General features: G+C 45.7%; 1 protein-coding gene and 1 pseudogene across 1 annotated transcript; one reads left to right on the top strand and one right to left on the bottom strand.

Annotated features, from left to right (window-relative positions):
- The first annotated feature begins 250,287 nt into the window (after positions 1-250,287).
- IL15 (interleukin 15) lies at positions 250,288-725,284 on the top strand. Its single transcript, XM_078676859.1, has 7 exons — positions 250,288-250,673; positions 376,379-376,523; positions 594,461-594,570; positions 616,183-616,279; positions 623,195-623,239; positions 649,087-649,221; positions 724,607-725,284. The coding sequence occupies exons 2-7, from the start codon at positions 376,488-376,490 to the stop codon at positions 724,736-724,738; spliced, it is 555 nt and encodes a 184-aa protein (XP_078532985.1). The 5' UTR covers positions 250,288-250,673; positions 376,379-376,487; the 3' UTR covers positions 724,739-725,284.
- Positions 725,285-1,136,036: 410,752 nt separating this feature from the next.
- Positions 1,136,037-1,136,380, bottom strand: LOC144820347 (RNA-binding protein 14 pseudogene; annotated as a pseudogene).
- Positions 1,136,381-1,153,433: the final 17,053 nt, after the last annotated feature.

Genomic DNA, 1,153,433 nt, shown 5'->3' with positions numbered 1-1,153,433 from the left:
GACAAGTATCTGCTCTCTGGTGCTATATTTTGACAAAAGAATCCATTAGAGATGTCTAATGTTAGTCTTTGGACAATTATTTTTTAGACAACGAGGGTTCCGTATCCTCTGCGATATCCCTGTGGGAGGCCTTTAAGACAGTGATTCGTGGGCAGGCCCTTTCCCTTATTGCTGAATCCAAAAAGGCGAGGAATCGGGAGGTGGTAGACCTTGAGAGGGAGATTGCGGAGATAGAGGCTGACCTAGAATCGGATGTTACATCTGCTAAACTCCACGCCCTGGGTCTGAAACAACTTGCTTATAAGTCTTTGGTCACAGATGCGGCTAAACTGATGTTTCGGGAGCAACAGGGTCGTTTGTATGATGTGGGGGACAAAGCGGGTAAATTACTGGCATGGTTGGACAAGAAGGAGAGGGAGAATCGTGTGGTGCCTGTGATTCAGACTTCGAATGGTGTGGGAGTGACGGACCCGGTTGGAATAGTTGAATGTTTTGCGGATTATTTTCGTGTGGTTTATACCCCTGTGTCTGACCGGGATGTTGATGACTCTCGCCTTTTGTTGCGTGATATAGCTCTGCCCAGTGTTTCTGATTTAGACCGAGTCTCTTTGGAGTCCCCTTTTACTACGGACGAGATAGCGACGGCCATTCGCTCACTCCGTTCGGGCAAAGCTTTGGGCCCGAATGGATTGCCAATTGAATTGTACAAGTTACGTCCTGACAGGGTGGCGCCCTATCTTCGTACCATGTTTTTGGAATCCCGCGAACGGGGTATTCTCCCATATGATCAGCGTCTGGCTACGATAGTTGTTATTCCCAAAGAAGGCAAACCTCGGGACCTTTGTTCGTCTTACAGGCCCATTTCCCTGTTGAATGTTGAACCCAAGGTCCTGGCTAAGCTCCTGGCTAATGTCAAAAGCAGAAGCGTCCCAGTTAAACTATGGACATCCGATAGTATATCCAGGTACAGTATTACTACTATGGGTATATAACTATAAACAGCATGCTTGTTACATAGGCGGGAAAGACAAAGAAATAACAGGACATAGGGGACAAATGATCATCGGTGTGTATTCAACTGCAAAAAATATCTGGGGCATATCACAATACAGAATATTAGGGCTATAAACACATTTAGGGCAAATAGTGACACATGTTTGGCAAAACTCTCGTTTCAAAGAATTATTTATTCACAAAAACAATTTACACAATCAATTGCAATATATGTACACAATTAAAAAACAAAATTAAAAAACCATGATCAATTCGGGCAATGTTTTCTCATATTAAAAGTTTTTGACTTTTATACAACATAATTAAAAAGCGAAAAGAATCACAAAAGTCGACGCGGCGTTTCGGTTTTTTCTTTGAACACCTTCTTCAGGACTGATTCTAGACAGTTAAGAAACACAGAATTACCATCATTTGTCACATTGCTACATCATAATCCAACACTGTCACCGATTTAGATATTGCCCTTAAGCATCTAGTCTTAGTTGCATTAGCTTTTTTTTCCCCCGTTTACCCAGACATGTTAGCCCATCATTTTTTACATTTCAACACTGTTCTTTACATGTCTTATTCATATTCCCATTAGGGTCATCAACATATACTCGTTTGTTATACATTACATAAACCTGCAACTTTGTTTGCCTTTCCCTTGGAATATAATATTCCACTGCTGTTAATTTCCTTATGGAAACATCCTCTAAGATAAGCCTACCTTGTTCCAGAAAGGTAAAAATGGCTCTGCTGGAGGGTACTGACTATCCCAGGGGGAAGAGAACACCAACTGCCTTATTCAATTAACAGGTGTGATGCATCTAAACACAAAAGACATTTATTTTTAGTCAGCTTTCCTTATATATGTTTGCTGACGTTGTTACTGGTTGTTATTAATTCCCAGATAAACTTTGTCATCGTTCCCTACCTCTTTGATTTGGGTATTGGACCAATGTTCATTATAAAACCATCTGTATTGATAGGCGGGCTTCAGGCCGTGTGTCTGGACCTAGGAACATAAGTTTTACCCTTAGAACTTATAATTATGTAAATTCTCCTCCATCTGTTATTCAAGATGTTAGAGCAATTAACCATATACCTGTTGGTCTGTTCTATTCTTGTTGGGTATTGCTGCCAGGAGGAGCCACCGTAGTGATTATCAATGAGGCGGTTCTTTACCTGTAAAATTTAAATGACCACTCTTACACTTGTTCGGTATTTAATTGTACACTTTGATCCACTTCACTCACATCATGTCCCTTACCAGATAAATATGGATTCAAACATCGCTGTTATCTTGATCCTCTTCAGTATGATCAAAGAAACGCGTGTCACATGTCACTTGACTTGAGAATGATCACGTGACTATGTAGTTCTCTGTGAATATATAGTTCAAGTATTAATGATAAGATCATCTTCTTGTATTTTAATTTTTTAATATACTAACTGCTGTGGATTTTCCTTACGTTATTAACTTTCTGTATCTCAGATATACTCTATTTACTTTACTCAACCACCCTTGAGGACTCAGTGCGTTATATTAATGTTTACTGTTTTTGTGCCCATATCAATCTATACACTAAGCAAAGGGTCCCCTCTTCAGGACATATTCCCTAAATTTCGTTACTATTGTTACTCTCCTTATTACCTTTTTAGTTAAAGTCGGCCTCCCTGCTCCTATATCCTGGCAGCCCGTCACCTTCGTCACCTCCGGTCGATTTCCGAAAGTGAAATGAATGAATACCGCCTGCTTCCCTGAATTTAAATGTAAGCCGTGTTCTAATTGGGCGCGCTTTTCGCTTGCCCTGATAGGCCGAAAAGTCAGTTGTTTTGGATACTGTTGTTAGAGCTCCCGCGTCATTGTAGTTTATTCGTTCTTACCCTCCCATTGGTTAAGGGCATTTCCATCGTTAGTGCGTTATTGCTCAAGTGTAAGAGTGGTCATTTAAATTTTACAGGTAAAGAACCGCCTCATTGATAATCACTACGGTGGCTCCTCCTGGCAGCAATACCCAACAAGAATAGAACAGACCAACAGGTATATGGTTAATTGCTCTAACATCTTGAATAACAGATGGAGGAGAATTTACATAATTATAAGTTCTAAGGGTAAAACTTATGTTCCTAGGTCCAGACACACGGCCTGAAGCCCGCCTATCAATACAGATGGTTTTATAATGAACATTGGTCCAATACCCAAATCAAAGAGGTAGGGAACGATGACAAAGTATATCTGGGAATTAATAACAACCAGTAACAACGTCAGCAAACATATATAAGGAAAGCTGACTAAAAATAAATGTCTTTTGTGTTTAGATGCATCACACCTGTTAATTGAATAAGGCAGTTGGTGTTCTCTTCCCCCTGGGATAGTCAGTACCCTCCAGCAGAGCCATTTTTACCTTTCTGGAACAAGGTAGGCTTATCTTAGAGGATGTTTCCATAAGGAAATTAACAGCAGTGGAATATTATATTCCAAGGGAAAGGCAAACAAAGTTGCAGGTTTATGTAATGTATAACAAACGAGTATATGTTGATGACCCTAATGGGAATATGAATAAGACATGTAAAGAACAGTGTTGAAATGTAAAAAATGATGGGCTAACATGTCTGGGTAAACGGGGGAAAAAAAAGCTAATGCAACTAAGACTAGATGCTTAAGGGCAATATCTAAATCGGTGACAGTGTTGGATTATGATGTAGCAATGTGACAAATGATGGTAATTCTGTGTTTCTTAACTGTCTAGAATCAGTCCTGAAGAAGGTGTTCAAAGAAAAAACCGAAACGCCGCGTCGACTTTTGTGATTCTTTTCGCTTTTTAATTATGTTGTATAAAAGTCAAAAACTTTTAATATGAGAAAACATTGCCCGAATTGATCATGGTTTTTTAATTTTGTTTTTTAATTGTGTACATATATTGCAATTGATTGTGTAAATTGTTTTTGTGAATAAATAATTCTTTGAAACGAGAGTTTTGCCAAACATGTGTCACTATTTGCCCTAAATGTGTTTATAGCCCTAATATTCTGTATTGTGATATGCCCCAGATATTTTTTGCAGTTGAATACACACCGATGATCATTTGTCCCCTATGTCCTGTTATTTCTTTGCCTTTCCCGCCTATGTAACAAGCATGCTGTTTATAGTTATATACCCATAGTAGTAATACTGTACCTGGATATACTATCGGATGTCCATAGTTTAACTGGGACGCTTCTGCTTTTGACATTAATCTCTTCCCCCCAGTCCCTTATAAGCCTGTGTGGGGTCCTCCTTCTTTTTTAGATAAGCTCCTGGCTACCCGCCTCTTGACGGTCATTAGTGGCTTGGTTCATCCGGATCAGTCCGGATTTATCCCGCATCGCAATACGGCTCTTAACCTACGTCGTCTCCACAGAGCTGTTGCGAGGGCGGGGCTTCTGACGGAGCCGGCCATTTTGGCTTCGCTAGACGCCTCGATGGCCTTTGACACGGTAGAGTGGCCCTATCTTTGGGCAGCTCTTGAGAAATTTGGTTTTGGACCTGAGTTTATTGGTTGGGTGAAGTTGTTATACACCGAACCCTTGGCACAGGTAGTGGTAAACGATCGGGTTTCTGTCCCCTTCTGTCTTGGTAGGGGGACCCGTCAGGGGTGCCCCCTGTCTCCGTTGCTTTTCGCGCTTGCTCTGGAACCGTTGGCTGCGTGGCTTCGATGGGAACCTTCGCTCAAAGGGATCCGTTGGTCACCGGATTTTGAAGACCGCGTCTCGCTTTACGCGGATGACATTCTTCTGTATCTTACTTCCCCGCGTAAATCTTTAAATGTCTTATTTGACGTTCTTACTTCGTTTGGTGCTAACTCGGGTCTGGTTATTAATTGGGCTAAGTCCTGTGTGTATGTTCTCTCGGGTGTTTTGCCCCCATTACCGGACAGGTTTCCTATCCAGATTGTCCAATCTGGCTTCAAGTATTTGGGGATCTTTATTACGCTGGACTCCTCACTCCGGTTCGAGCGTAACCTCCTCCCCCCGCTTCTTCGACTGCGACTGGATGTGGCCCGTTGGCGTAAGCTACCCCTGTCTCCTCTGGGCAGGGCGGCCCTTTTTAAAATGATGTCTTTGCCGCGATTCCTATACGCGCTTCAAAATTCTTATGACGACATTCCCGCTACCTATTTCCGGGAGATCGAGAGTCTTCAGAGGCAACTGATCTGGGACGGGCGTCCACGTATTGCCCTTGCGAAACTTACCATCCCTTGGTACGACGGGGGCATGGCGCTCCCCGATATCAAGAGATATTATTGGGCTGCCCAGCTGTCTGCCATTAATCACGCAATGTATTCCCCGGGTCGAGATCCGGCCTTTGAGATGGATAAACTCCAGCTGCCGGGAGGGGATTTTAATAGAGCGCTTTATTCCAGATCGGCCGGGCGCCATCTTGTGGGCCCGTCCAGGATCGCAGTCAATGTGTGGCGCGCCGCGAATGTGAGTTTGGGATGGGAGAATCGACTGACAATGGCGACTCCGCTTTATGCTTCTGAACGTTTGGGCTGTCTCTGGTCTACTAAGGGCTTTGACCGCTGGGATATGATTGGGATATGTAAAGTGGGTGATGTCTGTGTGAAGGGTAGAGTGAAGTCTTTCCAGGCCCTTCAGGCAGAATATGACTTGAGTGATAGAGAGTTTTATCGGTATTTGCAGGTCCGGCATGCCCTGGCCTCAGTTCTGACTCCTGATGTGGCCCTGCCCGAGTCCTCCCCCCTTGAGGATCGTATACTGGATGGACACCTGCCCGATAGCACTATCTCCCTTATTTACAAGAAACTGATTAATAATCGCGCTGACTTATTGGTCCGACTTAGGGAGGTTTGGGTCGGTGACGGATTGGACTTGGATGACGAGGATTGGCAGTCGGCACTCTCTTCTCCGAAAGAGGTCGCCATCCCCGCCCGTCTTCGTTTGGTTCAACTTAAGATCCTCCACCGGGTGTATGTAACTGGTCCGCGTCTGGTTGTGATGGGTTTTTCCCCAGATGGCTTATGCAAGCGTGGTTGTGGGATGAGTGCTACATTTCTGCATATTCTTTGGGAGTGCCCGGTGGTAGCAGCCTACTGGATTGATGTGCTTGCGGTGATGACTGTTGTAACTGGTATTACCCTGCGGCCTGAGGCCCGACGATGCCTGTTGAATGTATGGGAACCCACCGACTATTCTGTGGCCCAGACCAGATGGGCGACCTTGGGATACATGGTCGCGAAGCGGGACATTGCGCAACTCTGGGGCGCATCCAGACCTCCCGAGGTCTCGGTGTGGGAGGATAACATGGACTGGTCCATGTTCCGAGAGAAGACCGTCTATGTGGCTAGGGGCAGACCCAGGGCATGGACGAAGATTTGGGGTCAGTGGAATGCGTATCGTGGAGATATTTGTACCCCTCCCTTGGTTGACACTCCTGATGTTACCCTATCTCCCTAGACTGACGTTCCCGAAAATTTTTCATGTTATTTTAGGATTTTCCTGCCCTCCCCGCTGACACCCCCCCCCGGCCTTGCCGTGTCCCATTGATTTGCTTTTGTCTTCCTGATTAGTGGCTTTCCCCTCCGCCTTCTGGGCTGACCTGATTAATGTGCATTCGCCTTGTTTAGAGTTTGTTGTTCTTATGATTATTACAGAAAATTGTCATGTCCTGTCCTATGCTTTGAGCAATAATTGGTATATGCTTTGTGCCTGGCCACGGTAGTGATCGTTTGCTTCTATGTTGTGCGTTGCTGTTAGCGGCCAGCCCGTGTGGTTGTGGGCCCATCTCTGTAATTCTTATTTTATTGCTCAATAAAAGTCTTTAACCAAAAAAAAAAAAAGAGATGTCTAATGTTGTTTTATATTTTTTGCACACTATGTTATTCATTAGTGCAGCACTATGCGAGTTTTGCACTGCAAAACGTTTTGCAACATGAGTTAAGGTGTCTGTAATCCAAAACTAGACGATATGAATTGTCTGGTTTGGAGACAGGAAACAAAGGGCTGTTCATTTGTGAGGTGCAAGTTTCAATCACCCCCTGGTATTCTAGTTGATCTAGAATTTCTTTTACCTGTTTTTTAGCTTCTTGCTTGATCGGATAATGCCTTTGTGCAGTAGGTTGTGATTTTAACTGGATTTTGTGTGGAGGAGATTCCTCATCCCATCCCACATGATTTTTATATAAAGCAGGAGCTTGATCTACTGCCCATTTTCTTGCAAGTGTATATTTTTTATGAATTGGAATATGATTTGAGAAGGCAGGCATAATTATTTCTTCGCCATGTGGGCACTCCCTGACAAACTCTGGTGGCCAATCTTTTTCAGCTAGAAGGATGTCATAGCCCTTGGAGAGATTATCCCAAAAAAGGCCCCTTATTTTTCTAGTCTTATCCCCTTCTATAAGTAAAGTTATTTCATATATTTTGTGAGGTTTGCTAACTCTGGTGTCTGCAGTTTCCACTTGAATGTATTCATTCGTGTCCACTGTCTCCAGATGATTCATAAGGACTTTGCGTGCTATGCTCACTTCTGCTGCGCTGTCTAGCATTGTCTGAGCCCACTCTCCGTTTTTCAGCTGTGTCCTCAGTATTCTCGGCATTGTTGAATACTTTAATACTGGCTACCTTCTTCTTTGGAAACTGTAATTTTTTATTTGGATGAGCAGGTTCCTTGTCTTTGGACTTGACGTGCCCTTCCCTGGGTTCCGATCGTCCTCTTCTTTCCGATTTCTGCGAGGAAGTCTGAAAAGATTGAGAGGGACGTGTATCAAAATCTTGATATCTATCAGGTTTCTTTATGTTATCCCTATTTCTAAGGTTGTATCTTTTTACAGAGGGCTCCCTTTGGGGAGACTTGGGTCCTTGGTCCGGAGATCTTTCTCTCCGCCGAGGAGACCTTCCTCTGGACTGGAATCTTTTTTCTTTTGGATTGGATTGTTTGTTTCCATCCCAGTTCTTCTTTTGACTGTTTAGATTATTTTTAATAAATAATTTTTCAGGACTTTCAATTAGTTGGGGCTTCACTGGTATTCCACCCAAACTATCTCTACCTAGTTCTTCATAGGATTTTTCTATAATTCTGGCAATTTCAGCTGGTTGGTCTGCTATATCTGTCTCTTTTAACCTCTGGCGGATCGCCACATTCGCGGCTTCTCCTTTTATGTTGGCTAGTAATATTGCCGAGACCTGCTTGAAGTCTTTTAGTAATTTCATACCGAGAGTTAAAGCGGGTTCTGGACCGTATTCGTCTTGAATTTGTTTTAGCACATCTGGTATTACTGACATGGATGGAACTCCATGTGTTTTTGTGTAAATGGAAGCAAAGACTGTACCCCAAGTGTCACAGTCCTCCACGTGTGGTGCGATTCCCATTGGAAGACAGATAGTCAGAATCCTGTGTTTTTGTGCTAACCAGAATGGTATTTGTTCCCGTTTAGCTGGTACTTTACCTAGGCAGGACTGTATGTTCTGTGGTGTAATTTTATTTGTGTTCCCCTGATGAGGGGTCAGCTGTGGAATTTGAATTGCTGGTTGGATTGTTGAAGTCCGCATTACATATTGGACTAATTGTCTATCTATTTTGATTAATTGTTTTAGTTGTACTAAAAGTTCTGGTGCAGGCATTTCTTCAATGTCTGGATGTGGTGTGTATCCGGCTAGGACCGGCCACGTTGCTCCTGGTCTACCTAGTGGTCCGAGCCTGGTGATGTGTTTGTTGTGTTTTAGGGCGCCATTAAACAAGAGCAGGTGCTCTTGAAATTTTAGTGGTACTTCCACGTCCTCGAAAGGAGTGTACTCATTAGGAGGTTCCTCTATTTTATAATAGTGGAAGTCCTTTGTTACAGCATTTGCTGCTGGAAAGTTTATCCATGAATAGAATACCTCTGTCTGCCGATATTCGTGTGCCTCTATTACGAATATGACTGTACCACCTCTTGGTGTCAGTCCATTTTCTATAAGTTTTAACGTTATAGATCTTCTTATGTTGACCGGGATGAGTTTTATATCCGGGTCATTTTCCTGCAGAGTATTATCAGCTTCTATTAGTTCAGCTGCTAATCTAACTCTCTCTCTTTCATCATCACTTTCTGACATTTTACTGTCAGGAAGGTTATTCTGTTTGTTTGCAGATCAGGTTTCTTATGGAAACAAAGATTAGATGCACAATATTTTGGAACAGTGTATCCTTCAACGTTGATTGAACCAAGAACCATACATAGGAGTTCCCTCCTGCGAGGTTTGGCGGATTTTACCTCTCACCCACTCCAGACGTCTTTGGAGTATTATGGGAAAAAAGGGTCTGAGTGAAAGAGCACGACTGAGTTACTCTAAAGTCTTGCGTTAGTTTTATCGCCTTTCCAAACGTTGGGCGCCATGTAGTGTAGTTCCTATTATCCCAATAGGCTCTGCGCATTGGAATAATACCTCCAATAGTATAGACCTAGACCAGACGTTAACTAGGTCTTCTACTGTCGATATTAGACTTAAAGTTTTGGGTTTGCCAGCTAGCTCAGAGTTCACTAGAAACTTTCTCGAATAGGCAAGGAGGAGTTGAACCTCCCTGGATAGACAAGAAGGGATTTAGTTTCTGACAACCATAGAACATGACAACTTTGCTCTCCCCTAATCAAGAGTGTATCTCTAGAGTCGTGTGAAAACAAAAGACAACTTATTTTACTCAGTCAGTACGTGCATTCTTAGTTTCACCAGTTTGTAGAGAAAAGGAAGAGACGGGCGTGTTCAATAAAAGATGTTGTTTATTGATCAGTCTCTTTTCTCGTACAAGAGAAATGGATCGATATTATCGCAATACTTATGGTTAAGTAAAGTGCATACAATAAAAGCAGAATTATGAAATAATACTGTAAAAGCATTGATATGGTTTCTAAGCCATATGCTATTTAAAATGGATAAAATATATACATACACATATACATTCGACTAATCGTACTCAACTGGTGCTTCTAACCACGCCTACCCCAGTGTACCTGACCTAAGCCTAATACGTGGGCTGGAGTAGAAAGTAGCAGTTTGAGTTAAGTTTGTTTTGCCAAGTGACTGACTCAAGAATTCTCTGCAAGGGGTTATTCAGTTCTGTACCTGAGATCTAGGATGGTTGAGGGATGGTATCTCTCGTCTGTGGTCTCGATATTCCAAGCTGCCTGCAAGGGCTGCTCGGAAGCGCCGGAGCTGGATTTCTCGGCAGGAGAAAGGCAGCGTCTCGTTCTCAGCGCGTCAGGAAGGCGGGGCAGCGCCAGTGGGCTTCGCTCTCTGCTGGGCTTCGGCAAGTCTCGCTGCTCCGATCTCGTCACCACCGCGTGTGTTTGCTTAAGGCAATGTCGGTAATATTTATACCTGTAAGGTGCCGAGATTGACGTAAGGATGGACATAGATACGTCAATAAGGATGTCATACGAGCTGGTCGTTAGCACATTCTTTTACTGAAGTTCTTTGAGAAATCAAAACAATGGCCGCAGGGATTTTCCCAGGTTGTCATAGGTTTGATTTGTTTTGAGAACTCCGTATGCCTTATCAGGGGCTGGAGGAATATTGCTTGCCTAATTAGATGGCATGCGTTATGACCTAATCAGATAACGCGCTCCTGTGCCGTGGTCTGGCATAATCAGATAACGGTTTCTGCATCATGGGATGGCTGCTAGTTAATTTGTTAACCAGAATAGGGTCAGGAATAGGGGGATCGATACAGAACCTATAGGAATACATCACAGTAGGGATTAGAGACTGGTCAATGTGTAATGACAAGGGCGTGTGTGTGTATGGCGCATTCAGGGAAGGCGGATGGGGACAGGCATGCGTAGCGTGTTGTCAACAGTGAGGGCCTAGGTTCAAGGCCCACCAAAGACGCTGCAGGGGGGAGGGAGAGGAGGCCCAGGGGACGGAGAAAGAATGCAGGGGGGGAGGCACTAGCACCTATACAATGCCGTTCTGTAGGCACACCTGATGGTAGGCCGTTAGGGTACTATCCCAGTCAAGAGCTATGGGATACATGCGGAGCCCCGCTATCTCCTCTCTATGGAGCGCTGTGCTTTCCGCCCTTGCCCAATTGTCAAACGAATTACGCCATTGGATCGGTTGGGGGGGTATATTATTCTTCCAGCGCTTGGTGACGAGTCTCTTTGCAGTGATCAACCCCAGGTCCCAGAATCTCTCACGAACTTTTGTCTGTTTCGTTCTTCTGAACAGCCCCAGCAGGCATGCCTCCCATGTAAGCGGCAGGGTTCCTCCCGTCGCCTTCGTCAAGGTGTCCGCCACTGTAGCCCAGTAGAAGTGCAGCGAGGGGCATGTCCAGAGTGCATGTAAGAGTGGTGCATCTACAAGTCCACATCTGGGGCACGCTGACGCCGTTAGCCCAAAGTATCTATTGAGCTTGTCTGGGGATAGATAGGCACGGTGCACAATGTAATATTGTATAATTTTAAATCGGGCATTGCGTGGTATGTGCAACGTCCCGGCAAGTATCTGTGTCCATTCCTTGTCTGTCCAGTCCCGGCCTCTGTCAGTGGTCCATTTGTCTCGCAGCCGCTGCGACGAGAATTGTGTGTGTGTCTGTAGTGCCTGGGCAAGCCAATGTATCACGTGAGAGCTGTTCCCCATCACGTGTAGATATTGAATCAGGAGATGGGTCGGAGGCTCCTCCGTTAGTGCACCCCAGGCACGCGTCAGCGTGTGGTGGAGTGTCGCATGCGTTAAAAATCGACCAGCCGGTAGTCCCGTGCTATCCGCTAGTGCCGCAAAAGGTAGCAGGGTGCCTTCTTCGAACAGGTCTCCCAGACTTTCTAAGTCAGCTTCTGTCCAGCTGCTCAACGCGTGTTCTGTTAGCGCCCCCCTCCCCAAGGTGTTCCCAGGAGCGGCAAGTTAGGGGCGTATGGCTTGGTAGTTCTTGTGAGTTTCAGACTCCTCGCATAGCATTTCCTCGCTACAGCAAGGAGTAGTTGATCGGGGCAGCGGGCCTTAGATGGGGGTGGAATAGCGCGTGAATGTGCGTAGTAGTCAGTACCTCATCTGACGTGGCCGTATCTCCTAAGTTTTTACCACTGAGCCAATAAGTGACCCATTGCAGCTGTGCCGCTATATAATAAAGTTTGTGGTTCGGGACCAACAACCCCCCACACTCCGTTGCAGCATAGAGAGTCTTCAGCGCAACTCTGGGGCGCCCCTTCTTCCAGATCAAACGCCTGGTGAGGGTTTCCAGCTCTCGGAAGACGCGAGCAGGGACATATATTGGCAGGTTTGCGTAAAAGTATAACAGTCAAGGGAGGGCGACCATTTTTGCCAGTATAATGCGACTGGGGACATTCAACGGAAGAGAATTCCAAAAGGTCACTTGGGCTGTAAGCGACGATATCTCTCTCGTGAGATTACCGTCCAGAAGGTCAGCAACGTCACGATAGACACGTATACCAAGATATCTGAATGTGGACGTGTACCAAAGGAGCCATTCACCAGCCACCAGAATGTCACATTCCGGGGTGTCTACAGAAAAAGAGTACACCCCTGACTTCGCCCAGTTGACGCGAAGGCCAGACACATCACCGAAAGTAGTAAAAATGTCTGTGAGTGCACTTGGAAAATGGGTCAGGTCTCTGACGTAAATCAGCAAATCGTCAGCATATAATGACACTGAGTGTACCCCGTCAGCCAGGGGGATACCCCACTCCGCGCCAGATGCACGCAACTCCGCAGCCAACGGCTCCATCATTAGTGCAAAGATCAGGGGAGAGAGGGGGCAACCTTGTCTGGTCCCACTGCGAACGCGGATCGGGTCAGAGAAAAGTCTGCCCGGGCGGACACGCGCGACAGGGTCGGAGTAAAGTAGTTCCACCATTCGCAGGTAGGCTGGACCCAACTCGAACTTCCCCAGTACCTGCATGAGGTAGGGCCATTCCACTGAGTCGAACGCCTTTTCTAGATCCAGTATTACACAACCCGATCACGGGCACTGGGACACCTCCAGGCTCTGTACACGGAACAGCCGCCTGATGTTATATGATGTGCTGCGGGTGGGGACAAAACCGTTTTGGTCGGTGTGTACCAGTGTGGGGACGAGAGGTGCTAGTCTCCGAGCCAATACAGACGCTAGGATCTTGTAGTCCGTGTTAAGGAGAGCAAGCGGTCTGTAGGAACCCATATTAAGCTTGTCCCTTCCAGGCTTTAATAGGGATATCACATTTGCCTCATTAAGTGTGGGTGGGTGGATGGCATCCTCTAACACCGCCCTGTACGTCCGCAGAAGTTCGGGGACAAGAATGGTGGAATAGGCCTTGTAAAACTCCGCGGGCAAACCGTCAGGGCCCGGGGTTTTACCGTTAGAGAGCGAGAAGATGACAGTTCGGAGTTCCTCCGCCGCAAGCGGCGCACCTAGTTCATCTCGCTGCGCATTGGTGGCCGTCGGCAGCAGCAGGTCCGATAAGTACCTGGAGATGTCATCGCTAGTCACCCGCAATCGGGAGAGGTACAGCGCCGCATAGTGGCTCGTAAAAGCTTCATGTATGGCTCTCTGCGTATATACCACAGTGCCTTGGGTAGTCCGAATCAACATGACCGGTAGTGCCTGAGTGTCTCGCCTTATCAGCCAAGTCAGGAGCTTGCCAGGCTTATCCCCAGCATGCTGCGTGCGCGCTGAGTGCGCGACATAATTCAAGTTCTTCAACCTGTCCAGAAGGCGTGCGTGTTGTTCGCGGGCTGTCACCAATGGCGTGTCGTCGCCCTCCGCTGCCTCTCGCTCCGCCTCTAGCATGGCAGTCTCCACTGCTGTCAAATCTCTGTCCACCTGACCCCTCATTCCCGCCTGCGTGCCCAGACAACAACCCCGTATGACCACTTTAAAAGCGTCCCACTCAACATGCGGTGTGGACGAAGTATCAGTGTTATCTTCAAAGTATTGAAGAATATGGGTTGAGAGTGTCTCCCTAAATGGGGCGTCCAGTAAGATATCCGGCTGGAGGCGCCATGTGGGGACTGGGGGATGTGGGCGTTCCCAGGCAAAGTCAATTGTGTGCGGGTTGTGATCCGAGTGAGTGCGTCCCATGACATGGGGTAGCAGGTCGCCAGTTAACATGAACCTATCAAGTCGGACATGGAGTGCGTGTGCGCCTGAATAATACGAGTAAACCCTCGCAGTAGGATTGCGACTGCGCCAGACATCGTGGAGGTCCCACTGTGCCGCCCAGTCCACGAACAAACGCGATGCTCCAATTATCGGGGCATTTGCCGGTGTGGGGAGTGAGCGGTCCAGCCGGACATCTATCACACAGTTGTAGTCACCACCAAGTAAGAGTGGGACACCTGGCCACGGTGCTAGCGCAGTCGAGAGTCGTGTGAGAAAACTGCCTAGCTCTGTGTTAGGGGCATACACAGAGGCCATGACCATCTCTTGTCCATCTAGTCTGCCCTGTAAAATGACATATCTACCCTTGGTGTCCAGTGTGCAGTGAGTGAGAGCAAAGGGGACCCCATGGCGTATCCATATCAAGGATCCGCGCGCAAATGCAGAGAAGTCCGTGGCATACAGCTGTCCCCTCCATCTGCGCTTCAGCGTGTGTGTCTCTTGTAGTGTTAGGTGTGTCTCCTGTAGGAGCGCCACTTGTACCCGGTGTCGCTTGAGATATGAGTATACCTGGTATCTGCGCGAGGGGGTGTGCATGCCTCGCACGTTCCAGGTGCAAAATTTAACAGAAGACATTGCAGTTCCGTGTCCCATCCCCCCTCTCCCACCACCCACCCCCAGCATCCCACCCAGCAACACAACAGTTCAGTTTGTCGTATCATGTCCACCTCAATGTCCGCACAGGCCCAGCACCCCACAAATACACATCAACAGGAAGGGGAAAAAATACCAGTCTCGTTAACTTGGGAAACATAAGCAAAATACCAAAAGGACAGCAGCAGAACATGTCGCCGTCCAAACGCTCTAATGAGCACTGACAAACCGTAAGTTCAAGGGGGGGTGTACTGAGGTTGTAGCTTCAAGTGTACATGCGATTAGGGTGAGGGTGTGGGCTACCCCCCCATAGGCAGTTATCGTCACATTGCCCATCCATAGTGGTAGCCTTCTAATGCATGGGGTAGGCATTCCAGGCGGGCTAAGAGCCCAATAGGCGGCAGTAGCATCAGGCGGGGGCACATATGGTCACTCACCTCCAGGGGGGTACGTCCTCCCCCTCTATAAAGTCCCGGATTTCCCCATCACCAGTATCAGCCATGGGAGAGAACAGGCGCCAGAGGTAGCTCAGATATTCACTACAAACAGGACCAAAACCTTGTTCTCGCCACGCTGCAGCGCACCCGATGGTGCGTCAGCATCCAAAAGGCTCTACAAAATATCAGCTGTAAATGCGAATGCTTATCGCAACTATAGGTCTCGTAGATGGGAGTGTTGTCAGTGAAGCAGATCCGCAGTTTGAGGCATGACGTCTGGAAGATCTCCTGATATCTGGGAGTCTGGTAACCCGTAGAGATATTCATCATCGCTCGCCTGTCGATCAGGGCTTGTTTCTAGGGCAGGATCCCCCATCGGCGGTCCGCTGATCTCCACCACCATGCGGAGAGCCTCCTGTTGTTCAGTCTGCTGGTGCTCAGGTGTCGGGCCCATGTCCGACTCCGCATGTGTGGAACTCACCGTCGATGACCTCCTGCGGCGATGTCGTCTAGCACCTCTGTCGCGCCGTGGCTTTGGGGGCACCAGTCCAGGACCGGTGTCCACACCCGAGTCAAGCCAAGCCTCCGGGGTGTTGAAAAAGTGCGTCTTGTCCTGGGCCACGACTCGTAGGCGAGCAGGAAACAGCAAGGAGTATTTAAGAGCCAAATGGCGAAGGCGTTGCTTAACTGCCAAAGAGGAGTGCCGTTGGCGCTGTACCTGGATCGTATAGTCTGGGAAGAACATAATCTTCGTGTTGTCAACCCTGACTTCGGCCAACTTCCGAACTTCACGCAGGATAACGTCACGGTCCCGATAGTTCAGCACTCGGATCAACATCGGCTGCGGATTCGAGCCTTCAGGGGGGGGCCAGGCCGGTACACGGTGGGCTCGTTCCACTACAAAGTGCTGTGAGAGTGTGCCCTCCGGTAGAAGGCCCCTGAGCCACCGTTCCACGTGCTCTGGTGCTTCCCTAGGCTCCCATCGCTCTGGCAGACCCACTATGCGAATCTTATTCCTTCGGGCCCGGCCTTCTGCATCCTCCGCACGGTCTTCCAGGAACTCCACTCTGTTGAGAAGGTCCTGGACATGTCTGTCCAGCTGGGTGACCTTAGGAGTCATCTCGGTCACCGTGGATTCCAAGGCAGTTGTTCGTTCCGAGAGTTTTTTGTGATCAGCACGAAGGTGGGTCAGATCTATAGCCACGCCATCAATTTTAGTCTCTAATGAGGTACGGGTTAATTGCATCGACTCCTCCAGCCTCTCCATGGCTGCCAGCATTGTGTCCAGTTTGGAGGCCATTTGTTCCTGGTCAGCCTGCTTTGACATTTTGCCTTTCACCTGCTCGCCGCTGGCCACATCTCTCGTCTTGGGCCCCGTAGACATGGGAAGCTTCGCAGGGTGTAGACAGGCGTATGCTCATGAGGTCCCTTTAGCGGAGTCCACAAAGGAGTAGCCCTGCGTGAGGGTAACGCTGCGCAGTTGCAGCAAAAATGATACACTCGCACCCCGCAGGTGCAACGGGGATCAGGTCAGTGCGGAGGAGAAATGTGCCAGCAATCAGTACAATCTTGCGATCCTCAGTGTCCACCTCTCACACAACGCCTCTGGAGCGCGCCAGGTTCACGTGTCAGGGTCCATCTACATCAGCGTCGCGTAGTAGAGTAGAGTATAGACGGGCGATCGTCGCTGCAAGGATAAGGTAGTACCCGGTTCCGTCTCCGCCACTCCAGCAGACGTGCGCACTGGGTACAGCGCCTACGAGACAGCCAAGACTCGACAGCAGGGCAACTCCTCGTTCCGCACCAGGGTTCGGGATCGCGAGTCGAATTGCTAGTCTCCCCCAAAGAGCAGCAGCGTCAGGGTCATATGCACCACAGGGTCAAATGGCGTCTAGTTGCTCCACCCCTCTGGCTCTGCCGTCAACCACAGCTTCAACCCGTGTGGGAGTCCCAGTCTGTGCCTCCACTCAGCTTCACCAAGGGGGAAGGGGGCCAGGCGCACCGCGCTGTCCCCGGTGCCAGCAGCAAACGGCTCCCAGGTCCTGGCTCGGCGTGGTGAGCAGCAGCCGCCCGCCTCCGTGTGTCGCATCTAGTGGTATCTCGGGCATGGCGTCTCACGCTCGTCGACCACCCCCTTGCCGTGGCTCCTGCAAGTCTTGGCCAGGAGTAGCTTCCGTCGGGAGCCGGCAATAGTCCCCGACAAGGGGGCGGGGGGGCTCATGCCACAGTACCGGTGCACAGATCCGGGCAGTTAGGCAGTCCCGGTCCCCGACGGGCAAGGAAGACGTCCCGCAGGGCCCCGCGCAGCGAGCCCCAGGCCCAACATAGCCGCCGGAGATCCACGTATAACTCCCCACGCGATTGATAGCTGGGGGAGGGATCACTTCACGTCTCTGGCATGGGCGCTGGATCTAGCGGACGTCCGCCCGGAGCTCCGCAAACACTGCCCTGCGTCGCAAGGCCCAGATAGCCAGCCGGATCCCCGACCTCTAGTACTTCTCCTCGCCGGCCGGAAGCATCCGTAGGCGGGGCAGGCAGTGTCTCTCGCCGCTGGGGCAGTTCAACAGGAGCTAGGGTCCCCAAACTTCGGCAGTCAGCAGAGGGGTGCTTCAAGTGTACTCGCCGTCGCTTGGAGGACAGTACGGGCAAGTTTGACAGAGAAATAGCCTGTGGTAGGGGAGCCTCTTGTGGAGCTCTACCCAGGCACTTCCACCACCATTGCGTGCTCAGCCACGCCCCCCCCCCTGCCTTTCCATCATAACGCATTCTTAAAGTGGTCCTTGTCATTGCAAAAGTGCAAAGGATAAAAAAATACACAATATAGCTATTTTGAGAACAGCTGACTAAGGATGCTATGGTTTGCTACCAAATAAAGTTGGTGATATGTTAGGTCAAATATGCAAGCCACCATTGACTGTAATGTTTATTAGAAAGAGATACTTTCTCCAGCATGCCAGTGCAACCCATGCCGGTGACAGGAAGTGTGGGTGGGCATATTTATGATATCGTTTTATAGTGGCTGAAACTATAATGATAATGTGGTCATAACAGAAAGAAGCATATTCGTACAATGAATTTCCTTAACATCATTTTAGATTTAAAAAAATGATGTAACCATTTGTTAATAAAGCTATTTTCTCAAAACCCTGTAATGCCCTGGGTTGCATAGATGAGGCTGTCTTACTTGTTAGTTATCTTGGGAAGGCTTTTGGACGCCTGATTACTTTGATGACCCTTTAAGGGGCAGGACTAATTATTTGAGTGCATGCATCAGACTGGCCCTGGTTTGAGGTTGCACTTTTGTTGTTTCTATTTTTTATGTTCTCTGTAACAATGTAGGTATGACTGGGTATCCCAGTGCACCTTTAGGCCATAGTTTACTATGTTTTAAAAGTTAATAGATTTGGGGGTATATTCACAAGAACGTGTGATAGCCATCGCCAAATTAACTTAATGCAACTCTTCACATCGTAGTCTATCGCGACAAAATAACACCGTGTTAACGTTGTATTCCAAACCCGGTGGCACCATGCGATAGTAGCAGGATAACATGCCAAATGACCGCTCAAAAAATTAACGCAACCCCAAAAAAATGCGAAGTGCGAAAAAAGATGCGATGCCCCAAATCGCAATACAAAAATCAGCGACAGGTCTGCAATTCCCACACGTCATGCGGGAAAATGCACTATAAAAGCAACAAAAAAAAAACACCAAAACCACAGTAAACTGCGTAGCACCATGGATGTAAATGTAAATGTTTTTGGATTTGTAAAGCGCTTATCACCCAGGGGTCTCTAAGCGCTGTACGAATACCGCTGATGGATGCACCCGAGTGCAGAGGACAACCCGAAACCCCACAAGCCCCACGGAGGACCAGCCAGAAACCCTGTGTTCGGGGAAGGGAAAGGAGAAGAGGAAGAGGAAGGCGGGGTTCAGTCCGCAGGAAGACTGGATCATTGTCACGGAGGTGAAAGAACACTACCAACAACTGTTCGTCACCTCCACTGCAGTCGGAGTGTCGAGGAGGTCAATGGAGGAGGTCAAGAGGTGCTGCCAAAGCCAAACCAAACAGAAACTCGCCGCCAACAGGAAGGCAGCAAAGACTACTGGAGATGGTAGGCCTGCGCCACAGGAGGAGCTGGATGAGCTGAGGAAATGGTGGCCACCCTCATCAGGGTGGAGAGATTGCAAGGATTTGGGGGCTGAACACAGCTCGATATGACCTGACCCAACAGCAACAGGGTGAGTTACCACCAGGGACTGAGTGGTTTGAGGGAGATGGGCACAATGGCACACATGCACAATCATGTGTAGCACACTGCACACGCACAATGATAATGGAACATGTCCCTGATACCTTTGGCACACTGCAGCACACATAGAAACACCAAGTAGGCACCCTTCCACAATGTGCACAAATGGGTCCCCGCCATATCACCAATGCCACAACCTACCCATGCACATGTGAAGAATCCAGAAAAGCAGCGGCTCTGTGAGCCACTCTGACAATGCAAGTGACACTGCATGACCGATAGCATGGCTGCAGTCAAAATACATGAGATGGTGCACGAGCCTACATTAAGGTGGCCCAGTGTGGATCACATCCGTAAAGGAGCTTGTCACACACTAACACATCTACGTGCACCCACAACCCATGACGTCAATAACACATCTCCAGACAAACAATGCACAAGAGCACAAAATCTGTCCAAGAGCACAAATGACACAAGTTGCAAACATCCCAGCACCCGAAAAGCACACAAGTCAAAGGCACACCGCCTCAAAGGGATTAGGGGCCGCTAAATCAGAGCTGCAGTGGCGACTCTCCCACAATGCAACAGACACATAGCAATCACAGCACATCAACATTGACATCAATGTGGTACAAAGTGCAACACTTACACCACAGGACAGAGGACACAACTGGTGCCGCTTATGCGTAGAAACTGGTCAATGACATCTGGCATTGCATGACTGTTGCATTCTGTGTATATTCATGTCACTGTTTCTTTAATCACTTTAAGCACATGCTCACTTCTCTTCTGCATGCACTTTGTTATTTTTCATTATATATTCCATGTTCCAATTGGGACAACTGTTATGTGCTCCAGTTTGGCTGCAGTTATGCCTGGGGTCTGCAGCTGGAGAGATGTACTGCTGTGCTATGTTGCAATAAACCAACTCAGAAAGAAACATGTTTTTATGGAATCTAATAATGACACTGTGAGATGATAATGTATGAGTACAACCACACATCCGTCATGTAGTCGAAATGTCCACTGTCTCCCATCAAATAGCCAGCTCCACCAAAACAGTCACAATGTACATTGTCATGCAGTCTGTATGTAAACATCTACAAAGCGTCAACATAAATAGACTGTTAACCTGCATCTCCCCTCTACATTGCAGAGGGACAATCAACACCTCCTGCAGAGCAGACCACACATCTCTTCAGTGATGATGAAGAGGTCACCCTGCACATTTGCTTAGACACCTTCCAACGGCTAATGGACAGCCTTCGCACCCCACCGCCAGCAGCAGGGCAGCCCAGCTGCATCGAGGTGACCCCACCCTCTACACAGACCACACAGCAGGAAGCATACACCACCACGGCTGTTTCCCAGGACCCCCATGACCAACACATGGAATTCCAATGCTGTGTGTTGGGTTGCCGGGAGGAGATGGCTGATCAGCTGCGGGTGGGGTTCGACCTCGTGACAGCCAAACTCGATGCCATACGTGGGTGCCTGAGTCACATCAGGGACCACTTACAGTCCCTAATGGACACCCACTGTCCGCACCATGCTCTCCGACAATCCTTGGCTGGGACCATTACTCAGATACAAGAACTGTCTAGTCAGACAGGCTCCAGCAATGACAGGACAGAGTTGGCACAGATGTGCAGGACAATGGAGACCATGGAGCAGATGCAGGCTGGAAATATGGCTGCCACTGCTGAAAACCAGTACAAAAGGGGGTGGTGATGGACGGAGCATCTGAATCAATCAAACACTCACACCCAGTCAAAAGATCTGCGTTTAATCCATCACCGTTCTTTAGCCCACTCTGCCACCCCAGTTCAGACATGGCTATATGCAAATCAGTCTGACCCTGTGCCTCATGGGAACAGTCCAGCCCGAACTGCCAAGCCATGTCTTCTCTGGACCGGAAGCAAGCTTCCGAGGACCGTTTTCTGGCATTCCAGCCGTCTTCAGCCCGGCTTGCTTGAATCCAGTGGCAAAGTGAGCAAGGGACTCACTTCTGAGCATACCCTGCCACACTTATGGCGGCCAAAAGCGGTACAAAAGGGGGTGGTGATGGACGGAGCATCTGAATCAATCAAACACTCACACCCAGTCAAAAGATCTGCGTTTAATCCATCACCGTTCTTTAGCCCACTCTGCCACCCCAGTTCAGACATGGCTATATGCAAATCAGTCTGACCTTCAGTTATCCGCCAATTACACTGGCTATCAATTAGACAAAATTTAAGGCTCTATGTATAACATACAAAGCAATCAACAACATTGGACCAGAATTTTTGAAAAAAGCACTTTGTCTATATACGCCCTCCAGAACTCTTCGCTCATCCTCAGCCTGACCATTCCACGCACAAAGAAATCATCTTGGGGTGACAGAGCATTTATAGTCGCGACCACCAGACTGTGGAATACCCTTCCTCTTCATATCAAGTCCAGCCCATCCCTCATGAAATTCAGAAATCAGTAAAAACATTGCTGTTTAACCAGTGAGTACGCTTTTCAATCTTACGTTCCTCTGTCTTACAGCGCCGAGACACCTCCGGGTAGTTGTGCGCTATAAAAGTTTCATCAATAAATAAATACAAGGTCACATGTTGTAATACATTGCCATGTGTGTACTCTCCCCCCAGCAGTATGTCCGAATTGGGAACGTTGCGAAATGACGATGTGCCGCTCCACCCATGGGACTGCATCACCTTGCACAGGTGTGTGTATACACGCGTAGTTCCACGCACATGCATTCTGAGTCCAGGCGAAGGCAGGCATGTTCACTGTTGCGGTGGGATATGTGACTATTCCCCAAGATGCAACAAGGCGTGGGGACCTGTGCTGTGGGTGACAATCAGATGCGGCTGCAGGAACGTAGTTACCCGTCCATGAATGCGAGCACAGCTTTTTGGGCAATCTTCTCCAAGAGTACGTCATTATCGAATTCAAGGAACACGAGGGAGAGCAAATCCATTAACTGGTTCGGGCAGCTGTGCTCAGTCCACGCTGTTTCACCAATTCACAACACAGATCAATAGGGGAGCGCCTTGATGTGGTCACTGCACAGGAGGAGTTGTGCAATCTCCCATGCACAACTACCAGCACATACGTCAAAGAACAAGGCATCCAATGCACGGGTATCCTGGTGACACTCCTGTTCGTTGGCCAACAGGGGGTGCACAGACAAGTCATTATCCAATTCAGCAACTGTTGCGTTGGATAGGCAGACATCCATGGGCCACTCTAAAGTGCATGATCGATAGTGGAACCAGGGCTGGATGCAGGTGACGTAAACAAGACGGAAACTCAGACGGAAACTGATTGGCAGCACTGCCATTGGCAGGGATCCCAACAGATGCAGCATTCGTGCACGGTACAGTTCCACGTGACAGGGGTTGTGCATGTGCCCATGGATGGCCTGCCATTGCGTTTGTCGGTCTCGTAGCACAGGCAATCCTCAGACTGGCGGCAGTTCGGTGGACGATATGCCAGAGCTCTGGGCAATGAGTCGTATGCGTGTGCAACGTTTGGACGTATCGGTTGTTTTTTTACCAATGTGTCAAGGGCATCCCTTGCAGGTATGGCTCGAGCAGGGCCAAGTGTGTGTAGGGTGTGGACATGTTGGTCTTTCATTAGTGCAGTTTGTGGTGTGGGAATCGTCAGAGTCTGGTATGATATCTGACGCAGGGGGTGTCAGCCGCACAGCCGCATTTAAGACCAAGGTCGGAGGTTCGGTTGTCCTTCCGCCTTGTGTATTGAGACAAAGGAGCTTTCATACCTAATTTTAGTCTGACTACTGCTTGCATTTCTTAAACATGATGTGGCCTTTGCGCTGACATTGATGCCAGGCCTGAGATTTGGGGTGCACCAATCGTGAAACACACGCAGCAGTTGGCATATATGAATGAGCCAAAGGCCCGATTGGCCTTGCGCTCCTTGGTCAGTCTCTCTCTCTCTTTCTTACTCTCTCTCTCTCTCTTTCTCTCTCGCTCTGTCCTTTGATGAGTGCCTGACACACCTTCTTATCTTGGATTTTGTCTTGCAGGCTGTGACTTACAGATTGTCCAGGGATGCCCCGCCATGACTCTTCTAAATAGTTGTTTGGAGACAAATTTGATTGTGATATTTTGTTTGGACTTTCAATGTTGAATGAATGATTCTGATTTTCTGTACTCACATGAATGTTAATTGCAGTAAATGTCGACATTAGGCGAATGCTTTTGTTCATGATTTTGTGACGTTGATGTTCAATATCTTGTTCCAGGGGAGGTGGGGGGTGCGTGGAGTAGGGCCCGGGGGTGGCGGGTTGGGGGGTGGTCCTGCGTGTGGTGGTGGTGGGTGTTGTGGCCCTCTTGGGTGTGCTCGCTGCATGATCAGTGCCTCCTTGGCTTCTGTTTTTCTTCAGGTGTGGCTCTGGGCTGGGCTCCCTTTTCTGGTGCAGTTTGTAGTCCGACTTCACACCAGGTCAGAGCAGGTGTTAAATTCCTGCTGCTAATGCGCCTTATCGCCTGTTTTGTGATCTTATCGCAGATCTGGCTGGTAGTTGAGAAGGTTGTGACGTGGTGTTGTCGCTGCTTTTTGCGCGGGAACGCCTACTCTGCATTTCATTAGCGATAGTTGCCTGGGTCATCTGTGGCTTGTTTTCTGAGGCTGCTATCGCAGGTAAACTGGTGATATGGGCTGTTAGCACCAGCTTGTGATGGGGCGACACATTTATTGCGACATTGGCTGCGATAAAGTGCTGATAACACGGCGATAGATCATGAGAATATGCCCCTTGAATGTATAATGAAAAATATGTTGTAAAATGCATGGCTTTTGACATTAAAAAAAAAGTTATTGTGGGGAGAACCCCCAATCCTCATTGCAGGAGTCAGGCTGTCTCGCTATGCACCACAGGAGGTCTGGTCTGACAAATTTGCTTAAGCGAAAGAACAGCGGAAACAGTAAGAACTGAATGAGTGCCTTAAGTTAAAACCTGTCCCATGATTACACCGAATTGCTGCTCTCGCTCTTCGATACCTGGCAGAAGCTCGTGCTATACCAAAGAACCAGCAGAATACCCCTCCTAAGTGGGTGGTTCCCTCTAAGATAAGGGCGCAAGCAGAAAAAGATCTTGGAGGGGCAACCTGAAGTGAATGAGGACCACAAGAAAAAAATGCCAGGTCTGCTTTGGGTTCGCAGTCCTACCCTGGCCTGAGCGCTCCTGACGGGTTGAGTCAGCGTGAGTGCCCAATCCGTGTACTTTGCAGGCTTCCCCCATGAAGGTTCGTTATAGCGCTGGCATTAGCAGCAAAAAGAGAATTGCTGCAAATGTTTGCCTGCAAAATGAGGGAAAAGTTTGCCTGTTATCCAAATCCGCAGTGTGGGTTGCGCATTGTAGCCGTCGGCGGGAAAGTTATGCGGGCGGGAAATGGAGTTTGTAAGGTGGAAAGAGACGAGGAAGCCTTTTGTTGTCAGATTCGGGCATGTCTCAGAAGTTGTAGAAATTAATGTAGTTATAACAGCTGGCCACTAGGTAGAGCCTTAGTCTAAATTAACAGAAAGCAGTGCAGAGGAGAAAAAAACAAGCATCTGCAATGCAATAGGTCTAGCATTTACGCGAGCTTCACTTACTGGCATTCTCAATGACATTGGCATTCTAAATGACAATGCCTTTTAATTATGTTTTGAAAAACGAAAACAAACATAAAAGGCATTGTTATTTGCAATGTCATAGCTCAAACTCGCGTAAATGCGAGACGTGTTGCATTGCATATGCCAGTAAACCGAAGAATATCGGAGTTGTATTGGTAACACTGGATCTATGAAATAAAAACAGATGGGAAATATTTAAGGGTAAAACTAAAAAGAGTTTTTACTGATCACTTCAACCTGTGAATGTCTGTCTACAGATCTGTGAGGACCATTGTGGGAAACCCTCCTGATTCCTGAAGGGGTGAACTCACAAATGGGCAGGCCACCAGCTTGTGCATATATTACACTTCTGAAAATCCAGCACTGTCGGCTGGTAACTGTTATTCAATCAACTCACAGAATAAAGAGCTTTGCAAGATGCGGGAACAGGACCCACAGCGGCAAAAGCGCAATCTTTCTCCTGGTGTACTTTTAATGTTTATTCAAAACCCCTCCCGTCACGAGGTTAAGAAAAAAGCAAGGGCTGGGTTTTTATCATTATAATCGCTACACTCTGCATACAAGAGCCCCGACCTCTGGTGCCTTGCCACCTGAAAGAGCACTGACTGTCAAGCAATCGGGAGTAATTCATTCCACAGCAGCCTAGGTATGACATGTCCTTCTGGTGGAAGTCAGACAGACCGGGCGACACATCCAAGCTCACTGCCGCTCCCTAGATAGGGTTCCGACAGCTTATGTAAGCCCCCTCCAGAGCGCTACTTTGTTCTTCATTTGACAGGGGACCCTGAGAAAAAAATACCATTAACTTCCAAAATCCAGGCCAGGGCTGCATTAGTAGGTGGCACCTGACTGCAGCCTACTTTCTCACTTTGAAAATGCAGCACTCTTATTTCCTTAGCAACTTAGCTGTGTTATGGATCTGCCACTCAAATCTGCATAGACCAGATGCAGCTGATCCTCTTACCACCATTTTAAACCAAGTATCTGAGGCCTGTCAAATCTGGCTTAATGCTCTCCAAGTCCCAATAAAAACACAGAAATCATAACAGCTGAAACCCAATGCTTTGGGGTGCCAATGCGTCCAGCTATGCTTGTTCCCATGGAGTCCCTGTGATCAGTGTGCAGCGCTCGGGTGCCAGTATACGCAGCATGGCTGGGATTGTAACAAAGCTTTGTGTGGCTTGCTTACCGCCATGCTGACTGGCGGTGGGACGTTGGAGCTGCTGCTACGCTCTGGTCTGCCTCCCTCAATATGCCCTGCTCGGCTCCAGCTCTGTCACGGACCGGCCTCTCGGGCGCCAGGGGCAGTGCACTGCTAGCCTGCAGGAAGGGGCCCGTCCCAGGAGCAGGCGGCTACAAGCGCAGGTGGCGCTTCCTCCAAGGCACTGATTCCAGTTCCTGCGTTAGGGAGAGCCAGAGTGTCGGTAACGGTGCTGGCTGGTGCTCCCAGCTTCTTTAGGGGAGGTGCGGAGCGTGGACAGGAAGACGGAGCCGCAGCTAGTGAGGGTCGGGGTTGGCGTCTTCTGCCTGGGGGGTCTGCAACAGTGCCCAGCTTACAACAAGCATTTGCAATGCAGTAGGACTCGCATTTACGAGAGACCTATTGCATTGCACATGACTGCAGGCGGGCGAGAAGGCACAAACAACGAGAAGGCATGGACTGCAGGAGGGGGGAGGCACGGGAAGAAAGTTGTGCTCACAATTAAAAAAACATACTGTTCAACACTCAAAGTAAAGGGGCCAATAGCCATGGAAGGATACAAATGACGACATGGCCATCATGAGGAGGGACTAACAAGCCTAAAACCAATCGAAAGGCAGCATTTAAGACACAAGCAAATGAAAAAGATGGGCGAAGAGTGGGTGGAGCTTCCACTCCATACTGAATACTGCATGCCTCGCAAAGCAAGAAGCGCATGCGCGCTGCCGCTATAGGCTCGACCTAATGAAGATGAGTTCAATGGAAAGCGCAGATACCTTTTTTTTTTCTTCTTTGTTTTATAAACATTTTTATTGAGAAAAGAAAAGAAAAAATATAAGGCAGCAATATGGCAGCATACAAGTACACAGCAAATACATACAGTTTTCAGTACATTTGACACAAGGGCGACACAGTAGAGACCTTTTCATTCCGTCAGACCAATACGTTCCGGCATATACTGTGTATAGATCGTACATAGCACAACAAACTCGCCAAACCAACACGCACACCCCCCAACACCCGGCATGCAAGTGACTACCTTATACAGTACTGAGAGGGGGCATACTATCCGCCTCGGAGACATCCAGCAGTCTATCCCTTTCACATTCTGTTCCACCCCCCATTTGTAGTCCCATTTCTTTGGGCAGCCCCTATGTTTGAAGACATCTTTTTCAGCAAGCATTACCCTGTCCATGTCAGCTGCCCAATCGCGTAGGGTCCGAACCGTCCCCACACCTCACTTCTGGGCAATGTTACGCTTTGCATTGGCCCATTCAAGCGAAGCCCATGTTTGCTCTATTTGCTTTAAGTCAGTAGCTTCCCAGATATTTAGGAGGCATAACTGGTGGGGAGGCCTTAAGGCATTTACAACCTGCCCTCTCCATGTGTTGCGTGACTCTGCTCCAGTACTGTTGCACTATCGAGCAGTCCCAGAGAACATGAAAGAAGGTCCCCGGTTGGGGAGATTGCTGTCTTGACCAAAATCCCAGCGTCTAGATATACACGGTGCAGGATCTTCAGTTGGAGCAAGCCGCAATCTCATTGGGATAGCCACTTCCTTGGGAGAGGCTAAAGCACCGCGCAGTCCTCATCTTCTAAGTCTCCCAAATCTGCCTCCCAAAGTTGTCACAGATGCCTTAAGGGGTCTGGGCGATGGTAATGAGCTTTTTGCATGCGAGAGATATGGACTTTTTGTGCATAGGCTCGACTATCAGTTGGTCCTCCAGTGGAGAGGCCTCAGGGAGAGGGGCGTCTTTGGGCAAAGCTGCTTTGATTGCATGACTGATTAGCAGGCATTTTTCTGTAAATCTGCAAATGTGGCTATTCTCCCCCCATCCACACGTCCCCCACTGTCGAGATACCTATCATATCCCACTTGTCAAAACTAGGGCATTTACTAAACTGCCCCAACAGGTCTGGTTCCCAAAGCGGTGTGGCCTTTGTGAGCTTGTTATGCCATTGCCATTTTCTATTCACACCCTGCCAAACCTCCACTGTGCGTGCCGTATGCCCCGTGAGGGGGATCTTGCGAGGATTTGTGTAGCGTGCTCTAGCGTAGACCCCCTCCGACCCAGAAGCCAACGATCAGTGCGAAAATTCGGGTCGTCATATTCCACATGTACCCATTTATTGATAGTAACCAGCTCAGAAGCCTGATAATAAAGCCTCATGTCGGGTAAAGCAATACCCCATCATACCACCCCATCGTCAACTTTATCATAGCTAATCTTGGGGCCCGTCCGTGCCACAGCAACCCTTGTACAACACCCTCGTTACCGACAAAATAGTTGTCAGGGACCTTCTTAGGGGTGTTTTGCAACACATAGAGGGCAGCGTGCCCCAGCAGAGTAAGGGGAAGCGATCGCCAATATTTAGCATCGGACCGAAGGCGAGTCAGGGGGGCAAGCAGGTTGGACTCTTAGAACAAATTTGGGTCCGGAGTAATACAGATACCAAGATACTTGAAGCCCTTAGCTGCCACTGGTATGTCATATCCACAGGGGCAGCACGGCCGTGCACCCACAACACATAAAGCTGGGATTTAGTCCAAATGATAGTATAGCCTGAATGAGAGCCAAAGATATGAAATATGTGGAGAACCCGGCAGAGAGACCGTGATGGCGAGGCCAAATATAAGAGGATATAATCTGCGTACAGGGAGATGCGGTCTTCGTGGTCCTCACAGTCCACTTCAGCCCCCTAATCTATGGGTCAGCCCTGATCCAGACCGCCAATGGTTCCAACACAAGGGCAAACAGCAAGGGTGACAGAGGGCACCCTTGCCTAGTACCCCTCCCCAGTGGGAATTGCCTCGAGACGTGGTTGTTGACTGTCACATGTGCAGTTGAGTGGGCATAGAGTAATTGGATCCACTTTATGAAGTTTGGGCCAAAACCCATCCTAGCTAAGACTGCGAAGATAAACTCCCACTCAATAGTGTCAAATGCCATGGAGGCATCTAACGATAGTAAAGCTACATCCTCCCAGGGGCGTGGCCAAGCAACATGGCCGACAGGACGTGAGCTCCACCAGCTCCGTCCCAAATACCCGCTAATCCTGCTCAATTATCCTGCCTGAGCTGTCCAAGCCCGTCGATTCCACGCCGGAACCCCCCCGGACTTGATTGTGACCCCTGGGCTCGAGGGGAAGATCGGGGCTCTGCCGTGAGCGGAGGCGACAGCGCTGCCGGCGTCTGTGGCGCCGCCCTAGACTACGCGAGACCGCGGTCTGGGCCTGTGATGGAAGTTCGGCTGCGGGCGATCCGCCCAAAAGAGACGCGCGAGAGGGCCTGAGCCGGACGACTGGTACGTGGACCCCTGGGCCTGCACTGCGTCATTGGGGTGTCTCCACAGCTGGTGATCGGCGCCCGCAGGGTCCCGGAGGTGCCCGCTAGCCGGATCGTGGAGATTGCAGTGGCCCGCAGCGGAGATCCGGGTAAGAATTAATCCTCCCGGTGGGCGGCGGACTGACCCCGGAGCGCTGGGGGTCCTGCACGGCCCGTTGGCAGCTGTGAGTACTCGGGCCCTGACCCCTCCTGGAGCCACATACTGAACGCAGCGTCTCCTACCCTGCTGGGCCACCCGGCCTCCTCTCTCCCTTAGTCGTGATACGTGGGACCTGCAGCCTTGCTCTCCCCCGTGCCCGCACTGAACTTTGGCTTACTCCCCCCGCTGGGTGACACCGACTGGGGACGTGAGACGGGGCGCCTTGAAAGTAGCGTCGTTATTGAGGTCCGGCCAGCGCCCGTCCGCCATCTTCACCTGCATATTCGGCCGACTCCTGAGTGGTGCTCTCGATCTTCGCAAGTGAGGGGATCCCTGATACAATCTGTGCTGCGGCTAAGGGCTTGTCTGCGGAGCTGTCCCTGAGGCCCTGATGACCAGACTATTGCCAACTGAAGGTGGGGGTCTCCGTGGAGTGGCGTAAATGAGGGTCGGCTGACACTTCCTTGCATTATTAACGGGTGCCGGACTTTAGCCACTGCCGGGCTTTCACCGTTACATAGAGCTGGGGGATCCACTGCCACTATACCAGCCTCGCTGTGGGGTCGACTGACTCGCCCTGGGCGCTCCCCATGAACTGTGGTGCACCTTATCCTTACTTTGTCACTGCCTGCTCCTGATCTCGACCTCTACACACTTGGCTTGTTAGACCATCGGGGCCCTTTGGCAGGCGCTAACTGCGTGCATTATCTGCCTCACAAGATGGCGGCTCGAGGCGGTCGATCTTCGAAGGGCTCCCAAACTAATACTATTACGCAGTATACCACCCGCGCCTGCCGTCGCAGAGGATCACGCGTCAGACGGGGCCTAAAGACGGCAGCGAGAGCCCGGCGGAGCCATCCAGGGCCGAACTCTTGAAGGCTATTCAGGGCTCCCACTCTGCTCTGGAGTGACAGATAGAGACTGTTTCCATAGATGTGAATCTCCTCAGAACCGATCTTCGCAAAGTGGCGGACAAAGTCTCGGATGCGGAGGGCAATATTACGCAGTTGCAGGGTGAGGTGGCCTCCCTACAAAAAACAGTTGCACAACTCACGTCTACTACCCGCGCATTGGAGAGACGGGCCGAAGACGCGGAAGGGAGAGCCCGCCGGAGCAACATTCGGGTCCTGGGGGTGCCGGAACGATTGGAGGTGGGGAACCCTGAACGCTTCCTTGAAAATTGGATCCGCACACGCTTGTGCCCATCTGGATTGTCCAATGTGTTCATTGTGGAGCGGGCGCATAGAGCCCTTGTGCCCCCTCCGCACCAGGGGGACGCTCCTAGAGCCCTCATCGCGAAGATACTAAACTATAAGGACCGTGACTGTATTTTGAGGGCTGCGAGGGAGTCGGAGTCCCTTCTGATTGAAAATAGCCGTGTGTCGATATATCCTGATTATACCCAACAAGTGCAGGAGCAGAGGAAATCCTATGTGGGAGTCAAACAAAAACTCTGTGAGATGAAACTTCAATATATGCTTCTATACCCGGCCAAACTCAAGGTACTCTCACAGGGCCGTGCGCACTTCTTTGAGTCACCAGCGGAGGTGTGGGAGTGGCTCGAGATCAGAGATGATGACCTCCCCCCGGGGGAGCGAGGTGGCCCGCGTGACACTTGGGGGACCAGACCACAAAAGAAACACCGAAGTAGGAGACGGCGCCGTTCTGGATCTCGGGGATCTCCTGCACCTCGACCTACAGTGGGGGCGGATGGAGCTATCCATATGGAAACATCACCGGCGAGAGCGGAACCGACTTCGACTGCAGCCCCTGCCCCTGGTGACATCCTGGTGCCGGACACTTTACAGGAAACTTCTATGGATACGGACTCTACAGCCCCGGTGGACCCAGTGACGGCCCTCACTGAGCCACGGTTGGAGTGAACTATTGACTGGTGTTGATTGGCCCTGTTTCTGTGGATAATCCTAATGTGGGGGCACTCATATTGTCGCACTGCTGGGTTTCCCTGGCTCGTTACTGCCACTGTGGTTTTTGGATAATGGATCATAACTGAACACTTGCGCCCTTGTGGCCTAGGGTGCAGGGGAGGAGGGTGGGGCTAACTTTCGTCCTGTGTGACTTCTTGCCGGTACTGCTAACGAGGGGGTGAAGACATGCCCAGGTACTGTCCTGACATTGCTGGGTCTTTTCGGGGAGCTGGGAGGTAGGGTGGGTGGGGTTGTTTTGTTGTGTGTGAGTGAGTGTTGAATGAGTTGTATGGGGTGGCTGTGTACGTCCTGGCACTGGCAGGGGAAGGGCGGGGTGGCGTTTCTTGTTGTTGCTATCCTCTTGCTCGTGGGTGGGGGGGGAACCAGTTTTTGCAAAAGCTCAATGTTTCGGAGCTGTTGGGTGGGTGGATTGAAATTTATGGAGAAAGTACTTCTAGCATCATGTGCACATTGAAACCGATTTGTGGACAGCTTACTGACAAAGCTGCCCCAACAGATTCTACTACGGTGGGGGCCAGAAGGCGACAGGTCATGTTGTATCTATGCTATAGCCTGATTAAGCGTTATCATAGGTCATGGGTTTTAAATTTTTAACGTGGAATGTACGTGGCTTGGGTACTTGCACCAAGAGACACAGAGTCCTCACCTTCCTTAAACGACATGGGGTCTCGATCGCTTGTCTGCAAGAGACCCATCTAGATGATGACGGCGCACAACGGCTGTCCAGGAAGTGGAGGGGCCAGATTTTTAATTCCTCCTTCTCTACATATGCTAGGGGGGTCCTTATCTGGGTAGCCCCAGGGATTCCTTGCGCGGTTCAATATATTGAAGCAGATGTAGACGGAAGGTACCTGTTGGTGCGACTTAGGTTGGATGACAAGGAGCTCTTGCTCCTTAATACTTATGCCCCAAACACTGATGAGCCGGCTTTCTTTTCACGAGTCCAGGATCTTGTGGCTTCGGGTTTGGATGCACCCCTCCTTTGGTTTGGGGACTTCAATTGCGTATTGCACCCTGACTTGGATCGTCATCCACCCCGGTCAGGCACTAAGCCCCGTATGACGGCCCGTCTGCGTGACGTGATGCATAATCTTGGAGCTATAGACGTGTGGCGTTCCTGTCACCCTGCTCAGAAGATTTACACATGTTACACCCCGACGCATGGTACCTACAGCAGATTAGACCGCGTTCTTGCGGCTAACCTTACTTCGTCCCTGACCTTGACGGTTACTCATCAAGCCCGATACCTATCAGACCATACCCCAGTGACATGCGTGGCGCAGTGGCCTGATCGAGCGGCACGTCCGCACCCGTGGAGAATGCCCGCTGACCTCCTCCTGGACCCAGTGGGCAGAGACCGCGTAGCGGAGTCGATGTCGGAATATTTGGAACTCAATGGGGGGGGAGATGATATACCCTACTCTACTAAATGGGACGCCTTGAAGGCAGTTGTGCGTGGCGTCTGTATGGGCCTCACATATGGGGTCCGCAAACAGTTGTTGTCTGACTTACAGAAAGCAGAGGCTGCGCTTCAACGCGCCCAATCTTGCTCTGATCCGGACGCAACAGATCAGCGAACGGAGTCTGCTGCCCTGGTCTCGATTCATGACATACTTACCCAACTTGACAAGTTTACGCTGGGCCAGTATAGACAACGCCTCCACCGCGAAGGGGATAAATCTGGCCGCTTATTGGCCTGGATTCTTCGCCGTGAGTTCGCACCTGAGAAAATAGTTGCCTTACGCGACTCAGGTGGAACTGTGGTCCACTCTGAATCCGATATTCTCAAGGTTCTCCGGTGCCATCTGCAAACCGTATATAAGGCTGACCCGTCCATTATGGAGGATGCTTATCACTCGTACCTTGAAGGCCTAGGCCTCCAGACTCTGTCGGAAGTGGCAATGAAAGAATTGGATACGCAACTCACACTAGGTGAGATTAATGCAGCGATAACCGCCCTCCCCCGTGCGAAGACCCCCGGTGGAGACGGTTACCCAGCCAAATTCTATCATTCCTTCGGGCACGTTTTGGCTCCCCTTCTGTTACAGGTTTACAATGAGGCTCTGCGTACTGGCGCCCTCCCGCCCTCCCGCCCTCCATGAACCAAGGAGAGGTGTGCATGATTTTAAAGCCAGGAGGTGACGGTATCGATCCCGCGGCGTACCGCCCTATAACCCTGATTAATACGGATGACAAAATCCTCACTAAGATCTTGGCCACTCGCCTTGCCCCACACATGAATCGACTGATCCATTCCGACCAGTGCGGATTTATCCCGGGTCGTAATACGGCGATGAATTTGCGCCGCCTGAATCATGTCCTCCATGAAGTTCAAGGTAGAGAGGGTCCTCAAGTCTTAGTCTCAGTTGATTTGGCTAAAGCCTTTGACACAGTGCACTGGGGATATTTAATGCAGGTGCTAAAGAAAATGGGGTTCAGGCCTGGATTTTGCAATTGGATCGGGGTGCTCTACGGGGCGCCCGAGCCAGGGTGCAATTGGGTTCAGCCCGCTCGGAAGAGTGGACATTGGAGAGAGGCACCCGCCAGGGTTGTCCCCTGTCCCCTCTCCTGTTTGCCCTTGCAATTGAGCCCCTAGCAGTCGCCGCTCGCATGGAGCTACAACAGTGGGGGATAGTGGTGGGTGCAACTACCAACATAGTCTCCCGTTACGCAGATGATGCGCTTTTCTATCTGACCTCCCCCTCTGAGGCCCTCCCCATCCTATTACGACTCCTGGACCGCTTTGGTGCAGCCTCTGGGTTGCGTGTTAATCTCACCAAGTCTCTGGTTTTCCCGCTGGCGGGCTGTGCTCCAGACTCAGACACAGATATGCCCTATTCGGGTTTCCGTTGTGAGCGATTGGCATTCAGATACCTTGGCATCCAGGTAGCTACATCTGATGAGACTCTACTGACCTATAATGTCGACAAAGTACTCACAGCCCTCCACAAATCCGTTACCTTTTGGAACACGCTTCCCCTTTCCCTAATGGGGCGATTGGCGATTGCCAAAATGGTGATGCTCCCTAGGATCCTCTATACCTTGCAGAACACCCTATGTCCGTTGCCACCCCGAGTATTTCGGACCTTGAACTCGTTCCTCACCTCCCTACTTTGGGCGGGTGGTCGTAGCAGAGTAGCTTTACGCACGGTGACGCGGAGTTGGGATGAAGGTGGCCTTGAGGCCCCGAGATTTGACCTGTACTATTACGCAGCACAGCTTCTCCCAGCAGCTAGGTGGTTCGCTGACGCTGAGAATTGGGAACTGGCGCTGCTGGCTGGTGCGACCGATGAAAAGACCCTACAGGAGGCCCTGATGCTGGGTCGCGGCGCCGATCGCGCTCTACCGTATGTGGTGCGCCACACAGCCGAAATCTGGCAGCGGTTCATCGAAAGAGTGTTGAAACGTGCGCCGTTTCATAGGGAGCTCCCGCTTTGGATCTTGGCCCGATACTTCGATTGGAGGAGAATATGTCCTACAGGGAGTGGCGCTCTGGCGGATGCGAGACTCTTGCGGACGTCTACCTGAACGATTCCTTCGTGTCCTTTGAACGCGCCTTGGAGTCCTTTGACCTAAACGAAGGACAGTACCTCCACTACGGAGCCCTCCAAGACGTGGCCAGAGCTACGTGGCCCCAATACCCGGAGGCACCTCCGCCTACCAACGCCCTAGATATCATTTTATCCTGTGGGAGAGGCAGGCGCTTGATCTCCCTTCTCTACTCGGCCATGCGCCGGGACTCGGCCCCCCCGTTGGCACCGTCTTGGGCGGCGTGGGAGGCGGATTTGGGAGTGGAACTGGAGCCGGACCAACGGAGACGGATCGGGCTTTTGACCCGTAAAGTCTCCTGCAACGCACGTTTTAAACTTATTCATTTCAATTTTGTCCACCGAACTTATATGACGCCTGTCTCCCTGCATCGCATATCGGCGGACAGACGGCATAATTGCCCTAGATGTGGGGCGTGGAGGGCGGGCTTCCTTCACTTAGCGTGGGACTGCCCCCTGGTTCAAGACTTTTGGCGGAAAGTGGTGGCCCATGTTGCTCGGGCCACGCGGATTACACTTCTTTTAGAGACACTTCACTGTCTCCTAGCGTTGGTGGCGAAGCCCAGAAAGAAAAAGCTATCTTATAAATTCCTACAACTCCTGCTGGTCCTGGCGCGGAGACGTGTAGTTATTACGTGGATGGGTCAAAGGGCGCTGGAGTTTTCCCTATGGCTGAAAGATGCGAGAGAATGGGCCTTGGCGGAGGAGACTCACATGCAGCGCACTCGCAGAGATAGGAAGCTACAGGATGATTTGCTGGCTTGGAGGGTGCTGTGTATGGAGGGGCTAGAGGAGGATGATTCAGAAGCCACAAGCGCGGAGTTGTTCTCCCCTGCTGATTCGGAATCTGATTGTACTGGGGGGGGGAGTGACTGTGAGATATTCGGGTCCGGTGTAGAGGCCCTGCGTAGCCACACTGCTATTCCTTGATATATATGTCTAGACATAACTGTGACTCCCATAAGCTTATGCAGTACTATACTACCTGTGCCTCACTTGACCCTCACATGAATGTCCTACTATATTCGGATCTGTGCTACTGATGCCATTTATGGGGTAATTGTTTGTTGTTCAACTGTTTTTTGAAATGTGAATGCAACATGATAAAACTAGCGAATACAGTGATAAGTTCATATCTTTCGCGCACAAAGACAAATTGCATGTTCTGCTCCTACGCCGCCCAGCCCCCGGGATTGTTGACTGGCTTTGGCTGTGTATGTTTCCTGACACATCATGTTACTATTTTTTACATGTGAGCGGTCCTAATGATTATGTCCTTTGTGCCTCTTTTATGTTTTTGCAATAAAAACATATTTAAAAAAAAAAAAAAAGCTACATCCTGCCTGATCTTATCACATCTACTCAGGACCCCGTGGAGTCACCACAATTTCAAAGCTGTATTTTTCCCTGGCATAAACCCTAGATTGGTCAGGGTGCACAAGCTCAGTAATGCAGGGGATACGCCTGTTTGCCAATAACTTAGCTAAAATTTGCACCTCAATTGTCAAGAGTGAGATTGGACGATATGCCCTACAGTCATCTAATGGTTTGCCCTGCTTGTGGATGACCACATGGAGGCAGTTCGAACATCAGCTGGTAATGCCCCTTCATCTAGACTTTCAGTGTACATTTGGAGCAAGTAGGGGGAAAGTTTGGAAGGCAGTGGCTTCAAGAATTTGATAGGGACCTTTACCCGAGCGGACATCTTGTATTGCTTTCTGAATCTCTGCCCCTCCAGAGAATCACGGTCCTGTGGGGACAGACATGCAACTTTAATGGTCGAAAGTAGGTCCCCAGCCGCGTACGACTGGGACGTCGCAGAGGGCGTGTACACCGATGAGAAGTAAGAAGCAAACGTATCAGTGATCTGTTGGAGATTGGTAATTATATCCCCATTTGTCCCGCGCAGTGAGTGAACCCATCTTGACGATTGCTCTTTTTTCACTAGCCAAGCAAGGAGTTTACCCGTCCGTTCCCCATGTTCATAAATCTTATGGCGCGATGAAATATACCGCTCTTTGGCTGCTTCCATCAGGAGCTGGGTGTAGTCGAGAAGCACCATTGCGAGCAAGTGCTGCAGCACGGGATCAGGGGGAAAGTGCCAGAGCTTTTTCCCGGGATCGGCCATCCTCTTCGAGCTCTACGATTCTCCTGGTAAGCTCTCTCTTATGGCCAACCATCAAAGATAAGGCTCTGCCTTTCATAAAAGCGCCGGGCTGAGGTAACCGACCTCACGTTTTCTTGAAAATAGTACTCAGCTTCTTTGATTAGTGCCTCCTTAATGTGGGGCACTTTGAGCCCCATGGGTTTATAGGAAGGGAGGCACATCTTTTGAGCAAGCCAAACGAAAGCGTCGTAAGAATAGGTGAATGGTCAGAAATCCCACGCGCAAGGCACCTGGAGTCAGTAAACATTCAAAAGTTTTGAGCATGGGTGAACATGTTGTCAATGCGTGATTGACTGCTATGGGTGCCAGAATGAAATGTAAACTGCACAGTGGTCGGTATTAGTCACCGCCAGACATCAACAAAGCTGACGGCAGACAGGAACTCTGCCAGTGGAGACCCCCTTGGGGGGGTCCCTGCAGGCTGGAAGGCGATCAATGACGCCATCTACAGCCAGGTTAAAATCCCCCCCAGCACCAGCAGCCCCAGGGGTAGGTCAAGCAGAAGCGACCCAAGGTTTTGCAACAGAGGACGCTGCATCCCAGGTGGGGCATACATGGAAACAAAATTAACGGCCCATCCCTCCCATGTGCCGGAGAGCACCACATACCGACCCTGCTTATCCGACCAGACTCTGTTTATGAGGTAAGGACATCCCATGCGCAAAAGTACCCCATCCCTCGAGAGCCAGATGTAAACCCCGATTGGGCTGCCAGACGGTATCCCCATCTATTCAGTGCACTGCATGAGTTACCAATTAAGTGTGTCTCTTGAAGAAGAACAATGTCCGACGCTTGTCGTTTCAAGTATTGAAGGACCACTCCCTGCTTAATTTTATCTCCTAAACCATTGATGTTCCATGTGAGGAACATAAGTGCTAAGTGTGTCCATGGATTGTTCCGTATGTTCAGAAACGTTGCAGGTGGTCTAGTGTTTGCAGCCCTGTGGGCACCCAGTGCTCTCCATGGTGTCACATTAAGAGCCTGATTGTGGACATACAGTACTGTGGGTACCGAATATTTCTGCAATAAATAACAAGACCCCCCAACAAGAGGGGAGATAAGAAAGAGCAGCATAAACACACAAAAGTCAAAACAAAATAAACATACCCCCCTGATTCCCCAAAATCAACCCCCACACTGCCTCCCTGAATAGCGGGCATAAACCCACCCGCCACCCCAAACTTACAGTGTGCCTGTTGCCCACCCTCAACAGAATTAGGGATGTGATCCAACCCCACTCCCTGGAGCATCAACTTGTGAGAGCATGTGCACTCCCAGCATACAACCTCCTGGGTTGCAATTTGAATATGAGAAACTGTAATCAAAGGATAACACAAGAAACAACAATGTCAACACCACTGAGACAAACCATAGTGGCAAGCTGGACATTTGGAGTATGCAGTCTATTAGAGAACTAGTGGAGGGCTGTCAATGCCAGGTCAGTCTGCTCTCCTCAGGTTACTGTTTGAAAGGTTAAGTTGGCCACTGTACAGCTCGCGACATCCTCAACCGCCAATCCTTTTCGAGGGACCAAGGGCAGAAAGTTGTGTAGTCCGATGACAAATATGATTAGTTCACCCCCCTCAGAGGCTGGCAAAAATGCAGAAGTGAACAATGAGAGGCTCATACAGCCTTGGAAAGCCAGAACGTGGTGGAGTGTCAACAAGGCACAGTGTGTTCGTCGAGACTTGGCCCAGCGGACCCCAGCGATTAAAGGCAAATCAAACCAATGTCATACTACCAGACATTACCCAGTTGAGCTCTGCATTGCCAAAGCATCACCCGGCGGCGACCCTGTCCGCGGGCTTGACCTGTTGCCGTTGAATCTATCTCCAGCAGGCCTGGGATGGTGTTTTTCAACTGTTCTCCAGCCCTCGAGCCAGTCCCAGGCATCTTCAGGTCTAGTAAAGAACCACACCTTCCCCTCAGATTCCACACGCATCTTGGCAGGGAAGAGCATGGCATATTTGATGTTTTGGAACCGCAGTGCACGTTTCACATCCAGGAAGCTGTAACGTTGTTTCTGGACCCGTAGGGTGAAGTCTGGAAAAATAGTGACCTTGCTGTTGTCTATGGTCAGCGGCGGAGCCGTACGTGCCATTTGCAGGATGACATCCCTGTCACAAAAATTGAAGACTCTTGCCAAAAGCGGTCGAGGCGGGGCTCCAGGCCTGGCTCTTCCCCCGGCACCAGATGTGCATGTTAGATGGCAAAGTGTTGAGATAGTCCCTTCGGCTGCAGACGTTTGAGGATCAGATCCTCGACAAAGAGATCTGCTGCAGGCCCTTTTGCCCATTTCGGCACTCCCAAAATGTGGATGTTGTTGCATTGCATATGGCCTTCGTAGTCGTCCACTTGCAAAGCCACGGCTCCTTGGGTAGTCTGGAGGTCGGCTACCTGGAGTTTGAGGAGGTCACTGTCTGTTGACAGGTCCTTGGTCGCAATTTCCAACTCACGCACCCGTTCCGCCATCTTCTTCATGTCAGCTCTAATCAATGAGACCTCTGAGGCGACGGAGTCTATGCAGTCAGGGAGGTGCGCACCGACATGATAGCAGCAAGGGCGTCCTGTAACGTGGGGTCTGGTTGCTTCCCACTGGATCCGGGCTCGTGTTGCTTCTCATCTTGGCCCTTCTACCATGCATACTTCTCGAGCTTGGCCTGAAGTATCCCACGTCCCCTTGCCATAATGGCGTAGTAGGGTGTGGCAAGTCAAAGACGGGGTCTGGGGCTATACCAGTTACTCACCGCCGCCTGCTTATCAGACCAGATCACAATGGCCTGTCGGGTTCCGCCGGTCAATCCCAGACACAAGTGGGCTTTAGTTCCAAAGAGTACCACACTGGCAAGGAAGGGGCGGGCAGAGAGTGTGAGTGTCTCGCTAGGGGCTACACCAGCTGGGCAGGTCCCCAACTCCACGTCTGCACTGTACTGTCCAACAAGTGAAGGGCCCAGTGTAGGATCAGGACAGTCTTATTCACAGTCACGCACCAGGAGGTGGTGTGCCCGCAGCCCAAGCAGCTAGCATCCTGAGGTCGGTCAGGACCCGCCGTAATCACCACGCCCGCCTTCAGCAATGCCCTGTGGCGCGGGCTCTGTCTGAGGCTTCAACACTGGATGGGGAACTGCGTACCACGATTTGCCCCACACCACAGCAATTTTCATTCAAAAGTACTGGAGTCCCCAGCAATATCAGCAAAGTCTACACAGGGCCCCAAGGCATCCTCTGCGCTGACCCTGAATAAGGAAGCGTCCCCAGTCCCCTCCACAGCCACAGCGCACAAAGTCTCAGTAACAGGGCCCAAGGAAGGCCTAAAGAGCAGGGCCAATGGCCACCGTGTGGATTGCCCAGGTCTTATGGGGAGGTGCACCAGAAGTCTATGCGGCCGCACAGGAGGCGCGAGGCCCCGTTTCTAGTTAGGTTGGCCGATGGGGGCCTCCGGGGGCTCGTAGAGAGCAGCAGCAATGAGGCCGGATGTAGCGGGGTAGGCTGGGGGCAGCGCACTCACCAGTGGGCTCATAGGCAGCGACATTTGCCATCCTGGACCCCAGGCCTCCAGCCGGGCCTCGGATCTTCGCCGCAGCCACTGTGTCAGGTAACGGCACACAGCCGATTTGGCGCTTGGCAAGCCCAGCACCAATGAGCCCCGCAGCAACCTTCCTAGCCCCCGCGGCCACCCAGGCGCCGCCGATCAGCACAATCTTCAGCCTGACTTTGGAGAGGAGCCTCTGGGTCAAATACGCTCCGCAGCAGGCGATTATAGCTTGGGCACGTCTAGATAAAACTGATTAATCGGGAATGGCACGACGGAGCGAAGCTACCATGCAGCCATTTTCCCAGTGCAGTTGGTCACGCCCCCCCGCAGATACCTTTTTAATGTTCAAGGGTAGCAGGTGCCTGTTTCAAAACTGACAAAAACTGACAGACTATGTTTATACTGGCACTAATATGGGGGAACAAAAAGATAATAGAAGTTAGTGTTATGGATATAAAGCAAAGGCAAACAAACTATAATATGAGCCAGTAATTTCAAGAAAAACACCAACTATCTATAACATAACAGAGTTGACTATTTGCCTATGGCAGACAAACAGAACAGGGCTCCTCAGTTACCAGTGAATTATGCAAAGGCCCAGAGAGAGAGACAATTTCGGCCGATGGGTGTGGGGAAACAATGATTTAGCAGCAGGGGGTTCTAGAGGAGCTAAAGCGGATCCAGTAATGGCGGAGGTGCGGCACCCCACTGAGTCAGTCAGCGGAGAATAAAATGAGAATAATACAATATTATCATTAATTTTTTCAGCTGACTAAGTGAGCCAGTGAGTCTTGGCAGGGCTGGGCCATGGCAGGGAGGAGAAGTGGTAGGTGCACTGTAAAATATGCATGTCAGTTTTGGCAGGCCATTTTAGACTTCCCAAACTGACATGCCTACTTAGGTTTCTCCAATCCAGCTGAGTTGCACAGCCAGGTTGGAGCAACAGCACACATTCCCAGGCACTGGATGAGCAGCAAACCAGGCCACTCAGACCAATCCTGGAGCTGCTCTCATTCTATTGAGAGCAGCTCCGGGATTGGGTGGGGAGCCTGTGCTGGTGTCCCAGGGACTGCTGAGACACCATCAGTAAGTAGCAGCAGAGAAGAGGAGCTCCGAGGCGGCTGCCAAAGTCTACGGCATAACAGGTACTTAAAAAAAAATATATATATATATATATTTCCTTAATCCCCCTCCCACCAATTGAGTTTTGCCACAGCCGCCAGTGAGCAGTTCAGAGTGCTCGCAGTGGTGCAAGACCAAGATCCTTGAGTGACTGGGAAGGCAGAAGGGCTAGAAGCATGGCGGAGCATTTCAAAGAGATGGAGTAATTACCGATTGAGTCATTTACAGGTCATGAGCTCAAGTCTGAAGAGGGAAAGTTTTTTTTTTGTGTGGCCTTTTTGACACTAATGAATCAGATACCATGTAAAGAGAAGTTATCATTGTCGAATGCTGAATGGAAAGAATTTGATTTAGGGGTAGGGGGTGGTGAGCAACCAGGTACGAGTGGGGTAGGCGATTTTTTAAGAGATGAGGAACTGATATTGAACTATGAAGAAGAGAGTGATGATTTGAAAGAAGGAGAGTTGCGTGAATGTGGAAGTGGTGGAAAGAAAGAGTTAACGTTGGGTATGTTTTGAATGGAGAGAAGTTTATTTCAAACAAAAAGAAGTGCCGGTGCTTTGCAGATTTCAGGAGTAGACTCAGAAAACAATTTCCAAGAGCAGAAGGCAGAGAAGAAAGGAAGATCGGGGAGAAGAGATGAATGCTACAAGGGAGGACGAAATTTGCTACAAGTTAAGAACAAATGGGCTATGGGGCCATGGAATGAAGGAATTAAAAATGTAAATGAATAGGTGCAGGGGATAGGATGGTTGAGATTTTTACAGCAGGACATCATAAAAATACAAAGGCCAAAAACTTAAACGAAAAACATTTGAGTGCAATTTTTTTTTAAGAAACAGTATGTGATAAGGAGGTTACATTTTGGGAAGTTGAAGGTAAACAAACAGATGGAAAAGATAAAATAAATGATAAATATGGAAAGGTAGATCATAAAAAGAAATTGTCATACAGTGGTCTAACAATGCCATTAGCTTCACAGAAGACCAAAGAGAAAGTTTGGAAAGGTTTGGGAACAGTTCGGTCTGAACTGCCAATCCATGTCTTCCCTGAACCAGTATTACCCCGAAACCGGTCCCAGGATGCTTTTTTCCCGTCCAGGGACGACATTGCTTGGCAGGTCGGTCTGGACTGTTCCCATGAGGCAGGGTCAAGATTGATTTGCATATAGCTGTGTATGAACTGGGGTGGCCAAGTGAGCTATAGAATGATGATGGATTCGTCCCAGATCTGTGACTGGGGGCGATGTTTGAGAAGTATCAGTGCTCCATCCATCATCCCCTTTGGTTTTGTTTTGTTCGCCCTAATTTGGAAGGGTATGCCCAGACGTGGGTCCCTTGCTCACTCTGCCACTGCATTCAAGCTAGTCTGGCTGATCACGGGTGTTACCCTAAAACCAGTGCCAAGATGCTTGTTTACGGTCCAGGGAAGACATGGCTTGGCGGTTTTGTCTGGACTGTTCCCATGAAGCACAGGGTCAAGACTGATTTGCACATAGTTGTGTCTGAACTGGGATGGTGAAGTGAGCTAAAGAATGATGATGGATTCAACCCAGATCTGTGACTTGGGGTGAGTGTCTGAAAAGTTTCAGCGCTCCGTCCATTATCTCCTTGTGCATCATCTACTTGTGTTTGCTAAGCATGCAGGCAGAACTGTAGTAGTATTCAAATATACGAAGTCAAAATTAGATTTTGGACGTTTCGCATGGTTTTAGTACAATGAAGAAATTAGAGCTTGCCGTAGTGTTAATCCATCAAGGCCATGGGACGAGGTGGATTTGTAATTTTGGTTGCAATGGATGGCAACTATGCTCAGTACGCCAGTCACACATGCAGTTAGTGTTCTACCAATATTTTATAGGCCATTTCTTGGCCGTCCTGCTCTGCATAGGTGGGTCATTTTCAAAGACGGGGTCCAGGTCGGTCATCAGGCGCATGTTGGAGATATCACAGAGATTACTGTGTGAGGCAAATGTGTAGGTATAAACATGAATGTTCGAAATGTGGTGCTGGGCACTCATACAGTGCTTTCGGATGGCATCAAGAGAAGAACAAGGGAGAGGGAATAAAGAAAGAATTAACCAAACACAGCCTTTGCTAAAGGGTTCCTACACCAGTTAACTGTGACAAATAGAAGTCATGGTTGATACACTACCCTGATAGGGAAGCTGCCAAACAGTTGAGGTAGGGGTTTTGAAGAAGGTTTTCCGTTTGGTTACAATTGCCTTAGGTCCCAGAGTTGGGCAGACAATTTGAAGTCAGTACATAAGTTCCATTCAATAGGGATTTTGAAATATGCAAAAGAAGTGAAGGAAGGATTGTAGGACTATAGTTTCAGTGACTTTTACAGGATTTAACAATTTCACAGTTGGGTGTTAGTCCCAAAAAAGCAGAAGGGGAATAGAGATTATTACATCATTTATTATGACCCGAAATATGTTCTTTTATTGATTGCGTAGCGCAATATGATTCATGTGCAAAATACATCTGTCTGGATAATGCCATAAAACTGGTAAGGACAGCAGGTTTAGGTACTGACTTGGCAAAATGTGATAGCAGGTCTGCTTTTCGCAATATGCCCATGCATCCAGAAGAGCTTTCTTTGCTGGGTATGCAATTTGAAGGTGCAATCTATGTTGATAGCACATTCCATTGGTAATACCCTATCTCTTGCTTATAATTAAAACATTTTGCACATTTCTACATGGACAATATCAGAAAAGACAGGACATACATTGGTTACACACTATTTGGATGTTTTTTTTGTTCATTGGAGAGAACAACCCAGGTGAATGTTTTAAGGTGTTGAAAGAATTTAAAGAGATAACACAAAAATTAGGGATCCCGTTTGCCCCAGATAAAACTGAAGTCCTTGTGAGAGATTTAGGCATTTAATTAAACTTTGTGAATATGACAGTGAGATAACTGGAAAACAAAGTGCAGGAAATAAAACATTTTTGGGTGATTTAGTGGTTGCAAGACGCTTAGAGCTTAGAAAGATTCCGAAGCTGCTAGGGTACCTACATTTTGCATGTAGGGCAGTGAAAGCAGGTAGGACATTTTGCAGTCAATTAGGTTTTTCCACGTCTGGTGCATTTTTACCACACTATAAGATAAAAAAGACAATGCATTTGCAGACCGATTTATTTATATGGAGACATATTCTCCATATTTCAGTGGAGTATCAATGTACTTTCAGGAGAAGGACACTGTAAGAAGTTCAAATATATTCTGATGCTTCGGGTGCTAATGGTTTGAGCTATCCTGGGGTGGTCGTTGGTGTGCAGAACAATGGCTGGACTTGTGGTTAAAATAGGGGAGGAGCATTGCTTTTCTCAATTTGTTTCCCCTGTTAGCAGCACTTAAAATATGGAGATTGGAATTGGCTAACGGAAAGGTGATGATCAGTACAGACAACATGACAGTGGGGCAACTGCCAAACAATCAAACGGCAAAAGATTTGAGGGTACTCTGCTTGCTCAGAAGGTTTATTTTGAAGTGTTTACAGCTGAATATTGTTTTAAGAGCAAGACATGTGCCAGAAGTAAGCAATAAAGTTGTCAAATCTTTATCTTATTCACAGTGAAAAAGGGTTTAAAAGCTGTCAGCAGGAGCAGAAGAGGTGAAGACATTGTTGCCACAGAATATTTGGGGACCAGGGGAATACGAATAGTGGAATTAGTAGAACAATCAATTTCTTTTTCCACTAAAGAGTTAGACACAAGCATGGCCAGAATGTTTGCATTATTGTAAAGTGTCTGGTACTGAGGAGGTTGGATATAGACCAGGAAGTCAAATATATGAGGTTTTATATTGAGTTAAGTCAACAGAGGCCTAAACAATCAATCATGGGGCTATGATCCAGCAGAAGAGGTTTTAGTGAGGAGAGTTTTACAGGACTGAGAAGCGGAAAAGGTGCAAGCTCTAGGAGAAGAGAGCCTTTAACGTTTTCAAAATTACCTAGCTGTTGTTACAATACATTTTAAGTGAGTATATTTTACTATATATGTTAAGTATGTTCTGTGGAGTTTTTAGGGCGTCGAAGTTATTAGTCTAAAAAGAACTTGTCATGGCCCCAAAAGAGAAGATGTGCATGAGTGTACCGAGAGTTTGCGTATTTGGTAAAAAAAGGTTAACGACTGATAAGGTGGGTAGGGGTATGTGTGTGTGTGTGTGTGTGTGTGTGTGTGTGTGTGAAAAAAATGAAAATGGTGAATGTTGCCCATGTATAGCATGGAGCTCATTGCTATGATGGTCTGATGTATGCTTTGATGAGGTTTTCTATCATGAAAATCGGAGAAGGATGACTCATCTAATTTGTTAGCAGATTTGGGACACATTTCGAAGAAATTAGGTGTTGAACCACAAAGTTATTAAACAAACTCTTTTAGAGTTGGAGCAGCATCAGAAGCAGCTCGCTTAGGTATGCCAGACATAGATATAAAGTACATAGGTAGATGCAAATAAAAAATATGAATTTATATATATTGTGATACCTTGATATTGAAACATTTTACTTCTTTTTTAATGTTGTTTGGATTGTGTTGAATGCCCGATGGCAGTTAAGCTAGTTACTTGGACTGTTGGACACTCATTAATTTGTTGGACAGCAAAATATGCAGAAGAACAGATATATAGACTATCTTTGGGACTGCCTACTTACAAACATGAGATTTAGTGGTGGGGAAAAGGTGGGATGCAATGGAACAAATCAGTACCTATGTTAGTTCTTGTTCGAGGAACTCATTTTCCGGGTCTATTAATCCCTCCCATGCTCATGACAAGCTCAGCTCGTCATGAGCCACGGTGGTCGTGTGCTCATGACGAATTGAGCACATCATGACCGTTGCGCCATGCCCACGCGGGGATAATTCCCCTGCTGTGCTGGGTGTTGCATTGGAACGGGCGTTGTCATGAGCTCGTCATGAGCACCGGGGCGCTGCACGCGCCCCCTCTCCCCCCAGCACAGCGGGGGAATTAGCCCCGCAGTTAAGGGGTTAATGAAAGATTTGGGAGAAAATTACCTGGTTCACGTTTCTGGATTAACTTTGGTAAAAATGATGAAAGATGATTTCATGTTACAGAAGAAAAGATGGGCGGGGACCTGTCTGGCTTGGGCAGAAGTTTTGCCTAGGAGACATTGGAAAGGAGTAGAAAATCATTCAGCTGTGGATAAAGCAATGAAGAAACTCAACAGGGCTACAAGGATTTTCTCCAAGAAAACAAGGGTTTTCCCCATGAAAGCAAACATTGAAGTATTAAAACACGGTCACACTGAAGAAGAAGAGGTACATTTACCCAGAGGAGATGGGGTTTATTTTTCAAAGGTTTACTATTTATTGGAATTAAGAGAGTTATTGGCAACATTGTTGGATCAAAAGCCATGGTGTGGGAGTATTGATAAAGAATAACTATCTAGGTTTTTCGGGGTGGGGCATAAAAACACCTGCAGGTTTTGCTGGATGGCAGTAGTTGAGGGGCTGATGAGTCAGGTGCGGGGGTATTCACACATGGCGCTGTGAGGAGACAGAGAGGAGGGAAATGGGCATGTTTGGAGCAGGTGAAGGGCAAGTGGCTCGGAGATCTTTGAAGGGTGTCAGAGAGAGATTAGGAATGTAAGGGAAGAGCGGTGAATGACAAGAATGAAAGTGGTTCCAGAGAAGGTTGATTTGTTTGGGAAATGTTTACATTGTGTAAATGTAAGGGAGGGGGATTTCAGGAAAGATATTGTATTAGAGAGGGTACATTGGTTCATGTGTTACGTTATGAAATACAAAATACTATCCTGTCCTAATAAAGTGGTCTTTTATGCTAAGGTAAATTTGAGTATATAGTTTGTTTATATTGCACAATGAGGGAACCCGGGGAGAGCAAAGTGAAACTGGTCTCCCCACAAGGTGCTTCGTGCTATAAGAACAGGTACATGAAACACAGGGACAGGAGAATGGGAGCAGCCTAGTGGTGGGCGGGGCTTAGGGGTAAGCTACATAAGTCTTGAGGACATGGTGGGGTAACAGCTGAGTAAGACACACAATTGGCGTTGAGGATATATTGCTAGGCCCACCTACCCCACCATATTATTTGAGTTTTTCTTAATAAATGTTTAATACAGTTGCTAAGACTTTTAAGTAAGAAGTGGTTTCGTTTGATTATCAGTACTGAATAAGTTTGCTTCAATTGTTGCCACAGTAGGATGGGTTTAGTATAGATTGGAATACTGTGGCAGTATTTGGGGGGCTGGTGAGTCAGGTGCAGGTATATCCACCCCTTGGGGCGGGAGTGTCATCATAGAAATGTGTGGGACTTTGGGGCAGGCAAAGGGCAAGTGGCTCGGAGATGTTTGTGGATTGTTATAGAGAGAGACTGGGGAATGCAAGGAAAGAGCAATGAATGACAAGTAAGGAGGTTTCATGGAAAGCTGACTTGTTTGGGAAATGTTTAAATTGGGTAACTTAAATTCATGTATATTGGGCCTCATTATGATGTCAGTGGAACCGCCACCGACAGGCTGCGGGTGATGGTGCTACCGACATCCAGGCCTTCGGTCCGACTGCTGCATAGCGATGCGGACGGGCAGACTGCAACGATCTGGGGGAGAGACCGCTGCCTCCGACAGGCTCAAAGAGTCCATCGGGCGGAGGTTGGACACTAATCCCTACAATGGAGGCAGTGCCTGCACAGGCACCGCCGTAGAGATTAGTTTGTCCATTGCCCACAGCATTTTCATGGCGGTCCCGCTGCCATAAAAAAAAGGCTGTAGGAAAGGGACTTTGGGGGCCCCAGGCAGAGCCACTGTCCCCCCTGTGCCCCCTCACACATCCATGCACCATGTCGCAAGCACCACATGATGTCTGGCACACGGTGCATGGATGTCTGAAAGGCCCCTTTTTCTCCACTGCGGCTTGAGCTGCAGCCTTTTTCTGGGCCACAGCAGAAGCTGCAGTAGAAAAAGGCATTTTATGACCGCCTACACAGCGGTCGTATCATAATGGGGCAGGCGGGACCGCCGACTTCTTGCCGGGTGAGGCCACTGACGTCTTGTCGGGCGGTCATCTGTCCACAATGATGGCAGTTCAACGCTTGTCTGACTGCCATCTTAATGAGGCCCTATGTTATGGAATACAACATACTATCCCATCTTAATAAAATGGATTTTTATGCAAAATTAAACTTCAGTGTGTTGGTTTGTATATATTGCATGATAAGATTCTCTTCAACATGTTTTCTTTTGCCTCTCTGGTCGGTTTTCATATTGACATACAACTGGATATTAACGAGAGAAGAGAAAGACTTTCTTGTCATAACATTTCTAAACAGACATCCTGAATTACTTATGTTCACTCAACATTAGATAGAAAAACATATTGGAAAGCTGTAAACTGAGCTCTAAAGAAAAATGATCTATCTAGATTCTAGATTCACGTCTCCCCATTGACTTTAGTATTTGCATTTATTTGCATGTTATAGCTCTTGTAAAAATGTGGGATTCCTTGTGTCTACTTACTGCAAAGCCAGCAAAATAAAATAAATCAATTGCTACTTAAATAGACCAGAGTAAATTACATCTGCTTACCCAATCTGCGAGGTAAATTTTATCACTGTGGTCTTTTGAAGTTTTAATGACTTTTAATTATGTCGCCATAAAAAGGAAACGTAAACCTAATGAGGCATGAAGTTTATGCATGTGCAGTGGTAATCTCTCAAGCAGCTCTTGGCAGTCTGTCGGAATCTAAATAACGTTCGCAGTTCAAGTAAATGTTAGCACTACTAAGCAGAATAAGAGGTGGTGAAAAAAAAACAAATCTGTATATTAGAAATTTTTTGAAAAAGTCAAATGTTCTATTCATCAGACTATAATTTTCAATGCCACAAAACATCTCAAAATCCCACCTGGCATCATCAAACAAAGCAACTATCCAGAATGCTAATTGTTATCGATTGTTAATGATGCAGGACTGGGTAAAAAGAACTGAGGTGTTTCTTCTTCACTTTAAGGAGCATGCATTTGTATTACAGTTCTGGGACCGTATCATAAGGGCTTTTCAGGCGTAGTGCAGAGCAGGCCGCCTGTTTTATGCACCTGCAGGGATTTAATTAAATTCATTTAATCTGATAATTCTCCTAGTTAGAGGTCTACTTTTTAAGATAGTGCATCTTAAATAAAAAGAGACAAACCCAGACGGGGGCGTTTTCCCTTGGTGGGGCCTACGGCAGTGGGTGTTCAGATGTGGCATGAGGCTACTTGTTCCCTTAATTGGGAGGGGAAGATAACTATGGCCACGCCACTATGGAATGCCGAATGCTTGGGTGGCCTATGGAAGACCAAAGGCTTTGACAAATGGGACCTTATTGGGATCTCCCGAGTTGGTGACATGTGGGGTAAGGATGGGATCCTCACGTTTGAGACTCTGCAGGAGCGGTGTCAATTGCAGGGGAGTGAGCGGTTTCGCTATTTGCAGATCAGGCACGCGTTGCTAGCCAGTATTCCCCGGGAGGTGACCCCCCCGGAGGCCTTGCCATTAGAGGATTGGGTGCTAGATGGTCATCTTCCGACGAAAACCATCTCCCTGGTTTATGAAAAACTTGTTAATCATATGGGGGACCCTCTCGTGGCTCTCAGAGATCAATGGGCTGCTGATTGGCTGATCCTTGATGATGAGGATTGGAGGGAGGCAGTGGCTTCGCCTAGAGTCATTGCTATCCAGATGAGACTCAGGTTGGTGCAATTGAAGATCCTCCTCCGCTGCTATGTCACTGGCCCGCGATTGGTGCACATGGGTTTGGCTGCCAATGGTGAGTGCAGAAGGGGATGTGGTGAGGCTGGGATGTTCCTGCATGTGTTGTGGGACTGTACCCTTATCCGGGGGTATTGGTCCGCTGTTCATGGTAAAATGCGTGAGGTGTGGGGAGTTGGCTTTGAGTTGGAGGCACGGCGTTGTCTCTTGAATGTTTGGGAACCAACTGATCCCACGTCTCACGGAAAGGTGTGGGCCACGATCGCATGTTGCTCAATTATGGGGGGCGACTCAGCCGCCTACTATCGGGAAATGGATGGAAGACCTGGACTGGTGTATGTTTAGAGAGCATGCTGTGTATGTAGCCAGGGGGAGGCCGAGGAAGTGGTGTAAAATTTGGGGGGCCTGGAATGTATATAGAGGGGATATTTGTGCTCCCCCTGCCGTGCTAGATGACTCTCCTATGTTGGAGGATCCCTGAACCCGTAGGTCATTATTTGTATTGTATTTCTTGTGAATAAGAGGATGTGACATCATTTATTATTTTGCTTGTCCGTGACCCAGGTATTTTATTGTTTGTATTTATGATTTATTTTGGTGTGCTTTAATAAAAAGAATAAAAATAAATAAAAAAAAGAGACAAACCTTGCTCACTGTTTCCCATCCACATGAATATTTTTGTTGTTATTTAATATGTATCGCATTTTGTTCAAAGTTATGTGCTGAATTATTATTTATTTTTTTTACACTAAAGTTTAAATTATTATTTTTAGATTAACCCCTTCCACGCTGATCACGAGCTGGGCTCGTCATGAGGTAGCCTCCTGGCACGCTGATGACGAGCCCAGCTCGTCACGTAACATGCGCTTTAAAAATCTCAGCGTACGAGCGGAATTCCGCCCGCACGCATGCGGTTAAGTGTACCAGTAAATGATAGAGGATGTGTTGTAGTACCCCTGAGTGGCCGTGTGTGGCACTTTACTTACTCCAAGGCTGAGCTAGATTATATTTACTATTATTTTGTCACGTTTAGCGTTGTAGTAACTTTAAAAGTGTAGGTCTAAAATTACAACGACTTTGTGTCAGGATTGCATTACTTTTTTGATGCAAACTGATGCCAAGTCTTGTAGTTGGATTTACAATCCAATGCAAATTGTGAATCCCTATCTAAAAAGAATTTTCGAGGCAGGCGAAACAAGGAGAAATGTTTTTATGCACAGGGAGGGAGCAAAACAGCACCGCATCTTAGTAGATATGATGTTTTTCTGCTCTCTTACTATCAAGCAGTGCAGCAACTTTACTTGCTGTGCTGCCTTTTGTGATTTGTATGTAAACCTGGGCTGAACTTAGTAAATAGCAATAGGCACACTCTTTTGTGGGTGGGTGTTTGTAGTAGTTTTCATTATTTATATTAATAATTTGCACAAATCATTGATTACATTCACCAATGATGTTTTCAGAGTAAATGGCAAAATACTTCCTGTGTTATTATATGCAGATGATGCAGTTTTAATGGGCCGCACACCTAATGCACTACGCACTTTAGTACAGGGATTTGTTGATTTTATGGCCAGCTTAGATTTATGCACTAATTTTAAGACACCCTTTACAATCTCTTGTGGACCGAGAAAACACTCATTAAACTTCATATCAGTGGGCGACCAAAAATTAAAATGCACTAGCACTTTTCCGTATCTTGGGTTGGTCTTTGCTGCGAACGGCACCTGATTTGAACACGTGGTGTTTTGTAAGAATAGTTCTCAAAGGCCACCACTTCTATTCTTTGCCTCCCTTGTCCCAAAAGAACAGGGGCTATTTTAGCAAATTAAAAATGTTTTTTAATCCAATGTATACCCACAGCTACCTACGGTGTAGAGGTTTGGGGCATCGGTAAAAGCCATAGCATTCAGCAAGAGGAAAATAGATTCTGTTGGAAACTACTGGGTGCAAAGATCTCCACCTCTCAGTTTATTTGCCAATTGAAATTAAGTCACGTTGAGGCCTTCACAAGGGCCCGCCTTTATTTATTCTGGCTCGCCACATGGAAAAATCCAGCAGCGTCCCTCACAAGAGAGATAATAGGTGACTGCATTAGTTGTGAAAAAGGGATGGATATTCCGCCGCTCGCCGGGGTGAATCAGAGCCTAAGTAGTGTTCATTATGGCAGGCTCTTTTCAAGTCCTAACACAACTGAGACTGTACCTAAAAAAGCTCTTAGGTAGGCTCTTTTCATGTCTTAACACAACTGAATATATTTTGCTAAGTAAACTGCAAAGTAACCCAACTTCAAATGAAGAAAAAATAATGAATACATAATAGTGTGCATTTCATCATGTATTACATCAAAACCCTAGATTGATAACTCTTATCATTAGAATTACATAACTTAAAAAATATTGTTGTGGACAAAAACAATGTTATTTTGTAAAAAATGCTTATGTGCCTTATGCTTTAGCCTAAAAGTCACTTATATCAATCTTTTTGTGTCCCCACAGCTAACCTTTCACAAGAAGTTGTCCAGTATCACAAAGAACCTCTGGTTGGAAAATGTGTTCTCAGATACATATATTCCTTTAAGTGCGCACAATGCGCACCCCTTTGTTTATGTCCGATTTTGATTTTCCTTTTTCTTTTATCTTTTCACAGGTAGCTGGCCAAGGAAACCTCCAGGACCATGAGAAGGGCAGCCACATCACAGAATCTAGGGACGCGACGGCAATGAGCATGGAGGTCGCCCGACACGATGAGGATGCCTCAAAAAGACCAGAATCCAGTCGATGCACCAGAACAGAAGAAACTGGTACTTCCTGTGGTGTAGTGTGTAGCTTCATAGGCTACGCATTCCACCCCTCGCCGGCATACAGAGAGTCTAACAGTACACCCCTCCCAATAGCACCCCCTGGCAGTTTGGGTTTGTCAGGGTATCTGAGATGGAACTGATGCAGTAAACAGGGAGCATGTATATGGCCTGCAGGTTCCCAGGTGCGGTCTTATCCTTTCCAATGTATCAGGTAGTATAGTCCACTTCGCATTCTTTTTGAATCAAGAAGGTTGTATGTCAATACAACGCGGTGTTTACACCGCACTACCATTACAACGCTGGTTTTACAACGCAAGTCGTTACCACAACTTGCGCTGTAGGGTGCTGGATTTCGGAATAGTAAGATTTACTATTCCAACACCAGCCTACGTACAGTAGGGAAGGTGTTGGAATAGTAAATCTACTATTCCTTAGCCTAAAGCGCCCTCCAGCGCAAGTCGTGGTAACAACTTGCGTTGTAAAACCAGCGTTGTAATGGATGGTAGTGCGGTATAAACACCGCGTCGTAATGAGCATGGAGGTCGCCCGACACGATGAGGATGCCTCAAAAAGACCAGAATCCAGTCGATGCACCAGAACAGAAGAAACTGGTACTTCCTGTGGTGTAGTGTGTAGCTTCATAGGCTACGCATTCCACCCCTCGCCGGCATACAGAGAGTCTAACAGTACACCCCTCCCAATAGCACCCCCTGGCAGTTTGGGTTTGTCAGGGTATCTGAGATGGAACTGATGCAGTAAACAGGGAGCATGTATATGGCCTGCAGGTTCCCAGGTGCGGTCTTATCCTTTCCAATGTATCAGGTAGTATAGTCCACTTCGCATTCTTTTTGAATCAAGAAGGTTGTATGTCAATACAACGCGGTGTTTACACCGCACTACCATTACAACGCTGGTTTTACAACGCAAGTCGTTACCACAACTTGCGCTGTAGGGTGCTGGATTTCGGAATAGTAAGATTTACTATTCCAACACCAGCCTACGTACAGTAGGGAAGGTGTTGGAATAGTAAATCTACTATTCCTTAGCCTAGAGCGCCCTCCAGCGCAAGTCGTGGTAACAACGTGCGTTGTAAAACCAGCGTTGTAATGGATGGTAGTGCGGTGTAAACACCGCGTCGTGATGGATGTTCCCCTTCCAGGGGTAACAGGTTTCAGCAAAGAGATGTTAAATACTGGATGTATCCGCATATTAAGGGGTTAGTCTAGTTTCATTGCCACATCTTTGATTTCTATGTTCACGAGTCATGGTGGTCTGGACGGTGTCGTCGAACATAGTCCTCTTTCCGCTATGATTACTGTTTTCCGAACCGAGAGTTCTGATGTGTGAACCACGATACATAAGACTCTGAAATTGTTGAAGACCTTTTGAAAGATTTACTTGAATTTAATCAGTGAGAAACAAAGGTTGTGGGGCTCTGGTAGGACTCTGCTGCTCAAGAATTATATCGTTAACAGCACAAGACTTTTTTGGCCCTGAAGAAGCCCCTGTTTAGGGCAAAGCGAGTTGGTTGAGTCTGTTTGTTACATTCTAAAGGTTGAAAGAACAATAATAAAAAGAACATTCAAGCAAGATCAGACTTCTCATAAACTTCTTGAAAGAACATTGTTTACCCCAGCTCAATTATGATTGTGTTTAGTTCAGTAGTCTCCTAAACAGTCTAACCATAAAGCAAGTCTCTGTGCATTTTAGCATTAAGTATCTCTAATCTCGCCCGCTTCTAGGATGAGATGGCGTTCTTGTAGGTGTGGCCCTTGGTCTGGGTAGGCTGCAGAAGGATGGGGCAACCAGAGCCCCAGCCATGAGTCCTTTCGTGAATGTAGGTAATGGGAGTCAGTGGGGGCTCATTGCAGGCATCCGACCTGCTTCTGGGTCACTGGGCAGCAGATAGGCCACTACTTACACGGGGTTCATAACAGCCCACTGGCAGTCACAGGATGCACTTCGTAAATACTGAAGTGTTGAACGTCATGTGCATGGCTTAGCCTTGACGGTGAAGTCCACCACAGACACAGGTCTTGACTTCTGTGGCGACGTCAGCCACAGGAACAGCTCTGAGTTTCGATGGCTACATTCACCATGGACACAGCTCTTGATTTAATCAAAGAGGTCAACCATGATGTTTCCTATTGCAAGGTTGGCTGCCTGCCCATTATTCCCTCTTGGAACCACACTTCTGGAGAGACTGCACCCCTCCTTCCAAATTACAGATCACTTTCTGCAGTCTTCTTTCCCCTAGCAGACCCTCCACACTAGGTTCTGTCAGTCACACCTCTTGTGACTTGAAAGGCTTTTTAGCTCTCTCAGCGGGCAGGCTGGCTTTCAGGCGCTTTATGTCAGGGGTTCAGATCTTCCGGAAAATACAGACTCCAGGTGATGTACCCTCTCCTCTGGGAAGCTGGCTCTCACACAGATACTAATTATGTTTGTTGTACAGCATTTCTCAAAGTATGCAGTGGAATACTCCAAAAATAGAAAACCGGGATGTAAGATAGTCGCAATCAAGCACTCAGAGCATGGCAACATGACTGCACACCCGCAGAAAATATTCCCAGTCCAACAGCATGTGCAGACAATATTATGTTTTTCATGAATTAACATGGCTTATCTTACAGTCTTGTCTCTACATATATGTTGACTTGACTCCTGTAAGTATGCTATTTTGTGAATACTAAACAAGTTCCTATTTGTGTCCAAATGTATACTCATTGGTTTAAATATACATTATTTCCGGCCTGTCAGTACACAGTCCACACATGTAGGAATGTTTAAATAGTGAGTAGCTTGGATGTTTTGTTTTCTTTTATTTACAAGACCAATGAGTTGGTAGCAAGGAAAGCTTAACAATCCTTGTGAGCAAGTGGCTGCCTTGCTCAAGGAAGACCTGCCCTATGTCCTGGAAAGCTTACCTACAGGTTGTAGGGCTGAGAGTAGCCACAAACCCTTAATATGGGGCAGAAGATTTGGATACAGAGAGCTGTTGAGGGGCCTTCAACCCTGATGAGAGCCTTCAAGATCACCAACAACATCCCCACTAGAAGATTTTAGAGGTAAAAGGTTACAACAGCCATAATACCTGATGTGGTAGTACCTTAGAACATCTTGATTCCTTAGCAGTACATCTGACGGCCTCCTCACCTCTTGCCCTTACTGTTTGGAGGGCAAACCTGCATTAATTTCCACCCACCATATTCAGTCTTCTTGCATCTCTTCCCCCAGCTCAACCACAATTCCAGAAGCTAAGTACAGTTCACCGGATAACAAAACACAAAAACATCTACCATCCCTTCATTCCATTCATCAATCCTTCATCAATGTTGCAAATGCCTGTGGGCCAGCAGAGTCACCTGCAGACTCATGCCCCCATGACTAGCTCTGCCATCAATCCACTCAGAACAGCCAACGACTCATTGAATATAGGTATTTTCCCAAAGGATCTCTAAATGCCTTATAGAAAATCCTCCTAAACCAAACAGGCTTTGAGCCAAGAGATCCTTCTAACTGCTGGCTGAGAGACTGTTTGTAGTTGAATAGAACAATTGAAAGATCTGTCTCAAAACATATACCTACATTCAATGAAAATCACTTGCATTTTGATTGCCTAAACTGATTCTAGTATGGCTGAGGCACAGAAGCAGCAGTGACTTACACATGGCATGATTTTAAAACTACAGTGGACTAAAAATAGAGAACCGGCACACCTAGCACACCTATCACTTGCACTCTCCCTTGCCTTTGATACACCATCCCAAGCTTCTACAGAAACTTGACTACATCAGAGTGCAGGGCTGAATACTGAAGCAGAGTGCGTCTTTTCTATCAGTCAGATCATCATCTCACTCACCCTTCATGCCAACTCCATTTAATTCACAACTAATGTGCCAAACATCTTTACATTGTTGTACCCAATCTGCTCCTTCAATCTCAAGTGTTTCTGTTAAAGCAGATAATAAACAAATCATACTTAACTATGAAAACTAATTTGTTGGATTATGTCGTCATGCAGATGCTAAAGTTATCATATTGTGGAAAATCAATAAGAATTATTTTTTTTTTTTAAAACGATGAAAACTGATCGGCGTTTGACTTACACTCAATCGCAAAAATAATCAGACAAATAATGCATGATATCTAACCACTGCAAAATAAACATGTCACAGATTGAAATATCCATCTGCAGTAAATGGACCAAACACCATCTATCAACAATATGGCCTCAGCAAGTGGGCCTCCTCCGAAACAACTGAGCCCAGATAAGGAATCTAATGTTAATGTTAATGTTAGTGGGTATTTATTGAGCGCACTTACACCGGGTGGCTTCATGGCGCTGACCAGAGAGCAGAAGAACTGAAGGCGAACTGAGCAGACCACAGCTGTCAATTATCCCAGATTGTAGGCTAGCCGAAACAGCCATGTCTTGAGGAGCCTCCTGAACTGCATGATGTCAGTACAGGATCGAATCTCCAAAGGAAACGAGTTCCATAGTTTGGGTGCCAGGACCGCAAAACGGCGGACCCCCTGGCGCACCCGTTTGAACTTAGGTACAGAGAGCAGACAAAGGTGGGTTGAACGAAGAGTCCGGTTTGGCACATATCTAGGTAACAGGTTAGTAATGAAAGCAGGGCTTTTGGCATGCAGGGCCTTAAACACAGTGCAGCCTGTTTTGAAAACGCATCGCTGGAAGATGGGAAGCCAATGGAGTTTCTGAAGCGCTGGGCTAATTGGTTGCCATCTGGGTTGGCGCATGAGCAACCTAGCTGCCTGGTTTTGAACCAACTGTAATCGCTTAAATAAGTACTTTGGCATCCCTAAGTATACGGAGTTCGCATAGTCCAAATGTGATATGACCGTAGCCATTAAGATCCGGACCAGAGCGTCCTGAATGAAAAACCGATGGATTTTCCTGATCTTCCTCATCTGAAAGAAGCATTTTGATATCACACTGCCCACCTGGGTTTTTAATGTTAGATCCTTTTCCAGGGAGACCCCCAGCATTTTTGCTGAGCTGGAAGGAGAAGGAGATGGACCGATCTCCATAGGCCAGTAGCGAGGACCCCAAAATTTGCCACTGTCCCCGGTCAAGACCAGCTCTGTCTTGCCCGGGTTAAGTTTCAGATGGTTACAATCCATCCACTGCTGTATAAACAGCAGTGTTTCATGGAACTCCGCCACTGAGCGATCGGACCCATCCATCTCGAGGACAAACTGCGGATCATCTGCATAATTAAAAACTGTCATGTTTCTCAACTTCAGAGATCGAATCAGAGGAGAAATATAGATGTTAAATAAGTGCGGTGACAGTGCTGAGCCCTGAGGAACCCCACATGTGATTATGTGCGGGGAGGCAAGGTGGGGTCCTTGACGGACTGCCTGAGACCTGTTATTTAGAAAAGACGACAGCCAACTGGCAGCCGCCCCCTGGACAACTGCCAGTTCGACACGGTCGACCAATATTTCATGGTCAACCATGTCGAACACCGCTAAAAGATCCAACAATACCAATGCCCGTGGGGAGTCCCTATCCACATGTTCTCTAAGAGTATCCATTACTGCCACTATAACTGCTTCTGTCGAATGGGCCGGCCGGAAGCCCGCCTGGTGGGGGTCAAGATAACCCGACTCCTCCAAAAAATCAGACAGGCAGTTTGCTACATGAGTTTCCAATAGCTTTGCCACAAAAGGCAACAAAGAGATCGGGCGGTAATTGGATAGCAGTTTAGGATCTGCCCCAAGTTTCTTCAATAGGGGAACAACTATGGCCTTCTTAAAGGCCGGGGGGACTTTCCCCACGGTAAGAGACTCATTCATTAGGGTCAGTATAGGACCAGGAAAAGCCAGAAAACAGTCTTTAAGAATATACGGCGGACAGACGTCAGAAGGAGCCCCAGACTTGACCTTCACTAAGAGCTTATGGAAGGTTTCTAAGTCAATATTAGGGAATTGGCTTATCACATGAGTGTTTTTAAAATGATCATCAGCGCTAGGTGCAACGAGACATTTAGGGATATTATTTTTAATAGTAATGATTTTGTCAATGAAGTAATCATTGAGAGAGTTGCATAATTCCTGTGATGGTACCGCCTTCAACAATATCCTCTCTGGATTAGACAATTCATTAACAATATTAAAGATCTCTTTTGAGTTATTGTTTGAGTTGATGATGCGGTTAGAAAAGTGTGCCGCTTTAGCTGCCAGAATATTTTTCTTGTATTCTTTCCTAGCCTTCACATAGGTCAGTCTTTATTCCTGGCCATACTTTGCGCGCCACTGCCTCTCCAGATCTTTAAGTTCAATCGAGAACCATCTGGTTGCATCAGTGCGTCGGGTGGTTTTTAATCTGGTCAGAGGGGCATGTTTATCACTGGCATTCATGAGCCAGTTTGAGATATTAATATCCAGCGTCTCTATATCTGGCCTAACCTGGGGAAGTGTGTCGGCCAACGAGCTAAGGAAATCACCTTTATTTATAGAGTTCCATCTTCTGGCAAAGCCACCCTCCATGGAGTTAGATTTCTCAACTGAAGGGAGCCGTAGGGTAAATTTCAATAGATGGTGATCAGACCAAGTGCAAGGAGAAACAATAGGACTGGAAATCTCCGCCCCATTTGTCCAGACATGATCTAAAATATGTCCCTTTTGATGGGTAGGGGACAGCACTTTCTGGGTGAAGTTCAGATTCATAAGCATGTCCGTCATTTCAGCTGAGTGCGGACCCCCCTCAGGGTCTCGATACCAGTAGTTGAAATCACCCAAAAGCAATACCCTGGAGTGATCAGTCGCCAGTTTAGCTATCTGTTCGCTAAGTTCCAGCAGAAAGGAAGGAGTATTATTGGGAGGCCCATAGATTAATACACAGACTAGGGATTCAAGTTTTATCACCAGGTTGTCAGTATCTTTAAGGGCAAGGCTAGGCAAGGAGCTAAACGTGTAGTCACTACGAATAATAGCTGCTACACCTCCCCCTGCCTTATTGGCAGAGTGGTCTGCGTGTATAATGTAATAGTTATTGGGAATGGCTGCCAGCATGTCCGGACTGGAGTCCTCCGTGAGCCATGTCTCAGTCAACAGTAGTAGACTAGGGCTGTCTGAGAGTAATACGGAGAAAATGTCCAACTGATGCTTGACAATCGAGCGAGTGTTCAAATAGTATACTATCGGGTCTGGGCTAGTTCCTGGCCTGTCATGAATAGATAGAGTACCAGTAGGGCCTATGCCATCAGACAGTTCCGGGAAAATAGTCCTGTTTATGAGGATGTCATTTTTAGACAACAGATCCAATGTATACTTGGTTGGGGTCAGATCGGTAGTGTGCAAATTTTGTAGAAATGCTGCGGAGTAGGTGATAATCCGGGCATTCTGACTGGCTCCTGGTTCCGTCCGGGCGCGGACGGGCGCAAACGGGCTTACCTTTGGCGCGCACGCTGCGCTCCCGTCTACCATGTTGCATTTTAAGCCCAAAGTCTCCCTTCTAACACCGCCCACAGGGCGGGAAGAGTAGCTCACCAAGGAGTCTATTGGGGGATAGCAGGGTCTAGCGCGCTCGCGCCACGTCCCCGATTAAGTAGGGCGGCGTGCTGGCGTGAGGGCAAGGAAAACAACTAGACCGCACCGTCTCCCAAGATGGCGGTGCCGGTCAAAGATGTATTGAGGGTCAGGGTTCGATTCCCTCTCCCGCTACGATAACGCCCACCCAAAACAAATTCCCACACAGTCAACACAAAGATCTAATCATCAATGTACTAATATTCAATTCTAGAGCAGTTTCAGTTTAATATCAGTTTCAGTTTAAATCAGTTTCTCAATTTTAAAATTCGGTACTATACAAGTTAATCTGCAATGTTTGACTAGAGCAGCGAGCAGAGTGCCTGTCGGTAGCTCTCTGGGTCTAGTGCGATTGCGCCACGTCCCCGATTAAGTAGGGCAGCGTGCTGGCGTGAGGGCAAGGAAATCTACTAGACCGCACCGTCTCCCAAGATGGCGGTGCCGGTCAAAGGAAAACGGGCTGCATTTAAAAAAACGGCTTTATTTAAAAGCAGTTCCAGACATGGAGGTCTGCCAGCCATTCCCAATGGGGTCACAAATTGCGACAGCCTCATTAATATGCATGAGGCATGCAATTTGCCACCCCATTGGGAATCGCAAACAGTGTCTAGGACACGGTTGTGCATCCCAATTAGCAAGTCGCAAATGCGATGCAATTTAAGACTCGCTAATTGGCGGGTCGTACAACTGGCCCCAAGTGACTGAGGACCTCTGGGAAATAAAACCTCTCTGACCAATATCTACATCTGCAGGGCACCAGGGGCCAGATGTATGACTGTTTTTTGCAGTCGCAAACAGGAAATCGGCCCGTTTGCAACCACAAAAAAGTGTGTTGCTATGTACAAATGCTATTTTGCGAATCGGTGACTCGCAGAATAGTGTTTGTGACTTGCTATTAGAAAAGGGTGTGCCAAGGGCGTCCCTTCCTAATAGCGAGTCAGAACGATGTGTACCATTATTTTACAATCGCATTTGCGGTCACAAAACACTTGCAGTTTACCACCTACGTCAAGCCACTCGCAAACTGGAAGGGATCTCCAAGGGGCACCTTCACCTTTGTGAATGGATGCGAAAATACTTTTTAAGAGCAGGCTGTGGTCCCATGGGCCACTGCCTACTCTTGAAAAATGAAACGGAAACATTTTTAAGGAAAACAGGATGCATTTTTTAAAAAAAACCTGCTTTATTGAAAAAGCAGTCACAGACAACGTGGTCTGCTGACCCCAGCAGGCCACCATCCCTGCGAGTGCTGGCCATTCCCAATGGGTCACAAATTCCTACCTCCTTCATGAATATTGATGAGGAAAATCATTTGTGGCCCCTTTAGGAATTGCAAAGTGTCTGAGACTCTGTTTTGCGAGTCACAAATTGCGAGCAGCAAAATTTCGCAATTTGCGACTCGCAAAATGGAATGGTTGTACATCTGGCCCTAGATGTATCTATTGAGGTAGAAGTTTCATACACATTTGTTAAAATCTTCCAGTCATGCTTAACCAACACTAAATCATCCATCCATGTTCAGTTAATATGAAACGTACATATCAAATGAAGAGATGCACTAGAGACCAATACTCAAAACACCTCTTCACAGTAAACACAAACTAGAGACTGCAATAAAAATGTGTGTACAGTAAACTACGTTGCCTAATAAGCTACCAGACCATACAATACAACAGAATTCAGAGTTCAGCCCTTTTCAGAAGTAATCCAGGCCAGCTCTGAGCCCAGCCGAGAGCAGAGATCAATAGCCTGTCCAGGTTCTTTTAAAAACAAGTCGACCTGACTGCACAGACCACATCCAGGACCCTGCCTAGGCTAGAACCTAGCACAGTGCAGCCCGTCTCAGCGCTGCACTTGCCCAGTCCATGGCTACCTCAGTCCAGCCCGGCTGATATCTGAGCTCACAGGCCAGCATTAATTTGAGATAAATGCATGTTTATCAAAAACCTGTTAAATGTGAGATTTCAAATTCTCTTCTTTTAGTGGTATGGCACACATTAGTTAAACAATTGTGCCACTGTCTATGAGTTGAATTGATGAAAACTTCAAATGGGGGTTCTTATTTTAATTTTACTGTGTTGTGCAACCCTCTTAAATAACAAAGGTGAAACCTCTTCTGCATTTCTTTTCTTGGAATTGTAGGAACAGTAGTGTGCCAATCTGTCATAGCCCTAGTGCAAGGAAGGAAATGGACCCCTTGTTAAAATCTAGATCATGGCGTAAACATTATCGGCGCCATCTTGTCTCTTTTCAGATCCATACGTGCACGTAAGCAGCAGCCATTTTGAATGCCATGATCTCCCTGCCCACTGTCGATAGCCAGCGCGTCTCCCCCACCTTCACCCTCTCGCCTCTTAAGCATCCCTCGTGCCCGGACAGCCCCCGATCTCTCCTGCCTGGGCCATAAACGCACCTCCAGCGCGACCCTGCCTCCGAGCCACATCCCGTGCCGAAACCCCCACACTCTTTCATTTCATCCATAAAACGGGCCCTTTGATAACCTCTTCCTCCTTGCCCGATTGTCCGGCCCGACCCCAGGCCATCACTTAGCCCAACAGATGCGGTTTATTGCCCCTACAGTAGGACCTCGCCTCACATCAAAGGAGCGGGGATCAATCAATGCCCTCACACCCCTAGATCCGATCGATCGCCCGCATTCCTGTTCCCAGCGGAATGTCCAGCTGCGCGATAGCCATCATGCTGAGATTGGGGTGGGGACTCCTACTGTAGATATGTGTGGGAACGGGCCTGAACCGGGGATTCCAAAGACGCCTTTTCCGTACTTCAAAGCATTTCCAAGAATGTGTTGCATGTAATAAAGTGATAAACCAGTGTATAAGAGGCCAGGCCTCAGAGATGTCGGGAGAGCACCTCGAGAAGATACCCTGTTGTCTGATTTGACGTGTTCTGTTCCGTGCGGAAATAAACTCCTGTTTCCTGCCTTCCAGTCTCCAGCGCCTGCCTCTTTATTTGGTAATCGTGAGTTGGGTGAGAAGCGGCTAACGCCGGGCAAACCTAGAAAAGGGGTATAACGACCTGATCTGCCTGAACCCTTTTTCATCAATTGGCGTCCCAAACATGGGGCCCATCAGCGACACGTGGATCCAGTGGGAGAGGTCCCGACGACGGAGTGAACGACTGCAACGATCGGGAAGTGCACCTGCCCGATAGACCCTCGTCTGGCAGCCGATCATCCGAACTTCACTGGTTCTGAGCAGACCTCTCTCGAGTGATCTACGGTCCTGACTGGGAACCATCAGGAGTGCCACAGCAATTACGGAGAATAGAGGACGATCGGGCGCTGGAAGCGGAAGACGAGAAACTGTCCATACGGTCCGGGTAAGGTCGTGTAACACGACAAACTGGAAATATTTGATTGTTTGATTGGAAAATACTAGTATTACTCTCCGAATTGTTGGTTCTCTTGGAGATTCTCTGTCTGCAAACTGAGAAGAATAAAAGTATTCTCTCTTCCTTTGCAGGTAGTGAAGGGTAGGTAACGCAGGCCTTTGCCCCCGTTGTAATCCGTCGTGCCTATCTTTCTCCCCCACTGATTGATTGTTTGCCCGAACATTGTTTGTTCGAGGATTGTTTTCTCGAGAATTCTCTGTCTACAAACGGGGAAGGATAAAAGTATTCTGTCCTCCTTTGCAGACAGTGAAGAATAGGTATGCAGGCTTTTGCCCCCGTTGTAACCCGTCGTGCCTATTTCTTTCTCGCCACTGATTGTTTGATTGAACGGACATTGATTGTTCGATATTGGTTCTCTCTTTGGGTATTCCCTAAATTGCGAATACTGCAGAATAGAAATATTCTGTCCAGTCTTCACAAAGTAGTGAAGGATAGGTAGTGCAGACTTTTGTCCCCGTTGTAACCCGTCATGCCTATCTTCTCCCCATTGGTCAGTAGTTGGTTCAGCCCGGACCGCTTATTAGAGGTGGATCATCCGGCTCCTCTGGAGGGCACCCCTATTAAGGATATGTTTTTAAAATATGGACTAGTCGCCATAGCTTATAGTAAGTTATGGAATAAATATACTAAAAAGGATCAGGGAAGTCAGTGGCCACTGATAGGATCCTTCGATGACACAAAAATAAGCGTGCTGGAAACAGCCCTTTGTAACAATAAAACTACGCCCACTATGCTTGATAGTTTCGGCATGTGGCGCAAAGAAGCAGAGCAACGAAAGAAAAGAGAAGAAGCGAGAATAGGAAAAGAGTTACGAAAGGCAGCCCACCAGGCCGCTAAGAAACTAGAAGAAGAGATAAAAGAAAGGGAGGAAGCCAGACAAAAACAGGAATCTGAGTCGACAGGCCAGTGTCCTGTTAGGACCCCCTCTACGATCTACCCTGAGCTGACCTCCAAACAACGGGCGAACGATGAGCTGCTGCTAGGTCCCCCGATCATCTAAATGCCCCCTCCATATGCCCCCTCCCAACCCCTAGTACAGCGCTTGCCAGCTCCGAGTGCAAATGAGAATAACCTTGCCACAGCCCTCACGGCCTCCGCTCCGGCCGCATTAGTAACGACATCAGATGAACCCAAGACTAGCAAACAACCACCGAGTAGACTGAATAGATTGAGCAAAGATGAGCGAGAGGGAATTGACAAGATAACAAAGGCACTGGTAGAACGAAAGGAGAGCGAAGAATACACGATGGATATGCACAATTCGCATGCCGGTAGCCACAGACGGCATTTCATTTCACGGTTTAGTTACCACACCCTAAACGCATATGAGGATAGGTATCAGAATCGGGGTCCTGCTAAACTGACAGCGTTATATAGAAAAGTCGATATTGGAGACGAGGCCGAGCGTGACGCGGCGGACCTCTTCATGCAAACGCTTGAGGTTTTCCGCCACCTCACGGAACAGAAACCAGAAGTTAAGATTACAGTTCCCGAGACGACTGGGTCCTCAGCAGAAGTAGGCAACACTATGATGCCTATCAGAGAAGCCGCCCCCTACTGGGTTCCCCCACAAGGTCAGGGAACGAACGACGATATCAACCATGCAGATGCAAAAGGGAGGGTTGTGTACAATTGGGTTTATCAACCATGGGATCGGCAAGATATTTTAACTTTTAGGCAAACCCTGCCCGATTTAAGAAAGAACCCGACAGCATTTTATACCGAACTAGGTACAGCCTTGGGCTCAACCATAATGACTCTGGCAGACATTGATTTGTTTTTCGGGTTATGCCTGCCGGCTGATGTGTGGAAGCAAATCCGAAAAGCCGACCACACAGATCTGTTCGGACATACCTGGAATCAACTCAGTGAACTAGATAGGCAGCGAGAGCCCGGAAAGAAACCTGTAAAAGACATACTGGAACTCCCAGACAAAATAGTTCAGAAGCTAAAGACATTGATCCCAGAGAAGAAGGTAGACTGGTCGGTAGTCACGGCTTGCCGTCAGAAACCCCAGGAAGACATATCAGAATACTTCTCCCGATTTGAGACGGTGTTCTCCGACTACAGTGGCCAAGACATGACCACTGCAACCGGGCAACACCTATTCGTGCTAAACTACGTAAAAGGGCTATCGCAAGAAGTCTCCCAAATGTTACAGACGAGCGAGAGTACTTGGGGGGCCTCCAAACCTGCAGCTATCCTTCAGATGGCTCAGTACTACGAACACCAAAAGAACGAGAACGATAGGGCGACTGAGAAAAAGAAGAAGGACTTGAAAGAACGAGTGATGATTGCTCAATTACAAGGAGTAACGACAGGGAGGGAACGGTATAGAGGAAACTACCAGTCAAATGCCCCTAGGAATATACCCCCTAGAGACCGCACCCCCGGCGCTCCACGAACAGACCTCGATGAGAACCAATGTGCGTTTTGCAAAGGATTTGGCCATTGGAAGTCCCAATGTCCGGTTCTTCAGGAAATGATTAAAAATAAAGAGACGAGAGACATGACGAATGGCCCCAGGTCTAAAGGGCAGGGACAAGGGCACACCCACGACACCAGCAATGACAGACCTGGCAAACCAAACACGTTTGACCGTCCCCGACAGAATCAGTGCCAACAGTCTGACTGCGACAATGCCCGCGACTTTGCATAGGACTGCCAAGGGCAAGGAAGGGATCCAGTCGAGCTCTATGTTGACCAGCAAGGTCCTTACATCACCGCTAAGGTCCTAGGTACGAAGTCTCCATTTCTGGTAGACACTGGCGCGACACGTAGTGCGTTATCTAAACGACTGATTCCAAGGGCACCCTTGTCTGGCTCACACATAACATCAATAGGCTTTGATGGAACGACCTCCACTAACTCTTTATCCGCACCGGTTTCCTTCGACTTGGACAGTAACCCCACTGACACGACGTTTCTGCTTTCCTCCAATACCCCGATTACACAAAGCCCTTCTCTCTCTACACTCACGAAAGGGAGGGGTGCGCTTTGTCTGTCCTGACTCAAACCATTGGCCCCAAGCAACGACCATGTGCCTATTTCTCTGCCACCCTTGACCCCGTAGCAAGAGCCTTGCCTGCCTGCCTTCGAGCCGTAGCTGCCGCTGCTGTCTCTATCCGACAAAGCGAGGGGATTGTACTCTCGAATTCCCTCACGGTATTAGTGCCCCATGCTGTTGACACCCTCCTAAACCAGACTAAGACGCAACACCTGACCAGCGCACGACTGACCGGGTACGAACTAACCCTGCTTGCACCCCACATTACGCTGAAAAGATGCACCACACTGAACCCAGCCACCTTGTTGCCCCTGCCCGAAAACGACCCGAATGTCCCCCCTGTACATGACTGTGTGACCCTCACAGACGAACAGACTAGGAGTAGAGTTGACCTCCGGGACACCGCCTTCACAGGCCCTGACGGAGAGCTATGGGTAGACGGTTCTTGCATAAAACTCCCCGACGGCACCACCTCAGCTGCCTATGCAGATACCACAGCCCAAACCGTAGTTGAAACTGCCCGCATCGCGCAGCGATCCGCACAAGCGGCAGAACTGATTGCCCTCACACGAGCATGTATTATAGCGACAGGGACTACTGCAAACATTTACACGGACAGCCAGTACGCCTTCGGAGTGGTTCATCATTTTGGACTCTTATGGAGGGAAAGGGGATTCTTGACGTCCCACGGCACGCCCATCCTCCACGGAGACTTAGTCTCCGCCTTGATTGAAGCCGTTCTCCTTCCCAAACGATTAGCGGTAATCAAATGTCAGGCACACAAGAAGGTGACGGACTTAGTCGGACAGGGAAACGCGCTGGCCGACATCACTGCCCGAACCACAGCTGAGAATAGGACAACGACACACATGTATGTGACCAGGTCGCAAGCAGAAAGATGGACTGACGCAAGGGAAACGATTAGGGACATCCAGATGGCCAGCTCACCACACGAATTGACTGAATGGGCACGGGTGGGATTGAAAGACGATGAAGGCTGCTGGCGGACAAAGGACACTAACAAATGGTTGCTACCCAACTCATACCTGATCCCCATACTGACCATGGCTCACTCCCCTGCGCACATAGGATCTGCCCCCATGATCAAACTCATCTCCAAGGTCTGGCACAACGACAAAATCCCCGACTCAGCCAGACGCCTGGTCCAGCAATGCCTTATCTGTTTGCAACACAACCCTGGGAAAGGAACTGTGGTACCCCGGGGAGGGTTTGGGGTCCCCGACCATCCCTTTGAGATCCTCCAGATGGACTACATCCAACTAGAAAGATGCCAAAACCTGAAGTACGCATGAGTCATTGTGTGTGCCTTCAGCAAATGGGTAGAAGCCTATCCAACCCGTGATAACACTGCCATGACCACTGCCAAGGTACTACTGAAAGATTTTTTCCCTCGCTACGGCCTTTGTCGAATTCTATGGAGCGACAACGGCCCCACTTCATAGCTGAAGTTATCCAACTAATCTTGAAAGGGCTGGGGGTAAAACAGAGGTTCCACGCCGTCTTTCACCCCCAATCTGCTGGCTTAGTTGAGCGACACAACGCCACACTGAAACTAAAACTGTCAAAGATAGTGGCCACCACAGGACTTAAATGGCCAGATGCCCTCCCACTGGCATTGCTATCGATGCACTCCACTCCCACTAAGCACCATTTGACCCCCTACGAAGTTGTATTTGGGCGACCCATGAATCTCTGGACTGCCCCTAAACCGACTTCCATTCACGACGTCCCAGACGTCCTACTGTCCGATTACTTGTGCAAATTGACTAAAACATTGTCTGTCATTCATCAGCAGGTGCAGAAGGCCATCCCCGATGCTTCCAGGGGTCCGGGTCACGATATCCAACCGGGAGATTATGTGCTGATCCGGAATTTCCAACGGACGAAGAGTCTGGAACCCCGGTGGACGGGCCCCTGGCAAGTACTAATCACCACCCGAACGGCTCTTCGAGTGGAGGGGAAGCGACACTGGCTGCATGCCCACCACTGTAAGAAGGTCTCCTCGACCCTGACCACAACAGAAAACGTCAGCACCCAAGAAGAACTGCTGGACAAAGACCGACCATCATTGAACTGTTATCCTGAGATCGAGGCACTCGAACTTGCAAAAATCTCTGACCCCACTGTGCCATCCAGGGAAGGGTATTTCCTGCGTCGAAAGGAGGGAGCTTCGGCTAAGTAGAACCGTAGACTAAGTTGAATCTCAGAACGGTAGCCTAAACACAACCAAGGGTTACCCGAAGAGAAGCTAAACGAAGTCAGCGGTTCTGCCCACTACCGAGCATCTTGAAGATGATGGAAGAGCTAGATAAGAAGACGACGGAAGCAATAGGAAATACCCGTTATCGAAACCCAAAGACTGACAGTATACACAAATCGAAGACAATTGCTCTTTTCATTGTTCTCCTCTTTTGCCTCCTCCTCATGACTTCCTTCTGGATCATGGAGGAGAGCGCACCCGCTCATCAGATATTGTTGACCACTGCACAGCCAACCACTATGAAAGAACATCACCTGCTCTGCCTTTCGCCTCAGCTCCGAGAAAGGCGTAAGGAGTTCTGGAACAATTCCTTTGTGCAACTGTTGCACCAACACAACCTTGCCACCAACGCCACAAACTGCTGGATCTGCGGGTTGCTCCCGCATGCCACTGGACACTCCATCCCTTTCATCCCTTCCCCTTTCTCAGTTCACGGTTCTTGCCTTGCCTGGTTGACCCTCTTGCAAGAGAGCTACAAGGACAACGCCACTTCTGGTCAAACAGTGTCACACTTCTACCACGGGTTCTGGCTGAACAAAACCAGAAGGACGTCTGCTCCCTTTTGTCCTTTTGTCCTTTGACCTCTGGCTCCTCCTTCCAGATGGACATCCCTGCCAAGGAGCGAGTCGAAATGCAGGTGTTCCATAAGCCAGCCAGACCCACCTTCTCCTACTTACGGAAACGAACTGCTGCCACTCTGACGGTGGCTCTGTCTGTTATCAATGTCACTGGCCTCGTGTGCCTCGAAGGCTTGGGAACACAGCCGGTGGGTCACAGTTCCTGCCACATCACCAGAACATTGGACACCATCGATCCCCCCTCCTTTGTTGCTTCTCCGAATATGTACTTTGTTTGTGGCACCAAAGCCTACACTTGGCTTCCAAAAAGTTGGGGGGGTACCTGCTACGTCGCCTTCATTCTCCCTCCAACGTACGTGGCCCCAGCCAACCATCAGCGGCAGAAGCGCGCAAGAGACATTGAACAAGCCGACTCCACTGGAGCACAGTTCCTGGATGCAGTGAAGGGACTTGTTCCTCTGTGGGGCCCAATGGCAAACAGCCGCTCCATCCGACACCTGACCCAGGCAGTAGACACGACCATGAACATCACGGCTGGCATCCTCACTAACAATACGGCCGAGCTTCAGGCAGTCCGCCTGGTGGCTCTTCAGAACCGCCTTGTTCTAGATGTAGTTCTAGCTGACCGAGGAGGAGCATGCCGCATCATTGGATCCAGCTGTTGCACCTACGTGCCAGATAACTCGCCCTCAGTCTACAAAGCAATCGAACACCTCCACAGACTTTCCTCAGAGGTTCACCAGGAACAGGAAGGATGGTCACTTGGAAGCTGGTTTTGGGGCACTTTGAAGGACTGGGGATGGAGGTTATTCACATTTATATTGATACCGGTCGTGATACTATGTGGGTGTTGCCTAGGTATTCAATGTTTGCCACCTCTGTGTTCGCTCATTGTTAACTGCATGTGCCCTAAGACTTCGGACTTCAAAACTGAACACATGAAAGCATTGTATGACCTCGAAATAAGAAATATAATGGGGATTGACGTAAATTAACAAGCTGGCTAGATATGTTGAAAAGGGAGGACTGTTAAAATCTAGATCGTGGCGTAAACATTATCGGCGCCATCTTGTCTCTTTTCAGATCCATACGTGCACGTAAGCAGCAGCCATTTTGAATGCCATGATCTCCCTGCCCACTGTCGATAGCCAGCGCGTCTCCCCCCCCTTCACCTTCTCGCCTCTTAAGCATCCCTCGTGCTCGGACAGCCCCCGATCTCTCCTGCCTGGGCCATAAACGCACCTCCAGCGCGACCCTGCCTCCAAGCCACATCCCGTGCCGAAACCCCCACACTCTTTCATCTCATCCATAAAACGGGCCCTTTGATAACCTCTTCCTCCTTGCCCGATTGTCCGGCCCGACCCCAGGCCATCACTTAGCCCAACAGATGCGGTTTATTGCCCCTACAGTAGGACCTCGCCTCACATCAAAGGAGCGGGGATCAATCAATGCCCTCACACCCCTAGATCCGATCGATCGCCCGCATTCCTGTTCCCAGCGGAATGTCCAGCTGCGCGATAGCCATCATGCTGAGATTGGGGTGGGGACTCCCACTGTAGATATGTGTGGGAACGGGCCTGAACCGGGTATTCCAAAGACGCCTTTTCCGTACTTCAAAGCATTTCCAAGAATGTGTTGCATGTAATAAAGTGATAAACCAGTGTATAAGAGGCCAGGCCTCAGAGATGTCGGGAGAGCACCTCGAGAAGATACCCTGTTGTCTGATTTGACGTGTTCTGTTCCGTGCGGAAATAAACTCCTGTTTCCTGCCTTCTAGTCTCCAGCGCCTGCCTCTTTATTTGGTAATCGTGAGTTGGGTGAGAAGCGGCTAACGCCGGGCAAACCTAGAAAAGGGGTATAACGACCTGATCTGCCTGAACCCTTTTTCATCACCCTGGCTGCTGTTTGAATTATAAAATACATATAAAAAAATGGCAGTAATCAGGATTCAGTGGGTCCCTCCGGCTTCTCAATCAATCAATCAATCAAAGCATTTATATAGCGCACTACTCACCCGGAGGGTCTCAAGGAGCTGGGGGGCTGAGGGTACGCTACTGCTCGAACAGCCAGGTCTTGAGCTGCTTCCTGAAGGCGAGGTGGTCCTGGGTCAGGCGGAGGTGGGTCGGAAGGGAGTTCCAAGTCTTGGCGGCTAGGTAGGAGAAGGACCTTCCTCCTGTGGTGGCTCTTCGGATGCGGGGGACGGCGGCGAGGGCGTGGCTGGTCGATCGAAGTTGGCGTTTGGGAGCGTAGAAGTTGAGGCGGCTGTTGAGGTATCCTGGGCCTTGGTTGTGTAGGGCTTTGTGTGTGTGGGTGAGGAGCCGGAAGGTGATTCTTTTGTTGACCGGGAGCCAGTGCAGGTCTCTCAGGTGTCCGGAGATGTGGCTGCGGCGGGGGATGTCCAGGATGAGTCGTGCTGAGGTGTTCTGGATCCGCTGGAGTTTCTTCTGGAGTTTGGCGGTGGTTCCGGCGTAGAGGGAGTTGCCGTAGTCCAGACGGCTGGTGACGAGGGCCTGGGTGACCGTCTTTCTGGTCTCGGTGGGGATCCATCGGAAGATCTTACGTAGCATGCGCAGGATGTTGAAGCACGACGAGGAGACGGCGTTGACCTGTCTGGTCATGGACAGGGAGGAGTCCAGGATGAAGCCCAGGTTGCGTGCGTGATCTGTGGGTTTGGGTGCGCTGCCCAGGGCGGGGGGCCACCAGGAGTCGTCCCAGGCGGAGGGTGATGATCCCAGGATGAGGACTTCCGTCTTGTCCGAGTTCAGTTTCAGGCGGCTGTTCGACATCCATTTGGCTACGTCTGTCATCCCTTCGTGCAGGTTGGCTCTGGCTGTGGCGGGGTCGTTGGTGAGGGAGAGGATCAGCTGGGTGTCGTCGGCATAGGAGATGATGTTGAGGTTGTGCTGGCGTGCGATGGCTGCGAGGGGGCTCATGTAGATGTTGAAGAGTGTTGGGCTGAGCGAGGAGCCTTGAGGAACGCCGCAGATGACTTCGGTGGCCTCCGATCTGAACGGGGGGAGGCGGACTCTCTGTGTCCTTCCGGCGAGGAAGGAGGTGATCCACTCCAGTGCCTTCTCCTGGATTCCGACGTTGCTGAGGCGCTGTACTAGGGTACGGTGGCAGACAGTGTCGAAGGCCGCGGAGAGGTCCAGGAGGATGAGGGCCGCTGTTTCTCCGTTGTCGAGCAGGGCTCGGATGTCATCGGTAGCTGCGATCAGGGCGGTCTCGGTGCTGTGGTTGGCCCGGAAGCCAGACTGCGAGAGGTCGAGGGAACCGTTCGTCTCGAGGAAGACGGCCAGTTGCTTGTTGACGGTCTTCTCGATGACTTTTGCCAGAAACGGGAGCAGCGAGATGGGGCGGTAGTTCTTGAGGTCGGTGGGGTCGGCTGATGGTTTCTTAAGTAGAGCGCTGAGTTCGGCGTGCTTCCAGCTCTCCGGGAAGGTCGCGGTGTCGAAGGAGGTGTTGATGATGTCCCGCAGGTGGGGTGCGATGACGGCGTCGGCTTTGTTGAAGACGTGGTGAGGGCAGGGGTCTGTCGGAGATCCAGAGTGGATGGAGTTCATCGTGTGGACGGTGTCTTCGGTGCTGATCGGGGTCCAGGCGCGGAGGGTGGTGGTGGGGGGCGGTGGTTCGGTCGTGGCGTGCGTCGGTTGAGTGCTGAAGCTGTTGTGTATGTCCGCAATCTTGTTGTGGAAGTAGGAGGCGAGGGAGTTGCAGAGGTCTTGCGAAGGGGTGATGTCGTTGTTTCCGGCGTTGGGGTTGGAGAGCTCTTTCACGATGTTGAAGAGTTCCTTGCTGTTGTGTGCGTTGTTGTCCAGTCGTTCCTTGAATGCAGTTTTCTTGGTCGCGTGGATCAGTTGGTGGTGTTTTCGGGTGGCGAGCTTGAGGGCTGTCATGTTGTCTGGTGTTGGGTTTCTGCGCCAGGTTTTCTCGAGTGCTCTGCAGTTCTTCTTGGAGCTCTTGAGTTCGTCGTTAAACCATGGGGCTTTCTTGCTGCCGGGTCTGCTGGGCGGGGTCTTCAGAGGGGGGAGTTCGTCTGCGCAGTCGCTGATCCATTTCGTGAGGTTGGTGGCCGCTTGGCTGGGGTTCGTTGTGCTGGTGGGAGGGTTCTTGCTCAGGGAAGTAGAGAGCTGGTCTGCAGTGATCTTGTTCCAGCTTCTGCGGGGGACCTGTATCTGGTGATGGTGGAGCGTGGTCCTTCTGAAGCTGAAGTGGACGCAGCTGTGGTCCGTCCAGTGGAGTCCCGTGGCATGGCTGAAGGCGATGTCCTTGCTGGAAGAGAAGACCGGGTCGAGCGTGTGTCCGGCGTAGTGGGTGGGGGTGTTGACCAGCTGCTTGAGTCCGAGGTTGGCGAGGTTGTCCAGCAGGGTGGTGGTGTTGCGGTCATTGTTGTTCTCCAGGTGGAAGTTGAGGTCCCCGAGGAGGATGTAGTCAGCGGAGAGGAGGGCGTGCGGGCTGATGAAGTCGGCGATGTCTTCGCTGAATTGTGTGCGTGGTCCTGGGGGTCTGTAGATGAGGGTGCCTCTGAGGGTGGTCTTGGGGTTGATGTGGATCTGGAAGTGCAGGTGTTCAGCGGGTGCGAGGGTGTCGTCAGTGTTGGTCGTGATGCGGATGGTGTTCCTGTGGATGATGGCGATGCCTCCTCCTGTCTGGTTGACGCGGTCCCTCCGGATGATCTTGTAGCCGTCCGGGATGGCGATGGCGATGTCGGGCGCTGAGGAGGCGTTCATCCAGGTTTCCGTGAGGAAGGCGACGTCTGGGGCTGTGGTGTCGAGCAGGTTCCAGAGCTCGACGGCGTGTCTGTGGACGGAGCGGGTGTTGAGCAGGATGCACTTCAGGTGGGTGGTGCTGGAGTTCGGCTTGGTGGGTGCTGGTGTAGCGTGGGTCCGGTTGCAGGTGAACTTGCAGGAGTGGCAACTGAAGGGTCCGTGGGTGCGTCTCGGTGTGGCTCGGTAGCAGCCCGGGGTTCGGCCGGTGTTGAGAGCGATGAGTTCGGTGGCGTCGTAGGTCCGTCGGGTCGGCTTCCGTCGGTGGGGGCCAGGGGTCCTGGCACTGGGCGCGGTCCAGGCGCGGACGGGCGCAGACGGGCTTACCTTTGGCGCACCTTCGGCGCTCAGTCGGTGCTCCCGCTGCGCGCGTCCGCTGCGCGGTCGCTGAGGGGGCGTCATAAGTAGGAGCCGGGAGGGAGGGTCAGCCGGGAGGCGGGAGGACCAATGGGAGAGGGGGGAGGCAGAGCTACGGGTCAGCGGCGGCGGGAAAGCGGCGGGAAGCACGGGGCAGCGGGGCCGGTGAGGAGCGGGGGCAGAGGCGGCAGGCTGCGGGCAGAAGGCGAACCTGAGGCAAATGCGGAGGGCAGCGGCGTAGAGGAGGTGAGCGGAGGTCTTCAGCAATCAGGGAGCGGCCAGGCAGCAGGAAAGTCAGCAGGCAGGCAGGCGAGCGGCAGAGCAGCGTGGAGGGAGCGACCGCCTGCGAGGGCACAGGGGCCCAGTGCCACTGCACCTGCTGCACCAAGAGAAGCCACGCCTCTGTGTAGAAACCAGAGTTCTCACTGTGGAGACAGCTGTGCGTCCTGCTGTCAGATTCAACTTTCTAGCACAACCTGTGTTTCCCCTGTAGATTTTTCATCTGTTAGGCTAGAGCAGAGCCATATGTCTGGCTGTCTTCCCAGAGCATAGCACCAGGCTTGCCTGAACTGGAGGTGCAGACTAGGTAGAAAGCGGCAACTGTTTCCATATACGATCCATTTAGTCTTCCATGTAGGGACCAGCACTTGCTGACATCTGATTTGCGGTGTGTCAGGAGGGATGAGCCAACATATAACCTGACTGAGAACTGTAGGATTTATATATCACTTCATACCCCATTGTGGCCCACAGGCATGTACTATCAGACAAGCAGCACACAACACTGTGGGAGGAGTGTATGGCTGGAAAGTGTTGTATTTGTTGTCAACCTTTGTTGGAAGCATTATTTTGGTGGTGTGAGTCACCAGAGAGGTGCTTTTATCTTGTCTTGGGATGTAGCGCCTAGCAGAGTTGTGGAGGAAGACCTTTGAGGCATAGGCAACCAAATTGTAATTGTAGTTAGCTGGCATTTATAATATACTTTTCAGGTGTTACGTTATGCTTATGATTTTCATTGTAATTTGTAATTCATTCCTATATTGAATTCAGGAGTTGGGACGACCACCCAAAAGGCTTTTGCATGTGGAAAGGAATACAGATGAACGAAAGAAAAGAGTGTAAAAGGGAGGCAGAGCTCTAGTTCGATGGAAGGTGCTATAGTCAGCCATAGGATGTTGTGGAACGCCTACGACTGGTTGAGCAAGTAGGTGCTCAGGACGTTCAATGATGGACGGTATTGGAGTCCTCCAGACCAGTGGCAGACGCAACTAAATGGGGGTGGTGGGCGGGGCGGGGTGGGGAGGGTATTGGGTAGGTAAATGAAAGAAAATAAATTAAAAAAAAACACTTACCTGCAAGCCGGCTGCCACCTCTCGGTCCTCATCAGCTCTTCAGTTGACTCCTGGAGCAGGAACCAGTAAGCATACAGGCTCCCAGACTCCTCTAGCCAATCATGAAGCTGTGTTACAGCAGCGCTGTGATTGGTCTGAACGCCATGGTTTGGCGCTCAGACATTGACTGGGAGGCCGTTCATGTTCTCCACCTCGGCTGTGCAATACAGCCGGTGAAGAACATGCAAAGTTCACATGACTGTTTGGAAGGCCCAAGATGACTGGCCAAACAGTCATGTGCACTTAAGAGTGTTCCCACTACTTCTCCCCCTGCTCCTGTGACAGCCAGCCCCGCCCGCCCCTAACTAGCTGATCCACGACAGAACAATGAAATGATAATACCGTTGCGTTATCATTTCATTTTTAATTTTTCAACTGCTCATAGAGCAGTGGGGCAATGCTCATCCACCTTAACGAGGAGCCACCCTGTTGAAATGATGAATCAATAATTAATTAAAAATAAGTTTATTGGCAGCAGAATGGCTCACATCTGCTTAGGTTGGTCTTCGGTAACAACTGACCAACCAGGTGGAATGCAGGCAATAACAATTATTGGAATGTGGAATACCAAATGAAAGAATACAAAGCACATGCTGGTAAATATGCAAATTGAGATTAAAGAAACAGAGTATTTGGAAAATATGTCAATGACAACAGAATAAGTATGAGATGTAACACATCTCCCTTAACCAAAAATAAAACAATGTAAATAGGTTAATAATATTTGTATACTGAAAATGAAGAAAACAGGAAGACTAAAATGGGTTATGTGGCTACACAAAAATCATGAAACTTTTTAGGAACAATTCTTTCACGATTGTTATTTTTAACTCTTGAGGGTACTGTCTCATCAAATTGTCCCAAAGTGCCACAACATAGATTATAATCATTGCTCTGAGCAACCTGAAATTGAGAAAAAATACTTGACAGGACATTTTTCTATTCTCCTAATGTTCCAGACTTTTCCATCTTGAGTAATAACACTATTTCTAAAAACGTTCTTAATTTGTATTGCTTTACCAAATTTAGTATGTCCCTTATTGATAAAACCAGGTTTCAAAAACCTAATCTAGTCACCAATTTTAAAATCATGCATTTTCGTTTTCTATTTGTTATCATACCATAACTTACTTTTATGTTGTTTGACTTCTACTCTTCGAGAAGTATCATCTACATTCTCTTTTTGATTTACCACATCCTTGCATTTTTCTCTGAACCACCAAGGACACACCTCAGATGCAGGATCCCTCCCTCCTAATAACTTAAAAGGACTAATTTCAGTGGTAGTGTGTGGAGTGATCCAAACCCCAGAGCATTCAACCAATTACCACCTTGTTTGAGAGAATCAGAAACAAAATCTTTAAGAACTCTGTTGAATCTCTCAACGTGCCCGTTTTCATGTGGTTCACAAAGGGATGTAAATTTATGCTTAATGCCACAATTTCTGAGAAAACCATCCATCTCAGAGGATGTGAGTTGCACACCATTATCAGATATTAAAGTAGAAGGGCAACCTTCACGTGAAAATATCCCTTTAAAAAAACAGATAACGGCACTGGCGGTAGTCTTAGGAACAAATTCCCTTCCGGACATTTTGAATGATAGTCAATCATGACTAATGCAAAACGGGAATTCTCAGGTAAATTATTGAATGGCCCTGATATGTCAAATCCCCTTTTTGCCAAGGTTCTTTGGCCATGTGACACTTTTAAGAGGTGGGCTATGTAACGTCAACACTTTTTCACTCGAAACACACACATCGCATTCTCTGACAAAACCAGGCAATAAATTTGTCCATACCTGGCCACCAGAAAAAAATTCTGATTAACCTTTTCATTGCAGAAATACCAGTGTGAGTCTTATGGGCTAACTTCAATATTGCTTCTTGCACACCTTTTGGAGGAATAGATTTTCCAGATTTCAGAATGAGGTTACCTTCCATTACTAACTGATCTCACACATTATAAAAAGGTATCAAATCTGAGCTTACTTGATTTTTATTCAGCCATCCTTCAAACACAAATGTCTTGACGTCATTCCTTCGGTCATCACTTCGTTCACTCTCAACCCAGAATTCCTCTGTAATTCCTTGGTACTGTAAATGAACCACGTCCTTTTTTTATTTTTTTAAATTTATAATTCACAGCAGCAAGGGTAGTACAAAAACATGATATACATTTTTACTCCGAGAAATACATTCATAACAAAAATCAATTTAAATAGATAAATAAATCCATTGATGAGTCAATCTTCAAAATAATCCCTAAATACACCCCATATACTTAAACCAATCTTGCGTTTCTTTGCCCCGTTAACAGCAAACAGACCCCATTCTACTTTACAGAAATTGTACATTTTCGCACGCCACAGTTCAAACACAGGTTGGTCTTTCTGAAGCCATTCAGTGGCAATACATAAACGTGCAACCGTCATTGAAAAAAAGATAAGTTGTCTGTGAACATAAAGTGGATTATCCCTGTTACTCTCGGGCCCCATCCCAATTACCATCATTGCTGGTGTAATAGTCAGCCTTACTTTCATAACCAAAGACAAAAAAATTTCTATATCAGTTATAAATCTCAACAATTTATCACATTTAAAAAAAATATGTACACTATCCGCATTATCCTCTCGGCAGCGGAAACACTTGCCATCGAATTTAGGCCCCCATTTAGCCATGCGTGCGGGAGTTTAGTATAAATCAAAAAGGGACTTGAAAAATTGGGCCCTCAGATTTGCTGACATAAGTACTTCCCTAGAAACTGCAATAAGTTTCTCAACATTAATATCTGACTCTCCCAAGTCCCTTGACCATTTTAAATTATACTTCAAACTGTCCACACGATCAGCCATTAATACCTGATATATTTCTCCAATTCTAAGTTGTCGCCTGACTTTTTCTATAAGGGGATGGGGTTTCCAATTAAAGTTAATCCGATGTAAAAAATCCCATATCTGCAAGTATTAAAAAAATTGTATTCTGAGGATACCATGCTGTGAGACCAAATCATCAAAAGATTTACACACCCCGTCAGTAGAATAAAAATCACCTAGAATTCTAATACCTTTTTTCCTCCACGCTGAAGCAATGTTATCCTGAAATACACCTGGTAAAATCTTCACTGCTTGCAAAGGTGTATAATAGGACATTTTTCTCAATTTTATCAACATCCGCATTCGTTTCCACACTTTATGGGCACTAATCAGAACCTTAAATCGCGTTCGCTTGAAATAGCTGCGTATGCAAAAACAGAAAATTGATAATCGTGAACCAAAAAGGGAGGAATATGAACATTTTGCAATAATCGTTCTAAAAAAGAATTTATATACAGGGCAAATAATAGGGGAGAGCAAGGGCAACCATGCCGAGTGCCTCGGGTAATAGGCACCACTTCTGATAATAAACCCATTGCGGATATCTTGGCGCTGGGAGCATCATACAATGCCTGTATAGCTCTTATAAATTTCCATCCAAAGCCATTTCGATCCATTAGTTGCCATATATATCCCCACTCCACCCGATCGAACGCTTTTTCTGCGTCCAGCAGTATCAGTGCTAATTCCCTTTTTTCAGTATTAGCAATATCAAACAATGTAACTACTTTATTAATATGTTCAGTGGTTCCACGCTGAGGAATAAAACCATGCTGATTTAAAGACACCAAAGAGGAAATAACGGAGGAAAGTCGATTGGCCAAAATTTTAGAATACATTTTATTATCGCAATTTAATAAAGAGATTGGGCGATAGGATCCAACCAATTCCGGAGGTTTACCCTTTTTACAAAAGACCGCAATTGTGGCTTCTGACCACGATTTAGGTGGTTGCCCAGACTGTGCTACCTGAAAAACCTTCAGCATCTCATCTTTAATCGGAGGAAAAAACAGCCTGTACACCTCCACCGGTATCCTATCCGGTCCTGCCGCTTTTCCTGCCGCTAAACTTTTTACAGCCCTTTCTAGTTCTGTCATGGAGATCGGGGAATCAAGCTGCTCTGCCGAAAGGGGATCTAATTGTGCCACTTCCTCAAATCCCGATACACTAACACCCCCATCCAAATCTCCCTGATGAGTATACAGAGTAGAATAAAACTCCTGAAAAATAGAAAGTATCTGTTGCGGGTCCGAATGTAACACCCCATTCTGATCTTTCATTGCTTGAATAACTCTAGCAGATCCCTTCATTCGGAGTCGCAGCGCCAGTGCTCGACCAATAGTCTCGCCAAATTCATGAAGTTGTTGTTTCGAGGTAAGATATTTCCTGGCATTCTCTTCACTCCAAAAACCCAAAACCCTTGCCCGACATTTAGCCACTGTATTTAATAGCTCTAAGATATCCTGCGTGCCTGCCATGATTCCTGTGGTTAGAACACTTTCCGCCACTCTAAGCGCCTCATAATATCCAACCAACTCAAACTTTTGTTTTTTCTGTAGATATAGGCTAAAACTTAGCACTTCCCCTCGAAAACAAGCCTTAAAAGAATCCCAAATAATATTAATAGGTGCTGACAACCTATTTTGTAAAAACAAATCCTTAATCCAAAAGCCCATGTGTTCCTTAAATTTATAATTTAAGCAAAGTTACCTATCAAATGTGAAAGAATTATAGGGCCTCCTGGCCCTAGTGGCTGCTAATTCTAAAACTACAGGGGCATGGTCGGAAAAAATCCTTGGAAATACCTGAATAGATGAGCCATTTACCAAAGAGGAAGATGCAAAAAAATAGTCCAACCTGACTAATTTTTTATGTGGGTGTGAGTAAAAAGTGAACCCCAAATCATGTCCTTTTATTTTACCCCACACATCCAGCAGACCATGATCCCGGGTTAAATCAAAAAGTGCTTTGAAAACATTAGGTTTCCGTCCAACATATTTCTGAGGACCCTCTAATAATGGCTGATTCGTCAAATTAATATTGATGTCCCCACAAATTATCAAAGGAGATGGCCATACGGCTAATTCTGTGTTTAAATCATACAAAATCCCAGGATCATCCAAATTAGACCCATAAACAGTGCAGAGCGTAAAACAATAACCCTCCACCCCACACTCAACAATGGCCCACCTGCCGAACTTATCCGCCAGCCTTCGCCCACAATTCATAGAACCACTAGTAGCTAAAATAGCTACCTCCCAAGTCGTACCAAGCTGACCCGAAGCAGACAGTAATACAAACACCAAATCTTTCAGTATCACTCTATTAGGCCAGGGTATGTGTGTCTCCTGTATACAAAGTAGGTCGGGCCGAATTTGACGAACTTCTGCTGCCACTTTTTGTCGCGTTGCCCAATTATTAAGACCCGATACATTTAACGTACATATTTTTATTCCTTTACCCAATATTGTTGAAGTCACATGTCAATCCTCTCTCGACAAACATTGCTTACATACGGCAAAAACAAAAAGAAAAACCAAAAAAACTACCATCTAACACCTGTCTTTTATAACCTCTTGGGTATACATTTTGCAAATTGTACCGTTTCTTGCTGCTGTGAACAATGTTCCCCCTTTTTATACCCCACCTAAGTGTAACCCACCCCCCTTGATCCCTTGACCCCTCCACCCTTAGAGTCCCTCCCTCCACCCTGTCCCCCCTCATTAAAGAGGCTTTAGGACTTATGGTCCTGTAGATGCGAGCTCACCCGCAGCCCCCTGCCTTTGCCCGCGGGTCATAATACAATCCTTACAACAAATAAGCAAAGCAGAGAGAAAAAAGAAAAGAGCTAACAGTAGAAAAGCTTTTAGCCCTATAATCTGCAAACACAGAATTCACTACTAACTAAATAGCTGTACTAAATAGAACCCAGAAATTCTTTAGCTGACCCAATAGTTGTAAAGAAACGTGTACGTTCTTTATATATTACTTTCATCTTAGCAGGAAACATTAAGAATGCCTGGGCCCCCTTAGATTGAAATTCTGGAATCATCTGCCGATACTGCCAGTGTAACTCTACTGATTGTTTACACAGATCAGGGCGTACAAAAAATTCAAAGTCGCCTCCACTTCTTTTCTTATCCGGCCGAGCTTTCATAAATACTTCCTCCCGGGCAAGAAAACTGTTAAATGACACTAAAATAGCCCTAGGTTTCTGGTCTCGCTGGTCAGATCTGATGGAGAATGGGAATCGGTGCACCAGCTCAACCTCCCTGTCCCAATCCCACTTTGTCACCTCCTGTAACGCTTTCTTAAGCAAATCATTAATAAACCCTTGAGGATCTGACCCCTCCTTCCCTTCTGGAATCTGTAAAACCCTCAAATTGTTTCTGCGAGACCGATTTTCAATGTCCGTTAGCTTCCAATTAATGTCTTCCTTGGTAGCTAGATGCGTATCAATAGCAGTCTTATGTTGAGCTATTTCATCCTCTAGACTGGATATGCGTGCCTCTGCTTCATTGACTCTTGATAAGAATTCAGCATGCGATTTTACCAAACGCCTGACCGAGTTCCGTAGTTTCCGACAGGAGTTCTGAGCCCTTTGACTCTCTTCTCGAGTCTCTTCCCGGTGTTGCATGATTGATTAATAAATCAAAGCCAGTGAAATTTCTTCCACCTCTGTCCCTGGATCAGCCAATCGATCGCCCTCCCTCGAAAAAATTTCGGAGGCCCCCTCCTTTCCATTCGCATTCAGGTACAATTTCCTCACTGTTTGGGCATCATTCTCTAGCTGATCTTCCAAATCCAAACTACTACGCATACTTCCATTCCCCATACTTATACATATGTTGCATACTGTAAAGCAAGGTCCTCAGAAGAGGACATTGACTGTTCTGAAAGGGAGTAGAAGTCCGCTGAGTGTGTCTGGTGTTCCTGACCACCTTGATTGTCCACCCTTAACCTGAGATCAAAACTCAACCCCTCAGCAGTTTTATCTATTTCAGAGGGTCCCGGGGTGGTATGTGCAACAACTAACACCTTAACGCTTCCAATACCAGTATCGTAATTTGCCATTTCCTCCAGCATTACTACTGTCTGAACGTTAGCCGGAGAGTTAGCCATCACATTTCCCTGAGCCCCCTCAGCGTTTTCACCAGGCTCACCCGCCACATCAGCCAGGGCCCCAGGGATTATCTCTGATCCCAAGTTTTTACTCCTGCGTTGCTGTCTATCATTTTCTTTATTCTTGGCTGCCAAAAATAGCTCCGGAATTTTTTTCGCCGTAACTAATGCTGCTTTAGCACGGGTCGCGGATGCAACGGGGCCAAGGTCCGCTGCCTTATCCACCTGCAGTGTTCCTCTCACCTGAGCGGACCCGGCTACACCTTCCACGCAGTCTGCCGCTTCCACGGCTTCTCCCTCCTGTACTCGGTTCCTTCCGCGGTTGCTTTTCGGCGGCATCTCTCTTCGCTGTTTTCGCTGCATGCAGCCCGCGGAAGAGCCGTTGAACGCTACACAGGTGAGCTGATCCTCCAGCAACGCCCACCAAACTCGGCTACTCCTCCGTAGCCACCACGATCTCGGCGCCGAAAACAGCCGCAGCATCCGATCCAGTAATCTGCTGCAAGAGTAACCACTTTCCAAAAAGGATCCGACAAGTCAGCGGTAGGTTTAGCACTCAAAAGCCGGAATACATCTCCGGCTTCTTATCTCCTTTACTCCCCGCTCGAATGTGCCCAGCAGGGTCCAGCAGGAGCGGCTTGCTCACGCGTCTATCGTGGACGCCATCTTGCCTTGAACTTCATTTGTCGGAACCACGTCATGTGCGAATAACTGTTAAAAAGTTTAGAGATTTCAGAATTAGGTTACCTTCCATTACTAACTGATCTGACACATTATAAAAAAGTATCAAATCTGAGCTTACTTGATTTTTATTCAGCCATCCTTCAAACAGAAATTTCTTGATGTCATTCCTTCTGTCATCACTTCGTTCATTCTCAACCCAGAATTCCTCTGTAATTCCTTGGTACTGTAAAGGAACCATGTCATTAATACTCACCACAAAATCTACTTCTTTAACCAAATAATCTTCATTGTGGTTGCATGGTAAACGTGATAAAAAATCTGCAGTTACGTTTTTCTTCCCTGGCACATATTCTGTTCTAAAACTGTACTCGTGAAGTCTCGACACAAGTCTAGAGATTCTGGCTGTAGAATTCCACCCTCTTACTGTGGACAATATATTCACCAAAGGTTTGTGGTCCTTTCTGAGTATACATTTGCTACCCCACACACACGCAAGGAGTTATCTTTCTATTACTACGTACTTACGTTCTGTATCATTGAGAGTCCTCGAAGCAAAAGCAACATTCCACTCATTCATGCCTTCCCTTTGAGATAACACACTTCCAAGACCATACAAACTAGCATCAACTGTAATAATGCACTCTTTATTCATTCTAAATCGTTTCAAAGTGGAAGAATTGACAACATCTTTTTTTATGCTTCCAATAGCCATCTGCCGTTCTTCTTTCCACTCAAAAGCAACTTTTTGTCTTAACAGTTTTCTTAATGCCTCTATTTTTGTAGCAAATTTTTCAATACATTTGCTATAATATTCACACATGTCTCCGAATGATAAAAGTTGTTCTTCAGTACCTGGAACGGGAGCATTGATTATAGCATCGACATTTGACTTCTTCGGAATTACACCATCTCCAGATAGAGTGTGACCTAAATATTCCACAGAATGTTTAAATAACTTGCACTTATGAGCCTTGAGAGTAAGCCCATGACTAACTAATATTTTACAAACTTTATTCAAATGTATTACATGTTCCTCCTCATCTTTTGAAAATATCAAAATGTCATCTTGAAAACATATTACGTAGTCATCAATATCTCTAAACATTTGAAACATCCCCCTTTGGAATACTGACGCCAACCCGAAGGGCATCCTAGTATACTGAAAAAGGCCTTGTGGAGTAATGAATGCTGTGTAGTTTTTTTAATTCCTCTGTAAGTTCTATCTGGTGATACGCAGATCTAAGGTCTAAAGTAGAGAAAATGTTGGCACCTTCAAGCATGGAAACTACTTCATTTATATTGGGTAGTGGGAGACAATCTATTACAATGTTGGAATTCAGTGCCCTTAAATCCACACATACCCTAAGCTTTTGATCTGGTTTGCGTACTAAAACAATGGGCGAAACCCACTCAGATGACTCAATTGGTTCAATAATGCTTTCACATGTTAATTCCTTTAACATAGCTCCTAATTCTTCTCTTATGTTAATGGGTACTCCTCTCAATCTTTGTTTAACAGGTAGTGCATTATCCTTCAGGATAATCTTATGTGTAAAGTTTCTTAACTTACTCAACTTATCACAAAACACATTGTTGTATGCATTGATATGTTTAGTTTCTCTATCCACTCCATTACTATTTAAGTTAGTGACAGCAATATTCTCCATGGGTTCCTCACCTAATGATACAGGATCTTTAGACCATGGATTAAGCATAATTCTTAATTTTCACTGGTCACGCCATCCTAGCACATTCACACCTCTCACTGCAATATATAGTTTAATCTGTGTACATCTTCCTCTGAAACACAAAGGTACTTGTAAAAAACCTTCAATTGCAATTCTCGAACCATCAAAACTTTCAGCACGAATATCTGATGGCTGTAAAATATTAAAATGACACACATTACTTAGCTTCTCTTTGAAATATTGTATAGTAACTATTGTCCAAGGTGATCCTGAATCCACCATAATTCTATATCAACTTCCATGGCATTGAAAATACATTCAGGAGATTTTAAGTCAAAATCAGGTTCTTCGTTTAAATAGGCACAACAAAACCTTTGTTTTGTTCTGAAATCTCTTTAACTCTTGTGACTTTGTTAGCCTCCGAAGTATTAGAAATGTTCCGTGCCTGATTTGGACTCCGCTTAGTATCCCTGCACACACTTCCAAAATGACCAATTCTACCACAGTTTTCGTATTCCTTATTAATTGCAGGACAACCTGGAAAAGATGCAATGTGAAATTTGCTTCCACACCTGGAGCATGTACCGGAATTACTGAATGTGTCCCTCCTGTTGTGCGAATAACTGTTAAAAAGTTTAGAGATTTCAGAATTAGGTTACCTTCCATTACTAACTGATCTGACACATTATAAAAAGGTATCAAATCTAAGCTTACTTGATTTTTATTCAGCCATCATTCAAACAGAAATTTCTTGACGTCATTCCTTCTGTCATCACTTCGTTCATTGTCAACTCAGAATTCCTCTGTAATTCCTTGGTACTGTAAAGGAACCATGTCATTAATACTCACCACAAAATCTACTTCTTTAACCAAATTATCTTCATTGTGGTTGCATGGTAAACGTGATAAAAAATCTGCAGTTACGTTTTTCTTCCCTGGTACATATTATGTTCTATAACTGTACTCTTGAAGTCTCGTCACAAGTCTAGAGATTCTGGCTGTAGAATTCCACCCTTCTCCTGTGGACAATATATTCACCAAAGGTTTGTGGTCCTTTCTGAGTATAAATTTGCTACACCACACACATGCAAGGAGTTCTCTTTCTATTACTATGTACTTACGTTCTGTATCATTGAGAGTCCTCGAAGCAAAAGCAACATTCCACTCATTCATTCCTTCCCTTTGAGATAACACACTTCCAAGACCATACAAACTAGCATCAACTGTAATAATGCACTCTTTTTTCATTCTAAATCGTTTCAAAGTGGGAGAATTGACAACATCTTTTTTTATGCTTTCAAAAGCCATCTGCCGTTCTTCTTTACACTCAAAAGCAACTTTTTGTCTTAACAGTTTTCTTAATGGCTCTATTTTTGTAGCAAATGTTTCAATAAATTTGCTATAATATTCACACATGCCTCCGAATGATAAAAGTTGTTCTTTAGTACCTGGCACGGGAGCATTGAGTAAAAATATCTTGTCCTTCTGAGCCTAGACAATGCAGTAAAATACTCTTTTTTCTCTCTGCGCTCATACGCTCACCGTCTATTGCTTTCATATAAGTAATACATTCTTCCTTCCACTTCGACCAAGGAATGGGTGGCTCCCCTTTATTTTGAAGAACTTAGCAGGAGGTTCAAATTGCATTGTATGTATGTTAGCTAAGTACTAACATTTTTTTAATAATTAGCTTCTTTCTTCTTTGGATTAAATTACATATAATATTAACAACCAATGATGTAGGTGAACTTCACTAAATGACTTTCTTCATTACTTGTAAATATTAAGGAAACACACTTTAAGAAAACAAAAAAATGTATGAAATAAAACTCACTGCGACCTCGATGTGTATTTATACTTAAATGCTTTTCAATTTGTTCTTAACATCAGACGCACCGCTAATTGCTCTTGAAAATCTTTCTGATTGCTTATTACAACGCAGTGATTCGTTGGTATGGCAACCGCAAAATGGCTGTCACGTACGTTGCACGCACAGGCAGCGTGTTGACGATAGACGCTTGACGCTTTCCTGAGTGCGTGTTCTATGATGAAGTAAAGCAGAGCAGAATGCCGCGTTACCTAAATTTCGATGACGGTGATGATGCTTAGATTCAGGTAGGGCGCCGATCTGTTAAATTTTATTATTATACAAAATCCAGCTGGCAAATATCACGGATCTCGAAATAACTCTGAATTTCAGGATTCCTTCACACTTACAAACTCACAAACATGCCTCATTTGAACAATAAACATACCAAATCCATTCAGTTCAATTTCCAATAAAAATATGAATTGCCAAATCCGACGTAGATTCAAGGAACACTCTGTTCCCATGCTGCAAAGTAGACAGGAGTGAATCCAGGGTCTTTACCTCGTCGCCATTATTGAAATAATGAATCAATAATTAATTAAAAATAAGTTTATTGGCAGCAGCACGGCTCACATCTGCTCAGGTTGGTCTTCAGTAACAACTGACCAACCAGGTGGAATGCAGGCAATAACAATCATTGGAATGTGGAATACCAAATGAAAAAATACAAAGCACATGCTGGTAAATATGCAAATTGAGATTAAAGAAACAAAGTATATGGAAAACATGTCAATGACAACAGAATAAGTATGAGATGTAACACACCCCTGCTCCAGACTTCCAGCTGTATGCAGCAGATCTATTCAGACAATTGTTGCATATATATTTTTGGGTTAATCCATTGGTTATGCATTAGTTCCTGTTCAGCTATGCCATTGTTATCCAGTTCGCCTTGGTTATGGTCAGCCATGAGAGAATTCTAGCATGCTAATGCAGTATTTTTGCTGCTCTAGGACAGTGTTCTACAACAATCAGACTGGCCTGAATGCAGTGTTCCTGGGACTTTGGCCAATTTCAGGCACAGTTTTCATTCAGCTTAGCGTCTATTATCAGGGAAAGGCTTGCAAGACAAGGCTCTGATCATATTATTCCCAAAGGAAAGAGAACCACCAGTGTGATCTGTCCAGAAGTGTCTTAGCCTGGGAGGGCTGCACAGAAGGAAGAGGGCTGGACCTGCAACGAATTCTATGTCTCGAAGGGACAGTACCAGCCTGGATCAATAAGCTGAATGTCTGTCTTCTTGTGGACCTACTGATTCTGAACCACGTTGACATCCAAGAATGAGGAGAGGAAATGCTGACAAATCAGCACTACCCCACAACCTCTCCGGGACTTTCCTACTATCGGTTTTAATCAGGATCTGATCTTTTAATACCTATTCATAATTAATGAGCTCAAAATCAAAAGTTGAAGCAAGTGACCATAACTTTGAAACATATACTTCAATAGGTTTATTGAAGTTTTCTTTCCTGGATAAGATTTAAATATCTCCGTAACCACATCGGCTTCTTTTTTCTATTTCTTATGTACATTTGTTTTGAAGCGTATTGATAAATGTTCAAGTCACCAGCACTAAGTAAGATCGGACGATTTTTGTACTCCTTTAACCCAAAGCCATCTAAACAGTGCCTTTTTAGAGACGACTTTCTTTCAGGTCCACAACAATTACCACCTTCCAAAACCTCTACATAAGAAAGAAACACTGATTCCCAAGTTTCCCAATACATGGAAGTCTCCCCAGGTGCTGGCAGAAACACAGGGGGTGGTACAATGCTCGACATAATAATGCTCAGTGATGTGCACACCCAAGTGGTTATTAATTACTTTTACTCTGCGCATTCAAGGCGATGCACACACCTAAGTAGAAACGTAACAGTGAAAGTGCATTTTTATTATATTCGAATTTGTTATTTTGCCTAGTAACTGCATATACTACTATTACAATCTTTGGAATGTTTTGCCATTATATACTAATTAATCCTTATTAAGTCGAGTATTGTACCACCTCCTATGTTTCTGCCAGCACCTGGCCACACCTCTTTGTAGAAATGTGTTCTCACTGTGCTGACAGCTGTGCGTCCCACTCTCAAATTCAACTTTCTAGTTTTCCTTGTAGATTTTTCATCTGTTAGCCTAGGGCAGAGCTATATGTTTGGCTGTATTTCCAGAGCATAGCACAGGGCTGGAGGCGAAGACGGCGGCTACTGTTTCCATTCACAATCCATTTAGTCGTCCATGTAGGGACCAGCACTTACTGACTTCTGATTTCTAGTGTGCCAGCAGTTGTGACCCAACATGTAGCCTGACTGAGAACTGTAGGATTTATATATCACTTCATACCCCATTGTGGCCCGCAGAAGTGTAGTATCAGATAGGCAGTACACAACCCTGTGGCTGGAAAGTGTTGTGTTTGTTGTCAACCTATGTTGGAAGCATTATATTGGCGTTGTGAGTCACCAGAGAAGTGCTTTTATCTTGTCTTGGGACACGTTGTGGAGGAAGGAGTTTCAGGCATAGACAACCAAATTGTAATTGTAGCTAGCTGGCATTTATAATTTACTTTGCCGTGTAATTTGTAATGCATTCCTATGTTGGATGCAGGAGTTGTGATGACCCCCCCAAAAGGCTTGTACACGTGGAAAGGAGTACAGATGGACAAAAGAAAAGAGGGTAAAAGGGAGGCAGAGCTCTACCTGGATGGTGGGTGCTCTAGTCATCTTTTGTGATGTTGTGGAATGCCTAAGACTGGTTGAGCAAGAAGATGCTCAGGACGTCCAATGATGGAATTTATTAAAGTCCTCCAGACCAGTGGTGGCTGCAACTAAATGGGATGGCGGGACGGGAGGGTGGGGGGGTAAATGAAAGAAAATAAATTAAAAAAACACTTACCTGCAGGCAGGCTACCACCATCGCCTCTCGATCCTCTTCGACTCTTCAGTCGATTCCAGGAGCAGAAAACAGGAACCAGGAAGCACACAGGCTCCCAGACTCCCTTTGCCAATCACAACGCTGCATTACAGCACCATTGTGATTGGCTCGAGTGCCGTGCTTTGGCGCTCAGAGAGGGACTGGAAGGCTGTGCATGTTCGCCACCAGGCTGTGGAGAACATGCAAAGTGCACATGACTGTTTGTCTGGCGGAAGACGGCTGGCCAAACAGTCATGTGCACTTAAGAGGGTGCCCACCACTCCTCTCCCTGCTCCTGTGATAGCCAGTCTCGCCCCTCCCTGCCCCTAACCAGCTGAGCTATGTCAGAAAAATAAAATGATAATAACATTGTGTTATCCTTTTTCAACTGCTCGCAGAGACTTGTAGCTGAATACAGCAGATCACTTCAGCTAATTGTTGCATATCTATTTTTGTGTTAATGCATTGGTTATGCATTGTACCACCCCCTGTGTTTCTGCCAACACCTGGTGAGCCTCCCATGGATTGGGAAACTTGGGAAGCAGTGTTTTTTGCTCATGTAAAATTTTTGGAAAGTGTGGGGGGGGGGGGGCGGAGCTTGCCTCAGCCCAAGATGGCTGATTATGACGAGAGCTCCGTCCGCCCATGGAACAATCCTGCCGTTATCTGGCATCAAAACTGACACTGCGGCCCTGAAACCTAGATGCCCTGGCCCCGCAGACTCATACAAACACTTTGAGCCATTTTGGGCAGTCTGAGATGCAGCGAGGCGGCTGGCGGTGGAGGCAAGAACATAGGCCTGCCGCTGCGGATCGGAAGTCGCCTTGTGATGCAGCTACGGGACCGAGAGCAGAGCGAGGCCAACGTGGTCAATTGCGGACTACACGGTGAACATTGAAAAGTGGAGGCCATTACTTGAACAGCCGTTTGGATTGCCTGCACTTCGGAGGCCCCAGAGCGCTGTGGGAGACAAAGACGAACTGCTACAGTGCGGCTGAAAAGATATTGGTTAGAGGCTCTCCTGTGCTGTGCTTGAGGGCTTGGAGTGCGGAACTGCCTGGCCGGAGGAGGTGAGCATTTAGTCTCCGGATGAGCCCTGTCACATTAGGGTACTGTGCGCTGGATCAGCCGGGGTTGCGCAACAAGACATTGAGTCCTCCTCCCTCCCCCAATCTCTGTGCTAGATCGGAGCACTGCGGTTTTACAGTGTGACATTGTGGTTGGCCTGACAAGACCAGATTGCAGCTTGCCTGAAACGCGCTGTCCCAGGTGGGCACCCTGGACACTGCAGCGCAGGTCCGTGGTTAAGGAGGGTGTTGGTGCTTGCTGGTCTGGTGGCGGGGCTCCTGAGGCCATAACTGCTTACAGTCCCACCCCAATGACTGGATTCTGGTCTGCGCTGTCCCCGCGGCTCAACTTGTGAGGCTAATGAAATGCCGGTGTGATCTTCGCGCCGAGGACTCTAGCATCATGGAGGCTACCTGTCGCTCTTTCCTGTTGTCTGGCGATTGTCGTGCTTCATGTGCAGCCAGAGTTATTCCGGTGTGCTATGTTCGGAGCGCATACATTGCTGCAGCAGATCTTCGCAACGGCCCTGACTGAAAAGCTACAACGACCCTCTTTAGGTTGCATGGGGCGCCATTGACCAGCTGTCCTGGCAGTCTGACGCTGTTGCGACTTACCACGTTTACTCATCACCCTCACTTCCACTTCGAGCAGAAAAAATCCAGGCTCCATGAGCAGTCCTTGAAGGAGGGCTGGAACACTCAAGTTGAGAAGCCAGATCCCGTCGAAGGCGATATCTGTATTATTTTGGCTGCAATGCAAAAAAGCCTGACTTCTATAGATAGTAAAATTGATTCTCTGTCGTATCAAATGGACTGTATGACGGAGCGCATGGTCAAACAAGTCGAGAGGATGGACATGCCGGAGCACAGAGTCACAGAAGTTGAAGAAGCACAAACGGAGATACATTCCAAGCATAAGCAGATGGGGAAAGTACTACTCACACTACAGGATGAGGCGGAGGACCTTGAAGCGCGGTCCCGCAGAACTATCATACGTATTACGGGCCTTCCAGAGTCCACAAGAATTAAAAATATGGAACTGTTTGTTGAAGAACTACTGATGACAGTGCTGGGCCGAGATACGTTTTCAACATTGTTTGAGGTGGAGTGAGCGCACCGCTCCCCCGGCGCAGTGCCTAGGCCTATCATCGCCAAATTATTAAATTACAGGGACAGAGATGCAGCATTGAGGGCTGCCCGGGAGAAACAAATATTGCACTACTAGGGATCGTCCAACTCACTCTACCCAGACTTCACGGCTCGAGTACAAGAGGCGCGCAGACAGTTCGCTCCCTTAAAGAAGCAACTGAGAGAGCGAAACCTAGACTACGCCATGCTGTACCCCGCTCGCATTCGGGTGAACAGACAGGGCAAATCCCGAATTTTCATGGACCCTAAAACTCTCCAAAAAGCTTTGAAGGAATGGGCTAAGGACAAGTCACCAGGTATAGTGTCACCTGCCCGCGAGGGAGCGACTGGAGGCAGTCTTGATGACCAGGACTGACAACAGGGATGACCTACACAGCAGATAAGATTTTTATGATTGTAATGAAGGGGTAATTGCAGTTCTCTGTGGTATGTTGAGATGGGGCAGGCCAATATTAATTTTATGGTTAAGGACACTGTGCAGAAGGATTCATGTGCTCAGCCCTCTAAGGGGCTAACATTATTGCCCTCTTATATGCCACAGTTATTTTTTAAATGATTTGTTGTACTTTTAATGTCAGATTGATGCACACTATATGCAGGATGGTGGACGGAGGGAGAGTTTAGCTATTGTGTGATAATACGCAATGGGCTTAAGCAACATCTGCCCATGAGTGTATCCCACAACTTTCACGCAGCTTACAAGGCAAAAGAGTAAGAAGGAGCAGCCCTAACGCACAGACATAGGTTGCTGCTCGACGATTCACCAATGCACATGGCTCAGATACTAGCCCGAAAGCTTCATGTTCTAACCTGGAACGACGGAGGCCTGAATGACTTCAGGAAACTGAGAAAGGTCTTGTCATAACTTAACAGGCACGCTGTCGACATTGTGCTATTGAAGGAATCGCACTTGCCCCTCAATAGCAGATGCTTAATTGCAGAGAGCTTCAAGGAAATGCACATGTGGTGGAGTTCACATCTCACGCCCGGGGTGTGATCACCTGGGCTAATCCAAAAGCGGGTTTTAAATTGGTTCCGCTAGACTCGGACTTGGACGGGAGATACGTCATCTCTAGATGCAGTGGGATGGGGCTTGGCCTCATTTTAGTTAACATATATGGTCCGAACTACGATAACCCTAAGTTTTTCACACAGCTACTTGAGAAGATGAGCAGATATGGGGGGCTCACCAACTCTGGGGAGGAGACTTCAACTGCATCTTACACCCACATCTGGCTAGATCGGGATACCCGGACAGGCGCCACACGGCTGCAGCACGCGCTACAACAGATGCGGCGACGCAGCTTGATCTCTGTGATGTCTGGAGAACTCGGTCTCCGGTTAGAGGAGGGTTCACTCACTATTCTGCTTATCACGACTTACACACTGGAATAGACTATTGGTTAGCCTCCAGAGACTTATACACCTAAATCTGTAATTGTGTGGTGCTCCCTCGAACCTTTTAGGACCACTTGCCGACATTGTTGGTCCTGGAATGCCCACACTTTTAAATCCCTCCCTTTACATGGCGCTTTCCTCCATATTAATTACTGGACACTGTCTTTAAGTCAGGATTATATGACGCAATTGAAACCTTTTTTGAGAGCAACATTGGGTCAGTGGACACTTTTTCTGTAGTGTGGGAAGCTTTTAAGGTTTACATTAGGGGTATTGCCATGGCTAAGCTCTCAGGTGTCCTTAGGGTGCTGCGTAAGCAGCTTTCAGACTTGGAGAGTAACCTAAAGTCCCAGAAGCGTGAGTTCCTCAATGGTACTACAGACCAGGCGTTGGAGGAGTTTAAAGCACTGCTGAAAGGATATCATGAGACGGCAGATGCAGAACTCAAGCATTTAGGTAAATATGCGACAGACCACAATTATGGCGATGGTGAACGGCAGAGAATGGTGCTGGCCTCATTGCTGCGTAAACGTAGGGAGAAAGATGAGGTGATAATGGTCAATGACGACAAGGGGGACCCCCTGACAGAACAGACTACAATAGCTAATAGATTTAAACATTTCTACTCAACACTTTACGCTTCTAGAGTGGGAAGTCTAGACACCAAAATGTTGGAATATTTGGCACATATCAAGCTTCCCTGGTTAACAAATGCTCATCGTGAATACTTTATGCGCCCTCTGGAAGCAGAGGAAATAACCGCTGCTTTGTTGGGCATGAAATCTGGCAGCGCTCCAGGGGTAGACTGACTTACAGTCTCCTTTTATGAGGAGTTCAAAGATTTACTTATTCCACACTTAAGCACACTATTCGAGGAAATGGGAGCCAGTGGCCTGATGCCCCCTTCGATGAGGGAAGCTCTCATCGTGGCGATACTAAAGGCTGATAAGTCACCGACCGAGTGTGCCTCGTATCGCCCTTTGTCTCTCCTGAATGTCAATACCAAGTTCTACGCCAAGATTTTGGCGACTCGGCTAGCCCCTTATGTGCCGATCCTGGTGGTGCCGGAGCAGGCCGAGTTTGTCCCAAGCAGAAATCTGACTTATAACTTGAGGACAGTATTTGGCTCAATTCAACACATGAGACAAGACATGCGGGCGGTCGCTGTATTCTTTGATATGGAAAAAGCGTTTGACTCGGTCAAATGGTCATTCATGTACCATGTATTGACGAGATTGGGGTTGGGAGGCATATTCTTGCAAATGGTGGGTGTATTATATAACAGTCCGTCAGCTAGGATAAATATTGGAAATTTGGTCACCGACAGGCTTCATATTACTAGAGGTACGCGACAAGGGTGCCCACTTTCCCCGATGCTATATGCGCTGGTCGCAGTGCCTTTGGCCTGTGCGATGTAGGAGTTCCACAAATACAGGGGACTCAGTTTCCTGGGATATCAGCTGGTCAATTTATTTGATAGCACAAAGTATCTGTTTGCATTTTTTATTTCATTCCACAAGCATTTACTACCAGTTCCATTCGGGGATACCAAATATAATGGCCCATACGGGCTATCATATTTGGAATTCCCTATGTTGCTAGGGTTATACCATGCCAGGATCCAATTTTATTGGTCTTGTTTGGACTGGGTGAACACAGTATTTTCCTGTAAAAGAGTAGCCTTCCTTATGTTTTCCAACATCCCTTACAATGGGGATACCAAATATTAAAGCTCATGTACTGCTGTAATACCTCGCGTCCCCTACTTTTTAAGGGCTTCCTTTTAGCCATTGACCAATTGAAGCTGTATTTTATATGATTGCAGAGTACAATATCTTTTCATATTTGTTATATCATTTCACAAGCTTTCACATCTGGTTCCTTTGGGGGATACCAAATATAGTGGCATCCCTTATGTTTCTAGGGTTAGAACTGACAGGATACGATTTGAGATGGTCTTATGTTGGTTGGGTGAACACAGTTTTTTTCTGCCAAATACTGCAACCCTTTCTTGTGTTTTACAACAGCTTTTACTATGAGGATACCAAATATTATGGCTCATGCATTGCTGTAATATCTTGTTTTCACTATTTAAATGGGTTACCATTCAGCCATTGACCAATTGAAGTGGCCTTATATTTAAGTTTCGGAGAAAGTGGTAAACACGCAACTTACTGTGCATATTGGGAAATACAATCTTCTGCATCCCACTCAGTCTGGTTTTCGGGCCCTCCACTCGACGGAATCAGCCATGTTACTCGCCACTAAATCCATTAGGAAATATCTGGATGCTGGACAGACGGCGCCTTAATCCTGCTGGATTTAAGTGCCGCCTTTTACACTGTTGCCCACCATACATTGTTGCAGTGTCTGAGGAAAGGAGGTGTGTCTGGCAGTGCATTGAGCTGGATGAAATCCTTCCTGTCTGAGCGCAGTTTTCAGGTGAGGCAGGGCTCCTACAAATCCAACGTCATCAAGCTGAAACAGGGGGTGCCACAGGGGCCGACCCTGTTCAATCTCTATGTCACGCCTCTAGCGGAGATTGCAGACAAATTTGGAATTAGGGTTGTGTCCTATGCTGATGACACTCAACTTGTGGTCTCACTGACACAGGCACAGGATACGGCAGCCTCCAATTTCGTGGCATGCATGATCTTGCATCATGGATGGCTAATAACTGCCTGAAATTGAATGGCAATAAGACAGGGGTTCCGCCTTTGTTTGATTTCCGGTAGCAGAGAGGGGTGCTCGCACCAGCAGCATAAACCTGCACTTCAGCCGCCCCTCCCCTCCCCCCAGCCCCTCTCAGAGACCCACCTCCTTCTTCATCGAGGACAACTCACTGCACAAGCCCAAGCTCCTGCGCGAGCCAGCACCCTTTCGGAGGGCCTTTCATGCCCCGGTTGCCGCTCCTGGACTATAGCTACCCGCTGATGCCCAGCGCCAGCTTGCTGGCACCTCACCCGCACCACCCACTGCAAATACCAGAGCACCACCACACCTAATTACTCACCGCCTCCTGCAAGTGACCATGGATGAGTGTTAATAGTAACTTGTGTTTTTAATGTAGTGTCTCGAGTGGCACTTCTGTTATTTCTATCCGCTGTAAACAAAAAGTGTTACTATTACAAACTTTTATGGCAATCTTTCTGAAGGAAGGAAAGCTGAGTTGTCCACGTTCAAATTCAAACTCCTGCAGACCAGTGGAGGATTAAACCTACTGAAACCTATTGAATGGATGAATGGACTTTAGCAAACGCACAGAAGAAGGAACCATTCAAAGAAAGATGGTTGACTGAGAGAGAGCTAGACTGCGAGGTTCATGCACTCAGGGTATTGCAAGAGCCAGGACCAGAATGCGACGGGCCGCCATTATGGCGGTCGCCCTAGCCCCGGGATCCACAAAGAGGGAGGGGGGGAACACGTCATCAGTGACGCTGCCCTCGCCCCCCCTCCAGCAGCCAATCAGCGCCGCGCACCACACCAGCGAACCGGAAGCACTTCAATGCTTCCGGTTCAAGATACCTCCCCGGAAGTACCCCTTGCTCCCCAGCCCTTAAAGGGGGGAGCATGCGAGGGAGACATCCTCTTGGTTTCGCGGCTGCCTCCCCCTTTGCATCCACGGGCGCAGGCCGGCTGGCCCACACCCCGTCCCTTTAATCGTTTGTTTTTGTTTTTCAGGCATAGGACCGGCATCGGGAGAGCAGCGACGCGACGCAAGGTGAATCTGAGCAGAGCATCGCGGGACAAAGGAGCAGCGGCGCCTTCTGTCGACTCCGGCCGCTGGACGGGAATAGTACCAGGAGACGTGGGTAATGGGAGCGCAAAGGCAAAGGAGCAGGCGCCCGGGTTTGTTCCTCCTGGAGGCGGGGGTGAAAGGGGGCTTTTTCCGGCACCGCTCTCATCAGCGCGAGGGAGGAATCGGGAAACACGTGTGGTGTGTCTTTCCCCTCAGCCCCTTATACCTCCTGAGGCGGGTAATTAGTCATTAGGTAGAGCGCTCGCATAGTAGCGTTATCAAGGCCAGCATTCTCCAGGAGCCATTTGTTTAACAGTTTGGGCCTGGGGGTGTTTGGATATAGCGTAGCCCTGAGCTAATTTTCCACTGGGTACAGCCCTACAACGCCCCTCCCCCTTTTTTTTGGCGCCAATTACGAATAGGGGTCTGATTTGGGACCTCATTGGCGGGGCATCTGTTTTCCACCCCAATTACGATTAGGGGTCTGATTTGGGACCTCATTGGCGGGGCATCTGTTTTCCACCCCCTGTTTTGAGAGGGACAAAGGTTTGAGGTGGGGGAGCTACACCTAGGGGAGCTCAGTGGACAGCTTTAGCAGGCGCAGCGCGGCGAAAATCGCAATTCTTCAATTTTCTTCACAGTACCAGCTCGCATCTCAGGAAGACGTCACACGGTGGTGGGGTGACAGTCGGTTGGCGAGCACTGGAGTAAGGAGAGGCGGCATCAGCTAACCAGCAGTACATCGCTTCTGGGAGCCATAGAGGGCTTGAGCGGGCGGCTCGCCTGAGCTTACTGGGTTAGCCAGTAGGACTTGGCTCTGGTTGCGTGACTGCACAGGTTGGCTGGTGTTGCTACAACGCACGGTAAGAAGGGACACGGTCTCCTGGTGGGGAACTATCACGTGGTATAGGTTCCCGCGGGCGGTCACACGTAGGAAGGGCGTGCTATCGCCATGGCCCCTAAGGCACGGCGGCCTGAGAAGCGTTCTCACACGGAGGTCATGCTGAAAGCATTGGTTCAGCAAGTACAAGCCATGGGTCAGACACTTAATAGACTGCAGGACAAGGTGGAAGGCCCGGAAGCAGTAGTGGGGGGAAGGCCTAGGCGGCCTATTGTGCCCCCAAGAAATTACTCCCGGCCCTCCACCAAAGCGGAAGAGGGCCAACCAAGGTGGTAAAAGGAGAGGGGAGGGCTCACGGGATCCCGTTAGTCCGGTGGCAGCGCCAGAGCTTGAGCTCCCTGGGGGAGAGGGGGGTACGGGGCCGCACGAGGTACAGTTGGCCGCGCCAGGGCCCCATAATAATGTGGTAGGAGCAGTCATAGAAGTACCTGGGCAGTCCGATATGACAGCCAGTTTAGCGGCGGTTCTGCCATGGCTGGATTCAATAGGAAACTGGTCACATGCCGCAGGGGCGTCAGCTGGTGGGAGTGACGCAATGGAGCGAGCAAAAAAGTTGCTCTCGGAACTCGTAGTTGCCAAGGCAAAGGAGGGACCGGCATTACCGGCAGGGAGCCCACAGTAGGTGCTTGCTGGCCCAATCCCTAATGAGGCAACCGTGGGGTCGCGGTAACAGGTGTCAGGCACCAGTAGCAACAGTTTGCCAGGAACAAGCAACTGTGGGAAGGAGACGGAGCCACCGAAGAAGGCTAATGTAGCAGCACCAGCAGGTATAAAGCATTTCACGCCTCTGGGAGTAGGGGAAATGCGCTCTGAGAGAGAGCGTTTGGGTCGGCATCTGTCTAAAGAGATGAAGGAAAAGATATGGAGGGGGGAATACGTGAACATGTTTTTCCTTTTAATTGATGAAGCAGACAGGGAAGAGACTAGGAAAAATAAGGAATGGACTCATCCTAGAGAATGGTCTACCATTCTACTGAAGTACAGGGTGGAGGAGAACTTGGCAAATTGGATACAGAGTTTCTCCACATACATGTCTGTAATGCTCGAACGATTCCCGGAAGTAGGGTCAGAAATGGCAATCTACCAGAACAGGATCACCCTCGCTCATGCAGACAAGGGAGGTGACGGGTGGAAAAACTATGATAAAGCATTTAGGCGGGCGAAGGCTGAGGACTCTTCCCTGAGGTGGGATCAGACCGACATGTTCCTCCCCCTGAAATACTTGGTGGTGGCTTCACAGGATACCGTGCGGGTACCGGTCCCAGACACGGGCCGCTTCCCGCCCTTTAAGGCAAGCCCCGCTGGGAACGCGGGGGTAGTACAGCCAGATCAGGGGGCGGTGGCAAAAAAGGGGTCTGCTTCGATTTTAACAAGCGTACCTGTTCCAGGGCCGCAGGCACGTGTAAATTCAGGCACGCCTGTGGATATTGTGGTAACACCTCCACCCCGAGTCCAAGTGCAACAAGAAAGCTAGAGAGAAAGGGGGCAAAAAACAAGAATAATCAACTTTGATTAGGAAAGGCCAGATCCCCAGTGAACATTGGCGCTATGATACCTTGGTTGGAACGGTACACCTGCACTGTTTCGGCAAGGGTCATCAGGGAGGGTTTTGTGGGGGGTTTCAGGATACCTGCACAGGGGCACAGCGGGGTGATATATTGTAAGAACCAAGTGTCTGTTAGATCCAACATGGGTGTAGCAAGGGCAAGAATTCTCAAGGAGTTGAACCTAGGAAGGGTGGCTGGACCATTTGAGGACGTCCCGATGGCGGGTTTTGTATGCTCACCCCTAGGGGTGGTACCTCAAAAGGCGCCGGGCGAATTCAGATTAATCCCCAACTTATCCACACCTATGGGCAGCTCTGTGAATGATACCATTGCAGATGCACTATGTAGTGTCAAGTACACGTCTTTTGATCAGGCAGTGGCCATGCTGAGAACCTTAGGCCAGGGGGCCCTGCTTGCGAAGTCTGACATTGAATCCGCTTTTCGCCTGCTACCTGTTCACCCCGCTGATTGTCACCTTCAAGGATTTCAGTTTGAAGGCAAGTACTATGTGGACAAGTGCATGCCAATGGGATGCTCAGTGTCCTGCGCCTATTTTGAAAAATTCAGTTCCTTCTTAGAATGATCATTCAGGGACAAGTCTGGGCATCAATGGGTCCTCCATTACTTGGATGATTTTCTTTTCCTGGGGGCCCCAGGCTCTGGGGAATGCAGGGCAGCCCTGCAGCAATTTTGCGATCTCATGCAGGAGTTTGGCGTCCCATTGGCACCTGATAAAACGGTGGGCCCAACAACCCTCATTGAATTTCTAGGGATCGAGTTAGACTCTGTTCAGGGGGTGTCCTGGCTGCCACGTGACAAGGTTAGGGAGTTTGGGCGCGCCTTGGAATGCTGCATTGGCAGAGAAAAGGTTACACTACACCAATTGCAGCAAGTGGTGGGCCAACTAAATTTTGCTTTGCGCATCATTCCTATGGCGTGTCCTTTCTCTCGCACTATTGCTCACGCCATGTCTGGTCTCAAGGAAAAGCACCACCACACTAGGTTAACCAAGGAGGTCAGGCAGGACATGCAGATATGGAAGTCTTTCCTGCAGGATTTTAATGGCAAAGTGGTGTGGCCTAGCCCGCCCATGTCCAGCCCCGAATTAGGTCTAATGACCGACGCGGCAGGCAGCGAGGGGTTTGGAGCCATTCTAGGGCACGATTGGGTAGCAGAACATTGGCCGGCATGGTGGAAACGTTCAGGGCTCACCAGCAACATCACTTTCCTAGAACTCTTCCCGATCCTGGTAACTTTGGTTATTTGGGCAGATGCATTGAGAGACCAGTCAGTCATATTTTGGTCTGACAACATGAGAGTGGTGGAATGCATAAACAGTCAATCGGCCAAATGTGGCATGTTGCTACGCCTACTGAAAGAAATAGTGTTGCAGTGCATGAGGTTAAATGTTCACTTCCGAGCAAAACATGTTCCAGGGGTTTTGAACCACGCAGCTGACGCATTGTCTCATTTTAAAATGCAGGCTTTCAGGGCACACATCTCAGAGGTAGCGCCCCACCCGACACCTTTCCCAGAACGACTCTGGCAACTTGGTGCCCCAGAGTACCGCACCTCGTGGCTGCAGGCCTAGCGCCTAGGACAAGGAGTGCATATGAAGGGGCGTTTGGTGAATTTTGTCTTTTCCAAGGGGGATCAGTGGGGCGGCAAATGGCTAGATCATGACTCAGTGGTAGCGTATCTTGCTTTCATGTGGGAACAGGGTCGCACAGTAGCAGCCGCAAGGAGACACATTGCAGCAATTTCTTATTTTGCGAAGTTGCACGGAAAAGGTGACCCCACGAAACACTTTGTGGTACAGCAGGTCTTGAAAGGGTGGCAACGCCTGCGAAGGGCGGAGCCCGATGTAAGGAGGCCGGTGGGCCTAGAAATACTCGGAAAGTTGGTAGTGGCTTTGCCACAGGTCTGTACTTCACTTAGCGAGGCCGTCCTTTTTCAGGCAGCATTCTGCTTAGCATTTTACGGAGCTTTCAGGGTAGGTGAGCCAGTCGCAAGGAATAAGCGCGATTGGCTGGGAGGGATCCAAGCAGGGCACGTAAAATTGGGCGAAGACTCGGTGATGATTTCCATACCAAAATCTAAAACTGATCAGGGGAGCACGGCATGCTGCCCGGTCACCAGGTTAGAGGCATTCATGGCCCAAAGGGCTCCAATTTTAGAGGGACCACTGTTCATACACAAGGATAAGACACCCCTCACAGTGTTCCAGTTTAGGAGAGTGATGATTAAGGCACTTGAGTAGGCAGGTTTGGATCCAGCCAGTTTTGGGACCCACTCTTTCAGGATAGGAGCGGCCTCAGAGGCGGCAGCAAAAGGCCTGGGACAGGAACGTGCTAAGAAGATTGGTAGGTGGACTTCCAATTGCTATAAAAGATATGTGCGGCTGCACTTACTGTAGGATCAAGGTAGCAATTTTCATTTAGGCACACCGGCCCATACCCTATTCTTGTGACTCAAGAAGTGGGGAAGTTGGAGCTAGCCTGCAACGGAGATGGCCGCCTAGGCCATCGGCTCCTCCGCCGCATTACACATCCTGGTAAATATCCTGATTTGCCAATGCCAAATTGCCTGCAACGGTAAATCGTGCCGGAACATTGGGGGCACATGAGAAACGATCTGCGTCTTGAACCGATGGCTGGAAGTGCTCCTGAGGGCCTGGACACGCTCCGGACCGGGACCGATTGCTACGCCGCTCCCCGGGCTTGGAGAAGACGACAAGCCTGCGCTGGTGAACCCCACGGCTGCCATCGCCTGAGGGTGCTTGAATGTTGAAATACCTGACCCGGAGCCGCGAAGAGATCGAGCGGCGCCCTTGGAGAGTCAGTCGGGGAGGAGTATCGTCGGCATCGGCCATGTACTTTGGGGTTTGCCATCTGTCCTTCATCTAGTGAACTGTATTTCGGCGACTTCTATATATGTTTTGACACTCTGGGGAGTGAGTCCGACTTATCAGGAGGGGACAGCACGCTCGATCGAAGGGGACAAGGCTGAGACTATTGCTTTGGGTTTACTGTAGGGGTTTAATCGGTGACGGGATTTGCTTCATTGGTTGCTGGAGACTGGGCGGGGCTTACGGTTTCCTCCAGTATGAACTCCTCTTGTATCTGGCATGATGGCGTTTACCTATGGGGATTTTGTTGGGGTGGGGGAGGGGAGGCTTGGATTGCGTGCGTTATTGTCCCCCTCCATTCCTACTTTTAGGGTCGGGGTTTAATCACCTCTTACATTCCTTCTTCTCTCTATATTTTGGGTTTTAGTCATTTAGGGCGACAGGCACGCTGCTAGGGGGGTTAGGCCGTAGTCACCTGCAGGGGTGCTGGGTGGGGGGTTGGGGGTGGGGATTTTTTTGTTTTGCCTTCCTTTGTTTCTATGGCCTTTTTCTCTTTTGTTCTCTTCTTCTTTTCTTTCGCTTCCTATTTCTCGGGTCAGTATGGTGGGTTCATTTTTGTGTTTATTACTGATCCTTCTTTACTTGTGCCAATATCTTTATGGGACTATTTGTATCAATGGGCGGGCGCTTAACCTGTGCGAACTGTGATTGAATGCTTTCTTATCCTGAATCTTGTGTCCTGGCGTCACTGTTTTCATTACGGCCGTTCTAATTGCGATTATTTTTCTATTTGGCCCGCCCTTCCTATGACGTTGTCTTATTGTATGGCACCTGATCCTTCATTTCTCATATTATAAAATGGAGCCTTTTGAATATTGTCTTCTAGTTGGTACGCTCGATGGTGCGTTCTCAATCGAATCTATGGTGCCTATGCTTTACGGGCTGCTGAATCGTACTACGCTCAACTTACTGTGGTGGAACCTAATTAGCGGCCGGCCCTGGTGGTTGTGCGCCCATACTTGTACTTGTTGGAAGTGTTAATAAAGGCTTTTAAAAAATAAAAAAAAATAAAAAAAAGAAGTGGGGAAGTTTGTTTTGCACTGGATGTTGCATTGTGTATTTGCATGACATGCCAGCGTGGCGTTGCACTGACCCCCCCTTTTTCTCTCTTCTATGTTACTTGCAGTTTCTTCATCCTGTGACTCAGGAGAGAAACATGTGTCTTTACAATCGGTGGCCGTTCTCGGCGAAGCAATTAAAGAGGTGACGCGAGTTTACTCTTCGCACCAGAAGAACCAAGAAATTTGGGTGATAGGACATTCATATTATAGCCATCTGAAGTCTTTCTTTACAGGATCCATCAAAAATAAGGTGTCAAGACTAGGGTAAAAAATGTCATTTTTTGGGCAGGGGGGTTTGTGCGTGGGAGAATTCAGAGAACTGGTGAACCATGCTTTATGCGCAAGCTCGGGACCACCTGCTATCTGGATCCTGCACTTGGGGGGCAATGATTTGGCAAAAATAGGTACGAGGCAATTGACTGAAGAGTTTCTCAAGGAAGTGGGGTGGCTGGCGAAGCAGTGTCCTCAGTCCATAATAGCGTGGTCCCCTATGATACCGAGGTTTCATTGGAGGGGGGGCCAATCAGTCAGGGCGTTGAATCACGCGGTAAAGCGGCTCAACAACAAATTCGACAAATTGTTTAGGACCCCTAGGTTAAGAACGATAACGCACAGGTACATCAGGGGAGAACAGTTTTTTCTCCAGGACGGGGTGCACCTTTCACATAAAGGGAATCATGCATTTATGGATGACATCATAGCCTGGCTCAGGGATTTGAGACAGAGTTCAGGACCTTCCTAGTTGCAGGAGAGGGCCAGATAGTCGGTCAACTATGCTGGCCTGTGGCGGTAAGGTCACTAGTTTGGAAAGGTCTATAGCTAGTAAATAGTTAAATAAACATAACTTGGGACATACATGTATATTTTATAACCCACTACATACAAACTTTTCACCAACTCCATAAATCAGTTTTGTAATTTTATTATTTAAATTCACATTTTTTTTTTTATACATTGTCTATATTTTTTTGAGGTATAAATATATGTTTTGGGATGCAAAATGTTTTGGATACTTTTTGTGATAATATATACAGTTTAGTTCATAAAAAACATATAACACACATATAAATGAGCATAAGACAAGAAAAGTGATGGAGGCAAAGCGGTAGATGACACACTACGCGCGTTTCGGCCTGGCAGCCTTCATCAGGTGACCCGTCTTTTTGCAATAGATAGCTCAAGATGTGAGTAATTGGCTTAAAAACATATATTTCGTCAGAGCTTCATAACCCAATAGATTATATTGAATAATTCATTAGATGAATTTTTATACAGAAACGTTATAGAGAATAGGCGTCCTTAAAATTTTGATGACGATTAATACACTTTACTCCTAGAGCAGTGATACGAACGGCACAAGATTTGTAGGTCGAGCCTATAGGGTCAACAGCAGATCTGGGTTTAGATACATTTTGTCCTAACCGGGGGCCAGATGGATACTGTAGTGTGGAGATGCATCTGATGTTTGGTCAGACTGGCGGGATATGGCCCTCACGGTGTTGGGTGCTCTGAAAGCCTGCATCAACACTAGTTAGCATAGTCTGCGGTCTTAGCGGTCAGCACCATGTAACACCGGGGGTAGTGACAGCCGGTAAGTAGGCTGTCAGGGTATGGGGGCCGGGGGAGTCATCTTCCCAGTGGGCCTGGGGCCACCCCCGTATGCGCATGCACAGCAGTCTGCGGCCCCCTTTTATGGAGTTCAAGGACCGGGCGTAGGGGGGGCCCGGGGGAAAAAGATCCGTCCGATAAGCTGGACCCTCTGCGCAACCTTGCTCCAGGAGTAGTAGTGGCGGTACCCTTGGGACTGAAGGAGGGAGGGGAGAGAAGCTTGCCAGATGTTGACTTTGCCGTCAGGCTCAAAGGGACACGCAGAAAGTCATATCGTCCATTGTTAGATTTATGGTAGGAGTGCCTTCTGTATTACCATGTGTTAAGGTCAGCTCTTTCAACAACATGTGTCTATCAATGTAAACTGTACTTTCTGCGTTAAAACTTTTTCTGTAACAAAATGGTTTTGAAATATTGTTTTGTACTGTTAATAAATACGGCCGGGGGGGTCACTCCCCCCTAATCCAAATAACTTACAAACTCTTAGTCTGGTTGTCCAATCCCTGGGGCAAAGAGGGAAGACCGCGGCGGGACTAACCTTGCGCCAGGGGTTTTAACATCTTGAGAGGGGCCAAAGGGAGTACCCGACCATATTGCAAGAGCAAGGACCAGAATGGGACGGGCCGCCATTATGGCGGTCGCCCTAGCCCCGGGATCCACAAAGAGGGAGGGGGGGAACACGTCATCAGTGACGCTGCCCTCGCCCCCCCCATCAAGCAGCCAATCAGCGCCGCGCACCACACCAGCGAACCAGAAGCACTTCAATGCTTCCGGTTCAAGATACCTCCCTGGAAGTACCTCCTGGCTCCCCAGCCCTTAAAGGGGGGAGCCTGCGAGGGAGACAGCCTTTTGGTTTCGCGGCTGCCTCCCCCTTTGCAGCCACGCGCGCGGGCTGGCTGGGCCACACCCCGTCCCTTTAATCGTTTGCCCACCCACCATCCCCTAAAAGCAGGATTTCTGGGTAGTTGTTTTTCTATCCATATTGTATATAGTTCTTTTGATGACCTGAAAATTGTTTTATTCCACTGGTTGTGATATTGGAGTTGTAATAATGTAAATAAAGTGGATATGTAATTTGCATGTTTAGCTATTGTCGTATTTAGGTGTCCTTGGTCAGGCGGTAAGGTCAACACTGGTAAGCATAGTCTGCGGTCTTAGCGGTCAGCACCATGTAACTCCGGGGGTAGTGACTGCCGGTAAGTAGGCTGTCGGGGAATGGGGGCCGGGGGAGTCATCTTCCCAATGGGCCTGGGGCCACCCCCGTACGCGCATGCGCAGCAGTCTGCGGCCCCTTTTATGGAGTTCAAGGACCGGGCGTAGGGGGGAAAAAGATCCGTCCGATAAGCTGGACCCCCTGCACAACCTTGCACCAGGAGTAATAGTGGCAGTACCCTTGGGACTGAAGGAGGGAGGGGAGAGAAGCTTGCCATACGTTGACTTTGCCATCAGGCTCAAAGGGACACACAGAAAGTCATATCGTCCATTGTTAGATTTATGGTAGGAGTGCCTTCTGTATTAGCATGTGTTAAGGTTAGCTCTTTCAACAACATGTGTCTATCAATGTAAACTGTACTTTCTGCGTTAAAAAAAATTCTGTAACAAAATGGTCTTGAAATATTGTTTTGTACTGTTAATAAATACGGGCGGGGGGTTCACTCCCCCCTAATCCAAATAATTTACAAACTCTTAGTCTGGTTGCCCAATCCCTGGGGCAAAGACGGAAGACCGGGGCAGGACTAACCTTGCGCCAGGGGTTTTAAAGTCTTGAGAGGGGCCATAGGGAGTACCCGACCATATAGGAATACACAAACGAATCACTGGGCAGACAAACAAGTAAAAGCATGGTACTCGCTGTATGGCTGCATGTTAGCTAGGTGAGTGAATGTGTGCATTATAGATGAATGTATGATTGATGAATGAATAGCAGAAGGCACAAATTTGCCTCTTGCTACTGTCAATTTTACGCACATAAGGGAAGCAAGGCTAGGAAGTAGTGATCTTCTCAGGATCACACCATATAATCAAACGGAGAAGTTGGGATTTGAACCAAGGTCTTCTTTTTTCGCAACCACATTAACGATTAAAAAACGTACATTTATTAGTGTATTCGGAATACAAATGCACAGTTATTGTGTGTGTGCGTGTTTGCGTGTTTGTTTACCAATTTAAACACACTTTTACTATTGTAAAAATAAATCTACAGTAGTGCTGATGAGAAAGGGGAATGCAGTGCTGTCCGTTCAGTTTAATTGCTACCTATATGACGTTCAAGACCCCAGTCGCAGCTTCATTACACTTTCGGTAAATTTAAAAATAAAAAAGTGAATAAAAACAAAAAATGACGTCAACTAAAATAACAATTTCAATACGCTAATCATATAACATACCATAATTTTTAATTTGTGCAAATATCTCCAGCATCTGTTGCATTTCTCTTCCAAAAGAGAGAAAACAGGTCAAGTACAGCACAAAACGATCTTTACTCACATTTTAAATTCCTCTAAAAATGAACAGGATGTATTGAATTTCACACGCCGTCGGCGCAACATGTATGGAGAAGCCAAGAGGGTATATATTGGGGCCGAAGGATGACACCTGAGTTTGCCAATCTGATTGGTATTAAGGGTTGGGATTTTATGTAAAACGATTTCACGAAAACGTTGAGGATGATCAAATATGACTGAGTTTGGGTACTAATGAGTGAGTCCTCTACATAGAAGGTGACATTGTGTGACCCTGAGCAACATCGCTGTAAAACCTGCTGCCTGCCGCCTGCTGGCTAATGCCACTGCACATCGTAAACCAACACCCTACAGGACACAGTTTACAACAAGCATTTGCAATGCAATAGGTCTCTCATTAGGAAAGTTTGAGCTATTGGTATTGTAAATGACAATTTTTTTATTTATGTTTTGTTTTTGAAAATAGCGAAATTAATAGCTTTGTCATTTACAATGCCAATAGTTATAACTTTCGCAAATGTGACACCTATAGCATTTGTAATGCAATATGTGTTGTATTTACATGACTTACATGTATTGATATTACAAATAACAATGGCTTTTAATTTTTTTTCCAATAATTAATACTTAAATAAATGTTATTGTAATTTATAATGGCAATAGCTTAAAGTTTTGTAAATAACTTTTGTGAAGATTATGTTCAGTGTATTTTTTTGTGAGGAAAATCCAAGAACAGAAGTGAAATATTAACATCTTTTTGTTACATTTGTAATAAAGCTTGAAACATTGAGAGAACATATTTGAACCAGGTGTTGTTGAATGGTTGCACAGATTGATGCTGTGGTGGCACTGAGTGATGTTGTGGTGCCCCTGAGTGATGCTGCGGTGGTGCGAAGTGATGCTGTATGCTATGCTATGTTTTGTTTTGCTATCCTATGTTTTGTTTTGTTATGCTATGCTATGTTTTGCTACCCTATGCTTTGATTTGTTATGTTATGCTATGCTGTGTTTTGTTTTGCTATGCTATGTTTTGTTATGCTATGTTTTGCTATGCTATGCTTTGTTATGCTATGTTTTGTTATGCTATGCTATGTTTTGTTGTGTTTGATATGCTATGTTTTGCTATGCTATTTTATGTTTTGTTTTGCTATGCTATGTTTTTTTGTGATTTGTTATGCTATGCTTTGTTATGTTTTGCTATGTTTTATTATGCTATGTGTTGTGTTTTGTTATGCTATGTTTTGTTATGTTATGCTATGTTTTGTTATGCTACGCTATGTTTTGTTTTGCTATCCTATGCTTTGTTTTGTTATGCTATGCTATGTTTAGTTTTGCTATCCTATGATTTATTCTGTTATGCTATGCTATGTTTTGTTGTGTTTTGTTATGCTATGCTATGTTTTGTTGTGTTTTGCTATGCTATGCTATGCTTTGTTATGCTATGCTATGTTTTGTTATGCTATGCTATGTTTTGTTGTGTTTTATTATGCTATGCTTTGTTTTGCTATGCTATGTTGTGTTATGCTATGTTTTGTTATGCTGTGCAATGCTTTGCTATGCTATGTTTTGTTGTGCTATGCTAAGCTTTGTTTTGTTAGGCTATGTTGTGTTTTGTTATGCTATGCTATGTTTTGTTATGCTATGCTATATTTTGCTATGCTTTGCAATGCTATGTATTGTTATGTATGCTATGTTTTGTTGTGCTTTGTTATGCTATGCTATGTTTTGTTATGCTATGCTTTGTTTTATGTTATGTTATGCTATGTTTTGTTATGTTATTCTTTGTTCTGCTATTTTTTGTTGTGTTTTGTTATGCTATGCTATGTTTTGTTCTACTATGCTGTGTTTTGTTTTGCTATGCTTTATGTCATGCTATGCTTTGTTTTGTTATGCTATGTTTTGTTATGCTATGCCATGCTTTGTTGTGTTTTGCTATGCTATGTTTTGTTATGCTATGTTTTGTTTTGCTATCCTATGCTTTGTTTTGTTATGCCAATCTATGTTTTGTTATGCTATGCTGGTGAGGGTGTGTGAGTGTGTGTGAGGGTGCTGAGGGTGAGTGACGGTGAGGGGGTGTGAGGGTGAGGGGGTGTGAGGGTGATGGTGTGCGAGCTTGTACAATCACTCAAGTATTCTTTTGCGTGGAATAGACGACGCTATTCTCACAGAATATTCAGTCATTGATAAAGTAAATTTCACTCTACCCTTCTAACAGGTAATAATGAACTAGTTTCCCTCTGAATGCACATTAAGTGACAATTCAAAGTTTGACTCGAACGTAATTACAAAATCATTTACGCACTTTCAAATGGAGAGTTTCCCTAACCATACATACATGACTCTTGGTAGGACTTTAACCAACCATAGAAATCTGTATTCGCCAGTAAAAATAAACGACGTTACCTTACCCTTCACTCAAGCTTAGATAAATTCTATTACTCTTTTCGCAGTGAGTTTTAAAACAGGCTCCAAGTCCCTATACTCAAAAGCTACGATTTCATAGACAATCCTCACTATACATTCTACCTGGCACACCTAAAATCCCTAAACTTGTGCTGTACGTCCACACTAGTGATATATGACAATACCACTATTTGGAAACAGAACAAATGCACTGTGCAACTTCACTTGTCACACTACTCTTATGCCGGCACAACTAGGAATTTTCACACTGCTGGAAAAAACCTTTCGACAACATATAACAACTTGACAAACTTAACATGTTTTAGTCATAGATCCTATGTAACTACCATGTAGCATGTCCGTTACCATAGTAACCGTAACTCTGCTACCAAAGAATTGATCCAGTGCCCCTATAGAAAATATGTCTCACCAACGCTACCCAACTCCACAATACTCACCATTAATCATATATCACTCACAAGGCCCATAAACTAACGAGACAAATTTTGAGCAACTGAATCATGTGACCTAATTAATCAAAACCTATTCACAAACTATTTACGCATACAACTGCAGTATAACGTTTCTTATCATGGTTTTGAGCAAATATAAATTAATTAAGTCACTAAGGTAAATGGATCAACTGATGGTAACAAGACCATGAATAAACAAGACCAGCTTGTCGTTTCAGAATCTTATTTATTAACTTTATTTTCAAGGAATGAGCATCATTTTTATTAATTCATTATTTTATTAGCAAAATAGCAGCATTTAATTGAGGAAAGGCATATTAGACTGTCAATTCAAAGCAAATCAATCTGTAAGATTTTATTAAAAATTAATAGTTTTCATCCCATAAGTTCTATTTACCCTATCTAAACTCGCTTCACCTAAAGAAATAGTCATAAAGCCTGTTATCCTTACGTGCGCCAACAAGTCCTTCAGCACGACACGCCCTTCAAGAATCGGAAAGCGAGAAGCGCCCTCCTGCCCATGGGGGCAATTTTTATACCTTTTTCCCTAACTAATCTCACTAAAAAGTATTCTTTTCTCCTGCAATCTAGTGTTCCAATTGGCTGACAGACGTCAGTCCATATGAGATCATCACTTGTTTCAATCCAAAGTTGAGCCTTTCTAAAACACCATTGTCCTTTCAGTCATGCGACTCTGGCTTCCTCGGAAATGCAACAATTTATTGAATAACAGTTCGTTGCTTCCTTAGCTTGGCTGATTTGCCGCATCCTGTCCTTGGAATTTGTCACTTTCAGAGCACGTCTTGCACTGTTCATTTAATTTATTTTTCAAATGCATTTCTCTGTGCTCGGCTCTTCACGACAGGATTCCAAATACCCATTTTCACAGGCCTCAGGCCTTAGGCCTCTCTCATGGAGAACTAATATTCAAACAAACACAAGATATTAATTAATTAGAGAATTGAGATTCATTCTGTTACCCACCCCCTTTCCTAATTATTAACCCATTAATTAATGTTACCTAGCCAAAGCACATTTAGCAGCATTTCATATTTACTTTCTTCTCAAAGGCCACAGGATTCCTCATCGAGCTTGTGCCACATAAAGACGAAAATACATAACATAAGCACACACAAATAAGCACATGCCATTAGTTAAACAGCCGCATTTAATACTGACAAAGACAATAGACAAGGTTAGTTTATTATTTTTCACGTACTTGTAGTTGCAACATAGAGCACATATGTTAATCCCTTGTGTCGTGTATGCATTTTAATCTAGGTTGATTAGTACATTTCACTTCATGCTGATTAATACGATTATTATATTATGGAAGTTTAACTTTGCGAGTCAAAACAAAACTTTATTCTGAAGCTCGCTCCATCAGAGCCAATGGAGGCTTTTCATCAGGGGCCGGACACAATGCCATTTAGGTTGGTGGAAGATCAGTCTGGCAGCCTGATTCTGGACTAGCTGGAGGCGTCTAAGTTGGTAAGCTGGGATACCTACATAGAGAGAGTTGGAATAGTCCAGTTGGGAGATGACCAAGGCCAAGATCACTAAGATCAGAGCTTCCCGGGACAGAAATCTGCTGATCTTCTTAATTCTGCATAGTTGAAAAAACCCAGCAGAAACCACCAAACTGATCTGGGCTTTCATTGATAGATCATTGCTTACCACTATGCCCAAATTCTTGGCTGTACTGGGTCAGCGACATCACTTATGCCATCTCAAATGACATCACTGATGACATCATCCATGTGATAGTTTGATGCATCTCCTCACACCCTAATATAACTATTGATACACCCACTCTAAATTACAGACTGCCATTCTCAAAACCATAGACACTCCAACACCAATAACTACATACCCACTCACTGATTCTTAGGTCTACACACACTCACCTGTACAGTCACTCATACTTATGGTCACTCAGTACAGGACTACTCATGCACCTATATAGACACTCACACATCGCCACTCATCCATAGAGGTACTCACACACCTAGTCAGTCACACAAATAATTAATCACACTCCATTTACTCACCTATACAGTTATACACACACCAGCTCACTTACTCATACAAATACTAGCACATTCTTAAGCTCTCATACAATCATTGATACAAGCAAACACTCATCCATACAGCCACTCTCACAATCACACACTCTCACTTATAGCCATTTATATACTCTAACACACATATATACTGCCTTTCACATTTGTAGTTACTCACACATGTACCACTGAGATAAACATTCACTAACTAACACACCCATACACACACTCACCCACCCATACAGTCCATCACAGATGCACTCTTGAAACCATGCACCCAGTGAATCACCCACTCACACATCTATGCACAGAGTCACACACACCCCACCCACACAAACACTCAGGCACCCATACAGATACTCAGACAACCAATCAATAACTCATAAAGACACTCATGTAGCTATTTACAAACCCATGCAGCCACTTACACACCAACAGACAGACGGATACAGACATTCACACAGTTTAGTCACTAACCATGCATTCAGTAAGATATGTTTAATCACTCACTTACAGTCAGTCACGCACCTACTAAATCATCCATTCAGACACTTATACACTCACTCATTCTTCAATACGCCTTTCCCTATATATAATAAACATATTTAAACTTTACAGAAACACACAGATGTCATTGCGATGAGCATTTGTGTATGTGACCAGGATTTTACAGGTCTGTGTCCCAAATAATGCTTTACAGCATTCAGGCCGTCTTTATGTTTGATCCTGGTATATAATGTGGTTACATCAATGGTTGCTAACAAGAAATCCTTTTCACATGGTAGGTCACATGGTAGGTCACACACCCGCTTTAAAAAATCCCACGTGTCCGGAATATATGACGTAGAGACTTAACCAGTGGACAGAGGAATGAATCTACGAACTTCGATGTATTTTCAAGGGCGCTACCCATAGCAGAAATTATCGGGTGCCCTGGTGAAAACATTAGTTCTTCATCCGTAATTAAACATTGAGTATGCCATGAGTGTAACTGTGCATTGTACAGGCGGTGACTAGTAAACATAGCATTTTCAGCAACCCTTACATTATTCAAGCGATTATTTAGTTGCTTATAGGCTTCACTGAGATACTGTTGCTTACCCCATAAAATAATGTTCCCGCCCTTATCTGCATTGCGCACAATACAATCTGCATTTGTTGAAAGTTTATTTACTAGTGCAGTGTAATCTTTCTGTTTCTGCAACATTTTTTTATATTTTTCACTCATTTTTTTGCACAAACTTTTCAATTCATTAGTTACCAACTCATTCTAAATGTCCACAGAGTCTTTACTTGACATTGGTGTAAATTTTGAAGCAGGTCTAAACCTAGTTGGAGCATTGCTTGCGATGTTTAAGGCTTGTGTTTCAGCTAATTCTGTAGCTTGGTCCTATAGTACTTTGCATGTCTCTTTCTCTGTTGGAGATATTCACTTCTGGGTCTTCTTCAAGTTGCCTCAGGTCCAGCATCAAATCCATATAGTTTACCACCAAGCCCGCTGTGTGGACATCACTCATGCTGTTATCACTAGTAGATGGCCTTTGTCCTTTTCTCAAATTCACTACAAAGTGTTTCTTTAACTTTAAAGTTCGAACAAATTTGAAGACATCTATTCTTGTTTTCACATAGTCAAAGTCCTCTTCCGGACAATAAGATAAGCCCAGTTTCAGGATGTCCTTTTCTTTTCAAGTTAATGCAATGTTTGTCAAGTTTACAATTGAAGCATCGGTCCCCATATTTATTTCTTGGTCTGCTTATTCTTGATTCTCCCTTTGGCGTCCGTGCTGTTTTGCACCTTTGCGCCTCTGTTGCCTCTGCCTCTTCCTCTTTGCGCTGTTTACAAAGGTCCTGGGATGGAGATTGAACCTCCTCTCTTGTTCTAAAAAAACGAATTCTTCAAGTACCGTAGGTGCCGGTCCTACTGTTGACCCACTGGGACCCTCATCCCCATCAGTTTCGGGCTCTGAATTTGTGATACTACTCAATTCTGACTGTGAATCTGCTGTTGGTTTTCCACTCATGTTCAATCTTTGTCGACAAATAGTTTCAATTCTTTTTGCAAAAGTATAGATCTGTCCTCGATCATAGTCAATTTTGTCGTGCAGGAACTTCTGTGCTTTCCTCTCTTTAATTGACTCTTCAAGTTTTCCTAATTGTTCCTTCATTTCTAGTTTGAACTTGGTTATTGCCTCTTGATCAGCTTCTTTCTCTAATATGCCAAGGATTTGGCCAATCTCTTCAAGTATCTTCACACAGTCAATGTCAGTGTATTTGGTTAATATTGGAAGCATTCTTTGTGAGGATTCTTGATTATTCTCCATCCATTCGCAAAGCATATTATGATTAGGGTCCTCATACATTGGAGCCACTAAAATCCTAAGGCCTCTGCGAATACGCTTGACCTCTAAGTAATCTGATCGTTTAAATGTCTCCAATCTTTTCAAACGCGCTGTCAAATCTGGCTTTGCTGCATTCAAGATTGCCCCAACACTTTTTTTCGTGCTCACCTTGGTGTCATTAAAGATTAACAATGCCGCCTCTTTCCTTTCTCTAACTTCATCAGCTGACATGACGTAGAATACATCTCCTTAGTGGGTATGTACCATTAGTCTTGAGCCGCCGGTGTAAATAATTGTAGAAATGAAGCTCCCCACTGGCTTTCGTTCTTCCCGCAACCACATTCCACAATCCATGCTTACCTCGGTGTTACTGGCGTCTTCCGCAGGTCCTCGGAGACTCCAGATTGCAACTTGCACTTCAGGCTCGCTGTGGATGATATTTTCAGACGTGTTGCTGCTTGCCTTCTTTGGCGGTGGAAAGTTTAAGTTGGGAGATTAAGTCCCCTTGAATCCTGAGGGTCCCTGGGGGCCAACTAGCCCACTAGGTACATCCAGTAAGCACCACAGAGTTGCGTTGCAGAGAGGTGTAAAAAGGGGCGTGGTCTTGGACCACCTCTCTGCAACACAGCTCTGTGGCGCTTACTGGAGGTACTTGGTGGGCTAGTTAGCCCCCAGGGACCCTCAGGATTCAAGGGGAATTAATCCCTTAACTTAAAACCCGCCATGGGGCACGTTTGCACACTTGTCACATCAGGCCCGATTCCCCCTCCCTGCATCACTGTGCAGACGCGAGTTAGGGGATTAAGTCCCCTTGATCCTGAGGATCCCTGGGGTCCAACAAGCCCACAAGGTACCTCCAGTAAGCGCCAAGGAGAGTGGGGGCACTGCTGATGACCCTGGGTTCCCCTGATGTTACGGTGTTGACGGTAGGGGGCACAGATGACCTGCCCCCCACCAGCCTTATACTCTTCGGGTCAGAGACGCGCTTGCTGAGCACAAGATGGCGGAGTGCTCCTCGGCAGCGCTAGCTGTTGGTCCCTATTTGTTCAGAGGCTCGCTCTAGTTCTCAACTCTCCATGATGTGCTGATCGTCAACCATGATGCCCTCGCGGTACTGTGCCTGTGCACGTAAACAGCAGTCATTCTACTGCCCTCCGTCCTCCCTTGGTCCTCCCTTGGTGCTGTGGCTACATCCCCTCCCCAGACCCTACTTAATGGAACCCTGCTTTCCAGGTTTTTTGGGTCTCGACTTGGTGCCTCTTGACTTTTTGTGATGGTTTCCTTTGATGCCCACGACCGTGAACAAGCGACTGTGGGTTGTGAAACGCGTTGGTTGTACCTTGAAATGCTGGAGTATCGACAAAGGAAATAAAGGATTGGGGAAGGAAACCTTTTTGTGAGTGCGGACTTATTTCCCTTGAAAATGGGAGTTGTGCAATATATGTAAGCGGGGCTCTGCTTAGAAGTCCAAGCACCGGTGATAAAGAGCGCCATTGGACTGTGAAATCGAGCCAAGCTGTGGATATATATATATATATATATATATGTGCCAGAAAGGTTTCCCCGCACGGTGTTATCGCAGGAACCACAAAAGACTCGCACTCCAGGGTCCGTGTTTAGGAAATTGTTTATTGGCGACGCGTTTCGACCAAACGGTCTTCTTCGTTTTATATATATATATAAAAATTCACTGAAAAAACCATAGGTTATAGACCATATATAGTTAGGAATTAGCATTTAAAAAACCTTATTTTACTCACACAAAACCATTGAAATTCCATATATAGTTAGTTGTACTAACTATATATCGCGCACCCGCAATCCACTGCTGATGATGTCACATATTACATCATTCATGACATGGTCAGTGACATCACTGATGACATCACTGATGACATCTCAAATGACATCACTGATGACATCACTGATGACATCTCAAATGACATCACTGATGACATCACTGATGACATCTCAAATGACATCACTGATGACATCACTGATGACTACATCCAGTGACTGTATAATTCTGTAAAGTTAAAATATGTCTTACATATTGAAGAATGAGTGGATGTATAAGTGTCTTGATGAAGGATTTAGTAGGGGCATGACTGACTGTATGAGTGACTGATTAAATGTGTCTCACTGAGTGCATGGGTTAGTGACTAAACTGTCTTAATTTGTGCATCATTATGTCTGTTGTTCTGTAAACTGCTGCATGTGTTGATCAGTAGCTATATGATTAACTGTATGGGTTATTGATTGGTTGCCCAAGCATTTGTATGGGAGACTGAGTGTGTGTGTGGGTGGCTGGGAGGTGTATGACTCTCTGCATAGATGTGTGAGCAGTTGATTGACTAGATGTATGGGTTCAAAAGTGCATGTGGAAACAGCTGTATGGGCAGTTGACTGTGTACATGAGTGTATTGGTGAGTGAATGGATATCTCAGTGCTACATGTCAAAGTAAGTACATATGTAAAATACAGTACATGTGAGAGTTGACATATATAAATAACTGCATAAGAGCCAGTGAATGTGTGAGTGGCTGTATGGATCATTGTGAACTTGTATCCAGGATTGTATAAGTGAGTAAATATGTTTTAGTATATGTTTGAATAAGTAAGGTGTGTATAACTGTATAGTTGAGGAAATGGAGGTGTGATTGATTCTTTGCATGACTGACTAAGTGTCTGAGTAACTCCATGGATGAGTGACAGTCTATGAGTGTCTGTTTACACTGAGTGTATCTAAGGTTATATTAGAGTCTGAAGAGGTTCATCGTATTATCACATGAATGATGTCATCAGTGATGTGATCAGTAATGTCAAATGAGATGTCATCAGTGATGTCATCAGTGATGTCATTTGAGATGTCATCAGTGATGTCATCAGTGATGTCATTTGAGATGTCATCAGTGATGTCATCAGTGATGTCATTTGAGATGTCATCAGTGATGTCACTGACCATGTCATGAATGATGTAATATGTGACATCATCAGCAGTGGATTGCGGGTGCGTGATATATAGTTAGTACAACTAACTATATATGGAATTTCAATGGTTTTGTGTGAGTAAAATAAGGTTTTTTAAATGCTAATTCCTAACTATATATGGTCTATAACCTATGGTTTTTTCAGTGAATTTTCAAGGTTTTGTAAATGCTAATTCCTAACTATATATGGTCTATAACCTATGGTTTTTTCAGTGAATGTCATTGGTTTTTTAAAAGCTAATATCTGTAGCTGTAAAATGTATTCTTCTTTAAATCCAAAAATATATTTTATATGTTTATTAATAATTATTTTTTTTAATACTTTTTTTTTGTTCGCTCCCGGTTCGCGAACCGGGAAGCTTCCCGTTAGCTCATCTTGATGCCGCGACCCAGTCCGCGAACCGGTAAACGTTCCGTTAGCGCAACTGCCGCGTTAGAAATCAACATCGTGACGCGTCGCGGAAGCGCGACGTATCACGTTGTCGCGTAATGCGTCTTATGACGCGCCGCGTTAGCGCACCCGGAAGTGCTCCGGTACGCGAACAGAGACGCGAAGCGCAGCTCCCCGGAAGCGATCCGCGGCGCGTCGCGAAAGCGCGACGTATTGCGTTGCCGCGTAATGCGTCTTATGACGCGCCGCGTTAGCGCACCCGGAAGCGCTCCGGAGCGCGAACCGAGGCGCGAAGCGCAGCGACCCGGAAGCGATCCGGGGCGCGTAACTTAAGCGTAAGAGGTCATGTGACTTGTTAATAAAACTTTTCATTGGTTCATTTCACTTTTGGTTTCATAATGATGTAAGGCTAGGTCAGGTGACCTAAAAATAACACTTTTCATTGGTTTAGAACTATTGTTTTTCCCAAATGATGAAAACCCCTCCTTCTTTCCTCACTCTGACTTTCATCTTTGTGAGAGGAAGACCATTTTTGATAGTTGAGCAATGGCTTCATCAGTTGCTTCAGCTGGTGCACCCCCACCACCACCTCCACCTCCTCATGGGAAGAGAGGACCACCTCCCCAGTTCATCAGCAACACAGAGGAGGAAGAGGATGAACTAGAGGAAGAGGAGACAGAAGGACCACAGTTCTTACAAGAGGTGCCCCGGGTTTCCCGTCGGAAAGCCAGCTTTATTTGGCAGTTTTTTTCACTCCCTCGAGGGCAAAAGAAAGTAAATGCTAGGTATGTCACCTGCCTCATTTGTAAAGACCGGTTATCTAGAGGCACTGATAAAAAGTATAGCTACGGTAACTATACAATGCATCGTCACATGAACAGGTGGCATCCATTGAACTACAGCCAGGCGGAGATACGTGACATGCAAGATAACCCAACAACAACTCCTGTGGCCAGGTCAACATCACTGATATCGTTGACAGGAGCAGAGGCACGGGAAACCGTGCCAAACATTCAGGAGAACTTTGCTCATATGAAATTTACTTGTATGTATTGCGGTGCATTGCTGTCATGTGGTAACATGAGCATTACGTTAATCAACCTAGCTTATGTAAATCACAATTGCCCTAACCGCCCCAGACAGTAATTTTTTTTTTTGCTCCTGTTGAGCCCTTTTCAATGCCTGTTTTTTGTTGTTTCCCCTCCATTAAAAACAAAAAAAAACATAAAACTGTTCAAAAAATACAAAAAAAAATAAAATTAAAAAAAATATAAAACAACAAAAACATTTAAAAAAAAGTTCTTTCAGAACTACCTCCCCTTTCAAAAAAAAATTGCTAGAATGTTTAGCACTCTGGCAAGCTCTATTTCTTTTAGTTCGCTTCCCGGTTCGCGAACCGGGAGCGAACCCAAAAAATTAAAAAAAAAAAAAAAAAGAAGAGTAAGTATAAGGGAAGTAAACAGAGAGTAACATACACTTTTTTATATTCCTACTTCCACTCTGATACTATACACTGCCCAAAGATAAATTCACTGATAAAAACTGCCTATCTAAAATTAATCCCAACAGTGCCCTATCTCTACTAATATATTTTTTTTTTATCCAAATTTCAGGCAACATGGAAGGCGAACACAAAGTTTCATTTCAAATTGTCCTGCAAGAGAGCAGCCAAGAAATAATTGATCCAAATTATATAGAATTTATGGATGAAACTTGGGACCAAGAACTACTGCAATGTGTGCAAGCAGTAGATGACCTCCTTCAAAATGAGGACATTTTACACCCTCAGAGATTACAAACTATGTTCAATGAAAATAATGACATTTCAGACAGTGAAATGTTAGAATGTTTATTAAATTTTGAAACACAATCACAATAATAAATAATTGCTTAAAAATAAAGAATTAAAAAATTAATCAACAAAACCAACAATCAATTAACATACAGTATTTGAAAAGTCTATCATTCTTTTTTCCTTATAGTACGCTCCCCAGAACGCTTCCCGGTTCGCGAACCGGGCGCTCCCCACGCAAAAAAAAAATATATTTTTTTTTTTTGCCCTGCGGGCCCTTTTAAAGCCTCCACATCAAACCTAGGGGGTCAGGGAGGATCTACTATGCCCCCTTATGGTCATTTCCCCCTTTGTTTTGGCCTCCTCTTGTCTCTCGATCCTACCGAGAGACAAGATGGCGGCCGCTCCGGACTGTTTAGAATGTTGACAGACACCGGAGAGCCAATCAGCTTCGCTTCGCGAAGTTCCATTACGCGTAAAGTACGCGAACCGGAGCGCTGCCCAGAGCGCGCTTACAGATATATATCTTTTTTTGAACGTTAATTTCTCAAAATCCACTGGAGCACATATATTGAGACCTAGCAAAGGCACATCGGGCTAACAGTCCCTACAATTTTGCCAAGTTTCGTGCAAATCCATTCAGCCGTTCGGGCTAAAAGTGAGGCCAACCGCCCTATGGAAATTAACATTGGAAAAACACGTTTTGGGACCCCCCTTTTTTCTCGGCCCCCCCTTGACGAACCCCCCCAAAATTTTCAGGGGCTGCTCAGAAACAAAATGTTCCATTTTCCTGAAAATTTCAGCCAATTCCGTCCACAAACGCCAAAGTTATTAGACATAGAATTTTCAAAAATCCCATAGGGAAAAAATCCTAACTATATATACCTACTGGCGACCGCCAGTAGGTAAAATATATATATATATATATATATATATATATATATATATATATATATATATATATATATACATATATATATATATATATTTTGCCTGTTGAGGAGAAAGCCACACCACAGGTAAGGTCTTTGCCACACTGTTGTTTATTGAAGGATGCTGCGAGGGTTTCAGCTGTAACACCACAGAAGTAAATGTCCAGAACCTGACGCGTTTTGTGTCGTAACACTTTCTCAAAGGCGTGGACTTGCAGATTCAACAGCATGGCGATTTTGGCACTATTTTAAATCTTTTCACCCGCCCTTGGTGGGCGTTACCACCCCCGTCGCTCTCTGGTCTTTGTAGTGCCATTATACTCCAGTGAGATGACATGCCGTTGTGCAACATAAAAAGTTATTAAAACCCCAGTGGGTTGCGGCGTCAGCCTCAAGTCCCCGCTGCACATCTTACCCTTCAACAAAGGGCACCTCCTCCCAAGGCAGCGGCGTAGGATGACGTTGCTGCAAGAATGCTGACAGCATCGGAGCCTTCTCCGCGGCTCAGGCGGGGCCGCATACATCCAAAACATCGTTTTGTCTGTTGAGGAGAAAGCCACACCACAGGTAAGTTCTTTGCCACACTGTTGTTTATTGAAGGATGCTGCGAGGGTTACAGCTGTAACACCACAGAAGTAAATGTCCAGAACCTGACGCGTTTCGTGTCGTAACACTTTCTCAAAGGCGTGGACTTGCAGATTCAACAGCATGGCGATTTCGGCACTATTTTAAATCTTTTCACCCGCCCTTGGTGGGCGTTACCACCCCCGTGGCTCTCTGGTCTTTGTAGTGCCATTATACTCCAGTGAGATGACATGCCGTTGTGCAATATAAAAAGTTATTAAAACCCCAGTGGGTTGCGGCGTCAGCCTCAAGTCCCCGCTGCACATCTTACCCTTCAACAAAGGGCACCTGCTCCCAAGGCAGCGGCGTGGGATGACATCGCTGCAGGAATGCTGACAGCATCGGAGCCTTCTCCACAGCTCAGGCGGGGCCGCATACATCCAAAACATCGTTTTGCCTGTTGAGGAGAAAGCCACACCACAGGTAAGCTCTTTGCCACACTGTTGTTTATTGAAGGATGCTGCGAGGGTTTCAGCTGTAACACCACAGAAGTAAATGTCCAGAACCTGACGCGTTTTGTGTCGTAACACTTTCTCAAAGGCGTGGACTTGCAGATTCAACAGCATGGCGATTTCGGCACTATTTTAAATCTTTTAACCCGCCCTTGGTGGGCGTTACCACCCCCGTGGCTCTCTGGTCTTTGTAGTGCCATTATACTCCAGTGAGATGACATGCCGTTGTGCAATATAAAAAGTTATTAATACCCCAGTGGGTTGCGGCGTCAGCCTGAAGTCCCCGCTGCACATCTTACCCTTCAACAAAGGGCACCTGCTCCCAATATGAACTATATTAGATGACGCTCAAACTGCTCTGCCGCTCACGCTCGAGTCCAATGCCCCTGAGGAAGTGGTACTACGAAACGTGTTGGGTGGACGATTCATGTCTGTGGACTGAGCTATTCTACATGCTGCTTGTCTCTTCAATAAACGAAGTTGGCAAAAAACATACCCGGTGGTGTGGTGTCTTCCACAGCAGGCAAATGTTTTGATTGGATATATGCGGCTCGCCTGGGCCGCGGAGGACGCCTCGATGCAGTTTACAGCATTCCAGCTGATCAGTCAACCGGCTGATGGGCGTTTGGCACTGGTGCCATTTACAAAGAGACAGAGCTGTGGCATGGATGGTAACTTTTGGCCACAAATCCACTGTGATATTATGTAAATTTATTTTCGAGGGAGCAGCAGGCAACTCACTTGAGTAAGACAGCGGAACTATGAGTACCAGCAGGCCACTTTCTGAGGGCCACGCCCACTGAGGCGGGGTATTTGAACTATATTAGATGACGCTCAAACTGCTCTGCTGCTCACGCTCGAGTCCAATGCCCCATAGAAAGTTGTACTACGAAACGCGTTGGGTGGACAATTCATGTCTGTGGACTGAGCTATTCTACGCGCTGCTTGTCTCTTCAATAAACGAAGTTGGCGAAAAACATACCCGGTGGTGTGGTGTCTTCCACAGCAGGCAACTGTTTTGATTGGATATATGCGGCTCGCCTGGGCCGCGGAGGACGCCTCAATGCTGTTTACAGCATTCCAGCTGATCAGTCAACTGGCTGATGGGCGTTTGGCACTGGTGCCGTTTACAAGGAGACAGAGCTGTGGCATGGACGGTAACTTTTGGCCACAAATCCACTGTGATATTATGTAAATTTATTTTCGAGTGAGCAACAGGCAACTCACTTGAGTAAGACAGCGGAACTACGAGTACCAGCAGGCCACTTTCGGAGGGCCACGCCCACTGAGGCGGGGTATTTGAACTATATTAGATGACGCTCAAACTGCTCTGCTGCTCACGCTCGAGTCCAATGCCCCTGAGGAAGTTGTACTACGAAACACGTTGGGTGGACGATTCATGTCTGTGGACTGAGCTATTCTACATGCTGCTTGTCTCTTCAATAAACAAAGTTGGCGAAAAACATACCCGGTGGTGTAGGTGGTGTCTTCCACAGCAGGCAACTGTTTTGATTGTGTATATATATATATATATATATATATATATATATATATATATATATATATATATATATATATATATATATATATATATATATATATATATATATATATATATATAGATATATATATTCATTTATTTATATATTACCTACTGGCGGTTCCCAGTAGGTAGTTATAGTTAGGGCCTTGTTTCTATTCAAAAAGTGTTTCCTCTTTTGCCAATATCTTTGGCGCCATTTGACGAATCTTTTCAAAATTTTAAAAATGTATGTCCTGCTCACTTCAGCTGATGTGTTTAAAGTTTCGGGGTGATATGTCAAGCAGGGGCCGAGAAAAAAGGGGGTTACAGAACACTTATTCTCCATGTTAATTTCCATATGAAACTTTAAACATGGCTACAGCCTGAAATGCTGAACGGAATTACACCAAATTTGGCAAAAACCTAGCTCTTGGTTCAGAAAGCACTCTTTTTGTGGTGTAAATCTGTTCAGTAGTTGCTGAGAAATGTAAACATTTCTCAGATATACAAATATGGCCGCAAAGGATCTGCGAACCCTCCCGATCTCGAGCCTCTGATTTGAATGGCTGCCAACAGTTCCAACCAGGAAGTGTTGGCAGCCATCTTGTGACTCGGTTGAACCGAGTCACAAGAAAAAAGGTTCAAAAACATTAAAAATAAAGAGAAGGGAGCAGGGTAGAAACCTCCTGACTCCCTAGGCCTGCTTAGGGGTCCCTATGGGCCCAAAAACAAATGTTTGTAAAAAAACGTTCTGGCGGGATTCGCGTTGGATCCACGAATCCTGACGAATTTCTTTTTTTAAATGAAGTGCGGGCTCCCACGCTTCATTTCCTTTAAGCCACTGGGTGGGCAAGGTCCCAGGAGCAATTACAAATAATGATGTGGGGGCCCACGTGGTCCCCTGCAGCCAGGGGACTGCCACCTCCCTGGGGTGATATTTATTAAAAGTGCGGGGCTATGCAGGCCCCCCAGACCCATGGACCCACACCTCCCTGGGGCTTTATTTGCAAAAAAGAAAGCGTGGGGCGCTCATGCCCCTCCACGTAGCCCCAGGGACCGCCACCTCCCGTGGCTATATTCATGAAATGCAGGGGAGCCACACAGGTCCCCACACAGCTCCGGGGACCACAACCTCCCTGGGGCTATAGTCATTAAATACAGGGGCCACGTGGCCCCGCGTACTGCCACATCCTCAGGGCACAAATGAATTAAATGCGGGGATCTGTTGTGGACCCCCGGCCCCGGGGACCACCACCTCCCCGTGGCTACAAAGAATATGGGAGGGGGACTTGTGGCCCCCCTCCAGGAGCCCTCCATGGCCTTGGGGACCGCCACCCCAGGGTTGGCTCCAGCAATGCCCCGAGGTGCCCACCCCTGGGACATTGCAGCTTGCTATGGCATGGCGGGAGCCCTGCTCCCACTACGCCATAGCAAACACTGCTTTGCTTCATGAAAGCAAGAGCAGAAAAGATGCTCTTGCTTTCATGAAGTGAAGCAGATTTGCTTACCTGCGCTTACCTCCAATAAGTCCCATACAGCTGGATTGCTAAGAGGTATTTGGAGGCCATGCCCCCTTTGACCACCACTCTCCAAACGTGCCTCCTGATACACTACTAGTTGTGGGATGAAGACCACTTTACACCAGTAGGACCTTGGTGTCCAAGAAGCCCTCCTGGTACCTCCTATAAGTCCTACCCATCTGAATTCCTGAAATCTGGTTGGATTCCCACAACCCTTTCTCCACCACTCTGCAAACATGACTGCTGGTTAAAAAAACTTAGAAATTCACTGAAAAAAAGCACAAGTTTCAGGGACGTTACAGTTAGAAATTAGCATTTAAAAAGCCTTAAAAATTCACAGAAAAAAACCAAAGGTTAGAGGGACGTTATAGTTAGTCTGACATTTCACTCGTATACAACTAGAGAAATTCAGCAGTTATAGTTAGTTGAGCTAACTATAAATAGCGGCTGCACAATGCACTGCTGATGACGTCACATATTACATCACTCATGACAAGGTTAGTGACATCACTGATCATATCACTGATGACATCTCAATTGACATCACTGAGTGTTTCTAAAAAGATTAAGAATGTTGTATATATGTAAATATATATATACTGACATATCTACGTCAAGGTGTATTGAAGAATGAGTGGGTGCATGAGTGTCTGTATGGATGAATTAGTGGGTGCGTGACTGACTGTATAAGTGACTGATTAAAAGTGAATGTATGGGTGAGTGACTAATCTGTGTGAATGTGTGTATCAGTTTGTCAGTTGGTGTGTAAGTGGCTGCATGGGTTGGTGAGTAGGTACATCAGTGTCTCTATGGGTTATTGATTAGTTGTCTGAGGACCTGTATGGATTCCTGAGTGTCTGTGTGGGTGGGTGAGGGTGTGTGTGCCTCCCTGCATGGATGTATGAGTGGGTGACTCCCTGAGTGTATGGGTTCATGAGTGCATCTGTGAGGGACTATATGGGTGAGCGAGTGTGCACATGGCTGTGTCGGTGAGTACATGGATATCTCAGTGGTATATGGGTGAGTAACTGCATATGTGATGTGCAGTATATGTGAGTGTTGTAGTATATAAGTCACTGTATGTGTGAGTGAGTGATTATGAAAGTGGCTGTATGGATGAGTGTGTGCTTGTGTCAGTGATTGTATAAGAGAGTAAGTATGTGTTAGTGAGGTTCCGTAGTTTTCGACTCCGCTTCATATCTAGCCGCCATTTTGTGCTTAGCCGCCATTTTGTGTTGCCTCACTCAGGCAGCATGGTGAACGCGGTGTTTTTGCCTTTTCAGCTGCTACGTGTCTCTCCTGTTAAAGAGTAACCCTTGTCCTTGATTACCAAACCGATGTCAGGGCCTGGCCGAGTTTGTTAAATCCGTGTCTAGACTGATTAATCCTTGTCTAACTCCACTGTTTGGGTCCCACCATTCTTCTTGACTTCATTCTATTTGACTGGCCTTCGCTATTCTCTTTGTGTATTCACTTGTTACATAAACTATCCTTTGAAGCATTCAAACATGTTCTACCACCTGCAAATTGAATTACGGGCACTAGTGTTGATTAACTTGAGGGGAGGAGAGCACACGGGGTCTGAAAGGAGGGTGTGTTTTGACATTTAATAGCTTGTTTTCGAACTATTCCTATTTGTTGGTTTTATATGTTTTGGGAGTGGGCATTGTAAACATACTACCTATAAAAGATTGTGAGCCACGGAGTTAAGTGGCAGTCTCCTGAGAATCTACCTTCTGTAACTTCTAGGACAACTGTGCTTGGCTGCAGCTAATAAATCTGATTTTCTACGCCCAACAGAGTGTCTCGTGTCTCTGTCTGACAAGGCAGGTGAACCCGGAGATACTAGGCGTGCCCTGCGCCGCTGGGTCCATAAGGCCCAGTTCTCCTATTGGCGGCCCAACGTGTGGGCAACTTCAGTGGTAGCGGTTTAGCCCGAGGGTCGTGAGGAGCTTTGCAAGAAAATTCTGGAGGATTCGCGAGCCACGTGAGCGACCCCTGTATGTCGAAGTGGACCGAATTTAGACACTTTTCTACAATGGAATGCGCCTACGCAGAGGTATGTTTTTAATGTTATGTGTAACACTCTTATCAAAGAGTGGGGAGATACGGATATAGATTTACCTCCTCAGGGTTTGTTCGAAATACAGGATCAATTCGATAAAGGACTTATTGTGGGTCCTGATGTAGAGCATGTTGTTCAAAAGCTTGTTGCTTTCCGGTCTTCCTTTTTCTCTCAAGCTTCTCTTGAACCTGATCCTGCGGTTCGTCGTAAAACGACACAATATCCTATGCGAGAGGTTCCTCCAATATGGAGAGATGAAGTTCCTCAATCTAGCAGATATTAGCTACTGCTCAGTATTATGAGAATAGGGACAAGGAGGAAAAAGAAAAGGTGGAGAAAAAGACTAAGGAATTGAAAACGAAGATTCTTTTGCAACAGGCTTATCCCCCTCGTTCTGGTCAGTCCGAATTGCAGCAGCCTCCACAATTTCAGAGACTGTTGCAGAAACCTACGCCTTTTTTTCCGCGACCTCCGTTGGGTCCTAATCAATGCGCCTATTGTAAAGAGGAAGGTCATTTTAAGATTAATTGTCCGGTTTTGTTACAACGTACTGGTGGACAATCTGTGCCACGAGGTCGTGGTGGTTTTCAGTCAACATCTAGGGGTAGAGGGCGAAGTGCGTTGCCTCAAGGACAGCGTTCTTAACCCACGCAGAACACTATGAATTATTTTGATCAGAGAACTCTCAGTCCGCGCAATATTATAACGACGATTATTGTGCAGAGAGTGAAAGTCCCGACTTTCACACTAGTTAGGACAGCCATAGACAAAGCAAGGGAGTCGTATCAGTTCCAGGGGATCAGAATGGACCTTATGTTGATGTTGTAGCATTAGGTGTTACGGAACCATTTCTTTTGGATACTGGTGCAATGAGAAGTTCTATCATACATTCCAAACTCCCTGGGGCACCTTTGTCTGGCTTAACAAATGTTTCCGTAGGATTCTCTGGCGCCCCAGTTAGTAACCCTGTTTCTTGTCCTTTGCCTATTTCAATTGGCCCGTATGATTTAGAAGCTCCGCTTCTTTTGACGACCGGTTGCGGAGAGAATTTGTTGGGTTTGGACCTATTAAAACGTTTGCATGCCACATTGTATTGTTCCCCCTCTGGTGTACATCTTACTTTGGGTGATAAATTGATTTCTCCGATGTATGTATCTAAAGACCAATTGCCACTCAAATTGCTTTCACTCCGTGCTACACTTTGGGCTACGGGTCCGAATGATGTTGGTTTGCTTCAAATTCTGCCTTATGTGATTACTGTTAAGCCTGATGTTAAGTTGCCACGCATTCCTCAATACAAGATCTCTAATGATGGTGAAATAGCTTTATTGGCTATTGTTTACGACTTGGTTCAGAAGGGTGTGGTTGAAGAGACTAGGGGAAATGTTTGCAATAGCCCTGTTTTGCCTGTTCTTAAACGTACTGATCCTTCTCAGCCACCTGTGTATCGTTTTGTGATTGATCTCCGAGAGGTCAACAAAATTGTTGTCCCTCAGTTTCCTGTTGTTCCAGACATTACTGCTCTGCTCACTATGATTCCTGCTTCAGCAGTCTGGTTTTCGGTTATTGATCTCAAGAATGCTTTCTTTAGCATTCCTATTGCTGAGGAGAGTAGGGATCTTTTTGGCTTCTCTCTCGGAGGCCGAAGCTTCCGATTTAAACGTGCACCTCAAGGTTATTGTGAGAGTCCCTCCATCTATAGTCAGGCTTTGAAATCCCAGCTTGACACTTTTTCTTTGCCTCCAGGTCCTACTCTTATCCAATATGTGGATGATTTGTTAGTGGCTGCCGATTCAGAGGATGTCTGTAAAGCTTCAACTGTGTTACTTCTGCAACATTTGTCTGATTTACACCATAAGGTGTCACCTTCTAAGTTACAATATTGTCGCCAAGAGGTTACCTACTTAGGCCATCTCTTGTCGAAGGAGGGAAGGCGATTGACCCTAGAGCGCATCCATGCAATTGCACGAATGTCTGTGCCATCCACACAAAGAGAGGTGCGCGCTTTCTTAGGCATCACCTCTTATTGTAGACAATGGATCCCGAATTTTCTCTATTGGCCAAACCTTTGTTGGCACTTACTCTGAAAGATACACCCCAACCTCTTCCTTGTACTGATGAGTGTCAGAAGAGTTTTTCTGATTTACGTACTGCCTTGTGTTCCGCTCCTGTGTTGGGTACTCCAGATTACAGTAAGCCTTTCACACTCTATGTTTATGAAAGAGAGGGTTGTGCATTATCAGTCTTGACACAACAATTTGGAGACAAGCAGAGGCCATGTGCCTATTTTTCGGCTACATTGGATCCAGTAGCCAAGGCATTACCTAGTTGTCTCAGAGCGACAGCAGCAGCGGCGATCTCTATTCGTCAATCTGCTGGACTGGTATTAGATCATACTCTTAATGTTATGGTGCCACATGCAGTGGATACCCTTTTGAACAGGACAAAGACACAACATTTAATGAGTGCCCAGTTGTCAGGATATGAGTTGACGCTTTCACCTAGTCATATACACATCAAGAGATGTAATGTTTTGAATCCAGCAACATTGTTACCTGTTTTAGACGAGAAAAATGTACAAGACCAGCATGATTGTTTTCTTCGCACAGAAGAAGAAACTAAAGGCCGAATTGATTTAAAAGACACACCACTTGGGAATCGGGATGGAATTTTGTGGGTAGATGGGTCTTGTTTTAAGCTTCCTAATGGCGAGACAACAGCAGCTTATGCTGTTACAACTTTGCATACAGTAGTAGAAACTGCACGCATTTCACAGAATTCAGCGCAAGCTGCAGAATTAATTGCATTGACGAGAGCATGTGTGTTGGCGAAAGGAAAGAGAGTGACCGTTTACACAGATAGCCAATATGCTTTTGGCGTTGCTCATAGTTTCGGCCGTTTGTGGAAGGAAAGAAGATTCTTTAACTCCCACGGCACTAAAATACAGCATGGTCAGTTGGTAACTGACCTTCTTGAATCACTTGCTTTGCCTGCTCAAGTAGCGATTGTGAAGTGCAGTGCGCATAAAAAGATCACTGATGATGTGGGTCGAGGAAATGCATTTGCGGATGAAGTTGTGAGGGAAACAGCGAAAGATATTGAAAGTCACATGTATGTTGCGGGCCCCACAAGATGGGTCGCAGAAGGAGGTATGTGTGAAGACACAGTAGAAAGCGTGAGAATGATTCAGAAGGAAGCAACGGAGAAAGAATTGAGTAAGTGGAGAGAGAGTACGGGAATGTTGGACACGATGAGATGTTGGACGGAATTGTCAGAGCATCAGCGATGGTTGTTACCAGATGCGTATGTACTACCTGTAGTTACTATGGCACATGGACCATCCCATATTAATGCAAGGGGTATATGTAAGCTTTTGGCTCCAGTATGGCAGAATTAGGGTATTCCTAAATGTGCAGAGAATATGGTGAAGCATTGTATTGTCTGTTTGATGCACAATCCAGGAAAGGGAACACCAACTCCGGCAGGTCATTTTGCTCCCCCTACATATCCTTTTGAGGTACTGCAAATAGATTTCATTCACATGGAACGTTTCAACAACCTTAAGTATGTCCTGGTGGTGGTTTGCGCCTTTTCCAGATGGATAGAGGCCTACCCCCTAAAGGACAATACTGCTTTGTCCACTGCCAAAGTTCTTTTGAAGGAGTTTTTCCCGAGGTTTGATTTGCCGCGCATTGTCTGGAGTGACAATGGGAGTGAATTCGTAGGTCAAATCATGCAGAAGGTGTGTGTGGGTCTTGGTATTAGGCAGAAATTCCATGCGGCATACCATCCTCAGTCAGCGGGTTTGGTAGAATGTTACAACGGCACCCTCAAGCTTAAATTGGCAAAGATACAGGCCAGCACAGGCCATTCGTGGCCTGATGCCTTGCCTTTGGCCCTTCTTTCAACAAGAACAACAGTCCACTCTCGTTTGGGGCTTAGCCCATATGAGATTGTTTTTGGACGACCAGCCAATGTTTGGGGAGTCCCCCGCCCCAAGAAATATTCGGATGTTCCGTATCCATTGTTGGTTGATTATTTGCATGACCTCACCACTAAATTACGTGTTATTCATCAACAGGTCCAAAGTGCTTTGCCGTAGGCCTCCTCAGATCCAGGACACTCCATCCAACCTGGGGATTGGGTGTGTCTGAAGAACTTCCAGAGGAAAAAGAACCTGGAACCTCGTTGGGGGCCGCCGAGACAAGTCTTGCTGACTACTCATACAGCAGTGAAGGTCGTTGGGAAGAAAAATTGAATCCACGGCGTGCACTGTAAAAGGGTACCATTACCTTTACCTTATGACCAGTGGGTCCGAGAAGCTTTTGGTGATAGTGAGTGCGAGAAAGTACCCAGATTTGTACCGTTCAGTAGTGCACGCCTGGACTGGACAAGTTGTGAAAGAGAGGACGACGACGTTTTGCAGGAAGCTGTACCATCTCACTTGCGACTGAACACATCAGACCCAGAGACTTTGTTCAGGGACCAAACGATACCTGGCAAGACACGGTACAACCTGAGATCAAGGTTGACCAAGGACAATTAATTTTTGACCCAGAGACTTTGTTCAGGGACCAAACGATACCTGGCAAGACACGGTACAACCTGAGATCAAGGTTGACCAAGGACAATTAATTTTTGCGTTTTTGTGATTTTGCCTTTTAATAAAAGACATTCCTTTTCCATTATCCATCAAGTTACAGGGTCACGGTAGGAATCTTAGGCTGTGACCTGAATAGTGACTAGGTCAACAGGACTTGCAGTGTCATAGGACGGCTAACAATCACAGCCAAGTGATTAAGGAAGATTATCGTGAGCAACACCTTTAAAATAATGGATAACAAAATGGAAGGTGGTGATATTAACATGATGAAAAGAAACAATTATAAAAAGTTACTGTTTAGTCGTTGTGGCGTAGCATTATGTATTCTGGTATGTTTATGTAGTCTATTAGCATGTGTAGGATGGATTGTACACATTATGCAGCCAACACCTGCTCCTTCTTCTATCTATCTCTTTGATTTCCTCTACTACTATTTCTCCGCACAAATTCTATGCACTCCCAGACCATGAGGAGATGAGGAGAACGGAGTATCTTAACAATTCATTTATTCAGTTGTTACATCAACATCAATTGGTAGTCAATACTACTGACTGTTGGGCCTGTGGACTCATGCCCCATAATACAGAGAGAGAGATGCCGTATTTAGTTCTCCCATTTTCGTATGAATGTTCTGCTTGGACTTATCTGGCTATGTTTTCTAATGCATACCAGAATTAACTCCGATATCCTCCTGGTGGGTCCTACAGTGGTGGAGTGGATTTTAGTCACAGTCCTTTGATAAAGAGAATAGTGACTATGGCGAAAATTGCAGACATTAGTAAGATTCCTATGGATGAGAAACGAGCATATGATGGTTGGAATGTGACTCGTTATATCACTAGCCTCAATGACAAGTTTAAACAGAAGAGATCTTTACCGATTTGGACTATACCTCATAAAGGTAATTTGTGTTTACAAATAAATGGTCAGAACACGAAGAACAAACAGGAAAAGAGCAATTGCTCCCATACATACGTGTATACACCCTTGGTTTCCTCACCGTTAGTACCATCTCAAGGTACATATTTTATCTGCCACGATAGAGCTTATACATGGCTTCCCACATATTTCTCGGGAACATGTTATATAGCTTTCCTTCTTCCTCCGACATATACTGCTCCTGCAGATCATCACAGAAAGAGATATGGTAGAGGGGTTATTGATGCTGAAGACACAGCTGGACAAGAGGGAGGAGATTTTTTGAAAGGGTTCCTCCCCTTTTTGGGTCCAATGGTTAATAGCAGAAACATCAGACGTCTAGTCCGTGTGGTCGATGCTACTATAAACGTAACTTATGGAGCATTGAATAATTTGACAGCTGAGCTTCAGGCGGATCGTCTTATGACTTTACAAAACCGAATGGTTTTAGATATTGACCTAGCAGATAGAGGAGGAGTCTGTACATGAATTAGGTCTAGTTGCTGTGTTTACGTTCCCGATAATGCCCCTACAGTATACCAAGCCATTTCTAAACTACATGTCATTTCTGAGTCTATTCATCAGGATACTGGAGATAGGTCTGTGATGGGATGGTTTTGGGGACTACTGTCCACATGGAGATGGAAAGTGTTAACTTTCCTTGGAGCGATTCTAGCGATCATCTTTTCTTGTTGCCTCTGTTTACAGTGTGGCCCAGCCATCTGTGGACTTTGTGCCACTGTATGCATTCCGAAGCCAGTGTCACAAAAAACAGAGAATATTAGAATGATGTTACAGCAACAACTCAATGACCTCATGACCATTGACATCGACTCAGACTAACATGAGTCTTTTGTGCTTTGCCTAAGTATGGCAAAAGGAGGGTCTGAGGTTCCGTAGTTTTCGACTGTGCTTCATATCTAGCCGCCATTTTGTGCTTAGCCACCATTTTGTGTTGCCTCACTCAGGCAGCATGGCAAACGCGTTGTTTTTGCCTTTTCAGCTGCTACGTGTCTCTCCTGTTAAAGAGTAACCCTTGTCCTTGATTACCAAACCGATGTCAGGGCCTGGCCGAGTTTGTTAAATCCGTGTCTAGACTGATTAATCCTTGTCTAACTCCACTGTTTGGGCCCCACCATTCTTCTTGACTTCATTCTATTTGACTGGCCTTCGCTATTCTCTTCGTGTATTCTCTTGTTACATAAACTATCCTTTGAAGCATTCAAACATGTTCTACCACCTGCAAATTGAATTACGGGCACTAGTGTTGATTAACTTGAGGGGAGGAGAGCACACGGGGTCTGAAAGGAGGGTGTGTTTTGACATTTAATAGCTTGTTTTCGAACTATTCCTATTCGTTGGTTTTATATGTTTTGGGAGTGGGCATTGTAAACATACGAGATTGTGAGCCACGAAGTTAAGTGGCAGTCTCCTGAGAATCTACCTTCTGTAACTTCTAGGACAACTGTGCTTGGCTGCAGCTAATAAATCTGATTTTCTACGCCCAACAGAGTGTCTCGTGTCTCTGTCTGACAAGGCAGGTGAACCCGGAGATACTAGGCGTGCCCTGCGCCGCTGGGTCCATAAGGCCCAGTTCTCCATTAGTATCTGTATAAATAAGTATGGTGGTGTGTATAACTGTGTAGCGGAGAAGATGGGATTGTCATTGATTCTCTGCATGATTTAATTGCTGTGTGAGTAACTATGGGTGAGTGGTGGTGTGTGAGTGTCTGTATGGGTGTAGGAGTACATATGATAGTGGCAGTATTGATGAGTGACTGCATGTCTGAGTGACTGTAAGGATGAGGGAGTGGATGTGTGTGTAGACCTAGGAATCAGTGAGTGGATATGTAGTAACTGGTATTGATGTGTCTATGGTTTCGAGAATGGCAGTCTGTATTTTAGGTGTATCAAAGGTTATATTAGGATGTTAGGGGGTGTATCCGATTATCATGTGGATGATGTCATCAGTGATGTCATTAGTGATGTCACTGACCATGTCATGAGTGATGTGACGTCATCAGCAGTGCATTACGGGGGTGCGAGTTATTGTTAGCTCAACTAACTATAACAGCCGAATTTCTCTGGTTTTGTACAAGTAAAATGTCCAACTAACTATAACGTCCCTGAAACCTGTGTTTTTTTAAGTGATTTTCTATGGTCTTTTTAAATGCAAATTTCTAATGATAACATCCCCGAAACCTATGTTTTTTTCAGTAAATTTGTAGTTTTTAAACGATAATTTCTAACTATAACATCCCTAAAACCTTGTTTTTTAAAGTAAATTTCAAAGGTTTTTAAAAAAAGAAAATGTCTAAATATAACGTCCCTGAAACCTGTGGTTTTTTAAGTGAATTTCTAAGGTTTTTTAGTATTAAATATTTTTATTGAGCATGTCAACACAGTATAGGTACAGTACAGCTGTAAGGGGTTGCCAAGAAGACTGACGATTGCCCGGAGTCCAATGTAGCGAAAGGGCCATACTTACAAGTTCAAGGTTATACACAGCAAGCCACCTACAACCCAGCTCGGGCCGGCCGCGTTTAAAACATAGCAATGCTAGATCACGACCGGCTGTCAGTACTGGCTCCTTCATGGGAGTGGGTCTAGAATTCGAAACAATGTCATGTGACCTGCCGTCATCCCAGTTGCTGACCCACACTTTCTTGTCCCTAGAGTGTTTCGTAGTCTGCTAAAGGTGCAACGTCCCTCTGTCTTCTGGCACGCTCCGTGAACAGAAACCCCATCTCCCATCAACAAACCCAACCCCCCCCACACCCAACAAACCACTTCCCCCCCCCTACCCCTTCTATCCAACTCTCCCCCTCCTCCCTATTCCCTCCCCGTAAGATCCATGGTCGCGCTTGCCTACATATCCCGGCTGTCCCCCTCAACCTAGCGGGTGGGCCCACCTTCTTTCCTCACTTGCTCAGTTTCTGTCAACCTCAGCAGTCTAAGATACCTCGGGCAGGTCACCTCTATGAACTCAGATGACAGGAGGGCCAGGAAAGGTTCCCATAGCTCTGCATACCTGGCCCCTTTACCCGCTTTGTACAGGGAGAGCCTTTCCATGCCCAGGACTATCCACAGGCGGTGGAGCCATCCCTGATGCGTGGGAGGTTGCGGAGATCGCCAGTGCGCCAGGATGTTCTGTATCGCTGACCCCAGCGCGATGGCTATCAAGCGTCCCCTCCGTGATCTTAGTGGATAGGTCAATGCGTTGGGCAGCCCTAGAATGACATACGAAGGGAAGCGTGGAATTTCCGTGTCAAAATGGGTGTCCACCTCGTTTAAGACCTGGCGCCAATATTCCTGCAGAAATCTGCACTCCCAAAGTATATGTGTTAGTGTGCCCAGTTGCCCGCAACCCCGCCAATACCAGGGATCCTTGCTACTGTCCATTTCATACAGGCGCTCCGGGGTATAGTACCAATAGGTCGCCACCTTCGTGAGAGTGTCTGTGAGCCCCATATGGTAAGCTGAGTGTCGCGCTCTATAGTATATTCCCTCCCATTCCTTATGTGTGAGGGCTCTCCCCAACTCCCGCTCCCAACGGACCCTGCTCGCGCTATAGGTGTGTCTATGTTTGTGCATAAGCATTTTATAGAGATCCGAGATTAGCTGCTTGTCAGTTGTGCGCGTGATCAGTCAGCGTTCGAAGTCCGTCAGGCGCCTGTCCGCTACCGGTCGTATTGTGGTGTTAAGAGCCCAGTGTCTGACCTGGAAGTATCGGCGCCTCTCGGATTCCGGGAGGCCGAACTGACGGAACAATGGAAAGGGGACTGCCCCCTCAGGTCCATACATATGGCAAAGAGCGCGACAGCCAGCCGGTTTCCAGCGTTCGAAAGCTTTCCCGTCCATCCCCGGTTGGAAATCGGGGTTGTCAAGAATGGGGGTGAGCGGCGACGGCATGGTGGTAAGGCCAAGCGGAACCCCCACACGGTCCCAGATCTCTAGCGGAACTCGCGTGATAAATGACGCGTAGAGGTTGGGAGGCCTATGTGTCCGGCGCATAAAGGGAATCTCTTGCAGGCTCCGCCCAGCGACTGCCTGGTCCTGGAAGAACCAATGTTTCCCAGATTCCCACCGGACCCATTCTGCCATAAAGCGCAACTGCGTCGCTTGGAAGTATGTGGCTAGGTCTGGGATCCCAATTTTTCCGTGTTCCAGGGCAAGCATCGCGATCTGCGACTTCAGGCGAGGCTTCCTCCCGTTCCATATGAATTGTGAGAGCTCTGACTGCATCAATTTAATCCAGCCTTTGGGCGGCGTAAGGGGTATAGTGCGAAAGATATAGAGTATTTGAGGGAGAATCGTCATCTTGACTGCCGCCACTCTGCCGAGCCATGACAGTGGGTAGTATTTCCACTGTCCTAGCTCGTGTCTGATTTTCTGCCTCAGTCGGGAGTAGTTAATATACACTGTGGTCTGTAGAGAGGGGGCAAGGTGTATTCCGAGGTACGGGACTGCCTCCGATGCCCACTGCAGGGGAAACGTGTCCTGCAAGTCGGCGCGTGTGTCCGGTTCTAGGGACAAGTCTAAGGCCACCGACTTTGTCATATTAACTTTAAAGCCCGATACGCGGCCGAACCTGGTAACTTCGGCCAAGCAGGCAGGGAGAGAACCCTGGGGGTCGGAAAGGGACAACAGGACGTCATCGGCATATAAGCTTATGGTGTGAACATCACCTCCAAACTTTATCCCCTTGACCTCCGGATCCATGCGGATTAACTGCACCAGCGGTTCCATATAGAGGGCAAAGAGTAGGGGAGATAGCGGGCACCCCTGCCTGGTGCCCCTTTCGATCATGAACCGCGGCGACGAGTAACCATTAACCCGGAGCGCAGCAGAAGGAAATTTATAGCAGTTTCTTACTCTGGTTCGGAACGTGGGTCCCACGCCCGCCTTCACTAGCACTCTCTCCAGGTAGGGCCAATGCACTCTATCGAATGCCTTTTCGGCATCGATGGCCAGCATCATATATTCACCGTGAGTGCGGGAAGCTTTCTCTAGGAGATGGAGGGCCCTTTTGGTGTTATCGGAGGTCTGTCGCTCCGGAATGAATCCAGACTGGTCTGGATCAATCAGTCCTCCCATGCATGGGCCCAGTCTGGAGGCGAGGATCCCAGTATAGAGTTAAGGTCTACGTTCAAGAGTGAAATGGGCCGATATGCGCCACAGTCTGTGTGATCTTTGCCCGGCTTGGGTATGACCGTGATGGAGGCCTCTAGTAGGTCTCCGGGGATCGCCCCCTCCTCCGCGAACGAGGTAAAGAGTCTGGCAAGCAGCGGGGCCAGCTGAGCACAGAAGGTTTTATAGAACCATGCTGGAAATCCATCCGGACCAGGCGCTTTGCCCAATTTGAGTCGGGAGATAGCCGAAATAACCTCTTCTGGGCGGATGTCCTTCTCCAGTCCGTCAGTTTGGTCTTGTGTCAGGACCGGCAGTGGGATCGACGCCAAGAAATCCATTTCCGCCTCCGAGTCAGGCGGGGCAGCCCCATATAGTTCGGCGTAATAGTCACTGAAGGCTCCAGCTATTGCCCGATCCCCAGTGACAGGTAGGCCATCCTTCCCCCTTAGTTCCCGAACCTCCCGCTTCTGCGTGATTGCGCGCAACTTGTGCGCCAGGAGACGCCCGCACCTGTCCCCCCCAGTGTAATATGCGTGTTTGAGTCTTAACACTGCATATTCCGCCCTGTCCATATCTAATGCTGCTAATTGCTGACGAGCCTCTTTCAATTGACGCCATATTCTCGGGGCCCCCGTTCTCCTGTGAATTTGCTCTAATTCCCTAGTCTTCTGGGTGAGCTCCTCTCTCTTGACCTGACGCTCAGCATTCTCCGCCGCCGAGACCGAGATAAATTCTTCCCTTAAGACCGCTTTTAGCGCTGCCCACTGTGTAGCTAGTGTGGTGTCATTATTACTGTTATGGGACAGGTAGTCCTTTAGCGCCCCCTGAATCCTGGTGACTGCTGCTTTTCGATGTAGCAGTGATTTCCGTAGCCGCCATACCCTACCGGAGCGCGGTGCTACCGGCCCGGATAGAGTGACAGCGACCGGCGCGTGGTCGGAGAGGGACGCCATGCCAATTTCGGCACTGGTGATAAGCGTCTGCGCAGCTGTAGAGACAAGCTGGTAATCTAGGCGCGCATATGTTTTATGTGCAGCTGAAAAATATGTGTAGTCTTTCTCCCCGGGGTGGAGCTCGCGCCAGGAATCTACTAACCCCAGTCCCCGCAGTCTGCCCAGGCCCGCTTCTGATAGCGCTCCCACTTGGCTAGTACGCTGGCAGGACCGATCCAGCAAATTGTCGAAGACTAAGTTCAGGTCCCCTCCCAGCAAGAAGTGGCGATCTATCGTGTCAGTAGCTTCATTGAGCGCTTTATGCAGAAACTTTTCTTGACCCTCATTAGGCCCATAGATCGAGCCAATCGTGTAGTTCAGATCCCCTATTGCGAACCTGTAGACCAACAGTCGACCCTTGATTTCAGCAATTTTACCCAGCACCTTGCCCTTGAACTTGCGCGCCACCAGAATTGCCACCCCGCCTTTTTATCCGGTCATGAAGAAAAGAATTGAAGGGGGAATTTACTAGACTGGATACTATGGCAATCCCTGGTAAGGAGGTGTGTCTCTTGTAAGAGGCAGATGTCTGCCTGGGACTGTTCTAGAAGTAGTAGGACCGCTTTGCGCTTCACTGGATTGTTCAGTCCCCTCACGTTCAAAGCGGGGACAACTACGTCACTCGGCACCATCCATGGGAGTGAAACCACCAAATTGCAATGAAGTCGGGCCCAATCTGTCCCACCCGGGGCCCCCAGAGCTCCCTCTCCCCTCCAGTAGCCAACCCTCCGTGATGACGCCAGCACCGCTCCTCTCCCTGACCATGGATCCATACCCCACCCCAATACCCTTCCCCCACCCAACCCCTGCCACTGCAAACCTGCCCGATGACCCCCCCCCCTCAACTGTAGAAAAAAGGAAATAAACATGTCCATTGTCCACACTTGACAGTTCAGCGTGGAGAACAAATTGGGGAAATGTGTCCGGATCCATTACTCCCCCCCCCCGCCGCCGACCATTGTCCTCTCTCCTCGTCCGCATCCAGGAACTCCCAGGGCATCGAGGTCAGTTGTCATCCGTTGTCTGTTGCTGACCACCGATCTCTGACCCTCCTTGATCTCTCCCGGGGGTGGACATCTCGGCTTACGCCTCCTCCGTTGCTGCCGCCATTGACCAGTGGCCTCGGTCCCCGAGACCCCCCCGGCGTGCGGGCCGTCCTCCTCTTTTGGCTCCTCAATGCCCACGAGATGGCACGCGTCCCTGAGGGACCGCAGCGGGCACACCTTGTTGTCCCACTTGAACACCAGGCGGAAAGGATGGCCCCCTCAGTACGGGATATTGGGGCGTCTCAACTCAGCGGTGATCGGTTGGAAGGACCTACGCTTTTCCAGTGTGATGGCCGCCAAGTCCTGATACAGGGCCGGAGAGTGGCCATTGAAGGAAATGGTTCCCATCTGTCGGGCTTTGCTCAGGATCTCCTCCTTGGTGCGGAAGTCCTGGATGCAGACCAGGCTGTCTGCCGGCATTGCCGCGGCGGCCCTGGGTGGGCCTGTCCGATGTGCTCTATCTATGCGCAGGGCCGAGTCTGCTGGCCTGCCCAGGATATGGTTGAATAGGCCCTGTGTGAAACGGAAAAGGTCCTCTGTATCGGGAGAATGTTTCACCCCCCGGATCCTGATGTTATGTCGCCGAGAGCGGTTTTCTAAATCCTCAACATTGGATTGCAGGTCCACTTGCTGATCGTGTATGCGTATGATCTCCTGTTGCAGAGCTTCGATCTCAACATCCCGGCTATCACTTTTAGTCTCTAGATCCCCCACTCTTTCCCCTATAGCGTCCGTGTCCCGACGAAGCTCTCTAATCTCCTTCTTTAGCTCCGTTTTAAGGGCTCGGATGTCCTCTCGCAGTCCACTAAAAAGAGACTCCAAGAAAGTCTTAGTAATTGGCTCCTCCGTGCTTGGCGTCCCGGCGTTGGGGGTGCTGGCATCCATTTTGCTGGTTTCCGTCTTCTGTCCAGACACGTGGGGTTCTGCTCGTTTCCCCGCCGTGGTAGGGGTGAACAGCTCTTTTATGGAACTGTCCTTGCGCACTCTCGCCGTGGACATGACCCCCGGCCCCGCTGCAGGCAGTGAACGGCCTGGCGCGGCAAGGCGGCGCCAGTCCTCAACTACTTGTGGGCTTCGGCTCTTCCGGCTGAGCCTGGTACTCGCAGCGCAGTAAGCCCCTCCGGGGAGCCCACTGGCGTAGGCCCTATCTTTTCCGGGGGTTGCTGAACGTGGCTCCAGCCACCCCACCTGGCCTTCGCTCCTCTATCTAGCCCCTTACTTTCGGTTCCTGGGTGTAGCTCTGGCCTTCAGACCGCCCTCTGGCCCCTGGGGTTGTAGGGGTGCATCACCGCTGGCCGTAGTGTAAATCCGCCACTTCGATGGTCAAGTGCGTTACCTTTCGGTGACCAGACAGGGTCGGTCTCTCTCTAAACCCTGCAAGGATTCCGCAGCTCAAGATGGCGGCCGCTAGTACGCCGCACTGTGGCCACCAGCGGCCGAACCTCCGTCTCCTGAAGCCCGTGGCAGGCCTGGTTGCGTCCCCAGTTGTTCACTCTGCGATGTCCGCTTCCCTGTGTCCCCACGAAGTGGGGCCGTGTCGTGCTGCCGCGCCGCACTGGCTCTGTGGGGTGCTCGACCGTGCAGCGCCCTGCGGGCAACCCCCTGCTCCTCACCTCAGCCCACCTTCGACTGGGCACCGAGTCCGGGCGCCGGGCGGGCAGTCTCCTGTTCGTGCTGCCACTCCCCTAGCCTCCCAAGCCGCATCCACCTTCCTCGAGGTCGTCGGTGGCAGATCCGCAGCAGCCCCGGATAGGCAGACCCCGGGGGCCTCGCGTGGAGTCACGCGGGCCGGACCTGCCACCAGAGCACCGACCCTCACGTAGCCGCGACCTGGCCGGGACGCGCCAGGCTCAGATGCACTCTGCCGTTCGCCTCGGTCTAGCCCCTCCTTCGCCGGACGTCTCTGGGCCGCACTAGGCCGCGTCAGGCTGGGCCGATCTCGGCGTCTCTCGGCCGCCGCCGCAGTCCGCACGGGTCCCCACTAACACCAGGCACTCCAGGGCAGCAAACGCACCCCGATTGCGTCCAAACGCGGGCGGGGAGGTGTTGTGAAAGTCGCTTTAATAGCGGCCGGCGGCGGGAGCTCCGAAAAGCACGTCCGCTCACACCGCCATCTTGGCCATGCCCCTCTCTAAGGTTTTTTAAATGCTAATCTCTAACTAGAACTTCCTTGAAACCTCTGTTTTTTCTGTGAATTTCTAAGGTTTTTTAAATGCGAATTTCTAACTATGCCTACATAGGTGGGACATGTGCAGAAAGAGGAAGAAAGGAGCAAAAAGAAGCAAGAGAAGTGCAGAAAGAGGGAAGAGAGGTGCAGAAAGAGGAAGAAAGGTGCAGAAATAAGCAAAATAAATGCAGAAAGAGGCAACAGAAGTCAAGATAGAGGATGAAATGTGGAAAAAGAAGCAAAATATGTGCAGAAAGAACCAAAAGTTGCAGAAAGAGGCATCCTTTGACTGTACCTTACAACAGACTCATACAAAGTACCATAATCACTAAACCTGCTTCAAAGATGACTTAAACCTCACTTTTTTCTTGAAGGTTCACTATTAATCAACAGCTCAGAATGTTAGGCCTACCAAATATGAAACAGCAATCTTAAGCATATCACTGACCAAGTTTGTGAAGGTAGGCATGCGTGTCTATGCTTTTACCTAATGACACGTTAAATGAAAATAAACATACAAACACTTGAATACCTGTGTTTCAAACAGCATAATGTAAATTTGTGTAAAAAAGGTATATGCATTTCTTTCTGCTCACAATACAGGACGCATGGGTATTCAATAGTATATTTGAGGGACTCTATAACATGTATATTCATAAGACATGTCTGCCTGTGCAACCGAATGACATAGCAGAACTAACATGATTTGACCACCTATAAGATAAACTACCCGCTTTTTAAGCTACCATCTTCAGATGCATAACACACGTGAGAATACTTGTGCAAGTAGACATATACATCAGTCACGAGAGCATGCAGATCTTTAAACTTGACAGCTTGCACTTCCCATTTGAATATAGAATCCGGCGAGAGAAGTAAAGAAAGGAGCAAGAGAGGTGCAGAAAGAGGTAAGAAGGGTGCAGAGAGAAAGAACAGGGGTACAGAAAGAAGCAACAGTGGTACAGAAAGAAGCAAGAGTGGTGCAGAAAGAAGCAAGAGAAGTATAGAAACAAGCAACAGAGGTACAGAAAGAGGCAAGAGGGGTGCAGAAAGAGGCAAGAGAAGTGCAGAAAGATGCAACAGAGGTGCCGAAAGCAACGAAAGATGTACAGAAAGAAGGAAGAGAGGTGCAGAAAGAGGCAAGAGAGTTACAGAAACAGGCAAGAGACGGGCAGAAAAAGGGAACAGGGGTGCAGACAGAGGCAAGAGAACTGTAGAAAGAGGGAATAGGGGTGCAGAAAGAGGTAAGAGAGGTACAGAAAGAAGCAAGAGTAGTGCAGAAAGAAGCAACAGAGGTGCAGAAATAGGCAAGAGGGGTACAGAAAGAATAGAGAGAAGTGCCGAAAGAAACAAGAGGTGCAATAAGATGCCCGAGGGGTGCAGAAAGAGGCAAGAGGGGTGCAGAAAGAGATAAGAGATGTGCAGAAAAAGGATGCAGAAAGAAGCAAGAGAAGTGCGGAAAGAGGCCAGTGAGGTGCAGAAGGAGGCAAGAGAACTGCAGAAAGAGGCAAGAGAGTTGCAGAAACAGCCAAAGGGGTGCAAAAAGAGGGAACAGGTATGCAGACAGAGGCAAGAGGGATGCAGAAAGAAGCAAGAGATGTATAGAAAGAAGCAACAGAGGTGGTGAAAGAGGCACGGGGGTGCAGAAAGAGGCAAGAGAGGTACAGAAACAGGCAAGAAAGGTGCAGAAAGAGGGAACAGGGGTGTAGAAAGGGGTCAGAGGGATACAAAAATTTGCAAGAGAGGTGCAGAAAGAAGCAAGAGCAGTGCAGAAAGAAGCAAGAGAAGTGCAGAAAGAAGCAAGAGAGGTGGAGAAATAGGGAAGAGGGTGCAGAAGGAGGTAAGAGGGATGGAGAACTTTACAAGAGCAGTGCAGAAAGAACCAACAGATGGGCAAAAGGGGGCAAGAGAACTGCACAACGAGGCAAGAGAGTTGCAGAAACAGACAAAGGCAGTGCAGAAAGAGGGAACAGGGGTACAGACAAAGACAAGAGAATTGTAGAAAGAGGGAAGACGGGTGCAGAAAGAGGCAAGAGACGTGCAGAAAGAAGCAACAGAGGTGAAGAAAGTGTCAAGAGGGATACACAAAGAGGAGAGAGAAGTGTAGAAAGAAACAAAAGAGGTGCAGAAAGTGGCAAGAGAGTTGCAGAAAGAGGCAGGAGCAGTGCATAAAGAACAAAGAGATGTTCAGAAAAAGGGAAGAAGGGTACAGAAAGAAGTTAGAGGCATGTAGAAAGAGGCAAGTGGGGTGCAGCAGGATGCAAGAGAACTGCAGAAAGAGGCAAGAGAGTTGCAGAAACATGCAAAAGGGGTGCAGCAAGAGGAAACAGGTCTACAGACAGAGGCAAGAGTGGTGCAGAAAGAGGGAAGAGGGGTACATAAAGAGGCAAGAGAGATACAGAAATTTGCAATAGAGGTGCAAAAAGAAGCAAGAGGAGTGCAGCAAGAACCACCGGAGGTGCAGAAAGAGGCATGAAAAGTGCAGAAAGAAGCTAGAGAGGTGCAGAAAGAGGCATGAGAACTGCAGAAAAAGGCAAGAGGGGTACAGAAATAGGCAGGAGAGGTACACAAAGAGGCAAAGGGGATACAGAAAGAAGCAAAAGGGATACAGAAAGAAGCAAGAGGAGTACAGAAAGAAGAAACAAAGGTGCTGAAAGAGGCAAGAGGGGTACAGAAAGCGGCAAGAGAAGTGCAGAAAGAAGCAACAGAGGTGCCAAAAGAGGCAGGAGAGGTGCAGAAACAAGCAAGAAAGGTGCAAAAAGAGGTTAGAGGGATACATAAATTTGCAAGTGAGGTACAGAAAGAAGCAAGAACAGAGCAGAAAGAAGCAAGAGAGGTGGAGAAATAGGGAATACTGGTGCAGAAAGAGGCAAGAGGGATGCAGAAATTTGCAAAAAATGGTGCAGAAAGAAGCACGAGCAGTGCAGAAAGAACAAACAGGTGCAGAAAGAGGTAGGAGAGGTGCGCAAAGAGGCAAAAGGTATACAGAAAGAGGCAAGAGGGGTATGGAAAGAATGAAGAGAAGTGCAGAAAGATGCAACAGAGGTGCTCAAAAAGGAGCAAAGTACAGAAAGAGGGAACAGGAGTGCAAAAAGAGGAAAGAGAGGTGCAGAAAGAAGAAAGAGGGGTGCAGAAAGAGGCAAGAGAGGCGCAGAAACAGGCAAGAAAGGTGCAGAAAGAGGGACCAGGGGTACAGAAAGAGGTAAGAGGGATGCAGAAATTTGCACAAAAGGTGCAGAAAGAAGCAAGAGCAGTGCAGAAAGAACCAACAGAGGTGCAGAAAGAGGTAGGAGAGGTGCACAAAGAGGCAAAAGGGGTACAGAAAGAGGCAAGAGGGGTATGGAAGGAATGAAGATAAGTTCAGAAAGAAGCAACGGAGGTGCTCAAAGAGGTGCAAAGAGTGCAGAAAGAGGCAAGAGAAGTGCAGAAACAGGCACGAAATGTACAGAAATAGGGAACAGGAGTGCAGGAAGAGGCAAGAGAGGTGCAAAAAGAGGCAAGAGAGGTGCAGAAACAGGCAAGAAAGGTGCAGAAAGAGGGACCAGGGGTACAGAAAGAGGTAAGAGGGATGCAGAAAGAGGGAAGAGAGGTGCAGAAAGAAGCAAGTGAGGTGCAGACAGAGGAAAGAGGGGTGCAGAAAGAAGCAAGTGAGGTGCAGAAAAAGGCAGCAAAGGTGCAGAAAGACGCAAGAGAGGTGCAGGAACAAGCAAGAGAAGTACAGAAATGGGCAAGATAATTGCTGAAAGAAGCAACAGAGGTATAGAAAGAAGCAAGAAAAGGTGCAGAAAGAGGCAAGTGAGGTACAGAAAGTGGCAAGAGAGGTGCAGAAAATAGCAAGAGAACTGCAGAAAGGAAAGAGGGAAGAGGGGTGCAAAAAAAGAGAAGGGTACAGAAAGAAGCAAAAGAGGTTCAGAAATAAGGAAGATGGGTACAGAAAGAGACTACATGGGTGCAGAAAAAAGTAAGAGAGGTGCAGAAAGAGGCAAAAGATGTTTAGAATGAAGCAACAGAGGTACAGAAGGAGACAAAAGAACTGCAGAAAGAGGCAAGAAAATTGCAAAAAAGGCAAAAGATATGCAGAAAGAGGGAACAGGGGTGCAAAAAGAGACAAGACGGGTGCAGAAATTAGCATGAGAGGTGCAGAAAGAAGCAAGAGCAGTTCAGAAAGAAGCAAGGGAAGTCCAGAAAGAAGCAAGAGAGGTGGAGTGAAGAACTGCAATCTTCATTCTCAGGGGGTCTCACTAATGCAAAGAACTTGGCACAGAAGCTGAAATATGAAAAGACATCTGTATTAAACTTAATTAAGTGAGACTACGTCACACAGAAGCCTTTAGCAACTGAATGAGGCAGTCTAAAGAGTACAAAACACAGAGGCCGTTTATATGCTTAGGATTACAAACTCAGCATAAAAGAAAGGGGCAGTCCTAGCTTCTGCAAGCATGCAAAATACCTAATATGGACATACAAGATCTGCAAAATATTAGCCAATAGGAAAATATTCAGAACAAAGCGTCATGTAACCAGAACGTCCCCCTTACGTCGTGTTTCTGCCCAACCCACAAGTAAATAAACTACAGCACCTATAGGTCAATCAGTAATGGCAGAACATGTCTGTATGCAGTTAGGCCAGCTGGTGTCTGAGATTGATTTCTGAGATTGATTTCAAAGCAAGGACAGAGGGGGGTTTTCAACACGTTGCAGTCCAAAGGGCAGAGACACTTCATGAATAGAGCAGCCTGTGTAAAGGCAACACAAATTGACGACAAATGTAAGATGGAGTCAAAATTAAAGAACCTCAGACCCTCCTTTTGCCATTACACAGGCAAATCCTAATTCATTGCTAGGTGAGCATTCTACTCATTTTATACAAACAGGTATATATAAACTATCAACAGGAATACAAAGAGAACAAAGCATTTAACATTCAGATAGCAAAAGAAAGTAATGACCACTATTACAAACAGGTTTATCATATTTTTTTCACAACCCTAGGCAAAAGCAAATCCTAAAATTATTTTGCAAATATTTTCAGGGCTCCTAGTTATTTCAGTGACTATTGACAATGCCAGTAAAACAATAAGAATCAGTCTCCAAACACCCATTCTATGCAATCGCACGGTAAATACCCAGAGTCCGTCGAAGCCTCTCTGGCAGGCTTCTATTGTCCATCTTCTGTTGTTTTCTTCCGCATGGGCCTCTTCATTCAGGCCTTTCCTGAAAATGGTGCTACTCGGTATCCGTTGGAGTGCCTTCCTGGCAAACACTCACAGCTCACTTAAAAGTCTCAATGTCTCAATGCAGTGCACCAATATTTCCTGTACTGCAGGCACTACAGATATTGTGCTCTTCATTTAGTCATGGGCACAGATCATCTCATGCAGACCCAAGTACTATTAATCAGGAAAGAGCAACAGACTGTCACTCTCAGCAACACTTTCAGGCTCCGACACTCTCTATTCAGTGTCAGAGGATGCTCGGGCTGCTCTTTCATTTAATCATAGGTACCACAATGTAGTGCCTGTTGCCAATCCTGGATCCTCCGGTGCACTGCACTTCCGTTGGAGCAAAGAAAAGGGGTGTGTAGCCAAAACTCAGGCCAAGGGGCTCAAGAGACTGCACACTGTCAGAGGTTACCAGCACATGACAGGTGGAAAACTGAAGCCTCAATTCTTTCGCTCTTTTGTACTGAAACTCTGGTTCTGTGGCAAAACCAGCTCCTCCTTCTTTTCTGATGTTCAACGCCTTCTGATGAAGCAAGCACAATACGTTGGAGATACCACTGATGGCACGCTGGCGATCGCTGTCTGGGTGCTGGGACTTTTCATCTGTTAGCTGTCACTGAAGGATTGTGGGTGAGTTCCGCAGGTTATTATGACTTAATACCGCAGAACCTAGTGATGTAGAAAATGTGACACAGTTGTTAGTTTCCTTCAATTAAGTACAAAAACAGTTCATTGTATAACAAGGGGATTACAATCAGGTGGCCTGCAATCTTTAAAAGAGTGGGCATACACCATGGGACTATTGTGATCTAAAATACACTGTCATTCTCAAAGGCAATACAAAGACAAAGGCAGTAGGCAAAACAGTGCCTCTAGCCTCTTTAATTGGGTTTCCATGTGAGAGCATATCCTCTATCATCTAAGGGTAGATAGCGACATGGGAATTCTATCTGAATGGATGTCCTCACACATAGTGGCATTATATAATGAGGCAAACCCATTTTTCCCTCAATGATTACGTCTAGGTGTTCCTAAATTCCTTATTTAGAACACCTCAAAAGAGAAATCACATGATACAGATTATCAGGGACATGTAGATACCTCCCTTTAATAATTGTGCATCAGGTGGACTATGCAATACAAAAGCTAATGATCAAAATGTGGAAACAAAAGACAAGAACTAGAGAGTCCTGGTATTTCCATGATTTGGAACACATCTAATCCACCAAAAATTAAAGCAGCAGAAAAAAAGGAACTAAAAACCAAATTAGAATAGGCATTGAATTTGTCATATTCAAAAAAACGTAAGGTGTCTCCTATTGAGGTGGAAAACGTATCTTACTATAGTATTGAGTCAGTTAACCAGTCCATCACTACCCTGACAGTCAGACTGGAAAACATCAGAGTAGGCCTAAAGAAAATTCTTGAAAACCAGTCTGGTCATACAAAAGGAAATTATACATAATATGGGTTTCTCTGGCACATTACTGCAATCTGGAAGTGTGAACCTGAACAATACAAAAATAATAATAGGGCTAACTGGTGAAAGGAATATGGAAAAGAGAAATGGAACTAGGACACAGCTAAAATCCCAATAGCTAGGCACGACGCGACATCGGTCAGGGGAGAATTAATAAAAGAAAAATCTATAGAAAGAACAAGGAATTACTTGGGTGAACAAAAATCAAAAATAGTTCACAAATGTTAACTCTACCACTGGCCGCTAAACCATATACGGTAATCTCAGCTAATGTTCCAGTTCCTTCTTCAGGGAAAAATGAAGCCTTGTTTCCTTTATTGTACAAAGCCATACACTACGTAGGAAGCAGAACAAAACTGACTAATGTAATATAGAAATTAGGTCACCATGTACAAGAGTCACAAATCTATAATTTTCATCCTTAGGTCCAATCAAGGATACATAAATGTAGGGCTGTCTGTTCCTTAAGGGAAGAGGACAGTATCGTGACTAACAGCAGATGACACACTTTGATCCTGTATATCTCTTTTATTTTACCTCAATACTAGATCGCCAAATTTGACATACACTGGTGAAGTGTTGTCTGTAAATCATATCTGTGAAATTTAGTATCAGCGCAAATTCATCCAACTGTTGTGCAGCGATATACATCGTCATGTAGAACCCTTCACAACACAGGTGAACTTGTAATAGTATCTAAAGCAGCAACATAAAACAAAAACATACATAAAATAAAAAAAACACACACATATGCCAAGCCATCAGATATACGCGCTGTATATCAAGCACAAAAAGCATAGACAAAGTACAATAGCATATGTAAATAAGCAGTAACACACAACACCATTGCATGCACTTTATGCACTGTGAACCTGCAGCCCAAAACAGAATATTCAGGCCTGCTTAATTTGTCAGGCTTAAAATCCTCACCCTCCTTTTGACAGCAGATCACCAGTTATTGGAGATTTGGCTGTCAAATACAACTTACTGTGTCTCTTCTGACACACAGGACCAGCAGGAACAATTCATAAAAGGATAAAATGCAAAATCATGAAAAAATGCACTAACATTTCTTTTCAAAGAAGTCATAATAAAAAAAAACCATCTTTTTTTTCAACATACTGCTGACACTGCACATAACACACAAAATATCAACTGTAAAAACCATCTTTTGAAAACATGCTAAACCTTTTTGACTTTCCAAAAACTTTTTCACAGACACTCTGCGTGTCCCGTGCGCCAACACCCTTTGAGGCCCTGTTTTTCCAAGCAATCATTTCGCCATCTCTTTACACTTACTCCTAACTCCCACCTTACTGACCTTAACCCCTTCAGTGCTGCGCGAATTTCGCTGCAGTGCTGAAGAGTTTAAAAGCGTATTGGCTCATGACGGAAATGTTCCGTCATCAGCACCGGAGCACCGACGCTGATGACGGAACCGTTCCGTCATGAGCATGGAAGGTGTTAAGGTCAAAATCTGCCTTGCGGGCTCCTCAGCCCTCTCCCTAAGGCTGAAAAAGACAAAAAAAAACTTGCCAACTCTTTCTAACCTGCAATAACCAACCCTATTTAAAAACACATGATATATATATTACTCCTGTTAGGGGCTAACATTTATTTCTATACTTAGATTATTAAAACAGTTACTGTGACTAATTCACAGAACATAATAACACACATACCAGTTTTTAGAACAAATGCTTGTTTGCAATGGTACTCATTTCATCAACCTTAAATGGATGAAGGTCTCAGTTCGGTCCAACCAAAGTTAAAACCTTCCACCCTGATATTAAACTCAAACCTCTGCACCGGGCACATTGGCTCACTGAGCCATTTAAAAACAAACCCAAATGAGAACAACCTGCAAATTTCTATTATACCTAAATGTATGCATTTACTGAAGCCTAAAGCACTTTAAAGCTATTGTAAATGGCAAAAAATTCCCAAATTTTACCCAAATTCGACTTTGATATTTGGGGCACTTAAAAATAAAGATCCTACAATTGCATTACTTAGTAATCATTCTCAGAATGTTCTTTACAAATTGCAGAGATTGGACATTAGACATATCTCATGTAAATCCTGAGAAAAATGAGTTTTTCACGCCTGCGCCAACTGAAATTCTATATGCTAATGTCCTCAGTATGCAGTATAACATAACTTAAATTAAATTATAATGATAGGAGGTCACAGTATAAGTATTAAGCTTCATGAATAGTAAAAAACGAATTTTGTAGCACTTATTTTTATAACCCAATCATTTTTGATAATTCCACATATTAAGGCTCTGTAATTCCTCGAATCTGACTTCATTTTTTTTTTTAACTCTGTGACACGTAGGCCTGCAAAGATAGCCTGACGAACAAAGTGGCCTGGCCTCCCCAGGTCATGTACACATTAACCAGATTAAACTGTAAGAAACTGACCTCTTCACCCGAAACTGACCTCGCAAAACCAATTTCCCTGATTGATCTTTATCTGAGATTGCCAATCAATGTTCAAGACATCGTTAACTTTTTAGTTTGCTTGTACTTGCCTTCTCTTGTTTGAGCATCTGTTACTGTTTCTTTCTTTTTAAATGTTTCTTCATTACATGGGTTAATTATTATTTAGCCAAACCATTTGTAAATACTAGTTTTAAGTCATATTTACAAGAAACGCTTCTCAATTGTGTTCCAAAAGACTGCAAAAACAGACTGCTACATATCCAAGAAGCCAAAACACACTCAATTCACTAGCTTTGGCTGGCAGAACACCAAAAATCGCTCTGCATATCTTCATTCATACAATTGCACAGAACAAAGGATCCTTGTATGTATTATGTCCATATTTTAATTCCCTTGGGATACAGAACCACCAAGGAAGAAATATGTTCATATACCTAAACCTATTTAGGTATTCCTTCTAGGAGAGCCGGCTAATTAATTTCACATCACACTATGGTACTTCCAAATAAATCAACACATTCCTCTATGGGAGCTTTGATACAGGCATGCCAAAAATATTGCAAAATATACAATATTATATTCAAAGTAGTGCTTAATGTACTTTTCGTACGTGCACCGTTCACCAAAACCAAATAGAGAAAAATCTCCTCATTACCTGTCTACACAAATTGCAATTTGCATATCAAATCCATACAAATAAAAAGTTGGCCAACACAAATTCCAACGTTCCAAAGCTACCGTAAGCGTTACTAAACTACCTTAATCTTACCAATCAAAAGGTTGTCGAAATTCTAACTGCCAAGTTCTAAATGACCTAACAGTCCTTTTTTAGAATACTCACGCCAAAAAAAGATTCTCAGTCAGGAGTGACATCATGTGGAGGATCAAAATCAGGAAGATCAGAAATATACTGGGCTGCAGAGACGGAGAATCTCCAAAATCCTTGTGCACAGAGTAGTAGAGTCCCATCTTGTCCTCCTTAGTAGATTTCAGTCTCCTGACAAGATCACTCCTTCAAAAAGTCACTTCTCTGATGAAGCCCACGTTGGCCGCGCCATTTGAAGAACTGTAATCTTCATCCTCAGGGGTCTCACTAATGCAAAGAACTTGGCACAGAAGCTGAAATATGAAAAGACATCTTTATTAAACTTAATTAAGTGAGACTACGTCACACAGAAGCCTTTAGCAACTGAATGAGGCAGTCTAAAGAGTACAAAACACAGAGGCCTTTTATATGCTTAGGATTACAAACTCAGCATAAAAGAAAGGGGCAGTCCTAGCTTCTGCAAGCATGCAAAATACCTAATCTGGACATACAAGATCTGTAAAATATTAGCCAATAGGAAAATATTCAGAACATAGCGTCATGTAACCAGAACGTCCCCCTTACGTCGTGTTTCTGCCCAACCCACAAGTAAATAAACTACAGCACCTATAGGTCAATCAGTAATGGCAGAACATGTCTGTATGCAGTTAGGCCAGCTGGTGTCTGAGATTGATTTCAAAGCAAGGACAGAGGGGGGTTTTCAACACGTTGCAGTCCAAAGGGCAGAGACACTTCATGAATAGAGCAGCCTGTGTCAAGGCAACACAAATTGACGACAAATGTAAGATGGAGTCAAAATTAAAGAACCTCAGGAAAAATAGGGAAGAGGGGTGCAGAAAGAGGCAAAAGGGATGCAGAAAGAGGCAAGAGAGTTGCAGAAACATGCAAAAGGGGCGCTGCAAGAGGGAACAGGTCTGTAGACAGAGGCAAGAGTGGTGCAGAAAGAGGGAAGAGGGGTACAGAAAGAGGTAAGAAGGATACAGAAATTTGCAACAGAGGTGCAGAAAGAAGCAAGAGGAGTGCAGCAAGAACCACCTGAGATGCAGAAAGAAGCAAGAGGAGTACAGAAAGAAGCATGAAAAGTGCAGAAAGAAGCTAAAGAGGTGCAGAAAGAGGCATGAGAACTACAGAAAAAGGCAAGAGAGGTACAGAAATAGGCAGGAGAGGTATACAAAGAGGCAGGAGAGGTACACAAAGAGGCAAAAGGGATACAGAAAGAGGCAAAAGGGATACAGAAAGAAGCAAGAGGAGTACAGAAAGAAGAAACAAAGGTGCTGAAAGAGGCAAGAGGGGTACAGAAAGCGACAAGAGAAGTACAGAAAGAAGCAACAGAGGTACCAAAAGAGGCAAGAGAGGTGCAGGAACAAGCAAGGAAGGTGCAGAAAGAGGTAAGAGGGATACATAAATTTGCAAGTGAGGTGCAGAAAGAAGCAAGAGCAGAGCAGAAAGAAGCAAGAGAGGTGGAGAAATAGGGAATACTGGTGCAGAAAGAGGCAAGAGGGATGCAGAAATTTGCAAACAACGGTGCAGAAAGAAGCACGAGCAGTGCAGAAACAACCAACAGAGGTACAGAATGAGGTAGGAGAGGTGCGCAAAGAGGCAAAAGGGGTACAGAAAGAGGCAAGAGTGGTATGGAAAGAATGAAGAGAAGTGCAGAAAGAAGCAATAGAGGTGCTCAAAGAGGTGCAAAGTGTGCAGAAAGAGGCAAGAGAAGTGGAGAAAGAAGCAACAGAGGTGAAGAAAGAGGCAAGAGAAGTGCAGAAACAGGCTGGAAAGGTACAGAAAGAGGGAACAGGAGTGCAGGAAGAGGCAAGAGAGGTGCAAAAGAGGCAAGAGAGGTGCAGAAAGAAGAAAGAGGGGTGCAGAAAGAGGCAAGAGAGGTGCAGAAACAGGCAAGAAAGGTGCAGAAAGAGGGACCAGGGGTACAGAAAGAGGTAAGAGGGATGCAGAAATTTGCAAAAAAGGTGCAGAAAGAAGCAAGAGCAGTGCAGAAAGAACCAACAGAGATGCGGGGAGAGGTGCACAAAGAGGCAAAAGGGGTACAGAAAGAGGCAAGAGGGGTGTGGAAAGAATGAAGAGAAGTGCAGAAAGAAGCAACACAGGTTCTCAAAGAGGTGCAAAGCGTGCAGAAAGAGGCAAAAGAAGTGGAGAAAGAAGCAACAGAGGTGAAGAAGGAGGTATGGGAAGTGCAGAAACAGGCAGGAAAGGTACAGAAATAGGGAACAGGAGTGCAGAAAGAGGCAAGAGAGGTACAGAAAGAGGAAAGAGGGGTGCAGAAAGAGGGAAGAGAGTTGCAGAAAGAAGCAAGTGAGGTGCAGAAAGAAGCAAGTGAGGTACAGAAAGAGGCAGCAAATGTGCAGAAAGACGCAAGAGAGGTGCAGAAACAAGCAAGAGAAGTGCAGAAATGGGCAAGATAATTGCTGAAAGAAGCAACAGAGGTATAGAAAGAAGCAAGAAAAAGTGCAGAAAGAGGCAAGTGAGGTACAGAAAGTGGCAAGAGAGGGGCAGAAAATAGCAAGAGAACTGCAGAAAGGGAAGAGGGGTGCAAAAAAAGGAGGAAGGGTACAGAAAGAAGCAAAAGAGGTTCAGAAATAAGGAAGATGAGTGCAGAAAGAGAGTACATGGGTGCAGAAAAAAGCAAGAGAGGTGCAGAAAGAGGCAAAAGAAGTTTAGAAAGAAGCAACAGAGGTGCAGAAGGAGACAAAAGAACTGCAGAAAGAGGCAAGAAAATTGCAAAAGGGCAAAAGATATGCAGAAAGAGGGAACAGGGGTGCAGACAAAGGTAAGAGAGGTACAGGAAGTGGGAAGAGGGGTGCAAAAAGAGACAAGACGGGTGCAGAAAGAAGCAACCGAGATGCAGAAAGAGGAAGAAGGGTAGAGAAAGAGGCAATAGGGGTGAAGAAAGAAGCAAGCGAGGTGCAGAAAAAGGGAAGAAGGGTGCAGAAAGAGGCAGGAGGGGTGCAGAAAGAGGGAAGAGGGGTGCAGAAAGAGGGAAGAGGGGTGCAGAAAGAAAGAGGGAAGAGGGGTACAGAAAGAGGCACGAGGGGGGCAGAGATAAGCAAGAGAGGTGCAGAAAAAAACAAAAGAGGCAAGAGGGGTATAGAAAGAGGGAAGAAGGGTCAGAAAGGCTAGAGTTGCACAGAGAGGGAAGAGGAGTACAGAAAGAAGCAAGAGAGGTGCAGAAAGAAGCAAAAGAAGTACAGAAAGAAGCAACAGAGGTTCAGAAAGAGGCAAGAGGGGTGCAGAAAGGGTCAAGAGCACTGCATAAAGAGGCAAGAGAGGTACAGAGGCAGGCAGGCGGGTGGAGAAAGAGGGAAGATGGTTGCAGAAAGAGACAAGAGAGGTGCAGAAAAAAGGAAGAAGGGTATAGAAAAAGGGAAGAAGGGTGCAGAAAGAAGCAAGAGGGGTTCAAAAATAAGCAAGTGAGGTACAGAAAGAGTCAACAGAGGTGCAGAAAGAGGCAAGAGAGGTGCAGAAAGTAGAAGAGATGTGCGGCAAGAGAAGTGCAGAAAAGTAAGAGAGGCGCAGAAAGAAGCAAGAGTGCTTTGCACACCATTAGTACCAATTTAACACCCACATTTAGCAATAAGTAACAGGTGACCATTCCAGGTTTGCAAAGGGCCTTCCACCATGCTGCTACACTTGTCCCTGCATTTTTTGTAACATTTGAGCAGTTTTCTCTAGAAACAAGTTTTTTTTGTTCAAATCTGCAGATTATGCAGCAGATCATGGATTATGTGGCCAATGCGGAAATGTATAATTGTGCGAAAATCAGTGCGCCAAACAGTCGCATAATTCCAGTGGCCCTGCTCATACCTCTGACTATGTCCAGAAGTGGTCCTCAGCGGTTCCTTCTTTTTTTTGTCTCATTGAGTTTATAGTTTAGCTTCTATGGAAACGAGGAAGACTAAACCTGAGGTTACCACTCCACACCTACATACCACAAAATTACTCTCCATTACACATAATCCCACTCTATATAATTCCTATACACTAAATACCACATACTTTCTATTCAACATAATTTCACTGCACAACATACCACATAATTCCACTACACACAACGTACATCCACTCCACCCTAAAAACATTAGTAAAAGCTTTTTACCATTTACAAAGGCAATTGCTCTAACTTTCGCAAATGTAAAACCTATTACATTGCAAATGCTTTTTTAACTAGTAGTCGCGTTTGCAGAGTGGTGGAGAAAGGGTGCTAGGCCTCCGAAGACCTCTTAGCAATCCCACTGTGTGGCAGTTACTGGAGGGAACATCTTTGGGGGCCATCTACCCCTCCTGCTACCTCCAGTAATTCCCACACACAGCAGGAATGCTAAATTCACATAGCAGGCCAAGCCCCCTTTGCCCACCACTCTCCAAATACGCCCCCTGGCAAACTCCTGGATGGGGATGAAAGTGCCCTTCGCTGCTGGGTATCCTTAGAAGCCTACCTGATACCTCCATTAAGCAATAGCTAGTGGGATTACTGAAAGGTGGCCACAGGCCATGCCCCCTTTCTCCACCACTCTGCAAATGCGCCTCCTGGCACGCTCTTGGTTGGCGATGAAGTTCCCTTGCCTCCTGTGGGTCACTAGGGGCCAACTAGTCCACCAGGTACCTCCAGTAAGCCCCACACAGCTGGATTGCTGAGAGTGGTCCGAGGCCACGCTCCATTTTTACACCACTCTGCAAACGCGCCCCCTGGTGCTCTGCTGCTCGGTGGATGAAGTCCACTTTAGTCCTCAGGACACAAGAGGACCTCTTTCCCCACCAGCAATGTGCCAAGAGGTGCTTTTTCAGAGTGGTGTAAAAAAGGATGTGGCCTCAGACCACCTCTCATCAATCCCACTGTGTGCGGCTTACTGGAGGTACCTGGTGGGCTAGTTTGCCCTGAGGGACCCTCAGGATTCAAGGGGACTTAATCCACCAGCCCAGAACGCGCTAGGAGGCGCATTTGAGGAGTGATGCAGGGAGAGGGCGGGCCGCTGGCGAGATGCTGGCTTCTCCTTTCCTTTTATTTCTTTTTTAGAAGGGGGGCTTTGTGGCAGGTAATTTCAACGATCCCAAAAAGAAGTCCAATGTCCTGAAGTGCTTTATTCTTCCAATAATCTTGGTGTTGAAAATGTTTACTCAAAGGCTTCTTCACAGGACGTGGTTTAGTGGGATGAAGGGCATGGAATCCACGTATAAGAACAGGAGCATGTACATGTTCAGCTGGTTCCCATGATCTATCTTCAGGTGAATAACCTGTTAAATACTGTAATTTGCCTTTGTATTACGTGAATCAAGAATACGTTTCACTTCGTATTCGATTTCTCCTTCTACTAAGATGGGGGGTGGGTATCTCGGGTTCAGAAGAAGGAGTATATCTTTTGAGCAAATTAAGTGTGGAACACAGGATGAATACGTAATTCTTCTGGCAATTCAAATTTTAGAGTAACAGGAGTGACAACCTTAGTAATTGTGTAAGGACCTATATATCAAGGTTGTAGTTTTCTGGGACCTTCTAATCTTAAATTCTTGGTGGACAATCAAACTTGATCTCCTACTTTATACTCTGGAGCAGGATTATGATGTTTGTCTGCTTGTTGCTTCATGGCTTCTTTTGCTAGTGATAACTCATGTTTTGTCTTTTTCCAATTATCTAGAAGAACAGTATGATGGGTGTTTCCTGCAGGGATATCCACTAATGGAGTTGGTAATGGGAAGGCTAAGAATCGAGGGTGATGAGTCTGTAAAATAAAAAAGGGAGAAAAACCAGTAGACGATTGTGTGGTATTATTGTAGGAGAATTCTGCCAATGGAAGGGCATGAACCCAATCAGAGGTACAAGTGGCAAGCAGGCATCACAAATACTGTTCAAGGGTTTGATTGGTTCTTTCAGTTTGAGCATCTGTTTGCGGGTGATAGGCAGTGGAGAGTCTATGGTCTATTCCGAATGTGGCACAAATTCCTTGCCAAAACAAGGATACAAATTGAGCCCCTCTATCAGTTATTATAACAGAGGGGAGGCAATGTAACCGAACTATCTGTTCAAGAAACACGTGTCAATTCTTTAAAGGAGGATAATTTTTTCAAAGGAAGCCATCTCAGTGAACATATCGACCACTACTAGAACTGTATTATAACCTCGTAACTGAGGGAGATCAGTAATGAAGTCCATGCTGATGGAATGCCACGGTCCGTTCGGAAACCTCCGTGGGTCATAATATACCTGCAGGGGCTGAATGGGATGCCTTTTGTCTACCGCAAAAAGAACAGGATTTAACATAAGCCAGTATATCTTTAGTCATCCCCTCCCACCAGAACCAGCGTTGGCACGTTTGGACTGTTTTCTCACCACCTGGATGTCCAGCTAGAGAAGTGTTGTGACACCATTTAATAATTTGCTGCTGCAAGTCAACAGTAGGTATTTACAGTCTTCCGTCATGGTAGTACAGTTCTTCTAGAATTTTATTTGTAGGGTTTTCCAACCAGTTAGATGAGGAGATGGAAGAATAAGCTTGTAACAATTGATCAAGAAATGGTAGAGATAGATTCTCCGACTGATCTCCTACCCCAAATATCTTATGACATGGTACGAGGGGAGGAAATGTGTTTCTATGGATTTTCTTCTCTTGTCCTATTCTAGATAATGCATCTGCTTTCCCTTGTTGAGGGCCTGGTCGATAAGTAATAATAAAATGGAAAACATCCTTTACAATGCAACCATTACATCGCACTACATTGCAACATCATTTACAACGCATATCACTAAAACGCAGGCATTACAATGCATGACACTACATTGCATGACACTACATCGCATGTCACTACAACGCAGGCATTACAACGCCTACCATTACAACGCATTCCATTACAATGCATAGTACCCCTACACTATCCAAAACTTACCCTACTGTTGCACCCCCTGGAGTTAGAATAGTAATTTTTACCCCTATACTATCCAATACTTACCTTACATGCAATGTAATGGTATGTGTTGTAATGTTATGAGTTGTAAAGGTATAATGCGATGTAATGGAATGCATTCTAAAGGTAATTTCTAAAAATGAGATGTAGTGTCATGCGATGTAATGGAGTGCGTTGTAAAGGATGTTATGATGTAAAAACTGCATTGTAAAGGCATGCGTTGTAAATGTATGCGTTGTAACGTCATACATTGTAATAAAATCATATTCGCTAAAGAACAGAACTCCTCTCATTTATCGAGGTGTTAAAGCTCTGGCGGATTTAAAGAACTGTAGATTGTTATGATCCATATAAATACTGACAGTGTGAGGGGATCCCAGTAAGTAATGTCTCCATTCTTGGAAGGCCATCTTTATGGCTAATAACTCCCGTTCTCCAATGGTATAATTTTGTTCGGCCAGAAGGAGTGTTTTGGAAAAGTAAGCTACTGGATGCAAACAACCAGTCATCTGATCTCTTTGTGACAAAACACCTCCTACAGCGAATTGAGAGGCATCTGCTTCTACGTAATAAGGCTGGGTATTATCTGCGTGTCTAAGAATAGGAGAGGTAGTAAATCTTTTCTTCATTTGAACAAAGGCCTTTTCTGCTTCATGAGACCATTTAAAGGCAATGCCCTTGCGGAGTAATCGAGTAATAGGTGAAATAAGGTCAGAAAAATGATCAATAAACCTTCTGTAAAAGTTTGCAAATCGTATAAAGGTTTGCACTTGCTTAACCGAGGTGGGGCTGGGTCAATTAATGAAAGCTTCTATTTTCCTTGGGTCCATGTGAATTCCATCGGGAGAGATAACAAAGCCTAGAAATTCTACTATAGTAATGTGAAACTTACTCTTGTCTAATTAGCAAACAAATGGTTTTCTTTGAGTCGTTGCAAGATCTTCTTCACATGTTTCATATGTTCTTCATTCTGAGAGTAGATCAAGATGTCATCTATATAGACGATCACAAAGAGGTCCAGGTATTCTCGTAAGATCTCGTTGATGAAGGATTAAAAGGCTGCAGGGGCATTACAGAGACCGAATGGCATGACGCAGTATTCGTATAGTCCGAATTTAGTTCGAAAAGCAGTCTTCCATTCGTCTCCTTCTCTGATTCTTATCAAATAATAGGCCCCTCTGAGATCTAGTTTGGTAAAAAGTTTGGCTTCACGTATCTGATCTAACAGGACTAAAATAAGTGTCAGGGGGTATTTGTTCTTTATAGTGACTTTATTCAATGCGCGGTAGTCCAGACAGGCACGCAGACCTCCTTCTTCTTAGGAATGAAGAAAATGGGTGACAATACAGGAGAAGTGGAATGTCGAATGAACCCTTTTTCCAACATATCGGTTATATACTTTTGCAGATATTCCGTCAAGGCATAAATTCTGCTTGTCAGTAACTCGGCCCCTGGAATCAGATCGATTCGAAAATCATAACTCCTATGTGAGGAAGAGCAGTAGCACTGATTTCATCAAAGACTTCTTTGTAGTCTTCGTAGATAGAAGGGATTTTAAGTGTTTCTCCAGCTGTATCAAGGGCACAGCACAAAGGATGTTCTATCCGTCTGGCTTCTTTATAACAGTGTAACAAACAATAGGAGGATTTCAGAGTAACTGTTCGAGTGGTTCAGTCTATGTGAGGATTGTGAATTTGCAACCACGGAACTCCTAAAATAGCTCCAAAAGTGGGCGTACCTATTAAGTCAAAACAGAGAGTTTCTGAATGACCATTACTGCAAACCAAGGTTAAGTCAGGAGTATGATAAGTTATGAGACCAGAAGACAATTCACTCCCATCTACTGCTCTCACTGGTTCTGGTCGAGATTTGGGTAAAAAAGGAATACCTAATGTGTTGCCAAATGAATATCAAGAAAATTGCCAGTAGCACCTGAATCTAAGAGAATGGAGATAGATTTTCTTCGCTGGTTTGATATAATTAGCGTAACAGACAGGGTGAAATGTTTTGCTACAGGACCTACTATCTGGGCTACATGTTGAGAGACCTCACTAAACCAACAACTTAACCCCTACCGCTTTTTCTCGCTGTGCGCTGAAAAAAAAAATGGCTTGTTTATGACAAAGCCAGCTCGTCATCCGCGTAGCGCAGGTAACGCCCATGACGAGCTGGCTTTGTCATTAGCACTGAAGGGGTTAAAGAACCGGTCTCATGTTTCTCCAAGTTGTTTAGTTTTCAGATGGAGATACAGAATTTTGATTTACAGCTATTGCCTTAGAGAAGGAACGAGGCTTAATCGGACAATCTCTCGCATAATGTCCTCCCTTTCCACAATACAAACATAAATTGTTCTTTCTGCGTTTGTCTTTTTCTTCCAAGGTCAAAGGACCCTTCAACCCACCTATCTGCATAGGTTCACTAGTGTCTTTGTTTTCTCTAGTCTCCTTTTTATCACCTCGAGTTAACACAAAACGAGACACAGTGTTTCGGAATTTTTCACCTTTTCCTTCATTTAATCAATGATCAAGCTTAACCACCAAATCAATAAATGCATGACATACTTCGGGAGGATCAACTATTTGAGAGAGAAGGTCTTTTAAATCATCAGTCAGTCTATGGTAAAATAAGGAAGTTCTCTTTTCTTCTGGCCTTTGAGTCTCGACAACAAGTCTGTTGAATTTGGTGAGGTAAGTAAGCAAATCTTTAGAGCCCTGTTTCAGGTTCAGTAATTCATTATCACTGGCTCGAACAAATGTGTGTTTTGCAAACAGACTTTGCATTTTTTCTCAGAATTGTTGGAAGTCATACAAGAGAGGATCAGTGTTTTCTAGTAAAGGAATGGCCCATTTACTTGCATTTCCACTTAAATAAGAAATTACAAAAGCCACCTTGGTGGCATCGTTAGGTAAAGATGTTACTTTACACATAAAATGTAGAAGACATTGATTTATGAACACATTGTATTTGGAGCTATCTCCATTGAATCTTTCGGGCATGGCCAGAGGGACAGGGTTGGGTGTATGAACTGTTACGTGTAAAGGTGGAAGATTTTCAGTAGTTGGGGTGGCATGACTCATAACGGAAGAAGGGACTGTGAAGTGGGCGGGTTGAATGTAAGTTTTCTTATTCTTTTGAGTTATTCCTGTTAGACTACTGTTCAGAGAAGTCTGAAGTTTAGCTTGGGCTAATTCTGTATGGAGACGCTTATTCTCTACTCTTAATCTCCCTACATCACTCTGTAGGTCAACTACAGCTGCTGCAGGTTCCTCCAAAGAAGGCCTTTGGAGAGTGGGGTTTATGGGAGAACATGCTCATTCGGGGTTCATCTTTGTTCGGGTGGAAAATAATTCATGGGCTCGGCTTTCTGTTGCAGGATTTACTGACCTGAAACGGTGCCCAATCCACAGGAACGAAGAGAATCTCCCCACACTCCCAAAGACAGCCTCCAATATGGTAGGGAATAATTCTCATACAAGAAGGCTAACCTAAGGAGTTTTGGGGAATCAGTCCAAATCAAACAGCCACTTCTAATTCCCCCTGAAGACTCAAGGATGTTGGGCCTAAGAAAGAAGACAAAAATAATTTTCATGAATTTCGTTCCCTTCTTGTCATGGAAGACTTTAAATACAATGGTATGCCTGTACTGCTGAGATGAAAACTCCCCTTACCAGCTGGAGTCTCCAGAATACCAAGAGAATAACTGCGATTACAAGAGGCGAAGCAGGAATGGCCTCTATGTCTACACAGTCATATGCAAACTGAAGAAAGTGGTAGGTAATTTCAACGATCCCAAAAAGTAGTCTAATGTCCTGGAGTGCTTTATTCTTCCAATAATCTTGGTGTGGAAAATGTTTACTCCATTGAGGGACTCAGTGTGCAGATTTGTAGGAGCGGTAAAAAAAAAACAAAAATACCCTACAGAGGACGCACGCCCCAAAAAGGGAAAATAGAAACAAAGAAAACTTGCCAAAAAATAAAGACGCGACCACGTGTTCACTATAAACGCGGATGCCAGAATCTTTGGGCAAAAGATGTGGCTAAAAATGCTAAATAAGGCCGTGAGTGCCATAATAATAAACGCAGTTGCAATCCAATCCTGAACGCAACCTCAGAACTGAAAATGCGGCCGCAAATTAACATCAAACGCGTCCGCAAGTGCTGAGACAATAACGAGGTCACGTACAAAACTTAAATGGGACCATGAGTACTGAAATCAAGGCGGGGCCGCGAATAAAGATGAAACGTGGCCGCAAACGAAGATCAAGGACGCGGTCGCATGTTAGCTAAAACATGACCGCGTATTTCAAAAATCAAATTTCTTACACAGAATTGCCCCATCCTTCCCTTCTCCCTTTGTGACGTCCTGATGAAGACCCCGTGAAAGGACTTCAATTGGCCTACTGATAGGGGTCGAAACGTCGACTTGTTTCTCTTTTGTTGAAATTCCGGCACACCCCCGATTTATCTAATATTTAGATGTGACCGTTGAATTCTTCTCCCTTGAACAATTTTTGAATTTTGCCTTGTATTTTGGCTTTTGTATTATATTTGTGTTGACCTATGTCTGCAATTTGGTATTACATTGGTTACCTTCTTTGATACTGTGTCACTTGTTCTCAATCTAACACTTCCCTGAGCACCAATTCCCTCCCTTTCCTCCCCCTTGGGGCCTTACTATTTATGAATTGATGTGATAAAATTTGTCAATCGGCAATCACAGAGCATTGGTTAATAAATCAAATTACCAATCGCAAACCAGTTTTTGAATTTGTTTTTATAAAATTCCAGTGTATGTTGCTTACAATACACCTTCCTCTCTTACGGGGACCCCCTTATATATGTACCGCGGCCGCGTGTATGACTCTGACACGGGTGCAAATTTTGCTTATAATTTAGAGATGTAGGTAGAGCTACCAAGGTAGCGGTAGAAGGAACAAATTAAAGAAATACCGCCAAAGGGACGTGGAATCCAGAGACCGAAAATCAGGAAGTCCACGACACAGGAAGGGGGCGTGGTAAGGGTCCAAAGGCGAAATTCCTATGGAAATTAACATAGGGAAACCACGTTTTGGGACCCTCTTTTTTTCTCGGTCCCTGCTTGACCATTCACCCCGAAACTTTTAAGACCGGAGCTGACCTGAACTACCATTAGTTTTTAAAGTTTTGCGAATATTCGTCAAACGGCGCCAAAGATATTGGGAAAAGAAAAAACGCTTTTGAATAGAAACAAGATCTTAACTATAACTACTTACTGATGACCGTCACCTGAAGGTAATATATTTATATATATATATATATATATATATATATATATATATATATATATATATATATATATATATATATATATATATATATATATATATATAGATCTACACACATATATACACACACACAGTCACACCACACACATATATATCATCTACAGTCAAGGGTGGATGTATATTTATTTATTATGAAACATAGGCTTATGAAACTCTTTGAAGAACGTAAAAGGAAGGTCTCACTCCCAGAGCCAAGGCTCCTAACAACCCAGAGGATAGGAGTAATTTACTGATTGAGGAGTATGTGGTCTTCGAGCAGTTGAGAAATTGGATGAAACATATCACATTATGGGCACACTTCATTGATGATCTGTTTTGCAATCTGGAAAAGGGATAAGGCATCAGAACAGGAGTGTGTTACAGTCACCAATAGCAATAATCTGAATTTGGAATTTACTAGTAAAATCACTGACACCCATAGTGAATTCCCTGATGTAGCACATCAAGGATGGAAACATCCAGACTGACATTTACAGAAAGCCCATTTCAGGCAACATTCCTCTACTTGCATCCTGTGAACTTGAAAAATAGTATACTGTATGCAGAATACCTAGGATCATGGGGAATTTGCAATTCTGATGAGAGTTTCAAAAGCACAAGTGCAGAAATTACTTCAAGGTTCATACATAGAATGTATAGTAAGAAGGTACTATACACAGCATTTTAAAGTACATCCACACTCAAACACAAGGAAGTGCTTTTCAAAAGCACTCTGAAAGTAAAAGAACTGTGAGATTCATAACAACCTATAGTACAGATAATTTCTCTGTCAGAAAATTGTTGTAGAAACATTGGCACTTATTACCAGGTGACAATATAATTGCCGATCTAATTCCCACTAAACCTTTAATCCCCTAGAGAAAACCTAAGTCTTTTAAAACCTAATTCTTTTAGGTAAATGACAGCGGAAGTGCTAATACTGGGTGGCTGAAACTGAGAGCAGGATTTTTTAGGTGTGATAAGTCTAAAGCTTGAAGGTATGGCAAAAATAGTTCGTCGTTATTGAACCCCTTTGGACAGGACATCAAATTTGTAAGATATTTATCTTGCAAAACTGAATTTGTGGTGTATATGCTTAAGTGTGGCTGTAACAGTCTTTATAGACAGTACTGTCCTATAAGCTCATAAAAGAGTACCCCAACACCTGAGGGCTAAAAAGAATAAGGATAATACATAACCAGTTGCAAGACATTTCGGGAATGCGCATCAGGGGACCCTGACCAGTTACAGTATTGTGTAATTGAAAATGTTCCTAAGAACTCCGGAGGAGGGAATAGAGAAAAGGTCCTTTGCAGGTTAGAAGCTGAATACATTTTAAGATTGGATTCACTTGAAACAGAAGGATTGAATGTGGACAGTGAATTATAAGTCTTTATCTAAATGCTTTCTCTCTTTAAGACTCCAGGGCTGTGATCTGTTTTTATCGCTAATCAATTGTTTTATATTTTGTGATTTCAGGACCTTTGAAGCAATTTACCCACATGGTACAAGCCTGATCTGAAGAGTGTAGGGCAGGAAGGATTGGAACCCGATTGAATAATGAATTATTGTTTGTATGCTTTGGCCAATAATTATGCATGTATTTATTTTTTGCTCACTTGGGTGTGATTGTACAGCATGCAGGGACAAGTTGGAGGGCATTGGCGTAATTATTTACTTGAAAAGGATATATTTGATCACTGCCTGTGCTTTATTTCTGTAATATTGTGGCAGACGCATTGTGGTTGATCCTGTAATAACTATAGAGAGTGCAGGAGTGTAATCCTGATTATGTGTTAAATATCCTGCATTTCGATGCTGAAATACAACCTTGGTTGATAGATCCAATAAGTGCCTCAAATGAGTGGGAAATATAGATAAGATGGCCGCTCGCTATGTTAGAACCTGTAGAGAGATGTCTCAATGGTCCTATATTTATCTTGACGTTTTTGGATGTAAATATCACTGTTTGATGCAAGCCTGTATACCATGACCAAGGTCCAGCCTGGACCGAAACACATTGGAGCTCAGCTAATTAAATCTTCACTGAAGCACACTTGCTGGGAGTGCAGGCTCTTTCTTTATGAAGAGAAATCTGGGATTAGTGTCAAAAAGAGCACACTGGGTGTAGCGCTCCTGCCGAGCACCATCAGTGGGTAGGCGCACGCATCACCTTCTAAACTGTTGTCGCCATATATCCCTTCCACTACTAGTGTGGGTGTTCTGCCGTGGGTGCGGTTCACCGCTCACTATATCAGGACACTTTGGAACACCGAAGAGAGATGGGCACTCAAGGCCAGCGATATATCCAAATTTCATTAGCATCACGTAAGGCAGCACCAACGGTTTGAGACACCAGTATGTACAAAAGGGAAGTGCAAAGACAGCTGGACCAACCTGAGTATTATAAGGTCATTCCTTTTGAGGTATATAAGAAATCTATGGGTGATTTTCATGCCTGTCTGTCTGAGTGGTGCAATAAGGGTATCCTAGATTTCAATGAGTACTTATTTCTTAGGAAGGTGGTTATCTCGGTGATGGACGACCTCAGGGAGGGGCTGGATACCAACACGCCCCAGGCCCTGGTCCTTCTAGATCTTTCCGCCGCTTTTGACACGGTTGATCACTCCACTCTTCTCACCCGTGTCAGGGCGGCGGGCATCGAGGGCCCAGCTTTGGCCTGGATCAGCTCCTTTCTGAGAGACCGCTCCCAGGCGGTTCACCTGGTCGATTTCACTGCCCCCCCTCACCTAGTTCGGTGTGGTGTTCCCCAGGGTTCCTCCCTTTCCCCGTTATTATTTAATCTATATATCCATCCCCTTATTTCTGCACTCCAAAATATGGAGGTCACCGTATACAATTACGCTGACAACCTCCAGCTCATCTTTCACCTGTCACACTCCCCTACCAGTATACTCACCTTCCAGTCGGTCATGCTGTTCATCAGCGATTGAATGAACGGTAACCATTTGAAATTAAATCCAGACAAGACGGAACTTGTGGTTACTGGCAGCACCCCTAATCCCTGGTCTCCTAGTTTTTGGCCCCCCTCCCTGGGTACTTCCCCCACCCCTTCTCTTACTGTAAAAACTTTAGGGATCTCACTCAATAACCACCTCACCCCTCACACCCAGATAAATTCTGTTGTTTCCTCCTGTTTCTTTGCCCTTCGCACTATACGCAAAATTTCCCGGTTTTTCTCTGTCCCGGCCCTTAAACTCATTCTGATGGCTATGGTTCTGTCTCGGCTGGATTACGGGAACATTGTCTACAATGGAGCTCCCGCTTATGCATTCCATCGTCTCCAGCTAGTCCAGAATAAGGCCGCCCGCCTGATTCATGGTTTACCCAGATTCCATCATGTTACTCCCCTTCTCCAATCCCTTCACTGGCTCCCCATTAAAGAGCGGGCCCTCTTTAAACTGGGGTGCACTACCTTTCAGGCCTTGGCGGGGACTGCCCCTGATTTCATATCCTCCACCATCAGTGCCTATTGCCCCAACAGAGAACTTCGCTCCTCTACCAAACTTTTGCTCTCTGTTCCCCGATTCAAGAAAAAGAAAGCCGGGGGCATGAAATTCAGGGTCCTCGCACCCACCCTTTGGAACTCTCTCCCTTTCCATATCAGATCCATCCCTTCCTATCCTGATTTCCGTAGAGCACTTAAGACTTTTCTTTTTTCCCGTGCTTTCCCATCCTAGCACCTTGCTCCCTCTTTTTACTCACCCCTGGGTAAGCGTCCTCCTAGCGCCATGAAACCGCATGGTATAAGCGCGCTTTACAAATTGCTGTAAATTCAAATTCAAATTCAAGGATCCTAAAACACATTTTGGCATATTAGCAACAACTTGTGAAAATTATCGCAAACCACGCTTAGCGCGTTTTTTTTATCGCCTGGATTTTATAGCGGAGATAACGCAGTATTACCAATGTTTATCTCCACAGCAATAAAAAATCCAGCGATAGCAGCGAATCCCATCTATAACGTGAGATTTCCAGCGATAAAAATCCTATCGCTAAGGAAAATCTCGCTAATAGGCAGGTGGGGACTTAGCCGTAGAATCCCCCTCCCATTGACTATTATGCCTAAGTCAGGTTTTTACCAGGTGTAAAATCCTGGTGCTAATCGCGTCGCGTCTATTGCTAATAGGCGATAGCTGTGTTAGCGGTCGCTACCAGTTTGGGTACGCCCACTTTGCATGTCATTAGCGATAAATATCGCTGACATGCAAATACGGCCCCAAACCGGTCGCTATCGCCTGGAAGCTGTCGCTAACTGCTGTTAGCGACAGCTTGTTAATTGGGCGATAAACAAATCGCCGCTTTATTGGCAAAAAAGTGCTGCGAAAGCGGCGATAATTCCCTTGCTAACATGCCCCATTGTTTTTATCTCCTACCTAAGGTGCATGCAAGTATGTCTGACCCACCTGGGAGACCAATTGTTTCCTCTAATGAGGGATTTTGTAGAACACTGCTGTCTCCATTTATTTCTTTGTTTCCTTCTGTGTCTTCATTGCCCTCCTATTGTAGGGAAAGCAGTGATCTTCTATTCAAAGTACAAAACATTGAATGGGTTGACACCAATATAATGATCATGATGGATGTGACATCACTATATATGAGCATTGATCATGATTTTGGTTTAAAAGTATGCAAGCACTATTTGAAAACGTGAGCCATTTGCTTTTATGAACATAATAAAATATTACTTGAGATGATTAGATATGGCCTTAAGGAAAACATGTTTGACAGTGTATATATATATATATATATATATATATATATATATATATATCAGACACACACGTTCACGTTTTCCAAGAACGGAGTCCAGGCCAGCATTAGTGTTCAAAACCGGATTTATTCCAAAGCTTTCACTCGACGCGTTTCGGGAATAGCCTTCCCTTTCTCACGAGTACAAGAGTTTGTTTGCATCCGTTTTTTAAATAAATCACGTGACTGTGTTGGAACAAAATTATAATAAACATAGTTAACAGACTACCAGATCATCTTATGTCTGGAGCTACGTTGTACATTCCTCTTCCCAGAATGTGCGGCAGTGCTATTGTAAAAGCTCAAAATTATATTTTACACATTTGTTATTTTCTCATGCAAATTCTGCGTCAAAGCGGGCAATTTAACGTTCTATCCGAGGCATTTGCTATTCTTTATGCTAAACTGCTACATATGCAAGCCCCGTTCTCTCTCTGCGGCAAACTGGACAACATCCTTATTTTGGACTCATGACAGCTCGTATTTACATTGTTCATTAAATTGCTGTAGGCAATAACGTTTTAAATGATGGCGCCAGCAAACAGCATGCAAATTCAAGGCATCGTGCACACTGGCTTGTCAACTTTACATTGTTTGTCAAAATGCGGCAGGCAATAAAGTTTTAAATGATGATACCACATTAACAAAATAAAATAAAATAAAACATGGCAAATCCATACATCGTTCAAGGTACTTTCACGGGGCTCGAACTCACCACCTTAGGGTTCGCGCCTTAGATCAAACTGTTAGATCCATCCCGCAACATGAACTTAAGCCGCTTATTTTCTGCTTAGTGGCCTTACCGGACCAAATTCACACATTCTTTTGGCGCAGCCACTTTAGCTCCATCACGCCCCAGTGGGCACAAATACTATATTTGCCAAGTCTCCGCATTATTGGATATGTCACTTTAACCTGAAGAGTCGATCAATTCCAATTGGACATTACCCTTTCATTGAATATCGCCCCAGTGGGCTACATGAATAGTGTCCGTATCATTGACCATGCCACACCATACAAGTTATGCTAGTGAACACAGTCTCATGTGCCAATTCTCTCGTGTTTGACTGCCAGTTGATACATACTGCCATGCACGTTCTGATAGTGTTGTACTTTCATACTCTCCCACATTCACTGGTACCTGTGATAAATGATAAAATAAAAGTGATTTAGTGACCTTAAATTTTTGTGCCTACATTTCATTCGTTCACTATTTAAAACAAGGTTGGAGAACAGCCAAACAGATAAAAATACATCTTTGTACACAACACATATTTATCCAAGGTGCACTCCTAGGGCTTCATCACAGTTGTGCCCTTGAGGCTGAAGAGTATGGTATTTGATTATAAATCTTGACTCCAAGCGTCTAAGCTCCTGAAGTCTATTCCCGCCTCTTTCTCTAATGGGCACTTGGTCTAGTACCACATAAGAGAGGAGACTGTTGTTGCTTTTGTGGTGAGACGCAAAGTGTCTTGCCATCGGGTACTGTTTATCCTGATTTTTTATAGCTCTAAGATGCTGTAGGATTCTTTCTTTTGCCGGTTTGATAGTACTCCCCACATAGAATTTGTCGCATGGACATTTAAGGGCATATACCACAAACTCTGTGTGGCAGTTCAGATGTTTGGTGATTCTGAACGGGGGACACGATTGTGATAGTTTCACCTCTTTAGTATTGTGACTAAATTTGCATGCCTTGCACCTGCCACAGACGTAAAATCCTTGGATTGGATTTGCTCTCTTTTTGGTGGCTATCAAAGTTTGGCACACTTTGTCTTTCAGGCATGGGGGTTTTCTGTAGGTGATTTGGGGGTGATCTCTAAGGCTTGGTAGGATATCTTTATCAGTTTTGAGGGCATTCCAATGTTTATTGATTGCCTCTCTAACTTCTTTGGTTTGGCAGTGATAATCAGTGATGAATCTTACTCCTTCCTTTTCACTCTCTGTTTCACTTGCTGTGGGTTGGGTTTTGTCTTTATCCACTACTTTCCTTACTGCCTCTGCGATACATTTTTTGCTGTATCCCCTTGCTTTAAACCTGTTACACATGATGTCCCTTTCTTTCTCATAATCTTTTTGCTTAGTACAGTTCCTTCTGGCTCTTAATAATTCCCCATAGGGGATTGAGTTAATCAGGTTGCGGGGGTGACAGCTACGTGCGTGGAGGAGACTATTTCCAGCAGTCTCCTTCCTGTACAGAACTGTCACTAGACTTGAATCTTCAATAGTGATTTTCAGGTCTAGGAAATCCACTGATTTCATGTCAATATGACTCGTAAATGATAGATTAAAATCATTGACGTTCAAGATGGCCACAAAATCTTCAGCCTCCTCCCTAGTGCCTTCCCAGATTACAAAAATGTCATCTATGTACCGGAGCCAGGTACGGACTCCGGTACGATATTGGTCTAACTTCCTGACAATGAGTTCCTCCCACCATCCTAGGTAGATTCCAGCAAAGCTTGGAGCAAAGCAAGTGCCCATCGATGTGCCAAGCAGTTGGTGGTAGATGGCGCCGTTGAACAGGAAGTAATTCTGGGTAAGGCACATAAAGATCATGTCAAGCAGCATTTCAGTGTGCAGCGTATATGAGATTGATCTCGTTCTCAAAAAGTATTTACAGGCTTTGACCCCCATCTCGTGGGGAATATTAGTGTACAAACTGTTGACGTCCATTGTCATAAGGAGACAGCCTGGGCCAACCATGGTATTAGAAATCTTTTTCAGGAAATCTCCTGAGTCTCTCAGATATGATGGGAGACCTTGTACGATCGGCTGTAGAAAGTGGTCTACATATCTTGACGTGTTTTCAAGATTACTGTTTCTTGAAGACACTATCGGCCTACCTGGTGGGTTGATGGGGTCTTTGTGCAGCTTTGGGAGTAAGTACAAAGCTGGCAATTTCGGGAATTTACAGTTTAAAAAATTGAATTCCTCTGTTTCTAACAATTTGAGATTCCTCCATTCACACAGTTTATCACGATATGCCTGATTTTTGCTCTCATATACCTTTCTGTTACTCTTCTCATATTTTGTAGTGTCACTGAGCTGTTTCAGACCTTCCTGTATATACATTTCTTTAGACATTACAACAATGTTTCCCCCTTTGTCCGATTTTTTTATCACAATAGTATGGTCATTACTTAAATCATCAATAGCCTGTCTTTGTTCTGAATTCAGATTATTTTTTCCATGATTACTGGCATTCGCTAGTTTTTTAAATTCTGTGATAACTCCCTTTTCAAACACATCAATCGCTTCATTATTAATCATTGGTAAAAAAATGGATTTTGGTTTAAATCCACTTTTGCTACTTAGATCCAGCCTAATGTTATCATTGATAAGGTTGATAGAGGAGTTTCCCAATGTGTCTATGTTTCCCTCCAATTCATGCATTACTTGTAATATGTCCGCATCTCCGATTTGTAATGTACTTGGATTCTCAGAGTTTGTACCTGGATCGCTATTCATTCTGGTGGCGAACCATTTCCTCAGTCTGAGTTTCCTAGTAAATTGGAAGAGATCAATGCGGCTCTGTGTGTAGTTAAAGTTAGAGGTAGGGCAGAAAGATAATCCAAAGGATAATACCTCTTTTTCGGTGGTGGTCAGATTCCTGCTGGAGAGGTTGATTATAGTTTTGGTGTCCTTCATTGTAGCTTTTTCTGGCCCCTTGTTCTCTTTCCCACAGGGCTTGATGTGCTTGCATCCGAAAGGGTAATGTCCAATTGGAATTGATCGACTCTTCAGGTTAAAGTGACATATCCAATAATGCGGAGACTTGGCAAATATAGTATTTGTGCCCACTGGGGCGTGATGGAGCTAAAGTGGCTGCGCCAAAAGAATGTGTGAATTTGGTCCGGTAAGGCCACTAAGCAGAAAATAAGCGGCTTAAGTTCATGTTGCGGGATGGATCTAACAGTTTGATCTAAGGCGCGAACCCTAAGGTGGTGAGTTCGAGCCCCGTGAAAGTACCTTGAACGATGTATGGATTTGCCATGTTTTATTTTATTTTATTTTGTTAATGTGGTATCATCATTTAAAACTTTATTGCCTGCCGCATTTTGACAAACAATGTAAAGTTGACAAGCCAGTGTGCACGATGCCTTGAATTTGCATGCTGTTTGCTGGCGCCATCATTTAAAACGTTATTGCCTACAGCAATTTAATGAACAATGTAAATACGAGCTGTCATGAGTCCAAAATAAGGATGTTGTCCAGTTTGCCGCAGAGAGAGAACGGGGCTTGCATATGTAGCAGTTTAGCATAAAGAATAGCAAATGCCTCGGATAGAACGTTAAATTGCCCGCTTTGACGCAGAATTTGCATGAGAAAATAACAAATGTGTAAAATATCATTTTGAGCTTTTACAATAGCACTGCCGCACATTCTGGGAAGAGGAATGTACAACGTAGCTCCAGACATAAGATGATCTGGTAGTCTGTTAACTATGTTTATTATAATTTTGTTCCAACACAGTCACGTGATTTATTTAAAAAACGGATGCAAACAAACTCTTGTACTCGTGAGAAAGGGAAGGCTATTCCCGAAACGCGTCGAGTGAAAGCTTTGGAATAAATCCGGTTTTGAACACTAATGCTGGCCTGGACTCCGTTCTTGGAAAACGTGAACGTGTGTGTCTGGTTTGTAGGGAGTGGCGATCCCGTCCATGGCCCGCCGCTGACAGAGGCCACCTCAGCTTAATGCCAAAACTTTTCCTTGGATATATATATATATATATATATATATCTCATGATCATGAAATCCATCCTATCTACTAGTCACAATAGACGTTATTTCCTTATATACGTCCATCGAACATTCAGTGGGCCTTAATGCATGTGCCTTCTTTTTGAAGCAAAGAAACATCACAGAACTAGAACACTCTGCCATGCTTCTCAATATGATTCAGATGTGCCTTAGTAATAATATCTTCTTTTTCAATCATGACATTTTTCACAAACTCTGTGGCTGTGCAATGGGCATGTTCTTCTCTCCCAACTATGCCAACTTAACTATGGGTTGGTGGGAGAAGGAGGTGGCATGGAGTCCGGAATATGGCGATGTTTTGGATAAAATCACACTATGGACTAGATACATAGATGATTTGTTTTTAATCTGGGATGGAAGTAAGGAGGAATTCATCCAATACTTTGACTCACTGAACCAGAATGAAATCAGATTATCCTTCACATATAACATCAATCGCCACCTAATTGATTTCCTAGACATTTGTATTTACATCGATCAAGGACAAATACAAACTACACTCTTTAGGAAAAAAACAGCCACTAACAGCATCCTCCATGCTGACAGCTTTCATCCGCATACACTAATTAGAAGCCTCCCCTATGGGGAGTTTATTAGGATGAAGGGTAACTGTTCACAAGAAGAGAATGCCAGGAAAGAAATCGAAAAGAGCACTAACAGGCTAAGGAAAAGAGGATATCGAGAAAGAGACCTACAAATCTGCAGAAACAAAGTAGAGAAGAAAATTCAAACAGAAATTTTGATTCAAAAACCGAAATCACCAGCTATATCTGAACAGGACAAAAGTCAACAAAAACCTAGGCTGATCATTTCGTATAGTAAAGAAAGTCACAAAATACGTCAAAGTTTCCAAAAGTATTGGCCATTACTAATTCAAGATCAAGACATGAAAAAATTAGTAGGTGCATCTCCACTCGTTACTTTCAGAAAAGCAACTTCAATCAAAGACATACTTGTTCAAAGCGACTTTGCCCAGAAAACAACAACATCAAACTGGCTGGAGAAACAACAAAAAGGATTCGTAAAATGTCACACCTGTAAAGCTTGCAAAATTGATGTGAACAAAAAAAGTCTTAGAGATCCAGAAGGACGTCTCATAGAAATCAACAAAAGAATCACGTGCTCTACCAAATTTGCCGTATATGCCATTCAATGCAATTGTAGTATATTATACATAGGAAGCACTACCTGCATGATAAAACAAGCATTTGCAATGCAATAGGTCTCGCATTAGGAAAGTTTGAGCTATTGGTATTGTAAATGACAATTTTTTTATTTATGTATTGGTTTTGAAAATAGCAAAATTAATAGTTTTGTCATTTACAATGCCAATAGTTTTAACTTTCGCAAATGTGACACCTATAGCATTTGAAATGTAATATGTATTGTATTTACGTGACTAAGATGTATTGATATTACAAATAACAATGGCTTTTATTTTTTTTAAATAATTAATATTTACAAGTTATTGTAATTTATAATGGCAATAGCTTAAACTTTTGTAAATAACTTTTGTGAAGATTATGTTCAGTGTATTTTATTGTGCCAAAAATACAAGAACAGAAGTGCAATATAAACATCTTTTTGTGACATTTGTAATAAAGCTTGAAACATTGAGAGAACATATTTGAACCAGTTGTTGGGGCGACGCCGGTGAGTGGGAGAGAACGAATAACAGGACTCACTCATCACCGGAGGCAGATGAAGGCAAACGCATTGAGAGAGTGGAGGGCGGAGAAGAAATGAGGGAGGAAGCGTAGGTTAAGAAATAACAGAAGAGGCGCAGAGACAGAAGGTAGAAAGGAGCGAGAGGCAGTGGATGGGAAGGGGAGGGATGCCAGGGAGCTGTTTTGAGTCCGGGGTTTTTAGGGAAAAAAACATCGCTCCCCACAAGAGACTGCAGTGTGAGCTCTGATTCTGAGCTGAATGTACCACCTTCACACCATCTGCGACACAGAGGTGCACAAGGGGACTAGTGCAGCCTTGTGAAATAATAATAAACAGAGTTACTACGTCATCCCATCGCTCCCTATAAGAGACTGCAGTGCTAGCTCTGATTCTGAGCTGAATGTACCACCTTCACACCAGCCGCGACACAGAGGTGCACAAGCTATTCCGTAAGAAAGCAAAAGGCTAATCACTGCGGTAATAAGGAGAGAAGGTGGTGCGAGTTATTCACATCAGCTGTTTGCAATGAAACAACACAACACAAAGGCAGCACTGGGAACTATTTACTAGACCCTGGGATATTCCGACATGAAAGGAAGCCTCTGGAAGATGGTAGGCAATGCGCTCACTAATGAAGGAGACTAAAGAGGTAACTCGCACTTATTTTATCTACAATGCGATGTATTTCTAAGTGCTCGGCAGGACAGTTCGGTGTAATTTTTTGCCGTACACGTGGTGCCATGTCTGTAAACACGCTTTGACCTTCCGGCTTGCCTAGAGATCGCATCTCAACACAGCTTAGAGTAGAACCTTAGATAGGACGGTTAAATAAGGAGAGAAATACTATTAACGGGGACGGATACCTGTGGCTGGCAAAGTCTCTACGTGCAATACATTTGTTTACCCAGCATGTGCGAATAGCACTTCAGTAGTCTTGATGCCTCGTGACCGCCATTGCAGACGGACCCGGAAGCTCTTGGCCGGCCGGCCAATCCGCTCACGGCCGACCGGAAGTCCCGCCTCCCCAGGTCCGCGAGCTGCCGGCGCATGGAGCGCCCTGCCGTCCGGTGTAGCCCGGGTCCCCAGGAGGGGGCCGGGGAGAAGGAGGAGTGTGGCGCCTGTTGCGGGGCTCCTCTGACCTGAGGGAGCCCCGATTTAGATGGAGACGCGCCGTGAGGAGCCCCGCCGGAAGAGCGCAGTTGGTGAGTGGGGCCCAGGGCTGATGTAAAGTGCGTGCGTGCCTGTTTGTATGCGTGGGGGGGGGAGTGTGTGCGCGAGGGAACGTGTGTGCACATGCGTGACTGTGTGTGATTGAGAGAGAATGCGAGGTAGGGGATAGTGTGCCTGTATGTGTGCCTGTATGGGTGCTGTATGCCTGCGTGTGCATGCGCGCGCCTGTGTGTGTGTGTGTGTGCGTGCGTGCATGCAGAGAGGTGGGGGCTGCCTGTGTGTGAGCAAGGGCTTTGCGCATGCGCAGCGGCTTTGCGCATGCGCAGCTACCAGACGCTCGCTCCCGAGGTCAAATCCGACACTGAAAACGCTCGTAACACTTTGGTGTCCACTCTCCTGTAAACGGATCACATTAGTTGTCGAGCTGACAGCATTCATGCTTCGCATGAATGCTAACGTCAGCTCGACCTAAAAACGTCTTAGAACACATCAGAGCAGTGAAAAATCGAGACTTATCCTATGCAACGGCCAAACACCTTTTAACATGCCAAGGTAATGACTGGTGTAACATGAGCTACTTTGCAATAGACATGGTGGAATCACATGAGAGAATGGGTGATCAAAAAAAGAGACTGCGACAGTTGGAATCTAAGTACATTATACGGTTACGAACAAAAAGCCCTAGAGGCATGAACTTTGATGAAGAACTATATGCTCACTTAGAATAACACGTCACTCCCAATCTTTTAAAAACTGTAAAACGAAAAACTGCACAAGGTGAACTTAGATAAAAACATCAAAATGGATAAGGACTGTTTGGATTGGGTACTATACCAGAACTGCCCCATTTGATCAGCTAACTGACAAATAAAAATTTGTGTACTATACTCAAAATGTATTAAAATGTTCAGTTGCATTAGAAAAATAACTCTGGCTTTTTTAATTTATCCATTGCCAAAAAGCAACAATTGCTTTGATAAACTGTGAAATTGTTTTTGAGAATGACATCATTCTAAAACTTTGAAAAATTTAAATTTGTCTGACTAAGGTGAACTGTTATAATGAAGTACATGTCCCAGAATTCATGGGCATGTTAAAAACAGGAAACTGTATAAAATTGTGCAGGAAAGTAGTGCCACCTACCGTGAGCAAGGCCGTAAGGCTGAAACGCGTTGGTGTGTCAGACTGGACACTAATTAAACCTTGAAAATTCAAGTTGCTGAGTGCGGCGTCTTTTGTGAAAAAATTAACCTTGGCCTCTGGTCTGGCCCAACGCCGGCACCCGCTGTTGTGCGATCCTGCCTGTTGACCACATTGCAGCAAAAAAAAAAAATATATATATATATATATACAGAGAGAGAGGAAAAATCTGCACTGCAATGGGCACCTGTATCTCTCTCAGCTTAGCGAACCTCGTGATGGGCTGGTGGGAGGAGCAGGTGGCCTGGGTGGAAAACTATGAGGAATTCACTTGACATATCCTAATATGGACTAGATATATTGACTAATTATTCATTTTGTGGGATGGGCCCTAGGAGAAGACACAAAGATTTGTGCAGATGCTAGATGGGAATCCCTTCAATCTCAGATTTACCACCAGAATGAGCCAGAATGCAATAGAGTAAGGATATTAAACTTTGGGTAGATGGAGGTAAATTGCATTCCAAATTGGTTCACAAGGAAACAGCTGGCAATAGCATGCCCCTGTAATTTTGCAGTACCTACCAAAGACAATACGTTATGAGATTGGCTGATGACTGCCTTTACAAGAGTTCAAAGAAGCCATGTTATTTTTAAGGCCACTTTCCTTGTGGTCTGGGTTAGGGGCTTAGATATAGGTATGAATTAGGTTTTATAATTTTTCCCTACCCAGTTAAAGTGGTATAGGTCAGAAAAAATGATATACATATTTATTAAAATGTCACTGAATATCACGCTACTACCAAAGAGCAACCACTGTGTTTACATTTTAAAAAGAAAATCCTATATTTATGTAAAACAACAAAAAACTGTAATAGACTATATTTTCCAAATATGGTGTGCTACAGTGCTTTTTTTTTTGTAGATTGTCACCTTTGAGGGTGCAAGAAGGAAGGAGCCAATACTTGGGCGACAGTTCTACTGTTTATTTAACGTTTAAACATAGGGTTGCAGGTGTACAAAATCAGGCAAAGTCCAGGATCCTAGGGCTTCAGGTGTAGTATCCCCTGGGTGGATGTAGCCGGACTCCAGCGTATGTAGAAAAAAAAGAGAACAACGGGCTTTAGTAGACTGTCCTATTGTCTAAGACTAAAGTCAGGGTAGGGAGTGAGGGAACAGGTAATCACCACCGCTCAAGCAAGGACATCAAAATAGAGCGACCCGTGAGTGTGTGCACATGAAGTCTTTAGTGCCCAAACAGCGCCTCGCTGCCTACCCGGTCCCTCCCCTCTTAAACTGAAACAGTGCACGCAAACGCCCACGCACCTGGAGAAGCCACGCGTCCTCCTTCGCGTGGCTGGGCGGAACACGGAACCGTTGGCCTCCTGGCTTCCTTGCTTCCGCTACGCCTTCCGTCGGGCTCCCGTCTCCGGTGTCACTCAGCAGGGGCACCTCCGCGTCTTCTTCGGGTCCGGGCAAACACGGTCCTTCTGTGTCCTGGTCGGCTTGTTTCTCCTCGTCGGCTTGTTTCTCCTGGCGTTGCACGTCGGATTCCCACGACGTGATTCTCCGCGGCTCACAAGCGCTGGCGTCTTCCGGATCCACCTCCTTAAGTCGCGAGGCCGGCCCTGATAGGCCAACAAAGTCAGGTGGTCCGGGGAACTGCAAGGCCAGGCTGTCCTTAAAGGGCCCGTAGCTGCCGGTCTGTGGGGAAGACGAAGAGTCGGTTAGCTCAGCCTGTGCCGAGCAGGGGACCCCCTGACACATCCCTCCCCCAGGCTTTTCCCGTTCGGGGGAAAGAGGGTAACGAGACAAATAGTCAGCATTGGTCTGTTCAGAACCCTTCCTATGGCAGACATCGAACTCATAAGGCTGGAGGGACAAGAACCAACGAAGGATACGATCGTTACGCCCTTTATTCCTTTGGAGCCACTGTAAAGGTGCATGGTCCGTGAAGAGGGTAAAGCGTCGGCCATCCAAGTAATATCGGAACTTCTCTATGCTCCACTTCACCGCCAAGCACTCTTTCTCTATCGTGGGATAAGCCACCTCCCTAGGAAAAAGCTTTCTACTCAAGTATAGGATGGGTCTTTCCCTTCCCTCAGTGTCGTGTTGCGAGAGCACAGCCCCCAACCCAACCCCTGATGCGTCTGTTTGTAAAAAGAAAGGTTTCTCAAAATCAGGAGTAATGAGTACAGGGGAAGAAGATAGGGCATCTTTTAGGGCTTGAAAAGCGTCCTGTGCATGAGGAGAGGGGTGTTTGAACTGAGAAGAAGTGGCTGTTTTCTTTAGGAGATCTGTCAATGGAGCAGAGACAGAGGCAAAGTGTGGAATAAAGCGCCTGTAATATCCCACCAAACCCAAAAAGGCCCTGAGATCTCTACGGTTTGTAGGGAAGTTTTGACCCTGAATGGCTTTAACTTTCTCTTGTTGTGGGTACAGTTGACCGTTACCAAGAACATAACCCAGATATTTGACCCGTGTAAAGGCGAATCGTGATTTTCTGGAGTTTATGTGTAGACCCGCTTTTTCCAAGGCCTCTAGAATCAACCCTAGATGTCGTAAATGGGTTTGCCAATCTGGACTGTGAATGACAATATCGTCCAGGTAGGCCGCGGAAAACTGTCGGTAAGGGGCTAGTACTGTGTCCATGAGACGTTGGAAGGTAGCAGGGGCCCCATGGAGGCCAAATGGTAGGACAGTGAAATTAAACAGGCCGTCTGGTGTTATGAAGGCCGTTTTTTCCTGATCTTGTGGGGACAGGGGCACCTGCCAATATCCTTTGGTGAGGTCAATAGTTGTTATGAATCGAGCCTCACCAAGGCGCTCTACCATTTCGTCTACTCTGGGTAGTGGATAACCGTCTTGTTTTGACACCTTGTTGACTGCTCGAAAGTCAATACAGAATCTCTTGCTGCCATCGGGCTTCGGCACCAGGACCACTGGAGAAGACCAGTTGCTTGTGGAAGGAACAATGATTCCCGCCTCCAACATTTTCTGTACTTCCTCCTTTATTACAGCCCGTCTGGCTTCGGGGATTCTATAGGGTTTTTGTTTAATAGTCACCCCTGGAAGGGTCGGGATATGGTGTTCCACTAGTGGAGTACGCCCAGGTTGATCAGAGAATATGGACTGATGTGCTTCTAACAGGTCTCTCAATTCCTTCTTTTGGGGATCAAGAAGCTCGGGACTTACAACCGCCTGGTCGATGGTATGAGCAGAGGACGTGGCAAGGGATACCGAGGCAGGGGATTTGGGCGGGGGACCCAACCACTTTTTAAGTAGGTTGATATGGTAGATTTGCGTTCGGGAAGGAGACAGTCGCAGGCCATAGGTGGTCCTTCCTATCTTCTTCACTACCTGAAAAGGTCCCTGCCATTCCTTGCGAAGTTTATGGGTAGAAGTGGGCAGAAGAACAAGAGCCCAGTCACCTAGGTTTAGCTCTCTCCACTTCTTGCCCTTGTCATAAAAGGTCTTTTGCTTCCCTTGTGCTTTCTCCAATGTTTCATAGGACAGGGTCCTCAATTTATGCAACCTGGACTTCAACTGCTGTGAGTAGTCCAAGAGCTCTTCAGCGTCCTTGGACCCGGTCCTCTCCCAGCTGTCTTTGGTTATCTCTAACAGAGTACGGGGCTTCCGTCCGAACAGTAGCTCAAAGGGGGAAGTCCCGAGACTGCTTTGGTACTGACTTCGTAGCACATATAAGGCCAACGGAAGTAGCTGATCCCACTGTTTCCCGTCGCCCGACAATAGTTTTTTTAGGGTGGTCTTTATCAACCCGTTATAGCGTTCGACCAGACCATCGGTCTGTGGGTGATAAACAGAAGTGCGAAGGTGTTTTATGTTCAACAAACCACATACTTGTTTCATAAGACGAGAGACGAATGGCGTCCCTTGGTCTGTGATTATGTCTTTGGGAAATCCCATTCGGGTGAACAACTCAACCAGTTTCTGGGATATGGCGCCGGTCGTAGCCGCCCTCAAGGGAAAAGCCTCGGGATAACGCGTTGCGTAGTCAACTACCACCATTACGTATTGGTACCCCCGGTGTGATTTAGGCAAAGGACCCACTATGTCTACTCCTATTCTTTCAAATGGAGTCCCTATGATTGGAAGAGGGACAAGAGGAACTTTAGGAGGAATGTAGGGGTTCCTTTTTTGGCATATTTGGCACTCCTGACAGTACTTCTTTACTTGAGCGTACACCCCAGGCCAATAGAAGTGCTCTGTGATCGAATTGGTGGTCTTTTCTGCACCAGAATGACCAGCGAGAAGGTGTGCGTGTGCGTAAAACATCACTTGTTCCCTGAACGTTGTTGGCACTATTAACTGGAGAGTGGCCTGGTCCTGTCCTATTCTATACAGGAGTCCGTTTTGTTCAACAAAACAGGGATACGGGAGCTGTTGTACCCCTTTGTTCTTCTGTGCATTCTGCCAAGCGGTTGTTAGAGACGCGTCGTTCAGTTGGGCCGCCCTAAAGTTGGAATCAGTGGCCCAGGGTTCTTCTATCAACAGACCCTCCCGGATCCCATGATGACCCTGCTTGTCTAGGACTTCAGCCATGAGAGTGGAGAACCATTCATTATCAGTCCCAATGATCAGTGGCTCGGGCAGTTCAGGGAGCACCCCTAACTCGCACTGTACTTGGGTTCCCTTTTCTGTTTTTAGAGTGACCTGGGCTAAAGGGTAGGTACGAATATCCCCATGCACACATTTGATGCGGACTGTACGGTCCAAAAGTAGAGAAGAAGGGGACAGAGTGCTTTGTTTAACAACGGAATGGCGGCACCCAGAGTCCAGTAAAGCTCGGGTTTTCTTATCGTCAACTAGGACACTTACATAAAAAGCTGCTCCTGTCTCCTGGGCATACATTATAGCACGCGGCAAGTATCCCACCTCCATGGGCTCTTCATCTTTTTCTTTCTTTTTGCGGCAGAACCTCGCTATATGACCCCATTCGCCGCATTCATAACACTGGGGACTGGTCATGACAGGGGGCTCAAGCTTTGGAGGCCTTGGCTTAAATGACGGCGGTTCGCTTTGAGGCTTGAAGGGTTTCTTGTCAGGCTTCAGGTTGATTTTGGAAACGAGGGGTTTCTCGGGTTCTCTAAAAGTAGGCCGAGTTTGAGCTCGGGCATATGAGTTGGCCATTTCGATGGCATGATCTAATGTCAACCCTGCATGTTGACGGAGCCACCGCTGTGTTCCAAAGGGCAGGGCCTCCAGAAACTGTTCTAGGTATATTTTGTTCATGACATTGTCCATGTTCCCCTCTTGTGGCTTTAACCACCTATCCGCTGCGTCTTTCAATTTGTAGAATAGAGTCTTAGGAGCGTCCGTCGGGGTTCCCCTTTCTTGCCTAAAGCGTATTCTGTGTGTCTCGTCATCAACCCCCAGCCTATCCAGGACTATCTGTTTCACATGTCCGTAGGTGGCTGTCCCATCTGTATTGGCCAATTGATAGGCTGCCTGGGCCTCCCCCGTCAGGAGAGGTGCGAGATAAAAGGGCCATCTCTCCCCTGGCCATGCGCTTGCTCTAGCCGCCCTTTCAAAATTGAGGAAAAAAGACACAGGGTCGTCTCCCGCGACGTACTTCTGTAAGGGTACTACTGCTCCAGGAGGGGCTGCTACTCTGCCTTGCCCCAGAACGGCCAACAATTGCGTTTGCCCTTCAGCTAGCTTTGTTAAGTGTTCGGACTGCTGTTGGATAGCGGCAGTGAAGGAGGCTCTGTCACTTTCAGCCTGCTCGTTTGTCTGTCCAATCGCCCATTCGAGTTTGGCATGCCCTTCGCTCATCTGAGTTAACATGGTCTCCATCTTCTATCAGACGGATGCTCCTATCTGGCTCGCCACTTGTCACCTTTGAGGGTGCAAGAAGGAAGGAGCCAATACTTGGGCGACAGTTCTACTGTTTATTTAACGTTTAAACATAGGGTTGCAGGTGTACAAAATCAGGCAAAGTCCAGGATCCTAGGGCTTCAGGTGTAGTATCCCCTGGGTGGATGTAGCCGGACTCCAGCGTATGTAGAAAAAAAAGAGAACAACGGGCTTTAGTAGACTGTCCTATTGTCTAAGACTAAAGTCAGGGTAGGGAGTGAGGGAACAGGTAACCACCACCGCTCAAGCAAGGACATCAAAATAGAGCGACCCGTGAGTGTGTGCACATGAAGTCTTTAGTGCCCAAACAGCGCCTCGCTGCCTACCCGGTCCCTCCCCTCTTAAACTGAAACAGTGCACGCAAACGCCCACGCACCTGGAGAAGCCACGCGTCCTCCTTCGCGTGGTTGGGCGGAACACGGAACCGTTGGCCTCCTGGCTTCCTTGCTTCCGCTACACCTTCCGTCGGGCTCCCGTCTCCGGTGTCACTCAGCAGGGGCACCTCCGCGTCTTCTTCGGGTCCGGGCAAACACGGTCCTTCTGTGTCCTGGTCGGCTTGTTTCTCCTCGTCGGCTTGTTTCTCCTGGCGTTGCACGTCGGATTCCCACGACGTGATTCTCCGCGGCTCACAAGCGCTGGCGTCTTCCGGATCCACCTCCTTAAGTCGCGAGGCCGGCCCTGATAGGCCAACAAAGTCAGGTGGTCCGGGGAACTGCAAGGCCAGGCTGTCCTTAAAGGGCCCGTAGCTGCCGGTCTGTGGGGAAGACGAAGAGTCGGTTAGCTCAGCCTGTGCCGAGCAGGGGACTCCCTGACATAGATATATAACTTTTTATATAAAAGTGTATGTAATACTGCGTAAATAATGAGAAATTACATTTTAATTTACAGAAATTACAAAAAAATATTAATTTATTTTCAAAAACTGTATTCACTAGGTATTTGTGTGGTTCTCTGTCAACTTTTATAAAAATATATAGAAAATATGAATCAATTTGCCTACCTAGAAACACTTTAATAAATTGGTAATAGGTAGGAATAAATAATAATAGGGAACAATACCAATAAAACTTACTACTTACCTATAATTAAGACCCTCCCCCAGAACACAGGTAAAGTGCAGATTTCTGCCTTTTAAATTTGTAAAAGAAGCCATTAGACAATTATATACTGCCTTTTCATCAACATGTTCCATGTTTTACAGCAAAGGTACTGTGGCATACAGTGCCAAAACATATAAATAAGGGGCAGATGGATTACTGTATTGCGCTACCCTTATGTCACGCATAGGCCTGTATGGGCAACACAAGACATAAGTCACATTTACAAAGCTCAAGGCCACCATGCTAGGTGCTGTATTACTTGCTAAATCTGGAGAAATGCAGAGCAACGCAAATCACTGTCTTGCATTAATCTTCACACAATATTGTACATTCCTGACAAATTTAATCTACATCCCTACACCACTCCACTCTACAGCACTCCACTGCATGCCACTCTAGTCTACGACACTCCAGTGTACGTCACTCCACTGTATGCTACTCCACTCAATGCCACTCCACTGCAAACACCTCTAATCTATGCTATTTAACTGTGTGCCACTCCACCCTATGCTATTCCAGTGTACGTTGTTCCATTCTATACCGTTCCACCCTGTGCCACTTCACTGTATAACATTCCACTCTACGCCACTACACTCCAGTATACGCTACTCCACTCTACGTTACTCCACTGTCCACCACTCCACTGTACTTCCCTCAATGCAATACACCTGTACGCTACTCCACTCTAAACACCACTCCATTCTACTCCACTCCACTCTTTTCCTCTCCACTCCATGCTTTTCAACTCTACGCAACTGTTTGCCACTACACTGTATGCGATTCCACTCTACTCCACCCCACTCTTCTCCAATCCAACCTATGCTATTATGCTGTATGCAACAACACTCTGCGCCGTTCCACTCTGTGCTATTATTTTTAACAGTTATTTTTAACAATTATTTTCATTAATATTCTTTTTAACAAGATTTTTTGAAGACTGGTCATGGTGCGAAAAGGAGTTTTATTTTTAATCTCGCACCTAGCCAATCTAGCTATACGGCTATTGATTTGACTCACCATTCTGTTAATAAATGGTGGTAAGTATATACATTAAGTATTGGTCTATAGATAAGACCAATTTCATATTAAGTTTAACCTTTCGGCATCCCATGAATCATAATTATGCCCTATTTCCATGGGGTATTTATTGATATTTTACATGCTTGTGAGTCATAGTAACTGCTACTGACATGATGGCTATCATATTAGGCCCATGTCCTCTGCTTTCATCTTATTATTTATTTTTATTCTCCTTTTGCATTAGATCAATTTGATGCATTATTGTCTAAAATGCTCTCTGATCTCACACTTATATGAAATGGTGTGTGATCTCATACTTATGTTCAACCACCTTCAGAATAGTCTACCTTGTTGGTGAGCTACAATAAGTGTAGTTCACATGATGACCGCAATGCTCTTTCCCTTATTTTGTGGGAAGATTACTTTGTCCGCGGTTAGTCACATAATGTAAAATGTGAGTCCAGCCACTCACCTGAAATCCAGGTCCAACCACAGGGGCGATGGCTGTTCCTCAACCCCCCCCATAACACCTCTCAGCACTGCTGAGAAACAAGGGAGCCCTGGCAGGTGTCCAAAGAGGGAAGGGGATTTGGGATGAGAGACAAAGAAGAAAGAGAGACTGCTACGCTTCACCGCCTGGGCCAGCCAGGAACCGGAATCCGGTACGGCAAAGCAATCTTGGCTAAACCTAAAAATATATAAAGTGCATCTTACTTATACAGACCCTAACTCATATTGTAATGCAAATATCTTGTACTAAATTGTCCTAATTCCCTTTCTTTATGTTGGGACATGATCAATATTCATAAAAGATGTTCTCTCAATAAGCACAATGACGTTAAAACCAGATTCTATGAAATACAAAACATTTATATGTATTAGACCTTGTATTCTTTATCCTGATTTACACTCAGTATACTGTACACGCCGTATATCTCACCTGATTATGTGCTTGTAGTAATGCATAAACTATACGCCGGCATAAACTATGCGCCGGGATATGTCCTCAGAAGATTCAGGTCAAATTACTATGAAAAGCCTGTCAGCTATGCAAAAGTTAAATTGTAGTCGCTTTTAAAATGCAGCCAGAAAACACTGATGCCAAAAATCCAAAATTATTGTCAACTAGTAAAGAGTTAACATTGCAGTCACACACACTGCTGATGTGAAATGTCAAGATTTATACCTCAAAATGAAGGGTTAACACTCCAAATATTCCAAATGAACGGTTAACACTCTAAATATTCCAACTGAAGGGTTAACACTCTAAATACACAAGCACGCACAAGCAGACTAAGTGATAACCAGTTTTTGAACACTTAGCTCTTGCATATGATGTCCTTGAATCCTTGGAATGTCCTTGTTGTCTTGAGCCGGCTCGAAGACACGGAGGAAATCCTTGCAGACAGCTCCAGTTACTGAAGATGAGGCTCTGGTGAGTTACTTTCTGGTGAGTTCCTTTCAGGCAGTGATGACAGAAGGCCATGAGGAATTCCCTTGTCGAGCCAGGAAGCAAAAAGCCAAGCAATGCTTGACAGAAGGGTGTGGCTATTTATAGCTAATTCCTGGGCGGGCCTGGGTGTAACACAACGTGTGCAATAATGACTCATTACCACGTGTTTACACCCAGAAGCTGCAGTTGCCTAGAGACATAGTGGAGAAGTGTGGCTTACTGGTTAGAGGAGGCAGACCTAGAAGCAGAGGTCAGCCCGGGACCAGGGTTCAATTCCCGGCTCGGCGGGGTCTTGAGTCCTAAAATGTCCATGGACTCGACAATTCTCGCTCCGGTGCCTACTCGATTCACGGGTTCACACTCTGCGACTCTGGGCAATAGCTTGCTTAATCTCCACAACGGCCCCTCGCGGCAGGATGCCTGGCTTTCACCTTGCGGATACCCTGCCGGGGTTATCTCACAGGGGAATACCAGGACGGGTTCCCTAAGCAAGCGCTTAGAAACCGCTTGGTGATTTGCGCTATATAAATTCCTGTACATTTACATTTACATTTACATGTACATAATTGCAATGTCAACAGGCTTAGAAAAACGTGTGCATTTAAATGCCATGACTCACGTTTTCAGACCCCTGGTTCTCCATAAGCATTGGCAAGTTCAAAGTTGTAACCAATGTAATAACAAGCATTGGCACATACAATAAACAAGGCCAGAAACAAGCACAGGCAAAATCAATAAACAAGCATAGGCAAAATCATCACAAAATAAAACATAATAAAATAAGATGCAGTTCTATAAACAAACAGTGACATGACTAATTCGACCACCATATGGATGTTGACAGATAACACAGGGTATACAGTTCCTTGTGAGACGGGGATTCCTGACACCTAATAGTAGGTCTCCAAGCCGTGATCTGTTTTTTTACATTTTTGAATTAAATTCAATTACAGTGTCTGTCTTTTATAAATCATTTGATACAAAATTGCCTCTCCAGTTTCAGGCTTAATTATTTTGCCCATAAGCTTCGGTACACACCACTAAGATGACCGCCACAATATGCTCAACTATTCTTTTGGCTGACTATCCTGCCTGTCAGCCATAGCAATTAATACCACCAAGATGGCCGGTACGATATTCCTTTGATCGGCTGCAATTAGGAATACATTTCGATAGAGGTGCAGTCGCCTCACGCCACTTTCTGCTGCCTCTTCCAGTATAAATTAATCCTGTGAGCAGGCGGGAATATTTAACTACATATGCACACACAACAGGCAGCGATACGGACAGTCTCTTTTTTTGGGAGCGGTAAGAAGTTCTAGTTGTTTGGTGATTTTACCAATGTTTGTGCATAGAACTCTTTATGCCAATAATTATTGGAAGAACAGCAAAACACACAAGACGATGGACGGAATGTTGCACAATGGCAAAACATTCACCCCCAGTCACAGATCTGGGTTTAATCCATCCATCGTTATTTTGCTCACCAAGCCACCCCAGTTCAGACATGGCCATGTGGCCATATGCAAATCAGTCTTGCCCCTGTACCTCATGGGAACAGTCCAGCCCGAACTGCCATATAATTATTGGGAGGCCGGACTGTAGTATTCTTGTTTGCAGATATTTCCCTTTTAATACAAGTTCCAATGTTGTACATATTTCCCTTTTAAATAGAATGTCTCTTCATAGCTGCTCATGCACATTGTGTTATGGATTCCATTTAGAATTGTTATGGTCTGAAATGGATTGGGGTGGAGAAAAAGGACTGGTAACTTGGAGAGTGGATGTACTGTGCTGCAGTTCAATAAACCTTGGATTTTACTTGGAATTATCTTGGATTTTCAACTTCTTTATTACAAAATTGGCGACGAAGGTGTCTAGTACCTACTACTACAGCAGCACAGGTGTGGTACACCTGATTTTGAAAGGATTTTGGATTTTTACCTGATCTTAACCTATTTTGGATTTTATAAACTTTTGAAGATTGGAGCTTGGTTCATTCCTACATAGAAGACGTTGCTATCGACTATCCTACTTAAGGACTGAAGGATTTAAAACTTTATTTTACTTGGAATACTATTTACACCTGCTCTCACTGGTGTACAATATTCTATTGGTAACGCTTTTCATCTTGGAGACTGCACGGTTGAGGACGCTGTGTTTACCGAAAACTACGAAATTTATGGGTGTTTGCGCGAAAGTTTCACAATTTTAAACGAAATAAGCAAATGTTTACCTTTGAATGTGGTTTCAACGGGCAGCACGCGAAGGACTGAGTCTTCCCGTGCAACAAATCTCCATGCGCCGTGTTGGAGCGTGCAGTTACCATGGTTTCCAAGTACGAGGCTGACGATGCTACACGCATGGAGCGTCACATCGCGTAACGTGAAGGCGGCCATATTTGTTTACATCGGCACCGAGTTTCAACAACTAATGCGCCTCGGTGACTCGGGTGTGCTTGTGAAATAAGGGTACTGTTTCACATTTTGGAATATATTGATCAAATAAGCCACGCCGCACGACGAACTTCACAACTATCTGTTTGACAACATTTTCACATCGTGTGCATTATTGCTGGAAATTTCGAGCTAGTGCTAGACTTTTGCACTATAATCTACAACTGCTGTGTAGGACATAACAGCGCTGATGTACACAGCTGGTGTACTCAAGGATTGAATTTGTGTTTATTTACTTTGCATTTTATTTTCTTTCAATGGTAATAATATCATATTGCTTCATTTTGTTCACTATTTAATTTGTACTATTATCATTTTCACCATTCAATTTGACCCTCCTTCGAAATTTTTACAATGTAAGGGTGATCCTCCCATCCCCTGGAACAGATGGAAGGAGGAGTTTTTAACTTATTTAAAGGCTATTGATGGGGAAAGGATGGGAAATGAAAGAAAAAAGAATATTTTTCTTCATTGTTTAGGATCCGAAGGGCAAGCTATTTTTAGAAATTTACCACCTGTTCCTGGTGACTCTGATGTATTTGATGAAGCAATGCTTCGTGTAGAAACACGTTTCAAACCCACAACCAGTATTGCTCTGAATCGTTACAAGTTTTATACGAGGGCACAGAAAGAAAATGAATCTTTTGATGATTTTTTAACGGGTTTGAGAGCTTTGATGGTTTCATGTAATTTTGGTGCAATGACAGACGAAATGATCAGAGATCAGATAATTGTCAATGTTAAATGTAAGAAAACACAGGAACAATTGTGGATATTAGGTAATCCCACTTTATTAGAAAGCATTTCCACTGCCAAGGCTTTTGACCAATCTAACAAATGGATGAAAACTATTGAAGAAACGAGCACTAGGGGTAGCAAGAATGATAAACTAAGTGAAGAAGTATGTGCTATGAACAATGTTACAAAAGGTTTTCAAAACTATAGGAATATATCACGTAACCACATTGTATGTTTTAGATGTGGGAGTTACAATCATGTAGCTTCCTTCAAGTTTTGTCCTGCCTTGGGAAAAGAGTGCAACAAATGTGGTAGAGTTGGTCATTTTTCCAAGTCCTGTAGGGAAGACAAAAAGAAAATTGGGGACAAAAGTAATTATTTTAAAAAAGGGGAAGTCTCTTGTGTGAGAGATGACACTGATTTGGGATCAAATTTGTCAAGATGTGAGCATGCCGTGTCTGATGAATCCCTTAAAGAAAGAGGAATGATTGTATCATTAGTGAGTTTAGGGTTGCTTGAAGAGGATGTGTTGGACTCTCCTAAGTGTGTGGTTAAATTTATGGGTGTTGAACTAGAGCTAATGGCTGATTCTGGGTCTCCTTGGACCATCATAACGGAAGAATACTTTCATGAAATGTATGAATCTAAGATTGCTAAGAGTGATTTGTGCCCTCCTGATGTAATGGCAAAAGGTTTCAATGGTTCAAACATTGATTTCATTGGTTATATTGCTTCCACCATATATTTTAAGGATCAATCTGCGTACATCAAATTATATGTTGTAGTAAAGGGTGTGAATGTTCTGGGTTGGCGCGATCAATTCAAACTTAACATTACGTTGAATCCACGCAGCAAAGATCCAGTCATGGTGTTAAAGGATAGAGATGAGTTAAATAAAAGAGTTATGTTTGTAGAAGAGAGTAATGCTTGGAAGTTACTTTTGTGTGAGTTTCCTGGAGTTTTTTCAGACAAGTTAGGTAAGCTAAGCGGGTTCACTCATGTCATCAAGCTCAAACAACGAGCTGAACCAGTTGTGCAAAAGCTTAGACCTGTACCACTCAATGTTAGAGAAGAGTTAAGTGATACTCTAAAAGATATGTTAAAAAATGATGTCATAGAGGAGATAGAATCGTCAGAATGGGTTTCGCCAGTAGTTTTGGCACGCAAACCTGATAAATCTCTGAGACTTTGCATAGATTTGAGAGCACTTAATGCTAATATAGTGGTAGATTGTCATCCTCTGCCGAATATCAATGAAGTAGTGAGCATGATTGGTGAGGCTGTAGTTTTTTCTACCTTAGATTTGAGATCTGCGTATCATCAGGTAGTGTTAGCAGAGGAATCACGTCATCTCACAGCATTTATTACACCTCAGGGATTATATCAATTCAAACGGATGCCATTTGGTTTGGCATCGGCAGCCTCAGTTTTTCAGAGATCGATGTATCATATTTTTAAAGACATGAGTGACTATGTGAAGTGTTTTCAGGATGACATTTTAGTATTTTCTAAGAGTGATGAAGTACATATGGAACACCTGAGTAATGTGTGTAAAATGTTAAGTAAGTTTGGTCTTACCATTAAGAGTAAAAAGTGCAAGTTATTTCAAAAGAAGATAGAATATTTAGGGCATACTATTTCTGGGAATGGTGTTGCTCCTAAGAAATCGTTAGTTGATGCAATCCTGAAAGCTCCTGCACCCGATTGCAAAGATATATTGTTATCATTTTTAGGACTCTGTGAATATTACAGTAAGTTTATAGTTGGTTTCGCAATTAAAGTGGAGCCGTTAAGAGAACTAACCAGGAAAAATGTTGAATTTTTGTGGGGAACTAAACAACAAAACGCTTTCGACAGTATTAAACTTGACATGGTGTCAGCTCCTACACTTAGACCGTTTTGTTTGAACAAACTTTGTGTTTTGACAGTGGATGCTAGCCTTTATGGCCTGGGTTGCGTGCTTTCGCAACGTTCGGGTAAGGAGGACTGGAATGTTGCATTCGCGTCTAGATCTCTAAATAACACTGAAAAACGATATGCTGTAATCGAAAAGGAATTATTAGGATGTCTCTGGGCTGTTGAACATTTCCGGAATTATATTTGTGGTGCAAGATTTTTGATACGTACTGATCATAAGCCTTTGGTGGGTATTCTTTCACCCGATGGAGGTTTAAGTGCGACTGAGTTTTGACATAGAATATGTGCCTGGGAAACTCAATGTGACTGCAGATTGTTTGTCAAGATTACCATATCCCAGTGTCAGAGATGATGAAGATACTGAAGTCGTAACTAGCATTTCAGAATTATTGTCTGAGAAATTCAGTATCATTTCAGAAGATTTATGGATGAAAAGCATGAGTGAGGATGATGTCTTGTGCAAAGTGAGAGATTATGTGAGTGTGGGTTGGCCTTCTAAGGAATTAATTCCAGCTGAAGTTATACCATTTTACAATGTTGCTGATGAGTTGGCCATAGAGGGAAATCTACTATTCAGAGCTGGAAAATGTATTCCACCTTTTGCGGTAAGAGATGTTATTTTGCAAATGAGTCATGAATGTCACATGGGCATGTCGTCCATGAAAAGATTAATTAGGTCAAATTTCTGGTGGCCAGGAGTGGATAGGTTTGTAGATAAATTTGTTAGAGAGTGTCCTGAGTGCATTGAAAGTGATAAGACGTGCAAATGTGATCCGGCACCTTTGACTCCTGTGAAGTGGCCAGATCATCCATGGCAGAAATTAGGGATCGATATTGCTGGTCCATTCAATTTTTTACCACAGGAGTGTAGATTCGCTATAGTTGCTGTGGATTATCACTCCAAATGGCCTGAGGTCAAACTGGTACCTCATCCTAACACTGAAAGTGTTATTTTATTTTTGAGAGAGATATTTTCAAGAGAAGGATTCCCAGAAAGCATTGTATCAGATAATGGAGTACAGTTCAAATCTTCAGAGATGTTGGAGTTTTTGAGTACTTATGGTATAAAGCATTGCACCACTGCTCTGTATGAACCACAAGGAAATGGGCTAGTGGAGAGATATAACAGGGTTCTCAAACAAGATATCCTATGGGCTCGGAAGTTTGGGGGAATGTGGAAGGAGAAATTGAGAGAAAAGTTATGGCTGTACCGAATAACGCCTCATGCCACTACAGAAGTTTCTCCTTTCCGCCTTCTAAAGGGTAGAGATCCTGTATCTAACCTATGTCCTTGGTGGTTTAAGAAAAGTGCTGGTTATCGCATGGTTGATGTGAATGTCAAGGATGTAGCTGAGAAAGTGGAACTCAAACAGTGCAAATACAAAAGTGATTATGATACTAGGATGAAAGTCAAACAACCTGCTTTTATGGTAGGTGATGTGGTTAGGATTCGTAAACCTGGTTATATTACCAAAGGTGAGACAAAGTTTGGCAAACCTATGAAGGTTGTGAAAGTTTATCACAATAGCGTTGTCACACAAGATGGCAAAAGATGGAATGTTAGAAGAGTATCCAAATGTGTGTCTTAAATTTTCTATTATAACCAGTAGTTTCTTTTATGTGTAAGGATTTTTTTTTTTTTTATGTTTACGTAGTCACTTAATTTTCTTTAGGGGGAAAACGTGTAGTATTCTTGTTTGCAGATATTTCCCTTTTAATACAAGTTCCAATGTTGTACATATTTCCCTTTTAAATAGAATGTCTCTTCATAGCTGCTCATGCACATTGTGTTATGGATTCCATTTAGAATTGTTATGGTCTGAAATGGATTGGGGTGGAGAAAAAGGACTGGTAACTTGGAGAGTGGATGTACTGTGCTGCAGTTCAATAAACCTTGGATTTTACTTGGAATTATCTTGGATTTTCAACTTCTTTATTACACGGACATTATAATATATGTCCGTTTATATATTAAACATTGCCTCCGTATATCAATGGCCCAATAATCTTCTTCAGATTATGAAGTCCTCTGATTATACCTGTATTTTTGCTCCAAGCTCAGCAATAGGGCTCCTTCGTTTATTGAGAATATCTTGTTAGGAGGCTGGGTATTCAAATAGATGTCTGAAATAGGGTATACATCACATTTTGCCTTCTTGTTCTTGTTATAGGGTTCATCAATAACTCAAACCATTATCCAATCAATAGAGACAATTGAACACGCCCAAGAGTTCTATCTTCATAAAAAGTACAAGTGTGTTTTTATACCGATTTTAAGATGAGATTAATAATTACTGGGTGCACACTATTTCCATGAGAATGATTATTTCTAAACTCCTAGCATCTTCATCACCCACAGGTTTTCTAAGGCTGATGCGCCTTCGTCACTTGCCTTACGAATACACCCAATTGTTTTAATCAGCAAATAAATAAATAAATTGCTTCGCTAAACGAATTTAAGGTGAGATTAATATTTAACTCATTTAATTGCCTTCATGAAGAGGCATTATTTTATTTTACACTATAGGAATTTTTTCTACCTACAGGTTTCCTAAGGTCGATGAGCTTTTGTCATCCTGGGCACAACAGTAATTGATTTTAATTAACACTCACGACCTTTTGAAGATCAGTCTGAGTATGTAGTGTTTATGTACCTGTACAGCTTTCGACTTATAGTCCTACTAAGCATAGTGTAACCATGTACATATTCCTTGTAGAATCTCTATCTGTGATTCCCATTGTTGGAGAGAGGTATGGGGATACTCTGATTTGTGTAACACCATTCTACATGTTAGGTGACGCATCACCTGCCCTAAATCCACCCAATACGATAGGTATGTTGTTCTCTATATTTTATATGGTCTCAGTTGAATAGTATTGTCTCTATACCCACCTTATGAGTATTTAGCTGTAGGCTACTTTTGTATAACCGGCAAAACCTGGATTGTGAGGATCTTTGTGTATGATTTTTAAATTGTTCTTATGTTTCATATAATAAACAGTAGGTTGCTCTAAGATGTATTTTTGTATTATGTAATAGATATTAAAACAATTATTTTTTTCTCATAGTGATGTCTAGATAATGTGCAATACTTGTCCTGAAGAAGGTGACAAATAATTTACTTTTCACTGAAACGCTGCGTCGACAGTTGTTTTACAGTTTTTATGAGTTTTTAATATTCTGCAAATACATTTTTATTATTATATGAATGATACATACAATGATTGTGGTACTTATGTATATGTAATAATGCTTACATGATTTGTTAATCTTTGCATTTGCACTTTATCACATTTGAAATAATGTGCATGTTTTTCAATAAAGCACAATACATTTTAATATATGGTTTATATTTAGTTTTGTTTTAATATTGTTTTTGACTTTATTTATTATTACTCTCTTATAATTAAGCAACCCTGATGTTTTTTCCTCATTTGTATATTTAACTATAATTTTTTGTGAAGTTTTGGATATATCATATCACAAAAGTTTTCTATTAAGTTTGCCGAGGTATTATATGCAATAGTGTTGTTTTTCTATCTATGGAAAGGGAATTTCTGTCTTTGTTCTTCAGGTACCCGCCCATTTTCTAAGTACTAGGGTAACTCCCTTATGCTTTTGTGATTTTCCACCCTACTCCACTACACTGCAAGGCACTCCAGTGTATGCCATTCCACTGTACGCAACTCCAGTTTAGGCAACTCCCCTATATGCCACTGCACTGGCACTTGACTGTATGGTACTGCACTCTATACTGTTCAACTCTACGCTATTCCATTGTATGCCACACCACTCTACGCTATTAAAAGAGGACAACTGCTACTTTACAATGGTACCGTTGTATACAACATGCTAAAAAAAAATCTTTAAGGAGTCTTATAGCTTCGGAATGTTTCCTTACTACTATAAATGCTAGATCATTTATAACTAATATTTTAACTGCACTTCAGCACTTTTATTTGACTTGATTAGATATCCAGAGTATGAGCTATATTCATCGAATGTGAAGATGCATAATGATATGTAAGCTGAATGTAGTTTGGGAGGACAGAATATGCACCTTATGTCATAAAGGTGTACATGCCATTAAACATGCTATATTTGTTTGTCCTGCTTTAAAGATTTATCAACAGATATTATTAACACCACTTTTTAAAAAAATTGCATTTTAACAGCAACAGCTGCAATGGAGATGATAAATCACCCAGTTAACGAATTAATGTGTTGTAAAACATTTTTTAGTTCTTTTTAGAAGTTGTCATAATAGATGCAATTTTGTACATTGTAGAGCTTATTGAAAGATCTAAATCTATAATAAAATCTCGAACCTGTATGTCACTCCACTGTACGCGACTCCAGTCTACACCCCTCCACTGTACGCTATTCCACTAAATGCCACTCCACTGTACGCTATTCCACTATATGCTATTGCACTCTACCACACTCCACTGTATGCCACTCCACTCTATACTCTTCCACTCTACACGACTCCACTGTATATTGCGCTATTCCACTGTATGCCACTCCACTCTATGCTACTTCACTCTATGCTATTGCACTGAATGCCCCTCCACTGTACGCTACGCCACTCTATGCTATTCCAGCGTACACAACTCCATTGTATGCCGCTCTACTGTACACTACTCCACTCTACACCAATCTACTCTATGCTATTCCACTGTATGTAACGACACACTATGCCGCTTCACTCTATGCTATTTCACTCTGCCCCACTCTACGCCACTCCAGTGTAAGCCACTACACTGCATGCCACTTCCCTCTACACTATTCCACTTTACAGCACAGCACTGTATGCCACTTCACTCTATGCTGTTCCACTGTATGGCACTCCACTGCATGCTTTTCCACTGTACCCCACTCCACTGTGTACTATTTCACTCTACCTCATTCCAATGTACGCCAATCTAGTCAAGGACACTCCACTGTATGCTACTCTTCTCTAGTCCACCATATGCCATTCCACTAAACCCTCTCCACTCTATGCTATTCAACTGTATGCCACTCCACTGAATGCCGCTCCACTAAACAGCACTATATGCCACTAAATTCTACAACACTCTGTCACTCCACTGTACCACCCTCTACTATGCTCTAGTCGACTTTACCTCAGGCCACTGTACAACACTGTACTCCATTATACAACAGTTTCCCACACGACATGGCATACCACTCCAATGTATGACAATCCACTCTATAACACTGTACTCCATTTTATGCTAAGCCACTACACTGTACTCCACAGCACTGTACTATACGAGACACTGCTCCACTATGACACTTTGGACCACTCTAAGCAACACCACTCCACTCGACTGTAAGACAGTTTAGCCCACTGTACGAAACTCCAATGTATGCCATTTCACAAACTCTACTCTACTCTATAAAACTGAACTTTATAACACTTTACTACATTCTATGCCACTGTACAACAATGTACTACACTCTATGCCCTACACTATTCCATTGTACAACACTTTCCTGAACTCTATGCTAATCTTTGACACTCCACTCGACGACACTCTAGTCAATGATATTCCACTCTACAACATTCAAATGTACTGTATGACACTCCACTCTATGATACCCCACTCCACTCTATAACACTTTACTCCACTATACGCAAAACCACTCCACTCTACTTTATTCCACTCAGAACACTAGGACTATTCACAAAGGTAAACTTACACTTTTGTGTAGGCTTATGATTGTTTACTCTTAACAAATTAATTTTATGAGTAGCATCTTTACGAGTGTGGAGGCTCAGACATATTAAAGACAAAACTGTCCTATCTTTTTATGTGCTGAGACTCCGCAGTCGTTAAGATACCACCAGCAAAATACTTTTGTGAATAGAATACAATTGTAAACTTACACAACAGTGTAAGTTTACCTTTTTGAATCAGGCTCTATCATATTATACTGTATGACACTGTCTTTCACTATACTGTACAACACTGTATTCACATAACAGTTAAATGACACTCAGCACAACGATTTTAATGTCATTTTTATTAAAAAATGGAAGTCATTTTGATTTATTGAAAAAAACAAAGGTTAAAGCTAAGCTATAGTTAGGAAAGCTTTATTTATTCTTTCTATTCAAACCCAACTTAAATTATAGCAATTTGAGAAATTCTAAAGGTATAGTTAGAACTTAAATATATAATTTACGCACCACTAGTTATAACATTCATTTTTAATCTACACACCACCTTCAATTTATTACAAATTGCACACCTCCGTACAGTCTAGTCACCTCCTTCACCACACTAAATTAACAATAACTCGCCACTCTACTATGCACTGGTAGCTCTGAAATCATGTTATTTCATGTGTCATAAGTGTTGTTATGAATGCCTTAATTTCAGCTGCTATAAATCATGTAATATACAAGGAAATAAAATTAATAAAAAAGGGGCAATTATACATAATATAGTGTGGCGAGTGAGGTGACAAGAATGTTTAAGGAGGTGCCCTGTATTGTCTTTGTGAGGCAAGGGCAGCGCAAAGGCTTAGTAAATCTTCCCCTTAGGTTCTACATGTATACCTTACAGTTTGCATGCAGCTCCTTGATGCAGGTTGATGACGCATTAAGCTATATCACAAAGACTGTAGCTTGGGTCCAGTAACAGAAGAATCTGTAAAAAAAAATGTAAAGTTGTATGTTACACAATGTGCTTTGCAGAATGCTATGCTATTTTATGATGAGTCCAGCCTACAACTAGACTGCACACACATCTCTCCAGTAAGTGGCTGCAAATTATCTTACCAATATGATACACTGAAACTTGCTGTTTACACAAAGATCTCTACAGCAGGTGCTTTAACCCCAAAGGTGTTTTGGAAAGTGAAGCTTATATGTCCCCATTTAGGTGGGATACATAGCCATTAAATTTGTAATCTTGCAATTTCATTATTGAAGGTTTTTTTTTCAAATGCATAAGTTGACTGTCAGAGCGGACTCCTCATGACTCTGCCCCTCATTCATTCTTAGATGCCACAACTCATACATGCCAAGGTTTTAAAACAGGAAAGTGGGAGATGTTCGGGAAAACAAATGGGAAAATGTATGTTGCCCACTGTTTTACATTAAAGCAGATGCAATTTCAGGCTGGAGACAGCTAAAATAATCAATTTTTGGCTTCCAAAATGGGGAGTCGCCCACCTGTATCAGGTCTATTGGCATGTAAGCACAACTTGACCATCAGTTTTGGGGATCCTGAACTTTGTTTACATTTCCAGCGCTGTTTAAAAGGGAAAACTAAAAATTCCACAATACAAGATCTGTATTACTACACAGAGCCCTCAGCACGTGTCACTGTACAAAGGAAGTGAGCAATGCTTCTGTCCTTGTTGTCCCCATAGAGTGCTGTTGCACCCATGGAGTGCTTTAAAGAAGCCATGAGAATATTTCAATAATAAAAAGCCAAATGTTGTTATTTTTTTGTTTTCCTCTGGCATACATGGAAACAGATCCGATTCAGGTGGGAGACTCATGATTTTAGAAGCTCAAAATGGCTTTAATGTAGCGGTCTTCTGGCTCTGCTACAATAGAAATCATTGAGAAAAATGCATTCTCAAGATTTTGTTTTCAAAATCTTCCACTTTTCTGTTGTAAAATCTTGGAATGCTTGCCATTTTTTTTCCATTCTCTTTTTACTTCCACACCATTTCCTCTTGGTATTATCTTCGCTTTGCATATTTCCTTCCAATCACTGGCACTGTTATCTCCCTTGTTTGCCTTCCCTTTGGGTTCATGTCTTTCTATTTCATGAAAAGATCATTTTATATTAAGATCTTGTTATATTTCCCTCATTCCACCTTAATTTAACATTTTATTATCTATACGTTTTAATCTCCCATGAGATTGTCATTGCCTGTGATCATTGCTGATGCAAAGTAAACAAATCAGGCCAATTCAGCGCTTTGCACAGACCTTACCCCCTCCTATACCATGGGTATAATGGTTATGTCCTCAGCTGTGGTGCTGCTGTGCCGAGGACGTAACCATTATGTCCAGCACCCACCCATGGGGAAAGCACTGGCACTCCCCTGTGGGCCACCCACCTACTTGCCCTCACTGGGGGTGGCAGCGGAAGCGCTTCCCACTCCTGCCCCCCTCCGCCGATCTGATGACTGATGATGGCTCAGCACGTCAATGTCATCCCAGCAGGCCGAGGATGCGCTGGATGTCATTGCTTCCAGCACGTTGGAGGAAAGGTACGTTTTCCCACCCTGGAGTTATCGGGGACAGTCAAGAGGCACGGGACGGTAGGAAAGAGCATTTACTTCCCTCCCTTGTCCCTTTACAGTGGATTCCTGCTGCACAATCGCGGATGGTGCCACGACCGTGCAGCAGAAATGTACCCATTAGGCCACCAGGGATGTTTTTCGGTATTGGGAGTGGCCCCTTGGGCAAGGGCCGCTTCCTTTAACAATTTGGCAAAGTTTGGCAGTTTCTGCCCCTTGGGGCAGGTCAGCCATATTTTAAGTTAGAGCAGAAACCCACTAGACACCAGGGTTTTAATTTATTGATATGTTGGGGAGCAGCCCCTTGGGGACGGATAGCTCCCCATTGTGGGGAAACTAAGTTGACTGTTTCTTGACCCCACTCCACCCCTGAGTGCACATCAGCCTTATTTTTAGGATCATCTGTCCCAAAGGGAGGCAGAGAGCTACCAGACGCCAGCAAGAGTTTGTGTGTGTCTGTGAAGAGGAGTTTGGCTGACAGTCTGTGTGTTCTGGTGTTTGGTTGGTGGTGTGTTTACTCTCCCACAACTTTCCCACACAGAAATGTGAGGAAAATGTGATTTTTTAGTTTAGCTAAATCTGAGGTTTGCCTGGAATTTTGCATATTAAAACTTTGGGGGATCCACACAAGCCATACCTCCATGGACTCCTCTGGGTGTCTAGTTTTCAGAAATATCTGGGTTTTGCAAGTTTCCCTACATGGCGGCTGAACCTGGGAGCAGGCTACCCACTTGCAAAACCAGGACGCTTTGTGATAGCTAATTTTTATGTTTCCACAATATGTTTTGAGCCGATTCTTGTTGAAGGCACTAGGCCTACTCACACAAGTCAGGTACCATTTTTATCTGGAGACTTGGGGGAATGCTGGGTGGATAGGAGTTTGTGGCTCCTCCCAAATCACAGAACTTTCCTTCACAGAAATGTGAGGATACTTAGTTTTTTAGACTAATGTTGAGGTTTACAAGGGGTTCTGGGTAACAGAACCTGGTGAGAGTCACCCCATCATGTATTTCCCTGGGTGTCTAGCTTTCACAAATGTAGAGGCTTGCTACAGTTAGGCACGCTGAGCTAGGGCCCAAAATCCACAGTTAGGCACGTTGCATACAAAAGTTCAGTTTTCAGTGGAAAAATGAGATGTGTCCACATTACATTTTGGGCCAGTTCCTGTCCCGGGAATTAGTCCTACCAACACAAGTGAGGTAATATTTTTATCAGGAGACTTGTAGGAATGCCGGGTGGGTGGAAGTTTATAGCTCCCTGCATGTTCCACAACTTTCCATCATAGAAACTTGAGGAAAATGAGTTTCGTTTTTTTACAAAGTTTGAGGTTTGAAATTGTTTCTGTGTAACAGACTCTGGTGAGAGCCACACAAGTCACCCCATCTTGGATTCTCCCTGGAGTCTCGTTCTCAAAAATGTTCAAGTGTGCTAGGTTTCCCTAGTTGTCGGCTGAGATATGGCCCAAAATCTACAGTTAGGCACACTGCAAAAAAAGGGTTCATTTCCAGTGTAAAAATGTGATGTGTCCAAGTTACATTTTGGGCCGTTTCCTGTTGCAGGCACCAAGCCTACCCACACAAGTGAGGTACCATTTTTATTTTGAATATGGCAGGTATACAGGGTGGGGGGGGAAGTTTGTGGCTCCCCACAGATTCCAGAACATTCCATCACAGAAATGTGAGGGAAATGTTTTCTTTTTTAAGTCTGAGGTTTGCAAGAGATTCTGAGTAACAGACCCTGGTGAGAGTCTCACAAGTCAGTCCATCTTGGATTCCCCTGGGTGTTTAGTTTTCAAAAATGTATATGTTTGCTAAGTTTCGTTAGGTGCTGGCTGAGCTAGGGCCCAAATTCCAGAGTGAGGCACATTGCAAAAAGGGTCCATTTTCTGTGGAAAAATGTGTTCATGTTGCATTTTGGCTGTTTCCTTAGGCCTACCCACACAAGTGAGGTACCATTTTTATCGGGAGACTTAGGGGAAAACAGGATAGCAGAACAAGTGTTAATATTATTTGTCTTTCTATACATTTCTGCCTTCCCAATGTAAGACGGTGTGTAAAAAAGAATTAATTTTGAAAAATGGCCTTTAATGCACATGCTAGTATGGGTACCCACAAGTACACAGATACAATAACCACTGTTTCTAAACTCCATATCGTGTTCCCATTTCAGAAATATATCGGTTTCCTTGATACCTATTTTTCACTTTTTATATTTTACCAAATAAATTGCCGGCCACCCACTACAAAATGAAAAACCATTGCAAGGTGCAGCTCGGTTATTGGCTCTGTGTACCTCTGGTTCTTGGTGAACCTACAAACCCTATATATCCCTGCAATCAGAAAGGTCCAGTGGATGTAACATGATTTAGTTGGTACAATACAGACTGTATAAGTGAGTGATTAAATGTGTCTTAGTGAATGTATCGGTGAGTGACAAATCTGTGTGAATGTATGCATCAGTCTGTCAGTTGGTGTGTAAGTGAGTGTCTATATGGGTTATTGATTAGTTGTCTGAGTACCTGTATGGGTGCATGAGTGTCTGTGTGGGTGGGTAAGGGTGTGTGTGACTTCCTGCATGGATGTATGAGTGGGTGAATCCCTGGGTGTATGGGTTTATGAGTGAGTCTGTGAGGGACTATATGGGTGAGTGAGTGCGCGTATGGCTGTGTTGGTGAGTCAATGGATATCTCAGTAGTATATGGGTGAGTAACTGCATATGTGAAATGCAGTATATGTGAGTGTTGCAGTATATAAGTGACTGTATGTATGTTTATGTTTATGTTTAAGGATTTCTAGAGCGCATGGCTGCCCGTGAGCGTCCCAGCGCTGATGATGAGAACAGGCATGGACACATGAGGAGAATTAAGGGAACAGCCAAGTTTTTAGGAGTTTACGGAAGGAGGCTAGATTGGGTTCAGCACGTATTTCCAAAGGGAGTGAATTCCACAGTTTGGAAGCATTATAAGAAAAAAGGCGGCCTCCAGCTCGAGCTCTTTTAATCCTCGGTGTCAGGGCCAGGTGGAGGTGAGTGAGTGATTGCGAGAGTGGCTGTATGGGTGAGGGTGTTCTTGTGTCAGCGACTGTATAGGAGAGTAAGTATTTGTAAGTATCTGTATGAGAAGTGAGTGTGTTTCTGTATGGGTGAGTAAGTGGCTGTTTGATTGAGTGTTTGGGTGAGTGAGTAGGTGTGTGAGTAGCTCTATGAGTGACTGATGGTGTATGAGTGGCTGTATGAGTGGATATATCAGCAGCTTTATTGGTGAGTGACTGGCTGTATGAGTGCCTGTATGGGTGATTTAGTAGATGTGTATGTAGACCTATGAATCAGTGAGTGGGTATGTACATACTGGTATTGGTGTGTCAATGGATTCAAGAATGGTAGTATGAAATATGGAGTGGGTGTATGAAAGGTTATATTGGGGTGTGAGTAGGTGCATCAGTGATTATGGGGATGATGTCATCAGTGATGTAATTTGAGATGTCATCAGTGATGTCACTGACTATGTCATGAGTGATGTAATATATGACGTCATCAGCAGTGCATTGCAGGAGCGCAAGTTATAGTTAGCTCAGCTAACTATAACGGCTGAATTTCTCTGCTTTTGTACGAGTGAAATGTCAGACTACCTATAATGTCCCTCTAACCTTTGGTTTTTGCTGTGAATATATATATATTAATATTACCTACTTATAACCTAGGTATAGTTAGGACCAAAAGCATTTTTTGTTTTGGCAGTAACTTTGGTGCCACTTGACAAATCTTCACGAAACTATTTTAAAACTTCCTCTTTTTGGTTCAGCTGCTGTGTTGAAAGTGTTGGGGTGATCCGTCAGGCGGAGGCTAAGAAAACAGGGGGGTCCCAAAACGCGTTTTTCGCCATGTTATGTCTATGGGGATTTTTCATTTTTTGAACATGACTACAGCCCAACAACTTCTGAACGGAATTACACCAAATTTGGCAGAAAGCTAGATGTATGTCCAGAAAATAGTTTCAGAGATATTTAAGTTTAACCCTTTGCATGCTCGTGACGGAACCATTCCATCACGAGCCACGGTGGGGCTGTGCTGGTGAAGGAATGGTTCCGTCACGGCCCAGCCACCGCGCCTGCGCGGCGCGTTCTATTGAGCGGGCGGGGCCATGATGGAACCATTCCGTCACAAGCACAGCGCCACCGTGGCTCGTGGCGGAGTGGTTCTGTCACGAGCATGTTGGCGCTGCGCGGCCCCCCCTCCCCCCTAGCGTCGCGGCGGAATTACCGCCGCGGCCAAGGGGTTAAAAATACTAATCTCTGGGAGCCCTAAATCATACTGAAATTTGATTGACTGCCAAAACTTCAACCGGGAAGTGTTGGCAGCCATCTTGGGACTCGGCTTGAAGCAGAGTCCCATAAAAAATTTAAAAAACAAAAAAGAAAAGGGGGCAGGTAGAAATACCCTGACCCCCTAGGACACTTTGGGGGAGGGGGGAGTCCCACAGAGACCCTGCAGGGCCCAAAAAAAAGCATTTAGTTACCCTTTGTTTCTAATCACTCCCCGGGGGGGGGGGCAGCTCCCGGGACATTGTAATAAAGGAGGGGGCACAAGACCCCTCTCCTGGGGGTCATTGATGCCCCAGGGACACCACATGCCCGGGTCTTTGTGAACAAAAATGCCTTCCTGGAGCTTATTTATTTAACATTGGTGGGGCCTATTGGATCTCCCCCAGCCCCGGTGTCCGCCACCTCCCCGGGGCTTAAGTTTAAAGAATGCGGGGGCCACGCGGACCCTCCTTAAGCCCCGAGGACCGCCACCTCCCCGGGGCTTTACTAAAATGTAATGTAATGCAGGAGGCCACAACACCCCCGGGGACGACCAACTCCCCAGGGCAAAATTGAAGATGGGAGGGGGGCCCTCCAGGAGCCCTAGATGGCCCTGGGGACTGCCACCCCTCAGGGTTGGCAACTTCTATGTTATGGTGTGCCCACCCAAGGGACATACCTGTTTGCTATGGCTTGGCGGTTGCTTTACCGCTCCCACCAAGCCCCATCAAACTGTGCCCTATATATAAGTACACAACGGCACATTGTACCCACGCATGGTTAATTCCAGCTAGTTTTCATGCATGCTTCACTTTTCCCGCTTGCATGATGTTGTATTTTGATAGCAGGTTCTGCCACACAAAACCTATAGGAACGCAGCTGCTTAAGACATGCATGATAGTTATCTATGGTGTGAATATATCTGCTGGATTTCACTGTTTTCTTTTCAGATACTTTTCTCGTCGGATCTGTAAGTAACCTGATCCACCACACTCACAGCGCACTTTAGGGTGTGCGCTGATAAATACACCTCAGTGGCCTCCTAATTTTTTGGGCCACCTACACCTCCCATGGTCCTGAAGAAAGCCTCACGACTATCGTAGAAGGCTGAAACTAATTGACCTACACTTTTTCTAGGGATATTGAGGCACATTTATACCTCACACATATCCCGCCTATGTTTTTACTCATGCCTTAGGACCCTTCCATTAAAACTTTTACAAGGGTATTTCCTATAGGCATTTTTAGCATTTAATCTCACTTCACATAGCACCTCACTTCACACAAAAAACCTGCTCTGCTGTAAACAGGCGTCGAAGCACAGCTAGGTTGCATTCGGCAATCCAGCTGGACCCCGATGATGAAGGATGCCACCTACTAGGTAGGTGGGTGAGGGGTTTCATAAGACAACAACCTGTTGTCAGCGTTCCTCGATTAGGTGACAGGTGAACAACCCTGATCTTCACCTGCTAAAGGACTTGTCCATGTTGTTTTCTATATATTACTGGGGAAAGGGACAAGTACTAAGGTCAGTTCCTCGCTCTCTTGTTGTTACATTGTTTGCATTATTCAGCATTCCGTTTATCATCTTTTCTTTATGTGTGTGTGTGTATATATATATATATATATATATGTGTGTATATATATATATATATATATATATATATATATACTGATTAAACAAAAGATTAATGGGACATTATAGTTAGGTGGAAATGTCAGTTAAAACATACCATTTTAAACAAACAAAACAAATAAAATTCACCAGTTATAGTAACTATAACTCATGCCCTAAGGTAACTATATCTTGTGCCCCCGCAATGCCCAGTTTTGTCGTAAAGTATGTTGTTTTCAGATGTAATCAATAATGTCATAGAATATGTCATGAGAGATGTAACTGGCAGTGAAAGTGACTTTAGGGCACGAGTTTTAGTTACTTTAGATAACTATTACTGGTTAATACCACAGTTTTTTAGTTTAAAACATTATGTTTTAACTGATAGTTTTAACCAACTATAATGTCCCAGGAGGGCATACCATTTCTCTAACTCAGTGTTATAGTTCCGCTGAGTTAAGCTTCTTTTGTACACATTGCTCTCTCTAGATTTCTGGAAACAGAAGCAATCTTACGGAAATCGATAAAAAAATGGCTGTTCCATTAGTACTACTAATCTTCCTCTAATTTCTGTCTGGTATGATCAAGGCCTCCTGAACCATGATGAATACGTATTTTAAAAAATTGATCAACTGGTGATACCTGTTTTTATCTAATCCCAAAAATACATAAGGACATAGGAAATCCCCCAGGGCGCACCTCAAAATATGTAGATTCATTTTTGTGTAAATTGGTTGTCACTTCCCTCATATATCCAAGATTCATTAGATTTTCTGAGGAGAATTTATGATCTTCCTTGGGAAGATGTTTACCTCTTGATTACAATTGATGTGTCCACATTACACACAAGTATTAGGCACACGGATGGGCTTAAAGCAATTAAGCATTTGTTATGAGCAAGACCTATACGATTTTGGGCCCATACAAAAAAGATTTTAAGGATGGTGGAAGTGTGTCTAACGAGCAATTTCTTCCTATTCAATGAAACCCTTTACCATCAGATCTGCAGTACTGCTATGAGTACCTGCTTCGCCCCAGCTATGCGAATTTGCATAAGGGCTGGTGGGAGGAGCAGGTGATCCGGACACAGCATCAGGTAGAATGGGAAGAACATATTCTGCATTGGAGTCGCTATATCGACAACCTATTCCTGGTATGGAAGGGCTCAGAGGAGCAAGCAAAAACCTTTATCAGTAAGATCCAATAAAATGAACTCAATCTAAGTTTCACCAGTGAGATAAGTAAGCATAGCGTTAACTTTCTTGACCTCACAGTGTACATCCAAGAAGGTAGGATAGCTAAGAAATTGTACAGGAAACCGACAGCTGGTAAATCGTTGCTTCACACAACCAGTTTCCATCCCACTAATTTAAAAAGAAGCATAATATTTGGGGAATGTATTTGAACTAAACGGAATTGCAGTGAGGTGGAGGAAACTAAGAGTGAATTCACCCGTCTCAAAAATAGATTCCAAAGTAGAGGGTACCCAAACAAATGGATAAATGAGGCAATGAGAAGAAGAAAAGAGAGGAAATTCTTTTTGCTAAAATAGAAAACACGCGAAAGAAAAGATCAGAAGCCTTAGGCAATCAGTGTCGTCTAATAACAGGACAGATTAAGAGGCATTCTAAACAAACATTGGCACGTAATCAGGATCGATCCTATACTGGATAAAGTAGTGCCACAGAGGCCGCAAATGACTTTTAGGCGTGCGAAATAGTTTACACAAATTTTGGCAAGAAACACCCCGAGTAAACAGCAACCTAAGGAAACCTGGTTAAGTAAAAAACAGGGGTTTCTGAAATGTCCTAAATGCAAGGATGCATCTCTGGCATCTCTGGCGGGGATCGCAGCGATCCCCGCCAGAGATGCCTCGTCCTGCGATTCTGCAACCGGCACAACTCGAGCCGTGATCTGGATGGTCTAATTGACTCAAAAGCGGGATAATCTGAAATACACGCTATCATTGGTCCAAATCAATCCACTTCTTTCGACCTGTACTACCTCCCCGCCTAAGGATCTGTCTTGCATGAAAGGCAATTGTTTATAATTCCAAGACAAACATGATTTCTATATTTGTCCTGAAGATGATGCCATTTATCTTGTTTTTCGGCATCGAAACGTCATCGACACAATAGGATCATATTTACTGAATATGCTTGTGAATACTATGTACAATGGTCACTCAAACTACAATCAAATCTGTTCACTGATTATAAGTATACAGACCCAAACTACTAGGGTCCACAGTTTTTTGTAATATACAATATATTTATGGGCCAGATGTATTACTGTATGGCGCTACCCATACGTCATGCATAGTCTTGTATAGGCAACACAAGACTTAAGTCACATTTACAAAACACAAGGCCACCATGCTAAGTACTGTGTTGCTTGCTAAATCTGGAGAAACGCAGAGCAACGCAAATCACTGTCTTGCGTTAATCTTCATACAATATTGTACATTCCTGACAAATTTAATCTACATCCCTACACCACTCCACAGCACTCCACTGTATGCCACTCCAGTCTATGACACTCCACCGTACGTCACTACACTGTACGGTACTTCACTCAATGTCACTCCACTCCGCACCACTAATCTATGCTATTTAACTGTGTGCCACTCCACCCTATGCTATTCCAACGTACACTGCTCCATTCTATACTGTCCCACCCTTTGGCACTTTGCTGTACAACACTCCACTCTGAGCCACTACCCTCCAGTGAAGGCTACTCCACTCTACGTTACTCCACTGTCCACCACTCCTCTCTACTTCCCTCAACGCAATACACCTGTACGCTACTCCACTCCATTCTACACCACTCCACTCTATTCCTCTACACTCTACGCTTCTCCACTGTAAGCAACTACTGCAAGCAACTACACTGTATGCGATTCCAATCTACTCTGCCCCACTCCTCCCTATGCTATTATGCTGTATGCAACAACACTCTGCGCCATTCCACTCTGTGCTATTCCACTTTACCCCACTACACTGTATGTCACTCCAGTGTATGCCATTCCACTGAACGCAACTCCAGTTTAGGCAACTCCACTATACGCCATTGCACTGGCACTTGAGTGCATGGCACTACACTCTATGCTGCTCCACTCTGCGCTATTCCATTGTTTGCCACACCACTTTACGCAATTAAAAGAGGACTAGCTGCTATTTTACAATTGTACCATTGTATACTACATGCTAAAGACAAATCTTTAAAGAAGTCTTATCGCCTTGGAATGTTCCTTCCTACTATAAAGGCTTGATCGTGTTTAACTAATATTTTAACTGCACTTCAGCACTTTTCTTTGACTATATTAAATATTCAGAGTATGAGTTATATTCATAGGGTGCGAAGATGCATAATGCTATGTAGGCTAAATGCAGTTTTGGGAGGACGAGGACAGAATATGCACTGTATGTCATAATGATGTACAGACCATTGAACATGCTATATTTGTTTGTCCCGCTTTAAATGTTTATCAACAGATATTTTTAAAAATTGGCGTTTTAACAACAACAATGGAGATGATAAATCGCCCAGTGAATGAATTATGTGTTGTAACATTTTTAAATTTTTTAGTTCTTTTTCAAAGTTATATTAATAGATGTAATTGTGTATATTGTAGAGCTCATTGAAAGCTCTAAATCTATAATACCTTGAACCTTTATGTCACTTCACTGTACACTACCCTACACACCTCCACTGTACGCTATATCACTAAATGCCACTCCACTGTACGCTATTCCACTATTTGCTATTGCACTTTACCACACTCTACTGTATGCCACTCCACTCTATGCTATTCCACTCTACACGACTACACTGTACATTACGCTATTGCACTGTATGACACTCCACTGTATGCTACTTCACTCTAAGCTATTCCACTGTACGCTACTCAACTTTATGCAATTCTAGTGTACACAAATCCATTGTATGCCGCTTCACTGTACACTACTCCACTTTACACCAATATCCTCTAAGCTATTCCAATGTATGCAACACATTGTGCCGTTTCATTCTATGCTATTTCACTATACCCTACTCTAGTGTATGCCACCACACTGCATGCCACTCCACTCTACATTATTCCACTTCACAGCATGGCACTCTATGCCACTCCACTCTGTTCCACTGTATAGCACTCCACTGCACACTAGTCCACTGTACCCCACTCCATTGTGTGCTATTTTACTGTACCTCACTTCAACGTACACCAATCCAGTCTAGTACACTCCATTGTATGTTACTCTACTCTATTGCACTATATGCCATTCCACTTAACTCACTCCACTCTATGCTATTCCACTGTATGCCACTCCACTGACAGCCGCTCCACTGACAGCCGCTCCACTCAACAGCACTATATGCCACTAAATTCTACAAATACTCTATGTCACTCCGCTATACCACACTCTACCATGCTCTAGTCTACTCTATCTCACGCCACTGTACAACACTGTACTCTATTATATGACAGTTTCCCACACTATAGAACATGGCATACCACTCCACTGAATGACAATCCAATCTTTAACACTTTACTCCACTCTATGCTAAGCCACTCCACTGTACTCCACAGCACTGTACTATACGAGACGCTGCTCTACTATACGACACTTTAGACCACTCTAAGCTACACCACTCCACTCGACTGTAAGACAGTTTAGCCCACTGCACCAAACTCCAATGTATGCCACTTCACAAAACTCTACTCTATAAAACTGCACTTTATAGCACTCTACAACGCTCTATGCCACTGTACAACACCGTAGTACACTTTATGCCCTACACTATTCCATTGTACAACACTCTACTGAACTCTATGCTAATCTTTGACACTGTAGTCGACAATATTCCACTGTACAACACTCAAATGTACTGTATGACACTCCACTCTAAGATACCCCACTCCAATCTACAACACTTTACTCCAGCATACGCAAAGCCACTCCACTCTACTCTATTCCACTCAAATCTCTAGGACTAATTCACAAAGGTAAACTCACACTTTTGTGTAGGCTTACGATTGTTTACTCATAACAAATTAATTTTATGAATAGCATCTTTACAAGTGTGGAGGCTCAGAACATATTAGACAAAATTGTCCTTTCTTTTTATACGCTGAGACTCTGCAGTCAAAAAGATACTACTATCAAAATACCTTTGTGAGTAGAATACAATCGTAGACTTACACAATAGTGTAAGTTTACCTTTGTGAATCAGGCCCTATCATATTATACTGTACGACACGGTCTTTCACTATACCGTACGACATTGTATTTAACAACACTCAGTTAAATGACACACAACAGTACGATTTAAATTACATTTTTTATTAAATAATAGAAATCATTTTTATTTAATGAAAAAAATAAAGGTTAAAGCTAAGCTATAGATAGATCAACTTTATTTATTCTTCCTATTCAAACCCAACTTAAAATATAGCAATTTGAGAAATTCTAAAGGTATAGTTATAACTTTAATATATAATTTATGCACCACTAGTTATAACTTGCATTTTTAATCTACACACCACATTCAATTTATTACAAATTGCACACCTCCGTACAGTCATCTCATTTGACATACTAAATTACCGATAACTCGCCACTCTACTATGCACTGTGTGCTCTGAAATCATGTCATTTCAGATGTCATAAGTGTTGTTATGAATGCTATAATTTCAGCTGCTATAAAACATGTAATATAAAAGGGGAAAACATTAATGGAAAAGGGGCAATTATACTTAATATAGTGTGGTGAGTGAGGTGCCCTGTATTGTCTTGGGGATGCAAGGGCAGCAAAAAGGCTTAGTAATTCTTCCCCTTAGGTTCTAAACGTACACCTTATAGTTTGCATGCAGCTCCTTGATGCAGGTTCATGAATCATTAAGCTATATCACACAGACTGTAGCTTGTGTCCTGCAAGTAACAGAAGAATCTCGGCAACAAAGCAAAAAGCATTTGAACTGTTTGCATCAAATACAAATCTGTAATGCAAAAATGTAAAATTTGTATGTTATACAATGTGCTTGCAGAATGCTATGCTATTTTATGATGAGTTCAGCCTACGACTACACTGCACACACATCTCTCCAGTAAGTGGCTGCAAATTATCTTGCCACTAGCAGCCCGTCCCGACGTTGTCCGGGTATGAAATAGAATGTGTGTAATGTGTGTATTCAGATACGGTCATTCGCGTGTTCCCCCGCTTGAGGCCCAGCTGCAGCCCTGGTTGATGTTAGCAAGCCCGTGTCCCCCCGCTTGAGGCCCAGCTGTAGCCCTGGTTCATGTTAGCAGGCGCATGTAATTAGTGTAGTGATCCGCATCCTGAGCCTGGCTACAGCCCTGGCTGATGTTAGCAGGCGCGTGTAATTTGGTTTAATGTGATAGTTCAGTAACAGCGCGCATGAAAGGCTGCAGTAATTGTCCCCGCAGACACGCTCAGTTGCGTGTGCCCCCGCTTGAGGGCCAGCGGCGACCGTCTAACAATTAGAATTGTGTGAGTCTTGAATGATTGTTTCCCACTGTTCTTATTTTTTTATGACCCACACCGACGCTCTTCGGCGCCGAGTGCTTTTTAGACTCACCCAGGCCAAGCCACACACTGCGTTCGGCCCTTTCAGATGCACCCAGGCCAAGGCACACACTGCATTCGGCACCCCCAGTATGTGTGAGACAACGGGCAGTCCCCCAAGGGAGTCTTGCGAATGGTTACTTACCACGCTTCGAGGTGAACGCCTTTGTGACGCCCCCAGCACACGACCACAGCAGACGATCTGATTAATGTACGACCCAGATGGCATGAAGTGCGGAACGTAGCACACGCCCCCAGTGTTTGTCACGACCCCAGCATGCCCCTTGATGCGGCGCAATTGCGTAATTGGTGCTTCACATGGCATTAAGGGCAGACACACGCCCACAGCGCGGACTCACGCCCACAGCGTTTGTCACGGCCCCAGCGTGTCACGCCCCCAGCGTGTCACGCCCCCAGCGTGTCACGCCCCCAGCGTGCCCCTTGATGCGGCGCAATTACGACTCACATGGCATGAAGGGCGGAATGTACCATACGCCCCCAGCGTTTGTCACGCCCCCAGCACACACCCACAGCAGAACGCAGACACGCCCACAATGGACTACTTTGATGGCACTGTTCTTTTAACGTATACAAATTAGGGGGAGGTAGTGATCCAATGGGATCAGTGAGGGCGTAATTACCACTCAAGATGAGTGGAAGGTCCAGCCGCAGTCCGTGCCCTCCGCAAGTATTAATCAAAAGAAGATGGACAAGGCTGTTCCTGGAGGAAAGAAGGTTGTGTGGTGTGCTGGTCACGGGGAAGAGGAGGCATGGTGGTTAGCGTGTGTAAGCCTACCACTGGGTATCCATTGTGTTGGATATGGTTGCCTCACACACCCTTGCAGGTGTCATGCTTCATCATAGGCAGTGCTCCTCGTTGGGTAGGCGGTGCAATCCCCAACGGGCACACCTCATAGAGGGGCTCTTTGGCGGAGATCTTTTAAATCCAACTGCCTATGGGTGAAGTGTGGGTATGGGGCCAGGTGGTTTGTAGACTGAATTGTGAATTAAAATGTAGCGAAGGGTACCTGAGACTACTTTATTCGGGTGGTCCCTCGTTACAATTAAAAGTGAAGCTAGTCTGGGCTTGCTGGAATTTAATGTTTCCTTGCTCTAGACTAGACTAGGAAGTGTAAAAATCGGTCGACATGTTTCTCGCTGTGGTACATTGACTCGCGATTCATCAGGACCTATGTGGTATAGTCTACAAACAATAGTTATAGTGCCTATATCAAACTTATGTGCTCGTTACCAATTACGGGAAAGTTGTACCTCTGTAGCACTGTTCCTTGCCTAAAAGTCAGGATTTATCTGCCACATCAATGCCCGGCGGGCCGTACTGCCCGATCCCGGCGGAGTGAGGGGTAGGACACTGGCCTACAACACAGGAGACTAGAGCCCTAAATACAGAGGCATCATCCCTGATGTACGACCCGCCAGGCATTGATGTGGCAGATAAATCCTGACTCTATGTGCTAAGTAATACCCCACCAAACCATACAAACACTCATACTGATACTAAGAAAAACATCTAATAACCCATATACATACACATGTAGCTACTCACCAACCCATGGAGCCACTTATACACAAAGTGAAACACTAATACATATATTTAAATATTTAAACATTACTCTCTAATATATGTATTCACTAAGATACACTTAATAAACCAATTAACCTATCAATTTAAAAAAAAAAACACATCCATGTAAACACTTATTTAAACATTTATTCTTCCATCAACTTTTACATATACATATATAAAACATATTTATTTTTCAGAAAGACACACAGTCACTGGATGGTGTCATGAGTGATGTCATGAGTGATGTCACTGACCATGTCATGAGTGATGTAATATGTGACGTCATCAGCAGTGCATTGCACGCGCAAGTTATAGTGAGTCCAACTAACTATAACGAGGGAATTTCAATGGTTTTATGCGAGTAAAATTTCCAGCTAACTATAACTGGTGTGAAACCTATGTTTTTTTTCAGTGAATTTTATAGGTTTTTTTAAATGCTAATTCCTAACTATAACTGGTGTGAAACCTATGGTTTTTTCAGTGAATATATATATATATATATATATATATATATATATGTATATATATATATATATATATATATATATATATATATATTCAATGAAAAAACCATAGGTTATAGACCATATATAGTTAGGAATTAGCATTTACAAAACCTTGAAAATTCACTGAAAAAACCATAGGTTATACACCATATATAGTTAGGAATTAGCATTTAAAAAACCTTATTTTACTCACACAAAACCATTGAAATTCCATATATAGTTAGTTGCACTAACTATATATCGCGCACCCGCAATCCACTGCTGATCATGTCACATATTACATCATTCATGACATGGTCAGTGACATCACTGATGACATCTCAAATGACATCACTGATGAGATCACTGATGACATCATCCAGTGACTGTGTGTTTCTGTAAAGTTTAAATATGTTTTACATATTGAAGAATGAGTAGATGTATAAGTGTCTGGACGAAGGATTTAGTAGGTGCATGACTGAATGTATGAGTGAGTGATTAAATGTGTCTGACTGAGTGCATGGGTTAGTGACTAAACTATCTTAATTTGTGCATCATTATGTCTGTTGTTCTGTAAACTGCTGCATGTGTTGATCAGTAGCTATATGATTAACTATATGGGTTATTGATTGATTCTCCAAGTATTTGTATAGGAGACTGAGTGTGTGTGTGGCTGGCTGGGAGGTGTGTGACTCTGTGCAGATCAATGTGTACTTGTATCAATGATTGTATAAGAAAGTAAGTATGTGTTAGTATATGTTTGAAAATGTAAGGTGCTCTATGTTTAACTGTATAGACAAGAAAATGGAAGTGTGATTGATTCTTTACAGGACTGACTAGGTGTGTGAGTAACTCCATGGATGAGTGGCAGAGTGTAAGTGTCTGTATAGGTGTATGAGTGCATATGATAGTGTTGTAAAGATGAGTGATTGTATGTATGAATGATTGTATGGGTGAATGAGTGAATGTGTGTGTAGACGTAGGAATCAGTGAGTACGTATGTAGTAACTAGTATTGGTGTGTCAATGGTTTCAAAAATTATACTCTGTATTTAACACTGGGTGAAACAGAGGTTATATTAAAACGTGAGGAGATGCATTGTATTGTCACATGAATGATATCATCAGTGATGTGGTCATTGATGTCAAATGAGATGTCATCAGTGATCTCATCAGTGATGTCATTTGAGATGTCATCAGTGATGTCACTGACCATGTCATGAATGATGTAATATGTGACATGATCAGCAGTGGATTGCGGGTGCGCGATATATAGTTAGTGCAACTAACTATATATGGAATTTCAATGGTTTTGTGTGAGTAAAATAAGGTTTTTTAAATGCTAATTCCTAACTATATATGGTGTATAACCTATGGTTTTTTCAGTGAATTTTCAAGGTTTTGTAAATGCTAATTCCTAACTATATATGGTCTATAACCTATGGTTTTTTCAGTGAATTTCAATGGTTTTTTAATAGCAAATATCATAAGCTGTCGAATGTCAAGTACGTGGTAAGTAAAAACATTTTCGTGTTTATGCACACTGATCTGCTTTGAATGCTGCCCCCCACCCCTCATTTCTATTAGGAGTACTCTCTCTTTGCAGATAGTGAAGGGTAGTTAACGCAGCCCTTTGCCCCCTTTGTAATCCGTCGTGCCTGCTTCTCTCTCCATTTGATTGATTGTTCTCTTTGGTTCATTCTCTATTTACAAACAAGCACAGAGTCACAATACTCTGTTTAGTCTTTGCAGATAGCGAAAAATCGTGTAAAAAAACAAAAGGAATCGAGCAAAATCAGTAGGCCACTAATGGGATCTCTTTTTGACCTCGCTAAAATAGAAACATTAGGAACAACCTGTTGAAAATAGCAATGCGTATGTACATAAGCGGCGTTCATTTGTGTTCACAGTACCCCTTGTTGATTGTTTGAATCGAGCATTGAATTGTTCGAAGTTAATTCTCTTAAGGATCTTCTCTGCCTGCAAACGAGGAAGAATAGGAATATTCTCTCTCCCTTTGCAGATAGTGAAGGGTAGGTAACGCAAGCCTTTAACACGTCGTACCTATTTCATTCCTCATTGATTGATTGATTGTCCTAACATTGACTGTTTGGGAATTAGTTCTTTTTGGAGGTATTCCCTGTTTGCAAATAAACGTAGGAAAATCTTTGCAAGTAGTGAAGGGGTACGTAATGCGGACCTTTCTCCCCCGTTGTAATCTGTCATGCCTATCTACTCCCCACTGATTGATGCACCTGTTTCACCCGGACCATTTACTAGAGATACGTCATCTGGCCCGACCAGAGAGCACCCCTAGTGAAAAGGACATATGCAATAATAACGAAGTGATCACTGTATCCTGTTAACAGAAACTTTAGCATGAAACAACCTGGAAAGAAAAGAATAGGAAAACGAAAATCAGTAGGCCACTGATGAACATGAACTTTTATTAAACAACGAACAAAGAAACGACAACATAACGTAATGATAAAACCTATTAATGTCCTAGAAACAAGAAAACGTTAAAATATGCCAGTGGTGAGAGACCAGAAAAACAGTAAGAGAAACCAAATCACCCCTCGCTGTCCCACCGCCTGCCACGCCAAAAAAATCGATAGACTACGGAAAATGCAAGTCAGTAGAACATCCGCCCCCACTCTGGAAACTTCCAAGGTGGGGCAGGGTTCCGACTACGCCCAGCCGGGAGCAGCCCATATAAGGCAGGTCCTGCTGCCACGCCTCGGCCAGGAGATCCTAACGTAGGGTGTAGCCGGAGGAGAGGCCGAGGCCAGCGGGACCCGGCCAGGGGATTGCCTTTACAACGCTGAACAGTTGCAGGGGGGGGGAATGTCTCCTCGACCCTCCCCTCTCTCTCCCAGTCCGGCCGCGGTGGCCCTTGAGAGTTGCAGGTAGTCCCGCCACATGCTCTTCCGGTCCGGCCACCAACGGTCGGGGGGCCGAGGCCGACGGGATCCGGCTGCAGCCGATAAACCAAGAAACCCGTTCATGGGGCCAGAGCCAGGGGCGTCCGGCCGACATCTACCGGAAGCCCGGCCCGAAGACGGACGGGACACTTCTTCTTTCTTGAATAATGGCTGCGACAACACTGGGGGGGGGATGTCTTGCACATGCCTCCGACCCCCCCCCCCCTCGTCCTCATCGCCTGGTCCGGCCATAACAAATCTCAAGCGAGACGCCGTGGGGTGCACTGGGAGGGAGAGACGGTGCGAACAGGCCTCTCCCGCCTCCCCAGGTGGAGGCTTCCCAGCTGCACCCTCAGCGCTCCAGGCGCCCGGAAAAGGGTTCTTCCACTGTGGCCATGCTGCAACGTCTCGCCCGGCAGGGTGGAGCCCGTCCGCTCATGTGACCCCGCGATCGCCGGTAGCTGCCGAACTCTCAAAATGGCGGTCGACCTGGCAAGAGCGGGCCCAGCATAAAGAAATGGCCCGGTCACTGGTTGACTCCACCACCGTAGTCCTCCACGACCTTGAAGATTCTAGAGGAGCCGCGGGAGTCTCCGACCCCCGATGGGGAATGACTGCCATGATCGCCCGTGGAGTGACGAAACTGTATCCGCGGGACGTCGGCGCTCCCATGCTGGCGCCAGCCTCACTTTGAATTACTAGAATCCTGCAGACCTCACTTCCGGTGAAAGCACAGTGTGACCCGGTAGGAAAAATTATTGCACCCCCTCCCCTTTTTGACTGATAGTTCAAACCACCGATCCTTTCCTTTGCCCTTTTAACGGAACTTTGGACTGCCTCCCCCTCTTTTACATTTTCTAGAGAAAACAAAACATTAACCACTACATTAGCATAGCAGTTGACACCAGAACTGTTTTCAAATTGAAAACCAACAACATCTTCAACAGAATCCTTTTTGTTTCTGCTGTGACCCTGCTACAGCACAGGCATTGTCCCCAGCAGTAATTCTGCAATGCCGGTAAGAATAGCTGTGGTGCCTACTGGACTCACTCACCCACGCGGCGCCCCACGCCGTTATTTGCTGGGCGGCAACTTACTAGACATCACCTTCGTGCCATCTAGATTTCAGCGCGTTCTGCTGCCTTGGAACTATTCGCACAACAGACCGCTACTGACAAGAATATTTCATTATTGGTGCTGTCAATTTCAATAAATCTATTGGATAATTCAAAAGAAATTGCCACGGTCTCTTCGTTGTTTAAATGTTTTTACTGTTTTTGTTTTGTTGTATATATTTATATGTTATTAAAGTTTTATATTCCTACTACTTTGTTGGAGTGCTATATATTTTTAATGTGACACATAATTGTAAAAACTTTGATGTACAAAGAGTCATTCCTGGAATCTTCCGCTTCAGGCTCGGTCCCCTCCCCAATCACAATACAGGATGGTTTTCAGATAGTAGGAACACGTGTGGTGTGACGGATCTCATCGGGTGTGGGCCTTGATCTACTATAACTCCTTTGAAGAGGGGTGATTCTTTACAGCTGGGGCCATAAACTACATCTGCAGGGCTAGCTGATAGCCTGGACAATCGGACACAGAGGAAGAGGAGTGTCAGAGGGTGCGGTAGTGAATAGAGCGAAAGGGAGGTGTCGGGCGGGCACAAAGTGTGATTCTCAGGGAAGAGCAGCGCAGATGGGGGGAGGTTTATTGCCCATGCATAAGACAGAGAGCGGTGGTGACCAGTGCCTGGGGAAGATGCTTGCGTGGGTGAGGAGCCATGCTACGAATCGACAGCGTGCAGAGAGTGGGTCTGGTCAAGACATCTAAAATGGCTGCCGTGCACGACAAAAGTGTGGCATTTCAAAAAAGGCAAGATGGCGCAGACAATGTTTTTCAACACTTCCTCATTTCCTTCGAATCGAACGTTAACAGACGTTGGGGCATATTACCAAAGTTAAGCGATATTTATCGCTAACGATGCTTACCAACGAATTTTTTACCACTAAGCATCGTCAGAAATTATCGAAGATAAACCTTGCTATTATCAAGGTTTATCGCAAATGCGATAATAAACGGCCGCAATGCATGAATATCGCTAAAAACTCAGCGATATTCATGCATTACCGAGCTAATGCTCTTAGCCATGTTATCCACCTCCCATTGGATAACATGGCTAAGAACTGCTCAGGGCAGGTGTTACTTTTTGGAGATATTCGCGCTTAGCGCGAATATCTCCAAAAGTTGGTAATAGGAGATAGATATCTTGCATGTTGTAATGCAAGTTATTGTGGTATATGGAACTCATACCATAATCTCTCAGGAAAGCAGAAACTGATCCTTTTGGGACCGCCTAAAAAGGCCTAGGGGGTGAGGAGTACTCTACTTTGCCCCCTTTTCACGTTCCGAACTATTTTATTTTACTCTCTTCTGTAATTACACAAAATAGCAGCGATAAGATGCATCGGAGACACACAGTGAGAGAAAGGAGGCCGGAGATGAAGAAGAGATGTCAAATACACATTGGAGATAATATAGTGGCAGAAGGGAAGTAAATATGAGTAAACTTACCATGTAACATAAAAATGTTGCACTCTATACTATAAGTCTCATTTTATACTACAATCACTTCGCTACAACCTCATGAATTAAAAATAAAAATGAATAATGTCTCAAACAATTTTTGATTTCTAAATATAAATTTATTCTTCAGAATTTTCTAAATTTGAAAGAACTAGTAACATGTCCTCATCAGCAATGTCCTCATGAAAAGTCTCCAATGATGATTCTTGTAACTCTATGGTCTCCAAACACTCGATAAATTCGCCATCAAGAGATTGAGCAAAAAAATCATTCAAGTCATCTCCTCCTTGTGACAATATTTCATTATTGGTGCTGTCAATTTCAATCAATGTAGTGGAATCATTCAAGTCATCTCCTCGTGACAATATTTCATTATTGGTGCTCTCAATTTCAATCAATGTAGTGGAATCATTCAAGTCATCTCCTCCTTGTGACAATATTTCATTATTGGTGCTGTCCATTTCAATCAATCTAATGGAATCATACAAGTCATCTCCTCCTTGTGACAATATTTCATTATTGGTGCTCTCAATTTCAATCAATGTAGTGGAATCATTCAAGTCATCTCCTTGTGACAATATTTCATTCTTGGTGCTGTCCATTTCAATCAATCTAATGGAATCATACAAGTCATGTCCTCCTTGTGACAATATTTCATCATTGGTGCTCTCAATTTCAATCAATGTAGTGGACAATTCAAAAGAAATTGCCACGGTCTCTTCATTGTGAGCCATTTTATTTTGAAATTGCTTGCTGTAAATTGCAGAAAAAAATAATCACTTTCATTTATCGTTTTTAGTAATACATAATATAAAACTAACTTTATCAAGTATTTAGTATAACAGAAGGACTGCAAATAAATAACAGAAAACATTTTTCAAATTATCTTCAAGTGTACAACATAGTTCCCCTTACAAATTAACAACTCACCTTTTTAAAAGTAGGAGAAGTGTTAGTACTGTGTAAATCAAACACCAGAAATTCACCACCAAAAATTCCTCACAAATGTACCTCAGACAGTAGTATCACAAAATGGCTGTGGTTTCCTCTCATTTGAAATATATACATAACCAATTAACTTTCATCACACACAAATACAAAACCAAAGTAACATTTTAATTGGTTCTAAATTTCAACACTTTCAAATGTGTTTTCCCCATGCAATTTTCCATAGGACATTTACATACGTCTACAGCCTGAATGGCTGAACGGAATTACACCAAACTTGGCAAAATGGTACATCAAACCTAAGAGGTCAGGAAGGATCTACTATGCCCCCTTATGGTCATTTCCCCCTTCGCTTTGGCCTCCTCTTGTCTCTCAATCCTACCGAGAGACAAGATGGCGGCCGCTACGGACTGTTTGGAATGTTGACAGACGCCGGAGAACCAATCAGCTTCGCAAAGCTCCGTAACGCGGAAAGTACGCGAAGCGGAGCGCTGTTACAGATATATATCTTTTTTTGAACGTTAATTTCTCAAAATCCACTGGAGCACATATATTGAGACCTAGCAAAGGCACATCGGGCTACCAGTCCCTAATATTTTGCCAAGTTTCGTGCAAATCCATTCAGCCGTTCGATTATTATTATTATTATTTTTTTTGCCCCGCGGGGCCCTTTTAAAACCTCCACATCAAACGTAGGGGGTCAGCGAGGATCTACTATTCCCCCTTATGGTCATTTGCCCCTTCGCTTTGGCCTCCTCTTGTCTCTCGATCCTACCGAGAGACAAGATGGCGGCCGCTACGGACTGTTTGGAATGTTGACAGACGCCGGAGAACCAATCAGCTTCGCTTCACAAAGCTCCGTTGCGCGAAAAGTACGCGTCCTGGAGCGCTGCCCGGTCCGCTGTTACAGATATATATCTTTTTTTAAACGTTAATTTCTCAAAATCCACTGGAGCACATATATTGAGACCTACAAAAGGCACATCGGGCTACCAGTCCCTACAATTTTGCCAAGTTTCGTGCAAATCCATTCAGCCGTTCGGGCTAAAAGTGAGGCCAACCGCCCTATGGAAAACTCAATGTTAAAAACACGTTTTGGGACCCCCCTTTTTTCTCAGCCCCCCTTGACGAACCCCCCCCAAATTTTCAAGGGTTGCTCAGAAACAAAATGTGCCATTTTCCTGAAAATTTCAGCCAATTCCGTCCACAAACGCCAAAGTTATTAGACATAGAATTTTCAAAAAACCCATAGAGAAAAAATCCTAACTATATATACCTACTGGCGACCGCCAGTAGGTAATATATATATATATATATATATATATCCAAAGCTAAGTTGCCCCCAATTCAGAGAAGCCACTTCAGGTAGGTTCAAATTCCGTGTTTATTTGAAGAAAGCTACAAAACGCTGTGCAGAAATGTCTCCAAAATTATCAAAGCCTGACGCGTTTCATGCGCATAGAGCATTTCTTCAGAGGCAATCTTGGTCAGCTACTTGCAGCATAGATCGTTTTTTTCACTTCTGACCTCGTGTCTTAAGGGCGTGGGCGCGCCCCCCAGGCATTCTGGTAAAAGTAGTTCATTGACTTTTCAAACTCGAGTGAGTTGCTCCTTGTAGCGAAATGGATCCAAATAATAAACCACAGTGGGCTGGGGACGACTTCAAACACCAGCGGTCTGTAAAATGATGCTTTCTCCATCACGACCTTCCTGCCCTTTGCTGTGCTGCATCGCCTGACGCTGCACGGGTTCATGGGGTCATGGTTGGGCTTCTCTACGACCGGGACCGGCCGTTAGTACATCCAAAGCTAAGTTGCCCCCAATTCAGAGAAGCCACTTCAGGTAGGTTCAAATTCCGTGTTTATTTGAAGAAAGCTACAAAACGCTGTGCAGAAATGTCTCCAAAATTATCAAAGCCTGACGCGTTTCATGCGCATAGCGCATTTCTTCAGAGGCAATCTTGGTCAGCTACTTGCAGCATAGATATATATATATATCCCTCGATTCCTTTTCGCCAGTATTTGCAGCGCTCTCTCGCCGGTCCGTAAATCCCCGCGGCAGAACCACGCCGCATTTAAATCCACAACCAATTCCCCCAGCTGGGAGAAAAACGGGACCGTTTGTCTTCACTTATGTGCTTTTCTATTTAATCCTCACAGCATGGAGTTTCTCAAGTAGGCAGGCACAAATCTACGCGTTTCGGTATAGCATATCCCTTGTTCACGATCAATTTGACTCAGGCTCTCAGTCTCAATATAGTGAGTCACATTATTACATCATTTCCTGTTTGATGTTATTTTGGCCCTCGGCCTTCTGGATGATGTAGTGTTTTGCAATTTTTTTTAATACATTTTTTTATACGTCTGCATAGCCTATGTCCTTCTGCTGCAACTGCCTTTTCCAACGCTGTATTGGGTGTTGTGATTGGTGCTGTGGTTACTGAGATTACCCGCCTCAAAGGTTTGGGCTCTCTCTTTATAATATTAAGTATGGATTATGATACACTGAAACTTGCTGTTTACACAAAGATCTGTGCAGCAGGTGCTTTAACCCAATAGGTGTTTTGGAAAGTGAAGCCTATATGTCCCAATTCAGGTGGGATACAAATCCATCAATTTTGTTATCTTGCAATTTCATTGTGGAAGGTTATTTTTTTTAATGCATAAGTTGACTGTCAGAGCTAACTTCTTCTCATGCCTCTGCTCCTCCTTCATTCTTAGATGCCACAACTCATAGATCATACATGTCAACATTTTAGAACAGGAAAGTGGGAGATTTTCGGGAAATCAAATGGGAGAATGTATTTTGCCCACTGATTTACATTAAAGCAGATGCAATTTCAGGCAGGAGACGCCAAAATAAAGACGTTTTTGGTTTCCAAAATGGGAAATCACCCGCCTGAATCGGGTTAATTGGCATGGTAGCACAACTTGACCATCAGTTTAGGGGATCCAGAACTTTGTTTACATTTCAAGCACTGTTTAAAAGGGAAAACTGCAAGTTCCACAATTCAGCACGTGTCACTATACAAAGGAAGTGTGCAATGCTTCTGTCCTTGTTGTCCCCATGGAATGCTGTTGCACCCATGGAGTGCTTTTAAAGAAGCCATGAGAATATTTCAGTAATGAAAAGACAAATGTATTTGTTTTCCTCTGGCATACATGCAAACAGATCTGATTCAGGTGGGAGACTCACGATTTTAAAAGTTCAAAAAGGCTTTATTATAGCGGTCTTCCGGCTCTGCTACAATATAAATCATTGAGAAAATGCATTCTCAAGATTTTGTTTTCAAAATCTTCCACTTTCCTGTTGGAATGCATGCCCTTTTCCATTTTTTTTTCATTCTCTTTTTATTTCTTCACCATTTTCTCTTACATATTTCCATCCAATCACTGGCACTGTTGCCTCTCTTTGTTTGCCTTCCCTTCGGGTTCATGTCTTTCTATTTCATGAAAAGATAATTTTGTATTACGGTCGTTATCCCTCATTTTCTGTTCATTTAACATTTTACTATCTATATGTTTTGATCTCCCATGAGGTTGTCAATGCCTGTGATCATTGCTGATGCAAGGTAAACAAATCAGGTCAGTTCAGTGCTTTCCAGAGACCTTACCCCCTTCTATGCCATGGGCATAATGGTTATGTCCTTCTTTGCGGTGCTGCTGTGCCCAGGACGTAACCACTGCCACCCACCTACATGCTCTCACTGGGGGTGGCAGTGGATGCGCTTCCACTGCTACCCTCACCCCCCCCCCCCCCCCCCCCCCGATCTGATGACTGCACAGCACATCCATGCCATCACAGCAGCCCGGGGAGGCTCTGGAAGTCATTGCTTCCAGCACGTAGGAGGACAGGTACGTTTTTCCTCCTGGGGGATCGGGGACAGCCAAGAGGCACTGGATGGAAGGAAGGAGCAGTTCCTTCCCTCTGGTGTCCCTTTACAGTGCATTCCTGCTACACGATCGCGGGTGGGGCCACGATTGCGCAGCAGGAATGCACCCACTCGGCCACCAGGGATTTTTCTGGGTATTGGGAGCGGCCCCTTGGGCAAGGGCAGCTTCCTTTTACAATTTTGCAAAGTTTGGCCATTTGGGTTAGTCCGATCTGCCCCCCCCATGGGGAAAGAAACCCACTAAACACCAGGTATATGCATTTTGGCATGTGGGGGAGCAGTTCCTTAGGCAAGGGCACTCTCCCCTTTTTTGGGGTGCAGTATATTTTTAGACCGATCTGCCCCCCTAAGGGAGCAGAAACCCACAAGACACCAGGGATTTAATTTATTGATATGTTGGGGAGCAGCCCCTTGAGCAAGGGTCGTTCCCCATTATAGGAGCAATAATTTGGCTGTTTCTGACCCCACCGGGGTGCACATCAGCCTTGCTTTTAGGATCATCTGCGCCGAAGAGATGCAGAGAGCTGCCAGACGCCAGGGAGATTTTGTGTGTGTGTGTAAAGTGGAGTTTGGCTGATGGACTGCATGTTCTGGTGTTTGGCTGGTGGTGTGAGTGGACTATCGCTTGGCTGGCGATGCATGTGGACTGGCGTATGACTGGCAGTGCGTGTGGACTGGCGCTTGACTGGTGGTGTATGTAGACTGCCACTTGGCTGGTGGTGTGTATAGCCTGGCAATTGGCTGGCGGTGTGTGTAGGCTGGCGCTTGCTTGGCAGGCAATGTTTGTAGACTGGCACTTGGCTGGCGGTGTGCATGGACAGGGGGTGTGTTCGTGACTGGCAGTCAGTATGTGTACAAACTTGCTTGAGGTGTGTTAGTTGGTTTTCTGATGTTTGGGTACATGGTGGTGAGATAGGTTTGTTAGTCCTGTTGGCGAATGAGAGTGATGGGCCCTTGAATGGCGGTGTTTGTAAATGTAAGTGTTGTATTGTGTTGGGCCCGCAGCTGACAGTGTGAATGGTTTTCTGTGTTTGACGCATGAAAGGCGTGTGAATGGACTGTAAAGTGGTTGCTGCCTTTACGTTGCTTTACAGCTCACAATCAGTGGTTCTTTGATCTAATGTTGAAATTATTAACAATTACTTTTGTGGATTGTATTTCGTGAAGTCATTAGTGAATAACGTTTTTCTTTTTAATGGAACATTTACTTACCCTTGTGCCAAATCCAACCACAATGCCTTGAATTGACTAGTGGATGGGTGTGCAGTAATGTTTTGGAGTTTTTTTGTGCTTTTACCATCAGTGCATACTTATTTTGTAGTGAGCACCTTTTGCCATCACATCTTTTTAGAAATTGGTCACCAAGAGAATAATATTTGATATGTTTGTATGAATTCCACAAGGTTTACTTATCCAGAAGCCCTTGTAAATTTGATTAATTGACAAAAGCATTGTTTCCTCATTTTTCTGTGGGGCAAAGTTGTGGGTACATGGTGGTGAGATAGGTTTGTTAGTCCTGTTGGCGAATGAGAATGATGGGCCCTTGAATGGCGCTGTTTGTAAATGTAAGTGTTGTATTGTGTTGGGCCCGCAGCTGACAGTGTGAATGGTTTTGTGTGTTTGACGCATGAAAGGCGTGTGAATGGACTGTAAAGTGGTTGCTGCCTTTACGTTGCTTTACAGCTCACAATCAGTGGTTCTTTGATCTAATGTTGAAATTATTAACAATTACTTTTGTGGATTGTATTTCGTGAAGTCATTAGTGAATAACTTTTTATTTTTTAATGGAACATTTACTTACCCTTGTGCCAAATCCAACCAGAATGCCTTGAATTGACTAGTGGATGAGTGTGCGGTAATGTTTTGGAGTTTTTTTGTGCTTTTACCATCAGTGCATACTTATTTTGTAGTGAGCACCTTTTGCAATCATATCTTTTTAGAAATTGGTCACCAAGAGAATAATATTTGATATGTTTGTATGAATTCCACAAGGTTTACTTATCCAGAAGCCCTTGTAAATTTGATTAATTGACAAAAACATTGTTTCCTCATTTTTCTGTGGGGAAAAGTTGTGGGATCACTGAGCTGTCACAAATTTCCTACCACTCAGCGTCCCTCAGGTCTCCCGATAAAAATACTACCTCATTTGTGTGGATGGGCCAAATGCCCACGACAGGGAAGGGCCCAACACATATTGTTGAGGCATCAAACTTATCAATTACAAAGCAACTTGGTTTTGCAAGGGGGTCACCTGCGTTTTCGGTCCCAGGCTCGGCGGTCATCTAGGGAAATCTATCAAACCCAGACATTTCTGAAAACTAGACATACGGGGGAGTCCAGAGAGGTGTGGCTTGCATGGATCCCCAACGTTTTCTTACCCAAAATTCCCTACTAACCTAAAATTTACCTAAACAAAAAATCACGTTTTCCTCACATTGGTGTGTGGGAAAGTTGTGGGATCACTGGCTGGCACAAATTTCCTACCACCCAGCATTCCCCCAGGTCTCCCAATACAAATGCCACCTCACTTGTGGGGGTGGGCCAAGTACCCGCAACAGGAAAGGGCCAAAAACGTATTGTGGGAGAATCAAAATTATGGATCACATAACGACCTGGTTTTGCAAGGGGGTCACCTGTGTTTTTGGTCCCTGGGTCAGCGTGGATCCCCCAATGTTTTCTTACCCAGAATTCTCTGCAAAGCAGTTAGTCCAAAAACTGATTAAAAACCTCTCCTCTTGGACCTGCTTTGGTCCCCCTCTCAATCTCTACTATCTTTGCCCCTTCCCTGTCGCAGGCACTTGACACCCACACAAGTGAAGTATCATTTTACTCAGGTGACCGAGGGGAACGCTAGGTGGTAGAAAATTTGTGCCGACATGGTGATCCCATGCAGAAATGTGAGGGCAATGTGATAGTTTTAGCTACAATTGAGGTTTGACTGGAATTCTGGGTAAGAAAACTTTGGGGGATCCATGTAAAACATAGCTCCCTAGACTCCTCCGGAAGTCTAGTTTTTAGGAATATCTGGGTTTTGAAAGTTTCCCTCTATGGCCGTTGAGCCTGGAATCAAAAACTCAAGTTACCCCCTTGCAAAACCAGGTGATAGCTAATTTTTAGGCCTACCATACAAGTGAGGTACCATTTTTATTTGGAGACTTGGGGGAGTTCTGGGTGGGTAGAAGTTTGTGGCTCCTCGCAGATTCCAGAATTTTCCATCTGAGAAATGTGAGGAAAATTTGTTTTTTAGACAAATGTTGAGGTTTACAAGGGATTCTGGGTAACAGAACCTGGTGAGAGTCACACAAGTCACCCCATCCTGGATTCTCCTGGGTGTCTAGCTTTCGCAAATGTATAGATTTGCTAGTTTATGCTAGGTGCCGCCTGAGCTAGGGCCCAAAATCCACAGTTAGGCACGCTGCTGAAAAAGGGTCAGTTTTCTGGTGAAAAATTAGATGTATCCACATTACATTTTGGGCCGGATCCTGTCGCGGGTACTAGGCCTACCCACACAAGTGAGGTACCATTTTTATTGGGTGACTTGTAGGAGTGCTGGGTGGGTGGAAGTTTGTGGCTCCCCACAGGTTTCAGAACTTTCCATCACAGAAATTTGAGGAAATTTAGTTTTTGTTTTTAAGTTTTACGTTTGCAAGAGATTCTGAGTAACAGACCCTGGTGAGAGTCACACAAGTCACTCCATCTTGGATTCCCCTGGGTGTCTAGTTTTTAAAAATGCACGTTTGCTAGGTTCGCTAGGTGCCGGCTGACCTTGGGCCACAAAGTCCATCGCAAAAAAGGGTCAATTTTCAGTGGAAAATGTATTTTGCCTGTTTCCTTAGGCCTACCCACATAAGTGAGGTACTCTTTTTATCGGGAAACTTAAGGGAAAACAGCATAGCAGAACAAGTGTTATTACCATTTGTCTTTCAATGCATTTCTGCCTTAACAAATGTAACACAGTGTGTAAAAAAGATCTAATTTAGAAAAAAGCCATTTAATTTACATGCTAGTATGGGTACCCACAAATTCAGAGATGCACAAATAACCACTGCTTCTGAACTCTATATCTTGTTCCCATTTCAGAAATACATAGTTTTCCTTGATACCTATTTTTCACTCCTTATACCATACCAAATGAATTGCTGGCCACCCAGTACAAAATGAGAAACCATTGCAAGGTGCAGCTTGGTTATTGCCTCTGGTTCCCTAGGTTCTTGGTGAATCTACAAGCCATATATATCCCTGCATGTAGAAGGGTCCAGTGGACGTAACAGTATATTGATTTTAAAAATCTGCAATAGTTAGAAGACGTTAAAGGTGAAAATGTAGGCACAAATAGTTGTTTTTTTCAACTCATTGTCAATATTTTTGTATTTCAACTGTTACTTTCTATAGTAAAACCTTGAAGAATCTAGACAAATGACCTCTTGCTGACTTCAGAATTGTGTTTACTTTTCAGAAATGTATAGCTTTCTAGCATCCATTATTGGTTTTATACCATTTTCTACCACTAACTGGATATAGGTTGAAAATACACAAAACAAAAAAAATAATCTGAAAAATAGGCTATGCCCCAGTAAAATTCCAAACCTGTGTAGAAAATGTTGGTTTTCTGACAAATGGCTGCCTGTTCCTGAAAGCTGGGAAGAGGGTGATTTTAGCACCAGAAACCCTTTATTGATACTATTTGCAGGGAAAAAGAGAGACGCTTTCTTCTGCAGCACTTTTTTTCCATTTTTCCCCAAGAAGCCAAACTTAGCTGTATTTTGGCTAATTTCCTCAGGAAGTTGGGAAAAAGAACGTACATGTTGCGTGGATACCTTATGTCGACAAAAGGTTATGGGGCCTCGTGTGAACTACCCTAAATATCCCCCCAAAAAACTGGGAGGTGGGAGGTTGGGGAAGGCCTGGCAGCAAAGAGGTTAACTGAGGGGCTCTATATATAGGTGACCAGATGTCCTGGATTTGCCCGGACAGTCCCATTTTTTTAACTCCTTCTGTGCCGAGGACGCAATGGTTACGTCCCCGGCAACGGTGGAGCTGTGCTGTGGATGTAACCATTACGTCCTGGGACTGGACCGCAGGGGAAGCCCTGGCGCTCCCCCCCCCCAAGGGCCACCCCCCTACATGCCCCCACTGGGGATGGCAGCGGAAGCTTTTCTGCTGCCTCCCCCAACCCCTCCCTCGGCATTCGGGTGGCGTTGGCATGCTCACGGCGCGCCAACCTCACCATAGACTGCTGGGGATGCACTGGAAGCCAAATGCTTCCAGCGCGTCCAGAGAGAGGGTGAGGCCCGCGATCGTGGAGCAGGAATCCATCCACTGGACCACCAGGGATGCTTTTTCTGTTTTGTTGGGGGAGCGCCCCTTAGGCAAGGGTCGCTCACCTGGGGGCATTTGCAACTGTGTTTTGGCCCCCACTGGGGGCTGATTCAGCCGATCAGCCTCCCTGGTGGGGGGGCGAAACCCACTAGGAATCAGGGAATTTTAATATGAGCATTTTGGGAGCAACCCCTTGGGTAAGGGTTTTTGTTGTCCCTATTTTGGCCCCGTCGGAGGCTGATTCAGCTGTTTTTAGGCTGATCAGCCCCCCGGGGCCAAAACCCACTAGACACCAGGGATTTTGTATTTGAACATGTTGGGAGCAATCCCTGGGGCAAGGGTCGCTCCCATGGGGGGATTTTTTTTGTCTGTGTTTTTGCCTCCTCTGGGGCTGATTTGGCTGTTATGGTTTTTAGGCAGATCAGCCCCCCTAAGGCGAAACCCACTAGGCACCAGGGATTTTATTTTTGAGCATTTTGGGAGCGACCTGTTGGGCAAGGGCCGCTCCCATGGAGGTGATTATTTTATCCTCTGTGTTTTGCCCCCCCCCGTGCTAGATCAGCCATTTTTCCTACTGTTATAGCCCCTGGGAGAGTCAAAACCAAGTAGAAGCCAGGGATTCATTTTTTTAATAATTACGGAGGGCGATCCCTTGGGCAAGGATTGCTCCCCTTTTGAGGATGAATATTTAGGCCATTTCTAACCCCTTGGGAGCAGATTGGCTTTATATTTTTAGGTCCATGGGCAGAAGCCTCTAGGCCACCAGGGATTTTTTTATGTATGCATATAGAAATGTTTTGGGGAGTGGCCCCTTGGGCAAGGGTCACCCCCTTTGGGGATGAATGTTTTGGCCATTTCTGCCCCCCCTTGGGTGAAGATCGGCCGTATATTTTTAGGCCCATCTGCCCCAAAGGGGGGCTGAAGCTGCTAGACCAGCAGGGATTTTATTGTTCATGGCGCAAAATGTTTTGGGGAGTGGCTCCTTGGGCAAGGGTCGCTCCCCTTTTGGGGTGAATCTTCTGGCTGTTTATGCACTCGTAGACTTTGTATTTGTAAGCCCATGGGCCCTCAGGTAACGTTTGTGTGTTAAAAGTAGTTCTGCTGATGGTCTGCGTGTACAATGTGTATTGTGTTGCTTTGTGTGCAACTTTCTTTTGTTTTCTTTTTTAGTGGGATATTGTTGCTTGCTGTGTCTGTGCAGAGTAGGTGCTGGTTAGTCTAGTTGCCTCTGGCAAGTGGGTGGTATTGTTTTACAGTATATAGGTCTTTGTGTGCTTTGTATTGATTGACTTTACCTTGCAACAGCTATATGCCTGTAGTTTTTATTTTATAAATCCACACTTTGTTTATTACTTTTTTTACACAGCGTTGGGTACTGTTGACTTATTTTCCAAGTTACTTGTATAACTAAGGATTATGGCTAACCCCAGGATGACCGCTCAGCAGGATGTTGGGATGCTTTTTAAGTCTTCTTGTGACCCTGATTATGAGACTGACTCTGTATCTGAGGCAGAGGAGAAAGGCCAGGATTCTGGCAGTGAATTTTCTGTCAGAGAGGAATCATCTGATGGTGAAGCTACTCTCAGTGTGGATTAAACTACTCTTAGTGCGGCTGAAGTGCCTATTTTAGAAGAGGACACTGATCTGCCAATAAAGCAGCAAGAGGTATCTGGATTGCAGCCTGGGGCTGCCAGGCTTCCCATTGGAAGTGCTGGACTCTGGGTTGACCTAAACATGGTGCTGCCAGTGCTGCCTGTCTTTAGTAGTGTTGCAGGGTGTAGAGTGAACTGTGAAAAAATATTGCTGATACATTTTTCAGTTGTTTATGGACAATGTATTTTTGGCTGAGATTGTTGAGCAGACTAATTTGTATGCTGAACAGTATTTGAGGGACAACAGTGCTAGACGTAGGCCCCAATCTAGAGCTAATCGGTGAATTCCCACAAATCTGGAGGAGCTGAAGAAGTTCTTGTGTTTAACTTTTTTGATGGGCCGGATTAAGAAGCCATCGCTGTCTTCATATCTGTCTACTAATCCCTTGATGGAAACAACTATATTTCCTGCAACCATGAGTCATAATCAGTATTTGCTTCTTCTTCAGGTGTTGCCTTTTGTTGATAATGCTTTTATGTTGCCCGAAGATCACCCTGATTGTGACTGTCTTTTTAAGGTTTGCCCTGTCCTTGATCACTTTGTTGATCGATTTCCAGAGATTTATAGGCCCGGGAAAGAAATAGCTGTGGATGAGTCTTTGATCCTGTTCAAGAGCAGATTGTTTTTTAGGCAGTACATTCCTAGCAAGAGGGCACGTTATGGAATTAAGATGTATATGCTGTTTGAGAGTAGTACTGGATTTGTCTATAATTTCAGAGCCTACACTGGTAGGGATTCCAGTATTGACCCCTGGTTGTCTGTCCACTTTCGGAGTTACAGGGAGAATTGTGTGGGAACTGAGGAGAGAACTTATTAACAAAGGTCACCCTTTATATGTAGATAACTTTTACACTGGTGTGCCATTGTTCAAGGAATTGTTCAAATTAGACACTGTTGCTTGTGGCACATTCCACTCTAACCATAAAGGTTACCCAAAAGAGCTGGTTTGTAAAAAACTTGTGAAGGGACAGGCCAGTGTTGTGCGTAGTGATGAGCTTCTAGCTCGGAAATTTTCTGACAGGAGAGATGTCTATATGTTGACTAACATCCATGATGAAAGTACTTTACCTGTGACTGTTTGGGGGCAGGTTGCTGAAGTGCGCAAACCTGTGTGCATTTTAGACTACAATAAGCACATGGTTGGTGTGGATCGAGTAGATCAGATGTTGGAACCTTACACTTCTGTTCGTAAGGCTTACATTTGGTGTAAAAATGTGACGATCCATTTAGCAAGCTACAATGCATTTGTTGTATTTAAAGATTGCTCTCCAGAGTTAAAGATGAATTTTGTTTCAGTTTCAGCAGTCTTTGATAGGCAGCCTTGTTTTAGTGGAACAGGCAGGAGTTCCTAGATAAGTAGTGGTGGAGAATGTGACTAGGTTGAAAGATCGCCACTTTCCTGATCACCTTCCTCCAACGAGCCAAAAAAGTCTATCCCACTAAAAAATGTAGAGTCTGTGCACGAAGAGGTGTGCGGAAGGAGAGTCGTATGCACTGCCTCTATTGTCCTTCTAATCATGGCCTGGGTGTGCCCACATGTTTTAAATTGTACACACACACACACACACACACACACACACACACACACACAGAGTTTTTGGTTGCAATCGTGAGCAATAAGGTAACCCGACTGATCTGTATCGTTTTATATTTTTTGTTCAGATTTCATGGTTGGCATAAGTGTGATGTATTTAGTTAGTGGTATTGTGCTTGTAGTTATAGTTATGTATCTATTGCCAATTGGTTTGTGTTTTTTTGTTGCATAAAATATGTGATGGCGGTGTCTGTGGACTGGCGCTTGGCTGGTGGTGTGTGTGGACTGGCACGTGGATGGCGGTGTGTGTGCCTGGCGGTGTGCGTTGACTGGTGGTGTGTTTGGACTGACGCTTGACTGGCGGTGTGCATGGACTGGCGCTTGGTTGGCGGGGAGTGTGAACTGGTCCTTGGCTGCAGTGTGCGTGGACTGGCGCTTGGCTGGGGGTGTTAGTAGACTGGAGCTTGGTTGGTGGTGTGCGTGGACTGGCGCTCAGCTCCTGGTGTGTGTGAACTGGCGCTTGGCTTGGGGTGTGCGTGGACTGGCTCTTGGCTGGTGGTGTGTGAGTAGTCAGTTGCTACTGGTCACTACAACACTGCTAGACAACAGTACACACACTCCATCAGCCGGTGTGGTTGCTGTGTCAGGCATGTGGGCATTTGAAAGTGAAGGGCCCTTGAATGGCGCAGCCTGTTGATGCAAGTGTTGTAATGTCCTAGGCCCGCGGCTGGCAGTGTGAATGGTCTGGTATGTGTCACAAGTTAAATTTGTGTGAATGGCCTGTAAAGAGGTTGGTGCCTTGTCGTGGCTTTACAGCTCACGACATTGTCTGTTGATGTGAGAGTTGTAATGTGCTGGGCCTGCGGCTGGCAGTGTGAATTGTCTTGTATGCATCAGGTATGAAAGGTGTGTGAATGGCCTGTAAAGAGGTACGTGGCTTGCCGTGGCTTTACAGCTCATGAGCTGTGAGTCATTGGATAAGGTTTTTAACCTTTTAACTATTGACAATACATTTCCTTTTTGTGAAATCTCTTGTTAATAACATTTTATATACTGAATCATCACTCACCCTCGTGTCAAATCCAACCAGTATGTGTGTCTACTTAATGAAAGTTGGTTGTGAAGTAATACTTGCATTTTCTGGCTCTCTCTGCCAGGGTGTACATTTTCTCTAGGGAAAATCTCAACACAAATTATGAGAAAAGAGGAAATATAAATAGGTACCACTCCACTCCTGGAATACAACAAAAATAACCTGGTTTGACAAAACACTTTTAGTAACTTGTATTAAGCGGGTATTCTATACTCCTAGGTATGGCTATGTTAAATTGTCCAATGGGACAAATCTACAAATTCTCGATATTTTCATAAAGTAGAAACCCAGGGGAGTACAGGGTGGTGTCCCTTTCGTGGATTCCAACAAGTTTTCTTACCCAAAATGCCCAGCACACCTCTAAATGTGACTACAGTCACACATTTCCTTGCATTACTGTGCCATATTCTTCCAGAATAAGAAAGAATCCCCAAATTCCCTACCGCCCAGCATTCCCCCAGGTCTCCTGATAAAAATGGCACCTCACTTGTGTGGGTGGGCCAAGTGTCCGCCACACACACACTTGTGTGGGTAGGCCTAGTGCCCGCGAAAGGAAACATCCCAAAACAAAACGTGGACCCATCACATTTTTCCAGTGAATACTGACCCTTTTTTTGCAATGCACCTAGCTGTGGATTTTGAACGCTAGTCCAGTCGGCACCTAGGGAAACCAAGCAAACCTAAACATTTTTGAAAACTAGACAACCAGGGGAATCCAGGAATGGGTCGCCTGTGTGTCTCTCACCAGGTTCTGTTACACAGAATCCCTTGCAAACCTGTAACTTTGTAAAGAAAAAAAAATCATCTTGCTCACATTTCTGTGATGAAAAGATCTGGAATCTGCAGGAAGCCACAAACTTCCACCCACCTGTTATGTTGTGCAGTCTAGTAGTTGGGATGGGCGGAGCGAGAGGGGCCAAGGGAAGAGGAGGAGGAAGGACAGGAAAGGGGCAGATAGAGTAGGGACAGTAATAAAGCTCTTGAATAGTTATCCACGTGTCTGTCTTTATTACATACTAGACACGACAACTGGCGACGAGGGTGTGATGGGCATGACCACTGCCCACAGAATACCACGAGAGTGCCCTGTCCCATGCAGCGTCGAGAAAAGGAGAACGCTGCCGTGTGGAGCTGCCGCCTGAAGAGAAGAGGCCAGCAGCAGGTGACCCTGTCCCTCCAGCGACTGCGAGGGAGCCAAGAGGGGGCCGCAGCAACGAGCGCTGAAACGCTCGAGAAGAGGAAACCGTTCGCGCCGAAACGCGATGCCCGCCGGATGCGTGCAACCTGGTGTGTGCTGAAAGAACAGAAGTCGGGAGCCCACTCCGACTCTGCCTAGCACCCCAAAGAGGAAGAAAATTGCCCCGAGCGGAGGACGCTGCCCCGAGAAGGTCCGTTGGTAAGCGCCGTCGAGCGCGTTGGAATCGGAGCTCAAGTGGCCTCCGACATCGGAAACCTCATGCCCGATGCGTGAGATTCGGCACGTTGTCGCCGAGTGAACGCGGGACCTGGCGAAGCAAACTGGGAGCCCACCCCAGTCCTTCAGAAGTGCCCTGAAAGCTGGGGAGCGTCTGGAGAAGCCTGTGACTCCTGCGGGAGCGTGAGAAGAAAAGCGCCGATTCTGCCGGCATTGGGTCTCACTCCCGATGCGTGAAGAACGGCACGCGGCGGACGAAGAAAATCGGAACTTGTCATGTGGCCTACCTTAAGAGTGGAAAGTGGCCTAGAAGTGGTAGCGGTACTGCAAAAGTCCTGGTGTTGAAGAAGAGATCCTCGGTGAGTGCCCTGTGAGACTGAGTGAGCTGAAGAATGCATGGAACTCAAACCTCGTGGTGAATGAGAGTTCCAGTGGGGCGGCCATCTTTGAGTCAGGCAACTGGGAAGGACATCCCTGTACAATTTTGAAGCGGCCATTTTGAAGTCAGGCATACAGCAATATCAAGAAGCATTGCCAAAGTCAAATAAACAAGCATTGACAGAAACAATTAAACAAGCATTGGTGATAACATGCAAACAAGCATTGGCAAGAACAGATAAGCATTGGCGAAGAATAAACAAGCATTGACAAGAACAAATCGACAAGCATTGGCGGTAGCCAGCAAACAAGCATTAGTAATAACATATAAACAAGCATTGGCGAGAATAAGTAGACAAGCATTGATAAGATCAAATCAACAAGCAGTGGTGAAGATAAGCAAACAAGCATTGACAAGAGTAAACAAATAAGCATTGACAAGACCAAGTAAACAAGCACTGGAGAGAAGAAGCAAACAAACATAGGCAAATGCAAGCAACAGATAAAAGGTGATGGTGAGCACATACCGAAGAGCGCAAAAGGGAGAAGAGCTGCTGGGCAGAATCGCAGAAGATTCAGAAGAGGGCCGGACTGCAAAAGACAGTCCCAGAAACAAGCACAACATACACTAGACTTCTCGCATCAATGAAGTGACTGGAGGACTTGCACTAGTGTAAAAGAAACGCCAGAACGAACAAAGATGTCAAATGGGCCCAGCATCACCGCAGAAGAGTCGTCAACCACCTGCAACTAGCATGCGACTTTAAAGAGAGTCAGCTAAGAAGACGAGAAGCAAAGTGAACAGCCCAGTGCCCCGCGAGTATAATAGATCAGAATCTTCCTCTCATGGCGGGGGAGAAGTAGCACAACGGTTGACCCCCTGCATTGAAGTACCACCCCCAGCGGTGCAGACTGATGCTTGGAGCCTGAGTCTCAAACGGAACCGATGGCTGGAAGCATTGGGTGACTTCCTGGAAGCCAATGGTGAGCAAAGAGAGAGAAAAGGTCTGATACTACTCCTCCATCTGGTGGGTCCTGAGGGCCGATGCCCAATCAGTACATTTTCCAAAGAAGACACAGAAATCTATGAAAGACTCCAAGAGAAGCTATGTGCCCATCTCAACACACAGGCAGATGTGGATCATGATCGCATCGCTTTCAACACAGCACGGCAGCCACCAGGCGAACTATTGCCAAATTTCATCATTCGGTTGCAAAATCTGGTACAACGCTGCCATTACAACACCTTTACAAATGAGGACGCCGTTCGACTCCGGATAATCGAAGGCTGCGCAAACCCCGACACAAAGCGCAAGATCCTGCGAGGGCATTGGTCGCTAGAGGAAATCATCAGGAAGGCTGAAATTGGAATGCACGTCAAAGCAAGAGACAGATCAAAGGATGTGCATCTGAAGGCAAAAAGTCAAGATACCTGGATAGATAAAACTCAGAAAACGAACAAAACGAAAAGGAGAGAAGGGGAAGGCAGACCAGTGAAAAGACAACGGGAGAAACAAAGTGACAAAGAAAGTGACAAGGAGTACTCCGAGTCAATCATTCAAAGGACAACCCCAAGGAGTTATTCACCCTCAAGGTGTCATTCAAAGTCTGACACACACTACTCTGACGAGGAGGGAGTACACTACTCTGACGAGGAGGGAGTGTCAAGTGGGAGAGATCGCACCCCTGGACAAGATGGCAACCTGCACAACGAGTGGGTAAGGAAGACAAACTATAGAAGAAGAGATCGCAATGGTCAACACTGGAAATTGGCGCAGGAACACTATTCGCCAAGTTGTGAAGATGAGTCCGAAGGAACATCCAGCAGGAGAACACATCACACCCGTATCATAGGTGTCCGAGCACAAAACACGTGGGAAGAAGAAACAGAACGCATAAGACGTACTGATCCTCTCCAACAACGAACAGGAAAAGACCAACGCATCAATGGCACCGCGACAACGAAGAAACTGAGAAGAGGTCGTTGACATCATGCAAGAAGGGCAAAGACGAAAAACCTCGAGATCAAACACAAGGAACAAGCACGTGGTTATCGAACAACCTCTCAAATGAAACAACACAGAAGACAAGTCGACAAAGGCACCCGGAGAAGCGTCTCAAAGACAACCATGAGTTAAAGAGCCACTTGTCACGGCCTACTCATATCAGAAATCCCTTACTCGAAACACTCTCAAAGGAACGTTCTAAAAGGAATGTGGTAAAGGAGTCCTCTGATTCAGAGAGCGCGTCTGTCCGATCCTGGAAGTCGACAAAAGACTTCTCTGACTCAGAAAGCATGTCAGTCCAATCCTGTGAGTCGGCTGAGTCATGGTCTCGACAATGGCCATGGTGTCAAGCACCCGAACATACCATAGAACCAAAGGACACTCTACCCATCAAGCGCACCCTATCCCACACCAATGTGCCTGAAGACTCGATCACCTCACAAGATAACCTGGCATGGTGGTCGCAGGTAACTCATGACATAAAGAATGTGCCATCACCCCTGATGGGGTCCGCGAGGTTGACTCAAAGGACATGCCGAAGAAAAACAAACATAAGAGACACTACACGTCGAAGGAGAGAGGAATATGCACCTACTCAGATAGCTAAAAGGTTCATCAGCCCTAGACGCGAAGGGGAGTGGGTGAGACAACCAGAAGCTACAAAGGACTCCCCGGACCAGATGAGGATGACCCGTTCAGATATTACCTTGCCGTCTGGCGCACATGACTTTGTACAAGAGGACCGTGGTGCCTTCGACTGGACCAGACAAAGAGACACAAAATCACACATGGGTGCTCGGAAGAGAACCAGAACGACATCTGCTCATGAAGGAGAGCGAGTGTTCATCGAACAAGAGCCCGACATCTCACGAGGGGCAATTAGGACCGCCCCAGAAGATGAAGATGAGTGGACAACCCGGACGTACATTGGAATTTGCCATGAATTGGTGGACAAGAAGGTCACACGAGACATTGTACAGTTTCAAAGATGCACTCGTGTTTTCAAGGAGACTCTTGTCAAGGCAGGGGAAAGTCACGCCACGGAAATGGATAGGTGTCCCTATAGCTTAAATGGGATAACTGTGGACCCGTGTGGCTGACGGTGTACTCACACTATGGAAGAGGCTCAACAAGACAAAGGTGCAACCGTATACTGAGAGGCTTGATTATACAGCGGCCGGGCACAAATCGGAAGTTCAAGCAGAGGGTGATCCTGACGACGGAGTTGTGGTCCATAGACCGCGACAAAACATTCAGTGACCCATTTGACTGATAGAGTATTGATGATCAAGTTGGTTTGTTTGTTTGTTAACAAAGGGGGAGATGTTATGTTGTGCAGTCTAGTAGTTGGGATGGGCGGAGCGAGAGGGGCCAAGGGAAGAGGAGGAGGAAGGACAGGAAAGGGGCAGATAGAGTAGGGACAGGGACCTGATAAGACATGAGTAATAAAGCTCTTGAATAGTTATCCACGTGTCTGTCTTTATTACATGGCAGTTAAGTAGATAAGAATCTACTTAACTGCCTTTTCACATATTATGTTAGCCAACATAATACAGTAGTGAGCACCCTTTATTACTATATAGTGTAGCAGTTTAAAATTTGGATTATTTTAGTGTGCACCCCTTTCAACTCTTTAATTTGTCTTTATTACATACAAGACACGACACCACCCGGCATTCCCCAAAATCGTCTGATAAAAATGGCACCTCACGTGTGTGGGTAGGCGTAGTGCCCATGAAAGGGAACGGCCTAAAACGCAACGTGGACACTTCACATTTTTCCACCGGAAACAGACCCTTTTTTTGCAATGTGCCTAGCTTTGGATTTTGGGCGCTAGCTCAGCCAGCACCTGGGGAAACCTATCAAACCTATACATTTTTTAAAAACAGACACCCAGGGGAATCCAAGGTGGGTGACTTGTATGGCTCTCACCAGCTTTGTTACCCTAATCCTTTGCAAACCTCAAACTTTGTAAAAACAAAAAACACATTCTCCAAACATTTCTGTGATGGAAAGCTCTGGAATCTGTGGGAGGACACAAACTTCCACCCAACCAGCGTTCCCCCAGTCCCCCAATAAAAATGGTACCTCACTTCTGTGGGTAGGCCTAGTGCCAACAGCAGGAAATGGCCCAAAACATATTGTAGAGGCATCAAAAATTATCATTCACAAAATGACCTGGTTTTGCAAGGGGGTCGCCTGTGTTTTTGGCCCCAGGCTCGGCAACCAACACATTTTATAATTAATTTCTGAATTAATATTTTGCCCCTGTTTTTATGAAATTGTGATTATTGTGTTTTATTTTTTCCTGTGTAATTTTTTATTGCATTTTTTGTGTATTAGATTTTGGGCTTAATTAAAACTGTCTTATACTCTATATGAATGCCTTGTGGCGTCCTATGTATTTTACTTTATTAAAATAAACTGTCTGTTCTACGGAAGTAGGTTTTTTGCGTCCAATCACTATTATGTGGGCAAGTTATGTTCTCTGACCGCCTGGGTTGATATTTACACATCAACCTACCAAACCCAGACATATCTGAAAACTAGACACCTGCAGGAGTCTAAGGACGTGTGGCTTGCATGCATTTCTCAATGTTTTCCTACCCAGAATCTCCAGCAAACCTCAAATTTGACTAAAGAAAATCACATTTTTCTCTAATATTTGTGTGGGAGAGTTGTGAAATCACTAGGTCAGCACAAATGTCCTACTACCCAGCGTTCCCCCAAGTCTCCCGATAAAAATGGTACCTCAATTGTGTGGGTAGGCATAGTGCCTGCGACAGGAAATGTCCCAAAACGTATTGTAGCGTCATCAAAAATGATCAATCACAAAACAACCTGATTTTGCTAGGGTTCACCTGCGCTTTTGGCCCTGAGCTCGGCAGCCATGTAAGGAAACCTACCAAACCCAGACATTTCTGAAACCTAGACACCCGCCAGAGTCCAAGGATGTGTGGCTTCCGGGGATTCCCCAACGTTTTCCTTCCCAGAATACCCAGCAAATCTCAAATTTGGCTAACAAAAATCACATTTATCTCACATTTGTGTGTGGGAAAGTTGTGGAATCACCAAGCCAGCACAAACGTACTACCATCCAGCATTCCCCGATGACTCCCGATAAAAGTGGTACCTCACTTGTGTGGGTAGGCCTAGTGCCCATGACAGGAAATGGCCCAAAACTTATTGAGGGGGCATCAATAATGGTCTGGTTTTGCTAGGGGGTCACCTGTGTTTTTGGCCCTGGGCTCGGCGGCCATGTAGGGTAACCTACCAAACCCAGATATTTCTGAAAACTAGACACCCGGGGGAGTCCAAGGATGTGTGGGTTGCGTGGATCCCCCAACCTTTTCTTACCCTGAATCCCCTGTAAACCACAAATTTTGCTGCAAAATCTCATTTTTCTCACATTTCTGAAGGAATTACTGTGCTGGCACACATTTCCTACCACCTAGCATTTCTCTTGTTCTCTTGAGTAAAATGATACCTCACTTATGTGGGTGGACTAAGGGCCTGTGACTGGGAAGGGCCAAAAACATATGGATTAAGGGTATAGCACAGCAAATTCTAAGTGCTACATTTCTATAAAAATAAGTTTTTAGCCGATTCTGCATTGGACAGCCACAGCTCGGCACACTGCAAAAAATGTGTCCACATCGCGTTTTGGGCCTTTTCCTGTCGTGAGCACTAAGCCTACCCACACAAGTGAGGTACCATTTTTATCATGAGACTTTGGGGAATGCCGTGTGGGTGGAAGTTGGTGGCTCCCCGCAGATTCCAGAACTTTCCATCACCGAAATGTGAGGAAATGTGTTTTTTGACAAAGTTTGATGTTTGCAAGGGATTCTGGGTAACAGACCCTGGTTAGAGCCACACAAGTGACCCCATCCTGGATTCTCCTGGGTGTCTAGTTTAAAAAAATGTATAGGTTTACTAGGCTTCCCTGGGTGCTGTCTGAACTAGGGTTCACAATCCACAGCTAGGCACATTGCAAAAAAAGGGATCATTTCCTGTTGGGGGCACTAGGCCTACCCACACAAGTGTGGTACCATTTTTAACAGGAGACCTTGTGAATGCTGGGTGGGTGGAAGTTTGTGGCTGCCCAGATTCCAGAACTTTCTATCACTGAAATGTGAGGAAAAGGTGTTTTTTTTTACAGTGTTTGAAGGTTGCAAGGGATTTTTAGTAACAGAACCTGGGTGTCTAGTTTTCAAAAATGTATAGGTTTGCTACGTTTCCCTAGGGTCCGGCTGAGCTAGGGTCCAAAATCCACAGATAGGCACATAGCAAAATAAGGGTCAGTTTTACAATGGAAAAGTGTGATTTGTCCATGTTGCGTGTTGGGCCGTTTCCTGTTGCAGGCACTAGGCCTACCCACACAAGTGAGGTAGCATGTTTAATCAGAAGACTTAAGGGAACACAAAATAGTAGAACAAGTGTTATTACCAATTGACTTTCTTTGCCTTTCTACCTTCCAATGTAAAACAATTTGTACAGAAATAAGTCATTTTAAAAAATTTCCTCAAATTCACATGCTTTTCTGGGTACCCACTATTTTGGAGATGTGCAAATTACCACTGCTTCTAAACTCTATATTTTATTCCCATTTCAGAAATATATAGGTTTCCTTGGTACCTATTTTTCACACTTTATACTTCACCAAATGAATTGCTATATACCCGGTACACAATGAAAAACCATTGCAAGACGCAGCTCAGTTATTGGCTCTGTGTTCCTATGGTACTTCGTGAACCTACAAGTCCTATATATCCCCACAACCAGAAGGGTCCAACGGATGTAACTGTATATTTCTTTAAGAAATGTGTCATACTTAAAAGAAGTTACACGTGAAAACGTTGGCAGAAATGGCAGTTTTTTTTAACTCAATTTCAATATTTTTTATTTTCAACTGTTAGTTTCCATTAAAAACAAGCATTTACAATGCAATGGTTTCGCCTTTGGAAAAGTTCGAGCTATTGGCATTGCTCATGAAATTTTTTTTTTTTACTTATAAATAAATGGCATTGTTATTTACATTGCCAACGGCTGACATTACAGGTGCAGGCACACCCGTCCAATGGCAGAAGTACTGAGGCTGCCATGAATCTAGAGTTCTGTACTGCCATTTACCAACCTGTGTTGGTAAATGAGCCAGATGGAGACCAGTTTCGAGGCCCCCTTAAACTGAAGGTGCTCAGACCCCTTGAGTCCCGGCCCAATAATTGACGCTACTAGAAATGTCCCTTTTCTAAAAATCTTTCACTCCAAAATCCTGGTGCTTTCCACTTCTCGGGACATGGGATGCGGATACCTTTCCTTAAGACACTCACATTCTCTTAAAATACAGTAAATATTTCCCCTGGCCTCCTGGTAGGGCTAAGAGGTGGTGTGTGCGCATTGCAAGGATACTAGGGTGAACTTCCATTTGCAAGCATTTCCTGCTGTATGAAAATTCTTGTAATTAAAATAACTTTTCATCGACACCTTGCTCATCTCCCCGTGGAGGGAATGGCTGTTCCACAGCACAGTGTTGTGTTTCGGAAATACGTGCTTGCATATCTCACCAGCTGAGAGAAGAGCCTTACCTAGAGTGCGGCGGACAGGATAATCCACCAAAACAAGACTGTATTCCATCCACGTACTGCAAGTGCCATACAGCGTAATGCCCTTGTAATGTGGCGTGCCCGACGTTTGTGATGGAGTATCCCGTCCGCCAAGATCTTAATAAGGCCCTGAGTCTAAATGCAAACCTATGAGCTTCTTAAGTAAAATAACAGCGTTGCCAATGTCTCCGCCGCTGCTCTCAGCCATTCAGGGTCAATGCCACCCAGCCTTCTGTGGTTGACCCTACACAATGCCTATCACGTAATCACCACCTATGCTGCTTCAGTTAGGTGATCGGAGGTCAATGTAACCAGGGCTGTAAATGTCTCTGCTGCCCCTCTCACCAGCGCAGGATCAATGCCACCCAACCTCCCCTGCTCCACCCTACATAATGCCTACCAAGCCATACCATGACCTTTATGCGGCATTCTTAGGACCTAGGATGTCAATGTAACCAGGGCTGTGAATGTCTCCGCTGCCCCTCTCACCAGCACAGGATCAATGCCACCCAACCTCCCCTGCTCCACCCTACATAATGCCTACCAAGCCATACCATGACCTTTATGCGGCATTCTTAGGACCTAGGATGTCAATGTAACCAGGGCTGTGAATGTCTCCGCTGCCCCTCTCACCAGCGCAGGATCAATGCCACCCAACCTCCCCTGCTCCACCCTACATAATGCCTACCAAGCCATACCATGACCTTTATGCGGCATTCTTAGGACCTAGGATGTCAATGTAACTAGGGCTGTGAATGTCTCCGCCGCTACTCTCACTAGTACAGGATCAATGCCACCCAACCTCCTGCACTCCACCCTAAGGACACACCGTGCATGTAGGGTGGAACACTGCTACCACCAAAACACGGTGTAAGCCGCTCACATTAGCTCAGGAGCAGATTCACTGAAATTATGAAGCACGGAAGCACCGAATCATGCAGCACTATCAACTACATTATTTGGCACAAAGGGCAAATTATGCAATACAGTGCAGCACATTCTATGGCGATATTATTTCACTATTTTGTCATTGTGGGTAAATATTTCATCTTATTTCCACCAGGAACACCTAAATACAAAAAGTATCTATTAAAATTGACAATCTAAAATGTGCAGAGGGTCTGCCATTGTGCTGCACCGCGTTTCGATCTTTCTTTAGTGAATGTTTAGCCGTTTCAGCTCGAAACTATTTTTGTTTAAATCTGCAAATTATGAGGAGATGGTGGTAACTGCGGAAAATCTATAATCATGCAGAAAACGCAGCAGCTGCAAAAATCGCATAATTCCAGCGACCCCGGTCATAGGGTGTCACTATAACCAAGATGCACCGGACCTCGAGCCTTTCCTCTAGCAAGCGCCTCAAAGCAACCGCGCTCCGTAGTGAGCGCTACACAAATCGACAAACATAAGGATATTTGCCCAGGTTGGCGTTGCCCTTCCTGGTGGAAGAAACCCTTCTTTAAGACTATACTTTTCTCCAAAACCTTGAAGTTGGCCTTCTGTCGCCTGGCCCCATTAATCAATAGCTGAGACGAACGGTGGCCCACGGGGGACATTCCCCGTCTAAATAAGTAATATTCTGATTGGAACCGCCTCTAAAGGCCGGGCCCTTCCGAATACCACAACTCCCCTTCTGAGCACCGAGGCCTTGAGCAGTCTGGTGAACGCTGGTCTTAGCGCCAGCCTGACCCTAGGCTGCTTCTTAGCGCTTGGAATAGAGCTGCCTGTCACAACAGAGTGATCATGAACCCAGGCAATCTCTGCCTTACACACACCCGTGTTCATCATATACGCATTCTCACGCGCACGCACTCTTCCACTTACCCACCCAAGCACGCCAACATACTTTCATTGATGTAAACACTCGTGCACCCATGCGCTCTCACTCACATCCACAGTCACGCACTCGCACTCACTCATGCATCCAGACACTCACTCGTTCAGAGCAGGGCACTCACTCAAATGCGGACATGATTGTACACTCAAACTCTAGGGCTGACAGACACTGGCACAAGCTACCTCGCGGGCTTCTACTCACAAACTTTACACTTTCGACTCACTTCGGCAATGATAGATAGCGCCACAAAATAAACCCTGAGTCTGTTCTGCCGCTGCTTTCTCTGCAAGCCCTTGTGTGCGCTGAACAGGGCGGCACCTTTGCTGCCTATGAATACCAGCCGTAAATAAAAAACACCCAAACTGGGAGAGCCCTTCAAAAATAACTCCTGTGAACTCTGTGCCTATACACCCCTCATGACAATCCGCCTCGAGGCGCTACAGTTTGCAGGTCTATGCATGTCTACACACTCAACCATTCAACTCCGGGAAAGGGGAAAAAGAAGAACCTCTTCCCCCGCCACCCAAAACCGGCACCCAAGACCCAGCGCGAGGCCACTCACCACCAGATGGGGTACCCGGCCAGCACCCGGGTGCCGCCCACCGTGCACGAGACCAGTATGCCCAGCAGGTACAGGATATCCATCAGTCCTGGAGGGGGGGGTCCCGGGCGGGGGACAGGGATTCAGGGAGCCCGGTGGAGGAACATCCAGGGAGGAGAAAAAACACCAGCGGCACCCCTCAACGAGCAATTAAAAAACGCGGTCTTCCTGGCGCCACAACCTCTGGCAGAACAAGGAAAGGCACGGAAGCGGGGGAGGGGGCGGGAAAGACACGGAAGCGGGGGAGGGGGCGGGAAAGACACGGAAGCGGGAGGGGGGGGCGGGAAAGACACGGACAGCGGGAGGGGGGGGCGAACAAAGACACGGACAGCGGGAGGGGGACGGACAGCGGGATTCAACCATGCGGGACCAAGACGATCATAGTGAGGGAAAATAGCCATGAAAAGAAAAAAAAAAGTCCACGCCCACAGTGCCCACGTCTTCATGACGTTGCAGAGAGGGAAAGAATCGTCGGGAACGCCCACCAATCGCCTCGGGAAATGACCGACAGTTCTCTCTTCCAATGGCTAGCCTCCATTTATGGAGCTAGCCAATGGAAGAGAGAGGCTGAACTGAAGTGTACAGTGTAACTCAACAGATTTTGACCTGCGCCGAAAAGCTGCGCGGCGCAGCTTTTCGCCAGGTCGAAACCTAAAAACCTTGAAAGATCTTTACAAATGACCCCTAGATGAATTCTAATTTTGTCTACTTTTCAGAAATGTATAGCTTATTGGTATCCATTATTGGTTTCACAACCATTTCTACCACTAACTGGAAGGCAGTTGAAAGCACAAAAAATAGGCTATGTCCCAGTAAAATGACAAAACTGTGTAGAACATTTTGGTTTTCTTACAAAAGTTTTGCTATTCCTGAAAGCTGGGAAGATGGTGATTTTAGCACCACAAACACTTTGTTGATACCATTTGCACGGAAAAAAACACACTGTTTTCTGAAGCATGTTTCCCATTTTTGCCCAAAAATACAAAATGTAGCTGTATTTTTCCTAATTTCTCTGTGCCCTCCAGGGGAATCCTCAAACCCTGGGTACCTTTAGAATCATCAGGCTGTTGGAAGAAAAGGACACAAATTTGGCATGGATACCTTATGTGTACACAAAGTTATGGGGGCCTAATCGGGGGGGTGTGGGGGGGGGAATGCCTGACAGCGAAGGGATTAACCCCTTCGGCGCTGATGACGAGCTCAGCTCGTCATCAGTTGCGCCGCTCGCACGCTGACGAGCTGAGCTCGTCATCTAACGCGGCTTTTTGAAAAAAGCCGCATAGCGCGAAAATCGCCGCAGCGCGCATGCGGTTAAGGACTGTTCTGGTGTCCTGACACTTTTTGATAAAACAAAGTCCAGGTTTTGGGAGAGGGTCAGGTGAGCGCCCACATTAATCATATGGCGCAGGCTCACGTTTCCTCCCACTCTCAGGAACAGAAGTTAGCTGTTTATAGAGCTTCACAAAACTAAAGTTTAGTTCTTTAAAAAGCTGCCTACTGTGCTGCCTCGCCTCATTCATGCAGCACATTAGGATTTAATGAGAGGTAACTAGATGTCACATCACCCCAAGCCAGTATCATTAGCAGCCTACTCCTGGGTCTCATCACGAGGGAAGGAAAATATATATATATATATATATATATATATATATATATATATATATATATATATATATATAACATTTTTTAGCGTAGTCCTTCTTGGATCATAATGCGTCCCTGGCCGAAAAACATTCCCATTTCTATGGCTATGTCCCGGTTTTTCATTCTTTAAATCTGGGCACCCTATCTATATAAATTTGATACAATTTGTTTACTAAGCTGGCCAAAAGGGCAGAGCTTAGAAGACCGCCGAAGGGCAGAGCTTAGAAGACCGCCGAAGGGCAGGACATACACGATCCCAAGTGGATAGATACCACACAACACTGGCACCTCACGTGTTGCTGGCAACCCCTAAAGTGACACGCCCCTCCCGCGCCTGACAAACGAGAAGCACTCCTGACAGTGACAGGGCAGCGGGTGGCTCGCACTGCGCTGCTCTCGTGAAGAATAGCGCCCTGTACCAGAGTCCGTGTCTGCCCGGGACAGACTCCAACGGCTGACGACTGACTACGCCACGCTCTACCTCCGAGAGCCGCGAACAGCCATTTCCGGTTCTGCAGCAACAGCAGCAGCGACGTTTTCAGTTTTTCTTGGGCGATGGGCGTGCCCTCTTTTTTCGGGGCCTGGTCAGTTATTCCAACCAATAGAAGGGTTCCTTGAAACTTCAACCAACAAATGACCTCTTTAAGACTACTCGCACGCTTGTCAATCCGTCCCAAACCTGCAATTGGTTGCCTCACTGGAATGGTATCTCTTTTTGTGCTGCTTATGCTTTGAAGCAAAGGAGAGGTAGTCGGATATTTGAAGTCTTTTGCCCGGGGTGGAAGGTAAGACTCATGTTTGGAATTCTCATATTTCTGACTCAGGGTTTTTTGCATGTAATTGCCTAAGAGGGATAGCGTGACAAAGTAAGTTATCTGTAAGTGCTGAATATGGGGAGCGGGTTACTTATTCACGAGAAGCCGAGTCAGCGCCCCTACGAACTGCCGTTCCACATTCAGTATTTAAAAAATCTCTGCTCTCGAAGAGTTTGAGATAAGGGAGAAAAGCCATAGTAATGGTGTGCTTGCTGGTTTTCTGTACGATAGTTCAGACGAGACCGCTATTTATGGGTACTGCAGCGGGGCTGGCGTAGCAGCCTCCGAAGTCAGTTTGTAGCCGGCAAATCTCATGCTATAATATGGTGAAGATATCTTAACCGGTTAAATACTGTGGATAAACTCTGCTCAGAGGTCAAGATCATAATGACCCAGAGCGTTAACTTATAAAGTGTTTTATGCAGAGCATCGTGTGTGATGTGCAAGGAAATCTGTGTAAGACGGCTCAGTGGGTTTGTGTGTTGCGTGAATGACACATTAATATGCTAGTAACATAGCATCGTGTGTTATGTTGCCGCGGAAATCGTCTGCGTGGTATATGTAAAGCATGCATTTCAAACCTTGCATGTTTAGCTCAATCGTTTGTTCTTCTTTGGTCAAAACACGGGTTCTATTGATTTGGATAAAAGTAAACATACTTTATTATTATGTTCTAAAAACAGCTGTATTGTGCGCTACATAAATAGTAATAATTAGCGTAATTACATACGTTGCTCTAATTTCTCACTTTTCGTATCTATTTACCTCTAGCCTAATTGCTAAATTACACACCAGGTGCTAGGTTTGAGTGCCAAACTCTGTTTGAAACTTACTCCCAACGAACATTTAATAAAGATGCACTTCAGACCAAGAGAATTTCTTGACTGGTGAGGCTTTTAGATATGGGTGCTGGCAAGAAAACTATTCTTTAATCCCTCCTCACTCCTGAGGATTGCTGAATGCGCGTTGCATGATTCCTGGTGTCTGAACACTGCACCGGATATAGTGGTTACGGGTCTCAGACTGTCGAGAACCTGGTTCACCCTTATGAATAGTTGCTGTACGAGTATCCGCATGTGCATACTAAAGAATATTGGCCCTTCTAATGTACTAAACAATCAGTGGCCTATATGGACGTTGAACCTTATAGATTGACCCTTTTAGGGTGTAAGAAAAGGATGGTACACTTTATGCCAGCTCTAGTTATTTGCTCTTCCATATTAAAATCAAAAGTGAGGTATCAGCTTCTCATTGAATGCTTATTAAAAACTAGAATTTTGTCATTATCATGAAGAAAAATTAATGCAAATTTGATGGTCAACGTTTGCTCAAACGTACCTCAAGAACGGCTGTGCGAAGACAACTAGGCCATGGGGCTCTGCTATGTACTCTGACCTGACCTGCTCTGTGTAGTGAGCAGCATGTCAGTTCGCTTCAAATTGCTGCACCGACTCAGCAGACCCCTTTCCCCTCTTTCTTTTAGTGCCTAGGTTTGAGTGCAGCAGGAGCAGGACCCCTAGCTTGAAATGCGTAACATGCCACTCCATGTCAAGACACTGGCATGCCATAACTGGTGTAATTATGTAAATGGCCACTTTCCACAAACATACTGCGACATTTTTGTGCAGTGTTGGTCATGACTGACCTGAGGGCGCCTGTTTGAAGAGGTTGCAGGGACCGTTCCTTCCTGTGTTTGTTCTGTGGCCTAACCCAATTTTGCCCTTCTGTGTTACTGCTGTTGGTATTCTGCTGTCTCACTGATCGCAACCACCGACCGGTGTGATTCCCCATTGCAGGTGTTAATCACTTTTTGTAATGTCTGTCTGTGGACTGTGTTGGTGGTTGTTTTTCTCAGCATGTCTACCCTTCTTACTCGAGCATTGACTTTTGATGTGACTTCTGATGGCGGATTGGTTATGCGGTTCCACCTTTAGTAATCTCTGGAGGCTTGACACTGGTGCTTATTGACCTAGTGATTTGTTGGCCCTGCGTACATTGCGTATGCCTTATGTTCATACTGGACTTTGATTCCTGCTTCTTATGGCATCGTGACATTTTTGGTGTTTCTTGCCTTTCGGGATTGACTATTATTTTGGTCTTGAAGCCTTACTCAACCGTATGTACAGCTGCTGCGATGTCGGCTGTCTGGTGCAACTTAGATGAGGTTCACTCTTAAGCTGGTCATTGCCTCTTTTGATTTCTTTTAATATCTTTACTGATCATGTAACTGATCTTAAGTCATTGGTAAGTTGCTCAATCCATTCCCAATCGAGAATAGTTTGCAGATTGTCCCCAAAAATGTTCTTTCTGAATTGAGATCCCAGCTCTTTGTAGTCGTTTTTTTCTAGTTAATCAATGTTTTAATTTCTGCACACCACTCTAAAATACTACGTGGATTATTTTCCTTCCACCATTTGGCAACCAGTTTTCTGACTTCTAATGGTGCAAAGTAGATTGTTTTCTCTTGCTCTCCATTTTGTTTTATAATTGGAGGACGAACAAGTGATAGCAGTTTTCTATTCTGTCACTAATTTCTGGTCCATCAAAGAAGTTAAATTTTTTTGTACAACTACATGTACTCCTTTATTAAATTCCTCAAAGAATTGTTTCCAGTATCCTACATTATTTCAAGTAGGGCATTACGGATCCTCTCCTGGGATTCATTCTTTTATTTTAACATAGGAATGGGTGAGTTGTTTTTCTATTAACGTTACCCCTACAGCGCTAGCCATTTCACTAAATAGTTGTTCCTCCTCAATCCGTATTTTATAAATTGAGGATATTTGCTCCTTGTTACATAGTTCCTTCAACCCTTTTTTTTTTTTTTTTTGGACAAGCGAAAGCGTATTCCTGTTTATTGACTCTCAGTTGTCAATGTTTAAGGGACGTACCATTAGCAAGTAAATTAACCTGTTATTGTAGCCAGGTCTGGTTCTAGAGGGTGGGCCCGGCCTTCCCTAGACCATTCTGAACTGAAAAAAGAGCATTTTTCATCGTAATGTTTCACAGGAACGTGAAGCCCCGTGGGCTCTGTCTTATTGTTAATTTAATTATTAACACAATTGACATGTGCTAGTTTCCGGCCCGTGGACTGGTGTGAAATCAACAGGGATAGTAGCTGTTATGATACGTAAATGAACAGCACAGACACCCTGAACACTTTCACTCACTCACACTAAAGAGGCTGCAGGCTTCCATCACAAGGTACCTGTGGTGTTCTAGGGCAAGGGGCCTAGTGGTACATAGACACTGGCACACAGCAGGTTCAGTTAGTGGCCAGTTGCTTACTGAAACCACGCCCAGGTCCCTGGGCCCTTTATTAGCCTCTCTGCGTGCTGGCCGAGCGTGTGCTGGGCCAGCCCGTTACACTGACGTTGTCAGGGTCTCCAGAGACCACCCCCTCACACTAGTTGTGAGGTGGGCTGGTCCACCAGAGACAACATTACATTCTTCATTTACCCAAAGAACAACAAACCCCAAACTGGGAAAACATTTGAAACTACAAAACAGTAAGCAGAAGTCTCTGATAGACGGGACACTCATTGAACAGTCTTACTTGGTTTGATGGGGTTCTTCTGCTTCCAGCTGACAGGTTGGGCAGCAGGCCACATAGTCCTTGTACTTCTGGGACGGCTGAGGATGGGGCCGCAGGCAGTACCGACTCTGGCTACTTCTGGCTGAAGGGGTCGGAGGCACCGCTACTGAACGCTCAGCCTCTGGCGCTGACTGGCCGCTTTGGTGTTCTTGGTCTTGAGATCTCTCTGAAGCAGGGATCATTCGGCCGTCGTCTCCACCAGCAGCCGAGTGGCAGCTGCTGTCTCTCCCTGGCTCAGGCGGGTTGTCCGGCTCCGGGGTGCTAGGGTCATCAGGTAAGGGGAATTCTTCGAACTCGTCAGCTGGTATTCTTTTGAAGAATGATACATTCCTGGTTACCCTTTCGTTCCCTCGGGTGGCCGTTATCATAGTGCCCTTGACTTCCGTCATAGTCCATGGATCTACTTCAAACGGCATCATAAACTTTCCACCCGGGTGGCGGTCTCGCACAAGTACTCGGTCACCGATTGCGATGGGACTACCTTCAGCACGTCTCCTCCGGGATGCGCCTTGGTTGGTCTTTGTTCGCCGTGCCAGCGACTGGTTCGGAGGGTTTGACAACTCTGCCCACAGGAGATGGTGTGGGATGCTGTTGGTCGCTGTTCTGCCAAAAGAGCGGCGGCTCGGGAGATTCCGGTGGTGATGTGCGGTGTGAGGCAATATTCCTGAAGGAAATGGTACAGGGCTTGTTCCAGGATGTGTCCGTCAGCGAGGGCTATTTGGATTGTTTTGTTTAGTGTCCGCATCAGCCTCTCTACATCTCCGTTCGCCTGGGGCCACCTGGGGGTCACCCGGCGATGCTTGATCCGGTGGGACGAAAGGTAATCAGAGAGTTCAGTGCTGGGGAAGGGTGGGCCGTTGTCCGTTCGGAGTTCTCCAATCAAACTGTGGGTTACCATGATTTTTTCCAGTTTGGGAATAACGTCCCCCGCTGCTGTGGAGGGGAGAATCTCAACTTCAGGGTACCGTGAGAAGTCATCCACAACTACCAACATGTACTTCCCTCCAGGGAGGCTGCCGAAGTCCACACTGGCTCTTTCCCATGGGGAGTTGGGGCCCGCTTCTGTGATCACTGTTGCTGGGAAGGCTGGTCGCCAGACACACCGGGCAGTGCTGGCTGATGGACTCGACCTATTGGTCTAGGCCCGGGAACCAGACCTTGCTTCAGAGGCGGTTTTTCGATTTCACGATCCCTTGGTGCGCTCCATGTGCGAGTAGGGCGGCTTGGTGAGTTAGGCGCTCCGGTAGGACAAGGCGGGGACCTCTCAGGAGGCAGCCGTCAGTGGAAACGGACAGTTCATTGCGCACCTGGTACACGGCTTTCAAAGTGGCCTGTGTTTCTGTGGTGCGAAATGGCGTCGGGCTTTGGAGTTGCTTCCAGTCACCTGAGGAGAGTGCTCGGATGGCGATCTGGAGGCAGTCGTCGTCCTTTGTGGCCAGTATCACTTCTTCCAGCGAGATAAGAAGGGGCCTGGACCGTTCAACGATCATCCGTACGTACTCCTCAGTTGCTGTGGCTTCAGACGCTTCTGGCTCCGTGGCTGGTCGGGCGTGTCTAGACAGGAAGTCGGCTGGGTTGCGGGTACCTGGTCCGTACTCCACTGTGAACTGGAACTCCTGAAGTTGTAAGACCCACTTCTCTATCCTTGGAGGGGGCGTGACGAAGATCCTTGGAAGAGTGGAATGAGGGGTTTGTGGTCGGTGATGACCACAAATGGATGGCCAAACAAATAGATGTGGAAGTGGCGACAGTCCCAAAGGATTGCGATGGCCTCCTCGATTTGAGAGTAGTGTTGCTCCATGGGTGTGAGGGTCCTGCTAGCATAGGCGACAGGGGCCCACTCTCCACAGGTCTGCTGCTGGGCCAGGACTGCTCCTAGACCCGTTGGACTGGCATCCACCACTAGCTGGGACTCGTGTCTGGGATCGAAGTAAGCCAGGGTCGTGTCGGCCGAGAGAGCGGCTTTGGTTCTCTGGAAGGCCTCTTCTTGTTCTGCTCCCCACACCCAGGGGCTGGTGGCTTTGGTGAGGTCTCGCAGGGGGCCGGTCAGATCCGACAGATTCTGGATAAAACGTCCGCAATATGTAACCATGCCCAGGAAACTGCAGACTCCGGACACTGATGTTGGGGCGGGAGCATCCTGGATGTCCTTCACTTTGTCCGGGTCTGGGCCAATGCCTTTATCGGAGAAGCGGTACCGAAAGAAACTGATGTCCCTCCTCAGGAACTCGCACTTGTCACGGTGGAGGGTGAGTCCAGTGTCCTGAAGTCGGGCGAACACGGCATGGAGGCTTTGAATGTGCTCTTCTAGAGTTGGTGCATGCACAAGAATGTCGTCACTGACGTTTAGGACACCGTCCAGCCCTTGGAGGACATTCTTGACTATGTTTTGGAACACCTCGGCGGGACTGGAGATTCCAAAATTGAGGCGGGTGTATCGCCAGAGCCTTGCATGGGTGGAGAACATCGTGATGGGACGAGAGTCTGGATGAAGCGGGATTTGATGGTATCCTGAGCAGAGGTCCATTTTTGAAAACCACTTCGAGCCTGACAACTCTCCAATGATATCGTCCACCGTTGGGGTCAGGTGGCGTTCGCGCTTGATGGCGAGGTTGGGGATTCTCATGTCCACACAAATGCAGACGGCATCGGGCTGCTTCGACTTCTTTGCGACGACGATGGGTGACACGTAGGGGGTAGGGCCGTGCACCCGCTTGATGATTCCAGCTCTTTCCAGGAGACGCAGCTCTGCCTCTACTTTGGGGTGGAGGTGGAAGGCAATCCTCCGGTGGCAGAGGGCAACTAGGGCGACTGACCTGTCGATGAGCAGGCAAATAGCAGGGCCTCTCAAACATCTGATACCTTCGAAGAGATTCCCAAAACCTTGTAACAGATTATCCAGGTCATTGGCATGTACGGTGAATGCAAAGTGGATCAAGTTGAGGTCCTGCGCAGTCTTGCAACCTAGCAGGAATCCGGAACCTTCCTGGGAGACATACACCTTGGCGTGCCGTTGGGCGGCTTGGTGAGAGAGATCAGCTTGGAATAATCCGCACAGCCTGAGTGGACGCTTGGTGCCGTAGACTTGTACTCTGGTGGGACGAAGCGCCGGGGGATTTGGCAGCTCCCGATAGACAGTGGCTGCCATGAGGTTGATGGTGGCTCCCGTGTCGATGAGTGTTGCGACCGCATGGTCCTGTATCTTGACGCTACACATAGGCGTGGCGGGCTGGGCTGCTGAAAGGGTGTGCAGCATCCTGACTACGCGAACAGTGGCTGCATCGGCGTCATCGTCATCCATGTCACTGCTGGCTGGGCTTCCGGGGGTCGGTTCGATCGTGCACACTCTTCGAGGTGGGCAGCTCTGACTCCTTCTTGGTGTGGATCGACATACTTTAGAGAAGTGATTCACTTTCCCACAGGCGCTGCAAGTCTTGCCTTGCGCAGGGCAGGCTCCGTCATGAGGTGATGGGCTTCCGCACCATCCGCACGGGCAGCTACGCGAACTCTGTGCGGGCGTGTTGACCTTCGTCCGGGTGGCTCGGGGCCGCGACTCCTGGGTGTCGGTGCGAAGGGTGCACACCGGCTCTTCCTTGATAGCAGCAGATGGTTTGGGGTCCATGTGCGCTGCCCTGGCCTTTGACAGCTTTTTGGAGCGGGCAAGCGTCAGAATGTCTCTCATCGGCATGTTGTTTTCCTGTAGGACTCGTTCGCGTAGCTTTGTCGACGCGCAGCCCTGGATAAACTGGGCACGGACCTCGTCCGGAAGGGTGCAGCTGCTCGCTAGCTCTTTCAACTTGGTATAGAATACGTCCACAGACTCCTCCGGGAGTTGGCAGGCCTGGTGGAGCAGGGACCGCTCATAATCGGGGCTGACAAACGGCTCGAAGTAGGCCGTGATGGTGGCGCGCATCGAGGCATAGTTTCTGGGTGGGCCGGCCTCCCTGACCCGTTCGGAAATTTTGTGGATGTCTGCCCGCCCAGGTGGAGCAGCATGGACCGTCGCCGTGGAGCTGCGATCTCGGCAGCCTCAAAGAAGTTCTCTAAGCGCTCTACCCATTTTTTCCAGCGTGCAGCTTGAGAGGGCGGGGGCCCTGTGATGCTGAAGGGCTCAAGCGTGGGCACCGTAGACATGGCGGCATGGGCAGATGAGCTGTTGGACTGTGCAACCAGCATGGAGAAGATGGCCTACAGCATGTACAGTGGCTGGGCCTAATGCTGACTGGGCGTGTTGCGGTGGCAAACTCGAGTCGCAGTAGGCCGGTAAGGGCTAGGCGCAATCGTGGGGTGTGTTCACACCACCCTGAGAGAGTGTCACGTAGGCCCAAAACTTCAATATAGCGATGCAGGCATTGGCTGTGCTGCAGAATGCCCGGAGAAAATGGGCGCACAGTGCACCACGTGGCAACAGTAGCTCAGCCGACACAAGAGGCGCTGTGGCCTAGGCAGGGGCTTGAGGTGTTTTCGTGGAGCATTAGTTGTGCAGGCGGAGGCACAAGGGAGCTCCGTGACGGTGTGCGCAGCACAGCGCACTCCCTGTTGTGGGCCGCAGGCAAGGTGTAGGGCCGAGGCGTCGTCGGGGCTGCTGGTGGGAGGCCGTCTTCACATGTCGTGTAGGCAGCTACTGGCCGCACTCGGCTGAGGGCCGCACCGGGGTCAGCGGAGGAGTACCCCGCGGCGTCACTGACGGCGCCGCAACGAAACTCCGCCGTGGTGGCAGGCAAAGGCGGGTCTCGCCGTGGGGCCGCGTGCGTGCGGGCGGGCACTCTGAATGCAAGGTAGGTCGGTCAGGAGGCGCGGCAGGGGCGCTCCAGCTGGGAGGGTGCCGGTAGCAGACACTTAATGAGGCAGCGAGGTTCGGCGGGGTGAAGAGACCACATCATCGCCAATGTGGTGTTCTAGGGCAAGGGGCCTAGGCCCTTTATTAGCCTCTCTACGTGCAGGCCGAGCGTGCCCTGAGCCAGCCCATTACACTGACGTTGTCAGGGTCTCCAGAGACCACCCCCTCACAGTAGTTGTGAGGTGGGCTGGTCCACCAGAGACAACATTACAGTACCTAGGAGTTGCAAAAAGTGATTAAACAGAAACGCTTTGCAAAGGATTTCCTTTTCCCAAAAAAGTTAGTGAAAATGTGTTTATAATTAGCATATAGATTTACTCAGGGCTTGTTTTATTTTCTTCCTGCTGAGAGGCCATTGCTAAATTGCAGCATTGCATAGAAAATAAATTAATGGAAAAAGTTAAAAAAATAAATGTTTTATCTTTTAATTGGCTCCTGACTTTCTATCTTCAAGGGACCTGAATCATTTATGATATCTCTGACCGCCTTTTAGCCTTGAGAAAGTCTGAGTACCAACGTTGTACAGACGAAACACGTGTTGGCTGCATCTCACGCTTGAATTTGAACAACGAATAAAGAAAACTACACGCACAAATACTCTGATTTGGTCATCTTGTTCTGATTAAATTATAAATGTGTTTATGTCATTGATTATGTCCTGTACCTTTATAACATAGGTTGACTTCTTGATTAAATAATCTTGAGACTGATAAGACCCTATACAGTTGTTATTGGGCTGTGCTTCGCTGACCTTATTTTGATATTTGTTTCGGCAGATCACTTCGATCTGCTCTTGCCATTCTTTGGTAGTGAGTGGCATTGGTCTCTAGAGCACCCCTGCTGTATTTACAGCAATCTTGACTTAAATGTGCCCTGATTACATGGTTACCTTACATTTGTTCATGTTTTGATGTGTGGTTATTCTCTTATAGGAACCACTACTACCAGATGGCTTTTATTTACTGCCATATAATTTGACCCTTCCCTGCTGCATAGTTCCAGTGGCCCTGCCAATAGGTAACCAGTAGGACACTTTTTTAATTCTCAGCAGCAGGGTCATCTCAGGATTTCATACTAATGATATGGGCGACTCGTGGTCGACTGATGGGAACACTTGTGGCAAAGCATGAGGTAGCAAATACCACATAAAAAACAAATGGGTATATATTTATTTTAAGATAAAAAAAAGCTTTCAACATATCTTAAAGTTCAAGCTGCTACAGGCTACAGCACATAAGGAAAAGAGAACTTACGGAACAAATTCTAACCAATACTGAAACATAGTTGAGGTGCTTTTTAAAAAGATACACATTATAACACTATAATAATACACCAGTTATTCCTAAACAATACAGCAATTTGTATTGTTTAATATTAATTAACTTTTTGAATTAATTATTTTTTATAGCACTGTTATCTTTTTTAAGCATCTTATCTGATGTATTTCAGGATATTTGTGATATGTTTTATGGTTCATAGTGTGCACCCATTACACCCTTAACTCATGTTGAAATCTTTGCATTTAAATGAGTGGCTAAACACAGCTATGTAGTGCAAGTATAGTGTTGTCTAGTCGGAGCATATCTGCTTTTATTGTTTGTTTAGTATAGGGCACAGGAATATTGTTTTCCTGAATTAATAAGGCTTCTTTGATCAGTTTATTTGGTACACACTGAGCACAATTTACACAATTGTATGCCAAATACAATTTACAAAGCACACAAACAATTAAATATTAAGGGGATGATAGTATTGCTAGAAGTGTCACCACTAGAGCTAAGGCTACCAAAGGCTGGAACGGGCAAAAAGCAATATCTCAGCCAAAAATACTTGGAGAGCCTGTCTCAAAGCCAAATGGAAAAAAGACAGGCCAGATAGAAAATAGGTTAGGGGAGGAAACATTTACCTACCCCCCCAGAGAGATATCAGGGAGATCTGATTTCCCTGGGTCCAAATTAATATTTTCCAGAGTGCACTACACAAGGGTTCAGCTGTGCAAATTTGGGTGTAATAATAGTGAAATGTGTCCATGAAGCTGTGGCTGAGAGCGTACTTTTATCCACACACTGAGTAATTGCTTGATTATAGAGAAGTAATGCGAGCTTGTTGATAAGGAGCTTGGGTTCCACAAGCAAATAGAGATGGAGCACAATGATGGGATAGCCCATCACCACCAGACATTGAGGAATGGACCCCACAATATGGACTGGTGTATGGCAGTGGACAGAGTGGTATATAAAATCAAGGGAGATATGGAAATGGAAAGAACATAATGCACTTTACTAAATAAGAAGAGCAAGTCAGGCGAAGTGGGTAGTTATGCACCATGGTACTGTCAGCTACATGCTAAGTCATTACGAGAACTCAAAAATGTTCCTTGGGGTGAATATTTTATGGCTGAAACTGCTCACAACTGTACATGTGGATTATTGTGCCATTTTGCATGTGTTATTTCTGTATTTGATCATTACTGCAATATGTACATTTTTCAGGGACTCCACCTTTTCCTTTTGTAATGCAATGAAAAGTTCACCAATTGTTTGCATGAAAATAAAAATGAAGAACTCAAATGTATTTTTAAAAATTGTATTCATCCTATAAACTATGAAATCCTTGATTAAGGTTCACCTACCTTTTGTTCATGTAACCAAATGTACATCCCTGGATGGTAGTCAAGATTTGGTAAACTTTATTAAACAAATAGCCCAAATTAGATTTTATACATGGGATACATATCATGTAACTGTGTAATATGGTCCAACATTGCAATTGAGTTGTTCTGGTGATATCCTAAACCATAAGGCCAAAGAGTGAGTGATTTGAAAATGTCATTAGACCCATAGGATGGCAATACATGACCATATTACACCTGGTACTGTTATTTATTGTTTATATCGCGGATTTAGTTTTGTATAGTTAGATTGAAAAGGCTGTATACTTCTAAGTGCAGATAACAATGGCACTGAGGGGAATTAGAATGGTTAGGTCTTGTTTACATTTTATTTGAATAAATGGTTAGTAAAAACCAACAGCAACATCAATGGTGATGTTCAGTAGATTTAAGTGATCCTTTGGTTGCAGCGTTTACCACATATTTATGAATTTATTGCATTTGTCACAATTTACAAAATTTGCAGAGTTTGCCAAAAATGTTGTTTCTCGGATGGATAAAAATAATACTAGACAAAGTGCCACATAACTAGCATTTTTGCTACATAATTGTATGTATATAATTTGGTCCTCCATACCACTTAGTCTTAGTCCGCCTGACAGTGTTAAAGCTCTGCCGAGTATTTTGGGGAAAGCCATGATGTTGGTCAAATCTAAATTGTACGGGAAACTATGAAATATTTTCCATATTTCCCATTTCCTTGTGAATTATGGGTTTTTATACTATTGCATTTTGTGCAATAAAAGCACCAATACATGATATTGCTACATATAAAAAAACAGAGTTATGATTTTGGGCGTATTGTATTTTTAAACTTCAATGCTTTTAAAAAAAAAAAAAGCTGCCAAAGTTTTAAAAAAAACATATAAAGCTGTAAAGCGGGCCCTGAGTAGCAGCAGAAAGGTTTCTGTCGCAGCACATAAGGAGCATGCTTCAGCCTAAACGTTCTATATCTATATTTTAAACCTCTGGCAAGCAAAGTCCCTTCCCTTTCCCAAAGCCAGAAACGCATCCGAGAAAGTGAAGTCTGTAGCTCTTTGGGCAGTTGTTATTGTCTTAAAAATATCAAAAGAGGACAGATGCCAAAACCTAAAATATCAAATCTCTGAAATACTTACCCGAACCAATACAACTTCATAGCCCACCTATACTTCTTTATGGCCCACCCAGAGAAAAACTCCTAGAGCCGGGCCTGCTTATAGCTGCGAAAAGGTTCATTTTTCCGTCCCCCGTTACATCTCCTATATGAAATTTTCCGCTTAATTGAACAATTGTATTGCCTTCTTTTACATCACAAGTAATATTATGGTTTTCCAATATGGTAGTGAGCTCATGTGAAGGCGAGACTTTCAATATGTTGGAGCTAAACCTATATAATTATGTTAAATTTTAAATGATTTTTTTTGTTTTAAATCTAGGGAGGCTGTATTTAAATAGAAACTTGTTTAAATATGTTGGTCTGATCATAATATGTTACTTTGTGTATTTGTAAATCGGAATTCAAGAGAGGAGGAGGCTCTGATGTGGAGTGGGTGGGCCCTTCAACTCTTTAGGACCAATGTAGGAGAATGACCATCCTCCCGGTATGGTTCTGTGTTTGCGAGTAGGAGTCCTGTGGAGCAGAGGTTCTCCGTGGTTGGTGGAAGGAGATGCAACTGTTCAGGGCAGTGGACACCTTTGTTGCGAATGTGTATGTGAAGAGTTTAAATGTGCGTTTGTGTATTGGGAGCCAGAGGTCCTCCCTGAGTTGTGGTGTGATGTGAGTTCAGTGTGGCAGGTTGAGCATGATCCCTGCTGCCGAATTATGGAGGGTTTGTTGCCTTCTGGTGAGTTGCTTAGTGATCCCTGCATAGAGTGTGTACCCATAGTCCATGTCGCTGGTGACTTGGGTGTGAGAGACTGTTTTTCTAGTGTTGCTTAGGTTTCTCCTCAGCATCTTCAGGGTGTGGAAGCAGGCTGCTGTGATGGCATTGACTTTTGCTGTCATGGGTGGTTTGCAGTTGATGATTCCGTGCTACCTGGCGTGAGTGCTGGGTGTGTGTCCGAGTTCAGCTGTCCACCAGTTGGAGTCCAATGGTGAGGTGATAACGAAGATCACTACTTCTGTTTTGTCGCTATTGTACTTGAGACAGTTGACTTTTATCCCATTAGTGACTTTGTTCAGAACTTGTTTCTTGTGTTGAGGGTCTGTCCTGATCTTACGTCTGCAGCCAGTTTATCTTTTTCATAAGCAGTAAACTTTTGTTTGTATTTCTTATATTTCAATGTATTGGTAGTATAGATACCAGGGTATCAAACTGCTTTATGTATCAGGATTATTTTATGTGGGGATGTTGGTTTGGCACCGTTTTAGCCATATTGAAGTAAATTTGCATTGGTTGCTAAATGTTATACCCAAACACCTGCGAGAATTGTTGGATAATAGGTCACTGCATAGCTTTCATATACATTATTTGATTAGATGCTTGAGTCTCTGTTTTATTTATCTATCACAATATGTAAATATTATCATAATGATCGTATCTGTAAGTGTTTCACTATTGAAATATTGATGTAAAGGTAAAATATAAAAAATAGTTATAAAAATACACAAATTAGCTTCAAGTACAGCAACACTTGAAAAAAGTCAGTTTTTACAGTACAACGTTAAATCTTGATATATTATCTTCCTTATACATGTATACCCTTTCTATATAGTTATGCATCTATATGTTTATTGCTCTACTCCTACTGTAGAAGAAGATTAAGAAAAGACCTTTGACTCTCTCCAAAGCACTAATCTGTCTCACCCTGTATCTCTCTCAATACATCCTCTCCCTCCACTCTCTAACTCAACCCAAACCTCATCTTACTACTATGATGTCCCAAATAACACTTTCTAGACTCTTCCCTCTTCTATCCCAACCACTCTCCTGTTCAATCCAACTAACAGACTTACATGTCCACAGCTGCAATTAACTGATATTTCCCTATACTTATCCACCACTAATTCTTTTTTGGGTTCCGGAGTAACCTGCTACTCACTGAAAAGTGCTTTGAAGTCTCATATGTGGTAATAAGCGCTATATAAACACAATTACAATGTCACATTCCAAGCCCTGCTGTTTGTTATCTGTGTTGCTGAATGAATATTTTTTAACAGGAATGTACCCTGCATGGTAAATGGGCAGGTGCCCCTGCACTGTGTGCCTGACCGCTTAGGGAAAGGGTATCTTCACTTTTTTGTTTGACCCTGGCACCATGCTGATCTAGCATGTGTGCATGCTATCGTCGATAGTGCAAGGTCCAGAACTTGTTCTGTGATCTGGATGGATGTACAAAGTGGGCCCTCTTAGTAGGCATAGGACAACTTTCCGTGCTCGGGGTAACTCACATAAAACTGTTGTGGTACAATGCCGAGTTTTGCGAATCACTAGTGTATCCATACCCTTTTCACTGTGTCAAGAAGAGTGCGGTCTACTGACCCATCCCATGTTAAGATTAACTGTTTTGTGAACCCCCAGATCTCTTCACTGATGTTCCATGTGCATGTTGAGTGAGTATATGTTCAGTGAGTTTGTAACACATATATGCTAGTAAGACTCTGTGTCTGGGTAGAACTCTGTATGTGGTGAGTGTTTGAGTACTGGGAACATTGAGAACCATTTTGGGTTGCCCCCGGTTTACTGTGGTAAAAGCTGGAGGATTATTCAGCTTCCCCAGACCGTGGAAGTGCATCAACTGCATTCCTATGAATAGGGTGGCGACCTAAGTGATTAAGGATGGAGGTAGGGGTACCCTTAGAAATTCACTGAGGTTGTTATTAGCAGGGGTCTGCTCATTAGTTTGTCCCGAGCACTGCATCTATTGGAAGCTAGGGTTGAGACTGCAGATTTTGTGTTCAAGGAGAGATAGTTAATAGGCAGGGCATGTCCGTTTGTCTTTCCCTGGCTTCAGGAGGATTTATGAGAGCTAGTTGCAGTGATCTCACACTTCTCATTGTGCCTCTGTTTTGGATACTTCTGTTTGGAACCACCATCATTGCTTCCTGCTGCGAGGGCCTTCAACATGCACAAAGGCTGTATCTGAGGAATAGCCATAAAGTGACAGTTGAAGCGGAACCATTTCAAACTGGTCATGAAACCTTTGACAGTGGATCCACATCCCTGTCTGCAAATTGTGTGTAAAAGTGGGATCTCAGCCACCCCACTATGTTCCAGTTCAAAGTTCTTCATGAGCAATGAAGGGAGTGCTCTGCAGCATACTCCTAGTACAGCTGCGAGACCACAGCTGGTGTCTGCATGACATCCAGTCTCCCAGAGGTGAGGAAACATCACCTGAAGTCTTCACTTTCTGATGGAGGAGCTACAAGCCTGCCTAAAGACAAGAAGCCTGCTTTCTGGCAGAGGAAAGGAGTGTGCCTGCCTCTAAAGCAGGAGAGAGTGCCCATGAAGAGAAACCCAGTGCAATCCTGATGTTAGGAGCAACCAGACAAAGCGAGCGAGTACAGAAATGCAAAAGCTGTGAACTGTGTCAAGACTTGATTTTGTGAAGAAGGTGTGTGTTATTGGCGTCCTGCTGTGTGCAGGAGATCCTTGTACTGCTGTCCATCCTCACCCAGCCTAAGGACACTGCTACTGCTTAAGACTAGTGTTACTGTGTGAGCCACCAAGCATATCTCTCCCAATTGTCAAGTTCCAGGTGCGACGACCCCCCCCACACACACACTGTCCAAGAGCCGCAGTCACTGGCTTCTGCACTGCCAGAAATACATCTACAGAATATAGGTAACCATGAGGCCTAAACTGTGAGTGAAGCTAGATTCTAAAGAAGCTGAACGAATTCTGTTATACGAACTTAAGACTTTTACCAAGTAAACTCGAATTGGTGAGAGCAAACTGAACTGTTGAGCGCATCAAAGCTTGAGAGCATGGTGCATGAACTGCACTTCTACCTTGTTCAGTGTAACACCCCAGAGATTGTGGACACAAGAAAGTCGTTTAGTGGAGGACAGGGTACAGATACCAAAAGGGTGTAGTGCCTCGTGGAAGAGCACAAACAGAATTACAACCCCACAATTTCCTTGAGAAGCCTACCAATGCTTGCTCTCACTGCCCTGACAGTCCAGTGTGGAAAAAGTGTACTCGGCTCAGTTTACAGAGCCATAGACTCCTCCCTCACCATGAACCTCACCACGAACTGACAGATCAACGCCGTATCTTCCACGTGCTTCAATACCCTCCGCATTCTGTGCAAGACCTTCAAATGGATCCCCCCGAATCCACAAAGACCGTCACCCACACACTCCTAACCAGCAGACTGGACTACGGGAATGCCCTCTATGCCGGAATCAACAAATGTCTATTCCGCAAACTCCAGACCATCCAGAACGCCGCAGCCAGACTCATCCGCGGCAGCCCACGACAAGACCACATCACCCAGCACCTATGAGACCTCCGTTGGCTCCCCGTCAAACAGTGAGTGACTTTCAAGCTGCTCACTCACGCCTACAAATCCCTTCACAATACCGGACACCAAAACCTCAACGAAAGAATCTCCTTCTACGCACCAAAGACAAACCTCCACTCCGCCGACCTTGCCCTGGCCGAAATCCCTCGCATCCGCAGAGCCAGAACGGGAGGAAGAGCCTTCTCCTACATCTCGAACAAGACCTGGAACAAACTCCCCCTCCGCATCAGACGAACCACCACACTGCAAGCATTCAGGAAGAGCCTCAAGACCTGGCTCTTCAGATGAGAATGAGCTGCTCGAAGCCCCCCCCACACTCTCCCCCTCCACCCCCCCATCGCCTTGAGACCCTCACGGGTGAGTAGTGCGCTTCACAAATCCCTGATTGATTGATAGGAAGATAGACTACAGGACACAAGTGGCACAGGATCTTAACCACCATGGTTGGTGCCCAGAATCCATGACTTCTCTCTGGCCCCAATACCCCAGGCAGGGTCTGACCGAGTGTGACTGGGCACTGCAGCCGTCCTGATAAAGAGAGGCAGGCCTGATGATCACGCTGTATCATAAGAGAAGGGCGGAAGCAAATGTGAGCATAAGTGCCATTTTAATTCTAATACATATGCTCAACTGACACTTTCACACAATTGAACTTGTATAGCATATGAAGAAAGTGTTTGGACCTTGGGAGAGCGGTTCAAAAACTGATGCTACAGTGGCAAATCCATGACATCTGGTTATTCTAATATAGGGAGAAATGACAGTTTCTAAAATCACGATATCGAGGGCATGTAAGTATAGTTGTGTGGGGCCTGGTCCCCATCAGTAAATAATGAATGGGGCCTTTTAAATGAGACTTGATGGACATGAGTGGAAATTTAATTAATTTTCCTCTGTAAACTGTTCCGAAGAGAAAGAGACTGGGGACATGGCTGCCCTAGAAGACAAAAATAAATTTCACTCTTAAATCTCCAGGCTCTGCTCACTATTGCCAGGCAGTCCCTACTTATGAAAGAACTTGTGTTGTGCAAAATTAATGTAATTCGCTTTTGCATAATTACTTGAAATTTCTGCAGAACTTTATATAACGTTGCGCAAAATGAAGAACTGGCATTTGCGCTGTATGTTGTGTTACTCGTGCCCACTTTGGCTGTAAGGATGCATTTTACCCTAAATAAAAAGTGCAAAAAAGGCCCAAAGTTCTAATATCTGCAAATAGCATAAGTGAATGTCTGTGTTTGCATGTGCTAACACATTAATCCGAGATCTATTGTTTTTGCCAATGCTTGTTAGGGCTTGTCCCCAGGGACAGCTCTTGGCAATGGACGTGAGGGGTGTGGCTATACCGTCCTGAGAGGAGGGACAAAAAGAAAATTAAAAGCTCGGAGCAGTTGAAAAAATGACTACTTGCTACTCGGAGGGCAAACAAGTTTGTGCTTTACATCTCATCTATCACCCGCCTGGCGACAACCTCATATTCACCCAACAACTCATGGACACGATCACCTCCAATGCCGGTCGGCAGATCACCCAAATCTACCTGGGTGACTTCAACCTCCACTGGAATGATCAGAAAGACACAGAGGTGAACAGTCTCAAAACTCTCCTTAATGCGCTTGACCTCACCCAAATAGTTGATAGACCAACACACGACAAAGGCGCAATACTCGATCTCATCATCGCCAAGGAGGACTCCACCAAACTGGAGGCGATCGAACCTTGTGACTGGTCAGATCACCACATTATCACCTTCTCTATTAACGAAAAAGTTAAACCTAACCCGGTTCAGCCCACCAAATCCAAAATCTGGAAAAGGGACATGAAGAGTCTTAACCCCACTACGCTCCCTCCCCACCTCGACAATCTCATCCTCCCCCCTCCAGGTGTCTCGGATGCCCAAGCACTGACCGACCACTACCTTGACTCTATGAAACTGATAGTCAATGAAGTCGCTCCACTGCAACTGAAGAGAGTCTCCAACAAAAGTTCTAACCCCTGGTACGATGGCAGACTCAATGACGACAAGCGCACTATGCGAATGGCAGAGCGTACCTGGAGATCTGACCCCTCATCACTGCATCTAAAGACGCTTAAAAAAAAGAGAAATGGCTATTTCAGGAAAATAAAGCGCACAAAGTCTGACTTCTTTAGCCGTCTACTGGACCAAGCAAAAAACAGGCCAAGGAAACTGTTCGAACTAATCAAGACTCAAACAAAGGCACAACCCTTACAATCAAACAAAGCAACAAGCGACACCCCACACTGTGAAGCCTTCTCTGCTTTCTTTAAGCAAAAGACCGACAACATAAGAAATGACCTCGTCATGGACTTAAGCCGATTCCCCAATCACACCAGAATGTCCAACATTCAACCTAAAAACAATGCATCATGGCTGCACTTCGACAGCTACACGGAAGAAGATATATACAAACTACTCTGCACCCTGAAGCCCTCTAATCACCTCACAGACCCTCTACCTGCTAATGCGTTAAAAGACTTCACCCCCTTGCTCCTCCCTCTTTGGACCAAAATCATCAACAGCTCCCTTCAACAAGGTCTCATCCCAGACTCCCTCAAGGTGGGGCAAGTCACGCCTATACTCAAGAAACCCACAGCCGATCCGTCTGACCTGAACAACTACCGGCCCATCACCAATATCCCCACCCTGGCCAAACTGCTGGAGAAATGTGTCCAAATCCAACTAACAAAACACATTGACCAATTTGACCTTCTCAACACTCACCAATCAGGCTTCCGAGCGAAACATAGCACGGAAACAGCTATGACACACATAATTGATGACGCCCTCCAAATCCTTGACCGCAATGATTCCTGTCTCCTCATCCTTCTTGACCTATCGTCAGCTTTTGACACGGTCAAACATGAGAACTTACTGGAGCTGCTAAGCACTAGAATGGGTCTCTCGGGAACTGTTCTCAAATGGTTTGCTTCTTTCCTTCATAACCGGTCGCAGAAGTTCAAGATCGACAATGTGCTATCTAAACCAGTGCCTGCAGACCTAGGTGTCCCACAAGGATCCTGCCTCTCCCCCACACTGTTCAACCTCATCATGGAACCACTCGCCACCTTGCTGCAAGCATCCAATGTTCAATTCCATATGTACGCTGATGACACACAACTCTACCTAAAGCTACAATCCCCGGAAGATATCAAACTACTGAATTCCACACTTAGCAACACTCAATCCTGGCTGGCCGTTAATCACCTCAAACTAAATGCGCTGAAAACTGAGTTCCTACTCATCTCACCCCCGGCGAAAACTTCCACCACCCAAACGTGGCTCAATAACCTAACAGCACTCAATGTCCAACCTACTATCGTGGACTCAGCAAAATCCCTAGGCATCACAGTTGACGCCAAGCTCAACATGCAACAGCACATTAGCATAGCCACAAAAGGGGCTAATTTCCATATCAACACACTGAGGAAACTCAAACCCTTCCTCCCTGCCAAAGACTTCCAAACTGCTGTACAAGCTTTAGTCATCCCTCGCATAGACTACGGAATTGTTGCACTCAGCGGACTCCCGCTATCCACAACAGCACCCCTAAGAGCCTCCCTGAACGCTGCTGCGAGACTCATTACTGGCTCGAGAAAACATTCGCATATTTCCCCAGACCTAAAATCTCTAAAATGGCTGCCTTTTGAAGCCAGAATTCAACTAAAAATTGCAATAATGACACACTCGGCGGTGCACCACAAAGCACCCAACTACCTCGCGCAAAAGTTGTCTATATCAGGAGGGTCGAGATCCAATCGTAGTACAAAAAACCTACTTTTGAAGCCTAGTAGATTCCGGAAAGAAAAAACATACAAGCGCTCCTTCTCAGGAATGGCACCCAGGATCTGGAATGCGCTCCCTCCGGAAACGAGGCTTATCTCCTCCACGGCACTCTTCAAGAAAGAGGTGAAGAGAATCCTTCTGGCCAAGATCTCCTGAACACTACAGAGACTGGAACTGAGTCTCCGCATCGCGCTGTATCTCTGATCACCCTGCCCTTTGGCACTATCCTACTACCTAGAGGGCCACTACTACGCTACTCTCGTCCTATCGACCAATATATGCTACTCTTTGTTGGATTTATATGACTTGGTTACCTGACTGTATTTTGATAGGTTTTGATATGTTTCTGTACATTATTGTTATCTATGTTACTCTATGTTTATTGACCACTATATTGCTCCCATTATTTTGTTCATTCCTGTTGCCCTTGCCCCTGTCTCTGTGAAGCGCTCTGATATCTGTAAGGATCTTGTTCGCGCTATATAAAACTTTGAATAAATAAATAAATAAATAAATAATGTGCTGAGTTAACATTATTTTACTTGGACGAACTGTGATGAATTTTGCAGGTGCTGTTGCGCATGTGGCAGTCGGGTGAGATCTTTCTCGACCTGCAGGCACAAGCTACAGCAGTGACCTAATAAAAGAGGGTATGCTGCATTATAATACCTTTGAAACCGTTGCTTTTCGGGCAATTCTGCAGTGATACTGTGGCGTGATATCCGAACTCCATTAATTTTAATAGCCGGAGGTCGGGCAGGCAGAGGACCATGAAGCAGTGGCTGGCAACAATTCATCATCACAATAGTTGGCAACTTGTACGAGGTGTGCAGCTGGCTGCTCTCCTTTTTTTCCGGCTAAGCTACCTGCAGTAACACATGTTTTACTGTATGTGGTTTCACTTTGAAAATGTTAAGAAGCTGTGTCTAAGCCCAAGATCACCACTTGAGAGAACGCCTCTCTTATTTTTTTTTAATTGAGTTTTCATAAGTATTACAATACAATAATAAACGTTACCAGCATGTAAATTATTGTATATTGAGTGTTACAGTGTGTAGCTTAACACATTGTGCATCAATACATCCAAATCATATAACCATGTTGTTAAAGCATTTCACAGTTGCGGTCTATACATCAGTTGTTAGCAAATCAGGGTGTTCATTCAAATAGACAGTGAGAGCTTCCCAGAAGTTAGGCTTTGATGAGGTGGGTAGTTCCTCTGCATACATTAAAAAGTTATCTTTACAGGCTACAAAGTCCCTTACCCATTGTTTCAGAGCAGGTGATTTTTTACTGCCCCAATGCATTGCCACTGTGCGCTTCGCCAGTAGCAGTGCTATGGCTGCAAATCTTTTCTTTACAGATTTTAATGGTAACACATTACTTAACAGGCACTACTGCGGCGTACAAGTTAGTTCATAGTTCAAAATATTTCTCAACAGATCCACCACCTATGTCCCGAATGTTTGTACCTGTGCACACCCCCAGGCAAGATGAGCAAAGTCAGCCTGGTCCCACCTACAACGTTTGCAATTCGCATTTTCTCGTAAACCGTATTTGTACAATTTTAAAGGGGTGTGTTAGGCTTGATGTCGATACTTGTAATGGATAAGTGTTAAATTCCTGTTAGGAGTGTGTAGCTCTGTTAGCGCACAACATGCTTGCAAGTCATCTTCACTAAGTGGTTATCTAGCAGTACGTTCCATTTTTGACGAGCTTTTGCCGTGCCATCCCCAATCTCCGATTGTATACCCTTGTAAAGTTTACCCACCATATGATGAATATTTGGACTGGTTATGGGTAATTGTAGCGAGTCAAGTGCAGGTGGTTCAGTGGGGAATGAAGGGTACAATTTCTTTTATTGCTTCCCGTAATCTATGGTAGGTGAATTTAAATAACATGAATTGGTTATTGACATACGTCAGATCTTCAGGGGTAATGAATGTTCCATTGATATAGAGGTCACCCATCAGGGTAATGCCCACTTGTTCCAGTAGCTCCATGCTGCCTCTGTCTTGAGTGGCTGATAAAGAGGGATGTTGTGCTAAGTGCATATTTGGGGCATAGAGTGGAAGTTTGTTTGCCATTTCGCCAAGTTTTAGACACGCGTTAGAGGTGGTGCTTGGTCAAGTGTGATCTGTCATGTGTCAGGACACTGGTTAGGCTAATAGGGTTAGCATCGCCATCTTCCACTGCTGTGTGTTGCATATACCGAATTGGGTGATACCAATAGTGGGTCTATTGCGCTTGAGCACATCATAGTATAAAAATCAGGTACCGCAAATCCACCTGATGTATACAGTAAAGTTGGTGTGTGTAAGCTTTTCCTCACTTGTTTGCCTGCCCATATTAATTTTGTAAGTAGTGTCCACAATCTGTTGAATATTGGGGTGTGGGGGTTATCGGAATGTTTGTAAACCGATATAGTAATTTGGGGAGGATTACTATTTTCATCAGGGATAATCGGTCCGCTAATGAGAGAGGGAGCGTGACCCATCTGTTTATCTGTGTTTAGATTCAATCTACAACAGTACCATAGTTTGTTCTCAGCACTATTTCTGGGTCGCGATGAATCCAGATGCCCAAATATTTAATGGGGTCTGCCTGTCACACTAGCGGAAAATCCAGCTGATGTGGGTGGGTAGCTTCTGTTAGTGGCAGTTTGGCAGATTTATCCCAATTGATCTGCTGACCAGAGTGTCTACTGAATTTAATGTATTCTCTAAGGATAGGCGCCAGATTTGTGTTTGGGTCCCGAACATAAAGCACCATATCGTCCACGTACATTGAGATACCAATAGGGCGAAGACTGAATCTCAATGCAGTGTGCGCGTGGCATTGTCGTATTTTACAGGCCAAGAGTTCTATTGCAATGGAAAATAATACCGGTGACAGCGGGCAGCCCTGCCTTGTGTCTCTCTTGATATTAAGTACTTCCGAGACATGACCATTCACCTTTACACGCGCAGTCGGTTTAGTATATAACAATTTGTCCAATTCAGTAGCATAGGTGGTAAACCCATCCTGTGTAGAATTGTAAACAGATACGTCCACTCAATCGAAACAAAAGCCTTCACTGCATCCAGCAGGACAGCCGCTGCCTCCATCTCTGGATTCAGTTGGTGCAGAAGTGCAAATATGGTGCGTAAATTATGTCATGTCGAGCGATTGGGTATAAAACCAGATTGATCCGGTAGGATCATAACCTGCATTAAGGACTGTAATCTGGTGGCAATAATCCTGGCCAGTATTTTAGTGTCCGTGTTTATTAGGGAGAGTGGTCTGTATGATTCCCCTCGATCTGGATGTATATCCGGTTTTAATAAGGCCACAATTAACGCCCCTCGTAGTGTCAGGGGAAGAGTCTGATTGTTATAGGCTTTGTCGTACATCTCCACAATATGGGGGATGAGCAGTTCTGCGGAGGCTTTATAAAATTCCCCTGTAAAGCCATCTGGCCCTGGGGTTTTGCCGTTGGGGAGGATTTAATGGCAGCTTGTACTTCCTCTAGCGTGATGGGTTGTACCCATAATTCACGCTGACAGTCAGTGAGCCAAACTAGTGCTATGTCCTCCAAGTAGTTGAGAATTTCTTGTGTATGTGCTGTGTCTCGGGCGGCATTTAACCTACCGTATGTTTCTATGAAAGTGTCCAGTGTACCTTTGTTGTCGTAGTGCGTTGTGCCTGCCTGATCCTGCATTTTCAGTACAATGAGTTGTTTGTGCTCCACACATATTTTTTGTGCTAAATGGCGACCAGGTCTACCCCCTTCACCTATTCTACGGGCAGTATGCCGGCGGGAGATGTATTTCATTTCGTCATCTGCAAGCTTATTATAGTGCGTCACTTCATCTCTGATTACACCGAGCAATGCTGCATTATGGGTAGTTTCGTATTCCGTTTCTAGTTGTTTTATATGGGCTTAACCCTTATTTAACTGTGTGCATATATCTCGCAGAATACCAGCGGTTGTGCTTAAACAAATACCTCTCCAGGTCACCTTAAAGGCTTCCAATATACTGCCGGAACTATCTACTGAGTTATTGTTTAGAGTGAAGAAGTGTTTTATAGCGTTATGTATGGTTTCTTTGTAGAGAGGATCTAAAAGAGAGGTTGCGTTGAATCGCCATATGAACAGAGGAGGGGGTATATGTTGGGACTCTGAGCGACAGAACAACTGGCTTGTGGTCCGATAGTGTTTTCGGTAGATGCTGTATGTCTTGTGTCTGTGCAGGCCTACTCGGTGAGCAGCCAGTAATCAAGCCGGGCCCAGCTATTCTGCACAGTGGATGTATGGGTACTTTCTAATGACTGGGGATTGCGCATGCGCCAGATGTCTTGTGTATGAAATTCTGACATACAATTTAAGATGGTGGTGACAGCACGGTGATGCTGCTCGGTGGTGGATTGTGATCTATCACAGGTGTCGTCAAGGGCAACATTCAGGTCCCCTCCCCATATCAGTTCCATAGCTGGAAGCGTCCTTAGCGTGTTCCATAAGTTAGTGAAAAAGACAGGGTCATCGACATTTGGACAATAAGTGTTGATGATTCCTACTCTTGAGCCACGTAGGATGCTCGTGACTATGACATATCTCTCATTATCATCTGTTAGCGTTCACTCCTGTATAAAGTGTGTCCCTTTGCGCATTAATACTATTACTCCTCTGGCATATGAGGAGTATGTGGAAGCAGCTTCCAACTCCGCCTATTTTTTCCCCAATGCATTAGCATGGTGTTTAACAAGATGAGTTTCTTGCAGCAGAGCTATATTTATGTGATGCCTGTCTAAATAAGCAAATACCTGTCTAATCTTGCGGGGTTGTTCAGGCCTCGTACATTCCACGTGATTCATCTCAGTGGTTCTGGGTTATTGGTCCTGTGCATTGGGGGGGGGGGGTACATTCGGGCATAGATGTAATTTTTATGGATATTCGGGGTACTCTCATAGAACATCGCCATCATGGTCATGGAATGGAATAGGAGTCTTGTGCATGGCTGGTAAAAAAGAACATAAACCCCAACTATCCCCCCCCCCCACACACTTTAGCATCCCAATTATGCCAAAGACATTTCCCAAACTTTAACAAAAACGATAACGGAGTTTCAGTGGGGATTACCCGATAGAGGGCGACTAGGTGCTTGGTGGTCCAGCCGTATACAGATGGGGCCGGAGCGACAAAGATGCATAATTGGTGTACTGCTTTAAAAAAAAGGATACAAAAATATTATGCATTATTAATATATATCTGACATCTTTTAAATGATATGACGAGCCAGAGATGGCGGTCTAATGACCGGTTCAATCAGAATTTAAGTAGGTATATTCATGCCATGCCCATAATATTGCAACAGTCCGGACATGGTAAAAAGTACAGCTGTAGTCTTTATGAGGAACGTGTCTTCTTATCTCATTGCATTGTACAATTTGGTCATCAATCATGGATGTCCAGCAAGGGTGCTAACCATTCACCAAGAGGTGTTCTTGTGTATCATTACTCTGAATCCAGTTGTGTGGCATGTCCTTTATCTCTTGCAGTTTGTTGTCGGAGGTGCTTGATAAATTCCTGTGCTGCTTGAGGTGTTGGCATGACACGGGTTTTGCCTGCATGAGTTACGCGGAGCCTGGCGGGGTAGAGCATAGCGTAGGGGATGCCCATGTCTCTCAGCTTTTTCTACACCGGGCCAAACTCCTTGCGCGCCAGCGGGACAGATAGTGTAAAGTCAGGGTAGAATGCCACTTCGCAGCTGTTGTACATCGGTGGTTGTTTCTCCCGTGCTCGTCTGAGTGCCGTGCCACGGTCCCTGTAATTTAAAATTCGAGCCACTATCGGTCGTAATGGGGCGCCTGGTGGTGGTTTTGGTGCCAGAGATCTATGGGCCCCTTCTACAATAAACATCGGTGAGAACTGTTCCGCCCCGAACATGTACTTCAACATTTTCTCCATGTACTCTTCGAGCTTACCAGTGTTTGTGCTCTCTGGCACGTCTGCGACACGCAAGTTGTTGCGGCAGGATTTGGATTCTAAGTCCTCGTTCTTCGCTTTTATGATCTCTAGTAGCTTTGCCATGTCGTCGCATTTAGTTGTGGTTGCTTGCGATTCATCCTCGACCTCTGATATTCCCTGTTCAGATTCCTCCAGCCGTTCTCCCCTGCTTATCAAGTCGAGCGGAGACATGGTCCATTCGTATTGTGAGTGTGTCTATTTTGCCATCCATTGCCTGCAGACTCTGCTGTATGGCATGGAGGGCTGCTTCCATTCTTGCATCTGGGTCTGGGCCGTCTCCGGATCCACGTCTGCTGCTGTGCCTGGGAGTCTGGGGGTGTGTCGAGGCTCAAATGGTAACTTAGCTTGTTGTTTGAGGTTTTCCCATTCTCAGGCAGGTAATTCATAGCTGTAAGTGCTGGCCTTTCAGAGCAGTAGGTCTTGGTTTTCTATTCTGATCGCCTGCACAAAAGTCGAGTTCGTGAAGGGTTGGCGCTGGTAAGAACAGGGGTGAGCAGCGGCTGCCTGCACCAGCTCAAGACTGCATATGGACTAGTGATCTCGTCTGGAGCAGTTTGTTGTATATAGCCACAATGGTTTTCCACACGTTTTTTTGTTTTTTCCCTAGCGCTTTTCTAGTGACTGTCTATGTTTAATGTGGCGCAGCAAGAATATATGGTGGCATGGCACGTGAGCTTTGATATCCGGGAGTCGTGCGCAGTGGCGTGGTTGAAGGCCCAGTCACAGTCTCTAGCAAGTCACGGGTGTGACAACAGAAGTTTCTGATATGTTTTTATATATACTGCTCCTACCTCCACCTCAGCAGCACAGCGCATCTCTCTTACTGATGTTCCCCGCAACTCTGCAAAGGTGCGCTTTCTTTAACAGCAGCCGCCGGCTCCCATAGACACCACGCACCTCCTTGGATCTCCGTGTATGCACAGGCACCCCGCAACTGCTCACGTCTGACGTTGGAGATTGTCGCGTCGCAGCATAGAGGAAAGTACCTGCAGGGAGCCGTACCGTGCAGATCCAGGGAACGCGGGATCGGAGGGGTCACCGCGACGATCGATGTGCAGGTAAGGGTGTGGAGTATCAGCAGGCATCAGACAGCTATTCCTCCGCCGGCCGCCATCTTAGTCACCATTTCATGGCAGTTCCTCAGACTCGCTGGTCCTGTGCAATCAGTTTTTCCAACGCGCTCGTCATTCACAGCGTTCCATACCGTGATTACTGGCTGTAGTCGTGCAGGGTTAATTTCATTCCAAGCGATGCTTATTGCCGATCCGTATCAATGCCAGCCGCCATTTTCTCAGTATGCCGCGCCGTGGAATGACATATCGGGCGTTCTCGTGAGTGAGGCAACATTAGTTGGATATAATTACATCGATGTGCTCCGCATGATTTTCGAATGCCGAATCTTCCACTTTGGCTCGGTTGTGATCGGTATATTCGCCGATTTTTCACTAAATTGCCACTCCGGCCAACAGAGCAGCGATAGTAAGCGGCCATTTTGTAGCAGGCCCTCTAGCGCCACCCCTGAATGCCTCTCTTATTTCATTTGTTGCAGCATAGGCCCAGGATAGCCATATTCTTTGCTCCTCATTCAGTGTCTCCAGGATCCCATCTACCTGTAATAAACTTTTCTGTACACAGACTTTGAAGGTTGCAAGTTATTTCTTTGTAACGCGATCAGTGTTTGGTTTCTGCAACAGTTTTTTCTGTATTTCAGTGCTATTGACGGAAGCTCAGAGCTAATTTCTGAAACTGGACAAACATAGTCACACTTTAAAGTTAATAACTTAAGATATTGCCCTCACGTTTGGATGTAGATAGGAAAATGCTAACCAACAAAGATGAAGACCGATTTAAAGTTTGCACTTGTGAATAAAGTGAATGTTTTTTCCTCTTCATTCTAGCTCTGATAAATAGTTCTGGCACAGGTATTGCAGTTACATCAAGGTCCACCAATTTTGTCGGGAGTATAGAAAAAAATGTCTTCTTATTTTATGGATTATAGAGCGAACCCCCTAACAATATTTATTTCTTGCAAGCACTTGAAAAGAAGGCAGTTTGTTAGTCTAATACTGCTAGGTTGTAGAGTATACGTGCAGGAAGCGGGATTTACGATCGTGGTTTTTCTTTGTTTGACCAAATCATATTTGACCCTGGGCAAAGCTCTTTGACATCCTATGCACCGATTCCCTTACCCCCAAAAATGTTTGATTAATCCTAAAGTGGTTCAGGTCACAGCGCACCTCACGTCCCGAGCCCTAAAACCCTTCCTCATCTGATCTCTGGTTCCCAGGGCTTGCCTATTTCGATTTTACCTTTGGTACACACATCACCTTGCTATAATGCACTGCTTCATATTATCATTAAATTAGAATGCAGAATAGATAAAAATGTAACCTCACTTGTTCTAGGTGTCCAGTGCAGAGTCAACCTAAAAACGTATATATAAAAGAAATATAGCGCTTAGAGCTCGCTGTACTATCCCCTTAATCTATATGCTTTTGGACCTTCACAGTCGCAGGCCCTTGCCCAACCACACAAGTGAGGTATCATTTTACTTGGGAGACCGAGGGGCACGCTGGGTGGAGGAAATTGGTGCCGGCATGGTGATCCCAGGCAGAAATATGAGAAAAAAGTGATTCTTTGTTTATTTTTATTTATATTTTTTAGCAAAATTTTAGGTTTACAGTGAATTCTGGGTAAGAAGACGTTGGGGGTTCCATGCAAGCCACACCTCCTTGGACTTCTCCATGTGTCTAGTTTTCAGAAATGTCTGGGTTTGGTAGGTTTCCTTAGATGGGCACCGATTCCTTGACCAAAAACACAGGTCCCCCCTTGCAAAACCAGGTTGTTTTGTGATCATTTTGATGCCTCTATGACACGTTTTGGGCCCCTCCCTGACGCGTGTACTTGGCCTACCCACAAGAGTGAGTTACCATTTTTATTGAGATTTTTTGGGGAATGCTGGGTGGATGGAAGTTTGTGGCTCCATGCAGATTCCAGAACTTTCCCCTACAGAAATGTGAGGAAAATGTGTTTTTTGTTGTTTTTTTTTGTTTTTGTTTAAGACCGATTTTGAGGTTTGGAAGGGATTCTGGGTAACAGAACCTGGTGAGAGCCACCCAAGTCACCTAATCCTGGATTTCCCTGGTTGTCTAGTTTTTAAAAACGTACTGGTTTGCTAGATTTTCCCTAGGTGCCAGCTGAGCTGGGGCCAAAATCCACAGCTAGGCACATTGCAAAAAAAGAGTATGTTTTCAGTGGAAAAATGTGATGTGCCTATGTTGCTTTTTGGGCAGTTTCCTGTTTCGGGCACCCATTCAAGTGAGGTAGCATTTTTATCAGGAGACCTGGAGGAATGCTGAGTGGTAGGAAATATGTGCCGGCCCAGTGATCCCACAACTGTCCCAGACAGAAATGTGAGGACATCTCAAATGATTTATTTATTTTAGGTAAATTTGAGGTTTGCCGGGGATTCTGGGAAAGAACATTTTGGGGGGGTCCATGCAAGCCACATCTCCCTTGACTCCCATGGGTGTCTAGTTTTCAGAAATGTCTGGGTTTGGTAGCTTGCCCTAGATGGCCGCTGAGCTCAGGACCAAAAACGCAGGTGACTCCCTTGCAAAACTAGGTCGTTTTGTGATAGATAATTTTGATGTCTTCACAACACGTTTTGGGCACTAGGTCCACCCACACAAATTAGGTAGAATTCTTATATGGATACCTGGGGAAATACTGAGTGGTAGGAAATTTGTGGTTTAATTGTGATTCTTGATGAACATGGCACAGTAATGCAAAGAAAATGTGAGACTTTAGTCACATTTTGAGGTTTAGAGGGCATTGTGGGTAAGAAACCTTGTTGTGATCCCCAAGAGGCACACCACCCTGAACTCCTCTAGGCTTTTAGTTTACAAAAATATCTAGAATTGCAGATTTTTCTTAGATTTAATGTATGCCTTGGCAGAGAAAGACAGAAAAGACCAATGTTACTGCCCATCCATCTATTCCTCAATTACACACACATACTGGTTGGATTCGGCTCGAAGTTTAGTGAATGGTTCAAAATGTATATTTTATTACCAAGAGATTTCACAAAAATGAAATGCACTATTAATAACTGAAAGTTCCATAAACTGAACCAACGATTCACAGCATATGAGCTGTAAAGCCGCTTCAGGGCACCTTCCGCTTTACAGGCCATTCACACACCATCGATATGTGACACACAAGACCATTCACACCACCAACCGCAGGCCCAGTACATTACAACACTCACATCAACTGACAATGTAGAGACAATGTACACCCTGGCAGAGAAAGACAGAAAAGACAAATATTACTTAACAACCATCTATTCCTCAAGTACACACACATATTGGTTGGATTTAGTACATGGGTGAGCTAAAGGTTCAAAATGTATATGTTACTGCCCATCTATCTATTCCTCAATTACACACACATACTGGTTGGATTCGGCTCGAAGTTTAGTGAATGGTTCAAAATGTATATTTTATTAACAAGAGATTTCACAAAAATGAAATACATTGTTAATAACTGATAGTTCCAAAAACTGAACCAATGACTCGCAACTCGTCACTGTAAAGCTGCAACAAGGCACCAACCTCTTAACAGGCCATTCACACACCTTTCATATGTGATACTCACATGACCATTCACACCTCCAGCAGTGGGCCCAGCACATTACAACACTCACATTAACAGAACGCGTCATTCAAGGACCCATCACTTTAATACGTCCACATGACTGACACAGCAATCACACTGTCTGGCGGCTAACCGAGTGAGTGCACTGGCGTTTTGCTAGCAGTGTGTGTAGGGACCATCAGCAAGTCACTACTCCCACTACGTCAGCCAAATGTCAGCTCACACACACTGCCAGCCAAGCGCCAGTCCACGCACGCAGGCCGCTAGCCAAACACCAGTCCACGCACGCCTTAGCCAAACGCCATTCCACGCACACCCCTAGCCAAACACCATTTCACGCACACTGCTAGCAAAACGCCAGTCCATGCACGCCACCAGCCAAACGCCAGTCCTCGCAAGCTGCCTGCCAAACCCCAGACCATGCACACTGCCAGTCAAACTCTAGTCCACGCACACTGCCATCACATTTTTGTTCAACATAAACCTATTGGAAGTAGATTCCAAAAGTATAACTACAAACACAACAGCTCTAACTAAATACATCACACAAATGCCAACCAAGAAATCTGAACAAAAAATAAAAAACTATACGGACCAGTTAGTTTGCTTTTATGCTCACGGTCGCAACCAAAAACTCTTTGGCGTGTGGTACAATTTAAAATTCGTGGGCACACACAGCCCAGGATTGGAAGGGCTGTTGGGGCAGTACATATGACTCTCTTTCTACACACCTCTTCGGGCAAAGACTCAAAATTTCTTAGCAGGAAAGTCTTTTTTGGACATGGGAGGAATGTGATAAGGAAAGTGGCTATTTTTCAATTTAGCCACATCCTCCAACTTTGCAACTCTAGAAACTCTTACCTGTTCCACTACAACAAGGTTTCCTATCACAGACTGCTGAAACTGAACAAATGGCATCTTTGACTCTGGAGAACAATCCTAGCATACAACAAAAGCATTGAAGGTTTCTATATGGAATAAATGGACCGCCGATTTCTTATACCAAACATAAGCCTTACGAACAGCAGTATAAGGTTCCAACTTCTGATCTACTCTATCTACACCACCCATGTGCTTATTGTAGTCTAAAATTCCTGCAACCTGACTGCAAACAGTCACAGGTTAAGTACTTTTATCATGGGTGGTAGTTAGCATGTAGACATCTATCATGTCAGAAAGTTTCACAGCTAGAAGTTCATTGCTACGCAAGGCACTGCCCCTCCTTATGTTTTTTACAAACAAGATATTTCGGGTAACCTTTACAGTTAGACCGGATTGTGCCTCAAGCAAGTGTCCAGTTTGAACAATTCCCTGAACAATTGCACACAAATGTAGAAGTTATCTATGTATAAATGGTGACCTTTGATAAAAAGTCTTCTACCAAGTTTCCACAGAATTTTCTCACTAACTCTGAAAGTGGACGAACAACCGGTGGCGGGGAGGTGGGGCTGGAGGAGTCCAATACTGGAATCCCTACTGGTGTACAACCTGAAATTATAGACATATCCAGTACTACTCTCGGACAGCATATACATTTTAATTCCATAATGGGCCCTCTTGCTAGGAATGTACTGCCTAAAAACCAACAGGACCAGAGACTCTTCCACAGCTATTTCTTTCCCTGGAACATAGATCTCTGTAAATCTGTTTACAAAGTGATCAAGGACAGGCAGAATCTTAAAAAGATGGTCACAATCACAGTGATTTTGTGGCAAAGCAAATTAATTATCGACAAAATGCAGCATCCAAAGAAGAAGCAAATACTGATTACGACTCATGGTTGCTGTAAATATAGCCATTGCCATCAAGGGACTAGTCGACCAATATGAAGAATGTGACTGCTTCCTTATCAAGCCCATCAAAAAAGTTAAATCCAAGAGCAACTTAAACTCATCCAGATTTGTGGGAATCTACCAGCTAACTGTAGAGTGGGGCTTAAGTCTGGCAGTGTTGTCCCTCTAATTCTGCTCGGCATGCAAATTAGTCTGCTCAATAATCTCATCCAAAAATACATTGTCCATAATCAACTGTAAAAAAAGTTTTCATTATTCATTCTACACCCTGCAACACCATTAAAGGCAGGAAACACCGGCTGCACCATGTTTGAGGCAACCCAGAGTCCAGCCCTTCCAGTGGGAAGTCTTTCGACCCTCTGCTGCAATCCAGAGGCCTCTTGCTGCACTATTGGCACATCGGTGTCTTCCTCTAAAAGCGGCATTTCATCCACACTGAGAGTGGCTTCTTCCTCAGATGATTGCTCTCGGACAGAAAATTCACTGCCAAAATCCTGGCCTTCCTCCTCTGCTTTAGGTGCAGAGTCAGTCTCATAATCATGGTCAGAGGAAGACTCGAAAAGCATCATACCAACAACCTGCTGAGCAGTCATCCTGCGGCTAGCCATAATCCTTACTAAAATAAGTAACTTAACAAACAAGTCAACATTACCGAACACTGTGTAAAATCTATATAAATAAAAATGTAAATGTTAGTTTGTTCAAAATCGCAAATCTCCGAAAGTTCTTCACCGATTGCTTTGAAATTTTCACACAACGTTGGATTCAAAAACACGCGTGTTTTTTATATACACAACGTTCGATTTGAATACGCACGTCGAATACGTGCATGATTTTAATTGAAATCCAGAACAGACAGACAAAAATGTAAATGTTCGTTTGTTCGAAATCTTAAATCTCCGAAAGTTACGTAGAATTCGAATATGCGCGTGTTTTTAAATACACAATGTTGGATTCGAAATGCCTCGCAGAAGATCAAACTTAGGTCGTCGAACTCGAGGAGCGAAAGCAGTGCGACGACAATTTGCAAATCAAACTAAGGAAGAACTGGCATCAACTAACGAGCGAAATAGACAAAGAATGGCTAAAATACGTGCCGAGGAAGCAGCAGAGCGATATGCAGCCAGACATGAGGATGCACGGCTGCGAACACAGCGATTTCTTTCTTTTCCATTTAACCTGACTGAGCCACGGCAACGCGTGGCGGGGTACAGCTATCAGGATGGCAGACCGGGAAGTGGGTGGAGGGAGGTGGGAGGAGTTGGTTCACTTTGCAACATTAAGAAAGGACACATAGAGATGCTGCGCAACAACCACAAGGGATGCATAGAGACTATAGTCTACATATATTAGGATGGACAGTTGGTGTCAGGATGGCAGACCTGGAAGTGGATGCATAAAGACAATAGTCCTTATATATTAGGAGGGACAGTTGGTGTCAAGATGGCCGACCGGGAAGTGGGTGGAGGGAGGGGGGAGGAGTTGGTTCATTTTGCAACATTAAGAAAGGACGCATAGAGATGCTGCGCAACAACTACAAGGGACGCATAGAGACAATAGTCACAAAAACATTGTATACCCACAAGCAATGACAAATTAAACATATTAGAAACGTGCGCTTACTCTTTTCTTTCTCTTCCATTTAACCAGACTGAGCCACAGCAACGCGTGGCCGGGTACAGCTAGTAAGTAGTAAACAAAGTGTGGTTTGATCAAACAAAAAATAAAACTACTGGCAAATCGCAATTGCGAGGTAAAGTCAATGAAGTCAAAGCACACAAAGACCTATACAGTGTAAATACCACTCAGTTGCCATAGACCGCTAGACTCACCAACACCTAGCACAGACAAACACCAACGATATTCTACTAGAAAGGATAAACAAACAAAAGAATTCACACCAGACAACACAATACTCATTGTGCACAAATACAAAGAGAATTTCACACACAATAAAACAGAAACCAAATATTCGATTACATCATTTACAAAGAATGCATGAATACAGGACAATGATACTCATTTGCAGTAAACCGTACAAAAAATATGTTCTTACCAAACATATGCAACTACTCAAACTGCAGATCAAACAGTGATGAAACCGCAAGCACGAGACTCAAAAGCACAACAAAAGCTTTGCACTAGAATAAAAAGGATAAAAAGACATTATGATCGCAAATGATGGCAAGAAATAAAATAGTTAACATTATGAAGTCTGCCCATGCCAGCCAAGCGCCAGTCAACACACAGCCAGGCAAAAGCCACATCAAGCAGACCATCAGCCAAACTACTAAATGGCCCAAAACATTCACCCCCAAAACCCTTACCCAAGGGGCCGCTCCCAAAAACATGATCCACCATATACAATAAAATACCTTGTGGTCTAGTGGCTTTCTGCCACCTGCATGGGTAGATGGGCCTAAAAATATGGCCGATTTGCCCCCAAGGTCTTCGGCTAGTCTCCTTCCATGTAAGTCACGTTAAACCTCTTAGTACAGCCCTGCTTCTCTCACGATCATCAACAATAGGTATTCTGAGTGCTGCTTGTTTGGTGATGGCAGCTTTAGTTTTCGTTCTTTTCTGACTTCATTGAAAAAGAGGCCTCATTAAAGCTGGTTCTTGTTAAGGAAGGCAACAGCTCCTCTGCACTTTATTTACTCTCACCATGGGTGTACAATTTTACTTTATATTAGCCGCCAAACTACTGCATGATGTAGAATTTTAGAGGGGGTTGCGTCTGATTATTTGACAGAGCGCCTACACAGTGATACATTTATAGCCACGGAGATCTACGTTGCACTAATATGCTGCATCACTAAATACTTATAAGGTCCCAAAGGTGAGACCAATTGCATTGCAAATGCTTGTTTTACTTGTCTGAGAGCAGTTCACACAAGGGTGCGCTCTGGTTTTCACTCCTCTAAGCTTTTGTGTAAACAGTGCCGTAATTCTTATCTTCTCTCATTTGCTGTTCATGAGAAGATCAGTATCAAATGTCACACGTGGTTTCCCCAAGGGCTCATATTTATTTTTCTTTATCTACGTCTGCTCGGGTCCTCTTCCTCGTGCCCACACACCCTAGTGATTTGTTTCCTCTGTCTCTGCATTTGTGGAAAGGCGAGTCCAGGCTCCCGGATTTGCATACACATCAAGCAGCTATGAATAAGTTACAATTGTTATTTCAAACAGCATTTTGAGTGACACTCTAGTCTAGGGTCTGATTTGCTGCTTTTAAACACATTAGATTTGGTCACAAAAGCATAACCATTGAACTGCAGGTATCGTAGTCTGATTACAGCTTGCTATTAAAAATGCTAAATAAAGCACAGTGCTTCTGTTTACGGAAGGCAAACTCTGGCCACCATGTGACAGTCTGATGTGACTGTGCCCCGGGCTGGCCAGACGGCACAGCAATTGAATCTCAAATAAGAAACACCCTGATAAATATAGCATGTTCAGCTGAACTTTGCACCATCCCAGTGCGAGAACCTTCTGAGTTTCCTGCCTGAATGTCATCCGAAGAGCACATGTTTTGCTCACTTCATGATTTATTTTAGTTTCCGTGAAACCTGTGGAAACTATTAATTAATATTGCACCTTTTACCTCAGCGTCACTTTGGAGAATATATTTAATAATAAAATGCAGGCTATAATTTCTTTAACAATTGCATTGGTGCTCAATCGATTTGTGCATTTATATTCCAATGTGCACTGCTTACTAAAGGAAGCACATTTAATGTATGTTCTGGGCAGAGAGGCACGTTGGATGTATGTTCTGGGCAGATCAGCTTATTGTTGGCTCTTATGTATTTGTGTAGTTATACATTTACTTCATTGTGTGCCAAAGAAACCTTATTATTGAGTGACAGTTTATTAACCATTTTAATACTTAAACTGTCAATAGTGGTTTCGTGAGATTCTTGTGTTCTGTTATCTTTTCCATTTCTGTACTCCTGGCAATTGCTTTGAATCCGACAAGTACATCTTTACAGTACACTCATTTAGACTGAGTAGCTTCTGAAAACCCAGTGCTAAACATCAATTTGAAAGTATCTGAACTTAAATCACGTTTGGCCTATTTACGTTATTTTCATTGCCCCTGACACTGTATGTCATGTGCTGTTAAACTGTGGGGCTTATGTGAGGTAGTTCAGTGGGTTAGTGCACTTGATGCAAAAGTCATTATGCAACCTGTAGGCCACAGGCAGGAATTACTTAGATAGAATGGCAGATGCTCTCAACTGGGAATATACTGAAACCGCCATCTGCATTACAGCACCATTTTACTCCTTTACCCTGTAGTAAACTGCCAATGCTAAACAAAATATATTTACACACTCTCAATGTGTGTAGGATTTCAAGTCGTCTGACCTTTTGAAGCGCCTGTTGTGTTTTCACTGTAGAGTCAATCAGTGGCCATTAATCAAGTGTTCTTTAGTTCCCCTAAGATGCCTCCCGCAGACATCCCTGCATGCCTCTCACATCAAATGGAGTAGGCAACAGCACACCACATAATTAAACTCCACTATATACCATTCCACAATACCATTCCACATATTTACACTCCATGACACACCATCCCAATCCATATAATTCCGATACACTCAATACCACATAATTACTATGGACATAATTACGATCCACATAATTCCAAGGCACACCATGCCACATAATTCCACTACACAAATTCACACCGTACAAATCCATGTCATACAATGCCACAGCTAACCATTCCAATTCAAACCACATAATTCCACTGCACACCACATACATCCACTCCACACCACAACCTATAGTTAAAAAACATTTATATTTACAACACCAATAGCTCTAACTCTTGTTTTACTTTCTTTTGTAAAGCACATGCTTTTGCCTTACGGCATCTGTGTCAATTACAAATCATGCATGAAATCCCGTTTGGGGGTCACTTTGTAGGTCTTATCCGTTAGTTTTTCTAAATATGTTTTGTTATTTGGAAAAACGTTAACCCTTTCGGGGCTCATGACTGCTCCATGCCGTCATGAGTCATAGGCGACGTGTGCTCATGACGGCGTGGAGCCGTCATGCCGCTCTGCCCACGCTGCACTAATTCCCCGCCTGTGCGGGCGAAGAGGTGAGTGAGCGGGGTCATGACTGCTCCACGCCGTCATGAGCATACGCCGCCCACGACTCATGACAGCGTGGAGCCGTCATAAGTACCGGAGCGCTACGCCCACCCCTAGCCCCCCCCCGTGCCGTGGCGGAATTCGCGGCGCAGGGAAGGGCTTAAAAGGTTTAAGTAAACATAGCACACAAAAACGACATTTAAAAATGTATAGCTACTATTGATATGTGGTAGGGGGGTTGGTGCATTTTAAAACTTTATTTACTATAACTTTTTAACATGCTCCACAGCAGCCATGCTACCCTACAAAATAGCTTAAAGACATTGGCAAAGCAAATAGTTCTGGCTAAAAACTTATACGGTCCCAAAGGTGAGACCTTTTGGCTATGCCTATGCTTGTTAACTGTTGGATGTTCGATCTTTGGTCCTGCGATAATGTACCTTGAGCTGACAAAAGCAAACATGAATAAAGCATGTCTCCAAAATGAGACATTTATCTCGGAGATCTGAACCAGGGCGGTACATTAAACGGCAGAGGAGCCCTGAAGCAGAAGCTTGTCATAAACGCAACCCCTCTGACGGGTATGAAATGTCTGTATTTGTTACACATTAAATATTTGCTACATGACATTGCCTTGGGGGAAATGGGTGGCACTGTAGTACTGCTCGCTCACCCTTCTTGTTTGTCCATTTATTTCAAGGGAAGAAGGAAACATTCACTCTCAGTATATGCAGCTCTGCAACCTTTCTCTTTTCACCTAATTGTGGACACTTGCATGCATCGAAGAACAATATCTGAGATATAAAATTTCACTTGCATTTCCAAAAACATTTGTATCCAAATTTTACGGGCTAAATCATTTATTCAACTCTCAGCTTTTATAAGTAGGGGTATAAATGTTCTCATGTGCTGTCACACATCCAAAATGTGAAACATGCCGTCAATGTGCCACCTGGACAGGTGCCCTTCAGGTTCCGGTCTTTTATAATTTCAAATGATTTTATTAGTTATTTTCAATAGAAAAACACAAAAGAACAGCATACGGCATGTGGTGTACAGAAATATTAAATTGACGTGATACAACAGTTGGGAAGAAAATGAACCGCTTCAGCTGTATGAAGAACAGGAAATATTATCACAAACAATATACAAGAAGCAAGGAATACAATTTACTAGATGATACAAATTACTGTACACTAACGAATAATCTTCATAAAGTCTATAAAATAAAGAGGAGAGGAAAATGAGAGATGGGAGATAAAAAGAAATTAATAAGAACGAAGGGCCATATGTAGGAAGCCAAATAGCGATCGCAAACGCTGAAATCCACAGAATTTCAGCGTTTGTGATCGCAATTTGGGCAGTGTGCTATGTAACAGACAAAAACCCACTCGCAAAATAAGGAATCGCAAAATGTGCGATTCCCTATTTTGCAAATGCATTTAAGGAATCCCAAACTGCGATTGCTTAAATGCAATGTAGGAAGAGGGTTTGGCAACCCTAGTAGAACATATGCGGGGAGTCTAGGGATCTCCGTGTCAAGGTGTTTGTCCACGTCGTCTAAAATGTGTGTCCAAAAGGCCTGGAGATGTTCACAGTCCCACAGCAGGTGAACCAGCATGCCCTCTCTCCACATCTCCGCCACGAAGTCAGGGGTCTGTGTAGTGTCGGCTTGGTGGAGTCTCTCTGGGGTGTAGTACGAGTGATAGACTAATTTGGTGAGTGTTTCAGTGAGACCTACATGTGTTGCTGTATGGTGCACCCTATAGCATGCACCCACCAATTCCTCGGAATTGAGATTACGTCCAAGATCTCGTTGCCAACGTGCACGCCCCGCATGGTAGGTGTGAGTGTATCTGGACTGTAGCATCTTGTAGAGATCTGAGATCAGTTTCTTGTCTGAGGACCGCATTATAAGCCACCTTTCATAAGGCGAAAGAAGCCTTGTAGCCTGTGGACGCATGCCAGGGTGCATAGCCCAGTGTCGTACCTGGAGATAGCGCATGCGTGCCGACTCTGGAGGACCGTAACTGGCCCGGAGCTGCGAAAAGGGAATGAGGTCACCTTTGGCAAATAAGAGACCTAACACGCGGCATCCGGCCTCTCGCCCCGATTGGAAGGATGGTGAGTTTGTTCCGGGGTTAAAGTCTGGGTTATCCAATAACGACGTGAGCGGAGAAGGGAAGATCGTGAGTTCGATGCGCATGTTCGTCCGATCCCAGACCATGAGGAGTGTGCGTGTCACCTGTGCAGCATATAAATTGGGGGGGCGGTGAGCTTTCATTTTCAAGAGAAAGGGAATCTTCATGAGAGTTGTACCAGCGACGGTGCGGTCCTGGAAGAGCCAATGTTGTTCAGATTCGGCCCGGCTCCATTCGACCAAATATCGTAGCGGTGTGGCCTTGTAATAGAGCGCTAGATCCGGGATACTGAGTCCCCCTTCATGGGGTGGGAGAAAGCCCACTGCTTATTTTAATCGTGGTTTACGGCCCTGCCAGATGAAAAGGGAGAGGCCCGATTGCACCTTCTGAAACCAGCCAGTTGGGGGTGATAAGGGAAGTGTCTGAAATAGATAAAGTATTTTGGGAAGGATTGTAGTCTTTACTGCTGCGACACGCCCCAGCCATGAGATCTGGTGGTGTTTCCACCACCGAAGCTCAGTGCGGATGTTAGTGTAGAGAAGTGAGAAGTTAGCTATTCTCATGTCATGTAGGGTCAGGGCCAGATAGATACCCAGATATGGGACGGTATCGTCAGACCACTGCAGGGGATAGCGGGCCTGCAAGTCAGCTTTCTCCTGGGGTTGCAGGGAAAGATTCATCGCTATAGATTTAGTCAGATTAACCTTGAGCCCAGAGTCTCCGGCGAAGGCGTCTAGTTCCTCTAGAAGGCACCCAGTGCTCTCTCAGGGTTCGCTAAGGTGACAAGCACATCGTCTGCATAAAAGCTTATGGTATGGTTGTCCCTGCCAAAGCGAATGCCTGTGATCTGAGTGTGATGTCTGACCCTCTGCGCCATGGGCTCTTTACAGAGAGCGAAGAGTAGAGATGACAGTGGGCATCCCTGCCTCGTTCCCCTATGAACAGGGAATGGAGTGGAGGTGTGCCCATTAATTCTTACAGTCGCCCTGGGAAAAATGTAGCAATTGAAATATGTGCCTGCATTTCAACCCCCACCTGCATCCCCCCCCCTCCCCGAGGCCGATAGGGGTCAGTACCTGCTCGAGATATGGCCAATGGACTCGATCGAAGGCCTTCTCTGCATCGATCGTGAGAAGCATTTACTTCCCCAGTATGCGGGAGGGTTTTTCTATGAGGTGAGTGACCTGTGTCGTGTTGTCACTTGTCTGCCGTTGCTGTATGAACCCAGCTTGGTCACGGTCCACAAGCCCCTGCATATAGGGGGCGCGGTGGCTTGCCAAAAAGGTGTAAAGCTTCAGGTCTATGTTCAAAAGTGAAATAGGCTGATATGATCCGCATTCTGACTAGTCTTTCCCCGGCTTAGGGATGACGACTATCGCTGCTTCCAACATGGAGGGAGGGATGGCCCCAGGCGCTGCAAAAGAATTAAGGAGCCGGGTGAGCAAAGGGGCAAGTATCACGCAAATTTGTTTATAAAAGGCTGCGGTGTAGCCATCAGGGCCGGGTGATTTGCCCAGTTTTAAGCGGGCGATGGCTGAGATGTCGGCCTCCTTCAGAGACTGATCATCGTAAAGTTGGGCGTAAAACTTGTGGAAGGTTTCAACAATAGCTGCATCCTCTGAGCATGCTGTTCCTGTACTGTCTGTGATTTCCTGGATACTCTTGCGTAAACGAACCTCGCGAAGCTTGTGCGCAAGCAGGCGGACGCATTTATCCCCACCAGTGTAGGAGTGCCGTAACTGCATTGCAGCATATTCTGCTTTATCCCGGTCGTCAGCTGTGCCCAATCGGCTGTTAGCTGTCGCCATATACGGGGAAGCTCCAGTTCGCTGGAGCATCTGCTCCAGTTCCCGCACCTTCTGTGTCAGCTCCTCCCTTTTTGCTTTACCGACGCGTTATCCGTGGAAGAGATAGCGATGACCTCACCCCTGATGACCGCTTTAAGGGTCTCCCATTGCGTGGAGGGAGCGGTGTCTGGGTTGTCATTGTGCGAGAGGTAATCCTCTATTGCACGTTGTATCTGGGTGACCGTGGTTGGTCTGTGCAAGAGGGTGTCACGAAAGCGCCAGTGCCTGGCCGGGCGCCGGATCTGTGGGAGAGCCAGTGTGACTTCCACTGGATTGTAATCAGACAGGGTTGTCCCTAGTATGGCGGCTGAGAGCGTGGCCTCGCGAAGGGCTTTAGAACCGAGAAAATAATCTAGCCTCGCATAGGTTTTGTGGGCATTGGAGTAGTTAGAGAATGCCCATGAGTGAGGGTGTTGGTGTCTCCAGAGGTCTGGGAGGTCTAGGTCGTGTAGTCTCAAGAGCCCTGTGGGTGAAAGGGCACCCACCTGGCTCCTGTGGTGTGCCAACCTGTCAAGGTCATTGTCAAATACTATGTTGAGGTCCCCCCTAGTAGTATATGGCATTTGCAGTGGCAGCTGTAAGAGCTTTGTGCAAAAATCATTCCTGACCGTCATTGGGGGCGTAAACCGAGCCCACAACCACATAGTAAAGTGGTAGGTGAGAAGTCTACCTTCAATCTCAACCCCTTTCTGTACCGCCTTCCCCTCGAAATCCCTGGAAACGAGAATGGCTACCACAGCCATCTTAGAAGGTGTGGAAGAAAAGAATTGGGTTGGGAAAGCATGGGACCGAAGCCGGTGGCAGCCCTTGGAAAGGAGGTGGGTCTCTTGGAGGAGACCGATGTCTGCCTGTGTACTCTCTAGATAGGAGAGAAGTGCCCTGCCTTTGATGGGGTTGTTGAGTCCTCTAACATTGAAAGTGAGAACCTTAATCGAAAGTGGCGACATCTAATGTCTAAAGATGGGATGACGCTAGGCAGAAGCAGCAGAACTACCAGGACTCCGTGACGCTAGCGCGAAAATGAAGGCATCATGGCGCCCTCTGGACCGGGTAACCCCCAGAAACAAAGAACAGCAAAGAGAGATAGATAAAGAGAAGAGTGGAGTAAAGACCCGCAAAAACTGGAAGAGAAAAAATAAGGCACAACTGGCGCCAAAAGGCAAAAATTATGGGTTTATGAGTTCTATCATTAGTCCGTCATCCTAAGATGAACAGAGAAAAAGTCTTTGGGTTGTATGGTGGTCAATGGGAGCTTCTCCCCACCTCTTCCCCCCCCCGTCCGAGCATCTATGGAAGAATGCATCATGGTAGCCGGAGTTAGTTATGTGGTCGTCGTGTTGGCAAAGGCTCCTGGTAACGTTGCAATGGTGGCCTGTTACTCCTTCTTGACCACCAGCGGATGCGGTCATCAGATGCGGCGCCGGTGACGCTGCTGTCTCCACTTCGGGTGGCTGTCCTTAGAATCTTGGTCCGAGCGCTCTCCCTCGTCATTGTCCTCTGGGAGAGGGATCCCCAGAAGTTTACTCTCTTCAGACAGGGAGCGGAGTTGGAACAACTTCCCATCATGCCGGAATACGAGGCGGAACAGATGCCCCCAGGAGTAGGAGGTGTTTTGTTGGCGCAGGGCCTCCGTGATGGGCCGGAAGGTTCGATGTTTTTGGAGCGTGATGGAGGCAAGGTCCTGATAGAGGGTCAGCGACTGGTTGCTGAAACTAAGCGGTTGTAGCGCGCAGGCTTTACGGAGGATGTCTTCCTTGGTGCGAAAGTCTTGAACGCAATCCAGTATGTCTGCTGGGGGAGCTGTCGGTGCCCTGGGGGGGGCCGACTCTGTGCGCCCTGTCCAACTTAAGATCAAAGTCTGGTGGGTTGCCCAAGACATAATTGAAGAGTTCTCGAACTTAACCAAAGATGTCGCCCGCCTCTTCGTCAGCCCTCACTCCACTAATTCGAATGTTGTGTCGGTGGGAGCAGTTCTCGAGGTCCTCCAGGTGAGATTGAAAGTCTACTTGCTGCTCACATATTTTCAGGACCTCCTGTTGCATGGCCACTAATTCCGTGTCCCGGGTGTCGCTTTTAGTCTCTAGGGACGCCACTCTTTCCCCTATGTCTACATCTTTGCGAATGTCTTTGAGTTCCGCTGTGAGATTGCGCTTCACCGTGTGGAGGTTATCCCCCAGGGTTTCAAACAAGGATTCCAGAAAAGCCCGAGTCACAGGTGCCTCTGTAGTGTTGGCCATCTGTGCCACAGCCCCCTCCCGACCCGGGTCCGCCGGCCCCACACTCTGCGCCCTGTCAAAAAGGTCCTTGAGCGAGTTCTCTTTCGTGGCTTGTTTACCCTTCCTGCCTCGGGTGGATGTAATGCTTCACTGTCCCCGCTGTGCCCTCCCCTGTGGGTCAGGTCCCGCGAGATGCCACTGCCAACCAGCGTCCTTCTAGTGTAATAAACTGCGGTCTGTGTTGTCTGGGCCTCATGTAGGCATGCTCACTCTGCCGCACGTGGTAAGTAACAATGTGGAGTGTCTACTGGTGGTTTGTGGAGCCCCCTCCGGTGGAATGATCTGCCTCTGCCTTATGGATCCTCAGGAAACACAGGTGCAATGTGCGTAAGGGCAGGGTGCGGAGGGGGGACAAGGTCAGCAATGCGTCCTGCTGGCAAATCCACTGGGTACAAAGGTGAGGGGGACGGGGCAGTTAAGACCCCGTGCACAACAGCAGCCCTCAGAGGCAAGGTTTCCCTCATTGTGTGAGGCCAAGGGCGGTAGGCCTGGCAAGGGGGTCGGCGGTATGCCGCCTCCGAACCCCAGTCTTCCCTCTGGTCAAGGTAGTCCAACCGCCAAGAACAATTCAGAAGCGCCCTAAGGGGCCGGGCCGATCAAGCCTGAGAAGCCCCCGGGGTCGGATCATCAGGTTGGCCTGCCGTGTGACGTAAGGCGGCCCAGTTACCCCTGTAGGTCCTGGGTAACGAGGTTGGGGTAAATGGCAGGACTCACCGCCACAGGCCTCTGGTGTGCTTAGCTGCGGTGGGGGCCGAGATGCCCCTTGGTAACTTGTACCGCCCGTGGCCGGCCTCCAGCGCCCTCCAGGCTCACCACACTCTCCAGCCGCCCCCAGGTGGGCCTCCGTCCTCGTCCCCAAGGCGGCGGCCGCTTCAGGAGGTGGGATACAGCGCTGCCTTCCGCCTTGGATCACAGGTCCTGTAGGTCGCAGCAGGGAAGGGCGGTGCGATGGGGCCCACCGCCGCAGGGCCCTGGTCGCTACCTAGCGCTAGGAACCGGAGGCCGAGATGCCCCCCGATGGCCACTTCGCCTGCGACCGGCCTCAGGCTTGTTCTGGTGATGCCACCCCCACCGGCCGTGCTCCGGCGGGCCGCAACCCCCGCGTTGGCAAATGGCATCCGCGGTAATGAAGCGAGGCACGGCAGGCCCCACGGCCTTGGATCTCCCTGCAGCTGCTGCGTGGCAGAGCCGAGGCACCCCAGATGGGCCGCCAACCTCAGGTGCACTCCGGGCTCACCGCTGTCCCGGGCAGCGGTCGCTGGAACTGCTGCGTCCGCACATAAAATGGCGGTTGCCGCACCTCCGGCCGCTCATCGCCGTTGCACGCCATGCCCAGGCGGGTAGAAGGGATCTCGAGGACTGGCTATGGCACCAAGGAAGCTGCGGCATTTCGTGGTTGGGCACCGGTAATTCAAGCCCTGTGACCGTGACAGCGCTGCTGACGGCAGCGATCCGGGACTCGGTCACTGGGCCGATCTCCGCCAGAAGTCAGGTGAAGCACCACCGAGGCCCCGGGAGCTTCCGAAGTCGTATCGCTGGGTGTCGCAAGGCGCTCTTCACTTCAGGTCAGTGCCTTTTGGTGAGTCCCGGGACTGGAGCTAGTGCTAAGAATTGGCAGGCGGGGGGGTTCCGGGATGGGATGTGCTGAGTAATGATGACATGCTTGTTCTTTGGTTATGCACTGAAAAATCTAATACAAATATTTTAAAAAAAAGAAAAAAAGAATTGGCGGGCGGCGGAGAGGAGACCAAGCACGTCTTAGCTCTCCGCCATCTTGGCCACGCCCTCCTGCTTTTGTGTTTTTAAAAATAGATTTTGATCTAATTAGATTTGTGTGGCTAGAGGTGAGCAGGGCAAGAGGGTTAAGGTTATCGAGGATAGATTTTTTGACGTCTAGCCATACTGGTGTATAGTTGATGGGAGGCGAGATCCAGTGGGAGCCCTGTTTTGCCAGGAAGGCTGTTTGGTATGTTTTAAAGTCTGCTAAATTAACTCCACCTCGGGATTTGTGCAGCCTTAGTTTTTTAAGTCCAATTCTAGCTTTCTTGCCTTGCCATAAAAATATGGTTAAGTGGATATCAAATTTATGGTGGAAATCTTCTGTTAAGATGAGAGGGAGCATGATGATTAGATAGTTCATTAGGGGCGTGATCATCATCTTTATTGTTTCAATTATTCCCCACCAACTGGTACATTCTGGAGACAAAGTATCTAGAGGTTTCTTAATTTTTTCCAGCGTGGTATTTTCATTGTGGTGTAGTGTGTCGATTTATAGTGCTACCCAATTCTATACCTAAGTATTTTACATAACCCAGCTGCCATGCAAAACCTGAGTTTCCTAGAATCTCTCTGGTACAATGAACATTTAGAGGTTTTACCTCCGATTTGTCTCTATTTAGTGTGTACCCCTAGTGTATAGACTACTTCCCATCGGCATCAAAGCATTAATTGTTACTATCAGAATATCATCTGCATAAGCGGCTAATTTAACTTGAGTATTATTAATACCTACTCCTTTAATGTCTGTATTTTGTTTGATATCTTGTATTAAGGGCTCTAGCGCTAGTAGGAAAAGGGATGGTGAAATTGGGAAGCCTTGTCTTGTGCCTTGTCGGATAGTGAGAGACTCCGAAAGGGAACCGTTAATTGCAGTACGTGCAGTAGTAGGCTTTGAGTAGAGGGCCATGACCATATTTATCTAGGGTTCACCCTAGTCAAATGAATGCATGCAGCGTTTTAAGAAGAACTATGAAACTCTGTTGAACGCCTTTTCTGCATCAAGATTGACTGCTATAGAAGGGTCTGATTTAAAAGCTGCATTCTCTAGAACATGGCATAGCAGGCGGGTGTTGTCATTCGACATGCGGTTTATAAGAAAGCCTACTTGTGAGTTACTTATCAAATGTGGGACAACTGCATTCAGTCTTGTGGCTAAGATTTTTGCGTATATTTTACAATTGACATTGATGGGAGATATTGGTCTGTAATTCTTTGGTAATAGGGGATCCTTCCCCTCCTTAGGGATAACTATAATCTCATTTGTCAGCTTCTTATTTGTGTCCAAGCTTGTCAGTCTTGTCTTTGCACCTTCCATTGAACACTGCCTATTTGCAATCTCTTTGATTAGTTGCCATCTCCGCTCCTACTGCTTGCTTTTCAAGCACTACTTTTTTCTTTTGTGCTACGCACTCTGTGTGATTGCATGTGAGTGCGAGCCATCACCTTTGTGTACATCTCCCCCTATACTCCGTGTTGCATCTGTGACTGGTCTTCTCCCTGCATCCCTCCTCTTACCCGTGTGCTTCTTCTCATTGCTTCCTCCACTTGTGCCCGCCATGTTTCTTTTCACCAAGCCCCATGTTGCTCCTCTTGCACTCCCCTGTGTTGCCTTCATGTACCCTCCAGTTCTCCCCTGTTGTTTCCAAGTCCCCTTCCCGTGTTGCTTCTGCGTGCCATCTCTCATGTGTTGCCCCTCACTCCCCCACTGTTGCTTCTGTTCCCCCGTCAGCTGTATGAAAAAAACACTTTTGCATGTGTTTGTTTCTTTTTAGTTACACATCCAATATGGATTGGTAACTGTTAGACTTGGCATCTTTTGACTTGTTTCTCCTGAGTTTTTGTTTTCTACCCTCCCGGTTTTGACTCTGTTTTTACTGGTGTAGTGTTTCTGCACACTTTTCTCACTGCTAATCAGTGGTAAAGTGCAAGTGCTCCTGTTGTAAATTGTGTTATGGATTGGTGTTTCCAGGATTGGGTATTTTGTTTACTTGTTAGTCCCTCGTAAAGTGCACTGAGTGTGCCAGGGCCTGCAAATCAAATGCTACTAGTGGGCCTGCAACACTGATTGTGCCACCTGCATGAGTATCCCTAAAAAGGTAACTCAGACCTGCCATTGCAGAGTCTGCGCGCAGTTTGTAACTGCCATTTCGACTTGGCAAGTGCACCCACTTGCCAGGGCCTAAACCTTCCCTTTGCTACATGTCAATCACCACTAAGGTAAGCCCAAGGTACCCCTGTGGGCAGGGTGCAGTTTATGTGAAAGGTAGGACATGCCCTGGTGTGTGTGTGGCATGTCTTGATAGTGAATTACACCCAATTTAGTTTTTCACTGTTGCAAGGCTGCCTGTTCCCCATAGGACAGAATGGGAAGTTTGTTTATAACCTCTTATAAACATAACTGGCCCTAGGAACTAGGTGGGAAAATAAAGTTTAGTATGCCTGAACTCAGAATCTAAAGATGCATATTTTAGTGAAGGTGATATTTACATTCTGTATTTGAAAATACCACTTTTAGAAAGTAGGTATTTTCTGGCTCAGTCATCCTGTGTGTCTCTTCTGGAATGTGGATTGCCTTTCTGGGTTTTTAATGACAGATGTCTGGGGAGCAGGAATGGCTCCAGATAGTCTAGGTAGGATCAGGAAAGGGCTGATTAGACATGGACTGCAATGGGGGAAGGGGGAGGAGATTTCCTTGCACCTCAAAGGGCCTGTTCTGCCTCTGACAATGCCGTCTCCACCTCCTGCCAGGAAATCACACCAGAGAAGGCCGAACTGGTTCTGGCTGGGCACAGACACTCTCTCTTCCTAAAAGATCAAAGGATTTTGGGATATAAACATTGGGGCCCAGACCCCTGAACTTTAGCACTCTTTTGGAACAAGAAGACTGCCAAGAAGAAGAGCTGGAGAAGCTCTGAGAAGGGACTACTCCTTTGCTCTGTGCTTTGCTGTGTTGGCCTGCAGTGGCTGCTTCTGTCTTGGACAGTGAGAGGACTGGACTGAACTTTCTGCAATCTACTTTTGTAAGTTTCTCCAAGGGCTTGAGGTAAGGTAGAGCTTGCCCCCTGTTCAAGAAGTCTCAGGAACAGCATATACTTCAAGCTCTTCTGCCCTCAGCACTGGGGACTGTGTGTTTTGTGCAGCAACAGAAGAAAAGAAACCGACAACATCTACGACGCCGCTGCCGACTCTGTGTCCTGTAGGCATCGCAGAGGGCACAGCCACAGTGCTTCACCGTGACCCTGGTCTCCCCAATGCCGCCGCCACCGAGCCGTTAACACCACGACCTGTGGGCACCGCACTCCGCACCGCCTCGCTTCACGACACCGCCCCGACTCTCGAGGCCGAAATAGACTCCCCTGCTTGCACCGTGGTTCGAGGGCACTGCTCGTAAAGTTACACAACGCATCACCCTCATCCCGCACAGCAGCCTTGGCCTACTGACTCCGGCGCCATCGACTCCAGTTGGTCAGCCGACAACAACGCTTCAGCAATGACAACGCTGTTGCTTGCACGTGACTTGCCAGCACCGTGACCAGCACCGCCTTCATCTCACACCGCGACCCATGTCTCACCAATGACACCATCTGATGCCGCCGCCGAGCCGCTGCTCTTCGCACTGCGGTACAAAAGGGGGTGGTGATGGACGGAGCATCTGAACCAATCAAACACTCACACCCAGTCAAAAGATCTGGGTTTGATCCATCACCGTTCTTTAGCCCACTCTGCCACCCCAGTTCAGACATGGCTATATGCAAATCAGTCTGACCCTGTGCCTCATGGGAACAGTCCAGCGCGAACTGCCAAGCCATGCCTTCCCTGGACCGGAAACAAGCTTCCGAGGACCGGTTTCTGGCATTACAGCCGTCTTCAGCCCGGTCCAGGGAAGGCATGGCTCGGCAGTTTGGGCTGGACTGTTCCCATGAGGCACAGGGTCAGACTGATTTGCATATAGCCATGTCTGAACTGGGGTGGCAGAGTGGGCTAAAGAACGGTGATGGATCAAACCCAGATCTTTTGACTGGGTGTGAGTGTTTGATTGGTTCAGATGCTCCGTCCATCACCACCCCCTTTTGTACCGCTCTTCGCACTGCAGCACACGACGCCTGGCCGACGCCAGCGCTCTTGACTCCACTAGAGAGGAGATCGACCTGCAACACGTGTGACTTCGAGGACCCCAACGACTCCTGCACTGACCTCCGGAACCGACGCCTACGGACGCCCTATTTTCGGAATCTCAAAGAGAGGTCATCAACGCCCTGCATTTCTAAAAGGTATTGTTTGCGGGTCTTCCCGACACCGTTGCTGGCCCGCGACGCCGCGGTCAGTCAGAACTGTTTGCATTTGTTTGCTCATGACGCCGTGATAACCCCGGACGGAGCTATCGACATCAAGGAACTATTGTTAAAGCATATTTTGAGAAGTGAAGATTTTGAAGTACTGTTTTGGTCTTGTCTTAAGTATATACAAAATATTGGATATTTTGCTAAACTGGTGTGGTGTCCTTCTGTGGTGCTTACACTGTATTACTGTTGATTATGGGCAAATGCTTTACACACTGTCTTTAAGATAAGCCTGACTGCTCGTGCCAAGCTACCAAGGGGGTGAGCAGGGGTTATTTTAGGAGTGTAACTCCCTTATCCTGACTAGGAAGAAGGGTCCCTACTTGGACAAAGGTGCAAACCCTTGCCAACTAGAGCCCCCCCATTTCTAACAGTAACTAAAAAGAAAAAAAGAGAATGCGTCATTTTTTAGAAGTGTGCATGGAAGGTGTCTGTGCCTACAAAATGACAGGGACGGCTTCATCAAAGGCTGTTTTCTTCATTTTATTTTTAAACTTAGCCAGACTTCGCAGATTTGGGTATGCATTGCAGCTTGGCTTAAAACCATTGGCAAACACAGTAGGTCGCAAAGGCAAGACGCATTGGTTTTGTCATTGCTAGTTTCTGCCTCCTGATAATAGATCTTAAGCAGTTTCGGCCAGAGGACAAGCAAGGCTGGCCTTTGTTAAGATTTCTGACTGATTATAGTAGTATTTGAAAGCCATGTTTTCTGAATGTGGGTAACTTATTTCTAGAGAATAGCCTGAATGTACAGAGCAACCTTGGAACTTGAGGAAGCTGTAATTTTATTTCCATCCAGTTCTGGCGAACCGTTCATCCCCTAATAAAGCATTCAGTGTGGTGAGCTTACTTGGGACACATCAGTGAATAGATGGATCTCTTGCCATTCTTGAATTTTTTATTTATTTGAAATTTTATAAAACGCAGTCTAGACCCAAAGAGAGGGTATTGTCGCTCTTTCCTTAAGAACAGTTACAGATACGTAAGCATAGGTATATAAGTACTATTACTTTACCTACACCTACAATTTCTAAATGTGTACCTGTAGTATGTGCCGCTAACCTGATGTCAAAGCTTTCTTTACAAGAGAAACATACTCGTAATAGCCATTCTGGAATTTTAAATGGACATGCACTTCTAATGGGAGAGTACTCGTACTCTCCGTTTAAAAAGCACTTGCTAAAGGAATATGCTCATGGACATAGGCTGAAAAGAAAATAGAAATTACTTTGCAAGCCTCTAACTCAACATTCATTGTGATAGGTTATTGTTGGAAAAGGCCCTCTCTGCATGGTCACCCCCCACCCCACATTTTGCTTTACTCCTCCCCTTTTTGCTGAATCTGTTTTTGTTGGCTTTTGGACTCCGTGCACTTTACCACTGTTAACCAATGCTTGTGCTCTCTCCTCAAAACATGTAGCACTGGCTTATAACCAATTGGCATATTTATTTTACGTGTAAGTCCCTAGTAAAGTGGCACTACATGTGCCTTTAAATGAAATGTTACGAGTGGGTCTGCAGTACTGATTGTGCCATCCACTTAAGTAGCCCGTTATGCATGTCCCAGACCTTCCTCTGCAGAGTCTGTGTGTGCAGTGTTAAACTGTTATGTCGACCTGGCAAGTTAAACCTGTTGCCAGACCTAAACCTTCCTTTTTAACACAGATAAGGCATCCCTAAGGTAGGCCCTAGAGAGCCCAAGGGCAGAATGCAGTGTATTTAAACGTTTGTACATGTAAGTTTAAGTTTTACATGTCCTGGTAGTAAAAAACTCTTCAATTCTTTTTTTACTCCTGCAAGGCCTATATCTCCCATAGCATAGCATTCGGATTACCTTATTACATTGTATAAGAAAAATTTCCAAATGGGAAGATAACATTTATTCAAGTTTGGTGTCTATGGAGTCACAATTTAAAATCACAACTTCTGGTGAAGTCAGATTTTAAATTGCAATTCTGAAAATGCCACTTTTAGGAGGTTGAGCAAAAGTTGGACCCATAAACTGTCAGCAAAGCTAGGCCACTCTATGAATTTAAATACACAGATGCCAGTACTGACCTTATTAGAACACCAACATACTTTACAACTTTACAATTTGTGATCACACAACTGAAATATTGTGCTCACCATTTATTTTTCTGCATTATTTGTGCATGAACCTTTCATGTGATTTAAAAAAAAACAACAATCATAAACAGTAGAAAACAAACTGAGCTGACATCACATCAGAACTTTTTTGACTTATAATAGCCCACCTATCATAAAATATCACATCACATTAACATTTTGCATTGAAACTTAAAAATGAGACATTGTAAATCCACATAATCCAACACATATCTGTACTAGTTCTGCAATTAAACGCCCAAGGGGGACCTATCACACAATATTATTGAAATTCCCTGTCTGTTGGACAGTGGCCAGAGGTACAAGCTCACTACAAATTCAAAAAGCAATCCACAGGGATATAAACTAAACAATCTTTGAATCAATACTGTCTTTACCAAAGCCCTCCCTGGTTCCTAGAGCTGTTGACATGTTTGGAACCCAAAAACAATTTAATGGGTTCTCATCAGGACACAGGGCAACTGCACACTACATAAAAACAATGGGAACTGATGCATTCTCTGCTGGGGGGGCAGAATTGACTCATCACTGCTGTTGCAGGAACAGAACCGGCGTATCACCCTCTGAACCAACGCTACGCCTTTGGCATTTCAGAACAGATGCATCACCGCTACTTTGTGGAGAAAATAGACATATCGCTTCTATTGCATGGAGAAAATAGCCACATCCCCTCTGCAGCGGGATCAACACAGACACATTGCTTTGGCTGCACCCTGCATCTTCGCCGACCCAACCAGGATTCAGGTATTTTCGTTCAGGGGTCCTCACTGGGTCCCTGTAGCTGGCACGTGCTCCATCGCCGTTGGCCTGAACGTTTGACGTCCTAGTCCGATGTGACCAGGTATCCAAAGTAAGCACTTATTGCTTATAAGCACTGTTTTACACTTTATTCTTTAAAAACTCATATCTCAAGTTCTACGTATGTGATATTATTTTAGTCTTGTTTTATTTATAAAATTTAGAGATTTTTGCAGCCTGGTGAGGAATCTTTTTGTGTGCTGTTTTCAAAGTTTTTACTGTTTGAAGTGTTGTACAAATACTTCACATTGCCGCTTAAGCCTGAATGCTTGTGCCAAGCTACCAGAGGGTGAACACAGGTTAATCAGGTTAATTTAGGGTGTGTTTGTGACTTACCCGGACTAGGATTGTGGTTACTACTTGACCAGGGTGTGCACCCTAGTCAACCAGGAACCCAATTTCTAGCCGCTATCATCATTACATGAAGTGCTAGGTATATTTCTTTTGGTGTGCCGTTTTTATTACCACGGTTTACAGATTACCACAGGGGCAGATTGTGTCACTCCAACCTGTAACAGTAATGCTTCGAATTTGAAGCCATGATTTAAATAGGCCATTGATTAGCTCACTTTTTAGTGATTTACTGAACACGCGTGCCTGTGTTTGGTTTTTAAAATACATATTGTCCATGCAGGGCAGGAGGAGTCCCATTATCTACAAAGGGAAATCAAAAAGCAGCAGCTCCACATTCTGTCAGAGTATATTGCCAGAAATGCCAACACGATTTATTTCAGATTGTGAAGTTTTAGTTGTGTATGGCACCAATGGAAGGCGAGATGTCGAAATTGCTACATAATTTGAATGGAACACATCAGCAAAATTAAAATAAAATACCCATAGAAACACCTGTGTTTCTTCTCGTCTCCCAGATGGAGTAGTTTTACAATCATTCAGGCATGTGCGGGTGTTTGTACACGTCTCTAAAATTACACATGCACTTGATAATACTTTCTTTTTAAAGTTGACATGAACATTATACAGCACAGGCAAAGTTCAGTCTGCAGGGTGAATACAAAGAACCATTTCTCAGAGATAAAGGTGCAGAACAGGACTGCAGCCAGAAGCCAACTCTAATCATTGTTTTTCAAATTAAATTTTTTTTATGTATCGTTTTCAACCAGTGAGTGACCTTACTCGTTATCCAAGTTTTGCTTCTTTGAGCCTTTCTCTCCGAAGCCACCATATTTCATCCAGGACGCTGCAAGTTCGTGTAGCGGTACTTCCTCTGAATTTGCTGATAGGAGGAAGATGATTGCGGGTCTGGTTTTCTGTATCTAACAGGTTTTTGGAAGCTACCATACGGTTATATTGCAGGCAGCATGACATGCTATGCATAAAAGTACAAAGTGGATTAAATATTCCAAGTGTTATGTGCAGCAGGCACCAGTTGATGAGTTGGTCTGACTCCTTGTGTCCAGATATTCTTGGAGAGCTAGTTTTGCTCCCTGCCATGAAGCTGTCTTTTCTGAGAAAGCTTGATGATCAGGGATAGATGTTTTTCACTCATGTGGGCTCTGCTTCAGTAGGCCTTTGACTTGTTTTTTTTGGTAAAAGGGCTGGCATTATTTTGGTTAACTTAAACAAAATGGAATCCACTCTGGTAGTGATAGTGGTCCCTACAATGGTGGGGAGCACACAGTGTTGTTTTGAATACCCCTCACACACCAACAGGCCCCTTGGTGTCATGCTTCATCATTGGGGTCTTCGCACCCCTCTACGGGATGCGGCGTGCTACGACTCACGACTGCGTAGGAGCACTTGAAGTGTACTATGTGTTGGTGTGTGGAGGGTAATTGAATGTGAGTGGTGAGGTGGTGAAATGTGATAGTTAAAAGATAGCTGGCTCGTAGGATGAAAAATAAAATGTATTAAGCCCTCGGCTGGTATCGTTAAAAGGGGTGCAGAGTGAGGTTGCTACTGTGTATTAGGGTACATCAACTTCAGAAAGTGCGTCAACATGTTTCGGAGTGTAAAAACTCCTTCTTCAGGACGAGGATATGCACAGCTCTCCTCACCTTACTCACATGTGGTGTAGGTGTGAAAGTGAACTCTACAAAAAAAAAATTTTAATTTAAAATTGACTATAGGTGTAATGTTCCTAATAGTGTTTCCAATTCGTGGTCTGTTGCGCCCAATTGGCGTGAATAGAACAGGACCTGTAAAGAGAAAAAGCAGAATAAATCATACCGTCACAATAGGACGTAGCTTTTAACCAGGGAAAAATGACCTGTTCAAGACAAAAGTGGGTAGTATAGGACCAATTGTGGTCTAAAACCCTGAAAAGAAAAAGTACAAGGACACACAAGTAGACAAAGACACACACATTTAAATGAATGAACCATATTTCTCTCCTTAGTGGTTGGATTTCAGGAGGAAAAATGGTTTTCACAATGCTTACTTATAAGCTAAGGCTAGATGGCCTCATGAGCCTTTGCGTGGTATTGGGGGTTGTCTTCCAGCTCAATGCGGCAACCTAAAGGATATCAGAAGGCTCAATTCAGGTTTGTGTTGGTTCTACTCACGAGTAATGTAGACATCATTCCCTTGATCAATAAGCACCAAACTCACGGTTTCTGCAAGACCCGGTAGGCTGCCTTCACCTCAACGCGGCTCCGACGTAATGCCGTGTGGTTGAGACTGGCCCCCTTATATGCTAAGAGTTATCGGTTCAATTGCTGCTTAATTCGAAACGGATCATGCCCAAAGAAGGAGTGTGACCTTCGATTGCTTTGCCGGTTCTGCATGGATATCATGGGCGTTCCCCTTCCTGTGCGCATGTGCGGCGGAGTAGCGATATCTATGTAGACACTAGCCTCAATGTTTAGCGCATGCGTGATGGTGCGCGATGTGACTTCGCATGTGCAAAGGCGAGACACCCACGATTCTTGCACACAGTGAGAGAAACGGAGAGTGTATATTAGAATCGACGGACAGATGCTAAGTCCGGAGATAATCGATTACTCAACCCTGATGTAAAGTGTATAAAAGGCCTGACAAAAGACTCTAAACCGCCTCAAAAGTACCCTCCAAGGAATATCACACAGAGTATGGGCTGCTTCAGTTTATATTGCGATGGGAGTTGCAGTGTGGCAAGCCCTTACATATGTCGGTGTTATTTTAAAGGGAGATATAATCAAGACTGTGAGGGTACCACTTGTTTATGGGTTTGGAAAGCGATGGATGTAATCATGAGGGTGACATACTAATTAAGTCAGGGTGAGGTAGTGCCCAGCATAGGGGTTCTTGGTTGGGATCAAGACTTGTGAGCCCTTACGGTAGTCAGGAGGGGTTTTTTGGCCTGTAGGTCATCGCAACTGGCCCCATGGGATGGAGTCATTCGCGCCGAGCCTGGCGGTATTGTACGTGCACCACTTGGAATCCACCAAGATCCTCCATCCCAGCAATCCGTTTAGGGGCAAAATCCGCACCTGGCGACGTTACATAGACGACGTCTTTGTCATCTGGGAAGATGACGGCCAATCAATCACGGATTTCATGACATGGCTTAACACACAGAACGCCTTCCTTAAATTTACCCATTCCATCTCCAGCGAGTCGATGGTGTTCCTGGACTTAAACATCTATCATGAGTCAGGTTTCTTAAAGACAGAAACTCACTTTAAACCAACGGCAAGGAACTGTCTGCTCTGGTTTGACAGTTTCCACCCTCGTCACTTAAGAGAGAACCTGCCATACGGACAGTTCCTTCGTCTACGCCGCAATTGCAGCGACATAGCAAGGTAGAAGTCCCAAGCCCAAGACCTAAGCAGACAACTTAAACAAAGAAAATACCCAGACAGGGTGATAAACAATGCAATGAAAAGGGCACGTAACAATAACCGAGAGGCGCTCCTTGAAGATAGAGCACCAAAAGGCAACACAGTGAACAGACCTGTATGTGTGACAACGTACAGCTCACTCTCCAACCAGGTTTCAAAACTGGTGAACAGACCGTGGCGCATACTAACGAGTGGTACACTAGAATTGGAGAAACCTCTTTTTGCCCACAGGAGAGGAAGGAATCTCAAAGACATCCTCGTACATACGAGACCACAAACCCCAGTTAACCAACAACCACGGTTACAAGGGTTGCATGGACACCACCCATGCGGAAACTGCAGCAGTTGCCACCTAACGAAGAAAAGTCAGACCCTAACTTTTAGGAACGGCATGAGGTGGGAACAACGAGTGTTCACTAACTGCAACAGCAAGAACGTTGTCTACCTCATTACGTGCCCATGCAACATGGAGTACGTGGGCATGACCACCCGAGCAGTGAAGATCAGAATAAATGAGCATAAGAGCAACGTGAGGTGCAGGAAATCAACCACAAAAATGGCAGCACATTTTCTGGAGGCGCAACATTGTGTCAACGAACTACACTGGACTGTCATCGAACAGCTACCCACAGACGTGGGCCTGTTCGAGAAGGAGCAGAGGTGGGTCTTCCGTCTGGGCACGGATACCACTGGACTCAATGACTCCATCCCATGGGGCCAGTTGCGATGACCTACAGGCCAAAAAAACCCTCCTTCTGACTACCGTAAGGGCTCACGAGTCTTGATCCCAACCAAGAACCCCTATGCTGGGCACCACCTCACCCTGACTTAATTAGTATGTCACCCTCATGATTACATCGCTTTCCAAACCCATAAACAAGTGGTACCCTCACAGTCTTGAGCCGCAGCGTGTGGGGAACTTTGGCAGATCAGACTACGAGGGAGATAGCGGACCCTCTGACCCACTTTTGAACATCGTCAAGGTCGTGGGAGGATATCGGGGAGAGCACCGTGACCCTGGGCTTGTTGAAGTCCCGCCGGAGCACCGAGGCGGACTCCAAGTCCCAGGATCCTTCACCTGCCACCACCTGGCCTGGAAGCAAGCCGCGCCCCTACCTCCCAGCAAGCCTTATCTGACCTCGCCGCTCCCGCTTCGCGGGAGCCGCAGCGTGTGGGGAACTTTGGCGGAGCAGACTACGAGGGAGATAGCGGACCCTCTGACTCACTTTTGAACATCGTCAAGGTCGTGGGAGGATAGCTGGGAGAGCACCGTGACCCTGGGCTTGTTGAAGTCCCGCCGGAACACTGAGGTGGACTCCAAGTCCCAGGATCCTTCACCTGCCACCACCTGGCCTGGGAGCAAGCCGCGCCCACACTTCCCAGCATATATAACAGTTCTAATCTCACCGCGACGCGGGAGCGTCCCGGGAGAAGCCCGGGACAAGGGCGGGCCCTCTGTGGCCCTCAGAGGCCTGAGGAGACTGGACTGGGCCAGAGACCCTGGTCTTTCCAAACAGACCCTATATTTTATTACATCACGTGAGACTTTGTTTTTATTTCAACATTTGTGCATAAGTTGCATTATTATCTAAATACGTATTGTACAGACTATATTACAGGATGTCTAAATCTAAAATTGACAAACCAGCTAATGGCCACAGCAGCATAGAAAATTACATGGTAAAAAAGGTTTGCCAGATTAATAGTGAACGTCTGGCTTCTCTAGGGAAGGGATGTCCATCCTTGGTTCTGGCTGAGCCGACTCTGTTAATGGTGGACGCTGAGGGGGAGACAAGCACCAATGGTATAGTTAGAGAAGATCTGATCACACCGATTGCGGTTAGGGCTGAGGTCCACATAGATCACCATGATACATCAAGTGAGGAACGGGAGGTTGTTCCACTTGCCTCAAGGCCGGTGCGTATCTGTAGAAAAGTTCATACAAAAAAGGGGGGAAACAGAACAAAAAAAGAACCGATACAGAACCCCCAACAAATAATGCCCCACTGACTAACCCCTTTGTATTTACTGGAAATAAGGAAGGTAGTCCAAACTTAAATATTGATCAATTTGCCACACTTATAAAAAATCTAGAGGCTAAATTAGAGGCTAAGTTAGAGGAGGCGATCAGACCACTAACCGCTAAGATAGATACCCTGACCACGGAGGTGTCTAGGCTTGGTGGCCTGGTATCTTCTTACCAGGGTGCAGTCATCGATACAAGGGCTAATCCTGTGGAAGGAAGGCAGGTAGTGATGGAGCCTGATAAAACACAGCTGAAAACCGGTAATACTGCAGTAGTACCTATCTCTGCAAGTAGGGCATCAATAACTGTAATTACACCGACCACCCCAGTAATAGGTGTTCCGCAGACGCAGCCCAACCCAGTCCCAAGGCATGGAGTAGATACTAGGTCCTATAGGAGTAACCGCTATTTGAATTTACCACCTGACTGTGCACCGTTTGTGGTGGTCCTGACTAATGTTCCACCGTGCGGTACCCACACTGCCTCACCCTATGGTGAATCGCACGCCTCACTTAAAAACAAAACAGTGTCATGGCTTAACAAAAACTGTGGCTTCCCAATTACGTATCTGGACCAGATAATGGCAGTAAGGAGGGTGAACTGGGTGGGTCCGTCGAAGAAAATAGGAAGTGGAGACTGCATAGTCGTGAACTTTAAACATCCCCAACATGTGGCCACTGTTCTCTTAAGAGCATCTTCTCTGATATATAATGAGAGCAGTATATGTGTGCGCCCGTTAGGGTACTTCTATGCACATCTCTGCAATAACTCCCCACAACAAAGGTTAACTAGATCTGAGGTAGAAACTCAGACCCCGGTTATGGAAGCCCGCTTCTTACATAATACTGTTAACCCGAGCGGACCTGGAAATGTTTTCAATACACAGAATAAAACTAATTTCATGGGTCATCTTCAGCACGGGTTTAATGTTAATACACAGAATAGGTACGATCTTTTATCTGGCCTGGATATGTGTGATTGACATGAGGCGCCTGTGGGTCAGGGCATCATAATTCCAGACGGACAAGTACACATTATGAACTCACAGGATAAAATTTGTGGTAGTAACATTGTCTCGTGGAACATTGCGGGCTGGCTGCAAAAATGGCAGACACAAATTGGGTCAATTACATTAAGCAATTTAAGGTTATCTGCCTACAAGAGACATGGCTGGTTGAGTGCGATCTATTTTTAGAAGGGTATAAGGCCTTTTATGTACCAGCTACACCATCAATTAGAGGCAGACCAAAGGGAGGCCTGGTGATTTTTGTTTCTATTCTGGTCACATTTAAAATTCGCAGAATTGATGCACACCATTCTGATATGATGGGCTTAGCTCTAACCGGAGAAAACTGTTGCGTCGGTTTGGTGAATTTTTATAATGCTACTAATGCTATCTCAGCACCTAATCTTATATCTGTTTTGTATGCTTTTATTACTTCCTCTATGAAGGATCTAAGTCATAACCTTATGATCATGGGTGAGCTTAATGTGCACCCGTGTGGAGATCCACTGAAGAAATGCCTAGCAGAATTACGTTGTGAGCGCATGGATGGTTTACATCTGGAACATACAGTGGATGGGGAACTTTGTAATGCTTTATTGGACAATCTGGACCTCTCACTGGCCATGACACTTAGGGATCCTTTAAAATGTTTTGAAACTCCTACTTTTAAGGGGCACGGGAGGGGTACCTTCATTGATCATATGTTATTATCACTGACAATGCTGCCTTTTCTTGATTCGTTTGATATTGTTCAAAGCGAATTCAGTGACCATAATCCTTTAACTATTCGGTTGAAGGGACCTTGGACTACCAAGGAAAAACAGATATGTAGTTCAGGGAGGTTGGGCACAACAGATGGGAGGCGGCGACTTAAATGGTCAATGGTTACCCCAGATCTACTGTATAAAAATATTGTAGACACATGTACCGAGGATATTGTGAACTGCACTCGGGAGGGGGCAGAGCCACGGCGAGTACTTACTGCCTATCAAAATCTATCGGAGAAGGTGTCAGATCTGATGTCGCTTCCAGTAAAGAGGAATATGGAGAAATGTGGTCCAAGGTGGTTTAACCATGATTGTTCCAAAGCTGCCCGTAACCTTAGGTTAGCTCTGGCAGCTACCCGAGAGATCAGGAGAATGTCAAACTGCGCCGCAAAGAATATAAGTCTGTTCTTAAACCCATAAGGAGTTTTTAAGAGAAGAGGCATGGAGGGAGATACTCGACCCCTCCACCTTAAAATGTAGCTCCAGATTCTGGGCAATAGTTAAAAAAACATTCCTGGTTGAAGAACCGGGTGATGGTCTGGATTGCTGCATAACCAAGGAGGAGTGGAAATTGCACTTTAAACAATTGTATTTTTCTGTGGCCCCTGAAGAAGTTGAGTTACTCCCTGGTGTTAGGGAGGGCACTATTAGGTTTGATACCAGTGAGGTCATGGAGGCCATAGAAGGACTTACTGCTAGAAAAGCCCCAGGTCCTGATGGGATCCCTCCAGACTTGTATAAGTCTGACCCGAGTTTTTGGGCGCCCATCCTGGCTGCAGTCTTTAATGCAGCTGCTAAAGTGGGCTGTCCCATGTCTTGGGGACTTTCAACGATTGTCCCCGTGTTTAAGAAAGGAGACAAGGGTAGTCCCCATTGTTATCGGCCAATTTCATTAATTTACTCTATGGTTAAAATTATGGGGAGAATCCTGCTGCAGAGAATAACATGCTGGGCGACCGAGAATAACATCATGTCGATCTCCCAGTATGGTTTCTGCGGCGGGCGCTCCACCATAACCCAGTGCCTCAATCTCTTCCTTGTACTGAGTAAATACACTGTTGTGCAGAAGGGAATAGTCCACCTCGCCTTCATGGACTTGTCATCAGCCTTCGACTGTGTTAACAGGGGAAGGCTGTGGCAGTCCATGAGGGAGAAGGGTGTGGACACAGGGATAGTCGATTTTTTGGTGGATGTGCACAGTAATACCAGTGCTAACGTCAGGTATTCTGCAAAAGGGGATACCACTGGCAACTTTGATATTAAGAAGGGAGTGCGTCGGGGTTGCATTCTTGCTCCATTCCTTTTTAATTTTTATATTTATGAGTTAGATGCTGTTTTACAGAAGGCAGACTGTCCTAGAGTTGGCAGGCGGGGCATTCCAGTTCTTTTATACGCAGATGATGCGGTTTTAATCTCTAGAACGGAGAAAGGACTCCAGGCGCTTTTAAATGCTTTTAACATTTTTATGACTGACAGAAATTTACTGGTCAACAATTCTAAATCATACATTATGCATGTTGGCCGCCAACCTAAAAAGAATTTTGTTTTTAAATTAGATGATGTTTCTATCCCCGTCACGCAAACATTCTCATATCTTGGTGTCCTATTTGACACCAAGCTTAGCTGGGGTCCTCATCTGGCTAAAAAAAAAAAAGGGGAACTGACGAGGGTTAATGCCTCTATTTTTAACTTTGTAACGAAATTGGGGAAGAAGCCAATTAACGCAATGACTAAACTCTATAATGCTAAATCGGTTGCAACAGCTGCATATGGCAGCGAACTATGGGGTTATGTAACCGGAGAACAGTTACAGGTTGCTGAAAACAATTTCCTAAAACGTCTTCTCTGTGTCCCCGCCAGTACATCTAATTTGGTGGTACATGAAGAATTGGGGACTCAGTATTTATGTGATATCTTTGCTCTAAGGCCTCTGACTTGCTGGGTAAAACTGTGGATAAACCAAGATATACCTCTTACCCATTTGATTGTAAGAGATGTTGTGTCTCAGGATAACTCAATGTGCATCCCCTGGTTAAAATACTTGAAAACTGGTTTTTCCAGGCTGGGTCGCTTGAATTTGTTTGAAAACCCAAGCGAGATTGTAAAGGGGGATGTAGCTGCAATCAAACATGCATTTTATAAGGATAGGTTGGCCCAAAGAGAAAGTGAGGAGCTTATGAAACCAAGTATTAGGAAATATGTTATGCTAAAAACCTGTGACAGTATGGAGCCATATTTAATGGGTACTTTTACTTCTCATGAAAATTTTTTGTTGTCAAGGTTTAGATTTAATATTTTCCATCATCTTTTAATCAGACCAAAGTCAGATATTTTTAACAAGGCTGCAGCACCCTGTGGCTGCGACGGGAAGTCTCCACAGGATATGCTGCATTTTATGTTTTTATGTAGGTTTTATGAATACCCTCGCAGACGTTATCTTGTTGCCCTCCTAAGAAAACTTAATTTTAACAATATTAGACCAGCATTCATATATTTACAGCTTTTGTACAGTGACAGTGTTCTCCAGGTAATAGAATTTTTAAAACTAACAGTTAAATTGAGAAATTGCTTATACAATTGATACTGTATTTTCTAATGACCGTTCAGCTTACCCACTGAAAGATACTTTTGTGGTATCGTAGCCGGCACTATTTGCACTTTACTATCTACCAGGTTTACTTATGTGGAATTTGGATACGTGTAATATGATTTTTTAATGTGACTATGAATTATTGTAATACTTTGAGTAATGTTTTAATTGTATTGGATATATGTGTACTTTTATGATGTGAAATGTAACCGAAATAAAGTCTCAACTGAACTGTCTACTTGTGTGTCCTTGTCCTTTTTCTTTTCAGGGTTTTAGACCACAATTGGTCCTATACTACCCACTTTTGTCTTGAACAGGTAATTTTTCCCTGGTTAAAAGCTACGTCCTATTGTGACGGTATGATTTATTCAGCTTTTTCTCTTTACAGGTCTTGTTCTATTCACGCCAATTGGGCGCAACAGACCACTATTTGGAAACACTATTAGGAACATTACACCTATAGTCAATTTTAATTTTATTTATTTTTTTGTAGAGTTCACTTTCACACCTACACCACATGTGAGTAAGGTGAGGAGAGCTGTGCATATCCTCGTCCTGAAGAAGGAGTTTTTACACTCCGAAACATGTCGACGCACTTTCTGAGGTTGATGTACCTTAATACACAGTAGCAACCTCACTCTGCACCCCTTTTAACGATACCAGCCGAGGGCTTAATACATTTTATTTTTCATCCTACGAGCCAGCTATCTTTTAACTATCACATTTCACCACCTCACCACTCACATTCAATTACCCTCCACACACCAACACATAGTACACTTCAAGTGCTCCTACGCAGTCGTGAGTCGTAGCACGCCGCATCCCGTAGAGGGGTGCGAAGACCCCAATGATGAAGCATGACACCAAGGGGCCTGTTGGTGTGTGAGGGGTATTCAAAACAACACTGTGTGCTCCCCACCATTGTAGGGACCACTATCACTACCAGAGTAGATTCCATTTTGTTTATGTAATCTGTCAGGGGAGATCGAATCCACTTTCCCTCTCCCTCCCTTCTTTGTTATACATTATTATTTTGGTTAATTCAGATGGGACTTGCTCATGTGAAGAATGATTGGGCTTTCTGAGTTCATGGCAACTTTCCAAGCTCTGTCTATCAAATGTTTTGATGGACTAAACTGCCTCTTTTCGTAGAGCATGGTGCATGTGCTAAATCTATTTCTAGTGCAGCTGATGTTTGATTGAGGAAGGCCAATTGTGTTTTTTTTTATAGCCATCTCAAGCCATCCTATTGCTGATGGATCCAGTGTTGATCTACAGATTTTGATGCCACAGCTCGAAATGCCTTATATTTTGGCTTGGGTCGGTCAATGTTTCCTGGTTTCTTGGTTCGATATTGTAATACATTCTTGCAAATGTTATGATGCCTTTGGCCACTCCCTGTGGCTTTGCTAGAGTGTTATCTAAGTGGTTTCTTCGAAAGAGCTTGTTGGCAGTGGCGGCTGGTGGATTTTGAAAGTGGTGCGGCAAAACATAGTGTACCGAGCCTGAACTGCAAAAGGAGGGTGCGAGGGGGGGCTCAGGGGGTTCCTCCCCACAAGAACATTTTGAAAAAGATGGATTCAAATGGTGGGCTTTACACCACATATTTACTGCAAATCGTTGAAAAAAAGGGGGCTCCAAATATAGCATTTTGAAGCTAAAGAAGATGGTAAACAGTGAAACGCTTGTTTGAAGAGCACTGTTTTCAAGTGTTTCCTAAACCGAATAAAATTTCCTACGTTGCGTAAGTGATCTTGAGAGAGAGTTCCATAGGACAGGAACTTGTTCCGAGAAGCTACAGCCTCTTTTACTTTTCTTTACTAATCTGATTAGGGATGTATTTCTTGACTCTCCTGTCCACAAAGCAAGGAGCCATGCCATTCAGGACCTTAATGCGGATACAGCAGGCCTTTAACTGGATCCTGTGTCTGGCTGGTCGCCAATGCAGGAACATCAATAAGGCAGTGACATCTGTGATCAGTGAGTTTACATATCAGACATACACTTATACACAGAGTCAATAAGTCCTGATTTACATGCGAAAGCTCCGTTTTACAGCTTCTTAAGCTTCACACTAGTTATAGTTTCCTGCGAGAAATTTCGAGGTTGCAAGAAGAATTGTTTGGCAATTCTCAAATCTATAAAATAATCACTAGACACCATGTAGCACAACAAGACAGAACATAACACCCAGCAAAGAATACGAACACATCACAGCTCCATACAATATCACAACTCCAGGCACACCACTGCATTGCATCATAGCTCACTGCAACCCATCACAACATCAGAGCTCAAGGCAACATGTAACATCATAAGACACATCACACCACCACAGAGCAGGATGTACTGTTTCCGGCTCCATTCTGTTTTTATAAGAATCACAATCATAGTAAGTACTGTACAACAAAACTCACTAGTAAATCAGCAAGTCAAGGTAACGCAAAGCAAAACTCAGAATCAATAGTAACATCAAAACATTATTATTCGTCATTTTTTATTGCACTAAAGTATATATCTGGAACGCTTCCACACTTCTAAAAACGTAGCGAAACAGCTTGTCACACACAAAAGCCCTTCACACAAAGGTTGACTGGTCACCCTTCAGCTGATTATTGCTCCATTTGTGTGTAATGTGGTCAAACCTCTGCCCAGTGTTAACGTGTACAAAAAATGACAACAGTATGAAGTAATACTATCAGACAATGTGCCACATTAAGCCACATAATTTGTCTTTTCTTAATACATAGTTTAGTTAACCCAGCCGTATTATTTAGCCCTTCCTTGTCGCATAATTCCAGTGCCCTTGAATATAGCCGAGCAAGGTGGGAATACCATCCTCTACCTCCCAAAAAGCCCTTGCTAATTGTGTGCAGTTCTCAGTTGTTACCTCCTAGTCCTTTCTTATGCATTGCAAAGCACTGTTGAAGGAAATTGTACACACGTTAATACAATTCATGTTCAATTTTCCTTCAAAGTTTTATCCTGGATCGGTTCGCAGAGAAAGCAGACGACAGGCTGTTCAAACAGAAATCACCAGCTGAGACAGCAGCATTTGACATTGTCTGTGCTGAGCACTGGCAGGCTGCCGATGCTCAGCACAGACGATGCTAAATGCATCAGTGCACCCCAATTATGGCTGTTCTTTTCTCTCCAACTGGAGGAAGGGGTGCAATCTCCTTGCTACGCTACTGGACCCGTTGAGGCGAAAGAGTGCTGCCCACGACCACACGTGTAGTCCATTTAATAGGTCAAGATTGAAACATGTCTTCGCCCCCACCACAGAAAACTACTTGTAAATTTTGTGTCCTACCAAACGAAAACTGAAGTCAACACTGCTTATTTCTACAACAATCCAGTAAACACAGCAATATCTGTGTACATATATTTAAGAACTCTGTGCCAAGTGTCTAAGAAGCTAGTAGCTAATAGACCCAGATGCCACCGAGACAACCTTATCACTCTGTAATTCCAAGGACTCACTAGGAGTACATAGAAGTGCTCAGAGCAAGTAGGACTTTAGAAACATTGTATCCTCTTTGATGTGGATTTCAAATAATACTGCAAACGCATGTTGATGGTGTAGTTTCCTTTGCTCAAGGTTAGTAATATTTATATCATTTTTGCAGCTGCAACTAAGGATTTTGCATTAATCTGAGTGACTATGTGAGTAGGAAGACTCAATGTGCTTAACATTCACCGCTAACAAATGTGGTGGTCTGGGGACAAGAGATTGAATCCCAGCAAGGCAAAATCGGCGTTTCATCCTTCCGAGATCGGTGCATGAGTATCACAGATTGGATACTAGTACCATCTTTTATGTACAGCGCTTAGAAAGGGCAGAAGTGAGGTATGAAGCACTAAATAAAACAAGCTATTGTTATAATTATACCAATAATTCCTGCAGTCCAAATTCATTGAAAGAGATGCATGTCTCAGTGACTGCTGCTTCCGAGCTCACATCAGTAGTGCATTTGTTGGTGTAAACATTGCCTTAATGTGATGCAGCGTGTTCCAGAATTAAACTCATTGCTTTTTTTCCCACAAGTCCCAATTTTGAAGGCAGTGGGGAGGGCAGGCAAGTTCTACCTCGGCCGTGGCTGGTCTTCTCACGCAGACTAACCCATCAGTGACATTAGCCTATCTGGAAAGCGCAGAATGCCTCATCCCGCCAGTTCACCTGTGTTTGGTTACCGCTAAATAGTCTGTGTTCGCCATGTAGATGCATTTGCCCCCGAACATTAATGATCCTGTGCATAGAAAGTTGTAAACCCCCCACTCCCCGTGTGCAGAGAGTTGTGAAAAAAAAGATATATATCTTGCTATGCTCCGTTCCCGAAAGTCTGAATAAGCGTTGCAGCCAGCAAAGGCAATTGAACAAATGCCGGCGCTGTAAAAAATAAGAATGGAACCCCTCCGGAGGGACCCAAAGTCTTTCTGAAATGCCTTTTCCAATGAAAGAGCGGCAGGTAAATCAAGGAGGTGAAGTCTGGTGAAACGGTACCCTGGAGCTCCTTAGCTCATATTGCAAAAGGGAACGGCTACACTTTGCGAGCGAGGGAGCTGTCTATTAACTGATTTTATTTTCGGTATTCTCTATGACATGGCTGGATCCAGTAGCGCCTTCTCAATACACGGGGGGAGGGATAGGGGGTAAAAAAAGAAAAAAACATATCTGACTGGGTCCCGCGCTGCCTCTGCTCCTGGGCTGGGTGACGGCACCCTCGCCTCTGCTCCTGGACAGGAACAGGTATGCTCCCTTCCTCCTGCAATGGCAGTGTTGTGATTAGTGGGGAGTCCCGGATGGCGCCCGGCCGGGTACCAGTAGCAACGCCATTTTCTCTATGTAGGCTGCATGTGCCAGAATGGAGCGCATGTACATGTTGTAGTGTGTGATGTCCAAGTCTGAGAAAGCCCAAATAGAACTCCCTGGGCGGAAAAAATTAGTGGACTCCATAGACATGAGATCCCGGAATTGTGCCACGCTGCAGCTGATATGGAATGTAGCAAAGTATAGATTTCCTAGTATGTTTGAGGTGCATGCTAGGTTCCATGAGAACAGACTCTATGTTTTTCCATGTGATTCTATTAATCTATGAGGTTGCCACGGGGGTGCTATTCAGGAAGGTACATTTTTTTACAATTTGCATGGTTGATGGGGCCAAGAGACCATTATTCTCTAGTCATCCTATATAGGTCGGCAAGATCATCTAATTTTTCTGGCCATTGCTCTGTTGGTGATGGTCCAAGCTAAATCTGCAGTGATTCATCATTCACCTGTTTAACTCCCAGTCTAACACTTGTTCCTTGCGGATCTTAGTTCCCGCAAGATTCTGCCTTTTCTCTGTCGTGTAGTTCCTATAAAACCTATATAGGATCTGCACATTTAGACAACACACACTGTAGTGTTGGTGTCAGACTAATTCTATACAAAAAGAGGAGAGAGGGACCCAAAAATCCCACAGGGTTAGGGTACCAAGAGACAGTTGTCTAAAAGAAGATTCCCCAGGGAAACCAGTATAACACACCAATATAATACACCACTCTACCAGTCACACTCAGCAACCAACAGGATATCTGTAGCACACTCTCAGGTTTATTCTATCCTCGTAGTGAACCAGAAAAGCAAATCAAAAGGAAACAGTAATATTAAAAAAGAATAAGCAGACCGTTTATTAAAAATATGACAACTGTATAGTTAAAAATTCATAGTGCAATATGAATAACAAGTTAAAAACATTTCATAGAAACACAATAATCGTAACAGTGGGACAGAAATGCAGCAAGACACAATGTATATCAAATCAGGAAAACAGCACGGTACTAAGACCTATAGATAAATGATTTTTGATCCTGAGAAGCTCTAGGTAGAAACCATTTTAAACTAGATAATCAAAAATGCATCCGTGGAGTATTCCCAGATAAAAAGCATTGACGCGTTTCGGCGGGTCCCAAATAGATTACTGCCCGCCTTCTTCAGGATAACAACTTAATCTTCCCACATTGTATTATATCATCTATTAAGAAAACATATAAAACATCATACATGTTAGAATACAAATTAATAAGATTTGATTTGCTGGCTCACAGAATAAACCGACCATACATACTGCCCTACTGGCTAAACTATCATACATCATTCTTGTAAAGTTATTCTTATATTGTTCAAACACTCAATGACCGAATAACTCTGGTCAGAAAGATCAGTCTATTAAATAGTACCAGGGTCTATATATAGCACCAAAGATAGGGTTTCTGATAATACCTTATGCCTTTCTGGAGTGTTCTCTTACAAGTGCATATAAAGAGGAAGCAAGTTCCAGAATATGTGGTAACGAGCCGTCCTTCGCAGTTAAAACTAAACAGGAAATTAAACAAGGGTAATGATCAATCTCCCACAAATCAATACCATTAAAAATGGGGAATGTACTATAACCCCTCATGAAATACCTACAAGGTAGATACAGGCTAGCGGTATATCCACTTCTTCAACTTCTTGGTAGTTCAAATAATTAGAGAACTACAGGACAATCTAGAAAGAATCAATATCAATAGTATGCTAAATGCCTGAAAACAAGTGACTGCCTATTTTCTATTAAATTAGACTAGAGCACAACCAAATTGCCACATACCTTCTATACCAGGCACAATGAACCTATCATTTGGACTTCTCTCGTTCTGCTGGACAAAATGTATAGGTTTGACCCGGGGGCACCGAGAGATATCCGTGCCTCTCTAAAAAGATAGACAAGAAAAAAGGGAATATAAATGGATTCACTCTTAGGTAGATAAATCCTAAGAGAGAAAGAGAGAGACGCGACGTGCAGCAGAACAGATGAAGCTAAGCTGCACGTCCCGGCTCGTCACTGCTGCTAAGCGAAGGCTTACCTCCAAACGGGAGTCCCAGGATAAAAACGAAGGGGTTCTGACGCGGGGTAGTGTTCCTCCGAGGGCGTCTAAATCAGTCAATAAACACAGCCCGTTTATATATCCCACAACTCCCGCGCCGAACACTTTAAAGTTGTAACAGCTGGGGAGAAAGGGTCACGTAATGTTTATATATGAAAACGGGTGCCATCTTTGAATGTCCACCACATAATATTACACCCTCCCTACTACGATATACAAACTCGAAACGTAGCTCTCAAGAATGTATGCACCAAAAAAAATATAAAATATAAATTAAATACCTAAAGGTAACTAAGCGCTATCCTCTCATGGATCATTGAGAAAAACTAGCTATTTTGCGGCAAACTTTTTGCCGGTCGCCATATTGTAATGGGCATAATACTAGCGGAATACAAAGTACTCCAAAGGTCCACCAAGAGATCGACATTATACAGTTAGAAGAATTATTTCGGGTCAGTCAGATTGTAATCAATTGTTTTTATAAAACAATAAAATTGCATAAGAAAGATTAGAAAAAATTATTATAAATATTATTGTCCAGGACTAAGCGGTTGGATAGATGTGTAAACACACCAGCTCATAGTCGAATTGACCGAACCAGCCAGATGATGGTATTACCATCATACGGACACGCACAGTCTATTTAGAGAACTAGGCGCTCCCACTCATCTCTTGAGTTTAAACCTTTGCGCATAGTGTCCAAAACAAGATGAACCACTGTTCTCGAGCTTTGCGTTTGGCATCCCAATTACCACCACGTCTGCTCAGGGTCACTTTTTCTAAAATAAACCAACGCAGATCATTTTCGTTATGTTGTTTTTCAATAAAGTGTGAAACCATAGGCACATTTTCTTTCCTGGTCTTAATAGCCGATCTGTGTTCCTGGACTCTGACTCTTAATTCTCTACTAGTTTCGCCAACGTAGCCAAGGCCACAGGGGCAGAGCAACAGGTAGATCACATTTTTACTTCTGCAGTTATTGAGAGTCTTGGATTTTAAAATGGTGGAATTGAATTCTAATTCTTTACCAGGGAGGCAGAGACAGCAGATACTGCATGAGCCACACTTCACATTACCTATGGCTCTAGCATTGTCTAGAGTTCTTTGACTTTCAAGTAGATTCTCCCGGTAGGTTTGAACAAACTCATTCTTAAGATTTTTGTTCCGTTTAAAAGCAACCAAACGGCTTCTCCAATTTCAATTCTTCATCAAAGTTTAAAATGTGCCTGTTCTTTTTGACACTATTTTTAATTTCGTTACTTAAATTAGGGTATTTACTGACAAAAACCAATTTCTTTGATTTTTCAACTTCTCTGCCACTGCTCTTTTTTTTCGAACTGGAGTATCTTTATGCAGGAAGCTCAGCGTCTCGTGTCAGTGTGTCTGCAGGGAAATTCTGATCTCCTCTGTTTGTCTCCGCAAGATGTGATGTTTATATACCCAAAGGTTTCCCGGGGGTTCTACCTTGCTGTGCCACTTGCCGGACTTAGGATGACGTCTGGAATGAACTTTATATATAGTTATTATACAGGAGATGGTTGTTCTGTGAGTTTCCAAGAATCCTCATGCATAATGTATGAGGTTTTTACCAGGGAAAATCCAGTGTTCTGTGTGCAGGGTCTTACCTAGGTAAAATGTCCGTCCCCAAGAACCGTTATGTGTGTAGGGGAGAGTATTGGTGAAAGGTTACGATGTTACTTGAGCCTATATTTGGGTACCTATATGGAATATAACACTACCACGACTTGATTTCAGTGGTCTCCTTAATCATTGTAACAGGCTTGCCCTGAGGAGAGTGCATGGTGCTGATTATGAGTTTGATGTCGCAATTGTTTGGTTTAGCCTTCTCTTATTCGCGTACATGGGGAGCAACAGCACTGTTAGTTGGTTGATTTATAGATCATGGGTGTCAGGACCTGTGGGTCACTTCCCAGTGTGCTGTTGCCAATTATTGTTTTTCTGCATGGTGTAACTAGGTTGGCTTTGGTAGAACCAAGGTCGCTTTGCTACGGGGTACCACTGTTGAAGTTATTAACAGAAGGCTTGTATGTGGTTGGGCGCTCTTCATACAACTAGTTAAAGAACCTGAGGCTGTGCCCACCAGGATAGAATACTGTCATTCTCTCTTTAGCTCACTCGGCCACCCCAGTTCAGACATGGTCATATGCAAATCAGTCTGACCCTGTGCCTCATGGATGATGGATTAAACCCCGATCCGTTGACTGGGGGTGAGTGCTTGCAATGTTCAACACTCCGTCCATCATCCCCTTTGGTTTTGCTTTGTTCGCCCTAAGTTGGGAGGGTATGCCCAGACGTGGGTCCCTTGCTCACTTTGCCACTGGATTCAAGCTAGCCTGGCTGATGACGGCTGATTAGCCAGAAACCGGTCCCAGGATGCTTGTTTCCGGTCCAGGTAAGACATGGCTTGACAGTTCGGGCTGGACTGTTCCCATGAGGCACATGGTCAGACTGCTTTGCATATGGCCGTGTCTGAACTGGGGTGGCGGAGTGAGCTAAAGAATGATGATGATTGAAACCCAGATCAGTTGACTGGGGTGAGTGCTTGCAATGTTCAACACTCCGTCCATCATCCCCTTTGGTTTTGCTTTGTTCACCCTAAGTTGGCAGGGTATGCCCAGGCGTGGGTCCCTTGCTCACTTTGCTACTGGATTCAAGCTAGCCTGGGTGATGACGGCTGATTAGCCAGAAACCGGTCCCAGGATGCTTGTTTCCGGTCCAGGGAAGACATGGCTTGGCAGTTCGAGCTGGACTGTTACCATGAGGCACGGGGTCAGACTGATTTGCATGTGGTAATGTCTGAACTGGGGTGACGGAGTGAGCTAAAGAATGATGATGATTGAAACCCATATCAGTTGACTGGGGGGAGTGCTTGCAATGTTCAACACTCCGTCCATCATCCCCTTTGGTTTTATTTGGTAATACTTAACACAGGATTATTTATCCTTACAGGGCCAATCGGGCCACTGTTTGAACCATTACATCACAGCTGGTGAAAACAGCCAGTAATTACTGATAACAATGCACTTAGCACGCAGCACGAGGCATGACCATCATAACAGGACTCAGCATAGCATTTTAGGCAAAACATCAGCAGGGCACCTTAGTACCTACTAGTAGCGTGCACACATAAATGCATCATGCCCACCTTAGGTATGCCACCATTTCTGCAAAGGTAACCGTCTTTTCCCTGTGTAGGTTCTTGAGCCTCTTGCCCTTCTACCACAGGAAATGTGGTATTGTGGAACGTGGGGCCTTGTCTGGGCTCGCCCGCAAAGTTCACAGGAACAATCACCACAAAAGAATAGCTCCCAACAGTGTACCAAAATCGGCAGCTGCCCATGTAGGAGACCTCGTCCGGCCTCGGGTTATGGCTCTGAGTGGGGCCGTAATCTTGATCCCACCCAGGATTTGAGGCGGCCTGTGATGCCCCCAAAAGGCAGCGCAATGCCCTCTTCAATGGTCTGGCTTGCAACGGTGGGCCTGATCGGAAACTCCACCTGGGGGATTCTCCAGTCTGCCCACTCCAACTGACCTGGTGGCTGCTGCGCCCCTCTGGGCTTGTCTGCCCTCCTCGGCTCTCCTCCAGGCACCGGGAGGCGGGCAGTCATGAAGTGAAGCCCGCAAGGCTCCGCCTCCTTGTCGGCCCTGCCCACAAGCGATGTCGGACCCTTTCGGGGCTTCTCCCACTGCTCCAACAACATACGGGGCTCTCCTCTTCCTTGGGAAGTCTTGCCCACCGACAGGCACCGTCTCGCCTGACTTCCTTGCTGAGGTGGCCAAAAGCCAGAGAGCGTCCGTCTCTCCTGCTGGCGCCACGCCCCAGGGCAGGCTCATCCCGCCTGACTTCCACCTGCTGCCTCATGTTTCGTTGCGACCTCCTGCTGCCCGGTCCACTCAGCAGAGTCCCGGCTGCACACACCACAGGAAAAGAGTGGCCGGACACCAGGGAGAGGGGGAGCACTTCTCCTGGTTTAGCTCCACTCTCTTGTTCAATAGCCACAGGCAAAAAGGCTGCACATTAATAAAAACAACAGCGCTTCACATGTGCCTCCGCCCACAGGTAATAGAACTGACGGGGGAGTACCCTTGAGCACTCCACACACTTCTTTTTAAATAACCAGGAAGGGGGACAGTCAAGTCCTTCTGGTGCTCCACACAGGAGCAACCTACTACAGGTCAATTCACCCCTCACATCAGTGCAGAGCCTGGGCACAGGCAGGCCAGCACGTGGGGAACCCCAGGAGACAGAAGCTGGGTCCCACGGCAGTTCCTAATTGTCCAGCTGTCCTTCAGCTCCAAGCAGGTACCAAGCAGCCTTTTCATGGGGTCACAGCCCCAATATTTATACCAGTACTGTTCTTTGTTCTGCCCTGACACAGGGCTTGGGGACCCAGTTCAAACCAGTTCTGGGGGGCACTCCAACATTTGTTTACCGTGTATAACAGTCCCCATTGACAGAGTAGGTCCTGGCTCCTGACACACCACAGGGAGGCGGAGCCAGCATTGTAGAAAGCAGACACAGACCTAATCAGGGTCAGGGACTACTCCTCCCACTACTCCAAATGCAGATCTGCCTATTCAGCATAGCGCTGACTTATCTAGCCCCTGTGGAGCCACTGCACCCCACCAGCACAAAGATGCATAGCACGCAGAAATGCCAACTTCTAAAAGTGGCATTTCTAAAAAAGTGATAATAAATCTGCGCACTCCATTACCCAGCATTTTTTACCACTATTCCAAACATACCAAACTTGACCACGCTGCTCCTCTCTTATCAGGAATTACCACTGAAACAATTATCAGGAAATCCCCAATGCATTCCTACGAGAGGGCAGCCTCACAGCAGTGAGAAACCAAAATGGCTGTTTGTCACTACCAGGACATGCCACACAATTAAGATACATGTCCTACCTTTTACCTACAAGGCACCCTGCCCATCGGGCTAGGTAGGGCCTACCTTACGGGTGACTGATATGTAGTGAGAGGGGGGTCACAGACGTGGCACCCACTTTGTGCCACGTCCCAGCGGCAGTAAACAGCACACGCAGGCCCTGCAAGAGCAGAGGCCTGAGACAGGTTTGAAAGGCTATTTTGGTTGGTGGCGCAAGCAGCGCTGCAAGCCCACCAGTAGCATTTAATTTACTGGCCCTGGGTATCTGAGATAACACTCTACAAGGGACTGACAAGTAAATTAAATACGCCAAACAGGTGTGGACCAGTCTTACCATTTTTACCGCAAAGAGCTCACACACTTTACACTGGACAGCAGGCTAAAATGCCCAGACTCCTAAAAACACCAATACCAGGTCAGAAAAAATACCAGGAGGAAGGCAAAAAGTTCAGGGATGAACCTGCAAAAAGGGACAAGTCCAACCATTCCACTTCCAGGATATTAGTGGTAGAGCACATATTAGTGGTAGAGCACATATTCAATCACACTGCACTCATAGTTCCTTGCTTGACAGCAATTTGTAGTTGTATTGACTTTTTGCTCTTGCTCAGTTTGTTCGCACAATCTTACACTCCCATCACCTTTCTTGCTTCCCCTCCTTCTTGGTTTCCCTTTAAGGTTAGACATTGCCCTCGTCCCTTCTGGGCTATTGCCTTACTGTGTATATGTTGTTTCTGTACCAGCTTGCTGCTGTTCTCCAAAGAGTACCTTGCTGTTTGGTGTTCTGGAAGTGAACAATGGTATCCTTATCGATGTCTGGTCTCATCACTGTATCTCCCACCCTAGGTCAGAACAAGATACTCAGCACAATAGTGGGGAATATCTCCATTAGTGAGACCTTACATTGTATTCCCTACTCATTGACGTATTTGCATGTGTCATATCTATCTAGAACTCACTTTACTTCCTACCAGAGAGTCGATTTGTGCAACGGTAGACCTCCGTCCAAAACGCATATTCCAGATGGCACTGTACTGCAGCAAGCATTCCTGCGTTTTTTTTCTTCCCTTTTTTCCCTATTAGTTTAAAGGGCCTGACCGCAATATATTGTTGAAGGCCATTGTCTGCCTACCAGGCTCTACATCCAGGGGAAAGTCCCTTTGGCATGTTTACTGGGTACAGGGCATAGCCTTGGCATAGGGTGTGGTCAAAGACCACCCATATGCCCAACACTAATCTGGGCATTCTGAAATGCCCTGGATGCAGTTTAGAGAATCCCTGGGCATGTCGAATGGGTAAAGGGCATGGCTTAAAAGCCATGTTCTGTGCCATGTTCCTCTTGGGCATGGCCACAGGCCATGCTCTGCATTTGCTGCAGGCATATGGGTACGGGCGCTGAGTGTGTTCAGAAGACAGGCCTGTGCCCAGTGTCTGCTGGGCATGGCTGCAGTACAAAGGGTCCTTGGGCCTATTGGCAGAGTAAAGTGCATGGCCAAAGGCTACATTCTGTGCTCTAGAGGTCTTGCTGATGTAGTTCTGACCAACGGTCATGGTCATAGACCACCTCTTATACCCAGTGCCACCACCTCTTATACCCAGTGCCTGCCGCCCAGGGCTCAGGCTGTGCTCACTGGGTGCTTTGTCCATGTGTCCTGGGCCCAGGGTGTGGTAAGGTTTCCTATGAAGGTCTATCGAAATGGGGAATTGAGTAGAAGTCATGACAAGAGGTGATGCTGTATTACCAGTGCTGGTTGGACATGGCTGCAGCGTGGACCCAGCGGGTACTGTGGGCTAGGGTACTCGGCAAGGGGCATGCCTTATAGATGTGATTGGCAGGCAGTACCTGCAGGGGTACTGGACACAGGGCATATTGAAATATTACACCTTGTGCCCAGTCCCTGATGGGCATGGATTGTGCAGTGAGAGCAGCAGTGCTGTGTGCAAAATGTGGTGAAATAGCATGCTGTTTGCCCTCACTCAGCCAGGTTGCAAGCAATGCCCCGCGGGAACTTTGAGCAGAATGCTCATGCTTATTGGAAAAGGCTACATGAGCTCCAGTAACAGCAAATAGATGGCCTCTCAGATAGTAATTGGTGATGGTTAGCTATTCCGTTCCGTAATGTCACAAACTCTTCAAACTATGCCTTATTCTACAGAGAGGTCCCTCGTAAACCCAAATGGTGTTGCCCTACATACATTACTTGATACTATACTCCTTTACTCACAGGATTTATATGAAAAATAAAACTGTGGTAACAACACAGATACATGTGCCAGCTGTTCTTAGGTCTCGCCTACGCAGCGCGCATGCGCTGCATAGGCCAAAGACCTTTAGCAATCGCGTCGGCTTTTCAGCCAAAAACGTGCACACATTCCATTGCCTTCAATGGCAACGCGTGCACGTTTGGTGATTCCCTTGCGGGATTGAGCTTTGACAAATGGTTCCTGCTCGTTCCCGCAAGGGAAACCGGCGCAGGCCCCCTCCTCGCTCCCTGCTGTCACGTGAGGTACACGCTTGTTTTGTTTATTTTGAGCTGTTTCCATTTGAAATTAAATAATATATATATGATGTAAAAGAGTCTAACGTGCACCGGTAGGATTCTGCTGTATATTTGGCAGATGTTAATGGATGAAAAACTATAAATGGTTATTTTAAGTTAATTTTTCTTTTGCTGCGTTTGTGGTAGTCCGTATTTCCCCACGTTGGCTTTTGTTTAGAGATGGGTCCAGGAGCTATGAGGCTTGGTTACTGAGCTCTTCGTGTATTGGTGCTCCGGGTCGTGCCATAGGACAGCGCGAGCTGCCACGTGTATGTAGGACAGTATTGCATTAGTATTACGTAACCTTGCTCTGATAAGTGGACAGCGATGCGGGAAGTCGCCAAACGGATTATGCCGCGGCGCTATGAAGCCTGTGCAGGCTCTGCACAGAATGTGGGCACGTGCAGCAAAAAAATTAGCAGTTTTTCAAGACACCACGTGAGTTGCCTGTTAGTGTTTTCTAGGAATGCTCTCCTTTTTTAAACAGCCGAAACACCGTGACCCGACCTTCCCTCCTCCTTCGCCACAACCCTCTCCTTCGTCCGACACCCAAGCACCTCGCAAAAAGCGATGAACAGATCAGTTCGGTGCTAATATAACCTGGGAGCAGTGTTCTTCTGCCTGGCGACCTTTACAGGTGACTATCATTCTGTATTACTTTCACTGTTGGCCTCGTCAAGAGATTGCTTTTCTTGGTTATGTAGCAGCATTTTAGTAAGAAAGCCTTCCCATCCCATGTAGTTTGTTGAACAAAGTAAGTACTTACAAAAACATTGCTTATGGCAGTCTAAGACTTTTCTAATGTTGGGAATTAAAAAGATACATTCTTGCGAAGTGATGGATTTGTAAATCCTAAACATTATGTATTCGTGTTTTGTACGTTAGGGTGGAAATTAGATGGAGAACTGTAGATCCCGCTTGCTAGTCTCACAGAGGGTTTGTGGCCCAGTATGTGAAATACAACCCGATCTGGGTAGGATGGAGTAGCGGTGAGACCGGTATGAGGCACTGTCTTACTCACTAGCTTATTAGAATCTATCCGGACTGCCAATAGAATAGTTCTAAGACTTATCACAGACAATAAGAGACTGGACACATCGCACCTGCCGTCTGCACTATAAGAGAAAATAGACATTTGTGGTAGCACATAGAAGTCTTATAAATAGTTAATGCAAAATAACCAGAAGGCCACAAATGTAGTCAAAGGTTAAAACACATCGCACCATGGGCAGTTGTAAGTTGTAACACTTCATGCTAAAATCCATACATGTCTCGGCTGAGTTTATACATTTTTTAGGTTTTGCCCATTCACTGTCTCATTCAAGACACTGTTTTCGAACAGTGGGCTTAGAGACCGTCCATTGCTTACCATTGTTTGGTTTTTATTGTCACTCTCATTTGCTTGCATTTTGATACCTTCCGAAATGCGTTTCTCCACCTTGTCAGGGGTCGTAAGTGCAATATAAGTACAATTACAAATATTGCTTGTGTGTTTTTCTTTCCCCAGGAGCATAAGGCATTACTTGTGTACTGCCATCGTTAATTTTTTTAGGCATTACTTTTTCCTTTGTGTTTAAGCACTGTACGAGAGTGCACCTTTTTTTAGCAGTCTCCCTCATGTACTTCTCCTCCTTCTGTGTTCTTCCTGCCCAGCTACACTCCTCTGTCTGTGTTGCCCCAATCTTTTGTCTGTTGCCCCTCCCACCCACCCTCTGTTGTCTGTTGCCCCTCCCACCCACCCTCTGTTGTCTGTTGCCACTCCCACCCACCCTCTGTTGTCTGTTGCCACTGCCAGCTACCCTCCCTCTGTTGCCCCTCCCACCCGCCCTCCCTCTGTTGTCTGTTGCCCCTCCCACCCGCCCTCCCTCTGTTGTCTGTTGCCCCTCCCACCCGCCCTCCCTCTGTTGTCTGTTGCCCCTCCCACCCGCCCTCCCTCTGTTGTCTGTTGCCCCTCCCACACACGCTCCCTCTGTTGTCTGTTGCCCCTCCCACACACGCTCCCTCTGTTGTCTGTTGCCCCTCCCACCCACAATCCCTCTGTTGTCTGTTGCCCCTCCCACCCACCCTCCCTCTGTCTGTTGCCCCTCCCACCCACCCTCCCTCTGTCTGTTGCCCCTCCCAGCCACACTGCCTCTGTCTGTTGCCCCTCCCACCCACCCTCTGTTGTCTGTTGCCACTCCCACCCACCCTCTGTTGTCTGTTGCCACTCCCACCCACCCTCTGTTGTCTGTTGCCACTGCCAGCTACCCTCCCTCTGTTGCCCCTCCCACCCCCCTCCCTCTGTCTGTTGCCCCTCCCACACACGCTCCCTCTGTTGTCTGTTGCCCCTCCCACCCACAATCCCTCTGTTGTCTGTTGCCCCTCCCACCCACCCTCCCTCTGTCTGTTGCCCCTCCCACCCACCCTCCCTCTGTCTGTTGCCCCTCCCACCCACCCTCCCTCTGTCTGTTGCCCCTCCCACCCACCCTCCCTCTGTCTGTTGCCCCTCCCACCCACCCTCCCTCTGTCTGTTGCCCCTCCCAGCCACACTGCCTCTGTCTGTTGCCCCTCCCAGTCACACTCCCTCTTGTCTGTTGCCCCTCCCACCCTCCCTCTTGTCTCTTGCCCCCCACCCACCCTCCGGTCTGTTGCCCCTTCCACCCACCCTCTGTCTGTTGCCCCTCCCTCTGTCTGTTGCCCCTCCCTCTGTATGTTGCCCCTCCCATCTGCTCCCTCCCTCTTTTGTCTGTGTTGCCCCTCCCACCAACACTTCCTTTGTTGTCCCTCCACCCGCCCTCCCTCTGTCTGTTGCCCCTCCCACCCACCCTCCCTCTGTTGCCCCTCCCACCCACCCTCCCTCTGTTGCCCCTCCCACCCACCCTCCCTCTGTTGCCCCTCCCTCTGTTGCCCCTCCCACCCACCCTCCCTCTGTCTGTTGCCCCTCCCACCCACCCTCCCCCTGTCTGTTGCCCCTCCCACCCACCCTCCCCCTGTCTGTTGCCCCTCCCACCCACCCTCCCCCTGTCTGTTGCCCCTCTCATCTGCTCCCTCCCTCTTTTGTCTCTGTTGCACCTCCACCCGCCCTCCCTCTGTTGCCTGTTTCCCCTCCTACCCACCCCCTCTGTCTGTTGCCCCTCCCACTCACCCTCCCCCTGTCTGTTGAACCTTCTGTCTGTTGCCCTTCCCTCTGCCTGTTGAACCTTCTGTCTGTTGCCCTTCCCTCTGCCTGTTGCCCCTCCTGTCTGCTCTTCATTGCCCGTGTTGCCCCAATGTTGTCCGTGTTGCCCCATCCACCCTCCCTTCATTGTCCATGTTGCCCCATCCACCCACCCGTCCCTCCCTCCAATGTCCGTGTTGTCCCACCCACCCTCCCTGCCTCTGTTGTGGCCTCCCACCCTCCCTCCTTTGTTGTCCTCCCACCCATGTTGTCCCTCCCACACTCCCTTGTCCATGTTGCCTCACCCACTCTATCTCGTCTGTATTGCCTCATCACCTTCTCTCGTCCCTTGTTGCCTCACCCACTCCCCCCTCCGTTGTCCTGTTGCCCCTAATTCACTGTCTGTGTTGCTACTGCCACCCTCCCTCCGTTGTATGTGTTGCCCCTGTCACCCTCCCTCCCTCTGTTGTCCGTGTTGCCCCTGGCACCTCCCTCCGTTGTCCGTGTTGCCCCTGCCACCCATCCCTCCCTACTATGTCCATGTTGCCCCTGCCACCCATCAATCCCTACGTTGTCCGTGTTGCCCCTCCCTACCATCCCACCCTCCCACTGTTGTCCTTGTTGTCCCTCCCTCCCACTCGCCCTTCTCCGTTGCCCCTACCATTCCGGTAGCTGCATCATAGCACTGTTTTTTTTTACTGTGAGACAGACTGCTGTACAACTTGGCTAAAATCTTGACAAAGCTAATACCTCACTTAGGCAAGACCTATTGGCTTTGAAATGCTTGTTCCTAATTGTCACTGTTGTTCATCTTTCTCTTCCTTTTCGCGTTTTTCTCTCTCTTGCAGTGAGTAAAGGACTGATGAGAAAAAATGCTCGCCTGCCATAAGGCAAGACCTATTGGCTATGCCAATATTTGTTAGATATGGGGATGGCTGCACTTTGGCAGACAACCAGAAGGTGGTCTTGTCATGACATACAGGTTAAAGCATACAGGTCCATTAACAGCTTGTGGATGTCCAAACAAACATTACGTTGTGATGACAAGCCATCATGACCCTATATACCTTGGTATTTCAAAAATGTTGTAATATTTATTCACCAAATGTTTCCTTGTATGTGCAGATGGTGTTTGCATGTTCCTTCTAAATGTCATAATATTTCACAAAAGCTTTGGCTGTCAGCCATTTGGCTTGGTTAATGGTAGCTTTGCTTTATGTCTTCGTAACTTTCTTAGGGAAGCTGCTGGGGCTCTTTTCAATAAAAAAAACAATTGGCTAAAAGCAAACATTTTTAGCCTCAAAAAGCACATATTGCCATAGTGTGTGGATGTGCTTCTTATGAAAGGGCAGAATACTGTCACTCACAAAGGAAGTCAGCTAGTTGCTGAAGTGTGCTTACCCATTGCCTCATGCTTCATGTTGTAGTGGGTGGATGAGAAGTGTGAATGACACACTAACAGACCAATGGATGAAGAGGGCTAGCCAAAATCCCATGTAAATAAGTATATAATTTATATAATTGTATTCAAATCAAAAGACCCTGGTAATGGTAGACGCATCAACAATGGGCATCTTAATTGAAAATATGTAATCATACTCATCTAGTTTTATTGATAATATCAATTATTTTTTTCATGTTACGGGAACTGCAGTCACCTACAAGTCATTACTGTGAGGACATGTTGGTTCTTTGTAGAATGTCACCCTTCCCCTACGTAATTTAACTCGGAGGGCATCTGTTTTTAGCTCGCAGTGGAAATGTCACCGTGCATCCTTATGCCTTCATTGCGAGAACATTTTCTGACTTCCACTGGAACTTCAGCCTTTCACCACTATCTTATGCCCTATGTGACAGCACATTCGTGATAACATATGCGATGTCTCCTGTGATATTCTCAAGGATGTAATTGTAGTGATAAATGTTGAGTGACTCGCTGCATGAGGGAGTAGGATGGATGCATAACATTAGTTAATAACAATAATTGGGGATTGTATTTGTTTGTTTTCTTATATCATAACCATTACATCCTTCGACTGTAGATTTTCTTTTATTTTTTATAACATGATTGTTTCAAATCAGAATAGTCAAACAAAACCCAAAACTTTTTATGTGACCACATCGCAAAGCACTGATGTTCCTTAACATATATGCATGAATGTTCTTTTTTGTGTGTGCAGATGTCACTGAGAAATGTCATATTTATTGTTCGGACTATATACGTATAATTGCCCCACTTAAAATGTGCCTTCTCTAGAAAGAAGATATTTAGAAAAAATATCTAGTACGGTAGGCGTTATCACATGGGTTAAAATACAATAACACATCAGAGTAGTACTTTCAGTATTTGAATGATTGTGTAAGGTAACTGATGTATGAAGAGATGTTCAAATGAAGATCATTATCTTTGTATCCTTGGCATACTGCTATGAAAATTTTACTACTTTGGCATGGGCGTCCTTTTTTTTTTTTTTTTTTTTTACAACAGTAATCTATCATACGTGTCCTCTTGTACAGGGCATTGATGGATTCAATATTGCATATTTTCTATCCACAGTGGTGTGCAACAGCTGCCACACATGGCAGGTTAATTTGTGTGTGCTTTGGCGTAATAAAATTATGGATATTACTGTGGAATGTATGTCTTGAAACTGGACAGATGGTTGTGCACAATAGCAGCGTAACTCCTTTTTGCTAAATTATTTAATGCCACAAGCACGGGAAGCATGTCGCCTTAATATAACCTAATGCTTGAATTCGTGTCCATTGCCAGGACCATTCTTAACAACTTCAGCACTATTTTGGTATACTATTTGAACATACACACCCCAAATAAAGCCTTCAGAACCCTGGTACACTTAAGACCTTGCTGACAGAAAATGATCCATTCGCAAAGCAGAAATAACAAAGACCTCCTGATCCTGAAATACCTCCGCTCAATACACAGACAGCTCATCTCATCAGCCAAAGCAACGTTGTATACTTACATTAGCAATAACACCACCAACAGAAGCAGAACACTTTTCTGTACAATCGAGCACTGCATCAAGCCCCTGCAGGACCCACTTAGTACTCTTTGAAAAGTGTAATGTAATGATTCTCTTAATTTAAAAAAATACAGAAGCTCCAACAGCACATCGACAACACCAAGTCTGCGTCACTTTGTATTCCTACCTCTTTCCGTAGAATCCTGCAACGCTCAGCCTTCAAATCTCTATTTCTCCCTGGCTGATGTTGCCGACATACTAGACTCCCTGAAGCCACTTCTAAAGGCCATGTGTTACTGTCATCCTTTTTCAAACTCCTCTAGGAATACTCTCCCACTCCTACTCACCATTGTCAATGCCTCCCTCACTTAAGGTATCTTCCTAAAAGTCCTCAAGACAGACCACATCATCCCACTCCTAAAGAAACCTAAACTAAACTCAGATGACCCCTCCCACTATTGGCCCATTGCTCACCTACCATTCATCAGAACGAGCATTGAAAAAGCAGCCCACGTTCAACTCCAACATCACATAGGTGCTAACAATCTCCTGCATGACTACCAGTTTGTCTATGCATTATGCTGTAGCACGAATACTGCTACCTTACACATTGTAGACAATGCCCTCTCTACCACAGATGATGACACCTGCCTCATGGTATTGCTGGACCTCTCAGCTGCCTCAACCATAGTTGATCATATGACCTTCAAATGCACTTAAGAGTCTCAAATGGGAATCACTGGCAGTATCCTTCACTGGTTCTCCTTCTAACTTCCCAACCAAAATCAGTTTGTTACTTGGATATCTCCAAATCCCAAAAATCCGTATCACCTGCGGTGTTGCTGAAGGTTCCACTCTCTTGTCTTCTTCAGCCTCTCCATCGAGTTGCTTGATGCTATACATACTTTTATCATCATCAAGATTCACCAATAATCTGATGATAGATAGCTTTACTTGAAATTCTCCTCTGATTCAGACATCCAGGCCTCAAACACTCTTGCACGTAATCCCGATCTCGATGTTCTGCGCCTATCTGAAGCTCAATTCAACAACAACAGAATTCCGGTTATTTTCCAAGAACAACAAACCGTACAAACTTGGCTCAACGACATGGTCTTTGATGACCTTAAACCCCAACTTGACGCTGGCAAAAAACAAAGAGAAACAGAAAGAAAATGTGAAACCATTGTTCCAGACAGCCACTTCAGAACTGCTGTTCAAGACCTCATACTTTTGCATCTGGATGATGGTAATGTCCTGCTCCATGGTCCCTCAGACTCCTGTAACCCCCTAAGGGCATCCTACACGCCACAGCACGTCTCACAGCACGTCTCATCCAGCACCTGAAGAAATATGATCAGCACACCCCCATCCTGGTAGAACTTCATTGGCTTCCCTTGCAGGCCGCACCATTTTCAGAACCAGCTGCACCATTTACGAAGTTATCATCACCAGTACCTTGCTTATCTTGCTGACAAATTAACAATCTATGGTGGTTCTCTTCAAAGCCAAAGTCAGGACACAGTCATACTGCAGACTAAGAAGTGGAAAAAGGAAAAAACAAGGCAGCAGGCCTTTTCCATCTAAGCATCCAGGATCTTGAACAACATCCCTGTATCCATCATCACAGCCTCAGTGCTGCTCCAATATAGAATACATTGGAAGTTTTGCCTCTTTAAAAAAACATTGCAGTTTCCACGCTGGAAAACCATGAACAAAGCTACGATGAAGAAATTAAACAGCTTCAACAGGAGATGCTCCATTTCAGGGACCACCACCTAGATCTTCAAGCCCACACTGAGGATTTAGAGAACAGGTCCTGGCGCAACAACATACGCATCCGAGCGGTTGCCACTGGGGCGGAGGGAAAGGACATCACCACATTTGTGACAGATTTGTTCAGGTCCATCATAGAGGCTCCTCTAAATACAGTGGTCAAGATAGTTTGCGCCCACAGAGTGGGTCCCAGAAGATTCCAGGCGGGTCCACCATCGGATATCTTGACCTACATCCACGATTTCACCCTGAAGGAGCAAATTCTGCGGCATGCCAGAGAGAAGCACCCCATCCGTTTCAGGGACACTCTCCGATCCTGTAACAGGACCTGGTGGGTCCACATTGCAAAAACGCAGGGCCCTCCGACCTGTCACCTCTTGCCTCATGAGGGCATCCCTGTATAATTGTTTTTCACTTGGAAGGGAAAATGCATCAGCTTTGTTCCGTGGACGAGGTGAGCCCCCTCCTTGAGCTGAAGGACCCCCTGCTTGGACGTCCCAGAGGAAGCGATCTGGCCGTGAGAGTGAGGAGCCCTCCGCCATGGCGGAGGCGGCCCTCCACGAGTGGTCGCCGCCTTTACCCAGAGACCATTGCTAGAGAGTGACAGGTGGTCCTTGTTTCCCTTGCCGGTGACCCAGCTGGGACAGCAACATCATGATGCAAACACCTTCACCCCACCTAGTCCTTACTGCATTTTCCCTATGTTGTACCAGCAAGCAGTCCGGGCGGGGAGCAGGGTCACCAATACCCTCCTCTTTACTTAATATCCTATGGAGCTTTACATCCTTGACAGTGTCTCCTTCTCTAAGGACATATTGTTAAATTTAATGGGGCCACCTGGCTTCTTTGGTGTTTAAGTTAGACCTGGTGACCGATCATGCACAATCTTCCAATCCCTACTCTTTCGTGTCTGACCTACTCACTCTTGCGTACAGATGCGGCGGGGCGTGGAGAGCCATCTCCGGGCCCTACCAAACGTATTGCCACTTCAAACACCTCCATGACAGATACATTACAGATTGTCTACCTCAACGTTAAAGTCCCTTACCATTCGCTGAAACAGAGCTCAATCCTCACCTTTCTAGAAAATTTGGGAGCCCACATATGCTTGCTGCAGGAGACTCCTCCATAAATATCAACACAGACTCCTCTCCAAGGCCTTTCCGCAACAATTTTTTCTCTTCCCTCCCATCCAAGATGGCTGGAGTAGCGATACTAATCTCCCAGACATTTAAGGGAAAAGTGGGTCTTAAGCAGGCTGAGATCAAGGCTAGACTCTTAGCATACTCCCTAACCTTGGGACCCTGCAGCATTACAGTTGGTATCATATACTCCCCAATTGAAGGGCAGGAACCCTTTCTCCACAAAGTGGTAACAGAAATTATGGGCACAAAAGATAAAGGGCTACTGCTGGGGGGAGATCTTAACCTCGTGTTCAATAATGAACTAGACAGATCAATGCAGCGACACGGATAGACTGGGGCTGTTTTCCTAGCGGGCCTGAATTGGTGAACGACAGGGGCTTGACGGACCAATGGAGACTGTCCCATCCTCAATCCCATGACTTTACTTTCTACTCACTCGCTCACAAGACCTATGCCAGGCTAGACTACTTTTTGGGCAATTCGTAAGTCAGTCTTTGTCCAATCTACAGAAATTGAGCCCCGCTCCCTATCAGACCATTCCGCACTGACGGTGACTCTCACAATCCCCACAACCAGCTCACACTCCAAAACCTGGCGCCTCAGAGACGCGTTGCTTCAGCGCCCAGAAGTGGTTGCGCATATCACTAAGACAATCGAGGACTACCTGATTTTCAACGACACTCTCCATCCTGTGGGATGCCTTGAAAGCGGTAGTTAGAGGGGAGTTTATAGTGATAGCAGCCGCAGATAATAAGCTCCGCCGCGATAAGAGGGAGACACTGTCTTGTTAAGTCTTAGAACTTGAATGCATACATAAGAGAACGGGAGCCCCCAGGGTCTGGAGACAACTGGAGGCCACCCATGCCCAGTTGTCCGGCCTTGATATTGATAGATCAGAGCATGCAGCACTTTAACTTATACATTGCTTTTACATGGGGGGTGACCGTACAGGCCGACTTTTAGCCAACAGAGTCAGCATTTGGCAACAAGAATCAGTAGTCCAGAGAATCAAAGATGGCGAGAGCCAGGAATGGGCTACTGATGCGCGCATTCTAGACACCTTCCGGGATTACTATCAGACCCTCTACTCGGCACAGGTCCTCCCCCAAGACGCAGCTCCAACGTTTTTAAAAGAGGCCAACATCTCCTCCCTGACACCTGACCAGGCCTCTGAACTGGACTGATCAGTTTACATTGAGAAAGTAATTTCCATTATCTCTCATCAAAAGCTATCTGAGTCACTGGGCCTGGACGGGTTTCCGGCTTCTTTCTCTAAGGTTTTCTGTCAAAGCATAGCATCACTCCTCACCAGACTTTTTAATGCAATTGGTGACACGGTCTCTCTTCCCCTCTCTTTGCTTCAGGCGGTGATAGTGGTAATTCCTAAACCGGGAAAGGATTAAACTCAGCGCTCTTCCTACCGCCCCATTTCCCCCTTAAACACGGACCTAAAACCTTTTAAGGGCATCCTTGCTGCCAGGCTGAATCCGGGACTTGTGGACCTAGATCAGGTGGGTTTTGTGCCACAACAGCAATGCAGTTATAACACCAGACGTGTTGTGCAGCTAATCGATAAATCCCAGAGGTATACACAAGAGAGGGTGCTCTTATTGATCAATGCCGAGAAGGCATTCGATAGAGTCCACTGGCCATTCCTTGCTGCAACTCTGGCTCATTTCAGTATAGGATATTGTTTTCAAAAATTGATCCTTGGCTATACCCAGCCCACAGCAGTGGTCCGGGTCAATGGATGTTCTTCCAGCCCATTTGGCATCAGCAAGGGAATGAAGCAGGGGTGCCTACTGTCGCCCCTGCTGTTCGCCCTCTACATGGAACCTATATCCCACAAAGCCCTCACCAATCCACAGATAAAGATTATCCATATCGGTGGGGAAAGGCATCTTATAAGCTTTTAAGCGGACTATGGGACCTTATAAGTATTTAGTTATGCAACAGTTGCATAACTAAGTACATATAAGGTCCCAAAAGCGAGACCTATTGGCTATGCCATTGATTGTCTTATTTAATTTAATTTATAAATATATTTATTCAGAAGTCAGCAGGTCCGGGGTTGGAGTTGGGGGGGCTGTTTGTTGACACCATAAAATTACACGACCCTGCCCGCAGGGTCGTACCTATCAATGTACCATTGCTTGTTGTCTTATCCATTATTGTTCTGTTGATGGTCAATCAATAAAGAGATATAAACCATAAAAACATTGCATCACATTGCATTAACCATCCACTCCCCAGATACCTCTCCCTCATTGGCTTTTTAAAAAAAACATTTTTTATTACATCTTTGTTGCAAATAAACATAACAGGTTGTAGCTTAATCATCTGACATAACAAGGTAGAGACTTTTGTCCAAACAAAATAAGTTGCACAGTTAAGACCATTTGTCAAAGATTCTGCAAGTGACCACATAGTCAATAAAGCGATGACAATTCCTACGGCTCATAGCACCCAACATTGGGAAATCGCTCATGATCAACTTCCCTGTCCAGCCCGCGACCCAGTCCTCCCCTCTAGCTGCCTCTGTTTCCCAGTTAATGAACTTTCTCTGTCACCTACGAGCAGGCAGGGTTCTCAATTCCGGCCTCAGCTGTATTGGGATGCTCTAGAAGGGACAGTTTCAAGGGATCCCATATGTCCCTTGGACGAGATGTGGGTGGCATCAACTTAGAGTATATATATTCATTTGTTTTTGACAGAATGAGGTCGTTTAAACAATCTTTAAATTTGGGTGCTCTCCCCCTCCCCCACCTGCAGACGACCCTGCGCTTTGCCAGCAGGAGCACTAAGGAAGCGTATTTTGTGAACTGGGCATCTAGGTCCTTGTGCATCCCAACAATCTGACAAGTGATGTGTCTGGTATGTGCAATCCGTCATCTGGTCAAGTGCTTCTAGTCCCTCGGCCCAGTATCCACAGGCTGCTACTGGCTGATAATTGTCCAGTCTATTGGCAGCAGAACGTCCACTGGTCTTCACTTAAGGGGAAGCCCAATTCTTCCTCCCAGCGCGCTCGCACTGCAGGGGTTTCGTGTGTGCTGTCTGTTTGGGTGGTGCGATATAACATGGAAACGATGAGTGGGGGTGGGCTTTTGGAGCAGGGCGTGTAGAGTGGCCATGATGGATGGTTCATTTGGGAATTCTGGGGTGAGGGCTTATGTCCTGCCGAAGTCTGACATACATAGAGAGTTCCATGGAGGTTGGTGAAATGTCCCCGAAGAAATCCTCTTGGGTGCGAAAACTCCTATTCTTATACAAGTCCCCCCAGGTCAGTGCTGCGAATTTCCAAAAGCATCTGTCGACAGCCTCCCTCCTGTGTAACGAGGGGATCCATTCTCCCTTGAAGAGGCAGAAGAGGGGAGTACATTAGATCTAGTGTGAGGCAGTGAGCTAAATCACGCCAAGCTCTGTTTGTGCAGTCGACCGTGGTCGGATCCTTACATTTGGGGGCGACCGGTGAGCTCAAATAGGCCTAGGAGGGGTCTGGCGCCATATGTCCATTCTCGACTGCCAGGTGAGGCATGTATGGCGGTGGGTTCATCCAATATGCAACATAGTGAGCTTGGGCACAGCAGAAATAAAGTTCCATAACCGGAATTTTAAACCATCTAGCGATTAAATGATGGAGTCATTGCTTCCCATTGTAATCCAGATTGTCGCCCCCCCCAGGTAAGTCAGATGAGCTGAGATTTGAGTGTTTACTGGGAGCGTACGGGATGTGGATGAAAAGATACAATAACTCGGGGAGGATTACCATTTTTATCAGTGATTCTCTCCCTGCCATCGACATGGCATAGCGATCCATCTGGTGATCTTGTCCGTAAGCTTGTCCAGCACCCGCCCATAGTTAGCCCTCATTAATTCTTCTCTATCTCTTGTCACCACAATACCTAGGTATGTGACTGCACTATTGCACCAGGCCAAGGGATAGTCCGGGGCGAACTTGGTGGCCACAGCAGTGAGAGGAAACATCTGGAATTTGCTCTAATTTATGTTGATTCCTGAATACCTACTGAATTGTATGAATTCACGTAATATCGGGTTCAGGCTCTCCTCAGGGTCCTGAAGGTACAGGGTGAGGTTGTCAACGTATAATGAAATTAAAATGTGTCGCTCCGGGTAAATGATAGCATGTTCTCGATGATACTAATGTAGTTTGGCTCCCAACGGCTCCATGGTGAGCACGAAGAGGAGCGGCGACAGGGGGCACCCTGCCTCGTTTCCCTGGCAATGCTGAAATCAGAAGAGCATGCCCCGAGGAGCGGCGACAGGGGGCACCCTGCCTCGTTTCCCTGGCAATGCTGAAATCAGAAGAGCATGCCCCATTGATTAATATTTTAGCCTGCAGTTCAGTATAGAGTAACAGGATCCAAGGCAAAAAGGGTATGAGGAAACCTATCTGTCTAAGAACACAAGCCAAGTAGTCCCATTCTAAAGAGTAGAAGGCCTTTGTGGCATCTAAAAAGACTGCCACCGCATTCGCCTCTGGATCAATGTCCTCTAGGACAACAAACCGGGTCAGAAGGTTGTGCGATGTTGCTCTGCCATGCACAAAACCCGATTGATCTGGCAGTACCAGGGCACTCATGAGAGGACTAAAGCGATTCGCCTCTATTTTTTCTAGGACTTTATCGTCGCAATTAATGAGAGATAGAGGTCTGTATGAGCCACAGCGATCTCCTGCTTTCCCGGGTTTGAGGAGGGATATGATGAGTGCCTCGCGTATTGTGTGGGGAAGGACGACCGCTTCCCTTGCTTCTTTGTAAACGTGTCTGAGAATTGGGATGAATGTGGTACTAAATGCTTTGTAAAATTCAGCTGTGAGCCCGTCAGGGCCTGGGGCTCGTCGAGACCGTAATTGCATGATTGTGTCTCGAATTTCGTAATCTTCAAAGTCTGCCAGGAGAAACTCCCTTTGGGCATCTCCCAGCCACCCCAGTGCTGTATCTTCGAAGTACGGTTCAAATTCTACCGGCTGTGTCTTGTGTGATGTGTAAAGTGCACTGTACAATTTATGAAATGTGGCCAATATGTCCGGGGTGTTCCTGTGGAGCTGCCCGTCCCCATTTGTTATCTCAAGGATAGTAGTAGAGAACCTTGGCGGGCGGGTCGGTTCTGTTAGCGCCTTCCCTGGTCTCTCATCCTCTCCGTATTGCCGGGCTTGGTGATATTTCCCCCTGAATTTACATTCCCTTTCTGCTGTCTCCTGGTCAGTCAGTCAGTCAAAGATCTTTATTTCGATTAATTAAAATCATAAAAGAAGAAACGGTACATACATCCACCAATTATTAAAATGGTTAAAAAAATAAATAAGATTAGTTTGTTACTGTTCATACATACACTATTTACAATACAAAAGTCAAACATTGAATGTATCATAGGGCAATTGCTCAAAATTCCATTTATCCAATACCGAGAAAGATTCAAAGGTACCATATTTCCAATTTAAAGTGCATCATTGGGTCTCAAAATTAAAACCATAAGCCCCCTGTTGGTCCTACTATGCAGTTACGTACAAATAAGTCTTTTATTCTTTACCCGGGCCGCAGCCACCAGAAAGCTGGCTACGCTGAAAATAACATGCACACTACTCAGCATTTGCAGATGTAAAAGCGGGGGCCTGACTTGTACAAATCCAGCTTCTCGTAATATGGGGTTTAAGAATTCTTTGCGCGCCTCTGAGGAATGCTCGCAGAACATTACAAGATGAAGTGTGTCTTGTGTAGAGAACCTATCACAGGAGCATGGTACGGCATCTTCCGGTTTCCCCCAATTGGGAAATATACCCAAAGTAAGATGAAATAAATTGAACCGAAATCTAACCAACAAAAAGTGGTGGAACGGCTTAGTAACAATCTTTAGATACGGTTCAATAAATGGGGAAGTTAGTAAACCATAATTGCTTCTCACACTTGGTTTTCTTAGCTCCTGCTCCTCCCTTTCCGCCTCCAACAAGTTCCGATAGTTATATTTAATCCAGCCTAAATACTCTTTCTTTATGCCCTCCGGGGATGTATATATTTCCTGTTGTCCCAGTCTGGCGCACGCCGCTCTAACGGAGGAGTGTGGCTCACTGATTGGAGGAGTGTGGCTCACTGATTAGAGCGGCAGACCCTGATGCAGAGGTCTGGCCCGGAACCAGGGTTCAATTCCTGACGCGGCAGGGTCCTGAGCCCAAAATGTCCACGGACTCGATAATTCTCGCCTCGGTGCCTATTCTAATCATGGGGTCCCACGCTGTAACTCTGGGCAATAGTTGCTTAATCTCCACTACGGCGGCCCACCCGCTGCGGGATGCCTGGCTTTCACCATGGGGATACCCAGTAGGGGTTATCTCACAGGGAAAAGCCAGGACGGGTTCCCAAGGCAAGCGCCTTGATGCCTTCGGGTGATACGTGCGCTATATAAGTCGCAATACATTACATTACATTACGTCAGCCATCGGATTCTATCTGCCTTCTCGAGGGCTACACAATCTTTTAGGATCAGGCGATTAAGGGTAATCTCCGCATTTAGCCACGTTTTCGCCCAGGAAATCAGTGGGGCCATGTTTAGGTTGTCTGAGATATATCCCAAGCCTAGTTCAGTATGTAGGGAAAATGTCTGGGTCGACTGGGGTACTGACAAGAGAGTTCTAAGAAACCTATTTTCTACCACTTGTATTTTACTCAGAGGTGCGTAACTCCATATGGCTGCCCCATAAGAGGCAATAGCTAAACACTTGGATTTGTATATCTTGAGCATAGCCTCCACGGGCCTTGCTCCCAACCTCTTAGAGAAGCTTAAAAGGGCTGTTGTAGATCTTGCAACAACAATGCTCTTCAGCTTCTGCTGGGGTCCCAGTTGCCCTTCTCATCAAAGAGGACTCCCAAGTAGGTGAAGACCTGAACCCTCGTTAATTCCGCACCCATGCAAGTAAAGGTTTTAACCTTGCTATTCTTCCTTCGGGCCCCGGCCACCATTACATGTGATTTTTTAATATTGACTTTTAGGTCAAGGGTCTCCATGAAGCTGCCGAAGTGGTCCAACAGCCTCTGTAGGCCCAGTCCTGTGCGAGCAAGTAATACAGCGTCATCCGCGTACAGGAGGACCGGGATCCCCGATCCCCCTATTCGCGGAGTATCTAGGGTAGCCACGCCGAGGGATTTTTCGAGGGCGTTAATATAAATCGTAAAAAGGAGAGGGGCCAGTATGCACCCTTGTCTGACCCCCCTCCTAGAGCTAAATTGACCTGTACACCGGCCATCCTGCGTAACCCTAACAGAGGCAGAGAGGTCCTGGTGAAGGTCACTAAGAAAATTAACCAGGGATGCATCTATACCTATTTCCCCTAGGATTCGCCATAATTTTGAGCGATTAACCAAATCGAACGCCGATGATAAGTCCATGAACCCCAAGTATAAATGACCTTCCTTTGCAATTGTATATTTGCTTATAAGGAGGTGCAAATTTAAACATTGGTCCATGGTGCTCCTGTGTTCTCTAAAACCATACTGGAGGTTAGAGAGCACCCCCCTGCCCGACAGCCAATATCCCAGTTTCTGTAGGATGACTCTGCCCAAGATTTTTAAAGCAGAGTCTAACAGGGAGATTGGCCTATAGCAGGCAGGGTCCCCTCTATTCCCCTTTTTAAAAATAGGGACTATGACCGAGGTGGCCCATGAAGGTGGGAAACCTGCTAAGGAAGAGGCATTAAACACATTGGTCAGGATCTTTGCCCAGAAATTTGGATACAGAATATATAGGTCAGCAGGTTCCCCATCGGAGCCTGGAGCCTTATGTTTGGACGTGTCTCTAATAGCCCTTTCTACCTTGGCTAACTCGAATTTGACAGGATGAGTAAACCGAGCAGTAGCAGTGCTAACTGTCGGTGACTCCCTTTGCTCCTTATCATACATGTTCTTAAAATGTTGGAGCCAGCTGTCATCCGGAATTACACAATCCGTATCTAAGTTCTCCTTTTCCGAGAAGAACGGCTGGTTTATGGTAGACCAGAACTTCCTACTGTCCCTAGCACATCAATGGATTGAAGATTGTCCCACGCCTCCTCTTTAATTTTGCGTTTGCGCATGCTGATGGCAAATTTATACTCCTTACGGAGGGAAGCGACTAAGTCTCTATCCCTCTGCCTTTCTCGCCCGAAGTCTAGGTCGAGGTCCCGGTCCCGGTCGAGGTCGGCTTCGAAGTCGACTTCGGGACATGCTTCCAGATCATCTAAGAAAAAGCATAAGAGGAGGAAGCATAGTTCAAGGCACCATTCCGGTAAGAAGTCGGATTCGAAAACGAAGTCGTCTTCCAGAAGGCATCGTAAGAACATGGTATCTCCCTCTCCAGTTCAGAATCCTGTAGGTGAGGCCTCGCCTTTGGAGTCACGGGAGCATTCACCGACTCCGGTGTCGAATCCGTCTCCGGATCCGTCTCAGTCTTCGGGACATGAGGAAGAAGAAGAAGTTCCTGTTGCTCAGGGTTCGACGACTCCGGTTTACCAACCCTAGGAACAAGAGGAGTCGATTCCGGTGCAGCCTCCTCAGGAGCAGCTGGTGGGTTTGTAACCTCCTTTTCCGGGTCCAGGACAGGACCCTTCGCATTTATGGTGTTTATGCGAGAGCCTTGTACCCCTCTGGAGGCCCGGCTGGTCCCATGGGTCCGTTGGCATACAATTTGGGAGTTCCCCAAGCCTATGCTCCGGCACCATTCTTGCCGTTTATGCCAGCTCCGGCTCCACCTTGGCATCTCTCGGGGCTGCCGAAGTCATAGACGCCGTTTACGGCTTCACCGGCTCCGGAACAACCTCGAGATCCAACTCGAAGTGCGACGCCGGCTCCAGCTCCATGTTCGACGCCGGCTCCAGCTCCATGTTCGACGCCGGCTCCAGCTCCACGTTCGACGCAGGCTCCAGCTCCACGTTCGACGCCGGCTCCAGCTCCACGTTCGACGCCGGCTCCAGCTCCACGTTCGACGCCGGCTCCAGCTCCACGTTCGACGCCGGCTCCAGCTCCACATTCGACGCCGGCTCCAGCTCCGCATTCGACGCCGGCTCCAGCTCCTTCGGAGTCGATACCGGATCCGATGACGTCGATTCGAATAGAGTGGTCGAGGCATAAAGCGCAGCTTCTCTTGGAGGAGAAGAGTTATGGTGAAGCTGAAATTGAAGAAGGTGAGCTTCAAGATCAGGAGGATTATTTTGACGATCTACGAGATGCAAGTGGTCTAGAACTGTCTCCTGATTGGGAGTTGGCCACGGTGTCTGATGCTCCTTCTAAAGATGTGCCTCCCTACCATGTGGTAATTAAAAAGGCTGCAGATCTGTTGAATTTGACTTTGCCATCTATTGAGTATAAGTCGAACATTCTGACTGAAGTCCTCCATTCACCTTCATCTGTGGTTGAGCCTATACTTCCTTTTACTGAGGCTCTAACGGATCCCATCTTTGGAGGTATGGAATAGACCACTTACGGCTCCTGCAGTTTCTAAGGCCGTTGCAAGGCGTTATAGATTGGCTCCTGGCGACCCTGAATTTTTGTCTACTCATCCCTCACCAGAGAGTTTGGTTCTACAAGCTGCCTGCTCTAAAAGATCTGCAGGTGCTTTTCCCCAGGTACCTGGTGATAAGGATTCCAAAAAGCAGGACCAAAATGCAAAAAAAGTGTTTTCGACAGGCAGTATGGCCCGAACATCTACAAATGCCACTTGTTTGCTGGGTCGATATATCCATGCTTTGATGGATACTGTTAAACAGCTGTCTCCTAAACTTCCTAAGGAGGACAGAAAGAATTTTGATGAAGTGGTTTCTGACACGCAGGCTGCTGCTCGACAGGTCATACAGAGTGGTATGGACACAGCGGATTCGGTGGCTAGAGTCATGGGGTCTTCGATTGCCACCAGAAGAGCTGCCTGGCTGACGACTTCCGAGTTCTCTGCGGATGTTCAGGCTGCTTAATGGATTTTCCCTTTGATGGCTTAGGCCTTTTCGGTAAAAAAGCTGATGCTGCATTGGAGAGGTTTAAGGACAGCAGGGCTACAGCCAGATCTTTAGGTTTGCAAACTAGAGGATCTGTGGGCAAAAGATATAGGGGCTTTGGAAGATCTTCTTTTCGTCCCTACAAGCAATCACAGCAGCAACAACAAAATCCGTTGTATAAATCTTACAGGGGAAAACAAAGAGGTCGTCCTCGAGGACGTCCGGTCTCCTCCTCCTCTTCCTCTTCCTCTACCCACCCACCTCCTACTACAGCAAAGCAGCCCTAGATCCGCCATTCCGGATCATGCGGGTCCTGTAGGGGGTCGGCTTACCTATTTTCTACAGGATTGGGAATCGGTCACGTCGGACCTTTGGGTTCTCAATCTCGTGGAGAATGGGTATGTACTTCCCTTTCGGGAATTACCTCCGAATTACCCTCCTTGCCAAGGTTTTTGGTCGGAGGACCACCTGCTACTTCTGCAGGAGGAAGTCCTGGCATTGTTGAGAAAGGGTACGATAGAGGTGGTTCTGGAGCAAGAAAGAGGTCAGGGATGCTAATCCCGGTATTTCCTGATCCCCAAGAAGGATGGCAGACTTCATCCAATCCTGGATCTCAGGATCTTGAACCTTTACCTGAAGCAGGAGAAGTTCAAGATGCTCACCCTTGCGCAGGTTCTTCAAGCGCTGCTGGAAGAAGACTGGATGGTGTCGATCGACTTGCAGGATGCATATTTTCACATCCCAATCCTGAAGTCGCACAGGAAGTATCTCCGTTTTACGGTGGGATCGCAGAATTACCAGTTTGTGATCCTTTCGTTTGGTCTTACTACTGCGCATCGAGTCTTTACCAAGGTGATGGCTGTGGTGGCGGCACATCTCAGAATATCAGGGATTCCGGTATTCCCTTATCTGGACGATTGGCTAATCAAGGCGGAATCTCCAGAGAAAGTGCTCCATCATCTACAAGTCACAACTCAGTTGTTGTACAGGTTGGGTTTTTCGATAAATGTACTCAAATCTCACCTGGTGCCCTCCCAGCGCAACCTGTTCATTGGTGCGGTACTAGATACAACTGTATATCGGGCATTCCCTCCTCCACAATGGATTCGCGACATACAGGAAATGATTCCTTTATTTCACAATGGAGCGTTCGTTCCAGTCTTAAAGGTCCTTCGTCTGCTCGGTCTGATGGCTTCCTGCATTCTGCTGGTCAACCATGCAAGCTAGCATATGAGGGCACTCCAGTGGTGCCTCCGCACACAGTGGTATCAACACAACGGAGATCTCAAGGGTTCGATCAGGGTCTCCAGAGAAACTGCAGCAGATCTGTCTTGGTGGAGCGTGGTGTTAGGTTCCCGCTCAGCCCACACACTGCAGGAACGATGCATGTACCAACCACTTCCCCGATCACCAGCCACTCACAAGATGTAATTAATGAGTATACTGATGACCCAGAAAAGGGGGTGGATTCTGGGGAGACACCAAGTCTACCACCCCTATAGAGCAAAGAACGAACTGCTCCTTCCTCCACGCTTCTGCACCTATGTAAACACAAAAAATATATACCTCACAATACATACCCTACCTGAAAACCCAACATCAGTGACCATATCCTGTTTTCACAATCCTAATTGCTTACCAGTCAGAAGCACAGGTTTTGTATCGTGGAGACAGCAAACGACCTATTCACCTCCAAGATTTCTTCTTTTGGATCACAAATGATTGGGTAAAAAAAAAATAACACAAGGTGTCTCCCTGCACGTTCTGGTTATCGGGGAAAAACACTCCACAGAGACTGAAAAAACCCCCTTCACGCTTCGGTCTATGCGTGAATACCGGAACGGGATTCCTATACTGGGAAGGAAAGTGAATGCAACCGGGATTGTTTAGCCCTCGCGGAATGACCTAAAACGTCATTTCCGCATCAAAATAACATGGAGCGGTGCTTCAAAGGGCCGCGCACAAGTGAAGGAAAGCGCTGACAATCACCGCGTACTCCTCCAAAAATGAAAGGAATCAAGTGCCGATCAGGGAGGAGAACATAAAACCCCAAAAAAGCCCCCAGGATACCTATGTACGTAAAAAGAACCACGCACCAAGAAAGAACAGGACCAAAAAACGGGAAAAAGAAATCTAACTTGCTAAACTCACTACCCAGGGAAACAAAAATAAATGAGGGGGATTAACAAGGACAGGCTAAGGGACAGGCTAAAAAGGCTCAAAAAGGAAGGGGAAAAAAAGGGAGGGATAAGAATTCTCACGAGCCCGTGAGAATCAGCAATGCAAGTCCAGGACCACAGAAGCCAGCAAACAGGAACCCACAGGTGAGCAATAAGAAGCCCCGACAGCAAGGTAGGACTGACCTATATCCTACACTGGTAGATCATGTGACAACAGGTCATGGTCACTGAAAGAGGACTGCGCCCGATTCCTAACACGTGGAGGGCAATCTGTCTCAAGGAAAGCCCTTCCAACTACCTCCATCGGTGGCCACGTTGATAACGGATGCATCCACTCTAGGGTGGGATGCTCATCTGGGGGATGTGGAGATCAAGGGTCTTTGGTCTCCAGAGGAAAGGTTGCTTCACATCAACCTTGTAGAGTTGCGGGCGATACGTCTAGTGCTCAAGGCCTTCCTCCCTTCCCTTCGCGGTCGGTCGGTTCAGGTCCGACGAACATTTTGCCTATTAGCGCGACAGGCTTCAAACAAGATGCAACCTCACAGCCTACCCCCCACTACCTACTAAAGGATTCAAAAAAAGGATCGAATACAGAACACTGAGACATGCCACCTACTCAAGGATATTAAAGCGCTCACCTACAGGACTTCAATAACTAGCATTCCTGGGGACTTGACTTTGTTAACCACACCCACTAAGGGTGCACACGATTCAAATAAATTGCATTTGTTTCACGTAGGTGAGCTTAGGTGTGCCTCTGTGTTGTCCATGAGGAAGGGGCGTTCCTAGCCCCGAAACGCGTCGGACTCTGTTTAAATGCTGGAGAGAGGTGATGAAGCTGCTCGGGTGCTAATGAAAAGCCGGATGGCAGTCTGTCGCGGTGTGCCCTCCTAAAAGCGCTGGAGCGCATTGCTTAAACATATATATTTATATATATATATATATATCCACTCGATCCTCTCGCTCGACGAAGGGACGACAAGCCACACCACCCAGGTACATCTTCTTTATTGGGCACAAAAACAGACGCGTTTCGAGCTCACATATATATGTTTGCTCCAAGATCGCACCGAGTCCTTGCACTCACGGGCGGGTGCTTTCCAGCGGATGGTGCCCTCCGCAAATATACTCGCTCCAAATTTCCACGGTGTGCCACCGCAAAAAAAAAAGCGAAGTGGCTGAATCTCCCAGAGACGAACTTTGGAGATAACCGGTGAAGGGGATACACGGAAAGATGTACTGTGACGTGGATCGTGACGATACGGCCTTGGAAGTTTTCAAGAAAAAGATACCATCAACCGAGGGAGGTTTACCCCGAGAAGGCAAGGAGAAACCTACTACCCTGACAAGTCAGTTTGTGGCTCTGGAGCGACTCTATGAGCGCGAAATTTGTAAGTGGTGGGAAGGGACATCGCTGCAAAATTATGTGGAGGTGGAGAGGGTCCCATGGGGCCTTAGAATATACACAGTTCCCGCTTACGAGAACCCTGACCCGCTGCTCCTTGAGAAATGGTCGGAACACACTGCGCATTCATGCAAAGGGATGCTGCTAATACTTATAGAGTTTGCCTGGAGCGATCATAAAAAAGTACGCGAAATGATAGAGAAATTGGAGACCGAAATAAGCCTGGACACTGATGCAGTAAGACAAGATACTTTAAGAGAAGGGATGAGGAAACGTTTGAAAATCTATGAAGGAAAAATCCGCACTCGCAAACAAGAGATGTTTGAGCGGGATGAACGCGATTATGCATCGGGGGGGTACTGACAGTCGCAAAAAAGTATGACACACCAAGAAGAGCATTGCACAATAGAGAAACACCACAAGCAGCTGAAGAACTGGCAACAAGCGAGTGGGATGCAAATATATCCGAGCAATCAGATGAGGAGACCCGACCAGGGAGCAGTGGAGGGAAGAAAGGAGGGGTTTTTCAGGACGAGTTTCAAATAATCCGACAATCATGGCAACACAATGCAAGGGGGAAACCCCCGGAGCAAAGAAACACAGGAAAATCAGGAGAGGGGGGTATGGGAACAGAAGGAGCAAGTTCCCCTATGTTAACCAGAAGCAAGAAGAAGTTCAACAGGCGACGGTGAGCGGAGATGCCTCCGATAACCTGACAATCATCAATTTGACCCCACGTGTGCTTACTAAAACTGAGGAGGATGTGCTACAGTTGGGATTGACCTTTTGCCCCAAGAAAAAACTAGAGTATACGCAAACACGTATCGATCTTTTTAAATTTGCCTGGAAATTAAAGTTGCATAAATTCTTCAAGTTACGCCATAAGAAAACGGATGGGCGGAATAGGAGAAAGATTCCTCATGACACAGAAATTTTAACAGAACGGGACATCTCAGCGATACAGGTACTTGAGGAATTGCAAGGGGAATCAACGATAGAGGTGATTCCGGCCGAATATGCAGGTGTAGAACAAAGGAGTGCTCCCACGAACTTCAGGCCAGTATCCACTTTTGTTGCTCAAATGCCAAATGACATTGTTGATACTTTTGTGGAAAGGGTCACCAAGGATCTGATGCAAATGCGTGACTGTGATGTTAGAGAAAAGAGTGATTGCAACTTTACAAGTGAACAGTATAAGGCAATTGAAGATCTGATGAACGATCCTCTATTAATTTTGAAACCCTCGGATAAAGGGGGAAACAATGTATTGCAGACGGTGGAGGCATACAATAAAGAAGCATTTAGACAATTGAATAACAGCAAGTCCTATGCTAAAGTGAAGAGAGACGTGTATGTTAAGAGTATTGGGGATTGTCACGACATGCTAAAGAAATGGAATGGAAAAGGAATGTTCGAGACGGAAGAATATTTATTCTTGAGGAAGTTGAATCCGATCACCCCTTGTTTTTACCATCTACCCAAGGTACACAAAAATGCCCTCAACCCGTCAGGCAGACCACTAGTTTCATCTATAGGGAGCTTGGTAGAGCACATTTCGATTTACATTGACCACTTTCTATCTGAATTTGTGGTCAAATTAAGATCATATACTAAAGACACAAAGGACTTCTTGGGGAAACTCGAGAAGGTAACAGGGAGCGAAGGGCACTTGATGATAGCCATGGATATCACAAGCCTGTATACTAGTATAGCACATTCTCAAGGTCTGGAGGCGACACAATACTATTTGAGTAACAGAGAGGCTAAGTACATAGAACATAACAACATGCTGTTGGAATTTTTAAGATTTTGTTTACACAACAACATCTTTATTTTTGAGGATCAGCACTTTCAGCAAATGTCAGGGACTGCGATGGGAACCTGCTTCTCCCCCAGCTACGCAAATTTATTCGTGGGCTGGTGGGAGGAGCAGGTGGCCTGGGCAGCAGACAAGGGGCATTGGACCGAGAAGATAGTCACCTGGCATAGATATATTGATGACCTCTTCATTATTTGGAGAGGTCCGAGGGCTAGTGCTGAGGAGTATGTAAAAGAACTCAATAATAACACATATAATCTGGAATTCACGGTTGAGATAAGTGCTAGGTCGGTGAATTTCTTAGATTTGGAGGTGATAGTTGTTGAAAACAAAATATGTCCTAAATTGTACCGCAAACCCACTGCGGGTAATTCAATCTTACATGCCCGCAGTGGGCATCCTCCTAGTCTGATAAATCGCATCCCGTACAGAGAATTACTCCGTATAAAGAGAAACAACACACGGGATGCAGACTTTGAGAAGTATGCGGGAGAATGTGTGAGCAAATTCCATAAACGGGGGTACAGTATACAGACTTTGGAGGGGGCTAAGACTAGAGTGGATCATCTCAAAAGGGAGAAACTACTTGAAATCCGCACTGGGGAGAGTGGAAAGAAAGATGAGAAGGCAGGTTTTCGGATGATTACCACCTTCTTGAAAGATGCCACGAGATTCGGACAGATATTTAGGAAGCATTGGGGCCTGCTACAGATGGACCCTGTCATTGGAATGGATATTCCAAGAAGATCCCTATTAACGTTCCGTAAAGCCAGGTCACTTAGAGATAGCCTCACGTGCAGTTTCAAGAGAAAGGAGACGAAAGCATTGGCCAAATATGTTATGGGTTTTCATCCCTGCAAAAAGTGTAAAGCCTGTATGGAAAGTAAGAAAGTGGTAACATATAAGTACCAGGAATAGAGAAACCCAAGATGATAAAGAAATTCCTAACTTGCACCACTCCCTATACGGTGTACTGTTTACAGTGCCCGTGTGGGTTGAATTATGTCGGGAGCACCATACACCAGGCCAAGATTAGAGTATTAGAACATGCCAGGGCCATAACTAATGGCGATGTAACATACCCAGTGGCGCGGCATTTTAAGGCTTTGCATAATGGAAACAGGGACCTGTTAACATATTTTTGTTTGGATCATGTACCACTGAACCCTAGGGGGGGGGACAGATTGATGACCCTTAGAAGGTTAGAATCAAGGTACATAATTGACCTCCAGACGAAGACACCAGGGGGTCTGAACGCACATGAGGAATTGGCCGTACACTTGGGTGACTAGATAGCTGAGAGGAAGAATTTTGAAACTGTAAGGAAACTTGACTGATTTGAATGGAGAAATAGTAGTTGATTGATATGTAGGACACTGAATATATGGACATTATTTGCTCATTCAGGAGCAGAAGTACATGGCGGGAATGTTTTCGACATGGTGTAGGCCCCTCTAGGGGCTAGATGATGTTGTATACTTTTGAGCTCATCTGCGGGCAATATTTGCGGGCAATATAGTTGCGCGAGTTTGGCAAAATGTGCACAATATAACAAAATGTGTCCTGAACGTAAATAATGAATTCACGAATAATCAGCATGTCATAATGGTTATGTATGTCGATCTGCAATGCCGCCATGCATTATGTAAATGATTGATTGACTGTTTAAAGATGGCGACCATAAATTTGGTTTAAAAAAACGGCAGTTTCGGCACCGCCATGTTACCAACGACGAAGGCGAATGCCGAAACGCGTCTGGACACCGTGAGCTCACAAATAAAACTCTAGAGCTCGCCACCCTGAGTGCTTGTCTTTTTTGCGGTGGCACACCGTGGAAATTTGGAGCGTGTGTGTGTGTGTGTGTATATATATATATATATATATATATATATATATTCACTGAAAAAACCATAGGTTATAGACCATATATAGTTAGGAATTAGCATTTACAAAACCTTGAAAATTCACAGAAAAAACCATAGGTTATAGACCATATATAGTTAGGAATTCGCATTTAAAAAACCTTATTTTACTCACACAAAACCATTGAAATTCCATATATAGTTAGTTGCACTAACTATATATCGCGCACCCGCAATCCACTGCTGATCATGTCACATATTACATCATTCATGACATGGTCAGTGACATCACTGATGACATCACTGATGACATCTCAAATGACATCACTGATAACATCATCTAGTGTCTGTGTGTTTTTGTAAAGTTTAAATATGTTTTACATATTGAAGAATGAGTGGATGTATAAGTGTCTGGATGAAGGATTTAGTAGGTGCGTGACTGACTGTATGAGTGAGTGATTAAATGTGTCTCACTGAATGCATGGGTTAGTGACTAAACTGTCTTAATTTGTGCATCATTATGTCTGTTGTTCTGTAAACTGCTGCATGTGTTGATCATTAGCTATACGAGAGGCTATATGTGTTATTTTATTGGTTGCCCAAGTATTTCTATGGGAGATTGAGTTTGTGTAGGGGTGGCTGGAAGGTGTGTGACTCTATGCATAGATGTGTGAGCAGTTTATTCACTAGGTGTATGAGTTCAAGAGTGCATGTGGAAACAGCTACATGGGCAGTTGACTGTGTGCATGAGTGTATTGATGAGTGAATGGATATCTCAATGCTACATGTCATAGTAAGTACATATGTAAAACACAGTACATGTGAGAGTTGGCATATATAAATAACTGTGCATGAGAGCCACTGAATGAGTGAGTAGTTGTATCGATCATTGTGAACTTGTATCAGGGATTGTATAAGAGAGTAAATATGTGTTAGTATATGTTTCAATAAGTAAGGTGTGTTTAACTGTATAGTTGAAGAAATGGAGGTGAGATTGTTTCTTTGCATGACTGACTGGGTGTGTGAGTAACTCCATGGATGAGTGGCAGTGTGTGAGTGTCTGTATACACTGAGTGTATCTAAGGTTATATTAGAGTCTGAAGAGGTTTATCGTATTAGCACAAGAATGATGTCAAATGAGATGTCATCAGTGATGTCATCAGTGATGTCATTTGAGATGTCATCAGTGATGTCATCAGTGATGTCACTGACCATGTCATGAATGATGTAATATGTGACATGATCAGCAGTGGATTGCGGGTGCGCGATATATAGTTAGTGCAACTAACTATATATGGAATTTCAATGGTTTTGTGTGAGTAAAATAAGGTTTTTTAAATGCTAATTCCTAACTATATATGGTCTATAACCTATGGTTTTTTCAGTGAATTTTCAAGGTTTTGTAAATGCTAATTCCTAACTATATATGGTCTATAACCTATGGTTTTTTCAGTGAATTTCAATGGTTTTTTAATAGCAAATATCATAAGCTGTCGAATGTCAAGTACGTGGTAAGTGAAAACATTTTCGTGTTTATGCACACTGATCTGCTTTGAATGGTGCCCCCCCCCTCATTTCTATTAGGAGTACTCTCTCTTTGCAGATAGTGAAAGGTAGTTAACGCAGGCCTTTGCCCCCATTGTAATCCGTCGTGCCTGCTTCTCTCTCCATTTGATTGATTGTTATCCAAGTATTTACTGTTTTAGAATTAGTTCTCTTTGGTTCATTCTCTATTTACAAACAAACACAGAGTCGCAATACTCTGTTTAGTCTTTGCAGATAACGAAAAATCGTGTAAAAAAAAAGAAAAGGAATCGAGCAAAATCAGTAGGCCACTAATGGGATCTCTTTTTGACCTCGCTAAAATAGAAACATTAGGAACAACCCCTCATGACAAATACAAAACTAGTGAGATGAACTGAACTCCACACAATGATGGCTGCAAAACAGCTCGGCTCCGCCACCCACCCCGCCCAAAATAACGATAAAGAACGGCTGCCATGATTGGTTGCGGAATGACCACGACGGAGCTACGAAATGGTGCTGCTCTCATGCTAACCCCAGCTTCAGTCTGAAACATCCAGAAACACTGTAGACTACCAATTCGATCAGTTCCGGTAGCGCCCCAATGTAACCCGGTAGAGAAGAACTAGCCCTCCCCTCTTTGACTGATGGTTCTTGTTGCCTGTCCCTTCTGTTGTCATTTAACAGAACTATTTAGCCTGCTGAAAGGGGTTGTGTTCCGACCGCTGGTTGGTGGAGACATTTTGACTATATTCTGTACCTGCGTTGTCGCGTAATGCGTCATATGACGCGCCGCGTTAGCGCATCCGGAAGTCATCCGGGGCGCGCAGCGCGTAGCGTAAGCATAACAAGTCATGTGACTTGTTAATAAAACTTTTCATTGGTTCATTTTACTTTTCTTATTGTAATGATGAAAGGCTTGGTCATATGACCTAAAAATTACGCTTTTCATTACTTCCGAACATTATTTTTTCTTAAATATATGTTATAATGTTCCAGGCTAATGTACTTTCCCGGAAATTTTACAACTGTCCTGCAAGTAAAATATATTCTTTTTTCGAGAAAAAGAGCGTTTCTTCGTCCCATGACGGAGCCGTTGAGCAAAAGAGGGTCGACCTGCTGTCTTAGTCGCCGATACGCCTGAATATGAGATTCTTATCGATCACTTTATGTTGCAGGAATAGAAAACACAACAGCCCTTGACCATTTATCTTTACTGCGTTCCTTCGTATTATACCTTTTACCCTTCATGTAATTGGTCTGCTTTATTTCGCTTGCCTTTTAATGATTCTAAAACAGTCACTATTATTAAAAACTTTACCAATGTATATACTACTACCATGTTTTCTTTTAAAAACCTTTATTGTGAAAATTTCATTATACAAATACGAGCCTATAACCACGTGGGCCTGCCACAGAGCAAACTGTAATCGTATATGATGAATAGACATTTACACTGTAGAGGAACGTAACGGGCGGGCCATTAGGTTGCAAGAACTAAGGTGTCTAACAGTTACGGAATCGGTGGACGTACATTTTATAATTAAAATACGACAGGGCCAGTTACAATAAAATTATCTAGATATACATTTGCGGGCAAGTACCATGGGTGACGTTAATTCGAACTTTCAACAGTACAGTAATCAATAACACATCAGAACTTAATATCAATAGGGATGTCGAAATATTCAATCAATTCTCGTCCCCGCCCGCCATGTGCTTCAAAACTGCATACGTATCTCGTGATTTCAAGGTTCTGCAACCAGTACACAACAAGGAGTTACGAGTCCCATTTATTCCGGCGCCATTTTGGGCGAGGACGGGCAGGTCCAGGATATAGTCAAAATGTCTCTACCAACCATCGACTATGATGATGTTCATATGCTGTATTTATTAGAGTAACACTCATCTGTCCACATGAAATTAATTTGCCACAATCTAAACATGTCATTTTAATCTTTCCAAAGTTCTTCTAAATATTTGGGACCGTTTCCCTTGCCTCTGAAGCTCTCAGTGCCACTTCTTTGATGAATGTACTAGCAGGTCAGGGGTTCTCCTCCAAATCTCTCTTTTATGCAGCACTATAATTAATTGGTGCCACCTCTCCATATGACGATGCATGGTATAGTTACCACAACTATATTTTTTTTCGGTTCCTCTGGAGAGTTCATCGTGGCAGATGAAGCGTGTAACGTACCGGGCATTTACCTTTTTTTGCATGTACAGGAAAGGAAAAAAAAATCGAGCGTCCGAGTTCTAAGGTGTCCCAGGGCCATTTTAGTGGACCAGGCCCAAATCCAAAGAACAGGCCGCCATTTTGAGAGTCCTCTTGCAGCCGCCTGTCGCTGTAGCATCAAGAGCAGCCGAAACTCAGCTGAATGGCAACTGAAACGGTAAAGGGGCGCCCCACTACAGCAGACGAGCCTCCACCTAGGAAGGCCCATTCACGCCGGCTCCCCCCCCCCTTCGGGCACCCCACGCCGTTATTCGGAGCAGTATTGTAGGATGGCCACACCAGTGCGGCAACTTGCTAGACATCACCTCGGTGGTAACCGAATCTCAACGCCTTGTGGTGTCTCCTATTCAGAAAACATTGTTATGCTGCCTTCGACCTATTCGCCGCAAGTGCGCACACAACTCAACTGCATAGCTTGCTAGACACCACCTCGGTGCCATCCGGATCTTGGAATGTCAGCACCTTTTGGTGTCTTCTCTTCAGAAAATATTGTTGCGCTGCCTTTGGCCCCATTCGCACATCGGTCCGCTACTGACGCCATCTCACAGGCTAATGGGGCGCCCCACGCCGAGTTTCAGCATTGTAGAATAACCACACCAGTACAGCAACTTGCTAGACATCACCTCGGTGCCATCCGGATCTCGGCGCCCCACTGCAGATGAAGTGCCTCTCAACTATGAAACCACCACGGTGACATCCGGATCTTGGCGCGTTGTGCTGCCTTCGGCCTATTCGCACATCGGTCCGCTACTGACGCCATCTCACAGGCTAATGGGGCGACCCACGCCGAGTTTCAGCATTGTAGGATGACCACACCAGTACAGCAACTTGCTAGACATCACCTCGGTGCCATCCGGATCTCGGCGCCCCACTGCAGATGAAGTGCCTCTCAACTATGAAACCACCACGGTGACATCCGGATCTTGGCGCGTTGTGCTGCCTTCGGCCTATTCGCACATCGGTCCGCTACTGACGCCATCTCACAGGCTAATGGGGCGACCCACGCCGAGTTTCAGCATTGTAGGATGACCACACCAGTACAGCAACTTGCTAGACATCACCTCAGTGCCATCCGAATCTTGGCATCTCAACGCCTAGTGGTATCTTCCATACAAAAAATATTGTTACGCTGCCTTTGGCCCCATTCGCACATCAGTCCGCAACTTAGACATCACCTCGGTGCCATCCGGATCTTGGCATCTCAGCGCCTTGTGGTGTCAGTCAGAAAATATTGTTGCGCTGCCTTTGGCCCCATTCGCACATCGGTCCGCTACTGACGCCATCTCACAGGCCAACGGGGCGCCCCACGCCGACTTTCAACATTGTAGGATGGCCACAGAAGTGCGACAACTTACTAGACACCACCTCGGTGCCATCCGGATCTTGGCGCGTTGTATTGCCTTCGGCCTATTCGCACATCGGTCCGCTACTGACGCCGCCTCACGTGCCAACGTATTTTCTCCGCATTTTATACCCTATGCCGCATAACAGGTCATGTGACTTGTTTATAAAACTTTTCATTGGTTCATTTTACTTTTGGTTTCCTAATGATGGAAGGCTTGATCATATGACCTAAAAACAACACTTTTCATTGGATGAAAACTTTTTTTTTCCCCCAAACGATGAAAGCCCCACCTTGTTTCTGGATGTTTCAGACTAAACTGGCGTCAGCATGAGAGCACCACCATCTCGTAGCTCCGTCGTGGTCATTCCGCGAGCAATCATGGCAGCCGCTCCCCACCAGAAGCCTGCAGGAGTCGGGGCCCCCAAAACTTTTGATGAATTCTCAAGGCGGAGGGGACGCTTTCGAGAATGGGGTCCAAGACCTAGCAGACAAGCGTCCGATTTCCAAGGTGTCCCAGGGCCATTTCAGTGGACCACGCCCAAAAAGGAAAGAGCCTGCCGCCATTTTGAGAGTCCTGTGGCAGCCGCCTATCGCTGCACCGCAAGAGTGGGCGCAACTCAGCTGAATGGCGGATTTTGACACAGTGGACCAAAAGCGGACGGAATGGCAACTGAAACGGTAAAGGGGCGCCCCACTAAAACAGATGAGACTCCACCTGGAGAGGCCCGTTCACGCCGCCTCCCCCGGGGCGCCCCACGCCGTTATTCGGAGCAGCATTGTAGGATACCAAAACCAGTGCGGCAACTTACTGGACATCACCTTGGTGCCATCGTTCTGCTGCCTTGGAACTATTCGCACAACAGTTTGCTACTGATGACCCACCCCCCGCGACGCCCCACGCCGTTATTTGCTGGGTGGCAACTTACTAGACATCACTTTCGTGTCATCTAGATTTCGGCGCGTTCTGCTGCCTTGGAACTATTCGCACAACAGTTTGCTACTGATGACCCACCCCCCGCGACGCCCCACGCCGGAAATCTGGACGTTGTGCTGCGTTGGGACTATTCGCACAGCCGACCGCTACTTCGTTGTTTTTCCCTAAAAATGTTTATATGTTATTACTATTTTTGTTTTCTTGTATATATTTATAAATTATTAAAGTTTTATAATCTTACTACTTTGTCGGAGTGCTATATATTTTTAATGTAAAAAACAACAAGTGATGGACTGAATGTGGATCAATGTCACACACTCCCCCAGTCAAAAGATCTGGGCCCAAATCCATCGTTTTTTTGCACTCCACACCACCCTGGGTCAGATAATGGCTTTATGCAAATCAGCTCTGACCCTGTTGCCCCATGGGAACAGTCCAGTCCGAACTACAACAGCCATATCTTTCCCAGACCGGAATCAAGCATCCGAGGACCGGACCGGTTTCGAGGTAACACCTCTCTTCAGCCCGGCTAGCTTGACTCCAAGTGGTGTGGAGTGCCTGGGACCCACGTCTGGGCATCCCCAGCGCACTTAGGGCGGCAATTGCAAAAAACAACAAGTGATGGACTGAATGTGGATCAATGTCACACACTCCCCCAGTCAAAAGATCTGGGCCCAAATCCATCGTTTTTTTGCACTCCACACCACCCTGGGTCAGATAATGGCTTTATGCAAATCAGCTCTGACCCTGTTGCCCCATGGGAACAGTCCAGTCCGAACTACAACAGCCATATCTTTCCCAGACCGGAATCAAGCATCCGAGGACCGGACCGGTTTCGAGGTAACACCTCTCTTCAGCCCGGCTAGCTTGACTCCAAGTGGTGTGGAGTGCCTGGGACCCACGTCTGGGCATCCCCAGCGCACTTAGGGCGGCAATTGCAAAAAACAACAAGTGATGGACTGAATGTGGATCAATGTCACACACTCCCCCAGTCAAAAGATGCTAAGGATCGACAGCGTGCACAGAGTGGGTCTGGTCAAGGCATCTAAAATGGCTGCCGTGCACGACAAAAGTGTGGCATTTGAAAAAAGACAAGATGGCGCACACAATGTTTTTCAACAATTCCTGATTTCCTTCGAATCGAACGTTAACAGACGTTGGGGCATATTACCAAAGTTAAGCGATATTTATCCCTAACGATGCATTGCAAAGATTTTTTTACCATCAGAAATTATCGCAGATAAACCTTGCTATTATCAAGGTTTATCGCAAATACGATAAAAAACGACCGCAATGCATTAATATCGCTGAAAACTCAGCGATATTCATGCATTACCGAGCTAATGCTCTTAGCCATGTTATCCACCTCCCATTGGATAACATGGCTAAGAACTGCTCAGGGCAGCTGTTACTTTTTGGAGATATTCGCGCTTATCTCGAATATTTCCAAAAGTTGATAATAGGAGATAGCGATGTTAGCGACTGTTTCCAGTCGCTAACATCTTGGCATGCCCACTTTGCATGTCATTAGTGATAAATATCACTCACATGCAAAGTGGGACCCAAGATGGTCGCTATCTCCTACTAGCCGTCGCTAACTGGTGTTAGCAACAGCTAGGTAATACAGATATAATTTTATCTCCGCGAAGCGGAGCGCTGTTACAGATATATATCTTGTTTTTGAACGTTAATTTCTCAAAATGCACTGAAGCACATATATTGAGACATAGCAAAGGCACATCGGGCTACCAGTCCCTAGGAGATAGCGATGTTAGCGACTGTTTCCAGTCGCTAACATCTTGGCATGCCCACTTTGCATGTCATTAGTGATAAATATCACTCACATGCAAAGTGGGACCCAAGATGGTCGCTATCTCCTACTAGCCGTCGCTAACTGGTGTTAGCAACAGCTAGGTAATACAGATATAATTTTATCTCCGCGAAGCGGAGCGCTGTTACAGATATATATCTTGTTTTTGAACGTTAATTTCTCAAAATGCACTGAAGCACATATATTGAGACATAGCAAAGGCACATCGGGCTACCAGTCCCTAATATTTTACCAAGTTTCGTGCAAATCCATTCAGCCGTTCGATTATTATTATTATTTTTTTTTTTTGCCCCGCGGGGCCCTTTTAAAACCTCCACATCAAACCTAGGGGGTCAGCGAGGATCTACTATGCCCCCTTATGGTCATTTGCCCCTTCGCTTTGGCCTCCTCTTGTCTCTCGATCCTACCGAGAGACAAGATGGCGGCCGCTACGTACTGTTTGGAATGTTTACAGACACCGGAGAGCCAATCAGCTTCGCTTCGCAAAGCTCCGTAACGCGAAAAGTACGCGAAGCGGTGCGCTGTTACAGATATATATCTTTTTTTGAACGTTAATTTCTCAAAATCCACTGAAGCACATATATTGAGACCTAGCAAAGGCACATCGGGCTACCAGTCCCTACAATTTGTCCAAGTTTCGTGCAAATCCATTCAGCCGTTCGATTATTATTATTATTTTTTTTTTTTGCCCCGCGGGGCCCTTTTAAAACCTCCACATCAAACCTAGGGGGTCAGCGACGATCTACTATTCCCCCTTATGGTCATTTGCCCCTTCGCTTTGGCCTCCTCTTGTCTCTCGATCCTACCGAGAGACCAGATGGCGGCCGCTACGGACTGTTTGGAATGTTGACAGACGCCAGAGAACCAATCAGCTTCGCTTCACAAAGCTCCGTTGCGCGAAAAGTACGCGTCCTGGGCCGCTGCCCGGTCCGCTGTTACAGATATATATCTTTTTTTGAACGTTAATTTCTCAAAATCCACTGAAGCCCATATATTGAGACCTAGCAAAGGCACATCGGGCTACCAGTCCCTACAATTTTGCCAAGTTTCGTGCAAATCCATTCAGCCGTTCGGGCTAAAAGTGAGGCCAACCGCCCTATGGAAATTAACATGGGAAAAACGCGTTTTGGGACCCCCCTTTTTTCTCGGCCCCCCCTTGACGAACCCCCCCAAAATTTTCAGGGGCTGCTCAGAAACAAAATGTGCCATTTTCCTGAAAATTTCAGCCAATTCCGTCCACAAACGCCAAAGTTATTAGACATAGAATTTTCAAAAATCCCATAGAGAAAAAATCCTAACTATATATACCTACTGGCGACCGCCAGTAGGTAATATCTATCTATATCCACACAGGTTTCAACGCACAATGCAGCAGACTCATATATATATATATATATATATATATATATATATATATATATATATATATATATATATATATATATATATAATATATATATATATATATATATATATATATTATATATATATATATATATATATATATATATATATATATATATATATATATATATAATATATATATATATATATATATATATATATATATATAATATATATATATATATATATATATATATATATATATATATATATATATATATATATATATATATATATATATATATATATATATATATATATATATATATATATATATATATATATATATATATATATATATATATATATATATATATATATATATATATATATATATATATATATATATATATATATATATATATATATATATATATATATATATATATATATATATATATATATATATATATATATATATATATATATATATATATACATATATATATATATATACATATATATACATATATATATATACATACACACAATGCCCAGGAGCTTTAGAGGACAAACAGCCTGTATTCGCCTCGCTGTTGTTTGCTTCCTCGATTTCTTCCCTCATTATTTAGAACCTTTTCCGACGAGTTTCGAGGCTGGAACGCCCCGTAATCATGGAGTGATTTGCTCAGAATAATCAGATGCAGCGACCGCATACGATCGGGAAACGTCCTGACGTGCTTACGCTACGCACCTGCGGGCGCGCCCCGGAGCACGACTACGGGCGCGCCCCGGAGCACGACTACGGGCGCGCCCCGGGGCGCGTAGCATAAGCGCATCGGGTCATGTGACCTGAAAATAACACTTTCTATTGGTGCAGAACAGTTTTGGTTTCCAAATGAGTATAGCCTGGGTCTTGTGACCTGAAAATAACACTTTCTACTGGTGCAGAACAGTTTTGGTTTCCAAATGAGAAAAGCCTGGGTCTTGTGACCTGAAAATAACACTTCTGATTGGTTCAGCACAGTTTTTTTTCCCAAATGATAAAAACCCCCACCTTTCTTCCTTACTCTGACTTTGTCCTTTGACTGAGGAAGACCTGTTTCATCTACAGAGACAATTCTTTTGTACTTGGAAATGGCTACTGTAGCAGCAACAGCTGGGGCATCTGCACCACCACCACCACCACAACCACCAAGAGGACCACCACAACAATACATTGCTGGTGGAGAAGAGGAGGAGGAGGAAGAGGAAGAGGAGGAGGGGAGCAGATGGCTGCCGGAAGAAATTACCCCATACAAGCCAAAAGAACACATTGTATGGGAGTTTTTTCTTTTCCAGAGGGCAAGAAAAAAGTTAATGCGGCCAAGGTAACATGTCGAATCTGTGGTGCAGAACTCTCAAGGGGCAATCCAGATAAAAAATATTCATTTGGGAATCATACCATGATTCGGCATATGACCCGCAAGCATCCTGCTAACTATTCTCGTGCAGAGATCAGGGAACTGGCCAGTCACCTCCCCCAGTGTTCAAGAACCAGCTCAAAAAGAAAGCAACCCAGTCAATCGGACCCAGAAACAACGGAGACGATGCCTTGCATTCAGCAACAATTTGGTACTTTTAGAATCACTTGTACTGAATGTGGCAAGCTCATCGCCTATGGTGAAAAGAGCGTAAAGCTGATCGTCCTTGCTGGTCAGAATCACATTTGCCCCAAAAAAAAGAAGTAATTTTTTTTGTTTTTTGCTCCAGTTGAGCCATTTTCAATTCCCTTTCTCTTTGTTTCTTCCCATAAAAAATACAAAAAAATATAAAACTGTTTTGAAAAGCCAAAAAAAGTACAAAATGTTAAAAAAACATTAAAAAAATATAAAACAACAAAAAGAATACAAAAAAAAGTTATTTTCAGAACTACCGTTCATTTATAAAATTAAACCTATATTTTTAAAGGATCTCTGTCAATTTTTTGTCCTTAGGGTACGCGTACCGGGGCGCGCCCCCCAAAAAAATAGAATTTTTTTTTAATGAAGCAGTTAGCATGAGGGAAGGACACAAAGAGAGTTATGTTAAGAGAAAAAGAGCTACAAGATGACCACAGAGGGATTGTTTATTACATAGTAAAAAATAGAGAAGGTGTAATTGGATGAAAGTGAGAAAAGTAAAATGACTAAAGGAGCGAAAGAAAGGAAGAGAGAGGAAGAACACTAAAGTAGAGATAGTGTGAGACTGTGATTGGCTGTTAAAAGAAAAAGAAAGGACAGTAAAAAATGGAGAATGAAGGGTAGTGGCGGAACCACGATGAATGAAGAACGATGAGGGAAAGTGAGAAAAGACCAGGTAGTATAAGTAAAGAGGGGTGAAAGAGGGAGAAAAATTGAATTAGGATAACACATGGGGAATGACAAAGAGAGAGAGGACAAAGAGAGTAAAAGAAACAGTACCTGAATGGGCTTGAGTAAAACAGCAATAAAAGATAAGTAATGCAGTGTGTGTGACTTATAGGGAGTCAGTGGGTGTAGGTCGGAGTGTGGGTGTGTAAGGTGTGTCTGTGGGTGTGGTTGTGTGGAGTGTTTCGGTGTGGGTGGAGGTGAGGGTGTGTGAAATATGTGTGAGAAGTGTATGAGTGTGGGGTGTATATGTGTTCGATGTATGTGTGTGTATGGAATGTGTTTGTGTTTTTGAGGAGTGTGTGTGGGAGTTTTTTTGTGTGTATGAGGTGTGTGTGTGGTGTGTATGTTACAGGTGTGTGTATGTGTTGGGAGGGGGATGAGGTGTATGTGTAGGAGTAAGGTAAATAATTAAGAAAGAGTGAGTGAAGAAGCAAAGGAAGGGAACAGAGGGTAAGTGAAGTAAAGAATAGGGATCGAAAGAAGTTGAATATGAGAGGGTAAATAGGGAAAGGGGAGTAAACATGTAGAATAAGAATACGTGAGAGAAGCAGAGTAAAGACACAGGAGTGAGGTAGATTGAAAAAATATTAGTGACCTTAAAGCAAAGGGCGATGACAAACTACATTTTTTTAGTCATACTTACCATATAATAAATGTAACTTTAATTAATTTTTTTTACTACAGTTTGTATCTGTGAAAGAGAGAGGAAAAAAGTGTTTAGTTTTGTGTGGGTGTGCGAGGTGTGTCTGGGGTGTGTGTGGGTGTGGGGGGTGTATGTATGTGTGGGATGTGTGGATGTGTCTGTGAAGTGTGTGTGTGTGTGGGGGGGAGATGTGTGTGTGGGATGTGTGGGGTGTGTGTGAGGTATCTGTGTGTTGTGTGTGTGTGTGTTGGGGGTGAGGTGTGTGTGTGAGTGTGGGTGTGTGGGATGTGGGTGTGTGGGTGTGGATGTGTAAGGTGTGGGGGTGTGGGGTGTTTGGGTGTGGGTGGAGGTATGCGTGTGTGAGGTGTGTGTGGGGAGTGTGTGGGTGTGGGTTGTGTGCGTGTGGGTGTGTGTGGGACGTACTTGTAGGTACCTAAAAGTTTTCCCCATGTGTGGGGGGGAGGTGTGTGTGTGGGGGATGTGCGGGGTGTGTCTGTGAGGTGTGTATGTGTGTGTGTGTGTGTGTGTGTGTCTGGGAGGGATGAGGTGTATAGGTGTGTGGGGTATGTGGGTGTGGGTGGGGATGTGGGTGTGTAAGGTGTGGGTGTGGGTGTGTGGGGTGTTGAGGTGTACGTGGGAGTGTGGGAGTGTGAGGTGTGCCTGGGGTGTGTGTGGGTGTGGGGGGTATGTGTGTAGGATGTGTATGTATGTGTGGGATGTGTGGATGTGTCTGTGAGGTGTGTGTGTGTGTGGGGGGGGAGGTGTGTGTGTGGGATGTGTGGGGTGTGTCTGTGAGGTATCTGTGTGTGCGTGTGTGTGTGTGTGTTGGGGGGGTGAGGTGTGTGTGTGGGTGTGTGGGATGTGGGTGTGTGGGTGTGGATGTGTAAGGTGTCGGTGTGGGGGTGTGGGGTGTTTGGGTGTGTGTGGAGGTGTTTGAGGTGTGTGTGGGGAGTGTGTGGGTGTGGGGTTGTGTGCGTGTGGGTGTTTTGTGGGACGTACTTGTAGGTACCTAAAAGTTTTCCCCATGTGTGGGGGGGGGGAGGTGTGTGTGGGGGATGTGCGGGGTGTGTCTGTGAGGTGTGTGTGTGTGTGTCTGGGGGGATGAGGTGTATAGGTGTGTGGGGTATGTGGGTGTGGGTGGGGATGTGGGTGTGTAAGGTGGGTGTGTGGGTGTGGGTTTGTGGGGTGTTTGGGTGTAGGTGGGAGTGTGGGTGTGTGAGGTGTGTCTGGGGTGTGTGTGGGTGTGGGGGGTATGTGTGTAGGATGTGTATGTATGTGTGGGATGTGTGGATGTGTCTGTGAAGTGTGTGTGTGTGGGGGGGGGAGATGTGTGTGTGGGATGGGTGGGGTGTGTCTGTGAGGTATCTGTGTGTGCGTGTGTGTGTGCGTGTTGGGGGGTGAGGTGTGTGTGTGGGTGTGTGGGATGTGGGTGTGTGGATGTGTAAGGTGTCGGTGTGGGGGTGTGGGGTGTTTGGGTGTGGGTGGAGGTGTGCGTGTGTGAGGTGTGTGTGGGGAGTGTGGGGAGTGTGGGGTTGTGTGCGTATGGGTGTGTGTGGGACGTACTTGTAGGTACCTAAAACAGCCACAGACCCAAAAGGGGAGAGGGGTTGGCCTAACGGCTAAGGCGCTCGACCTCGGACCTGGGGATCTGGGTTCGAGTCCCGGTAACGACGCCAAAAACCCCCTGTGATTCTGGGCAAATCACTTAATCTCCCCGTGCCTAAAATGACAGTGTGTCCTCATGTAACGTAACTGGTGCTATGTAAAGCGCTCTGATAACTGATTCGGGTCGGTTCTAGTTCGCGCTATATAAAACTCTGCAAAAAAAAAAAAAAAAGCTCTTTTCAGAGCTACCCTACCTGTAATCACTCCAAATGATTCTTTTATTATTTATTATTATAAATATATAATTTTTTTCACTATTTTTCCCCATGGTAGGCTCCCCGGTACCCTCTCCGGTGCGCGTACCGGTACGCTCCCCCCGCGAAAATCGGAAAAAAAAAAAAAAAATTGTCCCACGGGACCCTGTTATGGCCCCCACATCAAACCTAGGGGGTCAGGGGGGGTGTACCCTGCCCCCTTTTGGTCATTTCCCCCTTTTGTTTTTAGCCACCTCTTGTGTCTCGGTCCTACCGAGACACAAGATGGCGGCCGCTCCGGACTGTTTCGAATGTTTACAGACACCCGAGAGCCAATCAGCTTCCCGTGCGCAAGTCGCGTGGCGCGCCCGGAGCGCTCCCCGGTGTGCGTACCGGGGCGCTGCCATAGATATATAAAAAATTTTGAAGCTAATTTACTCAAAATCCTCTGCAGCACATATCTTGAGACATAGCAAAGGCACATCGGGCTACCAGTCCCTACAATTTTGCCAAGTTTGGTGAAAATCCATTCAGCCGTTCGAGCTAAAAGTGCGACCGACCGCCCTATGGAAATTAACATGGGGAAAACACGTTTTGGGACCCCCCTTTTATCTTGGCCCCCACTTGACGAATCCCCCCCAAACTTTCACAGAAGGAGCGGAGCGCCGCGAGGCAAAGTTGCTGAAAAATTCAGGCCGATTCCTCAACCGGCGCCAAAGTTATTCCAAATAGAATGTTGCGATTTCCCTATGGAAATCAATCCTAACTATAACTACCTACTGGCGACCGCCAGTAGGTAATATATATATATATATATATATATATATATATATATATATATATATATATATATGTATATATATGTTGTGTTTTCATGCATTGTCTACACACTATGTGTGTAATTTTGGATATTATGTACTGTGTACACTGTATATGTATATTTCTACTGTCATTGGTCCGTCCGGGTGCCTCGAAGGCAAGGAAAAAGGGGCGTAACTGATGTCATCACGCCGACGTAGGCCTAATAAGGAGTCAGTGACATCAGTCGGAGTCGCACACAATGCCATTCTCCTATTGCGTCGTCCACGCTGGCGTGCTACAAAAGAATTTTCCGAACGTTGCTGACGCAGGGGGATATTCACAAGGTGAGGAATCCACAGGCAGATACTGTATCCACCAGAAAAAGCTTTACCTAAGGTAAGTAACTTGTTTGTTTTAGCGCACAGTGCCCAGTTTCCCCTCCTCTTGTAGCTCTAAAGAACACAGTCACCTTCTCAAGGGACACTGGAGTCTTTGCTGTTGACAGATCCTCGTCCCTGATTCAACGCCCCCGCCCCCCTAAGAAGCGTGCCTTCTGCTGTCAGCGCTCTACCTGTGCCGTGAGAAGCATTCGGTTTCTAATAAAACAAGCATTAAAAATGCAATAGGTCTCGCCTTTAATTAAGTTAAAGCCATTTGCTTTGCTAATGGTATTGTATAGCAAAGCAAATGGCTTTAACTTAATTGAAGGCAAGACCTATTGCATTTTTAATGCTTGTTGAGTATGGATTTAAGGAAGTCATTAACGTGTTGGGGAGTTAGTGAAAAAAGGCTGTTTGCCTTGGTATATGATTCTTAGACGTGCTAGAAACATCACGGCATAGGTGATATTTGCCTGCTAGAGCTTCCGGGACCGCCATGGTGAAGTCTGGATAGATGGCTATTTTGGCGCCTTTGAATGATAACTGCTGTTTTTTAGTTCGAGCCTAGCACAGCGCGCATGTGCTGCTCTGCGAAGCTTCTTGTAACTGCTCAGTGTGGGTCTGACTCCCCCCACGCATTGGGTTAGCTTTTACGTGTGTCTTTTAATAATGAAAGCATACAAATGGCTAAATGTGGGTGCATGTCCCACCTCTTTTGTAATGTTCACTCCAACTACGTTTTGCCTGCGGGAGGGAGCAGCGACGCGCAGGGTGGCAGCTGCATTCCTCGTGAAATGATCACTTTTAATTCAGATTGTTTTGCCTGCGGGAGTGAGCAGCGGCGCAGCGGCGCAGCTGCATTCCACGTGGAACAATCACTTATAATTCATACTTTCAATGCTGCAATGTAATCTGATGTACTAAGGTAAAATGCGTTCATGTGTTAAATAAATACACAGTTTTGAGACTTTGACATTTTGCTTGATGCTTTATGTGATGCTTGTCACATAATGTACATGCCAAACATGTTCACGACTATCAGAGCCAGGCCCCCAGCTTGTCTCTCCCTGTTCATTTGTTTTCTGGCCCACCTCTAAGTTATCCTGAAACTTTGGAAAGTGTTCTATGAACATAAATCGTTTGTGAGGAATGGTGCTTGCTTTAAAACCGCGCTGCTTGCGACAGAGCAAGGCTGAACCGATCTCATGACCGGGGCTTCCCCGGTCGCCTCAAGGCCCGGGAGAAGCTCTTCACTCCCACTGAATGAAAAATTCTGTGCATAAGAAAAGCAGTGATTTTAGAAACTCTACTCCCAAAGAAGAGGATGTATAGTGATTCGTTTTCAGTTCCCTTAAAAGCCCCTGCTGTCGGAATCTACCCGCATCCAGGAAGTCTCCTGGTCACCAGTTAACCAGTGCAGGTGCAGCAGCACACTCTGTGTAAACTCAGTTCACTATCATAAATCAGCGTAAAGCAGCTTAGGGAGTGAATGTGCCTGCTGCAGAGCATTCTCTATAAAGTGAACCCTCAGATTTCTATTCAGTGCACACGTGAGTTTGTTAGAGGTCTTGTAGCTCTCACGGCGGTCGTGATATATTGGAGCCTTGTCTTATGCAGCAGGTACAATAATCTGTAAAGAAAACTTCTGAATACCTGTAGGAATGAACTCAACTTTATTATAAATTTGGTACAATGGTTTGGTTTGGGTAGGTCACTTATTAATGTCACTAAAGACTTCGGTGTGATTGTGTGCTGGAAACACACCTGACATCACATATAGTACAGCAAGCATTTGCAATGCAATAGGTCTCTCATTTACTCGAGTTTAAGCTATTGGCATTGTAAATTACAATGCCTTTTATTTAGGTTTTAAAAACAAAAAACAATAGGCATTGTCATTTACAATGCCAATAGCTTAAACTCGCGTAAATGCGAGACCTATTGCATTGCCAATGCTTGTCTCTCGCTAATCGTAGAGCTGTATCCCGGTCTCAGTAGTTTAATATCATAATGATTATGGGCCTCGGGGGAACTCTCGGTGGAGGTCGGTTGGCCAGGGAACGGTGTGCTCTTTCCACTATTAGAATTGCAGAAAACGTTTCTCTGCCGTAGAGTGTGGTAAGTAGGCACTCAACATATTCTTCTATGTTGCCTGTATTTGTGGATTTTGGCACACCAAGAATTCTAAGGTTGTTTTTGCGTGACCTGGATTTTAAATCCTGGTTTTTTGCTGCAATCACTTTCAAAACATTTTCCGTGTTTATTAATTGCTCCTTACGCCTAGTGTAGGTATCCTCCAGGTCCGAGATGCGCTGTTCCACTTCCTTAAGGCGCTCGTCATGCTGATCTAGCTTGTGTGTGATATTATCCATTCGTGTGCACATAGTGTCCATTTTGGCCTTTATGGAGGTTAGGCTGGAGTTAATGATGAGGAGGAGTTATCTCAGGTCTTCTGACGAGGTGTGTGCGCATGTGTTAGATGCGTCCGCCATGTCGCCTTCCGAGTCCGCTTGTGTTCTGATGAATTTGCAAGCTTCGAATGGCAGTTTAGTTTGTTTCCCGTCAGCTTTCCCCATGTTATTTGTGTTCTGTTGAGTTACCCAGCTGTCCGTTCTGGAACTCGTTGAGAGGGCTGGGTGCTGGAAGTTCGAGTGTGTGTCTGCTTTATTTCTAGGGCAGTGGCACGGATTTCTCTGCACAGCATACACGCTTCTATTTTATGCCTAGTGTCTTGCTATCAGTGTTATTGGCTTCCAGGCTCTTGTTGCCCGGTACAGGAGTCCTTGGTCTAATGTCTGGAGCTTGTGTCGGCCTTTTGGCACTGTGTGAGGGAAGTGACGGTTTCTGATTCTGTCCGCGGTAGTCGAGGAGCAGATCCGCAAGATGGTATTCTGGCTGTCGTGCCACGTCTATATCTTTCCTTGACTTTCCTGAAGGGATCTTAGAGACAGGCCTGTGTATGTTGGGGGTAAGCTGTTGGGGCACTTTGGGTTGGGGCAGTAGCTCCCCCACAAAGCACGCTCACTTTGCGTTCTGTCCTGGGGCTCAAAATGGAGGCCTCAAGCCGGGGGGATTATGCGTTAATGCTTATGCAATAGTAGAGCCTGTAACAGCTGGCTAGTCATCCTGGAAGCCACGTGAAGTTTGCTGCCTGTTTGGCGGACTTTTCATGTACCACTGCAGCTGAAAGCGGGTGAGCAGGGTCGATTGCGGCGTTTCTCACTCTGCGCTCACTGTGTCACGCACGCCCAATATGTTAGTGTCAAGTTCACCGCATAGAAGGATCATGGGCCTCGAGCAGAAGCCAGGAACAGGGTGGGGGGAGGGGGGAGAGAGTCACTTTCGCGCACCCCCGTAGTCCACAACCATCAACTTCCAACATGGGTAGCAATGAAGTGCGCCAAGGTAGCGAGGGAAGACGATTATGATCGGATACCGGTGTTGAAACCTTACGTGAAAAAAGTCAAGATTAATTAATCCCCTGATGAAGAGCGTAATGCTTGAAATGCATTGGGAATAAATACAATCACGCTAAAAATTATAATGAAACATGAATTATAGGAATTGAAAAACTCGCTACAGAATGACGTTTGGAAATGAAAATAAAATTTACAAACAAGCATTTAAACGTATGGAGTAAACATTGAATGAAAGTGAAAGGAGTGCAAGGAAGGAGTGGGTCCTGTGCATGCAGAGCACACACGTTATATTTGAGCAATGAAGTGCACCCATATCCCACAGGGCCAATGTAGTTTGCTGGTTATAGAAGGTGGGGGGGGGGGAGAGACAGTGAACCTGCCCGTGCCTCCCAAGTTTGTCTGTCCTCCCGAAGTGGCCACCTCTTAACCGCTCGTTTGGCGCTTTTCGACATAAACAGCAGGCAGGGGCAAGGGCTGGCAACTTCGGCAGTAGCTCAGCCATGCCCCGGCCCAACTATCTTGTTCACAGCCTGGTCGCTGGCGGGGACACCTCAGCGTCTCTTCTCTTGCGATCCTCACCCACCACAGTTGACTGTGGAGCGGGGGGCCTCTCCGTCTATGTCTGCTCGCCATCCTGTATTGGGCCTCTCAGGCCGCAAGTCTCTCGGGTACCTTCACAGTGGGAACGGTCGCTAGGTGGTGGGCGCGTCTGCCATCTTGAGAGGCCACCGGAGCCCAGCACGCAGGGGCTTTCTGCGCTGAGTGGGCCGCTTCTGCGGGTTTCACCGGAGTCCAGTAGTGTTGGCATCCTTCCGATGCCTTTTTATTTAGTTTCTTCAGCTGGTCAACGACATATGGGTAGGATATTATTGTTTGTGGTTCCTGAGCAGCAAGAGCCTCACACAAGTGCGGCCATCTTGCTTGTGCTCCCTCTAGCGCCCCACCTCCTCCCTCATTGGTTTTATGTTGGTCTTTAACCCTTTCTTGTTCTCCAGTGCTTTTTGGCTAGGTTCTCACTGTGACATACTGTATGCATACATATGTAAAATAGTGACTACCCACTTGCATATAGGTAGGGTATTTGGTCATAAAGCATTTTTTTTTAAACAATAAAATCCCACTAGAGGTGATTTCTCCATTTTAGTGGTAACTGAAAAACACTGAATCTTGCTGTGCTTGTACTCCTTTGATGCGGTCTGGTGACAAAGCAGTATAAGTACAGCATCAAACACCAAGTACAATTCTGTTTCCTAAGATAATACAAGCCATTGTGAGTAATTACCTCTCTATAAGGACTCTTTGTTTCCCTCAAAGGCACACCCACCCACTATTGCCTTTATTCTGTTTTCATCTGCCATTCCCTGCATAAGATTAGCAATATGCAAGGTGTTAGAGAAAATATGTTGTCTCACCTTTAACCCTTTTTTCGCATTGTCCACATTGCCTTGCCTAAAGGACATCAGTAGCCCCCACTGCAGCATTACATTCTCTTGCACACCTTTGATTCGCTTCAGAAATGGGCAGGAGCTCCCTCTGGCACGAAGTGTAAAGCAGTATCAGCACTTTCTATTTCAGAACGGCATATTTCCCAAGTTCTATGGGTCTGTTTTACAATTAACATGCTCCACGCTGATCCCTGGAGTTAACATAACCTGTAGATGTCATGTCTGCCTTAGCAGCACCGCCCTGTTTCACCCTCTCCTCTCTTTTCGGTTTGTGCAGCAAAACCAATCTTTCCCCTAACATCAAATACATGGCTGATTTCCTAAAAATACATCCCAAGGCACACAAACTGAGGATGGAAATTGATGCCTAGGAACAAAAGTGGGCAATGAGTGGCATCTTTCGCAAAACAAAAAAAATATTGTTTAGTTTCGTAGATTCTTTCCTTTTATCTATTCACTTTTACAGATTTATTGTATTTATTTATTTGCAAAGTTTTATATAGCGCTGGCTAGGCCCGGAGGTATCAGAGGTTTACATTAGGATCAGTGAGTCACAGGTTACATAATTACAAAGACAAGTATAGACATAGGATAAAAAAAAACCACGAGATTACACAATAATGTGAGTTATTAGCACGTACACACGTCTAATAAGGGAGTGAAAAGGTAGAGGGGGAATGGTAAACAGAGGCAAGGAAAGCAGGTAGGAAGCACAACGGGGAGGCAAGGAAAACAATGTCTGCTGTCCGTCTGGGTAGGTTCTGGCCAAGGGGTGAACCAGAGTCAAACTCCTCTATAGCTGCATAGGACAGCTCCACCGGGCATCAGCCAAGGTTGCTCGGGCTCCGCAGTAAGTACAGACAGTTATGGTTCCCGCTCAGGGGGCATCGTCAAAGTTCCATCAAGAGCACAGGTCACGGTGTTGCTGGGAAACGCCGTCCGCCTCATCCTCCAGCTCACCCCCCGGTCAAGAGTGGTGAGAGGAGAGTTGGAAGGGACAGTTCCAAAGTCCGCAGATCTTCCCCATTACTTGCAGCAGTGGTGAGTGTTGGGCATTTTAGCAGGATCCCAATGGTAGGGGGACCCTGGGTGCTTCAGGGTCAAATAGTGATGCCGCTTCCCGGAAAAAGGTAGGCCACCGTTAAAGCCTCCTTGCCTCCACCAGTAACCAGGGTCTCAGAGATCGTTGGCGACGGCAAAGGAAAAGTTCCCTGGAGGTGAATGGTAAGGGGTCATCTCGCTCAGAGGGGTGTCTTACATGCAGAGGGACGGTGAGCAGCTGCTGCAAATGTTTGATGTACCTCCCAGTCACGGACTCCGTCACCGATGAAGGCCCAGTCTCGGGCGGCGTCGCAGGTCGGGCTTAGCTAAAATGTGCTTAGTGTGTACTTTGAATTCATTTTTTCTAAATTTTTCAAAAGCGCTTCTCTCATTTCTTTGTGTTCTGTTCGTATGTACTGATCTATTTTTCATTTTTATAGGCAAGATTTGCTACCTTAAATCTTTAATGGTGGGAGCGGAAATTCATATGTTCCAGAATTGCTTCATGGACACTGCAGGGTTCAAGACATGATGAAATAATCTCGGAGCATGAAGTATCCTGTTTTTTCAGACAAGCCAAAACCGGTCAGTTGTAAAAGTGTATATTCCACATGTGTTTATTAGCTGTAGCCCTAAGGAATTAATGATGAATGTAGAGTACACCCCAAACAGAATGGGTGCAGTTTTATTTTTCTCTTTGCTCGTTCTATATTTCTTCATAAAGGTATTTTAACATTTACTCTGAGCTCGACTACTTCAAATTTGCAAAAATATTTTAAGTTGAGGTCACTCTGGGTTCTGTAGTAAGTAATGTACATGCTATTTTTTCTTTCTTCTGTCCTTTTGCCAGTTTTATATTTGATGTAAATTGCTGTCTAAGTGAGAATTCAATTTGGTTTTGTTTTTCAAAAACTGAATGTGCTGGAGAATCTCAATCCACATAATGTCGCACAAAGCCGTCCTTCTTGGTTAACCTTGTTTTGCTCAATTCTCAAGCTCTTCATTTCTGACTATTTGTTTTCTTGTTAGCACAGATAAGCATCTCTGCCAAGTACAGGCATTTTCTTCTTTGCTTTGGACCATTTAAAGAAATCATTTTAAAAATTGAATGGAAAACAAAAAAAACTGTGTGACTTTCCATCTCCGAGACGCACAAATGATTAACAAAGTTTAATTATTATAACAACCACTTGGTACTTTTCCAAGAGCACAAAATAAAAGAATGCACAATGTCAGGATGTACATGGAAAGTCCCCCAGACAATGTTGTACTAAGTCAGGTGGATTTAAAAACATGTCTGCACTCATGTTCAAATTATATAACCCTTACCTCAGCACCATGCACACTCCAGCTGACAGGTGTGATCCGTTCACGGACAGAGGTGCTTGTGCAAAAAAGGTGTCTGCAGCGTCTAGTGTCCCAGTCTTTTCGCCATTTAGATGTGCCATTTGGCCAAGTAGAGTAGTAATATTTACTGTGAAGTATTGCTAAAAACCTTTCCATTGACAGTCCCAGCATTGATTTCAGATAAAAACGATTTAAAACCATATAAGAGATGTTAGTCTCATTTCAGTTCAAAGTACGCGATTGTCTGGATTGCTAATGCTTGAAGTTCTGTTTAAAAAAGCTGTCCAAGAACATAGAAAGGCTTTTAAGTTTGTGACTGGCATGCTGGGAACCGTGATCCGATCTGGGACAAAAGTGCTTGTGCAGAGAGATGTCAATGGCCTCTAGTGTCCCGGTCTACTTGCCATTTAGATGTGGCCTTTGGCCAAGTGGAGTAGTAATGTTTTACTGTACAGACTTGCTAAAACCTTTCCATATACAGTTCCAGTGTTGATTTCTAATATAAACTCACTAGAACAACACAAGAGTTCGTTGACTCGTTTCAGTGCACAGTGCAAGATTGGGTTTGTCTGGAGTGCTCATGCTTAAACTTTTTGTTTTAAGAAGCAGTATAAGAGCATGTAAAGGCCTTTAAATTCATGACTGGCATGCATGCTCCAGCTGGGAAACGTGACCCGATCCCGGACAAATTTGCTTGTGCAAAAATGTGTCAGCAGCATCCATCATAAACAAGTAGAATGTTCATGAACAAGTATAACTATCCAATGCACAAGGCTGTCTTCCTCTTTAAACTGTGAACAAACAGGATGAAAGGAATCCATCTCTGGTGCCAAGGAAATGAAAACCAAGGTGTTGTATATTCAGATCCTAGGTGAAATTGTCTGACATAAGATAAAGATTAAATAATAGGACGAAAAAACAGTGCGTGATAAGCATGTTATAAACGTACACATTAGGCAAGCTTAACAAAACTCAAAGAAAACGTTTTATCCCTTCTCTCCTCGTATTTGGGTGACGAGGGTGGGATAATGTTAGCCTCCGTATGTCTTTAATGAAATCAAGATTCTCTCTGCATTATAATTGGAGAATCGTCATTTCATTACAAGACAAGAGGCTACCATTATGCATGCTCAAAACTGCTAAGAGCTATACTGCTAATCTGCTCAATTGGTCTTAAGTAAAATTTGGCAAAGGTGTTTGCGTGAGACCAATCAACTGTTCTAAGAATCTCTGAAAGAGATCCACCGACCAGAAAACCTTACTAGACATCGCCCCCTAGAAGAGTGAGCCCCAAATCTAGATAGGTCTATACCAGCTTCACTCATTATGGTACGTATCCATCTAGATAAAGTTGCTGAGAAGACTGGTTTATGGGGTTTAACATCAGATAAAAGCAGTTCATTAACTCCATTATCCCTAAATTGTGCAATGTTGTCATCATAAACTTCCATGCATCTTACCACACACATAGTCTTGGTTCTCTTCCAAATGTCTAAATGTTTATTTTAAAGGTTTTATATAGCGCTAGCTAGACTCGGAGGTATCAGAGCGCTTTACATAAGTATCAGATCATGGTTGCAGGTTACATCGTTACAAAGGTTACACAGTTATAAGAGCATGGCAACATAGTTACATGTAAGGTCGAGATAAACAATAACCACATAAACGTAAGGGAGAAAGCTGGCAAGGGGAGAGAATCAGGGGAGGGGGTTAGGAGTAGGGGTAGTAGACAGAGAATGAAGGAGGGAAAGAGGCGGGGAGGGTGAGAGTCACAGCATGGAAAGAGGAGGGGAAAGGCGAAGGGGACACAAACCGGTAGACGAGTCAAAGCTCCGTCCAAAGTCCAGTAAGCTGTGATCCTAGGGGAAGTGGTATAATTTCCCCGTCTCTGTTGCGAGAGGCTCCCTTTCCGCAGAGGACTCTCTCAGAGGAGTTTCTGAGACTCCAAAGCCTATATACTGGATACTTCCCCAAAAAGGGGAGAGTGAGTGCTTTGGCAAGGGGTGCCATACCATACCTCAGCTGTGAGTGGTTCCCTTGGCACTGTGGACTCTCTCAGCTGGTTCGCTGAGACTCCAGAGTATGAATATTGGATTTTTCCCCAACAAGGGGAGAAGGAGTGCTTAGTCAAAGGACAACAAAGGACGGAGGGCAAGGCGGTATAGCAGGCAAGGGGAGAGATTCAGGGGAGAGGGGATAGGAGCAAGGGAACTAGACAAAGAGAGAAAGAGTACTAAATGGGAACAAACAGCATCAGTTTAGGGAACAGACTGTTTTCTCTCTGTGGCCATGAGTTTGCCCCTTTTAAAGGTAAAAACCTAGCACAGGCCATTCCAGAAGCTTTGCCATCCAGGACAAGAAGTACACAGTTTGTAATTCTTCTATTTCTAGTGGTGGTAGAAGAAGCCCAAAATGAGGTGTAAGCCACCGGGAAATTCAAAATGGGTGCCAGTCCAAAGTCAATATTTAAAAGATCATAAAAATGGAGACCCTGCAAAGGCAATTAAGGACATACCACAGTGTCAAGATCAGCCATAAAAGACTTCTGTCTATCGTCTCCAGCACCCGAAATCCTTTGTTGTCCTTTGGAATGGCCCTCAATACGTGTCTGCCCCTCTGTAGTACAGATGTGTGATAGTGCTGAGGGAGCCTTGTTACCTGTGCAGCTCTGATGGATGAGAAGGCGCAAAGGGAGTTCTTACAATGCCAGAGGTTCGGTCGCACTCTAAACAGTTCCCCAATGCACAGCTCTCTCACCGTTAACAGCATTCGGCCGCTGCTGATGCGGCCAGGTGTCACGGCCGCCCAGAGATCACTTAACGACCACGGCTGCCTCCGCCTGGCTAGTGCTCATCAGGCCGCCCTCGGAACAGCCGCAGCTCTCCACGCACTGTGCAGCAGGATCAGGCTCCTCCACCATACCTGATACCAGCTTCTCACTTGCGACGTGGCGTAAGGGGAACTATCAAAGAGCCGCCCAGCCGCAAAACCTGAGTGTCACTCTTGCAGCCTGCGCCCAGCCGTCCCCCACCCTCAGAGATGGCTCGAGCTGATCACGGCACTCTTCCGGCTCCTTCGGCCGCCATCTTGCATTACGGGGCTCAGAGCTCATGGAGGATGTTTACGACCCCATTTGGTTCCTGTTCATCGAGATCTGAGGTTCGCAGGCATCCCCAGGTATTCCGGTTGCGTTATGTTCATTGCTTGGGGGTATTGAGCATTATTTTAAAAGCCGTTCTGTGCATTGATGTGCGAGGACGGGGCGAAGCTGCAGTTCTAGGCAGCCATTTTGCCTCTGGCAAGGTGTACGCCTTCATTAGAATAAAATCTGTTAGATAGCTCAAGAACCTTAATATCTGAAACTAGTTTGAAACAAACTAGAGAAAGTAAAGTTGCCAATTTAAACAAAATCTGTTTAAAAGATAAGAATGAGTTATCTTGTCAAGAAACAAAAAGTTTGAACTTTCTGTGCAAAGTTGATAAACCTCTCGGGGTACTGTCCCAGCTTTAGTTTAAAATAAAAACACCTAAAATACATCAGTACAAAGATGGCTGTCTTGTTACAGTGCAAAGTTCAAGATTGGATTAGTCTGGGGTGCTTGCGCGTGAACTTTTGATTGTAGACTCCGTTCTGTCCTGGTGGAGAGGGATTGATAAGGAGGGAGATTAAAGTGTGATGTGTCGCCCTAAAGAAACAAGAAGTTATTGGATGGTGAGATTGGTTTGATCTGGAGGCAGGGTGTCTCACTCCCTTTCTTTAATGAGGCAAAGTTTCAATGTGGGGAATTTTGTTCAATTCCAACCCAGAGTACCGAAGAAATTATTAGCTGGTTTGATCTGAAGGCAAATCTGTACCACCGGTAGTTTTGTTTGACCCGGCCGGATGCCTTCTTTAGGGCTCTTTCAACACCCTGGAGGTATTTTACTGTTCAGGAGATTGATAGAGGCTCAACTAAATTAAGACAGGCAAATATTGCTTAACTGCACGAGTGCACCACCTGTCTGTTTTCACAGAGGACACAGGCAACGTTGACGGAGGTTTAGGGTGGACTTGCAAAGGCATATGATGTGAATTGCACCCTCTTTTGGGTGTCTGCAAGCCACCTTCCCTGTGCCCTCAACCAGGGGGTGGCATGTGAATTTGAAGGCAGGATCCCAAATCTGCATTTCAAGTATTGGCCTTTTATCTTACTGTTGAAAACTTCTCCCAGATATTGCGGTGGTTTCAAGGCTGTGTAGCTCTTTAATACCATCCAGGCGTGTGAGCGTTTCTCTAGGTTTGCCCTATCCCCTAAGGAGGTAAACCTCGTTTACACTGCATGCAACACAAAGCATGCCATTACAACGCGTTCATTACAACGACTGCATTGTAACGACTGAATTGTAACAACACATGCCATTACAGGGCAAGTGGGAACAGCGACTTGCTCTAGGGGTCAGAAGGTGTTGGATTTAAAATCCAACACCTTCCCTACTGTTGAACAGACTGGAGTTGGAATTGTACTATTCCAACATCCAGCGCCCTCCCTAGAGAAAGCCGTTGTTCCGACTTGTGTTGTAATGGCATGCGTTGTTACAATGCCATTGCAATAGCATGCATTGCAATGGCAATGCAGTCGTTGTAATGACCGCGTTGTAATGGCATTCGTTAAAAAAATATGCAATGTAACGTGGCATATTTCCTAAGGATTATCGTATTTTGGCCCTTTTGTTGACAGCTCTTTTAAACGTTTCCTAACTCCCTGCGACAGACCATAGTTCATCTAGACCAAAAAGATCGATTGTCGCAAGGAGATCATCTCTGGCAGGTGAGTGAGATCTATTGATTATTAACAACCATGCGTTGTCATTTATATAGTTCTCTGCAGATTAGTCTAGCCGATAGAGGCAAACACTGCTCTCCTGACAAATGAGTGTTTAATTAATCCAAACTCCAGCCTTATCTGGCAAGGGGATGTGTAGCTGGGTAATTGGAAAGTTTGCCTATAAATTCTTACAATGATGGTATCCAGGGTTTTTGCATCTCTGCCCCGTAAGCAGGGGCGTAGTGTGCTCAGTAAGATTGGGGGGATGGGAGTGCCAGATTTTCCAACAATAACGTTAGCATTTCATGTTAAAATCCATTATAGGACAAGCAGGGCACATTTGGTGGGGGGGGGGGTTAAAGGGGCAGTGGAAAGGGAGACGAACACGGATTCGTATGGGTATTGAGTGAGAGAAAACACAATATTTTGTACAGTAGGCAACATCTGTGAAGTCGTTTAAAACAGAGAGAGTGTGTAAGCTTTTCTGTGTGTGTAGGTAAAGATTATTTGTGAATTTCGACAGGCACCGCACCTCACCTCACCTGACTGAAAGCAGCTGTACCCAACTATTTTCCAGAAAATACATTTTTTAAGGAGGTATGACATCCCAAACGCCCTCGAAGCTACGCCTCTGCCCATAAGGCCTCACTTCTGCAAACCAGGGTGGGCACCACCTTTGCCCTGGCAGTTTATAAAATGGGTCTATATGACTGGCTGTTTAGGTTTCTGAATAGGACCCTTAGCCCTGCTGCCAGGTCGATCCCTTTTCTTTTGATTTCTTCCTTCTCAGGGTTTGAATGTTCCATTGCTGTCGAATAATAGGCATTTATATTCACTTGTTTTGTCAATCTTGATGGAGTCCAGAAACCAGCTAGCCTTTACGTTCATTCTTCTGCAGCAGTTCATGATTTTTGTCTTCATAGTGTTTATTGTGCAGCCTTTCATGGTGGAGTATGCTTGGGTGGCATTTAGAAGGCGCTTCAGTCCGACCTTTGTCTGACTGATCAGCACCAGGTTGTCAGCGTAGAGGAGATTTGAGAGTAGAATGGAGTTCGGAGCATGGCAGTTAATGGAGGTCAAAATTGGGGGAAGGTCTACCAGAAATAGATTGAAAAGTCTAGGGGCATGACACACCCTTTTTTTTAAGTCTGCAAGATGTTTCAATGGCCCTGGATAGGTTGGCACAGCTTCCTAGCTTGATTCTGACCCAAGTATTAGAGTATAGATTTCCAATGGATGTTAGGATAATCAGGGGTATAAGCCAACTTCTTAATTTCCCAATAGCCTGTTTCGGTTTACACAATCAAAAGCTGCTTTATAGTCGATGTAGCAGAAGTTTGGTAGCTTTTGAGGAGTCAAAAAGTAATGACAGTTTCATGATGTTTGCCTGAGCCCCAGTTGTGTGTGAACTCAGTCTGGTTGATCGGGTTTGTGGTGGCCCATTCAGGAAGGTGCTCCAGTAAAATGCCTGCATAATAATTTACCTTATTGTCAATGAGGGCTCGGAGTCTTTTATTCTCTGCTTTTGATTTGTTGCCGCCTTTGAAAATAGGCGATTTAAAGGAGCCTTTCCGAGATGCTGGTATAATTGCTCCTGTTAGAGGGTGATTGAATAGAGGGGCATGAGCTCAGCCCATTTTGTCGAGTCGGTCTTGTAAATGTCCTGGAGGATTCCGTTTGGACCTGGGGCTCCGCTGGTTCTGTCCTTGGTTATCTGCCAATATATGGCATTTGCCCATGGGCATCAGGGTGCAATCTGAGTTCAGAGGCACAACATCTGGCTTTCTGGCAGCGGATCTCAAGCAGTGAGCTCACTTGAGTGACTAGGGAGAGGCAGGTATGAATGAGGTACCACTGGCGCCCCTAGAAAATAGAAGGTATTCACTTTTCTGTGGCCTGCAAGGGGATCAGAGCTCAATCACTTCAGGACACACTACGTGCACTTTTCGGCATGGTCAGTTGAAGTGCCCCTGCTCCTGCTCGAGAGTAGTGGGTTAAATCCGTTGCACATTGTGACAACGAGGAGTGTATTTAAAACAAGACCTCAGCTACAGACCACCAATTGGGTGGGAAGTGAGTTGCAATAACATGTTGGAGCTCAGTAGAGCAATTAAGGTGAGGCACCACTTTAGGGTATCGGAGGAGCAATTCGCCCAAAGGCGACACATGAGTGGGTAAGACTTTTAAGCCTGAGAAGTATACCAGGCAGAATAAAGCATGTAATGATGCTTGAGAGAATTTGCAAGTACCTACTACAGGAGTGATCAGCGAGATTAACTATTTGCCCCCATTCCACGCCTAGACTAGACCGTAGTGGATCTGGAAGATTAGCATTCCACTTTGTGGCAGCCTTCTAGGAGGATCAAGGTAGGCTGCATAGATCAATGCTGGAGCCTCCGGAATCCACCTCCTCATTCCGGGCCAGCAACAGATAGGAGATGGCAGGCAACAAGCACATTATGGTACCCAGGAGGGCTTAAAACATGTTTTAGAGAGGTTCAGGGTGGGATTAAATAGAACACTATCCAAAATCCTGGTATTGCTCAGATTTGAGCTCAACAAAGTCTATGAACCAAAGGCTAGAAACAGCAGAAACCAGCTAAGCTCAAACGCACACGCTAAGCAACTTCTTCTACCCAGTTGCACACATGGAAGTATTGGTGAAACTCTTTTGGGAAAAATGTATACAGTCTGAAAAAATAACAATTATAACATCAGTATTTGCCTGCCATTCTGAACTGTTTTGTAGGAATCTTGCAAGAGGAGCTGGACTTTCAAGTGGGCATTATGAGAGTCCACATGGTGGGACAAGGATCATAAGACACATTCAGAAGTCCACATGATGTTATTGTGAAAATGGCAGTCCACAGATTAAAAGAAATAATTTTGCTTCGTGCCAAACCAAGAACATTCTTCTTGTAGTGTGATAGTTAGGTTCTCCTCCTTCAAGAACTTTTCAATCTATTCCGATGAATAATTCCATTGGGTCTAGATTTCACTAAGAAAAAACAGTTCCAACTCTTGAAGAAGTGATACACATAATTCACCCCAAAAAATGCCCTATGTGAATGGCACTGAGCAATTAGCTGTAGAGTGTAGGTTCAATATGGAAGTGGGATCATGTGCAAGACCTCTGAAGACCGAGTGATACTGGGCATCCAGGAAGGGAACCCCAGAGACGCTGGTTGAATGTTTATTGTTTGGTATCGCATTATTTAAGATTTTAGTAGAAGTTCAAGGGAGTGAGGTTACTCAGATAATGAGGCAGCATGGAAAGGGAAATGTAAATGACAGGTTATATAGTTTACTTTATCTCCCCTTTAATTTCCATTTCCATACTTTGCACAGAGTGAGTAGGGTACTCTGTCATATCTTTGTCAATTAAAGGGAATTAGCTTCATTAGTTCTTGTTGTAAGATGTTGAGCCAGTCCCAGCTCAGGGTACTCTTTGGCTGTGATCTTAATTCTTTCCTCATTTGTGCTGTTTGGTTTGTGGGCGGGGAAGGATGTCCTGTCATGTTACTTAGTAATGGAAATGAGATTAAAGATCAGGCAGGGAGAGACTCTCTACCTGGCATGAGTTACTTTCCAGCTCCTTCGAGTGTGGAGCCATGTAAGCTTACTTGACCAAAGTATAATTTTTCTTCATCTGTTACATAAAGATCACTTTTGAATGAGTCAAAATGTAATCCAATTAACTATTGGCTCTTTAGGCACTAGGAGGCTGATTTGGAGTTTGTTGTATAGAATACTCCATTGCAAGTGCGACAGAGTTACTGATCTACCAAACTGAGGGTCTGTCAGCTCTATTTATGGTTGTGAGGACCACCAGCTTTCCATCGTCTGAAGCCCCACTAGTTATTTAGATGGAAAGCTACCTAATTTGGCCTCACAGCGGAAGGTCATTTTACTGCAAACCCTAATTAGGGTGGACCGTGTGATGTCCTTTTTTCCTGTCTGCCACCACCGGAATAAAACTCCTTAGGTCTGGGGTTCATTTATTTTTTTTGTTTTTAATAACAAACTCTCACTTTGGAATTTCTTTTAGCAAAACATAAAAAATCAAAATTTAAGTGGACAGTAGTTCAAACCAAAAGCAGTCGCCCACCAAACCTTTTGTATCTTGATGGGAACTGTCATGGTGGTGGTTCCTATTAAGGTACAGACATCAGCACTAGGGCGAGAGTGGCCTCTAAGATTAGTGAACGTATGTCCTTCTATTCCCTGACGGACAGAGTACCGCCTGGCAAACTGTTGATCAGGCTCCAAGACATCAGGCACGGCAATACTTTGTAAACAATATACAGGGACAAGGTGAAAGTGATACACGGTCCATGGGGCATTTCTTAAAATTCCTACTACCCCTCTTTAGCAGTACGTTATCAATGTCTATGCCCCCAACAATTCCCAGGAGACATTCTTAGTACTGAGTGTGCTTGTAGAAGAGGAGCTTATCTTGGGTGGGGATCTTAATTTGGCATGGGATGTCTTCATTGATGTATTGGTAGAAAGGAGCATGAGCGTGGGAACTATGACAAATAGGCTCAAAAGGAAGTTTGGAGAATTGGGTCTGAAAGCAATTATTGCGTGTGGAGGTGAGTAACTACTCCGTTTAGCCTCATGTCCATAACACCTACTCCTGTATAGATATCATATTCTTTCATGACACGGGGACTATTCCTCAAGGTGCACAAGGCTGATATTATGGATATCTGCCTCTGACTATGCTCATGTCTTTGTTGAGTGAGGACATGTAAAAATACTACATCCATATTTACCTGGAGAATGCAAGATGAATTGTTTAGACACACAGTCCACAGACATAAAATAGCAGCTACAATAAATGCGTAATTTAAGGTCAATTTATGTTCAGACCTCACACCGGTAACAAACTAAGATGCATTTAAGATCTTGATGTATAGATTTTGTATGGCAATGATGGCCAGGGTGGCACAAGAGAAGATGCTGTGAGAACCTAGACTGATTGGAGAAATAGGGGTACTTAAGGAGCTAGAGAGAGCTGACAAACCGAATAGAACCTTCTCAATTCTGCTGAACCTCCTCCGAACCAACAGTCTTCATTGACTTCTATGCAATTAGTGCAAAACAGCAGACTAGGTGGGCAAACCTCTAGCAAGAAGTTTGAGGGCACAAAGAGCCAAGGCGGACATTGCACGCATTAAGAGACCAGGTACAACCTCGTCAAGCTGGGAGGGAAGCAAACAGTAGGTATTCTATTACTTTTTTCAGCAGCTTTATGCAAAAGATAGGACAGAACAGATACTCTCCAAGTTAGTTCACCTTAAAGGAACATTGGGTATGTTTCCCCTTAATAGAAAATGGGGTACAGCATACTTTGCCAAATGTGATATTGGCTTGCCACATGCCTTCTTTCATTTGACACTACATGGAGTAAATAGAAAACCAATTGAAGTGGCTGAGATATACAAAACAGTAAAAGGATCTGAATAAGAAGTAGAAGCTTCATGGCTTCTCGATCTCTGTTCTCAAGATATTTTTCACAAAGCTGCTGAAACATTTAACCTGACTTTTCAATACTTTTATATAAGAGACAGGGCCACGCCCTTTAGGAATATTTGTGAAGATACTAGAGAATTTGATGCCCTTTCTGGACAAATTGGACCAAGTGGGTTTTGTAAAGAATAGGCAGGGGCATGATAATATCAGAAGAATGTAACTCATAATAAGGAAAGCCAACAGGAATAAAATCCTGATGGTCCTACTCACTTTAGATGCTGAAAAACTGATTTAATTGGCCATTATTAAAGCGGAATTGGTGTAAATAGACATGGGTTCCATAATGATAGTAGATTTTAGCGGGATATAAATCACCCAGAGTCCAAATCAGAGTAAGCAAATAGCATGCATACCTACACACTACAAAGCAGTATAAGCCAAGATTTTCTTTTGTCTTCTTTGCTTTTTGTGTTACCAGTGGATCCCTTAGAAACCAGGATTTGAAAAGGCCCAGATATTAAGTGGATGTTTCTTGGGCAGGAGGAATATAAAATGTGCCTATTTGTTGTTTTTTTACTTTTTTTAAATTGTGTTTATTGATTTTTAGGTCTCGTGACCTATCAATGCGCATGCGCATTGAGAGAAGCGAGACTATAGGGCTTTAAACAAAGTTTAACTAACTGTGGCGATTTGGTGCTGTGCCCGTGCGCTTTTAGGTCAATGCGCAAGCGCATTGACCTAAAATGCGCGTGCACATCACCAAATCGCCGTCTGTTCCCTCAGCCGCACTCCTCCCACACCTTTGAAGTGAAGCTTAGCTTCACTTCAAAGGCCCCGGCTGCTTCACACCCTCGTGCCGCTCTCCCCGCTCCGCCCCCTCCCCTGCCCGCCGTGTGCATTTCTCCTCCCCCCCTCCCCACAGCAATGCCCTCCGTCTTGTTTCCTTTCTTGTTTGTCGCCCTGCCCTTCATCTGACTGTATTTGTTGTCCCTTTGCAACTGTTCACTTCTTTTGGTTTCCTTTAGCCCCCACCTCGGTACAGCTTCGATTCCATCTATGATCTGCTTGTTTGTCATCTTTCACAGGCACGGCCATGCCCTGCGCATAGCGCCGTTCAAATGCACCCGTGCACTCTGACCAACAGCGCTATCTTGGCTCTCCTTCTGTTCTATGTCTCAGAACCGATAGTTCACTCATGAATGATCTTGTCACCGGTCAGATACCTGAGGTTCTCCTCATCTCTGAGACCGGGATTAGTGCGATGCGACCCCTGTTCCAAATTAGAAGAAATCACACATAATACCAACGTCGTCTCCTGGAACCATCTGAATAAAAAGTGCCATCAAATATCAGATGCATCAAATCACCACTGCTATCCTTGAAGTGCGGAGACAAAGTGCATGAAATATTGCTGTAATCATATCTGAATGTAAAGATCGGGATCTAAAAACCGGGACAAAATGAACAAATATGTTCCAGAGTATAGTCTCAGCTCAGATCTGACACTCCCGTGCACCAGCGATCAAAGGGTGCAGGCGTAGCTATTTCATCCAGACTGCAAAAACTGCCACTCCATTCCTGAGGCCTGATCTGGCCCCATGCTTTGTGATAGACAGGCGCAAAGAAGCAACAACATCTTCCTCTGTACTCTCTATTCTATCTCTCACTCTGTCTCTCTCTCTTCTACCTCTATCTCACGCAAATTCGTTGTCCCTTTGTCTCTCTCTGTCCCTCATTGCGTCTCTCCTCTCTCCTTTCTATTTTACTTTCATTCTTTCTCTCTCTTTCTCTATCTCTCTCACTCTTCCTCTCTCTCCCACTCTCTCTCTTTCTCTCTCACTCTCTCTTCCTCGCTCTCTCCCTCCCACCCTCTCTCTTTCTCTCTCTCTCACTCTCTCCCCTTCTCCCACTCTCTCTCTCCCACTCTCTCTCTTTCTCTCTCTCTCACTCTCTCTTCCTCGATCTCTCCTTCCCACCCTCTCTTTCTCTCTCTCTCCCACTCTCTCATTTTCTCTCCCTTCCAACCTCTCTTTCTTTCTCTCTGACCCACTCTCCCTCTCTTTCTCCCACTCTGTCTTTCTCTTTCTCCCACTCTCTCTCTCTTTCTCCCTCCCACTGTCTCTCTTTCTCCCACTCTCTCTCTCTTTCTCTCACTCTCTCTTTCTCCCACTCTCTCTTTCTCTCTCTCTCCCTCTCTTTCTCTCCCTGTCTCCCAAACTCTCTCTTTCTTTCTCTCCCACTCTCCCTCTCTCACTCTCTTTCTCCCACTCTGTCTTTCTCTCTCTCTCTCTCCCACTCTCTCCCACTCTCTCTCTCTTTTTCTCTTTCCCACTCTCCCACTGGCTCTCTCTCACACTCTCTCTCTTTCTCCCACTCTCTCTCTCTCCGACTCTCTCTCTTTCTTTCTTTCCCACTCTCTCTTTCTCTCTCCCCCACTCCCTCTCTTTCTCTCTCTCTCTCTCTCTCTCTCTCTCTCTCTCTCCTTGCTGCTTGTTTTCCACAATCAGAGCACTCTCCTCGCTGCTTCCCCTGTATCATCTTAAATTTACACAGATGCCTCCTTTTCTGCATAATTCTATATTGTTATTGAAACTAGTGCGTAATTTATATTTGAAAAAAAAGTAAGTGTCAGGGCCCTTCTTTGGATGCCACTGCAGCCTGCACTGCCAATAAAAGTACCAGTACAACTACAACACATTGCAATGTTACAAGTGTAACAATTCAAACTATTCCAGGACTCCCAATACGAATGGCATGGAATAGTCTCAATTGCCATTTTCAATGTATTTTTAATTATTAAATACTGTTGTTGCTCTCATCTTATAATTAAACAGACAGCGCCACCATGTGTGAACTGTCATTAGCGCCGACACTGAGAATAAAGTGCCCGTACTGAGCCCTGGAAACCACCGGTTCAAATTAATTGCTGCGTTCCCGGTATTCATTCCAAACAATCTCTATTATACATGCACACCACACCAACCACCACCCTTCTTTCCCACATATGAATTATTTATGTACGGCCTCAGAAAGGAATCATTTAAATTTCAAACCTGTAAAGTTCAATTCACAGTTTCTGTATTTTGTGGTCGCCTTTACATAGTTCATTACACAGTGAGTTATAGCCCTCAGTTCACGACAGGCGACACTGTTTCAAGCTGTTTTCAAGCTTTCAAGCCTTATTACAAATCACAAAAAAGATGTTAATGTTTCACTTCTGTTCTTGGATTTTCGTCACAATAAAAAACACTGAATATAATCTTCACAAAAGTTATTTACAAAAGTTTAAGCTATTGCCATTACAAATTAAATACAGTATTTAACAATTTAACAAAAAAAATAAAAGCCATTGTTATTTGTAATATTAATACATCCAAGTCACGTAAATAAAAAACATGTTGCATTACAAATGCTATAGGTGTCACATTTGCGAAAGTTATAACTATTGGCATTGTAAATGACAGAGCTATTAATTTAGCTATTTTAACAAATACATAAATAAAAAAAAATGTCATTTATAAGACCAATAGCTCAAACTTTCCTAATGCGAGACCTATTGCATTTCCAATGCTCGTTTTGTTCAGGCATTAATATACCATAATCACACATGTATGTCAACACTTCACAGTATTATTACAGCTTGCAACAGTATAATGATCATGAAGAACAGTATCACATATCAAATAGGTGTGCTGCTCCATTGCGTCCTGTACTGTTTCAGAGGGAAAAGGAGATCAAATCTAACAACATGATGTAACAATCATAACCAATAATAATTTGCTACCCACTTGGGCCAACCAGACACATCAGTTGTCACTCATTTGTCAAATTGGGCGGAACCTTATGTGAGAGGACAGTCTCGGATAACAGCTACTGTGGAGCCAATTATTGGGTCGAACTTGGCGGGGAGGGTATTGGTTCTGGGCTTGAACCATCAGGGTGGTCAGCGTCCCGGCTTCTAAGCCAGGTCGTGAAAGGCTCCCATATGCCTCTTGGGCAGGATGCAGGGGGCATGAGGTCCCAGAATGCCGCATGCTGCTCCTGATAATAAACAACATCTTTTACCCAGTTAGTTGCTTGGGAAGCCCTGGGGCACCCCATCGATGGCCAGCCTACGCTTTGCAAGTAGCAGCATTATGGCCACCAAATGGTGCTTCTCGGGCGGAAGGTCCCCGACATATTCCAGCACTGCCACTATGGGAGTACACTCCAGCAACACTCCCGTGACAGTTTGTAGAGTCTCAAAGATCTCGTTCCAATAGTCCACTATGGGAGGACAACTCCATGCCACATGCAGAAAAGTTGCTGCTCCACGTTTACACTTTCAGCAGAGCGAATCAGGATGCAACCCCAGTTTGTGTAGTTGCATGGGAGTGTGATACATCCTATGTAGGAATTTGAAGTGAATGAGTCTGAGTTTAAATTAGGGGATAAGTATCTCAGCTGTGAGCGGCTGAATGACCATTGCTCATCTGTAGGTAGGTCTTCCAGATCGGCTCTCCAGTGTATAAGCGCCCTGTAAATTTTTGTTTGCGTGTGATTATATAATCTGGTGATTAGTGTGCGCGGTGGCAGTTTAGCTAGTAAGTATTCTAGCGGCTGCATTACAGCTGGGGGAGCTGGGAAGGTTGAGTGCATTTTCTTGCAAGCAGCACAGCGTTGTAAGTACAAAAACAAAGTCAAAAACAGTATCTGGGCATCCTCTTGTGACTGTGGCTGCTCCAAAAAGGTATTCTGCGATTATAAGTCTCCCAGGGTGGAAATGCCCATAGATCAGGAACCCCTGTCATGAAGAAAGGGAAAGTGTGGGTGGTGTACGATTAAGGTTGAGGGCGCATAAAGCAATAGAGTTCCAACACGCTTCCGTAAGCCCTCACAAGCCCAGTGCAATCTCCACAGTGTTTATTTCAGTTACAGATCTACGGAATGGTTGATAAATGGCAGCGTGTAGAGGAATGGGATCAGCAACATCCGCTTCGATGGCCACGTGCGGTGAAATGGAATGTGATATATCCAAAAACGGATAAATTGGGCCTGCGCACAAAGCACGTATAGTTCTAAATCTGGTACTCCCATTCCACCCAGGGATAACGGGCGCATTACCAGCTCCCTGCTCACGCAGGGTTGTCTGCCAGCCACACCAAGGCTATTATAGCAGATCTTAGGGATTTAAAAAAGACTTTAGTTAAAGGTATCGGTATGTTTACGAAAAGGTATACAAAATGTAGGGAGAACTATCATTTTAGTGATGGCTATTTTACAGCCACTGAGAGAGGTAGAGCAGTACAACATTTTGACTTACGATGCAGCCAATCTAGCAATCTGCCGAAGTTCATTTGCCATATTTCCTGCGGGTTTCTGCTCAGCCACACCCCAAGGTATTTAACAGTACTATCAGCCCATTTAAGCGGAAATTCCAAGTCTTTCTCCACATGGGCTGTGGTAGTAGTGAAACGGTTGAGGTCCTGATGACATACTCGATTGCCATACAGACTGACGATAGACCGGAAAATGGACGCAATGCAGTAGATATGGGCATCGCAAATCTGGACACTTTAATGGAAGGGTTTGAGTCAAGACTGGATGATTTATTGGAGATCTTTGTTAAAAAACTTGAATTATTATGGGAGAAAATGCCGAAATCAAATTTAATGGCAGACAACATAAATGGGGGTGGGGGCGGGGGAAATAACACTAACCTAGCCCTGATCAATCAAATTGATTGCAATAAAGTATTACAACCATCAAGTATTGCTGACCCCATGGTAACACCTCTAATTGTACCATGTGTAACTTGTGGGAACAAAGGGGTATGCCCTATAACAAATGATGATCCTATCAATAGAGGCAATAGGACGACATTAGGATCGGATGGCACAAGCAATCTGAAAGTGGGCGGAGCCCAAAATAGGCCGCCCCAGCAGGGTTTAGTATCAGCTGTCTGTATTAGGGATATGACGGCAGGCGCTTGTAATTTAGGTACAAATCCCAACCCCGATGTCTTACATTTACCACCTACCTCTGGCACCTATGTGCTCGTCTTAACTGGTGTTCCTACACTTGGGGTAGGCCAGAGAGAGACATGGTCTGATCTCCGAAACAAATCAGCAGATTGGCTCCGTAAACACAAGAACTGCGATCCGCGCATGATGGAGGAAATAATCATGGTTAGTGGGGTGGGTTGGCCCATCAAACAAGTGTATAGATGGTGATTGTATCGTCTTAAACTTTAGCAGACCCCAACAGATTCGACGCTTATTATCCATCAGAGAACAGTCATTTGTCCCTTCAACTAATATTAGCGCACTCCCCCTGGGCTATTTTTATAAACCACCCGCAATCCCAATAAGGAGCTTAGAACCAGTTGTGCCACATACAAATAGCCATCACGTCCTCTCTAGCCTGGGCACACAGGACTGACCATTAGTCATGACACCCAACACAAAAGCCTCTGACAGGCCAATGCCAAGCATACCATCTAGCTCTAATAGTACCCTAGAGAGGATAACTACATCTAGAGGCGGCTATGGAGCTACCTTGAGTATCATAAGCTGGAATGTGGCAGGTTTACGCTCCAGACTTGATAATCAAGAATGGCTAAACATGATAAGGGAGCATGACATTGTCATGTTCCAGGAAACCTGGGCCACAGAAGATCTGTACATCGACGGGTTCCATTGTTTTAGCGTGATAGCCCAAATACCTAGGATGGGCAGACCATCAGGAGGTCTATTTATAGGGATTAATGTGGCTGCTGGGGGGAGTGTTAAGGAAATTCCAACTCGTAGCCCAGACTTCCAGGTAGTGATTTTTGAAAGCCTGATTCACTTTCTTTTGTTAAATTTTTATAATAATGATTTTCATTCAGTTCCAAATGAGAGTTTTATTAGGCTTTTTGACTTCATTTCAAACCTGGATACACAGTCTAACAAGGGGGACCCCATAGGTATTCTTTTGGGGGGTGATTTTAATGCCAAAATTCCCGGTAAAGGACCTGAAGGAGGGCTGGTTCACCATGGGCAATCTGCACGTAGAGGCGTTGAACTTGGTCGGTTTACAAGATCGCATAATCTTGCCAATGTCATGGATCTGGTGGCAGGGTCAACCATAAATAATTACCCAACTTTCAGGGGCTGTAGCTGTAGCTCCACAATAGACTTTATTTTCATATGTCCCTTGATTGAAAAACAGTTCGGGACAGCTTAAGTTATTCCTTCAGATTTCGGAGACCATAACCCCATTAAAATACTGATGAATACTGCCCCCAAGCCGGCATTCCAGACTGAATGCGGGGCCACAATCCTGACGTTGTCAACTGACAATTTAAGATTACTCTGGAAGGGGGTTGACAGTTCTAAAGTATTTAGGGAACTGGCTAAGGAAAAAATGCATCTCATTGATTCTTGCCTCTCATTGCAATCTTCACACGCAATGATAATTCAGGATTTTACTAAATTGTGCTATGCAATCAAAACCCTTCTTTCCAGACCCGTATCCCAAAAGGTAATCACCCCCAGATGGTTTAACCATGAATGCACGCTAGCAAATAGGAATTTACGCAGGGTACTCTCAGCCAACCCAAGGTGTATAACAGAAGTCAAACTGGCCAGAAAGAAGTACAATGAGGTGATTGCAGGCAGAAAGAATGATCTCTTGACAGAACGCTGGGAAAAACTATCCGAGGCTGCCAATCTAAACAAGCATTTACAATGCAACGGTTTCGCCTTTGGAAAAGTTAGAGCTATTAGCAATGTAAATGACAATGCCATTTATTTATCTGTTTTCAAAACCAACACATAAATACAAATTTTGTCATTTACAATGCCAATAGCTCAAACTTTTCCAAAGGCGAAACCTTTGCATTGCGCTCCGTCTGTGGCATTATTTATGGCAGGGGTCGGGTACAAGCTACAAAGTGCAGGGCAACAATTCCTCCTCATTTTCAAAATCTACTGGATTACATGCACACATCTGGGATAAAGTGTCATTCAGAGTCACACATATACTAAAATGTCACACACTAGTGCTCTCCAATTAAATGTATGGTCAGAGTAGTGAGAAGTTCAGGTACTTTTCCTCTACCCCCCCCCCCCAAAAAGGAAGTACTCAGTAGCGGACAGTACCTGTCCATTTAGAGCACTGATTATAGTGCTACGGACGTGTAGCCTGCGACCGGAAGCACTATGAATATGCATTGTTTTAAAGTATAGGATAGGCTGGAACAAAACATGCAGAAATGTATTGTTCATTATTATTAGGCAAGCGTTGAGCTTCTATTTTAGGGGTCTGTGTCATGTCAGTTAGTGCCCTTCCATTTCTGGTGCTTTGCAGCAGTTTTAATATCTTCATAAGAGTTTTTATTGGCTCAAATTGGTATCATTTCTGATATGCACATGTTTTACTCGTCTTCATTCCTTGATTTTTGCTCGCGAGAAAGTTTCACTCATAGTCGTTGAATGTCACTGGTAATTACACTGAAATTATGAAAACGTCACACATAAGCAATCAAACTTTGGCAGCTATGCTTAAAATCGTGTGATGTAGTGACTGCAGCAGTGTAGTTTTAAACCCTGAAATATCCTACATGTTCTTGGTAACAAAATTTCGGCAAATATATCACACTCTTAATAGCCACCTAGCAATCCTTCGTCTATTTAAAAATACTGTATTTCGAACAATTTAAAGAAAAAAATGGGATGCCGTGTCTCCTGACCGTATTATAACTGTGGGACCTACTGCGCAGCTAAATGAAAAGAGCGACAATACAATTGTCTAAGCCTTGTGTCACGACAGGAATAGTCGCAGTCTATTGGGCTCGAAGCCCTAACCTTGCAAGATGGTCGCCGTCTTGGCAAAGTGTACCAGTCCCTTTTTTATGTCTCAACGAGAGGCTATTTACTACGTTTCTGCAAACTCAAAACACGGAAGACAGCACACGGTCTAAGAAGAGTAAATAGGAAAAGGCGTTTCCTCTGGGTGAGGGTACGCAACATGCGGTCCCACCACACACAAAGTGTTTACGGATCTTATGCACTAACCCAACAGCATCACTTTGTTACTTACTGTGTGCTTCTGGAGTTGAAATGCTGGAACGCGAAGGCGCCAAACACGAACCCGGAGACCACGGCGCCGGTGGTCTCCCCTTCCGTCATCTTTCAGCGGCTATGGAAGACCTGGGTGCTCTGCCTGTTCATCCTGCTACGGTTTCCCAAATGCAGCTATCTTTCGGGGTCCCCCGTCCGGCTGTGGAAGAGGTGCGCTGGCACTCGCACCAATCCTGCTAGGGGCGGGGGGCAGGTCAGAGCAGCAGGGCGGCGCCTGACAGACAAATGGCAGCAGAAGCGCTCACGAGGACGCTTGCAATACGGAAGGCTACCAAATTGCCCATTCTCTGGGAGTGCTCTAAATGACATTAAATACCGAGGGGCGGGAGAGGACACGGACGGCGGGAGGGGGCGGGAGAGGACACGGACGGCGGGAGGGGGCGGGAGGGGGCGGGAGAGGACACGGACGGCGGGAGGGGGCGGGAGTGGACACGGACGGCGGGAGGGGGCGGGAGAGGACACGGACGGCGGGAAGCGTGCACAGGACAGCGAGGGGGGGCGGAAAGGCACACGGAGGGGGCGGGAATGGACAGACTTTCAGTGAAAGGGGAGGGAACGGGGAAAAACGTAACTCCGCCCTGGGAAAAAGTCTCGGGAACGCCCCCGAATCTGGTCCGGCCTTGACGGACAGATCCGGCACTCAATGGCTAGCCTCCATTTATGGAGCTAGCCAATGAGAGCCGGGGGACGTTCCCGAAGTGCTTATTGTCAACATAGGATTTCACCTGCGCTGAAACCCAAAAAGGGTAACATTTTTTTTGCAGCAGTAAGGGACCTTCGATCCATGGGTCAGACATCTACCCCGATTAGCTGCAACATCTCTAGTGATGCATGGGTCAAACATTTTTCAGAAATTTATGCCACACCATTTTCAGGTGTGGAGACCAATGTCCTAGGCAGTCCTGTACCCATAGAAATAAATATTTCAGAAGTCGTAGAAGCCATTAATCAGAGCCTAGGTAACAAAGCGCCGGGGCCAGACAGGCTTCCTATTGATTTAATCAAGTGAAATCCGGATTTATGGGCCCCTTTGCTATTAAATGTTTTTAACAGTCTAACTGCGGCAAATTTACCAGGTACTTGGGCCTGGAGTATAATGGTCCCGATTTTTAAGAAAGGAGATAGGTCCCTTCCATGTAACTACAGACCCATTTCCCTAATAGACAACACCCTCAAAATATTACGACGAGTCCTGTATAACAAAATGTTGGCATGGACAGAAGCAAACGCTATTTTAGACCCATGTCAGTTGGGCTTCCGGGGCAAGGTTGGAACAATCAAACAATGTTTCAACCTAAATTCAATTGTTGGGAAATATACCATTGCACGTAGGTCTCCAATTTACATGGCATTCATGGATCTGTCCACAGCTTTTGACCTAGTGAATAGGGCGAAGCTGTGGACAATCCTTCTGGCAGGAGGACTGGATGAGCCATTGGTATACTTTTTAGCGTACCTACATAGAGATCTTCAGGCACAAGTAAGGCTTGGCATGGGAGGTGAGGTTTCGGGGACAATTAGTGTAGGTAGGGGGGTCAGACAAAGGTTGTGTCCTGGCCCCCCTACTCTTCATTATTTATATCAATGGGCTGAATAGCTCCTTGAAAACAGTCACTCAGGATATCCCCTACAGAAATGGTAAGCCCATCCCTGTGCTCCTATACGCAGATGATGCCGTCCTTATAGGCCGCACCCCAAACTCCCTATGTCTTCTGGTCCAAAATTTTAATAAACACATGAATGAGTTGGACTTGCGGGTAAATTTTAAGAAATCTTTTTTAATGTGCAGTGGACCAGGGAAGCGTGATATAGGCACTATTACAATAGACAGCGAAAAATTGACCTGTATTAGATCATTTGTCTATTTGGGGCAGGCCTTTGCTGCAAACGGCTCCTGGAGTGAGCATTTAGCTCACTGCAGGAGCAAGTTCTCAAAGGCCAACAATTCGATCTTGAGCCTGCCCCGTCCTAAGACCACTGGGGCTCTCCTAGCAGTCCAGAAAATCTACAAACTTCAGTGCACTCCGGTGGCCACATATGGTGCCGAGATTTGGGGTATAGTTAAACCTGTAGGTCTCCAACAGGAAGAAAACAGGTTCTGTAGGAGACTGCTGAGCACCCCAATCTCGACCCCTCAATATATATGTCATAAGGAGCTCAACATTAATTTTATATCGGATTTTATAAGTGCCCGACCTGCACTTTTTTGGATATCAGTGTGGAAGAATCAAGCGGCATCTCTGACACGGCAGATTATTATCGATTGCCTAAAATGCGATAAAGGGCTGGAAATCCCATGGCTAAGAGGCGTGCTTGAAAGTTTGCGTACTGTTAATAAAGAGAATCTTTTCCTAGATCCCACTTTAGCAGAAACAGTCCCAAAAAAGGAACTGCGGGATGCTTTATATTCCCTTTATAATAGAGAAAGGGATATCGTAGAATCGGGGACAACACTTGTGCGCAACTATATGTTAATTGAACAGCATTGCCACCTGCTTCACATGTATTTAACTTTAGCTATGAGCCGCTGGCAGAGGAGCCTATTGTTCAGATTAAGAGCAAGCACAAGCAGATTTGCACTTTGCTTTCCATTTGGCCATCACCCAAATTTTAACCAAAACCCATGCTCTTGTGATGAGAGGAGTGACCAACTATTACACACTTTTTATTCTTTTGCAAGTATTTTCTTAAACACTGTAAGCAGTTTCTCCATCCATATTTTAAAAGGAGAAGACCGACTACTTTGGATGTGGCCTATCAGGGTATATTAGCTTTAGATGATGTTGAATTGATTTTCTGCAATAGCACTTTTCTTAAAACCACGATCAAAACACGCAGGTCTATGATGGATCCCATACCACTTGTGATATAATTTGGGGAAGGTTTTAATGTTTTTATGTAAAAATGATGGCTCTTGTTCCTTGCACCTTGCGCTTTAGGTATATGAATTTTTATATTTGTTGGATTGTCTGTGATGTTTTAATGATCTGTGCTTTTATGGGTACTATGGTATCCGAATAAAGTCAAACTGAAACTGAAACTGGGCTGCAGTAAAGGATAGGATAGAGGATTTAGACCAGTTGATCTGTGTGCCAGATATTCCCCCAAATCAAAGAACCTCCCTCAACACAGGATTAAGAGTATCCTCGGGCTTGCGGATATATAAAGTTATATCGGCTGCATACATTGATATTATAAGACTCCTGTCTAACCCCTGATTATTGTGATGCTGGCGAATCCTGGCTGCTAAGGGCTTAATTGCCACTGCAAACAGCAGTGGCGAGAGCGGGCACCCTTGTCTTGTTCCACAGGTATAGCGAATGGATGCCCTAACTCGGGCTGCGGGTCTAGTGTAAAGCAGACCAATCAATTTGATGAAATTGAGGCTAAATCCCAGTCTAGGTAGGAAAGTGGATAAAAACTGCTACTCCAAGGATTCAAACGCCTTAGTCGCATCAAGAAGCACCGCAACCGCGGGCAGTTGGGGGTCTATTTGGTGCACCGTAGTGATGAAGGTGCGCAAATTGTGATCCGTCGACCTACCCGGAATAAACCCTGACTGGTCTGGCCTGGCAATGAGTGGTAACAGTGGTTGTAATCTATTAGCTATTAGCTTGGCCAGGATTTTTGCATCCACATTGATTAACGACAGGGGTCTATAAGAATCACACAAATTTGGTGCTTTGTTTGGTTTTAAAAGAGTGATGATTGTAGCCTCACGCATGGTCTGTGGAGGGATCCCCATCTCCAATGACTCCTTATATACATCCAGCAGCCGAGGCGCCAGTTCCTCCACATATGTTTTATAGAATGTGGTGGTCAGACCATCTAGACCCGGCGCCTTTTCCCCGGGTAAACTTTTAATGACTTGTGTAATGTCTTCTATTGAAAAAGGTTAACCCAAATAAGCTCAATGGGCGTCGCTGAGCCAAAGCAGTTCAATGGATTCTAAGTATTCATCTAGGTCAGGGTGGGGTGCGCTCTGAGTTGCGGTATAAAGTGCAGTATAGTATTTAGTAAGATGTGCGTGTGTAGCCTCTTGGCCTCTGATCGGAGAAGCGTCTTCATCTAATAACTCGGCTATAAAGGGTGGAGAGGTGTGCTGTCAAAGTGTATTAGCAAGAGTTTTTCCAGGTCTATCACCCACCCCATAGCTGCGTGCTCTGGAGTTACTCCCTAAAAAGCGGGTCTCCCTCTCAGCTTCTTCCTCAAATTCAGAGATTTTCCCCCTCATTGTGGCTAAATGTCTAGGCTCCCCGGACTGAAAAAATTGTAATTCCGCTGATTGAATTTCCTGTTCAATCAAGTGTAGCACCCCTGATTGTTTGGAGAAACAAACGCCTCAGATCACTACCTTGAATGCCTCCCACAACGTCTAGGAGGAGTCCACTGAACCCTCGTTAGTAGAGAAATATTGCGTGAGTTCAGTTCTAATTTCTTCTCGGAATGCATCATCTAGGAGCGCATGTGGCGGCAGGCGCCAACTGAATGGGTGCGGCAGTGTTTGTGGTATCTTCCAGCGCAGAACCACCGGGGCGTGGTCTGATGGCGTACGTATGAGGTGTAGCGTGTCTGTGGTCCATGACCCAATATCACAGGTGACTAACCAGTAGTCGATCCTGGACCATGCATTATGATGCGAGGTGATACACGTACCCTCCTTTGTGTTTTGATGCCTGTTACGCCAAATATCAGTAAGATCATGTTCAAGAATGCTATTGTTTAGCCATAATGCTGCCCTAAAGTGTGGATTGCGGGCTGTACCCACTCTGTCCCTGTCATTGTTAAGAGTGACATTGAAATCCCCACCCCAAATGATCGTGTCGCCACCCAATGCCGCAATTTTTGCCCATACCGTAAGAAAGAACTGTGGGTTGTCTATATTGGGGCCATATATTGCCCCTAAAATAACCTTGGTTATCATAAGGGTGCCCTTTAGAATAATAGTTACAACAAGGGGTGGTGATGGACAGAGTCTCTGAATTAAGCAGAATACTCTCACCCAGTCAAGAGATCAGGGCTAGATCCAACACCGTTTTTTAGCTCATTGCACCATCCCAGTTTCAGAACCTGGCTGTATGTAAATTAGTCTGTCCCTGGCCCAGTGCATCATGGGAACAGGGCAGACCAGACTACAAAAGCCAATTCTTACACTGGGAAGGAAACAAGCTTCCGGGGACCGGTTTCTGGCATTTCAGCCGTCTTCGGCCCGGCTTGCTTGAATCCTGATGGTGCAATGAGCAAGGGACTCACATCTGAGTATACCCTTCCACGCTTAGGGTGGACAAAAATATTTACAACAAGGGGTGGTGATGGACAGAGTCTCTGAATTAAGCAGAATACTCTCACCCAGTCAAGAGATCAGGGCTAGATCCAACACCGTTTTTTAGCTCATTGCACCATCCCAGTTTCAGAACCTGGCTGTATGCAAATTAGTCTGTCCCTGGCCCAGTGCATCATGGGAACAAGGCAGACCAGACTACAAAAGCCAATTCTTACACTGGGAAGGAAACAAGCTTCCGGGGACCGGTTTCTGGCATTTCAGCCGTCTTCGGCCCGGCTTGCTTGAATCCTGATGGTGCAATGAGCAAGGGACTCACATCTGAGTATACCCTTCCACGCTTAGGGTGGACAAAATTATTTACAACAAGGGGTGGTGATGGACAGAGTCTCTGAATTAAGCAGAATACTCTCACCCAGTCAAGAGATCAGGGCTAGATCCAACACCGTTTTTTAGCTCATTGCACCATCCCAGTTTCAGAACCTGGCTGTATGCAAATTAGTCTGTCCCTGGCCCAGTGCATCATGGGAACAGGGCAGACCAGACTACAAAAGCCAATTCTTACACTGGGAAGGAAACAAGCTTCCGGGGACCGGTTTCTGGCATTTCAGCCGTCTTCGGCCCGGCTTGCTTGAATCCTGATGGTGCAATGAGCAAGGGACTCACATCTGAGTATACCCTTCCACGCTTAGGGTGGACAAAAATATTTACAACAAGGGGTGGTGATGGACAGAGTCTCTGAATTAAGCAGAATACTCTCACCCAGTCAAGAGATCAGGGCTAGATCCAATACCGTTTTTTAGCTCATTGCACCATCCCAGTTTCAGAACCTGGCTGTATGCAAATTAGTCTGTCCCTGGCCCAGTGCATCATGGGAACAGGGCAGACCAGACTACAAAAGCCAATTCTTACACTGGGAAGGAAACAAGCTTCCGGGGACCGGTTTCTGGCATTTCAGCCGTCTTCGGCCCTGCTTGCTTGAATCCTGATGGTTCAATGAGCAAGGGACTCACATCTGAGTATACCCTTCCACGCTTAGGGTGGACAAAAATATTTACAACAAGGGGTGGTGATGGACAGAGTCTCTGAATTAAGCAGAATACTCTCACCCAGTCAAGAGATCAGGGCTAGATCCAACACCGTTTTTTAGCTCATTGCACCATCCCAGTTTCAGAACCTGGCTGTATGCAAATTAGTCTGTCCCTGGCCCAGTGCATCATGGGAACAGGGCAGACGAGACTACAAAAGCCAATTCTTACACTGGGAAGGAAACAAGCTTCCGGGGACCGGTTTCTGGCATTTCAGCCGTCTTCTGTTCATCACCACCCCCTTTTCTGAATCATTTTGTCCACCATAAGCGTGGAAGGGTATACTCAGACATGAGTCCCTTGCTCACTGACTCCATGAGGATTCAAGCAAGCCGGGCCGACGACGCCTGAAATGGCAGAAACCGGTCCCCGGAAGCTTGTCTCCTTTCTGGTGAAGAATTGGCTTGGTAGTTTGGTCTGCCCTGTTCCCATGATGCACTGGGCCAGGGACAGACTAATGTGCATATAGCCAGGTTCTGAGCTGGGATGGGGCAGTGAGCTAAATAACGGTGATGGATCAAGCCCTGATCTTTGGACTGGGTAAGAGTGGTCTGCTTAATTCAGACACTCTGTTCATCACCACCCCCTTTTCTGAATCACTTTAGAATAATAGAACGTCCCTCAGGGTCAGCCTGAACATGTGTGGTAGCCCAGCCAAGGCCCCATCTGATCAAGATCGAAACACCTCTGGAATAGTTGGAATATGGGGCAGAGTGTATTTCCCTCCAGTATCTATTCTTTAATTTAGAGTCCGATTCCTTTTTCAAATGTGTTTACTGTACAAAGCATACGTCTAAACGGTGTCTGCTCAAATAAGTATGTACCAATCCTAGCTTTTCTAAAATCGTTAGGCCCGCAGACATTCCAGGTAAGAAATTTAGTCTGTCATTTCTTAAAGAGCGAAGCATACAGTGGACGCGCATAAACAGGGGCACGCAATAGAACATCATATATTAAAAAAACAGAAATATTGTTGTGCGCAATCTTAAGTGTGAGTAACAAGAGAAAGTGATCTTTAGAAAGAACCGTAACAAATTGTCATTTAAGCATATACTGTGAAGCTAATGACCTTTCGCATGAATATACTGTGCCTCCCCTGTACCCACCCCCACTTACAGCAACCTCCCAATCAGGCTATGACGTATTTAGACCCTTCCCCCCCATAGTACCCATTGAACAAAACAAAAGCACATGGGAGAATTCCTAGTGGGGCTAGGGACGCCAGCGATAACCTACCAAAAGACATGGTGACCAGGCTTTTATATATATATATATATATATATATATATATATATATATATATCTCCTACTGGCAGTCGCCAGTAGGTAGTTATAGTTGGGACCTAGTTTCCATAGGAAATCCGCAACATTCTATTGAGAATAACTTTGGCGCCGGTGGACGAATCTTTGCGAATTTCTCAAAAAAGATGGCCTGCTCCGCTCCGCTCCTTCCCTGAAAGTTTGGGGGGGATTCGTCAAGTGGGGGCTGAGATAAAAGGGGGGGTCCCAAAACTTGTTTTCCCCATGTTATTTTCCATAGGACGTTTAGACACGGCTACAGCTCGAACGGCTGAATGGATTTATAAGAAATTTGGTAGAAAGGTAGAGTCCGGCTCGCAAATTACGCTTTTCTTTGAATGGTGTAAATCTGTTCAGTAGTTGCTGAGAAAATTAACTTTGAAAAAGTATATATTGGGCTACATTGGGCTATATATATGTTAGAGCCCAAATGTAGCCCAATGTAGCCCAAAGATTGCCACCAGAGTAAAAAAAAAACAAATGTAGCCCAAATATCAGCCAGATGTAGCCCAACTATAGCCCAATGACAGAATGTCCCAGAGTGTTCTAAAGAACAACTAGAGCGCTAACAGTCTTACTTATGACAAAAGTATGGCACACCTGAAGTCATCTTGATTGGAATAAAGTGTTAACACTTAAAACATTTAATTTGCAAAGGAACAAAATGAGGGGGTTCATTTTGCCATAGAAATTATGATTAGTGCTGAAGGAAGAAAAATTAGGGCACATTTCTCAAATCCTCTTATATTTCATTAAAAAAAATCTGATATGCAGTCTCCCAAGATGGCCACCAGAGACAAAAGAGCCCAAATGGAGCCGAAATATCTGCCAGATGTAGCCCAACTATAGCCCAATGACAGAATGTCCCAGAGTGTTCTAAAGAACAACTAGAACGCTAACAGTCTTACTTATGACAAAAGTATGGCACACCTGAAGTCATCTTGATTGGAATAAAGTGGTAACACTTAATACATTTAATTTGAAAAGGAACAAAATGAGGGGTTTCATTTTGCCATAGAAATTATATATATATATATATATATATATATATATATATATATATATATATATATATATATATATATATATATATATATATATATATTCACTGAAAAAACCATAGGTTTTAAACACGTTATAGTTAGGAAGTAGCATTTAAAAAAACCTATGAAATTCACTGAAAAAACCATAGGTTTTACACACGTTCACGTTATAGTTAGGAGAAGGCATTTACAAAACCTATGAAATTCACTGAAAAAACCATAGGTTTGACACCAGTTATAGTTAGCTGGAAATTTTACTCGCATAAAACCAATAAAATTCCCACGTTATAGTTAGTTGGACTCACTATAACTTGCGCGTGCAATGCAGTGCTGATGACGTCACATATTACATCACTCATGACATGGTCAGTGACATCAGTCATGACATCACTGATGACACCATCCTTGTGACAGAGTGACAGACCTCTTTTCACTGTAATGTAACCCTTGAAACACATATTCAAAAATAGAAACTAAAATTTTCAAAAAAATGGAGATACCCATACCAGTTACAACAACCAATTCAATAATTCCACCATCTATATACACATCCACTCATTGATTAACAGTTCTATATAGTCACTCCTACATATACTCACTTATGATATGTAGTGATACACCTATACATCCTGTTACACGCTGACAGTCATCCAAAAGATACTCTCACACATATTCACACATGCAAATAAACTATTGAACATCCATTTATTTGCATATACAGCTATACACACACAACCACCTTACTTCTATGGAAACTTACACATACTTACTCTCTTAAACAATCACTTATAGAAACACATACTTATCTAAACAGGAACTCTTACAATCTCTTTCTCTCACATATACTCACTTATATACATCAATATTCACATATATTAGATTAAAACATATGTAGTTACTGATAAAGACACTAGTGAGACAGTCATTCACTCACTAACACATACATTTACACACTCTTCCACCCATACAGTCCTGCACATATGCTGTCTTCAAAACACATACAAAGAGAGAGTCAGTCATTCATGCATCTATGTGTTAAGTAATACCCCCACCAAACCATACAAACACTCATACTGATACTAACAAAACCATCTAATAACCCATATACATACACATGTAGCTACTCACCAACCCATGCAACCACTTATACACAAAGTGAAACACTAATACATATATTTAAATATTTAAACATTACTCTCTAATATATGTATTCACTAAGATACACTTAATAAACCAGTTAACCAATCGATTTTTTTAAAAAAAACATCCAAGTAATCACCTATTTAAACATTTATTCTTCCATCAACTTTTACATATACATATATAACACATATTTTTTTTTTTTTAAAGACACACATTCACTGGATAGTGTCATCAGTGATGTCATGACTGATGTCACTGACCATGTCATGAGTGATTTAATATGTGACGTCATCCGCATTGCATTGCACGCGCAAGTTATAGTGAGTCCAACTAACTATAACGTGGGAATTTCATTGGTTTTATGCGAGTAAAATTTCCAGCTAACAATAACTGGTGTCAAACCTTTGGTTTTTTCAGTGAATATATATATATATTGTGCAATCTGTCAAGTGGAAACTTAAGAACAACTTATTATAGTCAAGAGCCACATTGCTAGTCCTCCAGTGAAAGAGGCAGCTAATAGCACATAGTGATTAACACAAGCATAAACAGACCTGTGTACCAAAGTGTGAATCCTCGCAACTAGTGAATTAGTCATTATCACTGAGATTTTGCACTGAATTGGCCTGTTGTAAAGCAAGTGAGGGCCACTTCCTTGCACCAATGTGTTTAGCATACTTAAGGGCTGATTTAGCGTCTGTGAAAAACTGTGCCTGTCCATCATACGTGATTTTAGGCTTAGCAGGATACAACATTACAAATGGAATGGAAGCATTTTGCAGGATACGTTTTGCTGGCATGAACTCCCTCCACGCTGCCTGGACAGCGGGTGTGTAGTCGGAAAAGAAGGAAAGAGTGTTGCCTTGGTGGGACACAGAACTCTTATCCCTAGCTGCTCTTGCAATGGCTTCTCTGTCGCTATAGTTCAAGAGGCATGCAATTATCATACGTGGCACTGCACCCGGCGGGGGTCAAGGGCCCAGCGAGCGATGTGCCCTCTCAACGATCATGACCTGCGAGAGAGCTGGACCAAATAGATCATGTAACAGGACCTCGATGTAGGGTTTCATTTTCGGGATAGCAGTCGATTCCGGCAGCCCAATAATCCGCAGGTTGTTGCGCCAAGAGCGCGCTTCCAAGTCTTACATTTTCACTCTTATTACAGCCAGTACCTTTTCCATATTAAGGATTTGCGCTCTTGATTCAGTATGAGAGTCTTGGGTATCTGATAACCTACTCTCTAAGGTGTCTAATTGAACTTCATGAGCGTCGACACGTTTCTTGACTGTATCCAGGCTTGAAGCAAGAGCGTCTATCTTATTGTCCACTGTTTTAATACTGGAGCGCATATCCAGCAGGATCGAGCACATCTCTTCCTCTTGCTGTTGCACACGCTCTTTGGAGCCTTGAGCAGCATCCATCTTCTGACTAGCATTGTTTGTTCTGGTGAGGCGTTTGTTTTAAAAGGGCAGCTTTGCCTGCTTAGGGTCTGTCTTACCCATGGTAAGGGCTGCCATGCGCCTATTCAGTAGTATTAGAAAGCGCAAAGGCAGCGGGGCAGATATGGTGGTGCGGCGTTCCTGCAGTATGTAACTACCACCTTAATGAGGCTCAGGACGCAGTCTCTGTGTACTAGCTCTCAGATCTCTTAGTTCAAGGTGAACCCCAGGTGCGCAGTGCGTTTAATTATTTCTCGCTCAGCCCAGCGTGGGAGAAAATCAGCAAGCACGTGGGCAGAGTACAATAGTTGGTGGCACACGCCTGCCACACTAAATCGTGCTCAAAGTGAGAGCCAACAGCGGTTCCTAGGTCAGTTCCTTAAAGCTACCACAGCGTGGCGTCGGCCCCGCCCCGCCCCGACAAAGCACTGGTGTCCTTCAACTCAGGCCTCAGCCACCCCTTCACCAGACTTCAACACCGTAATTTCATCACGGGCCTCCAGCGTGTGCTTGGCAAAGTAGGCCCCTCTCCGATGGCTTAGGGGTGTAGAGCCCCCCTGGAACACAGGTCTGTGTGTGGGGACCGGCGCCCAGCCCAGGACCACCAGAGCAAACACCGAGCGAGAGACATCCCGAACCTCCGTGCCTCGTGGACCGACGTAGGGGCAAGACTAGGCAGCACAGGGCCCACTCAGCTCGCGTCCCCAACCAGCACCCGGGCCCCTCCGTGAGAGAGCACTCATGGGAATCACCATGGCGCGCCCCCCCGCACCTCCCACCGCAACTCCGCCCTAGCGGGAGAGAGAATACAAATGGCACAAAGTTTAGAGGGCGGAGCACGCCCAGGCCTGCGCCGTCCCAAACCCCAGTTCGCACCCACCACGCTGTGTCGCTGTGTCTCACCTCTCCCCCCCCCCCCCCCCCCCCCGACTGGTCAGCGCCCGCTTTTTTCACCGATCAGCCCAGAGGTCCGATGCTCGGCGATGTTCAGTGAACCAACCGGCTCTTCAATGCCAGGCCCAAAGTGCGGTTTGAAGCCCCTGAGGCCCGAATATATTGTGGCAAACTCACAAATTCTCTGGGGGTGCGTATCACTGATGCAGGAGCGAAGCGCCAGGTATGTCTTCACCTCAGCCACGGTACAAAGCACTGGGAGCACCCGGGGTCACAGGAGCTCACTGGATTTCCCCATTTCACAGCTTCGCAAGGCCGCCATGTTTCTTTCAGTAGCGGCCACAGCCAATCTGGTCTTGTTGCACAGTGCCTTCACGGTAGTTAGCCAGCAAAGTCAACTCAGTGGACACCGGACCGCTTCATTGTGGGTTGTCTTTGTTTTTGAAGTGGCAGTGGTCGCAAAAGGATGGGAAAAATGTGCAGATGATTGAGCCTGGTCTGCGAAGCCCCTTCATCAGGCGGCCATTCCCCGGCTCGACGTAACCACGCCCTTAATGTGCCTATTTGCAGATTAAATTCTGCTCTCTTCGGGAATCCCTAAACGTCCATAAGAGTGAGAATGGAGGAAATAGATCCCTTTTGTAATATGTTTTGCTTTAAGATGAACAAAAAAGAGATAAAGGTAGCTGCTCTACCCCCCCACTCTGTGTTGGCTTGGCTGGGGCCAGAGGAGATCATGGACCACTTGCCTGGGGGAATCGCAACTCCCAGGATACAGAGCGCTTGCTAACGCGCTCAAAAATGAGACGCTGAGACGCCGGCCCGTAGTGATTGTAGCCATTTTACCTCCTCACTCTGTGTTGGTTTGGCTGGGGCCAGAGGAGATCACGGACCACGCACCTGGTGGAAGCACAACTCCCAGCATACCGAGCGCTCCCTAATGCGCCTAGAGCTGAGACGCCGGCCCGCGGCGCGGGTTGTGTTAGGGGACGCGCCCAGGCCAAGGGAAGGCCGGAGGAGGCTGGGCTGGGCTGGGCCCCCTCTCTAACATCTGGACTTAGGATGAGCTGATGGTACTGCTTATTTATTATTTATACTTGATTCTCTGGGGAGAACGCTACCTCTAGTTACAATGAGCAAACGGAAAGGCTGCAGTGAATGCCCAGGGGGTGGAGTTGCTGGTACTCTTGACACTTTTTTAATGAGGGCAGAGATTGTCCTAACCTATGAGATTGAGTTAACGGAGCGAAGGCTCTCTCTGGATTCCTTGATTGCTCAGGAGCATTACTCTCTTGGTACCCATACTACATACTAGGGATGTTATCCTCCTAATCTCCCCCAAAAGACATCTGCTCCTCACTGGCCCCTGTCTTGCGCTTGTTCTCCCCTCCCAACACCTCAACCAGTCGCAATATAGTGACGCAGGGCAGGCTGCGACATCCCGACTTGATAATAGCAACAGCGAACCCCCAGTCAAAAGAAGAAGGGGTGGCAGTGTGCAAAAACAAAAGCCCCTGAAAGGAACTCGGTCTGATAAAGTGACAGGGAAAGGCGAACTCGAACCGGGGCCAAACTTTACATTAAGGACCATCGACGCTGTCATGGAGTCCATACAGGCGAACGTCGAGGACTTTCTGAAGAGAATTGAGACTTTGGTGACCGTGCATTTGAACCCTCTTCTGCACAAATTACCTCAAATTAAAGAGAGACTGACATGATTTAGGCCACTTGCACACCTAATCACACCCCTCCAAATTGTACACGGCTCAACGGGGTAGTAAGGTCGCCAGTTCAGTCAGAGGTGGGGACTGGCTTAACAACAACTAATAGTGTGGGAGGCCATACACTTCAGCTATCTCAACAGAATCATAATCTGGGTATACCTGATTCTAGCGTTCCCCCACACAGGCAAAACCCTTCTGCACATCAAAGTGATTATCCAGTAAGTTTAAGGGGACACTCAAATATCCCTCATTTACCTATCACTAACATCACAACTAGGTCAACAAATAACCCCCATCAAGTATTAACGGGGCGGTGGAAATGATGATATCTCAAGGCAACAAACTAACATATCGAGGCAGGCACCTCCTGCATACCACTCTCTCCACCTTCTAGCGGCAGCGTCACCTCTTGTGATAGTCCTGAGTAACGTTCCGATCCTGAGGGAGGGCCAGGTTGAAACAACTACTCAACTAATGGATAACACCCTCCACTGGCTGAATCATCATACAGTTGGCACGGGCAAGGGGGGCCCGAATAGCCAACCAAATTATCATGGCCAGAAGGATAGGGTGGCTGGGTTCGTCCTCGAAAATAATGAAGGGTGACTGTGGTAATAAGTTTGAACAGCTCCTTTGTACCAAGATCCCTTCTAGATCATATACGCAGAGTTCCATCAATTGGGACACATCACAGCACTACACCTAGAGTATTTTCATAGGTCCCTTACATCGTTGGTCCTGGAACCGTCACTTCGCACAAGGGAAATTCTACTGAGGCCTAATGATTTGGACAATCAGGGATTGCATCCCGAGAATAGGTTAGCTCCACTTTCAGGGTTGGAGCTCTGCGATTAATTATCCACTCGACCGCAGGAAGGGTGTGACACTGCGTCCACTACTGTCCGTGAAGTTGACACTGAAGCCTCTACCACCTATAGTGAGGACAAGAAGGGGCGATCCGACGTATTTAAAATAGCATCATGGAATGTGGCAGGCGTCTCAAACAAACTGGGTAACGGTCACTGGCTCAAACTATGGCGGGAACAAGATGTTTCCTGCCTATAGGAGACATGGGCCACAGAAGATATCTACCTAAATGGCTACCGTTCCTACCAGACAAGAGCAACTCCGTCACCTTCCGGAAGGGCTAAGGAGGGCCTACTAACTCTGATTCCCAACACATTGGCTATGAAATTCAAGATGTTTGAAGGGAAAAGCGCCTATTTTCACCTCCTCATTTTAGAGATGGTCAATCAAGGCTTTTGGCTTTTAAAAAACTATGATAACAATAATTTTGGGCCAAATATGCACTCAGTTTAGGAGGATGTGAATAGAGCAATCGATGAGGCTACTAATACCACTAAGATAAAGGATGCTTTAAATATTATTTGGATGGGAGATTTTAACATCCACCCTTGTAAGCATAATCAAGAGCAGTTTGGAGGACTTGACTATGGAAATAGCCTTAATAAGACTCTTTCGTCCAGGAATATGGTAAAGGTTAACAAACTGTACACTTCCTCGGATGTTCTTTCAATAACGTTCCGTCAAGATAACCAGGAATCGACTAAAGATTTTATATTGATCTCAAACCCCATAAATGGTAGACGTAATTATGTAGACGTCCAATTTACAGGGCTTAGTGACCATGCTATTTTATTTTGGGAGATACTTTTGATTTCCAGGGATGTGACAATTCAGCAGAAAATATGACAGCCACGATTAGCCAGGAGAAATGGATACCAACTTAAGTGAACTCAACTTGATAAATTGAAATTGGTCCCCGAAATAATTAGGAATGCCTATGATCATATCAGCAACTGTTTGGACCTAGAAAATGCCCCCCTATCCCTGGTATCGTCCTTCACAGAACTCCTAGAATACATAAGGAGGGCACTCAATTGAAATAACACAGAGAAACAAACGAAGGGTAAGGGCTGGTTTGATTCCCCCTGTTAAAAAAAGAGAAAGGTTCTCATCATAGCTTCGGGCAAAAAAACAAGAAATGCAGCAGAAATTGCCGTACTCCACAGGGAATACAAATTGGCAAGAAAGAACAGGGAGATGGTGCTGAGGGATGAGACCTGGGCCAACCTAGAGCAGGCATCAGCACTGGGTAACAGTAAGGAGTTCTGGACGATAATAAATGGACCCTACTTTGAGACACAAAGGGATTCCACACTAGACACTAATGTAGGAGAGGAGGACTGGGTGGCACATTTTACAAGTATTTTCTCCCCTACTACCTACCCTGTATCATACACAGTTATTGCATGTGCCACCATCCAGGACCACCTTTCATTTTCGCCCATTGAAGTAAGGGCTGGTTTAGAGGCTGGCAGCACTGGGAAAGATCCGGGCGCTTTTTCCAAGAGAACGAGGATTTGTGGGTCCCTTTATTGACCTATATTTTTAATAAATTTGCTATAGTCTGCCCGCACCCCTTGGAAAACCAGGTAATAGTCCTGAAAGGGTACAATAGATCAGTGCCTGAATCTTTCACTGAATATGGATAAATATACCAGAGGCAGGGGTGGGAAAATCTATCTCTCATTTATGGATTTATCCACAGCCTTCGACTGCGTGTCCCACACTAGGCTCTGGCATATAATGGAAGAGATGGGGATTGATCAGGTTATAATTGACGTTATCTGCCAACTGTATTCTGATGCCTCCTCGTGCGTCCAGTATGGGAAAAACGGGGAGTGTACCCTTACCTTTAAGATCTTAAGGGGGGTTAGGCAAGGCTGCGTCCTTGCACCGTTCCTCTTTTCCATTTATACGAACGTGTAGGAAAAGAGCTTGAGGGTGCAACCTTGGATGTTCCCATGTCCAACAATCACCATCAGCTACAAATTTCAGCTTATGCCAATGGTGCTGTCCTGATTGCCAGAACGGGGAAGGGGCTTCAATGCCTCATATCAGCTTACACGGCTTTCATGTACTCACTGGACCTAAAAGTCAATCTGTCGAAATCCTTTGTAATTGTCGCAGGGGCAGGGAAACGTGATAAAATACCATACTTCCACATGGATTCATGTAAAATCGAGGTGGTTGATTCGTCTCCCTACTTAGGTGTTCTTTTTATTAAAAATCAATCATGGTCAAAGCTGGTCCAAGGAAGAGCAATGGGTATGCAGAGGAGTCTAATTGTGTTAAAATTATTCTCCAATAGGCTGGGAGCAAAACCTTCAGACCCCATCAAAAAGATCTATCATGCTAATACTAAGTCTGTAGCATCTTATGGGGCAGGCGTATGGGGTCAATTGATTCACTCCAGATTATAGAGAATACATTTTTTAAGTCTTTAACCTCTCTTACGCAATCCTACTCTATGTCCTTCATATAAAATTGGGTCTACCTTACATTAAAGATTCTATTAAATTAACCCTACTCCTGCTGTGGCTTTCTATTTGGCTAGGGATACTGTGCCCCTTACACAAAATAATATAGGAGACATCTTAAATCGGAAAACTACAGCAGGATTTGGTGGCTAAAGTATGTTGAGCTGGATCTGACCGCCATTGGATGGAAAGATCTTTTTAATGACCCAACTACCAGCAGGAAGACATCTAGACTGAAGGTGGTCGACACATTCATGGCTCAGGCCCAATACCTTAAAGGGAAAGAAATAATCATAGTCAGTCGCTCATCATGTATGAATTAACCCCAGCTCTGCATGAGGGAGGGTATTTTTATCTAGTTGACATTCCCACACCACATCATAAATTCATTTTACTGAGATTTCACTTGAACCTGATACCGTTAATGTTAGGATATCCAGGGAAAATATTTAAGCACTCCAAACTGTCCTTTAGTCCCTGTGATACTCCATCCCTTCAAAATGACCTTCATGTGTTATTTTTTTGTGGAATTTATCGACAGGAAAGACAGAAATGTATTGACCCTATCCTAAAGCGATATAATTTTAAACTCTGTCGAGTGGCACTTTATTTTTTTAAATCCCCTCCAAACGTTTTTGTGTGTTTTCTCAGTTGCATCATTTTTATGGGCTTGCATGAAAAAAAGGAAACAAGCGGGCCCACAATTATCCTTATTTTTTTAATATTGACAAATGTTATCATTTTAATACTTAATGTCTTAACCTGACCTTAAGTGGATAAAAGCGTACATGCAGATTAAATGAAATGCATGATGAAATTGATTGGGTACTTGTTTTTAACCATCAGGATTTGTGTTTTATATAATTGTATGTTTTTAATGTAATTTTACCTTATGTTTTTTATGATCTTACCTGGAAATATCAAATAAAGAAAGAATTGATTGATTGATTGAAGAGCTATTACAGTTTGCAGCCAACTGACTGTGTCCGCCATCTTAAGTCCACCATACCTCTTTGATGAGCAAGAAAGCTCATCAAGTGCCTGGGCTTTAAGGTAAATCGCAACCTACAGGACTGGTTTCTGACAAACTGACCAGACCTTTAGAAGCAAATACACAAGGAGCCGATGAAATAGAAATCCCTGTACATGTCTTGGCTAGGCCGTATCAATGTTATCAAAATGAGCATATATTGCTTCGGTTGCTCTCTCTTTGAAGACGGACAGAAACTACCTCCTATATTTTGAACTTCTGTAACTACGCTCCTGCAACTGATGTAAATGTGTAACTATGTTCCGAAACAATGTTCTTCCTCCTGTAAAGTGCTCTGATACCTCCGGGTCTAGCCAACGCTATATAAAACTTTTCAAATAAATAAATAAGAGCTAAAAAAACATGCAAGGCAAACTGATGCATTTCGTTTGGATGGGAGGCAGGACGGGTGGAGGGCGTGGGATATTTATGTTTCTTACAGAAGTTTATTCTTGCATTTGTGGGTGTTATAATAATTTGAAAACTTGGATAAAGATAAATGTTGATAAAAAAAATTAAAGTGTAGAGAGGAAGAATCAAAGAAAGATGGGGACAGTAGGACAGTAGGATAGGAAAGGAAAGAACGAAGTGAGATTGAGAAGGGAGGAATACAAATGAATCTCGCGCATTCTTCAGCTATCGTTATGTCGGTGCACAAACACAAATGCGGGTTTTTGACGCAGAACAAGAAAGTACAAATTTAAATAAGCACTTTGAAAACACGACTTTGTGTTGTAAACAAAAATGACATTCTCGCTTCTTTTGAATGCACAACAACCCGGTACAGTAAAGACAGCTATTGTGCATGCTAGCCCCGGCAGTGGGCAAACCTTCCTCACTTACCTAAAACCGTTTTACGCAGACATCAGCAGTGCAGTCTTTTTTCTCGCTCTATTTTTCGTTCTCCATCGCCTCACAGCTTGAGTCGAAGCTTCCCTGATGCACGGGCTTTAGCAGTGCAAGCATCCATCATCTGTAAAAATAGAAGTACTACATGAGCATCAGCAATGTAGGCTTCCATTGTACACACACAACAGGTTTTTGTGTGCTTTTAAAACGCTTTTATCATCGACCGTACATGTTGTTCTTAAATATATAGCCATATATAGGAATATATTTGGGACTTTGTGAATAATACCAATAGATAGAGCACACGTTGTATGAGTGCACTTATCACCCGGTGGACATTGACTCTTATCAACCTCAAAAGTTGAAAGACTAAGGCAGCCCTGTCTGATGCAAAGTGTGATCCTGAAGTCACTCAAATGTTGTAATGTTTGCTGCCCTTCTCAGCGCAGCTCTGACTACCTGAGATGTGAGACTCAAAAGAGATAAGGATTATAGCCATAACCTGTTTCTCATAACGCGTTTCTTTTTCAGTTTATCCATCACTTACAAGATTACAGTACATAGGGTTAACACCTGAAAATGACACACAGGTTTACGGGCCTGCACATTCTCCTGAGACAAGTGAGGTTTGTCTCCAAATACTTGTGTATTATTTCTAGGGGTGGGCGGAATTAGAGTAGTCGCGCTACGCAAAGCTCTGCGAAAAGGTAAAATATCTCCTCGAGCACGCGCAGAGTTCCGCGAACACGCGGAATTGCTTGTTCTGCCCGGTCGCAATGCTTTTTTCCTGTTCACGAATGCTGTTTGCGTGCTCGGGGAGAAATATCTCACGAACACGCATTTTAAAAGCGCAAACAAGAAAAAAATTCCACGAAGCTGCGGATTACGGACTTTTTGGCAATTTCGCTTTCTCCACAGAACGCAAAAATACCCAAATTCTGCAAGCGGAACGGAATTTACCGCCCAGGCTTAATTATTTCCAAGAACTCCGCTCTAGCTGTTACAGAATCCTGGATTAGAGGGAGAGTGTAGTGTTACAGACTTTGTTGCATCTGCCTATCTCATGCTGATCAGTGTGTCATTCAGATGTAAGTATTCATGGATGCTTCCAGTGGTGGCTGGCATCTACAGGAGCGGGCGTGCACGCTTCAAATAATAAGAGATTAAAAATAAGAATAAACGTACCTGAACTCGCCGACGTCCTCGATCTGGACTTCTTCCACACAGGAACCGGATGCAGCAACCCCCTTTGCTAATCCTAGGGCTGCTCTCACCAGCATCAGAGCAGCCCTAGACGGTGGGAGCGGCCTCACTCAGTTCTCCACTGCACTGAAGAGGCTTTGGCTTGCTCAGACCTAGTTCTCTTAAGACAGCTGTGTTAGAGCTGTTTGAAGTGCGCATGTGTTGCTGGACGTTGTAAGCCGGCCGGCCAAACAAACATGCGCACTTTAAACCGTGCTATACAAGCCCACCCTCCTCCCTGCTGCGTGACATGCTCCTGTCACTCAGCGGCGGCACGCCACCGTCCTGACGATCGGCTTGGGACAGGGGATGAAAAACAAAATGTTAATTAATTACTATTTTATTTTTCACCTCTGGAGATTTTTAAGTGGGGCGACACTTTTCTGCACAAACGGAGCCACCACCCCTGGCTGCTTCCTCAGGGCCGAGGCTGTACCATATCACATCCATATTGTACTGAACTTAGCTTGTTACATTGGCTGCTGTAAACACTGGCAGGGTATTCATACTTCTTACATTCAGGTTTGCTCACTGACACTTCAACTAGCATGTTGGAGGGGCTGAGTGGGATAGTTTAGCTAGAAGCGAGGTAACTTCAGACCTCTACACAGACAAGGGCTTGTAAAACATTTTCTTCCAATAAATCTTTTCAGTTCAGTCTTGAGCAAATGTTATGTGTTTCTTTTGAACTGCATTCAGCAGTCCCCTTGGCAAAGAGCCAGCAATTATCGAGAGCCCTACAGCTAATGAAAAAAAAAACAGGTAAGCCTATCTCCAGTCAAACCCATGACACGTTTCCACAGTGAATCAGAGGTCACCACAGTTTCACACGCTAACTAAATATTCTTTTACTTACCTCGGGTGCCTTTCTGTGATGAAAATGGAGAAGGGTCTCTAAAGTGGGTGCACCCTTAAAGGCACTGTAACTAGGGTGGTGGCCCCGTTCCTGTGATTTAGGACCCTATGCTTGATAGACGAATACATTGAACCATGCCTTAAAGAACAAATAACTGAAATCATCAGTATGCAGTATGAATTTAACAGCATTTATAGTATTCAGGGTCTGGGATATTGGCTATGAAATTTATATAAAGTTATGAAAAGTTTAGTTTGGGCAGTACATTATTTACATTTACTTCTTGGTGTGTTGGAAGCAGAGCAACCTTTGTGGGTCATTAGCCAAAGGACGGTGTGCTAGACGTGTTTACAAGCAAGGACAGGGACACTCATTGGGCTGATTACCGAAGAAAAACAAAAAAAGGATGTATTCACTTTTGTGCATAACCAGCCATGTTTTTGGGCGTGGCTTGGAGCGTCAAGATGGCCGTAGCACTCTGAGTGCTCCGGACCCCTCCTACATCCGCACCATGATCCGCCAACATCAGCAGCCATCTGACCCTGCAATCTACAATTAATGCTTTGCCATAACCTGCGCCATCTGTCTGCGGCGATTGCCGCTGCAAATTGTCCGCTGTGCCAGTCTGCCGCCTAACTTCCCGCCTCGCCACACCTAAAATGGTGTCCTCCGTTCCCTGGACCTTGGAGCCCTAATCTGTGGCCAGCGGTGGATCCGGCTCGCCCACGACCAAGGGCGCCTACCGGGTGACCTGCTGATCGGAGAATTCACCTGGCAGCGGTGAGGGCGAAGCTGTGAGGTCCAGAGCTGCTCCCGCCTTCCGGCGGTCCAGGGCAAGACATCTGGCCATGCGGCCCGGTCTGAGGCCTCCTTTACTCGGCTGCATCTCGCGTCTCTGAATTTGCCGTGGGACCCCTGCACCAATGCAACTGGAACCGACGGCCAGACAGAGATAACGTTTGGGGGATCGGCCGTTAGTTCGGGTGGTGAGGTGAATCCACTGGCTACGGATCCCCCCCTCCGACCACAACCCTCCTGTGACCAGGTGATGCTCCGGCGCTTGGACGTGCACGCTGCACCTGTGCGGGGTGGTGGTCGCCGAAGCTGCTCCTGGAACCGGCTGCCGCACACCCAGTAATCCAGGGGGTGACTGAACGGCACCCTTCTGGGCCCTGGTGAGTGCAGAGGGAGGCGGCCCGAGGACGATGGCAGCTGTCCTGAGTGGGACCCCCGGCCTGCAATAATTCCGAGGCTGATGTGCAGCAGGCTGTGGTGTAGGGTTTCGGCTACACCGATCGGGCAGCGGGGGTTCGGGAGGGGAGTCCTTCACCATTCTCTCACGCCCACCCCACCCCCTCCACCCTTTTATTGGAAAGGTCGTGCTCGGGCGCCCTGGCACCGGACCATCTCCACCTTAGCGGTACACCTTGTCATCTGCGACAAGCTGGGTGACACCTGGAGCTCGAGCCCGCTTCCCTGGCCCTCCCTGGGGGGTGTCCTGAGGACTGGACCCCAGGCCTGAATTCACGGGGCACCGGTACTGAAGAATGGCGCTGCTGCCTTAGTGATTCTGCCTTCTGATCCTCTTTATTAGTCTTGCTGCTACGCATGGCCTCCCAATGCCCTGGCGACCTCCTGAACTCCTGCAGAGGCTGCATTTGAATATACAAAGCACGTTGGTCCAGCGCCTACTCCTAGATCGGACCCCCGGGATCCCACTGGCGGCCGCGTGTTGCAGTCCCCAAGAGGTCTTTCGTGCCGGCTGGGGCCTGTCCTATCACTACTAAGCCCCATGGGGGTGCACTGCCCAGTGTTCTGTGTAAAGGGGCTCGGTGGTAAGCGTTGTGGTGGACTCCAGGTGGGGGCCTGGCCCTACCTCCTAAGGCCTGCACAACCACCGCTCACAACTATGAAATAAATGCGCATCTACGACGGGCGCTGCCCTGCCAGAGCCATCACCCATAACCAGCCATCGTGGACTACTATCCATACTCCCTGAGACGTTGTTTTCTTTTCAGAGGCGCCCATTCACCATCCTGCACGAGAGCGACCCTCAATACTTCGTTTCTCCATCAAGGCCTCCTGGCTATCCCACCACTCAGCCGGTGTTGACCCAGCCAGACGACCCCCTGCTTCCTCTACATCGTGGCCCAGTAAGGGCCTGATGCTGGCCCACAACCTCACGACTTTGGGACACTGAGATCCTGTTCCCCTCGGGCCCTGGAAAGCCCCAACCACGCTATAAGACATCAGAACTGACCGCCCTGGTGATCTTTGACTATGGACCCAGGGGACTAATGGCTCTGACCTAACAAGCCCTTCCTTCATCAAACATGGGGAGAGACCGTGCCCAAAATCCTCCGCCACCCACACACAAACTGAAATGGACCAATTCACCACAGTGGACCAAACCCCCCCAGTTGGGGTGGTGGGCATCCTATCCCTTCCGAGTAATGACCTGGCTGCCATCCTCCAAGCCATGGACGCATCCCGGACATCAGTGGAGGAGAAGATCGGGGAAGTCCGGGTGGACATTTCCCTCATCAGGCAAGACCTGCGTAATGCCTCAGCCTGTATCTCAGAGGTCGAGTCCCGCCTCTCCACAGTGGAGGACGTCATCCATCAGCTACAAGAACAAGTGGCCCACCTTCAATCCCACACTACAGACGACACAAGAGAGCCGAAAACGCTGAAAACCACTCGTGTCGTAACAACTTACGCTGAATGGGCTTTCAGGAAGGCAGTGAACAGGGTCAGATGGCCTTGGATATTGTTCTGGATGCCTAAAGACACTCTCTCCATGGTTCGTGATCGAGTGAGTTCACCGTTCACTTGCCCTCAAGCCACCACCTGGGGCCCCTCTTTGCCCTATAATTGCCTGGGTTTTCAATTTCAAAGATCGAGATGCAATCCTATGTGAAACTCGTACTCTGGGCCCACTGAAGTTCCAGAATTATACCATCATGGTGTTCCCAGACTATACAAGGGAAGTGCAGACTCAACGGCGCTCCAACACAGAGGTCAAGCAGAAACTGAGAAATCTTGGCCTCCAGTACAGACTCTTCTTCCCTGCCCGCCTCCGGGTCATCTACAATGGCAAGACGCAATTCTTCGACTCCCCTCAGGCTGCTTGGACATGGCTGTCCGAGGATCTCCCCCTGGGGCCTCGACCAATCCCCTCGCCTACCCTTTCGGGTCCGCAGGCCTCGCGCCCTTTGTCCCTTAAATAACGCAGGAGACGCACATGATCTCGCAGAAGACGTAAGAGTCATGCAAATGTGCCCAGATCGTTGAGCCCGACTGACCTTGGGCCTGGCACCGGGTCCTCCCCCTCCGGTTCTCACCCCAGGCAAAGGAATAGATCAGCTGACGACTCCTCCAGAGAGCGCACTCCCTGGGGTGTCCTAGACTGGGCGGCCACAGACTCCGACCTCTCCCGCAGTCCAGTAATCTGAACGTTCCCCATAGGGGCGACAAAGCCGACGAGGAAAATCATCACCATCTTGAGATACAGGACTATTTATCCTGCAATGTCGTACTGTAGAATTTGACACTGCTAATGCTGCATTTGCATCCAACATAAGCGGAGGGGTCCACCACGCATCTCCTGTACTAAGCATTATTGTTTAGCTGGTTTCTATCATGTTGTAGGGCGACAGATGCTTCAGTTCCGGAAGTGTAGGGCGGGGGAGGGTTAAGGACCATTGTTCTATGTTTCATTTTAGGTTTTACATCATATTTTCCATCCTAAACAGCTTAATGCACTTTCACGTGACCGCATCGCAAACACATGGCGACCTTGCACAATGGACACAGCTTGAAGTGTCATACTCATTTCTCACCCCAGACGCGCCCCTGGGCCCGATCCGGGGTGCCCTCTGTATCTCTCACCCTACATGACACACACATTCCAGGAACACAACTCTCACCGGGTCATGTCCTGGAACGTAAACGGCCTGCTTGATCGCATCAACCGTACGGCAGTCCTGAAGTATGCCCAGCTACACTCTCTTGATGTTCTCCTGCTCCAGGAGACCCACCTCACGGGATCCCACTGTGCCCTTCTGGCGCGCTATGGTTTCGTCAGAATGTGGCACTCTGGCTTTAACAGGGGCTCCCGAGGAGTAGCCATTCTAATCAGAAAGACCTTCCCATTTGTCCTCTCCTATGTTACTGAAGACCCGCAGGGGCGTTAGGTGGTTCTCCCTGGGACGCTGGGCAGGAGTGTCCTTCATCTCTTATCTATCTAGGTCCCTCTCATGACACTTGCCTCAGCACTACAACATCTCACTAACAATGTCTCCAACTTACCTGAAGGCCAAATGATCCTAGGTGGAGATTTCAATGCAGTTTTGCAACCCACTCTTGACTCTACAGGTACCACATCCCCTACCAGGTTGATCCATGCCAAGAAATTGTTGGACTGGGTTACCACCTTGGGTCTCTGTGATGTATGGAGGATCTGGAACCCTCGCATCCCCCAATACTCACACCTCAGCGGCGCACCATTCACACGCCCGTGTTGACATGATTCTTATGCCGGCCCCAGACTGCCAACACGTGGACCAGTGCCTGCATCCTTCCCGAGGAATCATAGACCACTCAGCAGTGCTCATGCACCTAGGCCGCACCCCTGATGGCCTACGCCCTATATGGTGTTTGAACTCCTAGTTCCTTCAAAATAAAGAATTTTGCAAGGCCGTGGGAGAGGAACTTAGACAATATTTCCACACCAGGTATCCTATGGGAGGCTGGTTAGGCTACCATCCAGAAGCCACCTTCTGGCGCAGCAGCAAACTCGAGATGGTCATCTCGCACTCCTCGAAGCACAAGCGCTTGGGCTGGAGACTGACCTGACCGGATCCCCGAGTGGGATCTCCGAATGGCGACTGGCAGCCGTGCGGGAGGAGATTAAACAAACCGCACTGGAGTCGGCTAAACTGTTTGGCGCTCATCTGTTGCCCGTGTATATGGGTGAGGGGACAAAAACTGGATACTCCTCCATAGGCTGGCCTCCTACCATTTGGCATCTCGGATAATTTCCGAGATGCGAGACCCCTCAGGAACCGTTTGCCGTACCTCTCCGGAGATTGCACATGTTTTTGCTGGTTTTTACTCTCATTTACACTCGGTGCGCCAGCTGTACGATACTCTAGCAGACTTCCTTATTCCCTTGCAGCTCCACATTCCTGGGTCTAGGGGCTCAGTGAACTAATGCATCCACTGCAGGGGCCTGTGTTCGACCTCATGATCACAGGTTCAAATCCCGGCGGGTCCACTCAGCCTTTCATCCATCTGAGGTCGATAAAATGAGTACCATTGAGTTTGGTAACAATAAACGTCTGTTATTCAGTGCCAAGAGACCTATGGGTGAATGTGTGCTTTACAAATACACCGCTTATGTTACGTTATGTTTGTTAGTACCTGCCTCTCGCAATTGGAAGCCGCTAGCTTGGACCACCCCTTCCCCCCCAGAGGAGATAGGGGCGGCAATCTCCCTACTGGCGTCTCGGAAAACTCCAGGTCCCAATGGATTCCCCCAAGAGTATTATGCGTCCTACCGCGACAAATTGGTCCCTCACCTCGCGGCCTTGTTCCGCCACGTGGCGGAGGTTGGGGCTTTCCCCCCAGAGACATGCATAGCCACCATTGTGGTCATACCTAAACCCAGTCACCCTTGTCAACCTGCGTGGATTATCAACCAATCTCCCTGATCAACACTGAAATCTATGCCAGGGTTTTGGCTCAACGCCTGCGCCCACTCCTCACCACACTGATCCACCCGGACCAATATGGCTTCATGCCTGCTTGTGCTACCAGACACTGCCTACGATGCCTCCATTTTACACTCGCTAACCGTCAGGCGCTCACCCCCACCTGACGCTCCTTCTTGTAGATTTCGAGAAGGCCTTCGATACGGTGGACATGCAGTACCTTGATGAAGTACTTACAAAGATGTTAATGGGTCAGCAATTCCGATGTTTTATTCCAAGTCCTCTACTCCAACCCTCAAGCCAGAGTACTGGTCAATGGTTCTCTCTCTGAGGTGTTTCCAATCCGAAGGGGCACGAGGCAGGGTGTCCCCTCTTCCCACTCCTTTTTGCTCTGGTGATGGAGACCCTGGCGTGCCTCAACCCTTGTGCCTCTCCATCCCTCCAGGGAATGTTTTGACTGACAGTCTGATATACTTATTAGACAACAGTAGTTTAAGTAGCTCAGCATATGGGTTGCCCTACTCCCTGAATTGGAATGGGCGCTGAATGTCACCCCACTTGTTAAGAGGACCAGGAAAGACCAGGAAAGATCTGTCACTGGCAAGCCCTACCACTCAATCCACTCGGAAAAGTGGCACTATTTAAAATGATAAGTCTCCCCCTGTTCCTATATATCATTCAAAACACTCCCTTCTACTACCCCCGTAGCTGGTTCAGAGAGATTGACTCAGTGATCATACGATTCTTTTGGGGCATGGGACGACCACGCATGTCCCTCGATCGCTGCCGTATTCGTCCTTCGACAGAGAAATGGGCATGACTGATATGTACCTATATTATCTGGCGACTAGGCTGCTTGTCCTCCATAATTAGTACACTGGGGGATAGTCTGACCTGACTTATTAAACCGAACTGCGAGCATGGATTTTCCTCTAATCCAAGCCCTCTTGTATGGCTCCCCTGTCCCCCAGATGCTCTTGGCGGTGACCCGAACGGTCTTCCTGGCCTGGTGTTCGGCCCTGCGTCATACATGCTGGGATGCTAAATTGACTCAACAAACGCTGCTCTGGCAGGGTTAATGGCTCGGCAAGGTGGCGGCATTGCGAGGGTTTACACATTGGGACCTCATTGAATCTCCCAGCTGAGTGATGTGCGGGCAGAGGATCATATACGATCTTTTCAAGACTTACAGAGTCGCTTCTCCCTACACACCTTACAATTCTACAGATACCTGCAAATTCGACATGCCCTCAGTTCAAATATCCCTGTGGGTACCACGCTTCCTGAGTTCAGCCCACCAGAAGCACAGGTCACGATGGGGAATCTTGGGAAGGGAGGCATATCATGGCTATATCGCACTCTCACGAACAACAGCCCCACATCACTAGACCCACTTAGAGCTCGTTGGGAGGGTTGGCTGGGTCTCCTTGAGGACGAGGACTGTCGGGACGCTCTGATGGCCCCCAAACTGATCACTACCTCAGCTAGACTCTGTCTTATCCAGACCTATTACCTCCACACCGCATATCTTACTCCAGACCGGCTGCACAAAGCAGGACTGTGGGCCTCGCCCGAATGCACGAGATGCAGGCACCACCCAGCATACTTCTTGCATATGGTCTGGTCTTGCCCCCGCCTCGCCAGGTATTGGATAAAATAGAAACGGAGCTTACACACATTTTGGGTTGGCATGTACCCCATGAGCCCATGCGTCTTCTCCTGGGCATTACTGATGGTCTAGATGGAACCCGCGCAGACAAATTATTCCTGGGAACTGCCATCGATGTGGCCAAACGAGATATCCCTATGGCCTGGGCGTGGCCTCCGCATCCACCCATCCCCGCAGCTCGGGAGAAACCCTTATTTGAGGCCGGGGGCTGTCCAGCCAAGTACCAAAGGGTGTGGAGCAAATGGGTGGACCAGATGGGTTAATGGGGCCGATAAGAGGGATGCTTGTTCTTGTCACATTGTTCCGCGTGCTAAATGCTTGTCCAATGTGCTCACTGTACCATTTCATATTATATATGATTACTATGTATGTGGCGAAGAACGCTCCACGGCCAAGCAGGCCATCCTCTAGGTGTCTCCCCAGGAGGGACTAAACCAGGATATTCAACCAGGTCACTGTCTCAGCCAGCAGAGCAAGTCTAAGTTCTGTATATATATAGAGTTGATTCCCCAAGAGCTTGCAGGCCCGACAAGCATGTGAAGGACTTAACCGTCCCTTCCTTAAGTCAAATTTCTTAGGTTGGAAATGCCAGTTCGCTTGCAATGAGTGAAACACTGCAGCTTCCTAACGTAGTGTAACATGCCGCCCTTCCAGAGTGGTGTAGCCTTGGTAAATTTCCACTTCCATTCCACATGTGCCCTAGCCCTGTCCCATGCCACCTGTACTGCTTACCCCGGGTCCAAAAGGCCAGACCTGCCAACACCATTGTGAAAACAGTGCCTCCACGAAGGCTCCACCATGGAGCATCTGTCAAGATGTACAGCAGGGACGTCCCTTAGGGCATACACCCAGTCACCCAGTCAGTGATTACCTGGAGCTGAGAGATCCAGTAGTATGTCTGGAGAGGAGGGAGGGCTATCCCGTTGTTGTATGATGAGTGGTAGAGCATTCCCAGTGCTATCCTAGGGGCCTCACCGTCCCACAGTAGTTATCCGACCTCCTTGTCCAACCGGGCAAAGAATGATTCAGGTATCGGAAAAGGCGTATTCTGCATGACATAGAGAAATTTTGGGAGGGTAATCATTTGAAGGATGTCTGCCTTTCCAAGGATCGCCGGTAGTTTCAAGAATCTAGCCACATCCCCCTGCAGAGTCTCTATTTGAAGTTCCAAGTTCTGTTCCAGGAAGCTCTCGGAGTCCAGCATAATATATATGCCCAGATACTGAAAGCCCTTTGTTGCCACCTTTACGTCAGGGTCAGTGATCTTCTGGTCCCATCTACTAATTTTGTAGAATATCAATTTGCCTCAATTCACCCTGTAGCCGGATTAGTCCTCAATGGCCTCCAACATCTCAAGCAGGGGGCCCTCAGTTGCTGTGGGGTCCATAATGTAAATCAGAACATCATCCGCATACAAGGAGATCTTCTCCTTCTGAAACTTTTCCAGACCACCCCCATCTCCCGGATGACCGCCATATTTCAATAAACAATAAGGGTGAATACTCTTCCTCCACTTTCCGGGATGCCCCCCATCACCATCTCCTTGCCTAGGTACATCTCTCCTGCATTCAACCTACCAGTGTGCTGCAGCATGCCCACCTGAAACCAAAACAATTGAAAAAGAAAGGGATACTCAGGATACAGCTTTTTTAAAGTGTAAAACAACGGAGTATTTGACATATACATGAACCTGTGTTATATAGTTGCTTTCAAAGAGTACCTCATCCTTTCACAGGTTTGAGCTTAATAACATTTTTAAAGGGTGAAACAACAGATAATGTGTGTGTGAGTGCACTGTATCCCTAGAAAATCTATGACCGTGGCACTCCCAAATTATGTGGCTCAGGGATGGTGTTAATCTCAAAGTTATGAGGCAATCTGTCCCTAAAGATAGGATTCCAACAGCATTTTAAATACAGACAAATACGGAAAGACGGAGACAAATACGGAAAGACGGACTAAAAAAGGGAATTCAAGATCAGAAAAACCATGAAGGTTTATTAAAGCATTTAAGTGCAAAACAGAATCAACATAAATGCAGATGCAGCAATATTCATAAAGCCAACTGCCATGAATGCTCTCAGTACAGGAGCTATACCGATATGCAAAAATTATGAAAAATAGCCTCAAATGTGCAGCAAATCAATAGAAAATCATGCAACATCCCTAGGGCTCATGAAAGAGTACCAAATGAGTTCTGGCTCACCCCCAAATCCAGGGCATTTATGTAGCCATTTTCTGCATAGGCAATTGTAGAAACTGCAAAGTCAGCTTGGTATGATCATTAGTCTAACAAAAGCATAATTTCTTATTTAAAAATGTTACATAACCTTACTATCTTGGCACTAACCCACTACATGATTATTGATTCTGCCCCGTCCGACCTCAGACAGAAACATAGAGAATGGTGTGGCACCCATCTTCGTTAAAATTGCATCGAGCCCAAACTGAAACCTAGTTGATCTAAGCCATGAAAAACACATTTAAACATTTCATAATCATTTCATTTCCATTTCAACAGCTTTTTGTTGATGTTTACTTGCGAATTTAAATGCAGGGCAACTAATAATTATTGCCCAATTTAAGTAGGATTCATGAAACCTTTATCAATGTTTCTCCTCTGTCGATTACATGATCATTAAACCCAAACTATTCAGAATACAGTATGCATCACTGTATGTCTTATGCATCTAGATTCTTCCAGCATTTCAAGTTGATCACGTACTTGTGCTCTGGCATCTTCCAACTGCATTCCTTTCCTTTTTTCTGAAATATTGCCTTCTTGTACCCACAATTTAACCCCATCTTTGAAATTATTAGTTCAGAGAATTTGAGCAAAAGAAATAGGACGATTGCACAAATGAACACAATAATTGTAGTAAAACCTGCAGCATGCCCTCTTCCAAACGGTCAAACCACTCATAAACCTTTCTAAACTCCTTTTGAGGTCACTAAACAAGGAACCAAGATATTCCCACCGACCATATTCTTTAAAAGCTTTGACTTCATGAGAAGTATTAGTGATATTATTAACATATGCATTAATAAGCTTACTGTTGTATATGTTGAAGGGTCAGCCCTCTCTTACCATCAAAACCCTTTCAATTCCTCCCTACTTTGCATGAAGGATATCTAAAGCAAGGCAGTTTTGCACAATAGCTTACATTGCAATTAACTTAATATTGATCTGGGTTAATGCTCCAACTTTATTAGAATCCAGACAACATACAAGTGAAGATAACCTTCTAATTTTCCCATCATTCATAGCCACACCAATAGATTGAATCATAGCACCTAACACATCGAACACAATTTGTCCAAATTCACGTCACTGTCTTCAAACGATCAGCATCATTCATCTAATTTATATGATAAGCCTGGGGTAATACCAATGCAAGGTATCCGCTCCACCCAGTTACAGGTTATGTCAAAATAAGTGGTCTTACCACATACATAATAAATCTCTCTATATATCAGCTCTTCATCAATGAAAAACTCATAATTAAGAACATAACTCTTTTCACACTCACTCGCTCCAACAAATTCTATTTGTCCAGTTCTTTGTGACTTTTGACACACTGTACACAATACTACCTTCTCTTCATTAATTTCAAACATATCTTTCCAGTCTGTCAAAATTCTCACTCTCCTTTCATTATATTCTCTAGTAAACTCGTGCTTCTTTTCACACAAACTCCCATATATGCTTATTTTTAGTCTAGTTAGTATTTAGATTAGGTTGTGGAATCCTTTTAAAATATTTAGAATAAGTTCTGTAATTCCCAGAGTCTTTGGATACAGGAAATTCTCCAGCGAATCTATGAAATCTGAAAGATACTGGGACAAAAACTATTGATTTATTAAATATACTAATAAAACATTACAAGATAAAATATAAATCAAAGTCAGAAGGAAGAAAAGTACAAACACAACAATTCCCTATAAACATAATCTTAACATACTTATTTAATAAATTAGCATCTTTATAATCTTCATGACTACTAACTAATATGTTGTGTCGTGTTTGTATTATGTGTTCTACCTTTTTATGTATTATAGTTGGCCCAACTTGTGAAGGAGAAACCTGTCTAGTCTGAAAAATTAAACATACCATTAGACCAGAGATACTCAAAGTACGGCTGGGGGCCACCTGCGGCCCTCTTGACCTTCAAATGTGGCCCCAGGTTAGGAGCAGCACTGGGCTGCTGTTTATTTCAGAGGGCACCTACATTCAGAAAGATGTTAAGTAAATGTGGAAGCTTTTATTTAAAAGCTAACTGAAGTAAACAAAAATAATTTAATAAAGTATCCTGCAACCTTTAACCACCCATAAAGCCTCACTCCCATTCTGCGACCATCAATGCGGCCCTCGGGCTCACCACAGACCATACTTTTTGACCCCCTCGGAAAATGTTTGTGAGTATCTATGCATTAGACCAATTAGAATTATTAATGTCACTGTCAGTGAAAACATACTAAAACTTTACAGCATCTGCTGTATTCTATCTTCTACGGAGGCAAAAACACATTTTTTTAAATTCAGGAATCAGAAATCAAGATTCAGTCTTCTTTATTTCAGTTCCTATAGCATCAGGATTTTTTTTACTTGGATAAGTACAAAACAAAAATCAATGATTTCTTGCAAAGGTTAAAATCTCAATTTCCATACTCATCAGGATTTAGCAAAAATGAAGATGGTGTTTCTTCTTCTTGTTTGTCTTCAAAGGTAAATTGTCAACAGTTTTAGATTGTAGATTTCCACAACTGACTCTTCTTCGTCAGATACCGACGCTATATAGGTCCACTCAGGTGGTGCATACTTTTTATTTGGGTCGCTTTATCTTGTTGGTTTTAGCTACAGGTGGTTCACAATCACTACTCATTTTTTTCTCCCACTCTGCATCGATGTAGCAAGCTTCAGCTTAACAATGTGAATCTGTGGTTGTTATCACCACTCCTTCATTTGTATTCTTCTCTCTTTGTGTGAGTGGCATGGATCCAATGAGGGAATCCTGTACATTTCACTGCAGTGTTAGTTACAAGCACAACTTGATGAGGCCCATTCCATCTTGGCTTCAAACCACTTTTGCAAATGTGTTTATGATTAGCAACAATTCTCCTGGTTGCAGTCATGGCAGTGGAATTCTTTTGTTAATGGTGTTGCCAAATTCACCTAATGAGACAGATTTTACCCCATCAGCTAGACCTTTACAGTAACCCAATATCAGTTATTAGTTTTTTAGTTATTGATACAAGAGCTACTGAGAGAACATATATGATCCAAATAGACCTTCCCATGAGGATTATTTCATGATGAAAGAGACAAGCCATTTTGTTTGGGGTACTTGTGCTTCTCATGAGCAAGAGGAAGAGGATCCAGCCATTTTGAGTTTGACAAAGCATGTATCCTGGTATGTTTGGCTTTAATAGTACCAATCATCTTCTCAACGCCACTTCACACTTCTGGTTGATAACTACAGTGGAATTTTTGCCCTATCTGCAATAAAGTACTACCAAATTTAGAACCTCATATTTTAAAAAGGGCTCCTTCACTGTTTCAATAGAAGTAGGCATGCCAAATCGTGATATTAGCTCCCTCAGCAAGAATATTGGCCACAGTCTTGCTGTCACTTCTCCTAGTCGGATATGCCACCATCTATCTAGAAAATAAGCTAACAGTCATGAGAACATATCTGAGCCCATTAGTAGTAGGCATCTCTATGAAGCCTGCTTGCAGTGTACTAAAGGGTCCTTCAGATTTGCCTGTGTGACTTAGGGTAATTATTGTATGCTAACCCAGCTTAATTCTCTAACAAGTGACAATTAATGTAACATCTTCTGCTTCACTTATGAACTTTGAGATATGCCAATATTTTTTGAATAACTTAACTGTACTGCCTCTGCCCACATGCGTCTGCCATGCATTGAGTCTGGTAAGAAATACTGAAGAGCTGAAGAGGCCCTTTTTGTTATTGTGATTTTTCTTACTAACTGCTTTTTCCCAACCTTTTTTTTCATCCTCTGGTAATTCTTCCTGCAGTTCTCTGAATTCACTCAATGTTGCCTGTACTAGATTCCACAGAAAACAATTCACATTATCTGTGCCATCAATTTTCAATTCAATTTAAAATTTTCTGTTTCTTATTCTTGTTCTCGCTTATTCGAAGTTACATTGTCAAGAGCTTAGTACTTTGCAACTTGATCTGCATAATTTTTACCCATGGCAATCATGCCATCTCCAGAAGGCCGGCTACATATTTTACAAGTGAAATTTCTCTAGGTTGTTGTATTGCTTCAAGCAAGTCTTTAATGAACCATTATGGATTGGAGTACAAGAGGATGCCAGGAAGCCCTTTTGTGACCACAACTGTCAAAATCATGTACTTCTCCAAATCCTTATTGACTATCTGTGTAAATCTTCACACTCAATTCATTGGCTAGACAACAAGATTTTGTTAGGGCAATTAGCTCTGCTACATGTGCTGAAATTACATCAGACAAGTACAAGGCTTCAACAATTTAAGAAATAGAACACACTGCATATGCTGTTGTTGAAACAAGCTTTATTTCGATACTTTGCACATATCTTAAAAAGCATTACAAACAAGCAAATATAAAAAAGATGAGTACATATAAAAACAATTCATTTTCATAATTTACATCATTTACATGCAGCCGCTATGGGCAGTAAAACAGAATATGCAACTTGCTAATTATGTACTATTTTTAGCATAAGAGACCTGATTCGCCAGGCCCATGCCAAGAATTTAGCTAAACAGAAAGCAAACAAGGGGCGGGGGTCAGATCTTAGGATGCGAACAGCCTCAAGGTGAGATCTAGTTCCAAGACTCCTACACAAGGGCTTTAGCCAGGAGCGACGCGGGGCAATGTAGGCTGGACACTCAAAGAGAAGGTGGGGCACAGATTCTGTCCTGCTGGTACAAAACGGACAAAATAAGGATGAATGCAATGATGACCTCCAGCTGGCAATCAGTTTACCCACTGGCAATAGACCCAACCTAAATTTGATGTAAAGTGCCCTGTCCCATGGTTTGCTAATCTGGTCCAGGTATGATTCATAGTAAGGGACGTCCTTCAGCAAAAGAAATTCAACAGTAGTTCTGCAAAGGAGGGGATTACAATTCCTGGCATTCGTCACCCATGACCAATACAATGACTTGAGTGACTGTTTGGGCGGAGCTGATCTGTTATCCCATGCATCCTTGAGGCCTAGTGCAATGAGAAGACGCTTGATTTCTTTAAGCCAGCGGATTTTGGACCAACCTGGTGTCAAGAGCAGTTCTTTTAGCCCATCAGCATAACTAGATAGTTCGGGTACCCTCCAGATGCGTGCCCAAAGAAGAAGTGGACGCAACCTTGCCTGATCACCTATTGGGCGAGTACCTGCGTCAAGTAGAATTGGAGGGGCAGGAGTACTGTGCGGCAGTCCCATGAGGTCTCTGTGGAATTTATTTTCCACTCTGGTTAAAATGTCAGTGTTCTGAAAACCCCATAGTTCTGATACGTAAAGGGCTGCACTCACCCCCCTTGCCCTGTAGATGTCCAAAACAGGACCAATAGGTTTGAGGATAGAGGCCCGTTGTTCTTTTAAAAGTACCCCTACCACCTTCCTGTGGGCCAACGATGCCTTTTGTTGGTGGGGTTGCCAGCTCATTGAGTCGCTGAGACGAATGCCCAAATAGTCAAACTCCTTTACTCTTTCAAGTGAAACGGAGTCCAGTAATGGTGGAGTGACAGATTTCTTCCGGGAATTCGTTACCAGGAACTTGGTTTTACTAACATTTATAGAAAGACCCCTCGCGTCGCAAAAGTCTTTAAAGCCGGTGAGTAGGCGTTGCAGACCTGCAGGTGTTTTTGAGATCAGGAGGGTGTCGTCTGCGAAGAGGAGAGTAGGAATTTTCCTCCCAGCCAGGGTAGGTGCATCAGCTGGATGTTTAAGAAGATGCTCCACCACTCCATTAACATATAAAGAGAATAGAGTGGGGGCAAGCACACAGCCCTGGCGGACTCCCCTATTCACAGGGATGCGAGGTGTTTTTTGGCCCTTGTCTCCCCACCTGATCGGAGCAAAGTTGTCCTCGTGTAGTTGGATAAGCATATGTAATAGGTACTGGGGAATGCCCATCGTGCCCAGTACACGCCACAGTTGGTCTCGTGGAACTAATTCAAATGGCATTTGATTGCCCCCTCAACTTCCTTGGTGGTAAAAAGGTCAGCCTTAGTGTGAACTATGCTGTTGGGGTGGGGGCAAGGGCCGGGCGGTTGAATCGTGTGATTAGGCGAAGAACCCCCAGTTGAGGAGTAGAGCTGGGAGAAATGAGCAAACCACACCTCCCCAGTAATATTGCAAGTCAGGAGGGAGGCAACGGGTTTGGTCTTTAATCTCACCAGATCCCAAAAGCCCTTTGAGTCTTTCCTGGAACTTGCCTATTTTAAGTTGGTCCAAAATTGCGTTTCGTGCTCGACCCTGGCCGTAGATAGTGTCTTCCGGTATCTTTTCCAGGCTAATTTTATGGTATTAGCATCCTTAGATTTCACTGCTCTGATGAGGTCGCATTTTGCAGAGCGACAGGCAGGGGTGAACCAGGAGTCACCACTTTTGTGAATGCTTTTTCCCCTTCCGTCTCCCATCCACTGGAGCGATGATGAACAGATCTCCCAAAGCTTTGGTTGTTTCAGTAAAAAGTTGCAAAACGTCCGCATTACCAGGGCACCTGGCGTTAAGCCCTGCTTTGGCTTTGGACATTAGAGAGTTTGCTATTGCCAATTTCCCTTCATCCGTAGCAACTTTGCTCCATTTGAGCCTCCTACCACAGTTCGAAGGGCAAACTTCATGGGTTGACTTCCATAAGTGGGGGGGGGGAAATTGTCTTCAGGCCCCTCCAAGGGGAAGACAGTGATAATGCTAGGAGATTGTGGTCACTATCAGCCGTTGTTAAAACTTCCATGTCGAGCAGATAGGCCCAAAGCTTAAGGTTCAGGAGAATGTAATCGATCCGAGAGGTATGGCCAGCCCTATTGAAGGTGTCGGCCCCATTGGGATCAGATTTAGATCTGCCATTGGTTGCCCTTAAGCCAAATTCCATGCAAAGGGCATTAAGATCTATGGCCCCCTGTGTCCATTTTTTAATAGGATCGAGTGTTAGTAATGGGATACCTCTCCTAGTGTCTTCCTCCCAAGTGTCTAAAATGTCCTCGCTAGCAAGAGGCTCGAAAGAACAATTAAAATCCCCAGCAAGAAGGACAAGAGAGTTAGCGTGACAGGTTCCGAGTTCTTCTTCTAGGCCTGATTGTGACAACATGGATACGCCACCCCTTGCCCCCCTAAGGTAGATGTTAAATATTTCCACATTTTTCCCCCCCAGACCTCGAACTAGTAATCTCTGCAGGTCAGGGGAGTTTGTGGGAAGGTGTCTGATGGAAAGGCCCAAAGAGATTCTGACCCAAATTAGAAGGCCGCCTGAGGGGCGACCTTTGGAACCAGAGGATTGGAGAGCTGGGACGAAGTATGTGGTATAACCCACCTTATGCCGGGGTTCAACACACCAGGTTTCTTGCAGTAAGCAAATCCCGAAGGATTCAACAAGGAGATTCCAGTCGGGGATGGTAAGATTACGTGCAAGGCCTGCTACGTTCCAACTCAGGATCCGAAGCACAGTGCCCGGAACAATGTTCCCATTAGCCTTCGTTCCTGGGGATGTACAGGGTGCTAATAAATTAGGCTCAGGGTACCTGTCTGGAGGTAACAGGATAACATCCCCTGTGGGGTTATCCACTATAGGGTGTGCCCCCACCCTAACAATGGGTTTAGCTTGGGTGGGAGGTGATACAATAGAAGCTGGTACGGAAGCTACCCTGTCGCTACCAATTTGGGATAGCGCAGGTGGAGGTGACCGTGGTGGTGAATCGGACAAGGTCGGGATTGTAAATCGCTGAGCTACCTCATAAGTGGCATTACACGTCCGCCCAGCATCTGCTGCGACATATAAGTTGTGGTGTTCAGAAGGGTGACTAATAGAGGGGTGAAAGGATGTGGTGCTGGATAGTGACCCAGCAAGCTTTCTCAGTTCGTTCGAAATTGAGCTACACCGCGCTAGACTTCTCTCAGGAATTGCTAAAGCCAAAGTTACTGGTGACGTTTTGTTCTTAACATCATGGACTATACAGGAGGGCAGGGAGAGTCAATCAACCTCTTCTAAACAACCGAATCTATTTAAGGTTGTTACTCCCTGCCACCTCCTATTGGAATAATGCCGGCCCCCACTCTCCCCTCTATGGGCCGGATAACGGGGAATTGACCACTCGCCCACATGGTTTTGGACAGGACGGGGAGGGTAAAAGAAGGTTAAAGGTCTAGCAACAATGGAAGAGTTATCCTCTCCAGAGTTCCAAGAACAAATATATTCTGCCGTCTGAGGTTCCTCAAAGGAGACTACAATGCAGTCACCTTGGGTAGATTTGCGTGTGGGTCCTACCCAGGGGACTCTACGCACCATTAGGACTTTGCTTCTCAGGTGCCTTGGAGTCTGCCTATTAGTATTTAACCAGTAAATAACCTTGTTTTTGAGGGACCAATAGTTTTCTTGGATAGAACTCCCCAGTACAGGCACACACGTTAGTACTACCACGAAGGGCCTTGCCTCAGGGGGTAGGTCTATATACCCCCGCGAAAATTTTCGGCGTTCCGTGGTCCCTGTTTGGTAGAGTGATTGTAATTAGTGGCATTAGCCCTTTGGACAACAGCCTCTTTAATAGGTTTAGAAGGCTGTTGCAGAGGCTGTGGAGGTGGCTTAGCAGGGGGATTGATGAGTTTGGGATCAAAGCCTTTGGTGCGTGGTTTAGGTAGTGGCTTAGGTATTGGCTGGCTGGGGGGTGGTACAACTGGCATAATGGTGGTTGTATCTTCCTGGACTGTGGAAGGCCCGTTGTTCTTTTGAAAAGTAAGGCTTGCTAGATTTAAAATACTTTTTTCCATCTCGAAGAGGTGGTTTTCGATTCGGGAAAGTCTAAGGTCTAGCGGGGTAAGAAGCTTTTTTAGTGAGTTCCAAACTAATTCTAGGAACTCGCCATCGCTACCCCCAGGTGCACTTGGATCCCCCCCAGTATTCGCCTGTGAGGTGGCAGTAACAATTGAACACAGGCTAGGGCAATTCCCAGGGACATTTGGGGGGTCCAAGTCTAAGGCAACAAGACTTGAAGCTGTTCCCTGAACAGATAAATTGACAATGGATGGGCAGTGTATCCTAGCAATTTTTGCCTTCTTCCCCAAGAAAGCAGACCTTGTGGTACGTTTCCTTTTTTGGATTGGGCCTTTTTGGTGGAGACCCTGTAGGGAAACATACTCCTCTGTGGTGGTAGGAGTTGTCAAATTGGGGGTTGTATCTGTGTCAATATCTACACTCCTGTCCCTAGCATACAGGAGGGAAGTATCCCTATTTTGTAGATGAGAGGAACTGGATAACAGGGAGAGCCTTGGAGATAGGGGAGGGGTTTGGTGAACCTCAACCTGGGTTGTAATTAGTCGGGTATTAGGTAAGTGTTCAGGGCTCTTAACTGTTGCTATATGACCTAAGGAAGATTTCTTAGATAATGCAAAGGCTTCGGACAGTCTTCTAGCAGCTTCTAGGTCCAGGGATACACGTTTTTGCATTTTCGTAATTTCGTGATCAATGGCCACGTTTGTTCTAGTAATAAAGTCATCCAAGGTTCCATTGACCATCTTCCTACCCTTAGCGGTTTTACTACGGGTAGCCCGTGTGGACATGGTGGTAAATTAGTACTTTGTGTGACTTGCTCAACAGAGGGAGGATGTGGATGGAGAATGCACTATCTGGGGCGATACAGAACCAAGGGTTTAGGGTCCAGTCCAGTCTCTCCGGTCCTCAAACGGCCCGCTCTTAGCCCGGTCTTCGCCCCGAGCTGCGTCCCGCGCTGCGGGAGGATGAGTCCTTGATGTAGTGGGCGTTATGGGCGGTGGGCGGACCAACAGGGAGAGCGGACCGGAAGCTGACACTCGGTCACGCAGGCACTCCTGGGTAATGGAGTCCCTGCTACGCTCGCAGCCCCGCTTCAGCCCTCAGCCCGGTTGCCACACTCCTCGGCTCCCCGCAAGGTCCAGTGACCGGCCCCACTCACAGCCAGCGAAGCGGCACCCGCGAAGCGGCACCCGCGAAGCGGGTGCGGCGAGGTCCGTGGACAGGTCCGGGAAACAGCACAGAAAGTCGCTGAAAGCCTCCAGGTAACGGCTCCTGCCAATAGTATACAAAGGCGCCCCACAGTGACAGGGCAGACACGAGTTTTAAAGGCCTCCTGGTGGGCGGTGGGCGGACCAACAGGGAGAGCGGACCGGAAGCTGAAACTCGGTCACGCAGGGACTCCTGGGTAATGGAGTCCCTGCTACGCTCGCAGCCCCGCTTCAGCCCTCAGCCCGTTTGCCACACTCCTCAGCTCCCCGCAAGGTCCAGTGACCGGCCCCACTCACAGCCAGCGAAGCGGCACCCGCGGAGCGGCGAGGTCCGTGGACAGGTCCGGGAAACAGCACAGAAAGTCGCTGAAAGCCTCCAGGTAATGGCTCCTGCCAATAGTATGCAATATGCAGCTTTCAGTGCTCCTTGATTGTTCTTTAGTCCAGAACCATCCACAAATAAAGTCAGATCAGCCATTTCAAGAGGAACATTTTTGATATCTTGGATTGGCACATAACTCTGTTACATTAATACAATCACAGTCGGGATCTTCAGCACCTTATTCATCATTTGCAGTCAGTAGCAATGTCACATGATTCAAGGTGTTAAACCTTTTGATTGAAATATTTTTAGCGGCCAGTTATTGTTTGATCATACATTGCAGGCCTTAAGATACCTACTTGCCCACCTGCTATGGTGAGTCAGACTTTATCAAGGGGAGCTATTTTTGGGGCATACCTGCTTGTTCTGGCGAGCTGACAAAGATCAGGTGTTCTGGTCACTCGGGAACTGAATTAGGAGTAAAGATACCTTTAAATATGGTTTTCATCTTGTCACGTTTGCTCTGGTTCAGAGACAGAGATCAAATGTCCGCTTATGTCATAGTAAAATTTGCTTCTTATTTTATCCTGGAGGTTGGTCTTTACTTTTCTTTATCGGACTGCAAATTTAGAGGATTTTGTAAATTGAACATCCCTTTCACCGAATATCCTATTTTGATTTGTATGGGTCACAAACGCCCATTGGCGAGTTGTAAACACTTTCTCACTAGACAAATCGCTTTTGTACAGCACAACAGGGGTTTTCTGCGGTTGCAAACCCTGTATTTATGCAAGGCACAGACTTTGAACCACAACATACATTAGCATTTTCAGCACTACGCTTTCCACACCTTCTTGAAACATCAAGAGTCAATCCTGAGAAGCGTACACAAGCTCCAGGATCAGAGTATCATGAAGTTGAGTTGTAATATTGGCCTGTGGAGTACAAGCTACCACTCTGGTATCCGCGACTATCAAGCAGTGAGTTCGGTGATCCACCCCACACAGCATTCTCATCAGTTTGGCCCAGTCTCGTGCATCTGGCAAGGCGCTGTCCAGAGTGATTTGTATGATATTACAGCAGACTGTGTTCCGAACACCAACAAAATTGTGTCTTTGACGTTATTTTGTCAGGGTCATGTTATGATACTGCTGATTCTGATTTCGCCCGCTGATGCCATGGAGCGCGAGAACTTTCATCTTGGCTCGTAACACTCTGACAGCCCTTGAAAATGCATTGAAATCTGAATCCATAATTTGCTGTGATACAAAGGTTAGTAGTTCAGCTGCCAGCTCAAACAAACACCGGTGGCGAAATAGGGCAGCCCTGCTTGCTGACCTTAGATATGGAAACAACAGTGAATACCATCTTGTTTGTTCAAACCCGTTAAAATAAAAACACATCTCAACTCTGAGGGTAGAAATTGATGTTCAGGAACCAATGTGGGCTATGTTCGGCATCTTTGGCAAAAAACAGAAACAAATGATTGCTCGTTTAGTGTGGTACGTTCTTTCCTTCTGTCTAGTCACATATGCAAATACACCTAGAATTAACTTGTGTGCTATGTACTGATTTTCTAAATTGATCATGAACGATTCTCCTCCCTTTTCGTCATATTCAGTTCATATGCACTGATCTATTCATTTTTATAGATAAGATTTGCTACCTTAAACCTTTAATGGTGGAAGCAGACATTTATAAATGCCAAATTTGCTTCATGGACAGTGCAGGGTTCAAATCGTGATGAAATAAACTCTGAACAGGAAGTGTCCTCATTCTTCTGACCAACCAAAACAGGTCAGATGGAAAGGTTTATATTCTAAGTGTGTTTTTAGATGTAGCCTAAGGAATTAAAAATGAATGTAAAGTACAACCCATGCAGAAGTCTGAGTGGGTGCAGTTTGTCTGTTCCACTGTGCCCGTTCTGTACTTCCACATAAAGCTATTTTAAGGTTGGTTGTAAGTGTTTCTCATAAAAATGCAGTTTAAAGAATGTGGCTCTGACAAAATATTTTCATCGAGCCAATTTTGTAATTGTTCGATGGAAATTGGTCCCAATTTAAATGCGGCCATCGGTTGTAATTCCACATACAGCTATTTTAACTCTTTACTCTGAGTCGAGTTAAACTACTGCAAATGTGCACAAATATTTACATTGTAGGCATTGTTGGTACAGAAGTAAGAAATGTGCGTGATTTTTCTCTTTAATCTGTCCCTTTGTCAATGTTAAATGTAATGTAACTTTCTGTCTAACTAAGAATTCAATCATTTATTGGGAAAAACGGAATGTGCTGGTGAATCTCAATATACATAATCTCGAACGAAGCCACCCTTCTAGGTTCAACTTGTTTTATTCCATTCTCAAGCTCTTCATTTCTGATTTATTTTTAGTTTTTGTTAGTTTAGATAAGCACCCCTATCGTGTACTGTTAGCCAACAGGCATTTCCTTTTTGTCTTCTAAAGTATAAAAGAAATCATTTTTCGGCCCATTGACCCCATTCAACATGGAAATTCCTCCCTGCTTGTCTGAGTTGTGGGAGCGTATACTGGTGTTTGTGGACATACAATGAATGTCGTGTAGTTATATATGGTGGTGTGAAACGGCTGTATTATTATTTCCCAATTTATAAATTGTAGTGGCTATGTTGGCATATTATGGTGTGCTTTTTTGAAGCATGATTTTGATTGTATTATCTTATGATGGTGGGTGTGTTCGCATATGATGTCATTGAAGATATGTATCGTGTAGTGTATGCTGGTGGTGGTAGGTAAGGTTGGTTGTATGTGTTTTTCAGAAAAATGCAGCTTAAAGAATGTGGTAATGACAAAATCTTTTCATCAAACCAATATTTACCTTTTTTTAAATGTAACCCCTTAAATGCAGCCATTGGCCAATGGCAGTCTACCGCACTCCCCCCCCCCCCCCCCCCCCCCACTGCATATGCCGGCCATTGGCTCACCTTGGGGAGGGTTAGAAAGACCCCTCCGTTTCCCATGCACCAGAGGGTTTCTATTTTTATGTGAAGCAGCCCGGACTGCACTGGAAGAGCATCCTGAGCAGCCTGAGTGTTTCTTCAGATTTGTAATGACGATCTGTGAACAGTTCTCTTTAAAGTGATAGTAAAACAAGCCCCCCCTGGGGGCTGATAATAGGCTTGTCCCAATTTGGAATGTTGCCCCAAACTTGACCCAGTGGGTAGAAAAACTACCTGAGAACAGTGGTGCGGCTGTTGAACTCTGGCACTGGCCACACCCCACCTCACACGGTACAAAGTGGTGGCCCCCACCGGGCAGACAGGAGGTGTGCCAGCTGTTTGCCCTTGGGGTAGCAGAAAGCCCACTGTATGACAGGAATATATTTTTTTTGGATAAAATAATGGGGTGGGTCTTGCCATTCTAACATCAGGCCCCACCCTCCCCCCTAAAATCTCAACAGTCTTTCTGCTCCCCTGCAGACTAAAGCATCCCATCCCAGTGGCAAGGACATTTGATTCTTTTGGGTTTTGTTTATACACTTTGGCCAGGAGAGTATGGTTAACTACCAATATTGTCCCTCTTGCAATAGAGAAGGACTACACTTTTTGGCCTTGGGTAGGCTGCCATCTGGAAAAACCTACCAGACCCAGAGAGTTTCTGAAAACTCGACATCCAGGGGAGTCCAACGTGGTGTGCATGCATCCTACTCCATTTTCTTACCCCCAATATCCTGCAAACCTCAAATGTTGACTGAAAACACACATTGTCCTCGCATTTCTGTGTGAAAACGTCTGGAATCTGCAGTACAGCCACATATTTCCAACCACACCGCATCCCCCAAGTCTACCAATAAAAATGGTACCTTACTTGTGTTGGTGGGCCAGGAGACCTTAACACAAAAAGCCCTAAAGTGCCATGTGTAGAGAGCAGCAATAGGGGTAGCTGCTGAATTTGGTGCCGTGCTCAGCCACCACCCAAGGAAACTTACCAACTACAGACATTTTTGAAAACTCGAAAGCCAGGGGATTCCAGGGTGGCTTGCCTTGCATGAATCCCATGAGGTGTTCTAACCCACAGTGCCCTGCAAACCTCCAACTTAGCCTGAAATCACATATTTCCCTTACATTTCTGTGATGAAAAGTTCCGGATTCCACAGGAATTCCTACCAATTAGCATTGCCCTACTTGTGCCGATAAAAACGCGGTGCTATTTGTGTTGTTAAACTTAGTGCCCGCAACATGAACAGATCAAACCGAGGTCAATGGAAGTCCCCTTGCAAGGGCTCTTTTTGACCCTGGTGCAAGATTACTGTGTTTCACTAGGTGCCAGAGGATCTATGGCCCAAAATCCAGAGATACCCACCTTACAAAAAAAGGGTCAGTTTTGAGTGGAAAAATGTTATGTCTCCAAATTGAATTTTGGACTGTTTCTTGATGCGGGCACAAAGCCTGCCCACAAAAGTGAGAGACCGTTTTTATCGGGAGACTTGGGAGAATGATTGTTTGTGGCCCTCGCCAGATTCCAGAACTTTCCATAACATGAATGTGAGGAAAATGTGTTTTTAGTTGTCAAAGTTTAAGGTTTGCAAGGCATTCTGGGTAAACAAAACCTAGTGAGTGCCACGCAAGTCACCTCACCCTTGATTCCCCTAAGTGTCTAGTTTAAAACAATGTTCAGGTCTGCTAGGTTCCCTAAGTGCCGGCTGAGCTAGGGCCCAAAATCCACAGCTACCCACCTTGCAAAAAAAGGGTCCATTTTGAGTGGAAAAATGTGATGGTTCCATGTTGCTTTTTTGCCCGTTTCCCGTTGAGGTCACTATGCCTACCCACACAAGTGAGGTGCCATTTTTATTGGAAGACATGTAGGAGCATAGAATAGTAAATATACTATGAAGAAAACCTCTCAACTGACCTATCTTATTTCACAGATTGGTATAACTAAAAAAACGTTTTTCTTCAAGGACTGTGTTGTATGAAAACATTTTATAAAAAATAATATAAAAATGTTTTTTGAAAAGATTTATATACCAAGAGAAACAAATGATAAATAAAATGCAATTCAAATGAAAATTATTGATTCTTGTATACTGTGATATGGTTGTGCGCTGTCCTTGAAGAAAAACGTTTTTTGAGTTATACCAATCTGTGAAATAAGATAGGTCAGTTGAGAGGTTTTCTTCATAGTATATTTTCCAGTTCTCCCCCGCCTCTAGACCTAAAAGAAATACTTTGGGGGTACCTTTAGCGCCTTATGTAGGAGCATAGAATAGTAGAACATTTGTTATTACCAATTGGATTTTCCTGCATTTGTGACTTCCAAGTGTAAGCCAGAGTGTAAGAAATAAGACTTTTTCAAATATGCCCTCAAATGTATATGCTAGTACCGGTACCCACAAATTCAGAGATGTACAAATAACCGCTGCTCGTAAACTCAATATCTGTTGCCCATTTGAGAACTACATAGGTTTCCAGAATACTCATTTTTCACTCTACATATTTCACCATATGAATTGGTCTATACTCTGTACACACAAAACAAAATTGTACGTTACAGCTCAGTTAATGCCTCTGGGTACCTTGAGTTCTTGGAGAACTTACAAACCCTGAATATCCCCTCAACCAGAAGGGTCAAGCAGACGTAATGGTATATTGCTGGTATATTGCTATTGTAAATCGGCCATTGTGAGAAAATGTTACAGATGAAAGCGTTGTCACAAGTGGGCGGTTTATCCTACTCATTTTCAATATTTGTTTTTTTCAACAGTTGGTTTGTTTGGGAAAACCGTGAGGGATCTACACACATGACCTCTTACTGAATATAGAATTTTGTCTATTTTCCAGAAATCTATACCTTTCCTGGATCACCAATGTGTTTCACACTGTTTTCCACCACAAACTGGAAGTAGACTTTGAAAAATGCCAAAACTGTGGTAAAAAAGTTTTTTTAATTCAGCGTTGCATGTTCCTGAAAGCTGGGAAGATCCGGAACACTTATTTCCTATTTTTCCCCAGAAAATCTAAATGTTATATACATTTTGTCTTCTTTCTCTGTCTTCTCTAGGGGACACCCTGGGTGCCTGTGGAATCCCCAGGATGTTGGGGAAAAAAAGGACACACAATTGGTGTGGATTCCTTACATGGAAAAAACGTTATGCAGCCCAAAGCGCAAACTACCCCACATAGCCCAAAAAAATGGCTCTATACTGGAGGGAAAAGGCCCAACAGTTAAGGGGTTCACAATAATTGATTTCACCATGGTGACAAAACCAACTTGCTGAAAGCCTTTCTTGACATCAAATTTCTTTCTTTGGGTTGTTTCCCCCCTCGTTAAAACGTTTTTTGGGCTCTTATAAGGGGTGATTGCCCCATTAACTCCCTTTTCATTTCTTTCCAGTTTTTAAGGCCTTTCCTACTGCCCTCCATGACCCTTGTGATATTCCCATTCAGCTTCATGAAGTATATATAGAGTATGGAGTGTATGTGGTTTGTGTGTCAGATGACGTGGAGTGTGTGCATCTATCATGAGTTCTGGCCTTGTTTACTAGTTTGCGTGAATATAGTGTCAAGAGTGTCTTAATTTAATAGTTTTTACAAACGTCTATATCACATGTAGTTTGTGTGTATGTTGGATGTGTTGATTGGAACGTGTTTATCCAGTGTTGTGGATTGTGTCTATCTATCGTGTGTTAGATGTGTGTATAGTTTATAGTGTGCATCGGTGCCATCAAGTGCGTGTGAATGAAACTAGAGGGTCAGGTTTGTGTATCACTTGTAGTGTGTAAGTGTTGAGTATTTTGGCATTTAGAGTGAATGTACCAGGCATATCTATTGAGTATGTTGGCCACCTGTCTTAAGTATAGACTGTGTGTTGTTCCAAAGCTCAGGCTGAATTCACAAATTTCTCAAGTTTCAGCACTCATATGTGCAAACTTTTGCAACCTCATGGGAGGGGCACCAGCCAACTTAAAGGCATTTCTTGGAGCATGGCAACATACATTTCTTTGAAATGGAGCTGCCTCAATAACGCTTGTCTTTACATCAGCCAGATAAGACTCTGGACCTTTAAAGTAGCCGTATTATGATAATCCTGACCAAGAGGAATCCAAACCCTCTCACTGACAGTGTAGAACTAATACATACAGTGAATCAATTTGACACTTTAGAATTATTTGGCTGTTGATGGTGCGGCTACAGGAGCTCCGAGACAAACGTTTACTTTTGAGTTTCAATAGATGGGCACCTTCTCCAATGATTGCAGCGCACTGTAGTTGTTTGCTCAGATTAGCACTTGGTTTTCAGGTATCAAAGATGGTGTTGCTCCCCATGAGTGGCAAGGACCCATTTTTGGAGGTGCTCTGTTTATTATTATTATTATTATTATTATTAAGATTTTATATAGCGCACAGCTACCCTGAGGCATCCCGGCGCTTTGAACAGTGCGTCAACAGTAAAACCATGAGAAAGTTGGGTCAACTCACGCAGGGAACAGATGTGTTTTCAGGCCCTTTCGAAAGCGCAAGATGCAGGTCTCAGCACGAAGTTTTAGAGGCAGAGAGTTCCAAAGCGTTGCTGTGTGCACAGAAAAACGTCTCCTGCCCGTGCGCGATCTTTTTACTCTCGGGACCTGGAGCAAGCATTTCTGATCGGACCTCAGCGCTCTATTCGCTTTGTAAGGCACTGCCAAATTTTTCAGGATAGATGGTCCGTTGCCCTGAAGAATTTTGTGGGCAATGCAGAGTGCCTTGAATTTCACTCTCTCCCGCACCGGTAACCAGTGCAGAGCCTTAAGGGCGGGTCTAGCGAATTCTGTTCTAGGGATGCCCATGAGTAGTCTAGCCGCCGCGTTTTGCACCTGCTGAAGTTTGTTAAAAGTAGATTCAGGGGCTCCCAGAAAAAGACCATTACTATAGTCAAGGCGAGATGTTATCAAACCCTGAATCAACAGCTTCCTCGATGGAAGAGGAAGGAGCGGGAAGATTTTACGAGCGGCCCGCAGCAGGGCAAAACACACTCCCGCAGTTTTTTTGGCGTGAGTTCTGAAAGAGAGATCTTGCTCCAGCCAGACTCCCAGGCTCTTAATCTCCTCTTTCATGGTGGGGAGATCACCCATACAGCTTGGCCAGCATGTTAAGTCACTCCTTATCAGCTAGCAGAGTGTTTCCAATATAGCTGCTCTCACCATCTGACTGATGTAAGTAAAGGGCCAGTGGTGGTATTAGCCTACAGGAGCTTGGAGACGCTGAGCAACATGCAGTTTTGGTGAGCACAGCTGAACCGGAGGTGAGGGAAGACATCCTCAGTGTTGGGCCTCATGGAGGAAGGCTTCCATGTTTGGTGTGATGTCACCTGACCCACCACATTCCTTGAGAGGGAACGATCATGTTGCTACTATTTAGCGCAGGCGCCAAATAGCATTTAAAAAGTGAATAGCCTAGATGTAATGGTAGCCACAGTAGAACATCGTTTGGAGACTATAACGGCAATGGGTACAGACATGTATACTCTAACCCAAAGATTCTTGACTTGTATCGCAGAACAAAGGAGAGGTCTGTGGATTTAATGCCTGATTTCTTCTTAAAAGCTTAGAGAATGCACAAAGAGCTCCTAATGTTCATGTATTGTGGTGAGCTGGAGGTGAAGAAGCTGTTGAATCATTCTTGAAGGGCACTTTCGACAAATCTCACAGATATGTAGTACGCAATGCGCCTCATATGAAGGGGTCACGTGGTTACTAGAAACATTATCAACATCTTTAAGTTAGCATGAGCCCAGTAGCCATGATGCTCCTTTTGCGCACAACACTGCATGTCTTTATTTTGCACAACCCTGTTTATGCCTTTCACATGAGAATTCTTTGCAGTGCTCGTTCTCTGCCTGTTCCTGGAGTTTAGTCTGAACATAGTGAGCAAGGTCGATAAACACTGACTCTTTGTTATTCTGTTCTGGTCAGGTCCTAGCACTTAGACAAAACATACCAATGCAGCTGTTTCTGCTGGAGGATCGTACTTGATATTATGCGGATGCATGTTTAGGTAACATACACTTAGAGAGGAACCTTTTCATGGAGAAGAGCAACACGCACCTGTGATGTACAAATACGATCTATGTTCTAAGGTATGGGGTCTGCTGACAAAGCCCAGAGATCTTCTATTATATAGTAATACTTCTGCTTACCAAGGGGAGGGTGGTTAGGCTTTATAGTACTTTATCCACTGTCTTTATAAAATGATATCTCCCTTTATGATATATGGCCTTGCTGCAATGCTATCTGTATTGATATTATGCATTTTGCTGTTGTTGGATGGTATACTTCATGTTAGAGCATGTTGGTTAAATTAAATATTTTAAACTATTTTCGTGTTTGTCAGATCTTATTGTGGACAAGTACGAGAATGTAAGCCAAAAGGTGTGTCTTGTTACTGCGTTTCCTGAGAGATCCGGGACTGTTGTGTTTTAGGGTATCCAATCGTTGTTTTCTCCATTTGTGAGTAGGAGAGCGAGTGAGACACTATAGCTAGTCGGTCTTGGGCTCGTAGGCACTAAGGCGGTAGGAAGGTTTAGCGTCTATACACTGAGGTCCCATAATCCTGCGCATAGTTCTGTGTATGTGCAGAATCCCTGCAACAAAGGGAGAATGATAGAATGATGCATCTTGACCAGACACTGCTTTTCTTCTGGATGTGTAGCCTGCGACAATTCTTAGTTACAGAAGTTGCACAAGGACATTATTAACTGTGGAGCACACACACCACCGTCCTGTGTGCTGCTCAGCTGAAAGTGTTTTTTTCAAAATCATGCTCATCAGTCTGATGGAGACAGCCTCTCCTTTCCTGCAATGCCTGAAATTGAAGAATACTTCTGAATAGCTCCAATTCTGTTTTTTAGCTCTCGCCTACGCATGCACTGCATAGGAGACCTTTAGCCGTCGTGCAGCTCTTTTTCAAAGCACATACTCGTGCTTGTGGCGGCATAAGCCTTGCGGGAGTGCGCAGCAGCGCGCCACAAGCACGAGTATGTGCTTTGAAAAGGGGCAGACTGCCCAATAACTTTCGTGGCCACGCTTGTGTTTCAGTGCACCACTCGCATGCTAATTAACTTTTGCGGCCTCGGGGCCGCACTTGTGTTTCAGGGCTTGTTCTGTTTTTTAGCATTTAACTTTTTGTTCTTCCAGTAATTACTATGAGTGTGTGGGTAGGGTTGTAGTGTGGCTTCATTTTGGTCCTGTTTGTTTCATGCGTTTGCCTGCAGCACTTTATCGTTGTTTGTTTTTCGCAATTTTTAATTGTGGTTCTGTTTGCAGCATGTATTGTGTGTGCGTTTTTTATTAGTTCTGGTCGGGGTTTTTGTTTTTGCCTGCTTCCCTCCTCATTCTTTGCTTTACTGATTTTTTTTTTTTAATGTAACGGTAGTGTGAATTTATGGAAATAAGGAGGGGAGAGTTATACACTCACGCGTTATCATTTATGACAATAACACGGCCCAGTCAGCAGTTCTCTTCAGAAAGAGCATTAACCTTCATGTTTCTAAACACACCATGAACCTTTGCTCTGTAATTACATGTTATTATTTTTTACTTTCACTATTGGAACTATGAAGGTAGGTGGCAGACCTGCTCGTCCCTGATCTGTGCTTTAATTGTTGCACACTGACTTTCACAGCAGGCGCCCCACCCCCTGGGCCACCACAGTGCACCTACTTTTCACAAAGCATTTTTAGTTTCATGCTCTTCAGTTCCTGTTTCACACTTACCTGCGCAGCAGCTGCTTAATCTACCAAGCTGCCATAGCACACACAGTCTGTGTAAATCATCTATTGGTTGGTGGGTTTAATGCAGCTCAAGGGAGAGGTTTGGGGGCACTACGTAATAATGTTGTTTACCACGGCTGCTATAATAAAATTGATGTGTAAACACAATAATTGAAATATTTGTGTTTATTACTGTTTTTGTTTTATTGGTAACAGCGGACTGAATTGAAAGCAAGTGCGTTGGGCGCCACAATAAATGAGACAATAAAACTATTATAGTTTACATAAATGCTGCTTGCATCCCGAGCACTGCACACCATAAACATGCAAAGAGGCTATTTCTAAAATGCTTCTCCTGTCCTTTTAAAGGTGTGTCATAGCCAGTCTGCATATTTGCAGTGTGTCCTGTGATAGATTTTTCTTTCTTTAGTTTAGACGATGCCAAAATACCTTCTCCTTTAACCGTATGTATACAAGATATGCTGCTACATTTAAGGGCCATAATATCTTAAGGGTTCAATTTCAACGCATACGGCAATATTAACCCTTAGCTTGGATGGGGCGGTTGTATTAGAATAGTCAATAGTGAAACAGAGGGTCTTTTCAATTTAAAGATTTTGATTTTAGAAGCGATATTTACACTCCAGGCATGCAATACTCCACTAGGCAGATACATGGCTCTTAGTATTAACAAGGAATGGCATAGCCAAAAGGTCTCGCCCTTGGGACCTTATAAGTGTTTAGCCATGCAACAGTTTCATTTATCATTTATTTTATTTATGATTACGGAACTCTTACGAGGTCCACATAAAAGATACACAAGGTATACATTCAAACACATCCCAAATAAAATACATAGGAGAAGTACAAAATATGATATAGCAAACATCAGATGAGCAAAATTACACGAAATCTCTAATGATACCACCTTAATACAAGTTCAAAAAACATTAAAAAAAATTATATAATTTAAAACAAAACACTTCATTAGGGGGATTAATCATAGCAAAAATGAAATCGGAGGCAGATAAGATATTCAATTGCAGGCAGATAGATCTTAACCATTTACGCCTAAATGACATTAGGGCCGGGCAAACAAACACTACATGCAGTAAATCTTGAGTTTTTACGTGGCATAAGTCACAAGCCGCGGAAGAGCCATACCATCTGGATAGAAGCGATTTCAAGGGTAGTAAATCCTGTCTTACTAAAAATATAAGACGCTTCACACCATGAGGTATATTCCATTGAACATAGGGTTGAGCTTTCCTCATCAGACAAGAGTCAATAGCTGGATTAGTGCCCTTTTTCAAAATTCGAAGCTCTCTATCCAGTCTAAACCCTAGTTCCCACGAAGTATATTTCAATAGGGTTTTTAACTGATATGGCGATAAAGAGAATAGGGTAGCTTCATCCAATTGTAATTGACTCACCGCATATCTAAAAAAATTTATAAGTAAAGAATGGTCATTGAGGTGACCCAGCAACTCATTTTGTATTAAATGTCTTATCGTGCCTGGCTCACTCTTTGCTAAGCAAAATACCCAGCGCACTATCCCCGCTAAACCTTGAACCCAGCTACTTCGTAAGCCGAATTCCTGTCTAAGAGCAGCTGTAGAGCTAGCTGTATTGACAGATAAAAGGCTACGCAAAATTTTCCCTTCCGTGGAGTTTAAAAAACTCCAACTTTTTATGTCCGTTAACTCTATACCATAGAGTAAAGAGGCCGGGATTTTAGCTCGATATACATCTAGTAATATCGAGAGATGTCTTTTGCCTGTGGCCTTATAAAGGGATATCAAACTCTTGCCCTGCACAATAGCTTTCCGGATATTATTGGCTATATGGGCTTTTTCACATAAATTGCTCATGACAATTTTACCTAGAAAGGTATAGGACTTCACAACTTCCAATTTTTGACCCCCCACTGTCCATGAAAAATTCACAAATTTAGGTCTCTTCCTACCAGACATACACATCACTTTACTCTTAGTGATGTTTATCAGTAGATGATGTTTTTCAGCAAACTTATGTAAGGCTTGCAAACGATTATTCAGCCCATTAGGCGTTAGGTCAAGTACTAAAATGTCATCGGCATACATCAGACACACAATTGGGGAGCCCCCTAGGGATGGGGCAATACCTGTACTATTAGAGAGAACCTTAGGTAAGTCCGCTATATAAAGGGAAAATAACAGAGGAGCCAATAGGCAACCCTGCTTTAACCCATTCGCTGTGGGAATAATTCTGGATAGTCCTCTTTCCCCACCCATCAACACTCTGCACCAAGTGTCAGAGTGCAGGGCGTGAACTAATTTAATAAGAAAAGGAGGCATCCCTAAATCACATAGCTTTCCCCACAGTAGTGTTCTATCCACTTTGTCAAAAGCCATGGAGAAGTCGATGAATGCTCCATAAACTCGACCTCCACGGATTTTAACATATTTCACCGATATAACCTGGAGTGCAGTCAAATTATCCAGGGTACCATGCTTTTGTCTGAAGCCTGTTTGTTTAAAGGGCAAAATTAAAGCCCTTGCCACCCAATCGTTAATAAGTTTAACCGCATGCGTGCTTGGGGAATTCAGCTGGCACGCTGAGAATTTGTAAATCCCATTATTCATGACGAGCTGGGCTCGTCATGAGCGGCGAGGAGGCTACCTCATGACGAGCCCAGCTCGTCATGAGCGTCGAAGGGGTTAAGGAGACATTTTGAAAAGACCTTGCCTATGGCATCTAGTAAGGCAATTTGTCTGTAATTTTGAGGAAGAGCTCTGTTCCCTTTTTTAAATAACGGAATCAAAATACTCCCCTTCCAAGATAAAGGGACAGAGCCGCTAGAAAAGCAGTACCGAAACACTGGAAAAAGAATTTTGCTCCATAATTTACTCTGCTGTTTTAAAACAGAGATGGGAACCTCATCCGGCCCCATCGCGCCAGAAGAGCGCATACCTTTAATGGCTAATTCAATGTCTTTTTCAGACGGGGGGTCAAATGGAATAGAGGATACAATATAAGGGGTAATGTTCCGTTGCAAGTCATTACTGCTATATAAAAGCTCAATATAGTGGACCCAGATCTGCTCGTCTAAAGCAATTGGCGTGGAACAAGATCTAGTGCCACAACCTTTGCCTATCAGGCACCAGAATAATCTGGCTTGGCCCTTAAAGGATGACTCCCGGAGTTTAATCCATAAGGAGTCCGCCTTATCTCTTTTCAATCTAGCCTTCAACCTTGATCTCCTTCTTTTTAACAAAGTTAGTAAATGATGCCTTTCCTGATTAAAAGATAAATATTGTCCCCTTATTAATTTATTTATTTCAGTATTTAATTTCCGAAGAGATTCAGGAAATACTCTTAAATTTTTACTGGTAGGGATTTTCCTTGCTATTGTGGTTACCAAATTTAGGAAATCTACAAAACTTAGGAACTCCCTCCCCTCCCATTGGGACAGATTCTCACTGGTAGATGTTAAGATTCTCAACAACCCACCACAAGCCCGGGAGTTCCAATAGCATCTCCCGGAATTGGCACTAAAATTCACCGAATCGGAGTCTAGGTGCCAGGGGTCAGCCAGAGGAGGCCTAAGAGCAGCTGTAATAATCAAAATCTTATGGTCACTTAAATCAGAGTCAACGACCGAGACATCCTTCATAAAAGAGAAGAAGGGACAGTCTGACACTACATAATCGATTATTAACAGTTAATGTTGTTGCAGTAAGGATATTGTGCTGCATAACTAAATATTTATAAGGTCCCACAGGCGAGACCTGTTGGCTATGCCAATGCTTGTTTTCTATTGGGTTCTCATCTTCTTTTACTGTGTAAATGACAAAGGGGTAGTATTGCTTGTTGTAGTCCCACCCTGGGTACTGTCAGCCTGGAGAGGGTGTCTACCTTTACATATCTGGGGGTAACACTGCAGGAAGATTTATCATGGGACCGCCAGATAGTGCGATCAAGGGTCAAACTGTCCCAGTTGTCGGGCGCAATCCTGAAGGTGGCTAATACTTCCTCCTTCAAGCCCATAAGCCCGGCCATTGAAACTTATAGGACCCAGGCTAAGGCGGCGGCCATGTATGGCAGCGAGTTATGGGGGTACAAAGCTGGAAAGGCCCTACCAATAGTCGAAAACAGTTTTTTAAGACGTTTATTAGCTCTTCCACGAGCTACGCCACTACAGCCATTGAGAATGGACATGGGTCTCCCCCCTATTGCAGAGGAGCTTGTGTCAAAGCCAGTGAAGTTCTGGCACAGGCTCTGGTCCACAAATGAACTTCATCACTATAGGGAGGATCTTACCCATGTCATGAGCTTGAATTGCAATGGCAAAATCCCTTGGCTTGCCTTTGTAAAAAATGAACTGCTTGCTATGAATCTCCGTGACCTATGGGAGGACCCTGCGCGAGGTTGCCAGGGAATCTCGCGCAGAGCCCTGATCCAAATCTACAAAGACAGGTCCCTTGCACATATGATGGATGCTCAAAACAGTGGCACCCTAACTGCGCGATTCCTGGAATCCAAAAATTCATATGTTTTTGAACCTTTTATGGATCTTATTTTCCCCATCCTGGCGAGGAAATTGTTTGTTCAATGGAGGCTTGGCACACTTCCAACTAACTCATTTACCTATAAGTGGACCAATGGGGGTGACAAAACATGTCCCTGCTGTAACATCCATGAGGAAGATGACCTCCACATCTTGTTTGTGTACCCTGCATATCAAAGGCCCAGAAAATATGGCTGATCAGGAAGAAAAAAGCCCTCTGAACCTTTTTTAATGTCATTATAATTTCTTCCTCGCTGGATGAGAAAGAATTTTATACAATGTACAATGTATTTAAAATGTATTTTAATGTATGTAATGTCTTGCACTGCATCTTTTATGGTCTATATGGCCGAAATAAAGAATTTTTGGATTTTTTGGATTGGATTGGCTTGTTGTAGTGGTCTTTGATTGTTGCTTAATTGAGCTGCTCCTGTCTTCACCATTTTTGCTTGAAGCAGATACTTATTAGCAATACTTTATGCAAATGACAATTCTCTGACGCTTGACAATGCATGATTTACGGCCATTTCAGAAATTCATTGGTTCTTCTGAGCAAATAGTTATATTTATATGGGAGTTAACCTTAAAACTATGAGATATAGAAGGGTAATACAAAATAATGGGGACGTTTTTCACCAAGGGGTTTTCAGTGACATCAGCTACATAACGAGATTTGTGTTCTCATTGTGTATTGGATGTCTCTCAAAGTCCCTTGGTGAAAAACATCCCCGTAATAAATTTCTGGCCATTTATAATTTTTTGCCATAAACTGCCCTCAAAATTATCTACCACTGCTTTCGACTGCTACACAGGGCAGCAGATGGGTGCCATAGATAAAATAGCTCTCTGTCCCAAATAATAATCAAAAAATACCTGGCTGCCTACCTACCACTCTATTCGCCCTCCCTCCCTTTCACCCTCTTTACCTACCCTCTCCCCCCACATTAGTGCTGTGTACAGCACTGACATTCTCTCTGAAATAACTTTATAACATTTTTCCGCTAAAGGTATCCAGGCTAAATTTGACTCCTTTCTTCGCACATGCTGGGGTTTTAGCAGTACCCATGATTTGCGTATTCCCCTGGAGGAAATCAAGGAAATAGGCAAAATGTTGCAACATGTATTTGTTGTTTTTATTGGGTTTTTTTGGGGTGAGGGGGGATGAGAAAAAGAGCTGTGGAAGGAAATGTATGTTTAACAAAAGGTTTACAGTGCCACTATGACAGTCTTCCGAGTTTTCAGGAAGATGCTGAGTTATAAAAACAATACAATTTTTTCACCACTGTTTTTGAATTTTTTAAGTGGTAGCTGTGGTTTCTACCTACTTGCAGTTTGTGGTGAGATGAGTTATGGAACCATGGGTGACTCTGGTAAGCTATAATTTCTGAAAAGTAGACAAAGTTCGGAATTCAGCAGTCATTTGTGTAAATCACTCATGATTGTATGACGGAAAGTAGTGCTTGAAATAACAAAATAATGAAAATAAGAAATAGATAACAAGGTTTTCATCTATAATGTTTTGCGCCGACACCTGATTAATAAAAGTAATATACCATACGTCTGGCAGATCCTTCTGTGCGCAGGGATCTATAGTGTTTGTTGGTTGTCCAGAAACACACACTGCACAGAGCCAACAATTGACCTACACCTTATATTGTTTTTCATGGTATACTGACAATGCATCAGTTCATATGGTAAAATCTAACAAATGAAAAATAGGTACGAAAGAAGCAGGACGAAAAAAATTATAAACATTTTACCTGACCTGCAGGTCTAGTAACTTGAATAATCTACTCGACCAAACTGTAATGTACTTGACCCGTGAACTGCTCTCCGATTGTGTGATCCTACGCAAATATTTTGTCTTATGTAGCCGCCTTTTTCTTCATGATCACATAAGAGAGCACCTTCAAATATGAAAGTTCACTATTTCTGCTGTACAAAATACTATTTATTTACTAGATCAAACGTTTGCTCCATGTATAATAAGAATCAAGACCACATACAGGGTGCACATGATCCCGGGGCTTGCCTATTAGTTCACTAATAGCATTGTCATCTGGGCAGGAGCAGGAATATTTCCCAGTTAATGTTTAAAAACTCACTTTTCATAAATATATTACTAAAGCATGATGTGGTAGTGCACTAGCACTTACAGATAGCACATTTTCCATTGAATTGGCCCCAAAACATTCCCACTTACACGTAGTTTTACTGATAAAACTATATAGTGCATAAACAATTTTTGGAAATTGAGTTTCAGCAAAAATATTTAAAATTTGCACATCCCCAAGTAAAGTGTTCTGAATTGTTTCGATCCTATAAGAATCTTTTTTTCACCACAGAATTGCAAAAATATCTCTTCATAACTTGTGAAATATGTTTGAAATGTTTGAAGAGAACTTATTAGCTATTTCAGTGTTGTGTTAGAAAAAAAATCCTGAAATCCTGCAGCCTTTCATTCTACATGCTTTGCACAGCATGATTGTCACCCAGTTCACTTTACAAAATGCTCTAATTTCAGTCACAGAAAGAAAAGTAAATATAGGAAAACAAACTGACTTTTGACCTCTGTCTCTGAAAGCTGAGCAAATGTGACAAGATTTAAAGCCATCTTTATTGCTCACCCACTCTTTGTGAGGAAGTTGAACACCTCTTGTCAGCTGCCAGAAGGGGTGAGCAGGCTCTATAAAGAACGTGTCCTGATTAAATCTAGTTTGCCATAGTGAGTGGGCGAGCAGATTTTTCATACCCTGAAACCTATACATTTTTTTAAATGTGCTCAAGATAATTGGATTAGGAATGGTACTTACTTTATGCATCTCTGAATTTGGGATCACCCATACTATCATGATTCAGAGGAAATTGTGCAAAATGTGTTTTACTTGCACACTGACATCCATTTGGAAACCAGAAAATTAGAGGAATTCAGTTGATAATAAAAACTGTTCTACAATTCTGTTTTTCAACATTTTTCTGGATAAAAACTGTATCTCGCTTATGTGGCTGGGCCTATCACCCGCACCTTGTTTACCTCTAGATTGCACCTTCCAAATTAAATTACTCTGTTAGTGTGGGTAGCTGTGGTATTTGAGCCCAGACTTGTCTCCACACAGGGAAACCTACCAACCCCAGAAATGTCTGAAAACTAGACACCCAGGGAAGTCCAAGGTGTTTTGCCTTCTGTGGATCCCTTTGCCTTTGCTGGACCAGAATGCCCTTTAAACCTAAAAAGTAGGTTAAAATCAAACATTTTCCTCACATTTCTGTGAGGGGAAACTTCTGGAATCTGCAAAATCCTTGCACCGCGGTGTTCCACACTTCTCTTGCTTAAACATTATTCCACTTAATTTGATTAGCTGGGCTTATCACCCATGACTGGAATGGCCACAAAACGCAACAAGGAACTTTTCAAAATTGGGTTGATGTTTGACTGGGGCCTTAGCCCTGGTCAAGCAGCAACCACAATCATTGTCCGGGTAAGGCATAAGCAAAACCCAAATTAACCTGTGCTCAACACCCTGGTAGCTTGGCACAGATCAGTCAGGCTTATCTTAGAGGCAATGTATAAAGTATTTGTGCAACACTTCAAATAGTAAATAAGTGAAAACACCACACACAACGAGCTCGCACAAGGGTAGGAAAATAAAGCTTACTATAATAAATAAAACAAGGCCAAAATGACAAAAATCCAATCGGTAGAATCAGAGTTATGAATCTTTAAAGAATAAACTGTAATATAGGGCCTAAAATCATAACGTGCTAATCGCAGCTATCTGGTCACGCTGTACTGTGTCAAAGTCAAAAGTTCTGGTTGACCACGATGAAGTGCGGGTCGGATACAGTCCCATATTAGTCATGCTGAAGTTTTACCTTGTGCCATGAGTCCCATTTGCATTGGAGAGAGTCGCCGGAAGCAAGGAGAGCATTGTGGGCTGTGGTCAGCATGGCATGAAGAATAGGCTGGGTGTCACGGGCAGGCTGGAGCTTCGTGTTGGCAATGCTCCGTGGGCTGTCAATGCTGCTGTGCGAAGACACAGGCTTGCGCTAATTTTCAGAGCAGGTGGCACGGTTCCGGTAAAAACGAGCCTGTTCGTGGCCGCGAAGAGCCCAAAAGCTTTATTTCAAGAGCTTTAGAGCCACACCAAGGGCACAGGACATGAGAGGCACCACTTGGGGGTCAGAAACTCGCTGAAGACTGGACAAGGAGCTGTTTGGTAGCAAATATATCCCTGAGGCTCAGATCAAGACGCCAGCGGTTGTTTCCGGCCCAAGGAAAATCTGGCTTGGCAGTTTGGGCTGGACTGTTCCCATGAGGGACAGGGTCAAGATTGATTTGCATATGGCTGGGTCTGAATTGGGGTGGTGAAGTGAGCTAAAGACCGATGATGGATTTAACCCAGATCTGTGACTGGGGGTGAGTGTCTGAAAAGTTTCAGTGCTCCGTCCATCTTCTCCTTGTGTTTGCACAGTTGGTACAGTCTCCTGGTTGCTATCTGACCCAGAGCACTAATGATGCAGCCATTCAACATGGCAAATGAGAGGAAATCTAGATGGTCCACGGTGTTAATAGGAATACAATAAAGATTTTATTAAGGACACAGAGGCCTGTAATCTGAATCAGAATTTTATAGCATGGCACGGAGGCCAATATTATACATGTTCAAATCTCACCCATTACTCTCTGTACAGAATTTTCCACAGGTTTAAAGTATAGGGTTTTAAATTTAGAATCACTTGACCAATCAGCTGCTCTCATGATGCTATTCGAACTGCGTCCTGACAGACAAGGCCTTGTGGAATGTGCCCCAAATACACTCACATCAATGGCTGCCAAATGCATAATATTTTCAACCCACCTTGCTAAAGTAGGTGCAGACACTGCCTTGCAAAGTTTCCTAAAAGAAATTAACAACTGAGAACCTCCCTGCTTTCCCAATCCCACAGTCCTTCTTTCATACACCCTACTACTAGCCTTAGGTGGATTCTCGAAATGAACACACTTAATATTACTTTTTGCTATTGCATCTTGTCCTACCAAAATCTCATTCATCAACTCCAGATCCATTGAAATTGCTGATTTGCTCACATTTCCTGAACTGTAAACAACTCTGTCAAATAATTCACAAATTCAACATCTGCCGAAACAGGTCCCAGAGTCCTTGGAAGACACCAACTACTCCATCTTCTCCATACTGTCTTGTACGCCTTTGTAGTCCCTGGAGCCTAGGAATTCTAAATAAGCTTTGTAGCCTCCTCTGATAATCTAGGTACTAGCCACACTCTTCTAAAATTATCCAACCTATCAACACCAACTGTCCCTCTTCTACTAACTCTTGGCCCTCTCCTTGGGCACCCACCAGTAACTGTGGAAAACATGGAAACAGGACTAGATCATCGATCAACAGGTTTATCACATCCAGAAACCACACTTGTGATTGCTAAAACAGAGTGATCAACACAAGCCCGCTTTCTCCCTCCAGATCTTCATAATAACCCTCTGAATCAACTAGAATGGAGGAAACAGATGCACATCCCTTTTCTCCAATCCTGTCCAGAAGCATCTACTGCTTTCGCTTTTGAGCCCGGTCTCCAGCTGTAGTAGCTCTGCAGCTGCACATTCAACCTGTCTGCAAACAGATTCACCTCAGACTCAAAAACACTTCCCTGTTTAACCTCCAATTGCTTGCATCCCCCACATTTTGTGAACTCCAATCTGCCTCTACTTCTGTCTAAACAGAAGCTCCAGAATTCCTTTGCCGTTTCTGGTAACGCCCCGAATAAGGGTTCCCCATCTCATTGACATAATGAACTGCTGCAAATGACCCTGCTAACAGTTCCAGACAATTGATCTGCATCTCCCCCTCCGTGACTGACCAACGTCCACCCCGTTGTCTTGAACCCGCATCTGGCCTCTGACTAGATTACAACCTTTGGGACTTCCCTAAAAATTGCCCTTCCATTCCATGCTTCAATGTTTAACAACCACTAGTTCACTTCCTGCATTGCCTCCTGATTCATCCTTCTGTTTTGAGAATACTTAACTCCCATGCACAAATGATAAACCTTCCTCCTCTGTAATGCTCTGTAATGCAGGGGAGCCGGAACAATTGCCTGAATAGAGGCCGATAGTAACCCCAACAACCTCGCTATTTGACGCAAAGAAATCCATTCCTCTTGCTTCACTCTTTTCAACTCCTTGCGAATTTTCCTCACCTTCTCCATATGTAACTTCAACACACCCTTCAAGGTCTGTATTAAAACCCTAAAAAATTAATCTCCTGCGCCTATATCAAATAAGAATTTTCACTGTTCACTACAATTCCTAAATCTTCCAATACGCCACAGCCAACTCTGTCTGCTCCAAAGCCAACCATGCCATCACTGATCTCATGACCTTTGTAAAACATGATGGTGCTATCGTTAGCCTGAATGGTAGACTCTTGAACCTCCATCTCACACCATAACTGAAGGCATTCTATGTGTCGTTATGCATCTTTTAAATCCAGCCTTGTTATCCAATCTTCTGTCCTTAACAAATCTCTCAAAATGTGTATCCCTTCCTTCTTGAAGTGATTGTAACACACCCAATCATTCAGCTCTTTCAGATTGATCATGGGTCTCACCCCTTTGTGCTTTTTTTGACCAGGAAAATACTGCTCACAAAACAAGTTGGGCTCTTGTTCGCTCTCTCTCTTCTTTCCTTAAAAGTGCCTCCACTTCCTAAGTCACTAATTCCTTCTGCTCCTCTGAAAAATGTAATAACCTTGGACAAACTTCCTGGACTGGCTCTCATATAAAATCTATATGCTAGCCCTGTACTGTCCTCAACACCCACTGGTCCTGCGTAATTTCTGTCCATCCTGGAACAAAGTGAGCCAGTCAGCTGCCCAGATGTATTTGGGTACATATAAGGTTCTTTCCTGAAATCACTTGTTCCACCTCTTGCCGTTCTGCCATTCTGCATTCCTTGTGACATTTGCCTCTGTCTCTGTGGATAAAATCCACCCTGCTCCACTCAGTACCCATAAACATAGGGTCTGAGTCCTCATGTGAAGGAGCCACAAATGATACCCTGTCCCCAGCAGGGGAATCTACCCCCTCGTCTTGCCAGCCCCACCAAAAACCTTACACATGTCCTTCTGGACCTTTAGGAACAAATTAAACATGCCCACATATCTGCCCATGTCTTTGAAAAATTCAGCTCCAAACAGCATCCTATTACTCTCTATGCAAAATTCTTTCCTCGCCATTTCCTCCAACTTGGGGTCTATTTTCAGTAAAATGCTCTTTTTTTTTTTTTTTTTTAAGACCATTTATTAAGCGCCTGGTTACACCTATGACGGTGTGTCCCCGCGCTGAAAAACTACTGCTCCCAGATGAAGCTAAAACCAAGATGCACTAAATCCCAGAAGTGTCAGGGTACATTACTTGGGAAAGAGGTGAGTTTTTAGGTTTTGTCTGAATTACGCCTCTCCATACACAATGTGGCATTCTTATTGCCTAAAAGGCAATTTGCCTTTTACACCCACTGGCATAACTCTGCCACATCAAGCCCAGTGTTGCTTGTGTGCAGTTCCTCACACATGTCAAAAACCTTTGTTAGGGGTGATTGGACGTCTAATAGCCTACCCTCAATCCTTTATCTAACTCCTTTCTCCGATCTCTTCCCGTTTTATTGAGGAAACTCAATATTTTGGGGCCCAACTCGAGTGTGTACACCACTTTGGATTGCAAGGTAGGTCTCGGATACTTCGAATGTAGGCGAGTCTGAACCTCCTTTGGTATCTCTCTGAATCCAGTATGATATATACTGAGCCACATGCTCAGCTGGTGTCCACTGTAGCGAAAGTTAATGTTGTATTAAAAGAGGATCGAACATCTCCTCACGCAAAGGATCTACAAAATTCCCATTTCCATCTTAGTCTTTCTTCCACATCCCCACTTGTGGAAAATTCATTGCAAGCCACCACGTAGTGACTTTTTCCTTTTGCCCTTACAGCATCTCCTTTTGCCTTTATAGCCCCTCCTGCATCTGGTGCCTTACGCCCAGACCCTCTAATTTGTGTTAACACCTCTACGTGTTTCCTCTTACATCCTGTATCCCTCAACATTAGATCTACTGGTTACTGCCTCATTCTCCTCTGTAGACCAGAATTTTTCCTTCTCAATACTTTTCTGGACATGCTTTCCTTTAAAATGCCTTTCTACACAGCTATCCATCTTTTTTGGGCCTCAAAGAGCTCACGCATATTCTGGAAAAAGCTGAGGAGAAAGTTAGATAAGGGGGGCTTGCTCTTCCAGATCTATGGGTCTACGCACACATTTTCCATTTTAAGAACTTTTGGATATTACTAAACAAACCAGATGATTCTGCATTAGGTATTATGTTTGGGGCATTACTTAGTGATCTGGGTGATGAGCAGGAGCAGTTCCTTTTTAAGTATGGAGATCCAACATTTTTCAAAAAAGTAAGATAAACAATTTTGTTGCAGGCCGTTAAGAACTGGGTCTACATACGAAAAAAATTGGGAATACCATATTACTCAGATTACTCCCCAATTTGGGGTTCCCCAGGCACTCCAGCATGTTTAGATGATCAACTCAGCCTACCACTGAAGCATGCGGGTATCTCTCGTTGGGGAGATTTAAAAACAGGTGTGGATTTGATTACTTGGGAAACCTTGACATTATGCAATTGTGGGCAATTAACCAGATTCAAATACCATCAACTGTCTGCTTAGTGGGCCGGACAACAGTGGGAGGATCAGACGGATGATGCCTGGTTAATTCAAGCTATGAAAATCGGGAGTAATAACAAAGAGGTGGCTTTGTGGTATCGAACCCTGATTGAAGCAAATGATGATATAAATCAGGATATTCAAAAGCTTTGGAGTAACGATGTAGAAAATACTGATTTGAGTGATGCTTGGTTGAGCTCCTTTACACTGCTTCGTGAGATTGTTAAACCCGCATATCTTAAGCGTAATCATCTCTTTACTCTTTATCGGGTTTATTGGTCTCTGGCGAAACAGACAACATTTTCTGGAAATCAGTTTGTCTGTTCGAGATGTCGAGATCCTTCAGCGAATGACTGTCATATGTTTTTAACTTGCCCTTCAATAAGTACATTTTGGATTGATCTATGTGAATTTTTGACGGAGGTAATAGGAATCCAGATAGAAGTGACTCCTGTGGATTAGACCAGGATAGTACTTTTGTTTCAAACAAAACTGCGGCAAGATTAATTTTTTATGTTCTTTTATTGGGAAGACGAGAGATCTGTAAAGCCTGGAAATCGGCTGGTCCACCCCTTTTTTCTGAGTGTAAAAACAGTGTCATATATATATATATATATATATATATATATATATATATATATATATAAGCCAACAGACATGGCATGCGATTCTTGAAGCTCGGGAAAGTATGGGTTGATTGGTGCCAGAAGAATGGGGTCCAATGATTAAGCCAATAAATAGCTGTCGGTCCTGGTCCTCTTTCTTTGGCATCTTTTGTATGTCATGCGTAAGAGGGGTTGGAGTGGAAACGGCTTGATTTCTTATGTGGAAAGACTCTATTTCCCATCCGGTCCCAGTAAGGTAAAGTGAGTATTGCCAACAAGTTAATTGGCAGAAAGAGAACCAAAAAAAAACCAGCTATCCATCTTTATAGCCTTTTTTCTGCTAATTCCCCAAACATTCTTTCCATGTATTCCATTACCTTTCCTTCCATAACATTGTCCCCTAACTGCTCCATACTTATGTTCCTAATCAATAGTTCTTCCTTATTTTAAATAATGTCCTCCGCAATATCCCTGCATTTGTCTAAAGTGCACTGACCTTTCTTTCCTCAGAGTAATGAGCACCTTAATCGGCGATCGTAATCTCCCAAAATATGGCCGCTAAACCCGCTATGCAAAACCTGGCTTTCTTCCCAATCTTTTAAAATGGCTGCTGCATATGGTGGCCCCTTTGTGACACACTTCTCCCCTGCGCATGCTGCAGCAGCTTCTGCAGTGTTTTGCCAAGATTCCTGTCTTGATATGCCTCCCATCCCCATGCTCGCTGCAGACCATGCGTCACCCCCCTCACGCTACCACCGGTTATTTTCTTTGAATTTCAAACGTCCGAACCGGGCATATGCTTGCTTTGCGTAAAAGAGAAAATACGCCTGAAACTCTACTCCCGACCCGTGCAACACTCCTAAGTACCCAGCAGCTGTTACTTTACAAATATTTCTCCTTTTTGCAGCTGTGCCATTCCTAATGACTATTAGCAATTTATTTATTTATTTATTTAATGTGATTTTATATAGCGCGAACATTACCCGAAGGTGTTAGAGCGCTTTACATAAGAACCAGTTGCGATACATAGGATTTAGGATTACATGAGTTACAAAAAAGATACAAACAGAAAAAATTGCAAATGTACAAGTTGTAAAGTCAGACAAGGATAGATACAAACAGAAAAATTGCAAATGTACAAGTTGTAAAGTCACTCAAGGAAGAGATACAAATGGATAAACTCTGAGAATCACATAGGAATGGTAGTGAGTACAAAGGTCTACTACATATACTAGTGGTTAGAGTTATCTCTATATATATGCAACAATTCCTAGGCAATTATGATAAAAACAAAGGAAACTAGTATGTGGAAGGGGAGGACATTCAAAGCAAAAACTATTAAAGTCATATAATTTTTAATGAACAACCACAATTTATACAAATATTATTTAAATATAACATATTCATTACAATATAAAATACACATAAATGTCTAAACTAAAATATAACAAAAATAGACAATAATCAATAGGAAATAATAAAAGTGGCAAGATAATGTTCCGACGCGCGTTTCGGCGTGTACAACAACGCCTTCTTCAGGAGCCACACAAATTTCTGTAACATATAACAAAAAGAATTTTTTTTTTTTTAAATAATGAAGCGTTAAACTACTATACACAATAGTACAATTACATTATAAAAATGTCCTCCACGGTAAAATTACTAGACCCTAATAATGCAATTAATAAGATAAAATAATGAAATTCAACGAAAAGAACAACAGATAAAACATCAGCAAACATAATATTACAATACATAACGACTTTAGACAGTCTGTCATATAGCAACACAAAGGATTGGCATATAATTTCTATAGATGGCATTTCATTACACCTATGCGTAAGGAATCATATTCAAGGGCAGAAAACATAATATTACAATACATAAAAAGTCATAGTCTGTCAGGTAGTGACACAAGGTTTAGCATAAGGTTCCTATAGGTGACAGTTTATTACACCTATGCATAAAGATACATATATAAGGACTCAATATAATGCAGGTCTTCTACAAATTATTCCATAAACCATACATTCAGCATTGCAAATAAGAACTGACTTACTTAGGAAAAAGTGAAGAAATACATCTGTCTAGGGTCTCTTACGGGATATGTAAAAGGACCTATGCGTTATGCAAGTCACTAAAGGAAGAGATACAAATGGATAAACTCTAAGAATCACATAGGAATGGTAGTGAGTACAAAGGTCTACTACATATACTAGTGGTTAGTCATCTCTATATACATATATATACACACATAGATTTGCTCAGGATTACATTTTACCAGCGGTTAGGCTTGGACAAGTATATATCACATATTTACAGAGTGAAAAGAGAAATAAAAAAAAATAAAAAAAGAAAAAGGAAAAAAGGGGTAGATAGCGGTGTGTGGGGGAGAAGAGTTGGAGGCTGAGATTGGTGAGAGGAGGGAGGGGGACCTGAGGGGTAGAAAGAGATAAGGCAGTCCAGCATAAATGAAATGTCTGAGACTCCCTTGATGAACACCACCCTTTGACTGATTACACTTGGGCGATTCGGGCTGCAGCCTGGGCTTCCCAAAACAGCGTTTCAATCAGCGAGGGTTCGGATTGGAGGCAGACCTTGGGACAGGCGTCATCAGTGACGTCAGGTCACATGCTGTAAACAGATATAGTGCGCATGGTTCAGTTTTATACAAACACGCTCGCTGCTGACTTCAGCAATCTACACATCCTCTTTAAAATTTCAGACCGCAAAATAGGCGCTTCCCTTTCTCAACTCTCCTCGCAGCTCCTCAAGTATCCTGAGCCTTCAAATGTGAACAGACCCACACTGCTCAGTTCCTTTCTGCTGTTGACACATTCTGGAATCCCATTCTCAAAGTAAATCATGTACTCCTACTATTACATTAAAATCCATACATCACTTGTAAAATAAACCAACTTCGACACTCCCAGACACTGCATAAGTATTTTAAGATGTACTTCTCTGTGTATGAGCAGGAACAAAAGAAGGAAGATGGCTGCGAGTTCTTTGATTAGATGCATGTTCTAAGTGTTCTAATGTTTGAAGATGTTCTATTCTAATTCTATGTACCTGCTGTATATGAGGCAATAAAGGAGACAATGCATAATATTGACCTCCATGCCTTGATATAAAATTAGAATTTCTTTGGGCATAGTTTTGACGTATGGGTTGGCAAAAAGGAGGTAAGCTACCCTTCTGCCTCCCCATGAGGAGACCTACATACATTGGTAGTTGGTGTGCTTTGCTATACTGTTGTGAGTTTATTTCACAGTTTAAATGCATCGGTGTGAGGAACCCGACTAGATCTCCTTCTTTAGTGGAAGTGGCTATATTTGTGTGAATAAGCAAGCCATATCAAAGATTACACGTTTTATGCTCCCTGACTCTCTGGTGCTTTTTTCACTTTGATGCATGATTTTAACATGAAATCTTTTAATCCTGAAAATCCGATTCAGCACATTTTAAAAACGAATGAAGAGCAGCTAACAATTAGATGAAGCTTCATGATACAGTGGATTACTTATTGTTATAAGAGCTTAGTTTTCAATGTTTGTTAAATGTGCCAGGTTAACTGATCTGTACAGTAAGCCCCAAATAGTTGACAGGATTCTAAAAGTTTGTTTGACACTGGGTGAAGATAACTTTAGGACCTTTGTTGCCAGCTAGGTACTAGTTTACTAATTTATAACATTGACTAGTTTAAAAAGGTATCCTAATTCCCTTTTTTTGCCATTGCACATGCTAATTCTGGTCATGAGCATCCCCCTGCTCCCAGTTTATGATTTGTCAATCCGTGGATTCCTCCTTCACGTTGAAGCTTTTTAGCCATTGGTAAGCCAATTAAAACAAGCACCTGCAACACCAATAGGTTTTAGCTTTGCCAATATTTTTTGCCATTTTGTATAGCAGTGCGGCTGTTGTGCTGAAGGTAATAAAAAAAATGTGCTCTAGTTCTAGCTGCGTCATACCTCTTTTTAAAATTCCTGTTAAGAATGAAGGCAGGGCATGAGGCAAGACTGAGGGAGGGCGTGTGTGGGAGAGCAACATGGTCGAACAGTAAATTTAACCCCCTTCGCCGCAGCGGTGAGCGCGGCATCGCTGTGCTCGTGACGGAACCACGCCACCATGAGTCACTGGCGACCTATGCTCATGACGGTGTGGTTCCATCACGGCCTCGCTCGCTCATTAATCCACAAGCACAGGCAGGGAATAATGCCGCATGGGCGGAGCGGCAGCCGCATGACTGCGTGGTTCCGTCATAGGCACAGAATGGGTTAAATAAAAACTCTATGACGTGGCAAGTGCTGGCCTTGTCATACTGTTTGTTGTGGGTTTTGTTTTTTGTTTAATTGCTGGCAGGTAGGGAGGGCGAAGCAGGAGGCAATATAAACTGCAGGATGGCAGGGCAACACTGAAAGAAAGTAAATAGAAAAAAGTGCTAGGGATAGAGGGGAAGGCGGGAGGCAACACAGAGAAAGGGAGGGTGTGCCGGAGGGGCTGGGAGCATCATACGAAAACAAACACATGCACTCACACGGAGTGCTTCAACAAAAATAAAAAGTATCAAGCAGTAGGAGGGCACAAGTGCTCCAAGGGCGGGTCAAACAAAGCAAGAGGATGTGAAGGTTAACAAACCGGAAACAAGCGAATAAGCTCAGCAAGCCAACCTATGGTAAGCAATGGACGGGCTCCATGCCCAGTATAAGCTAACAAAAGGTCTCTCATTTGACCCTGCATGTCCTGTTTCAAGTAAGATCTAAAAAGGAGTAAGTAATAACCACCAATTTAAGACACCTATTCCCTTCTAGCCAGTCTTTTGTTTAGTTTGCTCTTGTTTGCAGTACATTCTCATCAATTGTCCTCAGATAACTGCTCCATAAACGTAATATTTTAAATTCTGCTAACCATATGTGCTTGCCTCTAAGGTTTCTATGCAATCCTTTGGTAAGGGAATAACTACAATTATAAGTTAGTGAGAATTTGGGCCACATTTTTACCAATGTAATGCTAACAAATTTATAATTTGTCAATATATGGGCCAGATCACATTAGTAAAGCAATTGGCCCTCGAATCCCTTAGTGAGTACTAGGCTCTTTTTGTGTATTTTTCCTCCGCCAAAACCCCTGTTGTGTTGGTTACACCCATGCCAGTTATATTATGAAACTGAAGCTTGCATTGTGACTGGAAGCAGCAGTGAAGGACAAGCTAAATATATAGAGAACGAGCAGAATGTTAGTGAAAAGAAAGGTAAGATAATGTAAGATGCTTCTAATGCATAAAGAAATGGAATCACAGAGCGATAAGACAAGCTAAAATGAAAAGAAGAAGAGAGCTCATAAGCTTGTTGTGCGAACAAGCAGATGACCCACTAATAAACAGAAGGAATGTGTAGCCAGCTATTACTGGAATTTTGCAGTGAAGAATGAAGATTTCTGAGAATAAAAATCCTGATGGAGCAAATCCAAAACTTCAAGAGTCTGGAACCCATTTGATGGCAAACAAGGGAGAAGCGGCTGAGAAATAGGATCTTGAAACTCTTACAGAAAGAACATGCTGTCCCACTGAAGGTTCAGCAAGTCTAATGGAGTAATCCAGTCTTGAAGGGGCAAAGGCCAATGTGGAAGTAATTAGTTTAATCAATCAGAGTGGTTTACCATATGATAAATAGTGTGTAGGTGGAGCCTACACCTCTATATGGCAAGGTGGAAAAAAGCGAGATAATTGTTCTAGGAGTTTTCACTGAAGCAGCAAGGGTTAGCCATGAATCAATGGATGGGCACTAAAGTGCCACAGAAAAACATCTTTGTCTTGGTGGGATTCAATTTAAAGATATTATGCAGTATCTAACATTGAGTGACCTTTGGAAATACAGCAAATGTATCTATTCCCGATGGGTCTTCGTGGTTGGAGTAATGTCTTCCCAGTTTTAAGCATTTGGCTATAAAAGGAAATGATTTTGACCCTACGACTTGCACCAGCACTTTCAGCCTAAACCGGGACCTAGACTACGAAACCCAGCATCCATAGCGCACAGAGGTGCCAATGTAGTTTCCTTCGTGCCAGCCGTGGGTCCCGTGCTCTCCATGCCACTAGAGTCAAGCTATCTTGGCTGATTAGGACTCAAAGCCCGAAACCTGTCCTAGGATCCTTGTTTCCAGTCCAGGGAAGACCTGGCCTGGTAGTTCGGGCTGGACTGGTCCGATTGGGCGCAGGGCCAAGACAGATTTGCATATGGCTGGGTCCAAACTTGAATGGCATGGTGAGCAAAAAAAACATGGATTCAGGACCAGATCTCTCTACTGGTGTGAATGTATGACATTGTTCTGCATTCTGTCCATCAATTGTTCTTTTTGCATTTTTCACCCCGAGTGGGACGGGTATACCCAGACGTGGGTCCTGTGCTCTCCATGCCTCTGGAGTCGAGCTATCCTGGCTAATGAGGGCTCAAAGCCTGAAACCGGTCCTAGGATGCTTGTTACCATTCCAGGGAGGACCTGGCCTGGCAGTTCTGGCTGGACTGTTTCCATTGGGCGCAGGGTCAAGACTTATTTGCATTTGGCTAGGGTCAAACTGGAATGGCCTGTGAGCAAAAAACAATGGATTTAGGCCCAGACCTCTGTACTGGGGTGATGTATGACATTGTTCTGCATTCTGTCCATCAATTGTTCTTTTTGCAGCCGGGGCATAAAGGCAGCCTCGGGCTCCCGCAGTGCGTGAGCCCCTACGACTTGCACCAGCACTTTCTGCCTAAACCGGGGCTACTAAACCCTGCATCCCTAGCTCCTGGAGGCGCCAACGTAGTTTCCTTTGCGCCAACCAGCGCATAAAGGTGGCCACAAGCTCCCACAGCGCGGGAGCCCCTACGACTTGCACCAGCACTTTCTGCCTAAACCGGGACCGGGACATCGGTCATTGGGACCCTCCCTGGAGGTACTGTCACATTTTTTATACATCTCTATACATCATGAGCAAGTGCAAGGGCCATATGGATCCTACGCGGGGTGGGGTAATGGGAACACTCGATGCTTTTATAATCCGGGCTGAAACTGTCCTTACGCAAGAGATTGAGCTAACGGAGCAGAGGCTCTCTTTGGACCCTATACCCGCCCCGAAGCGCTCTTCACTTGGCACGACTTCGGAGAGTAACGTCCTCCTAACAACCCCCCAAGGCAGTGGCATCTGTGGCGCCAGAGACAAATTAATCCTCTCCCCACCTTCTAGCAACTAGGCCACATAGTTACCGTCCTCTTAAACCCCCTTTTATCAAAACTAAGTTATATTGAGGACAGACTCTCTCGTATTGAGGATACACTTAAAAACAACCCTTTCAGGTGCACTCACTTAAGAATAGGAGTGGATACAGCACCTCAGCATGGGGAGGAATGTTTTGAGGCCCAATATATATCAATGAACCAACAGTCTCAAAAATCTTTTACCCTAATACCTCCACCATAATGCCTGAGCTCCCAAGACCGGCTACTTGCTCGCAAGGACGGGAGTAGTCATCACAACAAAGTGAGCAGACAGATAACATGAGGGATAATACGAGGGAGCCTATAAGCATGTCCCATCCACACCCTAATATTAGCACAAGTAGATCTGGGGCATACTCTCGGGCAGTAACCAGGGGGGGCTGGATGTAACTGTGAGTTTGAACAACAGAATATTTCCAAACAGAATGCGCAAATTGTAACTCACAAGTCCCTGCACCTCCCTCCGGCAGCAGCCCCTCTCGTTATAGTGTTGGGTAATGTCTCCATTTTGAGGGAGGGGCAGGTCGAATTAACTCTACTACTGATGGATACAGCCCTTCACTGGCTATCCCAGCACACTAGTGGTATATCTAGAAGGGAGGGTCCTCTTGCAAGTCAAATTATAATGGTGAGAAGGGCAGAATGGCAGGAGCCCTCGCCCAAATCTCTGGAGGGGGATTGTGTGATCATACATTTTAATAATTGTTCAGGGTCAAACTCCATACTGCCTCATTTGCAGGTAGTCCCTCTAAAAGGCACTCAGATTACATCTCTCCCACTACATTACTTCTATAGGCCACCGCTAGGGCCGGCCCCAGAATTTAGGGTGTACCTAAGGGGTTTCAGATCGAGACCTGGTATCGTACGTGAGGTAGGGCTACCCTGCCTCGCCCCACTTTCTGATTTGGAGCAATGTGACTGACTACATCACCAGCCTATAATGGGGCAGTTCACTTTGGGAGGCCAAACATCAATTTCCCCCTTATGAATTATTAACAGTGAGGTGGGGAAGGAAAATGCATATTAACTCAAGATAGCATCCTGGAACGTGGCAGGTATTACAAGTAAACTGGCCGATGAACATTGGAAAAATATCTGGCAGGGTCAGGTCATCACCTGCTTACATGAGACATGGGCCACGGATCCGATTTATATAAATGGATACCGTTAATTTCAGACTACAGCATCCCCATCAGGGTCAAACAGGGTAAATGGGGGTCTTTTAACCTTGATCCCCAATATAGCTCCAATACACATAAAGAAGTTTGTAGGAGAAAGCCCATATTTACATCTTCTTATTCTCGAGTTCCCTAGCCCAAGTACCTGGTTGTTAATAAATTACTATAACAACAATTTTGGGAGTAACATGCACCTAGTTGTCGATCAGGTAAATAAGGCAATTGACCAGGCCTCAAAGTTAAGAAAGAAGAATGAGCCTCTAAACATTATTTGGATTGGGGACTTCAACATAGGCCCTTGTAAATTTACTCACGATCGAGTCTGTGGTCTGAAGGACACAAGGGGTAACCCGGCCTATCATTTTTCCCATAGTACTTATGGAATGAGTTTGAACCAGACCCTCTTTCTGAGAAATATGGCAATAATCAGTGAGGTCCCTATTCTGTCAGATTCCTCCAAAAATACTTTAAGACGAGAAACACAGGAATCAATAGTTGATTGTATATTGATCTTTATTCTCCTTAGCGATAGCTGTAGATATCTAGATGCGCAATTTATGACCTACAGCGATCATGCGATTTTAACTTGTGGGATCCTCCTTATCTTTAAGGAAGTAATTAGCCAACAGGAAATACACCTTCCATTACTGTCCAGGCGTAATGGTTACAAACTACGATGGGCAGAGATAGTTAAGCTCACTCTTATCCCTGAATTGATAAGAATCACTTATGATAACATCGTATGTTGTCTGGGCCTAGGTAATTCCCCCGAAGCCTTGGTATCATCCTTTACGGAATTCTTAGGACAAATAAAGGTGGTTCTTACACGGAAAGATAAAGCTGTAAAGGCTAAGGGATGGTTTGACTCACCCTGGTCGAAATCACGAAAGGCTCTCGTGTCAGTGTTGAGAACAAATCCCAGAAACCACTCTGCAATTACTTCACTCAGAAGAGAATATAAATGCGCAAGAAGGAAAAGGGAGAGGACCATGAGGGAGGAGGCCTGGTCCAAACAGGCTTCAATCATGGGCAGTAGCAAAGATTTTTGGGAGGTAATTAATGCCCCTTATTTTAAAACTCAATTGGATCCTGCTTTGGATACTAATGTCAGAGAGGATGACTGGGTGGCACATTTTAGAAATATCTTTTCTTCCAGTGAGACCTCTGTCCAATCACCAAAATCCTTAGTTGACTCTACTCATGTTAAATTAACATTTACGTTGGAGGAAGTAAGGAGTGGGTTGTAGGTGTGGAGTATTGGGACGGCCCCAGGTCCCTGCGGGGTCCCGATAGATCTTTTTCAGGTGAACAAAGATTTATGGGTCCCCCTGTTAACCAACGCTTTTAATAACATAGCAATAACGGGCCCGCCACCCCTCATGGACAACCAGCGTGATCGTCCCGTATCATAAAAAGGGAGAAAAGGATAACCCTAAAAATTACAGACCAATCTCCCTTATCAACACATCAGCGAAACTCATGGGACACCTCCTTCTTGCAAGATTGGAGACATGGGCTCAGGCCAGAGAAATTTTAATCCAAAGCCAATATGGGTTTCGGAGAGGAATTGGGACAGTATACCAGTGCCTGAACCTTTCTTTAATTATGGACAAATACACCAGGGCGAAGAGTGGGAACATTTATCTTGCTTTCATGGATTTATCTTCGGCATTTGACTGTGCTACTCACTCTAAACTCTGATCTATAACTGAAGGTATGGGGATCGATCGGGCCATAATCAATTTTATCCGCCATTTGTATTTGAACGCTTCGGCATGCGTTCGTTATGGGAAAAATGGTGAATGTATCCGCCATTTCAAGATCTCGAGAGGGGTAAGGCAAGGCTGCGTCATCTCCCCTTTTCTTTTCTCTATTTATACTAATGAGGTAGAGACGGCCCTTGGAATGTAACCTTGGACGCCCCTGTTTCAGGCTCTATGCGGTTTCCGATTCTCGCTTATGCGGATAAGGAATTTTTTGACAATAAACAAGCATGGGCACAGTTGGTCAAAGGAAGGGCAATGGGTATGGAGAGGAGTTTAGGGGCAATAAAATCCTTCTCAAAAAAGTTTGGGGCAAAACCATTAATTCCGATCAAAAAAATCAAGAATGCTAAGGCGGCAGCCACCTACGGGTCAGTGGTATGGGGAATGGCACCTAGTGAGCCATTACAAACTATCGAAAATAGATTTTTGAAATCAGGGGTTTCCCTCCCGGAATCATTTTTGAATGATATAACCCACATGGAACAAGGCCTGTCGTACATCACTGATTTTATTAGATCAGCCCCCCTCCAGCTCTGGCTCTCAATTTGGCGCAGGGATACAGTGACCCTAACCCAAAACATAATTAGAGACATCTTAAAGATGGAGAACCATGGCAGGATCAGGTGGCTGGAATATGTGAAAAAGGAGCTGACCACTTTGGGCTTGGCGGAGCTTTTTGAAAACCCTATACTACTTGTAAGAAGATGTCCAAACAGAAGCTAGCCGATACTTTTATGCGCCGGGCTCAATATGTCCGCAGGGAAAGAAATTACGGTAAGCAGGCAACCCACACCTATGAATTAACGTCATCGTTGTTAGAGGGAGGATACTCTTACCTAGAAGAAATTCCCATCGCCCAGCATAAATTTGTCCTTTTGAGGTTTCGTATGAGTTTAGTACCTTTAATGCTAGGGTTCCCAGAGAGGACCTTGAAACACTCTGAACTGCCCCTGTGATTTAAAATCCCCTCAAAATGATCTTCACACATTATTTTTGTATGACTTTTACCAGAGGGAAAGAAATCAATTTATTGTACCTATTTTAAAACCGTATCATTTTAATCAGTGTCGGGTCGCTTTATACTTTTTTAAATATTTGCCTGATCCACTTGTGTGTTTTTCATTGCGTCATTTCTGTGGCCATGTAGGAACAAAATAAGACAAATACAATTGTAAAAAGGATATGGATGATTTTATTCTATCTTTTTATTGATATGGTTCCTGTTAAGTATAATTTTACTGTAGACTAGAAAGGGGTGTAAATGTATACGCATTCGCGATGTAAAGGATTTTTTCTTTTTACATCTTGTGAATGTCTAAATAATACTACTGTTTGTATCTCTGTGTATTTTTGCTATGTACTTTTATGATCTTAAGTCTAAATATCGAATAAAGTTTTAGAATTGAGAATCGCAATTTTGACCAGAAGAACATTGATGGTGAAAATGTGGAAAGGCAGAGACACCTGAGATACACCACAGGACAGATATAAGGGATAAGAGAATTAAGGGATTGGAAAAAAAGAGAGGACTGACACGAGGATAGAACTGAATCCTTTAGGCCTACTTCTTTAAAGCAAACAAAGTGTCACACATAAATTGAGCCAGACTAGGGCAATGATGCCACCCTTAACAAGCTCCATGTTTGTCACTAGTCACTCCTGGAATATTTTATTAGCTTTTTTTTCCTTTTTAAACTTCTGTTTATTGTTTTCAGGTTACGTAACAATACTACAGTTCCTCATCTCAATACAATATCATTTGGTTCTATTGATACAATGCGTACATCACATATATCCATCCTTACATGCCAAACGTATTCAATCATCATAGTGGGTACAGCCTATTTATGCAAATGGTGGTCCATCAGAACATAGCTGTCACAGATCACTATACACATTACTATAGTCACGTGAGCGCAACACGTTGTTTCATCTACATCAACCCAAAAATATCCCATATCATGGCCATATTCACTGCCCTTTGCACCTCCGTGTGTCCGCCTCTCCACAGACTGCAAACTTTCATTCTACTGCAGTCTTTGCAGTCCTACTGTCAGTTCCATCCTCTATATGTTATATTACGCCGTGGTCAGTCTGTCCTCTCTTGTGAGAGACGAAGTAGCATGTTGATGGGGCCCATATATCATTGGGTCTGGATGACGCGGGTAACAGTTCCGCATAGGTAGCAAGTTGGTCCTGGCACTTTATCAAGTCCTCCAGCCTTGACTTGAACTTTGGCGCCCGTCCCCTATCTGCAGGCCACCCTTATTTTAGCCATTAGAAGCGATATAGCGACAAATTTACGATGTTCCGCTCTGAGGGGTTTAACAAACCCCAGTATAGCCAACAAGGGATCCAGCCTCGCAGGGGTATCTATCATTAACTGCAGTGCACCAAAGTCCTTTATGTTCGGGCAATCCCAGGCCAAGTGAAGAAAATCAGCTCCCTCACTTTGGCATCTGTCGCATCTATCAGTTGCCCTATGCTTATATCTGTACATCTTAGCCGGAGTATAGTATAGCCTGTGCAAAAACTTATAGTGAATGATCCGGAGCCTGCTACTTGCTGAGATTCGCTCCGTCTGTAAACAGCAGAACTCCCATTGGTCATCCGTCAGGGCTGTCCCTAGCTACTCCTCCCCCCCCATTCGCCTACGGTACTGTGTGTCTATAAACTCCTTCTATGTGTGCAATGATGTATAAATCTGGGATACTAGTATCTTGGGTGTGTTCTTGCCCAGCATGAGCTGAAGGGTGGCTAACACTTGCGGCTCCTCCGGGAATTCCTGTGTTAATGACTGTACACCTTGCCGTAATTTGATGTACAAGAAAATATCAAGAGGCGTTTTCTTCGTCTCTGGGAACATATGCTCGATAGAACAAAATTTCTGCTCATGGTGCATATCCCCCCATGTAATGATGTTTGTCTTGCGCTTAAAGGCATGAAATATTTCCTCCTGTAGCCGAGGCATGCTAGGGTGATAAGTCAGGGGAAGTATCGGCGAATATAACATGGGCACCCCTAGCGTGCGGCCCAGGCGCTGCCATGTTGTGATCGTGCACATAGGCAAGTTTGGCTGTCTCTCACCGGCACCTACTGTTAGGAATAATGCTCCGTCCAGAGGCACAGGGTTCGCCAGCCAATGTTCTGCCGCTACTTGTGGCATATATCTCGGCTGTTTGATCCAGTACCATGCAAAATGGGCCTGCGCTGCAGCGAAATAGAGCTCAAAGTCCTGTATGCCAAACCCTCCCTTTGAGTAGGGCCGCGTCATCACTTCCCACTGCAATCTCGGCTGCTAACACCCCCCCCAGACTAGCTGTAGTAGCTCTGTCCTACGTGTTTTAAAAAAATGCGTTCCCGGGTAGTAGGGTATATTAAAAAAAAAAAGGTACAATAACTGTGGAAGTATCATCATTTTTATCAAAGACGCACGGCCAGCCATGGACAAAGAAAGGTAAGGCTACCCATCTCGAAATGCTCTCCGCCACTCGAGTCATAGTTGTCTCACAGTTCAGTCGCAAAAGTTCTCCCCTGTCCTTTGTAACTACAATTCTCAGGTATTTTAAGTCTTCCGCGCACCACTCTAGGGGATAGTCCATCGCAAATCTTTCCGTGGCATCAGTGAGTGGGAACATGTTAGATTTCATTCAATTGATATGGACCCCAGAGAGTCTCCCGAAGGCTATGAATTCACGCAGTATCGGGTTCAGGTTATTTCGTGGATCACGGACGTATAGGGTAATGTTGTCCGCATAGAGGGACACAAGTATTTGATGCTGATTGCATTGTAGGGCCTTATCACGATGGCATTGGCGTAATTTCGCTGCCAGCAATAGCAAATAGTAGAGGGGACAGCGGGCATCCCTGCCTTGTCCCCCTCGTTATGTCGAACGTTCGAGATACGTGGCCATTAACAAGAACCCTTGCTACCGGCATGGTATACATTAGTTTAATCCATGATAAAAACAGAGGTGGAAACCCCATCCTTCTCATAACTGCAAAAATATAGCTCCACTCCACAGAGTCAAATGCCTTAGTGGCATCTAAAAAAATCGCCGCAATAGGAAGATCCAGGGAAATAGTATTTATAATGGCAAAGAGTGTTCTTAAATTGTGGAAAGTGGATCTCCCTGGCACAAAACCCAACTGGTCCTGCAGGATCAGGTTTTCCATCAGCAGGCTCAACCTCGTTGCAATGAGTTTAGCCAGGATTTTCGCATCACAATTAAGGAGCGATAACGGCCTATAGGAGTCGCAAAGTTCTGGGGTCTTACCCGGCTTCAACAAGGACAGTGTGAGGGCTTCCCACATAGTGGGAGGGAACTGACCCACTTCCAGTGCATCCTCGTATACTTCCCTAAACACGGGAGCCATAATATCAATGTACGTTTTATAGAATTCTATCAGAATCCCATCCGTACCCGTGGTTTGCCGGATTGCATACTCATTATGGCGTCTCACCTCGTCCAGTTCAAATGGTGCACATAAAAACGCTCTCTGCCCATCGCTAAGCCATCCCAACGCCACGTCTCCCAGAAAGCTATCTAAATCAATATCACCCAGCCCTGTAGTAGGATAGAGTGTGCTGTAATGCTCTAGAAATGTATTGAGTATAGTTGCCGTATCCGGATAGTTCTCCCCAGTCGAATCTCTCACCTCTGTGATGTACAATGAGCAGTTCGGGCATTCCACTTTCTGTGCTAACATCTTCCCAGGTCTATCCCCCTCACCATAGTTCCTGGCTGTCCAGTATTTTCCTTTAAATCTCGCTTCCCTTTGTGCCTCTTCCATGTATAGAGTGAGTTTTTCTCGAAAGATAGCTTGCGTGGATCCCGCAGGGTGTTCAGCTATCGCATTTTCCAGCCTTTTGAGGTCCCTCTCCAACGCTCGCAGTTTAGCCTGTATATCTTTAAGCACTCCAGCTCCCTTCGCTATAAAGTACCCCCTCATCGTTACTTTAAATGCCTCCCAAACTATTTCCACACTTTAAGCCGAATCTTTATTTCTCTGGAAGAAATCACTGATCTCCTCCTGCAATTCATCCTGGAAGACTGTGTCAAGCAGAGCAGATGCATACAGTTTCCAGGGCCTGCGCGGTATGTTAAAGTCGGTGGAGGAGAGTGCCATCAGCACCGGTGCATGATCGGAATATGTCCTAGCAAGGTGCCTGGTGTCAGCTATCACCGGGCCCAATCCCCTAGTCACAAAGAAATAATCCAACCTAGCCCAAGAATGTGCCTGCGCAGTGAAATGAGTGCCCTCACGTGTATGTGGGTGTTTATGCCTCCAAGCGTCCGTCAGCTGATAGGTCATGATAACCTCCTTGATTACAGTCTGAGCTTTTGTATAATGACGCGGCGCAGGGTGGGACCTATCTATGTTGGGACAGTATGTAACATTGAAATACCCTCCCCAAATTACGTGTGTAGAATCCAATTAAAAAATCTTCCCCAAAAGCGTATCAAAGAACCCAGGTACATCCGTATTTGGCCCATAGCTACAGGCCAGGGTAACTGATTGAGACCCTATCCTCCCTCAAGCTATGCAGTACCTGCCTTCCGAGTCCCACGAGGCTCCTGCCGGTTGAAACGGAGCCTGTGTCTTAACCAATTTCGCAGTTCCTCAGGCATAAGTGGAATAAGAAGAAAAAATTCTATTCCCAGCCCACTTACTATCAAACCGGATTGGAGTGTTTCGTGGACAGTGCGTCTCCTGTAACATTGTAATATATACTTTATGCCTATCTAAATACGATAGCATTTGCCTCTTCTTTCTAGGATCACCCAGGCCTCGCACGTTCCATGATATGATATTCAACGTGCCTACAGCTGCCTCAGCCATATTCTCCTAGTATTTGCTCTGCATGTAGCGGCGATCCGAGGCCACGTTTCTGTAGTGGTGCCCTACTCTCCTTCGCACTTGCCATGTTATGTTGATGCCGCATGTAATACTTCAACAGAACCCAGGTATATTCATTAATATACATCGTACTTGCAACCCAGCTCAAACATCTAACAGCCCAGCCTACTTCCACCCTGCCCACCTCCCACTGAAGCAAGAATATTTTGTTAGTTGTGGATGAAAGGTGATAGCTATCGCATCTTTGTATTTTATAAGTATTGTAGGCTTTAGAGAAGATTGTAATGTGTTATTAGCTGGGGAGCCATTACGTTCAGTAACACCTAATGCATGTAGAGAACCAGAGTATTTCGTCTTAGAAAGCAGTCTTTGGAACGAGGAGTGCCCATTGAAAATGAATAAAGTGAAAGGTGTGGTGAGCAGTCCCACTGGTGTCCCTGGCACCTATTGTGAACTCCACTCTTCCAGTTTGTGAACTTAGTCTAACTGAGACACCTTATTGAGACCATAATTGTTTGTCAATACATATCTACTATGTACCCTGTTTATCGCTATTGACATCTCCTCTTGCGTGTGGGTATGTCTGAATGGTTTGTGCAGAAGATGACCCTATAGCTAACCCTTCAAAACTTTCCCTGTCTGACAATCCTTACCAGTGCTATCCCTGGAACAGCAGATAGGACTCCCGTGGCCAGATCCTGATGCAGCTACAGATGTACTGCATAATCTGCGGACTCAGTCTCTGGGTGTTGGCAGCTATACATTGGTGCCAGTCTGACATGATTGGAGAAGCGGTGTGCTGACTCCCAGGTCAGTAGGAAGCTAGGCATCGTCAGTCTCAAGAATGTAGCTAGAGCCCTGCAGGGCTTCCTGAACGGGACAACTGTGGCTGGGGAAGCTGCACCTCCCGTGGACTTATGTCATAAGACAGATGGTCACAATTTGTGGGAATCTTTAGAAGACCCCATTTCATGAGACCTTGAAACATGAGTCCTGCAGCTGTTTAAAAACATAAGTCGAGACATGTCTGTGACACACTGTGGCGGGAAAATGTCACACGTTGGGAGAATAGGAGTATATTCATTCCTTTCCATGAGGCACAGGAAGCCTGTAATGTCCACCCAGGACATTTTGCAATATGCCAAGTAGCTACAACAGCCAGAGAAACCTGGAGAAGATTATCCAAATGCTCTTGATTCTACAGAAACTTTTGAGTCAATATTACAGTTGGACCCGGTTCGCCCTTTGGTATCTTGTACCTGCAGATACCTTAAAACAGACAATAAATTGAGAGCCAGACAACCCTGGGAGAATATCGGAGAACAGAAAACAGACTGAGGCTGGAATTGTGTCATGTGCTGAGGTAAAATGAGTTTCCTGCAATGCTAGATTTAAACTTTTATTTCTTGAACTGCATGTATCTTTCGCTGCTGAAATTGAAAACGAATTACCAAGAGATGTCCTAAGCCTGCCCCAGATGCGGATTCCCAGAAGCCTCCTATATATACATCTTGCATGGCACTGTGACGCAGTGTAAAAGTCCTGGGTAGTGGTGGTAGGAAAATCAGAGGGTAGGGAGAAAACGATTGAGAGAGCTCCGCTAAGCAGTGTCCACTGGGGGTTATTCCAAACACAAGGAAAGGCAACACCAAATGTAACGTTGCATCGTGTAGTTACTGGTTGGCCTCTCTCCGGAGGCCATGGAGAGAGTGTTTGGAATAGAGTGGGCACTGGAGGAAGAATCAGATATGAGGACGACTAGAAGAGACGAAAGATCGTGGAGGACCCTGCGGTGTGGGGGAATATGCAACAGACGCTGGCAGGCAATCATGAAACAGAGACACAAGAACGAGTAAAATCCCTGGTGCCTGAAGACGAGGATTAGATGAGTCAAAGCCTTTGGTCCAGACCAGATGTAAGCAATATTGTATTGTATTGTAATTGCATTTATATAACGCTTACTACCCCTGACGAGGCGTCAAAGCGCTATTTCGGCGAGTAGCATGCTACTCCGGGACCCATAGAGGATTAGTGTTAAATCAGTATAGTGAAACATGCAGGTACATTTTAAGTGGTGGATATGTTAGTCAGTTATTTGGATTTGGAATGATAGCAGAAGGACAGAGGTGGAAAAAAGGTGTGTATTTATATAGCGCTTGTTACCCCTGATGGGGTGTTGAAGTACGCTACTCCGGAAGCCCATAAAGGATTATTGGTGAATTAATATGGTGTAATATGAAAGTAATTTCAGTGGTGGATATTAGTCAGTTATTTGGAGTGAGAAGGATAGCGGAGGGATAAAAGGGGAAGAAAGGTTTGCATTCATATAGCACTTGTTACCCCTGATGTGTGTTGAAGCGCTTTTCTGGCAGTCCAGAACCCATAAAGGATTAGTGTTGAAAATTAGTATACTGAAATATGAAGTAATTTGATTAGTGGATATGTTATTCAGTCATTTGGGTAGAGAAGGGTAGGTGGCGGGATAGAAGAGGGAAAGAGGTTTGTATTTATATAGCGCTTGCTATCTCTGATGGGGTTTTGAAGCGCAAGTAGCATGCTACTCTTGAACCCATAAGGATTAGTGTTGAATTAGTATGGTGAAACATGAAAGTAATTTTTGTGGTGGATATGTTATGATATGTTATGTTTATTAAGCGCACGGCTAATCCCAGGAGTGTCCCGGCGCTCAAGACCAAGACCCGCAACATAGAACCCAAAGTGCTCCAGTTTAAGGCTGCTGTTGGAATAACCAAGTTTTTAATTTCTGTCGGAAAGTGAGGATATCCTGGGATTTCCTCAGCGCATGAGGCAGGTCATTCCAGAGGCGAGAAGCCCTCACTTGGAAGGATCTGCCACCCCTCCAAGACAGCTGGATACGTTGGGTGATGATCAGTGACTGGGCCGATGACCTCCGAGTTTGACACAGAGTATAGTGTTGCAGCCTATCCCAAAGGTAGGGGGCACCAATTTTAGGAAAGGCCTTAAAAACCAGCACCAATGATTTAAAGGTGATCCGTTTCCTAATAGGTAGCCAGTGCAGGGAGGTTAGAAGAGGTGAGGAATGGGTTCTCGACCCGGCCAGGAAATATAGGTCGGGCCGCCACATTTTGGGTCACCTGGAGGTGGCCAAGTACAGATTCAGGAAGGCCTAGATAGAGAGGATTTGCATTATCCAATCTCGACACAACCAGGGCTTGGACTATTGTCTTCCAGTGGGGGACCGGAAGAAGAGGCAGAAAGTTCCTTATCATCCTCAGCATCCCAAACAAGTCCCGGACACTGATTGAATTTGGGCCTTCATTGAGAGAGAGTCATCAAATTTGACGCCCAAATTCTTTACGGTCTGGATGGCTGCCGTGGGAGGGGACATGTCTTGCGGCCACCAATGATGTCAGAGATCACTGGACCGAGAGCCAAAGAACATTATCTCTGACTTCTCAGGGTTGCACTTCAATTGGCTTATCCTCAGCCAATGGAAAACCTCAGATAAACATGTGTTTATTTCCAAACTGTTGAATTCAGAGCTCTTCCCACAGGTGAACAGCAATTGTGTCTCATCGGCGTATGACACTATCTTAGCCCCACAGTTCTCTGCGAGACGCGCTAAAGGCGCCATATAAACATTGTACAAATTGGGGCTAAGAATTGAGCTCTGAGGGACCCCCACATTCATTGGGGAAATGGGTGCCAAGAAAGGTGGGCACCAGATAGATTGCTGGCGGTTATTCAGAAAGGAATCAAACCATCTCAACACCGTGCCTCCGATCCTGCTCTCTTGGAGCCTTCGTAAAAGTCCGCTATGGGGCACGGTATTGAAGGTCGCGGAGATGTTAGTCAGTTATTTGGATTGAGAAGGGTTGGGGAGGGATGGAAAAGGCTTGCATTTATATAGCGCTTGTAACCCTGATGGGGTGTTGAGACGCTTTATTGGCGAGTAGCACGGTACTCTGGAACCCATAAAGGATTAGTGGTGAATTAGTATAGTTGAATATGGAATTTGAGAAGTGAACATGTGAGTCTGTTATTTTGATTAAAAAGAATAGTGGAGGGATAAAAGAGTAAAGGAGTTTTAAAAAAAAATATATATTTAAGGTCTTAGCAGTAGTAGGAGGCTTTTGGATGAGTAAAAAGGAGTTTTGGAGGAGGGTAGACAGAGGAAAGAGTTTAGAAAGGTTTGTTGGGATCAAAATTATTTAAGGGGGTCACACTTACCAATAACCCATATATTGTTAAATGACAAATAGTAAATCAGTCGGCAATGGAGAAGATTCAATCGTTTATTCAAAAAGCAACCCTGACAGGGGAGCCCCAGTCTACACGACCTCAAGGGTGCGCAGAGGAGACTGCCAGCATATTCAAAGTACAGAGCATATATACGTTTCACACATTTGAGATGACACCTTAGAAGGAAAAAAACACAGTTTGTCAGTGGCCCAAGAGGAATACCCATATAAGGCACAATTGATTGTCAGTATCCTGAGCCTAAACTATTCCGGGGATAGGTCAGCCGGGTACCTCCTAGTGTATCTCAAGCCAGGGAGAACAGGAACAGGCTTTGTGAGAATGGGCGCATCCCGCAAGGAAGGCAGGTGCGACCTTAAGTTTTCCCTGAGCTACCAGTTAGCAGACACTGTACGCAGTTTGGCTGACGTCTAGGTTTCGGGTAAAAGGCATGATCACGTGCTTTCAAGGAAACAGCCTTGGTGCACGGAGAAACGAAACAAGATGGTTTCAGCCGTGCCAAGGATTGCTAATACATAGAGTGTGAATTCTAGGTGGCTAAATGAATACATTTTGTGCTAATTAGTTGATTATAGGTTTACAGATTGATATTGGGCATATTAGGCCAATAATACGTGATTATATAAAATTCGATCCCTACAGACGGCCCTTTTGGCCTAATATGGCCAATACGCATACTCTTATTCTACAAAAATCCCCTCATCTATTTGCATGAGGTCGGACACCTCCTTTTGGATCATCTGAGTCTCTACCTTATTCTGTCGGGAAAACTGCAACGCAGACGTGATCCTGTCGGCACAAAAAGAACAGCAGGCAGGGCCACATTGGAGACACAAACAGCAAGTAAATATCACTCCAAAGGCCCCTGTCAATACCAAAAATATCTTCCAACCCCAAGTAGCTAAAAGACCCCAAAACCAACTACTAAGGGACCAGGTACCATTTTCCACTTGAGCCACGCTAGCTAATCGATGTAGTTTCTGTATAGCCAGGTGAATAGTAGGGGCTGAATCTGGAATAAACACACAGCAAGAGCTGCCAATCACGCAACAGGCTCCTCCCCTATCTGCCAAGATGACGTCAAGAACCATCCGGTTCTGGAGCGAAACAAGCCTTGTCGCCGCAAGCTCAACTGTAATATTAGTTAAGATTCCAGTAGTAGTCTGAACCACATTTTCAACTATTCTGGACAAGCGTCTTATACTGCGACTCTTGAATATGGGTCCCCAGAAGGGAGTAAGTCCTTTTGCGAAGTCCTCAAACTGTTGTAAGGAAGTATCTGTTTGGTCAGTGCCCTCAAGATCATAGCTCCTAATATTCCGGCTCACTATTACTTCCTTTGTCACCAATTGATGAGTTCTATGGTAATCGGGAGGGGCAATGTATACAGGGTGATAGAGGAATGATAGATAAGAACTTCCTGCCCATCCCCTAGGAAGCCATGTGTAGGCATTATCACCGCATATGAAATAGACATCTGGCGGGGTAATCATAGGGGGGGTACTGTATACTTGTAGAGTGTAAGTGTGATTACATCTACTCCTGCCTACCTTAACATGGCATCTGCCCTGTATACAGAAGGGAGAGGTAGTATTAATGATGGGGATTGGTAACGCTTTGTCATTAGTAACGTTTCTATCCTTGAAATGCTGAAAATACATTGTATCTTTGAAAAGTTCAAAATCCTGCATTTCCTCCATTAACCACGTAATATTCTTATAATCAGTATATAGATTCATACAGGCATTAGGATCCAGTGAACCCTCCCCTTCATTACCAGTTGCATCGAATCCCTGATGTGTCTCTATGTATTTCAAAATGGCTTCATAATCTTTTTTAGTATACATCTTTGGTTCAGCTACGTAATGTGAGTACATCAAAGATAATAATTGAAACCATGCTTCGCAACTGGCTAAATAAGACATTGGCAGGGAAATAAACAGTTCATGCTGGTGCATAACCAAAGGGAGCAGTCCGCATACCCAACAATTCATCTTATTTGTAGTAGAATGGGTCTGATGCAACATCTCTATAAAAGCATTTTTCATATAAGTCTCTCTATGTCTAGCCTTATGAGGGGGCAAAGAATAAAAGAGGTGTTTTTCCGGGGCAACAGTAGTACTTAATAATTTCTGTACTGGATGCTGAAATTCTAGATATACAAATACACTCATCATAATAATGGTAATAGCAATAATAAACACAATGAATGCCACCTTCACTCTGGTGGACCATCCAGAAAACAAATGCATATTATCCATATATCGCCGAGGGGCTAGTGGTCTCTCATCCTCCATTACGAATCGAGCAAAGGGAAACATACTCTCTAAAAGTCCAGATATAACTCGGTCCCTTTCTATAAGTCCAAAACTATCTGTATCCACAAAGCACGCACACCACCAGAGGGGTTCTTCTCCCTGTGCCCGTTCCAAGTCTCACAGGCAGACGCTTGTTGTCTATCTTCATGAAAAAAAACAGCAAACAATTTTTATTCTGTAGAACGACCGCAGCCCCCAACTCAGTCTTTCTTGCTGAACAGAGCTATGTAGCACAGTGTTCAGTCCAGTGTCTCGTTCAGTACCCCAGCAACTCTATCCGGTGTGTCTAAACTCAAGTCTTTCCCTATCTCCTACCATGAGGATCTGGGGTACCGCGCTGTTTTCGGGGCCGCAGGTCGTATTTGGAGTGACCAGGTCGCTCTTGATCAGAGAACAATTCCGTGGCACGGGCATCACATACATCCGAACTCTGTGATGCACCCTCAACACTGGTCTCTGTTGTTTGGATCACCACTTTGTCAACTGAGGGCACAGTTCCATTTGGCTGCCCTCTTTCCTGAGCTTCCGAAAAAGGCACAAAGCTCCGGGGCGATTCTCCTTCTTGGCTTGGAATTCCTTCGCGATTTTTCAAATCATAGGGCAAAGGTAGAGGGAGCCTCTTCAGATGTGCCACATGAATCCAGTGTTTCCGCCCGTGCACCTTCACAGCCGACCTGGTAACAAGAATGATCTGGTAAGGCTCAGACCATCTCGGCTCCAAACTTGATTTCCTTTGAAAGTTTTTTACCAGAACCCACTGGCCGGGTTCCAGCCGATATCCAGGACCCTCTGGTAGCGGCTGCAATGTCTCAGATACCTGTTGATAAATAGAACGCAGATCTTTAGTTAAAGCATACAGGTAGTCTGTCATTAGAGGATAATCAATGTCTCTAAAGGACCTAGGTCTAGGGACTCCCCACACGTTCGCGGGTCGCCCAAAAATAACCTCATATGGAGATAACCCGGTTCTGGTGTGTGGAGTTGTTCTTAAAGATAATAATGCCAAAGGGAGTGCATCAGGCCATTTTATTCCTGTGCTAGCACAAATCCTAGCCATTTTTAATTTCAAAATTCCATTGTATTTCTCCACTAATCCTGCAGACTGGGGGTGTCTTGCTGCATGAAATTTCTGCCGAATCTGCAGGCCATCACATACACTCTGTACTAGTGCAATGTTGAAATGTGTTCCATTGTCTGACCAGATAATTCGAGGCAAGCAAAATCTAGGGAAATATTCTTTAATTAAGGCTTTAGCAGTTGCTACCGCAGTGGCTTCTTTAGTGGGGTAGGCTTCAACCCATTTACTGAAGGCACAAACCACCACTAACACATATTTTAAGGTATTCACTCTCTCCATCTGAATGTAATCAATCTGAATAACTTCGAATGGCAAAGATAGTGGGGCAAAATTGCCACTTAAGGCAGGCTCTCTACCTCCTGAGTTATAGCGTAAACACACCGGGCAATATTTGACCACATGTACAGCTGTTTTGGAAATATTTGGGTTGTTCCAAACAGGATCCAAAACAGCACAAATACCCTTTGCTCCTATGTGTGCTGGGCCATGGGCCATAGTCACTACAGCATATACCAGGGCATTAGGGAGTAACCAACGCTGTCTCTCTGTTCGATCTGTCCAACATTCGTCCTTGTCTAGTTTCCCTATTTCATTCTCCCACTTCTGAACCTCATCTATTGTGGCCTCCTTCTGCAATTCTTTTACACTCTCTATGGTATTATCAAATACCGATGTTTCCGCCACCCACCGAGCTGAGGCACTAGGGAACATGGGAGTCATTTTAGTCTGGGCCGTTTCCTTCGCTACTGAGTCAGCATAGGCATTTCCCTTTCCTATAGAATCAACTATTTTCTGAGGAGTGCTACATTTGATGATGGCCACTTTATCTGGTAACGTCAAAGCTGACAACAAACGATCAATTAAAGGACCATGTTGAATCTTTTGGCCATGCGTAGTAAAGAAACCCCGCTCCCTCCACAGTCTCCCAAAACTATGGGCAACGCCAAAGGCGTACTGACTATCCGTGTAAATGTTTACTCTCAATCCTTGGCTAATTTCGCATGCTCGTAACAAGGCTATCAATTTCAGCTGCATGGGCCGAATGGTGTGAAATTCTAGCAGTTTCCACCACCGTTTTCAAAGTCGTAATTGCATACGCAGCTGTGGCAGTTCCATCAGGTAATTTAAAACAGGAACCATCAACATACAATTCTCCTTGGGGGTCTGGTAAAGGAATGTCTGCAAGATCTACACAGCCATTTGTCTCTTCCTCGGTTCTAAATATACAATCATGGATATCATCCTCTTTATCATTAGAAGGGAGGGGTAAAAGTGCTGCCGGATTCAGGGTGGCACCTCTCTTAATCGTAATATGGGGTGCAAATATTGTCCGCTCATATCCTGTCAAACGAGCACTTGTAAGGTGCTGGGTTTTAGTTTTATTTAGCAGGACATCCACAGCATGCGGCACCAGTACTGTGAGATCTGTATTCAAAACGATACCTTCTGATTGTCGGATGGCCACTGCTACCGCCGCCGTGGCCCTCAGACAACTGGGAAGGGCTTGTGCAACCATGTCTAGTACTGATGAAAAGAAAGCATAGGGTCTCTGTTTTCCACCAAAATCCTGTGTTAACACTGAAAGGGAACAACCGTCCACCTCGTGCACATAAAGTGAAAAAGGCTTCCGGTAATCCGGGGTACCCAAGACAGGTGCAGAACGTAAAGCAGATTTCAAAGAGTCAAAGGCTTCTTGGCATTCAACCGTCCAGGGTAGGGGTTCATGCACATCTTTGGTAGTCAAATACAACAAGGGTTTAGAGAGGAGTGAATAGTTAGGAATCCATTGGCGACAGTAAGAGGTTATGCCAAGAAAAGCACGAACGTCACGTTGAGTACGAGGTACAGACATGTTAGTAATTACAGATATTCGTTCTGGAGTTAGTCGTCTCCCCGCTTTCGACAGTAAGTGGCCAAGATAAGTCACTTCCTGTCGACAATATTGAAATTTGGAGAGGGAGACTTTATTTCCTTTATCAGCCAAATGATGTAACAATCTTACAGTTGCTTCCTTGCAGCCTTCCTCTGTATCGGAGGCCACCAAAATATCATCTACATATTGGATGATTGAATTACCAGCCGGCAAAATTAATTCATCTAGGACTGCTTTCAAAGCCTGGCTATATATGCTAGGGCTTTCTGTATAGCCTTGGGGTGCGCGCGTAAATCTAAAACTTCGGCCTCCTAATGAGAATCCGAAGATATGTCTGCTCTCAGGGTGTATTGGGATGCTAAAGAAAGCATTCTTCAAATCAACAACAGAAAAATATTGTGCAGTAGGGGGAATCATCGTAAGAATTGCCGTGATGTCTGGTACCACTGGGTATTGTGGGACCACTATTTTGTTAACCGCTCTAAGGTCAATCACAAAACGATATGCGGATTTATAGCCTGGGGCACCATCGATTGTGTTTTTTTTTTTGTTGCAAAATCGGCAAAATTGGGCTGTTACAGATATTCGCAGCTGTTTCTTCCACTACTCCTTTATCAATGAGGTCACGAATAATATGGAGCAAGGCTTGTTCACCTTCTGGTGAAATTTTATACTGTGGAATGCGGGGCATCTGTGCGTTCGGTTTTATGGTGATTGACACAGGGTCTATTTTTAACAGACCAACATCGGTGTCCCCTGTCGCCCACAAAGTCGAAGGAATGGTAGCAAATTCAGGAGGCAAACGCTCGTTCTTAGCAAAATACTGAGCCATCTCAACGGGTGGTTTCTGCATCGTAAGATACCCACCATCGGGAGAACAGTAAATACTTGCATGTAATTTCTTCAAGACATCCAAACCTAGCAAATTTTCTCCACAATTCGAAGTGAGGAGAAAAGGGGCATACATGGAAATGGGGCCAATCGTAAAAGGCAGAGGTTTTGAAACGGGGCTGACTACCGGTATTCCAGAGAATTCGACTGATACATTAGTTTGGCCAGACAGAGCTGCCCCTGGGACCAGTGCCTGGGCGACTGAGCTACTCATCGCCCCAGTATCCACCAAAAACTTATCTGATGTTCCCACTAGTTCTCCTTTTACATAAGGTCCCTCTTGGTCTACTGGTACTGTAATACGGCCCCCGCTCTGTCCTTGGCTGTCTCATGCATACTCTTGGTCTTCGTATATGTCATTCTGATAGCTTTCATTATAATACTGTCTGGTCTGAGGATCATCAAAGTGATTCTTACGAGGACCCTCGTGCTGCGATTCCTCTAATCTCATACTATTTCGATCTATGTTTCCTCGACCTCTTCCTCGACCTCTACTGGGTCCATTTCGTCCTTGTAGCAAAGGGCAGTCTACTCTCCAATGGCCTTCCTCTTTACAATAGGAACATTGATTAATCCCAATATTCGGTGGGCCCCCTCTTCCTCTTCCTGACATTTGACCTCTCTGAAAGGAACCTCGTACTCCTCGTCCTGAATTATTCCTTCTACTGACCTGCTGCAATAGCACCCTAGTTTTTAAATCCTTGGTCTTTTTCTCTGATTTCTCCTTACTCTCATTTTCTCGATGTTCATAATAATGGGCCATGCTAAGAATAACAGAGGGTGCAGCCGTAGTCCAGGTGCTTTCTGCCGATTGAAGACGAGTCATAAACTCAGGAAGCAAGTTTGTGACAAATCTGTTTACAAATAATCGAATTCCACCTTCCGTAGAAAGGTCCTGACCACTAAAATCTATAAACACCTTCTCAAACCTGGTAAAGAAATCAGACACACTTTCGTCCTTTTTCTGTTTACATGCTGTCAATTTATCCCAATCTACCTTCCTCTGAGGGAGTAGAGTCTGCATATAGGTAATGATCTTTTCTGGTACTGCTAATATTTCATCCCGGGGGTTTCTCACCCGGCTTTCGTTTCTTATCCCAATCTTTTAATTGATTCCAAGTACCTCCCAACTCAGGAATATGATCCGTATCATGTATCTGTCTCCAGATATCCACCGGGATCAGGAGACCAAAAAATAGCTCGATATCAGCTATAGTCATAATAGCCGAATTAGCGGCTTCTGTCAATTCCTTATAATAGGCTGTAGGATTTTTACGAGGGTCAGGGAGCTGGGCTTTTAACGTAAGAACCTCACTTTGTTTCCAAGGAGTATAAACCCATTGTTCCTGAAGTCTGGCGTCCTCCCGTGCTCTAGTAACAGTGCCCGCATTATCCCTAAGTTCAGGTAATTCTGGAAAGAAAAGGGGGTGTACTTCTCTCATGGGGTGTTGCGTTCCCCATTCAGCACTTTTCCGGTGCATTCTTTCCCTATAATGCAAAAGGGTGTTTACATTCTGATACACTTCTTCAATTTGAAGATTAAATTTATGAGCGTGATCCCTGATATCACGCAGTATCTGAGGAGGTAATCCTTCCTCAAAACATTGTTCCCATAATGCGATCAATCGGATTGCCATACTCTTGAGGGCCAATTGTTGTGCAACGGGTTCGTAATCCTTCATAGTACTCCAAATATCTTCCAAAGTATAAATAGGACTCCGCATCCACTGGGATGCCTGAATTATAATAGCTCTCCGTTCCTCCTGTCCAAACAGCGACCGCGTGAAAGCTCGCTGATCACTCAAGTCAGACATCGGTCGTTTGGGCGTGGTACCCGGACCACCTATATTCCGAAGGTCTAAAGTGGTCTGAGTCGGAGGGGAAAGAAATACAGGGTGCAAGGGAGAGGGGACAGCCGCGTCCGGCCGAAGGGATAATAAGAGTGAGGTATTTTGTCGAAGAGAAGGAGGGGAAAGAGGAGCATCGGATCCCGATCTGCCAACAGGAGCCGTAGCAATTATTCCCGACGGTGGTCGGGCGGCTGCAACAGCACCCGCTTGATCGACTCGTACCACAGGCACGGCCGGATACAGGCCTTGTGGGGCATAAGGGGGAGGTGATCGAGTTTCTAACAATTCTTCTAATTCATCTCCTGTCTCTGGTCTAGCCACATAGCTTTTATCAGTTTCCAACCGAAACTGCCTATCTATTCGTTCGATATTCTTTTCCACCTTTTCCTTATCATACGCTATGGCTTTCTGGGTGACCGTTTGACCAGACTTCATCTTTCCCAACTTCTCTTCCCTGATTCGTCGTCTTTTTGCCTCCTTCAACCATAAGTTCAAGGAATCAAACATAGACTGACGACTCTTTTTCATAAACAATTTATTCTGTATATAATTAATCTTTTTCTCATCAAAAGACCCCTTGAGAGGCCATTGTAAATCTGAATTATCCCTAGTGTATTTGTTCCACAGAGTGTTAAACAAAATTGGCTGTAAACCATGTTTGGTATACATATCAAAACTGGGGCTGCCTTCGGGAGGGGCAGGCTGTCTTTCTTCGAGACGCATACTTCTCCAACAGCAGCACCCAAAACACATTTTACTAAAACACGGCATTGTACTTAATTTACTCGCTCCTTTACATATACTCACCAAACACTCACACCCACAGTTGAACGCGTCTTTCTGTAACACTCACTCTCACTCATACAATAGTCACCATAAAGTGCTGTAAAACAGTGCAAGGCAATTATTTCTCGAAGTGATTAATCAAAGAGGACTAGCTTAAGTTGACCAAAGTGTTGCAGTACTCTAATTAGTTCTGTCACGGGCACCTTGTTGGTGTATTCATGTAGCCCTCACCCACCAACCTAGTTGGTGGCATGCTTCATCATCTGGCCAACCCAGTGACACCTAGTATGTCCCGGGTGTGCTACGACGCCTGATTACAGCGGAGCTGGTATATTGCTGAGAGTGCAGTGAGTGAGGTTGAGTGAGTTGTGATTTAAAACGGCTTGGTGGTGGTCCCAGTACCCGAGGGTAAATTACATTTTAATAACTGGGCCGTCACCAGCGGTTAAAAGTAAGGCTACAGGACGCGTAAGGGTGGCGAGTTACTGCCCCCTGCGTCCTTCAGATGGTCGACATGTTTCAGCCAGTGCCTTAGAGTATTCTGGCTTTCCTCAGGACCGTTTTTTAAAAGGTGTGGTGAAATAAAACAGACTTAGTGTTGTGGTACAGACTATGTGATACACTCACTAAGGCGTTTTTCTATATGTGAGAGGGGGATTCCCTTCTCATGCATACGCTTTGGGTTATTAGCCAAGGCTTCCTGGAGGGAAGCGGTAAGGGGATGACCAGTCTTTCTGGTCAGTGCCTGCCTTGTACCTGTTGTCCCGCCGTCGTTTCTCGAAACCTATTCAAATGCAAATGACGTCTTCAAATACGAACAGAGCCCGTCGACTCCTGTTCGGGGAATCGATTCAAAAGAACTCCAGACCAACAAAATTTCACCAAAAGGAACAGTCATCAGACTGTTCTGAGAGCCTCTGATAGGCGAACCACGAACTCTCTCACAGGCCATCCCATGGTCCTGTTCTGGTTGGGCCGGGCATCTAGACACGTCTCCAGACCCCTTGGCTTACCCAGTTTCTCCCAGGGCTTTCCCGGAGAGAATTCGGCCGAGCAAGCAACACCGTACTCTGCTAAGGCATCAGAAGTGATCTCAATTATTCACCGAACAATTCCGTGGGGCCTCTACTCGTGCAGCCCCTTTGCCGCAACGATAGATCCCCAGATTCCCTCGTGGTCCGGCTTCACCGGCCACCTTCAAACAAAATCAGTCAACTGTTTATTCAAAAAGAAACACTTCCTCCAAGTGATTCTTATCCAATTCAATTTCAAATATCACTCACCTGGTGCACTCAGGTCGATTGCGAATTCTCCACTGCCGACTCCTAAACAGACCGACGCGGTCCGTTTTACTCTCGGGTTAGACCCGTAGGACTCCGGCGTAGGGTCTTCAGCAGCTGGGAGGGATACTGGGCTCGAGAGTGGAGCGGCTTGTTTTCATACCACAAACGGGTGTTTCAAATCAGGATCCTCTTTCTGTCCACCCACTCGGCCAGAACTCCTCCCTGTCCCACTACTCCTGCTTACAGGAGGGGACGACCCTATCGCGGAGTCCCGGCGGAGTCGCCAACTGTTGGGATCAAAATTATTTAAGGGGGTCACACTTACCAATAACCCATATATCGTTAAAGGACAAATAGTAAATCAGTCGGCAATGGAGAAGATTGAATCGTTTATTCAAAAAGCAACCCTGACAGGGGAGCCCCAGTCTACACGACCTCGAGGGTGCGCAGAGGAGACTGCCAGCATATTCAAAGTACAGAGCATATATACGTTTCACACATTTGAGATGAGACCTTAGAAGGAAAAAAACACAGTATGTCAGTGGCCCAAGAGGAATACCCATATAAGGCACAATTGATTGTCAGTATCCTGAGCCTAAACTATTCCGGGGGTAGGTCAGCCGGGTGCCTCCTAGTCTATCTCAAGCCGGGGAGGACAGGAACAGGCTTTGTGAGAATGGGCGCATCCCGCAAGGAAGGCAGGTGCGACCTTGAGTTTTCCCTGAGCTACCAGTTAGCAGACACTGTACGCAGTTTGGCTGACGTCTAGGTTTCGGGTAAAAGGCATGATCACGTGCTTTCAAGGAAACAGCCTTGGTGCACGGAGAAACGAAACAAGATGGTTTCAGCCGTGCCAAGGATTGCCAATACATAGAGGGTGAATTCTAGGTGGCTAAATGAATACATTTTGTGCTAATTAGTTGATTATAAAAGTAAAGTAAAGTCCACATTTGTAAAGCGCACAATCACCCGTAAGGGTCTCTAGGCGCTGGGGGGCCGTCGGGAAGATTAAGCGAGCTATTGCCCAGAGTCGCATGGTGCTGGGCTGACCTGCCGCCGGAGCCGGGGATCGAACCGTGGTCCCCAGATTCCAGCGTCAGTCGCCCTGGCCGCGGCGCCACACCTCTTCCACCTTATAGGTTTACAGATAGATATTGGGCATATTAGGCCAATAATACGTGATTATATAAAATTCGATCCCTACAGGTTTGTTTTAGGGGATCGGTATAATAAAAGAGGTGTCAGATGATGCAAGGAGGGGTAGAGTAGGAGAGGGTCTAGAAAGGGTTATTTTGGGGATCATAGTAGTGGTATGGGGTTTGGGATAAATGAGAGAGTGGATGTAGAGGATATATTGATAGATGTAAAGGATGAGAGATAGGGTAGTGCATTAGAAAGAAGTTTGAGCTGAGTCAGAAGGTTGGGCTAGAAGATGTATTGAGAGAAGTATAGGCTGAGAAATAGGGTAGTGCATTGGAAATGCTAAATTAGAAGAAAGTGATAAATATATAGATCCATAAGTACATCGAAAGTATATAGATACATAAAAGAGGTAAGTATATGTAGATTAAAGACATTGATAGAGGCACAGGATGAGAAATAGGGTAGTGCTTTGGATATGCTTTTTCAGGAGAAAAGTAACAGACACACAGATCCAAGTACATGGAAGGTACATAGATGCGCAATGGAAGCAAGTACATGTAGACCAAAGATGATTTTTATTTATTTATTTATGAATAAAAACCCGTTTTTCTATTCTCAACAACATAATTATTCTACATGTCCATACAAAGCAATACACAAAGATAGGAACATATCTATAGTGAAAACAAATGCTTATATACAGAGGGATATGCTGTAAATTTCTGTTTGTGTATGGTGCTTTTGTGGGGAAGAGCCAATTCTTGAGTAGTTTTCTGAAGATAAGGTGGTTGTCGGTGGACCTTATGTTGGGGGTAAAGAGTTCCATAGTTTGGCAGTTTGAACAGAGAAGGATGTGCCACCCATGTTTTTTTCTTGTATCTTGGGATTCTGAGGTGAGATGCTTCCTTAGAGCAGAGGTTCCTCTGTTGAATGTGTTTGGTTATTTTATTCCTGATGAAGAGCGGTCCCATTCCATGTATTGCTTTGTGGGTGATACAAAGCAGCTTGAACGTGAATCTCCTGGAAACCGGTAACCAATGCAGGGTTTTCAAGGCAGGGGAGATGTGATCTTGTGGTTTGATATGTAAGAGTAGCCTTGCAGCTGAGTTCTGAATCCGGTGTCGTCTTTTCATGGCCGTTAAAGGTGATCTGTGGTAGAGGCTATTGGCGTAATCCAGTTTGGACAGAACAAGAGAGATGGTAGCTTGGACCTTGTGTGGAAATACCAAAAGAGGAAAAATTTGTCGCAGCGTTTTTATAGTGACAAAGCTTGATCTTGCTAGTTTGTCCACTTTGGAATTCGACAGCCTGGAGTCCATGGTCATTCCGAGTTTTCTTACTTCCTTCAATACTTTAGGCGGTGATCCCAGTTTATTAGGCCATGCAGCTAGCGGCTTGTAATGTTTCCAATCGCCACACGTGAGTATTTCTGCTTTAGGAGCATTCAATTTGAGATGGCTCCAAGTCATCCACTGATCCATGACCCTGAGACAGCTGAAAATTGGTGATTTTCCAATGTCTTTGGGGCATTCCAGTTGAAGGAGTATTTGTGTGTCAATTCGCATAGTTATAGCATGTGAGGTGAAATTTATTGATCAGTACTGGTAATGACCTCATGTGGATGTTGAAAAGCATGGGCGAGATGATAGAACCTTGAGGGACCCCTGCTTTTGTGGAGTACGGTTTGGACGAGAAAAGTGGGGTATGGATGACATTAGTTCTGTTTCGAAGGTAGGACGCGATCCAGTCTAGATCAGTTCCCTCTATGCCGGCTTCATAGAGTCTTTGTTTCAGAGTGTCATGGTCCACCATGTCAAAGGCAGCTGAGAGGTCCAAGAGCAGTAGCGCAGCAACCCCGTTGCAGTCAACTGAACTCTTCAGGTCATCCCAGATGGCAAGGAGGGCAGATTCAGTGCCTCTTCCGGGACGGAATCCTGTTTGGAAGTCTGAAACTATGTCATTCTCTTCAATGAATTGTGACATCTGGACGAACCCTGCTCTTTCTATCAGTTTGCCCAGGAAAGGACCATTTATAATGGGTCTGTAGTTGTCAGGGTTCAGCAGGTCCAAGTTTGTTTTCTTCAGTAAAGGGCGTATGTGTGATTTTTTTAGTTCTTCTGGAAATATTCCGGTAGTGAAGGAATCGTTGATGATTCTTCTTACTGGAGTGGCAGCAGAGGTTGTTTAAGGGATTGTCTTGAAAGTTTGTGGCGGACAGGGGTCAGAATGGCTGCCGGCAGGCCCGCTTGCTTTGACCAGGCCCATAAATTCATTGTGTGAGATGTGTTGGAATGAACGGAGAGGCTTGGTTAGAGTATTCTTGGATTGTTTTGTACAAGAGTTAGTGCTGGTGTTTTGTTTCTGTTTTAAGTACGAGTCCAACGTGTCTGCTTTGTCTGTGTAATGATTTGTCAGTTTGTCTGTGAAATCTTGAGTAACAGGATGCGTTCCTTCAATGCAATTTGGTTTGCAAAATTCCTTGAATATTTTATAGAATTCTTTATTTGCACATTTAGCGTTTTGAATTCTGTCTGAATAGTACCTTTTCTTAGCTTTTTTGATAGCCGACTTGTATAATCTGTTAATTTTATGTAGGTGAAGTTTGTCTTGTTTGGTGTTTGTTTTGAGCCAGGTACTTTACAGCTTTCTAATTTGTTGTTTTATGTCTTTTATCTCTATGTTTCTCCAAGGCGTTTTTTTTCTTTTGTTCTGTTGTGTGGTTTTGAGTGGTATCCGGATGTAAAACGCTTCCTGTAGCCACTCATATAGATTTTGAACAGAATTTATTGTTTCCAGATTTGTACTTGATGTTAATTGTGTTCCAAATTGAGTTTGTTTCACGGCCGATAGGTGGATGGATGTAAGGTAGTTTTAGGTGCGTCGCTTAGTGTTGTTTTATGTTGGAACGCAAGCAAGTGATGGTCTGACCATGTGACTGGAGTTGTAGTTTGAAGTAACTAGTTCAGTATTAGCAAAAATGACATCTAGGATATGTCCAGTGGTGTGTGTCGGTTTGTGGACAATCTGATGCAGGTTCAGTGCTTCGAGCCCAGTGATAATTGTTTTTGGATGGGTCACATTGGGTTTGTCAAACCAAATGACACCCAGAACGCATAGGTTGGAGTGTATTGTTATCAGGTTTGAAACTGTGTATAGAAGAGCGTCTGGGGAATGTCACCATGCTAGGTGGAGGTCTGTAAAGGAGCAGGAAGTTACAGGATGAAGACAGTGTAGGATTGCATCTTGTTAGAAGAGCCTCACAATTCTTTATGGAGATGTCATCAATTTTAGTGATATGTATTGTTTGCCTGAATACAACAGCTTGACCACCTCCTTTTTTGGCTATACAATTTTGGGTGATTTTTTGATAGCCTAGAGGAATGACTTCATGCAGGGCTGGAGCCACATTCTCTCCTAACCATGATTCGGTTATGAATAGTATGTCTGGTTTTGCATTTGTGAGAAGGTCGTAGATGTGATGTTTATGTTTAGAGAGTGGCCTTTGGTGATAGTGAGACTTTGGTTTGTAGAAGAGTGATCAGTCTTGTGTGGGTTTGTAGCAGGTGTGTTTTTAGTGCCAGCTTTAGCTGTATTAGGATAGCAATCATGTAGCTGTTCTGTATCATGTTCCTCATCCAGCATGCTAAGAAGGCATTTTGATGAGTCTGCGTGTGTATGTGGCAGAGATGGTGTTTGAGAGTGAGTTGGAGTGCTGTGTTGTTTTCATGGTGTAACATTGTTGTGAAGTAGACATGGGGAGGCGAAGTTGGGAGGTGTGGCATGTTGCTTATATTGTTTGCGAGTGTTTAAGGCGGAAGGTGTATGAGTCAGGGGTGTTGGTGCAGCATGTGGGTCATGTAGTAAGGTTCTAAATTGTCCAATGGATGAGAGGCTGTTAGAAGAGAGTTGCTGTGTTGCTGTATCTGTTTTAGGTGTGGTGGAAGAGAGAAAGTTTGGCATTGGAGTTTGTTCCTTTGTGTGGTTTGTAAGGTGGGTGTATGTTTGTATTTTGTGATGGTAAGTATTATGAGGTGTTGCGCTTTGAAGATCTTGTTGTGCTGGTTTGTGTGATATGTTTTCTTTTTGAGGACTAGTGAAAACGGGTGCTGATGTATATGTTTCATGCAATGGATCTGGTTGTATAGTATTGTTTGCGAGAGGAGGTTGTACGGTTGAGGGGGTGGTGATGTGTTTATGAGTAGAGTGTATGTATGTGTAGGAGGGAATGAAGTAGAGTTAAGAGTGTCTTAGACTGGTTTGTTGCAAGAGTTAAAAAGTGTGGCAGTGTGTGTGTTGTGCGTTGGTGTTATTATGGTAGAAGGGAGAGGAGGGTGTTTGTTGGACAAATGATGGAAGGATGATTATATGGCCCTGCATGCAAGCCCGTATACGTAGAAATTGGTAGAGGTTCCTCTGACGCATGCAGGGAAGCACCAACAAACAACTGTGGTTAAGTGGTGTCGAACTGTGAGGTTTGTATTCTTGTTATATTAAAATGATTAAAAAAAATATGTTAAAACAATAATAATTGTGCCATAATCTACATGAGAGATCTGGAACTGGAGGCGAGAGGTTGTAAATTGTTAATTATTCAGAGTGCCATAATCTAACCAAGAGCTCTAAAAAGGATATATGTCACTGCATGTTTGGGATTCAGTGCAGATATGATCAAAAGAGCTCTTCAGAGGCACCAGGTTAAAGAGAGGAACGAAAGTTTTGGGACCTAGCCTGGAGTCGGTGGAGGGTGAGAATGCAGTAGAGAGAAGAGGAAATGGCTCAAAATTGCATGTTTACCACATTTTAAGATAAATGGATCAGCAGATGGTACTCTGACAGTATTCTATTGGCTAAATTCCCTCCTTCATTTCCAGGCACTGTAAGTGGCACAGAGCAAGAGCTAGTGTTCATAGCGGGTTCCTGGCTGGGCCGCAACTGACGCCACTATGGCCTGTGCAGGAGGAGGAGGAGGAGGGGGGGGTGGTGGTGAGTTCAGCCTTCTGTAGGCCCAGGGCCGGCTTTATCGTCAGTGGTGCCTCCCCAATAACCACCTCCGCCTCGGATTCCCTCAATGCCACCATTTTTGGAACAATAGGATAATCAAACACAGGGGAAAAATCATTACACTCTAATTCAGTGTTTCGCAAACTGGGGTCCGCGGACCCACACATTCCCAGGGGGCCCGTAGGAACCAGTTTTAAAAGCAAAGAAACGTTTCTTGTATAATAAGCAGCTTTCAAGCAACAATAAACGTGTCAAGATAATGCCAGTGATTGATGTACCTGCTGGAGAGGGATGAGAGTTTTGTTCAGTGGTAGCATTGACTTAACTAATGTACCACAGAGGGTTAATGTACCTACTTCAAGTATATGGTAATGCATTCGACCCCCTTCCCCTTTGCAAATGCATGTAAAATTATGTTTTAAGAGCAGGCAGTGGTCCCAGGGACCACTGCCTGCCCTTAAAAAATGAAAACTAAAACGTTTCATTTTCTATTTTTTTTAAGTGCATGGAAAACGGGCTGCATTTTTAAAAAGAAAACTGCTTTATTTAAAAGCAGTCCTAGACATGGTGGTCTGCTGAGCCTAGCAGGACACCATCCCTGAGAGCGCTGGCATTCTCAATGGGCTGGCAAATTACGAGAGGCTCATTAATATTAATGAGCCTTGCCTAGGAATCCCAAATAGTGTTAAACACACTGTTGTACATTTCATTAAGCGACTTGCAATGTGTCGCCAATTGCGAGGCGCTAAATGAAATGGTCGTACATCTGCCCCCAAAATCCTTAGTACTTTGAGTATTTGGTTTGTGTGCACACGTGTTTTTTTTCGAATAACTGTTTTAATATTTGAAATGTAACTCATACAAATTGCTTGGGGGTCCCCGGCTTCCAGTGGTGACTCAATGGGGGTCCTCAGGAATCAAATGTTTGGGAACCACTGCTCTAATTAATACCTTGTAGTTTGCATGCAGCTCTTTGATGACAGTTAACAGCTCACAGTTCTATCTAAGGAATTTACATTATTAACTGCATGTAACAAAAGGATCTCTCTAACATAAGCAGGAAGCCACTGACCTATTTACAATTTATTCACTTTGTGATCTGCATGATCCATGTTCTTTGCTTCAGGCACATTAACCTTCAGAGATACCTTAAGATGAGCCAGAACTTCCACTAGACAAAACTACGATCTCTCTCTCTAGGAAAGAACATTAATCACGGAGTTATGTTGACATTTTTATAATTGCCTGAAAATTGCTGGAGGCCATGAACGCTGTAGCAAGTGCTTTTAAAACCATAAAACACCTGCAAACACTTGCACCGCCCTAGGGCCCTCCCTGCGTCAGCCTACGAAAATCTTAGACATATGCGAGCCCCAGGGTCCTCTCACTACATTGTGGAGGGAACCTCCTCGTTTTACGTCACACCACTGGTGGCTAGCTCACCAGCTGCCGCAGATTGACCGTGCTATCTATTTATTGCTGAGTTTTATTTATTTTTGTGACCCTGGTCAAAGCGGTCATATCTCTCGCGCTCCTGGCTTGTTTTTTTTTTGCTAATGTTTAAAAGATATCAAGGTTTGGGCCGGAGGCACAATTGCCCGTTTCTGCAATTATAGACTTTCTTCCCACGGGCTCGGAGGAAGTTCGCCTCTGCTTTCCGAGACTTGTATGAATAGCTTAGGGTTTAATGAACAACAGTATAGCTGCCAAGTTTGCAACGTACTATTATTATGTGTGACATTCCAATGGTTGCATAGTGAGTATGAGTGGCATTCTGCTGCTGCCAAATATGTAACATTTCGAAAGACACTTTCTCACGAGTAAAACCTAGCAACGAAGCCCACTTAAAAGAGGGAGATTACAGAAATGTCTCCTTTTTTGGGCAATGAATGCTATATAAAAAGCCTTTAACCTTCAAAAAAACCTGTGAAACCAAAAGTCACTGTAAGTAATTGGATTATTGGTTGAGGGGGTAAGTATCTACCTCACGTAATAATCACAATCCTTGTCCGGGTGAACCATTAAAGTCACTTCTTAAACCTGAGCTCAATCCCCGAGTAGCTTTGGTACAGAGCAGGCAGACTTAACTTAGAAGCTATGTGTAAAGAAATTATGCAGTGCTAAAACAGTAACAAAGTTAAGATGCAAAATAATAAAAATCTCAAAACGAATTAAACAAATGGGGTAAAATGTAATAAACATATTGACATAACTTGACAAAAATTCAATAAGGGGAAACGGAGATATGACTTTTTAAAGTTTTAAGTAGAAATATCGCTAGTATTCCCAAAGTGCCAGTGATAGTCAGTGACTGTAGTTCAAGACATATGTAAGTATTTGTTGCTGACTGCAATGGAGCTTGGGTAAGTTGCACTAACAAGGTCAAAGATTTTACCTCCTAATTTTAGTCCTTTGAGTCCCAGTCCACCACAGGCGTACACTTCTAACACACCTCAGGACCTCAGGGAAGGCACTAAGAGACTTTGAGTGTGGCAGGCAGAGTCCACTCCAGTTTTAGTTGCCACGGATCAGCTGGGCAGTTCCAGGAAAGGTCTTGGGAGCTTGTTGCATCCTTGAAGTTTGAAAAGGTGGTGAGCCTTATTCCCGTCCACTTCTTTGTCTTGGGTATTTATTTATTTGAAAAGTTTTATATAGCCCTGGCTAGACCCGGCGGTATCAGAGCGATTTCCATGAGGAAGAACATTGTTTCTAAACATAGTTACACAGTTACATCAGTTGCTGGAGCGTAGTTACATGAGTTACAAAATATAGGAGGTAGGGTCTGTCTCTCTTCAAAGAGAGAGCAACCCAGGCAATATATGCTCATTCTGATAACATTGATACGGCCTAGCCAAGACATGTACAGGGATTTCCATTACATCGGCTCCTCATGTATTTGCTTCTTAAGGTCTGGCCAGTCTGTCAGAAACCATTCCTCCAGGTTGCTATTTACTTTAAAGCCCAGGTACTTGATGAGCTTTCTTGCTCATCAAAGAGGTATGGTGGACTTAAGATGGCGCACACAGTCAGGTGGCAGCAAGCTGTCATATCTCTTCAATCAATCAATCAATCAATCAATTCTTTCTTTATTTGATATTTCCAAGTAAGATCATAAAAGTACCTAAGGTAAAATTACATTAAAAACATACAATAATATAAAACACAAATCCTGATGGTTAAAAACAAGTACCCAGTCAATTTCGTCATACATTTCATTTTATCTGCATGTACACTATTATCCACTTAAGATCAGGTTAAGACATTAAGTATTAAAATGACAAAATATGTCAATATTAAAAAAAATGTGAGTCCCCAGGATAAGTGTGGGCCTGCTGGTACCAGAGGGGGAATGGATTCTGTCTTCTATGCTCTTTTCAGGTCTAAAACAGCAGGTTGAGTCCTTTTCTGATCTTCCACAGTTCCGGAGTGTTCTGTAGTGGGTGTCTGGAAACTTCACATTTATGCTTGGCACTCCAAAGCAGCCTTCTTTCAAAACCAACTAGACACTGCTTCTAATAGGCCAAAGAATCAGTTTGAAATGATCAGAAACCAATGTTCTTGCAGGAGCGACCTTGTGTCCACTAACAATTATAGCACCCCCTGACTGTGAAACTTTTGCCTCCTTTTTCGCTGAGAAAACATTGCAAATCTTCAACGACATCCAGATCGCTCTCAATCTACCCCTGCACCAACCCCTCCACAATGCATAATGAAGCATACCTGTATAGTCGCCCTATGTCACCCAAGAATAAACCCTCCTGTTATGTTATAATGAATTTATAACGCGCACTGCTACTCACCAGTGTCCTGGCGCAGGAGTTGACAGGGATCAGAAGCAAAAAGTACGTTAGATGACCTGACTGGTCTAGCCTCTTAACTCTCGATAGTACTGACACTTTAAATCTATTGACCTCCTTGAAATATTGAAACCACTTCACTGATCCCCTCCCTTCAAAACTCCTTAATGAGTCCATTCATCTCGTACTCCCACTATGGACCAGGATAATCAATACCTCTCTCACCCAAGGCTCACTACCGGACTGCCTCAAAATTGGTCAGGTTACCCCCATCCTAATAAAACCAACTCCGACCAGTCCGACGCCAACAACTACCACCCCATTTCCAACGTCCCTACTCTGACCAAACTCCTAGAGAAATGTGTACAGTTGCAGCTCCACAGTCACATTGAACAATTCTACCATGCTACCCTAGTTGACCTTCTAGAACATAGGATAGGCCTTTCCAACACCATGCTAAAATGGTTCTCTTTATTACACAACAGTTTGCAGCGCTTCCTAATCAATCACACTCTCTGAGCAGCCTCTATCTTTGGGCGTCCCCCAAGATTCTATCCTTTACACAACACTGTTCAACCTCTATATGGAGCCCCTTACTGAAGTCCTCAAACTCTCCCACATCTCCTAAAATGTGTATGCTGAGGACACCCAACTGTACATGAGAATAACCTCCAAGGGCATCCACACCCTTAACATCACCCTAACAAAAACGCAACAATGGATAAGTCGTAACCACCTCAAAGTCACTGCACTTATAACTGAATTCTTACTGATCGCTCCACCCAGTACCACCCCTAACCTCAACGACTGTCTCTCTCTCCTCTCTGGCTTGAATTGCACTCCAGACATCATCGACTCTGCGAAATCCCTTGGTATAACACTAGACAAAGACCTCTCCATGCAAAAACAAATTAACGCCATCACTGGAGGAAACTAAAACCTTTCCTTCCTGCAGCCAACCTCACAACTACGACTCATGCACTTGTGCTTTCAAAATTGGACTATGATAGCACTACCCTTGTGGGGATCTAAAAAACCTCACTTGCACCTCTAAAGGCTATCCTTAATGTTGCAGCTAGGCTCATCACAGTTTTAAAAAAGTGATCACATCACCCTGATCTTCGTGCACTGAATTGGCTTCCCTTCGAGCCCAGGATGCATTTAAAAATCACTTGCATGACCCACAAAACGCTGCACCACTATACTCTCTCCTACCTGTTCCCGAAACTGACTATCGGGAGGAAGTAGATCCTCCAGAAGTTCAAGCTCCTTACTTCTCAAGCCACAAATATTAAAGCAAAAGTAAACCTACAACTGTTCCGTCTCTGGAATGGCCCCAAACATTTGAAACTCTCTACCCAGGGAAATCTGATTCAAGCCATCTGCATCCCTGTTTTGGAAAGAAGTAAAACTATTTCTATCCAACAAATTCCTCTCTCACTGAGGACCAGGACACTGATTCCCCTGCCCCCCTCACTCCCAACTATACCTGTGCATCACTACCTCGCGGGAAAACCATTTCTCTACTCTCCCCACCCTGTAACTCCCTCCCTCTTCTACCTCAGAAAAAAGACTAACATATTCGACTGTATATTGTTTTGTTTACATCTTTTATGTTCAGCTACTTTGTATTTTTATTTATGATTATGTATCCTGAGTAGATGCTACTATTTTGTTTACTTATCCCACTGTATATGGTTTGCTCTTCTTTTTTTACTATGCATTTTTATGTACTCTTTATGTTCCTCGTGTTCCTTGGTTGTGCTTACTCTGTAAAGCACGCTGACAACTTCGGGTCATGTTCACACTATATAAAACTCCTCAAATAAATAAGTAAAGCTTTGTTTTTAAAAAACAGACACTAGATCCACACAGTTTTTTAGCATTTTGTTTCCTCCTTTGAAGTAAGCCCCAAATACTAAATATAAAACCCCACCTGTCAAGCAGGATGTGACATTCAAGCAGGATTTAACACTGTCAAAGGAGATGCTTACAGCCATGTGGTTCCTCTAACCCATGTGGTCAGTCTAAACCAGTCCTGTGCTCTCCATGCCACTGGAGTCAAGCTATCCTGTCTGATGAGGGGTGAACCCCGTAATCTGTCCTAGGATGCTGTTTCCAGTCCAGGGAGGACATGGCCTGGCAGTTCAGACTGGAGTGTTCTCATTGGGTGCAGGGTCAAGACTGAATTTGCATATGGCTGGGTTCAAACTGGAATGTCATGGGGAGCGAAAAAATGATGGATTTAGGCCCAGATCTCTGTACTGGGGTGAATGTATGACATTGTTCTGCATTCTGTTAATCAATTGTCCTTTTTGCATTTGTCACCCCGAGTGGGACGGGTATGCCAGATGTGGGTTCCGTGCTCGCCATGCCACTGGAGTCAAGCTATCCTGGCTGATACGGGGTGAAACCCCGAAACTGGTCCCAGGATGCTTGTTTCCAGTCCAGGGAGGACTTGGCCTGGCAGTTCGGGCTGGACTGTTTATTTAACTGTTCCCATTTGGCGGAGGGTCCAAGACTGATTTGCATATGGCTGGGTTCAAACTGGAATGGCATGGGGAGCAACACAGTGATGGATTTAGGATCTCTGTACTGGGGTGAATGTATGACATTGTTCTGCATTCTGTCCATCCATTGTTCTTTTTAAACCAGTTCTGGGGCAGCTCTCCGTTCCACTAGATTTGGGGCCTAGGTGACTAAAAGGACAAGATGTGTGTGCGCTACATTTGCCTGCGACCTGGGATACCCCTTTGAGGTGCACCGATGTTTTGGACACAGCACCCAGGCCATCTTGCCAAAGGTAGGAGGATCCCTCCCCACACCCAAGGCCTGTTATCCCTTTCCTGGGAGCTGTTTACATCTCACCCCAGGGGAGCCATCAAGCTGACAGGTCAATCAATCAATCAATCAATCAATCAATGCATTTGTAGAGCGCGCTACTGACCCGGGAGGGCCTCAAGGTGCTGGGGGGGGGGGAGGTGTAAGTTACTGCTCGAACAGCCAGGTCTTGAGCTGCTTCCTGAAGGAGAGATGGTCCTGGGTTCGCCGAAGGTGGGTGGGGAGGGAGTTCCAGGTCTTGGCCGCCAGGTAGGAGAAGGATCTTCCTCCGGCGGTGGCTCTGCGGATGCGCGGTACGGTGGCGAGGGCGTGGCTGGTTGATCGAAGCTGGCGGGCGGGCATGTAGAAGGTCATGCGGTCGTTGAGGTACTTGGGGCCCAGGTCGTGGAGAGCCTTGTGTGCGTGGGTCAGGAGTCTGAACGTGATTCTCTTGCTGACAGGGAGCCAGTGCAGGTCTCTCAGGTGTCCGGTGATGTGGCTGTGTCGGGGGATGTTCAGGATGAGTCGTGCGGAGGCGTTCTGGATGCGCTGGAGTCTCTTCTGAAGTTTGGCTGTGGTTCCGGCGTAGAGGGTGTTCCCGTAGTCCAGTCGGCTGGTGACGAGTGCCTGGGTGATGGTCTTCCTGGTTTCGGTCGGGATCCATCTGAAGATCTTGCGGAGCATGCGCAGGGTGTTGAAGCACGAGGATGAGACGGCGTTGACTTGTCTGTCATCGATAGGGAGGAGTCCAGGATGAAGCCCAGGTTGCGTGCGTGGTCCGTTGGTTTGGGAGCGGTGCCCAGGGCCGGGGGCCACCAGGAGTCGTCCCAGGTGGAGGGTGATGATCCCAGGATGAGGACTTCCGTCTTGTCTGAGTTCAGTTTGAGGCGGCTGCTCCTCATCCAGTCTGCGACGTTTTTAATCCCTTCTTGTAGGTTGGCCTTGGCGGTGGTGGGGTCGTTGGTGAGGGAGAGGATCAGCTGGGTGTCGTCGGCGTAGGAGATGATGTTGAGGTTGTGTTGGCGTGCGATGGCTGCGAGGAGGCTCATGTAGACGTTGAAGAGGGTTGGACTGAGTGAAGATCCTTGAGGAACGCCGCAGATGACTTTGGTGGCCTCAGATCTTAACGGGGGGAGGCGGACCCTCTGGGTTCTTCCGGCGAGGAACGATATGATCCATTCCAGTGCTTTCTCTCGGATTCCGATGTTGCTGAGGCGCTTCACTAGGGTGCGGTGGCAGACAGTGTCAAACGCCGCAGAGAGGTCCAGGAGGATGAGGGCCGCTGTTTCCCCGTTGTCGATCTTGGTTCTGATGTCGTCGGTGGCTGCGATTAGGGCGGTCTCGGTGCTGTGGTTGGCCCGGAACCCGGACTGTGAGGGGTCGAGGGAGCCATTCGTCTCGAGGAAGGCGGCCAGTTGGCTGTTGACGGTCTTCTCAATGACTTTGGCCAGAAAGGGAAGGAGCCAGATGGGGCGGTAGTTCTTGAGGTCCGTGGGGTCCGCTGTTGGTTTCTTCAGGAGAGCGGTGAGCTCGGCGTGCTTCCAGCTCTCCGGGATGGTGGCGGTGTTGAAGGAGGAGTTGATGACGTCCCGGAGATGGGGTGCGATGATGGCGTCGGCTTTGTTGAAGACGTGGTGTGGGCAGGGGTCTGTTGGTGATCCGGAGTGGATGGAGTTCATCGTGCGGGTGGTGTCTTCGGTGTTGATCGGGGTCCAGTTGCAGAGGGTGGTGGTGGCGGGCGTTGGTTCGGCGGTACGGTGCGTGGTCTGTTCGTCGAAGCTGTTATGTATGTCTGCGATCTTGCGGTGGAAGAACGTGGCGAGTGAGTTGCAGAGGTTTTGCGAGGGAGTGATGTCGTTGTTTCCGGCGCTGGGGTTGGCGAACTCTTTGACAATGCTGAAAAGTTCCTTGCTGTCGTGGGCGTTGTTGTCCAGTCGTTCTTTGAGTGCCGACTTCTTGGTGGCGCGGATCTGCTGGTGGTGTTTGCGGGTGGCGTGCTTGAGGGCGGTCCTGTTGTCTGTGGTCTGGTCGAGCCGCCAGGTTTTCTCGAGGGTGCGGCAGTTCTTCTTGGATTCCTTGAGTTCGTTGGTGAACCAGGGGGTTTTCTTGCTGCCGGGTCTGCTGGGAGGGTTCTTTAGTGGTGCGAGGTCGTCGGCGCAGGCGGTCAGCCACTTGGTGAGGTTGCTGGCTGCTTCGTTTGGGTCCGTTGTGTTAGTGGGTGTGTTCTGGCTGAGGGAGGCGGTGAGCTGCTCGGTGGTGATCTTGCTCCAGCTCCGGCGGGGAACCTGTTGCGGGTGGAGGTGGGTCGCAGTCTTTCTGAAGCTGAAGTGGACGCAGCTGTGGTCGGTCCAGTGGATTCCGGCGGCGGTGAAGGTTTCGTCGGAGTTAGTCGAGATGCGGATGGTGTTCTTGTGTATGATGGCGATGCCTCCTCCCGTCTGGTTGACGCGATCCCTCCGGGTGATCTTGTATCCGCCCGGGATGGCTATTGCGATGTCGGGCGCTGAGGACGCGTTCAACCAGGTCTCGGTGCGGAAGGCGACGTCCGGTGCTGTTGCGTCGAGCAGGTCACAGAGTTCTACGGCGTGCCTGTGGACGGAGCAGGTGTTCAGCAGGATGCACTTCAGGTGGTTGTTGCTGGTACTCGACTTGACGGGGGTGGTGTTGGTCCGGAGGCAGGTGAATTTGCAGGCTTGACAGGCGAAGGGTCCGTGGGTGCGTCTCGGGATGGCTCGGTAGCAGGCAGGGTTCTGGCCGGTGTTGAGTGCGTTGAGTGTTGCGGCGTCGTAGGTCCGTCGGGTCGTCTTGCTTCGGCGGGGACCAGGGGGCCAGGGGTCCTGGCACTGGGCGCGGTCCAGGCGCGGACGGGCGCAGACGGGCTTACCTTTGGCGCGCCTTCGGCGCACAATCGGTGCGACGCCATTTAAGGTTAAGTGGGGAGGGAGGAGCAGCTGGGAGGCGGGAGCGGGGAGGGCACAGAACACAAAGGGGGCGTGGCCGGCGGCGGGAAGCGGGGAGCGGGGCGGGAAAGGCACAGGGGGGGAACAAACGAGCACAAATTACAGAAGGAAAAAGTACAATTCAAACAAACAGAAGGCAATACAATCTCTCAAGGCAATAACAAATACAGTAAAAAAAAACGGTGGAGCTGCGGGGACAACGTACAGCGAGGCGGACAGCTAGGGCGGCAGGCACACGGCGAGTCTGCGAGCAGCAGCGGGGGCACACACACACAGCTGGTGGCCGTGCGGCGCGGGGGTGTCCTGAGGACAGGTCACACTCACCTGCGCCGCGCGGTCGCCATTTAAGGGCAAGTGGGGAGGGAGGAGCAGCTGGGAGGCGGGAGCGGGGAGGGCACAGAACACAAAGGGGGCGTGGCCTCGTGGCCAGCGGCGGGGAGCGGGGCGGGAAAGGCACAGGGGGGGAAAAAACGAGCACAAATTACAAAAGGAAAAACTACAATTCAAACAAACAGAAGGCAATACAATCTCTCAAGGCAATAACAAATACAGTTAAAAAAACGGCGGAGCTGCAGGGACAACGTACAGCGAGGCGGGCAGCTAGGACGGCGGGCACACGGAGCAGCGAGTCTGCGAGCAGCAGCGGGGGCACACACACACAGCTGGTGGTCGTGCAGCGCGGGGGTGTCCTGAGGACAGGTAACAGTTGAATACATATGGAAAGGCCTCCAGAGGCTGTAGGCAGATAATAGGTAACTTTTCCAAAGTACAATTTCTGAAATAGACAACATTCAATGTTACCATTGCATTGAATTTTGTTTATCTCTTAAAAAGAAATAGTTATCTAGCTGTTACCAATCCCAAATTAGCATTATAAAATGTGATCGATAATGGGATCTGGCATTTCCCCATGTAAGCAGATAGTCATGCTAGACTGAAAGTAGTTTATATGCTTTTTCAGTGGAAGGACGTGTGGAATAGTAAACTTCTAGATGTCCTACTTTTAAATACCATGCACCATTAGGAGTCACTTAATAATATTTAAAAGGAAGGCTTATCCCTGTCAAAAGAGTTTATTTTGACAAGGTGAATTGTTATTTTAAAACTGCACAACCAGCCTTCAGTAGTAGGCCTGGAGACATTCTGTATTCTGTCACTGTAGTGGTTAGAACAATGAGTGCTGCAGTCCACTGCTGATATTCAATTTACAGGCCCTGGTACACTGAGGGTACCATATGCTATGGGCTTATAGGTAAGTTAAATATACCTGTCAGGAGTATACCAATTTTACCATGTTGTAAGGAGGAGCACCAGCACTTTACTACTGGTTAGCGGGATTAAATTGCACGGAGTTCTATAACCAACAAAAATAAGGTTTAGCGAAAAGGGAAAAAAAATAAAATAGAGGTGACCCTGCAGAAAGGGCACATTTTCAACAGTCGTTAACCTATTGTAACTGATCATACTGTTGTGAGTCCCAGAAAAGTTTGACCTCTGTGTGAAAACTGCCATGCATTCTACTGGATTCCTGACAGGAGAAATTTGAAGAACCTAGCTCTGCATTTACTATAGTATACTAGAGTAACATCCCGGCAGGTACTAAGAAAGAGGGAAAGCAAAAAATATACTACCCAGTCACTAATGCGGCCACCAGACTGGTATTTTCAAGTCAATCCAGGTAAAATAATCAGACCTCCATTTTTGCCCCTTGAAATATAAACTACAGCAACAAATGCACTATGGAAACTTAGAAATAGTTTAACACCTTCGAATCTCATGAGCCACGGTGCTCGTGTGCTCATGACGGGCTGAGCTCGTCATGACCTTTAGAACACTCTCATGCTGGGCTATTCCCCTGCTGTACAAGCATTCTAAAGAAACGGGTGTGGTCATGACTAGCTCAGCTCGTCATGAGCACACGACCACCGTGGCTCATGACGAGCTGACCTAGTCATGAGCACGGGGGCGGTGTGCGCGCCCCCAGCACAGCAGGGGAATTTGCTCAGCTGTGAAGAGGTTAAACTTTTTCTGAGTTTTAAAGCAAACCAATTTGGCAGAAGTGCTATATCAAAAAAAAGAATATGGAGGAATTTACCCAAATTATATTATTTATTTCATAACAGATATACATTGCTGTTATGTTTTTCTGTGACAGATGGCAAGTGGATTATCGCTGATTGCCAGATATAGCTCAGGCAGGTGTATGTGGGCCTGTTGGGGTTTGGGGATGCGGCTCGATGTCCCCACACTCAGTGATGCGGTCTGCTGTCATGGTGCTCTCAAGTTAGTAGATGTGGGTGAGCCAACAAATTAACACCTTGCCTGCTGCAGGAATTCTATCCCGGTGCTGGACATTCCAATCGCGGGCATGGTCGTGACGGAACCCAGCCATCATGCGCACAGGCCAGCCGTGGCTCATGACGGCTGGGTTCCGTCACGACCATCGAAGGGATTAAGAGCCAAGGGTCAGCTTGGCTCTAAGTGCCCGTGTGCGAGCAAAGCCTTGAAAATGTTTACCATGTAAATCATGCAACAAACATCATAGACCAATGTGGATAAGTCTTTTCAAATTTGAAAAAATGCATTTCTTTCACCTTAGTGCATCCGATTATGTGACAGCATTGAGAAGTATTTATATGCGTTTTTAACATGAACTGAGAAACATTCCAGTCCCCTGATGATAATGCTATTGGTGAACTAAGAACCAAGTTAGTTGTCATGTGTTTCCTATTTGTGGTACAAATTCTTATTCTAAAAGGAGCAACTTTATAGGCTACTACATCAAACACTAGAGAGGATTTTGTACAGCGCACATCCTAAACGCACATATGTGTTCTTATATGTGATAATGAACAGCTAGCATTGACAAAGTCAATAGGACTCGCAATTGGGACCTGTAGGATTTGCCAATGGTTTTTAGCGATGCTGTACGCCATCACTGTTACTGTGCAGTATGGCTAAAGAGGAAAGAAAAAAGAAGGCACTATTGATAGAGCGCGCAGGTCACCCGACTCACAATTTTACCATATACGCATTGGGCCCATAAATTAAATTTTCCATATTTATTAATCGGGTAACCTTACACTCTACTACCAGTAACCCTGTTCCTTCCTATTGTATTTCCAATGTACCCGACTTACCACTCCACTGGTACGGGTACCTAATGACCACAATGGATCAGGGAGCTAGCTGTGAAAATAAGTAAGCAAAACAAATACCATATACAGTTGAATAATTTTTGTACTCTTAAATAACCACAAACTCGGGAAGTTTTCAAGACCTTTATCTAATCATTATTATCATCTAGTGTCAAGAGCCAAAGGTTCACCCCAATCAAACTATCTATCACGAGAATCATAACAATTGTATAACTATGTATGAGAGTAAGAAACATTTAGAAATTTGAAAAATAAAGGAAGGGAAAATAAGGAACACGCTATTTTAGATAAGCAGGATTTCATAACTTCACTAAAGGCGGGTAAAGAAAGGGAACATACTAATCAAAGTAGACTTTCGAAACTCACTAACGATTCAGAGGAAATGAAACTCAGACTATTTGATTTATCCAGATATGCTTATTCTCTATAGGAAGGGTAAGAATGGGACAACCATATATGCAAACAGTTTTAGCATTTACTAAAGGTAGGTAAAAAGTGGAACACGCTAATAAACAATAAAACATGAAAATCTCATTTAAGGAGAGAAGGTTAAATGACATATGTAAATGTATACTTTGTTCAAGACAGTAGCAAAGAGTTTAGAATGACGGACACCCACATGGATTATATTTACCTAGGACAGATTGAAGAACTAACCCTGGCCACGGGTAAGTTGGGAAAAGCGGGGACAGGACCCTCAAGGACTTAGGTTGCCGGTAGGCGAACAGGTACGGCTCATGGACAGTCAGGACAGGATAACCCCAGGATTTGGATCAGGACCGGATTCGTCTAAGGGTACGACCAACACCTGCAGCTTCGGATGCAACGCCTGCGCTACTCCCTCTCTGCAAGGAATCTGACAATAACCCCGATTGGGTTCTCGAATCTCCCAGCAAAGTGCTTCGCCAGCACTTAAGGTTTCCCAAACCCCGATTGAGTCTGTGGAAATTACGGACAGAGTGCTCCGCAGCTCTCTGTATCAATCACCTATAGAGTTCGTTGGGTCAGTGACAGGTCAGCTATTCGGACAAGTCGGACAATTTCTCTAGCTAAACCTAGGCTAGTTATACTGTTTTCGGGTCAGTGTACCACCCACTAATGTTGCAAGTGAAAGGATCCCCAAGTTCTGATTGGACAAAGGAGGGGATTAGGTCACCATTTACCTACGATTTTGACTTTCCCAGACTTAATATTCAGTTCTCGTACCCACCCCTTAAGTTCTAGCTTCCCATGACACTAGATTTACAGAATACAATAGAATACACAGTAGTGAAATACAATTGTAACAATATAGGTACAAGTCAGCTTCTTCAGCTAGGTTGGAGTTCAGGTTCCCAGGAGCATCTTGGCTTTGGCTGCCAGCTGGCTGGGTTCCACTGCATCATGAGGTTCTTTCCCTCATCACGTGACGAGTACCAGAAAGGCTTTTCAAGATGGAGTCACGAGTGTTTCTCAGGCCCCAAAGAATGCAGTACATGAAAAGTAAGCGAAAACAATTTAGAAATACATTACTTTATAATAACTATAGCATTAGGATAAGTGCGGAACGAACAGCTTTGCTAAAGCAGCTTTGCAAGCACGGAGCATATGAGAAAACAAAGCGGCCATTTTAGCAGTATTGCGCATGAGAGAACATTTCCCACCAGAACTGCAAGTGCGTCACGTCACGTGGTTGTGACCGACGCATGCGCAGTCTAAATTCCCCCGAAGCAGCGGCCATTTTAGTGGCAAGCGTTATTACTGTTTAGTAAACACATAAGCAAGCGTCACTGGGACACCCCGTGTAGTGTAAAATGTGCAATATTAGTAAGACAAACATATTGATTAGACTATTAACACTATTCGAGGTTCATGAGTACAAGCAAGTCGCGTAACGTGTGAATCCTTGCTCCATCAATCCCCTCTTTGATGATATTTACTATCATCACTATTAATGGAACCAGATGCCAACTTCTCACCCCTTTCCCAATTCAATTTCTTCAAACATTCGATTCAACTTTTCTTTTACTTCTTTGTTAGGGTGAGAATTTTTCACCCTCTTGTAAATTTGATTATTCAGTTCCTCTAATTCTAGTTCATCCACATTCCGTTTCATTCCTCTTTTATTCATAGCATATTTCTTTTTGTGTTTTCAACATTTGCAGCAGATTACGACAATTAGCACAATTAAACCTATACCTGCTATTGGCATCAGTATTTTACTCACAAGACTTTTACCTATGTTAGGAAACCAATGACCTACAGAGGAGAGACCATCAGTTAGTCTCTTCCAGGCACTGTCAACCTCCAGTGGTTTGAGTTCTTTTTCCAAATCTGTAATGTTCCTCACATACCTTTTGATTTCGACACATTTGTCAGGTATGTAAGTGCAACAATGTTGCGCTTTCAACATTCTACAAACTCCGCCCTCTTTTGTTATAAGGTGTCAAGAGCAAGTCTGTTCTGCAAAACCATAGATCTGATCGCAACCATTTCGGTATTGACCATCAGGAAACCTGCAGCAGTGTCAGTAGATAACCGATCCACTACTGTTGACAATTTGCAAATTCTGTGTGTGTTCAGAGTCACTCCCACTGCTGGTATCAATGCACTAAAGATATCACCTAGTATTTCTCCTACGCTTTCTCTTTTACTACGCACTAATTCATTAGTGTTTTCATTGCTTCCAGCAATTTCATTCACATGGTCGCATTACTCTTCCCATCAGGACCTCATGGGGACTCAGGCCTGTCTTTCGGTCTGGAATACTTCTGATTCCCATTAGGACAAGTGGCAAAGCGTCTATCCAATTCATGCCAGTAGATTCACACATCTTTCCTAGTCTCGACTTGATAGTGCCATTCAGTTGTTCCACCACTCCAGAAGCCTCTGGGTGATATGCACAGTGCAGTATTTGAGTAATTTTGAATGCTTCACAGATTTGACTTATTATTTCATTCTGAAAATGCCCACCTGTGTCTGATTCAATTGTGACTGGAAAACCGTACCTAGGTATTAGTTCTCTACCCATTTTGAAAATAGGCAAACAATGACAAGGACGTACCTCATTCCTTTACAAGGGGGTAACTGGATAAAGTCAATTTGTAACCTTATAAAAGGACCTTCTGCTTTCCCAATTTTACCCGGTAAAACTACTGTTTTCTTCCCGGGATTGTATTGCTGACATGTCAAGCACCTCTGGCAGAGTGCCTCTGCTACGTTCCTGAATTTTGAATTGAACCATGTCTGTCTGAAGACACGGACCATGGCATCCCTACCAACGTGCGCATCTCCATGTATTAGCCGGGCCATAGGAGCAAGCAAGCTATCATGCATTACAGGCATACCATCAGAGCAAACAATGACACCATCCTCGTTCCTCTGCTGACAACCAAACTTTCTCCATCTTCTTTTTTCCTTTGGTCCTGCTGCATTCTGTAAATCTCTCAGTTCCTCCTATGTTTGTACATTCTCAAACACCATAAATTGGCAGCTGTTTCCGCTTCCCCCCAATTTGATATTGACTGACATTCTATGTCTTGCACAATGTTGGGCCAGTTGGTCAGCATATCGATTACCTGCTGTCACATTGTCATCGCCAGATTTGTGAGCAGCGCACTTGACCACTGCCAATTCTTTTGGTAACTGGATTGCTTCCAGTAATTCCTGTACCACTTTTCCATTTCTGATTGGAGTACCTGAAGAAGTCAGGAACTCTCTTTGCAGCCATAATTGTCCGAAGTCATGCACAACCCCATAACCATACTGGCTATCAGTATATATGGTTACTCTTTTATTTTTCCCAAATTTACAGGCTCTTGCCAATGCAATCAATTCGGCTACTTGTGCAGACTTTACTCCAAATAGATAGGATGCTTCTACGGCACGTGATATTGTAACTACAGCATAGGCAGCACTTAGGCCTCCATCCTCATGTCTCAGACATGAGCCATCTACAAACAGCTCGAAATCTTCGACAGGCAGGGGCATTTCCTTGATATCTGGGCGTGGTTTGGTACTAAACTCAGTCAGGTCAATACAGTCATGCTCGACCTCTCCCTTCGCTTCTGCAATCAGTGAATTTGGTAATAGGGTAGCTGGATTCAGTATGTTACATCGAGTAATGGTTGCATTTGCTGCACCTACAAGGATTCTCTCATACTTAGTCAGCCGACTAGGAATGAGATACTGGGTTTTAGTTCTGGTCAGTAAGATTACAACTGCATGTGGAACATACACAGTTACAGGATGTCCCATAATGATGGATTCACTCTGTTCAAGACTCATGCAAGTTACAGCTACTGCTTTCAGACATCCAGGTAATCCAGCAGCCCCTGGATCCAAAGTAGCATAGAAATATGCTACTGGACGTCTAGTCAAACCATGCTCTTGAGTTAGGATTGACAGTGCACAATTGTCTCGTGTATCACAAAACAGTGCAAATTCTTTCGAGTAATCAGGCATTCCTAATGCGGGAGCTGTACACAGACATTCTCGTAATTTTGTAAAAGCTGTCATGCTTTCCTCATCCCATTCCACTGGGTCTTTTGCTACTTTCTTTGTAATTTTTATCAGAGGTTTTGCTAGGACTGCAAATCCCACAATCCACTCTCTGCAGTATCCTACAACTCCAAGGAACATTCTGATCTCTTTCTGAGTATTGGGTAAATGCATGTTTCGAATTATCCTAATTCTTTCTGAAGTAACTTTCCTGATACCCTCCTCTATCTGGTGCCCCAGATATTTTACTGAAGAGGTACAGAACTGTAGTTTGTCAGGTGATACTTTATGTACTCCTTCACCTAAGTGGTTCAGTAAGGCAATGGTGTCAACAACACAGTCTGTCTGACTTTTAGACGCCACCAAGAGGTCGTCTATATATTGCACCAAAACTGATTCTCCAGGTAAAACCAAGGATTCAAGGCACTTTTTCAGAATCTGATTGAAAATTGAGGGGCTTTCTGTATACCCCTGAGGGACACGATTCCAGACATACACGTGACTGTCGAATTCAAATGAGAAAAGAAATTTGCTGTCTGGATGCAATGGAATTGAAAAGAATGCGTGACAAGTCAATAACGGTGAATCATTCAGCATTCCATGGAATTTGATACAAAATCACTGCAGGGTTCAGAACAATAGGACAGCAAGGAACAACGATTTTATTTACCTTGCGCAGGTCCTGCACTACCCTGTACTTCCCACTAGGTTTCTTGATTCCGATTATGGGCGAGTTACAAGGACTACTCAACACTTCTTGTATGATGTTTGCTTCTAGCAATCTTTTTATTTCAATGGCAACTCCTGCTTTCACTTCTGCACTCATTTTGTATGGTTTAGTATTTGGGTAAACTGCATCTTCTTTTATGGCTATTTTAATTGGGTCAACATTTGCCATTAATCCTACATCTTTTCCAGTAAAATCCCATACTTCTGGTTTCACTGTCTGTTGGAGTTCTTCAGGTAAGTCGTGTATTGTCAGTCCTTTAATTTCTGAGTCCGGTCTTATTAGCATTAATTTGTATATTCCATCTTCGTCTGGGGTTTGAATTTCGACGCCTTTTGGTGTGCAAAGATGGTACAGTTCATTTTACACAGCACATCACGTCCCAATAGGTTTACAGGACTGGAATCACAGACAGCAAATCTATGCATTTCTTTGAAATTCCCTATTGTAATCTCCACGGGCTCGGTAACTGGGATACTAATCAATTGATTAGATATGCCCACTACTTGGATCTCTTCTCCCGAAAGGGGTAGGTTTGGAACGTCTGCTGTTCTCACAGTTGAACGGGTAGCACCAGTGTCCAACAGAAAGGTGACATAATTTCCTTCAACCTTTCCTTCAATGTATGGCCCTGACTGGTCGACCGGCAAGGAGGCGCCAAGCACGCACTCCTCGTCCTCCCCCCTCAGGCACCGTCAGTAAGGTTCATCACAGAGGAAGGTATCATTCAACAAAAATTGCGAAGTTGCTGCATTTCTATCCTCCTTTCCTTCCCAAACCTCTGCTTCCTCACCCTGTTGTGTTTTTCTCTTATAATTTGGCCTAGGTGCACGAGGCAACTGATGCTGTTTTACCTGTTGCTGTGTCTTTCGGGGTCCCTCATTCTGCACCTGTGGATTTAAATCATTATTTTGCAAATTACCATTCTGTACCGCTGGACACTCGTCTCTCCAATGCCCTATCTGTCCGCACCCGTGACAGGGGAACTTCTTTTTGGCCTCCTCTCGGCTCATTTTTACTCTGGGCTTTCCTCCACCCCCAGAACCTTGATTTTGGGTATTACTATTCATTTTACTTTACTGCTTTTCTTGTTGTTCTGCTAATTTTACTTGTGCCCACATGACCTTTTCCTTCAATGCTTTTTGTTTGTCAGCCATCTCATCCTCACAATATTTGGCGTATTTTAGAACCTCATCAATTGGTTTAGACTGCCAACAGATTTTATTGTATTTGATCCATTGTGAAATTTCGGGTCTTAAGCCTAATAGAAACCTGTAAATGAAATGGGTCATGTCCTTCATTTTGATGTTGTCTAGACCACTGTACGTTTTGAACACCTGTAACAGTCGTTCATAATAGGAATGCACAGTTTCATCTCTATTCTGGGTGGTTCTATCTATTCGGGTCCAATCAGTTTCCTTTGCAGGCACTTAAGGAGGTATTTGACAGCCGTCTCTTACACTTACTGGTCTTGATCCCTCCTGGTAAGGGGGTCTTAGGCAAGCATCCCCTACACTTGAGGATCTGGGTCCTTCATTATAAGGAGGTGGATTCTTCATTAACAATTCCTCCAAATAATCGTCATCTGAATCCCCACCGGTCATCAAATGTTTTGTTTTCTCTGTCCTTTTCTCTCCCATTGGCGCTTCTAGGGCAATTACAGGGTACAGTCCTTCTATTATCATGTTCTGTCTCCACTGCTTCATTTTTTTCTCTTTGGCTTCCCCATGCATTTTCGGGTACCATTTACTTATTCCATTGTCAATTCTACGTCTATCTTGTTCAAAAGCCTCTATCTCCCATTCTTCTAAGGCCTCATACTGCGTTATTCTGGGTCTGGGATGTAAATCATTCATTCGGGTTCTCAAATTGAACAAAATCCGGCTATTAAAAGTACCATCTAACAGAAATGCCAAAATTCCGTCATTCTTCGTGTATTCCACCCAATTTTCCAACCATACGCATGTGTGATACCCTTTGTCAAATAACATGAATGACGCGGGAGTATTAGGTGGTGGAATAACTATTCCTTCTCGGGTTCTGATTGGCTTGTCCTTCTTGAAATCATTTTTTACTTTGTCTACTAAAGTCATTTTTCTCTTGCTTCCGTACATATTGTAAGGTCTGCCTTTTAACATCTGTTCCTTAGCAAACCCTAAGTATTTCGGATCAGGTAAAAATTCTGGATACCACATATACTTCGTAAACCTAGTTCGTGCGTGAATTACGTACTTCTGTTTACTATTTTTCTTTCAATACAAACACGTCTTTTACTCTTTAGCAACCAATCAACACGGTGGTTGCAAAATATTTCTGACCAATGGGTGCGCGGCCTTTTCGTGAGACAAGTTCTCACGCTTCTGCGCTCACCCCTCCTTTACAATACCAGCTCCGCTACACATCCGCCGTCTCTACCAATACCAGCGCGGCACAGAGTGACATCAGAGCAGCTCCGCAACTGACTCCCTCCTTCACAAGGTAACGGAAACTTGATTTCTTTCTTAAAGTGCAAGTGCTTTATTTAATTTACAACGTAAAACATTCGCCACTGTACTCGAGTGTCTAGAAGGGAAAGATTTGTTTCACTGCAAGTAAACCTCTTCTGTCTACTTTTCATACACTACGGAAAGATCTCTTCTGCCTACCCTTCACTCAAGCATTAGAGAACCTGCTACTTCTTCGACTCATCCACTCTTTTCGGGATATATACGAAGTCTAAAGTTTCACTAGTGAACTCTTTTGCTATCACTCAAGCTCCGATAAACCTACTACTCCTTTCTCGTGTGACCCTTACTAGGTTATATCACAACTGAAGTTTCATTAGCGAACTCGTTGCTATCATTTATTCAACTATTCATACAGAAACCCTAATTAGCGCTTCCAGTTCTGCCTAACCATGCACTAATTTTCCTCGAGCCACTGACCTCAGTGCGAAGTGGCTTCTCCTCACCACTCACTATTCTGCCCCGGGGATTCCAGACAACATATAACAATTACTAACGAGTTGTTAATTACATATAAAATATAACAGCATTTCAGAGAAAATTTTCAAACATTTCAAAGCAATTTCAAAACAGTACAATTGATCAATTTTTTTTAGCAGCAAATAACATTTAGCAGCATATAACCCATCTACCTATCTTAACTAGTCCTTACCTATCTTTAACTAGTCCCTAACCATCATTCTGCTACCAGAAAATTACTGATAGAGCGCGCAGGTCACCCGACTCACAATTTTACCATATACGCATTGGGCCCATAAATTCAATTTTCCATATTTATTAATCGGGTAACCTTACACTCTACTACCAGTAACTCTGTTCCTTCCTATTGTATTTCCAATGTACCCGACTTACCACTCCACTGGTACGAGTACCTAATGACCACAATGGATCAGGGAGCTAGCTGTGAAAATAAGTAAGCAAAACAAATACCATATACAGTTGAATAATTTTTGTACTCTTAAATAACCACAAACTCGGGAAGTTTTCAAGACCTTTTATCTAATCATTATTATCATCTAGTGTCAAGAGCCAAAGGTTCACCCCAATCAAACTATCTATCACGAGAATCATAACAATTGTATAACTATGTATGAGAGTAAGAAACATTTAGAAATTTGAAAAATAAAGGAAGGGAAAATAAGGAACACGCTATTTTAGATAAGCAGGATTTCATAACTTCACTAAAGGCGGGTAAAGAAAGGGAACATACTAATCAAAGTAGACTTTCGAAACTCACTAACGATTCAGAGGAAATGAAACTCAGACTATTTGATGTATCCAGATATGCTTATTCTCTATAGGAAGGGTAAGAATGGGACAACCATATATGCAAACAGTTTTAGCATTTACTAAAGGTAGGTAAAAAGTGGAACACGCTAATAAACAATAAAACATGAAAATCTCATTTAAGGAGAGAAGGTTAAATGACATATGTAAATGTATACTTTGTTCAAGACAATAGGAAAGAGTTTAGAATGACGGACACCCTCATGGATTATATTTACCTAGGACAGATTGAAGAACTAACCCTGGCCACGGGTCAGTTGGGAAAAGCGGGGACAGGACCCTTAAGGACTTAGGTTGCCGGTAGGCGAACAGGTACGGCTCATGGACAGTCAGGACGGGATAAACCCAGGAATTGGATCAGGACCGGATTCGTCTAAAGGTACGACCAACACCTGCAGCTTCGGATGCAACGCCTGCGCTACTCCCTCTCTGCAAGGAATCTGCCAATAACCCCGATTGGGTTCTCGAATCTCCCAGAAAAGTGCTTCGCCAGCACTTAAGGTTTCCCAAACCCCGATTGAGTCTGTGGAAATTACGGACAGAGTGCTCCGCAGCTCTCTGTATCAATCACCTATAGAGTTCGTTGGGTCAGTGACAGGTCAGCTATTCGGACAAGTCGGACAATTTCTCTAGCTAAACCTAGGCTAGTTATACTGTTTTCGGGTCAGTGTACCACCAACTAATGTTGCAAGTGAAAAGATCCCCAAGTTCTGTAGTAGGGGATCTCTGTGTATAGTCCTAATCTAGTGAATAGTCCCGCCCATGTGCGTGGACCCCGGAGCAATCAAAAATAATCTCTTACAGTGTCAAAAAATGCAGAAATGCATAGACACTTAAGAGAGAATTTAAAGACAGATAATTCAGCCTAAAAGGCTACACTGTCCAGTACTTCAACTAGAAATTCCACCATAAAATCCACAAAACAGCAAAAGCCTGTACAGATTTCCATTGCTTTAACAGCAAACTCCCTCAGGAATGATAGAGAGAAGAACCTGGACAGACAAGCCCCATAGGCTGCCATTATGTGGCTCAGAACAGGATACTGTGCCTTTAAGAGAATCTTCCAGAACCTTCTCCCAGTATCCCAGAATGCATAGCAGGTCCAACTTACTTTCAGTTCTTTTTTCCGGCTCCTGCAAGCAGGACCCTGGAGCATTGAGCTCTCCCTTTTCTAGGGTTTTGTTGGTGTTTTTTCACTAAATTCGATTTTGTGTACTTTTAAAGTACTCTGGTGACTTTCTTCTTGGTTTGCTGCACCCTTTTGTTGTCCATAATGCCTGCATTATTTGACATTCCCGGAGTGCTCAAGGAAGAAGGCCAAGTCAGACCCCCATGAGGTGTGTATCCTCTGCCTTCCCTCTTCCCACATCCCAGAGGAGTGTGAGATCTGTAAAGGCTTCTCTGGCAGGACCCTGAAGGACAGGAGGAAGATCAGACTTCAGGACCTTGAGGAGAGAAGACTGAAGGCTCAAGGTGGGTCTGGAGGGGCTTCTACTGCCCATGCTGAGGCCTCTGGGGGGCTCCCCAGGGGCAGGAAGTCCAGCAAAAGTCCATTGTCTCCGTCTGGGTCGGTTGCTCTGACCACGACGTCGAGAGGAAGGTCCACGGCCAGTTCCCGGTCTCCCCAGGGCTCTGGGTCGAGAAAACGTCGCCCGTCGACGTCGAGGGACTTACACAGGCCGCCGTCGAACCCAGTGTCGATTTCTTCGCCGTCGGCGTCGAGTGGACGGCGTCGAAGGACCCGGCGTCGGCGCTCGCCGTCGAGGCGACTTCGCCGTCAAGGGCGAGGACATCGTCGTCGTCGAGGGGATCCTCGTCGTCGAGGCCGCCGTCGAAGCGGACAAGGTCGCCATCGAGGCAGAAGAGGTCTCCGGCGCAGAAGAAGTCGACGTCGAGGCGATCGAAGAGGTCGCCGTCGAGGCGGTCGAGGTCGCCGTCGAGGCGTAAGCGCTCGCCGTCGAGGTATAGAGGATCGTCCATCTGGTCAGGATCGACGTCGAGGCATAGAAGCCGGTCGACGCCGAGGCGTGTGAAACGGTCGACGCCGAAGGGCCGCTCGACGTCGAGGGGACCACGTTCGACGTCTGGACACCGGTCTTCGACGTCAGGGGGTCATAAGGACAGGCCGAGGACTGTGGGGGGCTCCCCTCAGTCAGGACAGGATGGTGGGTCGCCGGGAACAGTGTACTCAGAGGTGTATACCCCGAATAAGACTATGACACCTCCTCCTCCTCCTCCTTTGCCTAGAGGTCCTCCTCCGAGGGCTCCAACCCCGCCTCCATTGCCTCCTCTACCTGCTCTTCCGTCAGGACCACAGGCCCCTGTGCCTGGTGCTCCTCCTCCGGTTCCACCAAGATCGGTGTCGATGCCCAGACTTCCGACACCTCCGAAGAAGACTCCTAAGTCGAAGGTTCCTCCTAAGCCCAAGACGTCCGTCCCGGGGAAGCGGGCGGAGCGTCCCAGACCCAGGAGATCGAGGTCGCGCTCAGGGAAGAGAGACAGATCTAGGAGTAGACACGGATCCTCCTCTAGATCAAGACATCGCCATAGGAGGCATAGGTCCAGGTCCCGTTCGACATCTAGGACCCGTTCGTATTCACCTACATTGTCGGATTCACCGGAGACGAGGGTGTCTCCGATAGATGACATTGGCACGTTCCAGGAGGTTCTCCTGAGGGGGGCAGCGAAGTTGGGGATCAAGGTGACGGCCCCTACCCCGACGACTTCTGTGATCTTCGAGACTTTGCACAAGAAGCACCTGTCTCGCCCCCTACTGCCTTTGGTGCCAGGACTGGTTGAGCCTGCTGAACAGCTCTTCCTTACGCCGGCGGTGGTGAAAGCCGCTCCCTCCAGGCTTGTCAAGAAGTACAGGGCGCCAGAGTCGGACCCGGCCTTCTTACGGATGGACCCAGTGCCTGATTCGGTGATACTGACAGCGGCTAGGAAATTACATGCTACCTCCCCGTCCTCCACTGTGCCTCCGGATAAGGAGAGCCGCTGGATCGACTCAGCTGGAAGGAAGGCGTGTGGGACGTCTTCCACGACGATGAAGGCCTCCAGCGACTCGGCGTTGCTGGGGCGGTACGACCATGCGCTGTGGGATTCCATGGAACAGTTTGCGGACCTTGTCCCGCGGGACAGGAAAGAGGGCTTCATGGAGATCGTCCAGGAAGGGATGCTGGTTTCGAACCAAGCCATCAGCGCCGCGGCGGATATCTTCCTGTTGGCCGCATATGGATACTGCCACGGTATCATTCAGAGACGCCATGCTTGGCTCAGGCTGACGTCGCTCAAGCCTGAAGCGCAACAGCGAGTGGCAAATCTGCCATTTTCCGGCAACACCCTCTTCGGGAAACATGCAGATGACGAAATGGCCAGGATGAAGGCCGAGGCTGAAACCCTGACGGCTGTGGGCTTGGAGAAGCCCAAAGACAAGAAACCCTACCGCCAGTTCCAACGACGGTTCGGGTCGCAGGGTAGAGGAAAGGGACAGTCTTCTGGGCAACAGCAGCCGCAGCAACATCAGCAGCAATACAGAAGACCCTTCCAGAAACGTCAGAGGGGTTGAGGTGGACAGCAGTCCTCTACCGCTAACAAGGGCCCGGCTGGGTCTTGACCCTGAGCGGTTACTTCCCCTTTGTCCGTTACCCGCTCCGGTGGGGGGAAGCGTTCAATTTTTTCTGGCAGAGTGGAGAAAAATTACTCAGGACAAGTGGGTGCTGAATATTGTTTGCAATGGATACAGTCTTCGGTTCATCAGCCCTCCTCCATCGATTCCTCCGGTCAGCTCGCAGTATCAACTGCGCGAGCTCCGGGCGGAGGCCGACATCCTTTTAAGGAAAAGGGCGATAGAAGATGTACCTCTGTCTCAAAGAGGAAGAGGTCTGTAGTCCCGGTTCTTTCTGGTCCGCAAGAAGGACAAGAACGAGTTCAGGCCCATTCTGGACTTGCGACAGGCAAACAAGTGGATTCGCAGAGAAAAGTTTTGCATGCTGTCGCTGCATCAGATTTATCCTCAGCTGCAGCGGGGAGACTGGCTTTGCGCCATAGACCTACAGGATGCGTACTTCCATGTGCCCATTGCACACAAACACAGGAAGTTCCTGCGATTTCAAGTCGGCACCAATCACTATCAGTACACGGTACTTCTGTTCGGGCTGAAGTCTGCGCCCCGGACGTTCTCGAAGTGCATGGCAGTGGTAGCGGCACACCTGAGGAAGAACAAGGTGTTTGTCTACCCATACCTGGACGATTGGTTGATCAAGGCCTCCTCCTTCTCGGAAGCTCAAGCACACTTCCAGAAGACGTGCATTCTCTTGAACAAGCTGGGGTTGCACATCAACATGTCCAAGTCTGTCCCGACTCCGGTCCAGTGCATCCAGTACTTGGGAGCCTCCATCGATACGCTGTCTGCAAGCGTGACTCCTTCGGAAGAGCGACGTTTATCACTCCTTCGCAAGGCTCAGGCTCTCATGTCCACTCCATCCACGACAGTGAGGACGGTGTCTTCTCTGCTGGGATCGATGGCCTCTTGCATCTTCCTGACGCCACATGCGCGGCTGCACCTGAGACCGCTGCAGGAGTGCTTGGAAGATCAGTGGGACCAGAGGAGAGGCTCTTGGGACGACAAGATACGACTGTCTCTACATGCTCTTCAGTCTCTGAAGTGGTGGTGTTCAGCGGAGAATCTCCTCGGAGGGGTTCCCTTCCACAAGGACATTCCCACTCAGACTATCGTGACGGATGCTTCTCTCCTGGGATGGGGAGCGCACTCCGGAGACCTGCAGATTCAAGGGACGTGGTCCCCGTCGGAGTCCACGTACCACATCAATTTCCTGGAACTCAGGGCTGTTCACTTGGCGCTGAAGGCCTTTCAACCGTCCTTCCGGACCAACTCTCTGCTTGTACAGACGGATAATACGACTACGATGTATTACCTCAACAAGCAGGGGGGCTCGAGATCACGCACTCTGTCTCAGGAGGCGCAGGCGATCTGGCATTGGCTTCTGGCTCGAGGACTCTCGATAACGGCCACTCACCTGCCGGGTGTGCAGAATGTTCAGGCAGACGAGCTGAGCAGACTGATTCAGGAAAACCACGAATGGGTCATAAACGACGAAGTACTAGGAGAAGTCTTCGCAAGGTGGGGAACTCCAGACGTAGATCTGTTCGCCACCGCCGAAAACAGCAAATGCCGAGACTTCGCCTCCAGGTACTACCAGCCGGGGACGCTGGGGAACGCGTTCTGGATCAACTGGTCGAACAGCTTTCTGTACACTTTTCCACCCATTCCCCTGATTCCAGCGGTTCTCATCAAGCTCTCCCAATCCAGGGCGACGATGATTCTGATTGCCCCGGAATGGCCCAGACAGTGGTGGTTCACGGACCTGCTTCACCGGTCTCTCCTTCCTCACATGAAACTGCCGTGCAGGCCGGACCTTCTCACGAAGTTCGGGGGGCGGATGGTGCACCCCAACCTCTCGTCTTTGAGTTTGGCGGCATGGCTCCTGAAATAGTGCAATATGGCCATTTGAATCTCCCAGAGGATTGTATGGACATACTGAAGGAGGCTAAGCGGCCTTCCACTAGGACTTCTTATGCTTACAAGTGGAAGAGGTTTTGCATCTGGTGCAAGTCTAAGAACTATGACCCTACGACATGCAAGGAAGATGTCATCCTTCCATATCTGCTACATCTGGCGCAGTCTGGCCTTAATGTCCATTCCATTAAGGTTCATCTGGCTGCTTTGACTGCCTACAGGAAATGCCCTTCACAGACTTCCTTCTTCCAGATCCCTGTGATCAAGGATTTTCTAGAAGGCTTGAAGAAAGTATTCCCTCCTGTCAGGCTTCCTTCGCCTTCATGGGACTTGAATGTGGTGCTGTCCAGGTTGATAAAGGAGCCTTTTGAACCTATTCTTAATGCTTCGTTGCAGCACCTGTCCTGGAAGGCGGCGTTCCTCGTGGCCATTACATCGGCCCGCAGGGTGAGTGAAATTCAGGCGTTGTGTTGCCAAGAACCTTATACTGTATTTCATGCTGCTAAGGTTGTTATGCGTACTCACCCTAAGTTTCTTCCCAAGGTTGTTTCTGATTTTCATATCAACCAGACTATATCTTTGCCTACGTTCTTTCAGAATCCTTCATCTCCAGCGGAAAGGTCTTTGCATTCCCTGGATGTTAGGAGGGTGCTGAAATTTTATCTGGATAAAACCAGTGATATTCATAGGTCAGACCAATTGTTCATCAATTATGGATCAGTCAGGACGGGTCTTGCGACCTCTAAGCAGTCCATCTCTAGGTGGATTGTGTCCTGCATACAGCTGTGTTGCCAAAGAGCTAATAAGACCTTAGGAGGTAAGCCTGAGGCTCATTCCACCAGGGGCAAGGCTGCCACGACAGCATTGCTCCGTAATGTTCCGATTGCAGAAATCTGCAAGGCGGCCACTTGGAAGTCGGTTCATACCTTTGCTAAGCATTACTGCCTGGACACTGATGCTAGGGCAGATGCTCAGGTTGGACAGGCTTCACTGCGAAATCTGTTCGCAAAATAGTGGTGTTGATTCTCTTTTCTCCACCGCCGCTTTGGTGTGGGGATGAGCTTGCCATTCTATTCACTAAATTATGACTATACACAGAGATCCCCTACTACAGAAGGAGTAGTTTCTGTCCTGTAACTCCAGTTCTGTAGTAGGGGTATCTCTGTTATAGTCATAAGCGCCCTCCCTCCTCCCCGGTGGAGAGAGTCATATTCCTTTAAGGAATGCTACAGGTCTGGCGTGATACGCCTTCAAAAAGAACTGAAAGTAAGTTGGACCTGCTATGCATTCTGGGATACTGGAAGAAGGTTCTGGAAGATTCTCTTAAAGGCACAGTATCCTGTTCTGAGCCACATAATGGCAGCCTATGGGGCTTGTCTGTCCAGGTTCTTCTCTCTATCATTCCTGAGGGAGTTTGCTGTTAAAGCAATGGAAATCTGTACAGGCTTTTGCTGTTTTGTGGATTTTATGGTGGAATTTCTAGTTGAAGTACTGGACAGTGTAGCCTTTTAGGCTGCATTATCTGTCTTTAAATTCTCTCTTAAGTGTCTATGCATTTCTGCATTTTTTGACACTGTAAGAGATTATTTTTGATTGCTCCGGGGTCCACGCACATGGGCGGGACTATTCACTAGATTATGACTATAACAGAGATACCCCTACTACGGAACTGGAGTTACAGGACAGAAACTACTCCTTCTGATTGGACAAAGGAGGGGATTAGGTCACCATTCACCTAAGATTTTGACTTTCCCAGACTTAATATTCAGTTCTCGTACCCACCCCTTAAGTTCTAGCTTCCCATGACCCTAGATTTACAGAATACAATAGAATACACAGTAGTGAAATACAATTGTAAAAATTTAGGTACAAGTCAGCTTCTTCAGCTAGGTTGGAGTTTAGGTTCCCAGGAACATCTTGGCTTTGGCTGCCAGTTGGCTGGGTTCCACTGCATCATGAGGTTCTTTCCCTCATCACGTGACGAGTACCAGAAAGGCTTTTCAAGATGGAGTCACGAGTGTTCCTCAGGCCCCAAAGAATGCAGTACATGAAAAGTAAGCGAAAACAATTTAGAAATACAGAAAAAATAAATACACTGTATACCATGAATGACTTTACTACACCCCTTACTTTATAATAACTATAGCATTAGGATAAGTGCGGAACGAACAGCTTTGCTAAAGCAGCTTTGCAAGCACGGAGCATATGAGAAAACAAAGCGGCCATTTTAGCAGTATTGCGCATGAGCGAACATTTCCCACCAGAACTGCAAGTGCGTCACGTCACGTGGTTGTGACAGACGCATGCGCAATCTAAATTCCCGCGAAGCAGCGGCCATTTTAGTGGCAAGCGTTATTACTGTTTAGTAAACACATAGGCAAGCGTCACTGGGACACCCCGTGTAGTGTAAAATGTGCAATATTAGTAAGACAAACATATTGATTAGACTATTAACACGATTCGAGGTTCATGAGTACAAGCAAGTCGCGTAACGTGCGAATCCTTGCTCCATCACTATGACGTGGCCGCTTCATTTTGCAGGAACATGCATGCACGTGCCTACAAAATTATGCAGCCATTTTTTTTCTTTTTATTTCTTGATCAGAGATAGATTGATTAATAAAAAACAAAAAAAAGAATGCAAGAGCTTCTGTTTCTTCCCAAGTGGGAAGGGTAAACAACACAGAGGGCGCAGCGTGCGTGGTGATGGTAGCAACCATGAGATCAGGAGGAAGCGACAAGGAGGGTGTAGGGCAGAGGCAATGCAACATTTGCAAGAGAGAGCAACATGCAGCAGGCAGGGAACAGGCAAATGGGCATCAAAGATACACGGTGGGAGAAGCACATGAGGGTGGACACCACATGGAGGGTGGCAGGAGAGAAGCACACTGGCAAAAGAGCCAACCCATGGTAAGCAGTAGGTGGGTTCTAACTCTAAGATGAAAACTGGTCTTTCACAACCGCACAGCTTGCGCTGTCTGGTAGGCAAAACCTAAAAAGCAGCATGGAAGCCTCATAACTAGTTCAATAGGATTACTCGACCAAAACGAATACACAATGTGTGCACTCTTTGCCCTGCAGCCAGCTGTCCGACGACATTGGTTAGCAAAAAAAACCCAGCAAAAATATTTTGGCCATTTTTCCTGATAATATTCTAATCTGGAGTGCAGGACTTTGTAGGTTGACTTAAGCAGCTGCCATGGAAAACAAATCTGCTTGATCTAATATGGCCTTTTCGAAAAATGTTTATCCAAACGCAGCTGAACTGGTGTTGGACTAGAGAATATAGCAGTTTTTAAAAAGATTTTTTTTTTGCCTTCGCCCAACTTGTATGATGCTGTGAGCCCTTCATGTAGATAGGATCCTAACTTTTAAAAGTCTGGAGTTGCCATGGGTTACTATATATTTATGTTTTTGACCCTGCCCTAGGAGCTTATATTATTAGCAGGGAGTTCCCTTTTCCTCTTGCGCGAGTTACAAATAGTGCATTAAACTGCTTACAACACATGCCTAGTTTGTGAGGTGGACCTGGTGGTTAATGCACCTGCTGCCTAGGTAAAGGTGTCACAGTGGCTGAGCAGCTCGTTCCTTGGTCTGTACATGGCTTTGTTAACCTTCTTTTGGCCAGATTTGTGAGGCTTCAACATGAAACAAACCAAGTGACATGATTATGTAAATGTGCACTGTCTACCAACTTTCAGATCCTACTAATTTAAGTAAAATCCGAACTGTGTTGAAAACGTCTGTATATTAAACTCTATCCAGAAACTGCATTAGAAAGTTCACAACATGAAGAGTAGCCCATAGTAAAAAAAAAAAAAAAATGAAGAAAATACACATTCGTTCACTTCTGCCAGTTTCACGCCCATTCCTTGATAGATACTTGCACAAAGCCCCCATTGTTTTGGTGGATTCAAGTTGAGTGTGGCGTGTTCTGCTTTCACCTCATTTTACATTCGATTCGAACGTGTCAAATAAAGAATAAAAGACGCCTCTGTCCAGCGCTTTTCTGGGTTGGGAATGACTGCACCACGTGGTTTCATACAGTGCCGAAAGACGGTTGTCATGATTTACTTGCTCTAGTCACAGCGAATCTGACTGCATTTATGGGCCAGTGCCAAGGAGAGCAAGCCTGCCGAGTAGCTTACGGTGGGAGCGTGCTCTGGTTTTAGAAACCAGGGGGTTGGGGGCATTTAATGTGCTATGTTCCATGGACGCAGAGCAGCGAAGCGCTTGAAAACATTTCAGAGTGAAAAGTATGAAGAGAAGAACAAGCATTAGCAAAGCAATAGGTCTCGCCTTCATGACCTATTGACTTTGGCAGTGGTTTTTAGCCAAGCCATACCATCCCTCATGCGGTGTAGGCTGGCAAAAGCTTTATTTAACCATCCATATGTGCGGCTACAAAAAAGACACGGATGTTTTTTTTTTTTAGTTTTTTGTATTTTGTATTTATAAAGTTTTATATAGTGCGAACTCGATCCCGAAGGATATCAGAGCGCTTTACAATTTGAGTGTCTTACCAGACTCAATGCATGGCAGACGCATGTGGGCTGAGACAGTACAGTTAAGATATTAAAAAAATATTGGCATATCTCAAAGTTCAGAAGTGAAGCAGAAGATGTTACATTAGTTGTCACTTGTTAGAGAATTAAGCCGGGTTAGCAAACAATAATTACCCTAAGTCACACAGGCAAATCTGACGGACTCTTTAGTACACTGCAAGCAGGCTTCATAGAGATACTCATCCTAGTTTGATTGCTACCTAAAAAGGAAGGGAAGGGATGTGAAAGCATCCACGAGAGTGAAATCAAGATGGGGCGGGCAGGAAAACGTGTAAACAACATCGAGGAGGGCACTGAAGCAACACGGGTCGCATAAGAAACAGGGCTGGACTGGGAACGCAAGACAGCCCTGGGAATTGAGCAGGACCGGCCAGGTGGGGGATGGGAGGAGGTATTGGTGGGGGCTCTGCGCGAGGAAAACACTGCAGATTTTATTACAGGGGGCTGATATTGCAGCTATGCTGCAAAACCATCCAGTTACCACACCGGCCCTCGAAGGGCCCAAAACTGACCCCCACCCTGGTGACCCACCGGGGAAATGTCCGGTGCCCGCTATGGTCATTCCCGCCTTGATAAGAAACGCAGAGGATGGGAGGTATGTAAAACCAACACAAGGAGGATAGGAGAGATTAATACAATATGTGGGGGAAGCCTCACAGATGGTGTGGGTGTCGGAAAGGAACACCAGAGAGAGAAAAGGAGAGCAGGGATAAGGGAAGCAATAAGACTGGCACATGGAAGCAATGGGGAGAAATACGGGCGAACAAAATGGGGGGGGAGTTTGAAGCACAAGGTCGATAGAGAGAAGCACCAAGTGCAGAGGAAGAGAAGTACACAAGGGTTACAGTTCGATAACACATCCACTCTCGTGGAGTGCTTAACACAAAAGAAAAAAGGTGTGCTCGAAAACCAAGCAGTGGAAGCAGAGATACCAGCCAATCAAAATGATGGTATAGGAGCAATTCTACATCGGAGGGACAAATACAATATTGATCTAGCTGAGACACAAATAAGCATCAGCCAAATGAGGGTGACAGAAAAACCAATCAATGGACGGGTGCAAAGCCCCTCTGTGTTCTTGGTAAGCCACAAAATGTCTTGCAACAGACCACCCATACCCTGTCTACGGTTTGACCTAAAAACAACTGACAGGCCATCACATCCTTTGCTTTTGTTGCCTACACCCCAAAAGCATCCACCCAGGTCTGCCTACAACCTGGAGAACATGGGTAGCCAGGCACACAGCCTACTATGTTTTGTAATGTACCCCAATATAGGCCTGGGTAGTCACCTAACCTTTCACCAACGTTTCCCTGCCATTGTACTACATAACTGTTTCTGGTATTGACATTTTACCTAGTTAGGTGCTGCATAAAATATTGTGTGGTTTTCCCAGAAAACCAGCCTCATTTATTATGCATGAGGATTCTCAGAATCAAAGCAGGATTACCATCTTCTGCATAATAACTATGTATAAGGGTCATCCCTTTCGTCATCCTCAGCCAACATGACACAGCAAGGTAGAACCCCTGAGGGTACCTTTTGTGTATATAAACACCATATCTTTCCTGGGGTGGGCAGAGTAGAAAGACTTCCATGCTGACACACTGACCAGAGATGCAGAGGTTCCTGCACGCAGACACTCCAGCACGCAGTGGTCTGACATCCCTCACGGGGTGTCCATCTCGAGACCAAGACGTGGTCCTTCGTTCTCTCATCAGGTAATGGGGTTGGTTCAATCCTAGGGGGATTCTTGGCCATGCACCTACACCCATGAGGATTATTTCATGATGAAAGAGACAAGCCATTTTGTTTGGGGTACTTGTGCTTCTCATGAGCAAGAGGAAGAGCATCCTGCCATTTTGAGTTTGACAAAGCATGCATCTTGGTAAGTTTGGCTTTAATAGTACCAGTCATCTTCTGAACGCCACTTCACACTTCTGGTTGATAACTGCAGTGGAATTTTTGCCCTATCTGCAATAAAGTACACAACAAATTTAGAACCTCACATTTTAAAAAGGACTCCTTCACTGTTTCAATAGAAGTAGGCATGCCAAATCGTGGTATTAGTTCCCTCAGCAAGAATATTGGCCACAGTCATGCTGTCACTTCTCCTAGTCGGATATGCCACCACCTATCTAGAAAATAAGCTGACAGTCATGAGAACATATCTGAGCCCATTAGAAGTAGGCATCTCTATGAAGCCTGCTTGCAGTGTACTAAAGGGTCCTTCAGATTTGCCTGTGTGACTTAGGGTAATTATTGTTTGCTAACCCGGCTTAATTCTCTAACAAGTGACAACTAATGTAACATCTTCTGCTTCACTTCTGAACTTTGAGATATGCCAATATTTTTCGAATATCTTAATTGTACTGTCTCAGCCCACATGCGTCTGCCATGCATTGAGTCTGGTAAGACACTCAAATTGTAAAGTGCTCTGATATCCTTCGGGATCGAGTTCGCGCTATATAAAACTTTATAAATACAAAAAAATAAATATGATAGTTACATTTAGGTACATCTAGTTTGGGTTAACATCGTAGGAGTACGCATTATTACTGCAATGTATTTGTATGCTTGCATATATTCGTCGTTTTAGCACTATGGTAGAAATCTACCATCCATTTACTGTTTTGGTGCTTATAATCATTCATATCTGTTTCTGTCTTATGGTTGTTTCAGCACACATATTTTACACTAGAATGCCGCTGGTTCAATAAATGCTTATTGAAAACGTTCCCACCGCTTATTCTGCCTATCTCTGAGACAAAGTGAGCTTGAGTGACTGAGTGAAAAGTACTGTATTGTTTCCACGATCCCTGAAGGGACAGGGTTGTCGTGTTCGATAGTTGGTAGAAACCATTCTCTCCTTGGTAAGAGAGGTTCATCGTGGCACTGTGAGCTAGCCGGTATACAGACGTACATATCCGGTGGGGGTGTCTAGAATAAGTCTAAACACCATTCCCACAGTTTATGCTGTCTGAGCGCGCGGATCCTATATAGATTTATAAGAACTACACGACAAGCCTTGGGTATTTAAATTACAATTTGGTCCGATTCTGTATTGTGTGCCTCTGTCAATCCAAATAGAGACAAAGCGGCAGTTACTCATCGACCTGCCACCTCACCAGCATTTCATTCACTGGTTATTCATTCTTTGCCTTGGGGAGCTAATACTTTGCTAATGCGAACAACACATGTGCACCTACAGAATCATGCACCGCGCCATCTTTTTTTTTTAATTTTAATTTTCTAATCCAAGATGGATTGGAAGATTTTAAAAAAACGAACGCAAAAGTGCTTTTTTAACAAAGTTCAAACAGGGCGGAGAAGGAGTGAATCAAGTGCAAAGTGGGGATAACTAGATGGATGAGAGAGAGTAATCCGGAAGGGAGGGCAGAGAACCATGTGTGCGAAATAGAGAGCAATGCGAATGTGGATGGGGGAAACTGCAGAACACAGGAGAGACAGCAACATTGAGAGCGGGGTTGCACAGAAGAACACTATGAGAGAGCAACATGAGCACAAACAGGAGAGAAGCATACAAGGGAGACTGCTGTATAACACACATTCTCTCAAGGAGTGCTTCACGTAAAAGAAAAGAGACTTTCTGGAAAGTAACCACTCGTGGAAGAATAGAAGGAGCCAATTGTAGGTGGTAAACAGACTATGCTGCATGGCAGAGACAAAGACAAGCTGGACGGGCTAAAGCAAATGGATTCAGCGAACCGACAACAAGCAACTGTGAATGAAAATAGATAAAGCTAGTGGTAAGCTTTGGGCAGATTGCATTACTAGTTAAGCTACCAGCATGTCCCAGATATGTCATAGGCTTAAACTTAAGAAAGGTGGCTCAGTGAAATAATTTGCCTAGAATCACACAGATTGGTGAAGCAGGGAGGCCGAGGTTGATCCTCTGTTTTGTGGCTTCGAGCTTCATTCTGTGCAATTCACTCACGAGATGGGTGTCTCTTTTTCACATCGAAGGTTATTGCTTTATCTTTAATATTATTTGTGTTTGAGGTTAAGGCACAGGAGCCAGACAGAATCCACATTTTTAGCAGTTTTATATAGCTTGAACCTCACCAAGAACAAAAGACTGCTTCACAACAGCCACAGACCACATTACACTTTGTCAGCAAGAAGAGATGTGCCCGGATGTGCAGCCTTTTCAGCTGAGGCCAGGATTAAAACCTGGTTCCCTGGAGAAGTGTGGCTCAATGGTTAGAGCAGGCAGACCTTGATGCAGAGCTCTGGCCAGGGACCAGGGTTCGATTGCCGCCTCGGCGGGTCTCCGGCTCATTAATTCCCCTGACTGGATATTCTCGCCTCAGTGCCTGTTCTGATCATGGGTCCCACGCTGCAACTCTGGGCAATAGCTTGCTTAGTCTCCACAACGGCCCCAAAAGCGCTGGGATGCCTGGCTGCACCTGGGGGGTGCCCAGGAGTGGACATTTCCCAGGAAAGCCAGGAAGGGTTCCTAAGCGGTATACGGACAGCGCCGGGACACCTCCGGTGGAGGTAGCTGTGCGCTTTACAAATTCCGACATTTACATTTTTCCCCTCAAACTCTGGCTTTGATATAAATTGGTCAAAGTCAGTGCTTTTCGTTCTTAGGGGTGACCCACCGGTTCTTCCACAGACTTGCCCGATACAGATTGAACCGATAGGGTTTAGGTACCTCAGCATTTACGTCACACTTGACCCGAAACTACGATATGCTAATAATCTAGGCCCCCCTTTGACTCGATTTAAAGGGGATGTGGCGCGCTGGAAGGCGCTTCCGCTCTCAATTCTGGGTAGGGAGTGCTTTTTAAGATGATGGCCCTTCCCTGGTTTTTATACGCACTCCAAAACGCAATGGACTCGGTACCCGCATCCTACTTTAGGGAGATAGAGGCCCTCCAGAGGCAGCTTGTTTGGGACAACAGGCCCAGCTTAGCGTTCTCTAAACTCACTCTTCCCTGGTATGATGGGGGGGCTGGGCCTGCCGGACTTACGAAAATATTACTGGGCCTCCCAGTATGCTGGGCTCAACCATGCTATACACAGGCCCGCGACGAGCCGGGGTATGCTGTGGACCGTTGGGCGGCGACTACACTAGAGCGCTTTATGCTGGACCTCATCTGTTTCCCCTCGCGGGACCAACGGCACATGACGTTCAGGTGTGGCATGCGGCAAATAGACACCTCAAGTGGGAGGGGAGGCTCAAACTAGCCACCCCGTTATGGAGCTCGGAGAATGCCGTTCAGGTGTGGCATGCGGCAAATAGACATCTCAAGTGGGAGGGGAGGCTCACACTAGCCACCCTGTTATGGAGCTCGGAGAAGTTGGGGAGCCTACGGAAATCTAAGGGGTTTGATAAGTGGGACCTCATCGGGATTACACAGATCAAAGTTGTCTGGGGGAAAGGCACAGTCCACACATTCAGTTCACTTAAGCAACAATACCATCTTCACGATCGCGAACATCACCGTTACCTTCAGATCAGACATGTCCTACTTGCAAACATCCCCAAGGACAAGTCGCTTTCAGACGCCTCCCTTCTCGAAGACAGAGTGCTGGACGGCAACCTCCCTGAGAAGACTATTTCATTAATATATAAGAAGCTTCTTAATCATATGGAGGATCCGCTGGTACTTTTAAGAACACACTGGGGTGAGGATGGGATAGAGTTGGATGATAAGGACTGGCGGGAGGCGGTCTCCTCTCCACGGGTGGTAGCGATACAGATGAGGCTTCGGTTAGTATAACTAAAGATTCTTCATAGGTCATATGTTACAGGGCCCAGTCTGGTCCGTATGGGTCGCTCGGAGGGTGGGGAGTGTAGGAGGGTGTGCGGGGAGCTTGGAACGTTCATGCATATATAGTGGCATTGTACTGGGGTGCAGGCGTACTGGGAGAAGTTTCACTATACGCTACGAGACGTCCTGGGGTGGATAAACGGCCAGAGGCACGCAGGTGTATTTTGAAAGTTTGGGAATCCACGGATCTGACTGCATATAGGAAGCAATGGGTAACGTTGGCATGCATGACAGCTAAGCGGAATATTGCCCAGTTATGGGGTGCCAGCCAGCCGCCCCGGGTCGAAGTAGGAGGAGGACCTGGAATGGTGCATGTTAAGGGAGATGTCGGTATATGTGGCTAGGCGGTGTCCGGCGAAATGGGGGAGGGTCTGGTAGGCTTGGAATCACTACTGCAGAGATGTTTGTGTACCACCGATGTGTTCCTAGGAAGTGGAGTCGCAAGTTTCCCCTTGATCTATTACCTACATTTTGTATCTATTATTTTGTATGTATGGATATGTACTTGTGTAACTTGCAAGAGCTGCTAATGTCACCTGATGTTTTTCTTTGCCGTTTTGTTAATAAAAAGAATTGGGAAAAAAAACTGGTTCCCTCATGGAGCATAGTAGGCATCTCTAACCATTAGGGCAGAGTTCTACAATCTGTGGGGCGTGTCCCCCTGGTTGGGGGGGGCGCAACACCATCTCAAGGGGGGCGGGCACTCCACTCTAATCTTACCTTCGTTCCCTGCATCGCAAGTCTTCTTGGAGAACTCCGGTCTGTGGGAAATCGATGGGGCACTATGTGCCCATGCTTTTGTCTTGCTAACGCTCCCAGGAGGGGGTTAATTCATTGAGCTGAAATCCTTCAGCTGCAGTAGGAGGCAGGATGTCTCCTCTGCTAAAACCGAAAGAAAACCAACAGACAGTCCTCTTCCTTCACGTTTTCGATGTCATACCAGAGGAGACCCCTTGCCTCCCACTGCAGCTGAAGCATTTCAGCTCTTTGAATTAACCCCCTCCTGGGAGAGTTAGCTCTTCCCAGAAAGAAGACAAAGTTTCCAGGGATGTTTTAAGGCATGGGGAAGGTGGGCTTTGGCCCAGGGCCCCAGCCTTTCAAAGGGGGTGGAGCTTGGCTGAAAGACCCAGCTCCGTTCATGCCCTTGACATTTTTTTAAACACAATGTTCTAAATAGTGTTTTTTTATTATTCATTTTTAATGTGTAAGAGTCTATCACAGACATTTTGCAGACAAAATGTGTTTCTGCGTCATGCAACATCCATATAAAAAGTTTATTTTAGATCAATACAGGACCTCACATATGAGAAATGGAAGGGTGTGACAGAGATTATTTGCAGTAATATTAGTGAACTGCTGTTGTGTAACATACTGAAAACACACATCACTATCCCTGAATGTCAAAGGGAAAACACATTTAGTATTTGACCAAAGAAGGCATGCAAGAGCGGAGATTGGATCATAAAATCAAAGCTGGTCCGAACAGGGGCCCCCAAAATACATTTGGTCCAGGGCCCCCAAAATCATTGAAACGTCCCTGAAAGTTTCTTTTAAAATTGCACAGGCAGGCGTGCAAAATGCCAGCCAGCCATGTGTTGTTTAAACAGCCTGCAAATTGCTTGTCTTGACACTAAATATGGTTATAAATAAAGAAGTATGTATACATATGTAATGTGACTTTTCTTTCTTTGTTCCCTTTTATTATCAGTCATGGATCATTCAGGCAGCTCTAGAAAACAATTAAAATTTCCTTCTATTTATATTTGCTGTTCAAAGTATGCACAGACAAGTGCTGAAAATACAGCTTTAGGTGACTGCTTATTTTTATACCATCTGTGACATCAAAATGATGAGCTGGCAACCGTAGTCATAAGACTGGAAGTTTGTTGAGGGATCAGAACATTATTTCTTTCCTCCACCCTGATCCTTGGTTACTGCCATAATAGCAATAGTTTAACACATTTGAAACCCAACACTGCTGCAATAACATGCTGAGTTATTTCAAGTGTCTGAGATTGCACCTTGCCTTCAGACAACTCTCTCCTCATTCTCGCCCTTCACGTTCACCCTCACCCTGCTCGCACACTGATCCCGATACTCACACCATTCCCCCACTTATCCTCCACTCCCAGTGATCACTCTGCGCTCACAGCGATCACAATGCACTCATAGTGATCACCATGCACTCAAACCATTCACCCACCTACCCTCCACTCACAGTGATCACTCTGCACTCGCAATGCACTAACGCTGTTAATTCTGTACCTCACCCTGCAGTCGCACAAGCACACTACTCAACCTGCACTCGTGACACTTCACTCACCTGTCCCCCTCACTACTCAATCTGCATTCTCACTCAAATAAGCCCACCACTAACCATACATTCATTCGTCCACTCTGTACTAACATGTGTACCCAAATTCATATGGTCACCTCACTCACCCCTGTACACAAGTATGGGCATGTCGTGCCCCATCATGGTTTTCGTCCTAAATTACAAAAGGAGACATCTAAATGCACTGCAATCTAGTCTTCCAGGGGCCCCTTGATAGAGACAGTTCTGTTTTTGCCCTGATGGCCTGGAATAATTCCTAAACAGATTCTTGCATATACCGCTTTAATAAATTTTTTTTAAATGTGATTGATGTGTGGGAGTCTATTATTATTTGCAGAGAAATGTTTGTTTCATGCAACAACCATAAAAAAGTTAACCATGAAAAAGTTAGATCCAAGCGGGTCCACACATTTGAGAAATTGGAGGATATCGCAGATATTATTCACTGTAAAATTAGTTGGCTGCTGCTTTGTTACAACAGTGAAAACACATCCCTATCTCTGGATATTAGATGTAAACGCTATTAGAATTTCGACTACAGCGCCTGTGCACCGTTTGTAGCCTGGCTAGATACAGTATGGCAGAGCTGAGGGTAAATCATTTAAACTCAAAGCTGTACTGAACAGGGGCCCCCAAAATAGTTTTGGCCCTGGACACCCAAAATCCCTAACATGCCATCACAAAGTCTGTCAGACAACATTACTCTGAAGTAAAATAGACAATATCATGTATTTATTATTAGTTCTATTTTTTTCAAACATAAGCCCGACGTGTCCTAAACCCCCTCTGATTCAGGCAAGCAACTTATCGTACCACTAAGGAATTCTTAATTAGGTGTTCGTTCAGCACCCTCTCTATGGACTTTCAACGGTCTCCGAATCCATAACTGGTTGGTGGGCAATTATCCCATTATAATGCTGCCTAAAACGTTTGTTAATGATTTCTAGAGAAGATTTGTTTCTCGTGTACCAGCTCTGAGCTAGGGAAACATTTGTTAATGAGTTCTAGAGAAGATTTGTTTCTCGTGTACCAGCTCTGAGCTAGGGAGTGCTCGAAAAATCTAACAACACTGTCTCCCTTACAGTCCCTGTCTTGGCTGAAAATGTCTGCAGAATATTCAGCTTTGGGAGAAACTGCTATCAAAACTCTCTTGCCTTTCAGCTCATCCTATCTATGTGAGATTGGGTACTGTTCAAGACTGGATGTGGTGCACAACCTGAGGATGGCAGTAGCAAAAATCCATCCACAGATTGACCGTCTCTGAAAAACAGGCACACCTGCCGCATTTATGTTGGTGGTGTTATTATCAATCTATGTCATGTGTAAAACAAAGCATCCTACTAAAAACAATTTGTGCATTTTTTATCTTGGAAAGTAGTGTTTTGAACAGTGTAATAAGCCTCTGTCATTTCACCACACCAGCTCACAAACCTGCAGTTTACTAAACACTCTTATTGTACTGAACATTATTTGCTGGCTATGCCTGGAATATGCACGTGGTGGTCGATTCGAGAAATTTCTGTCAGGTGGTGTGGAGGGGGGGGGGGGCGTAAGGGGGAGGGGGACCAATATCCCCAAAAAATTCAGCTGGGGGGCTCTACCTACAAAAGTTTGAAGACCTTTTTGAAGATTTATTTTGGGTTTGAAATTCTAAGAGGACCTCCAGGTGAGCTAGAACGAGAACCTAGAAGGGAAGAGGTTGTAGCCTAATGGCTAGTGTGGTCGACCTCGAAGCTGGAGAACCGGGTTCACGTCTCGGCAGGGACACTCATCATCCGTGATTCTGGGCAAATCACTTAATCTCCCCGTGCCTGACAAAATGAATGTGTCTGTCTGTCATGCAACTGGTACTCATGTAAAGCGCTCTGATACCTTCGGGTCATGTTCGCGCTATATAAAACTCTGAAAAAGAAAAAAAAATCTAGCTTGAGCTTTGCTCAAGCTTTCACTGGCTCACCCACCTCTACAAGTAGGAGAGTTCATCTAATCAGACAGAGGAAATGAAGATAGTTCTGATCAATAAATAAAGTATGCTTAATAACATGAATGTTTTTTATACCAAAAACGAGAAACCCTATACCGCTCTCAATATATCCTCTTCCTCCATGCTAACTCTTTTCAAATCTCATTCTATTACTCTTTCCAGTGCCGTACCCTATGTCTTACCCTTTTCCTCTCTGACTATCCTCTAACTCCACTCTCACCCATCCCAAACCCCATTCTACAACTACTATGATCCCCAAATAACCCTTTCTAGACTCTTCCCACCTCTACTCCTCTTTGCATTATCTCATACCACTTTTGCTATTCAAATTTCCCAAACAAGCCTTTCTATCCTCTTTCCTCCGACTCCGCCCCCTCTCCACCACCCCTTTACTCATCCCGAACCTCCTTCTACTGCTATGAGCTCCAAAAGCAAAAACCTTTCTAGACACTTCCCTCTTTTATCCCTCCAGTATCCTTTTCAATCCAAATAACAGACTAACATGTCCACTGCTCAAATTAATTTCATATTTCCCTATACCAATTCCATACTAAACCTTTTTGGGTTCTGGAGCAGCGTGCTACTCGCCAAAAAAGCGCTTTGACGCCTCGTCAGGGTAGTAAAAGCTATATAATAAATGCAATTACAATTACAAAAGGAAAAATAAATACAAGTTAAGTTTATCAGTGGGAAACACACTATCTATCGTACATTATGAATCATTTATTAGTAAATGCACTGCAGAGATCTGTGTCTGTAGCCAGAGAGCCACAGAATTGAATCCTGGTTGATGCAGTGGAGAATAGTGTCTTGTGTATGTTGAGTGCTGCAAGGTCTGAGTCTGGGGCAGATAGCTCTGCTAATATGCAAGTTATTGTTTTGAACTTGCTGTACACGCAGTAAAAGATAGTCTGCTACAAAATGCGCAAAAAGGTTGAAGGTCAAAAATGGCTTCCAAAATATAGGTTCTATTAATATTCACACTGTGTGTAGTGCAAATATATATATATATATATATATATATATATATATATATATATATATATATATATATATATATATATATATATATATTTTTTTTTAATTTTATTAGAAAAAAAACTGTGGCAATGATGACATTACATAAACATCTCAGTAGGGGATACAAGCTTTTAGCATTACGTTACGACCTGTAATCCATCAGGAGCACCTAATATTACACAGTGTGAAAGGCTGAACAGTACAATGAGGGTCACAATTACGCCGTCGGGTCGGGGAACACCACTTGCTCACAATGTTCTTGGTAGCCCGGAGTTTATGTCATCATGTGTTCACCTGTCCCCTCCAATATTGAGAGTCTCTCGCTTCTAAGTTCCACCGTGGGAGAAAAACAAATTTCACCCCTGTATTTATTCCAGCGTCCCCACATTTGATCCCATTTTCGCGGGCATCCTCTTCCTTTATATACAGTTTTCACAGCTACCATTGCGTGGTCCATGTCTTTAGCCTGATCTCGTAAATGCGGTACAGTGTCCACCCCCCACTTCTTGGCAATGTTTCGTTTCGCTATACTCCACCCCATGGTGGCCCACGATTGTTCAGCTTGAGTGAGGTCTGTTGCCTCCCAGATGTTGAGGAGACATAATTTGGGAGATGGATGTATGGGTTTGTCACAAGTCCTTGTCAGTTGCCGGGTGACGTCTATCCAGTATTGTTGTATGTGGGGGCATTCCCACATTATGTGTACGAATGTACCATTTTTGGTTACTGTGTCTAAGGCAGAGTGTATCTGGTCTGCTACCTAGTTTAAATAACAGTTTAGCATCAAAGTACACCCGATGGAAAATCTTAAGCTAGACAAGCCGTAGTCGCATCAGGACAGCCACCTCTCGGGAGGAAGTCAGAGCCTCTATCCAGTCCTCGTCAGCCATTGCCCCCAAATCCACCTCCCATCTTGCTCATAGCTTCTGCATAGGGTCGGCCTGGTTATTGATCAATTTCTTGTACGTGAGGGAGATGGCCTTGCGGTCCATTGGGTCCAGCAATAGTCTGGCCTGGAGAGGAGAGAAGTCTGGGAGGGGTGTGTCTTTAGGGAGGGCACAGTCTATGGCATGTCTAATCTGAAGATAGCGGAAGGACTCTGACGGTGCTAACTGATTTTTGAGTTGGGGATCCGCAAATGATGCTTTCTTGCCCTTAATCCACATATCCCCCACAGTGGATATTTCGATCATGTCCCATTTGTCGAACCCTGCACAAGCACTCAGTCGTCCCAAGATGTCGGGTTCCCACAGGGGATAGCCTTAGTTAGGCGCCCCCGCCAAGCCATCCGCCCCTGGACTCCGTGCCACACTTCTACTGTACGGGCCGTGGGGCCAGTCAAACGTAATTTCTTGTGGTTTGTGTATAGTGCTCTGGTGTAGCCTCCCTTCCCCATTAACCAAAGGTCGGTGCGGAAGCTGGGGTCGGCATGTGACCCAAACACCCATTTGTTGATGGCAAATAATTGCGACGCCTGGTAATAGAGATGCATGTCCGGCAGCCCGATACCTCCATTGTACCAACCCATAGTGAGTTTGTTTATGGCTATCCGAGGCGGCCTGTTATCCCACAGTAAGTCTCTAAATGCTGCCTTAATTTGAAAAAAATAGGATTCAGGGACCGGAATGGGAGTATTTTGCAGGGCATACAGTAAGCGTGGTAAGGCGAGCATCTTGAATAAAGACGCCCGTCCCAGAAGAGTAAGTTGGAGTGTCTTCCAGTGGGTGACATCCGATTTAAACCTCTGCATTGGTCCCAGCAGATTCTGTTCATAAAACAAAGTTGCGTCAGTTGTTATAAAGATGCCAAGGTACTGGAATCCCTGGGACGTTACTGGAATGGTATATCCTCGAGGACTTTGCGGAGGGTCACCCCAGAGAGAATACATCTGGGATTTGGACCAGTTTATCTGGTAACCAGAGTGGGCCCCAAATATGTGGAAAATATGGAGAACGCGGTGGAGTGAGTGCGCTGGTGAGGCGAGATAAAGCAGAATATTGTCTGCATATAGTGATATGTGGTCTTCATGTTTGTCCATCCATTTAATGCCTATAATACCTGGGTCCACCCTAATTCAGACCGCCAAAGTTTCAAGGACTAGGGCAAAGAGGAGCGGCGATAATGGACAGCCTTGCCTAGTACCACGACAAAGGGGGAAAGAATTGGAGCGATGGTTGTTCACTGAGATGTGGGCAATGGGGAGCATATATAAAAGTTTGATCCACCCAAGAAACTTGGGCCTGAACCCTATGCGAGCCAGAACCGCAAACAGATAATCGCATGCCACAGTGTTGAATGCCATATCGCTTTTTCCCCTATTGTCTCCACACGGCCCAGCGCGCCATTGACTCGACGTAGGTTTCGTGCCATATTCCGACTCGGTATGAAGCCCGACTGGTCAGGGTGAAACAGGTCTGTGAGATAAGGGAGCAGACTGTTAGCAAGCAGTTTGGCCAGAATTTTGGCCTCCACGGTTATCAGTAAGCATGGGCGGATTTTGCGGATCCACGATTCGCGGATTTAGCGGATCCACGGATCGTGGATCCGCAAAATCCGCCTATTTAGCGGATTCAGCGGATTTGCGGATTGGGGGCGGGGCTTCCTCGAGTGTGTGGGCGGGGCCAAACGGACGGGGCTTCCACGCGAGCGCACATGCCTCTTGTGTGTCTAAAAGGTCAGAGCAGCATCGATGGTATATTTGGGAAGAAGGCACATCTGCCCAGCCTCCCAACGCTCACGATTTTTTTGGGGCTGATGCATGAGTCACTGCATTTGCGCTTCAACTAGTTCCAGCGACCAAGTGTGTGTTACTATGCAATCGCGCCGAAGTGCGCAGGGGTCCCTTTAGTGAAATGTCCATCATAGTGGGTAAATGGCGGGAAGACGGTGCACACCTCGAGTGTGTGAGCGGGGCCAAACGGACGGGGCGTCCATGCGAGCATGCCTCTTGTGTGTATAAAAGGGCAGAGACCGATCAGAGCAGCAGATTAATTTTTGGGCTGATCAATGAGTCACTGAATTAAAGCTTCAACTAGGGCACCGTTGAAATAATTTACCATGGCGCCGGCAAGCTGCCAGCGCCTTCCTGCAATAGTTACTTAATTAGCTTCAACAGGAAGCTCCAACTGTTAAAATAAAGCAGGCGCTCGAGCCCCTGCTGTATCTTATCTATTAGAGCTTCCTGTCGAAGCTAATTAAGTAACCATTTGAGGATGGCGCTGGCAGCTTGCCGGCGCCATCGTAAATTATGCAGGCTTGAACTTTTGACCGCAAAATCCGCTCCGATCGCGGATTGCGGATTCTCGGTAAATCCGCGAGAGTTCGCGGATCGCGGATTTACCGAAAATCCGCAAAATCCGCGATCGGAGCGGATTTTGCGCTCATGCTTAGTTATCAGTGAAATGGGTCGGTACGATGTACACTCGTCCACCGGTTTACCGGGTTTGTGAATGACCACGATGGTAGCCGCGCGGATATCAGCCTGGAGGAGGCCAATCTCATAACATTCATTATATAGAGTCAGCAAGTGGAGGGCGAGCTTCATATCCATGGGTTTTATCATTTCGATCGGAAGCCCATTAGGGCCCATCGCCTTACCCACACAAATTTCCTGAATGGCTTTCTGAATCTCATCAACCGAGATATCAACGTCTAAAGCCTCTCTGTCCTGTTGGGAGATAGATGTTACATTGATAGTAGCAGGGGGATCTGCCGCCAACGGCGCTTGTTAGTGCTGTGGAATTTCGTATATTTGCTCGTAGTGTTTCGCGAACGTCTCTGCAATGCCCTGGGGGTCGGTATTCAGAATGTCATCAGGTCCCTTAATTGCACGCACCCAGCTCGCTGACTGTTCCTTATGTTCCAGCCATGCCAATAGTTTCCCAGTTCACTCGCCCTGTTCGTATATTCTATGAAGGGTGGCGAGAGCACACCTGTTGGCGTCCTCCAAGAGCAGTTGTCTATAATCCTGTCTCTTAATATTAAGGTTATGTTGAGTATCCTAATCAGGGTCCTGCGAGGTGGCAAGTTCAAGTCTTAAGAACTCAGTTTCCAATTGGCTTACTCTCCGGTTGCGCTCTGTCCTGTGGCCCACCATCCTAGACAGTGCTCTCCCCTTTATCACTGCCCCATATGCACCCCAAAGTGTAATTGCTGACTTCACAGACCCTATATTCTCCTCAAAATAGTAGTCAGTAGGTTTTCCCTGATGTGTGGGATCTTTAATGCCCAAGGCTGGATCATGATGGGACCTGGTTGTGTGGCACGTGAGCTCCGAAGACCGCCAGGACCAGGGAATGATCCAACACTCCCCGCACAAGTCAAGCGGAATTGGTGAAGTCCTGTATGTGTTGTGGATGGGTAAACAGGTAGTCAATGTGTGATTGACTGCCATGCACACCGGATTGGAGAGTGTCGTGGGGATGTGACCATCTCCAGATATCTACCATCCCCAGGGCATTAATAAAGTCATGTAATTGTGAACCGTGTGCTGAGTCACGTCTGGGCAGGGGACCGGTCCATTTGGCCACTCATCCTCAGGTTAAAGGCGCCCCCCTCACCAGAGTGCCCACAGGCAAGTTCAATAATAGCGCTCCTTCATCTGTTAGTGTCATGCGTTGAAGACCCGGTGGGGCAAACACCGAGATAACATTAAGGACTCTGCTCTCCCAAATGCCCATACAAGCAGCGTATCTACCCTGCGGATCAGTCCACGTATTTTGTATCACATAAGGGCAGCCTTTACGAAGGAGGACTCCCACCCCCCTGGACCCCGTAGTGAAGCCTGAGTGTGCTACCATACGATATCCCTTCCTGTTCAGGGCCATACAGGAATGACCTATTAGATGGGTTTCTTGAACCAACACCATAGCCAGCCTCTGACTGTGGATATATTTCAGCACTATACCTTGCTTAATTTTGTCCCCTAACCCTTTGACATTCCGTGTCATGAGTCTAAGTCCCTGACCTCTAGCCATTAGTCTCTAATAGCGATAAAATGGCATATATAGAGTGTCCATTGCGAATGAACCCCTCTATGGCGACTTTTCATGCGGCTCCTAATCTGTTACAGCCCAACACAGCACTTTGAGGTGTGAAATCAGTGATCTGAATGTTGGTACCAGCGAAGATGCACATAAACAAGATGCAATTTTGTCCTGCTGCAATTAAACAATTACAAATACACTCCCAACAAATCAAACCCAAACTTACCCCAATTTGCTGTAACTCACCCCCCATCCCTGCTTACCGGGACTAGAACCGCCCACCACCCCCAACATGCAGAGTGCCTGTCGCCCACCCATGAACAATTCGAGGGAACATGAGCTACCCCACTCCCAGTACAGTCACATACAGTCAGCAGGTTCCTAGTCCCCCAGCCCGACCGCACACCCAACACAATGTATAACGCCAGGCCCAATCCGTTTTCCAACTATCACCTTACGGTGTCTCAGATCGAGGATCCGTGCAGCAGCGGCCACCATATAGGAAACAATCACCACCAAGCGGTTAAACATGAAGAAGGAGCATAACAATTAGAGTTTAAATAGGCATTTGAGCGCTGGGTCAGTCTCTTAAACAGCGACAAGTTATGACCTTGGTCATTGTTCTCACAGTTGAAAAGGTTGGGATTCCGAGTTACATCAAGAAGCGCTCTGGAGAACTCTCGGGGACCGGGAGTAATACCATGTAGTCTTACCAGCGTCCAAGTTTAGTGCCCCCCTGTGTGTCCTTGGGAGTCAGAGTCTGAATGTGGAGGAGAACGTCTCTGCTGACAAGAATCCTCTGCCTCATCGGCCACAGAGAATCCTTTCTTTACCTTCTTTTCGACCGTGCACCAGCCCTCCAGCCAGTCCCATGATCTTCAGGGCGAGTAAAAATCCAGGACTTCCCATTGGCTTCCACTCGCAACTTGGCGGGGAACATCATTGCATATTTAAATTCTTGGTCTCAGAGAGCCAGTTTCACCTCCAGGAAGCTGTGTCTCTGTTTCTGCATTCTCAGTGTGAAATTGGGAAATAACATGATTTTGCTGTTTTCGAAGGTTAGCGGCTGGGCTGCCCTTGCGGTTTGAAGAATGATGTCCCGTCTCGGAAATTGAACACCCGGGCAAGGAGCGGCCCCAGCTTGGGTCGACCTCCCGGCACTCGATGGGCTCTTTCAATTGAAAAACGTTTTGAGAGTCCTCGGGGTTGTAGAAGTTTAAGGGCCAACTCCTCCACAAAAAAGTCGCCGCGGAACACCTATAATGCGAACATTGTTTAGCCGCATTCTGCCTTCATAATTGTCCAACTGTTAAGCCATCGCTTCATGGGAGGAGCGCAGTTTAGTAACTTGTCGCTTGAGAAGGCTAGTGTCGTTACTCAATTCCTTAGTTGTACTCTGCCACACGCTCCGTGATTTTTTTCTTGTCCTCCCGGATCAGTCCCACATCTGTGGCCACTGTGTCGATCCTCACCTCGAGGGACGTTCTAATCGCCGTAATCGCCTCGAGGAGATCCTTATTCGTGGGTTCCGCCGTGCCGTCCGGGGCTGCCATCTCTCCACCGTCTCCGCTCTGTAACTTTTGCCAGGCAAATTTCTCCAGCTTGGTCTGAGCAGTTGTCCTGTTGTTACATCCGGATGCCATGGTCTTCGTCCCAGTGGCAACACCTGGTGTCTGGGTGCGGCCGCCTGCAGTGGAATCTTCCACCTGGCCTGTCGGATTTCGTGGAGATCACCCTAACCTGAGGGGTATTCAACAGGATATATGGTGCCAATAGAGTTACAGCGGCGCCCCAACAAATTCACCCCACGGCAAGAGGGGACCAGGGCAGGGCTGAGCCTCCACCCTCACAGCACTCACGTCGTCTTCTCCACAACAGCTCTTGCTGCACCACCCTTTGAGCTGACCAAAGCGAGGTGGGGGTTAGGAGTCCCAGGTTATAACTGATAATAACACCCCCGCTGGCGCGTAGAGTACCACATTGATCAGGAGCAGTCTATGACCTCACAGGACCCCGGCGTGAAACACACCTGTTGTGCTGGGGTTCACGCGTACTCTAGGCCGCCAGGGTCCCACCAGCAGACCGCGCTAGCCCTCAGCTACCCAGCGGGGAAAAGTTATGGCCGGGCATCCGTACCAGGCCTCCTCATTTCGCTGCAGGACCATGCATCAGCTACACTGTGCACTTAACTGGTCGCCGGCCGCCAGAGAGTATCGTGCCGTCGTGAATCAACAGGCGAGAGGCCCCCTCAGGCACGATAGTAGAGGCCGCATGGCCGCTTACAGTCCTACTCACGTGAGCAGGTCTAGGCCTGGACTCGCGTGAGCAGGACTAGACATCTTCTCGCCTGCAGGCGCCGTACCAGCCCGCACTCCGGCCCCGTCACACTTGAGGCCTTGGAGAAGATCCCTGTTGCACTCGCCAAGTCCCGGGTAGAGTGCCAGCAATTTCGCTCCATCGCCCGTCTCGGTCCCTGGGGTGGTAGGCCGCAGCCGCGGCCTCGCGTAGCACAGCCCTCCAGCCGAGATGCACCTCCCCCAGCGGGGCCACTGGCAAGGACGCGGTCCATGGAGCTCCTCATGGGTGTGGTCGCCAATCAGCCCCAACCTTGTCCGCAGTGTCGCTGGGCGCCACCGGACATCGGTTAGGGCATCAGGGTGCAGGCCAGGCCGGCGGAACACAGGATTAGCCGGATAATGCAGGAGTGGTGCTCCGGAGCAAGGCTACTGAGCGGCCATTCCTGTCGGCGGTTAGCCACGCCCCCGCTAATATATATATATTTTTTTACAACTGTGCTTTAAAAGCACACACTTCAGAGCGCAGCTGTTAACTCCCTTACAGTATCTCTCAAAAAGAATAAATCTGTGTCATCAGGAAGCTTCAAGTGATTCCATCAATTTGAGCCAATTCCTACTTCCAATAACTCTTTTCATTTACAGATTAGCGCTCATTTACATTTCTTTAAGGCAAGTAGGCACTCTGGCAAGAGGGCTTGTTTAGCTGTCTGCCCCTCCATCAGCTTCACAGCATGGCACCTCCCTCCCCTCCCCTCCACTTCAGCTGAAGCATTTCAACTGTAGAAATTAACCATCCTGGGTTGCTTGTCTTTTCACGAAAAGTAGGGGAAATGTTTTTATTAATTTAACAAAGTATGTACACTTTTATGTCCTTCAGATCCCGCCCACTTCGACTTCTGGTCACTACTAGAGGTGGAAGAGCCACTGAAAGTTCAAGCCAGACGTTCTAGTGGAGATCCTCTTGCTTGCTTGCATGAGGCTTCTGTCTACCAACATGCTCTAATCTCATGCATCAAGAATTTCAGAGAACACAATAACCTTTGATGTAGAACAGGAGACAGAGAAAAACATGCCCAACTAGTGCTGGACTGCTCAGTACGAAGCAAGAAAACCTGTGATCAATCCCAGCTTGCAAATTGTGTCCCTAGGCAAATATTTTAGTTCAATCTTGTTTTTCTAGTATGTGAGTTCAAGATGTACGTTGCGCAAAAATCCTATGTTTGATGTAATAGAACAATACACATTGTTGCTCTATCTAATCTAGACCACTTTTGGGGTGCACATAACTGATTTGCTTATTAGTTCACAAGTGGCGTTGTCATAGGTGGGCAAAGGAATGTTTCTAAATTCATGTTTAAAAACTGTTACTTTAATAAATGCCTCTCAATTCCGTGACATAGTCTGATGCACTATGGTGAAATACTGCAGTGTGTTACATACTTCAGTACTGTGTTTGTGTTTCTCTATATTTTTTTCTGTAGGAAAGTGTATAACCTTCCTGGTCACCCATGATTAATCAGGAAGTCCTCAGAGCCTGTGTGCATCCAGAACACTGTATTGCTTCGCCATTTCTGCATGCTAGTTATTTCAGTTTGCTTAGAGTAAGAAACACACAATCCCTGGCTGTTGGGCCAGTAATTGTGTTCCTACTGGCCTATCTGCATCATTTGACCCACAATTTGAATCCATTTAAAAAAAAAACCTGCAAGGGAAACCCCTCCCGGACCATCCACTTCAGTTCGAGCTCGCTCTATAAGTTTGCTTTGCGTAATTTACTTTGGTCTCAAATTTCCGACTCACCACTTTTAAAACTTACCCCCGTACCTCCCCATCCATGAACCACATGGTCAAAACAAGCCAAGTCTGTCTGCTTCTTTGCTGGGCTTCGCCACTCATGATGTCGACCCCAGACCAACCTGGGGCTGTGCAGCTCCACAACCATGTCTGGGCACCTCGGGAAGGAAATTACCTAGCTTTCAGCAGCACTGAGCTGTGGAGCCTAATTGCAGCATAGCGAGTCGGATGCCACGTGACAAGTGGAAACAAGCTGGGACCAGGCTGGAATGACTGTGTATCCATGAGAACTAAGCATGGGTGGATTTTGCGAATTGGCAATCCGCGAAATTGCGTATTTACGGATTCGCAATCCGCAAACTCTCGCGAATTTTGCTGATTCCTTTTTTTTTTGTGTTCGCAAGTGTTTCTGCCATTTCGCAAGGGTTTTTTACCAGTTTGCAAACGCAAACTTACTTGTTGGGTAGCAACGGTCGCGACCATATTGTTTCTACGTCTGGTTCATCACAGAACCCTCTGTTTCACCACTGCCACCCTCTGCCTCACCCATGCCACCCTCTGGCTCACCCATGCCACCCTCGAGTTCATCACTGTAGATTATGGGGGGAAAAGCACACCTGCCCTGCCTCAACTGACATGAATGAATTAGGGGCTGATTAATGTGTCACTGAATTTGAACTTCCAGGCTGGCATCTGCTTCCTTATCTGTAATTGCTTTCTGTTGCAGTGTAATTTTTTTAACAGGACCTTTGTTGTATACTTGTAGCTATTCTCTGAGGCTGCTGAGAGGGTCAGAGCAGGGTCATAGAATAGTTGCAAGTAGGCAACTGAACTCTGAAGGGGCCCCTCAGGAAGCACTACAGGGAATGGTTACTAATGATAAGATTGAACTTTTGCACCTGCTGAGTGCTTTCAGTTTTGCAAAAATCCAAATATCCAGCAGCATCCACAAAAAGTAATCCTTCCAGGTCAAGATCCAAATCAAAGTGACCAGCACATGAAGAAAGCACTGGGAGGAGCCTGCTGGACAGGAACAGGAAGTTGGAGACTGTGGGGCACTTCCTTCCTCCCACCCCTCCCCCAAAATGGACTCCTTGCAAAAATAAGTGCAGGCAAATGTCAACCTGAGGAGTTATTCTGATAAAAATCATAATTTTCAAGGTTTATGCTGCCTGCTGGTGGATTTCTTGTGCGAAATTGCAAATTTTGCAATCTCGCAATTGCGAGATTGTCGCTGCCCGCCGCCTCTACGTGTTCGCAAGTGTTTACTCCCGCGAAATTGTATAGTATTCTAGTTGGCAAGTGCGACCAAGCAAAAAATCCGCTTTGCACGGATTTACGAATTTTCAGCAAGTTCGCGAGAGTTCGCGGATTGCGAATTTGCCAAAAATCCGCGATTGGAACGGATTTTACGCCCATGCTTAATGAGAACCTCAGTCACCTCCCTTCAAACCTGGGCCCTGCTCACACTGGATGTTTGTGGCTCACACAGTAGAGATATCCATAGTTGGGCTCTAACGAAGCATTGACACTAAGGCAGATGCTACTTGAGCAATTGGAGCTAGTAATGTGTCAACATTTCATGCCAGTGCTTTGATGCGAGGATAGGCATTACAAAGCAGAGCTGCAGCAAAATGGCAGTCTTCAGATAGTTATTCTGCCTATCCAATGCATAGGCTCAGTGCTACAGGCTTAGAGTGTCGTATAAGGGAGAGGCCGGACGTATGCTATGGTAGCATTTTCAGGCAGCAGGGTTTTGTTACAGCATGTGAAGAGAGGTTGTGCTAACTTCAGGAGCCAGGAATCGCCCTACTGCAGCACTGCGGTTTAAACACTTTTTTTTTAAAATGCACTTCACTTTCAATGGGGGACATTACACAGTGTGGTGCTGTGGCGTCTTCCCCAGCCTGGGAGAATGCAAATAAATATGCCACACACGGACCTCTGTAACAGACTTTTTTTTTCTTCAACATGCGATCACGCTCTGCACGCAATGCGTCATAGCTTTCATAACCGCACCTTTTACACCCCCCAGCATATTACGCAATTTCTGTTTAGAGCCCGGCCAGAACTTTGAGCGTCCTAATGCACATAATATCAAAGACACTACATCTCCCCCTTTGTTAAATAAAAAGTACAAACAGCATTAGCATCTTATTTCCTCAGTGAATTGCGGTAGTTGAGAATCACCTTGAATATGCACCGGTGACATAGGCTCAGATGTGTGATCTGTACATTCGGGTGGGGTTGCCTTGCTCAGAAACAGAGTGTCTTTTTTTCACTTAATTTCTGTTTGACCAGTATCCAGTCCCCTTTATCGAAGAAGTGCCTGTGACACAAACCTTATCAGTATTCATCAATCGGTCCGATGTCCATGGTGGTAGTTTGGTTCTGATGGCTCTTCCTGATAGCAAGGTGGCAGGACTCTCACCAGTTGTGGAGTAAGGAGTTGATAGATAGGCATGAAGGGCTTGACACATGGCTTGGTTTAGATTGCTTGTCTCCATCGATGCTCGCTGAATTACCCTCTTGTGGGTGCCCATGAATTGTTCAACAACACCATTGGCTTGGGACCATAGAGGTGTACTCTTTTGATGTTTGACATTTAGTTGAACAAGGAACTCCTGGAATTCTGAGCTATTGTAAAAAGGGCTATTATCAGATTTGAAAATAGCGGGGATGCCTCACGCTAACAAGATGTCATCAAGCTGCTCAATGACTTTGTCATGGGTTGTCAATGGAAGTCTTCCACCAAAGGAAGATGTGAGTACTCATTATTGACTATCACGAGACGGTCCATTTCTTAGAGGCCCAAAGAAATCAACTGCAACTCCCCCCCAGGCATGTACAGGAAGGTCAGACATTGTCATTGGATGGTGCTTCACCTTGGAGGTTATACAGTTACAAAGTTGCACACTTTTAGCTTTTTCTCAACTCGTTCATCTAGGCGAGGGAAACGCACTCTGTCTATTAGGGCTTTTTTGTTCTCTACAATGCCACGATCTCCCTCGTGGGCCAGCTCAATGACTTGCTGTCTGAGGCTTTTTAGGTAGGACGATCCTCGAGCCTTTCAATATGATACCTTATCGGATGATGGATAGGTCCTCCTGTAAATGTTTGGAATTCAACATCATCAGCAAAGGGTTGAATACCTTTCTTCCAAGATTGCGCAGTATTGAGGTCTTTAAGGATGACCATGTCTTTATCTGCGTTGGTAGCAGCTGTAATTTGTTCAATGGATAGAGCTGTAGGCATACTGGACTTCAAAATAAAGTTGAGATACTCTTCAGCCACTTTGGATGTCGAACTGTGGCGATGTAGTGGCACTCGTGAAAAGTAATCTGCAGGGTTTTGGTCTTTCCCCGGCTTGTGTAAAATCACATAGTTGTACTCTTGCTGTCTCAACCCCCACCTCTCAATGCGAGGAGGCATCTTAGCTTTTGGGTTTCCAAAGATAGTGAGCAATGCCTGGTGGTTTGTGATGATAGAGAAACGTTTCCCACATAAAAACACATGAAAATATTTGCAGGCCTACACTATATCCAGACTCTTCTTCTTTGGCTGAGATTTAGCACGTTCTGTTTCAGACAGGCTTCTACTGGCATAGGCCACAATGTGTCTCTGGGCATTCGGAGGGCAATTGTGTTGAGCAAGGATTGCCCCTAGCCCCACCGGGCTTGTATCTACTGTGATCTCAGTATGTTACTTGGGGTCAGGATATGCCATTTCAGTTCCATTCTCAGGTGCAAGTTTTATTTGTTTGAAACTTTGGTGGCATTCAGGAGACCACTGGAATTGGACACTCTGCTTTAAGTCTCTCAATGGGGCACTCACTGTAGGAAAGTCACGAATGTACCTTGAACAATAATTAGCCATGCCGAAGAAGGATCACAGCATGCTTACATTTTGTGGGGGGAAAGTATATCACTGTACTTGCACCTTATCTGAGTCAGGGGTCATTCTCCCATAAGAGAATACGTGCCCAAAGAATTTAAGTTGGGTTTTATGAAACTCGTACTTTGCTGTATTCAGACTGAGATCTGCATCAGCAAGTAATTGGCACACTTGTGTAAGAACCTTGACATGCTCCTTTAAAAATAAAAAAAAATTCTCAATGCACTTATATAATCTGATGTACTAAGCTAAAACACGTCTGCATGTTAATGAAATACATCTTTTTACATTTTGAGGAGAATTTGTCATATTTTAAAAGGTTTGTTGCAAGATCTCTTGTTTCTAAAGTTATGTGCTGCAGCATGCCTTATTTGCTTCTTTTGTTTTACTTCAGGTAGCTTGTAAATAAACACTTCCCTGTTTATTTAATACATTGCTGAATGTTTTTTCCCTCTCAAGTACAATGCAGCCAGTGCACTCGTAGTTGCAGAGCAGCTGTATAACATGACAGTGTTGAGGTCTACCAGCTGACTTAAGATCTGTTCTAGAGGCATCTGCTTCGGGGATCTATATAGCTTGTTCAGTTCCTGAAATCCAGATCATCCACCTAGAGCTTGTTCCAATTTTTCCTCTTAACTTATGCTTTGAACAAACGCGTTTAATGTGATTGCCTATTTCACTTAGTTGTGAAATTATTGTATGCACATTAAATATGATACTTGAACCCTCAACCCTCATATGGAAGGTCAGACAATGTAATCATTGTTCTATTAGGGTGGCCTTGGGGCATGCCAGGTGCCTCCATCTCAATTAGTATTTAAACTTGAGAAGGACGCATCATTAGGGCCGTAGTAAGACCTATATCTTCAACTACGTCACTGCAAGGATAATGTGACCTACTATGTCCTTTGTCCTTTTATGTGGGGGGGGGGGGGGGGGTATCCTGCAAAAAATCCCGGCACACACCCCGAGGGTTCCATCGATGCAGCTCCCAATGGTAAACCCCAACAAGCATTTACAATGCAATGGTCTCGGCATTATTAAAGGTAGAGCTATTGGCATTGCTAATGACATTTTTTTGGGGTGTTATTTTTTTTTAAATCATAAATAAATGGCATTGTCATTTACATTGCCAATAGCGTAATCGTTAAATAAATGGCATTGTAATTTACAATGCCAATAGCTTAATCGCTCGCAAATGCATGACCTATTGCATTTACACCCACACCGAGCTTAGGTTAAAGAGAATTACCCATGCCTGAATTAGTCAGTGTTAAAAATGTTACCTCCGGAAGGTGCGATCATAGATACAATAACATTTGTTGGCCACAAGATCTGGTAAGGATGTTTACTCTATCACAGAAAGTAAAAACCTGGAAGTCACATTTGACTCAGATTTTTCCATCAGCCCCCCAAATCAGCACCATTCTACAAGTACAGCGTAATGATGATGAAAATGCAGAAGATCATCTAAATGCATTTTCTAGGAATGTATTCAGGCTCTAGAGTTTTAGACTTGCATCATGTGTAATGTCACAAAATTACCCCAGACCAAATTTTGGATATACTTACAGGAGAAGCATGTTGACGCAATACCAGTTCACCTCTCTCATCTAATATGTTGGCACACGCAGTTGATTTGCACCGGAAGTGTAATGGTCTGTGTATGTTTTCAAACAGATACTTCCTCTGATCCTCGACGGATCTCCTGAGTGTTCCAGGACTTCCTACCCTTGACGTTCAATCCAGACGAAAATATATATCGCTTAAAAGCAAATTCCTAATTCACACATTGTTATTGGTTTGTTCTTTTGGGGTTTCTAGCAGTATATTGAGCCTTACACTATACCCTAAATTAACTCCCTGCCCTTGTAGGAGAGAGCCTGTTGTTATATTGGCAATAAGGGAAATGTTCCTAGAAGGGCAGCTGCGTTCATGCCCTCGCCAGAGCCCGGACCCACGGTCTGGGGGGTGCAGAGCTGATAAATGGTGCCCATTCTCCCAAGGCCTTGTTTTGGGGGTTTCACATCACTTAAAAAAAGAATGAACTGCTAGTGCTCTGGTTATGATTAAATACATTTGATTACAATTACAAAAAAACCTGAAAAAAATGACATAAATCACCGACGCACATCCACTGAGTGTGATGGGCTATTTCTCAACACTGCTAAGACAGTGGAATGGAATGATGCTCAATTCAGGCTTTCCACTCCGGGATCATGGCCTCGCCCTACCCTCAGCATTAATTGGCAATTAATAACACAGCACGCGCATTTAAAGATACGTTCAACACTATGAGGCACTGAGCACCTTCAACACATGCAGGCATCCCAATGTAAGGTGTTTCTTAGTGACAGTGACGCGCTCTGTCACTGAGCCTATAGGCCCACTCCCTTGCGTTGTCACTCAGGACCACCGCACTCCACAGAGTCTCTTATTTCCAATTCAATTACCTAACGCAGAGGGGATATTTAGCTGAAATCCGTGTTGGGGGGAGTGTGAAAAATGTAAGCGGTCTCCTATTGTTCGGCAGGCGGGCAGCCACGGCCCTTATCGCGGTGCTGCAGCGCGACAATCCATTGCTATGATAAAGTGGTGGAGCTGGGAACAGTGCAGGACAGGCGCGGTCCGGAGACAGATTACAATTTGACGTGAGCAACACGAGCGCTATTCAATCAACTTGGCTTCAGCGCTAGCATCCGTCTAACCATAGCACGGGGGAGAGAGAGGGACCCTTCTGGGGCTCCTGCATATCTCCGAGTCGGAAGGTGCAAAGTGAACTCGCGAGACCGCGAACGTAGAGAGAAAAATAACTCTGACAGCGCGAGCCAGAACTGCAGCTTCCCATTCATTCAATGGCTACGAAGCATGGGGCAGACCAGTTTGGGAACATAAATCAGTTATACGCTAGTGTCTTTTTGTTATTGTGCGCTAAATGCGCCGAACAGGCCATTTTGTGTTAAGGTAGCGCCACAAAAACACCAGTCATTAAAACATACATAATTAAGTGTCAGTCAGTTCTCACCCTCGCAGCCCCTCCGAGAGGTCCCGAAGGGGAGAACTCTCAGACCTCTCCAAGACGATCACGGCCTCGGCTGCTGACCAAGTCCCTGCTCCGATCCCAGCTGTGTAGGCACTAGGCTCCACTCCAAGCCACGCTGCGAGTCCCTCCTCAGCCCGAGTTAGAGAGGAGCACGCCGACCTCCTTCTAGGCAGCCACTATCTCCGATTCCGATTAGGAGGCGAAGGCACTCGGGCCGCTTTAAGCCCGAATTGAAGACCAAGATGATCCTCGCCGGCAGACGAGAAAAAAAAAATGGCGGCCAAAAGCTCTGAAAATTTTCAGATTCGGGGGCATGTTTTGTTGTTCTGAGTGACGGGTGACATCACAGGGCGAAAGAACACCAAAAACACGCCCCCGAATCCAAAAGAGACGGAGTTTGTTTCGAGTGACGCCTCTCTCCCCCAATGGCAGGCCTCCGTTTAGGAAGCCAGCCAATGGAGGAGAGGCAGAGGAGAGAGGCGGGTTAAACCACACTACTAAGAGACATAAGATCTCCTACCGGAAGCTGGCAAGCTAGCATTTCCGGTCCTCGACCTAAAAATGTTACTGCCAAAAACCTAGCAGCCCCCAAATACGCAGGCACTGTTAAAAGCATGTGGCCTGCAGCTTACGATAATCTGCATGACACCACCTCCGTAACCTCTGGAAATGTGAAGTAAGGGGGGGAGCTGAAAGAGTGGCATCGCAATGGAAGGACCCTGCATATTGTCCTTCACACAGACCAGAAAATGTGGTATTAAGGCATGAACTGGTACATAACCCACAGCTGGTATCCTCTAAACAACCCTGCCCTCCAATGTGCAACGTAGCAATACATTTATGGCCTATAAATGCATATTGTAATGCAAATGCGTGATGACTCACCGCTAAACCGTACATACGGTCATGCTGTGTTGCAAGTTTATCTATTGTTTGAAATGAAATTCATTTGTGGAAATCCGAATTACGTGTACATAAGTGAAACCAGTTTTAACTAAGCCGAGAATTATGAGCTGTATCACGTACTGTAAAACATATCAAGGAAGCTTCAGCCTGGCTTCCCAGGATCACACAATGTGGATGTAGCGAGAATTAGAACTCCAAAATGAAACAAGCATTTACAATGCAATGGTCTCGGCAATATTATAGGTAGAGCTATTGGCATTGCTTATTATTATTATTATTTTTTTTTTATCCCCAAGTAAATGTTATTGTCATTTCTATTGTCAATAGCTTAAGTGTTTGCATATGTGTTACATATTGCATTAGACATATTGCATTAGCAGAGAGAGAGTGAGGTAGCGAGATAGAGAGGTATTGAAATAGAGAGTGAGTGATGTAGTGAGAGAGTGAGGTAGATAGAGAGTGAGGTAGTGATGGAGAGTGATGTTGTGAGGTAGTGGGATAGTGAAAGATTGATATATTGAAAGAGAGAGTGAAGTAGTGAGTGTTAGTGATGTTGTGAGGTATTAAGATAGAAACAGAGTGATGTAGTGAGATAGTGAGGTAATGAAAGAGAGAGTGTAAGTGACTTAGTGTATTTGAGAGTGAGGTAGTGAGATAGAGTGAATTAGTAATTTAGAAAGAGAGAGTGAAGTTGTGAGGTAGTGAAAAAGTGATGTAGTTATTTTTTGAGAGTGTGTGGTGATATAGTGAGGTAGTGAGAGTGAGATAGAAATAGATAGAGTGATGTAATGATAGAGAGGTAGTGAGATAGAGAGAGAGTGAATTTTGAGTAGTGTGTTAGAGTGAGAGATAGTTACTGTTGTAGTGATATTGTGTTGCTGTGAGAAAGAGTTGAGTAGTGAGTTAGAGAGTTAGTGAGAGAGTGTAGTATAGTGAGAGATAGTGAGGTAGTGAGAGATAGTGAGGTAGTGAGAGATAGAGATGTAGTGAGAGGTGTGGGGGAAGAGAGTGATGTGGGGGAAGAGAGTGATGTGAGGGAAGAGAGTGGTGTGGGGGAAGAGAGTGGTGTGGGGGAAGAGAGTGGTGTGGGGGAAGAGAGTGGTGTGGGGGAAGAGAGTGCGGTTCTGCCTTCGGCAGACCAGATATTACCTCGACTTAAACTGGACAGAGCATGCCATCGTTAAAGCATCTTATTATTAATTGGAAACTAAGGCATGGACAGATCTTCAGATGTCTTCCCAAACATCCACCTCGCACAAGAATCACTCCCTTCTTGAGCTCTCACAGACCGCGCAGCCCATGTAGCCCACACAGCCCACGCAGCCCACATAGCCCACGCAGCCCACGCAGCTCTCACAGCCCACGCAGCTCTCACAGCCCACGCAGCTCTCACAGCCCACGCAGCTCTCACAGCCCACGCAGCTCTCACAGCCCACGCAGCTCTCACAGCCCACATAGCTCTCACAGCCCACACAACAGGGGGCAGGAATGCAAGCACACCAGAACAGGGGGCAGCAAGCACAACGAGGGAACAGGGGGCAGGAAAGCAAGCACATCAAGGGAACAGGCACAAACAGGGGGCAGAGGCACAGGGGGCAGGAAGGCAAGCACACCGGAACAGGGGGCAGGAATGCAAGCACACCGGAACAGGGGTTAACACAGGGTTAGTGTAATGGATGATATAACGCAAGGTGTAAGCCGAGGTGTTATGGTTTGGCTTGGAGTGGTTGTTAGTGTTAGGATTGAGGAAAAGGTTAGGGCTGAGGGAAGTGACAGGGTTAGTTTAATTTCAGGGGTTGGGTTAGCTCGAGAATGATGGAAGGTGTACATGATGGTGTAAAGGATGGAGAAGTAGTAGGTGTTGGAGAACGGTGATATGGCACAAGGAATTGTAGTGTCCTTCAGTAAGATACCAGAGACACAATAGAGTAACTGAAAAAAGGTTAGGTTTAGTTTATAAGAAGGAAGTAACAGACAGGGGTTGGGTTAGGTTAAGGTTTAATATGTGCTTAAAATAATTTCCTAAACATTTTTTAATTTTGAATCGCCATACATGTTAGCTACAACTTTGTTACTATTTTTATTTGTATTGTATTTTCTAAAAAACATCCGTTTGTGCTTATTTTTTTGTAATCTACTATTTTCATAGAAATCTCTTTTTTTTTACATATTGTTAACCAAACCGTGTGCGTGCTTAAATTGAGCTTTTTTTTCCTCCGACATGTGGATTACAGGCCGAGAACCTTGATTGATGTGGGCTCCACATGTGCCCTGATGCTTGGATAATTCTAAGCAAAGCGTACATATTACTCCAGAACTGTCACACGCGCACAGCATCTGACAGCGTTCTGCATGTAACTCGTGCCTGGACGGTTTTCATGAACGGAGAAAGAGCGCTTCTAAAGATAACTTGCAAGCAGAGAGGGGATGCATAAAGAAACCTTTCTAAAATCTCTGCTGCCGGCACACAACTCTGCTAGGGAAGGGCCTAGTGAACCCCTGTTCTCATGCCCAGACAGAGCCCCCAGCTGCGGTGTGACCAATAACACAGTCGATTTGAAACAGACATTTTAAAATATATGCAAACCCCAGAACAATCTGACATTCAACGAATGACATGTTTGCTCGGGGCACCCCATTTCTAAATGGCTGTGACTTCAGTTTGACTACATGTAAATTAATGACCCCACCAACCACAAGGCGCCTGCACCAGGCGCTACACGTGCTTCTTTCAAAGTTCAGCTTTTTATTGCTAGAGTTGTAATCTACAAAAGCACCGTGCGTCAACAGGGAAGCCCTCTAAATAAGCGTGTCCATATGGGGGCAATACTTCAACCCTCCTGTCCCCGAGCGCGTGCCATCAGGTGGACCCTGAATACACACATTCTTCGTAAACATCTTTCCACAACTTTTTCCAATCTCGTACCCACGTTATAGCTTCCTCCTGCGAGCTTCATTTCATTTGCAATCTCTACATGCCCCACAGTTATAGCACCACTGTGACTTCTAGGACCCCCCCATTTCCCTCCGCTTACCATCGTTGGCAGCGTCCAGCGCCAAGAAGCCTCCTGGGCCTGAGGAAGCACTGCCACAGCCTCCGCAGCGCCTTGAAGTGCGGGGATCTCCTGCAGGTCGCACTCCGAGGCATGGCTGAGCGTAGAATCCATTTTCAAATCTGGTAACCGCTGGCGAGCAGCGGGCGAGCAGCGAGCTGGGCCGGAGCCAGTGCCTGTGAGTCACCGCCCCACCCCGGCAGAGGCCCGCCCTGGTCCGTGGCACAGGGCGCCGCTGTCTAGACATGGTCTGTGCCGCTATTTTAATCACCCACTTGCACGTAACACACTTTCTACTGCCCACTGTTTATCCGCCTCTTTGAAAGAACCTTCACAGACACAGGGCATGCACTTTACCTGTAAACCTTACCCCGCTACTCGTCCCCTCGCCATTGTAGCTGGCAGCCTGTCTAATTGAGTTAAACACTAGCTACTCAGACGTGCAGTAATTCGAATGCCTGACATGCTAACGGATCCTTAGAATCCTCCCAGGTAGGTGTGTAATAATCACAGAAACAAAGACGGCTCCCGGAGAGCCCGCCCGCCTGCCTTCCCCATCCCGGTGAAAGCCCGAGGTCCACTCACCAGCCAGCCGGATGGGTGAGAATGAGAGGCGGAGCCGCACAGACGACGCGGGGAAGGCAAAGCCCCAGCTATGTGCATTGAAAGGACAGACAACAGCCGTGCGACCATTATTGTGAAACTTTCGAAACGAAAAGATGTCAGTTTACAGACCCGAGGACAGCACGGAGAGGAAACATAACACGAGGGAGAATAAGGAGCGATGATACAGAGAGGGGGTGAGGCTCACCAGGGGAGCAGGCAGACAGACGGACGCAGTTAGGAACCTTACCTGGGGTCAGAAGGCAAGAACGAGGAAGCCCGAGTTTGTGCCTCCGACGCCTGGAGCTCGGAACGGGAGGAGGGAGAGCGCAGTGCGACGAGAAAAAATGGCGCCCACCAGCTTCTGATTTTTTTGGATTCGGGGGCATGGTTTTGCTGTTTTGAGTGACGGACAACGTCACGAGCTAAAGAATAGCAAAACGTACGCCCCCAAATCCGAAAAAGACGGAGCCTATTCAGAGGGACGGCTCTCTCCTCCAATGGCTGGCCTCCGTTTAGGAAGCCAGCCAATGGAGGGAGAGCCAAAAAGAGGGAGGGATAAAGCAGCCCTCTTACTAACAATAAATCTCGGACTTCCGGTTCTGCCGTCGGCAGACCGGATATTACCGAGACCTAAAAAGATTCCAACATCACCAAGAAATTAATTTAGTGTTAACTACATAAAATTGCAGTACAAAACAATAAGAGCAGGGATGGCGGCCTAAAAGTTCAGAAGCTAAAACGCGGTTTGTACATCTCTGCAATGATTCAAATGCTGTCAAATAAAATATTGATAGGCAACACTGCTGGCAATATTTAACAATCGATCAGCACAACAAAAATATGTTACAAGCTTTTCTATCATTTGAGAAGTAGGGCGATTGGCACTGCAATTAACATAGATTTTTGTGTTCAATATATTTTTATTAAGTTTTGAAACCAGAAATAGACAGTGTTAAAAATAAATAAATATACTGTAAGAAAGGTGGGTTACATTGAGGGGGAAGAGGAAAAGGCTGTGCATAAGATGAATCATTATACAGTTATGCAATTGATATATATAATTATTTGCGTATGAATAAATACAGAAACAATTAGGCATAAATATTACAGTGAGTTCGTAGTGAGAATTTACATTTACGAGTGCGTGGTACAACCGCGATATTCATACATTGAAATATTTTAATGCAAATGAACAAAAGATGAAATCCAATTGAAATACCTTGACGTCTAAGAAACATGAGCGGTCTTATCTTTATTTAGATACTATGCCGCTTGAGACAGTTTGCACCAGCGTGGTTATGCAACGTTATAGTTCTAGAAGGGACTCAGAGTATCTCTAAGATGTGCACAGGTGTGAATAAAAAAAAAGACAAAAAGTGTTTGTCTCGCGTGAATGAGGGAAGGTGGTGTTGAGGATGACCCTGGGGGTTGGTATAATGCTGGTGGAAGTGCATTTTATCAGTCGTGAAAGGAGTTTGCTGAGGGAGAGGAGACTTTCTTAGAGGAGAAATCATGGAGGCTTGTGGATAAAGGCTCTTGCGTCTAGCGAGTTCCATATTGAACAATGCAAGGATAGCTATAGTGCAATGTTATTAGCATCTCTTAGAAAAGTTAGCCACTCTTGCCACATAGAAAAGTAGATCGCTTTGAAGTTTTCCTGTTGTTTAGTATTAGTTTGAAGGCTAGAGTGAGCATTAGATCTAGTATAAACGGCCGTTGTCTTTCTTGAGTTGGGGATCCAAAGGACCCAGAATAATGTAAGAGAACCCTTTTGTGGGAAGAATATTTGGGGTGTGTCTGATGAAGTCTAAAACATTATTCCAAAAGTCTTGGAGGAGGGGGCATTCGAATAGCATGTGTGCTAGGGAGCATTCTTGTTTGTAACAGCACCAGCAGTTGGGATCTTGCTTGAATCCAACCTTAAAGAGTCTGGCGGCAGTCCAGTATGTCCTATCTATTATCATATATTTAGTTTGTGATCAAATAGGTGAGATTTTATGAGAAAAGGGAGACTTGTTGATGGCTATCCAGTCAAAGGCTATGTCTGTCTTGTTCGATTCAGCTTTCCATTTTCGACGATTACGAGATAGTTTTATTTTGGTTCGGTTAGAGAGTTTTGTATATGCTAGAGACCAGGTGTCCTACTTTGAGGAGGCGGCTAAGAAGGGTAATGAGAGAAGTGTTGACACCCGAGAGATTCTTTTTGGCAAGTCTTACTTTAAGCTGTTGGAATTTATAAAAATCTAGATTTACGAGATTGAACCGATTTTGCAACGATGAGCGTGGTAGAGGAGAAGTACCTTCGAAGATGTCTTGCACTAAGTTAATGCCTTTATGTGACCAGTCGGACCAGAAAAATGAGGAGCATTTAATTGTGAGTGTGGGATTGTACCATGACGCAGGGATCCGAGGCATAGCCCTGGACTGGATCACCTCCTTCCTCACCGGCAGAACGCTGAGAGTCCACCTCCCCCTTCAGGTCAGAAGCCACAACAGTCACCTGCGGCGTACCTCAAGGATCATCCCTCAGCCCGACCCTCTATAACATCTACATGGCACCGCTCGCCAACATAGTCTGAACACACCGCCTCAACATCGCCTCATACGCCGACGACACCCAGCTGATCCTATCCCTCTCCAAGGACCCGGCCACCACCAAATCCAACCTTCAGGAGAGAATGAAGGCCGTCGCAGAGTGGATGAAGACTAGCCGGCTGAAGCTGAACTCAGACAAGACGGAGGTCCCCATCCTTGTCTCCACCCCCTCCCCATGGGACGACTCCTGGTGGCCAGCCACACTTGGAGTTGCCCCGACACCCACCAACCACGCACGCAACCTGGGAGTCATCCTGGACTCAACAGTCTCCATGGCCCAGCAAGTCAACTCGGTTGCCTCCTCCTGCTTCAACACCCTCTGCATGCTCAGCAAGATCTACAGATGGATCCCCACCGATACCAGAAGAACGGTCACCCAAGCACTCGTCAGCAGTAGGCTGGACTCTGGCAACGCCCTCTACGCAGGAACTACGACCACACGCCAGAAGAGACTCCAACGCATACAAAACGACTCCGCATGCTTCATCCTCGGACTCCCTCGCCGAATCCACATTACCACCCACCTGAGAGACCTGCTCTGGCTCCCGGTCAACAAGAGGATCACCTTCAAGCTCCTCACCCACGCTCACTAAGCCCTCCACAACGCCGGACCAGCATACCTCAATGAACAACTGTTCTTCTACACCCCGAACCGCCAGCTTCGCTCCGCCAACCTCTCACTCGCCACAGTCCCAAGCATCCGCCAAACGACCACCGGCGGTAGATCTTTCTCCCACCTCACTGCCAAGACATGGAACACCCTCCCCATCCACCTGCGTTACACCCAGGACCTGCTGACCTTCAGGAGACATCTCAAGACCTGCCTGTTCGACCAGTAGCTGCTCCCCCTCCCCTCAGCGCCTTGAGACCCTCACGGGTAAGTAGCGTGCTTTACAAATGATTGATTGATTGATACCATCGAAATTACAGGTAGGAATGTTGTAACTTGACCTGACGTGAGTCAAGGATCATGAGGGCTTTTTTAGTGTTCTGTATAATGTTTCTAGAGTGCGGTAGATGAGTTGTGTCCTTTGTGGCTAATGCACAAGAGGGGTGTTCTGTATGAGGGACTTTTCTACCACCACCCAGGGGGGCCCATAAGATGGGTTATCACTGAACCAATTAGCACCCTGCTTGCATAGAAAGGCTGTTCGATAATTTCTGACGGTGGGTAGGGAGAGGCCCCCTTTGTCCTTGGCCAGCTTGAGTTTTTTCATAGAGATTCTGGGCTTTTTGCCCTGCCACAAGAATTTACTAAAGGTCTTGTCCATATTTTTTTTTTAATTCTTCTGTTAGGATCATGGGCAGCATGCTAATAAGATATTTGATAAGAGGGGAGATCATCATCTTTAGAGTCTCGGCTCTGCCCCACCTTGATAAAAATGTAGATGACCAAGTATCTAGAAGGGAGTCTTTTTTTGGACAGTATTTTTTCATTAGTGTGTAAAGTAGTGCTTAGTTCATTTTTATTTATTTTTTTTAACATTTTTATTTGCATTTTATTACAGACCAACAATACAATCATATCATCTTCAGTCCGCACTCCCTCCCCTGCAACCCTCCACCCCGCCACCCTCCACCCCCCCAGCATTGCATCACAAATTCCATCCTGTTCACCCCGCCCTATTTTCGTATGTGTAGCGCTGCCAGAGTCTAATGCCTCTGACCTCTTATATCTCCAGTGTTTGTCCTTGTACTCCTGCCCCTTCATGTCCCTTGTATCCCATCTCATAGCCCCCCATCCAGCCCATGATATCTTCTCCACTTGCTCCATACCTTACGGAACTTCTTGGGGCAGCCTCTAACTTTGTATGTGACCCTTTCAGCGGCCATGTAAAGGTCTAACCCTCTTCTCCATTCTTCCAGCTTTGGCGGTGCTTCCGCTCCCCAGTACTTAGCTATATCTCTCTTTGCGATTACCAGAGCCAAGACCAGAAAAATCAACAGGGGACGAGCCAGGTCCACGTCATTTGTCATGCCTAGAGGGGCCAGCTTAGGCTCAAGTTGTAGGGGCGTCTCCAGTACCTCGCCCAGCTCACTAAATACTCCCTGCCAATAACCCTGTATCATGGGACATGACCAAATGGTATGATAAAAGTTCCCTCCGGTGGCAGCACATCTAAGGCATCTTGTATCTTCAGTCCTACCCATTTTATGGAGTCGTACCCTGTCGGAGTCGTACCCTGTCATAATAGGTTCTGTGAAGTACATTATATTGGATGAGTCGTAGCCTGGACTTAATAGCTACCTCCCTAGGATGCATTAATACCGTGTCCCAGTCTACATCATCCATTTCTGCTACCTCACTCTCCCACTTCCTCCTAAGTTTGCCCAAGTCGTCAGTCATTTTGTTCATTAATGTTCTATATGTGAGTGATACTGCTTTTTCCTGTATCTGCTCTTGCAATAATCTGCCCTCTAGGGGTGCGTACTCCAGGTGCGTATCCAGGGGGATCTTTTCTGCTCGCCAAGCATGCCGCAATTGCGCGTATTTAAGAAACTGCGTATGGTGCAGTCCAAATTCCAACCTCAGAGCCGTGAATGGTTTCAGCTCTCCCTTAGCTATTATGTCTCCTAATGTCGAGATCCCTATATCATCCCATCTCTGGAAGCCCTTTAATTTATTCAATTCGGTCAGCCACGTGCAGTGCCAAATCGGTGTCTGACGTGTAGGTTTTTTTCCCCAACCGGTGCGCACAGTCGCTTTGTTCCATATCTCTAGGGTAAGCCCAGTGGCCGGAAGAAGCTTCTTACTCCCTTTACCCCCATATAGATAATACATCAAAGGCCGGGCTGTCATACGGTGTCGCTCGAGGGCATATGTGGGGTGGTCCGCCTGAGCATGGAGCCAGTCGTTAATAGGAGCTATATGTTCTGCCCAGTAATACGCCTCTAAGTTCGGGAGTGATATCCCTCCGCTATACTGATGGCGCTGAAGGGTGCTCAGCGCCACCCTCGGTTGTTTGCCCAGCCAAAGGAAGGACCTAAGCTCCGTGTTTATCCTCTCGAACACCTTTCGTGGCAAAGGGTAATACTCATTTTGTAATGCGTATAGAAATCTAGGTAGTGTGATCATTTTGAACATTGCTGCTCGCCCTAGTATGGTAAGGGGGTGCTGCCACCATCGTGTTGCGTCCTCTATAAAGTTCGGTATTATTCGTTCTATATTTTGCTCGTAAGACTCCGAGGTACTTAAACCCTTCTATTGTCGTCAGTAATTTTCCAGGTAGGACCGTCCAGTGTCCAAGCCCCCTGGGGTCATAGAGGACCGACATATGCCAGTTTATCTGGTATCCCGCATATGCTCCATATCGTTCCAATTCCGAGAACATTTCCGGGATCGTGCTTTCCGACTGTGTAATGTATAGCAGGACGTCATCCGCGTATAGCGATATCTTCTCCTCCGCGGAGTCCTCCCCTCCCCTCCGAAATCCTTTAATGGCCTCGTTTTGACGTATCCTGCCCGCCAGCACCTCTATCGTGAGTGCAAAGTGGAGGGGGGACAGCGGACAGCCCTGTCTAGTTCCCCTCCGGACCGAGAAGTCCTGAGCTACGGTCCCGTTCACTCTCACCTTAGCTCTGGGTTCCGTATATAACAGTTGGACGCATTTTTGAAATTTCGGGCCATAGCCGAACTTGTTCAGAACACCCTCGAGGAAGGGCCAGTGGACAGCGTCGAAGGCCTTCTCGGCATCGAGGGACAGGAACCAATGTGGTTCCTCTCTCCCTTTTAATTCCTGCAGCCAGTTATGAGTGCGCCTAAGGTTTAACCTGGTGGCCCTGTCTGGGAGGAAGCCTGTCTGGTCTAGATGGACTTGCTCAGAAATCACCGACCGGAGTCGTAGCGCCAGGATAGTCGCCAACAGTTTCACCTCTATATTCAAGAGGGAGATGGGGCGGTATGACGTGCAATCTTCCACCGGTTTTCCCTCCTTATGTATTGGAATTATTATTGCCATGCACAGGTCTGGTGATAGCCTCCCCTCCTGTACCACTTCCTCGAATAGCCCCTTCAGATGGCACGCCAGGAGGTCTGCCGTTCGTTTGAAAAATCCTGCCGAAAAACCATTTGGGCCCGGCGATTTCCCCGCTCTCAGCTTAGTCAGAGCTACTGTGATTTCGTCTAGGGTAATGTCAGCCTCTAGGCCTCGTTGAGCTTCTGGAGTCAGGGCCGGTAGCTCAATTGTTGCCATATATTGCAATGCCTCCTCACCGGTCCCGAGGTCTCTAGCCCCGTAAAAGAGTTCATAATGAGTAGCAAACGCCTCCGCGATCTGAGTGTCCGATCTAAGCAACGTCCCCTGGGGGTCTCTGACTTGCTCCACCCACCTGGCCGCGCACTCCTTCCTACTGAGCCATGCCATTAACTTACCAGACTTGTCCCCCACATCATGTGGGCGGTGTAGCGTGGCCAACGCCTGGATTTTAGCTTCTCCCGTCACTGCCTCTCGGTATTGATGCTGCACGTCTGTCAGTCTCCTAAGTGTCCCTGTCTCCCTCGTGGCCTGATACTCCCTCTCACGGTCTAGTATTTGCGCCTCTAGTGCCCCAATTTCAGTATTTAGCTTCCGCCTCTCCCCTGCCAACCTGTTTTGTGCCCTGTCCCTCATGACTGTTTTAAAAGTCTCCCAGAAGACTACTCTGGATTGGACCGTCCCTTCGTTTTCTGCTATATAGACCTTGACATCTGCCCTTATTCCCTTCAATATAGCTGCATTTTGTAAGTCCCAGGCTGTCAGTCTCCAAGATCCCCCGCCCTCACCCCTCCCTCCCCCCACCCTTGCCAGAAGTGGGGAATGATCGGATATCCCTCTCGCTTTATATTCAGCTATGTTCCCTATCTTCAAGTTTTGTCTGGGCAGAAAAATGTAATCCAGCCTTGAGTAGACGGTATACAACGTTTACAACGCAATTTTTACAACGCCCTACCATTACAACGAAACTTTTACAACGCAAAATCCATTACAACGCATGCATTTACAACGCAGTCATTACAACGCATGACACTACAACGCACACCACTACAACGCATACCATTACAACGCAGTCATTACAACGCATACCATTACAACGCATAACTTACTATCCAACAGTTACCCTACTGTTGCACCCCCTGGAGTTAGAATAGTAATTTTAACCCCTACACTATCCAACACTTACCCTACTGTTGCACCCCCTGGAGTTAGAATAGTAATTTTAACCCCTACACTATCCAACACTTACCTTATATGCAATGTAGTGTAATGCGTTGTAATGGTATGCGTTGTAAATGTACTATGCGTTGTAGTGGAATGCGTTGTAAAGGTAGTTTTAAAGTATTTGTTGTAATGGTATGCGTTGTAATGGTGTGCGTTGTAATGGATGTTGCGGTGTAAAAAATGCGTTGTAAAGGTAGGCGTTGTAAAAGTATGCGTTGTAACGTCATACATCCGAGTAGACTCTATGGGAATCCGAGAAGGAGTAGGCCTTCTGTACAGGATGTAGCCATCTCCATACATCTATCAGCCCTACGTTAGAGATTGTTTTGAATAGTGAGGTCTGGGTCCGCTCACTGCATCCAGCCCCCGTCCTGTCTAGCGCTGGTTCCATTACGTCATTAAAATCTCCCCCAAGGACCTGTATAGTGTCAGCTGTATCCAGGAGTATATCTCCCACCCCTCAGAGAGTGGCGGCTTGCAGTTTCGGGGGAGCATATACCGAAAGTATCATGTATTCCCGTCTCCTCCACATCCCTTTCACCCCCACATAGGTCCCCTGTGAATCCGTCCAGGTCTGAGCTATGCGAAACGGTGTGGTCTTCTTTATGAGTATGGCCACCCCTCTCGAGCCCGTGGTGAACCCTGCATGTGCCAATACTTTATATGAACCTCTAGCCAGGAAGGCACAGTTTGTCCCCTTAGGGTGCGTTTCCTGCAGCAGGATTATATCAGGGTTGAGCCTTTTTATGTATGCGTTCACCAGTCCTCTCTTGATTTTGCTGCCATGTCCGTTTACATTCCATGTCAGTACACTGAATCCCTCCTGCTCTTGAATCTCCCCCGTATGGTCACCCGACATCCTGCCTTGTTTTCTGGGTTGTGCTGGTTTTCGTTCCTCTGTGTGAGTATGACTTCTAAGCTACCGGAGTGTGCGGCCTTTGTGATATGATCCCCTCCTCCCTCTCCCCCCCCCCCAACTCCTCTCCTCCCCCCAACCAACCCTCCCCCAACTGCGTAGATCCCATGCATTCTGGCGCTTTGAACAACCCCAACTTCTCCCCGCTCCCCCACCCTACCTTCCTCCCCCTCAGTCCCATCTTCTACCCCGACCTAAGATAGGACTTACTGGCAGGAAAAGGCCTGTCGCCCCCCTCAGTACCCCTCCCCTCTACAGACCTACCCCAACTTGTCTGCCTAACAACAACTGTTAAGGATATACTCTCTCAAGGTCCAAGATTCTGTACGGTAGTTCAGTGAGAGGAAGAAACACTATATAAATAAAAATAGGTGGCGTGAAAACAACTTGCGTGTTTCCAGTCCTAGAGCCGATATGATTAGTTCATTTGTGAACTCTAGACCTAGATATTTGATAGAATCCTGTTGTCAGCTGAGGCCTGAAGAGCCTAGGATACTTTTATCACCACAACGGCTGAGGAGTTTTACCTCAGATTTGTCCTTATTAAGGGAGTACCCTGATACTTCTGAAAATTGGTATATGGTATTCATCAGGGCTGGAATGGCTGTGGAGGCATTTTCAGTGACAATTAGCACGTTGTCTGCGTATGCAGCCAGTTTGATGGTTGTGTTACCAAAGGAGATACCGGCAATGTCTTCACTTTCTCTGATATGTTGGAGGAAGGGTTCCAAAGATAGAAGAAAAAGGGGGGGCGAGAGGGTAATGCAGTTTGCAGTGCACGCCGTGTATCTTGAAAGTCAGAGATTAAGTTGATTCTGGAATTTTCTGTAACTAGTGTAAATACCCCATTTTTTTCCCCTACAGCTGCTGAGGATGCACTATCTGAGAAGTGACAATTAGCAAAGTTCTGGCCTAGTGTGCTGTCCAGCTTGGTTTCTTGGAGAAGGATTAAGTCACCTTTTAGTCTGTTTATATAGTCTACTATCATTCTCCTCTTTACTGGATGATTCATTCCTTTCACGTTTAATGAGATTCGCTTAATGCATTGGTTTAAATCGGCCATTTGATATGCAAGATCGTTTTTCTGCAGCCCAGTACCACCCTTCCATGAGGAGATGTTGTCAAAAGCCACGTCTTGTTGTAAAACTCCCCTTTGTGTGTGACATGTGACAAAAGGAACGTAAATCAATAAGCAAGGGTGCAAACAAAAGATACAGTAATACAATAGGAGAACCCAACCCATATCAACCCCACCTCCCACATTTGCCAACAGGCGTAGCAAGAAGAGGAGAATAGCTCCTCTGGAGGAACAAATTCTAAGAACGTAATTGTTTTGGAGCAGAGCGCCACAAATACAGAACTTTATTGTTTTGGAGCTGACGCCCACAAATACAGACAAGATCAAACATTGTGAATGAGATCAACTTTAACAATGCATATGTGTGTATGTAAGTGTGTATGTATATTCAAACCATTTTATTTGTGTAGCATTTGACAATATGAAGAGTATAGGAGTGTGAGGTACGCACTGTTACAGACATCGGGTGTGTAATAGATGTATATGCTTAGTATGTATATCAGGGTTGCGTTTGAGTACTGCTTAGAAGAGACCTAATTGTGGACATGTGTCCAAAAACATTTAATGTGTTCTAAGGAGTCAGTGATGGTGGAACCTAAATATTCTTTTACCACTCTATAGCACCCTTATGCAGGAGCAAGTGGCATATGAGATACAAATTTGAAGTTCCACTTTAGAAGCATACATAACACTTTGTGTCCAAGTTTGCATAGAGAGATACTGTTGGTGATAGAGCACCCTGTGTATGTAAGTATCATACATGCAGGACCAGGTACTATGTGTGAGGTGTGTAAAGACTAAGTGCACTGGGCATGTATAGCTAAGTTATTCTCGCGCCAAGATGAAAACGGATCTTCTTGAGAGCGTAAGTGCCAAAGGACAGATTGTGGAGACTTTTTAAAGCCTCTTTATAGGCAGACAGTGATTATTAGAAAAAGTAAGATCGACCCATAATGGATGTGTGTGGTGCATGCCTTGACCATGTGTAGCTATAAGTGTGAGAGCATATGTTCCCAGGTAAATTTTGTAGTGTGGGTAATGAGTGTGTGAGCGGGATATAAAAACTCGTGCAACATGTGTGGTGGAATTGTCTGCCCATCTGTAACAAACGTATGCAGATTTATTTGATGTTGTCGATTGCTGAGATTCCATTTGTTGATACACGATTCTCTTGGTTATTGTTAGCAATTGTTGGTAAAAGGAGATATTGTTACTTAATAGACGGCCAACACCTTACCAGTTTGAGATAGACATATGTTGGGGTAAGAGGAGGAAGAGACATAGACCTATATGTTGTCTGGGAGCATACGTTCTGTTAGAGACCGGTTCAAGAGTAACCTTCAAATTCAAGAGCGTTCCTGGACAGTAGTAGGGTCCGAGTCCTTGGGAACTGAAGTATCCATTTGTGTTTCACCTTTCTCATCTAAGAGCTTGTTGAGCAAGGCTGGATCTGTGAACACGTGAGGGATGCCTTTTGAGATAATCCTGAATTTTGTTGGAGCAATGAATGACCCTTGTAATCCAGCTGTTTTCATTTTAGGACGGAGGTTTAAGAAATCTTTGCATGTTTCAACAGTCAACTTTGAATAGTCCTGAGAGATGAACATTTTTGTTCCTTTCGATAGTATGTGGTTGTGCTTCCTCATGTGGTTCAGGATGAGATCTACATGTTGATATCTTAGTGGTTTGCATACTATGGGTCGCAGTGCTTTATGGTTTGGAAACAACCGTGCTAGGACTCTGTGGGCCCTATCAAATTCCAGGTCCTTGTCACATTTTAAGTTGGTAGCCTGGGTGAACCATTTCTCCAGAAAGGAAATGCCGGAGTGGGCTGATTCTTCCTCACCTTCTGGCATGCCAAAAATAAGTAGGTTGCCACGCCTGTTCCTGTCTTCCAATTCTGATATATCTTTAGCAAAAGAGCGGGACGCATTATTGAGATTTTGAATGGACTTTTTCATTATATTTCCGTTGTCTTCCAGGTGGCTGATCCTGCTTTCCGCCTCTGCAGTGCTGGAGTTTGTCTCCTTCATGTCTTGACGAATGGCTGCTATTTCATTTTGCATAATGTCGGTGTTTGTTTTTGTTGATTTAGCCAAGTTGTGAACATCTGCAAGCTTTTTTTAAGATAATTTCCATTTTCGAGTTAATTTTTTGTTTTCCTTTTACTGGAAGTCTTGGTGCGGATGGTCCGGTTGTACTCTTTTTAGTGATTATTTGTTTTCCTTTTCCGCCATATTTAACTGCTGCTGTGAAGCTGGAGAAGCTAGGGGTGTGGCCGACTGAGGATGGTACTATAGATGATCGAGGAAACACTGGAATTACAATAAGGTAGCACTGAGATTGCATTTTGTTAGATGAAGCTAAAATGGTACTAGGTACGCCGAGTTGGATACGTAGTCTTACTGGCAGTTTCATATGCAGCTCAAATCTGGTAGACTAGTAATACTGGATGGCCATTTTGCAACCATGAGTCTAATGAAGCAGATCCCAGGCACTTGTTCGCTTCGATGCGTAGAACGTTGATTTATAGATACATTTGGGATTCGTCATATATTTATACTTTTGGCAGGTTGTGCATTTTCTGTACATGAGTAGAGACCTGGTTAGCAGTATTGAGTGCAGACTGCTTATTCAGATCAGATCTGGTATGAGCAGCATTTTAGAGTCAGGCATCAAGAACAGGCATTCAGATAGTTGATCTGGCGTACCGCCAGAGAAACAGGAATAGGGTTCTGTTCACATTTGTGGCCACTAGTGCAGACCAACCTAGTCAGAAACCATGGAGTAGCGAGACAGGAGAGTGGTGTGATGAGTTGTTTTAGCCCAGAACAGTTAGCCTTCTACCATTTTGAGAACAGATCATTGAGAGGGGCTGGTTGATAGAGAGCAGATATTACACCATTAGTACACCCTCAGTATGTCAGATCAGGCCTAATGCATGCCTTCCGTATGACCTGTGATGCAACTTTTGGGATTTGTTTTCAATAATCATCAGATGATGATCACCTAGATATTCAAATTGATTATAAGTGCTTAAACAGCCGCCATCTTAAGGTCAGGCAACCAAGCTGAGCTACTCGATGATCATTGCTTGTAATCCATTAAAAAATTACCAATATAGTCAGATTTGCACTGCATTTTGTCCATAGTGTATATTGATGTGGTTTAGCTCATTAATAATGCTTTGTAGCGCGTTGATTTGAGAGAAATACGGTCGGGCGTTGTTAAGCCGCCTCCGTTTTAAGTTCAGGCAACCGAGCTGGCAGGCGTAAGCTCACTAAATTCATTAAGGTGAATTATTGCAGTAATCAGGGTCGGGAGCGCTGCTTATGAAGAGATTGCAAGTGTGCTTATTCTTGGTGCCAATTCGAGAGTTGAAAGAAATATAGGCGCGAGTTGTCAAGCCGCCGCCATTTTAAGTCAGGCATCCAAGCCAGCAGGCCTGCGGTGAGCTCCATTAAATTCATTAAAGGTGAAATATTGTAGTAATGAAAATTTGCCTGGCTGTAGTGCTGGTAAGTTTCAATTATATTAAGGACACGGAGGCGAGGATTATGCCTTCTTCCATCGCTTTATTTTCCACAGCAGCACAAATTTTTAACGCAGTAACCAACTACATTTCCCATAAACAATAGGGAAAACAACAAAGTCTCAACAGGAGTCCTTCCTCGCTTTCCGCACTCCGGGCCGGTCAGCATATTCCCTTTACGCTGTTTCCTCTTCCTTCGCGCGAACGATTCCCTGTCTGATTTCACGTTTGGAACCATCATTTCCTGCAAAATAGGTAGTCTCAGAGGACTAAGTCGAAACCAATTGAATAGTAGAACAATAAAACAACTGCACATGAGCAAAGTCATTAACTAATTACCACCGTTCTAAAAGCCCATGAAGGGTTTACTTACACCGGCAGGGGAAAAGGTCCACATCTTCAGAGGTCATTGGGCGGGATAATCTTCACCTCCGTGTCCTTAATAGAATTGAAACTTACCAGCACTACAGCTAGGCAAATTTTCATTCTATGTCAGGACCGGAGGCTCAGATAATGCCAGTTCAAAGCTTGTCGACTACCAGCCTTGCCACCTCCAGCATTACTTTGAAATAAAACCTCTTAAAGGTGGAGTCAGAGGACCAATCGGCCGTGCGCATCAGATCTTACAAACGCGCTCCTAGGGATAAAGCCTTAAAGGCCATCGCCCCTCTCGCTGAGTGGGCACCAAACTGCTTCGTATCAATCCCTGCCTCCTGCATCACCCAATGCTCCCATCTGGTGAAGGTCGGGGACGAGACTGCTCTGTACGGTTTTTGTAGCGCAATGAGCAGCTGCTTCTCACCCGGAGGGCAAGTTTCCTCAGTCAATTCTTCGTTAGCATGGAGGCACTGCACCCCACACAGTTTAGGGGAGTCTGGAAAAGCTGGATTGGAGATGACCCTGGTATTTCTCTTGGTCCTTCTACTTACCGTGAATGATACCCCCTCTGGGGAAAAAACTCTGGCTGAAATGTCCAAAGCTCTCACGTCTGAGATGCGCATGCACGAGACCAGGCATAACAGCATTGCCAATTTGGCTGGCACTTCCTTACAGGACAGAAACCTATTCGGTTTCCAGGAAAGAAAAAGATTCAACACCCAGTTCACGTGCCAAAGGACAGAATACCGAGGCGAATCTCTCTGAGAAGCCGGAAAACCAAAGTATGTTCACTCACCGGTGAGCCCTGCACCATAATGTGAGACTGGCTGAAATCGGTAGGAAGTTAGCATATGGACTACATCCGCCCCCACTGGATCGACACTCTGTTGCACACACCAATGAGGCCATCTATGCCAAGCTGACCGGTATCTATTGGTCGTTCTGTCTGCCCATGCCTTGGCAAGCAAGCTCTCAGCCTTTCCCGAAAGGCCTGTGTAGCGACCAGCAATGGCGGAGATCCGCCAGGCCATCATCCTCAACGTTCCCTCCACTACCAGCCAATGGGGGAACGAGATCGGGATTGAGGAGAATGTGAGGAAAGTGGGGAGTCGGATTGGAGAATCCCAAGAAAGTACCAGTAAAACCAGAAACCAGACTTGAGACCTCCACATGGGTGTGATCAACACCACCTCGGCCTGCTGGCAGCGGATTAGTGCAGGCACTCCAGTGATCATGGGAAACGGAGGAAAGGCATAGCCCTGCTCCTGCTGCCAGTCCTGGAGTAACGTATCTGTTGCCTCTGCCTGAGGATCTGGCCACCAACTGAAGTACCTCGGTAACTGATGATACCGCTGTGACGCAAAAAGATCGACCAAGAAGGGGCCCCATTTCTCCGACAACTGGGGGAAGACTTGAGGGTCCAGCTTACACACGCTGGCATCCAGGAGATGACGAGAGTGCCAATCAGCCACTTCATTCTCCTGACCAGGAAGGTATTCCTCCATAACCGAAATGTGGTTGTCTAGGCAGAAGTGCCAAAAGTCCTTGGCTAGGTTTGCCAACATTCTGGACCTGGTGCCACCTAGGTGGCACCTAGGTGGTTGATGTACCGGACTGCAGAGATGTTGTCCATACTGAGCAGATGCACGATTGGATTCTGTTCTTTGTCCAGCATAGCACCGCAAACAACTCTACCAGCAGTTCCAGGCAGTTGATGCGCAATAACTGTTCGTGAGTGGACCAGGCTGTACCTGTGGAGAACTCTCCGCACCCGGCCCCCCAGCCAGAATGGCTGGCATCGGGCTCGATTGCGATATACAGAGCGGAACCGGATATCGCTCGACCATTTCGCGCCTCCATGTGGGTGAGCCACCATTCCATCTCGTCATCCGTTAGGGGTGCAGACTGAGAGTACATCAGATGCGCTTTCAGGTGTTGCATGTCTCGGTAATGTAAGGGCCCGGGAAATATGGCTTGTATTGAGGAGGAGAGAAGACTTACCAGCCGTGCCTGCTGGTGCAAGGAAATCTGCTCCTTCGCTAGGGTCTGGCGCAGTTAGTGCCTGATCTTCGCCATCTTCCTGGCGGGAAGACTCAAGAGTTGATGAGACAGAGTCTACATTGAAACCTAAAAAGGTTGCACACTGGATTGGAACCAAAAGGGACTTTTTCTCGTTTATGACAAACCCCAGTCCCTGCAGGACAGCTGTTTTCAACTGGCTGGACAGCCTTCTGGGACACTGATTCAGAAAGAGCATCTCATCCAAATAAACTATGATTCGAACACCCTGCGTGCGCAGGAACTCCACCGCTGGTCTTAGGACCTTTGTGAAGCACCACGGAGCGGAGGATAATCTGAAAGGGAGCGTGGCGAACTCGAAAACCTGTCCTTCTCACCTGAATTGCAGAAAACGCCAATGAGGGGGAAAGATAGGGACCGTCGGGTACGTGTCTTTCAGGTCGAGCCGGACCATCCAGTTGAGAGGTCTCAGCACATCCCTGAGGAGGTGGATACCCTCCATTTTGAAGTTGAAACATGTCAAGTTGATGACTGGCTTCCGGCCCCGTCAACCTTTTTGACTAAGAAAATGTTGCTTAGGAAGCCACCCGGATGCTCTTCCGCGTAGCAAATTGCCCCTTTTTTGAGGAGGGCGGAGACCTCTTCACGTATCAGCTCTGTGTTCAGCTGAGAAAAGGAGATGGGACGGGGCGGCTTAGCTGACGTGGACGGCCATGAAACTCCAACTGGAAGCCCTGGACCGTCTGTAGCACCTAAGCGACGCTCTTGAGAGAAACCCAAGCCGGAAAAAACAGCGCCAAGAACCCCCCCTCACCTGCAGGCTCGCTGAGGGTAGAACACTCACCTTTTCCAGCGTTCTTTTGCTGCCTCGTTGGCCTCCACGGCCACAGAACTTCTGTACTCTGTTGGGATAGAACGTGTTGAAGCGGGCATCGTCCTGGTATTACCCAAGCCCGAAGCCTTGCCGCCTGTCAGGGTTGGAGAACCGGCTGGTCGAGTGGCCTCTGCCACGACCCGCCCTTTGGAAAACCAGGGGAGTAAAGACCTTCCTTATGTTCGACTGGGCTCTGTTCAGTGAGGTGAAAATCGCCATAAACTTGTCCAGCTCTTTGAAGAACGGGTCGCCAAATAAGCCCCCTTGGGCCTTAGCACCAGCCTCTGAAGAAGCCAGGTCACCCAACTTTGGGTCCACCTTAATCAGGACAGACCGCTGTCTCTCTGTGGAATGTGCGTAATTGGCGTTCCCTAGAAACACAATTGCGCGCTGCGCCCAGCCCAAGAGCACTTCTGGGGAGATCAGGGCACCAGAGACCTTGGCCTCTTCGGCCATGTCAAGGATTTTGGTGACAGGCCCAACAGCATCCAGCAGCTTGTCCTGACATGAGCGCCAGGAGCGATTAATACCCTTTTTAGGGTCCCTTACAAACTTCGCCAGGAATGTTGCCATCTTGGGGTCTATTTCGGGCGTCCGGGCAACCTTCCCCTCCAAACTGGGGCGGGAGCACTCCGCCTGAAAGCGGTTGCGAGCGTCCTTTTCCATCGGCTTGCGCAGACGGCTTGCCACGTACTGGGCTACTTTGTCCCCTGAACCCAGTCTGTCGACCTAGGGTGGACAATGTCATCTGGGTCCAGCATGTCAGAGGCCCACCCCTCGGGCAGGAGTGGCGGTCGGGAGCCAAGCTCGAGAGGACCCGCTTCCTCATCCGTATCACTGGGGGGATCGCCACAGTCAAAGGAGTCTGGGGAAGCGGTACACAGAGGCGTTGGGGAGCAGTCCACTGGGGGCACAGGGTCTGTCTGTGGGGACACCTGCGCCAAGAAACCCTGTTTAAGACATGCAAACACATCTATATCAACCCCTTGGGAGCACAGCTTCTTGGCAGGGGGTGGACGGGGAGGAGTAGGTTGAGGCACCTGGGGGGACTTTAAAGCAGCGCCTGTCAGCGCAGATAGCCAAAGGCTCCATGGCTTGATTACTGCCCTGTAGATGGAGTTATCCACCCCCTGATAAGTCATCATCCCAGGGGAGGTAAAATAAGGGATCCTCCTCCTGGTACTGATCCTGCTCTGACTGCATGGCTGGGCAAGTATACCGCTGCAGGAACACACTGGAGCAACAGGCAACTTGGTGCTGAAAACACTACTTAAGGCACAACTTTTAGCAGTTGGGAGGGAGCCCAGACATGTATGGGTGGCCGAGGGCACACAATTGATGGGCAGAGCCCAAGGGACACACCAGCCCATTTCATCACAGGGCAACCACCCGGGACAGTGTTCCACAGGCACAACTTCACTCGGTGCAAGTACAATCTCGCAGGGTGTTCAAACTCTCTCAATACTGACCCACAGAAGGACTTTCACACAGAACAGGGCAATACAGACCCAAAAACGGGCATAAAACCAGGTGGAAGGAGGCAAGCCAAACTCTCACAGGTGCAGCGCTCGTCAGGACCCTAATCCCGCGCCTGTCTCGCGCTGCCCATAGAGAGTGCACTACGCCCCCTCGCCCTGCCCCCCCCCCCCCCCCCCCCCCCCGGTGGTGGGAGGACCACAACGCACCTCAAGGGGAAACCAGTCGTGTAAGGTACGCTCTAAGCGTCCCGTGACCCACAGGGAATCTGTAAAACAGTAAACTTTTAAAGTGCTACAAAAACGCCACCAAATACATCCATTTACAACCCCCCAAACCATGAGAAGAATAAACAAGCATTTGCAATGCAATAGGTCTCGCATTAGGAAAGTTTGAGCCATTGGTATTGTAAATTAATTTTTTTTTATTTATGTGTTGGTTGTGAAAATAGCTAAAGTAATAGCTTTGTCATTTACAATGCCAATAGTTTTAACTTTCACAAATGTGACACCTCTAGCATTTGTAATGCAATATGTGTTGTATTTTCACGAAACTCCAAGAACAGAAGTGAAATATTAACATTTTTTTGTGACATTTATAAGACAGACGTCATTGTTGTTCGAGTACTTTACGCTGGCACACCTCTTAAAATTATGCAGAGTACGCATGATCTGTATTAGCCGCAGTAAGATTGTTTTTAATGAAAAGTGAAATCGAACTATTGTAAAAAGCAGCTTTTGAAACTGAATAAAATTGTTAAATACATAATGGTTGAACAAGACCCTCTGCAGCGTTTCAAATCATATTTACTAACCTAGAACTGGAAGATGCTGCCAGAAAGAGCATTTGAAACCAACACCTACAAATTATAATGTAACCTGAATGTATTGCCTTAAATCATTCAAGTAATGTGACTTGGAAGAGTAAGTGCAGATTCTGTTGTTCACAATAGAAGTTGTGAGGGCAATCTGCAGCAGAAAGGATGCATGTGAAAGCAGCAAGGCTATAAAATAGTGCTTAAGGCGCAATCCCCAAAAAGTTCTCAGAGAATGTGATATCATTAAAGCTGTGTTTTTGAGCCGTGATAAGTATTATAATGGGATGGGGAAATGAGCTACTGTGAATAAAATACTTCCGGGCTGTGTATGTGTGTGAGCGTGCGTGTGTGCGTGTGTCTTGGAGTCTGTGTGTATGCGTGTGTAACTGTGGGGGAGGAGGAGGAGGGGGTTGCCTGTCTGGGTGCCTGCGTGTCTGTGTAAGTGTAAGTGCGAGTGCACGCGCGTGTGTGTGTGTGTGTGTGTGTGTGTGTCTGTCTGTGTGCATGCATGCATGCGCGTTAGGCTGGGAGTATGGGAGGGCGGCGCAGGACGGAACGTGCGTGTTCGCGCACACGAATCCAGCCTGAAAAAGCTCGTGCACCCTCTTGTCCTCCTTCCCCCGTAACAGATAACTATTGGTCTCCAGCTGGACAAATGCATCCTTGCGGATGCATTGCCAGCGATACCTAATAAAGGGCTGATTGGGTGTGTCCAACGAGGGGCTAGAATTATGGGAGAAGTTGAGTGAGAGGAAGAGTGACGATGTCGAGCAGTTGGGATGGGTCTGTGATGGAATGGGCTGCCGGTTAGGAGTCGAGGTACACCCGTGATTGGACCATGAGTAGCTGCTGCAAGGATGCATGGTATAGATCTGCCCACATCATCTTCTGGTATGACGTAGAGAACAAGCTGAATACACGCTAATGTGAAAGTAAAGCGAGTGGTGAGATGTAAGTTACTGGTGCAATGCACAGGGCGTATGTGAGTGCATGTAAACTATCGGGACAATGCATGGGACAGACATGATCACGGAAGCTGCTTTAAAAACTGGGTGTGTATGAGCACGCTGAGCTGCGGAGAATAATGCGATATGCACGTCACCTGCTAATAGATTACATACCAGCTGCTGCACTTTTATAGGGGCATACCAGCTTCTGAAACAATCGCTTCTTTACAGGCCGGCAGAATGGTGGCGATCGATACCGGAATCCGCCACAGATATGCAATAGATGGCTGTAGAATGCGTATTAGCTGTCAGTGCAGAGGGTTCCTTGTTTGTCCATCAGTTTCTGAGGGTTTTCACACCATCTGTGAGGAAGTAAAGGTGACCTGTTCGTGGTCACCAGCAATCAGAATAATGTACGGACAGATGTGCCCATATAGTGTGAAAGATAGCGTCCGACAGATGTGCTTCAGCTGCTGATGTAATGCAATTGCGAAATATGCCGACATCAGCTGCTAAGCGGATGCATTTGATATATTTGTATACATCAACTCTTGTTGCGAGAAAGCAGCATGCGGATGTGAGCACTGACTGAGAAAGGGAAATGTTGGTACCAGCTGTTTGTAGAATGCATGCGAAGTATACACGAGTCAGTTGCTAAGTAAGGAAGTGGGCTAGCTGTCTACCAATCGAGTGTACACACGGGCGCTCACCACCTGCCAAAATAATGCCGGTGACCGGTGTCTGCATCAGCTGCCAGGGGAAGTGGCGGGCAGATGAGTCTATGTTTCCTACTTTGCTGAACAAATTCAGAATCCTATGTTTTGCCGGCAGTGTTTTGGAAGATGAATGTGTGCATATCACTCACCGGAAGAGTGTATTCGACAAACGTGTACATGCGCTGGTACAGTAGACTGTGCAGACATAACTGAACACTGGGAACGGATGATTGCACATAAACTGCTGGGGAAATATGTTTGCGCATTAGCTACTTGGAGAATGCTGCAGATGTGCAAACAGCACCTGGAAGATGTGTACGTAAAACTTCTGATACAGTACACGTGTACAAGCTGAATACACGCTAATGTGAAAATAAAGCGAGTGGTGAGATGTAAGTTACTGGTGCAATGCACAGGGCGTATGTGAGTGCATGTAAACTATCGGGACAATGCATGGGACAGACATGAGCACGGAAGCTGCTTTAAAAACTGGGTGTGTATGAGCACGCTGAGCTGCGGAGAATCATGCGATATGCACGTCACCTGCTAATAGATTACATACCAGCTGCTGCGCTTTTATAGGGGCATACCAGCTTCTGAAACAATCGCTTCCGATACCGGCCGACTGAAGAGACATGATTACTCCTTGAATAAAACGAAGTACGGTGACACGAGGTCGCGGGGAAAAAACCCACGTCACCAGCCACACCATATCCCAAATACATGAATACATGAATAAATAAATACCGCCTTCGGGTAAAGTCCGCCCTATATAAAAATGCTTAAATACATAAATAAATAAATAGCGCCTTCGGGTAAAGTCCGCGCTATATAAAAATGCATAACTAACTAAAAATATAAATAACGCAAATCACCGCCGTCACTTTGCCGGCCTGCGACCAGGAAGTCAGGCAGGCCGGCGCGACAACCGGAAACAGGAAGTAGGAGGGCGGGAGCCTACCCCGCCTCCCACGGAAGAGCCGCGATTGGTTGCAGCACCGGAGCAGGCAGGAGCCTACCCTGCGCCCCGGTGCCGAAGAATGGAGGAAGAGTCCTGCTGCCGGTGAGTGGGGCTTCGCTTTGTGGCTGGCCTGCGAGGGCGGGAGGGGGGCATGTGTGGGCGCGCGTGCGGCGGCGGCCTGTGTATGTGTGTGAGCGTGCGTGTGTCTTGGAGTCTGTGTATGCGTGTGTGACTGTGGGGGAGGAGGAGGAGGGGGTTGCCTGTCTGGGTGCCTGCGTGTCTGTGTAAGTGTAAGTGCGAGTGCGCGAGCGTGTGTGTGTGTGTGTGTGTGTCTGTGTCTGTCTGTGTGCATGCATGCATGCGCGTTAGGCTGGGAGTATGGGAGGGCGGCGCAGGACGGAACGTGCGCGTTCGCGCACACCAATCCAGCCTGGACAAACTCGTGCACCTTCTCGTCCGTCCTTCCCTCGAGACAGCTAACTATACGTCTCCAACCCTGGACGCATCCTTTGGATGCTAATTCCAGGGCGAGACCTAAAAACGACTTATCTTGCTGCTGAGCAGCGAAGGAAGAGGAAACAGTGTGAAGGGACTATGCTGACTGGCCGCAGTGCGGACAGCGAGGAAGGACTCCTGTTGAGACTTTGTTGTTTTCCCTATTGTTCATGGGCAATGTGGTTGGTTACTGTGTTAAAAATGTACTGCTGTGGAAAATAAAGCGAAGGAAGAAGGCATAATCTGAGCCTCCGCTCCTGCAATAGAGTCAGGGTCGGGAGCGCTGCTTATGAAGAGATTGTGAGTGGGCTTACTCTTGGTGCCACTTAGAGCATTGTGAGGAAGCCCTGGATCCACTACCTCCAGCGCAGCTCCGGGCCGTTTGAGAATCCGCCGGAATCCTCCAAGATTAGGTGCTGTACTCGGATCAGGTGGTGCCTTGTAGCATTCTTGTTGCGGGACCTCCTCTTCCAAGTGGTTGCGTTCCAAAACACTGCCGAAATTAGGAAGATCGTGTTCCTCCGGAGCAGAGCTCAGCACTCGTGCCACCATCTTCTTCTGCATCCAAGCCACGGCCCCATTAACGTAGATTTTTAACCCCTGAACCTCGGCAGCAAGGAACGTTGGATTCAGGAAGCGGTTGGGTCTCCAGCAGCAGGATTGATCAGCCATAACTAAATTGGCACAATGAAGTGAGAGGTCTCTCTTTCTGACTGCCATTAACATTTCTGAAGCAGCAATTGGTGAGGACAATAGCAAACCAGGCTTAAAAACCTCCTCACTTAGAATTGACAGAAAGTATATTCCCACTCCTCACCTCTGCAATCTACCAAACAGCAGTGTTCGTTAAAAAAATATTGAGCAGCACCTTGCTAAAAAAAGTTAACAGAATTGATAAACATGGTCCTACTTCCTTTTCACTTTATTGTCTTGGGGAAATACACTTCTACTGTCCAGGAAGCTTTTCTACTCCCATCTTGTACCATGCCACAACCAGGGGAAATCCACTTTGTTTGTGTTACTACTCTGAGCCAAACTTTTAAAAGTGGACTTCAGAAAACATCCACCCACTTGCAGAATCTCCTTTTCGATTTCTGCAGTATTTACTCCATTTAGTCTTGCACATTGCCCTCATCATTTTGAGCGCTGCCTAAAACTCTGGATATTTCCTTGTAGATGCTGTCCGCCATTGCTTTATGCTTCCAGCCCTTAAGCAGATCAGCTGTTTTTGCTGAACCGGTTTAGGGACAGCCTTTGAGGAAATGCATTGTTTGCCTAATTGTAGACCGTATCAAAGATTCCTAATATAGCACTGTCTCACTTGCAAATTATGTTTCCTTTTACAGTTTTTGCCTCATCTTGTTGGATGCAATCTCAAAAAAAGCTTCCTCGGTATTCACAGGAAAATTGACCTTCCCTTAAAACTTTGCGTTATTGTCTGTAATTTTCTTTCAAATGACCCTTTACCTACTTTCCTTCCTCTGCACGTCCCCTCTCTCTGAGCACAGCTTACTCTAAGTCACAAGCTTTCTGCTTTAAATCCTATTATTGCATTTCTGCTAAGTGTCAGCCCTGCAATGATCACAACCGCTCCTTTGAAAATTCATACTCCTGCAACCTAACAATAACTAATTCCCTGTTGCACATCTATTATTGCTGCCAACCATATGCATGAATTGGCATACCCCCTCCCTACTAAAGTTAACGCCTACATTCTATTAATTTAATCTACCACATAGAAACTGGAGTAAATGTATGGAATGGATTTGTTAAGAGCACAAGGCCAATCCCAGTAATCAGCAGTATTCACTAGAAAAAAAATTAACCTTTGGTTCTGGAGCAGTGTGCTACCCAGCTTAAGCGCTTTAATAACTTACCGTATAAATGCAACTAAAATTGAATACAATATATAAGCCTGCTGGATCACACTAATACCGTAACAAGTGGTGGAGTGTTGTTCATAGAGGCTGCATAATAATGTGCTTATGCTGCTAGACAGTTTTGCTCTCAGATAAGATGGAAATTATTTGAGTCCTGTTTATAGCCCAGTCTTCTAACAGTCCATGGCATTAATCCACCCATCACCAAATGAGCAGGCATGGAGTGACCGAAGAGCTCTTCTACGTGCCACTGGCCGGCGAAGATCTTAATTTACTCCACCAATGCAGATCCTGACAAGCTACACACTACGACCGCTTCCTGACACCTCACAATGTCAATTGGACTTGGAATGATATTAACAAAGTCTATCCCAGGAGCTTTCTCTCCCATGTCTCCCTCAAACTTATGATATCTCAAGACTATAAAATTAAACAGAAACATATCAGATTGAACAACCTAGTGAAGTAACAATCGAAGTGGACTATGATCATAAGAAATACCATAAAGGGACCTGCAGAGCTGCTAAAAAAAGCTATCACACTTCTAAGCGCTGCGTCCTGTAACACGATAACCACACCTCGGTGGACATTTTGTACTACATGGAAACACTTCTGCATAGGATCAAAACAAAGACATCACACTTCCAGCCACAAATCGTACATAGTATAGTGTGCTACCCATGCAGACAAGTACTGCCACGTAGAGATAGAAAGCGCTATATAGATGGTGGAATACAAAGAGGTAGTTTTTTAAAAGACCATGATTATTCACAGGATTGTAGAAGATACAGTGAACTGCATTAACAGAAATTAAAATTAAATAAAAGTATTAAACATAGTTGAGTATTGTTGTATAGCCAATAAAGAGTGAACCAGCGCCACATCCACCCCAAGGTTCTTAATTTCTCCCAATATATTTAGTGTATCCTTGCGAGAATACACATAAAAGTTTGAAGACACTGTGCGGAATTCATGTCTTATTCTAAACAATAAGACCATCTAAAATCAGTTGGTATGCTAAAAATGCAAATCTTGTTAAATGGTTTGACATTTTGTCTCTTTACCGGCCCAATAAAGCCCGTCCCTCGCCACCCTGAGGTCATTACAATTTTCCATCCCAGTTCTCCATTTCAGGATTTCCTCTGACTCACTTTACATTCAGGGAATTATTTCTAATAATTAAAAGAACAATACCCCCAAAATAATTGACTGTTGTTGAGACCAACCTTCTTGCCAAATACTGCAGATCTGCATGAGGACTATTTTATGACCTTCTCATACAGCCAACTCCTTCCTCGCAACTGCACAGAATCCCGATAAAAACTGGAAGCTTTCAACTAATGGACCAACTGCTCTACACAACTTTATCAGGGAACATTTCTAACATTTCATTATTAGAGTCAGTATGCTGACAGTAGGATCACTACTGAGGATATAATACCTAATATATATTGTATAATCCTTATCCCAGCAGATTGCTGCCAACAGGGTGTATCTCAGCACTGATGACTTGAAAGATCGAACGACCCAGGAGGCCCAAATCTCTCTTGTGCATTTTTCCCCCCAGGTTGTAAATTCAGTTCGTCCATCAGTATCCAGAAGTTTGTATCTTTATTTTCATTAAAGGGAGATTTTGTCCTTAAGCGCTTTCCATGGCAGTAGTCGGAAACAAGTTCATACATATAATCAAGAGAGCTTAGCACTTTAGGTTCGATGTCCTTCATAGCTGGGCTGCAGATCAAAAACTACAAAAACGTCATCCCTAAATACAAGTAAGGAACAACTACTCCAAGCTTTGTTTCCTGTAACCAACAGGAAGACCCCACTTTCTTTCAACTAAATACTACAATCTTAGTTTTATCGATATTCATTGCCAGCTCGGTCTCAAAGTAATCATTTTGAAGTGCATTCATTTTTCTCTGCAAACACATAAGGGTAACATATAGCAATGCCAGTACGTCTGTGTACAAATGGATAGCCTTCTACCATTGGCGAAAAAAATTAGATCCCTCAAAGTTGTAGACAAAAAAGTACAGGGGCCAGGATGGCACCCCTCTTTGCCTCAGACTGTTTACAGAGTCAAAAACAGTCCAATGTCCATAAAACAACAGTATAGAGCCTACAGAGTTTAATCATGGAACGCTCGGCTGGAGTCCTGCTTCTTCAATGGAAATTAGATATTAATGCCGAGGTACTCAGAAGCTGTAATATTAATTTGTAGAAGGCCTTGGTGACTGCAGTAGGGAGAATAGCAGGGCACAAGTCCTAACAAAAATAGAAGGTGGAATAATTACCAGCATGACAGCAGCTTCGTGATTGGTCTGAACATCGTGGTTCGGCGCTCAGACAGCAACTTGGAGCCTGTGCATGTTCTCCACCCAGGCTGTGCAATACAGCCTGGTGGAGAACATGCTAAGTGCGCCTGACTGTTTGGCTGGCCCAAAACAGCCGGCCAAATAGTCATGCGCACTTAGGTGCATGAACTGCTCCTCCCCCTGCTGGCTGTGACGACAGCCAAGCCCCGCCCTAATAGTGGCTCCAGCACCGAAACATAAAATGATAGCGTGTTATCATTTTAATTTTCCTTTTTTCCACTGCTGAAAAGCAGTGGGACATCACTCCTCCGCCCTAGTATGTTGTACACCAGCATGACTGAAAGTTAGTGGGGTAAAGGACAATGGTGTGGAGTTAAGTGGAATGTTGTGGAGTAGAGTGTTGTAGAGTGTAAGGGCATAGAGTTGAGTGGAGTAGAGTGTCAGAGGAGTAGATTGTTGTAAAGTGGAGCGGCATAGAGTGTTATGGAGTTGTGTAGAGTGGAGTGGGATAGAGGGTGTTGCATAGAGTGGAGTAAAGTGTTGTATAGTAAAGTGGCTTAGAGCAGAGTAGATTGGCATGGAGTGGGTTGGAAAAGCGTAGCTTGGATTAGAGTGTAATAGTGTTGAATAGTGAGTCGTAGCCTAGACTGGAGTAAAGTGGTATGGAGTGGCATAGAGGGAGTTGCGTAGCACATCATAGAGTGCAGTAGTGTTGCAGAGTGGAGTGGAGTGCATAGCGTGGAGCAAAGCGTCATAGAGTGGTGTATTGTGGAGTATCGGAGAGCGGAGTGTTATAGAGTGGCCTAGAGTGAAGTGGCAAAAGGTACAGTGGTGCAGAGTACATTGGTGTAGAGGGCAGTGGAGTATAGTTCATTGGCGTAGATTAGAGTGGGGTAGAGTGGTGCAGAGTAGGTTGCAGTGGTGTAGGTTGTAGTGGCGCACAGTAGATTGTTTCAGTGTAGACTGAAGTGGCGTAGCGTGGGAGTTGTGCAGGGTAGAGTGAAGTGGTGCAGGGTAGAGGAGTAGTGCAGGGTAGAGTGCAAAGGTATGGAGTGGTGTAGAGTGCAGTGGTGCAGAATAGATTAAGGTGTCGTGGAGGGATGCAGAGTGTAGTGGCATAGAGTGCATTGGCATACTGCGTTGGCGTAGAGTGCAGTAGAGTGGTGTAGAGTTGAGTGGTGCTGCGGCATAAAGTGTGTTGGCGCAGAGAGCAGTGGCATAATGTATAATGGTGCAGAGTAGAATAGTGCAGTGATGTAGCATACAGTGGTGTAGAGTGCAGTGGCATAGAGTGTTGCAGAGTCTAATGGCATAGAGTGCAGTGGTGCAGAGTAATTGGCATACAGTTCAGTGGTTTAGAGTAGTGTGGTGTAGAATGTAGTGGCGTAGAGTGGTGCGTAGTGGCGCAGTGTGGAATGAAGTGGCATAGAGTGCAGTGGCGTAGAGTAGATTGTTTCAGATTAGAGTGAAGTGTCATAGAGTTGAGGGGTGCAGATTAGAGTGGAGTGGCCTAGACTGGAGTGATGTAGAGTGCAGTAGTGCATAGTAGAGTGGCATAGAGTAGAGTGGTGCATAGTAGAGAGGCATAGAGTGGATTGGCATAGAGTCCAGTATCATAGTGCAGTGGTGCACGGTAGAGTGTAGTGGCGTAGAGTGGTGCAGAGTACAGTTAAGTAGAGGAAAGTGCAGTGTTGCACAGTAGAATGCCGGGGTGTGTAGTGGCCTTGAGTGCATTGGTGTAGAGTTCAGTGGTGTGGAGTAAAGTGCCGTAGAGTGTAATGTGTAGAGTGCTGTGACATAGCGTAGAGTGTTGTAGAATATGGTGTCGTGCAGTGCAGTGGTGTAGAGTAGATTGGCGTAGAATGCATTAAGTGCAGTGGAGTGGCGCAGGGTAGATTTCAGTGGCGTGGAGTGCAGTGGTATAGAGTGGAATGGTGTACAATGGAATAGAGTGGGTGGAGTGCGTTGGCTTTGAGTTGAATGTTTCGGAGTAGAGTGCAGTGCCATATAGTGCAGTGGTGCAGAGCAGATTAGAGCTTAGAGTAGATTGGCGTAGAGCAGAGTAATGCAGAATAGAGTGCCGTAAAGTGGAGTGGCGTACAGTGCATTAGCTTAGAGTGCTGCAGAGTAGAGTGTAGTAGCATAGAATGTAGTGGTGTAGAAGAGAGTGCATTGGCTTAGAGTGGTTCAGAGTAGAGTGCAATGGCGTTTAGTTCAGTGGCAGAGAGTGCAGTGTGCAGAGTAGACTGGCATAGAGTACTGTGGTGTATAGTAGAGTGGCACAGAGTGCATTGGCATAGAGTGGTGCAGAGTAGAGTGGCATACGCATCTCTGAGTAGCTTGTGAGCTACCAGTAGCAATCCAGCTACCTGTGAGTAGCTCTCGTGTGTGCAGCTCAGACTATTAAATTAGAAGCTTTTGCTTGTTTGAATTAATATTTGTATACCAGAATTAAAAAGCATGTATTCAAGATGAAAATGTATATATTTTCAGACCATGTAAGATGATGATTGGAGAAATTAATTTAAAGATATTATTTGAGCTGGAGAGATGTTACTCATTATGATTTTATTGTTGGGTGTGTTGTAGCTATGGATGTTTTGTATTACCCTTGAAGATGTTTTCAAAAATGATAATGCTATTTTAATTTATGGCAGGTAACCCTGCCTAATGCTCTGATGTGATCATTGCTGACATTCTTGGATGGGGTGCTCACTGTCACATCACTAACATCAGTAGCTCAGGATGATTTTCGTTGAACATAAGTAGCTCTTATTACAGAAAAGGTTGGAGACCCCTGGTTGTAGAGTACAGTGTTGAGGAGTTCATTGATTTTGAGTAAAGTGGTGTAGAGTGCATTGGCATTGAGTGCAGTGGTGCGGTGGCATATAGTGGAGTGGAGTGGCGTAGTCGTTTTTTACAGATTAGAGTGGTTCATGGTAGAGTAGAGTGGCGATGAGCAGAGTGGCATAGAGTGCAGAGATTAGAGTGTTGTACAGTAGATTTGCATAGAGCGCAGTTACGCAGATTGGGGTGGTGTAAAGTGGAGTGGCAAAGAGTGCAGTGGTGCATAGTAGTGTAGTGTTGGGTAGAGTGCATTGATGTAGAGAGGTGTAGAGTGAAGTGACATAGATGGAGTGATGCGTAGTATAGTGCAGTGACGAGGTGTGGAGGGGGCAGAGTAGAGTGGAGTAAAGTGAAGTAAGCACAGTGTGGTAGCATACTGCCATTACAGGCAACACATTTTCAATTGAAATGACCATTACTTTGCTTCTAATTCAGCATCTCCAATGCACTACCTCTCCCAATATATCTTCTACATCCACTGTGACTCATCTCATAGCTTATTCTACAACGCTCTCGAATGCACTACCATATTTCTCACCCTATACCTTGCTCAATATGTCCTCTACCTCAACTCTCTGACTCATCTCAAACCTCATTCTACTATTCTTTCCAATGCACTATACTATACCTCTCTCAATATATCCTCTACCTCCACTCTCTCACTCATCCCTAACCCCATTCCTCTACTATGAACCCCAAAATAACCCTTTCTAGACTTTTCCCTCCTCTACCCCTCCTTGCATCATCTTTACACCTTTTACTATTCAAGTCTCTCAAACAAGCCTTTTTAAACCCTTGCATCTGACTCTTCTCCCTCCACCTCCCCATTACTCACCCCAAACCTCCTCCTACTGCTACGAACTTAAAAAAAATCTACATCCTTCCCTCTTTTGTCCCTCCACTATCCTTTTCAATCCAAATAACAGACTAACATATCCACCGCTCAAAGTAATTTCATATTCCCCTAAACAAATTCACCACTAATCCTGTTTGGGTTCCGGAGCAGCATGCTACCCGCCGAAAAGCGCTTCAATATCTCATCAGGGGTAACAACCGTTGTATAAATGCAAACCCTTCCCTCTTCTATCCCCCACTATCCTTTCCAATCCAAATAACAGGCTAACATATCCGCCACTCAAATGAATTTCATATTTCACTAAACTAATTCACTACTAATCCTTTTTGGATTCCGGAGTAGCATGCTACTCACTGAAAAAGCGCTTTAACGCCTCGTCATAGGTAGACATACAGTGTTGTCACATTAATCCTCTAATTTTACAGTCTGAGAATGAAAAGTAAACACCAAGCTTCCTGGAATACAGAGACTGACATTTTAGGTCTGCATTTGAGTACATAGCAAAAGTGATAAGATTAGAACAAGATTTAAAGGCCTGTTTACAGAAATCCAGCACTGGTGAAGGAATACAGTAAATTGGATTTGGGAAACGGAAGGGACGACCTCAAGCTGAACAGCCTAAACAAATAGTCACCAAATAGAAAGCAAGCAATTGTGATTTACAAATCACAAAGCCAAAGGTAAGCAACGGGCAGAATCGATTCTCAGGGTAGCTTTCCGAATGTCCCCAAGATGTCGTTAGCAAACCAGAAAGCTTTGCTGTCAGGTAGGCTCTAACCTAAGAAATAGAAGTGGAAGTGACACACTGAAGAGTAACTGACAAGCTGCAGGATACTTTATGCTGGGAGAATCTCCTCAAGCTTTCTTCACTAAGCCCAGCAGACCATCTCTTTCTGATGCCTGAAATGACAATACCGTTTCTAGACCTTCCTAGTTTTATAACAAGCCATTGCTCGTCAGCTTCTGTGTGATGAAGTGCGCGCCCTGTTTAGAATGGTGCCCAGGTCAATTAGCCGCCTCTGCGCTCTCATGCCATTTATTACTGAGAACTGTGCCTATGGATTGGAGGGTTGAAAACACTCTGATGTTACATTACAAGTGTATGTAATGGCATACACTTTTGGAAAAGGCAAGAAAATGCGGTGGCGGGAAAATGATGACAGCACCAACACCACTCCGTGTCCCTTGACCTTGGGTTTAAGTGGGAAGAGTACCACCCCCGCCCCCCTAAAAATAGTTGGGGGGACTCGGTGTACCCACGCCCACCTCCGACTTTTTGGCATCGGTTCTCTGAGAGCATTTCACCTGATTACGTGTACACATCTGCCTAAAAAGAAGTGCACTTCAATGCCAAGGCTGGTGGTCAAATACTTTGTGTTTTTTTCTTTCCATTCTGTTTTTTGTTGTTGTATGTTTCACCCTCGTGCGTTTAAAATATGTCTCAGGAAGGATCCAGTAACTCAAAGCTGATTGGACCTTTCCTTTGCGCTAATGAGGATCCTATTTTGATGTGATTTATTAAAACTAAAGAGTTTCTCGGCCTATTCTAAGTAAAACTGCCTGATAGAAAAAAGTCGAACTGTCCTATTAAAATTCAATGCAGTGGTTAATTTAGTTTTAAATGTAGGATTATTATTGCAAGCAAATTACCTTCACGTTCAGGTAGCATGTGTCTAATATTTAGTCATATAACCTGTAATGGATAACACAAACAGAAAGAAAGAAAACCTGTTAACCTTAACTGTCTCCTATAAAGATATTTTTTAGTTTTTTTGACAGTTTTTTCCACCAATGTGCGAAGATTATAATTTTTAGATGCATATTGCTTGGTCAGAAATGTATATACTATATCGTGTATTAGAGCTTGCAATAAAATACATTTTAAAGAATGGTTACTTCAGATTAACATTTTATTTTATAATGTTTGTTGTGCCTGTTATTCATTGTGGAATTTTTTTGAGCAAGGATGAGTTGTATCTTTGTTGGAATAGGTACTAAAACAGAAAAGTATTTCCTATGTAACTATGTGATTTTGTTGTTGTAGAAAGCACATCAGAACAGAAAGGATCTACAGTGCTGCGTACATTATCCTATACACGACTGTGTCCTGAAGTTTCTAAACGGAGAAGCTGGGCTATACGTCTTTGTTCTTTGGTAATGGTGTTTTCAGTTACTCTGTTGATATGTGAGCCGCTCATGGCAGCTGCATTTCTAAATGTGCTCTACCTCATTACAAGGAACATATTTCTCCCAAAGTATTGATCCCCTTTTCTTTCTTGCTTATTGCTTTAAAATTACATTTCGCATTTCTTTTGCTAACAATATACTTTCTTTATTCAACTGTGTGGTCATTAGTCAGAAACTCAACCAGTATAGGGCCACGAGCAACATGTCTATTTGCATATTGTATTTCTTTAGCAAACCTAGCCCTAAGGCAGTGGAGTGCTGTACATGGCCAAAGACGAGCATAAAGTCAACGAATAACAGGATAGGGAATCTGGATTAATGCGTTGTGAGGTAGCATTCCTTAAGTGTCTTCAACACTTTCCTGTATTGGTCCTGATTGATATGGGGATGTTTACGCAGATCCTGTGTGCATAAAGTGGAAATGCCTGCTGCCTTGTTTCTGTAAACACTCTTTAGTCCTTTGGTGTCATGGCTGTTGGTGTGTCGAGAACCACCAGAGATGGTGATCTTATCAAGATAAGCAAGGGTGTTGGTCCTGCAACAGGTATGTCCAGACGTGTTCCATTCTCTCTGTGCCATTGAACTCAAGCCAAGCTATACCTCACTGACAAGAACTAAGAAGGTCGAAACTGAGTGGCGGTGGGTTTAGTTCCCATCTAGATGGGACCTGACCGCCTGCTTTTGCAGGATCACAACGCGTGTCATCTCATAGAGCTTTCACAAACGATAACAAGAAGATGTGGTCTCAATGCAAGTTCTTAGATGGCTCTAGCATTCCTTGTGAAGTGTGGAAGCATCCACTAATTTCCTGATGCAGGGTCTACATACAGGCACTGTCAGTGATGAGCATCAAGAGCACCTGAAATGTGGGACATCAGCCTGGTGCTCCCTTAGGAAAAACTCTTAAAAGAATGCACCCTAATGACAGTTCTAAAGTTTCCTTTTTTTTTCTTGCGGTCTTACTGCTGGTAGTCTTCTTGGAAGAAAATATGCTGTACCAAGAGTTGCACATTACTCTTAAACCCCCAATGACCACAACAAGTCTATCTGTTCTTCCACATCCTCCCGTGGGCCATTATTATTTATTGAATAGATATGGATGCTGGCTTACTGCAGCCTGGAAAATCCATTTATGGATGGTATCCTAGCATCTAAATCTGGTTATTATTAGTGTTATTGTCCCCACAATGGGCAATAACTAAGCAGACCCGAAATACAGGGTAAAAAAAATACATACATATATATATATCCACATTCTCACTTTTTACCCATTTAGAAGAGCCATCATGCAGGTAGGTAAAGGAATCTTCGTTTTATTTTGCAAGGAAACAGCGCAGTGGAAGAAAACAAAGTCCAAATTCATTAATAAGCCTGACGCGTTTCATGCTGCATTAGCATTTCCTCTGAGGCTTCAGATTCAAACACTGTGTGAGGCACCGGCATCTATTTGTAATCTTTAACACCTGCCTCAGTGGGCGTTGGCTCTCCCAGAGCCTGCTGGTATTAGTAGTGCCGTAAATCTTGCTCCAGTGAGCTGCCATTTCACAATGTACCAATTCGAAAATTATTAAAACCCCAGTGGGTCTGGAAAATGTCACACTTCCTCTGGGCTGCAAATGACACCTTGCAACACGACCTTCCTGCCCTTCACACTGCTTGTTAAGTAACTGCAGCTCGGTCCACTTTCATGTGTCAGGGCTCTTCCACGACCGGTACCAGCCGTCAAAAAACCACATTCTCACTTTGTACCCATTTATATATATAATCACTTGATTGATTTTTAACATTGCTTAACCCAATGAAACTGCCCCACATTCCTGTCCCACTGCCCTCGCAGGGTATTAGCTGTTTTTTTTCCCATTGAACAAAGTGAAACAACATTACAATCATAAGGATGGATAAGTCAACATATACATCTCCAATCTCTTTTTGTGAGGCTAGGCCCACCAAGTACAGAGTGACATTTCTCAGATTTTGGTTTGTTTCACGGTGCAGCCCCTAGCTTTAATACTTGTTCTTCTGCCATTGCACACATCATGCCGTTTACCGGTCTGCAATGGGTGATGTGGCAGGAGCATTCCAGTATCTCATTGTGTCCCGCTTGGCTAGTGCTACTTCTGTAAATGCAAATCTTCTTCATGACCATTCTCCGACCATGTCTGCCATTATCCTTAGCAAAGCGAAACGGGTGTCCCCGATCCAAGACCTACTGCTAGCCTACTGAATAACTCCATGTATTTTCAACCAATATTCTCGGATCTCTGAGCAGTCCCACATCAAGTAGAAAAAGGTTCCCTACCTCCTGTAACAGTGGCAAAGGTCTTCCCAGGTTGAAAATCTGCATGTTATTCCACTGTCCCAGGTCTATTCATATAGAAAAACGGGGTCTGGTTTTTCTGGAACCGGAAATCCTGGGTCATTGACGACTAGACAACTTGTATGCATGAATACCACTCTGCTATACTTGTAATGAGGGGGTATTTGCTTAGAACACAGACAGTAGTACCATCATCTTCACTTCAAGACAAATGTTTGAACATAGGGGGTTGTCACCATCAGGCACCATACTGTCTCTGGTTGTGCTTCTGTAGTGTTTGCTTCAAGGACTCACATATTTTCTGGAAATATCTTACCCTGAAGCAACTTTTCTGCTTCTTCTACTTTAATGTGGCTACATGTGGTGGCTTTTTCTAACGGTACTGTCAGCTTCACTGATAGAATTTTCTCAGTGTCCATCCATAGCTGCAAAAGTAGAGCATGCTTTCGGTGGCTGCGGCGGATACAAAAATGTTTCCGTATCCAGGCACCAGAGGTGATATGTTGCTGCTGCAGGACGTCTAACTGGCACATTCTTCAATGTTATATTGGAAATCTAAACCTGTGCGCATGTCTTCCCGCTTTCTCTGTCACAGAATGATTAAACTACCTTGTATGAAAGCCGACAAGCAGTACTTAACTGAGATTCCCCAGGGATAATGACTTTTTGACCTACCAAGTAACAACACCCCTACAATAAACTCAAAATATACAAGCGGATTTACAGGCATTTGAATGCAGACTACAAGGTGATAAATATCCTGCCATTTTCTTGTCTGGCAACAATCATCATACTCCATGTATTGTGCTAGGCATTAACTAATGTTACTGAAACACATACACAAATAAATATTCTGTTGGAAGATCCCCAAAAAGCCATCAGGAGCATCGATGATTCTCAGAATAAAATGCAATTGTGATAGAGATTACTATAGCAGACCCTAACACCATGAACTCATGAGGACGAACCATTGCAACAAAGACAGGACCAGCTCAAGGGTTGTTCTCTCAATCCTAGTTCCTTACTTGCTGCCTCAAACAAAGGGAAAGGTGAGGTAAAAGAGGGGAACTGTTTTCACCCTGGCTAGTCCCCCAGATGGTCGAGACTTTTACCCGCCCTCCTCTATGCTAGTCTTGGACTACGTTGTCCAGATAGAACAGTTTGATCTTTATCCAATAATTTCTCCAGAGGCTGCACAACACAATGGCAGATAGGCAGTTCTAGTAACAAGTAATGTTGCTGTTCCAGGAAATGCAGAAATGAGACACTAAAAATTCACTGAAAGGTCAGTAGTATCATTCAAAGGCTTTACATTTGTGGTCTAGTGGGGTGCGAAAGTCAAGGCTTATTCTTGTAGTTTTATGTAGAGGTAGCATATCTAGTCCAGATAGCATGCATATCAATTCCAATAACTTTTAAGCAGGTATAAAGCATAGAGCCTACCGGAATTTTTCCAGTAAATACAGATCTCCCATGTTATATACCCAGTAGGGGCTGGAATGGGAACAAGAAATCATGGTTACAGGGATGCACTATTTTAACCTAAGATTAAGCCAAACACACAGCTTGATATCTAACTCTTTGTAGTCCCGTACAAGTGTCTGGGATTCCAGATTGAGTTCATTGTGCAGGCCTTTCGTGATATAGTGCAGGCTGGGTGTCTGGCAGTCTATTGTGGTTTGAGCTTATGATGTGCAGGGGGTCGCAGTTGCATCTGACGAGTGTAGGGTTGCAGGCGCAATGGTGATTTCTGCTATTTGCAGTCAATGCGTCTGGTTTGTCAGCTTTTAGATAACGCCTTAGGTGGGGATGCAGAAGATTGATGGGGTGATGGGCTACCACAAGGTGTAGTGTAGTTCCTATATTCCCAATAGGCTCTGCGCATTGGAATAATAAATCCTGTAGTTTACACGTAGGACTGAGGTCGACTAGGTCTCTACCGAAAAAACTATTAGACTTAATTGTGAGTGCCAGCTAGCTCAGAGGTCACTAGAAACTTTCTCGAATTCACAAGAAGGGATTAGTTTCTGACAACCGCATAAACATGACAACTTTGTTTCCCAAGAATAAGAAATCAATCTCTAGAGTCGCGGAAACAATAGATAGCTATTTTACTCATTCATTCGTGCATGCTTCGTTTCACCAGAGGTGCTGAGAAAATAGAGAGATGGGTGTTTTCAATAAAAAGTGTTTATTGAACAGTCTTCTTTCTCAAGCATAACAAATGTACTGCTACAATCGTAATACTGGTAAGAAAGTATAGAGTATATAATACGAACAGTATTATAAAGTAGTACTGTAAAAGCATGATATGGTTTCTAAGCCATAAATTGCTTTAAAACGGATAAAATACATACAGCGTTAAAATGATGGCTAAAAGTACTCAACTGGTGCTTCTAAAATACGCCTACCCCGGTGTACCTGACCTAAGCCTAGCACAAGGGAAGAAATAAGTGAGGAGTAGTTTAAGTTTAGTATTTTCTGCCAAGAATCTAATCAAGAATTCTCTAAGGGTCTAATCAGCTCCGTACCTTGGTTTAGAATGAAGGAGGTCTTGTATCTCTCTCTCAGGACTTGATTTCCCAGTAACCCGCAAGGGTAGCCTGGAAACACTGGAGCTGGATTTTCTCGGCAGGAGAAAAGACAGAGTCTCTCAGTGCGTCAACTGGAGGGTCGGCTTCCTTCGGCACTTGCAGCTGCAGGGCGTTGGGCAAGTAGTTAGTCGATCTGCTCCAAACCACCGTGTGTCTGCTTGGGCAAATCTAGGCATATTTATACTATGAAGGTGCAGAGTTTGACGTGTGATTGGACTTAATAACGTCATAGAAGACTCAGTTCTTCGAAAACTCCATGATTTCCTAGATAAATTAGTATTCAGGCAAGGGGATGTCCCTAGCTGCTGAATGCGGGTTTTTCTAAGAAATTGTTGCTGATTCTTGGAACATAGTGGAAGTAGCCATGCCATATTTGGACTGCATAGGCTCAGTCTAAATATGGTAATGATTTATATGCCTATATAAGGATAGGATAATCTGTACCTATATAAGGGCATGAATCGGGAACATTTACACTAGGGTCCTAGATTCATTTACAACAAGTGCATTGCCACGTGCAATATCACACAGAACCTCATGTTTACAGGGTGCAGTGGCTCACAGCAGTCATAGACCATCTCCTTGGATACTGCCTGCTGGGTCACACCTTTGTCTCACACCTTAAGGATGTTGGAGGTCACAACAATGACAGGCCACCTCAAAGGTTCCTTTCACTGAGTAACAAAACCACATTATGATGTGGAGTGCAGGGGCCCACAGCAGTGACGGGCTATCTCACAGTGTGCTTGCCTTGTCCTGGCAGTATTACTAGATTCATCTGCCACCAGTCATCTGTAGTGTCATAGTCTGGGCATGTGGATGATAGTTGTCCATGTTAAAATGAGTTCCTTTTTGGGTGGACTCCAAGCCCTCCCAGATTCTATCAATCTGTTATTGCAGTACTCCATAAATTCATTGATCACCACTGGTCGAGATTCAGGATATGTGTCTCTTGTACCTGAAAGCATGCTGAGTATGCCATAACAGTTGAATAAGGAACAGGGATCTTTGATTTTACAGTCATGGAATTTCATATTTCACAGTGGTAACAACATGAAAGGCGGTGAAGGAGAATCTGCATGCCCTGTTCACATCCTGAGTTAAGAGACTTTGTATTTAAATTTGTCAAAATAAGGGAGAAAGCTCAAGATCAGTCTGCATCACTACTTCATGCCTCAGAAAGCTGTGCTTTGAATGACCAGCATCCAGTGTGTATGCTTTGTCTACCTAGAGATGACAAACTGAGGAGTAGTAATGCTTGCATGTCTTTTAAACCAAAGACTCTAAAGAATAGGGAGAAGCAGAAGTTTAGGACATTGGGCAAAATTAAAATATCAAACGAAACTGCTTCCGATGCATAAAAATATGAACCATCTATGGCTGAAAAGGGGTTTTTGGAAGATGAGGATTTAGATGCAGCAGAATAGGCACATGGAAAGCAAGGTTGTGACTCTGATGTGGAAAGGATTGGCACATAGAATACAGTAATCCTTGACACACTTCAAGTGAAAACTACATACAGGTCCTCAAGGACGCAGAGAGATCTCCCATCAGAGCTACAAATACATCATCAAAACTGAAGTAAAAGCTCTTGGTGCTGAAACACTCCCTTCTCGAACAGCCATTAAAACATGAAGCAAAGCTGCATCCAAGTCAAAACCACTCCACACCAGCAAGGAGAAGCATATCAAACTGACTTCAAAGAAGAATTGGGATTCAAAACTGACTATAGAGTTGAACACTTCAAATGAAAAAATTGAGAAGGTTGTTGAGCCTGAAAAACCATTGTAGCCTGTTGAGCCAACAAAGGGGTTGATGTCAAAGCAGAAAGATTTCCAAAGTATTTTGACACTAACAAGAAGAAAACATCTTTTGAAGCCAAGTTAGCTATTTTAATTAATGAAACAGGTATTTGTTTTGAATCATGACAAAAACACAGAGAACCAAGATAGTTAGGAGAGTATGAATTTTCTAAGTAATGTAGAGGAAGATGATCCTCACTTTCATAAAGATGAGGATCTAACATGGCAAGACGAGGTACAATAGTATCCGTGAAATCGAGCTGATTTGACAATGTATTATGACATTATTAGGGTCTTCAGAAAGCTAAGGAGGATTCTTCATTTTGTATTAGTAACCCTGAGCCCTATATAACATATATGTTATTTGTTTATGTTTGATGCCAAACAAAGCAAGGTGTTATGCTAGCAAGAGGTCTAATACCTTGGCATCAGGACAAACTCCTGATGAGGACAGCAAGAAGCTCGAAGCAGTAGGGAGAAAATTGGAATATCAGTATCCATACAATGGTGCACAGCCATTTCTAATGTGGTCTTAAACACATGTGCCTATCAAGAGTGGGAAGAAATACCTACAGCATCTTCCTGAAGAATACAAAAAGTGAGCAAAGACAGTTCTAGAATAGGTAAACACTGTAGCAACTGACTATTTAAAATTGTCCTTACACTCAGATGGTTATGAATTTCAGGTTTCAAACCTAAGGTACGATCTAATATCACTGACGTGCCTCTAACAGGGCTACTCATATTTGCTCCATCAGTCACTATTGGAGAAAAACAACTTTCTAGCGATTAGGGACCTGAAAGACATGTACTTCCACTTACTGACGCATCCAGCTCACCTAAACTATCTCAGACTTCCAATGCTAGGGGTTCACTACCAGTTCAAAGTGCTATTATTTGAAACAAATTCAACTCCAAAAGGTTTTACAAACTGCCTGCTGAAAACAGCAGTGTGCCTAAGAGGCAGAGCCATTCACGTATACCCTTACCTATACAATTGGATGTGTCGAGTGAGTATTTAAAACGTGGTAGACCTAAATGTATGCGCTAGAATTCACCGTGAACCTGAACAATCATCACCAATCCCAGAGATAATGAAAACTTTCTTTGGAGTAGAACTGAATATGGAAATAGTGTTAGCAAAACCAGTGCACAAGAGCTTCCAGCAGGTTGTATTTGGGGAGAATGCCTCAAGGTGGTGTTTGTACATGTTAAGAGCTTGTCTGATTTGGAGATGTGTATTTAATTGGGTCTTTAGAGAGGGCAAAGTGTGTTTGAAGATCTTGGAAAGACTTAATGTTCCCTGCCCAGACGTCATGTAGTGTTGTGATACCTATCTTGTCCCATACTTGGAAGCCTTCAAGGCTGAATGTGTGCCAGAGATGGTGACCCTGCCACAGCGGGTCTGTTGAGTGAGTATACCATGCCATCTCAGAGCCACCTCACAGGTCTGAAAAACGATGCGGATTATCTTGGGGCAGCGTTTGGTGATTGGATCCCGTAAAGCAACTCCATAAACTTATCTAACTATAATAAGGCCAATTCAGCTCTCTATACGGGGCATAGTACAGTTGGAGATCTGCCACTGCCACATCTCCGTCATATACCGACATTCACATTTAGCCCATGAGATGTGGGTTGATTAGTTACCCGATCTTAGAGTTTAGGTTCTCGTGGTGGTCCCTGGGGTCCATTCCGGGGCATCTTAAGTATTGTTTGTGAGTTACCCATGTCCATGCTGTCTCCAGAGGGTCAAAGAAGTGAGAGCAGAGGGTAAAAGAAGTGAGAGCGGCCCTCTTAAATTACCTAGACTTTCTCCAGGATAATAAGCATGTATTTAAAGTTAAGAGCCCTGAGTTTTTGTTTAACCTAGTCAAATGATCTTTGTTGCTTTTGCGTTTCCTGGGAGTAGTCTGAGAATATTGTAATCCAAGAGGTTTTGGAATGTCAGTGTTCCAGCTGTGCAGGCCTCACAAAGGATAGAATCCCTCTCCTGATAATTAAGGATCCTGGCAATCAATGGACACGGGCATGCGCCTGGCGAGGAGCCTTTGGCCAGAGATCTGTGTGCCTTCTCAATCATGAACCAGGGTGAGATGGTGTGTTTCAGTAACCACAAGTGAAGCCTGTCTCACAGGAAAGTCGCATGAAGTTTCCGACCCCTCTGGGAAGTCAACAAAACTCAGATTATTGCTCCTCGATCTGTTTTCGGCATTACTCAACACGTTCTAGTGCAGCAGTACCAGACAGTAGCACTGCTACTTTGGTCTTGAGGAATGTTACATAGTCTTCCACAGTGGATACTCGTTTCTCCACTTCTGTAACTCTGTGGGCCATATTTCGGAGAACTTGGTGGGGGCGCAATACGTTTACACTAACCTCGCCGATCTTGGCTTTGACTGCCACTCAAGAGTCTTGAATGGATTGCATTATGTCTGCTAGGTCAGTGGACTCTGGTGACCTTTGGACCTAGTGGTCCCACAGTCGCATTGGATTGGTGGTGAATCTGTCCATTTTGGTTTGGGGGTGCATCGCCGGTTCTTTGTTCTTCCCCTTGGCGGATATGGCACGTGTGATACAGTCGTGAAGAAGGAGCCCTAGAGTTGCAACGGATGCAGTTCCTGCTCGACCGGCTTACCCTTCAAAGAAAAGGCAGCACAAGCAGGTGAGAGCGGCCAGCAGGTCGTTGTCAGAAGGTCTGGGGGCCCTGAGGCATCCTAGTGGATTGGTCCTGGGTCAAGAGAGTAGGGATTTGCCAGTTAGGACTCCCTGATAGGCACCAGCCCTACTACATTGGAGCCCTGTGGGTTTTAGTGATCCCTCATTACTTCAAGCCGCTAGTCTCTGTGAGGCTTCACCAGTCTGTTCTCCTCAGGCAGGTAAGGTGGATGGATTCACAGCAGATCCATAGCGGAGAAGATCAGCAGCTCCACAACAGCAGCCCCAATACCAGGACAAGATCTCAGGTGGTCCTGCTCATTGGACTAGAACACTGGAAGGTGCTATGTTGCCTCACCAGCGCCGCCTAATTATCTAATTAGGGCCACCCCGTCCGGCTATCTGTCTTATCCCCCAACTACTCTTGCCTCCATCCCAAAGCAGGGAGAATTAGGGCTGTCCTCAAACTGGGGTAGACCTTTTCGATGGCAAGGATGCTTCATGGCCTCCATACGGCTCTCAGTGGCAGTCTGCCATTCCCTCTTCCTGAAGCCACTTGCCAATGCCCACCTAGGTCACCAGTCAAAACAGGAGGATGGTCATCTCTTCTGGCACAGACTCCCCACTGCTGCGTCTCCTTTCCAGGCGAGCGAGCCACGAGGCCATGAGGCAGGCGTCACCAAGCTCCACCAGCTGTCCACGGCTCAACAGGAGCATCATGTGTGAGCCAATGCTGCACAATTGCCTCTTTTGCAGCTCCGGGGGCATCTCACGAACTCTTCGGTGGATAGGCAGCATATAGTGAACCAGATTGGTGAGGATGTTGGGGATGACTGAGAGCGCGCTTAGTGTGCTTCCACCATCTTGAACGGGCAAACCACACTCCCGGACCCCAGTTTTAGTCCTGTACCTAATAACTTCTTCCCCTGATGATGTAATTCAATGAAAGATTGCAGCCGAGTTTTTGATTGTGTCTAATTAGCAGTAAGTTGCAGATTACCTTCACAAGTGCCATAATAGATGGTAATAGGCTATTCATGGCTTTCCTCTATATTCTTGTGTCTGTCTTGCGCATGACCATTTTGGTACCACATTATTGTGATTGGAGGAGATGTATCCTTCCTCTGCTGACTTAATGGAAATGTTTTTCCTTTTCCATTTCCTGCAGCATTCATTTTTTGCACTTGAGGGGAAAGCATGGCCCATCCTCTCCCTCCTTATGTGTGTGTTGGTGAGGGCCTTTCTCCCCTCGTTTAATACTTTTTTTCATACGGCAAACCCCACTGAGGAGCTGTATTTTTCAAAAGGAGTGCACATAAGCTCCCATGCAGGATCTTGCACTGTAGTGAGGTAGGATGAAAATGAGAAGCTCTGGTGATACCTACAGGACAGAGGAATTCGACCCCCAGTCATTGTCTAGGATTGATGAGCTGTTCCTTGAAGAAGTGTGTCATAATTTCTTCTTTTATTGCAGTAGTGAAGTTTCATGGCTGATGGTGATCTAGCTCCTTCGTTCCTCGTTGTGTTATATTGATCTCGTAATAAAGATAGTTTTTCTTCCAGGGGGTGCACTGGTCCTTGTTATTTTATGGGTAATGCACAATGTTTTGCAGATGATACAAGCATGAGGGCAGACAACACAGGTCTGTCAGCGTGGCGCTGATGTATTGTATTTACCTCTTTTAAAAACAGAGAGCCATGTGGACAGCGCTCTTCACTGATGTCACTTTAGAAGCACGGAACTTGATAGCGGGGACTTGAGGCCAAACCGGCTGGAAAGGACATGGGTGTGGACAATCATTCTTAAGTCAGGTTAAAGGAAGGAAGTGCTTTACTTTGGTCAACGGTTCTATTATTCTTGGGCATATGTGTGTATGTGTTTTTTCTATAATGAACACCAAGTCAAAAAGCAGCAGAACACTGTACAGGGTCAAGAGGGGGCGTGGCTAAGCACGCAACGGGAATGGCCGCCTTCGGGTAGAGCTCCGCACTGAGCTCCCCTTCCCGGCGCATTTATCCGACAAAACACAGCCTGCAGACGGCGGAGAACCACTGGCGCTGCCGCCGGACACCATTGCCTATCACCCGGCCGACTTTGGGAGCAATCGGCACACCCGAACTGCACCGGCGATCCCGCGAGGCGGTGGCCGCGATCTTCGCTCCCAATCTCGGGAGTCATCCAGGAAAGGCCGCGGCTTTGGCGAGTGGCGCATGCCCGGAGTCGAGGCCTACTTGTACAGAAACCACACGGCGCGGTGGTGAGGGGCGGAGACGGACATCGGCGCCTGGCCTGCCCTGATCGGAGGACCCACCAGCTGAGTGCTACCTGCCCTGACGCTGAACTAACGGTGCAGCAGTAAGGGGCCGGGTGGAGCCGATCTCACGGACACATCTCGGAAGCGGGGGGAGCGCAGATGACCCACCGGCTAGGAGGGCCTACCCCCCTTCAGGCATCCTACCCCTCGCTAGGAAGTTAACAACGGCGGGGCTACACAACCACGAGCGACCCATGACACACAGCAGGGCGGCGGCACCGGCCTAGACGACTGCGCTTCTACCACACCGCGCCCACGTGCTGGCCGGGGACGGCGAGGCCGCACCGTCGCCATCAGCCCAGAGCGCGACGGCGCCCGCGGCACCTCCTGCGCCACATGAGTGCCGGTGCGGATCGCGGGAACCGCAGTGAAGCACGCGCTGACCCTACGCCAATCACCGGCCGAAGCACACCATCCTCTTAGACGCCGGACACCGACGGCCACGGACACGTGGCCGAGGGCACGGGCACGCACCCACCTGGGAACCACAAGCGTGCTGAAGTAGACACCTGCCACGCAGCCGGACAACCACACACCCATATTGGTCGTCTGAGGGTGAAACACGCCGCTAGACCGGGAACAGCGAGGCGGTGCAGATGTCGAACGGGACCAGGACACGGACCGGCACATGCAACGCAAACCCGAAGGGCAAGATGGACAAGACAGGGAAGAACGCTGACCCAGACCAAACGGCGGCAAAACTGGACACCATGTTTGCGGCGATGGAGAGGCTCGAGGAATCAATACACCTAACCCGCACCTCCTTGGCCACTAAAATTGACAGTGTGGTCATTGACCTCACGCATCTGAGGGCAGATCACAAAAACTAGCGGAACGCACCACGGCCCTGGAAGGTACACTGCAGACGCTCCAGCCTCCGACCAGTCGCATAAGCACATGCAGGATTTATTGAACAGGGTGGAATTCTTGGAGGACAGAGCTGAGGACGCGGAAGGTAGGACCCGCAGGAACAACGTACGCTTGGTCGGGGTTCCGGAGAAATGGGAGGGGAGATCCCCAGAAGAGCACATGGAACGGTGGCTATGGGGCAATCTACCGGATGGGACGCTCTCCCCACACTTCGTAATAGAGCGAGCCCACAGGGTCCCCACTAAACCTCTGGCGACAGGCTCCAACCCAAGGCCCATGCTACTCCGCATAATGAACTACCGCGACAGAGACTCCATACTGCGAGAAACACGCAAGCTCCCCAGAAGTCCGGATCGAGAACACGTCGGTAATGTTCTTTCCAGACTACACTATACAAGTCCAGAGGCAAAGACATGACTTTCTGGCAGTGAAAAAACGACTGAGGCAGATGGGCCTCCAATATTCACTGCTGTTCCCCGCGAAGTTAAGGGTTGTAGCTGGAGAACGGACTCATTTCTTCACAGACCCCACGGAAGTGGAAGCCTGGCTGGACAGCGGAGTGGATACGGAACCCAACGCAACTGCGGGTCCTGCACCCCGGCGACAATTCGGAGGTAACAGAAGAAGGCGTCGGCCCCGCCAGAGATCCCTGGTGGGAGCACAATCAACGACAAGAACTCCACCCCGAGCGGATGCCACGCGACAGGAGAAGCAGGACGCCCTACGACTGGTGATGGAACTGAGCGGATCCCCTGCGCGGAGCGAGACGGCGGGCGGAAGTGCGCAGGAACTCCAGAGCGATGATGAAGCCACCTACGGTGTGCCGGACTCCCCAACCTCGGAGGAACAACCAGTTGTCACTCCCCAAACGGCGGACTACATCAGTTGACTGCACGACGAGTACAACAATTTGCAGGTACATTCATAACTGACCACCACAGCGGTCCAGGATGTACGCAGCCATAACGAGGACTGGCCGAGGCAGCGGACTACACCCCCAATCCTGCATACTGCGCACGAGGCTCACACAAGCCGAGCAGCTCTTCCTTGTACACGAGTCCAAGAATCAGCGTTGGTGGCCCACACTCGATCGGAGAGTTGCTACGGGACCGCTCTGCTTCACCTGGTGGCAGTTCGAATGGGACACGTAAAGTATAGAATTTTGCTAATGTGCTGAATGGGTTTACTGTCTGCAAGAGCGGCTCAGACAGCCACATTCCTCCAGGGAAGGCAATAGGCCTTCTCCGATCCCTATATTGATACAGAACCAAGACTCAAGTGTATATAGCACAAACACCCCCTTAGATTTGGATTTTGTTGCTCTCCTAGAGAGTATGGACGGGAGCACGTTTCGCATCCGACCTTCTGGTATTTTGAAAGTTCATAATGTTCATTGGCTCACTGTTCCGTTAGCCATGTTTCCTTCCCCCCCTATGGTCACAGTGAACTGGTGTGCCTCCTTAGACGCCTACTTTATTGCGGGAACTGTTTGCATGACGATGGACATGGGGTGTATGGGATGGTAAGGGGGGGAGATGGGTGGGGGTTTTGCTGAAATGTTGTAATGTCAGCCATTAAGATATGCACATGGAATGTGAGGGGTATACATACACCATCCCGACGCTACCAAATCTACTCGTACCTCAAACGACATCACATACAAATTGCCCTCCTACAAGAAACACACCTCGCGCCACGGAACTTCCCACACTACGGCGCAGGTGGCGTGGACAGTTGTATGCTACAGGGTTCTCGTCGTATGCTCGGGGGACGCTTGTATGGGTCAGATCGGGCACTCCATGGACCACACAAGATGTACACATAGACCCAGAGGGCAGGTACGTGGCAGTTAACGGTCGGTTAGACGGCAACCCACTAGTACTGGCCTCAATATATGCGCCCAATGCGGGGTTGACTGATTTCCTTAACCAATTATCACACACGTTGGCCCCTTGGCACGGAATCCCCTGGGTACTCGGCGGGGACTACAATAGCTCCCTGGATCTGGCGCTAGACCGCTCTCACCCTCCACAGCCCAACTCACAGGCACAGAATACTACGAAAGCATTGCAGGCATGGTCCACACAATGGGATCTACATGATGCGTGGCGCACTCGCAATCCAGACACCAGGGTATACTCGTATTACTCGGGAGCGCACGCCCTTCACGTGCGCCTTGATCGATACATGGTGACCAGTGAGATCCTACCTAATGTCACGAATACCTGTTACATGGGCCGCACGCACTCAGACCACAACCCACACCTACTGGATCTGACATGGGAACAACCTCGGCCACCTATACCCACATGGCGGCTGCTGGTATGGCTGATACAACGCGAAAACCGCAAAGCGCCGGTGACAGCGGTTCAAACAACGGCTGGCCAGACGGTGTACACGCAAGTACAAATACACAAGGCCTTTGTGACACACTACGCTGCGCTATATAAGTCCCGACTTCAGACCACACGACCCACCATAACTGCGTATCTGGAAGATGTCACACTGCCCGCCCTGACAGGTGACCAACAAGACGACCTAGGGTCGCCGTTGGCAGCGGAGGAGCTCCGTGAGGCCATCTTTGCCCTCTCGAATGGCAAGGCCCCGGGCCCTGATGGGCTACCAGCGGAATATTACAAGGCATGCTCCGACATCTTGATCCCAGAGCTCCTCAGGGTGTATGCGGCGGCACTAGAGGACATGACCTTACCCCAGTCTATGAATGAAGCAACTCTGGTGTCCCTTCTCAAGCCCGGTAGAGATGGCGCGCTCCTCGGCTCATATAGACCCCTAGCGCTGCTAAACACAGATTATAAAATACTGGCTTCGACACTCGCCCGGTGACTGGCGGGACTGGTGCCGGACTTGGTACACAGGGATCAGAACGGCTTTGTGCCAACCAGATGCACCTCCCACAACATACGGAGGCTGTTCCGAGTGCAGACGTACGCAGTACAGGATTGGCCTAGGTCGGGCTGCCTAGTCCTTGACCTAGAGAAAGCATTCGATTCGGTCGAATGGCCCTACCTGCTGGCCGTGTTGCGTAAATTTGAGCTTGGGGACGACTATATTGAACTCGTGGGATTGCTATACAGACACCCTGTAGTACGAGTCCACACAGGCAAGCTGCTATCTGACGCCATTAGGGTACAACGCGGCACCAGACAAGGCTGCCCACTATCCCCACTACTCTTTTCACTGGCGATTGAACCCCTTGCTGGAATATTGCGCAATAAGGGCGCGCACTGGGGCATCCCGCTAGCGGATGGCGTACACACGGTCTCGCTATATGCGGATGACCTCCTTTTGTATGTCAGGGACCTCACTCAAATCGGAGATCTTCAAAACCTTCGAGACAGTGTCGGGCCTTAGGGTAAACTGGGCCAAGTCAGGGGCGTACTCGTTCAACCCAGACGTCCCAGACCCTGCAATTATGATTAATGGCGAGCGTCTGCCGTGGCACCACACCACGTTCAAGTACCTAGGAGTGTACATCTACAGGGCACCACAGGACATACTGGACGGCAACCTGACACGTGCCATAACGTCCTTGAGGTCCCAAATTGCCTTCTGGAAATCCCTACCGCTCAATGTCCCGAGCAGGGTGACATTGACGAAAATGATCGTTCTCCCCAGACTTCTATATTACTTCGCCAACATACCGGTATATGTACGGGCACACACCTTCAAGGAACTAGCATCCATGACTAGAGACTTGATATGGAACACTGGACGACCCAGAGTGGCCCTGCAAAAACTACATGCGCCAATTGATGAGGGTGGCCTTGCAGTGCCGAACCTTGAACTTTACTATCTGGCAGCCCAGCTACAATGGGTTACTGCCTGGCTCGCGGGAAACCGCCTGGAGGACACTGCCACGAGTACAGATGTGCTGACCATCACACAGGTACATACCCTATTCCACCCCCTGACACACCCGAGGAGAACGGCTCAACTGCACGTAGGTGTGGCGGTGAGGTGTTATAACAGAAGCCTGCGACTCACGAGACTGACCAAACCGTACGCCCCGGCACTCCCACTCCTAGGCACACCCAAGTCCACCTCTATAGTCACTGAAACAGCATTGGAACACTGGACACGCACTGGAGTGGACACCATGGCGGACTTATACGCCGATGGTACCCTGATACCTTTTGAGACGCTGGCCACTGACACGGGTCTCCCACCGGGGCAGTTTCTGCAACACGCCTCCCTGCTTTCAACATTCACACAGCGGTGGGGTAACATCACTGAGGAACTACCAACGCATCAATTGATACAGAGCCTACATGTCATGGGAATCGGTACACATGTAGTGCACTGGCTACATCAAGCACTGCTGTCACACACGCAACACATGTTACAACCACTACGTGACAAATGGGCGGCAGACAAGGGGAGGGACTGGACAGAGTGGAAAATGATACTGTTGGGCCCCAGACGCGTACCACGTAACGCACGCTTCAAACTAATCCAGTTCTATATATTGCATAGAGCGTACCTCACACCCAGTAAAATTAACCAATACTTCCCGGGTGCCGCGGCTAACTGTCCGAGATGTACGTTGGAGGGAGCGGACTTGCTACACATGCTGTGGCAGTGCCCACAGCTTCAGGCGTACTGGAGGACAGTGCTGGAGGTACTAGACAAATGCACAGACATGGTGATACCGCACACATGGGAAGCATGCATACTGGGCCTGTATAAAAGAACCAACTTAAATAAAGTTCCCTCTCGTTTCTGGGACCTTGGCCTCCTCACGGCAAAACGATTGATCACGAAGCACTGGAAGCGAGCTACCCCGCCCCTAACGGACCACTGGCACACATCCCTAGATAACTGGGCGAGAGCGGAAAGCACCACCCTCCATAATGAGGAAACAGCAGGTCTAAGGCAGTTCCCAAATGCGGCACTATGGGATGTAATGCTCAGCTCCTTCCACAGGGAATACCACCTAGCACAGAACCCAGCAGTAGTTACCCAGCCAGTCGGTGCCAACGACTCACCCCCCACCCCTCGCTAATACTCCATGCAGACAGACATGATGATACTCCACACAGCAACCCCCTCATGCCGAATATGCACCACACCTGACCCATTGTCCTCCCCAAAGGTATACTCACTCCGATGGTTCCCATTCAACGGCACGCACACACCCCCCGCATCGATACGTCCTAGACTCGACGAACACGTCACACTATTGACTTAGATGACCATATTCCCCCTTCCCCCTCCCCCCTACATACCCTTTGTCCTTTTCTCTTTCCCTCTCTTCCTCATTGTTTTGTTTGAACAGTTACATCCTCTGTTGCGCTAACACGGTTGGAACATTTGTGATGAAACGTTGCCATGATGTATGAAGCGAAGAACTAATGCATTATGTGAAATGCCCCGAGAACATGACAGACATCTCTGAGATGTAGTACCATACATGTTGTAATATTCATGGTTTTACTCCTCCTGTGCCTCAATAAAGGATATTTAAACAAAAAAAACACTGTACAGGGTCAAAGACCAGCATATAGTCAACAAGTAATAGAATAATTATCTGGTTTGTGGACTGTTAACACATTTTGATATAGTGTTGTATAAAGAAGTGTGTCTTTAGCTCTTTTCTAAATCTTTGGGGCTGCCATGATGGATACGGGGATGTTGTTCCAGATCCTCTGTGCGTAGATGGAAAGGCCTCCTGCTTGTGATTTTCTTTTTTACTGTTCTTCTTAGTTTGCATTCCAATGGTGTCCTGACTTCAGGAATGTCAGGAACCACAAAAGATGGTGAGCTTCTCTGATAGGAAAGTAGTGGTGCTGGTTGTGATGGCTTTGTAAATGATGCATCTGGTTTTGATGATGGTGCAGGTCGGCAAGGGGAGCTCCATCAAGATGGGAGATACGTGATCACATTTCTTCAGGCCCTGAATGAGATGTGCTGCGGCGTGTATGATGCCTTCAAGAGTCGCCAGAATGGAGTCTGGGAGGCTATAGAGTAGGACATTACCAGCACCCAGATGCAGGACCATGAAGCACAGCATTTCTGATGTCGGTTTCTGGAAGACATGGTTTTACTTCTTTAGCAAAGAGAGGGTATCAGGCCGACTTTGTGTTTTTTGCAGTGTGTTCCTTGAGGGTGAGGATGGTGTCCATTTGAATGCAAGTGACCTGGTGAATGTAATGGATGGTTGACTGCGTCAAAGGCTCTGAGAGGGCCAACAATTTCAGGAGGAATGGTCATCTTCATCTGTTTTCAGAAGGATATCATCTACGATGTGTACGTTTACAGTCTCTGGTGCAGCATGGTCTGAAGCCAAACTGGTAGTCTTGGAGGACATGATTTGCATTGATGTGATCTTGGAGTTGAACATATACTGCTTTTTCAATGATCTTGATTATGAATGGTAGCTGAGTGATAGTCCTGTAGTTGGCAATTTCATCAGGGTGTAGTGTAGTTTTCTTTATCAGAGGGAGGATCTGGCATGTCTTGAGACCTTCTGGAAAGATGCCTGTTGTGAGGAAGGCATTGACAGTGGTGGGTAGGGGTGCAAGAGCGTTTGTAGAGCGAACTTTGACGAAGTACAAGGGTGAGACATCATATGAAGTGGTTTTGAGCAAGTTGAGTATCTCTGCTAGTGATTGGACTTTGAAGAATGAATTGTTTTGAAGGATGTTGGTATTGGACATGGAGTTTATAGGGTCAGAGTTGAGTTCATGCATTAGGTTGTCTATGGAGAAATCTTTGATGGATCTGAATGTTTGGTCTACTTTTTTTTAAGTTGATTGTGGTTTGTTGTTAGAACACTGAGCAGGTAGAGATAGATGGCAAAGTGGTTGGTCCATGTTGAGGGTATGAGTGGTATAAATAAGATTGTGGGTGATGTGTAGAAAACAAGGTCGAGTATGTGGCCCTTGGAATGTACTGGTTATGTGGCATGCTCTACCACATTCAGTGTGTTGGAGCTGGCGTCCTTGGCATGGGTTTCCCCTGTATTTTTGCCTTTTCCTCCTGTGTTTTTAATGTGCTTTAGACATCGGTTTTGCTGGTCTAGACGCTTTGGGCACTTGTCCACTGCTGTTCAGTGCCAAAGTGCAAGTGCTCCCTTTGTAAATTGTTGTCATCGATTAGTGTTTCCATAATTGGCTTATTTGGTTTTACTGTTAAGTACCTAGTACAGTGCACTGTGTGTGCCCAGGGCCTGTAAACAAAATGCTGCTAGTTGTCTTGCGGCACTGATTGTGCCACCCACACAAGCAACCTTGCAAAAGGGTCTCAGTCCTGCCATTGCAGTGCCTGTGTGCAGTCTAGTACTGCCATGTCGACCTGGGAAGTGCACGCACTTGCCAGGCCCTAACCTTCCCTTTTCTTACATGTGAGTCGCCCCTAAGATAGGCCCACGGTACCCCTGTGGGCAGGGTGCAGTGTATGTGAAAGGTAGGACATGTCCTGATGTGTGTGGCATGTCCTGATAGTGAAATACTGGGAATTTAGTTTTTCACTATTGAAAGGCTATCAGTCCCATAGGCCAGAATAGGGAGTTTACTTATAACCGTATAAGCATAAAGTGGAGTTTGGTATGGTTGAATTCGAAATGTAAAGATGTATCTTTTAGTAAGGATGATTTTTATATTCTGGGTTTGAAAATACCACTTTTAGGAAGTGGGTATTGTCTTGCTTAGCCATCCAGTGTGTGTCTGCTAGGTTTGTTTATTGACTGTCTGGCTCTGGAGTGAAAGGGGCTGGGGATGTGCAATCTGTTCAGACAGCCACTTGGAGTGAGGGTGGGCGGTGAGTAGTGTCTTGCCTTTCCAGGGTGAGTCAGGACTGGTCTGAATAGACCTGGGCTGCATTCAGAGTAGGGGGAGGAGATTTCTTTCACACCTGAATTGGCCTGGTCAGCCTTGGACAATGCTGTCTCCACCTTCTACCGAGAAGCTGCACCAGAGAGGACAGAATTGGTTTTGGCTGGGCAAAGAGCTTCTCTGCCACCAGAGAACAAAGGAATTTGTGCTATAAAAAGTGGGGCCCAGGCCCTGGACTTTTAGATTACTTCTGGAATTCAAGAGAAACTTCAGCCAAGGAGGAGAGCTTGGAAAACTGAAGGAGAAGTACTTCCCCTTTGCTGTGTGCTGTCTAGGATTGGCCTGCAGTGGCGGTTTCTGCCAAGGAGAGAATAAGGACTATGCTGTGTGTTGTGTCTCCTGCTTGAGGAAGATCTCCAAGGGCTTGAAGTAAAGCTTGCCTCCTGTTTTGAAGTCTCTGGGATACAAAGACTTCTCCACCTGCTCCCCTGCTGGGAGTTATGACCTGCCAGGAGGTACCTGTTGCTGAATTGGGCCTCTGGAGGTTGTTCCTGCTGTTGGAGCTGGAAAAGATACACAACTTCAAGAAGCGGAACACATCCGCACCTGTTTCCTACGCATTGCTGAAGAAACCAACACAGCACCTGCCTGCGGCTTGAGAAATCGCTGCATGGTGCATCGAGTACACCGATCTACGAAGTCCGAGATCACTGCACCGATTCCAATGCAAACCCTGCTGTGCGGCTGCAAAAACCAACGCATCGTGGGACCATGGCTTCAGATTAGATTTCAGTAGAGTTTAGTTTTAGACTTCTGAATGAGGGTGGATCAGGTCTTGAGTCATTTTGTCTCTTTGGCAGCTGAGCAGTTTGGGTATATTTGTGTGTCGTTGTGAATCAAAGTTAGTTTTCCAATCTTAAGCACTTTGGTGAAGATGTCTTGAGCGAGAGAGGTGCTTACAATGTTGAGATATGATGTCAATTCTTCTGTGTGGAGGGACTGCACAGTGTTTGATAACAGGATTTCATCCTCAAAGGATGCAGCTTGTGAGTTGTTACGATGTCCGTAAGTTGTATGGTAGACAATGCTTTGATGGTGTTACATCTGAGGGTGCATGATGACATGGAACGTAGGTTGTGATCTGTTTCATGCTGTTGATGATTGGGTATATTAAAAGAAATGCATAGCTTTATATCTGTTTTTAATTTTTTTTAATATTTTCTGTTACAGTTGCATAAGTGCATGTTTTCCGAAGACCGAAGCATCTCATGAAGCTTATTGGATGGAGATGATCACAGATTTGACGACACTGAAGGGATATATAAATGTGAGAACAGTTGTTCTATTTATTTTTCTTTTGTCTAGTCTAACCTAGCCTGTATGTTTCATGGTTCACAGTGCTGTATTTTTACTTCGTTGCTCTATGCTGGATTGTCTGAGTAAGAATATGATTGGTGGTCGGGCCTAGACAGTGTTCCTTTGACAATCCTCCAAACCCATACACTTTCTGTAAACAATGATTGCCGCTAAGGTGTCCATGTCAATTCAGAGTTCTAAAATGTGTAAAGGTTCTAGCACTAGTGTTCATCTTTCAGTTTTGCTACAATAGGAGTTTTTGCCAGTAGCTGTTTTCATTTGGCCTCAAAGTAACTTCACTCTAACGTCTTGAATTAACAGTTAAGTGAATGTCCTTTTTTCCCATCAGATCATAAAGTAAGTTGTGTTTACATTGTCCATAGGCTGTTCCTAAGTTAGATGGAAAAAGAATGTTAAGGACCTAGTGCACAATTACAAATGAGCCCGAAATGATGTTGCAAACTTGAAGGAGGGACATTATTGTACTCCCAAGGTTTCATCAAAGCGATAATTTTCGCATAAAATAAAATTAGTAAAAAAAACTCTGACTGAGGTGGTCAAACTGTGGCCAGGACTGCTCTCCAGGCTTGTCCAAGGCTTTCATAACCTAGTTCCTCTTTTGTGTGATTAGGACTAGTATTTAATCAGTTCTCAGACTCTGCCTATGTTGCCATTTCCAGTAGATTTACCAGGTTTTGCCACCGGTTCGACATTTTCTGCTCCAGAAGTAGTCTACTATGCATCCCCTTCATAGATGGCCCCCAAGGCCCTCTGGCTTCTGAAAGACTTACACCAGCCCTAACTTTTTTCAAGATAAATTGCACTGCTCCATCTGAAAGCTATTATTTGGCCTTCTGCTGCTCTCCCATCACATTATGGCCTTAAGATGAGGAATACTTGCTGCAAGCATTTTCTGGTGATTGTATTTATGGACCTTGGTTCTCTCTGCATCTAACAAATGGGGTAACTCTTCGACTTTTTCTAGTCTTCAGAAGAGTTGCTGTGGACTTGGTCTTGCAATAAATAGCACTGCCTGAGAGATCCCGTGTTCTTATCCACCCATGACTGTTGAGGAGGTTGCCCAAGGTACCCAATGAGACACCTTCTTTGACCTGACTTATACTAATTTTATCCCGGTAATCAGGCCTAGGTGTGATCCATAGTAATCCAACCAGTTTGACCAGATGACTTTTTGCCTTTCTTTGATGTCTCAGGGATTGGAGACTCCATATGCAAGCCTATAACAGGCATTCTCCAAGCTTCTTGTGGAGCCTCTTTATATTCAAGTACACCCTAATCTACCCATCTCCAAGGTACAGTATTGTTTTTTCTTTTGTAACTCTTTTGTGACACTAGAGGCATTTCCACTCGGAGTTATGCCTCTGTGATTACCAGGGGTACATTATATCTCCAATGATTTTGTAACAGTTTATTTCCGCAGGAGCCCTTTTGTTTTTTTTCTAACCTTTGCCTGAGACGCCCCGCAGGCATCCATCACACAGTTGTTTGCTTCACTGGCACTCTCTTAAGCCCAGTCTACCATTGAGGATAAGTGAGAGAATGAGGGACTGGTTTTAAGTTTGATGGAAAAGGTAGTGTCCATCAGGATGGGAGAGGACATTACCTTTGATAGAGCAGAGATTTATCCTACCAAATTTGTGACAAGAGAACACAATTTTGACAATACTTTACATAAATGATGACACATGTGTTAGGTTTCCACGTTTTAAAAAAAATGACAATATGCAACTCTGATTCAGATACTACATTGGAAAAGCATGCAGAATGTTAGAATAAGCTCATGCTATATGTTCACTCTAATAGATGTGAATCTTTAACACATTTAATGACATTGATCTCATGGTTTGAATAATGTGATATTAATAATAATTGAGATGCCATATCCAAAATTAACGTTTCATGTGTAAGAAATTAAAAGCTATCTATTGTTGTAACATGCACACTTAAAATTGATGTCTGAAAATTGCTGGAGGCAAGGAACGCGGCATCAGGTGGTTTTCAAGCCATAGTATATGTGCAAACAGGGCGTCCCCACCCCAAGTCAACGCCCGGTATGGTGGCAACAATCGCACCGCCCTAGAGCCAGCCCTCAGAGCTTATTGCATGACTTGCAGAAAACCCCTGCCAAAGTGAATTATTGTGTGTAACTGTTGAAACTGCTGCTGGAACTCAAACACTAGAATCAAAATTGTCGCCAAGATTGTAATGAGCAAATGAGCATTTAATTGACTTACTTTTCTACAACTGGTCTTGTAGGAGACTGATAAATGGGTGTTTTTAACCAATAACATGCACCACACTGGATAATGGGATAGCACAGAACAGCACACTGCTTCTACCAAACATTTCAAGGATGCTCAAGAAACCCATGATGACTGTGTTAAAAATGGAAATTAAAATGAAAATTAGTGAAATATGCTTCGTTTGTAGGCCTCGCCTAGGCAGCGCGCATGCACTGCTCTAGGAGATGACATTTTGGAATTGATCTGCCCTTTTCAAGCACGCGTGTTTGTGCTGGCATCCACCTTGCGGGACCGAACAGCAGCGCACATGGGCCATCTGTGCGCTTGTGTTTGATTTGTGGTTGTCTGCCTGTCTCCGCTTTCCTTTTGTCAGCAGCCTGACATGTTGTAAAACTTGTGCTGCTGATTGCCATATGGCAGCCATGTAATCAATCGCTCATCTTTCCCAGATGCTTTTTGTGATTGCAACTCTGTATTGTGCTTTTCGCACTTGATGGCTTAGCTTACAGGCAGCCTGACTTTTCTGACAGCAAGATTGTGCTGAGGGGACTGAATTCAGGCACACCTTCTTCGTTATGAAATTAATATTGACCAACACAAATCAACGTGGCCTTTATGCACTATTTACAGTTGGAAAAGTGCTTTCCCTGTTTGAAGCACTGTATGTAAACAGTTTTGCATTGGCACTGGAGGGTGATGGCAGGCTGTGATTTTTTTTATTGTCACACGTATATGCTTGAAACCTTTTTTAGTGTCACATTACACCTCACCGTTCGTGCTGCGGAATATTTTTTGTTGGTTATATAGAGCTCAAACTGTCGAACTGTCTGTCTCGAGGTGCTAACTTACCATTTGTAAGCATTAACAGTATACAAAATATGCCCAAACTATCGACAGCATATAAAGCAATAACAATACTAACCGTTTTATAGAAGAAAGTTACCTACGCTTCAAGCTGACCTCAGCGTAAGCTGGTTCTTCAAAAAGTGCCAGGGTTACCAGATGCAACGTCACTGCTCTTTGATCCCCGACAGCTTCAAAGGAAGCGCTAACCTGGTGGAATCACATGATGTGCTACCCATCTTCAGACTCTTAAGATTTACTGAGGGGAGTGGACGAGAGGTGTAAGCAAGTTTGCATGTTTTGCTTACGTGGATTTCAGCTGCTTTCCACGACAGTGACGTTCACCCCAGAAGGGAGCCTATATTTTCAATACATTCCATCATTCGTGGATGCATGTTTACAAGCTGCATTGTGGCTGTGCCTGTAGTCACAGTGCTGCACGAGAGACGTTTTTTTTCTCTGACACACACAGCCCCAACAAAGACTGAGTGTGGCCGCGAGCAAACGGCGTGACACCGGGCAGGCCCAGCCTGGCTCCAGGATCTGTAAACGGGCGCCACATTCCAGGCTGTCATCATGCAGAGAGCAGCTCCTCTCTGATCCGAGGCAGGAAGATGCCGGCTTTGTGCTGCCTGCCATCACACTGACTACACTTGAAACATGATGATCCTGTTTACAGACATACATACCAGAATAATATAAACACTACACTATGGGCATCATGGTTGGTGTAGACCAACCCACACACTGGGGAAAAATTTCAAAAGTTTTGTCATGTGAGAAATGGAGGCAGACTCGAAATACTGCACTATCTGCCTTATGCCATCAATTCATCCCGACACATGGACTATAAATATTGTACTATTTGTATAATAAAGTTAATGCAACCAGACCCAACTCTGCACTTTTGGTATCATATACTTCCACAGCAATAACAACTGCATAAATGTTTCCTAAGGTAAGCATACATCACGCTGCATGACCGAGTATGTAGTCACTGTATAGCTCTTCAATCCCTGGCAGTACAGCACCCAGGATAATGTGCTGCCTGGCTAAACACTTATAAAGGTCCAAAGGCGAGACATATTGGATTTGCTAATGCTTGTTTTTCTTGCTGTTAGAACAGCACTGCACAGTAATTAGAGTTGTTTCCACTGACAGGACGCACCCAAGAACATAAGTGTTTCTCTCCAGCAGTTGTGCACCGTTGTAGCCTATTGAACTGAAGAAAGTGTCAGGAATGGCTACCCAGAAGCGCTGAAACAAGTCGACAAGGAAGCCATTCAGGGTCTCTATGTCAACTCTATTATTTTCAGTCTTGTGGTCGGGAGTTAATAATGAAGAAATACCAGCACCTGACCCATACACAATGTTGGTCTAGGTTGCACGGTACAGTAAGGGACAAAATGCATGTATACATAACCGGACCCCACACAGTTCCACCTGACTGACAGGTTGCATGACACCAGAAAGGGCTCTTAGAAGCTTACCAGTTCTAGATAGGGAATCCAGTGATGAATTATCCCACATTATTTGGGTAAGGATAAATCATCCAGTAAGATAAATTTCATGGTGGGTAATCCCACTGGGTGTAGGTAACCAATAATAGGGGAGTTGTATGTTTATTTAAAGGAAGAGATAAGTTAGGGGCAGCTATCATCATCCGATCAAAATGTGACCTGAAGATGCACCCTTCCATAAGAAAGTATCAGAAAAAATATCTTAACAAAGTGCATGTGGCTCCTGAGGTTCACAATTGCAGTTACTGAGAGAGTCAATTCTTTTACAATATCAGCTTTTTCCTTCGCATATACCATTTTCCTGAATATGCTCAAGGCAGTCCTATGCTCCAGAAATGAAGGTCTGCGGATGAAGTGACCTGAGCGGGCTGACTGTCTAGCTGTGAGCGCACCTATTCTACTGGGCGGAATGGCAGGAGAGACCATGAGCCCTCACACTGTGGAGTAGAATCTGGGCAACACAGAGGACGTGAATCTGCAGAGGGCTCTATTCACCCCCCCCAAAACACATATGGGCAGGGCCATCCTGATCTCAGCTGCCGGGTGGGAGCCATCACTACAGAGCTCGCTCAGATCATTATTTGGAGCAAACTGACACAGGCAGTAGATTTCAGTAGACGTTCAGGCTTCCAATAAAGTGTCTTTTCTGTTGTACCGGGAGCTCCAGTGAGTCACAGCGTGCAACGTATTGCATGACATAACCAAAAGACACAAAATAAATGGTTAAATAGATGGGAGTTGGAAAAGGAAAAGTCTACCCTGTCTACCACGTACAAGCAACACTGGCCATCTTTGAAGCAGGTTCAGCAAATTATGTATGGGGCGGTCATAATTCAGCTGATATATTGCGGTCAGATCTTCTCATATTGCTTTACACAAAATAGCTTTTTGGACTTGGGTGGTAACCAGTCTCCAAGAAGACAAGACGTCAATATTAGCCTTGGACAGTAGTGGTTCAGTCTTACAAGAGTTAACCGTATAATCTTAATGCCAATACATTGCTCTCTCATGTCTATGGCTCTGTACTAATCCAATTTCTTAAAAACAGTGCTGCGCTTTCTTCATAAAATGAGAAGGTGATTGTGTCTGTAATCAGAGGGGTAAATTGTTTGATGACTCAACATTTATAACCAGAGATTCTGTTGTTATGTTATGTTAGTATGATTTCTAAAGCGCGCAAATACCCTGGGGTGTCTTGGCGTTGAACTGGAATGTAAACCCTGAGAAGGTAGGAAGGAGGTGGAGTTAATTTAAAAAAAAACAAGTTTTCAATTGTTTTCTGAAGAAGAGGAGAGAGTTGGTCTCTCTCATGTGTGCAGGGAGTGTATTCCATAGCTTGGCCGCGCAATAGCTAATACTACGGCCTCCCCAGCTCACAGTTCGGATGCTTGGTACCAACATTAATTTGGCATTGGTAGATCTGAACTGTCTGCCTGGGTGGTACCATGAGAAGAGGTTTTTCAAAGGTACGGGTCCTATTTTATTCAATGGTTTATATGCAAGGCAGAGTGCCCTAAACTTAATACATTGCGCCACAGGCAACCAGTGGAGCTTCTGTATCTCCTCTTTGATTGATTGGTACTTAGGTATGTTCAGTAAAAGCCTAACTGCAGTATTCTGCACCATCTGAAGTCTTTTCAGATGTTGTTTCTGTAGCCCGAGGTATAGGGCATTACAATAATATAATTTTGACAGCTCCAAAGTTGTTATGACCGTTCTCCTGAGATCTTTGGGAATGTAAGGCATTACCTTCTTAAGTTTCCTTATCAGATAGAATGAGGCTGAAACTGTGGCGTTGGTTTATTGGGAGTAGGTAAGTTTGCTGTCCGTCAGCACCCCAAGAGTTTTGGCCTTCTCTTCTGGATTTCGGAGCTGTCCAATTTCGGCCGGCCACCATAATCCATCCCATTTAGGGTGAAGGTTACCAAAGATCACCACTTTGGTTTTATCCGAGTTCAGCTTTACACAATGTCTTCCCATCCAGTCTAATCTTATGCTATATCCTGACTGAGATGCTAATCTTATGCTATATCCTGACTTAATCAATGGGCATGTATTGATGACTTTTATTCAATTTGCGTTCTTCTGGAAGGGTGAATGTGTGTTTTTGTGTGTCTGATCCCTCATTCATGGTTATCGTTTTGCTTCCAAACTGATGTGTTCTTTTCACTGAATTTTGCAAGACAAGCAAATTTTGGACTTTCACTCATGATTTAAATTTCCATTCTCTTAACTTTCGTTTTTCTTTTTTTGTTTCAGGGTTCTGATGCAATTTTATATTCTGGTACATCAATTAAAGACAAGGTAAATTTAATAAACCATTTACCCAAACTACTATTTACAATGTTTCTTAGTTTGTGTGCAGCCTCAAAAGCACCTCTTCGCCTACTAGTGTTGCAAATAATACAATACTTGCAACATACAAACTAGTTAAAGCCATATTTTCAGGATACCTTATAAGATACATTCAGTAACTCTATATGGAAATCATTTGCATAATGTAAATGTATGTGTCTTGTAAAGCGCACTGCTGCCCTGAAGCGTCGTGGCGCTGTAGACCGCTGGGGAACCCGTCCTGGCTATCCCTGTGGAGAAGTGTGGCTCAGGGGTTAGAGGCAGCAGACCCGGAAGCTGAGATCGGTCCTGGACCAGGGTTCAATTCCCCGCCTCGGCGGGGTCTTGGGCTAAAAATACCACGGACTCGATAATTCTCGCCCCGGTGCCTCCTCGACTCACGGGTTCACACTCTGCGACTCTGGGCAATAGCTTGCTTAATCTCCACAACGGCCCCTCGCGGCGGGATGCCTGACTTTCACCTTGTGGATACCCTGCTATCTCACAGGGGAATACCAGGAAGGGTTCCCTAAGCAAGCGCCGGGACACCCACTGCGGGTAGCTGTGCGCTATATAAGCTCAACTACATTTACATTTACATTTACATTTGTTGCAAATAATACAATACTTGCAACATACAAACTAGTTAAAGCCATATTTTCAGGATACCTTATAAGATACATTCAGTAACTCTATATGGAAATCATTTGCATAATGTAAATGTATGTGTCTTGTAAAGCGCACTGCTGCCCTGAAGCGTCGTGGCGCTGTAGACCGCTGGGGAACCCGTCCTGGCTATCCCTGTGAGATGGTCCCTACTGGGTATCTCCAAGGTGAAACCAGGCATCCCCGGCGAATGTGGGGGGCCGTTGTAGAGATGAGGCAAGCTAATGCCCAGAGTTGCCAAGTGTGATCCCTGGTTAGAGTAGGCACCGAGGCGAGAATTATCGAGTCCGCTGACCCTGGTCCAGGACCCTGCCGCGTCAGGAATTGAACCCTGGTCCCGGGCCGTTCTCTGCTTCCGGGTCTGCCGCCTCTAACCAGTGAGCCACATCACTCCACTAATGAATGACTGCTCTGAATATAAGGCATCGAACCAAGTCTCCAACACATATGTTGAACACCCCTGCCATACATGCTTCTCGGCCACTCATAACTTCCCACTCCCCACAGCATAGGTCATGGCAACTGCCTTTTGAACACATGACTGATCACACCCTACCACAACACAACTAGCCGAGAACAGTGGACAAATACTTAACAACATCGAGGTGCCCGAGTATGTCATCATACCTTTTGAATTTGTAGACTAGGTAAATATTTAATTGAGATAAATCTGGGGACTCTAGGACCTCAACTTTGGAATACTCCCCAAACTTCTTTACCTGCTAATTTAAAATAGAACCTCCTCATGAGCTGCTTACCTGAACATGTGTACTTTCAGGTGTAATGTTGTGAAACTGACAGCCTGGGAACTAATGTACCAATTTATGGTTGCAAAGCCTGTGATTTGCAAAATCACAGGATTTGCTACCATAAAATCGCTTTTAAATCTACTAAACCCATTTTGCAATTCATGTAACACTTGCTGAACAAAATGGGTAAAGAAAGGCATAGCAGATCGTTATTGAAAAGAGGGTGTGCAGGGCATCCTTCGAAATACAGATTTGTTGTCATATGTATCAGTGTTTTGCGACTGTACTTTGGTCACATAACACTGAAAAAGCTGTATACACCGGAGTTGGGAACGCCCACCTTCCATTTTTTTAATGTAAACAAAATTTTGTTGGCAAGCTGGCAGTTATAATCCTCAAACAAACTTAAGAAAAAAAATTGCTCTTTAAAGGAGCTCAGTTTCCTTTAAAAAACAAACGTTTACTTTATTTAAATGCGGTCAAACACGTTGTAGCCTGCTGACCCTAACAGGCCACAGACCCTGTGATGGCATCCAACCGTAGTGCGTCACAATTTGCAAACAGCCTCTTGTATATTGATATATTAGGTCGATTCGACAAACTGAATTTGAAAATGTAGGGACCGGGCCTATTAATATATAGGTCAAATCACAACATTCTTATCCATTAGCAAAAAGTTGGTGCACAATTTGCAACCACTTTTTGCAAAAGTAAATTACGTCCTGCAGGATCCTAATTGGCTTTTTCCCACCCTCACCTTTGTTGGTATATTCATATAGATCGGAAAAATAGGTGCAGGATAGCCCCTGCTTCTATCAAGTAAGCTAGGCAAGTCACCCAATAACTTGTGAGCCACAAATTTCAGAAGGTGTTTATCCCATGACAAAAGACAGCAATGGATCAGCAATCCAACTTTGCAGTGCGTTTATTACATATGGCTCTTTTTAATGGTATACCTGACCCTAAATAAAAGTTTTTTTCCAAAGCACAAGTAGTAGACGCACTATTTTAATACCACCATGCTTCATGCAGATAAGTCATTATCTGGAAAAAGACCCAAACATTCTATCCGACCATAATACTACATAAAAGCATATTAAAAACGAAAAACATCCTAACTTGATGATGTCGAGGAGAGTGATGGAAAAAAAGTCACTGGAACTTCTGGACTTTCTCGGAGTTACTATGTGAGCAAGTTACAGTCTGAGTTAGTCAAGGAGAATCCCAAGGTTTCGGGGTGTTTCTACAGAAGGTGGTAGCCATTGCGGCTTTACAGTATCCCAGCCCAAGCCTACGCTTCTGTTCAAACTTTACCATGCATCTGAAGGTAGTTTGCATGGCTGCTGATCAGCATATCTTGGAGTGGTCCAAATTAATATATTGGTGATAACTAAAATAGACTTTTATCTTCTTCACTAATTGTTTTTAATCTCGCACTTATTAAAGGCTATTTAACCTCATTGATGTTTCTTCCTGCAATGCCTTTGGGAGGTTAACGGCCATGTGATCTAACTTATTGTGATTTTATCAGGGGTCATTAGGAATGTGAAATCCCTTCTGCTACACAGAGCACTTATTGCATCCTGTATCTCTTGCCCATTTCTATCCAAAAGCTCAGTTCAAGTGAGTTGTCTTTCTGAAAGGTCTAACATCATGTGCTGCTTAGGTGCCATGAAAGGACCGGTATTTTTGTTCCTGCATTTAAACCACTTGCCATTGACTTATATTCAAGGCCTCTTGAATTATGCAATTTTGCGGCCGTGTTTTCTGCCTAGTTATGGAATTTCTGGACTTGCCAAAAAATCCATCATCATAATTTTCTGCTCTTAACAAAAGAAAAGCAAGTTTTGTTTCTAACTTCGATAGATCAAAAGTTACCAAAACGATCAACCGCGTGTGTTGGTGTGCAGTGGCAAGCTTTTTGTCATTAGGTGTTACGCGACAATTATTGAGGGGAGACATTTGGCTTTACTGTGTTAACATGTGCAAAAATGGTAAAATCATGAAGTAATACTGATTCAGAATGTGCTGCGTTAACCCACATAATTCGCCTTTTCTTGAAACATAACCCAGTCTACCCTGTTGCCTAATTTAGTCCTCCTACCACATAATTCCAGTGGCCCTGCTTATACTGAACAGTTATTTCCTATACCAGTGGTTCCCAAACTTTTTTGACCCGTGGCTCCCTTGACCTTATTGGCAGTTGGCCGTGGCTCCCCACCATTTTTTTACCCGCGCACCGGGGTGCCGCGGCGCACCCTTTGGGAACCACTGGTCTACATGAAGAATCAAGTCTAGACGTGATGAAGGATTCAGAGAGTAGCCATCACGGTCATAAAACTTTATTCGCAATCACAAAGATCTTATAAAGTACATCTCAATGCATAAAGCACTCCCACTAAAAGTAACCAGGCTAGAGAAAGGCTCAACGAGCTCTGTGGTGTTACAAGAAGTTTACGTGAGGAAGTTTACGTGAGGTGGGCTCTGATCATGGGCATCCGCAGAAATGTTTTCGTGGGGGGGGGGCACATTTTTAACTTCATCACCATCCCCCTTGCACCCTTTAACCCTCTGCCTTACACCCTTCTCCCCCTCCACCTTGCACCCTTCTCCCCCCCCTTGTACCCTACTCCACCTCCGCCTTGAACCCTTTTCTACCTTGCACCATTCTCCCCTCTGCCTTGCACCCTTCTCCCCTCTGCCTTGCACCCTTCTCCCCTCTGCCTTGCACCCTTCTCCCCTTTGCCTTGCACCCTTCTCCCCTTTGCCTTGCACCCTTCTGCCCTTTGCCTTGCACCCTTCTGCCCTCTGCCTTGCACCCTTCTCCTCTTTGCCTTGCACCCTTCTCTACCTTGCACCCTTCTCCCCTCTGTCTTGCACCCTTCTCCCCCTCCCCGTTGCACCATTCTTCCCTCCTCCTTGCACCCTTCTCTCCTCTGCCTTGCACCCTTCTCCCCTCTGCCTTGCACCCTTCTCCTCTCTGCCTTGCACCCTTCTCCTCTCTACCATGCACCCTTCTCCTCTCTACCATGCACCCTTCTCCTCTCTGCCTTGCACCCTTTTCCCCTCTGCCGTGCACCCTTCTCGGCCACCCCCTTGCACCCTTCCCACCCAATGGAGGGGGCTTCCACCTGAAACAATGGCGCCATTTCAAAAGCATGATGGACTGCCAGTGCCTAAAAATGAATGTGTCCGTCTGTAATGCAACTGGTGCCAAAGCTCTCCACCAGGCCCCCCACCCTGCACCCACCCACCCAACGCTCTCCACCAGGCCCCTGACCCCGCACCCACCCGCTTAACGCTCTCCACCAGACCCCTCACCCTGCACTCACCCTATGCTCTCCACCAGGCCCGTAACCCTGCCCCCGCCCACCCAACGCTCTCCACCAGGACCCTGACCCTGCACCCACCCACCCAATGCTCCCCACCAGGCCTCTCACCCTGCACCCACCCACCCAACGCTCTCCACCAGGCCTCTCACCATGCACCCACCCACCCAACGCTCTCCACCAGGCCCCTGACCCTGCACCCACCCACCCAATGCTTTCCACCAGGACCTGACCCTGCACCCACCCACCCAACGCTCTCTACCAGGCCCCTGACCCTGCACCCACCCACCCTTCCCACCAGGCCTCTCACCCTGCACCCACCCACCCAACGCTCTCCACCAGGCCTCTCACCCTGCACCCACCCACCCAACGTTCTCCACCAGGCCCCTGACCCTGCACCCAATGCTTTCCACCAGGACCTGACCCTGCACCCACCCACCCAACGCTCTCTACCAGGCCCCTGACCCTGCACCCACCCACCCAACCTTCCCACCAGGCCTCTCACCCTGCACCCACCCACCCAACGCTCTCCACCAGGCCTCTCACCCTGCACCCACCCACCCAACGCTCTCCACCAGGCCCCTGACCCTGCACCCACCCACCCAATGCTTTCCACCAGGACCTGACCCTGCATCCACCCACCCAACGCTCTCTACCAGGCCCCTGACCATGCACCCACCCAATACATCAAATACAACAGCAAGTCTCCAAAATAAATATCCAACCCGATTAAGTTGAATGCACATAGCCGGAAAAAAAAATGAAATACGCCCAATAATAACCTTACTAAACTTACTAGTCTCTTACTAGTTAGAGTCCAGTTTCAAACAATTTGCCACACAGAGTTAATCAGATAACAGTTAGTTCATCCAAAGAAATAATAATTCTCAACTCAGAATCTGAAGTATGATTCTGCACTGTAGGACGAAGCACCCAGGTCCCACATAGACATAATTGAATTGATGAGCATAACCATGAATTACCATGGAGTGGAGACTGACGCTATTGCAGCAACAATACATTCTATTTTACTGCTTAACACATGGCCCCATGCTCCTCCTACTGCATTCTTTAAGCATAAGGCGTCCGGTTTAATTTTGCCTCATGTTCTGATATGGCAAAAAAATAAAAAGTGCAGTGCTGTAATGAAAACACTTACGGCTATTTTGCCTAGCAATAAAAACAGGTAATATTGTGTTTGGTTCCATGAACACTTAAAACATTATTTACAATACCTGCAACTGTCCCAGACAATGTAGCAAATACGCACTGATAGAGAAAACATTAGTGCTTGTTCTATTTAAGGAATGACATATGCGTACCAACAAAATTAGGTTTGAAGGAGTGTACAGAAAATGAATAACTATTATAGTGAAGTTGTACTCAGCAGGAGTTCTGAGCTGAAAATCTCAAGTCATTTGCACAAAAGCTGACCTTACTTTTTTTATTTCCATGTTACTAGGAGACCCGAAGAGCACCAGTCACGTTACACAAGGATACATTCATTTATTCTGTTTTGGTAGGTGCTGGGAGATTAAATGGTTTGCCCAGAATGACACAGGATTCTGAGCTGACGTCGAGGGTCGAACCCGGTTTCCCAGCTCCAAAATTGTCAGCTCGCAGTCTCCCTGCATTTTGAGGATAATTATATTTTTTTTCTCAGACCCACATCCTGCGCTGCAACGCGGCTCCCCTGGCTTCCCTTCACGGCGCACCAGGGCGCCGCGGCGCACAATTTGGGAATCACAGTCCTATACGTTTGTGCAGGAATGGATACCTTTCCTGAGAACCATTTGTTCCTTGGTTCTTCCTTTATTTAGCTATACTGTTTTTTGATGGGTTGTTCCTCCAAATACTCCTTATAAATAAATATCTAAAGAGTAGGCTTTTTGCCTAATCAAACTACAATAGTGGGTCAAAGGGTATCTATGGAGGAAATATCGGTTTGTATTTTTAAGTCCCCCTGATCAGGTGATGCTGGAGATAGCCAGTTAGGTTGATTCCTAGAGAGAAGCAGGTTTCAGAAGTGCATTTCGTTTTTGTGTACCTAAGAGAAGGGTTGGCATGTGGTGCATCCCAAAGTCAAAGTCCCCGCTTACAAACCCAGAGGATGTGTTGTACTTTGTCAGTTTTAATTATTGTGTAAGATTCTTCTGAGAGCTAGGATGTGGCAGTGTGTTAGTCCCAAAATGGTTTTGATTGTGAGCTAGGATAGTTGTGAAAGAGCATGATGACATTGGAGGCCTGCTTGAATTGTTGTTTTGTAAAGAAAGATTTTAGAAACTGACTGTAAGGGCATAAGACCATGACTGGGTCGAAGGTGACTTGGTGTCTGAGTTGTAGGTGGAGAATAGTATTATGAATGGGGACACATATAAAAATTGTGCATAGTGTAATTGAGTTGGATGTGCAATTGTCAAGGATCTGCAGAGGTCTGCTGCCTTGTTTTCTCCTTGAACGTTTATTAAGCTGTTAAGTATCAATAGCTACATTCTGTAAGGCTGCAGAAGTTGATTGGAGGCCAATAGGTGGGTAAGAACGTATAGGCTATCTGGATACCTGTGTAGACAACAGTTGTGAGTCAAATATGGAGATGTCAAAGGAGGCATTGTTTGTATGTTATGTTATATGAGCACGGTCCAAGGGCCTGGGCCAGTTCTGAACATGGAAGATTCCCTCGTAACAGGATTAGTGTTTCACAGGATGAATGAGGGAATGCAGGCTCTTACTAGATCGCATTCAGGAATCCGTATTTGGATGCTGTGTGTGCCCTCTGTGTGGCTGACTAACCCCTGAGGTGGCAGTGTAGTACACCATCTAAAAGTGGCAGAGGGCCTGGCATTGTTCCCAAAGCAATCGAAGAGAACAGGGAGAACTCTTTGGGAGTGTCTACTGTCAGTGTTACGATATGCAAGCACAATGGGTTAGATAACTGAGGGAGTACCTGGCATCTGCTTGATGAGAAAATATTCTGAAAAGTGTTTAATGCACTGAGTATCAATGCTTTTCACTGTAATATCTTATGATTTGAGATAGCGGACCCCTCTGGTCCCTGATGAACTCCGTACGACAATGACATAATCAGCTGGGTGTTTCTGGGTGGTGGTAATAAAGTTTATGATGCAGTGCATTCAGTTAAGGGTTGCACTCTGAAGAATAAGGGAAAGGAATTCCAGAGCTTCGTTTGTGGCATGATCATTCTGCATACACTGGCAACGAGATAGGGGATACATAACCCGGAGAACATAGAGTACTCTCCCTGAGGATTTGCCGAGGTCCAGAAACATCTCATGTGTGCCGCGTGCTCTTCAGTCGAGGTAAAAATCTACAGGTGACATATCTGGAGTCAAAGTGTAATTCCAGCTAGTACACAAGGCTTTCGAAGAAGGCGAAGTCCTTACAGGAAAGCTCATTCAAAGTTGGCCTGGAACCTGCTGGTAAGGTCGAAAGAAGAGACACTGCACCACAATGTAACACAGAACCATCATCCATAAAAACAAGAACCCTAAAGGTAGTGGCAATCAGGTGCAAGAAAGGCTAAAGGCCGCAGCAACCAGGTACAGTGAAGCATTTAAGGCAGAGACGACCTGGTGCAAGAAAGCGCCAGAAGTATCAAGGCACAAAAACTGTAAAAGCAGACAAAACAGGTTTAAGAAGATAAGTGTACTTACCAGTGCAAATATAGAAACTGGCATCCAATCTCAAATCAATTCCTGGTCGGAGACCAGTGCATTCAAAGTAGCATCCATAATGCCGTGACTACCCAAGTGAACAGATTAGGTTATACTTACTGTGCTGTTGGCACCCGAAGAGGCAACCAACGAAGCCGCTGGTGATGCTCAAGACATCTCAAGAGGTCTTCAAGAATTTGAAGTGCGCCAATGGCTGCAGAAAAGAGGGTCATATACGACACCTCCGTCTTCCCGAAACCACCACTTCCATTTGACATGACCAAAAAGCAGAATATCGGCTCAAGGTGGACTGCCTAGACCGAAACATTTGATGCTGTTGTCTATTCGCTGGAAGAAGCAGATGACAAGAAGATCATAAAATACCTAAAGAACCTCGCAGGTGACGCAGTATAAGAAGTGATAAATAAAATACCGCAAGCTTATGAAATATCTTGACTTCAAATCAAGCAGACATTAGAAACCAAGTGAATGTCGAACATGAAAGGTACATTTTCAATCAGGAAAGACAGCGAGCTGGTAAAATGATGGATGAGTTTGTCGAAAGACTTAATACCCTCATCAAGCATTGCAAAGTCAATGTATTTAATGATGAAGAAGCCCTACGTCTTGGAGTCATTGATGGGTGCCTCTCCGATTCATTCAGACAACGAATGCTGAGAGAGACACTCAGTCTGGAGAGAGAAATCATGGCTACAAGAGCAGAGGAACATGCAGATCGGAAAGCTGCTGATATGGAGGACGAAACAGCCCAGAATGAATTGGCACTGAACATGAAATGTAAGCAGAAACACAAGATAAAGGGTCACACAGTGTTGTCTTTGAAGAAAAACAAATTGTGTTTTCGATGTAGATTCTCCTTTCCACTTGGAGGTAAATGTCCCGCAATTGGACACATATGTAAAGGCTGCGGGAAAGAAAGCCATTTCATAATTGTTTACAAAGTGAAAGAAAAACTAAGTGTGTCACATCGAGAGGAGAAAATGGCTGCCAGAAAGTGGCAGAAACATTGTAACCACGGCCACAAAGCCAAACGGCAACTTCATTTGAGGCAAGTGGATCTAAACTAAGTCAATCATCATCAAATTCATCTTCTAATGGCTTGACAACGTCCGTCTCAAGAGACAATGAAGAAGAAGCATGTGCGAGGTCAATGTCAACCACAGAAAGACGTGCACAAGTAGGTGTGGCCTCTTGCAAGGAAGAATGCAAGTCGAAAAAAGATTGACACACGAAACAACAACATTCATTTAGACATTACCCTAAAATCACGCTGAAGGTGAATGGTTGCTCCATACCTTTTGGCATTGACCGTGGTGCAACGATAAGCATCATGCCGGCAGGGAAGTACAACGAACTGTGTCTGGTGCCTCGTCTCGCACCTTCAAAAACAAAGGTGTACACATGAGCTGCCTCTTCGCCATTGCAAAGTCAAAGCTCATTTGTAGCAGCGGAATGAGACGAGCAACGGCGGACCGGGATAGCTGCACTTCCCTGCTGTATTCCCTATGTGGTAGATCCAAAAGTATTTTGGGTTGGTGTGCGCATGCAACTCCTGCACCTGCCATTCTTGGGTGCCAACTGCAAAGCAGAGTGAGAACTACACCAGAATCTGGTGGTGCACTACCCAGGTGGTCAGTTCAATAAGTAAGTTCACTTGTAAAGTTGTATAAAAAAACTGTTCTTTATTTTCAAAGTCATCCTGCAAGACTGAGTTCCAGCCAACGCGTTTCGTTCATTTCACAATGAACTTCTTCAGGGCATTCGTTGTTCGGTTGGACGGCGGGAGAGAAAAGTTCTTCCTGAAGCACTAATTCATGTCCTTCAATGTACTTCATAGAGTGCATGTTTACTTAGTTTCAGTACTGCTGCTGACATGGGGCTGATCTCTGTACACTATAACATAAATGCATATCATGAGATAGTGGGTCAGTTCCAGTTATCATTTCTTGGACCAGCAAAACTTAAAAGAATGAAAGTACAACTTCATATTAATGAGGACATTTGTCCTGTTGCTCAGCGACGCCATCATATTGTGTTTCACCTACAGGAGGCTGTTGAAAAAGTACTAGAGACACTATTAAAGCATGATATCTTTGAACGCTCCACTGGTCCAACATTGTGGTAGTGCCAAAAAAGGTCAGTGGAGGGGCCTTGCACGTTTGTGTTGATATGTGCCAAACTAACAAGGCGATCGTGTGAGAATGTCACCTAGGTCCACACATGATTACACAGCTTAATGGTGCCAAAATCTTTTCTTGCGTTGATCTGAACCAAGAATAACATCAACTGTAACTGGAGGAAAATGATTACCTTTTTGACCCATGTTGGTTTGTTCTGATATAAAAGACTATATTTTGGAGTGTCATCAGCTGCAGAACTCTTTCGGGATGTCATTTGCCGAATAATAAGGCTTATCATGCTTTCCATTACAGTGATAATATACTGGTATTTGGGGCCACACGAAAGGAACACGACAAAGCTCTCTTACACAAGTGTGTTATTTGCTTGCTGATGCAGGTCTCGCAGAAAAGTGTGAATTCCACAAAACAAAACTCAGGTTCTTCAAGAATATTTTCTCTGATGGGGGTGGATTGCTCCAGATCCAGCTAAGGTACAAGCCTTGTCATCATCTTGTCCCCCACCATATTGTAACCATGCTACAATGCTCCCTCTTGATGGCTAGTTATTTCATCAGGTACAGACTTTGACACAGTAAGTGCTGCATTGAGAGACATAACGAAACAAAATGCTCCATTCTAATGGTCATATGAATGTGATCAGAGCTTTAAGAAAAGCAGGCATGCAATGGAGAATGCCACATAAATGGCATATTTTGATCCACAATTATATACAGAGCTTGTTGTTGATGTAAGCCTGGTGGTGTTGGGCACAATGGACATCAAAATGCTCTAAGACACATTGTGGCTTATGCTAGCACGAGTCTGTCTCATACTGAACATGCTTATTTACAACCTGAAAATGAAAACCAGCTGTGGTGTGACCTTGTGAACATTTCCATGTAATTCTGTACAAAAGCATTTCACTCTGGGACCACTGCCTGCCCTTAAAAATGTATTAAGCATGCATTTGCAAAGGGGAAGGGGTCCCCTGGGGACCTCTGCCCATTTGCGAATGCATTACCACCTACTTGAAGTAGGTGGTAATTTGCGAGTGTTTTGCAACCGCACTTGCGGTTGTAAAACATTAGTACATGGCTATGGAGTCGCTATTTGGAAGGGAATGCCTCATCCAAATACCGAGTCGCAAAACAGTAGTTTGCGAGTCACAATTTATTTGGGACTTGCAAAATACTGTTTGTACATGGGCCCATGGTTTTTAGCATGCGCAGACTGGTCCAGGACCCGTTTGCACACACTAGAAACCACTGTACATCTGGCCCTAAAAGTGTGATTACACTGTTGTGCTCAGGCTGGTAAGGACAAAAACCCCACTGTCTACTTTTCATGAGTGCCAGTAGAGTGTCGCAGCACAACGTCTAAAGTGACGGAAGTATATGTTAACTTCATAGTAAAGTCAAGCATGCCTGCTGCTAGATCAGTGAAACAAATTATTGTTGCTACGAACTCAGACAGATATGCTTCAGCTGAGGCTAAAGGATAGGACTGCATGCCAAAAATATTTGAAATCCAGCGTAGATTGAAGTTGTGGTTGTAACTCAGAAAAGACTATGTAATGTTGTTGGGTTTTTTTTAAGTGTAATTGAAGTAATGGTGTGGTTATGAGGCAAAGCCTAAACACCAGTGTAATCTGCCAGTTATTGGGAGCCTCATCAACCCTCACAGAAGAGTAAAGAGGTATCAACTCAAGTATGTCCTCTTTAAATAAATCTTCACACCATAGATAGTTGAGTCCACAAACCTATAGTTCCCTCAGTCTTTTCACAGAAGGGAAACAATGGAACAAGGGTTATAAAAAGATATTTGAGAGGTTTTCTCACCCACAACGTAACATGGCATGCTACATCACCAGCGACCTCTCACACTGGGGTAGGAATCTGAGGGAACTGTGGGTTTTTGAACGGAAGTATCTACGGTGTGAAGTTATTGGGAGCCCCGTGCATTCCTAATGTCCTCTTACATGATGTCACAGATGACATGAGAAATGTAAGAGGAATTTTCCTTTGGGGTCCTCTTCCCACATATTTGCTAAGCGGGCCTGCATGAAATCTGACAGTGAGGAATTGTTCCCCTGGGGAGAGCTCCTAACAAAGACTTGGGTCTTGCTTAATGCGACTTCCACTGGAAACTCTCCACGCTCTTTTAACTCGTTTTTATGACTTTGATTGGACATCCAATCAGTTTGCAGTCAGGTGGGACAATGCAGCAGCTACAAACAGTTTCTCACTGCATACATTAATACCCATATTGAAACTTTATTACACACCCATCCATAAATGTTGCATTAGATTAACAAAAAGATAATACTATTAAGAGAAAACATTAATTACTAGGGCTCTCCCAGGAGTCATCGCTATACCTAACCAGTATGTTACTGTATGCAAATGTTGTAATCAATTCATTAGTTTGCAAGGACGCGGTTACAAGGAGGACGTGCCAAATCACTACAATGGCAGAGTAATGGTAGAAGTGTACCATGGGAATAGAAAATTATGCAACATTATATGGTTGCTTAGGTGTTAGGAATGGTCTCATTTGGGAAAGTGTATTCTGTGCAGAGCATAGTTCTCTTCTGTGGCATGACATTTAGTCCTGGAGAAGATATTTTTTAACTTCGAAGTCTTTACTTCAAAGTCTTGTTGATCATGGGCTGTCATTATTTTTGGGGCCTGACTTTTTGATTACCCTGAAAATATTAGAGACACAGAATACAGAATTAATTTTTCAATCCTATGCAAGTTTGTCTGACTACCGCAAGACCCACTAATTCTACTTTTGGAAGTGGCCCTGTAAGCGAGAAATGCATTTTGGATATTACCCAGGATTGACTAAGTGGTTTTTGAATACTGAAAACGTGTTGCCCCCTAGGATAATTTTGGAGGTGGAGTACTTGTTTGATCTGCAAACTTGTATGGAAATTTGGCTTTTAATTAATTGCAGACTGCTGATGGGTGAACCATTGAGAAGGACTGTCACGGAGACTGGACTGATGGGATATGTACTGTTGAAAATATGGAAGGCGGGGGCATGGCCGAGTGACAAAATAAGGTGGCAGCACTGTGAGTGGGCTCCGCTAGCTGGGGCAACACTTGCTTAATCAGACGACCCTGCAGCATCGCCTCTTGTCACTGCTGGGGACCCAGCACCTAGTCAAAGCGCAATGGAAGAGGACCTCCCATCTGGGGGATTAAGTGCCATTTTGTGGATTCCCTTGTGGCACAAACAGGCTACTTCCAGCAGTGGCATGGGTGGCTGAGATGGACTGGAGTTCTCGGCCATTAGCCCAGTACCCTAATCCTGCTTTCTTCTGACTAATGTTTCCTGGCAGCGTGGAGGCCGCGAGCAGGGACTCCTCTGGTGTACTGATCTGCCTGCGGCGGGCTGCTGGGGCCCCTCCACCCTTATGCATAGCGGTTCCTCTGTGACATAAAATAGCGGAGGGGCTCTTTCTTGGATTAATACAAACCGGCTCTTGGCTGTTGCTCAAGGGTTGAGTGAGGCGCCTGAGGGCTGGGCTACAGTGTTGGGGCATGCTGGGAATTTGGCAGGCCCCTCAACTATCTTGTATACTTCTGCTATTGGGAGCGGATGGCCCCAGAGATCACTGCGGCTTTCAGTTCCTTACAAAGGGCTGTCCTGCTTCTGTGTTGGCCACTGGGATTGCATCATGGGCCCTGAGATTTACTCATACTTGCCTGGAGGTCTGGGAGTGTGCGTTGTGAATTATTAGAACCTTCTTATACTCCTTGCGATCTGGCTAGCTGGGGTGCTAGAAAGGCTCTGCTACGTATTTGATTACGAGTATTCCTGCACAGTGTGCAGATCACCTACATTATGGCTTGGCGTTGCACCACCATGGCTACCTTCTGGACCCGCATTATTGCAGCTCTGGGGGAGAGGACAGAGCACACATTTGAGATTACTCCCCCTATGATACTACTTGGATTTGTCAAGAATATTCCTTACGTAAACTGCTACGTTGATATTGCTTGCTGAACAGCGAGTAGCCAAGGCATGAGGTAATCACCCCATTTTTAGGACTGGCTAAAAGATATCACACTTTGTGAGGGAAGGTCTGTGACATACGCTGACACCCTTCCCACGATAACGCCTCCCAAAGGCTTTTTGGAACCTCTGTGCATTTATCTACACGTTCCCCACACTGTGTGATGTATTTCCATTTAATTGTTGGGAATTGGGTAGTTGGTACACTGGAAGATGCTGCTGTTATAGGGATTGATGGGCTGTCAGCCACCCCGCAATTCTCCAACCTCAGCGTACGATATTTTCCAGCTTATGGGTGGGAGGGGCATTTTGGGTTGGGTTTTATGATGTCCTTGCTGTGTCATTTGCGGTTACTAAATTTGTTTCTTTTTAATTTTTTTGGATTGATGTATACACCTAATCCATGTAGGTACTTTCTGCTCTCTGCCTGTATAATTCATAAAATTCTATAAAGAAATATCTAAAAAAAAATATGAAAGGACAAGTTCTAGGATGAAATCCATTTGTACAGTAAATTAGAGTAAACCCTTGGGACCTAGACCGAGAGTTGTTGTAAGCGAAGTCAACTAACCACCAAAGTGTTCTTAAAATAGTTACTTGGGTCTTTTTTTGTTCCCGCAAGGCCTACACAAGGTGCACCCTTAAATGAGTTGCCATTATCTCCCTGATTCTCTTAGAACTTGTTGACCTAGAAGAGCTACTGGAACTGCCCTACAATCTGGTGAATTTTAATAAAAAAGTTACCGTCTGTTGACAAGCCTCTGGAGCAATTTGGATCTTATTAATGGACTGATTCATACCATAGATAGGATTAACATCTGTAGGAAGCTGGGTTTCTGTTGCAGTTTGCCAGATTACTGATGCACTTTGACTTGCTGTGTCCTGGGTCCCTGCCAATCAGGTCCCGAGGGCCAGTGTTCTTTACCAAAACTGTACCTTTCTACCCTCTAATTGGCACCTCTCTGGCCACATGCAAGTCCGTGGAAAAGGTACCATGGGTACCAAGGACACAGTTATGTTATGTAAGCCAATTTGTAAAGCGCAACATATACCTGGAGGTGTCTTGGCGCTGATTCCATGCACAACGATGGGAGGAAAAAGAGGGCCTACTTTTTAAAAAGCCAAGTTTTCAGATGCTTCCTGAATTGGAGTAGGGAAGGGGCTAACCTTATGTAGAGTGGAAGGAGGTTCCAAGAAGTAGCTCACTCCGGCCACGAAACTACTCCCATCCAATTTGGATTTTTTGAATCTCATAGAGTTAATTTTAAACATGCCTGATGATCTTAGATTTCTGGTAGGGATGTACCAGGATCGAGCTGTCATCAGGAACACAAGTCCAGAAACGTGGAGGGCTTTATAGGTGAGAAAGACAGCCTTGAACGTAATTCTATTTCTGACCTTCAATCAGTGAAGGTCTTTAAGTGCAGAAGAAACCAACTTGTGCCTGTGCACTCCCAGTAACAGGGCAAAAGAGGGGGAGAAAGAGTCCCAATCCCTTGTTAACCTTATTATTGAGTTGAATATGAGTGAAGTATTTGTCCTTGACAGTGGGAAACCCCCATCCCACTGGCGATAAGAAATTTCCAAGAGAGTGTCAGGACAAATTCATTGAAAAGTAATTGAAAAGTAATCACAACTGTTTCTAAATAATTTACCTACCTGTATAGAAAACAAGAACATACAACTGCATTCGACTCTATTATTTCATTTACCTGCACCAGACCTGCCTTGATTCTAGAAATAAAATACAACTAAAAAATATTTTTATACAAGCAAATTGGTCTGAGTTCAGTCTTTGAGTGTGTGACATAATTTCTTGCCTGAGTGTGTACAATAAATCCTTAACACTACCCTCTGATAAAGCCTTAGTGCTCACCCACACTACCGCAAATAGAGAGTAAGGTATTATCTACTTTAGAATCTGTCTAGCTTTGGGGATCCACTGGACTCTGTGCACACTATACCTTACTTTGGTATAGAATATACAGAAACATCCTATCTTGAGTGAACAAAACACTCAACCTCTACGCACTGTTGCTACTGTGGTTCTATGTCTAGAACAACACTAAAGGATTTCACTCGGTTTCAAAACAATAATACACTTAACAAATAATTTCTCCTTATGCTTTGATTGTATTTACCATTATTCACATGATATATATTTCAAAGACATTCCTATTTGTAAATAGATCAAACAAAATTACACATATGTTACAATTGTGCAGAACAAATGATATTGTTGACGTCCAAGAAGATATTTATTTTTGCCCGATGCATTTCGAGCTCAGGGAGCTCTTCCTCAGGGGCCTGAAATCTAAACATGTGTATATGAATTATTTTCCTGTGACTCAGTATTCACGACGTTCATAAAATTCACAATGTGCAAGAGTTTATTGAAATGCTCTAATATCATAAAAAAATCAAAGAGAGAAAGTCTACCCATCTCCACACCACTGTGTTGTGATAGAAATGAAAATGAACTCACTGTGCTCACTTGTCAGATACTACGCTCCTTTGAAAAACCTAAGCGCAAAAATCGGGTTCAATCAACTATACCAATGGACTTTCAAAATGACTGCGGAGACCCGCCTCCAATCATGTCTTACCTCCTTACGAGTATCACTGTGGCTCTCTGTTTGCACCGTCAAATATAAAAACCTCGAATTCGTTCTGCCACCTAGAGAGGCGGTAAGAATCAAAATATGATCGCTATCACTCAATGCCGGGAAGCTTGAACAAGCTGAACGCTGTTTTACTCACTTAGATATTTCTAACCCCAAACGAACGTACTCTTCTTACCTTAGCCTCAACTTTAACAATGCAAACGAATCCCGGTCATCCGTCTCAACCCGTACTTGCTAACTGGACTGCAGCCATGGCAGCTGAACATTTCCTCGTGCTTATCACGTTCTATTTCAAAGAAACTGAGAGTGGACTTCTATTCTGCCCTTAGCGGGCGCCATCTTAGAGTGGGTCTAATCAAGATTCTTCTACTATAGCGTGCCTTAACACGGTCAAAAACATGATCTTCTAAAGAAAAAGTGGAGGGTGTAGTGCAATGGAATAGTGAAAGGGAAATAAAATGTAGAGGAAAAGAATGCAAGATGGGGGGAATAATAAACAATATACTTTTCACTGAGCATTCCAAAAAACAATGAAATGATGAGTATATGATCACAAAATACAAGCAACAATCCTGTGGTAACACAGAGTTCCGTACATAGTCAGTTACAGAAAACAAATCAGATCAACTTTTTCGTTGAGCCCTTTTGGCTCCTGTGTTTCTAATCTCCTGATCCAATAGATCTCTCTTTGGAGGAGGGATCTGGTTAGATCAACCCCCTCGTAAGTTCTAACTTTCTCCAGTATTGAAAACCTGATCTGGGATATGTTGTGATGATGTTCAGACCAGTGTTTTGCCAAATTGCTTTTCATATTTAGGTTCCTAATAGTACTTTTATGTTCTGAAATTCTTGTTTTCAGTCTCCTCTCTGTTTTCCCTACATATATTTTCCCGCATGGGCATTTTATATAGTAGATCAGATTTTGGGAATTACAGTTTCCATCATAATGTAACGCAATTTCCTTTCCTGTATGAGGGTGATGTATGATACTTCCCTCTGTGACATTAGCGCAATGCAAACAATTGCAGCATTTTTTCATTCCTTTATAAGTGATTTCCACATCTCTTTTGGGTGTCAATAATAATTCTTTCAAGTTTTTAGATCTTGTATAAGCGAAGATTGGTTTTTGAATGAATATTCCTTTGAAATCTGGTTCGTTCTGCAGTAATTCCCAATGTCTATTCACAATATTTTTGATTTTTTGTGACGCTGTTGAAAATTTCACTTTCAGTTTCTTTGAAATAGAACGCGATAAGCACGAGGAAACGTTCAGCGGCAATGGCTACAGTCCAGTTAGCAAGTATCACAACACAGTGGTGTGGAGATAGGTAGACTTTCTCTCTTTGATCATTTTTATGATATTAGAGCATTTCAATAAACTCTTGCACATTGTGAATTTTATGAACGTCGTGAATACTGAGTCACAGGAAAATAATTCATATACACATGTTTAGATTTCAGGCCCCTGAGGAAGAGCTCCCTGAGCTCGAAATGCATCGGGCAAAAAGAAATTTCTTGGACGTCAACAATATCATTTGTTCTGCACAATTGTAACATATGTGTAGTTTTGTTTGATCTATTTACAAATAGGAATGTCTTTGAAATATATATCATGTGAATAATGGTAAATACAATCAAAGCATAAGGAGAAATTATTTGTTAAGTGTATTATTGTTTTGAAACCGAGTGAAATCCTTTAGTGTTGTTCTAGACATAGAACCACAGTAGCAACAGTGCGTAGAGGTTGAGTGTCTTGTTCACTCACGATAGGATGTTTCAGTAGTGGCACGGTTGGGACAGACGTGCTACCTCCACAGCACGCTTTACTAAACACTTTCAAAATAAATGTTAAGTTTAAAATTTGTACAGCGATAAAAAAAGAAAGGGAGTGCTTCTCCGGTTTAAAAACATTTTGTGATTTTGTCTTCACGAAGTGACAGCACCCAAACATGTCTTTCGAACAAATTTCAAGTATCACAGAAAACAGAGCTAACATCTTCGCATACACTAACGCACAAGCAGCTGATATATACTCGTTAATTCAGGATGTCAAATCTTCCAATGTGCAAGGAAACACAATACTACAACAATTGAGACAATTGGAATATCTAGCGAAGAGAGCGGTAAATCAAAAACTGCACGCATCAACCCTAGTGCAGTATCACAGAGTTAAAAGGATTCCTCGAGGCTTGAGAATGTCAATTAAACCGATGTTCTACAGATTCCATCTCAACAAGGAGTTCATGGAGAGGTGGTACTCCATTCTTAATAAGTGCTCCCTGGATTTGATACTTCTACTAATAGAAGAACTTGCAAAGGTCATTAATGAATTATCAAGTGAAATTGACGAGATCAAACATAATCTGGAAGAGCGTATGGATAAGGATGATTGGGATAAATCTCTTAATGACATCAATGCAAAACTTGATAAATACTCTAAAGAACTCCAGGAAGGTAAACTAAGGAAGTTTAAAAGAGATACACTAGACTATAAGTTAAATGAGGTGTACATCTGGGCTGAGGTTTATGCCCAAAGAAGAGTGTTTCCAAAAAAGAAAGCACCAACAACATCAGAGGAAAGTCTGGTATCTGACAGTGACCTAAACACCAACAGACCATCCGCACAAATTCAAATCTCAGGAGAACAACCATCAGTGGAGACAGTGGAGAAAGGAGTTGTAAAAGCTACAGGCACCAGCCAGTCTTTTTTGTTACAGGCAGGGGATACAAGTCAACCTCCAGGAAAACAGAAACCTGCAGGAAAACCAGGAGAGGTAGTGGAAGGAGCGTGAACAAGGAGCCACAGGCAACCTTTGTGATAAACATCTCTAAAACTGAATTGATCAAAGATGAAATAAGAGTCCTAAACAAAGGTTTGGGGTTCGTTCCAACATATGATACAAATAAATTGGAGAGTGAAATTGCTTTTTTTAGATTCATGAGAGTGTTGAAACGTAGACATTTTTTCACCAACGTGGTGCCTGATTAATCAGAGAAAGAAGAACCTGAATTCAAACCAAAGTCAAAATTTCAAGCACCAGTCTCACACAAAATTCTTGATGCTTTTGAGAATGCAGTAAAGAATGACATGGATCGGTTACATTTTCACAAATCTAAAAAGAAGAACATGTCGGTACATGATAGGAACACCTTAAAAAGTCTTCAGGAAAATGAGGAAAGTTTTATCCAAAAGGCCGATAAAGGGGGAGCCATAATTGTTATGGATAGAGTCATATTATCAGCGCAAAGTGGATGAACATGTGGCAGATTCGTCCACTTACTTCGAACTGAAAAGAGATCCGACAGAAAAATTAAAAACTACTCCCAAAGTTATTCTTGAACAGGCGTATGAATCAGGTCACATTTCACTAGCAACAAAACAATTCCTTACTGTACAGTATCCTAGGAGACCGCGCCTCTACATGCTCCCCAAGGTCCATAAGAACCTGTTAGATCCACCCATGCGCCCCATAGTTACTGGATGTGGCACCATTTTTGAACCACTCGGTCAATACATTGACAAATTTCTCCAGCCATTTGTACAACAATGGCCATCGTACATAAAAGATACTAATGACTTCTTATTGAAGTTGAAGGAAATTACAATCACAAATCAGATGTTACTATTTACAATAGATGTGAAATCGTTGTACACATCTATCCCCCATAAATCCGGTCTTGAAGCCGTGGAATAGGCTCTGTTGCAACAACCATCAATTAAAGCTGACAAGGTTTTTATTTTGGAACTTTTACATTTTTGTTTGTATCACAGCTATTTTCAGTGGACCATGAAGTTTTTCCTTCAACAAAATGGAACTTCCATGGGATTTGCAGGGGCACCTGCCTAAGCAGATACCTTCATGGTGAAATTTGAGGAAGACTTTATTTACAGCAACACCACTTGGCAAGAGCCGGCGATCATATACCGAAGGTTTATAGATGACATTTTTGTATTATGGTCCGGATCAAGGGAAAGTCTAGAGAATCAAATTGCAAGACTCAACCATTGTATGGAACATATTGAATTCACTCACACTATCAGTGAAAGGGAATTACCATTTTTGGATGTAATGGTCAATATTCAAGAACTTAAGATTAAGACAAGAGTTTACAGGAAAGAGACGGATGTGAACAATTCCTTATTGTTCCAAAGCTTTCATCCCCAAAATTTGAAAAACAATTTACCAGTCTCACAGTATATGAGAATCAAGAGAATTTGTTCTGAAGAGAAGGATTTTGAGGAACAACTAGAAATTCAGCACCAAAGATACAAGGAAAAAGGGTAACAACATATCCCAGATCAGGTTTTCAATACTGGAGAAAGTTAGAACTTACGAGGGGGTTGATCTAACCAGATCCCTCCTCCAAAGAGAGATCTATTGGATCAGGAGATTAGAAACACAGGAGCCAAAAGGGCTCAACGAAAAAGTTGATCTGATTTGTTTTCTGTAACGGACTATGTACGGAACTCTGTGTTACCACAGGATTGTTGCTTATATTTTGTGATCAAATACTCATCATTTCATTGTTTTTTGGAATGCTCAGTGAAAAGTATATTGTTTATTATTCCCCCCCATCTTGCATTCTTTTCCTCTACATTTTATTTCCTTTTCACTATTCCATTGCACTACACCCTCCACCTTTTCTTTAGAAGATCATGTTTTTGACCGTGTTAAGGCACGCTATAGTAGAAGAATCTTGATTAGACCCACTCTAAGATGGCGCCCGCTAACGGCAGAATAGAAGTCCACTTTCAGTTTCTTTGAAATAGAACGCGATAAGCACGAGGAAACGTTCAGCGGCAATAGCTGCAGTCCAGTTATCAAGTACGGGTTGAGACGGATGACCGGGATTCGTTTGCATTATTAAAGTTGAGGCTAAGGTAAGAGGAGTACGTTCGTTTGGGGTTAGGCATATCTAAGTGAGTAAAACAGCGTTCAGTTTTTTCATGCTTCCCGGCATTGAGTGATAGCGATTATATTTTGATTCTTACCACCTCTCTAGGTGGCAGAACGAATTCGAGGTTTTTATATTTGACGGTGCAAACAGAGAGCCACAGTGATACTCGTAAGGAGGTAAGACATGATTGGAGGCTGGTCTCCGCAGTAATTTTGAAAGTCCATTGGTATAGTTGATTGAACCCGATTTTTGCACTTAGGTTTTTCAAAGGAGCGTAGTATCTGACAAGTGAGCACAGTGAGTTCATTTTCATTTCTATCACAACACAGTGGTGTGGAGATGGGTAGACTTTATCTCTTTAATCTTTTTTATGATATTAGAGCATTTCAATAAACTCTTGCACTTTGTGAATTTTATGAACGTTGTGAATACTGAGTCACAGGAAAATAATTCATATACACATGTTTAGATTTCAGGCCTCTGAGGAAGAGCTCCCTGAGCTCGAAATGCATCGGGCAAAAAGAAATATCAACTTGGACGTCAACAATATCATTTGTTTTGCGCAATTGTAACATATGTGTAATTTTGTTTGATCTATTTACAAATAGGAATGTCTTTGAAATATATATCATGTGAATGATGGTAAATACAATCAAAGCATAAGGAGAAATTATTTGTTAAGTGTATTATTGTTTTGAAACCAAGTGAAATCCTTTAGTGTTGTTCTAGACATAGAACCACAGTAGCAACAGTGCGTAGAGGTTGAGTGTCTTGTTCACTCAAGATAGGATGTTTCAGTAGTGGCACTGTTGGGACAAACGTGCTACCTCCACAGCACGCTTTACTAAACACTTTCAAAATACATTTTAAGTTTAAAATTTGTACAGCGATAAAAAAAGAAAAGGAGTGCTTCTCCAATTTAAAAACATAGAATATACAGAGCCATCTTCCTACAACATCGAAGTCAATTTTGTTTATTGGGCCTCATAAATTGTCACAACCCCCGAGGGTCGTTAAGGCGGTTTTGAGTACAGACTCTGATGCATAAACACCAATCTACACCAATTGAGTTCTTTAGGCAGAGAAATGAATCAACTTGAACAAGCATGATCTCTTGAAGGGAAATAGGACTAGAGAGGGGAGATTGGCATCACCTCTGTGATGATTCAAAATCATGCTCACCACTCGAGTCGAAAAGGTAGCTGGTGAAATAATGCTTACGCATGCTCAAGAGCATATGTGGTGTATAGCACACACATTGAGTTAACATATAAGTGCAATATGAATGTGAATACAGATGAAGCCCTTTGACACCTTTTGGCTCACCTGATGCTTCATTTGAAAATGCTCATAATAAACCCAGAAGATATGTGGTTCTGTCCCTAGTTCTAGAGTACCAGGCAATGCTGTAGTCTGGCGTGTAACAGAGCACCCAGTCTGCCAAACTGACGGTCCATACTCTCTATTTAGAGTCAGTGTTCCATCATGTTTCTGCCCATGTTGTATCCACTGACTCCATTGGTGTTAACCTGACATTAGGCAGTCCACCCTACTTAGAGCAGATGGTCTTATGTACTTTTTTATCTTCTTCAGGGCCACCATAAAACCTTGGAGGTCCAAAACAAAAAGAAGAAATATCCCCGCTACACCCTGGTAGAAAACTCCCTGGTTGTCTGGATCATTTTTCTGTTTTAAAAAAAACTCTCTCTTTGGGAGTTTGTTTTTGTAAAACAAAAAGGTTTGTAGAGAGGCCTCTGTGGTGGCAGCTCATTGGAAGGCATAGAGATCTCTGACAGGCAGGTAGAGCTCTTAAGATACAGTGGGCAGTAGGCCTCTCCAGCATCAGAGATCATTACCTCGGCTCCTTCGTGGATGACAGCTGGCCACCAAAGCTTAACCCTAGCTAAAATAAACACCCCGAAACATGCCCCTCACTGCCCCCAAATCACATTTAAGTGTACAACAGTTGTCTTCAATTGGAAACAAATACCAGCCTTGGTGCACTTTTTGAATGGAACTGTATTAAACAAAATGGTATATTGTACATATACAATGGCAGTCAAAGAGAGACAAATAATTGTATTAATTGTTTCACATGTCACAGAGGTGGTACTACAGTTCACATCTCTCCCAGCCTGTTTTACCAACTAAATAATGTTAACAAACTCTGTGTTGACAAAGTTTGACTATATAAAGGGTAAGCACTCATTTCTGTGTTGTATATTAATGTATACTTTCAAACAGATTAAAGTTCCTGCTCCTGTCAAGGCTTGTTATGCAAAATATTGACGATAATGTAAGCATATTTTAAGAGTAATGAAATCTCGGCACAAAAATCAAAAGTGTCTTGATACTGGTGATACGTTCACTAGCAGACTTAAAATGAACTGATCACCAATGAAGTGAAAGCCCTGGAGCCATGAGACAGGTGAGGTGAGGGGGAGATAGGCTGGACATTCAGCACAATATTTATTCTGAAGCGATAATGATTAATCCAAGGTTCTACTATACCTCTAATCCACTTCAACTAGTCATGCTGGCCAAGGTTTTGGAAGACAATGTCCAAACCTGACCTAACGCTGGATTCTTTTTTGCATTTTAAATCCTGGTCTTTGGATTCTTTAAGTCAATCTGCTACCATTACTGTCCTTGGTTTTAAGCCTTCTAAGAGCACTGTAAGTATATGTTACCAGTTTTGCATTACTTATTAGTCTGATTTTCACTTTGCAGTGAGGGTTACTTTAGCAATGTGTATCATTTCAGAATTCATCTCAATACTTAAAACGAAATGTAGCAAATGTACATCATAGTGCTAACCAGAGTTCCCGCCCCATAGGAAGAGCTAGACACTGCTATTTTAGCATAGACCATAAAGAAGTAGTTCAATTCCACATTTCTTAAGTGGGGTGCTGTGCTTTTGTTCTAGATTGCAAAGGCAACCTACCACAGAGATATTGCATCAAATGTATATCAGTAACTAGGCTAACATCTACCCAATTCTTAATATTTCTACATGTGCACGTATTTTTGCAACAGCTAGTCCCAATGTAGACTGTTGTAGGCGCATTGAATGCCCCATGTCATGCACAGAGAATTTCATTTGTAAAAATAAGGATACACTTGATCTACCTTAATTATTTAAAAGTAACTGGACATTGCACATTGCAAATCTTCTGATGCTACTAAGCAGTTTCATAATAATATCATTGAGATTGGACTGTCTCTAGAGTATTCTGCCTCACGCAAGTGAATTCTGGATAACAAATTACTTTGCTTGTAAATTGCAAATACTATAAATACATTTTGTGTACCAACATGTAAGCAAATGTTTTGTATATAAGTAGGATTTTAGTACTCTGGACCTTATCACAACTTGTCTTCGATTTTACTATTTTTTTTAATAAACACTGCATTTTTCATGCTTTTTTAATCTTTCTGTTTTCTTTTTTTGTAAGTAAACATCTTTATCTTTTTTGTAAATACATTCATAATGATTATAAGCAAGTTAAGATATTTCAAAGAATGTTGAATGTGAAGGAAATTGAATTTCTGCATTCAGAAAGGGCAGTCTGACATCGCAAAGAATTTCCCTTTTTCCTATTCATGGCTAGTATGTCTTCAAATTTTTGACCCAGCTGTCAATAATATATATTATTACTTTGCATAATGTTGTTTACATAGCAGTTTATTTAGGTAGATCTTATTTATTTTACAGGATAGTTGCAGAAAGGCAGTGCTGTGGTGCTATCTGAAGGAACTAGAAAGCATTGTTCGGGAATCCAAAATCCTAGGGAAGATGGTAGATGAACAGCTAATGAACTTCCTGTGGGAAAATTCCTGTTTGAGCAAGGTAACTTTAATTAAAAAAATATTTTATTATGCACTAATGCTTTTTCCAGCTCTTTTAGGATAGAAATGACCCATGCATTGTATATTGGTGTGTTCCCCTTTCCTGAGTCCCCAGACGCGTGTGTATCTAGTATCCTGACTTTTATGGCTCTGGCATCACACTAATGTAAACCTTTGCGGAGAGGCCTAGGCCTGTCCCTGACTTTGAGAGGTCCTAAGCATATTCTGTAACCTGGAGTAGCCCAACAAGTGCGCCCTCATAACTTACAGTGGACTACCGTCCCTGTTGTGGGTAAAGTACATGGAGCATGGCAGTATACCATGGTTAAGAGTGTGTTAATAGTGTGATCAGACAGTCTTATCTGAGTCACGCTGGTTGAGGACTGCTGCCCCACCTATGTAAAGTTCTTTTTCTATCTGTGCAGAACTTTACATAGATCCTGAACAGGGTCTGGCATGCTCCTTTTGACAGCCAACTACTGTGGGCTTCCTAAATAGTAGGAGAAATCTATGAAGCTATTGATACTGCTTTTTTAGGGTCTACAAAGCCCTCATATACTGCCATTCGCTTTGGTCATTGTGCTGTTCTCAACGTTATCAAAAAGACTCACACCTACACCATACTTACTCCGGGAATGAACTCCCCATTACTACAATTTCAGATAGCACTATTGTGTGCATGGCACTTATGCAGTGTGTCAGCTTCATGCAGTAATGCCAACAAAAACTGGCATACTCCTTCTATAAGTGACTCATACGTGCATCATTCACCATTTGAAATTATTTGACCAAATATGAGTGGCACTGTGGGGCTGAGTAAAATAGTGTAGATCAGATGAAACAAGACAAAGAATATTCTGAATTGTTGAACTAAGTCTCTTGGTTACTATAAACAACAGAACCCCTTGATTAGTGCCCTCACATGACCTGCTGAAGATTAAATAGAGGGTTTGTTGATCATGGTACATTTACAAGATAAAAGATCTTGCTGTGGATGTCCGATATTAATTAAGGGTTGTGTGCAGTGGGACAAATGGAATATATCCTAGAGTATTTAAGAATCTAACAAACAATGTTGCATGTTGCTCATTAGAAATACAAAAAAGCTCTATAAACTGGCAAACAACTGATGAAGTCCCAATCCTTGAAGTCACAGCAGGGTTCTGTGGTATGTAAATTAACTGGATTGTTTGGTAGTATACGAAATCCTCACAACAATAGTCTCATTAGAGAATAGTCGTATTGGACAAATTGAAATGCCTTATTGTGAGAACATGGAAATGCAGATGGATATTCTCTTCATAGGGTTTTGGAGTCATGTGGAAAAGGGAAATCTGCCAATTTCTGAAAGAAATATTAAATCTGAAGGAGAACCAACCATAAATAGGGAGGGGAGTGTATGTTAATGTAGTCTTTTCAGCCACAATCTGAGAATAATTTTCTTTACAATAAATATTGGGGAATAAATTCTCCCGGTTGATTCTCATTTGAACTTGGCATTTTCTCTAGCAATCAGAAGACTTTCTATTAATCGCCCAACTTTAAATCATTAATACCATTCCCCCTGAAGGCTGGTAAAAAGAGACTGTTCTAATGGAAATGAAAATTACATCTGGGTCACCATAAGGACTCATTATCGCTTCAGTGCATCCAATAGGTTAGAAAAGCTAAGAAAGAAAGAAACACAAATGTGGAGGTCTAGGGGGAGAAACGCACATCAGGAAAAAGAAGATAGTTTTACAGTTGTGTATGTCACTTCTGTAGCCTGATTTGGAGTATTGCATAGAGCACCGAATGAAAGAGCTGTTGGAGGATAAAGACACATTGCAGTCAGTCCAGAGAGGTACTCCTAAAATGGTAATTGTTATAACCACACATTCTGTGAGCCTGATTCTGAAACGTAAATTGTGATTTTGAGTACGTTTACTATTTTCTACTTTTTGCTTATTCACAAAATCCAAGTGTAAGTTACTACTAAAATAAAAAATATAATGGTCTAGCACCACACATGGCCAACTAATGGTATTGCAACACATCTCACAGAAAATAATGAAGGTAGGGAACTAAAGTAAAACCCTGTGGGAAATATTATATTACATTATTTAAAATAGATAAAATATAAATAAATATATTTTAATGTTATAAAAATGGTACATATTTATAATGTAACTATAAAATATTTTCAAAACCCTATTTTGAATTAAAAAAAATTATGTAGCAATATGTTTTCTTAAAACATAACTATAACTGCTAATATTTCTACACATCACTTTTAACAATTATTAATGTATGGTAAGAAAATAATCTTTAATTGGGAATTTAATTTAAACTTCAGAAAAATAATTGCAATTTTATTTTGTTATAGTTTGGGTTTTGATATCATGTACCTTCCTTGTTTCTCTGCCTCTGCTGCTCAGCCAGTGTGAATGTGTTGGGTAGAATGTGGTGTGGATGGTGATGTAATGGAATGTGTGGATTGCTGTGAGGTGGCTTGTCAGTTGGATCCTGGGCTGAGCAGCAGGGAGGCTGCTCCTGGTGGGGCTGATTTAATCTATACTACTGAACTTACAAGAAGACCATCTTAATATCTAAGAACAATAAACGTATTCATCTTTAACCTAAATACGTCTACTGGAACTCCGTACTTCATAACATAAACTGGCGACAAGTTGGATCAAAAAACTATGCGTGAGGATCTACTTCTAACTGAATTTTTTTTCAAGATACAACTCAACAAATAAACTACCCTTGGATTCCACGCCCTGCTGCCCTACCAGTGTCCTAATCCACTGGACAGCCCTTTGACAGGGTGTATGCTTCCTGCTACTGCTTACTTCAACTTCAAGCCAAGAGGTAAACCCTCTTACACTACGCGCAACAGCGCATTTCCACGCACCGCAGATTTTTAATGATCTGGCAGAGTTAATTCTATACTACATGCCTGATTTCTTACATGGATTTCGACCTAACTTGGTGTTATTTCAACCCTGTGTTCTTTGGTGGTTTTTAAATCCTGTGATTAAACTGTGGATAGTTATGACTTGGAGGATGAGATCAGGAGAGGAATGCTCCTATTCCTTCATGGAGAGACATTTTTGTGGGTCTCATCATCAGAGTTTGAAGTTGCCAGAGTGCCATTTTTCAATCATTATGTGGCAGTTACTCAAATTGCTAAGTGTGCATTCTCATCGTTATATGCGCAATGTTCAAATGGTCCGCAAGGAGTCCATGGTCACAGTGTGTGCTCCGCGCGCTCTCTTCCACGTGAGTCTGTTCTTGGATGTTTTTTTTCTTCTTTCTGCTGCCATCCTGCAATCCTGGGATCCTAGCTGGGCGGAGAAGCTTTTTAGCACTTGCACTCCTTGAGCCATCCGGCGTGCGTCCTCTTTATGTGCTGCCATTTTGAGTGAGGTGAACTTCCTGTATCAGTCTGTATTCTTCCCTGTGACTTTCTTTCCGACGTTTGTGGAGCCTTTTGTGTGTGAAGTCTTTTGGGGCAATGTATTTTCCTGTCTACAGCCCTACCGCCATCTGAACAGAGACGCTTTGCAGGTTTCATTGCTGTGTTTCTCTCTCTTCACCTATGTGTTGAACTTCAGGTTATGCTTCGGTATTGAAGCAGCGGTGTTTTGCTGTCATCTATTGCATCCCCCAGCAATGGTGTTTGTCTACTGTTCTATCAATCTGCATCTCTTGCACCTGCCTTTTATTTTATTGTATTGCCCCGTCACCTATGTATTTATGTATTGGACCATTTCCATTATGATGGAATGTGTTGATGCTTTCTTATTTTGTGTGGAACTACCATTTTATTCAGGATGTCTTTTATAAGATAAATTATTTTCCTATTTTTTATTAATGTGTTTTTACCATATATCCACTTACATGCCACAGTGCTGTTAATGTGTATATCTCTTGGTATGCAGGTGTTCATGCGTTTTCTTTACTGTCTGTACTTTGGACGTGAATCATATTCTTATGGGTTGTCATTGAGTATTCTACTTAATTTTTGCTTTTTCATATGACTTCTTTTACGGTGTTTTTTTCTGTTGTGCGCTGCTTGTTGCGCGTGTATTCCTCTTCATATACTCTCCTGCGTGATCTCTTTTGAGGTGTTTCTGCATTATTTATTTTTCATTGGGGTGCAGTCAACCCAGATCACCCTTCTATTGCCGTTTGGAGATTCCGTGTACTCTTCTGGGGTGTAGATCTTCCTTTTTTCTTTGTTTATTGCTTGGTGTCTCAACGGTGGGATGTTGCTCACCCATTTTATTATTTTCACTATATGCCCTCCTCCAGAGATGATGTGTTGAGTGCAAGTCACTGCTTTGTGTCTCACCTGTAGGGGGTTGCTCACACATTTTATACTTTGCTCTATTTGCCCTTCTCCAGGAATGATGTGTTGGTTGGAAGTCACCTGATGCATGCTTTCTGATTGGGTGTAAGCCACCCGTTTTTGCATTCTGGTTGGGTGTAAGTCACCCGTTGCTTGCTTTCTGGTTTGGTGATAGCCACAAGTTTCTTGCTTTCTGGTTGAGTGCAAGTCACCCGTTGCTTGCTTTTTGGTTGGGTGCTAGATACCCATTGCTTGCTTTCTGGTTGGGTGTAAGCCACCCGTTCCTTGCTTTGTGGTTGGGTGTAAGTCACCCGTTACTTGCCTTGTGGTTGGGTGCTAGTCACCCGTTGCTTGCTTTCTGGTTGGGTGTAAGTCACCCTAGTTGTTTTCTTCACGTGTTGGACCTCTGGAGTTCTGTGTGTGTTATTTTATGGGAGTACTTGTTTTTTCTGTTTGTGTCTCCTCTCCTCCCTGTATTCTAGTTTCGGGTGGTTTCCTTTTTTCCTCTTTTGCTGTGTTCTGTATTTTTCTTCGCCAGTCTGGCCAACTGGTGTGATGGTGGTGGTAGTAACTTGGAGCACTTTACTTTTGGTCACTTTACTTTTGGTTTGTTTTGTATGGACAACTTTTACTTACTTATATATATGTCTCTCGCTCCATTTCATTTTTTGTTCTGGGGCAGCATTCTTCTTTTTGAATTTGCTCTGATAAGGAAGGAGATGTGTGAGCTGGTTTACGTTTTCTACATTTCCATTTTGTTTTCTACATTTCTATTTTCGTGTTTTTTACTTAGTCATGCTTCTTTTATGTAGCTTATTTTCTCTTGCACATTTCAGCTTGTTTATGCTTAGTCTTTTTTTGTGCCTTGTGTTTCCTTTGCAATGCTGTATACATTGTGCATTTTGCTACGTGTTCTCTTGCATTTTTCTTCTATGTAACTGCGATGTTCCTACTTATTTTCTGTATTGTTTCTCTTATTTAGAATATTTCCACCTTGCTTATTTTGCATGTTTAAGCATAGTCACTTATTAGTGCTTTGTGTCTCTTATGAATTGTTGTCTACTATTTGCATCTGCTATCCTTTCTGTAAAGGGGGAAAGGTGTGTTATAGCTTGGGTTTTGATATCCTGCATCTTCGCTGTTTATCTGCCTCTGCCACTCAGCCAGTGTGAATGTGTTAGGTAGAATGTTGGTGTGGATGGTGATGTAATGGAATGTGTGGATTGCTGTGAGGTGGAGCGTCAGTTGGATCCTATGCTGAGAACCAGGGAGGCTGCTCCTGGTGGGGCTGATTCCATCTATACTACTCAACTTACAAGAAGACCATCTTTATATCTAAGAACAATACATGTATTCATCTTTAACCTAACTACGTCTACTGGAACTCCTCCTTACATCATAACCTAAACTGACGACGAGTGTCAGTTGGATCCTGGGCTGAGCAATAGGGAGGCTGCTCTTGGTGGGGCTGATTACATCTGTACTACTGAACTTACTGGAAGATCATCTTAACTTTTTAAAACAATAAACATATTCATCTTTAACCTAACTACGTCTACTGGAACTCCTCCTTACATCATAACACATTTATTTCTATTAAATATTTTATTTCAAAATTGAGCTAATAGTGATGTAGCATTTTTTGTTTGGTTCCACATTTGATCTCAATGTATAAAATGAATTTACATTAAAATTGAATATAAAATATTTCCAATACTAAAATATTTTTTTAAACATTTTTCCTATGCTCTGCCCTAGGGAGACTCCACAGTGTGGGTGGAGATCTATGCATGATAAAGTATTTATTTTAAATATAGAACAAAATAAAAATATATTTGTAACATACCCTGTTTGGGCTTCAGCTGTGTGAGTGAGGCAGTCACCCTCTGCTGACCATGCTCACACCTCTGGGATCCAGATGTAATATCCCCAACTTCACAGTTGTTTGACGTGATGTTCCTCTAGTTCAGTCTTTGTGAAAGCTCCTTTTATTTCCTCCATCCTGGTTGCATGGTCGTCACCTTATTTTCAATTTGATGGCTATTTTTTGTAAATGTTTTAGAAGGGTCAACGTAATTTACTTCCTTGGCTCAAAACAGGGTAGGTGGGATTGGATGCTTTAGGGTTGTCTCCACTATATTTGTTTAATGATCTGCAGAGAATAGAAACTGTTCTTCTCTTTCCGTCCCTATTATTTGTGTTTGTTAGGTTTCATTGTGACGGTATAGTCGGTCTGCCTCGTATTTGAATCATATTCACCCCCAGTCAAGAGATCTGGGTTAAATCCATCGTTCTTTTGCTCACCATGCCACGCCAGTTTAGACCCAGACCCAGCCATATGCAAATCGGATCTTCCATGGGGGCGTTTTGGGCGCCGCCCCACTTCTTTCTCGCCGTGCGAGAAGGCAGAAACAAATAGTAGAGAACTACCATTTGTTTCTGCCTTCTCGCACGGCGAGAAAGCAGAAGTTCGTGCTTGAGAGAGTGGGAGGGGTTACTCGAGGGCAGGGGGGAGTGGCTTTCCCCACTGTTGTTAATACTGTCTGTTTGGGCAGCCTGAGAGGCTGTCCAAACAGACAGTATTAACTGTATTAATAACAACGGGCAAGCCGCTCTCCCCTGCCCTCGAGTAACCCCTCCCACTCTCCCTGTTCTCTGTATGCTGCATATGATAAACAATATCCCAACTGGTATTATTTCTGGACAATTAAACAGGATATCCATACAGCAACCCGGACACAGCGCTTAACTCGCTTTCACTCCGACAGAGGAAAGATCCACTCTCCTCCTCTCCATGCGGACAACTACGGCCATCCGACGGACTGAACTAACGCGGATTGATTTATTCTACCGCGACCACCCACTACGAGAGTATCCGCACCTTGTTTGGACCATCCGGTCCCGGATTACCTCTCAACTACCCTCGGCATCTACTCTACCGAGGATGCTATTCTGGACTCGCTTGTACCCATGTCCTGCCCTTTAGAAACTGAGACAAGCGCCCAGTCTCGTGACCAGTGGTCTACCCACTACATTGCCTGACGCACTGCCTCTGGCCCTCCTGTCCTGATGGTGATCCTAAATACCGTGGATCGAAACGCCGTCGACTTCCCAGCGAACTCCTAGGCGCCCTTTACTCAGTGGTTGTTATAGAATGATATATGCAAAACTAAATTTTTGAATACTAAATTGTTTTTACGCACTGTATATATTTACTCACTTTTCACTTTGCGCCGACCACGCTGCTTTTCACTGTCACTTGCGTCGCCGTAGTGCCACCCACTTTGCACTCGTGCACCTTGTACAAAATTGGGCTATCATTGGTTATCTATTAATTGCAGTGCTGACACTAACTGTAATTGATGCTGTCCTACGGAATTTTTTCTAATGTTGATATAAATGATGCTTTTAGCATATATGAAATTCATATTGAGTATCCTTGTTTCTGTTTGGATAATACTGTATGGATATCCTGTTTAATTGTCCAGAAATAATACCAGTTGGGATATTGTTTATTATACTCATCCTTCTACCCCAATCCCAACAAGGTTGATGGGTTTCTACTCCTGTTTTCTTACACAACTCTGTATGCTGCAGCATACAGAGAAATGACGTGGTGTTGGGGCAGCCGGCCGAACCAATCACAGCGCTGTGCTGTGGTGGAGGGGAGGGAGACTGCCTGGCTTCCTGCGTGACGAGTGACGATGAATTCAAGAACAGGAAGGCGGGTTCGGGACGTCTGGAGTCGGAACGAACTTGAAGGCGGGAAGGTAAGGTAAGTTAAGTTTATTGACTTGACTTTGTTGTTTTATTATTAGCAGGGTTGAGACACGAGGTTGCTGTGCAGGGGCCGTGGGTTGGGGAGGCTGTCGGGGGCAGGAGGAGTATTGTGTGCTACATTATTCATTGTTGAAAGAGTGGGTAGACCGGGGCCTCGGTGCCTACCTCAGAACCTTTGTTCGTTTCACAGATGCAGATCTGAACCGTGACACATCTAGCCCAGTACTCTCGCATCCAGTACTTTTTGTCTAAATCCAGTGAGATCTGGAGTCTGGGAAAACTGGATCGAACTGTCCCCTCCTTTCAAGTCTCCGTGCACTGCTTTCTTGGTGGGAGTTTCTTTATTTGGGTAGCTTCCTTGACCTGTGTTCAGTGATTCTGGTTTGACATATGCAAGTAGGTTGATTCCACGTTGGCACCCGTTTTCTACTCAGCTTTTAGGTCTGGTCGGTTTTGTGCGTAAACAAATCTAACTAGCACGATACAAAATTGGCAAGCACGTCTCATTCCTTCATTTCCTTTCTGAATCAAGGCATTTCGTGGGTGCGCACAATCTGGGCTCTAGATATTTTGCGTGGTCGTCTCTAAATATATCACTTTGCTATATTAGAAGGCTTGCAAGGCATGAACTGTAATTAACAAAATGACTCCAGTGTCTAAAGCAGCAGCCCACTTACTTCGCTAAATACAATTCAAATCTGTGATCTGCATGTTACATAATGTAATTATTTTCGTTTATGCTTGCTGGCTGCGCTTGCTCGCCACAGTGCGCCGTCAACAACTTTTACGCCCTGCCACTTTCAAATGTCACCAGCCGCCACTGGTCTTGACCCTGTGCCTCATGGGAGCAGTCCAGACCGAACTGCCAAGCCAGATCCTCCCTCGACCGGAAACAAGCATCCACTGCACAGCAGTCTGTCATCATGTTGCATTAGATAAGGCTCTCTGTCCTGAGGTATTCCACTATAGGAACCCAACTTGAATCAGTGGTTATTTCCCCACCTCTTTTTGTTGTCACCCCTACAGCAGACAGCCGGACTTCGCTCAGGAGGCATCTCATCCTGCCTCGTATAACGTTTGTTATGCCCCTTAAAAATGCAATTTACAGCTCCCATGTTACCATCTTGTGAGCCCAGGCAGTCACAAGTCGGGTTGGGGTACAAGTCCACATTTTAAAGGATTCTTGCATGAGTTGTGGATAATTGTGGCCATCCTTCAGGTGGGCTCAGACCATGCCCAGATGGGACTTGTCACGGTGAGCTAAAACCCGTAGCCCCAGCCGCGATAGGAGAGCAGCAACATAGCTCAAGAGCTTTGTGCCCATCTTCCTGCGCCACTTTCTCTTTTGTTCTTTGGTATTGAGATTGCACTTCAATCACAATCTATTGTTAACGGGATATATAAGTGGAATAATAACAAACCTGGAAATGCCATTTAGTTGGAATGAGTTTCCACAATCTAAACTGGTCATCAAAACTGATATTAATTTGGACAGCTTTAGCTTCAGCTCAATTCGCAATCTTTGTTAATTCCAACGTGCATTAAATTCATATAAAGAGCAAATCTGTCAAATTCCACATGTTAATCAAGCATATCAGCGCTTGTCCCAAACAACTGTGAGTCACAATTCTATTGGCAAACACCAAACTTGACTTTGCTGTTAAAGTACTTCCTTGAGAAATGAACCTTGTGTTTAGACGGTGGTGGCAGCATGCCAGAATACCTTCAAGTTATCTGTGTGGCTTATAATATCCCCTTCCTTATTGTTCTCGTTTCTTTTCATCGGAACCCCAACTTTTAACGTTTCTCTTCCTCATTCACTGCACGTATTCCATCTCAGTGGGTGACCGTGGCCTCTCAACAACCCTTCTAGGCACGCAACTCATTTCCCTTTCTGTTATCTTGGTATTTCTTTTTTGTTGTGATACAATACGGCAGGTAAAGAGCTACCTTTCTGGGAGCTGAATTGCACTGTGTGATTCCAGGAAACCTGGGATCAACCTCGGCGTCCCTGCTTGACCTCGTTGTGTGATTCTAGGAAATCGCCATTTCTTTGCTTTTTTTCCTTCATCGTTACATTTGAAAGCGCCTTGAAATACATTCCGGAATCAGGATATGTGCTTTACAAGACCCTCCCTTGTGCACATGGTTTAATAGAGTTTAGTCTTGCTCCTTCTATTAGAATGTCACAGATAGGTTGCACATTACAAGTGACTTGCCTCAGTTCACACTAGTGGCGTTGTTGTCAGTGCGGTGGATGGGGGCATGAATGCTTCAAAATTCATGTTTTGAAATGTTCACTTCTAATAAATGCACCAGAATGCAGTGCCAATAAAGTGAAAACTCCCGAAGATATTAAAGAAACACTTCTGAAATATAAACTTTATCTTATGTGTACATAATGTTCGTTGTTGATGAGGGACTCATCTTTCGTTATGGCTTTTTGGATTGGCTCGCCTCTAATTCATGATCTTTATTAATTTGCTGTCCTTCACACACCTACTGCGGTCAAGCTTAACATGGTTGACTTGACTGTGGCAACTGCTCCCTCAGCTGCCTTGTGGTGGGCTTCAGCAGGAGCAGTATGCCTACTGTTGGGTTCGTTCCCAATAATGATTATCTGGTGACTGGAAGTGCCTTATCAATCAACTATGTGTGCTGGCTCTGACTGCCCTACCAGCTGCTACCAATGTAGGTAGTAGGGATCCTCTGTGAAAAGGGGGCCTTTTTGGTGGCAAGAAGTGAGCCTTCTATCCAGGACTAGAAGGTGTGGTATGTTTCCTCAGTCATCTCCTATTTAGTGCAGGATGATGCACTATTGCTTCCTCTACATTTTATAGACAGGGCTTGTGTTGCATCCTTTGAATGAAGAGGTCCACTCCAGAAATGGGCTTTACAGAATAGGAGTACAGCACCAAGGACCCTCACAAACTGTTACGGTATACTCTGGAAGCAGAGATAGTTAGCGTTAGACTTTATTTAAGTCAAATAGACAACACACCGTAAACAGGAGTGGTGTGTGTGAGAGCCTAAGAGTGGATCTAAAATGACAGTTGGAGGAGTGCTCAACTATTATAATCGAACTTCCAGCTGTTAACATTCCAGCTGGTGACGTTATGTAAAGGAGGGGTCAGGCAGGGGGAGAGGGAGAGGGAGAGAGATAGACAGGGGTGCAAACTTAAGAACACAACACATCTCCTTTCCTAAGGGAGAAACGACTAAAGTAGGCACAGTAAGAAAACACGCAGGATAACTAGTCGCACAAAAGGTCCTTGTACTTGCTAGGTTTCTTCCAACCCGCGCCTGCATTTGTTGGTGCATGCTCCTTCTGTAAAGTCTTTCTCCAACTCATTGTCTTCTTTTGCCACTTGACTATCTTCTGAGATTTCAGGGCTACCTGCTTCTGTAGTTACAATATCAATATTCTCACTCAAAGTTTCCTCGCCATCCTGTATTTCTCTAGTAGTGGTACAGACATTGGGGCCAGGTGACAACTCAGAGTCAGAAGAGTTAATGTCTCTGTATTCACCCATGGTTTCTATAAGTTCAAGGCCAGTTCCCTCTCTGCTAGCCTTACAACTTGTAGGCCTGGATATGATATCTCCTTCACCTCCAGAATACTCACTTTCTTCACACAACCATCCATAGATGCCCAGTTCCCCAGCATTTTCCTCCTTCTCCACTCGTTTATCCATATTGGTGTTCTTAGGAATCACATCCGGGTTTGTGCAAACAGAAATTGAGGAGGCATGCCAGATTTTTCCATCGCTAATGAGTGCAGAGTTATTAAATACTTTTTCCACTATTAGGGGGATCTGTGAACCTATTCTGTCCTTTTCCCAGGTGTCCATCTTTTTTTCCTCTCACTCTGTCTCCTTCCTTTATTTTTATTTCCTTTAACTTATGTTTGCTGTCGCATTCCTCCGTGCACCGACTTTGTGCCTTTTGAATTCTTCCTCTGACTGATTCAGCCGACCATTCTGTTCTCTTTGCCTTCTTGAGCCATCCCATATTGTTCTTGGAAATAGGAGTTCTTCCTCTCATCATTTCGAATGGGCTTGCCAGAGTATTCACTCCCGGTGTTATTCTGTATTCCCATATCATTTTGTTGACTTCCTACCTCCAACATTGCCCATATTTGTTGGCTAGTTGAATGGTCCTTTTTATTACCCTTTTAACTTGTTCCATGGCATTATTGCCAGCCGGTCCAAAAATAGATGTTGTTTTGTGGGTAATTCCGTTTCGCTCAATGAACTTTTTAAAAATGTCTGACTTGAATTGCCTTGCGTTATTACTTGCTATTGTTATGGGTATACCCTCTCTTGTGAATATACTGTCTATGAAACTGACCACGTCAGTTACATCCATCCTCCTGGCCACTTCGAGAAATGATCCACTAGGACCAATATGTTCACTTGCTCCTCATTAAATTGTATGGGTCCAATTATATCTATTTCTACTCTCTTCCATGGCATGTTTGAGCCATTTAACAGTTGTAGAGGTGGTTTGAGATTTACCTGTGTTTTGATCTTGTCCTGTTGTAATACAAGTACAGGTTCAGATCTGTTGGGGTTAAGGGGGATTCCAAGTTTACCTTGGTCTTTCCAGCCTAGCACTGATGGGCCCGTGGCAGCTACATATAACTTACTGCTTGTTACTCTTTCCTTGAATCCAAAATTTAGTTCCCTAAAACCCCTTAGTTCAATTGATTCACCCCGAACGTTTTTAGAGTTATATCAGGTTTTTCCATGTGCCCTCCTAATTTCCTTTTGAATTTTTCTCTCCACACGTCCTGGTTGATTATGGTGCAGGGTGACCCGGAGTCCGCTACTATTTCAATGTTCACACCTCCTATCTCCACTATGCACATGTGTTTTTCCTTTCCAACCTTCCCTGTTTCTTCACCTTCACTTTCTTCCGTCACTTTTAATACACATAGGTTGTAATCAGAGTCATCCGACGATTCCTGTTCCTCCTCTTCTTCATCCTCTACATATTTTATTTTCTCCCATTGTTTCCTTTTGCAAGCTTTTTGAAAATGCCCTATTAGTCCACACTTTGTACATTTGTTATTTCTTGCCGGACATTTCCAGTCACTAGCTAAATGCTTGTTGCTATCACAGCGGTAACATTTTATTTGTTCTGTATTCTTCATTTTCCCATTGTCTTTTTGTTCTTCCCTTTCTTTGTACTTGTAGTCCTTTACCTTGTTTCTCATTCCGCAAATTTTTGCCACTACGCTTTCATCATCCGTTTTGTTTTTAGTTTCACTGATGACCTCCTTTGCGCATCGCCCAGTCAATTCAGCTTTCTTAACGATCTCAATGACTTGTTGAAGGGGTTTCACGCCCTTTGCCCAAAGCGCATCTGGTATGTTTGGGTTTGCGGCACACATCACTATCTGATCCCTAATGAGATCATCATGCATATTTCCAAATTTGCATGATAGTGCTACATTTTTTAATGCCGATACATAGTCCTCCATACTTTCCTCCTTACCTTGCTTCCTTCTATAAAATTTGTATCTGTGCACTGCAGCACACACCGTGGGCTTATATTAATTATACAAGTATTCTGTTGCCTCACTGAAAACGTTTCTTCCTTCACCTTCTCTTAACTTCTTCGTAATATTCTTGTATACTTTCAAACCACCTGCACCCAAACAATGTAATAGTATTTTCTTTTTTTCCTCTGGTTTTAGTGGTTCATCATCCTTATCAAATGTTGTGATGTAATTACAAAAGTACTCCTTCCATTCCTCCCACTTTAATAGTGGTGCACCTGTACCTTTTAAAAACGCTTCAGGTGGCTGCAAATTATAAATGTTACCTGATGCCATTTTTATTTTTCACTTAATCCTTTTTTTTGTTCCACCCAGGTCAATATTTATTTACTAATGCGGTTCTTCTTATATGATACTTTGCCTCGTATTTATTTATGTATTTTTTTTTTTAGCACATCGAGTATGGCTCCATAAATTTCACACCTGTTGTAAGTCCGCTTTGTTTATACACTTCGCTGCGCCGAAAAGTTCTTTTGTCTTCCAATAGCCGTCTGTATGATTCCCTTTTTTTCCTTCTGCCAGTCACATTTCCTGGTTGCCGTCCTTGATGCACGCTTTGAGTGCGTAGAAAGACTAGACCAGCAACTCCCTTATATCAAAATGGCGCCGATGCGTCTTACGTCACTCTGTTGTGCCTCTCCGCGCCAAATCCTGACGTGTTTTTCAGTGACGCCTACCACCTTCATTCGTCTCGCACTGAAGCGAAATCTCCACACAACTTTTCCGGTACTTTTTCCTATTAATCCGCTATTATTTTCACATTTAGCCTTCTTTTTCATAAGTAAAAATTTTCAGCGACTCGCACAGTTCTCATACGACATTCCGCTTCTTTTATCTTAAAACTGAATTGCCGTTCCATGTGAGGGTTGGGTTTTTTTCCCACTCACAAATGTCATTTAAGCTTACAGTTGTTTATACGATTATTCCACTCCCCGATGCTTTTTTTTTTGCTTTCCACACTTCTTCCTCAGTGTATACATTTTCACTTATTACACCCTACTGTTCATCTTACAATTTACGTCCTTATTTTCTTCACCAGTTTAGTTTAATTCTTTCCTCATCCTTTCATCTTCACAAGCTCCCGTTTTTCACTAATCCAATTTTTTCACTTGCCTGCGTTGAGATGATTATTTCTCTTAGTTTTCTGTTACTCAATCTGCCTCCTTCTTTTTCCTTTGTTGTTGGTTCCTTCGGTGCGCTGTCCAGCTACCTCGTTGCCAAATTTGTTAAGGTATACTCCGGAAGCAGAGATAGTTAGCGTTAGACTTTATTTAAGTTAAATAGACAACACACCGTAAACAGGAGGGGTGTGTGTGAGAGCCTAAGAGTGGATCTTAAATGACAGTTGGAGGAGTGCTCAACTGTTATAATCGAACTTCCAGCTGTCAACATTTCAGCTGGTGACGTTATGTAAAGGAGGGGTCAGGCATAGGGGAAAGGGAGAGGGAGAGAGATAGACAGGGGTGCAAACTTAAGAACACAACACAAAGCGACTCCCATCATCAGCCTCCAGAGATAAACGGAATCACTGAAGCTTCAAAAAGCCTAACATTCTAATGTGCTAGGCAACCAAAGGAATTGAAAGATACAACATGGAGAAACTTACCTAACAGAACAAGCATTAGGATATAACAGCTTGCTGTCAGTGATATGAAGGGGAAGAGAACCAATGACCTGCCTTGTCTATCTTCCTCCTCACAGAGTGATTTTTAGTCTCAAGGTACACTATTCACCTATTTAAGAAAAGATTATTGTAGACCCTACCGATATGGCTGTTAACTCGCTTCCTTTCTTGTGACTCATAAAGAAGGGGCTAACCTGACATACATCCTGTCTTTTTTCTTACAGGTATTTCACCTTTATGAGATAAGTACCCTCATCTTTTAAATATATTTTTGTTTAATGATTATGTATTTTGTTCCACAGGTTATGCTGACAGGCCTGCTTTATCAGACCTCTTCCATTCCCTCTATTTCTGTTCATTCTTTTCTAGCGGGACCCCTATGCCTGTTTCTAACATTGTAGCAATCCCTCAAGAGATCAAAGTATCATTGATGTGTTTCAGGAAAACAGACATTCAGGAATCTGGTAAACAATTTGGAAAAGCGAAGAGGTCACATTTGGTCTTCCATTTATTTTATTGACACCATGGAGAAGAAGTACCACAGAAAAAGAAGGCATGTAGAAGCATGAGTCTTCTTATAAAGAAACTTCTCGAGTCTCTAGGAGTGCTAGCCAGCGGCTTCATTATCAACAACCGCTTCAATTACAGCAAGATAGGATTAATAAAGAGGTGGATTCTGCTTTTAAAGCAAGAGGGAATGCCACCCTCTAAAATGAACAGAAGAATCCCACCTATAGCCCCACCCACCAAACCCCCAGTTGCAGACAGATATTCAGAAGAGGTGGTTGACCAGTGGGGCAGATACGTTCAAGAGACTGAGTTCACAGAGATTATCAAATCTGTCCTTGCTTGAGTCATCCGCACATAAAGAGGAGGAGGATTTATTTTTTCTCAATACAGCTATAAAGAACCAGACTCTTCCATTTCACAAGGCCAGTAGAGGACATTTGTTTAGGAAATGGACATATATTGAAAAGCCTTCTTTTCCTAGATTTCTCTCCAGGAGGAAACTGCTAAAGAAGAATTTGGCTGCAGTCCATTTTGATCCCCTTATGGTTGTCCTGTTTTCTAATGGGACAATAATTTCAGAGTTTGATGCATCAGCCAACGCAATGATGGAAAAACTAGAGGGCACTACTAAAACAGCTTTCACTGATTATAATTTTGCTTTAGGGGCAGAACGTATGCCACTTTTACAGTGTAGTCACTCCAATTCTTACAGGCTTGGGCAGAACTCCATCAGAGCAATGACTGTAGTACTAAGCTCTTGTTGATAGATTAACAAGTCAAAGTCATGTCTGACATCTGTTAGTGGTCTGTGCGCAGCTGTCTTTGCCATACCAGCCAGGAGACATATATGGCTGAGATCCTGGAAAGCTGGCAAGTCCCAGAAGGCAGCACTGAGCCACCTTCCCTTCCACTGGATGAAGCCTTTTAGCTGTCCGTTAGAAGAACTTGTATAGAAGTTGACAGTGGACTGCTGTTGACACCAAGTCATCCTCTTTCACAGATAATGGTTGGTGGGTTTTGGTACTTATTCTAATGGGTCCAGACATCCCTTTATTTGAAGGGGTCATGGCCAGGAAGTTCCCTTCGCAGAAAATCCTGGCTTCAGCCCACCATCTTCCAGATCCTCCTGCAGCACTGAAGTTGTGACCATGCTGAGAAAATGGGGGAAGACTTCAACATTTGACAATTATATGGCATTCTACGTTGAAGAAGTCTTGTATCCTAAAAGATAATCTTCCATATAGCACCACAGTTTTTTTGTGTGCAACCTCTGTCTCTCATTATCCAGTCGACTGTCAAGGGCTGTTGAAGGGAGTCCAAGATTTACTCTTGAAAGGCGCAGTTATTCCAGTTCCAGACAATGAAAATGACCAGTGTTGTTATTCTTTGATGTTTTTGGTCCAAAAGCCCTTGGGTGCAGCATCCTGCATTTATAAAAAGTAAAACGCATTCATTCCTTACTGGAGTTTAAATTGGTGGCTCTCTTAATGTAGTGACCCCCAGAATGTTCTTAGCCTCCTTGGATTTGTTGGATGCTTAACTGCATATACCAGTACACCCAGACTCCCAAAAATGTCTAAGGTTTTTTTTGTCCTGGGAATGCAGTATCAGTGCTGTGTTCTGCCTTTGATCTAATCTCAGCCCTTAAGATGTTCACCAAGGCTCTACCTTTGTGTACATGTTCAGGGATTACTAATATTCCAGTATCTTGATTGACTAATCTGCGCTTCTTCTTTCTCGAAAGGTTTGGAAGCGATACACCTAGTTAGCAAGACTGCTTTGACCAATGGAATTCAATCGAAAAAAAAACAAATCACATCTTCATGTGGGTCAGGATCTCGGGTCCATGGGAGCCATTTGCAGGACAGATTGGGTCAAGTCTTCCGTCCACCCCTGAGACAAGAGAAGTTAATGTCTCAGCTTAAAATGATTCTTCAATGTGGGGAGGCCCTGACAAGGCAATGGCTAACAGTTTAGAGGGGACATGACGGATCCGTTCTTTTGGTTCTTTGGTCTCAGTTTCCTTTATATCCTCAGGTGAACCATCTCCTCTCCTATTGGGACCCAAGGGCAAAGGGTTAACAGAGTCTAGTCCGAGTTTCTCTTGCTGTTTCCCAGAAGCTTCAAAGGTGACTGGATGTTTACTGTCTAGCAAAAGGTATCCCAAAGTCTCCTCCTTAACCACTGATGATGGCTATGGATGCCAGCAGTCGGATATGGGGAGCCACTCGAAGGATCATTCAGTTCAGGTTCTGTGGTAAGTGGAAGAGCTGGTCACTTACTCCAAATGGAAGGAGCTGGTTGCAGTGTCCAAAACTCTGTTATCCTTTGTTCCTCTTCTCCTTTGTGACATCCAGTTCACAAAAGCTTTTATCAATCACCTGGGAAGCTCCAGGGTTCCAGAATTAACCCATCTAGCAGAACTTATCAGGACTCCCCGTGAGGGGGAATATGCTTGCAGAAAAATTGAGTGATGCCTTCCCATCTCCAATTGAGCATGTCTCTTTGCCCCTGACTTTTTCAAAAAATGCAGATGAGGTTTGGGAGTTCATGATTGGATGTCATTCATCCCTGCAGGATGTATGGCTTCTCAGGTTCTTCTCCCTTCTTCTATACAGATGGGTATGTGCAGTGGATAAAATAAGTATCCGGTAACACAGGAGTTTTCTTTATGCCTTTACTCCCTTTGTCATGTTCAACAGTATTCTCCGCAAGTTCAACGTTGATCAGGCATCCTTCTGGCAGCCCCATATTGGTGTTGCCAACCTTGGTTCCCTTTGCTCCTTCAGCTAACAGTTCAACCTCCTTGGCTTTTGCGGCTCTCTCACTCTCTTCTAAGAGTCACTCAATTGTCGATGAAGGCAATCCAATGTCCCTCACTGATTTGGAAATTGAAAGGCTAAGATTGGTGTCCTTAGTTTTCTTAGATGATGCTACCCATTCTATTCAAAACTCTAGGAGACAGAGAACCTTAAAGGACATTGGAGAAATTTCACTTCTGGTGTTTGTCTAAGAATTTGTAGTCTTCATCCGTTGAAGGGAAAAGATTCTAGAGTTTCTAAGAAATGGGTTTCTTTTGGGTTCCTACTTTATGGGCAGCATTAGGGGATCTAGTATTTCTTCTTTTGATATCTTGGCTGCTCGTCTCCTTGAGAGTTATCATTTGTTTGCATCTTCCAGTCCCTTCTTAGGATTCATCCCTTGTGCTTAATGTGCTACAAGAAAGTCCCTTTTAACTTTTGCATTTGATCCCTTTGAAATTCCTTACCTATAAGGGCTTTTTCGTGGTAGCTATTTCTTCAGGACATGGATTGGGGTAGATTGGAGCTTTTTTCCCAGGAATGCTGTGTCCGTGTTTTTAGGAATAAGGTGATTTTAAGACCTGCCCCTTGCTTCTTCCTTAAGTTGGGCTTGGCTTGTTACCTCTTTAGGGGCTTAATTATTCTTGATTTTTCCTTTTTCTTTCTAAAAAGCGGTAGGTTTTATGGCACTCTTTAGACCTTCACAATGCCTTGTCTATATATTGCTAGTTGATCTTTTGTTTCCCGCAGTTGGATTCTGTGTTTTTTTTACTTTTGGTTGCCAAATAAAGTTTACCAACCTTTAGTTTCTTCTTGAAGTAGATGGATTAAAAATGTTCTTTCTTTAGACTGTTTGAAGGCTGCTGTCCCTTTGCCATTAACAATCTAAGATAGATGTGCTAAATGTTTGTCTTTATCTTGGGCAGCCTCTAAAGGGCCTTTCTTAAGGACATTCTTGCATCGGCAACCTCAACCTTCCGAATACTTTTATTTCACATTATAGACTTCACATATAAGACATAGTTTCTTCTTATGATGCAGTTGCATTATCTGCAGTACAATAAAAGTGTTTTTTTTGCTGTGAATATAAGTTGCAATTTCTGGTGGTGATGTTTTACTAATTTTCCAATTTGTACTTTTCTTGGATATATGTTCATGCCTTGAAAACTGTGACAAGTAAGATGTACCAGAAAGGTTACTTAATGATAAGCACCCTTACCCCTGCCTTGAAGACTGTGATGAGTAAGATGTACCAGAAAGGTTACTTACTGATAAGCATCATTACCCCGGGACGTAGTTTTTGGTGTCACAATCCTAGTTTCCTCAACTTCAACCTTTAAGCATGTTCAATTTCGGATTCTTGAAGAAAAGTAAAAATAGTGCTAGGGTATTTGGGCTTTTCTTCATGAGGATGTGTATTGGGTTAGCCTTAATTTATGGTTCACTAGACAGAAAGTGAAGTCACAGCCATTTTGGTCAGGGCTAACATTATCTTTTCCTATATAGGTGGATTTTGTACCTTGAAGCGAGTGAATCTCATGCTGTGAAAACTGAAATGAGAAGAAATAATAAAAACGTATACTGTCCATGGTGTGGTACGGCTATGAAGCTGTTTATTACGATATATGCTGTTACTTCAGGGCGATGATATAGTCTTGTGACTAAACAGCCGACTTTGAAACCTCAGCATTCTGGCTTCCTCATGTGAGTGAAAATGGTGAACATTAATGTGCCGCATTTCCCATGTAGGTGTTCCTGTTCTACTGCAGAACGGGGCGTGCTACGATCTACAAATTACGTGGGAGTACTTATAGATAGATAATAGTCGAAACTAAAACACAACAAGCCCCCCTGTTGTGTCAGGCTGTCCCTGAATCCTGATAGGTCGAATGAACAGGTAACGTTACTGTAGCTGGGATTTCTGTCCCACTGGAGTATGGCTTTCAGATTGTCCAGAAGAAATTATACCAGGGAGAAATACTGCTTATTCCTTGATACCTGTTCATTCGACTTACCAGGATTCACGGACAGCCACATTTCTTCCTCACAGAAGCTTACGATCTTCGCTCCACCTTTTTCTCCTTGTTTCAGGCTCCTCTTTATCTTATGGGTCCTGATGATGGTCCCCCCATATCCATGAAAGAATACCATTTAGGTGTTTATACAAGGTCCTCTTCAAAAGGCACGTGACTGGAAAATTTCAAGATCGTGAACTGTAGACCGTAATGAAGTGACTTCCTTCATTCACCAGAACTCCCAGACACCAATTTCTGCGTTCCAGTGAAAAAAAATCAAAACATTCCAAAACATCCTTACCTTATTAAGATTTGGACTAAGATAAACATCAACTGTGTTCGTGAAATGCTTGACATTGCTCATTCATCATGGGGTTTTCTTCAAGATTTTTTACGAGATGACTTACTTCGAAAGTTGAGCAACCCAGACTATATTACTCCTCCTATAATCAATTGCTAAATGAGGATCGGTTTGTTTTACTAACATGGCATTAAACTGTGTATTTGTGACATTAGCCATTCCAATCCAATTTAACCAATTCCAAAGACTTTGTTTCGTCATTACAGACCATAAAAAGTAAACAATACAAGTAGTGAAAAAGACAATTTTTTTGAGGGGGCAGAATTATGTCAATTAATTGACTATACCACCAATTGTAAAGGAGTAATACAATAATACATGGTTATTGATTTAAAACAGTAAGAACAGCTAAAAACATTAAAAAGAACTTTAAAAAAAAAAAAAAAGATAATGGTAAAATACGACCCATTAGCCCCTTTAGCTCTAACTGGTAATCTGCTAGCTCAGGGGTCACCCACAGTCTACGCCAATAAGTTAGTGGCCTCCACCCGATCTCATCTGCGATAGGTCTAATGCCCAAATCTACATTTAGTAGTATAAGGGGTGGGCTCAATGTTAAGCCCAACATCTGTTCTCTATCCTTGAAAAACTATCATTGGGATGATGTCCCCAAAGTTCAGCCCCATACATTACGGCACTCCTAACTTTTACCTGATAAATTTCAACCACATGACTAGGCGGTACATGAGAGGAGTTCCTATAGGTTGTTATAAGTCCCCCCACCGTCTGGGCAAGCGTAAGACCTGCCTTGGCTAATTGCGGTCCCCATTCAAATAATTCAGATAGCGTGACGCCCAGATAATCAAAAACTGACACCCTCTCTAGTAGGGTGCTGTTTAAAGAGGGGTTTGGGCGCAATGTTTTTGATGGAATAGATACCATGAATTTGGTTTTGGCTGTGTTGATCTCCAGCCCCCTGTTTTTGCAGAATAATGCAAAGCTGTCTAATATCCGCTGTATGCCCATAGGGGACTTCGATAACAGCAAAGTGTCATCAGCAAACATCATTTCTGGGTTGGGGCCAACACGCACCCCTGTCTTACACCTCTATCAGCTGGTAAACGAGGGGTCAGTTTCCCATGTCTAACTTGGGCAAAGTTACCTGTGTGAAGGCGAATGATCAAAGACAATAGGTAAGGGGTGATTCCTAGTTGTTCAAGGAGTTCCCAAAGTTTGTCACGGGGACCAGATCAAAAGCCGAATTCAGATCAACGAATATCAGGTAGAGACTGCCACCCTCCACTGACACCATCTTCCAATATAACAACTGAAATCTAAGGATTTGATCAATGGTCGACCTATTTTTTCGGAAACCAGCCTAATATGTGCTCAGTATTCCACCGTCCTCTATCCAAACATTGGATGGCGTTCAAGGAGTATTCTGGCAAATAATATGTGGGTTACGTCTATCAGGCTGATTGGTCTATAATTAATCGGCAAGAGGGGAGAACCCTTCTTGTAGACAGGGAAAATTTCAGCGCCAAGCCAAGAATCCGGCACCTTCATACCCCTCAAAATGGCATTAAAAATTATACACAAATAAGGTCCCCAAATGTTTGGCTTGTCCCGAAAAAAGCCCCCAGGAATCTAATCTAATCCTGGGGCTTTCCCAAGGGGAAACTTCCCAATTGCATTTAAAACTTCTTGGAATGTGATCTCACAGCCCCCTTCAAAACATATCCCTATACCTGCAACTGATGGATCAACATTCAACTCCAGGGCTGCCCCAATAGTGTATAAGCCCTGGAAATGACATTTCCAAACAACTGCAGCAATATTAGGCTCTAGGGCTAGCTTTCCCTCGCAGCTACTTGTGCTCACTAAGGACCAGAACAACTTCATGTCCCTATTGGATAATGCTATTCTAATGGCAACCCATCTATCCTGTTCCCAGTTCTTTTTTCCTGTCTTAACACTAGCACAGTAGTGGGCCCTCTGTCGTTTAATTAAGGGTCGGTCCTGGTTTTTAATGGCTTTTATAAAACCTCCCTTTGCCTTACGGCAGGTATCATCAAACCACGTTAGTTTGACCCCCTTGTTAGACTTGGAATGGACCAGAGGGTTAAAGGTATTAGTCAGGCTGTTAGTAAGTTCAGCATACAATGCCTCAATACTACCAGTGGATTCAGGAGAAACTGGATCTCTAACAGTTTCCTCCAGAGCTGAAAGTGGCAAAATAATTGACAAATATAATGCCACTACCCTTTCCAGAGACTACTTCATTGTGCCCCATCTAATTCTCCTTCTATTGTTAGTGAGTTTTAAGTTATTAGCTAGAGAAGAATTGGAGGCCACAGGGTTATAAAGGCCTGGAAGCTCCAACTCCAACATCAAGGCATGATGGTCACTATCATGTCTCGGTATGACAGCAAAGTCAACAACCCACTGCCATAGCCTTGTCTCCACTTGAATATAGTCCAAGAGGGAGGTTTGTCCTGTTCTACTAAAAGTTAACTTCCCTGACTGATCCGACTTGGTACGACAATTGCATGCTCTCAAAGAGTGTTCAAGGAGAACCACATTAATCTGGAGTACCAGCGGAGTCCAAGCCTTAACAGGAGGGATCTGGGGGTCAGGAATTAACCACAAGCTACTCTCATCACTAAAAGAAACATCAGTGGAAGCAGCTAGAGGCTCAAATTGGCAGGTAAATTCGCCCCCTATAACCAATTTTAAATTCTGGGGGGCTGCATCTATAAATGAGTTTAATGTGTCTATAGTGGGGGATTCCTGGGTGATGCTTACCGGGCGGGAGTAGATGTTGATAAAAGCAACTCTATTATTTGGGGAAAACATGAGTACCGTGCACTGCATATCATCGAACAGAGTGTCCAGCTGTTTAACAGTGCAATTCAAATGGGTAGCAACCCAGGTAGACAATCCCCCAGAGGGCCTACCTCTTCCCCCTGAGGAGGCCATCACATTATAAGTTGCAAAACCCATCCTCACAACATCTTCCCTTGCCCAGGTTTCCTGAAACATACATACCTCAAATTCACCCAAGAATTGCTTCCAGTCAGGGAAAAGAAGCTAGTTTTTAATTCCAGCAATGTTCCAGGATAGGACCTTCAACCTTTGGGCAGAGTAAGGGTTGCTGCGCTTGGGGTTACTATTATTAACATATTGGTTTGCTGGTGGCGACAGCCCCATACATTACAAGGCGTCCGTTCCAGGTTTACTCCCTGGGGCTTCAAACCTGCCGATAATGAAAGCTGAGGAGACAGTAGGATAAGGGGCGGGTGGCTTAAGTACCAGCACACGGCTCCCAAAATGGACTATATCTCCCCGCTGAATTTCTAATTGGGAGACCTCTTTCTCCTCCCCACTTCCATCATTGTTGGTCTGGCTCTTCTGCCCACTAGAACAGTCCCCATGTTCCCCAACCATCCACCTGGAACCATGTCCAAGAACGGGGGGAACAGTCGACCCAAGTCAGTCAGCCTTCTCTAGTACCCCAAGTAAATCTATTACCAACTGGGATGTTATCTAAGAGAGGTCTAGGGGAGGGTGTACAATAGGATGCACTTGGGGCCAGCTTACTGGGGTCCTGTTGTTTGGGGTCCGAGATTGATAGTGGGAGTAAAAAAAGTCCAAAGAAAGGGCTTTGATTCCGGTGTTTAAAGCAAAAGGACCAGCCCACTGGGCTACTAAAGTAAGTACTTTCGAAGTGTTGTTAAAGTTGATGACTATACAGTCCCCCTGCATGGATTTAGGGTTCTTGCCCACCCAACCCATTCTAAGGACCATTATTATTTCTCCTGCCCTGTTGTAGGAAAACTGCTTGTGCCTAACCAACCAAAAAATACACTTATTCCTAAGATCAAACTGGGTTTCCTTCTGTCCTTTTTTTCGCTTGGGTACACCAGTCAGTATGACAACATAAGGAAGTGAAGCAGGGGGGAAATGAATGGTTGGTTGTATTGGTGATCCCTGTCCACTGCCTTCTACCTCTACGGAGTCCACCCTATCCCGTCCCTCCCCACACTCTAGATGGGCAAGTCTGCTTCTAGTTAGTCTCCTTATTCAAAACAAGATTAAGAGACTCAATCCTGGTAGAGGAGCTCTCTGGTCCAGTTCCAGCCCTCCTCTCTGATGGAATACCTAGATATTCTGGGTGCCACATTGGGGACACGACTGGGTCTGGGTTGGATTACCCCATCCCACTAGCAGCTCCACCAACAACCCGTAGCCCGTTAGTGTGTGTCACCTCTAAAGGACCTAAATTGCCCGGAGAGGGGTGCCTTACGGTGTCCGTCTGGGAACTACAATCAACCCTTGTCCCTATAGCAGCCACGGTGCGTCCATTGGGGCGTAGGGGCGTAGCCCCACTAGCCCCAGGACCCGCGGCTGCATGAAAAATAAAGAAAAATAAACACTGACACGAATACAATGTAATTGCCGAGCGCCGCCGGGAATCCGGGCAGCACCCGACGTATCCGGGAGTGCGCTGCGCAGGGGGGCTGGTCTGCAGCTTGAGTGACAGCAGACAGCCAAGGTAATCCGTGTTAATGTTTGTAAACGCGCAAGTGAAGCTTGGGGCTGTAACTTGCCCAAGCATGCGCAGTCATGTTCCCCCATAGAGAGTAACCAGGGGGGTGCTGGTTGAACCGGGCCGCAGTAGAAAGGGCGACACAGGGCGAGCAGCAGTGTGCCCCCCCCTAGCCAATCCTGGCGCTGCATGCAGCGCCAGGATTGGCCGGTCACGGTGCAGCAGGGCAGGGTAATCCATTAGTGGATGCCGCGCTTGGGTGGTGAGCCGCACTGCATAATGGCCAATCACTGTGTGTGACTTCATCCAGTGATTGGCCATTGTGCGGCGCTGCTGCTGAAGTCAGATGATCCTCTTTCGCCAGGCACTACCTGAAATGCCAGTTTGACCCTGGGTGTGTACTGTGTCCGTACATTGACGTCTATGCCAGCGTCTACTCTATGCCCCTGCAGCGAAGGAGTTTGCCCTCTGCCCTAACTATAACTTTCCCCACCGAGCTCAGAATCGCACTTGAGACCAGCCTTCCCTCTCACAGCATTGAGCGTATCCAAAGGCTCACATCCATCCGCTGACGCTGATATGCTTGGAAGCCATAGCGTCAGGCTGCCTGTGTTGCAGGGCTAGCGCTCTCCAGGTAGGACCCTAACTATCATGACCCAGGATTGAGTTTGCATGCAGTGCTGCGGGGCAAATGCCTCTAAAGTGTGCCTGAGGACAAGGGCCTCAGGTTCAAGGTTGTGCTGCAGGGCATTGTCTCGAAGTAGTGCAGTTTTGCATGGGCTCGGGCTATGTTACAAGACTAGGCTTTAACAGGGCGAGGTCTTCAGGCTGCACAGCACATCAGGGACTAAGCCGCACCGACTGACCTGCCTGTAGCTCCACAAACGTGCAGGCCAGGCCTCTTGGTTTCACAGCGAGTTGTAGGTTTCATTCAAATATCACACTGCGCCTCCAGCTGTCTCCTCAGCGCAGGCTTTTCTCTGTTTATACTATCAAACATTAAATACACATTCCGCAGCGTGACCAATCGCAGCTGCGATCGTTGGTCAAGCGGGCGCTTCATTGCCTTGGCGGGAAAGTAGGAAATTGGAGGTGGATTGTTCGGGGTGCCGTGATTATTACATAATACCATGGCTCTAAAGCATCCCTTGACCTGTATTAATGTATATACTATGTAAGTTATATATTTTGTTTTCTCCAAATTTTGTGAGAAAATGATGTGTGTTTCCGCGTATGCATTCATTTGGCATGCTAAAGACATTTACTGTGAGGTCCATATTTCAAATACATCTAATATTTCTTAAGGAGCGTCTAAAAATATCTAAGCGGAGAAACACTTGCTGGGCAGGGCTAATCGTGCTAGGTTGATTTGTTTTTTACGTTGATTAGCGCTAAAACCAAGGAACCGGCATTAAAACACTTGATCGCTTGCACAATATCTTGTATTTTAAACATTCGGCGTGTTGACATTTATTCTTCTCCTTCCCACCCTTCTAACAGACTGTTTACCTCTCTAGCTCTTCAAAACGGTCAGTCAATGGAGTATTAGTGGTATGCCGATTAGTAAATAAATGTGAATGTAGACTTCTAGTCTTGTGATCATGGAGGTATCATGTAAAGTTTTCTTTTATTTTAGATCATTAAAGAGAGGGCAATTGAGTTGGCATGATGTGCAATAACACGTTTTTAATAGTACTTTAACAAAATAATTTGTATGCAATTATTTTGTAAACCGGAAATATCCTGCCTTCCAGCCGCTTGCAAGCGCTGAGCATCCTTGTTCAATAATTACTTGACTTCAGACCAGAAAGTTAGTCAGTTAGAAAATCCGTGACTTTGCAGCCTCTGAAATGGCTACATTATCATTTTATTTGTTCTATTGTATGCACTTATTATTTATTGCAGTTGTGAACACGTCGCAGCGCACACTTGACTCAACTCCATCTAAAAGCACATGAACAGGGAATGCTCCTCCGGCACCCCCATCTTTGCTCTCACAGACACATCCTCTGCAGAGCCCCCGGTTCTCTGTGGGTCAAAAATCAGACGAGGAGACCCAGACAGCTATGTTTGTGATGTTTAATAAAAGTCTAATTGACGCTAATAATAACCCGCTTGTGTGGGTAAAGGCCATAATAGAGCCTGAGGTGCTTCATCACTGAGATAAAGAAGTCTGCCGTTTCTACTGTCATTTTCGCTAAGATTGTCTGAACCTTTGAAGTAACCCCCTCAAACACTCAAGATAAATCTATTTACTGTTGACTGGCTAATCTGCGAACCAGATCAAGGCAACATTCCAAATCGGATCTGTTTGTTCAGCATATGGAGACAGCCAAAGTATCTTTTGAATGGTAATTATGATAAGCTTGAGAGCTGGCAGAGTTAAAAGTGACTGTCAGTGTCCTGAATGTGGCTGTGGTTATTCTCTGGCATTGGGGCTCCACTTTCGCTCTCACCAAGGAAGGATTGGGTTACAATGTCACGCCATTTTGAGGGGCTAGTGATGGGGGAAAGTGGAGGAGAGGAACACAATCCAGTAGTTGTCTACCACGGAAAGCTTCAGAGGGGTGATGGTCTGCGTTGATGCTGTTCTGTGGCCTTGCTGTTTGCCTGGTGTGAAATGGAGGCGGTGGGACAGCCTTTGCATCCGCCATTTCCTGGTCTTCACATGCCCATTCCACATGGATCCCCCTGCATAACATGTGATCCTCCTACTTTGATCCCTCTGCCACTGTCACACGTGAACCCAGGGGCATTTCACATTTTTTCAAGGCTGTATACACCAGTCAAATTGGGCTTGATATCCAGTCTTATCATCCATTCAGCACAATCTGATATCCGAATACCCCTCCAGCAACCTCACGTCAGGGTTGCTGGGCGTGCTGAAGGGCAGTGGCTTCAGGCTTGGCTGCATCACCAGGCTTCCTGTTATGCTACAGGCCAAACATGTCAGGCTGTGATACATGTCCAGGTTCCACCGTGGGTCGAAGTCTTGCTGCTCTGCCGGCCGGACCACGTGCCTACGGGTTCGCAGGTTCCAGGGATGGCAAAGTAGAAAGAGGCGGGCGACCAGGGCTGAAGGGCTTTGAGGCTGTGCTGCACGGCAGAGGTAGAAGGGAGGGATCCAGGAAGTGCCGGGGGACAAGGGCTCTGTGCTATGCAAGAGGCTCCCAGACTGTCCTGCCTGATCGAGGGTTCCAGGCTCTGCCGCAGGGACCTGGAGTCGTGGACTGTGGTGCGTGCACATGAGCCAGCCTGTGTGCCCTCTGCCCTGTCACTAGCGGTACAAAAGGGGGTGGTGATGGACGGAGCATCTGAATCAATCAAACACTCACACCCAGTCAAAAGATCTGGGTTTAATCCATCACCATTCTTTAGCCCACTCTGCCACCCCAGCTCAGACATGGCTATCTGCAAATCAGTCTAACCCTGTGCCTCATGGGTACAGTCCAGCCCGAACTGCCAAGCCATGTCTTCCCTGGACCGGAAACAAGCTTCCGAGGACCGGTTTCTTTCATTCCAGCCGTCTTCAGCCGGCTTGCTTGAATCCAGTGGCAAAGTGAGCAAGGGACTCACGTCTGAGCATACCCTGCCACACTTATGGCGGCCAAAAGCACACTGGCTTCTCTCTCGTCGTCTCTCTCGAGTCTCGACCCGTGGGCCGTACGGTCCTCCTACATTCAAGCTTGCTGAGTGTTGCTTGCTGATCATCAGGTATTTTCAAATTCATTTGCTGTAGTAACTAACTGTGGCGCGTGTCAACTCAGTCAGTATGTGTCAGTGCCATAAAGAAATTAGCAAACACAACAATGATGGACAGAATGTGGATCAATGTCACACATTCACCCCAGTCCAAAGATCTGGACCCAAATCCATCGTTTTTCCACTCCACACCACCCTGGGTTAGACAATGGCGATATGCAAATCAGCGCTGACCCTGTGCCCCATGGGAACAGTCCAGTCCGAACTACAAAAGCCATGTCCTTCCCAGAACGGAAACAAGCATCCGAGGACCGGCCCGGTTTCGAGGTAACACCTCTCTTCAGCCCGGCTAGCTTGATTCCAGTGGTGTGGAGTGCCTGGGACTCACGTCTGAGCATCCCCAGTACACTTAGAGCGGTAACTGCAAACACAACAATGATGGACAGAATGTGGATCAATGTCACACATTCACCCCAGTCCAAAGATCTGGGCCCAAATCCATCGTTTTTCCACTCCACACCACCCTGGGTTAGACAATGGCGATATGCAAATCAGCGCTGACCCTGTGCCCCATGGGAACAGTCCAGTCCGAACTACAAAAGCCATGTCCTTCCCAGAACGGAAACAAGCATCCGAGGACCGGCCCGGTTTGCGGACGCCAGCCACACGAAGGAAGCACGAGCCAGACTAAAGCTCTGAATTAAATAAAAGGAGCACGGCTGGCAAGAGAGGGCAACGACAGCAATTTTCAGAACCGTCAAGATCAACTTAATGAGCTAAAAGCCTTTAAAATTGACAGGATTCACACAGTTGAGCTTTGTCGGGAGACCGCACAAGAGGGGAGTATATACTCGAAGAAAAATACGCCTCCTGGAGAAGACATCATTTATCCCGTTGTTGTGATTACATGTTTCTGAATATTAATATAAATCACTGACGGCCGTGAATTAATAAACACGTGCTACCAGAATAACCAAAGAACAATACGTCCCAGAAATTTATTTGAAGGACGAGCTTTTTTCTTAAACTTAAAAAAGAAGATGTATACCTGTTTTTAATTCATTCTGTCCTGATGAAGGTGCATTCAGTATAATAAACGCACCGAAACGCGTCGACTCTTTGGACCCTTTTAAAACTGTGATAAAATGTTTTTTTATTAATTTGTGGTATTATTGAATTTTAATTTTTCTTGAATGCATACTATAAAGTGGTGACTCTGTGTTAGATAACCGTAATACGGAATTGTTAGCTATTAGATATATATTTGTACCAGAGGACCACGGTGTTAAATTATACAGTGTTTTCAAAATGAATGCCTAAACATGAATTTCTATAAAATAAACTTTGAGTAAAAAGTACAAATATCCTAGTGTGGAGACTTAAATTTTGACCTCTTGAATTTGCCAAATGTAAATGTTACATACAGCCAATTGTTACGGATAGGCCTCATGGTCACCTGGTAAAATAAGTACCCAGAAAGGAATCTTTTCTTTGATATAACTTTTGACCCAGTCCTTTCTGGTCCCTGGGAAACTCTCTTTTTTGTGAGATACTGTTCCCATGGGGCACAGGGTCAGCGCTGATTTGCATATCGCCATTGTCTAACCCAGGGTGGTGTGGAGTGGAAAAACAATGGATTTGGGCCCAGATCTTTGGACTGGGGTGAATGTGTGACATTGATCCACATTCTGTCCATCATTGTTGTGTTTGCAATTACCGTATAAAGAAATTAGCAACAAGGAAAAGCATGGAAGTAGATCTGTTCTGCTTAATTGGTTGCAAAGTCTGCATTTTAAAATATTTTATGGGGTTAAGGCATCTGTTACCGAGGTGTCCAGTAGATCTCAGGGAATCATAATAGTGGTGAGATAACTCTGGAGGTTAACACATTTTTGGGAGAGATCTGTGTTTTGTGTAGTCCCATATTTGAATCAAAGTAGTATAGAAGGTTAATGTCTCTCCTGCAAAACATAATCACCCACTGTTCTTGAGGGGTAGGAAGGGGAGTTTGCGGATTGTTGAACCTCAATTTGTTATTCATGATATCGCAACACACATGGTAGAATCTTATACAATGTTGTGAGCATAGATGTACCACTTAATTATGCAATAGCGCTCTGATATGTGTATGATATAGCATATGCCAACTGAAAATGCAATAAAATGTTTTTTTTTTAAAACACAGCTGTCTCATGTAACATTCAGCTCACAGATTTATTTTATGTAGATAGTAAAGTGGGTTACTGTTTTGAGCACAGAGATCCTTTTGTTACCTACAGCTCATACATTGTAAACCTTGTAGACCCACTGCGCGCTTTCCCACCCTTTTCAAATTGTCACCTTCACAATGTTGTACCAGCAATTTCCGCAGCAAGAAGTGCACACGACACAAAGTCATGGAATCTTCGGCAGCACGAGGTGGAATTAACATGTTTCGACAAGAGTGCATGTTTTCCCTAGACATTAAGCTTTTCATTTAGAGGTTTACTTTTGAGTAATCAGGAAACTGCAGTGACATTGTATTTCCATAGAAGTAATCTGCAGAAACGACGTTTCACTGATCTTTGCGTTTTTCCACATTAATAAGTATGCAGTTTACATCCACATTTTGCTGGTTCTAATGGGCCTATATTTAATGTGTTATTATGTGGTATAGGGGCCTCCCTATTGTGCTTCTTTCCTCCCTCTCTGCGCTTCGTATTACACTCTCTCGTGACCGTTTGCTTCTCCCCTGCCCGCTCTCATTGCTCGCTCCCACTTTTACTTTTCCTCCTCCACTATACATTGCTCTTTTTCCCTACTGGTTTACTTGCCTCCTCCCGGTGCACTCTGTGTTCCATCCCCCCACCCTCGCCTCCCATGTCGTTCGCTACCCTCCCTGTGCCTTTCTGTTGCTTCTCCCAACTCCGCCTTGATTGCGCCCTGCCATCTGAGTTACTTCCACCACCACCTCCACGTTCCATGTTTCTCTCTCAGTCTCTCCCCATTAGATTGCTTCCATTGCCGCACCTTCCCGTGTTGGTTCTCCCCACCCACGACTCCCATTACGTTTCCCTCGTGCACTCCTGATGATTCCCGTACCTCCAGCCACTACGATTGTGCCACACCCCTCCTATTACTTTCACCCCCCCCATGCTACATGTTACTCTCGCCTTTCTCTCAGTTAGAGTGCTTCTCTCCCGCGCCCTCTGTGTTGCTTCCTTCCCTCCGCGCCTCCCATTACGCTGATCATACAACTGTGGAACTTGTGTTGCGTTTTATTTTGCCATGTTTTTATTCATGTATGGTGGGACTCTGAGGCGCATGCCAGTTTTGAGTGCCTGTTCCTTTGTTGAATGCATTTGTTAATTTTTTCCTGATGAAAAGTGTTTGTATTCTAGGTATGCTTAGTGAGTGATTCAAAGCAGCTTGTAACCAATAGGTAACCAATATAAGCCAGGGGAGATGTGGGTGTGTGACTTGGCAGACACATAACGTCACAGACTGTCGTGTTGTGTAAATCAAGTTTCCTGTTCAACGATCACATACAGGAATTTTGGGGGTATATCACAACTGGTATGAATGTTTGAGCCAGGAACAGGCCGTCTGGACATTCGGGGTTACTGATTTAGTTTTAGGCAATGGCGTTTGAGTAGCTAACATGAAGAAATCACTATGGCTACCTCAGTGATTCAAATGGAAAGTTTGTGGGCTGTTTCCTGTTATACAGTACAGAGGTGAAGTCAGTGTGAATTCCATGAAGGGGTTGAGATGGCGTAGGCTAGGGAGAAGCAGTAGCTTAATTTTAATTTTCATGTCAGAAATTTTCTACGCCTTGCCGTCTTCTGGGTTACTGTGTTACACGCACCCTGTTCCTGGAAGCCTGGCATCAGCCTCACATCCTGTCCTGTCTGAACCTAACTACACTTAAACACTATTATGTTAATGTTAAAGCACTTTAATCTGACTAAAGAGCACACAATGGCTGCCGCAGTGCCACCATATTTTTGTGGGCCCCGCTGCTTCCATCTTTCCCTTAGCCTGTAAGACTACACTGCTTCAGAGTTGGCCTTGCTACAATATTTATGGTTTTGCGGTTTTGCTGGTGGGATGTGTTCACTTTTGGGGTACATCTAAGATGTAAACAAAGACGGACTGTAAAAACTGGCTGCAAGTACTTAGGCCTCAAACAGCCTGACAGCAAGCTACCTGCAGGAACACAATCTGCATGAGTGTGTGTGTTTGTGTGTGTATGCTAGATCCTTTATTTGCCTTTTCGAAAGAATAGGCATGTGTGGTAGCGAGCTGGCACCTCATGTAGTGACTGTGGAGAGCTGAATCTATCTAGATATGTGTGTGTGTGGGGGGGTGTCTGTGTGAGTGTGTGTGGATTGATGTGTGGGTGTGTGTGTGAGTCTGTATGTGAAAGCGTGTCTCTGTGTGTGGGCGTGTGTTTGTAATGTAATAACTGCACTTTCACAATTGCTTTATTAACCTTCCTGCTTTCTCAAATTTGCTTGAAAATGCACGATTTTCTTCTCTTTTTTAAAAAAATTCCGAACCCCCCCTTATGGGCAGAGAGGCACAAAAAACGAGTGGGACAGAGAGCAGAAAGGCACAAAAACGAGTGGGACAGAGGGCAGTAGGGCACAAAAACGAGTGGAACGGGGGCAGAAAGGTACAAAAAACGAGTGGGACAGAGGGCTTTGTAAAGGCTGTCTCCCAACTGCTGTGCAACTTCTTCTACTCTTAGAGCTGAGATTTTCATGCAAGTCTTATAGTCTGAATTGAGCAGCGTAATAGGACGGAATGTATGAAGCTCTGTGGTTATACTGTATAAGCAGCTACCTATGTTATGCCATCTATTTATGTAATAACAGCACTTTCACATTTGCTTTATTAACCTTCCTGCTTTCTCAAATTTGCTTGGAAAATGCACGATTTTCTACCCTTTTTTCAAAATGTTCTTGGGGGGGGGGATAAACCCCCAAACCCCCCTTAAGGGGTTCGGGCTCGCTCGCTGTGCTCGCTCGCTACGGTGCTGTATGCAAATAACCTTCCGCCCCACCACTTTCAAATGTCACCCACCGCCCCTGCCCTATAGTGAAGGCGGCACTAGCAATGCAGGTTGCCTGGCTACTGGGGCCGCTTAAGTGGCCAGTACCCAGAAGGTTTATTAGGTGGCCCAGCTCCTCCTTAACAATTAATCTCAGTTGTGCCTCTAAGTCCACTATCATCTTCCTTACCCAGATAGGGCATTCTAGGGCCGTTTTGTGATTGATGGGGTTTTCAATTGCTCTCCTAGAGGCAGGAGGTTCCTCTCTGCTAGGAGTAAGCTCAGATGTTCTCTTTCTCTTGGCACCTGCCCCTAAACATGTTTTGAGATACCCATTTTTAGGTGCTCTAGTAGTTGTACCGCCATTATCATTTCCAGCAATTGCTGACTTCACCACCCCATCACCTGGTTTACCACCTCTTTTTCTGGATGGCCTAATAGAGATTCCACCATCACCAGATGCTAAGTTCAATAGAGGTGCTTGAGGTGAGGGTGGAAGGGACTCTATTAGTTCTATCATAGTAGTACTCGGTCGGTCAACTCAATTTCAGTTGTTACCACACCTATAGCCCTCTGGAGCATCCTGTCTATTGATGTTTGGGATAAAGGTGGAGGAATGGGGACTTAAGGATGTTTCTTAGGAACACAAGCATGTTTTCCCATGATCAAATCACTGGAGACTAGAGCGGTTACTCTAAAAAAAAACTTGATAAAAATAGGAGGAGGGTGCAGAAAAATCCGCTAAATCGTGTTCCAATGCCATGCCGTGGAAATTGCAGATGAGAGTCAATAAGGAATCACCCAAGAAAAAAGAACGACTCTACTAATACCCCATGCAAAACATAACATAAAGACGTTTCCATTGGGAAGTGGCAAAAAATCCTCCTGCTATTGTTAAAGTTATGCCACCATTTGCCGCAACAAATAAGGATCAAATGGTCACCACCAAACTGCAATTCAAGCGGGTGGAATAAGTCATCAACAGAGTCTAAACGTCCGTGTAGAGAGTCTTACCAGGTGGAGTCAGCCAGATTTTAAACGCCAAGGGGGATAGCCCTGCCCTGCCTCTTCCTGGCACTGACAGGCAAGTGATGCTGCTCTTTGTAGAGCAATGGTAGCTCCTCCCCCTCACCTGTTGCAGCTGTAGCAATGGGGGCAGAGATGATGTTAGCTCCTGTTTCACCCTGGGACTTGTGGTCCCACCAGGGTGGATGGTAGCCCCAAGGGCTGCAGTGGGGTGTGCTTTTAGCTGGCAATCGTTCGTGGCTCTGGGCTTATGCTCCCGCCAGGGTGTTTGTACCGGAAAACGATAAGCAGTGGGAAGCGAGTCCCCCTTTCCTTTTAGCGTGTTCATCATTATGATCTAGTAAGCCATTTCAAGTGTTAATATTTTAGCTCTAAAGGTGAGTGAAATAAATGCCTTTTGTACATGCCCTTCATGGATTTAAAACATGCAATGTAAACATGAGAATATGTGAATTTTTGTTCCGAAAGTAATTGAACATGTTAAAAATTACAGGGTACTTGATGGTGTCTGCAACCTCACAACATGATAACCCTAATTCCCCCAAGGAAAGACCCAAAAAATACACAAATTGTCATTTCAAACATTTAGTAGAGCAATTAGACTCTTGTGTAAAAATTGATTGATTCCTGATTGATTGAAAAATTGATTCCTATGGGCATTGAAGCCCATAGGAATCAATGGGCATTACCGATTCGGTATTTACAGAATCGGTAAATACCGATTTCAGCAAGGGTGCAGGGGGTGTCACTTTGACAACCTCTAGCACCCCAAATACAGGCATGTGTGCCATGTGGCACACAGACATGCCCTAAGGGCATGTCTGTCTGTCACATGGCATAGGTGTGCATGCACACCTGGATTCGGTATTTTACCACCCAATTGGATTGGGTGGTAAAATACCGAATCTGAAAGGCCTTTGGGACTCAGAAGAGTCCCACCTACATCTGGAAGTTACCGAATCGGTAAAAATACCGATTCGGTATTTTACAGATTCGGTAAATTTACCGATTCAGTAAATTTACCGAATCTGTAAAATGATGCCCCTACATCTCAATCACCAAATACCGGTCGGTAACGGCCGATTCGGCCGTTACCGACCGGTATTTGGGCTCCTACATCTGGCCCTATAGTGTACAAACAATGTTTGGAAATCAAGTTTCTGTAAATATTTGTCATTTGCACATCACCAGGTAGAGTGTTCTGATGTTTTTGCTCATATTTAAATCTTTGTGTGCATCACCCTTCTCAATTACAAAGAAATATGCTTTCGTAATTCCTGATATGTTTTGAAATATCTGTAATATTTATGTACAAGCTATATAAATGTTAGGAAAAAACTGGCATATTACAGATTTTTGTTTCACAATGACTGTCAGATAGCTCACAGGACAAAAACTCCTAACGAGATAAACTCCATTTTCCAAGCAGCAATTAGTAAAAAGACAAGCTGACTTTTGACTTCTTACCTTGAACAGACAGCAAATATGCCAAGATAAAAACAAGATTTAAAGGCATCTTTATTACTCATTCACTTTCTGAATGAACAGAAAACCTATTCCTTTCCAGAATATATTCATTCGCCAGAATGGGCCAGTAGGTGCTAAAAATAGCTCAACCTAATGAAATCTGACTCGCCATTCGAGTGGGTGAGTAGATTTTTCAAGGCTTGTCTTCTATATGTGCTTAACTAAGGCTAACACCTTGCTTAGACGTCAGACTGTCTTTGGGAAGTAATCTTCCAGTTCCAACATTTCCTCTTGAGTTCGGCACTGCCTCTCTTTGGAGAGTTCTTTAAAAGTGATATTCTGATGGATACTCCTATGTCCAGATTCCTCACCTTAAGAATATCCCAGGGGGCCATACTGGATCCAGCATAGCTCCTGTGCACCATTAGGTGGCATCGTGAGGCTCTGCATTGACCCTGCTTCAACACGGAGGTGACGTCTGGAGCCACATATAGGCACCACCCAAAAGTGCAGACATCAGTTCCTTTCTTTGTGAGCCTCTGTACACCGATCCAAAGCTAGCTCCCAACTTTCTCTCACTATTTGATGAGTTTTTTTTCTCCAACATGCAAAGAAACATCTCCCCTTTGAACTATCTGTCTCCTCAGTGATTTTACAAGAATGGAAACCATGGATTACTTTACATGTTGAAAAGATGGAAATATAATGGATTACTTTGGTTAAATGCTTGAGAATGGTTTAAATACGAAGGCTCCATCTTCTGAGCATTCAGAACCCCAGAACTGCAGAGGCATCCAGAAGGGTTACCGCCTACGGGTCTGCTCTTGGTGCAGTCTGTGCCTCCTGAACCGTATTCGGGTTCAGCTCGAACTCTAGAGTTGATTCCACATCTTGCACCGTGACCTATGTCTGTTCCTGCCACGTTGATGCAGGAGAAAGACGCAAATGTTATTGTTGTGTCCAACTCCGAACTGAACCCTCTTCTCCTCAGACAAAGTCGCTCCCCGGAATAGTTCCAATGCTCCAGTATATATATTTTTATTTTTTTATTTTTTTTAAAAGACCTTTATTGTACACTTCCACAATAACACAGCATCTGGCCTACAACCCCACAGGCCGGCCGCGTTGTTGCGTAATATATCCCGCATTGTTTGCATCAACACAGCCGTTCTACCGACAACCTTGGGGTCCGGCGGCATTTCAGATTAATGTGTACACAGTTCTAATCGTTTCTTTATTGGATCATTCTACGGTCTATGAGTTTTTAAAGTTTGTTGTGTTAACTGTAATTTCTTTAAACCTGTAAACTAACCTACACGTCAACATAGTACACGACTAAAGTTCCACAAGGTATATAAGGACATCTCGTTCCACTACCACAAATTACAATTATTACAGTCTAGTGTGCAGTCACCCCTTGCAGTCCATTACAGGCAACAGGGTAGTACCCTCAGACTCAATCTCCTTCTAGCTCTTCATCAGAGCTGGCACTGTCATCTTCTGGCAACGGATCACACAGGTCTCCTCTATATTTATTCCATGGTAACCAGACCTTTTTCCATTTACGCGGGCAGGCTCTATTTACGTATACTGCTCGCATTAGCAGGTCTAGGTTCCTGCTCCATTGTGCCAACGTAGGTATGTCAGGTGCGCCCCATTTTTGTGCTATGTCTCGTTTTGCCACCATAATTGCCAATGTACCCCATATCTGACCATGCCTGGAGAGGTCATTTGGATCCCAAATGTTCAGGAGACACTTACGCGGCTCAGGAAGCAAAGATATTTGCAGTGCTTGCGACATTGTGCGCATCACCTGGCGCCAATAGGTGGTAATCCGGGAGCATTCCCAGAGAGTGTGCAGGAACGTACCCTCCTCCCCGCATTCCCGAAGACAGTAGGGATGTGGAGCTCTTTGTAACTTATGTAGTGTGGTTCTCGTATAATATATACGGTGCTTGATTTTCAATTGTACTAGCCTAAGCTTCATGGAAATGCCCACCTCCCATGGTGATGCCAGCGCCTCGTTCCATTCAGCCTCATCCATGTCACCCAGTTCCTCCACCCATCTCTGCGCAGTTTTAGCGTAGGGTCAGCTAGATTATTCAGTAGTTTCTTGCATGTTAGGGAAGTGGAGCTACATTGCATGTAATCCGTGAGAAGTCTATCCTCTAGTGGTGAGGATTCCGGGACGTCAGTGCCCGGAGGTAATGCCTGCAGCAGTGCGTGCCGTATCTGTATATATCTATAGGTTTCGTTGGGACCTAGGTCATACTGCTGCCGGAGACTTGAGAACGGCAGTACAGTTCCCTTGTCCCATAGGTCTCCTACCGTAGATATCCCTATGTTGTCCCACTGTGTAAACCCTTTACAACTTCTCAATTGTCCTAGTGCCTTGGGGTCACAGAGCGGGGTAAGCTTAGTAATTACACCCTTCCACCCCAGTTTTATCGGTGCCGCGTGCCACAACAGTGCCGTGTGTTTCGTGGGGCCTAATAATCGTGTTGCTTGACCTCTGTTGTAGAGTACAGAAAGCATGCTGTCTGTGCCTAGTTGAGTTCTATCTGCTCTATACGCTGGGTCATCCCTAGGCGCGTGTATCCAGTAGTTGATGATTTTGAGTTGGGCAGCCCAATAGTATAATTGCAGGTTTGGCAACGCAATCCCTCCCTCAAACCAACTTTTATTCAGCTTGGCATGCGCAATACGTGCCGTTTTACCGCTCCATAGCAGGTTGGATACCAGTGTAGTGACTTGTTGGAAATATCTCGGAGGGACCGGGTAGGGTGAGTTTTCCAAGGCATAGAGGAATCTCGGTAGAGCCATCATTTTGTACAGTGCTGCCCTCCCAAGGAGCGTCAATGGCAACGAGGCCCAATGTTTGACGTCGGCACGGAATCGGGTCAGGGGCGGGACAAGGTTTTTATCAAAGAAATCTGATAGGTTGCTAGTTACATGAATACCAAGGTATTTGAATGAGGCTGTGGTTATTTGCAACGGGCAATCCATGTCGAACTGGGGCAAAGGTCCTTTTAAGACATAAAGGACTGACTTCGACCAATTGAGAGTATAACCTGATGTCTTCCCATAATCATTACATAGTGTCAGTAGGGCTGGCACACTTCTGTCGGGTCAGTCAAGTAGACCAACATGTCGTCGGCATATAAGGATATTCGGTCCTCCCAGCCCTCTTTCCACCCAATGCCCTTTAATAACGGAGTGGTGCGAATTAGTGCCGCTAGCGGTTCCAAGGCCATGGCAAACAACAAGGGGGAGAGGGGACATCCCTGTCGGGTCCCTCTCGCCAGCTGGAACGTACGTGAAATGTGCCCGTTGGCTGTCACATGTGCCACCGGGTTCGTATACAGCAGCCGCACCCAAGCTATGTAGTTGGGGCCAAAACCCATTCGCGTCAGGACTGCAAAGAGGTGACCCCATTCCACCACATCAAACGCCATTCTGGCATCCAATGATAGGATCACCGCTGGTTCCGTTAGGGACCTGGCCCGTGTCAACACTCCATGTACCTGCCGGAGATTAAGTGTCGTGCTTCTGGGTGGCATGAAGCCAGACTGATCGGGGTGTATTAGTGAGGGGAGGTGAGTCATCAACCTAGTGGCCAATAACTTCGCAAGGATTTTAACTTCTGCATTAAGGAGAGAGATTGGGCGATATGATGTATAATCTGACGGTGGCTTGTCAGGCTTTGGGATCGCCACTATTGTGGCTGTCCGCTGATCTAATGGGAGTTCCATTTTTTCCCGACTGTCCTTGTACATGGCCAATAAAGGTGGGCTAAGTGCGTCTGCCTTTATTTTGTACCACTCTTTAGGGATCCCGTTTGGGCCTACTGCTTTCCCTGAGTGTATTGCTTGGATAGCGAGTTGAATTTCTTCAACAGAGAGGTCCACATCCAGTTCTTGAACCGCCTCTGGTGATAGAGTCTGAATCTCTATGTGGGCCAGAGCGTCTAACGCCGCGTTTTCCGTAATGTCATGATCAGGGGTGTATACCTTCTCGAAATGGTCCGCTAGTGTGTCTACAATCTCTTCTGGATGTGTCTGCAGATGGCCTGTACTGGTGTATAGCTGTTGGATGCCTCTATGATTCCCCTCTTTCCTTTCCAACCAAGCCAGTAGCTTTCCGGCTTTATCTCCCACTTCATAAATTTTATGAGCCGTAGCTGACATGTTAGCAAGTACTTGCAGTCGGAGATGTTCCCCATGTCTTTGTTGGCAAAGCTGCAAAGTGTGGGCCGTGTCTACCGTGGGATCTGTTGCATGTGACTCATTGGTGGCCTGGACGGACCGCTCCAGCTCCGAAAGTTCTTGCCTTTGAGTTTTTCTGTGCCCCGCAATGGAGGCCCCTGCTTGGCCACGGAGGACTGTCTTGTACGCTTCCCATAAGGTCGAGGGGGAGCGCACGAATGCAGAGTTTTCAGAGAAATAAAACCTGGTCGCCGTCATCAGAGCCCTCCTGATAACCGGGATTTTTAGGAAGTTGGGATATAGTGGGTATATCCTTTTGCGAGTTTTTTGCCCGACTGTGTAATGTCAGGACTACCGGAGAATGGTCTGATATGCCCCTGGGCAATATTTCTATGGTTTCTACGTCCTGTATACCGTCCCCCAACCCCAGGAGATAGTCTATACGGGAGAGGCTGTTGTGTACTGTTGAATGGTAGGTGTATTGTCTCATGGTTGGGTGCTTGTGGCGCCAGAGATCTATCAGGCCCATGGCCTCTAGGAAGCCGGTCGGGTTGGATGTATGTGTCCTCACCGGGAATTTATCTAGTGCCGGATCAACCACTGCGTTAAAGTCTCCCCCTATGAAGGTGTCGCCTGCCGGGAGATTAAGCAAAAATTCACCTAACGCTGGAAGTGCCACCCTCTGAAGTGGCAGCGGAATATAGACTGAGACAATGTTCAGCGGGCGGCCCTCCCATTGCCCATGTATCGATGCAAATCTGCCCTGATCGTCTATTTTGTGGTGTATGAAGATGAAGAGGGAGGTCTTTTTCAACAGTATACCCGTTCCTCTGGACCCCGAGGAAAATTCCGAGTGCGCCACCATTTTATAGCCCCTGCGGTTCAGTGCCTGGCATGCTCTACCCGTGAGGTGTGTCTCCTGCAGTAAAACCAAATTTGGGCTCTGGCGCTTGAGAGCTTGTAGTACTAGACCCCTCTTGATCTTGTCTCCCAGCCCCCGTACGTTCCAGGTCATCACCTTTAGAGGTGGGACCGCTGTATGATGCAGTACGCTGCTATGTGCGGTATCTTGTGAGTGCTGGGACATCAGGCGGTATCGTAAGTGTGAACCTCTGTGGCTTCTCTAAGGGTACTGCGGATCGAACAGTCCTGTGTGTGGTACATGTGGTCACTTTGCCGTGTCGTGTCGTCACGTGTAGAACTTGAACCAAAACAAACAAAATCCCTCTCCCTACCCCCCTCCCTGCCCCCCTGCTGCACGGACATACAACCGCCCGCCTCCCCAACTTAGCAGAGTGCTTACTCTCCTCCCAACCCATTGTACTTGCTTGTGGGGGTAAGAGGTTCCGTGGTGACAGCGGCCTCAACTCCCCTCCTTTGCTTCATCCCGTTTGGAGCCCGAGGGCAACACGTCCCCCTTGTTGGACTAGTGTTGCAGAGTTGCCCTTGTCGAGTCTTCAGGATTCTGATTGTTGTTCGTCATCCACCCGTCCCGCATCCGAGATAGTGTCTGAGTCACGTCTCATCGACGTTTGTGAGTTCGTGTGGATCTCTGATCGCTGGTGTCGCTGACCTTTGCCCGTGCGACGGGGCGGTTCCACCCGCCGCCATCCCTCCAGCCAGTCTTGTGCCGCCTCAGGTGTGTCAAAAAAACACGTTTTGTGATTATCCACTACCCTCAGTTTCGCCGGGAATAGCATGGAGTAAGGCAGTTCTTTCTCTCTCAAGGCCTTTTTAACGTCTATAAAGGTTTTCCGACGCCGTGCTACCTCAGCCGTGTAGTCCGGAAAGAAGGCAATGGTGGAGTTAAGCAGTTGAATAGGAGGAGAGGTCCGTGCCGTCTGGAGTATGGCGTCTCGGTCTCTGAAGTTAAAGAGCCTAGCCAGAACCGGTCTTGGTGGGGCCCCCGGCTTCGGTACTCCACCGGGGACCCTATGTGCCCTTTCGACGGAGAAGAAGTGTGAAAGTCCCTTTGGCTGCAATTTGGTCTTAATTAAATCCTCGATATAAAGGTCCATTGCCTGCTTGCCTTCTGATTCTGGTATTCCCAGGATTCGTACATTGTTTCTTTGTGAACGCCCTTCCTGATCATCCAGCTTGTCCTGGAGCTTTTTGGTGACTGTCTCCATGCGTTCCATTGCTTGCTGTAATTCCGAGGTATCCACGACCAGTGATTTTGTGACCACTTCGACCTGGGCCACTCGCTCCGTCATTTTGTGAAAGTCTGCCCTCAGAAGACCGACGTCTGTCGAGATGGATCCCACAGTAGTCTGTACATTGGATAGAGTTCTCATCAGATCTTCTAGCGTCACTTTCTTTGTGCCATCCTTCTCCGGGCTTTTTCCCATGGAGGGGCGACTGTCTGAATGTTGTGTGGTGTTCTTGTAGTTTGCATATTTGTCCAGCTTGGACTGCGTCGAGTTACCTCTCGTGTCCCTGCTTGCCATAGCGTGTGTCTCTTCAGCGCCGCCGAGTCCGGCCAATCTTGTATTTGAGCTTGACCTTGGTCAGATAAGTCTGGGCCTTGGTCACCGGCAGTGGTATCCCCATGCGCCGGAGGGGGCCCCGTCTGTACACGTGGGTCAAGATGGCGTCCTCCTTCAGGGCTCCGGCGAGGCTGAGGACGGCAACACCCCAATGGAGTGTCAGTCCCGGCTCCCCGTTGGCCCACGTTCGGAAGGCCCTCTCCCGTACCTTCAAACTCAGCTCCTCCACGGTGATGTACGTGTTCTGGGAGCAGTAGGTCTTCCTGACTCCTGCACTTCGTCACCCGCTCGCCCGGGCGTCTGCAGCGCCCCTCGCTTAGGCCCTCTGCATGCCGTTGTGCCTAGGAAGCGTTACTCCTTGCCTCTGCCGGCTCAGACGGTTCACTTCGCTAAGATCCGGCCGTATGGTGTGCGTTCCCGGCCCCTTATGGCAATGTAGTTCCTCTCTGGTCTTTGGCGTGCCTGCCGTACCCTCCCGATCTCCGCTGCACTAGTGCGGTCTGGGGGGACAGGGGGGGGCGGATTTAGTCATTAGTGGCAATAGGTAGTCATTAACTGCGTGTCCGCTGCCTCACCCCCGGCTCGAAAAAATCGCCTCAGCCACACCAGCAACGGGGCCTCTCCCAGTCGCCCCGGCGAGTCCGGCGCTCGGTTGGGTGACCAGATGATGTTCACCCCCGGGGCTGAGGGACGCCTGTCTCCTGTGTTTCTCTCCGCCTCTTAGCCAAAATTATTTGCGGGCACACCTGTCAGCGGGTACTTCCGGCTGGCTTTCCTGGTGTATTGGCACTTCCGCCCGGGCAGTCCGCAACTCCAGCCCGGTGCCTCCAAGGCGGAACAAGGCCCACACCACGCACGTCACCTCGACTCCGGCTCCCAACGTCAGATCTTCACCGGATTTGCGGCGGACGGTGTCCCCCAGTCTCACTCCCGGGAATTCGCCGTCGGAGGTAGGATATTTATCGGATAAATGACCGGATTGATGTGAAGAGGCCGCCTAAGTCACGGAGCTCTTCTGCTACGCAGCCATTACGATCAGCTGCTAGCCACGCCCCTCTGCTCCAGTATATTTTGATCCTGATAAAAACAGTGCCTTTGCCTGGTAGCGACCCTCTAGTGCTCCAACAGCTTTTTAGATTGGACTATGACTAAAGTCAGTGAATTTCCCCCACATTATGATGATGAACATTTTTATGTTCATCTGCAAGAGGCCAGTGGATTGGACACTTTCCCTGAGGTGGGTTGGGTTCTCCGTCTGGCCCTTCAATGGACGAGTCAAGCCTTATTCACTGTAGTCATCAGAAAAGTGGTTGAAGTTTTTCTTGAGCTTGCAATTACCTTCTGTTAAGATGAAAACCAATGGCCTCACTGAAGTCTTACAACCCAGACAGACCTTGTGAACCTTTGCTGCCGTTCAACAAATCAATCAGAGTCAATCAATCAATCAGAGTACTTCTAGAGCGCGCTGAGGGGAGGGGGGGGTGCTGCTACTGCTCGAAGAGCCAGGTCGTGAGGAGTCTTCTGAAGGCGAGTAGGTCTTGGGTCTGTCATATATGGGTAGGGAGGGTGTTCCAGGTCTTGGCGGCGAGGTAGGAGAAGGATCTGCCACCGGAGGTCGTTCGTTAGATGCGGGGGACAGCAGCGAGTGCGAGGCTGGCGGAGCAGAGCTGGCGGGTGGGGGTGTAGAAGCTGAGTCTGCTGTTCAGGTAGGCTGGTCCGGCGTTGTGGAGTGCTTTGTGTGCGTGGGTGAGGAGCTTGAATGTGATCCTCTTGTCGACGGGGAGCCAGTGTAGGTCTCTCAGGTGGGGGGTGATGTGGCTGCGGTGGGGGACGTTGACGATCAGTCGGGCGGAAGCGTTTTTGATGCGTTGTAGTCGTCGTAGGTGTTTGGCTGGGATTCCTGCGTAGAGTGCATTGCCGTAGTTCAGTCTGCTGCTGACGAGGGCCTGTGTCACCGTTTTTCTTGTTTCGCTCGTGATCCACTTGTAGATCCTGCGGAGCATGCGGAGGGTGTTGTAGCAGGAGGAGGAGACGGCGTTGACCTGCTTAGACATGGAGAGGGAGGAGTCGAGGATGAATCCTAGGTTGCGTGCATGGTCGGTGGGTGTTGGTGCTGTTCCCAGTGTGGTAGGCCACCAAGAGTCGTCCCAGGCTGAGGGGGTGGGTCTGAGGATGAGGACCTCTGTCTTGTCTGAGTTCAGCTTCAGACGGCTGCTCCTCATCCAATCGGCGACTGCCTTCATTCCCTCGTGAAGGTTGGTTTTGGCGGTGTGTGGGTCCTTGGTGAGGGAGAGCATGAGCTGGGTGTCGTTGGCGTAGGCGATTATCTTGAGGTCGTGATGGCGGGCCAATAGTGCGAGGGGGGCCATGTAGATATTGAACAGAGTCGGGCTGAGGGATGAGCCCTGGGGGACACTGCAGATGATGTTGGTGGCTTCGGATTGGAAGCCCTAATTGACACCCTCATGAGAACTTGAGGCTAAGCCCTGTTCCTGTTCACCTGTGAACTGTTAAGTGGCACAATGCCACAGACTTTCTCCAAGTGACATTGCCTTTATGACGCAGCACCCTACTCCTGAGAACCTGATAGTTCAGGCATCTACTAGGAGAGTCCATTCCAATTCTTTCCCTGTGGCACCTCCAGACAGAGAGAGGGAAAAAATGAGGCATTCGAAAAGAGTTTTTTTTCATCAGTGAGCCTTGACATCAAGTCAGTCAACGCCAGATGTTTCCTGGGCATGTAATCACATGCATTATGCGATATGGGTGCAGAGATCTTGCCAGCTGTGCTAGAGGAATTCCTTGCCAACTTGTCATAGACCAATCAAGATGTCCAGGACACAGACAAATATGTCATATGATCAGGCCTGGACTGAACCGATTGTATAGGCAGAGCGGTTGGAACTAGTGTGGTGCTCCGGCACCATACATGGATGAGACCTACTGGCTTCTTCAGTAACGTATAGTCATATATGTGCCATTTGATAGATCTCATTTATTTGGCGAGAATACTGACTCCACCTTTAAGCTCTTGAAAGAGAGTAGAGCCAATTCATGTTCCTTCGTTCTCTGCGTACGCTCATGGCTGTATCATCAACAATTTTACACCTATCAAGACATTGCAAGGGGCTCTGCTTACAGGCAGCATCCAGGCCCACCACCTTAACAGCAGGCACCACAGACCTTGCGGAGTCTGGGTAGGGAATCCAGCAGACAGCGCCAGGCACACAGTGAAAGCAAACCTCCCATTCTCCAGCTTCTCCGGCAGTAGTCTCCCAAGCTGTTTTAGTTTGCACTTCGCAGCACACAACCACCCTTTGGAAGGCAGAATCAGTCATTTTCTCCACAGGTGGCAGGCCATAACATTCACCAGTTGGTTCCTGCAAATAGTCTAGTGGGACTACCCCCTTCCCTTCCTTCCCGTCCCAATGCCTCTTCCACCTATACAAGAGCAGGTTTTGGAGCAACCTTTGTCCATTTTGCTGCAGGAAGTTCAGAAACCTTTGCCAAAAGGAGCCTCGAGGATAGGAACTAGGAGTTACTCCTGTTATTTACTAGTGCTGAAAAAGGGGTGGAGGCCTTTGTCCTGTTTTAGTTCTCCAAAGGTCCATTTCTTCTTGCAAGGGACACATTCGGGACACTCCCTCTGGCCCAGGTTCTGTCTACCCTAGATCCAGGAGACTGGATGATAGCATTGGATCTGCAGGATGCCTATTTCCATGTTCTGTCCTGCAGGCCCACAGACACTACTTGAGGTTCAAGGTGGATGAGCATTTTCAAATTTGCCATGCTCCCTTTTAAGCCTCACCATTGCCCCTCAGGTGTTCAAAAAGATGATGCTAGTGGTTGCAGCATAATTGTGGATTGTGGGTGTACCAGTCTTCCCCTACCGCGAGGACTGACTGTGGAAGGTGGGTTCACCACAATCTGTAGCGAACCTCGTCCACCAATAGTTAACCTCCTTATAGCGTTGGGGTTCACGATCAACGTGCCGAAGTCACACCTGACTCCTTTGTAGAGGTTCCCTTATATGGAAGCCATTGTGAATATGGTGCTTCCCTCCGAATTAGCAAGTTCAGGACATTCAGGGTATGATCCCAATGTTTCAGCCTCGGATTTGGATCTTCGTGTGTGTGGTTCTGGGTCTTCTTAAATCATTGGCCTCATGCCCAGGTTCTGTTTGCCCTGTATACAGGAGACTGGATAATAGCATTGGACCTGCCAAACACCTATTTCCATAATCCCATCCAGTAGATTTGCAGAACTTATTTGAGGTTCAAGTTGGGCCATGAGCATTTTCATTTTGCCATGCTTCTTTTAAGCATCACCATTGTCCCTCAGGTTTCCACAAAGGTGATGGCAGTGGCTGCAGCATAACTGGAGATTTTGGGCGTACCAGCCTTCCCCCTACTTGGACGACTGACTGTTGAAGGCAGATTCGCATCAGTCTGTCATGGGCCACCACCAGACGATGGTGAACTTCCTTACATTGTTGATCTTCGCGATTAATGTGCGGAAATCACACCTGACTTCTTCGCAGAAGTTCCTTTTCGTCTAAACCATTCTGGATACAGTGCTTTGCTGGGCCTTTCCTCACAAAAGAACGTCCATGATATTCGGGCTATGACTCCAATGTTTTAGCCTCAGTCCTGGGTCTCAGTGATGGTGACTCCGGGCTTCTTGAACTATTGGCCTCATGCATCCTGCTTGTCGGTCTTGCTAGGTGGCCTATTTGGGCTCTGTAGTGAGATCTGAAGTCTCCGTGGGCCCAGCGTCATGGGAATCTGTAAGATTCCCTCCAGGTGTTGGATGAGACTGGAAAAGATCTGCAGTGGTGGTGGCTCTACCTCCTTTGGACCAGTGGCGTACACCTCTGTCTTCAATACCCAGAGCTGACAGTGTTAGCAAATTCTGGGTTGTGGAGGTCATCAGAGAGAGGTGAAGATCAGAGGACTCTGGTGGGTCATTTGCTTGTTGTTGAAAGTCTTCCTGCCATCCATCAAGGGAAATGGGGTTCAAATCCTCATGGACAACACCACTGTCATGTGGCTTTGCAAGAAGAATGGTGAGTCGGGGTCCTAGGTCCTGTGCCAGAAGTACCTTTGTCCCTGAAACTTGCTGAATCATCAGGGCGTTTCTCTGATCGTACACAACCTGGAAGGATCTTTAAATGCCAGGACAGACAAACTCACCTTGCAGCATCTAGCAGATAACAATCTAGCTGACCATGCATGGTAAGGTGTCTTCCAATATTGTGAAGCATGTTAGCTCAATCTTTTCATCACGGCCGAGAAGGTGCAATGTCCACACTTTTGCATGCTGGAGCTCCAAAGCAAGCTTTCTTTCAGTGACGCATTCTTCCTTGAATGGAGCACAGGCTTCCTATCTGCATCCCACCACTACCTCTCCTGCCCCATGTTCTGAAGAAGATCAGGTATGACTGGGCGTAAGTCACCCTAATGGCTCTGGACTGGGCATGGGGAGTGTTTTACCTGGAACTTCTGGGCATGTGCATCTGTCCTCCAATCAAGCAGGCACACCTGGAGGATCTTCTGTTGCAGCTGCAGGGCAGGGTCTTACTTCTGGCCCTGCACAATCCACACTCTCATGCATGGAGATTGAGCGGCAGCAGTTAACTGCATTCGATTTTGCTCCTGAAAAGTGGATCTCATCCGAGCGGCCATGCCCCCTTCTGCAAAGACTGTGTACGCTGGGACAATTTTGTAGCCTGGTGTGGCACCCGAAGTACAGATCAGGGGCCTATCTCAATCAACAATTGGACAATATAACATCGAAAAAAACATTAATAATGGATTGCAAAGCAGGGGGATGCCTAGATCTAACTGGTGCCTTTTAGACTTTGCACCATTGGCGGGGTCTCCCTTCCATTTTTTTGCTGTTGCCTCCTGTGTTTTTGCTGGTCTCAATGCTTTGGGCGCTTTGCCACTGATTTTCAGTGCCAAAGTGCAAGTGCTCCCTTTTGTAAACTGTTGTTATGGACTAGTGATTCCATGATTGGTTATTTGATTTACTTGTCAGACCCTAGTATAGTGCGCTGTGTGTGCCCAGGGCTTGTAAATCAAATGCTGCTGGTGGGCTTGCAGCACTGATTGTGCCACCCACAGAAACAGCTTGTAAAATATGGCTCAGGCCTGCCATTGCAGGGCCTGTGTGCAGTCTAGGACTGCCATGTCGACTTGGCAAGTGCACACACTTGCCAGTCCCTAAACCTTCCCTTTTCTACATGTTAGTAACCCCTAAGGTAGGCCCAAGGTACCTCTGTGGGCAGGGTGCATTGTAGGTGAAAGGTGGGACATGCCCTGATATGTGTGGCATGTCCTGATAGTGAAATACTGCCAATTTAGTTTTTCACTATTGCAAGGCTATCTGTTCCCATAGGCCTGAATGGGCAGCTTGCTTATAACATCTTATAGACATAACTGACCCTGGGAACAAGATAGGAGAATAAAGTTTAGTATGCCTAAACTCAGAATGTTAAGTTGCATCTTTAAGTGAGGGTGGGTTTTACATTCTGGGTTTGAAAATACCACTTTTAGAAAGTAGGTATTTTCTTGCCTAACCATCCAGTGTGCCTCTGCTAGGTTTGTGTATTGCATGTCTGACTTGTGAGTGACAGGGGCTGGAGGAGGGCAGCGGCTCCGGCAGTCTGATGAGTCAGGGCTGGGCTGAATGGATCTGGGTTGAATTTAGAGTAGGGGGAGGAGATTTCCGTTCACCTGCCTGGGCCAGGTCTGCTTTTAGCAATGCTGTCTCCACCTCCTGCCAGAAAGCTGCACCAGAGAGGACAGATTTGGTTTTGGCTGGGTACAGACCCTCTCTGCCTTCAGAGAACAAAGGATTTGTGTGTATAAAAAGTGGGACCCCGACCCCAGGATTTTAGATCACTTCTGGGAAATCAAGAGGAACCTTTGCCAAGGAGAAAAACCGGAGAAGCTGAGGAAGATAACTGCCCCTGTGCTGTTTGCTGTTTGGGGTTGGCCTGCAGTGGTTACTTGTTGCCAAGGAAAGGAGAAAAAAGACTTTGCTGTTTGCCTTGTCACCTGCTTGAAGAAAAGATTTCCAAGGCCTTGAAACTGAGCTTGCCTCCTGTCTCAGGGACACAAAGACTTCACCACCAGCTCCCCTGAATTTCCTTGCTGGGAATTCCAACCTGCAAAGAGGTGCCTGCTGCTGTTTAGGACCTCCAGAGACTGATTGTCGCTGGGTGAGGGAAAATCAACGCAAGGAGAAGTGTGTCTCATCTGCACCGATCCTCGATGCATCGCCGAGCCACAGGGAAGAAACATGCCGCATCCGCACTGGGTTCAGACGACTTGCCGAGCAACCAGGAAGAAGCACACTGCATTCACACCGGGTTCTGACGTATCGCCGAGAAGACCGTCGCAGCACTTGCGTGCGCCTGCAAAAGTTCACGCATCGTACCGGATCGTCACATCGCATCGAGCCGCCATTTTGTCGCATCGCACCGGATCGTCGCCATACATCGAGGCGCCATCTTGTTGCATCGTAAACGGAGCGCAGTAAATAACAGACGCATCTCCTCCGCTCCGATAAGGAACAGACTCATTGCCTCCCCTGCACTGCAGTAAGGAACAGACGCATCTCCTCCCCCGAAGAAAGGAACTGACGCATCACCTTCTCTGCATCCCTTTTGTTTGTTTTGCGTGGCGCACATAAGGTACTTTGTAGGAAAAGTGTCGCTTTTACAACTTGCATTGAACTGACATATTTCTACCATTTAAGACCCTTATTTTTGATACTGTATTGTGGATTTTTGCCATTTGGTCTTGTCGTGGTTTAGATAAAGATTACTTATTTTTTCTAAACTAGTGTGGTGTTCATTTGTAGTGTTTTCACTGTACTACTGTATGTGTTCACAAATGCTTTACGCACTGCCACTGAGAAAAGCCTGTCTGATTGCGCCAAGCTACCAAGGGCGTGTGCAGGGGTTATTTTAAGAGTGTATCCCCCTTATCCTGACTAGAAGCAATTTGGACAAAGGTACCTACCTCTGCCAACTAGAGACCCCCATTTCTAACAGTGCCCTCTAAGCTAGGAGCACATCAAGCGAGGGAGATGGGGAGTCCTGTTGTGTGATAGTGATCATCATGCCAGCATCTTTAAGGTACCGTAAAATGAGTGTTCTGGTTCAGTGACCGTGGTTGTTCATAGGGTCTTGATTAGAGGTTAGGGACTTGGTAACATTATCAAGCAACCAGTGTCTTGCTACCTGTGGTGGCAAATTGTCATCCATGGATGCTTCCTCCAGTACAGGCCAAAATACACCAGACTCCTTAGCTATTGGTTGTTTGTGCAGGTCTTTGTCATCTTCACTATGAAGACCAGTACTTTCTTCTTTTGCAGATCTCACCATAGATTGTCACCAGGCCTTACATGAGGTTGGCAGTGCAGCTTTTGATTTCATAGTGATTGCCCTTTTTGCAAATATTAGCAGAAGATATATAAACTGGGTCAATACTCTACCTTTCTTTGGTCTCTTTTATATGTCTAAGTCTCAGGCCTACTTTGAATCTATAACCAGTAGTCCTGTGACTACTTCCAGTGGGCTCCACCCCAGAACAATATGGCCCTAACAAGGTATTTCCGCAGCGTGTGCCAGAAGTCCTCCAATAGGGTGCAACAGCTTTCACAGTAGGCATCTCTGCTGGGAAATATTTTTATGATCTTCTTGTGCAATATTACATTGTATCACTTTAAATTTAGCATTGCATGAAATTTTATGTGTGGGTTTTTAAGTACTCTGTCACATTCTTTAACATGATGTGACCTATTGAATTATCCCAAGTATCTTGCAGGGGCTGTAGTGAGACTTGAGTGCGGCTTTGAAAGGCTTTGTAAATCCAACTGGCACTTTTTCAGCCATTATCTATTGTATAAAAGGTTTGATAAGGGCATGGATAGCAGGTTCACTTTCAACTATGAACCAATTGCTATGAAGGATATGCTGCAGCAGGTCATGCATCATAAACTGACCTTTGTGCGGGTTAAATGGCTCCCCAAGGATGGGGAAATGTCGGAGCTGACCATAGGCTACCCAGAGTTGTGATGCCAGCCCTTTCCCAATAACACAGGTCCTGCCCAGTGACGTGTCATAATTATTTAGGACGGCCAAGTAGTGGTATTGCAGGGGTTTAAGGAGTCACATGTCTACTAATGAGCAGACTACTGACAAGGCATTGGAGTGCCACATGCAGGGGATGAGGTTGATCCTACTGAAGTTTGGAACCTGGCACCATTTGTTTATTTAATATATTTGTAAAGCGCAACTGTCAACTAAAGGGTATCCTGGCGCTAAATCCAATCAACTGGGAATCAAACAGCAGCACTGAAGAGGGAGTAACATTAAGAATCAATTGAGAAAATTGAGAAAGAGCCATGTTTTCAAGTGTACGACATTAGTTGAGTGTCTAATAAAAGCAGGGAGTTTTATTCCGGAGCTGGGCATCCTTCGCTAGGAAGGCACGTTTACCCTGTCTAGACTTCTTAAAGTTGCAATAAAGACAAGATTAGCTATTTCCGAAAACTGTTCCAGAAGTGCATTGGACCATGGCCCTGGAGGGCCTTGGACACAATGCAAAGGGCTTTAAAAACTATCCTTTGCCTAATTGGAAACCAATAGAATTCCTTCAGTGCTTCAGATGCTAGGGATCTTCCATGTCTGTCCAGAGCCAATTTGCCTGCTGCCGCCTGAACTCGATGTAGTGTTTGCAATACGAAGTGGAGGGCTCCTAAAAGAAGCGCGTTGCAATAATCCAACCTGCCCAAAATCACACTACATACAATCAAAGATTTGGCAGATGGAGGTAGCAAGGGCAGGAGTTTTCGCAAACCCCATAAAAACGAAAAAACAAGGCCCTGCTACTTTAGCAATGTGATCTTCCAGGGATAGTTTGCTGTCAAAGGTCACCGCTAGATTATGAACAGAGTCCGAGGGGGAGGACTCTTCCTGTATGGGTAGAGGCTAGAACTTGGTTGGGATATTAAAAGGAATTTTGTTGGCTGAGCAGCATAAAAGCTCAGTTTAGTCTCCTTTTAATTTCAGAGTTGGCGTTCAACTAAGTGGCACTATCCTTCATGCAGTTGTGAAAGGTTGTATTTTCTGCCTGGTGGTCGCTGTCCAGCGACAGAAATGGTGAAGTGTCATCAGCATAATTAGCTATAACGGATGTTATAGGTTGTAATTAGGGTCACCTAGGGTCTCATAGAGCTTGAACAAAATAGGGCTAAGAGCCAAACCCTGGGAGACACCATCAATTTAAATATTTCTGCACCATCAATTCAAATATTTCTGCGCAGCCACAGCTCTTCCGGTATCATATGTCTCTTCAAGTAACAGACCTGACAGCCTGTATCTAGCCATTGAAGTTGTTCTGGCTTCCTACATCCTTTGTGATGTCTAAGCGGACCCTTTATTTAGTCCTTACTTTTCTTATGTACACCCCCTTTGAGCGGTTACATATCGGTGTTGTATGTCCACCAGCCCTACACCACCTTCTTTCCGGACAAACTTGTGCCGAGGACTAGATTGGTCTTACTACCAAAGGTTGTTACTCCTTTTCACGTTAGACAGCCCATCACCCTTCTGACTTGTGTTTCTCGCCTCACCCCCCGAAAGAGGTAGAGTGACTCCATTGTTTGGACCTTAAAAAAGTGCTGAGCTTTTACATTGATCATACCAAAGACCATTGAGTGGACAATTGGCTCTTTGGTGAGTTCTCCTGGCCAAAGAGAGGCAAGGCAGTGCAGAAAATTCTTTGTACATGTGGATAGTCCTCTACATTATGATCTTCCGTGCGTTGGCCAGGAAGCGGCCTTCAGAATGATTAAGGGCCCTTTCCTCCGGGGCCAAGGCTGCTACCACTGTATTGGCACTCAGAGGCACAGGGTCAAGACTGATTTGCATAGCTGTGTCTGATCTGGGGTGGCAAAGTGAACTAAAGAATGATGATGGATTCAACCCAGCTCTGTGACTGGGGGTGGGTGTTTGAAAAGTTTCAGCACTCTGTCCATCATCTCCTTGTGTTTGCTTTCTTTGCCCTAAGTTGGCAGGGTATGCCCAGACGTGGGTCCGTTGCTCACTTTGCCACTGGATTCAAGCTAGCCTGGCTGAAGAGGGCTATTAGCCCAAAACCGGTCCCAGGATGCTTGTTTCCAGTCCAGGGAAGACATGGCTTAGCAGTTCGGACTAGACTATTCCCATGAGGCACAGGGTCAAGACTGATTTGCATATCTCTAGAGGCTCTTTTTTCCACCCTTTTGGAGGAGATTAAAAAGGGGTTCTCAGTGTCCGAGGCTAACCAAGGAGAGATCAGGAATTTTTGTGGGTCATTGAAGAGGAAAATCGAACTCCTAAACACAAGAACAGACACATTGGAAAACACTGTGGGAGAATTAAAGGTTGATCTTGGAGCAGCAAAAGCTGACATACTAGCCCTTAAGAGGGATGAGGTGGTCCTTAGGGATAAGCTGGAGACGCTAGAGAACAACTCCCGTAGAAGTAATCTTCGTATCTTGAATGTCCCGGAGGGGAGGGAGGGGGACGACCTCAAATCTTACATGGTTTCACTATTAAAAAAAACATTGCAGATAGAGGAATCAGAGGAGGATCTGAGGAAGGACATCCAAAGGGTCCATAAACACCCTTCTAGAAGGAACCCCAACAGATCAAAGCCCAGGAAAATTCCCATAAACTTCCACACCTACTCCTTGAAGGAAAAGATCCTTAATATGGCCTTAAAGGGAAAATCATTGAAGGTCACAGACTTCTCATTTGAAATACGTTCCGATCTTGCCCGAGCCACCCTTGATAAACAATGGGAGCTGGGCAGGAAGTTGGATGACTTCAAAAAGCTTGGTGCTGTGGCCCTAGTCCTAGATACTTTGAAAATTATGCACAACAACAAAATGTATAATGTCAGATCAGTACGAGAGGCTGATGAGCTACTGGAAACTTTTGGGAAAGTCGAAGTATAGTTGGCATAAAGACGCATGCTTCGATAATCAGTCAGTGGAAGTCAAGGGTTAGGCTCAAACTTTACCTTAAATGTTTGTCTTTATCTATTTACAAAGGGACAGTGTGGGTTTCCCCGGGGTGCAGCAACTGGACTCCTGTCTGTCCAGGTAAATGGGGGGGGGGGGGTTCTCCAAGGAGGAGTTTGTAAGGGGGGTGTCAGGGTGCACAGGTTGGGGAGCATAGGGGTAAAAAACAAAATATTTCCTCATTTACCTTATCGTCTGTTCGGACTGCCCTATTTTTGTTGCCATTGGTCTGGTCTAATGTTGGCTCTCTCTGCTACCTAATTCGATTCATAGATCTCGTGTTTAAACCCCTATGAAAATGATTCAGTTGTTGTCTTGGAATGTTAATGGCCTGCGTGTGAAAGCCAGAAGGGTATAAATCTTACAATATATAAGAGATTCTCCTGCACAGGTCATTTTCTTTAAGGAAACTCACCTTCTGAAGGAAGAGATTACCGAGATATTTAAAAATCAAAAATGGCTGGACCATTTGATCTGTTCCAACCAAAGGGCCAACATTAGGGGCATCGCTATATTAATTAAAAAACAAGCAAAAGCCCGCATTTTAGACTCTCTGGTTGACCCATGTGGCAGGTGGGTCATTTTGAAGGCGATTATTTCGGGCTCTCTGCTTACCTTAGTGGGCGGCTATGGCCCACCAGGATGACCCCACTTCTCTCAAAACTATTTTCTCTAATCTATTGGATTACCCAGACCCGGTAATTATGGCTGGTGATTTCTATATTGTATTGAATCCTAAATTGGACAAGTCTGCAAATAGTAGAGCCAGGGCGCCTTCTAGATCCCGGATGTATTGCCAATCTATGATGGCGCAGACCGGACTCTGTGACATCTGGAGAGACAGTTCGGGTCATCAGCTAGGAGTCTCATATTATAATAGTAAATATGGCCACAAGTCGAGAATCGACTACATCTTGGTTAGTCACAGCCTGAGGCGTTAAGTTAAGGACATCTGTTATTTGACTCCTCATCTGTCCGACCATTCAGTGGTACGGATGGATCTGGTTCTGGTAGACGGTCAGCATTCCAGAATTTGGACGGTTGATCGAATTTTACTTCTTGATAGTGAGGAGATGAAGTTCTTATCCCAGGAGACTGAGTGCTTATTGGATGTTGATTTAGGGTCGGCTGTGACCTCTGTTGTTTGGGACTCCCTAAAGGCCTTTTTAAGGGGCATGTTTACGAGTAAGGTATATTTTAGGAATGGACAATATAGAGAAGAGTTTGCACACAAGGAAGCAGAGATGAAGGCAGTAGAGTTGGGCCTGAACAGGGGGGTCGGCTCTGAGAAACAGCAGGAAAATTTGGACAAACTAAGAGAATTAAAAGATCAGCTAGACACCATTCTCCAGACTTGGGTTACAAGCAGATGGGAGGCGAGTAAGCTTGCCCATTTTGAGTATGGCAAAGGTGCAGGCAAGCTGCTGGCATGGAAGGCTAAGTCAGACAGGATGCGTAACCTGATTAAACTAATTGACAACACGGATGGGGTTACTGCCCTGTCCACAGACGAGAAGATAGGGGGCGCCTTTTGTTTTTTTTTCTCTCCAAGATTTGTACCAAGAAGATACGGCGGTGAATAAAACTGAGGCCATGGAGTGGCTGTGTAGGAGCACGCTCACCCCCCTGAATTTAGCTCAGCAGGAAGATCTAGAGCAGGACTTCTCCAAAGAAGAGGTGAAAAAATCCTTTCTTGCTTGTAAGGGGGGAAAGCTGCTGGGCCGGATGGGTTGCCATTAGAGCTTTATAGATCTTTGGTGGAGGTGATAGTTCCCATTTTGGCACAGCTTTTTGACAAGATCTTATCCAATGGCATAAAGATGCCAGGCTCATGGGAAGAGGCTACCATCACTTTGATCTTGAAAGCAGGGAAGAACCCAGCGAGTTGTGGGTCTTACAGACCCATCTCGCTGCTGAACGCGGATTATAAAATCTTTGCCAGCATCCTAGCGGGCAGGTTGGGATCCGTTGCGGGAGACATGCTCCACTACGACCAAAAAGATTTTGTTACGGGCAGGAATTTATGTGACCTCACCTATTATTTCATTGTTGCAATAGACCAGGCCACAACCTATTCGCTCCCCCTCGCAGCAATGACATTAGATGCCACCAAGGCCTTCAACAGGGTCTATTGAGTGTATCTGTCAGCAGTTTTGGAGAAATGTATCCGGGGTGAGAAGTTCCGCCGAGCCATTCAGCTGATTTATCAATACCTGTCATCTAGATTGCTGATTAATGGCAATCTGACCAGACCCTTTAAAATCACCAGGGGTACTCTGCAGGGCTGCCCTCTTTCTCCCCTCCTCTTCGACCTTTATATTGAGCCATTTGCCCAGCGGTTAAGAAAGGAGCCAAGCATTTTGCCATTCAAGCATGGGGTTTGGGAGAGGAAGATCGCCCTGTATGCGGACGATATTTTGATCCTCTCCTTGGACCTCTCTATGGCCTTTCTGGCTGTTATAAAACTAGCACAAGATTTTGGGCAGATATCTGGCTGCAAAATAAATGCTGAGAAAACCGAGGTCATGACTTGGAATTTGGGGGAGTGTCAGCATCAGACCAAGTGCGACATGAGGTATGTGGGGGTCAGAATAGTTCAGGATATCGATAAGATTTCAGGGGCCAACTTGTCAATCGTTTCAAGGGAGTGTCAGAAACTTATGAAGACCTGGGTTCATCTCCCTTTAACTGTTCTTGGTAGGATTTACCTGGTAAAGATGGTGGTGCTTCCAAAAATCACCTTCCTCTTCAATGTCATTCCACTACACTTTGACAAACGGGTTATTGTTAAGCTCCAGCAGGCAATCAACTCATTCGTTTGGCGTACAGGGGCACCAGGATTGCCTGGAAGAAGTTGAGACGCAGGAGGAAGAAGGGAGGTCTTGCACTGCCGGATCTGCAATATTATGCTAGGGCATTCCAACCTTCGCATTCCAGGATGCTTTTAAAAACTCCAGAGAGCACCGGGGTGGGGGCCATGTTTTCCGCAATGTTAAAGGGCACTGGTCTGTCTCAGGAGGGCTTCTTGTTTAAATTGGGGGAACCAAAATTCTTCAAGAAGATTAAGTTAAAAGTCCTTTAGGGGGGCGTGGCTTGGCCGACTGCAAGATTGCCAAACTTTGAGTGGGCTCTGCCGGCCAAGCTTCCTAATCCGCCATTATCCTGCAGACAATTGGTTCTTACCCGACTACAACCGGCATTTCCTGGCTTTGGTTCCTCTGTTGAACAGACTGCTGCCATTCCGATCTGGAGACAATCGGAGACCGAGGAACCTTGCTCCGAGATCGGCGCCAGCTCTGGGTGCCTGGGCCGACCGGGCCTAGCCTTCCTCCACTGTGTCTCGAGTGTGGCTGCTGAGGCTCCTTGCTGCCGGCTGGAGGACGTGGGTCCTCACGTAGCGTGACCTGGTGAGTGGCGCTGTTGTGTTGGTGGCCTCTGGCGTGGTGGGGGCTCAAGGGCTGTACCGCCCGGCCTGTGCCGCAAGCAGCGGTGGTCCCATCATCTCCTGACCCGGCTGTGCCACACGGAGGCTGAGCGTGCCTGGGCCAGGCAACGGGAGCGGTGGGCCCCCGTGTCTGCCTGTTGACGGGGCTCCTGTTGGTGGCGTCCAAACCTCCGATACGCCCCTGTCCCTTATGACTGCGGACTGCGGGTTGCGGGCGATTGTCACAGTAGAGACCTACCTTTCCCTGACTGCCTGACCCTGGAGGGCTTACTGCTGCTACCAGACTTGCTTCCGGTCCCGCCCCGGAGGGCTCCTCACCTGATGCGACGTTGCGTCTGCTCCTTGGACGGGCCTTTGAATTGGCCCTCGCCCTGGCAGGCTTCTCAGCGGCCCGCCACATCGAGGCCTCCCCCATTAGCACCGGATACTGCTGGGGTGCCTAGCTCCCCGTCAGCCTTGCACCTCCCCTACTATTTACCCACGGAATGGGGCCTGCTTATCTCCCTCAGCGCTACCTGCTCTGCTCGGAGCCCGGGCCGCATTGGCCTGCACCTTGGCACGGTGTTCTTGCCCCAGGGTCCCTTCATCAAAGTGATTGCATCTTTTCAATTTGCGCCTGGTGACCACGCGGGAGGCGCTGGCGGCACCGAGTTGCAGTCCAAAACTCCCCCAGGACTTCTCATTTATCCTCACGACTACGCAGCCTCCAGCTCTGCGGAGGGGCTTACACACTTGGGGATCACCCGGCCTCCCATGGTGCCTTCTAAACTTGTGTGGCGTTTCGCGGGTGGGACATCCACTGTTGTTATTGCTTCCAAAGACCCTCTGAGGCCCTCCTCACCATTTGTCTCCTTTACTGCCCCTCCTGGTCTCGTCAGCTTGGTGGTGAGAAGAGACCCGTTCGTCACACTTCTTCCTGCAGCGTACCTGAGTTGCTCCATCGCTCCTTTGCTGCTTGGTGAGGCCTGTGGTCTGTCATGGGGAGGATGCATCCGAAGCAGCCCAAAATTGCATTTGAGCAATGCTGGTCGACGCGCCAGTACGGCGCCGGCTCTGACGTTGGTGACTCTGCCCCCATATGGATGCGACCCCGGCTCGCGACGATGACTTAAAGGCAATCATGCTTGATGTGAAATCTACAGTCACTGGTATCGCCGCTCAACTGGATCAGCTCTCCGCCCGCCTGGACTCATTAAGGCTCGGGTTGATTTCCACGACAATCGCCTCCTCCGTCGGGTCTCAGATGTCGAGGATGCCACCACACAAGATCACCAGAAACTGCTGCAGATGGACAAAATTTTGGCGGTCATCCGTGAGAAAAATGAGGATTTGGAGGCACGCTCTCGCCTGAGCAATCTCCGCATTACTGGTGTTCCAGAATCCACCAACATCTCTCGTATAGAGGACTTCATGGAGCAGCTAGTCAAGGAACTTTTCAGCGATGTTCTCTCCTCGGTTTTTATTGTTGAACGTGCGCATCGCTCCCTTGGCCCTCGCCCGGGCCCAGGGCTTCCACCTCGTCCCATCATCGCAAATATCCTCAACTTCAGAGACCGGGACGCTATCCTGCGTGCATCACGCGACACGGGCAAAATTACTCATCAAGGCAACTCGCTGTCTTTTTACCTGGATTACACTCTTACTGTTCAGGCTGCCCGGCGGGAGTTGCTCCCCGCGAAGAGAATCCTTCAAAAACAAGAGGTCTCCTATTCACTGGCCTACCCAGCAAAGTTGAGAGTCCGGCAGGGCGCTAAAAACGCCGATGTTCCCGCACCCCAGGGATACCCTAGCATTTGCCAAGAAACTCGACAAATTATCTTGTTCCTCTCCTTCAAGCTCTCAGCTCGCAGATACTGGACGCCTTAGTGATAATGACTTAAAGGGAAAGTATATGCTTAGCCAAGAAATTATGGGATGAGCTGCACTGGTCTGAGCTGAGAGAAGCTTGTAGGGCAAAAGACTCCAGACTTTTCTGGAACATTGTTAAATTGGGTAGGGGTGGCACACCAGACTGCCCCAGTAACAATGTCCCGGAGGAGGCTTGGGTTAACCATTTTAAACCCCAATATGCTGAAACACTACCGGGCAGTGAGAGGGCTGAGATTATGGCTGTGTTTTTTAATGGGAATTTTGTCAGCCTCAAAGAGGTAGAAGTGGCTTTATGTGCAGTGGCTAGGGGCAGGGCCCCGGGCCTAGATGGGGGCCCGGCGGATCTTTTTATTAATGACAAGGATCGCTGGATAAAATATATCTTCCTTTTGGTTAATGCCATTGCCCAAGGGGCTATGGTACCAATATCTTGGAAGGGTGCGATCATCATACCTGTATACAAGACAGGTGATCGGTCGGTGCCCGGGAACTACAGACCGATAAGCTTGATTGCCACCATCCAAAAGGTGGTGGGGAGGATGGTCGTAAACAGGCTAATGGACTGGGTTGATGAGAACAATGCCCTATCCCCATACCAAGCTGGATTCCGGAAGGCCACCAGTACAGTGGACCAGGTGTTCCGCTTTACCTTGCTGCGGTGGGAAACAGTGGTGCTAGGAGAGGGTAGCCTGTATGTGGCTTTTGTTGACTTGCGGGCTGCCTTCGACCTGGTCCCAAGGAGAAAGTTATGGGTGGTCTTGAGGAACCTAGGTTTACCGGAAGATTTATTAACCATGGTTATGAGGTTACATGAGGCTAATTTTGCCAAAATCCAGTGGGGGTAGGAATGGAGAAGTTACGGCTGACTTCCCGGTAGAACAGGGAGTTCGCCAAGGGTGTGCGATGGCCCCCTTGCTTTTTTCACTATTTATTAATGGGATAGTTGCTCGTATGTTGTCTGTTAGTGTAGATGCGCCCTCTTTGGCGGGCATCAAAGTTCCAATTATGATGTTCGCCGATGATACCTTAATTTTGTCAAAGACCCCAAGCGGCTTGCAACGTGCTCTTCTTATTTTTGATGAATTTTGCGGGGAGCACGGTTTGGAAGTCAATGTGGCTAAAACTAAGTTAATGACTTTCAACTGCCATCGTAGTTTTAGACCCAAAATATATATGAACAATTGTCTGTTAGAGGTTGTTAAGGCTTTTACCTATCTTGGCATTTACATAACTGATGATTTGAGATGGTCACAGCACATCGATATGGTGGCACTAAGACATAGACAAATATCTGGTGCTCTGGGGGTGGAGCATGGAAAATCAAAGTCCAAGCCAATCAAGCCAGTTCTGGAAGTTTACGAGGCCAAGGCCCTAGGGTCTGCTCTGGACGGGGCAGAACTGTGGGGCTTTGGGAAGTTACATTCAATGCAGAAATCGGAAAACAAGTTCCTTAGGGCAGTTACTGGCCTACCTAAAAGTACCCCATTGCTCCCCCTTAGACTTGACTTGGGAAAGAAGGCAGTAGGGGATTTGTCGAGGCTACGACCTGTTCTATATTGGAGACGGCTTTGGACGACTCCGGAGATACATCATTATGCGGAGGAGTTCCTAGCTGTAATAAAAGCAGATATCTTCCATAGAATAGGATGGTTAAAAGAACTTAGAATTATGCTCTGTGAGCTTGGTCTCCAAACCCTATGGGAGAATCCTTTAGGAGAGGTCTTTCCGAGTAAAAAAGCATTGAAAGGACTATATTGGGATTTTGTGGCCCTGCGAGATTGGAGAAAAACTGCTGCTGACTCTGACGGGCCGTTTCTTGGAAGCCAAATTGTATCCTGTGCTGGAAGACTATTGGGATAGTATAACAACGCCAGGGGACAGGAAGCTCCTATTCCAAATTAGATCAGGTGCGCTCCCTCTTAGATCGCTTACAGGGAGGTGGAGGAGTTCTTCTAATATAGATTGCCCTGTATGTGGAGCCTCAAAAGAAAGCATAGGTCATTTTTTATTTTCCTGTAGGGCTTGCGTCACTCCAAGACGAGTTTGGCTAGCCCCAGCGTGTATAAACTTAGGTACTACCAGTAGCCTAGTGGCTCTGAGAATCATTTGCACCAGCACTTTTATGCCCCTTGTTATAGCAGTTGCCAAGTACCTGGGATGGGCATGGTCTATTAGACAGAGAATTGTGGCCAAGAGCTTGCCCCTATAAGCACCCTTTCCAGCAATCAGTGTTATTAAGCAATTTTTTAGCATTTATAATGTATTAATTATGTATTTTATCTTTTTTTATGATTGTCAATCAAAAATGAGGTTTTTATTTAATGTGGTTTTAATATATAAATGTATGTATGTGCTTTTATGAGAATTTTACTCGAATAAAGCCTCTTTGACTTGACTTGACTTGACTTAAATGTTGTATCAAGTGAACTATCTGCTCTTCTAAATATTGTCTGATTTTCCTCTAGCTTGGCCACCCTGCTTCACTGCAGGGGTGTACGCTGAGCTCTGCCATGCCCTCACAGGATAATTCCCTTTCCCAATGTTGTCTCATCTATTTCTAGTTGTGGGTCCCTGGGGTGGGTTCGGGTGGTATCTCAGCCTGTTTGGGGGGGTTGGAGTGGGTGTGGGGTTGTGGGATTTTCTTGCTTTGATTTGTGGTCTGTTGGGATGGGACTGCTGGGTGGTGGTGGGGTCATTTGAACAGTTACAATCGCTCGTGCTTTACTTACCCTCACTTTGGCAATCCCGATTCCTGATTTGAGGATGGTTCGGCAGGGAGGGGGGTTGGAGAGGGTGGTGCTGTGGGTTTGCCTCGCGTTACAATGGAGTCAGGACTCTGATGTTCTGTTTTTATTGGTCCTCTTGACTTTGCTCTCCGATTTGCTGGGGTGGGGTATTCGGGTGGGGTTTGGGCTACAGGAGCAGCTATTGTTGCCAGCACCTTACCTACCTCTACTTGGGCAGCCCCTGATTTACAGTTCACCAAGGGTTATGTGTTGTGGGTGGGGTTGGGGTTGGGGTGGGGGGTTCTGTGGGATTGCCCTGTGTTTCATTCGTTTTTATTGTATGCTTATAATCAGATTGCATCTCTTTACTGGCAAACTCTGCAGGTACTCACGGATCCTGAAGGTAGATACATGATTCTGCATGGCTTCCTATTGTCCCATCCCATGACGATCGCCGCGGTGTACGGTCCCAACTCGGATGATCCCGACTTTTTTTACACATGTATGGCACCTCATTTCTTCCCTCTGCCTGGTGACTCATCTCTGGGTGGGGGTTTTAATGTTAACGTTTCGGAGGCATTGGACCGTTCGGGCCCTCATTCCTCCCATCCCCGCGCTACCACCCTGCTCGAGTCTTTACTGACTGAAAATTCGCTGTACGACGCCTGCCGTCATGTTTGGCCTCAAGCCCGCGAGGGCACCTGCGTCACAGAGGCTCGGGGCTGCTAGTCACACATTGATCTTTGGATTACTTCCCCAGATGTCCTCACTTGGCTCACATCAGCTACCCATATGGCACACACTTTTTTGGATCACACTCCGGTTCAGGTCTCTCTCCGTCTCCCTCATTCCCCTCAGCGGGCATTTACATGGCGACTCCCCCCGAATGCTCTCCGCAACACAGTCTTTTGTGACGAGATCCAAACAGCAATCACCAACTATTTCGACCTAAATGTGGGCTCTGTGGACTCTGCTTCTGTCCTGTGGAAGGGTTTCAAAACAATGATTCGGGGCTAGTGCATCTCTAAACAGGCTGAGGTCCTTCGTTCCATCCTCACCACTTTGGACAAGCTGGAATTAAGGCTCTGGATGCCGCTCAGGCTGCCCACCCTGGGCCGGAGAATCTTGCGCTTCTATGACAAAAACACACTGCATTCTCTGAAGAGGCTGATAGAGAGCTCTCCTTCCTGGGCAGAGAGGCTTGAGCCCGCCGTTTTGGAGAGGGCGATCGGCCCGGAAAGACTTAGGCGAACCTTCTTCACCCACCCGCGCTGCGTCGTACATAATATACAATGAATCCTTTGATAATGGCCTCCTCCCTCAGTCCCTCCGTGAGGCGATGATTACGCTGCTACCTGCTACTCAAACCCGACAAACCAGCTGACAGTTGTGACTCATATCACCCCCTCTCCCTCAATAATATAGATAATAAAATCTTTGCTAAGTTGGTGGCCTACTGCCTTCTCCTCCTCATGCCCACCATTGCTCTCCCGGACCAGTCTGGCTTCATCCCTAGCCGTGCCACCTTGCATAATTTTAGGACGAATTTCTCGGTCCTCCACCAGATCAACCCCGGTCTTTCCACGGTGGCCGCCCTTCTCGATGACACTAAGGCATTCGACACACTTGAATGGTCATATTTATTTTTTCTCCTACCGCGCCTTGGTTTTAGTAATATATTCATACGAAAGATATCCCTTCTCTATACTCTCCCCTCGGCTCATCTCCGAATTAATGTTCAGATATCGGACCCCATCTTGATTCAATGCGGTACTCGGCAGGGGTGCCCTTTATCGCCCATGCTCTTCGCCATTGCAATGGAGCTCCTGGCGGCCAGACTCCGGTAGTATCACACTCCGAGGGGTATATGTTTTTCCTCGCGAGCTCTCCTGGTTTCCATGTACGCTGACGACGTTACACTGTACGCTGCCCATCCCCAAGACAATCTCAGCCCTCTGGTGCGTGAGATAATTCGCTTTGGTGGTTTGTCAGGCATACAGGTGAAATGGAGCAAGTCTGTGTTGTTCCCCCTCACTGATGCCACTGATGCCACTAAACCATTTCAGCCGGATTTTCCCTTTGTCTGGGTTTCTGGCCCCACCCGCTACCAGGGCATCTGGTTGAGTAGGGATTTGGATGACCTCTGGAGGTCTAACTTTGGGCGTGCGGTGGATTGGTTGGAGTCTAGGACCCCGCATTGGAGCGGCTCATCCTTCTCCTCACTGCTCATTCGTTTCGTAAAATTCGTTCCCTGATTATGGGTCCGATGTAGGTGGCCCAAATACCGGTCGGTAACGGTAACATTCGGTAAATTTCACCGTTACCGACTGGTATGTAGGCATTCGTGATGTAGGGAAGGATTCGGTATTAAGGAATCGGTAAATATCGATTCCTTAATACCGATTCCTAATTGGCCTTGCATTTAAGGAATCGGTAATACCGATTCCTTAAATGCAATGTAGAAAGCACATAAAATAGTGCTTTTGGGCCTAAAGGAATCGGTAATTACCACCAACTTCAAGTTGATGGTAATTACCGAATTCCTTTAAAAAAACACTTTCTTTCTTTTTTTTAGTGTTATATGGCACACATCCATATTTTAGAGCATGCACGTGTACCACATGTGCACACATGCACATTTCAGGGGTGCAACAGGGTGTCCTTTGGACACCCTGGCACCCTTGAAATACCTCCCGGTAGTACCGATTCGGTAATACCGAATCGGTAATACCGAATGTCTTCACATTCATTCCTATGGGCCTCCAAGCCCATAGGAATGAATGGGTAGGTATTCGTTATTCCCGAATCTCAATTACTAATTCGGTAATAACGAATATTAAGAATTCGGTACTTTTTACCGAATTCTTACCTACATCTGAAATACTGATTTCTAAATACCGAATCGGTAAAATTCAGTATTTAGAATTCGGTATTTCCCTATTACGTACATCGGGCCTTAAATCTCTAGTCTGGGCTGGTAAGCAGCCCAGAGTTGCATATGACATTCTTATTCTGCCCATGTCTATGGGTGGCATGGGTGCACCTAATTTTAAGCTTTATGCCTTGGGTGCCCAGGCTAGCTTTCTGCATTTTGGGATACTCCCTTCGCTGTATCAACCTCATGTGGCTTTGGAGACTGATATTGCATCCCCCTGGCCGTTGACTACTGCCCTGTTTGCCCCGGCGGTTCGTCCGCGGGTGGAGGTGGACACGATCGAGACTTTGCGCTGGACCGGTCTGCACCAACTCTCTAATGCCCCGCTGCTATCGGTAGACACCATGCAGATCGTGCGGCATCCTGCTTTTCCCTCATTCCAACCATCTGGTATGTCTAAACGTGCCTCACGCCTGGGCCTGTCGACACTGGCAGATCTCTACCCTGGTGGCTCGTTTTACTCCCTTTTCACCTCCTCTGGCCCGCTGGACACCATCTTATTTTATAAACTGCGTGCTACATGTAGGAAGTTGCAACCTACGTTTCCCCAGCCCCCGCCTACGATGCCTGCTCTAGATCTCATCTACACTTCCCCGGCCCCTCACAAAATCGTCACTAAATTATATGCCCTCACATTGTCATCCACTTCCATCTCAACAGATTCGGCATGTGTGGCTTGGGGTGAGGACTTGGGCATGGAAATCGCTCAGACTGACTGGCTTTACTGCTGTAATCAGACGAAAAAACTCAACTAATTACAGGCTTCGTCTTATCCATTTCAAATATCTTCACAGACTGTATCGCACTCCTGCCCAACTTCACAGACTTGGGCTCATTCCTAGTGATAGCTGCAGGCGGTGTGCCGCCCCTGCTGGGGATTTTGCACATCTTGCGTGGCTGTGCCCTAAGGTATCTGATTTCTGGCAAGCGGTATGCGCCGCCATCTCTGAGATGACCTCTGCATCGGTACAGCCCGATCCACCATTGTGTCTGCTAGGCTTCGTTAAATTCTGTCTGAATGCTTCTCGCCACCTGATTGCAATGCTGCTTGTTCTGGCAAGGCGTAGGGTGGCCATGTGCTGGGGGCGCAGACTGGCACCTCAATTCGCTCTCTGGCTTGAGGACGCCTCGAGGTGTCAGACTTTGCTTTCTGAATTCTGGGACTTACTTCCCGTGAGATCTCGGCCGATGGACATATGGGGTCCTTTAGTTACATATGTTCATACCCGCCTCCCCTCGAGCGGTGCTGCCTCCCCCGCGCTCCCCGCCGGCACCCCGCCCGCCGGTGCTGGTCAGTGACTGTCTCCCTTTATTTCTATGCTTTCCTTTCTCACTGTGTCTGCCCTTATCTTTATATTGTTTTCCCTTCCCCGTTCTGTACCTGCGTAGGTTGTGGTGCTCTAGCAGCCCCTCATGGTCTTCTATTTTTCGTATGCTGATAATGTCATTACATTTATGATATTTGGCTATAATCTCACAATGTAAGTTGCTCTGATTGATGCAAATGTATCCCGACTGTACTGAATTTGTCAAATAAAGGTTTTGAAAAAAAACATTAAAAAAAAATGTAAACGTCCTGCAGGGAATGGCTAGAACATGGGCTAGCATCAAACGGCTGACGGGTCTTAACTACTTCTCGAGCCTGGCCCCCCTCTGGGACTCTCCAAGTGCACCAGAGTACCTGATGGATGGACTAGCATTACCACTCAGAATGCCTGGGCTGAAGGTGTGGGGGGATTTGGCCCAGGAGGGCACACTTTTATCTTGGTCATCACTATACAACAGGGCGGAAAAGGGTTTGTCTAGGTTCAAATGCATCCAGCTGCAGAGTTGGTCTCATAATCTGAAAAAACCCTTAGGCATAGACCATACCCTAGAGGAACAGTTAGTGGCAAGACCGTCTAGGAGGAAGGAGGTCTCCTTTTTGTACCGGAGCATTGAGGAGGCTGTTAATGGGGGACATTAAATTGGCCGAAGAATTGTGGTGTGTCAGCTTACCAAATGATCTGTGGGAACATCTCTGGCAAACATCCTTCAATACCCTGTTTGCCACCGTAAAACCAGCTTGGCTCAGAAGGAACCACTTGTTCACGGTTCATTGGGCCTATCTATCTCCGTTAAGGCAGTCTAAAATGTCTGACGGGCCTCCAGTTAGTTGTAAAAAATGTGGTTTGATGTACATATGTTTAAGGAGTGCCCGGCCATAGCAGACTATTGGGAAAGAGTAGGCAATACCACTGCAGATATTCTAGGCCTTCCAATCCAAATAAATCTTACCCTGATCATTTTTGGAATATCCAGTGAAGTCATGGGCCCTTCCAGATCTTTCCTCTTCTATGCTATACTGTTGGCCAGGAGGGAAATATGTAAAAGATGGGTAGAATGTGCACCTCCTCTGCGCACTGAGTAGTTGTCCTTGTTGTTTGCGACATCTAGAATGGATTTGGGTAGAACCCAGAGCAGGAAAAAGAAAGCAATATGGGATTTCTTACTAAAATGGTCTAATGCTTAGTTTTGCGAGACTGGGAAGCCTCCTTTATTTAAAAGAAAGAAATGGGTCCTATGATTATGCCTCTTTGAAACTCTCCTGACTGTGTTGGGCATTCTCAGTTTCCTCTCACAACCAACATCAACAGTCGCCAGGGTCACCTGGACTGAATGTGAGAGTGACCATGCCCCTTATCTTGGGGTCAATGTCATCCTAGCCTGCTGTGGTACTGGTAGGCAGGGCGCTTCCTCCTAGTCCCCATCCAACAGCCGACGCTTTTCCAACATCGAGTAATGGTACGGGCGGCTTGTATGCCCACTGTGGTCTGAGGTGAATGAGGATTAAAAAATAATAATAAAATAACGCACGCTCATTGCGCGGGGACCCACAGGGTGCAAATTCTGGCAATATGGACAAGATAGACAAGTTACAGCCCAAACTGCAATTCGACCTGCGTAAAACCACCAGATCGAAAGAATCCATACCCACAGAGCAAGACTTCATCCCAGACAACCCTGATTCCGGATCAGATATAGATACGAAAGAAGCGTTCCACACCATCCAGCAGAGCCTATCAAAAATCAACAGCAAAATTGATGCACTGTCGTTTCGAATGAACAGTATGTCTGAAAGACTGGACAGGCATGGAGGCAGACTTGATGAGGTGGAACAGCGCATATCGGACATGAAGGATGTCACCAGAGCAGATGCGGAGACGGATAAGGAGAGAGAGAAGATCCTGCATACCCTGCAAGGGAAGGCTGAAGATCTCGAAGCAAGATCTCGACGTAATAACATCCGTATTTTGGGGGTACCAGAGTCATCCAATGTCGGCAACATGGAACAATACCTAGAGAAACTTCTGGTCAGCCTCTTGGGAAGAGACACCTTCTCTGAGATACTAGTGGTAGAGTGTGCGCATCGATCCCTGGCACCTAAGACCTATTAAAGCAAGACTCTTAAATTATAGGGACCGCGAAGCAGCCTTGCGTAAGGCCAGAGAACTGGGTGCTCTTCGGCATAAAGGTATGGAAATAACTTTGTTCCCCGACTTCACGATGCAGGTTCAAGAGGCACGATGACTCTTCCTCCCGGCAAAAAAGAAACTTCAAGATCTTAACTTGGAGTACAGTATGCTGTATCCCGCTAAGGTCAAAATTTATGGCAAAGTGTACCTTTTCACTGATCCTAAGGTAGTCCTACGATTCATTAAAGAGAAGGAACAGCATCTCAGATGTCAGGGTTTGCCGAGCTCCTCTTCTGCGCACTCGGAGAGCTCTTCAAATGTGCAGGAAGAATGAGACACAAAAGAGTGACCAGACGAGCAGATCCACGAATAGACGACGTATGGTAACGTTGAGAAGCCATAGAGAATGTACTGTGCCTATTACAATACAGGTCTAGTGGATACCAGCTGTAGCTATCGAAATGTCACAGTACAGACTGAACATGTATAAGAAGTCTCGTTGGTGCCTAGGGGCGTCCTGACCGAGACAGTTGCGGGCACATAAGGCGTATTGATTGTAGCTTGTTCTAGCTCGGAGAGAGAGTTGTTTAAGAGACTCATGCTGAGTACCATCTAGTACCACTAGTGGTGGTCGGAGTTTGACAAGATGCCCCCCCAGTGTATCAGACCTTTCATACTGTTTGTTTTGGGTCGGGTTTGTTATTCAAGATTTGGGAGGGGGGAGGAAGATCAGATAGCCACGACAGTTGGGGATTTTCAAAGCGTGGGAGAGAATGGTTGTTTTACTAAGTTGGATGAGTGTATTGTACTAAATATGCAGCTGAGGTCACATACAGCATATATCATTGGCAAGGGACATGGTCCAAGGCAGAAATCATCTAAGCCCAATGGTTACGGCGGGTAAGAGCACACAGATCCTACAGCTCATGACCTGGAATGTCCGCGGTCTCAATGACAACAGAAAGATCAGATGGGTGTGTGCCTATCTAAAACGGCATTCTGTGGCAATTGCTATTTTACAAGAGACACATCTTGCTCCAGAGCGTAGTGAGGCAGTGCATTGCAAACTACAGGGGGTATGCTACTCAGCAGATTTTATCTCGCATGCTAGAGGGGTCCTGATCTGGGTAGATAAAAAAGCAGGGATAGAAATGACAGGCACACTAAAGGATCCACAAGGTAGATTTGTTGTAGCCATATGCAAACAAGGTGACTTGAAATTTCTCCTAGTAGGTATCTACGCCTCCAACTATGACAATCCACATTTTTATACTTCCTTAGCGACCAAATTGGTACAGTGGAAAGGGATTCCACAGGTGGGGGGGGTGATTTTAATTGTATATTAAATCCAAGTATAGACAGATCTCAAGTCCTACCACGACTTCCAGCAGCGGCTGCAACAGCCATGCAATAAATAATGCATTCAGATGGCCTTATAGATATCTGGAGACATAGATCCCCCGATGTGAGAGGTTATACCCATTACTACTCTGTGCATGACACACTCAAATTGACTTTTGGATTTTGTCTGGGGGACTGAGTTCCAGAGTAGTGGCATGTACTCATCTGCCTCGAACTTACTCCGACCATTCTCCTGTTCAACTTGCCTTGAGGTACAGGGCACCACATAGCCCGGCGTTCACATTGCGTTTCCCACCGTATTCGCTGTTAGACACTGTTTTAAAAGATGGGTTAGCCACAGCTATAGAAAATATTCGAAAATATTGGGTCTGTGACACTTATTTACCACGGTGTGGGAAACATTTAAGGTGTTCGTCAGAGGAGTGGTAATATGCCTTCATTCATGTATGTTATGTTCCATCCGAGGTAGACTAGACACACTAGAACGTGAAATGGGTCATCTAGAACTGGATTAAAGGGAGGGGGGTGGATCTGCCCAAACCACCGCAAACCTCAAGCAGAAATTGGCTGAACACCTAGACACGGGCAACCAAGAAATCAAACACATGGGTAAATATGCATCACCACAATGCTATGGCGAGCGGGAGAGACCGGGCGCTACTCTAGCAGGGATATTGAGAGCTAAGAGGGTATTGGACGCTATGGTGGGTATGATAGATGAAGAGGGAAACACATTACACATGCCAGGAGAAATAGCGTCCCATTTTCGCACATATAACAAGTCATTGTTTACTCCCCAAATCACTTCAAGCAGAAGCGCTAGAGGAATATCTTGCATACATTAAAATTCCATTGCTAGTGATGGAGCATTGAGAACATCTCATGGCACCTTTAACGTCAGATGAAATACGAGAGGCACTAAGGGGGGTAGCGGCCAGGAAAGCTCCGGGTTCAGATCGGCTCACAGTTGCCTTTTAAAAAGAATTTCAAGATCTATTGATTCCCCACCTCAAGACGCTTTATGAGGAGATGGCGGAGGCAGGCGTTATGCCGCCCTCCTTGCTTGAAGCTGTAATCGTCGCGCTGTTAAAACCAGGAAAATCGCCAGCCAGTTGCTCCTCCTATAGGCCCTTATCTCTGCTTAATGTAGATGCTCAGCTTTACGCTAAAATCTTAGCCAATAGACTAGCTTTATTGCTCCCAGGTATTATCCGCCCAGAGCAGGCAGGGTTCATCCATAGTCGCAATCTATCTAAAAATCTGAGGACCCTATTTGGAGTAGTGCAGAGACTAAACCCCGAAATCAAGGCGGCGCCAGTCTTTCTAGATGCTGAAAAAGCCTTTGACTCGGTTAAGTAGGGCTTCATGTTCGCAGTAATATGCAAAATATGACTTAGAGACATTTATCTCCGTCTGGTATCAGTATTACATATATCACCTACAGACAGAGTGAGGATTGGAAATGAAGTTTCTCAATCCTTTAACAACACTCGGGGTACGCGCCAAGGCTGCCCTCTGTCTCCACTATTGTATGCGATTGTCGCGGAGCCACTGGCCTGCGCAGTCCGCGAGTATCACGCACACAGAGGGCTGAGATTCCTCGAGTACACACTGAACATTTCTGCCTATGCGGATGACGCGTTATTATATATATACATAACCCAGAGGTAAATTTATCTCCAATACTGCGTCAAGTTGTACAGTTTGGTGATCACTCAGGCTGCGAATAAATTGGGATAAGTCAATCATATTTCCTCCCACTCCCCGCACTGTAGAAACGGCCATGGAACTCCCATTGCACTGGACCACGGAGGCGGTTCGCTACCTGGGCATTCAATTCCACAAACATCCTGCGATAGTTCAGTTGGAAAATGATGGCAAAGCTACACAGAGACTCATAGATAACATAGACAAGTGGATAAAACTTCCATTCTCGCTGATGGGGAGAATCTCTATTATGAACATGGTTATATTACCACGTTTCCTCTCAGAACATACCCATATTGCTACCAAAACACCTGTTCAACTGCAGGCGCACCCAATTGATACGGTTAGCGTGTGCTGGTAAACAACCCCGCATACGATGGGAATCGCTTACTTTACCCTATGACTTGGGTGGTTTGGGGGCTCCCGGTTTGGAGAAATACTATGGGGCTGCGAACAGTGTATTTGCTCACAATTGGATACATGGTCCGCATGACCCGCCCTTCTTATACATGGAAAAAATGCGGTGGATCCTCTCACTCTTCCACAGACCCTCACCCAACCTGCCTCCAGGAAATTGCAAGTTTTTGACTCCATCGCTGTCACCGCACAAGCCTGGCAAACACTACTACACGTGCAAGCGGGAGCAACCTACTGAGAGCTCTTCTGTGCCCATTCTTTCAGAGTGAAAGTAGCATTGTTATTGGCTAAAACATGCCCCAGTTCTGAGACCTAGGGGGCAACCACTCAAATGACTCTACAAGCGTTATATATGTTTTATTCTCTGGATTCTAGAAGTATGCCAGTTTTTACCAAATTGTTTTATCAGACTCGGACTTTTCTTGAAGATTTGATTTTACTTCTTCCTAACATGTCTCCCCAAAAAAGTAGAGGTCTGTGCAGCGCTAGATAGCAGAGGATCGTTTCTACCTTGAAGATAACACAAAGTGCAAACGGGGCCTGTACGTGGGGCATTGCATGCTGTGTATGCTCTGTGTCATGAGAAATCACTCGTATAGCCCGGGCACTGCTCTTTCAATAAAGTTGCAGGCCAAGTTTCTCCTTCTGCAACATTTTCACTGCTGAATATGGGTAGTGGACTAAACAGTAAGTACAGTTTGTTTATTTATTCCATCTGTGCTTTTTGCTATTAAAAAAGGTTTTTGTGTTCATGTTGCATTGTTAAACATTTGTGTTGCTACATTTGCTATCTTGATTAGATTCTGATGTGTGTTGTCATGACCTTGTTGTAAAAAAACATGGGACTGCCTTTTTGCTATTTTTCAGTTTTAATTTCCCGATTGTTTTTTATTTCTCTTTTAAAACAACTCTATATGAATTGCAGAGCACAGATTATCATTAATAATACCAATATTGGGACATGTCAGGTCACTAGGGGCACGCGACAAGGATGTCCCCTGTCGCCAATTTTATTTGCGTTATTTATTGAACCGTTGGCGATTGCAATTAGGGATACAAGGACCGACACTGCCCCAGTAGTTGGAATGACAAATATAAAATTATACGCGGATGATATTGCTCTTTTTTTAGATTCCAAACCCTCAAGTCAATTGAAAATTTTAAAATTTTGCTCTGATTTCCAAAAATTAGGGGGCTATAAGATTAACGTCTACATTTGCTATCTTGATTAGATTCTGATGAGTGTGTTGTCATGACCTTATTGTAAAAAAACAGACGGTCTGATTTACAATTCTTTTTGCACACCTAAGGGGTTTTTGGGTGCACAGAAAAAACTTTGACCATTAATTCCACATCCTGAGTCCCAGAAAACTTATTTGAGCAGTTTTATAATTGCTAATTTGCCTTGCAGCAATGAAAAATCTTCCAGTAGAATAGGCTTTCCATTGCTGTAAATGTAGGTGGAGCATAACCTGGCATGTCAGGGAGGGCCGTCCTGCAACAGGAGGTAAGCATACACTTACTTCTAGGTTTGTGAGCATTCATATGCATACTTAGACAAGTAGTTTCCAACTCGGGGCATTTACGTCTAAAAATCGAGTATGAAGTTATTTGTTTGAGTGGGAAAGTCAAGGCAGCAGCCCCATACTTAATGGAAGCCTAGTGAAACAGGATTCTCATGAGGGAAAATTATGTTCCTTGTGGAGCAAATATTAAAGGTATTTTTGCAAATTAAATTTCCCTTGTGCATGAGTAAACGTGAATTGGACTATTCCTAGAAATGTACAACTATAGTACATATAGAGGAGTATGCCTGCTCTTCTCCATGAATCACTTAAAATCGTAAGTATGCTCCAAATGTAGGAGTAAACCCGCTGGACAATTGTTCAAATCATGCTTTTGAGAACTGGGTCTATATAGTAAACAACAAATATACATTCTGATCAAGTAGTGTCCCTCTCTGACAGTCTGTCATTCTTTTTTTCACAGACCCTTGCAGAAAACCATGGAGATGAAAACTGTTTGCCATGTGAGATGTATCCAGAAAAAGCTTATATAGACTTCATTGAGGATTTAACTCACTTCTTCCAAGAACTCCACACACAATCTGTAGCGTGTTAATACTCGCACCTGCCACCTGGAAAGATCTGAAGGTCACCAATTCCAGTCCAGTGAAGTCATAGTCCATTTTCAGCCTAGTACCTAAATCAAAGACCATTAAATTGGATAATAGTAGCATATGCTATTTACAGCAGTAAGAAATGACAGAGCACTGTGGAATGAAGCTCTATAGAAAAAAAGGATATTCTTGAGATCCAAACAGCATTTTCTTCATGGGTATCATCCATCTTTTACACTAAGCAGAAGGGTATCTGCCTCAGACTCCTCACCCACAGCCGGCTTACTGAACATCAGTGGAAGAACAGCTAGCCAACTAGAAGAGTGACTGCCTGTCAATTTTCAAGACGTGTGTTCTTCAAAGAGCCTGAGAGACAAATGACGAAATGCTTGCACATATTTTCAGCTGAGCATTCAAAGACTCATTCCTATAAATTTAGCTAAGTAGGAAATTAATGTTGTCAGTCTTTTATGGGAACAGATCTCTAATAAGATTCCCAGGTCAGTATCAAAATAAAGTCATATGCTAATAGCGTCAATTGCTTGAAATGTATGTAGTGGAGTTCAAATAATATATGTTTATCATAAATTACCATGCATCTATACTCATTCAATGTCTATATGGTTACACAAATGTGGTAACCTAACTGCACTATTATGCAATAAAAACATAGCTACCTGAGCTATAAGAATGAGGATTATAACACAAGTATGTCATGCATGCTTAGTCATCTCAGGGGCTGAGTGCCTGTCTAGCCTTTTGCATGCTATTTTAAAATTTCGCAATGGTTGACTCCGTGTTTTATTCTTTTGAAGTTGATAAAATGAGTACTCTGTTCAAGTGCATAATATTCAAATATCAGAGACAGTCACCAAGCAGCAGCGCACAAATCATACCGTTCCTGTTGCTCACAGCCCTCAATGCTCCAGTACCAATAACAGAGTCATCATTTTTATGTCTCTCCACTCTTGGTGATATAACATATGAATTTGATTTGATTTGATTTAAAATGTATAAAGTGCAACATGCTGTTATACGGTTTCTACAAATCTAGTAGCCCTGTGTATTTAAAACAGCAAAACCTCATACTATAGAGACTGAGTCTTATATAATCAGTTTATGTTTGTCTGGTTTTGCTAGCTCGGAGTACTGCATCTAAACTTCTAAACCTAAAGAGGTTTAGATGTTGTCAGTTACCTAGAAAATGATCACTGATTCCCAAGGAATCGTGGAAACAGATCGAACCCTTTCGTTTGTCACTTTTGCTTGCCCAAAGTATTACAAAGAAAATATACAATAATTGCGTTTTCAAACTTTTATTGAAAAGATCTAATCTTTGTATATAAAACATGAACTTCAAGTATTAGAAAGATTAGACACTTTGTTATAAGCATTATTGAATTGGTGAAATACACAAACAATTCAATCGTGTTAATTGTTCTAAAAGTTCCTAATGATTACTTCTATCTATTACTAATTTCTATATGCCAAAGAGAGCATGTCGGGAGTACCCATCTGCCAGGTCTGTTGGAATAACCTAACCTCATACCGTTGTACTGTATGTCAGGAGGCCAGGCTCAGTGCATCCACACATGCACCTCCGTCTGTGTGTACAGCTCTCTTCCTCCTCACAATGGTTGGCAACAGCAGAACTGAATCTCCGTCACAGCAGCAGCATGCCTTGATGATTCCGGCAAGACATGAACCTCTCACCGACTTCAGCATGGACGCTGTTTTTATAATAACACTGTAAGCTTATCGCTCTGTGACAGAGGTGCAGAACAACGTTTTAATTTAGCCTGAAGCAGTAGAGTTGTCTCCTCCAAGCACAAAAATAAACAATGCGTTGTGTTCCTAATTGTGCCACCCTAGAACTAAATGTGGAAACTACAGGGTGACAGTGTCTATCAGGATTAAATGCGTGCATTGCACATTCTCGCTATAGAGAAAACACGTGAAAATCACCATTAGATAAAGATGCTAAGTTAAAATGTAAAGCTTTAATGGAGACTGTATGTGCAACCCTGAAGACATGCCCTTTCTGTCTTAGTTTAGATATTATATTTCTCCCATGGTGATAAAGGTTTTGATCAAAGCCTAAAGTATCTCAGTCATGTACAAATGGCTCCTCATTGGAATGTGTGGTCATAGTACCCAAAAGCAAATGTTGACAAATGTATCCAATTTAGAAGTTTATAATGGTGTCAAGTCCAATTCCTCGGGGCATTTTCTTAAAGTTTCACCTTTTTGCGGCACCAACTGTGCCTAGAGTTACCCACAGGTTTGTAGCAAATGAGGAGAAATGTGTTTATGAAAAACGCTGGATGGATGAAAATCTGGAATGAGACAAGGAATCCTGTCGGTGATTTTTGTGTTATGACACAGATTTAAACGAGCTGTTGCACACAACTGTTTGTCAGTAAAACTCATTTAAAGGCATGGTTGGTATTTACCAGGAAAATGCATTGGTTGCCATTGACTTGAATGCCACCAGTATACCACCTGAACGAGTACCAAGAGAACTATTAATTACATCATAGAATGCTAACAAGAATACAACAAGATGTTAGGTGTTTACTTTATGTCCTTGAGCAACCCATAAAGATAGAGGCTGTGGGTTAATCTTTAAAGTTGTTTTGTTTTTAGGAATGGCCCAAAGAACATACTAGCTTCTCAATATCCCTGTGTTTTCTTAAAAATGATACACAATCTTATTGAAAATGTGTTTTGGGTCAGCCCTGTTCAGTCATTGGTCAAACAAAGTGTCATTCACATGTCACTTAAGCCCAGATAGTAGTATACAATGGGGCCCAAATTTGCAAAGCTCTTACTTAGTGTCAATCAGCACAAATTGTTAATTGATATAAACAAAGTTGTGCAGTGTTAGTTTTGCGTTACTTTTCAGGCCTTGCGTGCTGCAAGGACTGCGTTGCATGAAAACCTTTTTTATTGTACGCAAGGTGGGTATTCCCATGCAAAACCATTGAAATAACAACTTATTGGTATTTTCAAATATAACGCAGACTCGCGCAGTATAACACAAAGATCAAATTGCATCAGAAACCTACGCATGGTCCTGACAGGTGCAAAAGGTGGCACAATTGGTACAGTACATATAGAAGTTTCACACATTCATAAATAGCCATGACAGTTATTTCAAAAGTCAAGTCAGCGTCTGCGACAACGCAGTCTTCAAAGAAGCTCGAAGGAGAGGATCAACCTCTTTGACCAATGAAGCATGTTCTAAAATTTTAGACTCAGGCAAGAAAACAACTTTGCTTTACTGCTGAAAATTGGATCAACTTTGCAATTCAATCAATGGAACTTTATTTCGGCCAATTTGACCATCAAAGTATGTATACAATAACATACATTTAAATTGATCCAAAAATAAAAAAATTAGAGGAAATCCATTCTTCATGTGGCAATGCATGTATAAAATGTAGATGTAACATAGAGACAATCTATATTACAGTCAGTCCAAGCCCACTAACTACATTAAAGTGCATGTGCAGAATATGTGCAATTTACAATGCCGGGCATAATAAGCCCAAGCTCTAGCCCACTGGGCATCCATTACAGTAGCTTTTTATAAAGTGCTTGTGCCTATCAATTAAAAACTGTAAACATGAGCATACGCCCGAGCCCGAGAGCTACCATTCAACTTGTTGGTGGTCTTGCGCACTTGTACACTATTCATCAAGCCAAATATACATCAATAATATGATTAAAAAAGCTTATAAAATTCATAAATATTACAAGTAAAAAGACATCCAGAGGCCATTTGAAAATATATAACAAAGATCTAACAGAGTCTATGGGGGTCAACTTCAATAATGCTCTGCGTGTACACCACATGGAAAATAGCCTGCTACTGAAAATGCTACAGGGAGGCACGTATCATATTTCAATATCCTAAAAGCCTCTAGGCAGTGCCTGGTTCCCAGGTTTCTGCATAACTGAATCAGCCATCGTATTCTCACCTTCTTGTATCCTGGTCAGAAAAAAAAGCACATGATAATCTGTCTCTCCTGTGTTATTACAAGCCGGGCAGCCCAAAGTTTGTGAACCCGCCCATTTGTTTGTGAAAGCACATGGTGGCAGTACCCATGCCTAAACTGCAGGTATGGCTTCCGTGCAGCAGCCGGCTTGATGTCATCCAGTACGGGCTCTAATCTATATTGTTTTTCCATTCCTAAAAACACTGTGGTAAGCTTGCCTGTTGTTGAGCTCCCCTGGGGTTGGGCCAGTTTGTTCTCCCAGTAGCTCTCGTTCAATTACTTCCTTGATACTGTGGGACAAGTTACTACTGCGTTATGCCCTCTTTCAGTTCTTCCCTATACTAGGCCAGTTGTGGGGTGAGCCACAAACATCGCCAGAATAGAAGTGGTCTAAGGGCAGCTTCTTCTGAGATTGATCTGACCCCAAGGTCTAATCGAAACGGTGTGAGGGGGAGCTACGAGGGAGACCAAATAATTGCCTGGCAAAGGTTTTTTCAACTTTTACTAGACTGTCAGGAAGACAGTGGCCCCAAATTTTAGCCCCATACAAGGCAACACCTCTAACTTGCGCCTTGTAGATTTCTACTACCGGGCCCACAGGTTTGTGGATGGAATTTCAGGATACCTTTGTCAGGCCCCTTGTTGTCTGGGTTAACTTCAGGCTGGCTTTTTTAGTTTGTGCCACCCAGTCCATTTTTTCTGTAATCGTGATGCCAAGATACTCTAAAACATGCACCCTCTCTAGGTGTATGCCTTCCAAGCACGGATTTGGTTGGGTACTATTGCCTGAGTTGAACACCATAAATTTAAATTTTGTTTTCTGTAGGTTGATCTCAAGCCCCCTTTCCTTGCAAAAAACATCAAACTTATCAAGGACCCTCTGTATACCCATGGATGTTTTTGAAAGTCACAAAGTATCGTCAGCCAACAACATTGCTGGGATTTTAGGGTTCGCCAATTTGGGGGCGTCTATGTCCTTCCCTGTATTTAGAACTTCAACTAACTCATTTATAAATAAACAGAAGAGAGTCGGGGCAAGAACACAACCCTGACGGACACCTCTATCTGTGGGGATGGGCGTAGTAAGTTACCTGTGTTTACCAAACCTAATTTGTGCTAAATTACCTCTGTGTAATCGCCTCAGAAGTTGGCACAGGTACACTGGAACCCCCAGGTCCAGTAGGGTTGCCCACAATTTACCTCTCTGCAACAAGTCAAATGAAGATTTTAGGTCCACAAATATTAGATAGAGACTACCACCCTCTATACGGTCTTCCAGTGTAATAATTGGAGCCTAAAAATCTGATCTAGTGTGGACATTTTTTCTGTAAACCCAGCTTAGAACAGGCTGAGAACATTATGCTCCTCCATCCAGCTCTGTAGGAGACCCAGCAGCACTCGTGCAAATATTTTTTGACTAATGTCAATGTGGCTTATGGGCCTGTAATTTGTGGGGAGAAGAGGTGAGCCCTTTTTGTAAACGGGTACGATTTCCGCACCTACCCAAGTGGCGGGAATTGCCATTCCTAAAAGGATTTTTGCAAAGAAACAAGGGAACCCAAAGGTATTGCACTAGGGACCTTGGGCAGTAATGTATTACAAAGAACAGTGGTCCCTAGTATTTCAGGGATCTGGGAAATGATAGGCATACACTAAATAGTAAGTATGTCCTTTGTCGTTCCTGGCCGGTTGCTCAATGGCATCCACGGGATCCCGAACCGCCTGACACCGTGGATGCCATTGAGCAACCGTCCAGGAACGAGACGCGATCTGCAAGGTCTCAGATCCGAGAGCTGCTCTGCCCGGATTTGGTACCAGATTGAGCAACCGGCTCCCTCCCCTTGAACATACAGTCACCGGACACCCGACACTTGTCTTAATAGGCAAAATGTCAATTGATTTCAAGACAATCATGATAAACGTCGTCGACACACTAGCACCATATGTACCTGAAATGTCGAAAAATGATTTGTGCAATGGTGTTCAAAAACATAATTAGGTCTGTTCACTGAATACAAGTACACAGACCGCCTTGTTCACTTTTGCCTCAAATTTCGTTTGTTTTGTCTTGTTCACTGTGGGTCACGGGTCGTGCCCACTTTGTAAAAAATCCTTGTGCTATTGTTTATACCTACTAAATAAAATCCTGTCCGGCTGGGCAAAGGACATACTTACTATTTAGTGTATGCCTATCATTTCCCAGATCCCTGAAATACTAGGGACCACTGTTCTTTGTAATACATTCCTAAAAGGATGGCATTAAATAGAGTCCAAAAGTACGGTGCCCTAATGGTGGGTTCACTACGGAACAGGTCCCCGGGGATCTTGTCAAGCCCTGGGGCTTTTGCTGGCGCTATTTTGCTTAGTGCTGCAGTTATCTTTTTAAGTGTTATCACTGGGATATCTTTTTTCTCCTTAAAGGTTATTGTGTCAGGACAGTTGACCTGTGAGGGAGAAGGATCATTATCTGTTATACTTTCTACTGCCTCTGCTCTCGAGTAGAGTGACTCAAATTGGTCCTTCCACACATCAGCCCCATAATTCAGGTCTATCACCGGTTTACCTTCTGAACTGCCCCTGTTTACCACGTTCCAAAAAGTCCTCAAGTAACTTCTCAGAATATCCCACTTGTCTCGTTCCCACCCTTTTTTGGCCTCATCCATATTATTTCTGTAGGCCACTCTTTTATCTTTAATTAGCGACCTATCCTTGGCCTTAATGGCAGAGATCAAAGCTAATTTGGCCTTGCGGCAGCTTTCAATAAACCAGGGATGCCAGTATTTTTGATTAGTCCTGATTGTTTTGTTCAGGTAGAAAAAAATTGCCATATTAGTTGTCAGTCTAGTGTGGTTTAAGGCAACTTTTGGAAGTGCAGTTGAGGTGCCATCAGCTAAAACTGATTGCATCGCATTCATGAGAATCGGGATGATGGTTTGGTATAGGGAAGACTTGTATCCACCCATCAAACTCTCTTCCTAAAGTTGGTGAGGAATTGAAACACTGAATGCAATCCTGGAATACCACTGCATGTGAACCTACTGTCAGTACTGAGCAGCAGCGGCTCCTCCGCTATGACGGAAGAGCGTCGCCCCCCTCTGCCATCAGCGCAAAAAAAGGAAAAACAAAACAATAATAAACCCGGGTTTATTATTGTTTCTTTTGTTTCCTGCCCAAGTCTTGGGGACGGGACTAGTGGGATGATAGGCACCAACAGGGAGTGGTGCACACTACTATGAGTGCGCATGGCGGTTTGGTCGGCTGTCTCAGGCCAGCCAACCAGTCATGGCACTGAAGCTGTCTCTAACACAGCTGCAGGCACAGGCTCCCTGTCTCCTTCGGAGCACAAATCAAGGCAGCTGCTCTCATGTATTAATGTCTAGATTGTTCCCTGTGAACAGGGATATGCACTTAGTCCATGGCTAAGGACACCATTTGGCCATTAACGCAGTCATGCTCAAGAAGCATACAACACGGCCCACCGCAGGACAAGAGGAATAATAAAAAAATGCTTTGGAACCTAAAGTCAAGATTCTGGTGGTCGATTATTGTATAGGCCACCAAAATTCTGCAACATGATTGTAGTGTGTTGTATACTACACATTATAGCAGTATGAGGTAATTTGGACACGTCTGTTGAAGATGATACAGCAAATAATGAACCCACCATACCAATTATTGATAAAGGTCAAAATGCTGAACAGGACTCCAATGAAGGACATCGCTGAAGGAATGCTATTGTAGTCAATTTATTTGCATGAAGAAACAAAAAATAACTGGAGGTCTTGAGAACTATTTACAACTACACGCCACAATATGTTTGATATTAATTTATCGTTTTTGTTCCAGCAAGTAGGAACCACCTAATTGTACCCACAAACAAAGAAATATATAATTTGATATCATGCAGCGGTGTGTCTGCGAGCGTTTACATTTTTATTTCTCAAGAACTCCCAAATGTAAAACATAAGTGTCAGTTAAATAAAAGTCATTTGTAAAAAAATATGAGCTGGGTCTGTGTGCTCTATGAAAGAGCCAAGAATAACAAGTAAACTGTTGTCATCTGAAACTGTGAGTTCACTATAACAAAGTAGAACTGTAACATACCATCTAATGAATTAGGTAAATGTATGGACACATGGAACACATCACATAGGTGAAACCAAATAACTGATAGCATGATGTCATGTTAATATATGTCAATTATCCCACCATGTCCCATCTAACACATAAATGCTACACAAGTCATATCTGTTAAATTGTACAAAAGCAGCATTCCTTAAATCCAGCCTGACAGTATACAACAATGTACATACAAAATTCAGAACACAATAGCCAAAGCACAGACACAAAGCACCATCTTTAAACATCAAATTAAAGCATCTGCCCATGAAAAGCACATTGCAATTCCGGAACTAAATAGTCATATGATTTCAATGTGATGTAACATGAATAGGAGGGCAGTGTGCTCATGGACCATGTTTTGTAAACAATGAAGTACATTTCAGACCATTGGAGTGGGTCTGATTTTGTGAAACATTGCCCAACTGGAGGTGCAAAGTGGTGTAACATCAGTTATATCAGGCAATAAAGAGTGACTAAAATGATCGTGATTTGGATAATACACAATAGTATTAAAACTGCTATCACATGGTAACAAATGGTTACATTTAGATGTTTCGTCTGATACATAGATGCTGTACCCATTCCAACAATGTAAGTTATGCAAGATATGACATTCCTGTCTTGTGAACACGACAGTGCAACACAGTTCCACAGAAACAATGTACAATTTCAAAGCAGTCGGTCACAGCTCAGTTGTGCACATGTTGCACACTCATTCAGATATTACGTTTATCAAGACAAAGGGGGGAAGGATACACACTGTGAAATGTAGGGATGTCTACCATGCAAATGCAACATCATGACGTTACCTCATAACTCAGCAGTGACTACTTGTTCTTACACATATTTACCATGCAAACAGGCAGCTTGGTAGGAGTGCATTGTCACCTGTCTGTCCAATTAAATTTCAGATTGCACATGACTCACAGACACTACCAACACCTAAGGAACCGTCTCAGAAAGGTAGTGTTTGCTCAAACAGTTGTCTGACATGTAGGGCAAGATTAACAAAAATTCACACGATGCAGCGCAGCACCCAAAGAGGTTGAGCCAGTTGCGTGATGGGGAGAGAGCAGGAGTGGTCCCTTTAAAATTACTGTCCATTGCAAATGTTTTTTTTTTATTTCATACCACATAAGAGGCAACTAAAATAAAGAAAAAATTCGGGGGGAGGGGTAATGACCCTTCAAATGTATACCCTCTTACTACGGAACGAATGTTGTTTACAATTCCCCTCTAAATCATAAATCATCCGGAATCAGGTCAACCACTACTATGCTCCTCTCTTATATAATATCTGTAATAATACTACCCACTTTTTAAAGTATACCAGCCAGATGCAAAGTCTTTTTGGTAGCCTTCAGTACGTTTCATTTTCTTTATGTACCCCTTCTCTTGATGTAAACATTACAACACATTCTCATGTTGCAAAGCAGTGCTTACAGTCCGCATACCTATAAGCCACGCTGCATGTAGAAATTTAGCCATGGCGACCATAACTACTTGCCTTGTGTCAGATTTCAATATCCTTAAGGCTACCCCAATTGTTCTTGCACCCGTAAGGCAACATACTGGAATAATCCACTCCTTACAGGGGTTGTTGTAGGCAGATCAAAAGAATACAAAATGAATAAAGGTATCGGGACTTATGTTACACACTTTTCAGAATTTGGTAGAACCAGTATTGGTTCCCCATCTCCCAGTATATTCTGCTATGGAGAGGGTACCATATCTACACTTCAAGTAGAGTTGCCTAGGAAAAGAGCCTTGTATCACGTCTAGGCATGTCTCATAATTAGGGTTGATTTTATAATCTAGAAAGTAGTCTGTTAGACTACCTGAGGAACAGTTTTTAATCATTTCACCCCATAGGTAGTCTCTGCACCGCTCTTTCATCAGGCTTTATGGTATCTTAAAGGTTTCTTCTGGTTTGTCCCACAGGGAATCCAGGGTAAGAGCTTTAAACATCCTTTTGAGTTATAACAGCCACAATATCCTCAAATGGCCTGGTGTGTTCAAATGATCCCTAAAGGATAGTCTATTCGGCTACAATTCAGGGGTTGTCCAGAGTCTATAACAGAACAATAAGGGCCTCAATTGTATTATAAAAGAAATAGGATACAGACCCAGGTCCATCAATAGGGGAAGTATTGGGGTACTCTGCTGGAGATTGAGTAACTGCCTAGCAAAACAATTCTCGTCCACAGTTAATTCCCGTATGTTTGAATGACCCCACAGTTCCGCTCTGTAGAGAGCGGTACTCTTTGCCATAATTTTATATAGTTCTAAGGAGTTAGATTTTTAGATTTCAGTCTTTTGGCCAGCTTAAGAATTGCCCAAGACTGTTGTTGGAGTTCAAGAGCTCCCTTGCTCACCTTGGGCTTCCAGCTTAATTTGTGGGACACAGTTATCCCCAGGTAAGCAAACTCGAAAGCGTGCTCAATGGGGGAGTTGTTTACCAATACATTTGTTTGGGAAGTCCTATGGGGGTTTAATCTCATGTATTTTGTTTTACTTATATTTATCTCTAAACCCACTCAGTACAGAACTGAAGAAAGTGATTCAAAATTGCTTGCAGGCCGCTTGGAGTTTTGGAAATTAACAGCATGTCATCTGCAAATAATAGTACTGGAATTATTATAGAACCAATTTTTTGGGGCAACTTTTTTGGGGTAAATTTAAGTCAGCCAGATCAATTACAAATAGTGCAAAGAGAGTTGTAGCTAGCATGCACGCCTGGCGTACTCCCCTTTCTATACTAAATACAATCCCCATTCTTGCCGTAATCGTTTTGGCCTAAAATCTGCTTGTAAGCCTGAGAACCTATTATTTAGATCGGCTAAGTGAGTTCGTTTCTCAAACACTTGCTGGCAAAAAAGCTTCTGAAGCACGTCTAAAAGGCTAATTGGTTTGTAATTTGCAGCCTCATCATGCCATCCTTTTTTTTATAAATGTGGACGATTTTGAGCTTTGCACAAGGATTCTGGAATAGAACCCCCTTCGAGAATTGCCCTTGTTATGAGGTTTAGATAGGTTGTCAGATATCTGTTTCAGCTGCATAGAGGTTTGGAATACAGTCGGGCCCGGGGCTGTTTTTTGGGATGATAGATTTCAAGTCCCTTAGGGAGTCTAGGCTAGTTATTGTCAGGGGGGTCTAGGTTCCCCAGCGTACTAATGGGACCAGTATCAGCGTTCCCCCAAACGCCCCCTTTATGGTCTAGACCTTTTAGTACCTGTTAGTCTAGTTAGCCGTAAGCATTTATGTGATTGAAATCACTACAGACTTGTCTACTTCCCACAACGATAGGAGCAGAGTAAAGCTTTCCAAAATGAACAACCCATTATTGGTGCTGGACATTTAAGGTTAGATGGCTGTTTGAAGGGCAACTACCATGTGCTATAATATTCCAAAATGCTTTTGTATCCCCTGATGTTGCTGCTTGGGTCAAATCAGACCAGACCTCCTCTTTCCAATCAGTATTGGCTGGCAGTATGGCTTCCTTGTATTACCTGCAGGTCTCAGGGATGTTATGCTGGTCTCTGCTTTTTATATGATCTAGTAGTAGGGACTTCACTGCCTTGCACTGGGTGTTAAACCATGGGTGTGATTTGGGGAACTCAATTTCTCACATTCCTAGGTTGCCTAGAGTGCAATTGACTCAAGCTAGTAAACAGGTCCTCATGCTTTTTTACTACAGATATGGGTTCTGTGTCTTTGCTCATGCATTCCAGAGCATCTCCCACTCTTAAGTACACTTGCTGCAAGAGATCCAGATGTGCTTCCACAAATTCCCACTTTTGTTGAGATAGCTAAATCTCCCAGTGAACTGGGTTTAATTTCCTCTTTCCCCGGTCCAATAAGACCTGTCCACACCAGTTTCAGTGCATTATGGTCACTGTCGCCCCTCTCGATTGCCATCATGTCGACCATGAAAGACCAAAAATGCAGGGATAGTATGTCATTAATTTTGCTTGTACTATTGGGGTGCTTGAAGGTCATGGCACTATCCTGGTCTGACTGGGACCTCCCATTACATGCCCTCAATCCTGATATCAGCGTAGTACCAGAAAGCTGGAGTGCCAGCTTAGAGCTTTTCTTTACTGAGGTAGGTCATGCCTATTTTGGGATCCTTCCAAACCATATCTTCATCCTCCGTTGAAGACTGGTCATATTTATACAAGGGTTTGTACGCCACATTAAAGTCCCCAACAAGGGGTGGTGATGGACAGAGTCTCTGAATTAAGCAGAATACTCTCACCCAGTCAAGAGATCAGGGCTAGATCCAACACCGTTTTTTAGCTCATAGCACCATCCCAGTTTCAGAACCTGGCTGTATGCAAATTAGTCTGTCCCTGGCCCAGTGCATCATGGGAACAGGGCAGACCAGACTACAAAAGCCAATTCTTACACTGGGAAGGAAACAAGCTTCCGGGGACCGGTTTCTGGCATTTCAGCCGTCTTCGGCCCGGCTTGCTTGAATCCTGATGGTGCAATGAGCAAGTGAGTGAGCAAGTGAGTGAGTGAGCTAAGATGGTTATCTAAAATAGCCAAAGTAGGAGATTCCTTAGTCACACCCAAGGGTACATTATAAAGAAAAAAACAATTATTGCCTTTTTGGAGGGAAAGACCAAGTCTATTCGGCAAGCAGATTGGCAATACCTTGATAGTACAATTTAAAAAGTTCTTCACCAATATTATCACCCCTCCCCCATAGTGCGACTTCTTGCCTGGGCCTGTGCTGGACAGCAAAATAGAGTGCCCACATCCAAAACAAGTCTCGGTTCCAAGTTTCTTGGAAAGCACAGATTCCATAGTTGTCAAGAAAAGTACCTCATTCTGGATTTATGAGTTTGGCTTTTAGCCCTGCAACATTCCATGATGGAATGCTACATTTTTCTTCCAAATTTAGAACCAATGAACCAATGATGGACTTGATGGTTGATCTTGAATATTTTCAGCACAATGTGCTTGTTGATCAGGTCAACAGTTTGATGAGGGAACATTCCTTGCATTTGTGGTAGGGCTTGTCGAGTGATTACCAGACAGTCAATCAATTTCCTTAAATGCTGATGAAGGCAGATCTACAGCAGTGTTGTTTACACTGAAAGATAGGGACCTGGCTTGGTGAACCTTTCCATACCTAGTGTGTTGCTCCAGAAGTTGGGCTTCAGAACTTTTCTGCCTGCCACTCAAATAACTACCCATTTGTTTGGCTGATGGTTGATGTTCTTTACTTCTTACCATTGAGGCTTGTAGGTGTCACGGCCTAGCTATACAGCAGTGTCACTTCTCACAGGTATGCGCCCCTTCTAGTGTGTTACCCCCTAAGTGAGCCCTCGATCCAAGCTTGCCTGTTGGAAGGAGCTCAGTGTATCATCCCAGAGTTGCACAATTGGAAACTTCCTTAAACCCGCTGTTTCCTCTCGGTGTAGTGTGATGCTTTCAGCTCTTGCCCAGTTAGTGAAGGAAGTGCACCAGTATTTAGTGAGTGGTGGTTCACCAATGTTTGGTGAGCATGCGTTTGGCAGTGATGAGTCCTAGGTCCCAGAATCTGGCCGGCACTTTATTCAATTTAGTTCTCTTATACAACCCCAGGATGCAGGCCTCCCATGTATGGGGTAGACCTGCGCCAGCACTTTGCGTTAAGGGGGTCGTCACCTCATTCCAATATGTAGCAAGAGTGGGGCAATTCCAGAGCATATGCAAAATGTCCGCACCAGCCAGAGTACATCGGGGGCAGCTAGCGGTGGCAGTCGAGAAATACCTGTTAATCTTGTCTGGCGACAGATATGCCTGATGTAGGATATAAAACTGTATGATTTTAAAACAGGAATTGCGTGGGATGTTTACAGGGCTAGCCAACACCATTGTCCACTCCTTGTCTGTCCATTCCCTCCCTCGGGATGCCGCCCATTTATCTCGCAATGGCTGTGTGGATCGCTGTGTGTGTACAAGAAGGGCCTGTGCTAGCCAGTGGATAATATGGGAGCCGTTACCCATGACATGTAGATACTGTATGAGATGATGCATTGGTAATTCTTCATGTATGTCACCCCAGGAGTCCGTATACGTGCGCAATATCGATGCGTGTAGGAGAAATTGTCCGGCTGGTAGGCTTGTGCTCCTTGCTAGTTCTCCAAAAAGAAGCAGGGTTCCATCTACATAAAGATCTCCTATGGTTTCCACACCAGCCTCCATCCATTTCTCCAGCATGGTCGGCGTTGCCACCCCACCCCGCCTGGGGGTGCCCAGCAGGGGGAGCGCTGGAGCATTAGGCTTCACCTCTCGGGTCAGTTTCAGGCTACGCAGGAAGCACCTGCGAGCCACCGCCACATGTAATGGTAACGGGCGGGGCCCTTTGGTCAGGGGGTGAAACAATGCGCAGATTTGTGCGAGGGTCCATACAGTGGCGGTGTCGTCCAGATTCCTCCCACCCAGCCAGCACGACACCCATTGTAGCTGTGCTGCCAGATAATATAGTTCTAAATTGGGGACTGCCAACCCTCCAGCCTCAGTGGGCGCGTAGAGTTTTGTCAACGCAACACGGGGTCTTCCAGTGTTCCAAAAGAGGTTCCGGATCATAGTGTCTAAGTCGCGGAACATCCGGGCAGGGCCGTGTAATGGAATATTGGCAAAGTGGTATAACAATCTTGGCAATACTATCATCTTGGATAGCGCTATCCGGCTAGGCACATTCAGGGGCAGTGTCCTCCAGAAAGCCATCTGTGCACGTAGCGAAGAGATTGCACGCGTCAGGTTTCCCTCCATTATGTCAGACGGGTCTCTGTAGATGTGCATCCCGAGAAATTTAAACGTAGTGGGATACCAGGCGAGCCTCTCCCCATTGATGCGGACGTCGCATTCCTGTGTGTCAGAGCTAAACGAATATACGCCGGACTTGGCCCAGTTGACCCTTAGTCCCGACATGTCCTCAAAAGTCTGAAATATGTCTGATAAGAAGCGTGGCACACAGGTGAGGTCACGCACGTATAGGAGCAGGTCATCAGCATAAAGCGAGACCACATGCAAGCCGTCCGCCAATGGGATCCCCAGTCCTCTCCCCGCGTTCGCAATAACGCTGCAAGGGGTTCTATGGCCAAGGAGAAAAGGAGCGGCGATGGGGGCAGCCCTGTCTAGTTCCCCTTCGCACGTCCACTGCATCCGAAAGCAGCTTACCCATTCGTACTCGAACAGTGGGCCTCTGATACAGCAATCCAACCATGTCGACGTATGCGTCTCCCAGGTTGAATTTCTCCAGCACTGCCCTGAGGTAGGGCCATTCCACCGAATCAAAGGCTTTCTCAAGGTCCAGCACCAGGCATCCCGATCTTGGCCAGTGAAGCGTGGCACTTTCCTGCACCCTGAATCCGGCGGATATTATAAAAGGTGCTTCGTGCGGGTACGAAACCATTCTGGTCCTGATGGACAAGGGTGGAGACTACGGTGGCCAGGCGCTGAGCTAAAATGGAAGTAAAAATTTTGTAATCAGTATTTAACAGAGCAAGTGGTCTGTAAGAGCCCATATTCGTGTCATCCCTGCCAGGTTTTAGGAGTGAGACGAGATTGGCCTCATTTAGCGTGGGGGGAAGCGCAGAGTCGTCAACTGCAGCAGCATATACTTTAAGCAACTCAGGAATCAGGATTTCTGAGCATGTTTTAAAAAATTCGGCAGGTAACCCATCCGGGCCGGGTGATTTACCATTAGAGAGAGCAAAAATGGCAGTGCGCAGGTCCTCCGACGCGAGCGGCGCCTCCAGGTCTCCCTGTTGCGCAGCTGTGAGGAGTGGCAGCTGTATATCCGAGAGATAGTCTACGATAGCTTCAGTAGGAGCTCTCAGTTGAGACCGGTACAAGGCCTGGTAATGTCGTACAAAAGCTTGGTGTATTTTACTCTGGGTGTATACTACCCCTTCCTCAGCAGTGTGGATGGCAGACACCGGCGCCGCGCGATCTTCCTGTCTAACAATCCAGGCCAGTAGTTTCCCGGGTTTATCACTAAGGTGGTGTGTACTCGCCGAGTGAGCTGTATAGTTAAGGTGACAGAGCCGTTCCAGCAATCGCGTATGTTCTTCGCGAGCTATAAGTAGCGGTCCGTCAGCTCCTGACATCGCCTCCTGCTCTTGTTGGAGCAGGTCAGCCTCTACATGTTGCAAATCTCCTTCCAGTCGTTTCTGCATATGTCCCTGCGTGCCCAGGCAGTGCCCCCTGATCACAACCTTGAAGGCGTCCCATTCGATATGTGGGGAGGACGCTGTGCCAGAGTTGTCCGCAAAGTATTGCGCTACACAGGCTTGTAGGGAATCTCGGAAAGGGGCGTCTAGTAGTAAGGCGGGCTGTAGTCGCCAAGTAGGGATGGGCGGGTGTGGGCGTTCCCATGCTATATCTAGTGTATGTGGGTTGTGGTCCGAGTGTGTGCAGCCCATATATTGTGTGTCGGTAATGAGGGGTAGAAATTCTGAAGACACCATGTATCTGTCCAGGCGCACATGTAGAGTGTGCGCTCCCGAGTAATAGGAGTACACCCTAGAAGTAGGGTTGCGAGTGCGCCAGGCATCTTTTAGGTCCCACTGCGTCCCCAGTGAATGAGCGCCTTCATAGCGCCGCTGGTCGGTGCGCTGGGCCGGGGTGGGGCAGAACGATCTAGTGTTGTCTAGAATGCAATTGTAATCGCCCCCGAGTATCCAGGGGACGCCATGCCAGGGCGCCAGTTTCGCCGATAGTTGTGTGAAAAAAAAACCCTGGTCTGTATTGGGGGAGTACAGGGAAGTTAGAACCACAGGCTGCCCATCCAGCCGGCCATGTACAAGCACAAACCTACCCTCCTGGTCAATGTAAAAGTATGTTACTGCGAAGGGAGTGCCCGGTCTCACCCATAGCAGCACCCCACGGGCATATGATGAGTATTCTGTGGCGTATAGTTGTCCACGCCATCGACGGCGTAATGTTAGCACTTCCGGCCTGTTTAAGTGTGTCTCCTGTAAAAGTGCAATGTGGACCCGGTAGCGTTTGAGGTATGAGAATATTTGATATCGGCGTGACGGCGTGTGCATGCCCCTAATATTCCAGGTACAGATTTTAATCGCTGTCATTGTACCAATTCAGGCAATCCCCCCCCCCCCCCCCCCCCCCCCCACCACCACCACCACCACCACCACCACCACATCAGCTTTCCCCAGACCCGCTGCACAGCCTCACCGTCTACACCTAAAGACAACACCATTGACACTAAGATCATATCCTTGAAAACAATAAAAGGACACAGATTAAATAACAGAATTGACCAAAAGGGGGCAAACCAACGGTGAATAATTTAAAAGTTGAGTAAGAGGGGATGCTACTATTCTGGTACTGAAATGTGACAAGGTACCTCCTGAAGGTACGCCTGCACAGTTTGACAACTGAGCATGGGTTACACACTTGCCTTTGGCTTAACAGGTGAAGTACAATCACTGAGCAAGAAGGTACATCGAGCTATCCTAGATACAGGATATTTAATACCAGAATTCTTGATATTTTGAAAGGTAAATTGTATGTGATGAAGCCACCACTTAGACCCACCCAATATGAGGCTCTGAGTGTATGTGTGAAGGTTGTAGTGTGAAAGAAAGGGAAAAATAGCAGAGAAGGACAAAACAAGCTGTGCGAAATTATATCCAGCTATTACTATGGAAGCAGCTAAGAAAGGGAGTGAAAACTATCACCCAAAAAAAATGGGGATGAGATGAATACTGTTTCAGGAGATGAGATTTTAGAGAAGTTGTTAGCTTCGACACCCCCACCAAATACAACTCCTACAGATTCGAGTGAACCAAGTGCTGGAACATGTGCCTAAGTAGAGACTGTTCCTGTAGATACAGATTTAGCACAGATTGAAAGACCAATTCAGATACTCAAATAGTCCCACCATCTGTGGTTCATCCACAAGTTGCAGCTCCGAACGTGACTAATAAGACTGTAGTGCATGCCAAAGCCCAAATAACTTGCAAAAGCTCTGACAATGCTCTAAATTATACTCAAATGTGGATTTAAGACCAGAAATTTGTCAAGTCTCTGGAGGTGTACATACCACAGGATTTTTTCCGACCTGACAAAATTCTCAGATTGTTCTGTGGCGACACACAGACAGTACAAGTACTAATAGATGGTGGGACATTAGTCTTCACAATCCCTATTACTCCTAGTGACATAAATGCTACTGAAGAAGGTTATATGTCAGTTGGTTAGAAGAAGCTGCGGGAATTAGAAAGACCGAAAACACAGAGCAACAGGAGAGGTCAGACACAGAGAGGGAGAAACCTTTAAATGTTTCTCAGTAGAAGGTGGAATTAGAAGAAATAATAAGGGCATGTTTCAAACACATTGAGCAATATGTCAAAGAAAGAAGTTCATTTACCTATGTAAGGAAATGACATGATGAGCAGCATTACTTCATGACAAAGTGACAATTGGCTCAGAATGCAAATGTATCTTGCTAAAACCTTCACTTGCTGAGAATCTATAGGGTTCAATTAGATGATCCAGCATTAGAGAACATGAGCATTTCAGGAATGTTTTTACACATGATGGAACTAGTCAAATGTATTCGCAAATGGAGTGTCACTGAGAAAGTTGAAATTAAATGGGTGAAGAAGCATGAAAAGAAAAAGAGGAACAACTATAGCAAGCACACAAGATGAGGGAAGGGAAGGAGAAATGACAGCATACCCACTCAGAGAAATAGCAGGAGTATATGTACATCTTCTTGGAGTAGAGATGATTTTGCTGCATTTACAAACAATTTCCTGAAATTGAGAGACAAACTGGTGCCATGGTATGCAGAAGTAGAACGATTCATAAACATTTAAAACATTTATGTTTATGTAGAGAATTAAATATGTTTTTTAACATTGTGGTACCTGCTGATTTAAGGGCTGACTGTAAGGCTGTAGTACAATGGCCAAAAGAGGAACCTGTGAGGGAGACTAGAACGAATGCACCATCTCCTGTAGTGATGGAGAACTTGGAGGCATCGATTACTTTCCTGAAAGGCAGAATGCTACAGACAGATTAGGATTGCCACAAATTTAAAAGAACTTCCCAAAAGCCTTAAGAAACAGTACGTGAGTACTATGAATGTTTGTTACAGGTTTTTCAGCAGCACAGTGGGTGAAAGCATCCTGAGGAAAAGGATATGGGGATTTTGTGTCACAGTTTGTGATAGGACTGAAACCACAGATCTGTACACACAACTCAAATCGTGATCTGTTGGCAGAACACGATATTCCAAGTACTGTAGTTATGTGTTAACATGAAGCAGAAGGTTCAAGAGAAGTTTATGCTGGCACAAGCAAAATTAGCTCAGAAAGGTTTTCAGAATCCTTATTTTGCAGGACTTCAAGGGAATATGCAAGGAGTTGCAGTTCCACAGGTCAGTTTTCAGGGAAATCAAGGAGGATTTAATGTGTCTCAAGGTAGAAATAGAGGTGTTCCTCTGGATACATTTTCTGGGGCACACGTTGCTGCTATGAAAAAGATGACTCCTTGTCACATCTAGAATCACAAAAAAGAGACAAGGGAGTGAGCCTTCTCTAACTCCCCGCACAAGTACACCACACCTCACAAAAAGAGAAGGACTAAAAAACATAACAGAGAAGACCCTACTCTGAGCAGTTTTGTCTGTCACTATCCTAGCAAAACCACAATGAAAGGGGTTGTTCTACCACACAGAAGACGCTGCTGCCACTGCGCGAGCGCTTGCATTTTAGCTTGCTTTTTAGAAACCTGATGATATTGTACCTATTGTGACAAGAATTTTAAAAACCAGCTTTTGCCTATTTTGCTCAATTTGATCGTTTGCACAGAGGACGACAGCGAGTTAGGCTGCTCCTCATATTTTAGATTGATATTGTGAACCTTGTCACACGCTCTGCTCATTGGTTACATCTGCGAGGACGTCAGCAAGTCAGGCTGCTCCTCTGTTTCACTAGCTCTTTGGTCGCCGAATCCCGAGCTTCGTTCCACCACGGCTGTGTGCCGATTGAGTGGAGAGCTCATGGGGAGGTAGGCGGACCAATTAGGGACATACCAGCAAGCCAGAGGGCGGAGACAGGAGCCCGCGCCTCCCGCTATTTCAAGCTTGGCATTGGTGAGCGCGCCGCCTACCACACAGAAGACGCTGCTGCCACTGCGCGAGCGCTTGCATTTTAGCTTGCATTTTAGCTTGCTTTTTAGAAACCTGATGATATTGTACCTATTGTGACAAGAATTTTACAAACCAGCTTTTGCCTATTTTGCACAATTTGATCGTTTGCACAGAGGACGACAGCGAGTTAGGCTGCTCCTCATATTTTAGATTGATATTGTGAACCTTGTCACATGCTCTGCTCATTGGTTACATCTGCGAGGACGTCAGCGAGTCAGCCTGCTCCTCTGTTTCACTAGCTCTTTGGTCGCCGAATCCCGAGCTTCGTTCCACCACGGCTGTGTGCCGATTGAGTGGAGAGCTCATGGGGAGGTAGGCTGACCAATTAGGGACATACCAGCAAGCCGGAGGGCAGAGACAGGAGCCCACGCCTCCTGCTACCCTCTTATTTATCACCATGTGTTGGCCGAGGCGCAGCGGTCGGGCGCGACGATGGCGCGCCGAAGGTGCGCCTAAGGTAAGCCCGTCTGCGCCCGTCTGCGCCTGGACCGCGCCCGGGGCCGGTCAGGCTGCCCATTCTGACCTAGGTATCTCGAGCTCACTCCTCTACAGTCGTGAAACCCTGCTTTCCCTGAACCCTGGCTCACATATGGGTCTGAAAAGGTGCATTCCGTGCTCCGATATGGTGTGGGAATGTCAGGATTGTAACTTCAATCTCCCGTCCCTTCTAACACATCCACCGCCCAAAGGCCAGAACGACTTTCGGTCAAGGCAGCTCTCATCAATGCCCGCTCGATGGTGAAACACGCCGATAACATCTTTGAGCTCATTGGGGACAACAACCTGGACATCTTGTTTGTCACAGAAACGTGGCTTAGGGAATCCTGCGCTCCAGTGGTAGAACTGGCGGTCCCACGTGGCTACCGCCTGGCTAGGGCCGATCGCACCCTAGGTAGAGGGGGCGGCACTGCAGTAGTGTTCAGGGAAGCCTGGGCCTTCTCCTGTGACAAGTATATGAGTGTGTTGGAGGGAAAAGCCTATGACTTCTCCTTTATCCTTTCCCCTCATTTCACCTTAGGGGGGACCCTGATCTATAGACCGCCGGGGCCGATTGGTTCCTTCCTAAGCTCCTTAGGAGATGTATTGGCGGAACACGTGTTACGCTTTCCGAAATTTCTCCTTCTTGGAGATTTTAATATACATTTATATTCCCTCAGTTCCCCAGAAACACTGGGCCTTCAAGACCTCTTGGGAATAACTCAGCTAACACAGTGGATTTCCAAACCAACGCACTTGCATGGGCATGTGTTGGACCTGGTATGTTCCAATTTTGCACTGGTCATTAAAGACCCCCAGCCGGTCACTTGGTCAGACCACGCTGTGATCTACTTCTCCTGGGTCATGGCACCGCCATCTCGCCACCTTCTTCCTCTGTCAGGCCCCTCAGTACGGAAAATTAACATTCCTGGGTTGGCAGAAGCCCTCATGCACTCCCAGATGGCTCTCGCTAGTAACCTAGAGGGCCAAGCTGGGGGTTGAGGCTATTTCCAAACCCGCCTCAAAAATCCCCCGGCGCGTGCTGCCTTCTCAACCTTGGTGCACGGCAGCGCTTAAAGAGCTAAAGAGGTCATGTAAGAAGCTCGAGCGGCTTTGGAGGGCTGCATATTCCCCGCAAGCCAAAGCTGACCTCCGCTCATCCCAAAGAGAATACTGTACCGCAGTTAAGACTGCGAAAGGTGCCTACTTTGCGACTAGAATCATGGAGGCGGATAATAATGATAAGGAGATCTTCGCTATAGTCCAAAGTTTTCTGTCACCTTTGGCGGAGCAAAAAAGGATCCCGGTATCCGCTGGCTGGTGTGGGGATCTCTCCTCTTTTTTCATTAATAAAATCAAGCTCATTGAGGAGGGATTAGCCTTGAGCACTGTCGCCTCACGCCCTCTGGCGGAGACGCCCGGCACTCTTTCTAGCAGTTGCCTTGCCCAATTTGCTATGGCTGATCAATCGGACATTCTTGCTCTGCTGAAATCTCTCAAATCGGGCTCCCCTTCGGACCCCTGCCCGGCAAGAGTTCTGGCGGGAGTAGCAGATTGTGTCGGGTCGGAAGTAACAGCTATGGTGAATTGGTCACTGCAATCTGCAGTGGTGCCTAGGCAGTGGAAACAAGCTAAACTTCTACCTCTCCTGAAGAAGCCATCAGCGGATCCCCTTATCGCAGCCAACTACCGTCCCATCTCCCTGCTTCCTGCAATGGCCAAAGTCTGCGAAAAGGTTGTTTTTTGGCAATTGAACGCCTTTGTAGAAGAGTCCGGGGCGCTTCACCCAGCCCAGTCAGGTTTTAGGGCCTCCTTTAGTACGGAGACATCCTTGGTGGAGGTGGTGGAAGCCATTAGGGAGTGTATGGACAAGGGTGGCAGAGCGGCGCTAATTTTATTGGACCGCTCTGCCGCCTTTGATACGGTCCCTCATCAACTCCTCCTGGCTTGCCTCACCTCTATCGGCCTTACTGGGGCTGTGTGGTCATGGCTGGAGTCTTTTCTGGACTCCCGCTCCCAGCAAGTCTGGATGCCCCCGTACTCCTCTTCGGCCAGGTCAGTTCAGACAGAGGTCCCACAAGGCTCAACATTGAGCCCACTTATTTTCAACATCTATATGACCCCGCTGATCTACCTGGCCGAGGAGCTGGGTGCAAAAATTATGGCCTACGCCGACGACACCCAGCTCCTGTTTACCTGGGGTAACTCGAAAGTGGAAACGGTTGCGGCACAAAAGTGCCTTGCTGGCCCAAGCCAAACTTAAATGTAATGAGGGGAAATCGGAGATCATACTTTATGGCCAATTTCCAAACCAATTTACAGAATTGGTGTGGCCTCCTGATTTCCCCCGTCCCCTCTCTGAAGGCGGCCCAGCCAAGAATCTGGGCATTTGGTTCAATGAGGATTTAAGGTTCTCAGAGCACATTAAAAGACTGACGGGTGCTTGCTTTGGGACCCTTAAATCTCTGGGCAGATTGTTCCCTCTACTGCCCCAGCCGGCCAAAGAGACGGTCACCAGAGCCCTCATACTGTCCCGCCTGGACTATGCTAACGCTCTTATTTGGGCTCCCCTTCCTTTTTGTTAAACAAGTTGCAACTCATCCAGAATGCGGCCGCGAGACTTCTGTTGGGTATTCCCAGACACATCAGCATAAGATCGCAAATGGCCACACTCCATTGGCTGCCGGTGGCCCAAAGAGTTCAATTTAAGGTTCTGGTTCTCACTCACAGAGCCCTACATGATACTGGCCCCGCTTATCTCAAGAGGAGAGTGGCTTTTCATGTCCCCAGTCGATGCCTTAGGCCGGCTTCCCAAAGTCAGTTAGTAATCCCCCGCTTCCGACAAACTAGGTTGGGCGGCCAAACATTCTCGGTGAAAGCGGCTACCCTTTGGAATTCCCTTCCATTTACACTCAGGGATACCAGAGACCTTTGCTCCTTTAAAAAGCTCCTAAAAACCCACTTATTCAGTCAAGCCTACTAAAATGCAGTTTCTCGCGTCTTCTATGTGGTTTTGCTCCGCGCCAGGATACTCAAGAGTAATTGTGCGCGTAATAAATACCCATATAACATAACAATCAACAGATTTTTAAATCCTGCCTTCACCCACTAATTAGTGGCATGCTTCATCATTGGGCTGCTTACAACGCCCAGGTGCAGACCAACACACTGGATGGAGCGCTGATTTCTTTGTGAGGTGAAGAAAAAAAGAAAAGGAGAAGGAAAAGTTTCCCTCATGAGGGATCACTAGTGCAGAGAAAAGTGAGCTAAAGCTACCTAAGGAGGTACCACCTAAATTCCTTTATTATTGGTCCACCTTCACAGGATTAAAAAATCAAAAGGTGGGGATTATAGGAGGAGTTACTTCTCCTTACACCCCACTGTATGTACCAACATGTTTCAGTCAAATGTAATTGCCCTTCTGGGCCACTGGCCTTCTTCAGGGTAAAGATCCCTCGCAAACGTTGGTCTGGATCACAATGTGATTAATTGTTACAAATTGGTTAAGTCAACTTTACTTGTTTCTCAGTAACACATTCGCCATTAATATCCGAGTTTTGTAATGAAATCTCCGAACCCGGGACCATGTTGGGGACACCGTCCTGTAGTCACACATTCATCACGGGTCAGTGTTTCAATAACACGCCACTCTGTGTCCTTCGTCTTTTTTTTAGTCCTTCTCCTTGTTTCATCTGTAATAAAATTGGACATTGGACACGAGAATGCAGATCTAATCCTAATAATGTTGGTGGAAATTTACAGATGCCGAAGGGAAATCAAATGCAAAACGTGTCTACATAGCAAATGCCTATGCCAAATGGTGCTGATGTCTGCATGACGAAGTGTAGTCTAACGGCTAGCTTGCATGTAAGGAATTAGTCAATGTATGCTCTTGGGCTGGAAGCGATGGAGGAGGTGCAGGAAATGTGTTATATAGAGCGCGAAAGGTGGCTCGGATCTGATGGTATAGAAGCACCTCCAGAGCAGTGGGTCATTCAGTGGGATGCGTTGCCAAGGAATTCAAGTCTTTAATGAAACAGAAGCAGAGACTAATACAGTGAACTGAAGTACCACTGAAATTGTGTACGCACAAACAGAAGATCCAGGTGAAGGAACGAGTACTGGATCAAGAAGAATAAGTCGACAAGCTGAATGACCACAAAATTCTGAACACAGAAACCTGAGAAGAAGCTTGTCAATAGATCGAATACTAGCTGAAGAAATTGAGTCCAGTGATGAAAGTGGTATAGAACCAAATCAACAAACTCTGAGAAGATTAAAAAGAGTAAGGACACCTTGGAAGATTTGTGCAAAGTGAATCCTGAACTGCTTGAACCCCCTTAAGAACAATATGAAAACTTGGGGGTAAAAGAATTGAAAGAATGCAAAGGAAAACATTAAAAGAACTGATTAAAAAAACACGAATTGTACTGTTAGACATTTGTTATTTTAGTTTATTTTTTAACAGAAGCTCAACCTAGGCCAGGATGAGCAGCAGAAGATTAGGGATAACATTGTAGAAGAAAACAGAGTAGAGTTAAGGATTGTCAAATTAGTAACTGAGATTTCGAAAGACTAATAATATTAAAGTAACTTGGAAAAAAGAGAACTGTTGAATTCAAGAAGCACTGAAACTGACTCTTGGAGAAATGTGTTGCAATATAAATAAGTATAAATATATAATTGTTCAATTTTTGTAACAACAGTAATAATGATCTCTTTAGTAGTAATAGGATTTTATTTAACACCAGCGACTAAACCTAAAGCAAAGAACTCTACTAAACTACATACATACCTTAGTGAAGAGGATCAACCTAAATAATATTTTGTTAGCTATAAGAAAGATGATTTCTTGACTAATGTTTACTCTAGATTAGTACAAGAATACACTGATGCAAAAGACTGTTATGTCAGCATACAATTACCAACATCTGTTTCAGAAGAAGTAACAAAATACCACATGCCTTTATCTTATGTTGTTTCATGTGGTATCTTACTTTCATTGGTTTATAGATGAGGACATTTGGAATATTTCTATTCTAACTATGATCTAATACTTTCTAGGGTTCTTTTGGTAGAAAACATGAATTTACACCCACAAGCAAAGGAAATGGATACAGCCTGGTATTATTTCTTTCCATACAGACCAAAGATAGTGTTAAGGCTTACAAGAACAATCTAAAATGCTTGATGTGACCAATGGAGAAAATCTATATAATGGTTTTAGAATAAAGGTACACTAACATAACACAAATTAGTGATAAAAATAGTGATGGTCTAGAAAATGTTTGAAAAAAGGAAGAGAACAAATTCAGAAAGGAAATGGTTTACCCTAAATTAAGATTAGAAAGCCATCATAAATAGAAAATTTATATTTACAGAAGAAGGACACCCAAACGAAACAGACATGTAGGAATTAGTAGCTATGAACACACATTTGAGTTGACAGGAGGAACTCTGCACATTTTGCAGGGAGAATAGAACATTATTCCTGGAGTTTCTATATCTATGGACTAAATGCTTATTTATTGTTGCCAGCCGACTAGGAGGGTATTTTATTATTTAGGCATTTTAATCCCTGAGAGGTATTATGTGCAAAGTTTAGACGCATTAATAATGACACTATCACATAGTCAGAAACGAAATGCAGAAACTGATAGAGGCTTAGTAGGAGACTTATTTGTAGCAATCATTCCACCTGTAGGCATCATTTTAAATGATGAAAAGATTTTTGAAAACTGGCTGATGTTGACAAAATGGCAACATGCAGATCTGGAGCTTTGCTCATAACACTGAATTAATTGCTATACGGTCTATGATACTTCAAGACTGTCTTGCACTAGATATTTTATTTGCAGAGAAGGGCAGTCTGCAATATGATTAATTTTAACAGACTGCTGCACATACATACCTGATGAAAGTAAGGAAATAGAAGGTTATGCAAAAAACATTTCGGGCTTAGAACCTGAATTACATGAATTGGAAACACTGAGTGGCTTATTTACAAGCCCCTTGCACCCCTGGTATTTCACTTTTTTGACACCCCAGTGGTGCAGTGTGATGGCCCATATTTGCGAGCCCATGCAAAGCCACCCTGCGTGACTTTTCATGGCCTTGTAAATATGGTCCCTTTTCAAACATCACTTTGCGTGAAAGGGGCATGCCATGGGTGTTGCTGTGGGTGTTCCCACGCAACACCAATGGATTATGTCACATTCCCAGATTTACAATGTTTTGTAAATCTGGGAATCCTATGCCTCCCCAGGGGAGGCGTGAGGAGGAGCAATGAGGAGAAATACCTTTATTTATGTTTGTTTTTTCTTCTTTTTGTACGAGCTGCATAGAAAGAGGACAATGCCATCAATGATTGTTTTTGTGCGGAAGGTGTCCCTTCCTGCACAGCAACAATCATGTCTATAATGCAGGCACCCCTTCACCATGGTGCCTGTGTTGGCGCACAGCAGCCATTTGTGCAGCAGCACAGGGGAAAGCACTGGGATGCGTCGTATAGTTGTAAACACGATGCATCCTTGTACTTTTAAAATGATGCTGCACAGGTCAGCAAAATGGCTTGCAGCGCAGCACCATTTTGTTGTAAATGAGGCCCGAGTGTTTTTGAAATTTTGGAGAACGGATTTTATACAAATGGAAATAGTTTTTCAATGGCAGGAATGAGCGTTTTGCAAGCTATCCTAATGCCAATAATAATTCTAGGGCCTTGTCTGATATTTCTTTGTTTTGTTTGTGAGTTATAGATGCATTTTACGCAAAAGACAAAGAAAAACATCTTTCAAAAGTTTCCAGAGTAGTCGCAAATGATACCAACTTGACTAAACCGCCTCTAAGACTGGATGGACCCCCTTTGGAAGGTCACCCTTTATTTACCAGTAGTGTCTGCTTTGATCCATTTACTTTGGCGAATGCTAGGTTTTTGGTTTTTTGTTGTTGTTGTATATAGCGCAAACTAGATCCGAAGATATCGGGTATCAGAGCGCCTTACATAGCACCAGTTTCGTTACACAAGGACACATTAATTTTTGTTAGGCACAGGGAGATTTGCCCAGAATCACAGAATGTTGAGCGTTGTTGCAGAGACTCAAACCCGGTTCCCTAGCTTCTACGTGTAAGGCTACATCCTCTCCCCAACCTAGTCAACCTTCCTCTGTTTATTCTGTTGTTGCCAGAAAAGGGGATTTCTGTTTTATCTTGGAATGTAGCAGGGCTTAAATCTAAAACCGCCTTCCCAGATTGGAATTCTTTTACTGAGCTATATGACATCTGCCTGTTCCAGTAAACTTGGAGCATGGAGCCTGCCCTTAAACTCTAAATTATTTTATCCCTGCTACACATGGACCTGTTGGAAGGCCTGTAGGGGGTCTTACCATATGGGTCAATTTGGATTTAGATTGGATTGCAACATCCAAAGGAAATCTATAGACTCCATAAACATCTTAGCTATTCGACTAGTGACAACCAATTGGAGGTCTCTTGATAATGACATCTTTAATGTGTATGCCAGAGGGATTAGGGGAAGTTTAGTGTCCCAAATTATCTTGAACTTAGAAGAATATCTGACTGATAATAGGGGGCAATCTTAAAACCACATTTGAGCATCTTGACAAAGATGATCTCATTAGAGACGGAGAAGAGGACGAAATCTGGGAAATTCTGTAGCTTGATCTTCCATCTATACTAAGGTAGACAGAGGCTGCTTACAGCTGAAGGCCTTTACGTTCGATTCTGGCTTAAGTGCCACTAATGACAGAGCACTCTCTGATAGGCAGTCAGCCAGCCAGCACCTACAGCAATTCCATCCACTCCAATCGCATCGATTAGATCTTCGTTTATGGTCATCCCTTATAGATATGATGGTCATGAACAGGATTGAGAGTGACCATGACCCATTAAGGCTTTCCATGGACTTCTGTCCAAAATGTAAAAATTTACAACGTATATCAGCCAATGCAAGAGATTTTATCCCCTTGAACGATTTGCGGTATCGAAACTGGTCTCCAGTTGGGGAGCCACCGTTTCTCCTATAACACATAAGTACAGACTTACAGGATTGTTTACTGGAACTGACTCACAGACCCTCCCTTTCCACTTGTGGCAAGTCAATGACTGGCAACAGCTTCTTCAAGAAAATATTGTCCTACATTGTAGTCTCTATTAATGGCCATAAAAGGAATCTTCCTAAAGTAAATAATTGTTTAAGAATGCACACTTTTACGCAGATACCTGGAAAAGGCACCACAAACAAAGGACATCTCAGAAATCCATCTTGCTAGGGAGAGGTACAAAAGGGCCCAGGCTCGGGCTAAGAAAGAATGAAGAAAGGTGGCTGGAACTCAAATTGGTTTGCTCTTTTAAGGACTCCACCACTGGTTTGGCACTACTTGTAAAGTAGGTGAGAAATGTTTCTGCTTCAACTCTGCAAAATTCCATTGCTCTCCAAACCTGGGTTGAACATTTTTCCATTCTTTATTCATTTACTCCCTCTTAACGATCCGGGCATTGTGTACACAGATGACTCCACAGCTGTAACTGACCCGTTTTTTTCTACTTTGCCGACATATCCTCAGCCATGGAGGCAATAACCAGAGGCTGAGATTCTGGATTAGATCGCATCCTGGCTGACATCGTTCTGTTAGAGAGAGATAAATGGTCTTTGTAAAACCTTTTGTTATCTAATACCATTATGAGTGGCGCTCCAGTACCTGACTCTTGGAATGGAGCAGAGGTCATCCCGATATATAAGAAGGGGGATAGATCCCATCCAGCCAATTACAGGCCGATCAGCTTGATCGACTGTACAGAAAATCTTTGCCCGATTGAACAAGATTGAGGAATAGACCGTTGGTAGTGCCATCATATCCCTCATTCAGGCAGGCTTTAGGAAACATCCACAATAGATCAGGTATTCTGCTTTGTTCTACTGCCCACCCTGTTTTCTCTATATCTTAATGATGTTGTTCATTATCTGTCCTCTTTTTCAATCGACGCACCGCCCCTGGCAGGCACAAAACATCCATTCTGCTATTGGCAATTGATACCTTACTGAATTTGAAAATCCAAAGTGGACTCCAACACGCAGTATTCCATATTGTGGAACATTGCACCACTTGTGGTTTAGAAATAAACTCCGCAAAGACATAAGATCTTGGTTTTTAACATACACAGATCATTTAGAGGTAGGCTTGAGCTGGGAGGCGCACCCCTGAAAGTGTTGAGGTACTTCTATCTGGGCATCATCTTATCCTCTTACCTCTCATGGAAACCCCATGTGGAACTTCTGGTTTTTAAACATAGACAAATTACAGGTGCTATTGCTAGAGAACTTAGCAGCTCTTTTACAAAACCAATAGCACCGGTATTACAGATATATGATGGCAAAACAGTCAGCTCAGTTCTCTATGGTTTGGAGTTGTGGGGATTCTCCAAACTTGTCCCACTTACCAGCTCAGAGAATAGATTCTTAAGGAACTATGTCCGAATTCCACAAAGCACCCCACTTAAGCCCCTGATGATGGATATGGGCCAGTGCACGCTGGCAGATAGAGCTAGACTCTGTCCCTTGCTGTTTTGTAGAAGGTTATGGCTGAAACAGGAATTAGCTCAGTACGCCATGGCCCTAAGGGATGTGATGGAGGCTGATAGATTCCACAAAAGACTCTGGCTAAGACAAGACCAAAAACTTCTATTGGCCATAGGACTCAGAAAATGTTGGGACAACCCTACTGTAGCCCGCCCTTGATGACCGAGTTGTTAAAGAAAGGTTACTGGCTCAGGGTAGATGAACATGCGGTTTGAGGAAGTATTGGCTGCCCCCGACTCAAAACTTCTATGATTTCAAATGTACCCGTTTTTTAGAACCTTATTGGGAAGCTATCATGGAGCCCTTAGACCAAATACTATATTTCCAATTCAGGGTTTGCTCACTGCCTCTCAAAACATTTCTCAATCGCTGGACTCCTGATGTAGATGTTTAGTGTCTGACATGCATACTTCTCTTGAATCAGTTGGACATGTAATATTTGCCCGCATTGGGTGTGCCGGCATACGCCTAACATGGATTAAAGCAACCTGCAGGCTAAGGGGGACACGAAGCAGCCATGCTGCTCTTAGAATTATTAGATCAGACCCCAACCTAGTCTCTGCGTGTGCAGTTGGAAAGTTTTTGGACCAAATGTGGCCTATTAGAGAAGGGCCCTGTCACCCACCACTTGATCTTCATAATACCTTGGCTGTCATAAATAGCCAATCGATATTCAATACTTTTTCGTTATGTGAATGATATGAACCCATACTTTGTAGCTATTTGAATGCCACCTGGATATGCTGGGCAGTGGAATTGTTCTTAATTCTACATTTCTAGCCAATATAGGCTGACAGTCTCTCTGATATTGAGCGGAACAGTGTTGTGTTTCCAGTCTTATTTTTAATTCCATCCCTTAGGAGTTTATTCCTTTTTGCTGGGTATTAATATGGGTGCAATAGCCCTTGCAGTCACAGTATATTTTGATACCATTCCGCTATTTGCTATTTTTACAATTTGACTGTCGGTCACAGGACAGCTTATACTAAAACATGGATTTGGGTCACATAGATTCTTTCCTGCTCCTTTTATGCTTGCAGTATGTATGTTTGTTTTAAACAAATTGTACGAATTTTATTATCATATTTTACTGGTATGCTGCAACGCATTGACTCTCATACCTGTTGATATTTTTTATGTAAAAAGTATTCTCTTTGAATTTATACTTTTATTACATTTTTTTACAGTTTTTATACATTGCTTTTATGACAATTTGTCAAATAAAGTGTAATGAATTGAATTTGGATTACATAAGTCACTGGGGTATAGATGTCTGAAATGAAAGACAGGATTCAACGGCTAACCAATGTGCACTCTGAAACGAATGGACACACATGGCAAATGAATTTGTGTGATGGTTAAGATAACCATAAGATGGGGGAATTGAAAGAGCATGGAAATTTAGCTTAAAATATGTGCCATAATTTACAGTAGACATTAACACAAAATTGTTGAATAAAATGAAATGTGGGAAATGTGCCTTGCTTAAATGTGCAAAATTAACATGTAGCATGATTTCAGCAGTAAACACTCATTTCTATCGTAGTTTCACCGCTAAGCCAGACAAGGCCTCTTCCACGATCTACCTTTCAGTTAATTTTCTTCTTTAATAAATGGATGATTTTAGGAAATGCTAAACGATGTAATTTTATTTGATAAATGATTGACACTTTACTTGCTTAGACGTGTTATCTGTTGAATATGCTGACTTTAAAAAGTATTCTTTCTTTCTCTAAGCTACGTGTCTCATATTATTTAAATAGTTTAGCTGCACATATTCACAATGATGAGTAGTACATTAAACAATAATGCTTATGTGAAGACGTGAATCTCATGACTTAATATTGTAGATTGCAAATAGAATGTTTCTGCTTTAGAATAGTTCATTCTCATACTGTGGAATACTGAATAGCTAAGTATTAGACTGAGGGGTTCGCGTGGAAACTCAGAGTAAAGCTAATGCACATGAATGTTTATCAACTAAGTTGACACTTGTAGATAGGATCTTTCCGACTTTGTTTGTTTACCGTGGCAATGAAAGAAGAAGCAGCAGACCATTGGACGATCCGTCCTCATTGTCTCAACATGACATAACATTAGCTCTCATTGTTGCATGTGTTTTTGTGTTTATAATATAGTTATATAATATAATTGTTTTGTTAAAACAGTCTCCTAAAGCACTACATCAAAGACTAGAACCAGCAGAATTGCTTCTATTCACTAATTACTATGCTTTCGCCAATACCCAGTGACCGGAGACTGCTGCCTTATTGAACCACAAGATTTACTTGAAGTAAAATGATATCCTCGTCAGGGCTTGGTACTATACCCAGGGACTCTATGTGGATGCTGGCACCCTTCTGTCTTCACTACACCCCTTATCTGTACAACCCCATGCCAGTAAATGTTCCCCCACTTTCCTGGCATCCTAGGAACCCTTGGCTACTCTGACTGCCTAATCTGTTGATACTGCAGTAGTACCTTTCACCAGTGGCCCACTGCAATTCTATCATGGAAAAGCACAGATCTAACTCTTTCTGCATTACATTTCCACGTAATCTCTCCAAATCTTCTGCAAAAAAATTCAAGCACAACTTTCTCAAAGACCATCTAGAAACACTAATAACATACCTCTGTTACAATCCAACCCATGGAGGCCGTAAGATGGACTTCACCTTCTTCACCAAGAAACCTGCCAAATGGCGAATGAACTTCTGCCAGAACCTTCACGTCACCAACACTACCAAAGTCCCCTATAGAACAAAGCTCGACATTTGCCCATCGCAGCCCTTCGGAGGAGAAGTATCCATTACCATTTACAGATCGGGGAACAACCTAATCCAAGCCTCAGAACAAAACCTAGCCATCTTTCCCCGACGCTCTGTACTACATCACTGTTGGATCCCACTCTCACCCCCTCCTTCCCCCCAAAGAGCTAGCCCAGTTATGGACAGCCAGTCCTAGTTCCACCCCCTCTCTCACAGTGAACCAACCTCACTAACGCCTTCCGGTCTCTCCACCCCATGCTCCCAGTTCCACTCCCAACCCCCTTTAAAACAAGCACCCCTTTCCTCCGCCAGAGATCAGATCCATGAGGGTTAAGAGTTACCCCTCTCAGTCCGCCCACCTCTGATATCTGTGACATTGTGACTTCCCTGTCAGAATTGCCTTCCCCCTCCCCATTGTGCTGATCTACTGCCCTCCTAGGACTATCTCCTGCACTCACCCCCGCTCAATCCACCTATTCCAACTGGCAGGGGCTCTTCCCAGGCCCCACCCTAGACTCTGATAAATTCAAACACTCTCCCGTCCCTATGGAAACCCTAGCTGCCTCCCAACTGCTCCTCACATTTGCCCACCTTGAACTCAAAATCAATATTATCCTTGAAGAAATGTTCTCACTTCACGGCAATGCTAGGGCCAATAACTCTATGCCCCTCCCACTTGCACCTAAGCCGAACACCGATCCTGCTTCACACACTCATCCCATCCTCACAACCCACACCCCTAAGTAAACAACACCTGGCATGCCCCAACAACCCAATACCAATTACAGCACAGCGGTACTGCCACATCGGGCGGTTGATTCGCTTAACAACACCTCAGACAGTGCCCCAAATCAGCCAGACCTTCATAGGATCCCGTTCGTCCTCAACTCGAATAGGACCCTATACACCGCTCGGCCACCTAGGCTGCCCCCTCGACTAACTACCATTCAGCCCACCCATCCCATAGCGAATTTGCCATCTTCGCCCCACTGACTGCTCCTGAATTTAGACATGCCACGGATATAGCAGACACTGTCCTTCAACACAGCATCAACATATGCTTTCTCACAGAAACTTGACTAACAGATCATTCATCGACCTCCTCATCACCCAGGGCTTCTCGATCATTTACAGTGACCACCAGGGTATCGGGGGGCAAAGTAGCCATTATACACAAACACAAGCTTTGCTCTACACCTCTTCACACTACCACCTTCCCCTCCTTTGAATACTTAGGAGCGTAGCTCTCCAAAGGCCCCATCCACATCAAATTCCATCTTATCTACCACCCTCATGGTGACAATCCTGGATTCCTTGAAGACTTAGTAGACCTAATATCACTAAACTCCCTCAATGAAGGCACCAATATTATCATAGAGGACCTCAACTTACACCTGAACAATGTGAAGGATCCCTCAATACCATCTCTTACCTCACTCCTTGAAGCGAACAAGCTTACCCACCACTGCAAGGAACAAACCCATGACAAGGGAGCCACCCTTGACGCAAACATCTCCAAACACAACATACTCTCCCTGCAGTCTATCCTACCATCAGACTGGGCCGATCATCACCTAATACTATTCCATCTCAATACCTTCCAGTCAAAGGTCTGCCCCAAACCCATGTGTCCCAAGTGTTGGGTGAGGAACTTCCACCAAATCTCCCAAGCAGAGTTAGAAACTCTTGTCAACTCCCAAATCCGACCTCCACCTGGCCTCTCCTCCGCCAATGACCTTACCGACCATTACAACACAAAAATGACACACCTTGTTGAAGCAATCGCACCTCTGAAAGTCAAGAAGTCTAGAAGTATCCCTTCCAGATCCTGGTTTAATAACGAACTAAACATGGGGAGGCATCAACTCCGTGTAGCGGAAAGAAAGTGAAGACAGCAGCCATCCGAAGGTAATCTTGCGATCCTTTGAGCTAAATACCAAAACATCATTAGAGAAAAATCCCCCTCCTTCCAGGAACCACTGAACTGGTCCAAAAACAGGCCAAATGATCTTTTCTTTTTTGTCAAAGGTGTTTTTATTGAGGTTGTAAAGAAAGAACAGAAACAGAAAAAACATGCGACAATCCCACACAGCTTCCCACGCAGGGGGCAGTCATAGAAGCAAATGACAAAGAGGCATGTAGCATGGAAAGTCACCTACATTTAGACCGTAAGGCTCAGCCCATAAGAGGCGCATGAGACACCCCCAAGCATAGATATAGAGTCCCCACAGAGTCGGGAACCGAGTCAGGGTGTGTGGCTTTGCGAGTGCAGAAAACAGTGAAAAGGTGAGCATTCTATATTGCGTTAGACCTCTTGTTGCCTCAGCTATTGGCAGGGTGTCACAAAAACACGAACCAGGAAACCCCCCCCCTCCCACTCTCTCCCCCCCCAGTGGTGGTGGCAACATCCGCGCTTATTCATTCATCCAGTTATCACACTCAGACCTGAAACAAATGAAGAGCCCGTACCGTGGATGGGCATACTGCTGATGGCAATCCCTTAGAAAGAAAGCGGACCAAAGGGCCCCAGCGGAACATGAAGTTCTTGAAATTACCCAAGAAGATACCCGCCATGCGTTCCATGCTCAACAGCTTCCATAATCTCGCATGCCACTGGGAAGTCGCCGGGGCCTCTGGTTTCTTCCAAGCTGCGGCTAGAGTGAGCTTGGCAGCTCCAATACACAGCCATAGTATCTTTTTGTCAGCCCTAGTCTGATGTTCGAGATCTGGGTCCCGAAGGCCCAGCAAAATATGAGCCATCGAGTCCGCAATCGGATACCCCAGAAGCTCCTTGATATGGGATAGGACCTCCTCCCAATATGGGCGGATGATCGGGCAGTCCCACCAGATATGGCGGAAGTCGCCCAAAAGGCCGCAGCCCCTCCAGCATCTATCCGAAGAGGTCGGGAAGATCCGATGCAACTTGGCGGGGTACAAGTACCAGTCCATGAGAGTCTTAAGATGTGCTTCCCGGAGTTCCGCCGAATGATTGTGTGCAGCGATGTCGCGCCATAGGTGCGACCATTCCACATCCGAAATATCGCGCCCGAGGAGTTCCTCCCAGAGTCCCATATAGCGCGGCCTTGGCGATACGGCGGAAGAGAGAAGAAGGTTATAAATGAATGAGATGACGCCCTTCATAGTGGATGTCCGGGAGAGGAAAGCCTCGAATGGGGCGGGCGGTCTCGTGGCCGCCTCTCCGACCGCGGGTGACGTAGCCCAATGGAGCAGCTGGATGTAGTGGAACCGTTCAGATACTGGGACTCTGTAGTCCCTCATGCAGTCTTCAAGGGTGAGTGGGGTACAGCCATGAAACAAGTGCGTGAGTGCATCGCAGCCCCCTTCCCTCCATGCATCAAAGGGGCCCTCCCGCAGGGCTGGTGAAAAGCTGGGTTGAAGTGTATAGCCGTGAAGGGGGACGGGAATGTCGTCCATCGTTCATCACCAGATACCGTATCCCACACTTTCAAGGTAGTGCTGATGGGAGTACTAATGTACGCATTCTTGGGCCTATCCCCCTTGGGTCTCCGCACTAGATCCCATATCGTTCTCCCCACTACACTCCTGTCCATATGCAGCCAATGTTTCTCCGAGGTCTGTTGGGACCATTCCACTAAAACACGTAGCTGCGCTGCCTTGTAGTATAAGTGCATATCGGGGAGGCCCACTCCACCCTCTTTGCGCGGCCGACGGAGAGTGGTAAAAGAAAAACGCGCCCGTCCCCCCTGCCAACTGAAACGAAGCATTTGCGTTTTGAGAGGACGGAAGACGTCCATCTCCAGTGGGATAGGAAGTGCCTGGAAAAGGTATAAGAACTTGGGGAGGAGGGTCATCTTGAGCGCGTGGATTCTCCCCAACCACGATATGTACATCGGTTTCCAGCGGCCGAGGTCGCCCTGTACCTTCGCCAATAGTGGGGGGAAGTTCGCGGAGTACAATTTCCTTATAGTGGGAGTCAAATGGATCCCCAAGTACAGGATAGAGTTAGAAGCCCACTACAGCGGCGTGAGCGGCCACAGTCGGTCCACCTCTGCCGAGGGAAGCGTGAGATTGAGAATATAGGACATATCATAGTTAATCCTAAAGCCTGCCACCTCCTCGAAGCGCGACAAGGCGTCCTGGACGTGCGGAAGGATTTGCGCTGGGTCCACAAGGGAAAGGAGAACGTCATCAGTGAACAGGGTAATCTTGTGTTGCTCTTCCGTGAAGGGAATGCCATGAATCTCCTGGTGCTCCCGTATGGCGAATGCTAACGGCTCAATGCTCAGGGCGAAGAGCAGGGGGGAGAGGGGGCAGCCCTGCCTGGTGCCTCGCGAATGCGAGAAAAATGCCGACAGGTAGCCATTAACCGCTAATCTAGAGCGGGGCGCTGCTATAGTTTGCCCTGACCATCGATGGGAGTTTAGCCGAGAAGCCAAAGGCCGACAGGGTGTGGAACAAGAAGCCCCAGTCCACCCGGTCAAAGGCCTTTTCTGCATCAAGGCCCACCAGGACCGCCGGAATCTTAAATCTATTAGCCTTCTCTATTAGGTGTATCACCCTTCTGGTATTATCGTGAGTCTGGCGTCCCTTAATGAATCCAGACTGGTCCGGGTGAATGAGTGCCGGCATCAGGTCTTGGAGCCTGTTCGCAATGATGGAGGAATACAGCTTGGCATCAAGATTGAGAAGGGCTATTGGTCTATATGAGGAGCATTTAGATGGGTCCTTCCCTGGTTTGGGAATAACCGAAATTACGGCCTCGGCCATGGATCCTGACGTTTCCCCGGCCTCAGCCATGCCATTAAAAAGGTGCACCAGAAAGTCACCCAACTCGGTGGCAAAGGCCTGATAGAAAATAGCCTTATAGCCATCTGTCCCAGGCGCCTTATGGAGTTTCCAAAAGATCTTTTCAACATCATAAAGCAGCAAATATCCTCCCTCCCTCAACCTGCAATTTAACAACTCGACCAAACTCTGTGAAGAATTTTCAACATTTTTCTCTGAAAAAGTATCCATTATCAATCTCTCCCTTCAGCCTCCCTAACCCGCCACCTTACATAAATGATGGCTCCTACAGAAAAGACCCTTCCAAACCCCATCTACTAAATGTAGCTCATATCCCCACCTCGTCAACACTGTACCCCCCTTCATCGACACAGCTCCCCAAATTCAAATCCCTACAATTAAAAACAATGCCACCTGGTCTGAATGTAATCATGTCTGTGATAAAGATATCCAAAAAATACTTGCAAACATGAAGCCGACATCTCACATCTCAGACCCTCTCCCGGCAGTACTTACAACTCCTCCCTATCGAGGACACTATACTATCTCCCCTCAAACTCAGCCAAGTAACATCCCCTCATAAAAAAATACAGATGCCGACCCAAATGACCTTAATAACTACAGACCAATAACTAACCTCCTTCTCCTTGTGAACACCATTGAGAAATGTGTGCTTGAACATCTCAACACCCACATTGAAAACTACAACTTACATGACACCTTCTAGTCTGGTTTCAGGAAAGTCTGCAGTACAGTGACCGCCATCCTGAACATTACAGGCGATCTTCAAAGGTCTCTTGACAAAGAGAAGGCTTGCCTCCTAGTCCGCCTGGATTTACCAGTCATCTTCAATTCTGTCAACCATGACATACTTGTAAACAGCCTCTCAAAGAGTGCGGGCATCAATGGAACTGTCCTTCAGTGGGGCACCTCCTTCATGAACAAGAGCACACAGCTAATCAAGTTAAACAACGCAATCTTAAATACATCGCCAGTCCCTCAAGGGTCAACCCTGTCCCCTGCCCTTTTCAACCTCTATATGGAACCTCTCACAGTGATTCTAAAAGAAGCTAGAATTGTCTATCACCTCGATGTCGATTACACCAAACTCTACGTGAAAATCTCGTCAGTCAGAGACATCCAACACCTAAATAGTACTCTTCACACAGTCAAATCCTGGCTAACTAGCAACCACCTCAAACTCAACCCCAACAAAACAGAGCTCCTCCTCATTCAACCGAAAGATATTTTATTTTTCTTGTAACAGACTGGCTAAACAACATCACTGCACTAAACTGCATACTGTCCATGTCCAACTCGGTAGAATTCCTGGAAATCACACTTGGTAGTCACTTAACTATGAAGGAGCATAGTACCACCTCTGCAAAAAGTGCCTTCTACTCGCTGAAACATCTAAAAAAAAAGGTCAAATCCTTGATAACCAATGATAACCTAAGGACCTTGGTTCAAGCCATTATCGTCCTTAAGCTGTACTATGGTAACACAACGTTCACAGGCATTCCAAAAATATACCTATCCCCCTGAATGCAACTCTCCATGCTGTGGCCAGAATTCTATAGTGAGAGATGTGACATGACCACATCATGCCCACTCTGAAGCAGCTCAACTTTCTTCCAATAGAGGCAAGAGCCATATTCAAGACTGCATGCAAAGCTATCCACGTGGATATACCAACGTACCTCTCAAATAAGCTCTCAAAAGCTGGGAAAAGAGACTTCTACAAAGCTCACTCAGCCTTCTCCTGATTCCACCTAAATTCAAAGAAGAGAAATCTCGTGCCTGCTCTTTCTCCGGAAATGCCCCAAGAATTTGGAACGCTCTTCTACAAGACTAGCGTGAAAATCATTCTGTCCCTTACTTCAAGATGAAACTGAAACTCTTCTCACTAACAAATATTTAAGCACACCTTCCTAAAGCTTTTTACAGCACCTGCTGCCACTCACAAAGTCAAGTCTAGCCTTAGTACCATTCTCTCTGGGAAAACCCTTTTGCCGCCACACCACAAAGAAGCCCGTCCATAGCTACGCGTGAAATATCTCACCCATACAATTCTATTGCACGTCGCAGCTCTCTATTATATACATTTATAAATAAGTTGTGTTCTACCCCAACAACCTTTCAGATAATGTTCTTAATGCCCTCCTATATTTCACCTACACGCGCCGCAGCCCAAAGTTAATCATTGGCTCTATGTTTGTTTACTTACGCCACATGTAACCCAATGCCGATGTATCGGTAAATTGTTATATATTCATTAATGCTGTCGCTACCTCGATACTGCATTAGCCACTGATGCTGATACATTAATTTATTTCGCATAAGTACAGACACTATTTCGTTATGTCTCACCAAATTAATACTGATACTATACGCTATGAAAAAAATCTCATAAACTGTCTCCCCCTCAGAAATGCCTCTGCGTTTTGCCTAAGTACCGCCAGGATGTCTTTATGCCAATCCCAATAGGTACAGCTACTATGCGCTTCTAAAACAAATTATATAGTCATAAACTGTGTCTACCTCAGAAATGCATTGCCACTGATCCTTACACCTTCTTATGTTTTGCCTATGTATTGGTATTTTGCCTTTGTGTCTACCCTGATATGTTTTATGTAAACTACATATGTGTTACCCTGTTTACACCTTGAAGCACTCTGATGCCCTCTGGTCAAGCTAGCACTATATAAAGCTCTACAAATAAGGAAACTAAAATTAAAAAATAATATACATGTTCCTAGTTAGATTTAAGGCAGTCCGGTCCAGGCCATTTTGCTGCGACCATTCTATTTTTCCCTTTGCCCCTTTCGCCCTATTTGCTGTAGACTACTGTGGACGGTGATTTCTGTCACCTACTATTTTGTAGGTGTCTATCTTAAACGATTTTGGCGAGTACTGTGACTATTTTCCTAGCTTAATTTTGGACAGTTACCACTGTGATTGTATGCTGATGCAGAATTGAGAGAAGAGACTCCGACAGGTTTCTGGAATTACTCTTTATGGGGAGTTTGACTTCAAATAAAATTCCATTTCAATGATCCTATAAATCTTGCTTTATTCCAAAAGGACTCTTTATGGGTTCGGATAGGTTAGAATCTGCTTAGAGTAGAATAGGATTAATTTCCTTTATGGAACACACTGTAATGATTTGGATTGACTCTAACCATGACTTTTCTTGACATTTCTATAAATGGATTTATCTGATTTACTATGATTCAATAAAAAGACAAAAGCAACATACTAAACTTGTATTGATAAATAAATTTTTTCAAACTGATCCAAAACTCTCATTATTGACTTAACTAAATGACTAAGAAGAAGATGCTTATTGTGATGTCTTTGGTTGATGCTCCATTCTAAAACATTGGCAAAGATCCATTGCCTATGAGAAGAAATTGGTGCGATGGAGACCATTGGACAATCCTTCCTTATTGGCTTAAGAGGACTTAACACCAGCATATTGTTCCATATGTTTTTGTGTTTATAAAATACTTGTTACTAGTTAGACAGACTCAGAGCTTTTTGCTGCCCAAACTGGTCCAGGCTATTTTTCTGCGACTATCCATTTTCCTCATAGCACTTTTTGCCCCATTTTCGGTGAACTACTGCTAACAGTGATTTCTATCAACTACTACTTTGTGGTTGTCCATTTCTTTAACGGTTATAACTACTGCTAGGACTATTTTCTTAGCTTGACTTTGAACAGTTGTCACCACAACTGTGTTCTGATACAATTTGAGTGAAGAGGCTGGGCTGTTTCTAGAACTACTTTTCATGAGGAGTTCAACTTCAACTTGACTCTTTTTCAATGCTCCATTTAATCTCTCTCTTTTCTGAAAGAACTCTTCATGAGTTCTGGTAGGTAATGATCCGCTAGAGTAGAATTGGGAATTAAATTCATTTATGGAACACACTATAATTTTTCTTGATTCATCCTAACTATGATTGTCTTGATATTTCTGTAAACAAATTGACCTAGTTTATTAATTTAAATATAAGAGCCCAACACAATGTGCTAATCTTTTACCAATAAGTAAAGGTTTTTGAACTAGTTCAAACAATCATTGACTGAACTAAATTGGGGGTGTTTTCGACTTATGCTCCATTCTAAAAATGTGGCAAAGATCCATTTGCCTAGAGAAGAACAAGACACAGAGTTGGAGGCCCCTCTTGTAAGTTATTGGTTGAACTGATTCAAATAAAAACATTTCCACACCAACGCCTCCTTTGAAGTGCCCACTCCTCTGCCCTGCCTTTTGCCCAGGGAGCAGTCTGTCACAGCTGGAGTGAATCCAATCTTGATAGCTTCACAACACAGGTCATGAGAGTGACTCGAGGCTCAGACCTGTATGTCTGCCTCACTGATGTATGCCTAACACATTTTTACAAAAGCCCCCAACCCTGCTCTTTATGATTACCTGACTCTGCAATGCTTCCCTGATTAGGCCCATCATATATCCGACAATGTGCCCAGGCAATACTGACCAGTGACCCTTTCAAACTCAAAGGCCCTTTTAAAGTGCATAGGACAGCCTATCACCCCGTCCTCTAGTGTGTATATCCCCCCCAGCTCTCATGAATGCAGGAAACCCATAAACATGTCTGAAATGGCTCCTCCAAGTCCATATGCCTTTCCAGCGCCCTGGATTCCAAAATGGAACCCAAGGGCCTCCATGCACTGTACAACACTGTACTAAGCCATCATTGAATCCTGGTCACAAATTAAGTCTATCATTGTGCCTAATCCTTGCTTTTAGCAGACTCACATGTTCCATATTGATTGCATTATTGCAATTGATGTATTTCGGATTTATCACATGCATAGTCTTATCCAATTTCTTGTAAGTATGCTGCTTGCCAAGAAGCCTACAAGAAAATATTAAAGAGAAGCAATCCCAAACTTGCCAACTTAGAAAACAGTAACATTTACAATACATAAAGTGGTCATACTAGAGTAAAGGGAAATCAGTGGTGCTATTTGCTGAGAGTTTGTATTATGTACATTGAGGTAGATTATCACCATTAGTAAGTCCAATGAATGTGCTGAATTGTAAGGTTTTAAACAAGTAAGTTTAAACTATTCGAGTTTTCTCATTTTTGTAAGCAATTATAGAATCATCCAAAACACAAACAGAATTTAGAAACATTTACTCTTGGATACAATGTTGTTTAATTGGGCATGAGTCTCAAAGGGCCAGATGTGCTTACATTGAGTGAATGAATAAATTAATGAATACAAATCCACGTGTATCGCATACAGCTGTTTTGAATGGACGTACCCCAGGACTCATACCAGTAAGCAGACTATAAACTATAAATAATTCCTTGAAAAGACAATGATTGGCAGAGTTCCAAAAACTTGCTGCCGGCCACCCGACCGTTTTTTATGAATCTTCTGGATGCATAACCTAACTCCATTAGCGGAGCGAAGAGCTCTTACATGAGTGTGAATCTTGACTCTTCTCTGCAGATACAAATGAGCTTTTTGGGGCAGTGCTCTAAAGGAAATTATCATGGTTTTAAATGTGATCATTTTGTTGATCAGATGTCAAATGTGAGAAGTCGATGCAGCTGCTTAGTGGATTGCATCTTAGGGCAGATTTATTTGAGTTAAGTTTAAGACAACTTCATTTCATCTAGTTTGGAAACGTGATCAAACAGCTGTGGAAACTCTCCACAACCGTATTTTATTTTTGCGGACATGACCGCACCAGCTGGGTGTCATCTGTATATAATACAAGGTTAAGCTCCATTGTTCAACAACCCTCCCCAGTGGAGCCATATAAATAATAAACAATGTTGGGCTCAACTCTGAGGGACACCATATCTCAGGTCCTTGCGTCTTGAAATAAAAGGTGGATGTTAGACTGCTTGCTGCCTCTCTGATAGAAAATACTTGAACCAGCAGTGTGCTGTGCCAGCTTTCCCAGCCTTCTCTAGTCGCTCTATAAGGATCTCATGAGAGTGTTGACAACCTCTACGACCACTAGAAGAGCAACCTCAATTCTGTAGCCTTGTCAGAAAGTCGATTGACCAACATTGGGAATAGCAATTTCCAAATTACGATTTTTTCTGAATTGCAATTAAGAAATTCCTAATCCTTATGCATTACAATTAGATTTTTAACTTTATGATTCCTAGTGGGTCCCAAACTGAACTACCTCATGAATATGAATAACTGCGACCCATTAGGAATGATACCATCACAGGGATAGTGGACTTTTGCGGTCAGCAGACCGCTATGTCTGTGATTGCTTTTAACGAAAGCAATTACAATAAGCATTGTGTCAATTTTCCTTACAGGAAAAAGGGATGCATATCAATAAAAAAAGAACAGTTGGGCCACTGGTTGATCTAAAAAAAAAAAAATGGCTTACCACCTTCTCTGAGGAGGTGGTGAAATATTAATGCCTTGCCATCAGTTGCAAAATTTTAATATATACCACTACAATTTGGTAATTGTAAGGGATGCCGTAAACACACCCCTTCCAAATAAAGGATCGGTATTTGGTTGTAAACCCAAATTCCGATTTTGTAATGTGTTCCCAAATCGCAGTTTGGGTTTCATACATCAGAAAAGGTCTTTTGTGGTAGCAAGCAGCCCTATTCTGCGAATTAAGGTGTTTGCGATAGCACATAGGCTTCGTACATCTGGGCCAAATTGTTTTCAATGATTAGTCTGCAGAAAATGAATGAAAATATTTATAAAGCACACAGTTAACAGACATCTCGCAGCTACTAGGGCTAAAAGAAGAACTCATAACCAGAGCTAAATAAACTGACAGAAACAACCAGGTGTTCACATGAACGTCATTTATGGGTCACCAGGGGTCGGATTTACGACTCCTAGCTTGTCCCTTGTGATCCTTAGCACTTCCTTTGCGATCTCTGGCCTCAGAGGCTGCAAAGGAAGAAACAGGAATCTGAGCACCAGCTATTTTCATTCCTCTCTCCTTAGAAGAGCAGGGAAGGCAGCAGGACTCAGAGCAAAATTGAAACAGTTAAATGTTTCAACATTGAAACATTTAAATGTTTCAACTTGTCTTAACAGCTAAGTTGTTGCTTAGCAACACCTTTTGAGGTTTCCACCCTCCATCAAGCAGGACTCAGCTTGGCCTGCAGGCTGTGGATTCTGGCGTGCTTCTAGATTGGCCTGTCTTGCTTCCCAGTGTTGCTGGACCTCAGCTTCTTTCTGGTTTGAGGCCTTCACTTTTGCAGAACAAATCACTTTTGCAACCTGCCAGGAATCACAGCATGGCAGTTCCAGGAAGTGGTTTCATTTTACTTTTTGTTTAATTTGTTTAATATTTGCAAACCAATGTGCGATTATGTTCCATTGCAGCAATACATCTGTCAAGCGGGGGGGGGGGGGGGGGGGGGGGGGGGGGGGGGGATTTGGGAGATTCTCCACCAAGAACATTTGGGGAAAAATTGCCAAAATAATGCATTCTACAGCATAGTATTCAGTATAGTTTCAATTGTATTAGCTTTTAAACATAGTAAATGATAACCTTACAGTGCAACGGGATAAAACAAACTTTTGGGGGGCTCTTTAATGATTCCTCACTCTCACCCTCCAACAGTGCCTTCTCATCTTTCCAAAGCCCCTCTCTCACAAGTATTTAGTTTGTTTTATAGCACCTCTCATACCACTGTAGAGTGTCGGAGCCCGTAAACATCACACACACACACACACATACAGAGACAAGGAATCACATTTGACTGTAAATCAGTTTATAGAAAACAAACGTTACAAACACAAAGGAGACAACAAGGGGTAAGATTCACATGCCATCCATACTTATAGGCATTTTTTAAAAGTGCTTGTTTGTTGAGAAACACAAACTCAGGATTCAGAACGTAAAACAGTGGTTAGGGTTGGCTTTACTAATAAGAATTTATTTCTACTCAAGCACACCCTTTTTAGCAACATTAGGATAATTAAAGACTTGGAATAAACATACCTTTCTTACCTGTGCCATGCAGCTTTCATGCAGGTCTCTGATGGCAGTTCATAGCTCACTGTTTAATGTATTGTAATGCAAATGTGCATTTATAGAGCTCATTAAACCAAAGGCCTGAAAGCAGTGAGAGAATACTGGGGAGAACCAAGAATCTATTATAATTGGGAAAAAACCCATGTTTTCACGTTCTTGCGAAATACAGCGTATGAGCAATGCTAGAAATGTGTACCGGGAGAGTATTCCATAGCCTGGTAGCTGCCACAGAGAATGCCCGCTCACCCCAGCTCGCTTTCCTGAAGCGGAGGATCATAACTGACCAGATGACTGTCTACTAGGACGATACCAACTGAACATGGTTCTCAAATTGTCAGAGCCTTGATGATTTAGGGGCTTACAAACCAAACACGGGCTTTGAACAACAGTCTTTTCCTCAGTGGGAGCCAAAGAAGAGGCCTCAGCCCCGCCCTCACTGATTGACGTTTGGGAACTCCCAAAACCAGTTATACCACCTCATTCTGAATAACCTGAAGTTTATTCAGGGAATACTGGTTAGCGTTCAAACACAGAGCATTACAGTAGTCAAGGCGAGATGTTATGAGCGCAATGACCAATGATACTCTAAGCTCCTCTGGGAGGAAGGACAAAATCTTTTTCAGGTACTTGACGATCCAGAAGCAGGAGCTCACTGTCCTCTTGACCTGGAGGTCAAATGTTAAGGTGTTGTCAACACAGGACAGTGTGTGTCTGTCCAAGACACACGCTGTCCTGCCACTTGGAAGGATTGCCACAGGCTGCAGTTGATTCATTCGCCATAAGAGACACCGAAGTGAGAATATTCTCACCCTTCATATGATAAAAGTATTGCCTCGTCGTGATTGACGACAGAAGGAAGTAGCCTGCTTCCATTCATACGCTCAGAATCAGAAATCGACCCGTCTTGACAGCACTTTGATCGTGCCATCCTCCGCACACGTGGAGCCCTACATTGTGCGCATTCAGGTAATAGCCGGCGCCCCACTCACCTCACACTTGGGGCTCCCGGTTGGGACCCATGTGAGTATCTTTTTCTTATCCCTTGCACGGTGCCACACCCTCCACACGAGCTGGTCCGTTACCCTTCAGGTGTCCCTTCGATAATAGGTCCTGAAAGAGACCCTACACTGCACACAGGGTCGAAACGCCGTGGACAAGGTGCATAAAGAACCATTGTTTACCAGCACTGATCTTTGTATCTAGCGCTGTCCACTGTACATATAAATGTTAATGGTTGTTTATATGAAGCATGGAAACCTTGTATATATTTCACATATATGTCACTAATTTTCTAGGCTCCGTTTTCCATTGGGACACCTTTCACTCAGAACTATATGTTCGAATGTATTACTTTGTAACAGTATTTCCTTTCAAGGATTATATAGATATTTTTGATTCAAAACAATCAGAGGTGTATTTGCTTCCTTCTCTCTCCAATATCACTATAACCCAATATATTGCCATTGTGCCCATATACATTGAGATTACTTCATTAAGTGCCCACAGGAGCCTTTGTTTTATGATAACCTACATCTAATCCCAGTTTTTTTCCCTCCTCTTCACCCTGTATAGCAAATCCTACCACATAATGATCCATCCAGCTCAACTCCCGCATTCCCTGAAGAACCTGATACTTTTGCACCCCTACATGCCCCACTACCAAAAGAAACTCACCACCATGTGATATCCCTCTTGTACAAGCACACGCAGGCGGCATCCCCCGGGTCCCTCGGGCCAGGCAGGAATGGGACAAAGATCTCAATGAACCATTAACAGATGACCAGTGGGAGCTTAGTTGCGCGCGAACGGAAGGCAATCACAAGCAACAGCAGACTACACCTTATACATTTCAAATTTTTACACTGCTTATACCATTCCCCTACTAGGCTACACAGATTTCACCTCATGGGTAATGACAGATGCGAGCGGTGCGGGAGGGAGGGTGCGGACTTCTCACACTTGGCGTGGAGCTGCCCACGGATAGCTCATTACTGGGCGCAGGTTTTTGAAGGACTTTCGGCCATGATAGGGGTCCAGATGATGCCATGCCCACTCGTAGCCCTATTGAGACTCACTCAAGATATAAATACTGTACACCAAAAATTCTTACCAATGAGTATGCTTCTTGCGAAAAGCCAAGTGACGTGTAGATGGGGATGGGGCCGTGCGCCTAAATTCAAAGATTGGGTATACACTATGACCACCTGGCAAGACCACATGCATTATTATGCGGAATTGTTACCCATTACGTCGCGCTCAAAAGACATATGGTGCCCGTTCACTTCTTACCTTCTTGCGCTAGAAGCGAACAGTGAGGAGGACTGAGAGAGAACAGACCAGACACTGGGAGATGTAACTGGAACCGTAGCTCCCTCCCAGCCGCCGCACGGAGGGCTGAGTGTGGGATAAATCCTGCGCAAAGGCAGTGCTGCGGATATACATCAGCAGGTTGCTGAGTTGTGACCCCTAAATATCATAATAATACAGAAGGAGTTACTGTTGATATATAGCTGTTCCAAACAATAGCTAGGTCATCTCCGTACCTGATGTCATCAAGACCTTATACATGCTGGACTAGATCATTACCTGTACAATGTGTCAAAATGCTGTACCGTCATTACCCGGACTTCGTATAATGCTGGGTATTGAATAAGGGCAAAGTTACCAGGGGGGGGGGGTTAATACTTTACAATGCTGATACAGGAAGGTGTTAATTATATGCTAATTGCTACGACATTGGAATTGTGGTTTACATAACACTGATGTACCGTGCAACTTCTCAATAAAGATGTTTTTGAAACCAAAAAAAAAAAAGGATTTTCTTAAGTAGATACAAAATTCTGGAACCAGCTCCCATTACACATCCTAATGGAGGAATCTTGTTATACTTCTGCCGAGCCGCAAGAGTGGGCTTTTCTGCAAATTCTGATAAAATGCTGGCTGGTTCGCTTCGCTGTTAGTTCTTAGCACCTGCATGTGGTTTACTCGGTAGTGTGCACCCTAATTATTATTATTAAAATATTTAAATTGAAAAAAATAAAAGGTGATCCTTCCAGCTGAGGGGCAGGCAGTCTTTAATTAAAAGATCCATAAAATTGGTATAAATTCCATCCAGCGTGTGACCAGCTGCATGTGTAGGGGAATCCACCCTTTGATGACAACCAAAGCTATTCATAAAATGGGCAAGGGCTCTGGTGCCATTGCAGCTTCCTTCCAAATAGAAATTAAAATCCCCCAAGATGGTACATTTATAGCAGGAGATAAAGGGTTCCAATATCTGGATCCAGTTTTCAAGAAACTATCCTCGGCCCTGGCGGGAGATATACCAGTAATCCCTCCAAAACGTAGGGGAGGTTCCTCCTAATTCTAAAATTACTCTACTCACAGCCCTCCAGAGCTGTGGTAATGATGTGTTCTAAGGAGCAGCTCCACTGGTCTCTAAAAGTGATAGCAATGCCACCTCCTCTCAGAACCAGTGCTTAATTTGTGCTGGTGTTTTCTGGTGCTTGGCACCAGCACTTATTTATAAACACAGGCACCTATTAAAATCCACCACATGGTGGTGCTATGTGTGTAAGTTATATCAAGGCTCATTAGTGGAGCATTTAACCGTTTCATTTATCTGTAAAAAATGATAAAACTCAGACATAAACCAGAAGTTTAAAGTGACTTGCGGGTTGCACCAACTGCAGTGTACCCACGAGAAATACCTTGAGCCCCGGAACTTATTTTTTGCACATTAAGCACTGCTGTACAATCTAATATCACTATACTGTACCTTGAAGGAATGGCTACTACCAAGTCAGACCCAGAGACTCCACGGCCCATGTCTCCGTTAAGAAAAAACAGACAAGCTTAGCACCTTCGATTAACCGCATGCGTGCGGGCGGAATTCCGCTCGTACGCTGAGATTTTTCAAAGCGCATGTTACGTGACGAGCTGGGCTCGTCATCAGCGTAGCAGGAGGCTACCTCATGACGAGCCCAGCTCGTCATCAGCGTCGAAGGGGTTAAATCACAGATTTCAGTACTGTGTTTAATTATGGAACGGGCATTCACCACTGCACAGTGCAGAGCAACCATCTCTACCCTTTTACCTTCTTCCCCCTCAACTGAGAGCTGCTCTACCTTACTCCCCTGGTTCTCTAAATCCCAGGAACACCAGGTGCAGCCTTCCTTCGTGATGTTAAGATTAGGATTGTAATTGTTATTTACGAACTGCACTGCACATTTACAAATGAGTCTCTGTAACAAAAGCTGTAAGCCACTGAGCTATGCAAATAAAATCCTGGTCTGTCAAATGCATGGTACAGGTTCTTTGCAGCAGGCATATTAACCCTCTGCTCTACTTTAAATGGGTCAAAACTGCCACTAGACAGCACTCTGATCTCCGGCCAACAGATACATTAATCACAAGAGCCCAAGTACCAAAACCGGCCGCCAGTAACAAAACCAGCCCTCACCCAGCCCGATACAGCCAGCCCGGCATTGCTGCCAAGTGATCTGCCAGCTTGATTGTGTATTTGTGTGACCTTTCAATGCCTTACTTATTTTCCTTTATCCCCAACTCTGATTTGCTTAGTACTATTAGGGTGCAAACTCTGCACCCATAAATTACGGTATCCTATGGTATCACCTCACCAGAACCATGCAATTCTGAGTTAAACCCCTTGGAATGGAGAATAATTGTCGACACTCGGAATTGTGGGGCAGAATTCTTCACAGTGTGTCCTATTCAGAGAGGTGTAACACACATTTAACACCTGCTCTGAGCAGCTGGTAAAAATGTGCAGGTACTTCAGTGTGGGGCGATAAGGTAATGGGAAGGGTGGGAGGGGAAAAGGAAGATGTTGAATTGTGGGAGACCACTATATACTTCCTCCACACTTTTCTTGAGAGTGAGGCAGGGCTGGGAAATAGGTCCAGACTCCAATGCAGTCCTTTCTTAATCTGAATTTACCAGCAGGATTTTCCATCCGGAAAAATACGTTATGGTGTCCCAACACGTGGTAAATCAAGGTGTAGGAACGATAGACTACTCATGATTGAGTGGAGCGAATTTCATACAGGGAATCTGTTCAACTCAACCCATAATCAGGGCCTTTAAATGGCAATTAATCACAAAGTTGTGTTTAGGCTCTAAAAACTTTGTTTTTAAAACTGTGACAGCTTTATGAATTGAAAAGTTGGAAAGGATTTTTCTAAAAAAAAAATGAAGGGAGGAGGAAAAACAGAACCTCCACAACAGCGGGGGACTCTCTTGTGGCCTCTGTGGGATCCTGCAGTCCTCAGCCGCCACCCACTCTTTACCGAGTTAGTAAAATATTTATATTGCACGAAATGTATGCCTTAAGGCTTCATAATGGCAAACCAATGCTCCTGCAACTGGAAATCCCACCCTTGAGGGACAGACTTTTTGGTGAGCTGGAATACTAATTGAGCTACTTTTGAGCAGGATTTCCTTTAACCGGATAAAGGTTGATTTCGTTTTTAGCACTTAATTGCAAGTCCAAAAAAGAGATGCTAAAGCATATGGGAGACTAATGCCAGGGCAGGAATAATTTCCATGGATATCCTTAAAGGTACCCTTGTGAACACAGGGACACCCTATGTAACCCCTGAGATGCAAACGTAGTGCCAGGAACAGAAAGAAAGCGGGGTGCTAATGCGTCCTGTTCACTTTCCAGTGCACCACCCGAACTGGAACATTTTAATTTATTAGACTGTCCAAAAAACTTCAAATATTATTATTTGGTAAAATAGACAATCTGAAATGCAATACACACACTATTGAATTAACATGATGCTGTCATGCAAAGGTGTAACCAGCATCTCCACAGCTGCTCCAAGGTGCTGATTACCACTGTTTATTGTTGCCATTTAGCTGCAAGAGCAAAGGACACATTCAAAAGCAGGAGTTAGGGAGGGCTGGATAGACCCCCATTCTGCGCATGTCCTTACATGGAAGCTATAGAGCCTTTCTCGGGTGTGGCTAATAACCCATTTGCATGGACAGTGCATTTTCACTTTCTCTGCTGCCTGAAGATGAATGAAATTGCAGTGAGAAAATTCTCTGAGGGCCTCTTTGCAATTTCCAATGTAATCCTTATGGGACCAGTAGGTAACTGGCATAATTGGGGTTACACAATCTGTGTTGATTCCACTGAATTAGTGCTTATGAATCAGAAATTTCAGGCACTGATAATAGCTGAGATTACTGGGTGCAATTTCGTATAGAAATAGGAAATTACAAGGGAACTAGGGTGTGATATTCCTGATTTCCCATGTAATTCCTCTTTTCTGAAGGTGTCCTCAGTCTACACCTTGTAATGCCCAGTAACTGCACCCACCTCACCTCACGGATGTACCCATGCACAGGGTGTCTGTAATTCTGAGGTGCAGGCAGCAGAATGCCCTGAATCTATGGCTTGTCTTTGATTTGTGAGGAGGTGCATGAAGGACAACAAACCCAGATTATTGAGCAGGGTGTCTATGGGATGGTGAGGCATTCTGGCTGACAACTATCCCCAGACCACATGCCTTCTGCGGATGTCGAGCTTTTAATTTCCTAGAGTAGTGTGAGATGAAACAGGAGCAAGAGTGAGCTGAGATGAAAACTAGGAAAGGTGGAGGTAAGAGGGGCGGAAAATGGAATATGGAAGATTGATGTGAGAGAAGGGAAACAGCCTTTACAAAGCGGCATTATAACGTAATGCCTTTACCATACATCCATTACCATACAATGCCTTTACCATGCTTTGGCTTTAAAACACAAGCCTTTACCACAAATATGCTTTCACAACACATGCCTTTACATTGCAAGTTAAGAATGTGCAATGTGAGTGTCTGTGTTTTCTATATATATTTAGGGGCTAGGAGTCGGTAGGGGTGTGTGCGGTCGCGCAAATCATATGTGCGTTAAACAGTCACCTCAACCGGTGATGCAAGACGCGACCCCTTATTCTATTGCTGCTCCCCCTGTTTTTTACCCTACCAATTTTGCTTTGGAAAGTTCGGTCGGTCGTCTTCATTAGCCTTAGCCATCTGCGTTTGCGGTTGCGCTGCTGTTTTAGCAAAAGGCTTAACACCCAAGCTATTGCGGCCATTGGTCTTATCAGCCTCCGCAATTATTTTCAGCAACCTTTGGGGTTTCTCGGCATCTGGGACAAGGCGCAAAGCATTAGACACCTGAAAGTTCACTGCATCCCCCTTGACATTGGCAAGGATCAGATCAGAAACTACATCAAACCCTCTGACAAGCCCCATACCCAACTCGATAGCCGCCTCCGGTCCGTTTTGATCCTGAACACGCTTGATCATGGAGGGCAGTACAGTCATAGACGGTGTGCCGAAGCACTTCGAATACACAGCTGCAAATATTTTACCCCAACTTTCACAATTGGTTACCTCAGGCACCAAGTCTTTCTGCAAACTAATGGTTAGGATCCTGTGTTTCCCCAGAGGAGTTGTATTCGGAAATACTGCTTCCAGTTGGTCAAATTTCTCAGCAAGCCAATAAGACATATCATCCTGATCCTGGGGGCGCTTGTCCATAACCGAATTAACCATGACGAGACTAATCTTCATCCCGGCTAGTCCAGCTGGATGCGCAGCAACCCCAGGTGCCCCCACCTGGAGGTTGCGAGTAACATATTGCGCCAGAGCCCTAAGTACTTAAATCCCAGAGGAATAGAGTTGCCGTAATTCGTCAATAGTGACTCGTAAAAAGTTAGGATGTTGCATGAAACCGACCAAGAATGGCCAAGTGGCCCCAGGAATTGACAAGGGGCCCAACCAAGTCACTGAGTGTTTAATCATCCGCATCGACAGCAGGAAACGTAACCCAGGAGTAGAAAATCTCAAACGGGAATGCAGCATCAGCACTCACAACAAAGATTACCGCCTTATCATTGTCAGGCACTTCAAACGTAGCAAGATGCTGCCTGAGCCATGCGCAATTATGCTGAGCTATGTCAATATCACCCATAAGGACACAGAGAAGAAAAACAATGTATATTAATTGTAGCACAAACAGGGTAGTAATTCATTAAATGTGAACCTTTTTAACTTTCAAGCTTGGATGAACCTATATTTAATCCATATAGGTAGGTTAAACCATCACAACTGTCTACCGGAAACAGAAGTGAGGGTGTCGTGGAGAAGCACTAACTACTAAAGAGTCTTGAAAATAAGACCAAACATTAGTCGCCCCATGTGGCGGGGATTCTGTGTGTGCAGAGAACTGTGTGTAGGAAACCAGGCCCTCAGTGACTTGTGGTGTACCAGAAACTCACCTCGGTACCCAGAACCCCTATCCGACTAGCATCAGTGTCTCATTTGCTCTCCGTCCTACCGCAAAGCTACCAATGATTAGGCAACCTAGAACAAGCGACTTAGAATATTCTCAGGAATGGTGGGAATCAAGAACAATCTTTTGTTTGTATTTCTCATACAAGTCCACAACATGAGTAATCAGAGACACGATAAAGTTTAAAATATTTATTTCAACTACGTGCTCTAAGATGCAGTATTTTGGCTAACATTAGCAGGCATATGATTAGAAATAAAACAATCAGCATTGTTACAATTCCATAAAACAATAAGGGAGAAATCATATTATACTGATAGTGGATACAGGTCATATAGCGCCTTGTGTACCACCCGCCCCTTGCTCGAAGCTAATTTTTATAATAATAGAAGGTGTCTAGGTTTCATCAGGGAACCCCAGACCTCAAAGATCAGCTTAGTTGATTCACATCAAAGTATCAGTCAGCTCTATTGTAGAAGGAAAGGTTTTTCTCCAAGTGCCTGCAAACCTGCATGCAGTGTAATATTAAAGGCACTCGAATTTCAGCTTCTTGCAGCTGGATGCATGTCTAGAGCATGGCCTGATCACATTGAATCAACAGCATACATTGCTATTTGACCTTGACGCTGTGAGCACAAGCTGTAAAGACAGAGGCTGCCGTGTAAGTCTAGGATGTGGAACGCAGACCTTTCTCGCGTGAAGAAAATCAAGCAAGTTAACTTACAATAACAGATTCATGTAGTGTCGTGTGCAAAGCGGCAAAGTTGCAAAATGGCGTTTAAACTTGTAATGCGGTTATGCTAACATAGCAATGTGTGCAGGCAGACATCGGTCTTGACTACAGGTGGGTAGGGCTGTGGGATGGTAAAGGTAATTAAACAAGTGTGTGTGTATATATATATACATTTGCTACTTACTGCCATGATATTTTGGACAGTATTTTTTCTATGTTCATTAATTGTCAATAATGCACAGCTGGTTTTGCAGTGGTTTTTTACTATTTAAACCCTCTTCTATGTCATTGACAAATCATGTGACCAAGCCTCTTTGTGAGGCGAAACGCGTCATGACTGATTGCTGGCGAATATTTTAGCACTAATAAAGCACCAAGAAGATAAGCACTTAGCTGTGGCCTCGCTCTGGCGTTATTTTTTTCCCCGGTGACAAGGGATCTTGTTGGATGGCGTCTTTTCTGATATCTAATCGGCACCGAGTAGCTTCTGTGGTGCGAGCGAAGCCCCTCCCCGTTTGGGCAAGAAGCGCCAGGAAGCAGTGATTCTGTAACCCGGAATCGGAAGTATTGACTCCGGTAGGAGTAAGCCGCGAGAGCCCCTGCGAGAGAGGCACACGCCGACCTGCGGTTGAAGGAGTTTGCATATCACCGAGGATTGTTTCAGTGGACTTGCAGATAGCCTGACCCAGGTAGGAGAGCCTCCGTATAGCGCAGTGAGGAGTGTGCCCGGAGACGGTGTCTTCACATTGTGGACACGTGCCTTTCCGGTTTCTTGGTGCGGTGCTTACATGATAGCCACTGTTGGGCAATCATGTCTGTCGATGTATTGAAGCGGAGGGAGGAAGCCTCTGAATCTGTATTTGTGCCTCCGGCTGGAGGCAGTGAAGCAACCACCCAACGAGTGGATATATCTAATATCAACCCCACAGCCAAAGATCTTTTCCGGAAGTTGGAGAAGTTAATTAAGAAGGAACAGGCAAAATGGTGGGAGAATAAATCATTGACTCGCTATTTGCAGGCTGGCCGAGTTCCAAGAGGTCTGCGCATAACCTTGGCACCTAGCTATGAAAACCCCGACCCCGACATGTTGGAACGGTGGGCAGCGGCAAACTTGGAACACTCTGCCAGACTTATGGGCATACTAGTGGAGTCTGCAGAAAAAGATCGCATTAAACTCCAATCTGAAATAGAAAATATTGAAGATGAATTGAAAGAGATGGGCAGTAATGAAATCACACAGAAAATGAGAGATGACATGCAGAAACGTTTGGAGAAAGAGGAGGACATCATTAAAAAACGGAAGGCTTTTAAGTTTGAGAGGGACAGACTGGATTATTTGAATGGCCGGGTTTTTACTTTTGCCCGCAGATATGATAACATCAAAGCAAGGGCGGGTAAAAACACTCAAAAAACACAGGGAACAACATCAGTTTCCTCATCCTCAATAGATTTAAGTTCGGCAGCAGAGAGTGAGGGTGAACCAACGAGATCGGATCAATTGGGGTTTACAAAACTCTCTCTCGCCCAGGAAGTGAGCTGCCTTTGCGAGAATCGGAGAGATACCCTGAGACCTCGAGTAAAACCCAATGCCAATGCTGTTCCAGGCGACAGAGAGCCAACCGCAAGCGGCTCGAACGCCGGAAATGTAACAAATCAAAACTCTGCAGGAACAAGGAGGAACAAACGTGGAAAATGGAAGAAAATGCAACAATAAAAAACTCAGAAACCAAAACCATTATAAATCTAACCCAGATCAAATTGACGGAAAAGGAGGTGGCTATCCTAGGATTGGGATTATCGTACTGCCCCCCTAGAAACTTCAATTATGCAACTACGTGTCTGGATGCTTTTAGATTTATCAGAAAATTAAAGCTGAGTAAATTCCACCGTTTGCAACCATATAAAAAAGCGAGGAACTTAACGTCAAAAAGTCCATCCCTCCTCACTGTGGTTGATGCCCCCTCTTTTCAGGAAATTTGGTCTTTACAACAGGAGGGTGCCGATGTCAGCCTCATGGAAGCCACACAGACAGGAGTTGGCACCGAAGTAGGCACTACACCATTTAAGGCTAAGTCAACCTTCCTACCGATCATGCCCCACGATAACCTTGATGTATATCATGATTTCATCATAGAGGATCTAAAAAAGCTCTACATCTCCACAAATAAAAAATATTCTGCCATTAACAGACAAAATCAGAACTATGACAATCTAATTAAGAAATTGAACAAAAATAAAAATGTCATAGTTAAACAGGCCGACAAGGGCGGAAATATTGTGTTATGGGATCGTGATTTATATGTAAAGGAAGCTGAAAGCCAACTGGGAGATCAATCCTGTTACAAGAAAAGTAACTTTGCGGCAATCAGAATGGCCTGGAATGAACAAAATTCAAAACTGATTGCCTGGAAAAGCGGAGGTTTGATATCAAAGGATGAGTTCCAATTTTTGAGAAAAGATTCTCCAGTAATCCCTACTTTTTACCTTTTGCCAAAGGTTCATAAGGACATCTCTGCGCCACCTGGTAGGCCGATCATTTCTGCAATCAACAGATCAACCGAGAATATATCTAGATATATCGATTATTTTTTGCAAGAATGGGTAACAAAACTGCAATCATTTGTGAGAGATACCACTGACTTTTTAACTAAATTGGAACAAGTTACTTGGAGTGAGGAATATTTGCTAATGACTTTGGACGTAAAGTCCCTGTACACTTCTATCAGACACTGCGACGGTATCAAAGCAGTAGAGCACTATTTGGACAAATGCCCCATGAACTATAAACACCACAATAAGATGATCATTGGCATGTTGAAGTTATGCCTAGAACCGAATTTCTTTATTTTTTGTGGACAGGTATACCAACAACTACGGGGGGTGGCCATGGGGGCCTGCTTCTCTCCAAGTTTCGCGTGCTTGCACATGGGACTGTGGGAGGAGCGGGTCCTCTGGGTAGACCACAAGGCCATTATGACTAATAATGTCATTTTATATTTGAGGTATATAGACGACCTCTTCATGATCTGGAAGGGGTCCATGGAGGATGCTACTGACTTTGTTAGTAAATTGAATGTAAACAATTTCAATTTACAGTTCACGTCTGAGATCCATAAAGAGAGGATTTTCTTTTTGGATGTAGAGGTGTACATCAATGATATGAATTTGGAGACCAGATTGCACAGAAAAGAAACGTCTGGTAACACGCTGTTACATGCCAGTAGCCAGCACCCTCGCCATCTCATACGCAGCATCCCTTATGGAGAGATGCTGCGTATGAGACGCATTTGTAGTACTGATGAGGAATGTGACAAAGCTCAGAGAGATAGTAAGATCCGCTTTCTAAATAGAGGTTACAGCGCAGATCTGTTAGATATAGCTATTGAGCGTACACGAAATATCCCAAGATCAGTTACATTGAAAGGCAAAAACTTGGTGGAGGTTGCACAGACAGACTCAGTGCTATCGAGGGCCATTGTGACTTACAGCACCCAGCATGCTGAGATCAGAAAAATATTCAGCAGAAATTGGAATCTAGTCAAGAGGGATCCAGTAATAGGCAGTCTGGTCTCCAACAAACCTGAACTTACTTTCCGTAAGTCTACTTCAATGGCAAATGCATTAGTCAGCAACAGTTTGGACAAACAACTATCAGGGACCTGGATGGACCTGAGTAAGGGTTTTAAAAAGTGTCCATTCTGTAAGGCTTGTAGACAGGGTGTCAACAAAACTCATTATTCCACTCCCTTTCACGAAAAGCCCATTGCTATCAGGCATAGACTCACGTGTAAAACGGAGTATGTGGTATATGTGTTACAATGTCCATGTGGGCTCTGTTATGTGGGCAGCACTCGATTGCCTGCCCACAAACGCATCCTACAGCATTTACGAGCCATTTCAGGGAAGGATCAAACATACCCTGTAGCACGCCACTTTGAGTCGACACACAATAGCAACCCGGATGGGATGCTTTATTATCTGGTCGACACAATCCCGCCCCTGAAGAGGGGAGGGAATAGAGATGCGAAGCTACGACTATTGGAAACACGATACATCCTGGAATTCAATAGTAAAAATCCGGGGGGCCTAAATGCCAGTGAGGACATGTACACTTGTTTATAATAATTTCTCACGAACAGTAACAACACAATATTTTATTTGCGCATTTTACCTATTCCTGAAATATGAATTGAATCACCTGGGATCAGGTGGGGTCATTTTAGGATAGGAAATGGATGGGTTGTTTTCGACTATTGATTTTAAAATCACATGTACACTTTATTCACGTCTGGTTGTCCTCCCCAGCACTTATAGAAGAGGCATAGAAAAATACTCTATGATACATGACTTTCCACTTTGATAAAAAATCATGTACTATGTCCAATCTGTGATGATTGAATGATTATATTGATAATAATGAACTTAGTATGGGAATTGGGATTGCGAGGCAGGAAAGGACGCATTATTGAATTTTCCACTCCTCCCAATATCCCTATGTTGCGTTTGCACGATTTTTTGATAAATCAATGTAAATATATAGTTGTATGATATATGGGATTTAGCCTTGTAAATATAACTTATAATTGATTTTATGGTGTAAAATAGTTTTTTAGCAATCTTTAAGCATTTTTTTAAGTGTATATTTGTACATAATTTTCATTTATGTTAAAGAGTGAAATATTTACATTGCTATGGGCACTATGCCCTAAATTTGCTACTTACTGCCATGATATTTTGGACAGTATTTTTTCTATGTTCATTAATTGTCAATAATGCACAGCTGGTTTTGCAGTGGTTTTTTACTATTTAAACCCTCTTCTATGTCATTGACAAATCATGTGACCAAGCCTCTTTGTGAGGCGAAACGCGTCATGACTGATTGCTGGCGAATATTTTAGCACTAATAAAGCACCAAGAAGATAAGCACTTAGCTGTGGCCTCGCTCTGGCGTTATTTTTTTCCCCGGTGACAAGGGATCTTGTTGGATGGCGTCTTTTCTGATATATATATATAGATATATATATATATATATTCACTGAAAAAACATAGGTTTCAGGAGTTATATAGTTAGGAATTCGTTTTTAAAAAACCTTTGAAATTCACTCAAAAAACTATAAGTTTTAGTGGTGTTATAGTTAGCTGGACATTTTACTCATACAAAACCAATGAAATTGCTCCTATATAGTTAGTTGTACTAACTATATTTCGCGCACCCGCAATCCACTGCTGATGATGTCACCGTTTCAAAAACTTTTATTCGATTAACGTTCTGTTAAATCATAAAAAGTACATTTACAAAATTGAATAAGTAATGTAAAAACACAGGTTTATAATACAATTAAAAGAAAAAACAAGCTAATAATTAGGACATAACTAAAAGACAACAGTTTCAGAAATGATCAGAGGCCAGCAATTAACAGCACATCAAGATGAAGAAAGCCCTATGTTACAACGCATTCTCAAACATGATTTTAGAAAAAGAGCTACACATTTGGCTACATGTGGGGTGTCTAACATCTGAAGTGCCAGATAAGCTGGCTGACATGTTCTCAGCCCCATTTTTCGAAGGAGTGGGATGATCCAACGTCTGCGAGTTTGTTCGTAGTAAGGACAGAACAAAGTAAGGTGGATGGTCGATTGTGGTGATACACCATCACACGGACACTTTACCAGATCATGGGACCAGTTTTGCACCTTAGGGAAGGTAACAAGGCGGAAAAAAGAGTTGAATCGAAACCTCGTTAAGACAAATTTTTCATGATTAGTCAGAAAGAATGTTAGATAAGGCTGAATACCTAGGGAGGTTTGGACCATCAAAATTTGCACATTTGTTGGCTTAGAAACTTCATTTAAAAGGCGGAGGTCTCTCAGATGCTTTAGACAGAGAGCTTTCAACGCCTTTCTACTGGTATCTAACAGAGTCGATGGTTCGGTGAAGTAAAAAGCACAATTCAGATCTGTTAGGAAGTTGGAAACATAGAGAAGCCATGGGATTTTTTTCCATTTCACCAAGGCTAGACAGTCTTGTAGTAGGGAGCGGGTTGGATGGCATTGGGGTTTGGTCCAAATACGGTGCCATAAAAGAATCGACTGGCATCTGATATTGTCAATAATGTAATCGATACCCAGCTCGATATGGGAACCGTATATTGGAGCACTATGGGGAAGTGCCAGGATGTATTTTAGGAACCCATTTTGGACCAATTGTAATCCGTCTACAGAAGCGTAGCCCCAAACGCCAGCACCGTAGGTTGCTACACTGTGGCATTTTGCATGGTAAATTTTAAGCAGCTCTTTTGGGGCCGGTTTACCCAATATTCTTGAGAAGGAAACAAGAGCTGAAGTTGCTCTTTGAAAGAGCATTTTTTTACTTGCAACTCCTGCTTTCCAATCTAACTGATCATCCATTAAAATGCCTAAGTAAGGGTATTGTCCAGCACGCTCCAATCGGACCTGTTCAATAAAGATGGATTTGGGTTTCTTCGCCTTGGGACCAAAGTGCATAACATAGGTCTTACTCTTATTAACTTTTAACCCCAAGGAAAGCATAAACTGGCAATATTTATCTAGTTGCTTTTGCAACTGCGTTAATGTCCTTGCTAGGATGACAGAATCATCCGCATATAATAAAGCGGTGATTGGACGGTGATTAATAGATGGTAGGTCCTGGCCTCCCTCCAGCATGGCCGTCTCAACCCCGTTGGTATAGAGGTTGAACAAGAAGGGGGCCAGGACACACCCTTGCCTTACTCCTCTGTTTATAGTAAATAGAGATGTTAGTTCGCCGCGTAGCCCGTATCTTACGCAGGCTGTAGCGTCAGAATAGAGCTCGCGGAGAAATTTGATAAGAGGAGGGTCCACCCCTAGTTCGGTAAGAATGGACCACAGCTTGGAGTGGATCACACAGTCGAAAGCAGAGCTGAGGTCGACATACACTATATATAGGTTGCCGCACTTAGCTCCGGCATATTTACCTATTAAAAGGGTTAAGTTTAATGCCTGTTCGACTGTGCCAAGTCCCTCCTGGAACCCATACTGTAGGTCGGTCATGATGTTATTCTCAGACGCCCAATCCAGGAGACGTTCCAGGATTAGGTGCCCGGCAACTTTCCCCAGGGAATCCAGGAGGGAAATGGGTCTGTAACAGGCAGGGTTGTTACGATCCCCCTTTTTGAAAATGGGTAGTAAAATGGAGGAGGACCAGGAATCTATGAGGCCAATTTTCGAGACCGCCGCCATCACCTGGGTGATGACAGGAGACCACAATTCTATGTTATTTAAAAAGATATCTACAGGGACCCCATCAGGGCCGGGCACCTTGCCAGATTTGGAGGATGTTAATGCTTGAATCACCTCGCTAAGGCTAAAGGATAATTCGATGGGATAAACCTGTGTCTTAGCGGGGTCATCTACTGGATTGGCCGTTTTTATAGTATCAACTGGGGATCCCCCAAATATTTTTGAGAAATGGGTCACCCACACGTCAGCATGCACAGCCACCTCAAGGTGCTGTGGCGCATTAGCATTAGTTAGAAAGGGTGACTTGACGACACGCCAGAACTGAGAACTGTCTTTATTTAGGGAGCTTTCGTGGAGTTGGGCCCATAAGTTTTTCTTTAGCTCCTTTTTACAATCTTGTTGAGCCACTTTATAAATCTTTCTTAGTTTAACTATCTCCGTTGGGTTTCTATTTGAGTTATGTAGTGCCTTTTTTAATGCCGATAGGGCTTTACGACAAGCTGTGTCAAACCATCTCAGAGATCCCTGAATACCAGGTTTGTGGTTGCGGAATAGCTCAGACCGCATTACGAATAAAATCTCTAAAAAACTAGTTAAGATCAACTGAGGTGGGGAGTCCTCTGCCAGGCAGTTGGTTATCCAAGGAAGGGTTTTTGATATAACATTGCCACTGATAACTACCGTGTCTATTTTGGACCATTTCACAGAAAATCCATTTAGTTTATCCATGGCCAGTGATTGCTGAGTTAGATGGCTGATCTTATTGGAATGACAAACGTCAATTTCTATGGATAAAGTGATATTTTTTGGGAAATGGTCGCTAGAGATATCTGTACCAGTGCTAAACCGTTGGAGTTTGCCTTTTAGCGATAAAGAGCATAAGATAAAATCGATGGTGCTGAACATGCCCCTACCATGGAAAGTGGGTCTAAATTCGACTGGTAGATCCGCTAAGTTGTTGGCATAATCTAATTCCATTGTGAAAAGACAATCGTTCAAAGCATTGCCCAAAGATGAATGCGTAAAGTGGGTTAGTGGACAGTCGTGTTCGTCTAGCAAACCACAAATACCCTTCATATGATTGGCACACAGTGAAACATTAAAATCTCCCCCCCATACCACATAGCAAACGAGTGTTGGGTGCTTATTACATTGTTCAGTAACAACAAACAAGATTTCTTTTAAAGACTTAACACATTCAATTGGGGACAGGTTGTTATAAAAATTAATAAAAAGGTGGAACGTACAGTTACTAAATACAACCTTAATGATTTGAAAGTTCGCGGTTGTATATAAAACAGTTGAATTCATTGAAAATAAATTGTTTGAGATATAGACCACTAAACCTCCCTTGGATCTGCCATGTGTGGTAATACTGGCTGGGGAGTGGAACGTTTTGTAGCCCTGAATGTGTATAGGGTCTATAGCCCACGTTTCCTGTAGACAAACTATTTGGTGGGGGGTTACTGTGTCCAACCATGGTTTAAGTTTTAGCTTTGAACGAAGACCCGCGACGTTCCAAAATAGAGCAGAGAGCTGATGGATAGAGGGAGTGGGCTTTCTGGTGTTCATCATAAGATCTGAAGTTAAAGTACCTGGGCTATGAGAAGTATGTACTGGTGAAACGACGGAAAGTGTATCCAGTTGGACTTCTTTATTAGAAACAGAATGTTGATATGGTGTAGGTAGGATAATTAGTGCTTCTGAGGTTGGTACTTGTAGATTGGTTAGATTGCTAGTTGGGAGAGGGGGAGACATAGGGTGATCAGGGTGGTCTAATGAATTAGACACTGGAGGGGGTGGAGGAGTGCCATCCAGGTGACTGTCGGATGGTGGCCAATCCACCATCTCCAGACAGTCATATCTGTTGGTCAGTGGCACACCTCTCCATCCAAGGGTTGGGGCTACGTCTCTACCCCCAGTGTTCGACCAATCGACCCAATCACGTCTTCTATTCCAGTTACCAACTTGAGTCCAGTTCCATTCTGGACCGGTGTAATAGTGCTGGACTGGAGGATAGAAGAAGGAGAGTCTTTTAGTACCAATTCCATCAGATGTATATTGTGTACCCCAGGAGCAAATATGCTCTACAGTATGGGGATCCTCAAAGTTAACAATAACACAGTCACCCGGGAGAGATTTTAGTTCTTTTCCTATCCAGGGGACTCTGCGAACTGTAATAACTCTGTTGTCAGAATAAGGGGGAAGAGGCCTATTGACAGAAAGCCAATGAAGTACCTTATTTTTAAGGGACCAGCCTGGTTCCTCCGAGTTAGAGTTAAATTCGGGGACCCCTGTCATGATGACAACGTATGGAGCAGCTTCTGGGGGGAGATGGATGAAATGACCACCCTTCCTCCTGTTCTTATAGGTGGTATTTTGCAGCCCTGGATTGTTAATTGGCTTAGGAGGCGGAATGATGGGCTGAACAGGTGGAGGGGCAGGGGTAGTAAATAGGGTAGGGATGTTGGTCGCCTTTGGAAGAGAAGGTTTGGAATGGGAAACCCCTACTGTAGTATTAGACTTTGTTGGTTTTGTTGCCGTTACCCCGTCATTGGGATTTTTAGATTGTGGTTTTTGAAACGTACGTTGTCCCAATGTATGGCTAGAGGCAGACCCTTTTTTGGTTTTTATCGTTGACGATAACTCTTCTAGCTGTTTTTCTACTTTTGAGAGGGTAAGTTCAAGCGGTTGGAGGTAGGATTTAATTAGGGCCCCCAACCTATCTAATAGTTGGTTATTTAGACCGTGGGGATCGCTATTACTACCCATGTTACTGGTAGCGCTAAGATTAACTGATGTGGTGGAAAGGTTTATTGTATCTGAGGGAATATGATTCCCTTCGTCGAGTGGAGGGGCAGCTTGTTTGGGGGTTTGATTAGTAGGAAGGGATTGGGGATTAAGGTGCGTCGTTTTTTGGGATTGTTTGTGGGAATTTTTGTTTTGCTGGTGACTCCTGTTATGCTGTGAGTTCTTTTTATTCTTTTTGTTCTTTTTGTTCTTGGGTATCGCTCCCTCCCTAATACCCCGATTTGTGGTTAAGGTAGGGTCGTCTCTACTCGGGCTAGTGAAAAGGGCTGGTGTCTGTTCCAGGGATGTAGATAACTGAGATGTTTGAAGGGCTGATAGCTCAAGTGAGACTGACAGGTCCACAATACCTGGGACAGAATGAGGGTCAACCAGAAGAGTGTCAGGTTCTAAGGGGCGCACAGGGGTCTTGGCTGCCGCCAATAAGCCCAACGAGGAGCGCTTTGCGGCGGTCAAGTCCTGTGAGACCCTCCGTTCCAATAGAAGTACGCCTTGATTAATGGCGTCATTAGCTCTGGCAATAAACTGGTCGATTGGGCCAGTAGTTTGAGCAGTACGGAGCGCCTTATTACTTCTGGTACCTCTAGGAGACATAGTTTGTGTTGGTGGAACCCAAGAAAAGGAAATTACACAATAATAGGGGCTACAGCAAAGAATAGATGGTGATATAATATGTACAAGTATACAAATGTCAATGGGGTAGCCCAGTCCAGTCTTACCCGGTCTTGAACGGGCTTAAACGGGCCCGCCCTTGGCCCGGGCTTTGCCCGGGGCTCCCGCACAGTGGTGTTCTAATCCAGTTAAATACGGAAGAGAAGGTTCAGGGGGGCGTGGCAAGCAGCAGGGAGAGTGGACCAGGTGTGTCAATCAGGTCACGCAGGGACTCCTGGTCTTTGGAGTCCCTGCTGCACACTCGCAGCCCCGCTGCAGGGCAAGTCCTCGCCCCTCACGCTTGATGCACAGGGACCGGATTCTCCTTATCTCGTCGTGCTGCCGCGAAGCGGGAGCCGCGCAGCGGGTCCGGCGAGCGGTAAAACGGCAGCCTGGATAAAACGATGGTCTGATGTATTCCTGGACGGCCGCTCCTGCACCCACAGGAACGAGGTCTAAAACAAAGTTAATAGAGTGTCCCACGTTGGGCTCCGAGTACTCCGGCTTTAACAGCGCTGGTTCAGGGGGGCGTGGCAAGCAGCAGGGAGAGTGGACCAGGTGTGTCAATCAGGTCACGCAGGGACTCCTGGTCTTTGGAGTCCCTGCTGCACACTCGCAGCCCCGCTGCAGGGCAAGTCCTCGCCCCTCACGCTTGATGCACAGGGACCGGATTCTCCTTATCTCGTCGTGCTGCCGCGAAGCGGGACCCGCGCAGCGGGTCTGGCGAGCGGTAAAACGGCAGCCAGGATAAAACGATGGTCTGATGTATTCCTGGACGGCCGCTCCTGCACCCACAGGAACGAGGTCTAAAACAAAGTTAATAGAGTGTCCCACGTTGGGCTCCGAGTACTCCGGCTTTAACAGCGCTGGTTCAGGGGGGCGTGGCAAGCAGCAGGGAGAGTGGACCAGGTGTGTCAATCAGGTCACGCAGGGACTGCTGGTCTTTGGAGTCCCTGCTGCACACTCGCAGCCCCGCTGCAGGGCAAGTCCTCGCCCCTCACGCTTGATGCACAGGGACCGGATTCTCCTTATCTCGTCGTGCTGCCGCGAAGCGGGACCCGCGCAGCGGGTCCGGCGAGCGGTAAAACGGCAGCCTGGATAAAACGATGGTCTGATGTATTCCTGGACGGCCGCTCCTGCACCCACAGGAACGAGGTCTAAAACAAAGTTAATAGAGTGTCCCACGTTGGGCTCCGAGTACTCCGGCTTTAACAGCGCTGGTTCAGGGGGGTGTGGCAAGCAGCAGGGAGAGTGGACCAGGTGTGTCAATCAGGTCACGCAGGGACTCCTGGTCTTTGGAGTCCCTGCTGCACACTCGCAGCCCCGCTGCAGGGCAAGTCCTCGCCCCTCACGCTTGATGCACAGGGACCGGATTCTCCTTATCTCGTCGTGCTGCCGCGAAGCGGGACCCGCGCAGCGGGTCCGGCGAGCGGTAAAACGGCAGCCTGGATAAAACGATGGTCTGATGTATTCCTGGACGGCCGCTCCTGCACCCACAGGAACGAGGACTAAAACAAAGTTAATAGAGTGTCACATATTAGATCATTCATGACATGGTCAGTGACATCACTGATGACATCTCAAATGACATCACTGATGACATCACTGATGACATCATCCAGTGAATGTGGTTTGCTTCGTTATTTAAATATGCATTATATATATATAGCAATTTACATTGAAGAATGAGTGGATATATATAAATAAATATTTGGATGGAGGATTTAGTAGCAGTGTAATTGACTGTTTACTTGACCAATTTATAATGTCTCACTAAATATAGTGGATAGTGACTAAACTGTGAGAATATCTGTATCACTTTGTCAGTTGTTGTGTAAACTGATTCTACAGTTGGTTACTAGCTATGTTAAAGTCTATATTAGTTATTGATTAGTTAACTGAGTATTTGTATGGGAGTGTGAAAGTGTGTGTGGTTCGGTGGGGGGTGTGTGACTGTCCAAAGATGTGTGAATAGTTGATTCAGTAGATATATGAAGTTAAAACTACATGTTCTAACAGTTTGGGTGAGGGAATCTCTTTATGGGTGTGGTGATGAGCAAATATATTTCTCAAAGGTACAGGTCCAACAAACTAGAAAAATAAAAGGCAGTGTATGTGTCAGTTGTTGTATATAAATAAGTATACATAAGACACAATGATTGTGTGAGTGACTGTATGGATAACTGTATACTTGTAATAATGATTTTATAATTCACTAAGTATGACTTACTATCTAAATGAATAGAAGAAGTGGTGTTTCTATAAGTGTTTTGCTAAGTAAATATGTAAGTATGATCTTAAGTTTGCATAAGTGAGTAGGATGACTTCATATGTGAATAGGATGCGTGCTGTTGTTTAATGTCGATATAGATGTATAAGTATTTTTGATAGTGTTCTATTGTTCATTGACAGCATGTATGAGTGAATCCATAGGTAAGTGATTAGATGTGTGTATACATCTATGAATCACTGAGTGGATTTTTAGATACTTGTATTGCTGTGACAATGGAGTTAAATATGATACTCTGTATTTTACAAACAGTGATGAAAAATTGTAATAGTGTATGAAAAGGTGTATGTGATTGTCACGTGGATGATGTCATCAGTGATGTCATCAGTGATGTCATTTGAGATGTCATCAGTGATGTCACTGACCATGTCATGAATGATCTAATATGTGACATCATCAGCAGTGGATTGCGGGTGTGCGAAATATAGTTAGTACAACTAACTATATAGGAGCAATTTCATTGGTTTTGTATGAGTAAAATGTCCAGCTAACTATAACACCACTAAAACTTATAGTTTTTTGAGTGAATTTCAAAGGTTTTTTAAAAACGAATTCCTAACTATATAACTCCTGAAACCTATGTTTTTTTCAGTAAATTTCAAAGTTTTTTTTAAATGCGAATTCCTAACAATATAAGGCCTGAAACCTATGGTTTTTTCAGTGAATTTCAAGGGTTTTTTAAATGCTGATTCCTAACTATATAAGGCCTGAAACCCTTTGGTTTTTTCAGTGAATTTCAAAGGTTTTTTAAATGCTAATTCCTAACTATATAAGGCCTGAAACCTATGTTTTTTTAAGTGTTTTAAAAAAAAAAATTGATTGGTTAACTGGCTTATTAAGTGTATCTTAGTGAATACATATATTAGCGAGTAATGTTTAAATATTTAAATATATGCATGAGTGATGTAATATGTGACGTCATCAGCAGTGCATTGCAGACGTGCAAGTTATAGTGAGTCCAACTAACTATAACGTGGGAATTTCAATGGTTTTATGCGAGTAAAATTTCCAGCTAACTATAACTGGTGTGAAACCTATGGTTTTTTCAGTGAATTTCAAAGGTTTTTTAAATGCTAATTCCTAACTATAACTGGTGTGTAACCTATGGTTTTTTCAGTAAATATATATATATATAAAATTTCTATGGCAAAATGAAACCCCTCATTTTGTTCCTTTTCAAATTAAATGTATTAAGTGTTACCACTTTATTCCAATCAAGATGACTTCAGGTGTGCCATACTTTTGTCATAAGTAAGACTGTTAGCGTTCTAGTTGTTCTTTAGAACACTCTGGGACATTCTGTCATTGGGCTATAGTTGGGCTACATCTGGCTGATATTTGGGCTACATTTGGGCTCTTTTGTCTCTGGTGGCCATCTTGGGAGACTGCATATCAGAATTTTTTTAATGAAATATAAGAGGATTTGAGAAGTCACTCAAAATGTGCCCTAATTTTTCTTTTTTCAGCACTAATCATAATTTCTATGGCAAAATGAACCCCCTCATTTTGTTCCTTTGCAAATTAAATGTTTTAAGTGTTAACACTTTATTCCAATCAAGATGACTTCAGGTGTGCCATACTTTTGTCATAAGTAAGACTGTTAGCGCTCTAGTTGTTCTTTAGAACACTCTGGGACATTCTGTCATTGGGCTATAGTTGGGCTACATCTGGCTGATATTTGGGCTACATTTGTGTTTTTTTTGTCTCTGGTGGCCATCTTTGGGCTACATTGGGCTACATTGGGCTACATTGGGCTAAATTTGGGCTCTAACATATATATAGCCCAATGTAGCCCAATATATATTTTTCAAAGTTAATTTTCGTAAAAACCACTGGAGCACATATCTTGAGACATAGCAAAGGCACGTCGGGCAACCAGTCCCTACAATTTTGCCAAGTTTGGTGGAAAACCATTCAGCCGTTCGGGCTAAAGTGAGTCCAACCGCCCTATGGAAATGAACATGGGGAAAACACGTTTTGGGACCCCCCTTTTATCTCGGCCCCCGCTTGACGAATCCCCCCCAAACTTTCAGGGAAGGAGCGGAGCGCCGCGAGGCAAAGTTAAAGAAAATTTCAGGAAGATTCCTCAACCGGCGCCAAAGTTATTCCCAATAGAATGTTGCGATTTCCCTATGGAAAACAATCCTAACTATATATACCTACTGGCTATCGCCAGTAGTTAATATGTGTATATATATATATATATATATATATATATATATATATATATATATATATATATATATATATATATATATATATATATATATATATATATATATATATATATATTCTTGACAAAAGAAACATCAGGTTCCACCAGCATAATACTATGTTATTACAGATGATCAAGATTGGTTTACATAATAATTTACCTTATGGAGAATTTCTCCGCATAAGACGTATCTGTAGCTCTGACACTGATCTTGAGGCCTGCCAGAATTATTCCTTCTCTAGATTTTTAGCTTGTGGATACAAACACAAAGATTTAGAAGTAGCTTTGGCTAAAGCTAACAAATAATAATAATAATAATAAAACCACTTTTAAAGCGCCTGGTTACACTAAAGACAGTGTGTCCCCGCGCTTAGAAATGCTACTGCTCCCTGAAGAGGCCGAGGTCCGGGGCCGGTCAGGGTCCTAGGCTACAAAGAAACAATTAGTGACTTGGGAAAAGGTAGGTTTTTAATTTTAGTCTGAATCTTGTTTCTGAGGGCTCCATGCGCAAGTCAAGAGGGAGACTGTTCCAGTGCTTACTCGCAAGAAAGCGAAAGGAGCTACCTCCCATCCTAGTCCTGCGTACGCGAGGGAGCTGAAACAGCATCGCTCCAGCAGATCTAAGATTCCGGGTGGGGCGATGGATAGTAAGAAGGTTGCACAGGTAACTTGGCCCTTTTCCCTGGGCAATGCGATGGGCAAAACAAAGAGCTTTGAACTTGATGCGCTCCTCGATAGGGAGCCAATGAAGTTTTCGTAATGCTGTTTTTCCAGATGCCCTGCGTGGAAGGTTAAGTACCAGGCGAGCAGCCGCATTTTGGACGCATTGTAATTGGTGTAAGCCTTTTCTGCTTAGGCCTAGGAGAAGAGCGTTGCTGGAGTCCAAATGAGGAGTGACTAGGGCAAAACTAAGTCGTATTGAATATTTGGGGACAGTGACCAATAAAACCACCTATAAAGCTATTTCAAACACCAATTCTACCTCTAATGAACCGGATACTGTACGATTGATAACCACCTTTAGCAGTCAGAATAAAGAATTGAGAAAACTAATCTATAAGAACTGGCCAATAGTACAAACTGATCTTACTATGTCCCAACTAGTGCCCCACCTACCGCAGATCACTTTTAGATGAGAAGCCTCCATGAGGGCTGCTATTGTGAGAACTAGCCCTGAGGTTGGTGTCAGTAAAAATTGGTTGTCTAACCATACAGGGTTTTTTAAATGTAGCTCATGTAGAGCTTGCAAATTTGGTACCAACACCTTTGAGTTCACTAATGCCTTTGAACAGACGCCAACCAGTACCAAAGGTTTATTTACTTGCAAAACGGAGTATGCATTATACATTTTAGAATGCACATGCAAGTTGAAGTACATTGGTAGCACTAAGTTACAGGTATCGACATGCATAAAACAACATCTCGGCGCAATAGTAAACTCAGACCCCAGTTACCCTGTAGCACGCCATTTTAAGTTAGTTCATCACATAAACTTAATGATCTTAAATATTTCGTGATTGATGCGGTATCCAAACTACCTATGGGCAGTAATAGAGAGAAAAGACTTAGACAATTGGAGTCTCATTACATATTACTGTTAGATACTAAGATGCCTAAGGGGCTTAATACAGATGAAGATTTACACAATTTTCTATAGAACTACAGCACTATGAGCCCTTAGTCTTGTTAATACCAATTCTGTTTTATACCCTCTTTTGTTTGGAGGAGCTTAGTGTGTGCCCTTTTTAATCGTTCTTTCAGCCTGTTCGTGCTTTGGTTTTAAGCTAGTTTTAACCTTTCGGTTGGGATTGAGTTTTTATCAGGGTCAGTTTCAGGATTTTTAGACGGTTTATTGGGTGCAACACTTTTATCTTCGTATACTGCTACCTTAGTGGGTTTTGGTATTATTTGTGTATATGATATTTGCCCAGTAGATCAACTATATGCTGCTTATTTCTGCCTGATTGCACATGCTTTGTGCTATACAGCACTTGTGGTTATTGATCGCTGCTCTGATTATTTTGCACTAATGCACTTGCACTTTAGTTTTTGATATTGTGATGTTTTTAATCTCATGCTGCATTCTAACCATTTTAGCCTATTATAGCATTTTACTTCTATCTACATTTTATAGATTGTTGATATTTATTTCATATTGCACTTTATCATACAATGGAGTCAATCTATTTTGAGTCCAGTATCAGTGGTTTTGATCTAGTACATATTAGGCCTTGGTCAGACTATGACAATACTTATTCCTCATATATCATGAGGTTATCCATCACAGCATTATAGACCTAGCAGCGTCATTGGTTTTAAATTGATCAGACTATGGTTGAAAGCATTATACCACACTTTATGGCAGAGCTGCACAAACTGCCATAGCTATGAACCATCCGTTATGGTCTCTCTCTCTCTCTCTCTCATTTTTCTCTTTTTTCTGATAATTTTCATGCACATCTTTTTTACCCTTGGCCAGACTATGATTGAAATAGAGGCGTTAGTTTATGTACATTTATCATTTGTTTTGCACCAGCTCACTTTGGGTTTATTTCTATCACATTGTGTGTCATATACCTCCTGATCTCAACTAGAATTTTTAACCAGTAGACTTTGGTCTCACAATTATGACCATGCAATGATTATTTAACCACTATGGTTTAATTTTTTCACCTGTGAAGATGAACAATTTATGAATTTCATTTGTGGAATTACACTATGATAGAGTGTTTCTTCCACGTGTTTCTGCTGGTATACATTGTGCAAGTAGTATGTTGTTCATGTCCATTGTTTACAGCTATTCGTTGAGCAAGGTGGAGGGTCTGTAAACGCACTATATGTAGAAAAAATGGTTCCGGGCGTGTTATTTGATCAAGGTCGTGGTAACACGACCAAAACGCGTCATGCCAAACTATCCGAAAATAAAATTGCACTGAATTCCACTCCAGCATGCTGTGGTCTGTACCTGTGTTCCTGCACGTGTGAATCGATGGGATTGTGACTCGTTTTATATATATATATATATATATATATATTTATTTATTTAAGCTGCAGGGCAATAACGTCTCCAGCACTCACTGGAGCAATGTACCCCAAATTTATTGGGTACAAAGTACGGTAAGACGTGTTTCGGCTACCGCCTTTGTCAATAATGGCAGATGCCGATAAACGACAGATTTAAATAATTCTGTTCATGGACATCAACAAAGGACAACGGACATCCTTCTGTCCATCCGTGTCGTCCAACTTACAGCATGCAAGTAAACAGACATTGTTACATTTATAACATAAGGCCACAGTGTACAATAATTGCAACTCCAACATTACTGCCCTGAATGGGCGAGTGCACCTTGAAGCATATTCCTTTCGCTGTAATCTGCATGCAACATAAACTTTATTACACATTAATATGACCCTGTTCACGAGTTCAAACACTTTATCGTCCTAAATGGGCTTCTATTGTCATGCTCAATATCATGATCCTCATTATATTACCCTGAATGGGTTGTTACCAACTACATCTGAGCCTACTGTGCCTTAATGTTCTTACAACTTTTCTTATATCATTTGATGCCACAATCATTCACAAATTTAATCAATTCAGTACACTTTATCTCAAAACAATGATTATAAATGAATCACCAATTCCGCCCCACTATTTAGACCCCAAGGTATTTTTGTTTGGCTGTCTATAATGTCCCTAGACTCTAGTCTACGAAGCTGTAGCTGTCTAACACCTCCCCTTAAATTAAGGGGGACATCTCCATGCAAAAGAACTTGAACAGATCCCTTTTGCTTTTGTGATGCGTCTCAAAGTGTCTTCCCACAGGGTAAGTGGCATCCCTGTTGGCAATCACTCTAAGTTGTTCTAAAATGTGCACCTTAGTTTGGTGAATGGTGCTGCCAATATACCTCAAGCCACACAGACATACCAAACAGTACACCGTGTGGCTGGTATTGCAATTCATGAACTTCATGAGTCTCTTAGGTGCCTCAAGACCGGGTACATTATAGGATAAAAAACAAAGTGGTCTCACCTGCTCTCCTCAATATTAAATCAAGTCTGTATCTAGTATTCTAATTGCACCCAACTTTTAGCTCAAGTATTTATAGTACTATTCTAACACAAAGGGTAACCAATGTCCCTGGTTACAGAGGTGCCCAATTACTATTCCTCAAATCCTGGTCCAAAATATCAACAGTCATCCAGAATATCGAGAATTGTCCAAAATGACAGTCCACAGAGTATGCTGAAAAGCGTAGAAATCTTCTTTATTCACTGGAAATCTTGAAATGATGTATCAAACTTCCTTCCACAGCCAACACGTGTTTCGTCTGGCTTATCACATTAGCCATAGACTTCGTCAGGGCTGTTATATAAACATCAAATGAATAGCAATCAATAAACTGTCCTGCTACACTTTATTCACTAAAAGCATTAAACAATAAAAAGAAAACGAAAAAGGTAAAGATAGAAGTGCTAAAGCACCTTTATTATATCCTAGTGATTTTATGAGGAATAAAGCATAAGAGAAAGTTTCTCAACGCCACCGAGGCCATAAGGTCACCTTTATGCACACCCATTTAGTACAATAAAAATGTTTTGTAGTCATAATCACCTTACTATGCAAGTAGGGTTAATCTCATGTGGGGTATATCTCATCCCCTTAATTCAATACTCCTCATCCTCTTATTCTCTATCTAATACAAGAAAATTTTAAACCAATAACAATTCTAATTTGACTACAATACCATCTTCTACTGTCTCGACTATATTTCGAGTAAACATTATATTCAGTTTATTATATCTAAACCAAAGTTTAAGAAGTCACTACTATGATGTTTTGTTTGCACGGTACAGTTCCTTCTGACTCACCAACTAAATTATTTCTATCAACTCCAAATATACACGACGGAAATATATGACGATACCTGGCTGCACGCCACTAATCACTCTCTGTAATAAATAAATGTTCAGTATCAGACGCTAAAGTATCTAGAGAGAGGAGCAATATTTATCTAAACCACCCGATCTTACCCCTTACCAATGTTTGTACCACTTAGGTATAAGGTAATTCCCAGTCACAAAAGTACTCGTATCTGTAAAGGGAGACATAAACATATCGTCTCTAACAACATTTGTCTCGACAGCCGATATTGACGACTATAATAAAAATTCCATATTTATACGTTACTAACCTCAAGTCTTATCTCCTAAGTATCAATGACCTGTCAAGTTAAAAGTATAGAAAAGAGGTTCAATTTATCAGTTCAAACTACCATAGACGTACACCTTTATCCTCGCTAGTCCTCCAAGAAGGAAAGCGACACAAACTCACCGAATATCTTCGTTTGTACGCCAAATCTATTTTAACATGTAGGAGACGAACAAAAGACAAAATATATATACGAAAGTAGGTATTATTATTCACCCAAATCTGAATGATCAGTTTTGCTTAAATAAAATTAACTGAAGTCGTATCACTCACCAGGAGATAGTATATCCACGTCTATCGTGAAACCGGCGTGCAGCTCGGTCGCCATATTGGAGTGTCCTTAAATACTATCTAATCGTGAGCGACATCTTGTAATGGTCAATTACTCTTGAATTCGTTCGGTTATTTACCAAATTATAAGTGTTACTTAATTATGACAATTCCAATATATACAGTTGACCTTCCGATCCCTACTGAGCTCAAATCCTTCGATAAGTCCTCACATTTTCCCTATCTACTTAGTTAGCTTATGTAGTATTAATCCCACCATTCGGGAATATATAATCGTTCGTATTATATATAAATAGACAGATCTAAATAAAAATAACAATAACATATCCCAATTCAAAATAGAAATATTTGTAAAACCTCAGCCAGTATAATCTAAATTAAAATGCTATGGCTCTTCCCAAAATGGTATCTGTAAAGATTACCGCAGCCTCGAACCTCCTATTCTCAAATCTTCACTTTATCTATGACTAGATTTGCCTTCCTTCTCTTTGTGCTACACGTGGGTCACTGCTGGTTGTGATATCAAATTCATATCTATATCATTATCGTATCGGACCCCAGTAAGGGTATATCTGTATCTATCCACAAGGCTCAGTATAATCGGAATTGTAAGTACCCTGAATTCCTTATTGAAAAGGAAAAACGAGAAGAGCCAGTAAGTTTCAGGTAGAGTCAAAATTAGAATAACAACCCGTATTAGAATAGATCCTATGAACCAGATTATAAGGGAAACATTAGTAAAGAGAGAAGATGTTCATCGTATTTCTGCCATACTAACCTAAGATTGACAAACAATTCATTTATATCACTAGTCATCAACTGTCCATTCTTTTTGATCTCAAACTACACATATATATACAATCCATTTCTGTTGTTTTAAATTACATGCATCAAACAGTATGGGCCTTAGTGACATTCTATACATAACTGTCACAAAAATCATTAACTTCATAATTAACCCATCATATGTCATAATCTGTTGCCTAAAAAGAACTATAATTCAGAATCTATGTTGAGGCCATCCTCAACAGCTCTTAGTTTCATTATCCACATACATTCCCTGCGTCGCAGTTGAAGGGTTCTGTCCCCCCCTCTTTTATTTGCTTTCACTACATCTATACCATGGTATTGAAATTGATGTTTGATCCTGTCATTTTGAGTCCTGATGTAATGAGCAGCTATAGGGTACCTCGTATCTCCATTCTTTAGTGCCCTAAAATGTTCCATCATCCTATCACGTAATCTTCTAGTGGTACTCCCCACATAGATCTTAGTACATGAACATACAATTATATAGACTACATACGTAGTTTCACAGTTAATGAAAGAGTTAATTTTGAAAGTACCCATTTGATTATAACTAAACTCTTTTATTCTTTTGACTGCCCATCTACAGGCACCACAGTTACCGCAGTAGTGAAAGCCTGATGGCTGTTGGCTCAGCCAGTTGGATTTTCCAGGTGTTTGATGGTAGCTGGGACATAATTTATTAGATAAGGATGTTCCTTTCCTATGTGTGATACTAGGCCTACCATTCAACATCTCATTGATATCGGAGTCTCTCAATAGTAAGTGCCAATATTTCTTAAGAATCCCAAATAGTTGATGACTCCCTTCACCGTAATTCGTCACCAGCCTAATCAGATTCTTTGTATCCTGTTTAGTCTGAAGATTGGGTTTGGGTTTCAGTGTCTCTGATCGTGTAATGTTCCTCACTCTTTTCATGGCTGTGTAAATCACCCGACCTGAATACCCTCGGGCTTTAAATCTGCTCGTCATGTCAGTTAAGTTGTTATTAAAGTCTATATCCTCTGAACAGTTTCTACGTGCCCTTAACATTTCTCCATAAGGGATGGAGTTGATCTACTGGGGTCGATTCATAGATGACTGCTTGATGATCTGGAGGGGTACTATACAAGAACTAAAAGAGTTCTTTGACCATCTTAACAATAATCAAGTGTACATGACATTTACGATAGAATACAGTTGTAAAAATTAACTTTTCTTGATGTGGAACTATTTATTAAGAATGGCAAATTGTGTAGTAGGATGTTTCGTAAAGTTACTAGTTGTTATGCAATTCTATCAGCAGACAGTTGCCACCCAGCATGTAGATCAACTCCATCCCTTATGGAGAAATGTTAAGGGCACGTAGAAACTGTTCAGAGGATATAGACTTTAATAACAACTTAACTGACATGACTAGCAGATTTAAAGCCCGAGGGTATTCAGATCGGGTGATTTACACAGCCATGAAAAGAGTGAGGAACATTACACGATCAGAGACACTGAAACCCAAACCCAATCTTCAGACTAAACAGGATACAAAGAATCTGATTAGGCTGGTGACGAATTACGGTGAAGGGAGCCATCCACTATTTGGGATTGTTAAGAAATATTGGCACTTATTATTGAGTGACTCCGATATCAATGAGATGTTGAATGCTAGGCCTAGTATCACATATAGGAAAGGAACATCCTTATCTAATAAATTATGTCCCAGCTACCATCAAACACCTGGAAAATCCAACTGGCTTAGCCAACAGCCATCAGGCTTTCACTACTGCGGTAACTGTGGTGCCTGTAGATGGGCAGTCAAAAGAATAAAAGAGTTTAGTTATAATCAAATGGGTACTTTCAAAATTAACTCTTTCATTAACTGCGAAACTACGTATGTAGTCTATATAATTGTATGTTCATGTACTAAGATCTATGTGGGGAGTACCACTAGAAGATTACGTAATAGGATGATGGAACATTTTAGGGCACTAAAGAATGGAGATACGAGGTACCCTATAGCTGCTCATTACATCAGGACTCAAAATGACAGGATCAAACATCAATTTCAATACCATGGTATAGATGTAGTGAAAGCAAATAAAAGAGGGGGGGACAGAACCCTTCAACTGTGACGCAGGGAATGTATGTGGATAATGAAACTAAGAGCTGTTGAGGATGGCCTCAACATAGATTCTGATTTACAGTTCTTTTTAGGCAACTGATTATGACATATGATGGGTTAATTATGAAGTTAATGATTTTTGTGACAGTTATGTATAGAATGTCACTAAGGCCCATACTGTTTGATGCATGTAATTTAAAACAACAGAAATGGATTGTATATATATGTGTAGTTTGAGATCAAAAAGAATGGACAGTTGATGACTAGTGATATAAATGAATTGTTTGTCAATCTTAGGTTAGTATGGCAGAAATACGATGAACATCTTCTCTCTTTACTAATGTTTCCCTTATAATCTGGTTCATAGGATCTATTCTAATACGGGTTGTTATTCTAATTTTGACTCTACCTGAAACTTACTGTCTCTTCTCTTTTTTCCTTTTCAATAAGGAATTCAGGGTACTTACAATTCCGATTATACTGAGCCTTGTGGATAGATACAGATATACCCTTACTGGCGTCCGATACGATAATGATATAGATATGAATTTGATATCACAACCAGCAGTGACCCACGTGTAGCACAAAGAGTAGGAGGCAAATCTAGTCATAGATGAAGTGAAGATTTGAGAATAGGAGGTTCGAGGCTGCGGTAATCTTTACAGATACTATTTTGGGAAGAGCCATAGCATTTTAATTTAGATTATACTGGCTGAGGTTTTACAAATATTTCTATTTTGAATTGGGATATGTTATTGTTATTTTTATTTAGATCTGTCTATTTATATATAATACGAACGATTATATATTCCCGAATGGTGGGATTAATACTACATAAGCTAACTAAGTAGATAGGGAAAACGTGAGGACTTATCGAAGGATTTGAGCTCAGTAGGGATCGGAAGGTCAACTGTATATATTGGAATTGTCATAATTAAGTAACACTTATAATTTGGTAAATAACCGAACGAATTCGAGAGTAATTGACCATTACAAGATGTCGCTCACGATTAGATAGTATTTAAGGACACTCCAATATGGCGACAGAGCTGCACGCCGGTTTCACGATAGACATGGATATACTATCTCCTGGTGAGTGATACGACCAGTTAATTTTATTTAAGCAAAACTGATCATTCAGATTTGGGTGAATAATAATACCTACTTTCGTATATATATTTTGTCTTTTGTTCGTCTCCTACATGTTAAAATAGATTTGGCGTACAAACGAAGATATTCGGTGAGTTTGTGTCGCTTTCCTTCTTGGAGGACTAGCGAGGATAAAGGTGTACGTCTATGGTAGTTTGAACTGATAAATTGAACCTCTTTTCTATACTTTTAACTTGACAGGTCATTGATACTTAGGAGATAAGACTTGAGGTTAGTAACGTATAAATATGGAATTTTTATTATAGTCGCCACTATCGGCTGTCGAGACAAATGTTGTTAGAGACGATATGTTTATGTCTCCCTTTACAGATACGAGTACTTTTGTGACTGGGAATTACCTTATACCTAAGTGGTACAATCATTGGTAAAGGGTAAGATCGGTTGGTTTAGATAAATATTGCTCCTCTCTCTAGATACTTTAGCGTCTGATACTGAACATTTATTTATTACAGAGACTGATTAGTGGCGTGCAGCCAGGTATCGTCATATATTTCCGTCGTGTATATTTGGAGTTGATGGAAATAATTTAGTTGGTGAGTCAGAAGGAACTGTACCGTGCAAACAAAACATCATAGTAGTGACTTCTTAAACTTTGGTTTAGATCTAATAAATTGAATATAATGTTTACTCGAAATATAGTCAAGACAGTAGAAGATGGTATTGTAGTCAAATTAGAATTGTTATTGATTTAAAATGTTCTTGTATTATATAGAGAATAAGAGGATGAGAAGTATTGAATTAAGGGGATGAGATATACCCCACATGAGATTAACCCTACTTGCATAGTAAGGTGATTATGACTACAAAACATTTTTATTGTACTAAATGGGTGTGCATAAAGTTGACCTTATGGCCTCGGTGGCGTTGAGAAACTTTCTCTCATGCTTTATTCCTCATAAAATCACTGGGATATAATAAAGGTGCTTTAGCACTTCTATCTTTACCTTTTTCTTTTTCTTTTTCTTTTTTAATGCTTTTAGTGAATAAAGCGTAACAGGACAGTTTATTGATTGTTATTCATTTGATGTTTATATAACAGCCCTGACGAAGTCTATGGCTAATGTGATAAGCCAGACGAAACACGTGTTGGCTGTTGAAGGCTGTTGAATGAAGTTTGATACATCATTTCAAGATTTCCAGTGAATAAAGAAGATTTCTACGCTTTTCAGCATACTCTGTGGACTGTCATTTTGGACAATTCTCGATATTCTGGATGACTGTTGATATTTTGGACCAGGATTTGAGGAATAGTAATTGGGCACTTCTGTAACCAGGGACATTGGTTACCCTTTGTGTTAGAATAGTACTATAAATACTTGAGGTAAAAGTTGGGTGCACTTAGAATACTAGATACAGACTTGATTTAATATTGAGGAGCGCAGGTGAGACCACTTTGTTTTCTATGTTTAATACCACACTCAAGTGTGGTTGCTAGGGGGTCTTTTGGTAACCACCCTCTTCTCACCTAGCAGCACCAACCAATAATACTTGAAAATAGTACTGATCCCTGGAGATTCTATGAGCGCTTCTATCTAGCAGTGTTACCAAAACTCCAAGATTTACACATTATAGGATAACACTTATTGGCAATTTCTACATGCCTTACATTTCCCGCAATGCTTAAAAAAATGCGAAGTGAAATGCTATATGAAAGCACTTGGCCGTCCTCTACAAATACAAATACTACAGTTAAACAGGTAAGAGTATCTAGTCTAGTACCAGCAGCAGAGCTTGCATCACCAACAATTGAAGCAAAGTAGTTGCACACCCCCAGGAAACACAGCTAGTGAGGCACATGGCCTCGCTCCTCTTTCCGTTATTTCTCCCTCTCCTTCTTTTAGGCATGCATACACACAACATTCTCTACTTCTTACCTTTTCACCACGCTTGATCTCACTATTTATTATCCTTTTTGTTTACGTTTTCACTGTCTCTATTTTCTTGTTCTGACTTCCACTCACTTATGGTACTCTTTTCTCTTGCCCGCTCCTTTACCACAATTATACTCTATCCTTCTAGCACTTTCTTTCCAATATTCACGTCTTTCTGAGCTTCTTACTCTTTTCAAAGCCTTGTCTATGTCTTTTCCTCCCTCATATCCCACACCTTACCGGCTCCATATCTTCTTCTTCAGGAACTCTTCTACCCTTTCTCTGCCCCCTCATTCGTTATGTTTTCTCTAAGTACTCCCTCTTTGCCTCCTCCTCCAGTACTCCCAAGGTCTGGGGGCTTGCAGGTACAGCACTGCTATAGGACATGTGCAGAGAGCCAGACGGGGCAGGGACGGACATGGGCAACATAAATCTAAGTCCAGCCAAGAGGTGGAATAGTGAAAAGGTCCACTGCACCTGGGCTCCAGTGAGGCTGCTCAGGATCCCAACTCACGCCCATCATGTGCTAGCGGGTCAGTGGAGGAGTCAGCTGAACGATGCTGCCGGCCTCCTACAGTGGGTTGAAAATGGCTCTTTACTGCTTCTTTTTTTTTTGTTGATCGAATGCTCCTTTGAAATCCAGTGGAAGGGAGAATGTTTCTCCTGTAACTCGCTGATGGGAGGCATATCTTGAATGAACTTTAAAATGCGGAATGTTTGGTTGTATTAAAAATTAAATATTTTTTAAATAAAAATATATATATGTTTTAGCGAAAGCAGTTCTATATATAAATGAAATGGTTGTGGTGAGAGTGTTAAGCCAAAAGAGATGTTGATGGATCTCAAAAGTGTTTTTGTGGCTTCTTGCTACCTCATTCCTCACTTGCACTGCTTCTAAATGTATGCCTGCATTCAACAGAAGCGCAGCAAGTTAACATACGTTTAAAAATAATTATTCAAAAGAGGTGTTATTTTCTTTGGTCTCCTGGATAGTACATGCATGATCGACTTGTAAATGTATGTGTGTGGTGTTTTAGGCAGTGCCGGCTTTACAGGTGGTCAGTGCGACAATCTTTGCTGTCCTCTCTTTCATATGCATTTCATTGTTTTATAAAGCAACTCATACCAGTAGTGTAGGGTGTCAGAGCACTTTGTCACACACAATACAGAGCCAATGAATCAAGCGTGTGAAAAGCAGTCTGTAGGATCTTCACAGCTGGGCTTCAACGATGCCGGTCCTACTCATTCCCCTCCCTTTGCCGGCCTCAGTCTGCACACATTACTGCGCCCATGGGTGGGCCAAGCCAGCCCCATACAGGAGTGGGCCGGCACAGCAGGGGACTTGTAATGACGCTGCCAGCCCCACCTAACAGGTGGTTAGATTACAAGATTTCATCTGTTGCTGCTGCAAGCTTTTAGAGAGCGTGCTTATGCCCCACATAGTCCATGGCAACACCAGACAACACAGCTCACTGCAAAACCTTTTCAAACGTGCATCACTGAATTAAATAAAAAACAGCCCCCAACTGGGCCTCGGGCATTGGCCCATCGCCCGTTGCCTGATTGTCTGGCTTACCAATCCGATCCTGGGTGTCAGGGACAACTGTTAGCAGGGGACTGCTTCTTCACTTCACTCAATACTGTTCATCCGACATGTGATGTTGGCCAAAGTGAGGGAAACTCCAGCAGGGGGAGAAGGACGAAAGCGTGGGGGCCTGGTGGGGCAGAACAAACAACTATGCCAGGGCCACCATTTACTACCACTGGGTGTTGGTTGCTTTCGGATTCTACCTGTGCCCGGGCTTGACTGCTGTCCTCGGCCATCAGCAAATGCACAGCCTTCGGGAGAGAGCACCACCACAAACAAGGTCTTCAGATGACTTGGAAGGGAGGAGAGGATGTGGTGTGTGACGAGACTGGGTGGAGAGCACGGGGCAGGACAAAGTGATGTGATTGGAGTGATATTATACAAGGTCTGTCATTGGTAACGCTTTCACGTACTCCTACAGATTGATGGCCCTGTGAGCAAACACGCCAATGGGTTGGTCACGTGGTGCGCAAATACACCACTAGGAGGTGGTTATGTGGTGTTAATATTTTTTTTACATAACCGTTGAGTTCACGTAGGCACTGGATGGCCGGCCCTGGGAGGCTGGAAACAAGAGTGAGAAGTGAAGGATTATGCTGGCCAAACCTGCTTATTTTGTTACTGGGGTCAATTTTACCACTGGCGACTTCTAATTAACAGTCTAACTGCTACCTTAATGTAGGTTGCCATGAGATCCCACTGTTGTTTGTCGCGTATATACTGTCTTCTGTAGCATTTGGAAGAACTGTCTCCGAAAATGGCAGTGTAACGTGGGCAAGCAAGCTCCCAGTATTCCTGGGACAGGATCTTGGGGAATACCCTTATGGATATGTGGGACCTTCTGACATGGAACGAGGGACCCAGAAGGACCCTTCCCAGCTCTGTTGTCATCTGCGCTTCAAAAGCCTGTTCCACTTCTTTGAGGATCTCTTCCGAGTATGTGTTCAATTTGGGGCAATGCCAAAGCAATTGTATCAGGGGGTCCGTGTCTCCACGCCGCTCCAAGCAATTGCTGAAATCAAATCAAATCAATGTATTCATTCATTCGTATACTTAAAAGCATTGCATAATAAAATGCAACGTAACATTAAAATCAATACAAAATAGCAGAATCAACCAATTTTAAGGGAATATCGGACAAAAAAATCGTTGTGCCTACACATTGTGCTAAAAGCCATATGAAGATGTTACCAGCTCCACTATTCAAGGGTTAATTTATTTTCTGCTGACAGCATGTAAGTCACAAAGCGAGTATTTAAAATAGGATAATTTGGGGGTAATGCACCAGTACCGACCCGCGGACACGTGCGAATACTCCTCTTAAGAAACGTGTCTAGGCAATATGCCTTTCTTTCAGCTGGGAGAGCAGGGAAGGCGCAGACGAGAGGAGTTAGTGTTTCAGTTTTTTGAGGACGCCATCTGCACAGATTAAAGGCCCATTCTTTGTCTCGCCTCGAGGCGTGCTCCAGTTCTGGCAGGCTGCCTAGGTGGTAACGCAAGAAGAGTTTAAGGTTTCAAAAGCTTGAACAGCCAGTTTTAAAATAAGCTTGTCTGCGCAGCAACACGCAACTATTTAAAACCGTCCAAGCCTGCGTTTGTTTTGTTAATACGGACTCGGAGCGATCATGGTTGGTTGCTCGACAATAACCTCACACTTTTATTGACATATTTCTCAGAAACAGATAAAGTGACCTGTGTGTTCCAAAGGGCCTGATGCTAAAGCTCATTAAAGTTTGTAGCGCATACAAGACTGAACAGGGGTTTCTTCTCGCTACTGGAGATTTCGACCCATTGTTAATGATTTAAAGAGCTTTCTTTTGTGGACTCGAATTTATAACAGCATTTTAAAAGATCCCTTCCCTTGCTGTCACCTGACTAACAAGTCCAAACTCTAGACGAACTTGAACATGAGTTGCTGGTCTGGGCGAAATATATATTTATACATTCTTGTGATAATTGCATCCCGTAGATCCGATTCTCTCCCAAAGCTCCACAACCATCGCTGATATTCAGCATTTCATTTGATAGCCATGATTTTCAGCATTGGGTGAAGTGAAGGTCCCTTAAGTGTTTTATATATGGGGTTAAACGCGGAGGATGGGTCACCTGCCTAAGTATTAATTAGCTGCTTATATGCGTAAAACGATCTTTTACAGTCAAAGACTACTCCCAACTATGTGTAGGCACCAGTCGCCTCAATTTCACAGTTATTGCTGAAGCATGAACCCTTGTTCTTGATTTTTTCCATCCAGTACCATTATTTGGCTTTATTTAAATTAACTCCTAGTTCATTAGGGACTGTATACTCTTGAAGCCTATTGATAAGTCTTTGTCAGCCAATCGGGGGTTTGCTGATAAGTACTACATGATTAGCGTGCAACAAACTTCAAATTGGTTTCTTACACAACTTGGGAGGATGAACGTTGATCGATTCCAACTCACAAGTCAGATCGAAGATAAGTAAGTTGAATAGTACTAGGCCAAGCATACATCTCTACTTACCCTGTCGAAAGTGGACATTCAACGGGAGACTCTTTGTTCATCTCCGTTCCTCACTCTCATGCTGGTGTTATGGTGCAAGAGTTATAATGCCCCTATTAGGTTTAATGGGATGCCCCAATTGGCCAATATCTCCCGTAACGTATTCCTTGAAACATGGTCAAAAGCATATCTAAAATCTACGAAGCATAGACACAGAGAGGTATTATAAGCCAAGTTTTTATTAATAAGTAATGTTAATGCTAATAGGTTTGTTGTTGTACCTGTTTCTTGATTAAATCATGTTTGATTTGATGAAATGATATTTAGTTGCTTAGATCTATTAACTGGAGACCCACAAAGTATTTTGCATCATTGTCCAACAGAGTTATTAATTGATAGTTCAAGGGGGAGGTCTTATCTCCGCCTTTGCATATCAGATGTATTATTGCCCCTCTCCATGGGTCTAGAACCAACTCTGTTTCAAGCACATAATTATATAACTTTCATAGCTTTCCTGACCAAAATTCCTGTTCGCGAATAGGACTTAGAGTAGACCATGTGGTCCTGGTGTGCTGTCTTTTTGTCCGGCTTTGATAATGGCTGCAATTTGCCCTGGCTCAGTCAGTCAGTGCCTTGGTTCAAGTTTTAGTGGCTCACTTGATGTCATTGATGGAGCAGGGTTTTTTTGCGAAATAAAACCTGCTCAGATCAAACTTCTTATTGTGTGGATTCTTAACAAAGTAATGTGAAAATTAACAGTGACAAATTTAAAATGGGGAGAACATAAGATTGCGCATATGTGTGCATTTTCTATTAGGCCGCAAATGTGAATGATTAATGCAGAATTTCTGTTTGCTTGGGTTTTAGTGTAGCGAACGAAATAAAATGAAGTTATTGAAATTGTTGAAGACCTTGTTTAGAAAAGACGAGCCTATATCTATTAGAGAGGGAATTCCTGTACTGCCTGAGGGTACGTCAGCTTCCTTTATGTTTTTAGAGAGAGGATATCACACATGTACAATTTGGGAAATTGGGTGAAATATACAGAAGGAGATGGGAATATGACATTTTCAGAGCATGGTACTTTTAACGTGAGGATTTTCGAAAACCTGAGACATCAAATTAATTAATTAAGACCAAATCCTAGACCTATGCAGTATGAAGCACTTGAGGAATGGGAACATGAGGCTTACAAAAGAGATAGATTCAAAAGGGGGTGGTGATGGACAGAGTATCTGAATTAAGCAGAACACTCCTACCCAGTCAAAAGATCAGGGCTTGATCCCTCACCGTTTTTTAGCTCACTGCACCATCCCAGTTCAGAACCTGGCTACATGCAAATTAGTCCGACCCTGGCCCAGTGCATCATGGGAACAGGGCAGACCAAACTACCAAGCCAATTCTTTACTGGAAAGGAAACAAGCTTCCGGGGACCGGTTTCTGGCATTACAGCCGTCTTCGGCCCGGCTTGCTTGAATCCTGATGGTGCAGTGAGCAAGGGACTCACATCTGAGCATACCCTTCCACACTTGTGGTGGCCAAAACGATTCAAAAGGGGGTGGTGGGGGCGTGGCTAAGATGGCGGCCTGAAAGGACGTGCCTCATGTGGCTCCCCGGCCCTGAGCCCCACTGCACGGCATTATAAGCTGAATCCCCCCTTCAATTTGCTCAAATTTCCCCCAGGAGCAACTCACCGACACGGAGCACTCTCCGCCGTGTTCCTACTGAGCAGCGACCGCCTGCAGCCCGCTGTGCCTGTCGCCGACGAGAGCGGAGCAATGGCGGCGGGGGACTGATACTGCCCACCGGAGCTTCGTGGCGGAGGGGCGGCCTGCGAACCAGTGCACTGAGCGCGGACGGGGGTGAGACGTGCCTGGCCCCCCCTTCAACTTGCTCAAATTTCCCCCAGGAGCAGTTCGCCGGCGCCGGGACACCCCCCGCCGGGCTTCTACAGAGCAGCGACCGCCTGCGGCCCGCTGTGCCTGCCGCCGGCGTGGGCGGAGTAATGGCGGCGGAGGACTGATACTGCCCAACGGAGCTCCCTGGCAGAGAGGCAGCCTACGATCCTGCAGTGCTGAGCGTGGACGGAGGTGAGACGCGCCTAGCTCCCGGCGGAGGCCTGCCGGCGGACATTGGGCGGACATTGGGCGGACATACCCCTGAACCCTGCGCGCACCGCCAGAGGGCCTCCCGCTACTTTTGTCCCCGGTGCGGGCCTACCCAGGAGGCGGAGGGGGCCCGCCCGCCGAAAACGGAACCGGCCGGCGCGACGGCGCTCGGCGCGCCGGGCGCCAACAACCTACACCCCGCCCCAGCTCCTCGCTGAGGGCAGCATAGCCGGTGATATTTGCCCCAAAACCGGGGCGCGACCCACAGCAGCCTGCTCTCCCGCCCACAGACGCTACCCCTGGGGCCCCGGCGCAGGGTCTGCTACTATCCCTCAGTGCCGCGTCAGATCTGAGGCCCCGGGCGCTCCCGGTACGAGCAAAGGACGCGCCCGGGCTGCACCCACAGCAGAGACTTCTTGAGCCTCCCTCATCGCCGACGCCAGTGACCCCGTCCCACCGCAGTCTAGCCACCGCGGAGGCCTGCAGCTGGTGCCCGGCCCTCACGAGGCTCCGCTCCACCGCGGAGGCCCCGCAGCCCACGTCAACGGGGACAGCGCCTACACACGCCCAGGAGCGGACTTGCCAGGCCGCGTTGAGCAGCGACAACGACGTTTCAGGAGCTTGATAGCACCCAAGTTCAAGGCACCTGACGGGTGACCGGCCTGCTGCACCACCCCATGACTTGAGGCCTGTCCGGGAAGCTGAAGGTACGCTGACGTCTTTGGCACTCACGATCTCTGCTGCGCCCTGGGGGCTCCACCAGGCGGGATTTCCGGACCCCTGATGGGCATATGCACCCCAAGGCCGGCGACCTAACGCTCCTCTTCTCGCCTTGCTACACTGCAGAGGCCGGGCCCTGACGCCAGGGACGACCCGCCCTTATTCAAAGAAGAGCCTGCCCGGGGGACCCTGCACGGTTCCCCCCCCGGACATTCCACCCGTGCACGACCCTACGCCTGGGGTGATCTGGCTGCCCCACTGCCCGACCGCCACATCTCACCCCCAGCGCCGGCCCCACGAGGATCCCGGAACGCCCGCTACTCGTCAAAGACTCTACACCTCCCCACCACCGAGAGGACGCCTGCCGGACCCCTGCAGCTCTCCAGACCCGGCTCCGCGGCCCCCTGCCCGGACACCATGGCTCATTCCAATCGCAAAGGGACCCGGAATATCGTGGACCTCCTGCACAAAAACGCACCGAAGGGGGAAAAAACGCAGACAATGTCCTCCCCGAAGCCCCCAGCGAGCCCCCAGGCGTCGGAAGACGAAAACGCCCCTATCACCAAGGCCTTCTTGGCCTCCCTCTTCAACACCCTGAGGGAGGACTTTCAAGCCCTGAAACAAGAGTTGACCGGGGAACAGTGGGAAATGCGCCGCAACATAGACGGCCTGGGCGAGCGGGTGGCTTCATTGGAGGAGGCAGACCAGTCCCGCAGCATGGAGGTGGAGAGGCTGCAACAGGAGATCCTTAAGCTTCAAGATCAGCAAGTGGACCTACAATCGCACTCGGAGGACTTGGAGAACCGTTCCAGGCGGAACAACATACGGGTCCGCGGAGTCCCACTGCAAGCCGAGAAGGACAATCTGGTCGAATACCTACAGGACTTGTTCCGGGAAATCCTGGGTGAACCCCGAGACTTTGCGATTCGGATTGACCGAGCTCACAGGGTTGGCATGGCGCGCCGAGCGCCGGCGCCCCCGCCGCACATACTGGCCTTCCTCCCAGACTTTCCTCTGAAAGAACGCATTCTCCGGGAAGCCCGGAGAGCACAACCTGTCCGCTTCCGAGACCAGCCTGTGGCTCTTTTTCAAGACCTTTCCACTATCACCTTGCAGAAACGCAAATCCTTCCGGATTGCTACGAACTATTTGAGAGACAACGGAATACACTACTCCTGGGGTCACCCATTCCGCCTGATCTGTAAATGGAAGGGCTCCCTTCATCAGCTCAGGTCGCTCCGTGACGCCTGCACTCTGCTGGACATTGATTTACCGGAGGTATCTGGCTCTAGAGATACCTCCCCACGCAGGTCACAGAATGATCCGTCCCAAAACACGGGGGATGGTTGGCAAACAGTACGTCGGAGACGACCCCTGAGACACATCCCGAAACCGGACCCGGCGACAGTTGCTCAAGAACGCGAGGCGGCTGTGCAAGAAGTGGCGGACAACACGGCAACTGATCTGAAGACAATGTCATCTTGGGGGGATTTCTCTCTTTTAATTGTGTCTCCCTGGGGTGTCAGGCCGGGGGGCCGCTGAATCGGCCTTTGCCATGGTACCCTTTCTATTGACTTACTACGGACCTGTGTCTTACACGAGTAGGCCCGAGACTTTGAACTGTTCTAGTTGGGGGAGGTGTTCTGGGGGGGGGGGGACCTCGAGAGGGTGGATGGGTATCCTGTTCAATCTGAGAAAGACCAATCTGTTGGGGTTAGGGTGGCCCCCGGGGAATGGTTTGGGATGGGAGTTGCGGGGAGGAACTGTGTTGTGAGTAACTGGGGGTGGGGAATGAGGGTGGGGACCAGTATGCCAAGGGATTTCTACAGTGTTCAAATGCTACCTATATTCTTCAACACGCAACAGCGTCCGACGCTGCCATGCTCGGTTGCTTCCACATTCCCACATGATGACTGATACGCTCAAAGTATTGTCTCTCAATGTAAAAGGCCTCAATAACCCGGTCAAGCGTAGGGCAGTCATCTCCTATTTAGAAAACTCTGAAGCTGACATATGCTTGCTGCAAGAAACCCACCTCTTAGCTAAGGACCTACACAGGATGCGCTCCCGAGCCTTTCCCCAGCAATACTTTTCCTCTCTCCCGTCCAAGAAAGCAGGGGTAGCCATCCTTGTATCCCGACGCTTCCGGGGCCGGGTGGGAGCCAAGACAGGGGAGATTAAGGGACGCCTTATGGCCCACACCTTCCTGATAGGGGCTACCGCGTTTACGATAGGCTCCGTCTACGCTCCCAACGCGAACCAAGAGACCTTCCTGAAAACTGCACTCTCCGAAACACTACAGTCACCTCACTCTCAGCTACTTATTGGGGAGGACCTCAATCTTGTCATGGATACGAATAAGGATAGATCCGGGCACCGCTATGGCGAGACTGGCGCGCTTTCAGAGGGAGGTAGAGCCTGGTTGCAGGAAAGGGACCTCTTAGATCTCTGGAGGACGATGCATCCCCACGCAGAGCGCTACACATTCTATTCCCATGTACACCACACTTATGCGCGTCTGGATCACTTCTTAGGTTCCTCGGCGCTAGCCTCTCACATCACTGAGATTTCCATTGTCCCAGCGGCCCTCTCTGACCATGATGCGGTGGAGCTGACACTCAAGGTCCCTAAATCGCCACGCACCCCCAGCTCGTGGAGACTCAACGAACCCCTTTTACAGAGACCGGCCGTTGTCCAACAACTTCACAAATGCATTTCAGACTACCTAGCCACTAATGACACCCCAGCAGTCTCGATCGCGTCCCTTTGGGGGGCCTTAAAAGCCGTGGTGAGAGGGGAACTGATAGCCATTGCTGCCGCTGATACCAAGGTTCGTAAAGAAAAAAGGGCTGACCTCACAGCTGAAGTGGCGGAGTTGGAAAGGGTTCATAGCCGCACATGTGCCCCGAGAATCTGGCGCCAGTTGAAGGCGGCCAGAGCTCAACTGGCTGGCCTCTACACTGACAGGGCGGAGTTTGCCGCTCTTCGTCTCCGCCACACGTACTATGTGGGAGGCAACCGCACCGGACGACTCTTGGCCAGCGCCTTAAAGGCCAAGATTCAGCGCTCAAATATCACCACGCTCCTGGACGAATCCGGTAATGCTATTGCCGAAGACGCACAGGTAGCCTCCGCTTTCCGTTCCTTCTATGCTTCCCTGTACAGCGCGGACAGAGTGTCGCCGACGGCGATTGACACGTATTTGCAATCTGCCGACATCACACCACTGTGCTCAGCGAAAACAGAGGCCCTAGACACTCCTATTCATACTGACGAGATCCTCACTGCCATCGCCCGCCTCCGCCCGCTTAAAACTCCAGGCCCGGATGGCTTTTTATCGGGTTTTTATAAAACTTTCGGCCACATACTGGCCCCGGTGCTAGCACGGCTGTTTAACTCCTTTGAGGGTCCAAGCACTATACCGCCGGACATGCTGGCAGCGGACATAGTGGTGCTGCCCAAACCGGGCAAACCTCCGACACATTGCTCTGCGTTCCGTCCCATTTCCCTACTTAACTTGGACCTGAAACTATTTACAAGGGTATTAGCGGCCCGCTTGGGTCCTTGCCTCCCGGGCATCCTCGAGCCGGACCAATCGGGTTTTGTCCCGAACCGCCAATGCAGCGACAATACTAAGCGGTTACTACACCTTGTGGACAAAACTCACTTTCAGAACTCGGATTCGACATTACTGGCCATCGACGAGGAGAAAGCTTTCGACCGCGTCGACTGGGCCTACTTGCAAGCTGTCCTGCAGCGATACCACCTGGGCGATCTGTTCCAAGCCTGGATCGCAAGCTGCTACCACTTCCCCATGGCTCGGGTCAGACTAGGTGGCCTCAAATCGGACCCCTTCGAGATACAGAGGGGCACACGCCAGGGGTGCCCTCTCTCGCCCCTTCTATTCGCTTTATACGTGGAACCCTTGGCACAGAAAATTCAAGACAACCCCTGCATCACGGGCATCTCCTTCGGCCGTGAACCCCACTTTGTGGGGCTTTACACCGATGATATTATCGCTGCTTTAGACCGACCGTCCAGCTCGATACCTGCTTTCCTGGAGGAACTGGAGAGCTTTGGAGCGGTATCCGGCTTCAAAGTCAATCGGGGGAAATCCTTGATATTACCTTTGGGCAGTTACGCCCATCCCAATGCCCCACCGACTGACTTTGGTTGCGACCTACGCACTTCCGCACAACTCCCGTATCTGGGGATTACTCTTACCTCCTCCACGGACTCAACAGTGGCCCTTAACTATAAAACGTTGTCCTCCCAAATCCGAACCGACCTTACGCGCTGGTCGAAACAACCCCTCTATTTGCTGGGCCGCATAGCGGCAGTCAAAATGTCCATCTTACCTAAAATCCTGTACATCTTCCAGACCCTCCCGGTACTACCGCCACCAGGCGCGCTTGCGGACCTACAACACGCTATCCACCAGTTCGTCTGGGACAAGAAGCGAGCACGGCTACACAAACGGGTGGCATATAGGAGTGTCGATGAGGGTGGCCTCGGGATCCCCAACCTCCTGCAGTATTTTCAGGCCTCACAACTCCGCTACTTGGTGGAATGGTATAGACCCGAATCCGAGAAAAGGTGGCTATTTCAAGACAGGGCTATGGCTCAGACAACTTTGTGGAAGGTCCCGTTCCTAGCCCGCCAGCATAGACAACGATACCTCCTTCGCTCCCCTATTACACGCACCGTCATGAGAACCTGGGACACGGTCGCGGTTAGGCGGGGCCTAACGACTTTCCCTTCCCCACTCACCCCTCTCTTTGATAACCCTGCGTTCCCACCGGGCATCGACCCTCGCGCTTTTCCACAATGGCGTGCTACGGCCTGCCTTTCAGCCGGTCAACTCTTCGATGTGGAGGGATTTCTCCAACTCGCCGATATCGCGCGAGACTATGAAATGACTAAACCCCGCATGTTCCAATACTTCCAACTCCGCCACTGGCTCTTGCACCTGGACTGCGCCCCCTTGGACGGTTGGCAAATGACGCCATTTGAACGCTGGCTGGTGTCTAAGGACTCGGATAAACACCTCATCTCAGACCTCTACAAGATGTTATCCCCTGAGACCGAACTGGTTAAGACGGCAGGACAAAGACGCTGGGAATCTGAACTTGGCAGAACACTTTCGCCCAAAGAATGGGCTTTCATACACTACAGGGCAGCACACACTACCCGCAATACTAGTGCCAGGGAATCTGCGGTGAAACTGGCCATATGTTGGCATCTCACCCCGGCGAGACTCAACCAAGGTAACCCTCTTCGAAGTGCGCTATGTTGGAGGGGCTGTGGCGAAAAGGGCACCCTGACCCATCTCCTGTGGGACTACCGCGCTCTGCAGGGGTATTGGAAAGCAGTTTTGGATGATATAGACTCCACATTTGACACCAAACTCCCGCGCTTCCCAGCATACACAATCCTAGGGCTGCCCAACGCGCTCACATTCCCCTTGAGATCACCTCGTGGCAAACAGATGGGCATTGCCATGCAAGCAGCGTCACAACACGTCCTGTCACTTTGGGGGTCGACCACCTTACCCACTCACACTGGATGGTTACACAAACTTTGGTTTACCTTGGGCATGGAAAATATACAGGCCACGCTCACACACACAGCTGATTCATTCCAGAAGACCTGGCAACCACTTCTGTCACTTCTGTCCAGAGAATTTCATGAAATCACGTGCCCGAAATACCTCCGCATTCTGCGGCTTACGGAACACCCACGAGGCTAAACAAGATTCTGTACGCCTTGATGCACATCAACCTGTAAAAGCTATAATGGAGAATCTGGACAACTGGCATACTGGTCGGGGAGGAGGGTGGGGGTGGGCGTTGGGTGTTGGGGGGGAGGTTGGGTTTTTCGTATTGTTGTATCTGATCACAGCTCTTACATGGCACTTTCACCGATTTCTAGGCAACGCTTTTCGATATAGGCATGATCTGTTTGCATTCCTGTCGATTCGTAGAGAAGACATTTCTGCCTGTCTCGCTCGCCATATATGCCTATTGTATATCTATTGCATTGCAATGCCTATTCTCTTTGCTCTTAAACTTAATAAAAACACTTTTGAAATTAAAAGGAGGTGGTGATGGACAGAGTATCTGAATTAAGCAGAACACTCCTACCCAGTCAAAAGATCAGGGCTTGATCCATCACCGTTTTTTAGCTCACTGCACCATCCCAGTTCAGAACATGGCTACATGCAAATTAGTCTGACCCTGGCCCAGTGCATCATGGGAACAGGGCAGACCAAACTACCAAGCCAATTCTTTACTGGAAAGGAAACAAGCTTCCGGGAACCGGTTTCTGGCATTACAGCCGTCTTCGGCCCGGCTTGCTTGAATCCTGATGGTGCAGTGAGCAAGGGACTCACATCTGAGCATACCCTTCCACACTTGTGGTGGCCAAAACGATTCAAAAGGGGCTGGTGGTGGACAGAGTATCTGAATTAAGCAGAACACTCCTACCCAGTCAAAAGATCAGGGCTTGATCCATCACCGTTTTTTAGCTCACTGCACCATCCCAGTTCAGAACCTGGCTACATGCAAATTAGTCTGACCTTGGCCCAGTGCAACATGGGAACAGGGAAGACCAAACTACCAAGCCAATTCTTTACTGGAAAGGAAACAAGCTTCCGGGGACCGGTTTCTGAACTGGGATGGTGCAGTGAGCTAAAAAACGGTGATGGATCAAGCCCTGATCTTTTGACTGGGTATGAGTGTTCTGCTTAATTCAGATGCTCTGTCCATCACCACCCCCTTTTCTGAATCGTTTTGGCCACTATAGGAGTGGAAGGGTATGCTCAGACATGAGTCCCTTGCTCACTGCACCATCAGGATTCAAGCAAGCCGGGCCAAAGACGGCTGTAATGCCAGAAACCGGTCCCCGGAAGCTTGTTTCCTTTCCAGTAAAGAATTGGCTTGGTAGTTTGGTCTGCCCTGTTCCCATGATGCACTGGGCCAGGGACAGACTAATTTGCATGTAGCCAGGTTCTGAACTGGGATGGTGCAGTGAGCTAAAAAACGGTGATGGATCAAGCCCTGATCTTTTGACTGGGTATGAGTGTTCTGCTTAATTCAGATGCTCTGTCCATCACCACCCCCCTTTTCTGAATCGTTTTGGCCACTATAGGAGTGGAAGGGTATGCTCAGACATGAGTCCCTTGCTCACTGCACCATCAGGATTCAAGCAAGCCGGGCCGAAGACGGCTGTAATGCCAGAAACCGGTCCCCGGAAGCTTGTTTCCTTTCCAGTAAAGAATTGGCTTGGTAGTTTGGTCTGCCCTGATCCCATGATGCACTGGGCCAGGGACAGACTAATTTGCATGTAGCCAGGTTCTGAACTGGGATGGTGCAGTGAGCTAAAAAACGGTGATGGATCAAGCCCTGATCTTTTGACTGGGTATGAGTGTTCTGCTTAATTCAGATGCTCTGTCCATCACCACCCCCTTTTCTGAATCGTTTTGGCCACTATAGGAGTGGAAGGGTATGCTCAGACATGAGTCCCTTGCTCACTGCACCATCAGGATTCAAGCAAGCCGGGCCGAAGACGGCTGTAATGCCAGAAACCGGTCCCCGGAAGCTTGTTTCCTTTCCAGTAAAGAATTGGCTTGGTAGTTTGGTCTGCCCTGTTCCCATGATGCACTGGGCCAGGGACAGACTAATTTGCATGTAGCCAGGTTCTGAACTGGGATGGTGCAGTGAGCTAAAAAACGGTGATGGATCAAGCCCTGATCTTTTGACTGGGTATGAGTGTTCTGCTTAATTCAGATGCTCTGTCCATCACCACCCCTTTTCTGAATCGTTTTGGCCACTATAGGAGTGGAAGGGTATGCTCAGACATGAGTCCCTTGCTCACTGCACCATCAGGATTCAAGCAAGCCGGGCCGAAGACGGCTGTAATGCCAGAAACCGGTCCCCGGAAGCTTGTTTCCTTTCCAGTAAAGAATTGGCTTGGTAGTTTGGTCTGCCCTGTTCCCATGATGCACTGGGCCAGGGACAGACTAATTTGCATGTAGCCAGGTTCTGAACTGGGATGGTGCAGTGAGCTAAAAAACGGTGATAGATCCAGCCCTGATCTTTTGACTGGGTATGAGTGTTCTGCTTAATTCAGATGCTCTGTCCATCACCACCCCCTTTTCTGAATCGTACAAAAGAGGTAGAGACAGGTCTGAGAATACATACAGAAATACAGTAAGTAGATATTCAGAGGCGAAATGGGATGCTCAAATAAAGAAGTGGAGGAGATATGTGATAGCAGTAGGCAAAGGATTATATCCAGTTGTTTTAGTAGAGAATCAGTAAGGAGGAAAGTGTAAAGAGAAAAAGAAAAATGTTATGGAAACATGTCCAGATCCAAATGAGGTAGATGACGAATTTGTAGTATGCTAGTCCATGTGTTCAGCAATAATGCAGCCGAGGCAGACGTAGCTGAGTTAAGTTGTAGGTTTATTAGTAAATTAACAGGAAGTAGAGGTCTGGAACAAGCAGCCCCACCAGGAGCAGCCTTCTAGTTGCTCATCCCATTTCCTAACTGATAACACTCACACCAGGCACCCAAGCATTCCATTCATGTCAATCACACTAACATTCTACCCGGAACACTCACACTGGCTGAGCAGCGAGATGCAGAGGAGTAAAGAAACATATGTACAAGTCTGAGGATACTACATTATCCTCTCCCTCTCAAAATGAAAAACAAAAGAGAAAATAACAATGAAGAAAAAAACTATTCACAGTAGTAATAAGAAATCTGTAAACCCAGGGATGAGGGTGACACCACTTCGCGAGAGGGAAAACAGACAAACAAGAAAAGAAAGAAGGAAGAAAGAGATAGTAACATTAACACTTACACTATACTCCTCCTTTAATATTAATAAAAGAAATGATATAGAGTGAAAGAAAAAGTCACAAACAACAAGTGAGCATGACCTAACGTGAAGAGGAGCACCTCACGAAAGGAAACTGTGGCGAAAGGAAAGGAACCCTAAATGCCACCCCTCGTATGAGGGACTGAGAAAATATGGGGCTGACCCATAACAAAATAAGAGAAGGTGTAACAAGGGACGGGAACCCAAGAACACACGCAGCACGAGATGGTGCAGCACAATGTGCGAACGCACGCATAAAGTCAAGGTGAGGCACAGGTGACTTACACACACAAGACAACATAGGAGAACAAGGTGATGCGCGGGGCGGCTTACACACACAAGATAAAGTGAGCCGTGATACGACTACACACACAAGAGAACGTGATGCAAAAGGCGACATACACACGACAAGGAAAAGTGAGGCGCATGGCGGCTGACACATTGGACACAAGAGAAAATAATGCGCAGGGCGACATGCACGCAAATGACGTACAACAAAGTGTCCAACACACGTAGAGATGGGATTAATACCCCATAACCCAAGCACAATGGTTAATAGCAGAGTAAATGACCATGACATGTAGAGACGTGATTATCATCCCATAACCCAAGCATGAGGGTTAACAGCAAAAACATGGATTTGACACTTGAAATGGGCTGACTCCCATCCCAAGCTTGACAAAAGAAAACCCCCTTGACCCAAACTGTGAATGAGGGGACATGGGACTAAAACCCACTCCCATCCCTAGGCAGGGATACAAAATCTGAAGCGAGGGAAAATGGGACAGAGAACCCACTCCCATCCCTAGGCAAGGATACAAAATCTGAAGCGAGGGATAATGGGACAGATAACCCACTCCCCTCCCTAGGCAGGGATACAAAATCAGAAATGCATGAACACATCACTGTAATACAGGCATGGGGGTGGTAGAACCCAAAATAAGAAATATGATACCAGCGTAAAAATGACACGTCAGAGGAAACACACTCATTTCTTACATTAATGAAACCATAACCATTTGGTAAATACAGTAAGCCCAAAAACCTGCGTGTTGATTAACCACAGTCATGGGTATGCCTGTCACCAGGATGATAGACAGGCGTGAAACTAATACTCTTCAAGCGATACAGTGCCAATAGAAGATCTTCGAATATCAGTACTTGTAAGAAATAGAGTACTTGGCAGGCATCATTCCCAAAGAGGATGTAGTGAACCGGGCACAAACCAAACTCACCGCAAGCATAAGAGGCCCAAACCGGAGTAAAATGTCTGTAGACATCAAAAGAAAGAACACTTTCCCTAAACGTTGTGTTTGAAAATGCGCGATGAATACAAAGGCTGTTATCGGCTGTCCGGTGACTTGGTTTGACTACCCGAACATTGAATGAAGAGGCAGACACTTGAGGAAGAGATCCTCATGTTGCGATGCTGCAGACATAACTTTATTGATTGAACAGGTGAACAATGGTTGGCAGGGTAATGGAAGGCAGTGACAACCTTCAACAACACAGGATAACAATAGCCTGGATCTGCCAACTCCAAGATGGAGGGACGTACAGGAGACGCAAGCCGAGATGCTCACGGTGTGCTCCTGCTTCAAACCGTCCTAAGGCAGCCTCAAAGACCACTAAGCCAGAAGACTTCACAGAAGGTTGATGAGAGGCTCCGAGTGGCACGGTGCTCAAAGTAAGTTGCACGAGCCACTTTTAAATTTGAAAACAAAGCTTAACTGTCATCTTTAACAGGCATTGCAACATATTGAAAATATTAATATCCATTAATTCAGAGTTACACTTTGGTCTCAGCGTCGGTCTCCTCCAAATCTGGGAAAGACTCAGTGATCTGAACCAAGTTCATCCGTACAACTGTCAAAACGCCAGTAGATAAATAAACAGGCAATGGCACAAGTAATTCTCACACAGGTGCAATGCTAGCACAAGGGAGAGCACACAATGACAACCAGCAATAGAACATTTTGAGTATAGCAGAGTCAAAGAACTTTGCACTGGGGCAAAAACACAGTCAGTCACTCAATACCTTGCTTCCACAGACGCAGTACAGACTTGACGTTGGTTGAGGCATAGTGGGCCTAGTTAGACGTAGCTTCTTCTGTGATATATAGACTGCCTTCACCCTTAATGCTGAATTACTGGTTGATGTAGACTGTGACATGACAGCACGCCTGGGCTAGGGCTGTCTGTTTTTGTGGACACTGGTGGGGCTACTTTGCGTGCTTGTTGAAGTTCCTTCATCTTGAATTACTTGTTGCTTGTTCCACATTAGTTACTTGTGAGTTCCATCTCCTGTCAGACGGCACGTTGAACACAGGTAAGATCGTCGCCAAGAAATATGTAGTATGCTAGTCCATGTGTTCAGGCAATAATGTAGCCGAGGCAGACGTAGCTGAGTTAAGTTGTAGGTTTATTATTGGGGGGCGCTAGAGGGCGCACTGCGGAATGGCTGGCTAATTAGGCAGCTCCGCCAGACGGCTCATTTTCCTGCTAAACTAACAGATATACAGTCCCAAATTCCAATGCCACAACGATAATTACGGTGTCGGAAGATGTCCAGATCAAGATGAGGTACATATGGGAGCTGTACGAGCCACGGAACAGGAGAAATCTGTCCCCAGACGATCGCCGATAAACGTGACCGGAGTGGACATGATGGCGGCATCGCGGGACCTAACTGTATCATAGAGAAATCTGGCTCCCGGACAACGATCTGCTGTAAATGCACCGCTGCCCGCGCATAGCCCTGTGAGCAATTGCGCCGATAGTGCTGTACTGAACACTACCATTTTGGAAGGAGCAGGCAGCGATACGAGGTGTGTGGTGCTCGCACTTATGTGTTGTGTTGAACGAGACTTGCAAGCGTTAGTTGCAGTGTGAGACACGGGGGTGCGAACGGCCGGATACCCGGCGCACTTGTGCTGTGCGTTGTTGCCTGTGAAGATAAGAAGCACTACCCACTGGTCTGCTGTTGTAAACGAAGCCCGGGACAATCTTGACTGAGCGCGGCTATGTGTGAGTGCAGACGCGGAGACGGAGCACTAAAATGGCGGCGCCCAGAACTGTGAAATGCTTTGCTACATCCGAGTCATTCGCTGCGGGGGCTACCTCCAGGCTGGATTAAGGATCACACTGTAGACATGTATGTTGCACCTTGAACTGCCTAACTGCTGCCGAGGGAGGTGCTGCCAGCGGGTCCCTACAAACGCCGCCACTGACTTGACCTGTGAGTTGGAGGAGCCTGCCCTTGCCCGGTTGGGACCCACCGTACTGTTGCTGCTGAAAATACAACTTGCAGCACCCGCTTCGCGGGTGCCGCTGCGCAGCTCATGGTGAGGGGCGGCTGCCAGCTGACTTCCAGTGGGATGCCCGGAAGAGGAGGAGGAGGAACGTCGAGTCGCCAGAGGGAGCGCGCCAGCAGGGACTCGTAAGACCAGGAGTCCCTGCTCTGCACAGGCGTGCACGGCCGCGCCCCCTGACAGACACGCCCACCCGCCTGGCCATTCTCAAAAACCGGCCTCCTGTTTCAGAGTGTGGGACACCTTGAACTGCCTAACTGCTGCCGAGGGAGGTGCTGCCAGCGGGTCCCTACAAACGCCGCCACTGACTTGACCTGTGAGTTGGAGGAGCCTGCCCTTGCCCGGTTGGGACCCACCGTACTGTTGCTGCTGAAAATACAACTTGCAGCACCCGCTTCGCGGGTGCCGCTGCGCAGCTCACGGTGAGGGGCGGCTGCCAGCTGACTTCCAGTGGGACGCCCGGAGGAGGAGGAACTTCGAGTCGCCAGAGGGAGCGCGCCAGCAGGGACTCGTAAGACCAGGAGTCCCTGCCCTGCACAGGCGTGCACGGCCGCGCCCCCTGACAGACACGCCCACCCGCCTGCAACGCCCCTTATTAACAACGCGCAGGACGCTCAGCGGGACGCAAGCGGGACGCCGAGCGAAGCCCGAGCAAAGGGCGGTCAGTCTGTGGCAGTCAGGGGCTGTCAAGGCTGGGCTGGGTCACGTCCCTTTCCGCTAGCGTGCTGATAGTGTGACTATCGAGACCATACTCGAGGTAAACAACCCCGCGATGTCTACCAGGTCAGGGAAGTCTCTGAGGAGTGAGGGAGGTGGTGCTGGGCCTACTGCGCCTACCATGATCGGCACCATGGACCGTTTCATTACCAGAGTAGCGGCGGTAATTGAAAAAGAAATAGTGATAACAGAAAAACGCCTCTCTGATGTATATCTCCCCTCGAGGCGTTCTTCCCTAGGGGCCGTGGCCCTGGCAATGTCTCCGTCTCCTAATAACGTTCCATCTCCACCAACAGCAGGTAATCCACAGAAGTCTCGGATCTCAACAATAGGGGACAGTGTTGATAGGCTCGAGAAACTGGCAGCGCTTCTGCCGGGGCCAGAGGTCTATGAGGCTGAGGAGGTTTTCAAGGAGTCCGGTGCCTCGCCCTCAAATGAAATACAGACTCCGACGACCAGTGTGGTACCTTCTCCAATTAGCCAGGTTATTGTGGAAGAAGTAGTTGAGCCCGCTAGTCCTTTGGTCCTGCCCGTACACGATAAAGGGAAGAGGGGCGGCTGCTGTCGGAAGGGGAAGTATGTCACCCTTTCTAAACGCTCCAAGAAGCAAGCACGCAGAGGGCTGGGGCCAAGAACACATCCCCTCCCAATCCCCGCCTTAGAGGAAGTTCCAACAGAGGGGAATCTCCCAAGCCCAACATCAGAAGAGGGGTGCCGCTTCCCAAACCTTAATAGTAATACACCGAGTATGGCAGTCCCCGACTACTCCATCATTATTATTAATAAGCTCACTAGCCTTTTAGCCCCCCTGTTAAGTATAGTTGAAGGATTGGGCACAAGATTGGATAAGCTAGAGCAAACAACACTTGATAACTTTTGCTCGCTCAAAAATCTGATTAAATTGCAGACTAGAGTGAGCGAGAATAATAATATAGTGGGGGTGGTAGGGAAACCACTCCCTGTAGTTCAGGTCCAGACGTTGGCTCCATCTATTGCACTATCAGTGGGAGGGAAAACAACAGCTGTATCCTTAACTGCAGTTCCTTCTGTGCCCTCAGTAGGATGCCACCTAAAATCTAAACAAAAATCCCCTGACCTTTCTAAAAGCCAATCACAAAAGCCATTCCAGCCCAAGGCAGTAGACAAAGTGGATCCGTCCAAGGCCAACCAAGCCGGGGAGGGGGCAGAGAAAGTAAAGGGCATTAGCCCCAGCTCTGCACCTATCCCCGTTAAGAACAAGACAACTCTTGCGCCACCTGTAGTTGGTCCCCAGAGGCCGCCACAAAGGAGGCAGTCGGTAAACCTTCCCCCGGACTGTCATCCTTATGTGGCTGTTTTGGTAAAAGTTCCCCCATTGAAGGAAAATCAAACAGAAACACACCAGATGCTAAAAAACAAGTGTATTTACTGGCTAAAGTAAAAAAAAAACTTACCCCCCGGTGTGGACGGGCTGCTATTAGCCGTCCGTAGAGTGGATTGGGTGGGTCAAGGTAAGAAGCATCTAGAGGGGGACTGCATTATTGTCAACTTTCAGGACCCTGGGGTGGCAGGATTAATTTGTGCCTCGGTCCAAGAGGGAGCTAGCGAGGGTATACAGGCAGTAGATTTGTCCTATTTTTACCCTAGGTCCGTGTCTAAATCACAAAAATTGGGTGTGAGTCTTAATCCTCTTTGTCAAAACATGGGTGTATGTTGGCCAGCGGAACCTCTGTCTTACCCCCAGGTCGGCTGGATTGTTCCCGATTGGAATCTTGGGGGGTGTTGACCTGAGGGAGCCGGTGGGCTGTTAGGGGAGGAACTGAACAGTGTAACTATCGACCCGAAACAGACGCCCAATTCCTCTTCCTTGGAGGAATTACTGTTAATATCAAATGACATAGCGGGAGCTAGTAGGCCCCCATCCCCCAGTCTTTATCTGGGATCTGATGGTCCCCCGGCGGGCTTGCCCCCATGCCCTGTCCCTGCGAGCTGCTGTGCTGCGGCAGTAGTGGACCCCGACCTCAGGGTCTCCAGCTGGAATGTGGCTGGAATTACTAGGAAGCTTCAATTGCCAGATTGGAATGCTTTGGTAGAGGAATATGCCATATGCATCTTCCAGGAGACATGGAGCATGGATCCTGTGCACAGAGCAGGTTATGCAACCAGCTCTGTCCCGGCTATATGCTCGTCTTCTAAGAAAGGACGCCCTTCGGGTGGTCTTTTAATCTGGGTGTCAGCGTCTTTAAACTGTAGGATAGTGGAGTGTCAAACGGGTTGCCCGGACATTCAAAACATCATCTTGAAAGACTCCCGGAATCGAGCCGTGCTGAATATTTTTAATATTTATGCACGCAGCACCAAAGGGGGTAGCCAGTCACCAACTATTAAAATATTGGAGAGTCTTCTAAAAACAACTCCCTACAAATCTTGCACTATGGTCGCAGGTGACATTAATTGTACATTCGAGCCCTTGGGCTCGGACGTTTCCCTGCACCAGGAAGAGCTGGATAGTGCTAGAGGGATTCTGGGCTTAGAGATACAACCAATCAGAAGGTGGTCGCAGGTGGCCCTCCAAGTATACTCCCTTTCTATTGAGTTTGAGCTACGGGCGGTGAATGGCAGGACCAAATCAGACAAGGGGGGGGGTCACACATATAATAGACCAAACCACACATCGCGGATTGATTATATCATGCTCGATGTGGGCTTATGGAGCGAGTTAAAAGATATGGTCGTGGTACCCACCATAGAGAGAGACCACAATCTACTCTCTCTCACATTGGGGTGCTGGTGGGTATCAGGAAGGGAGGGTGCATTCACCTCTCGTCTGGTAGGTCTTGGCGGATCGCAAGTTGCCTCCTGCGGGAGGCGACTAAAGTGGGAAAAGCTTTCACTTTCCAAGGAGAGGGTTGAACAGGTAATACTTGTTCTATCCAAAGTCCAACAAAGTTTAGATTCATCCCTGGGGGAAGTGGGAGCAGCTTGTGGGGAGTTTCAAATCTTGACAGAGACTCTAACAAATGTATTTACTGTCCCATCAAGTAGCTGGGAGGGAAAATCAAAGCAAACTCAAGCAAAGGGATGGTATACCCACACATGTAGAGTGTTAAAAACAAGGCTGGTAGAAGCGGTAAAATCCAATTCCCCATCCAGAGTGAAAGAGGCAAGGAGAATGTACTCTAGGTCAATCTCTCTTGCAAAGAGGGAATGGGAGGAAAAATTTTGGGAGGATCTGCTAGTAGCTAGTAGAAATAAAGATCCAAGAGGGTTCTGGCTACTTGTGGGGAAGCATAGCAAGCCCGATGACACTTTAAGGACTTGTAATATCCCCTCCCAGTGTTGGGCCAATCATTTTGGGGCACTTTATGCCCTTGGAGAAGGGGCTCCCTCTGAAATGGTTCCTCTAGCACCTTCCTTTGAGCCAACTATCCTTGATCTCTTTACCCCTCAGGAGGTTGAGAATGTTATTCAGTGGGTGGCTCCCCGGAAGGCGGCAGGACCGGACGGCCTGCCTGGAGACTTGTTGAAGGCTTACCCAATGGAGTGGGGGGAAATAATATCGGCAGTACTTAACGATATTATGAAAGGTGGGCCGGTCCCTGATTCCTGGAAAGGGGCAGTGGTAGTCCCCATTTATAAAAAAGGTTGCAGGAATAGCCCTGGGAACTACAGGCCCATTAGTCTGATTGACTCCTCGCAGAAAGTAGCGGGAAAGGTGCTATTGGGGCGTATTCTGCATTGGGTCGATGAAAATAGAATACTCTCCGATTTTCAAGCTGGGTTTCGCACAGGAACAGGAACCGTGGAGCAGGCGTTTAGGTTGGCCCTTATTAACTGGAAGGTGGTGGTGCTGGGCAAGGGCAGTCTTTACTTAGCCTTTATTGACTTGAAGACTGCCTTTGACCTAGTACCACGGGGGCGGTTGTGGGAGGTTTTACACAACCTGGGGATGCCTCCCTATATGTTATTCCTGCTTATCAAGCTGCATGAAGGTAACTTTGCCCAGGTACGGTGGGGGAGCAATGGCGAGACCACGGAGAAGATCCCAGTGTCAAGGGGTGTGAGACAAGGGTGTGTGTTGGCCCCCACCCTGTTTTCGTTGTACGTTAATGGGGTGGTTGACCATCTCCAGAAGGAACCGGCTGACGCCCCTTGTTTGGGGGGTGTACGAGTGCCGACTCTGCTTTTTGCGGACGACACTCTTCTAATTTCGAAAACCCCCCAAGGATTGCAGAAATTACTCAACCGTTTCCTGAACTTTTGTGATGCTCGAGGTCTTGTCATTAATGTAGACAAAACGAAGTACCTAATTCTACATCCCCCGAGGAAGCTCGGAAGTCCTCCTGTTCTCAACTCTATACCCCTGGAGAGAGTTTCCCAATTTGATTATCTGGGCCTTCGTTTAACAGATAGCATGAGCTTGTCTACGCACATAGATAAAATGCTTCTAAGTCACAAGAGAGTGGGTGGTGCCCTGTTGAGAGAATTTCGGGAGTCACCCAGACATAGAATAGCGCCAGTACTCGAAATTTACAAGGCAAAAGGTGTTTCGTCGGCCCTTTACGGGGCGGAGTTATGGGGACATGAAAACCTGGACTCTTTGGAAAAAGCTGAGAATAGGTTTCTGAAGGACCTTCTTTGTCTCCCCTTAAGTACACCAACAGTGCCCGTTCTATTAGATACGGGCTGTAAGAGCATTAAAAACCAAGCACGCTTACGCCCGCTCTTATTGTGGTCTCGGATCTGGAGGGTGGAGGAACTGAAATCTTATGCAAACGGTCTAACTGAGATAATGAATATGGCCGGCTGGGCCAAAATCAAATGGCTGAGGGACACCAAGAAATTGCTATACGACCTTAGCCTTGGCGAACATTGGAGCGCAAAAACGTCACCCCCAAAAGATGTCTTGAAGAAACTTTACTGGGATTGGGCTGCGGGTCAGCTAATCATGAACTCTTCCCATTGTAATTCTACGAGATCTTTTTTGCTCCTAAAGAACATGGCAAGATATGAATCCTATTTTGACTTTATCACCTTCCCAGCCGATAGGGCTCTGTATTTTAAATTTAGAGTGGGCATTCTCCCAATCGGAGCTTTTATATCGAAATGGAAATCTGTTGCTCCTCTGTCTCCGTTTTGTGCCCATTGTCCCACTAGACCTGAAACGGTGGCTAACATTATGTTTGAATGCCCGGACTACCTAAGACCAAGGAAGTACTGGCTCAAGCCCCTTTTTTCCAACTTGGGAACACGCAGTCACCTGGCTGCCTTTCGCATTCTAATGTCAGATACCTCCCCCGTTATTGTTTGTGCTGTCTCCAAATTTTTAAAACAATTCTGGCTGATTCGTTCCAAGAGGCTGTCAATTTCTGTTTAATTGAACTCTTAATTAATTTATTCGGGAGCTACCCGGTTCTTAACTTTTTAATGCTGTATGTACTGTCTAGCTGCATGTCTTGAAATGTTTTTATTGTATGTAATTTGCTTCTAAGATATTTGTATATCGAATAACAGCTTACTACACACATGTATGTTGCACCTGCATTAAATGCTCTGAGTTTCATGTGCACTGTTCCGGGCAATGGAACCGTGGAATGCCGTCTATGTGCAAATTGAATGAACACAGGACCACACACCGGTCGTGTCACTGTCCACGCAAAATGCATTTTGCAAACCCAGAGACACTGTGAGCGCCGCAACTCTTTTCAACGGGGTGCTGAGACCAGATTGTAGGCGCGTAGCGCACAACACTTATCACCAAAAACACACGGCCATCTCCTGCCTTCGACTGCAATCGCACGACTCGCCCTGCAGCATGCGAGGCGTAGGGCATGCCTAGGCTACTACTGTGCTGTACAACAATATACTAATTTATGTCCTCAACAACGGCCACAGAAACGCACGTCATTATTTGGGAATTGCAAGCTACATAGATTACCAGTGGAGGCGGCCATTTTGATGTGGGTGGAACATAACTATGGCGGGAGGACTGTAACTGCGCCAATAACTGTTGATCAATATCGACATTACAACTGACGCCAAATAGCGCTGTGAATGGCGGGATCACTCAACGTGCCTAACATTGAATCACAGACACAACGCATACCGTCTCTACAAGACACGCACTCTTAAGAGAACTTGCAGGACTCCTTCCGGACACGACCTGCTGTGGGCAAGCGCACCTACAGACGAGACATCTGTTGTAATGGAAACGACACCAACTACGACTTCACACTCCGACGCCACACTGCGGAGCTGGATATATGTTCCGGGTTTGCGGTCAGGAGAAAATAGCGGCCGTCGCCGCCACGTCACTGCAAGTAGCGTGAACTCCACAACATGGGGAAACCTGATAAACAGCAGCCAAAACTCACCTTTGAGCAAAAACGACCAACTAGAGGATTGCAGACACATTCGGATACCAAAGCAGAATCGGAACACACCCCGCCCAAAGGCATGGAGGCTATGCTGAAAGCGATACAAGACAGTCTACAAGATATGCATGGTAAAATGGACCATTTAACATCACGCATGGACACCATAGCAGCTAAAGTGGATAGACATGACGAGCGATTGGACGAGGCAGAAACAAGAATATCTGCCATAGAGGATGAATCACGCACCAGCACCTCTAAATGCACAGGGTTCGAGAAGATTCTAGAAGTTATCAAATCTAAGTCCGAGGATTTGGAAGCGAGGTCACGCCGGAACAACATACGCATAGCGGTCGTACCGGAATCCACGAACATTGGTAATATGGAAGCATATGTGGAAGAAATGTGCCTTTCCATGTTTGGCAAAGATAAACTATCCCATGTCTTCATTATTGAACGAGCACATAGAACGCTGGCACCAGGACCACCCCCAGTTACACCACCGAGACCGATTGTAGCCCGCGTACTGAATTACCGTGACAGGGATGCAATCTTGCGCATGGCGCATGAACAGAAAGATCTTCAATACCAATCCAACAAGCTTGAATTCTACCCAGACTACACACAAGCAGTCCAACAAGCTCGTAGGGAATTCAACGGAGCAAAGGCGAAACTGCAAGAACTTCAAGTGGCATATGCCACGCTTTATCCAGCAAGGTTGAAAGTGACATGGGAAGGTAAAACGACACTTCTCACCTCTCCCAAGGCGCTGAGCGACTTCATAAAGAAAATAACGAAACACCGCAAAGATTGTCAACGTCAGCAACAGGCTTCAGAGGATAACTGACAATTGGTGGTATGTCACTTTCTGTTTCTCACAACTTCTGGGGTGGGAAAGTCCTGGCTTTCCAGTATCAACGAGTGAACACAGACACACCGCTGGTGGGTAAGACCTAGTTGTATACCATTATTGGCTACTCGTAAATCAGTTTGCTGCTGGAAGGATTACCTTGGATTTTACTGCTTGCGGAACCCGCTTCGCGGGTCCCGCTTCGCCTCCAGACTGTCTTTCTTTCCCCTGGGAGTTGCTGTGAGTGTGGACTCGGGCAGGAGGGCTGCGAGCAACGGGCTCAGGACTCGCTTTCCCAGGAGTCCCTGGAATACCCGCGCCCGATACACCTGGGCTGCTCTCCCTCACCGCCCCGCCCCATTGGAACGAGTTGAAGAACCCCACCCACTGCACTAACGTGTGACTCGTAAATCAGTTTGCTGCTGGAAGGATTACCTTGGATTTTACTGCTTGCGGAACCCGCTTCGCGGGTCCCGCTTCGCCTCCGGACTGTCTTTCTTTCCCCTGGGAGTTGCTGTGAGTGTGGACTCGGGCAGCAGTTGCTGCGAGCAACGGGCTCAGGACTCGCTTTCCCAGGAGTCCCTGGAATACCCGCGCCCGATACACCTGGGCTGCTCTCCCTCACCGCCCCGCCCCCTCTTCCAACAGGGGGTTAACTTATATAACCAATCTGTACTTCCCGCTGCGCGGGAGCGCGCGGGGCTAAGCCCGGGCAAAGGGCGGGCCGTCTGAGGCCGTCCGAGGTCGGCCGTGGTTGGGTTGGGCCAGATTCTCTGGCCCCTGCTTACAGCTATCCATTTTATTTGTAACCCACTTTTCAGTCAGTATGCCTCTTCGCTCTGGGAAAGATCGTTCTGTTACTTTGCAGACGCCTAAAGGGGTGGTTTCCGGTCCTTTGGATGCTTTCATCACAAAGGCTACAGGTATACTGGAGAAAGAGATAGCCTATGCAGAGAAAAGACTGTCTTTAGACCTTGTAAATGGGAAGCGTTCATCTTTGGGGTCACTTGCTTCTGTAACTAGCCCATTACCCATATCCCTGCCTGCTCAAAATTCTAATATTATTCCTGTTGTGGTGGATGTTCATTGTGGAGCAGAAGGTCCTTCACTGTTACATTGCAGCGACGACATTGAAAGGTTTGACACACAAGGGAGTGGGGAAGAAGATAGTATTTTGTCTAATAGTCCTTCCCTACTAGCCTCTTCTATTGAAGATGAATCCCCGCATAATAATCAAGCTGGCAAAAGGAAGCGAAATAGGGAATACCAGAGAGGGGGTGTATCTAAACTACCTAAAATGGCAAATGACATTTTGACAGTAAAAATTCATGATGTAACTAGTGACACTAATAAGACCCCATCTCCTAGTGATCATGATGGTTCTCTTTTAGGTCCTTCAGTGGTTACGAAAATTTTCCCAAAAAGTATGGGTAGTAGTGATATTGACTTACTTTCCAAAATGGAGGTTCTCTTCAAGACCCTTTTGCTACCGGTCCTGGAAAGAACCAGGTTGATGAATCTAAAATTAGATAGTCTTGAGACTCTTGTTACCACCAATTGTCGCCAACTCAATCTACTGTTGGACGCCCAAGTTATTCAACAGGCCACTGCCACAGATAGAAACACTAAGACCCAGGGGAATAAACCTACCTCCATTCAGGCTCCTCCATCTGTTAGGCAATCCCATAGTAAACTTCCCGGTGAGGGTCCTATCACTCTTGTGGCCCGCCCACCAATACCTGAGAGGGCTAGTTCTCAACCTAATGGCTCGCTGCAACCAAGGTCCAACATGGCAATTAATATACAGGCTAAGACTGTCAACAAGGGAGCAACCAAACCTCATTTACCACCTTTAGGGACACCCAGTGCTGCAGTTGGACGGAACACCAACACCAATAACAAAACCCATCCTACCCAACCCCCTAGAAAAGTATTGAAAAGAGGACCACCACCGGCGGATTTACCTATAGATGCCACGCCTTATATTATTGTTCTCACAGGTGATGCTCCTCTCAGGGAGGGTCATTCAGAATCTCATGATGACCTTATGAATAAAGTCGCCTTTTGGCTAAATAAAAATCGCCACCCACATCTTCAACTAAGATCCTGACTGTTCGCAGAGTAGATTGGGTGGGTTACTGCAAGAAGGATTTGGAAGGCGATTGTATTCTCATAAACTTTCGAGACCCATGGGTAGTAGACCTCATTCGTAGAGAAGCACGCTTTGGGAGGATGGGGGATGTGCAATCCCTGGGCCTGAAATATTTTTTTCCAAAGCGGCCCGGTGCTCCACCCCCCTCACTCTTCCATACGCATAGACATGCGGGAAGGTACACATCAGAGAGGACACCTAACTCCCCTTTTTATCCCTGCTTGTCTAATCGGTATGAATCATTATCTGGTCTTGAGGGTATTGATTGACTGCATCATGACCTAGGGCCAGTGTATACACGTTCTACAACCATGAGTACTAGGTTGAAAAGTTATGAGTTAGCTCAGGATATCTATGAGTGCGTTCCTGAAATAGGAAATGAAACTGTAAACCCTAATTCATCTGAACAGCTATCGGACATTCCAATGAGACTAGTTACATCTTTGGAGGCGGAACTGCGTGACCTGGAGCCTACTCTTTCCCTTAGTTCAATTGTTTCATTTAAGGTTCTCTCTTGGAACATAGCGGGGTTAAAGGGTCGAGTTGACTCAGCAGACTGGGCAACTTTCATAGACTCCTTTGACATCATTATCTTCCAGGAGAGCTGGGCTCCCGACCCTATACATCGAGTAGGTTATTTGAACTTTTTTAAACCAGCGATTCAGGGCCCCAAGGGGAGAGCCTCGGGAGGACTAGTGATCTGGGTAAGACAGTCTATTGGGTATAGACCATCTGAACTCACAGTGGCTAGTCCTGACCTTTTAGGGATCACACTCAGTAGGGTAGATAAACAGGACATAATAATTATTAATATATACGCCCGTGGACGGCCAGGTGGTCGTCGGCCCATTATCCTGGAGGATTTAGATCAGTTGCTTGATGAAATAGGTGGGAACAAACTTATTTTCTTAACTGGAGATTTTAATTGTTCATTTGAACCTTTGTTTAGTGTGGGTAAGGATCTGGGGGTTGAGGAAGATGCTGTTTGGGGCGTTCCACCGCTACTTATGGATAGGGGTGTGAAGGCCACCGAAGCGGCACTCCTCTGGTTAGGGCTGTGTCTTGAACGGGGTTTTAGAGCAGTAAATGGGCGCACACAATCTGACAAGGAAGGAAACCCCACTTTCAATAACGGGGTCTGCGCAAGCAGAATAGACTATATCTTGATTAAAATAGAATTCTGGTCACTAGTGATTGACATGGAGGTAGTAGTACGACCAGAGAGCGACCATAATCCCCTTTCGCTATCCTTGAAGATCGATGGGAATAGAGGTGAACCTCTTAAAAACCTCTGTCTCACGTCTGAAGCCATTCTGACCAATGATAGAAGAAGAGTTAGATGGCCTAGGGTACTTGAAGATCCCTCCATTATAAGTGGCATAGAACAGGAAGCCTCGACAGCCCTTATTAAGATGGAAGCCCTCAATCTTCCTTTGGAGGATTTCACCCAGATCAGTGATCTCCACGAACAATGTTTTTCTAAACTCAAAATTCTATTAACCAAACCGTTCAAACTAAAGAAGGATAAGGTTTTAGATTACCAACACACATGGTACAACAAGAGTTGCAGGGAGGCACATGGTGGTCTGATTAAGGCGATTAAAACTCGTGTTATTAGTGACATTAAAACAGCGCGCCTGTTATACAAAAGAGTCCAATGGACCGCTAAGAAAGAATGGGATGAGCAGCTCTGGTTAGCGCTCAATATGGCGTGCCAGTCATCTAATCATATTAGGTTTTGGGAAACCGTTAAGTGGGGTCTTAATTCGGATTCTAGAATTCCAGTTAATCATGTTTCCCCAGCTGACTGGGTAACTTTTTACTCCTCCCAGTTTAGGGCTATAATCCCCGAGCAATCTATAGAGCATATGAAGTTGGATTTTCCATCTGATAACTCATGTCCTTCCCTAAATTTCACCTATTCAGAGGCAGAGTCAGCCCTTGGTATGGTGCAGTCAGGGAAAGCTCCAGGAATGGACATAATACAGGCAGATCTTTTTAAAAGTAATCCACATATCTGGGTCCCCTATATAACCATGCTCATCAATGCTATTGCCAAAGGGGCAAGGATTCCGGTCTCCTGGAAAGGGGCGGAGATTTTACCCATTTTCAAAAAAGGTGACCGTTCGGCCCCGGGTAATTACCGCCCGATCAGTTTGATCGACACAATTCAAAAAATAACTGCTAGGATGATCCTTGTAAGAATCCAGGGATGGATGGATCAGGCTAACATTTTATCACCTATGCAAGCCGGATTTAGATCAGGAACCAGTACAATAGATCAGGTCTTCAGGTTAACCATGTTGTACTGGAAGTTTGTCCAGATAGGCGGAGGAGCAATTTATGCCGCCTTTGTGGATCTCAAGTCGGCCTTCGACCTGGTGCCCAGGGGTAAAATGTGGAATGCTTTAAACTCTATGGGCATGCCGTCTGATCTTCTGAATTTAGAAATCAGATTACATGAGGGCAATTTTGCAAGGGTGAGATGGGGGAAGCAAGGGCAGGTGACTGACAGCTTTCCAGTTACACGCTGAGTCCGCCAGGGCTGTGTGCTGGCCCCTACCCTTTTCCTCCTGTTTATCAATCAAGTAGTCAAATTTTTTGCCAACACCCCAACAGATGCACCTAGTTTGGGAGGAACCAAGTATCCGATGCTTATTTTTGCCGACGATAAGTTGGTCCTTTCTAAAACTCGAAAAGGGTTACAGACCGCACTCAATAGATTTGATGAATTCTGCAGGGTAAATGACTTACTAATCAACATTAACAAGACCGTCCCATTAAAAGCACAGTTAGTTTAAGTGGTGAGAGTGTTGAACAAGTCGAGGTAATGAGTTATTTGGGTGTGACTTTAGATTACCGCCTTACTTGGAAACCCCAGATTGAGGCTTTATACCTAAAATGTGCACGCCTCACTGGTTGCTTAATTCAGGAGCATAAGAAATCCCATACTAAACGCATTGCTCCAGTACTTTAGATCTATGATGCTAAAATCAATGCTGCCATTCTGTATGGTGCTGACCTTTGGGGTTATAAAGATTTAATCCTTTTGACCAAAGTCCAAAATAAATTTTTGCGGAATCTGACAAGCCTCCCCCAATCCACACCCACGAAACCACTGCTATTAGATCTGGGCGTTAAACCCATTAAAGAGCTAGCACGGTATCGTTCGGTGGCCCTGTGGCGACGGATCTGGACCTCTCCAGATCTCAGCTTATTCGCCAGCGAACTTGCCGAGATAAAATCAACATTGGGAGCTTCAAAAATTGCATGGCTCAGGGAAGTGAAAACGGTTTTAGAAGAGATGGGCCTCAATCAATTATGGTTCTGTCCGGGGACTTCTTTGTTCCCCTCCAAACAGGACCTCAAAGATATGTATTGGGCCTCAGTTAAACATTCTTTTGTAGTCCAGTCAGACGATTCCATCAGCCTAACTGGCCTCTTCTTGACCCTTAAAGTGACCCCCTCCTTGGAAACCTATTGGGATGTGATCACGAAGACCCTTGACCGGAAATTATACCATCAATTCCGTGTCGGATCTTTACCCATTAATTCCTTTACATCGAAGTGGTTTGATAATTCTTGTGATCATTGTCCATTTTGTCCAACTCAATCGGAGAGCATGGGCCACTTCCTTTTCGCATGCCCAGCATACCATGTACCCAGACTGAAATGGCTCAGGCCGACCTGTTGCAGTTTGGGAATTAAAGGGAGTGCTGAAGCCCTGAAGATATTCTGAACAAATACCTCTGAGCTGGTTGTGGTAGGCCTTGCCAAATTTCTTGGGTGGGCATGGGTTATTCGAACTAGGAAAATAAATGTATCCGAACCTTGAAATGATTTTATCTTTGAAATTATTTTTCTAAAGGAATTGTTGCCAACGTACTTTTATATTGTCATAAGCTTTTTCTGCACTGTTATAAGTCTTTTACATTGTTTAATATCCCTTTTAAAAATTGTTTGCAAAGATGGACTTTTTGATAAGAATTTTGTATTGAATGTCGTTGATTTCTGTCTTTTATGATTTATTATCGAAATAAAGACTTATGAACTGAACTGGCTATTGATGGGTGGCCCGACCCCCCAAATATGTACAGTGAGGTGATTGTACTGATATATGCTTACAGCCGGTTATGGCATGGACACACGGTAAGGTACAGCAGCAAGGTAGAGACTCTGACTTGGTCAAGTTGCAATGATCACATACTCTCACAGGTACTGCTATGTTGCGAGATGCGAACAGTTACTATTTACAACAAGGATGCACATCTCAATCATAACATGCGACTGAGAACTATTGTTCGCTACTTATCAATGTGTGGGGAGGAGAAGGGGGCTGACCAACTAACCTGCACACCTCTAAGAACTACTGTCCGCTTCTTCTCTCACCAATACACCCAGATACTTGTTTGCAATGTAAAGTTGTGCATTACTTTCTTCCGCGAGTGCCCACTCCTCCCATTTCTCTAAATACATTGACTTCGCACATTACATGTTCTATGGGTGGCGTGGGAGTGTGCGGAACACACATAGCCAATGACTCCTAATGTGTATATACTCAGGTACTGACATGCTGTGTTTCAGTAGTGGTTGGATACTTGCCCACATAAAAGAACATACATAGGCAACCGTCCCTATGACTTCACACCGTCCCGGATATGGGGCGACCAATGCATGCTGGAGAGATACACAAGACAAACATCTGGCGACTGTATGGGACACTCTAACCGTCCACATCCGCTTGCTCGGATGGTGATGTGCAGTCCAGGCGGAGCCCCTCATGGGTGTTCCCCAACAAAGTTTGAATACGAATGGGATGTTCATCGAGGGTATGGCATCAGCAGAATTGGGCTGCTGTTGTGGGGTGGGAGGAGGTTGGGGGGGTTGTTACTGTTTTTTATAGATCAGTCTGCTTGAGATGTATTGCCTACGTTCAGCTGAACCACTTCCATCAATGTATGCACGAAACCTTACTGCACTGGTTCTACAATGCACCGCGGCTCCTCCCCTGCCGGGATGGGGAGACTGTTATACCTGTTTCTAGGAATTCTAATGGCTAATGCTGACTCTCCAAACAAAGCATTGAATGTCTTGTCATGGAATATTAGAGGATATACTAACCCCAAGAAAATTCGTCACATATTCGCTTGTCTGGACAGATGGCATATTTACATTGTCATGTTTCAGGAAACGCACGAATTACCACACTCGCATGCACAGGTGGGGAGACGATGGGCGGAATCACTGCACTGCTCCAAATATTCCTCCTATGCTAGGGGAGTCTCTATATTGGTAAAAAAAGGAACGAACTTTAGAGTGGATACCACAACACTGGACACCAATGGCCGATATGTGATAGTGAGGGGCAAAATGCATGGCAGGCAGGTAACACTTGTGAACACATACGGTCCAAACACTGATACACCAGAGTTCTTCCGAGAAGTTTGGCAGCACCTACATACTGCTGCTGATCAGACACTGTTATGGGGGGGTGATTTTAATATTGCACTAGACAATACAATTGACAGGTCAGGAAGCACGACAGAATACCACACACGGGTCAGAACCGAGTTACTAGATATTATAAAAGACTTGTCCCTGAAAGATATCTGGAGATCACGTCACCCAGGGATCACAGAAGCGACACACACGTCTGCACACCATGCCAGTTGGTCAAGGATAGATTACTGGCTGGGAACAGACGACGTCTTGTTATGGACGCAGGCCATAAAACACTTACCTAGGACACTATTGGATCATAACCCCGTCCGTTTGTCGATACACATTCCGGACTATGTACCTCCACCCTACAGCTGGCGTTTCAACAATGGTGCACTCACAGACCCCGTGTACGTAGACACAATAAGAAAAGCGATCAAAGAGTACTTTCGTCTTAATGCAGACACCACGGAAGACACTGGGCTTTTATGGGAAGCTTTCAAGGCCACTGTACGGGGGGTGTGTATCAGCACGACTGCTGGTATTCTAAGGGACATCAGGACACAACTTTCACGGTGCGAATCCAAACTCCGCGCCTTAGAACACGAATATGGCTTGACCACAACACCGGCACTACTGACGGACATCAGGAATACATTCACAGAACATCAAAACTTCGCCAAAGATGAAATTAAATACTTAAGTAAAAAACATGTGGCTAGATCATACGGAGAGGGTGGCCTACCAGGTAGAGCTCTGGCTACTAAAATATGCACCGGACATAAACACCACGTGATCACTATGATAGTGGGGGACGATGGGCTAACACACACCGATCAGGCGGGCATTCTACAAAGCTTCGTACACACCTACCAAGACTTATATACATCACGCCCAGTGGCCTCACAACGTGAAACGCTGCAATACTTAGATGACATTGCCATTGCTTGGCTGTCTGATAATCAACGACAATATCTAGCCCAACCATTAACGAGAGAGGAAATAACTGAAGTCATAGCATCACTACCAAATGGAAAAGCACCGGGGCCAGATGGCTTTACGTGTGAATTCTACAAAACATTCAGTGACTTACTCTCACCATATCTAGTTGATATGTTTGGTGAGGCGCTCGAAGCACAGATCCTTCCAGCGACACTGCGTGAGGCAATGATCATAGCATTGCTAAAACCAGCAAAGACCCTGACACTTGCAACTCGTACCGTCCTTTGTCGCTGATAAATGTGGATTCAAAAATATTAGCTAAAGTCCTGGCCGCACGCTTACAACCACTCATGTCCTCCCTAGTTCTTCCGGACCAGTCAGGATTTATCCCCTCTAGAAACACCACCCACAATACCAGAACGCTTTTTGCCACAGCACATTATCTCACACCGTCCACTAAAGCAGCAGCGATTATGTTGGACGCTGCAAAAGCGTTTGACTCTATTGAATGGCCATACCTGATAACGATCCTACATAGGATGGGCTTTCCTCGGCTTTTTATTCAATGGATACAACTACTGTACACCAAACCGTTAGCGAGGATTAAAATTAATGGTTATGTCTCAGAGGCCATAAGCATCGAAAGGGGGACGAGACAGGGATGCCCCTTATCACCTTTATTGTTTGCTCTGGCGCTGGAACCGCTAGCCTGTGTAGTGAGGCAGAAACACCACCACTTGGCAATACAATTCCCGAATAGACCTTTACACATCTCCCTATACGCAGACGACATGTTATTATACGTTAAAGACCCAGCGGTCAACTTAGACCCGCTCCTGAGAGTGTACATCAAATTTGGGGGATTTTCAGGCCTACAAATCAATTGGGACAAATCTTCCATATTCCCGCTGACTGATTCCAAACGACAACTAATGACTGAATACCCGCTAGAATGGCTGACAGATCCCATACGATATCTGGGCATTTGGTTTCACCGAGATCCCGAGGTGGTTATCAGAACTAATTATGGCAGAGCGATTGATACACTTGAGGACAAAGTCACTAGATGGATCCAACTTCCCCTATCGCTGGCCGATAGGATGGCGATCGTGAAGATGGTAATACTCCCTAAACTGCTCTACCTTTTTAATAACATTCCGATCCAACCCCCGAAAGAAGTGTTCAAACGCATTACGTCAATGGTACTGAAGCTGATATGGGCGGGCAAAAAAGCGCGTATTAAACTCGACACATTAACGCTACCCATTCACAAGGGAGGCTGGGGGGTGCCTGATTTCGGGTTATATTACCTCTGCGCGCAGGCCCAATTTGCCACACACTGGTACCACACAACTCCATATCTAACTCATGTAGCGGTGGAAGAAGGTGACGCAGCTCCAATCCCGCTTGATGCCATAATCACACATACCAGACCTCCGCTCCATGACAAAGACATAAACACCATAGACACCACAAACTCAGCTTGGAGAATTCTAGGCCACATGATGCATAAGTTACCACTCTATGCACCAGCACTACCTCTGCATCACCACCCGAATCTATCGGTCACAAGGGAAGAAGTGGGCATGAATCTGCTAAAACAGGTGGCTATATGCACAATGGGTGACGTCTACAAAGATGGTGCCTTTATCACCGAACGTGACTTAGCCTTTATCCAGAACCCATCACTGCTCTTTCGTTTCACATTCCACAGACTTAAAGGGGCGATGAAACAACACTTTCCGTCTTTCCCGAACGAACCACACACGATGGACACTCTGCAACTGTTGATTACCTCCAAACACACATCACATTTGGTCTCACGACTTTATGTACAAGTACAGATGGAACTAGACTGCAAGGCGACCACAGCGCAAGCAAAGTGAAACGAGATACTAGACACACCTCTCACAGAGAAAGAATGGGAAACAACATGCACACTCACGAAAATACTCTCGCCAAATGGAAATCTACGTATAATCCACTTCAAATACCTACATCAGGTATATTACACACCAGCACAGTTATGTAGATATGGACTACGTGAGGAAGCTCGATGCAAGAGATGTGGTCAGGATCAAGCTGATTTTGTACACTTGGCCTGGTACTGTGCGAAAATACAGGCCTATTGGGTAGAAGTGGTGGCAAAGTTAACTGATATGGTAGGAGTACAGATTGCGTGCACAGTTACATGCTGTCTCTTGGGATTACTGCATAACGTGAAAGCAGCGAAACGTAAATTTTGCGTTATAGCATTGTTACTGGCCAAACGCAGAATATCTATGTGCTGGGACAGCTTAAACACGCCCCTGGTAAAGCAGTGGTTGACAGACATGTCATATTGTCAGGATACTCTTCGGACATATGAGGAGTCCCTTCCCCAGAGATCTAGACGTAGGGATTACTGGTCATATCTCACGACATACTTAAACGCGCAAGTGGAGGATTAGGGGACACATGGTGCCATTGAACACACTTGATAATTAGCACACGAACTACTAAAAGGAGGTTTCACCGACATCGAATCAATGATTGGTGGGACTGGGTGTTGAATGCGGTAGTGGGCTGATCTGGCTACGTTCTGAGCCTGTTATTTCAATAAAACTGTAAAAACTAAGACCAACTGATTTTGAAAACGCGGCCGGCCAGAAGTGGTTGTAGGCGACTTGCTGTGTAACTCACCAACTGTTTGTTTATAACGATTGCTAAATTTCTTTGTATAGTTGCAAGGGCAAGCTGCCGGCCTATTCACGGTTGTGGGCACTAAGCTGTGTACAAGATGCAAATACCAACAATAAAGGTCGTGAAAAAAAAAAAAGTTGTAGGTTTATTAGTAAGTTAACAGGAAGTAGAGGTCTGGAACAAGCAGCCCCACCAGGAGCAGCCTCCTAGCTGCTCAGACCATCTCCCAACTGACAACACTCACACCAGGCACCCAAGCATTCCATTCATGTCAATCACACTAACATTCTACCCGGAACACTCACACTGGCCGATCAGCTAAATGCAGAGGAGTAAAGAAACATATGTACAAGTCTGAGGATACTACAGAGCTGTTGGATGAATTATTGTTAAATAGACCTCCGCCATATCAGGAAGAACAAGAAAGAATTACCCCAAGTGCTCCATTGATTCAGGTAGAAATTACTCAGTATTCTCAAAGGAAAAATACAAATCTAGTGAGCCAGGTGATGAAGAACTGGGTTTTCAAGTACCCAGCGGCGCCAGGGACACGCCCAAAGTCCCCTGGGTTCCCTTGCCTTGGTATACAGAGACACGGAATACTTCTAGGTGGCTTCAGAGATCAAATTTATTAGCTGCAGCTAGTAGCAGAAATCCCAGTAATACAGCACGGTGTACAACTCAAGAAACTGCTCAATTTTACTAAGGCGAGACATCCCTATTTATACACAAAAAGGTACATTTAAAATGCACGCCCCTGCACCAAAATTCAACCAATAGAAAATACATGACATCACACAGCATCATACAGTAAAGCTCATTTTACAGTGTCCCAACCCACAAGTTAATATTTAGGCATATCTAAATAATAATCTGGAAGGCCCGCACAAACCCTTAATTGAAAGCGTAACCCATGAAATGAAGAACAGTAAAGAAAAGTAGTTTCAGATAATGTGCAAGATAACAGAAACATAAAGAAACTTAAAAGTTAACAAATGTCTTGAATGGTGATTGGGAAAAGTGGATAACGATCTTGCAGGGAAATTGGCTTGGCAGGGTCAATTCTAGGTGAAAGGCCAGCTTCTGAAATTAACTCCAGTGCACGAACAAAACCTTAGTTAATTTATTTATTTAATTTATTTATTTTATTTACTGGATTTCTAAAGCGCATAGCTGCCCGTGAGCGTCCCAGCGCTGAGCCATTACAGATGGAATGAAGAGAGAGGGAAGCTCACGGGAACAGCCATGTCTTCAGGGATTTTCGAAATGCTAGCAGGTTGGGTTGTGCACGAAGGTCAGAGGGAAGAGAATTCCACAATTTGGACGCGTTGTACGAGTAACAGCGACCTCCTGTTCATGCTCTATTGATCTTGGGTACTCGTGTGAGGTGGGCATTAGAGGATCGGAGGGGTCTGGAGGTGGTATAAGGAGTGACCAGATCTTTGAGTATAGGGGGGGCTTTTCCGTTAAGAATTTTGTGCGTAAGGCAAAGCGCCTTAAACTGCACTCTTTCTATGACGGGTAGCCAATGCAGTTCTCGGATAGCTGGTTTGGCCGAGCAGCGGGTCTTGGTATTGGTCAAAATCCTGGCGGCGGCGTTTTGTACTACCTGTTATTTAGTTGTAACTTTCTGGGGAACGCCCGGGTACAGTGCGTTGCCGTAATCCAGCCTTGACAAAATAAGACCTTGGATCAAAAGTTTCTTTGATTGGAAAGGGAGCAGTGGTAGGATTTTTCGGGTGGGGCGCAGGAGACCGAAACAAACTCCAGCCGTTTTCCTAGCTTGGGTTTGCATGGTGAGGTTTTTATCTAGCCATAGACCGAGGCTTTTAATCTCGGGCTTGGGAGTTGGAGGTTTACCCATGCAGGGGGGCCAAAGAGAGTATATATATAATGTATATATGACCCAAAAAAGGTCAGACTGCTTTGCTCGCAGACTAACTTCTGAGGCCTAGTAAAAGGCAACACCAGATGGCAGTCACGACACATGGCAAAAACCCATGTTTAGAAAAGAAAGTCGTAAGGAAAGAAACAATTTAGATATTGTTTAGGATAAGATATGTGCAAGGAAAATAAAGGTTAACGAGGTCCTGAACAGTGATTGCCAATTTCAGACAACGATCAGCTAGTGAAACTGGTTTTGCAAAAGGTCAGTTTCAGGTGAAAAGGGTTACTCTCTCTGCAGTTCATTCAGAGTCAGAAAAACCCAAGTTAATAAATGCACGAACTCAGAAGGGCAGACCACTTGTTCGTTGGGCCTACTTCACAGGCCTACGTGAGGGGAAGACTAAAATGGAGTCAGGTTTGAGAATTACAGAACCACAGTGAAAGATGAGTTGACAAAAAAGATTACTCAATTGAATTTGAATGCAGAGGCTTTGTCAGTCCCCTTGACCATATGTCCTATAGTTCCATTGTATAGTGAGGGCCAGAGTATTTCACAAGTGCATGCATTAACAGTGTCTGTTAACAATAGGACTAGTGGTGGTGCTGGTGAGTCAGGATCATTGATTGATATTTCAGGAAGGTTAGTGGAATCCCCAAAGCGTAATGTGCTAATAGAACTAAGGAGACCAGTGCAAAATGCAAGCAAAGTGACATCCACATCAAGAAGTTCAATAGGGCCCGCTCCAGAAGAATTGGATGAATGGATTAGAGGGACGGTGTCTAATAAAAATGATAAGAGCATGGATGTGAGTAGATTAAAAGAGGATTTGGAAGAAATTATTGCAGGTACGATTAGTCCTGAAAGATTGAGTAAATATCAGGAGGAAGAGTTATTATTTTTGTGTAAGAATATTACAATGAGAGCGAAGAGTCTTCATGAGAGAATTGCTGAAGTTGCACAGACCTATGGTGTTGACGTAGAAAATACGAAAGCTTTTCAGAAAACATACAGATTGGCTTTTAGTAACAAGGACTTGGAGAGTTTGTTGCTTCGGAAAGCGATTGCAAATTAAGTAGCTGATTAATACATTGAGACGATGGGGTGAATTGGAATGTTGGAAAGGCAGATGGGCTAAAAAGAAAGAAGAAACAATTGCAACTCAAGGGGCTTCGTCAATATTTCCAGTAAGAGAGACTGGTACAGAGACAACGACTGAAATGATATATCCAATGAGAGAGGTGCCATGAGGTGGATATGTTCATGTCCCTTGGTCAAGGCAGGGTATACTGTTTTTTTACAAATGAGTTCCCTAGATTGGGAAAAAAACAGTTGAGTGGTATAAACAAGTAGAGAGGTTTGTAAAGGTTTCATTGGTCTTGTGGAAGGATTTAAATGGTTTGTTTGATATTGTGGTTCCAGCTGATTTGTGGGTTGAGTGTAAGATTGCTGTAGATTGGCCAAAAGAAGACTATCCCAGAGATACAAAGACTCGAGCACCATCAGATGAAATGATGAAAAAATACAATCAGGTCATCACCTATTTGAAGGGAAAGATTTCAACAAAGGAAACAGATTGGGTAAAGATAGATAGAACGACTCAGGAAACGAAAGAAACAGTGCTTGCTTATTATGAAAGACTTTTACAAGTGTTCAAACAGTACCGTGGTTTTGAGAACATTACAGATAAAGATATGGGACATTTTCTATTCAGGTCTGTGTTTGGATTGTGTTATACCAGCTGCTCAGCCAGTGTGCATGGGTTGATGGAATGTTGGTGTAAAAGGTGGCAGTGGAATGCTGGATGAGTGAGGCTGTCAGTTGGGGATGGGCTGAGCAGCAGGAATGGTGCTCTTGGTGGGGCTCAACACTGTAACATCAATCTTGAATAAACTTACATGGAAACTACTTGGACCAGATCTACATTTATTCACTACATTTTGGCGATGATTTTGAAACGAACCTGCGTATTACACCTGGATGATGGAAGCTTTGACAATCGGAAACACTTTCTACATTAATTTGAAGCCTGCAGAAACTTCAAGTTAAATGAACTTCTTCTGTAACTAACAGCTGCGTATTTTAAAGCAAATTGGCACCCCTGAGCCCCACCAGTGATCCTGACATCGATCGGCCCCAACCTATGCATGCCAGCCCCAGTTAACATTTCCATCTACCGGTTTGCTTCAACATTGTGAAAGTGCCTTCTGGTCTATGACACCAACGGCATTGAGGGAAAGGTTTCCCCTCTGTTTACGTGTGAGGGGAGTGCAATGTTAAGAGATGCCTGTGCTGTGAAGGGCATCTACTCGCCAGAGTCCATATTCAACGAACCGACGTGTGGGATAAACCCTGCTGTTCCTGTTGGTGGGCTGTGTTCTTCCTTCGTCCCTGTCAAGAGGAGGAGCAACTATGTGTCAGGGCTCTTGTGTCCTCAGAGCTCGTGTTGTCTCCAGAGCCCTTGTTGTTCCCAGAGCCCGTGTTTGGAACAACCCCGTCTGATTGTCATTCTTCTGGGACTTTAAGGTGCAGGGAATGTAAGGAACAATCTGTATCATTTTAGGCATTTACCAATGTAATGTGTACTTTCACACTCAGCAGTTTGTTTTGTTTCTTTTTGCTTTTTTGGTAAAAGGTGAAATATTTTTATACAGGTCCTTGGTCGTAGTTGGGGTGCATGAAATGGCCTTCACACTTACTCCCACCCCACCTCAGGCCTGCACCCGTTGCACACAGACACTGCTCATTGCACCGAGCTGTGCCATTTCATCCACAGGACTGGTGCCGGGCAAGCCAGTGCCGCTTCTAGCAGAGCCACTGACGCAATGGCCGACCATCTCGGAAACATGCTCGGATCCAGTCACGTGGACCTTTACCATGCACGTCTGCTGCATGTACTGGGGGTACTGCCGTTGGCCGTCTTGCGGATCAGTTACCGGCTGAGCTTCTGCCTTGTGGACGTCACCTGCGTTCAGCCTATGATGTTTGTCAAAAAGAGACTTGGGGCGCTCATATAAGATTAACACTCTAACTTTTGTGAAACAAGATACACGGAAAATTGCCAATATCCTGCTGTGCATCCAGAAGAGGAGAGTGAACACAAGATTAGGCAATTTAAAGACAGTATGGGTAAAATATACACCATCATGTCTAACATTAATTGTGGCACGAAATATGTAATCTACATTATTGAATGTAAATGTTCCAAATTGTATGTGGGAAGTACTATTAGGGCATTAAAAGATCGAGTTGGAGAACATATGCGAGCAATTAAACATAATGACTGCCGATATCCCATTGCAGAACATGTAATACTTGTATGGATCAGGGCCCCGTTAAAACGTTTAAGTTCTATGGCATAGAACATGTGGATCCACGTGGCGGTGATAGAGAGCTGAGATTGTGGAGGCATGAGGCACGGTGGATTATGGGCTTGCGAGCAGTGGAGGAGGGGCTTAATTATGATCTTATTTGGCATAGTTTTACAATGCTATATCAATTGAGTTCTCATTTTACCTTATTTGATTTGAAGGTTCTGCTATTACACCTAACAAACATTGTGGTCATTCTAAGATGGCTCCACCTTAGAAGGAAGGTTTAAGTCACCTTCTCTCTGTTTACGACCAAGCTTTAATCCTGATCACAAACGGGAGTTGGGTTTCATCTGATCCGGTGGGACGCGGAGTTAAGCAGCTGATACAGGTATGTTCTGGTTAGTTCAGTAATGAACGTTGATCATATTAGTGGAGGAATAAGAGGTAACAGTATTGAGGATATTGCATTTACACGTTCACAGGTATCCTCGTACAACTGGGACCTGTGGAGAAACACAGAAGGATTGGTTCTGGTGTTTAAGATTCACTTATAAATGGTATTGGGGCAGACGGTGTCACGCCAAAGAGTTTAGCTGATATAGATATGTTTTAAAAAATAGAAAATAGTCTATGTCTATCGCAGTACTTTACTATTAGTGGGAGCAGAATTGAGGGTATCATATGTATACCTTTACAGGTTCCTCGTACAACAGGGGCCTCTGGACAAATGCGGAAGGATTGGTTCCGATTGAAGAATGTAAAAGACTGTTATTAGTGCAATAGCCCGTGACACAACGTGTGAGTATTAGTAGGGCTGTGGCGATTTTAATTACTCTTTTGTAATACACGGAGTGATATATGACACTAAGTTACTTTGTAGGATTACGGTTTGATGTTGCAAACAATTTTGACTGAGAAGATACGTTTGAATGGAGTCAGCATAGAACACTCAGTTGCAAGTGAGAGGTAAGACATAGATTAACTACTTTGGCAGTAGTTATGATTGAGTTGTCAGTAGAAGTTGTGGTCTCATGTCTCCGTGGTTTCAAGCTGTAATAGTGTTTGTTGCTTAATCTTTCACAGAAAAGGCGTGGGAAAGATACATAAAGGTACCAGCCTTTTATCTTTTTTACTTTTAAATATGCATTGGGCATATCACAGGAGGTTGCTTAATCGTAACTGCACAAGGACCTTTCCAAAGTCAGATTCACGTTCACTACAGGGCTATTAAGGTACATTGCTGAGTTCTTCTTAGTTAGTTAGGATGAGCTAGGACTTAATGTACATTGATGCTTTAAATATATGTTAAAATTAATAATACATTAGCACATGCAGCAAATGTATTGCTATATTGTGAGTGTTTATTATTGGCATGATTCTAATGTCACGATGTTGTATATTTTGACTAGTCTCCTTGTGCACTAAGGTGGTTATTGGGCGATTATTAATTAATGATGGATGTGTATCAGCAATACTACAATGTTATCATATATATTGCTTCCAGCCCTGAGGAAGTTGTGGGGTTACACCCATATACAACGAAACGTGTTGGCATAAGGGAGTGGAAGACTGTGAAAAAGTGAACATAATAAAAGAACTGGACAAGCCCAGGAACTTGAAAACTCATCTTTCTTCTTATATTATTGTATTATCATTGATTTAATAATTGGCTTGTGCTTCAGAAATTGTAAATTTGCGTTCAGCCTTTGTTGCATTGTCGCTCGTGCATATTGGAGTGGTCCATGGATGTCTACCTCTCTAACGTAACGGAGGCTGACCTGGATTACGACGTGTGTGTGTGCGCCCTGTTGGCACACAACCAGGAGTGTCACTGTGATGCCTGTTTATGGCATGCATGGATGTTTGGCATGCAGGCTGGACACTGGGAGATTGCACGAGTCCTCATGTGCAGTGAGCACATTGAGCCACTACCCGATTGGACTTTGGTGCACATTGGGGCCAGTGGTTGGAGTCAGCACATCTGTCCGGGTCAGCTGATGGATTACGTCGACGACATGTCGGATGTGATGGACGACGATCACTCATTAGAGATGTTGGCCTACGTAGTTGCACTCGTGTTCATGGACAAGTGACAAGGTACCTGCAGCCACAACTGGATGTGACCCATTGCACGTGTCCCGACGCCTGGTTGCATGCTGGGAATCTGATCACATGTCCCAAGAAGACAGTGGACATGCCTGCATTGGCCTGGACTCATGATCCATGCGCGGACAACCGATGCGGGTTGGCACTGACTTTTGTTGGTGATGGACTCCCCCGAGGTGAACATGGGCGATTTCCTATGTTCCTCATTCAGACATGCTGTTGCATTGGTCTGCATAACATGGCACTTCTCTTGGCTATACTGACACGCACTTGTTGATAAAGTTTCTGCACTTTCACTTGTCTCCAACTGTGTTGTGTCTTGATTTGTATGCCAATGTGTGTGTCACGGACTCTCTGGCTCCCTGCCATATGTGCATTGCTACCCCATCAGGACTGTGGGTTTCTACTTGTGCATTGTCATGTCCCTGATCGTGCTTAGCCAGATGCGTATGGCTGTTTACCAGCACCAGGCGGGTACACTTGTGTCATGTGTTCAGTTGTGCAAATGTTGGTGTTTGTGCCACAGTGTGTTTGAGGTTGGGGTGCTCTGCTTCCTATGGGTGAGTGCTGCATTGTGTGTGAGATGTCCCTTCAACTCTGATTTGGCTCACCCTTCTCCCTTTCAGGCAGTGTGGTTTTCACTTCTCTGCTTCTTCAGTGGTCTGATGTTGCCGGGTTGTGTGACTTGTGCTCTTAGTTGGTGTTGTTACTCTCGGGCATGGTCTGTCTGCAGTTGTGCTGTGCTTCATTGTGCATGTGTGCCATTGTGTTTATCCCCCCATCCCTCCTGGCCCTGCTGCTTCCTCTCCCTGTTGCTGTTGGGTCTGTTTTGGGCAGTTTCCGGTCCCCGAGTCCTGCCACCGTCTCCAGACTGATGTGGTGGACACCATTTCCACCATGTCATCCAGCTCCTGGTGTGGCGCTGGGCTCCCACCTCCGGTGTGCATTGCTGCCTTCTTGTTGTCGGTGTGTTTCTGATTGTTTGTGGGTTTCGCATCATTCCGGATGTTCTGGTTTTCTTCCATTGTCCACCTCCGCTCTCAGACTGCATTCACCTTGTCCAAGATGGTCTGCCATGTATAATGTTTTGTTGCCAATGGGGCTTGTGGCGTTTTATGCTGGCTCGGGTTGCCTCCATTGTGCTAGGCTGTTGTTTTCTGTTTGGATTGTCTCTTTTTTCAGGCTTTTGTTGTGCTTATTCCTGCCTGCCGTGTGTGATGCAGGCCTTGCGGTGCTTATCCCTGCTTTCCTGATCGCGAATGGGCTCTTTGCAAATTTTTTTGTGTTGTGGTTTGTGTTTCTATCTCTGTCGAGGTGGTTGTATTGCGGACATTGGCCGCGGTTTCGGCAGACTATCGCGTGCTACCGCCTGGTTGTGAATTCCACGTTAACACAGGGTTATTTTCCCGCGATCGGCTGCGATGTGGTAAAGGTGCGTTGGCATTTTTTGGTGATGTTTAGCACACGTTCTTGTGAATATACCCCTTTGACTTTGCGATAGGAGAGGGCAGTGTTGCTGTTTTCCATACTTAACTGGCTGGCTGTTTTCTGCTGATCCCGACTCTTTAGCTTCGCTCCTCAAACTTTCGTGATGGTGCCCAGCTTACTCTTCTGGCTGGAGAGGCTATCTTCTGACTATTAGCATTTCGTGCTATAGTTATTCTTAGGTTCATATGATATTCTGAATTTGCATTTATCTTATTTGCAAATGCTCTTTTCTCTTCACCTATCCACACACTCATGGCTCGTTGAGAGATGTTATTATGAATTACTATATTGATGTTGCTCTTGTCTGATGATCTATGATTCAAGTTATATGGTACTTGATGAGCATTCACAATTTCTTAAAATTAGTTAAAAGCAAGTTGATAAGTAACCAGATTTTGTCATTATTAATGTAATTTTATTATAGTGTTTGAATTATTTCCTGTATTTTGGTCCTCATAAGGTTAGGATTCCGTCTATCCTTTGCCAATCCCTCTAAAATGTATTTATTTGAAGAGTTTTATATAGCGCTGACCGGAGTTATCAGTGCGCTTTACATGAGGATCGTTGTGTTACAAGTTACAAATTACATCCATTACAAGAGCATAGTAAGAACATAGGAAAAAGAACAAAGTTAACAGTAGTTCGTCGGATATAATACAACTATATAGCGAAAACTTCCTTTTAACTACAGCCCATCAGTGTTTCTATATATTCATAGCTCTGCATGTTTTAATTATTTCTCATCTCAGTGGAGCGGAGTACAATTTGATTGTCAGCAGCTAGGACATAAGGTAGAGCTTCACTAAACATCTTCCTAAAAAATCAGAATGCATCTGTGAATGGGCTCCCTGCGACTGCACTGTGTGAAACTTCTTCTAGACGGACTTTGGAGGGGGAAAGGTTGGGACATCCAGCACACAGTCTAACTGTTAAAACACGCAGATCAGTCAGTGACCAGAGGACTGGCCTTAGGAGGAGATGTAGCCTAGGAGCTAGAGCTGCCAAATTTGTTTCTCGAGGACTCAGGCTCGAATGCTGGCCTCATAGCTTGACTCCACATTTTGTGATACTGGATAAATCATGTACTCTCCCTGTGGCTCAAAAATGTGCAACATATGAATTGTATTTATGTAATCCCCACTTGATGCACATGATCTTGTTGATTGTCTTCCATTCCCCCAAGTAATGTACCATGATCTGTTGCTTCCTACCTAGTTTCATGCTATATAAATACAAATACATACATACATGAAGGGGCATACATTGACTTTGGTCACCCTGGAGTCATCGGAGAGAGAGGACCACATAAATATTATGAATATTAGTGATCTGTTTGGTATCATTGTTTTAAACTACGCAGCGGAACGGACTGGTAGGTGTTGAAATTGGTTTCTGATGGTAAAATTTGGCAAAGCCCCTTTCCGCTGCATCATCATATTCGGCTCCATGGCGATAGTCAATTCTTCCACCTTTGATTGAGAACTGCCATATTTACCGGCCTAATGGTTCATCATGACTTCAACAGTATACTTTTTAGATGTATACAGAGCATTCAAATAATCGGCACAACAGAAGTCCACAATGTTTACGTTATTTGCATTCAGACCTCCTTTCTCAATTTGATGTACTATTTTCGGAGCCTATTTAAATTTTTAGCTTTACTTTCATATGCAGTTTAACCCAAAATTGTCTTCAAATAGTTTTTTTGCTTCCCAGAGTTTCTATTTGTATTCATTGTTTTGAAATGCTCTGTGTGACTGCATGTTGGGGAATTTGGCTACAAGTGTCTCTGCAAAATCTTCCCAGCCTTGTGGCTGATTCTCCTCATTATGATCCCAGAAATTAAGGAGTTCCATACTTGACAACTTAATAGCCAGAATTGAATATGCATTCTATTTAAATCTTTTATGATTCTCCTTGTAAGCTGATGTCACTGGGCAATTTGCCTTTTGCTAGAACAATCTGATAGTAAACTCAATGGACTGGTGTAAGTGAACTCTTTCAGATCGAAGTGCTATTGCAAAGTTCCAAATATGATTCCAGGGAGCCATATTGACTATAATGTAATCTATAATATATTTTGCGGTAGTCATTTTATGAATCCAGGCGGGCGGTGTATCTGCCGTTGTCCAGGCATTTAGAACTCTTAAGCCAGCCTGAGTTATTTTCATAAATAAATCTTCTCTAATCTTATCACACCATTTAGAGTGTGGATCAATTTGTAATGGTATGTTCTAAGCAAAATCTTGCTCATTTACTTGGTCATCAAAACATGGTTTTCTAAACAGGTTCATATTAAAGTCACCAGTTAGCATAATAGGCGATCTACTCTGATCTTGTTTCAACTCTATTAGGAGTGAACCTATAAATCCCAGTGTCTTACGCTTCTCCTTGTACAATGGATGAACATAAATATTAGCTATTACCATTGAAAAGTGATGTTCCTCCGTCAAACTAGCAGATCTTTAGTATGCAGCCGAGTACATACAATGTCAATATCAGTGCCGCCTAACCGGACAGAACGTACCTTGCTGTCCCTGCCACTGGAGAGCCATCAATCGCACCTTGTGGGATATCGTGCTGGAAGCACAGCCCAGCGCCATCCACGGCTGTTAGTCCCCCTCGCCGCCGCTCATTGACATCGAGTGGCCGCCGAGTGGGGGGACTACGGCCCCAACAATCCCTGCGCTGCCCCGCCCACCAACCAGCACTTCCATGCCCGGAGGCACAAAACACAGCTGCTCCCTCCGGGTCGCGGGACGCGCGCTGGACGCCCCGGGGCGAAGCCCGGGCAAAGGGCTGGCCGTCTGTGGCCGTCAGAGGCAGAAAGAGACTGGACTGGGCCACTCCCTTTGATCTTCCTTAAATCTGTGAGACTTTACATTCTTGTGTTTAATTATATTTTTTAATTGTTCTTTTTCTTATTGCCTTTTTCTTAACTGCTTCCCAAGCCTTGCCTTAAGCATAAGATCCTGTTAATAGCAATGGCATCAAAAAACCCTAGGGGGAACAAGCAAGGAAATAAAGTGGTGGGGGTAACTGGCACTCTTGACACGTTTATTACCAGGGCTGCGTCTATATTAGAAAAGGAGATTGTTCAAACTGAACGGCGCATATCCTCTGACTTTATGTCTCTAAGGAGATCCTCGCTGGGGGGGATAGCTCTAGTACCTTCTCCTGAACAACCGATTGTTATAAGCTCACAGTGTGTAATCACTACGCAGCACCAACAAGATTTATCTGTAATCCTAGACACTAGTGGACCTGACTTAAGTATAGAATCATTCATGGTTCTACCCGGAGCATCCACAACCATAGCCGCGAGTGATAATATGCAAACAGCTAATACACCATCCCTAGTATCAAATCCCCAAGTAGAAGTACAGGTGTTAGGTACTAATCTAAAGCGGAAGCGGGCGGCAATATACAGAAGGTTAGACATTCTAAGAAGCCCAAAGTTTCCCCACCTAAAGTATCTAATAAGTCGACTAGGGATAGGATTGTTAAACTCAAACAAGCAGGGACTACTATTATGAGCCCAAGTAGCCCTGCCGAAGTTACTGAGGAAACACTACAGAATGAACTGAGCGGCAAAGAATGCTCCTTAAAAAATATTGAACACCTAGTAAGATTGCTAATTTTGCCGTTAGTGGAACGCACAAAAAGGATCAGTGACCAGTTAGGGGTACTTGAAAAAATTACTCAGGCCAACTCAGTGATGCTGGAGAAGATGGCTGAGGTTAAAATACAGACACATAGTACTGCCACATCACTTCCTGCCAAACAGGTAACAGTCCCGAAAGGGAAACCAAGGCATGCAGGGAGTAATACACCAAAGTTAGACACTGCACATATGGTCCAAACGGCGATCACAAGTGAAACAAAGGGTGGGCAACAAGAGCGACCAAAAAATAGAGTAGTTAAGAGCACTGAGACATTAGAAACTACCCCTGGGACAAACAAAGTAGTAACGAGTAAATATAAAGTGCCCAGGATGAGAGTTGACCTTCCCCCAGATTCCTACCCATACGTTATCGTATTGGCGGGTGTCCCAGAATGGACGCAAGACAGGGTTGAATCCTTTCATGAGTTGAAAAACAAGGTCACGTTTTGGCTAACTAATAATAGACCCCTTAGACCAGATCTGCAAGGGGAAATTCTAAACGTACGTAGGGCACATTGGGTGGGACATAAAAAAAAGGACATCAATTGAGACTGTATTATAGTTAATTTCAGAGATCCTAGAGTAGTACAGTACATTAGTAGTTTTACCAATTATGAGAATCCAGGTAGCATTTTCTCCCTTGACCTGAGCTATTTCTATTCAATGACCCCAGCAGCTAACAGTGGCTCATGGGCGTACAATAGACACTATAGAAGGGAAAATTCCCGTCAAGGTCATCAATACCAGGCTCCATCCGCACTGACAAGATACGCAGGATTTGTTCCACATGACTTCTACCAAAGCGGAAACAATCCTTGAGGTGGGGATCACTTTAATGTTCAAATTAGTAATAGCTATGAACCTTTATCTGGCCTTGGGGGGGTGGACAGACCAATAGCTGAGACACCAAAGGTTAGTTATAATGTGGAAATGACTACCCCGCTAAATAGTGACATACAGGAGATTCTCGATCCCGCGGCCCCATCGGTTACAGGACATGTGGGCATAGTGACCGCTTGCTCTAATATGACTACAGTGCCCGATCAAAATATGACCGATGATACAAAATCTGATCAGACAGAAAACGCTGTGAATTTTAAAGAGGGGGGCACCAGTAAGGAAAGGATAAAGTGGTCGCTTATTCCATGGAACATTGCAGGTCTCAGATTTAAACTGGACAACCCTTTATGGGTAAAAATGACTAACGATTATGACATTATATGCCTGCAAGAGACATGGGCAAGGGAAGCTTATCATTTAAATGGTTTTAAGACAATATTTACTCCTGCCATTAGCTCATTACATGGCAGAGCCAAAGGTGGGCTCTGCACTTATGTTTCAAATTCTTTAAAAAAATGTAAAAGCATGGAGACTTTTTACAATAATTGTTTTTTATCATATAGTAGGGTTACATCTGAATAACACTATTTGCATTCTGATTGTAAATTTGTACAACAATGTCCCTTCAGCAGATATACCTGGTGTTTTTAAAGCCCTGAAACATGAACTTAGTAATCTAATTAGTAATGATAGTAAAGAGTTTTTAGTTATATGGGGGGGGGGGGCGATTTTAATGTTGCCCTCTGTAACAGAATAGTAAAGGGGAATTGTGGCTTAACAGGAGAAAGAGAGCTTTCATTTGCCCACTTTGAACATACAGTAACGGGGAATACTTTGAACGAAATAAGGTTCATGAATGATCATAGTTTTGCAAACATCTTGTGTGAACCAGAAGTCCCCTTTTCTGCTACCTTTATGGGTAGAGGGTTATCATCAGTAATTGACTACATTTTGATATCTACATGTTATAAAGATAGTGTTCTCTATTACTCATTGTTGGATATTACCCTCAGTGATCACTACCCTATAAGGGTGGATATAACAGATCCGCAAGCTGATCCCGGCACTATTGAAACTGTATCTAGATTATATTCATGACATATTGACATTTCTAGGCAAAATGGATATGCACTTAAGTGGACTAAGGTGGTGCCTGAAGAATTTCTAGGTAAAATTATAAGGGCCTGTAAAAGGAGTTTTAATATTTGCTTGGATATGGGTGCTGACAACGCAGAAATTATCTCCAGTTTTAGGGAAATAACAACATGTATTAAAAATAATTTATGGGTAGAATTAAAGAACCCAAAAAGTAAACCTAAAGGTTGGTTTGACCCAGTATGCACTAAGGCACATTCCAATCTTAAGAGGGCCTTGAAATGCCAACCGAGGGATCAGAGTCTGATTAGAGATCTTCGTAGAACTTATAAAACTGCAATAAAAAATAGAAGGGATATGATGAAGAAGGAAGCGTGGGAGGCACTAATTGACGCCTCCCAACTGAAAGACATGACAGCCTTTTGGAAGGCTGTCAATGCACCCTATTTTAAAGATAATACAAAGGCAAGGTTGGAAATTGCCATCTCGGAGGACGAGTGGGTGAGCTATTTTGATACACTTTATGACTCCCCATGTATTAATGGATTACCATTGAGTGAGATGTTAGGCTCGGATAAGGATTCGACTTTTCCGATCAAATATAAAGAGGAGTTGAAATTTACTCTAGCAGAGGTAACTAAGGGGATAAATTCCAGTCTGGGTGGTAAGGCACCCGGACCGGACGGTGTTCCTGTGGATGTTTTCAAGAATAACACAGCCTTGTGGCCGCCTCTACTTACAATATTATTTAATGCTGCAGATAAGGTGGGACTAGTCAGTACATGGTATGAATCAATTATCGTCCCTATTTTTAAAAAGGGGGACAGGGCTAGCTGTGCATGCTATCGCCCAATATCTCTGCTTGATTCAACAATTAAAATAATTGGGCGGGTCATCTTAAATAGGCTGCAGCTATGGGCTGAGGAGCATAAGGTTGTTAGTGACCTGCAATATGGTTTTAGAGAAGGGATAGGGACAATTGACCAATGCCTTAATTTGTTTATTATCCAAGAGAAATATACCAGGGTGAAGGAAGGTAGGTTATACTTAACATTTGTGGACCTAACGTCCGCCTTCGACTGCGTAACACACAGCAAATTATGGTTGATATTGACTCGGCTGGGTGTGGACAATAACATCATTCAGTTACTTTGAGAACTATATAATGGTGCAAGGGCCACGATTAGATATGGCAAAAGAGGGGAGTGTACTAGAATGTTTAATATAGCGAGAGGTGTGAGGCAAGGATGCGTCCTCGCACCTTTTCTATTTTCCATATACATTAATGAGCTAGAGAGTGTCCTGCTTCAAGATTGTCATGATATGCCTACGGCACAAAAATGATCAATACCTGCACTTATCTATGCAGACGATGCTGTTCTAATGGCAAGGACCCCCCTGGCGATGCAATCAATGATATCATCATTCAGTACTTTTATGACTAAATTGGACCTGAAGGTCAATTGTACAAAGACTTTCAGTATGAACTGTGGTCGAGGAATCAATTTGAAAAAAAGAACAATATTTATTGACTCTAAACCCTTAGACCATGTCCAAACCTTCCCATATCTAGGAATTCTTTTTGACTGCACTGGACAGTGGGGTAGTGCCGTCAAAAGTAGGAACCTGTTATTTGCCAAATCAATTATGGCCCTTAAACTGTTTAGTAAAAGGTTAGGGAGTAAGCCAGTGAAAGAGCTCCTCTATATATATAACTCTAGTTGTGTAGCCGTTGCTACGTATGGAGCGGGAATCTGGGGAGATGTAAATGTCTCTACTCTTCAGCTAACTGAAAATGGTTTCGTTAGATATCTTTTATCACTACCTGACAGTATTTCCACCTATAACTGTCATATTGAATTAGGCTTACCCTACTTAGAGGACATTATCAAGGTCCAGCCAGTTCTTCTTTGGCACAGGGTGTGGACAACAAAAGAATGCCAACTAAATCGTCTCATTTTGGGAGACATATTGAAGATGGACTGTGTTCACCGAGTGAAATGGTTGAGATACATTAAGTCATTCCTCGTTAACATTGACCATCCTGAGTATTATGACGACCCTCTATTAATGGATCAGATTCCAAGAAAAGTATTAAAAAAGCCATGCTTAACTTATTTGGAACAATGTAGGGAGAAAATTGAGTTTACTAAGAAAACTGTGATCTCTCACCAACTGATACTTATCCCGCAGGCTATTCAACCGTATTTAACCCTGCAGATGAGAGATCATGAAAGATTCTTGATTATCCGTTTCAGATTTGGTATCCTTTTTAGACTTCTGAGCTTTCCCTTTATTAATAATTGGAATAGGAATATTTGTAATTTTCCCTGTGATAACTCGTCCACACAATCAGACTTTCACATCTTATTTTTCTGCAAATTTTACTCTAAACCAAGGAAAAGGTGGATTTTGCCAATATTAAGGTATTTAGAGCTTAGACAATGCCGGCCTGCCGTTTTAGCAATATTGAAATTAGACGATATTTTTACTGTGGCATAGGTCTCTGCTTTTTTAAAAAGAGCTTTTTATTTTCGGAAATCAATTATTACATGATTTTACTTGTGATGGAACTGTGGCATTTTATTATGAATATTGTATGTTGCATGAATTATGAATTATGTAATTTAATTGTTGTAATATAAATTGTGACTATGTGTAAACTTTTATGGTTATTATGTAAATATAACCGAATAAAGTCTCTTGAATTGAATATCAGTGCAAATGTTGGTCCTTGATTTGTCCAATGTCACTATTTTGTCTGGGGTTCTATACCAATGCATAAGGAGTTTATATTGGATTTTCCCCATCTTAACACTCTAGGCCAAGTTTTTTGCTGTCATACAACCTATCCCATTCCTTCTGTGATATGGGTTTCCCAATCTCTCACTCTCACTCTTACGTCTTTCTCCGGATGTTATGTCCTCTGATGGTGCGCCCAATAGTTGTTTGTGTCATGCATCTTATCATTTAGCCATTTTTCAAAATTCCTTAGTGGCGTGAGGCTTCACATTTAATCAATGAGTGTAGCACCAAGTGCCTCTATAGCATGTCGGGAAATCCTTCAGTCTCTGGAAGGGTATATTACCTTTTGAGATCCTCAACTGGCTTTATCTGTCCATTCTCAGAGAGTGAGCCCACCATGACACATCTGTGCTCTCTAAATTTCTGGAATTTTTGCGTGTTTTAGCTGTGATGATTTCTGAGTTAGAGCAGATATGCATGAAAGGAGAAGAAAAAGATATGAATCCACAGCGCTCACCCCCATTTCAAATTGATAACATCACTCTGATAATAGGTGAAGAATACAATCTGCAACTTCACTGTGCTCATCAGAGCCAAGGAATTTGCCACGAGGCACGCTGGCTAAGAGTTTCTGGAATGTCCATCTTTAATAGGGCTCAGGAACTGGCATATGAGAGAGGGGAAGGTGGAGAATCCAAAGGTGAAGCCTTGTGGTTGGATGTGACCAGCGTGTGGCAGTTTCTGCAGAACCTGATAAATAAACAATGACTGGTCTCCAATTAGACTCGCAAATGTGGTGGCCATCTTGGGTGTGATTTACTACTTAAACCATACCCCTTCTCTACTCATCGTCTCTTACTTGAGTTACTTACCAAAGCAGCAGAATCCTTGTTTCCTGTGTCGTGGGTTGGGGTTGTGTCATCCTGATTCCAGTTGGATGTCTCATGTTCAGCTCTATTCTTCATCGTTGATGGCAATCTGAAAAAAAAACCAGAAAAGAACTTCAACAAAGCAGCAAACCATCTGATCATCAAAGTACAGTAATGCATGAGCATGCAGTAACAACAAGCACTTAGGTCTAGTCAGGACTTAGGGCTCCATACCCAAACCTTCTGAAAGACCTGTATGGAAAAGAATGCAAAGACATAAGGCGCAGTAATATATTAGGTTTTAAACACTGCATTGGTAAGTCAATAGACTATTTCAAGTGCAGAGACAATTGGTTATTCTGGTACCTTTCGATTTAGTGGACAAGGAATACAAAAGTCAAGAGGCTGTTGTTGTAATCAGTGTTTGATTGTAAGGCATTATCTAAGGAAACTAGATGGGTAAAGCAAAACAAATTATAAAACAAGTGTTGGACATGCAGTAATGCTCTCATGCAATGTGTCATATGTATGCAATACAATCCAAGAGTACACCACAACTCTTTTACCATCATTGGGAAAGAGGGAATAGCATGGTAAAAGGAATGAGGGTAGCTAATTTGGACAAATTTTGTGAAAGATTGCGAATGAGAATGATGTGCATTAGCTAACTTACTTATTTTCTATATCTAGCTGAACTAAAGAGGCCTTGCAACCCAAACACAGACAATACAATACTAGTGATTAGGAACAATCATAGAGACAAAGCAAGTCTAACAATGCCTAAGACAATCCTCAAATGGAATCCTTTCTCTTCTCATCCCAGTCCCCCTTTCCCTTAGTGGACTAGAGTGATCTCTGGCCCAGACCGAGAGAGGGTAAAAACACACAAGGGGGAAACAATGAGGAAATGAAAGACGGAACTACAACAAAAGCAGGAATCTGCAAGAGTGCCAAAAAGAGGCAGGGAGTGTTCAGTGGTGGATTAAAAAGTCATGAGGTTGAATCAAGACTGCACAGCCTTGGTATTTGGTAAGCCAACATTCTGTAGCACCAGCGGCTGCCTTCTGAGTAAAACCTTGGACCTGACACTTATTTTGTTGAAAAATTAAGCACTATAGCTTACTGATCTTACTTGGGATATTGGTGAAAGTGCCATGCAACCAGACTATCACAAGTTAAATATAGATTGCTTGTAGATTAAACACATTGAGTCAAAATCATCAGAAAGGTGTAGCTTGAGGATTTTTTTTGTGACTTGGAAGTTATTAAATGTACTGTGTTAAAAACACTAATTCTTACAAATCATACCTTGATTGGTACATTATTCAAGATCGTAACATCAATGCCTTCTTAATGAGACTGGTGGTCATATGAGAAAAGAAACACTACAGATATTGCTACATGTATTGATTGTAAGAGACTAAGCTATATAACCGCTTTTTAGGTTCAAATGCTAAGACGTTTTGGGGACATTCTGAAGACTTACCTAGGAATGCATTCCACCCATTGCCTACCACTAGGTTTGTCTTTTGTCCGTCACATTTGTTTGCTTTCTATTTGCTGGCTTTATATGTTTTAGCCCATCTAGGATCTCTTTGTCTCTCATTGCCTGTTTACAACCTATCTGATTGGCTCCATCTATTCTTCCACGAGTACTAGTTTTTTAAGAACTCTTCTATTCGTGAAGCACTGCATGAGAATGCATGCATTTTCCAGATGTCTCACTTTTATGCTTTTTACCACCCTTCTCCCAAACTTCATGTTGTTACCAAGCACTGTGCACTTCTGTGCAGCCTTGCGTCCCATGTTACTGTTTATTGATATAGCATCAACACAGGCCTGCAAAATGGGACTTTAATTAGTAATGAAAATGGCAGCATTTTATGAAGATTGGGTTTAACGTGTATTCGAAAATGATGTCCAGGATCGAAAACATTTGAGATAACACTACAGTCATAAACAGATCACATATATTGGGGCCCACTGGTGCATTGTTTGAATCCTTTCTTAGGATGGATTCATGGCTTGCAGATAGTGCAAGCTCCCCCTCCATCTTCTCCTGTTACTTCCCTTCTCTTGCAAACGTGTAATGTAAGATATGATCTTATCAAGCCCACAAGGGAGCTGTGGTTGCAGATGTTGCCCTTTATTGTGCCTGCTTCAGAACTCCACTTTCTGCACCTTCTGAAGGCACACCAGTACACAAAATTTCTTTACAATAAGTTTGTAAAGCTGCTCAGCAAATATGTGCTTTTATTTTGCTGTGAGTGAGGTGCCTTGCACATGTAGATGTCCCACTAATCACCAATGTTGCCAACCCTTTTTGTATGCGGCTTAAGCTTCTAGTTACCCCCTGTCCATCCTGCTGTGTGATACACATTACAATGGTGCAGAATCTTGGGCCCTTTCATTTGGCACATTGTTTGGAAAGGGCAGTAAATGTCCAGTATTCTCAAAGAACACTCTGGGGCAGATTTATTAAGGGCTTGCTTTGCCCTTGCGTGAGGCAACAAAAGTCCTTTAATTGGATTTATTGTGTGGCTCCGTGTGGTTTAGTAAATCCAAAGTAAAAGCAAGGTATCTCATATCTCTGCCTTGCATTACCTTGTGTCAGGGAGGCGTGCCTTGTGTGGTGTATTGGTGTCCCCACGTATCCAACAATGGATTTGACGTATTCCCATATTCACAATACTTGTAAACCTGGGAAAGTGTCAAATGGTGTCCCTCTTAGACTTAGACTTTATTTTACGTTTTGCTTCCTTTATCTATTTGTGATGCAATTTGCATCACACATAGAAAAAACAAAATGCCTTTAAGGATTGTATTTCTGCAGGAAGGTATGCCTTCCGGCACAGAAACAATCCTGCTCGTAATGCAGGCACTCTTGCAATTATACCTGTATTGGTGCTAGGTTGCACACAGTGCACCAGTGCAAGAAGGGAGCAGAAGTGTGTCATATCTTAGTAGATGTGGTGCATTTTTGCTCTCTCCCTTTCACACAAAGCTGCGCAGCAAGTTCTCTTGCAATGTTGTGCTGCGTGAAAGATTAGTAAATGTCCCCCTCAGTTTCAGCCTAGTTCCATCATAGATTTCATTTTCGGGAATTATGTGGTTTGAACTGGTGACTTAAGATGGCTATACAGGTTGTATGTCTACAGTGCATATTGCAGCACATTTACCTCACACTTTGAAACTTCACTTCTCTAATCCGTGCATCTCCAAACTTAAGGTTCCTTTCAGTAGTTTATGAACAACGCCTTGAAATGTAAAAGGTTTTGGGAAGTTTTTCCAAAAAGACCTAACACATTGGTTGCTCTTTGCAACATTTCCACTCCAAAGCAGATAAAATGACATTAATTTTAGACATGTGCCATAGGAATACAGCATTTCACGTTGAATAAAAACAGCGGTGGGCATAGTTTACCCATTTTCTGTAAAGCCTGTACGGTCTCAAAAATGATTGTTGTAAGCTCATTGTTTCAAGTTCCACATTCACTATCTTGTTAAATGCATGTCGGTAAATCATGTGACTTTGAACACATTTAATACAGAATTCAGTGTTTCGATTCATAGACTACCTAAGCTTTGTTTGAGTAATTTTCATTGGCAGTGTTAGAAGAAGGCAGAGATGATTTGTAAGGGACACTTAAGATGCTAAACAGAAGGTATTTTTTTGTGGACTGGTGGAGAGCCAGGCTTATTCGATATATAGAGATTGGCAAAAAAAAAAAACGGCATTGATGTCAGAGAGATGCAGTGTATGTGTTTGTTTGTAGATTGACAAGATTTATTTTTAACCACTTGACTGCTGATACTTTTTAGCTCCGTACAGAGCCCTTTTTTGATCTTTGTGATAATTCACACCTACGGCTTCCTAACTTGTTTTCCACTTTAGGTATTCACACTACATTTGCGTCCTTTTTTCTATCATCACAGGGTTTGTAGATTACTTTAGAGAAATTGGAGAAAGAATAGCCAAAATATAGCTTCATTTTGGATTTTTTGTATAAAGCAAGAAAGCATATATATATATATTCACTGAAAAAACCATAGGTTTCACACCAGTTATAGTTAGCTGGAAATTTTACTCGCATGAAACCATTGAAATTCCCACGTTACAGTTAGTTGGACTCACTATAACTTGCACGTCTGCAATGCACTGCTGATGACGTCACATATTACATCACTCATGACAGTGTTTTTTTGAAAAAAATTGATTGGTTAACTGGCTTATTAAGTGTATCTTAGTGAATACATATATTAGCGAGTAATGTTTAAATATTTAAATATATGCATGAGTGATGTAACATGTGACGTCATCAGCAGTGCATTGCAGACGTGCAAGTTATAGTGAGTCCAACTAACTATAACTTGGGAATTTCAATGGTTTTATGCGAGTAAAATTTCCAGCTAACTATAACTGGTGTGAAACCTATGGTTTTTTCAGTGAATTTCAAAGGTTTTTTAAATGCTAATTCCTAACTATAACTGGTGTGTAACCTATGGTTTTTTCAGTGAATATATATATATATAAAATTTCTATGGCAAAATGAAACACCTCATTTTGTTCCTTTTCAAATTAAATGTATTAAGTGTTACCACTTTATTCCAATCAAGATGACTTCAGGTGTGCCATACTTTTGTCATAAGTAAGACTGTTAGCGTTCTAGTTGTTCTTTAGAACACTCTGGGACATTCTGTCATTGGGCTATAGTTGGGCTACATCTGGCTGATATTTGGGCTACATTTGGGCTCTTTTGTCTCTGGTGGCCATCTTGGGAGACTGCATATCAGAATTTTTTTAATGAAATATAAGAGGATTTGAGAAGTCACTCAAAATGTGCACTAATTTTTCTTTCTTCAGCACTAATCATACTTTCTATAGCAAAATGAACCCCCTCATTTTGTTCCTTTGCAAATTAAATGTTTTAAGTGTTAACACTTTATTCCAATCAAGATGACTTCAGGTGTGCCATACTTTTGTCATAAGTAAGACTGTTAGCGCTCTAGTTGTTCTTTAGAACACTCTGGGACATTCTGTCATTGGGCTATAGTTGGGCTACATCTGGGTGATATTTGGGCTACATTTGTTTTTTTTGTCTCTGGTGGCCATCTTTGGGCTACATTGGGCTACATTGGGCTACATTTGGGCTCTAACATATATATAGCCCGATGTAGCCCAATATATATTTTTTCAAAGTTAATTTTCGTAAAAACCACTGGTGCATATATCTTGAGACATAGCAAAGGCACATCGGGGTACCAGTCCCTACAATTTTGCCAAGTTTGGTGGAAATCCATTCAGCCGTTCGGGCTAAAAGTGAGTCCAACCGCCCTATGGAAATTAACATGGGGAAAACACATTTTGGGACCCCCCTTTTATCTCGGCCCCTGCTTGACGGATCCCCCCGAAACTTTCAGGGAAGGAGCGGAGCGCAGCGGGGCAAAGTTAAGGAAAATTACAGGCAGATCCCTCATTCGGCGCCAAAGTTATTCCCAATAGAATGTTGCGGATTTCCTATGGAAAACGATCCTAACTATAACTACCTACTGGCGACCGCCAGTAGGTAATATTTTTTAATGCCTTCAATGACAGCTTTGCTATGCTATGATCATCATCTTCCCAGATTTGAGGAACAAGCACAGCTGTATAAAAAACACTTTTTAAACCACAGTTTTGCCATTTTTCCAAGAGAAAGCGAATTTTTCCTCCTCTTCTTGGTTTCAACCTACTTGCAGTGTGTGGTGGAAATAAGTGTGAAGCCCATGATTGATCCTAGAAATCGATTTCCATGAGGGAGTGTTCAGGAATCGGCAGCAATCCACACATTTCCTAAAAACCAGCATTCCCACATGCCTCCCAATGAAAACAGTGCCACACTTTTGTGGGTGGGCCAACCAGCTGCAACAGGTAAGGGCCCAAAACTCAACATGGACATGTCAAATTTTTCCTCAAAGAACCAACTCTTTTTTGGCAATTTGGGTAGCTGTGTATTTTGGACCCTAGCTCAGCTGTCACCTGGGGGAAACCTACTAAACCCAGACATTTCTGAAAAATAGACAGTCCAGTGTGGCATGCCTTGTGTGGATCTCACAAGGTCTTTTTACACAGAAGCCCTTTCATTTCTGTGAGCAAACGTTCTGCAATCAGTAGGGATCCAAAACTTTCCTACCACCCAGTCTTCCCAACCCTTACTGGGAAAGGGCTCAAAACATGCATAGATCAAATTTTACACTAGGAACAAACCCTTTTTTGGCAATTTGGGTAGTTTTAGAGGGGTAGTCGCTCAGCCAGCATACAGGGAAATCTACTAAACCCAGATATTTCTGAAAACTAGACATCCAAGGGATCTTAGGGGGGCATGACATGCCTGGATTTCACAGGGTTTTCCAACCCAGAAGCCCTTGCATACCTCAAACGTTGGTTACAACACACATTACCCATATACTTCAGTGATAGAAAGCTCTGGAATCTGGGGGATACACAGATTTCTTACTACCCAGAGTACCCATGCATCTCATGATAAAAATGGTACCCTACTTGTATGGGTGGGCATAGCACCTGTAATTGAAAATCCCTAAAACACAAAATGGACCTTTTTTGCAATTTGGATAGGTGGAGATTTTGGGTGCTGGGAATGGCCACTGCCCAGGCAAACCTACAAAACCGATGCATTTCTGGAGTCGGTGGTGGCATGACGTCTGTGGATCTCACAAGGTTTTTTTTACACAGAAATTCTTGCAAACCTCAAACTTTCTTTGGCTTTTGGTTTTCTTTGGGTAAAAACACACATTTTCCTCAAATTTCTGTGAGAGAAAGATCTTAAATCTGTGGGAATGCACATATTTTGTATCACCCAGCATTTCAACATGTCTCCTGATAACAACTGTACTCCACGTGTGTGGGTGGACCAAGCATCCGCGGCACATAAGGCTCTAAGACGCTACTTTGAGAGATCTGCTATAAGGGTAGCTGCAGTATTTGGGCGGGGCTCGGCAATCACCTGTTGAAACCTACCAACCACAGACATTTTTGAAAACTAGACACCCAGCAGATTCCAGAGTGGTGTGCTTAGTGTGGATCTCATGATGTTTTTTTACCTACAATACCCTGTTAACTAAAACTTGGCATAAAATCGCTCATTTTCCTTACATTTCTGTGATGGAAACATCCAGAATCTGCTGGGAGCCCAATAAAAATGCTTCCCTATTTGAGTGGCTGGACCCAGTGCCAGCTTCAGAAATGGATCAAACCAGGGTCAATGAGGGGGGACTGCCTATACTCTCTAGACATTGTGGGATACACACAAAGCACACCACCCTGTAATGCCCTCTCTGTTGTCAGGATTCCAGATATACCTATCTTGTAGGGACGTCATGACTTCCATAGTACTTCTCACCTTGCCTTATCAGAATTCACCAATTCACAAAGAATTCACTTTTGGCACAATGGGGCTCTGGGGAAAAGGGGATTTGGAAGAGAAAATGACCCCTGGTTCAGATGTATGTCTCTCTGACTGCTGATTTATCTAGTCTTTCTCCAGCCTGCAAAATTTAAGGAAATGTTTATCCGAACCAAAGTATAGACGTAACTTCTTTGTTCTATGCAATTCTCTATCTTTCTTAGATACCAATAAATCTATTTCTAATATCTCCCTTCGTCTTTTCACCTCTTCTGTCACCTAGTCGATGATCAATCTTTAGAGTTAATTCAATTAATTTAGCACAGTTGGAGGCCTGTCTGGAATTTGAGCTAGAATATCTTTATGTCCATTGTTTAGTCACTGAATAATGCAGCACGTTTCTCTACAGGCTAATGAGATTGTAAAACTAATCATTGAAACTGAATGAGATATGTTACTAGTTCTTTTTTCTCCTATTTAAAATAAAATAATTCTAAACCTATACTTTGTGTTAATGTCTGTCGGTCAAACACAGGACGAAGCTCGTCCTTAAACGTATCCACCTTATAGGGTAATGGGCTATTTTTCATCACCATACCCTGGACCAAGCTGCGGTGTCTCAAATAGGACAGCCTAAATGGTACCCTAGATTCTGGTGTGGGAAAGGCAGAGACTTTGCAAAGAAAGGGCAGGCCGCATTCATTAATAAAAATGTTTATTTTATGAGGGTCTCCACAATACCTCTCTGGTGATGCAAAAGGTGTTTGTAAGTACAGCAGCATTTGTGGACAAGGCACTGAATTATAATTGATAAGAGGTTGTGGGAGTTGCTTCTGATGAGGTCCAGTCAGGATAGTTGTGGTTGCGAAGCAGGTATTTGGTCTATTCTTAGCGAGATTCCATTACCTTGCTGTTTCAGCCACTGATTTTTACTGATTTTCTACTTTTGTAAATCTACTAGAGCTCCCCCTATGTCATCTAATGAAAAGGTTTGGAGATAATGGCATTGGGTAAATCTGTACAAGCAGATTCCATAGGCTTCCCAAATTGTCACGATTTCAGATATCCAATTCTTGTAGGGACGGCAAACTTCCGTAGTACTTTCCAACTATACCAGAATTCACTACCCAAAAGTAATTAAGTTCTGACATGGTGGGGCTCCAGGGCAAAGGAGGATTTGGAAGTCAAAAAGACATCTGGTTCAGCTATATGTGTCTCTCTCTGACTTCTGATTTGTGTAGTCTTTCTCCAGTGGCAGTCTAAATCAAAACAATAATATTTCATCATACATATAGATGTAACCTCGGCAATTCTCTCACTTGAAATATTGCTATACTTGTAGATTTACATATATTTTCTCAGTTATCTCTTCTCTATACAATTTGCCAAATGTGAAACTTCTGCAGAATAAAACAACCTTGTAATGCGTGGATTTGATTATTTAACACTCACATAGTCAATAGATAGATTTCACCCACCTCTATGCCAACGATACTATTAAAAAGTTCAGAACACAAAATCTGTAAAATAATAATGCTTTCCTGCTGAAACATCTGGGAGCAAAACACAGAATTACTCTAAATTTCAGAATACTTCAGGTTCATTCAGTCTTTTTACAGGTGTAATGATTTATGGCTTTCAGTCCCTTGTAAAACTAATCTCAAGTTAAACAAAACTATGTTAAACGAGCTCATGCAGTCTGCTTTTCAAGTTCCACGATTTATCGCTTTTAGCACCTGTTAAAACTACTATCAGATTAACAACGTGTTTGCCTAAAACAAATATTCACTGGTAGGTCCTTACTGAACAGAATTATACTGAAATGAAGTTTTACAAGAGTCACGAGTTTAGTGTCTAGCTTCTTGCGTTTTACAAAGACGATAAAGCATTTATTTTTGAAAAACAAAAGGTTCAGGGAAACAGAAGCATTTTTGGTTTTGAATCTTAGTCCATTTGGGAGGATTCCAACAAATAATGCCTTCCTAAATTAATTTGAAACAATCCTACCATTCATCTCCCGGGTCAAGTTCAACAACACAGTAAAGCGATAACATATCTTCCAGACCAAGTTCTCTGATATACTCCAATCAAAGACTTTAAAAAAAAGGAAATAAACATGTTTAGGAAGCAAGTAAATGCAGAAAGGCCTCCATATCCTGTGAGATAAATATGACTTCCAGGAAGACTTGTCTTTAGCTTGTATTACAGATTTGTTAACATTTGGGCACCATGTTGGGTGTATTCTTCTGCCACGTGTTATTAAGGACATCAACTTTAATTTTATCAAATGTCACAAAGCCTGTTTTATCTTTACATAAATAGCAAATTAGCCATTTAGCATAATTGTTTCCTGTGACAGCCGCAATGTACAATATTGCACCTTTATTAAGACAAGTGTCTAGTTTTCAAAAATGTCTTTGGTTGGCAGGTTTTCTGGGTGGTGGGTGAGCCTGGTCCCAAATACCATAGATACCCTTAGCACTGATCTCTCCATGTAGCCTTTTACCACTCTTTGAGCTGGGGCGCTTGGCCCACGAACACAAGTGGGGTACTATTGCAATCAGGAGATGTGTGGGTCCCTGCAGATTCTGGAACTTTCCCCCTCACAGAAATTAGGTTTGCAAGGGCTTGTGGGTAAAAGTCCTTGTGACACAAGTCACACTACCGTGGACTCCCTCAGGTGTATGGCTTTCAGAATTGTCTGAGTTTAGTAGATTTCCCTTGGTAACAGCCACTCCTGCCCCCATAATCCACAGATACCCACATTGTAAAAAGAACTTGAGTTTTAGGTGGAAATTTTTTATCCCGTCATGTTTGTTTTGGACCTTTGTCTATCGAAGGCACTAGGCACACACACATAAGCAGGGCACAATTTCTATTGAGCGAATACTGGGTGTTTAAAAATGTGTGGGTCTAAAAAATCTCTCACAGAAGGTTATGGAAAATATGTGATTTTAGCCCTTGAGGCAAAGTTTGAAGTTTGCAGAGCAAGTTCTGAAAAATGTGAGGGATTTTTAGTGTTCTTCGGAGCTCATCCATTACTGAAGTACAGCCATACATAGGTGGGTTTTAGCACTTCCAGAAGTGCTAGGTTAAAAGAGCAAATACTAATAAGAGTATCAGAATAAAGAACCAATGACTACTGGAGGTGAGTTCAGGCATTTCAAGGCACCAACGTCTTTATGGGGCTTTCACAGACCTTTCACATGCCACACATACTCCCATTCATATTGCCAGCCACAAGCCGATAGAACAAAGCACAACACTCACATCAGCATTCTGTCACCCTTCAAAGTTCATGTGCCAAGGACTGAGTCACCGATCGCACCACCTCTCACCCAGTCATCAACTAGCTTGCATACAAATACACCACACGCAAGTCTTTACCAATATACGGCTGGACATGCTGGAGGTTGGTGCCTGACAAGCTTCACAACATCCCAACTGAAAAGAAACCTAGACTAAGTTTTTACTTCCTGTTAAGTATCTGCCTCCCTCAAAATCCAGAGTGATACCAACTGCGTCGTTAACCTTTACTAATGCCTCCCACGACAGCTATCTCAGGCTCAAGAAGGCATATATTTCAGTGCCTTTAATGCACTTGCTGTGCTACATCCAACTCCTTTTACACATCACCCTAAGTTGAGGTTTGTCTGAGGATGTCTTTGAGACCTGGCCAACATTCCTTGCACTCTGTGAGCATATCGACCTTTGAAACTAAGCAAACATACTTGGGAAGTCTGTCCTAAGTTCCCTAAAGAGCATTTCCAAAACTGATAAAGGCTGTGACAATGTGGTGTATGTTCCATCCACCAGTATATGCAGTGCTGATTGTAATGCATGCAGCGTGTAGAACTTAAGCCACATTCTGACAGAAGATGAAAGTGGCAAGCAGGCCATAAGTAAGACCACGTTTTTCTCAACTAGAGGGAAGAATTTGAAAGGCTGCTTACCTAGTCAAGATATGTATTCACCCATGCACAGCCATTGAAAGGTATACTATCAGTAGAGCAGCTTCCCTTCAGTCAATCTCCCAATACTTCATTTTTGTATTGTACAAAGTGAAGCAAGTTAGAAAACATAGGCCTGACTGAGATTGGCACTGGGAAATGCAATACTATATCTTGCTTTGAGCAGACTCTACTATGACATGGATTGACTCATTCTCTCTGTTATAGGAAGATGGTCAGCAAAGCGCTGATCCTGTAGCTTGCAATATCCTCCGCAGCAGATGAACCAGAGACAACTTCTGCTGCAGCAGTAAGAATTTCAATTACAGCCAACTGAAAGTCTAGGAACGACATCTGTCTTCCTGTGGTGGTCTGACGGTAAACATATGTTGCCAAGTGAATGAGGTGGGTAAGCAACTTCTTATACCATGTACAAGTTTTACAACTCAGATTATATGGATGAAGTACCAGATCATTCTTATCCACTCCGTCCAGGAACTTGTTGTAAACAAGTATATAACTGGGCTTGTGAATTTCTGCCAACTGACCCCAAACTGTGATAATTGAAGTGCTTTCATTATTAACGCATGCCACGGTACCAGCTTTGTACAGCTTGCTGAACAGCTCGACTCATGTGAAGAAGTTGTCCATATAAAGGTTAGAACCTTTATGAAGGAATGATTATACAAGCAGTGATTCCTAGCATGGAATCTTTGCTGTGATTCCTAGCATGGAAAGGCCACCACCAGCCCTTCCAAGTACCATGCATCAGATGTTAGACTGATGCATTTTACTGTGACGTGCCACATCATCGCATTAAATGGCATTATTCACACATTTTAAGTGCCGGCTGGAACACCTGCGTGCTGAGGATGAAGCAGGTAAGCAACCACAACCGTCAGAGCTGCATTTACAGCAGTGTGGCGTCTGAGTGCTCAATGAGGGCTGGGGCAAGAGTGGCAGAGCTGGCATAGCTGGGTCCTGCAACAGGCAGATTCTAGCATCATGACAGGAGCATGAGTGCATTTGTGAGCCTGTCAGCCCCGGAGTGACAGCGTCGCAGGCCGCTCTTATATATTCTTATATATTACAGTCACTCTCCAGGGAGCCTGACGCTGCCAAACTACTCTCTGCCACCCTAGCCACCCCCCCAACAACCTCCACCAGCAGCTGCCAATGCCAACCGGAGAGTGGCAGTGGTGGGGGGCAACTAGGGATAATTTAAGAGAAGGACCACTGTTGAAGAGGGCGGAGGTGAGGACGGCTTCTTTCTGAAGAACTTAAGCTGGGGCGATATGCACCTGCCAGCATTCGACTCCTCTGAACTTATTATTAACTCTGTCACAGACTATTGCTTTGGCCCAGCTGCTCAGCCAGTGTGAAGTGCTGCGTGGAATGCTGGAGTGGTGATGATGAAGGGAATGTTTGCCGTGCCTGTGAGGTGAGATGTGACAGTTGGAGTATGGCTGAGCAGCAGGCAGGCTGCTCCTGGTGGGGCTGCTCTCTCTGGATTTACTATCCTGCAACTAAGACTTAATAAATAATCTACAAATTACACTTCAGCTACCTGACTTTGATTACAACACTGTTGTTTAGCATTGGGTGGCTTTATTGTCACTCTTACTTGCTTGCATTCTTTTTAATGGATTTCCCTGTTTAAGCCCTCCAACTTGTACCCATCTCTCCCATGAGCAAGTCTCTTTACCGTCTCTTTAATTGTCTGGCTTCTACGCTTCCTCTGCTCACTTTTAGGAAACTACCTTTCGTCTTTTTTATTTAAGCACTGCATGACAGTGTATGTCTTTTTCAGGTGTCTCCCTTGTGTGCTCTTCTCCCCCACCATGTCGCTGTCTCTCACTTATCTACTTCTCTCTTCCCACCTACACATGTGTTGCGCTCTCTATCGCCTGTTTGCTTCTTCAATGACCACATTGCTGTATTTTGCCCATGTTCTCTTCGTGGTGTTGTTTTTTCCCCTCTACCCGCTGTGTTGCTTCTCCTTTTGCCTGATGTGTTGCTACTCCTTCCACCCACTCCTCCACATGTTGCTTCACTCCCCTCCCCAATTCTCTAAACCATTTTATTTTTATTTTTTATAAAGCGCTACTTTTTAAAACTGTACTGATCCCTCTTGGATCTGTAAATCAAAAAAAGTCCATGTATTTTTGTAGGCGTGGGTACCTACAGAATGATGTGGCAGCCACATCATCGCATATTTTGTTTTATAGCCATACTGCACAGAAGCAGCAATGTTGTACAGCATGGCTAAAAAGCATTGACAAAGCCAATAGGTCTCATAGGTGAAACCTGTTGGATTTGCCAGTGCTTGCTGAAGGGGCGGCCTGATAGCACAGCTGTCTGTTTGACCTAGTGTTACCAATGTTATATACATAGAGTGGATTTTGGCTCTTTGGCCAGGGTTCTCTTTTTCACTCACCTCGTGTTATTGGCAGTTTGGTGCATCATTCTACCTCTTGTGGAGTATTTACACTGCACTGCATATGGAACTATTACATCTCAAAAGTCCTCTAAACCACATTAAATTACATTTATTATAGATATTTTCCATACAGAAAACATTTTGTTTTGTTTTTCCACTGCAGAGATTTTTTTTTAATGTTTAATCAGAACTTAAAATACATGTTAGGCCTCTTGGCTTTGACAATGCTTGTTCATCTCTTAAATTGATCAAGGACACTGTTCCACAAGGCATGTACGGTCAAATGTGCCATTCATGAATTGTGCTGTGCACTTTACAGGAGTTTGTATTCAGAAACATAGGTTATTGGCACATTTAAAAAAAGCTGACAGCAACAGACTTCCCAGCCATTGATGCAGCCAACAGCCCAGTCCTTTCGAGGTTGTGTATGTGGGTCTGGCTGTTAGCATGAGGGCCAGTATGAGCATCAATCTTTTAGCTCCTCCTCCTTGTTACAGTGTTCAATAAACTACTTTGGTTTGCTCTTAGTGGAGCATACCAATCCGTGGGAAGCAGGAGTCCTTTCTTGTGGGGTTGGTGGTCCATCTGGTCCAATAGATGGGTCTTACAGATTGCCTTTTCTCTCTGGCCCACCCACTGTCCCTCCCACACTAGTATGAATTTCGGTGGAGCATATATTCATTCTGCTACAAGAGGAATACCTGTTGCTTTCCAAGGGTGCCATTTAGAGGGTACCTGAGTCAGAAAAATTGGGGGGTTCTTACTCTTGTTATTTCCGTGTCCTGAAAAAGGACAGGGCCTTAAGCCTATCCGGATTCTTCAACTTCAGATTGCCCTTTTGATAAAGGACCAATTCAAAATGCTCATGCTGGCCTAGATCTGGTTGTAGACTGGGGCAAAAGAATGGAGTCCTTGGACTTTTAGGATGAATATTTTCTGCCTTATCAGTGCTTTTCAGATGTTTACAGAAATCTTCAAAGGCCTGGGGATGCCTGTAGTCCTGTACCTCGATGACTGACTGCTGAACGCAGTCCTTCAAGTGCCACTTCTGGATGGCAGCTAAACTCTTGGCATCATAGGGGTTGACTATAAACGAGCCTAAGTCCCACCTGATTTCTTCACAGAGGTTTCCATTTATTGGTGCATTTCTGAATACACTTGAGCTCAGGGCCTTTTCTCCATAGCAATCAGCCCATGACATTTAGACTACTATTCAAAGGTTTCAAGCTCAATCCTGGATCATGGTGATTGATGTTCTGAGGCTTCTTGATCTCTATGACTTGTGCACCCTGCTTGCTAACTAAATCAGGTGGCATATGCGTACTCTGCAATGGAATTTGATGTTCTAGCAGGTCCAGCATCAAGTCAATCTTTCTGGCACCATTAAGGTCTCGGAGAGGCATCTCGAGATTTGCAGTGATGCCTGCTTGAAAGGGATGGGTGGGGAGGTAATCTTGAGTAGGTGGAGATCGGACGACTCTGATCTCTGGCAGTGAGCTGACTCCACATAAAGTTGTTGAAGATGTGGGCCATTCATGGGGCTTAGGAGGACTTCCTGCCATCCATCAAGAGAAATGCAAAAAGAACTATTGATGGAGAGAATGCAGAACAATGTCATTCATTCACCCCAGTACAGAGATCTGGGCCTAAATCCATAGTTTTTTTGCTCACCATGCCATTCTAGTTTGGACCCAGCCATATGTAAATCAGTCTTGACCCTGCGCCCAATGGTAACAGTCCAGCCCGAACTACCAGGCCTGGTCGTCCCTGGACTGGAAACAAGCATCTTAGGACCCGTTTCGGGGTTTCATCCCTCTTCAGCCAGGATAGCTTCATTCCAGTGGCATGGAGAGCATGGGACTCACATCTGGGCATACCTGTCCCACTCTGGTGACAAATACAAAAAGATCTATTGATGGACAGAATGCAGAACAATGTCATACATTCACTCCAGTACAGAAATCTGGGCCTGAATGTTTTGATTTGCTCTGCATTCCATCCATCAATTGTGTGTCTTTTGCTTTCTCGCCCTAAGTGCGCCAGGTATGCCCAGGCGTGGGTCCTGGGCTCACTGTGCCACTGGAATCAAGCTATCCTGGCTGAAGAGGGGTGAAACCCTGAAACTGGTCCTAGGATGCATGTTTCCGGTCCAGGGAGGACCTGGTTTGGCAGTTCGGGCTGGACTGTTCCCATGAGGCACAGGGTCAATACTGATTTGCATATGGCCAGGTCTAAACTGGGGAGGCAACCCAGATCTCTTGACTGGGGTGAATGTTTTGATTTGTTCTGCATTCCGTCCATCAATTGTGTGTCTTTTGTCCATCAAGAGGAGGCAGGTGCATATCCTCATGGACAACACAGAGCAATATGGTACTGCAAGAAGCAGGGTGGAGGTTCTGGATCCAGTGCCAGGATGCTCTCCCTCTCTGGAGATACTTGGAGCATCAGGGTATCACCTTTTTAGCAAACCACCTAGTAGGGTCCCTAAATGCCAGAGTAGATAAACTGAGCACAAATCGTCTGCCAGATCACGAGTGGTGAGAGTATCCTGAGGTGGTGCATGGAATCTTTCAATAGTGGGTTGAACCTAATCTAGGTCTTTAGCCACCGTTGGAAATGTGCAGTGTCAATAATCTTGGGCTTTGAAGTTTCTACCAGATCACGTGTTAGGAGATGTTTGCAGGCTGGAATTGAACACTGGACTCATTTATGCCTTCCCACCCTCTGCCTCTTTCGCCTTGAGTTTTGAAGAAGATAAAGGATGACCATGCCCAAATCATCCAAGTGGTTGCGGATTGGGCTAGGAGAGTGTGGTACACTAAACCTTTGGGCTTGAGCAACTGTACTTCGATCAGAGTGCCACTACGCAAGGACATTCTGTCTCAGCAACAGGGCAGGTTCCTTTTTGAATCCATGCAGTCTACTCCTACAAGCGTGGGAACTGAGTGGTAGCAATTGACTGCATTCAATTTGCCACCTGAAGTGGTGTATGTCATCCTTGCCACCAGGCGCTCTTCCACAAAATTAATTTATGCTGAGCGATGGGACAAATTTGTAATCTGTTGTGGTGTTCAGAACACTGACCCCCTACAGGCAAAACTGTTGGACATCCTTTTGTTTAATCAGTCACTAGCTCAGCAAGTCATCGTAGTGGGCACTATAAAACTTTATTTGTTGGCCTCTTTTGGCCTATCTCTCTTTGTCGGACAAACTCTCCATGTTCAAATACATTGTTGTGACGACAGTAATAGAAGGTTTGATGCACATGTTTCCTCCCAAACCATTTATGATGCCACAGTAGGACCTTAATTAATTGTAACATTTCTTATATGCATGCCCTCTGAGCCAATGTATAGTTCCACGATGTATCTCCTGAACTTGAAAACTGACTCACAGAAATCACATCAGCTTGGCATGTGATTGAAATGTAGGCAATTTCAGCACAATCACCCTATACCACTTTTCTACCCAACAAATTGTACTGAGGACCTAGACGGCATTCCTACCGAAAGTCGTGACTCTCTACCATATTGGTCAATCTATCATTCTTCCAGAGCTCTTTGTTCTCCTTCACTCCTCAAAAGACCTCAAAAGAGCATTAAGCTTTTACAGTGATCATACGAATGCCCATTGAATGGACTGACAGCTTTTTTTAGGGTTCTCTGCAGCAAAGAAAGGGAAGGCAGTGCAGAGCAGGGCCTTGTTTAAGTAAGTGGATAGTGCTCTGCATGACGATCAGCTGTACATTGGTCATGAAGTGGCCTCTGGAAAGCCTGGGACCCCATTCCACCAGGGCTATGGCTGTGACCACTGATTTGGAACACATAATGCCTGTCCTTGACATTTGCCGGGCTGTGACATTTATATTAGTGCATACTTTTGTAAAGTACTACTGCTTTGACAGCCAGAACATTTTGCCTGTTCGGTTCTGCAAGACCTTTTGTTCTGAGCCCATTCCACAGATCCTCTACCTAGGGAGGTACTGCTTTGGTATGTTAAGGTGAGTAATCTGGGGTTAGAACAAGTTACTTACCTCCGGTAATGCTCTTTCTAGTGGATACTCTATCAAAACTCCGATTCCTCACTGCCCTCTCACCTGCCTGTTCTGTGGAGTTTCCTCTTTTTTTCCAAGATCTAAAATTGTCTCAAGTTAGTATTCAGCATACTACAATCAACAATTGTTTATTCTCCTCACCAGAGGGTGTGGAAAGGCTACAGTGAAGAAACAGATATCAGCACAAGTGTGGTGTTAATGTGCTGCTCTGCTCCATCACTTTTGGGGCGGTACAGCGCCAACATAAGAAACCACCTACTGGCGCTTGGGAGCAATGCTATGTAAGAATCTCCACATCCAGTCTAGTGCCTGAGGGATTGTAAGAAAATTGATTACGGTTTGGGGTCGGTGACTATCCACCCCAAGGAATAATCACCAGCCATGTAAGGGAAAAACCTCAAAGTCACTAAATTACCCTGAGCTCAACCCCCTGGAAGCTATGGCACAAGCAGACAGGCTTACCTTGGGTCAATGTATGTAGTACCAAAGAAGTAATAAAGTCATAAAGAAAAATAATAAAAATCCCAAACCGAATTAGGAAAATAGGTTACAGTTTAATAAACAAAATAACACAAAAATGACAAAGACCCAATAAAAGAGCCAGACATATGAATATTTAAATTATTAAATAGAAATTGTGCCAAAAAGCGCCAAAAATAGTCAATGGTCCTGCTAGACTGGGACCTAGGAGCAATTTCAGGCTGACCGCGATGGAGTGCAAGGCAAAAACACCGATCAGGTTCATCCTCCCGCAGAGACCGCACCAACGGAGTGGGAGGGGGAATCGCCATCATCCACAAGGACACCCTCAGAGTCTTGACCAACACCGACGACACCCTCACCACCGCCGAGCACATGCACTTCCAGATCCACACCGACCCCAACACCACCCTCAGAGGAACACTCGTCTACAGACCACCCAGACCCCAAACACAGTTCAGCGACACCATCGCCGACCTCATCAGCACCCACGCCCTCGCCTCCACTGACTACATCCTCCTCGGGGACCTAAACCTCCACCCCGAGAACAACAACGATGTCAACTACACCGCCCTGATCGACAGCCTCACCAACCTCGGACTCAAACAGCTCGTGACGACACCCACCCACGCAGCTGGCCACACACTGGACCCCATCTTCTCTGCTAGTCTTCACATCTCCTTCAACCACACCACCGAACCCCACTGGACAGACCACAGATGCGTCCCCTTCACCTTCAGGAAACCCACCACACACCACCACACCCAACAGTTGCCACACCGCCGCTGGAGCAAGATCACCAAGGACCAACTGACCACCACCCTCGCCCTGGAAACACCTGCAGACCCCACCGACCCCGACACCGCCGCCATCAACCTCAAACAGTGGATCAACGACTGCGCCGACACCCTAGCCCCACTCAAGACCTCCGCAACCAATCACACTAACAAGAAAGCCGCATGGTTCACCGAAGACCTCCGGACCTCCAAGCGCACCTGTCGGAAGCTGGAGAAGAACTGGCTCCGCGACCGAACACCCGACAGCTACACCGCCCACAAGGACGTCACCAGCAGACACCACCAACTCATCAAGACCGCCAAGAGGACCGCCTTCAAGGACCGCCTAGACAACAACGCACACAACAGCAAAGAGCTCTTCAACATCGTGAAAGAACTCTCCAACCCCAGCTCCAACAACAACGACATTCCACCATCACAAGACCTGTGCGACTCCCTGGCTACCTTCTTGCCTCGCAAGATCATCGACATTCACGACAGCTTCAACACCGACACCCCCAGCTCCGCCGCCGAGACCACCACCCCTGCGACCCCCACCCGCATCAGTCGTCTGACTACCTGGTCCAACGTCAGCGACGAAGACACCATCAAGACCATGAACTCCATCCACTCCGGATCCCCATCTGACTCATGCCCTCACCACGTCTTCAATAAAGCCAGCACAGCCATCGCACCCCATCTCCGGAAAACAATCAACATCTCCTTCGAGACAGCAACCTTTCCGAAGAGCTGGAAACATGCCGAGATCAATGCCCTACTGAAGAAACGCAAGGCGGACCCCAAAGACCTCAAGAACTTCCGGCCCATCTCCTTGCTCCCCTTACTGGCGAAAGTCACGGAGAAGATCGTCAAAGGACAGCTGACCCGATATCTAGAAGACAACAACATCCTGGACCCATCCCAATCCGGCTTCCGCAGCAACCACAACACCGAGACCGACCTCATCTCCGCCACCGACGACATCAGGATCCTCATGGACAAAAGAGAAACAGCCGCCCTCATCCTCCTGGAACTATCAGCAGACTTCGACACGGTCTACCACCGCACCCTAACAGCATGCCTCCTTTACGCCAGAATCCAAGAGAAGGCCCTGGCCTGGACCACATCCTTCCTCTCCTGCAGTACCCAGAGCGTCCGCCTCCCACCCTTCCGCTCCGAGACCACCAAGATCATCTGCGGCGTTCCACAGGGATCCTCCCTCAGCCCTACGCTGTTCAATATCTACATGGCTCCACTCGCCCACGTCGCACCACAACACAGCCTCAACATCATATCCTACGACGACGACACCCAGCTGATCATATCCCTCACCAAAGACCCCCACACCGCCAAAACCAACCTCCACAGAGGAATGAAGGCCGTCGCTGAATGGATGAAGGACAGCAGGCTGAAGCTGAATTCAGACAAGACAGAGGTCCTCATCCTCGGCCCCACCCCATCTGCCTGGGACTACTCCTGGTGGCCTACATCGCTAGGAACAGCCCCTGAACCCACCCACCACGCGCGCAACCTGGGGGTCATCCTCGACTCCACCCTCTACATGACCAAGCAAGTCAACGCCGTCTCCGCGTCCTGCTTCAACACCCTCCGAATGCTCCGCAGGATCTTAAAATGGATCCCCTCCGACACAAGGAAAACCGTCAACTCAGGCCCTCGTCACCAGCAGACTGGACTACAGGAACGCCCTCTACGCAGGAACAACAACCAAGCTCCCAAGACGGCTGCAACGCATCCAGAATGCTGCAGCACGACTGATCCTCGACGCCCCGACGCAGCCATATCGCACCCCACCTAAGAGGCCTACACTGGCTCCCCGTCGACAAGAGGATCACCTTCAAACTCCTCATCCACGCACACAAAGCCATACACAACGCCGGACCGGCATACCTCAATGACCGACTCAGCTTCTACACCCCCACCCGTAGCCTCCGCTCTGCCAACCTTGCCCTCGCCTCAGTTCCACGCATCTGGAAAACCACCACCGGTGGCAGATCCTTCTCCTACCTCACCGCCAAAACCTGGAACACGCTCCCCGCCGACCTACGGCAGACCCAGGACCTGCTGGCCTTCAGAAGACTCCTCAAGACCTGGTTCTTCGATCAGTAGCAGCCCCCACCCCGCCAGGGCCTTGAGACCCTCACGGGTATGTGGTGTGCTTTACAAATGTAATGATTGATTGATTGATTTATTGATCCTTTTGACTTCGTTTTTTAAATCTGAGTCAACCACAGAAGCCAACTTCGAAGGCCCCCGGGATCTCAGGGGAGGCACCTAGAGATCCAATGCGTGTAGCCACACAGGAGGTCAGAGCCGCACTGGAAACCAATACTGGCCCTGGCAATCTGCTTGGCCAGCCCCCGGGGAGGGGTGTTTTGTGGCTGAGATGTTAGCTAGGGACGGTTTTGGTCTATTTTGTTACAGAGGGCTGATATTGTTGGCCCCGGTAAGAAAGATGGCTCCCAGGGGCCCAAAATTGGCCCCAACATGGCAGCCCACTGGGGAAGCGCCAAGTGCCCACTACGGCTAGTCGGGCCCTGCTTGGAGTCCACTTCTTTGTCCAGGTACAAGAAGGAGCAAGTCCAGTCCTTCAGAGCTCCAACCAGCTCACCGTAGACCAGTCCAATTGTCGTCTGATCATCTGCAGGTCCAGTGTTCTGAAGAAGGTGCCTGGGGATACCACATTGATGCCTGGCTCTACATAGTGGTTAGGGGTGACTCCTGGCCTCTCCCTAAGCAATGGGGCATCAGTTAACAGGTGTAACCTTACCCACTATTTCAGCAGTTCCTGTTTATCATACTGCAAACGATCCTACAGTGCCCTGCGCTCGGAAGTCCAAAATGGAGAGACCCTTTTCCCATTATGCAGATCCTGAGTGCCCACCCATAGGAGTTACCGTGGGTAATGAGCAATCCCTCATCTGGGGTCATTCCAAACCAGTTCTGGGGGGCAGCTCTCTACTCACTGGGTTTGGTGGCTGCCTGACTAGGACAAAAGATGGCCATTTTTCCAGGTGTCAGTTAACATTGGCTTTGACATGGGAGGCCTCTTTAAAGTAAATTAAGTTCCTGGGTCCACCCCAATTGGTCTTCCTTCTAGAGGAACAAAAACACCACTCCATACTTAGGCCTTTGTCTCTGCTTTGAGAGTAGTTTTCACACGTCCTCAGGGTTAATAGGGCTAATCACCCCTAGGGTTTTGCTGAAGAGCTAAGGCAAATTACCCTCCAAGCTTCATTCCAGGAAGTGGTAACTTTCTAAAGTTATTTTTCCTGAATATTTATTAAAAACAGGCTTCACCATTGAGATAGGCTTTTAATGAATATTAAAAAAAAGTTGTTTAATCATTCTTCTATCTGGTCCCTGACCGGAGGCAGCAGAATTAAAACATAATTTTGCTTCTCTGTGTTTCTCTACAGGCCTGCCAGCCTTCTTACAGTGAAAATAGCTTTTGTGTGCTAGTCAATATAAGGACATTTTAACTTCACATTTTTATGTGTTCTCCTTTTAAATACCATCCGCCCTTGCCTTGTCGACTGCAAGGCCTATATAGGGGTAAATTATTAACCCCTTCGACGCTCATGACGAGATCAGCTCGTCATGGAGTTTCCATTGATTTCAATGGAAATTGGTAGTAAATCTTTCCAGGGCCTTAGCATCCAAGTGGTTAATAGTAAAAAGAAAGTTATTACTGATCAAAAAGTGTCATTTTGACAGGTAGAATGGCATGTTTTACACTGTAACTGTCAGTTACACAGGGTCAGCCTGACACCATGTTCGCACTGCTACTGTAGTGGATGTCACAATAGAATCTGCAGTCTACTAGTGGAATTTACTTTGCAGGCCCTGGGTACACTTAGTGCATTATATATTAGGGATTTATAGGCAATTTAAATAATCAGTTAGGAATGTGCCAGTTTAACCATTTTTAAAGGATGATCATGTGCACTTTACCACTAGTTACCAGGGGTTAGGTGGACAGAGTTCTGTAGCCAGCAAAAATATACGGTCCAGCAAATGGCAAAAGATCTGGATGGATGATGCAGAAAGGCAGATCTCCAACTGGGATATTCTAAGGTGAAAAATCTGCTGTTAGAGTAATTTCCAGAAAGAATGTTACGAAAGGTGTGTCATTTATTCTTTAATGCCTTACAATATTATGTGGTAGAAGGTTCCCACCCACCCACAGACTATAACACACAAGTCACTATTGATTATACCAAATATACACAATTGTGTCCTGGTGTAGTCAGCTCTATGTAGACTTTTTAACTTGCTCAATATAAAACCTGCTCTTTTGGCCCCCTCACAAGATAATTGCAAAGACACCTCTGAGTCTGAATGTTGCACGTCTCCCAAGTCCCAAGCTTGTTTCGTTCTCAGGTGAGTTAATGGTATAGGAGTGCTATTAAACAGTGCTCCATAGATCAATGTGATAGTTTTCTTGAACACAGCTTGCGACATTAGGCTGTGTTCAAACAAAAGGACATTTATGCCAACTCAAATTTATATGGATATGGCATGCCTAAACTGTAAGTGGCAAATTTATCAAATTTTCGCGCAGCACAGCAAGCCACCTTTCTGCACGGTGTGAACGGTAGGAATGCACTGTATTTAACATTATACAGCACATTCCTGCCATTTTCTTTACCTATAGCACAAACTGCTGCCATGGAGCAAGGATTCCTGAGTTGCGGACAGGATTATTTTTGTGCAGAAAGGGGCACAATCCTCTGAGGCAATTTCCTCTTTCTATGTGGGCTGCAAAATGCAAAATGCATAGAAAGAGACAAAAACGAAGAGAAATAAAGGTATTTCTCCTTGTTACCCCTCCCCTGGGGACACACAGCATTTTGACGTATTGCCAGGACGATCAGTAATGGTAAATATTTCTCCATGTTACAACTCCCCTGGGGACACACAGGATCTTGACGCATTCCCAGGACCTCCAGTAATGGTAAATCTGGAAAGGTGCAAAAAGGCCTCGGCTTATTCATCACCTGAACCAGGTTATGACCCAGGAATGCCTTCCTGTTTCTCATGACATACACCTCAAGTACCTGAAAACTCTCCATTAATGTTCACTAGGAGCTAAAATTTGGATCCTGTGTGGCAAGTGGACAGTGGAAGTAGCAGCCATTTATTCCAGTTACTGTAGAACTAGGAATCTAAGTCAAACTTCACAAATGTTTTGAGGACTTTATCTAAGGATGATTTGGCGAATGGAAAATATAGGAGGCTATTGTATGGACGGAGAAATATTCTACCCTCTCATGAGGGATCCTGGATTAGACCTCTAACCAAGGCATCCTTCCATAAGCAGCAGGTTAAAAGCTTGAGCACCAAAGAAAACACTACCAGAAAGAGGAAAGATACCTCTCTAGAGTGAAGGGGGTCAGAAAGAACTCCATTTACCATCAACCCATTACTGGGGTTGTTTAAATCAGCTGGAGCCAAGAGCATAATACAATCAAAAACCAAGTTTTGAAAGGATTGTAAACGTATATGGCTATCCAATCGAGTCAGAGGTCTTGAATGCATCTAAGGCAAGCACCACTGAAGTTTCCGTGATATATTTTGTGTCTTCAACATAAACAAATATCCAACTAAGGTTTAATCCATGCTCATGACGAGCTCAGCTCGTCATGCAGTACACTGGTCGTGTGCTTATGACGAGCTGACCTTGTCATGAACAATGATAAATCTGACTTGTCAGCACCCAGCGGGAATTGCTGTAGCAGTCAAGGTGTTAATCTGTTGCTTTCCCTGTGCATAAAACCAGACTGATCAGGGGGTATTAAATATCCTATTACTGTACAGAGATAGTTCACTAGCATATTAGCAAGGATTTTGACATGTAAATTCAAAAGCAATATCAATATCAGAAATCTCATTGCCTAATAAGTGAAAAGGTTCAGTACAGATCCTCCATCGCCTACCTTTTGCATCAATAACTGTGTTTCAATCAAAAACTCCACTGCACCACAACCCTCCCTGCACCACCACTCCAAGCTCCCCAAACTACCCACACCCCTAATTCTTGGTGTATCTGTCAAGCAAACTGTTGCATATTGCCATAGAGGAGTACACAGAACTGTGGACTCTACCCTAAAGAGAGTTTGGAAGACATCCGCTCCATATCATCCTTCTTGTCCCGCTCAGGCTGATCTGCTCTGGCAAGTTTTTGAGATGGTCAGCAAACAGCACCCATTGCAATAGTTTCAGGAATTAGTAGTGCTCCAACTATTCTGTTCATCCAGTTGGCATAGACATCGGAGTAGAGGTGTCTCCATAAGTCAGAAGGGCTTATGATTCCCGACTTTGCCTCTCCACCATCTGACCTTGCATAGACAAGGCAGACCTTTTCATGTTTCTGTTTGTGACATGTGTTCTGCATGAATTTCGTGGAGCCCAGGAAGATGCATACCCTCTCACAGCATATTTACATTCGCCTTCTAGCCAGTTACTGACAAAAGCGTCAGGGTTTCCAATCCAACATGACTCGAAGCCTAGCAGAAAACCGCATCATGCAAAATATGCCTCTTTGCCTGAGCTCCCACTTGACCTCATTCAAGGACCTACACTGACTCTTTACTGACTTGGCAAAGTCAAGGGAAAAGATAAGTTTGGCATTGTCATTTCTCAAGGGTCCATTAACTTTTCCTGCTTGAAGAATAGCTTTTTTGGCTTTCTGTAGGTGTCTCTTTATGCTATTAAGTTCTGGGTTGTGCAACAGATTTGGGTGGAGACACTGCCCCATAGGTGTTAGTGAGTTTAGGATGTGGGACTCAACATGAAGTTCCATACTAGGTCTTCCTGCTTGCTCATATACCACCACTGTAAGTACATTGTTCTTGCATGCTCACCCTTCAGTATCTTCTGTCCTAGTGGTCAGTTTTTGAGTACTTGATTTTAGTTCTTTGATGTTTTGTTTTGTGACTTTTACAGCGGAGGAGTGAACTGACACTGCCTTTTCCACTGCCTAAACTCACTCTGACTGCTTACGAAGGTCTGCATGCAAGAGATTGATATCTAACAGTATCTAATACATGTTTCAATAGGGGTCTCTGCACGTGTCCCTTTGTTAACAGTCTCGTAGGCCTTGAGCAATGTCCACTTCCCCTCGCATTTCCACTAACGGCTGGTGGGGGCAGAGTGGGTGCAGTGAGACATCTCTGTCAACAGCCCCCTAGCAACGTGGCAAGAGGATAAAGGACTCTGTTGCACCTAGTACATTCTGAAGTCAATCGGCTCCTGCCCAAGCACAGCTGCCCTTTTAGACACTGTTTGGCCTACTGGTACGGCCAACAAAGGCATGGCTCCAGTTCTCTGCAGTTGGGGGGGGAGCAGGCTCAAGGACTCCAATTCCCCCTGCACGCTGTGAGATAGGACGGCTCCCCTGCATTGAACTCCATGCTTTCTTCTCCCCCCCCTCAGGCCCTGAGCCAGGCTAGTCATGGTGCCTCCAACCAGGACACCCTGCAGCACACAGAGTCTTCTTTAGAGTCAACCCAAACTTCTTAGGTCTTCAACCGTTGCATCGGTACAGGATATTACTGCAAGATTTTGTACACAGGATGGAACCTACCGGCTCAGGAGGTCATCTTCCTTGTGTGGCTAAGAGATAATGTGAATATGTAAGTGAAAAGGCTTTTATTTTAGATAGTCCACATACATTCATTGTGGTGTAGCACTCAATAGGAACGCTGTCCATGACCTTTAAGATCATAATGACACACAAGACGCGGGAAATAAAAGTACCCTGACGCACATTGGTATGCTACTTCACATGCTGATCCATTCCATAAGCTCTCATTTTCTTGATGGGAAAAGCATGTATGAAAGGGATAGATTTAAGTAAAACACTGGTGAAAACAGACCGGTCCGAAAGATGGGAGTTCATGCTGATCACAAAGTCACCCTCTCAGAGTGTCCCCCTCTTTTAGTCCTACATTGTAAGGGGATAATCAGTTGATTCAAGACTTCAAACTAAGGGGCATATTCTCAAAGAAATATCGCTGAGTTAACGGCACTGTATCACAGCCAAAGTGGTGATAAATGTATCGCCCCATTCACAAACTAGTGCTAACAGCCAATATCACCAGTTTACCTTCGATAGCAGCCACAAAAAACATTGCCACGGATGACCCGCGCAACCATCGCTAATGAGATGCAGAGTAGGCGTTCCCGTGCCAAAAGCTGCGACAACACCACTCCGCAACATTCTCAACAACCAGCAAGACTGGAGATAAGAACCCAAAACAGGCGATAAGGCGCGTTAGCAGCAGGAAACTAACACCTGCTCTGACCTGGTGTAAATTCGGACCACAGCCTGCACCTCAAAAGGGAGCCCAGCCCAGAGCCGCACCTGAAGGGCAACAGATGCCATGGATCCAACGATCTTGCAGTTCGGAGCCCCAACAGGGCCACAACACCCACCGCCACCACCTCCAGGATCCCCCCTCCTGGGCAAAGACATGCCACATCAACTACACGAAACATGTACCAAATAATCAGCCTGATGTCTCACATTTGGTGACATGCATGTGTCATCACAAAAATGAGCATCACACATTCACCTTCGAATTAACAATCGTAAATCTATTCAAATAAATACAGAACAGAAATGAAGACATATGGCTGCTCTCCTCAGGACAATCTGTAGGTCACAGCCTGCAAGACAAAAATCCAGATGAGAAGGTGTGACTTGCGCTCATCAAAGGACAGAGAGAGAGCGAAGGAGAGAGAGAGAGATACAGAGAGAGGGAAAGAGAGGGAGAGAGAGAAAAACGGACAGAGAGGGGGAGAGCGACAAAGACGGACAGAGCGGGGGAGAGAGAGAAAGACGGACATAGAGGGGGAGAGAGAAAGACAGACAGAGAGGGGGAGAGAGAGAAAGACTGACATAGAGGCAGAGAGTGAGAAAGGCGGACAGAGAGGGGGAGAGAGAGAAAGATGGACAGAGAGGGGGAGATAGAAAGATGGACAGAGAGGGGGAGAGTGAGAAAGACGGACAGAGAGGGGGAGAGAGACACAGATAACAGTAGAGATGGACAGGGAGAGAGAGTGCTGACACTGCGCACCCGGGGCTCACTGCTCACCCGCTGACACCGGTGTGTCTCCAACCACGTGCAGGTATGTAATGCAGTTCACTACGTCCCACATCTGACATGGATCCGTCATCTGAAACAGAGTCCAGATACATGAATGGCAAAGTACATACTATTGCACATGACATCATCGCCTGTCTGCCCCTACGCACCCAGGCAGATGTACCTCAGCCTCCTGCTGCTCAGCGGTGCATGCCCACCCTTGCGTACCCAGGCAGTTGCCCCTAAGGCTCCCCCCACGGCCAGTGGTGCATGCCTGCTCACCTTTCGCCACGGTGTGTCGCAATGATGGCCCACCACGTGCCGGTGCAGGCCCCAAGCCCGTAGCCCGCGGACACGGCACCCTCCACATCATGCAGCCCTGCTACGCAGGCCACCAGGCCTCACAATTGATTCTGGGTCTTGATTTTGCCATGGCAGAGAACATATCAGTGCACCCGGCATCATCACTGGCTGCACATCCGCTCAGCCCTTGAGGTGCCACTAACTCTGTGATCCAGGAGGCTACGCCACGTGACGATAGGCCCGCGCTACCCGCTGGCTCTGGCCTACACTCTGGTCCAGCAGGGCACACAAATCCTGAGCAGTCCGGACCGCCGGGGTGGGGCATCATCGCAGGCTGCACACCAGATCAGCACTTAAGGTGCCCCTACCTCAGTGCACCAAAAGTCACCGTCCTGTAGCGGTGTGCCTGTACCAGCCGCGGTGTATCCGGTGCCACCAGGTATGTGGCCCGCAGGTCATGGACCATGTATGATTGGGTATCGTGGTGCGGACGACATCATGTCACCTCCAGGCCGGGGGACTGTGATGTTGCAGGGCCCTGGACCCTCATGCCTACATGAACACCACACGGATACACCTTGAGAGAGGTTGGAAATGGTGTTGAGCACGTGCGCCTGGCCCTTTTTATTGGCAGGGTCACATGTCCTGTGACGCGTGTACTGGGCGGGTGTGGTGTGGGTGTATACCAGCTGTGACAACTAGACCTGTGATCAGCAGGTAGACCTGGGCCATGGTGCATTGTCGTCCACCCTGTGAGCGTAAGCGGAGTGGGCTGGCCTGGCGTATGCCAGTCCAGTGTATGGGTGTGAACAATGATCCTAGGGCTCTGGGTGTAGTTCCGCATGGGGCTGGACAAGGAAGTAACTAGTGCGTGTGTCCCTGTTGTTGTGTCTGCGCCACCCGGACCGCATTCGGCAATGTGTCACCCTGTGATTCAAGTCCAACGACATGAGCCACATGGACGTAAGAGGAATTCACTGAGCCTACATTCATCCATACTTCCACACTTGAAAGACCATAGACATGACACATCTGTGTGATTAGGAATGTCTAATGCACATTCAGTGGAGTGTTGCATCTGGAGCAGTACAGGGCCGTGCAAACCCCACGCGAACATGTTGGCCCGTGGAGGGCCAGCCAGAGTCCTTCAGGGAAAGACAAGCCCAAAGGAAGGGGAAGAGTTCAGTCCGCAGTCTGATTGCTGTGTCATTGGTGACCAAACAGAATATGGCAGTCCATGTCGAGGTCCAAGATGAGTGTTGCAGAGCGCATCGGGGGACAGTGGAAAATGATGACGCAGAGGGCAGAACCAAGCAGAAAACGGCCATATGGCGGAGATGAATGCTACTGCTTCCTTCTTACCAGTAAGACAGATTCCTCTGCATCTTCGTCCTCTGCTGTTTCATGTGCTTCACATGTTAGTGGTGGTGTTCTGTCTCCTGCACTGTGTGGCACTGACACCTCAGGGGCAGGAGGTGGAATGCCTGCTGCGTTGTGTGGCACTGACACTTCAGGATGCGGAGATGTGGATGTAGTGGTAGCAGCAGCATGCATCAGCGCCAGGCCTTGTGGCAGCAATGTCATGAGGATGGTCTTGAGGTCATTGAGGAACCCAGCTACCACTCGCTGGTGTGCAGCCATGGCAGCCGTTCTTTCCGCATTCGCCCGCTCCATGTTCTCCATTAACCTCTGCATGTTTTCCAACTCCTGTGTGACATCGCTACAGCCACAATGACTGGACAGTTGTTCTATTCTCTGAGTCAGGGCTTCAGCGATGTCAGCCATGGTCCATTGGAGAGCATGGAGCGGGCTGTGGGTGTCCGTTAGGGACCGTGAGTGGTCCCTGATGGGACTTAAACACACACGTATGTATGGCATCTAGTTTGGCTGCCATACGATCAAAGCCCACCCGCACCTGTTCAGCCAGCTGCTCCTGGCACCCCAACACACGGCGTTGGAAGGCCATGTGTTCTTCGTGGGGGTCATGGGAGGCAGCCATGGTGGTGGGTGCTGCCTGTTGTGTGTTATGTGCAGGGGTCTACTCGTAGCTGCTGGGCTGCCCTGCTCCTGAAAGTGGGCTGCGGAGGCTCTCCACGAACTGTGGAGGGCGTCGGAGTCGAAGCTGTGGTGGTCCTCTTCATCATCAGAGAAGAGTGGGTCGGGTTGCTCTGCAGGAGTTGTTGATTCTCTCTCTGCACTGTGATGGGGAGATGCAGTTTAACATTGTGTTCACATGTATTTTGTCTCATTGTACATGTTGTCATGCACACCGCATGACTGTGTACATTGTGTCTGTTTGGAAGGAGCTGCCTATTTGATGGGGGACAGTGGACATTTCGACAACATGACGTGTGTGTGTTTGTACTTGTACATTATCAACTCACATTTCCCTGCAATGCAAAATTTGATTGGCCAGTGTCTACACCAAGTCAGCACCAGTTGTATCCTGTGTTCTGTTGTGGACATGTTGTGGGTTGTACCCCATTGTTGTCATTGTTGAGGTGCTCTGCCTGTTATGTGTGTATGCTGCATTTCAGGGGAGTCATCCTTGCAGCTCTGATTTTGCAGCCCCTTATCCCTTTCATGCGATGTGCCTTTGACTTCTGTGCTTATTCAGTGCTGAGATGTTACATACTTGGGTACATTGGTCTCTTGGTGGGAGTTGGGGGTCTGGAGCATGGTTTGTCCGCAGATGCCCTCAGGTCTATTGTGCATGTGTGCCATTGTGCACATCTCCCCCGTCTCCCCATTCCCAGGTCGTTACTCACCCTGGTGCTGTTGTGTTTGGTCATGTTGAGCAGTTTCCGGTCCCCCGACTCCTGCCACCGTCTCCCCACTGATGACTGTGGACACCATTTCCTCCCTATCGTCCAGCTCCTTCTGTGGCGTCGGACTCCCACCTCCAGTATGCATTGCTACCTTCTGGTTATTGGCGAGTTTCAGCTTGGTTTTGCACTTGAGGTCATTCCAGCACCTATTGACCTCTTCCATTGTCCTCTTCAGCACTCTGACTGCATTCACCTTGTCCACGATGAACTGCCATAGTCCTTTTTTGGTTGTCAATGACAAGGGCAAGTTATTAAGTAAATAACATTGGCTGTATTACAATTCGTGTGGCAACGTTGTTCCCAAAGTTGTCCATTGGACAGATTTAATGATTTCGTGTGGGTGGTGAGGTGGCATATATTGCAATTCCCGCATGGGAAATGACCAGTGACCGCTGGTAGGCCCCAGGCATTCAGCACTGTGGCGGCCGGTTTAATCAGTGTCAAGTCCCTGGGGCGCGTGTGGACTAATGAATCTTTCAGGCTGGTAGCTCTTTTGTATGAAAAGAGTGGTTTTTCCCACTTGTGTCTATTGCTGGTTATTATCTTCCAGTGTTTGGAAATGCTCCTGCTAACTGCATTGGGCAGTGGGTTATATGTCGTGACACAAGTTAGTGGTATTTCAGCATTTTGAGTCCTGGGAGTGACATCCAGAAGTGTGTCCCTCTGTTGATTTCTTGCTCGTCTTTGACTGTTGTTGATTATTCTTGCTGGGTATCCTCTGCTTTGCAGTTTAGTTGTTAGTTCCTCTGCTTGTAGTTTGTAGTCAGGTAAATTACTGCAATTACGGCACAGCCTTAAAAACTGGCCGTAAGGGAGATTCTCCCGCAAGGCCCTGGGATGGTAACTTGAGAAATACAACAGGTTATTCTTAGCAGTAGGCTTGGAAAATGTTTTAGTCTCCAGCTGGGTATCCTGTCTACTGATGGTTACATCCAGGAATGTGATGGTATCAGAGGAATATTCATGCGTGAACTTTAAATGCTGGTCACAAGTATTGAGCCAAGTGAAAAAATTCAGTAATATGTGCTCTTCCCCCTTCCATATCATAAGCACATCATCAATATAGCGTTGCCAAAAGATGATGTTGGCAGAGAAAGGGTTCGAGGGGCCGAGGATATTCTTGACCTCAAAGTCGAACACATACAGGCCTGCCACCGAAGGGGCAAAAGTGCTGCCCATTGAAGTGCCTGTGGCCTGGAGGTAGATCTTTCCCTCATGTTCGAAATAGTTCTTCTTTAGGGCCAAAGTTGCGCACTCTACAACAAAGGAACGTGATGTTGAGAAATCCCAAGGTGCATTGTCCAGTGCCTCTTGCACAACTCTGATGGTTCTATCCTGTGGAATACAGGTATAGAGCCTTTCAATGTCCATTGTGACAAGAGGTTACTTGTTCTTCCCTGTTGGATACAGTCATTCCGGTCCACTGGGTTGCTACCTCCTGGTTACTGAGATTGAAATTGCCCAATCTTATAGTTGTTCTAATCAGGTAGGGGCCTCTGAATCATCTGACACTTCTTATTTCCTTTTTCTCATCACACGTGTTTTACGTTTCACTGAGTCACTCCTTAGTTGTTTATGATATTCTTGCTGGGGTACAGGAGTGTTTACTCGCGCCCTATCTCTCTTGTTGATATTATTACAAATGAAAGGTGAACCACACCAGGTATATATATATATAACATATATGTATTTATTCAAAACACATCCCACTAGTCTCTTTATGAGGCTAGAGGCAAAACTACATTCAGTAAACTCAATAACACACATTAAATTAGTACAATATACGTTTAGCCCTAGGGGCGTACCAAACCATATATTAATAAAGTGGTATAAGGACCATGACTTGCATAGATACAAGGCCTAGAGCCTTTAGAACCGCTGGAGCCACGAGGAACCACCCAAGGTAGTTACACAGGGGACCAGCGGGGGACGAGTGCAGTGTTTAAACACAGCCGCAAATCACCATTAACTTCTATGGGGAAAGTCACAGTTGGAATTTTAAAGATAAAGGACACTTAGAAGAGGACTTATAGCAAACCCCTTTAGAACTAGGAGGTTCTACAGTCAACACCCATGGGAGCACCGGAGTACTCGAGTTACCTCACCCAGGGAAGCCGGGTGCATAGGTGTCTTTTGGTGTCGGGTTTCGTCGTTGTTTTCAATGGCAATCTGCTGCAAAGTGCTGCTGGCATCCAAGTGGAAAGTGTCCGGTGTGATTCAAGCCTGGATCAAATATGAGAAGAACCTGAAAGCAGAGGGGACATAGTCTGCGTCACTTGCCAGTGACCAGGGGCACGATAGTCGAATGCCCATCGATGTCGGGTGAATTCAGGTGAAGAAGGCAAATCTTGACTCTTCAGCCACGAGGACCAGGAGGCGTCGATGACAACCAAGACCTGGAATAAAGCTGTCCCACAAAGGATGTCGAGTGCTGCTGTGTCAGTTTCTGGATTGGATTCAACAAGCCTTGGCAACAGCAACCCACGCTGAAAGCAGAGATAGGCTTTGGTGCAGACCAGCAAGGTCTGAGGGACTAACCACTTGGTAGGGAGTCAGGGCACATCTGGAGCAACCAGGAAAGCCCAAGGAAAAGTAGAGTTACCTTCAAGGGGACCCACCAGTTGACGGACCAGGGATCGCAAAGGAGCCTCAAGCAGAAATGCAAGAAGCAGGCTCACGGAACACTTGTGGAGTGTAGGTCCACAATCTTCGGTGCAGCTAGTGGTCTGGGGTTGGGCTACAAGTAACTCACAGCACAACTTCAGGAAAGCTTGGGAAGTCAATGCACTTAGCAAATGTGTATGGTGTCCAGGGGTTCCAGTTCCACATTGCTCGTGAGGGCTGCCAGTCTCAGCTTTGCTGGAGATTCGGGTCGGCCTTCGAGAAGTTTGGAAATCCTCTTCCTGGGTTGCAAATACTTCAGAGTCTGGCGGAAGCTTCAGAGATGCAGACTGGCAAATGCTTTGTTGGTGCCTGTTTGAACAGGGGGAGTCACTCCTTGACCCCAAGGGAGATTCTTCCATCCTCTAATCTTTAGTAGAGCATCAAAGTTCCGGGATTCAGTTTCAGAGTTTCGTCCAGGTGTAATCTACAGTCCTGTTGCCAGGGGTCCCTTGCTTATAATAAAAAAATGGGTTGGACACACTCCGGGGACCCACCTATGGGAGGGTCTGGAAAGAGGGGTGGCTACACCCATTTCCTCTGTCCAGTTTAGCACCACAGCAGGGGCTTGTAGCCCCAGCAACCGGTTTGAGCTGGGCTATGCACAGGGACACCAAATGTTCCCCCAGTACATACTTCAAAGCACTCTCAGAGTGTACCCACCCAGCCCCAATACACTAAAGCGTGCCTGGGAGGTGGTTACATCTCCCTGTGACAGGAAACCTATTGTCCAGGCCTCCCCTGCCGGAGTTTCAGTCATCAGCAGGAGGCCAGAGCATCCATTTTGTGATGCCAGGGCTCTTTTAAACTATTACCGGGCAGACCAGTGTGTACATGTCTCTCCCTCTAGAAGGGTGGAATTCTACCCCCGCCGCCAGGACTGGCGGGGGGGGGGGTAGGATTCCAAAGTGTTTGACACTAAACACAAGATGTTTCCATGCAGCCATTCCAAAGTTAGCATTTACCGTGAGGTTATAATGCACTTAAGAGTATATGGTCTGGCTGCATCACAGAACAGCCTCAGAGAAGGAAGCCTGAGAGGGGCTCTGCTCATGCATGGGCACCCTCCCACACAAAACCAAGCACTCTGCCTTCAGGATTGATAAGGCCTGCCATAGGAGTGACTGATAGGCTTACATGGGTCAGCGATTAAAGGTAAATACAGGTAACCTATATCTTAGCAAGGGGTACATTCACCACCTTACACAGGCTGCAGTAGCAGTCCTGTCGTGCCATTTTGGAAGGCTTTCCAGGGGTAGCATAATACATGCTTCAGCCCCTTGTAGGCCTCTGGGGTACCTATGCCCTTAGTACCAAGTGTACCATATACTAGGGACTCACCAGGGTGCCTCAGTAACCAAACTGGAGTGTACCTAACGTACAGGTAAACAATTTAGAGAGGAAGCAGCTAGGCTGGGGTCCTGGATAAGCAGACTAAAGTCGAAAAACATTGAAACACCAGCAAAAAGTGGGTGTAACCATAGTAAGCAAATCCTACTCTCCTATAGTTGATATAGCAATTTATTATCAGAAGGCGCAGTGGATGTGGGATGAAATTCAGCCCACCGATCTGTAGAGCTTGCAGCCCGGAAGAGTTCAGATTAATGTCAATTGCAGCAAGGGTACTTGCATGTTTTATAAAAACTGACAGACTGCCAGACGGACGGCCAAAGCGATTCCTTTTTGTTGCTGGCCCATAATGTTCGTGGTACCCCGCCAATGGGGTGTTGGACAGTGCCCAAGTCTCTTGAAGGCAGAGCATATCTCCAGTTTCCAGGAACTGCTTTAAGTTTTCGTTTTCACAGATTTAACTGATCCCTGCAATGTTCCATGAGATTATGGTTAGTTGCTGCTTAAAAGATGTTCATCCCATGGCCTCTTCCCAGCCAGGACTGGTTTTGCAGCTGTTAGGAATGCAGCTGTCAGCTTCTTGGAATTCCGGCCATGTCTGGTTCAAGGGGAGTTACGCAGATGACCCGGTGGTTGTTTCGGCATGAAATCCTGATACCCATTGTGTCATTGGAGCCCGTCCGTCTTCTGCCTAGGGGTCCAGAGCTGTCTGTTCCATGCAGGACTGACCAGGGGCCCATGCCCCCATTATCTGGTGCTAAAACGTGTGGATATTTTGGGAGGAGAGAGGCTGAACATCAATGCCCCGACAAGTTGTGTAGAGTTACAAATAGGGGTGGGGTCGCACACTACTCACACACCGGCGGTGTCGCCCCTAAGGACTCTGGTCAATGTAGTAAAGTGTCCGCGATGCATCATCTTTCGATCTTCTGCTAGCTTCGCTGTCTTCGCCATCCCTGGACACGTGTTTCGGGGTATTACCCCTCATCAGCAGGGATAGGCCGTGTACTGGGGTTGCCGATGGCTGCCAATATCTGCCAGGTATAGTACCACTCAGGCACGTAGGTGCGGGATCCCAGGCTCGTCAGCCCGCTGCTCAAGGGAGCTTTAAAGTTACAAATAGGGGTGGGGTTGCACACTACTCACACACCGGCGGTGTCGCCCCTAAGGACTCTGGTCAATGTAGTAAAGTGTTCGCGATGCATCATCTGTCGATCTTCTGCTATCTTCGCTGTCTTCGCCATCCCTGGACACGTGTTTTGGGGTATTACCCCTCATCAGCAGGGATAGGCCGTGTACTGGGGTTGCCGATGGCTGCCAATATCTGCCAGGTATAGTACCACTCAGGCACGTAGGTGCGGGATCCCAGGCTCGTCAGCCCGCTGCTCAAGGGAGCTTTAAAGTTACAAATAGGGGTGGGGTCGCACACTACTCACACACCGGCGGTGTCGCCCCTAAGGACTCTGGTCAATGTAGTGAAGCGTTCGCGACGCATCATCTTTCGATCTTCTGCTATCTTCGCTGTCTTCGCCATCCCTGGACACGTGTTTCGGGGTATCACCCCTCATCAGCAGGGATAGGCCGTGTACTGGGGTTGCCGATGGCTGCCAATATCTGCCAGGTATAGTACCACTCAGGCACGTAGGTGCGGGATCCCAGGCTCGTCAGCCCGCTGCTCAAGGGAGCTTTAAAGTTACAAATAGGGGTGGGGTCGCACACTACTCACACACCAGCGGTGTCGCCCCTAAGGACTCTGGTCAATGTAGTAAAGTGTTCGCGATGCATCATCTTTCGATCTTCTGCTATCTTCGCTGTCTTCGCCATCCCTGGACACGTGTTTCGGGGTATTACCCCTCATCAGCAGGGATAGGCCGTGTACTGGGGTTGCCGATGGCTGCCAATATCTGCCAGGTATAGTACCACTCAGGCACGTAGGTGCGGGATCCCAGGCTCGTCAGCCCGCTGCTCAAGGGAGCTTTAAAGTTACAAATAGGGGTGGGGTCGCACACTACTCACACACCGGCGGTGTCGCCCCTAAGGACTCTGGTCAATGTAGTAAAGTGTTCGCGATGCATCATCTTTCGATCTTCTGCTATCTTCGCTGTCTTCGCCATCCCTGGACTCGTGTTTTGGGGTATTACCCCTCATCAGCAGGGATAGGCCGTGTACTGGGGTTGCCGATGGCTGCCAATATCTGCCAGGTATAGTACCACTCAGGCACGTAGGTGCGGGATCCCAGGCTCGTCAGCCCGCTGCTCAAGGAAGCTTTAAAGTTACAAATAGGGGTGGGGTCGCACACTACTCACACACCGGCGGTGTCGCCCCTAAGGACTCTGGTCAATGTAGTAAAGTGTTCACGATGCATCATCTTTCGATCTTCTGCTATCTTCACTGTCTTCGCCATCCCTGGACACGTGTTTCGGGGTATTACCCCTCATCAGCAGGGATAGGCCGTGTACTGGGGTTGCCGATGGCTGCCAATATCTGCCAGGTATAGTACCACTCAGGCACGTAGGTGCGGGATCCCAGGCTCGTCAGCCCGCTGCTCAAAGGAACTTTAAAGTTACAAATAGGGGTGGGGTCGCACACTACTCACACACCGGCGGTGTCGCCCCTAAGGACTCTGGTCAATGTAGTAAAGTGTTCGCGATGCATCATCTTTCGATCTTCTGCTATCTTCGCTGTCTTCGCCATCCCTGGACACGTGTTTCGGGGTATTACCCCTCATCAGCAGGGATAGGCCGTGTACTGGGGTTGCCGATGGCTGCCAATATCTGCCAGGTATAGTACCACTCAGGCACGTAGGTGCGGGATCCCAGGCTCGTCAGCCCGCTGCTCAAGGGAGCTTTAAAGTTACAAATAGGGGTGGGGTCGCACACTACTCACACACCGGCGGTGTCGCCCCTAAGGACTCTGGTCAATGTAGTAAAGTGTTCGCGATGCATCATCTTTCGATCTTCTGCTATCTTCGCTGTCTTCGCTATCCCTGGACACGTGTTTCGGGGTATTGCCCCTCATCAGCAGGGATAGGCCGTGTACTGGGGTTGCCGATGGCTGCCAATATCTGCCAGGTATAGTACCACTCAGGCACGTAGGTGCGGGATCCCAGGCTCGTCAGCCCGCTGCTCAAGGGAGCTTTAAAGTTACAAATAGGGGTGGGGTCGCACACTACTCACACACCGGCGGTGTCGCCCCTAAGGACTCTGGTCAATGTAGTAAAGTGTTCCGGATGCATCATCTTTCGATCTTCTGCTATCTTCGCTGTCTTCGCCATCCCTGGACACGTGTTTCGGGGTATTACCCCTCATGAGCAGGGATAGGCCGTGTACTGGGGTTGCCGATGGCTGCCAATATCTGACAGGTATAGTACCACTCAGGCACGTAGGTGCGGGATCCCAGGCTCGTCAGCCCGCTGCTCAAGGGAGCTTTAAAGTTACAAATAGGGGTGGGGTAACTTTAAAGCTCCCTTGAGCAGCGGGCTGACGAGCCTGGGATCCCGCACCTATGCGCCTGAGTGGTACTATACCTGGCAGATATTGGCAGCCATCGGCAACCCCAGTACACGGCCTATCCCTGCTGATGAGGGGTAATACCCCGAAACACGTGTCCAGGGATGGCGAAGACAGCGAAGATAGCAGAAGATCGAAAGGTGATGCATCGTGAACACTTTACTACATTGACCAGAGTCCTTAGGGGCGACACCGCCGGTGTGTGAGTAGTGTGCGACCCCACCCCCATTTGTAACTTTAAAGCTCCCTTGAGCAGCGGGCTGACGAGCCTGGGATCCCGCACCTACGCGCCTGAGTGGTACTATACCTGGCAGATATTGGCAGCCATCGGCAACCCCAGTACGCGGCCTATCCCTGCTGATGAGGGGTAATACCCCGAAACACGTGTCCAGGGATGGCGAAGACAGCGAAGATAGCAGAAAATCGAAAGATGATGTATCGCGTACACTTTACTACATTGACCAGAGTCCTTAGGGGCGACACCGCCGGTGTGTGAGTAGTGTGCGACCCCACCCCCATTTGTAACTTTAAAGCTCCCTTGAGCAGCGGGCTGACGAGCCTGGGATCCCGCACCTATGCGCCTGAGTGGTACTATACCTGGCAGATATTGGCAGCCATCGGCAACCCCAGTACACGGCCTATCCCTGCTGATGAGGGGTACTACCCCGAAACACGTGTCCAGGGATGGCGAAGACAGCGAAGTTAGCAGAAGATCGAAAGATGATGCATCGCGAACACTTTACTACATTGACCAGAGTCCTTAGGGGCGACACCGCCGGTGTGTGAGTATTGTGCGACCCCACCCCCATTTGTAACTTTAAAACTCCTTTGAGCAGCGGGCTGTCGAGCCTGGGATCCCGCACCTACGCGCCTGAGTGGTACTATACCTGGCAGATATTGGCAGCCATCGGCAACCCCAGTACACGACCTATCCCTACTGATAAGGGGTAATACCCCGAAACACGTGTCCAGGGATGGCGTAGACAGCGAAGATAGCAGAAGATCGAAAGATGATGCATCGCGAACACTTTACTACATTGACCAGAGTCCTTAGGGGCGACACCGCCGGTGTGTGAGTAGTGTGCAACCCCACCCCCATTTGTAACTTTAAAGCTCCCTTGAGCAGCGGGCTGACGAGCCTGGGATCCCGCACCTACGCGCCTGAGTGGTACTATACCTGGCAGATATTGGCAGCCATCGGCAACCCCAGTACACGGCCTATCCCTGCTGATGAGGGGTAATACCCCGAAACACGTGTCCAGGGATGGCGAAGACAGCGAAGATAGCAGAAGATCGAAAGATGATGCATCGCGAACACTTTACTACATTGACCAGAGTCCTTAGGGGCGACACCGCCGGTGTGTGAATAGTGTGCGACCCCACCCCCATTTGTAACTTTAAAGCTCCCTTGAGCAGCGGGCTGACAAGCCTGGGATCCCGCACCTACGCGCCTGAGTGGTACTATACCTGGCAGATATTGGCAGCCATCGGCAACCCCAGTACACGGCCTATCCCTGCTGATGAGGGGTAATACCCCGAAACACGTGTCCAGGGATGGCGAAGACAGCGAAGATAGCAGAAGATCGAAAGATGATGCATCGCGAACACTTTACTACATTGACCAGAGTCCTTAGGGGCGACACCGCCGGTGTGTGAGTAGTGTGCGACCCCACCCCCATTTGTAACTTTAAAGCTCCCTTGAGCAGCGGGCTGACGAGCCTGGGATCCCGCACCTACGCGCCTGAATGGTACTATACCTGGCAGATATTGGCAGCCATCGGCAACCCCAGTACACGGCCTATCCCTGCTGATGAGGGGTAATACCCCGAAACACGTGTCCAGGGATGGCGAAGACAGCGAAGATAGCAGAAGATCGAAAGATGATGCATCGCGAACACTTTACTACATTGACCAGAGTCCTTAGGGGCGACACCGCCGGTGTGTGAGTAGTGTGCGACCCCACCCCCATTTGTAACTTTAAAGCTCCCTTGAGCAGCGGGCTGACGAGCCTGGGATCCCGCACCTACGCGCCTGAGTGGTACTATACCTGGCAGATATTGGCAGCCATCGGCAACCCCAGTACACGGCCTATCCCTGCTGATGAGGGGTAATACCCCGAAACACGTGTCCAGGGATGGCGAAGACAGCGAAGATAGCAGAAGATCGAAAGATGATGCATCGCGAACACTTTACTACATTGACCAGAGTCCTTAGGGGCGACACCGCCGGTGTGTGAGTAGTGTGCGACCCCACCCCCATTTGTAACTTTAAAGCTCCCTTGAGCAGCGGGCTGACGAGCCTGGGATCCCGCACCTACGCGCCTGGGTGGCACTATACCTGGCAGATATTGGCAGCCATCGGCAACCCCAGTACACGGCCTATCCCTGCTGATGAGGGGTAATACCCCGAAACACGTGTCCAGGGATGGCGAAGACAGCGAAGATAGCAGAAGATCGAAAGATGATGCATCGCGAACACTTTACTACATTGACCAGAGTCCTTAGGGGCGACACCGCCGGTGTGTGAGTAGTGTGCGACCCCACCCCCATTTGTAACTTTAAAGCTCCCTTGAGCAGCGGGCTGACGAGCCTGGGATCCCGCACCTACGCGCCTGAGTGGTACTATACCTGGCAGATATTGGCAGCCATCGGCAACCCCAGTACGCGGCCTATCCCTGCTGATGAGGGGTAATACCCCGAAACACGTGTCCAGGGATGGCGAAGACAGCGAAGATAGCAGAAAATCGAAAGATGATGTATCGCGTACACTTTACTACATTGACCAGAGTCCTTAGGGGCGACACCGCCGGTGTGTGAGTAGTGTGCGACCCCACCCCCATTTGTAACTTTAAAGCTCCCTTGAGCAGCGGGCTGACGAGCCTGGGATCCCGCACCTATGCGCCTGAGTGGTACTATACCTGGCAGATATTGGCAGCCATCGGCAACCCCAGTACACGGCCTATCCCTGCTGATGAGGGGTACTACCCCGAAACACGTGTCCAGGGATGGCGAAGACAGCGAAGTTAGCAGAAGATCGAAAGATGATGCATCGCGAACACTTTACTACATTGACCAGAGTCCTTAGGGGCGACACCGCCGGTGTGTGAGTATTGTGCGACCCCACCCCCATTTGTAACTTTAAAACTCCCTTGAGCAGCGGGCTGTCGAGCCTGGGATCCCGCACCTACGCGCCTGAGTGGTACTATACCTGGCAGATATTGGCAGCCATCGGCAACCCCAGTACACGACCTATCCCTACTGATAAGGGGTAATACCCCGAAACACGTGTCCAGGGATGGCGTAGACAGCGAAGATAGCAGAAGATCGAAAGATGATGCATCGCGAACACTTTACTACATTGACCAGAGTCCTTAGGGGCGACACCGCCGGTGTGTGAGTAGTGTGCAACCCCACCCCCATTTGTAACTTTAAAGCTCCCTTGAGCAGCGGGCTGACGAGCCTGGGATCCCGCACCTACGCGCCTGAGTGGTACTATACCTGGCAGATATTGGCAGCCATCGGCAACCCCAGTACACGGCCTATCCCTGCTGATGAGGGGTAATACCCCGAAACACGTGTCCAGGGATGGCGAAGACAGCGAAGATAGCAGAAGATCGAAAGATGATGCATCGCAAACACTTTACTACATTGACCAGAGTCCTTAGGGGCGACACCGCCGATGTGTGAATAGTGTGCGACCCCACCCCCATTTGTAACTTTAAAGCTCCCTTGAGCAGCGGGCTGACAAGCCTGGGATCCCGCACCTACGCGCCTGAGTGGTACTATACCTGGCAGATATTGGCAGCCATCGGCAACCCCAGTACACGGCCTATCCCTGCTGATGAGGGGTAATACCCCGAAACACGTGTCCAGGGATGGCGAAGACAGCGAAGATAGCAGAAGATCGAAAGATGATGCATCGCGAACACTTTACTACATTGACCAGAGTCCTTAGGGGCGACACCGCCGGTGTGTGAGTAGTGTGCGACCCCACCCCCATTTGTAACTTTAAAGCTCCCTTGAGCAGCGGGCTGACGAGCCTGGGATCCCGCACCTATGCGCCTGAATGGTACTATACCTGGCAGATATTGGCAGCCATCGGCAACCCCAGTACACGGCCTATCCCTGCTGATGAGGGGTAATACCCCGAAACACGTGTCCAGGGATGGCGAAGACAGCGAAGATAGCAGAAGATCGAAAGATGATGCATCGCGAACACTTTACTACATTGACCAGAGTCCTTAGGGGCGACACCGCCGGTGTGTGAGTAGTGTGCGACCCCACCCCCATTTGTAACTTTAAAGCTCCCTTGAGCAGCGGGCTGACGAGCCTGGGATCCCGCACCTACGCGCCTGAGTGGTACTATACCTGGCAGATATTGGCAGCCATCGGCAACCCCAGTACACGGCCTATCCCTGCTGATGAGGGGTAATACCCCGAAACACGTGTCCAGGGATGGCGAAGACAGCGAAGATAGCAGAAGATCGAAAGATGATGCATCGCGAACACTTTACTACATTGACCAGAGTCCTTAGGGGCGACACCGCCGGTGTGTGAGTAGTGTGCGACCCCACCCCCATTTGTAACTTTAAAGCTCCCTTGAGCAGCGGGCTGACGAGCCTGGGATCCCGCACCTACGCGCCTGGGTGGCACTATACCTGGCAGATATTGGCAGCCATCGGCAACCCCAGTACACGGCCTATCCCTGCTGATGAGGGGTAATACCCCGAAACACGTGTCCAGGGATGGCGAAGACAGCGAAGATAGCAGAAGATCGAAAGATGATGCATCGCGAACACTTTACTACATTGACCAGAGTCCTTAGGGGCGACACCGCCGGTGTGTGAGTAGTGTGCGACCCCACCCCCATTTGTAACTTTAAAGCTCCCTTGAGCAGCGGGCTGACGAGCCTGGGATCCCGCACCTACGCGCCTGAGTGGTACTATACCTGGCAGATATTGGCAGCCATCGGCAACCCCAGTACACGGCCTATCCCTGCTGATGAGGGGTAATACCCCGAAACACGTGTCCAGGGATGGCGAAGACAGCGAAGATAGCAGAAGATCGAAAGATGATGCATCGCGAACACTTTACTACATTGACCAGAGTACTTAGGGGCGACACCGCCGGTGTGTGAGTAGTGTGCGACCCCACCCCCATTTGTAACTTTAAAGCTCCCTTGAGCAGCGGGCTGACGAGCCTGGGATCCCGCACCTACGCGCCTGAGTGGTACTATACCTGGCAGATATTGGCAGCCATCGGCAACCCCAGTACACGGCCTATCCCTGCTGATGAGGGGTAATACCCCGAAACACGTGTCCAGGGATGGCGAAAACAGCGAAGATAGCAGAAGATCGAAAGATGATGCATCACGAACACTTTACTACATTGACCAGAGTCCTTAGGGGCGACACCGCCGGTGTGTGAGTAGTGTGCGACCCCACCCCCATTTGTAAGTTGTGTAGAGTTATTAAGGACGGCTAGTTGTATTTCCTTTTGTTTCAGGCCCACCACTGTTGAGTCGTTGTGTGTGTCCCCCTTGATGCCCAAGAATATCACCCATTCTACATCCTCCATTTGAATCTGGTTAAGGGTGGTGAGGTGTTTAAAACAGCTGCGAATTTTGCTCCGGTTCAAAATGTCATGCTGCCCCATGCTGTAAAATCTCAGGGTTAGTACTACCTCATGGATGATTGTTGGAAGACTGCCTTTCCCCTTCATAGGACATGGTCTACTGTGATTGATCCAGGGCTTGTACTTCCTTGCAGGCGTATGACAGGTCCTACCTGAGACCTGTTTCTCCGGCCTTGATTTCTCCTTGTTCCAGAGTGGTGCATGAGGCTTAACCGGAGTGCATTGGAGCCACCCTGTTCCGGCGGAGTTGTGGCCGTCCCTGGCAGGAAAGTTTTTACGATAGGTGCAGGGCTTATTTCCACAATTTCTTCGCTGCCTATGAGCTGCCCTGAGCTTGCCGTCGGCTTTTGACCCTTCGTGATGGTGTTGCCTGATCAGGTCAGCTGCTTATGCTGGTCTCCGGGAGGTGGGGTGATGGGAAGGTCCTTCTTGCCCCAGTTTTTGGCTATGAAGATTGGAAATGGCTGGCTAACTTTGGTGTCTCCTTGTGGGGGTAGGTCATCGGTCTTCCATAGCTGCGATTGTCTCCCTCTTAGCTTTGTTTCTTTCAGTTTTTCCTTCAGCTTCTTTTTTGCTCTCCTTCATAGAGTGGTTTCTGGAGTGGCCGTTTTGTTGAGAGTATGTTCTTTCGGGTTGGCTGTCAGGGTGTCGCTGCCCCTGCTTCCCCCTCTATTGGGGTTTTGTGAGCCTTGGACTACTTTGGATCTGTGGGCGGAATTTTCGATCCTGTGTTCCACTATTTAGACTGGTCCGACTGTTATCTTCGGGCCGGATAGGACTCCTTCCATCTGTCGCAGCGCCTGAGGATGACTGTTAACTGTGTCCCTGTCGGCTGTGTTGCTCGAGGTCGGCATCTCCCTGATTCCTTTGGCTATCTCTACTATTCCCGCTAGCACCTCAGGCAGAGACGCCCATTTTTCCATGAGGATTGAACGGAAACAGGAAAATTCCCCCGGGTTGGAGACCAGGTACTGGGTGATCATATTTTCCAGTTCTTCCACCCTGAAACTTATGCTGACTAGGCGGCCAGCAATCGATTGCAGAAGATCTATTTGGACTTCCATCTGAAATGACGGCCACAGTAGGGCTCTATTGGTAGAGCTGTTTATTGCAGTCGAAGGTGATTTCTGCAAATCAGCATCAGTGCTGTCATTGAGGATATAGTTGTCTGTTTTTGTGATGGGGGAGGTCCGTTGAGGCACTAGTAGCCCCAGCTCCAGCAGGTTACGTGTTAGTTCTAAGGTTCTTTCAATCTTTTGGCCTAGATTTTGGAGGAACAAAGCTGTGAGCTCCCCTGCCTCTGGGGACTCTGGGCGCAGAACAGTTAGATGCGCCAATGGACTTCTAGACATTAAGGGGGGATGCAGTACTCTCCGCTTCCTGGAGATCTGAGCTGTGGTCTTTGGACTGGTGGATTTGCGCCCTTATCACGGTGACATGATCCTCTTTGATCAGGGCTAGTACATGGTTCATGCCCATTGTGGAGTCGTGCCCACTAGGTAATGAATGGAGTTGTGTTGCATGCAGGCTATGTCGACGGTTCCCTGGTCCTCGCTGGGCTCCACCCAGGGGGTAAACCTCCCTTGGGTGAGAGAGTGTCAGTGAGGGCACGTCCTCTCAGCTTTTCAGAGGTGCTCTCTGGAGCAGTGCACGGATCATGACCCATAGATGGTGTATCCTGGGTTATGTGCACTTGCCCGCCCTTGGTGCTGCTCTTGCTAGAGGTGCTGTTTTTCTTGAAAAAATGCCTGATTGACACCCTGTGTTCTGTGTCTTGTGGCATTTTGTGTGGGGGTTCTGCTAGTGATTTGCTCCTGGTGATCCTTTTGATGGAGAGGTGGCTATTGGCATTTTCATCAGGGGGCGTGTGCTGTTGGCCCTTTCTTTTGGGACCCATTTCTCTAAGTGAAGCGCTTAGTAGGGCTTGACTGATTACCTGGAAGACAGGCCTGGCGGATGTGATGAGGAGTGATGAGGAGTGATTGGTCACAGCTGGTTGTTGGTTTGCTAGGCTAACCAAGATCGCCAGGATAGCTAGGATTGGGATTTGGGGTTTGGGAGGGTGATGGCGAGGTAATTGTGGGGTGGCGCCCCCCTGAGTTGTATCAGCTGTTGTTGATAGGTTGTTTAGAGGGTTTTTCTATGCTGCCGGTCTCTGTTGTTTGCTGTTGTCAGCCCCTCCTTGGACTGCAGCAGAACTGGTTTGGTTCCTGGGGTTTCTGGGGTGCCGAGGTGCTCCTGCAACTGCCAGCTGCTCCCTGTCGCACCACGTCACACACCTTTCAATTGTGTCCTTCCGATAAAGGAGTAACTTTGCTTGATATTAGAGACTGTGACAGGATAATGCGGTTGGAGGGAGGCATAGTTGCGCTGTTCCTCCGGTGTGGGGATAGTCTCCAGCCGAGTGGCAAGGGAGCAAGGGAGCAAAGGAGCAGGTGGAGGGGAGGCAAGCGGGGCACGCAGGGCGGATCACAGGCTGCGCTCAATCTAATTGGGCCGCCTCTATGAACCCATCGAGGGCTCACATGCGCTGCGGCGCTTGCCGTTTACTGCTGTGCTGTGCTGTGCTGCTTGCTGCTGTGGTGCCTATCTGCGAGGCTCACCTGTGCTCCCTGGTGTCCACGATGCACCCTGTGCAAAGCGCTGGTGGTTGGAGTATAGGAGGCAGGATGCGTGCTCTTCCTGCACTCGGACGCACTTGCCACTTGGTGCTTGGCACCCAGCTGACTCTGCCGGAGTGGAGTGGAGAACCACCTCCTGTGCGGGGATCGGCCGGGAATCAGTTGGGCACTGGGCGCCGGCTTGGAGTTCGAACGACAAGCTGGCGGTCTCAGCATCTTTCCTCTCATCCGCTCACTCATCAGAAACGGCCGGCGGTCAGCATGAAGCTGTGGACTGGATCGCAATTGTAAAGTAAGGTCTATTCCTTCATTTCACTCAAGATTCATAGTTTTCCATCCCTGGTTACTGTATATTGTCCCACACTCTTATTGAGCCTTTGTCTTGATATCTCGGTGCTTCAATTCTTCTATTGTTTGCTGGCTATCTTTCAGTGACCAGGAAACAGATCCCTTGCACGTCGTGAGGGCAACGGCTTTCACCTACCTGCTTCCACCGCCGTGAGGGCAACGGCATCTTCCTCCTTGAGCTCCACGCCGTGAGGGCAACGGCTGCAGTTCCATCATGCCGGACCCACCAGCAGCGGGAAAACTACATCTCCCAGCTGCCCCGGCATCCGGCGCAGCAGTGACGCTCCCGACGCGCCCGGAAGACCTTTAAGAGCAAGGAACGCCTCCCGCCCCGCGGGACGCTCTCGGGCAACACCGGGAGAAGCCCGAGACAAGGGCGGAACCGTCTGTGGCCGTTCGGGGCCAGAGGAGGCCGGGCTGGGCCACCCCCATATCATCTGTCGATCGTTGCTGCTGGCCCCCTAAGGTACTGTACCCTAAATTCCAACTTCTGAGGGGGTGCTGGAATCCCTGTTTGTCCCACTACTGGACATTTCCTTTGTACATCAAGGGACTGTTTGTTGCCCACCTTGACTTTTGCCTCTGTCCTGCTCCAAGTTTGTTGTTAATTATCTCTACCCCTCAGTTATGGGAAAACGGAAGGATATGGAGGGTGGGGGCGTATCTATCAGAAAAAAGGGGAAAAAGGCCAAAAAATGCCCTATGCTGCAATGAATTGTGTGCTGTCCAGAATTGAAGACATAGTTAATGATTGCGAGGTGGCCCTAGCCAGTAACAGTACTGAGGTTCCAGATACTGCTGTGCAAAAGTCAGTTGGGGCTCTACCTAAGCTGCAAAAAAAACGAATCCCCACCATGTTTTCCAAACAGAACCCTCTAAAGCAGAGCCCCCGCGCTTTGCCAAAAGCAGGACCGGATCCAGATTCCACTGTGCAAAAATACCAGAGCCAGAACCCCGTGAGGGGCCAGATCAGGATCCGGTTACAATGCCATTGGTCCCATGTTCAAATAGGTTTGCTCCTATAGATTTAGACTGTGCAGATACAGTAGAAACTTCTTCTGGTGTGGCAGTAAGGGGTAATTTTGGCAGAGCTAGTGGGGGTGGGGGGAGAACCTAGCTGTAACATATGTAGGACTACCAAGTTGGAGCTCCTTGATAGACTCCAGACTCTGGAAAATTTAGTGTCAACTTTAACCGCGAAGGTGGAGAGTCTAGTACAAGGAAGGGTGGTCAGATGTTTAGACTCTGACGCATCGTCCCCACGGGGCAACCAAAAACTGCTAATAAGGCAGTCTCTGATCAACAGAGAGTTGTTTCTCCAAAAGCCCCCTCCCCAATGGTCAATGACCCAAAGGGTGGTGGGAGGGCAATTAGACCACCTCACATCTCCAGGTCATATGCAGATTCTGTGAGTCACAGTATGCCAATAGGGCCTGCTCTGGGACAAGCTCCACCAACGAGGCTCAAGCAACCAGTGGCTCACCCCAATCCAGATGCGAACAGGTTTCAACCATCCGTGGGCGCACAAGGTTATTCACCATACTGTCCCCCTGTTAGGCCAACTGTTTATATGACTCACGTTCCTAAATTGGCTAAGATGGGGGGCTATGAAAGTAAAGAGTCAATTCACAACAAATCAAGTCATTGGGTGAGGCACACACGGGGGTGTACATCTATTATAAGAGATGACATGGTTAGAGTAAGGCGGATAACTAGGGCTGATTCGACAACGGATTGTGTGGAGATCGAATTTCTGGATCCCAGTGCCCACAATACACCTTGCGACCTCTTTACTGTGCAGTATGCCCGGTGTGTGCTACATGGGCTGGTCAGTGTAGCCCAGTTGGGCCCCAACTAATTACCGTTTTAGATCTTGCTGTTCCCAGAATGTACTGTGGAGGGTCCTTCAATTTAGGAAGTTCACTTCCTCATGCCGCAGAGAGAGGGGTTGGCCCGATTTGGTCAACTCTGGAAAAAACAAGCATTTGCAATGCAATCGGTCTTGCCTTTGGGACCTTGTACGTGTTTAGCCAGAGCTATTGGCACTGCCAATGTGTTTAAGTTATGTTATAAAATCTAAAAGCTATTACCATTGCAACAATCCTATTTCTGTGAGAATAGGTGCACTTACACAGGTTAGCAACAAAAATACATCTGATGATGTATCTATTGCTGAGGGAGTGGCCTTTGCTGAGGGAGTGGTGGCAATGGGAGTCGGCCATGGAGGTGCCAGGTACATGCATATCTAGGTATATAGGTATGGAGTATGGTGTAGTGTGGCATCCCGATGGAGTGGGTGTGGAGCAGGCAGAGAGTTCAACGGCAGCCACAGACAGGGATGAGGCAAGTAGAACATTTCCGAATAAGAGATTTTTTTTTTTGCCAATTCAACATTAGAACTGTGCATGTGTCATCTTCTTTACTGAGAGCAGGATGGAGCTTTGCTTTTTGAAAGGTAAGGTGCTATTATTGGTGCCAAAAAGATCACTGTGTCTAAGGATGGCTGTTGAACCAATATTCATACCCATACTAATATTATAAAGAGAGAGCCCAAATCTTTGAGGCGGGTAATCTCAGAAACCACAGCACCAATCACAACACCCAATACAGCGTTGGAAAGGGCAGTTGCAGCAGAAGGACATAGGCTATGCAGACGGCCACCATACACATTTAAAAGGTAAAAGGACCATACAAGCAAAGTAGTCCCTTGTGGGCGTGTTTGCGTTCTGCTGTGGGCGTGTGCTGGGGGCGTGACAAACGCTGGGGGCGTGTGGTACGTTCTCCCCTTCATGCCATGTGAGTCGTAATTGCGCCGCATCAAGGGGCACGCTGGGGGCGTGACACGCTGGGGCTGTGATAAACGCTGTGGGCGTGTGTCCGCGCTGTGGGCGTTTGTCCGCCCTTCATGCCATGTGAAGCGGCAATTACGCAATTGTGCCGCATCAAGGGGCACGCTGGGGGCATGACAAACGCTGGGGGCGTGTGCTACGTTCCGCACTTCATGCCATCTGGGTCGTACATTAATCAGATCGTCTGCTGTGGCCGAGTGCTGGGGGTGTCACAAAGGCATTCACCTCGAAGCATGGTAAGTAACCATTCGCAAGACTCCCTTGGGGGACTGCCCGTTGTCTCACACATACTGGGAGTGCCGAATGAAGTGTGTGCCTTGGCCTGGGTGCGTCTGAAAGGGCCGAACGCAGTGTGTGGCTTGGCCTGGGTGCATCTAAAAAGCACTCGGGCCGAAGAGCGTCGGTGTGGGTCATAAAAAAATTAAGAACAGAGAGAAACAATCATTCAAGACTCACACAATTCTAATTGTTAGACGGTCGCTGCTGGCCCTCAAGCGGGGGCACACACGACTGAGCGTGTCTGCGGGGACAATTACTGCAGCCTCTCATGCGCGCTGTTTCTGAACTACCACATTAAACCAAATTACACGCGCCTGCTAACATCCGCCAGGGCTGTAGCCGGGCTCAGGCGGCGGATCACTACACTAATTACATGCGCCTGCTAACATGAACCAGGGCTGCAGCTGGGCCTCAAGCGGGGGGACACGCGCCTGCTAACATCAACCAGGGCTTCAGCTGGGCCTCAAGCGGGGGAACACGCGAATGACCGTATCTGAATACACACATTACACACATTCTATTTTTATACCGGACAACGTCGGGACGGGCTGCTAGTTCATTAATATAGCGCGGTATCCAACATTCCTGATCTTAGTTTTACATTTGCCACTTTTTTCTACTGAGCTGGTGGACATTTTGCTTGAATTGTTCTTTAAAAGTTTCATGAACTTTATCATTAAAATTCAATTTAATGTAATGCCCAAACCGAAGTATTGCTCTCCAGAATATTCAACTTATATATGACAGGCAGCACTGGCTACAGGAGTCACTCAGTAGTTTTACTACTTGCACTTTTGAATAATTATGCTTCTTTTCACTTTTAAATTGCAGTTCGTGAGCATTCTGAAATGATGCATGTGGCGCTAAACATCTTGTAAAACAGCTCAGTGATTAGGACGCCCTGTGAAGAAACCTGCTGAGGTTTGAACCTGCAGGGCTGACTCATCCCTTTGTCCTTCCTATGTTGATAAAGAAGTACTGCAAAGTTATGCAAAGCCGTCTCTACGAATCAGCAAAATGTGAGGTAGTAATCTGGAAACACGTTATTTTTGTTACAAATGCAGCCCTAAATAGTAAAAGCTGCTTTCAGTAAGACCCACATTGCTTTTTACTGGACACCACAAAAAGCTCCCTGTACTATCGGACTATAGTGTCACTTTTATTATTCTAATTGATCCGTATGACCTATACTTCCTTTGTACTGCCCACTTCTTAGGTGTTGACCCTATGCCCCCACATGGCCTCCGATGCCACCCACCCGCGCTGCTTGGCTTCCCTTCTTGACCATACTATCCCTGCCCTCACCTTGGCCGCTCGTGCCATGCTCCCCAATCACAGCTCTTGGGTCCTACGCCTGGCCAGCTCCTGAACACGGCCCGCCTCTCTAACCCTCCCGGGCAGATTTTACAAGTGCAACTTGGTCCCAGCAGCAGAACCAGTTCATTAGCAGTAAGATAGGCAAGGCATGGACATAGAAAAATGGAGCTTCGAGTACAAGTGGCAGCTATCTTGGTATGGTAGGGAATCACTGCCTCTTATACTGCTTCTCACTTGTCAATCGGTTATTTGTTTACTGACTTACTATAATTGTAAACACATGCATAAAAATAAAAAGGTAATCAAGTGGTACTTAAAAAAAAATCAATAGAGATCAAGCCATACTTGAGACATGGACAACCGCGGTGCCTGGGGGCGGGAGGGCGCTGCCGGCGGCAGATGCCTAGTTGAGTGTGTGGTGTTGTCAATTTAAATTAAAAAAAACACCTTTGGGTGCTGAGTACACAACAGAAAGGAGCGAGTGCACTACAATAACGTTAAAAACATAGTGAAAGTAAAATAAAAGCCAGACCGAAGAAGAGTAGTCAGGCGGGTGATCTGCGGGTGAGGAGGAGGGAGTGGAACCCGCTGCGCTTCACCTTGTCCTGCTTCACTGCTTGTGCTGTCTCTGCCGCCCACCGTGAATTGGCCTGTGTTGCAAACATTAAAGTTGCTCCTTTTGCATGAAAGACGTTGTATGCTCCCCACAAAGCAAATGCCATTGTGGTAAAAGGCATAGCTTAGAGATAGCTGTCTTTATGGGGCATGTATTCTGGACAGGTCAGGCAAAATAGTGTGCGAATTCACCCAGCCAATCCCAGGAGAAAACAAGCATTTAAAAATGCAATAGGACTCGTATTTACGAGTGACCTATTGCATTGTAAACTAAAGTGTGGGCGTCCAAGAAGGCACAAACGGGAGTGGGGGTGGTGTTGGGCAGAGAAGTCACAGACTTCGGGAAGGAACGAAGGAGGCAGGGGAACAAAAGAGTTTTTAAAGTAAAGGGGCTGATAGCCATGGAAGGAAAAAAATGAAGACATGGCCGTCTGGAGGAGGGACTAATAAATCGAAAACAAATTAGAATGCAGCATTTACGATTTAAGCCAATGAAAAAGATGCGCAGAAAGTGGGCGGAGCGTCCCCCGCTATAGTGTATACTGCATACCTCGCAAAGCGTGGCAGCGCATGCGCTGCCTGCTAGGCGAGACCTAAAAAACAATTTAAAGGGGGACATTTTGTTAAAAGTTTTTGTTGAAGAGGAGTGGTTTCAAGGAATTCTCCCATTAGGCTTTCAGGCTAAGCTAGGGTTAAATCTTTATTTATGTGCACTGACTGACAAATGAGTAGGTATGAGGAGGACTGCAATTAACAATAAACCCGTACAACAAGGCATCCGTTTCCCTAGTGATTCTTGCTGTCAGGCCGCCAAACCCTGGAGGCAAAATGCAATTGTAAAAGTTATTTTGGCTTCGGACAGGACTAGCAGCGTCAGCGTTTCATGAACTTTCCTTGTGCTGATTGATGTTAAGCAGCTTCAAATCCCTAGACATACACATAGGTTTTGTCTTTTCCTCCTGCATTCAGTGTTTAATTTGTAAAATAGTAAGCGCAGGCTCCCAAAAGATTTTCTCAGAAACCCACAGCTGGTGTTGCCAAATGCCAGGGTTGCCAAGGCTTCGCATTCTTATTTTGATCTCAGGATTCTTTCTGCCACCACCATGCACACCCTTTATTTCACTGTTCCAGTTGGTTTTCCAATCCTGCTTAACTCTCTTGTCACCATTTTTCTGTCTTTCTCTTTCCCCTCATTTCCCCCTTTTATTTCTCTCTCTCTTTCTCTGGGTCAAAGTCTGATGAGTACAAATGAGTGTTAGTTCCCAAAATTGAATGCCGGTGGGCCCCATCGGCAATCACCAGCTCAAATTAAGCATGTTGAGTAATGTTTGCAAGTGTGCAATCCACCAGAAACACAGAGATGCACGTTTTGAATATTCCATTCTCTACTGATATAGTGCAGGCGATACAGCAGTTTGATCGTTGAGGTTTCACGCAAACAGATGCAACACAATTATGTTGATGTTTCTTAATTTATTGATGTTAAAGTAAATTGTTCAGTTATAGTGATTAAAGGTCTACATGAAAGGCATGCACTTTCATTGCTATTTCATCAATATTAATTCGCAGCTCTCCTGTATTAGAACATCATATCATGTTGAAGTAAAATTCTAAAAGTCCGTTTTATCTATGAACCATATAACTAAAGTCCTTGGCTGTTAATTTTCCTATTCATTCTTGTGAATAAAGACGGCTGTATACATAGAAATGAGTGATTCCTGTATAATAATATTTAGGAATCATGGATGCTGTTTATAAAATAATTTCTCCCTCCTGTCTGTAACTGCTTCTTCAATTCTTTTATCCCTTCACATTATTTTTCTCTTTACCCTAAAATTTCCCCTCCTTTGGACTTGTCTCTCCCCTCCCTTGCAACACTCAAAATGGCTTCTCAGCTTTATTGCGCCTACCCTCTCCTTCCAGTTCCCCAGTTCCCAGCTAAGAATGGAAAGGTGTCTCATCAAAGTAAACAATGGACAGCACCTGCAGCTTCCACCAACACTGCTGTTGGCAAAAAACAGGCTGAAGGAAAAATGATGCTAATCCGGAGTAGCGTGCTACTCCTCGAAAAACGCTTTTGATGCCTCATCAGGGGTACCAAGTGCTATATAAATGCAAACCCCTCCCTCTTCTATCCCTCCACAATCCTTTTCAACCCAAATAACAGACTCACATGTCCACTGCTCAAATTAGTTTTATATTTCCCTATACTAATTCACCACTAATCCTTTCTGGGTTCCGGAGTAGCGTGCTACTACACGAAAAGCGCTTCCGCGCCTCATCAATGGTAGTATGCGCCATATAAATGCAATCACAATTACATCTAGGTCAATATTGTGACATACGAATCACTCATATTCCAGGTGAGAACAATAGTCATGTATCCTGAGAAGTTTGACAGTCCACGAGCGAATCTCTTGGGTTCTGGGTGGAAACCCATGGGGCCACTTTCATGACTCACACGGGGTAAATTCATATCACCTGGGGCAACAATATATTCTCATGTTGACAACATCATGGTCATCCAAGAGCTCTTACTGCACAATCAACATATGGTTTTGACTGTTCCCCCGCCAAGACCTTACACATCAATTTCAACATATTACCTTTGCTGTGAGCCCCCTTTATGGCTTTTGAATGCTCCACAACATGTGCAAAGTACTTTTTTAGAAAATTGGGGGTATTGTACCCGTAGTTTTACAATATTATAGCAAGAGTACGTCGCACAATAACTCACGAACCACAACTTCTCAGTTTAGCAATAAAGGCCACTTTATTAAGACAGGTGCCATGTAAATTTCTCAAAACACATGTTGCCAATGTATGATAAGCAAATCCCCAACCTTATCTTAACCTATCTCTAAAAACCTAACCCCTAATGTTGACCCCCAGCAAACCCAGAAGAACTGACTCCTGTTGAGAAAATATTCCCCCTCATTCTCATTTCCTTTTCACGTGACTGTGTACCCCACCTCCCCCCTTTTGAGGATGGACAAACCCGCTCAAGGCTGCCCACCCCCCAGAATTCCGCCTACCAATACTAAAATGCCAAAAGAAAACCTGTCTTATCGTAGCACAAAAGTATGACACCTCTGGCAGTAGCCAAGGCGAGGGAATAATGAAACACTGGACAAAATTGTAACCTATGCAAAAAAGAGGGAAGGGTGGCTGGTACAAAATGAAAAACCTCTCCTCCCACCTCCCGAGGGCACAGTGATTTTCCCGCCCCGCCAGCCCTGCTAAATAACCTCCCCCGTGTGCCTGCTGCATCCCTAATTACTGTAATTCGCACCTGGTGGCCGCTCCATTGTGCGAATCAACCCAGGGGGAGACCGGCTCGCGCCCAGCTCCCCCTGGGTCCCCCCTCGCACAATAACTCATGAACCACAACTTCTCCGTTTAGCAATAAAGGCCACTTTATTAAGACAGGTGCCATGTAAATTTCTCAAAACACATTTTGCCAATGTATGATAAGCAGATCCCCCCAACCTTATCTTAACCTATCTCTAAAAACCTAACCCCTAATGTTGACCCCCAGCAAACCCAGAAGAACTGACTCCTGTTGAGAAAAAATTCCCCCTCATTCTTATTTCCTTTCCACGTGACTGTGTACCCCACCTCCCCCCTTTGGAGGATGGACAAACCCGCTCAAGGCTGCCCAACCCCCCCAGAAAAATTCCGCCATCCAGGAAAACCGAACAGAGTTTTCCTGCCCCACCAAATAGAAAATTACTACATTTCGGTAGAGCACTATATATCCTCGTGCCATATTTGTGCAATCAAATCCCTCAATCCAAGAAAATAGTATACCTGCCCCATTTGTGACAGTTGTACCCACATCCTCACGAAAAAGGTGCCCCTCAGTATTTTGTATGTTAGGGTGAGATAGCACCTTGACTCCAATGCCCCCACAGTAAAGTCTCATGGCTCTATTAAGCTTTCGTCTCACCTTTTCCCAAGCTGCATTATTCCTTCCACTGCTCCAGTGCAGCCGCGTGATGAATTCAGTCCAGATCACCGTGGTGCCATCCCAGGTAAACTTGGTGACTGCCAGGTCCAGTTTCATTTGTTTTATTAGAGCCAGGCCATATAAGTCAACGAGATCATTCTCACCAAGGTGGATGACAAGAAATTCCGGAGAGCTCCCTCCCCTCAAACACATCAGCGACAACATTGGAAACAAACCCCCTCAACGTAATGCCCCTTTCCCCTTCCATACCACCTCATGGCTAGCACTTGTAAGTCCAAATGATCTCCCACAAATCTGTTGCTCAGCGTAAACAGCAGCCCACTTCATGAAGGAGTGGCCTACTAACCAAGTTGTCTTTGTCAAACCTACAAGCCTCGGAATCTGACCTATGTGTAAAAACAAGCATTAACAAGGGAACAACTGAGGACTGAAGTTTATTTTCAACATATTTGTTGCAACATTTGGATTTCCATCTCCCAATCCTACGTATGTCTGATCAAGACCCACCCCAATCTTGCAGCCTCCGTTGCTGCTCCAATACGAAAGGAGTGTGTGACAAATCTTAGATGGTCCCCACCTAGGCTAATGAGCACCTTCCTTATCACAGACAACAACTGAGCTATGGAAATCTGACGCCCTTGAGCATGGCAACAAACACTTCCATGTGTAAAATCGCTGATGCTTTGAAAACCTCCCCTTCCCCGACTGTACAGCACGGTCCCACCCCACTTCTGTTCAAGAAACCACATTTTCCCCAGCCCAATTGATCAGTCTTGGAAGCCCTCAACCAGATTCTCAACCTGTGCTCCTCTATGAAAACTTCATCATTGCTAATGCCTACCCTATGGCGTAGACCTAGTAACTCAGATGCTCCGAATGCCCCAAAAACAAAGACAAAAAACATAACCTAAACTTAAAACACTTAAACTCATTGTAACAGCAAAAAGGCAGCTGTTACAGCATCTTTAGCAACAAATCAAATGTCTCTGGCTGACGCAACGGCTTGCTACCAGCCTGTTCCCTACTTAGACCCCTAAGGACCCTCTTCACTAAAAACCCCTCCCACCGGATCCCTCCCCCACCTCAACTGCCTGTAAAAAGAAAATCCCAGCCAACTTGCCAGAAATAGTTGTGTGGGAAAAACCTTTATCTATCAATTGTAACACAAAACCTAATAGAAACTTTTCATCAACCACCGTCCTCCCCTGTGCAGCACACATTGTACCATAGCTCAAGAACTCGGTCCAGGCTTGCTGATAGCTTCTTCTTGTAGAGGCCGCTACTGATTTCTCTACCAATTCGACAGTTCTCATTCCCCCCATGCCCAGACACACTCTGGGATCTGAGTCTTGTTGGGTTCTGCCCCAGGAGGCAGCCTGCGAAATTTCGCCCACTGAAAACAATACAGAGCATCCGCTATACAATTATTGACTCCTGGAATGTTTCTCGCTTTAAAAACCATGTTAAGCTGCAGACATTTATGCATAAAGGCATGTAACAACCTCAAAAACTCTCAAATCCTTGGCCTTTTCTATATTGATCAATTCAACCACTGCCATATTGTCCACGTTAAACAGTACTGGTCTATTCTGGAATTCCTCACCCCATACATGCAATGCCACAAGAAGAGGAAAGAACTCTAAAAAGGCGATATTACGACCCCGTTGTGCCCAATGCACTGGCCAACGTTCAGCGCACCAACTCCCCTCCCAGAATATACCAAAACCTTTCGCACCAGACGCATCCGAGTAAATCTGAATCTGCCAAATCATATCTTCATCCGCAAAAAACAAAGACATGCCATTAAAGTCCGTTATGAAAGTCAACCAAATGTACAGGTCAGCCCTAGTGGCTGCTGAAATACGCACTCTGTGGTGAGGGAGATAAGCTCCTGCCATGGACATCCCCAGTCTCCCACAGAATGTTCTCCCCGCCCTGACCACCCTGCACGCAAAGTTGAGGTAGCCCAACAATTTCTGCACCTTCCTGAGCTCAAGTTTACGCCCCTCAATCACAGATGACAAAATGCTGCAATCTCCTGCACTTTCTCCGCTGGCAAACTCGCCACCAACTCCATAGTGTCAATATCAATACCCCAGAAAGTCGTTTTTGTAATAGGACCTCCAGTCTTGTCCAGTTCCAAGGGCACACCAAGCTCCTGAGCCACAGTCTGAAAAATGTGCAAAGCCCATTGGCATTGTCCTGTGTTCTGAACACCAATGAACATGAAATCATCTAGATAGTGACAAATGAGTCATGACCACTAATGTAAGTAAAAACGCCATTGCAGAAAAATACTGAATGTTTCAAATCGTGCGCACCACACTTAACACCCTGGTTCAACGATGACCTTAAAAAATCCAAGAAACTCTGTTGTTCCCTTGATAAAGCCTGGAAAAAAGACCCAAACACTAGCACCAGAGACGCCTTCAAAAACGCCACCCGTAAACACCACCAACTTATCCGATCAGCCAAGAAATCCGCATTCAAAGACCGACTAGACAACAACGCCCACAACAGCAAGGAACTATTCAACATCGTCAAAGAGTTTACCAACCCCACTGCCAACTCCAACGACATCACTCCCTCTCAAATCCTTTGCGACTCCCTAGCTTCATTCTTCCACGACAAAATCGCCGACATCCACAACAGCTTCGACAACCAACCCGGAGACCAAACCACCCAACGTACCTCCGAACATAAACCCCCCTCGAACATCCTTTATGACTGGAACCCAATCTCCACTGAGGACACCATTCGCCTGATGAACTACATCCACTCAGGATCCCCCACAGACCCATGTCCCCACCACATCTTCAACAAAGCAGACTCCATCATCGCACCCCACCTCCGTGACGTCATCAACTGCTCCCTCAACTCCGCCACCTTCCCGGAAAGCTGGAAACACGCGGAACTCAGCGCCCTTCTGAAAAAACCCACATCAGACCCCACCGAACTCAAAAACTATCGCCCCATCTCGCTCCTCCCATTCCCGGCCAAAGTCATTGAGAAAGCCGTCAACAACCAACTCGCCGCCTTCCTCGAAACCAACAAATCCCTCGACTCCTCACAGTCCGGCTTCCGAGCCAAACACAGCACCGAAACCGCCCTCATCGCAGCAACAGACGACATTCAAACACTACTGGACAACGGAGACACAGTCGCCCTTATCCTCCTTGACCTCTCCGCAGCCTTCGACACAGTCTGTCATAGCACCCTTATACAACGCCTCAACAACATCGGAATTCAAGGAAAAGCACTGGACTGGATCACCTCGTTCCTTGACGGAAGAACTCAGAGAGTCCGCCTCCCACCGTTTAAATCAGAGGCCACCGAAGTCATCTGCGGCGTACCACAAGGATCTTCACTCAGTCCCACACTCTTCAACGTATACATGAGCCCCCTCGCGGCCATCGCACGCCAACACAACCTCAACATCATCTCCTACGCTGATGACACTCAACTGATCCTCTCACTCACCAAAGACCCCAACACCGCCAAAACTAACCTACATGAAGGGTTGCAAGAAGTAGCCGAATGGATGAATCACAGCCGTCTAAAACTGAACTCGGACAAGACAGAAGTCCTCATCTTAGGCACTTCCCCTTCCGCCTGGGACGACTCCTGGTGGCCAGCAGCCCTAGGAAAAGCACCCATCCCAACGGACCACGCACGGAACCTGGGCCACATTTCCGGATACCTGAAAGACCTCCACTGGCTCCCCGTCAATAAGAGGATAACGTTCCGCCTCCTCACCCACGCACACAAAGCCCTCTACGAACTTGGACCCGAATGCCTCAACACGCGACTATCTTTCTACACCCCCCCCCCGCCAGTTACGTTCTTCCAACCAAGCCCTCGCTACTGTTCCACGCATCAACAAAACCACCATGGGAGGCAGATCCTTCTCCTACCTAGTGGCTAAAACCTGGAATTCCATTCCCACTTACCTCCGACTCACTCAAAACCACCTAGCCTTCAGAAAACAGCTTAAAACCTGGATATTCGACAAGTAACTCTCCACCCTTCCTCAAGCGCCTTGAGACCCTCTGGGTATGTAGTGCGCTATATAAATTTACTGACTTGACTTGACTAACACCCCATTGGAAGAACTTCATCAACATAGAATTCCCCCTGGAAATGCAGGAGAGACAATCAAATTGTGCATTGGACAATGAACAAAAGGTCCATCAACTCTGCCTGCATCTACCTCTGACCGCAACTTCTGTTGTACAACCTTTGGAATCTCTTTAGCGGACTACAAATTGTCAGACCACCTGCACTGACGGGGCCCCTGGTCGCCTATTTTAAAACCATCTTTGAAGACCCAGAATAACCAGGATGCTGCGTCAGTGTCCGGATTATCTCCCAACCATTGTGCTAATATTGCCGACTTAATTAGTGTATGAGCCCTTTGAATCAAAGCGGAAAGCCTGACCTCTTCCCCTCTGCCCCCATCCTTGATCACCAAATCGCTGACCTGCGAAACACTGAGTAAAGGGATGTTTGCCCCCACATTGTGAACGCTCATGCTTGTATCTGTAAAATTGCCTATTGCAAAACCCCCCCGGTTGAAATTCCAACAGGCTCCCAAGACGGGTGTGTGACCCCTGCCACCAAACCCCGCCCCAGACTGGGCGGGACGCAACTGAAAGGGCCAATAAGATACTGGCAAGCCACTTGCAGTATGAGTGGTAAAAGGCGGCTGAGAAGACGCCATCCATTGTAGCCACAACTCTCCACACCCCACCAGGGTCTATCATGAAAAATGCTCATGCAGGCTCTAAACTCCTCATCATATGACAACCAAGCATAACCACCAAAATAACTGAGCTTTCCTTATGATATCTATGTACTGGAACATCGCTACAGCTCTATCCTGATGTTTCTCACAATGTATGCTAGCATATATAAGAAAGGCAGATGTCCAGTTCTCAATTGTTTTAGGGACCCTAGGTCTCCTTGCCAATTCCCACTCCTCCTCCTTTGAGCCCTCTTAGGTCTGAATATCCCAATGTAACAGCTTAAAAACATCGACAAAAATCATGAGGCCAAATTCTGCTCTTGGTTTTCTCAGATAGATGAGAACCTAATGGCATACCAAATCCCCCTGTAAGGCAATTTTTTGTGAATATTCTTATCCTCCTTCTCCACGTCCGTGTCCTTCTTACCCTATGTCTTGCCTTCCGTAACCTCTGTAGCAGATTCAAAACCTTCCTGTACCTTCTCCTGAAAATTACCAAGTTGTCCAGACCTAGAAATTTCCTTGCCCAAAACCTTCTCCCCCCGACTCCAATAGACCGCTGCACTCTGAGGACGCCCCCCTTTTTGCCACACCCACCACCAACCTTCCTTACCTTTCGGCAACTGAGACGCTCTCTTGTGGAAGTCCAGAGGATCATCCATTTGTTGACTGACATTGGTAGAGCCCCGTACAATTGCTCGGTCCGCACTTGACTTCTGCAAAAGACTAAGAACACTGTTTTGCCCCAAGACACCCCCTTATCCCCCACAAGCTTCAAAACTTCTCCCCGTTTTCCCCACAAACCCCATCTGTCAATTCCCCTTCTTCGAGTTCGACATTTTCCCCATCAAAAACGAATACACCACCAAGTCCCCCACAACTTTGCCCCACTTCCCCCCGGAATTTCCCCATCACCAACACCCCCACCGTAAAACTTCCAATGAATATTTGCATTAGTGTTTGGCATAGCTGCAAGAGAGGGAAAATCCGCTCCAGATTTCCCTCCCGTAGAAACCCCCTTGACTGAGCCGCTGCGTGCTCCATCGTTGCCGTTCTTTTGCCAGCCGATTGCCCTGAGGACGAAACTGGCACTCCGTTTGTCAAGTCGATCTGACCTGGCTGTTCCTTCCCGCAGGAGGTACCCTGCCTTCCCACTAACCTACCACCGCTCTCCCCTCTGACCATGCCCCCACTACCTACCCATACCCATTGACCTCCCCCATAGTCCTCTGTGACCCCCTGGGTTGGCCCACCCCATCACACTCCCTGCTGACCCATCAAACTGGCAGGATGGCCAACTTCCCTGTGACCTGTCCTGAGCCAACATGCTTTACAAAATAGGCACCTGCACCCACCACTTGCTGGGGCAATAAAGTCAACTGCCCTGCCTCCTCCTTCTCCAAAAGTCCAGGCCGCTGCCAAATCTCCCCCCCCCCCACCCGGGGCTTGCCCTGCTACAAAACCACCCTGATCTGGGCATGCAAAAACCATTATTAAAAACGCCCAGGGGGCCCGCAGGCAAAACCTCGCTAACACAGACTAGGGGAATTCATAGGGAAACTGTGAGGCAGGGCTCCATAAATAAGCATGCCCTTTAATGTTTACCCATTTCGTGCTTCCTAGCAATTGAGGACTGGCCCGTGGGGAAACGAGGGCTGCGGGCGCTGCCTTGCATTTGTTTGTCTTCCGAGCTGCTGCCACTGTGATCTTTGCCCTCTTGTTCACTAGCGCAAAGCGTCCCAGCGTGCCTCCCCGCAGCCTCCCAGCCCTTCCCACACAATGCCGCCCCCTCCTCCAGCCCATCACAGCGCTCCGCCCGTTATTCCGACCGCCAGCATCAGCACATACCTGGGCGGCAGAAGGGGCTGCCGCATGTGCCTCCTCTTGCTCTTCCCGGCCGGACTCTGCCTGCTCCATGACCGGCGGCAGCGCCGCCACACCCTCCACCGGCAGCGGAGACAAACAGTCAACCAAACCACCGCGTCACTGACGCCCCGCGGTGCCTTCCTCCTGTCGTGACCTGACAAGTAGGGACTGAGGACACTAGGAACCTGTGGGACATGAGGGAGGTGACCAGGTCACCAGACACCACATCCGGTCAGGGGACAGATTGACCAGGACGGGCAGAGGGGACGGACGTGTATGTAACCCGGAGCAGAGATAAGCAAATAAAGAATACTTGAGAAACTGACCTGTGTGCGAAGCGTTGTGTTTGTTCGGCGCCCACCAGCGAGACACGACAACTGGCGACGAAGGCGGCGACATCGACATGCGTGAATTTGTACACCTCGGCGGAAAGGATCGTCTCCAGGGGACCGGTGACAAGGATCTCGGCGTGCCTAGAAGGAGAAATCGGCCAGAAAACGGAGCGCAGGGACGCGGGAGCCCACCCCGGCCGCTGCGAGGAAAGACTGCCTGCCCCTGTAAGCGCTGTGCAAGAAAGCGCGAAGTTAAAGATTTGCCGCGAGCTCTCTCGAGAGTCTCGGCGGCCATCTTAGAGTCAGGCGAGAGGGCCAATCAGCGAGCGAAAAAGGCTCGGCGGCCATTTCGGAGTCAGGCAGCACTTCTATTGGCTGCAAAGTCCCGCGAGACCAACGGCGGCCATCTTGAAACCAGGCAAATAAGCCAATCAGAAGTGAGATTGGCTTGGCGGCCATTTTAAGGCCAGGACAATCGATCTGCCCAGGAAAGTGCCGATTTTCAAGGCAGAAGTGCACAACAAGCACAGGCAAAGATAGGAATGACACAAAAGGACAGATAAAGGGCATCAAAGAAAGAAACAAAGAAAAATAAAGGCAACAGAACAAAGGAAAAAAAGGAGTAAATAAAGGGGCACAAATGAAAGAGAATTAAGGGCATATACAAGGAGAAGACAAAAGGAGAACAAGGAAAGAGACAAAAGAAAAGAGAATAGAGACAAAAGAAAAGCGAATAAAGGCAAAAGGATCAGGAAAGCCTAGAAAAGGCTAAAATAAAGTATAATAAAAGAAGAAGAAGAAGAAGAAGAAAAAGGGAAATAAAAGAGACAAAAGAGAAAAGAAGAAAAAGGTGAACAAAAAGAAGAAAGAGCAGATAAAGGGTAGAAGGCAAGAATGGCAGATCCAAAGCCCAGCGCACAATACAGGAGACCACTGCCGTTCAACTTATCGGAGCCACAAACAGGAATAAGGTGGGAGAAGTGGATCAGACGGTTTGAAAGATATATGGAAGCGACAGATGTAACAGACGGAAAGAGACTAGGGTTACTGCTGAACTTAGCAGGGGATGACGTCGAAGAACTTCTGGTGACACTGCCTACCGAAGAAACAAAGACATATGAAAAATTTTAAAAATGCCTAACAGCCAAATTCGACCCACAACGAAACATTGACTTCGAACGATATACATTTACTATTGCGTGTCAACAAGTCGACGAAATGCTAGATGACTTCGCGACAAGGCTGAGGAAACTGGTGACACATTGTGAGTTAGATAAATTCGATAACGAACAAGCAATAAGGCTACGGATCATAGAAGGCTGTCGCGACACGGGATTCAGGGCAAGAATACTCAAGGAACCGACCTCATTGGAGAACATCCTGTCACTAGCGAGAGCAGAGGCGAGAGCAACAGAACATGCCAAGGAAATGGAAAGAGGGAAGAACGTTGAAATCGAACACGCACACCTCATGACAAACAAATATCGCACAGGCCGGTGGAAGAATGACTGGAGGGAACAGAAAGAGAGGAGACAGCATGAGGATACATGCTAGAGGTGCGGAATGGAGTTTCCACACAGAGGCCCGTGCCCAGCGTTTGGCCAGACGTGCAGAAGGTGTAATGCAGAGGACGCAAACAGCCTCCCTAACCTCTTTATTGCCACCATTAAGATTGACACTAGCGCCGGGTGAGTGACACAACGAAGCCTAGACCCAACAAAATGAAAAACCTCTCCTCCCGCCTCCTGGGGGCACAGTGATTTTCCCGCCCCACCAGCCCTGCTAAATAACCTCCCTCGATTGCCTGCTGCTTCCCTAATTACTGTAATTCGCACCTGTGGCCACTCCATTGTGCGAATCAACCCAGGGGGAGACCGGCTCGTGCCCAGCTCCCCCTGGGTCCCCCCATGAACCATTTCTGCACATCAGTATGACCACGTGTTGAATAATGAGATTAAAATGCATCACGAGTAAGGAACAGGAAGACATTTCCACATCTTGGCAGTCATCAATCTGCCAGTCTGATTAAATGTATGTATTTCTTTATGTTAAAGAATTATTTCTCACTGTCCATTGCAAAGCAGCACTCATGACTTATAAAGAGACCTCGGTGATGTCTGTTCTATTTTCTTTGTAGATTAAATATTTTGGATAGTGTGTTATAGTCCTTTGAAAAACGTTTTTATACTTTTATTGTAAATATGCGCAAAATATTGTCAGCCTTGTTCTTCCCCGTGCTCTCTTCTTGACAATAATTAATTAATGACAATTAATTAGCACAGGTTTTGCCAAGGTGTGTTCTTAGTCAGACACAATTCTCATATTTCCAATAGAAAGCCTTTCGCCGGCTTCACAATCTAGCCATATGCTTTAAATCCTGAGACCAATCAATGTATGATAGAAATGTAATGTAATCCCTACTAATTAAGCAGGGCACTGCATATAAGATCGAATTTGCAAAAAACATTAATATCTGCTTGAAGCAGCTTAAGTATTATACATTTCGATTTCAGTGTAGTCTGTACTTTTATCACCGTGATTGATTCACACATCTTAAAGTTAATTAGTACAGTCCAATCATAAATTGATTCCTAACTCATTAAGGAACCTGCATCTTTTAGTTTGCCTTTCTTGTTGCATGCAGCTCATTTTGCAGCTGGCCCGGCTTGTCTGATTCCAAAGTCTCATTAAATAAACTAAGGGGTTAGCCACAAAAATCTACTCCCAAAGCTTTTCACGGGGAACTCTTGCTGTATTAATCTGATTACACACTAGATGTGACTATAGTGAGTATAGTATAGTGAGTATAGTATAGTTAGTACAGTAAAGGAAGTGGCTTGTAAGGTACGCCATTAAAATGAGGCCACACCTAAGGAATTCGTAGATCAATGAGTGATTGCTAAAAACCAAGGATTACTTTACTGGTAAAGACTCAACTTCTGCAGACCGGAAGTCTGCATTGGAAGTTTCTGATGGTAATTGATTAATGCAGATGTCATCAGCAGCTATGGTAAAAATGAATTTCTATCAATAGCCCACAAGCACCAATTGTTTTCTAACTTCCGGAATACATTTCTGGATTCGTATGATTTATTATCTGAAATTATTCCACTTTAAACTTCAAAAGGTTATGCAAGGTAACCTACTCCCTCCTTCTTTGCTCTGCTGGTGGTGTGTAATTCATAGTTTTCTAAATTAGTATTATTTCCTCCGCAAAAAGTGTAAAGTGTAATTCGGGTATCCCCTTTGTGTTAGGCTAAGCAGAGGAGTTCTATTACGGAACGTGTCTAGTGGTGCTGGTATTTAGGAGATCTCATTTTCCAGCTTTCTTCAGTATACATTTATATACAGCAACCACTCCTCTGCCCTGTGAGGACAGCCAAGTCTTGCCCTGCCCTAACCTGGATCGGGCTCCGTACAAAGAATAAAATGATAGGAGTTGTGATAGAAGCCCTGTAACGGCAAGGATGGGCATACTGCCTATGTGTATTCAGTGACGTGTTTACAAGTCATTATCCACACACATCACCTGCAGTAACAAGTTTTTATGTTCTGGCTTGACAGTGAAGCTATCACCAGACAATTATTTAGGAGGGGCTTTGACTCCTCCCATATGTTTGGAGCCAGGAGTCCGTTTGATTGAGCAGACGTTGTTTGCTTCCAAAAAAAGTGGTTGCCCTTCACACAGCTGTGATCATTTTGCTTATTTATCAAGCTGTCTTTAAACTTTCTTGGGCACACGCATGCCAATGAAATGCTAATAAAGTTTCTCAGATAACTAGATCATTAACAGTGCTCGTCTATCATGTTTTTGGCAGCAGCCAGATGATTGGATGGCCACCTTTAACCAATATGGAAGTATAGGTCTGACTTGACAGTGCAACTGTCATCCGACCTTTTAACCTGCACCAATATTATTCTACAGCTCGTTGCTTCCTCAGAAATACATATTAATTTACATGGTATTTACTAATAATGCTTCACGTTACCATACAACAAGCCAGACCTATCGGCATAACCAATGCTGGTTCTTTTTTCAATTTTTGACCAGTGCCTCTCCAGTCCCAGGCCTCAATAATTAATACTGCTGGTCGTATGAATAAAATTGCTGCCCAGTCCACTACCCCAGCATTAGTGGCAAAGTGTTTTAATTTACTGTTATTGTTTGACTCCCAAGTAAAGCAAACATGAAATTTTAAATATTATCCTTTATGGGGCAGGATTTTTTTATCAGGAGAAAAAAAAACCTCTGTGTTCACTTTCCGGCTTTCTGATGAACCTGTGACCTGCCGGCTAGGCACAGATCTCCGCAACTGAGTAGCATCCCACTGAGCTTTCTTACAGGTATCAAGACTGCAAAGGCCAGTTCCTCTTTAGGTCTCATACATTTTATTCTCATCAATGTGTGATAGTCCTACACCTTTCCTCTCCCTCCCCAGTGCTCATATTTTCAGTCTTAGCAGTAGTTGAAGTAGGCTTCTCCTGCAGTGTTGGTGTATGGTGCCCTTTTAAGAAAAGAGTCAGTTCATGGCACTTGATTATTTATTTGACACATTTATCAAACTTATTGAAATATTCAATGAATGCCCCTTCAGAACGTCAGAACATCTAATCTATTTATGTGAAAATTAGGCTATAAAGTAAGTATTGGGCACTGTTTTGTTTAAAGTTTTTTTCAGGAGGAGGACCCCCCAAATGCAGCTCTGAGGAAAAGTTGGTCTGACTTGGTCCTGGTTGAGCAGAGCATTTAGGCCCGCAACTTTAAAAGTTCAGCAGCTGTCGCTAGCTGTAGGTGGGTCTCTTGTTAACAGAAGCCCTGTGGACAGCACTCTAGGTGCGGGGGCGGCCCCGTTGGTGGAAGTGCGCTGCCCCGTTGGTGGAAGTGGGCCGCTTCCGCCGTGACTGTGGGTGGTGCACACTGAAGCCAAGAATCCGGTTCTGACAAAATTAAACACTGGCATGCTCAAGCGCTATTTACATACTTTGCAATGGATGGTCTCATATTTTTGTAGCTTTGATACTGAAGTCTACTCCTTTCTCTCTTTAATATAACTTATGATAATAGCCTAGCCTTTTTTCTAACTCCCATTTTGTTTAACATGTAGGTCAGTGTCAATTGCTAATGCCAAAGTATTTTATTATTAGCCACTTTTCGTCATTTGTGTGCAACTATCTTTGCACATTACTCCTTTGCCCTGTTCGTCCCAAAGTGATGAATAGGAATAATGTTATTTTCCCACAGCGTTTGACCTTCAGCAGACAATTGATACGGTCAGGGAAACCCCTAGACGTCATTTTGGGCTCTTGAAATTCTGGAAGCCAGAAAATGATTCAAACTATATTTACATATTTTTTGCAGGTACTTTTTCTTTGTTTTTATACGATTATCACACCAGATATTGTGATTTTTTCACAGTAATTCTTTTCCATACCCTCTTTTCCATACCATTAGCCTGTTTTGAGCCTAAGAGCTCAAAACAGCAACAATCTGATCCATTCTTCAATCTCTTTTGAAGATAGCCACACGTTAGAATTTTAGTACTCAATATATGACAAAGATTAGAACAATAATAATAAAATCCTTAAAAACAAAATTAATAAAACAGGAACTTTACTTCCAAAATGTTGCCAGGATCAATATTTTAATATTCCAATCTATAACTGCAAACATTGATGCTCATCGGTTGCGTACTATCATTCCTTAAAGTGCCTGTTTAATAGAAAGCTGGAGGTAACTGTGGTTAAATCTCTCATTGCTAAAGGCGAAGTGCAGTCTTCTAAATCCAAAATACATGATTACACTTTTTATTTTACCAAATTTGCCTCGTGTTTTTTTCTTCAGTGGTTGCATTGTGTGCTGTCAAGGCAATCCAATTGCACTTAGCTCATCAAGTGATGTCCCTGAGTTCATTTGTCTGTGATCACACTTGTAGTTCTTGGATACACTAGTTCAACTTGGCCAATTACAAATGGCTTCTACCAGTTGTCCGTCGACAAGAATGACGTGGAACAAAGTGTGCATACCCTACAAGTGCACTCCTTTACGTACACTTATGTGTCTTATGTGTTTTTGTGAATCAGCCCAAAGTAGCCAACTCCCCACTTGTAAAAGTACAAAAAAGTACACGATTTTTGTAAAAACTTAATATAACTGAACTTTTCCATTTTAGTTGTTTTGGGGGCAATACACAAAGGCATGTAAGAGTACACGAAAGAGTACTACAGAAGTACTACTTTACATACTGCAAAATACCTTTCAAAATAGCCCCCAATATGTTTATTTCAGATTTGGGGAAATCACTAAAACACAATTCCCAAGGCATATATAATTAGATTCAAATCAGGTAACCTACATTCAAATGTAAAGAACTTACAAAGCGCTTCAAATAGCCTGTAGCCTACAGTGGCAGGCTTCACATTAACATGGGAGCAGGCCTTCAATGGCTGGTATATCGGAGCTACCGCGGGCTATAAGGCTATTAGAACATTCAGCCGCCAGAGGGCCGAACGTCCTAATTTTAAAAACAAAAGCATCAGAGCTCGATGGAGTTCAAATCCCCGAAGCTCCGATGCCTTTGATTCACAGCTGTTGTGGTGATTGTTCAACATCTAACAGCTATGACGGGTGTTAGCTGTTGAACATTCAAAACAAGCGCTTTGAAAAGGGGCTGCCGCTGGTTCTCACTAGCTTGGCTAAACTGCTGTTTTTCGTTCCGCTGAGCCAGGGAGACCCCAGGAGCTGAATAGCATTACCCATCTCTCCCTCCCTCTGAGGCTCCAGTGACTCTGAGCTAGGGAGGATGGAGGGGGAAGGCTCTGGTGTGCCCAACAGCACAGCTTTCCACTGTCCACTCTGTGCATTTTGGAAAGGCAGGGGAAAGAGAAAGTCGGAGGCTGTTTATACGTACAGTGACATGTTGAGAGCATAACAGTTTATATAGGCTGCTGCTGCTCGATTGTCTTCAATGGAGCTCACAACATTCCAATGTTCTTATATTTATTACAAGGATCCTCTTTGCCAATTGATTGCTGTTACGTATATTACAGAAAAAACAATCAAGCATTTACTAACCTTCAAAGTACAACTCTGTAGTATTTTCATGAACATAGAAATTCGCTCAAAACTACTTGCAAAATATACAGGGGAAGTGTAAAAAAAGCCAAAAAGCTCTTGATGTTAAGGATATAAAGTCACAATAATGCATTTAGATGAGCTTCACAGTGATTTTAAGAGGCTACTCACTTCATGTTTGTTTCAGCGTCACCATTTTGTAGATCTGAATCATCGAGCCCACACAGGAATGGCAGATCACATTTTATCTTTGTCACCCATTTTATGCAATAAAGTGAATGAAGGATTAATGATGTGAAAAGAGCTTAAAATGTGCCCATGTCAATAAAAAGCTGGTGTCACTGATGGAGTAGGTGAAAGAGAAAAATAACAAGCAAGGTCAGGAAGGTGCTAAGAGGGGAGCGACAAAAGACTATTTGTGTGTCTTGTCCTAGAGTTGGGGAACACAGCGGGAAAAGAGAGAGGAAGACAGTTTCAGCCAGATTCATCAAAGACCTGTTTTGCGAGTCTTTAGCGATTCATAAGGAATCGCTATTAAGGACTTGCAAAACGGGATTCATGTAGGAATTGCAAATATTATTGCGATTCCTACATGTTCCTTCTTTGCGATTAGCAAATTGCTAATCGCAAATAAGGATGTGATTTCAAGGGTGCAGGGGTGTACAAAGGACACCCTGTAGCACCCCTGAAATGTGAATTTACACTGATGTTGTGCACACACATGTCCAAAGCACATGTGTGTGTGTAACATGCAACTTAGAAAAATGCATTTAAATGCATTTTTCTAAGTTTTCGCTATTTACCACGAGGTTTGACTTCGTGGTAAATAGCGGTCCTAAATTGCGAATTCGCCAATGTTTCATGAATAGCATTTAAGGAATCTCTAATAGAGATTCCTTAAATGCTAATCCTCGCAAATTTGCGAATTCTTTATTAGCGATTTTTGCATTTGGGATGATGAATCCCAAATGCAAAAATTGCACTTGCAAAGGGCCAGATTCTCAGAATCTGGGCCTTTTGCGAGCGCATTTCCCTTGATGAATCTGGCTGATAGGCCCTATTTGCGATCCGGTAAGCTTTGACCAAATTGTAAATTGGGTTCGCGAACCGCTATTAGGAAGGGGCGTGCCAAGGCCGTCCCTTCCTAATAACGAGTTGCAGGGGCATGCATGAATGATTTGCGACCAGAAGGCGGTTGCGAAACATTCATACTTTACCGACTCTGTGAAGGGTGTGGCGACTCATTCACAAATGGGAAGGGGAACCCAAGAGACCCCTTCCCCTTTGTGAATGTGGGTGCCAACATTTTTTAATAAAAGGAAACTTTTCGTTGTTATTTTTTAAATGCATCCCGTTTTCCTTTACAGAAAACTGGATTCATTTCTAAATAAAAAACTGCTTTATTTAAAAAGCAGTACAAAAGGGGGTGGTGATGGACGGAGCATCCGAACCAATCAAACACTCACACCCAGTCAAAAGATCTGGGTTTATTTAAAAAGCAGTCACAGACATGGTGGTCTGCTGACCCCAGCAGACCACCATCCCTCTGAGTGCTAGCCATTCCCAATGGGTTGCAAATTGCAACTTGCCTATGAACATTGATGAGGCAGATCCCTTGTGACCCATTGGGAATAGCAAACAGTGTGAAACACACTGTTGTACATAGCTGTTTGCCATTGCCTAATAGCGAATCACAAAAATGAGTTATCAGCAAATTGCAAATGGAAGTCTCTGTACAGCTGGCCCTAGGTAATGACGAAGAGACATACTGGCTGCATTGCAGGAAGAAAGACTCGCCACAAGCCCAATTTTTTTGACTCAAAGACTGGGCTGATAAGTGATTATGTCTCCAAGATGCAATCAAAGACCAAATTATGTTACAAATCTGCTTGGAGCAATTTCCAGAAGCTTTGCCCAGCTCGAAACAAATCTGACTATAATAGCATAATGATTTGACTATTTCACAAGCCATTGAGATGCTTTGTCCAGCTCGAAACAAAGGTGACTATAATAGCATAATGATTTGACTATTTCACAAGCCATTGAGATGCTTTGTCCATCTCGAAACAAAGGTGACTATAATAGCATAATGATTTGACTATTTCACAAGCCATTGAGATGCTTTGTTCATCTCGAAACAAAGGTGACTATAATAGCATAATGATTTGACTATTTCACCAGCCATTGAGATGGCCACAACATATTCCACGGCTCAGGGGCCCATGAGCCCATGTGAAGGGCTAAAAAACAGCAAAAGTATCAACTTTCTCATTAAAGAACCTTTAATCTAGGTTATGTTCCTCAATTGGTCCCTTAAGCCCTAAACATTTTTATGACTCACAGAAATCATACTGTTTTGTCTGTGGAGAATGGGACTACATAGCTCGCTTTTGTTCCCAAACGAAAGAAGAGCATATGGAAGTTGGATGGACCCAACTACCCATATACTGGACTCCGAGCCCTATGATGGCCTTCTATTTCCCCGCACAGATGAAAGGGTAGGAAGGAGAAGAATTATCGGACTTAAGATATAGGCATACTTTCATTCATCCAAATCAGGTAGACCCCAACAGATCCTTCCTTGCAGAAGCGAACATTTAAAATGAGTCCATTTGGATCAGAGGGATTATCCTTTGGTCAAGATTGCACTACAAACACCAATGGGCAAAGCGTCTAGCTTTCAGTGTTTTTGCAAATCGTTCATTAGGTGCGAAATTGTCAAAGGCCCATGATGCCTGCAATTTACACTTTGTTTGCCGCAATATAAGAAAGAGTCTCCTTTGGTGTGGTTTTTCTTTTCATGAGAATGCTTGGCACTGTGCATTTTCAAGAAAAAGAAATCAGACACCAGTAAAGAAAAAAAAACACAAACGTCACGCAGAGAATGTTTACTTTTGTCCTCTCATCAGTGTCTGTCATATTAAAATAACATCACTGCAGTCATGGTGGCTGCCCATGTGTGTGTCCTGCCTCCGCCTCTTAGTGAGATTCCTGACATATTCTGCAGAGTGCTAGCACAGGCCTCAGCTCTTCTGGATACGGCAGCGTCTGGCTTGGAGTCAGGTTCTTGGGCAATGACAGTAGGCAGCACAAAGCCAAGGCCTGAGGCTCTGGGTCAGGCAGGTTCAGCATGCCTCAGCCTTTCTCGTACCGGTCTAGGAGGTATTGCTTGTCACTGCTGACAGGGACAGACTGGCCTTTAGGGCAATTTGGCAGAAGAGCCAGTCTGACAAAGTCAGTATGGGCCAGTTTCTGGCTATTTGTGGGCCTGTTTTACACTGCTTATGATGGTGTTTTTCCTGTTGATTTAACTTTTATACAACATTGCCTGCAGCAAGCGCAAATGCAGGTAGTCTCCTGTTGGAGCCGGGATTCTTGTATGTCAGAGGCCGATTACGATGCCGGTGAAACCACTGCCATCTGATGTAGGTAGCGACCCCCTGAGCACAGCCGAGGACCCCAGCCAACTGAGTGAGGGATCTACAAGATAGGACAGTTTGTAGTAGCCAGTGACCACAAGTTTACATCATGGTGACATTTTTATTCTTGTATCAATATTTCATCCTTCATATCAAATACAGATGCATCGAAAACGAATAATTAAATCTCTTGTCGTTTGAAACGTGTCTTATTTCATAATTGCCAGTTTGCTCACACTCGCATTATTATGTTTTTTTCTTAATGTCAGCCATCTATGCAACCATCTTGCACCCAATGTATACCTACTTCACTATTTCTATGAACTTATCTTTATATTGTAGATCGTTTTTGAATATGGTTGATCTTATTTATAACATGTCCCGTTCACCTTCATCTGTTTTCTTCACCATATTTTTTTCCAGATCTGATTTCACCACCTCATAATGGCGCTTTTTCTCTTGCCGTGCATCCTCACCCTATCACAGTCCTTTTCACATTGGATTTTACCATTACAAAATGGCGCTCATTTTCTTGTTGTGTATCCACAATCTATCACAGTCCCCTCTCTTTGGGCATTCTCCCTTGATCTTTACACTCTCTGAACTCCGCGTTTGAACACTCAGGTTCACAGAGTCTGCTCGTTATTTTATTTAATTTAAGACACATGGTCCATCATGATCTTATTTGCCTATCTCTACTCATATTTCTCGGTTTATCGCAACACACGTTGCACTTGGGACGACTTTTTAGCAACTTTCCAATCTTGGATCTTTTTCCTCTGTACAGCCTAGAACTATGTTACTTTATTTGTTCACAATCTGCTTGTTACCATTGGCGTTCATTGGATTTTATACCGTCAATATCTAAGATATATGGTCCATCACGGATTGCGGGTTCAATTCTTCATTGTGATTTTTTAGGAGTGGTCTCCTCATGTTTTCTTTGCCATGTTTATTTTGCAGACATTCTCCCCTGACGAACGGCCATGTTGATGCCCGAAATGCATCGGGAGACACATTTCAAACAAGAGATTTAATTATTCATTTTCGATGCATCTGTATTTGATATGAAGGATGAAATATCGATACAAGAATACAAATTTCACCATGATGTGAACTTGTGGTCACTGGCTACTACAACCTGTCCTATCTTTTAGAACCCTCGCTCAGTTGACTGGGTGTCCTGGCTGTGCTCAGGGGGACGCCCCCTAATCTAGGGGACGCTACCTACATCGGATATTTCATCACACTCAAGGATCAGAGAGTGGTACCCCTGAAGCACTCTATAACGCATCACTTTGAAGAATACTCTTCGCTGTGCGTGTTCTACCATATCTTGGTTTCACCGCCATCGGCGAGCATTTCTCCGCATGCCATAATATGATGGTGGGAGGTGTGCTGGCGGATGCAAAGTCCACCCACCACGTTCTCGCCACGGGCTATCGTTCCGATTCCCTGGCAGATATATATCTAAGCATGCGTAGAATGCCTGGCAGATATATATCTAAGCATGCGTAGAATGGTGGCGGTGCCTGGCAGGCACTGTCCGCCAATTTACGATGCTGCAGGAAGCCAAGGAAGCCAGCCTTTCCATGGCTGTGAAACCGCCATGGAAAGGCTGGCGGGTATTGGATTCGGGGGCCCGTTGCGGCCCTCCCTTGTGTTGGGGGGAGGTGGTTGGGCACTGGGGGGGTGCCATGGTGCCCCCTACATTTCCCTGCACCAGGTGACAGGCACCGCATGGTGCCTGCCAAGTAGTGCAGGGAAATGTAAACTGTTTATCTTTAACATTGCGGCGGGTGCTGTAGCTAGCAGCACCAGCCTCAATGTTAAAGATGGTAGATGGGACCGCCACAGTGGCGGTGCCATCGTAATACCCCCGATGTGACTGCCGCCTTGTAGGTGGACAGTCCCACTCTCCGACACGATGGCGGACGGACTGAAGTCCGTCTGCCATCGTAATCACCCCCTCAGTCTTCGAGTGCAATCATTAAATATCCGTTGCCATTGGTTGAATGGACCTTTCTGCATCAACATAGAGCATTGAGAAGAAACAATCATTTACATCAAACAGCATGAACAGTGAAGTTGATTTGGGGCGTCACAAAAATTACTTGAGAGAAACGGTGTAAGTTAAAGGGTTTTATTAACAAATTAATTAAAATCGGTTTAGTTATTTAATAATTATTAATATTTAGTCATCATCATTACAGATTCAAATAATTCATTAGTCGATATTTCAAAACAAGATAAAATATTGCATTGGTGGGCAAACAAATGAAATAGAGAAAATATTACAAGTGTGGTTCATAAAGGAATTCCCTAATCTAGAAAAATCGAGTTGAGGCATAAGAATGGCATTTTCTCCAATAAGCAAAGAAAGATGTCAGTTCAGAAACCCAAATGAAGAGTTCTGATGAGAGAATGGAAATGTAAAGGCATGAAGCCATCACACTTAAGCAATGGAGAATTTTGCAAAGTTGGAAAGTATTCTCAGCTATAATATCTGATATACAGACATAGATATCTGGATGAGAAAGAAAAGGGCTCTGAGGGGGTTTCTTTTGAAAACAATCCTACAAAAGGAACATACACTAATACAAATCTGCTCGAACCGAATTGCAACAATTAATACATTCCCCATATCCAACATCAAATCAGTTCTGAGCAAACTCTGGGAGCAGATGAACACCTTACTTTTTCACATATTTACAACAGACTACAGAATCACGTCCTTAAAAATTATGGGGCATATTAGCAAGGGTGGCAATAATTATATCGCAATATCATCAAGGACACGCTAGCGCATGTTTTTTTGATGTAGAGCCCATTTTTTCACAGCCTCACCTTGCATCTCTAATGAGATGCAAAGAAGGCGTGGCTGTGAAAAAAACACATGAAAATATTGCACAGGCAGCTTCGTGATATTAACAAGGAGGTGCAGCGATAAAAAAAAAATCGCTCTACCTCAGCCTTAACGCTGGAATGTAACGTCTGTTAAATTGCAGACTAAGGCATACTAATAATGGTAGGTGGATTATGCTGATACGACCACAGGGTCGTATCAGCAATGTTATAGCTGTTTTCCATTGAAGATCGCTGGAAAACCAGCGATGTTCCATGGTAAACACCGCTATCGCTAAAATATTATCGCCATAGCGCTATACATTGTAAATATAGCATTATCATGGTGATAATTTTCAGCGATAGCCGGCGATAATATTACTATCGCTATGTGGGGCCAGCGATAATTATCGCTGGCCCTTGTTAATATGCCCCCAAATATTGTTCACATCTTCTGGGTCAAACAGTTCTTCACACAAGTGTTTTCTGCCATCTCCTCTCCTTCCGGTGAGAACCTTACTATCAGTTGTCTAATAAATAACAAATGCCTTCTCACTACCTAACAGTTGGCTTCTGGAAAGTTACAGCATTGCAGTGGGAAAGAGCAACATCTTGTGCAAGGCAACAGTTTAATGTGAAAATAGGCCTTTTAACCCTTACATATAAAATAAACGTTAATATGGCTACAGTAGTTAGTTTATCAGTACATCATATTTCTTCATTTGTATGATTGCAATGCCTAAGCATGATTTCCTACTACAGAATTGTATTTATCTTACATGTGTTAATCAGCATACATTAATCACTTTTCAGTTGAATGCTAAATTTGGAAATTCGATCTATCACTCCCATACCTTGCGAAATACCTATATAGTTTGCCTTTACAAGTTTAAGACTGCCCTGATTTACAAGTATAGGCCACTTTTTAGGTATCTGATTTATTTATTGTTGCCATTTTTATTTTTGTGATTGGGCCTGCTTCCTGTCCCAGTCCAACCCTGGCTGCTGATGTACAGGCTAGGTTGGAGAGGTCTGCAGAGTCTGGCAGAGCAGAGATCAGTGCCATTTCTGTTTGTCAAACACTCATTACCATAAAAACAATTCAGCAACGTATTGCTGCATCTCCATCGTCTCAAGTATCACCCTTTACATCTGAAGCAGTGTTCATCCCTCTGCCCAAAACCAATAACCAGCACACAACGCCCCAATGGATGACCTCTAAACTCCACTCCTTTTCTGCCATTAAATTCAAATTGAACAGAATAAATAGCTGCACTTTTTCCTAACAGAGATGTGTACATGGAGGCTTGCTGTCTGCAAAGACAAAAATGCATATGTTGTATATAACTATACCACTCTGGAGAGTGGAATAGACAAAATTATTAAAATAATGTTTCTTTGCGTGCATGCAAGGCACAGGCATGAAGTCTTCAGGAACAACATTTTCAATAGGATTTGTTTGTATGTACATTTTTTAGGTCTTCCCCACTAGACAGTGCAATCCGTCTGTCTACGAAAAGACCTATTGTCAGTTTATAGTTGGGTACGGAGCCCACCCATTGCTTACCATTGGTTGATGTTATTGTTACTCTCATTCGCTTGCTTCTTACTCACTGGTTTGTTTAGTCCATCTTGGGTCTGTCGCTTTCTTAGAGCATTCCTCTTTACTTGAAATGAAATAAATAATACATTTCGAGAGTGCAGTACAGTTACCTGAAGGTGCCTAGGTGCTAGCTCATCGAGTTAAATATGCCGTAAGATCTAGTTAGGAATCAGAGATTAAACGCTTTCCTGAAGGCCAACAATTGTGTTTTGCCTTTTAACCTCGGGGGAAGAGAGTTCCAGAGTCTGGTAGTACCAACCAAAAAGCTTCTGCCACCCCAGGAACTTTTCTTTAACCTAGGAATCACCAGAGTGTGAGACTGAGCAGAGTGTAGAAGTCGGGTAGGAATGTATTTTTGGAAAATCTGCTTGAAAAAGACTGGTCCTATGTCATGGATTGCTTTAAATAGTATGCAGAGAGCTTTGAACTCAATACATCTTTTCACTGGTAGCCAGTGTGACTCTTTTAGTGCAGCAGCAGCAGATTTGTGCTTAAAAATGTCCAGCAAAATGCGCGCTGCAGCATTTTGTACAATCTGCAGCTTAGTTAGGCATTTAGTCCTGAGTTTGATGAAAAGACCGTTGCAATAGTCGGCTCTGGACAGAACCAGAGCAGAGATCACCAGCTTGCGTAGATTGACAGGTATGGATGGAAAGATTTTCCTAAGTAATTTTAATGTGTAGAAGAATACAGAGGTGACCTTGATCACATGGCCTTCAAATGTGAACTTGGATTCGAAGGTGACGCCCAGATTTTTACTTTATTTGTAGGGATGGGCAAAGAGCTCAATTTTGATGGCCAGAAAGCTGGAGACCAAAAAGTGGTGTTGCTGCCAAAAAGTAGAACCTCAGTTTTATTGGAATTTAACTTCAGACAGTTGGTGGTCATCCAATCACCGACTTGGCGGAGACAGGTATACAACTGTGATGCTGTGTCCGCTGGAGAACTTGTCACTGACACCACGATTTAGTCGGTGTAAGAAATTGCTAAGGAACCCAGAGAAATCGAATCAACTGTGCCAGAGGGGTAACATAGATGTTAAAAAGGGTAAGGCTCAATGATGAAGCCTGGGGTACCCCACAAGGCAGTGTAAAATTGGGTGATTTGAATTAGGAAAGAGCTATGAACTGTTCTCGACCAGACAGAAATGATCCAAGTAAGGTAAGAGCTTTTCCTTTTATGCCTATCCTGTCAAGGCATTCCAGTAGCTTTTTGTGATTAACAGTGTCGAATGCAGCGGAGACGTCAAGCAGCACAAGTGCTGCATTGCCCTCTCCATCAACCGTCTGCCTGATCTGTTCAGATCCTGAGATCAGTCCCAGTTCCATGCTATGGTGCTTCCTGAAGCTGAACTGGGTGGCATCCAGGAATGCATGTTTCTCGATGTAGTCAGATATTACTACGTTGATGGCCTTCTCGACGATTTTAGCTGGCAGGGGGAGTCTTGCGATCGGGCGATAGTTATTAGGGGCCGCTAAGTTAGCTTTTTTTTTTGAAGAAGGAGGACTGATGCTAATTTCCAGTTGGTGCAAAAGATGCCTGAGGAGAACATTTGGTTGAAGATGGGAGACAAATGAGTAGCAAATACTTCTGGAAGAAGATGAAAGGTCTTGGAGGGGCAGGGGTCCAATGGGGAGCCAGATTTGGTTGACTGAAGTAGTTTGGTGGACTGATCAGGGGTGAATGATGGAAAGTGAAGTAGTTCTGGAGGATTGAGAGGTTTTGTGGTGACTGAGGAGACCTCCTTGGGCATGTCAGGAGAGGCTGGCGTACATTGGGAGGGGGTAGCGCCTTGGGGCAGGGAAATAGAAAAAACGATGTAGACTGATTTAACTTTGTCCTGAAAGAAGGTGGCCAAGGAGTTACTCCATCTCCTTTCTAGACAGCAGCACTTTTGTTTTTGAAGTTTAAGATGCTCATTATACCAGGGTTTAGAACGTGTTGATCTACAGTTGGTAGTGGTCTTTACTGGTAGAAGATAATCAATTAAGCTGCGAAGCCACTGCTTGAAGGCAACTGCTGCTGTGTTAGTGTCATTGTTAATCTCAGGGGGATTCTTGGTAAGGGAGCTTTCTAGGGTTTCCGTTGAAATTTTGTTCCATGGTTGGAACCGTCTGGGATGTTTATTTCTTAAACTCTCTAAGCCAGATTGATGAAGAGAAGGGAGAGCATCGCAGCTTTGTGATCAGACCAAGACAGCGGGAGAGACGGGAGACATTGTAAAAAATTATTATTAGAGAGTACTTAGTCCAGCAGGTGCCCTGCAGAGTGGGTGCTACCAATTACCTGCTGAGTAAGTCCTAGACTATTCATGACATCAATAAAATGTACTGCATTCCTGTCTAGAGGGTCCTCAAGGTGTAAATTTAAGTCACCCAGAGTGTGAAATCAGACGACTGAGATATCACATCCAAGGACTGACCCAGAGTGTTAAGAAAATCTGCCCTGGGGCCAGGAGGATGATAAATTAATTAGCCATTGAAAAAGTAACGGTTATTTATTGAAATCTTGAAGAGTAGGGATTCCAGGGTTGACAAATTATTTTGGGTAGTGAATTTCTCACGCCCGTGCGTACTTGCGTCCTTCCACTACTCACTTTCAGGGAACTACTTTTAAAACATTTTTCCTAAGCACTGAGGTTCTTTAATTTTGACTCCATCTTACATTTGTCATGAATTTGTGTTGCCTTTACACAGACTGCTCTATTCTTGAAGTGTTTCTGCCCTTTGGACTGCAACGTGTAGAAAACCCCCCTCTGTCCTTGCTTTGAAAGCAATCTCAGACACTAGCTGGCCTAACTTCATACGGACATGTTCTGCCATTACTGATTGACCTATAAGTGCTGTAGTTAATTAACTTATGGGTTGGGCAGAAACACGACGTAAGGGGGACATTCTGGTTACATGATGTTTTTCTATTGGCTAATATTTTGCAGATCTTGTATGTCCATATTAGGTATTTTGTATGCTTGCAGAAGCTAGGACTGCCCCTTTCTTTTATGTTGAGTTTGTAAATCCTAAGTGTAGGAAGGTAGATCCCTGACTATGGTTGCCCCCAACATTTTGGCCTGGTGTTTTGCTGGTTTTCTGACTTAGTTGACCTGGGACCCTGCTATTCAGGGCCCCAGGCCTACTGCTCTCTCTGTAAAATGGATTCCATGTACCCTAGGTACATATCCAATTGGATGCTGAGTCACCTTATCAGTCCCTGTACAGTGTACCCTAGGTACCCAGGGCATAGGTGTACCCAGGGCCTACCAGGGGCTGCAGCATGTATTATGCCACCCCTGGCTGGCCATCCAAATCTGACACAACTGGCTGCTTGACAGCTGGGGCAAGGTGGTGTAATCACCCTTTGCTTTAGATATAGTATACCTATATCTAACCCTAAAATGGACACACAGATCTCCTATCAGTCACTCCTATGGCAGGCCTTAACAATCCTGAAGGCAGAGTGCTTGGAATCGTGTGAGATAGTGCTCTGGCATGAGCTGAGCCTGTCTGCGGCTTTCGGGATCCATCCCTTAGCCGTTTCCATGATATCGCATACCATATACTCTTAAGTGCATTATAATCCTCGCGGTTATATGCCAACTCTGGTATCGCTTTATCAAAACATGTCGAGTAAGGTGTCATACGAATTGGAATACTAACCCCTCGCCAATTCTGGCGACGGGGTTAGCATTCCACCCTTCTAGAGGGACACGACATGGATGTAACCTGTAACCCCGGTTAAAGTCAGACAGAGCCTTAGCATCCACAAAATGGATGCTGCCACTGAGACACAAGTCTGCCCTCCTGCTGCTGGGAGTCCTCCCAGAGCAGGAGGCAAGGACAAAGGGTTTCCTGCCAGGGGCGGTGCCAGCACCGTCCCAGACAGGGTTTTGTGTATTCCAGGTAGGCAGGGCTACAGAGGAAGGTGACTGCAAGTGGCACCCCGGTGCTCACTGTGCATAGGCCGGCTTGAACCAGTTCCAGGGGCACACCAGCCCCCGAGCTGGGGAAAGCCCGCCAAAGGAGAGGGGTGTAACCACCCCCCTCCTGGTCCCACCCATAGGGCAGGACTTAGTCGCGTGCCAGCCCCCTTTTCCAAGATAAAGGTAGGAGCCGGCCTACTTCCAGATTAGATCATCTTTGGAATCAAGGCACGACTTTCTACGAAAGGACATCAAGATTTCTTCTTCAAGATTCTCCCTTGTGACTAAGGAGTAGTCACCCTGCATCCGCAGGCACCATCTTAAGAACACTGCGGTCTGCTGCAAGTCCTTCCTCCGGAATCCGACTGCCCAGCTCGACGAGAACCGGCTTCCCTGGCACCTCTGACCTCTACTCACCTCTACAGCCAAGCTGAGAACCGTGGGTGCGACGAGACCTCGAGGGACCGGCCATCTTCAAGACTGCACGACTTCTTTCCAGCACGACCGCCGAGGGATCCTCTGGTGAGTGCTTTGGGGACCGAGAAGCCCCGACCCTGAGCCGCTCTAGCACCGAAGATCAGCCTCCCAGCATCTCCACGATCTGCGTGGGGCCCTTCTGCTTTTTGCTGCTCACCTCGTTGTTTGGCTACTAGCCCGCTGGCTTGTGGCCTTCTTAACGACGCCCGACGACATCACTGCTGCTGGTCTGGTTGCTCCAGACTGGCCCTTGCTCCCTTCCAAAAGAGGAGCACCCCGGACCCTCCTGGTCCACTCCAGACGCCATTTTAGGTCCACCGCGTGGGCTTGAATTTGCCAAGACTTGTTGCCCCAATCCTGGGTCCAGCGACGTCGAGAGCATCATCCATCGTGGGACAGCTCGTACCTCCATCCTGGTCGCCGACAACGCCTCCTGGTCCGTGAGACTACAGAGCCCAGCAGCGCCCACTCACCTGACTGCGGTGACTTCGCCCGGTGCCATCCTGGTGCCCCCTTAATCACTGGCTAGTGATTCAAGAACTTGGTCCCCTCTGCTTTCAGGTTTTCTTCTTCCCTGATCCAGGCTTGGATCTCTTCGAACTTTTCTTCACTGGCCGCCTGCCAGCAACTTCTTCTTCAGGCTCCTGGTTCGTCAACGAGGAATCCCGACGTCTTTTCAGACCTATGCAGCCGCAGCCCCTGGGCTAGGTAACTTCGGCATTTCGGTGCCCCAGCATAGCCTCACTATCCAAGGGTCCAGATCCACTGTCGTTTCGACCTACCTAGTCGGGTTCGCCCGAGAACAGTAACTTTGTGAGTTCTAGCTTCCATAGGCTTTTTCCCGCCTTACGCGTGAGAGTTCCCACTCTGCACGTGGTGTCCCTAGGCCTCCTGCAACTAACCTGAGTGTTCAGTATTGTAGGCCTAGCGTTTCTAAAGCCTCTAAGAATCGTTACTTACCTGCTAGTAATTCGCATTCCACTTTTAGAGTATATGGTTTTTCGTGCCCCTCGGGCATTTGTGTAAATTGTGCGACTTAAAGTATTTTTATAAGAGTTTTGTTGTGTGCTTAGCTCCCTGTCTCATAAAGAGCCAGGGTAGTCTTGTTATAAATAAATACACTGTTTATTTTCATAACAACATGTGTGGTGTCCTTTCACTGGGTGTTCAAGGGGTAATGTGATGGTAAAACAGCTGGCTTAACACGCCCTCTAGAGTCTTAGCCTTAGACTGCTTGTATCCATGCTACTAGGATAGCTGGTCTATAAGGTTGACTTACAACCAATCATCAATAAGGGTTGTTTGGACTGATATATAGTGATCACTAGAATAGTGAACACTGCACATCAGGCCAACTTCTCACATTGGTGAGCAGCGGTTGGGATTTGAGCTTGCTGTTGTTTTACCACACATATCCTAAGAATATCTTGTGAAAGATCACATAAGTACTAAGGTACATATAACTTAGCTTAGAATACTCTGAGTTCTACTGAACCAGCTGTTGTAGCTCCTAGGGCCTAACACACCCTAAACTACAACTCTAGCAAGGGATCAGTAGGCAAACATATAGTGTAGGTAAGTGCACCACTGACACCTCACTAGAAAAAGCATGTCTACCCAAGGAGAATCTACTGAGACTCCCCTTGTGGATGTTGACCCTCCACAGGTCAAATCAAGATATGCAGCTCTCAGTTTTCAGGAGATGAGACAAGTGTGTACCTCCAGGAAACTGAAACAGGGGTCTAACCCCACCATTCCCTTTTTAATAGGTCTCTTAGAGACTTATGATGCGAGAAAGCTTTCTCAGCTAGATGGGAATATGCCAGCCTTAGAGGGTACCTCTGGGGATCCAGACCTCCCCAACATTGCCAATGCAGTTGAGGAGAAGGATCAAGAGGAACTCTCTGGGGACGAGGTAGACAAAGGTCTTGAGGTAGTCAGAAGGCTAACTAGGGCCAACTTAGACTTGCTTGGGCTAGGATCTGGGGGGCCCCCAGTACTGACCCTAAGTAGGCCTAACCTTGGAGTTAGGAGAGATAGATCTCTTTCTAGGGACTCCAATAGATCTCTGCACTCTAATGCCTCTTCTCAGAGGAGAAGGAACTCTCCCCAGAGGAGATTGACTTACCCTCAGAGAATGGAGCATGAAGCTAGGATGAGACAGGCTACTCTGAGGATTGAAAGGGAAGAACTTGCCCTGGCCAAAGAGAAGCTTGCCTTTGCTAGAGAGCAGCAGATGAGTGGGTTAGCTCCCACTGGTGGCAGCAATCTCCCAAGAGAAAAAGAGAAGGGTTTAGATACTAAACACCTGACAAAGATAGTGCCCCCCTTTAAGCAAGGGGATGACATCCAGAAATGGATGGCTGCTTTGGAGAGGGCCTGCACTGTACAGTGCATCCCCCAAAGTCAGTGGGCAGCTATACTGTGGCTCTCCTTTGATGGTAAAGGTAGAGATAAGCTCCTCACTACAAGAGTGGAGGATGCTAATGATTACCAGGTCCTGAAAAATGCACTGGTTGATGGGTTTGGCTTAACCACTGAGCAGTACAGGTTGCTGTTCAGAGACACCCAGAAAACTCAGTCTCAGGACTGGTCTGACTTTGTTGATTGTGCCACTAAGGCTTTGGAAGGCTGGCTACTGGGTAGCAAGGTTACTGACTTCACAGGATTATATAATCTTATTATGAGAGAGCAAGTCTTAAATAATTGTCAGAACCAGTTATTACACCAGCACCTGGTAGACTCTGATCTGACCTCTCCACAAGAATTGGGTAAGAGGGCAGACAAATGGGTCAGAACCAGGATTAGGCCCAAGAACCAAGGTGGTGACCAGAAAAAGGAATCAACCAAGCCTCAAGAGAAGGGTGGGAATAAATCTCCAGATCAAACCACATCAGGGCCCCAAAAATCCTCTGAGGGGGGTGGGTCCCAGAATCCTTCTAATAACCAGAAGAAACCTTATTGTTATCCCTGTAAACAGGTGGGTCATTTGAAAACTGACAGCAGTTGCCCAAAGAATAACAATAAGGAGAACATACCCCCAAGTAACATTCCCAAACCTCCTGTTACTACTAGTAGTAATCCCCCAGGTGGTGGGAGTGCCCCCAAGAATTTGGGTGCATTTACTTTGGGAGTTCCTGGGGACTCTGGCCTAACCAGGTCCCCAAACTTAGATACTCTTGTCTGTGAGACTGGCATGGGGTTTGCCAACTTCAAAACTTGTCCCAACACTTTGGGCAAGTACAGACAGGAGCCCCTCATCAATGGTATAAAAGTTGAGGCCTATAGAGACACAGGGGCTAGCATCACTATGGTGACTGAGAGTCTAGTCCCCTCAAGGCAACTTTTACCTGGTGCCACATACCAGGTGACCAATATTGATGGAGTACAGAGAGATCATCCCATGGCAGTGGTCAATCTCAGCTGGGGAGGTGCCACTGGCCACAAGAGAGTGGCAGTGTCACCAAACTTGCCTGTAGATTGCCTACTGGGGAATGATTTAGAGCTCTCAGTCTGGGCTGAAGTAGAGCAAGAAACCCATTCTAAAATGGTAAACTTCCATGGTAAGGTTAGTGGGGCAGTGGGAGCCACAGCCCCAGTCCAAGATGTCCTCCCTGAACAGGTCAGGAGGGCTGTGCCAGTCACAGCCCAATCTCAGACAACTTCCTTCCCAGAACAGGTTGTAAAGGCTGTGATGGTCACAGCCCACACCCAAACTGAGCCCCCTCCTGAAAAGGTTGGGAGAGTTGTGATGGCCACAGCTCAAACTCAGACAGATGATAGTGTTGTGAAGCCTGAAACTATGGATCACTCCACTCAGACAGAGAGCATTGAGGAGGAAGAGAAATCTCCCTCCCACCAGACTTTAGGAAAGGATCAGCCTCCTCAGGGAACTGATCTGACCCCTTGTGAAGGAACTGCCCCAGAGGTAGTCAGGCCTAGCCTGGCAGAGCCCCTGATGTCAGTGGACCCTTCTAAGGTGGGACCCAGTCTGGAGCAGGTAACCTGCCCCTCTCTACCCTGCCTCAGTCAGCCCAGGGCTGTAGAGGTCAGGGAGGCCAGTGTTGGACCCCAAAGGGCCCCCTGTCCAAAAGAATGCCCCAATCAGCAGATTAAGGGCACTGAAGCTAGTAGTCCTAGCCAAGTGAAAATAAAATCAACTCCTGAGGGATCCCCCTTAAATTTAGTTAGGGACCTCCCACAGATGGACACTGTTGGGCACAGCCAAACCTGGGACCTGAGGGCCCCAAACCTGACCTGTCCTCCAGTAAGCCAAACAGAGGGACCCAACCTCCAGCTGTAGGTAGCCAGAGGTTGACCCTGAGAGCCCAAAACAACTCAGTCTTGGAAAGAAAGGCCTCTATGGTGGAAAATGATTGGAGGAAGCTGAGCCCAAAATTAGTGGAGCCTCACTTCAGTACTCCATTTCAGCACCAGCCTTTTTCTTTGCCAAAACACACCACAGGTAGAGATTCCCTATGGTGGAGACCCTCAGATACCCTTAGGGTGAGGGATTGCTTAGTGGACCATGAGATAGGGGGTAACCATGCCAGTGCTGGGACTTCCTTATATGGCCACTCAGGCAATATAGGCTTACCGGGCAAGGATAGCCTTATCTCCTTTCGTTTGGGGGGGGGGGGGTTATGTAGGAAGGTAGATCCCTGACTATGGTTGCCCCCAACTTTTTGGCCTGGTGTTTTGCTGGTTTTCTGACTTAGTTGACCTGGGACCCTGCTATTCAGGGCCCCAGGCCTACTGCTCTCTCTGTAAAATGGATTCCATGTACCCTAGGTACATATCCAATTGGATGCTGAGTCACCTTATCAGTCCCTGTACAGTGTACCCTAGGTACCCAGGGCATAGGTGTACCCAGGGCCTACCAGGGGCTGCAGCATGTATTATGCCACCCCTGGCTGGCCATCCAAATCTGACACAACTGGCTGCTTGACAGCTGGGGCAAGGTGGTGTAATCACCCTTTGCTTTAGATATAGTATACCTATATCTAACCCTAAAATGGACACACAGATCTCCTATCAGTCACTCCTATGGCAGGCCTTAACAATCCTGAAGGCAGAGTGCTTGGAATCGTGTGAGATAGTGCTCTGGCATGAGCTGAGCCTGTCTGCGGCTTTCGGGATCCATCCCGTAGCCGTTTCCATGATATCGCATACCATATACTCTTAAGTGCATTATAATCCTCGCGGTTATATGCCAACTCTGGTATCGCTTTATCAAAACATGTCGAGTAAGGTGTCATACGAATTGGAATACTAACCCCTCGCCAATTCTGGCGACGGGGTTAGCATTCCACCCTTCTAGAGGGACACGACATGGATGTAACCTGTAACCCCGGTTAAAGTCAGACAGAGCCTTAGCATCCACAAAATGGATGCTGCCACCGAGACACAAGTCTGCCCTCCTGCTGCTGGGAGTCCTCCCAGAGCAGGAGGCAAGGACAAAGGGTTTCCTGCCAGGGGCGGTGCCAGCACCGTCCCAGACAGGGTTTTGTGTATTCCAGGTAGGCAGGGCTACAGAGGAAGGTGACTGCAAGTGGCACCCCGGTGCTCACTGTGCATAGGCTGGCTTGAACCAGTTCCAGGGGCACACCAGCCCCCGAGCTGGGGAAAGCCCGCCAAAGGAGAGGGGTGTAACCACCCCCCTCCTGGTCCCACCCATAGGGCAGGACTTAGTCGCATGCCAGCCCCCTTTTCCAAGATAAAGGTAGGAGCCGGCCCCCTTCCAGATTAGATCATCTTTGGAATCAAGACACGACTTTCTACGAAAGGACATCAAGATTTCTTCTTCAAGATTCTCCCTTGTGACTAAGGAGTAGTCACCCTGCATCCGCAGGCACCATCTTAAGAACACTGCGGTCTGCTGCAAGTCCTTCCTCCGGAAACCGACTGCCCAGCTCGACGAGAACCGGCTTCCCTGGCACCTCTGACCTCTACCCACCTCTACAGCCAAGCTGAGAACCGTGGGTGCGACGAGACCTCGAGGGACCGGCCATCTTCAAGACTGCACGACTTCTTTCCAGCACGACCGCCGAGGGATCCTCTGGTGAGTGCTTTGGGGACCGAGAAGCCCCGACCCTGAGCCGCTCCAGCACCGAAGATCAGCCTCCCAGCATCTCCACGATCTGCGTGGGGCCCTTCTGCTTTTTGCTGCTCACCGCGTTGTTTGGCTACTAGCCCGCTGGCTTGTGGCCTTCCTAACGACGCCCGACGACATCACTGCTGCTGGTCTGGTTGCTCCAGACTGGCCCTTGCTCCCTTCCAAAAGAGGAGCACCCCGGACCCTCCTGGTCCACTCCAGACGCCATTTTAGGTCCACCGCGTGGGCTTGAATTTGCCAAGACTTGTTGCCCCAATCCTGGGTCCAGCGACATCGAGAGCATCATCCATCGTGGGACAGCTCGTACCTCCATCCTGGTCGCCGACAACGCCTCCTGGTCCGTGAGACTACAGAGCCCAGCAGCGCCCACTCACCTGACTGCGGTGACTTCGCCCGGTGCCATCCTGGTGCCCCCTTAATCACTGGCTAGTGATTCAAGAACTTGGTCCCCTCTGCTTTCAGGTTTTCTTCTTCCCTGATCCAGGCTTGGATCTCTTCGAACTTTTCTTCACTGGCCGCCTGCCAGCAACTTCTTCTTCAGGCTCCTGGTTCGTCAACGAGGAATCCCGACGTCTTTTCAGACCTGTGCAGCCGCAGCCCCTGGGCTAGGTAACTTCGGCATTTCGGTGCCCCAGCATAGCCTCACTATCCAAGGGTCCAGATCCACTGTCGTTTCGACCTACCTAGTCGGGTTCGCCCGAGAACAGTAACTTTGTGAGTTCTAGCTTCCATAGGCTTTTTCCCGCCTTACGCGTGAGAGTTCCCACTCTGCACGTGGTGTCCCTAGGCCTCCTGCTCCTAACCTGAGTGTTCAGTATTGTAGGCCTAGCGTTTCTAAAGCCTCTAAGAATCGTTACTTACCTGCTAGTAATTCGCATTCCACTTTTAGAGTATATGGTTTTTCGTGCCCCTCGGGCATTTGTGTAAATTGTGCGACTTAAAGTATTTTTATAAGAGTTTTGTTGTGTGCTTAGCTCCCTGTCTCATAAAGAGCCAGGGTAGTCTTGTTATAAATAAATACACTGTTTATTTTCATAACAACTTGTGTGGTGTCCTTTCACTGGGTGTTCAAGGGGTAATGTGATGGTAAAACAGCTGGCTTAACACGCCCTCTAGAGTCTTAGCCTTAGACTGCTCGTATCCATGCTACTAGGATAGCTGGTCTATAAGGTTGACTTACAACCAATCATCAATAAGGGTTGTTTGGACTGATATATAGTGATCACTAGAATAGTGAACACTGCACACCAGGCCAACTTCTCACACTAAGCATATAAAAGACCTCTGTGTTCTGTATTCTTTAGACTACCTCATTCACTTGCTACGGCTTCTGTGTGACGTGGCCTCACTTATTAAATTTAATAACGATGTCTTTTAATATTTCAGCTTCTGTGCCAAGTTCTTTTGTATTAGTGAGACCCCTGAGAATGAAGATTTCAGTTCTTCAGCACTCTATGAGAGTGTATATGTTTTCCAGCTGTCACCCACGTGTACTTCTCTTCCACCTCACACCCCATGTTGCTATCTCTGCTGTGTGCTCCTCTCTTCCACGTTGCTGTCTTTCATAGGTGTTCTTCTTCCCGCCTTCTGTATTACTTCCCCTGAGTAATTTATTCATCCATCTCGGATCAGTCAATAAAAAGAAAGAAATGGCACCTACATCATTTTGTAGGTGAGCGCATTCTTAGTGACTTATTGCACATGCCTACAAAACGACATGGCCATGTTGTATACTAGCTCAAAAACTATTGGCAAAGCCAAAAGCTCCAAAAGGTGCTATCTATTGGCTTTGACACTGCTTGTTTGTGTTGTATGTTTTCTGGTCATAGATGTAACTTAAAGTTTACAGATTTCTTTTACTTTCTGTTTATTGGGTTCGCAATGTGTGATATTCTTTTCTGGGAACAAAAAAACTAGTATTTATTTTGAGTCTAGTTTTTTTTTGTTTTAGATTGCTAAGAATAATGTAATTAAATCAAACCTACCAGACAGAACAGCTGTCTGGTTGCAAAAAAGATACTGCGGGCGCACCAAGAAAGCTTTCAAGTAAAAAAAAATGCTTTCTCATAATTTGCTTTCTTTTTAGTTACTGACACAACTTGGATCGGACAAGAAAACTGAAAAAAAGCCCCCCACCTTATTTTGTAGGTGCACAAACATTATGTTAGTTAGCCCAAAATTCTTCTTTTTATTTTTATATTTTGCAGTGCTGCATAGCATTGGGGAGGCTGTATATCATCTCTAAAAGCTGTTGAAACAAACATAAGGTCCCAAAGGTGAGACCTTTGTCAATGCTTGTTTTTAATATGATTTAGGAGCCTACCGGGTTCGTGGTTTAAACTAGTACCCCAATTAAACATTGCCTAACCAGCCATAGAACTTAGACTGAAGTATAAAAATAAAAGAAATGACATGAGTGAGGATGGTTTTCACAACCTGTTTTACTGTCTCATGATATTTGGAAAAGAGATAAGGACTTTGGAATGCACACTTGGAAGATCTATTAGCAATGCTTGGATGTGTCGTAATCGCACTCAATGTTGAATGATGTTGGTTACGTTTTTGTGTGTAGGTGGTGCTTTCGAAGTACAGCCCTCTGTGCTTTGGGCGTGGAATAAATACTTGATGCGGCACTACCCTCAGGAGTGACGTCCCTTCGATGCACACGGTTAGCAAGTGTTCATTCCATTCATTCAATAAAATTTCTTCGTTAGTGTTTTTCAATACTTGGTTACATTTTATTCAATGTTCTTCATTTGTTCTTCAATACACTTTATTTCATCATAAGGTGTTCAAAGCATTCATGGTAATTATGCCCAATGCATTTCGGGCATGTGCCCTTCATCAGGGGTCTTTTTGTTCTGTGGAATAATACAAGTATAGCATAGGTTCATATGCCAGCTGCACATTGTAAATCTGTATTACATGTCTACACTTTTGAATTTATGCGTGGTTTCCACAAGGAGAAATTGGAGGGAACAGTGCAGTGGGTGATACAACGGTAAAAAAACAGGTGAAATAGCGTGCTGCTCATACTCTGTGTGTATTCATGCTCACAAGTGCTAAATCGACTATCTACGGTTGTCTGCGGTGATGTGGAATGAATCATGCATCAACCGGTGAACAAACTAACTGTTATTATATGTCATGATGGTAGTGTACGGCAGGCGCCGATTGTTAAAAAGACGGGGTTCGAGTGACGTTCGATTAAACTCCGCGTCAGCGGGTGGCATGCTGTTATGGTGAGATTCTGACCTGTATTGGTGATAGAATCTGCCACGTCTTTTAGTGTTTACTTGATGCTCATTCTGAAATGGAAGAATTTGTCACATTATTCCACATATCTATCGTATAGCTGGCGTATTCACGCCTCGCTAGTCTGTGAAGTTTTAAGGCTTACCGTTTTAATATGCGGCGGGTCAATATACTCAATCTCCGATGTCGGTCGTGGTGTTTGCCGTTCTATCATCGAGGGTGCCTATGTAAAGCGGGCTGTGGTTGGAACTTGACGGTCATGTGACCGGAGGCTCGAGTAAGCCTCCTGTTTATTTCCGGTTGCTAGGCTATGTTTTCTTAGCATTCCGATGCGTTTTCCTTGATGCGTGTTTTTTTAATTTTTAATTTTTTTTCGAAATTAAAGATTTAACTTTATGTGTCTAGATAATCGTGGTGCTGGGTGTATGAGTGAGCGGAGCTATCAGACGAAGTGAAAATTGGCAGTCATTGATGATAAACATTAGTAACAAGCACGGGTAAAAATCAAAATTAAAATACATGTTTGACATAAACAGTAAATAATTAAAAAACGGTGTTTATGAAGTGATATGCACTTAATTTCTATCCACGTTTGTGGCTTCTAATTGTAAGCAGTCTTGATTTTGGCTGTTAAGTTCACATAAAGGTGAAATTTTATAGGTAACAGCCGTACTCCAGCCGCTCATTGAGTCCTTTGGGCTGTACCGTTTAGAGTCTATGTATCCAGTATAATTCACTTAACAGTCAAAATCAAGACTGTTTACAATTAGAAGCCACAAACGTGGATAGAAATTAAGTGCATATCACTTCATAAACACCGTTTTTTAATTATTTACTGTTTATGTCAAACATGTATTTTAATTTTGATTTTTACCCGTGCTTGTTACTAATGTTTATCATCAATGGCTGCCAAGTTTCACTTCGTCTGATAGCTCCGCTCACTCATACACCCAGCACCACGATTAGCGAGACACATAAAGTTAAATCTTTCATTTCGCAAAAAAAACCACGCGTCAAGGAAAACGCATCGGAATGCTAAGAAAGCGTAGCCTAGCAACCGCCAATAAACAGGAGGCTTACTCGAGCCTCCGGTCACATGACCGTCAAGTTCCAACCACAGCCCGCTTTATATAGACACCCTCGATGATAGAACGGCAAACACCACGACCGACATCGGAGCTTGAGTATATTGACACGCCGCATATTAAAACGGTAAGCCTTAAAACCTCACAGACTAGCGAGGCGTGAATACGCCAGCTATACGATAGATATGTGGAATAATGTGACAAATTCTTCCATTTCAGAATGAGCATCGAGTAAACACTAAGACTTGGCAGATTCTATCACCAATACAGGTCAGAATCTCACCATAACAGCATGCCACCCGCTGACGCGGAGTTTAATCGAACGTCTCTCGAACCCCGTCTTTTTAACAATCGGCGCCTGCCATACACTACCATCATGACATATAATAACAGTTAGTTTGTTCACCGGTTGGATGCATGATTCATTCCACATCACCGCACACAACCGTAGATAATCGATTTAGCACTCGTGAGCATGAATACACACAGAGTATGAGCAGCATGCTATTGCACCTGTTTTTTTACCGTTGTATCACCCACTGCACTGCCCCCTCCAATTTCTCCTTGTGGAAACCACGCATAAATTCAAAAGTGTAGACATGTAATACAGATTTACAATGTGCAGCTGGCATATGAACCTATGTTATACTTGTATTATTCCACAGAACAAAAAGACCCCTGATGAAGGGCACATGCCCGAAATGCATTGGGCATATTTACCATGAATGCTTTGAACACCTTATGATAATATTAAGTGTATTGAAGAACAAATGAAGAACATTGAATAAAATGTAACCAAGTATTGAAAAACACTAACGAAGAAATTTTATTGAATGAATGGGATGAACACTTGCTAACCGTGTGCATCGAAGGGACGTCACTCCTGAGGGTAGTGCCGCATCAAGTATACACTTGGAAGATCTGACAGTGCAGTATGCATGGGAGCAGAAATAGAAGGATGGGGAGACAGCAGGTAGGGTCTCATTTGTGCATTTGGAATGCACAGCTGGAAGATCCAATGGTGCATTAAGCTTTGGGATCAAGATCAGGAGGAAGATGGGAGACATTAGGCAAGGCCTCATTTTTTAATAAAAAGAAGCTTGAAAAAGCGAGTGGCAGGACCGACTGTAAGTCCCAGATCCATTTACGGAACAGATTATTTTCTTATTACATAGTCACTTGCTCGGAGGACACTTTGAGTTGGAAAAAATGGAGCAAAGTATACTCATCCACTTTTACTGGGCAGGCGTTTATACTCAAATAACAAAAATACTGTAGGGAGTGCCCTGTATTACAAACAAGAAGACCCTACTAGCTACCACAGGTACCATTAAAGAAGATACCCATGAATGGATTTCTCATTACCAGGGTGGGCACGGATTCGGTCGAACCCCTAGGTACTTCAAGTAATGTTTATACATACATGATCATTTATGTTGCCTATGCAACCATATACCCTTCGGAATTACCATTAGGACAAATTGAGGCTAAACAAATCATGAAAGCGATGGTGGAGATTTTTTCAAGAGTCGTTTTTCCAAAATAAATGCTCACTGATCAGGGTACACCTTTTATACCCAACCGTATGGCCCACATTTATAAGGAATTAGATATCCACCACTTAAGGACTTCGGCAACCGATTGGTTGGTTCATAGATATAAAACTCACATTTAAAAAAGATGTTACTTTACTAAGGGTGAGGATGGGACAAAGTGCTTCATTTGGCCCTATTAGCAATCAGGTGCTAAACACAAATCTGCCTTGGGTTTTCACCTTTCAAATTTTTGTTTAGCAGGAAACCTACAGACCTACTGGAGATGACTAAAGAAAGCTGGGAAGAGTCTCGGACTGAGGATAAGCCTGTCCTCGACTATCTGATGCAACTGAGGTCCCAGCTAGGGATGTTCCAACAAATAGTAGATGAGAACAGACAAGAACAACAATACAATAAATGTACGGTGGGGGCGTGGCTTAGCACGCGATGTAGACGGACGTGCCCGGGCTGAGCTCCGAGTGAAGCTCCCCTACCACGGGCCATTTCTCCGGCATTTTTCACTGTAGCCGGCCCACACTCGCACCGAGTGTGACCGGGAGCCAGATCCGCCGCCTGAGAGACTTTCGGGGAGATTGGTGACACGGACCCTCCGGCCGGCGGGAGCCCCAGCAGTTACCCGGCCGGGGCCCGCTTCCGGCCGTCTCACCGGCTACTCGAGCCCGGGGATCCGGCCCTTCGAGGTAGGCCGCACCGCGCACACCCACCCCCGAGCAGCACGGGGTGGGGGACAGGACCGCACCGCAGCGTCTGGTGCCTCAAGCGACCCCACTGCCCGGGAGCCCCTACATTTAGTGACGGAGTTGATATCCTCGGCCACTCGGGTCCGGAGCATCGGCCCACATAGTCGGCTGTGCCAGAGACACCCCGCTGGGCCACACGGTGCACAGGAAAGGACCGCACCGCACCGATTGGGGCCACCAGCGACCCTGCTGCCCGAGAGCCCTTGCAAAAGACGGTGGAGGCGGCGCCCTCGAGCGAACTGGGCCCCTGTCCTCTCTCTACCCTGGGGTGGTTTCCAGCCAGCGTCGGGCCTGGCCCGAGTCCGGGGATCCGGCCCACACTTAGCAGCAGCCACAGCCACAGCCGTGAAGCCCTGCTGGAAGGCGATTCCGCCGTACTTATGGTGGCGCAGTGCACACCAAGGGTGCTGAACTCGACTACGCAGGTGCGGATCCCGTGAATATCACGCGCAGCGCCCCGTGATCCATCCCACGGCGAGGGACACGACGCCCTGCACCGCCATTGGTGTTATCCTGTGCCACCCGGACAGATTGATCCTCCCGAACCCGGAGGAACAAGGGCAGCCGGAGCGGCCGTGTGGCCTGGATTGACTAGTCTACACGCGGCCTACCGGGAGGTGAGCCACCATTGCGCCATTTGAAGCGACATCCAGTAGCACACAGGCGCTCCTACACCAACTGCGGCGCGACCTTTGTACCCTCCCTAGGGGGTGTCGCTTAGCGGGATCCCGGGTGCCCTGGCGAGATTGCGGTCTCCTCACCAGTTATACAACGTCCGGAGTGGGCGACGCGGAGTGCCGGACCCCGTGACCAACACGCCCAAGACCCTGCGGTGCTGGTTGTGGGGGCCTGCCGTCCCGGCCGCCTTGCAGTGCTGACCAGTCCCATGTCAGGAGGGACTAGAGCGAGGACCGGAACCGGAGGGGCGCAAAACAAGGGGAAGATGGCTAAGAACCCCGAGGATGACCAGACAGCCTCCAAACTGGACACCATGCTGGCGGCCATGGAGCGATTGGAAGAGTCCATGCAGTTGACCCGTACTTTCCTGGAGACCAAGATAGACAAGGTGGCAGTGGACTTGACGCACCTCAGGGCGGACCACAAGAAACTATCCGAACGAACTTCGGTCCTGGAACAGACTATGGCGGAGGCCTCGCCCAAGTTGGTACAGACGGATAAGCACGTACGTGACCTCCTCAATCGAGTGGAGTTTCTCGAGGACAGGGCGGAGGATGCGGAAGGGCGTGCCCGGAGGAACAATATACGCATAGTGGGCCTGCCGGAACGCTGGGAGCGGAGGGAAGCGGCGGAACATATGGAGGACTGGCTCCGCGAACTGTTACCGGAGGGCACGCTGTCATCACACTTTGTAGTAGAGAGGGCGCACCGGGTGCCATCCCGTCCACCCCCGGAGGGCTCCAACCCCAGACCTATGCTTATGCGGGTGCTGAACTACCGCGACCGGGACACCATCCTGCGCGAAACCAGGAAACTGTCAGACATTAAAGTGGACAATGCAAGGGTGATGTTCTTCCCCGACTACACGGTACAAGTCCATTATTTACAACAAGGGGTGGTGATGGACAGAGTCTCTGAATTAAGCAGAGTACTCTCACCCAGTCAAGAGATCAGGGCTAGATCCAACACCGTTTTTTAGCTCTTTGCACCATCCCAGTTTCAGAACCTGGCTGTATGCAAATTAGTCTGTCCCTGGCCCAGTGCATCATGGGAACAGGGCAGACCAGACTACAAAAGCCAATTCTTACACTGGGAAGGAAACAAGCTTCCGGGGACCGGTTTCTGGCATTTCAGCCGTCTTCGGCCCGGCTTGCTTGAATCCTGATGGTGCAATGAGCAAGGGACTCACATCTGAGTATACCCTTCCACGCTTAGGGTGGACAAAATTATTTACAACAAGGGGTGGTGATGGACAGAGTCTCTGAATTAAGCAGAGTACTCTCACCCAGTCAAGAGATCAGGGCTAGATCCAACACCGTTTTTTAGCTCTTTGCACCATCCCAGTTTCAGAACCTGGCTGTATGCAAATTAGTCTGTCCCTGGCCCAGTGCATCATGGGAACAGGGCAGACCAGACTACAAAAGCCAATTCTTACACTGGGAAGGAAACAAGCTTCCGGGGACCGGTTTCTGGCATTTCAGCCGTCTTCGGCCCGGCTTGCTTGAATCCTGATGGTGCAATGAGCAAGGGACTCACATCTGAGTATACCCTTCCACGCTTAGGGTGGACAAAATTATTTACAACAAGGGGTGGTGATGGACAGAGTCTCTGAATTAAGCAGAGTACTCTCACCCAGTCAAGAGATCAGGGCTAGATCCAACACCGTTTTTTAGCTCTTTGCACCATCCCAGTTTCAGAACCTGGCTGTATGCAAATTAGTCTGTCCCTGGCCCAGTGCATCATGGGAACAGGGCAGACCAGACTACAAAAGCCAATTCTTACACTGGGAAGGAAACAAGCTTCCGGGGACCGGTTTCTGGCATTTCAGCCGTCTTCGGCCCAGCTTGCTTGAATCCTGATGGTGCAATGAGCAAGGGACTCACATCTGAGTATACCCTTCCACGCTTAGGGTGGACAAAATTATTTACAACAAGGGGTGGTGATGGACAGAGTCTCTGAATTAAGCAGAGTACTCTCACCCAGTCAAGAGATCAGGGCTAGATCCAACACCGTTTTTTAGCTCTTTGCACCATCCCAGTTTCAGAACCTGGCTGTATGCAAATTAGTGTGTCCCTGGCCCAGTGCATCATGGGAACAGGGCAGACCAGACTACAAAAGCCAATTCTTACACTGGGAAGGAAACATGCTTCCGGGGACCGGTTTCTGGCATTTCAGCCGTCTTCGGCTCGGCTTGCTTGAATCCTGATGGTGCAATGAGCAAGGGACTCACATCTGAGTATACCCTTCCACGCTTAGGGTGGACAAAATTATTTACAACAAGGGGTGGTGATGGACAGAGTCTCTGAATTAAGCAGAGTACTCTCACCCAGTCAAGAGATCAGGGCTAGATCCAACACCGTTTTTTAGCTCTTTGCACCATCCCAGTTTCAGAACCTGGCTGTATGCAAATTAGTCTGTCCCTGGCCCAGTGCATCATGGGAACAGGGCAGACCAGACTACAAAAGCCAATTCTTACACTGGGAAGGAAACAAGCTTCCGGGGACCGGTTTCTGGCATTTCAGCCGTCTTCGGCCCGGCTTGCTTGAATCCTGATGGTGCAATGAGCAAGGGACTCACATCTGAGTATACCCTTCCACGCTTAGGGTGGACAAAATTATTTACAACAAGGGGTGGTGATGGACAGAGTCTCTGAATTAAGCAGAGTACTCTCACTCAGTCAAGAGATCAGGGCTAGATCCAACACCGTTTTTTAGCTCTTTGCACCATCCCAGTTTCAGAACCTGGCTGTATGCAAATTAGTCTGTCCCTGGCCCAGTGCATCATGGGAACAGGGCAGACCAGACTACAAAAGCCAATTCTTACACTGGGAAGGAAACAAGCTTCCGGGGACCGGTTTCTGGCATTTCAGCCGTCTTCGGCCCGGCTTGCTTGAATCCTGATGGTGCAATGAGCAAGGGACTCACATCTGAGTATACCCTTCCACGCTTAGGGTGGACAAAATTATTTACAACAAGGGGTGGTGATGGACAGAGTCTCTGAATTAAGCAGAGTACTCTCACCCAGTCAAGAGATCAGGGCTAGATCCAACACCGTTTTTTAGCTCTTTGCACCATCCCAGTTTCAGAACCTGGCTGTATGCAAATTAGTCTGTCCCTGGCCCAGTGCATCATGGGAACAGGGCAGACCAGACTACAAAAGCCAATTCTTACACTGGGAAGGAAACAAGCTTCCGGGGACCGGTTTCTGGCATTTCAGCCGTCTTCGGCCCGGCTTGCTTGAATCCTGATGGTGCAATGAGCAAGGGACTCACATCTGAGTATACCCTTCCACGCTTAGGGTGGACAAAATTATTTACAACAAGGGGTGGTGATGGACAGAGTCTCTGAATTAAGCAGAGTACTCTCACCCAGTCAAGAGATCAGGGCTAGATCCAACACCGTTTTTTAGCTCTTTGCACCATCCCAGTTTCAGAACCTGGCTGTATGCAAATTAGTCTGTCCCTGGCCCAGTGCATCATGGGAACAGGGCAGACCAGACTACAAAAGCCAATTCTTACACTGGGAAGGAAACAAGCTTCCGGGGACCGGTTTCTGGCATTTCAGCCGTCTTCGGCCCAGCTTGCTTGAATCCTGATGGTGCAATGAGCAAGGGACTCACATCTGAGTATACCCTTCCACGCTTAGGGTGGACAAAATTATTTACAACAAGGGGTGGTGATGGACAGAGTCTCTGAATTAAGCAGAGTACTCTCACCCAGTCAAGAGATCAGGGCTAGATCCAACACCGTTTTTTAGCTCTTTGCACCATCCCAGTTTCAGAACCTGGCTGTATGCAAATTAGTCTGTCCCTGGCCCAGTGCATCATGGGAACAGGGCAGACCAGACTACAAAAGCCAATTCTTACACTGGGAAGGAAACAAGCTTCCGGGGACCGGTTTCTGGCATTTCAGCCGTCTTCGGCCCAGCTTGCTTGAATCCTGATGGTGCAATGAGCAAGGGACTCACATCTGAGTATACCCTTCCACGCTTAGGGTGGACAAAATTATTTACAACAAGGGGTGGTGATGGACAGAGTCTCTGAATTAAGCAGAGTACTCTCACCCAGTCAAGAGATCAGGGCTAGATCCAACACCGTTTTTTAGCTCTTTGCACCATCCCAGTTTCAGAACCTGGCTGTATGCAAATTAGTCTGTCCCTGGCCCAGTGCATCATGGGAACAGGGCAGACCAGACTACAAAAGCCAATTCTTACACTGGGAAGGAAACAAGCTTCCGGGGACCGGTTTCTGGCATTTCAGCCGTCTTCGGCCCGGCTTGCTTGAATCCTGATGGTGCAATGATCAAGGGACTCACATCTGAGTATACCCTTCCACGCTTAGGGTGGACAAAATTACGGTGATGGATCAAGCCCTGATCTGTTGACTGGGTAGGAGTGTTCTGATTAACTCAGATACTCTGTCCATCACCACCCCCTTTTTGTAATTATTTTGGCCACCATGAGTGTGGAAGGGTATGCTCAGACATGAGTCCCTTGCTCATTGCACCATCAGGATTCAAGAAAGCCGGGCCGAAGACGGCTGTAATGCCAGAAACCGGTCCCCGGAAGCTTGTTTCCTTTCCAGTGAAGAATTGGCTTGGTAGTTTGGTCTGCCCTGTTCCCATGATGCACTGGGCCAGGGACAGACTAATTTGCATATAGCCAGGTTCTGAACTGGGATGGTGCAGTGAGCTAAAAAACGGTGATGGATCAAGCCCTGATCTGTTGACTGGGTAGGAGTGTTCTGATTAACTCAGATACTCTGTCCATCACCACGCCCTTTTTGTAATTATTTTGGCCACCATGAGTGTGGAAGGGTATGCTCAGACATGAGTCCCTTGCTCATTGCACCATCAGGATTCAAGAAAGCCGGGCCGAAGACGGCTGTAATGCCAGAAACCGGTCCCCGGAAGCTTGTTTCCTTTCCAGTGAAGAATTGGCTTGGTAGTTTAGTCTGCCCTGTTCCCATGATGCACTGGGCCAGGGACAGACTAATTTGCATATAGCCAGGTTCTGAACTGGGATGGTGCAGTGAGCTAAAAAACGGTGATGGATCAAGCCCTGATCTGTTGACTGGGTAGGAGTGTTCTGATTAACTCAGATACTCTGTCCATCACCACCCCCTTTTTGTAATTATTTTGGCCACCATGAGTGTGGAAGGGTATGCTCAGACATGAGTCCCTTGCTCATTGCACCATCAGGATTCAAGAAAGCCGGGCCGAAGACGGCTGTAATGCCAGAAACCGGTCCCCGGAAGCTTGTTTCCTTTCCAGTGAAGAATTGGCTTGGTAGTTTGGTCTGCCCTGTTCCCATGATGCACTGGGCCAGGGACAGACTAATTTGCATATAGCCAGGTTCTGAACTGGGATGGTGCAGTGAGCTAAAAAACGGTGATGGATCAAGCCCTGATCTGTTGACTGGGTAGGAGTGTTCTGATTAACTCAGATACTCTGTCCATCACCACCCCCTTTTTGTAATTATTTTGGCCACCATGAGTGTGGGAGGGTATGCTCAGACATGAGTCCCTTGCTCATTGCACCATCAGGATTCAAGAAAGCCGGGCCGAAGACGGCTGTAATGCCAGAAACCGGTCCCGGAAGCTTGTTTCCTTTCCCGTGAAGAATTGGCTTGGTAGTTTGGTCTGCCCTGTTCCCATGATGCACTGGGCCAGGGACAGACTAATTTGCATATAGCCAGGTTCTGAACTGGGATGGTGCAGTGAGCTAAAAAACGGTGATGGATCAAGCCCTGATCTGTTGACTGGGTAGGAGTGTTCTGATTAACTCAGATACTCTGTCCATCACCACCCCCTTTTTGTAATTATTTTGGCCACCATGAGTGTGGAAGGGTATGCTCAGACATGAGTCCCTTGCTCATTGCACCATCAGGATTCAAGAAAGCCGGGCCGAAGACGGCTGTAATGCCAGAAACCGGTCCCCGGAAGCTTGTTTCCTTTCCAGTGAAGAATTGGCTTGGTAGTTTGGTCTGCCCTGTTCCCATGATGCACTGGGCCAGGGACAGACTAATTTGCATATAGCCAGGTTCTGAACTGGGATGGTGCAGTGAGCTAAAAAACGTGATGGATCAAGCCCTGATCTGTTGACTGGGTAGGAGTGTTCTGATTAACTCAGATACTCTGTCCATCACCACCCCCTTTTTGTAATTATTTTGGCCACCATGAGTGTGGAAGGGTATGCTCAGACATGAGTCCCTTGCTCATTGCACCATCAGGATTCAAGAAAGCCGGGCCGAAGACGGCTGTAATGCCAGAAACCGGTCCCCGGAAGCTTGTTTCCTTTCCAGTGAAGAATTGGCTTGGTAGTTTGGTCTGCCCTGTTCCCATGATGCACTGGGCCAGGGACAGACTAATTTGCATATAGCCAGGTTCTGAACTGGGATGGTGCAGTGAGCTAAAAAACGGTGATGAATCAAGCCCTGATCTGTTGACTGGGTAGGAGTGTTCTGATTAACTCAGATACTCTGTCCATCACCACCCCCTTATTGTAATTATTTTGGCCACCATGAGTGTGGAAGGGTATGCTCAGACATGAGTCCCTTGCTCATTGCACCATCAGGATTCAAGAAAGCCGGGCCGAAGACGGCTGTAATGCCAGAAACCGGTCCCCGGAAGCTTGTTTCCTTTCCAGTGAAGAATTGGCTTGGTAGTTTGGTCTGCCCTGTTCCCATGATGCACTGGGCCAGGGACAGACTAATTTGCATATAGCCAGGTTCTGAACTGGGATGGTGCAGTGAGCTAAAAAACGGTGATGGATCAAGCCCTGATCTGTTGACTGGGTAGGAGTGTTCTGATTAACTCAGATACTCTGTCCATCACCACCCCCTTTTTGTAATTATTTTGGCCACCATGAGTGTGGAAGGGTATGCTCAGACATGAGTCCCTTGCTCATTCCACCATCAGGATTCAAGAAAGCCGGGCCGAAGACGGCTGTAATGCCAGAAACCGGTCCCCGGAAGCTTGTTTCCTTTCCAGTGAAGAATTGGCTTGGTAGTTTGGTCTGCCCTGTTCCCATGATGCACTGGGCCAGGGACAGACTAATTTGCATATAGCCAGGTTCTGAACTGGGATGGTGCAGTGAGCTAAAAAACGGTGATGGATCAAGCCCTGATCTGTTGACTGGGTAGGAGTGTTCTGATTAACTCAGATACTCTGTCCATCACCACCCGCTTTTTGTAATTATTTTGGCCACCATGAGTGTGGAAGGGTATGCTCAGACATGAGTCCCTTGCTCATTGCACCATCAGGATTCAAGAAAGCCGGGCCGAAGACGGCTGTAATGCCAGAAACCGGTCCCCGGAAGCTTGTTTCCTTTCCAGTGAAGAATTGGCTTGGTAGTTTGGTCTGCCCTGTTCCCATGATGCACTGGGCCAGGGACAGACTAATTTGCATATAGCCAGGTTCTGAACTGGGATGGTGCAGTGAGCTAAAAAACAGTGATGGATCAAGCCCTGATCTGTTGACTGGGTAGGAGTGTTCTGATTAACTCAGATACTCTGTCCATCACCACCCCCTTTTTGTAATTATTTTGGCCACCATGAGTGTGGAAGGGTATGCTCAGACATGAGTCCCTTGCTCATTGCACCATCAGGATTCAAGAAAGCCGGGCCGAAGACGGCTGTAATGCCAGAAACCGGTCCCCGGAAGCTTGTTTCCTTTCCAGTGAAGAATTGGCTTGGTAGTTTGGTCTGCCCTGTTCCCATGATGCACTGGGCCAGGGACAGACTAATTTGCATATAGCCAGGTTCTGAACTGGGATGGTGCAGTGAGCTAAAAAAACGGTGATGGATCAAGCCCTGATCTGTTGACTGGGTAGGAGTGTTCTGATTAACTCAGATACTCTGTCCATCACCACCCCCTTTTTGTAATTATTTTGGCCACCATGAGTGTGGAAGGGTATGCTCAGACATGAGTCCCTTGCTCATTGCACCATCAGGATTCAAGAAAGCCGGGCCGAAGACGGCTGTAATGCCAGAAACCGGTCCCCGGAAGCTTGTTTCCTTTCCAGTGAAGAATTGGCTTGGTAGTTTGGTCTGCCCTGTTCCCATGATGCACTGGGCCAGGGACAGACTAATTTGCATATAGCCAGGTTCTGAACTGGGATGGTGCAGTGAGCTAAAAAACGGTGATGGATCAAGCCCTGATCTGTTGACTGGGTAGGAGTGTTCTGATTAACTCAGATACTCTGTCCATCACCACCCCCTTTTTGTAATTATTTTGGCCACCATGAGTGTGGAAGGGTATGCTCAGACATGAGTCCCTTGCTCATTGCACCATCAGGATTCAAGAAAGCCGGGCCGAAGACGGCTGTAATGCCAGAAACCGGTCCCCGGAAGCTTGTTTCCTTTCCAGTGAAGAATTGGCTTGGTAGTTTGGTCTGCCCTGTTCCCATGATGCACTGGGCCAGGGACAGACTAATTTGCATATAGCCAGGTTCTGAACTGGGATGGTGCAGTGAGCTAATGTATGTATGTATGTATGTATGTATTTCGATTTATATAGCGCACGAATCACCCAGGGGTCTCAAGGCGCTTGCTTAGGGAACCCGTCCTGGTATTCCCCTGTGAGATACCCCGGCAGGGTATTCACAAGGTGAAAGCCAGGCATCCCGCCGCGAGGGGCCGTAGTGGAGATTAAGCAAGCTATTGCCCAGAGTCGCAGAGTGTGACCCCGTGAGTCGAGTAGGCACCGGAGCGAGAATTGTCGAGTCCGTGGAATTTTTGAGCCCGAGACCCGCCGAGGCGGGGAATCGAACCCTGGTCCACGGCTGATCTCAGCTTCCGGGTCTGCCGCCTCTAACCACTGAGCCACGCTTCTCCTAAAAAACGGTGATGGATCAAGCCCTGATCTGTTGACTGGGTAGGAGTGTTCTGATTAACTCAGATACTCTGTCCATCACCACCCCCTTTTTGTAATTATTTTGGCCACCATGAGTGTGGAAGGGTATGCTCAGACATGAGTCCCTTGCTCATTGCACCATCAGGATTCAAGAAAGCCGGGCCGAAGACGGCTGTAATGCCAGAAACCGGTCCCCGGAAGCTTGTTTCCTTTCCAGTGAAGAATTGGCTTGGTAGTTTGGTCTGCCCTGTTCCCATGATGCACTGGGCCAGGGACAGACTAATTTGCATATAGCCAGGTTCTGAACTGGGATGGTGCAGTGAGCTAAAAAACGGTGATGGATCAAGCCCTGATCTGTTGACTGGGTAGGAGTGTTCTGATTAACTCAGATACTCTGTCCATCACCACCCCCTTTTTGTAATTACACGGTACAAGTCCAGCAGCAGCGCCACTCGTTCATGGCAGTGAAGCAGAGACTCAGGCGTTTGGCTCTCAAGTACTCGTTACTGTTTCCGGCACGCCTCCCGGTGGTAGCACAAGATAAGACACACTTCTTTGACACTCCTGAGGCGGCTGAGGCCTGGCTAGACTCTGGAGTCGATACGGGTCGTGGGACCGCACCGTCAGAACAGCGCAGGAACCGCGGCGCCCGCAGACGGAGGCACCGGCGCCCCTCGCTGGCCAGGTCGTCCACAGCGGACAAAGAGATAGGCCCCACACCAGAACAAATACAAAGCGCACAGCAAGACGCCCTCCGGATGGCAGCCGAGCTCAGTGGATCACAGTCGCCTATCCTGATCTCCAAGGCCAGTCCCAGATCACGTGGGAGCGAGGATGACGAATACTTATACGGATTGCCGGATGAACAGGTAACGGAGGGCCTACCGGATGTCACACCCCAAACAGCGGACCTGATAGCGTAGTGAGCTCCCTCACTCTGTTCTTGGACGGACCACAGCGGATGGCGCCACGTAGGAGGCAGTGAACCACATTGGAAGGCCCACTTGGAGAGCCCACCGGGGCTTCTGCAGACCTCAGACAGTACTATCGGCACTGTCCACGGGGCCCGTGCCCTGCCCCCGCCTCCCTACCCTGGTGAACCCTGAGCTACTCTCGCTGCCAGAAGGGGGGTCGGAGTTACACTATCTGCGGTACATCAGGGACACAGTGTTTAAGGGGTGGCCGGACCCCTAGAGGTGAGTGTCCCTCGGGGGGTGAAAGTGGGGGCCTCCGGAGCCATGTGTCCCGGTTCTGGGACGGTGGGCCCTTTGGCCCAGGATGTGAACACTGACATTGACTTCTGATGGCTTTTGGCTCGCAGCCCGTGGAGGGGAGACACCACAGCTCTCTTAGCCTGGTGAACTATCGTACACTGCTTGTTTTGCATACTCTGTCACCCCCCATTGAACTCACGGATTAATTGAGCTCATTTGAGTGTTTGGGCGATGACACGTTTCGTTGTTGCCCTTTTGGCATTATGGTTCTGTTAGTATTCTTTTTGGGACTAGTGTTGACACTGACATGTCAAGGTTTATGTCCCTGTATCTGTGTGGGGTGGCGGGCTGAAATCCTGGTCATTGGCTTCTGCTGTTGTGCTTGTGTGGCCGGGGCGGGCTGGGGAATGGGGGGGTGTGTGAGGGTAATTGGGAGATGTGGAAACTGTGATGACTACGGTTACATTTTGTACCTGGAATGTCAGGGGCATGCACACACCCTCACGTCGATATCAAGTGTACTCCTATCTTAGAAGACATCAAGTACAGATCGCATTGTTGCAGGAAACCCACCTGGCAGCCGCGGAGGTCGCCACACTTCGCCGTAGATGGAGGGGGCAGGTACATGCCACAGGCTTCTCAGCGTTTGCGCACGGGACCCTGATTTGGGTACGGCCGGGGGTTCCATTTCCACTGACACATAGCAACATTGACGCAGAGGGGCGTTATGTATTCATACAGGGCAGACTGGACGGGCAACAGATAGTTATAGCCTCCATTTACGCACCAAATGTCGAACAGGGGAGGTTCCTGGCGAGACTGTCGACGGTGATTGCACCTTGGCCTGACGTGCCTCTATTATTGGGTGGCGATTATAACAGCGTACTGGATGTCTCCCTCGATCGCTCGTCTCCTCCGGCGGTTGTCGCCCCAGCCCAAGCAACCTCCAGGGCCCTTATCGATTGGGCGTCACAGTGGAACCTGCAGGATGCTTGGCGAGTCAGGAACCCTAACGCCCGGGTATACTCCTACTTCTCTGGGGCCCACTCATTGCACGTCAGATTAGACAGGTATATGATGTCCCGTGACTTGATTCCTCACGTGACAGAAACAGATTACCTGGGGCGGACACACTCTGATCACAACCCACACACTTTGGATTACGGGTGGAGGCGACCACGCCCGCCTGTGCCCACATGGCGCCTGCAGCCGGATCTCTTACTCGATACGCCGTTCCGGGAGGAGATGTCCAGGAGGATAATACAATACTTTGAGGACAATGGCGACTCTGCCTCGTCCCCGAAAATTGAGTGGGACGCCTTTAAGACAGTGACCCGAGGGAGCTGTCTCGGTGTGCAGGCAGGCCTGCGGGGACAGGTGGAACGGGATCTGATGACAGCGGAGGCGACTTTACTAGACAAAGAGAGGGAAGCGGTGCAGGGCGATGACTCCCAGTTGATTACAGCCAGGGCAGATCACGCCCTTTTGATGGAGAGGCTGAAAAACCTTAATTTTGCGGCACACTCTGCACGCACCCACAACACGGGTGACAAGCCAGGCAGACTCCTATCGTGGCTGATACGTCAGGATACACAATCGGCGTCGGTGCTGTCGATCCGTACGACTCAGGGCGCTGAAGTCTTCACCCAAATGCTGATACACGAGGCGTTCACAGCACATTACAGGTCCTTGTACAGCTCCCGACTGAGAGCCACTGAGGTGGAAATTGCAGACTACCTAGCGACACTGCAGCTACCTGCGGCCACTCGCGCCCAACAGGCGGAGTTGGGAGCGGTTCTTATAGTGAGGAGCTACGGGAGGTGATTTTTTCCCTCTCTAATGGCAAGGCGCCGGGCCCGGCCGGGCTCCCGGCCGAGTTTTACAAGGCCTATTCCTTGTTATTAATACCGGAACTGTTGCGAGTGTACCAGGCGGCATTTGAAGAAGCTGAACTTCCGGCGTCTCTGAACGAGGCCAATGTGATCTCCCTGCTGAAACCAGGCAGGGAAGCGTGCGAGCTGGGATCGTACAGACCGTTAGCGCTCCTTAATACAGACTACAAGATCTTGGCAGCGACATTGGCTCGGAGGCATGCGCCCCTAGTTCCCACACTGGTGCACTCTGACCAGAACGGCTTTGTGCCCACCCGCAGCACGTCTTACAACATACGTCGCTTCTTTAGAGTCCAACGCTATGCGATCTCCAACTGGCCATGCTCAGGGTGTATAATACTCGATCTGGAAAAGGCGTTTGATTCGGTGGAATGGCCCTTTCTGCTCCAGGTGCTCGAAAAGTATGAGCTGGGCGATGCCTATATCCAGATGGTGGGGCTCCTGTACCAAGCGCCCGAGGTGCGAGTCCGGACCGGGCGGCTATTTTCCGACAGAATAAGGATTGGGAGAGGCACCAGACAGGGATGTCCCCTCTCTCCCCTGATATTCGCGCTCGTGATGGAGCCGTTGGCAGCGCTGCTCCGGACCTCCGGAGCCACCTGGGGCATCCCACTGGAGGATGGGACACACTCGGTGTCTCTATATGCCGATGACTTGCTGTTATATGTTAGGGACCTCACCTGCATACCTGCGGCACTCACAGACATCTTTCGGGTGTTCGGGGATATGTCGGGGCTCCGTGTCAACTGGTCAAAATCAGGGGTCTATGCGTTCAGTGAAACTATGCCGCAATGTGCAGTGCGAATGATGGGGGAGGAGCTTCGGTGGCACCCGACGGTCTTCCGGTACTTAGGGATCCTCGTATATCGGGACCCTGTTGATCTCCTAGAGGGCAACCTCGTGAGAGCCATCTCCTCGTTGTCGGCCCAGGTCACGTTCTGGAACTCCCTCCCACTGAATGTGCCGGCTCGAGTAGCGTTGACAAAATTGATAATGCTCCCCAGGCTCCTCTACTTTTATGCTAACCTTCCGGTGTATGTGCCGACGCGTATATTCAAGGGACTGGAAGCCCTCTCCAGGCGCCTGATTTGGAATAAAGGGCGCCCCCGGGTGGCATTGAGGACCCTCTACGCGGCTACGGAATCTGGAGGCCTGGCGGTTCCCAATCAGGAACTATATTACCTAGCGGCTCAACTGCAGTGGGTTGCATATTGGCTTAGTGGCAGGAACCTGATGGACACGGCCACGGAAGACACTACCCTGACCCTGACTCAGGTGCTAACGCTCTTCCACCCCCTGACGGAGGGCCGGCCTCCCGACCAGCTCTACTTAGCTGTCGCAAGACAGTGCTTTGTGCGAAGCCTCAGACTTACTAAAGGCACGGTGCCATATGCCCCGAACCTGCCGCTACTGGGGATCCCCTGGGGGAGTGGCGTGATATCCTCATCCGTGCTACGCAGTTGGACTGCGGCGGACTTGGACAGTCTAGGCGACTTATATAGTGATGGGGAGCTACTGTCCTTTGAGACTTTGACCGCCGACACAGGTCTACCGGCGGGACAGTTCCTGACACACGCTAAGCTTCTCCGAGTACTGACGGGGACGTGGGGAGATCTGACTCAGGAACCGACCACACATATGTTAATACAGTACCTGCACGTGATGGGCGATGGTTCCCATCTAGTGCACTGGCTGGCGCAGGCGCTGCACCATCATACCCAGTTCTCCTCCCAACGACTGCTAGAGAAGTGGACGGCCGACCGGGGTAGTGAATGGTCGGACAAACAATGGGCTGGCGCAAGGAACATTCCTCGTAATGCGAGATTTAAGATCATCCAATACTACATAATACACCGCGCGTACTTGTCCCCGGACAAACTAAATCGCTACTTCGGCCTTGCCTCTTCAGCGTGCCCCAGGTGCGGACTCCTGACCTCGGATCTACTACACGCACTCTGGAGTTGCCCTCATCTTACCATGTACTGGTCGGCGGTCACTGACACATTAGCGGCAGCCACGGGCGACACTCTTCCTAAGACGTGGGAGGCATGCCTACTGGGGCTCTACAAGAGGACCAAGCAGACCAAACTGCAGGCACGCTTCTGGGACCTGGGGCTCATAACAGCCAAGCGGCTCATCACGAAACGCTGGAAGAATAATGCCCCCCCCCCGCGACCGGTGGACTGGCGTCGCTCATTCGCCAACTGGGCTAGCGCAGAGAGCGTGACATTACACAGAGAGGAGACGGCGGGACTTCGTATGTACCCAATTGCCCAGGAGTGGGACACTACTCTGACTACATACCATCAGGCTTGTATCCAGGCTGGTATCACATGAACGCTTAGTTGTGGAGCGGGGATAGACCCGTCACCCTTACATTTCCGGAGTCAGACCCCTCCCCCCCCCCCCTGTTGTTTCCTCCCCCCTCCCCCCCCGCCCCGACATGCCTCTCCCCCCTCCCCCCCGGCCGCTGGGGCAATGCCCGACAAAGTCTGTTTGCTATTATTCCCCCCTACCGCCACATGGCCGCAGCGATCCTCAATCCACGACCATTCCCGTCCCCACACTGTCCACATACAGCGTTACATAAAACATTAGTGTCACCGATACACTGCTGTACACGCAAACAGTAGTCCGATTGTTGTTGATGTATTTCCCCTCCTACTTTCGTTATTTCCCTATTATTTATTTATTTATTTATTTTTCTCCTTTATTTTCTTGATTGGCAGTTGGCATTGTTTCTGCTGCGCTCATGATGATGTTGATTTCTCCCGTTCCATTTCACTTTTCTTCAATGTTTATTCAATATTGCCATGATCATGCGTCTATAGCCCTGTATCCCATATGGTAATGTGGGATGTGATTCCTGTCTCTGACATCGTCCGTGCCACCCAGGGAACACAGCCTGGAACAACTGCTGTTGACTATCATGAACACTTTGGCCCTTCTGCAGTGACATACGCTGCAGGCACTGCAACCTAAGATTTCTCCTGAGACTGAGAATTGCGGATTAAAGCATCTTCCCTGGCTACTGTTTATTTTCACCTATATGCGACCGAAATGTCGAAAATGTTACCGACTGGGTAATGATTGTCGTTTATATGACATTGTATGTTCTACTGGCTTGTTTTACGTTTTGATTTGTGAAATTAAATAAAATCTGGGACCGTTGGTCCAAAAAAAAAAATAAACAATACAATAAATGTACTAAGATGAGAGAACTAGAGTATACTACTACTACTACTAATAATAATAATAATGATAATGATAATAATAATGATAATACTAACTATTATTATCATTATTATAATTATTATTACCATTACAGGAACAGAAATTGTTAGTAGTCTGGAAGGACTTTACAGAGTTTAAAAAAAAGCAAGGTGCTCGTCGAATAAGAATTACGAGAGGATAACGGCAGCAGAGTGGTTGACAAAGCAGTGGATAGTTGGCAGTTACGCACCTGGCAGAAATACTCTGGTCTTTCCAGGGAGGCGTAATGTCCTAATGAAATAACATTCCTAAGCAACTTGGGACTAATTGAAAATCAAGTCCTATACATTAAGAGATGAAATCTACATAGGCTCAGGGTACTACAGGGTACAGGGATGATTTAACAAGCATTGGAAATGCAATAGGTCTCGCATTTCTTTAAGTTAGAGCTTTTGATTTTGCTAATGGTATTGTATTTTAGCCATGTGTTATTGAGTATATGTATGTGATGTTTACATTAAAGTGGTGTTTGCCTTTTTATTCTCCAAGTGGTGGCTATGTAAGTTTAAAGTACCTACGAGAAAAATCTGTAGGAGAAGCTGTGCGTGTTTCTATTAACTACTCATAGAGGAATCTTTGAGGGGCTTCCCGCTCCACTTTTGATCCCCCAGTTCACGCATTTTGATGGGAAAAACAGGCAAAAATCCAGGTTTAAAAACTAAGCCCAACATTTTGGATTAATAGCAGAAATGTCAATATAATTGATTTATTTTAAAGCACTCTGTAGATTATATTCAGTGCATTTTGGAATGTGTTTAGTACATTTTAAAAGTGATCTTTGGCAGTCTTTGCCATTTTGTGGTGCCGGCAGCCAGCTTCTAAGAAGAAAACGATTAAACCCTTTTCTTCTTATTTTTACACATGTAGAGCGAAGGGCGGTGGGTGAGATTTGAAAGTGGTGGGGCGGAAAGTGATTATCATACAGCATCATCGCGAGCGAGCGCAGCGAGCGAGCCCGAACCCCAAAAGGGAGGTTTGGGGGGGTTACCCCCCCCGAGAAAATTTTGAAAAAAAAGAAGAAAAATCGTGCATTTTCAAGCAAATTTGAGAAAGCAGGCAGGTTAATAAAGCAATTGTAAAAGTGCAGTTATTACATTAATAGATGGCATAACATAGGTAGCTGCTTATTCAGTATAACCACAGAGCTTCATACATTCCGCCCTATTATGCTCAGGTGCTGAATTCAGACTATAAGACTTTCATGGAAATCACAGCTCTAAGAGTAGAAGAAGTTGCACAGCAGTGTAATGGTTGCCAGGCTCGTTCCGCAGGAGCGCCAGGAACTTGAAGAAAAGTCCACAGTCTTCCCCTACGGCCTTCCGACTCTATAAGACTGTAGAGTAACGAATGGCACACAAGGGGAAAACAGGGAAACAATATACATCTCCAACAGCTCCCCTTCCCACAAAATGACTGCTAAAATACAGCTGTATTACCTCCTGCCTCTCTGTGCCATAGTGGTTGCTGGAGGCACTGAAAGAGACACTGCTTGAGGGCCTGGAGAGTGACCAGATACATAGCCCTAACTCCCATGTAAAAAAATATATAGCATCAGTTTCCTTACCTTTCTTTAACACTGGTGTTTGCTGGGTTGTAGCCGGGATGAAAGAGCAGCAAAGGAGGTTGGGGTCCTCTTGTTGTTTGCTGATAAACCTGTCAGTAATCAAAGTACAACGTATAAGGTGCAGTGCAATAATATGAAGAAAAGGATAGTTTTGCGGGTTTGCTGCACAATTTTTAATAGCTTTACTTCGTTATTTTGTACTTTTACACTTCTTAACACTGTCTGGGCATTGGGTGCACCTCAGTAATACTGTTCAATTCCCAAATATAACAATAAACAACAGAAAGGTGACCGCGCAAAAGTCCTACTACTGCGAGGAATCACGTGCAGATGCGTTTTTAGTAACTTTGGAACTGTTTTACCTAGAAACAAATATTTATTGGTCAAACTCTGCCGATTATGTAACAGATGATGGATTATGAGGCAAATGGAGCAAATCTATAAATATGCTAACATTGCTGCAGCCGCACAGTCACATAATTCCAGTGGGTTGTCAGTTAGCAGGCCCCACTGTAAGTGAACCACACATCAAGTGGAATCTCTAACGTTCATGCACCCATCTCTGCAATTCAGTACTGCCACCATATCAAGTGTGGCCCCCTCGAACCTTGAGTCTTCGGTTCAGAACTTTGATAGGCATGTAAGATGCTAAGAAGCACAACATCTGCCTGACTATGAAATGCAGCCATGTTTCTGACTGTGTTAACTGCACGTTTACAGAGGAGCTGGCGCAGCCCCATCTCTTTGCATTTCTGAGAAGTGATACCAATGAAATTACCAATTTAGTAATTAAAAGTAAAGCATGCCTGGTGATTAAAAATTCGTACATACGATTAAAACAGTAATTGCTACCAGAAACGTTTTTCCAGTGACTAATGACTGAATTAATATTGAACTTTTCCATTGTTCCTCGAGCTTACACAGCCAGAGAGGAGCAATGTCAGAGATTGAATGGTATAGATAGAGCCGTCAATGTGAAAAGAATTAGAAACAAATCAAGCAAGGAAAAGAGGAACAGAGAAAAGCTGAAAGGATGGAGGGAAGAGAAACAGGGAAATTTCAAGAGACAAAAGGAATCGGAGGGAAGGAGGGAGCATAGGGGGGGAAAGGAAGGGAGGAAGGATGATTTGAAGGAATGATTAAAACAAATAAGGAAGAATGTAAGGACATAAGGAAAGGGAAAATAAGGGGGAGGAGGGATAAGAAGACAAGGAAACAGTAGATGAGACACATAAAGACATTAAAATATCTTCCTCGCATATAAATTACATACAACATTATTATAAAACAGAATCAGTCATTTCATCCCAAACACTATATCTGCCATAATTCTATAACAACTGTAGACAGTGCACAATATGTTACACAAGATTAAAATGCAATGGTAGCATCATTTGGATAATCTATCCCCTTTGTTGACGCCCTGGTCTGAGTTATCAATTAAAGAAACGTCAATACGGAAAAGACCACACAAATGCTATCAGGGTCGCACAGATGAAATGATACCCTGTCCCGTCATAATCTCCATACTGTTTGTTGTCTAGATAAGATGTTTGATGGATGTAAAAAGAGTTTTCTTCCAAAAGTCCTTGTGAGTTAGGCAAGGCACTCTCAACTCGGTGCTCATTGCAACAGGGAGACTCGCCCGAGACCTGAACATTATTCGGAAAACTGAAGCCTAATCTTCAGTCTGAATGCTCTGGCGTTTGGGTGTGCTACCTATGTTAACATTGTTATTTAAATTCAAAAACAACAAACAGCAAATACGGTACATTAGCTGAAATACATAGTGGCAGTAGAGGCACACTGTAAAGATGCGCGGCCGTGAGGTGCACAGAAAAGATAGCATCCGTTTATTTGCACCTGAAGAAAATGAGCAGTGATAAGCAAATATGAGCTGCAAATAAGGAGTGAAGATTATTGCTATTTATGTGCAGTGGCGTCACTAGGGTTGGTGTCACCCGGTGCGGGTAACTCATGGTGTCACCCCCTCACGACTTACCGCATGGACTCGAGTCTCGGCAATGACGCTGAACATCCTGTGATTCTACGCAAGTAACTTAATCTCCCCGTGCCTATCAAAAAATTTATGTGTCTTCATGTAATGCAACTGGTGCTATGTAAAGCACTCTGATACCCGAATCAGGTCAAGTACGTGCTATATAAAACTCTGTATGATATCCGATTCGGGTCAAGTTTGTGCTATATAAAAGTCTGTAAAATAAAAAAATAAAATGTAATATTGCTTAACCTGTAGTCTGTCGGCTTCCACCACCCCACCCCCCTGCTCATACCTGTGCAAGCTGGTACTGGGTCTAACTCGTGAATGCACAGTACCAAAGCTGCCAAAGTGTCCGATTGCTAACGTGTGACATTTTCATAATTGAAGTGTAATTATGAGTGACATTCAACGACTATGAGTGACACTTTCTACCAAGCAAACTCAAGCAATGAAGAAGTGCAAAACATATAAATAACAGACCTCACACCAATTTGGGCAACGAAAAACTCAGATCTTAAAACTGCTGTAAAGTGGTAGAAATGGAAGGGCACTAACCTAGTAAAAAGCAGTAGCCCACAGATAATCATCATAAAATACAATTTCATGTTCATGTTCTTTCTTTCCTTCCTTCTCCCCTTTTATCCTCTTTCTTGCTTTTTCCCTCCTTCCCATTGTCGCATTTTCCATTTTCCTCTCTAGTAAACTTTTTCTTTCTCTTTCCTCACTCAAAAGGTAACAGTGGTTAAACGGGTTAGCCATGTGGCATCATTTGGGATCAAAGCGTGCATGATGTTACTTCCGCTACCCCAGACGTTTGGACTGACACTTTATAAAGCTAACTTTCTCTGTATGCTAATAGCACCAAGAGGCCTTATTGATCCAGAGCCCCTGTGCTGGCGTCCCTGGAGGGCGAAAGGGCGCCGTAAACTGCCATTGACCCTGGCTGACTTTAGCACCCCATTCGGGACACAAGCACAGATGTCCACGTGCAGCTATCAATGTATAATTGGTCTAGTAGTTACTGCCAGACAAGGTGATCAGGAAGGTGCAGCTAAACCTGCTCGAGCAATGTACTGAAAAAAAAACGTCTCTAGAGCGTCCAGGCAAGGAAGCACTTTCCTGGCTCCATTCATTAATTGTATTGCCCCTTTTCTGCAGTCTTGGCCACGGTGCCCAGCCCCACTCACTTTAAGTATAGATAGGTCAGTTGCCCTCGCTGCCTGCACCCTTCGACCGCTGGTGTGTGAAAGCTGCTGCCTGCTATAGCATACGCTCTAATTATGTTTTGAAAGGTACAGGTGTTGGTGATTGTGCATTTAAACTTGTAGAGCAGCAAATAAAACAAAATGCTGCACAACCATTTAACGTGCCCCCAAACAGCCCCCACTTTGGTGTAATATCGGCGAAAAGTAAACACCGTCCTGTGCATAAGACCCAGCAAGGCCTGCAGGCAGCCAAAATAAACTAAAGCAAAAACCACTGACCCGCACAGTAACTGGCCTCTCGGGACTCCTGCAGTGCACATATGGAGAAGGCATGTCACTTTTTTTTCTTGCACTTCTTTGTCTCGAACCTAAGTTTGTCCTTTCTGCAATTGTGCGGGAAGCCATTCGAGATAGTAACTGGTCTGCCAGATAGGCAGAGGTGTCAGTCGAGATGGCTTCGTAGATAATGCTGCTAGCCTTGAAGGTGGGACGAGCTTGCAATTGGAGCCAGTGAAGTTCTGTTAAGATGATGATGGAGGGCTCATAGGTTTTTTCAGGCCCTTTACCTTGCATGCTCTGGTCCCAAAGAAGAGCCAATGTAGAGTTTTGGAGGCTGCAGAGCAAGACTTTGCCGAGATCTGAATGCAAAAGTACAAGACCGAAGACCTTGAATGACAACACTGAGGTCCCTTTTTGGTGGATGATTTTACACTCTATAGTAGAGAGAGCTATCACCAAGGCATTTGAAGTGTTTAAAGGTGAGATCAATTTCACAAGTACACTGAGCGAAAGTTACTGCCGGCCGGGGTAATACCGCGCAAGCATCACAGCGCGACTACCCTTCCGCCCCCTAGGCATAGTTATTCGACTGGAGTACTGTCTTGGAATATTTGTTGGGCAGTCTCCATCCCTGGCATTTGCAATTCGGGCGGCGGTGACTCGGCAGCGCCCGAGGCCACTCAGGTGCCATGCTGCTGAAATGAATGATGCTACCCGTGAGAATTACAGTATTCCTGCTGTGTTTTTATTACACAGCGAGCCAGAGCAGCGTAACCAGATTGGTGTCACCCCATGATGGGGTGACACCCGGTGCTGCGGTCCGCACCCCCCTCGGTTACAATTTTCCTTCATGGAATATTTAGCAACGTTGTTAAACACTAGGATATTTCTGCCTTTATACAGGGTCTCAGAGCATTCCTTCCTGTGTGAAGGGACTCGTTCAATCATATTGGCAGTAAGCCACACCAAACTTCCAATAATCCATGACTGTAAACAGGTACTCCGTGTTACTTGTTGAACTTATGAAACACAAGAGGACATTATGCCTCATTTAAGGAAATGAAGAGGCAGGCTGTGGTTACGGAGAAGCAAGTCAACATGACTGTACCCTCCAGAAAGATCAGTATAAAATAATGCAAATTCCGAAATTCATATACATTGCTGAATGGCCAGTCAGGTTGTCCATGTGTACACTTATTTTGGTCCATATGCCAATATCGACCTGAAAATTCGAGCTAGGGCATTATTGTGACGCCAGCCTTTATCACCCATATCTACACATCACTGTTGGCATCTGCATACAAACTATAGTCCTTCGGTTTGACAGACCTACTCTGTCACAGACTGTACTGCAAAGCATATCCTCAGTACATTGAAGTTCCGAACGAGGTTTTGACAAACCTGGTGAAAATTTTTCAGGGCTGATGGCCTCGCTTTGCCATTATTTAGTCGTTTATCCTGACTACATTTTTCAGCGTCATGCCAGTAAGTGGCACATTCAATAAACTCCTAGGTTGGGATCGTTTGCTTTCGGATATCTGTTATGTTCAACCCAGTTTTCTTCACTAATCGTTTCCACCTGGTATTAGTACCCATTTAAACTGAAACGAGGTTTCAGCTACTACTTAAACAACTTGGATGGGCATAGCAGTTACTGTTAACCTGGGATTACCAGAAGGAAAACGATCAACTGCCCGTGACTGTAATCCCTCAACTTGACAGGCCCTTAAAATATTCACATTTATTATCCTGGAAGCTTGGCCGTGGCACAACAGGGAACGGGGGTTTACGATAAAACACACACTCACATACAATGTTACTGCCAGAAGGAAAACTGCATCCAGTCAAGAGGATGCGAGCCAAGCAAGGCCTCGCGTCCCCCAGACCTGCCTCATGAAACCTTCACTGTGAGCTGCGGCCTTAATTAAAGCGATAAAGTCCTACCAAAGCATTCAACAGAAATATAGCTTGGTGGAATGAGAGTGAACTGAAAGCCTGCTAAAAACACTCATATTGCAGTCTAGGTCAGGTGGGGTTCCGAGTGCTGTCGCCGCTGATTTATGCAGCCCCGTTAGACATGTTAAATATAGTAATAAGGCCCCAAGCGCGACCTGGCTGCACATCGTCCGTCACTTACTTTTTTAATTTTCGACTCAATCACTCAAATAATTGCACAGCACAATGTCGCTCTCTGTCTCTCTAAGCTGCTCACGTGGACCTGGCTGCACACCTTCCGTCACTTACTTTTTTCGACTCAAATAATTGCACAGCACAATGTTGCTCTCTCAGTCTCTCTAAGCTGCTCACGTGGTGAGTCGCGATGAGACAGAGAGAGCCGGCCCCCACCCCCACTTGCAATTTAACTAATTACTACACCGCGCGCACGTCCCCAAATCGGAATGGCCATGGCCAATCACTGAATGGCTTCATATGCTGAAGTCACAGTGATTGGCCATGTCCATGAAGGGCCCGGCATCCAATAGTGGATTGCCTGTCGTTCAGCGCGAGGTGGACTAGCCAATCCTGGGGCTGCATAAGCGCCAGGATTGGCTAGGGGGGCCCACAGACTCCTCGCCCTGGCGCGGTGCCTTCTCAATCAACTGGAATAAAGACGCACCCCCCCCTGGGTCCGTGCTGGTCAATTCAATTGCCGGTAATACGCATGCGCGGGCAAGTTTCTGCCCTGAATGCGCAGCCAACTCGAGTCGCAGGTATTTGTTGTTATTGTTACCCAGGTTAACAGGCCAGCCCCACCCCCTGCGCACTCCCGATTATATCGTGTCTGTCCCGATCCCGAAGCGCTGTGCTGCGCTTCATTTTAGATGCTCTCTCTGACTCTGACTCAGAGTCAGAGAGTGTGACTGTCGCAGCTGCAGGTGCGTCCACCAGGCTTAGTGGGGCTACGCCCCTACGCCCCAATGGACGCACCGCTGCAAATGTTAGTTAACATAATAGAGTTGTAAAGCTCCCTGTTCGAGCTTTGAGGCATTAGTCCAGCACAGGGCTTCCAGGTGCTATGTGTGGGTTCGCTCACACCTCAAGGTGCTGTCAAAATACGGTGCCTGGCAGGCTGTACAGTGTTTTCAGGAGCTGTACTTCGAAGCTGGGTCCTTTAAAGGCTTCGAGGCGCTAAGTGGAGGTGCTTCCAGGTTTCACAAGGATTCCAGGCACTGCTGGCGAAGCTCTTACACACTTTGAGAAGTTGCACGTTGCTTCGAGGCGCTATTCACGAGTGCCTCTGGTCTGTGTAAACTTTCAAGTGCTGCCTGCGCGTTCAAGGGCTGTGTAGCGGCTTCGAGGCGCTCTTTTTATGCCCTGTGCTGGTTGTCTCTAGTAGAGCGCCTGCTGCCATGCGGCCTGGTCAGAGACAGGGCAGAGCGAAAGGAAAGAGAGAAAATGGCTTTAACTTAACTCAACATGAACAAGCCTGAGCACAAGCAGTGTTTTTCCTCAATCATTATAGTCTAAAACACAAGAGGTTCTGAATGACCATTTGTTCACTTCTTCTTAGGTAAACCGTACACTTTTGAGATACAAGACCTTATTGCCATCGTCCACCCCATGACGTGGCATTTTGGCGTCAACCCATAGTATTTTTTGAGTGTGGTTCTTTAAGCACACATTTTGAGGGTGGGCATAGAGGGGCATATTACCAACAACTAGCGATAATTATCGCTATGTTGGCTTAGCGGCAATAATTTTATCGCCGTGTTGCGGCGATTTTTATCGCTTAGGAGCCTTGCTATTATCAAGGTTTATCGCCTAAGCGATAAAAATCAGCCAAAATGCATGAATATCGCGGTAAAGTCAGAGATATTCATGCATTACCGAGCTAATGCTCCTTAGCCATGTTATCCATCTCCCATTGGATAACATGGCTAAGAACTGCTCAGGGCAGGTGTTAGCTTTTGGAGATATTCGCGCTTAGCGCGAATATCTCCAAAAGTTGGTAATAGGAGATAGCGATGTTAGCGACTGTTTCCAGTCGCTAACGTCGTGGCACGCCCACTTTGCATGTCATTAGTGATAAATATCTCTGACATGCAAAGCGGGGCCCAAGATGGTCGCTATCTCCTACTAGCTGTCGCTAACTGGTGTTAGCGACAGCTAGGTAATAGGGAGATAATTTTATCTCCGCTTTCTTGGCTTTTAAAGCCAAAAAAGCAGAGATAAATCCCTTGATAATATGCCCCAGAGTTTTATGAAGTAGACCTGAAGGTATCAGAGCACTTTACATGAACACCTGTTTAGTTACAGACCGACACTTTCATTTTGTTAGGCACAGGGAGATCAAGTGATATCCCAGAATCACAGGATGTTGAGAGTCCCTGTCGAGACTCGAACCCGTTTCCCCAGCTTCGAGGTCGACAGGTCTGGCAGTTAGGTCACATCCTCTTCCCAAATCGTTTCGAATGACGACCACAAGCCTGAAACGGCTTGTAGAATCTCAACTAGCCTTGCTAAATTTAATGAAAGCCAAACCTGCTTGTCCAAGACAAGTTTAATCTACAATTAAAGCTCCCACTTTTAATACACTGATTTTATAACCTTTCCAAGGATTAAGAAAAGGGGAAAAAGAATAGGGGGGTACATCCAAGTAATTGACAATTGATCGGACAATGCGGTTTACTTAATCAGTGAGCGAGCATCCTTAGTCTCAATAATAAAAGAAACAGGATTTTTTTTTGTTATTCATTTTTAAAATCAAGACCTTTCACACATCGGTTTTCACGACAAGTGGCACTGACTGCTAATGAACGAAGTATATATTATTAATCGGTGCTTGATTTCCTTCGGTAAATACAGACTCCGTTGCTTCGAAAATGAATCACTGCAGTTGTTAACTTACTAATGAGAATAGTTGCTGTTTACAAGGTAAAAGTTGAACTTTTTGCGCGTTTTTCGCAAGCAGGCATTTGTATTGACCATTTTCGACCCTGAGGCTGGGAAAGTAGTTGGCTTCCATCCCAAGTGCTTTTTACACACTGTAGAAAATTACATTGCAGGACACTTGAGTGTTTGAGGTAGGAACAAAATTGTATTTAAGCCGCCCTGGCTCTTGTGATGAAGCTAAGTAAAGAGGTATTGTAGGGAGAATTGATATGGACTAATGGAATCTGAAGTCCCGTACCTCGGAATCTATTTTAGTAAATACGTGAACACAGAAGTATTACGTTATAAATTGTTTGTGTTTGAAGCGTTAAACTACGATTTTCGAAGCAACGGAGTCTGCATTTATCAGTATACTTAAGAGCTGTTCCGCAGGTTACTACAGGGGCGGCTCTAGGCTCATGGTGGCCCTGTGCAGGGAGGGTAGGTGGGGGCCCCTGAAGAGGGGGTCCGGGCGGGGCGGAGCTCAGGAAGGTGTTTTAATAATTGCTCGTGCTGATACACTTTTCCTGTTGTCTCACAAGTGACTGTCGGGCCGGGGCTCAGCACTGCAGCAACTGGCAAGGCTCATGCAGATGACGGACGGTAAAGGACATGATGGGTGCTGCTACTAGCGGGTGATTGTAGGGATTTGTACAGGTGCTTGATGTCTGCCAGTGCCACGCTTTTCCTCCCCCCCTTTGCCGAAACACCATACCTCACGGGGCAAAGCTGTGGGTCACTCTTACCCTCGACTGGCACAATCATGGCCTGCATGAGCGACTTGCAAGGAGTGCTGCCTTTGCTTTTGCGCTGCCGCTGTCCAGCATCTTGTGCAGTCTCTCAGCAGGCGCCCATCATTCTTTTGCTCACCATGCCACCCCGGTTTAGACTTGGCCATCCCTCATCAGCCTGGACAGCTTGAGGGGGCAGAGTGTGTGCTGTACACGTGTGTGAAGGGACAGAGAGTGTGGCTGTCCATCAATTGTTCTCTTTGCATTTGTAACCTTGTTGTAAAGGCTGGTGGTTTTAAAGACTGCGTGGTAAATGAGGTCTCCCCCCTCACTGCCTCTGCCCGCTCACCCACTGGGTGCAATCTCACTCGGTGCCTAAAGATGGCTGAAAAGGGGGGAGGGTGTCCGTGAGATGGCCGAGGCCAAAAAAGCGTTACTAGAAATTCTTCCCAAGAGGCTGGATCTGTGCATTTCATGCCATGGCTTACATACAATATAAGACCTGAAGTCCTGTTCCTCGACGCACGCAGGCCCCCTGCAGAGCAGCAGAGTTTTGTGCCAGTGCGTCCAGACATCACACAATCACTCCCCCCTTCACAACACTGCCTTGTGCACTCTCGCTGTGTGTGACACCGTCCCCTTCATCACTCTGCTCTCTTGTGCACGTCACGCGTGCGCCACGACCGACCTCTTCATGCCTTCTCCCTCCTCACCTGTAAATAAAGCATTTTATTTTCGTTTGCTGTACTTCCTTCTCAAACGTTCCTTTAGAATTACATTTAAATGTATATACGCAACCATCGCTCAGCACGCTCTGCCGAGAGGCCAAGGATTGCATGAGCAAGTCGTCTGAGACTGTACACCTGTGTCCCACTGGCAGGCACGGTGAGACACTCGCTCTGCGTTCAGCCAGCCCAGAGCTCTCAGTCGTGGCCCTTTATAAACCCACTCATCCCACACCCACCCAGAACCAGAGCTCCCCCAGGGACCTAGCGGAGACTCAGTTCAGAGTGCATCCTACAAGAGTCATATGTGGCACGGACACAGCTACAGAAACACACCATGTAGGAAAAACAAAGGCTCTCATGGATTACAATATCAAATAAAACGTGATATGAATTCCGGCGCCGCTGACACGTTTTGAAGAGTTTTACAGTCATTCTTGTGAAGACGATCGGTGGTTTTATCCGTAAACATAGTTTAAGACAATAATAAAGTTATTATTTATTGACTGCTGGGTCTGAGTGAGCTCTGGCAGGACTCACTGTCAGGGCTTTGGAACTGTTAGTAAAAGTGGAAGCCGGGGTCGGAGGCCGCCAAATCCTGCCAGGGGCCGCCACAAATATGTATGATTCATGTATCCGATCCTTGTCGTGGCGGCCCCTGGGGTTTGGCGGCCCTGTGCAGGTGCACACCTTGCACATGCCTAAGGCATGGTTACTAATCAGTATGCCTTTTTCTCTTATATCAGGTCACGGGGGACAGATTCAGAGCTTGCGATGTTCAGTTACCGGTTTGTGTTAAAGCAATCCGGGCTAACATAAAAAGATGTACATACTTATTGCAGATGTACAGAAAAGTCTAGAAGGCATATGGCATTAGGCTATGCGCCCTACGGGTGCTGTCAGTTCACAGGTGGGTGTTGAGAACAGAGTGGGCATCGTCTGCTGGGACACCTCTGTTTTATGCGGCCAGGACGGCATCCAGTTTCTCACACGCACGTGAAGCAGTACCGATTGCAGCAGTTTCTAGTTCGGATTACACCGTGAACAGGGAGTAGATGTTGATGGTGAAAAGTCATGTCGCAGGGCATATTCTATAAAGGATTATAAAGACGAATGCTTATACAACAAGCAGCACTGAAACAAGTATTGGGCAGGCTGGTGGCCCGAGAAGCGTCCGTGAAGCAGGGGGCGGGGAGCCGAACCCTTTGATGTAGCTCACGGCCTAGCGGCCGTGAAAAAAAAGCAATTAGGGGGGAGCAGAAGTGAGTCCAGCGCGCACTGCGCACGCTGGGGAAGCCTGTGGGAGGGAGGCTGATGGCTTTGATGTGGGGAAATGCGCGTGCTTGTGTCCACGTGACCCACGTGAACTGTCTTAAATCCGCCGATGGTTTGAGAACCTACTTTGGCCACTAAAATTCTCCCCTATCCATTCCTACGGAATGGGGTAGGCTCGACGTAAAAATGTTTCATTTTATTCATATAAAATTTAAATGTTTGGACATTCATAATTGAACAATTGAACAAGAATAGCAAAACATACAATACAACATATGTACATTTAGTAAGTGACAGAAATACTCAGTTCAGACAAAAACATAAAACAGATTATACCAAAGTTATATAAAACAGTATGACTATTCTAGTGGTATCGACCACGTGTGGCTGAAATTTGTAGGTGTATGGTCTTTTTCTATGCGCGTTTTCGGCGTTTTCGGCGTACAGGACGCCTTCTTCAGGAAGAGCCACATAAGTAACTGTACAATAAAAACAGAGAAACATAAAAAACACAAGGCGGAATGTCCTAGCCATAAGTTGGAAGGTTTGTGGTGTGTGACCCCCAGTGGGAAGCCTTAGTCACAAACTGCTGGGCTAGCGGGATAAGGGATGGAGACCAGATGGGAGTCAGTGTTTTGTCTGGATCTGGGAATGAACAGGAACAAATCAAAATGAATTCTTGCCTGTGTGAGAAGGCTAAATAAAGTTTGTGAACCACAGCTCAGCTATTAGGCTTGTACCTTATAAATGCCTGAACCACAACAGTGCTAAAACCACTTTTACACTCTGGCACCATTAACTTACTTGTATTTAAAAACATTTCTGGAAATATTTCTAACATTTTACTTTTTGTCAGAAAATATCTGTATATCTGTATAGCTGGAAAGGTATAATTGAGAACCTATTTTGATTTACGCTACAGTTTAGAAAATGTTCTATAGAATTTGAAGAGTGCGTGCAACATAGTATACCCAACCTCCTTAAAATCTATCCGAGAAACTCTTTTACCATTCATACTGGACTTGGTAAAATGCAGGGCTTTGGTCACCCTAATCCAGTTGTCTTCAAACTTCTTAATGCCGAACCGCTGTGTTAAAAAGAAAAATCATCGGACCCCCTCAATCTTTCACAATTAATCTGTTAAATTGACAATGTTTAAATATGTCCAAACATATTTCAACATTGCAGTTAAGTTCCCTTACCCTTTTTGAACACCCTCACAGGATATAAATGACAAAATCTGTTAGTGAGGCCCATTACAAAGTGGCTTACTGCCGCTCATTTTTATCTCATAAAAACAAAGCATGATGCTTATCTTTTCCAGAGCCTGATGCCCCCCTGAGATCACTTAAAGCCCCCCCAGGGGGGCCCGCCCCCCAGCTTGAAGACATTTGCCCTAATCTATGGTAAATTGGATAACAAGAGGAATCCATTGTTAATAGAGGCAAGAGCCAACGGACACCAAGATATTGTGAATAATGTGGAAATCCATCTGCTCTCAGTCTAAGCAGTGTTATATTCATTGAAGTTGCGCCTGCTTCATTATACACTTATCAATACGTCAAACATGTACATGTATTTAAAACCAAATACACAGATGAAGATAGAACATAATGCTTCAGATGTGGCAGAGAATAAGCTAATGTTGTACATTAAATTTAGTGTTGAAAGTGTTTATCTAAGTTTTAGTCTTATGTGGTAAACCAATTAAAGGTAATTCTACAGGTGGATGTGAAGCCCACAATGGAACATGCTCACTTAGACCACAAGGTCTGAAATATAATGGGTTGCTTATATGTTACTAAAAGGCTGGTTAGCGATCCAACAGCCCAGCAATAGTGCAATTCTGGTTCACAAGCCTAATATATTACAAGAATGATGAAGTCTTCAGATACTTATTTCACCCCATGCAAAGACAGAGAGACATGTCAAAAACAAAGGATCCTTTTTATTATATGCAACATATTACAAAAGAAGATAAATACAGATATGACCTAACTGGTCTGGTCTGTGCTCTACCTGGGGGTTACTAAGGCGGTTACCCGCCGCCTTCAAATGGTCCAAAATGCTGCGGCGCGGCTACTCTGCGGCTGCAAATGGAACAAACCCATTACACAACATCTCAGGGAACTTCACTGGCTCCGAGTGGAGAGCCGTGTGAAGTTTAAAGCCTTAAGCTACATGTATAAAATAAAAGCAGGCACGGCTCCAAGATATTTACAATCCTTGGTGACGACGTACTCCCCAACTCGCACACTGAGGTCATCTACCCAAGAATTTTTTTGTGTACCCAAGGTCAGACTTGCCAGGATGGGCCGGAGGTCTTTGCCTCCATGGGTCCTAGGCTCTGGAATTCCCTCCCTCCGGCCATTCGTGCGGAACGCTGTTACGGCCGTTTCCGGAAGGCAGTCAAGACCTGGTTGTTTAACCAATAACTTTCCATCCACTGTATGTTGCTCCAGTCTTCATTAGCGCCGGGAAACCCTATCTGGGTAGCTGTCGCGCTCTACAAGCTGAAAAAAAATAAATAAGAATAAACTGCACACATGGCAGATTTATGCGTTAAAAATAACCTATAATTAACTATTCACACAGAAAGAATGTAGGATGTAAGAGCAGAAACCAGCAGAAACCAATGGGGCAAGATGTTTACATAAATGTTTTGTAGCATGTTTCTCCTGTGCACCGACAAGTTAATAGCTAAACATTCTTATCCCTGATGATACATGCTACTTACAGAAATGTTCACACACTTTAATGGCAGGGAGATGTGTGGGATTGTTAATTTATCAGAAGTTGTAAGAGACTGACAATAAAATTGGTGATTTGCTATGTAACCCAAGTGTAAATGTATTCTCCTTTTCACGATTCCTTGGACACCTTCTCACGGTCATTAATGTGCTAGGTGTAGCCATTGCATTTAGTTAAGTGAAGAGTAAACCAGCATATTTAAAGAAAAAAAAGAAGAAAAAAACGAATTTTACAGGGAACAGTAGGATAAAAAAAAAGCTAGACAAGTTTGGAAATAATTAAAAATAGATTGTGCTCTAAGATCACAACCAGGTTGTTCATTTACACTTTGGCTTTCTAGTGACTGCAATGGCTTCTACAATGATATTAACTTCCACTTGCAATTACATTCACTTACCTTGAGCTACCAATCATATTTACAAACCTTTGAGTGGGAACCAACATCATGCTTATAATTGGCTCTTTAGTTAAAGATCTTAATATCCACTGAGCTTTCAATTTTTATACGTCTCAAATGACTCTTATGATGCATTGAGTAATATGTGATATGTGTTATATCTCCACATTTTTCTTGGTGTGAACAGGCACCACCAGTGTTGTAAATTGTTGTCAGCTGTTTGGAGTGCCGTCTTAGTTGTGCACGGTGCTTAAAAAAGTTGACCGGGTTCCGCTGCTGGGATGCGCTGCCTGAATAACGCGTCACAGGCAACAGACTGAGATTTGAGAGAACTCGCGGAAGATGAGACCCGGTGAAAGGGTGTGTCGCGGTAAAAAGGGGCGTGTTTGAGTGCGTCAATGCGCACTGTCCATTATTATAATATCAACCGTGTCCCTTCTCAATGCACACATTCCACCCGCACCATGTAAAAGGGGTGCGGGTGGAAAGGAACTGCTATATACTATGGCTTAACTAACTTAACTAAGATGGCCCTCTAAACAGCTGATACTAATTTACAACACGGGTGGTGCCTGTTCACACCTAAAAACAATCAATGAGCAATTTGGGCACCTTTATAAACCACACAAACAGCGGCATTCAGTTACCAGCGTGGAAGAGGCGAGGACAGATCGTAGGATCACCCCGAGGCATGCACCTTGAGACAGTAAGGGGTTGAGTGTGTTGGCTGTTTGTGAAAAAATGTAGTTTCCAAACCCTTGGATCTCCTTTCCTTACATTTTAAAGCCTGATTTACTATACCTTTAAAACTTTTCTTTTACTCTGAATTTAGAGTGTGACTACAGGGGTCCCTCAATTCCTCCCTTCCCATGGGACATCCAAACCCCTAACATGGGGTAAGATTGTGAGTTAGACTCACAGTATACGTTTTCACATGCACCACGTTTGCATTGACAAGTGTCAATGCAATGCACTTGCAAGAAAGCAGGAACGTAGGCTCTCAGTAGCAATATCCGATCATAACGTAGTGTCTCGCAACCGCTGCACCATAAATACAGCAGCAGCCGTGGCCCTACCACAGAGAACAAGACGTGATTCATTGTGATATTATATATAATATTTATACAATCTGAGATTTTTAGGTGAGTCACACCAATACTTCATAGACAAAAGTTGCAGTTGAGCTCTTTTTGCAATTGCTGTTCATATTTTCCTGCTTAATAAGGTCCTCTAAGTTGTTTATCGCCACGCAATGTCCGGTTTTGTTTAGCATTACTCCATATGGACATAAACAAAACATTCCAGTCTCCTCTAACCATTCCAAGCTTCAAATCGGGTAAACTGTGAGAAAAAAGTGGTGATGAATGTTCAAGGCAACAGCAAACCAACCCTCTCCCTTCCAGCCTCCTGAGAAATTCCCAAGTTAAGCAGCTACAAATTACTTTAAACAGAAGCAGTGCTAATTCATCCCTTTGCCGAACGATGAAGTGGCCAGGCAGCCAGAAGATAACTGTGGTTACCCTAGTGTAAATTACGTGAAAGGGGCACAAAGTGTGTGCGAAAAATGTGTGTGCGAGAGTGATAGTGGTATTTTTTTATTGGGCCAAAACACAAATAATGTAGCGTGCATTGTTTACATTCTGCTGTTTTAATTAGTGTCAAGCTCAAAAGAACAATGTTTCAATGTGAAACTACCCCTTGTTTTTGGAAAAAGTCAATCTCATTTTAACTCCGTCAGTCGCCATGAGCCATGGAGCCTGGAGGTTCTCCAAGCAGCTTGCCTGAAGAGTGTAATATTCATTTGATGTTGCCTTGTGTTGGCGGGGAAGCAGTGCAGATGGAAACTGCCACATGAAATGTGGCACTGTCCAGGCCTTTGAGATGAATGCGCAAATTTAAATTATCTGTGAGTGTTCACACACAAGGCCTGTCTGATGATCATTCACCTGCGTGATTTACATCTAAGGTTACTACAAGAATGGAGATGCTAGAGCCAGGGGTCCTACAGTGGACCAATTTGCATTAGAAACCTAAACATCGATAACCGGCAGGAACTTCTCTATTGTGTTACTGGGTTCTGCCTAAAACTTGTACTGCAGCTGCAGACAAGTGCTGTAACCTGCCCTTTTTAATTTGCAGATTCTGCAAAAAGAGAACATGCCGGTTTACGTATGCGGAAAAGCACTAGAAATTTACTCTGGTAACCCATAAATTGGGAGGTCAGGTGTGGCAGAGGATAGGGGCTTTTGAGTCACGAGGTGCTGAGCTTGAAAAGCAGAGTTGACAGTTAACTTATACATTTATTTGCTGCAAAGAAATTGGTGAAGAGGACACACAATAGCAAATCTGTTCCAGATTAATTAATAGAGACTTGTTGTAGTACTATCTACTACTCTCTTACCTGCTACCTGCAGTCTCCATGGCACTGGCTCCATTCGATCGCTGGCAAATAATGTGTTTTGGTGGGCTCCCGGCCCAGGCCAAGAGCATCAGCATGCAATGCAAATGACAAGTAAAAAGGAATAATTTATGGCCTGCTTCTGCTGGGTTTTCATTTCAGTGCATGCTAGGTGTTAACAGAAAGCAGCTACGCACTTTTTTATTACTTCGACAATGTCGTATTAAGGTTATTGCAGAGACCGGAACTTTCCAGGACCCAGTCTGCCTTGCCCACAGCTCACCCATCAGCCTGCTCTCAACTGTAATAATTAACCAATGTGAAAGAAAATGCTCCTTGAAAGGCAGGCGTGTACTACTGACATCACTAACGTGATGCAGTCATCATGCCTGGACCTGGGTGGGCCATCCTGCAGGAAGGAGGACGACACAGGACACAGGACAGGTAGGTACATTTCTTTTTAATAAATATTGGGCTCATCTCACTGGGGAGAAACATTCAATAGCCCCGGCCCTGTTAAAAAAAAGCCGGTGCTTAGCACCTGAAAGCTCCTGCACAAATTAAGCACTGACCCAGATTCCCTAAAAGTGATTGATGCAATGAATGCGTTTGGACTAGCCCTTATCGGCAGATGTCCTATGCATAGGTCTGGACACTTGTTAGATGGGATCTTTTCCAACTATCCTGCTATTACTCTACTCCCATCTCTCCCTCCTCCCTATTCCTTTTTCCCCCCTTTTTTTTGTCCTCGTATATGCCACCAGAAAGTATCAACTCTAGATGGGATCTCTCAGGGCCACTGGCACAAACCAATTTTGATTCCGCCCCTAGATTGAGTGCTAGGCCTATAGAGGTCACCCAGAGGTAGGCTGTCTCCTTGTCCAACTCCCATTACTGTTCCGTTGTACCTTGCCCCTCGGGAGGACCGGACCACAAACCTCTGGCATAATCATTGGACTCTTTATTTATCAGACCATGCTTTCAACGCAGACCAGACCTTAGTAGCACCCTCTCCGCTACATAACATATCAGACTGGCTGATAGCCATGATGTTTCTTAGGCAATCGGCAAATCTTGGGGGGGGCCTCCGATTTCCACTCTCTGCATATCTCCCTCCTTGCAATGACAATAACATAGAATAGAAACTGTGAGGTGCTGTCTCTGATGTAATATCCGTGTGGCAGGCTGAAGAGGATCAACCTTGAACTGCAAGTAACTGGTGTTAATAGTACCTCCTCTAAAAACCCACACACCTTCCACCAGTAACTAGTAATTTCTGGGCAGTCCACAAACATATGTATATCATCAGCTGTAGGGAATTTACATCTTGGACAATATTATGAATTCGCTGAGATCTTTGATAGTTTCGCGGGAGTCCAGTATACCCTATATGCAGTGAACAGGTGGTTCCTTCTGAGGTTAGCAGGTTTTATGATCTTCTGTGAGATTATAAATGAGTCTGTCCAAACCTTCATCATCTCATCAGTATTGTCGATTAGCAAGTTATCCCAAAGTTTCGTGATTTCAGACTCTATACTATCCTTTGCACCCACTAATGAGTTGTACCAGAGTGAGACCTCCCCTTTTCATCCTATCCCTCTATTGACTGAGCCTAAGATCTGGATCTCCTCCTCATTCCCCCAACACTGCCTCCCCCACCAAGAAGACAATTGATAGTATTTAAATCTTGTGAGGGACCCCCCGTTAAATTTGATAAAGATTCCCAGTCCATTAGTTGAGAATTATTGCAGAGGTCACCCCATTTCACAAAGCCTGCCTCCCTCAGTGGGAGAGCCAATCGATCTAATAAACATTCTGGGGTGCCCGGGGAATCCCATATCGGGGCTTGGACATTATAGTACGGGATCCCCAGAATCTTGCATATAGACTGCCAGTTCTTAAGTGCCGCCTGTAAAAGCTTCAAGCGGACCTTTTTGTAGTATTTTTGGTCTCCAAATTTGTAGAGGAAAAATTCTAGGCCTTGTGGCTGGTCTGATAACATTGCTCGAAATAGACAGCCATGCGAGGAAGAGTCCAAGTTGTTGGCGAGGAGTCTGACATTTTTAAACTGAAAAGCATAACAATAAAAGAGCAAATCAGGGAGAGTCAGACCCCCCAACTTTAACCCCCTTCTTAATTTCCTCCACGCTATCCTAGGGGATTTAGTGGCCCAAATAAAGGACCCGATCTTCCCTTGAAGATTACCGATGTCTTTATGATTAAAGATCAGGGGAATATTGTTAAATAAGAAGGTGATTTTAGGGAGGATGATCATTTTGATCAAGTTAACTCTACCATAAATATTCAAGGGTAAACTGCCCCATCTGATTAACAGCTTACTTATCTCCTTTACCACTATCTGCCAACTGGTTTTTGAAACGTCCGCTAGTTTCTGAGTGAGGTATATGCCCAAATATCTGATTTTTTGTTTGGCACCTGGTATCGGGGTCAGAATATTCCAACTCATTATCTCCGTTTTTTCTTTGTTTATTTTATATCCTGACACTGTGCCGAATTCTTCTGCTAGCTCAAATAATCTGGGAATAGTCTCAGCGGGGTTGGCAGTGTAGAGTAGAAGATCATCAGCATATAATGCAGTCTTTAACTCTAATTCTCCCAATTTAAATGGTGTAATTACAGGATCTAGTCTCAAGGAGCAAACAAAGGGCTCGATATATATATCGAAAAGAAGCGGGGACAAAGGGCACCCCTGCCTCGTGCCTCTGGAGATATTAAACCAGTCGGTTAGGCCGCCATTTATCAAAACCTTGGCACGGGGGCCCCTATATAGTGATTTTACTCCTTCAATAAAGGAAGATGGGAACCCAAACTTTGCCATAGTCTCCCATAGAAAGACCCAGTTAACTTGATCGAATGCTTTTGCAGCATCGATCGCTACAATGGTGAGTGGCAGTCCTCTCTCCTCAGCTACGTCTATTGCTCCAATCGCCGGAAATCTAAGCTTGTTTAGCTGCCGGCCAGGTATGAATCCCCTCTGGTCTGAGTAAATTATGGTCTTAATCACTTTAGCCAGTCTAGTTGCTAATATTCCAGAAAATATCTTAAGATCCGAATTAAGGAGGGAGATAGGTCTATACGATTCGATCTTTTTAGGATCTTTGTTTGGTTTTACTATCAAGGCGATGGTGGCTTCTGACCATGGGGGTGGAATATCACCTCCCTGTCGAAGAATTCTATTAAAGAGTGACAATAATACAGGTAGAATTTCCTCGAGATTGTCTTTATAAACCTCAGTCGGTAACCCGTCCGGGCCTGCAGCCTTGCTTCTACTCATTTTATTCACTTGTGCTCTTATCTCCCCCTCTGTGATATCACTGGCTAAAACAGTTTTATCAGATTCACTCAGTTGGAGCAGTTCCCTTGAGTTCCACCACTGCTCCAAATCCTCAACTCCCAGACAGCTATTTTCTTGATATAGTTCCTTCATAAAACCTCTTGCTTCTTCCCTGATCTCATCATCCTTCGTTAGCAACACCCCTGTGTCTCGCTGGATTAAGGAGTTGATGTTATTCCTACTCCTCTCGGATCTTGCTTTCCTGGCGAGAAGAGCACCGCATTTTTCTCCATACTCAAAGTTCTTGAGCTTACTAATCTCCCATCTGTCCTTAATTGATTTTTCCGCTCTCGCTTTGAATCGTGACTGTAATTCTAAAAGTTCCTTTTCTAATTTCGGAATTTTTCCTCTATTCTCCAGGGCAGCCAGCTGTAACTGTTGCTCCTTCTTTTTAATAGAATCAAGGTCGTTAGAGTCCTTTTCCTTGATAGATCTTCTTTTATAGGCCATCTGAGAGCTCAAGATCCCTCTCATATAAGTCTTAAATGATTCCCAGACTATTAGTTCTGTGGCTGTACCTATATTAAATAAAAAGAACTCAGTTGCACTATCCTTGACCTTAACTATAATTTCCTCATCTAGAAGAAGTGTTCTATCCAGAGTCCATCTACAATCTAGAGGTCTGGCCTTAGCATTAACCTTTAATTCAACCACAGAGTGGTCAGAGAGACCTGCTGGGATATATGAAATTGAAGCTATGTCTGGTATAAGCACACGGTCTACCAAAAAATAATCAATTCTGGAATATTGCCTGTACTTTTTACTGTAGAAGGAATATTCCCTTAAAGCTCCATATTTGGCTCTCCATATATCCTGCAAGTTAAACTCCTTCATGATATTTTTAAGAGCCAGAAAAGAATTTCTTGGGACATTATACTTAGCTTTGGAGGTACGATCCAACTGACTGTCAAAAACTAAATTAAAATCGCCTCCGAATATTAGTGGCGCTATGTGCTGTATCAAAATTCCCTGTAACTGCAGAAGGAAGCTGGGATTATCCTCATTAGGACGGTAATATACCGCACACGTATAAGATAAACTACCTATAGAAAGGACTGCCACCAACCATCTTCCGGACTGGTCAGTATCCCAACTCTGGACCCTAATCCCCTTGTTTGCTCGAACAATTATAGCTACCCCCCTTTTAATTCCTTTTTGCCTGGAACATAACACATCCTGAACCCAACTGAGTTTCGAGAATACTTGATTACATAACTCAGCTTCTAGATGTGTTTCCTGTAATAAATGGACGTGGGCTTGAGTATTTTTTAGAAATTCACAGACCCTTATTTGTTTTTTACGGCTCCCCATACCATTTAAGTTCCAGGAGAGAAATGTGTTATTTATTGCCATGCAAACAGCCATTATCTAGTTTAATCCAACAGGTGGCCCCTCTCTGTAGTTTAAACTGCTGGCATAACAATTTTATGACATATGAGGAAATTTTTATTTTTTCACCCCCACCCCCGTGCCTCCCAAACCCTCCCCTGAGGAACCCTCCCATTTTATCAGGCGTTGATCTCGCCTTTAGGGAGCCCCTCACACTCGCGACACTACCTTGTGAAATGATTACTTTTTTCTTTTTTTCTCCACCAACAAATTCTACCCCCATCTTAGTAAAAGCTATCCTATTATTCTTTTTCTTAAATGGCTAATAATAGAAGGGGAAAAAAAAGAGAGAAAATGAGGGAGAAAATATATATATATGTACAACTAACTTAATTTTCCCTGAATATAGTGAGATTCCTAATTATACCTTACAGAATTGAGCCTAACTATTTCCTCATTTTTAACAGTAATTCGTCCACTTCCTCAGGGTGATTACAATTGTGCATTTTGTTATTCCACATCACCTTCAATAGGGCTGGAAATTTCATTTGCACTTGCGCACCCAGAGATCTGAGTTCTGGCATCCAGGATCCTAATTCCCACTGCCTCAGAGCAGTCTGCCCCCCTATATCGGATCTGATTTGGTATGGATTAGCTCGGTAGTGGAGGGTGGATCGTGCAAGACATCTGCTTAGTATTAGCTCCTTAACATTAAAAGTTTGAAAGTTTACTAGGATCTTTCTAGGCACCTTCCGATCAGGATGTAGTCTAAAGGGATCTCTATGCACCCTCTGAATTTCAGCCTCAAGATCAATATCTGGCCGGTCCTTCAACACCCCCTCTCGTAAGAGTCTACAGACAAACACTTTAATATCTTCCACTTCCTCTCCTTCTGGTATTTTTAAAATTCTGATATTATTCCGTCGGTTTTGTATCTACAGCCTTTCCATATCCATCATGAGGGATCGATTTTGCGCTTCAAGAGTGTCAATGTCTTTAGAGTTCCCCAAAGTGGTTTGTGATCTGGATGTACATAATAGAGTTCTGTTCTATTTCTAACTTGCAGATGGGGCTCGCAAATATGACTGTGACTTTTATATATAGTAAGAGGGAAGTGGACCTATCCACACCTACGCTTTTCAGGTGGGTTTGCTCGTTGTTTATTCAAGCCTATGAGACAGTTGGTGTTACACTACCACCAATGGCACAGGGTATATCTACAACAAGGTTAATGTCGGCTTCATGGGCCTCAGCCTCAGATGTTTCTTTACTAGACATTTGTAGAGCTGCAACTTGGTCCTCTCCTTCCATTTTTTTTAATACATTATCATATGATGGTTGTCACGTCGTCCTGCCTGACCCTCGTCTGTGGTCAGGGCAGGCGGAGACGGAAGAGGAGGAGCCGGGGAAAGAAAAGGGAAGTTTAGTTTAGGGACGGCCAGTAGAGAATAAAGAAGTGTCCCCTTAGCTCCGAGTGTGCGTCTTCCTTGGGGGGCCAAAAACAAGACACTGGCGAAGAGGGTGGGATCGTTGGAGACCCGCCGCTTCTGCCCCTCGCTGCAGCATCTGAACGAGCATGCAGATGAAGACCTGCCGGCTTAAAAGCACCAAGCAGCAAAGAGCGCGAAAACGCAATTGGAATCGCGCGAGGAGCCGAGCGCTGCCAGAGTGCCATGCAGCAGTAATTCGGAGCCACATAGAGGGTGAGTCCAAGCAGTGACTACCCCTATTAATAGATTGCCAGTAAACTTGAAGCAGGCATTGAGATTAGAAGACTTACGTCCTCACGGCGGCCATCTTTAAGTCAGGCGCCGTACCTAGAACTATACTGACTCTCACCCCGGGGGCCATCTTGAAGTCAGGCAATTCACACAGAACCTTAAAAAAGCCTGTAAAATCTTGCGAATAAAGCTTTGCCTAGCCTGAGGAGCCTGTATCTTGCTCAGGATGTCGGTAGAAGCCGACACCTCACACCCCACCACCACAGGATCCACCCAGCAAGCTCCCCAACTACCTCCAATGATGTTGGGAGTGTCATACCTGCGCCTGCCTGAACCTTTTATGACAGGTTCCCAAGTGCAAGACTCCAAGCAAAAATTGATAGCCCTGCAAAATTTAATAGGGAAAGACATTGCGAAAATTATCAAAGTTATGCCTGCTGCCAACAGTGCTTCATATGAAGATGTAAAAGGAGCTCTAGATTGGAAATTTCTCCATAAGCGAAACCTAGACTACGAGCGATACACGTTGCCTCTTGCCTCCCAAGAAAAGGATGAATCAATGTGTGACTTCATCGCTCGCATTCGACGCCTAGCCTGGTATTGCGAATTCGACACGTTCAACACCGAAGATGCACTGCGACTGCGCATTATTGAAGGATGCCAGTCAGAATCACTGCGCCGCCGATTGCTGAAGAAACACTATACGCTTGAAGAAATCGAGGAGCTCACTCACATTAATGATCAAGCGGAAGACCATGCCAAAAGAATGGAGGCCAGCAAGTCTGAAAAAAAGGAGCAGGCTTTTCGAATGCAGTCTCACGTGGACTCGAAGCGCCACTCCGTCTGCCGCAAGGTGGGAAGACCGACGCAGACCCCCCCGAGCGACTTCGTCACGCAACGGAGCCCGAAGCAGTCGGACAAGCAGACCAGCCTCAAAATGCTACAGGTGTGGACAGGACTACCCACACTCAGGACAATGTCCCGGCATAGGACAGCAGTGCCACCGCTGTGGAAGAGAAAATCGCTTCGAAGCAGCCTGTCAAACGCGACGGTCGGAAAGGAAGACGGCCACGTCAAGTTCAGAGACCCGCCACCACGCGAGAGCGGTAAGAGGAAGGAAAAGACGCTCATCCAGCTCATCAAGATCGAGCGTCCAGTCAATCAACTAATACAGATCTCAGAGGTCGACATATCGAGAATCGTCGTCTCCCACACGTGTCACAAGACAGCGACGAATACGTGTGTATGGTGTCAGACCCTGACAGACTGAAGAAATACCCAAGATTTAGGGAGTCACCCTACCAAGTTTGTATTAGATTCGAGAGCATCCCTACACTACATAAGTGGAATATCACAGTATGAAGCCTCAGCCAAAACTGGAGCCAGCCGCTGTCCGAGTTTACACCTGGATGCCCAGAAAACCCCTACCATGCCTGGGACAGTTCCGCACGACTCTGACCTATAAGGACCGACAGATCCAAGCCCACATCCATGTGATCGAAGGTCCTGACGCAGCGGACTGCCTTCTCAGTTTGCCGACTGCAGAACGCCTCAAACTTGTCGAACTTTTATACACAGTGGATGACTCCCCGGACATCATCAACAAGTTCCCAAATCTCTTCAAGGGTCTTGGGAAGCTCAACCAGTTCAAGGTCAAGCTACACATCAATGAGCAGGTATCACAGATAGCGCAACACCACAGGAAAGTGCTGTTTCATCTGCAAAAGGCAGTAGATGACGAGCTACAAGACCTGCTGAGGACAGACATCATTGAACGATCCACCGGACCCACTCCCTGGGTATCACCCGTGGTGGTAGTGCCCAAGAAAGGACAAGACAACAAAGTACGCCTATGTGTGGACATGTGTGCCCCGAACACCGCCATTGAGAGAGAACGACATCCAGGGCCCCACATCAGTGATAGGATTGCTCGTCTCAATGGAGAAACCGTTTTCTCGAAGCTGGATCTCAACAAGGGGTACCACCAGCTGGAACTGCATGAGAAATCCCGCTATATTACCACCTTTACCACCCATCAAGGACTGTTCCGATATAAACGCTTGAATATCGGAATATCCTCAGCCGCGGAGATCTTCCAGGAAGCCATCCGGCGGATAATCCAGGGTATCCCAAATGCTCTCAATTACAGCGACGATATCCTAGTCTTTTGGGGAAAATCAAGCGGAGCACGACAAGGCTTTAGACAGGGTGTGCCATGCCCTACTTAATGCCAACCTCACGCTCAATCCGGATTAGTGCGAATTCCACAAGTCCACGCTAAAATTCTATGGACATATCTTTTCCAAAGATGGCATGAAACCAGACCCAGAGAAAGTGTCTGCCCTTGCGGGCACTCCACAACCACAAGACATCAGCGACCTCCGCTCCTTCCTGGGAATGGCGAGCTATTCAAGAAGGCTGTGAGTACTGCCATTAACTTGGCGTACTTCGCACCAAAAGAAAGACCGAAATCACCGTGGACGCTAGCCCTGTGGGTCTGGGCGCCATCCTGGCACAGTATAATGATGAAGCAGGCCAACGTCATGTCGTTGCCTACGCCAGTCGTAGTCTTACTGACACGGAGAAGGCTTACTCACAGCCCGAGAAAGAAAGTCTCGCGGTTGTATGGGCCTGTGAACATTTTCATCTGTTTGTATACGGGAAGCACTTTACAGTCATCACAGACCACCAAGCGCTTATCACCATCTTTGGCAATCCGCGGGCAAAAATGCCTCCACGAATAGAAAGATGGGGTCTACGTCTGCAAGATTACATCTACACCATCGTTCATAAGCCTGGCAAAGCGGAAAACCCTGCGGACTATATGTCAAGACACCCATGGTCCCACACGCTAGAACGATGCTCTGTAGCAGAGGAGTACATCCACTTCGTCATCAACAATGCATGCCCTCCGGCAGTGCCTCTAGAAGCCATTCGCGAAGCCTCTGCTCAAGACCCCACCGTTCAGGCTATCATGGCCCGGATACGTGCTAACTCCTGGAGACACCTGGACTGCAGCCACCAAGACGCGACTGTTGATGCTCAAGAACTCGTAGCATTCAAACATGTCCAAGAAGAACTATCAATCAGCACAGATGGTTTATTGCTGAGAGGAGGGAGGATAGTCATTCCTCAGCGACTGCGTCAAGGGGTCATCAATTTGGCTCATGAAGGGCACAGAGATTTGTCGCTACCAAGAAAGCACTCCGGGAACGCGTCTGGTTCCCATCACTAGACCAAATGGTGGTGGCCACACTCAAGGACTGCGTCTCGTGTCAAGTAGTGGGGCAAGATGAACCACCAGCTCCCTTGAAGATGTCTGAACTACCTGACGGGGTGTGTCAGCAAGTGGCCATTTACTTCTTCGGGCCATTAAAATCAGGCAGATACATCATCGTCATTATGGATGAATACTCCCGTTTTCCCATCGCGCATCAAGTGTCCTCCACCAAGGCAACAGCTGTCATTCCCGTTATCGACGAAACATTCGCCGCATGGGGAATCCCCTTGGGAGTGAAAACAGATAACGGACCACCGTTCAACAGTCACGAATTTGCCGAGTTTGCGAAACATCTAAATTTTAAACACAGGAAGATTACCCCCTTGTGGCCTCAAGCTAATGGCATGGTCGAGCGATTCATGGGGACTCTTAAGAAGATGGTCCAGCAAGCAGAACTCGCTCACCGTGACATCCAGCAAGCGTTGAACGAAGTGCTACGAGCATACAGGACAACGCCACACAGTACCACGAACCAATGCCCTGCCACCCTGCTGCTCGGGCGAATTCCTCGCACGCGGCTGCCTGCGTCGGACACTGTCATGCAATCCCGCACCGTGACCACTGATCACGACACTCTGGTGAAACTGGACCAGGAAAAGAAGTAAAAAATGAAGGACTATGCTGATCAGCGCAGACACGCGTAATGGATGGACATTAATGAAGGAGACTGGGTAAGACTGGGTGCTGGTAAAACAAGACCGCAAGACGAAGGTAGACAGCCGATACCTCGATCACCCGCTGCGAGTATCCAGTCGAAAAGGGACTATGATTACGGCCGAGTCGAAAGGGAAGCGAATGACCTGAAACACATTCCACTTCAAGAGGTGCAATCCCTCCGCCCACACCCGACTCCAAGACAATGGCTCCAGTACAGACTCGTCGAACCAAGGAGGAAACAGTGATGGGGCACGTCCCTGCTCAGTGAGACTAGAAGACACCAGGGACTGTCGTACTCCTGAACAGGCGCAAACCAGCCGCCCACGGAGAACAACCAAGCGACCTGTTCATTATTGAAGTACTCTGAGAGACAGTAAGCATTATTGTACAAAAGGGGGAGGTGTCACGTCGTCCTGCCTGACCCTCGTCTGTGGACAGGGCAGGCGGAGACGGAAGAGGAGGAGCCGGGGAAAGAAAAGGGAAGTTTAGTTTAGGGACAGCCAGTAGAGAATAAAGAAGTGTCCCCTTAGCTCCGAGTGTTTGTCTTCCTTGGGGGGCCAAAAACGAGACAATGGTGTCTAATCAGAAGGCTTTAGCTGTGGGTCAGTCTGTTCTTGCTCTGGGACAGCATTAATTTGTTACAGTTTGTGTGTTTCCCTGTTGGGTATCAGTAAAAGCGCATTGGTGATTGCATTTCCGGTGTAATCGATGTTTATTTTTCATTTTTTGTTGGTTTTCTCATCCAAATTGTGAGCTTGGGTACATCCTCACTGTTAGGGAATGGTACCAGAAAGAATAGAGGAAGAAGTAATGTCCGCATTACGTGTTGTAATCTCCATTACGATTTCTACTTTTCCTTACAGTACCATTCCCTGGCTAATATTGTAGGTTGAGGGTGGTGGGAGGTTTGGTACCAACAGGAAACGCAATGGAGATTAGCACAAGTAATCCAGACATTACTGTTCTTCTGAGAACATGTATTTTTTTTTTACTTTGATAACACAAATTGCATTTACAAAACATTTCCATTTTGCTAGAATCAGCAGGTACAGGCACTCATTGAAACCCCAAGAAAATGTATGTAAATTACAGAGAAAAACCCAAATCTCTCTATAAAAAACAAAAAAATCATGCTCATTGTTGCTGGGCGCGCAAGCTTTCTATAAAACTACAGGAGAAACATTCTCTGAAGTGCAGGAATACATTACTGTATAATTGCTGTGATGCAGCTTTGAAGCTGTTCACTCTTTGCACAACACAAATTTATGTTCAGAACGATAACTGACATGTAAAATGAATGTGCACTTTGCACACCTCCTAGAAAATGACAATGATAATGAGAAAAATTATAGCACATGCACCGTGAAAGAGTGCTTAGATTGTGTAAATGCATACAAATTATATACTGTGGGCCCAATTCACAAAGGCAAAGTTAGATGAAAGTCTAATTTTACGACTTTCGGTATCCACAAAGGACATTTATGCCCCCTGTGGAATACTGAAAGTTGTAAAGTTAGACATTCAGGGGTCGATTCACAGAAATAATCTGAGATAAAATCCTAAACTTACTACTTTTGGTATTCACTGAAGACATTTAGTAGTAGTAAAGTTAGGACCCCTGATTATAGACGGGCAGGGGGATTTGGAAAAACAATGACAAAAAATGTGCATTCTATAACACATTTTTCATTATATTTTTAATTGCATTAGTTTTTAAAGCATAGTAAATGATGCCCTTAATATGCAACCTACAGCAATCTTTATTGGTGCTCTTCAATTATTCCCTCACTATCACCCTCCTATAGTGCCTCTCATTTCTTTATAGCCCCTTTCTCATGTGTATTTTGTTTGTTTTATAGCACCCACCATACCAGTATAGGGTGTCAGAGCATTTTACAACACACACACATACAAAGACAATGAATCATACCTGTGTAAATCAGTGCATAGAAAATGTTACATAAGACAAAGGTGACTACAAGGTGTAGGAGGCACAATTCATCCATACAGGTAGGTATTTTTTAAGAGTACTTGGTCTGGGGAAGCACAAACTCGGGTTTCAGAACGTAATACAGTGGATAGGGTTGACTTTACTAATAAGGATGCCTTTCTACCCAATCAAACCCTTTTTAGTAAAATTATAAAAATGAAAGACTGGGAAAAAACATACCTTCAAACCTAGATTATGATTCTTACTTATGAACTGCACAGCAACAAAATGATCTCTGTGACAAAAGCCGTAACCCATGGAGCAATGCTCATAAAATACTGCTCTGTGATCAGCATAGTAAACACTCTTTGCAGCAGGCATATTAAAGCTCTATGCTACATTAAAAGAGTCAAAGCTGCCACTAGTGAAAACTTTGATCAGCAGGTACATTAATCACCAGAGTTTTCTTGGCACTTTTTGTTCTTGCCTTAAACTGTTGGGTATACAAGGAGCTCTGAAGTGCCTTTAAAACTGCTGCACAGTTACAAAAGTGTCCCCCAGTAACAAAATGGGTTCCCCACGCTTCCAGCGTCCTGGGGAAATGCCAGATGCCCACTACGGCTAGTCCGACCTTGCTAAGGGCACCATATTTACAAAACCTTTGCCCACATTTCTGTAACAAAAATACCATAAACCTATGCAAAACATTTTTTGTTGGATTTACATTCCAACGCAAAACTTGTTTTACACTGGAAAGTTGCCTAAAAGTATTGCAAAGCAGTGCAAAGTGCTGCTTTGCATTACTCTGCATCAAAGGGACTGTACGTGGGTGGTACATGGACATTCCATGCAACCACTCATGCTTTTTGATGCAAAACCCTTTCTATTGACCCCTTCGCTGCTAGGCCTTTCACCCCCCCTGTGCTATGCCTTTTTTTGGCTATTTGGGGTAGTGCACGCTTAGGCCCCTGTAACTTTTTGACCACATAAGGTATCCATCACAAACTTGCATCCTTTTCTTCCAACATCATGGGGATTCTTAAGGTACCCAGGGTTTGTGGATTCCCTTGGAGGGGTCCCAGAAATTAGCCAAAATACAGCAATATTTAGTTTTTTCTGAGAAATGGGAAAAACGGGCTACAAATGAAAGCGTCTGGGTTTTTCCCTGCAAATGTTATCAAAAAAGGGTTTGTGGGGCTGAAATCACCATTTTCCCAGCTTTTAGGGAATGATAGACTTTTGTCAGAAAACAAACTTTTTTTACACAGTTTTGGCATTTTTCTGGCACATAGCCTATTTTTGCTATTGTTTGAGCTTTCACCCTCCTTCCAGTTAATGGTAGAAATAGGTGTGAAAGCAATAATTTATCCTGGAAAGCTATACATTTTAGAAAAGTAGATACCATTTTGAATTCAGCAAGGGGTCATTTGTGTAGATCCATCAAGGTTTCTTTATAGAAACCAACAGTTAAATATAGGAAAAATTGAAAATTATTTGAAATAAACAGCCTTTTGTGTCAAAGTTTTCACACTGTAACTTCTTGTAATTATGACAACTCTTTAAAAGCCATCTACCGTTACATCCGCTGGACCTTCCTGGTTGTGGGGATATATAGGATTTATAGGTTCATCAAGAACCAGACGAACCCAGATTAAAAAACTATGCAGCAATTTGCAATGGCTTTTTATTATGTACCGGGTATATAGCAATTATTGTGGGAAAATGTATACATGGAAAACTCGGTAGGAAAGACACCTATGTATTTCTGAAATGGGAACAAATTATAGAGTTTAGAAACAGTACGTATTTGCACATTTTCGAAATTGGGAATACTCATACTAGCATGAGAATTATTGGTCATTTTTCAAAATGACGTCTTTTTTGCACAATGTCTTTCATTTGGAAGGCAGAAATGCATCAAAAATAACAGTTGCTTTACACATTTGAATTACGATAAGTCCCGTGATAAAATTGGTACCTCACTAGTGTGGGTATGATACAGAAAAGGGGGTGGTGATGAACAGAGTGTCTGAATTAAGCAGACCACTCTTACCCAGTCCAAAGATCAGGGCTTGATCCATCACCGTTATTTATCTCACTGCCCCATCCCAGCTCAGAACCTGGCTATATGCAAATTAGTCTGTCCCTGGCCCAGTGCATCATGGGAACAGGGCAGACCAAACTACCAAGCCAATTCTTCACCAGAAAGGAGACAAGCTACCGGGGACCGGTTTCTGGCATTTCAGCCTCTTCGGCCCGGCTTGCCTGAATCCTGATGGAGCAGTGAGAAAGGGACTCATGTCTGAGTATACCCTGCCACACCTATAGTGGCCAAAAACGATACAGAAAAGGGGGTGGTGATGAACAGAGTGTCTGAATTAAGCATACCACTCTTACCCAGTCCAAAGATCAGGGCTTGATCCATCACCGTTATTTATCTCACTGCCCCATCCCAGCTCAGAACCTGGCTATATGCAAATTAGTCTGTCCCTGGCCCAGTGCATCATGGGAACAGGGCAGACCAAACTACCAAGCCAATTCTTCACCAGAAAGGAGACAAGCTACCGGGGACCGGTTTCTGGCATTTCAGCCTCTTCGGCCCGGCTTGCCTGAATCCTGATGGAGCAGTGAGAAAGGGACTCATGTCTGAGTATACCCTGCCACACCTATAGTGGCCAAAAACGATACAGAAAAGGGGGTGGTGATGAACAGAGTGTCTGAATTAAGCAGACCACTCTTACCCAGTCCAAAGATCAGGGCTTGATCCATCACCGTTATTTATCTCACTGCCCCATCCCAGCTCAGAACCTGGCTATATGCAAATTAGTCTGTCCCTGGCCCAGTGCATCATGGGAACAGGGCAGACCAAACTACCAAGCCAATTCTTCACCAGAAAGGAGACAAGCTACCGGGGAGCGGTTTCTGGCATTCCAGCATCTTCGGCCCGGCTTGCCTGAATCCTGATGGAGCAGTGAGAAAGGGACTCATGTCTGAGTATACCCTGCCACACCTATAGTGGCCAAAAACGATACAGAAAAGGGGGTGGTGATGAACAGAGTGTCTGCCCTGTTCCCATGATGCACTGGGCCAGGGACAGACTAATTTGCATACAGCCAGGTTCTGAAACTGGGATGGTGCAATGAGCTAAAAAACGGTGTTGGATCTAGCCCTGATCTCTTGACTGGGTGAGAGTACTCTGCTTAATTCAGAGACTCTGTCCATCACCACCCCTTGTTGTAAATTATTTGGTCCACCCTAAGCGTGGAAGGGTATACTCAGATGTGAGTCCCTTGCTCATTGCACCATCAGGATTCAAGCAAGCCGGGCCGAAGACGCCTGAAATGGCAGAAACCGGTCCCCGGAAGCTTGTTTCCTTCCCAGTGTAAGAATTGGCTTTTGTAGTCTGGTCTGCCCTGTTCCCATGATGCACTGGGCCAGGGACAGACTAATTTGCATACAGCCAGGTTCGGAAACTGGGATGGTGCAATGAGCTAAAAAACGGTGTTGGATCTAGCCCTGATCTCTTGACTGGGTGAGAGTACTCTGCTTAATTCAGAGGCTCTGTCCATCACCACCCCTTGTTTTAAATTATTTGGTCCACCCTAAGCGTGGAAGGGTATACTCAGATGTGAGTCCCTTGCTCATTGCACCATCAGGATTCAAGCAAGCCGGGCCGAAGACGCCTGAAATGGCAGAAACCGGTCCCCGGAAGCTTGTTTCCTTCCCAGTGTAAGAATTGGCTTTTGTAGTCTGGTCTGCCCTGTTCCCATGATGCACTGGGCCAGGGACAGACTAATTTGCATACAGCCAGGTTCTGAAACTGGGATGGTGCAATGAGCTAAAAAACGGTGTTGGATCTAGCCCTGATCTCTTGACTGGGTGAGAGTACTCTGCTTAATTCAGAGACTCTGTCCATCACCACCCCTTGTTGTAAATTATTTGGTCCACCCTAAGCGTGGAAGGGTATACTCAGATGTGAGTCCCTTGCTCATTGCACCATCAGGTTTCAAGCAAGCCGGGCCGAAGACGCCTGAAATGGCAGAAACCGGTCCCCGGAAGCTTGTTTCCTTCCCAGTGTAAGAATTGGCTTTTGTAGTCTGGTCTGCCCTGTTCCCATGATGCACTGGGCCAGGGACAGACTAATTTGCATACAGCCAGGTTCTGAAACTGGGATGGTGCAATGAGCTAAAAAACGGTGTTGGATCTAGCCCTGATCTCTTGACTGGGTGAGAGTACTCTGCTTAATTCAGAGACTCTGTCCATCACCACCCCTTGTTGTAAATTATTTGGTCCACCCTAAGCGTGGAAGGGTATACTCAGATGTGAGTCCCTTGCTCATTGCACCATCAGGATTCAAGCAAGCCGGGCCGAAGACGCCTGAAATGGCAGAAACCGGTCCCCGGAAGCTTGTTTCCTTCCCAGTGTAAGAATTGGCTTTTGTAGTCTGGTCTGCCCTGTTCCCATGATGCACTGGGCCAGGGACAGACTAATTTGCATACAGCCAGGTTCTGAAACTGGGATGGTGCAATGAGCTAAAAAACGGTGTTGGATCTAGCCCTGATCTCTTGACTGGGTGAGAGTACTCTGCTTAATTCAGAGACTCTGTCCATCACCACCCCTTGTTGTAAATTATTTGGTCCACCCTAAGCGTGGAAGGGTATACTCAGATGTGAGTCCCTTGCTCATTGCACCATCAGGATTCAAGCAAGCCGGGCCGAAGACGCCTGAAATGGCAGAAACCGGTCCCCGGAAGCTTGTTTCCTTCCCAGTGTAAGAATTGGCTTTTGTAGTCTGGTCTGCCCTGTTCCCATGATGCACTGGGCCAGGGACAGACTAATTTGCATACAGCCAGGTTCGGAAACTGGGATGGTGCAATGAGCTAAAAAACGGTGTTGGATCTAGCCCTGATCTCTTGACTGGGTGAGAGTACTCTGCTTAATTCAGAGACTCTGCCCATCACCACCCCTTGTTGTAAATCACTAGTGTGGGTAGGCATAGTGCCCACGACAGGAAATGGCTCAAAACCCAACATGAACACACCACATTTTCACAATGAAAATGTACCCTTTTTTTGCGAAGTGTCTAGCTGTAGTATTTGAACACTAGCTCTGCCGGCATCTAGGGAAACCTAGTAAACCTATACATTTATGAAAACTAGACACCCGGGAAAATCCAGGATGGGGTGGCCTGACTGCCTCCCACCAGGTTCTGTTACCCAGAATCCCTTGCAAATCTAAAAAATTGTCAAAAAACCCACATTTTCCCCCAAATTTCTGTAGTGGAAAGTCCTGGAATCTGCATGTATCCACAAATTGTCACTGACCCCGCGTTCCCCTAAGTCTTACAAGAAAAATGGTACCTCACTTGTGTGGGTCAGCCAAGTGCCTGCGACAGGAAATGGCGCAAAACGTAACATGGTCACATCTCAATTTCGCAGTGAAAAATGAGCCTGTTTTGGCAAAGTGCCTAGCTGTAGTTTTTGAACGCTAGCTCTGCGGGCACCTAGGGACACCTAGCAAACCTATCCATTTTTGATAAGTAGACATGCAGGGAAATCCAGAATAGGGTGACTTGACTGCCTCCGAGCAGGTTCTTTTACACAGAATCCCTTGCAAACCTAAAAAATTGTAAAACAAAACACATTTACCCCACATTTCTGTGGTAGAAAGTTATGGAATCTGTGTGGATCCACCAATGTCAACCCACCCAGAGTTCCCCAAAGTCCTACGAGAAAAATGGTACCTCACTTGTGTGGGTCGGCCTAGTGCCTGTGACAGGAAATGGCACAAAACGCAACGTAGTCACACCTCAATTTCGCATTCAAAAATGACCCTTTTTTGGTAAAGTGCCTAGCTGTAGTTTTTGAACCCTAGCTCTGCCGGCACCTAGAGAAACCTAGCAAACCTATAACTTTTTGAAAACTAGACACATAGGGAAATCCAGAATAGGGTGACTTGACTGCCTACGACCAGGTTCTGTTACCCAGAATCCCTTGCAAACCTAAAACATTGTAAAAAAAACATATTTCCCCACATTTCTGTGGTGGAAAGTTCTGGAATCTGCGTGGATCCACAATTTTCCAATCAACCTGCGTTCCCGAAAGTCTTACATGAAAAACTGTACCTCACTTGTGTGGGTTGGCCTAGTGCCTGCGACAGGAAATGGCGCAAGACGCAACGTGGTCACACCTCAATTTTGCATGGAAAAATGACCCTTTTTTGTCAAAGTGCTTAGCTGTAGTTTTTAAACCTAGCTCTGCCAGCACCTAGAGAAACCTAGCAAACCTATACCATTTTAAAATATAGACACCCAGGGAATTCCAGGATAGGGTGACTTGACTGCCTCCCACAAGGTTCTGTTACCCAGAATCCCTTGCAAAACTAAATAATTGTCAAAAAAACAAATTTTCCCCGCATATCTGTGGTGGAAAGTTTTGGAATCTGCGTGGATCTACAAATTGCCACCCACCCCGCGTTCCCCAAAGTCTTACGAGAAAAATGGTACCTCACTTGTGTGGGTCGGCCTAGTGCCTGCGACAGGAAAAGGTGCAAAACGTAATATGGTCACACCTCAATTTCGCAGTGAAAAATGACCCTTTTTTCGCAAAGTGCCTAGCTGTAGTTTTTGAACTCTAGCTCTGCCGGCACCTAGGGAAACCTAGCAAACCTATACATTTTTCAAAACTAGACACCGATGGAAATCCAGGATGGGGTGACTTGACTGCCTCCCACCAGGTTCTTTTACCCAGAGTCCCGTTGCAAACCTAAAAAATTGTCCAAAAAAACACATTTTCCTCATATTTCTGTGGTGAAAAGTTCTGGAATCTGTGTGGATCCACAAATTGCCACCCACCCCGCATTCCCGAAAGTCTTCCGAGAAAAATGGTACCTCACTTGCGTGGGTCGGCCTAGTGCCCGCGACAGGAAAAAGCGCAAAACGGAACGTGGTCACCCCTCAATTTCGCAGTGAAAAATGACCCTTTTTTTGCAAAGTGCCTAGCTATAGTTTATGAACCCTAGCTCTGTCGCCACCTAAGGGAACCTAGCACACCTATACATTTTTGAAAAATAGACACCAAGGGAAATCCAGGATGGGGTGACTTCACTGCCTCCCACCAGGTTCTGTTACCCAGAATTGCTTGCGAACCTACAAAATCGTCAAAAAAACGCATTTTCCCCACATTTCTGTGGTGTAAAGTTCTGGAATCTGTGTGGATCCATAAATTTCCACACACCCAGAGTTTCCCAAAGTCTTACGAGAAAAATGGTACCTCACTTGTGTGGGTCGGCCGAGTGTCTGCGACAGGGAACGGTGCAAAACGCAACGTGGTCACACCTCAATTTTGCAGTGAAAAATGACCCTTTTTGGCAAAGTGCCTAGCTGTAATTTCTTAACCCTAGCTCTGCCGGCACCTAGGGAAACCTAGCAAACCTATACATTTTTGAAAACTAGACACCCAGGGTAATCCAGAATAGGGTGACTTGACTGCCACCCACCTGGGTCTGTTACCCAGAATCCCTTGTAAACCTTAAAAATTATTGTATCAACAAGGGGGAATCATAAAATTAGGACAATTTTTAGCGGGGTCCAATGTATGTGTCCCAGAAAGTACCAACAACAAAGAATATACAGAGTTCCCCGGGCAGAGTCAACTAAATGACTAACGTGAACCTCTCACTCATATTGAGTTCAACAGAAAAAAGTGAATGTTGTGAACCCTTTACGGAATTTGGGGATGCCTCACACAGGTCACCGGTTGGACGACTATTGTCATCCCACCCGGCGATCGTCCAGCGTCATCATCGGTATCCTGCCCCTGCGACAGACTGGCAGTGCAATGCCTGTCGGGCAGCACCGGATGCTGCACTTTGGCGGGGTTCTTTTATTCCTTAGCCAAAGGGTGTGTGAGTGTGAGGGGCCTAAAAAAGTGCAATAGTGAGCGTGAGTGTGGTCTAAAAAAAGTCAGTGGAGTCCATGGGGAAAGGAATTTAATAGTATGGCTCACTGCTTTATTAAAAGGAACGATAAGGGGTATTGAGGCGGGATAAATAAAGTAATCGTGCCTCATTCAACCCTTAGTGAACGTGTGGTCAACATGTTTCTTGCCACTCAGGCAATTCATCAGGACCAAAAGGAAGCTCATATAATTGCTGACAGATCCCTCAGTAATCAGAGGAATCAAGTATACGACCTGGAGTGTGTCGTAGGGACAATCCTTCGTCCAGTCCCTCCCAAGAGCTAGGCAAGGAAAAGGAGAAAGAGTGTTATTAGAGATATAATTGGAACTGTGTCTGTGTACCCCTAGCTATTGTTGAGTTAAGACCAATAACATGCTGGTGATGCATATCGGGGTGTAGATGGGTTAGTGTAGACCCCATCCAGGAGACACTTTTGAGTGAGAGAGACGGTCCAAATCCCTCATGAAAGAGGAATCACCACATTGTATATGTGTAAACAGTGCTCATTAAGCCGGCCTGTGAGATGTGTGCACTGAGAATGACTCGTACAGTGGTCTATCCTCATATGGTCTATCGTGACATGCCATGCCTACATTTCATTTTGAGCAAGCAACTATAAGTGTGCGCATTCACACACGTGAAATTCAAATAAAATTATTTCCAGACAATCAGAAGAAAGAGAACAACATCAACACTCTAGCTCAATAAATCAATGGCCACCGCTAGTTGGCGCCTGTGTGGTAAACAAGCCTTAATGTGAGATATTTAATACACTAGGGACGGTCGCCGTGCAAGCCTTACCCGTGATCCCAAGGTCGGGCAGCTCTCACGCGCTGACCTGGTGGGGCCAGAAATAGGTTACGGAACCTGAAAATCCTGACCAACCCCCCGATCTCGACATCTGGAGGACCCTCCGATGAATGGATCACACTGACGGAGCTGAAGAAGGAACTCATCAGAATCACCATACATGGGATCATGATGACAGAATACTTGAGAAGTAATATAGCACCGCAAGGTTTAATTGTCAACATAATTCCAAGACTATTTCTGGATGATAAACGGTTCAAAGTGGATTGGTGCCAAGTGTCTTGGAAGTGTACCAAGGATCTACTTTTTCTGATAAGCCAAACAGCGAAACGTCTCTCGGATGCGCTACAAGAAAAAATCTTAGCCCTGGAAGCCACTATGAAAAATGCAACATCTAAGAATAACAAGTCAGCATTTACGACAAAATTATCGGAGATTAACAAAGAAATGGCTGACCACCATGATTTTCTACTTAAACAAAAGACAACCAAACTTGAAAAGGACATTGCTAAATTCGCGAAAGAAAAAGTCTATCCCTACCTAAAGGATGATTTCAAAGGGAAAAAGAATAACTATTCATCTGATGAGAACTCAGGGAGTGACAACAGACGCGGATCAACTAGCAGCGATTCAAGTGGTGGACACTCTTCGAAGAATCTCCGACCACCACGTACATGGCAACAAGGCTACCACCAAGGCCCAGCCTTCCACGGACCACCGCAGATGGTACCCCCGTGGCAATACCCCTTCTACCCACAAGGCCCCCCGCAATTCTACCCCCTCAATCCGCCACCTTTTCAAGGCAGAGGTTGGGGCAGAGGAAGAGGGCGAAAGCGAGGCGGGCAGAAAGGAGTTCAGTGGCAGGACCAAACACCAGCACCAACTGCGATAGAGACCAGGAGCACGACATCCAGAGGGAGACGAGTTTGATTGTCAATTTATCAGACAGAACTCTCTCACCAATAGAGAAAAAAGTCCTAGAGAAGGGACTTGGATTTGTCCCTACTCCAACCCCGGACACCTTCCAAGAGACGATTGAGCTCAAACAATTCTAGTCCCTAGTGTATTAAATATCTCACATTAAGGCTTGTTTACCACACAGGCGCCAACTAGCGGTGGCCATTGATTTATTGAGCTAGAGTGTTGATGTTGTTCTCTTTCTTCTGATTGTCTGGAAATAATTTTATTTGAATTTCACGTGTGTGAATGCGCACACTTATAGTTGCTTGCTCAAAATGAAATGTAGGCATGGCATGTCACGATAGACCATATGAGGATAGACCACTGTACGAGTCATTCTCAGTGCACACATCTCACAGGCCGGCTTAATGAGCACTGTTTACACATATACAATGTGGTGATTCCTCTTTCATGAGGGATTTGGACCGTCTCTCTCACTCAAAAGTGTCTCCTGGATGGGGTCTACACTAACCCATCTACACCCCGATATGCATCACCAGCATGTTATTGGTCTTAACTCAACAATAGCTAGGGGTACACAGACACAGTTCCAATTATATCTCTAATAACACTCTTTCTCCTTTTCCTTGCCTAGCTCTTGGGAGGGACAGGATTGTCCCTACGACACACTCCAGGTCGTATACTTGATTCCTCTGATTACTGAGGGATCTGTCAGCAATTATATGAGCTTCCTTTTGGTCCTGATGAATTGCCTGAGTGGCAAGAAACATGTTGACCACACGTTCACTAAGGGTTGAATGAGGCACGATTACTTTATTTATCCCGCCTCAATACCCCTTATCGTTCCTTTTAATAAAGCAGTGAGCCATACTATTAAATTCCTTTCCCCATGGACTCCACTGACTTTTTTTAGACCACACTCACGCTCACTATTGCACTTTTTTAGGCCCCTCACACTCACACACCCTTTGGCTAAGGAATAAAAGAACCCCGCCAAAGTGCAGCATCCGGTGCTGCCCGACAGGCATTGCACTGCCAGTCTGTCGCAGGGGCAGGATACCGATGATGACGCTGGACGATCGCCGGGTGGGATGACAATAGTCGTCCAACCGGTGACCTGTGTGAGGCATCCCCAAATTCCGTAAAGGGTTCACAACATTCACTTTTTTCTGTTGAACTCAATATGAGTGAGAGGTTCACGTTAGTCATTTAGTTGACTCTGCCCGGGGAACCTTAAAAATTATCCCAAAAAACAGATTTCCCCACATTTCTGTGGTGGAAAGTTCTGGAATCTGCGTAGATCCACAAATTGCCACCCACCCCGTGTTTCCCAAAGTCTTACAAGAAAAATGGTACCTCACTTGTGTGGGTCGGCCTAGTGCCTGTGACAGGAAACGGCGCAAAACGCAACGTGGTCACACCTCAATTTCGCATTGAAGAATGAGCTTTTTTGGCAAAGTGCCTAGCTGTAGTTTTTGAACCCTAACTCTGCCGGCACCTAGGGAAACCTAGCAAACCTATAACTTTTTTAAAACTAGACACCCAGGGAAATCCAGGATGGGGTGACTTGACTGCCTCACAGTAGGTTATGTTACCCAGAATCCCTTGCAAACCTAAATAATTGTAAAAAAAACCATATCCCCCACATTTCTGTGGTGGAAAGTTCTGGAATATGCGTGGAACCACAATTTTCCACTCAACCTGCGTTCCCCAAAGTCTTACGAGAAAAACTGTACCTCACTTGTGTGGGTCGGCGTAGTGCCTGGAACAGGAAACGGCGCAAAACGCAACGTGGTCACACCTCAATTTCGCAGTGAAAAATGACCTTTTTTGGCAAAGTGCCTAGCTGTAGTTTTTGAACTCTAGCTCTGCCGGCACCTAGAGAAACATAGCAAACCTATACATTCTTGAAAACTAGACACCCAGGGAAATCCAGGATGGGGTGACTTGACTGCCTCCCACTAGGTTATGTTACCCAGAATCCCTTGCAAACCTAAAAAATTGTCCCAAAAAACAAATTTACCCCACATTTCTGTGGTGGAAAGTTCTAGAATCCGTGTGGATCCACAAATATCTACCCACGCCGCGTTCCCCAAAGTCTTCCAAGAAAAATGATACCTCACTTGTGTGGGTTGGCCTAGTGACTGTGACAGGAAAGAACACAAAACACAACGTGGTCACACCTCAATTTCGCATTGAAGAATGACCCTTTTTTGGCAAAGTGCCTAGCTGTAGTTTTTTAACCCTAGCTCTGCCGGCACCCAGGGAAACCTAGCAAACCCATAACTTTTTGAAAACTAGACACCCAGGGAAATCCATAATAGGGTGACTTGACTGCCTCCCACTAGGTTCTAATACCCAGAATCCCTTGCAAACCTAAACAATTGTCCAAAAAAACAAATTTACCCCACATTTCTGTGGTGGAGAGTTCTGGAATCTGCGTGGATCCACAAATATCTACCCACCCCGCGTTCCCCAACATCTTATGAGAAAAATGGTACCTTAATTGTGCGGGTTGGCCTAGTGACTGCGACAGGAAACAACGCAAAACGCAACGTGGTCACACCTCAATTTCGCAGTAAAAAAGGACCCTTTTTTGGCAAAGTGCCTAGCTGTAGTTTTTGAACTCTAGCTCTGCCGGCACCTGTAGAAACATAGCAACCATATACATTTTTGAAAACTAGACACCAAGGGAAATCCAGGATGGGGTGACTTGACTGCCTCTCACTAGGTTCTGTTACCCAGAATCCCTTGCAAACCTCAAAAATTGTCCCCAAAAACTAATTTACCCTACATTTCTGTGATGAAAAGTTCTGGAATCTGCGTGGATCCACAAATTGCCACCCACCCGCTTTCCCCAAAGTCTTCCGGGAAAAATGGTACCTCACTTGTGTGGGTCGGCCTAATGCCCGCGACAGGAAACGGCGCAAAACACAACATGATCACACCTTAATTTCGCAGTGAAAAATGACCCTTTTTTGGAAAGGTGCATAGCTGTAGTTTTTCAAACCTATACATTTTTGAAAACTAGACACCCAGGGAAATCCAGGATGGGCAGATTTGACTGCCTCCCACTAGGTTCTGTCACCCAGAATCCCTTGCACACCTAAATTATTGTAAAAAACAACAAATGTTCCCCACATTTCTGTGGTGTAAAGTTTTGGAATCTGCGTGGATCCACAAATTGCCACCCACCCCGCATTTCCCAGATTCTTACGAGAAAAATGGTACCTCACTTGTGTGGGTCGGCCTAGTGCCTGCGACAGCAAAAGGCGCAAAACGTAACATGGTCGCACCTCAGTTTCGCAGTGAATAATGACCCTGTTTTGGCAAAGTGCCTAGCTGTAGTTTTTGAACGCTAGCTCTGCCGGCACCTAGGGAAACCTAGCAAACCTATACATTTTTAAAAAATAGACACCCAGGGAAATCCAGTATGGGGTGACTTGACTGCTTCCCACCAGGTTCTGTTACCCAGAATCCCTTGCAAACCTAGCAAATTGTCAAAATAACACCTTTCCCCACATTTCTGTGGTGGAAAGTTCTTGAATCTGCATGGATCCACAAACTTTTACCCACCCCGCATTCCCAAAAGTCTTCCAAGAAAAATGGTACCTCACTTGTGTCGGTCGGCCTAGTGCCCGCAACAGGAAAAGGCACAAAACGCAACGTGGGCACACCTCAATTTCGCAGTGAAAAATTACCCTTTTGGGCAAAGTGCCTAGCTGTCGTTTTGTAAGCCAAGCTCTGCTGGCACCTAAGGAAATCTAGCAAGCCTATACATTTTTGAAAACTAGACACTGAGGGGAATCTGGAGTAGGGTGACTTGACTGCCTCCCACCAGATTCTGTTACCCAGAATCCCATGCAAACCTAATAAATTATTTAAAAAAATGATTTCCCCCACATTTCTGTGGTGGAAAGTTCTGGAATCTACGTGGATCCACAATTTTCCACTTAACTTGCATTCCCCAAAGTCTTACGAGATTGATGGTACCTCACTTGTGTGGTTCGGCTTAGTTCCTGTGACAGGAAACGGCGCAAAACGCAACGTGGTCACACCTCAATTTCGCAGTGAAAAATGACCCTTTTTTGCCTAGCAAACCTATACATTTTTAAAAACTAGACACCCAGGGGAATCCCGAATAGAGTGATTTGACTGCCTCCGACCAGGTTCTGTTACCCAGAATCCCTTGCAAACCAAAAAAACTGCCTAAAAAAACACATTTTCCCCACATTTCTGTGGTGGAAAGTTCTGGAATCTGTGTGGATCCACACATTTCTACACACCCCGCGTCCCCCAAAGTCTTCCGAGAAAAATGGTACCTCACTTGTGTGGGTCGGCCTAGTGCCTGCAACAGAAAACTGTGCAAAACGCAACGTGGTCATACCTCAATTTCGCAGTGAAAAATGACCCTTTTTTCGCAAGGGGCCTAGCTGTAGTTTGTGAACCCTAGCTCTGCCAGCACCTAGGGAACCCTACCAAACCCACACATTTCTAAAAAGTAGACACCTGGGCGTTTCTAGGGAGGTATGGCTTGCGTGGATCCCCCAATGTTTCCTTCCCCAGAATCCCTTGCAAACCTCAGTTTTAGATGAAAAAAATCATTTTTATCACACATTGTTGTGTGGAAAAGTGTGGCATCACCGGGCAGACACAAACTTCCTACCACCCTGCGTTCCCCCAGGTCTCCCGATAAAAATGGTGCCTCACTTGTGTGGGAGGCCCAAGTACCCGCCACAGACAAGGGCCCAAAACGTAGTGAGGCGACATCAAAATTGCCTATCTCAAAACCACCTGGTTTTGCAAGGGGGCTAACCTGGGTTTTTGGCCCCGTGCTCGGTGGCCATCTAAGGAAACCTACCAAACACACACATTTTTGCAAACTAGACACCCAGGAGCTTCCAAGGAGGTATGGCTTGCGTGGATCCACCAACGTTTCCTTACCCACAATCCCTTGCAAACCACGCTAAAGAATTATCAACAAAATGTGGCATGCGTAGCAAAAGAAAAATACCGATCACAAGTCATTACTGCAGGAAATATGGCTGTTGCCATCAAGGGGCTGGTAGACCAATATGAAGCCAGGTTCGGCTTCCTTAGCAAACCCATCAATAAATTCAAACCCAAAAACTTCTTAATCTCTTCCAGATTTGTGGGAGTCCACTGGGTAGCTCTAGAGTGGGGCCTAAGTCTGTCACTGTTGTCCCTCAAAAGCTGTTCAGCATACAAATTAGTTTGCTCAACAATCTCACCCAAAAATACATCATCCATAAATAACTGAAAAAACTGTGTAGGCAAAAAAATTCCACATTCCACTCTACACCCTGCATCACCGCTAAAGGCAGGCAACACCGGCTGCACCATGCTTGGATCAACCCAGAGTCCAGCACTTCCAGTAGGAAGCCTAGCAGCCTCAGGCTGCAATCCAGAAGCCTCTTGCACCATCGGCACAGCAGTATCCTCCTATAAAACAGGCACTTCATTTGCACTGAGAGAACCTTCATCATCCGATGATTCCATGTGGAGAGAAAACTCACTGCCAGACTCTTCCCCTCCCGCCTCTCCCTCAGACGCACTGTCTCATAATCCGGCTCAGAGGAAGATTCAAGAAGCATACCAATCATCTGCTGAGCAGTCATTCTATGGCTAGCCATAATGATTACTAATAGAGGTAACTTTTCAAACAAGTCAACAATAACAAACACTTTGTAAAATAAGTAATAAACAAAATGTACCTTTATCAGAAATACCTATACACTCCAAAACGATACCACTCACTTGCCAGAAGCAGCTAAACTCACCACCACGTACTCTGCACAGACAAAGTATGGATTAACAATATCCCACTAAAAAAGAAAGAGAAAAGAAAATTACACATAAGACAATGCTCAAAACACTAACTAAATATGCTGCCATTATGACACCACTTACAAAAAAATTAATTCATACATTACAATATTACTCATTTGAAGTAAACACAACAAAATGTTTTTCTTACCAAAAAAATGCAACTACGCAAAAATGCAGAACAACCACTGTGGAAATCGCAAACAGGAATTAAAAGCTTTACACTAGATTAAAAAGGAGAAAAAAACATTACAATCACATATGCAAATAATGCACCAGTCCACCTGCCAAGCTAAGGGGTAGGTGGGCCTAAGAGTATAAATTAAATATTCGCCCCCGTAAAAGGGGAGCAACCCTTGCCCTTGAGGCCACCCGCCAAAACAAAACTTAAAAAACACTCTGGTGTCTAGAGGCTTCTGCCCCCTTGGGGCAAGATGGGCCTAAAAATATACTGCTACTCTGCCACCCAAAGAGGGCAGAAATGGCCACAATCATCCTCCCATAAAGGGGCGCGACCCATGTCCAAGGGGCGGCTCCCCAACATAAAAAAACCCTGGTGGCCTAGTGGCCCTACAACAACAAAAAAAATCAGCCGAACTGCCCCTCAGGGTGCTACCAAAGGGGATGATGGACAGAGCGCTTGAGCAAATCTAACACTAACCCCCCGTCAACTGATCTGGGTTTAATCCATCATCATTCTTTAGCTCACTCCACCACCCCAGTTCGGACATGGCCATGTGCAAATCAGTCTGACCTTTGACCTTTGATTGTCCTAAGTTGGCAGGGTATGCTCAGACGTGGGTCCCTTGCTCACTTTGCCACTGGACTCAAGCTAGCCTGGCTGATGACGGCTGATTAGCCAGAAACCGCTCCCAGGATGGTTGTTTCCAGGCCAAGGAAGACATGACTTGGCAGTTCAGACTGGACTGTTCCCATGAGGCACAGGGTCAGTCTAATTTGCATATGGCCATGTCTAAACTGGGGTGGTGGAGTGAGCTAAAGCATGATGATGGATGAAAAATTAAATCTGCCCCCCCAGGGGGCAGACAAAGCCAACATTTATGCCCCCAAAAGGGGAGTGACCCTTGCCCAAGGGGCCACCCCCCACTACATTTATTCTATTGGCCCTGTGGGCGAATAAATTTTTAAAAATGTAAATGTGCCCCTCCAAGGGGGGAAACAAAGCAAAAGCACAGGCCCCCAAAAGGGGAGCGACCCTTGCCTAAGGGGCCTCTCCCCCAACCAAAACCTAACATCATGGGCATACTAAAATGGCCCCCAAAGGGGAGGGACCATTGCCCAAGGGGCCACTCCCGAGTACATTTAGTACATTGGCCCAGTGGGATGATTTTTGTTTAGTAAAATTAAAACTGCACCCCGGGGGCTGACAAAGCCTAAATGTATGCCTAAAAAGGGGAGTGACCCTTGCCCAATGGGCCACTCCACACTACATTTATTCAATTGGCCCAGTGGGCCGAATACATTTTTTAAAATTTAAATCTGCCCCACCAAGGGGGCAAACAAAGCAAAAATGTTGGCCCCCAAAAGGGGAGCGACCCTTGCCTAAGGGTTCGCTCCCCAAAACAAAAAAAACATCGTGGGCTTCCTAAAATGGCCCCCCAAAGGGCAGTGACCCGTGCCCAAGGGGCCACTCCCCAGCACATTGGCCCAGTGGACCGATATTTAATACAAAATTAAATTCTGCCCCCCTCCAGGGGGACAGACAAAGCCATTACTAATGCCCCCAAAAGGGGGAGCGACCCTTGTCCAAGGGGGCGCTCCTCCAACCATAAAACACTGCCAAATTCCCCCCCAAAAAATCCCTGGCGCTAGTAGGCATTGGAATGCACAAGAGAGGCATCCAGGGAAAGGAAAACCCTTTCCTTTCCCCCCGATGCCTCTTTCGTTTAAATCCCCCCCTCCCCAGCCCCAAAACGTACCTCTTTGTTCTCCGATGCGCAAAAAGCAAATGGCTTCCTGCGCATCGGTAAACAAAAGGAAACCTCCAATGACGTCAGCGCGCGATGACGGAGGGACCACTTTTTACCTTGTGGTAGAACACACACTGCAAAACTGTTTGTTAGCTAGGCCTGTGCAAACTAGCTCAACCCGAATCCAAAGCACTTTCAGTTTGTGCTATTCTGAGTTTGTTAACCTTCTCACACTTCTCTGGTATTAGAGAACAAAGGGTCATATTAGCAAGGGCGTTTTCGGCACTTTAGCGGCACTTTTTGCAGATAAAGCGGCAATTTCTTTACGCCAGATTACCAAACTGTCCCTAACATTAGTTAGCAACAGCTTCCAGGCGATAGAGACCGGTTTGGGGCCCGCTTTGCATGTCAGCAATATTTATCGCTAATGACTGGTAGCGACTGAAAGCAGTCGCTAACACAGCTATCACCAATTGGCAAAACCCGCGACGTGATAAAAAAATGCGCGCTAACCGCGATTAGCGCCAGGAATTTACACCTGGTAAAAACCTGACTTAGCCATAATAGTCAATGGGAGGTGGATTCTACAGCTAAGTCCCCACCTGCCTATTAGCCAGATTTTCCTTAGCGATAGGATTTTTATCGCTGGAAATCTCAGGTTATAGATGGGATTCGCCGCTATCGCTGGATTTTTTATCGCCGTGGAGATAAACGTTGGTAATACTGCATTATCTCCGCAAGAAAAATCCAGCAATAGGAGGCGATAAAAAAATCGCGCCAAGCGCGGTTTGCAATAATTATCGCAAGTTGTTGCTAATATGCCCCAAAGTACTGTGACAGATGCACACAGTTTACAGTTTCTGTAGCAGTTTTAGAACAAGCATTTGCAATGCAGTAGGTATCGCATTTGCGAGTGTTTGAGCTATTGGCATTGTAAATGACAATGCCTTTTATTTATGTGTTTTGAAAAACTGCAAGCGGTGTGTAAACACGCAGTTTGTACTTATTGTCCTTGCTTACGAGAACCAAGGCTGGAAGTAACTGCGCCTCTTTTACTGGGGAGACAGCCATGACAACGCGGACTTTACACCGCGCTGCGATTACGATGCTGCCATCACAATGCAAGTCGTTACAACGACTTGCGCTGGATAGCGCTAGATACTAAGGAATAGTAGATTTACTATTCAACACCTTCCCTACTGTTGTGTAGGCTGGAGTTGGAATAGTAAATCATATTATTCCAAAATCCAGCACCTACAGCGCAAGTCATTGTAACGACTTGCGTTGTAATGGATGCGTCGTAATGGCAGCGCGTTGTAAAAGCCCGCATTGTCATGACGTACATCCCTTCTACTGCCATCTTTGCTTCTCATAAGCAAGGACTATAAGTACAAACTGCATGTTTGCGCCGTGTTTGAAAGCTTTCAAAACACATAAATAAAAGGCATTGTCATTTAACAATGCCAATAGCTCAAACACTCGCAAATCATAGACCTATTGCATTGCAAATGCTTGTTAGATAGCCTTCAGCAATGCATGGAAGCGTGTGTGTTTGCTCTTGTCCCTGCTTGTTTCACTGTACCCTCTCCCACCCTGCTTTGTTTTTAAACCCCTCTCCTGCTTCCAAACACCCATGTAGGTCCCTCCAGCTTTGGTCTCTGTAATGTGCTATTTTGTAAATTTCCTGGAGGAGCCCCTGTGCCATGCTGAGAGGCTGTGCAACTATGTGGGTTCCCTCATCACTGGTGGAATTGTGGTAGACAACATCCAGCTCCCAGGGCAAAAGAAAAAAAAACACAACAAAAAATGTACATGGGCCAGAAAAACCCTCTTGATATGATGCTTGTATTTATTTTTTGGGGCTTTGATGTTTTATATGTATTCCGATTCACCTTGTATCTTGTTTAATGATCACCATGTACATCAACAATTCTTTAAGTTCTTTTTATGATGATTTTATTAGGCCCATGAATCAGGCTGCTGTTGTTAAAGGCTGGCACGCCACTGACCCAAACCATAATGCGTGCATCAAGCGTTGGAGGCAGGGAAGGTACAAGCAAGCCCAATGGGTATTCTCACGTGGAGCTCTGCTTAATGAAATGCCTGCTTCAAATGCAGAAATGACAATAATGTAAAAACAGTATAACCTCATGTGGAACACCATTGCATGGGTGTTTTGGAGTCACACACAACTGGTATTCCAATTGCTAGATGTGATCAAGAATTTGGTAATAATAAACTGGCTTAAACCCTTGCATGCTTATGACGAGCTCAGCTCGTCATGAGACACAGTGAAGCTGTGCTCATGACGATCTGAGCTTGTCATAACTGCCGCGGACGGACCACGCGTGGCTAATTCCTCGCCTGTGCGGGTGTTCTAAAGGAGTGGGCGGAGTCGGGACTAGCCCAGCTCATCAGGAGCACAGCTCCACTGTGCAGCATGACGAGCTGGGCTCATCACGAGCACCGCTGCGCAGCGTGCGGCCCCTCCCCCCCGCACAGCGGGGGAATTAGCCCCGCATGGAAAGGGTTGATAAACCGACAATAGGCCAGACTGCTAAAGTCACGTTTTGTCACATACTATCTTTTTTTGCAGGAACATGGGGGATTTGGGGGGCAGCCGAGCCGCGAGGTCTGCCCCCCGGGCAGGTTTGGGAGGGGGAAGTGGGCGAACATGGGAGCGGCCATTTTGCCGCTTTTGGGCTGCCTGGGAATAGCCCAAAGGCAGCCCAATATAAACTAAACAAGCCCAATGAGGCTATATAGCCGGGTTTCCACTTCCTCCCAGCCACCATTTTAGGTATTGAAACCTGGTGGCTGGGAGCGCAAAAGTAGCTTGTCCCGCCCTCCCACCCTTGGGATTTGGCTGGTGGAGGATTTTAATTTCGAGTATGGTTTGTTAGGGAGGCGGCATTTTGGGACAGGTGCACAGGGGGAATTATGTATGTAGTTGTCGCTTTGAACAGGTGCAGGCGGAGTTTGGGTTGATGTTGGCCAAGTTTGGCTGGAGTTCGGTTCTTTATCATTATGTTTGGGGGTCGTGCATTTGTTTGTGGTGTTTTTTTGTGGTTCATATGGCGGTTGTGGAGGACGTTCGTGTGTTGGAGGCCATCCGCCTGCTGAGCGAAGCAGGGCGGATGGACCTCTTGGTGGGGCTGCGGGCGGCGCGGCCGGTGAGGCAGGCGACCTTCGGCGTGGCGGCGGCAGTTATGGCCTGCTCGCCGCCGAGGAAGGCTCCAAGGCTTCAGGTGAGTCTCCGGGGCAGCGCCGATGTCAGGAGCGCGACCCCGGGAGACAGAGAGGAGCGGGCTATTGGAGAGCGGGCAAGGCGCGTGACCAGGGGCGCCTCGCCGCGCTTCTCTGAGGCAGTTGTGGGCGGGCGGGAAGGCGGGGCGGCGGGCGGGACGCATGGCGCCGAGGCCGAGCGGCCGCGCATAGAGTCGGGCGGCCGCCCGGGCATAGTGGGACGTGGCGGGGGGGCTCGGGGAAGAAGCGAGGCATCGGGTGGGACCGGGAGACAGGGAGGACAGTGCGAGCAGGAGCGGGGGAGGGGCGAGGTGGGGGGGACGAAGGCAGGAGCAAGGTCGGGGCGGGGAGGGGAGGGGCGGTGGGAAGGGGGGAATGCGAGAGGGGGGCAGGCCACGAGGAGGCAGTATGAGAGCCCCTCACCGGCCCGGCAGGGGGCAGAGGGGATGAGGGGGAGGGGCAGGAGCGCCGGAAAGAAGGGTGCGAAGGGGGGGGGTGCGGGGAGGGGCGGGGACAGTAGGCTGGGGGGCGGGGACAGGAGGGTGTGGCGTTGGGGGAGCGAGTGGGGGGGTTGGGGGGAGAGCAGGGGCGGTTAGGGGGAGGGTCCCCGCTGTTGTTTGAATCAGAGGGCAGTGAGTGGGAGTGGCTGGATGTGTTCGCGTCGTGGGAGGAGGGCCTCAGGGAGGCACGCATGGCGGCAGCGGAGGAGGCGGAACAGGAGGGGAACGAGGCGGGTCCGTCTGGGCGGGGGGAGGAAGGGGCTGGGCAGGGTGGCGGCGGGCAGCTGGAGGGGGCAGGGTGGGCCGGGGAGGGACTAGGTTTGGCGGTGGACGAGGGGGCAGGGGGGCTTAGTTGGAGCGGGGAGGAGGATGGGGGTCGGGCGGGGGATGGCTGGGGGGATTGGTATCGGGCGGGCGGTGGCGCGCAGTGGCAGGGACCCGGCACACTAGCAGTACCTTTTTTCTTGCAGGGGGAAGGCCGGCGCGGGGGAGCGGACTTGGTAAGGCTTGGGGCGGCCCAGGGACACCAAGGAGAAGGGAGGGCGGAGCTTCCTGCGGCGAGCCTGGAGACCACGAGGGATCACGGCGCGGCTGGCTCAAGAAGGCCCTCGGCGGGCTCGCCGGCCCCAGCACCCACAGGGCACCAGCGGCTTAGGGAACAGCAGAGATCCTGGAGCACTGGCAAAGAGGACTATTTTAATTTGAGTAGGGGCAGAGGCGAGAGGAGGGCCTCTGACAGGGTTCAGTCGGCGCCGCCACCGGCGCGCCGGAAGTATTGTTGGGGAGGTCTTGAGTTGACGGAAGGAGAGGAGGATAGTCCGGAGGAAGGGGAAGTGAGGGATGGGCCGGGCGGACAGGGGTCCGGTAATGGTGTAAGTTCTTTTTTGCAGGTGTCACGGGGCCTGGGTGCGGCGGCGGCCCGGACACGGTCGAGAGACAGGTTGGCGCCAGACAGGAGAGGCGAGGAACGGCGAGGGGATACTTTGGTTACAGGTAAAGGCAGGGAGGCGCCGCGGATGGTGTCGGTAGGGGTGGGTGGGGGAGGGGAGGTGGGGGGGAGGATCGGCTATGCAAGGGGAGGTATGTGGTAGATCGGGGTGTGGGGACGGATGGGGGTGCGCCGGCGCCTGGAGGGAAGGAGGCAGGGGGCCCTGGGGGCGGGGGCTCAGAGGGGTTGCCGGGGGCAGGCAAGGTTGCAAAGCCAGAGGCTGAGGGGAGTGCGGGCAGCGCAGCAGCGGATGATGTGGGCGCGACGAAGCCTGAGAGTGAGGATTTGAAGTTTAAACGGCTCCCTTACATGGGGGTCACGAAGCCGCTAGGGGCGCATTTGATGGCGGCCACTAAAGAGAAGATATGGAAGGGAGAGTATGTGGAGTTGTTGAAATTGTTGCACCGCGAGGTTCGGGCAAAGGAAGGGTCGAAAGAGGAGGCGTATGAGTTGCAGAAGCGCCCGAGGGTGCCGCTGACAATAGAGAACTGGACGGCGGCATTTTTGATTTTCGCGAGCGTATATTGTGAGAAATTCCTGGATAGATCGGTGTCCCTTTTTAAGTACATGGACGTTATCCGGAAGGCGCAGATTACGGGGGGGGGTTTGCGTGGCCGCAGTACGACGAGGAGTTTAGGGCTAGGATGGCGTGGGATCCAGAGGCAAAGTGGGGTGAGCTGGATTGCGATCTTTGGCAGCACACGATGGGCTTGGCGGGGTCGGGTAAGACTATCTTTACCGCCAGCGGGCTCCCGATCATATATCAGCCCTTTCAAGGGCGCCCCACCCGAGGAGGGGTGGGGGCCGGAGCTCAGAGCCAGCCCGGAACCGTGGGGCCCTGCTGGGATTTTAATAAAGGGGCATGCGCCAGAGAGCATTGCCGTTTTAGGCACGAGTGCTCGGGGTGCGGCAGATATGGGCACCCAGTGCTGCGCTGTCGGGGCCCTACCGGACAGCAGCATGGGAGTACACATGCGGCAGCAGGAGCAGCATGCCCCGGGAGCGGCCAGCCGTCTGGCAGCGGCCGGGGGGGAAAGGGCCTGGGCCAAAGGGCTCGTACGCTGGTTAGACTAGACAGGTTGACGGCGACCCTGTGCATTTACCCGGACGCGGGAGCCGCGGAACGTCTGCAGGCCAGGTTTCGGGACGGGTTTCGGTTAGGTTACGAGGGTCATCGGGTGCGGCGGTGGGCAGACAATTTGCGCTCAGCACGAGAGCACCCGGAGGGGGTACAGAGTAAGCTGGTCAGGAAGGTACAGGAAGGCCGCATGGCGGGGCCTTTTGGGGACTGGCCACTGGCAGAATTGATAGTGTCCCCAATAGGCGTGGTGCCCAAAAAGGAGGTAGGGCAGTTCCGGCTCATGCAGCCTCTGTCAGGGCCAGACGGCGGGTCGGTGAACGACTATATCAATGAGAACGAGGCCACGGTTGTGTACTCTTCGGTGGAGGCGGCAATGGTTTTGGTGGTAAAGGAAGGACGAGGGGCGGTGATGGCCAAGTGCGACATCAAGTCGGCTTTCCGGTTACTGCCTGTTCACCCAGACGACTGGGGCCTGCTGGGGATCCAGTTCACGGCCGCTGGGATATGGACAAGGCGCTGCCGATGGGCTGCTCGATGTCCTGCGCGTTTTTGGTTTTTGAAGGTTTAGCACGTTCCTGCAGTGGTTTTTACGGAACGCACGGGTCACCAGCGAGTCACGCACTACCTGGATGACTTTTCCTGGCGGGGCCCCAGACTCCACGAACTGCCAGGTGGCTCTGGACAGGTTTCAGGAGATCATGGAGGACCTGGGGGTGCAGTTGGCACCAGAGAAGACAGTGGGGCCAGGCACGGCACTGTCAATTTTGGGTATTGAGACTGACTCACGGTTGATGGAAGCACGGCTGCAGGTGGACAAGCAGCAGCAGATGCTGGGGGCTACTGGAGGTGATGGTGGCCAGGAAAAGGTGACGTGTTGGAAGTGCAGGTGGTGTTGGGGCATCTCAACTTTGCGTGAAGGGTGGTGCGGGTCGGAAGGACATTTTGTAGGCGGCTAGGCCGGGCATTGGCTGGGCGGAGGCCTCCACACAACCACATGTGTGTGTCGGCGGGGTGCGGGAGGATTTGCAGATGTGGCGGTTTCTTCCTTAGCCAGTTCAACGGAGTGCCCTTACAGCGGGACGTGGACTTGGTCGGGGATGTGCAGATATTTTCGGATGCGGCGGACAGCGAGGGTTTCGGTCTCTACTGGAACGGGAAGTGGTGCGCAGAGAGGTGGCCCCCAGAGTGGTCAGGGTGAAAAGGGGAGAGGAAGGAGGTGAGTGCCTGGTGCATTGGGGGCAGGCAATGGAGGATTGACGGCGCGGAGAGTGGTTTGGTGTTTTAGCACGCGAATGGAAAAGGGGCAACGGGGCCACAGCGGGTGGGACTGTTTCCGAAAGCCTGGCCCTGACTGGGAGTGGATGGGCGCAAAGTTTGGCACGCACCTTTTCGGAAAGGGGGCGGCATCCGGGGCGCATCGTCGGGGGCGGGAGGGGGGCCAGCATGCGCTTGGGTAGATGGACCTCGGATTGTTATCGCCGTTATGTGCGCAGCACAGACCCAACAGGAGCGCGCGAGGTGGAGTTGGGGGGGACAGTGTTGATTGACATTTGTTTCTCATTTCAGGTTCGGTGGCGGGCCCCACGTCCCGGGACATGTTGGTCTGGATTGTGGGACATTCTTTTGTGCAGAGGGCGACATTTGCAGGCACAGGATAGCTATTTTGGGGATAATCTGGGGTTCAATCCGACTTTGTTTCCGGTGGTTTGGTCGGGTAGGGGGGAAATGAGATGGAAGGAGTTGATCGCGATGTTGAATGGATTGGTGGGCGGGGGGGGTTGACCTGACGTGTTGGTCCTCCCCTTGGGGGAGAACGACCTAGGGCAGGAGTCGGGTTTGGTGCTGACGAGAGCGATGCGGCGGGATTTGGCAGAGCTGCGCAGGTGTGGGGTAGGTTGGGCGGTAGTTTGGACCGAGTTGGTGCCGCGTAGAGTGTGGTGGGGGGGCGGTGAAGCCGCAGGTGGTGGACAAGGCAAGGCGGAAATTAAACGTGGAGATGGTGCGTTACGGCCGGCATTTGGGGTTGGCGCGCATATGGCGCAGGGACATCGAGTACGAGGCGCCGGAGATGTCAGGGGGGACAGGGTACACCTCTCCCGCATTGGAATGGATCTGTATCTGTTGGAGCTTCGGGACGTGTTGGAGAAGTTGTTGGGTGTCGTCGGGAGTAGGGATCTTAGTGGATGAGCGGCGGTGACAAGGGGGGGTTTGGGGGGGCAGGAAAGGGGGGAGGAGGTGTAATCACCTACCCCACTTTCCCTGGGTGGCGGAGTTTGGGTTGATGTTGGCCAAGTTTGGCTGGAGTTCGGTTCTTTATCATTATGTTTGGGGATTTGGGGAACGGGAGCGGGGAAAGGGTAAACAGTTTTGGAGTTACATTAGAGGGTGCTTAGTTACAGTTGCAAGAATGCAGATAGGTCTGTAGGTATTGGCAGGTTTTGGAGTTAGGATGTAGGGGAGAAAATTGGATACTGCGAGGATGTAATTGAATTGTATATTTGTATTCAGGGTGGGGGGATTGTATCATGTGGGGATCGTAGGGGTGGGGGAGAGAAAACCTAAGGGGTCAGGTAACTCGATGTTTAGAGAGGTTCTAGTTTTGTGAGGCGGTTGCCAGTTTTTAATGTATGTGATGTGCACCTGTTTCAAATAAAGCGGCCTTTTACACACACAAAATGGTAGTCGGTCTTGATTGCCCCCTTCATCCCTCCCAAGGGGGATTTGGGGGGCAGCCGAGCCGCGAGGTCTGCCCCCGGGCAGGTTTGGGAGGGGGAAGTGGGCGAACATGGGAGCGGCCATTTTACCGCTTTTGGGCTGCCTGGGATTAGCCCAAAGGCAGCCCAATATAAACTAAACAAGCCCAATGAGGCTATATAGCCGGGTTTCCACTTCCTCCCAGCCACCATTTTAGGTATTGAAACCTGGTGGCTGGGAGCGCAAAAGTAGCTTGTCCCGCCCTCCCACCCTTGGGATTTGGCTGGTGGAGGGTTTTAATTTCGAGTATGGTTTGTTAGGGAGGCGGCATTTTGGGACAGGTGCACAGGGGGAATTATGTATGTAGTTGTCGCTTTGAACAGGTGCAGGCGGAGTTTGGGTTGATGTTGGCCAAGTTTGGCTGGAGTTCGGTTCTTTATCATTATGTTTGGGGATTTGGGGAACGGGAGCGGGGAAAGGGTAAACAGTTTTGGAGTTACATTAGAGGGTGCTTAGTTACAGTTGCAAGAATGCAGATAGATCTGTAGGTATTGGCAGGTTTTGGAGTTAGGATGTAGGGGAGAAAATTGGATACTATGAGGATGTAATTGAATTGTATATTTGTATTCAGGGTGGGGGGATTGTATCATGTGGGGATCGTAGGGGTGGGGGAGAGAAAACCTAAGGGGTCAGGTAACTCGATGTTTAGAGAGGTTCTAGTTTTGTGAGGCGGTTGCCAGTTTTTAATGTATGTGATGTGCACCTGTTTCAAATAAAGCGGCCTTTTACACACACAAAATGGTAGTCGGTCTTGATTGCCCCCTTCATCCCTCCCAAATCAGATTAGACACGATCCAGCCTGCCCAAGAGCAGACTGCATACTGGAAAAGTACGTGCAATAACCAGGTATGCAACAGCACCGTCTAGGAAGCTCTTATATTTGTTTACACAAGTTTGGTACTAATGCAGACATTAGTTGTCTCTGTACCTTCCTATTACTGTGCCAGTGCGTCCCACAAAGGCAGGGGCTGGGCGGGCCACAGTAGTTCTGTGCAACCTTTTGAAATCAAATTATGAAGGGCTAGATGCGGGCAAAATAAATGTGTTTGCTACAGTTACAGTAATTACCCAGCGAACCTGCACCAACTGCATGAAATAAAGCTGGCACCCCATTCATTCGTTTTGGAGGTAATACTCCCCCATACACATGGTAAAGAGAAGCGTATGGCTTTCTTTTTTTTAAAGAGAGAACCTGTTTGCCAGTTTGCTTTGTTTAAGAAAGGATATTATAAACCACAAAAACCCTCTACTTTTTGCTAGGCACAGGGCTGCACCCTACCTCTGAATAAAGTTACGTTTAGGAAATTGGACCGAGTCGATGGTTTTTGTTTGGCCATATCATGAAGATCTCAAAAACCTCAATAACTCCCCTGGGTTAAAAAACATAAGGCAAGAAGAAGCATTTTGGCATAAAGGATCACTTACTTTTATGAAGAGACAGGGATGGTTCCCCTCTCTCACTGTCTGCTCCTCCCCCATTTTGCAGTTACACAGTTTGCAAGCTCTCTCCGTGAAAAGGAGCAGGCCATTCCTGGCTCAAGCCTGCAGGAAGAGAAGGAGGAGATTTGGCTCAGCCCCGTCCCCCGATTGGTGCCATTCATACAACTTATTCCATGCCTTATTTTATCACTCGCTAAAATGGTTGGGAAGCTCGGGCAAAGAAACGATGCATTTACAAATGCACGCCTGAAATATGTCCTTTAAATTTAGTCAGTAAGCAGTAAGGCGGCAGGCCGTCTCATTATTATGCTCACAGACACGGAAGGATCACAGGTACAAGTGAATAGCCCTTCACGTTTGTTTTCTGAGCATCAGCACAAAGGTTTCTGCTTACGATATTTGACTATAAAAGTTATGCGCATGGGGGCCCATAAAGCGGGCGCCATGGCAATTGAAAAAACCCCCCAAAAACGGGCACTGTGCTAAAAGTAAGCGCCGCCCGTCCGCATTAGTGATTACACATACATGAAAACGGGCGCCGTGCTTCCCGCGCCGCCCATCCACATAACAGTGATGAAAAAATACATTAAAACGGGTGGCATGCTTAAAGTAAGCATGATGCCCCAGGGGCGGCCTTAGGCATGCGCAAGCTGTGCACCTGCACAGGGCCGCCAAACCCCAGGGGCCGCCACGCCAATAAATATCCTTAATATAATAATCCTTTGAGGATGGATACATATTTGCGTGGCCGCCCCTGGCAGGGATTTGGCGGCCTCCGGCTCTGTTCCACTTCCAAACACCCTGACCCCCCCCCCTCTTCACTGGACTCCGCGCCTGCGTTCCTCCGAGGGCCCCCTACCTACGCTCCCTGCCCAGGGTCGCCATAAGCCTAGAGCCGGCCCTGGATGCCCGTCCACGTAAAAGGGATTTTTAAAAAAACATGAAAGCCCAAAATTAAAACATGAAACCACATAATTACAGAAATAGTCCCTAGGCCAAAAACACAAAGACCTACAGAGTAAGTAAACTGTAGTTGGCCGGTGCTCCTGGTTGGCAAACGGAAGTGATGTATCGGGTGCAATAGAGTTTTTAACCAATTAGAGGCAGCAGCTGTGATTGCACTCCGTAGAGTGATTACTGCAGGTCTTGCAGACAGCGCAAGCACGCTGATGCTCGACCTAAAAAGGGTGGACCACCCTTTACCACCTCAGTCTGCAGCTATTCACAGGAAACAATAGGTCACTTGCAAGTCTACATGTTTTCAAATGTTGTGACACTTCCTCTCACAAAGGAAGCAAATTGAATCCTTTATTTTCAGTGTGCAAAATAATCCCCTTACACAATAACAACAATGCCGAGATCTGTATTAACAATTTTCAATATTTTAATCCGGTCCTTGCTTTTGGAAAACTGCATTTTTCTTTCTTGCCCTTGACATTTCCCATTTCCCAATATAAGTATGGGTTTACTAACCATAGGATACAATCTTGTTGGGCAAAACCTAGGATGGTTTAAATGTGTCAAACATGATATAAGTCCACTTGGCAGGTATATTTCAGAATGTTTGGCCCACAATTAAGTCTTTCCCACTTTATTTTTAGACAGCTCAGTGGTACTCATTTTAGTGTTCTAAGACGGATGAAAGGCTGCAGCATGTATGCTTGAAATATGGCTTAATCTGTACCAGATCTGACAATTTGCAGTCCAGTCTTTAGTACTCAATTTGTTGCCAAACAAATATGATATGGACACTTTGCTTGTAGGAGGAAGGGGCTGGGATCTGGCAACGCGCAGGGGTACTAGGGAGTTGTTTTGTTCCTAAAAAAGGAAATTTAAATAAACATTCACATCAAAATTATGTATTGCCCCTTGTAACTAGGAAACAAAGTTTATACCCTTAATTTAGGCTAATCTGTGTATTATTTTCTCAGTTACAAAGCACAAAAAAATCTCTAACCCCAAAAAATGAAGTTTAAAAATATTTTTTGGGGGTTTAAATTGACACCAAACTGGTAAGATCCTATAAAGAGAACCTGAGGTATGAATTTTTTAAATATGTGATTTTAAATACAGCCAAAAAGCACAAAGTATCAATGATAGTGTGTGAAAGCGAGGTTGGAGAAAATATTGAATAAACAATATCGCACTACAAAAATATTGTGTCAAGAATATCAGGATGCCAAAAATATCGTAGACCGGAATATTGGAAGCAAGAATATTGTTTTAATTGTTGTTTTTAATATTGTGGTAACAAATACAGTTTTAGAAAATATTTTTGTAAAGAATATTGTTTGTAAGTGCTATTTTATATGTTTTATTCTAATTTGTTCGATTTTATGGGTTTAGTAATTTTTTTACTTAGTGTTTAGTAAGAAAATGTATTAATATTGACATTTTTGAAATGTTTATTTTCAGTTGTATTAATTTCTAAATTAATGTATATGTAATTTGTTTTTTAATTCAGTAATTTTGGTGTATTAGGGGACAAGGGTGGGGAGCTCTGTCTTTAATTCAAATTTAATATTAATTTTTTAATAAAATGCTAATTAATGTAAAATTGGGAAATGTATTTGTTTCAATTATTATTTTTATTAAAACTATTACATAATTACGTTTAATGTATTGATAAACTGATTCATTAACATTTTTTATTTGATTGTAAATATGGAAATTTTGAGAAAAATAAAAAAAATAAATGCAAATTGGATTATGTAAAAAGTTTGTACATTTACTTTTACATATTTTCAGTCAAATACATCTATTGCTATTAATTTTGTCTTGACATTTTTATCATTTTTGTTATAGCTTTTTTTGTTGAAAATTATTATCTCATTAAGTTGTTTTATTTTTTTATTTGAATTTTACATACAAAATATTCAGAATTACGCATACATGAATTGTGAAAATAGAATAAATGTATATTATTTCTGATGTATTAATTAAGATTTACTTGTATACTTATATGTTATAGGTTTTTTCATTTACATTTTAATAAAAAATTATAATAATAAAATGTTTATTATTTACATTATTGGAATAAGAAATGTAGTTGGGAGTACATATTCTAATATGTATTCATTTAAATGTAACATGATTTATATTTATTATATATAAAAAATATATGGGTTTTATATGCTCTATGAACTTACCTAAAATGGTTTACTTTGGCCTAGGAAAAGCAAATGTTGCCTCTTTAGTGTCCAACACCTTCCCCAAAATGGTTTGGATTGGAGAGGGAATAGTAAATTTCCTTTCTTTAGTATCCAACACCTTCCCCAAAAGGGTTTAGATTGAAGTTGCAACAGTAAATGTGCCCTCTTTAGTGTCCAACGTCATCCCGAAAATGTTAATTTCAAACAACTTACCCAAAATAGTTTAGATTGGAGTGGGTATAGTAAATGTTGCCCCTTGAGTGTCCAGTACCTTCCCCAAAATGGGTTAGATTTGAGTTAGAATACAATTGTTAGAATAGTAAATGTTGCCCCTTTTGTGTCCAACACCTTCCTAAAACTGGTTTAGAGTGGAGTGAAAATAGTAAACATTACCCCCTTTAGCGTCCAACAGCTTCCCCAACATTGTTTAGATTGAGATTGAAATAGTAAGTGTAGCCTCTTTTGTGTCCAACACCCTCCCCAATGGTTTAGATTGGAGTTGGAGTAGTAAATGTTGGCCTCTTTCATGTCCAACATCTTGCCCAGTTTGGTTTAGATTGGTTTGGATTGAAGTAGGAATAGTAAATGTCATCCGCTTAGTGTCCAACACCGCCCCCAAAATGGTTTAGATTGGAATGCGAATATTAACTGTCACCCCTTCAGTATGCAACACATTCTCCAAAATGGTTTATGTTATAGTGGGAATATTTAATGTAACCCTTTTAGTATCAAAGACTTTTGTTGAAATGTAGTTCTATGTAGTGGGAGTAGTTTATGTAATTAGTATTGTTGATGTTTAGAAAGAATAGTTGGGTGCGTATTTTTAAGAATTATAACACAATTATTTGCATATTTTCATAGAAAAAAGATATGTAACACATTTTTCAATTTTTCTTTGTTTCTTCAAATTTTATTTAATGTATATATTTACACATTTCAACATATAAAGTTCTGGTTATAAAAAACAGATATCTGTTGAAAAAGCAAAACTTTTTTAATGAATTTTTGTTATTAAATATACATTGTAAATCCTATTTAAATAGTATTGGATGCTGCACATTTTCAGTTTTCTCTATTGTTTAATTTTTTGTAACATTAACTCAGCTGTTTCATATAAAAATTCATAACATAATTTTTCAGTGTATATGAAATAACTTTATATTTTCTATATTATTTAATTAATAATTTACAAAAACATAGGTTCTTTCAATACTGTAATACAGGATTCAAAATTGTCAATCTAAAGAAGGGATCCAGTCACACTCTTCAATCAGATCCATGAGTTTTTTATTTTCCAATCAGAGCATTGTTGAAGCTTACTTACGCCAAATAATTGTGTTAATGTTACAAAAAATTAAACAATAGAGAAAACTGAAAACGTGCAGCATCCAATACTATTTAAATAGGATTTACAAGGTATATTTAATAACAAAAATTCATTAAAAAAGTTTGCAAATAATTGTGTTATAATTCTTAAAAATACGCACCTAACTATTCTTTCTAAACATCAACAATACTAATTACATAAACTACTCCCACTACATAGAACTACATTTCAACAAAAGTCTTTGATACTAAAAGGGTTAAATTAAATATTCCCACTATAACATAAACCATTTTGGAGAATGTGTTGCATACTGAAGGGGTGACAGTTAATATTCGCATTCCAATCTAAACCATTTTGGGGGCGGTGTTGGACACTAAGCGGATGACATTTACTATTCCTACTTCAATCCAAACCAATCTAAACCAAACTGGGCAAGATGTTGGACATTTACTACTCCAACTCCAATCTAAACCATTGGGGAGGGTGTTGGACACAAAAGAGGCTACACTTACTATTTCAACCTGACGTAAGCTTACTTACGCCAGTGCAATAACGGACAAGGAGAATCTGAAAACACATGAAGACGATATTCCCCAGCTGCATGATATATCAGGATCGGCATGGGGACTTAATTAAATGAAAGACGTCTAACAAAATGTTACTACGCTCAAACGGAGGAAATTAATTAATGAATATTGGACGCCTATTCTCATCTCGGAAACATAATAGTGATTTTACAGATATCACTTCTCCATTTTGGATTTTCATCATCTTTGACATTTGGATATATGACACTATTTGAACCTTTGGATCCTATTCATATTCTGAAGCCTTGAAAAAGCCCTGTGGGCGAAACGCGTGTCGGCTGCTGTTTTATCAACAATGCTCTGATTGGAAAATAAAAAACTCATGGATCTGATTGAAGAGTGTGACTGGATCCCTTCTTTAGATTGACAATTTTGAATCCTGTATTACAGTATTGAAAGAACCTATGTTTTTGTAGACCTATCAATGTGTGTTGCAATAGGTGGATTATAGATATAGTGATTGGGTGTGCTCTGATATAGATTTGAAATTGATAGATCAGAATTCTCTGAATCTCTGACTTAAGCGATATCTCAGTGGGTAGATGTTGTATATCGTTGATAGCACCCCATACTGATCGCATGTATAACTAAGTAACTGTTCTTTCTCATGACAAGCGAGTAGATGGGCGGATTAATTAAGGCAAACCCCACCCATGTGCTTGCAAAATGTTTTACGTGTTAAGTTAATTTTTACACTTTTTATTTATATTCCCAATTCTCTCAATGAGGAGATAGTCTATTTTTAGTTTCATTTGCGGACATTTTATTTTTTACTGTAACCTCTGATTCTTTAGTCCATTTGTCTCATTTTAAGTCTAGTTTCCTGGATTCAGGTTGTGGAAAGGTGCTGCTATTCATCCGCACAGGTAAGTCCTACTTTTTGATGGCAGGGGGATGTAGGCGGGAGTTCTGGAGGTTAGTGATAGTGTTGTTTAAAGCCTTTTAGTACACTTAGCGCATGATTACGATGTCGGGCAGACATCGCTGCGGACATCGCTGGCGTAAGCTTACTTACGCCAGTGCAATAACGGACAAGGAGAATCTGAAAACACATGAAGACGATATTCCCCAGCTGCATGATATATCAGGATCGGCATGGGGACTTAATTAAATGAAAGACGTCTAACAAAATGTTACTGCGCTCAAACAGAGGAAATTAATTAATGAATATTGGACTCCTATTCTCATCTCGGAAACATAATAGTGATTTTACAGATATCACTTCTCCATTTTGGATTTTCATCATCTTTGACATTTGGATATATGACACTATTTGAACCTTTGGATCCTATTCATATTCTGAAGCCTTGAAAAAGCCCTGTGGGCGAAACGCGTGTCGGCTGCTGTTTTATCAACAATGCTCTGATTGGAAAATAAAAAACTCATGGATCTGATTGAAGAGTGTGACTGGATCCCTTCTTTAGATTGACAATTTTGAATCCTGTATTACAGTATTGAAATAACCTATGTTTTTGTAGACCTATCAATGTGTGTTGCAATAGGTGGATTATAGATATAGTGATTGGGTGTGCTCTGATATAGAGTTGAAATTGATAGATCAGAATTCTCTGAATCTCTGACTTAAGCGATATCTCAGTGGGTAGATGTTGTATATCGTTGATAGCACCCCATACTGATCGCATGTATAACTAAGTAACTGTTCTTTCTCATGACAAGCGAGTAGATGTGCGGATTAATTAAGGCAAAACCCACCCCTGTGCTTGCAAAATGTGTTACGTGTTAAGTTAATTTTTACACTTTTTATTTATATTCCCAATTCTCTCAATGAGGAGATAGTCTATTTTTAGTTTCATTTGCGGACATTTTATTTTTTACTGTAACCTCTGATTCTTTAGTCCATTTGTCTCATTTTAAGTCTAGTTTCCTGGATTCAGGTTGTGGAAAGGTGCTGCTATTCATCCGCACAGGTAAGTCCTACTTTTTGATGGCAGGGGGATGTAGGCGGGAGTTCTGGAGGTTAGTGATAGTGTTGTTTAAAGCCTTTTAGTACACTTAGCGCATGATTACGATGTCGGGCAGACATCGCTGCGGTCCAGACACCACCATTACAATACTACCGCACATGGTGCAGTTGCATACTCCCATTTCTCTATGGGAGCTGGTGGGTGGAGGCCAGGTTCAACCACTACAGAGCAAAAGCTAGACCATAATGGACTGGGTGCTCCAACTACCCAGACTCAGGTCAGAGTTTTCTTGGGCCTGACTGGGTATTACATGAGATTTGTAAAGGGATATGGACCTATAGTGACTCCCTTGAAGGAAAACACCTCCAAGAAAATGCCCAAGAAAGTGCAGTGGACAGTTAGCTGTCAGAAGGCATTTGATGACCTCAAGCAGGCCATGTGCACTGCTCCCATTCTGCAGAGTCCTGACTACTCCAAGCAATTCATTGTCCAAACAGATGCACCTGAGTTGGGGGCAGGGGCTGTGTTGTCACTACTTAATGCAAAGGGTCAGGATCAACCAGTAGCTTTTATTAGCAGAAGGTTGACCCCCAGAGAGAATCTTTAGTCAGCTATAGAGAGGGAAGCCTTTGCTGTGGTCTGGGCCCGACGAAGTTGAGGCTATACCTGTTTGGCACTCATTTAATTGTTGAGACGGACCATAAGCCTCTCTTAGGGCTAAAACAGCTGAAGGGTGAAAACCCCAAACTTTGAGGTGGTCCATTTCCCTGCAGGGGATGGGCTATACAGTGGAACATAGACCTAGGAGTAACAATTCCAATGCAGATGGACACTCCAGATATTTCCACTTAGAAAATGAAGACTCAACTGGGCATCTCCTTATGTTTGGGAGTGTTGTGTAGGAAAGTAGGATCTGCTTCTTATGGAGACCCCCACGTTTTGCTGATGTAATGCTGTTTTGACTAGTCTAACTGGGATCCTGCTAATCAGGACTAAACTGTTAGGTAATGTATTTAGGTACATCCTAGATTGGATACTGGGGCCCCCTTGTCAGTCCCTAATATATGGTACCCAGGGCATAGGTACCCAGAGGTGTCACATGGGCTGCAGCATGTATTATGCCAACCATGAGAGACCATTCAAAATGGAACCACACGCATGCCATTGCAGCCTGTGTAAGTTGGTGCATGCAACACCTACTTAAGATATAGGTTTACTATATCTAAGGGTCACTGCACTTAAAACCTATAAGTTAACCCTCTAGCAGCTCTTTACAATCCTGAGGGCAGGGTGCTTGGTTCTAAATGAGAGTGTGCCCCTGCATGAGTAGGGCACCCCTGCAGCCTACGGAGTCTATTCTCCCGGGTTGTCAGTGAAGCAGCCATATACTATATATAGAGGGGCATTACCCGACCGCGTGATGACCATCTTGAATAAGGCTGCAACCAACCCTATTGTGTTTGGTGTCAAACATGTTGGAATTATACCCCCACACAAGTAACCAGTGTGGGAGGTATGATTCCACCCACCAGAAAGGCCCTTCGTGGGGCCCTCTGTGTTCCCGGTACCAGCCTTCTAACTCCGGACAGCACAAAATGGTTGCCACTGACCAGAGGCACATTTCTGCCCTTCTGCTGCTGAGCCAAGCTCGAGCAGGGGAAGGTAGAACAATAGACATCCTGTCACAGGGAGGTGTGACCACCTCACTGACAGGATTAAGTGTATTAGGGTTGGGTTGGTGCGCTTGCCAGAACCAGAAAACCTGCAGGAGTGGCACATTTGGTGTCCCTGTGCATAGTCCAGTTCAAACCAGTCCTGGGAGCTGTTGGGACCCTCTCTGGCATGAAACTGGACAAAGGACACGGGCGTAACCTCCCCCTGTCCAGACCCTCCCCTGGGAGGGTCCACTGCATCTTTCCAACCCTCTCCCGTGGGTAGTGTAGGGCCTACCTGGTTGTAGGACCTTAGATTCATCATGGACAAGTTTCAGAACTGAAACCACTGTACTTCGACCGTCTGGGCCCTCTGGACTTCGCTGGATGTTGTTTGGGCCTGACTTCACCTCCCTCTCAGCCTCCTGCAACGTCTGTGCCTGTGAACCATACAGGATCTGTGTAGGACATGTGGAGCATCCAAGAGCACCATACAGGATCGTGTAGGACCTGTGGAACATCCAAGGCACCTGAAGATAATCTCCCTTGGAGTGAAGGAGTCACTCTCCTGCATTTGCAGGCAACACAATACTGCTGACCTGTCTGCTGATCCTAAGCTCCTACGGACTCCAAAAGGCTCAGCAACACAGAATGTGGGTTCCTATGTCCCTCAAGACCTCTCACCAAGTTTGCGGCCAGTATCTCTTGTGGGGGCTGCAATACCCAAACCCCTGTGCACTGTTGACTTTTGCAAGGGCTTGTGCTTGTTGGCAATCCGGTGACAAGTGCATTGGGCTCCAAGTAGCCCCAACCTCTGGCAACTTTTCCTACAAAGATCTTCAACCACCTCGCACCTTGTGCTCCGTGGTCTCTTGTTTTGTGAAGCTGCCCAAGGTCCTCTCACAACTCCTGTGCATCCGACCTGTGTGCCCAATTGAGGATCATCTTTGTTTTTCTTGGGCTTCCTTGATTGCTCTGTACTTGCCCTGACTCCCCTGCTTATGGTGAGTCTCCTGGACCTTACTGGTCTGAACAGTACAATTCCTTGACTTCCTGCATGGGATGCTTTTGCCAAGTCTTGTTGGTGCTCCCGCCGGATGCCGACACCTCAGCACTCAAAATCCTTTGTGGGACAGCTCACATACAGCTCCTGGTTGTACTCAATAGCACCTGGCTCCCACAGCTGCAGAGTCAATGTCACCGTCAACTATCCCGACGCACCGGACATTGGTGGGCATTCGTCTACCGAGCCCCTGGTCACTCTCAAGTGACCCACACTCTGTCCCCTCTGCTTTCAGGTACTCCTCGACAAGAATCCACATTTGGATTCCAACTGACACATTCTACTCTTCCAGCTCTTCTTCGAAGTCCTCCATTGGGTTCGACTGTGGTTTCCGACACCACTTCACACCTATGCACCCGGCTTCCCTGGGTTAGGTAACTTGGGTACTTCAGTATCCATGGGTGGGGGGCTCTCCAACCTTCTGTCTTCCATGGGGTTTCCTCAAAGTCCACTGGGAAGGGTCCCTAATCATTAAAATTCCAACCACGACTTACACATACACTTGTATGGAGCATGTGGTCATGTTCACACACTGCACCCGCACTCCGTGGGGTCTCTATCTACTCACCTTGGGTCGTTCCTTGGGGTCCCAGCAATTATATTTCCTCTCGACATTGTCCTGACTCGAGTCGTGGTTCTTATACGACTATTTTAGTATATGGTTTGGTCTCCCCCTGGGGCCTGCTGTGTATTGGTTCAATTTACTGTGATTTACTTGCTAAAGTATTGTGTGCTTTCTGTATATCTCCATGTTGGAGATAGTGGAACGTACTAGAGAGTATTATATAATAAATATATATTTTTATAAATACCTTGGGCCGCCCGCCACCCTATCGGGAAATGGGGCCGCCCACCATAAGGGCGGGGGTCCCATGGGGATGCGCCCACCACAGTGGTGGGCGCATCCTGTATTTCTGTCATTGAAGGCATTGTGTGCATGGAACTTCAGGGGGTACCATATGTACCCCCCATGTGCACCCCCCACGGCCCGGAGTACCTGGGGGCCCGTAACGGGCCCCCACAGTCTATTTCCGCATGCCTGGCATCTTTCCGCACCCATGTTAATATGGCTGGCGGAGTCTAACAGACACCGCCACCATATTGAACCCTTTTCCGCCCAGTCAACTCGTTGACTGGGCGAAAAGCGGCGGACGGTCTTTCCGTCCACCGCAGTCCCCCCGCCAAAGTAATATGGCGGGGGGGAAATAGGTGGCGGGCGGGGTCAGATCACGGGCCCGCCCGCATGGCGGTGGCGATCCGCCCGTGATCCTAATGGGCCCCCTTGTGTGGTTTTCCTTCATTTAATCTATACTATAAGATTGAATTCTGGTGAAACAAGCTGCTTTACACTCCTTCAAGACTAAGCCTTAAGGCTGCTCTCCACAGCTACCACTTGGATAGCTTTCTAAGGTTGTCTGAGACCTCTTAAATCACCATAAGGGTTGTTTGGACTGGTGCAAGCTGCCCACTCACATTAATGGACATCATATACCAGGCCAGCCTCTCACAGGCCCTCAAAGTTGCTTTCTGACATGCTTTCAATGCTGTCCTCGTATATTAATTGTATTTTGATGATAAAGGGCCAATGATTTTGGCAGTGTGGGAGAGGGACGCCAAGCCAGCGCCCTGCTCCTACATCAACTAAGCCATAATTAGACCGCCCGCCGGATTCTGACAGGAATCCAGGTCAAGCAGTCCTGCTGCAGCTGTCCCATGGCAGTGCCTGTTTAAAGGCTTATAGGAAATCAGTAACAGGCACCGCAATGGGAACCCAATTGCAGATTCCTGCAGAGCAGGAACTGTCAAATCCATGCCCTGATGGAACTGGGGGTGCATGCCAACAGGGGTACACCATGTGCACCCTGCATGCATCCTCTGGTGCAGAGGCAACAAGGGTTTCCTCTCCGCCATACTTTTCATGGCGGGCTCAGTGCCATGAAAAGAGTGGCCGATAGGAAACACGTAATATGCTGCGGCCAGACAAGCATATTGCTGCCTCAAGAAAGCCAAAACACCGCCAGGGATCTCTGATCCTTGGAGGTGGCTGTGGTGCCAATGGGGTTCAAATGCCCAAGTCATAATTGGGCAGTCGGACCGAGGGTGTGGCGGTGCCCACCCCGTCACCGTGGCCGCCATAGTCACAGTAAGGCCCTAAGGATAATGTTTATACATTTTTGATTATATTGGTTGTTATTTTGTTTTACTTTGCAGGTTTTTCTTAACGAATGTGCCCAATGGACATTTGGATTTAGCTTTTTTATTTTAAATAAAATCTTTTTTTGTTTTTTAATAAAACAATAATTTTTAATTTGATTTCCCTTTTTTTGATTTTTCAGAAGGTTTCTTTTTTAAACACTATTTCAGGTTTTTTTATGATTCCTAGATACTTTGGATTGCTATTGGATTGGTTTATTTTGGCAATTTTTTCTGAGCATTTCGGAAATTCTTTTTCAAGTTCTTGATGAATTATACTTTTTGACTATGTGGATACAGAGGATGATCTGCAGCTACAGGACAATATGCAAAAACAACAATTGATGGACGGAATGTTGCACAATGGCAAAACATTCACCCCAAGTCACAGATCTGGGTTTAATCCATCGTTATTTTGCTCACCACACCACCCCAGTTCAGACATGGCCATATGCAAATCAGTCTTAACCTTGTGCCTCATGGGAACAGTCCAGCCCGAACTGCCAAGCCATGTCTTCCCTGGACCGGAATCAAGCATCCTAGGAGCGGTTTCTGGCTATCAGCCGTCATCAACCATGATAGCTTGATTCCAGTGGCATGGAGAGCACATGACTCATGTCTGAGCATACCCGTCCTACTCGGGGTGACAAATGCAAAAACAACAATTGATGGACGGAATGTTGCACAATGGCAAAACATTCATCCCCAGTCACAGATCTGGGTTTAATCCATCGTTATTTTGCTCACCACTCCACCCCAGTTCAGACATGGCCGTATGCAAATCAGTCTTGACCCTGTGCCTCATGGGAACAGTCCAGCCCAAACTGCCAAGCCATGTCTTCCCTGGACCGGAATCAAGCATCCTAGGACCGGTTTCTGGCTATCAGCAGTCATCAGCCAGGATAGCTTGATTCCAGTTGCATGGAGAGCACGGGACTCACGTCTGAGCATACCCGTCCCACTCGGGGTGACAAATGCAAAAACAACAATTGATGGACGGAATGTTGCACAATGGCAAAACATTCACCCCCAGTCACAGATCTGGGTTTAATCTATCGTTATTTTGCTCACCACAGCACCCCAGTTCAGACATGGCCATATGCAGATCAGTCTTGACCCTGTGCCTCATGGGAACAATCCATCCCGAACTGCCAAGCCATGTCTTCCCTGGACCGGAACCAAGCATCCTAGGACCGGTTTCTGACTATCAGCCGTCATCGACCAGCAGGGACGACAGGGGGACCACAGATAGGTTTGCAGCAGAGGACACATTTCTCCCAAATTGGACCTAGGATGTGCCTCTTCCCCGAGCCCCGATTTCTGCTCTAATCCTTTTAGCATTGAATTTTTTGCTACTCCAAAGTGTCTGTGAGTACGCCGACATTGTTCTTTTCCACACACCTTAGTGAGTGTGTAGGGATAACACTGTTTTTTTCACGTGGCAACTTTCACCTTCCGCCACTCACTTTTCACCGTCCTGGTCCTGAAGAAAGCCCCATTAATTACACAGAGGGGGCTGAAACATGTAGACCGCCACACATAAGTCAACACATAGGAAAATTACTCCTTTATTAGTTGCACCACACATATTTTAAACGATACCCTGGGCCGCCAACATTAAAATACAAAGGCAAGGATTCCCAGAGGTATTTTTCACTGTATTATATTCACATCACATTGTCGCACCCACATCCGCTCCGCTGTAATCAGGCGTCGTAGCACAACCAGGTGGCACTCGGCCACCTGGTTGGGACCCCGATGATGAAGCATGACACCAACCAGGTTGGTGTGTGAGGGGTCTTTTAATAGCACCTAATGGATCCTAATTCAGGCCACAAAACTGTGACTAAAATAATTACACACACATAGTGGGCCAGTCCACATTGTTTAAACATATTACGCACCTGGGGAACAGGATACGCCCCTCATACCCTTGCTCTCCCATTGATTCTTCAACTATCAGCTGTCATCAGCCAGGATAGCTGATGCAGTGCGCGCTACGAAATTCGTTTTATTAATTAAATTGTTTACTTACCTCCAATTATCCATTTTCTGGTTTTTAGCACCCCCCACCCTGACCCTCCCCGCCTTTCTGCCCCAAAGGAACTCCCTCCACGGGCCGTGGCTGGACTCCTGGCTACCTGAGCTGAACTTTGCTGGGCTGAGGATGTCACACCTCCTGTGGGCATGACCTCCTCAGCTCAACAAAGGTACTTGTTGTCTCCCCCTCGGTGATGAGAGGTAGCATAACCAACTGCCTCAAACCTCACCTGAGCACTTCAGTTTTAAGCCCTGAAGCACCCAGGGTTGAGTGTCAACCAGGGACACTTTGGCACAGAGCGGGGTGGGGTCAGCAGTCTCACCGACCCCATCTCACTCTGTGACGAGGTTGGGACTGCAGCCTACCCTCATTGGCTGACCTAATGTTAGCCAATAAGGAAAGACAGCAGTCCAAACCCTTCTGGTACTTCCGAGGCTTGAACTGCAGCTTAGCACATTGGCTGACCTAAGGTCAACCAATGAGGGAAGGCAGCAGTCCCAACCCTCCTGGGACCGCCGAGCCAGAGCTGCAAGCAAGTGTGATTTTGCTTCAATTATTGTTTGGTGCATGTGTGTATGTTTAATATTTGGTAATGAGTATAGTTAATAGATGGATGTGTGTGTGTGCGTGCGTGTTAATGCATGGGGGTGTCCCATCTGCCCCCTCCCTCCTAAAATTACAGGCCTCACTGCACTTTGTAAATTCCTGGCAAAGAGTAACACAGTGAAATTTGGTTGTAAACTTAAGTTTGCAACCAAATATACCTTTGTCAATCAGACCCATTTTATTTTACATGCACTTCACTTTTTAAGGTAAAAGGCAATGCATGTAATATATGCAGAGGTTCCTAATTATTACAAACCTAGCTGAGAAGGAAAGGAGTGGTGAAGAAAGGGGTAAGATAAGATCACATGGTATGTTTTTGAAGAAGGTTAATTAACAGTGGGGCGGCAACAAGGCGGCCAACAAGGTGTGTTTTTGTTTTAATTTTTAGGAACACAGGTTTCCTAGTTGTGAAAATTAGACTGTTCTCTTTTAATCTAGACCTAACTTGAAAATGACTGCAGGATTTCATGCTGAATAACATGTTGACTTGCTAAGGCTTTTGTTACCACAAAGACAATCAATTAGAGGTTGCTTACTGGGGTTTGATGCAGAAGGAGCACAAACTGTAGCTACCACAACTCCATAAGTAACTTTTATACCAAAACTTGTCCGAATATGTTGTGTGATAATCACTTAGACATTAGATCTTCGTAAGTCCAGGGGCGGCTGGTGACATTTGAAAATGGTGAGCGTAAACTAATTTGCATATTGCACCGCAGCGAGCGAGCGCAGCGAGCGAGCCCGAACCACCTTGCATCCATCCATACATCATTCATGCACCACCCATCCATCCACCCACCCACCCATCCTGCATCCATACATCATTCATTCATGCATCCATCCATCCATCCATCCACCCATCCATCCTGCATCCATCCTGCATCCATCATTCATTCATGCATCCACCCACCCATCCATCCTGCATCCATCATTCATTCATGCATCCACCCATCCACCAATTCTGCATCCATCCTGCATCCATCATTCATTCATGCATCCACCCATCCATCCTGCATCCATCATTCATTCATCCACCCATCCATCCATCCATCCTGCATCCATCATTCATTCATGCATCCACCCATCCATCCATCCATCCTGCATCCATCATTCATTCATGCATCCACCCATCCATCCATCCACCCATCCATCCTGCATCCATCATTCATTCATGCATCCACCCATCCATCCATCCACCCATCATTCATCCTGCATCCATTCATCCATCCACTCACCCATCATCCATCATTCATGTATTTTTATGACCATATAACTTGCACACAGCTTGTCAGTGTTCAATACCAGTCTCGAACCTTGTACTCCAGCACCAATGATACATGATTAATATTAATTGTTTTTAAAACATGTATTTATTCGACACCAATTTCACACCTTAGTCGGAACATCATTTTTATTTGTTTTTTAAAATATCTATTTATTTAACACAAAAGTAAGTCATGTATACATTTTTATGGCTCGATAAGAGGCTCGAACCTGGTTTCCCAGCACCAAAGTCGGCCGCGCTAACCGTCAGACCACATCCTCTACCCTTTGGTGTGGCCCTGAAGTTTTGATGGTACATATTCACACCAAAGTCATGTATACATTTTTACAACTTCACACCAAAATCGGAACATACATATTGAGCCCAAAGTCATGTATACATTTCTACAACTGAACTACACACCAAAATGGGAATCCCCGCTTTCTCCCATGCGAGCTAATTTTGTAATGCGCTGATAGTCACTAAAGAGGGCAGCGTCTGATGCTGCATGGACTTAGGAGGCTGTACTCTGCAGTGTGAGGTGGTGCCTGAGATGCTGAGGACTTAGCGAATTCATGTATATGTTATGTTATGTTTATGCACCTCCCGTGACACGCCTCACCGCGCTCTGCATTGGCAGACACGGCGAAGGAGCCACGGGCACGCTTTGTGACTGCTAAGAGGTCACTTTATTGTCGAGGCAGAACAGTGCTAACTTTTGTGCTCCAAACTTGAGTCCTTATTTTTCCAGACCACTGTTCCATGAAGTAGGCCCACACAAGAGGCAGGAGCACCATAGTGCACATTCATTATTTATGTGGCGGTGATGGGGTTCGGCGGGGCCGTATCCTAGCACTCTGAATTCTGATCTTACCTGAGTTGAGTGTGAACGCCGGGTCTCCCTGGCCGAGCGGTTCCTTCGGTACTTGTCGTATTCCTGGGTCCGGTCAGGTCAGGTCAGAGGTCAAGTCTTCAATCAATCAATCAATCAAAGCATTTATAAAGCGCGCTACTCACCCGGAGGGTCTCAAGGCGCTGGGGGGGGGGGGGGGGGGGTCTGCTACTGCTCGAACAGCCAGGTCTTGAGCTGCTTCCTGAAGGCGAGGTGGTCTTGGGTCAGGCGGAGGCGGGTCGGAAGGGAGTTCCAAGTCTTGGCGGCCAGGTAGGAAAAGGACCTTCCTCCTGTGGTGGCTCTTCGGATGCGGGGGACGGCGGCGAGGGCGTGGCTGGTCGATCGAAGCTGGCGTTTGGGAGCGTAGAAGTTGAGGCGGCTGTTGAGGTATCCTGGGCCTTGGTTGTGTAGGGCTTTGTGTGCGTGGGTGAGGAGCCGGAAGGTGATTCTCTTGTTGACCGGGAGCCAGTGCAGGTCTCTCAGGTGTCCGGAGATGTGGCTGCGGCGGGGGATGTCCAGGATGACTCGTGCTGAGGTGTTCTGGATCCGCTGGAGTCTCTTCTGGAGTTTGGCAGTGGTTCCGGCCTAGAGGGAGTTGCCGTAGTCCAGACGGCTGGTGACGAGGGCCTGGGTGACCGTCTTCCTGGTCTCGGAGGGGATCCATCGGAAGATCTTGCGTAGCATGCGCAGGATGTTGAAGCACGACGAGGAGACAGCGTTGACTTGTCTGGTCATGGAGAGGGAGGAGTCCAGGATGAAGCCCAGGTTGCGTGCGTGGACTGTTGGTTTGGGTGCGCTGCCCAGGGCGGGGGGCCACCAGGAGTCGTCCCAGGTGGAGGGTGAGGATCCTAGGATGAGGACTTCCGTCTTGTCTGAGTTCAGTTTCAGGCGGCTGTTCGTCATCCATTTGGCCACGTCTGTCATCCCTTCGTGCAGGTTGGCTCTGGCGGTGGTGGGGTCGTTGGTGAGGGAGAGGATCAGCTGGGTGTCGTCGGCGTAGGAGATGATGTTGAGGTTGTGCTGGCGTGCGATGGCTGCGAGGGGGCTCATGTAGACGTTGAAGAGTGTTGGGCTGAGCAAGGAGCCTTGAGGAACGCAGCAGATGACTTCGGTGGCCTCCGATCTGAACGGGGGGAGGCGGACTCTCTGTGTCCTTGCGGCGAGGAAGGAGATGATCCACTCCAGTGCCTTCTCCTGGATTCCGACGTTGCTGAGGCGCTGTACTAGGGTACGGTGGCAGACGGTGTCGAAGGCCGCGGAGAGGTCCAGGAGGATGAGGGCCGCCGTTTCTCCGTTGTCGAGCAGGGCTCGGATGTCATCGGTAGCTGTGATCAGGGCGGTCTCGGTGCTGTGGTTGGCCCGGAAGCCAGACTGCGAGAGGTCGAGGGAGCCGTTCGTCTCGAGGAAGGCGGCCAGTTGCTTGTTGACAGTCTTCTCGATGACTTTAGCCGGAAACGGGAGCAGCGAGATGGGGCGGTAGTTCTTGAGGTCAGTGGGGTCGGCTGATGGTTTCTTGAGTAGAGCGCTGAGTTCGGCGTGCTTCCAGCTCTCCGGAAAGGTGGTGGTGTCGAAGGAGGAGTTGATGATGTCGCGCAGGTGGGGTGCGATGACAGTGTCGGCCTTGTTGAAGACGTGGTGAGGGCAGGGGTCTGTCGGAGATCCGGAGTGGATGGAATTCATCGTGTGGATGGTGTCTTCGGTGCTGATCGGAGTCCAGGCGCGGAGGGTGGTGGTGAGGGGCGGTGGTTCGGTCGTGGCGTGCGTCGGTTGAGTGCTGAAGCTGTTGTGGATGTCCGCGATCTTGTTGTGGAAGTAGGAGGCGAGGGAGTTACAGAGGTCTTGCGACGGGGTGATGTCGTTGTTTCCGGCGTTGGGGTTGGAGAGCTCTTTCACGATGTTGAAGAGTTCCTTGCTGTTGTGTGCGTTGTTGTCCAGTCGTTCCTTGAATGCGGTTTTCTTGGTGGCGTGGATCAGTTGGTGGTGTTTTCGGGTGGCGAGCTTGAGGGCAGTCATGTTGTCCGGTGTTGGGCCTCTGCGCCAGGTTTTCTCGAGTGCTCTGCAGTTCTTCTTGGAGCTCTTGAGTTCGTCGTTAAACCATGGGGCTTTCTTGCTGCCGGGTCTGCTCGGTGGGGTCTTCAGAGGGGCGAGGTCGTCTGCCCAGTCGCTGATCCATTTCGTGAGGTTGGTGGCGGCTTGGCTGGGGTTTGTTGTGCTGGTGGGAGGCTTCTTGCTCAGGGAAGACGCGAGCTGGTAGGCTGTGATCTTGTTCCAGCTTCTGCAGGGGACCTGTTGTTGGTGATGGTGGAGCGTGGTCCTTTTGAAGCTGAAGTGGACGCAGCTGTGGTCCGTCCAGTGGAGTCCCGTTGCGTGGCTGAAGGCGATGTCCTTGCTGGATGAGAAGACGGGGTCGAGTGTGTGTCCGGCGTAGTGGGTGGGGGGGGTTACCAGTTGCTTGAGTCCGAGGTTGGCGAGGTTGTCCAGCAGGGTGGTGGTGTTGCGGTCGTTGTTGTTCTCCAGGTGGAAGTTGAGGTCCCCGAGGAGGATGTAGTCAGCGGAGAGGAGTGCGTGCGGGCTGATGAAGTCGGCGATGTCTTCGCTGAATTGTGTGCGTGGTCCCGGGGGTCTGTAGATGAGGGTGCCTCTGAGGGTTGTCTTGGGGTTGATGTGGATCTGGAAGTGCAGGTGTTCGGCGGGTGCGAGGGTGTCGTCGGTGTTGGTCGTGATGCGGATGGTGTTCCTGTGGATGATGGCGATGCCTCCTCCTGTCTGGTTGACGCGGTCCCTCCGGATGATCTTGTAGCCGTCCGGGATGGCGATGGCGATGTCGGGTGCTGAGGAGGCGTTCATCCAGGTTTCCGTGAGGAAGGCGACGTCTGGGGCTGTGGTGTCGAGCAGGTTCCAGAGCTCGACGGCGTGTCTGTGGATGGAGCGGGTGTTGAGCAGGATGCACTTCAGGTGGGTGCTGCTGGTGTTCGGCTTGGTGGGTGCTGGTGTGGCTTGGGTCCGGTTGCAGGTGAACTTGCAGGAGTGGCAGCTGAAGGGTCCGTGGGTGCGTCTCGGTGTGGCTTGGTAGCAACCCGGGGACCTGCCAGTGTTGAGTGCGATGAGTTTGGTGGCGTCATAGATTCGTCGGGTCGGCTTCCGTCGGTGGGGGCCAGGGGTCCTGGCACTGGGCGCGGTCCAGGCGCGGACGGGCGCAGACGGGCTTACCTTTGGCGCACCTTCGGCGCTCATTCGGTGCTCCCGCTGCGCGCGTCCGCTGCGCGGTCGCTGAGGGGGCGTCATAAGTAGAGGCCGTGAGGGAGGGTCGGCCGGGAGGCGGGAGGGCCAATGGGAGAGCAGGGGAGGCGGAGCTACGGGTCAGCGGCGGGAATCACGGAGGTGACCGGGCCGGTGAGGAGCGGGGGCAGAGGCGGCAAGCTGCGGGCAGAAGGCGAGCCCGAGGAAGAAGCGGAGGGCAGCGGCGTGGGGGAGGTGAGCAGAGGTCTCGGCGATCAAGGGAGCGGCCAGGCAGCAGCTGAGACCTCAGGCAGGCGAGCGAGCGGCAGAGCAGCAGGTAGGCAGGCAGGCGAGCAGCAGCAGCGAGGAGGGAGCGACCGCCTGCGAGGGCACAGGGTCACCTGTCTTCAATCAAACCCCATACAGAGGCCGCAGTACGAGGGAGGGAGAGAGAGCTCTGCCCCCCCCAGACAGGGGGTTATGTACCCGGGCTATGTATTGACCAGCCAATCCTGGCGCTGTATGCAGCGCCATGATTGGCTGGGGGGGCACCATGACTCCTCGCCCAGTCGCCCTGTGTAACCCAGGGGGCTGCGGCCCACCCCCTGGTCCTCCCTCTAAGGGGGAATTCACAGGAAAACGATCTGCGCATACGCGGGCATGTTTGTGCCCAAAAATACTCTTGCGCATCTGCAGCAGGTCCAGCCCCCCTGCATCCCCCCCCCGCGCACTCCGGGAAAGTCGGGTGTCTCCCGGTTTCCCGGCCGGCAGATAGCGCGATTTTTTTAAATATTTGTATTTGGCTTTTAGTGACGACGCGGTAGGTCCATGGGGCTTAGTGGGGCTACGCCCCTACGCCCCAATGGACGCACCGCGCCTGCGTAAGTCCCTGACTAGATGTTAAACCCTCTTTCTGTGGGTCTATTAATTTTGAAACACATGGAAACTAAAATTTGCTAATACAGATGTTTAAGATTACATTGCAGCCACAAAGACAGTGGGGGTATTAATTAATATGGCCGTTGGTTTGCATATTTAACATTCATAATGAGAGGAAAGTGGCAATAAGTGTTGCTAATGCTTGAAAGTGTGGAGAAAGATATTGAATTAGGGATGGGTAACAGTTAATTATATGGACATTTTTCACCAAGGGGTTCTGAGTGACATCAAATACACAACAAAACCGAAGATTGAGTTGTCTATGATGTCATTCAGAACCCTGATGTGAAAAATATTCCCGTAATTCACTTTTTTCCCATCTATAATTTTGTGTTATGTGGGACCCCAACAATCAGCTACCCCTGCTTTCAACTGTTACACAGTGGCAGAGGATAAATGAGGGAACCATACATAACATGGCCACTGTTATGTATCCCTCTTCCAAGGTAATTGGGAAAAAAAATACCTTAGCTGTCAACCTTGACTATCCCCTGGCACGTACCCTGCCTCCCAGCTCCCTCTTGCAGCTGTGCTTTCTGCTTTTTTTCAAAGCAGACACACAGAGCTCCACTGACAGGCTCACAGAGAGCCCTGTCAGTCTGAACGGAAGGTCTTTATGATGTAGCAACAGTGGGTTACGGGTTTGATTATCAACTGTTGCAGCATCATAGCAGTGCGGTATCAGATATAGAAACTTAAATATAGGATAGCTCACTCTGAGAACCACGTATAACAAGGATATTATTATCAGATTAAGAAACGGAAATAAAGGATGGCTCACTCTGAGGGCTATGCGATGAGTCATAATAGCCTTCTTATGCACAGCCCCTGCATGAATTTCCGGTATGCTCCATGTCTCTGCTTTACAACCTTACAGAATTTAGAGTTCAGACAAGTAACAGCTGATGATACCTGCATTCTGGTTGGTTGAGCCGATTTTATTAGTAGAGCTCCTCTATGGCACTCCACATTATAAAACAATGCTGAAATTGAAAAGCTTCCCAATGTGTACTTATACTCACTAGGCACGGTTCGTAATGGAAAAACAGAATGTGAATTTTCCACTTCAGTCGCATATTCTTTAATAAATGTTGCCTACAGATTAGGTCCTCCCCTTCAAATTCTAGCCACCTTAGGCAGGATAGAACACATGCAACCGACTAACATTTCGGCACACACGAACATTTACCACATTCAGCAGTGTCATTATTTCATATGAGGAACATGTTGAACTTGCTCAGACTAAGAATTGGTATTCATACTAAACACACCTGCATATTTTTAATATGCTTTAATCTTCATTAGAATATTGAGGTATAAATAAAAACTATTCAAAGATAACACTTCCTTTCAAAATAATGATCGAGTGGGTATTTTTATATAAGGCTCGTACTCAAGAAGTCCAGTAGATGGCGCAATCGTTCCGCAGAGAGAAAAAAACTCTTCCTAGTCCATTTCATCAGAGAAATATAAAGAAATTAGTAAGAGTTGAGGCCAGAGGTGTCTATCGAAGTGTGTTTTAGGAGCGGAGGTATAATCTATGGGGAGGTGTTGCTGGAGGGAGAAGGAAGGGGGGAGGGGGAAGAGGGCGATGACACATAAACAGATAAAAGAGGCGGGGCCAACCACAACAGGCAATTGAGAAGATTGTGCGCAAGTGTGCAGACAGAGACATGTTAGATATAATCACATGGAGAACCTGAAACTTGGTAATTACGCACGCACGGTGTCACAAATTTGCAATGGTGCTGGACATATTTCTGATTGGGGTGCTGCCATCAATGTAACATCACTGCAGTTAACAGGGATTGTATAACTCCAAAGCATCGCACAAAGCAAAGCAAACGAGCCACGCCCATTCAGGAGAGTGGTAAGGGAGCAGTATGTTACTGGCGGTGCTTTTTTAACAACATTGCCTCCAATATATTACTAAAGCATAGTGTGCTAGACAAGATTTATTTACAGACAACACATTTTTCGTTGAAATGGCCACTACATTTTCACAAACACACAGGTTTACTGATAAAAAGTGCACACATGATCATGTGTGGAAATCAGATTTGTGAAAATAAGTATGTCTCGATTTGTTTTCATCCCAATAAAATCTTTGGGCCTCATTTATGAGGTTTTGCCGTAGGGAAGCACAGCAGGCTTTCCTGCTGCGCTTCCCTACGGCAAAAGAAAAGGGCAGAAATGCGCCGTATCTATAAGATACAGCGCATGCCTGTCCTTTTCCCCAGGCACCTTTGCACAATGGTGCAAGGAGGCCGGCCTTGCGGGGATGATTATTTTTGTACAGGAAGGGAAACCTCTCTGTACAAAAATAATCACAAGAGGCTTTTCCTCTTTCTATGTGTGCTGCATTCTGCAGCACAAATAGAAAAAGGAAAAACGAGGAGAAATAAAGATATTTCTCCCCGTTGCGCCTCCCTTACGCCTCCCTTGGGGAGGCGAATGCTTTTAGCACTGCCTCAGATTTTTTCGTAAATCTGGGGCAGTGTTAAAAGGCCATGGATGTTGCTGGGAACGCCCCCAGCAACACCTATTGCACGCACATTTAACGCAGAAAACTGCCTTAAAGGGACTGATATTTATCAGGCAGCTTTCCCCGAAGAAAGTGGCTCAGTGCTGCCTGATAAATATCACGCGGGCTTCTGCGCCACGGAAATTCACAAAAAGTGAAGTTCCAATGGCGCAAGGGGCCCTTTGTTTCATCACACTTCAGAAGTACAACAAGAAAGTACTTAATTTGTTCTTTTGAAGTTACAGATATATTTTAAAACATTTGTACAGCACACATGCAGGTATTTAAATGCTATTATGTGTTAGAAAAAAATGACATCTCACTTTGCAGTGAAAGAAAATAAACACCATTTCCATGTTAAAAGAATGAACAGCCATTTGCAAGAAGATATTGCCAGGAATTTGACCTCTGTCTTTGAAGCACAGAAACTGTTACCAAATAAAAACCAAATTTAAAGGCATCATTTAACTTTTGAACTTCATCATGGCTATTTTGATGGTGCTGCAGTGCCCCCAGCATCCCTACTTCCAACGCCTATGCCAGTGGCGTAGCTAGCCCTATGGGCGCCCGTGGTGGTCTCTGCATTTGCGGCCCTGCGGCGGTCACAGTGAAGAGCAGGGGGAGGGGGTGCTGGCGAGTATTTTCACCGTTTGCCACCCCTCTTTGCTGTTGATGCCCTGGTACGGCAGGTGATAGCGGGGGGAGGCCGATGCCCCCAAAACACGTGTCGCCCGGGGCAGACCACACTACACACCCCACCCTAGCTACGCCACTGGCCTATGCACATTTGGCACTGATATGTCACACATATACCCATTGTCCAGAAACGTGGAAATGTCACACCTATGCAATCTGAAATCCTGGCATGCTTTCTACCCTCTGCTACAGCTGCACATTGGTTGCTGGCTGCTTTTTACTTGAAACTGTGAAAAGCCAGTGGCCCATAGGGCATTCAGCAGTGCCCGATGGGCTGGTCTTACAGGTCTGTGATTGGGCTGTTTTTTGGCTGTTTGTGGACCTGTTTTATGCTCTACTGGGCCATTTATTTTTTATATATTTCCTGCAGCAATCTCAACTCCATGCAGTCTCTCCAGTACCTTGCAAAATACTTATACAGGGTGATTTTACAAGTTCAATCTACCCCAATGTGCATACATGAACCACTTTCTTTTTAATTTTTTTTATGTCCTCATTTGTATTTAGCCAATGTATATTTAAGAGTTCGAACAAGAAAGCAGAGAGAAAACAACAGAGGTGGGATTCTTTAACCTTCCCACTTTAGGTTCGCCAGAAAAAGTGTGAAGGAGAAGTGTGGCTCACTGGTTAGAGCGGCAGACTCTGAAGCAGAGATCAGGCCCGGGACCAGGGTTCAAGTCCTGACGCGGCAGGGTCCTGAGCTCAATGTCCGCGGACTCGATAATTCTCGCCTCGGTGCCTACTCTAATCATGGGTCCCACGCTGCAACTCTGGGCAATAGCTTGCTTAATCTCCACAACGGCCCCTACAACACTGGGATGCCTGGCTTCACCTTGGGAAAAATTGCAAAAACAACAAGTGATGGACTGAATGTGGATCAATGTCACACACTCCCCCAGTCAAAAGATCTGGGCCCAAATCCATCGTTTTTTTGCACTCCACACCACCCTGGGTTAGACAATGGCGATATGCAAATCAGCTCTGACCCTGTTGCCCCATGGGAACAGTCCAGTCCGAACTACAAAAGCCATGTCCTTCCCAGAACGGAATCAAGCATCCGAGGACCGGACCGGTTTCGAGGTAACACCTCTCTTCAGCCCGGCTAGCTTGACTCCAAGTGGTGTGGAGTGCCTGGGACCCACGTCTGGGCATCCCCAGCGCACTTAGGGCGGCAATTGCAAAAACAACAAGTGATGGACTGAATGTGGATCAATGTCACACACTCCCCCAGTCAAAAGATCTGGGCCCAAATCCATCGTTTTTTTGCACTCCACACCACCCTGGGTTAGACAATGGCGATATGCAAATCAGCTCTGACCCTGTTGCCCCATGGGAACAGTCCAGTCCGAACTACAAAAGCCATGTCCTTCCCAGAACGGAATCAAGCATCCGAGGACCGGACCGGTTTCGAGGTAACACCTCTCTTCAGCCCGGCTAGCTTGACTCCAAGTGGTGTGGAGTGCCTGGGACCCACGTCTGGGCATCCCCAGCGCACTTATGGCGGCAATTGCAAAAACAACAAGTGATGGACTGAATGTGGATCAATGTCACACACTCCCCCAGTCAAAAGATCTGGGCCCAAATCCATCGTTTTTTTGCACTCCACACCACCCTGGGTTAGACAATGGCGATATGCAAATCAGCTCTGACCCTGTTGCCCCATGGGAACAGTCCAGTCCGAACTACAAAAGCCATGTCCTTCCCAGAACGGAATCAAGCATCCGAGGACCGGACCGGTTTCGAGGTAACACCTCTCTTCAGCCCGGCTAGCTTGACTCCAAGTGGTGTGGAGTGCCTGGGACCCACGTCTGGGCATCCCCAGCGCACTTAGGGCGGCAATTGCAAAAACAACAAGTGATGGACTGAATGTGGATCAATGTCACACACTCCCCCAGTCAAAAGATCTGGGCCCAAATCCATCGTTTTTTTGCACTCCACACCACCCTGGGTTAGACAATGGCGATATGCAAATCAGCTCTGACCCTGTTGCCCCATGGGAACAGTCCAGTCCGAACTACAAAAGCCATGTCCTTCCCAGAACGGAATCAAGCATCCGAGGACCGGACCGGTTTCGAGGTAACACCTCTCTTCAGCCCGGCTAGCTTGACTCCAAGTGGTGTGGAGTGCCTGGGACCCACGTCTGGGCATCCCCAGCGCACTTAGGGCGGCAATTGCAAAAACAACAAGTGATGGACTGAATGTGGATCAATGTCACACACTCCCCCAGTCAAAAGGCTTCACCTTGGGGGTGCCCAGGAGGGGCTTCTCACAGGGAGAGCCAGGAAGGGTTCCACAGCGTTATACAGCGCCGGGACGCCCCGTTGGGGCAGCTGTGCGCTTTACAAAATACACTACTACAATGAGGGTAACCGATCACTCCTTTTACAGAGAGCATGTGCTAGACATTTCGGGCCCTCACCCGTCCCAAACCTTAATCCTCCTTATTTGCTTCTCTCCCTCCCATTCTCCCTCTCCATTATAACAGGTCCCGCAGAAAACTCTGCACCAGGATTGCCAATCCATACCTTTTGGACTTTTCCTGGCCTATGCGGCTACACATAATCATAGGAATAAATTAACGATTATAACAACTAAAGGAGAAGAAGACATCCTTATCTCACAAAGGCGCTACTTTCGAAACGTTCATAAAAAAAAATAGCTACCAACTAAAAAAGAGAAAACAATAAAGCATTAAGGAGAGATTACTTCTGCCTATTTTATTACTCTTTTACCCTTGTCTATATTTGCACCAATCATCCCATATATACCAAAATGTTTTTTTTTTTGTTACACGTATTGCCCTATCTAATTTTGCAACCCTATTTATCGAGTTGATCCAGTCACACTCTACAGGAGGAACAGGCAAGGTCCACTTAATACACAGCTCCCTGCACGCCAGTAAAATTAGCAAAAACATTAAAGTTTTATGGTTTTTAGATACATTGATTGTTATATCCTCGTCTGGGGTTACACCAAAAATTACCTGTGGGAGACTCACCTTAACTTCAAACCCCACAATACTGGAGATCGTCTCACCTACTTTTTACCAAAACAATTGTATTGCAGAACATCGCCAAAACATATGTGCTTCATCCGCATCTACTTCGCCACACTTTTGGCACTTCACTCTTTTGGAACCAATTTTGGATAGTCTTCTCGGGGTCCAATACGCTTTGTGAACAGTAAATAAATGATTTTTTCTTAGTGGTGCAGCTTTAACACTTTGCCATAAAACAAATACAGATACTTGCCATAAGGTATCCCGATCGTAGCTCTGCAGCTCTTTCCTCCAAATAGATTCGGACCACTGCTGAGAATCTTCATGATTTGAATTAGCATCCAATACCCTACAGCAATTTCTTTCTGCCCCACAGGGGTAGTAGCTGCCTTTCATTCGAAAAGTTCATTACCGTTCCCCACTTTTTAATGTGATTTAGCCCAACTTGTTAATTGATAATATTTACATTTGGAAACAGCCCCCGTTGTGATATCCTGAAGTTTTTGCCATGAAAATAATTCAGCCCCCTCCAACAGCTCGCCCTATCTTTCGAATCCATTTTCTTGGATTGAAACTGCAAGAGAGTCTTGCAGACAAATTGGGGTTCCGGGTGAATTCCATATTGGGGCCAATGTGCTATAATAGGGAATACGTAGTAATGCTCTTATTTGACGCCAACCTCTACAGGCTGCCAGTAAAACTTTTTATTTCACTTTCTTCTAGTATTTTGGGTCACCGAATTTGAACAAAAAAAACCTGGCTTGGGACTGAAAACCTAATGCTAGAGCCTGAAATAACGGTGAAAAAGAGGTAGTATAACCCGGTAGTTGCCTAAGATTTTTAAATGGAATGCCCTCTGATACTGCAAAAGGTCTGGAGAAGCGATCCCTCAGTTCTCCTTTCTTACCCTGAGCTTTTGCCAAGCTATCCGAGGTCTTTTTTTTGCCCATATAAAACTTGTGAAAAGACCTTGGACCTTGGTTATCCATTCCTTCTTGAACTCCAGAGGAATAGAGTTAAATAGAAAGGTATACTTCGGTAGAATTACCATTTTTAACAGGTTCGATTTTCTACTAAGAATAGAGGTAGTGAATCCCATTTCTGTAAGTGTGTCCTGACTTTAGATGTTACTTTATCGAAATTTACCTTCGCTATTCGATCAATCTTCTGCACTACCTCTATTCCCAAATATCTGATGCTATGTCGAATCTGATCACAACTAAATTTTGTGTTCTATTGCATAATTTCTGTTTTAGCTTGATTCACTGCATAGCCTGATATTTCCCCAAAACTTTTTAAAGTGTCCCAGATGGTTACTATTGAATTTTGAAGGTGACCCGTAAAAATCATTAAGTCATCTGCATAAAGACTTATTTTCTTCTCCCAACCATTGCATGAGAAAGGGGTGATTTCCTGGCATTCCCTTAGCTTAATAGCAAACCGCTCAATATACATGTCGAAGAGTAATGGAGAAAGGGGGCACCCTTGCCTGGTACCTCTACCTATTATAACCTGAGGTGAGAGGGTGCCATTTACCAGAACTCGGGCAACAGGGTTTTTGTATAGAGATTTAATGGCTTGTGAGAAATATTTTCCTAAATTAAAACGCCAAATTATTTCCTGAAGAAAAACCCATTTAACCCTGTCAAACGCTGTGGCTGCGTCGCAAGTCATAATTGTTAAGGGTTTAACATTTGCAGTGACCATATCGATTGTACAAATTAATTCCTGAGTTAAATCATGCAGGTGCCTACCCTTAATAAGCCCTTCTGATCCCTATGAATCAGAAGACCGACTACCCTCTCCAATCTCTTTGTAATTATTTGTGTAAAGATTTTATAATCTGAGTTGAGTAGGGAGATCGGTCTATACGACTCACAAAGCTTTGGGTCCTTATTAGGTTTTAATAGTACAATTATAGTAGCCACTTGCCAAGATGCAGGCAGATCTTGTTTTAAGATATAAATGGAATTAAACAAATCCAATAAAATAGGGGCTAGTTCTTCTTTCAATAAAGAATACATTTCGTTCGGAAGAGCATCAGGACCTGCAGCTTTACTTTTCTTTAAACTTTTAATGACCCTATGAATTTCCTCAATCGTGGAAGGAGCTGATAGATCTTCCTTAAGTTCTTCACTAAGGGAGTTCTATGTCCTGTAAAAAAGCTGCTATTTGTTCCATGTCCGGATTTAAATTCTCTGTGTAAAGGTCTTGAAAAAATGTTGTAAATGCTTATTTAATCCCTCCCTCTTCGGTGACTCCTAATCCAGTTTCTTGACATTTAACTTCTTTAATTATATTCCTAGCTTGATCTGCCCTTGTTTTCCACGCTAACAATTTGCCGCAACCTTCCCCATACTCATGGTGCGCGAATTTGCTCGCTTCCCATCTCTGTCTTACTTTGGTCTCCAAGTAGTCAGTTAGATTGTTCTTTGCTTTTGTTAGCTCTACTTCATTAGTTATATTTTGGGAATGTTCTAGATTTCCATGTGCCTGTTTAATTGCCTCTTCTAGAGCCTGAAGTTCTAACTTTTCCTTTTTCTTATAAAACGTACTGATACCTGTTAGTGTTCCTCTAAGATACGCTTTAAACACATCCCAGACTTTATCTAAGGAAGCAGAGTTAAGATTAAAACAAAAGAATTCACTTGTTGAGTGCTTCAGTTTTCCTATTATTGAACTGTCTGACAGTAGAGATCTATTCAGAGTCCATCTTCTTTCTTCTATGTTATTTCTTATCTCAAAATATAATGATACTGCGGAAAGATCAGACAGGTGTTCTGGTATATGCAATACATTACTAATTTGTTCACTGATCGAGGCTGACACTAGAAAGAAATCAATTCTCGACCTGTGGCCATGTTTTTTAATATGGAAAGTATATTTCCCTGCGTCTAGTCCAGCCCTAACACCCTTTGTAATCCAAATATCCACTAAGCCTAGGTCTTGCATTAGTTGCTTTACTACTGCCCTCATTTTTGGGACTACCATTTCTGACCTCTTGGATGTAGTATCTTGTGTTGGATTCAAAGGAGTGTTAAAATCGCCGCCCAGAATGATGGGAATGTTCACTTCCACTAAGTGTAAAAATAGTGTTTTTAATGGTGCTGTATCGTCTAAATTAGGGCCATAATGCTATCCAGATACCCTGCACCTTTATCTTCAACTATTACCCACCTTCCTAATGGGTCGACCTGGGTTTCCTCTAATAAACTATAACAGGTTTTTTTAATCAGTATTGCAACCCCTTTTATTGTAACCGTTTGAGAACTGCATATACAATAATCTAACCATGGCTTGTGTTTTAATATTTCTAGCCATTCCTTATTAACAAGATGAGATTCTTGGAGAAAGATAATATCTGAATCGCAAAGCTTCAAATATTGTAAAAAATGTTGTCTTCTAGCCAAGACCCTTAAGCCATTGACATTCCATGTCATAATCTTCAGGTGACTAAGTCTAGTTTGTGCTGCATTCCGTAAAATAAAACAGACTCAGTCTTTCTAGGTAGCTTAAGATACCACAACCAAGGCTATAACAATTGAGGACTTTTTTTTTTAGTTTTTTCCCACATGCTCCCCCACCCTTTGTGAACATTATACTTCTGCTGACTTTTTTTTACATTTTAACTTTTTATCTGTGCCCCATCCCACCCTCCCTGGGGAACCCTCCGAATCTTCTTGAGGTATAATATTACACCTCTGTTTGAGCTTTCCCTATCTCAATGGGCTTTTAAATATACTTTTATTTCTAATGTGGCTGTACTTTAACCTCATCTATAAAAGTTCTTACTTCATTGGGGTCTCGAAAATTGTGCATTTTATGTTCAACATCACTCTTAGAGATGCAGGGAATCTGATTTTTGCTGTTGCGCTGAGATCTCTTAATTCTGAAATGAATTTGCCAAGCTCCCATTGGCGATCGAGCGTAGTGCGCGATATATCCGACCTTATACGGTACAACCAATCGTTCTTTTTATATGAGCCTGCTTTTAGTGCACCTGAAAGTATCCTTTCCTTCAAAGTGTATGTTCTGAAATTCACCAGTATCCTTCTAGCTGTCTTTCTACCAGTACGGGCAACAAAAGGGTCCTGATGGACTCTCTGTATATCCTCCTCTAATGAGGCTTGATCAAGATCGCTATTCCGCTCTAGAATGAGCATAACTACAAAAGCTTTAATGTCACCCCCTTCTGACCCTTCAGGGACATTTAATATTCTAATGTTGTTACGTCTCGCATTATTTTCAAGAGATTAAATCTTATCTCTCAATTCTTGCTCATTCTTCTGTAGTTTAGTGATTCCCATCTGATTACCCACTACCTTAGCTGCGAGCTGCCCATATGCTTGCTCCATGACACCTACCCTTTCCACTAGCCCATTGATCTTCTCTTCCAATGACTCACATTGCCCTTGAATTTTTTTTTGATTATCCTCGGAGATTACAAACCGGTGTCTAATCTCGGATAGTATCGTTAACATTAGCTTTCCCAAATCTTGGGGCATCTCCTGTGTCGGCAAAGAACCTTGCTCGGCACTTCTATCGAAGATGCTGGGTGGGGGCTGTAAAGAGGAAGGCTGACTTTGTTCACCTTGAGCACTTTGGACACTCAGTGTAGTAGAACCATGCATATCTGAGTCAGTAGCATTTTCCAGGTCAGCTAGTGGTTCAAAACAGTTTTATGTTGGTATTTGTACAATAATATCCTCCTGAGATCCAGTTATTGAGGCCAAATTCATTTTTCTACTTAAATCCAACTTTAGTGGTAAAGGACTATTGGTACTTTGTATTACAGAGCTAGTTTGAGTGTTGGATATTGTTTCCTGAGATTGTACTTTAAAATATGAACGTAAAGAGGGCGCAATTTTCACCTTTTTAAGCTTCCCTTTCACTTTTTCCTTACTTTTCGTGTATACTATTTTTTTGGGGTGAAATTTTGCCCCTGAGTCAAACCTGTATCCCGTTCCAACTCTGTTTGTTTTTCTACTATAGGTGCAGCGGTAGGTGGCTTTCCCACGTTAAGCTCTTTTAATTCTTTAGGAGAGATTACTTGAACCTCTGGTTTTACCCTTAAACCTTTTACGCTAACTGCAAGGTCTTCCACATCCCAAATTCCTCTACTCCTTAGTGTGTATCTGTTAATTGCTGGCTCTTTCAAAATCCTTTTTTTTATTTTTTCCTGCGATTTGTCCTGTGGTTTATCTTGCACTTTCTTTTCTTTTTTTTACCCCCTCTCCCTTTTTTTCTGGCGTTTTCCTCGAAGTTTCAACCCCCCTTCCTTCTTTACCCTCTTTTGAATCTCCCCTCCTTTGCCTCCTTACAGGGGTCATGGGTGTCTGTTTGCTTTTCGCATTCTCGGTCCCACCGAGACTCCGTGCTTCCAACTCCACATCCACGCGTAAATCCTGCCGGGGCAAATCCCCTATTTTCACCTCCTCAAGGAGAGCTGTCTGTACCATCCAGAACTCCCTGCATATGCCCTTGTTTATGACCCCCCGAGGAGGGAGCCCGACTCTTGCCGCTACTGAGCGGCTCCTTCTGAGCCGCACCGCTGCCTCGCACCAAACACTTCCCAGCGCCATCGTTGCCTAGTTTGGTTCCGGGTCGTCCGCGCTGAGAGGACGCCCACTCCCGGCAGCTCGAAACAAACCAAAACGCCGACACCCAACATGGAGCCCCCAGGCGCCTCGAAAACCCTTCACTTAACCCCGCAACACCTGCCAACCTGCGAGCAAGCCACAGCTCCTAGCACGGATGAATGCCCTTCAGGTAGGAGAAAAGCTCGCAACCGCTTCTACTCAGCGGCCGCCATGTTCCCCCATACATGAACCACTTTTGTTAACCTTCTAATTTACCAATGGGGGCTGTAGAGTGCCACCCGGCCTCAACCATACTTTGTAACACTTCCACAACCATAGGGCCGGGTGCGGCCTGAAGTTGTAAATAAATGCTGAACGATCACTCATGGTCACTCCGTGTCACCCAGCAGAGTGTGTCTGTAGTGCATAACTCTTTGGCTCAGACATACAGACAGACTTTGATTAAACAAGGATGCACAGACATTTTATCTCTCAGAAACAAATACATTTACTCAAGCCCACAGTTGCGACTTCTATGACAGACAGTCCACCAACTAATTTAAACATATCCGTGCACGTCATGCACTCTTGAACGAAGAACAAGGAGATTAAAAGGATTGAATAAAGCATGTTTCTTTGGAAGCCTGTGATATAATGTCATGATTGAGTAGCATGTATGGTCACTCTAAAACACTGCAGTAGCTGAATAATAAATTGAGTGAGAGCAAAAAAGAAACTTAAATAAGTGCTGGCTGCTCTTTATAATTAAAAGCCAGCAGTCTGTTGTGAAACAATATTCCTGAAGTCACCTCTACCGGACCAAGAAGCCCCATGATTGGTCTCAAGATGGAACTACCATGTGAAAATTAGCTGAGTCCAACACAACTGTAAGAGTCCCTTTTTTTCAGCCTTCAATCATTGATTTGCAGACCAGCAGGGCCAGAAGTGACCCAGAAGGCGAAGACACAACTGCACAATTTGCTGTAGCAACTGGAAGGGACAAAAGCATAGTTCACCTTGGACATGTGGGCAAGTTCACAAATCACAATGTCATCGCGCACAGCATGGAATTTGGGCTCAAAGCAAAGATAGCACCCTTCCGAACATTGTCACTTTTACTGTAGTTTAACATGGTTTAACGCTGCCTTGTAAATAAGGCCCCCTTTCACCCTATGGTTAGCGTGAAAGGGGAGTGCAGTGGGTGTTGCGGTGGGCGTTCCACCGCGGCACCAATTGTTTTTGATGCTGCTCCCTATGTATAAGGGTGGCGCACATGGGAGGCAGCGGCAAAATTATGACCAGAAAAGACCTGGTCTTAAGTTGGCGAAACGAGGAGAAATGCATTATTTCTCCTCGTTTTGCTTTTTCCATTTGTGCTGCTTTGTGCTGCACACATGGAAAAAGCAAAATGACATGGATTGTTTATGTGTAGGAAGGTGTCCCTTCCTACACACAAACAATCCATTAAAAAATGCCATTTTGTGACTTTCATTTGTGCTGCACGAAGCAGCACACATGACAGTGACAGCATTTTAGGATTGTTTATGTGCAGGAAGGGACACCTTCGTACACATAAACAATCCACCCGTGCACACAGGCACCCTTGCACTATGGTGTAAGGGTGCCTGCATTGGCTCTAAGTTGCTAAACTTAGCGCCAACGCAGGGAAGAACGCACGGCTGCACCACATTCATGTACATATGATGCATCCTTGCGTTTCAGAAAAAGTCGAGAGATGCGCTAAGCCAGGAAGGCTAACGCCACTCTAAGCCACCCCCACAGTCAACTCAACCTATAAAGTTAGTCATTTAGAGCAACTTATTATTGCACAGTTTGAACTGGTTACTTGAGCAATGCATTTTGAAGTGATGAACATAGCTAGTTGAGTTCTTTTAAAGCGTTTATTCTTGATAGACAACTCACAGCACAGTACTCCCCTCATCAGCCAGGTCCCAACGAATAGTAGATCGAAAAGCCTCCAATAACATTCTAGGAAGCATGATGGCGAAATGCAGGAAACACTCCACCATCACAACAGCAACGCATCCCCCTTCCTTATCAGTATCAAAATAAACAAAGAGAAAACAATGAGGAATATAATAAAAAAGAAATTCCACAAAAAAATTGGAAAACATGACTGCAAAGTTCAGGGATAACATACCAAAGGAATATTGCACAGCTATGATCTGGAGGACTAAGAAGAGAGGTCTCCACAGGTCGCACTGCAGGAAACCTGGGACACATCTGATTCCCATTTTTGGATGGATTCACTTCCTTTTTTAAAGCTGCTTCTCCCTCCACAGCAAGCCGTGCTAAGGGTGGCTTGCTCACACTGGTATGGCTTAAAATCTCCTATACCACCAATGTGGTGGCCTGCCATTCACCTCATTCACCTCATCTACTAGTGGTGGTACTATGGTGGAGCTAACATTTACCAAACAGCCCCCTCTGTTGGTGGTAAATTTCTATAACATTTCTATAACTCTTTCTGCAGAAACACTTACACTGAACCTATCGCTTCACTGGAGGCATTTCTTGAGCATTATGGGGAGATGGGACGCCAATATTTTAAAGTTATATCCTAGGCAATTTTAACATACACCTTTGCCAGCTCAACTGCATTCTAGTAAAATGCCCCTGGGATGCTTTATCTTCAACTGCCCAGTTTAAACACGCAGCCCCAGGTCTTCGGTTAGAGGGTCTACTCGCTGCCAACAATTTGCACTGTCTTGAAGATTCGGGCAAAGTAGATCCTGTTCCAACGTTCTCTGGAAGGGTTGCTCCTCTACCATTGATTTTATTCTGTTATCCGCTCCTCATTGTGTGCAACTTAAAAACTTGTTGGAGCAGCTTTAACAATCACAATCCAATTAATATTGGACTTGGTGGGGGTTCAAGCTTTCCCTGAGGAAGCGGGTATGAGCCTATTGAACAGGAAATGTTTAACCAAGAGACCAAACATGTAGAATTAAGTGGGAGAAGGTGATACCAGAGGTTTCTTTTAGACAAGCTGTATGCAGATGGTGCAAAAGATATTGACTCTGTCTTGACAACAGCTCACAGGACAGTTTGGTATTAGACACTAACAACAACCTAACAAAGTGGGTTGCAAACAACTTAACGGTTCAAAGCAGAGTAGGAGGCACCGAGGGGAAAAAGTGGGTTGACAGTGAATGTTCTAAAGTACACAAAACTCGTGTTACCGCTCTGAAATAGAAACCCAGGGATGAGGAAAGGGTTAAGGCTTGCAGGAGAGCATGCACATCTACCACTAAGTAAAGGGAAAAGGTTATTAGGGAACAGGTGTGGGAAGACCTATGTCAGGCCAGTGTATTTACCAACAGCTCTAAGTTTTGAGAAGTGGTCAACAGCCAGATTTTTGCTGACTTGCAAAACTCTAGAGTGGACTGCACCTTTCCAGCTGATAAATGGGTTCAACACTTTGAAAGGATTTGTAGGGACATTGACTGTGGGGAGTATAACACTTTATGGGAGCCTGGTATTGATACTCTACCACTGTCTTTTAATGTGGATGAGGTCTATAAAGCCATTGTGGCCACAGCCAGGAGGAAAGCGCCTGGCCCTGACGGGGTGCCGTCGGACCTTTATTAAACCGACGTTGTGACCTGGGCTTGACACTGGTTCTTAATGCGGCCGCCTCATGTGGCTCGACCCCCTCATGGTCCGCAGCTGTCATCTTGCCTAGTTTTAAAAAGGGAGCGAGGGATGATCCAAGATGCTCCCGTCCAATCTCTTTACTTGGATGCTTAACCCTATGGCTAGATAATTTAACGTAATCTCAGATCTACAATATGGTTTTAAGAGAGGCAGAGGAACCCTGGACCAAAGCATTAATCTCCCAGTAGAGAAGATAATCAATTTTAAAGTTCTGTGCAATTAGCACTGGATTCTTAATATCCAAGCCCCCGTTATCCAAGCCAATCTCCTCACACCCTACATACCGAACCACCAGTTGCTCTCCTCTGACCAACATCTAGCATGTGTTCCTAAAGTCAGAAAAGTGCGAGCCGGAGGGCGTTCCTTCCGTGCCCTCGCTCTAAGACTCTGGAATGCCCTTCTCGCCAACATCAGAAGTGTTCAAGATCTTGTGTTCTTTCGGAAGGCTCTATAAACCTATCTCTTTCCTAATTAAATTCCTCGCTTAATTCTGCGTTTTTCTGTTCCCTGTTGGTCTTGGGATTAGCGCTGGGATGCCCCATTGCTGGGGCAGCTATATCTACAAATCCATTAACATATCATAACATAAACATGATAGGGGACGTTTTGTCAGGTGCTTCTAAAGAAATCCCCAGGTCTGGCACTAAACGTATCCCTGCTCTGATTTATGCAGATGACACGGTGCGACTTACCAGATTGCAAAGCCTTTTAAATACCTTTACTGATTTTATGGTCTCCCATGACCTTTCTATTAACTTCTCCAAATCACAAATAATGATGACAAGCAGTACAAAGCTTTCTGGACTCAGGTTCTTTTGCAGGGTGGCAGAACTGACTGAAGTTTCTACTTTCCCCCTATTTGGGGGTGCTGTTTGATGAAAGGGGGTCATGGGTGGCACAAAGAGCACTTAAAAAGAATAGCTTGGCTAGAGCAGCAGGAGCCATTATGAACTTCGCTAGGAAATTAGGGGCCAAATCTTTACCCACCCTACTCAAGATTTATAATGATCAATGCATACCAATGGCCACCTATGGCTGAGATGTGTGGGGTTACAAAGAAGTTAGAGAACTGCATGCGTCTGAGAATAAATTTCTCCGCTTTCTCCGCTAACTTCTAGCAGCACCCACCTGTCCCCATTCATTTATCGTACATGAGGAGCTTGCTCAGGGTTACATTTCTGACCTCATCGCAATGGCCCCTCTAATGCGGTGGTTGAAATTTGGTCTAGCCCCACTCCTACCTTAAATCAGCTCGTTCTAGAGTACCGTTTGGGGCTTAAGGGCGCTTTGAACGTTCCATGACTGGGCTACGTCCTAGAGCAGCTAAAAAGTTTAGTGCATTCTGAGCTGTTCACACACTGTAGGCAGCTGTGCTCTAATGAGTTAGGAGATATTAAACATATGTTCCTGGCTAGGAGGATGGGGAAAGGGAAAATAAGGAACTTACCAAGCCCACAAAAAGGCAATACATAATACTGAGTCCCGGGCCCTCAGGGCAACCATACTGGTCCTATATTAATTATCCCCACCACTGTTTTCTCTTATCTAAATTTAGATTTAACTTTATTCATTTGTGTTTAGCTGTTCCCAGAGGTTTCTCAAAGCCAGGTTCCTTAAAGCCTTGTCCCTGTAATCATTTTTCCGAACAAGATGCTTTACATTTTATTTTATTTTGTAATTTTTACAGTAATTTATTTATTTATTTATTTATTTTTTGCACTTATAATGCGCGCAGATACCCACAAAGGGTTTCCCGGCGCAACAGATGTAAAAGCTGAAAAACACCAAAAAGCGCAGAAAACAACCCATTAGAAGCCTGCAATTATTTATCAAAAAGCCAGGTTTTTACACCTTTCTTGAAACTGGCAAGATTTACCTCCTTACGCAGGGCTAAAGGCAAAGAGTTCCAAAGAACTGGTCCCAGATGGGAGAAAGACTTTCCCCCCATACGGGCCAGTTTAAATCTAGGAACCACAAAGTTGGCTCCATTTGAAGAACGGAGGTTTCGTTCAGGAACGTAGGGCCTAACCAGATTCTGCAGGTACTTTGGTGCAGTCCCTGCCTTGATCCTAAACATGTAAGTCAATGCTTTAAACCGGACCCGGTTCTCAACCCTAAGCCAGTGAAGATCCTTTAGGTGCTTTGATATCCTAGCTGTCCTAGGGATCTTACAAAGCAGCCTGGCGGCGGAATTTTGGACCAATTGGAGCCGCCTGATCACAGCTAAATTGGAGCCCAGGTATAAGATGTTACCGTAGTCAAGTCTAGATGTAATCAGTGCATTGACTACGGTCTTCTGGGTATCCATAGGCAGCATCCAAATGATCTTCCGTAACCATTTCAAGATGGTGAAGCACGTACCAGCTACTTTGTTTACCTGCTGTTTCATTGATAAAGAGTCATCAATGCATACCCCTAAGTTTCTGACTTGAGTGGCCGGGCAGGGAAAAGCACCCAGGGAGGGCGGCCAATGGGAATCCTGCCAAAGATCTCTCTTTTTCCCTAGGAGAAGAATCTCCGTCTTCTCCCCGTTAAGCTTCAGCTGATTAGTTGACATCCAGCTGAAGACTTCCTGAAGGCCTGTTTTCAACGCAGAGGGGGATGAAGGCTTTGCGTTGGTAAGGGAAAAAATAATCTGCGAATCATCCGCGTAAGACATAAGTTCTAGGCCAACTCGCTCAGCTAGATCAGCGAGTGGGCGGAGATACAGATTAAAAAACAACGGGCTCAGGATTGAGCCCTGAGGCACACCATGTGGAGACAGAAAGGTGTCTGACTGAGCTTGCGAGGACGAGATCTGAAACGTCCGGTTGCTCAAGTAGGACGCGATCCAGTCAAGCGCTTTCCCTCCGACACCATCATCACTCAGCCTAGCAAGTAGTCTGTTGTGTGAGATGGTGTCGAAGGCCGCACTAAGATCAAGTAAGACAAGAGCAACCGTTTGCCCCTCATCCAAAAGTCCCCTAATCTTTTCGGTGACTCCCAAAAGGGCGGACTCGGTGGAATGGCCTGCCCTAAAACCTGACTGAGTAAAATGGAGTAGATTATTGTTCTCCGTGTACATTGAGAGTACACCGTGAATATGCTTCTCTAAGATCTTAGAGAACGCAGGTAACAGGGAAATTGGGCGGTAGTTGGCCAGCACCTCAGGATCAGCCGCCGGCTTTTTCAATAGAGGGCTGACCATGGCATGCTTCCAAGCCGCTGGAACAATTGCCAGATGGATGGAGGCATTTAATGTATCAGCAATAATCCCCAGAGCTGGGTCATCCAGCTGCCTCAGGATGTTGATGGGGAGAGGATCACAGGGAGAGCCTGATTTAATGGACGCAACTAAGGATTTCAGAATGTCCAAGGAAATAAGTGGCCAGGAGTCAAGCCGTGGTCCTATTTGATTTGCCAAATGTGGGGACGGAACTTCCCCGTCGTCCCTCATCAGAGGATTAATATTGGCCATAATCTTCTCTATCTTTTCCACAAAATACGTGGCAAGATTTTGACATTTTTGAGGGGTCAGGGGAGGTGCGGCAGCCATAGAATTTGCTCCGGCCAGTTCCTTAACAGTGTTAAAGAGAGTCCGTGCTTTGTTTGCGGCTGTGTTGATAGTCTCAGTTATGTAACAAGCCTTAGCTCTAGTGCAGGCTCTGTGGTAGAGGTTTCTGGCACTACGATAAATTTCCTTTGTTAAAGGATCGTAATGTTTACGCCACTTCCGCTCTAATGCCTTACACTTGTTTTTTTCTAGTTGTAATTCATCATTGTACCAAGGTGCTGGAGGGCGATGAACATTGCCTCTGCACTTAGTGGCGGGCAAACAGATGTCGACTGCTCTCTCCAGCCAAGTATGGGCTTCACGCGCAATCGTTTCCATATCGGTGCCCAAGACGGGGGGGTGAATCTTTAGTGCACTCTGCAACTCGGACAGATCTAACCTTTTCCAATTTCTCATAAGAATTGGGGGCCGAGCAGAAAGTGACGGCTTGGGGTCAGTAGGGGTAATGCTAAAAAGGGTTAAAAAGTGATCCGACCAACAGATGGGGTCGGTTTTCAACCATTTTAGTTCCTGTAAGTTGGATATTATGGGGTCCAGCAAATGGCCAGCTTGGTGAGTGGGACCCTCATTCCGCAGTGTCATGTTAAGAGTATTCAAATCTTCCAGAAGGTTGACAACCGTGCTATTTGATGTGTCCTCCAAATGGAGATTTAAATCACCCAGTATGGTCAGATTTTGGGCATTCAGAAAGTAAGGTGAAATGACGTTGGCCAAATTCGCAGCCCAGACGTTACAGCCTCCAGGAGGGCGATAAATTAAAAAACCAGAGAAGGTAAAATTAGGGTTCAGTGCAATTTTAAAAAATGCTGCTTCGCATCCTGGGATATTAACCGCTTGGAAATCACAATTGAATTCCCTATTAAAAATCACAGCAATCCCCCCTCCAACCTGTCTTTCCCTATCAACTCTAGCGATAGCATAATTAGAGGGTAGTGCGGCCGCTACATCGGGACCAGCACCATCATGCAACCATGTCTCTGTAAGGAAAACCGCACATGGTTTTTCTTCTATTAAAAGATGGTAAATGTCTGCTTTATGTTGTGGTAGTGATCTGCAATTAACAGTATAGAATGTAAAGGAACGAGTGTTTTGAGCCGCGGTTGGAGTAGGTATCCTACGTTTGTGTGTCACATCTGGGTAGGGCTGAAAATTAGATAAAGCAAAAGCACAATGATGACAGCTTTGGGAGCCCGCTAATACAGGGATTAAAATAGAACATTTACTATTTGTACAAGGGCGCAGAGCCTTTAGTTGGCCCGCCGAGAGCGTACCTCTGACAGCGTTTCCTGCCCCATGCCCGACCTGGCCGGGACGGGCACAGACGGGCTGGTCTTTGGCTCGTCTTCGGCGCAGTCGATGGCGCCTACCCTGCGCGCCATCGCTGCGCGCTGGGGCTGACGAGTAGCTAAATACCCTCAAGAAGCGGAGGTCTAGAGCGCTAACCGCTCGACGCTCCGTGAGGTGCCGCCCCTGTCCCGCCCTCGACAACCGCGATTGGCTAGAGTGCCGGTTGCCTTAGAACTAGGCGGAAAACAGTTCACGGGACACAATTAGGGTCACAGGTGAGTGCAAGTGAGTGCTCGTTTTTAACAGAGTGCTATTAAAAACATCCTACAAATTCTACCAACAGTTCTAGCAATTTTTAAAATTAGAGCTTCTGCTCAAGTACACTGCGCGAAGTGCGTTAAAATAATTCCCAGCCTCTGAAACACGGGCTGCGTTCAAATGAATTCGGTGCTCAGCGCCCAGCGGGGAGTAGCTGCCACCAACTCTTACCGCGTGGAACGTCTGCCTCCTCGCAACCTAAATACCCTCAAGAAGCGGAGGTCTAGAGCGCTAACCGCTCGACGCTCCGTGAGGTGCCGCCCCTGTCCCGCCCTCGACAACCGCGATTGGCTAGAGTGCCGGTTGCCTTAGAACTAGGCGGAAAACAGTTCACGGGACACAATTAGGGTCACAGGTGAGTGCAAGTGAGTGCTCGTTTTTAACAGAGTGCTATTAAAAACATCCTACAAATTCTACCAACAGTTCTAGCAATTTTTAAAATTAGAGCTTCTGCTCAAGTACACTGCGCGAAGTGCGTTAAAATAATTCCCAGCCTCTGAAACACGGGCTGCGTTCAAATGAATTCGGTGCTCAGCGCCCAGCGGGGAGTAGCTGCCACCAACTCTTACCGCGTGGAACGTCTGCCTCCTCACAACCTAAATACCCTCAAGAAGCGGAGGTCTAGAGCGCTAACCGCTCGACGCTCCGTGAGGTGCCGCCCCTGTCCCGCCCTCGACAACCGCGATTGGCTAGAGTGCCGGTTGCCTTAGAACTAGGCGGAAAACAGTTCACGGGACACAATTAGGGTCACAGGTGAGTGCAAGTGAGTGCTCGTTTTTAACAGAGTGCTATTAAAAACATCCTACAAATTCTACCAACAGTTCTAGCAATTTTTAAAATTAGAGCTTCTGCTCAAGTACACTGCGCGAAGTGCGTTAAAATAATTCCCAGCCTCTGAAACACGGGCTGCGTTCAAATGAATTCGGTGCTCAGCGCCCAGCGGGGAGTAGCTGCCACCAATACATCTACCACTTTTAAGGAATTGTAATTTTGCACAAGTGAAGCCTGCTCTGATATACTTACAAATGCTATCTTCGTCCCTGATCTGTTTTGGAGTTGCTAGTTTTCTAACAGGAGCCCTAAGATATAGGAAACAACTGTTTAAGGAATAATGAGCTCCTCCTGTTCTCATACTGTAATGAATTATACATGTTTTAGAGATGGGTTGTTTTATAGACATTTTACTGAACAATACTATTTTTACTTTACATTTCATTACACAATATCATTTGAATTCTATACGCCCATCTTATAGTTTAGATTCTGCACTCTTTGTGCATTATCATTACTCCCTTGTTTTACCTTTACTACCTAAGGTTTTAGATGCTTTAAACACTCTTAAATGGAAATTGTGTATAACTTGCTGGGCTGTTTTTAGCCACCAAGTGCTGTTTCTGATTTTAGTATTTATTGTGTTTTCAAAGTGCTTTTATGGTCTTTGTTGGCCGAATAAAGATTTCTTTGACTTGACACCACAGGTAATCATGTAATATAACCTGCCCTTTCTCACTCTCCTCTCACGCAAGTGACCTGTGCCTCTAGGGTCCACATTTTTGTTCACCTGCTCTTCAGTCTCCATGCACCAAACCACAAACCAGAGATGAAGCAGAGCTCTTCCTTCGCAACCCATACTCTCTATCCATAATCAGCATCACGCCACTACAGCCACTTTCACCTCCTGGCTCCCTCTCTACTTCAACACTGTCTTTTAATCCTTCTCCTGTTCCATTTCTTCCCATCTTCCAAATCAAAACACTCCTTCCCCGCCATCCTTACTTTGTCTGGTCCCTTTAATCTCGACAAGCCAGAACCGAACTGTCCAGGACATACCTTCATCAAGTCTCCTTTCTCAATCCTCCCCTTCCTTCTTCCTCTTTCATTGTCTTTTCCACCCACCACACCGGGTTTACTTGAATGACAATCATTGTGCAACTGTCTTTTTGTGAATTTAGATCTATGAGTTCTGCCCCTCTGCAGTAGATCAGCAGGAGTGGGCAGAACTCACAGAGGTTTACTCTGAGGAATTCCGCTGAGTTACCTAAAAACTCTGAGCGATTCCACTGAGTTGCAAGTGGCAGAATTCCAGTCTGCGGTGCTGCTCACGCTGATTGTTAGCACCAGAAGTTTGTCCAATGCTGTAAAACCAACGCAAATGACACCACGTGGCCAGAGAAAGCTGCTTCTTTCTGTCACTCAAGTAGAGCGGGAGCTTCCGAAACATGAGCGGCTGCTCTCTCAACGCGTGCGGTGGAGACCTGCTGCTGCCGCCCGTGTTGAGAAATCATGCCGGGTGGCAGTCTAGCACTCATTTTTTCTTGATCGTTCTTGCCAACTTAACATTGGTGAGCCGCATGCGAGAAAAACTCAGCGGTGGTTGTCAGAGTCGTTTCCGAACTCTGTGCTCCAAGTGGATCGTGAAGTGGGTAAAAACTCTGCAATCTCTGCCAGCTGAGCAAAATTTACTGTCCACCCCCATAGATAATGAGATTTGTTTATCACATCATTAATACACATTCTGTAAGGCCACATCATGTTTAAAACAGGTATCCCACTTCCAAATCTTGCTTTAAGGTCATCTCATTCGCTCCCTGGACCAAGAAATTCATCCTTTCAACCATACCATCACCATAAAACACTATAAAACAAAGTATCCTCACTACTCCGTCTCCCTCCCTTCTGGCTGACATCTACTATAATCCTTTAACCCTGGAATCCTTTCCCCTTATTGACGACGCCACTCTATCTAAGCTTTTTGCCAGGGTCAAATCAGGCTCACCCGACGATATTTGCCCCCCACATATTTTGAGAGAGGCGGGAACTACTATTCCTGAAGGCATGCTTTCCATGCTGAATGGATCTCTCTCACAGGGTAAAGTCCCTGACAACCTTAAAAAAGCCCTCCTTATTCCCTTGATAAAAAAAAGTCGGAGCTGACCCGCTGGATCCGCTCAACTATAGGCCCATATCACGTCTGCCTTACTGTGCCAAATTATTGGAGGCTCACGTCTGTGACAGTATCTCCAAATTTGTTGAAGAATCAGAGTATCTTGCACCCAACCAGGCGGGTTTCCGCCCATGTCATTCAACTGAGGCAGTTATTCTTTTGGTGCAGAATACTTTGAGGCGGAACGCGGATGAGGGGATCCACCAGGCTCTGGTGCTACTGGACCTTTCGGCTGCGTTCGACACGGTTGACTACACTATCTTGGTCAACCGTGTCGAGCAGGCAGGTCTCAGGGGCCCTGCGCTGAGCTGGATCCGCTCATTCATTACTGGCCGTACTCAATCTGTTAGATTGGGTCCCTTTACTGCTCCCACTATACCTACCACCTGCGGAGTACCTCAGGGCTCTTCATTGTCACCTTTGCTTTTCAATTTATATTTACGCCCCCTTCTGTACTCTCTCAGGAAAGCGAAAGTTACCATTTTCAACTATGCAGATGATTTGCAGCTCATCTTCCCTCTAAACACCAAGGACTCAGTGGAAGATTTTCAAAATACCATGTCTCATATCCTGAGTTGGATGAGCTGCAATCATTTGAAACTTAACCCAGGCAAGACTGAATTGGTCTTGCCTGGGCAGAGTGTACTTAGTTGGAACCCTAGCTTTTGGCCATCTAGCATGGGAGCCCCTCCGTCCAAGTCATCTTCAGTTAAGAGCTTGGGAATTTTTATCAGCGAGGATCTCTCCTTGAAAAGACAGGTAGGCGCAGTTGTGTCATCCTGCTTCTTTCAACTGAAGAAAATTAAGAAAATTGCCTGTTTTTTTTCTCCGGCTGCCCTTACTCAGATCGTCATTTCTCTGGTCCTGTCTAGATTAGACTCCTCCAACAGCCTTTACCTTGGGCTCCAAGCTGGAGAGTTAAAACGCCTCCAGCTGGCTCAAAACCAGGCAGCCAGACTTATTCTGAATCTATCTAAAAGGCAGTCTGTCAGATTAGGGTTGAAACAGCTTCACTGGCTGCCTGTTGAGCAGCGAGTAGCTTTCAAAACTGGGTGTATTTTATTTAAGTCCCTACATGATTCTGGCCCTCAGTTTATCAGAGCTCTATTTAACAGATATGACCCTTCCCGCAATCTCAGGTCTACTCACAAATCCCTTCTGATCGTCCCCTCTTTTAAGAGGAAGCGTCTCGGAGGCTGCTGTTTTGACCATCTTGCAGCCACCTTCTGGAACTCTCTTCCTCTTCAACTAAAACTGAGCGACAACATCTTGAGTTTCAGACATTCCCTTAAAACTTGGCTTTTCTCCCAGGCATATTGCTGAGCCGCCTCATTTCTACTTCTAACTGGTGCGTTTGGTTCCTTCCTATAGCGCCATGAAGCCCCCGGGCGTACGAGCGCTTAATAAATTCATATTAACATTAACATAAAGCAACAGATCAATCACCATGAAACGACAGATCAACACAGTCTCCGTCTGCTTTCACACTCTCCGCGTGCTTTGAAGAATCTTCAAATTGCTCCTCATTGGCTCGAGAAAAACTGTCACTCAAGCCTTAATCACCAGCCGTCCGGACTACAGCAACGCACTGTACGCAGGAACCACCATCAAACTCATGAGAAGGCTCCAGGTGATACAGAACACAGCGGACAGACACTCTAAACCAAAATGGACCCACATCACCCTACACCTTAAGAACCTCCACTGACTCCCCCTCCAGAAAAGATGCCAATTCAAGATACTGATGCATGCCTACAAAACCCTCTACGACCTAGGCCCAGCATACATCAACTACTGCCTGAACTTCCACCAACCATGCACAGCCCTACGCTCCACTGCCCTTGTACCAACACCGTTCATCTGCCAAGTCCTGGAACAGCCTTCCCCTCCACATCCGCACATTACTCTCACTGACGTAATTCAGGAAGAGACTCAAGGCCTGGCTTTTCGCCTGAGCCCAGCAACCTAGCACCAGGCTACTTTCAAAGGTGATTATCAGTGCTTTACAAATACTGACTGATTGATTGATTGATGCCATTCGACTGGGGGTTGTACACGGACGCCGTATGGTGTTTTTATATCATATCTTCCCCGAAATTTACCACCGCCTTGTGGAAAAGTCAGCCCATAACGCCCCGAATGCCCAGGCTGCTGGCGCAGGGCGACTCTTCGTTTCCTTCTTGAATAGTTACCAAATAAAGAGACGGGCACTGGAAGTAGGAAAACAAGAACAGGGTTTATTACTCATGAGGAGAGCCTGTCCTTTGGGACACTCGCATAGTGTCTTCGGGAGGTGCTCTAACAAGTTCTCTGAGGTTTCGCCTTTTATACACAAGTTCGTGACACACAGGCATCCTATATTACAATCAATACATTGTATAGTATGAAGGTATTTCAACACGTGGCTACAGTACGGGCCCTTATCCTCCATGCAAGAGGAGGGGCTGTCACGCAGCTGAGTGTTCTGCTGATTCCATTGGAATGTGTGTGTCTGATCGAGTCTCAGGGGGTGGGGTGGCCATGATCAATAGTAGCTTCTTCCAAGAGAGATGAGTGCATAAAGTAGTGGGCAATAAACTGTATCCTCAGGCTAAGGGATGACCAGTGGTCCGTGCAAACATTCAGGCTCAGAGGAAAAGGTCATCAAAAGGAGAGATATTCATGAAAAGGAGGGTCAGTGTGGACAATCGAGTGCTGTGGAAGGGTTGATCACAAGAGGGGTATTCAAGGGCGGGAAGGAGGTGTTGGTCAGGCGCAGGGTGCGATTCTTTAGGGACAGAGTCATGCGGGAGGGGAGGGCTCATGACTTGGGCATGAGAGAGCGGGGGCAGTCAGGGTACACGGGGGGTGCTCGCAGGGTCAGGGAAGGGCGCTGATGAGAGATCGTGAACAGGGAGACCATGGTACCTAAAATGGCTGTCGCGTACGTGTGTGCATGGGTCTATGCTAGGGAGACAACATAGTCAGAGTTTTAGCGATATTTGTTCTGTTTACATCAAGGGGCACTGAGAACACAAATGAACGCCGCTTATGTACATACATATTGCTAATTTTAACAGTCCCCACTTTTTACATAAGCACGTTCAATTTCTACATAGTCGATGTGATAGGCAGAATACAATGCGTGTCAATCTATGTCTGTTGGGCTCCTTTATACAAGCCTAGAAATCGGCATAATATTTAGTCGGTGTAGAATCAAGAAAAATGTTCCGATACATACAAATCAAGTTCACATTTTTCTCTCTAGTGGCATCACGTACAGAAAGAACGTTCTGATACCTTCCGGCTTGTCAGTATTATAGGGAATTTTCGGAAAACCTAACCACATGAGTGACCGATGAAACATTTCCTAAAAGGTAATACAAAATGGTTGAGGGAGGTATTCAATTCGATACAAGTAATTTAGTCAAGGGGCGAGTAGAAAGTTCTGGAAAGGGGGAGGGTCTTTGTCGCAATGTCTTTTAACAGAGTCCGTCTTCTTTTGTTGGCGCTGCTGAGCACCGGCGGTGGAGCTATAAGTCCAGCTCGGAATCGTCCTTACACGTTGCAGGGTGCGATCAGTCCTTTGCTGTTAGATCACAGTCCTGTTTCCTAACTCATTTTCTTAGGGGTGCCCTATGCTGGGCACCTGCGTGTCTTTCTTGTCTTTCGTGGCAAAATCCCAGTCCATAGTCAAAGTTTATATAAAAGAGGTTGTTGAATAATCGAGGGAAGAGAGGGCGGAGTGGGGCCAGATCTTTGAACACACCAAGGGACCAAGGGAGCAAAGGATGATGAGCAGGCAAGCCCAATAATCGGACTAAAAAAGGGGACGGGGACTTCAGGCACAAGAGGGTCAGCGAGTCGAGGGCTTCAAGGCAGCCCTTCATTCCTCCATCTGCTGAGTTTGAAAGTTATGCCTCGTCCCACGTCACGTTGCTCTGCGGCTCCACCTTTGGTCGTCACACGTGCTCCATGATCTGTGGCCAGGCTGTGCGTCACGTCCAGCTCCTCTCCTCCGGTGATTGTATCTTTGAATGGGGGAAAAACAAGTTTTAGAAAACTGGTCGAGAGAACAGATATACATCTCAATTCCTTCCCCATTCCTGAGTAGGTGGGGGATAAGTTCATCGGTCATAGTCAGAGGTCGTCACTTATGGAGTCTGGAGAAGGGCATTGCATATTGATTATAGGCTGGCTTGTTATTCATTCGCGACATATGATAAGAAAAATTTGGCTTTTGTAATACAATGTATTACGTTACAAAAAAAATCGAGTCCTTATGTAGAGACTCGTTCTTCCCTTTAACCCAAGTATCGACAATACTACATCTTCCTTCGGGGTCGGCTAATTCTTGCAAGCAGGGGTATTATCATCATGAAGAAGGGGGAGTGGTGGATGTAAAACATGGCTTTCCTGGGGAATGACCGTTAATCGAGGTCCTCAAATTACATTTCGTGGGTAGCTGCATGGGTCTGGGGTTGACCGGGGTCGCGTGGGTGCTTTGGACAGGGAGCTGGGGTCGATGGGGAGAAGGGGGGTACTCTGGACGCCCGCACTTAGGTGCGGGGGGTGGGGCAATCGTGGCATTGGAGATCGCATTTCTAAAACAGAAGACCATTGACGTTAGAGTTCCCTTTATAACAGGCCAGATTAGGGGACATCCATCGTCTTTTCCTTTAGTACCAACTTGGGTTCTATCGTTTGCAGAAAGGGGAGGTAGTAATATGGCGAGTCACAATCGTTTTGGGTTTGGTCAATTTTGTTGAACACCTTTGCGTTCGAGGAAATCCAATTATGTTTTGCGCCGGAGGGGCACAACGTCACTATACAAGAAGAGGAAAACAGGGGGGTTTTTGGAGAGGGAGAGAGAGAGAGAGAGAGAGAGAGAGTGAGAGAGAGTCGCACTTCTAAACGAACCATTCGGTGCACGTATGTCGCGGAGAGAGAGAGAGACGTGTACAATAATGGTTCATTCAGTGCGCACACAACATAGAACTGCAGGGGTTAAATAATGCGTAAACACACGCGGAGAGACGACGTAGATCCATACATCATGTGCACACAAACTCGGACGGGGAAGACAGTACAAATATTACATACAAAGATCCAAGACAAAACATAAAACAGTTATTGGCCACAATTATCTTTTTCTGCATGCTGCGCATACTTATTGTCCTGAGCTCTTTTTACCTGTTTCTTATCCTTTATCCGTTGGCTGCCTTTTACTGATGATTTTGATTGTACACACTTACGCCTTTGGCAACTGGCCATAAACTAACCTGGTCGGGCTAATGCTCACGGAGGTTTATTCGAGTCATTTTAGCAAGTGCGTTTCCAGGCTGAGACAACCGTTGGTGTCAATTGGAGGGCAATGGGGCAGCTTTCAGTTATATGTCTATGAGGATGCGAAAGGAAGGAAAAAAGGGGGCAGTAGGATTTCAAACATTGGTAATATCCCTAGTCCTCTCGGCGGAGGATACTTGTGTAACCCTTACCTCGAAATACCCTAGACCTTTTCCTACTTAGTCGACTGTAAGAATGCTTGATCAAGTGTGTACATTATTCCTTTTCGCTTTATTCGGGGTTTGCCGCGGTTAGATACTATAATTAGACCCTTTTTCCTGTCTCGTCGTCCGCTGGATCACCTTCTTCGTACATTAGTCGGCATTCCGAGGTGACCTGCAGAGAGGAGGGAAAAGAAGGGAGGGGAGAGCAGGAGGCTATATTGATAGACACACTAGCGCGCATAAACCCAGAAAGGCTTTTACTTACTGCGTACTCGGTCTATTTCCACAGGATGCAGTTACTGCCAACTGGGGCGTTTAAGCCCAGGTGGACCCTTAGCGTGACTTTTCTTATGCAGGTAGCATATAAAGTATAGGCGAAATACCAGGATCTTTAGCTATTGCCTATGGCTGTATAAAAAGGAAGAAATACACAACTAAAATTTGACCCTTCCTATTTGCAATATTTCTACGTACTATACTTTTCAACCTTTTATCTAATCGAGCTTAGTCATTCCGTCTTTATTCTAGTTATATCGAAAAAATAGGGATCATTCATTCAAAACTTTATCAAGTTACACGGACAACTATAGTTGCTTTCTCAAAACTCTTTAATAAGAATGTCGGTGCATAAATACAGGACTACTCTCCTGTGGACCAGCCACGGAGCAGACTGTAGATGTGAGGATACTTTATTAAAAAACTTTAATGGAGTCGGTGGTCGTTTATTTCTTACATAAAGTGCGAAAAGCGCAATGAAATCATATTGAATCTTTTAGCGCGAGCGAATATCATAAACATCAAAATTTCGAACTTTCAATAATCATGATGCGCCAAACTCAACAACAATTCATTGTCCGAATGTTCAATCGGTACCCATCTTACGCAAATTCATGGTCCTTAGTTGTCCGAACACCTAATCGGTACCCATCTCATGTCAATTCATTGTTCGAGCTGACAGTATACATCCTATATCCATCCATTGTTTCGGACTCACAATCAGTACACATCCTATATCAATCTAAAAGTTTAAAAACTTCATACATATTCTATGACACCAAGGCTGAGCAATCGGGGTACAATAAGGAGTGTGAGAGTTTCATTTGCATCGGCGCCATTTTGGGTGCAGTGAGGCAGAACCAGGCATAGTCTAAATGTCTATTAACTCGTGGTTGGCTCAGAGCTTCTCTTGGCAGTCCAAAAGTTCCGTTAAAGGGCAAAAGAAAGGATCGGTGGTTTGAACCATCAGTCAAAAAGGGGAGGGAGGCAACAACGTTCCTACCGGGTCATACTGTGCTTTCACCGGAACTGATCCGAACTGTGGTCGGCAAGAATCTAGTCATTCAAACTGAGGCTGGCGCCAGTATGGAAGCGCCGACGTCCTGCGGCTACATTTCCATCGTTCCGTGGGCAATCATGGCAGTTATGCCCCATCGGGGGTATTTGCGGGAGTCGGGGACTCCCGCGGCTCCTCTAGAATCTTCAAGGTTGTGGAGAACTACGACGGTGGAGTCAACAAGGGACCAGGCCATACCTGCATGCTGGGCCCACTCTTGCCGGGTCGACCGCCATCTTGGGAGTTCGGCAGCCGCCAGCAATCGCGGGGTCAAACGAGCGGATGGGCTCCAACCTGCTGGATGAGGCGTCGCGGCATCGCCATAGTGGACGAACCCTTTTCCGGGCGCCTGGAGCGTTGAGGGTGCAATTAGGAAACCTCCACCAGAGGAGGCGGGAGAGGCCTGTTCGCACCGTCTCTCCCTCCCAGTGCACCCCACGGCGCCTCGCTTGACATTTGTTATGGCCGGCGGCGATGAGGACGAGGGGGGGTCGGAGGCATGTGCAAGACATCCCCCCCCCCAGTGTTGTCAAAGCCATTTTTCAAGAAAGAAGTGGTGCCTGGCGTGTGGTCGCTGCTATTACGGAGGAGAAAAGAAAGAAGTGGCGCCTGGCGTGTTGTCGCTGCTATTACGAAGGAGAAAAGGAAAAAATGTCCCGTCTGTCTTTGGGCCGGGCTTCCGGTGGATGTCGGCCGGACGCCCCTTGCTCTGACCCCATGAACGGGTTCCTTGGTTTATCGGCTGTAGCCGGATCTCGTCGGCCCCAGCCCGTTGGTGGCCGGACCGGGGGAGCATGTGGCGGGACTACCTGCAACTCTCAAGGGCCGCTGTGGCCGGACTGGGGTAGAGAGAGGAGGGTCGAGGAGACATTCCCCCCCCTACAACTTTCCAGTGTGATCAAGGTGATCCCCTGGCTGGATCCCGCTGGCCCCTGTCTCTCCTCCGGCTCCACCCTATGTTACGATTTCCTGGCCGACTGTTGGCAGCAGGACCCGCCTTATATGGGTTGCCTTTGGCTGGGCGTGGCCGCAACCCTGCCCCGCTTTGGAAGTTTCCAGAGTGGGGGCGGATGTTCTGCTGACTTGTATTTTCTACATTTTACCGTTCTTATTTCTAATGTTTTATTGTTTCTAGAGCATTTAATAGGTTTTATTATTACGTATTGTTATCGTTTCTTGTTCGTTATTTTCAAATAAAAAGTTCATGTTCATCAGTGGCCTACTGATTTCGTTTTCCTATTCCTTTCTTTCCAGGTTGTTTCATGCTAAAGCTTCTGTTAACAGGTTACAGTGATCACTTAGTTATTAGTGTATGTGTCCCTTTTCACTAGGGGTGTTCTCTGGTCGGGCCAGATGTCGTTCCTCTAGTAAATGGTCCGAGTGAAACTGGCGTATCAACCAGTGGGGAGTAGATAGGTATGACAGATTACAACGGGGACAAAGGTCCGCATTACCTACCCTTCACTACTTGCAAAGACTAGAGTATGGCGACTTCCGTGCTCGTTTGCAAAAATAGAGAATACCTCCAAAAAGAACTTATTCCCAAACAGTCAATGTTCGGGCAAACAATCAATCAATGAGGAACGAAATAGGTACGACGTGTTAAAGGTTTGCGTTGCCTACCCTTCACTCTCTGCAAAAGGGAGAGAGAATGTTGCTGTTCTTCCCCGTTTGCAGGTAGAGAAGATTCCTAAGAGAACCAACTTCGAACAATTCAATGCTCGATTCAATCAATCAATCAATGGGGAGAAAGAGAATAGGCACGACGTGTTAAAGTTTTGCGTTGCCTACCCTTCACTATCTGCAAAGACTAGACAGAGTATGGTGATTCTGTGTTTGTTTGCAAATAGAGAATCTCCCAGAAGCAATCAATAGGTAATACTAGTATTATCAAACAATCAATCAATCAATTTTCGCAATTTGTCGTGTGTCACGACCTTACCCGGACCGGACCATGTGGATAGTTCTTCGCCTTCCTTTTTCCAGCGCCCACTCGTTCTCTTTCTCCATGTTTTTTACTTCCGGCATTCCTGTGGGCTTCCAGTCAGGACAACAGGTCACTTGAGAGAGAGAGGTCCGTTCGGAATCGGTGAAGTTCATTCAATCGGCAGCCGGACGAGGGCCCTCTCAAGGCAGGTATACTCCAATCATTTAGATGTTCACCCCATCGTCTGGACCTCTTACCGGACCTGATGTCGCTGATGGGCCCCGCGTTTTGGGCGCCAATTGTGGAAAAGTCAGCCCATAACGCCCCGAATGCCCAGGCTGCTGGCGCAGGGCGACTCTTCGTTTCCTTCTTGAATAGTTACCAAATAAAGAGACGGGCACTGGAAGTAGGAAAACAAGAACAGGGTTTATTACTCATGAGGAGAGCCTGTCCTTTGGGACACTCGCATAGTGTCTTCGGGAGGTGCTCTAACAAGTTCTCTGAGGTTTCGCCTTTTATACACAAGTTCGTGACACACAGGCATCCTATATTACAATCAATACATTGTATAGTATGAAGGTATTTCAACACGTGGCTACAGTACGGGCCCTTATCCTCCATGCAAGAGGAGGGGCTGTCACGCAGCTGAGTGTTCTGCTGATTCCATTGGAATGTGTGTGTCTGATCGAGTCTCAGGGGGTGGGGTGGCCATGATCAATAGTAGCTTCTTCCAAGAGAGATGAGTGCATAAAGTAGTGGGCAATAAACTGTATCCTCAGGGTAAGGGATGACCAGTGGTCCGTGCAAACATTCAGGCTCAGAGGAAAAGGTCATCAAAAGGAGAGATATTCATGAAAGGGAGGGTCAGTGTGGACAATCGAGTGCTGTGGAAGGGTTGATCACAAGAGGGGTATTCAAGGGCGGGAAGGAGGTGTTGGTCAGGCGCGGGGTGCGATTCTTTAGGGACAGAGTCATGCGGGAGGGGAGGGCTCATGACTTGGGCATGAGAGAGCGAGGGCAGTCAGGGTACACGGGGGGTGCTCGCAGGGTCAGGGAAGGGCGCTGATGAGAGATCGTGAACAGGGAGACCATGGTACCTAAAATGGCTGTCGCGTACGTGTGTGCATGGGTCTATGCTAGGGAGACAACATAGTCAGAGTTTTAGCGATATTTGTTCTGTTTACATCAAGGGGCACTGAGAACACAAATGAACGCCGCTTATGTACATACATATTGCTAATTTTAACAGCCTCTTAAAATAAATCCGTTCTGTTGTCATCAGAGTAATACCTCTTTCTCCCCTCATCATAAGATCTTCTTAACTAATCGTGAATGGGTGAAGGAGGGTGTTTTTTTAGGGTAAACCCAGTCTGCTTTTGGCTATGACCCCTTAGCAAATATGGCTCAAGTGTCTGACCTTTCTCTACCATATTTTGCATAGTGTGTGACCCTGTTTTTGTTTTACTGATGTTTCCAGGTAAAAATTATGTTGCGGTCGCCACCAGAGTGGGTCCTTCATTTCGTTTTGCTGAGCAGTCTTAGTTAACTAATTCAACTCTATGCTGACCCTTTTACTCCTGCGGGCCACAAAGTTCTTCTCCTGCAAGACCCCATCTGCTTCAATTGCCCTGAAGAGCTTAATTCCAGAAGAGTGCCACTTTCCTTCCAGCTGAAAACTTAAGAGAACTGCAAAGGCTTTCACATGTAGATGTGATCTGGATTGACTTGGGTCAAATCTTCCCTCACCCATTGTGACTGAACCGTGGTATTTTTTCCTTTGAAGTGGCAACTGCTGCCTCAGCTTTACAGGTGTGTGTACAAGGCATGAGTTAGGGAGAAAGTCAGCCAGTGATTTGAAAGTCTATTGTTAAGCTTTTGGCAGAGCTGAGGAGAAACTGATATAAGTAATATAAAACTAACCACACCAGTGAAATTTTCATATTGCAGTACCTATATATTGAAGATTTAATTTTGATAGCATCCTCTTATCAAATTAATCTTAATCCACGGTATATATTTTTGAATCCATGCTCTGAAGCTTGACTGCAGAAAATATCTACTTTAAAGTTTTTTTTTACATTTTTAGGTGCAAGGGAGACACATTTTTTCTTCACTCCAGCACCCTTAGCTGTACTTTGTAGAGTTAGGCAGAACCTTTGTCTACAGTCTGTTGAGGTACCAGCGTGGCTATTATGTAAAGTGTAGAATAACAAAGGCTTTCTTTGTAAATATTGGATCTGTTTGTGGGTCCTTTAGGAAGCTATAGCCACTGCAGAGGTAAACAAGCATTTGCAATGCAATAGGTCTCGCATTTACGCAACTTTGAGCTATTGACATTGCAAATAACAATGCTTTTTATTTTTGTTTTTAAAACGTAAACAAAAGGCATTGTCATTTACAAAGTCAATAGCTTAAACTCGCGTAAATGAGAGACCTATTGCATTGCAAATGCTTGTTTGAGGCTACAAGCAGCACCCCAGGACATTGGCGACAGCCTAAATTACACTTTGTTTCTATTTTTCGGGAAGAAGGTGGGGGCTTGATGACAGCAGAGTGCCTCCTAGGTAGGTGTCGGCACGAGGCCCGCCCTCTCCTCACGCAGTGGCATTATTAATTTGTAAGTTGGCAAGTATGAAATTGGACAGAAGTGACAAGTGTTTTTTACAGCGTCTAGAAACAACAGATCTGAGCCGCTATATTCAAGGAGTTATCATTGCTAATTAAAGAGGAGGAAGGTAACCCCTTTTATCACTGATACAAGAACCAGAAAGTAGGTCCTCAATAGCATGAATAAAAATACAAAATGGAAAACTGACCCACAGACGATTGGGGGGGAATGCAGGCCACACTACCACTACAGAAAAAAAGTCAAGCACAGCCTGCCTTCAATAATGAAAGTTGGTTTAAGACCGAAACACCAGTGATGGATGGAGGAAGTAAGACCATCCTGGTGGTCCATACTATTATAACATGGCTGGCATGCAGTCTGCTACAAACCATAACGTACCCTAAGTTACTTCTTAGAAGCCCAAACACATTCAGTGAGCACTTGCTTTCCCCGCCCCCTCTCCGGGGTCATTCATTACATTATACACAACCATGTAATCTACGTGTGAATCAGCAGCCTCATATGCTGCAACAAATAAACTGAAATACAATGGTAGAATGTATGCCATAGAAATAGATCTGACATAACATATACGTGTAGTGATGTGACTCAGGAATAAACGTGTTAATCGCACACTTCTCGATGTGCACATGTTTTTATTTTCATCAATATGATATGCTAATTCTCAGGTGCACATTGAAAAGAGAGGCTGAATCAAGAACTGCATGTGGGTGTGGCTTAACGGCGAGAGCGGACATCTTTGAAGCTAGGGAGCTGCATTCGAGTCAGGTAGAAGGCTCCAACATCCTGTGAAAATTACATAATCTACCCATACCTAAAAATGAATATTTCCCTCTGTAATGCAACTGGTGCTCACGTAAAGCGCTCCGATACCTTCCGGTTGAGTTCGCGCTACATAAAACCAATCTGAATATTCATGGGTTTAAAAAAGAAAACTGCTGTCAGGAGCCCAATCGTGAGTAAACATGGTGCGGAGGGAACGTTTCTACTTCCTTTCTAAGAGTGTGGTGACAATTGACTTTAATTTATTTGGGAAAGGCTGCGGGGATAAAGGCTGATGACCCCCCTACAGGGCACAGTTTGCAGTAAATGTTGCAATTGCCTTTGCATAGTACTTACTGCCCCGATGAAGCGTGTGATTAGTTTTGCACAGTATCAATTAGCACGATCGCGTGACCCGCCTCTTTCTAACCAACCATTTTCTACCATCTGCAGATATACCATTTGCCACTGAAAGTGCTCCATTCACAAAGGCACCGTCTCAGCAGGAGTGTGAACCCAGGACAAAGGACGCCCAAAGCCTGACAGTTAAGTTCCATTTTGCCTTTAAGCACTGCGAATTGACTCTTCTTGGTTTAACCAAGCCACATGCAAGTAATGGTAAAAAAAAAAGCGCAGCAACAATAATTATAAAACCCAGTCCGGGTGGGAGGAGCCAAAAGAGGACAGCGTGGTAACCAGGAGGGACTAAAAAAACCTTGGTTACAATCATAAGACACCATTTATCATAAGCAATGACACAAAATGACTCACACCAATGGAAATTATGGGCGGAGCCGCAAGTTAACTTCTTAAAGTATATTGATTCCAAGAAGCCCTCGCAGAGCCATCAGCGCATGCGTGCTGCAACCTCAGGCGAGACCTAAAAAGGTGTCCAGTGCGAGCAAAGGGTGGAAATAAAGTAAAATTCGGATTTCTTAATGCTGGACCCAATTTACCAATCTTACCAGGCTCTGTGCAAAAGAAAAGTGTCAGATTAATGTACCGTATTCCATTAAAAGTCCAATGGAGACAAAGTAGTCATTCAAACTTTGCACTTTTTTCCATTGACTTTTGTTGATTGTAAGGAAACAGATCAATCCTTTTTCCTTTCATTTTTTTAAATTGTGGTCTGGTAGTTAGATCATATGTTTTTCATTTACTAAACTTTGTTGAAACTTACATTTTATGCTATATTGCTGCACTATTTATGTATTTTTTTTTAAATCAATTTTTTATTGGCATTTCGAGAGATGATACGAAACACTGAGAAAGCAGCAAAAGATTTACTCGCATCAGGTCTACACAATTATAAAATCAAAGAATATTGAAATATATTTTAGACTATAATCATTAAAACAAAGGGCCTGCCGTTGTGACTTACTTGTTCACAAGAAAGGTGACATCCTAAAACAAGCAATGGTGAAGCCAAAACGAATCGGCTTAGACAATACCTTTTGGTGATGTTGCACAGCATCAGCACAATGTCTTGCTGATGTTGAACAGCATAAGCAAAAATAGGGGACCCCCTCTTCAATACTTCTGGCCAGGGAAAAGAGAGGAAAACAACAATACAGCAAGCTAAACTTCCCTCGTGGCCTAAATACTTTACAATTTATGACATGGTTCTCATTTTTCAAGAATGAAAGTCCTTCAAGATATGACAAAGACTTACTTCAATTAACTTTGCAGTAATTTATTCATTTTTTTGTATCACAATTTTTTTTTTTTTTAACTTTTTCATAAAAATAAATATGTTTCATTGTAAATTCATTAGTCAGTACATTTATAATAATAAAAAAAACACTTCAATCAATTGTAAATTACACACATTTTTACATAAAATACACAAACGATACCCAGTAACTCACACACCTACACATTTAACCAAGCTCACATACTAGGCACACATTCATAATCATCCCAAACAGTCTCTTTTCTTCTGTGGTTTAAGGAAACACAGATATTTTTATGTAGTTCCACGCCAGGTCGACGCGTGTTTCGGTGGACTTGTACCACCTTCCTCAGGACCTCGACAGAGAAAAGTATGTGTGGACACAGGGTATCTGAAATAACAAATGCAACAAAATGTACCCATGTCAGATGGCAGAAGGACAGATACTTAAATGTTATAATCAATGTCAAAAACGTATGCTTCTGATTAACGTTGGGGTAAGCGTACACTGACATGTCACTCACACCTGGTAGGAGCAGTTTATCCATACTTCTATATTGAGTTTACATTTTTACCCCGTACACAAGCCCACCCCCTTACAAGAGAAATTTACACATTAGTGTTGAGTGAGACAAGTAAAAGAAAAGATGTTGAGAATAGTTTGGAACAGAGAAAAATGAGAGAGGGAGAAAGGGGGGTAATCAGCCCCAACGAGTGAACAAATCACTCTTCACCAAAGAGTCTCTAGTTTCACAGTTTCTCAATCTAAAACCGTTTTACCTTATAGTAACTGTAGTGATGAAAAAAACAAAGATCAATTGTTGGGTGGTTGTTCAGCTCAGTTGTCAATCCTAGGGTAATATATATATATATATATACACCGATTAACTATTCGGCATCACTTCCAATGTGATTACTTTAAATCTAAGATTATAACAGAAATATTCTTACCTACAAGCAAAAAGCTTTCCGAGTACGGACTTGTTTATTACTGGATTCCCTCTTCTTATTTTGGTTTGTCCTAGGTAGGATCTTTGCCGGATTTATCTAAAGGTAAGGGTATTTATATGCCCTACAGTTAGTCTATTGTATTACCCCAAAGAAGTAGAACTAATCACCAGATGATAGATACAACTGACCTTCTTGGCACCACGAGGCTTGTCTTTATGATAATTCCTCTAGTTCCTTTGATAGACTTATAGTTCACCAATTATTCTGTGTATCGGTCAAGATGCTTATCGGAAAGCCTGAAAGAGTATATAGAGACCAAACGTGTTACTGTTTTGTTCTCCCCCCTACAAATCGTACTGCATGGTTTCAGTGTTTAGGAGGGCATATATTGTGCTGTAGATTAATGTATAGCGGTGTTACATAGTTCCCCTTAGCATGTCTGTATTTTAATATCATTCACATATTCGCCAATATCGTGCATAGGTATAGAAAAATATATAATGGATTATATCCCAGCACGCAGTTAGAATCAACTGCCGGTATATGGTGCCTAGCCTGAATGGAATAGTATTACAGGGGCACGTTTCTAATGATAGCGTGGATATTCGTTATCTCCAATACAGTGTCCAGCTCGCCAGTATAAAGCGCCGAACCCATGCGATAAACGTCTCACACAAGTATCAGTAAATTGAGCCCAGGCACCAGCACTGATCCGTGTCAAAAGGAAAACGCGGGGCACACTCCCAGTTCAAACATATTAAACTGGCTCACTGGCCCATTATTCGGCACCCAACTCACCGTTAATTTTGTCTCGCGCACCTAGGTCAAGTCCGTATGAGAATGCACCGTCACGGGGAGTCAGTTCAGAGTGATTTAAATATTTCCTGTGGCGCGAAACGATCAGTCACGTGTTTTCGATGCTCGCGTTTTTACGAGGCTGAGTGTGATAGTCCTACCGCAATCTCGCGTCCGCCATCTTATCACGTGTTCAAACCATGATCAATTCTATTAAAAAGGATCTCATATTGTCTGGTAAGGTTATTTGTTCGTTTTATTTTATGGATCTATTTTAGCTTCAGAAACTCGCAATACTGCTCCGATGGAACGGCAGTTATTTTTCAACAAAACACCGCCCAGATATATATAATTGTATCAGTGCTAAGGTAAAGGACGTTATGTCTTTGCTAGTGTGAGTGTTCCAAAGGCCCCCATAAATGCCCTAAGGATGTTGAACAGCATAACCAACAGAAAAAAAGTAAATGCATTTTCGTTTTGCAGGCTTGATATGTGTTATATACAAAGGTCATCAAGCAAGCATGCACCTACGTCATTAGGCAAACAGTCACAGACATCATCCCCCTTATGAGTGCCTCTGAAGTGGTGCGGACGCCTTTTTTAAGGAGATAGATTGATGAAAAAATAAATTAAAACAAAGCAGCGCAAAAGGGCTTTTTTTAAGTGAAGGGGAAACTGACATTTGCTGCCTGGACCTCCCGAAAATATATTTTTTTTAAATAAGGCTGTGTGGGTTGGGGAGGAAACAGAGGAGCAGGTTGAGGGAGCGGGTGGGGAGGTTTAATAAAAATAAAGGTTGGAAGGGGGAGAACAGGAAAAGCAGCTTCCGAGTTATGGAGCAAAACTGAGGGTGGGGGAGGAAAGAAAAGACATGGGGGCATATTATCAAGGGGGTTTATCTCCGCTTTTTTGGCTTTAAAAGCCAAGAAAGCGGAGATAAAATGATCTCCCTATTACCTAGCTGTCGCTAACACCAGTTAGCGACCGCTAGTAGGAGATAGCGACCATCTTGGGCCCCACTTTGCATGTCAGTGATATTTATCACTAATGACATGCAAAGTGGGCGTGCCAAGATGTTAGCGACTGGAAACAGTCACTAACATCGCTATCTCCTATTACCAACTTTTGGAGATATTCGCGCTAAGCGCGAATATCTCCAAAAGCTAACACCTGCCCTGAGCAGTTCTTAGCCATGTTATCCAATGGGAGGTGGATAACATGGCTAAGAGCATTAGCTCGGTAATGCCATGAATATCGCTGACTTTTCAGCGATATTCATGCATTGCGGCCGTTTTTTATCGCATTTGCGATAAACCTTGATAATAGCAAGGTTTATCTGCGATAATTTCTGACGATGCTTAGCGGTAAAAAATTCGTTGCTAAGCATCGTTAGCGATAAATATCGCTTAACGTTGGTAATATGCCCCATGGGTGGGTAACCAAAAAGAAAAAAAGTTCCCTAAAAATTAGCAGAGGGAGGATAGAAGCAAGCTAATCAGAGGTGGATATGCTCCAGGGGAGGGACAAACACACGATGGTCAAGCTGGAACAACGAAAGCTATCAACTGAGAACCAAGCTAATGAGAGTAACAATAAAGCCAACCAGGTGAACAACCTTTATAACGCAACTTTTAGCACGCAGTGCTATTACAACGCAGACTTTAAAACGAAAACCATTACAATGCATTACACTGGGGGGCGCTCTAGGATAGGGAATAGTTTTAATTTACTATCCAACACCTTCCCTAGTGTCCACGGGGACTGGTGTTGGAATAGTAAATTAAACTATTCACTATCCAGCATTCCCCAGTGTAATGCGTTGTAATGGAATGCGTTTTAAAACTTGCGTTGTTACAGCATGCGTGGTAAAAGCATGCGTTGTAACAACGTACATCCAGCCAACCAATGCTAAGCCATGTCTGTAAGTCCCTGTAAGGTCTAGCAAAGCCGAGAATAGGTCTTTCATAACCAGACATCTTGTGCTGTCTGGTAGATTGAACCAAAAAAGGAAACATGATATTAGTAGAGGGTTTCACAGGGGCACGTTTAATTGGAATTGTCCCTGATACTGCTCCCAGATCTTCCCATGTTTCTGGGGGCATCAAAGCACAAAGATTTTTTTTAAGAAACATGCATTTAGTTATTCCCTTTAGTCATCTGTTGTAAGTGGGAAGAGTACTGGCTCTCCATTTTTTTGCATTTGTTTGTGCTAGAACTAAGTTTCATAATGACTTCAGGTAGCAGTTAGCATTTAAAACATACAGTGTGAATAACAATGCTAGATTAGGTAATAATGGGATGATCCAGCCCAGTACTTTGGATAGAGATTCGAAAACTTTACTGAGAATATTTGAACAATTGGACAATCCCAGATCATGAGAAGATGGTTCCCAAATCAATATTGAATCTGAGGCATGCAGATGAGGAATTCCTGCCCATGTGCCATAATATATACCATGAGAAGAAAACCCTGTACAGATATTATATTGTGTTAGTGTTACCTTCGGGCGGAACTGAAATATCTGGGCTCATTTGTAACTGGGAGCTGGTGGATCTGAACCACTTTGCAATACTTTGAGAAATGTATTAGAAAGGGTGTTGTTAATATCCACAGCTGCTTTTGTAAATTGAATACCAGTGTAGATACTTGAATTGTATGAGGCAGCAAAAGGGAGGGAAGTTTGGTGGGGCTAGTGGGGCCTTGATTACTGGGCATGACCCATTCATTCTTTCCAGCCCACGTGATGTGGATTGACACCCACCCGTTGACCCTGCGGTGAAACTCCCAGCTGAGGTACCATCACTTGAGTGGACAGACGGAAAATCCAGCTAATTGCATTTACATGCTTACCTGTTCTTGCAACATGCATTACATTGGCATGACTACACCCATGGTGAAAACAAGAGTAATGGAACATCGCAGAAACATATGCTGAAAATAATAACAACCAAGCTGAGCACACATTTCATTGAAACACCACACCCTCTTGATCACCTATCCTGGACAGTTTTAGAAATGCATATAATGCAACTTAAAACGATCTGTTCCAGAAAGAACAGCAATGGATTTTCCGTCTGTCCACTCAAGTGACGGGACTGAATGATGACATTCCCTGGGGAGAGATCCACTACTGACACTACCCCCATACCAATATTTGGTTTGTTCTTTACCCTATGACCTACCACCCATAATTAGGCCATAGAAAAATTATATATAAACATTAAGTAAATGACACTTTTATTCAACTGAGCTAGATGACATGACTACCATAATAGGATTCGGTTCCCTACACAAGGAGGAGCACCCTCTCATGCCCATTGCGGGGATGGAACTCCTAATCCCCTTTTTCTGCTACATGGGATACTGTATCTTCTAGACACATTTACCTTTTTGTTCATTCATTTATTATTATGTACTAACATGGGCCAATTCCTATTCCAAGATGGCGCCCACTCTTAACTTTTCCTCAGCCCCAATATGGTGCCCGTTATGCTCAGTGTTCAGAATCCATTAGCAGAATCCATTAGAAGGGCTAGCAGCGTGCAGACTGCGTGTCCGCGTAGCCACCTTCCGCTACTTGTACCTTGGGTTCCGTGGACACGTTCGCATACGAGCAACAGCTGAGCAACGGGTAGGTCGCACACTGTCCTCAGCGATACGGAACTGTAAGTAGAACTATGAAGTTCCCTGTCCCCTCTAATTTTCTGCGGTACCCCCATGTACTTAAAAGCTGTTTTCCTCTCGTTCTCCTCTAGGCGGTACAACACTTTTAGGGCAACTCGGCTCTTGCTCATTGGAGCACATATTCCTATATATATTAGTAAGACTACCCTTTAGGATATTCCTCCTCTGTCACCCTACACAGTGCTTGAGAGTCCTGGTCCCCAGCACTCATTATGCGGGCCTTGCTGTATAACTTCTCTCACAGCATATTATTTACCCACCATTTTTTGCCATAGTCGCCACCCTAATGGTGGTACACATTTCGAGTGTGATTGTGCCTCATGGAGTCTTTAGTTTCACATCACCCTGCATGAGATCCACACTCCTGAATATCTCTGCTTATGTATTTCTTACCCTATGAGTGACCCTCTGTCCATCGCTATCACACATTTTCTTTTTCTTTTTGAATATTACTAGGACAGGCATACTGCTATACCTGCTATGCTCTAAATTGAAGCATGCAATTGCCTGGCATGCACAACACATAAGAGACAAATACTGTAATTGAATACTGTAAAGACTGTTGTTGTGCCTCTCATCCCTTTTCTCCCCTTTTCCCCCTCTTCCCCCTTTTTCCTCTCCTCTAGGTCAGTACATTTATCGGTTGCAACAAGGTAGATTCAATACCCGCTTGCATTTGGGATAGCACAACACTAGATAACACATGTGCTCTTGACTACGTCCCTTGGAGTAGTTTTGTTTTTAACGTTTTAAGGTCCTGACGAATTGCCTAGATCTTTTATTACTTTTACCAGCAAGAAACTTGCTAACCAACATTTACACCTTGAGCTAATGTGGACCATTATACCCACCTTGGCCTACACTTGTTTTTAACATGACCTAGGGCTTTACACATAAAAATGTGACTTATAAATTCCCTATGAGTTATTTTTAAACTTACCACTCCACTCACTCACCACACCCTCACCATCACACCCATACTTCACAACAGCAGCTTAAAAGAACTGTGACAAAGAACCCCTTTTCAGGGCTCATTGGGCATTGCAGCGCCAGCCCAACGAGAAGCTGCCCTATGATGAAGCATGACACCCTTGTGGTGTGTCAGGTCTCTTGCTCCTGAAGGATCAGAACCCCTGGACTGGATCCCTTCAGGAACTTCTTGACCAACCTTCCCATAGGAACTGCACACTCTTCTTGAATTCCTGTGGTCCTTCTCCCTACAGGGAGTGTACTTTAAGGTGCCACACCATCCTGGGTCAGACCACACCAATGCTAATGGTATATACAGGTTCTTTTGCCTTAGTAATGGGAACTCCCAAGAGGTTCGGTAGTTCTCCCCACTTTCAGCTGGGGGTACATGTTAGACCTGTCAGCCTTATGGTGGTCATCCCCCAAACATTTTGCCTTACTCCTCCATATTATTCTGAAGTACTTTTTTGTTGGGCTTAGGATTATGTGCACTTTACCACTGCTAACCATTGCTAAACTGCGTGTTCTCACTTCTTAAAACATGCTAACATTGGTTTCTCCCCAACTGGCCTAATCCATTTAGTTGTATGTCCTGAGTAAAGTGGCACTACCTGTGCACACTGCCTGTAAATTAAATGCTGCTAGTGGGCCTCAAGCACTGACTGTGCTACCCACTTAGGTAGACCTTGAAACATCTCTCAGGTCTGCAATTGCAACCTGTGCATGTGGGTTTTAAACCTTTTACCAGGCCCAAACCTTCCTTTTTAATACATATGTTACCCTTATGGTAGGCCACAGAGGGTAGGGCGCAGTGTATTTATTAGAAATTGGACATGTATTTTTAAGTTTTACATGTCTTAGTAATGAAAATCTCTTCAATCTGGTTTCACTACTGCAAGGCCTACCTCTCTCATAGGATAACATTGGAGTTTCTTTATTATATTTAATAAGCTGTAACTTCCAAATGGAGCAGGTTACCAGTTCATGTTTGGTGTCTTTGGAATTGTAATGAAAAAGCCTTTCTCATGGTGCAGTCAAATCGTACATACAATTTTTTTAAATGGCACTTTAGAAAATTGGCATTTTCCTGCCTTAGCTATCTAGTGCCTGAAGTCCGTCTCTGGGTCACATGAGTCAGTGCAGCTGAAAGTTGGGATTGTGTATTCCTCTTAGACAGCCACACACAATAGGATGGGAGGGCGGAGGTGGCCACAGTCCTACTTACACTTGAATAGGCTCAGTCCTGCTTCCACAGAAAGGGTTTCATACCCCCTGTAGTTATTCTGGAGGTGGGGTAGGGAAGGTAGGACACCTGTGCACTTCAAAGGGAAACCTCTATGAGCTTCTCCCACTTGAAAGGAAGATCCAGGTATAAATATTGGACCTCAGACACCAACTCTTCAGTACACTTCTGAACTTGTGGGGACACTGTCCGGAAGAAGGACTGCTATGCTGCTGATAGGACTGAAACTCTGTTGAACTGCTGCCCTGAAGGACTGCTTCCTGCGGTTCTGACCTGCTGTCTGCTGTCCTCTTGCCTTGGTGAGAAGGACTGGACCTGCATCTGTTTAACCCAGGGCTTATGGGTGATTATTAGGGCTAGAATCCTCATGGACAGAAGACACCAACCACCTTGACCCCAGCACCTGGACTTTGCCATCTGTGAGCCATACCCTGTCAAGTGGTGCCAACCCAATCCTGGAGCTTTAGAAGTGGGCCTGAAGTTGCTCTTACAGTCCATCTGTGGATCCAGCAGAACCAACGCATCTCCTCTGCTGCGCGGTGCGACCCCGAGCAGAACTGATACATCATCTCTGCTGTGAGGATTCTCCTACTGTGATGATTCTCCCAGCTCAAGAACTCCACATCGACCTCGCAGCCCTCATCAGAACCGCCTCTGTACGATGTCTTCCCGCCGCAGGTACACACATCGCAAATCTCTCCGTGATGGCAGCCTTGACGACGGCGCAGGTTCTCACATCGCAGGTCCTAAGAACCTGTGCATCACCCTGGCTATATGATGCATCCCAGACGCAGGACATCGCTTTGCCAACCCTTGATGTGATCCTCGACAACGACTCAGGAACTCGCCTTGCAGCTCCTCAGAACTGACAAATTGCATCTGCTGCATAGCGCATCCTCAACACGGCCCTAGCAAAGCTCTGAAACAAGGATTTAACACACTCTTGTTCAGCTGGCTTATCTGGGTCCCTGTAGCTGGCCCACGCTCCATCCTGGTTGGCTTAAACCTGAGACTTTGTCCCAGTCCGGCACAACAAGAGATCCAAAGTTAGTGCTTTCTGCAATTTTGAGCTATTTTCACTGCAAATCTTTACATTTGCATATCTCCCAGGCTACTGATTGGATTTATGTCATTGTAGTCTTAATTTATTTATTATAATGTACTCTATTTTTCTAAATTCCTGTGGGATTTTTTCTTGTGTTGTGTTTTCACTTTATTAATGTTTGAAGTGCTGCATAAACACTTCACACATTGCCTTCAAGTTAAGCCTGACTGCTCTGTGCCAAGCTACTAGGGGGTTGAGCACAGGTTAATTTGTGGTTTGCATGTGTTTCACCCTGACAAGGATTGTGGTTTCTGATTGAGTAGGATGTCACCTCCCCCTCAACCAGTATCCAAGTATCTCAAAGTAATTATTAACCTTGCTGCCCCTCAACCAGCCATTTTGTGCCTTGGCGGAGTAGTCCCAGAAATCCACCCAAGACTGATTTGGGCATTTTGGCTCTCCCTGAACATGTGGAAGTGTTTTTCAGGGATCGGTCCAAATTTAATGTGAAGAATGGATTTCATGTGGGTGTACCTTGTTTGAATTTCTACTTCTAGTACTTCTAGTGTAAGAAGTGTCCCTCCTCACTGGAGGCACATGTTTCCAAAACGCACCCCCCAGTGCTCCTCTAGGATCTTGTGTATCCTCAGCACCACCTCGTTAGCAGAAATACACTTATCTATGTCATCTCCCACCACATAATTGGGCACCAGATTTTCAGGCATGCAGACCTTTTTGTCTCCTTCAGAATCTGTGGGTATGCAGCCACCATTGCTGCTAGACTTTTCTTGTTTAGCCTTAAGGCCCAACTCTCTGAGGCTCCTCTCGTGAGTCAATCTTTTCTCCTCCAGGGCAAGCTTCTCCTCCATTTTTAGCTTGGTCATCTTTAGCTTGAACTCCCTCTCTGCCTTCCTGCCCTCTTGCTCCTCTGGTGACAGGCCTTGCGAGGACACAATGCTTCCTGCTCTGGCAGTGAGTTCCATCTCAGGACATGGGTGATCCTCCTGCCCTGAAGGCTGTGTTTTAGGGCTGATATCTAGGTCCTGATCCTGCTCATCCATATCACCCTCCTCATTTCTAGTCTCTTGCTGTCGTTAAGTGATGGACCTCTATCCAGGCCCTTAGAGGTTTCTGAAGATCCAACTTCTTGGTGCCCTTCTTCATTTGCAGTCCCCTTTCCTTACAAAACAGGTTGAGCTCAATCACAGTGTCACTTCCCAGGCTAGTTAGCTCAAACTCCATTGGTGCATGTATGGTCTCAGACAGTACAATGGAAATTAGAGTAGATTTTAAAAAAGCAAAAGAAGCCAATCAAGGAGAATCTAAAATATCTCAAAATGGTCTCAAATTATGTATATGGGATGGTAGAGTAACAGAAAACGACTGTAAGGCACTGCACAACACAGTCCAAATCTTCACCAGTGTGAGAAATTGGGTTACTAGTTGAGGCGGGTGAAACCTTACTCAAGCAGCAACCACAATCCTTGTCAAGCGAAGTCACAAGGAAACCCCACATGAACCTGTGCTCCACGCTTGGCACAGAGCAGTCAGGCTTAACTTAGAGGCAATGTACGAAGTATATATTTTTAAAAAAAACCTTTATTCAATTTACACACGATACACAGCCATCAGCCTACAACCTAGAGGGCCGGCCGCTATGACATCCAACTTTGCATGTATCACAAATTACCAGTATTCACGGCAGTCCGTCAGGAAGAAACACTGAGCATTATGGCTTGTACGTGGTCGAGGATAGAGAGGACCAGCATTGAAGGTTTGGTTTTAAAAATTTGATGATACAAAACGAACAACAGAAAACACAATCACATGGCAATGGTCGATTACTGGGAGTCAGAGGGAAGGGCGGTAGGTTCTAGGTAGCATACGATGATAACCTGCAATTCGAGAGGGGGGAGGGTAACGAGGAGAGCAATGTTATACAAAATTGTCAGCATTGACCCGAAACGTCAACTAGGGGGACAATAGGTTGTCGATAGTGTGTTCATGCGGGGGAGTGCACAGGTTGCCACGATACGAGTTCCATTGAGACCATATTCTACCCCATTTCTTAGGTCGACCCCTAGCCACATAGACCGTTTTCTCTCTGATCATACACCAGTCCATGTTCTCCCTCCAAGCCGCTATGGTAGGTGGTCTGTGGGAACCCCAAAGTTGCGCAATGTCCCTCTTGGCCACCATGTTACCAAGAGTTGCCCAAAGAGTCTGAGCCGTGTTATAGTCTGTGGGTTCCCAGACATTGAGAAGACACCTTCTGACCTCGGGCAAGAGGGGTACCCCAGTGACCCTTTCCATGATAGCATGCACTCTGGACCAGAAAGCAGCAACAGCAGGACACTCCCAAATAATATGCAAAAAAGTTCCACTCATACCACAGCCGCGCTTACATAGTCCATCAATAGAGTAACCCATTTGCACCAGACGCGGACCCGTTACATACACACGGTGGAGAATCTTCAGCTGGACAAATCGGAGACGAGCGGGTATGGCCACCTCCTTAGGGGAGGAGACGGCCATTTGCCAATCCTCGTCATCCAGTTCAAGGCCATCTGCGGTCCACGAGGTCCTGAGACGCCCAAGCAAGTCAGCCCTGTTATTGATGAGCTTCTTGTATAGCAGCGATATGGTACTGTCAGGCAAATAGCCATCAAGGATGCGGTCCTCTAAAGGCGAGGATTCAGGAATCTCAGTCCCCGGGGGGAAAACCAAGAGCAATGCGTGTCGCACTTGAATATACCTGAAGTATTCCTTATCATCGAGCTCGTATTCCAGCTTAAGCGCCTCAAAAGTCTTAACGTGCCCTTTGGACCAGAGATCCTCCACTCTGCTGATACCAATCATCTCCCATTTATCAAAAGCTTTCGTTCTCCACAAATCGCCCATTTGACCGGAATCATACAGCGGGGTCATACGAGTCAATCTATCACTCCATCCCGTAGCAGCAGTAGCATCTCGCCACACTCGCACAGCAATTTTTGTAGGGCCAGTCAGGGCTCCCAGTGGCTTCGTGGAATACAGCGTCTTGCTAAAATTCCCGCCAGGCAAGAGATGCTTATCCATTGAAAAGATGGGAGTATAGCCAGGGGCGTAAGTTACATGATTGACGGCGCTAAGCTGTGAGGCCCAGTAATAGCGTCTGATATCAGGGAGGGCGATGCCACCGTCATACCACGGCAAGGTGAGCTTGGGTAAGGAAATACGAGCACACCCATCCCAGATCAGCCGCCTCTGAAGGCCTTCGACTGCACGGAAATACGCCGAAGGTATAGGATCATAGTAATTCTGGAGTGCATAAAGAAATCTGGGAAGCGACATCATCTTAAACAGAGCCGCTCGACCCAATGGGGAAAGGGGAAGTCGTCGCCATCGTAGAACATCAAGTTTAAGCCTCTGGAGAGGGGCCAGAAGATTACGTTCATAACGGACATCGGAGTTTAGCGAGACATAAATCTCCAAATACCGAAAACCAGACTCAGCCACCTGTATTGGAAATCTACGGGGCAGCGGGGGGAGATCTCCGGCCAAAACGTAGACGCATGACTTGGACCAGTTGATGACAAGCCCAGAGTTCTTACCGAAAGAGGTGAGAACATCGAAAAGCACATTTAGAGACTTTCGGGGAGAGGTGAGGTACAGAAGAATGTCGTCAGCGTATAGCGAGACACGATCTTCAAAGTCCGGGGAACACCGGATGCCCCGTATGGAGGGCTCCCAGCGAAGCCACGCAGCCAACGGCTCCAAAGCAAGGGCGAATAGTAGCGGCGACAGTGGACAGCCCTGGCGGGTGCCACGTCCGAGTGCAAAAGTGCCAGAGACCCTGCCATTCACTACCACCTGGGCCAGTGGTCGTTCATAAAGAAGCCGCACCCAGGCGATGAATTGAGAGCCGAACCCGAACTTAGCGAGAGCCGCCCAGAGATACGGCCATTCTATCGTGTCAAAGGCCATAATAGCGTCAAGGGAGGCCAAAATGGCCGACTCCGTGAGAGTCCCAGCTCTCGCGAGAACCCCATGGAGTCTCCTGAGATTAAGGGCGGTATTCCGGTGCGGGATGAAACCGGATTGATCCGGATGGATCAGGTCTCCAACTACCTTAACCAGTCGATTAGCAAGCAATTTAGCTAGAATCTTGGGTTCGGCATTGAGCAGCGAAATGGGCCGGTACAAGGCACATCGATCGCGCGGCTTACCTTCCTTGTGAATGACAACGATGGTGCCAGACGCTGATCAGCAGGAAGGACACCATTATCAAGAGCCTCGACAAACATATCTCTTAAATAAGGCGCCATTGTGTCCGGCCGTAGCTTGTACAGCTCAATGGGTAATCCATTGGGCCCCATGGCCTTGCCCGACCGAAGTGCGCGGATGGCACCGGCGATCTCATCCACTGTAATGGGAGCGTCCATCAAGGATCTATCCTCATCAGAGAGGCAGGGTAAAGCAATATCACGTAACAGTAGGTGGGAATCACACTCATCCCTGTCTCTCACAGAGGCATAGACCGTCTTGAAGTGGTCCACGAAACAGTCCACAATTCCAGTAGGATCAGACACACTATTCCCAGACGGCGTCTCAATCAACGGCACCACTCGATTTGCTCTCTCTTTCTTGTCCAGCCACGCAATGAGTTTAACCGCCTTATCACCCACATCATAGAGTCTACCCTGCTGTTCACTGCACATAACCCTAGCAGCATCGGTAACCAGGGCCCTATAATCAGCCTGTTTCAGAGCCAGGGAGTGAAGAGTGGCAGGGGTATCATTCCCACCCAGGGCACACCTATTTCACCTTCAAGGCGTGTCAGCTCCCCATTTCTGGCCTTTTTAGCAGTTGCAATCAATGACAGTGAACAACCCCGAATTACAGTCTTGAAAGCTTCCCACAGTGAGACAGAGGAGGAAACAGACCCCACATTCACATCAAAGTAGCAATCAATAGCCTTGACCAGCTCGGAACGTGTCTTGGGATTTCTTAAATGCCAGGGATTAATAGGAGCAACTCTCCCTTCACTACACGCCCCAACAGCAACACTTAGCCACAAGGGAGAGTGATCAGAAAAACCCCTCGGGAGATGACGAACTTCTCGCACTGATGAAGATTGGGCCGACTAAGAAGTAGTCAAGTCTGGAAAGACTACCGTGGGCCCCAGAGTGAAAAGTGTATTGCAATTGCACAGGATGTAGCATCCTCCAACTATCCACCAACCCAAAAGTGTCCAGGAGCTCGGAGAGCCACCTCTGGGAGTTCGGTAAGGCCCTGGGTGGGAAGCGATCAGAATCGCCCGAGACCACAGAATTAAAATCCCCTCCAAGAAGGAGGAGACCATCAGGAAGCTCCAGCTAAAGCCGCCCAAGGTCGGCATAGGTAGTGGCTTGTAGACCTGGGGGGACATACAGGTTAACTATAGAGAGCCTTTTGCCCTCCCAACTCCTCGAGACTGCAACATATCGACCCCTGTCGTTGAGCGCTACATCGTCTATTTCGAGGGCCATCAGGATCGGATCAGAATGCCCACCCCTCTAGAGCCAGAAGTGAAACCAGCATGTGCGACCAACTTGTAGCCACGCCTATTCATTGCCTGGCAAGCATTCCCTATCAAATGGGTCTCCTGCAGCAATACAACATCAGGGGAGTGGCGTCTAAGGAATTGAGAGACAACACCACGTTTTATCTTATCCCCTAACCCGTTAACGTTCCAGGACAGCAACCTCAACTCACCACCCCCCATCCCGGAAGCGGACCAGTGCCCTCCCCCCTAGACACCAAGCGACAGTAGGATAAAAGCAACGTGTACAATGCCATGTGAAAATAACAAACACAAAAACGAAAACCATAACACTCCCCCCTCCTCCCCCCAACCACCCCCGGTTCCAACACCCCCCACCCTGCACCCCTGCGTACGACTCGAAAGCCACCCCAACATGCAGTGTGCCTGTCGCCCCTTCATAACTACACTACACAAAGAACCCAGGAGGAGGAAGAAGAGTCCCCGTACACCCGAACCACCCTCGGGCTCAACACGAATGACAATGTGACAAATGGCATAACTCAGCTGATAAGCAAGTAAATGGAACCGGACATCAGGAACCACAATGTCACTCCCGATCTGAGGTGCCCCCCTCTGCTCCACCGGGGCTCCCGTTCAGATTGTCTCATTTAGGCAGTGAATCAAGCCAGTCACTGGCGCAGTCTGGTCGATCGAAGAAAAAGGTCCGCTCCTCATGTTCGATGCGCAGTCGAGCCGGATACAACATAGCGTACTTAAATCCAAGATCTCGTAGTCGCCTCTTGACCCCCTGAAACCCCATCCTTTGCCGCTGGACCTGCGGGGTAAAGTCTGGATAGATGTTGACCGTGCAATTGTCAATATTCAAGGGGCCCCGACCTCGGGAGGCTTGCAGGATAGCGTCTCTATCACGAAAGTGAAAAAGCCTAGCGATGATGGGCCTTGGGGGGGCCCCCTGTTGAATCTTCCCACCCGGGAAACGGTATGCATGCTCAACAGCGAAGAATTTGCTGAGTCCAGCGGGGGCCAGATGGTTGAGGATCAGATCTTCGACAAGCAGGTCAACAGTGGTGCTATCGGGTTTTTCCGGCACTCCCACCAAGCGTATGTTCTTGCGCCGGGCCCTATTTTCATGCTCGTCCAGTCTTCGAGCCATCGAGTCGTACGACGCTTTCAGGTTGACAATCTCCGACTGCGCGTCCGCCACATCCGTGATAAGACCTGAGGTCTTCAAATCCAAGGCCTTGACCCTCTCATTAGTTTTGGCGAGGTCCGCTCTGATGAGTGTAACGTCGACCGCCACAGTATCAATCTTGGAGGCCAGGGCTTCATATTGTTGTCCCATATCCGCTTTCATCCCCGTGATGGCACTCATCAAGTCCTGGAGAGAGACCTCGGAAGGCTCGACAGAGTCTGTCTTGGGGTCAGCAAAAGCGCGGCTGGGACTGCCGGGGGAACCCTTCGGTTGTGTATACCGATCCATGACATTAGTCTGAGTGAGTCCCCCGCGGACCGGCGTCTTGGTCTTGCGCTTCTCGGACTCAGGTTTGGTGGCCATATTGGGATCAGCGCCCCAAAGGGGCCTTCTTGACCTGGTGAAAATGGCCGACGCCCGCAGGATACCAAGTCCAAATTTTAGGGCCAAAACTGGAAAATGCAGCTTGAGCAGTAGGCCGAGGAAGTGGGGATGTGGCCGGGAACTGCTGCGGTAAAGTTGCACCGCCGTGGGAGACGATCCGCCTGTAGAGCAATCACTCGAGGGTCCGGGGAGAAAACGAAACTGAAAGTGACAATCAGGCCGACTAGGGAAACGTCCCTCCGGCCGCTGTTGTTGAATTACTCCCCGGCCCAAGGAAGCAGCCAAGTCCCCGGTTACGCTCGGGGTGGGCCCAGATAGCTGAAGTCGGCGTAGAATCGGCTCCCGACGTCCAAATTCGATTTCTGAAAGGATATCAAGATCAGCAAGAGTAGATCTTCAAAAGCCCATCAGTAGAACCAGGATATTAGAAGGATATTTGCGAGAGGGCGGCGCGGGTCCCGGGAGCTCTCTGCTCACGCGACCATCTAGGACGCCCGCGTAGCTCCTCCTCCTCAATGTACGAAGTATTTATGCAACACTTCAAATAGTAGTAAAATGGAAACACAACACAAGAAAATCACACTCCAAGTTAGAAAAACAGAGTACAAATAGTAGAACCTTAGATATGCAATTTTAAAGATTTAAGTGAAAATAGGTGCCAAAAAGCATAAAGCACCACTCGTGGCTATCTGGTTGTGCAGGACCAGTTGAAAGTCATATGTTCAGGCTGACCATGATGGATTGTGGGCTAGATTCAGGGACCAGGTTAGTCCAGCTGAAAGAGTTACCTTCATGTCCAATGCAACAAGTTCTGTTCACGATGGAAGCGGCCATAAGGAGCAGGGAGCATCGCCGATGGCCGCTGAAGCGATGCGAGGAGCAGGCTGTACATTGCAGATGGCTGTTGCTGTAGCACGAAGTCCCTGTCAGCATTGTGGATTGTCCTTGCTGGTGTTTCACATTGGTGGTGTGGACAAGGGGTCGATGCTGTAGCGCGAACAGTTGGTTCGCTGGAACCTGGGCGAGTGCAGCAAGGTTTTGGCATGAATGGACCAATTTGCGTTTGCTCAACTGAGGACACACCAAGGGTCCAGGACCTGAGGGGCACCACTTTAGGGTCAGGATCTCACTCCAGCAGAGGCTAGCAGGGCTCAGGCAGGTTCAGTTGCAGATCTAGTTGTAGGTCCAGGCAGCCGGTCATCTGGCAGTTGCAGGAAGCCTATGGAGCTTGTTATGTCCCTGTAGCTCAGAACAGGAGGTCAACCGGCTGACCCTTGGAGTCACTTCAGCCTGGGATGAGGGGTTCAGGCCCAATATTCCTTCTCAGCAAGCAGGCAGTAGGCAGCAGAGCAACGGAGTAGCATAGCAGCATAGTGGCAGTCCTTCTGGTAGCCAAACAGTCCTTATTCTGTAGTATCCACAGTTCCAAGAGTGCATTGAAGAGATGGTGCATGAGGTCCAATATTTATAGCTGGTGCCTTCTTTGAAGTGGAAGAAACTTATAGAGGATTACCTTTGAAGTGCTCAGATTTTCTGCCTCCCCTGCATTGACTCCGGATTAACTACACAGGGTATGCAATCCTTTGTGTGAAGGCAGGACACAGCCTATGCAGGTGTAAGTGGCGCTGTGCCTGACTTTGCCCTCCCACCATGCCTATGATGCCCATCACGTCACACCTAAGCTCTCTATTGTGTGTGGATGCCTAGGAGAAATAGAGGAAGACCACTTGCCAACTACACCCAGTCATATGACTCCGAGACAGACTGCTGGCACTAAATGGCTAAGGCAAGGAAAATGGCAACTTTCTAAAAGTGGCATTATAATAATTGTAACCAAAAATCCCGCATCACCTAAAGTGGATTTTTCATTACAGTTTCAAAGACATCAAACATGAACTGTTTTTGTGTTCCCATTTGGAAGATATCCTTATTAAGTGTAATTAGATAACTCCCATGATATCCTTTGGAGAAGCAGGCGGCCTTGCAGTAGTAAAAACAAATGTAAGAGTTTTTCGCTAGCAGGACATGTAAAACTTACAGTTACATGTCCTACCTTGCACCTTGCTCTGTGGGCTGTTAGGGTCTACCCTAGGGGTGATGTATATGTATTAAAAGGGCAAGGTTGAGCCTGGCAAAAGGTCGATATGGCAGTTTAAACTGCACACACAGGCCTGAGATATGTTTAAGGGCTACTCAGGTAGGTGGTGCAATCAGTGCAGCAGCACCACTAGGAGCATTTAATGTACAGGCCCTTGGCACAGGTAGTACCAATATACTAGGGACTTGCAAATAAATTAAATAGACCAACTGGGACGAAACCAATGTTACCTTGTTTCGAGGAGTGAGCAAATGCACTCTAGTACAGTTTAGCAGTGTTAAAGTGCATAAAGTCCTAAAGCCAACAAAACCGAAATGAGAATATTATGGAGGAGTGAGGGAAACATTTGAGGGAAGTCCACTCTAAGGCTGACAGGTCCAACACCTTTGATATCAATTCACTTTAATAGGGTTTGCAAAGTACAACAATGCCTTTTTAATCATTTCATGTTTTGTGGCATTTGTGTATGCTGTGTATGACATTTCTGCTTAGTATGAATGTATGCATGCCTCCTCTGTTCATGTATTGGTTGCGTGTCAGTTGTATGCCAACACACCTTACCACAGCACAGTGGTGCTGGAAATCTTTTCAGAGTGGGGTGGTGCCATCAATGTTACAGTCACTGAAGTCATAGAATTTGAGAAAAATTCAAATGATTCACTAGAATAAGTAGCAAATGAGCCATGTCCCTTCAGCAAAAGAGTGGTTAGGGTAAGGGTAGCTGGGCACATTTTGGAGCACACAGTCATGGTGTGGTAGCATCCAGTCATTTACAGACTGCACATTTCTTTTAATTGAAATTGCCACTACATTTGCACAGATATGGAGCTTTACATGTTAAACTATATAGCACAGAAACAATAATGTGTGGAAATCAGATGTCACAACCATTTATAATTTTTGCTTCACCAAGTACAGTGCCTAGATTTGTTTTGAAAAAAAGTGCTTTATTTGTGCTTCCCTAACTGCTGATATATTTTGAATAATGTGCACTTAATTTACAGACATTTAAATTGTGTGCTGTGGAAGAAAATATTAACGTCCCACAGCCTTTCCTTTCACACTCCTTCTCCCCCAGCAAGACTGTTATATAATAGTTCACTTTACAAAATGCTATCACTTTGCAAACAGAGTAAAAAAGTAAACACCAATATCCACGTTAAAAGAATAAGCAGCAATTTGACAGAAGACATAGCCTGATATTTGGACTGTCTTTTAACCCACATCAGATGAGACAAGATGCAAACAAAATGTAAAGCCATCTTTAATGCTCATTCACCTTCTGAACACCAACATGGTTATTTTGGGGTTGCTGCAGCACCTAGTGTATCCCTACTTCCGGTGCCTATGTCACAGCGTCCCACCTACAGAACTGATTTGCGATTACACAAATATTCTAGGTTCACTCACTTCCCCTTTCTTTAATTCCCTCTTTGGTTATCTTCTAGGTTTGTAGAGCAAAAGAAGAAGATATAAAGTAAAATGAAAGGGAAACATTCATAATTAACATTTTCACTTTGCGCTTTTATATAAAGCCATAGGTTTTTTCGTGTCTACTTGAAGCAGGCAATTCAATTTCCCTACAAATATGGAATAGAGAAAGCGAAACTTTTTGATAAGTCTCTCCTACGTCATTGAACCCTCATATTTTGAGATATGTAAATGATAAAGTTGGTGGCGTGAATAAGTCTAAGCATGGAGAATGCATAATAAAATGTTACCTGTGTCTGGGGCTTGACTAAGATGTTATCATATAGAGTAACCCATCTCTGTCTCTAATTACAGAAGCTTATTTTATGCTTTCAGGTTTATGGTGCATTCTTTGATACCACTCCTTTTGTATGGTTAGTGATTTACTAAGGACAATTAAATTGCTGCTGTCTGATGGTAGAAAGGGTTGTAATATTGAGCATAAAACGATTTTTGATGGTGTTGTTAGTAATGTCCTGGTATATCATCTATGACTACAAATTGCAGATCAGTTTTTTATGTGAAATACAAACTTACCAATGTGGGTTCCCAACCTTCTTGCACAATCCATATCTCAGATTTTATTCATAATCTTCAACTGTACTAAATAATGCCTGAGGATTGATTACTGATGACTGTTCATGACTGTAATTCCATCCTTAGTAGTCCCAGATGGCATAAACATTAGGACCTGCAACAGAATTACCCAAAGAGGTGAAGTATTGTCAGTCATTCACAGATCATCATTGAAGATTTCCCTGCCTTAACCTATTATGCACAACAGTCAGATGAATTTCTCACACTGGTTATATGGTTTAATGTCCAGATGATCATCAAAACCTTCCTATTTGATTCTTCCCCGCTCCCCCTGAGCAAAGAAGGGATCTCATCCCAACAAAGTGGTCAAGGATTGCTGGTTCACATGGCACCAGCTACTAAAAGTTCTCCATTTCCCCCCAGAAGGCTACAACTTGAGGTTGCTCCTGGACTCAGCCTCTGGAATCGGCTACTGATTAATCTGAGGCAATTCATTGCCTAGCTTTATTTAGGAAGTGATGAAAAGCTGTTTTTGCTAACTTACATGTTTCTTGCTGTCCTACTATTGAAGTTTGCTGTCCTACTATTGAAGTTTGCTGCCCTACTATTGGAGTTTTCTGCAGCAAGATTAGTTTTAGTCTGGTCGGTGTGCATTAATAGATAACTAAACCACTAATTCTTAGCAATACTGCCTCGGTTGGCTCCCTAGCTCCACTTCTCCTCCTATCAAACTCTTCCAGGACGAGACAGTGCTTAATTTGTAAATGAATAAATGCCAGGGAGTAATGTTTTGCTCAGAAGCCCCTGGGACCATCGAAGATGTGCTGCCAAATACCTAGCCTGCGTAGTTTTGATTCCACCTCATGCATCTATAGTCTAGCACCCAGTGGTGGCTGGTGTCAGGGTAGAGAGGCGGGGAAGAGAATGACAGACAATGGAGGATGACAAAAATAAAAATGAAATAAATACAAATAAGAACTTACCTGCCGCATCTCCTCTCTACCAGTCTTCATGCCCCTCTGCAGACAGCACAGGCTTTCTGACTCCCCTGATCCCAATCCTGATGCTGCTCTCATCTTATGAGAGCCGCATCAGGATTGGCCTGAGTGCCCTCAATTTGTTCTCCCAAGGAGACTGGGAGCATGTGCCTTCTGTCTTCGACCCAGCAACGCAGCTCAGGTTCGAGACATCTTTAGTGCACATGGCGATTTGGCTGATAATAGTGGTGACCATTCCCCCTGGGACTGTCCCCCGCTCCCCTTCGATGGCTCTCTACCCCTGCGATCGATCTGCCCCCGCGCCGGCTCCGCTATCAAGAGCAAAAATAAAACAATAACCAACCTGTTTTATTATTGTTTTATTTTTTACCTTTTTGAGGCTGCTGACAGGGGGGGCAACGCTCCTCCGCCACTGCCAGCACCTGACTCTCTGCTCCTCTGTATCTCACTCTTGCAGGTTTTCCCCCATCCTTTTTCTTTATCACAGCTTTTCTGTTTTTCTCTTAGTCCTTCTTTCCCTCTTTGTGATTTTCTCTATCTTGCTCTGGATCAAAGAATGTTAAGTAATGATAAGTGCCGGATGCCAAAAATGAGTGGCAATGGGCCCCACCAGCAAACACCGGCTCAAATTAAGTACAGGACCTGGAGCACAACACCAGTCAGTTCCCAAGCTGATGCAGAAGAAAAATCACCAATAGCCAGGAGTACCATCCTCTGCTATTCAGGTTCCTGGGAAAGAAGCCAGAAAAGCACAGGACTTCAGCTGCACTGCGCGCTGCTGGACACTCCCAAGAACCTCTTCCCTCATTTCTCATACGCTCTGGTCATTAGCACATATGCTAACCGTGAAGAAATTAGTTATATTTTAGGTGTCCATCAAAACACCCTGCATACATCCTGCTTATTAAAAGGTCACCACTTGAAATACAATCACTTATTCATTTAGTAGGAAAGAAGTGCTTTGATACACACTTGGTCCTTTCAACGCTGACGGATGTTAAATGGTAGCAAATTAAAGTGGTAACAATGCAAAAAGAACTAAATGTCGTCAAAGCGGGGAGTTATAATTTATTACTTGTTGCAATTTTTTCACTTGTTGTCATTTCTTGCTTTGTTGCCTGTGTTTTTCCAACCTAATCTCTGCTTTGATGCATTGTCAATGGTGCTCATTTGTTTTCTTGTGTTTGTAATTTTGTCTTGTCATACTGAAAATGATGAAACGAAGATTAAGGCAGGGATGGATGTTACAAAATATGTGGAGCACCAAGGCAGGGGCTTGTCTGTGCTATATATTCGCACCGCTTGGTTTGGTGTGAAACAGGCATTAATCAAAACAACATCACTGCCAGTAGGGAGCGTATTTAAAGATTTTCTGTTTCTTCTAATATATTGCTTTGTTTTGGTTGCGTTTAGGCAAAAAGATAAATGTGAAGAATGAGCAACAAAAAAGTTAGAAAGGTCTATGTAAGAAAATGGCTCTTTTGATATGGTCACCCCCATTTCTTTTAACCCCTTCCCTGTGGGGGTAATTCCACCACGGTGCGAGGGGCGGATGGGGGGGTGAGCGCGGTTCTGCGTTGCTCGTGACGAGACCAGCTCGTCATGAGTCACAGTAGAGCTGTACTCATGACGAGCTGTTCTCGTCACGACCCCGCCCACTGATTAATTTGCCCGCACAGGTGGGGAATCATTCGTGCGTGGGTGGAGCGGAGCCGTTATAGCGAAACCAGCTCGTCATGAGCACAGCTCCATTGTGACTCATGAGAGCTGGTCCCGTCATGAGCACCAAAGAGGTACACTGATGCTTATGTTTTTTGTGACTGTGCACTGGGACTCTGCTAAACCCTAGTGCAGGTACCTTAACCCCTCAAAGATGTTGAAATTAGCTGTGATTTTCATAGGCATATTTATTGTATCTATATATTCCTAGAACATGGTACACAATGTACCCAGGGTCTGTAAGTTAACATGTCAGAAGTGGACTGCAGCAATTCTTGTACCACTGCTAAAGTGACAAAGCAAAGCATGTCTCCAGACCTGCCCCTGCAGACCGAGTGTGCAGTTTTAAAACTGTCAATTTAACCTGCCAAAATAAAAATTTTGCTAGGCCTAAACCTTCCTTTTTTAATACATATAAATCACTCCTAGGAAAGGATCTAAATGTCCATAGGGAAGGGTGCATGGAATTTTAAAAGTAGGCCATGTATATTTTATGGTTTAAAACACCAAAGTAGCTTTTCATTGTGGCAGGCTCTCCCATAGGAAAGCAGTTGGCAACACTTTACAATGCTTAACTTCAGTTTGGGAGCAGTTAGAAAAATTATTCAAGGGCTAGTATTAATTGTAATTTAAAAATCCAACGTAATGGTTAAGTAAGATTTCGTATTAGTATTGTTAAAAGGGTACTTTTTAGAAAGCTGGCATTTTCCTGCCTGAGACAAATGTGCCTTTCTGCCAGTGTTCACTGTTGGGAACTGAATCACTCCTTGATTCAGTGCCAAGTGGCTCCCGAGCTGAGACAAAGGGAGAGGGGCGGACCTTCCCCTCAAAGGATAGGCATCTGGGCTATGCCAAGCTACTTAAGTAACTTCAAAGGATGTCTACTCTGGCACTGGCAGATGTAGCGTATGCCTGGGCATGCACCCTCTATTGTCATGCTAGCCAAACCATGCACCACTCCCAGTGGATTAGGAGCTGCCCAAGAACTGGTTTTGAATGACCAAAGAGGAGGGTTTGATCATTTCCCTGGCCACACTTCTCAGGTTGGCACAGGAGCTGTGGCAAAGGGGGGAACGATTCTACCATCTTGCTTGTAGGTAGAGAGGGGTGCTGAGCAATAGTTTATGGTAATCCCCCCAGGAAGAGCTGCTAAAAAGGTTTGTAGTGTCACCCCGGAGAACTTTTACTCCATTGGTTATGAGTGGCCAGGTGTTCCCCCACTCACAGGCTGGCACTGGGTATACATATGGCACCCTGTACTCTCCTTAGAACACTGCTGAACCTGTGGAAGACAGAAGAGGAACTGCACCTGCTGTTGTGACTTCTGAGGAGAGCCCTAAGGGCTGGACCTGCTCCCACTTGTACCCCAGACCAAAAGGTGGATTCCAAGGCTCAGTTGGCTGACCTCCTGTTAACCACTTGGGAGCTAGTAAACAAACCTCCCCAGTGCTGCGCTGTCCATTATCCGGTGCTGAACTGGACGTCCAGCGGTCGCACGCAGCACTGGGGAGGTAGTGCCCGTGACGACCGTTGGCCGACGGCAGCACTTAAGGGGTTAAGCTACAGGGACACAAAAGCTGCAAAAGCCTACTTTCTTGAAGACCCCAGCTGACCAGTTTCAACTGCTTCTGCTGGTGGCTTCTGGGGAGTAAGTCCTGATCCCCAAGAGCTGTTCCTGAGGTCCTAGAAACCTTTCCTGATGTTAGAGTGTATATACTTTTTGCCAATGTTTTCTCTAAAGAACTGGGAGGAGACTGTCACTGCCTTCAAGCCGAAGCCATTAATGTTGAATTGCCGGTCAAATCCAACTTGCTGTTTTGTCCCAATGAAGGAGATGTGACTTCCTGAAAAATTTCTAAGGGCTGAACAGAGTCTATTTGACTGAGAGTGACGCCGATCTGAAGCTGAATAGCGTCAAGACATTCCTGGGCATGGAAACCAGACTTTGCCATCTTGGATCTTTCCCGTGTTCGTTGATGACCCCACATGGACCTCACTCTTCAGCAACCTGCTGTCTTCGAACCCTTACTCGGATCCAGCTTGCCCAACTGATCGCTCATCAACAACCACCTTTTGTATAAAACGATAAAAATTCATACCTCCATGCCCCTTATTGGATTTTTGCTTTAAAAAACTTTTTTCATTAAAATGTTCTCTTTTTTATAAATTGGAGTGGGATTGTTATTGTGTTGTCGGGTTTTTAACTGGTTTTGGTACTTCTAAATACTTTACACATTATCTGAAAGTGAAGCCTGTCTGCTCTGTACCATAGCTATCAGAGGTTGAACTCAGGTTTACATTACTGAAACCTCTACTAGATCTAACAAGAATAGTGACATTATTGATAGTGGTGAACTCCCACTGCACCCAACAAATAATTCATTTTCTCACAGTCTACAAAATAGGTTCGCCTGAAAACAAGTTGACGTCACAAAACCCCAACATTTCTATAGAGAACAAGAGAGTGTTCTTGTTGTTGGATAAACTTGAAGTAAGTCTGGATATTAGTTACTAGTACACCTTGATGACCTCATTTGAGAATTAAAGTTATTTTACAGTCTTTCCCCTATAGGATGACCTCAACTGCATCTATTTCATTGGGAACTGTTTCTCACTCTATCCATTTGCATTCTGCTAAGTATGACTCTTATTGGACACAGCCCATTGCACATATATATTGCATGTTTCACCATATCAAGTGATCACTCCCACTGTGGGTACTTCACCTGGCTTCTTTATGTTAGTCACAATCCATTTCTTCACAAAGACTGGTGTTTTTTTATCCCCTTTTCTCTTTCCTTTCCCTATTTTGGGAATTTTATAAAACCCAGATATTTATAGGGGTTTCCTAAGGTATCATTTGTGGTCACTTTGGCTCCAACTGATCCGTTGATGATTATCAGCATTCGATTTCCATGTTTTTTGATAATACATAAGTTGTAGGAATACATATCATGTTACTTTATGTCTTTGTGTCCCGCCTAGTGAATGATGTGATGGCTCCCTGATGAAGGCATTCCCGCCAAAATGTGTGTAGTATCATTTCACCATCAGCAACATAAAACCTAAGCCAATCACATTAAGAAAAAACATAATATTATATCCTGCTTTAACAAATCAATTCTTCTAGTTTCAGTCACATGTTTCAAGGATGTTTACACTGAACATGAGTATATACACTATTGGAACAAATCACAAGCTCATCAAATGCATTTTGTGATTTACTCTATGAATTGATCATTACATAGGACACTATTCATGTAAAAATTGTATTATGTTATTCACAATTTTACATTTTTACATCTTTAAATAATGTATATAAAATATTAAAACTGATTTTGTGATCAAAATACTAGAAGTTCCCTTAGTCCTTTGTTGAAATATAGTTAGATTGTCTACTAAATGATAATCTGTATCATGTATGTCTGCACATTTAGATTATTTGCGTCTTACTCAAGTTGGTTTAGTAAATAAATGGAGTGGAAAAGCATACAGTGGAGTGGCGTACAGATGAATAGTGTAGAGTGAATTGGCATACAGTGTAGTGACGTACAGTGGATTGGAAAGACTGGAGTGGCATAGAGTGGGGAGGTACAATAGCATACAGTGGAGTAGTGTGCAGTAAAGTAGAGTGGAGTGTGGTAGAGTGGACTGCCATACAGTGGAATAGGCAAGTGGAGTGTCATAGAGTGGACAGGCATAGAGGGGAGTGGTGTAAAGGATAATTGTGTATCGTGGAGTGGTGCAGACTTAAGTGGCACACTACAGAGCGGCATACAGTGGAATACAATAGAGTGGCATAAAATGGACTGGTTTGCAGAGGAATAGCGTACGCTGTAGCGAAGTGGAGTGGCGTAGAGTAGAGTGACTTTAAGTGGAAAAGCAACGACTGGCGTGACGTAGAGTGGAGTGGCATTGAGCGGAGTGAGATACAGTGTAGGGGCGTACAGTGGAATAGCATAGAGTGGAGTGGTGTACAGTGGAATACTGTAGAGTGAAGTGTTCTGGAGTGGAGTGGGATAGACTGTAGTGGGGTAGACTGTTGTGGTGTACAGTGTAATAGCATTCCTTGTAGTGGCGTAGGTGAGGATTACTACCAAATATATTGATGCTTGTGTGTGCATTTCAACTGCATATGTGTTCGATGCATACATATGCATGATATATGTAGGACAATATCACAAACCCTTCACCGGGCTTCGGCCCGTATATGGGCAGTCCTGGCAATGGGTATATGATAAGAAATGGACTCATCTGAATATCACCGCAGACAGGGTTATAATCCTTGGGGTAAATACTGCTGTGAAGGGGGGACCTCGAGAAAGGGATCCACATTGAAATATGCTTGGGAGAAGAAGAAAGGGGTGAGTACGCACCCCAAATCTTTTGTCATTGCCACCTTGAAGCAGGGGGTCGGACCGCCATGGTCCGCTCATGGAACCGGCAACTCGTAATATGCACACTGGTGCAGCTCCCCTGTGCCGCCCTTTGGCGGCTGCCTATTCCCGACCTCGAACCCAGAGGTCGACTGTCTGATGATGGTCTCGGTGGTCTAGCATTGGTCTTGGCAAAGCCGATCCACCTAACTTGTAATACAGCAGTCCATGAGACTGCCAAACTTGTAATAAGGCCGTAAGTAAAAATGCCTTATAACTTTAAAAATACTTACCCAAAAGAATCATCCGAGTACCATAATATCTAATCCTGCCAAATTAAATTTAAATTCGTTCAGTCATTTTTGCACAACATGAGATACAAAAGTCTATGGAAAATGCATCAGTGGAAAAACACGTTTTAGGATCCCCAGCTCACTTTTATCGGTGCATCCCCTTGACCAATCACCACAGAACTTTCTGTCTTCTGCCAATGCAGAAAAAGCTATAGGTCTTAAATGTTTCGTTGAGATTTGATGAACAGAGAGAAACTTCTTAGCAAACAAAATTCAGAGGAAGTACTAGACCCGGGAATACAAATTATGACTACAGAGTATTATAGATAGATAAATGATAGATAAATAGATAGATAGATAGATAGATAGATAGAGAACAGTTACCTGTGAAGTAAAGGTACTCCTGATGTAAAATACCCAATGCAAAGGCACTCTCGTTGTACTTATGGCAATGTAATGAATCTCGATGTAAAAGCTGGCTGTAACAACTGATGTTTGCAGCAACAAATGGAGACTGAAAGGAGGAGACATGTGGTCTCTTTGTTTTGATGTGGGAGGCTGAATTTTGGACTTTCTGAAAATTTGTGGCAGTAGTGCCTTTTCAAAGAACATTACAGTGATTACTCAAATTTGGCAAAAATAGTCTATTATTATATATGCGCTCCACGTAGAAATGAAAGCCTTGACTACCAGATTATCTTTAGATCAGTGCTAAGGGGAGTTCCCAGCAGCTTTCCTTTTTTAATGAGCAGAAACCACAGCGGCTCAGACTCTATACTGGCGCTAAAGTAAAACTTACAGGCATGCTGACTTACATCTGCTCCTACTATTTTATGCACACAGATGCATGACAGGAGATTTGAAAAGTGGCTCAACTTTCTATCATAACTGTGTGTTGGGCATGGTATGTTTTCCCAAGGGAGCGCCACAGGAAGTAGCATTTTTAATGTGTTAAATACCCACAAAGCGATTACTTAGTAGGTATTTGCACACATTGATGGTGCTTTTTTATACCCACTGCAGTTTTAAACTGACATCTACTTAGTAGGTGCAAGTGACTTAATAAGTTGGCCAAAATGCCTCAAATGTATCCATTGTTTCAAAAGATCAAGGGGGAGAAAATGCCACATGCAAACCTATGGGGCATATTTACAAGAGAATGGCGGAGCATGGCGTTAAGCTAAAATTGCGAACGCCACGCTCCGCCATTCTGAAAATGCAGGGATGCACTGTATTTACAAGAATGCAGTGCACCCCTGCATTTCTCCTAGATCTGGCAATAGATTTAGCTGCCTAGCACCAATGCAGACACCCTTGCACCATAGTGCAAGTGTGCCTGTGTTCCAAGGAATGATTGTTCATGTGCAGGAAGGTGTGCAGGAAACTGTCCCTTCCTGCACACAAACAATCACTAATGGCGATTTGTAACTTTTATGTGTGCGCAACTCGTCATTTTGTAATGATTGCTTATGTACAGCAAGTGACACTTTCCGGTACATGAACAATCACTAGTGGTGATTTGCTGTCTCTATATGTGCTGCAGAATGCCGCACATAGAGGAACAGCAAAAACGAGGAGAAATTAAGAAATTTTAGGCGCTGCCTCTATTTACACCACCCTATATACGTAAATAGAGGCAGCATCAAAAAGCAATAGGTGTTGCGACGGAACACCCACCACAACTCCCATTGTCTGCCCCTTTCACGCCAAGTGCTGCATGAGATGGGGCCTTGTTCACAAGGCAGCGTTAAAACACGCTAAGTTGCTTAACTACGCCTTGTAAATAAGGCGAAGGACTTATCACCACCAGAACGTCACAAAAAGTTCCCTGTTGGACATATTTACAAGGGCAGTGCGCCACAGGAATGTCACTTTTTACCACGTTCTGGTGGTGCAATGACCTGCTCCATGGCTTAACGCCGCTTTGTAAATATGGTATCTGCATTAAAGGGACTTCCAATGGGTATTGCTGTGGGCATTCCACCACAACACCCATTGTTTTTTGGTGCTACCTCAGATTTACAAGGATGAGTAAATCTGAGGCGGTGTCAAAAATTAACTCCATGCAAGAAGATGTGTTAGAATGGCGATACGATAAGGAAATACTTGTATTTCTCCTCCTTGTAAATAAGCCCCTAAATGCACAAATATACATTAACTTAGCCTAGCATCAATGTATTTCTTTTCTGAGAACTACTCACGGTCCTTCTGAATCCTGATTGAGCTATATTGCGCATCAGTTTAGCTCATGTTTAGGCATAATTGTTTAGTTTATTTTTAGGCGCTACGAATCACAGTTTATTATTTGCACAGTTAAGCTTCTTTCTGTTCTCAGTTGCGACCCGTGGAGGGAGTTCCGTTGGGCGGAAAGGCGGGCGGGGGAGGGGCGGGGTGGGGGGTAGTAAACACCGGAATATGGATGACTGGAGGTAAGTAAACAATTAAATCAATAAAACGAATTCCGTTGTGCGCCCTGCATCGAAAAATGCGATGCAGCGCGCGCTACGAAATTCGTTTTATTTATTTAATTGTTTACTTACCTCCAATCGTCCATATTCCGGGATTTACTACCCCCACCCTACCCTTCCCCCCGCCTGCCTTTTCCCCCACAGAACTCCCTCCATGGACCGCAACTGTCTGTTCTACAACATTCAGAGCATTGTGTACTAATAACAGGAACAAGCCTGGACGTCTTTGTATCAGAGAACTAAAAAGAAATCATCAAACAATGTGTTTCATCTTGAAACAAAGAAACAAAATCCACTTTTACTTAGAAGAGCAGTCAGTTCAAAAGCAGCAGAGGTTTGCATCAAAAAGCATGTCCACATAAAGCTGGGAAACTAAGATACATGATAATTACCAAGCATGATCATAATGTTCAAATATTTACAAAATAGTAAAAAAGCTGAAAACAGCAAATTAATCTAAACAAGTATTTGCAATGCAAATTGGTCTCGCATTTGTGAGAGTAAGAGGAATTCGCATTGTAAATGGCCATGCTTTTTACCTACCAAAGGAATGAAAGAGGAAAGGAAATGGAAACAGAAAGGATGCTAAAGAAAGGAGGAAAATGAAGTGGAGATGGAGCGAATCTGAGAAAAGGGGATAGCTGTGGTGAAAAGAAAATACTTCATGTTGAAAAGTTATAATAACAAGGATGAAGTAATTCATTATATGAACCTATTACCATTACTGCCTAGACAAGTGCATACTATGACATGGCAACCAATGTAATAACCTACTCCTAAGTACACTGCTGTAAATTTACATATTCTATATTGTTTTTGGCGTATCTGTCTAGGTGACTTATTGAGAAACAAAAATACAGAAAAACCTGAAGTAATCTTAACTAGGTACTAGTAATATTTCTTTACTAATTTGTGGCATTAGAAAAGACGTCCTACCGTATGCAAATCAGTCTTAAAAGTGGCCCAAATTAAATTTTAAGACTAAATAACTATCCTGGGGTTACTGTATTCCAAGTACAGCAAGCAACCATTGACACAGATGCCGTTTGAGTCGGCAGGCACAGCGTGCAACAGAACCCACACAAGAGATGTACTGAACGCCAGGTAATATGAAGTTAAGGGTATTTCAATTAAAAATGTGTTAACACATTTATATTCATGAATCATGGTTTGTTTTAAGATGTGCCCAGCAAAACAGAGAACATTAAGTCATGTTCATACCAAATAATTCCCGTCCTTCTCGGTACAGACCCTCTTTCTTACTATGTTGAGTCAACACTATAATGGCTTGTGCCCATTTTTGGCAAATTTATATTATGAATAGGAGCCATGCGTGGTTTTTGCACTTTACAATTTAAACCTCTTCTGGCATACTGCCTGCAAATCTACCATGTGTTGTCATATATTTCTACCTAAATAAAAGTTCTGAAAACTTTCTTTTTTCGTGTTCCCGTTTTAAGCAGAAAGGCACACCATAGAGGATGCAGAAATGAACCAAGAAGAAGCCAGAATTTCTGAATGCTGCAGCTAACAGCCAATAGCAATGGGTGGGTTTGCCAAAGCCACACAGAGAGATACATCAGGTCATCGCTGATGCTCGACCTAATAAAAATGGGAAGAGGAGCTGAAGAATGGAATGATCTTCCTCTTGCCACTCTCTCCATTCAGTCAGAGAATCAGTTTAGGATGCTCCTAATGACCTGGATGGACTACTATAGTGTAAATGTTGATCTTATAGTGCTGTGAGTGATCTGGCTAGCGCCTGGACACCCTTGGGGGCAGTTGTTTGTCTAAACATTAGATAATTCATTCAAGGTGTGCACAGTGCTCTACGTGAATAACAAAAATGTGTACAGTAGAATCCAGAAGCTTTACCAGCATATCTTTATTGAAAAGAAGCATGCACTCATGCACCAAGGACATATGGTAATTTAGAATCCTGCACATACGTCTAAAGCGGTCTCCCCATCCTGGATAACTGCACAACAGCGAAAATTTGAACAGGCATAAGAACCTTGGTTACAAGACATAGGTTAATTTCAGACCTATGTCAAAACGCGTGTTTGCACTCAGATCAGAATTTTAAGATGTGCTATCATTACTACACCCCGAGGTTTTCCCCATACAGATTTTGGCATCTGAAACCTCTCGACTCTCACTATAGTCTCTCATGCTCTGGCGATTTCTGTGTTTATTTCAAACATGCCAGCTAACTTGACCATAATGGCAGTGTGATTATTACGCACAACCACAGTAGTCAAGGTACCACCGGAATTTCTCCCTCCTAAGCGGTAGACTGCTATTGACTCTGTATCAGTCATCCAGGTCCACACTAAAGAATTTCAAAGTCCTTCCCCATCACTTCCGGCAACCCTAGCATGCTCGAGGACTAAAGGACACCAGACTCCGTTAGCGATGACGTCAGCTAGGCAACTGTGACTCATATAATATACACAACCACCACAAACTAGGTTAAAAAAAAACACACAATGAAGTACTGAAAATCACCACTCTGCTTACTTTATCATAGTCCCACCTTTACGGGAACACACTGTTCGTTTTGAAGAACTTCCTGTGGTCCAAGCAAAAAAGAGAGCAGTTACTCATTCGAAGATCCCTGGCAGCAAAAAAAGCTCCTTCATGTCTGAAAAATGTTTACACAGTTGAATTCCATCAGGCAGAACTAGCGTGTTACAAACCGGAAGGAACGTTCACATGTCCTCACTGCTGTACAGCCGCCACGACAATGGTTTCACTTCCTGCTGCGGAATCTGGTACCTGACACCCAGGCATAAAGCCATGGCAAAAGGAAGAACATGAAAAAAAGTCTCCCCAAATAAGCAGTTTATCCCATAAGAATCCTAGTTGACAGACAAGCCAATATCATTGGGGCACACCAGTAGGTGGGGGGGGGGGGGGGAAGCACTGACCACAGACACCAGAATAGTGTGATAAAGGCCGCTTTATTGTAATCAGGTGCACCCTGAACAACACCCACCTGGCCTGTGCCGAACAAAACTAATGCTCACTAAATAACATCTGCCTGACAGCCCCCCACCCTTAAATGGATCCCCAACATTGCAACCGAAATACAAACATCCACTCTGCAACCTACCCCCCTACACACCAAACTGCAATGACCTCAGTGACCTCAATGACCTCAACCCCCAGCTACCGATACAGCCCCAGGCCTCCTGCAAATACCCCCCTTTTCTTATTAGGAAAGCGCCACCAAGTACCAGCACCTGTTCCAGCAACAACACAACTCCTGACACCTTACCGTCCCAGTGCACCATCATCCAACAAAACCCCCCCATCAGACCAATCCCAACAACAAACCCCCTGCAGAAAGCCCCCCCGCCCCCCCAAAAAAACCAGGGAGGACGGGAGGGACAAAAACTCGAGCCTCAATCACCCGGCTGCTGTGTCACTGCACCACAAACGGTGGGCAGTGACACAAAATGTCCGGTTATATATCGGACCAGCCCAAAAGGAGCCCAATGAAGAGCCCAACCAGCCCAACCAGCCCAAAACACGCAAAGCCACAGTGCTACCCTAACACCCCCTACTGCCCCAAACTTCCACGGGGGGTCAAGCCTCCCGCTGGTCGGCTGCCCCCCCCAATCCCCATTGGGGCACACTAGTAGGTGGGGGGGGGAAGCACTGACCACAGACACCAGAATAGTGTGATAAAGGCCGCTTTATTGGAATCAGGTGCACCCTGAACAACACCCACCTGGCCTGTACCGAACAAAACTAATGCTCACTAAATAACATCTACCTGACAGCCCCCCACCCCTAAATGGATCCCCAACATTGCAACCGAAATACAAACATCCACTCTGCAACCTACCCCCTACGCACCAAACTGCAATGACCTCAGTGACCTCAATGAGCTCAACCCCCACCTACCGATACAGCCCCAGGCCTCCTGCAAATACCCCCCTTTTCTTATTAGGAAAGCGCCACTCGAAAGCCGCTTAACGACTTTCGACCCCCCCATAGGACTCCTGCCCCCGCCGTCACTCTGCCACCGCCACCTCGATTAAAAACCTCCCCCTCCCCTACACACCGGCACGCCACCAGCCTCCTCCCCCACGCTGCGGAACACACCCCCTCCTGACCGCCTGGGCCCAACACCACCCAAGTCCCCACCCCCCGTTGGTCCGTCTTAGAGCGACGCAAACGCACCGCCACCTCCCGCGCTCGCAACTCCACATCCTCCCACAACACCCCCCGCCCCCCTCTCGCGCCCACCAACTCCGACACTCGGAACGCTCCAAAAAACAGCCAGGACATCAGGGTGGAAAACAACACCGTCTCGCCCCCATCCTTGCACACCGCCGGCAACGCACCAATGACCCCCTCCAGTAAAACCACCGTGATGGGACGACACAACCGCACTTTCACACCCCTCTCCCTCTCCCACCCCTCCAGCAAATGAGTCCCCAGTTCCCCCGCCGACGGGGGGTACCCCCACCACAGCTTCCCCATGAACGCCACCGCCGACAGCTTGCCCGCAATCGTCCCCCGCGACAAACCCTTGTCCATAAGCGCCAACATGAACCTCACCACCTGCTCCTTGCGCTGCCACCGGTCCCCACACCTTACCACACCAGAACGAAGGAATTCCTCCCAGGCCTGATCATACACCTTCCAAGTAGAGACTGCTACCGACGCCTTCACCAGCTGGAAGACCCGGCCTCGCCCACTGACCACAGTTCCTTCGGGACCGGCGTCTTGACTTCCTCCGCTGCCGTGGCTAGCCCATGGAATCTCTGCCACTGTGAACGAGACAAAGCATCCGCAATGTCATTGTCCACCCCGGGGACGTGGCGCGCATGAAACAGGATGTCATTCTCCAAGCACCGCAGCACAAACACCCTCATCAACTTCAACACCTGTGGGTCCCGCGCTGACTGCCTGTTCACCACCTGCACGACGGACATGTTGTCCACCCGAAACAACACTCGCTTGTGCGCCAGCTCCGCTGACCATACCGAGACCGCCACCACCAACGGAAACAATTCCAAAAAGGCAATGCTCCGCCCCCCCACTTGACACTGCGCCGGCCACTGCTCCGCGCACCATTTTCCATCCCAGTACAGGCCGAAACCACCGCTGCCCGCCTCATCAGAGTACAGGGTGACGTCCCACTCCCAGTCCTCCGCCGGTGCCATGGGAACCCCATTGAAACGTCCCAGGAATGCCCGCCACATACACAGATCCTCCTTCATCCCCAGCGACAGGCGCACATGGTGATGAGGCAAGGTTAAACCAGACAACGCCAAACCCAAGCGCCGGCAGAACGTTCGGCCCGCCCGTACCACTCGACAAGCAAAATTCAAGTGCCCCAACAGCACCTGCACTTCCCGCACCGTCACTTTCCTCTTTGCCAGCATTCCATCCACCAAGGCCAGCATCGCCGATCTCTTATCCTCCGGTAGGCGTGCTTCCATGGTTTCTGAGTCGAGCTCAATACCGAGAAAGGACAACACCGTACTGGGACCGTGCGTCTTCTCTGGCGCCAGGGGAACACCAAAATCCCCCATCAACCCGGCCAAACCGTCCAGCTGCCGCTGGCAGTCCGCCGCTCCGAGCCGCCCCACCAGGAAGAAGTCATCCAGGTAGTGCGTCACTGACTCCGAGCCTGTGCGCCTGGAAAAAACCCACTGCAGGAAGGAACTGAAGCGCTCAAATAACGCGCACGAGATGGAGCACCCCATAGGCAGCGCCTTGTCCACGAAAATGAGACCATCAAACTGAATCCCCAGCAACTGGTGATCTGCCGGGTGGACCGGGAGTAATCGGAAGCCGACTTGACATCACATTTTGCCATCAGTGCGCCCCTCCCCGCCGCTGACACAAGCCTCCTCGCCACATCCAGCGACGAGTAGGTCACCGATGACAAGTCCGCTGAAATGTAGGCATTCACCGACTCCCCTTCCGGCCACGACAGGTGTTGTATCAGCCAGAATTGACCCGCCTCCTTCTTGGGCACCACCCCGATGGGGGAGATGATCAAGCCCGGCATCGGCGCCTCCCAGAAGGGGCCCGCCATCCTGCCCTCCCTGACCTCCTTGAACAGCTTCTCCCGCACGATGCCCTTGTGCGCATTCACTGACTTCAGATTGTCTGCCCAGCGAGCAATCCGAGGGCCCTCATAGCCCAACCGAAAACCCTCCCGAAAACCGCGACGCAGCACCGCAGCATCCTCCGCCCGCAGATATGCCGCCAACCAGGGCTCCATCCGCTCGATCTTAACCGGCGTACGAGCCTTTGCCCAAAGCTCCGTCTCCTCCCTCTCTGCCTCCCCCCTGCCCACCAACGTGCCCCCCCTCCGGCTTGTGCACTTCCTTGGGCAAGCTGCTGCCCCGGGGGGCCCCCGACCCCCCAGCAACGCACCACTGGGTGATGCCGCCCGCATTTTGAGCACTCGTGCCGTAAACGGCACACCGTCCGCCCGCATGTTCCTTTATTGAAGTCCCAGCAAGGGCCGACCGTGGCCTGGCCGCTAGACTCACCCTGCCCCACCCCCCATGGGTTGGGTGGCCGCAAAGGGGATCCGCACCAGCGGCAAACCGCTGGCTGTATAGATGGTGCGGCCGAACTTGGCCCCCCCCCATCGTCTGCTGGTATAAATCCGAGTCCAGCTCCCCCCATTGCGCCTCCGGGTCGGAACTCCTCATCATAATGTGACCACGCGAACCCGCCGTAGTACAGGCCGAAACCACCGCTGCCCGCATCATCAGAGTACAGGGTGACGTCCCACTCCCAGTCCTCCGCCGGTGCCATGGGAACCCCATTGAAACGTCCCAGGAATGCCCGCCACATACACAGATCCTCCTTCATCCCCAGCGACAGGCGCACATGGTGATGAGGCAAGGTTAAACCAGACAACACCAAACCCAAGCGCCGGCAGAACGTTCGGCCCGCCCGTACCACTCGACAAGCAAAATTCAAGTGCCCCAACAGCACCTGCACTTCCCGCACCGTCACTTTCCTCTTTGCCAGCATTCCATCCACCAAGGCCAGCATCGCCGATCTCTTATCCTCCCGTAGGCGTGCTTCCATGGTTTCTGAGTCGAGCTCAATACCGAGAAAGGACAACACCGTACTGGGACCGTGCGTCTTCTCTGGCGCCAGGGGAACACCAAAATCCCCCATCAACCCGGCCAAACCGTCCAGCTGCCGCTGGCAGTCCGCCGCTCCGAGCCGCCCCACCAGGAAGAAGTCATCCAGGTAGTGCGTCACTGACTCCGAGCCTGTGCGCCTGGAAAAAACCCACTGCAGGAAGGAACTGAAGCGCTCAAATAACGCGCACGAGATGGAGCACCCCATAGGCAGCGCCTTGTCCACGAAAATGAGACCATCAAACTGAATCCCCAGCAACTGGTGATCTGCCGGGTGGACCGGGAGTAATCGGAAGCCGACTTGACATCACATTTTGCCATCAGTGCGCCCCTCCCCGCCGCTGACACAAGCCTCCTCGCCACATCCAGCGACGAGTAGGTCACCGATGACAAGTCCGCTGAAATGTAGGCATTCACCGACTCCCCTTCCGGCCACGACAGGTGTTGTATCAGCCAGAATTGACCCGCCTCCTTCTTGGGCACCACCCCGATGGGGGAGATGATCAAGCCCGGCATCGGCGCCTCCCAGAAGGGGCCCGCCATCCTGCCCTCCCTGACCTCCTTGAACAGCTTCTCCCGCACGATGCCCTTGTGCGCATTCACTGACTTCAGATTGTCTGCCCAGCGAGCAATCCGAGGGCCCTCATAGCCCAACCGAAAACCCTCCCGAAAACCGCGACGCAGCACCGCAGCATCCTCCGCCCGCAGATATGCCGCCAACCAGGGCTCCATCCGCTCGATCTTAACCGGCGTACGAGCCTTTGCCCAAAGCTCCGTCTCCTCCCTCTCTGCCTCCCCCTGCCCACCAACGTGCCCCCCCTCCAGCTTGTGCACTTCCTTGGGCAAGCTGCTGCCCCGGGGGGGCCCCGACCCCCCAGCAACGCACCACTGGGTGATGCCGCCCGCATTTTGAGCACTCGTGCCGTAAACGGCACACCGTCCGCCCGCATGTTCCTTTATTGAAGTCCCAGCAAGGGCCGACCGTGGCCTGGCCGCTAGACTCACCCTGCCCCACCCCCCATGGGTTGGGTGGGCCGCAAAGGGGATCCGCACCAGCGGCAAACCGCTGGCTGTATAGATGGTGCGGCCGAACTTGGCCCCCCCCCATCGTCTGCTGGTATAAATCCGAGTCCAGCTCCCCCCATTGCGCCTCCGGGTCGGAACTCCTCATCATAATGTGACCACGCGAACCCGCCGTAGTACAGGCCGAAACCACCGCTGCCCGCATCATCAGAGTACAGGGTGACGTCCCACTCCCAGTCCTCCGCCGGTGCCATGGGAACCCCATTGAAACGTCCCAGGAATGCCCGCCACATACACAGATCCTCCTTCATCCCCAGCGACAGGCGCACATGGTGATGAGGCAAGGTTAAACCAGACAACGCCAAACCCAAGCGCCGGCAGAACGTTCGGCCCACCCGTACCACTCGACAAGCAAAATTCAAGTGCCCCAACAGCACCTGCACTTCCCGCACCGTCACTTTCCTCTTTGCCAGCATTCCATCCACCAAGGCCAGCATCGCCAATCTCTTATCCTCCGGTAGGCGTGCTTCCATGGTTTCTGAGTCGAGCTCAATACCGAGAAAGGACAACACCGTACTGGGACCGTGCGTCTTCTCTGGCGCCAGGGGAACACCAAAATCCCCCATCAACCCGGCCAAACCGTCCAGCTGCCGCTGGCAGTCCGCCGCTCCGAGCCGCCCCACCAGGAAGAAGTCATCCAGGTAGTGCGTCACTGACTCCGAGCCTGTGCGCCTGGAAAAAACCCACTGCAGGAAGGAACTGAAGCGCTCAAATAACGCGCACGAGATGGAGCACCCCATAGGCAGCGCCTTGTCCACGAAAATGAGACCATCAAACTGAATCCCCAGCAACTGGTGATCTGCCGGGTGGACCGGGAGTAATCGGAAGCCGACTTGACATCACATTTTGCCATCAGTGCGCCCCTCCCCGCCGTTGACACAAGCCTCCTCGCCACATCCAGCGACGAGTAGGTCACCGATGACAAGTCCGCTGAAATGTAGGCATTCACCGACTCCCCTTCCGGCCACGACAGGTGTTGTATCAGCCAGAATTGACCCGCCTCCTTCTTGGGCACCACCCCGATGGGGGAGATGATCAAGCCCGGCATCGGCGCCTCCCAGAAGGGGCCCGCCATCCTGCCCTCCCTGACCTCCTTGAACAGCTTCTCCCGCACGATGCCCTTGTGCGCATTCACTGACTTCAGATTGTCTGCCCAGCGAGCAATCCGAGGGCCCTCATAGCCCAACCGAAAACCCTCCCGAAAACCGCGACGCAGCACCGCAGCATCCTCCGCCCGCAGATATGCCGCCAACCAGGGCTCCATCCGCTCGATCTTAACCGGCGTACGAGCCTTTGCCCAAAGCTCCGGCTCCTCCCTCTCTGCCTCCCCCCTGCCCACCAACGTGCCCCCCTCCAGCTTGTGCACTTCCTTGGGCAAGCTGCTGCCCCGGGGGGCCCCCGACCCCCCAGCAACGCACCACTGGGTGATGCCGCCCGCATTTTGAGCACTCGTGCCGTAAACGGCACACCGTCCGCCCTCATGTTCCTTTATTGAAGTCCCAGCAAGGGCTGACCGTGGCCTGGCCGCTAGACTCACCCTGCCCCACCCCCCATGGGTTGGGTGGGCCGCAAAGGGGGTCCGCACCAGCGGCAAACCGCTGGCTGTATAGATGGTGCGGCCGAACTTGGCCCCCCCCCATCGTCTGCTGGTATAAATCCGAGTCCAGCTCCCCCCATTGCGCCTCCGGGTCGGAACTCCTCATCATAATGTGACCACGCGAACCCGCCGTAGGTCACCTGTGCTCTCCGCACCACATCCATGTATTTGAAAAGCGTGACGGACCGGTCCGGAAACTTCTCACAATACACACTTGCGTATATGAGGAAAGCCGCCGACCAATTGTCCAGCGTCAGGGGCACCTTCGGACGTCTAGCCAATTCCTGCTCCTCTTCCTTAGAGCCCTCCTTTGACGTCAACTCCCTGTCCAGTAGCTTCAGGATGTCGATGTACTCCCCTTTCCATTTCTTCTCCTTCGTCGCTAGCGAAAGGTGCGCTCCCAGCGGCTTAGTCAGCCCCATGTACGGCAACTTACTCACGGGCACCACACAACTCTCCTTCCCCCCTCCCGTCGCGCCTTTTGCCCCGACCGCCGCCGACCCGCCACACGTACCCACTCCTGCGTCCTTCACGTACCTACCTCGCACTAGACGCCACCCGTCTTCCCCCCCGAACCTGTCCCCACCGAAACCTGCACGCAGCGCCGCTTGCCACTCCCCGCTCCGTCTCCCACCTTACCTGGCATCAAGGTCGGCGTCCTCGCCGGAACCCGCCGCCTAACCAGTGGAGCTGAGGGGGCCGTCACTCTGGGCGCGTCCTGCCTTGCCGGAACCTGTAACACACTGCCAAAAACATTACTCACCCCCCTCCCGGATCTCCCCCTCTTCCTCAGACTCCCCGTCACCAACATCCACGCACCCCCGGCAACCCCCTAGGGGTTCCAGCCGGCTCAACCCCGCCCTCTCCCTACACACCCGCATCAAGTCAACCAAATCCACGCCCCCCATGCCCATCTGCCACACTCGCACCAAAAGCAGAAGTATGCGCATCTACAAGCACCACCCTGCCCCCGGCGGCCGTAGCGACCCTTTTGGGGGGGGGGGGCAGCGGAGACGTCTCCCGCCTCCGTCCGTTGCGGTCACCTGACAGGTCCCTCGCTGGAGCTCGACCGCCCGTACTAGACAGAGTCGGCCCATCCTCTCGGTGGTACGGAGCCGCATGCTGCTCACCCGAGCTCCACACTAACAGCTCCTGCCAAGAAAAAAAGGTGGAGTCCAGCATGCCGGGGTGAAAAAACCCGCCATTTCCACCCACACGCCCCCCCTCCCCACACGCCACCACCCCCCATCCCCGCGGCACCCCCCGCCCCCACCCCGCTGAGTGACCACCGCGCCGGGATCCCCCCGCCCCCATGGCCCCATCCTCCGTCCCAGTCCCAGCCCACCGGCCCGCCCCACCCCCTATCCCCCAACTAGGCCCCGCACCCCCCCACGCCCACCCCAGCCCCCCGCCACACCCCTGTCTCCCCACCCTACTCTGCCACTCCCCCCAGGCCCGCCACTCCCCCCTGCCCCCCGGCCAGACTTCTCCCACCACCCCTCCCCCTCAGCGCCCGCCCCGGCGACGGGGACCTGCTCGGGCCCACTACCCCCCTCCCTCCCTATATGAAAAAGTTGTGTGATGACCTGTCAAAATCAATATCTGAGCTGAAGTGCTTCCCTGTAAGAGATCCTTGCCACTTGTTAGATGGTATGCTGAAAGCATCTTTACAATCTTCAGAGTTAATGAAGAATGCTATTGACTTTTTAGTCCATTCTGATGCACTGTTTTGTTATGCAAGGGACTAAAACGCAAATATTTCTCAGTGTGTGCTTTGTGTGGCATCAAAGAAAGTGCCATCCTACCTGTTTCGCTTAGCTGATGGTTCTCAGTCCAAGGGTTTGTGAATGCTATATTATCCATGTGACAACTATTTACAGAATTTTTGCTGAGTGTTGATGCCAAAGGCAAGAAATGTGAGGATCTTTGGTCACATATTGCTAGTGATGTGAAAAATAGTGCACTGTACTGCATTCTTAGAATATTATAGGAAAACTTAACTGCTGTAGTGGACATAATAAAAAAACATTTGCAATGCAATTGGTCTCACCTTTGGGACCTGTATTTAGCTATGTAGCACATTAGCCTGGGTGCTGAAACATTTACTGTTCTTTAACATGGAGGGAAAGTAAGCACTAAACAGCATGACACGCCAGGTATGGGAACACATGGATAGTATTATTGCCTTTCAGTGGGAAATGGTACAGTCCAAAGCTCTGTTTATAATATAAAATCAGGGCCTTCGGTGGTCATATCACTGGAAATAAACGATTTGAAAGGAATATTATTGTCTACGGATGCTTGTTGAAGACAATTTCTATGGACTGGAATCTAGAGCATGCTAAAGTGATTCTGGTATTTTACTGACCTCTGCTGGTCGTTTTCTATCAAGAAAGTTAAATAGAGAGTTACCAGAAAAATGAAAAAAGAAAGTACCTCAGCAGAAAGCAATTCTGGTACTTTACTGACCTCTGCTGGTAATTTTCCATCAAGACAGTTAAATAGAGGGAGTTGAACAGAAAAAAATGTCCCTAAGTAGAGGCAGACAAGTCCTAGGGCTGATCTCCAGAGCCCACAAAGTACATTCACACATAAGTATATACTAAAGTATAAACAAGAGGTCTTGAATGCTCGACGAAACTAGAGTCTCAAAAAACCCTTGTCTGCCAAGTATTCAGCAAAATTGGTGTAGATGTGAAACATCTCCTTGAGAGTAGGCTGGACAACATCTTTAGTTACTTTGGAACTGCAACATGTTCCATGTTAGAGTGCTTGCCTCTTGGTAAGCAAAGCAATGTTCAAGTGCAATTCAGGAACTTTTGGCCATATCTGTATGTTAAAGGGAACTACCATCCCTTCCAGCTTCCAGGTACAAAATGTTTGGTTGAAACACGCTGTTGGTTTTGATAGCCATACACCAAACATTTAATTTCTTTTTGCTTGACGAAATAAACTCCCATAGAGGGAGTTTGTTTTTGAAAAACAAAACCCTAATGACCTCCAGACCTTGAGAGTTTTCTCCCAGAGAGTTGAGGTCATTTTAGATTTTTTTCTGTGCCTCACCACTAGGTTATTTCTGGCAGTGATAGACAGAAATAAATGACATTACACCTTCAATACTAAATAAGGTGGTCAGTGTAATGCCCTACCTCCCATGGCCCCAACTCCTTCTGGCTGATGTAGGAAGCTTTCCATCAACTGAGCCAGAGGGGTCTCCGTTGACAGAAACCTTAATATCCACCTGTGTCTTATTGAGGTTGGTGGACTGAGAATGCTGCAGCCAGGGTACCCCATTGTGTTTGCTGCAGAGTCCCACATCTGCCAAACTTTAAACCAGACCCTAAGTTATTCCACAGAACTACAGAGATCTAAGTGATCTAGGGCCAGATGTATGACCCTTTTTTGCGGCCGCAAACGGGAGAGGCTCCCGTTTGCGGCTGCAAAGAAGTGTAATAGCATGTACAAATGCTATTTTGCGAGTCACTGACTCGTAAAAATAACATTTGCGACTCTCGCTATTAGGAATGGGTGTCATTCCTAATAGCGAGTCAACATCCTATGTACGAAGGTTTTGCAACCACATTAGCGGCCGCAAAACACTCACAGTTTACCACCAACTTCAAGTAGGTGGTAAACCGCAAAGGAAAGGTGTCCCCAAGGGACCCCTTCCCCTTTGTGAGCATGTGGGAAAACAGAAACGTTTCATTTTTCTTTAAGGAAAACAGGCTGCATTTAAAAAAAAAAAAAAAGAACTGCTTTATTAAACAAGCATTTGCAATGCAATCGATATCGCATTTGCGATAGTTTGAGTTATTAGCATTGTAAATGGCAATGTCTTTTAGTTATGTGTTTTAAAAACCTGCAAGCGGTGTGTAAAAATGCACTTTGTACTTATAGTCATTGCTTACAAGAAGCAAGGCTGGCAGTAACTGCGCTTCTCTTACTGCCAGCCTTGCATCTCGTAAGCAAGGTTTATAAGTACAAATTGTGTGTTTACGCACCACTTGCAGGTTTTCTAAATACAAATAAAAGGTGTTAGCATTTACAATGCCAATAGCTCAAATGCTTTTATCCTTAAGAGGCTCATAGCACCACTCTTACTGGAGATGTGTGCCAGCAACACTATTTACAGGCTGAGAGAAATAATGTTCCTAGCATTTGAATGGTGCACAGCCTGTGGCACCAGCGTGGCTTTCTAGTGCTTTGAGGCATCAAAGTTGGCACTGAGGCACAACTCCCAGGTTTCCATGTTAAACTGGAGCCTGAGACACCCACTGATGATGTTTGGGTTGGTATGCCCTGCCTGGCATTAGGCCTGGCACTGGGTTAATCCCTGGTACGCTGGAAGCTATGTAGTAATGGGGCCTTTCCTGAGCTCTGGGTGGATCAGTGGTGAGGGTGAGAGAAGGCGTGAGGATGAGAGGAGGTGGGAGGGTGAGGGTTGGCGGGAGGGTGAGAGTTGGCGGGGTGGTGAGAGGAGGGTGAGAAGAGGAAGGAGGGTGAACGCTGGCTCCATGCCAGATGGATTGAGAGATGACCAGACAACCTATAGGTAGCAAGCGCTGCATAACTTGAAAGGTGTATGTATGTGTACAGCGCACCTACACTGCTGGTGCTGAAATAACAGGTGTTTATCTTGTAATCTCCAAGCTTGACTGCTATTAGTCTCTACCCACTATCATATGCACAATAACCTAATCAAAATGCTACTGTAAGACTCCCTAGCCCTCTTCACCAAAGCTAACGCATGTGCAAGTCCTGCAATCACTCAACTGGCTACCAACAGCTAGTAGGTCAATGTTCAAGGCAATCTGCATTACCCACAGAGCCTCCCAAAGAAAAAGTACCACAGTCATGTGTTAAAACCTGGAATAATAATCGCACCTTCAAGTACAATTACAGTCGACAGACATGTCAATTCTTTTGTAACCCTTCTCGCCCATACAAATATTCTAAAACTCAGAGGACAGCAGACAATTTATCTCTAAACATGCTTGCTCAAAGCCATTAACCTTTAAATAAAGTATCTCAAATTTGGCATCGCACGGCGATAACAGGCAAAGTAAACTGTGAGCAAAGGAAATACCAGAAACGAACCTGCAGAGCTGCTCAAAGCAGCCAGCCTACTGAAAACCATCAACTGTGCTCTTACGTTTCACACTTCATCTGCCAAACTGCAAGTGATGCATCCTTTAATTTCATAACCGTACCTAGGTGGTCATCACACACGACAATGAGACACTTCCCACAGAGGAACACCTACAAAAACACCCTTACAAATTCACACCCTACACAGCAGTGTAACATGCCGTGTAGGCACGCGTTTCAGTACCCCCACACAGATGTGGTAAGAGCTATACAAATAAATTCAATACAGTTAAAGTAGTAAACAGGAACACTGCCACCCTTGCTAGAGGAGGGTGGAACTAGCCGAACAGTTGGAGTTTATCATTTGACAGGGCACCTACTTTTGATTTAACAACAGTAATGTACTGCACCTCAGTCCCCAGAGCTTCACCCCCAATCGGCAGACCTAGAAAGAACTTTAAAAACATGGGGGCAGATTTATGTTAACTGGCGCATCCCCAGGGATGCGCCAGTTAACATGCGCCACAGTGCGCCACAGCTCCGCCACCCATGGTGCGCCGCATTTATGATGCGGCGCACCATGGGGCAAAAACGGCACAGATGCGTGACGCATCTGTGCCGTAAAGGTGACGCATTGCTGGAGTTGCGTCGCAAGCGCGACGCAGCTCCAGCAAGGCTCGGGGGTGCCCCATCTCCACAATGCTGTGCAAGACCTACGCCTGCTTCAAGCAGGCGCAGGCTTTTGACGCAGCATTGGCCTGAAAGTGACTGAGTGAAATCTTATAGATTTCACTCAGCCACTTTTGCGAGGCGCACCTGCCCCGGAACGCCCACCCTGCGCCGGAACGCCCACAAGCGGCGCAGGGCTTTACAACGTGACGCATCTGCCTAGATGCGTCACGTTGTAAATCGTTCGTAGGGATGCGCCACGTTTACGCCGCCTTGCGTGACGCAACAGCGGCGTAAACGTGGCGCAAGTGCCTCATAAATCTGCCCCAACGTAGTTTGGTGGGAGAGTAGTCAGTGAATGTAAATGTGTTGTTGTAGCAGTTCGAGTTCATGTGTCTGATCTTTTGGGCTCAGGGGGAATTTTGAATTGTTTGCTTTAGATTCGAACCTGCGACTGAAGAAACAGTAAGAGGTGCCGTAGTTAGTAAGCGGTAGGAAGATCTATACCCCGTTACCTTTCACAATATTGCATTCCACCACCCTGCCGGAGGTCACGAAAAGGTTGCGCAGCTCGTTCGCGGTGCACGAGGCGCTTACGTTGCCCATGAACATCTTCCAGGTATTGAGAGGCCGCTGCTTACTCAGTTCCACCACCATCTTTTGGCACTCAGTTTGCAGGCGTTCAGTGCCGCTGTAGCGGCCAGGGCCCGGTCCTCTTTGCGCATGTGAACAAAGGCGCACTGCTACATGATGGCGCAGCTCACCACCGTGCCGTGGTGCTTGAAGAGCGCGCTCAGCTCTTCCTGCGTCGTACGCTTGTCAACGTTGCCCACGAAAATCTTCATCTCGATGCGTGTAAAGACTGTGTGGATGGGACAGGGGGCAAAGACGCTTAATATTTCTTTCTACGACAGTGCCGGCGCCCTTGTGACGTCCCAAAAATACAAAATAGATGCAAAGCTTTAATTACCACCCACCACCCTTTATGGTCTTATGCGCAATTCCGAGTCTGGCACGATACCAAGGATATTTTCTCTGCATGAAAAATTAGCATTAACAACGTTGTACACTGCTTCCTATGCACTTATGGGGGAGCTCAGGGAAAGCGAGAGGGAGGAAGGGGTTAAGGGTGGGTGCATGGTGGGAGGGTGACTCTGAGGGAAACCCCTTTAAGGGGCTTATCTTGAAGCGAGGAGGTGGCTTTACATATAAAGCTGTCGACTTTGGAGCTGGAGAGCAGGATTGGAGCCTCAGCGTGGGCTGTATCACCTAATCATAAATAAATAAACAGTAAACTCGAAGGGGGGTGGGGGAAGACAAATGAAAAAAACACAACACATGTGGAGGGGCGAGACAGATAAAATTAAAAAAACACGGTCAAATGTAGCATCTGAAACCAACTGAAACAAACGGTGCAGAGAACAGAAGGGAGTAGGTGGCTCAACATGTAACGCCGCCAACTTTGGAGCTGGAGAACATGGTTCGAGCCTCGGCGTGGGCTGTATTAATCATAAATAAACAAAACAGATCTCGGGTGGGGAGAGAGAAATAAAACAAGCATTTGCAATGCATTAGGGGGGTGCGAGAAGGCATCAAACTGCGGGAGGGAGGGGGTGGAGGCACGGGAATAACGTAGTCTGTGCAGTAAAGGGGCCAGTAGTCGTGGAAGGACACAAATGAAGACATGTCCATCATAAGGAGGGACCAATTAGCCGACAACTAATCGGAAGGCAGCATTTAAGACACAAGCCAATGAAAATGATGGGCGGAGTGGGGGCGGAGAGGGGGCAGAGAGTGGGCAGAGCTTCCATGAAGCTTCCACACTATAGTGTATACTGCAAGACCTAAAAAGCAGTCACAGACGTGGTAGTCACAGACAGGGTGGTCTGCTGACTCCAGCAGGCCACCATTCCTGTGAGTGCTAGCTATTCCTAATGGGGTAGCAAATTGCGCCTGCCTCATTAATAATAATGCGTCATGCAATTTGCGACCCCAATCGCAAACAGTGTCTGAGACACTGTTGTGCATTCCAATTAGCGAGTCACAAATTGCGAGTCCAAATGTTTCGCAATTTGCGACTCTCTATTGGCAGGCGGTACATCTGGCCCTAAGAGAGAAAACAAGAGATGCTCTTGGCTCAGGGAGTTCATAATTATGTGGGCCGTAACAATGTGGGGCGTCGTTATTTTACAATTTGTCAAGAGATTGAGTATCCCCAAATGGGGACTGGGCATAAACTGTATTATCCTAAACAGTAAGCTAAATACGATTCCACAGAATTCTTGGGCAGTTTAAAGCTCTCTGTCTGTACCTTTTCCACCTGGCAAATTAAGCTCCATCCTACACTCCTAATTGGAGCCAATAGAGAATATCCTCAGTGAGTTATTACCCACTCCTCCTTTGCACAAGAGAACACAGGATAGATCACACCAGCTTGTCAGTAACAGTAAGGAACAAGGAGAAGCAATATCATAGGAAACAGTGATTACAGACCTGTACCATTAATGATCTAAATTTTTGCTTCATTTTAGGAACCACCTACAGATACATAAATCCTATGATCAACTGGGAAATCCCTAATATTACTTTCTGTTCCTCATATTAACAAAAATATTGTTGTTTGCAGAAAGGTATGGGAAAGACTCAGCTGCAAATGTGCCTTGCCATGAAAGACAACTGTGTGCATCATCAACAGAAAAAAATCCAGGCGAAGAAGAGGTTCCTGCAGCCTACCAAAAGGTCCACAACATTTTTTATCGTAAGGGCGCTGACGCTCTTCCGCTCCACTGATACTATTACTGTAGCATTGACTTGATACGTAAATGCCATATTCCTCATGGAAGGATATACCCAATAACAGTCAATGAGGATGAAGTATTGAAGCGTGTTTAAAGAAAACCTTCAAGGGGGGTCTCATTCAGCCCAAGGGCAATAAATATCTGTGAGATATGGGAAACTCAGGGGTCCCTCATCACAATCTGCAGCTGGACCCAACACTTTAAGTCTTGATGACATTTAGTTCAACTCCATAGACTTAAAACAACATAAAATACATGTGAAAAAGTACTTACCTGACTACGAATGCACTTCTTATAAGCAAAAACAGCGAAAAGTGTATTTGATGTAGATCAAGAGACAAGGATTCCAGATATCAGGATAAGATATCATTACTGATATAGACAATGTTAAAGCTATGTTAGAATGAGCAACCTCTACACCAGTCAAGGAAATTAAGTTTTCTGGTCCTGGCTAACTTTTACAGACATTTTGTCAAAGATGTTTTCGGTAATGTTTGGCCAATAATCTAGCTCACTCTGTAAAGTCAGCTATTCATCTGTGAAGAAGACCAAGTGAATGCCTTGCAGATTCTTAAGACAAGTTTCATTTTGTTATGATCTAAAAACATCCAAACATGCTACATCCTTTAATTTTAGAAACCACTACTTTAAAATGTAAATGTCGGAATTTGTAAAGCGCACAGCTACCTCCACCGGAGGTGTCCCGGCGCTGTCCGTATACCACTTAGGAACCCCTCCTGGCTTTCCTGGGAAATGTCCACTCCTGGGCACGCCCCAGGTGCAGCCAGGCATCCCAGCGCTTTTGGGGCCGTTGTGGAGACTAAGCAAGCTATTGCCCAGAGTTGCAGCGTGGGACCCATGATCAGAACAGGCACTGAGGCGAGAATGTCCAGTCAGGAGAATTAATGAGCCGGAGACCCGCAGAGGCGGGAATCGAACCCTGGTCCCTGGCCAGAGCTCTGCATCAAGGTCTGCCTGCTCTAACCATTGAGCCACACTTCTCCACTTTAGACTTTAATAGTGTGACAGTCTTATCAATACACGATCCAGAATTTGAAGCAGGACATCCTGTTGCCAACATTTCCGGAACCTTGTCTTCAGTAGAACCTAATTACACTATTTATGAATGTGAGCTACTAGCCCGTAAGAATATTTTGGTCTACGGAGACATTACCTCTATGCCCCTCGTCCTCGACCCAGTCATAACAAAAATGAGGTAGTATCCAGTAACAGACAGGAAACAAAACAGGAAATGCTTACTGATCCCACCCACCTGCTAAGGGGTATAATAGAGTAGCACAACATTAGCACATCGTGTTTTGTTTCCTGTCTGCGACAGGACAATGGGGGAAGTAGATGTGGCTGCCGGACTTTCACCTCCATATTAATGCCATAGTGTTGCTACCTCTGCAGGGCTTTGGGGGGCACATATCGCCTACGTGGGAGCTACAGGGTCAGGGACGCGTTCATGGCCTCCTTTACCTACTTGCTGCATCAGGTAAGGCATGCAGCATGGTACTCTGGGCTGCTGGGGTTCTTATGGTGTATCTCACCAGCCGGGTATCTTTTGCAGCGTGGTGTCCACCCCAAGTGTAGTTGATTCCAAGTTAGCATATGGTGGCCGTAGCGCTGGGGTAGTGAGCGCTTGATGGCCACTTTGTGTTTTTATCAGTTATTATAAATAACAAATAAAAAGCAACTGGGCCGCATGCTAGTGATTCTGCAGGCCGAGTTCATTACCTGTTTTGTGGCCGCCCTTGCCCCTTGAGTTCTGGTGTCCGCCGAGCTCTTGTGCTGGGCGGCTCAGCGGCTGCTCTTTGGTTCCGGCCACCGAGTTACTGCAGCGGAGGTCATGGCAGCCATGTTTTGTTTGGGTCGCTGAGATCTTGTATATTGATCTTCAGCAGCCGTATCTGGGGATTAGTTGAGTCCTGCTCCATGTTGGCAGAAAGCAGGACTTGTGAACCATTGAATACCCTTACCCGCTACTCGGGCTCCCCATATAGGACTTCTGGGCTGCTTCTCGTGGTTAGTGTGTGAGATGGCTGGAGATATGATGTGCATGTGTGTCGCCATGCCTTTGGTCTTCCGCATTCCAAGTTTACAGCAGTGCGATTGACGGCATGTTTTGTAGAAGGCTGTCAATCGCACACGTTTCTTGTTAAATGTGGTTTGGGCTGCTTCTATCAGAATGGTGTGGACAGTTCTGACAGAATGCAATTTATATTATGTCTTTGGGGGTGAGGGTTGTTATTTTTGTTAGATCTCGCGGTTAGGTAGAGCTCTGACATTTGCACTGTGATTATGGGGAACATGCAGGCAAGAGAGAACACTATTCCCCAACGTCTTCCTCTTTATCAGTGGGCAGTTCTGGGCCAGCGCCTCCCCCCAAGAAGAAGAGAGGGGGCGAGGATGCTAAACTGAAGAAATTGATTTTGGAGACTTTGTCTAGCCTGAAGAAGAAGAAATCTGGGTCTCAATCTGGAGGGGGGCATGAGCTGTGTTCAGACATTTCCAGTTCTGAGTCTTCGGATGAATCTTCCATGCCCAACCTGAAACATAAGAGGCAATATGTGTTGAGGGACATGTTACCTGACCTTCTTATGTTAACGTTTTCTGCGCAGACGATAAGACCAACAGGGTGGGCGGGGAATAGTAAAGAATCAGCTGGAATAATCACGAACGGGCGCATTCACTGGCTTCTGTGTACTTAGGCACCCTGGGGGTTGTAGGAAGATAGCGTGGAGGGGTTAGATAGGTTGTGACACATGAGGGAGAGAGGGCGGGGCATCAGCCAAGTAGTTAAATTAGTGGAAGAAGAAGGCGTGTAAGTAAACGCCGCCATCGTGTGCACAAATGAAGCTTAACACTACAGGTATGGAGTAGTTTTTGGGTGAATAGCGGGAAATAAATGCAGACTACTGGGGTGGCTTATTGGGCCCCGTTCGTAAGGTTTTGGAGGTTTAAACATCGTTATAAGGGAGTGTATTTAGAGGATTCTTTTTAATTTCATTCACGGTTGCAATTCTGCTCCGTGTTCTGAGGGCAGTGCTTAAAACGTTTACAATCACGGGGATATTTTGAAAGCAATGTAGTTATGTTATTGGGCAATGAAGTACATCCAACAATGTTTATAGCAACGTTTCTTTAATTTTACAGTGAACCCCTGAGGAAGGACTTTGAAAAGTTTGAAATGCATTGGGTGACATCAACGTTGTATTTTGAGGATATTATATGTTTGACGCGTGCCCGGAAAAAGGCCGGTTGAGGCATATCCGTGGTATGAGAAGTGTCTTCAAAACATTGGCTAATCATGTGTGGAATTTACATTGGAATTAAAAAATTGAGACAATGCAAAACATGGAGTAAATGGATTTATTTGCGAAAGGAACTAAGAATAAGCAAACAAAAATGTGTAATCGTCAGTTATCACCGCTGTGCGTCTGGATTTGGGGTGTAGTGACGCCCCATTCTCTTTATCGTATTATCAATTCTCACGTGGACAAGGGCGGACCACGGAGCTCCATCCTTCGAGGCATATTTCCTCGCAGCACAGCTCCAGTGGCTGTCCTACTGGACAGCGGACCGTTACCCTCAGGAAACGGTTACTCCTACTGGTAGAATCACAACCCCGGAACTCACCCGTCTGCTCCTTCCGGGCACCAAGCCACGGCGCACTTACCCCCTTCAGGTGACGATAGCGCGCCGATGTTATGCTGCGGATACACCGGCTGTCCTCCGCTAGGCCCCCATACTCCCCGCTGCTGCCGCTAATAGGCGGCCCCAAGCAGGAGTCCTACTTTGCGGCCCCACTACTCGCCGACTGGTCCCGCTGTGGTATCACAGATCTGGAATCACTCTTCGAGGAGGGTCAACTGAAACCGCTGGACCGCCTGATCGTAGAGTACGGGCTCTCCCCAGGCCAATTCCTTAGGTATAGGCAATTACTCGACGGATACCGACCCCATTTCAATCTTCAAAATGGCGAGCCAGACACGCATCCAGTAATACATACTATTCTACATATGGGGGTGGGTCGCCACCTGGTCACATGGCTCTACAAATCCATCCGGGAACTCTCATACACCCCCCTGGTGACCCTACGAGCCACTTGGGAAGAGGACATAGGCCGTATTTTGCACGACTCGGAGTGGACTAAAGCTCTCGAGGCCCCTAAACGCGTCTCTAGGAACGCCCGCTTCAAAAATATTCAATATTATATATTGCACAGGGCATATCTCACCCCAGCGCGATTACAGAAGTTCTACCCCTCCACGCCTTTCCTGTGCCCCAGATGCTGTTTCCCAGCTGCGAACTTCCGTCACATGTTCTGGGACTGTCCCAATCTTCAGCCTTTCTGGCAGGGGGTACACAACACACTACGGGAACTCACGGGTCTCACTACACTAGCCACCTGGGAGACCAGTGCATTAGGCATCCTCCACATCTCTAAGCGTGAACCGGTGCGACGGCGCTTCGTGTCCTTAGCGCTCCTACTAGCCAATAGATGTATAACCATGCGCTGGCGATCCCCAGAGGGTCCCCCCATAGCACAATGGAAGGGGGCGGTTAGCAAATGGGCGGCAGCGGAGGAAGACGCTTTAAGGGAGGAAGAAGCCAAGGGCGCGCGCAAACTTCCCATCTCCATGGAATGGGCCATGCTCCTTCACAGCTTCCGCCAGTCCACGCAGGCTGGTGACCCGCCTGACCCTTCCCCTCCCCCCACCCAAGAAGACCAGTAGCCTTCACCTGAAGTGAGTCACCCCAGAGTCGGACCCCGATAACCCCCTACGTCCTGGGCAACCTCTTGCATGTCCGGCCATCCGTGGGCTTCTCCCACCCCCCCCCCCCCACCTCGACACCCGCTGCCATCCTCCCCCTACTTAGACCCTGCTAGCGTCTACATGCTTCCCTCCCACAGTTCTGTTACCCCCCTGTTCACTGATAACACTGTTATGTGCACAGTACAGATCCAGATCCAGTGCTGTTATGGCATGAGAGTGCCCATTTGATCTTCTTCATCGCCCCTATGGCGATACCGTCCCATCACCGCTCAGCCTGCAGGAGCCGTTACGTGATTATAATGCACTGACTCATCGAAGTCATGTTTATGTGTACCAGTTCTATATAGCAAGAAAATGTTGCGCACATAGCTGTTCGTGGCTGAATGTTGAGGCCACGTCGGCGGACTGTTTATGCTGTACTGAGATACTTTACTGCAACAATAAAAACAAATTTAAATAGACAAGGGCGGACCACGTTATCCAGGGAGCACGCAAAGAGGTTCAAAAATGTTAAACAAAGATGACAATCGTTCAAACAGCAAAAAAAAAAAAAAAAAAAGGGTGTGCACGGCAACCTATGTCATGATTACCTGACCTTCTTGCCCATGTGAGTGAGAACATGGGTTTTCCTGATGAGGAGGAGGCCAGCACATCGAAGGACATTGTGTTGCCCCAATTTCTGAAGCAGGCGACTAAAGACTTGCTTCTTCATCCTTTTGTGATGGACATTCTGTTGAGGAAGTGGAAGGATCCTGAAAGCATTTCTGTGACCCGTTTCATGTCAAAATTGTATCCATGGATGCTACACTCCTGAGGCCGGTCTTTGTGGATTCTATTGTGGCCAGTCTGGTGGGGCACTCCTCTATGGCAGAGGAGAATATCCTTAAAGACGGGGCAGACAAGAAGATTGATACTTGTTTGAAGAAAGCCTATGCTGGCTCTCATCTGGCGGTTCGCTCCAGTATATATGGAGGTTACGTGGCACAATCGTTACTCTCCGACTTAAAAACATGGGGCCTCATTTATGAGAAATGACGCATCGCTGCGTGAAAGCAGCGATGCGTCACTTCTCAGTGTGCACTCCTTGCGTCATGATTAATGCGTCATATTTATAATATGACGCATCATGTCGCAAGGAGTTACAGATACGTCAGTATTTCTGACGTATCTGTAGGCGCAAAAGTGACGCATTGCTGGAGTTTGTCACAAAAGTGATGCAACTCCAGCAATGTGTACTTTCACATGGGCAAGTCCCATGTTGTTAGTGCCTGCGTCAGTCTTACGCCTGCCATGAAGCAGGCGTAAGATTTTGACGCATTAGCGGCCAAGGAATGGCGCAGTGAAATCTTATAGGTTTCACTGCGTCACTTCCATGACCCTTTCATGCATCAAAACACCCCCCTTGCATGCATTATACCTGGCGCAGGTATAATGTGGCGCAGGGGTTTACAAAGTGACGCATCAACCTAGATGCGTCACTTTGTAAATATGGCGCAACAAGGCGCATTTTTTACGCCCCTGGTGCAACACAAAAAGTGACGCACCGGCGGCGTAAAAGTGATGCACAGCCTCATAAATGAGGCCCATTGTTCACAACAATGCAGGAGGATGGGCATTGTCCGGATTTGTTGGAGTCCATGGAGAAGCAGACTGAATTTCTTTCAGACATTGCCTTTGATTCAGTCAGGGCTTCGGCGCTTTCTTGCGGAGGTTCCATTGCGGCCAGGCGCAACCTTTTTCTAAAAGGGTGGAACTCAAAATCTGCTCAGAAGTCTATGGCATTGAAGTCATGCACTGGAAATCAATTTTTTGGGATGGACCTGGAGGATAAGTTGCATATGGTTTTCAAGGAGTGAAAACATTCTTTTTCCTTTGGAAAACAGCAGCAGAATAGACAATTTTTATTTTCCTTGGCAAAGTCCTTCCCTCAACCTTCCCGCCATAAGCAGCAAAGTGCATCCAAAGGTCAGAAATTCCAGGGGAAAGATTTTCAGGGCAAGTTCCAGAAGAAGCCAATTTAGGATTTGGGGAATCCTAATCAGCGTTCCTGACTATGCCGCCCCAGTGGATCCAGTTTGCACGGTACCAGAGATTGGTGGGACGCTTCACCATTTCCTGAAAAACTGCCGTTACATGACTTCAGACAAGTGGGTGCTGAGTAGTCTGGACAGGGGTTACCAGTTCGAATTTGCATCCTTTCCCTCATCATCAGGGAAGATTCAGATGCCTCTTCCAAAGGGTCCGCTCAGACAAAAGTCTTTGATGGAAGAAATCCTTATGCTTCTCCTGAAGAAAACAATTGTTCCAGTTCCAAAGTCAGAGAAGGGTCAAGGTGTGTATTCAATCATGTTCCTGGTTCCAGACGTATCAGGGGGGTTTCAGGATCATGATCAACTTAAAGTCCCTCAACAGATGTGTGCAGTAGAACCCGTTCAAGATGGAGACCCTTCAACGTATCATTTCCCTGAATCGGGTGGGCTTTGAGATGACTACTTTGTGATGACTACGTTGGATCTCATGTTATGATGGCATTACAGTTCCGGCAGTTTCTGAGATTCTCTCTGATGGGTTATCATTGGCAGTATCATGTACTTCCATTCGGCCTGCGATCGTTGCCCAGGGTTTTCACCAAGGACGGGGCACCCCTGGTGGCTCACCTTCGTCTTCAAGGGTCTCATTGTTTTCTTACCTGGATGACTGGCTGCTCTAGGCCCCTTCCGTGCAGGTGATGCAACACAATCTGGACTTGACCACACTTACACTAAAGAGCCATGGGGTTCTCTTGAATGTTCCGAAATGCAATCTTCAACCCTCTGCAGGAGGTTTGGTTGTACAAAGATAGATTTGTTTGCTACCAGGGCCAATTTTCTTCAGGAGTCCGGAGGTGGGGTCATCGGGAGTGGATGCCTTGTTGATCCCAGTGTTAATTTATGCATTTTCTCCCTTTCCCCTCATTCAAGCTTTTCTGCTGAAGGTCCGGTGGGAGAGGTTACATGAGTTTGGCCCGGTGTCCTCCTTGGATCTTGCCACTAAGTCCATCTCCTCTGCGGTCTCCCAGTCCACACCCACTGATTCCTCTACCATTAGCAGTTTGGAAGTTGAACGACCGACTCTAGAGAAGCAAGGTTTGCCAGCCCACATTATTTCAGTGGTCCTGGGTTCTCGTAGGGGTTGCACTCTTTCTTCCTATCTAAGCATTGGTCTGCTTTTGGCACCTGGTGTTCTCTTCATGATTTTTCACCCACACCCTGTTCTGTTTCTTGTATTCTCCATTTCCTTTTGGATCTCTGTCACAAAGAGTTTGCGTTTTCTACTTTGAAAGTTCTTGGGGCATTTATCAGAGCTTTTTGGGATTCAGTTTCATTTTCCTCGAATGCTGGTCCTTTGGTTAGGCGGTTATTTTGTAGTATTTACTCTCTCTTCACCTGCTGTTACATTTTATGTTCTGTCGTGGGATCTTTCTCTGGTTTGTCACACAATTCATTCCTCTGCTTTTGAGCCTTTTGCATCTGTGGATCTGTAGTTTCTATTGTTTAAGGTAGCCTTCCTGTTGGCTATTACTTCTGCAAGTCGGTTGGGGGAGCTTTCTGTCTTGAGGGGTTCCCCTCCTTATTTGTGATTTATGGGCGATGCTGTGGTGTAAGATTGGAGGATGGTTTTCTACCAAAGGATTCATTCTAAGTTTCATACTTCTCATGAGCTGGTGTTGCCTTCTCTCTGCCCTTCCCCCTCTTTTTCTGATGAACAGGTGTTGCACACTCTGGATGTTAAGCGTGCATTGTTTGTGTATATTGACAGATCTGCTGGTTTTTTTAAATGATACTTTCTGTTCAGAAATAGCATTAAAATTCACTGGGTTGTGCTTATATTCAGTGTTCTGTTTTATTTTCGAGGTCGGTATTACAAAGGCCTTCTTGGTGTGATGCTTTGATATACCACATTTCTGTTATGACTGGGTCGAGGACAAGGGACATAGAGGTAATGCCCTGCTTACTTACCAGTAATCCTCATTACTGTTCGTCCTAATCGTCCTCAACGCAGTCGAATTTCCAACCAACCCACCCTCCAGATGTCAGGCCTTTGTTGCTTGGTATTTCAGGATGTGCAAAGCTCATGCTAGTCTATTATAGCCCTTAGCAGGAGGGTGGGTGGGGTCAGTAAGCGTTTCCTGTTCGTGATTAGATACTACCTCATTTTTGTTAGGACTAGGTTGAGGATGATTAGGACTAAGAGTAATGAGGATTACCAGTAAGTAATCAGGGAATTATCTTCATTATTCAATGAGATTATGGTTAGAAGCGATTACTTCTCTCAGTTTCAATATATGGATAGAACGGGAAATCAACATGGTAAAGCAAATGCTTTGTCAGGAAACTGTGAAGAACTGGAAGAATTATCACCAGCTCCCAACATTGTGTCTATCTCCACAAGTGCCACAGAATCCCAAGGTGAATTTCTTGACCATGTTTCATTTAGGAAAGAGTAAGTGAATGTGGAAGAATAGATTAAAAAGCAACCTTATGATAGAAGTACATTAATTAGACTATTCTACAAAAAGGAAGCCTTCTATCTTCTTTACAAGGACCTGAAATTATAGGTCATAAAAGGGTGTCACAATCTATATTTCCTGTAGAGTGATCTTTGAGGTGATAGAAGGGTCATGGACTCGCTGGAGTAGTATGAAACAACAACAAGCATGAGCAAGGTGAGTTAGTGAATACAGGTCTTTATCCAGTAATAGCGGCCTATGTAAGTTTTAAAGAGGTCAGTTATGGAAGCTGTGCAAGACTGGAACATGGAAACAAGCATACGTGCTAGCATAGTTACACCTCTGGGTTGGGCACACTTTCTGGGCAAAGGAGGCAATGCCAGTATATGAGGGTTCTCGCAGGCACTGGAATGGTGCCTAGCAATGTTCCAAGTTTCAGCTCTTCTCTTTCGTACCAGTTCATCACATGGCATTATGGTCACTACACTTTGTGATGTTCTCCTTTTCTGGTGTCCAATTGCCCTGTTCCTTAAAATCTTAAGAACTATAGTTATCTCAGTGAATCTGCGGGTACATACTCGGCATAACTCCATCATCTCTTCCTCAAATCTCCTTAGATGGTCTCTCATCCACTATTCCTCTGAAGGTGCCTGACCTCTACTCATCTCTGCAGCTCTGCTCTCCTTTACTTTGCATCCTTTTGGCTCTGGGCATAGATCCTTGTAGGACCAGGGCTAGGTATAGTTTTCCTGTGGCGAGTAAAAAGCAAGCTGCTAGAGTTATTAACTAATACACTGCACATTTCACTATTTGGTTTACTCTCGTAAGTTCCAAAGTCTTTGTCTTGTATTAGTTTTGAAAAGGTTTCCGACCAGTGGCTCTGTGATGATCTCTGAGGCTTCTGTTGGTGCCATTCCAAACTACTGTCTCATGTGTTTAACCCTTTCCCCAATTCTTAATTGAAGTATAAATAACCATTATTTTGAGGCAAATGGGTAGAAGATTGGTACACCACTGCTCCATATGCTTACCATTTCTCTGACTAGGTCTACCCACAACCCTTACTACCAAGCAGCCAAGCCCTCCCGCATACTTGCAAATTTGATTACAGGTGGCTGGTGATCTTTGAATGTGATGGGGCATAATATGCGCCCTAAATTCCAGCCAGCCCAACTTCTTCGGCAAGGGCTCATTGGAGGAGTCAGCTCCAAGAAAAACTGAAAAAGTATGGGGTGAAATAGAACATTTTAAAGCACAATTTTCACAGAAATTTGGCCAAAAGACATGCTCTCTAAAATGGAACTCATTAAATATTCAAGTTCATTAATAAAGTGCCAGGCCAATAAAAGCTAGTGCTCCACAGGAGTTGACCCCATTTTTTCAAAATGTGTCACCTATGTGCCAATAATTACGTACAGTGTGGCTGATGAGCATTTTGTCATGAGTGGCCCAATATGAAATGGGCAACTCCTTATGCCAAGAATTACATTAAATATGCCAGTGCCAGATTGTTACCATTGATACCATCACTATACCATGGGTGGCTCATATGCCACAAACCTACTTCTAGAATGTCTGGGCCAACATTTTATGATGGTTTCATGTCCTATTCCCCAAATTCCTTGGTTATCTTCTCCAATGCCAAGAATTCCATTCAGTATGCCAGTTCTGGCATTTTGTCATGGGGGCTCCCTATGCCAAGAACTACCTCTAGTGTGACTGTGCCATTGTTTTGAAACATATGTGTGTATGCTAGCAATTATCTCTAGTGGACTACCACCAGCATTTTACAATGGGTACCTATTATGCCAAAAACTATGTAAAGCATGCAAACCCTAGCATTTAGTCATTGCTGTCCAATTTGCCAGCACCAGCAATGTGCCATGGGCATTCATTCTGTTAAGAATAATCTGGAGTATGCCAGCAGGAGACGTACAAGTGCAAGTGTAACATACTCACAAACCATCATCCTTTCTCACTTACATGCACTCACACTCATTCTCACTCACTGTCTCGCACTCATAAATTCCCACTCATTCACTCTAAGTCTCTCTCACATGCATTTGCCCTTCAGTCTCAGTATTACATTCTCACTCATACTGATTCTCACTCACTTCCCTGACCTTCACTTTCACAAATCCACTCATTCGTGCTCACCTACATTCGTTCACACACTCATGTTCACTCACACTCACTCCCTCACACAATTTAATTTTCACTCACTCATTGTCATTCTCACATTGACTTGGAGCCACTCTTACTCTCTCCCACTCACAGTCTCACTCTTTCTTAGTCTCACTCCCAGACTCCATTTGCCCCTGTATCCCTAATTTCCTTGCACTAGCTCAAACACACACACACACACCCTCACACACACACACACACACAAACACACACATACATACACCCCCTTGGACAATCTGTCTGATGGTTAATGCAGGTGCATCTATGTGCCAGTCATCTGACAGACACACTGTCTCAGACTGTTGATTGATCCTTGAAACGAGGGTCGGAGGGGTGTTCCCCCCAAGAGTATTTTGAAAAAAGGCTCAAATATGCTTAAAAATGCACCATTTGCCAAAAGAAAGAAGGTTAATAAAGCAATTGTGAAAGTGTAGTTCTGACATCAATAAAGAGATTTCATATGATAATGACGTGGGTAGCTGCTTATTCAGTATAACCACAGAACATCATAACAGATTTAGAGCTAAAGTAATATATGAGGCCACAGAATTGTTATTTATTGATATAACTATACAAATGAAATCTACTGAGCAAAATTGTTATTGTGATTTGCCGGACTGGACACAATGAGACAGAATGTAATAAACATTAAAAGGCAGTAGGGTACCCTACAAGGCACTGTATATCTCATTCAGGGGATGAAGAAATATGACCAAGTCACCCCCATCCTTGATCAGAGTTCCACTGCAGTCACCTGGCCATGATTGACGTGGCCCAGGTCTGTGTATCTTTGTTGCAAGTGATCTCACCATTACCACAACTTATTTTATTTTTTTGTACCTTAATGTAGTTGCATTTATATAGCGCTTACTCCCCTGGGAGGTATAAAAGCGCTTGAGGATTAGTAGAACACTTCCATCCATGGTGCCCCTGGAGTAAAGTGTGTGTACCCATGCTGCATTTTTTCATGGTCATGAAGAGAAAGGAGTGAGGGACTGCTGCTGTCAGTGTGGGCTTCTTTTCTGGGCATAATGGTGGTCAATTTGGGCTCTCTGTGCTGTTGAGATAAGATGCTGCCAGCAACCCACTGGGGGCCTGAGCAGCCTTTCCAGAGGAAGATTGTGGGGGGAGAAAGTGTCATTCCCAGTCTCTCGCTGGGCCGGCCCACTCAAGTATGCAGGTTGAGCAGGGGCCTCCACTGGTCAGTAAAGGCATGCACAGACGTGGGAAAGTATAATTCCCTATCATATAAAGGGACTTACTCCCAGGAGAATTCAGAGGCTGCAGTTCCCGGCAAGTACATTTTTGGCAAAATACTTATTGGTGCTTTTTGTACAAATACTATACAAAAAACAAATTATTGCTGTTTGTGAGGCACAAAGGTGCTGTATTTTGTATTCGGGAGATGGTCAGTTTCAAAAGTTTGAAGTTCCCTCATCTCTGTACATAATTAGAACCCTATAAAGATGGTCTCTGGTGCTATGTCTTCATAAGGCTCATCAACTTTTTAATTGACTGGCAATATCCAAGTCATTTACATATGACCAACATGAACAGATGGACAGAGACATAAAATGCACAAAGGCAAACAGACACCAAAACACAAACACGTTGAAATACCCACACACATATCCCAGAAGAAAGCACACAGGGAATGTCGACACCAGCCCATTAGAATGCATATGACGGTCATCAATCCCGAGCCTATATGGTATAATTCAAGTGAATAAAAACGCAAAGGTCATTCTATTAATTTTGATTTCTCTATTTTAATGAAAGTGCACATGCTGGTTCTTTTGCATGCCATGCATTTAGCGGTCTCCCCAGCAAGATTTCAAAGACAGATGAAGGCAGACTGGGACTCTTTTTGAAGCCAGCAGGCTGAACGCCGGTCTGCAGCAACCTCAAACATCTGCATTAGACAAGCCCATTGCCATCAGCTTCTTTAGCTAGGGCTCCAGAGCACTGTGAGCAGGACACTGCAAGGGCATGCAGACCTCGTCTTAGAGCTCCTGGTGGGTGAAACAACAATTCCTACTGACCACTATGAACAGCCACAGGCAGTGTTTTTGGAGTCATAACACACCTGGGAGGACCATAAAGAGCAGTCAGAAATCCAGTTGAGTTGCTCCTCTGTCCCTCAAGGGCGTACTCGATGGAGAACATACCCTAGCTGCCTTTAATGAGTGCGCTCCTTGTGTCCTTCCGAGAATGCAGGTCTATCTCTCACTCCACTCCATGGAGCACTAGGGCCGGGAAGAGAGGACCTCCATGGTGAATCACACGCAGCCCTTATTCTCTTCCCGCTTAGACCATATTGTAATTCAACCACCTTCCAGCGGAGTCCTCACCACCGAGTAGAGACCAGCCCTGTGGATGTCAGGTAGCATTTCAGTGTTCAGTGCACGCAGTGCGTGCAAGGCTGCCGCCCTTCACATGCTCTGGTCACCAGTAGTCAATCTAGCAAGGATGCGATAGGCCCCTGGTGCAAGCAAGGAGAATGCCCCCTTTGCTGTATTTTGCTACCCAAAAATGCAGACAGTTAGCAGTGTTCAATTTGGTCCATATACTACTGCACGGCGCTGCACCATTGGTAACTAAGCCCCTGCATTTCACCCAATGTCACTGCTCAGAGTGGACATTTGGTGTCCATGTTCACTCATGGATGTGGTCTTTGCCAGCATGTTGAAAAGTCTCTCCATGTTTTTATGCCCTCTGTGGACTTTGTAACAACTTTTATGTTCCAGCGGCTACAAAGACACATATCCTATCCCATCCCGTCAATGTCTTTTTAACCATCCTGGTAACTACCAGGAGAAAAGTCTGAGCACGGCAAAAGGATACATCAGAGAGTGCAGGAATGACATAACATGCAAAGTTCCGAATACAACGGGGTGTTTGCATGTCTGCATACTACTCGTAAGTATTGGGTGGCGAGGGTGCACTACCGAGGCGAGATTACACTTGCCACCATAAAACATGTTCCTGGAACCCTGGATAGAGGGCCTCTGCTCTCTGGGTCCAGAAATAAAGGCCATCCTGGGCAAGGGGTCATGCCTCCCCTCCAAGATGGGCTGGGTCCACAAACAGGAAGATGCAAAGTCTAGCTGACCCTGCCTTTTGCTTCCACCAGCAACTGGCTTCTACTGGTTCTGACCCCCCACTTTGGGTGGGAGAATTGGTGGGAAAACCAAGTGAGGAAGAGAGGTGTGCTCACCTTCGCCATTCCCACCCCTCAGGTGGGGGAGACAAGGTGAAGAACACTTCCCAGTCCACTCCATCTTGAAGATGAGGGGACCCAACCAACCCAAGAGAGGCTCATGCCCCCTTCCCACTGTAGGGTGGCATAATAAGGAGTGTACTCACCCTAAGAAAGGGACCCATTGGTCCCATCTTGCAAACCACTGGAACACCCTCTAATTAGTATTTACGAGCAACACTGAACCTTGCCTCCTCAGATTCAATGAGAAGAAGGACCGAAGAGATGTGCTGAACGAGGAAGAAGATGACACCAACTGCTTTGGCCCCAGCCCTACCAGCCTTTACTGACTTTAACCTGCACCCAGTGGATCCCCCGTGTGTCTAGCAGCCGTCTAGAACCTGGACAACCCGCCTTGCTTTCACCAAAAAGACTCTGGTTGAG

Source organism: Lissotriton helveticus, chromosome 2_1 (genome assembly GCF_964261635.1).
Source record: "Lissotriton helveticus chromosome 2_1, aLisHel1.1, whole genome shotgun sequence".
NCBI lineage: Eukaryota > Metazoa > Chordata > Amphibia > Caudata > Salamandridae > Lissotriton > Lissotriton helveticus.
This window is presented reverse-complemented; position numbering and strand designations above follow the sequence as displayed.

Bases quoted from the DNA above. Each gene is read 5' to 3' on its own strand.
- IL15 (XM_078676859.1), top strand. From the start codon at position 376,488: ATGAAGTATCCTGTTTTTTCAGACAAGCCAAAACCG. The intron at 616,280-623,194 runs GTGAGAACAGTT...TTTTTGTTTCAG, and splicing joins CACTGAAGGGATATATAAAT to GGTTCTGATGCAATTTTATA. The intron at 649,222-724,606 runs GTAACTTTAATT...TTTTTTTCACAG, and splicing joins AAAATTCCTGTTTGAGCAAG to ACCCTTGCAGAAAACCATGG.